The 1060432-nt window shown below is 40.3% G+C and overlaps 6 protein-coding genes, 3 non-coding genes and 1 pseudogene across 27 annotated transcripts; 7 read left to right on the forward strand and 3 right to left on the reverse strand.

The window, feature by feature from the left end:
• The first annotated feature begins 11307 nt into the window (after positions 1-11307).
• On the forward strand, positions 11308-538997 carry LHFPL3 (LHFPL tetraspan subfamily member 3). Its single transcript, XM_060157246.1, has 3 exons — positions 11308-11752; positions 373327-373563; positions 536710-538997. Exons 1-3 carry the CDS (start codon positions 11308-11310, stop codon positions 536736-536738), a joined length of 711 nt encoding a protein of 236 aa, XP_060013229.1. The 3' UTR covers positions 536739-538997.
• A 50947-nt stretch (positions 538998-589944) lies between these two features.
• Positions 589945-611129, reverse strand: LOC132524811 (uncharacterized). 6 transcript variants are annotated; one of them, XR_009542047.1, is made up of 4 exons: positions 608634-611129; positions 608002-608044; positions 605680-605760; positions 605424-605585 (listed from the first exon to the last, which is right to left on the reverse strand). XR_009542047.1 is itself a non-coding variant. In XM_060157245.1 (3 exons), exon 1 carries the CDS (start codon positions 609583-609585, stop codon positions 608761-608763), a length of 825 nt encoding a protein of 274 aa, XP_060013228.1. In that variant the 5' UTR covers positions 609586-611129; the 3' UTR covers positions 589945-590246; positions 608002-608044; positions 608634-608760. The 6 variants fall into 6 exon arrangements, 2 of the variants coding, with proteins under 2 accessions (XP_060013228.1, XP_060013226.1); XR_009542046.1 differs by having other exon boundaries at positions 605680-605774; XR_009542045.1 differs by having other exon boundaries at positions 605680-605787.
• Positions 611130-629411: 18282 nt separating this feature from the next.
• KMT2E (lysine methyltransferase 2E (inactive)) lies at positions 629412-728438 on the forward strand. Of its 3 annotated transcripts, XM_060157247.1 has the most exons (27): positions 629412-629761; positions 651403-651475; positions 654482-654666; positions 676892-677006; positions 677879-678108; positions 681224-681304; positions 689506-689564; positions 690455-690627; positions 694803-694841; positions 699195-699425; positions 699541-699671; positions 700998-701115; positions 702111-702220; positions 705261-705525; positions 706470-706568; positions 715717-715881; positions 716214-716522; positions 719974-720228; positions 720396-720540; positions 721092-721342; positions 721735-721791; positions 721932-722495; positions 723520-723809; positions 724703-724791; positions 724899-725024; positions 725197-725294; positions 726176-728438. In XM_060157247.1, exons 3-27 carry the CDS (start codon positions 654596-654598, stop codon positions 727673-727675), a joined length of 5571 nt encoding a protein of 1856 aa, XP_060013230.1. In that variant the 5' UTR covers positions 629412-629761; positions 651403-651475; positions 654482-654595; the 3' UTR covers positions 727676-728438. The 3 variants fall into 3 exon arrangements, with proteins under 3 accessions (XP_060013230.1, XP_060013232.1, XP_060013231.1); XM_060157249.1 differs by lacking the exon at positions 724899-725024; XM_060157248.1 differs by lacking the exon at positions 651403-651475.
• On the reverse strand, positions 727266-958449 carry SRPK2 (SRSF protein kinase 2). Of its 11 annotated transcripts, none has more exons than XR_009542048.1 (18): positions 958304-958448; positions 957643-957697; positions 800302-800453; positions 772046-772154; positions 771232-771319; positions 770922-771009; positions 768436-768542; positions 760789-760954; positions 759618-759643; positions 757891-758137; positions 756802-757284; positions 749602-749702; positions 749380-749487; positions 744274-744343; positions 743544-743636; positions 743095-743187; positions 731772-732431; positions 727266-729904 (listed from the first exon to the last, which is right to left on the reverse strand). XR_009542048.1 is itself a non-coding variant. In XM_060157256.1 (18 exons), exons 3-18 carry the CDS (start codon positions 860262-860264, stop codon positions 732247-732249), a joined length of 2154 nt encoding a protein of 717 aa, XP_060013239.1. In that variant the 5' UTR covers positions 860265-860290; positions 957643-957697; positions 957784-957824; the 3' UTR covers positions 730788-732246. The 11 variants fall into 11 exon arrangements, 10 of the variants coding, with proteins under 10 accessions (XP_060013239.1, XP_060013234.1, XP_060013233.1 ...); XM_060157256.1 differs by lacking the exons at positions 727266-729904; positions 958304-958448 and adding exons at positions 860227-860290; positions 957784-957824 and having other exon boundaries at positions 730788-732431; XM_060157251.1 differs by lacking the exon at positions 727266-729904 and having other exon boundaries at positions 730788-732431; positions 757912-758137; positions 958304-958449.
• Positions 804800-804871, forward strand: TRNAD-GUC (transfer RNA aspartic acid (anticodon GUC)). Its single transcript has one exon. It is a non-coding gene; the product is annotated as a tRNA-Asp (tRNA).
• On the forward strand, positions 811957-812202 carry LOC132524374 (V-type proton ATPase subunit e 1-like). The gene has a single exon (XM_060156204.1). It carries the CDS (start codon positions 811957-811959, stop codon positions 812200-812202), a length of 246 nt encoding a protein of 81 aa, XP_060012187.1.
• TRNAW-CCA (transfer RNA tryptophan (anticodon CCA)) lies at positions 829212-829284 on the forward strand. The gene has a single exon. It is a non-coding gene; the product is annotated as a tRNA-Trp (tRNA).
• LOC132524990 (U6 spliceosomal RNA) lies at positions 867462-867568 on the forward strand. The gene has a single exon (XR_009542125.1). It is a non-coding gene; the product is annotated as a U6 spliceosomal RNA (small nuclear RNA).
• LOC132524375 (small ribosomal subunit protein eS26-like) lies at positions 915102-915521 on the forward strand (annotated as a pseudogene).
• Positions 958450-999197: 40748 nt separating the features above from the next.
• On the reverse strand, positions 999198-1056586 carry PUS7 (pseudouridine synthase 7). Of its 2 annotated transcripts, XR_009542051.1 has the most exons (17): positions 1056377-1056586; positions 1046392-1046809; positions 1045431-1045515; positions 1045196-1045297; positions 1037667-1037811; positions 1029968-1030079; positions 1027718-1027795; positions 1014234-1014362; positions 1013463-1013588; positions 1008108-1008169; positions 1007083-1007243; positions 1005968-1006094; positions 1004429-1004530; positions 1001971-1002100; positions 1000950-1001041; positions 999613-1000324; positions 999198-999465 (listed from the first exon to the last, which is right to left on the reverse strand). XR_009542051.1 is itself a non-coding variant. In XM_060157260.1 (16 exons), the coding sequence occupies exons 1-16, from the start codon at positions 1056501-1056503 to the stop codon at positions 1000188-1000190; spliced, it is 2133 nt and encodes a 710-aa protein (XP_060013243.1). In that variant the 5' UTR covers positions 1056504-1056586; the 3' UTR covers positions 999198-1000187. The 2 variants fall into 2 exon arrangements, 1 of the variants encoding a protein (XP_060013243.1); XM_060157260.1 differs by having other exon boundaries at positions 999198-1000324.
• Positions 1056587-1060432: the final 3846 nt, after the last annotated feature.

Here is a 1060432-nt window from a genome sequence, read left to right on the forward strand (position 1 = left end):
AAACAACAAATGCTGGAGAGGGTGTGGAGAAAAGGGAACCTTCTTGTACTGTTGGTGGGAATGTAAATTGATACAGCCACTATGGAGAACAGTAGGGAGGTTCCTTAAGACACTAAAACTAGAACTACCATATGACCCAGCAATCCCACTACTGGTCATATACTCAGAGAAAACCATAATTCAGAAAGAGACATGCACCCCAATGTTCACTGCAGCACTATTTACAGTAGCCAGGACATGGAAGCAACCTAAATGCTCATTGAAAGACAAATGGATAAGGAAGATGTAGTATATATATACAATTGAATATTACTCAGCCATAAAAAGGAACGAAATTGGGTCATTTGTATAAACGTGGATGGACCTAGAGACTGTCATACAGAGTGAAGTAAGTCAGAAAGAGAAAAATATCGTATATTAATGCATGTATGTGAAATCTAGAAAAATGGTACAGATGAACAAGTTTGCAAGGCAGAAATAGAGACACAGATGTAGAGAACAAACATATGGACACCAAGGGGGGAAAGTGGGAGGGGGTGGTGGTGGGATGAACTGGGAGATTGTGATTGACCTAATACACTCATATGTATACAATAGATAACTAATAAGAACCTGCTGTATAAAAAATAAATAAATAAAATAAAATTTAAAAATTAAAAAAAGAAGTAAATGATACAGTACACCAGAATAATATTGTGAAGTAATAATACATAATAGAGTGGTCTTTATGTGTAAAGTCACTCATTTATTCTTTTGATATCTGCAATATGCCATGTACTACCATTCTATGCTTTGGGGACACAGCAGTGAATCAGAAAAAGTTCCCGGTCCTGTGGAGCTTACATTCTAGTGAATGATGTCTAAGCACCAAGTAAAGCCAAAGCACATTATGGTCCAACTGTGCAAGGGAGAGTTTTGCAGTAGTTTGGAGGGAGAAAATTGGTGAGATAATTGAGTTGCTATAGGGCACATTGTAGTCCAGGCATTGCAGCCTCTAAAAAACCTGTGGCAGATCAACCATGGCCAAATTTATAGTGAGAGAGGACTTCTTGAGTTGATCTTGTCTTTATGCATATCAACTTGTATTAGTATAAGTGAATAAATAATATTTAAGAAGAAGATTTTCATTAGGTGGTATTTTAAGTTTCTCAGTTGTGTCCTAGAAATGTTAATTTGAATTTTATTAGTTTGGTGATTTGACTATATTTAATTTGTAGATGACTTTTGGATTGATAATTGTATGAGTAGGTTTCAAAAGAAGTATAAGAATAGGGACTTAATTAAACTTAATTTGGTAAACAGTTTTATTGAAGTATAATTTACATGCCATAAAATTCAAGCATTGTAAATGTGCAGTTCCAGGATTTTTTTTAGTAAATTTCTACAGTTGTGCAACCATCATCATAATCCAGTTTTAGAACATTTAAATTTCCCCCCAAAGTTTTCTTGTGCCCATTTGAATCAATCCCTGCTCCCACCTCCAGCTGCAGGCTATCACTAATCTACTCGCTCTAGGTATTTTCCTTTTCTGGAAATTTCCTGTAAATGGAATCTTTTGCACCTGGCTTCTTTATCTTAGCGTAATGCTTTTAAGCTTCATCCATCTTGAAGCATGTATCAGTAGTTTTTTCATGTCTGTGGTTGAATAAATTATGTTGTACAGATAAAAACACATTTTGTTTATCCATTACCAGTTCACAGACGTTTAGATTGTCTTCTAGCCAGTCTGACAATCTCTGTATTTTTATTGGAGAGTTTGGTCCATTCACTTTGTTTTTGTTTTTTAAGTTTAAAATATGTACATCTTTACATAGAATTTTTAGAATTAAGCTTTTTATTTTGAGATAATTGTAGATTCACATGCAATTATAAGAAATAATACAGAGATATTCTTGTGTACCCTTCATGCAGTTTTCCTCCAGTTGGTAACATTTTGCAGAACTATAGCACTACAGCACAACTAGAATATTGACATTGATACGGTCAAGATACAAAACATTACCATCAATACAAGGATCCCCTCCCAATTACCTTTTTATAGCCACACCCACTTCCCTCAGATACCCACTCCTTCCTTAACACCTAACAGCTGTTAATCTGTTCTCCACTTCTATAATTTTTTTTATTTTAACAATGTTATATAAATAGAAGCACAAAGTATGAAATCTTCTGGGAATTCCCTGGCCGTCCAGTGGTTATGACTCCACCCTCCGACTGCCAAGGGCCTGGGTTTGATTCCCTGGTCTGGGAACTAAGATCCCACAAACAGTGCTGTGTGGCCCCCAAAAAAGTATATACAGTAATCTTCTGGGATTGGCTTTTCTTCACTCAGCATAATTCATTCAAGCTACTCCATGTATCAATAGTTTGCTTCTTTTTTGAAATTGCTGAGTGATATTCAGTTTTGTTTTTTTTTTTCTTTTTGGCTGCATTGGGTCTTCCTTGCTGTATGCGGGCTTTCTTTAGTTGCGGCAAGTGGGGGCTACTCCTCATTGCAGTGCATGGGCTTCTCATTGCAGTGGATTCTCTTGTTGCGGAGCACGGGCTCTAGGTGTGTGGGTTTCAGTAGTTGTGGCTCACGGGCTCTAGAGCGCAGGCTCAGTAGTTGTGGCGCATGGGCTTAGTTGCTCCGCAGCATGTGGGATCTTCCTGGACCAGGGATCAAACCTGTGTCCCCTGTGTTGGCAGGCAGATTCTTAATAACCAGGGAAGTCCTGATATTCAGTTTTGAAGGACAGCTTCCCTGGATATAGACTTCTTGATTCACAGTTATTTTTTCTTTCAGCATATTGAATACGTCATCCCAATGCCACTGGCCTCCATTGTTTCTGATGAGAAATTAGCCATATATTGTATTGTTCCAGTGTTCCTATGAAGTGTTTTTCTCTTGCTGTTTTCAATGTTTCCTCCTTTTCAGCTTCAGCAATTTAACTATGATATGCCTAGATATGGATCTCTTTGTGTTTATCCAAATTGGGATTTATTGACCTTCTTGGATATGTAATGTTTTTCTTCAAATGTGGACAGTTTTGTGCCATTATTTCTTCAGATAAATTTTTGCCCCTATACGGGACTCTCATTACACATCTTTGGTACACTTGATATTGTCTCACAGATCTCTGAAGCTCTGCTTATTTTTCTTTAATCTTTTTTTTGTTGTTGTTTTCCTCTATCTTCTTCAGATTGGATACTTTCTCTTGATTTATCTTCAAATTCGCTGTTGCTTTGTGGTATCATATCAAATCTGCTGCTGAACCTATCTAATGAATTTGTCATTTCAGTTATTGAATTTTTCAACTTTAGAATCACCATTTGGTTCTTTTTTGTAGTTTCTACTTCTCTATTGAAATTTTCTATTTGTTACGTAATAGTTATTATACTTTTAGGTAAGTCTTAAACATGATTTCCTTTCATTTTTTAAAACATATTTTTTAAATTTATTTTTTTATTGATCTGTAGTTGATTTATAATATTGTATTAGTTTCAGGTGTACAGCAAAGTGATTCATATATGTATATATTTCAGATTACTTTCTATTATAGGTTAGTATACAATTTTGAATATGGTTCCCTGTGCTACACAATATATCTTTGTTTCTTATTTACTTTATGTATAGCAGTTCATTCTTTGTATGGCTGAGTAATATTCCATTGCATACATATACCACATCTTCTTAACCCAATCATCTGTTGATGTATGTCCAGGTTGCTTCTATGTATTGGCTATTGTAAATAGTGCTAGCTATGAACATTGGGGTGCATGTATCTTTTTCAATTACAGTTTTCATCTTTTCCAGATATATACCCAAAAGAGAGATTGCAGGGTCATATAGTAACTCTATTTTTAGTTTTTTAAGGAACTGCCATACTGTTCTCCATAGTGGCTGCACCAATTTATATCCCCATCAACAGAGTAGGAGGGGTATCTTTTCTACACACCCTCTCCAGCATTTATTATTTGTAGACTTTTTGATGAAAGCCATTCTGACCAGTGTGATACCTCATTGTGGTTTTGATTTACATCTCTCCAACAATTAGTGATGTTAAGCATCTTTACATGTGCCTGTTGGCCATCTATATGTCTTCTTCGGAGAAATATCTATTTAGGTCTTCTGCTCATTTTTTGATTAGGTTTTTTTTTTTTGATATTGAGTTGTATGAGCTGTCTGTATATTTTGGATATTAACCTCTTGTTGATGTATTGTTAAAACATTTTAAATAGGTGCTTTGAAGTTTTTGTGTGCTAAAACCAATATTTGGGCCCACTGGGGACTTCCCTGGTGGTGCAGTGGTTAAGAATCCGCCTGCCAATGCAGGAGACACGGGTTCAATTCCTGGTCCAGGAAGATCCCACATGCCCTGGAGCAACTAAGCCCGTGTGCCACAACTACTGAGCCTGCGCTCTAGAGCCTGCGAGCCACAACTACTGAGCCCGCGTACTGCAATTACTGAAATCTGTGTGCCTAGAGCCTGTGCTATGCAACAAGAGAAGCCACTGCAATGAGAAGCCCGTGCACAGCAATGAAGAGTAGCCCCTGTTCACTGCAACTAGAGAAAGCCTGTGCGCAGCAACGAAGACCCAACACAGCCAAAAATAATAAATAAATTAAAGAATATATATATATAAAATAAATAAAACACTATTGTGTCAAAACAAACAAACAAACAACATCTGGGCCCACTCAAAGTCACTTTCTACTGACTGATTTTTCTCCTTAGTGAGGGCTAGACTTTACTATTTCTTTGCATGTCTCTTTCTTGTTGCTGTTGTTGAAAACTGAGCCTTTTAAATAATAAATTATAGCAACTCTCGATTCTCATTTCTCCCTCCTGAGGCATTTTTTTCAGTAATTTGCTAGGACTTAGCTTGCAGAATCTGTTTCCTTCATGGTGTGTGGCTGCTAATATCTCTGCTCAGTTTTTATTATTAGTTTTATATTTATTTTTTAGCCTGCCTTCCTAGAGTTTTCCCTTAAGTGTGCATAGCTTTGTGGTCAGGAAATGATTTGCGTAGAGACTGTGCTCAAATACATCAAACCTGTAAGGCTTCAATCCTCTGACAATGGATTCCTCCAGCATTTCTCAAGTCTTCCTCAGCTTTTACTTTCCATCAAATCCTTTTTTGTCTCCTCTGAATGTGCATGTCATTCCTTGGCCGGACGTATGTGGAGAGCTTATCTAGCTTTTCTATGGCTCTCTCATTTCCAAGGTATCCCTATTGGGCCTAGGTTCAATCCCTGGTCAGTAGATCTGTCCACGGTGGGAAGGTCATTCTTCCTCCCAGAAGTCCCTGATCGGGTAGAGTAAGGATGAAGGGCTTTCATAAGGCCCAACTGTCTTGCCTTAATCATAGTCACTCCTTGAGTGGGAGTCCTGCAAGCCTCACAGCCGAAAAAAAAAAAAAAAAAAAGACCAGTGAGTGGGGTGAAGTATTTATTCAAAATGAAATAGTCTACAGCCTTAAAACAAAAATCATATATGCATATAGTCTTCCCAGGAAGTTGAACTGTTTGAAAAGTAAGTTGGTATTAAAGTTTTGTCAGAGGATGGATGTGATGGATTTGATTAAAGTTCTTAATTTTTCACACATTTGTTTCCTGGTGAGAGGATTATATGCCCCCAGCACTTTCACTTTTGGCTTTTTGTTATGACATGCTTTGGCCAATGGAATATGAGATGACATGCCGCATGCTATATTTGAACAGAAGTTTTTAGATACAGTTTTATAATTTGCCTTAGCCTCTTACACTTCTGTCCTTATGCCAAAAACATGCCCCAGATAGGAGCTGCTCCTTCAACTTGGACTTCAGAATGAGAATACAAGCAGACCTGCAGTCAGGTTTACTGCCTGGACCTTGGTTAGCCAACCAACAACCATTGTGTGATGTGGGTTAAAAGAAAATGCTTGTGTTTATAAGCAACTGAGAGTTTGGTTTGCTTCTCTAGCAAAAGCTGACTAAAATCGGCATGAAAATGTGCCCCTTCGATAAAAGTACTGAATTATCAAGATTAATATTTTTGTGTCACTATAGTAGTAAAAGGAAGCATCTGGGTGGGTTTTCTTCACATTTAGAGGGGTGTTTGGGACTATAAGACTTAAAATATACAGTATGTGGCTTGGGGGAGAGTCTCACCAAGGCCGAACCTGAGATTTGAGAGACTCAAGTGATTGCCTAGTAGGAGAGACAAGTTTTGTGTATAAAGATGCCTTTAGCAGGGAATTCAAGTAGCAGTTTCAAATATGAGCCCAATACTAAAAATACAAGTGTAGATGTTCCAAATGAAAATGTTGATTTTCAGTCAAGTTGCATCTTGAATGGGAAACTCCGTGAAGCAGGTTCAGAATGAATAGCAGAGAGAATTCATTTTTTTTGAAGATCAGGAAGACCAATCAGCACTAACTTGAAAGAGAACAGAACCTACATACTGAACTTAAAACTTTAATATAATAGCACTCCATGACGGGCTTAAAAAATCCTCCCTCAAGTGATGGTCACGTTTTCATAGTATTTTACTCAATGGAGGTTACTACTTACCTTCAGACAGAATTGTTCTGAAATCCTCAAGGGCTTAAAAGGGTTAACAGAGAGATAGCTCTTCTAACATAGGCTGCTGGAGGTGTTCAGCCTTATAAGAAAATAACCTATGGTTTTAGCTGGTTCTGGAAACGTGAAAAGAACTTATAAAAGGAATAACTCTTACACATAATCCAATTCAAACTGGAGGAAAAAGGTCAGGAAAGAGAATGAATGATATTTCTATTTCCCACTTTTCTCTGTATGTGGAGTTCCACATCTCATTGCAAAGTGGTATAGGCCAAGGTGCAGTGAAATCAGAGCCTTGTGATCATTCGATCTTGATTTGTATGGGGCATTGAAACACTCCATCCATCTGATTGCTAATGCTAACCTAGTGACTAAGAAATGTTTCATGATTTCTGTAAAGCTCTTAAAAAAAAAAAAAGGATTGGGGGAGAGGCAGAGGGAAACCCTTGGTGAGTGAAGAGAGCTTCATTTTTAGAATCTTTATATTCTGGAGTGGGATCTAATATTGGCCCTAATCATTGATTAAGTAACAGATTTTAGAAATCACCTTTTTCTCCATTTTCCAAGGTCATAGCAATGACTCCCCTGAATACTAAGTACCCACTGCCTGAAAAATTATAACAATCCTCAGAAAGGATTCTCAATTTTAAATAAAATGTTTGCATCATCAGAGTCTGATATCTCTTGTTAGATCTCACGTCATTTTTTTTTCAAGTACTGCGTTTTATCGGTTTTTTTTGCAAAGTCATCCTGGAATAGTCTTTGTAGAACAGAATAGAATTTTACTGCAGAAAGGGACCTTAGAATTCCTCTGATGTCCCTTCCCTCTTCATCACCATAATTCTAGAGATGAGGAAAGGACCCCCAAGAGCCTTGGTTTCTCATGATTAGGTGAAGACGGTGCTGGGTTTGGATCCCAAGTCCCTTGCCCTCCAAAACATTTATACTCTCCCAAGCCGTCACAGATTAGTTTGGGATCAAAACATTTAGTCCTTTTACTCACCAGGAATCTTTTGAGTAGTGTTACACAGTCCAACTATTCTTCTTCTGTTTTCTCTTTTATAGCTCTAACATTAAAACACAGTTTGGGGTAAAACTGGGTCTCACTACTGACCCTTTGTGGCAGTAAGAGAAAAACATTTTTAACAGTGAAGTTTGAGATTTGAGTGCTCAGTGTTTCTAATTTGATGCTGTCAATGCCACTGACTTCTACTAGTTATTTAGCACATATGAATCATGTTATAGTTTCAAAATACTTTTCTATCAATAGTAACTTCTTAGCATGAACCAGGCTAGATTTATTATTTCCTCTTCCCCCAAACAGCTGTCCTGGTCACATCACATTTGATGAATGTAATTAGTTGCCCAGATGCTTAGCTGTCTGAGCTCCTAAAATCTGCATGGTGCCAGACTAAAGCTTTAGATTAAGGATAGGGACAGTCTTATCTCTGGGGTTTCTGGTTGCCAAGGGCAAGGTTGGAGATGGGCAACGGGGGGATTTGGGAAGAAATAGAAGGACAATCTGCATTCATCGATGGCAACTGAAGAGTTTACATGTATTCCAGTTCTTCCCTGGTTCCAAGAGTCTTGGGAGATCCTGCTTCACCCTGGAAATCTTTTGTAGTGCAGGGAAGGATAAAAGTGGGGAGAAAGGCCATTGGAAGGGTTCAGTACACCCTTGACTGACCCCTCACCTCAAGGAGCAACAACTCTGATTCTCACGGGGAAGGGGTCACTTTAGGTCAGCAATACACCAACACTGGTCTGTTCCTAGTTGCTGTTGATAAGAGGGGACACCTTGAGTGTGTCCCTTGGCATAGTGATACTGAGCATGAACCCAGAGGCAATTCTAAAACTGAAATAAGAATAAGTCTCCTTGGGCACGACTCAAATAGAAAAGCTCTTTGAATCACGACATTTGAATCTGAGTCACTTGCCAGTCTTTTCTTGGTCCTGTAAAGTCAATTTAAGCACTGAGATCTAAACCAGGCTTTTTGATTCTCAGCCTTTCCCCTCTCAGCAACCTTCCATCTCAACCACCCTAGGGGATCAGTAAGATCTCTTTTAGGCACTGATTTTAAAGAAAGACCACTTTTTTTTCTTTTTTTTTTTGTGGTACGCGGGCCTCTCACTGCTGTGTCCTCTCCCGTTGCAGAGCACGGGCTCCGGATGCGCAGGCTCAGTGTCCACGGCTCACGGGCCCAGCCACTTTGTGGCATGTGGGATCTTCCCGGACCGGGGCACGAACCCGTATCCCCTGCATCGGCAGGCGGACTCTCAATCACTGCGCCACCAGGGAAGCCCAGAAAGACCACTTTATACAAGCAGGTTTGGGAGATTTGAGGGCTTGGAAGAGTCACTAGAAATTACTGTCAGTTCTTGCTGTAAAGCTATCTCTGCCCCTGGGACACATGGCCTGCCAGATGGCCCCATAAATCCAATTACCCTCACCTTTCCTCTTCCTCCTTCCATGTTAAAACACTTCTGATTTTCTGATTTAACAGCAATTTCAGGGGAGTTAAAACAGATGCAACCTAACAGAAGTCCTGACCCTCCATTGCCACCAGTGCACTGACGGGGCATCATCACGAATTACATTTTTAGAGACTTGCAAGTGTTATATTGGGCTGGGTCATATTTAGGTCATCTTCCCTCCCCCTCCCCCTCCCCAATCCCTCTGATTTTTAAAAGACCTTCTGAGAGTCTACAACCAGATTTGTGAGAAGTTCTTAGTCATCGTCTAAACTTTCAGGTCTCATGCTGCTGTTTAACGCTGTCCTCTTGACTTCCAAAGTCCTGCCTCGTGGACCTTGAACTTCACGCCTGTAGGAAAAACTGAATGTAAGATTCCAACACTCACCCTTTTAAATTCTTTCCCAGTTTCAATCCCTTCCTTAGCTTCTGTGTCCCACATCCCTATTTCCACTATCTCCCCCCTCTCCCCATACAATCGTAAATCTTCAGGTTATTAGATGAGGGGCATGGTTGGTCTTCACCACTTAGGGTGTGACCCCTCTTCCATATAATAGCCACTTATGTAGCCGAATGCCTTTTGGAGCTTTCCTTCCTTGGTCCCCAGTAGCCACCCCTCCAAACCGAACCATTCTGAGTGTTCTTACCTCTTCCTGCTAACTTCATGTTCTACCTGGTATCTCACGTGTCTCACTGTCCTATTAAGAAGCTGGGCAGATTGGGCATAATGGCAAGACAATGTCAAGGAGCTTACGTATGTTTCTGCGTTATAATAAGGTGTGTGATTAAGTGTAGATTTAAGGGTCAAATTCTAACTGAACTCTCTCCCTTCTGCTCAGAGAATTCAGCAGTCATATGGTTCAAAATGGCTTGTTACCAAAATCTGATGCTGCCATTGAACATTCCGGTTTCACTGCTTTGAGTAGGGGTTACACGTTTTATATCAGAGCCAGAAGGAACCAAAAAAGTAACAAATAGAAACAAAGAAAGGGAGTTTGAAAGGCAGGGACTGTTAAAAGAGCAACAGAAAGACTGCAAAGTGAAAACATTAAGCTAAGGAAACAGCACAAAGTGCAGGCGTGTATAACAGCAATGCCACATGAAAATGTAAGGGGTCATATATGGATAATTTAGAGGAAATTACTCTGAAAAGAACTTTCTGGTTAGTTGGACAAGGAACAAAAACAACTATCTGCTGTCGTCGTAGTATCCTTAGCACCCAGCCCAGTGCTGCCAATGAATATTTGTATAAGAATTAGAACACTGGCCAAAATACCAGATGTTTTCAGAAAAACTATACATTTCGGTGACACAGCCACTTCTATGCCCCACAGGCCCCATCTATGGCAGGGCATCAATAGGCTACTGTTCATGAGGCTGCATGGGGGGCGGGGCGGTGGGACGCGAAGAGGAAATAAGCTCTGCTGAGCTGGTATGAGACCACCCTTGAGGTGTGCCTTTTACGTTATTGTCTGCCAGTTTCCTGGCCAACTTCTGTCTCCACCTCGTCGACCCAAGGCCACCGAGGAGTTAGCCGGGGGCGGTGTTCTGTGGTTGCCACTGGGAACCTCTTGGGGCACCACGCCTCTATTCCCTTGGCGTCTCTCGCCTTCACCTGCCGCGCTGCCCCTCGCGCGTCTGCAAAGATGCAGAGGTCGAAGCACATTGCCGTGCGGTGCTTGAAACGCTCTCAGAACGAGCCTCCGGCGCCCGGCCACTAACACCAAACGGGATCCTGGGATCGCCTCTAGGATCCCTGTGGGTGCTCCCGCCCCCTCCTGAGGTCCCCCCTCCCCAACTCTAGGCTTGCGTCCCCGGCCCACGCCCGCCACTTGAGGGTCGTCCCAGGGTCGCTGAGGTCCTACGCGCCGCTGGGCTCGCGGCGTGAAGGGAGGCGGAAGGCGGGAACCGAGGGGGGGCGCCCGAGCTCGCGCGCCACGCAGCCCAGCGCGGGATTTGCCGCCTTCAGCTGCAGCAGCTGCAGCGGCGGCGGCGGCGGGAAGAGGGGCGGAGGGCGGTGAGGAGGGCTGCAGCCCGGACCAGGAGGGAGGGAGGGGGGCCGGGAGGCTGTGCCAGGCGAGCCGGAGGGGTGCTCAGCGCTCCCCCGCCCTCCTTCCGGGAGCGAGGATGCAGACTCTGGAACTGGCGCTGCTGGGCTGAGGCGGAGGCAGGGGAGTTGAAGCGCGCGCGGCTCGGTGAGTGTGTCTCCTGAGCGCGGAGAGGCGGTGGGAGGCGGAGGACGAGGAGGAGGAGGAGGAGGAGGAGGAGGAGGAGGAGGAGGAGGAGGGAGAATGCCCGGAGCCGCCGCCGCTGCCGCCGCCGCCGCCGCCGCGATGCTCCCGGCTCAGGAGGCTGCCAAGCTGTACCACACCAACTATGTGCGGAACTCGCGGGCCATCGGCGTGCTGTGGGCCATCTTCACCATCTGCTTTGCCATCGTCAACGTGGTGTGCTTCATCCAGCCCTACTGGATCGGCGACGGCGTGGACACCCCGCAAGCCGGCTATTTCGGGCTCTTCCACTACTGCATCGGCAACGGCTTCTCTCGGGAGCTGACCTGCAGGGGCAGCTTCACGGACTTCTCCACGCTGCCCTCGGGAGCCTTCAAAGCCGCCTCCTTCTTTATCGGCCTCTCCATGATGCTCATCATCGCCTGCATCATTTGCTTTACCCTCTTCTTCTTCTGCAACACGGCTACGGTGTACAAGATCTGTGCCTGGATGCAGCTCACCTCCGGTGAGTGCGCGCTCACCTCCGCGGAGGCGGGGGGACCCGGGGCGCTCGAGCCGGGGAGGGACGGGAGTGGGAGGGACTGGGAGGCCGTGCGCTCCGCTGGGGGCCGAGCAACTTGAATCCGCTCTGGCGGGAGCCCTTGGAGGCCGGAATCCCCGGGGTTCCCCAGCCTCGACACCAGCGCCTCGTCCCGGGGCTTTCGAGAACCTCCAAAGTGTGGGGCACGCCACCCAGAGGGACGCGGTGGAGGCAGGGCGGTTGCTGGGCCGAGTCCCCTACGAACTAGAGATGGGGAGAAGAAGCGGGGGCTCAGGGCGCGAGCTGAGGGACTAAACGGGAGCTGGCAGCGAGGCGAAAAGCGGATTTGGAGTGATTGTAGTGCAGGGAGGGTCAGCCTGCTCTGTGGCTCTCTGGGACGGTTTCAGTCACCGCTTCTTGAGGGTGGTTGAGAGCTGGAGTGAAGTTGCTTGTCCCGGGAAGTTATAAAATTTTTATCGTCCATCTGGAGGTGAAGAAATTCGAATTCCGTTTTGGGTTTTACCCTTTTAAGAAAAAAATGTAGCTAAGAATGTTCCTTCGCAATTCCCCAATGTCACGTCTTCAGTTTGCTTCCTTGTCAGAGCAAAGGTCCTTCCATTTCATCTTTAAACAGAGAAATCTTGAGGGAATCAAGATTTCTCAAGATCTCAGTTTTGGGGAAGTGGCTTTAGGAAGATGGGCAGAGAGGAAAGCTTGTTTCATTGGTGTTTCTGATCACTCTTTGCCTGTGGATGATAGATGGTTGCTAGCTGGAGAATATGAGAGTACTTTTTCTGAGCATCAAAGTTACTTTTAACCCAGAAAGGATGGGGGTGCATTTCCTGGTGGCTTTGGAGAATCCTGAAACAAAACTGACTCCTTTCCCTACCTCCCGTGATCCCGATTCCCTTTCTGCTAGTCACCTTGGGTGCCCTGCCTTCTAAAGGCAGACTCCATCCTCCAACACTTGACACCCTCCTGTTTTTGTTTTGATTTTATGGATGGTCTGGTTGTGAAGGGATATAGGATGTCTCAGGCAGCCACATTCTCATGTGTATTTTGTTTTATTTTGTAGTTCTCTTTCTTAAAGGTGTTACCTTCAAGATTTTGTAGTTTTTCCTATGCTTGGGAAGGTTTTCTGGGGAGTAGGGCTTTGATCCCTGAGTTTACCAGAATGTTGCAGGACGATTAAGTCCTGAAGGGGGCCGGACAAGAGCATTAAGTTCATGATCTTATACTGCTAGTTTACTGTAGGAGAAGCTTGTGGGAGAATGAACTTGTTTGGAAGTATTTGCTTTGTATTAAGTATGCCTCAGCTGGTTTTGATTTGCCATATACCGTGAACATGTGCACATGAGAGGCAAGAAATGTACACCAGTAGAGAACACACCCCCCAGAAAATATACCATTATTCTTCTGAAATATGAGTTTTCTGCTTTTCCTTCTGTCCTTCCACCCCCAGCTTCTTGAAGCACCCTCCCCCATTTTTATATATAATGTTGTCTTTTATGGCCATTTCAAGAGCAGACTAACTTTGAGATTTGGAATAAATTCATATATTATTGTTGTTCTTGGCACTTAGATCTGGTTTGACTTTGAAGATAGCAGGACGTTGAGGATGCAGATGCTTTAGAAAAAAAGAATTGACCCTGCACAGCTAATTTTAATTTTTCTAAGTTAAATGACCTATTTAGACTGGTGATTCAAATTAGATTCTTTTTCAAAGGCCTGAAAGTAATTTGCAGGTGATTTCTCAACATGTTATAAGATATTTTATTTTTGTGAGATTTTGTGCTCTAAACCAAAGTTGTTGTTGTTTTAAAAAGGAAAGAAAACTATCTTTGGTAAAAAATTACCATTTTGAAGTTAATACAAACTGCAACTATTACAATGTTTTTTTCTTTCCTCTTCCTGGAATAGAGCACACAAAAATCATTTATTCTGCAGTAGTGAAATATGATGTCATGTTTTCAGAAATTTGACATCAGTATACTGTCCTGTTTCCCATATACCAATGTAAAATGTAATGATAGCCTTTGTACTGATGAAGATATAAGGACATTTACTTCATTTTAGGAGAAGTCCAGATCCCTAAGTCTCTGGCGTACTTTAAAAATCTTTATTTTCAATTTATTTGGTATTTTATTTCTAGGTAAACCACAGGAGGACATAATCTTATTTATTACTGAAGTATATTAATTAAAAAAGAATTGATTATGAATCAAAGTCAATTATATTAAGAGTTAAAGTCAGTTTTATTCACAGATGTTTTTAAAGGATGGGATAAAGAAGGTATATCTGAATAAAGTCTTGTTTAACGTGCTTTTAAGGTGTTTAAAGTCTCATGACACTAACAGTAAATTTAACATAATGTATTGTAAGTTACTGTCAAAGTTTAGTTTCTAACCTTTAGGTTATTTCTTTTTAATGTTAAGAAGGCTTCTCATAATTTAAGTGTACCTAGGCCTCTCAAGTGTAATTTTCTAACTATTAAGATGAGACTTAATGTGCCGTTTGCTTGAGACTGTTTAACCTTCATTAGAAGTCAAATGATTAAGTTGTGTATTTAGTTATCTAAGCATTTTACTAAACCTCGTATATCAGAGCCAGGTGGAATATCCCATATGAAATGATACACTAAGATGATGAAGCAGGAGACTTTCTTGTGGCAATACAACATCAAGAATTATTCTTTTTATGATTCTGAACAATGAACTAGAAAAACTACTTTATTTATTGGACCTGAAAATGATGTTGCTTTCTACCTAGATGTGCAAAGCGCACATAATTAATGGTGCTATTATGAACACCTGCCCTCTCCGCGCTCTCCCCTCTGAATCATCATTAACCTCAGTGGAGTGAAACTACAGAATCAGGAGCTAATATGTCACACTTCTTCCAGATGTAATCCTATACTTAGGGACTATGCCAAACATAAAGACTGAAGACAGAAAAATAATGTATAAAATAAATAATAACAATTAGAGATGCAAAATTTCCCCAATTCACAGAGAGACAACTTCTTGAGAAGAGAGATGTTTCTTCTTTCTGTATGATTTCTCTACTAATAAGAAAGAGGTAGATCTGTACTTGTCAAGCAGGGCAATAAAGTACAGATCTTTTTTTTTTTTTAAATCAGGATGGCAAGGGGCTTTTGTCTTTCTGGGAGCTTGACTCTCTGCTTTCATGTATTTGTTTTCAAATCAGTATTTCAGTCTGTTTCCAAGTCTATTAATAGCCAAGTTTCATAAAGGTGGGGTTTTGTTTGTTTTACTATCAACCATGTCTTAAATTTTTTTCAGAGACGCAAGTTTTACCCATTATAGGCCAATGAAATCTTTTATTTTTTTAATAAGCTAAAGCATTAAGGCAGAATTTAAGGGTTTTAGACATCCACCACAGACTTTTTGGTGGAAAACTGCAGATGAGGAGGTACTTGGTTTCATCTGTGAATAAGGGGCACCGGATCCAGTTAGATTTCCATATTTGGTAGGGATAAGATAGGAGGAGGGGGTTGCATTCACCCGATCCCTATCTCTGGTCATTCTGAGTGTACCAACAGGAAGGGCCACCAAGATGGCGAGGCTCTGTGGCAAGGGTTAAGGGCTGAATTGCTTAGTTACCTTCACCAGCCTCCCAGCCTTAGTTTTCCCCAGCTCTTTTTAATCAGCTTGTTTTCTTAAATTTTATACCTTTGTCATTTAGTTGAGATGAGAGTCACCTGAGGAAATTACTGCATTTCTTAGCCTGCAGGAAGAGCCTTGGCAATGTTGTACCATTCTCTCAGGGCACCTTGCTCTTTTCATATATATCTTATCAGCATTTGAGATTACAAATGTGTTTGTTTGTTTATTTGTTTAATGTCTGTCTTTCCCAGTATACTGAAACTTCTTTAAATCCATGTCTGTTTTTCATATAGCATAGAGGTCAAGATCATGGACACTGGAGTAAAAAGATGTGGGTTTGAACCCTGGCTCTGCTACTCATTGACTGTATGACCTAGGGAATTAATTTCTCTGTACTTCAGTTGCTCATCTGCAGAGTGAGCATATAATTGTACTTATCTCAGGAGATTGGTGCAAGGATTAAATAAGCCAAGGTATACAGGAGAACAGTGTCTGGCACATAGTAGGCAAGCAGTATAGTTGTGTTAGGTAGGGTTACTGTTCTTATGTTATTATTACTACTGTATCTTGGCACACAGTAGTACGTATATGTCTGGCACATAATAGGTGTTCATTTTTATTGAGTTAATGAATAAAAAAATGAATGATTAATGGCATGAAGAATGAAAAGAGAAGGAAGTGATTTAAAATGTCCCACATGCCATGTTGAGAAGTGAATACCATATACTTTGAAAGCCATGATGCTCATCTTTCTCATTGGTTTGTGGCATCAGCAGTAATTGCACTTAAGGAATTCTTCCAAAATTCTTTGATGGCAGTGGTTGTGACTTGACAGCCTAATTCATGATGAGCTTATTCCCAAATGGAGGGTTTTTCTGATGCATAGGTAATGATCTTTATTACAATGCTAGGATATAATTAATTATATCTTAGGATTCAGCAAAATTTCCCTAACCTTTTAGTTTCTCATGGAAAAAAAAATCATGTTATTCAAAATGGAGGTTTTATGTAAGGATCAAAAGGTCAGGCCTTTTTTTCATAATAGAGGGGACTCCTGTTCCAGGTTGGGTTTCCTTGCACGCCTATAGGAGCAATCTGGACAGGAGAAGAGGATATGTCTTCCAGGTTTTCCTTTCTTCTTTCTGGGCGTCAGAGCAGATGTGCTCTTCTTGGACATGCAGGCTGGCTCAGATGGGTGGCCCAGCATGTGCAGAGCTCTGATGGGGAACTCTGAAAAGAGGACAAGGTCTGGATTTACTCAAGTTCAGGACCATCATCACCAGTTCTTTATCTGGGTGGTGCTGAGCATGTGAGAAAGTGAGGTCTTGCCTCTTGGAGCTGCTAATCCATCCTAAGTTCAGAGTTATGGAATGGCCCTGAAGAGGGTTTTTTCCTCTGCCAGTGCATTTCAAATACTCCCCCAGATTGCAGAGAAGAATGTGTACTCCCAGGGAAGACAGTTTTCATTTTCTTACAACACATTTCACTTATAAGAATTTTCGATTTACCAAGCCAAACTTACAAGAAAATGATTTGAAATGAGAATTTAGAAACTGTTTTTTTTTTTTGCTTTTATGTAGTATGACAAGGACTATGACAATGAAGAGATGTTGGAAAACATATTAATGTGAATATCAAATGATTTTTATAACAGTGAGATTTTAAGTGAACATTTGTGAAAAATAACAGACCCCGTATAGCCCATAGGTATATTATTAGGTGGTTTCTTTTCTTGGTGTGAGGCTTCACATTTAACGGCTTTTTTCCATTGTAAAAATGTTAAAAAGGCGCTTATATGCATTTATAGATAATATATATATACACATACATACATAACCAGAATATGGTATCAGGTACTTAACATGAAAATGATTATTTAGTGATTGGTGCTTCTGTTTGGTGTGATGATATCATGCAGTAAAGAGAATCCAGGTGGCCAGGCCAGTATGTTACATTTTATGTACATACCTTAGAAATCTTAAAAGTGAGTAAAATTTTAAATGAAAAATACCCAAAAAACAAAAAACCCCAAACCCAGCAGAGCATACAGCTATAGTTGCTGCATGTGGCTCAATGCCCTTCTGCGTGTGGTGTGAGGAGATAAACTATGGGGAGAGGAGAAGAGAGAACTTCAGATCGCACTGGCATGAAGCAAAGAACACTCCAGGAGAATTCTAATTTGGGGGCTTCATAGCATGATAACTGGGAGAGTTTTAAAGTGCAATTTCCATAATGTATTTGAACTTTGGGGGTCAGCACCAACTTTAATTAATGTGATTTTTCCTTATAATGAGTCAAGTGGAGTTTTTATTTGATATGAGGAAAGACCAAGGTGCTGACCTTTATTCTTAATAATAACAAGAAGATATTAATAATGACAGAAAGCTAAGAGGCTAAGAGGCTGGTTCACATAGCAAATAGTAGGTAAGTTATTTGATGATTTAAACATAAAGCTGTTATGAAAAGTCATTAGGGCCTTTTGAGGAAGGAAAGAAACAACACCCTCCTCCCCCAGCATCCTAAATGTTTACATAACTAATATCATGCAGCTCTCAAATTATAATTACGATTCTGTGACGCCTGTACTGCACAAGGTCACAGCGCCATCCATAGTTAAATTGTCCTAACTGCAATCTTGAGCACATTTCTCATTGCTTCTGCTAGAATAAAACAGAAGAATGAGTAGCTTGCAAGAGGAAGATAAATAATTTTTTGATCAATATAGACATGAACCATATCTAATTACTATTGAGCAGGGTGAAAAAAGAAAGCAAACTTGTTTGAAATGGAGTTGCTGGCATGGAATTGCCAGAATGGGTCTCTCGTGCCTGGATTCTGATATCATTCCTAATGAAACCAGGTCTGCAGTAGTGTAGGGACTGTCTGTGTGTCCTTAATAGGAGAAAAGATCCTAAATGATAGGCTGTGTGAAGTTAGTCTAATTGCATGAAATTTTGAGATTATGACTTATCAATGAAAGGGCTAGTGGAAGAGTAGTGAAAGGTAGCGAAATGAATAATAAATAGTTGTAGATCAGAAAAGAGGCCTTAGCTCAAAGGCAGACATGCAGAACTTAACTAATCAGAAAAGTTTCACACTAGAAAATGATGGCAAACAGGAGCTTGAAGGGAACTCAACTTTGGCTTTAGTACAGAATGCATCATAGGCCCGTTTACTTAAGTGTCTGGAAACTCCTGCGGTGGGGTGCTTTGTATGGCCTTTTTTTGGTTTCAATGAAGATCAAGAGTGAGGTTGTAAAAATCAGAGTGGGAAATGTGTATCATCATTGACAGGAGGCTCAGTATTTGAAACACAGGCAAATAGATCCAGATGTGAAGAATGACAGGGACATAGAAGAGTGACAGCAAAAATAAATGAAGTATGAATAGAGAAGACATGAAGAAATTCAAGGTTGAAAAGCCTGTGAAATTTGATAACATCAAAAGCCCGTTGAATTTGATATCATCAATGGCTTAAAAATGTATTGACACAGGATAAGTAGAGAGCTGGAATATGCATTACAGTGCAAAGCTGTGTGCAAATCCCAATTGTCAAGAAAGAAAAATTATGGATCCACCCCCCTGTAGGAAGTTGCAGTAGATTCTAAAATCAAGCTATACAAAGAGAGAGATGATAGAGGTTCTTGTATGGCAGATGCAAACATGAGGATTAAATAAGTCAACCTAAGAAAGAAAAGGTCATTGTAAAATTTGATAAATAGCATTCCTCCAGTTTCTCTTTGAAATTCCAGTTCCAGATTGTGAAGCTAAATTGATTTCTATAATGCCTTTACAGTGAGCATTTAGGGTAAATATATTTGCAGAGCATTTTAAGAACATATATAGTTATAAGCTAGATTAATTGAATTTATCTAAATTTCAGATGATTAATAACCAGCAATATTGTGGTCTGTGTAATGCTACATATTATTTAACTGAATGTCCATGTTTTAACCAGTTGACTGGACAAGATGTAGTACTGACTAGTTGGCATTTTTAAAAAACCTTCATAGAGAAAGAATTGCTGTACTGTAGCATTTTACAAATCATGGTTGGTGACCCTTTGATAGGTCATGATATCAGTTTAGTAGATAATGATCAGCGTTAAAGCTTGGATTAAAAAAGAATACAAAATGTGAATGCAATGCAGATAATAAGGGTTTTGTGAAAACTTTATTTCCTAAAATATTTACATATGTGTATGTGGACTAGATTGCAATGTATTGCTTACTATGGGCTGTATTCAAAATGTGTGAAAGATACTATTCCAGAGAAAAGATGATGTAGTATGAATTTAGAAAAATAATTACCTCTTGTTTGGAAAACTGTGAAAGTTTGCACCAATTCATAGGTAATTTTGCATTAAAGGGTAGATTAGGTTTTTACCTATACTTAATCTAAACAATTTGAGACATTTTTCTTATCTCACTTCCATTAATGACTTAATGCTAATGTACCCCAATTAAATTGTGGGTTGAATGAAAATAGGAATTATTTTTTCTAGATGTGATTTGATTGACCATTTATGTGAAAAAAAATGACATGGTCATAAAGCAACAATCTGTCTAAGCAAACATTTAAATAAGTATGATTAACCCAGTGCCAAGTGAATATAGACTCACAGGCTTTTAGAAGTTGGAGGGATATTAAAAATTATTTAGCAGTCTCCTCGTTTCCTCGATAAAGAAATAATAATGGTAAATACTATTAAGCAACTACCATTTGCAAAAACCTTAGTATATTTAGTTTGTATATTTAACCTTCACAACAAACCTACAAGGTTAGAATTATTATATACATTTGCATATGAAGAAGTTGAGGCTTAAAAAATTGTTCAAGGTCACAGAGCCAGTAAATGATTTGAACCAAAATCAGACTCTCCCCGGTCTGACAGAATATTTTGCGTCTGAGGCTGAGAGAAATTGTCTTGCCAAAATTACACCTTGATAGAGTTGAAACTAACACATCTGATTCCCAGTGCAGTGCCTTTTCTATCACTTTCTTTTTCCTCCTAACTTAAATGTGCATTTGCAACATTTTGTATCAACATGAAAGGAAGGATCTGGTATTTACAGGGAAGATATCTACATGTTTATCAGGCTTCCCTCTTCAAGCATACTTAGGTGTGATGAGGTACTCCTCGTCCTATCCTTCTCATTTTCATAAGCTAGAGCCTGAGTGGTTCTTTACCCACCTTGTCCCCTTGGTTATATCTCAGATCTCCTTGCTGTTATTCTTAGAGTGTGAATTCCTGTAGGAATGTCCGCATTACTGGCTCTGTGTCATCCATTTCTGCCCTGCGTCAAATGTAGAAACATTCTTAATAGGTTTGCTTATTGATGGCAATGGTGAAGGTGGTGATGGTAGACAGGATCACCAGGTCACAGACACAGTTCCAGAAAGGGTAAAAATAGACTTGGGCAGCTTTTGGAGGCATTAGGGAACTGGGTATAGATTTACATCGTGACTTGGCTGCTTATTGGCTGAATGATTTTGGCCAAGTCGTCTAACTACTCTTGACTTTCCATTTTCTTGATGTCATTTTTCTAAAGTTAACATAATTGTATTTTGGATACGTAAAAAGAGGCTGTAGGTTATGGACATTAAAAACATATCATCTGCTAACCAAGTGTTGCTGTGCCTTTATCAATAAAGTGAATATTAGGAAAACCGTCAAAGACAGGGTGAAATTAAAGGAGGAAGCAAGTAGGGAACAATTATAGACAGATATCTAGAGTTAGATTTCTCAGTATAATGAGACTTTAAATAAAAACACCGGGACTTCCCTGGTGGTGCACTGTGGTTAAGAATCCGCCTGCCAATGCAGGGGACACGGGTTTGATCCCTGGTCCGGGAAGATCCCACATGCTGTGGAGCAACTAAGCCCGTGTCCCACTACTACTGAGCCTGCACTCTAGAGCCCAAGAGCCACGACTACTGAGCCCACATGCCACAACTACTGAAGCCTGCACGCCTAGAGCCTGTCCTCCGCAACAAGAGAAGCCGCTGCAATGAGAAGCCCACGCACTGCAACGAAGAGTAGCCCCCGCTCGCCACGACTAGAGAAAGCCAGCATGCAACAACGAAGGTCCAACACAGCCCAAAATAAATGAATTAAAAATAAATAAATAAAAACACCTATATTCTTAGGATTATTGAATTAATGCATGTAAAACACTTAAAACTGGACCTGGCACACAATAAGCACTCAATAAATGTTAGCTATGATTGGCATTGTTGTTGTTATTACTACCACTAAAGAGAGCAGGGCTGGAGAAGTGGTTAGTATTCAGAAAATTTAGTAGACAGAACAATTGGACTCACAATACACAACTTAAAGAAGGATAATTTCATTTCACAACCTGTATATGCCAGACCTACCTCATTCTGAGGATCAAGAAAGATAATGGCTGTGAAAGCCTTTTAGAAACTGCAGTGTTATATAAATGCCATTGTGATTCTTAGAATAAATTTTGTACAGTTACTAAGAAAACACCATATTCAGTTAAGAGTTTAATTTTGTGTTGACGGGGTCTAGCTCTTCCATTTTATTTGTCTACAGCAGTGACTCAAAAGTAACAAGAATATATTTTGGAGATAATGTTGAAATATTTAATAAGTTCAACTGAACTAACCTGAAAAAAGAAGCCATGTTTTAAAGGCAATGTGGACAAGACAATCTTCTGATTGTGTCAAGACCTAAGCACTTAGGCATTCTTGTTAAGTTCCCCCCCACTGACAGAGAAATATCAGGTATTACCCTCTTCACAAAAGAAAAATTGAATATTCTCTATCTCTAATAACACCATGTAATAGGAACAAATCAGAAGAAGCATTTTATTCTGTGTTATTTTACAGGTAACTGTAATATATTGAAAATTAGGTTTCTCAATATGTGAATCTGTGAATCTTTTTCCTCCTAAAGAAAATAGTGATTTAAGATTCTCAGATTTATACTCAAATGAAGATTGTGTTGCTCTGTTTTTCATTAGCATGTTAATTCCTTGTATTTCTTTAGCTTTTCTAAAGAAGGCTTTAAAAAAGCTCAACATTGTTTCTTATTAATAGTCTCCTTTCAGAGTCATGTACCAAAATGTTCATTGCAGCTCTATTTACAATAGCCAGGAGATGGAGACAACCTAAGTGTCCATCATTGGATGAATGGATAAAGAAGATGCGGCACACGTATACAATGGAATATTACTCAGCCATTAGAAGAAGCGAAATTGAGCTATTTGTAATGAGGTGGATGGACCTAGAGTCTGTCATACAGAGTGAAGTAAGTCAGAAAGAGAAAGACAAATACCGTATGCTAACACATATTTATGGAATTTAATAAAAAAAAACTCATGAAGAACCTAGGAATAAAGACACAGACCTACTAGAGAATGGACTTGAGGATATGGGGAGGGGGAAGGGTAAGCTGAGACAAAGTGAGAGAGTGGCATGGACATATATACACTACCAAACATAAAATAGATAGCTACTGGGAAGCAGCCGCATAGCACAGGGAGATCAGCTCGGTACTTTGTGACCACCTAGAGGGGTGGGAAGGGGAGGATGGGAGGGAAGGAGATGTAAGAGGGAAGAGATATGGGAACATATGTATATGTATAACTGATTCACTTTGTTATAAAGCAGAAACTAACACACCATTGTAAAGCAATTATCCTCCAATAAAGATGTAAAAAAAAAAGTCTCCTTTCAGGTTTAAAGTCATCAGCTTATTGTAAAATGAGAGTATCCATTTGTTACGACTGCATCTATGACTATGACCCAAACTGCTGGATTGAATAATGAACAAATGAACATTCTCTGTTCTACATAGTATCAAGATCCCTTTGGTGGTGAATATCCAGAGCTGAGGTTGACAAGAGAACTTATTAAATAAGCATTCTGGATCAGACCATTTGCTTCTAGAGATGCTGGTGAAGAGATGCTGGTGAGCACTGCTGGGCAGCCTCCCAACTGCATCCTGCAGAGGATGGTGAATAGCTCTGCTCTTGCAGACCTCTCAGTCTGTTGGAAAGGGCTCTCTAGCAAGATGAGCTGGGATGGGGAAATGGGCCAGGATCTGTCCAGCTCTGGTTCAGTTTCCTGAAGACCCCTCCATGCACTGCAAGATGGGCTCTAGAGGGAGCTCCAGCCCTGTCATCTTCTCAGAACTTTCCTTTTTATAGGGTCAAGTCCAGAGTCATTTTCCCCCGACACTATGTGTAAGATAGCATTTTAGAGCTTGGAGGGCGGAGGATAAAATATGAAGGCTGAAAAAGAATAGGCATTCATCCAAAATGCAAGCAGTAGACGGGAACACTCATTTACCTATGAGGAAAAAGCCAGCTCCTCCTGGACTTTTTTGCAGTCCTTTGCCTTGATATAAATTCTTTGAAATTACTCTCTATAACTTATCTGACTTGTTAAGAAGCTGTTGTGACTTTCCACTGACCTACTCTTTTTAGAGGACTCATTGGGATGGTCTTTCTCCCCTCTGAACATTTTGGCTCTGGTTTCTCAGCTTGAAGATGGACACTTTGCAATAACTTGGACATCCCCGGAGAATTGGCAGGTCACTGGAGACCTACTAATAGTAGGTTACTGTAGAATTCAAAAGAAGTTGAGGCATACAGAACTGCAGGATTCTAAATAGCTGTTTGATCTTGGTGGTCATGAACGATGCATTATGGTTGCAGGTTGCGTCTCTGTGTTACTGAACCAAACTTGGGTCCACTCACCCACTCGAAGTAAAGCCAATCTGCTGACACCAGGTTGTGGTGAAGGAAAGTGCAGTGCTAACTGTAGGGCGCCAAGCAAGGAGTTCAGGACAGCTACTGCTCAAAACACCTGAACTCCCTGATGGGTTTCAGTAAAGTATTTTTACAGGCAAGGTGAGGGAGGGGTGTGCATGTGATCAGCTCATGCACAATTCTCTGATTGGCTGATGGTGAGGACAGGGTGGTGTCACAGGTTAACTTTATCAATCCTTAGGCGCCAGTAGGGCTGGGGGCTATGTGCTCATGATCATCAAGTAGTTAATTTCTTCCATTTGGCCGTGGTTTTAGCTCTGTAAAACAACTCAGGAAATGTGCATCAGATATTATCTAGGTACTTCAGAGAGGAGCTACAGCAGAGGATATGGGGGAGGGGTCTGTCCTGGGAGGATTCCATAGGGTTCTGCTTGGTTACATCTGCAGCAGCCTGAGCATGTTTTGAAATTTAAAAAAAAAAAAAAAATGTAGAATTGGAAATACCATTTCTTGGGAAACTTTAGGGACTTTGCAGAATTTAAAAATAATGTTTACAATAACTTAGAACATGGACCCCAGCCATAAGCAAGTAATGCTTCACATGATCAGAATGAAAAACTGGGCACCTAATTTCGTTACTAGTGCCTACCTACATATTCCAGTCTCCATTTCCTTAAACACAACAGTAACAAAAAAGAGAATGAATGAGTGCCTGCTATATTCACACATACTTTCTCCACTGGAAGACACTCAAAGAACACACAAATTCCGTTCTTTTCTTTAAAAAAAAAATGGAACCTGAACTCAGTCTGGTTTCTATTTTGTCTCTTTGGGAACCAGAAGTACAGAAAGTTCTTTAGAGGAAAACTTTCAAAAAGCACACTTCCCTGCTCAATATCAAGCCTTTTTTTTACAGTCTGGTGCTCAGAAAACATTCTTTTTAATCCTCCTCAGATTTCCCCCTCGTTAGCGCCAATGTTCCACTCTGCCTTCAGTGCCCTCTAAAGTGTCTGTGCCTGAACAGACCAAGCAGAAAATCTGGAACTGTCTGGATATTGTGGTTCAATAGAGCACACTAAGCATTGCTGTGGGGTCTCATAGCATTCTGGGGCTGAATTTAACGTGCATAGAACAAAGGGGAAGAATTCTGCAATCAATGTGAGTTCATTTGATGAAGGCTGTTCCTTTCCTTTGTGTACTGTTAAAGAATTGATTTTTTTTACAAAAGGTTTCTAAAAGACCAACCTAAAGATGCGGGAGGTGGTCCCTTTACACTGAAGTTTTAATTGTGATAGATTTACTCAGGAAATAGAATGTCTCATATATAATTTTTTCTAAGTCTCACTGGGATGTGAGCAGTTCATTTGGAATTTATTCCCAAATGTGTTAAACTATGATATAAGTTTAGTGTAGAAATATGACGTATATGAAGGCAAGCATGAACTTGTACAATGGAAGATAAGGTGATTTAAATTTCTATTGTAGTTACAATGTTATTTAGACTAGCCATCATTCTGGATTTGTTTAACATTTGCAGAATGAATCATTGTTTCAGTTCATCTGCAAACATGTTATGAATAATATGTTTTATATTGTGTGTATGTGCCTGTGTGTGTTTGTGTATAGAGTTTAAAAACAATAATGAGCATTTGTGTATCTGCTATCCACTTTCCTGGTTATAACCACCCAGAGGTAGCCACTTCTCTGAGTTTTGTGTTATTACCCTACATTCCTTATAGTTATATCACTAACGTATATATTCCCGAGTAACATGTTGTTTAATTTTTGTCTTTTTCTGTTTTTAAAGGAAATGTTTTTAATATTTCACTATTTAGCATGACATATACTGTAGATTTTTTTTGCAAATACTATTTATTAGGTTAAGGAAGTTCTCTTGTATTCCTACATTGATAAGGAGTTTTTAGATTGTGAATATATATTGAAATTTATTGAATGAATTTTCTGTAGCTATTGAGGTAATCAAATGACTTCCAACTAGTATATATTGATGAGATGAATTACAATACTGGATTTTCTGATTTGAAATATTGCATTTTTTAAAACAAAGCCAACTTTCACATACATTGTGAGACTCAGCAGTCTCTAATATTTTATTTATTATTTTAAAAGTATTTTCATGAGTAAGGCTTTTGTTTTTTTGCATTGTCATACTGTCATTATCTAGTTTGGGTATCAGAGTTATGTAAAATTCATAAAAGTATTTGAGAAGTCTCTTTCTTTTCTTTGAAAGAATTTGTGAACCATTGGAATTACCCGTTCCTTGAATGTTTAATAGAATTACCTTGTAAAAGCGTCTGGGCCTGGTGTTTCCTTGAGGAAGATTTTAAACTACTGATTACATTTCTTTAATTGTTATAGAATCATTCAGGTGTTTCATTTCATCTTCAGTCAGTTTTTAAAGATATATTTTTCTAAGAATTTGTCCATTTCATCTACCCTGTCAAATTTACTGGCATAAAGTTGTTCATTCTATACTCTTAAAATCGTTGGAGTTGTTCATTGACATCCTATTTTCTTTAGATAAATTTTGCCAAAAGTTTGTCAGATTTATTAGTCTTTTTATTTATTTATTTTTAATTTTTTAAATTAGTCTTTTTAAAAGAACCAACTTTGTTGTTCTTCTCCATTACATTCCTCTGTTCTATAGCATTGTTTTGTTTTTGGTTTTTTTTGCGATACGCGGGCCTCTCACTGTTGTGGCCTCTCCCGTTGCGGAGCACAGGCTCCGGACGCACAGGCCCAGTGGCCATGGCTCACGGGCCCAGCCGCTCCGCGGCATGTGGGATCTTCCCGGACCGGGGCATGAACCTGTGTCCCCTGCATCAGCAGGCGGACTCTCAACCACTGCGTCACCAGGGAACCCCTATAGCATTAAGTTTTATTTTTTATTTCATTTCTTCTGTTTTCTTTGGGCGTATTCTTTTGTTCTTTTTCTAACTTCTTAGTTGGTTACCGAGCTCATTGATTTTTAGCTGCTACAAACTTACAGAAAAAATGGCTTATCCATAATGAGACTTTTGAAGAGATCGTCTTTAAAAGTTTTTATTAGGAATTGCATGCAACCATCTCAAGTATGACATAAAATGAAAAAATATATACATTCATGAAAGAAAGTTCGAGTTACTTTAAAAATATTTACAAATATTCTAATGGCAGGTTTATACAAATTCACTATATTTAATATTGGATATATATTCAATATATTTAATACTTTATAATTTATTTTTCTTATATAAAGTAAATATAATGAGTGTTTTTGCAAAGTTACATATATGCTCCCAAATACTCTCCCATTTATTCTAGCAATTGATATTATAATAATTTCATTTTTGATGTGTATCATAGTATGAAAAACATGAGAAAAAACCCTCACCCACTAAGGGTCAGTTGATGCCACCAAGGTCATTGTTAGCTTTGGTGTTCAGTTTCTTCTCTGAAATTTTTCTTATCTGTATGGATTTCTCTTACTTTACTATTGCTAAGCCATGCACATTAAAAATATTTTTGAAATTTTATCCAGCATTTTTAGGTATTCTATTTGGGATATTTTGTGGGGGTGCGGAGGGACATTTGATCTGCCATGTTGCCCAAAATGTAAATCCTATGGATAATATTTAGTTGACATTGCTTAGTTCTATGACCACGTAGAACTAAACTTCAAAGTGCCCAGTCAGCCAATTTATGCCATTGCTAAAAGGGGTAGATGATTGGAGAAGTGTAGATTGATGCATGCAAACCAGTTTTAATTTCTGAACCCACTGCTCGAGACTCATGAATCTCCTGTGGCAAATTAGCATCATATTTTTCTAAGATGAGCTATATATTAGGAGCAAAGAACTGAAGGTCTCCACTTCCAATGACATATGCATGTAATGTAGATTTCTCTTAGTTTTTTTTTTTGACCCGAATTTTACTTTTTTTATTGGAATTAAAATCTTAAGGTGTGGTATTTTAGTTTCTCTTTGTGTTTTTTTTCTTTTGGTTTGTTTGTTTTTTCTCTTAGTTTTAATATAAAAGTACCAGATTAAATAACAGAAATACTGTGATTGAGTTTTTAGTTTTTCTTTTATTCTTTCATTTATTCATTTATCCTTCCTTATTGTGTGCCTGTTATGTATACTAGAGATGATATGAAGACTAAAATGCTTTCTAATATTAAGGATCTCTTTGTGATTGGTTTTCTTCTCAGGATTGGAAAGAATATTGCATTACTAAGAAGAAAAACATGGAGGCAGCTCTGTCATACTAGATGAGTGCATAAGCTCTGAAACCAGAATACCTGGGTTTGTGTGGTGGCTGCTTCATTTACAAGGTCATTGTATGACCTTGGACAAATTCTTTAGCCTATCTATGCCTCAGTTTCCTCATCTGTAAAATGAGGTTAAAAATAGTACCTTTCTGGGCTTCCCTGGTGGCTCAGTGGTTGAGAGTCCGCCTGCCGATGCAGGGGACACGGGTTTGTGCCCCGGTCCAGGAAGATCCCACATGCCGCAGAGCTGCTGGGCTCGTGAGCCATGGCCTCTGGGCCTGCACATCCAGAGCCTGTGCTCCGCAACGGGAGAGGCCACAACAATGAGAGGCCCACGTACCACACACACACAAAAAAAGTACCTAAGACACTCATAAATGTTAGATATTAGTATCACCATTATGATGGCTGTGTCATTATCATCACTCTAGAAAGGCAGTCCCAGAAGAAACAAAAAGAAGTGTAAAGAGCACAGTAGATTGCTGTTCTATAAAACTCCCACATGACCTCGAAATTTTATTTCTCTTTTATCTAGAAAAGGAATCTTGTACATTTTGAAGCTGTCAATTCATTGCTACTCCATTTTTTGTTGGGTAAGCTTAGCCCTTTCCATTCTAGGCCTTTGTGAGGATTTTATGATAGTGAGAGGAGAACAAAGAAAGATGTGGAACTTCCCTCAAGTGGATGCCCTTTTAGCCCTCTTTTTGGGTTTGAAGATTGGGATCTGTAGAATGACATCATGAGGGCTCGGACAGGAAGTGTAGCAGTTAGCAATTTATCTCCTTGTGCCCTTCTTACTGGGAGCCTCCCGAGGACAGGGATCATGGCTGTTTTATTCACCACTGCATTTAGTGCCTAGGATGCTTGTTGTTTTAAGTTTGCTTTACCTTCCAGTACATTAAACGTATGCCACAATACAAAGCTGTATCCTAGGAATTGATCTAAAGACAATTTCACAGCTCTTTTTAGAGAAGGGGTCAACATAGGGATTTCCCCACAGAGTCAGTGCAACTAGAGATCCTACCACTTCTGTATGATTTAAGCTCTCCTTAAGAAAACAGGTCCTATTTTTTTTTCACGTTTCAAAACAATGAACTATGAACCGAACTTGATTATGCTTTACTATCTTGTGTGTAGGAATATGGAATGACACATTCTAAATGGCTCACCTTGACCAGAGAAATTTGGCACTGAACAAATAGATGTTTTATTAAAATCAGATATGTGGGCCCTATGCTTTGTGATTTTTGACCTTTAACACAAAGAATGAAAATGTTACAGAACCAAGTAAACATTAACATATGTGAGTATAAACCTTGTTTTTAAACAGACTGTTTTCCAAAAGAAATTCTTTTAGTTCTCAGCCTTCAAGGTAATGACCATAAAATCTGAGAGTAGAGCAAGATGGGATGATCTAGAAGACAAAGGAGGAAGACAGAAGAGAGCAATACAGTTCAAGGAGCTAGACAGATGGGTCTGTCATGTGACAGAGGCAGGAGTAATCTTCTGTGGTCTCTGCCATCCCTGCTTCAGTTACGGACGTTTATATAATGGTAGCAAGAGGAGAGCTGATCTGGTAAAGTCTAATCAGGGAGCAAAATAATCTTTCTTAATCCTCCTCTGCCCCATCCTCCTGCTCTTCTTTTCAAATTTGGCTTGACATTCAAATTCTCTGGGAAGGAAGAAAAGCATGAGTATATAAAAAAAATAAAACCTGTAGAGGTAGGGAAAGAACATTTTATTTGGAGGCTCACAAAAATACACAATACTGAAAAATTAATTCAAGCCTCCTTCAAAATACAATAACATGTTTGCTGCTTCCTAGGGCAATAATAAAGTGGTGTCATAAGCTATCCTTCATAATCCTGTTTTTCTATAAAATAATTTTTTTACCTGTTCATTGTTATGAGTTCTTAGAAGACATCTAAATAAACCCTCAGAAATAAGAAAGATGTGTAGAATCTTGGGTGTAAAGTAGAGATGGGAAACCGGAGAAAATTGTTGGGAAATGAACTGTTCTCAACGATAAACCCCAGACATACAAGGGAGCCCTTTCATGATATTGCTCAGTTACATTGTTCACAAGGATTATTTAAGAAGATGCTCATTGTCTTTGATTTTGAAATGACTTTGTGATGTCTGGCTGCTATGGTAACTGCTCTTTTATTAAAGAGTAACATTTACAGTCAATTAAAATTGTCAACTTGTTGGCATGCGATTCTCGATTTCCCTTACATTTACCCTATTTTCTGACTTATCACATATTTGATATAATCTTACTTTCTGGAAATGCCTAAGTTTCCCTTTGCTTATTTATATGTTAGATTAATATTGCTGTTATGTCTCAATAAGGATTCAGTGTTACTGCAAAGCCAGCTCCTTTTGCCTGCAATAGTACCACTTACTGAGAGCTCACTATGTACCAGGTACTGTTTTAGGGTACTGCATTTTGCCTGATTTAATTCTCACAAAATCCTGTGGGTGCTGCTACTGCTGTCATTGTTATTATTATTACCATTTCACTAATGAGGAAATGGAGGCACAGAGAGATTAATAAATCGTGTCTAGGATTATACAACTAGAACTGTGCTGTCCAATACAGTAACCTCTAGTTACATGCAGCTAGTTAAATTTAAATTAAACTAAATAAAAAATTCAGTTCCTCAGTCACACTAGCCACACTCGAAGTGCTCAGTAGGTCCACGTGGCTTGTGTCTACTCTATTGGACAGTGTAGAACAGAAGATTCCTATCATGGCAGAAAGTTCTGTTGGGCAGTGCTGTCGTGAAGCCAGGCTTGAAGCCAGGTGGTTTGCTTCCAGGGTCCACACTCAGAACTGCACTGAACTATCTTATTTTCCCCCTTCCAGTAACAATCAAGGGACTGGTACCAAGAGTCTATGTGTTGATGTTAACCTAAAGGATAAAGGGAAGACTCATGACTAAAGATGGAATGGGACATTTATTCATTCATTCCACAAATATTTATAGAGCCCCTGAGGAGAGACAGATATTGTTCTAGATGCTGTTGATGGTGCAGCAGTGAACCAGACAGATGGATTCTCTGACCTCACAGAGCTTACATTCTGCTGGGGGCAGACAGACACACACAACTAAATATATAATATATCAAATGCAATAAGTGCTGTGGAGAAAGCAAAGCATGGTAAGAATGATGATGGGGAGTGCTGATGAAAAGTCTTTCTGATGAGACCCTATTTAAGAAGAGACCTAGGAGAAAGAAGACATAGAGAGGTGGGAGAGGAGCAAGCCAGGCAGTGGGAGTAGCAGTGCAAGGGCCCTGAGGCAGAGATCAGTGGGTTCAGTTAACCTGTTCAGTGCCACATAAGATGGCAGGCATCCACAGAAATTCCTTCTCTTCCCTGTTGTCATATCTCATCTCTTCAGCCTTTCTCACCCTTGGTGTGATGTCATCTTTCTTTCCCAGTTTCTATACATTTTCCTTTGAGCCAGATATTATTGATTTTATAGTTTGCAGACTTTGCAACACAAAGCAAATCTTGACACCCCTCTATGATTAACCTTGTCTCAATGGGATTACAGGATCATATTTGTTGGAAAAGTCTTTTGGCTTTTCTTGGCCCCCTCCCGCCAATAAATATAGACAAGCCTACCAGATCAGAAGTTACTATATGTAAAGCCAGGCTGATAAAATTCTTCCTAGAAGAAAATTAATGGGGGGGGAGGGATAAATTAGGAGTTTGGGATTAACATATATACGCTACTATATATAAAATAGATAATCAACAAGGACCTACTATATAGCACGGGGGACTCTACTTAATATTCTGTAATAACATATGTAAAAAGAATCTGAAAAAGAATAGATATATGTATTTATAACTGAATCACTTTGCTGTACATCTGAAGCTAACACAACATTGTAAATCAACTATACGCCAATATAAAATAAAAATTAAATTAAAAAAATTAAGATGAAAAGAAACTAAATCATAGTCTAAAATTTTACTCCTGGAATCAACAGACTTATGATTTTAATTGTTAATTGTTAATAGTTTCATCAAACATAGAAAATGAATCCCAAGTCTCTGAGTAAATTTAAATTTTTTAAGACAGCCACCTTGACACCCCCTAAGGATACATTCAGCTTCTCATTTGCCAAGTATTTGGAAAGCTTTAATTCATAAGGCAGTTCCTAGGATTTCCTGAGCACCCTCCCTTCCTGACTATGGCACTGTTCCTTACATCCTGTAAGTCCAAGTCCATGCTTTCCTTTTCTCTAAGATCTAGTACAACTGGATGACTACTCCCCTTTCTTCTTATTTGTGAGGACAAAGTAAGTTGATGAATTAATATAAAGTATTACTTTTATATTTGTATTCCAAGCAATTTACATGTAAGTTACTTTTACATGTAAAATTCTTTGAATACTACCAAGTACATGCTAATAGCTGTTATCATTATTACCCCTAATAGTCTATTCCCTTTCTCTGCTTTGTTTAAGCAGGTCTTGTCTCTAGCATACTACCCTTTCTTGCTGTAGCCCACCCATGTCTTCCATCCTGCCCCTGTACCCGACAACTCATATACGGAACATGTCTCCTTTGGTGAGCACTGATTCTCCTCCTAATTCTCCTCATCTATCCTGCACGTTTCAGGAGTTCCTATACCCTGAAAACCCTTTTAATATCCTGTACTAGGGCACTGTTGAGATTTCACCTGTTTATAACCTAAAGGGAAGGCCTCAAGGCAGAAGACAATAAGCCTGTTTCTCCAGAGGTGGAGCTTTCTCCAATCTTTACCCTCAGTGTAGGGGGGATCATGTGGGCCCAAAACCAGGACTCCAGCCACAAGTCTGGGTCCAGTGAGTGTGGGCAGGATCCAGGTAGAACCAGCCACATGCTCCTGGCTAATCTTCCAGTAACAGTTGGGGTTCCCAACCCCATTTAAAAACAATCTAAAAAAGCTTGAAAGTTGGCAGCTGAGAGGAGATGAGTCTCCAACTGCACTGGATAGGCGCCTGATTTCCGTGGGGTGCCTGTGAGGGCTACACAGAAAGGCTGTGTTTCCTCTTCTGTCTGGATGCCTCACAGAGGCTTGGAAGGGGTTGAAATGTACTGATTTCTGTTTGCAGTGGATTTGTGAGGAAGCACTAAAAGCTCTGAGGAGTTCAGGAGAACAGTTTATATTACATATGTATGTAATGTATATATAATTTATATATGGGTATATATGCACATCTATCACACTGTCACACTATGGGCCACTCTGTGAGGAAGGGTAAGATAGATATGCAGCAGGAGACAGTGTTGGAGGAATTCACCTTTTAAAGCTACCTGAGCTTATAGGCAGCGGCACTGAAGAGGGGGTAAATTAGGGTGCGCCGTGCTGCCAGAGATGTTCGATGAGACTAAATGAGGAACATAATATGTGGGAGGGATCACAGTTTTCTCAGAACTTCTGTCATTGAATCACATTAGTTTTTTTTTTTTAAACATCTTTATTGGAGTATAATTGCTTTACAATAGTGTGTTACTTTCTGCTTTATAACAAAGTGAATCAGCTATAGTTCTTTTTATCTATGTTTCCTCAGGCCTTAGTTTGGGTCTGTGTCTCTGATAGATACAGTGATAAATTATTCATTTGTACAGTATATACGCAGAGAGAGAAGATTCTGGATGGAAGAAGTATTGGCAGAGTGAGAGTAATTCCTGTAAGATAAAGGATAATCCTTTCAAACTACCTAAAATCTGAATTATGTCACCTTATTTTCTTCCTTAATGCCTGGTTAGCCTGGAGTTAAGCTGTGAGCATCAGTGCCTAATAGAGCAGGAGCACGTGCTTCAAAGGGTGCGCAGAACCTGTATAAACTCCCAGCGATAATCGTTGTGGCCATTTAAGGAGCCCTGGGATATAATGGCGCTGTGCTGGGTGCTTTATATGTGGCACCCTGACTTTTCTTAACAGTCCTTCAAGATAGATTTTGTTATTTGCTGATGATGTCACTGAAGCTCAGAGAGGTTATGCCCCTTGTCCACAGCCACCGTGGTAAGTGCAAAAGCAAGGCTTGATTCTGTCTCTCTTCTTTGATGTATTTTTTCTAGTTACTCCCTTTTTTCCTCATTTCCCCCTCCCATTGCCTTCCTCACCCACTGACAAACCACTGTAAGGAGTCTGAAGTGTATCCTTTCGATTGTATGGATTCTTGTAAAAAAAGACTTCTCTTTTGTGTTCCTCTATTTTTAATTTCAGTAAATGGTATTCTGCTATAGATTTCTCTCTCTCTTTGTTATCCATGCATCTAGTTAAAACTTTTTGCTGTGCAGCACCAGGTTTTGAAGATCCACCCATTGGCTGTAGGGACTTCTGGTCCATTGTTACCGACACCTGCACAGTACTCCACAGTGGTATCCACCATATTTCATCTGGTGACACCCCGATTACCTCTAGGTCTCCACCCTGCACTGAGCATCTTGTCCACATCCCTTGATGAACCTGTGTGGGATTGTTTGGGAATTGCAGGACTGTAGGGCACACACATGCTAACTTTGACTGTTTTGGGTCAGTTTGCCATTTGGGCAGGCCACTCCAGTCCACATGTCCACCTGCAGGGCAGGAGTGCTCCTGGACCCTCTCATCTCCACTGGCATCTCCAGTTTTCTCATCTTTTTGTAATTTTCTAATTTTGGTCAGTCTGTATGTGTAATGTCATATCTCCTTGTTTTAATTTACATTTCTCTAGATTTTTAATGGTTTTAAAAAGTCATCTCTTTATATGCTTGTTAGCTGAAATTTTTCTGCTGTTAAACTGTGTTCCAGTTCATGGGGTGAAGTTCATGGTCAGAGCTTTGCCCATCTCTCTGTATAAGCATTGTCCATTCAAAATATAATATAAGCCACATATGTAATTTCAGATTTTCTAGTGGCCACATTAAAAAAAGGTAAAAAGAGACAGGTGAAATTAATCTCAATAATGTATCTTATTTAACTCAATAGATATGTTTTTGTTTCCATATGTAATTGATAAAACAATTGTTCATGAGATATTTAATATTCTTTTTTCCATAATAAGTCCTCAGAATCCTATCCGTATTTAACAAAGAAAGCACATCTCAGTTCAGATGCTAGATTTTCAGTGACTGAACTGAAATGCCACTTTGTACAAGTAAAGTTTTGTTTAACAGAAAAATACTTTACATTGTTTATAAAATTTTAGATATGTCTGATTATTAGAAAGCCCTTCTTATATTGAGCCAAAATCTGCTTCTCTCTAATTTCTACTCATTTGTCCTAATACTGCTTTCCACGACCACACATAAAATGTGTAATCTGTCTTTTTTTTTTTATTGGAGTTCAGTTGCTTTACACTGCTGTGTCAGTTTCTGCTGTACAGCAAAGTGAATCAGCCATACGTATACATATATCCCCTCTTTTTTGGATTTCCTTCCCATTTAGGTCGCCACAGAGCACCGAGTAGAGTTCCCTGTGCTATACAGTAGGTTCTCATTAGTTATCTATTTTATACATAGTACTGTATATATGTCAGTCCCAATCTCCCAATTCATCCCACCCCCTGCCTCCCCCCTTGCTATCCATATGTTTGTTCTCTACATCTGTGTCTCTATTTCTGCTTTGCAAATAAGATCATCTATACCATTTTTCTAGATTCCACATATATGTGTTAATATACAATATTTGCTTTTTCCTTTCTGACTTACTTCACTCTGTATGACAGACTCTAGGTCCATCCATGTCTCTGCAAATGACCCAGTTTTGTTCCTTTTTATGGCTGAGTAATACTCCATTGTATATATGTACCACATCTTCTTTATCCATTCATCTGTTGATGGACATTTAGGTTGCTTCCATGTCCTGGCTATTGTAAATAGTGCTGCAGTGAACATTGGGGTGCATGTATCTTTCTGAATTATGGTTTTCTCTGGGTATATGCCCAGTAGTGGGATTGCTGGGTCATATGGTAGTTCAATTTTTAGTTTTTTAAGGAACCTCCATACTGTTCTCCATAGTGGCTGTATCAATTTACATTCCCACCAACAGTGCAAGAGGGTTCCCTTTCTCCACAACTTCTCCAGCATTTATTGTTTGTAGATTTTTTGACGATGGCCATTCTGACTGGTGTGAGGTGATACCTCGTTGTAGTTTTGATTTGCATTTCTCTAATGATTAGTGATGGCGGCACAACATTGTGGATGTACTTCATGCCATTGAACTGTATGCTTTAAAAATGATAAATTTTATGTGATATGTATTTTTACCATTATTAAAAAATAATCAAATGTTATTGTCATTTAACAGTGCTCTGCATAGCCAACTGCAGAGGGCCCAAATTAGAACACACCTGTTATTGTGGGTTGGTTAGGTGTAATTTAAAAGTGCCAATTTGTTGTGTTTACCTTTGTTTAAGCAAGGGATTCAGGTCCTTGACAAGGGGCAGCCTCAGCTCCCTTACACACTTGAGATGGACATTGTTCAAGCCTATTGTTCTGAATCCCCAGCTTATAATGTGAGGGCACAGGCAGGCTTTGCTTAGACAGCTTGAAAGCATATTGAGTAGTAAAGATAATACAGAATTGGGTGGCTTTCACAGAGCCAGTGATGAAGATCTGCAGATACAGGGAACTTCTGTTTAGAGTGCACCGACTGGGAAGACGGTCATGAATCTCTGGGCTGTCAGAAAACTGAGGTTTAGCTTGGCTGTTGTACTTGGGTTCCTGGGAATATTTTACTGCCATGGCTCTTTTCTTCATAGTAAATGCTTTTCATGCTCGCTTTTTATTGGGAACTGTGATGTGTGGGTCCTTTCCTCTGTGTATAGCATGAGCTCTCACTTGCTGTACGGTGGATGTCAGCATAATGATCCTTTTGCAGTGGTGACAGTTCAGAGAAATGTTTTTCAAATTTGTTGCTACTGACAGACAGAGATGAATTCCCAGCTAGAGTTATGGATCACCAAGAAAATGGGTTCTGACAGTGCCCTGGGGCCAGGGAGTAAAATGGGCCTTCCCTGGAAGAGGCTGCATGGAGCATATGTTCAGAGATGACGTGCAGAGCCGCACAAAGAGGGCCAGCTCGGGATGTCCTTCTGTTCGTGTTCATGCTTCTTCCTTCTCAACTGGAAACAACGCATTGCATGTCTAATGTTCTCAATACAGAGATTTCTCCTTGGAAATATTTTCAGGTTTTTTAGAAGCAACGTTAAGTATTTGAAGTTGTGAAGGAAAAATTTTTTTACTGGCATAAGCGGGACTTCAGACAACTCAAAGAATCTTTGGGAGGTCCTATGTTGGGCTACCTTTATGTCATTTTTACAAGTTGAAAATGAAATTTAAAAGTTACTATTAACCATCATATATTGCTGATTTCATAATTGCTGATTTCAGCCTTTAAAAAACAAATTTTAGACAAAATAAATTTTTTGAGGTGTGAATGTTCCCATCCTTAACGACTCAGTAAACATATAAAAAAGCTAAGTACAATTTGATATGGTCCTTTCCACAAAACTGAATCAGCAAACTTACACATCTCAGGCCTCCTTCTGTTTATTCAGGTCTCTGAGTGCTGCACCTGGGGACCTAGCAGCAGTTTTATACTTATAGAGGGAGAATTCTGCTCGACTGTATCAACCGTGGCCACCGTTAAGGTCCAGGCTTCAGGCTGGCCTATCTCTAGGGGACACCTATTGAAAGATGATTGTTTGAGTGTGATGTAGTATGTTGGATGTCTAAGATGTGCAAGGCACTCTTTACACATGATTTTACTTTTTCTTTTTTTTTAAATATAATACAAATATTTTTTCTGTCCTTTAATTTCCAAAGTGCATTCATTTACATTTGACTGACTGACAGTACATGAATATTCTGTTACAATAGGCCAGGACATCTATGTCAGAACCTTTTTTTTTTTTTTTTTAGATTCCACATATATGTGATAGCATATGGTATTTGTTTTTCTCTTTCTGATTACTTCACTCTGTATGACAGACTCTAGGTCCATCCACCTCACTACAAATAACTCAGTTTCATTTCTTTTTAATGGCTGAGTAATATTCCATTGAATATATGTACCACATCTCTTTTATCCATTCATCTATCGATGGACACTTAGGTTGCTTCCATGTTCTGCTGTTGTAAATAGTGCTTCAATGAACATTGTGATACATGACTCTTTGAATTACGGTTTTCTCAGGGTATATGCCCAGTAGTGGGATTGCTGGGTCATATGGTAGTTCTATTTATAGTTTTTTAGGGAAACTCCATACTGTTCTCCATAGTGGCTATATCAATTTACATGCCCGCCAACAGTGCAAGAGGGTTCCCTTTTATCCACACGCTCTCCAGCATTTATTGTTTGTAGATTTTTTGATGATGGCCATTCTGACTGGTGTGAGGTGATACCTCATTGTAGTTTTGATTTGCATTTCTCCAATGATTAGTGATGTTGAGCATTCTTTCATGTATTTGTTGGCAATCTGTATGTCTTCTTTGGACAAATTTCTATTTAGGTCTTCTGCCTGTTTTTGGATTGGGCTTTTTGTTTTTTTGATATTGAGCTGCATGAGCTGCTTGTATATTCAGGAGATTAATCCTTTGTCAGTTGCTTCATTTGCAAATATTTTCTCCCATTCTGAGGGTTGTCTTTTTGTCTTGTTTATGGTTTCCTTTGCTGTGCAAAAGCTTTTAAGTTTCATTAAGTCCCATTTGTTTTCTGTTTTTCGTTTTTTTTTTTTTTGCGGTACACGGGCCTCTCACTGTTGTGGCCTCTCCCGTTGCGGAGCACAGGCTCTGGACGCGCAGGCTCAGTGGCCATGGCTCACGGGCCTAGCCGCTCCGCGGCATGGGGGATCTTCCCAGACAGGGGCACGAACCCGTGTCCCCTGCATCGGCAGGCAGATTCTCAACCACTGCGCCACCAGGGAAGCCCCCCTTTTGTTTATTTTTGATTTATTTCCATTTCTCCAGGAGGTGGGTCAGAAAGGATCTTGCTATGATTTATGTCATAGAGTGTTCTGCCTATGTTTTCCTCTAAGAGTTTTATAGTGTCTGGCCTTACATTTAGGTCTTTAATCCATTTTGAGTTTATTTTTGTGTATGGTGTTAGGACCTGTTCTAATTTCATTCTTTTACATGGAGCTGTCTAGTTTTCCCAGCACCACTTATTGAAGAGGCTGTCTTTTCTCCATTGTATATTCTTGCCTCCTTTATCAAAGACAAGGTGACCATATATGCATGGGTTTATCTCTGAGCTTTCTATCCTGTTCCATCGATCTATATTTCTGTTTTTGTGTCAGTACCATACTGTCTTGATTACTGTAGCTTTGTAGTATAGTCTGAAGTCAGGGAGCCTGATTCCTCCAGCTCCGTTTTTCTGTCTCAAGATTGTTTAGGCTATTCAGGGTCTTTTGTGTTTCCATACCAATGGTGCAATTTTTTGTTCTAGTTCTGTGAAAAATGCCATTGCTAGCTTGATAGGGATTGCATTGAATCTGTAGATTGCTTTGGGTAGTAGAGTCATTTCACAATGTTGATTCTTCCAATCCAAGAACATGGTATATCTCTCCATCTGTTTGTATCACCTTTAATTTCTTTCATCAGTGTCTTACAGTTTTCTGCATACAGGTCTTTTGTCTCCTTAGGTAGGTTTATTCCTAGGTATTTTATTCTTTTTGTTGCAATGTTAAATGGGAGAGTTTCCTTAATTTCTCTTTCAGATTTTTCATCATTAGTGTATAGGAATGTAAGAGATTTCTGTGCATTAATTTTGTATCCTGCTACTTTACCAAATTCATTGATTAGCTCTAGTAGTTTTCTGATAGCATCTTTAGGATTCTCTATGTATAGTATCGTGTCATATGCAAACAGTGACAGTTTTACTTCTACTTTTCTGCTTTGGATTCCTTTTATTTCTTTTTCTTCTCTGATTTCTGTGGCTAAAACTTCCAAAACTATGTTGAATAATAGTGGTGAGAGTGGGCAACCTTGTCTTGTTCCTGATTTTAGAGGAAATGGTTTCAGTTTTTCACCTTTGAGAACAACGCTGGCTGTAGGTTTTTTTATATGGCCTTTATTATGTTGAGGTAAGTTGCCTCTATGCCTACTTTATGGAGCCTTTTTATTATAAATGGGTGTTGGATTTTGTCAAAAGCTTTTTCTGATTTTGAGATGATCATATGGTTTTTATCCTTCAATTTGTTAATACAGTATATCTCATTTATCGATTTGCCTATAATGAAGAATCCTTGCATTCCTGGGATAAACACCACTTGATCATGGTGTATGCTCCTTTTAATATGCTGTTGGATTCTGTTTGCTAGTATTTCATTGAGGATTTTAGCATCTGTGTTCATCAGTGATATTGGTCTGTAGTTTTCTTTCTTTGTGACATCTTTGTCTGGTTTTGGTTTCCTGGTGGTGTTGGCCTCGTAGAATGAATTTGGGAGTGTTCCTCCCTCTGGTATATTTTGGAAGAGTTTGAGAAGAATAGGTGTTAGGTTTTCTCTAAATGTTTGATAGAATTCACCTGTGAAGCAGTCTGGTCCTGGACTTTTGTTTGTTGGAAGATTTTTTTTTTTTTTTTGTGGTACGCGGGCCTCTCACTGCTGTGGCCTCTCCTGCTGCAGAGCACAGGCTCTGGACGCGCAGTCCCAGTGGCCATGGCTCACGGGCCCAGCCGCTCCGCGGCATGTGGGATCCTCCCGGACCAGGGCACAAATCCGTGTCCCCTGCATTGGCAGGTGGACTCCCAACCACTGCACCACCAGGGAAGCCCTGCTAGAAGCTTTTTAATCACAGTTTCAATTTCAGTGCTTGTGATCAGTCTGTTTATATTTTCTCTTTCTTCCTGGTTTAGTCTTGGAAGGTTGTGCTTTTCTAAGAATTTATGTATTTCTTTCAGGTTGTCCATTTCATTGGCATATAGTTGCTTTTAGTAATCTCTCATGATCCTTTGTATTTCTGCAGTGTCAGTTGTTACTTCTCCTTTTTCATTTCTAATTCTGTTGATTTGAGTCTTCTCCCTTTTTTTCTTGGTGAGTATGGCTAATAGTTTATCAATTTTGATTATCTTCTCAAAAACCAGCTTTTAGTTTCATTGATCTTTGCTATTGTTTCCTTCACTTCCTTTTCATTTATTTCTGACCTGATCTTTATGATTTTTTTCTTCTGCTAACTTTGGGGATTTTTATTTTTCTTTCTCTAATTGATTTAGGTGTAAGGTTAGGTTGTTTATTTGAGATGTTTCTTGTTTCTTGAGTAGGATTGTATTGCTATAAACTTCCCTCTTAGAACTGCTTTTGCTGCATCCCATAGGTTTTGGGTTGTCGTGTTTTCATTGTTATTTGTGTCTAGGTAATTTTTGATTTCCTCTTTGATTTCTTCAGTGATCTCTTGGTTATTTAATAGTATATTGTTTAGCCTCCATGTGTTTGTATTTTTTACAGATTTTTTCCTGGAATTGATATCTAGTCTAGAGCGTTGTGGTCAGAACAGATACTTGTTATGATTTTAATTTGCTTAAATTTACCAAGGTTTGATTTGTGACCCAAGATATCGTCTTTCCTGGAGAATGTTCCATGAGCACTTGAGAAGAAAGTGTATTCTGTTGTTTTTGGATGGAGAGTCCTGTAAATATCAATTAAGTCCATCTTGTTTAATGTATCATTTAAAGCTTGTGTTTCCTTATTTATTTTCATTTTGGATGATCTGTCCATTGATGAAAGTGGGGTGTTAAAGTCCCCTACTATGATTGTGTTACTGTCAATTTCCCCTTTTATGGCTGTTAGCATTTGCCTTATGTATTGAGGTGCTCCTATGTCGGGTGCATAAATATTTACAATTGTTATATCTTCTTCTTGGATCGATCCCTTGACCATTATGTAGTGTCCTTCTTCGTCTCTTGTAATAGTCTTTATTTTAAAGTCTATTTTGTCTGAAATGAGAATTGCTACTCCAGATTTCTTTTGATTTCCATTTGCATAGAATATCTTTTTCCATCCCCTCACTTTCAGTCTGTATGTGTCCCTATGTCTGAAGTGGGTCTCTTGTAGACAGCACATATACAGGTCTTGTTTTTGTATCCATTCAGCCAGTCTATGTCTTTTGGTTGGAGCATTTAATCCATTTACATTTAAGGTAATTATCAATATGTATCTTCCTATTACCATTTTCTTAATTGTTTTGGGTTTGGTTTTGTAGGTCTTTTCTTTCTCTTGTGTTTCCTGCCCAGAGAAGTTCCTTCATCATTTGTTGTAAAGCTGGTTTGGTGCTGCTGATTTCTCTTAGCTTTTGCTTATCTGTAAAGGTTTTAATTTCTCCATCAAATCTGAATGAGATCCTTGCTGGGTAGAGTAATCTTGGTTGTAGGTTTTCCCTTTCATCACTTTAAATATGGCCTGCCATTCCCTTCTGGCCTGCAGAGTTTCTGCTGAAAAATCAGCTGTTAACCTTATGGGGATTCCCTTGTATGTTATTTGTTGCTTTTCCCTTGCTGCTTTTAATATATTTTCTTTGTATTTAATTTTTCATGGTTTGATTAATGTGTTTTGGTGTGTTTCTCTTTGGGTTTATCCTGTATGGGACTCTCTGTGCTTCCTGGACTTGATTGACTATTTCCTTTCCCATGTTAGGGGAGTTTTCAACTGTAATCTCTTCATATATTTTCTCAGACCCTTTCTATTTCTCTTCTTCTGCGATTCCTATAATTCGAATGTTGGTGCAGTCTCTGAGACTGTCCTCAAATCTTTTCATTCTTTTTTCCTTATTCTGCTGACCAGCAGTTATTTCTACCATTTTGTCTTCCAGGTCACTTATCCATTTTTCTGCCTCAGTTATTCTGTTATTGATTCCTTCTAGAGCATTTTTAATTTCAGTATTTGTGTTGTTCCTCACTGTTTGTTTGCTCTTTAGTTCTTCTAGATCCTTGTTAAATGTTTCTTGTATTTTCTCCATTCTGTTTCCAAGATTTTGGATCATCTTTACTATCATTACTCTGAATTCTTTTTCAGGTAGGTTGCCTATTTTGTCTTCATTTATTTGGTCTTGTAGGTTTTTACGTTGCTCCCTCGTCTTTGTCTGTAACGTATTTTTTTATTGTTTCTTTTTTTTTCATGGGTTGTTTGGCCTGAGACATCCAGCACTGGTATTTTCAGGCAGTTAGATAGAGCTGGTTGTTGGTGCTGAGATGAGGACCTCTGGCAGGGCTCACTGTGATTGATATTCCCTGGGGTAATGTTCTCTGTTAGTCCAGCAGATTGGATTCGGAGCTCCTGCCACAGGAGCTCAGGCCCGACCTCCGACCTGGGAACCAAGATCCCTCTAGCTTTGTGGTTTGGTTAAAAAAAAAAAAAAAAAGGAAGGAAGAAATAAAAAAAAGCAGTATAGTATCAAAGAATAAAAAATAAAATAAAATTAGAAAGATAAAAAATATATTAGGAAAAATAAAACTATAATTGAAACAACTCCAACAAGGTAAAATGAAACCACAGCAGAGAAAAGAAAATAAAAGGGGGAGGGGGCAACAAGCCCAAAGGAGAGATCACTTCCAAAGTATAAAGAATAAGATAAAATTAGAAAAATAAAAGATTTGTTAGGAAAAATGAAAATATAAAAGAATCAACAGCAGTGAATCAACAAAGTAAAACAGAACCCCAATCTAAAATAGGAAAAAAGAAAAGAAGAGAAAAAAAAGCCTTGGCTATGGGGGTGGAGTTTAGGTGGGGGGGTGGAACTTAGGCAGGTGTGGGATTTAGGGTGGGTTGGGACCTAGGCGGGTGGGTGGGTGATGTTTGAACATAGGGCGGGGCTAGGCAGGGCAACATTCAAGCGTGGAGCAGGGCCTATACTTAGGACCTGTGCAGAAGGGGAAAGGAGGGCCTCTGGAGCGTGGAGTTCCAGAATTTGGAGGTCGGGCCCTGAGTGAGGGTGTGTGGGTGGAGTTTAGGCCCAGCTCGTTGGAGGGGGTCTCAGAGGGGGGTCTCCGAGTGTAGAGGTAGGGCCCTGGGTGGGGGTGTAGGGGCGGGGCTTGGGCTCTGAGCAGCAGGAGGGAGGCTCCAGGGTAGAGGATTAGGCCTGGGAGCCCAACAGGCTCCCTGATGCCTATGTGGACAGGGAAAGGGCTGGCCCCGTTCCCTTCCGTTCCTTCATGCCCCTCACCCACTGTCTCCCCCAGGGTCTCCCCTGTCGCCGCTGTACCCCTGATGGTGGGTGGGTCCCGCTGGGTGTAGGAACTCCTCCCCTCCCCCAGCTTCCCCTCAGGGGTGCTGGTCCCAGACGTCCAGCCTTTACTTTTGCTCCCCCGTCCCTTCCTCCCACTCCCTCAGGACCCACACGGCTGGAGGGGGCCTTGGTGGGCAGACGATCAGGCCTGGGATCTCAACAGGCTCCCGGGGGGCCCAAGTGGGCAGGGGAGACCTGGCCACGCTCCCTTTTGATCTTCTGCCCTCCCATTGGTTCCCCAATTTCCCCCTTTGAGCGTGGGATCCCTTCCCCTCCCCAGCTGCCCCTGAGGGGCGCCGGTCCCATCCCCCCTCCACTTTTCCTCTCCCCTCACTCCCCCCCATGCCCCACATCCTACGCAGTCACTGGGGGTTCCTCCCATCCCCTCAGGTGTCCGTGGTCCCCCACTAGTGCCTGGTAGGTGCCCTAGTTGTGAGGAGATGTGCATTCTGCGTCCTCCTAGTATGCTATCTTGACTCCGCCCCCTGCATATATTTTAAAAATCTCTTTATTTCCATTCCATCCTTTTAGCTGAACTTTATTAATACAACATCTGCCCTTCTTCTTGTATTCCCCTCTCTTGTGGAAGGCATCACTATCCAGTCACGCAAGCCAGCTCTCCTTTGTCATCTGCCTACCAACAGCCGTCAGGTGCTAACAATACAGCTTCCTAAATCTCTCTGGAATTGATTTCTTCCCCATTAGAGTTCCCTTTTGCAAGTCCATTTCTTCATAAGTCTGACATGTGAGCTCTTAATTGCTGTGCCGCAATTTTTTTCTTCAGTCAGTGGTCGTAACAGCATCAGTTCCAGCTTATCACCCTCTGCCTCCATGTTGAATATTTGCCTTTCCTCTGATTTTACTTTTTCTAACAGTTTTGTTTGCTATGCATCATATCATAAAACTGACACTCAGAAAAGTGAATAACTCCCTCAAAGTCACACAGATAGTGTCAAAGTTGACTTCAAACCCAGGACAGTCTGATTCTCAAACTCTGTTACTTTGCTCTGCACCATTCATTTTTTTAAATAATTAATTAATTTTTGGCTGAGTTGGGTCTTTGTTGTTGTGTGTGGGCTTTCTCTAGTTGCAGCAAGCTGGGACTACTCTTCGTTGCGGTGCACGGGCTTCTCATTGCAGTGGCTTCTCTTGTTGTGGAGCACAGGCTCTAGGCACGCGGGCTTCCGTAGTTGTGGCACTCGGGCTCAGTAGTTGTGGTGCACGGGCTTAGTTGCTCCGCAGAATGTGGGATCTTCCTGGACCAGGGATCAAACCCGTGTCCTCTGCATTGGCAGGCAGATTCTTAACCACTGCACCACCAGGGGAGTCCTTGCCTTGCACCATTCTAGCAAGGTTTTTAGCCACAGAGCTAATGTCTGAGTCTGTTCGAACTGCTATAACAAAATACCACAGACTGGGTTGCTTGTAAACAACCGAAATTTATTGCTCACAGTTCTGAAGACTGGAAGTCTAAGAACAGGATGCCAGTATGGTTGGGAGAGAGCACTTTTCAGGGTCACAGACTTCTCCTTGTGTCCCTACATGGTGGAAGGTGCAGGCAAGCTCCTGGGGCCTCTTTTGTAAGGCAGTAATATCGTTCATGAGGGTTCTACCCTCATGAATTAAGCACGTTCCAAAGGCCTTGCCTCCCAGTGCCATCACCTTTGGGGTTTAGGATTTCAACATATGAATTTTGAGAGGGACGTAAACACTCAGCCCATAGCATCTAGTCACCAGAAAACAAGGCATAGAGCACCTACAGTTTTAAAGGAGACAGGGCAATCCAGGGGATGTTTCCTGATAGAAGACCAGGGCAATGGCAAGTGATTTACTTGAAGAGTTTCTGTTCTCTTAGAAAACACACCTTAAGCATAACCTCCTCTTTGGAGCCTTGTGTTCCCAGGTGTCATGTCCTACAGTTAACCACACCCTCCCCAGTGCTGGCTGTACACTCGCCCATGTGTCTATAGTCATACTTGTCATCATTTATGGTGTCTGGCACAGAGCCTGGCATAGAATTTAAGACCTGAATGAGTGTGTATTGAATTAATCAGGTGAAGGCATCCAGGTGCATCTTGGACGAAGGGAAGGCCAGAGGGAGACTGGGCAGGGGAAGTAGACCAGGGACGAGCTAACCGGACTTGAAGACAAGCCACCAATTTCTATGCCTGAGGATGGATCAGCTGGCACCTGAAACATAAACGCAATGACAGACTTGAAGATAAAATCCAGCCTTTCCATTCATAGTATTTTTAGCTTTAGGGAAATTGATTTCCACAGTGGATATATATTTTTTAAATAAGTGCTTTCTGTTTGTGTGTGTGTGTGTGTGTGTGTGTGCACTTAAATATTTACATACATTCTTGCCCAAGATGAAAACAATGAAAGAGTACAGAGAAAGACTTCAGGGAGAGTGAAAAATGGGGAGATCATCTGCTCTGTAGACTCAAAAATCCCCATTTTGGCCTCTAAGCTAATAACTGGGCAGCTGTAGAGCCTGGGGGCCAAATCCCTCTTGCTGTCTGTTTTTGTACAGTTCTACAAAAACTGAGCTAAGAATGATCTTTACATTGTTTAGTGGTTGAAAAAATTAAAAGAAGAATATTTATGACTTGAAAATTATATGAAATTTAAATGTCAGGGTCCATAAATAAAGTTTTATTGGAACCCAGCCACGCCTATTCATTTATGGCTGTTTTTGCTATGAGAGCAGACGTAGAGTAGTTGCAACAGTGACCTTATGGCCCACAAAGCCTAAAATATTTACTCTCTGGTTCTTTGCAGAAAAAGTTTGCCAATCTCTGCTCTAAGCCACAGTAGTGTCATCCCCTTTTAAGGCTGGTGGGAAAACAATAGCATTGTTTCAGGAGCCTTCTAGCAGAGCAGACTGATCGCATTTATAGATTTCTATTGATTTTTATGGTGCAACTTTAATGTGTGTTGGCGTGAAGGGCTGGAATAATTGTACATTGTGAAGGTACATTCTAAATAGCATCTGGAAAATCTCTCATGATTGATCTGGGTAAAAGAACTTTAATTTTTCAATTGCTTTTGAACTTTTCCATCTGAGAGTGGGCACTGAAGAGAAAGGGTGGGATGGGTAATAGCAGCCCTTTGCCCCACACTACCTCACAGGCTGCCATGAGAATTTATGAGATAATGTATCGGCAGTGTTTGTGCTTCTTGAGGAAATGCGGCGATCAGTATAAGACATTATTTTTAATGGCACACAGAGGGCCCTGAGGTAATGATCTTCATCTCTGACTCACATAATAATAGGTTTCTAGTAAAACAATTCAGATTTGATGATTAAATGTGTGTTTGTAATGCGGCCAAACTAGCATAGAAATCTTGGAGCCATGAGGGAGACTATTGTTACTTCAAGATACATAAATCTGTCTTGATTTGTAGAAAGACAGTTTTGGGGAGGCGCTCCTGAAAAATAAAAGTGAGGAACAGGGAGATTAGGAGAAGGAAGAGGAAAAGCCAATAGAGGGTGTTTTCCTGGGATCAAATCCAGGCTTTCTATTATATCTCTTCAGGGATGGTTAACCTGTGGACAACCTGGACTCCATCCTCTTGGGACCCTCTGAGGCTCTGTGTAGAGTAAGCCTCGGATTCCTAAGGAGGTTGGAATTAGTTGTGCCAGGACCTTTGCCTAAGTAATTTTGTTTAATTCTGAAAAAATCTGGGAAAAAAAGTATCTTTAGTCACATTTTACAAGAAACCAAGGAGTTAGTATAAATGACATAAAGTCGCCTAGCTGGTAAGTTTTAGGCCAAGGATACAGATCCACGTCTGCCTGACAGCCCCGCTCATGCTTTTTCCTCTATGCTGTGTAAGAATAGAATTGCCTCCTACTAAAATTTTACGTTTTTAATTTGTAATGTTGGGAGGATGAGTGTATGTTGGGAGGTTATGTTGCAGTAACAAATAACCCTCAAAATCTCAGTGATTTAACCACAACTTACTCCTCTCACCACATGTCCGTGTGGGTGGCAGGGTGGCTTCATGTGGATAGCGTCCTCCCTTGGGGATCCAGGCTCATGGGGCAGCCGCTATGGTGGTGCTGGCTCTAGGGTGAGGCCAGCGAGGCACCACTGGCACTCACTCTCAGGGCCGTACAAGAGCCAACCCTGCATTTACATGACCCTGGGGATGAGTGTCTCCTACGTTTTATACTATAGGCACCTCGCCTCGTTTACCATAGTTCGGTCCAAGGGGCAGAGGGAAGAGGGCTTGGTGAAGTACATGTAGCCTCTTAAAGCTTTCACCAAGGGTTGACATGCTACTTCTGTTCACATTTCATTGAAAAAGTGGGAAGGACACCAGATGTTGGTGAACGATAATAGAGTCTCCCAGAGTAGGCTTGATTTAATTGATTTTCACAAGTTTCCTCCTTTACTTGTTAATAGGTTAACTAGTTTAAGCTATTAAGAAGGTCATTATGGCTTGGAATATATTTAATTCAGATGTTGACTTTCCTATGTGGACTCATGAAAATTCAGAGAAACCAAGTGCTGTAGCTGAAGGTTCCTATATTTCAGTCTTAGAAGCAGAGTAACAAGGAGGATGTTCTGTAAAAGTTCCTGCCCCCAAATCAGCAGCCCAAACCTAATCTTGGGATTTAGCCGTTTCCTAGATGGCCTGGAGACAGAGGAGACAGACAGGCAAATATTACTCAAAGATTTTTGTATAGAACATGTAATAAGAGCCTTTGGCAGTAGGCACAGCTTGATAATATTACAGCATGATGATGGTGGGGGGCTTGTTTGTGAGTGGTTGCCCTTTTCAGCATGTGTTCCAGCAGCTCCTTTTGTTGTGGGCTGCATTTTCTCTGTGAGCTGGAAACACAACCAAACAGAATAAATGTAAAAGGAACATTAGCCACACACACAAACACACACAGCACATGCATTTTGAAGAGGTTTTGCCAGAAGAAAAATGGCTTTGAACAAGTAATAGCAAAGCTGATAGTAGATATTAGATCTTTATGTCTGCTTAGCACTGTTCAGAAGCCCAAAGAACCCAGATCATCTACCAAAATTCTACTCTTGTCTTGGGGGCAAGTTCTAGAAGTGGAAAATGGTGCGGCACAGTCATGATTAGAATTTAGGTGTTGGAGAGAGCAATGTTAGGAGGAAGGGAATCATCAGAGTTGTAGCATCCTTGTGTTTAGGTACACTCACACATGCACAAATTATGTAACTTTGCTTTCTTCACTTGTAAGATGAAACTGGAGGAGAACATTGTAGCTCGAAATTTGGCAATGAAAATAAAGCAAGGGATTGTAAGTTTAGAGGGACAGCAGGACTGAGAAATTTCTTTTTAGACTAGAAGAGACTTCAGAGTATTTGTACTTAGACTGAGAGAAGGAGTTAGTTGAGAGAGTTACTGAAGGTGCAGGAGAAAGAAAATTTCTGCTGTAGCAAGGTTGTGAAGGAGGTGGGAGAGAGTGACATCAGGAGATCAATGTGGAAGATTCAGTCCAGAAAGGTGAGACAGGCTGGAGCGGGGCCACAGTGGGTGGAGATACGGGTAGTGAACAGGGTGAGGTGGCGTCAGGAAGATAAAAGGCTTCGTGCCAGCTTGGTCATCTGCCTAGGATATGTGGGCAGGAAGGGGAGATGGACATAGTAAGGAGTAGAGAAAAAGTTTGGAACAACTGTGTGGAGCGGAATCAAGAGAGTTACCAAGAGGGGAATAGAAACATTTTGGAGCACCTCAAGGACTCACATGAAATTGAACAACAGGAATGGTGGTGTACTCAGTTACCACATTTTTCATACTTTGACACACAAGGACAAGGGTGGAGGGAGCCCGAATGGAAGACGGGGCCACCTTGGAATGACTGCCCTTGGCAACTTGGCTTGGGAGAAAAACAGAAGAGTTTGAAGTTTTCTGTGGTCTCTATAAGGGAGTAGAGAAGGATCAGTTGGAAGGAGAGGATGTCTTGAACACGCAGGAAACACTGGATGCAAAACAGTACTCAGCCAAGATGCTCTAAGACCCGTGAGTGGTTGAAATAGAGTGGAAATTACATTCTCTTTTTGAGAAGGTTGAGGAATAGGGAGGGCAGAGGACTTGACTATGAGACCAATAAGGCCAGGGCCAAAAGTCTCTTTTATTTTGATATCCCAGCCCTTAGTATATCGTCGGGCGCAGAGTAGATGCTCAGTCGATCTTCTTGGAAGCAAAGTAAGCTGAATGCTGTCTATGATGATGGCAAAAGATGAAATCAGGAAAAAAATTCTGCAGTGACCAGGCTGTAGACCAGAATTGACACATGAAGTTCTCATCTCATTCGGAGGAGATGACCTAGTTTCTCCTGCCAAGTACCCCATCCACTGCTTTCCTTTCCTCTCTTTATGACTGGCTCCACCATAAGGGGTAATTTCCCTAACTATACCAGCCTTGCCTCCCACTTCTATAGGAAGCTTTTCTGCTCTCACCCTGATACAAAATTATATCCTTCTGCTTGCCTGCATGAATACATTTGATGGTCATGGCTTCTTGATAAAGAGTCATTTCAGGAGATTCAGTAAATATGTACAGAGAAATGAGAACTCAGCTAACTTATGTTAGAGATGGGTGAATCCATTTGTGGATTGTTGAATTTTGCAAAATAGCCGGGAAAGAGAAAACAAATCAAACAGCCAGCACTGCCGAATGTAGGGTTTTTTTCATTTATTTTGCCAAGTGTGGATGGTCGTTAATTACATATTTATGAAATTACTTCATAGCTTTGTTATGAATGTCCTGAAGCATGTTTTCTAAATGTAATGAAGTCTGGACTGCCTGGGGCCCTCCTGCCCCATTATTTTGCTATTAAAATTTATCTGAGAAGTGGTTTAAGTTTGCTCTGGAGTTTGTGGGTTAATTATATTGGGGTGCATTTAGCTAGGTTCTGATGATCAAACTAAAATATCAGAGAGACATTTTTGAGAGGTTCTATGAAGTTTCTACCTTTACTGCATACAAATAACATGTTTGATCATCAGAGAGAACTATTTCGATGCTGAGTTCTGGGAGCCTTATGGGCTATAAATGTCAGGGTAGCCCTTTTATTTCCAGCTTGGAGATTAAATGCCCTGTATTTAAGTTGTCACCTGAGTGAACGTCTTCCTCATTCTCCTGTTTCCACATTAGTGAATTGGTGTGTTGTTACACTCAAGCTTTGTCTTAAGATGGGATTCAACTTTAACCCCTACCTAGTATTAATGTTAGGTCAGATACAATGGGCTGTTTATGGTTTGAGGATATAGATTATTAGATTTTAAGCAGGTCGAAGAGGGAGGCTGCTGTCATAATGATGACCACAGTAAAATATAGTGGGATTGGAAACATCAGCACAATGGATATGTGTTTTCCAACTTGGAAATTCTAGAGCTATTCACATCATGTTAGAAAAAGTATGTTTTGGTTTATTTGTTTGTTTTTGTTTCTGGCTGCCCAGGCAAATAAAATTGAGTTTTTGTGACTTGCAGATGAAAGTGGCCGTTGCTGAGGGACTGATGGGACTTAAGGAGGGGAGAGTATCCCGCAGGAAAAATTTTTTAGAATTTCATCTAAAGATACAAGGAAAACATTTTATGTCTGTAATGGTTCATTTACTAGAAGTAGCTATATCCCCAGTGCTTACTTTCCCCCTTGTACTTCTGAACTTTAAGCCTTTAGCCCAGAAGCACTTAGAAATTTGTCATTGTAATTCTTTGGCTATCATTTCTTGCCTGGGAACCCAGCTTTCCTCTCATTGGGCTTTGCTCGGTTGTTTATCCATACAGAGCAGTATTGAGTGAAGCTGTCAGCTGGTTAGCAGGGGGCATGTGATGTAGGTATACTGTGGAATTCAGGAGGGCTGTATTAGGACACCTCGCCAGGCAGCCTTTGCTGTGGGTCCTGCACTTTATTTTCCCCAGCAGGACAATTTGGGTTTGAATAACATTTTCCTTGTGGTTAAAACCTCTGTCCAGCTTCTTTTGAAAGAAAATGTGAGGGAGAAAGGAAGAAAGGGACCTGAATGGTTCAGTTTGGGACTTTCAAGTCTCCGATTTTAGCTTAGCAGGAAGTTGCAGGACCTTGGCCAAGGCAAGATGCTTGTAGACACTGACCTACCTGAATGGGGTGGGGGAGGTGGGGACCCACTTCTCTGGTTTGCAGTCTGTCCCTTTATGCTCACCAGCACTTCCGGCCTTTCATTTATTTCTTTGTTCCTGCCGCTGCCTGAGTCTTTCCTCTCCTTTCCTGTCCCTGACTCCCAGCCCCAGTATATTTGTCCTGTTCCGAAATATGGTTGGTGTGTGTGTGTGCGTGCGTGTGCGTGTGCTGTTTTGTTTTTCTTTGCATAGCACTCCCACACCAATGGTTCTACGGTTTCGGTATGGATGCCTCCATACCAGCCTCTTAGAAGGGCATGGCCAGCTTGTTCTGCACTGATACCTACTATGTGCCAAGAGCAATGTACATACAATGTTTAATTTGTGGTAGAACAAAGTAATATAATGTAAGAGTTAACACTTACATAGCACTTACTACGTGCCTGGTGCTATTCTACACACCTCCTACATATTAACTTGTTTTATATTCACAGCTACCCTATGAGGGTTATATCTGTCAGGTCTATCTAGAAGACAGAAACCATACCATTTTAATAGCTTTGTTAGGTATAATTTATATACCATAAAATTTATCCATCACAAGTTTATGGTTTATAAGTTTACATCATAAGTTTACATAAGTGATTTTTAGTAAATTTATAGACGTGTGCAATTGTCACCATAGTCCAGTTTTAGAGCATTTCCATCACCTCCCAGAACTCCCTAGAGTCTGTTTACAGACAATACTTGCTCCCATTCCTAGCCTCATGCAACTACTCATTTCCTCAATATCCATATAGATATACCTTTTCTGGATATTTCATAAATACGGAATCCTACAATCTGTGGTATTTTGTGTCTGGTGTCTTTCACTAGCATAATGCTTTTGAATATCACACACGTAGTTGCATGTATCGGAAGTTCATTTCTTTTCATTGCTGAGTTGAATTTTATTATATGGTTATACTGTTTTTTTGTTTATTAATTCCCCAGTTGATGGACATTTTTTCCAGTTTGAGTATTATGAATAATGTGTGGGCATATGTTTTCATTTCTTTTGGGTAGATACCTAAGACTGGAATCACTTGGTTATATGGTAAGTTTATGAATAACTTTTTAAGAAACAGCCAAACTATTTTCCAGCGTGTATGCACCATTTTACATTCCCGTGATCAATGTGTGAGTGTTCCAGTTTCTCCACGTTCTTGTCCATACTTGGTTTTATCTGTCCTTTTGACTATAGCATTACTAATAGGTGTTTAGTGGTATCTCATTGTGGTTTTGATTTGCATTCTCAAAAAGAATAATGATTTTGAGCACTTTTTATGTGCCTACTAGCCATTCACTTATCTTATTTGGTAAATTATCTATTCAAGTCTCTTGTTTGTTATCTTCCTAGTTTTGAGTTGGAAGACTTCTTTATTTATCAGATACATAATTTGCAAATGATTTCTCCCAGGCTCTAGCTGGTCTTTTCCCACGTCAATTATTTTAATAGAGAGAATTTAATATGAAGAATTATTAACCATGTTATTAACCTTATGTGTTAACCATGTACTGAAGAACTGAAAAGGCAAAAAAAGAATGCAAAAGCTTCATGGAGGCACCTGCTGCAAGAAGTAGCAAACACCTCTAAGGATGGAGGAACAAAGGGAAGAGGTTAAAATTATAAGGCTTAGAAGCTTAGGGAAGGAGCTCGGTCCTCTAAGGAGAGGATGCTGCCCAGTTGGTACCGGTGTCTATGAGGGGATACGGTGAAGCTAGTTCTTGGAGTTGGAAAAACTGCAAACTGGAGTTAACTGCAGCTACTGGAACTAACTGCCACTAATGGGAAGAAGAAGAAAGATTAGGGCAACTGAAAGGAAGATCAAGAAGTCCCTCTTTCCTCCTCCAGCCTTCCATTCTCTTCCGCCCCCCTCCCCCCACATTGGCAGAGCCAAAAAGGAGGATAATGACGAAGTAGAAACGTGGCTTGCAGAGTCCTAGCCCCAGCACCAAAGAATAGAGTATAAAAAGGAGAGTTTGTAGTCTCCCTTCAAGACAATAGCTTAGGGACTTCCAGGGTGGCACAGTGGTTAAGAATCCTGCCAATGCAGGGAACACGGGTTCGAGCCCTGGTCCGGGAAGATCGCACATGCCACGGAGCAACTAAACCCGTGTGCCACAACTACTGAGCCTGCGCTCTAGAGCCCGTGAGCCACAGCTACTGAAGTCTGCGCCTAGAGCCCATGCTCCACAGCAAGAGAAGCCACCGCAATGAGAACCCGAGCACTGCAACGAAGAGTAGTCCCCTCTCACTGCAACTAGAGAAGGCCTGGGTGCAGCAACGAAGACCCAACACAGCCAAAGATAAATAAAGAAAGTAAAATAAAATGAAAAAAGAAAATAGCTTAGTGGCCAGCATGTGTAGGTGGTACTGTTATTCCCTTTTAACAGATGAGGAAACTGAGGAACAACGAAGTAACTTTCGCAAGATATTCAAGCTGATAAGGAACAGAGCTGGGATCTGAGCTCACATATCTGGCTCCAGAGTCTGCCTCTCTCATCCAGCCACATGTTTTCATAAAACATGATTTGCAAACAATGCTCCTTCCTGTTTTGAGCTCTTGGATCTTGGTGGTTCTGTGGTCTTGTCAGTTGAGAAAAAGCTACCATAGTTCTTCTGAATTCTTGAATGCATAAGAGAATTATAAAATTCTAGACCCTAATGAGAGAGACCCCAGACGGTGAGCTTTGGCTCCAGTCTTCAAAAGAAACCAATCCACCTGGATTATTGCTTTTTAAAAAATAACTCTGTCTCTCACTTTCAACTCTCCACTTCCTGCAAGATCGGAATGGTTTACTAACAAGGGCATATGTTTTTTTCTCCCCCAGAATGACCCACGAGGGATGGGAGAATTTGACATTAGAGGAGAATCATTTGGATATGGTTCTCTCTGAGGGAAAGAGTCTAATTCACTTGATTCTGTGTTTTCCAGTTGATTATGTCTTTCTCTCCTATTTTTTAGTTGCTTTCTGGTTCTCTTTGTCTCAGAATATGGTTCACTGTTTTCACTTTGGACTTGAACTTGATGCTTTCATTCCTTAACTTGCAAGTTCTAGAGTAGTGATATTACCATGACTTTCCCCAACTGAGAAATTAGGCAAAATTTCCCTTTTTCCAGGTGACTCACAGTATGAATGCTACACATACATAATTGGTTCATAGGCTGTGTGATACTTGTATGCTTAGAATTTGAAAGTGACATTAAAGAGTACTTATAAGAGTACAGGAACATAATTTTGCACAGACAAAATAGTGTTGCAACAAAGTAAAGTGAGCTGTTTCACTTTATTTTGATATGCACATAGCATATGAATGTTCCCGGATTCTATGAATATACCTGTAGGATTTATCCAGATCAAAAGTCTGAAGACCAGAATTATCTCACTTCACATTGAAAACATCAGAAAGGATAAAAAATTTTGGTGGGTGGATTGCTAATGGCCAGTTAATTCCTTTTTTCCTTTCAGTGAAAGTTGCAGCCCTTAGCATAGTTCTTGATGCAGCTTTGACTTCAGTGTTTACAGGATGCTGTTCACATCCTATTCATCCTAGGATCAGCCGGTTGTGATTTTAGTATACATTAACCAGTGAATGGTGGATAATGAATTAACCCAAATAAAACACTCCGTGCCTGTCACTGACTATACTTCTGAGTAAAGGAAAATGTCTGTGGCTTAAACATGCAAAAATTTTTTTCTTGAGAGATGCTTTTTAAGAAAAACACTTCCACAGGCAAGTAAGTCTGTGAACGGCTGCATGAGTTCATCCTCTACTAATGATTCATAAAGCGCGCTAACCTATTAAAGGTTCTGAGAAGTCCCACAGTACATAATGCTGGTGAACTCTGTTAATCCAACATGTTCTACTTATTCGACTGTTAGACCTTTTCCTCCATGTAATATCTAACGGAATAGTGTGTCCACTGGCATATTGTGCTTTAAGCAAATTTTTCAAGACAAGGTGCTTGAAATTTACTTGGAAATAAGATCAAAGAAAAAAAGTCTTATTTGCACAGTATCACATTTCAGGAAAAACTGTGAAATAAATGAAATGAAGTTTTAGTTGGATGAACCTAGGAGACACTTGGTTCAAAAGTATTATATATGTTTTAATATTTCTGGAATTATTTTTGCTTTCTATTTATTGATGGTGTGTTATAACCTGCTCCCAAGCTGGGAATAAACATGTCTTGAATATCTGTTGATTTGGAGGGTAATTCTGTTATCTATGAATGGATATTAAAGCTTCTTTGTAGAATAGGTATGGGGGTGGGTGGGAAAACTGGAAATTAAGACACAGCACGAGAAGTACTAGGTGGGGTTTGTCTGGGGTATTAGAAACACACAGAGCCCTGCCTTGATCTAATGGGATGGTCTTGTAACCAATTCTGATGAATGGCATCAGAGGGACTAACGCTACTGCGAATAGTTTTGGAGCCTACTAGAAGTACAGGTTCCTCCACCAGACTGTGAGCTTCTTAGGATTGTCTTTACGTGTGTGTTTTTTTTTTTTTGGTCTCTTAGATCCTAGCACAGTGCTAGGCACATGATAAACAGGAAATTATTTTTTTGAGTCTTTGATGAATGACTAGAATTGGAAGCAGAGTGTTTTGACCCCACCTATCATTAGGATCATTTTTTATCCCTTACTAATGCTATTTGCTTTGAGCAAGAAATACAAACTATTAGTTTATTTAAAGTTCAATTCATAATGAATTTTATCAGTAGAAATAAAAATTCAAAGTGAAAATGAAAGTGATAAACACTGCACATGGTAACATTTGGTATGTTTGGCAAACTAGTTGTAAGACCAAATCTGTTTGGTAAAATTGAAATCTGTAAAAACTGACCTGGGAAAAATTGGACTTGATGAAAAGTAATCAAAGTAATATAAAATTAACACGACTCAAAATTACACATGGCTAAATTTCTTATTGGCTAAGAGTTCTTGACAGCATTTACATTTGTAAGACTTGACCCCAGAAAAAATAAATGGATTTGGTAGAAACAATGTGTGCAAAGGAAACCTCACAGCCACTATCGTGGGTCCTCCTCTTCAGTAATGGGTTTCTGGAGGCAAGCCTGCACGGGCTAGTATTTTTCTCACTTTATTTTCCAGAGCATGCATCATTACAGCTGTCTAACAATCCTTCATTGTCTTACCATTATCATAGCTGCCTGCCTTCATCTTGTGTGTTAAACTATACACAAATAAAAAGTATATATTTTCAGGTAGTGCTAACTGTGATGAATGAAGTGTAAGGAAGTTTTCATATAGAACTTTTCAGTGTATCATCAAATGCCAAGAGCCTGCAGGAAGGGAGATGTTAGATGAGATCTCTGAAACCAGTCATCTCCCCCAGTAGGGGCAAGGGTAACATTGGAAGCTGTCTCCTTTCCATTGTTCTGATAATATCCCTGTTGCTTTTCTTGTCATGGTGATAAGATAGGGCTGAACTGGCAGGGGGTTGTGAAAAGTTGCAATAGGAGAAGGAATTTTTGCTCTATAAAAGCTTTTGTCAAAATGTGCTCCTTGGTTGGACATCAGGAAGAAAATAAAGTTGGTGAAGTGTCTGCAGGGCAGTCTCTCTTACTCTGGGCTGGCAGGGAAGCTGTGGCTATACTCCTCATTGCTAGAATATATTGGTGAATTATGCTATTTTAGTCATCTTACCAGTAGTATTTATATATCTACAATTCAGAATATGTAGTTTTTTCCTTAGAAGTTCTAGGAGTCCTGCAAAGCAAGTTAGCATTGTTGTTGGTATGTAGTACACCTGAGTTATGACTTTAAATTTTTGATATATTATGTAGAAAGCTTACTTTTCTTGCTGGAAATTTTGCTTGGTAAGGGCAAAAAGGAAATAGCACGAATTGGCTACATTTCCCCAAATATCTGGGGGAATGTTTCCAGTTCCCAGCTAACTCCATTAGGACTGCAGGAAGGTCGGATATATCCCCGTTGTTGTGGGTGGTAGGGGACTGGATTCGCCGTGACATCTTCTAAAGTTCCATGCCTTGTTTAATCACAGGATGGAAGGGAGGAATTTGCTGACTCACCTCCCATCCTCGAAGGTGCCTGATTTAAACCATCCTTAGGAAAGGTGACCCAGAGAGGGATCACGGGGTGCTGATAGTGCTGAATACCTCTTGCAAAACACACTTAATGGTTACAGTGTCCTTTTGTTTCCCTGCTTATTTGTTACTTGAAGGGAGACATAACTCCATTCGTTATAGGAAAAGGAAAGAAATCAGGTTTTGATGTGTCACCAAGCACACATAGGTAGGAGGAAAACGAAGAGTTTAAGGAATGAAGCATTTCAAACCAAATGCTTTGGAAAAGCATCTCTTCATCACAATATCTTTATTTTTTGGAATCAATTTTTAAAGAGATGACAGAAGCCTAATTGCTTGGAATACTTAAAACCATCTATTGGCTTTTCTGAAGAATCAACTCGCACCTGTGAGAACTGGGTCAATTAGCATAAGTTGACTCTTTCACCATTTTCTGTGACAGTTGGCAAAACAGTGACTGCGCCATGTTTCACCTTTATCCCCACCCCAAATCATTGCAGTGTCTTCTCAGCATTACATAACCCCTGGGAAGGACAAATCTGCATATTAAAATATAATAATGCTTTCTGAATTTTCCTGTGTCTTCTCAAGAATAAGAGCTAAGTTTTTATTTGCCTTCAACTTAGAAACCTAAACTTTACTTCTCTGTGGCTTCTTCAATTCTTGTAAAAATTCCGTCTTGTGAAAATAAAATGGATGGAGCACTGCACTAGAATTCTGAGCTTTCCTGAAAGAAATTTACTCTCAGCTTAGTTTTTTTTTTTTTTTTTTTCCGGCACGCATGCCTCTCACTGTTGTGGCCTCTCCCGCTGTGGAGCTCAGGCTCCGGGCGCGCAGGCTCAGCGGCCACGGCTCACAGGCCCAGCCTCTCCGAGGCATGTGGGATCTTCCCAGACCGGGGCGTGAACCCGTGTCCCTTGCATCAGCAGGCAGACTCTCAACCACTGCGCCACCAGGGAAGCCCCTCAGCTTAGTTTTTAAAAAAATATCAACTCTTTGGGGGTATAATTTTCATATAATAAAATGACTTACTTCCAATGTACAGTTGAGTTTTGACAAACTATGCACCTAACTAACACTATCACAATCAAGAGGTAGATGATTTCTATCACACCCAGATCTTTCCTTTCGCCCCTTTGCAGTCATTCCCCTCATCCTTGACCTAGGCAACCACTGATCTACTTTCTGTCATTGTAGATGAGTTGACATTTTCTTGAATTTCAGAGAATTGGAAACCACAGTGTGTACTGGTCTTATGCTTCTTTTGCAGAGCCTGCTTTTTAAATTCATCAAAATGATTGTGTTTATCAGTAGTTCATTTTCTTTCATTGCTGAATAGTACTCGGTTATATGGATATACATTTGTTTATCTGTTGATGAGCATTTATGTTGTTTCCAGGTTTTAGCTGTTATGAACAAAGCTACTATGAGCATTCATGTACAAGTCTGTGAATGCACATACTTTCACTTTTCTTGGGTAGATACCTAGGAATGGAATTTCTTGGACATAGGGTAAGTGCATGTTTAACTTCTAAGAAATTGCTAAACTGTTTTCCGAAGTGGCTGTGTTACTTTACATTCCTACTGGCAACGTATGAGAGTTCCACTTTCTCCACATCTTCATCACACTTGTCATTGACATTGCTTTGAATATAGCCATTCAGTGGATGTATGATGGTATCTCATTGTTTTAATTTGCATTTCTCTGATGAGTAATGATGATGTTAAGCAACTTTTTATGTGCTTCTTGGCCACTAGTATATCTTCTTCAGTGAAGTGTCTTTTCAAATCTATTGTAAGAGTTTGGTGTGAGAGCTCTTCATATATCCTTGGTACTAGTCCTTTGATATATATATATAGATCTTGAATCTTTTCTCCCAGTCTGTGTATTGCCTTTTCCATTTTTCTTAACGGAGTCTTTCAAAGAGTCTAGTTTATCAATGTTTTTCTTTTATGCTTTGGGTTCAATTTATTCTTGTCTCCCAACATATCATCCAGTATATTGCTCCTGAATTCTGAAACCAAGCACCAATTATATCAGGCAAGAGTGCTGACTTTTATTTTATAAACTTAGCATAGAAGTTTTGAAAGAAATAGTGCCAGATGGCCCGGAGATACAGACCTTGCTCCTTCTTGCCAACTCAGTGCAACCAGGTCCACTTCTAGGGCAAACTTGTAAATCCAGATTGATTGGCAGGTCCCTGAAGCTGCTGCATGACAGAGCCAGGTCTCCAAATTGATACCTCAGGGAACTTGAGGTAATTTGGGGAAACCTTCCACAGTTCCTGGGCATTCCTTACTGAAGGCCGGCCTGAGCCAGACCAAACTAACTGCCGATGTTGGAGTATTTCCCTTGTAAGTTTGTAAGTGTGCCTGTCCATTATTGATGTTTTCTCGAACATGAAAATGGAGTCCCTTCCTTATTCCAAGAGGCTAGTAAAGGGGTTTCTTAAGGATCATGATATATCCGAGAGAAGTACCATATCTGAATAATAAAGTGCTTCTTTTTTAAAATCTTGGACTAGTCAACTATTTTAATTGTCCAAGTAAGGAAGCAGGACATCTGAGGAGGAGGGTGGTATAATAGACACATTGGCTAATGGACTTTCCTGTAGGTTCACCAGTTAATGAATGCTTCTAGGACAAGATATAATAGAGAAGAAAGCCACTGAACTATCAGGGAAGAAGTCACAAAAGTTTATGCATATGTGTAGATCCATTCTGAACTTTAGGGGAAACAGAAATGGTGGGTAAGGGGATGATCTGCTATGTAGAGGAAGCAATGGATGTGGTTGAAGCCACAGTCTGTGACCCTCAGTTACAGTGCTGTCCCAGGTTTTATGAAATCTCATGTTTATCATGATGGGAAATGCCATATTTGTGTATTTATTGGACTGGTTATATGAAAATTCTCTGACTAAAGCAGAAATACTGAATTCTGCTGATGGCATAGATTTAATGGGAAGAATACTTTGTGTGTGTTATTATAAATGCTTATCTGTTTCATTATGATACATATCATATGCTTATTAGTAAGCATAGTGGTTAAGAGCACAACATCAAACATCCAGAATGATTGCCTTCCCGTCATAACTCCATCAGTTACTGGCTGTGCGACCTTGAACATGTAACTATATCTTCTCTCAGCCTCAAGTTTCTCAACTGCAAAATGAGGATATAACAGGACCCATCTTATAGAATTTTCTTGTGAAGATTTATTCAGATAATCCATGTGCACAGCACATGGTGAGTCCTTTAATAGACATTAACTATTATATTAAAATAATATCCTTGTGTATATATATATATATATATATAGAGAGAGAGAGAGAGAGAGAGGGAGAGAGAGAGATGAAAATTAAGAGTTGTTAGAGGTGGAGATGAAAAACCATAGTCCAGCACATGGTAATTGGTATTTCTAACAAGGTTCAAGAAGAAATGGAACATAAGCAGAATTCATAGATATAAATAGAAGAAAATGTTCCAGGGCTCAAGAAGACCTGAATCTACTGAAAAACTTTTCAGGAAAAATTAATGAAAATAGCTGTAGTCTAAACATATCTGTGTGAATTTCAAGAGTAAAGTAAAATTCTGGCAAGCATTCAGTAAGGGAAAGAAAAGTTTCCTACAGTAGAATAAAAAGTCAAGTAAGTCTTAGACATCTCCATAAGATGAAGACCATGTGTCAAAAGAATTTTAGGAGAAACATTTGTGACTGAGGAATTCTAAACTCTATATGCCTGAAAGAATCAGAAAGACATTCTCAGATTTAGAAGGGCTTAGAAAATATCTCATTTTTATATAATCCTGAAAATTTTCCTTACAGGCATTCTCTAGCTAAGAAAGAAATGAATAAAAACAAAGAAAACAAGAGAGGGGAATTCATGTCATAAAAGGAATAGCTGAGAACATTGAAATCAGTTGTGCAGATTTAATCCTTAATTGTTGAAAATTTGTTTACTGAGAATGTAATTGTAATAAATAATTCTTGAGAGAAAATAAATACTAGTTTATTATTTATAAGCTTGTTAGAAAATCCTGAATTATTTAAAAAAATAGCAAGTGTGAGGAATAGTAAGTAGAAAGTAGTAAATATGTTCATTTTTTAACCTCAAGAGAGGGAGTTGAAAAGTACTGTTTCACTCTCCTGCTGATAATTGGTGTCATAGGCTCAGTGTGTTTTTTAAAGCTGAAGGATACTTATAAGTAGAATTAGAAATAGAACTATACCTTCCAAAAAGCATAGAGACTGCAAATAGGCATGTATAACAGGGGAATTTTAAGGCATATAAGTTATACTGCAATAAATTTGTTTTTCTTTGCCATGCCGAGTGGCCTGCAGGATCTTAGTTCCCCAACCAGGGATTGAACTGTGCCCCCTGCAGTGGAAGCACAGAGTCTTAACCACTGGACCACCAGGGAAGTCCCAAGCTGTTTTTAAAAAGTATTAAAAGAATTAAATATAATCCATGTTGCAAAAATAGACTGTGAAGGAAATATTAAAGTACAATACAAAGTAAAAAAAGTATAAAGCAGGATGACAAGATTAAAATCCAGTGTTCACATATGACTATATTCACATAGGACTGTAAGTTAAATTGGGTGCCATTCCTTTACATGCTGACTAAGATTTACAGATCAAGTCGATTAACAAGAGAGTTCAGTGAAATACTGTAAGAGCCGACTTAAATAGGGTGACTCAAAAAGGTCTCCTACTGCTGAGCTTCTAGCATTTCTGCCTTATACATTAAACATTTTTCTTTTCCATATTTCCATGTCATGCTATTCATAATACATAAAGATTGATGACCATTATCTCTTTATTGTGGACTATACCCACCTAATCTTCTTTGCCCCATTTGTTGTTTGTTGCCTTGCATCACGTTTCTTTCCTCTCTTTCTCCTCCTGCCTTCCTCCCTTCTTTCCTTCCTCTGTTCAACATGCAGCTATTGAATGTTTACTGTGTTATCAGCCACTGCACTTGTTCTGGATATGAAGTTGTTAGTAAAACAGTTACGTCTTTACTCTCATGGAATTTAGAATCTAAGGACAAATTAAGATTCCTCTTTTCACCATTTGCCAATGAATCTCTGCTCATGCATTAATATAAAACATTTTTATAAATGAATAATGGTAAGTAGGTTTTGACTTTAAAAAATATCCCCCCCCAAAAAAAATCCAGTCTCCTTCATTGAAAGCTTGGTGTTGGGTGAAATATTACTGCTTCCACTGGAACAGATGTACTGGAATGATGAGAGACACTCATTTGATTAAAAATACCAAAGATTGGCATAAAAATGTCAACTCTTATTCATCATTTGAGCAAGCCTTAGGAAAGAAGTTTTGAGGCGGGCAGGAGTGTGTTTTGTTCCCCACTGTGTGTCTCTAGACTGCAGTCTGAGATACTTAGCTCCTCCTATCTCTGCATACATTCATCCTCTTACTAGCTCCTCTTAATTGTCTAGGGCGGTGGTTCTCAAAGGGCTTTCCCCGGACCAGCAGCATCAGCATCACCGTGGAATTTTGTTATAAATGCACATTCTCAGGTCCTATCCCATCTCTACTGAATCAGAAACTCTGGGGGTTGGGGGTGGCGGCAGAAGTTTGTATTTAACAAGTTCTCTGGGTGATTCTGGTCTGGCAGGCCTCAAACTTGCTGCACATTGGAATCACCTGGAGAACTTTACTCACTCCTGCTGAGTGGGTCCCACCTCCAAAGACGCTGGGTTTAATTGTTCTTAGATGTGGCCTGAGTATCAAGAGCTCTGAACTTGTTTGTGAAGAGAGGTTTGAGTATCACTGACCTAGACTTTTGCAGACCATTGTTCTTTCTGCCCCACATCTGACCGTAGTTTACATATTCTGTGTCCCATTTCCACATGCCGGCTTCATTGAGATCTTATTGTGGGGAGATGGTATGCAAAGCACATGCCTGGGCTTGGAGGCAGATGGCCCTGATTCCTGCTCAGGGCTCTGGCACTTACCTGCTGTATGATTGTCAGCAGGCTACCTCACTTCCTTACGGTTCAGTTTTCTCATCTGAAAAATAATAATCAAAATACTCGTTACATTCTTACCATGTGCCAGCCACTCTTAAAGGGAGCTTATCTGTAATAATTAATCTACTGCTCACAGCAGTGCTCTAAGTACATTATTTGCCCCCTTTCACAGATGAGAAAACCGAGGCACAGTGAGGCACTAGGACATGACCGAGCCAGGCTTTAAGTCCAGTTAGTCTCCTTCTACAGCCCATGCTCCTGACCACCATACTATAATGCCTCATCATAATGATAGTAGCAGTTGGACCTGGGGAGAGTTTTGGGAAGATCATATGTAGTAACAGGATCATATGTAGTCACAAATGTGATAAAACCCTAGCAGTACTTTAATAACTGTGCTTTTCCTCCCCTTTCTTTTCTCTTGTGAATTGTGTATGTTTTAGTGTCAGTTCTAATTGAGGCTCCTGTCTAACCCAGTGACAATGGCATGGAGGTTTCAAGTGCCAAGACAAACTATGGCTGGGGTCTTGGACATAGGATTGTCAATATTCTTCACAAATTAGCGGCTTCTTAATCTGTTTAGACATAGACTGGCTTTGTCAATCATCATTAAAGTTAATTTTTAAAAACATACATGCTGATTGGCCCCTGTGAGTGTACTTCCTCTAACCAGATGTTCAGATAGTTGAACCAGCATTTGAAGATCTTCAGTCTGACAGTTTATGCCCTAAGATCTTAGCATTTCATTAGCATTTGCTGATGAAATACACAGCACCTGGCTTCTCTTTCAAAGTGTTTCTATGAAGGAAATGGTCTTTTCTCCTAAAGAGCAACATTTAAAATTCATTTGATTTCTACATGGAAAAATGTTGCTCTCAGGAAGCCTGGACTTTGTTGTGAGTTTGCTGCTCTTTTTGACAGGTCTTTAAAGTCTGAAGGTAAGATTACAGGAATTGCTATCCCGTTTTTTTAAGAAAAGCTATAAATATGCAAGAAAGCAGTGGCACTCTTTTCTCTCTTTTCTCATCGGGAGAATGGAGAAAGCCTTATGGACCCTCATTAAAGGTTAGTTTTGAATCTTGAATGTCAGTAGGGCTTGTTGCTGTGTGTCTTGTGGAATTATTTTTGAGCATGTCATCAGTTGTCTGACCTCTAGCTGTAGCCTCTTTCAGCACTCAAGAGGGCATCTTGTGAATTCAGGAAGTGTGGTAGACATGAGTATTATTCACTTGACTTTTCCATCTGCAACCTATGTGGGTGGGAGAGATGGAAATGAGAGACATTTTGAATAATTAGAGCAGAATATGTGGAAGAAGAGTATGTGGGGAGAATAAGTTAAATAGTGGTCAATAATGATGGCAAAGGAAACTAAATGAAACCAACCACTGAGGGTGCTGAGGATGGGAGAAGGAAAAGACCTAGTGAATAAGCGTGTCAGGAAATGTTATCAACTCCAGGGACTGAGGGAGATTAAAGAAAAGATTTAAGAATAGGGAGATCGAAGACTAGACAGAGGGTAAAGGTGAAAAGAGAAGGATCAGATGTCTTTTTAGACAGTTATTTGGACACCGAATGTGACGATAACCTGTTCGATGCAGATATAATAAATACAAAACTGAGTGGCAGAATCAAGATGTGATGGTAAAATGAGATGCCTCCTGGAACTTGGGTTGGAGCAGCTCTGTTAAGTCTATATGAGGGACTTGAATGAAGCCAAAGTAAGAATGAACATATCAAAAGAGGGGTCGTCGGGCTTCCCTGGTGGCACAGTGATTAAGAATCCACCTGCCAAGGCAGGGGGCACGGGTTCAAGCCCTGGTCCGGGAAGATCCCACACGCCGTGGTGCAACTAAGCCCATGCGCCACAACTACTGAGCCTGCGCTGTAGAGCCCACAAGCCACAACTACTGAGCCCATGTGCCACAACTACTGAAGTCCGCATGCCTAGAGCCTGTGCTCCACAACAAGAGAAGCCACCGCAATGAGAAGCCCGTGCACTGCAACGAAGAGCAGCCCCCGCTCACTGCAACTAGAGAAAGCCTGCACGCAGCAATGAAGACCCAAACGCAGCCAAAAGTAAATAAATAAATTTATTTAGAAAAAGAGGGATCGCTCAGAAATGGCACATATTAAAAGGGGAATCAGTGAAAAGGATCTTGGTGAGAACCATTCAAACTTTGCCCGGGAGAGGGAAGTCTTTTTGCATCAGAAAAGTAAGGAGCAGTTGGGAACTTAAATCTTAGTTACATTTTGCACTGAGGAATTCTACAGGTGACAGAGGAGTTCTACAGGTTCTAGAGAAGTTGGGCCTCCAGTTTTCAGGCTGCCTTCACTCTTACTGCTGGAACTGATCTCTGGTGGCCTCAGCCTGCAGCACCTTGAAGCAGGAGAGATTGAAGTAAGGCCACAGCAGTGAGAGCCCTGAATCCTAGCCACTAAACCAGTGGCCAGTGACAAGGCCCTGGCTTGTCAGCTTTGTAGAAATGAATTCCCACAAAGAGATGGAAAGTAGTGAAACATGTAGAGTGTTTATCAGGAGGAAAAATGGTATATGTGAATAGACTCACACGGGTGGACTCAGAGAGAGAGTTACGCCCTCGTGGTAGTTTGAATCGGTTATATGGGGCAGTTCTTCTGGGTTTCCTTTGGCCAGTCATCTTGCTTTGCCTGGTTCTGAGTCCGTATTTGGTTTATCTCAGGGTTCTCCCATGTGTGTGCACACATCTCTTAGCCAAGGTGGATTCTAGTGAAGAGATCTATGGGTAGGTTGACATCACTTACTGTGGGGTGACGCCCCCTCCCTTTTGACCTCTGAGGAGCCTTTCTGCGCATGTGTAGTTGGGAAGGTCTCCTTGACCTCGAGAATGAGAACTATGTGGTCTCCTATCTGGGCAGGGCTTAGCTTTTCCTCCTCTTCATCTTGGTGTATCTGCCCTCAGGGGACAAACTCCAGCTGCTCAGCCTGGGGCTCATCAATCTCCTGCCTCAGAATGGTCCACTTGAAAACTTGAGCAGTTAGATATTGAATGTCCAGCTTTCTGAAGTTGGGGCTGTAGGCCTCTGCCACTTGTGGAACCACTTTCCCAAACCCTGTCCCCTTCTTACTCTTCTCAAGCTCAGGGAAATCATGTTCTGCCAGGTCAGACCACTTCCTTTTCTTGTTTAAGCTTTCATCTTTCTCTCTCTATCCCAATTGGGGCCCTGCCAGCTTAACTCCTTGCTGGGCCCAACTTTCCAAACAAAGACTGGTGGTGGCCCAAAAAAGTACAAAGAAGAATGTTTATTCCCTCCCTTTCTTTAACCTCCCCGCTGACTCCCTCCTCCAGGTAAAAAGGGTCTTGGGTCTTTTATGGTGAGATTACCTTTCCATTATTTCTAGTCTCCTAAAGCAACAGGAACAAGGCAGAAGCTAAGTTTTAATAGATTCTCAGGCCTCAGTAGCCCAATGTCATTAAAAATTTGTGTTTTATAACAATTCTTATTGTCCTGTTTCTGTGCTCCCCTGGCAAACATCTCAAAAGGATTTATCTTTCCATCTAGATCTACCTACAGGGAGAAAATTCACTAGACCTGCTGATATAATTATTGTGGTCCTCATGGTATTTATAGTTCTTATTGTAAATTAATAAGTTGGCTTTCTGATCTCTCTGAGCTGGGTTAATGAGAAGCTGTCTGAGAGGTGTGGCCCCACTTATGTGTTGACAGACTGGCTTTAAGCTGAGTCTGCAAATCCGAAGGCCAGACTTGGCACCAGGGTAAAATCACCAAGATAATGATTGCCTCTCTAGAAGGCATCTTGGTGGGCTGCCAGCCTTCCTTTCTTGGTAACACTTGAACTCCTGGGGAGGATGGACATTCATCATTTATGCATGCATTCACTCATTCATTCATTTATCCACTCATGTACCAATTCACTCATTCATTGCTTCAAGAAATAGAGGGAGTTTTACTTTAATGCTAGGATGAGCTAAGGCAAACTGCACTTTCTTACCTACATTATAATACTGTGAACTATAAGTTGTTTTACATTGAAGATTAATGCATCAAATGTCATGTTCTCATTTTTGTTACTTTTAGTAGAGGAGTAAGTTTTAAAATACTTACTTTTTAAAGTTTGAAGGGAGGAAGAACTTTGGGAATGGACCTCTAACAATTACATCTCCATAACAGCAGTGAGAACACTGACAAAGTTTATCAAAATCAACTTTTTCAGAGCTCTGGAAACTAACCAAAGGCTTACAAAAATCTGAAAAGCATTTATTACAGAAAAACATCTGAATCTCATTAGGAACAGTGAGCTTTATGGCATTTTTACTTGTACTCATCCCCCTTCACCCAGCTCTGTGGTAGCCTTGAATACTAGCAGACTCACAACAATTGTAGTTGTGAAAACCAGCAACCTAGTAGCCATTGGAGAGGGCTAACAGGTTTGGGACTCTCCAAAACATCCTATCTCCAGAGTATTGTCATTACTTGACCTTTCCCACAGTTCCCTGAAAAAGCTATATTCATAGGGCACTGTCGTTATTTGACCTGATTTGGACCTCACTGTCTAGGAAAATCACTATCCCTGAGGAGTGTGTAAAAAAATAATCGTGGTAATTACTTAATATTACTGCTGCCTGAAGCTACAGTGCCAACTAGGGTAAACAAGAACCTGGTCAAAAACTTAAAAAGAAGATGTGAGAAGTAAGATGTCCATAGGAGTTTTTGAAAAGCTCTGCCATAGTCTTGGGGATATAGAAGGCTACATATATGTGCAAGGCTATGATCATGTCAGGAAAGACCAGAGAATGTCATAATTTACCATGTCTGGCTGATTTTGAGGCTCCGTAGAAGCAGGAAGTGAAGGCACCAGGCAGAGTTATAAACTTCCAGTGTGTTGCAGGTGTGCCCCAATATACACACAGAGCCCCTCAGTAAAGGCTGGGAAACTAAGTTCAAGGCAATTAAGAAAATCCCTGTCCAATCATTAGCTGATCATTAAGCTAACTGAGCAGAGAATTCTGTAGCTAGGAAGTCTGGGGTATAGACTTTATAGAATTAGTTCAGGAAAGTCACTAAACAAACAAACAAACAACAACAGAAAAAAAGAAGAGTAACAACAAACCCTGGATGGGGATGAGAATCTGATTTCCAAAGTTGCCGCATTATATTACTTAAAATGTCCATTTTTCAACCAAAAATTACAAGACACACAAAGAAACAAATAAGTATGGTTCCCACACAAGAATAAAAGCAGTCAATGGAAACTGTCTCTGAGGAAGCCAAGATGTTGGGATTACTAGACAAAGACTTTAAATCAGCTATATCAGTATATTCAAAGAACTGAAAGAAACTATATCTATAGAATTACAGGAAAATATGAGGATGATGTCTCACTAAATAGGGAATATAAATAGAGATTATAGAGATCTGAACAGAAATTTTGGAATTAAAAGTACAATAACTGAAATGAAAAATTCACTAGGGGGCTCAAAAGAAGATTTGAGCTGTCAGAAAAAGAAAAGCAAAACTGAATCAAGCACAATTAAGATTATCCAGCCTGGGCTTCCCTGGTGGCGCAGTGGTTGAGAATCTGCCTGCCAATGCAGGGGACACGGGTTCGAGCCCTGGTCTGGGAAGATCCCACATGCTGCGGAGCAACTAGGCCCGTGTGCCACAACTACTGAGCCTGCGTGTCTGGAGCTTGTGCTCCACAACAAGAGAGGCCGCGACAGTGAGAGGCCCGCGCACCGCGATGAAGAGTGGCCCCCGCTCGCCGCAACTAGAGAAATCCCACGCACAGAAACGAAGACCCAACACAGCCAAAAATAAATAAATAAATAAATAAATAAAATTAAAAAAAAAAAAGATTATCCAGCCTGAGGAACAGAAAGAAAAAGAATGAAGAAAAATGATCGGAGTCTTAGAGACCTGTGACATTATCAAGCATATCGATACATGCATAGTAGGAGTCACAGAAGGAAAGGTGTGAGAGAAGAAAGCGAAAAACGAGGGACAGAATATTTCAAGAAATAGTGGCAAACTTGCCCCCAAATTGATGAAAAACACCAATCTGAACATACAGGAAACTCAGTGAATTCCAAGTGGAATAAATTCAGATGTTTACACCTAGACACATTATAGTCAAACCATTGAAAGACAAAGACAAACAGAATCTTGAAAGTAGCAAGAGAAAAACAATTCATTTTCTACAAGGGATCTTCAATAAGATATACAACTGACTTTTCACTGAAACTGTTAACTAGAAGGCTGTGCAATGACATATTCAAAGTGCCCGAAGAAAAGAATGTCACATCAATCCTTCACAAATTTATGTAAAATAAAAAAGAAGTGAATATTTCCCAACTCCCTCTATGAGAGCAGTATTACCCTGATATCAAAGTCAGACAAAGACATCACAAGAAAACTACAGACCTATATCCTTTATAAATAAAGACACAAAAATCCTCAACAAAATACTAGTGATGTAATATATCTTATTGATAGAATAAAGGACAAAAACAACATGAGCATTTCAATAGACACAGGAAAAGCATTTGATAAAATATTCTTTCATGATAAAAACACAACAACCTAGGTATAGAAGGAATTCCTTCAACCTGACAAAGAAAAATATGAAAAGCCTTCAGCTAATATCATACTTAAGAGACTATTAAAAGCACTAAAAGACTGAATGATTTCCCTTTAGGATCAGGAACAAGACAAGAATGTCCACTCTCACAACTGCTATTCAACATCCTACTGGAGGTTCTAGTCAGGGTAATAAGGCAAGAAAAAAAATAAAAGTTATCAGGATTGGAAAGGAAGAATTAAACTTTCTCTATAAATGATCTTATATATAGAAAAACCTAAGGAATCCAGAAAAAAAATAGAGCTAATGAATGAGTTTATCAAGGTTGCAGGATAAAAAATTAATATACAACAATCAGTTGTATTTCTGTACACTAGCAATGAACACTATAAAATGTGTGAACACTCAAAAACGTAATCAAGAAAACAATTCCATTTTTAATAACATCAAGAAGAAAAAGTACTTAGGGATAAATTTAACAAAAGAAATTTAAGACATACACTGAAAACTAGCATTGTTGAAAGAAATTAAAGGACTAAGTACATGGAAAGGCATCCCATATTCAAAGACATAATATTGTTAATATGGCAACACTCCCCAAAGTAATCTACAGACTCAATGCAACCACTGTGAAAATCTCAGTTTGTTTCTTTGCAGGAGTTGAAACATTGATCGTAAAATTCCTGTGGAAGTGTAAGGGACTGAAAATAGCCAAAATATCTTGAAAAAGAAGAACAGAGTTAAAAGACTCACATTTCCCAATTTCAAAACTTACTGCAAAGCTACATTATTCAAGACAATGTGGTGCTAGGATAGGAATTGACATATAAATCAGGAAATAGGATTGAGAGTCCAGAAATACTCTTATACATCTATGGTCCACTGATTTTTTTAAACAAGGATGCTAAGAGCATTTGGTGGGGAAAGAATAGTCTCTTTAACAAATGGTAATGGAACAATTGGATATCCACCTGTAAAAGAATGAAGTTGGACCTCCTACTTCACACCATATACAAAACTCACAATAGATCATAGACCTAAATGTTAAAAATTCTTAGAAGACAGTATAGTTGTAAATCTTTCTGTCATTGGGTAATGGTTTCTTTGCTATGTCACCAATAGCACAAACACAAGAGAAAAAATAGATAAATTGGATTTCATCAAAGTTAAAATTAAAACCTTTTGTGCTTCAAAGGACATGAACAAGAAAGTGAAAATACACCCCCAGAATGAGAGAAAATATTATTTGTTTGTTAAGGGTCTATTTTTAAAGAACTTTTATAACTCAGCAATAAAAAAAATAAATAACCCAATTTAAAAACAGGCAAAGCATCTGAACAGACATTTCTCTAAGAAGGATACACAAATGTCCAATGAACATATGAAAAGATACTCAGCATCACTAGTTATTAGTGAAATGCAAATCAAAACCATGAGATATCACTTCACACCTACTATGATGGCTAGAATCAAAAAAATCAGATAATAACAAGTGTTGTCGAGGATGTGAAGAAATCAGAACTCTCGTATACTGCTGGTGGGAATGCAAGATGGTGGAGTCACTTTGGAAAATAGTCTGGCAGGACCTCAAACAATTAAACATAGTTACCATATGAGCTAGCAATTCCATGTCTAGATACATAACAAAGAGAAATGGAAATATATGTCCACAGAAAAACTTGTAGATGAATGTTCACAATAGCCATAAAGTGAAAAAAATAGTTCATCAAGTGATGAATGGATAAACAAAATGTCACGTGTCCATATAATGGGATATTGTTCAGCAATAAAAGGAAATGAGATACTGATATACGCTACAACATGATGAATATTGAAAACATGCTAAGTGAAAGAAGCTAGCCACAAATATTACATATTATATGATTCTATTTATATGAAATTTCCAGAATAGGCAAATCTTTAGAGACAGAAAATAGATTGTTTACTGGGGACTGTGGGGGTAGGAGTGGGGAGTAACTGCTAATGGTAATGATAATATTCTAAAATCAGGTATTAGCAATGGCTATACAACTCTGTGAATATACTAAAAACTTATTTGTATAATTTAAAAGGGTGACTTGTACAGTATGTGAATTATATCAGTAAAACTGTTTTGAAAAATTCTGGTTCAACATTTTGGCAAAGCAAACCAAAACTCTACCTAGTACAGTAGTTCTCAACTTTTAGCATACATCACATCACCTGGAGAACCTTATTAAAATGCATATTCTGGTTCAATAGGTCTGGGGTGGGGCCTAAGATTCAACATTTCTAATGAGCTCCCAGGTAATGTTGATGCTTCTGGTCTTCAAACTAATAGACTTGCAAAAAAAAAAAAGTCTGGAAGGATAACTTCAGAAATATCAATTAATGGACCTAGTGATGTAAATTTAGGTCATTTAAATTTTCTTTTTTATACCCTTCTAAGTTTTCTGATTCTTTGAAAGTTCTTTTTTTTTTTAAGTAATCAAAAAGATGTAAATAGCCATTTCTAAAAAGGAAAAGAAATCCTCTGCAAGCATGTTATATTTATTTTAAGCTAGTGTTAGTTTTCCATCTATCCTATTTCTTTCAGGAGAATTCCTTTTGTAAAGAAGTTATGGGTGAAAATCAAAGTATATATATTCATATTATTATTAATTTTATATTCCTTTTTAAACATTCTGGTTAGCATTAATAAGTCGATTGAGGTTAATTAGTTATAATTCTAGCCATCATCTTCTAAGGATCAACACTGCCATATGCTGTGACTAGTTCTTGCCCAGAGAGCTAATTTTATATTACAATTACCCAACATTTACTATATGTCTCATTGCCATGAAAGACACCAAAGGGGAAGAGATTCTAAAGATTTGATTTTTAAGGAGCTTGTAGTTATTTTATTAAGTACTGGATAGCTTACTAAATTACAAGGCTCATTTTAGCATGATCAACAAACATGGAGATTTAAAAATTAACTCTAGTTTTTTCCTAAATACATGAGTCCACAGTCCATTAAAAAAGCTGACTTCAGAGCTGTTTAGTTGTGGCAATAGCTGGATTCTCCTGTCTGCTCACATGCTCCATGTTCTTTTAGTACATTCAGTGACTTACCTATGTGCCCAGCCAGTCTGCCACTTAGTGTCACTTGTATCATTATAGGCAATAATTTTTTTCTGAAACTGGCAGCCAGTTTCTTTGCCACCTACTCTCAGACGTCCTCCTCCACTCCTACCCCAGAGACGCTCTCCATAGTTTTTATCTACTTAGTTATCAGAAGGACCCACTGACTGACAGGAGAGGCAACAGTTAGGAGACATGGGAGTAATTGGACAACAGGTGGAAGAAATAAATTGCCTGCCACTGAGATACTTTCTTCTGCATTTTTCTGTCTCAGTTTCCGCTCGGTCTCAAATATACTTTATGAGAATAAATTTCCTCAGCTTGGATTTTTCTAAGGCACCAGGTGATTTCACATGTTGGATTAAGTCATAATGAGATTTACTCTTTATTTCCTAATGTTCATGGTGTTCATCTACCTTTAGATCTTATAACACCCTCAAAAATAAACCTTTGCTTTTTATAAATGTGCATTTACTAATAAAAGCTCTTTCTGGCTAAAAGAGATAGAAATAGGCAAGTAAATTTAAAACCCAAAGGGGATCCAGATTGTCTTACTGGCCTCAAGAACAAGAAGGCAGGTAGGCCTGAAGGAAGGACATATTGGAAGAACACCAAGGCCCCTCTTCTTCATTCTTCTCTCTCTGTAGGGCCCCTTTCCTGCCCTTGGGTCCACGTAGAAAACATGGCAACTCCATTACCTCTGTTAACCTGAAATAATAATAAACTGCAAGACATTTCTGCAGCAAAGACGGGTTTATTTGGGATCAGCAGAGAAGTGCAATCAGGGCCTGCAACCATGTGAGCCACATGCAAGTCCCCCAGCAGCAAGGGAAAGGGCACACTTTTATAGCGGGGGGGAAAAGGAAGTTGGGAGGGCTCAGTAAACAAAGAGACCATGGCCTTTCATTGGTTGAGTCCTTGCCAGGAAAGAAGAGGAGTCTTTCTTCTTCCTGTTGGACTCTGTTATGGTCACAGGGTGTGAGAGCTCCCCCTTCCGGTTTCCCGACTCTATTTAATTGAGGTTTCTGTTTATTAATTTTTTTACCTCTGAGAAAAAGTTGATAAGATTTCAACTGACTGAAAGCAGAGGGTGTAGCCAGCCAGCGTAGAGTTATAATGCTATAAATCTGAATTCCTCAAGGGAAGGAATGACAGAGCTATTATATTAAAGGTTCATCAAAGCTCAATCTAGGGAAATCAGAGGCATCCTCTTTTCGCCAACCCATACTCTTCATTAGATCCCCTATATTTCTACAATGAAATATGGTACAAAAGCACAATGATGAATAGTTAAGAAAAAGAAAGGTGAAAAATATGCAGAGATTTTATTCTTTTTATTTTATTTTTTTAGTTGTAATGTTTGGCTTGGTTGGGTTAAAAATCATTAGATTAATATATCCAAGGAGTCCCAGTAATAATGTGGAAATCAGAGAGGACTGACAATAAAATCAAATACAAAAATAAATTTATTAGTGCATAAAGAACATTTTTATAGAGTTTGGGACATATTTAATTTAAAGTAATTAGTAACAAGTGAATTTTCCAATAAAATTATACAAATTTCATTAAAGTAAAAATTATAGACTATAATTTTATATCATGTAACATTCTCATCTTAAAAATTACTCTAGAGCTGTAACACTAAGAGTAGAGAATCTTATTATTGTGTTTTTGGTTTCATTACCCAACAAATCATTTCACCATGTTCCTCTTAACTTCCATTAGTTATTTCACTTAAAAAATTGTTTTTACAGGCTTACCTCAGAGATATTGTGGGTTTGGTTCCAGACCATGGCAATAAAGTGAATATTGCAATAAAGCAAGTCACATGAATTTTTTTGTTTCTCAGTGCATATAAAAGTTATGTTTACATTATACTGTAGTCTATTAAGTGTGCAATAACATTATGTCTAAAAAACATAATACCTTAATTTAAAAATAATTTATTGCTAAAAAATGCTAGCCATCATTTAAACCTTCAGCGAGTCATAATCTTTTGCAATAGTAGCTTCAAAGATCACTGATCAGAGATCACCATAACGAATATAATAATGAAAAAGTTTGAAATACTGTGCGAATTATGTGATACAGAGACACAAAGTGAGCAAGTACTGTTGGAAAAATGGCGCCAATAGATTTGCTCAATGTAGAGTTGCCACAGACTTTGAATTTGTAAAAAAAAAAAAATGCAGTAAAGCAAAGCACAATAAAAGGAGGTATGCCTGTATATGAATCTCAATTAATTTTTGACCTTCTCACCACCCACACCACCTAAGAAAACCTGGGGCCCTGGGAATTCCTGGGAAGCCGTGGCCATGCTTACAGTGGCAGCATAGGAAGAAACATGTAACTGTTGATCAGGGAGTTTTCAGCCACTTCATCACATTACCCCCTCATTTCTGCCAAGTTACAGAACTGCCCTTTCTGCCTTCTCTGAGAGCAGTCCATCCTTCTTCTCCCCCTGCACATACCTCATGGTATGAAAAGAAGGCACATTTCTTACCCTCCAATAACCCACTTATTCAGCAAACACAGAGCATCTACGATTTGAAAGGCAGAAGGAGGGGTGTGAGCAACCAGAAAAGAAGCAGTGTCCTAGACCAAGTTGCTTTGAACTAAACCAAGGAGTGTTTAGTTCAAAGGGAGCTGACAATGGACTTGAACCTTGAAGGGAGAGTGGGAATTTGATAGTGAATAGGGACTGGGCATTCCATGTTAAGAAAAGGGCCTAAGTAAAGGCTCCTGTACGTAGAAAGTTTATCTTGAGCCCCATGGAGGTGGCAAAAACCAGAACCACTTCAACAGCTTCTCATGATAGATAGACAGGGGGAGCCTGCCCAGCAGCTGCCATATCCCATTCCTCACTCTTAATCTTCTTTCCTTCGCTGGCAAACTTCTCTTTTTCCTCCTTCAGGAAACCTTCCCCGACAAAAAGAGTGTCTCCTGGGTGCTGTCATCCAAGCTACATGTCACTGTATCACAGCTCCTATCACACTGTTTTACTATGATTTGTTTGCCTGTTTTTTTTCCCCTTGCTAACATTAGCATCTTGAGAGCATGGGTTAAGTTCTTATCTGTTTCGATGTCCCCAGTACCTTCCATAGAGTCTGACATATAGTGGGTGCTTAAAAATGGTTAATTTCCTTTCTATTGACTGGGCTTATAGTCATAGTGGGGGTAAAAACACCAGTTTGCTGGAGCTTCTGTGAGCTGCTGAAAGATGGCAAGGAACTGGGGGGTAAGAAGTCACTTCCTTTGGAATTTTCTGAGGGATGGAGAGTTTCCATGAGCTGGCCTAGAAGGTGCTAGCCCTGCTGTCCTCTCACTTCCCTGGACATCCTAGGTCCTCAGGTGGGCGAGGCCATGGTGCAGCTCCATGATGCTAGGGTAAGCATCTAGGTACTAAGTTGTTTGAAATCAGAGTGAATGTTGGTATTTTGTGCAGTTTTAGTTTTGCTGGGTAACTTAAGATTTTTATTTATTGTTTATTTTTGCTCAAATGATGTTTTCCCACATCTCTTCTGTCACTGGGTGAGATCAGAGTAAACTGTTTACGAATTCCATTGTGTTTTTCTGTTCTTAAGGCAGTTATGTTACGCTGAAGTGGCTACTCCAGGTACCCCAGCGTTTGTATGGAGGGCTATAGAAAGACTCCATGAGAGAATTAGAGCTTGACCTGCCATGTGTTTTTACAGATTGATGTCTTTGAGCAGTCATCCAGGGTCAAGTTACTTATTGAAGTTCAAAGAAGAAGACATGTATTCTCAGATGTGGTGATGGACACAAGAAGTGTCTGAACCTGCCAATTAACTATTGTTAAAAAGAACAGTCTGTCATAAATTATACTGCAACTGAAGTTGTATGTGGTGGAGTTTGTCCAACATTTAATGGGAGAATATAATTAACCCTATCTGGTAGGTCAATTTTTTCATCTGCCTAGGGGCATATTCTTTTTTTTTTTTTAATTTTATTTTATCGAAGTGTAGTTGATTTACATAGGGGCATATTCTTAAGGTTATTCATCATGAAAGCCATTTGGTTACCATTTTACTGAAGAAAATCAAATATTTTACATCGGGCATACAGAAGTTCCTTAGTTTATGAGTTATGCTTGAAAAATTACAGATTTCAATTACATTACATCTGATTTTTACCAGAGTGCATAAATATTAAATGAAAAAAGATCTAGACATTTGACCTCAAAGGCAATATCATTTGTACTCAACCAAATTAACAAACTCAAAAACCCTTTAACACTATCTAAACTGTCCCAGCTTCTTAAAATTTTTGTGAAAACGACAGACATTTAAAAAAATTTCTCAGTATTTTCAACTCAAAAATTTTAACCTCCTCCTTCTGAAAACCTTTCATGAGAACTATTTATGGGTTTTCCATTTTACATCATTTTTATAAATACCCCCTGTTGGTGAGGACAGCCACCATCTGTAAGGGTTTACTGAACTAACCATGTGCCTTATTACACTGCTGTAAATAATTTAGAGCTATGAATTTTATATTGACATCTGCACTGGAGTCCTATAAAAGTAACAGAATGTATAAAATTTTCTTGTTTGTTACATGGAGAGGAAGCTCTAGGGCCAGTTGTAGTCTGGGACTGGGCCCAGTCCTGGGCTTGGCTGTCATTGGTAAGGACTCTCAGCCCCTATATAGTGATCGGAAGTAGCACAAGTAATGAATTATGTGTGGAGAAAATAGATATTCTCAGGCAAAAACTCTAAACTCAATAGAACATGGCTCTTATAGGCTCATTCCTAGTATTTATCTAAAATTTTGTTTATAAAGATTCCTGAAATTCTTAGAGGAAAAGAAAATCTTAGAGAAAATATTATTTTTGTGCATTTTCCAAAGGATGGAATATTTTTGTTGTTATTTCACTATATTAACAATATACTTATTTCCTGTTTCTCTTCCTCTTCCTCATTTTTCTTTTTTTTTATTAGTCATCAATTTTATATACATCAGTGTATACATGTCAATCCCAATCGCCCAATTAATCACACCATCCCCCCCAACCCCACCACTTTCCCGCCTTGGTGTCCATACGTTTGTTCTCTACATCTGTGTCTCAATTTCTGCATTGCAAACCGGTTCATCTGTACCATTTTTCTAGCTTACACATATATGCGTTAATATATGATATTTGTTTTTCTCTTTCTGACTTACTTCACTATGTATGACAGTCTCTAGATACATCCACGTCTCAACAAATGACCCAATTTTGTTCCTTTTTATGGCTGAGTAATATTCCATTGTATATATGTGCCACATCTTTATCTATTTGTCTCTCAATGGGCATTTAGGTTGCTTCCATGACCTGGCTATTGTAAATAGTGCTGCACTGAACATTGGGGTGCATGTGTCTTTTTGAATTACGAGTTTCTCTGGATATATGCTCAGTAGTGGGATTGCTGGATCATATGGTAATTCTATTTTTAGTTTTTTAAGGAATCCCCATACTGTTCTCCATAGTAGCTGTATCAATTTACATTCCCACCAACAGTGCAAGAGGGTTCCCTTTTCTCCACACCCTCTCCAGCATTTGTTGTTTGTAGATTTTCTGATGATGCCCATTCTAACTGGTGTGAGGTGATACCTCATTGTAGTTTTGATTTGCATTTCTCTAATAATTAGTGCTATTGAGCAGCTTTTCATGTGCTTCTTGGCCATCTGTATGTCTTCTTTGGAGAAATGTCTATTTAGGTCTTCTGCCCCTTTTTGGACTGGATTGTTTGTTTTTTTAATATTGAGGTGCATGAGCTGTTTATATATTTTGGAGATTAATCTGTTGTCCGTTGATTCGTTTGCAAATAATTTCTCCCATTCTGACGGTTGTCTTTTCATCTTGTTTCTGGTTTCCTTTACTGTGCAAAAACTTTGAAGTTTCATTAGGTCCTATTTGTTTATTTTTGTTTTTATTTCCATTACTCTAAGAGGTGGATCAAAAAAGATCTTGCTGTGATTTTGCAAAGAGTGTTCTTCCTATGTTTTCCTCTAAGAGTTTTATAGTGTCCGGTCTTACATTTAGGTCTCGAATCCATTTTGAGTTTATTTTTGTGTACGGTGTTAGGGAGTTTTCTAATTTCATTCTTTTACATGTAGCTGTCCAGTTTTCCCAACACCACTTATTGAAGTCTTTTCTCCATTGTATATCCTTGCCTCCTTTGTCATAGGTTAGTTGACCATAGGTGCATGGGTTTATCTCTGGGCTTTCTGTCTTGTTCCATTGATCTATGTTTCTGTTTTTGTGCCAGTACCCTATTGTCTTGATTACTATAGCTTTGTAGTATAGTCTGAAGTCAGGGAGTCTGATTCCTCCAGCTCCGTTATTTTCCCTCAAAACTGCTTTGGCTATTCGGGGTCTTTTGTGTCTCCATACAAATTTTATGATTTTTTGTTCTAGTTCTGTAAAAAATGCCATTGGTAATTTGATAGGGATTGCATTGAATCTGTAGGTTGCTTTAGGTAGTATAGTCATTTTCACAATATTGATTCTTCCAATACAAGAACATGGTATATCTCTCCATCTGTTAGTATCATCTTTAATTTCTTTTGTCAGTGTCTTATAGTTTTCTGAATAGAGGTCTTTTGTCTCCCTAGGTAGGTTTATTCCTAGGTATTTTATTCTTTTTGTTGCCATGGTAAATGGGAGTGTTTCCTTAATTTCTCTTTCAGATTTTTCATCATTATTGTATAGGAATTCAAGAGATTTCTGTGCATTAATTTTGTATCCTGCAACTTTACCAAATTCATTGATTAGCTCTAGTAGTTTTCTGGTGACATCTTTAGGATTCTCCATGTATAGTATCATGTCATCTTCAAGCAGTGACTATTTTACTTCTTCTTTTTCAATTTGTATTCCTTTTTTTCTTTTTCTTCTCTGATTGCCATGGCTAGGACTTCCAGAACTATGTTGAATAATAGTGGTGAGAGTGGACATCCTTGTCTTGTTCCTGATCTTAGAGGAAATGCTTTCAGTTTTTCCCCATTGAGAATGATGTTTGCTGTGGGTTTGTTGTATGTGGCCTTTATTATGTTGAGTTGGGTTTCCTCTATGCCCAGTTTCTGGAGAGTTTTTTTTATCATAAATGGGTGTTGAATTTTGTCAAAAGTTTTTCTGCATCTACTGAGATGATCATATGGTTTTTATCCTTCAATTTGTTAATACGGTGTATCACATTGATTGATTTGCATATATTGAAGAATCCTTGCATCCCTGGATAAATCCCACTTGATCATGGTGTATGATCCTTTTAATGTGTTGTTGGATTCTGTTTGCTAGTATTTTGTTGAGGATTTTTGCATCTATATTTATGAGTGATATTGGTCTGTAATTTCCTTTTTTTGTAGTATCTTTGTCTGGTTTTGGTATCAGGGTGATGGTGGCCTCATAGAATGAGTTTGGGAGTGTTCCTTCCTTTGCAGTTTTTTGGAAGAGTTTGAGAGGATGGGTGTTAGCTCTTCTCTAAATGTTTGATAGAATTCACCTGTGAAGCCATCTGGTCCTGAACTTTTGTTCGTTTGAAGATTTTTAATCACAGTTTCAATTTCACTACCTGTGATTGGTCTGTTCATATTTTCTATTTCTTCCTGGTTCAGTCTTGGAAGGTTATACCTTTCTAAAAATTTGTCTCTTTTTTCTAGGTTGTCCATTTTATTGTCATAGAGTTGCTTGTAGTAGCCTCTTAGGATGCTTTGTATTTCTGCATTGTCTGTTGTAACTTCTCCTTTTTCATTTCTAATTTTACTGATTTGAGTCCTCTCCCTCTTCTTCTTGATGAGTCTGACTAATGGTTTGTCAATTTTGTTTATCTTCTCAAAGAAGCAGCTTTTAGTTTTATTGATCTTTGCTATTGTTCTCTTTGTTTCTATTTCATTTATTTCTGCTCTGATCTTTGATTTCCTTCCTTCTGCTAACTTTGAGGGTTTTTTTTTCTTCTTCTTTCTGTAGTTCCTTTAGGTGTAAGGTTAGATGGTTTATTTGAGATTTTTCTTGTTTCTTGAGGTAGGCTTGTAAAGCTATAAACTTCCCTCTTAGAACTGCTTTTGCTGCATCCCATAGGTTTTGGATCATCGTGTTTTCATTGTCATTTGTTTCTAGGTATTTTTTGATTTCCTCTTTGATTTCTTCAGTGATCTCTGGGTTATTTAGTAACATATTGTTTAGCCTCTATGTGTTTGTCTTTTTTACGTTCTTTTCCCTGTACTTCATCTCTAATCTCATAGCGTTGTGGTCAGAAAAGATGCTTGATATGATTTTAATTTTCTTAAATTTACTGAGGCTTGATTTGTGATCCAAAATGTGATCTATCCTGGAGAACGTTCCGTGCACACTTGAGAAGAACATGTAATATGCTGTTTTTGGATGGAATGTCCTATAAATATCAATTAAATCTATCTGGTCTATTGTGTCATTTAAAGCTTGTGTTTCCTTATTTATTTTCACTTTGGATGATCTGTCCATTGGTGTAAGTGAGGTGTTAAAAGTCCCCCACTATTATTGTGTTACTGTCGATTTCCTCTTTTATAGCTGTTAGCAGTTGCCTTATGTATTGAAGTGCTCCTATGTCGGGTGCATATAAATTTATAATTGTTATATCTTCTTCTTGGATTGATTCCTTGATCATTATGTAGTGTCCTTCCTTGTCTCTTGTAACATTCTTTATTTTAAAGTCTATTTTATCTGATATGAGTATTGCTACTCCAGCTTTCTTCTGATTTCCATTGGCATGGAATATCTTTTTCCATTCCCTCACTTTCGGGCTGTATCTGGCCCTAGGTCTGAAGTGGGTCTCTTGTAGACAGCATATATATGGGTTTTGTTTTTGTATCGATTCAGCAATCCTGTGTCTTTTGGTTGCAATGTTTAATCCATTTATGTTTAAGGTAATTTTTGATATGTATGTTCCTATGGCCATTTTCTTAATTGTTTTGGGTTTTTTTTTGTAAGTCCTTTTCTTGTCTTGTTTTTCCCACTTAGAGAAGTTCCTGTAGCATTTGTTGTAGAGCTGGTTTGATGGTGCTGAATTCTCTTAGCTTTTGCTTGTCTGTAAAGCTTTTGATTTCTCCTTTGAATTTGAATGAGATCCTTGCCAGGTAGAGCGATCTTGGTTTTAGATTCTTCCCTTTCGTCACTTTAAGTATATCATGCCACTCCCTTCTGGCTTGTAGCGTTTCTGTTGAGAAATCAGCTGTTAACTTTATGGGAATTCCCTTGTATGTTGTTTGTCATTTTTCCCTTGCTGCTTTCAATACATTTTCTTTGTGTTTAATTTTTGCCAATTTGATTACTATGTGTCTCAGTGTGTTTCTCCTTGGATTTATCCTGTATGGGACTCTCTGCACTTCCTGGACTTGGGTGGCTTTTTCCTTTCACATGTTAGGGAAATTTTCGACTATAATCTCTTCAAATATTTTCTCTGGTCTTTTCTCTCTCTCTTCTCCTTTTTGGACCCCTATAATGGAAATGTTGTTGCATTTAATGTTGTCCCAGTGGTCTCTTAGGTGGTCTTCATTTCTTTTCATTCTTTTTTCTTTATTCTGTTCTGCAGCAGTGAATTCCACCATTCTGTCTTGGAGGTAACTTCTCTGTTCTTCTGCCTCAGTTATTCTGCTACTGATTCCTTCTAGTGTATTTTTCATTTCACTTATTGTATTGTTCATCTCTGTCTGTTTGTTCTTTAATTCTTCTAGGTCTTTGTTAAACATTTCTTGCATCTTCTCAATCTTTGCCTCCATTGTTTTTCCGAGGTCCTGGATCATCTTCACTATCATTATTCTGAATTCTTTTTCTGGAAGTTTGCCTATCTCCACTTCATTTAGTTGTTTTTCTGGGGTTTATCTTGTTCCTTCATCTGGTACATAGCCCTCTGCCTTTTCATCTTGTCTAACTTTCTGTGAATGCGGTTTTTGTTCCACAGGCTGCAGGATTGTAGTTCTTCTTGCTTCTGCTGTCTGTCCTCTGGTGGATGAGGCTACCTAAGAGCCTTGTGCAAGTTTCCTGATGAGAGGGAATGGTGGTGGGTAGAGCTGGCTGTTGCTCTGGTGGGCAGAGCTCAGTAAACTTTAATCTGCTTGACTGCGTATGGGTGGGTCTGGGTTCCCTCCCTGTTTGTTGTTTGGCCTGAGGCAACCATGCTGGAGACTACCTGGGCTCTTTGGTGGGGCTAATGGCAGACTCTGGGAGGGCTCATGCCAAGGAGTACTTCCCAGAACTTCTGCTGCCAGTGTCCTTGTCCCCACAGTGAGCCACAGCCAACCCCCGCCTCTGCAGGAGACCCTCCAACACTAGCTGATAGGTCTGGTTCAGTCTCCCCTGGGGTCACTGCTCCTTCCCCTGGGTCCTGATGCACACACTACTTTGTGTGTGCCCTCCAAGAGTGGAGTCTCTGTTTCCCCCACTCCTGTCAAAGTCCTGCAATCAAATCCCGCTAGCCTTCCAAGTCTGATTCTCTAGGAATTCCTCCCCCATTGTTGCCAGACCCCCAGCTTGGGAAGCCTGATATGGGGCTCAGAACCTTCACTCCAGTGGGTGGACTTCTGTGGTAGAAGTGTTCTCCAGTCTGTGAGTCACCCACCCAGCAGTTATGGGATTTGATTCTACTGTCATTGTGCTCCTCCTACCATCTCATTGTGGCTTCTCCTTTGTCTTTGGATGTGGGGTATCTTTTTTTTGTGAGATCCAGTGTTTTCCTGTCGATGATTGTCCAGCAACTAGTTGTGAATCTGGTGTTCTCACAAGAGGGAGTGAGAGCACGTCCTTCTACTCTGCCATCTTGGTTCAGGGCCCAAAGGATGGAATTTTTAGAAATGTATTTGGCATAACAGTTAAGTTAATATTTTCGTTAAATAAGAATAGCAAAATCAATTTCAGCAGTGTTCAGAAGAGCAGAAAGTAAGTTGTATTTACCACATAGAAAAGGACAATGGAGAAGAAAAAAAAAAACATAACGTCTTGAATGATTTAGAATTTGAAAACAAAAGCAGAAACCCTAAACTCAGTTTTATTTAAGGAAGAGGAAGCTACCCAGTGCCAGATATTTTTCAGAAATTCAATTTGGAAAGGAGAATATTTGGAAAATACAAGTCAAGACAAACTAGATTTATACTAAAAACAGCCATAAATAAACGTATACATTCTCTCTTTTTGCTTTTGGTATTTGAGTGGCTCAGCTGTGGATGTTTCATTAAGAGAAAGATTCAGAAAATTGAAGCCAGAACCCAGTGAAGAGAAAACAAATAGTAGAAATTATTAAGGGAACAATGGAATTAAATTACAGGGAGAGACTAAAGTAGCAAAGAATGTCTAGGTTTGCTTAGAAGTGACTCAGGGGAGTTATAATAACAGTCTACAAACATTTAACAGGGGAGTTATAATAACAGTCTACAAACAGTCTACAAACAGTAAAATACCGAGAGAAAGAAGAATTATTTAGCATGATGCCGCATGGGTATAATCAAAAATAATAGGATAAACTCAAAAAGGTTATCGAAAAAAGATTCCAACCAGTGAATACTTTTGGATGACTGAATATTTACTCCTACTGGAAGTGCTGCAGGTTTTAAAACAGTGAGCTCTCTGAGCAAATAAAACAGATATGGTCCTCTTTGTTATTACTTACTAGTTTCTTCACTTGGGGGAGATCCCACAACCTAATTAAAGTAAAGTTATATGAAAGTTTAAAGTAGGGAATTGGCTTGCTTAGCCAAGGGCTTGTGACAATAGACTTCGCTTATTCTGTTCTAGTTCACCGTATCTGGCAAACTCTTTCTTTGAGACTCAGGTTACGTATGGTACTGGAGAAGGCTTGGCCACACAGGCGAGGCGTGGGCGTTTGAGCTGGGTCCTCCTGAGGCGGAGGGAGGATGCCTGCACCCTAGCACAGAGCACAGTGTGTGGAATCTGTGTTTACTTGCCTATCTCCCCCGCTGGACCCTGGTCTCCTTCAGGACAAGGACTGTGTCTTACTCATCTCTATACCCCTGGTACTTAGCAAGGCCCTGTGTACAGAGTAGGCACTCTGCAAAATTTTGTTACCTGGAAGAATGAATGAGAAAAAGGTACAATTAATGATGGAGTTATTCAACTTTTCTCCTTTCGAGGGCATCACTTTGGTCTTTGGATACATTTTTAATTCTCAGATCTCTTGACAACGTTTTTACAAATGTGCTTAAAGATATCTTTGGAGGAAAAAAAATTGAGAAAGATTATAAAGTGAACCTCCAGGATCACTCTAGAACTGACTGCAGTTTTGACGGCACAGGGGATCAAAGTATGTCCTTTGTGAGCCTAGGTGCTCGGTCTCTCTTACTACGAGACAGAAAGCCTGTAACAGAGGTGTCATTCCTTTCCGATGGCTAGAAACAAGGTTGGCACACTACAGCTACCTGGCCAAATGTGGCCTGCCACCTGGTTTTGTACAGCTTATTATCTAAGAATGATTTTTACATTTTTATATGATTGAAAAAAATCAAAAGAAGACTATTTTGTGATAATGTGAAAATCTCACTTCAGTGGCCATAATCAATGTTTTTACTGGAACACAGCCATGCTCATTTGTTTACATATCATCTGTGGTTGCTTTTGTACTAAAACAACATAATTTGAGGAGTTGTGACAGATCATTTGGCCTGAAGCCTCAAAGATCTGTCTGGCCCTCTACAGAAAAACTTGGTTGATGCTTGCTCTAGAGAGATAATAGAGTTTCACCATACTCTCGAAAAAAATGGTATCTTGTATCTTGATCGATAAACTAAATCTTTAAATAGTTATTTTAATGAGATCACTTTGACAATTATTTTCTGGTTTTCCTACTTTCTGTAATATGGGTGAAATAGCCATGCTTAAATTTGAAGCTAAACATTTTTAAATTTTCAAAATAAAATTACATTGAATTAAATTTCTTTGGAGTTAGACTCTTAGCCAAATTCAACAAAGATTTTTAAAAAAATGCTTATGTGATTCATTAGAGATCAATAATGATTTGATTATAGGTCCAGTTTTGCTGAAGTAAGATTGTTTGAGAAATGCACACTATATTTTAGAGAGAGTATTTTGAGAGGTAAAGTCTGGCTTGAAAATCAAGGTTACTGACTTTTGACTCTGGGTAGTAGCAGTAAATCACCGTAGTCACCTCTCCAGTCTTAAAAGGAATCAGAATTGAGCCATAAAAGTGTAAGACAAACTGCACTGTTCAAATGCGTACTTTGTCTCCATGGTTTTCTGACTCTCTCTGTGTCAGAGAAGAACCTTTTTAGGAGGCAGAGTAGCTGAGCTCCATGAGTCTGAATTGAAAAACTCAGGTGAGTAGGTGGCACCTTTTCTTTGCTGGAAACCAGCTACCTGTGAACCTAGCTAAATATTTATTGAAATATTTTGTATTTTTATCTTGTGTTATCCTGTTTTACCTTACAGGGACTCTAAGTTCCTTGACTGCATAGCTTAGTATCCCTGTAGTTCAAGTAAAAATAAACAACTTCTCTAGAATTACCAATACAAAGGAGGTGGAAATTAGGTTGTTCTCAAATTTGTTTTTTCTCCCTGGTCTTTTGTTGATATTTGGCAATTAACTGATCAGAGCCATCAAACCTACTCAACAGGTTCTTACACTTACTTTAGTTACTTGAGTTTTTAAGGAGGGGTGTGTGGGTGAGTGTGTGTGTGTATGTGTGTGCGTGATTTATGTGTTTCTAATAAATTCAGGTGGGTAGTTTTTCAAAATAGTATTGATCCTATTTGTGAGATCTTACTTTTTATACTTAAGGTAAAATCGTGATGGGATTTGTCAGTCTACTTTTCTGGTGGTTAGAGTTTTGAGCCTAGCAAAACAATTTCAGTACTACAGAATTATAAAATGAAGAAAATAATGACATTTGAGATATTATTTTCTCCTGTTTAATATTTTATGGTATAAAAACTATCCTCCCTGCACTTTTACTTTTTAATAATGTAGAATTGACAGGAAATAAAATGTTTTTCATTGCTGACTTCAGTAGTACATTTAATATTTAATTTATCAGATGAGTGCCAAAGTAAGAATAAAATCCAGGTGATCAACTGTATGGTAATGGTTGGAAAGTCGGGTTTTGGTGGTGAGCATGCTGTTGTGTGTACAGAAGTAGAAATAGAATGTTGTACATGTGAAACTTATAAACCAATGTTACCTCAATTGAAAAAAAAAAACAGATGTTCCCAAATAATGACAGCTAACATTTACCAGGGAATTATTATACACTTGGCATTCTCCTAAGTGCTTTACATAAAATTTCTCTCTTTATCCTGTCAATAGTCTAACGAACTAGGTACTGTGATTATCCTCATTTTATAAACTGGGCAATGAGAAGGTAAGTAACTTGTCTAACACAGTAACAGTGGATTCAGGATTCAAATTCCAACTGTTTACATCAAAAGTCCAAGATTTTAACCCCTATACTATATTGCCTCCCAATCATTATCTTCCTGGCAACTTTTTAATTATAAATTTTGTTTTTAGATCTGGGACAAAACAGAACATTTAAAGCATGGATATGTTTGAGAAGATTTCAGTTCAGCACATATTAGTTGAGTGTTTATTGTATGTTAGACCATAGGCCAGTGGCATTCACTTCTTATAATTCCCTTTATTCCTCACAAGAGCGCTGAAATGTAAGATTCATAATTCCTGTCTATAAAATAGGAAATGGAACCTTTAGGAGGTTAGCAAGATTCCCTGACTTAAACAGGTGAAGTGACAGCTAGAATTCTAGCACAGTGACTCATTTCTGGATGTATCTGGCTAAGAGTTTCTTTTTCCTTTATTGTCCTCTAGATAAGGAGTCATAACTTTTCACAAGTATGCTGTCAAATCTTAGTCATTCACTAATTTAACGCTTTCCATTTATAACGCAGCCACTTTCCACCCAGACCCTTGCCAATTGGGAGCTTCCTAGTGAGCTGGGACCCAGCTGAATGGAGGTGTAATTGTGCTGCAGATATATTCCTATTTGTATGGAGAGTGTGAGTCCAAAGATCGTAGACTTGGATCAGCAAAGCATCCTTCCAGGCAGGGGATAGAGGGAGCATTTTACCTTCAGAATGCAGGCCGAGTTGGACATGTTAAGAGAACAGTTTCATAGCCGACACTAGCAGCGATTGTCCAAGGAAGGGTCAAAGAGAGCCAATATGTATTGTTGCTATAAATGGAATGTTTGTGTCCCCACAAAATTCATAGGTTGAAACCTAACCCCCAAGGTGATGGCATTAGGAGGTGGGGCCGTTGGGGGCTGAATCGGTCATAAAATAGACCCCAGAAAGCTCCCTCATCCCTTCCACCATATGAGGACATAGCAAGAAGACAACCATCTACAAACCAGGAATCAGCCCTTACCAGATGCCAAATCTGAGGGTGCTTTGATCTTGGACTTCCCGGCCTCCAGAACCGTGAGAAATAAGTTTCTGTCATTTATAGGTCACCCAGTTTATGGTATTCTGTTATGGCAGCCCTAACAGACTAAGACAATTGCCTACCACTAGTTGCCAGGAAATTCATATATTTTCTATCATTGATTCCTCAGAATCACCTAGGATGTTGTTATAACTGTCTCCACAAATTGAGACCATGTTTCATTTAATTGACACATGTATTAAAGTCAGAGGGTGAATAACATTCTCACAGTTGTGTAGTAGAATTCAAATCCAGGTTGTCAGACTCCAGAGCCCATGATCTTTCTACTGAACTAAATTTGTTCTTCTTGAGAAAGACACGTGTAGGTGTGCAGAAAGAAAATGTGATGTCATTGCTCTTGCACGGAAGCCAACTCATATCCATTGTCCCAGGTGACTGACCGGGAAGTGCAATGGAGACAATAGATACTCACTGATCTCTTCTTGTGGCCAAAGGCTGTGTGCTAAAACCAGTGGGATTCAAAAAGACATACAGCACACACCCTGCTTTCAGGGAATGTATAATTTAGGGAACATTCCAGGGTACCCGCGTTGTCTGTCTTTCTGGAAACCTGTGCTTGTTAACCTGTATCTCTTTGGTCATGAGTTAGAAAGGCCTTGGACTTTGGAGTCCAAGATATGGGTTGGATTCCTGCTTGGTCGCTTAATAGCTGTTGGATGATGGTTACCCTCAGGAACCCTTCTGAGCCACAGTTGCTCTGTCTGTAAGCTGGGCATTCACAGGACTTACCTCATGAGGTTGAAGTGAGGGCTCAATGACATCTCATGTAACCACGTCTGACCCTCTGCGGGGTACAAGAATTACTCCTCCTTTCTTCAGGTTACTCTCACTTAGATGCTAATTCTAAAAGATCAGGTCACTCTGCTAGGTTCTGTGGTTGGTGGAAGATTATAAAGCATAATCCCTGCCCTTAAGTAATTTAAAGTTTTGAGGTGATAGTCAAGAACAAAAATAGTTTTAAAAGTAGATAGGATAAGTTCTGTAAGAAAGGCACAGATACTGCTGTGTGGATCTTATGAAGCAAAAGAAATGGAGAATGGGGAAAACCTTGGTGTCACTGGGGTGTGACTGAGGTCTTGAAGGATGTTTAAGATCTCAGTATGAGAGATGGTGGGAACAAAATCAGTAGACATCAGCTAAGTTCTTTGTGCCTCATTTCCCATTCAGGGTGAAATAATTTTATTTAAATTAGCCCATTGTCTTTCATGGAAAACCATCTAGAAATTTTAAGTAAAAGTTGGATGACTAATAACTCCCCATTTCTTCCTCTCCACAGTTCCTGGCAACCACCATTCCACTTTTTGATTCTATGAATTTGACAATTTTAGATACCTCATTTAAGTGAGATCATGCAGTGTTTATCTTTCTGTGACTGGTTTATTTTATTGACTGTAATGTCCTTGAGGTTCACTCATGTTGTCACATATTGCAGAATTTTCTCCTATTTAAAGGCTAAATAATATTCCACTGATGTATGCCACATTTCCTCTATCCTTTCATCTGCTGATGGACATTTAGGTTGTTTCCACATCTTGGCTATTGTAACACTGCAGTAAATGTGAGAGTATTAATATCTCTTTGAGAAACTGATTTCAGTTCTTCTAATAAATAACTGGCAGTAGAATTGCTGGATTATATGGCAGTTCTATTTTTAATATATTGAGGAAACTCCATCCTGTTTTCCATAATGGCTACACCATTTTGCATTCCCACCAATAGTGCACAAGGGTTTCAATTTCTCCATTTACTCAACAACACTTGGCTTTTATTTTTGATGGTAGCCATACTGTTGGGTGAGAGGTGATATCTCATTATGGTTTTGATTTGCATTTCCCTGGTGATTAGTTGAGCACCTTTTCTATACCTGTTGCCCATTTGTATGTCTTCTTTGGAGTTACTAATCAAAGGGCATAAAGTTTCAGTTAAGCAAGATTAATAAGATCCAGAGATCTGCTGTACAACATTTACCTATAGTCAACAAGAATGCGTTGTACCCTCAAAAATTTAAGAAGGTAGAGCTCATGTTAAGTGTCCTTACCACAATGAAATAAATTTTTAAAAAAGAGAAAATTACGTGACTTAAATGGAAGAAAACAGATTAAAAGGGCAAGCAGATAAAAATACAAATGTAGAAATGCAGAAGCCTGGGGGGTGGGGGAAAGAAAAGAAGAAAGAACTAGGAGAGAATAATGTAAGTAAAGTCAAGGGAACAAAGACTTTGCAAAAAGAAGACACAAAGTAGAAGGTGACCAATTAGTGTAGTGATGGCAGAGGGCAGATAGATATAAGTAGTTAAAAACTAAATGTGAAATGAAGAGCTTGTAAAATTGTTATAGATGGGAAGAGAAAGGGAAGTAGCTGGGGGCAAAATAGGATTGCTACTCTGGTTTTTAGATAATATAATCATGGCTGCCTTATAGTTTTCAGCTTTTCAAATTGAGGATTATGGGCTGATCATTCAAAAAATTTAGTGTACTTTTTAAAGAAATTTAATGTATTTTTTCAGATACATTAAAACGTATGAATATTAAATTTAAATTTAATTAAAAATTTGGGACAGATTTTCACTATCCAAGTCTAAACTCATCTGAGAATAAAACTTAGTTTTGACCTAGGTAAAGCTTAAAAGAATTATGATTTTTAATTTATTTTACTTTTGCTAAATAAAGTAAGGAAGCCCAATAGTCTAAAAAGTGGCTATAAACTAATAAAAAGGTAGATTAACCCACAGAAGCAGCTATGGTATAGTTTGATTCTCCTCAATCCTTAGCTGCATTATATATTTGAAATAAAGTAAGAGTAACTTTTCTCTTTTCCTGATTAAAAGCAGAATCTTTAATCTCTCCATTATAAGCTTTCAATTATGTCCTCTAAGTGCTGATGTATAGATTTAATTTCTAGGATTAACATAATTCTTAACAATAAAAAGTGTTCATTTCTTTCATCTTAAAAATAAAAGGTGAACAACCAGTAAGTGGCATAGTCTAGACTTGAACCCATGTATTATTATCATTCTAAATCCAATGATTTTCACTTTAGCATAGTGGCTATCATCTAATTTCACTCTCTTTGGGACAGGACTACAATTAGATAGTTTATGGCTTGTTTTTCTTTTGAGCCCTCTCCCCAGATGGGATGGATTAGGAAACCCAGAAATTCCCTGCTTCACATGGTTGGACTATTTGCTTAGCCCAACTAACCCAGAGACATGGGAGTGGGACTCTTCTTACCCAATTTTATTATCCAACAGAGTTTGCAATGATTAAGTCCATTCTTTTGATCTTTGAACCTTCTTTTCTGGCTTTAACAGTATTTCTAATCTATGCCAGAACAGTATGTTTGAAATGTATTTTTTCCATTTTTGTTATTTCAGAATCCCTTTGTTTTTCAATTTCAGCCAATAGTAGGGTCAATTTTTGAGCTACCTTGTTCTTGTGGGAGCAGTTTTTCTCCAGACTGGATTTAACTTTAACTTTAACTTTCACATGTGAATTTGTGGTGTTTATACATACTAGCTGGTAATTTACTCACTGGATCTTCAGATATCTGGAATAAATTTGATAGTTTTCTGTATCCCCCAAATATTGATCAATGTTGGACACTACGATACAACTCTGGTGTTCCACCCTGGTGTCATATGAATTGAGCAGAGTATTATTGGAAATAAGCCCTTGAAACCAATAAGGAAGCTATTTGGCCAAATTCATTTTATCATCACAACTTCATAATGTCGATCAATAGAGTCTATCTCAGAAATAGCAAATAGGTTACACTCCACATGCCAGTTCTGAACAACTGGATAGTGCCTATCTGGACACTCAAGGCAGAAAAGTCTGAGACATGTCCATGCTCACTGGGATGAGCTCTGTGATAGACTAGCAATGCCTGCCTTTTGTGTGGTGGGGAGAGTGGGACAGAAAAGGAGTGGCAGCACTAATGGAGTAATCCTCCAACCTTGTTGAAAGAGAGGATAGCTCTCAGACCCTGCTTCTTTGTCAGAAAACCAGAAAAGTGGCCTTCCTCCATTTGATTTGATAAAAATCTATCAGAAAGTTTAGAACTGTGTGTGCGTGTGCACATGTGTCTGAAAGTTATCAAGTCGTACAAATATGAAGGAGTATTGGGTGAACCCTTGGTGTTGCTCTGATTCTCAGAAGATTTGTTTTTGTTCAAGACTAGACTTTAAAAAAAAATAAAACATTCTAGACAATGCTGAAAAGTTAAGAAAGATTTAAAATCTCTCATGATCTCATTACCTAGGGATAAGTACTGTGAGCACATGTTATCCTACGAGCAAATTTTAAACATTTTCTCATTTGTTCAATAGTCTTGAAAATAAAATGAATGCATACTATTTCATTGTATTTAAATGATTAAAACATTTAACTATTCCCTTTTTTTTTGGATGTCCAGGTGATTTGCTATTATAAATAACGTGACAAATATCTTTGAACACAGATCTTTGCTTTTATGTTTGACGATTTCTCTAGACTCCTAAAAATGGAATTAGTGGGATATTATAGATGAGCAGGGTCTGGTTACAGATTATCAGATTTCTCTTTAGAGCGGTTGTATCCATTTGCTTTCCTGCCAACTTTGGTGGAATTTACACAGAAAGCAGTGCACTGCTGGTGTACCTCCTTTTCTCATGCTCTTCCCCTCCTCGCTCTAGCTCCTATAGTTTTCTGGGTGTAAGAATTACAGAATGAATGCAGAGGGAGGTATCCAAAGAGAGGGGTGGTGCCGACACTTAGTGACCATATGCAGCAAATTCACAGCAGAGAGATGGTACAAAGGTTTTTTATTGGTTCCGGGGCTGGATTACTGAGGCCAGGGGCCAGGAAGAGTGGGGGGCAGGAGGGGAGAACATCTGTCTGTCTTCTCAAAGTTGTTAGTATTATTTCAATGGGAAGTATATGGTAGGTTCCAGTTCAGATTCTCAGTTCAACTCCACTGGCCTGTTTCCTCCAAATTTCGTGGTAGTACCCCAAGTTTTGTTTTGTTTTATGTTTTCATGATTTAGCTGTGTGCGTGTGTGTGTGTGTGTGTGTGTGTGTGTGTAGGTATCTTAGAAGGAGCCTGAAAGAGGCTGAGTCAGGGATTGACAGCCAGATGCTCTTTTTTTTTCTTTTCAGTATTCATTTCCTTCCGTGCATATGCATTAACTTTGATCCTCCCTAGCTTTATTGTGATAGAATTGACAAAATAACTGTGTGTAAGTTTCAGGTGTATAACAGATGATTTGATAACTGTATATACTACGAAATGATTACCACAATAAGGTTAGTTAACACATCTGTCACCTCGCATAATTACCTTTTTGTGTGTGTATGGTGAGAACGTTTGAGATCTACTCTCTTAGCAAACTCCAAGTATATGATAAAGTACTGTTAACTGTAGTCACTAAGCAGTGTATTGGATCCCCAGAACTTACTCATCTTATAACTTGAAGTTTGTACCGTTTGTACAATCTCTCCCCATTCCCCCTTCTTCCAGCCCCTCATGACCACCATTCTACCTTTTTTCTGTGAGTTTGACTTTTTTAGAGTTCACATATAAATGAGATCATGTGGTATTTGTCTTTCTTTTTCTGACTTATTTCATTTAGCATAATGCCCTCAAGTTTCATACACTTAGGTTGTTTCCATGTCTTGGCTATTGTGAATAATGCTGCAGTGAACGTGGGGGTGCAGATATTTCTCTGAGACAGTGATATCATTTCCTTCAGGTAAATACCCAGGAGTGGAATTGCTGGATCATATGGCAGTTCTATTTTTAATTTTTTGAGGACCCTCCATACTGTCTTCCAGAGTGGTTGCACTAATTTACATTCCTACCAGCAATGTGTAAGGGTTCCCTTTTCTCCATATCCTTGCCGACACTTGCTATTTCTTGTCTTTTTGATAACAGCCACTGACAGGTGTGAGGTGATATTTCCTGATTATTAGGAAGAGCACTTGAACAAAACCAGGAGACCTGATTCCTTCACTAACCAGCTGCATGACTTGAACAAATTATTTAACTTCTCTTTGTGTCTGTATTATCCATTGAAGAACCCAACTTGTCCACAGGGTTGCTATGAGAATCAACTGGATAACATAAAATAATGAATGTGTAAACAAGTTAAATTTAGTGAATAAAGGGAATAATAAATTTAGTGAATAAAGGGAATAATAATCCATAAATTGAAATGTTGCACCATTAAACTGACCAACCAAGTCATTTTTGAGTTATAACACATCTTATTAAAGATTCAAACAAGGTCATGAAAAGGACATAAACAGTATATTATTTTGCATCAGAGAGACAAGTATGTGTGATAATGTACTTAATATTGTGTTGATTAATATGGATGATACAAAGATAATCACCAAACAATCTTGATAACTCTACAGGGAAGCAGCTAAAAAGGATATTAGTAGACATGTAAATTAAAACATTTGAAGGATGGATTGGCAAAGCAAAATGTCTAATGCTGATGTATCTTGAGCGCCTCAATGTGATTCTGAGTGATTTTCAGAAGTGATTCATTTCCTCAATCATGTAAGAGTATTATAGAACCCAACCAGAAATTATTTTAATGGAAAATATCTTCTGTGCTTTAAACACTGCAGAATAGAGAAGGCATACTGACTGTGTCCTCATAAAAGTAGACTCTTTCCAAATGGATTACTTTCAGTGAGGGTATTCTAACTTAAGATGTAATATGAGCTTAGCTGTATGAAACATAACTCTGTTCTCATGCTTGATCAGTTGGTTTTGAATGTGTTAACCTCTCAATTTATGACTTACAAGTTCAGCTCTAGGTTCCAATAGGTTTTTTTAATTGATAATAATGTTGATCACTTATCTTTATATGTGAATGGATTAACAAGAGAATAGATAGCTATTATGCCATTGGCTGTATTATGAATATCTTGAAGTCATTACTCAGAATGGCAGGTTATTTTGGCTAGATATATCCTTCACAGGAGAACAATGGAAAAGGCTTATTAGCGTAACTTTTTGACAAAAGGTGGTAGGAGGGAAAGATAATTTTTTTTTAAGAGCATATACTCTATTTCCTAAAATTATTTTTTTTTTTTAATTTTTGCTGTGTTGGGTCTTCGTTTCTGTGCGAGGGCTTTCTCTAGTTGTGGCAAGCGGGGGTCACTCTTCATCGCGGTGCGCGGGCCTCTCACTATCGCGGCCTCTCTTGTTGTGGAGCACAGGTTCCAGATGCGCAGGTTCAATAGTTGTGGCTCATGGGCCCAGTTGCTCCGTGGCATGTGGAATTCTCCCAAACCAGGGCTCGAACCTGTGTCCCCTGCATTAGCAGGCAGATTCTCAACCACTGCGCCACCAGGGAAGCCCGGGAAAGATAATTTATATAGCTTTTGTATGTTTTTGGAATTTAATAGTCTTAATTCTCTGAAACATACAGGTAGCATGTATGTCCTTCAAGGACCCTCCCCACTCTTTCCTAAAAACACCCATTATAGACCTAATTGAGGCTTAGAAGTAACAGTTTCAGAACAATGGAAATAGGCTGCCCTATTACATTCTACTAAAAGTATTCTATAGATAAGGACTCTTCTGCTAATAAATACCATTTTTTTCCTTTTTTTCTTTCTATTGAAGTATAGTTGATTTACAATGCGTTAGTTTCAGGTGTACAGCAAAGTGATTCAGTTGTACATACATATATATTTTTTTTTTTCAAGTAGATACCATTTATTTATCAGAGGTCTGTCATTAGCATGTTTATAAGGAGATTTGAACCGGTCACCTGCCTTCTTTCTTTCCAAAGTTCTTCATCCCCTTCTGGTCCACCCCACAACCCATGCACAATAACAGAAGAGGATGGATAGCAAACCTCCTCTTGATCTACTTACTACCTGCAAGCTTAGAGGAAGAAATGGTAGCTACTGGTCTCTTTGCAAAATCAACTACTGGCTTAGAATATGTCAGTTAAAGGAAAGGAAAGGGATAGGCTCTGACTTATTGCCACCTGCAGATTCCCTCCTCATCAGACCAGTCAGGTTGGTGGCCAGCATCAGCCAGCAGAGTGAGGCCCCAGACGGTGCTGACCAACTTCTTCCCTCAAATGAATCTGATGTTGTTAAGCCAACATTGACATAAAGGCTGTGATATATGTGTCACATCCCTACATTGTTTGCCTAAGAAGTGCCTGTTTCTCCAGTTGGCCCTCATAATTTGGTTCTTCTCTGAATCCTCAACATCCACAAATAATTATACTAAGGTTTAGAAAGCACTTATTTGTCAGGTACTCTTCCAAGGTCTTTTTATATTAGTTCATTTAATTCTCAGAACAACCCTATGGGGGAGATCCTATTTTGTAGGTGAGGCAACTGAGGCACAGAGCAGTAAGATAACTTGCTTAAGGTCACATAGTCAGAGGTAGAGTGGGAATTGGAACCCAGGGGGTCTGGCTCCAGAGGCCATGCTATTGAGCAGTGCACTCCTGCCTTCTCCAAGAGAAGTTGGCTCTGTGTTCTTCACCTCTGGTAGAAGCCTTCTGGGATGCCCCAAATGGTGGTGTGTTCTTCACTACAAACAACGTTTACTCATAGAAATACCATCTCACATTGTTTTTAGTATCTTAGGGTCATTGTTTATGACTCTTTTCTATTCCCATCATTGTCAAACACCAGGCAAGGCTTCCGATTCACAGGATCACCTTTTGCTAGGAAATTTTTTTTTTTTAACTTCCCATTTGACCCACTTGCCAGATTAATTTCTTTTCTGCAGAAGAAGTGATTTAAAGTATAAAACTCTCTCGCTTATTAGAAAGACAGACTTTAAAGAAGTATAATATTACAGTAGAGATGGGCTAGTTAAATGAATCCCTTATCTCCTTTAAATGTGGCACGGCATTTCTCCATTATTACAGTGAAAGAGACCTGTATCACACAAAAGTTCATTTTTTCTTTGAAACCTGTTTGTTGGCATTTAGTGTGAATAGTAGGTGGAGAACCATAGTTATACGGAAAATGATTAACCCTCAGTCACAGCAGCTTTCATGTTTTATCCATGTGAAAAATATGCTCTTAATTAGAATTTCCATTTTGCATTTTAAGAAACATATATAGCTTCAGGAATAAGAAGAGGAAATTGCAGCTGATGAGTTTTTCAGGATCCATAGCAGAGGAATTTCTGTGTGGTTTTCTTAAAGGATCCCGCAGAAGGAGAACATTGTTAGGCATTTCATAGCATTTCTTCGGAGCCTCTATATTCTGAGCAAAACATGATTGTGTCCCAATCTGAGGACAGGTAACTCTGAAATGAAGCCCAGCTGGCCTGATATTTTTAAGAAAATTGTAAGGGAGACACTATGTGCAATCAATTAAATTGTTCTTTTTCCCCCTTTCAGAAGACAGAAACAAATTGTAAAAGCAGAGTTGCTGTCGAGAATGTAAATTGGCTGGAGTATCTCTTTATGCTGTTAGATTTATGCATAAATTGTAGACGGCACAAAGTCGTATTGACCTTCGCAGCTAAGCAGTGATCCAAAACAGGCTCGTTGCATTCAATTTCATGCTGCCAACCAGCCGCCTTAACGCTTCAGTTTTGAGGGCTGAATTCTCTTACTGATTTAAAAAGAACTTTGACAAATTCAGATAATGTTGCCATCTAAAATTTTTTATCCACCATTTCAAATGAGTGTGTTTCCAATATTTAATAATGGCATTGCTCAGGATGTGTTTGGATTTAATGGTTGTTAGCATTTCTTCATGAGTCAGCCTGAGAAGAAAACAAGTTGCCCCATATCGTTATACCACTAGTGAATGTTAACTCTGATTACCATATAATTGAGATCATGATGAAAAACAATGAGTGCAGAAATGGATTTAAGAGCATAACTTTTTATTCATCAACTGGTGTCAGTTTGAGCAGAGCCAAGAAATTGGAAATCGAAACAGAAAAGTGGGAGAATAAATTCTTAATCCTACATCAAGGACACTTGTTAACTCATATAATCATTAATAATTTAACCATTCAACAACAACTATTTGTTAAGCATTTTCTGTTTGTGATGCCTGTGCTACGTGCTAACACAAAATAGTTAAGATTCAGTTTGACTTGAGAGCTTGGTTGAGTGGCTGTCACTCTTAACTATTCTGTGAATGATGCGTGATATGTTTTTTTTCTTACGACCAGAGTGGTAGATGGATTCCCTATCCCCAAACACTATTTTGAAATTCCTACTAAGAAAATAATAAATTATAGTATCAGATTGGAGGCAGACTTTGAGTCATTGTTTCCTTCCTTCTCATTTCTTCCAGAAGTTTTGAAAATTATATAATAATATGGAAGACCATTATGAAAAATTGATAAAGCAGAGCTATTCCCTCACCCCAACCTCAATATAATATTCATCTAATTTCCAGTTTTCGGCTACCTAAGAACATATTTTCACATGCTTACAATCATAAAACACATTCTGTTTTCTATCCTACTTTTTTCATTTAATGTGCTACATAAATATATTTTTAATTAGTAGATTTTTGGGGAACAGTCTTAGATTTACAGTAGAATTGGGCAAAAGTATAGGGAATTCCCATATTACCTTCACCCCCTGCGCCGACAGTTTCCTCTATTGACTTCTTGCATTTGTGTGGTACATTTGTTATAATACACTTGATGAGCCAGTACTGATACACTGTTATTAACTACAGTCCACAGCATACACTGGGGTTCACTCTTTGTGTTGTACATTTGTTCTTCAATTGATGAATGGATAAACTCTGGTACATCCAGAATATTATTCAATTATAAAAAGAAACGTGTTATCAAGCCAAGAAAAGACATGGAGGAAACTTGAATGCATATTGCTAAGTGAAAGAAGTCAATCTGAAAAGGTTGCACACTGCGGGCTTCCAACTCGATGACATTCTGGGAAAGGCAAAACTATGGACACAGTAAAAAAGATCAGTGGTTGCCAGGGGTGAGGTGGGAGGGAGAGATGAACGGGTGGAGCACAGGGATTTTTAAGGCAGTGAAACTATTCTATATGGGTAGATACATGTCATTAAAATTTTATCAAAACCCATAGTTACATAATATTTTTATACTTCTAAATAGTTGTATAGCATTCTTGGTTGAAAGCAGCAGAAATGCAGCTAGTTTAAGTAGAAAAAGAATTATTAAAGGACATTATTAAAGGACATCAGCTTCTAGACTTTCCAGGAGGTCGATAATTGGCTAGAGAGCCCAAAGCAAGGTCCCAGTCAGGTCTCCAGCATGAGGAGGAAGCCACCAAGCACTAGACATTGAAGCTTGCACTGGAGACAGACTGGCACAGGTTGGTAGATACCACCTGCCAAGGGTTGCATTGTGGCCCCCCGAAAAGAGAGATTAAAGTCCTAACCCCCAGAAGGTGACCTCATTTGGAAATAGTTGCAGATGTAGCTAGTTAAGATAAGGTCCTACTGGAGTAGGGTGGGCCCTTAGTCCAATATGACTGATATCCCTGTAAGAGGGGAGAGACGCACAAGGAAGAGATGGCCACATGAAGATGAAGGCACAGAGTGGGCGCCAAGGGTCACCAGCAAACATCAGAAGCTAGAAGAACCAAGGCATGATTTTCCCCTGCAGGTTTCAGAGGAGGCGTGGTCCTGCCAACACTTTGATTTTGGACGCCTGGCCTCCAGAACCATGAGACAATACATTTCTGTTGTTTTAAGCCACCTAGTCTGTGGGACTTTGATGCAGCAGCTCTAGCAAACTAATATGCTCCTCACACCCGAATCACCTACTCACTGTCCTCGCTGTCTCCAGAGAGAAAGGTTCCCTGGCCCCTCTTTCTGGCTTGCCAGCTCCTCTTTAAAGCATGGCAGGGGCATCTGAGCAGTGACTTCTAGGACATATGCCCATGCCCTAGCTGCAGGGAAGGCTAGGGAAATGAGGAGCTGGCATTTCCTGCTTCTAGAGCCTCTCAGTGAGACTCATAAGGTATGGAATTCTCCCACTGTTAGGAAGGAGCTCAAATGCCAGGCAACCAAAAGGGATGACAAGAGTCTGATATGATTGACTTTATAATTATGAACTTTAAGGGCTGCATAATATTCCGTCACGTTGATGCTATTTCTAAAAAGGTTTTTTCTATTTTTACGGGCAGTCACAGTAACTTCCAGATTGCTCTTATTTTATACAGTAACATATGTATGCCTATATGTTTTTGCTTCTGTCGAGCCATGTCTTGAATGGAATATTACAGCCTTCATGACTCCAACTACATATTCATAGATTTCTTTTCCAAGACATCTTCTCACTTTATAACTTCACGGATAGTATACGTGTGTGCCTATTTGATCATAATCCCAGGATTCAGTGATTTTTTTAAAAAGTTTCTTTGTATTTAATTGGTAAATACCTTAAGGTTGCTTTGATTCACATTTACGTATCTTTAGAAAGAATAAATACTTTTCCACATGTAGTTTACATTTTGCATTTCTTCTGGTCTGATTTTATTGGGGCCTTGCCGTTTTTTGAAGGACGTATTTAAACAAGCACTTTTTAGATATTAGTATTGAGAGGCATTAAGTTGCTGCCAGTGTTTTTGCTGAGGATCAATCAAATTGTATGTGAAATAGCTAAGAAAACAATCCTTTTTTTCCAAGTTACATTAATTAAAATATATGAGGAAGTCCTATCCTTATGGCATGCCTAACGTGCCATAAAATGCTTAGCAGTGCCTGACCCAGGGGAAGTACACTGATGTGCTCAGTAAAATGTCAGTAACTACTAACTTTCATGTTATTTTTATGTTGTGGGTATTTTCTATTCTTCTTAAGGAAAGTAAAATCAAAACTTTATTTACTCATTGCTTCAACAAATATTTCCCGGGGGCAAGAGACTGCACCAGGCACAGTAGATAATTCAACAATGAACATGGGTCAAGTGGCTTTGAGTTGAGTTAAGAAATGAGAAAACTTGCCAAGAACTAAAATACATTGTCATAAGCCTCCTAAAAAAGGACTGTGATACAATGTGATAAACCTCCTAAAAGTGATACAGATTTTCTTAGGATTTTAGAGAAGGGAGAAATCACTTCAGAGCAAGAGTCCAGAAAGCTTCAGAGAAGGGAAGGATTTCACCCTACCCTATAAGAGTGAGTGTGATTTCAATGAACAGAGGTGGAGTGGAGGCATTCCAGGAAGCGGGTATGGCATGGGGAAGACATAGATAGGAAAGCATAAATCATGCCCCAAGAATGAGAAATAATTAGCGATATTCTAGCTAAAAGATAGTGAATCCCTTCCACTGTGGCAGGCACTGTGCTAACTCTGCACTGCACGTGCATTATCTACTTAAATCCTTAAAGCAAGCCTACCAAACAAATACCATTATTGTTTCCATTTTATTGATGAAAAAAACCATAGCCCAGAAAGGTTATGTAATTTACCCAGGGTTACACAGCTACAAGTTATGGCGATCGTAGCTTGAATCCTTATTTGTCTGACTCCAGAGCCCAAGCTCTTTACCGTGTGTGAGAAAATTGTTTCACACAGTAAGACTAGCAGATCCAATTCGATTGCAGTTTAGAATGCAAGTTGGATAGTGATGAAAGAAAACAGAAGAAGAGGTATACTGGTGAAAACGTATGGAGGGTGCTTAAGTGTCAGGTGAAGAGGTTTGAACTTCATTTAGCAGGGACTAGAGTGCCATGGGGGTTCTGAGCAGCACAGTGACAGGTTCAGAATGTTACTTTGGAAGGGCAATCTGGTGATATTGTATAGGACTTTTTGAAACAGAGATACTAGAGTTAAGGAGATCAGTTAAAGAGAGAAATTGCCATTGGCGAGGTAACCAGAACTTGAAATACAGCTGAGAGATTGATATAGAACAGTTGAGAATTGGAAAGACGTATTTCTGAGATGAGTTAACAGAATTTAGTGACCCATGGAAAATGGGGAAAGGGAAAGAAAAGGAAGAAGTCAAAGATGGATTTGCGTTTCAGATCTGGATGACTGGAGGATTATGATACTACTAAAAACACAGATATAGATGTTAAAAGGAGAATGGATTTTAGGGAGAAGATTATAAGCTTGACATTAGACATACTGATTTTGAAGTGGATATCTCCAACAAAAAGTTCAAAATTCAGAATTAGAACTTGGAAGAAGGATGAAGTAAAGCTACAGGTTTGGGGGTTCTCTGAGTGAAGATTTTAATTGAGGGCAGTAGCTATATGCATTGGCTGAAGTTGTGGAAGAAGATGAGAGGGAGACTGGAAGCTCAGGAATATCGCAGTGAGGGGGAAAGCGAGAAAAAAAGGGGCAGGGAGAAACACAGAAAGTAACCGTCTTCTCTGTGTTTGTTTTTTTAAAACATCTTTATTGGAGTATAATTGCTTTACAATGGTGTGTTAGTTTCTGCTTTATAACAAAGTGAATCAGCTATACATATACATATATCCCCATGTATTCTCCCTCTTGCATATCCCTCCCACCCTCCCTATCCCACCCCTCTAGATGGTCACAAAGCACCAAGCTGATCTCCCTGTGCTATGCGGCTGCTTCCCACTAGCTATCTATTTGACATTTGGTAGTACATATAAGTCCATGCCACTCTCTCACTTCATCCCAGCTTACCCTTCCCCCTCCCCGTGTCCTCAAGTCCATTCTCTATGTTGGCATCTTTATTCCTGTCCTGCCCCTATGTTCTTCAGAACCATTTTTTTTTTTGAGATTCCATGTATATGTGTTAGCATACGGTATTTGTTTTTCTCTTTCTGACTTACTTCACTCTGTATGACAGACTCTAGGTCCATCCACCTCCCTACAAATATCTCAATTTTGTTTCTTTTTATGGCTGAGTAATATTCCATTGTATATATGTGCCACATCTTCTTTATCCATTCATCTGTCGATGGATGCTTAGGTTGCTTCCATCTCCTGACCATTGTAAATAGAGCTGCAATGAACATTGTGGTACATGACTCTTTGAATTATGGTGCTCTCAGAGTATATGCCCAGTAGTGGGATTGCTGGGTCATATGTAGTTCTACTTTTAGTTTTTTAAGGAACCTCCATACTGTTCTCCATAGTGGCTGTATCAATTTACATTCCCACCAACAGTGCAAGAGGGTTCCCTTTTCTCCACACGCTCTCCAGCATTTATTGTTTGTAGATTTTTTGATGATGGCCATTCTGACAGGTGTGAGGTGATACCTCATTGTAGTTTTGATTTACATCAAAACATGTAGTTTTGATTAGTGATGTTGAGCATCCTTTCATGTGTTTGTTGGCAATCTGTAGATCTTCTCTGGAGAAATGTCTATTTAGGCCTTGTGCCCATTTTTGGATTGGGTTGTTTGTTTTTTTGATATTGAGCTGCATGAGCTGCTTGTAAATTTTGGAGATTAATCCTTTGTCAGTTGCTTCATTTGCAAATATTTTCTTCCATTCTGAGGGTGGTCTTTTCATCTTGTTTATGGATTCCTTTGCTGTGCAAAAGCTTTTTAGTTTCATTAGGTCCCATTTGTTTATTTTTGCTTTTATTTCCATTTCTCTAGGAGGTGGGTCAAAAAAGATCTTACTGTGCTTTATGTCATAGAGTGTTCTGCCTATGTTTTCCCCTAAGAGTTTTATAGTGTGTGGCCTTGCATTTAGGTCTTTAATCCATTTTGAGTTTATTTTGTATACAGTGTTAGGGAGTGTTCTGATTCCATTCTTTTACATGTAGCTGTCCAGTTTTCCTAGCACCACTTACTGAAGAAGCTGCTTTTCTCCATTGTATATTCTTGCCTCCTTTATCAAAGATAAGTTGACCATATGTGCATGGGTTTACCTCTGGGCTTTCTATCCTGTTCCATTGATCTATATTTCTGTTTTTGTGCCAGTACCAGACTGTCTTGATTACTGTAGTTTTGTAGTATAGTCTGAAGTCAGGGAGCCTGATTCCTCCAGCTCCGTTTTTCTTTCTCAAGATTGCTTTGGCTATTGGGGGTATTTTGTGTTTCCATACAAATTATGAAATTTTTTGTTCTAGTTCTGTGAAAAATGCCATTGGTAATTTGATAGGGATTGCATTGAATCTGTAGACTGCTTTGGGTAGTATAGTCATTTTCACAAAGTTGATTTTTCCAATCCAAGAACATGGTATGTCTCTCCAACTCTCTGTATCATCTTTAATTTCTTTCATCAGTGTCTTATAGTTTTCTGCATAAAGGTCTTTTGTCTCCTTCGGTAGGTTTATTCCTAGGTATTTTATTCTTTTTGTTGCCATGGTAAATGAGAGTGTTTCCTTAATTTCTCTTTCAGATTTTTCATCATTAGTGTATAGGAATGCAAGAGATTTCTGTGCATTAATTTTGTATCCTTCTACTCTATCAAATTCATTGATTAGCTTTAGTAGTTTTCTGGTAGAATCTTTAGTATTCTCTATGTATAGTATCATGTCATCTGCAAACAGTGACAGTTTTACTTCTACTTTTCTGATTTGGATTCCTTTTATTTCTTTATCTTCTCTGATTGCTGTGTCTAAAACTTCCAAAACTATGTTGAATAATAGTGGTGAGAGTGTGCAACCTTGTCTTGTTCCTGATCTTAGAGGAAATGGTTTCAGTTTTTCACCATTGAGAATGATATTGGCTGTGGGTTTGTCATATATGGCCTTTATTAAGTAGAGGTAAGTTCCCTTTATGCCTACTTTCTGGAGGGTTTTTTATCATAAATGGGTGTTGAATTTTGTCAAAAGCTTTCTCTGCATCTATTGAGATGATCATATGGTTTTTCTCCTTCAATTTGTTAATACGGTGTATCACATTGATTGATTTGCCTATAATGAAGAATCCTTGTACTACTGGGATAAACCCCACTTGACCATGGTGTTTGATCCTTTTGATGTGCTATTGGATCCTGTTTGCTAGTATTTTGTTGACGATTTTTGCATCTATGTTCATCAGCGATATTGGCCTGTAGTTCTCTTTCTTTGTGACATCTTTGTCTGGTTTTGGTATCAGGGTGATGTTGGCCTTGTAGAATTAGTTTGGGAGTGTTCCTCCCTCTGCTATATTTTGGAAGAGTTTGATCCTCTCTAAATGTTTGATAGAAATCGCCTGTGAAGCCATCTGATTCTGGGCTTTTGTTTGTTGGAAGCTTTTAAATCACAGTTTCAATTTTAGTGCTTGTGATTGGTGTGTTTATATTTTCTCTTCCTTCCTGGTTCAGTCTCGGAAGGTTGTACTTTTCTAAGAATTTGTCCATTTCTTCCAGGTTGTCCATTTTATTGGCATAGAGTTGCTTGTAATAATCTCCCATAATCTTTGTATTTCTGCAGTGTCAGTTGTTACTTCTCCTTTTTCGTTTCTAATTCTACTGATCTGAGTCTTCTCCTTTTTTTCTTGATGAGTCTAGCTAATGGTTTATCAATTTTTTTATCTTCTCAAAGAACCGTCTTTTAGTTTTATTGATCTTTGCTCTTGTTTCCTTCATTTCTTTTTCATTTATTTCTGATCTGATCTTTATGCTTTCTTTCCTTCTGCTAACTTCGGGGTTTTTTGGTTCTTCTTTCTCTAATTGCTTTAGGTGTAAGGTTAGGTTTTTTATTTGAGATGTTTCTTGTTTCTTGAGGTAGGATTGTATAGCTATAAACTTCCCTCTTAGAACTGCTTTTGCTACATCCCATAGGATCTTGGTCATTGTATTTTCATTGTCATTTGTTTCTAGGTAGTTTTTTCATTTCCTCTTTGATTTCTTCAGTGATCTCTTGGATATTTAGTAGTGTGTTGTTTAGCCTCCATGTGTTTGTATTTTTTACAGATTTTTTCCTTTAATTGTTATCTAGTCTCATAGCATTGTGGTCGGAAAAGGTACTTGAAACAATTTCAATTTTCTTAAATTTACCAAGCCTTCTTTTGTGACCCAAGATATGATTTTTCCTGGAGATTGTTCCATGAGCACTTGAGAAGAAAGTGTATTCTGTTGTTTTTGGATGGAAAGTCCTATAAATATCAATTAACTCCATCTTGTTTAATGTATCATTTAAAGCTTGTGTTTCCATATTTATTTTCATTTTGGATGATCTGTCCATTGATGAAAGTGGGGTGTTCCATTGATCTATATTTCTGTTTTTGTGCCAGTACCAGACTGTCTTGATTACTGTAGTTTTGTAGTATAGTCTGAAGTCAGGGAGCCTGATTCCTCCAGCTCCGTTTTTCTTTCTCAAGATTGCTTTGGCTATTGGGGGTATTTTGTGTTTCCATACAAATTACTATTATTACTACTATTACAAATTACAAATTACTACTATTATTGTGTTACTGTCGATTTCCCCTTTTATGACTGTTAACATTTGCCTTATGTATTGAGGTGCTCCTATGTTAGGTGCATAAATATTTACAATTGTTATATCTTCTTCTTGGATTGATCCCTTGATCATTACGTAGTGTCCTTCTTCGTCTCTTCTAATAGTCTTTCTTTTAAAGTCTATTTTGTCTGATATGAGAATTGCTACTCCAGCTTTCTTTTGATTTCCATTTGCATGGAATATCTTTTTCCATCCCCTCACTTTCAGTCTGTATGTGTCTCTAGGTCTGAAGTGGGTCTCTTGTAGACAGCATATATATGGGTCTTGTTTTTGTATCCATTCAGCCAGTCTATGTCCTTTGGTTGGAGCACTTAATCCATTTACATTTAAGGTAGTTATTGATATGTATATTTCTATTTCCATTTTCTTAATTGTTTTGGGTTTTTTTATTGTAGGTCTTTTCCTTCTCTTGTGTTTCCTGCCTACAGAAGTTCCTTTAGCATTTGTTGTAAAGCTGGTTTGCTGATGCTGAATTCTCTTAGCTTTTGCTTGTCTGTAAAGGTTTTAATTTCTCTGTCAAATCTGAATGAGATCCTTGCTGGGTAGAGTAATCTTGGTTGTAGGTTTTTCCCTTTCATCACTTTAAATATGTTCTGCCACTCCCTTCTGGCTTGCAGGGTTTCTGCTGAAAGATCAGCTGTTAACCTTCTGGGGATTCCCTTGTATGTTATTTGTTGCTTTTCCCTTGCTGCTTTTAATATTTTTTCTTTGTATTTAATTTTTGATAGTTTGATTAATATGTGTCTTGGCGTGTCTCTCCTTGGATTTATCCTGTATGGAGCTCTGTGTGCTTCCTGGACTTGATTGACTATTTCCTTTCCTATATTAGGGAAGTTTTTGACTCTAATCTCTGCAAATATTTTTTCAGTCGCTTTCTTTTTCTCTTCTTCTTCTGGGACCCCTATAATTCGAATGTTGATGCATTTAATGTTGTCCCAGAGGTCTCTGAGACTGTCCTCAATTGTTTTCATTCTTTTTTTCTTTATTCTGCTCTGTGGTAGTTATTTCCACTATTTTATCTTCCAGGTCACTTATCCGTTTTTCTGCCTCAGTTATTCTGCTATTGATTCCTTCTAGAGTATTGTTAATTTCATTTATTGTGTTGTTCATCATTGTTTGTTTGCTCATTAGTTCTTCTAGGTCCTTGTTAAATGTTTCTTGTATTTTCTCCATTCTATTTCCAAGATTTTGGATCACTTTACTGTCATTACTCTGGATTCTTTTTCAGGTACACTGCCTATTTCCTCTTCATTTGTTTGGTCTAGTGGGTTTTTACCTTACTCCTTCATCTTCTGTGTGCTTCTCTGTCTTTTCATTTTGCTTAACTTGCTGTGTTTGGGGTCTCCTTTACTCAGGCTGCAGGTTCGTAGTTCCCGTTGTTTTTGGTGTCTGCCCCCAGGGGTATGGTTGGTTCAGTGGCTTGTGTAGGCTTCCTGGTGGAGGGGACTGGTGCCTGTGTTCTGGTGGATGAGGCTGGATCTTGTTTTTCTGGTGGTCTGGACCACATCTGGTGGTGTGTTTTGGAGTGTCTGTGACCTTATTATGATTTGAGGCAGCCTCTCTGCTAATGGGTGGGATTGTGTTCCTGTTTTGCTAGTTGTTTGGCATGGGGTGTCCAGCACTGGAGCTTGCTGGTCATTGAGTGGAGCCGGATTTTAGCATTGAGGTGGAGATCTCTGGGAGAGCTTTTGCCATTTGATATTATGTGGAGCTAGGAGTCCTCTGGTGGACCTATGTCCTGAACTTGGCTCTCCGACCTCAGAGGCTCAGGCCTGACACCCGGCCGAGCACTAAAACCCTGTCAACCACACAGCTCAGAAGAAAAAGGAGAAGAAAAGAAAGAAAGAATAAAATAAAATAAAGTTATTAAAATAAAACCTAAAAAAGATTATTAAAGTTAAAAAAATTAAAATATAAAAAAAGTAAAGAAAAAAAAGAGAGCAACGCAACCAAAATACAAGTCCACCAATGATAACAAGTACTAAAAACTATAGTAAAAACAAAGAAACAAACAAAATGGACAGACAGAACCCTAGGACAAATTGTAAAAGCAAAGCTATACAGACAAAATCACACAAAGAAGCATACACATACACACTCACAAAATGAGAAAAAGGAAAAAATATATATATATAAAAGGAAGACAGCAACCAAATCAATAAACAAATCTACCAATGATGATGAACTCTAAATACTAAACTAAGATAAACATAAAACCAGAAACAAATTAGGCACAGAAAGCCAGCCCCGAGTCTATAGTTGCTCCCAAAGTCCACCTCCTCAATTTGGGATGATTCGTTGTCTATTCAGGTATTCCACAGATGCAGGGTACATCAGGTTGATTGTGGGGATTTAATTCGCCGCTCCTGAGGCTGCTGGGAGAGATTTCCCTTTCTGTTCTTTGTTAGCACAGCTTCTGGGGTTCAGCTTTGCATTTGGCCCCGCCTCTACCTGTAGGTCCCCTGAGGGCGTCTGTTCTTCGCTCAGACTGGACGGGGTTAAAATAGCAGCTGATTATGGGGCTGTGGCCCTCTCAGGCTGGTGGGGAGGGAGGGGTACAGGATGCAGGGCGAGCCTGCGGCAGCAGAGGCCAGCGTGACATTGCAACAGCCTGAGGCACCCTGTGTGTTCTCCTGGGGAAGTTGTCCCTGGATCACAGGACCCTGGCAGTGGTGGGCTGCACAGGCTCCCGGGAGGGGAGGTGTGGAGAGTGACCTGTGCTCGCACACAGGCTTCTTGGTGGCAGCAGCAGCTGCCTTAGCATTTCATGCCCGTCTCTGGTGTCCACGCCGATAGCCCCGGCTCCTGCCCATCTCTAGAGCTCGTTTAGGCAGTACTCTGAATCCCCTCTCCTCATGCACCCCGAAACAATGGTCTCTTGCCTCTTAGACAGTTCCAGATATTTTCCTGGACTCCCTCCTGGCTAGCTGTGGTGCACTAGCCCCCTTCGGGCTGTGTTTGCGCAGCCAACCCCAGTCCTCTCCCTAGGATCTGACCTCCAAAGTCGGAGCCTCGGCTCTCAGCCTCCACCCGCTCTGGTGGGTGAGCAGACAAGCCTCTCGGGCTGGTGAGTGCTGGTCGTCACCAATCCTCTGTGCGGGACTCTCTCCACTTTGCCCTCTGCACCCCTGTTGCTGCGCTCTTCTCTGTGGCTCAAAGCTTTCCCCCTCCGCCACCCGTTGTCTCCATCCGCGAAGGGCCTTCCTAATGTGTGGAAATTTTTCCTCCTTCACAGCTCTCTCCCAGAGGTGTAGGTCCTGTCCCTATTCTTTTGTCTCTGTTTTATCTTTTTTCTTCTGCCCTACCCAAGTACGTGGGGAGTTTCTTGCCTTTTGGGAAGTCTGAGGTCTTCTGCCAGCCTTCAGTAGGTGTTCTGTAGGAGTTGTTCCACGTGTAGATGTATTTCTGATGTATCTGTGGCGAGGAAGGTGATCTCCGTGTCTTAGTCCTCTGCCATCTTGAAGGTCTTCTCCTCTTCTCTGTGTTTTGATGGCATGAAAATGTGATCAAACTGGACTAGAGCACCAGAAATACCCTGGCCATACCCTTGACAAGTTCACTCTTATCCTCAGACTCCAAGTGGAAAAAAAAAAAAGTTCAGAGAAGGCAAAGAAAGGCAGAGGGACACTTACTAGTAGAGAGCTTTGGCTGTGACCCCAGGAAGAGTTCCAGGGGCCCAGACTCGGCCACAGAGAAGACCGCATCTGCCTTGGTGGATAAACCTTAAGAACCCAGAAGCAAAGCAAGATGGAAAGCACTTTTCTGGGCCTTCTTCCAGGAGTTACAGCCAGACCTTCTTATTGCTTTTGCTACACAGAAAGGAGAGAACCGGACAGGGCACAGTGGTCAGCAAAGTGTCCATGGCAGCCTTCCCTCCCTTGCAGGTGGAGTGCAGGCAGCAGACATAAAACAGCTATGATAATCCTCTGCCTTTTAGTTAATAAAGAGACTAGACAGGTAGACAGGTAGGTAACAAAGAGGCTTGTCAAAGAAGACGAGCTGAGAGAGATGTGGTGGTAAGTGTTGAATTCCGTGTAAAGATGGAGGAAGGTGAAAATTGGAGACAGGTTGCGTTTAAGTTATGTAAAATTTAAATTTAGATGGTTGCTTGTAGCCTTCCAAGGGATGGATTTAGTAGCGCAGTGGCTTAAGGCATATTGACAGGGGTGAAGAACAGTCAGGTGGGAAGCATGGAGGAGAGAAGTCGTGGATGACACTCTGGGGTAATTTGAGTTGAAAGGAATGAGAGAGATGGGCCAAGGGTACAGCCAGACTGAGACATTTGTGCTTGTTATTGCATCTTGTTTGAAAGATAAGAGAGACTGTCAGAGAGAGGAAACAGCAAATGTAGTAAGTTTGTGCAAAAGAGAAACACACTTAATGAAGTAAGGTTCTGGAGGACATGGGAAAGGATAGAATTAGAAAAGGATTTATCATTGAAATTTTTTTAAAAAGGAAGATGCTGTGGGTTTTAAATATAAGTGTAGTCTTAAGGACTGGTGAGCACGAATAGCTTTGCTCCAGTAGATTTAAGGAAGAAAGAAAATATGTAGGCAGGTTTGGGTGAGGGTAGAGAAGAGAAAGGGTCGAAGTTAGTCCTGACCAGAGGAAAGGCTTTGGGGCAGGAGAAAACTGGGTGTGTTGCAGATGGCCACCTGTTAGCAGCTGATTTTTATGGAATGATATCAGAGAGTTAGGAGTCAGAAAGGAAAGACTCAAAAGAGCACTCTGGGAGAAGGAAATGGACTGAAAATGTGAGATGAGGTAGATGAAGATCACATATACTGGGGGAAAGTCACATAAAAATCTCCTTGGGAAGAGGCCATGAAAATAATTTCTTTCTGCAGCATCTTGAACTAGAGGAAATGAAGTCTTACTGAGAATTGGAGAGGCTCAGCCAGGGAAGCCAGAGAGAAGATGCTGGCTGTCAACACTGGAGATTACATAATGCACTGGAAGAGAAAAAGCTCTACAGAAAAATAAAAAGGGGGAAGAATAAGATAAGTTGCCAAGACATAGAGGAGGAAGAAAAGAATTTGGAAATTGTTCAGACATGGAAAGCACAGATTGCCGTAGTCCTCCTAGTGATAGTCTCTCTAATTTCCTCCTCTCCCAAAATAAATTAAGTTGGGCTTCATGGCTTATAGAGATTCATTTATCTTCAACTAACTTTTATTCCAAAATTGTTACGCAAGAATTCTAGAGTGAAACTTGAATGGAATGGGCTTGAATCCCAACTCCATCATGAATTGTCTATATGACTCGAGCAAGTTACTTCATCTCTGTAAGCCTCAGTTTCTTCACCTATACAAAGGGGATAATAATGTAATAGCTATCTCATGGTGAAGATGAAATATGGTATTGCACCAAAAAAGGGTTACAGAGCCAGCAATTTGTACACATTCATTAATATTCCCTGTCACCCTGGTGATGGTGATGGTGTTGTAAAATACATTGGGAATTCAGAGATGAATAAGATGGAATCCCTGTACTCAAGTTCTCAGAAGCTATTGGGAAATATATTAATACCTTTGAGTGAATCAACAATTATAGTAAAATTAATTGATTCATTGACACATAGTTACTGAGCTCCTTACAGTGTTCCAGGTGCTGGGGATATATTGGTGAATGAAACATGCCAACATTCCCTGCCTTCATGGAATTTGCATTTTACTGAGAGAAAGAAAAAGTAAGTGTTAGAGTAAATAAGTCAAGTCCATTAGGAAGGAGGTGGCATGTGTTATGAGAGGAAAGGAGAACAAGCTAATGGTAACGGAGACCAGGCTGGGGAGAGGTGGTGGAAGTGCCAATTAAAATAGAGGTTAAGGGTAAGGTAGGCCTCATGGAGCAAGATGTTTGGGGGTTGTGATGGGACATTTATAATGAAGTCATCAGAGGGGCTGCTGCTTATGGAAGCAGAGAGGTGGGCCATCTAACTTGGCCTGGCCATGGAGAGAGGAAAGGCTGAACTAGAAAGGGCCAGCAGTGGTCAGAAAGCCTGGCAGAACAATGGAAAACAGTAGGGAGATTCTTCAAAAAATTACAGAGACAAGCAATTCCAGTGCTGGATATGTACTCAAAAGAAATGAAGTCTCTATCTTGAAGAGGTATCTGCAACCCCACGTTCATTGCAGCATAATTCACAATAACCAAACATGGAAACCTAAGTGTCCATGTTGAATGGATAAAAAGAACCAGTATATGTATGCAGTGAATATTAGTCATAAAAAAGAAGGAAATCCTGCATCATTTGCAACATTATGGATGAACTATGAGGGCATTATGCTAAGTAAAATAAATCAGACAGAGAAAGACAAATACACTATGATCTCACTTATATATGGAATCTTAAAAAAAAAAAAAGCCAAACTCATAGAAACAGAGAACAGATTGGTTGGTTGGGGGAGAGGTTGGTCAGAGGTACAAACTTCTGGTTATAAGATGAATAGGTTATGGGGATCTAGTATGCAGCATGACGTATATTATATGTGCATTGATGTAGTTAACAATATTATATATTTGGAATTTGCTAAGAGAGTAGAGTTTGCAAGTTCTCACCACACACACACAAACTGTAACTTTCTGAGGTGATGGATGTGTTAGCTAACCTTATTGTGACAATCATTTTGCAACATATACAAATATAAAATCACCATACTGTACACCTTAAACTTGTATAATGCTATATATCAGTTATACCTCAATAAAGCTGTGGGGAGTCGGTGGGTTAGTGGCGCAGGAAGAAAAGCCAGTAGCGAACAGGTCTGTGAAGAAGGAACAATGGTCTGAAATGGGCTTTAGCTTTGTTTTTAAAGAGATAATATGATGCATCCTACCTAAGGTGCTTTCCTGAAATAAAACATAGCAAAAAACACCCCAAAACAAAAATCACTCAATTAGTGCTTTAGACAAGAAAATATCCTATAAATGCTTCTTTCCCTTAAAAAAAAGGGGGGAGGTGGGGAAGGGGACTGTGGTTTATAGTGTTTTCATATTAATTTTCTTACAACTATGACAACTTTACCAAGTGTGTGATTTACTGGTATCATTCTAGAGAAACTGGTTTTCAGGTTTAGCTGTCTCTCCATAGACACTTGCTCTGCAAGAGGTGGCAGAGCCCCATTTGGCTTGAGGTCCTTTTGCTGGGAATCAGAGAGCTGTCTGTCATCATTCACAGAAGTGCTGCTGAACAAAGGGACAGAAAGAAGAAAGGCTGTCCACTGAGGCACTGAGGAGCTCTTGCAGGATCTGCACCAGGACTAGACAGTCTTTCAATTCATTTCAAAAGGCTCACGGCTTTCCATTACAGAGGAGGTTATATCAGACCAAAGAAAGATAGATAAAAAATGTGTAAAAAGTATAGACGACCTGAATAAACAATAAATCCAAACAATAAATCCAAATATTGCTTAATGTAAAAGGTCAGTCAGCCAGGTCTGGAGACATTCTTGGGCATCACAGCTGGTTGGAAGAGAAGCTACTGACATCTGGTAGTTAGAGGCTACCCTAGTGGGTAGAGGTCAGGAATGCAGCCGAACTGCCTGCAGGGCACAGGACAGCCTCCACTACAGAGAATTATCCAGCCCAAAGTGTCAGTAGTGCCCAGGCTGAGAAACCCTCTGATAGAACCTGGCATTTAAGCTGGGGAAAGGGAGACAAAGACATGAAGTAGCGGAGGGGCTGTAAAAAGTGGTGCAATCGGTAGATTGTAGGGTCCAGTAAGGGGAAAGGCGTGTTGGAATCATGGTAGCGGAGGAGATGAGATGGAAAGCAGATGTGGGGTTGGAGACTGGGGATTCTTGGAATGGGGATTTTGGTTGGGGGTTGTCCAGGTATTGATATTGACAAAGGATGTTTGTATGTCACATACACATAGACGTGAGCTTGAGTGTTTATTCCAACATGTAATTTGGTGATCTTTGTTAACTTCTCTGAGAATAAGGTTTTCTTACCTGCAAAAAATGGATGTGTGCCTCATTTGCCTGTTACACATATTGAATGAAATAGTGTATGTAAGCTCTTAATATAGTTCCACCTGGCACATCTTAGGTGCTCAATAAATGTTACATCTTATTATTGCTCTTATGATGATGATTAGAAAGACAGCTGTGGTTATTTGCTATCTTGTCACCTGAGGGGAAAAGAAGGACAAGAAATGAAAGAAAAAGAAAAAGAGTTTAGCTGAAATGCTTTTCTTAAAGATTCAGCTTTCTTCTTAGCTCTAATATCACATCTGTAGGTGATTAATTATGTTACTAATTTCTTTTTTCAGTAATGAAGTTGTTTTTATACTTTCACAGTTGGGAATGCCTGAGGGATTCTCTTAACTCTGGGAGATGATTTGGTGAAATTATTTCCTAGAAGGTTTTTCTGAAGCTTTTTCATGTAGAGAACTAAATATGAAGTATTTCTTCCATCTTCTCATTTTTAACCTTTTACTTACAAAATAGATACATTCTTATCCTTTCCCAGCTCTCCCTTATACTGGGCTGAATATTCTTAAAATAAACTGTTACACATAGAAGATAAAGTTCAGGGAAGCTTCTGTGTCTTTTTTTTTATTTTTTTTTTAGCAGTACGCGGGCGTCTCACTGCTGTGGCCTCTCCCCTTGTGGAGCACAGGCTCCAGACGCGCAGGCTCTGGCCATGGCTCACGGGCCCAGCCGCTCCGCGGCACGTGGGATCTTCCCGGACTGGGGCACGAACCCGTGTCCCCTGCATCGGCAGGTGGGCTCTCAACCACTGCGCCACCAGGGAAGCCCACTTCTGTGTCATTTTAACTGTTTTTCCATCAACACTACCTATTACTTTTATTCACAATGGCAAAATTGTAACTTAACAGCCATAAAGTAGTGTAAAATGTTATCATTGCCCCGTTGACTGATGCAGTGTGCCACTAGTATATTTCCCAGTTTATTGGCATGGCATTTCCTATATACTGTCCATGTAAGCATTTTATTCTAATATATGGAGGGATTTCAATTTTAATTTTTCTTGCTTCTTAAGGATTGAAATTTCATCGGTTGACTTGTATGTGATATTTTAATATTCCTGTTATTCCTGTGTTCTGCACTATGTTCCAAAACATAGTGAAGCTCTTAAGAAAATGAAGTCAGGGTTTATGAAAGGGACCAAATTAAGAGCAGATCAGAGAATTTAAAACTAGACATGCCAGGGATAACTTTGTTAGTTCTCTATCTTACATACATTTTGCTAAGAATTCTCTTTCCCCAAGACATCCTTTATTCTTTGGACCAGCCTCATGCTTTTATTTACATTAGTGGGTTAAAAAAAAACCTTTTTGATGAATGGCTTACCGTTGAACTCCACACTGCCTTATAATTAATTTCTGTGATTTTTCTCCTTTACTAGATGCAGTTCTTTGAGAGAAGAGGAACTGTGTATTATTCACTACTCTCACTGCTGCCCCAGCCAGCCCCCAGCCCAGTGTGCAACACATAATAAACATTCAAAAATCATATTGAATAAAATTTAAATGATGAATAATTAGCAAACATTTATAAGGTACCTACTGTGTTCTAGGTACTATGCTAGGGATTCAAAAGCATTGTGTCTCAAGGTGTTCAGGGTCTATCTAGTCAAATCCAGCAGAGACCTCGCCATTGTCAACTTTCAGTAATATTTATGGAGAGATGGAAGGCAAGGTGGAAAAAGGGAGGACGGGAGAGAAAAAAACAATATCCTTGAATATCTCAAGGAGACCAGTCCAGTTCTCAGATGAAACCTCTGTGAACTTGAAAAGCTGGCTTTATAGATGAGTGAAATATCATTATTCCTAAACCTCTTCCAGACTATACTAAACTATCTAAGTAAAAGCGTTTGCTAAGAACTTCGCAGGTAAGCAGCCATATAGCTTCCCTCCTACTTCCTAAAGGAAGCAAATTATTCTTTTAAATATGTTCATGGCTTATATAAAAATGAATGGTGCCGTTAAGTCAGAAAGAGACAGACAGGTACCGTATGCTAACACATATATATGGAATTTAAGAAAAATGAATGGTGCTAGTGTCAGATCATTCTTTAAAGCAAACCTGGCAGGGTCTTTGCTTGAAATTATTTTGTCAACATGTAGTTTGAATTACTGTATAAATTTAAGAAGAAAACCACATAGCTTAAAAACATTCTATGATCAGGTTTTGTACTTACGTAGCCTGACTTGTTTCCTGGCTGATTCAGTCTACGTTAGGGCTCTTCTTTGCTGTAAGTTGAAATCATTTGCACTCTCTCCATCTAGGGTTATAAGCAGACCAGTGGTTCATGTGAAATCAGGAGTTTTAAACCCGATTTCAAATTCAAATCGTCTAGTTCTTCAAGTACTTGACGTTTTTATATGCAGGGTCATGAACAAAGTAGCTTGGATTGTTCAGTTCAAGCAACCACAACTTGAAACACCTCATACATCAGTTTTGGGTGTGATGAGCATCAGTAATGAGGACTGTCACCCAGTAGTCCCAACTGCTTGTTGCTTGTTCAAAATATGAAAGCTGAGGTTATGTAGCATATGCCAGGATAGAACAAGGCTAATTACAGTGAATGGAAAGCGTCATCCCAGTAAAGCAGCAGATGACATCTCAGTGGCATAGTGTATCAAGTAGGTAATGGTAACATTTCACCTTGCTTGTTTCATTTCTAAATGGTCATGTAGCCCTTTGGAGCTGCGGTCATATTATGCTGCCTTTGCCTAACCTTATCCTAAATGACGGCCATCTTGTACATGTCTGTCCACATTATGTTAAAATCTACATATATAACCTGGTAGTGTGATCCCATAGTGCCAACTTTTTCCTCACTTAGGAAGAGACAATAGAACAATGCATGTATGAAAACAGGATCCTAACATCATCATTAATTAAATTGTTCCATCATATCTAAGAATGCATGCTACTGTCTATGCAAAGTTTTTGGAGTCAATATCCTTTTTTCAAACCTGAGAACAATTGAATCTTCTTGATGACTTAGGAAATAACAAAAGTAGGCATTTTCTTTTCGGGTTTGATAATTTAGCCAGTTCTCTCGCCAGTATCTGTGTATGTGTGGTCGACACATTAACAGTTGCTGTCCTGATTATATTGACTGATTATATTGTCTAATTAATGTTGAATCTAAAATTTTTACTTAATCATAGAGCTTCATATAGTACTAAAACGTCTACCTCAAGCCCAAGTCACAGCTTCTGGCTTGTCACTTATGACCTGTCTTTGTGGAAATATTAGAATTAACCCCTCAGTGTGCTGGGAAAACTGACAGCTACATGTAAAAGAATGAAATTAGAACATTCTCTAACACTATACACAAAAATGAACTCAAAATGGATTAAAGAACTAAATGTAAGACCAGATACTATAAAACTCTTGGAGGAAAACATAGGCAGAACACTCTTTGACATAAATCACAGCAATATCTTTTCAATCCACCTCCTAGAGTAATGAAGATAAAAACAAACTGACACAGCAGTGTAAAGCAACTATACTCCAATAAAAAAAAATGAAAAGAAAAACAAAAATAAACAAATGGGACCGAATAAACTTAAAAGCAGGACTTCCCTGGTGGTGCACTTGTTAGGGATCTGCCTGCCAATGCAGAGGACACGGGTTCGATCCCTGTTCTGGGAAGATCCCACATGCCGTGGAGCAACTAAGCCCATGCGCAACAACTACTGAGCCTGCGCTCTAGAGCCTGTGAGCCACAACTACTGAAGCTCGCATGCCTAGACCCCATGCTCCACAACAAGAGAGGCCACCGCAGTGAGAAGCCTGCACACTGCAATGAAGAATAGCCCCCGCTCACCGCAACTAGAGAAAGCCTGCGCACAGCAACGAAGACCCAACGCAGCCAGAAAAAAAAAAAAAAAAACGTAAAAGTTTTTGCACAGCAAAGGAAACCATAAACAAAGTGAAAAGAAAACCCACAGAATGGGAGAAAATATTTGCAAACGAAGCAACTGACAAGGGATTAATCTCCAAAATATACAAACAGATGATGCAGAAAACAACCCAATCAAAAAATGGGCAGAAGATGTAAATAGACATTTCTCCAAAGAAGACATACAGATGGCCAAAAAGCACATGAAAAGATGCTCAACATCACTAATTATTAGAGAAATGCAAATCAAAACTACTGAGGTATCCCCTCACACCGGTCAGAATGACCATCATCAAAAAGTCTACAAACAATAAATGCTGGAGAGGGTGTGAGAAAAGGGACCCTTCCTACACTATTGGTGGGAATGTAAATTGATATAGCCACTATGGAAAACAGTATGGAGTTTCCTCAAAAAACTAAAAATAGAGCTACCATATGATCCAGCAATCCCACTCCTGAGCATATATCTGGAGAAAAATATACTTTGAAAAGATACATGCACCTCAGTGTTCATTGCAGCACTGTTTACAATAGCCAGGACATGGAAGCAACCTAAATGTCCATCGATAGATGAATGGATAAAGAAGATATGGCACATATGCACAATGGAATACTACTCGGCCATGAAAAGGAACGAAATTGGGTCATTTGTAGAGATGTGGATGGATCTAGAGACTGTCATACAGAGTGAAGTAAGGCAGAAAGAGAAAAACAAATATAGTATATTAATGCATATATGTGGATCCTAGAAAAATGGTACAGATGAACTGGTTTGCAGGGCAGAAATTGAGACACAGTTGTAGAGAACAAATGTACGGACGCCAAGGGAAAGTGGCGGGGGTGGTGGTGGTGGTTTGATGAATTGGGAGATTGGGATTGACATGTATACACTAATATGTATAAAGTGAATAAAGAAAGAATGAAATAATGCCTTTTGCAGCAACATGGATGGACCTAGAGATGATCATACTAAGTGAAGTAAGTCAGACAGAGAAAGACAAATATTAAATCATATCACTCATATGTGGAATCTAAAAAAATGATACAAATGAACTTATTTACAAAACAGAAACTGACTCACAGACTTAGAAAACAGACTTATGGTTACCAAAGGGGAGGGAGGGGAAGGGATAAATTAGGAGGTTGGGATTAACATATACATACAACTATATAAAATAGATAATCAGCAAGGACCTACTGTAGAGCACAGAGAACTCTACTCAGTACTCTGTAATATATATGGGAAAAGAATCTGAAAAAGAATAGATGTATGTATATGTATAACTAAATCACTTTGCTGTATACCTGAAACTAATACAACATTGTAAATCAAATATACTTCAATTAATTTTAAAAAGGAATTAACCACTTAGTATAAAATAATTTTATGACTCTAGAAAGTTTTATTTTATAATTATTTTCATATTTATTTTTTAAATTGTTTAGAAATGAATAACAAAATATGTTTCCTCATCCAAAAGTCTAGCTTTAATATGATATCAGTATGTTTTTTCTGACAGACAAATATATTATTATTTTAAATAACTCAGTTGATAGGAAGATATCTTTGGAAGCTTTCCTTGTGTACATATACTAGCCTCTGGGAATTAAATACTGGTGTCAGGGCTAGGTTTAGAATTTGACCCAAAATAAGGAAGCAAAATGCTTGCACAAAAAGAAAAATCCCTCTGATAAACTGAAAAACATTATAAAATCAGTAACTACCAGTGACATTATCTGTTGTTCTTCTTGGTTATAAGTATTTCTCATTTTATTCAGAGATGTATGTTTTTGTTGATGAAATGTTTGTGTGCAAACATTTAAAAATTAACCCCCCAAAAGGCAACTGGGGTCATATCTGCCCTATTTTAAAACAGCAGCCTAGATTTTTTTTAAATATAGAAGGATAATGTATCAAAATATTTTGTGTTTCATCTTGCACAAGAGTGGGGCAAGTTTTCACGCTTTCCTATAGAAAAAGTTGTTAGCATCTATTAATGTGCTCCCAGAGTCTTCCTTCAGCTTTCTGAAGCAAACAAGGAGTCCCTTCTGAAACAACCAAGGGATGGACATTTTTCCCTCACATCCTTACTGGGTACTCTGAAATAGATTTGCTCTCCCAGCTAGAAGTTTGTATGTTAACCATCCTTGACGTTACTTAAACCAAAAACAACAACAACAACAAACAAAATAGCATAGAAAATACCAGAGCAGAATAACAGCCATTTAAAGATCCCGGAAAGGCCTTCCCTGGTGGCGCAGTGGTTGAGAGTGCCTGCCGATGCAGGGGACACGGGTTCGTGCCCCGGTCCGGGAAGATCCCACATGCCGCGGAGCGGCTGGGCCCGTGAGCCATGGCCGCTGAGCCTGCGCGTCCGGAGCCTGTGCTCCGCAACGGGAGAGGCCGCAACAGTGAGAGGCCCGCGTACCGCAAAAAAAAAAAAAAAAAAAAAGATCCAGGAAAAGATCCAGAGCCATACACTCAGGGGTATATTTGTGTTATTCCTTAATTATTTCTTACAAAAAGGTTGGAATCTCAGCACTGCCACTTGGGCTGTAATCAGTACAACTCAGGCAACTTACTCTGATTTTGTTTTTCCTTATCTATAGAGGTAGGGTAATAATACATAGCAAGGTTGTTTGGAAACTTAAGTGAAATTATATATGTATATGAATTTGAGACCTGACTGAGGCAAATCAACAAAGAATAATGCAGGTAGACTTAGAAGTTCAGTCCAGGAAAGAAAGAAAAAAGGTGCCTGAGGTGGACATGTGGTTTATGAAAAGCAACGTGCCTGTTGATGTTTGAACTGCTTTGAAGACAAGGCTTTTGTTCTACTTGAGATACAGAAGGACAAAATCAAGGAGAAACAGGTCAGTGCTCCTTGGACTGCTCTGGCCATTACTCCTGGCAGGGCTTCAATACCAATTGAATGTGATGGTAACAGTCATTTAGAAAACAAAAAGGAATAGAAGAGACAATGGAACCAAGATGGGAAAGAAATTAAATTTAAGGCATTCTTTTAAAAACCTGGTTTGCAGAAAACTTCCTTTCAGTCTTTGTCCTGTCTGCTTTCAAGTTGGAGTAATTGATGCCTTATCAAGGAGACGTCTATTCTTTGTGGAAGCTAATGAAGACATTAGAGTAGAGATGGACCAAGACAAGGACTTAGCCAGCTCTTCTAGGGCCTGTTGCAGCATCCTGTGTGAATGCAGATTGGGGTTCTGATTGAAATTCATATTTATGTGGGTTCATTTTTTTTTGGGGGGTTCATTTTTAAGCAAAGTGTTCTCTTTGAATTGGCTGCTAGGAAGCTCAGCACCCCCCTCCGCCCCATCTTTGCAAGTGTGTAAGGTGTGCATGCTGTACATCTGATGACTCAATTTTCCCCCTTTCAGTTCCCCTATATCCTAATTTGCTCATTTGGTTTGTATGTATTTCAAAACCACCTTAAATCTATTTTGTGATGATACATAAAATTTAAAATGCTCAATTCCTTCCCATCTCAGAAGCCCTCCCACAACCCAGGATTTCACCTGTCTGTGGTTTCCCCTGTCTGTTACATAAAGGTAATTTTTACAAGAGTTTTCTGTACTTGCTCTCTGTTTCTTCGTCTCTTGCTCACTCCTAAATCCACTGCTGTCCGGCTTTAGTCCCCACTACCTTTCTTAAATTGATTATCCAAATAGTCAAGAATTGACCTCTTTCAGCAGACACCTCTCAGGCTTTCTCATGGCCTCACTGCTATAATTGTGCCATTGTTACTGTATTCATTGCTGTCGAATTTTAACTTAGCATTATCTACAGGTTTCTCCAATGAGGCTCTCTCATCCTTGTAGCCCTCACACCCCCTTCCCCATACCATGTTGGTATGTTCTGGTATTTAGAACTGGATTGTTTTGGGCTATATTTTTTTTTTCTGTTTCTTTTCTTTGGTCCTTGTCTTTTTAGAGGGTAGTACATTTTTAAAATTTATTGATTATTCTTATTTTCTGTATCTCTTGCAGGATTCCCCTGAGTTTATTTCTCATCTTTTTAAAGCACTTCCTCTAAGAATATTTCCAAAGTGGGTCTTTGGGTGGCAAACTTCCTAAGACCTTATCAGCCTGAGAGCATATTTATTTCACCATCACATGTATATAATAATTTTTGGACATAAAATTGTAGGCTCAAAGTTTTTCCCTTCAGTACTTTAAAATATTACTTTATTATCTTTCTGCATCCAATTTTTTCTACTGGGAGATACGACTTCATTCAGATTTTTATCCTTTGGAAATGATAAGCTCTTTCTTTCTTCAAGGCTTTAGAGTTTTCTCTTGTCTTACGTTTCACTATCATGCCAATCTCCTTGGTTTGTCATCTTTTAGTCCTAGAGGTTTAAAGGGGAGAAGTGGAGGAATAAATGTCCCAGGGGTCGATCTGCTTCACTGCTGTACTCTAGCTCCCTGCTCCACTGGGCTTTTGGGTGCCAGATGTTGTACCACAGAAACAGGCTGGTTTTTGTGATCTTGCATGGCAGTGCTGGGTGGAGACTAGAGCAGAATTTAAAAGCTTTCCCTGAACCTATTCTCTCATTGCACCAGACTGCACTTGACCTTGCTGATTCATGACAACTTTTGGTTTCCCTGGGGCTTTCTCAGTTTTTATGTTACTGATACTTTCGTCTGTGCAACCTCTAGCTTCCATGGTTTCTCCAGGGTTGATTTGGCGGAAGGAACTCAGCAACCAGGTCTGGTTCGTCATCTTGTCAGAATTGGAAGACTCCCTTCAGCAGTGTTTTACACAATTGACTCATGCCTTCTTCCTAAAACACTCTTGCCTTACTTTCCTGATAGTACCTTTATGGGTTGCTTCTTTTTCTTCTTCTAAGAGTCCTCTTCTGCCCATTCCTGTTCTAAGTCCTGCTTCTTTTCATACTCCACATCCTCTGGAGCTGATCCCATGTCCTTTAAAACCTCAATTAGCACCTACATGCTGAAGGTACCTCATGACCTATTTTCAGCTATAGGCTCTGCTGTACTCCAGACTTACATAGCCAGCTCACCAGTGGACATGACCAGCTAGATGCAAAACACATCTGAAAAATCAGCCTACTCCTTACAGCCCCTCCTGGGTTGTCTCTAACTGTAAGGCCTCCATTTAACTTTCAAAGCCAGAATCTGATTGTCCTTCTTGACTTCTCCTTTACAGCCCACATTTAATTAATTATCAAATTCTGTTGATTCTGCCTCCTCAACATATCTTAGACTCATCTCCTTTTCTCTATTCCTACTTTAAGCCTTAATCTAGGCCACCATCATCAATCACCAGTGATGTAAATGACCCTCCTAACTGTTCCTCTCCCTCCCTCCCTATTCCATCCTGTACAGTTGGAGTGAAACCTTTAATTCAGCCGTTCTCAAACTTTTTGATCTCAGGCAGCCTTTGCATTCTTAAAATTTGTTGAGGGCTCCAAGGACCTTCGTTTCTGTGCTATGCATAGATATCGATATAGATATTTACTTTATTAGAAACTAAAACAATAACATTTAAAACACAAGCACATCAGATCAGTGATGTCATCACTCATTTTGTAGCCTCTGGAAAACTCCACGGTGCACAAGAGAATGAGAGTAAAAAAGGAAAACAGTGTCTTACTATTAGTATGAAAATAGTTTTGACCACACAGACTTCTGAAGATTTTAGGAGTGCCCTAGAGCTTTGTGGACCACACTGTGGGAACCACTGCTTAATTTACTCATCTGAACCCATTGTTTCCCATTTTCAGTCACTTCATTGCCTTGCCATGGTCTCTCAGGATGGTGTCCGAAAGCTCCAGCAAGATATACAAGACCCTTCATGATCTGACCTCTGTCTGTCTCTCCAGACTCACCTGCTGTGATGTCCCTACTCTGACCTCTGCTTCAGCCAGGCTGACAACTTGCCAGCCTCAGCACTTACTCTTTCTTCTCCAGGCCATCACTCCTGCTTTCATCTTGGCCTGGAATGCCTTGTGCCCCTACCCATTCTTCTGCTTGTCTTCAACTTTGCCTAAAACCTTCCCTGAAAACCAGGCCCCTCCTCTGGTTTCCTTGCACTTAACCCCATTTTAACATGTTTCCTCTTCTTTTGTAACTGTTGTTTACTTATGTCTCCCTCAATGGACTATAAGCTCCTTGCGTCTTCGTCATGGCTTTTCAGCACAGTACCAGACACAGAGTAGATGTTCAATAGCATTATTGAATCAATGGATGAAAAAACAGATGTAAAGGGCTTCCCTGGTGGCGCAGTGGTTGAGAGTCTGCCTGCCGATGCAGGGGACACGGGTTCATGCCCCAGTCCGGGAAGATCCCACATGCTGCAGAGTGGCTGGGCCTGTGAGCCATGGCCGCTGAGCCTGCGCGTCCGGAGCCTATGCTCCGCAACGGGAGAGGCCACAACAGTGAGAGGCCCATGTACCGCAAAAACCAAAAACAAACAAACAAACAAAAAAAACAGATATATAGTAATATAAGGCATTTTTAACTGACTTACATATTTTTCTTTTAGATGCTTAGTAAATTGGCATCTATTTATGGTTTTCTATAATGTGTATTAATTCACCTCTTTTGTTAAAAAATTCCAATTTAAAAACACTAGTAAGATATTAGTTATGGATACTACTGGGTATATGCTATGGACCAACTTAATTGATGGTTACGGAAAACTAACTGCCCCTGATTGGGTCCACCTTCCCCCGACCAACCAGGAAATGGGTATGGTGGGGCTAGGGCATAAAGAGAAGCGGTTCCGTGTGTGTGACTACTTTCTTGGCCACCTAGAACTGTGGAATATTTGCCTGTGGGTGATCTTTCTGCTCCAGCAATAACTTAGCGTAGGGTCAGAGGAGACACATGAAAATTGCATACAAAAGCTTTTCTGCATATGTCAATTTTTCTGGGAAGGGGATGCATAGCTTTCACCTTTGAAAGGGCTCAAGGATTCAGAAAAGCCTAAGAACCACTTTACAATTAATGACTTGCTTTTCAGTGTGTAGTGGGCTATTTTATTTCCAATGAAGAAGAGTGAACTTAGGTGTGAGATCAATCAGTGTCTTAGGTCCATTTTATGATGGCATATTTATACGTACTATGACTCTGTGAGACTTCTTTATTGAATTTGTAGAGTTCTGTACTGTATGTAATGTAAAGTGAGGATTTGAGTCTAAATTAGACAGCTGCTGTGCAGATAGACTTGCAAAGTGATTAGAGGCAAATTCAGACCTAAATTTTCAGGTTAATGCTAATAAATCACGTTCAAAATAGGCTTATGCTCAGAAAGCTATATTGTAATATCAGATTTCAGTTGCTGATCAATCCTTTAGATAGATAATCCTTAAAAACCCATCAATATGTTTCATATAGATACTGATTAATGATTCATTTTATTCGGTGTTTATTTAACTATTAATTTATTAATATATTATAAATTATTTATTAAGTATATTAAGTGTTCATTAAGTGTTTTGTTCACATCTGGGATATATCTTTTTTGCTAAAGATATAATTTTCTTATTTGGTCACACCACAACATTAAAGCAAAAGAAAAGTAAACATTTAAAAATGAAAATACATGGAAAAAAATGGGATTGAATGCTTTCCATAATATTCTTTTCAATATTCATTTATTAAAAGGCTTTATACTTTGATTTTTTTTCTTTCCATATTAGATTTCTTTACTTATTTTTATCACCCCTCCCCACCCAAGATATACACACTGGTAGTCTTTATGGTTAGAACATATTCTGGATTTGTTAGAGCATAAAGTGTCCTCAATCAATGGCCCCTTGCTTGGATTATTTAATATCTTTTTTCTTTTTCTCTATTTTGAAAGTTTACCTCAAGAAAGTCTGTTTCTTATTTAATTCCTATCAATTTTACATTTCCTCCTGACTGACTATTTATAGACTAGCCCCATGGCCTGTGATTCAACCTCATAAAGTCAACTGTGTTACTTATGATTCTCAAACAACAAAAATAAGGCCATTGCCAAGATCCTAGAAGAGAAATGACAAAGGTAATATTTGATCTAGGAATATGCTTTGGATTTACATTTGAATATGAGGATTCTGGTGTTTTGAAAATTATAGTAGTAATAACAATAAAAGCATTTCAAATAGTAGCTGTTATACACACTTATTATCTTCTAGACCTGCACTGGGCAATATGGTAGCCCCTAGCCACATGTAGCTACTGATCACTTGAAATGTGACCAGTGCCACATGTTGAAAGGATAATATTTTGGAGATATAAGGTTAAATAAAATATATTATTAAAATTAGTTTCACCTGTTTCTTTTCACTCTTTTAATGAGGCTGCTAGAATATTTCAAAGTTATATAAGTGGCTTACATTATACTTATTATATGAAGTTATATAAATATTGTTATAACAATTTTATTATAACAATAACATAATAGTGTAATAATATTATACAATAATATTTTTATATAAAGTTACATAAGTGACTAGCAATGGTCCAGGTACTTTATATGCATTTTAATCTCATTTAATCCTTACGAGGTATATATTTTTAATATTCTCATTTTTCATAGAAGGAAACTGATAGATTAAATAGCTAACCTAGGGTTGTCTATGGTAGGACCAGTACACAAACCCAATTCGTGCTCTTAAGCAGTAGTCTCTAAACTTTTTGATAGCATCCCCTGTCAGTTCTTTTTTTGCCACCAGTGACAGCAGTGTGATTGAATAGGATTCTTTATTTATTAAAATCTTGGTTTCTTACTTTGTGATGGAGTAGTTCAATGGTCTCATTCATTTTTTTTTTCTTTTTTCTTTTTTTTTTTTTGCGGTACGTGGGCCTCTCTCACTGTTGTGGCCTCTCCTGTTGCGGAGCACAGGCTCCAGACGCGCAGGCTCAGCGGCCATGACTCACGGGCCCAGCCGCTTTGCGGCATGTGGGATCTTCCCGGACTGGGGCACGAACCCGTGTCCCCTGCATCGGCAGGCGGACTCTCAACCACTGCGCCACCAGGGAAGCCCTCTCATTCATTTTTAAAATGCATGCATTTAGTGGATCTGATGGCTGAAATATAGACCTCACAACAATATGTACATCATATGAAGGGCATCATTGACTGACTGCATTTACTAAAGCATGATGTTCAGTTTTTTTATCCATTCATTAATTATGCAAAGGCTTTTACTGAAATTCAGCTAGTAAATTTCTATTTCTCTTCATGTCTTTAAGTTGTTCTGGCACACGAATTGGATGATGTTGTAGTTTTATATTATTAAGTGGTTCCTATGAAAATTCTTTGTTAGAAAGATTTTAAAACAGGTTTAGGACTTCCCTGGTAGTGCAGTGGTTAAGAATCCGATTGCCAATGCAGGGGACACGGGTTTGAGCCCTGGTCCCGGAAGATCCCACATGCTGTGGAGCAACTAAACCCATGCACCACAACTATTGAACCTGCATGCCACAACTACTGAAGCCCACACGCCTAGAGCCCATGCTCTGCAACAAGAGAAGCCACCACAATGAGAAGCCCACACACCACAATGTAGAGAAGACCCCGCTTGCGGCAATTAGAGAAAGCCCATGTGCAGCAACGAAGACCCAACACGGCCCTAGATAAATAAATAAATTTATTTAAAAAAAAACAGGTTTAAAATGACATGAAGCTTTTTAGAGGTGACACACATAATTTTTATGAAGAAAAAAAATGAAAACATTTCCATATGTTATTTTTTTAAATCCATGTTTAAACATTTCCATGTTTGTCTTTTAGATATTTCTGCTCTCATTGCTAAAAATGACACCTTTGCTTTGAAGAGACAGATTAAGTATAATTATATATTTTTTTTCAAAATATCTGCTATGTCACATACTTCTTGTCATCACAGAGCAATTTGGAAGATTTATAACACTTGTCCTTTGTCAGAAAATGTGCAACATCTTTACATTTGACAAGTTTCTTCACTTCTGTATTTTGCCACAAGATACCAGAGACGAAACAGTTTTTATGGTTAGCAACAATCTTATTTTAAAGTATTGTAAAGATTCTACCAGGCTCTACTTTTTAAAAAATGTTTGTACAAAATGAACTGCATTGATGACACTGTTACATTGTGCACCTTGGCTGCCCTTGTAAGTGGCATTAGCTTGACTGCAGTGAATGAATTTTGTATCTGGTGCTTTCTCTGTAACCTGACCTTGGAAATATTTTCTTTAAAATCCTAATTTAAAAAGTTATTACACTGGTTATACCTGTATAGATTTTCCATAAAACATGGTTCTCACCAAATAATTCATATACTATGTGCATATAGATTCTCTGGTACATCAGAGGCTCATGAAAACAATTTTTCATGATTTTGTCATTGAGGTGTAATTTGTGTATAAGGGGAATTAGAAATTATTTAAAACTGAATGATAATTGAAGACACAACATATCAATTTGGGGATGCAGTTAAAGCAGTGCTTAAGAGGAATTTATAGTTTCAAATGCTTGTATTAGAAAGGAGGAAAGGCACTATAGAGCACAGGGAAGTATATCCAATACCCTGTGACAAACCATAGTGGAAAAGAATATGAAAAAGTATATGTATGTATATGTATCTATAACTGAATCACTTTGCTGTATGGCAGAAATTAACACAACATTGTAAATCAACTATAGTTCAATAAAGTTAAAAAATAGAAAGGAGGAAAGGTTTAGAAATCTGTGATTTATATTTCCATGTTAGGAAGGCAGAAAAAGATAAGCAAATTAACCCAACAGTAAGTAGAAGAAAGGAACTAATAAATTAAGAGTAGAAACAAATTAAACAGAATGCAAACAACAGAGAAGATTAACAAAGCCAAAAGTTAGTTTTTAAAAACACTGACAAAATCATTAAATCTCTGGCAAGGCTTTTCAAGAAAAAAAGAGAAAATGCAAATTACCAATATCAGGAAGGAAAGGGGATATCATCAGAAATTTTACAAACTATAAAGAATACTAAATAATATGAACAAGTATATGCCACTTCTATGAAATGGACACTTTTTTGAAAAACAATTTATCAAAATTGACACAAGATGAAGTAGAAAATATGAATAGGCTTATGTCTATGAACAACGTTACATTTATTAACAAAAATCCCCTCACAGAGAAAACTTCAGATCTAGGTAGTTTCACTGATGAATTTTATCAAAGAATTAAGGAAGCTATAATAATCTTATATAAACTCTTTATAAAGCAACAGCAGCAGCAGAAGAAACACTTCCTGACTAATTTATGAGGCCAGAATAACCCTGGATACCACAGTCAGGCAAAGGCATTACAGAAAACTGCAAATGAATACTCCTTATAAACATAGACATAAAATTCTTTTAAAATTAGTGAATCAAATCCAACAATACATATAAAAATATTATATATATATATATATATATATATATATATATATATATATATGACCAGCTGGGCTTTATCCCAGGAATGATTCAAATATCAAACAATTTTACTTACTGTATCAACAGACTAAAAGTTGAATATCATGTGATTATCTCAAATGATGCAGAAAGAGCATTTGACAAAACTCAGTGTCCGTTCATGATTTAAAAAAAATTAACAGTAAACAAAGAATGGTGTAAACTCCTCAATCTGGTAAAGTGCATTTACAAAAAGCCTACAGCTAAAATAGTGATGATGAAAGTTGAATACTTTCTCCTTCAGGTCAGGAACAAAGCAAGGATATCTACTGTCACTATTTTTATTTGACATAGTAGTAGAAATCCTAGCCAATGAAAAAAGTAAGAAAAAGAAGTAAAACAAAAATTGGTAAGAAAGAAGTAAATCTGTCCCTAAATATAAACAACATGATGTACAGAAAATTCTAAGGAAGCAACCACAATCTTAACCACCATGACAAAACCTACTGAAACTAATATGTGAGTTTCACAATTCAAGGTCAGTATATAGTACAAAGACATAAACTTGTCACCCATAGAGTATGGTTTTAAATGAACCAAAGTATAAGTTTGGCCATATGAAATTTTGACCTACTTGAACAGAGATTATATGGAAAGCCTAATAATAAGGGGAAGGAAAATTTGAGTAATTTAAATTCCCATATAGATAACACATACATGTGTACATGCATACATATATACATAAGCAAATGACATTCAACCTACAGTTTATATATCCTCTCTTCAGACACTCATCAAATTGAAGAGAACAATTCATTAGCTTGTTTTCTCTCTGTCCCAGCTTCTCTCAGAGTGGCACTAATTAGCACAAAAATGGTTGGGGGAGGAGAGGCGTAAGGAAAAAAGAAGAGAAGTTGCATAAACTGTGATTGTATGTTGACTGAATTAGAATGCTAAGTAGAGAATGCAGAGAAGATCATGACCAGGGTGACCTTCTGATTGGTTCAAGGCATGTGAACTATGGAACTCTATTTCTAAAGAATTGTGTGACTACATAGGTTAACTGTGAATCCTAAGGAAGACTGGGTATCTACTTGTAGGATATTTACTTACACTAATATCTGATTTATGACTAAGTCATGTGAGTGGTTCCTTTCAATTTTTTTTTTTTAGTTTTTGTTTTGTTTTGTTTTTTGCGGTACGCAGGCCTCTCACTGTTGTAGCCTCTCCCGTTGAGGAGCACAGGCTCCGGACGTGCAGGCTCAGCAGCCATGGCTCACGGGCCCAGCCGCTCCGCAGCATGTGGGATCTTCCTGGACCGGGGCATGAACCCATGTCCTCTGCATTGGCAGGTGGACTCTCAACCACTGTGCCACCAGGGAAGCCCTCTGTTTTAGTTTTTAAAACAGCTTTATTGAGGTATAATTGATGCACAAAAAACTGCACAAATTTAATGTATATAATTTGATGAGTTTAGACAGATGTACACAGCCATAAAACCATTACTACAATCAAGGTAATAGGCATATCAATTACCTCCAAAAGTAGTTCCCTTGTGTCTCTTTCTTTTCTTTCTCCCTTTCTCCCTTTTTTCCTTTCTTTCTTTCTTTCTTTCTTTCTTTCTTTCTTTCTTTCTTTCTTTCTTTCTTTCTTTCTTTCTTTTCTTTCTTTCTCTTTCTCTCTTTGTTTCTCTTTCTGTCTCTCTTTCTCTTCCTGTATATAGTAAGAACGTTTAACCTGAGATCTTCCCTCTTAATAAATTTTTTAAGTGTACAATACAGTATCATTAACTATAGGTACTATGTTGTACAACAGATCTGTACAAGTTAGTCATCTTGTGTAACTGAAACTTTATACCCATTGAACAACACCCCTCCATTTCCCCCTCCCCATAGCCCTTGGCAACCACCATTCTACTCTTTGATTCTATGAATTCGACTATTTTAGATCCCTCATATAAGTTGAATCATGCAATATTTTTCTTTCTGTGACTGGCTTATTTCACTTGGCATAATGTCCTCCAGGTTCATGCATGTTGTCACATATGGCAGGATTTCCTTCTTTTTAAGACTGAATAATATGCCATTGTATGTATATACCACGTTTTCCTTATCCATTCTTCCATCAATGCACATTTAGGTTGTTTTCATATTTTGGTTATTGTGAATAATGCTGCAGTGAACATGGGAGTGCAGACATCTCTTTAGAGCCTGATTTCAGTTCTTTTGGATATATACCCAGAAGTAGGATTGCTGGATCACATGGTAGTTCTATTTTTAATATTTTTGTGGAAACTCCATACTGTTTTCTATAGGGACTGCACCATTTTGCATTCCCACCAACAATGTACAAGGGTCCCAGTTTCTCCATATCCTCACTAACACTTGTTATCATTTTTTTTATAATAGCCATTCTAACAGGTGTGAGATAATATGTCACTGTGGTTTTGATTTGCATTTTCCTGATGATTAGTGACTTTGAGCACCTTTTCATATACCTATTGGCCATTTGTTTGTCTTCTTTGGAGAAACGTCTATTCAAGTCCTCAGCCCATTTTTAAATGGAGTTATTCATATTTTTTGCTATTGTAGGAGTTCCTTATATGTTTTAGCTATTTACCCCTTATCTATTTCAATTCTTTTTTAAAAAAATCCTAGCCTTATTGTAATTCTTCTCCATTTCAGCTTATGTATATAGACATTGACATGAAGCTTTGGTACAAGGATTCTTGCTTTTCAAAAGATAGAAGGAATGACATTATATGTTGAATTGAACTGAATGATAAATGTATGGAGGCTGAGGGAAAATACATATCTAAAAGAGTAGATTGCTAAGGTTTTGTGAATCATTATCTTTTCATGAAGCAGTTTATGTCTAGGAACCTAGATTTGTAGCCTACTGGGTAGAATCTAGGTTTTTAGGTTTATGATTCTCTGAATATTTCTTCAGCCAGATGGTTCTGCAGGCTGAGTGCCATCTGACCAGGCAATGTTAGATTATTTAATTGTGTGTTTATTAAAGCTTGCTCTTTCTGGCAGCATATTGTACCTTTTTAAAGAGTCTCCTTGGCAAACTGCTGAGTTTGGGGCGGTGATTGTATTTTTAAGTGTATCACTGGGGCTGCCAGAGATCACTCCTTACTCTCTAGAATGCCAAAGAATAGGGCTTCCTTATCTTTAGATCTCACTGTACTCCTGCATAGATGCCTTTGATTTTTAAGCCTGATCCTGTATTTTTGTAATATTTGGAGTGATTGTCATAAGTGATCTAGTGATTGGTGATTAAACCCTGAATCCCCTCATTGACTTGGGTTATCTTGGAGACTAGGAAGAGTTTATACCTAACAGTTGGTAACCTTGTCAGGACCCCATTTTCAGAAAGTGTAGTTAGGGTGACTTAAGAAGAGGAAGATCAGTGTGGCTGGTAGAAATGGGAGATTTTGTGGTCTTTTGTAGCCACTGAAGAGGGTGGAAGACAGGCAAGACGTAGCCCTAAGCCTTTTCCCAAAGCAGAGAGCACAGCATCACACAATACTAGCATTCCCCAGCCCTGCCCATCTACCAGGATCATACCCACCCTGGATGGCACAGCTGGGGTTGATTTGTCAGAGGAGACAGGAGGAGTCCATGACCATTATTTCCAATGCATGGATCTTGGGCCTCCATGGAAGGTCTGTGTTCTCCTGTGAGCTCTGATCATTTTGTGACTGCCCATCAGCACTGAAGGATACAAACACCATTAGACATCTTTGCATGACTCCCTCGACCTACCAGGTCCACCAGTCATAGATGAGGCAAAGAGTCCAGAATGTCTAGAATTTAAAAAGACCCTCCATATAAGTCATGAGAAAATTCGAAAGCATTCAAGATGAAAGGAGTGGAGGCTGGCCCCAGGTGCTTCTGTGGAACCGCCAAGGACGTGTAACTGTAAAATTCCTTAATCTCAAAGCAGCTGTGACTCGACCCCTGGAAAGTGGTCTAAGTGAGGAGTGTGTAACCCCACCCCCATTTCGGTCTAAGGCTTCTACAATATTCTGCACACCCTGATGGCCTATACTTCTGTAGGTTGTTCGTGAAAATGATTACAGAGATGTTCTTCAGTGGTCAGAAAAAGCAGAATGGACATATTTCTTTTGGAAACTGGAAGAGAGTAATAGAGGAACATACAGAGAGGACAAGAAAAATTATAATGATAAAAAGGTGTTATCAAAATCTAGCATCTTAATGGACTTATTGAAATGAAATGTAGATTAATGCAGTATTCATCCCCCCAAAGTTGACTGATCATCACCATATAAAATAGGTTGCTGGCAAATTAACAAAACCTTTGGGCATTTTAGAGAGAATAGGGAAACTGTCATTCCACATGCAGTTAACTACTTACTCAGAAAATGGATTCTTTCTTCCTTTCTCAGGTATGATTCAGAGCAGGAGTAGAGAGACAGATACCAGGGGCCATTTGTAACCAGCAGAGCAGCCATGACATGCCTGCAGCGTGACTTCACCATTCATTTAAGGAGATCCATGCATGGCGATTCTGACCAGATGCACGTTCCTATAGAAAGCAAACAATAGCATTGGGTATTTTGTGTTGTCAGGACAATAATGTGTGTGTGTCAGTAAAGTGAGTGCTAGGTTATGATTGCTCTGAAATCCATTGAACTAAGTGTTACTTTAATTGACCCACTTTGTGCATGTGTTAGAAGACACTCCTCAGTATTTTGAGAGGTTTGTTGTTTATGGATTATGTTTAAAGGAATTTTAGAACTCTTCATTGAAGGTTCTGGGTACCTCCACTGTGTTGGTTACAGAATACCTTCTGTCCACGTAACATTATTCTTTTCCAATAATTCTTAACCATGATTTCTAAGTTGCACTGAATCGTAAACATTGACTGGCAGGACCTAACAACAAGGAACCTGATTTGAGTAGGTTGATGATTCTTTTTAAAGAGTACCATAGATGTGGGGACCTTTCAGATATTTGTTAATGTGAATATGTTCTATAGTTGATCTGAAGTTTTGTGTTGCCTAGGCAGTTTTTGGTTTGTTTTTGGTTTATAGTAGTTATTGTTTTTATTATTTTTTTAATTAATTTTTATTGGAGTAGAGTTGCTTTACAATGTTGTGCCAGCCTCTGCCGTGCAGCAATGTGAATCAGCCATACACATACACACATCCACTCTTTTTTAGATTTCCTTCCCATTTAGGTCACCACAAAGTACCGAGTAGAGCTCCCTGCACTATACAGCAGGTCCTCATTAGCCATCCATTTTATACACGTATACTTTTATTTTCTTACCTGAAATTCTTCTGCATCTTTTTTGTTTTTAACATCTTTATTGGAGTAAAATTGCTTTACAATGGTGTGTTAGTTTCTGCTTTATAACAAAGCGAATCAGTTATACATATGCATATATCCCCATATCTCTTCCCTCTTGTGTCTCCCTCCCTCCCACCCTCCCTATCCCACCCCTCTAGGTGGTCACAAAGCACTGAGCTGATCTCCCTGTGCTATGCGGCTGCTTCCCACTAGCTATCTGTTTTACATTTGGTAGTGTATATATGTCCATGCCACTCTCTCACTTTATCCCAGCTTACCCTTCCCCCTCCCCATGTCCTCAAGTCCATTCTCTAGTAGGTCTGCGTCTTTATTCCTGTCTTGCCCCTAGGTTCTTCAGGACCATTTTTTTTTTTTAGATTCCATATATATGTGTTAGCATACGGTATTTGTTTTTCTCTTTCTGACTTACTTCACTATGTATGACAGACTCTAGGTCCATCCACCTCACTGCAAATAACTCAATTTCGTTTCTTTTTATGGCTGAGTAATATTCCATTGTATATATGTGCCACATCTTCTTTATCCATTCATCTGCTGATGGACACTTAGGTTGCTTCCATGTCCTGGCTATTGTAAATAGAGCTGCAATGAACATTGTGGTACATGACTTTTTTTGAATTATGGTTTCCTCAGGGTATATGTCCAGTAGTGGGATTTCTGGGTCATGTGGTAGTTCTATTTTTAGTTTTTTAAGGAACCTCCATACTGTTCTCCATAGTGGCTGTATCAATTTACATTCCCCACCAACAGTGCAGGAAGGTTCCCTTTTCTCCACACCCTCTCCAGCATTTATTGTTTCTAGATTTTTTGATGATGGCCATTCTGACTGGTGTGAGATGATATCTCATTGTAGTTTTGATTTACATTTCTCTAATGATTAATGATGTGGAGCATTCTTTCATGTGTTTGTTGGCACTATATTGGTCATCTGACCAAGATGTGGTGGTCTTGTGTATTTATTTGTTCCTAGGACACTTAAGTGCCTTATTTCATTAATACACAGCTTGGTGTTTTATGGAACTGAAAAATCAATTTCACAAGCTTCAGTGTATAAGGAAATGGTATAACCTGATGGATAAGAGCGTTGGCTCTGGAATCAGCCTCCTTGAGTCCAACTGCAGCTTCCCTTCTTACTAGGTGTGTCCTTGGGCAAGCTACTTAATCTTTCTAATCTTTGGTTTCTTCATTGTTAAATGGGGATATTAAAGAGTATCTACCTTACAGGGTTGTTGTGAAGATCAAATAAAGTAATACACTTAATACAGGACCTGGCACACGGTAAATGTTCAGTAAACTTTTATCATCTCATCTATTAATGTTCTCACAGGCTTGAGAAATGGTACCTGCCCCTAGAGTTAATTCTCCCTTCTCTGGTTACTGCATTTCTTTTAAGGAAGTGACACAAAACAGACTTCTAGACTAGTGCCTCCTTTTTTATATAAATACCTTTTTCATTTATAACAATCAAATATGTATCTAGGCAAAGTTGAAGATATAAGACTTGGAAACAGTTCATTTCATTCTTTTATATGTCTTTAAAAAAGGGGGTTTTGCACGTTGTCATAGTCCACCAATTTTTTGGATCCCACCTCCCTTAATATCTCTCCTGCGAGTTAATAGCAGCAAAGCAAGGAGAGAACCAAGACCGTTTTTTCTGTCCTTTGGTTTAATCTGAGCCTCTTGACCCTGATCCATAAAGCAGGATATTTCATCTTCTGCAGGAGCTGCTAATGAAAGTCAAGTGTTATAAGATGTTGTTCTTATCACCAGGAAGGTTTATTAGTTAATGCCTTCTCAGAGGGACACAGGGTAATTGGACAGAGCTGGATATTTATTTGATAAAATGCCTTGTAGGTCAGTTTCTATGAATTTTTCCTCAAGAGGACTGGGAATTATCCCCAAAATGAAAAGAAATTCTTTGGACTTGAGAAGTAATTTTCAGTAGAAATTGACTTCAGGGCAATCAGTTCTGTTTGTGTTTTCTGCTCTCTAATCACTTAGAATGACATCTTATGTTGTAGGAGGAAGAGGGCAGGAGCAAAAACAAAGATAAAAACATAATCAGTGAAGATGGGGCCACCAGAAGATCATGTGGAACTATCTATGTTCTTTCTGTATCTATAAACCCTTTCTGTAGGAAGATCCTTCATCAGAGCTATTTGTAGATGACAGTTTTATTTGGCACACGTATCACATTTAGGTCTCAGCATCTTTAGAGTTAAATATTTTTTCAAATTTTATTACCTGTTTTTTTTAAACTATCAGTTACAAAATAACATGCTTGCTTTGATTGGTTCATACTAATAGATCAGTATTATAAATTCTTAACTGTAGGAGAATATTAGTTTTCAGGCACAAAGGTAGGAAAACTGTCTCACGTTAGGTACAGTATTGAAATCTGTAGTTGTTATTTTGCATTTGGTGCTGAGTACAACTTTATAGTACGTTTTGTCCTATTTCTACACCTTTTCCTCGCGTATTATATAATTGAATATCAAATTGCATTGAGCTTGGTTCTCAGATTGCAAAGTGTGGGGACTTGACCATATTGTTGGGGTAAACACTAGGGAAAAAAACTGCATTCATTCTCTAAAACCTCTGATGATAACTTACTTTAATCTGCAGTGAAAGAAAGGTTGTAAGATTCCCTCCCCAGTGGTCTTTGGGATTCACTCTGTGAATACTGAATTTAAAAAGACAATACTTTCTCTAATTGGTCAACCATAACACTTATTTTTTAAAAATTTTTAATTGAAATATAGGTGATATACAATGTTGTGTTAGTTTCAGGTGTACAGCAAAGTGATTCAGATATATATATTTATATATATATATTCTTTTTTAGATTCTGTCCACTATAGGTTATTACAGACATTGAGTATAGTTCTCTGTGCTATACAGTAAGTCCTTGTTGGTTATCTATTTTATATATAGTAGTGTCTATATTTTAATCCCAAACTCCTAATTTATCCCTTCCCCATTCCCCTTTGGGAACCATAAATTTGTTTTCTATGCCTGTGAATCTGTTTTGTAAATAAGTTCCTTAATATCATTTTTTAAGATTGTTTTAGATTAGTGTTTTAGTTCAAAACACTTACTGATCTAGATGAGCGATTCAAATAATTACAAGTTTCTCACCTTCAAGAATTTTTTCATCTAATTGGTGATACAAGTCAAAAAGCCAGTTAGGTTCTTTAAAAATCAAGGCCACCAATGGTCTCTAAATCTTCAAGTCCAGTGACATTTGCTTGGTACTGTTTTCTTTAGCTCTTAGCACCAATGCCTGATCCTCATTTGGGGAACCCTAGGCTGATACTCCTCTTACATTTCTCACTTCTGTGTTTCCTAAATAGAGATTTCACCAAGATTCATATCTTAGGCATTTTTTTCTATTCTCTCTGAAACATTTGTTTTTATAAAAATGCTTTAAAAACATTACTTTATACTTTTTTCTTTTTTCTATTTGTTGATTTAAATAGATGAAAACATCCACTTATCTGAAAGTAAAAGTTTGGGATGCATGTACGATATTAAGTTGAACCATATAAAATTACTGTTTTTGTAAGTCAGGAATGGTCAAATATCGGCAGTTTTCTCTTTTTCTCATATGTTATTTGCTTTTTCTATTACTGTGTAGGAAATCCATCTTCTGTATAAATTGAGATGTGATTTACCTTTAGGCTTTCCAATACATTTTAATGAAAAAATTCTCATTTTCAACAAAATTGATTTATTTTAATGTTATATTTCCTCCTCAAGTCATGTGGGTAACTTCCATTATTATTAATATGGTTCACATATTGCAAAGGAAGATGGCATCCTTCGGTTCTTTCTCAGTAAAATAATTTATTGGAGTCACAGATTTAACTGGTAGACTTTTTTTGCTCCTGAAGAGTATTAAATGACAGGGATATTCTTTTCTTTCGTTTGCTTTTCCTCAGGATACAGTTTATCCATTCCTGGTTGCAGTGCCAGAATTAGAAATAACTGTAGCCAAATTTCAAGGTCTCACCCTGTAGCAGGTTCATCTCGTTCCTTGGCAGGCACAGACAGTGCTTTATATGATGACTGTATAATTACCCAGTTTTGGTAAACACACATTATTTAGCCAGTACAGCAAAATGACTCCTTCAGAGCCATTACATTGCAGTTCATCAAGTAAATAGTGATTTAGCCATTTTCATGAAAAATGTGTGTTATTTCGTTGATAGCCTATCAATCCACAGCATTAAGCTAATTCCCTATCACCCTTTATGAGTATTTTGGAACCTCTCTTTAAATTTTATTTATTTTTTTTTGCTGTGTTGGGTCTTCATTTCTGTGCGAGGACTTTCTCTCGTTGCGGCAAGCAGGGCCACTCTTCGTCGCGATGTGTGGGCCTCTCACTATCGCGGCCTCTCTTGTTGCGGAGCACAGGCTCCAGACGCGCAGGCTCAGTAGCTGTGGCTCACGGGCCCAGTTGCTCCGCGGCATGTGGGATCTTCCCAGACCAGGGCTCGAACCTCTGTACGCTGCATTGGCAGGCAGACTCTCAACCACTGCGCCACCAGGGAAGCCCTGGAACCTCTTTTTGAAAACCATTCCTGTACTGTATGAACACTGTACAAGGCTCTATTTCAATGTGAAAATCACTTAGTGTAATTGTTTTTATAGTTATTTCTATTATGAACAGTCTCTCAGTGTCAGAGATAGCAGGACACAGTGCCCGGACTATTAATGTGAATTGCTTTGATAGAGAAGAAAATAGCTTTGATTACCTTTAAAGAATGGGAAGAAGTGATTTTATAATGTTTAGGCCCTGGCACAATTCTTATGTGATCTTTTAAACCTGGAATAACTTAATGACAGAAGTATAAAACCCATTTAAGAAGATATGCTGAAGTGTCTATCACTACTGTTTGAAAGGAGGTGTGCACTGGCTAGACTGTGTTTTAATACTAATAGAGTTCATTTCACAAACAAAGATGCCTTTTGGATTAAAATTAAGATGATGTCTTTACTTATCTTTCAAAAGGATTCATTTCCTTCTGGATGAAATTACGGTGTGGGGTTTTTGGTCTCTCTTCCTGGGGAATAAGCATCAAGAAGTCAAAGATAAAATTCCACGGAGACAGTGGTGAGGAATCTGTGGTCGTTTGTTTTTGCAGTGATGCATCGTGCAAGGATTTCTAACGAAGCAGGGCATTAGGTTGTAGATGGAGTGCCTGCCCACTGTAATGATTTTTTTTCCCCTGAAAGGCAAAAATAGCTGCCCTGCCACACTGTGCCGCTGGGCTTTGATGGAAAATGCCATGCTGTTTCTTGCTTCTTCTCCTGATGGCATGATAACGTACACTGAGTACAGGTGTGACAATCTAAGTATATTTAGAAAGCCTCTGCAGGGCACAGAAGTTAGAATGGAGTCATGCAAGGACTCTCCAATGGAATCCCACAAGCCACACCAGGACTTGCTGCGTTCAATAACTCTGTGAGGACAGGGTGAAGAATAAGGTCTTGATTGCTCCTCACATATGTGGTTCCTATCTCAGTGTGTCTTTTTAGGCCTTAGCCTGAGGGTTTACCTTAATCCATTTACAGTTCCAAGAAAAGTCCTTCAGTCCATCTTGCTGAAGTCCATGTGTGATTGAATCAGGGTAGAAAACTGAGTTTGAGGACACAGGGCATCTCTTCACGGTGCTTTCCCATCATCCCTTGTGGTGATAATGGCCTCAAACTCTGCCTTCTCACTCCAGCTAGTGACTCTAGGCTATCTTCCCTAAGAATGTGAAATGTCATTAACGTTTTCTATCTCAGGTGACCACTTGCTTGATAATCGGAGTTGTCTGCCTGGATTCTCTTGGTAGGTGTCACATGAGGAGGATAGTTCCTTCACATTCAACTGCTTCCCTCAGCTCACACAGCTTTCTGGTTTTGTATTTACATTTTCATCCCACAGTTGAGTGGACATATTCAAGGAAAAGGGCCAAAAGAAAACCCCCTCCTAATGGTTGGATACTATATGGCAATTTGTTTTCTGTTTTTTTTTCTTTCTTCAGAAACATCTGTGACTGATGACTCTCAGGGAAAAAAAAAAAATCACCCAAACTTATCTGAGAAATCTAAAGAGTAGTGAGAGGCAGAGAACAGAAAGAAAGAAAAAAGTTGTTTTGCTTATGGATTTTGGCATCACAAGTGCCACCCTTAGCATTAAAAGGCCCTTCCTGACTTCTGAATTTTAAATAGTGCCTTCTAAAAAACAGTAGTAGGAAATGAAGTTACCCTTCTAGTTAGGAACAAAAAGAGAAATGGCCGCTGGCTGTGTGTTTACCCTCATGGCTTCCCTGAGGATGTCCTGTCTCCATTCTGCAGAGAGCTCTCTCTCTCTCACTCTCTCTCACTCACTCTCTCTCTCTCTCTCTCTCTCTGTCTCTGTCTCTCTGTCTCTCTCTCTTTCTCTCTGTCTCTCTTTCTGTCTCACTCTGAAAAGCCTTCACTAAAGAGAGAAAGCAGAGTGGAAATGAATGTTTCAGGCTCCTGTAAACCCTCCTCTACTTCTTCCCTTCCCCTTCTGTCCAGGGGGATCCTCAGAGGTGGGAGGCTCATAATAGGTGGACCAGAGCCCTGAGCAAGGAGCCCATAACTCCTCCTAAAGACCCAGTGGGACTAGGACAAGAGAGAACTGAAAGTGGAATTGAAACTATAGATTTAGATTTTGCTTTTCCGGATATCATATGCATGTAATGGCTAATTATTTTTTTTCATGGAGGGTGTCAGGGAGAGTGTCTCACGACTCATACAGATTACTACTTTCATTGATAGAATGTCTTCCTGGTGATAAGCTGGCAAGGCTGGAAAGTGTACTTGGTTGCCATGTTCAAAGTTAAGACAACTGAAGGAATTGGAGTCGGTAAGGCAAGCCAATCAATCATAAATTGATTAAGCATATCTAATCTGTAAAGTACTAGGGTATGAGGGAAGGAGGAATGCCTTGATGCTGGTGATGAAGAGTTTTGTTTTTTTCCTGTTTGCTTTCTAGTGCAATAGCTTCTTTTGATTTTAAAAGTACTATATATGAAGGCAAACAATATAGAAAAAGTATGAAGAAAGTAAACACTAGTAATCATTTTAGTGATAGATAACTGTCAACACTTGGTTAAAGCACCTTTTTTCTATGCATAAATATATATGATAAAATTGGTTTTAGAGGGCTTCCCTGGTGGCGCAGTGGTTCAGAATCTGCCTGCCAATGCTGGGGACACGGATTCGAGCCCTGGTCTGGGAAGATCCCACATGCCGTGGAGCAACTGGGCCCGTGAGCCACAATTACTGAGCCTGTGCGTCCGGACCCTGTGCTCGGCAACAAGCGAGGCTGCGATAGTGAGAGGCCCGCGTACCGCGATGAAGAGTGACCCCCGCTTGCCGCAACTAGAGAAAGCCCTCGCACAGAAACGAAGACCCAACACAGCCATAAATAAATAAATTAATTTTAAAAAAAATTAAAAAAAAAAAGAAATTGGTTTTAGAATATATATTCTTTTTTTAGAATATACTATGTTTAAAATATTTTTATTGTGTTGGCAAAAATGATGCATGCTCATTGTTTAACATTTTCAAATAATATAGTCAAGTACAAAAGAAAGACAGTAAAAACTTCCCAAAACTATCACCCAGACATAGCCACTGCTAACATTTTGGTGTTATTTCCTTATAGTCATCTCTCCATGCATACGTAGGTATGGATTGATTTATGTGACTTTTCCACAAATGGGGCTGCTTATTTACTCAGAGTGTGACATGGCAACGTCTCACACAAGACATCAGTTTTAATGGCTGTGTTGTATCTTAATCTACAGATGAATTTTATTTTACTGTGGCTTTATTGATGGACATTTAAGTTGTTTACAGTTTTCACACAGTGGTACAGGAGGCATCCTTGTACCTTTTTTTTTAAATACTTATTCTTTTTTTTATTTTATTGAAGTATAGTTGATCTACAATGTCATCTTAGTTTCAGGTGTACAGCACAGTGATTCAGTTATATATATTATATAACTGAATATATATATATTCTTTTTCAGATTCTTTTCCCTTATAGATTATTACAGAATATTGAGTATAGTTCCCTGTGCTGTACAGTAGGTCCTTGCTGTTTATCTATTTTATTTATTTATTTATTTTTATTTATTTATTTTTTTGGGGTACGCGGGCCTCTCACTGTTGTGGTCTCTCCCGTTGCGGAGCACAGGCTCTGGACGCGCAGGCTCAGCGGCCATGGCTCATGGGCCTAGCCGCTCCGCGGCATGTGGGATCTTCCCGAACCGGGGCACGAACCTGTGTCCCCTGCATCGGCAGGCGGACTCTCAACCACTGCGCCGCCAGGGAAGCCCTGTACCTTTTTTAATATGTTAAATTTCTTTATATAGTAGATATTAACCTTTTGTTTGTTATATGTATTTCAAATACTTTTATGATTGGTAATTTGTCTTAAAAATTTACTTAATAGAGCCTTTTGAATTGTCTGGTTCTTGAGCTGAGACTTGCTTGCATAAAAGAAGAATTGCACTAGATCAGCTAAACAGGCAAGGAAATCTTTATTCAAGACTATTGTAATAGGGCAGAGATACTGAGCCCAACTTCACTGAAAGAAACGGTGGCGAATTTAAGCACTAGAATGAGCTAGTGGAAAAGTACTGGAGGACTTCTGGGATGGGAGGAGGTTAACTAATGTGATTTAGGACATCTGTGTTTGCTAATTGGTGCTTCTTGATGTCAAGTTCCTACCCTCCCACAAAAACTAGGAGGTTGGGGTGGTTATCTTTCTTAATGACTGCATTTTGAAGGGATGGCTCCCAGGCCCTTGAGAAAGATATTCCTGGATTATAGCACACCTCCATCTCAAAGAGGAAGAAAAAGAATTCACAATTGCAAGTTTTCTAGAGTAAACACTCTAGGAAAAGGGAAATTTAAAGGGCATATAGTCAGGAAGAAACCTGTCTAATAGTAAAGCTTAGGGGGCTGTTAAGAGTGTCTTGCTTGGTAATATCCATCTCAGGCCTAGGGAAGGTAATCAAGGCAAGAGATGGGGGAGAGATGAATAGCTTCAACTTTTCCATTTACTGGTTGAAGTACTTTTCAGGCAGAAGCTACGACTTAAATTCATGTCGTGTGTGTACAAAGGGTTGTTGAAGTAAAAGGAACATGGTGTGGAGGGGTATCAGTCAGATCATAGGTACAGTCAGACCCATTGCTTGTCCTCTGAAACACTCCACCAAGGTCAGTCAGTCAAAATCTATGTTGTAAGATTGGTTCTCACCTCTGAGAAATGAAAATTATTACTATCCTTGAGCAGTCAGCACTTGGATTCTGCCGGTTCCTACTTGAGTAACCTCATCCTCACCTGCCACAAATTGTACCTGTCGAGGGTATCCATAACATAGGGAAAAGCAAGAGCCCTGAGACATGCAGGCCTGGGTTCTAATCACAGTTCTGTTATTAGTACCCTGTAGACAAGTAATTTAACCTCTCTGAAGCTCAGTGTCCTTACCTGTAAAATGGGGATAATAACTCTACTCAAGGTTTTGGGGATAATTCAGTGGGATCATGTATGCAGAATGCCTGGTCCAGGTCCCTCACATAGAATGAGGTCAATTAATTTTTGTTTCCTTCCCTATCGTATTGTCTCCCCAACTCATTAATGCCATCCCCCTGCTTTGATTAAAAGACATGAGGGGCATAATTGCCTAACTGTTCAATTCTTTAGTTCCTATATTGCCCATCTATAAAGGTATAAATTACTTGGAAGCCCTATCCTTTGGTTTCATGGTCTAGTCTGTACTGTGTGAATGATGAGTGGAAAGCAAATGAAGTGTGTAACTTGCTTATTCCATCTTGCCTTATTAGCTGTGATCAATTGGCTAGTCTTTTCCTTGTGTGTCTGTCATTTGCCTCAGAGCCTCCTGTGTTTTTCCTTTATAGTTTCGTTTAACCTTGATGCACAAACTAGGTGTGGATTGCAACTTTTCACTTCATCACCAATATCAGCATTGACTATAGGCAGCCCTGTTCACCAAAAATGGATCTTGTGATTTCAAAATGCACAATAATTAGCATTTTTCTTTTAATGAGTTACTGGTGATGAGACAAGTTAATTGAGTCACAAAATGCTTATCTCAGGTCTATAATGTGCAAATCAGTTGACTCACAACTAATTGAAAAGTTTCTGATCTGGAAATTTGGACAATGTATGGCAAGCACTTCCAAAAACAGAATCTAAAGCTCAATTCATAAAAAAGAGGGACTTAGATTTTGAATTCTATATATTAATAGTTATTTCTCTCAAACTGCTAAGAATTAGCAGCTCAAGATACTGACCAAGTATACTCCTTATAAGATTGTACAAATATTTAGCTTATTTGTAAGAAAAAAATACTCAAAAAGTCAGAGCAACCTCTATTTTCAGAAATCATTGCATGTATTATTCAGTGACAATTAGTTTATTTTTTTTAAGGGTTCACAATAGGAATTTGGTTGATTATGAAGTTTTTTGGTTTTGTTTTCCATTGACCAACAGAGCATTAAGCACCTACGTGCCAGGAGCACTCTTGTTATCTGTCTGTTACTGCGATTATAGACTCAATTTCTAGTGAGTTGACTATTACAGTTCTGCATATATAAATGAAAAGTGTCTTTTGCAATTTTATGTACTCTTAATAAAGAAAGAAGAATATAAGTTTACATTTAATTTGTAAAGTATTTATACAATGTGATGCTTTATGTTTTTGTAAGCTCAAAAATTATGATGAAATAGTTAACTCAAGACAGAGCCATTAAGATGCTCTCAGAAGAACTTTGTGTTTACCTGGAAGATTGAAGGGTGGAAGGGGGCAATGCATAGATAGAGGACTAATGCTATACAGCTTTTAATAAACTGATATTTAAAAATTGAAACAATGACGAGATATATGTGTGTTCAGACTGCAGTTTCAAGAATAAAAATATTCCAATATGTAAAAACTACATCTGGAGATGCTGCCAAAGTTTTGGAAAGAAATATACAGGGGCTTCACATTTTAGCTTTAAATACTTTACGATTGTTTTCAGCTTTTATCCCCAACTCATTTTTAAAGGGTCTCTCTTCTGCTGTATTTTAAAAAGCTTGTGTGCTGTTATTGGCCTGTTTGCTCTCAGCTGTCCTGTGCACTGCTAGGTCCCAGCACTCAGACTGTATTTCTCCTGTGCACTGCTAGGTCCCAGCACTCAGACTGTATTTCTCACATCCCATTGTCAGTGGGCTTTCCATTAGGTTCTGCTAACGAAAGGCACTATTAGGGGATTGGGAGGTAGGGAGGGGCTGATTTCCAACAGTTCAGGAGAGGTAACAGCATTGTTGGCTTTGGCCACGGGGGTGGGGTGAAAGCAGGTGTCTGGGCAGCAGGGCTTTCAGCAGCAGGCTCCTGGGCTCCTGCACATGCAGCCAGGCTACAAGGACAGCCAGAAACATGCAGCATGGAACCTTGGCCCCAAGAGTGTTTCTGCTCCTGTTTCTGCTCCTGTAGCAGTTAATCTCTGAGTAACTTAACCTTGTCTGCCTTGGCTTCTAAGGTGCTTCCAACACCTGTGTAACCAATTCCTCTGTTAAATTTCTTGTTTTTAAAATATCTAGAGTGGTTCGTGTTTTCGGATCAGTTCCTAATGCACTGTGTTCATTCCCACACTCAAGTGTCACTTGTTACCTGTTAATGTGTCCAAATCCTAGTATGCTAATGTACTCTGGGAATTTAACCTGAAGCAGCAGATTTAAACCCGAAATACAATTATAGCCTTGGGCATAAGACCTCATTCTGAATCTTTTTCAAAGAAGCCAGTATAACAAGGTGGAGTGGGCAGAAATATTGGTCTGAGGAGATCAAAATTCCTGGTGCCAACTGCCCGCACTGACCATCTAAGGAATATTTCATTTAATGTTTGGCTGTGGAGAGTGTAGAAGGCAAGAATTTATAGGGATCCAAGTATTTTCATGGCTGGTTCTGCCGGGCTTGTTCGTGGCTGCATCACACCTCCCCCAAGCTCTTGCCTTGAAACCTGGCAGAAGGAGAAGCGCCCCATTAGTGACTGGCACTGGAGAGGAGATAAATACCTCGGGGTCTATATATTTGTCTTTTTGTGCCTGGATTAGTAATGCAGTCTAACATTTGAGCAAGATATCCTTCTTTTTGCATGTTACTTTACAGGGACTGTTAACCTTAATTTTAAAAAAGAATCCATTTTTATTGCTTAAACAAATTTACCCAAAAATTGTATCAATGATACCTTTACCCAGCAATAATTTACATATTTGAAAATTTACATCTCCTTAACTATTGCTGTTGAGAGTATGCAAAAACAGACAAACAAAAATATTTCTAATGTTGTTGGAACTTGTAGGTATGTTTCTGACGTGTCTAAAAATACATAAATGTGTTTTTAGACAATACTTACATCTTTGTCCTTCCCCAGGAGAGCAGGAAATGTCAACATTGGAAACAAGAGAAATAAGTGGACTGTGTTACCATGCTTCAGACAGCTGTGGGCATGTCTTAGTGCATTCAGGCTGCCCTAACAAAATACCACAGACAGGGTGGCTTATAAATAACAGAAAATTATTTCTCACAGTTCTGGAGGCTGGGAAGTCCAAGGTCAAGGCACTGGCAGATTCCATGTTTGGTGAGGGTCAGCTTCCTGATTCATGACAGTGTCTTCTCGCCGTGCCCTCGCAGGGCAGAAAGGGCAAGGGAGCTTTGTGGGGTCTCTTTTATAAGAGCGCTAATCCCATTCATGAGGGCTTTGCCCTCATAATCAAATCACCTCTCCACGGCCCCACCTCCTCCTAATGCCATCACCTTGGGGGTTGGGATTTCAACATAGGAATTTTTTGGGGGTACAAACACTTATTCTATAGCATTATACTAATTCTACTATTAAAAATACCTAGGTAGTTTGGAAACAATATGCTCTTGCACTGCTAAAAAGTGACCGTTGCTTTTTCAAATTCTAGAGTCCAGTTATGTTCCCATATTGTTGTCAGTTCTTGCTCAGCCACAGCTCTGCCGGTATTTCCATCAGTTCTACTCGATGGAAGCAAACTGGCTTTTATGTGGTTGTTTTGTCATCAGTCCAAGACTTTATGGATAAGTGGAACTGGGTGTTTGACCTAGCTCTAATCCCTGCCTGTGGATTAGAAGGGATTTTAGCTGGAGTTAAAATCTTCTGATGAGAATCAAATGAAACCATGTTGGAACATGTTGGATTCCACATGTTCCAACAACATAGCATTTGCGCAGAATCGTCATCTAACTTTTGGTTCCTGTTGCCATTTTTTTTCTTTCTCAAGAACCATATACCTGATGCTTTCCTTTAGTTCTACATTCCTCCCTCTAAGATGCTCACCACTGTAGGAATAAACCCATCCTAATGATTCTCCAAGGGTCACCTCCATTATTAACATCACATACATTGGTGCCCCTCTTTCCCAACATTCTCTCTAGAATAAAATGTGGTTTTTTAAAAATGTTTGTACTTGTATCTCTGAAGTCCAGTGGTGTCTAAAGTTAGTGGAAAGTCAGAAAAAGGCAGTCGTGAGTGTCTTAAGTGGTGTCAATAATACTCATTGTAAAAATGGGAGGGGAGGTGTTCCTTGCCCTACCTGTCTCACATGATTGGTGTGACAGTCAAACAGGAGTAACTAGGATGCAGTAAGGGGTAATGGGTAGGACCTAGGATTGGGGAAGGGACAGAAAACTTTAGCTTAACTCACATCTCTGCAACTCAATAGCATGGGGTCTCCTTGAGTGTATATTTCTTCGACGGTCATACAGGAATAAAAATAATTCCTACCTGTCCATTTCACAGAAGTGTATTAGGAGCAAATGAGATATGGTATATGAATATAACTTGTACACTGTGAAGTGCTAAAAAATGTATGTTATACAGGCTTATCTCTGTTCAGGAAAAAAGTGGCAAATTGACTCTGCTGGGTTAATCCATTTCATTATCCCTGTATTAGATTGTGTCGCATGACAAACACGCCATCTTCTGTTATTTGGCAGATGGCATATAGACGCATATCCAATTTAATAATATTTCTTGGGTTGATTTCTCCTCACCCAATCAAGAAATAAGATACATTTGGACAGGAGCATATTTGAGAATAGATAGTTGAAAACATGGACTGGCAATAATTGAGAATTTGCATTGAGCAAATTATTAGTTTGAGTATTAAGTCATTTGGTTTCTTTCTTTCTTCCTCCCTCTCCCCCTCCCCACTTTATGTTCTTCTTCCTCCTCTCTACCTCCCCCCACCCCCACTGCCTCTGTCTTCTTTTGTCTTCTCTTCAGTAGAGTGTTTACCATGTCTTTCACTTGTAGATTGACCCATGAATTTCCTTAGTGTTCAGTGTTTTTGTGTTCCCATAACATTAGCAGTAGGGGGCAGGTCTTTGTGCAACTTTCAACCCAGAGAGATGGCTTTGCCAGTTTTCAGTGCACTTGAGATATTTTAAAGAGAATGATTTCGTATAGAGAGTTAGGTGTTTACAAAATTACTGAAAGGGCTGGAGGAGCAGAAACCATGTGGACAATTGATTTCGAGGTTAAACTATCATAGCTGCAATCCAGAGGCCAAGAAGTGCAACTGCTCTCCCTCCCTGCCCATCCCCCAGCCTCAGTTGTCTTGCATCCTTGAAGCTGTGACTGGACACTGGCATATGGAATCCAGTTACTGAGGTTCTAACGACCTATGTTGCCAGCAGAGGCATCTCATTGGCAGAATGTATATTGCATCCAGAACCCTAGCTTCTAAGAAGTCTAGAAATGTAATTTTTAACTTCCCAGCTTTTACAAGAATGGGGTGAGAATGGAAGCTATTGCCAATAACTTCAGCTTGGGAGGCTGGCTGGCTTATATTGCCAGGTCATCCTGAAGTTTTCAGAAACGAAGAGGGGAAAATAATGACTTTGGGTTATAGAAAACCAATAAAGTGGATGTATCATTTGCACTCTCACAAGTTGAGAGCAAAGATGTGAAGATCTGCTCTCAGACTGAGAGTTGTATAGGCATGTTTCAACATGGAGCAGTTTTCATGGAGAGTGAGAAATTACCCAAAGTAGGAAGGACTTGGGAAACATTTCCTGCCTTTAACCACTGAGGTGCTTCCCAGGCAAGAGAACTTTGATTCACTCAGCTCTCGTGTCATTCATTCCCTGGGAGACTCCAATTTAACAAGATCACATCAAACCTTTGCCCTGTGGATGTATGGATGGTTTGATCTAGCCTCTGGTCACTGGAGTAAATAAAATGAGTGCCGACAGCTGATGGATTTATTTCAGAAATGGCTGCCGCAGATCCTTACAAGAGCTATGTAGAAACGGAGAAATGTTGTCATGCAGGGGGGCTCAAAGCAGACCTCCATTCTGTTCCCAGCTCATCAGTAATATGTTTTGTGCAAGTAGAGAAAGGATAAGGTGTTTTTAAACCCCTGCTACCTTTTGTGCCCTGACCTGTGAAATCAGCACGTCTGATGAGGTAGCTTTACAGCGCTATGCAGGGGGATTCATTCTGTGAATATTTCCTGGGAGGCATTAACTGGGAGTGGTGCCGAACTGGGTTTTGTTTACTTGTGTCTTAGTGAATTAGTTTATTTTTTCTTAGTGAAAGTCTCCTCCCCAAATAAATAGCTTATTAATGATTCTTAATATTATTTACTAGGTTTAAATAACTCGTAAAACTTGGTATAAATCTTCTTCAAAGGGTGGCCATGTGACTGAGGTAGACATTAACTGAAAATCTGCATTTTCCATCAGTTTTCCTGCTCACCCCATTTGAATTTAGCTCTTGGCGATTTCAAGGACTCATGATGTTTCCCCCTTCTAAATTACCTTTAACAGTGGTAGAACTCCATTCCCTAATGGTAAACATTAAGTTTTGTTTCTTGTTTTCTAGAAGCCCATGAAAAATGGTTATCAGAGAAACTTTAACCAACTCAAATCAATGTAGCATGTTTTTGTTGTTACTGGTTAGAGAAAGGTGACATTTCTTAACTTTCAGAGCATGAATGAGGTACAATCACTGTCCTAAATGTGAGACGAATAATGTATTAATATCTATCCCTAATCTAACATTCCCTTTGAGCACAATTATAGCACAGTTATGGAAAAGTGTAGGGAAGTAAGTGGCTGACTTTAGAACGCCACATTCTAGAATGCCCAAACCCCAGGTGAGCGTGCTGTGTGGGGGTCAGATGTTAGGTGAGAACACGCATTGCTTTGTACTTCTTTCTGAAAGTATAGAACAGTTGACAGGAGGTTGAAGAATGGACCAGCTGGGAGATACTGAGAAAAGGAGAAAATGGATATTGTTGGGTTTTTTTTTTTCTCTCTCTTTTCTTAGTGTCTGGCCTCATATTTTCAAAAGCAAGAAAAGGAAAAATCGTCAATTAGAGTAGTAGTCTTAGTCAGAACTGGCCTTTGTTGATGATTCCGTGCTGCGTCTCTCGTAGGATAATTCTGAATTTGAGAAAATGAACGATTTCACAAATGGTTTAATCCATATTCATCCTCTTATTTTTACTACCTACTCATTCGTTGTGAGCCTCTATTTCCCACATGGTCCCAATCATATAAAATACTGTGTGTAAGACAGGATTTTAAAGCATTTGTAATATCTCAGCTCAACTAACCTTAGCTGAGAGAGCAGCTCATCTTTGTGACCTTCTTCATGCCTGGCCCGGGAACAGTCCCAGCATGTTATGCTTACCCAGCATTCTTAGTGCTCCCTCTGTGGAACCACAAACAGCTCTACAAATACTAATTTGCTGAACTCTGATAACGGCCCTATTATTCCCTGTTGTACAGATGAGGAGACTGAGGGACAAAGAGGGTAGGGAACTTGATCAAGGTCACATAGCATACAGACACTTGTTATGGTCTCCTCATTCCTGCTTTCTCTTCATAACAACTCCTCTGGCTTTTGCATCTCTTCCCTTTCATTCCAACCGTCATCTTCATACTCTAATTCCTGGTGGGACCTTTTCTGTCCAGTCTACATGTTGCATCTAGGACTCTGCCTTCCCACCAGTTCACAGACCAGTTCACAGAGTGGTTATTTCTACCCTTTGTCTTGTTGAAGCTTTCTCAGTTTCCAGTGAGTCCAAGAAATCTCAGCTTTTCTGCAAAGACATCCCTCACCAATAAAAAGACAATTTATCTTTATAAACATGGAAGTCCCATGATTTTCTCATTTGTTATATTCCTGATGCATGATCATTATGCTGTATACAATAAGACAATTAAGTATTTCTTTCCAGAGGGTATGCCCAGTTATTTTGGTTTATTTTCTATGTGTTTGCGTTAATGGTCTCTTAGACTCTAGAAGTCAGGAAGAGTCCTTGTAATTCAGTTCAGAGCATCCCATGCAATGTTCTTAATAAGTATCTTTGACGGCAATGGTAATAGTTATTGACGATGACAATACTGAGTTACAGGATGAGAATGTGACGTTTTCTTGTCACTGTTGAAACAAAGTGATGTGGCTTCCTCCTTGTTTTTGTCTTATCTTCCTCTCCCTCCTCCATTATTTTGACCATTATTTTGACCGTATTGTACCAGCCACTGTTATAAGTTGTTTCATTTAAGCCTCATCACCAGTATAAGGTGGATATCATTACACTTGTGTTACACATGAGGAAACAGATGTTTAGGTAACTTGCCCTAGTTTGTATATGGCAATGCCAGGGATCAAAATCAAGACAATGGCTTCAAAATCTATGGTCTTGACAATTACTGTATAGAGCTTATAAAAACCTGGATCAACCTCAGATAGAAAGTTCTCTACTCTGTGACATTAGGCAAGTTACTTATATAAACACTCTATGCCTCAATTTTCCTGGCTACATTTTATTTTTATTAATAAAATGTGAAAGCTGCATAATACAATTTCACATTTAATACTTCTCATTTAGGGGGATTAACTCATGGCTCCTCATGGTTATAGATCCAGAAATGCAATTCTTTTCTGGTACAGAAGAAACCCATCTTTGCTGGAGAAATAACTGACAGTCTGTTCATTTTAGGACAACACTGTGTGACTGACAGGGTCTTGGTGCCCCGGCCGGGTGTCAGGCCTGTGCCTCTGATGTGGGAGAGCTGAGTTCAGGACATTGGTCCACCAGAGACCTTGCGGCTCCACATAACGCCAAACGGCGAAAGATCTCCCAGAGAGCTCCATCTCCATGCTAAGACCCGGCTCCACTCAACAGCCAGTAAGCTACAGTGCTGGGCATCCTATGCCAAACAACTAACATGACAGGAACACAACCCCACCCATTAGCAGAGAGGCTGCCTAAAATCATAGTAAGGTCACAGGCACTCCAAAACGCTCCACCGGACATGGTCCTGCCCACCAGAAAGACAAGATCCAGCCTCATCAACCAGAACACAAGCACCAGTCCCCTCCACCAGGAAGCCTACACAACCCACAGAACCAACCTTAGCCCCTGGGGGCAGACACCAAAAACAACGGGAGCTATGAACCTGCAGCCTGTGAAAAGGAGACCCCAAACACAGTAAGTTAAGCAAAATGAGAAGATAAACAAACACACAGCAGATGAAGGAGCAAGCAAAAATCACACCAAACAAATGAAGAGGAAATAGGCAGTGTACCTGAAAATGAATTCAGAGTAATGATAGTAAAGATGATCCAAAATCTTGGCTATACAATGAAGAAAATACAAGAAACGTTTAACAAGGACCTAGAAAAACTAAAGAGCAAACAAACAATGATGAACAACACAATAAATGAAATTTAAAATTCTCTAGCAGGAATCAATAGCAGAATAACTGAGGCAGAAGAACGGATAAGTGACCTGGAAGATAAAATAGTGGAAGTAACCACCACAGAGCAGAATAAAGAAAAAAGAATGAAAAGAATTGAGGACAGTCTCAGAGACATCTGGGACAACATTAAACACACCAACATTTGAATTATAGGGGTCTCAGAAGAAGAAGAGAATAAGAAAGGGACTGAGAAAATATTTGAAGAGATTATAGTGGAAAACTTCCCTAATATGGTAAAGGAAATAGTCAATCAAGTCCAGGAAGCGCAGAGAGTCCCATACAGGATAAATCCAAGGAGAGACACGCCAAGACACATATTAATCAAACTATCAAAAATTAAATACAAAGAAAAAATATTAAAAGCAGTAAGGGAAAAGCAACAAATAACATACAAGGGAATCCCCATAAGGTTAACAGCTGATCTTTCAGCAGAAACTCTGCAAGCCAGAAGGGAGTGGCAGGACATATTTAAAGTGATGAAAGGGAAAAACCTACAACCAAGATTACTCTACCCAGCAAGGATCTCATTCAGATTCGACAGAGAAATTAAAACCTTTACAGACAAGCAAAAGCTAAGAGAATTCAGTGCTACCAAACCAGCTTTACATCAAATGCTAAAGGAACTTCTGTAGGCAGGAAACACAAGAGAAAGAAAAGACCTACAATAACAAACCCAAAACAATTAAGAAAATGGTAATAGAAATATACATATCGATAATTACCTTATATGTAAATGGATTAAATGCTCCAACCAAAAGACATAGACTGGCTGAATGGATACAGAAACAAGACCCATATATATGCCGTCTATAAGAGACCTACTTCAGACCTAGGGACACATGCAGACTGAAAGCGAGGGGATGGAAAAAGATATTCCATGCAAATGGAAGTCAAAAGAAAGCTGGAGTAGCAATTCTCATATCAGACAAAGTAGACTTTAAAATAAAGACAAGAACAAGAGACAAAGAAGGACATTGCATAATGATCAAGGGATCAATCCAAGAAGATATAACAATTGTAAATATTTATGCACCTAACATAGGAGCACCCCAATACATAAGGCAAATGCTAACAGCCATAAAAAGGGAAATTGACAGTAACACAATAATAGTACGGGACTTGAACACCCCACTTTCACCAATGGACAGATCATCCAAAATGCAAATAAATAAGGAAACACAAGCTTTAAATGATACATTAAACAAGATGGACTTAATTGATATTTATAGGACTTTCTATCCAAAAACAACAGAATACACTTTCTTCTCAAGTGTTCATGGAACAATCTTCAGGATAGATCATATCTTGGGTCACAAATGAAGCCTTGGTAAATTTAAGAAAATTGAAATTGTATCAAGTATCTTTTCCGACCACAATGCTATGAGACTAGATATCAATTACAGAAAAAAAACTGTAAAAAATACAAACACATGGAGGCTAAACAGTATGTTACTAAATAACTCAGAGATCAAACAGGAAATCAAAAAATACCTATAAACAAATGACAATGAAAACACAATGACCCGAAACCTATGGGTTGGAGCAAAAGCAGTTCTACAAGGGAAGTTTATAGCAGTACAGTCCTACCTTAAGAAACAAGAAAAATCTCAAATAAACAACCTAACTTACACCTAAAGCAATTAGAGAAACAAGAACCCCAAAGTTAGCAGAAGGAAAGAAATCATAAAGATCAGATCAGACATTAATAAAAAAGAAATGAAGGAAACAACAGCAAGGATCAAGAAAACTAAAAGCTGGGTCTTTGAGCAGATAAACAAAATTGATAAGCCATTAGCCAGACTCACCAAGAGAAAAAGGGAGAAGACTCAAATAAACAATTAGAAATGAAAAAGGAGAAGTAACAACTGACACTGCAGAAATACAAAGATTATGGGAGATTACTACAAGCAACTATATGCCAATAAAATGGACAACCTGGAAGAAATGGACAAATTCTTAGGAAAGCACAACCTTCCGAGACTGAACCAGGAAGGAAGAGAAAATATAAACACACCAATCACAAGCACTGAAATTGAAACTGTGATTAAAAATCTTCCAACAAACAAAAGCCCACAACCAGATGGCTTCACAGACAAATTCTGTCAAACATTTAGAGACGAGCTAACACCTATCCTCAAACTCTTCCAAAATATAGCAGAGGGAGAAACACTCCGAAACTCATTCTACGAGGCCACCATCACCCTGATACCAAAACCAGACAAAGATGTCACAAAAAAAGAAAATTACAGGCCAATATCACTGATGAACATAGATGCAAAAAATCGTCAACAAAATACTAGCAAACAGGATCCAATAGCACATTAAAGGTTCATACACCACGATCAAGGGGGTTTATCCTAGGAATGCAAGGATTCTTCATTATAGGCAAATCAATCAATGTGATACACCATATTAACAAACTGAAGGAGAAAAACCATGTGATCATCTCAATAGAGGCAGAAAAAGCTTTTGACAAAATTCAACACCCATGTATGATAAAAACTCTCCAGAAAGTAGGCATTGAGGGAATTTACCTCAACATAATAAAGGCTGTATATGGCAAACCCACAGCCAACATCGTTCTAAATGATGAAAAACTGAAACCATTTCCTTTAAGATCAGGAACAAGACAAGTTTGCCCATTCTCACCACTATTATTCAACAAAGTTTTAGAAATTTTAGCTACAGCAATTAGAGAAGAAAAAATAAAAGGAATCCAAATCGGAAAAGAAGAAGTAAAACTGTCAGTGTTTTCAGATGATATGATACTATACATAGAGAATCCTAAAGATGCTACCAGAAAACTACTAGAGCTAATCAATGAATTTGGTAAAGTAGCAGGATACAAAATTAATGCACAGAAATCTCTTACATTCCTACACACTAATGATGAAAAATCTGAAAGAGAAATTAAGGAAACACTCCCATTTACCATGGCAACAAAAAGAATAAAATACCTAGGAATAAACTTACCTAAGGAGACAAAAGACCTCTATTCAGCAAACTATAAGACATTGATGAAAGAAATTAAAGATGATACAAATAGATGGAGAGATATACCATGTTCTTGGATTGGAAGAATCAACACTGTGAAAATGACTATACTACCGAAAGCAATCTACAGATTCAATGCAATCCCTATCAAACTACCAATGGCATTTTTCACAGAACTAGAACAAAAAATTTCACAATTTGTATGGAAACACAAAAGACCCCGAATAGCCAAAGAAATCTTGAGAAAGAAATACAGAGCTGGACAGTCCCACTACTGGGCATATACCCTGAGAAAACCATAATTCAGAAAGAGTCATGTACCACTATGTTCATTGCAGCTCTGTTTACAATAGCCAGGACATGGAAGTGACCTAAGTGTCCATCAACATATGAATGGATAAAGAAGATGTGGCACATATATACAATGGAATATTACTCAGCCATAAAAAGAAATGAAATTGAGTTATTTGTAGTGAGGTAGATGGACCTAGAGACTGTCATACAGAGTGAAGTAAGTCAGAAAGAGAAAAACAAATACTGTATGCTAACACATATATATGGGATCTAAAAAAAAAAATGGTTCTGAAGAGCCTAGGGGCAGGACAGGAATAAAGATGCAGACATAGAGAAATGCACTTGAGGACATGGGGAAGGGGATGGGTAAGCTGGGACGAAGTGAGAGAGTAGCACTGACATATACACACTACCAAATATAAAATAGATAGATAGTGGGAAGCAGCTGCATAGCACAGGGAGATCAGCTCGGTGCTTTGTGACCACCTAGGGGGTGGGATAGGGAGGGTGGGAGGGAGACACAAGAGGGAGGAGATATGGCAATATATGTATATGTATAGCTGATTCACTATGTTATAAAGCAGAAACTAACACACCATTGTAAAGCAATTATACTCCAATAGAGATGTTAAAAAAGAAAAAAGCTTCTCATTTGGATTCATACCTTGAATTTGAATTATATTAGGAAGTGTGTGTAGATGCTATGAGAAATCTTACACTGAAGTTGGATCATTAACGCTTTGACTGAACATTTTACTTAATGTAAAATTTTCATTACTCGGTGTTAGTAAATGTGTACTATTTTAGTCACTAAAATTGAGGAAAACAATATAGATCAGCCTGTGCCGCTCATGAAGTTTATATGCTTTCAAAAGGGAAAGATGAGAGGGGGAAAGAAGCTACATTTTTAGAAATGCAGCCTCACACTCCATGAAATGGGTAATATGAAGTACTGTCCTTAAAAGCTACTTCAATCTATTTTTAATAACCTTTAAACACTAGATGTGTTTTTTAGAATTTTAGAAAATATAAGCAAGCAAATATGAAAAATATGACATTCATACCACTCAGAAATCATCACTGTAGCATTCTCCTGCATATGTTTCCAGATCCCTTTGTATGCAGGTATGTCTATGAGTATTTGCAAATATTCATTTTTAATTAATCCGAATGTTATCCTATTATGCCCACTATTAAGTAATCCGTTACTTTTTCAGCCAATGACTTCCATTTCATTTAGGTAAAATTTCATCTCATCTAAATCAAGTCCATATTCATACTTCCCTAATGGACCCAATATTTTTCTGTACACTTGGTTTGTTTAAACCAGTATTATTATAGTTGGTTGTAGTCCCTTAAGTCTCTTTTAATTTAACACAGTCCTTTTTTTTTAATGTCACTGGCTTGATAACAAAATGCAATTTCATTGTAAAATGTCACAGTCTAATCCTTGATTGAGGATTTTGAACCTGATCAAAATAAAATTTGATGTGGCATTATAGGAACCTCCTTCATTAGTTCCCTCAGGAGGTGGAGAACAAATATTAATGATCCTAATAAAAGAGATTTCTAATTTCAAATAGGTGTAATTTTAATGAAACTAAGATTTTCTCCTTTGTGGAACTAGAGGCAGTGAAATGGAGAACTGTTTTCCGAGAAATGGCTCAGAATTTTACTGACATATTCTATGAAATATAAATCCAACCAACATGTGGTCTGGAGAACAACTACCAGAACCCTGTAGGGAATAAATACTTATTTCAAACATAAGTTTTACAGCCTGTTAAAATACTTTCCTGTGCAATTTATGGTTGGCCTTTCTAAAGTTTTAATGACAATAAAGATTTTCTTTATGCGGATTATTCCCAGGTGGACTTTTCAGTGGAACACCCATGCACCCCACATTTTTTTTTACTTGTATCTAATACAGAATGAATAGCAAATGACAGGCAAGTCAACTAACATTATAAAAGCTTTAACACAATTGTACTTGGTTCTTATAATCTTCCTGTCTCATCAGTTGATTCCACTATTTGCGAAGAAAACAGGTATTTATTCACTGCTAACTTTGTGCCTTTCTCTTCATGAATGTGGTGGGGAACTTGAGCTCTGGAGTTGGAACAGCCTGGTTTTGGGAATTCCCTGGCGGTCCAGTGGTTAGGGCTCTGCACTTCCATTGCAGAGGGCACAGGTTTGATCCCTGGTCAAGGAACTAAGATCTCGCATGCCACATGGCGTGGCCAAAAAAAATCCTGGTTTTTAAATCCTTTCTCTACTGTGTGACCTTGGGCAAACTACATAACCACTCTGTGCCTCATTTTTCCTGGTTGTAAAATTAGAATGAAACAGTCTGTATCTCATGGGGTTATTGTGGCGATTAGACTAGATACCCATGCAGAGCATTTAGAAGAGTGCCTGGCACATAGTAAGCACTAAATAAATCTTAGAGTAAATTTATTTTAGAAATTGTTTTTGACAGATGGCATATAAAGGCACTCCTCTGAAAAATGTTCCTTGATAGTCACCCTTCACTAAAAGAAACAAGAAAAAAAGTAAAATATTTATTTGGGGTAAAGTATTTATAAAGCTGTGTGGAGTACACACCCTCCTTCTCCCACCTAGACACATACAGACAGACAGACAGACACGCACACAAGCAGTGTGTACTTTTGCTCACAAGCTCACCATGCTTCCCTCAAACCTGCCATGTCAGGGAGCAGAAAGACATACCACGCCAGGAGGCACATGTGATCTACTCAGCAGAGAGTAATGTAAAATAAATCCTAAGACCTCTTCTTCTACCCACATTCACCATAGTACAAGAAAATCATTCCAGCCAGTTTAGCTCATCCCCTGTCTTCTGGAAGGTGCAGATATAAGTCATCGCTGAGCAATTAGAATTTGATCTGCTTCTAAAGACCTTCAGAGAATGTCTATTTCGGGATTCAGTTCAATTCAGTTGGACAAATTTTTGAGTATTATGAAAAGGCACTGTGCTAGGACTAAGGTGAATAAAAAGAATAAGAAAATATCCTTGACCTCAAAGACCCTGTGGCTCGGGAATAGGGGATGTAATAGCGGAATAAAATACATGCTGAAAAGACATAAGGAAGGTGTCACGAAGAGGCTTTATTTCCTGTTGCAGAGAGTGGGTGAGTTCTTCTTAGTGGAGAACATGGGAGAAGCACATGCCCAGATAAAATCATAAAAGAGATAAAGGCACAGGGATCTAAAAATAGCATACAGTGTGTGGGGGAACAGTGGGATGTCTGAAGCACTGGGTACTGAGAAAAAAAGACTAGAAATTTAAACTGGGACCAAATCATGGAGGGCACAGAATCCTTGCAAAGAAGCTCAAACTTCATGTTTTAGGCCATGAGAGTCACTGCGGGGTGTCAAGATGAGAAGAAACATGATACGATAAGTTTAACCGTATTTTTCCATGAGAATTCTTCCTTATGTATAAAACACCCCTTGTAAGCTATAAGCTTGCTCTCAATATGACGTTTTTGGTACAGATGGAAAACCATTGTTTCTAATAATATCTAAACATTATTTCCCACTTTTATTCTCTGAAAGTTATGGGAGTAGTGATAATCAATAGAAGCTTGGGAGTAATGGTGCAGATGGAGATTCAAAAAGATGTGACCCATTATCATCAAAGGAAACCACCAAATATTTTTAGTTAACCATCCCCTACATCTGTCCTGGTGGTTTTAATCTTTTAACTAATCCAGAATTTTTTGGCATATCACTTGAATACTCTTGTTTTTTGGTATATTAAAAATCGTGTCTTAACAGAAAGGGCTCTGTGCTCAAGTATGTTTGTGAAATATACATGCTTATAATTCCATTTTGGTCACTTAACAGTTCACAAAGTCTCTGAGAAGTCCTGCAATGAAGGAACCCATTTAATTTTGTTCAGTGCTAAATTTCAAAACATAGTAGTACACACTAGTTTTTCTCAAAACAATTTTAGGAAATGCTTGTCTAGATGCCATGGCTAGAAAATAGTGAATGATTTGTTTTCTATTCTTTCTTGAGTGGAATACATGAAATTCATCAATTTCTTTTTGCTGTTAATTTTTTTTTTTTGCCGTACGCGGGCCTCTCACTGTTGTGGCCTCTCCCGTTGCGGAGCACAGGCTCCGGACACGCAGGCTCAGCGGTCATGGTTCATGGGCCCAGCCGCTCTGCGGCATGTGGGATCTTCCCGGACCGGGGCACAAACCCGTGTCCCCTGCATCGGCAGGTGGACTCTCAACCACTGCGCCACCAGGGAAGCCCTGCTGTTAATTTTTTAGCCTCTTAATTGTGAGAAAAGCTCTTAACACATATTGTCACTGACACTAGTCTCTCTTAGAAGTAGTTTTTCTTCTTGCTTGGAAGTATAGCATGTCTTGAATCTGTGCCTACTGAGCTTAGAGAAAGTGGAGTGGTAATGTGTTTATTATTGAAAACATGTATTCAATGTTCTCCCAAGCATTTTTCATTGACAGACATCTACCTTCTTCCATGTAAAATGGGCATGCCCAAAGGAGCCTCTTTGTCAATTATTATTATAGAAAAATAAAACAAACGTAAAATCCCATCAGAAGATTTTCTGACTTGGAGGTACCGCGCAGGAGATGTAAAATATCAAAATAATGTGACAGGACTTTCCTGGTGAAAGGATTGGGAAACTAGGTTTCAGATGATGTTGACTGTTGATATTGTTCCTGACTTTTGTCACCCCTTGCGTATTATAAGATCTGAATGTCGGAGGAAATGGGTGTATATAAATGACTTTCACTGGAACCTTGAAATGACTCTTTAGTCTCCTTCATTTTATTGCTAAATGGAAAAAAAAAGGAAAAGAAAAGTTTTAAGGGAATTATTTTCACTCAAGTCTTCATGTTAGATAACTTAGAAATAAATACACTCCGTCGGTGCACACATTTGGAGCAAAATTAACTGTAAAGCAGGAGAGGGGCCATTTGATAAATTACTGTTGAACATTTCATTGTGATCCTGGTCTCTGTAAAACATAATTTCTTTTAGGTACTTTCATTCATTTCTTCGCTCATTCAGTAAATAGTTATCAAGTGTTGGCATTGTACCAAGCATGGTGGTATCGATCGGCATAAGCTGGTGAGCAGAGCTGGTATGGTCCCTGCTCTCATGCAGCCTGCCATGAAGAGAAGATAAACATTGATCCAATAATCACACCAAAGGGTGGATGATTATGAACACAGTGATGCATTTTAAAGAAAGGAATGCTGCCCTACAAGAGCATTTAACAAAAGAACCTAACACGTGAAAGAGGGCTTCACTGAGGAAGTGACACTTAACTGAGATTTGAAGGCTGACCAGGAACTCACCAGATGAGAGGGGGAAGGAAAAGCTTTCCAGACTTATGAACAGCTTATGAAAAGCCCTAGACTTATGAACAGGCTTATGAACAGCTTGTGAAAAGCTGGTCCATGTTGAGCCCAATGCCACGGGGAATAATTACTGAACTCTCCAAAGCCCTCTCTATATTTTGCATGGAGGAGAGATCACAATGTTAACTGTGAGTGCTTTGTATATAAATTCTTACCTTTCTGTTTTTATCCATTTTTAACAATGACGATATAATATTTTTAAAGTTAAAAGTTATAAAAATCCTCATGAATCAAAATGGGCTTTTATTAGATTGATAGTTTTATAGGAACCCTTTTATGATGGTCCATTATCTTAATGAAACTTCTGATTGGTTGAGGAATTATTTTAACTTCCATAAAATTACCTGGCGAGGGAAGATGTGCGATCTGTTGGTTTCTGGTGCTTCAGTCACCAGGGATTCCTAGAAGTCACAGCTTCTGAATGAGTAAGAGCGAAGGTCATGGACCTTGAGGCAGTTTTGGTATTTGCTTCTTTAGTCCTTTCTCTTCTCTCCACTGCTCCACTCACCTGGACACAGAGAGTCTTAACGAGGCTTGGAGTCCTCCAGAGGGACAATGGCAGGGGTGCGGTGTTGGGAACAACCAAGGCACCTCAGCTCATCTTGATCCCTCGCTGGCCACTGGTTTACCCTTTTACATGTTCTTGTAACACCCATGTCCCTGGTGTAAGGGTCCCATGGAGCAAGAATTTGTCCTCTGAGTGCTGTTTACAGGTGTGCTCCATGCATTCTGTCCCTGTATCTTAAATCTCTCTCTTAGTGAAACTCAGGTAGATACTTAACGGCTACTAAGAAAGTACCCTTCCCAAGTTTCAGGCACTCCTTGGTATGTTGCTGCACAGTTAGCTCTCAGGTATTAGTCTTAACTCCAATGCACAATAAAGTGCCCCCTGGGGGAAACAGGAATGTTCTGTGGGCATGGACTGAGGATGGGGTGGTAACTGGACAATATTACCCCAGAACCAGATCAGGGAACCATAATCTGGTTAAAATAGATTTTTTTTTTCTTTTTAAAAAAATTTTATTGAAGTATAGTTGATTTACAATGTGTTAATTTCTGCTGTACAACAAAGTGATTCAGTTATACATATATATTCTTTTTCATATTCTTTTCCATTGTGGTTTATCACAGAATATTGACTATAGTTCCCTGTACTATACAGTAGGACCTTGTTGTTGGCTAAAATAGTTTTTGGGTTTTTTAAAAAATCTTTTTGGCAGTGCTGTGCAGCATGTGGGACCTTAGTTCCCCAACCAGGGATCAAACCCACAACCCCTGCATTGGCAGTGTGGAGTCTTAACCACTGGACCGCCAGGGAATTCCTAAAATAGTTTTTGAGAGCTATGCAAAGTGACTGGTGAAACCACACATTTGTGCTGTCCTGGGAGATTTCCCTCCACTGTTGACAGAACCACTTTCAAGGACTAAGTGGTTGACCTTGCAGTCTAGGCTGTGCCACTGTGTAGTAGCAGCTGTTGGTGCCGTGTCCACATCTGTAACGCTGCTCCCACCTGCCCCTCTCACTTCATAAGTGTGAGCTGCTATGGACTCACACTTGTACCCTTCACTGGAGAATTGCCCTTATTGAAGGGTAATTGCCCTGCCTGAACGGTTACACACTTCCCTCCCCTCAGGGCGGGGAGGCTGTAACTGATGACTGATTGAAACAGGGGTACAAAAACCCAGCTTCTTTTCTTTAAGGGGAAAGAACCCTGTAGTACCTGCTCTTCTCACTCTAGAGCTCCCCAGGTGATCATGCTGAAGTTACATTTCAGTTGACCGACCTCCTTATTTTATCTCTCCCCTCATCTCCCTCCTTCCTCACTTCCCTAAGTTTGTCTCTTGAGAACACTCCTCATAAATCACTTGCAAATTACCTGGCTCATGCTCTGCTTCTAGGGACCCAACCCAACCACCAACTGGTGGTCCCAAAACCCTCTTGTGGAGCCAGACTTTCCCGATGAAGGGGCTCTGGAGGGTTGCTGCCAATTGTGTATTTGCACAGATGGAGCCTCTTTCAAGTCTCTCTTCTCACCCTGAATAGGTGTCCCGGCAGTGGTGTAGTTAGCAAAGATCTTCTTTAAGTTGGGTCTGTCCTTTTAGGCTCTTAGGTGTTTGCACTCCTGTGACTCTCTCCTTGCTGCAATGTGCGTAATAGACAGAGTGAGTCAGTCATTCGTCATGCAAGAGTCTAAAAGAAGGTACTGCCTTTCTGAGCTTTGCTTTTCTTTCTTTCTTTTTTTTTAAATTTAATTTGTTTATTTTTGTCTGCGTTGGGTCTTCGTTGCTGTGCGTGGGCTGTCTCTAGTTGTATTGAGCGGGGTCTACTCTTCGTTGTGGTGCACGGGCTTCTCATTGCAGTGGCTTCTATTGTTGCGGAGCACGGGCTCTAGGCACGCGGGCTTCAGTAGTTGTGGCACACGGGCTCAGTAGCTGTGGCTTGTGGGCTCTAGAGCGCAGGCTTAGTAGTTGTGGCGCACGGGCTTAGTTGCTCCGCAGTATGTGGGATCTTCCCACACCAAGGCTCGAACCTGTGTCCCCTGCACTTAATCACTTAAGTGGTGAACCACTGCGCCACCAGGGAAGCCCCAGCTTTGCTTTTCTTGTTCCTTCTCCTTACCACCTCTTCAAGCCCTAAAACAGCAATTGCTTGCACCTCAGGAACACTGAACAGATTTAGGACCCAAAAGGCAGCTGGCAGGTTGCCCAGTGTGCCATCTGCCATCCTTCCCACCCCAGTTGTGCCTCCTCTTGAATGGCAGCTCATGGGCTGGCTGTGGTCCAGGTTGAGGAATAGAGAAGTTCTGGTAGATGCGCTCGCATCATTCTTCTAAGAGCCAAGTCTCCATCGGGTTTTAGTTTGTTGGACAGTGTTTATTATCTGCCCATAGGGAAACGTACACCAGAGTACAGGAAGTATGTTGGATGCACTTTATGTCCTGATGAAATGGACACATGTGGAACCACATGGATACCCTCAACCTCGGTTTTGCAAAGAGATTGGAGTGTTCGTAGCACTGAGGTATTGACTCCAAAAGAGATGGAAGTCAGTAAATTCTGTGAAAATGTGCTCACTGTGATCAAAACAAATATTTGAGGACCTCTCCATTCACTGATCAAAGGACAGGAACCAGTCATTTCTTCTCACTCTTACTCCTGATTTGTTTTGCAAGATTGATTCTGTTCCCATAGATGCCCTTCTTGTCCTAAAGTAGGATGGAAAACATTTTCAGCAAGTAGTGATGCTTAATTAATTGTCGATAAACTGTTTGGGGGTGCTGAGATTAAACAGGAAAGGTATGGATCACGATGACTGCCACTCTAATTTATCATTTTATAACTTTTATGTTCAATTGTAATGTCCTTTCTTTTCTTAACCAGAGAACAAGGTTTTTAAATTGATGATTCACAGACTTTTAAAATTGCACAGAAAATTTTACCGTTTTTCTCCCCTAAAAATGTATATACTGTAAAGTAGATGTAAAAGTAATTATGTGGGCGAGATACCCTTGACACATTTTGAAATATTTGTAGTTCTTCCAAGTAACTCAGTAAAAAAATCATAAATTTGTTATTTTGGACATGTAGTCATTTTACATAAGATATTGATTCAAGTAAACGAGCAGAGTTGGCTTATGTGGCAGCTTTATTGATGTGTTTCTAAACAGTATCCTTGAGATTTTCAAGTCTTATTAATCATAATAGGCTTGGAGATTAGAATTTTTAATTCCTTTCCCCTTTCCTCTCCTTCAACGATTTGGGGCTCTTTAAGTTCTTATATCTTTCTCTATAAAGAAAGCTCATCTAGCTGTGGAAGTAGACTCAGATGTGCAGTGCTGGTGTTTCGTTTCTACCCTGTCTCCATCGATTTACCTTTTGCCTCAGCAGTTAACTAGGAATCCTGGCAATACTGTACTTCCCCACAGAATATACAGTTGGGGGAAATGGAATGGAAAGTGATCACTTGCAGCTAAGCTTTAGGGGATCTTTAATGTGTGCATACGTGTATGACTCCTGTTGTCGATCATGGTCTATTCCAGCTGAAGTTCCACATTCGTATTCCTTTCTAGGTATTTTCATTTAGCATTGCAGGTAAAGAGATGACCCTATCACGCTTGGCAAAATAACAAGAACTTTTCCACGTACAAAAACTCATTGTAGACTGAGAGGGTGTAGGGGCTAGACATAAAAACAGCAGCCCACACATTCCTCAGGGTGGGCAGGGAGATATTAGAGCTCTACCAGATACCTGCCGGGGAGTATCACATCACAGTGAGGGAGAGCCTGCCGCTCAGGGCTCTCCCACCATCCTCCTTCAGTGTAGGGGTGGCGGCATAGAGGCATAAAATAAAAGTACAGAATTATAATCCTTTTATATTTAAGTTATTTCCACTGTAGTCTGTATTTAATCCAAATTAAACTTTCTAATACTATTTCCAAAATAATCAATAAGTTTTCTCATCCAAATTAAAATGACCAACACAGCACCCAAAACAGAAATTTTCCAACTAGAAATGTTTTATGTTTACCAATTTCATTCCATCACATGTAAACATAAATATTCTCATTCAAAAGTCATACAAAAATTACGTTTATATTCTAAGAAAATGTGTGTGTGTGTGTGTGTGTGTGTGTGTACCAGTGTTGGGGAAGTTTGTGTGGTAAAAGATAATTGGCTTTGAATGTTTCTTTCCTTTAGTATGTGCTTATTCACCAGGAGTTAATTTATTTTAAAAATTATTAAATTTTTTTTCCGTTCTTGCATAAATTCTCAACTAGCAGATGAGAACTATAGGATCATTTGAATAACAATGCTGTTATGAATTGGATTTTATTTTAAAATGTTGGTTTTGCATTTGTGCTTCATTAAGTGATTGTTCCTCTTTTCTTATTTACAAGTAGTTAACAGGAAACAACATCAAAATTCCCGTAATAGGATAGTAACGTTCTTGAATCACTGGACTTTCCTGGGCAAAGAGGATACTGACTTGCCCCAAATTGTTTACTGACTCGTTTTAGGGAGAATGTTTCAGTTTCCAGCTGATTAGCTCTGGAATGGATCCATTCAGAGCATGCCTGAACCTAGGATGCCTGAACCTAGGATCAGAGCATGCCTGAACCTAGGAACCTAGGATTAGCTCTGGAATGGATCCATTCAGAGCATGCCTGAACCTAGGCAAAACCTAGGCTTTGCCTGGCACATGCTAACTGTTTTGTTGGCTGTGCTTTCCATTTGGAAACTTGTACGGTTACAACAGAAGAGCTTAATGAGTATTGTATAATAATACACATTCAAGCCATATGGTTCTGCACAGATGCAGAGAACAAACGTATGGACACCAACAGGGGAAAGTGGCGGGTGGGGTGGTGGTGGGATGAATTGGGAGAGTGGGATTGACATGTACACACTGATGTGTATAAAATAGATAACTAATAAGAACCTGCTGTATAAAAAATAAATAAAATAAAATAAAATTCAAAAATTCAAAAAAAAAGACATATGGTTCTTGTTCTTACGTAAATTCTACGAAAATGTATTCTGGTTTCAAATTCATTTATAACTACCATGTCCACTAATTTAAAGGATCTGTGACTTGTGAGAGCCCTCAAATTTCTTCCTTTCCTATTTAAGATGTCTGCATATTAACACCCTCTCCCCCTTCCTTTCTGTCTTAGAGGACGATGTAGATGTTCACCTATTCCCTCCACTTGCATCTTTGCTCCCATTCCCTCCTGCCTCTTTGAGGGCCTTCATCAATCCATCATTCCTCCTTTTCCACCAGACCCTTCTCCTGAGTCTGTAAAGAGGGACTCATCTCACTAATCCTAAAAGACAAAGCATCAAACCTTCACTTTCCCCTTCAAGCAATTCTCCTTTATTTCTTATTTATTTATTCTTCCATTTTATTGAAAGAGTAATATATGTGCCCCGTTCCACTTCATTTTTCATATGCCCTTTAACCCTTTGTAATTGGCTACTGTTCCCCCATGCCCTGGGATCTTGAGGGTTTCCAGTGAAACCTTCCCAAGTCTTGTGCTCATCTTCCCCATTCTCTCTGTAGAATCTGACTCCCACTTTCTGGGAATGTACTCCACCTTGGACAAAGGGCTTTCTCAGGTCGCCTTGGACTTCTTTGATTGCTCCTTCCCCATCTCCTCTTCTTCCCCCACACCCACCTCCAAGTGTAGGTGTGATTTTTTTAAATCTTTGGCTCCCTTCTCCTCCCCCTAATGCTCTCCACCTCTGAAATGTCACCCCATAGCAGAGTTTTAGTGTCTCCTCTGTGTGATGACCTTCTGGTTTAGCTTTCAGTACCCATCCTCTCTCTCTAGAACTCCTGCCTCTGAAGAGCCTGCAGGCCTTTTTCACCTAGATGTCCCCCAGACACCTGCAAAAGTGAACCCTCCAACCAATACATCAGACCAGGTCGGCTCCTTCTGCTGTGTTCTTACACCTGCTGATGCTCCCACTCGTCTCTCCAGTCCTGGAGTCACAAGGATCTGCGCTGACTCCTCCCTTTTCCTTAACTCCATTGTCAAGTTAGTTTTCAGAGGCTGTTGGTTTTAATTCTGCAATAATTCTTGCAACTGTCTTTTTTCTTTGTTCTTACCACCACTATCCAAATTCAGCCCCCTCCATTACTCCTCTCCTGAGCTATTACAGTCACCTCCGGACTGATCCCCTCTCCTGGTCTCTTACTTTTCTCCACCATCGTAGAGACCTATGCTCTACAATGGGGAGCTACTAGTCACAAGTGGCTCTTGAGCACTAGAAATGTGGCTAGTCCCAACTGAGATATGCAGTAAGTGTAAAATGCATACCTGATACCGAGTACTTAATACTAAAAGAATAATGTAAACTACCTTAATAATATTTTACATGAATTGCATGTTGAAATTATATTATGATATATATTAAAATTAGTTTCATCTTTTTTGTGGTAACTAGAAATTTATTTATTTTAATTTTAATTGAAATATAGTTGATTTGCAATGTTGTGTTAGTTTCAGGTACAGTAAAGTGATTCAGTTATACATATATTTATAAATATATGTTCTTTTCTTACATCCTCTTCCATTATAGATTATTACAAGATATTGAGTATAGTTCCTTACACTATACAGTAGGTCCTGGTTGACTATCTGTTTTATATATAGTAGTGTGTATATTTTAATCCCAATCTCCTAATTTTATTCCTCTCCCCCTCCCCTTTGGTAACCATAAATTTGTTTCCTATGTCTGTGATCTTTTTCTGTTTTGTAAATAAGTTCATTTGTATATTTATTTTTAGATTCCACATATAAACTATATCATATCTGTCTGGCTTATTTCAATTAGTATGATAATCTCTAGGTCCATCCAGGTTTCTGCAAATGGCATTATTTCATTCTTTTTTATGGCTGAGTAGTAGTCCATTGTATATATGTACCACATCTTCTTTATTGATTCATATCGATGGATACTTAGGTTGCTTCCATGTCTTGGCTATTGTAAATAGTGCTGCTGTGAACCTTGGGGTGCATGTATCTTTTCGAATTACGGTTTTCTCTGGATATATGCCCAGGAGTGGGATTGCGGGGTCCTATGGTAGCTCTATTTTTAGTTTTTTAAGGAACCTGCATACTGTTCTCCATAGTGGCTGTACCAATTTACATTCCCACCAAAAGTGTAGGAGGGTTCCCTTTTCTTCACACCCTCTCCAGCATTTATTGTTTGTAAACATTTTGATGTTGGCCATTCTGACCAGTGTAAAGGGATACCTCATTGCAGTTTTGATTTGCATTTCTCTAATAATTAGCGATGTTGAATATCTTTTCATGTGCCTTTTGGCTATCTGTATGTCTTCTTTGGAGAAATGACGTTTTAGATCTTCTGCCCGTTTTTTGATTGGGATGTTCGTGTTTTTGATATTGAGCTGTATGAGCTGTTCGTATATTTTGGTGATTAATCCCTTGTCAGTTGCATTGTTTGCAAATAAGAAAATTATAAATTACATATGTGGCTTTAAGTATATTTCTATTAGGTAGCACTGTTATAGCACATAGTGAGGCTTATGTTATTTTGCTCAAAAAATTTAACAGCATCTCATCACCACGAAATGATATTGACAATAGAAGCAGTAACTAACATACATTATTTTACAAAATGCTTTCACGAAGTGCCTCCTTTAGCATCAAATCTAAATCTTTTAGTTCAACATTCCATGCCCTGAACCATCTGATCCCAACCTATATTTCCTATGCATTCATTCACTCATAACAACAGATATGCATTATTGCCCTCTGTTCCTTGCTTATACTCTCCATGCCTCAAAACCGTGCCTGCCACATACAAAATTTTATTTTGTTTAAAAACAAAAATAAACAAATGGGACCTAATGGAACTTAAAAGCTTTTGCACAGCAAAGGAAAGCTCATACCCTTGTGTTCCCATCCCTCTTTGTTTATAATGTTCCATGTCCATATCCACCACCCCCCCCATAATAAAATCTTCCTTGCTTCTTCCATGCCAGAAAAATGCCCCTCAGCTCCTTTAATGCTCTGTGTGGTATATGCAAATTGCTCCATGACCCTCAAAAAGATCATGCTTGCTTAATCCTTTTGTCTTTCAAAATCCATAGCAAGAAGCAGAAGCTAAGATTACGGTTGGTTTCCCAATCTGTCACCCTGTTTTCTTTACACTTCAGTCTCTCCTAGGGTGTTTCTCTGGTTTACATACCTCCTCTTCACAGAAGGCTCACTCCCTTCCTCTTCTACCCCTATCAGCCAGCTAGTCACTACCTTTTTGGATTTTCATGGCACATTTATTTGAACAGTGTCTCACTTCATTTTTTTCTCAGAATGTGCCAGACACTGTGTACATTATCTCATTTAATCCTCACTTATTACTTCACTTTGGAATGATAAACTAATTGTCTGAAATCACAAAGCTCATAAATAGAGGAACCAGGATTTTAAACAATATTTGGAAACTTGCTGGTTCCAAAGTCTGTGTTTAGCCATTAACCTGTTTTACTTCAGCTTAAATGTGATTGAATACATGCCCTTGAATATGTATCTCATCTCACTCATCAGGCAGGAGTAGTGCTCACCCTCTGGGCCCAGCATAGAGCAGTCCATCTAGGGTGTGAGTACAAAGCATTCCTGGAAAGGGAGGGAGGGGAAACCTAGAAAAACTTTAGTCTCAGTTCTTATAAACTCTCCAGTTCTTATGAACGTTCCCAAACTACTTTTCAGATATCATTTCTGCCTCGTTATGACATAAAATTAAAGGCCTAAGTGAAGAACAAGGTCCCTTTTGCTCACTCTATCATTCCTGCCCTAAGCATCTTCCTGTCTCCCTAGAACCAGGAGAAATCATCCCATGGACTATTATGTGATTAGAGACTGTGGTTGTTATAGGTGATTTGCTGGGTAGCTGAGCAGCTGAGGGTGTGAGAATGGAAGAGAAGATGATCTGATTACCATTATTATGGTCATCAAGTGTGATTGACAAAGCAAAAAACAAAAGCATTCTTCCCACAGCATGTTTTATGCAATTACAAGGTTTACTTGTGTGTCAGAACAAAGCCTTGCTAATTCATTTCATAAAGAAGATTCTTAGGTTTCAACCCCAAAAGTAAAATTTCCTTTTGAACATTATTAATAAAAAATACACACATATATGTATTGTGTATATATGTATATATATATTATATATATATATATATATATATATATATATATGGTAGAACCAAAAAAAAGCCAAGTGGAACGTACATTAGAAGGCTTTGTCTTAAGGTTGCCCACTCTCACCACTATTATTCAACATAGTTCTGGAAGTTTTAGCCACAGCAATCAGAGAAGAAAAAGAAATAAAAGGAATCCAGATCGGAAAAGAAGAAATAAAGCTGTCACTGTTTGCAGATGACATGATACTATACATAGAGAATCCTAAAAATGATACCAGAAAACTACTAGAGCTAATCAGTGAATTCGGTAAAGTAGCAGGATACAAAATTAATGCACAGAAATATCTGGCATTCCTATACACTAATGATGAAAAATCTGAACGAGAAATTAAGAAAACACTCCCATTTACCACTGCAACAAAAAGAATAAAATACCTGGGAATAAACCTACCTAAGGAGACAAAAGACCTGTATGCAGAAAATTATAAGACACTGATGAAAGAAATTAAAGATGATACAGATAGATGGAGAGATATACCATGTTCTTGGATTGGAAGAATCAACATTGTGAAAATGACTCTACTACCCAAAGCAATCTACAGATTCAATGCAATCCCTATCAAACTAGCAATGGCATTTTTCACAGAACTAGAACAAAAAATGTCACAATTTGTATGGAAACAGAAAAGACCCCGAATAGCCAAAGCAATCTTGAGAAAGAAAAACAGCTGGAGGAATCAGGCTCCCTGACTTCAGACTATACTACAAAGCTACAGTAATCAAGACAGTATGGTACTGGCAAAAAAACAGAAATATAGATCGATGGAACAGGATAGAAAGCCCAGAGATAAACCCACACACATATGGTCACCTTTTTATATAGGGGGCAAGACTATACAATGGAGAAAAGACAGCCTCTTCAATAAGTGGTGCTGGGAAAACTGGACGCCTACATGTAAAAGAATGAAATTAGAACACTCCCTAACACCATACACGAAAATAAACTCAAAATGCATTAAAGACCTAAATGTAAGGCCAGACACTATCAAACTCTTAGAGGAAAACATAGGCAGAACACTCGATGACATAAATCACAGCAAGATCCTTTTTGACCCATCTCCTAGAGGAATGGAATTAAAAACAAAAATAAACAAATGGGACCTAATGGAACTTAAAGCTTTTGCACAGCAAAGGAAACCATAAACAAGACAAAAAGACAACCCTCAGAATGGGAGAAAATATTTGCAAACGAAGCAACTGACAAAGGATTAATCTCCAGAATATACAAGCAGCTCATGCAGCTCAATATCAAAAAAGCAAAATACCCAATCCAAAAATGGGCAGAAGACCTAGATAGACATTTCTCCAAAGAAGTTGTACATATTGACAACAAACACATGAAAGAATGCTCAATATCATTAATCATTAGAGGAATGCAAATCAAAACTACAATGAGATATCATCTCACACTAGTCAGAATGGCCATCGTCAAAAAATCTACAAACAATAAATGCTGGAGAGCGTGTGGAGAAAAGGGTACCCTCATACACTGTTGGTGGAATGTAAATTGATACAGCCACTATGGAGAACAGTGTGGAGGTTCCTTAAAAAACTAAAAATAGAACTACCATATGACCCAGAAGTCCCACTACTGGGCATATACCCTGAGAAAACCATAATTCAAAAAGAGTCATGTACCACAATGTTCATTGCAGCTCTATTTACAATAGCCAGCACATGGAAGCAACGTAAGTGTCCATCGACAGATGAATGGATAAAGAAGATGTGGCACATATATACAATGGAATATTACTCAGCCATAAAAAGAAATGAAATTGAGTTATTTGTAGTGAGGTGGATGGACCTAGAGTCTGTCATACAGAGTGAAGTAAGTCAGAAAGAGAAAAACAAATACCGTATGCTAACACATATATATGGAATCTTAAAAAAAAAAACAGAAAATGGTCATAAAGGACCTAGGGGCAAGATGCGAATAAAGATGCAGACCTACTAGAGAATGGACTTGAGGACACAGGGAGGGGGAAATGTAAGCTGGGACAAAGTGAGAGAGTGGTAGTGTATATATGCACATATATGTACTACCAAATTTTAAATAGATAGCTAGTGGGAAGCAGCCGCATAGCACAGGGAGATCACTTTGTTGTAAAGCAGAAACTAACACACCATTGTACAGCAGTTATACTCCAATAAAAATGTTAAAAAAATAAATAAATGAGTTTCTGGAAAAAAAAAAGAAGGCGGCTTTGTCTTCATCTGTGAGGGTGAGCAGATGTGCCACTTTTAGTAAACAGCCTATAATATGCAATTTTTGAGGTGAAATCTCATTTCTCTTCTTCTTCTGTTACTATGGTTACCACCCTACAGAATTCCTGCACACACCGATAAAAAAAGGAGGAAAGGAAAGCACAAACATAAATTTCAATATTAACGTCCTTCCCTAATTGTGCAAAACTGGATACAAGATATGCTAGGGTGTGGAACGTGCTGGTCATTCTTCCGTCCAATGGTGCCCACTGCTAGGTACCTGCCTGGAGCCGGGTTAGAAATCTCTTGACTCTGATGTCCCAGTGTAACCCATCAATCCCATCTCCACTGCCACCAGGGAAGGCAGCAGACACCCCGGGGTGGACAGGCAGCACCAGAGCCCTGCATGGCTCATGTTGATAACAGAGTCTGGACGCCTGAGTCACAGAGTCCTAACCTGTCTTAGGTGGCACAGACACCAAGTTAGAAGCCAGGATCCAAAGGCCTGTGTTTTAAGGAAGACAGAAAAACTAGGCATGTGGGTGAGGCAGGCATCGGTGCCCAAGGCCCAAATGATTGTTTGCCAAGTTTCTTTCTTTAAGGCAGATTTATCTTTGATCCTCAGTTTCCTAATCTCTAACAGGAGGACAAAAAAATAATACTTGCCCCATAGAGATATTGTGAGGATTAAATAAGATTTAAATAAGATAATCACCATGAATGTATGCTGTGAACTCACAGTACTATAACATGCTGTTTTTCATCATTGTGCTTATAGTTGCTACTCTGACAACAAAATCAACCGTGACTACCATTACCGGGAAAAAATCCCCATATGTTCTATCAAACCACTGGGCCCTGAGGCTTCCTTGTTACCCACCTCTGTTCCTTATTCCAGATGCCTTATCTTTGCACTAGAAGATAATTTGTACAAGATCTTTTAATCTGCAGTGAATTTTAATCCTCATTTGTTGCGTTCACTTATGCTTCACTGTCTACACATGGAAACAATTTTTAATAAAATTTTCTTTTCCCTTGGCAATAAGAACGCTTAGACATGCCAGCTGTTAGGGTGAAAATGCATCCACTACCAATTCTGAGCTAAAAATAGAACATTTAAGTAAATTTTTAAATGGAAAGATGTATACATCTATTTCTCCTTTGAGGACCAGTTCCAAAAATGTTCAATGAATTTCCTTCCATGAGGGCAGTGGGTCTAGGGTTTGGGCATGGACATTCCAAGTACAGCAACTCATGGAGGGTCAAATTTAGGGAAGCAGGAATGAAAGTCATTTTTTGCTCCAAAAGTGATGGCATAGAACATGGTTAGAAAGCTTCTTGATTGCCTTAATCTTATTACTGAAGGGAGTAGTGTCATCTTAACCACTTTATGGGTAAAAGAAGGATACAAGGGAAGATAAGAGTCAGGAGACATGGAATCCAGTCTTTACTTTGCCATCAACTTGATGAGTGATCTTAGGAAAACCACTTAACCCTTGTTTACCTGTTTCCTCATTTACAAAATGAATCAAAATTTCCCTACTCATCTTAACAGAGTTCTTGATATAAAGTGATTGATGTTGATGTGCTTTGAAAAAAAAATTTTGTAATATATCTCAAACCTGCATTATTAACATTTTTGTTAATATTTACTCTTAATGGAAGAAGCCCGTTATGTTTACTCTGAAGTATGACCCAGCTCTTATCCTTTGAGTAACTCTCTTAATATCACCCTGGCAGTTCCTGTTGGAAAGTCCTTCCACCAGTTAGTCTCAGTGGCTCCCAGGCCTTTGGAGAAAGGCCTTCAAAAGAATGAGGGAATTATTTGTTTTTGTGTAAGCTTTCAGTGCACCAATATTGTGTCATTAATTACAGAATGTTTTCCCTCCCTGAAGAGGCCTAGTGAGTAGTAATAAGATGAATTAGCTCAATCTGTTACGTTAATTTCTTTTTGTTGGGAGGTTTAAATCATTAAACTAATGATCTCATCCATATTTTGAAGCAAGATAATAAACTGCATACAGTTATAATCACATTTAACCCCTAAACTGTACAAAGTTTCATAAATTGCTTTAAAAGATTCCATTGTATTTTAATAGTGCTTTCTTAATAATAGAAGAAAAAAGAAAATACTGCTAGAAATAAAGAAAATAACAAAATGCACCAACAGATTAGAAGATGTTTTATAATTTTTATTTTTCCAAATGCAGTAAATGTATTATTCTGTTAAAGAATTCTTTAACAGAATTCAGTTATAAAGATGAGCATAGTACATGTGGATGGGTAAACATTGGCTATACACCATCCCTGATTGGATGGCTGTTTCCAGGACTGATTCAGTCCTAGAAGAAATGGGAATGTGGGTAAAGACTGGTGCCTCCGAGATTCCACAGGTAATCCTAGCCTTATGACAAAGTTCTTCTGAGGTTTGTTCTTCTCAGAGATACTTGAGGGTACTAGACAGGTTCTTGAAATCTGTATCAACAACCTGCTGATTTTATCAATATCTTTGTGATCCCTTCTAATCAAATGGAAATCAGTACTAGATACTTTGAAATACAAAGTGGAAAGAATTTGCTACAGCCTAGTTTGAGATTTTATAAAGTATTGCTTGCTAAATTTTGCTTTATAAAGCTGAAACTATGTTAACATTTCACCTATGAAGGTAAGAAAAAGATAATTAGTGAATATATATAATAATATATTTATATATGTATTTAAAATTGTATGTATGACAATTTCATTACTTAGCCTTTTGTACTCTGATGGGGGATGAGGTCCTTGTAGGTTTTGCGCTGTCTCTTGAATCCACCCACCTATGTTTCCTCGTTCCTTGTGGACTACCTTGGGCTTTCATCCTCTCTCACCAGACCATTGTAATTAGCCTACATTGGTCCCCCTGCCTCACTTCTTTCCCTCTTCTACACCCTTTCCTCCCCACGGAAGAATGAGTGGATTTTCTACAAACAAATCAGATGAACTCACCAGCCTACAATTCTTGAGCAAATCCCTGCCCGTGGAATAAACCCTCTCTTCTGTTCAGATGTGACCGTGTGCAGCTCTCTGAATGGTCTGTGCTCCTTTATGTCTCCCAGCCTCTTCTCCCAGGAATATTCTTTTTGACCTTTCAAATGCCTTGCCAGCCTTCAACTGACGTGTGTCCCTGAGATACCCTCTCAAACCTGCCCCATCTAACCCTACACTTCTAGCAGCTTTACCCTCTAGCTTACCTGGCATATAGTTATCTGGTCTATACACTTGTCATTTTATATTGCAACTTTGTATTTACTTCTTGCCTCCTCATCTTTATCATTAATATATCCCCACGGTTTATCACAGTGTCAGGCAAAAGTGCTCAGTAAATATGTATTGAGTGGAGGAAGGAAAGAATAAAGAAAGGAACAAACTTCTTGATTTGGTATATCCTTATGAACTTCAAATATTATTCCTTGGTTAATCACAAGTATATTTGCACAGACGCTTTACGAAATTATAAGCCAATACCGTATACCACTTTAATGCTGTTTTTCTTTCAACGACATTCATTCTGCTAATTTAAAAGCTATTAAGTAAGATAAAGCCTTCAAACCCAGCCAACTAAACTGCTCCAGCCACTTGGGAGCAGTTACTGCTCTACACAATTGCTAATGTGGTTTAAACTGAAGGCAGACATTTTTAAATTTGAAGTTAAGAGCAAATAAGATGTGAATAAACTTTGGAACTCCATCTAAATGGAATTTTTTGCTTGTGGTTTTATTGTTGTGAACTGTAGAACTGAAGATACATACTCCTATCCCTTAATTGTAAGGACGAGTCTTATTGACAAGCCACTCAATCCTTCTCTTCTGGAGGTCTGTGGCTGTATTTCCCAAACCCTTCTTGTCTCTGATGTCTACTATTAAATACCGTGAGTTCAGAGGTTCTGCGACAGTTGACCTGCCACAGCCTAAGGCTCAAGCATGTTAAGAGAAGTAAAACAGAATTCTAGAAATGACAGATTCCCATTTGAAATAGAGGGAAAATGAAAGGTTGTAACTCAAGGAAAATCTCAAAGAAAACCAAATTTATTCTGCAGCTGTACTGTGCTGGGAATAGAATTAACTGGAAAGAATTTTAAAATAATCAGATAGTGGTCTGCTTATTGTAAATGCATTTGGTCAAAGGGGTGAAAATTAGACTCCTAAAGATACCTATAAAGAAAATGATTCAGTGAAAATAGACATGAATCATCAAACCGTCACATATCATTATTGAGATTTTATGAATATTGAAACAATTTGTTCAGAATTGTTCGTGTCCACCAGAACAGTAGATCTTGTATTCTAACTGTATAACACATTACTTTCTATATTATATATGAAATATAATAGTGCAAAAACAGTTTATTTGCTAACATCTGAACTAGTTAAAACCTGTCCTCTTTATCCTATGGTTTGGAATTTGGAAATACTTTTACCTAAAAAGTAGGAAAGAAGTCAGTTTTTAATGCTTTAGTTCTTAAAAGAGGTAATACCACCAAATTAAGGAAAAAATGGTATTATACTCTTCTTATTTGAAGTCATAAAGATGTGCAAGAAAAGACCACAGAAACAGTGTCCACGTGTTGGCTAAGCCATCTGCCTAGTGGGTACTTACAGATCTCTTGACTCTGATGGCATGAATGATAGATAACTGCTCTACATTAAGATGACAGAAGATTGTACCTGTTGTCCAGGGTGGGTCGAGGATGCTGTGCTCTGCCTGTCCCCGTCACATACATTACCTCCTGAGGTACTTGGGTTTGCTCCTTACAAGGAAGGTGAAATGCACTAATGTAGTGTAACTTGTCTAAAAGTGACTTTCTAACCCTTACAACTCAAAGGGTTTCTAATAACATGTATTTTTCCAATGCCAGTATTGAGGGCATAAATAACATTTCTTATTGTTTATTCAACTCTATTCCATACTAACTGGTTTATAGGATGATTCTGGTAGTTCTAGTTTTCAGGGCATTATGTTTTAAAATAATAATACTCAGTTATGTCTGAGTCTTTAGAAAAGGTCACTCATTCACACTGTCAGTGGTAGTATAAATCATTTCAAATTTTCTGGAAGATAGTTAAGAAATAGTTACTAATGACCTTAGAATTCTGCAAACCCTTGACTCAGCAATTTGCTTCTAGAAATTTATATTAGAAATGTAATTATATATGTTTGTAAATGTTTAGTTATATAAATTCTCATCACATGTTTGTAAAAGGAGAACCAGGAACAATTTAAATACCCCATATAAGGAATTGGTTAAATAAATGAAGCTTAATAGGATAGTAGAATACTATAAAGCTATGAAAAGATGTTCACACGTGATTTTAAGTGGAAGGATCAGGTTAAAAAATAGAAAGAACAAAGATCGCCTGTTTTGCTAAAAACAAACACATATATGCACGCGCATGCACACACAAAGAAAAGACTGTAAGGATTTAGCTCTCTCTGGCTTATGGAATTATAGGTGCTTTTTTTTTTTTTTTTTTTTGCGGTACACGGGCCTCTCACTGTTGTGGCCTCTCCCGCTGCGGAGCACAGGCTCCGGACGCGCAGGCTCAGCGGCCATGTCTCACGGGCTCAGCCGCTCCGCGGCATGTGGGATCCTCCCGGACCGGGGCACGAACCCGCGTCCCCTGCATCGGCAGGCGAACTCTCAACCACTGCGCCACCAGGGAAGCCCTATAGGTGCTTTTTATAGTCATCTCCTTTGCTCACTATTTTTTTCTGGGTTTTCTATAATGGATGTTTGTTTATTTCATAAAAATCAAAAAATATTTTTATGTGCTCAAGGCAATTATTTCCAAAATGTTTTCAAGTATTCTATTTCATAGTTTGATAATTTCCATATTTAAAACATTTTTTTCTTAAGTCTGATATTTCTTTAGCACATTCATGTAAGCCCATTTCTTTTAATTAGGCTCTTGTTTTTGTTTTTGTTTTGTTTTTTTTTGCGGTGCGCGGGCCTCTCACTGTTGTGGCCTCTCCCGTTGCGGAGCACAGGCTCCAGACGCGCAGGCTCAGTGGCCATGGCTCACGGGCCCAGCCGCTCCGCGGCATGTGGGATCTTCCCGGACCGGGGCACGAACCCGTGTCCCCTGCATCGGCAGGCGGACTCTCAACCACTGCGCCACCAGGGAAGCCCTAGGCTCTTGTTTTTTATGTCTTGTTTTGTTTTCATTCGGTTGATAATGGAAATAACTCTTCAGCACAATGATCCTGCCTGTACTTGAAGATAGTTGTTACCGGTTACTCGTTTTTCCTCTCCAGGCCTATAAAGACCCCCTTCCTTTCATCTTTCTTTGGGAATCGATTTTCTGTTCCTTTCATCTTTATTTGTTGTTCATCTCTGACTGTTCTCTTTCTTCATGTAGAATTTAAAATGCAGTGACAAAACTAGAGACAATCATAGAAAAGTGTAGCTAAGACAGACTATGGTGGAAGTAGTTATCCTTAACCCTTAGCTCTTCATGAACATGATGTGGGTTTTTTCATAGTCATTGTTAATTGTGTATTCACTTTATAAACAGTTAATATTTCCCAGAATTTTCTCTTTTCAATGTTAATGTCTGCTGTTAGATTTTTGTCCTAAATGTTTTCTCATTTATATGTTTACACTTATGGCATTAAAATGCATTCTTCTGATACTAAAATATCTCAAAAATATTAAAGTCATTTTGAATGTGGTCAGTGGTATTAAGAGCAGTAACAACCCTTCTGATTGAGAATTCTCCACAGATCTGTAAGTGCATTCCTGATTCTGGGTCATGAATGTTGAATACAAATACAGTGGCCTCAAAAAAAGAAAAAAACAAATACAGTGGCTCAGGGCTGATTCCAAAACATACCATATCACCTCTTCCTCCATGTTCCTTCCTTGATTCAAGTATCTGCCCCCATTACAAGAGGGCAATAAACACCTTACTTCCTACCTTGTTGATGAGACAGGGTGTGTGATGGATTAAAACCTTTACCATATTTCAAGATAAATTGCTTGAGTCATTGTTGCTTTGTTTTTGCTGTGTGGTATTGGTGTAAAAAGAAATACAATTGACTCAACGTGCTTTGTTCTTCATTGAGTTACTGTGGCAGATTTTTGTTGGCCAATCCTTAGCCGTGACCTGATGAAATTTTCCTAGTCTTCAAGAATTGCAAAGTCACACTGCTTATATGTAGGAGGTAGTGCATCAAAGCAAAACTCTTCAACATTTACAATTGTATCAGAGTGGCCCTGGCCCTGCAAATCAATAGTCAGATGGATGAACATTAAAGAAAAAATATATATCTTTTCTGTCCTGTGGGATGTAAATCATACAACCAGTGGAATTTGTGTCTTCTAACCCCATGATTACATTCAGTCATGAACAGGAGAAAACATTTTCCCTGGGCTACATTTATTTTTAAAGCCGTCACATTAAAACGAGATATGGAAATGAAAAGCTTTCATGTTGCTGATGTTGAAGAGCAAATTAGAAGTAAATGATGATAATTACAAAGGACAACTGTGTGTTCTCCTGTATATGCCTAGAGATAATGAGAAAGCAGAGGGTAAAAAGTTGAAAATGGTTAAGATGGAGAATGGTGAGCTGTCGGTGAGCTCTACATGAAAAAGGCTTAACAACATTAATGGTGTTGGATGTTGTGGGGAAAATTGTCTGAGCATGGATGACTGAGTTGTTTTGTTCAAGGGATGAAAAATTAAAACTCTTTGGGAATATAGCAATTGGCCAATTATCATATATATAAAATATGTTTGTAAATCCCTAAAAGATAAGCACACGATGATGAATGATGATAGTAGAAGAACCTAAGCAAGTATTCAAATAAGAATAAATACAATTAATGAAATTAGTCAGTGTTACAATTATCAGAGGATGTTATTGTAATATAAAAGCTAATCTCTCTTAAGCAGATTAATGAAAAGTCTTTAAAAAGTTACTCTTCTCCATTTTCAAAGATCATAGTTGTAGACCAGAGTTATATAGTGAAAAGACATCTTCTACATATCTCTTCCTCCAAAGCCAAAAATGGAGTTGATTACACATAATATGTACACATTTCTTTGAAAGTGAACTTCACATTCAATTTGCTGGAATAGCATGAAAACTGACTTTGTAAGGAAAATGTTTTCTTTCTCCTCAGAGAATGCAGAGCACTTCCCATATATATCTCATCATTAAACTCCTACTCATGGCTCAGGAGTCAGCTTATATAAATCTACTGTGGCAAGCCTTGCCTGAGCCCTCAAGGCTCCTAAGTGTTCCCGTGACAGTTGCTGTGCATATCATGTTCCCTGCCACTTAACCCATGACCTGTTCACTTATCTGTCTCTACACTAGACTGTGTCAAGTCCTTGAAGCCGTATTATACTCACTGTTGTATATCCAGAGCCAACATTGTGCCTAACACTAATAGTTGTTCATTAAATACATATACACTATATCACGTGGGCCTCAATTTGATCCTAAAAGGTGTAGGTTCAGATTATAATCCCTATTTTATAATGAAGAAAATGAGATTCTGAGAGCTTTATGATTTGGACAGGTCATATTGACAGTGAAAAGGCTGTTATTTAAACATTTGGTCACAGATTCCTGGATTCAAGATGGTGGAGTAGAAGGACGTGCTCTCACTCCCTCTTGCAAGAGCAGCAGAATCACAACTAACTTCTGAACAATCATTGACAGACAGACACTGGAATTCACCAAAAAGGATACCCCACATCCAAGGGCAAAGGAGAAGCCACAATGAGACGGTAGGAGGGGCACAATCACAATAAAATCAAATCCCATAACTGCTGGGTGGGTGACTCACAAACTGGAGAACACCTATACCATAGAAGTCCACGCACTGCAGTGAAGGTTCTGGGCCCCGGGTCAGGCTTCCCAACCTGGGGGTCCGGCAACAGGAGGAGGAATTCCTAGAGAATCAGACTTTGAAGGCTAGTGAGATTTGATTGCAGCACTTTGACAGGACTGGGGTAAACAGAGATTCCACTCTTGGAGGGCACACATGAAGTAGTGTGCACATCGGGACCCAGGGGAAGGAACAGTGACCCCAGGGGAAACTGAACCAGACCTACCTGCTAGTGTTGGAGGGTCTCCTGCAGAGGCAGGGGGTGGCTGTGGCTCACCGTGAGGACAAGGACACTGGTGGCAGAAGTTCTGGGAAGTACTCCTTGGCGTGAGCCCTCCCAGAGTCTGCCACTAGCCCCACCAAAGAGCCTGGGTAGGCTCCAGTGTTGGGTCATCTCAAGCCAAACAACCAACAGAGAGGGAACCCAACCTCACCCATCAGCAGACAAGCAGATTAAAGTTTTACTGACCTCTGCCCACCAGAGCAACAGCCAGCTCTACCCACCACCAGTCCCTCCCATCAGGAAACTTGCACAAGCCTCTTAGATTGCCTCATCTACCAGAGGGCAGACAGCAGAAGCAAGAAGAACTACAGTCCTGCAGCCTGTGGAACAAAAACTGCAGTCACAGAAAGATACACAAGATAAAATGGCAGAGGGCTATGTACCAGATGAAGGAACAAGATAAAACCCCAGAAAAACAACTAAATGAAGTGGAGATAGGCAACCTTCCAGAAAAAGAATTCAGAATAATGATAGTGAAGATGACCCAGGACTGTGGAAAAAGAATGGAGGCAAAGATCGAGAAGATGCAAGAAATGTTTAACAAAGACCTAGAAGAATTAAAGAACAAACAAACAGAGGTGAACAATACAGTAAGTGAAATGAAAAATACACTAGAAGGAATCAGTAGCAGAATAACTGAGGCAGAAGGACAGATAAGTGATCTGGAAGACAGAATGGTGGAATTCACCGCTGTGGAACAGAATAAAGAAAAAGAATGAAAAGAAATGAAGACAGCCAAAGAGACCTCTGGGACAACATTAAACGTAACAACATTTCTATTATAGGGGTCCCAGAAGGAGAATAGAGAGAGAAAGGACCTGAGAAAATATTTGAAGAGATTATAGTCGAAAAGTTCCCTAACATAGGAAAGGAAATAGCCACCCAAGTCCAGGAAGCACAGAGAGTCCCAGGCAGGATAAACCCAAGGGGAAACACACCAAGACACATAGTAATCAAAATGGCAAAAATTAAAGACAAAGAAAAATTATTGAAAGCAACAAGGGAAAAACAACAAATAACATACAAGGGAATTCCCATAACGTTAACAGCTGAGTTCTCAGCAGAAACTCTACTAGCCAGAAAGGAGTGGCATGACATACTTAAAGTGACAAAAGGGAAGAACCTACAACCAACATTACTATACCCGGCAAGGATCTCATTCAGGTTCGATGGAGAAATCAAAAGCTTTACAGAAAAGCAAAAGCTAAGAGAATTCAGCACCACCAAACCAGCTCTACAACAAATGCTAAAGGAACTTCTCTAAGTGGGAAACACAAGAGAAGAAAAGGATCTACAGAATCAAACCCAAAACAATTAATAAAATGATAATAGGAACATACATGTCAATAATTACCTTAAACGTGAATGGATTAAATACTCCAACCAAAAGACACAGGCTTGCTGAATGGATACAGAAATAAGACCCGTATATATGCTGTCTACATGAGACCCACTTCAGACCTAGGGACACACACAGACTGAAAGTGAGGGGATGGAAAAAGATATTCTATGCAAATGGAAATTAAAAGAAAGCTAAAGTAGCCATACTCATATCAGATAAAATAGACTTTAAAATAAAGAATGTTACAAGAGCAAGGAAGGACTCTACATAATGATCAAGGGATCAATCCAAGAAGATGTAACAATTATAAATTTATATGCACCCGACATAGGAGCACTTCAATACATAAGGCAACTGCTAACAGCTATAAAAGAGGAAATCGACAGTAACACAATAATAGTGGGGGACTTTAACACCTCACTTACACCAATGGACAGATCATCCAAAATGAAAATAAATAAGGAAACACAAGCTTTAAATGACACAATAAAACAGATAGATTTAATTGATATTTATAGGACATTCCATCCAAAAACAGCAGATTATACTTTCTTCCCAAGGGCACACGGAACATTCTCCAGGATATATCACATCTTGGGTCACAAATCAATCCTCAGTAAATTTAAGAAAATTGAAATCATATCAAGCATCATTTCTGACCACAATGCTATGAGATTAGAATTGAATTACAGGGAATAAAAGGTAAAAAACACAAACACATGGAGGCTAAACAATACGTTACTAAATAACCAGGAGATCACTGAATAAATCAAAGAGGAAATGAACAAAATACCTAGAGACAAATTAAAATGAAAACACGCCGATCCAAAACCTATGGGATGCAGCAAACACAGTTCTAAGAGGGAAGTTTATAGCAATACAAGCCTACCTCAAGAAACAAGAAAAATCTCAAATAAATAATCTAACCTTACACCTAAAGGAACTAGAGAAAGAAGAACAAACAAAACCCAAAGTCAGTAGAAGGAAAGAAATCATAAAGATCAGGGCAGACATAAATGAAATAGAAACAGAGAAAACAATAGGAAAGATCAATAAAACTAAAAGCTGGTTCTTTGAGAAGATAAGCAAAATTGATAAACCATTAGCCAGACTCATCAAGAAAAAGAGGGAGAGGACTCAAATCAATAAAATTAAAATTGAAAAAGGAGAAGTTACAACAGACACTGCAGAAATAGGAAGCACCCTAAGAGACTACTACAGGCAACTCTATGCCAATAAAATGGAAACCTGGAAGAAATGGACAAATTCTTAGAAAGGTACAACCTTCCAAGACTGAACCAGGAAGAAATAGAAAATATGAACAGACCAATCACAAGTAATGAAATTGAAAGTGTGATTAAAAATCTTCCAACAAACAAAAGTCCAGGCCCAGCTGGCTTCACAGGCAAATTCTATCAAACATTTAGAGAAGAGGTAACACCCATCCATCTCAAACTCTTCCAAAATATAGCAGAGGGAGGAACACTCCGAAACTCATTCTACGAGGCCACAATCACACTGATACCAAAACCAGACAAATATGTTGCAAAAAAAGGAAACTGCAGGCAAATATCACTGATGAACATAGATGCAAAAATCCTCAACAAAATACTAGCAAACAGAATTCAGCAGCACATTAAAAGGATCATACACCATGATCAAGTGGGGTTTATCCTAGGAATGCAAGGATTGTTCAATTTACGCAAATCAAGCAGTGTGATACACCATATTAACAAACTGAAGGATAAAAACCATATGATCATCTCAGTAGACACAGAAAAAGCTTTCAACAAAATTCAATACCCGTTTATAATAAAAACTCTCCAGAAAGTAAGCATAGAGGGAACTTACCTCAACATAATAAAGGCCATATATGACAAACCCACAGACAGCATCATTCTCAATGGTGAAAAAGTGAAACCATTTCCAGTAAGATCAGGAACAAGACAAGATTGCCCACTCTCACTGCTATTATTCAACATAGTTTTGGAAATTCTAGCCACAGCAATCAGAGAAGAAAAAAATAAAAAGAATCCAATTCAGAAAAGAAGAAGTAAAACTGTCACTGTTTGCAGATGATATGATACATAGAGAATCCTAAAGATGCTATCAGAAAACTACTAGAGCTAATCAATGAATTTGGTAAAGTAGCAAGATACAAAATTAATGCACAGAAATCCCTTGCATTCCTATACACTAACGATGAAAAACCTGAATGAGAAATTAAGGAAACAGTCCTATTTACCACTGTAACAAAAAGAGTAAAATACCTAGAAATAAACCTACCTAGGGAGACAAAAGACCTGTATGCAGAAAACTATAAGACACGGATGAAAGAAATTGAAGATGATACAAACAGATGGAGAGATATACCATGTTCTTGGATTGGAAGAATCAACATTGTGAAAATGACTCTACTACCCAAAGCAATCTACAGATTCAATGCAATCTCTATCAAACTACCAATGGCATTTTTCACAGAACTAGAATAAAATATTTCACAAACTGTATGGAAACACAAAAGACCCCGAATAGCCAAAGCAATCTTGAGAAAGAAAAACAGAGCTGGAGGAATCAGGCCCCTGGACTTCAGACTATATTACAAAGCTACAGTAATCAAGACAGTATGGTACTGGCACAAAAACAGAAATATAGATCAATGGAACAGGATAGAAAGCCCAGAGATAAACCCATGCACATATGGTCACTTTACTTTTTATTATAAGAGGCATGAATATACAGTGGAGAAAAGACAGCCTCTTCAATAAGCGGTGCTGGGAAAACTGGACAGCTACATGGAAAAGAATGAAATTAGAACACTCCCTAACACCATACACAAAAATAAACTCAAAATGCGTTAAAGACCTAAATGTAAGGCCAGACCCTATCAAACTCTTAGAGGAAAACATAGGCAGAACACTCTATGACATAAATCACAGCAAGATCCTTTTTGACCCACCTCCTAGAGAAACGGAAATAAAAACAAAAAGAAACAAATGGGACCTAATGAAACTTAAAAGCTTTTGCACAGCAAAGGAAACCATAAACAAGATGAAAAGCCAGCCCTTAGAATTGGAGAAAATATTTGCAAACGAAGCAACTGACAAAGGATTAATCTCCAGAATATACAAGCAGCTCATGCAGCTCAATATCAAAAAAACAAGTAACCCAATCCAAAAATGGGAAGAAGACCTAAACAGACACTTCTCCAAAGAAGATCTACAGATTGCCAACAAACACATGACGGATGCTCAACATCACTAATCATTAGAGAAATACAAATCAAAACTACAATGAGGTATCACCTCACACCTGTCAGAATGGCCATTATCAAAAAAATCTACAAACAGTAAATGCTGGAGAGGGTGTGGAGTAAAGGAAACCCTCTTGCACTGTTGGTGGAATGTAAATTGATACAGCCACTATGGAGAACAGTGTGGAGGTTCCTTAAAAAACTAAAAATAGAACTACCATATGACCCAGAAATCCCACTACTGGGCGTATACCCTGAGAAAACCATAATTCAAAAAGAGTCATGTACCACAATGTTCGTTGCAGCTCTATTTACAATAGCCAGCACATGGAAGCCACCTAAGTGTCCATTGACAGATGAATGGATAAAGAAGATGTGGCACATACATACAATGGAAGATTACTCAGTCATAAAAAGAAACAAAATTGAGTTACTTGTAGTGAGGTGGATGGACCTAGAGTCTGTCATACAGAGTGAAGTAAGTCAGAAAGAGAAAAACAGATACCATATGCTAAGACATATATATGGACTCTAGAGAAAAAAATGGTTGTGAAGAACCTAGGGGCAGAACAGGAATAAAGATGCAGATGTAGAGAATGGACTTGAGGATATGGGGAGGGGCAAGGGTAAGCTGAGACGAAGTGAGAGAGTGGCATTGACATATATACCTACTAACTGTAAAATAGATCGCTAGTGGCAAATAGCAGCATAGCACAGGGAGTTCAGCTCAGTGCTTTGTGGCCACGTAGAGGGGTGGGATTGGAGGGTGGGAGGGAGACGCAAGGAGGAGTGGATATGGCGATATATGTATACGTATAGCGATTCACTTTGTTATACAGCAGCAACTAGCACAACAATGTAAAGCAATTATACCTCAGTAAAGATGTTAAAAAAATAAATAAATAAAATAAAATAAGGTTTGTCTATTTTGTACGTTTGCCTAAATTTAGCCATTGACCTATGTGACAGCCAAAAACACAGTTCCTGCTACACTGGGTGCGTACATCGCTGCTGGCAGTGAAGAGGTTTTGTTCTCTTAACCATAAAATTAAAAAGTATGACTTCCTTAGGAAAACTAGTGCATTTGGCCAGAATGTAGCCAACAGCTCTCACAATCTCTCTGTTTATAGCACTGCCTTTCATTCTCCCCTTAGTTTCCTAAGGCCAGAGAACTCCTTACCAGTGTTCATGTTCTCGCAGGACTCACAGAGGGCGTCCACGCGGTAGACACACACAGGAAGCATAAGGGAATCCACTTCTGGATCCTCAGTGACCATACGTAGTCCTTCCTAAAACTCATCTACCAAAGACAAGACTTACAGTCAATATGCTGAGCTGTTATGCAGGTTCTTCTTTCCCACCTCCTGTTTCATTATCACTCTGAAGTTGGGTAACCTCCCTTAATCAAAGCACTTAGGCAGGGCATGTGTCTTCCCTGTCTTAGACACATTGCTGTTACAGGCCAAGCATGGTGTTACAGGCAAGTATGATTGTCCTTGTTGAGATATTCTGGATCCCATAGTGATGGCAGTTTTTCTTTAATGACCTCATTGTTTCTATCCTCCACTATTATCAAAGAATGCATTGCTCCTGAGGGAGCGTTCTTTCAGAACAAAGCCAACAAAGCATAAAATAAATAGTGAAGGTGGCAGCGCCTTATTTAATTCTTACAACAGTCTCTTAGCAGGGCTCCACATCCTATTACCCGTCTATCTGAGAATTAAGAATCCAAAGTGAGGTGGCTGTCATGGGGATGCGTATTAACGCATTTATTAGAACAGAAACACTAGGCCAGACCGTTTCTAACAAAAAGTGTGGTTGTCAAGCCAATTGTTTAACAATGAGGGTTGCTTTGCCACTTGCGTTAGGTCAAAGACATCTAACATAAATTGAATGAGCCGGATCTGCAGCTCTGAAGTTTTGACAAAAATTTAATTGTCATGTTATTAAAAATTTTGTTTGCAAACGAGTTTTGAAATTAACAATATTTTTCCTTCTCCAACCATTTCTGAGTACACTGAGTTAGATAAGATGCCTGTAAGTGAAAGAGAAACAGGTTTAATGAATAGTTGTTTGAAGAATCTTGGTAACATCTTTCTGGTATACTTCCCAGAACCTGATAAAGTTAATGACTCAGTGAATAAGTATCAAAAGCTTTTACAAGATGAGTTTCTGTTTTCCAAAATGAATTAAATGTTGCCAGAGGTGGGGAATGGTGGTGGGTGAAATGGGTGAAGTGGGTTAAGTGATACAAACTTCCAATTATAAAATAAGTAAGTCTTGGGAATGTAATATACAGCATGGCTACTATAGTTAATATTACTGAATTGCATATCTGAAAGTTGCTAAGAGAGTAGATCTTAAAAGTTGTCATCACAAGAAAAAAAATTTTTCACTATGTATGGTGATGGATGTTAACTAGACTTATTGTAGTGATCACTTCACAAGATATACATTTACCAAATCATCCTGTTGTACACCTGAAACTAATATATGTCAATATACCTCAATTTAGAAAATGAATGAAAAATATAAGCATTAAAATTATTTTAAATAATTATTAATCTTAAATTTAATTGACTAAATTTATTTGACAAATAATTTTAATGAAATTAAATTATTAACTAATTTTAATAATAAATCACCAATGATTTTGGGCATATAACTCAAAATTTGTTCAAATAATTGGTTGGCATTCCTATAATACAATCCCATCTACTTATTTATATGAGCAACATTTCATAGTATATGTCTATAAAAATGAAAAATAGGAATCAAACTGATAATGAGCCCTTTTCATTCCAATAATAAATATCAGTATAAGAATGTATAAGCTAGATCAACAGCAAGAGTAACAAACCATTAAGAGCTGCATTTCCAGTAGCATTTTACTTTGATAATTTATCAAAAATTTATAATCTACATGTGTTGTTTTGATCACTTGTATACTACTGATAATATTTATGTATTACTACTAATAATTATAATTTCTTCATTCAGAAGAAAATTTAAAAAATTTTTGCCACCTGATGGTAACAGAACATTTTTTTTATTCTAATTTATATACTTTTTTGTTTATTTGTTTCAGAGAACTATGATAGAGTAATCAATAAAAGGTTTCCAAGGATGAAAATATAATATGTTTGGATAATAATTAGTGGAGTAAGTGGAAGGCAAATATAACTTAAAGGAGTAAAAGAGTGGTATAAAAATTTGACGAAGAGTTTGGGTCTAGTTCTATTAAATAAATGATATTGGATTATCCAGTCTGTGCTATTTAAATTCCATTGGATATGTTTAAAAGGGCGATGTTAGGGTTTTGTTTTAGAATGTTAATATACTTCCTTTATACCTGTTTAATTTTATAATAAATTACTTTAGATGTTTAATTGAAAAATGGGCACAGGGGCACATAGTTTTTCAAAATTTGGAGGGGCTGGGATATATGAGCAAAAATGTTTTGAAGACCCTTGTCTTAGAGCTTTCTTTCTCTTCCAGCAAAACTCTCTTCCTCCTGTTCCCTGAGGATCCTCATTGCTCCATAGCAGGCTGATATGCTAACACTCACTTTGGTGTGGGTGACTGTTAATCAGTTACTCTTCCCAAAAGGAAGAGTTCTGTACAAGGGCTTCCTGGAAGTAATGATGTAACCTAAAAGAATGATGTTATAGTGAGAATTTTCAACCATACACAAAGGCATTTGAAGGAAGAGGAAAGGTCCCAGAACTTATATGGGTGTTTTGAGATTTGCTGGACCTTCTCTGATTGCAGGTAATACAGGGTGGTCAGGAGAGCCCAACCAGAGAGAGGGGAGCCATTGGCAACTTCGTGGACCAAATTGAATTTTGGCTGAACTCATGATTGAGAAACTTAAACTCACTAGATATGTGTTGCTTTTTATATTTTAACCATGATATTTCTGATATTGAATGCGCCAGTATATATATATATATATATATATATATGTATATATGCCCAAAATAAGATTGAAACTAGTTTTGGAGTAAAGGCGGGAAACCAGCACCTTTAAAAGAAGCTGATCATTTGCATTCTTGGGTTTGTTTGTTTGTTTTTACATTGCATTGACTCACCCCTCCCCCAAATGAGCTCTGTGTCAAGAAAACACCTTTGATTTTTTTTTTTTTCTGTTTCAAAAAATCAGATAAGCAGGCCAAGGTCATGGCTTTGATGACTGTGTTGACTTAATTTTATGCTACCTGGGAGCCGTAGACAATAACTGATACAGGAGAGACAAGCCAGCTGTGCACAGACGCCTCCAGGTGCTTCTGGGACAGTGACTGTATTGAGGGATGGTTAGGAGCATCATTTTTACAAGTGAAGAATTAGAAATTATACGTGTGGTTGTCCTTGACACTCATGGAATTCATCCTGCCTATTTCTCTGGACTTGCACAATTGTCAAGGTCTTGCAGCATGTCTCCCTGTAGCCTCAGGCTTAGCCTAGTGTTTGTCAGTGTTTATTGAACTGAATTAAACTGAATTGAGGACTCCTGATAGACTCTGACCCATGGTACTGCTCAAGAGTCTTATAATATCTTATCCGCAAGAAAAAGGCGTGTTTTAATTTTAGAACACTGATTACTGTGCTACTTTGGATAAAGACCAAGAATAATGGGGACGTTTTAATGCTGAGTCGTATTTGGCCCATAGTTCAGATTTCTTCCAAAATGTGTAGGTACTATGCCTCCCCTAAAGTATTCTTTCAGCCCTGTTAATCCCTTTTTTATGCTCAGCAGTTTGCTTTAAAAAAAAAAAAAAAAAAGGTTTTCATTCTTTTTTTTCTGATTTGGCTTCTGTAGTGCTTAAACCACTGACAAATTATATATACCCAGTATTTCTGCTGTAATGTTGGCTTCCTAGAGAAGCAGACTCTGCTGTGGCCATATGCATCATCATGGAAATATGAGAAAGTGGTGCTGATTCAACAGCTCCGTTAGCTTGCACTGGAGTTAACAACTCCCCTTAAAGCAGTAGTGGGTGTTTGTTTCCCATTCGAGAGTTGAGCTCCTCAATGTGTATCACACGTCTTAAATCTCAATATGCTGTTCACTGTTTTAGCTCTCAAATCATCCCAAGAAAAGCAGTTCCCCTCCTTTTCAAACTGCTCATGTCACCATTTCTATATGTACTAATCCACTCATAGTGGAACATAACGACATCAGGCATTGGAATTCTGAAGACTAATGGCATCAGTATAAATATATATGATAAATATTCAAGGAGCCTTCTAGAGCCTCCTAAATGTATGATTTTCGTGGACATTATTTTACTCTAGGGTAGTGAGGATACTTTTGGAAGTGACGGAAACCCAAGTCAGTGAATTTAAGCAAAAGGAGAAAGTATCCTTCTCTGCTGCAAGAGCAGCAGAGAAGGTTACTGAGGGATTCACAAGATTGGAAGAAGACCTTTAAGAAATCAGGTCTCAGGGACTAGTCCAGAGGAATTGCCTCCAGCTCTCTGTCTTTATCTTCTCTTGACTCTGCTTGTCTCTCCTTGGTTTTATCCTGCAAGTAGGGAGGTTCTTCCCATGTGTGGAAAAGAAGGTTGCTGGAAGACCCAGATTCATTCCTTCTCAGATAGGCAACCCTAGTAGAAAGAGAGCATCTTTTTCTCAAAGTTCATCTATCAATCCAAGAAAAGATTTGGATTGGTCCCACATGAGCCCTTTTCCTACCCCTCTAATCAAAGTTTCTCAACGTTTACTTTGCATAAGAATTACCTTGGGTACTTTTGGAAATTCAGATTCCCAGACACCACCAGCAGAAATTCCAATTTCAGTGGTTAGGAAAACCACATGAAATGGGGAAGAGGTGATTTTCCAAAACAAAGGGACAGTAGCGAAACAGACACAAAAAAATACATCCGTTAAAGAACTTTACTTAGGATTTGTGATTCTATGAAAATGTCAACAAGCATCTTTATGGCACAGCAGTGATACCATAAAAAAATAGAGGTGGACAAAAAGTACAGAGGCTTTTGTATGAAAATGTCATAGTAGTCCTCAGCTCTCTAGTTACAAATGACAAATTCATTACCTATTTACTTAAGTAGTATAAGTAAGTAATAGCCAGTGTCAACCTGAGAACTGTGACAGTGATTGATGTTAATCAATGATTTCTTTAAAATGGTGATTGCTATGTTCTGATTGTTTGTGTTCCCCCCTCCAAATTCATATGTTGAAATCCTAATGCCTGACTGGTATTAGGAGGTGGTATATTTGGGAGGTGCTTAGGTCATGAGGGTAAAACCCTCATGAATGGGATCAGTGCCTTTGTGAAAAGAGGCTTTGTGAAAGAGGCTCCAGAGAGCTCCCTTTCCCTTCCCACCATTGTGAGGACACAGCAAAAAGGTACCAGCTGTGAAACAGGAAGATGCTCCTCACTTGACTATGCTGGTGCCTTGATGTGGACTTCCCAGCCTCCAAAACTGTGAGACATAAATTTCTGTGGTTTATAAGCTACCCAGTCTAAGACAATTGGTGAACAATCCTATTAACCCACTTGAGAAATGTTATCCAGACTTTTGTTGACATTGCAGTTAAGACTTTTTGGTGCACTGACATCAGAGGCCAGGAAGCAGTTTTAAGATCTCAGGTAGTTCTGATTCTGTGGACCCACTAGTAATACCATAGGATTCTTCTCAGCAAAGACAGACAAACCCTCATTCAGTGGTTTTATTGAGTAACTATTAAGTGAGAGGCAGTATCCTATGATGAGGAAGACTCTCAAAATCCCTACCCTAGTGGAACATACATTCTAGTAGGGAGACAGATAATAACTAAACACACACCTATGTAATAAAATGCCCAATAACGTTAAGTGCAATGAGGAAAAATAAATCTGGGTAAAAAGAGCAATAGAGGTTGCTACTTCAGCTGAAGGGTCAGGGAAGGCCCTTCCAAGGAGATGACAAGGACAAGCATCCTCCAAAAAGAGTGATAAAGAAGATACATCAAATATATTGGGTATAACACCCTCTTCAGTGAAAGTAGTCATCAAGTACTTCCCATATCCTATCTGTGGGTGACATTCCTCTTTTTCTACAGAAGGCAGAAAATCATGTTCAAAGATTTGGCCCACGTTTTGAGGGCCAGACTAATTGGGGAGGTGGCAGGAAAGAAGCCAGGCAGATTCTTCAGCTGGCCTAGAGAGTGGCCTGGTGAGTCAGAACAACCGTGGAGAGTATCTGTGTAGGGCTATTCCAGAAAAGGCTGAGTCAGCACAGAGGATGCGGATACTAGGTGGGAGCCTAGCGTCAAACAAGTCAGCCTGGGGTAAACTAACCAGGGCAAATCTGCGAGTGAGACTCAGGCAGCATGAGTCAATCTCTGAAGGGCGTGTAGACATGACAAGAGAAGTGAGGATGGATGTGCAGGTACAAAACGGCTATGAGAGAGTACGGCTTTATTTGCTTCTCATCCAAGAATGTATCTGTGCCCTGATTTTATCCTCCCAGCCTAAATGGTCCTTAGTACAGCTTCTGTTGGAATGTTAACAGTGGTGTAACATCTGAAGGGGGCTCTGACATATTAGGAAAGAAAAGATGATGCAGCTGAATAATCATTTATGGTTGCAACTCCAAACTTGAGACTTGGGCCTTTAGTTCTAGATATAAGTCATTTGATATACTGTAGAAATGAAAACAAGTGAATTCCCATAGACCTACAGAAGATGAAATACTGGTTCTATTTTCCAGTGACTCAAATATACCCAAATCACTTTGCACTGGAGGCCGTGTGGCCCTTTATGGCCACAAACAGAAAGCATATGGCCTAGAGAGTACTTTCCTGCCCAGCAGTGATATTTCCAGTCCACCCAAGGCCCACCCCAGATACAGCTGTAACTGGCAAACAGCCAGTGTGGCTGGCGGTGTGCTTGTCCTTGTAAAATTGAGCGTGACAAGCCAATGAGGGGTAGAGCCATGCCTGCTGTAAATATATTTAGAATTCGAGAAAAGGGAAGTGTAGATTTGAGCATTTGATTTGTGATGCTCATAACTATTCATTCATTTCTTAACTATAGTTCGTTAAATTTAACAGTTGTGTGACTCCGAATCCACAGATGACAACAGCAACATATTTTGGGCCATAAATTACTAGCTGCTTTAAGAAAGGGGACTGATTTAACAGCGTGTTGTAGAGTAGTAGCAGAAGCACCAAAATCTGTCTTTCTACCTCCAAGGGTTTTGTTTTAAAGGTTTGGATTGCAACAATAAACATGCTTTTAATTCCTCACCAGGAAAGTAGGTCCACTGTCACAGGCAATCATTTACTTGTCTTGTAATAAAAAGTAATTTATGGTATGCAGTATCGATTTACATTTCTGCTTTCTCTCCATGGCAGGGGCATAATGCTCCTCGGTTGTGCCGGTAGAAAGTGCTTTACAATTATGTAATGTCTGAAACGAAAATATTGGCTGTATTTTTAAAAAATCAATGAAAGTTCTGGAAGTCATAACACAGTCTGGAATGAGTCTGAGTTACAAAGTCTTAAGTCAGCCCTGAAGGATGCCCACTTAACATTTGCTTCTTGCTCTAAACCACTGACGTTCGGTTTTACAACAATTATTGCATCTCTTTTCATTTGATTTTATTTCTGTCAGTGTTGAGTATTCTTTTCTTTCCCTCTACAACCCCTTCCTCTTCCCAGAGGTCTCCAGGCTAATCAGCTCACTTTGTCAGCTAAGAACTTCAGGGAGTAGTAGCACTCCAGTGAAGATGTAAGCAGCTCTCACAAGCCAACAACCACAACGTCTGTTAACCGCTAGATAAAATAAGAGTTGGCAAGGGCCACTGGGTCTGAGCTGATTATTTTCCTAGTGGGAGGGTTAAGCTTCTGCTGATTAACACACTCAGGATCCCAATTAACTTTGTGGCATGATGCTAACATAATTACGTCACTGGCCTTGAAATGAGACTCTTAATTTCAGAGATGCTTCAAAGGCAATTGTACTTTTTCCTGGAGGCTGAGACCTTCACAAAGACAGCCTGGCCCACTTGCTGTGTGCAAACATGTCTTTTAGGATTTCCCCAAGGATCACAGCTAGATGTATAACGAAGGGATCCATATGGGGAATGATTTATGTAATGGGTAAGAATAGAGGGCCACCAACTCAAGAGTACAGGAGCTATCATATCTCTTTATTTTTCAGTTACAGTTTAATTCTGACTGTGATACGCCGCATTTTGCTGGACTGTAACCTCAGCTATCTGTAGGGCTCTCCCCAGCATGGTTTTGCTAAGGTTCTAAGGATGGTCCCCCTAGCCATCAAGCATCTGTCCCTACGTTATCCCAGCCCATGTCATCAAGCGCATTGATTGATACCTTTGGTTTGACAATGGGCACAAAAGAAACTATGTCAAGGCTGGGAGTCCTGGGCTTTGATTTCTCCTAGGTTCTACCAGTTCTTCTTGGTACTGTCAGGGACTAATTTACGGTTTCTAATTCCCAAGAGACCACACACCTCTCTCCTCCTTCCAGCCTAGATAATGTTTTTAGCCTTGGAAAATCTTTCCCTTTCTCCCTATTTCCAGAAGAAGCATGCACACAAGACTTCTCTTTCTTCTTCCTCTGGCCCTGGGGAATCTATTTTTAGCTTGGGAAAATCCTTCTTTCTTTATGTTTTCCTCACAAGTACCCCCATCTTCTTATACCCCATTACTCTCAATGGACTTTTTTTTTTTTTTTTTTTTTGCGGTACGCGGGCCTCTCACTGTTGTGGCCTCTCCCGTTGTGGAGCACAGGCTCCGGATGCGCAGGCTCAGCGGCCATGGCTCACGGGCCCAGCCGTTCCGCGGCATGTGGGATCCTCGCGGACCAGGGCACGAACCCGTGTCCCCTGCATCGGCAGGCGGACTCTCAACCACTGCGCCACCAGGGAAGCCCTCTCAATGGGCTTTTGCTTCTGGAAATAAAAGCCAAGAAAAGAAGTTTCTATAGGCAATCTTTTTTTCTTTCTCTGAAGGGGAATAGGAAATAGAAAATATAGGGTGAAACTCGTAACTTATTATCACAAAAAAATTATCCTAGCGTAGACACATACATACATTCTCAAAGGCAGATGCCTGATTGATTCATTTTTGCACTGGGTAAACAGACAAACAAAAACACTAGGCAAAAGGATCTGCAAATCTCATGCATTGAGTAATTTATGAATTTGTCACAGTGTCCAAGGTAAAAAAGAAACTGAGTTTAGTTTAATGTGTCAATGAGGAGAAAGTGAAAAGAGGATCGGCTTCCCAGAAATCTTCCAAGGAACCTATGATTGTCATGCCTCCACTTACAAATTAAACTGTTTTACTTATATGATTTTATATATAATGTAGTGATTTTTACAGTCATCTTTTGTCTATTAGCATTAGACAAATCCTCTACATTATAATGTTTTTTTAAATAGAGATACATGTTTATAAACAGAAACACCAGAAAAAATGAACCTTCTTGTGACCTTTGACTGCATTGGACATGAGTGACCACTCTTTTTTGAAACTCTCTTCTCCCTCAGACTCCAAAGAAGCACTTTTTCATGGTTCTTCTCCTGCCTTTCTGATATTTCCTCCTTGAAATCCTTCATGAGGCTTTTTCCTTTATCCACATCTGAATACTTATCCATGTACAAATCCAGGCTTCCATTCTTGGTCCTCTTTTCCCTTCACAAAGTGATCTTACTCTCCGAGTTTTAACCACTAACCATCTGCTAATGACTCATCCCTGCTGAGTCCGCTGAACTTTGGACCCTTACATCCAGATGCACGCTGGACACCCCCATTTGAATGTTTCTTAGAACCGCAGGCTCAACAGTGCCAAAGTAGAATGCCTCATTTTCTATCCCACCAACCTGTACCCCACTTTAGGGTTCTTTTTATCTTTCACAAGGTTGTAATTTCCATTCCTTCTCCTTCATCTTGACCAGTCCACTCAAGCACACAAAACTAATACCTATTCTAAGTAGTTGCTACAGCTGCCCCAGATTTATTCCCTGTTTCCTTGTTATTGCTCTCATCCAACTGGCTCTGGGACTCCAGGTATTATTACATTTATTACTTCTACCCCTACCAGCTTGGTAATCTTTGGTCTGCCTTTTTGCTTCTTGGACTTCAACTTCCCTTTTAATATTTGACTCTGCTCTATCTCTCTGATTATGTTGTCCCATGCAATCTTGGAAGAAACTCCCTCAACTAGTTTCTAGGCTGCCCTCTGCTGGTGAATGATGTCCTGACTTCCAGACTTGACTTGAAGTCTTGGGTCTTCAGTTTCCTTCACCTCCTCAAACCGCTAAGCCATCATTGAACCTGCTCTGGACACTCCTTTACACCCCTGCTGACACTGCCTTAACTTAAACCCTCATCTCTTCTTCCCTGGATTATTCAGACCACTTCTATGTGGTTCCTGGTCTCATATTTTGTTCCCCACAATCTAAAATGCAGTGCTGATTATTCCTTTGCTTGAAACTCATCAGCAAATATTTGCAACCCTGACATCTCATCAGAAAAAAATTGCATGAAATGTTTCAAATATATTATTTTGGCTTCAACTCTGGAGAGGGTAATTCAGTGGATTTGAGACAGGGCTTTGGCATCAATGTGCTGAAAGAGCTCCTTGGGTAACTCTGATATGCAGCCTCCTTAGCATGGCCCCCCAGATCCACCATGGCTGGCCTCTACCCACATTTCCATCTCACCTCCTGCTCCAAAAGAGCTGGAGGTTATCTCTTCCCTTTCTCTACCCTGGGGTCTATTACAGTCTTGAAGTTCAGTGACATTGACTGGACAATTGCAGGATGACAGCAGGTATTATCAAAGAGCCACAGCTGTTTTTGAGGTCATTAAGTACCCTGGAGCTACATTTTAAGAATTCCTTTGCAATTGTAATTCAGTGTACTCCTTTTCTTAATTCTATGTTCAGTGCTATTTTGTAGAGTACTAGACAAAATAATTCCTCACCCTACTTGGTATTTACACCTTTAAAGTATTTGTAGACTGCTTTTATATCCTCACTTAGTCATCACTGAACTAAGCAGTATGCATTTTGCTTCCACACTATTAATTTAGAAATCAGTTCCTCTGTGAGGTGGTAAGTTTTCCTGAATTATTCCATTCTTTTATGCCATTTTTAAACTATGGTTTTTCTGCTTTGAATAACTAGACTGTAAGTCCATTGAGGATGGCAATTATGACGACTTCTGCTTCATTGCTACCTCTTCCGTGCTTGACACAGACCTGGGAATAAAATATTGGGAGGGGAGGAAAGAGTCGATTTACCAAGACTATATATAGACCGTAAGTCCTGACTCTTCTTTCTGTCATTTTTTGTCCTGTTAACCTGTATTTAAGAAGGTCATTAATCCTACCACCAGGTGTTTTAGACATCAGTATTTCTCTGATTGAACTGCAAATGAGTTATTCAAGATGCATAATTCTTTGATAAAAGAGAAAACCTAGGAGAAAATGGCATACTTTGTGTTATTTTACGTCTCTGGGAAAGGATTGATCATATCATATAACTTGATGAGAATTGCCAAAAATCCAAATGATGCTTCTGTTAAGCAGTGTGTATTGTCATTCTGGATCTGTATTGCAAGAAGTTGTATTTGGCTACAACCCAGTGAAATGTACCCAAATGCAATTCCCAAGGCATTCAGAATTGTACCCTTCATTTGATTCTGTGCATGCCCATGGAGTAGCTGGAACATATTCATTTTCTATTACTGAGTGAAGTAATTCAGGACCCACTTCAATAAATCCTTGTTAACTCATAGACACCCTCCCCACCAACAGTCCCCTCAAGGGTCCGGTTCTGTTCTAAACATGGGTTTAAGTGCAAAAAGGCCTTTACCAGCAGAGGAGTAACCCTCGAGCCCAGCAACAGTGAAAGCCACAGAACACCTAAATTTCAGACAGGGAACCCTGAGATTAGATGTTAGGCATATTACCAAAAAAAAAAAAAAAAAAGCCCTGTGCCAGTGGAAGAATGTATCAAGATCAGGCTGGCCTTTGAGAGCTAAGGAACATGGGAGAAGCATGGGCATCCAAAGAGACAGCAAAGAAACGATGCAGAAAGAAGAGAGCAGGGAATATTAAAAACAACAGGGATAACAAGCTATGGAAATCATAAGCTTGTTGTAGATGTTGGGGATGGGAGCCTGGGGAAGAAAGAAAAATTATGCCATTGGAATGTAGGAAGCACATGGCGTCAACACACATGTTAGCAGCCCCCAGAATGAGCTGTGTGCGCCTTAGCACAGTTATTGAAGCTCCGCTGTCTGGAGGGAACATCACTGTGCTCACAGGGACTCCTTAGCCAGCTACCTCGTCTTCCTGTGGCCCACACCACCTACACCTTTGTCCATAGCCATAGCTGCAGGGAGGGCATCACAGATAATTCATAATTGTAAAGAGGACCCCATCTCAAACCAAGATAAAATGGCACTTAGTTTTCCTGTTTAGCAAAGTGCAAATGTATATAGTACATTTCTAAAGAGTCCTAATTTTAAAAATATTCATAATAGCGGTATGCTTGTGTTCCTCTCTCTCTCTATTTTTTGTGTATCTGTTACAGGTTTTTGAGTTGTAGTTACCATGAGGTTCATATCTGTTGACCTATGACTATATCTAATATCTATCTGTAATGAAGCTGGGAGATAGCTGTAACCCCAAACTGCAATAAATGAAGGTGGAAAGCAGATGAGTGTGAGAGGGCAGTGAAGTCAAATTTTGACTGATTCATATACTTTTCAATGGTTGACCCAGCCTGGGACTGGGTCACGTCAACTGGTTGACGTGCCTGGGAATACTTGAGATTTCCATCTCCAGGTCAACTTGAAAAATGTTTTCCAAGTACGATTTCCCAGACCATTACCTCAAGTCTTCCCCTAAAGTAGGAATGAATAATTGGCTCTTTCTCTTTGTCAATTAAAGTCGTTCTGTCAGAGGAAGCTATTGATCCAATCTTCTGTGATCTGATCTCGCTCAGGAAACATGAAACATAACTTTTGATCTCTGCTTCCTCGTGTGCTTCCCCTCCAGTGGCAGCCTCAAAATTTCTATTTAATTTAATCCTTTTACACTGATGATAAGACGCCCCTTTCGTTCACTTCCCTCTAGCCAGCCTGTACTGGTTATTTCAGAATTGTAATAAATTAAGCTTGCATTTACACAAAAACTCTTCCACTAATTCCCTTCAAGTCAATACATTTATAATAGAACACACCAAAAACTACCAAAGAATGTCATTAATAGGCAGTAGCAGTAGGCTTAAATGACCATCTTTTAATCCTATCCTTTTTTGTCTATATTCTTTCCTGTAGTCCTTGATATCAATAGTTTGGACTATGTAATCTCCCAACTCTGGTTAACCATTTTTTTTTAGGTTGCGGAAGATGCTTCTGTCCCTCAGGATGGGAGGCTAAAAAGGAAATTTAACTGCTGAACCCTTGCATCTTCTTTAATGAGCCTGGCTGATCTGTAACCCGAGCAATTGGTGGTCCATCTATTCAGGGGGAGCTTGACTCCTGCAGTTGTTTGGCTAGCGTCACAGAAGGCATTTCAACACACAGCCTCCATCTGGTCACTGATGCTTGCTAATCTAAAAAGAGACTTGGGGATGTGGGGGAGAGTGACATTTCCAGTTAACAGTAATTATTTCTAAAAGCTCTCGGCTTCTTTTCACGTTCCCTTCTCCTTCTGGCACTTCCGTTTCCCATGGAGGACTTTCAGAAAATGAAGTTATCACCAGAATCTTTAGACTATTTATAAGAAAGATATTCTTGTGCTAAATTTCCTCAGCTAGGCAACTTTGGTTTTGCTTTTTGGTTGTTTGTCTATTACCCACCCTACTCAATTGTTGTGGGTTCCAGCCCCAATTGTTTATTTTCCTGGGTACATTGCCCATATCTGATGCACATGTAATGAAACAGGGTGATCTCACTAAGCCTGCATCTGAACCATCACCCAGCCTCTCCAGCTGTTTTATCTGTCCTGATGGGTGATAAAAGTTGTGCATGTAAATCTGTGATGCATTTGTCAGTTTTAATTAACATGGATAAAATTGTTGAATTCCCTACTTCATGGATGTGAACATTTTGAAGCTCGGATAATCATATATAGATGGAGGATTACCATCAATGGCTTTTGCTAACTTAAATCAAGACAGCACTCTCAAAATGTGGTATATACTTGCAATGGAATACTATTCAGCCGAAAATGGTAGCTTTGTGAGTGATGGATATGTTAATTAGTTTGATTGTGCTGATTACTTCACAATGAATACATATATAAAAACATCAACTTGTATACCTTAAATATATACAATTTCCATTTGTTAATTATACCTCAACACAGCTGGAGAAAAAGAGAGAGCTCTCTTTCCCTAATTGTCTCTAATGCAAATGAATGATAGAAATTGGAGAGACTTACCTAGGATATGTTATACACAGCCCTGCCTCTAAACAGTTGATTCCTTTAGAATCCTTGCCACCAAGGTCCTCCTTGGATAGGTAAAGACTATTTTGAAGCCGGGGCAGTTCTGGTCATTGTCTGACTGTCCAAACAAGCTGTAGGTCACAGTGAATGAAAGTCAAGGCAAGGCTTCTTCTGCAAGAAATAGTCTCTACTGAGCCCTGCTAGAGAAAATAAAAGTCAGTAACTCTGGATTTTAGTTCAGTGCCAGTTAGTTCTGAATTCTGCCACAAAGACCTTACTTACCATGCACTATTATGTTAATTAAGCCTTGAAGTGCCCAAGCCATGAATCACCACTGTATAATCACCACTGTATAATCAATGCTAAATTTTTAAACATAAATAACCCTTCCTACTCCACAGAGGTTTTGCAAATCTGAACACTGTGACAGCTAAAGGGAAGCTTGTAAGAAACGTGTTCTTAGATCAAAGCTCAGGAAGCCTAACTGTGTAAGGTTCCAAGATGCTAAAAATACATTGACACCTAGGGATGAGTGTGGCCTGACCGCACAGAGATGAGTTACAAGAGCTGGAGCCCAATTTAGAAGAGTGTCTTTCAGATGTCTTTTATGGCCATGAACATTTATCTTTGAACACAGAACCATACACACACAGGGTATTGGGGGAAAGCATCAGTGCATTTTCAAATGCCATTTAAAAGGTGCTCAGAATAAAGTGTTTTCACTGCCTCATCATCCACTCCACATGATGGCCGTCCACCGCACTAGGCAGAGGTTTGCCATTGCTGGGTTCAAATCCTGATTCTATGATGTTATTTTTATGAGCATGAGCAAATTTCAGATCATGAATAAAGAGTGAGGAATGTGGATTGATAAAGAACAGCAGAAGTGGGTATCATGGACAGAATAATAGCCTCCCAAAATGTCCACAGCCTAATCCTCAGAACCTGTGACTATATTACTTTACATGGTAAAAGTAACTTTGCAGGTGTGATTAAATGTAAGGACCTTGAGATGGAGATATTATCCTAGATTATCCAAGTGGGCTCAATCTAATCACAAGAATCCTTAAAATTAGAGAACTTGTTCTGGCTCAGGTCAGAGTCAGAGAGAGATGTGACTATCGAAGAAGGGTCAGAGAGATGCAACATTGCTGGCTCTGAACACGGAGAAAATGGGCTACGAACCAAGAAATTCAGTTGGCCTGTACAAGCTGGGGGGGAGAAAAGTAAACAGAATCTCCCTTAGAGCCTCCAAAAAAGGAAAACAGCCCTGCTACCCCCTTGATTTGAGCCCAGTGAGACCTGTGCCAGCCTTCTAACCTACATAACTATGAGGTTATAAATTTATGTTATTTTAAACCACGAAATTTGTGGTAATCTGTTATGGCAGTAATAGAAAACTAGTAGGGCAGGTATTCCCAGTGGAGGCAGTGGAATATCCAAAGCAGGAGTCGCTTCAACTGCTTGATACAGCACGCATTTATTAGATGTCCACTATTTACCTGCAAGGTCCTTTTCTACAAAGGTGAGGAGATGCTGCTAGTTGCAGCCTATATAAAAACACTTCCCATAGGTAGACTATGGAAGTGACCCAAGAAGTAAAGTAAGTGAGGAGAAAGACTGCCTCTGATTTGGACATAACTTAATTTCTATAGGCTGACTTTGGAGAAGGAGTGGAGGTTTCCAGGCAGGGAGGGGTGGGAAGAGCGTATTGGGTGGGTGCATACAGAAGCCCATGGGCCAAGAGGGTCAGGTCAAGGAAGAAAGTAACCTGGTCTGGTTGGCCTGGAAACGAGATCAGTGGGTCTCAAAAGCTGGTCCATGATGAAATCTGCACCAGTTTTCTCAGAAATAAGGAAAACAAGAACAATGTAGTGAGTCCTTTCATAAAACTAAATTCAATCCTTTTAAATTCTTTTCTTTTATCCTGAGATTATATTCTTTTCTATTTTTCTGAAAATTTCCTTTAACAACGGGATAGTGGGATGCTTGGTGCTGTTATTGTTGTTGAAATGTCGTTACCTAGAAAAATAAAGTTGGCAAACTTAGCTGGTTTTCTTTGTGTGGGTGAGCTGAGATTGAAAGTGGAGGTCCCTGATCTATGAAATGTTGAAGTCTGGAAGGCAGAGTGTTACGGCAAAGGATGAGTTGGGGTGGGGGTCATAATAGGAGATAATGATATCCAGCTGGAGAGTTAGAGGAGCTAGACTTATGCAATGCTGACTGCATACTAGGAGTGTGGGCTCTAATCTCTTCATAATAGAGTTGATGAAAATATCATTCAGTGACGTTCAGTGCTGTGTTCTAGGCATTGTGTAAGGTGTGGGAAAATTATGTGGTATGAGACGAGAATGAGATTGTAATACATCTTACCTGGCTAGAGTGGTGGTCCATGGAGGAAAGTAATCAGAAACTATATTTGAGGGGATGGGAGATAATATTGAAAGTGTGGTTGGGAAAGGGACAGAAAATTCTAGAATAATGGTTCTAAACCACAGGTTATAGGGATGTTTGGCAATGTCTGGAGACATTTTGCTTGTCATCACTGGGTTTGGAGTACTCCTGGCATCTAATGGCGTCTAATCAATGCACAGGACAGCATCCCACAAGAATAAATTATCAGGCCCCCATGTTAATTGTGCCCAGGCTGAGAAACACTGCTCTACAGGAAGTTAGTTTCAATATAATAAAATAGCAGAGAACTGCTATGCATTCTGGAGTAAGGTATTACAAGATCAATACAATGTTTGAGGAAGGAAAGAAATGAAAATTTATTGACAACTTTCTATGTCAGGCATTCTCACATGCAGTAAATCCTGATTCACCATCATAATGATCCTGGGCATTAGTTACTATTTCCTCCCTCTTACAAATGACGATGCTGAGGCTAGGGAAGGTTGTGATTGGCCTGCATCCAGTTAATGATTAAGATCAGATTTGAACTTGGCTCTGTTCTATTTAATCATTCTCCAAGGCCAGTAAGTTATTGATCATTCCACTTCTGTCCATCCCCACTGCCACCGTCTTTGTTCAAAGCTGCCGTTATCTGTTGTCTGGTTTACTGAATGCAACAGCCTCCAACTGGCTTTCCTCTTATCCCTTCTCCTGACTATAGTCAGAGGGAGCTTTCCAAAGAGTGCTCCTGACTTTGTCACTTTCCTGCTTAAAACCCTGTAGTGAGGAGGCACTGGCAGTTTCTCTACTTCACTGTGCTGGTGCTTGTTTTCCTCATATCCACATCCTCCCTGCAGTACACACACACACACACACACACACACACACACACACTCACTCACTCACACCTCTGGCTAACTCTTGTTCTAGTTCCTTCAGAACTCACTTTTAGGGATAGAACTCCTCTGATCCCCAAGACTGAGGCAGGTGCCCTTTCCACGTGCTCCCATGGCACCCGTGCATATCCCATTATTGCCTTTACCACCCTTTGCTTTAGTGGTTCACTTATTTTTCTGCCTCTTCCACTAAAATGTCAACAACTTGAGAGCAAGGACAGTGTGATTTCAATAACACATGCGCATAGTAGGCTCAAATGATACATGCTGAATGAATGACCCCCACCATCACTCTGTGTGAATATTGAGTTGGGTTCAGTATTCTCCACAAAGGAGGGCCAGATAAAAGTCTGCTTTCTTCTCCTAGTCACAAGGTGATGAGGATCTTGAATAAGATTTTGACCAGGGGGAAGGAAAGAGGAGATATGAAATACACAAAAGAAACAAGTCTATAAGACTTGCTGACAGACTGGCCACGTGGGAGAGTAGAGAGAGATTACTGAGAAGGATTCGTAAGTGAACAAATGTGTAGGACCAGGATGCTAACGTTGTCAAAATACAGAAGCATGCTCCTGCCTTGTATAATCTCAGCAAATGTTAAATGAATAAGCTTGAACATTTTTCTTTAAATTTGAGAACCATCTAAATAAAACATAGATGGCATTTAAAACCACAGGAATAGATGGGATCTCCTAGGGAGAACATCTAGCAAGGAAGAGAAAGGAGCCTGAGATGAAGCCCAGGGAACACCAACAGTTATAAGTCTTTAAAGGAGGAGGCTGGGAAGGCAATGAAAAAGCAGATACCAAACAGTCAGAGAAAACCAGAAGTGAGTGCATGCTGTGAAAGACAGCAGAGGAGAGTGTTTGAAGAAAGAAGTGGTCATCTCCGTGCAGTGCTGCTGAGACACTGAGTAAGATAAGGGAGAGAAGTGACTATTTCACAAAGCTTTCCTTCCTGATAAGGAGAAGTACCAGGAGTGTTAAGAGACACGGAGAGGTCAGAGATGACAGCTTAAGGGGAAGGTGACTTGGTTTTTTGAGGCCCCGGTTCTAGGACCTGGTCACAGAGACTTGGCCTTAGAAGTTTTCATTCCTTATATCATTTAGATTTTGTTTCCCTAAACAAGATAAGGCAATTCAGCTAGTGAATATTAAAGCCCTCCGCTGGTCTGAGTGGTCTTGAGGAGCCATGAGTACTTAATCAGTAACTGTAATGGAAGGGCCAGTGTGGAGGGATCCCATCTTCTAAAGAACAGAAGCAGTTTGGGGACTGCCATAAAAAACTAGAGACCTGATCTCAGACCCGGGCTGCTCTTTGAGACTTCCCAAATTAGTCCTGTACAGAACATGCTCTGATAGCCAATTCTATTGTTCCACCTTTCCCCAAATGGAATCTTGGATAAGCGGCCCTGCCCAGACAAGTCATGGTGCTCAGCAAGGCACTGCCCTTGCCTCCTTCCCAGATGCACCCATTCCCAGGTGGGAGGCTGCTGGGACCACCCCAGTGCATGGGGGAGAAAGGTGACCACTGATGCTGCTTCCTTTCTCACTGACTTTTCTCAGTGCAAGAGCTCTTTTAAAAATACCTGCTAAATACGTGCTATTCAGAGTTTTCAATTTATTCAACCCCCAAAGGTGGGTGAGGAAGCGCAGAATTGTCTGATTTTTATTCTTCTAGCTAATCTAGGTGCTGTTTAGAGAAAATGGAAATAGATCAGTAAATGATACTTCAAATGCTGATGGTCATAAAACGCCACTAATAACTGGGATTTCAGTCCCTTCCCAGTAAATTTTATGATCCCACTTTTAGAGAATGAAAGTAACGCCAATAATAAACTCAAACTCACATTTATAGGTTTGGGGGAAGATGTGTATGGCTCCAAAGTTATCTCAGGATATAAGCTAACCACACACACAAGTCACTGTGTAACAAGTGGTGGTTAGGCAAGCGACAAGATTATAATTTGCCTTCACAAAGACAGAAATTTGGAACATTATAGGGTCAGATGCATTTTGATGGGACATCTGTTTTCCTCTCCCTCAGAAATATAACATTTTCTTTTCCCATTAACCCTAAGCCCTGAAGTAATTTCTCTTTCGGTTCTTTCTAGGACAACCAGGAGTTTTAGCTGAGAAATGATGGGTGAGAGCTCTTGACAAACAAAAACACCCCTGCCATGGGTCAGTTCCTTGCCACTCCATCCCTTCACACTGCAGCTGTAATTATCTGAAAAGATAATTTCTGAAGAAAAGAGGTCTGTTTTTATGTGGTAATTGGAAAGTGATTTGAGGATGAGTGTGCAATTGTGAAATTCTTTAAAATGAGAGGTCCTCTTCCTGCCCCTCACCAGAAGTGGAGCTGTTGTTATAAAACAGGCTCTGGAGAAACAGAGGTTTAGCCATTTGGAAATGTATCTGGCTTAACTGAACCTCAAATATAGGATTTCTGGGTTAGCTACATCAGATAAAACCTGACAGTTTGTCCATTGCTACTTATACCAAAATGGATACAGCCTCATCTCATCTTGAATTCAAGCCTTTGTGTTCTTATTTCCCCCTAATAAGTTCTCAAATCATTTTTACCTTTGAAAGTTGTCCAGTTCCTTCTTTGGTTTGATTAGGGACAATTGAATAATGTGAAAATTATTCCCACATACATCATTCTTGTAAAAATGCATGTTCTCCACAATCACTGCCTTTTTAAAAGATTGAGGTGCAATTAACATGTACGATTATATTAGTTTCAGGTCTACAATGTAACAATTTGATACTGTGTACACTGCAAAATTATCACCACAGTAAGTCTAGTTACCTTCTGTCACCATACAAAAAAAGGTTTTTTCCTTGTGATGAGAACTTTAAAGATTTACTCTCTTGGCAACTTTCAAATATGCACTACAATATTATTCATCCCTATGACTTATTTATTTTATAACTGAAAGTTTATACCTCTTGACCTCCTTCACCCATTTTGCTCCTCCCCCAAACCCCTTGCCACTAGCAACTACCATTCTGTTCTCTGTATCTATAAGTTTGGTTGTATTATGTTCTGTTTGTTTTTCTGGATTCCACATATGAGATATCACATGGTATTTGTCTTTCTCTGCCTGACTTATTTCACTTAGCATAATGGCCTTAAAGTCCATTCCTATTGTTGCAAATGATAAGAATTCATTCTTTTTTAAGGCTGAGTAGTATTCCATTGTATATATGTACCACACTTTTATACTATCATCTACCAATGAACATAGGTTGTCTCCATATCTTGGCTATTGTAAATAATGCTGCAATGAACATAGGGGTGCATATATCTTTTCAAATTAATGTTTTCATGTTCTCTGGAAAAATACCCAGAAGTGGAATTGCTGGATCATGTGATAGTTTTATTTTTAATTTTTTGAGAAATCTCCATACTGATCTCCACAGTGGCTGCATCAATTCACATTCCCACCAACAGTGCACAAGGAATCCCTTTTCTCCATAACCTCTCCAACACTTGTTATTTCTTGTCTTTTAGATAACAGCCATTCTAATAGGTGTGAGATGATAGCACATTGTTGGTTTGATTTGTATTTCCTTGATAATTAGTGATGTTGAACATTTTTTCATGTGCCTGTTGGCTATCTGTATGTGTTCTTTAGAAAAAATGTCCATTCAGATCCTTTGCCAATTTAAAAAATTAGCTTGTTTGGGTATTTTTGCTATTGAGTTTTATGAGTTCTTTATATATTTTGGATGTTAACTCTTTACTGGATGTATGATTTGCAAATATATCCTCCCATTCGGTAGGCCTTTTCATTTTGTTGACAGTTTACTTTGCTGTACAGAGGTTTTTTAGTTTGATGTAGCCCCATGTCCTACATGTTTATTTTTGCTTCTGTAGCCTTTGCCTTTGGAGTCAGATCCAAAAAATCATTGCCAAGACTGATGTCAGGGAGCATACTGCCTATGTCTCCTTCTAGGAGTTTTATCATTTCAGATCTTGCATTCAAGTCTTTAATTCATTTTGAGTTAATTTTTGTATATGATACAAGATAGTAGTCTAGTCGCATTCTTTGGCATATGGCTCTCCAGTTTTCCAAACACTATTTAAGAGAATATCCTTTTCCCGTTGTATATTCTTGTATCCTTTGTCATAAATTAATTGACCATATATCCGTGAGTTTATTTCTGGGCTCAGTATTCTGTTTCATTGATCTATGTGCCTGTTTTTGTGCCAGTACCATAGGGTTTTGATTACTGTAGCTTTGCAGTATAGTTTGAAATCAAGGAGCATGATACCTCCATTTTTGTTCTTCTTTCTCAAGACTGTTTTGGTTACTCATGGTCATTTGTGGTTTCATACAAATTTTAGGACTCTTTGTTCTAGTTCTGTGAAAAATGCCACTGGGATTTTGATAGGAATTGCATCAAATCTGTAGATTGCTTTGGGTAATATGGACAATTTAACAATAGTAATTCTTCCAATCCATGAGCAAGGACTATCTTTCCATTTATTTGAGTCGTCTTCAATTTCTTTCATTAATGTATAGTTTTCAATATATGGGTCTTTTACCCCCTTGGTTAAATTTGCTCTGTATTTTATTCTTTTTGATGCAATTGTAAATGAGAATTTTTCTTAATTCTCTTTTTGATACTTCGTTGTCAGTGTATAGAAATGTAACAGATTTTTGTATGTTTGTTTTATATACTGTGACTTGACTGAATTTGTTTACTAGTTCTGTTTTTTGGTGGAATCTTTAGGGTTTTCTATATATAAAATCATGTCATCCACTAATAGTGACAGTTTTACTCCTTTTCCCATCTGGATGCCTTGTATTTCTTTTTCTTGACAAATTGCTCTGACTAGGACTTCCCATACTATGTTGAATAAAAGTAACAAGAGTGGGCATCCTTGTCTTATTCCTGATCTTAGAGGAAAGCTTTGAGCTTTTCACCACTAAGTATGATGTTAGCTGTAGGCTTGTCATATATGACTTTTACTATGTTTCAGTATGTTCCCTCTATATCCACTTTGTTGAATTTTGTCAGATGCTTTTTCTGCATCTATTGAGGTTATCATATGATTTTTATCCTTCATTTTGTTAATGTAGAGTATCACACTGATTTGTGAATATTGAACCATCCTTTCATCCTTGGAATAAATAGAGAGGAACTACAAAACAGCCAGAAAACAATTAACAAAATGGCAATACGTACATACCTATTAATAATTAATTTAAATTCTCCAATCAAAAGTCATAAAGTGGCTGAATGAATAAAAAAAAAAAAACTGACCTATATGTTGCCTGCAGAAGACTCACTTGGAGTAAGGACACACAGAGACTAAAAGTGAAGGGATGGAAAAAGATGTTCTACACATATGGAACCAGAACCAGGTGATGAAGAAGCATACTCTTCGTGGACTCTGCATGCCTGCTGGCTTTAGCAAGGCAGCTGGAGAGCACAGGGCCGGACACACTTGCCAGTGCTATCAAAGTTGAGAGAGGGCATAAAAATGATGCCCACCAGTGCCTCTGTCCTTGAGGAGAGTCCCATCAGGCCCCTGTTCCTCCAGCAGACACTAAGATTAGCAAATGAATCTCCTTCACATATAATCTAGTCACTTTTCAAATTGCTGATTTTGTGTTGGTCCCCAGGGTGAGTGACTCTGCACACGAGATCTTTAAGAGAAGTCTCAGTTCCCTACAGCCCTTTGGGTCTCCTGGTCATGAGCCCCATTGGTTTTCCAAACCAGATGTTTTGGGGGCTTATCTCTCCATTGGAGGTCTGAAGGGTTAGGTGCTTAATGTGGGGCACAAACTCCTTGCTTCTCAGAGAGAAACTCCAGATGTGTGAGTTTCTTCCTGATTGTGGGTCACCATACCTGGGGTGGGGTTTTTGACAAGACCTCATCTCTGCCTCTCCTACCTATCTTGATGTAGCCCTTTTACTGTTTGTTGTGAAGGAGCTGTTCAGCTAGTTTTCAGGTTTTTTTAAAAAAAGGATTGTTTCATGTGTATCTGTAGGTTCAGTGTATCTGTGAGAGGAGGTAAGTTCAGGATCTTCCTGTGCTACCATCGTGGACTGCCTTTGGTTCCTCTTTTTTCCATAGTCACTGCCTTTTTATTTTCATCTTTGTCTGGCTTTGTTATTTGTCACTGAAGAGAAAGATCAAATATCAAATAAACTTTATCAAATGGTATCAGCCCAGCTCAACTCTAAGCTTTTTACTTCTGAATGGCCTGCTCTGGGCCTCTTTTCTAATGTTCATCCCTGCCACTTTCCATCACTCCCTAGATTCTTGTGCTCCTCTAATACTGACCTCCAGAGAATATCCAGGTCTTGTTACAAGTCAACTCATCTGCATCTTTCCTGCTTGCTCTGAGTAGAGTATGAAGAAGGGCTCTAATCTTTCAAGGGCTTTCTTCAAGGTGAGTTTGGTCGGGTTGGCTCTGGTAGAATACTGTGGAAGCCACCACCTCCCCTCCAACTGTATGTACAGCCCCTAAAGATGTCAAGGGGACTAAGTTTAGCCCATTGTATCTTTCTGACCAGCGGCTCCTTCCTACCACCCTCCAAAGGGTCCCATAATTGGAGCGCACTGCTTCAGCAAATCTGTTTGAAAAGCCTAAGAACAAGGACATTACACCATTGGCCTTCCTGGGTCAGCCTCCTACCTCTACCAGGCTTTCTTCCACTGGGGCATTGCAAACTGAAAAGGGTACAACAGGCAAGCACCACTCTTCTACATGGAACAGGCAGGCATTTTTCTTTCTTCCTTAACTTGTGTGAAAATCTTCAGACACTGAAACTTAGTGGATTGTTGGCTGCCTATGAGCACACTGTGAGCTAAAACTCTTACAAAGGATAGTACACACACACACACACACACACACACACACACACACACATTGCAAAGGAGGAAAATTTTGGCCTGATATTAGCAAACTAAATTTTTGTTTCAGAAGCTGTTTCTGAGCTATTGTGGTGTGTTTCATTATGACGTAACTTTCTGAACCACAATGTACTTAATGGGTCTTTAGTTGATGCACACTGTTTGCATCCTGACTTTGAAAAAAATATCCTAGGGAAAGGACCTTGGAATTTGATTTAACACCTCTTTTGTAGTTTGTATTTAATTTTATATTTCTAGTGGAAATACATGAATCCACAACAAAATATTTAATCTAGCACTTTTGGATCAGTAAATTTATCTTTGAAATTCCCTTGATACGTAGCCAAGACTCATTGCCAACTATTATTAATCACACATTGCATAATGAGGTTTAATAAGGCACCAGATAACAAATGCAATTTTGTGTGTTGAGAGGTGAGGGGGAGAAAAAAGACACTCAAAAGAAAGTCAAGTAATGAAACTAGTAATTGACATGAAGGCTGATCTTTTAATGAATGGTTTCCTCCCTGTAATGAAAGTGACAATGTAGATTCCTTTCATTGTGGTACAAATTGTTACTATTGCTAATATCCTTAATAACACATTGAATTAAAGATCCACTGTAGCTATAGAGGATCATATAGGGAAGTCATCGCCTACAGTAAATTCTTGAGTCCTCCAGAAGCTGCATAACTGAGTTATGAATGTTTTTACTTTGGATTTGGAGGTCTGAGCTCAGATCTTGGCTCCATGGCCTGGTCTCAGAAAGCTATGTGACCTTAGTCATTTTTCTGAGCCTCAGTTTTCTCTTCTGTAAAATGAGGGTAATAATCTGTACCTACCTCACAGGGTTGTTGACAGGATTAAGTGAGAAAATGTAAAGTTTCTAGCACATGTATTAACAAGAACTCAACAAATGCTGTCTTTAAATAAGTATAAACTATGCCAGTTAATTCCCCTGCTTCCAGATGGAATTAATTTATTCACCTGTCTGTGTTGATGGCTGCATTGGTGACTTCACAGTACTTGAGGGATATATTGCAGTTCTTTTTCAGTAGTGTATTCCAGGGGTTGGAATCTGGACTTGGAAGCATGAGAATTATAACGGGTGTGAATGATAAATAGTGACGTGGTTCTGGGGTGATCCTTCAAGGTTGCCTCTTGAATATAAAAGCAGTTTGTATGCATGTGTATCTTGTATAAATAAATCATGATTATTGATGATGGTAAGAGTAGACAGGATTCCTCAGTCGTCCAAAGGGCCATGTTCCTGCAAACTCCTCTCAGCCTCAAAAAACTTCCAGACGGTACATTGACCTGCAAGTTCATTGGCCTTTCTTATTCCATAGGACATGAGGAAAAGTAGGAGAATGAAGTGGAGATTTATACCTTTCCAAGTTCCAGGAGCCAGAAAAGCTTATGGAAGGAATATTTGGGCAATCCCTCTTCAATTTTCATTTATATCAAATGCATCTACTAATAAGTAATGTGACAGCCAGCTAGAGTTCAACATTTTAGAAAAAAATATTTTCATTTGCTCTCACAGCAAATACAATTTAAATCCCAGCTATTCCAAGTCTGGAAAAAAATGGTATAATATAACATTATTTTTCAGAAATATAAAATACATCTAGGCAACTATGAGAACATACACACAGTTAATTATTACTTAGAGATTAAAAGCTCACTACATTTTTTAGAGTGTTATTTTATTCTGAGTAGTATTTTCATCCTATGCTTAAACTAAATAAGAACCAAAATGTCTGAAACCAATATTCTTTTAACCATAAAATTCTCTTTCCAATAATTGATGCAGTTTTCCTCTCAGTCTTGATTACTTGTTTTATTGTAAACCTTCGTTCTCCAGTTGCATGTCTGTGTATGAACACATAAATACTTCTGTGTTATAAAATGAAATAACAGAGGAAAAGGGGCAAATGGAGAGCTCCAATAATTATAAATTTGTATAATCGATGTATGTCCTGAAACTTAAAAAAAAAACTGGTGATTTTTTGAATTAATCATTATATTTGTAACTGCTTTTCGTAGAAGATTCCCTTCTCTAAGTGTTCCAATAGGAATCCCTGCCCAGGAGAGATACAGTTTGGCCAAGCTTGCACTGGTTAGCCAGCCCAGGAGAGTGATAGGAAGAAAGAGGTGCCCATACCCCTTTTATGTGTCTTCCTGTGAGAGAGACACAAAGCCGCAGTTCTCTGACAGTTAGCACCACCGCGAACTGGCAACCAGCCCTGGGAAGAAATGAGACAGCTGCTATTGTTCTTGCCTTCCTACACGAAACAGCTAGATAATAGCTCAGTGCCTTTATCTTAAGTGTTTGATAGAGTTGTGAAGTCATTAAGGGATTCTTAGAGCAGAATTGTAGAGTCAGGAAATATTCAGGACAACTGGACTTTACTTCCACTTTGAAGAATCCAGTTGTTGGACCTGTGGGGAAAAGAGACCTCTATAGGTTGAGATGGGAGTTAATAAGATCTAAACATGGAATAATGGGAGAACCTGGTGCATCGGTGGAAAAAGGAATACATAGCAAAGATGATTTTAAAAGTAGTGTGAGAGTCCACACTTGATGTAGTAATCAAGGTGGGCTGCTAAAGTTTCTGGTTCAGCAATGATACTTTCTAGACTTTACTATATTTCAGACATTGTTCTATTTTATAAGTGTGTGTGTGTGTGTGTGTGTATATATATATATTTAATCATTTTACCCATAGTACAATCAAATGAAGTGGATTTTGTTAATCCCCATTGTATAGATCAAGACATTCAAGCACAGAAGGTTAAGTAAACTGCCCAAGTCTCATAGCTAACCTGTGATGGAGTTAGGATTTGAACCCAGGCATTTGGTTCCAGACAGTATGGTGCTCTTGGAGGGAAATGCTAGAAGGAACATGAAGTGTGGTGATCTTCTGTCATTGAGCTCAGTTTAGTGTAAGGGAATGAGTAGGAAATTGGTTCAGGAAACCTGAAGACTCTTGATAAAAATAATCTTGTGCAAGTGAGAGCTCAGTCTCTTGCCATGTAAAATGGTATAAAATGAAGGTGGAACTGTTTTTAGTATTCTTCAAGGCTAGGCACAAGGTAACTATTATTGCTTGGCACAAACCATCAAAATTGATTAAAATAGGGCTAGAGGAGTCACCAGCCTAGTATTTTTTCAGGGTGCACTCTTTTCAGCACCCACCCCACCCCCCCGTGCGCGCGCACACACACACACACACACACATATGCTTACATATACATACACATTTGGCATGAACTTCCTCTACCCAAATATGTGTTGGGACGGTGGGAACCCACAAGGGACATTGCTTTCACGGTTTTGCTTTCGTAACAGGCAGATAATGAGAAGGAAGAGATGAGACTAGAAAAGAAAAATTATAAGAGCTTTGATTAATCTGAGGATGTCTTTACACAATGGAGAACAATTTGCTTAACTTCTGTATCTATCTGGAGACCTTGATTATTTATAGTTCCACTTATTATATACCAGGCACTGTGCTGGGTGGACACTGCCCTCCTGGAATTTACAGCTGAGGGGAGGACAGAGATGTTAACCAATAAATATGATAAATATTCTGGATGTTATATCATATGCCTGTAAAATGGACAATGGCGACCAAAGGGAAGACAAAATCATTTCTGCCCTGGAAAGAGGAATAGAGGGTGGGGCAGAGCTGTCAGTGGTGGTGTGATTGGGGAAATAACAGTTCAGGGGTGAGGAAGAGCCTGCAGACAATGTGGGAAAGGACATTTTGTCCAAAGGCACACAGTTATATCACAGGTAATTTGAATGACCACAGAATGAATGAGAGTAAAACAGAATAAGAGGGAGCTGGAAACCATTGGACAGAAAACCAAAAGCCTTGTTTGCATGGCAGGTTTCTGGACTTTGTCCCACAGGCCATGAGGAGTCATTGGGATTTTAAGCAGCAAAGGATCCCGGTCAGCTGTGTGTCTTTGGAAGGTCACCCTGACCTCGACTCTCACAAAAGGAACAAGATTACCAGCTCTATTTAAACCTGTGAAAATGATTTAAGTTTCTTAGAGAAAAGATAGACAAGAGGAGCAGAGCATTATTTTTATGATTTTTTAACCAGTGAGAAATTATTCTAGATTTCTCTTTAAGGCTATTTGTCTAAGAAGTTTTAGTCATCCTTGATACCTCTTTTTTTCAATCACACACTTCATAAAAAAGAATAAAATTCCTTCAAAAAATGTTCTTATCTTCCAAACAGTTTGAAAGCCTCTCAAAATTTTCCAGAGCTCTCCTAACTCTCTCTCACCAGGTTATATTTAGCTCAGCTATAGACCTTGACCTTTTCAATAGACTTACAACACGATACACTAACTGGAACATTTCTTAATAGACTTGAATAAGGTTAGTGGCCCCAGCCCCGGCCTTGTCCACACACACACACACACACACACACACACGCATGTACACACTCATTCATGTTTTGGAGTATTTTGAAAAACAGCTTTTAAGCTGGTCCGGGGAAGACAGATGTTTTGAGATTTTGGTAACAATATAGGTTTTAAATAGTCTTTATTTCTTTGAGCTTAGGGAAAGCATAGATTTGCATTTCTTTTTTTCATAGGAGACTTTTGTTTCTGTTTGAATAATGCTGTCATGTTTCTGACAGCTATAGATTTTGAATAGCTCACCCTTGGGTTCTATTTCTCAGGTATGGTTTGGTTTGTAGGCAGGATGTGTATGCAGAGATTGACCTGCAGGGGTGTAGTTTTCTTCCTAGGAACATGAACATTCCCTTCCTCTCTGTCCCCTTCCCTAATTTTGCTGCAATGTTCCTGTGGATAAGTTTTGCTCAGGAAGACCTCTCATGTTGTCATGGTACTTTGAATGCAGAATCAAGTTGTTTTTTCACAAATGCCTCTACTCTATTACTTATTATTGTAGTATTCATAGTAATAGTAATTACAGTGTTGATGACAAAGTGGGAAACCGAGCATGCCCTCCTGACCCTTGGCAACACAACTATTCAAAAATTTACCTAAACTTGGCAATCCTATTTAAAATAAAGGTATTGGTTATTCTCAGGAAGAAAAATAAGGGAAAGCTGAATAATCAAGCAAAACGCTGGGTAGTTCTTTCCCAGGGAGGAGTGTGAGAAAAGGAAGAAAGACTCCTTTTAAAGCAAACCAGCCTCCAAGAGGAAATTCTTTATAGCAACTTGGCCGGCGGGCCATTTGTTCATTTCATGGTGTGCTCTGCTCATCAGCCACCTTATCCTCTCCAGAACTCTCAGTTTCACAGTGTGGCACTTCCTGCCTGCTTTTATGCAGTACTTAATTAAGCCTTGTAGACCTTTATTCAGGGAGGTGGAGGTTGAAGGCGTGGTCTCTGCTGCTGACCAGGCTGGGTTTGAATCCCAGCTTCACTACTTACTAGCCATATGCCTTGTGCAGTTTACTGCCCATTAATTAACCTCCTTGTGCCTCAGTTTCCTAATCTGTAAAGCCCTGCCTAGATAGGCCACAGGGATTAAAGTCTTCCACAGCAACATTGGAAAGGTATCAGGCAGCAACTGAGTGAGCGAGACCTGAGCCAAGTAATCAAAATAAACACTAACAAGACCAGCATGAGTAGCCAGGCTCAAAAAGAGATCAGCACCATGGACAGCTCCATGCGAGCCGGAGTTCCTTTTCCAATAAACGATGGTTCCCTTTCTGACTTAGCACTGTAGTGATTTCCTCCTCATTGATTAGGGCTCACCCTGTCCATGGTTATGCTGTTCGAGATCTTCCAACCTGACAGATGTTGCTGAGGGCACTGTGAGGAGGAGTTAAGTTTCCTAGGGGTGGAGTAGGAATGGGAAGGCATCTCCTCCCCTCAGAAAATTTAATTTGGGGACTTACTATCGCTTTTGCATTAAGCAGTAGAGGTGTGAATCAGGGTTGGAGCTTAAAAGGAACAAATTCAGTTCTTGGCCATTTCTAAGCAAGTGCATATATTACCTGTAATTAACCTATGTTAGGAACTTTATGTATCTGTATATTTTATATTGAAATATTTTTAAGTGTAGTGGGTTTTTAAGCTTGCTGCTTGTTATCTAATGAATCCAATGAAGAAAATTGCTATCTCCTAATTTCCTTCTTTTTTTAATCTAGATTTTTATAATCTGGAAATATGAAAAAGGGATAAAGCTCATACGTTCAGATCCCGGTTCGGCCTTTTATTAGCTGCGTGACCTGGGCATGCTACTTAACTTCTCTGTTTTGGCTTTCCCTCTTTAAATGAAAATATGAGTGGTACATATTTTGTGTGTCATTTTGAAAATTGGATGAGTTAGTATCCATAAAGCACTTAGAATTCTGCCTCATTAAACATTAATCTGTATTATAATTATGATTATTTACATGTTAGATTTACATGTTAGAGGTTACATTATTATTATTTACATGTTAGAGGTTACGTGTACCTCTCCACACCTTAAGCTCAGTGCATAGCTTTCTACCATGTTATTTTGATCCTGAATCTAAACTAAGAATTCAGGTCTTGTTGTATAGATGTTTTACAATATCCTTGCCCAAGAGAAACCACATTTCACATTCTTAGAGTTCACACCTTTTGAACTGAAGCCAGAGTTTGGCCTTCAGATTAATAACTCAGGGCAGAAGGCAGCCCACAGAAACTGTTGTAAGACACAGTAATATGCTCTCCACTGCTGCTTTGCTGCTTTTCTGTCTATTTTGATAAGTTATAAAGGACCCAACATCCTCAACCTAGATAGAGTTAGGTCCTCTCTTAACATGGGCGGTGGGGTGGGGGAAGGAATGAGTTGAGACCACTTGCTACTTCCCTAATCTTTGAACATCTCTCAGAAGATTTTAACCCTAACTCTCCTGGTTCAATATGAAACTGCCTCTAGGTCCCTTGAATTTAGGAGTATGAATCTAAAGTGTAAGTGGCTTAATGTCACCTTGTTCCCATTTCTCTTTTCAGTTTAACTTTTCTTTTTCTGTGCCTTACTGATCTATGTCATATTCTTCATGAGCCTTAAGGCAATTTACAAATTAAAAGCACAGAATACTGAGATTATTTCATACCCTACAAATAAGCAAGTCCCATCTGTTGCCATATTAACATCCCAGCTGTTATTGACATTTCATGCTGAGAAGTAAACACTGGAACTTAATCAGTCCAGGCTTGGAAGAATCTTCCTTTTCCAGTAACCAGTGTCTGGCCAGATTAGAGGCTCAGGTGTTGACTGTGTGAATGTGAATTATTGTGGATTCATTCTGATTTATTGTGTCTCCCAGTATTCGCTTGTGATGTCTGTTCCAAAGTCCTTTCCATATGATACCCAAGGTACTTCATGATGTGGCTATTTCTGGCTGATGACAATTCATCAGTAAAAGATCTCTGATCCTTTGCACAATGCTTTATATTATCCATCAGTCTTACAATGAATCATCCTTGTCTATTTCATTTTGATAAACAGGTCAATATTTTTGGTTTTTGTTTGTTTTTATTTTTGAATGTTTTTACCTTTCTTAGTTGATTTGACATTCTTGTTTTCATCTAGGAAAAGGATTATAATAACATTATAATTATTTTCATTAATATTTATTTTTCTTATCATGCATTCTAGGTGATTTACAAATCTGACTTGTCATCAGTTCTACATCTTGCAAGGCACCTAACCAAATTGCAAGCCAACAGCCTGATTGGAAGATCCTTGGGTTATATTTTATCCCCTTCAAGTTTAGCATTTTATATATAAAACTCAATAAATGTAAAGAAACCATCGAGCTAAGCAGAAATATTAAAACTGACATTCAGCCAAGGACTTAATGATTGTTAGGCAAATGGAGTTGCAATAATTGATCTTCCTGTCATAGAAGATTCCCAGTAGCTATAGTAATAGCAACCACTTATAAGCTCTAATTTATCATTAATAAGCAGTATGTGCTAATTATGTCAAGCATTATGCTAAACACTTCACATATAATATCTCACTTGATCCTTCCAACAGTCCTATGGTGTGGCTACTATTATCCCATGTAAGAAAGAACAGAGAGATAAGGTACCTGGCCAAAGTCATACACCAGATAGAATCAGGATTTACACCTATATTTGTCTGGCTTTGTGTTCATAATCCCTGTGCTATGCACTTTATAGCCTCTACTTTTACTGATTGATGTTCGGATGTGTAAGTTACAGTCGCAGCTTTGCTTGTCATAGTCAAGACTCAGTAATTCTTGATGTAATGATACCACTTTTAGAAAATCCTTCCTTGCATTACAAAATATACCACTAAGATAGGTAAAATAGCCAGCGTGGGAACTGATGATATTGAATCGTACTTCATTCAACTCAACAAATATTTACTGAGGGCCTGTGGTGTGTAAGATATAAAAGCTGGTTATTGCTAAGGATAAAAAGATATTTGAATAATAGAATGAACTCACCTAGATACCACATTGCATCAGATCACCTAAATAAAAAATGTTTTTATATGAGAAAGAAACAAAACAGGCAAAATTAGACAGAGAGAAATGTGTTCTCCTGAACGTCTTTCAGACTCTCTAGTCTGGTAATGTTCTAAGACCCAGGCAATCAGATGTGACTGTGCACCCAGTCCGTTTCAGAAGGCAGTGGAGCTGAGGATGGGAAGATGGGCCTTGAAATAACAGACACTGCAGAACTCTCTGGTTCTGAAGCCAGGGAGGGCCAGCCCATGATAACCACCTTGTGTCCATGTAGGAGAAAAGTGTGCCCAGATTCCCAAAGTGGGTAGAAGAGTGGTGAAGACGGCACCATCTTCCTTTTGGTGCTGGACGCAGAGGCTTGGATGCTGGCTGTGTGGATGTGAATTATCCATGCTCACTGCTCCCATTAGCAACAACTCTCCGGTAGTGATCATGAAATATAAGCTGATAGAAGTCAGTGATGGAATCTTGTGAACGTGGAAGATTAAATGGCAATGTGTGGCCTGCATTTATCTGGAAAGTCATTTTGCAAATGGCTGAATTTATCATCAGTAGAAATACTATTAATGAGTTAAAATTATAGCTAGCTAGTAAACTTTAGAAAAGTACGAATAAGTCTTTGAAATCACCTAAGCATTCAAACATACGAGACATTTTTTTTTGCGGTACGCGGGCCACTCTTGTGGCCCATTGCGGAGCACAGGCTCCATAAGCCTCCATAAGCGCAGGCTCAGCGGCCATGGCTCACGGGCCCAGCCGCTCCGCGGCATGTGTAATCTTCCCGGACCGGGGCAGAAACCCGCGTCCTCTACATCAGCAGGCGGACTCTCAACCACTGTGCCACCAGGGAAGCCCGAGACATATTTATTGAAAAAATGTTTAGTCCTGCGGAGATAACCTTTTACAGTGTTGTGACTCATAGATATTTTGAAAGAAACTAAAGCCCTCCAGAAAATCATAAATTGAAGTCTACCTCCTGTTCAGAAAGCTCTGTGCTTTAAATCATGCATTTAAGAGACAAATGTTGAAGACGAAATGCTGCTATTTACTTGAGCACTCTTTAAAGAACTGTATTTAAGAATCAGGACTAAACTGGCCTATTAGTTAAATTGGTCTAACTTTTCCAAAACAGGTTTGTTCAGTAGATATGAGGAGAGGTAGTTGTAAGAGAGGAGGAAAAATGAAAACTGCGTGAATGTTTAAATCCTGGGAAGATACTAATTTAAAATGCAAATTCCTTATTGCTTGGCACTTTAATGAAAGCCATTCAGCAAATGCATGCACTTCATCCAAATGAAGATAGATAATAGTTATGCTTTTATTTCTCAAGTTTCCCTATGTTTACATAAATGGCACCCTGCTTTATCTTCCTGTCTCGATATAATTTTCAATAATCTTGCCTTATGACCTGTCACTTTAAAGATCATTTCTGGGGCAAGGGTATGTCTTATGTGGCATCTTGATTCATTAGAAACTACGATGATAAGTGGCTTTTATACAAAAACCAGGTCTGTACTGGTATAGAAGACTTTTTAGTCTTTTCTTTTAGTAGCCTTTATATTACCAGTCAACAGATACTCTGGGCTCCCATTCTGGGGCAACCGCTGATGAGTGATGACCGTTTGGGACATTTGTTGACCCGTATGTGGTAGGGTCAACAAGCGTGGGGCACTATTAAGGCCCACGGGCATCCATGCACCAAAGGGAAAAGGTATTTTAACTAGAAGTGCTAAGCAGAGGTAGGAATCAGGAGGTAAGCTCTAATCAGTTTGGTGACTCAGAATCTACCTTCTCCCTACACTTAACACCTACCCTCAGCTTCCACATCTGGAAATAAAAATACCCTGACTTGTCATGACAAGTCTTTTTATTCATGTTTAGAAACTGAGTTGTCAATCATACACTTTATACAAGACCTTTCAGGGTTTCTTTTTAATATTAAGGAGGAAAAAAGATGGATTTTTGAGTAAGATCCAAAGATTACGCATATTATTAAAACTGAGAGATGTGGAGAGGGCCATGACAGGGCCCAAAGCTTCGTTCTGATCTCTTTCCCACTAGTCAACTGATGGCCCTGGAGGTCGTGCCTTTCTTCCCCAGTGATGACAGCAGGGCAGTTGTGCACCTTATCTAATGAGAATTATATTTGTATTTTTTAAAAGGAAAAGTTTTGAGGAAATACTACATGAGAGGGAGTCAAATCCCCTCTGTGCCATTTGTTTCTTCGTTTATCCAAGCACCAAGGAAAACTTTATCTCTTACATGCAATTTTCCATTTCATAACTATGTTGTATGAGGTACTTCATAAGGAGAAAATGTTACACCTTTCAAGTGAAACTAAAAATTCGCCTTGATCTTCTGTTAGGATTTCTCTTCTCCAGGTAATGTGCTTGTAGCTCATCCCTCACACACTTTTGTGCCAGTATTCCCCAATGACTGGCGTAGTTCTCAGCAAACTTGGTTTCTTTTGCATTGCTTCCTCTCAAACAGCTATGTAATTTCTATATTTTGTATACAAAACAGTCAGCTTTTTTTTTTTTTTTTTACTAATTGAAGCAGAATTTTATTGATAGAAGTGTCACCCTCTCCTTATAATTAAAAAAAAATAATAAATTCCTGGCCAGATGTTACATGATTGCCCAGGAGAGGAATTTGGAACATGAAGTCTATGGAGAAGAATTAATTTCCAAAGTGATCGTTTCTTTTCGGGGCTGGGACAAAGGTGTAGTTGGATGATGGGGTTGGGTGGGGATGCTTTATTTATTTATCATTATTATTTTTTAACATCTTTATTGGGGTATAATTGCTTTACATTGGTGTGTTAGTTTCTGCTTTATAACAAAGTGAATTAGTTATACATATACGTATGTTCCCATATCTCTTCCCTCTTGTGTCTCCCTCCCTCCCACCCTCCCTATCCCACCCCTCCAGGCGGTCACAAAGCACCGAGCCGATATCCCTGTGCCATGCGGCTGCTTCCCACTAGCTATCTACCTTACGTTTGTTAGTGTATATAAGTCCATGACTCTCTCTCGCCCTGTCACAGCTCACCCTTCCCCCTCCCCATATCCTCAAGTCCGTTCTCCAGTAGGTCTGTGTCTTTATTCCTGTCTTACCCCTAGGTTCTTCATGACATTTTTTTCCTTAAATTCCGTATATATGTGTTAGCATATGGTGTTTGTCTTTTTCTTTCTGACCTACTTCACTCTGTATGACAGACTCTAGGTCCATCCACCTCATTACAAATAGCTCAATTTCGTTTCTTTTTATGGCTGAGTAATATTCCATTGTATATATGTGCCACATCTTCTTTATCCATTCATCTGATGATGGGCACTTAGGTTGTTTCCATCTCTGGGCTATTGTAAATAGAGCTGCAATGAACATTTTGGTACATGACTCTCTTTGAATTTTGGTTTTCTCAGGGTATATGCCAAGTAGTGGGATTGCTGGGTCATATGGTAGTTCTATTTGTAGTTTTTTAAGGAACCTCCATACTGTTCTCCATAGTGGCTGAACCAATTCACATTCCCACCAGCAGTGCAAGAGTGTTCCCTTTTCTCCACATGCTCTCCAGCATTTATTGTTTCTAGATTTTTTGATGATGGCCATTCTGACTGGTGTGAGATGATATCTCATTGTAGTTTTGATTTGCGTTTCTCTAATGATTAATGATGTTGAGCATTCTTTCATGTGTTTGTTGGCAGTCTGTGTATCTTCTTTGGAGAAATGTCTATTTAGGTCTTCTGCCCATTTTTGGATTGGGTTGTTTGTTTTTTTGTTATTGAGCTGCAACAGTCAGCTTTATATCAAACTAAGTTTTTAGGTAGTACAGTCTTTCACTTAACTTTTGTGACAGCGGAGTTTCTAAAGTGACTTCTAGTGATTGAGAGACCATGCATATTTTAGAAGATTCTGTAATTTTTCCTTTACCAATGAATTCAATGACTTCTTCTCAGTAATTATGTCTACAGGCACGCCCAGGCAATAGAGCAGTTTAATCATAGGAACGTTTTAGACCCTCTAAATAAATCAGTCACTCTCAGGAGACGCCACTGACTTGATGAGCCTTCAAGAGCTTCCAATGCAGCTTTTGTTCTCCTTGGTTATGCCCACATTGTATCAGGAGATGTAGGCATTCTTACATTCTTCTCTCTGAATGTACTAACATCCCCAAAGCTGGTGTGTCAGCCCATCTATGGCATCAGATGAGGATCTGGACAAGTTTTAGGTCAAAACCAACAGATGCTAGGACAAAAGCATTCCTCTAGTCACAAAGCTATGTTTGTCCATTCTTTTTTGGGGGAGGCTCTAGAGTCCTTTTAGACAGTATAAGAAAAGCTCTTTTGTCAGAGACCAGCCCACAGTGAAGAAAGTGACTGGGGCTAGTAGTGAGGGAAGGGGGATTCTTTCCTTTTAGGTTGTATCGTGAAGATGCCCCACGGACCTAGTGCATCCTTCCACATGCTCCTGTGGATCCCTGCCTCATTCTGTAGAGGACAGACCTTCAGTACAGACAGACAAGCCCAGCTGTTGAACTAATTGTCATGCCAGCTGTGTTTTCCTGTAGACCCTCCCACCCCTTCCAGACCTGAGATACTTTTCCTCCTGTCCCTCTAAGCCCTGCACCCTGATACATGTCTGCTGCTCTCTCAGTCAGGTCTCGAGGTACCAACAATGCCTTCCCAGGAGCCATGCTTTGCTCTTCTGTAGGTTCAAATATGTCAGGGTGGAAGGGGCCCGAGGCTAATACTCTTGTTTAAATTACCCTCCCCTTCAGTCCCCACACCCGTCATATGGACCCTCAAGGAACCCTGGAGACAAATAGCTTCTAATAGGATCCCTAATAGGTGAATCCCTGGGATTCACCGGGGGAGACTTTTCAAACTCAGGCTCCACGGAGAGCAAGTGACTTGGTAGATGCAAGATGGAACTCCCAAAGCAATTCTGGTGTGCAATCCCGGTTAAGCATCTGATATCATGTAGCACTCTTCCTCTTGTGCTAAAGGTACTTGTGTTTTGCTCATCTCCCTCACCAAACTGAGCTCCCTGGAGGCAGGGACCATGTCCTATTCTTCTTTGAATCTTATTATCTATCCCATGGTAAGTACTCAGTATTTGTAGAAGAGATGGGAAGTTATTCAGCTGAGAAAGCCAAGGCTGGTGAATGTTAAATGACTTAACCAAGGTCACATATGAATTTCTTGCACAGTTAACACTAGGGCTCTGGTCATCTTACTCACAGTCCACTCTTCTTTCTGTTATTGCAGGACTGACATCTTACATTTACCCTCTAACCTTAGAGTATCTATAGGGCCTCTCTCTTGTAGACCTAACTAACCCCTGACTGCAGCCTGTATGACATGCTAAAAATCATACTGCCCATCTGGCAGCTTCCTTTTCTTTTCTGGTTGTTTCTGTCTTCTTCCCACCCATGATATGGTGCAGATTCTTGTCTCCCAAAAACACGCTGGTGATTCCCTGCCGAAGGCCAGATAAACTAGAATTCATTTCCTAAAACGTTATGAATCAATAAGTAAACTTTTCAATCAGTTCCTCGGATTGCTGTTAAGTTTTCCGTGACTCTATTCCTTGAGATGTAAAACAACATAATGTTATTAAAAAAACTAGTGGGCTTTTTTTTAATCTGAATTAATGGGGAAAGAAGCTTTGTTTTGACTGAATATTGAAGCACACATTCAACATACATGAAAGTGACAGGCTAACGTAAGTATATCTGAACAACAACAGAAAAGATCCCCCTGAGAATGAATAGAGTTGGTGATTAGCCTTCATTAAAAGATTCAATACCTCTAATGTCATATTTTTATTAAATTATGTTTTTAACTCATCTTTTATGTTGTGGCCCTGGATAGATGTCCAGCTATAGACAATATAGTGATTGAAGAACAGAGATTCAGAGGATGAAGTCTTCCTGTGTCCTTACCTTCCTTCCTAGGGCCATGGTATCTGTTACATTTATCCCCAGTGTAGCACCCGTGACATTGTACTACAAGTATTTGTTTTTATGACTGTGTCCTCTGCTAGACTCCAAGGAGCATGAGGACAGAGAAATGTCTTATCTGTCTTAATATCACCAGCATCTTGCTGATATACAATAAACACATTCAAATGAATGAATGACATTTGACCTGCAAATTAAAGGTAAATAGTCTTACTTTCATGGCAAAGGTAGAAAGAATTACACATGATTGTCCACAACTTCTCATTCAGTCATCTCTTAATAGCAACAATTGTAAGTGCAGTATTCATAACGACATCTAACATTTACTGAGGGGTTATTATGTGCCAGGTACAACGCTTAGTCTGGGATGTTATGTCATTTAATTCTGACAACAGGCCGTATGAAGGAGATGCTTTTATTTCCCCTATATGCATGATACAAAATAGGCTTAGGAAAGTTGAGTAACTTGCCCCAGGTCACATAGCCTATAAATAATGGAAATAAGATTCGAACAAACTCTAGTTTCTGTTTGAAACTGAAACTAGAAACTATCTTCTCAAGCACTGTGCTCTACTGCCTTCCATCCCCTGCCACCACCCAATTTTCCTGATTATCTTCAAGGATAATCTTAAGACAAACTCATGAGAATCATAAATATTTGCTATAGCAGAGACATGACTCATTGTGTTTTGGAGCATAAGAGTGTTATATGAAAATGTTGATTTCTCCAAAATGTGTTTGCTCTTACATGTTTAAAGTGCTGGCTTAAATTAAATCAGACTGTTTCTGTGTTATGAGAGCTCTACCTTCCACAAGCCATTGGAAAATGGTGGGATGGGTAAAATTTATCATTACAGAGTAAATACCCAATCAATTTTGATTGATTGATTGATTGACTGAGGCCTTTCCATCTCTACCTTCTGCCTGCTCTTGTCAGTCCTGCCCCGCACTCAGCATCATCAGCACTGCTCACACCCCTCACTATGGTACCACACTTCGGTTAGAGCCTTATTACAAGAAAGCTGCACCCGAAAGAAGGATTTTCTACGGTGGAATTTCAGGAGCTCAACTGGCTATGTCCCCAGTGACACCACTGTCTACTCAGCCAGTATGTTAGGTAGACCTGGGTTCAAGTCAGAACTTGGGCCTGATGGTATGATTTGCATTTTTTATTTTGTCACAAGCCAAAAAAGATGGAGCAATTTTCTTGAATTTCAGTCTCCTTGATAAATGGGCAGATGCTATATCTGAAGCAAATTTATTTCCAGTACCTGTCCCTGTTTATCCTAGAATGAACGCCTAGCAGCTGCACTGTCTCTGTTATCAGTTTCCACTGATGATAATAGATATCACTATCTAATAGATAATAGATATCACTGATGATAATAGAATTGCTTGGAATAAACTCTGCTGCTTTCTTATGAACTCTTATATGTAAATATACAGCCTACCCAAATAACCCTGATTTTCCTTCTAATAATCATTCTGGAATATTGGCTGTTCTTACCTTGTAAATAATCAGACATTTTCACATGACTCAGACATCCTGCCCTCAGTGTTCACCTGGTAAAAAGGGCTCTTTTGGAGAACTCAGCAAATGTAAATAAGAGTAGCATCTGAATTAAAACGTTAATTTGATTATATTTCATACTCTTACTCATACTCTGCTTAAATTCATCTTGCCTCAGTATTAAAAACCTCTTATGAACTCCTTGAGCAAATTCATCCTAAATGGTTTATGATGTCAGTAATTCATACTTCTCATTTTTACGTGATGCCCTGTGTCTACTTTAGACTGTATAATAAAAAGGCCATGAAAAATTTAAGAATTTGTCATTTCATCCAGTCAAGAGACCATAAATGATTCTCCATTAAACTAAACTCTTTCCTCTGTTTTTTTAATCTTCAGTCAATGGAAAAAGATGAGGTATGGAATGAAGTTATGTGTTTCAGCACAAATCAGAGAATCTTTTGTTTGGAAGGAGACTCAAAGCTCCTCCATTCTCCATCCTTTGCTTCCTCACAGTGCAGATGCCTCATCTCTGAAGTCCTCAGCGCATGGTTCCCAAGTCTTTCCTTAAACACATTTAGTGATTAGGAGCTCACTCCTTTGAAAGAAGCCAAATCCACTGAGGAGTGGCTCAGGTTATAAGAAAAATGGTCCTTGCATAGAAACAAAAATCTGCTTCTCTGTTGTTTCCACCAATTAACCTGAATTCTGCCTTCAGAAGAAACACCACCCCACCATATTCTCCCACTCACCACCCATCTCCAGGAACGCTTAGTTATCTGCAGACAACCAAGTCTTCCCAAGGGTAAATATGCTTATACTCTCATTCCTTCCTCAGAGGAATGGTGCTTACTATATTGACCATCCTGATGATTCTCTGGATGCACTCTATTTTGGTTTTTAAAAAATCTTTCAAAAATTGTATGTGTTTTTATTTAAAAAAAAAAACTAACAATATGCCATATGTAAAGTAGAATATAAAAACCTAAAATCTTGAACACTCCTCCCACCCAGGGATAGCCACTCTGAGTCATTTGGTGGATGGGTGGATATTCGGGCTATCAGTCTGGCTTAAAGTACTGATTTTAACTGAGTAATCCTATTCCTTTCAAGAGATGTACCACTTGAGTTTTGAAAAAAAAGAAATCTGTCATATAAAAAAAATGTGATATTTTCAAGTATTTTCCTCACAGATTTAAATCTATATTTTGTTATTTTAAAAAGTTTGTAAAATAACACACAATTATAATTTTAGGCTCATCTATGGTCTACCTATTAGAGAGGTGGCTTTGGAAGCAAGAGAGAAATATGGAGTTTGATTCGGCAAGTGATCAAGTCTGTTTTAGCTCAAAAGAATATTCTAGAGAAGAAGAATTTTACAGCCTCATAGATTCAACTGGGGGTGCTAAAATCAAGCCTTTTAGGGAGACTTTCTTTTCTTCAGACACTGAGAACATTCATAATAATGTTGTCCAACACTTTTCATATAACCCATTGTCACAAGTACATTTGCTATCTTTCTTTGGAAAAGGTGATCTAACGTTTTATATTTCTGCTGGATAATTTTGCAAAAGAGCAAAAAAGATACTTTCTGCTCTACTAATTAGTGACCTCATAATAGCACATATTTCCTAATAGTGCTTTACTTATAAGTGTTAATCTTGTACAGGGATTAAAGTAGATCAGTGTTTTCCTTAGATCTGGAACTTCACCACTGGTGTTTCAGCAGATGATTTTAGGCATTTTAGGGACTACATTGAATACGTTGAATCGTAAGTGAGAAAAGTATTTCTTTAATTACTTTCAATTCTATTAATTAATAGAAGAACAAACTCTCACGTTGGTCTCTAACATTAACGAGTTTCCTTTTAAATAGAAAGAGCAGGTCTTGTCAAGCACAGCTTTTGGCCAACCACGAGATTTAGCTAGAATTAAATGAAATTGTTTTGTTTTCATTGTATTTACATTAATAGTTATTAATTTACATTAATAGTAATTATATTTTTAGCAATTGATAATTCATTTTCCATTAAAATTAGTATAGGAGGTTTCCTTTAAATGAGTTCATTTAGTGAAGAAAGATGAGTTGATTTTAAAGAAAAATACTAAACAAATAATGCATTTGTTTCTGAGAGAACTGAAACGGAACACATACAACAGAAGACTTCTCTTAAAAAGAGGCTAAGAATATTTTGCTTATTACTAATTTTTTAAATTTGAGAGTTGGAAGTAGCCTTAGAGGGGATCCAGTTTCCCCAGTTCAGCAAATCAGAAAACTAAAGCCCAGAGAAATTGTGCCTAACTCAGTTAATCACCAAGCCAGAACTAAGTATTAAGACCTCTGCCTCTCAGACTATTCCTCTTTCCACTACACCATTTTCCTCTTGCTTGTAAGAATTCTCTTTAAGGGTTTGCATGAAGTCTATGAGATGTCCCTAATTACTTTGAAAAAAAATTAATCTTGAAAAGAAATTTGGAGATTAGGTTATTTAAAGACTACAATAATAGAAATTGAGTATGACTAGCTACACGATTCTGACTGTAAAATTCACTGAAAGTGTTATGTGCATTTTTAATATATTATTGACAAATAAGCCTATTTTTAACATGTGGGGAATGATAAAATAGCAGACAGTACCCCCAGACCTTGGAAAAACAGAAGCAAGCAAGCTGCCTAGGTCCCCATGGCAGGCTTCTTCACGTTACCCTTGAAACACAAAGAGGGAAACTACCTCCCCCTACACGCAACTGTTCTTTTTTTTATATATATAAATTTATTTATTTTATTTATTTATTTTTGGCTGAGTTGGGTCTTCGTTGCTGTGCATGGGCTTTCTCTAGTTGCAGCAAGCAGGGTCTACTCTTCGTTGTCATGCGCGGGCTTCTCACTCTGGTGGCTTCTCTTGTTGCAGAGCATGGGCTCTAGGAGCACGGGCTTCAGTAGTTGTAGCACACAGGCTCAGTAGTTGTGGCTCACGGGCTCTAGAGCGCAGGCTCAGTAGTCATGGCGCATGGGCTTAGTTGCTCCACGGCATGTGGGATCTTCCCTGACCAGGGCTCGAACCCATGTTCCCTGCATTGACAGGTGGATTCTTAACCACTGCACCACCAGGGAAGCCCCACACAACTGTTCTTGATGTATTGTTCTTGATGTGTTGTTCTTGAAAGCATTGTCTCCAAAACTTCCAAATAGAAGGGGTTTAAGGGAGGCCATCTTTTTGGAATGGGTGGTTAAGTAATTTGTCTTGCAGCCAAGATTGCAAAGACACTGTTTATATTTGGACTGTATGTTCATTTTGAGTAGTCTGAAGAAGAAAACTGATGGTGATTATAGGCAGGCTCAAGTACCACCAGTATCCCTCCAATGCTAGGCATTGCTATTAATTTTTAAGCTTCCAGATTGCCTTCCTGTCTAAACGAAGCATAGATTTCCCTACCCCACCACCATTGTAAACATAGGTCTTCCTCCCAGGGCAGACCTGCGGATCCTCTGTCCTGTTGGAGAAAGTTGCTGTCCTTTTTGACATGACTTATACTGTTTCATGGACCATTTATTCCCTAGTGCCCCTTAGTCAGCAATCTTATACCTTGACCTCCAGGTTCCTTGAGAAACAAACAAGTTACGGCTATATCCACATCATGGCTAAGGTTTAAAAAGGAGAATGATTAGTGCCAACTTTCCAAGAGCCATCAGTCTTATCTGCCATCACTTCCTAGCGGTCTTTATTGTATTAATCTCTCTTGACAGTCTCTTACTGCGTCCTTGTCCACAAAGAATCTGTCTCCAAAGATTCTCTGCTTAACATTCCTGGGGCCCTGGGCTTTAGCTTAATCTTCTGTTTGATCGGTTGCCTTCTGATGACTCTTACCTTTATGAAGCACGTCTAAATCAATTGAATTGTATAGCCTTAGCTTTCCTGTATTCCATGAAAAGGATCCAGCAGTTCATTGATTTATTCATTAAATACACATTAGCTGAACATTAAACATGAATCAGGAACTGCAGTTCTAAGGATATAAACATTCAGTTCTTGCCCTCAGGAGAGGGACATATTTTATAAATGGGAGACCTAGACGTATTAAATAGATAATCAAAGACAACGAGCTCTAGGAGAAGCTATGGGAGTGTTAGAGAAGCAGGTGGCAGCATGGGGGTGTCAGGGAGAGCTTCCTGGAAGAAGTCACTCGTAATCTGATTCTTAAAGGGTAAGTAGGCATGAAATAATGATTAGCGAGAGACAGGTATCCAGGCAGAAAGAACAGCATAAGCAAAGGCCTGAATGTAAGAATCAGCACAGACAATATAGAGAATTTCAACTAGTTCAGTGCTTGGGAGCATAAAGTATTAAGAGGACATGAGTGGCTAGGCAGTCAGTGGAGAGTTTCAAGCATGGGAATAGTCTAGAAAGATCACTCTCACTAAATAATGAGATGTGCAAAGCTGGAATTAGAGAGAGAAGTGAGGAGGCTGTGGCTGTAATCTGAAGAAAAATCTGAACTAGACCAGGGAGAAGAAAAATGTAAGAGCTATATAAGACTCAACATAAGCAAGATGTTGTGATTAACTGGTCTTGGGATATATGAGAAAGAAGCAGTCATGAAATTAGGACTCCAATTCTAGCATAAGGATTGGGTAGATGGTGACACCTGCAACGGGGGAGACAAGAAAGGGGGAAAGCTAACTTAAAGGAGGAATGAGTTTGGGAAAGGAGAACATCACCACCAGCTTGAGATTCAACAGGAAGTTTCAGTATTTTAAGGGTTGAAAGGTGCCCATTAGATTTTGCAAGCCAGTGCAGGAGGATTTAATAGGGTGGGAAGTGGGGCTATGTGTGATAAAAGCCAGATTGCAGTGGGCATGCATATGAATGGGAAGAAAGAAGTAAGGGTGTATTTGAGAGTCTGGATGAAAAGGGAAGAGAAAGATGAATCTTATAACTAGAAGAAAACAACCAATGGAAAGAAAAGAAGAGTGGTAGTGATTGAAGATAGGAGCAAGGGGTAGGGAATGGCGGACAAAATATGGTTCTAGATTTACTGGAAAAGGTATGATCAAGGGCACAGATAGAGTACTGGACTTGACCCATTTCATCCTCTGAAACTTACATATGCATATGAAGATGAGTTGGATGTACATAAATTTGGGGGAAATTAAGGGGAACCTGAAACAGGAAGTTGCATGAGATCATGCCCACTGGCCCCTTGTGAGGTGAGTCTGAGATTCCATTTGAGGGGAAAGAGCGGAGTTGACTGAAGACAAGTAAAGAGATTGATGGGAGATACTTCTCTGGGCATTTGTAGGCACTTGGGAGGCAGGGATATTAATGCTGAGCCCAGTTAGCAAATAAAGGGCCAGAGTGGTTGTCCTAGTTTCAAAGCCATCCCAGTAGGTGGTGGTAGCAGAGAAGCTGTGATGAGGTGGGAGGCAGGGGCTGGGGTGAAGAAGGAAGGAGAGAATCACTCTCCCTTGTTTCTGAAAATGCTAATGCCCTAGGAGAGGGCAGTTTAGTTGAAGCTGCAGTGGGCAAATTAGACCTATTTTTATGGTGATGTTTCAAATATCTGCTCTCAGTGTGCGTGCGTGTGTGTGTGTGTGTGTGTGTGTGTGTGTGTGTGTATTAATGAAGAACCAACAGTTGAGTTTAATGTTGTAGGCTTCTGGTCCTCCTGTCTTTATTCAGACCCCTTCTTTCCCTGGCTCCTCCTGAGTCCCCTTCTCCTGGATCTAAATTTGTTCTGTGATTCTTAACTCCCAGCAATGTGAAAATAAGAGCTTAAACCGATTTTGTTCTAATGCCAGCTGTATTTTAACTGATGTCAAAGAAAAGTATTTGATGTCCAAGAAAGTGTTTGAACTCAACAGTTAAAATTCAGGCATCAGGGGCTTCCCTGGTGGCGCAGTGGTTGAGAGTCCGCCTGCCGATGCAGGGGACACGGGTTTGTGCCCCGGTCCGCGAGGATCCCACATGCCGCGGAGCGGCTGGGCCGGTGAGCCATGGCCGCTGGGCCTGCGCATCTGGAGCCTGTGCTCCGCAACGGGAGAGTCCACAACAGTGAGAGGCCCGCGTACCGCAAAAAAAAAAAAAAAAAAAAAAAAAAAAAAAAAAAAAAATGCTAATGGGAAGTTGGAGATGGAGTTTATTCAGCATAATGTGAGGCATACTGAGCTGTGGTTTCTGTGAGTGGTCCCTCTCATTATCACCTTGTATTTTCTAGAAAACCATCACTGTGCCCATTCTGTCCCAAGGCCCCTAATGCATTCTGACATCTTTAATAAATACTTAAAGCTTTTCCACAGTAATACAGACTCTCTTTTTCCTCTCAACCATGGTGAAGTGAGAAAAATACATTTGGGTCTGTTTCTTTATGGAAAAACAAAAAGAAATTCTGGAAGGAAATTCTGTCGGCTTATCATCTTCTATTGTGGCATATATAGAATGTCAGGAAGAATGGTACCTCAGATAAAGAAATGCAATAAAGGACAATTATTTAAGGAATTTTTCTAAGTCGCTTAATATTGGTTGTTTGTGTCTCAGGTGTCAAGAAAAGTTAAGGCAGCTAGCTTTTCCAGGCAAGAGGTTTCAGAAAGAGTCGCTGTGATTTGTGTTTGAAGATTCACAGTGTTATAGACTTGTTCTAAAAAGGCTTCCTCCCGGCACGGATAACCCCTAGAGAGCCCCTCTACTGAGAGGCCTCCATGGAGCTGCCTTGTGATGAGCCCGCTTCAGTTATAATCCTTGTCACTTTCCATCCCACTTCATGAGACATTTGAACACTGGGATTTCTCATCTTTCACAGACCGATTCTGCCGTTGGTCACCATATCCACACTCCCGCTCTCCAGCCAGGGATAGCCTCTGCCTTTACCTGTGGGTTCCAGGCCTCAACGCATCCAGGGAAAAATGTTCTGAGGATCAAATAAAGCATCTGAAAATATTCTAAAGCCTTAAAAGTTGATATTGTATTCTATTACATTATATCGTACCAAATCATATTGTATTATAATCTCCTATTTTGCACTGCTAACCTTGCTTCAGCTCTCCTGGTGTCCAGTCCTTAGCATATATTCTTGGACCCTGCCCGTCAGAACCCCCACCTCTGGCATGATGGAGGCTGCTTGGCAGTACCATCAGTAGGGACCACTCTATACCTTACCCTTCTCACTCCACGTTTAGGTATGTCCCTGAAAAGATTTAGAATTGATAGATGGGCAGATCAGCAGATAAAGTCAAAGACAAACTGAGATACAACTAAGAGTGGTCGCTCAAAGACCATGCTTGGCTACTCCTGAGCTTAAAGCAGATTTACATTTTGAGTCTCCTAATTGGAATTTAGAGCCCTGCCACCAGTGTCCTGAAGCATCTTCTTTTTTGGGCCAACTATTTGAGCATGTCATAATGCATTTTAGAAGCATTTGAGAGGTCTACCGGGCTGAACTACGTTGCCTGATCTTAGCTTATGCTTATCTTTTCCCCATATTCTAGAGGCCCAAGTAAGTCAGCCAATCAACTTTAGCCCTGTTGTCATTATTGTGCACTTGCTTTTAGTATTTTATAGATATCTAAATGACTCCATTCAGTAGTTACTACTGAATTAGACCAGATTAGAATGCCAGTGAGAAAGATGAGGCCAACCCATAATATTATCCACCCATTCAATACAGTAAATGCTTACTGAACACCTACCATGATCAGGGAACTCTGCTTACAGAGCATGTTATAGCTCTTGGGGGTTCAGAATTAAGTCTTCTTACTATTTAGTTGCAAGATTTTCAACTCAAAACTCAGCTTTTTGTAATGAGGTACTTACTTAAATAGTTAACTGTTGATGTTAGATTCTGTGCTATAAGACCTTTCAACGTTCACTCCTAAATTGAAAGGTGAGACACCCAGGGATATACTGACAAAGACTCCCAGAAGATTTATAGAAATTAAAACACTCACTCATCTTTAGTCAAAATAAATTCTGAGCATCTTTTCATGCTTAATAAACTTCTTTCAGCTGACCAGTCATGTTCCCTCTGAAGTGCTGACTTATGCAAATTATCGGTGACTATTTTGTGAAGCCCAGGAGCACAGTCTGTCACAGGTGACAACTGCAGTATATCTTATTTTTTTCTTTTTCCTAAACATTTTATTATGAAAAATTTCAAACATAAGAAAAGTTGGAAGAATTGTGCAGTAATCACCCATGTACTTGCCACCTATATTCTAGAATTGTTAATAAGTTTGTGCTTTATCGTATATCTTTCCATCTATCCATCCATCAATCCATCTTACTTTTTAGATATTTCAAGGTGAGTTGCAAGCATCAGTGACTTTAACACCTACACAGTTCCCCATGCTTATCATTAACTAGAGTTCAATATTTCATTATAAAGTACAAATCTTAAGCATATCATTCAAATGCATGCCCCCTGTAACTCGAGCACCTATAAAAATGTAGAACATTCCTATCACCCCAGAAAGTTCACCCATACTCTTCCCAGTCAGTCCTAACTTCTATCGTCCAGAGCATCCACTGTTCTGATTTTTTCCACAACAGATTAATTTTGCCTGTTCTAAATCTTCATATAAATTGAATGAACTCTTTTGTGTAAGGCTTCTTTCACTCAGCATAATATTTTTGAGATCCATTCATGTTGTTGCATGTACCCTAGTTCTTTTTATGTTGAGTAGCATTCCTATGTATGAATGTTTGTTTACCCATTCTCCTGCTCATGGACATTTCAGTTATTTCCAGTGAATGAGCATTACAAATAAAGCTGTGATGAATGTTCTTGTACATCTTTTTGTCGATATTTCATTTCCCTTGTGTAAGAAACTAAGAATGGAATTGCTGGGTCACAGAGTAGGTGCATGTTTAGTTTTATAAGAAACTGCCAGAATGTTTTCCAGAGTTGTTGGACCATTGCACACTCCCATCGGCAAAGTATGAGAGCTCTACATCTTTACTGATATTTGAAGTCATCAGGCTTTTTAGTTTTAGCCATTCTGAGGGATGTGTAGCGATACCTTACTGTGGTTTAGTTTGCAAATCCCCAAAGCCTGATGATGTGGAGCACTTTTTCATGTGCTTATTGGCCATTCTTATATCTTCCTTAGTGAAGTTTTCATTCAAATATGTTCCCATTTTTATTGATTTGTTTGCCATTTATTTTTGAGTAGAAGATTTTTTTATGATCTAGGTGTAAGTTCTTTTGTCTTACACACGTTTTATAAATATTTTCTCCCATTGTGTGGCTGGCATCTTCATTTTCTTAACAGTGTCTTTTGATGAACAGAAGTTTTTAATTTTGATGAAAATGAATTTATCAGTTTTTTAAATTTCATGCATATTTGCTGTGTCCTGTCTAAGAAACCTTTCCTACCTTCAGCTTATAAAGATATTCTCCTATCTCTCCTTCTAGAAGTTTTATAGTTTTAGCTTTTACGTTTGAAGTTATAGCTTTTATATTTGAGTCTATGATCGATCTCAAATTAATTTCTGTGTATGATGAAGTTTACTTTTTCCATATAGATATCCAGTTGTTCCAGCCTCATTTGTTAAAAAGACTTTCTTTTTCTTATTGAATTATCTTGGTACATTTATCAAAAAGCAAATAGCCATATAGGTGTGGGTCTGTATATGGGCTCTGTATTCTGTTCCATTGATCTATTTGTCTATTCTGATGCCAAATGCTACACTGTCTTGATTAATGTAGCATAGTAGGTTTTAAAGTAGAGTATTGACATCCTTTAACTTTATTCCTCTTTTTCAGATTGCTTTCGATGTTCTAGATACTTTTCATGTCCATGTAAAATTTTAAATTATCATGTTCATTTTTACCAAAGAAGGCCTTGATGGGATTATTATCAGAACTACATTAAATCTATAACCAGTTTCAGGAAATTGGTATCTTAACTACACTGAGTCTTCCAATCCAAACACATAGTATGTCTCCCCATTTGTTTAGTCTTCTTTAATTTCTCTTGATAGTGCCTTGTAGTTTTTACTAGAGAGGTTTGTACATCTTTTAAAATGTTATTCCTCTTTTCAGATCCTTTTTTAAAATTTATTTTGTGTTTTTTGACACTAATGTTAATAGAAATGTTATTTGATTTCATTTTTCATTGCTAATATATAGCAGTGTTATTGGATTTTGTATGTTGGCCTTATAACTAACTTACTAAGTTCTTATTAATTCTAATAATATTTTATTTTTTGAGGTATAGTTAATGTACAATATTATATTAGCTTAGGGTGTACAACATAATGATTCACAGTTTTTAAAGTTTCTATTTCATTTGTAGTTATTCTAAAATATTGGCTATATTCCCTGTGTTGTACAATGTCTCCTAGTAGTTTATTTATTTTATAAATAGTGGTTTGTACTTGTTAATACCCTACCGCTACTTTACCCCCTCCACTGGTAATCACTAGTTCTCTATATTTATGAGTCAGGTTTTTTTTTTGTTATATTCACTAGTTCATTTTATTTTTTAGATTCCATATATAAGTGATATCATACAGTATTTGTCTTTCTCTGTCTGACCTATTTCACTTAGTGTAATACCCTCCAAGTCCATCCATGTTGTTGCAATGGCAAAATTTCATTCTTTTTTATGGCTGAGTAGTATTTTGTTGTGCATATATACCACAACTTTTTTATCCATTCATCTGTTGATTGACACTTAGGTTGCTTCCATATCTTGGCAGTTGTAAATAATGCTGCTATAAACATTGTGTTGCATGTATCTTTTCTAATTAGTGTTTTCGTTTTCTCAGTTAAATACCCAGTAGTGGAATTGCTGGGTCATATGGTAGTTCTATTTTATGTTTTTTAAAGAAACTTCCATACTGTTTTTCCTAGTGGCTGCACCAGTTTACATTCTCACCAACAGTGTGCAAGTGTTCCCTTTCCTCCACATTCTCAGCAACATTTGTTATTTGTGTTCTTTTTGATGATAGCCATCCTGACAGGTGTGAGGTGATATCTAGTTGTGGTTTTAATTTGCATTTCTCTGATGATTAGCGGTGTTGAGCATCTTTTCATGTGCCTGTTGGCCATCTGTATGTCTTCTTTGGAAATGTGTCTATTCAGTTCCTCTGCCCATTTTTTAATCAGTTTGTTTGTTTTTTGCTGTTGAATTGTATAAGCTGTTTATATATTTTGAATCTTAACCCCTTGTCGGTCATATAATTTGCAGATATTTTCTCCCATTCAGTAGGTTGTCTTTTCATTTTGTCAATGATTTCCTTTGCTGTGCAAAAGCGTTTAAGTTTAATTAGGCCCCATTTGTTTATTTTTGCTTTTATTTCCTTTTCTTTAGAAAACAGATCCAAAAAAATGTTGCTGTGATTTATGTTAAAGAGTGTTCCACCTATGTTTTCTTCTGGGCGTTTTATGGTTTACAATCTTACATTTAGGTCTTTAATCCATTTTGAGTTTGTTTTTGAATGTGGTGTTAGAGAATGTTCTAATTTCACTGTTTTACATGTAGCTGTCCAGTTTTCCCAGCACCATTTATTGAAGAGACTGTCTTTTCTCCATTGTATATTCTTACCTCCTTCATCATATATTAATTGGCCATAAGTGTATAGGTTTATTTCTGGGCTTTCTATTCTGTTCCATTGATCCATGTGTCTGTTTTTGTGCCAGTGCCATACTGTTTTGATTACTGTAGCTTTGTGGTATATCATGAAGTCAGGGAGTGTGATTTCTCCAGTTCCATTCTTATTTCTCAAGATTGTTTTGGCTGTTCAGAGCCCTTTGTATCTCCATATAAAATTTTAAATTATTTGTTTTAGTCCTGTGAAAAGTGACCTTGGTATTTTGATGGGGATTACATTAAGTCTGTAGATTGTCTTAGGTAGTATTATCATTTTAACAATATGAAGTCTTCCAATCCATGAACATAGTATATCTTTCATCTGTTTTTGTTGTCTTCAATTTTTTTCATCAGTGTCTTATAGTTTTCAGAGTACAGGTCTTTTGCCTCCTTAGGTAGATTTATTTCTAGGTATTTTATTCTTTTTGAGTGATGGTAAATGGTTTCAATCAAATGTAATTTCAAACAAATGTAAATTGTTTCCTTAATTTCTCTTTCTTATAGTTCATTGTTGGTGTATAGAAATGCAGCAGATTTCTGTGTATTAATTTTGTATCCTGCAACTTTACCAAATTCATTGATGAGCTCTAGTAGTCATTTTGATGGGGTCTTTAGGATTTTCTATGTAAAATATATCATCTGCTAACAGTGATAGTTTTACTTCTTCCTTTCCTATTTGGATTCCTTTTATTACTATTTTTTCTTCTCTGATTGCTGTGGCTAGGACTTCCAATACTGTGTTGAGTAAAAGTGATAAGATTGGGCATCCTTGTCTTGTTCCTGATCTTAGAGGAAATGATTTCAGCTTTTCACCATTGAGTACGATGGTCATTGTGGGCTTGTCTTATATAGCCTTTATTATGTTGAGGTATATTTTCTCTATACCCACTTTCTGGAGAGTTTTTATCATAAATGGATGTTGAATTTTGTCAAAAGCTTTTTCTGCATCTGTTGAGATGATCATATGATTTGGATTCTTCAATTTGTTAATATGGTGCATCACATTGATTGATTTGCATATATTGAAGAATCCTTGCATCCCTGGGATAAATCCCACTTGATCATTGTGTATGATCCTTTTGATGTATTGTTGGATTCAGTTTGCTAACATTTTGTTGAGGATTTTTGCATCTATGTTCATCAGTGATATTGGACTGTAAGTTTCTTTTTTTTAATATGATAATATTTTTGTCTGTTTTTGGTATCAGGGTGATCCTGGCCTCCTAGAATGAATTCAAAAGCATTCCTTTCTCTGCAATTTTTTGGAATAGTTTTAGAAAGATAGGTGTTAACTCTTCTCTAAATGTTCAGTAGAATTCAGCTGTGAAGTCATCTGGTCCTGGACTTTTGTTTTTTGGAAGTTTTTTTCATTATTGATTCAATTTAATTACTGATAATTTGTTCATATTTTCTATTTTTTCCTTGTTCAGTTTCACAAGATTGTACTTTTCTACAAATTTGTCCATTTCTTCTAGGTTGTCCATTTTATTGGCATATAGTTGTTCTTAGTAGTCTCTTATTTTTTGTATTTCTGTGGTGTCAGTTGTAACTTCTCTTTTTTCATTTCTGTTTTATTCATTTGGGCCCTCTCTCTTTTTTTCTTGATTAGTCTGGCTAAAGGTTTATTAATTTTGTTTATCTTTTTAAGGAACCAGCTCTTAGTTTCATTGATCTTTTCTATTTTTTAATCTTTATTTCATTTATTTCTGCTGTGATATTTATGATTTCTTTCCTTCTTTCCTCCTGACCTTAGGGGTTTTTGTTCTTTTTCTAGCTTCTTTAGGTATAAGGTAAGTTTGTTATTTTAGACTTTTCTTGTTTGCTGAGGAAAGCTTGTATCACGAGAAACTTCCCACTTAGAACTGCTTTTGCTGTATACCATAAATTTGGGATTGTTGTATTTTCATTTTCATTTATCTGCAGGTATTTTTTGATTTCCTCTTTGATTTCTTTAGTGATCCATTCGTTGTTTAATTATTTTTTAAATTAGTTAATATCTTCTACTTAAATAATTATGCCATTTGTAAATACAAACAGGCTTTTTAAAAAACTTTCTTTTCAGTCTATAAGCCTTTCATTTATTTTTCTTGCCTTATTGCACTGGCAAGTCTCCAGAAAAATATAAGCAGTGACAATAGACAGCTGTGCTTTGTTCCTGATCATAGGGAATGTATTCTACATTTCTCCACTGCATATGCTGTTATCTGCAGTTCTTTCATAGATACTCTTTACTGGATTAAAAAAGTTCTCTTCTATTCTTATTTTGCTAATATTTATTATGAATGGGTGCTGAATTTTGTCAAATGCTTCTTTGTACCTATTGAGATTATCGTATATGTCTATTTTTGGCCTGTAATATGGTGAATTACATTGATTGATAATTTTGCTAAGGATTTTTGCATTTATTATATATTATTTTTTAATAAAACCAGATAAAAAACTTAAAATCATTGAGTAGGTGGTCTGGCACTCCTGGAGCCATTTCAGAGAGTATATGGATAGGTGAGGTTTTAAAGTACTGCCAATATAGACTGGTCCAAACCGAAACATTGCAAGCATTCATTTTCCCCTCTTTAGTCAAGCAGCTATGTAGAAAATAGAGATCATTGACTAAATCTTTATTAATAAAGTTTTGACATGATTTTATTTTGTTTCCTAGCAATTAACTAAAATACCATCTAAATGTAAACCAACTGGTAGGCCGTTATACAGTAGTAGAGTTCAGTTGTTATTTATCAAATTAGAAGACTAACCAAGGTAAGAAAGTCTCATTGAGTTCTTAATATGGAATCTTGAATATTTTCCTAAAAGGAGTATGCTTATATTATCACTTCAAACAAAGAGTAAAACTCATAAGTCATCAAAATAAGAAAGAATCACTAGATAGTAGTACTTAAGAGGAGAAACTCACTGGTCATAGTGGTCCACAGAATAAACATAAGTCAGCATAGTAGCTCAGTGAATTCAACAAATCTAAATCAACTAAGAAATGTGGAGTAGGCTTACCAACGTAGGTGGCATCTTTTGGATTTTATTTTGGTTTTATGTTTTATGTTTATACTAAAGCCTTATGCACACACATGAAGGGCAGCTGTTCCATCACACTGTGGTCCCTCAGTGGCTCCTGAGCCTCAGAGGCAATTGCCATGATTGGCACTTTTTCCTCTCTCACATGCTCTCTCCTTCTCTCTACTACTAACAATCTTGTGTCATCTTCTACCTGTCCTTCCTTTCCTCTTTTTATTATCTGCCCTCTGTCTCCCCTGTACCATGGGCCTGTCACAGATTCTTGTGGCACCTGGTGACTCCCACAGGGACTACTTTGCCTGAGGGGATATCTAAGACTAAAAGGATTTTACCCAAGAAAATGTTTTAACCAACTCTTGGTTCCTCTAAAAGAAGATGTTAACATTTACCAGGAACAGGTCTTACTTTTGTCGAGATCTTCATGGGGCTCTTCAGCATTCTCCATCACCTCCCTCATCATTTTAATCCATAGCCACTGTATTTGAATATGATGCAGCTAATGCTGGAAATGGAATAAGGCACTGGGGAGAAAACGACACACACACACACACACACACACACACACACACACACATACGCTAACCTGGCTTTGTCTCTGATAAGGGATGAAGAGAGCAGAAGCCTTTGCATGTGGAGGGTTTTGGCAAGTTACATTATTCTACAGTTTATCAGCTGATAACTTTTGCTGCCTCAAAGTCATTGTGTTCTCCCAAGTGAAGAACCTTTGGCTGAGCCCTGGAAATATACGTGCACCACAGAAATGAAAAGTTATTAAACCAAGACTGCAGGGGAATGCAGAGGAATGTTCTGTTTGTAATTCTGGGGGAAACAATTTAGAATGCACTTTTTAAGGCTTAACAAAATTACTTAAAATCTTGCAGGGAAACAACCAGCCTTTTTAAAATCTTGTCCCAAAGGATTTCATTTATCTTTCAGATCTAGTTCCTGCAAAATACTGATAACACACAAATTCTACGAGGTATTAAATCTGCATCTACCAGTGGCTTGCTGAATTAATCAAATTATCTTAAAGTTAATGCAGCCAGTGAGAAGAGTTTAATGGTATTCAAAACCTTCACAGTAATAATTACCAATGAAGAGGGCCAGTCAGTTGAGAATTAATGTGAAAAATGAATAGAATGAGATTGCTGGGTCATATGGTAGTTCTATTTTTAGTTTTTTGTATTTGTTTTTTTATTTTTCTTTTCGGTACGCGGGCCTCTCACTGTTGCGGCCTCTCCCGCTGCGGAGCACAGGCTCCGGACGCGCAGTCTCAGCGGCCATGGCTCACGGGCCCAGCCGCTCCGTGGCATGTGGGATCTTCCCAGACCGGGGCACGAACCCATGTCCCCTGCATTGGCAGACGGACTCTCAACCACTGCGCCACCAGGGAAGCCCTATTTTTAGTTTCCAAACTGTTCTCCATAGTGGCTGTATCAATTTACATTCCCACCAACAGTGCAAGAGGGTTCCCTTTTCTCTATACCCTCTCCAGCATTTACTGTTTGTAGATTTTTTGATTATGGCCATTCTGACTGGTGTGAGATGATACCTCATTGTAGTTTTGATTTGCATTTCTCTAATGATTAGTGATGTTGAGCATCCTTTCATGTGTTTGTTGGCAATCTGTATACGTATGGCTGATTCAATTTGTTATAAAGCAGAAACTAACACACCATTGTGAAGCAATTATACTCCAATAAAGATGTTAAAAAATGAATAGAATGAAAATCTGAATTAGAATATCAGAACATGCATAAATTGTGGGGAAGTTGAACCATGAAAATAAACTTCATTTATGTTCATTTGGAAGGAGGAAATAAAAGAAGGTGTGTTAGAATTTGAACTTAGGGAAACTTAAAAATTGGACAGTTCTAATGGGGAAAGAGAAAGAGGAGTTAAGGTTGGTGGGAAAGCAACTTAGAGAATATTGAACATTATTTCTTCTCACATCTGCTTCTTCCATCTTTTAGAGTGCTGACAACAGCTTTTATAATTCACCTACTACTTCCACCCACAAGTTTCTCCTCCCTGGTTTCATCTTTACACACATCTTTTCTTTCTCCTCTGTATATTGAAGAGAAGAGATAACACGGCATATAAATTATTGTTCCTGCTCAAAAAATAATTGATTGTACAAAGTATTACAAAGTAGAAAGTTGAGATGACTTAAATTACATTTTCTTCATCTCGCCTTACCCAGAATCCCTTTCTTAAAAGTTGGAAAGGTATGTTTTTTTAAGGGAATTTAATTTAAATATTTTATTAAAATTTCCAATGGGTGTAAACATCTTAAACATTTTAGAATTAGCATTATCTACTCATTTCATTTTTATAGAAGGCAGTCAGAACAGATGGTATAGTAAGTTTTAAAAAAGTGATTGGTTCAGTAAGCAGATGTGGGTCTCCTGTGTTATATGTCAGGCAATATAGGGGTGTTTTATAAAAACCTCTTCTAGCAGAGCACCCTAACCCAATCTGTAGGCCCCTGATGAGTCCACTGGAAAGCTACTGGCAGAGCTGGTAGGCCCGTCTGGGAGTATGTGAAATGTCGAACAGACCCTTCTTTCAAATGTACCCTGTTGAAAGATGATATCCATGCTCTTTTCCGGTTCAGACACATAAAATTAGGAGGTTAGTATGTATGAATATGAAACAAAGAGGCAGAGATTGTTCCTATTGTGATGCCAAAAATAATACAGAGAGAAATGCTCATTGAACTATTCATTCATTCATTTAGTCTGCTTGTATTTAGCACTTACCATGGTACAGGCACTATGATATGCACTTGAGGTACAGAAATGAATATGAAGGTGGCCCCAGACAGGGGCCTCTGTCTAGAATCCAGAGATATCTATGTTAACCAACAAATGCAGTGACACATTATAGGTGCCATGATAGAAGGGTATACAAGGGCAGCCAGAAAGATGAGATCAGAGATGTGTTCAGAGTTGAGTCTTACAAGATGAGTGGATGTTCCACTGCTTGGCAAAGGGAAGAAGGCAGAGGAGACAGGTACAAAAGCAGCCTGGGGCCCCATGAAATGGCCCACTTGTGGAAATTACGAGCAGCTAAGTTTAATCAAAGAGTCGAGTCTCTAGGGGGTTGACAAGTTGGAGAACCAGGTATGTTCCAAATTATGAAAGCTCTCTTCAACTTTGTCAAGGGTGTGGACTTTATCTGGTAGGCATCTGGGAAGGTATTAAGCAGGAGTAATAAAATTAGAGTTGATAGTTATGAAGATTACTTTGGTGGTATGAAGGAGGACTTAAATATAAGGGAAAATGTTTAAAAATATTTATTTTTACCAGAAATTAAACATTCAGCAATTGTATTGCAAAAGTCATATGGGTGACATGGAGGGCAGGTCACAACACTCACCACAGGCCACAGAGGCCTTGCTTCCTGCTGGTTCTATCACCTTCCCCTGGGACCTCTGAGGCTGCCTCACTTCCTGTTGCTTCTCCACCACCACCCTGCTCAACGAATGTATTCATTTATTCAGTGAGTGCTCATGTGCCAGGCCCTACGATAGGCCCTGGAGAAAGTGAGACAAAAATAGCTTATGGTCCCTGCCCTCAGGATGTTCACTGGGGCCATCGCCAAATGTCCCTCTGGAGCCAGACATGGTCCATGAAGAGTTGTAATCTCACTCTTTCTCATGTAGCCATGCCTGACCTTTCCCTCCACCTTCCCAAAGTCAGGCTCATTTGTTGCAACATCATCTTCGTGTGCCAACTGAAAAGTGAAAAGATGCACTGGGAATAGCCACAGTGACCAGTTCCATTTTGAGAGTTGCCATTAACGTATACACAATATGATATTCAAAATAGATAACCAACAAGACCTACTGTATAGAACAGGGAATTAATACACAATATTTTGTAATAACCCATAAGGGAAAAGAATCTGAAAAAGAATAGATATATATGTATAACTGAATCACTTTGCTGTACACCTGAAACTAGCACAACATTATAAATCAACTATACTTCAATTTTTTTAAAAAAGAGAAAGAGTTGCCATGAAGGGAAGGGTAAGAGGGTTGAATAAAAGGACTCCTAATGGTCTACTAGTGAGCCAGAGCCTCATACACCAGTTTAAAAGGTGACTCTGTTTTTCACAAATTCAATTTGCAAAAAGTTCTGTGTATCACTCTGTCACTCAAGGATTCAAAACCTTCAGAAGCCCATAATGGACTTTTAGGTTAACATATTAATTATTGTTTCGGTAGGTAGAAAAACCATCCCCTCAAGCAAAGCTCAGAGCACAGACTTGATTACATAAGCCACTGGCTCACTTAGTATTTGAGAAAGGTAAAACTCATAAAATGTGGTGTGAGGCCCATTTATAATAAAAACCCTCCAGAAAGTAGGCATAGAGGGAACTTAGCTCAACATAATAAAGGCTGTATGTGACAAACCCACAGCCAACATTGTTCTCAATGGTGAAAAACTGAAACCAATTCCACTAAGATCAGGAAGAAGACAAGGTTGTCCACTCTCACCACTATTATTCAACATAGTTTTAGCCACAGCAGTCAGAGAAGAAAAAGAAATAAAAGGAATCCAAATCGGAGAAGAAGTGGTAAAGCTGTCACTGTTTGCAGATGACATGATACTATACATAGAGAATCCTAAAGATGCTACCAGAAAACTACTAGAGCTAATCAATGGATTTGGTAAAGTAGCAGGATACAAAATTAATGCACAGAAATATCTGGCATTCCTATACACTAATGATGAAAAATCTGAAAGTGAAATTAAGAAAACACTCCCATTTACCATTGCAACAAAAAGAATAAAATACCTGGGAATAAACCTACCTAAGGAGACAAAAGACATGTATGCAGAAAATTATAAGACACTGATGAAAGAAATTAAAGGTGATACAGATAGATGGAGAGATATACCATGTTCTTGGATTGGAAGAATCAACATTGTGAAAATGACTCTACTACCCAAAGCAATCTACAGATTCAATGCAATGCCTATCAAACTACCAATGGCATTTTTCACAGAACTAGAACAAAAAATGTCACAATTTGTATGGAAACAGAAAAGACCCCGAATAGCCAAAGCAATCTTGAGACAGAAAAACGGAGCTGGAAGAATCAGGCTCCCTGGACTTCAGACTATACTACAAAGCTACAGTATGATACTGGCACAAACACAGAAATATAGATCAATAGAACAGGATAGAAAGCCCAGAGATAAACCCACACACATATGGTCACCTTATCTTTGATAAAGGATGCAAGACTATACAATGGAGAAAAGACAGCCACTTCAATAAGTGGTGCTGGGAAAACTGGACACCTACATGTAAAAGAACGAAATTAGAACACTCCCTAACACCATACACAAAAATAAACTCAAAATGGATTAAAGACCTAAATGTAAGGCCAGACACTATCAAACTCTTAGAGGAAAACATAGGCAGAACACTCTTATGACATAAATCACAGCAAGATCCTTTTTGACCCAGCACCTAGAGAAATAGAAATAAAAACAAAAATAAACAAATGGGATCTAATGAAACTTAAAAGCTTTTGCACAGCACAGGGAACCATAAACAAGATGAAAAGACAACCCTAAGAACGGAAGAAAATATTTGCAAATGAAGCAACTGACAAAGGATTAATCTCCAAAATTTACAAGCAGCTCATGCAGGTCAATATCAAAAATAACCAAACAACCCAATCCAAAAATGGGCAGAAGGTCTAAATAGACATTTCTCCAAAGAAGATCTACAGATTGCCAACAAACACATGAAAGGATGCTCAACATCACTAATCATTAGAGAAATGCACATCAAAACTACAATGAGGTATCACCTCACACCGGTCAGAATGGCCATCATGAAAAAATCTACAGACAATAAATGCTGGAGAGGGTGTGGAGAAAAGGGAACCCTCTTGCACTGCTGGTGGGAATGTAAATTGATACAGCCACTGTGGAGAACAGTTTGGAGGTTCCTTAAAAAACTAAAAATAGAACTACCATAGGACCCAGCAATCCCACTACTGGGCATATACCCTGAGAAAACCATAATTCAAAAAGTCGTGTACCACAACATTCATTGCAGCTCTGTTTACAATAGCCAGGACATGGAACCAAAGTGTCCATCAACAGATGAATGGATAAAGAAGATGTGGCACATATATACAGTGGAATATTACTCAGCCATAAAATGAAATGAAATTGAGTTATTTGTAGTGTGGTGGATGGACCTAGAGTCTGTCATACAGAGTGAAGTAAGTCAGAAAGAGAAAAACAAATACCGTATGCTAACACATATATATGGAATCTAAAAAAAAAAAAAAAGTGTTCTGAAGAACCTAGGGGCAGGACAGCAATAAAGACACAGACATAGAGAACAGACTTGAGGACACGGGGAGGGGGAAGGGTAAGCTGGGACGAAGTGAGAGAGTGGCATGGACTTATATGTACTACCAAATATAAAGTAGATAGCTAGTGGGAAGCAGCCGCATAGCACAGGGAGATCAGCTCAGTGCTCTGTGACCACCTAGAGGGGTGGGATAGGGAGGGTGGGAGGGAGAAGCAAGAGGGAGGAGATATGGGGATATATTTATATGTATAGCTGATTCAATTTATTATAAAGCAGAAACTAACACACCATTGTAAAGCAATTATACTCCAATAAAGGTGTTTTTAAAAAAATGTGGTGTGAGGGTAAGAAGAGTCACTAAATGAAAAGAAATATTATTTTATAATGTTTTTTCTATTTTGACCCTTGTTATCATAAGATAACAAGCTCGTGCAGAAAGCCCACTTGAGTAAGATATCTGATATCCTGACAAATCTTTCTTACTTGGTTTGGTAAATTAAACTGTAGAAAAAGATGTGCTATACGTGGAGAGAAGGGAATCTTATGTTTTGGACTACCTTGAACATGGATCATTTGCCACAGTTTCAGACTGTTGTAATCTGCAGTACATATGACTAAGTTCACACTCAGTGGTGTAGCTTCCCCTTGAGTGCTCTCAGTTTGTGGAGAACATCTTCAGAAATCTCTTGGCCAACTTCCTGGGGTCAAGTTGTTCTAGTGGCATGAATTTCTTGGAAATTGATTCTTAGCAGTGTGAAACAGTTCCTAAAGGACTTCCATGTCGTGCTTTATAATAAATGGAAACTTCTCTTTGAAGCTGCCGTAGACCTCACAGCATAGCTTCCAGCAATGAAAACTCATAATCATAACCTTAAGGTTTCATGCTAACCTTGTCCGCTTTGGCAAAGGGCTAAACAGCCCATGCTGTTCCATCGTTAATTAAACAAATGTTTATTGAGAGCCTACTGTGTGACAGGCACTGTTCCATGGGCTGTTTTCTGTGCCTGGACACCCAGCCCCACCTCCATCTAGTCATTCTCCAGGTCTCTACCTAAACATCAGGGAAAACTTCCCTCAATCCTCTTGACGAAGTTAGGATTCCTGATGGATGCTCTTATAACCCTCCACAACTCTCCTTAAAAACATTGAGCACCGTTAAAATTTTGAAATTTTTTCTGTAGGAAAAAATTTTTTCTGTGGGATTGTAACATCAATCCCAACGTCTAACCCATATCTGAGTGCTGAATAACAATGTTGGTTGAATTATAGGAACTCACAAACACTATCTCTTCTATTCTTCCTAAAAGCAGCTATAGTCATCTGCCCACCTAAATTCACGCAGAGTCTAAGTCACAAAGCTATAGCATGATAAATGGATATATAAGATGTCACAGCCAGTAATACTTTGCTTAATGGGAGTAACATTCTTTTATTAATTTACATATTTAACATGTTAAGGCATTTCTTTCCATTTAAACTTCTTTTTGAGTAATTGTTCTTTCTTTTAACTATTTAATTCAACTCATTCTTTTTGTGAATATTCATGAAAGCTGCCTTTAGCATTAACTGCAAAATGAAGTTTCCACTTCCACTCTTTACATTTCAAGCTTCAATACACCTGAATCGTAAAACACTTTAGTTAAGACTTGCAGATGCATCTTTAAATTCATCTCCCTTGATTAAAGGTAGTTTGCAGGCTTCCGATAATACAGTCATGCCAGAAGAAATTAAATGCTTATTTTTCTCATTAGATTATTCAAGTCTACTCTACTTTACTCCACTATATAAATAGACAAGTAGAGCCTGCCTGTAGTGAGATATGTGGAAGAAAATAAAATGTGGTTACTTACTTGCATTAATTCAGAGGAAATACAATCTTAATTAATTAAAGTCTGAAATAGAGTGAATTTTTAAGGAACTGGCATTATCTTTGCTAAAATTCTGACTAGAATTTGTCCTCTTTCCATCAATATATAAAATTGCTTTGTATGTTGACAATACTGGCTTCCGCTAGCATTGTGATTGCCCCTTTTGCACGTATGTGAATGCTTCTAAAGGACTTGAAGGCTGTGCTTTTCTTTAATAGATAAGTATTCTCCCAACTGTGTCCACTTATTATTTTTAAAGATAGTAGAAGAGGAAACTTTGCGCTTGCTCCCATTGGAGTGATCACAAGTTGAGAATTAGCCACCCAGTAAGTGAGAGTGATTTCTGTAGATTTCTTGTAGTTTATGTGCTTGTCAAACCCATACATGTAGAATCACTGTTATCACCACTAATAGTTGGTTTCTGTCACAGAAGTGTTTTATATTTACTTTCTTTTCATTTTCTTTGGAATAAAACTTGGCTTTCAAGTTCTGTTTTGGAAATACACTGTTTCTTGTAAGTGTAATTGAAGTTCTTGGACTGGCTGTAATGGGGGTAGAAGTAGTAGGACAGAGTAATGATGTTAGATGGTCCTTAATTGGTCAATGAATCCTCTGTCCTCTCTTTAGAGGGAGAGCAGCATTAGGCTTTGAGAGTAAAAGAACCCATCACATGTTTTATCCATTCCCTTCCTCATTCATTCAACCAGTAAAGAACCTTTTCTATGCCAGAGACTATGTACAGCACTGGGGATATGAGGATGGACCAAGCACATATCACTGTCTAATGAGGGAGATGTCAGAAATTTAATACTTGAGTACACTGAAGAAGGTCTGTGATGCAGATGTGCACCAGGTATTAAGGAAGCATCACAGAGGACCTACACCAGGCTTCTCTTCCTTGCAGCAGTAGTGTGGAAGGGCCAGGGACCTGGTCTCTTGTTTTGCCATTCAGTCAACCAAACATCAGCAATGGCTGATGTGAGGCCACTGGATAACCAAAGTCTAGCTCTGCAGGCAGTCCTGAGCTGCGCTAGCTTCAAGTTTTGTAAGAAGCCCTAGACCTCTTAAACCCAGACACCACCCAGAGCTTCCCTGGCCCTAAAACTACAGCCCCAGGGAGCACTGTGGCATTGGCCCTTTGGCTCTGACCCTGGCCAGGCTTGTAGACTCCTTATCCTATGCCAGGAGCCTCAGATAAGGACTTAAGCGTCTTTGCCCTTGGCCTGATGTCTGTGTAGGGTGATGAACCCATTCTTCCTCTCCACTCTTTTATTTTGTGTTTAACCCTTGTAATTGTAATTCCTGGCCCACTGACTCACAGTTACTGTTGGGGAGTGAGGGAAGAGGAAGGTATCTGAATTCACAGAAGAAGAACTGTTCAGTAGATTTTATCACCATACCATTACTTCACTATTTGAATACTTTCTGAGCTGGCTACTTTTGAGAATTAAACCCTCATTCTTTCCATTCAACAAATATTTATTGAGATATTGAGCTCTGTTCTGTGGGGAGTACAAACACTCAAAAGCATGAGGAACTGTCTTTCATTCTGTACACTTTCCATGTCACCAAGCTGATCTATGACTGGAAGATTATTCTTTCAGCAGGTTCTAATAGGACCTTTATTGTTCAATCACGCTGTTACCAGAGCCATTGAAGGCATCACTTTGATTTTGATGGTGGTGATGACAAAAAACTCATATTTCATAATGCTTTTCACTTTTACCATTTTCCAAACTATTATCCCATTTTATCCTCACAGTGAAGAAGTAGATAATACACATAAAATCCTCTTTTTACTGATAAAGATTTAGAGGCACCAAAGACTGATGTAGTCACTTAGCTCATGGTGAAACCAGGAATAGAGAGCCTCCTGCCTGAACATACTCTATAGTTCATAAGGGGCTGTATTGTTATTTCATTCATTCTTCACAGTTTCCCCGTGAGTTGCAGTTACTATTCTTTTACAGATAAGGAAACTGAGGTACATAAGAGGGGATGTAGCTACCCAAGTTCATGCATATTCACCTCCAGCTAAGAGGTATCACGCAGCTAGTTTGGACCAGGCACTGTGCTGAGTGTATTCATATATAATGTCTTATCTAAATCATAACAGTCTGTGAGGTAGGGACCTCTATCCACATTTGCTGGACGAGTAAACCAATTAATTGCCCAGGTCTCCATTTACCGGCTGTAGAGTCAGTTCTGAAATTCCTTTTCTAATGTTCTTTCCGTTAAGCCAGAGGTTCTCATTTTTCTTCCATCTCCAGTCCATTTACAAGCAGAGCACATGCTCATTGATAATCTCTCTTCTTACACCACAGAGATTTTTCATAAAGGATTTGGTCCCCTAGGAGATAGATCAGAAACTCTTGGTAAAAGCAGGTGGTGAGGAGAGGGGCATTCAGGAGAAAGGGCGGTTTAAGACTCTTCCCTTCCACATTAGCAACTAAACTGTATCTCTTAACTCTTGTTATAGTCTTTTTTTTTTTTTTTTTTTTTTTGCGGTACGCGGGCCTCTCACTGTTGTGGCCTCTCCCGTTGCGGAGCACAGGCTCCGGACGTGCAGGCTCAGCGGCCACGGCCCACGGCCCCAGCCGCTCTGCGGCATGTGGGATCTTCCCGGACCGGGGCACGAACCCGCGTCCCCTGCATCGGCAGGCGGACTCTCAACCCCTGCGCCACCAGGGAAGCCCTATAGCCTTTTTTTTTTAAGGTCCAACTTAATTTTGTCCTTTCAACACCAATTTATTGAGTACTTAACGTGTGCCAAGTGTGCTCTAGGTACTGAAAATACAGCAGTGAACAAAATCTATGCGGCCCCTACACTCATGAAGCATATATTCCAGACAGTGACAAGTTCTCTGAATGAAATTAAACAGTATGATGAGATAGACATCGAGGCGAGAGAGTGACTGCTGGATAGGGTGGTCAAGAAGTCTTCTCTGAGTGGTGTGAAGGCCAGGAATGAATGGCAAAAAGCAGCCACCCCACGCGGAGAGCTAGAGTCGGGTCTTGGGCATTTTCTTGCCTACAGCTGGCACTGGTACTGCTCTCCCTCATCCCACAAAGGCATCAAGCATGAGCTCAGACTACTCAACTCCCAGCTCGGGCCAGAATGCCAAGAGCACCCGGCAAGGCTGGTTGTCACAAGCCATTCTCTATGCCAAAGCCTGGAGCTGGCTCTGGTCCACATGACCTGGAATCACGACTGCTCTGCACTTGGTTCCATGGCTCCCCCCACCCATAGGAGAGCTCATTCCATCTTCAACAAGGGTGGGAACCTACACAGAGAGAGCCCCTGACTCACATGATAGCTGACTTTCAAAATGTCAGTTTTTTAAAAACTGAAAAACATTCACATCGGAGGTTTATTCTTCTGTGAGCAGTTCGTCTTTGTTAAGGACCCAGATTCTTTTCTTTCCTTGTCCTCTGAATGGAACTTAATATATGAGCAGGAGACAAGGCAGCTAGTGGAGCCGGTGGGAACTAGAAGATTCTGGAAAGCAACTTGGCTCATGAGTCCTTGCTTGACATGTCTATACCCAGTGTCGTGTAATTTTTACATATAACGTGACTGGCAACTATGTTTCTATTCGGTTTTTATTACAGAGGAAGGCTGAGTGGTGAAGTTCCGCATAATTAAATCTCAAGGACACAGAAGCAATGGTGCCTTCAGAATGATGTCAGTAGAAGTGTTTCATACAAACCAATCACTGAAATACATTCGTCTAGGACTCACAGTGAATGGAAACCAAGTTTATGTTTGTATAAAAGTGAAAAATAAACTTTAAACTATAACATAAAAGGTCGGGGTTGGGGTAAAGGAGTTGATGACCTTTGGGGAGATTTTTCAAATTATTCCATTCTCTCCTTGTAAAAAACTGTGAAACATATCCTGGGGATATGACTCCTTTGACAATAGTCATTATACTCAGCTCTGCTACTCGTGGTCTGTGTTGGAGCAGAAAGCAAGTTCTGGAACTTACTTGAGGAGAGTTTTTCACAAAGCCAACCTTTATATAAATTATAACTCGTAGAAGCTGTCAGGCCAAGCTCAGGATCTGCACAACCTTCGCTGATGACCCCAAGTTAGAATTAACACACCCCTACCATTCCATGATACTTGCTGTGTCTACAGTGGGACCTCCGCATTGCATTGAAATTACTTGTAATTTGGGTTGTCTCTCCCATCTCAATGTGAAGACAGACAGATATCTTTCACCTTCATAGCCCCACAGTGCCTTGTACATAGACGCTGAAGATTTGTTGAGTAAAATTTCTTGTATTCAGACCCTTAGACATTTCCTCATTTTTTGCATTGATGCATTTGGACAAAATTCTGAATTTCTAAGATAAGCTTCTCAAGTGGGACTTGGACGCTAAATCAGTTTATTCATTCCTTCAGCAAGTATTCATTAGCATGTCCTCTATTGATCAGCTTACCTCTCATAGATTTTTAAATACATACTTAAATATAACAGTTACCATTTTGGAAATCTGTGTAAGTCCTGATCATTTAATTTTAAGGTTTTTATGACTTAAAATGCTTAAATGTCTAATTTGAATCTACCTAAGTTGGCAGGAGCTCTGAAATAAGCTCCACCAGGATAACAGAAAAAAACTGTGTCTGTCACTATGATATATATTTTTTTTAACTTCTCGGAAAAGCAAGTAGCAGGAAGATCAAATTCCTCCAATAATGGATTTTTCCACTCAATTATTCAGCTGTCGAAGCTGCTGGGCCATGCAGAACTGGTTTCAAGACTGTTCCACTGCCAGATGAAGCTATCAGGATTGTCAGTCTCCAGGGAGCCTGTGAATTATTTCAGAATGGTCACAAATGACCCTAAGAATTAAATGGACTTTATTGGGGGGAAATAATTATTTTCCTACTGGGATATACCAGCCACCTCCTTCATCCTTCAAGGTTCTGAAATGTCTCTCAGTAAACACAATTCTGTTATTTTCAGCTATCTGTACAAATTATCAATAACTAAATACTCAAATAACCTGGGTTTTGGCAATGTAAATGCAGAAACTATCCTTTTAATCCATAAGAAAAATTCTACCCTATCAAATATAAGGTTCTTAAACCTTTGACTGACAATTCTCAATCAAAATAATGGCTTTCACTTTGTTTCATAAGGACAATCATTTTACCTCCCTCGCCTTTCTAATAATCCGACTTTCCAAAGAATTACCTTCTTAGTAATGGAATAAAGAGAAATGAAAAGGTTCCTCCTATTAAGGCAAGTGAGAAAAATGGTCAGTTCCTCTGATTCCAGTGACAGTGATAAGCATGTATATTAATTTTCTTAATGGCTGTCCGAGCTGTTTTTGGTTAAGTCTCTTAAAATCATGCTCATTCATATTATAACTACTGCAGTAGTACACACTTACAACTTAAGAATGCTGGCCACAGAGTAATGAGTGAAAAATATTTTATTGATTTGTACTTACAAATTACACATGCACACACACACACACACACACACACACACACTCTCATACACACAGAAATTCCAAGGTCTACTCTGATTTGATAAAACTGACTGTGAAATTATAAACTCACAAACATCAGTAAGTGATATTTCATATAAAAGAAATCTTCACTTTAAGAGCCTCAAATCACATTTTTGGTGTTCCAGTTTACAGATAACTTTCAAGAACATCCCTGACGCATAAAGCAATATTTACCATTATTGCTACAACTACAGAAAAAAAACACCAGGCTTACTTTCATATTAAAAGAGCAGAAAATTCAAGTCGTTTTTGAAGCTGGTCAAAATAAAAATGACAGTTACTAGAAAGAAACATCATAAAAAATATTAAAAATCTACCACAGATTTTTACAGGCTCTTACTTTTAAACATAAAGGTGTTAGTTAGAGGGAACCAAGAACATGTTTAGATGACAGAATTTAGGGGCTCATAGGGACTGGAAACATGTGGTATGAACCACACCCCCATCATAATTATCCACCTTTACTGATTGGGTTCCTTCAGCATGGTTGGCTTTTTTTTAATATATATAAATTTATTTATTTATTTTTGGCTGCATTGGGTCTTCCTTGCTGCATGCAGGCTTTCTCTAGTTGCGGCGCACGGGGCCTACTCTTCGCTGCGGTGTGTGTGCTTCTCATTGCAGTGGCTTCTCTTGTTGTGGAGCACAGGCTCCAGGCACGCTGGCTTCAGTAGTTATGGCTCACGGGCTCTAGAGCACAGGCTCAGTAGTTGCGGTGCACGGACCTAGTTGCTCTGCGGCATGTGGGATCTTCCTGGACCAGGTCTCGAACCCATGTCCCCTGCATTAGCAGGCGGATTCTTAACCACTGCGCCACCAGGGAAATCCCATGGTTGGCTTTTGACCAGATGGTAGTGAGTGAGATTTGGAAATAGGAAGACAAACAGAGATGTCGGAAAGCAGTATTGCTTTTATCATGGTTTGGGTTTTTTTTTTTTTTTCCAAATTCATCATTTGGTCATGTCTACAGACGACAACTAGCTTTGTTGTTTTAAACAGGCTAATAGGTGTCTAGGGCTGACTTGCTTTGACTCTGTATTTGAAATCCTCCATCTTTGTGAGCTTGGAAAATCACGTGTCCTCTTTGAACCTCAGGTTTCTGTAAAAATGTAGAAAATGGAGTTAATGATAATACTACTCCTGCCTGCCTAAGAGGGTCAAGTGAGATTCTATACAATAAGGGACTTTGAAAATCACAAAGCACTGCACAAATGTATGGTTTCGTTCTAATGGTCTCAGGAGAGTTGTCTGCCTGAAATGAACCAAGAAATCCCTGAATCTTAACTACATGCAAAAGTGGTATTCAGATCAGAGTCACTTGTATGTCTGTGAAAGGCTTTGCAAAGCTCCCTGTGTGACGTCCGCTCTATAAACCACCATGGCTAGGTCCAGCAAGACTGAAGATTGAAGGCTCATGGCAGAGGGTCAGCAGCACCCACAGGGGATCAAGCCTGAGACCAAAAGCATGACGTCTGGCATTTAGAAGCACACCCACATTTCCTTGAAGTGAGAATGAAGAGTAAAAATACTGATGCTGTTCTAGACACTGTGTCAGTCCTGTAGGAAGAGTTAGGAACCTCTGGCAGTAATCTAACCTTTTAAGCAAATGCATTCAAGTCTAGACATGGTGATTAAGTCAGTCTCATGCAGAACAGAATTTAAAAAGTGAATTCTGCTTGATCCACGTAACTATGTGAGCAAGTTACGTAACCTCCCTGTGCCTTGGTCTTATCATCTGTGAAATGGAGATAGTAATAATGCACATCTAATGGGGTTGTTAAAAGGATTAAATAAAAAAAGCACTTAGCTAAGCAACATAGTGAGTTTTCAATAAATGTTAGCTACAATTAGTTTTTTTATTATCTTAATTGGGATTTAAACTCCTATACTTCTGTTGGTCCATCTATAACATAAATGTAAGCAACTACTCATCTTCTGCAAGTGGAGAACTTTTTCAGTAATTGAGATATATCTTGAGATACATAAGTAGATATTTCTTTATCTAAGTAAATAATATTCAAAATAAATATTCTCTTTGGTTTAAGAGGCTGGGCACATTCAGGGGTCTCAGCTTAAAAGAGTAGGAAGAGGCACAGAATCACCAGTAATGGAAATGGCACAGAGGGTGTAAAAACCCAGGAGAACAGTAAAGTACATTTAAAATGACAATATTGGTATTACACAGTGCCCAGAAAACAGTTACACATGCAGCTCCTGCCAAGCTTGTTTGCCATCACTTCCTAAATTTGGCTGGTAAGCAAGGAAGGCATCTGGAAAAATAGTTAAAACAGTGTCTAATTAGTTTTAAAATATTTTAGTTAAAAAATACAGTAATTAAATAATGCAATTCTGAGGATAAAAGGAAGAGACTATTCTGGGAAGACACGATATTGCATTCTCAGACATTGCCAGTGGAGACATTTAGGGCTTGTGAGGGAAACATAATTATTTCTTCTTTAATTTTTCATAATGAAACTATTCAAACTAACAGAGGTATGAAAAATAATATAGGACACATTTTTCTGACCACTAAAATTAAAGACATCAACATTTTGCCTTAATTCCTTCACAGAATTATTGCTAAAACCAAAATTGTATCTAATTTCGTTAGCTGATCCCCATTCTAGTACTGATTCCAGTTGGCTGTATAACTATTTTCTGTGACTAGAGATACAATACAACAAATTAAAACTTGGGAGTAAATGTTAGATTCTGAGTTGTAAATAAGAAATCCTCCTTGTATCCTGAATCTTCTGAAAGACTCACTAAATATCTGGGCATCTTTGATTGAATTAGTCAGTGTTTTTTTTTAATTGACTAAAGCAAGCCCAACCCTCTATGTTAGGTGGTATGATTTAAAGGACCATAGAGATCCTACTTACTCGATAACATTTTTCTCATCAACTTGCCAATTCCCCTGTTGGTCAATTGGAAATCTAATTGCAACTCACTCCTATGGGGTCTATATTAGTTTGGGTTCTCCAGAACCAATTGGAGACACACACCCCCCTAAACACAGTAAGAGATTTACTATAAGGAATTCACACTCCTTCAGGGATGTCCCAGAAAGGGGCTATAGTGTTATAGCTCTCCACCTTCAGATGATGCCTACATAACTTGCAGAGCCATCTCTAAACCAGGCTCCAGTCTTCTCTGTCAGCTGATCAGAGGGAGCTCCCCATATAGTCATAGGTACAGGCTGGGAGAGAGAGGGCAGTGTAGCAGGTGTGGGGACCGTGGGCGTTTGGGTCAATTCTTCGTGTAATTCACTTGTCCTTTCAGGAACTGCTGAAGCCCAATCACATATATTCCACTTCTATTTGATGATGGAGTGTTGCTGTGCACACCCACCTTAATGACTTGGTGGGACAGATAACACCCAGTTCATGATGGACAGCTCAGGTTGCATGGGAACTTGGTGGCCCATGGTTCAGCCTCCACTCAGGTCCAGTAGCCAGCCAAGGGCTCTTCCTCAAAAGGAGAGTACAGTTAACTCTAGAACAACATGGGTTTGAACTGCTTGGGTCTACTTTTTTCAATACATACATATCAGTATTACAGTACTACATGATCTGTGGGTATCTGAGTCCACGATGCAGATGTTAGTTGAATCCATGCAGATCCATGGATACACAGAGCCAACTGTAAAGATACACAGGGGTCTTCAACTGTGCAGAGGATCAACACCCTTAACCCCTGCATTGTTCAAGGGTCAACTGTCGTTGCTTTGCTCCAAAATCCTAAAGGCCTGCACTGCAGTTCACCCATAGGGACCTGCCAAAGGCTCCTGGCAGCACCCCTACCTGCCACTGCCACTTCACACGCCATTGGTTCTGCTGCATCATATGGCCAAGCAGGAGAGCAGTTTGCACAGCAGCCTGGACCTGTTGCAAAGCTTTTTTTGTTCTCAGCCCCACTTAAAACTAGCAACTTTTTGGATCACTCAGTAAATGATCCAGAGTAACACACTTAAATGAGGAATTTGTTGCCTTGATTGTAGAAGGGGGCAGAAGCAACAACTTATGCTTCACCTTAAAAAGTGAGGGGGCATCCCAACATGTGCCTCACCACTGGACCCCTAGAAATGTCAACAGGGTAGAAGGCCTCTGAATTTTTGTCAGATTTATTTCTCCCCCCGTCACCCAAATGTCTTGATAATAAGTCTAGAGTGGTTTCTACTTCTTGCTCACGACATCCAAGCAGCATATTTTCATCAGTGTAATGGACCAATGTGGTATCTTATTGAAGGAAAAGGCAATTTACGTTCCTGCCAAGTAAATTAAGACAGAGGGCTGGAGAGTTGACATACACCGAAAGCAGGCAGTGAAGGTATATTGCTGACCTTTCAGGTGAAAGCAAACTGCTTTTGGTGGTCTTTACCAGCACTTATCACGAAAAATAGCATTTGCCAGAGTACTAGCTACATACCAGGTCCCAGAGAACGTGTTAATTTACTCAAGCAATAAAAGCACATCTTGTACAGCAGCTGCAGTTTGAGTCACCACTTGATCAGGCTTACAGTAATCCACTGTCATTCTCCAAGATCCGTCTGTTCTCTGCATAGACCAAATAGGTGAGTTGAATGGGATGTGGTGAGAATCACCATCCCTGCATCTTTCAAATGCTTGACGGTGGTGCTAATCTAGGCAATCCCTCCAGGAATGCAGTATTGCTTTTTATTTACTATTTTCCTGGGTAGAGGCAGTACTCCCGGCTTCCACTTGGCCTTTTCCACCATAATATTCCTCATTCCATACGTCAGGAAGTCAATGTGTGGATTCTGCCAGCTGCCGAGTATATTCGTTCCAATGACGCATTCTAAAGTGGGGGAAACAACCATGGGATGGATTTGGGGACCCACTGGGTCCACTGTGAGATAAACCAGAGCTGAAAATCCATTGATCACCTCATTGATCACTCCATAAACCCCTCCTCCGACTGGGGGACCACAGTGACATTTTGCATCTCCTAGAATTAGTGTCAGTTCAGAACCAATGTCCTGTAGCCCCCGAAAAGTTTATTTCTTTTTTCCCATTGCATAGTTACGTTGGTAAAAGGCCATAGGTTCCTCTGGGGAAGACTAAAAGGAAGATTAATAGTCCAAATTTGGGCAGTATGCCAGGGTCCTTCCTCAAGGGGGCCCAGCCTCTCCTTCATTCAGGGGATTCTAGATCTGTAAACTGGCTCAAATCTGGGAATTGACTGAGGTGCCATAATTTTTTTTTATGATTTAGGTTGGACTTTTGTCCACTTGACCTAGAACTTTTCTGCTTCTAAAATCCAAGTATTTAGTAGAGTCCTATCTATTTCACTTCTGTGAATACCGTGAACAACTAACCAACACTGCAGGTTTGCAGAACCCGACTGTTATGACTGCTGCCTTGACTCTGTTGTCCATGATGATAACCACACCTACCTTGCCTTTGGCGGTTAATGCTGCCGCTTGGCCCCTGCCACCCTGGAATCTAGCTACTCCCACTACATTTAGGTTACTGAATTCAGGGACTGCAGTCCCCACTGTAAAGTCTGGCCTACATTGAAGAGCAATCACAGAGCTCTTCAAGGATGCTGGAGCACCCCTCACAAGTTTATTTTTCATGGTAGTGGTAAAAGATATGTCTTTTGGACCCTCCCAGGGTGGGTGAGTAGGTCTTAAACAACAAATCAACTCTAACGTTCCAATCTCCCTAAGCTTATGAATCCTTTCCTCTACATTAAACCGGTTTGCACACTGTGAGTCACCTTTTGATCCATGTTTCAGCCAACCAAACAGAATTCTTTCTAACTACCCAAGCTGCAACATTAAATGCAGAAACTCTGCTTAGTGAGCTCCTATCAATAAATTCTGTCTGATCCAGCTTTATGTTCCTTTCACCATTATCCTACACCTCAACATTCATTCCCACACATGTTCCCCAGATTTCTGTCTATATAAATTAGAAAACTCAAGTAATTCTTTTTGCACACTCCTCATGGAGCACACTTCATACCTCACCTTTAGGTGCCTGCTGGGACTTGAGTCTAGTTGTAGGTCTAGAAGCAAAGAGTGGTAAAGATGGGTCCTAAGGAGAATCAGCGTTGTCTTGCATGATAACTACCTCGGGGGACGTCATTACAGTTCCCTCAGGAAACCTAAGGTTAATCCCCTCAGAAGGGGATGAAAAGGCTGGTACCACTGGGGATTAGGAGGCTGTTTGCATTGGGAGTAGAGAAGCCTCTTCCACTGGCAAAGAAGACCCATCAGTGCAATGTCCCCAGCTTCAAAAGGGTCTTCCCACATGCCCCCATTCCAACTTATAGGATCTCATTCTTCCTCAGTCAATGCCCCCACTTTAACAGTAGGCTGGGAGTTTAACTTGCATTGTAATTCAACCAATTGCAAAATGAGATTCTGCATTTGATTTTCAGCAGTCTCAGCCCTGGGGCTGCAGGAGAAGGGTTTCCTTCAGGGCACCCATGGAAGCTTTCAGTCATTTTATGTGGCATAAATTGGAGCTGGGAATTTCAATTCGTGAGCTCATCCTTTTCTTTCACCCATTTGTCAAGACACATTAGGAGCAACTAGCCAACCTCATACTAATTAGATTTCCAAAAATATTCAGAGGTATCAAATACAGAGTCACTTAGCTTCTTACTTCTTATAAGTGATTTGATTAGGGGTACCCAGTGGAGATATTTTGCACACCTCTTTTGTCAGGTCACACCGTGGACTATCAGTAACCTTGTTACTACTGGAAACAAGTCATTAGCATCTTTAAATCTAATCAGATTAAAAAGCCAATTCCCGAAATCCCAGTAGGAATTCAGAAAACTCTTCCTTAAAATTCTTCTCCTCTGGAACCACTCTTAGTCTGTATTAGTCTGGGTTCTCTAGAGAAGCAGAACCAATTATATATATATACAGTCCTCTCCAATGTGAGTGGGTTTCATCCAGCCCATTGAAGGCCCGTGTTAAAAAAAAGGCTGCGTAAGAATTATTTTATATATATATATATATAAAATTTATTATAAGGAATCAGCTCACATAATTATGGAGGCTGAGAAGTACAGGTAAACCTTGAATCCTTGAACACTTGAACCACATGAGTTTGAACTGTGTGATCCACTGGCACGCAGATTTTTTTTCCATAGTAAGTACTACGGTACTACATGATCCAAGGTTGATTGAACCTGCAGATTCAGAACCGCGGTTATGGAGGAAACTCCGATACAAAGGGCTGACTAAATTACACGTGGATTTTCGACTGCGTGGAGGGTCGGTGCCCCTAATCCCCACACATTGTTCAAGGATCAACTGTACAAGATTTGCAGTTGGCAAGAGGAGACCCAGAAGACTCAGTGATATAGTCCCTGTCTGAGGCTGAGGGCCTGAGAATCAAGAGAAATGATGATGTAAGTTCCATTCCGAGTCTGAGTTCCAGGGCAGGGGAAGGCTTATGTCGCAGCTTACAGACAGTCAGACTGAGAGAGAGAATTCTTTATTCCTTAGCCTTTTATTTTACACAGGCCTTCAGCGGGCTGGATAATACCCACTCACACTGGGGAGGATGAGCTGCTTTATTCAGTCTACCGATTCAGATGTCAGTTTCATCTAGAAACACCCTGACAGACACACCTGGAAATAATGTTTAACCAAATATCTGGGCATTACATGACCCAGTCAAGTTGACACATAAAATTAACCATCACATAGGTGGATGAGAAAAAGTAGAGCGTCTCTCTCAAACACACACTCAGTTTAAATGCCATTTCTGGTTGTCTGGAACAACCTTCTAACCATCTTTTCATTCGCAGAGTGGCATGAATCAGTTGAGTCCTATGAAGCAATGAGAGGCTGGACTGGTAATTTTAAAATGCAGGGGGACAGGAAGGGTGAGAAAATAAAGCAGCTCTGAGATGTATGGACCAGGAAAGGTAGACATAGGCTGATAAAGGAGTTGGGAAAAACCTAGGATGATGATTTTAAGTGTTGGGTGATGGTAGCAGTGGTGGTGAGGATAGCAGATAAAATTTATTAAATGATCATAATGAATTAGGAAGGTAACATAACACTAATTTTATTTAATCATCAGAGCAACCATATGAGACATGTACTATTACTGTCTCCAGTTTACAAATAAGGAAACTGAGAGTTCTGGAGGTTAGATCCAAAGTCACAGGTCAGTTACAGAGCTGGAATTCCAACCCACCATGTGATACTGCTGGAAGGAGACATCAGTACCAAGCAATACAGGCTGCACGGGGAGAAATCCAGGCAGAAAATACTCCAGGGCACACATCATCCTCTGCACAGTTTTGCCTTAGCTAGTTAGAGGAAGGGTATATTTGTTAGAACACTTCAGAGTGTCTGAATTAAAAGGCAAACAAGGAAGAGTAGTCTCTGATGTTTAGCTCAACTCAGAGAAGTCGGCAGTGAGGATAGTTGATTGCAGCAAAAGAAAAAAAAGGGAAAGGGTAAAAGAGAAATAGAATCATCTTTGCTCAGTCACCCCATTCCCAAACTTGAAATTAATTATAGAGGAGAAGAAAGAAACATGGGGTCAAAACGAGATAGTTGATTGAAAGGCAGAATATATTAGAAAAAAAATTTAGATGGGTTTGTGGGTAGGGGTAATAATAGAATAAGAGTAGTTATAAGAATATGAATTAAATCCCAATTTAGATGATTTGAAAGAAACAATACAAAAGTGCTGAGCTTTGTACAGTAGGTAATGCAGTCCTGGGCTGCCTTGTACACTTCAGGCTGGTGTGTAGGCTCTTCAGGAGCATGTCATCTACAACTAATATCAGCTTCTGAGATAGCAATTTGCCTACAGTAAGTATTCAGTAAAATATTATCACTCTAAATCATTGAACTGGATAATTATCACAACAACTACTGTTCCGTCATTAGGCTGATTTTGTTCTTCTTTTGGAGTTACATGGTGTCAGAAACATTAGGGAACTTAATTACTTAAGTAGGTTTGGAAATTCAAGACCAGAGATTAAGAATATAGACTTTGTAATCGAACGAGGTTTTTAATCCCAGCTCCTCTGCCTTTTAGCTCTAGGACTTTAAATATGTTATTTAATCCCTCTGAGCCTCAGTTTCCACATATGTGGACTAGTGCTGATTTTAGCCAACTCCCAGGTTGTTGAGGATTGAATAAAATGTGTCAAGTATTATCCTGATGCTTCAGTAGTGATGCTGGATGGATGGATGGACTGATGGATGGATGGATAGCCAAGAAGCAAAACAAAACAAAACAACGAATGCCTTAAAAAGAAATGAGTGCACTTACAAACACCAAAGTTTAGAATGAAGAGAAATCCCTCGCTAATAGCTGCTAGTAGTTTTAGAAGTAGTTGAATGCCCACACAGTGTGTTTGGGCTTCTAAAATGTGTCTGTTAATTAAAACGCTTAAAAAGAGTTCTCGATGAAAGCCCCACAGGCACCTGTGCTGAGGTCTAAACCTTCCTGCCTCTCAACTGATTAATCGTATAGTTTTGGACCAATGCAGGGAGGTGGAGGGCTGTGAAGGATGATGACACTGCTTTGCTTAGAGAGACTGACATTTCATTTTCCTGACTGCCTTGCCCAGTGATTCTCTTCCTCCTCCATAGGCTAGCTTTGAGAACCCAAATGTTGTGAATTAAACTGTGGCATTAATCATAGCTACTCTGTTCCTGAATTTTTCATATCAGTGTTTTCCCATACCACGCTCAGCTCTCAGTGTTTATGACTGAGAGGTGGAATTGGAGTAATTCATTAGGAAACAAATATGCAAAGAAATGTATTTAACAATCATAGTGCTTGTAATGAAAACTCCTCATATGTGGAATCCAAAAAGGTCAAACTCATAACAGAGAATAGAATGGTGGTTACCAGGAGCTGGGGGTAGAGTAAATGCGGAAATGTTGGTCAAAGCATACAAACTTTAGTTATGAGATGAATAAGTTCTGGAGACCTAGTACACAACATGGTGCCTATAGTTAATAATAATGTATTGTATACTTAATACTTGCTGAGGATGTAGGTGTCATATCTTCTCACCACACACACACACACACACACACACACACACACACACACGGTAACTATGTGAGGTGGTGGACATGTAAATTAGCTTGATTTGTGGTAATCATTTCACAATGTATATGTATGTCAAAACATGTTGTATACCTTGAACACGTACAATTTTTGTTTGTCAATCATACCCCAATAAAGCGGGGCTGGGGTGGAGTCAGTACTAAATGATGCCAGAGCTCCAGAACTTTTTAAAAGCTCAGTGCCCAGTTGGAAACTTCAAAGATCAGCTTAGGGCAGATCTAATTTAAAGGCAACTTGAGCTACTTAAGAATTTTTGAGAATAAAAACTCTATTGCCTTGAATCCTAGAATTGTTTTCCTGTGTAACTACAAATGAACCTCAATGCCCTTTAATTGCTGCTGTCAAAGAAAGGGATCCAGGTTTTAGAAAATGATCATGCTTTTGAAATGACCTCTTCAGAACCCATAGGAAGGCTGAAAGTGGCCAAGGTTGATAAAAGGTGGTGATAAAGAATAATTTATCCCTTGTTGCCTTGCATACCTATCCCATCTTCAACACCACCTACCCTCCACTCATCCCCCATCAGCATTTGCCTAGATAACTCCAACTTTCAGACCTGTCTTAATCATCACTTCCTTTGTGAAGTGTCCCCACTCTGCCACTCAAACTAGATTAGGTTGTCAAAGAAAAATTGCACCAGACAAGTTGAACTGGCAGGGAAAACTTTATTCAAGACTATTGCAGTAGGGGAGAGATTGAGCTCAGCTCTGTTGAGAGAAAAGGTGGGAGAGGCTTCAAGCACTGGAGAGAGCTAGAAAAAGGTTGGTGAATGTGATTAGACCATCTTTGTTTGCTAATTGGCACTTAAGGTAGGCTTCTATACCCCCTCACCACCCAAACTGGGAGATAGGTGAGCTATCTTTCTTGATGATTACACTTCAAAGGGATGGCTCCTAGGTCCTTCAGAAAGATGTTCTTAGGTTATAAAACTGGCAAGAGGTTGGAAGAAGATCTACACCTCCAAGTGGCAGAAAAAGAATTTACAGTTACAAGTTTTCTGATATAAATCTCTAAGAAAAGGGTGATCTGGGACCTATTGTCAGGAAGCAACCTGTCTAAAGTTTAGTCAAGTTAGGGGAACATTAGAAACATCTTGGTCAGGGTCCTTCTGTCTGTTATATGCTTTCATGACACTTTCATAATAGTTTCTCTAGTTACAACTACTTGTTTGGGCTTTTAAAAGTTTGTGAATTTACAAGCTTAAGAAGAGTTCTTTTTTTTTTTTTTTTTTTTTTTTTTTTTTTTTTTTTTGCGGTACACGGGCCTCTCACTGTTGTGGCCTCTCCCGTTGTGGAGCACAGGCTCCAGACGCGCAGGCTCAGCGGCCATGGCTCACGGGCCCAGCCGCTCCGCGGCATGCAGGATCTTCCCGGACCAGGGCACGAACCCGTGTCCCCTGCATTGGCAGGCGGACTCTCAACCACTGCGCCACCAGGGAAGCCCAACAACAGCGTTCTTAAATCATAACACAAAATACAGGCTTTCACTTCTGCCAGGACTATCCTGTGGTGGCATTGTAAAGACAACAAAAGGTAATTTACTGCTTTACATATTTAATTGGTTCCTTCCAAAGCTTCAGACTTGGAAGAGTTCTAATAATGACATCTTACATTTTTTTTGTTCTTCCTAGATATAATTCATGTTTACGTAATGCTGAAACACCTGAATGCAAAGAAAACAATCCAGTTAATAGCTTTATGATTTTTTTCTAGATAATATCTACTATCCAGATATTTCCCGATACCTGAATCACAGGGACACATAGATGTCAAGAAATAATTCGATGAATGGCTTGCCTTTCATCCAAATGTTCTAACTTCAAGTAACCCCCAAACTTACTACTCTGTGGCTTCAGTAATGATTTCAAGCTGACATTTTAGAGTTTTAAGGTTTTCTTTAACAGATTCATGACAATAGTAATCCCATATTTTGCTGAAGACAAAATCCGAGCCAGTGTCTGTGCATGTAGAGAAAATTGGCAGTCTTCACATCCTGTGTCAGTTACAATACTTTTCCTGCCAAGCAACAGAGAATGAACTCAAAATAACTTAGGCCTTAAGCTTTGACAGTAAGGAGTCAAATTATCCACTGAACAAGAACTCATAGGTGAGGCGGATCCAGACACGTTGAATCTGCAGCGTAACAACATCATTGCTGTCCATTGTTCATGTTCTTCCAGGTGTTCTCCTTGTCCTCAGGACCCAAAACTGCCGCAAATCCAGATACTGTGTTGAGGGAGAAGGGACATCTTTTCCTACATGTCCCTTTTTATTAGCCAAGGAACTTTTCACAACAATCTTTCACATTACATCATATTATCTGATCATTTGTGCAGGCCTAAACTAGTCACTGGCAAGAAGAATGAGACTATGGAAGAATGAATAACCAGGATTTCCCCTAATTGGATGTCCAGATTCTGCCAGCAAGGAAGGAGGGAATGGCTTTGGGTACTCTGACATCCCTATTCATATGCACCTATTTTCTGAGTGCCTACTTTAGAGACAAGGGATAGAGCAGTGAGCAAAACAGATTAAGCCCTGCCCACATTAAGCTTATGGTCTAAAGGCAGGAGATATATAAAAATTAAAACAGAAGCAAAACAAAAAACAAATAGTCAAGGAGATAAGTGCCTCAGAGGGGGAAAAGGAAGGTAAAGGGGCTGGGGAATTTCTGGTTCTGAGGGCAGTGTGTGTATAGGTGCCTGTCTGGGTAGAAGGTGGGAGATATTGCTGTACTATATAGGGCATTTGGGGAGGACCTCACTGATAAGGTATCATTTGAGCAGAGAGTTGGGATGTACTTCTGAGTGAGATGAGAAGACATTGGAGGGTTTGAACAGAGGAGTGATGTGACATGACTTAACATTTTTAGAAAATAGACAGTAAGTGGGCAAGGCCGACAGAGGAACACTCTGAAGAAACCATTGCCATATTGAGGTGCGAGACGATGAAGGCCTGGCCCAGGGTATTAGTGGAGGAGGAGAGAAGTGGTGGCATTCTGGACACATTTGCTGATGGAGGATTGGACATGGCATGTGAGAAATAAAGAGAGTCAAGGATGATTCCAGAGACTTTGGGCTGAGCAACCAGGAGGACAGGATCACCATTAACTGAGATGAGGATTGTCCAGGGACCAGCCTCAGGGGAATAGGGCCAGGTTTGGATACTGACCATTGGACTTAGCAACATGGAGATCATTGGTGACTTTGACAAGAGGAGTCTCTTTTGGTAGAATGGTGAGGATGGACACCTCATTGGAGCACCTGCCTGCTTCTGAGGAATGGGGCTCTGCGAATGGCAACTTTATGTTATGAAAACTTAAGTAGTGAAAAGCGAGCCCTTCCATAAACACTCTGCCCAGAAATGTGTGTAGGTAAAAGTCATGCCTGTGCTGCCAAAATCCTTGATATTTGCAGAAACGAATAACACATCCTGAAATTGACATTAGCAGCTTGCACCATTGTTCAGTGGTTTGGTAGTGGCGGTACTGTTGTTTTAACAGGGGTTCCATTTTCCCAACACCTTCCCTCCAACGTCATAAGCGATTCCATTATTTTCTTCTGTGTTACCCATTTTATTCACCATTATATCACAGAACCTAGAACAGTGTCTGGCACAAAGTAGGCTTTCAGGGCTTCCCTGGTGGCGCAGTGGTTGGGAGTCTGCCTGCCAATGCAGGGGACACGGGTTCGAGCCCTGGTCTGGGAAGATCCCACATGCCGTGGAGCAACTGGGCCTGTGAGCCACAATTACTGAGCCTGCGCGTCTGGAGCCTGTGCTCCGCAACAGGAGAGGCCGCGATAGTGAGAGGCCTGCGCACCGTGATGAGGAGTGGCCCCCGCTTGCCACAACTAGAGAAAGCCCTTGCACAGAAACGAAGACCCAACATAGCTATAAATAAAGAAAAAACAAAAAACAAAAGTAGGCTTTCAATACACATTCGTTGACTGAATACATTTTTATTCACAACAGGACTCTCAGGTATGCTGGTTTTTTCCCAGAATCTCTTTCTACACTAGCTCCATAATATAGCTGTTCCTTTTTTTTTTTATAACCAGAAACTTTTTGCATCTTGGCTTCTTACTATAATATTTAATAACTGCTTCTGCACTTTGATAAAGATTATGTTTTATAAACATGAAAATAAGTGAAGAATAAAGAAATTCTGTAATGTAGAGAACAGACTTGTGGTTGGCAAGGGGGAGGGGGTTGGGGGAGGGATGGACTGGGAGTTTGGGCTTAGCAGATGCAAACTATTATATATAGAATGGATAAACAACAAGGTCCTACTGTATAGCATGGGGAACTATATTCAATATCCTGTGATAAACCATAATGGAAAAGAATATGAAAAAGAATATATACACACACACACACACACACACACACACACATATGTGTAACTGAATCACTTTGCTGTACAGCAGAAACTAATACAACATTGTAAATCAACTCTACGTCAATTTAAAAATTGACCCAAAAAATTCTGCAATAAAGAAAATAATACCATCAGTGCTCCAATGAACAGATGCTTAACAACCCCATTTTATGCAATGTTTACTCTGGGCTTTACAACACAGGCTCATATAATGCTTATCACAACCCTATGGGGAAGGTACTATTATTATCCTCCCCATTTTACAGATGAGGAGATTGAGGTTTCAGGATGTTAAGTGTTTTGTCCCAAGTTTCATGGCTGGCAAGTGCCAGAACCAGGATTCAAACCCAGGTAGTCTGGCTCTGGACTCCACGTTTTTAAACACCGTGCTTGGCTGCCTCTACCTACCTCCTTTTTAACCTACCTCTTCCAATTCATTTTATGTTGTTTGATCATCTCAGCTTTACTTGTCTTCCCACTTCTTAATGAAACACTTACTTGGGCTATGTCACAGACCTAAATAACCTAGAGGAACATACAGTTAACGAACCCAGGTCTGGCTGCTTGCTGCTCGAAAGCCAATTCTCGAGAGATAAGTGTTGGTAGGAAAGGAAAGGTTGCTTTATTTCGGAGGCTGGCAACCGGTGGGGATGGCGGACGCCTGTCCAAAGGCTGACTCCCACCCCCGACAATCGGGGGGCAGGAGCTTTTATAGACAGAGGGAGGGGGCTACCTGCAGAAACAATTCAGTCAGCTTTGACAGTCATCTTGAAATTGGTCATCAGTGGTCCTACCGGCGTTATCTCAATTGTTTCAGGTGCAGTTAATCTTCACTTCCAGGGTCTGTTTGTTTCCACTTCTTTGAGGCCTATTCTTGGTATTGTGGCAGCTTATATCATGGCTGCCTGGTCATCGTGTAGTGAACTTCTTCCACCTGCTAGGGGTTTCAGTATCTATAAGACAGCTCACAGGATATGGCTCAGAATATTATCTATAGCCCTTAAGGAGGAACTAAAGGTCCTTGACTGTGCTTAATGACTAAACTATTATTATCTGGTCTCCTTTGACCGTCTTCCTCTGTTTCTGCATTTTCTCACTTCTCTGATTAAACTTATTCTTTGGCTAAAGTTTTTCCACAGACAAAAGGCAGGCTGAGGACATGGGGGGCAAGGACCATAGGGTCCTGCTCCATTTCAATACCAGTTCTTTAAAAAAATGGTTCTTGTTTTCAGGGGAGAAGCTCTATACTAGATTCTGAAAAGGAAGGGTAATGTAAACATCACTAGGTTCAGATTATTTGATCCAAATGGGAAACTTCAGAGAGGTCACATGATAGCCGAAGTCCCACAGCCCTTAATGGTAGAGCTGGGACTAGTACACATATATCTTGCCAGCTACTTTGCTGAGGTTAGGGATGGTATCTTCATCGAGTTCAGAATGATGTGTAATCCCCTTTCCACTAACAGAGTAGATCACTAGAATTCAGGACAGCTGAAAGAATAGGCCCCTTGGTAGCTTCTCAATTCATCCCCACCTAGTGAGGGATGAAACCGTCAGTTGTGGTTGTATCAGGAGCATTGCTCAGGCTTAACGCCCTCCCTTTGGGCTGCAGGAGAAACGAGGCAGCATGCTGTGTGTACCGTGGAGAGTGGGAAACTGGAGAGGCTTTTTAAGACTGTACAAAGGGATTTTTTTAGATATGAACGACTTCAGTAAAAATAGTACACAGTTTCTCATATGTAGTCACAACTTACAGTCTCTTTTGTCAGTATTAATGTTTATTTCTGATACTATTTTTAGACCACAGTGTGAAAACTGTTTTATCATTAATTCCATTACTTTTTAAAAAAAACCCTTCTCTGTACTTCTGCTACTTTTCATGTACTCCTTTTACCATGACTTTTTCTAAAATTTCTAGTGTAATGCCATTGGTATTTTAATGCTACATATCAGGTTGCAAATTGTAGGCCCTTGTTCTTGTTTCAGAATTTTTTTGCCTGTGCTTGCCATATTTCTTTTATAATTCAATTAAAGTTTCTATTAATTTGGAATGATTTGAATGAGAGATATTCTGGTTAATAGAATAATACATATTTATTCTAGTTCGTAGAATGCTACATATTTATTAAATCAATAGGCTGAGGTATCAGTTTTCAAATAGTTCAAATTAAATATACTTAACCACTTAATGTTCATTAATTTATTCCTTTAATCAGAAAATTCACATTAGCTGAATCAAACAGTGTTCTAGATACTGGGAAAATAACAGTGTCATAGCGTCACTATCCAAGGAGTTTGTGGTCTACTTGGGGAGCTAGACAAGTATCATATAATATGTCAAGTGTCATATGGTGTGGGTAAGAACACAGCTCTTAGGGGACCTTCAGACAAACCTGTGACCCAGCCTTGGGAAATCAGAGAAGCAGGCAAATCTTGTTAAATATAATTTGATCTTGGAAGATTCAGAGGACACTTTCGGATCTAACAGTGCTTTAGACATGTTATTAGAAACAGTTATCACTCTATCATAGATTCATAAAAGTGTTTAAGAGCTTTAAATGGGACAGTTATGCATAAACCCTTTTGTCTATATAGATTGTGTTACATATTTTTTGCTTCTACCTCATCTTTTGCTTTATTGTCAAATTGTGCGACTTTGGCTTCCATTTTTGGCATTTATCACTGCGTGACAGTCTCTGCTTTCTTCCTTCAAGTCTGTGATTCTTTGAATATGTTCATAAATCAACATTCATTTCATTTCTGCAGGGACTCCTTATCAGTTTTAACCCCTTGCTAAGCCTCCAACTAGGTCTTTTGTTACACACAGCAACTCTAGCCAAATAGAAATACCTTTTATCTTTAGTGTAGCACTTTTTCTTCCCTGCAGTGATTTTCCACTTCTAGCTGCATAATGGCCCAGACTCATCACCAAGGATCTTGAAATGGCAATACTTCCTGTGTGTAGGAGCCCAGTTTAGGGGTTTATGATTAACAAGAAGGTTAAATGACGTACCTGACTACTTTTTGTAGCCAGAGAGCAGTTACAGAGAAAGATATAAAGTGATCGTGACTGAGGTTGACCTTCAAATGCCCTCAGGTCCAGGAATTTGTCTCATTTCCTTCCTCAGAGAGAAAGCCCTTTCCTCAATCCTCTACAGTATACATCTCTACCCCCTTTAGGGAAAACCCATCCTCTGCTTACAGAAGTTGGCTCTGTTTAGGCGTTTGTCCTATATATCCTCTCTTACACAGGCAATCCAAGGGACAAAATGAGGACTAGGGTTTCAAGTTTCTTTATCTTCCAAATCTGTGGACCCATCCCCAGGTCTCCCAATTTTCAGTCTGCAACCCTACCCATAATCCCATGACACCTGTCCTGCCCATCTAAAAGTCAAATGAGATCTGGCCCTGAAAATTAATTTGGGGGCTCTTGAGGTTTCGTTGAATTGGGGTTTTTCTCTCTCTTGATGGATTAATAGAAAACTGTAATATTCCACGAGAGATGTTTCACTGAAAGAGTTTGCCACTCACATATGCTCATGTTTTTGCATGTGGCCTTTCTTAAAAGCACAATGCTAATATGTGATTTCCCAGAGTTAACACATTTGCAAACTGAATTACTGCCCAGTCCATCAGATTCATACTAAAAGAAGCAGCTGCTTCTGTAATGAATGACAAATACCACTGAAGAGTGAGCTGGGCAAGAGGGGGCACCTAGAACTTCCATACAGAGGTGATGACATTGACACCTTTCCCTCCATGAAGCTGGCAGATCACTTAATCTTACTGCCAGCTATGAAGATAATGACAGACTAGGGAATTGTTCTCTCTCTCACAAGGGGGTTGTAACTGGCTTTTTAGTTGCATCTGTAAGTAGGATAAGAGATGGCAGCATGTACACTCCAACTTCAGTTCTCTTATTTTATCATAGAATGTTAAAAGGAAGGAGGGCAGGAAGAGAGGACCACTCCACTTATGGAGGTCACAAAACTTTAGCTTTATAGCAGTTTTGAACTCTAGGTCCCCAAAGAATTTTTTTTAAATAGGCCTCTCATGCCTAGTCTTCTGGTCTTTTAGTAACCCATGCTGACACCAAAAACATCATCTTCTACCTGCCAAAAAATACTCTTCCCACTTGAGACAATAAAGCATATGTGTTTACAATTTATTAAATTCCCTCTATTTCTACTTACTGTGGCATAAACAGTGAATCCCTCTGAATGTTGTAGATTGTGTTTTCAAAGACGGCTGAAACAATATCCCTCATCCCACTAAAAGCTTTATTGAGATATAATTTACATACCATAAAATTCACCTAGTTACAGTGTACAATTCTATGGTTTTTAATAGATTCATAAGTGAACAACTATCACCACAATTTATTTTAGAACATTTTTATTACCACCCCCAAAAACCTCATACCCCACAGCCCTAGGCAACCACTAATCTACTTGCTGTCTCTATAGATTTTCCTATTCTGTACATTTCATATAAAATGGAATCATACAATATGTGTTCTTTAGTGATTGACTGCTTTCACTTAAAGTGAATGAATGTTGTTTCATGCATCGGTACTTTATTTTTATGCCAAATAATATTACATTGTATGGATATACCACATTTTATGTATCCATTCAGCATTTAGTGGACATTTGGGTTGTTTCCACTTTTGTTTTCTGCTGTTATGAATAATGCTGCTCTGAACATTATATACAAGCTTTTGTGGGAGCATATGTTTTCATTTCTCTTTGTTATGTACCTAGTAATAGAATTGCTGGAGTACATGGTAACTCTTACGTTTAACGTTTGGAGGAATTAACAGACTGTTTTCCAAAGTGTTTTATATTCCCACCAGAACTGAATGAGTGTTCCAATTTCTCCACATCCTTACAAACGGTTGTTATTATCTGTCTCTTTTACTATAGCCATCCTAATAGGTATGAGGTATTCTCTCATTGTGATTTTTATTTACATTTCTTTGATGACTAATAACACTGAGCTTCTTTTCATGTGTTTATGGGCCATTTATATATCTTCTTTGAAGAAATGCCTACTTAAATACCTGTGCCCATTTTTAAAATTGTGTTATTTGGATTTTATTATTGAGTTGTAAGAGTTTGTTATATATTCTAGATACAAATCATATATATGATTAACAAATATTTTCTCTTCCCACATGCTCTTTTGCAATGTGACTGACGTTCCTCTCTTAATCTGGGCTGACTCTTTGGCTCATTTGACTGATAGGTGGCAGAAGTGACTCTGAGCATCTTCTGAGTCTGTATCTTAAAAGATCTTCAGACTATGCCTTCAAATTTAGAAAAACTTCCCCTGGGAACCTAGCTGCCATGCGGTGAGAAAGCCCAATAGCCATGCGGAGAGGTCCACATGAAGTATAACTGAGGCCTCTGGCCAACACCTCTAACTGAGCTCCCAGCCAAAGTCAGCACAAACTGCCAGCCATGTGATTGAGGCCATTTTGGACCTTCTGGGAAATCCAGCACCCCAGTCAATGCAGTGTGAAGCAGAAGAACCATGCAGATGAGCCCTGTCCAAATGCCTGACTCAGAATCATGAGAAAATAAGATGATGTTATTTTAAGCCACTAAGTTTTGAGATAGTTTGTTCCACAAAATTAGATAACTGAAACACTGGGGAAGTGACTGTGTTTAGTTCAGAAATAAAAGGTTATATTTACTTAAGAAACTTCCTTTAGAAAAGATGATTTTTTTGGTGTTATAATTTTGACCCTAAGTCTTGAATATTGTTGATGCCAGAGGTTTTTCAGGCCTTTATGCTACATCACTTTTAATTTAAACCGAATATCCTGAGACTTTTACACACATCTGAGAGTGGAGCATCCACTTTTAAAAACAATTCAGGATCCAGTTTGTGGAGCTGTAGCTGTGCTCAACAACCCAACTACTAGCTAAGTAGCTAATATCGCAAATCAGAGGCTTCCTCTAATTAACCCCTGTTGTTTGTATATAAAGGAGGACCTGCTGAAAATCAGGACTTCCTATAGAATTTCAGCTATTCTAATAGTCAGTCACGGGTAAGTCACTTCATCTCCTTGGAACTTATCTTCCTCCTGAGTACCACAGACTCCCCTAGGGTGTGTGGTGGTGCTTCAGTTACACTTCCAGGGGGAAGAAGGGGTGAGAAAGGAGGATGAGGCCAGTGGGTGGGCCTCCTCATCACCATCCCTTCAGCCAAAGCAGCTCTGCTTCTTTTTACTTAAATATTGGAATAAAGAAGGGAGTCATTATTTTGAAGTATTGTTATTTTGAAGGAAGAGAGAGAGGGTGGGTGGATGGATGGATGGATGGATGGATGGATGGATGGATGGAAGGAAGGAAGAAAGGATGGATAGATGGATGGAGGGGTAGATGGATAGAAAGATGGATAGGGGGATGGATAGAAGGAAAAATAATATTCTTTGAAAGACTATTTAGTGGTATCCCTTCAACTCAAGAAAAAATGAACCATCACAAAAATGGTAGGTTGAGATTTATGAGTGGTGTGCTTTCCTTCTTTCTTTCCCTAGCGGAAAAGCTGGATGTGTCTTTAGTTTATCATATAGGAGAGACATCTATCTCCAGAGATTCATTAAAGAGCAAAAGGAGAATAAATCTGGGTTCGGGCATATACACTTGAACTTTCTGATCAGGTGGGATGTTGATCATTGAGATGGTTTATAGATAGTAAGCATTGTGTTCTCACCTCCTTAAAGATTATGAAGAATTAAATATTCATTTTCCCACAGTCGTTTAGGTGACAGTTATATGTAGAGGGCCCTTCCTGCTTCTAATTTATTAAAACATCTCTGAAAATCATACATAGTCAGATGAACTCTTCACTAAGATGGTCCTTGCATTAAGTCACCTAGTTTTAAGTATCATGCCATTATGTAAAAGACACTAATTACATTGAATATGCTGTCCTTCTTCACCAAAGAAAATGTGTGAAAAAACGTGACCATTCTGAATTAATTATGACAGTTATTGGAAAACAATGACTATAATGACATTTGGCATTTTGTGGCCTGTCACATAAAACAGGCAACTTAAACAACAAACTTACAATATTGCCTTTTTATTCTATAAGCAAAATGCTGCCCATCTCAGTCCCACAGTACAAGAGACCAAAATCCTCCCATTCATGACCAAAAGTCCAGCAGCAGTAATAAGCATGGCATTCCAGCAGAGAGAGAAGCAACACTTGGAATTTTCTCTCTTCAAAGCGTCTACCATACCTGCCTTAATTTTGTACCTCTATATCTTATCCATAAAGGAAGGATAAGACCATATTATCCTTCTTACCATTGGTATTTCTGTTGAGACTAATATCACCAGGGATTTACCATGTAAACAGCAGCCTCCCTTACTCATTGGCTGTCCTCCATCTCCAAGTTACAAACAACTTTCAATCACCAAGTGGTCAAAGGCCCACCTAAACCTGAAATTTTAAGGGGGAATTTTTACCAATCTGTGAACTCTTCCCTGGGGTCCTTCATGAACTGGATATGACTTTATCAACCAAATACAATCAAGTTTACCCATACAGAGATGGTGATGTTTAAAGGTTCACATGGTACTCGCATCATGAAACTTCTTCAAAGTTTCTGAAATAACACCCCAGCCAACCAGCTGTCATCTTCCCTCCCGTGGCCCTGCCAGAGCCAATTTGCCTTCTAGGCCTTAATAAGCTCCACTTTCACACTTGGCCTATATTCATTAAGAATAAACAACACAAACGTACTGTAGTCATTCCTTTCATATAAATAAGACACTAATATTATGGGAAAAACATCCTCCACACCCATGTAATTTTTTCACTGTAATCAAAATATGCACTAGCTCCAGGGCCTAACATTTTAGACCTGAGTGCCCGTGTCTTACAAGATTGCTTTCCAGAGAGGGTGGTATGTGTGACTCATTATCAACCCCAAAGACATGTAGAGCTCTGAGCATCAGACTTCCTCCCTCTAGAGTCCAGCTGTTCACAGTTACAAGTGCCACTATTAGAGGCAGAAGGTTTCAAACTTGCATTCTGTTTCTTCAGTTTCCCAAATAGGAATCTACAATAAGCTGAGTTGCTCTGATTTGCATAATATCCTTTCTTTGTCCTTTCATTTAGGCACTTTAAAATACTTACGTCCCATCCATCCCTCTTTTTATGGTCCTCTTTGCTGTGATCTGGGGTCCCCAATCTAGTATGCACATCTATGTAATTTAGGATTTTTGACATATGGATTGCTGGACGTGGATGCAAAACAATTTGAGATATCATGAGGTACTTGGATGTCTTGGTTGGGAACATCCAGAAACTAGATTATTTAGTTGATGGAGCACCCCTCCTGCTGCTTTTATAACCAAACTGTGGTTGTTATGGTAAAGGAAGGGACATCTTCAGGAAGAACTAGAAGACAATATTGTAATATTGGACAGATCTGGGGTGAGCAGGCTTCTCCACAAAATTAGGTCTCCAGTTCTTCCAATGCAGAGACCTCCTGATTTTGCTTGCCTTTCATGAAGATACATTTCCTTTCATTATTTGTACTGAATGTTCCTGTGAATAACAAACTAGGAAGAGTACAGCACCTAGGACAGTTCCTTGCATACCTCAGCTGCTCTGTGTTGAGAATCTGAGATTAGAACTCTGAATTTCTAAAATGTGATCCACAATCAAACTGCCAGCCTATATTGCCTCCAAGGCAGAATCCAAAGACAGCACTTTTGCCTCATGCGGTGTTGTGGGGAGAGAGTTACTGAAAAATCTAATATTCTTGCTCTGCAGTTGACTGTTGCTCTTGCAATAATGGAGATCAGGAAATAATTGTAACCATGAACTATCCAAACCAGATGTCTAATCCATTAAAGATAGTAAATTTATGACCCTTTTCATCCTGAATCATCAGAGTAGGCAAGGTTTCTAACATTCCTCTGGGGTCAGGGAAGCAATGCCCTTAATCTTGAATGTCCCGGTAACTCCTGAATGCCTTAGATGGAAGGGCTTGTAGAGCAGAAAGAGGGAAGCACAAGTCTGAGGTGTATGACAGTGATAGCTGTTCTCTTGTCCATTGAAAATTAGATACACATGGCTCACTCCTGTCTATATCAATGCTGATAATTGCACATGAGTATGAAACCTCATTGGAGGTAATGTTGTATTCGGTACATTACTGAGCAAGCTTTAAATAGGACAGTACTTTATTGCTGCAGCTACTACCCTAGACTAAGGCTTTCTTAAATCACTGCCATATTCAGCTAAGATAAAGCACCAGAAACCAAAAAACAGCACTGCCCTGGAATACATAATCCTCAGATACTGGCAAATCAAGCTGCAGAATTTGACAAACAACAAAAATCCAATGCTCAATGGGTTTTTTAATCTGATGATGTATGAAGGATCCTCTTATGTTTACAAAATATCTCTTGGAGAGATATCAGTGATGATGTAAATAATATTTACTCTGAGGTTGTGATGCTAGAGTATTAAATTTGGTTAATAAATCTTCCCTTGTGGTTCCATCAGGTGAAAATTGCCAAGGATCTCACTGCATGTGCAGAATTGCTAAATTATTGCAACCAATGACAGTGTTTTCTGATCACTGGAAATAAGTGGCCGTGTGTGTGTGTGTGTGTGTGTGTGTGTGTGTGTGTGTGTGTGTAGTGAGAGAGGGAAAGGGAGACTCATATTACTGAGATTCCCTGGAGCTAAATTTAGACTTTTTCAGTTGAAATTAAATGAACGATTTTTATCAGATTTTTCTATGTAATTTTAACTAAAGGTTAGTTGTTTTTAAAGACATTAAGAACTGACCCCAGTTCTACTCTTACTGATTAATGACGGTGTCTTTGGACATTTAGGCCACAATTTTGGGAGGCTACACCTTAAGTGGGAATGTTTCTTGATATCAGATATGAAGCAGACTTCTCAAATTCATGGGATCAATGACTGTCCTCAGCACCGGTTATATTAACATTAAGATATCTTGAAAATGTTCTTTACTTAAGTGTCTGAGAATATTGCTAAATAAAATACCATCTTGCCTTCTGTCAATTAAATTTTGTTTGGATTTTATTCCTTTCGTGTAATTGTAATACTGCCATTTAAGCCACCAAAAATATCTTATATGTGTTACCTGCTGATGACTGGAAAAGTTCTTCTCTCCTTTGCAATGTCAGTGTTCTCCCTTATTTCTGCTGACATATTAGACCTGTCTCACTCACTGCACTTTGTATTCATAGAAGGATGCTGTTGACATCACTGAGGCTCATGTGCTTTCACATGGTGATAAAGACTGATGAGGGATCAGCAGCTCCTTACTTATTGCATATTCTGGAAAGTCAGTCGCTGGCTTTGTCACTGTTCACAATTCTGCTTATTTACCCTCCAGAATTTGTGGTCCCACAGTTCAAAATGATTTACTTTGCCTCTGAGGGCCACAAGCCAGGTTGATTAGCTTCTGCAGTGTTTACAGTGTAGGTAGCAGCTCCTTAGGTCTTCCCCAAGAAGTCTTCACCACATTTCTTTTGCCTGCCCTTTCCATCCCCACGTGGAATCTGGCAAGCAGGCCTTATGTTATCTGTCATTTGTACATTTCCAACCCTGCAGAGCTGATGCTACTCCAAGCCTGGCTTCAGTGCTGATAGAGTGGCTATGTTCCAGCTCACCGCTTGTGACTCAGACTTTCCAACTGATACATAAAAGGTGTTGAGGAAACTATTTAAGAAGCTACTTATAGTAGCTATAGCCAGTCTGTATCCCAGCCATACTGTCCCTTAAACGTGGTTTCCCCTACTCTGTAACATTTAGCTGACTCTTCAGCTTGACACAGTGTTGATGCTACATTGGGATGGGGTTTATTTCTGACCACTACTCTTAAGTAGGAAATGTATAAACTGGACCATGTGCATTGCCTCAATGTCACATATACAACAGAAACAGGACTGGTTCTGAGGAGGAAAACAAGCATTCAAGAAGGAGGTAACCACAGAAACACTGGAAGCTGGAAGACAATAGAGAAATGCCTTCAAGATACTGAAAGAAAATGATCTTTAACCGAGAATTCTACATCCAGCCAGTCTACCATGTAAACAGAAAGGAAGAAACAATACATTTTTAGACATGCAAGCACACACACAAAAAATTTGTCTCTCTGCACCATTACTCAAGAAGTTACTGCAGTATGTATTCCACAAAAGCAAGGGGAGTGAACAAGAAGGAGGAAGACAAGTAGAGATCAATACAGGAAAGAGACGAAGGACACCTCCAGTATGAGAGTGAAAGGAAGTCCCAGCATGCCATCTCTGTTCCAGGCCAGAGCACAGCCAGCCAAGACTGGAGCAGGAAACTACAGGACCCTAGGAGGTATGTCTTCAGGAGAGAGATGGACCAGTAAATTAATGACAAATTTGACCACATTGAAAATCATACTGAGAGGCATTTTATAGAGCTGTTGGAGGTTGTGGGAAACAATCAGATGTTCCCCCCAAAATGAGTCAATAAAAAAGGGAATTAGAACTTCCCTGGTGGCGCAGTGGTTAAGAATCCACCTGCCAATGCAGGGGACACGGGTTCGACCCCTGGTCCAGGAAAATCCCACATGCCGCAGAGCAACTAAGCCCATGCGCCACAAGTACTGAGCCTGCGCTCTAGAGCCCACAAGCCACAACTACTGAGCCCTCGAGCCGCAACTACTGAAGCCCTGTTCCCTAGAGCCTGCATGCCACAACTACTGAGCCTGCACTCTAGAGCCCACGAGCCACAACTACTGAGCCCGTATGCTGCAACTACTGAAGCCTACGCGCCTAGAGCCCGTGCTCCACAACAAGAGAAGCCACCGCAATGAGAAGCCCATGCACTGCAACGAAGAGTAGCCTCACTAACAGCAACTATAGAAAGCCCGCACACAGCAACGAAGACCCAACACAGCCAAATATAAATAAAATTGTTTTTTAAGTTTAAAAAAAGAAAGGGCATTATTAGCTATATCAACAATAAAATGTAATTCTAGAAAGGAAATGGAATCATATTAACTTTCTGGTTCGGCAGTGAACAATGCTTACATAATCATAATGAAAACACTGAATACATGTGGACCTAACCATAATTATATTGGGAGAGGGGGAAGAATATTTACCTATCACAGAGGAAATTAATCCTTTTTCAATAGTCAGTGTCTAAAGCAGATGTGTTAAGAGGTAGCAGGATATGTATATACTTAGAAACATGGAAGTTAATGCAAGAAGAAACAGCTCAAAGAGTTGAAAGGGGTTACCTCTGAGGGATGGGGAAAATATTTATGTTTGGTCTTGGACCATATTACATGATTTTAGAAGCATATTTGCCCCTTATATGATGCTTCCTTAGGTTGACTCATATTAAAGACAGGTCTTCTTTTCCTAAGTGAACATATCCTGTGGGTGGAGGAGCAAAGATAAGGCACACTGGGCTGGAAGTAGGACAGGGAATAAGTAAGTGTGTTCGCTGTGTTTTGGTGCCACACTTTTTCCTAGCCCGTCTATCTTATTTCCAAGTGGGATGCCAAATATCTTGAGAAATAGCAAAAGTAATAAAAGTGTGAATGTCAAAATAAGCCAGACATTATTTTTGATCACCAGCAATGCACAAGATAGAGAAAGCTGGCAATACCAGACTTTAGACCATCAGCCAATGAGTTAAATTAGAAACACGAGTAGCTTCACTTGAATGGGACCATTGTGACTCCCTCCCTTAATGCACCATGGAGAACATAATATGGTCAGTGAATTATGTAGAGAGGACACACCAATGAGCTAATTTTGTTATGAAAGAGGATCCACCTAATTGCTTGTGCAGTAATTACCTCTCAGTAAGTATCCTTCATTTGGTCCATTTTCATTTGAGGTAAACTTGAAAATCAGAACTGATTTCTTCTGGGGAAAGGGTAGTATTCAAGTGGATACCTCTCTTTCTTGGCTGTTTCTTTTAAGTAAAAGATGAGAGGGTTTTCTCTGGTGACTAGTCACTCTATTTTGCTGATGTGCTCTGACCTGTGGTTTCAGTGACAAATTCCTTCTTAAATTGAGTGAGAAGGGCTTCCCTGGTGGCACAGTGGTTGAGAGTCAGCCTGCCGATGCAGGGGACACAGGTTCGTGTCCCGGTCTGCCGCGGAGCGGCTGGGCCCGTGAGCCATGGCCGCTGAGCCTGCACGTCCGGAGCCTGTGCTCCGCAACGGGAGAGGCCACAACAGTGAGAGGCCCGCGTACCGCAAAAAAAAAAAAAAAAAAAAAAAAAAAAAATTGACTGGGAGAATCTTTATATGAAGGGAGAAATAGGTGAGATTATAAAATGTTTGCAAGACTACTCATTCACATCCTCAGAAGATTAGGTTCTATCTGAACTTTCTTTTTTTAATGTTGTACTTTTTTATTGAGATATAATTACCATAACATTGTGTATCTAAGAACTTTTAAATTATTAGTATTTACAGGCATAGAAAAAAGAGATCTCCTTATGAAAATGATGGTTTTCTGTTCTCTGCACCTCATTAGGCAATGTTTTTGAAGTAATACGTAAACGATGAAAAACAACCCAAGTTTTGTAACCAGACATAACAAAATAGACACTAAGAATAATAAATCTTTTGGTGTTGCTCTTAAAGATTCCTTGGGAGCCATATTTAAATTGCTTCACACTGAGATTTTCTACTGGCCCATAACTTACAAGTTTCACAAATTGGTTTATTTTCTATTCCTCCCCTAGAGGAATCTGGTTGTTCAGGAATAAATATGGTAGAGAACAAACATAAATAAAAATGTTTCCAACTGTAAAATTTTGTTTTACTGCTCGCTTCAATTTTCAGAGCACAGTACATCTCATGTTTACAAAATGAAGCCTCTCGTTTGTGAAGTTTCTCTCTTCCTCCTCCTTCTTGTTAGTCATAGGTAGAGGGTTTTTTTCCCCTCCGTGTGGAAATAAAAACCACTTTTTACCCCCTCCCACATTCTTCCCCATAACCTGGTCCCCCAGCCTCCCACGCAGGGCGTGATAAGAGAGGTCTGGGGAGCATCCTGCTTCCACCCACTGCCACACCTGATTATAAGACACCCGGTGGAAGTCTCAGCTCTGGAGGTTTCCTCTTCACCAGCTGGCATTCTGAATGCTAAAAGATTATCTAACTATAGCCCAGCAGCTCTCTCTCTCGAGCGGTTGTTTTAAAAATCTTGTAATACGCAATGACTTTTCTTTCGTTTCATGAAGTTAAAAGCTTACCCCCTTTTCAGTCCAACTTCAGCGATATTTAACCAAGGTTTGTTTTTTTTTTTTTTGAGTTTATTTGCTTATAAGCTCTTTTGATTTAGATGTTTTTTTTCACATAAACTCAGGTTGGTCTTTACTCTGCAGAGGGGGGCATGAATGCCCGCAAGAATCTGATGTCTAAACTTCCGATAAAACTGGCTCATCAGGGAGGCATTTGCCCACCAGATCTCTTCTGTTGGTGGAGCCTTGACTTCTTCACCTGGCTCTGTCTGCTGGAGGGCAGCTCCCCTGGCCTCATCTCCTTCTGACCCCTTCTCTACCAAGTTCCCACACAGGAAATAAAAAAGGGACATGGTAAACAAAATTTTCTCTGAGCCTTCCATAGCCTCAGTTTTAAAATGAAAACTTTTAAAATGAAGGTAACAATAGTACCTACCTCACATAGTTTTTCTTATGATTGAGATAATCCATAATATTAGTTATTATTGTTGTTTTCTTAACTCCTGCTGCTACAACTACTACAGGGTTTGTTATATATGGAATCATATACATTCTGTATACCTTATATACATCATTATTATCATATACATTATGATTCTTCTGGATAGAGTTTCTGGAAAAGTTCCTAGAAATTTTTACATGTATCTTGCCATCGCCAGGGTAAAGCAGGAACAGTGGGAGACACCGAGTGCCCCATGGAGAGCGCTAGGTCAGTAGTGCTTGACCCTGGTCACACGATGGACTCACCGGGAGTGCTTTACAAACTGCTGATGCTGGACCCCACACGTGGAAGTATTCAGCTGTTTGTCCTGGGACACAGCCTGGGCCTTTTGAAAGCTCCCCAGATGATTCTAATGGACAACCAAGGCCGAAAACTCTATTTTTGTTTAAACTTAGATTCAAAATCCACCTGAACAAAATCCAGCAAGGGGCTCTCTCTTCAGTGTACAGCTTGTAAAAATGCCAACGCAGAGCCCATTCACAAAGGAATGCTCCACTACTTGTAAAATTGCAGAATTTTCCTGGGTAGCTATTGAACTATGATCTTATCCCAGAGAAACCCTGAGAAATCTGCTAATGAGCTCTTATAAGCGAATGTAGTTCAAATCCAAGCACCATTAATGGATGTCAGCTACTAGTTCTTTGCTGAGTGTTACCTGTACTAGGAGACTGTAGCCACTGATAAAACATTTCCCATTTTTTAATCGATAGGAGTCAAAGTAACTTGTCATTGATTTCACAGATTAGTCAAAATACTAACTATCAAGTTTCTCCTTCATCACCAAATATTTCACTGATGCAGTCCTAAGTTACAATTGCCATTTCTGAGTCTTTCTAATAGGCTCGGGCACCTGTGTCTGTAGAATGGTCAATCCCACAGTTGTAGGTGCAAACTTCACTTGTCTTCCCTATACTCTCACCTAGACCTCCCGCTCACACACCAACCCAGGTTCAAACTGCCAGCAATGTGAGAGTCCTTTACTAACTTTCTTTAACCCAGCTGTTCCCAAGAAATCTCTTTTTTCACACTGCGCATAACGCAGGTATATAAATAGTATTGGGTGATAAGAAAGCAGACACACACACAGAAACACTCACACATACACACACAAAGCATGGGTGAACTGGCGGCATCCATGCCCACTCTTGGGAAAGCAACATCTAGAATAGTATGAATCGAACTGGGTAGTGGTATTTTCTTCATCTGCCAAGCTGAGCGCTTTCTTATGGTCAAGACTCAATTTTCTCGGTAGAAAGGCTCCTTGGTATCTGCAGTGCGTGACATCCAGCAGGAGGAATGACTTTGTCCTTAGTCCTTAGAGCCCTGCTCAGGGCTGTGCTCAGACTCTCCTCCCCGGTCAATGCCTGCTGCTGCTTCTACGGACACTCCTCCACCCTCCCGGCCTACCAAGTGTCCATCAACTTGCCCAGTGGTTTCCCAACCCCTGCTGAACAGAAGAATCACCTGGAAGAGTTTTAAATTACAGGAGGGCCCAAGTCACACCAGATCAATCAAAAAGCAAAAAACAAACAAACAAACAAACAAAACCCTCCAGTTATGGGTATTTTTTAAAACGCTTCCACGTGGTTTTGATGTATACTGAGTGTTTCAGACCACTGAGTTACTCATCCGTTACCCCATGGCCTCTCCCCTCCCCACCACCCCTCTACAGTTCCCAGAACTTGCGTCTGCTCTGCTCTCACTATAAAAACATTCCTACCATAACAAAGAGGCAAGCACCCAGGTTTTTCTGTTGCACCAGGATAATCTGGATTCTCCCTACTGCACTGCGCATGCGGAGGCAGGCTCTGCTTTGCTGCTTTTACCCCGACAGAGCAGCCCCAGTACTCCTCTTTTCAAAAAGCAAGGCACAAAAATGAATTACGAGCAAAACTGCGCCAGGGTGGCTGGTGTGCATATAATCCAGACTTGATAGATTAGTGATAGAATTAGCATTTGAAGCAAGAGCGGTGGCACAGAAACATCCCTCAACCTATGGTACTCAGCAGAGGGAACATGCCAGAGCACCCCATCGCTGAGAAGTCCCAAAGGTACAGCAAAGGCTTCTTTTCCAAAATGCTTGTTTTCACAAAATTTATTTTTAGCATATGTTTTGCGAATTAACTCCACTTTATTTCCAGGTAAATGTGTACACACCTGAAAAAAAAATTAAATGAGATATTGATTTGAAGGGAGAACAGACCCCCAAAAGCTCTCCTACTAGTATTAACTTATATATTTAATTAAAGTTCAGTAGTTTGAAATAGTTTTCTTTTTCATATGGCCCCATTTCTCAATACTTAAGCCAATTCCCAATAAGCAGTTCTCCGGTGGAACATGGTACCTGGTGTCCAGGTTTAGAGCACATTTCCAATCTGGGTCCTTCTCATCCAGCCAGGGAAACGAGTAGGCACTCCAGTGCCCGTGGCCTCTTCCAGAACCACATGTTCTTCTACTCAGGCCAAGTCTTCCACCCTGAACGCTTCTGTCAGAGAACTGCCGGGTAAGCGTTGCAGCCTCAGTTGAGGAATGCCAGGGCCAGCTTCGAGAGTGAGTTGGCTTAAACTTTCCCATTGCTTTTTGTGAGGCAAAGTCAGTGTTTGAAGCAGCATAACTCACAGGTGAGACCTCTGACTCTGGCTTTAAATCTTGACTTTCTCAAATCTGTGAGCAGGCATTTTACTTAACATACCTGGGTAGTATCCACCTCTGTAAAACAGGATTGGCTTTTTATAGGGATCAAATGAGAGAGTATGTAAAGCCCTTAAACTCAATACTTGGTAAGCATGTAATTCATGTTCATTATTGCTATTGTTAGGTATTTAAGAGCTTTTTTTTTTTTTTTTGCGGCACGCGGCCTCTCACTGTTGTGGCCTCTCCCGTTGCGGAGCACAGGCTCCGGACGCGCAGGCTCAGCGGCCATGGCTCACGGGCCCAGCCGCTCCGCGGCATGTGGGATCTTCCCGGACCGGGGCACGAACCCGTATCCCCTGCATCGGCAGGCGGACTCTCAACCACTGCGCCACCAGGGAAGCCCTAAGAGCATTTTTTAATTTGGAAGATATTTTTAATTTATTTTTTTAATGAAGTATAGTTGATTTACAAAGTTGTGTTAATTCCTGCTGTCCAGCAAAGTGATTCAGTTATATATATATATATATATATATACATTCTTTCTTTAATATTCTTTTTCATTGTGGCTTATCACAGGATACTGAATATAGTTCCCTGTGCTATACAGTAGGACCTTGTTGTTTATCCATTTTATATATAAAAGCTCACATCTGCTAACCTCAACCTCCCACTCCATCCTCCCCCAACCCTTTTCCCTTGGCAACCACAAGTCTGTTCTCTATGAAATTTGGAATATTTGGGTTTTTTTTTCATATTATTGTGGAATTAATATAGATCATTTCATACAGAAGCACTGACTGTATTAGTTTACTTTTGACTGCAAGAAACAAAAACCACCTTCATCTTGCTTAAGTAAATTGGATTATTATAAAGATACAGTGATGTTTTATAAAATTCAAGGATGGGAATGCAGCCTGGAAAGGCCTAGAGCCAGGGACCACTCTGTGATTCTCATCTCGTTCTCTGTGCATCTGCTTCCTCCTTTTCTTGCTAAACCAGCTTCATTTCCTCCTTAGTCACATAGCAGAACTTAGCTACCAACAGGTAACAGGCCAGCCACCAAAAGAAATGAAATTGGTCTCTCTCAATCCCAACCTTAAATTTCTAGATACAGGTCTCAGATTTTCTCAAGGCCAGTCACTGAGGCCAGGGCAAAGGAATGTTTATAAAATGGTCACTGAGCATCTACAGCTGTAGTATATGGGCCTAGGGGAAGTGGAAGGTCACAAGAAAGAGATGAAGAAGGTCATTGAGCAACTTGAAAGACACAGCTAATCTGCAGTTTAAATGATCATGGTTCATATTGTGAACCAATTATATTGTGAGGAGAAAATATTTTCCATCTTAAACACAGCCCTTAGAACTTGAACTTCTATAACGAAGGTTTGAATACTTCCAGGGACGATCCAGAATGTGACTGGTAGGAATCTCCCTGGAAGTATAATTTTGCTAAGCAATTGGAGATGGGGAAAAATTTTATGTAATATTAAAATAGACATAGTTATTTGTACATATTTATTTGTACAAATGACCAAGTTGTAGGTGGGAACAAACATCACAAAGGTGCCAACTCTCCCTAAGTCATTATGTAAATTTAGCCCAATCATAATAAATAAAGGTATTAAGAGCCCCCCCTCCTTTTTGAACTAGATAATGTAATTAGGTTGAAATGAAAAAATAGACAAGCAAGAATAGTCAGTCAAGTTTTGAGAATGATCACTGATGGGGAACTAGCCTCCACGATTTTATAACATTATAAAGCCTTAACAAGTAGAATGGTGTGGCACTGGTGCATGAATAAGCAATCCGACCAATGTAATCGAGAGAAAAGTCTAGAAATAGACCTTGATATAGATGGAATTTTTGTATATGATCAAGGTATATTGCAAATCAGTGGGGGTGGACTAGTCAATCAGTGGTGTTGGAACAACTGAGTGCAATTGGAAAACAAAAACAAAATTTGACTCACATGTCACACCATACAGGACAATAAATTAGAAATTAAAGAATGAGGCCATGCATGGACATATATACACTACCAAATGCAAAATAGATAGCTAGTGGCAAGCAGCCACATAGCATAGGGAGATCAGCTCGGTGCTTTGTGACCACCTAGAGGGGTGGGATAGGGAGGGTGGAAGGGAGACGCAAGAGGGAGGAGATATGGGGATGTATGTATATGTATAGCTGATTCACTTTGTTATACAGCAGATACTAACACACCATTGTAAAGCAATTACACTCCAATAAAGATGTTAAAAAAAAAAATGAATGAGGCCATGAAAATACAAGAAAATGCCAAAATAATTTTTATATAATGTCAGAGTAAAAAAGGCGTTCTCATTTGTGACTTAAAATCAAAGTGCAATAAAATAAAAAATTCGTATCTTCAAATGTATAAAATTCAAAAAACTTCTAAGCTGCAAAAAAAACATTTAAAGCAAAATCAAAAACAAACAACAAACCGGGGAAATATTTGTAACTCACATCACAGACAAAGGGCTAAACTTATCAATTATATAAAGAGCTCCTAGAAATCAATAAAGAAAAATAAATCAGAAGGAAAACAGGCAAAAGATATGAAAAAATACATCACAAAAAGAAATTACAGCTGGCTTAAATGAAAAGACTTTCAACCTCATTCATAAAAAGAAAAATGAAAATTCAAATTGCACTGAGATGCCATTTTCACCTGTCAGATTAGAAAAACCTCAAAAACCTAATAACCCATTGTGTTGGTGAGGCCATGGAGAAATAGACTTTAATATGTAGCTTATGAAGAACAGATTTACTTAAATTTCAATGAATGAAACATAGCAATATCTAAAAGCTTGCAAATGCACACATCTTTTAACCCAGTAATTGAAGTTCTAGGAATTGAACTTACAGATGTGCGTGGAAGTGTATAAAATGTATGTACAAGGTTATTCATTGAAGCAAAAAATTAGAAACTAAATGTCCATCAAATTTGGGGCCAGTTAAACGACAGTACATATATGCAATAGAGTACAAAGCAACTGAGGGGCGGGGGGGAAGCAAGGTGAAGAATAAAGTGTATTGTATGCTATAATATATTTTAAAGGGGGTTAAGGAATATGTGTGTGTGTGTACATGCACTTGTATTTACTTGGTTATGCTCTGACATCTCAGAAAGGATAGACAAGTGACTAAAACTTGCTGTGATCTCCTCAGTAGGAGCATAGTGATTTCATGTTAACTTGTCCAGATGTTTTATTTCTGAGCCATGTGCATGTATGTAATCTAGTAAAAACTTTCCATAAAGACATCTTATTTTTAAAAAGAAATAAGTTTTTGCTTAAGTTTTAAAAATAAAACAGGATAAGGAGTGTTTTGGCCTTATCACATGAACTATAATTGCCCAGTGAAAAGAATTTTTATAAAATTCCCTGGTGAGTGCTGTGTTCCCTCTGAATATCTCACATTAACTGTGTTCCTGACAAAAAGAGAATATGAAGTAACTCTGCGGAAGAAATAATTTCTGAATACAGCAAAATGTTTCTAAGGGAACCCTGTCTAGCTCCTCTTGTGATATAAGGGCACTCTCCTGACGTTTCTGCTCCACGGGGGTAGATTTTCCATACCACTGCTCTTCGGAATCAGGATATCTCATCCTCAAAATGCAGAGCAGTGCCTGGTGGAGAGGCTTCCTCATAACACTCCAGGCACCGTGGCTCGGGGGAACATGAGGGCTGGGTTTGCCTCCAGGTACTACCTCTTACAGGTCAGGGAACCAAAAATAAGGTACTTCATCTCTCTGAGCCTCATATTCCTTGGTTATCTAAGAGAGGGGTAATAATGCTGTTGGGGAGTAAAACCTTTCCCTCTACCCTCTTAGGTTCTTTCCTGGGGCCTGTAAATTCAACTGACAAAAGACTGATTGACAGGAGAAAAGAAATATAAATGTATTAATATTTTTCATGCATGGGAGTTCACAGAAAAAAAGTGAAACTCGAAGTGGTTAAGACTCAGGAGCTTATATATCCTTTTTAACACAGGAAAGAGGGTTTGGGCTTCAAGAAATGAAAAACTGCAGAGAAGTAACTAGGAAACATCTAGGGGAATTAATGGAAGATAAGGGTTATGTTAGTAAGATTTGTTTGTGGAGACTCATCTCAGTGCCAGCTCTCTTCCTAGTGCAGGAAAAGGGGAAATTTACGCCCTGTTTTTAGGCAGATAAGAAAAGGGCAAAGAACTCTTCTTGTATCTGTTGTTTCTTAATTGCCTTCAGTTCAAAGTGATCCTTATGTCAGAGGGCATATTTGGGGATGGCATATCCTGATCCCCTTCAATGTCTATATGAGGCTTAAGTAAATTTTGTACAGCAACAACCCCAATGTCAGGTGTATTGTAGGTGCTTGATAAATCAGTTGTTCAATTTATAAACATGTATTTTAAAGAATCTGTTCACTTCCACTTGGGTCACCAAGGGCTCTAAGTTTTATTTTCTGTAGCACACTCTGGAACATTCTTTAAATGATCACCAGTATCATTGTAAGTGAAGAAAAATAGTGCTATGTATGTATACAATGAGGAGTTATGATACAGAGTCTTATTTCTGTGAAATAGAATATAAAAATTGTCAAACAGAGAAAAGAGACCTGAAACCTTTTGGGCTGCATTATCCGCTTTCCACTAGAAAAACAGATTCTAAAACTCAATAAGAAAATTGTTTTAACTGGGATGACATTCCAAGTTTACATGTAATATGTATTCTACTAAAACAAATTAAATGGGCAGGCACAAATTGAAGCTGTCCTAATCAAAGATAAACATAATTATAGGGGACTGCACTATTGAATGTTTATATAACCTAAATCATTAGTCACTAAGATGATTTTCTGCAAGTATAATACAGTTAGAGTACAGCAATGAGATTTGAATTACCAACTCACTTTTAATAGAAATGACACCATTTATTCAGTATTTAGCAAACTTCTATGGAGTACCAGATTCTGGGCTAAGTGCTACAACACAAATATGAATAAGCACAGTGCCTTCCCTCCCCACCAGCCTCAGGACCCCCCATGGAGTTGTGAACATGAGTATCTTGATTCAGTCAACTGAGTACAATGGCGGCTGTTAGAAACAGGCATTGATTAACCCGGAGTCACAGATCCCATCCTCTGCCCAGTGAAAGGGATCAGAAATCCCGTTGGGATACCCAGGACAGACTAGGAGTCTTAGGGGAAGTCTTGATTATTTACTTCTTTTCATTCAGGCTAATGAAAGCACAAGTCTCCCTGTTTTTTACTATTCATAATATAGTTGCTAAACTGTACAAGTTGTGAACCTGGGTTTTTTCAGGAAGAGGGAATTCATTTGTTTGGACCAACTCTAGAAAGCTCCCTCCTTAGTTCATAAAGGCTCATGTCACCCAGAACACTAAGTAAAATGGTCTAAACTAAGTAAGGCTGACATATATCAACTTAGGATTGGACCTTGGGTAGCTGAGTTTGGCTTGAGCTAGTGGTTCCTGCCCAAGGAATGTATTCGTTCAGCCTGCAAGGAAATAGAATGAAGTGGGGCTGGCATTATGAATATGAGCTCTACAGGCATCTAGGAAGAGTCTGGAATAACTTGTTAATTTGGCTTTTCTGTTGTTGCATTGGTTCTTAGCACATATTTGTAGGGTTTACTATGTCAAATATTCATTTTTCAAGTGTAGTTGATTTACAGTATTGTGTTAATTACTGCTGTACAGTAAAGTGATTCAGTTACACACACATATATATATATATATATATATATATATATCTACATTCTTTTTTTATATTCTTTTCCACTATGGTTTATTGTAGGATATTGAATATAGTTCTCTGTGCTATACAGTAGGACCTTGTTGTTTATCCATTTTATATATAAAAGCTTACATCTGCTAACTGCAACCTCCCACTCCATCACTGAGTGGGAAACAAACACCAGTCTGTTCTTTGTGTCCATGATCCTGTTTCATAGATAGGTTCATTTGTGTCATATTTTAGATTCCACATATACGTGATATCATATGGTATTTGTCTTTCTCTTTCTGACTTACCTCACTTAGTATGATAATCTCTAGTTGCATCCATGTTGCATTAATTAGAAATTTTGTTAGCTTCAAGTAGCAGCACCCTCTACTAGAGTGACTTAAACAAAGAGTTTTCTTTTTTCTCATGTAACATTACTGGAATTTGTTTCAACAAATCTACAAGGCCAGTGCAGAAACCTCCTTGATTCTCTGGTCCTTTCCTCATAATCACTGGATGGCTGCTGTAGTTCCTGCCATCTTTTTCATGTTCCTTTAGAAAGAAGGTTGAAGAGGAAGGGGCAGCATCTATATCAAGAAAGCAAGTTTCCCAGGAAGCCTACAGCAGGCCTCTTCTGGCAATTCTTTGAGCCAGAAAGGGAAAGGGGGTTGGGATGGGAATGAGTCAGCCAATCACCAGAGTCTTCTATATACCCCTCTCATGGATGCAATGGATGATATTGAAGTTAGTGTGCAAGTGGACTCACATATCTACTAAATAAATCGACTCATATCAGCAGTGATATCTGGCTTCTGAGGAAGGCTTCTACTGAACTGATGGAATAGTGAAATATCTTCTATTTCTATTGTATATTTGTATGTGTGTTCTCTACTTTCTTTACTGAGTAGCTGGGCCATTTCCATCTGACAGATCAAAGCATCAATATAATTACCCCTGAAGGACCTCTCCTAGGTAGGAAGCCAGTGGCAGAAACACGAGTCCTGGAGTGTGTGTTGTTCCATTTCCTGGGCTGCTTCTACTTGTAACAGTGACAATAACATCTCTGTGTACTGAGTGCTTCCCCACTGCCAAGCACTGTGCTCAGGAGTGAGCTTGCCAGGGATGCCTCTCGAGCCTTTCAATCAGCCATATTTCCTCAATTTCAAGGTGAGGCCCTCGGATGATGTCTACATTAATAGTTTCTATCTTCAGACCCCTACCAAAGGGAAAGCTGTTATTAAATTAATGAAGTATCTCGCCACTGGTGGTATCACAGAATCAAGGAATGGTGGTATTATTCCCACGTGAGCACACAAAGCTGGTAAAGGTAAAGTAAGGTTTGGTAACTCAGCCTGTGTCACCCAGCTGGAGACCTGACTTGTCTGTTCCTAGCCCTGCACCACTTTATTCTACTCTTCCCTAGATTACCATGGTTCTAGGTAATAGAGTAACAACCGTGTATAAAGCGCTTACTTTGTGCCAGGCACTGAGTAAGTGCTGGTCATAGAGAAGCCCATTTCATCCGCAGAATAGCTACCCAATGACTACTAGTACTAGCGCTTACTAGTCCTATCAGGAAAACAGGCTCTAAAAGTAAAGCTGATTGCTTAGATTAAACCCAGGTTGTCTGATCCCAGACACCATACTCTGCATGATAATGCAGTAGTGGCTCTCAGAGTAGCAGGTGGGGATGTTTAATTCTGCTGTATGAGACATGTCTTGTCAACTCTCCAACCCAAACCATAGGGAACTCCGTGGACATACCCTGGCCTTCTGTCCTTTGAAGGGCTCCTCCCATTTTTCTTCACTCCTTGTGCTCCAGTCAAGTTGAACAGAGGACAGAATCACTTAGGCACTGCTTACCTAACCTATGATCTAGGAGTTGAGAGAGGATTTGACTGTTTTGAAGAGGAAATAGGTTAGCTAGCAGAATTCACTTTATTGCATTAATTTGGAGAGTGGGGAAAGGCTAGGATCGATGCTAGGAATGACAAGACACTTTGCAGGCCCCTTCAACTCACAGTGTGGAGGGTATATTGGGGGAATAGAGACAGGCAAATGAACAAAATAAAACAGATCTTTCCTGGAAGCTTTTGGAGCACAGAGAAGGGTACAAGCAACCCTGCCTGGAAGAATCCAGGAGCACTTTCCAGGGGAGGTGGCACTCAACAGCAGAGGATGGGAGAGGGGGCTCCTAGTAAAGGGGTAGTGTTTTCAAGAACCCCGAGGAATGAAAGAGCATGGAGAGCTGCAGGGTCCAAGGGGCAGGGCCTGGCCCGTAGCAACCTCTCAGCCAGTATCGGTCACTTGGAAGGTGATTAGGGTGAGGGAGGGAGACGGGAGACGAGCCCAGAAAGATAAATTGTGATGTTGCTGCATTTAGGATTTTGATGAACTGAATACAGTCTCTTGTCGAGAGGGCACGCATCTGCCGAAGGCGCTCAATCCAGGGAGGAGGATGCGTTTGCGTGTGACTAGCACAGAGATATGAGTCATGGGGAGCAGCAAGAACAAAGGTGCCTGTGCATCCCAGTGGAGCTGTGAGCTTCTGGGAGGGATCCCCTTGAGGTGCTGTCCCAGTATCACTGGATCTAGTATCTTGTACTCAGAAGTGTGGTTGGTGGTTCACATTGGCACTACCTGGAAGCTTGTTAGAGATGCAGAATCTCAAGCCCCACCTAAGATCTGCTGACTCATTCTGCACTTTTAGTAAAATCCTCAGGCGACCCACGTGCCCCTCAAAATTTGAGAAGCACTGATCTAGAAGACAGGGGCAAGAGAGAATTTAACCAAGAGGTCTGTTTTAAATTCCATCCAAGAATGAGTCCCAATAGAAGGCTTTTACTTGAGGGGAGACAGCAACTAAGAGTCAACATCTGCCCATGTAAGAGTGACAGGGGAGTCCAAAACGCCAGGATCGGATGCCACGTGCTCAGGCACAGTGATCTGGAGAAGGTGTGTGTAGTAAGAGGCTGCCATTAAGCCACCGAAATGGGAAGACACAGTTTCTCCAGGGACCAACTGAGCCATCCTCTGGGGTGGATACACACGTCCCCAGCAGCCTCAGAAGATGCTGGACAGCACACAAGATGGGGCAACAGAGGCACTTCTGCAGACAGCTCCCAGATAACAAGGGTGACGGCAGAAATCGTCCTCACTGCTGCTTTCTTCTTCCTTAGCGAACAGTCCCTTCTAATGGGAGTTAGCCAGTTAAATGCTTTCAAGACTTAACGAATCTGGAATAGTAGAGAAACATTTCATACAAGGCTAATAATGGCAAAGCAGAACCATAACAAGCAAAATTCAATTATTCCATTCAGTTTGCTGAATCCCTTACTGAAAGCATCATTTTTGTTACACCTGAGTGCCCCTAGAGTTTGTAACCTTCAGAAAGAGTTAACAGCCCGAAGAGAGTGAGGTCTTCAGTGCTGCAAGCTTCTGATTACCCTTTCTCTTGTCAACACACACACACGTTTGGTTGCGGGGGAGAAAATCCACAGTGTGGAAAGAGAGCTGCCCTTGACACTGTGGAGAAATGCAGAAGAGGTCCATGGCAGGAAAAAGGGACAAGACTGTGAAAGCTAAGTAGACAATCACTTAAGGTGATTCAAAATTTCTATGGGGCATCAGTGAAACTTCTAAAAGGAATGATTTGTACTGTCAAAGAGAGACTGGTAAAAAAAAAAAAATCAGCCTCTACAGTGACTTTCTTCGATAGAAGTCTGTCTTCATCTCAAAGGACTTGTAAGGATCTGAGTGTATTCGTGTGATAGGGTCACCTCTGAGTGTAGTACTGGAGTGAGGCAACAGCTGCCGTGAGAATAACCAGACTATGTAACACCCCATGGGGAGCAGGACAAGGGTGAGTTGAAACCAAGCCCCTGAGGGAAGATCTTTGAATAAGTGGGAAACAGGCTGCCCTTTAATGGGCCACATGGAAAAGCATGGTCCCTGGTGATCTTTTTCCCTTCCATGAGCTAGAATCCAAGCCTCCTCAGGCTCTAAGACTGGTAGAAATTAGAACAAACCCTTGACTGTCTGGGTTCCATATTGCCATTATTCTGAAATAAAGATTTGAAGCCATAGGTTATCTGGCTGGAATGCACTGTGAGCTATGGGAACCCAAGGATTAAGCATCTCCAGGAAAACATGTCTGTGTGCAGCCCTGAGCCCTGGGGTCTTGCCACCGCTCCAAGGTGCCTCCTCACCTGGCAGTGGCTCAGTTGCTCACCCCGGCACATGCCCTCAGCAGTGCAGTTTGTGAAGGGAAGGGAGGCAGGGTGCCTGCCTTTGTTTTTCATGCAGGCAGGGCTGAGCTGGATACGAGGGATCCAGCATCGTCATTTTTTCATAGAAGTGTATGAAAGTGACTTCAGCCAGGTCTTCTTCCGTCTGCACCGTGATGCGTTTTGGGTTCTACTCTGTATGCCTCCAGCATATACCACCACTTTGATCTCGCCCATAAAGCATGTCAGAGCACGTGCTCTGGAATCACTGTCACCCACTAGCAGTGAGACCTTGGGGAAGGTAGTAACCTCTCTGAGCCTTAGTTTCCTGATATGTGAATGGTGATCATAGTCTGACTCATAAGTAGTTGTGAGGATTAAATGCCATCACCTATGTGGACTGTCTAGCATGGTTTCTCTGACCCATAATAGATGCTCAGTAAATGTCAGCTACCTTGCCTATGTCCGCCAAATGATGGAGAAGTTTTGTGATAAGTTGGGGAAAAGGAGCAGCAGAGAGGTATCTGAGTTTCTAAGCTCGGCAACTAGGTAAATGGAGTTGCTTTTAACTGAGAAAGGAAATGTAAGAGGAGTAGGAAGTTTGAGAGGAAAAGATGTCCAGAGACACTTGAAAAGATGAATAGATATCCAGGGACAGTAGATGGTATTGGTTGTGAAGCCATTAACAAGGGTGTACAGCATGTGGAGAAAGGGTTAAGGAAAAGCCCTGGGGATTGCCAACATTGAAGGGTAGATTGGAGAATAGAGGGCGAAATAGGAACAGAACCAGATGATGGCAGTGCCCTGAATTCTTGGGAAAGTTTCAAAAAGAAGATCTTGTATGGGGTCAGATGCTGCAAAGGCCTGGGAGGAAAAGGATGAAAGGAGACCGCTAGGAGGTCAGTGGGGACTTTTTGGAGATAGCATCCTGATTGCTGGGGACCGAGGTGTGGGTGGGAGGTAAGACCTTGGAGGTGATAAGTGAGGGCCACTTGGATGAGGGGTAGAAGTTCTGGGAGGTGTCAGAGAGGAAGCCAGACAGTAAAAAGCAATAAAGACTCATTTTACTCAATAACTACTATAGTATAGGGAAGAGAGTCCAATGTAAGCCAAGTTCAATTTTGTTCTGTGCAGAGGTGATTGGTGGTTTAAAGGTAGAAGGAGGGAATAGGCAGGGGGAATGATTGGGGCTCAAGTTGGAAAAGTGGAAAATTACAAAATGCAGGTAAAGGCATTGGTCAGTGTAATTAGGCCATCTGGGTTTGCTGTCCGATGCTTATCGGAGACAAGGGTTCTATCTTCTGGTGTTGGCTGGAACAGACAGTAAATTCTTTTGGGGGTCTTGAGCTTTCTCAGGCATGAACTTAAGAGTGGATGGGGGACATGGCCTTGAGCTGTAAGAAACTGTGCTTAAGTTGGTTCAGGTCTCTTAGTGGAGCCCAGGGTGGATGAAGTCATTTATGCAGAGTCTGCAGTCCTTATAGGCCAAGGTTGAGGCCTCGTCTAGAAGAAGGCTCAGAAGAGCCTGAGTTTGGTCAAGGACAGAGTCTTTCAGAGGAGCCAGGGTCATGGAAACAAAGATATTTCTAAGCCGAGTGGAGGGCTGCAAGAGAGAAGAAAGATTGAACCAGAAATTGAGGATTGGGTAAAAAGCACAAATGATGGAATCCCCAGAGTGGAACTGAGGCACGGAGGGACCCTAAAGTCCTTTAGTGGCAACATTCAAACCAGGGATCCGCAAATTTTCTCTGTAAAAGGCTAGATAGTAAATAGTTCAGGCTTTGCAGGCCCCATATGGTCTCTGTCAAATATTCTTCTTTTTTCAAACATTTAACAATGCAAAAGTCACTCTGATCACAGCAAAACGGGTTGCAAGCTGGATTTAACCAGCTGTCACTTGCTGACCCCTTTACTAAGCTCTGCTTTGACCCCATACGTGTGTGGAGGTTGCTCTCTTTACCCCTCAAATTAACGTAGAACGCTTTGACATTCCCCCTGCCTGTGGGGACTTTCTCCTGCAAAACATTCACCTGCAGAATTTCATCCCCTCCTCCCGGCCAAGGAAAAGAAATTACAGCCTCATCTACTGGACGCAGAACTAATTTGTTGCTTGGCATCCCCCCAGACCCTCAGGCCCGATGCATTCTACCAAGCTGCATGCCTGCAGCCTCCATGCAGAGCCAGGCGATGTGCCTCCCTGGAGACTGCACTTTTTTTGCCCACTACTTAAGCTTAACTGGGAGCAACTTCCCGCATGACAATGCTCACATTAAAAATATCTTCGGATGGTACCTCAGGTCTGCCCATTCCCTCCGTGCCAAGAGATTCCCTACTTGCTTCCAGAGAGAAACCACAAGTAAGCAGTTCCTCTCTGATTGCAACTCCACCTGCAATTTAATTAGTAGGTTTCTTAGTCAGTTGCATTGTCTAAGAACAGGAACAGGAAAGCAGATGTGATAGCTGTCCAGGGCATCATGCTGGTACTTCTGCCTTGTGTCCTTGGCAGAAAACCCAAGGGCTGACCAAAAGGACTTGCTCCTTTCAGCTAATGATAATGTCTGAGAATGTCTGTTTCTTTGTTTTAAACATTCGAACATGTTTCCAAGATCAGAGGATTTAGGTGGGCTGCAGTGAGTAAATGATTTCCTGAATCTTGTACCCTCTGAAGTGCACCTCTGAGAAAAGCAGCATGTGATAGTGGGAATGTTCCAATTTGAGAATCAGACTTGTATTCCAGATTCAAATATCTGTGTGACCTTGAGCAAGTGACCTAACTTTTCTGAACCCCAGACCTCTCGTCTGTGAAATGAGGATAATCGTGCATACCTTGTAGGATTATCATGAGGATTAGACATAATACTTGTAACCTTCCAAGTGAGGCATCTGACACCCAGAAAGCACTCAGTAAATGGTTGTCATAATATTTGTAAGGTCCCAGAGTCCCATTTCAGAACATATCCAAAGAAGCTAAGTGTGTAGTTTCTTCCAAGTGCATCCTATGCTTCTTTCCATCTCTGCTTCCTTTTCTGCCTCCCCCAGCTGGTCCAGGAAGCCATCCGTGAGTGATGACAACCCTTGTCCCACTCCAGCTCTCCCACACGTACATGCGGTGCTGTGTAGCTAGCTTTGGCAAAGTGCGCTTCCTGTGTTTCTCTTGCTGTTTTTCCAATTGGATGGTTTTTGTTTTCTCACTCCATGTTTGTTCTGTCCCTTAGGTTTTCTTGGTCCAGGGTTCTACATCTTGTTTCTTCTCTCTCTCCTCTCAGTGCATGGCTGGCATCCTGTGAATGCATTTGACTGATGATTAAAAATGGAGAAACATGATTGTGTAGTAGATATCTGGGTGTGCGTCGTGAATAGTTACAATTGACGATGTTATATTCCAGGAATGATAACTTGTCAATCACAACAGCAAATAAATATTTTGACAGGAAATAGTGTTTGGTATGTACTTTGGAATGACAGCCCTTGAGGGCAAAATTGGGGATACTCAAAGGGCCAAAATGAAATATTGAATGGGTTTTATTATAAAACACAACTGTTCGGTGGACTAAGACCAAAGACAGGTATTCCTTGTGTTGAATTGTTTGTGGCAGGAGATTTTGTTGCAAGAAATCAGCAAAATGCAAATAGAGGTGGTACTAATAGGATACCTGGGCGCAGTGCATCTTTTCTTCCCGTGGGATTTAACCTATGTTGTATTATCTTTCTCCTGCCCCTTCTTATCTTCCTTTGAAAGACAGCCAACCATTCACTGTTAGTTTCCTTGGTTACCAATGACTTTTAGTTCTTCATTTGTGGGTTTCTGGTGTTAAACAAAGTATCTCTGCTTTTGTGCTGCATTGACAAAGGTTAGAACTGGTGATATGCTTTTGTCTCCAGAAAAGCATTGCATTTTGTTTTTTCAATAAAATGAGTACAGTAACAAAAAAGCAGAAAATGACTAGTAGGGGTTTTCTTTACTGGGAGGTTTTATTTCTCTCATTACAGATTTCAGAATTGAGACATTTTATATAAAATTCTATATAATCAATCTGGTTGTACAAAAAAAAACAATTTGAGCTTCTCCGCCTAAATAAAATAAACAAGATGACTGCCGCTAATTTTTTTTTTTTGATTTGATTCCCTCCAACATCCCTGAAATGGCTAAATGTGTTTTGTTTTTTTGTTTTTTTGCTAAATGTGTTTTATATGATTCCAGGGGAAAGAAAGTGAGATGGGAGTTAGGGCGTGCAGGGGAAGAACCTGTTCCATAGAGGCCTTTTTTTTTTTTTTTTTTTTTTTATGATTACCAAGCGCTGTTCTACACAACAATGAGTTCGAATGAGTTTAACCCAAGTGCATCCATTAGTCTGGTGAGGCCTTGTGTAGGCCATAAAGGAGGGTAACGTGAGCTGGAGTGAGTCTTGCTGGGAAATAAGTGCATGTGGACAAATCTCGGGGCTACTTTCAGGGATGTGACACTGATGACCCGCTGCTCCCAGCCCCACTTCTTCATTTCCTTTGATGCTGCCTGGAACCTAGTGACCAGATCTGGCAGAGGCAGATGTAAATCCTGCATGAGGAGTTGACCTACAAGGGCATCCTCCCCCTTCATGCTTCCTGAAGAGGGTGGCCCTTTGGACATTGCTCAGCCTGAGAAGGCCCTGCCCACAGGAGACCCACTGGCCATGCACCACAAGATACCTCTGTCCACCGTCCGCACAGCGTTCTCCTCCTACCTCCCAGACTTCTTCAGGACTCCCTGAGCTGAGGAGGACCTGTCTGACCAAATATCTGCTGATTGTAAGACCATTTACAATCACACTTTATTTTCCTGCTAAGACATCACGTGGATATTCTAATTCCCCATCTGGGGAATCTTTGCATTCTACTGCCCTTTTTTGAAAAGGTCATGGGTGTCTACCACGTCCCTTTGGAGCCCACGTTAACTTACATTTTCTGAACTTGCCGTTGTCCACAAGTCCAAACCTCAGAAAAATATGCCTGGCCAGAACCAAAGCCCTGGCCTCACATTTGCCTTTTTTTAAGGGTAAGGGTAGGAGTTTGGCTGATTGTGATGACTCACTTTCTCCACATTCCCCTTTTTATTTTTTTTCAATTATGCATAATCTAACAGAATATAATCTAACATAATCTAATACATGCTGAGCAATCTTATGTGTATGCTAATTAATTTTATGAATCCCTCTTCAAGTGGTTCTTAAGCATCAAAATATCCCATCATCAACATGTTTTCCAACTCTGCATAATTTAAAGGCAGTAGCTGTTGGCAGAAGCTCCCCTTTGAAGAATTCAGACTTAATGAAATGCTGCCAAAGGGAACCCTGCTTCCCGAAGGCATGCTCGGCTAAGCCTGCCTATCAATACTTTCAACTGTTCTAATTCATGTGTAACTAATGACATTGGAAAGGCAATGTTTAAGTTTGATCCTTCAGGCAGCAAGTCATTGGTTGAAATTCCTTCTGAGGATTAAAAATTAAATCTAGGGTTTTTTTTTTTTTTTTACATTTCTGTTGGAAATACTAGTGTTTAATTTTAATAGTTATTAGTTACTAAACATCTAGTATTGGCAGAGATTGAATCCTCATAGCAGCCCAGCAAGATAGACAATAATTTCTTCACTTTACTGAAGAAATTGAGAATGATATTACTAATTACTTTACCAAATGCATGAAGGTGCCCGAATGTGAATACAGATCTGGTTCCAAATCCCACACTCTTTCCGGTATAATTGGCGCTCTCTCTGTGCATTTCATTCCCACCCGCCCTTCTGTCCATTATCTTCCTTCTCTGGAGCTTCCTTCCTGGCCTCTTACAGACTTCCCCTTCCCCAACTCACAGGTCACGGCTTTAAACTTTTTCTTCTCCACTGTACTGAAAACTTCCACAATCACAGTCAAGATGAACTGCTTTAATGATAGTAAATTCTAAGTCTTGACAGTTGAATAATATCCCATTTTATCTGGCTACTAACTTGCCAGTAGAAAGCAATTACAGTGATATGTGGGCCCATTTAATCAAGTGTTTTTCCATAGATACTAGTACAATTATTTTCAATGCTATGCCTTTGGCAGAAAAAAAAAAAGGCCATAATATTAAATCATAAAGTGTTCACTGGAAGAAAATAATACATGATTTCAAGTAATATTATGGAGACCTCTCAAATTTCTTGCTGTCTTGCAGTTAGAATTGCTTGGTATTTAATGCTGACTTGATCAAAAAATATGCATATAGCACTTAATGCACCATTAAATATATTTGTGTATATATATATTATTGTGAGTTCTCAATTCTGACTTCGTTTGAATATCGAGTGCATTTCTAGATAGAATGAGAAGAAAGACTTTAGGGAAATACATTTCCCCATATATGTACACACACATCTTTCTGATCTTTTTTTTTCACTCCCAACTTTGAAAACATGCTGACTTAGTCCTTTTATCTACTCAGTGAGTCTGTGAAATCAGGTTAGTTCATCTCTGAATTGCTCAGAGTCACTATAGATGACATCAGTGGTTCTCCATCTTCAGTACTTGGAGTACTTATTAAAAAGTCACCACCTTGGGCTGCACCCCAGATTCAAACTCAGGGTGTCTGGGTTGGAGCCCAGGGATCTGGATTTTTGACGAGTACCCCAGATGATTCTGATACAGGTGATTCCCCAAACTCTACTTTGAGATAAACTGGAAGAGATATAGAACTAGTGTAATAAACATTACCTTACTGGATTCTCAAGGCAGGCCTATGAGATAGAAATTTACCAGTGGAAAATCTGAGATTCAGTGAGGTCCTACTACCTGCACCATCTGGTCCCCTGAGCACACCACGTGCTTTTGTTTGGTTTTTTTTTTGCGGTACACGGGCCTCTCACTGTTGTGGCCTCTCCCGCTGCGGAGCACAGGCTCCGGACGCGCAGGCTCAGCGGCCATGGCCCACGGGCCCAGCCGCTCCGCGGACCGGGGCACAAACCCATATCCCCTGCATCGGCAGGCGGACTCTCAACCACTGCGCCACCAGGGAAGCCCACACCACATGCTTTTGCACATGACCTCGCTGTGTCTGGAACCCCGTTCATCCTTCATGGCCCAGCTCTGGGCGGGCAGAGTGCATCATCCGCTCCTTGCCTTTGGCTTGCTCTGATGGTTTGGTGTGTAAGTACCACATTTCAGGTGTCTGGTTCTACATCTGTCTGTGCTCCCACAGACTGTCAGCTCCTCTGTGGTGGGCCTCATCTCAGATACCCAGTGCCTCCCTCCGTGCCTGGAACAGAGGAGGTACTTCTAAATAAGGCACCCAGGTTGTAGAGCCAGGATCTGGACCACCATCTTCTGTCGGCCCTTCAGTTCTCTTTCCTTCTCACCAGGAAATTCCAGGCTGCACCAGCAGGTCAGGAACTTTCAGATGCCAGCCAGCAGTGCTCCATAACACACAGTATAGCCACATGTTTTTTCTGGATGCTTCTGATGACCTGAATCCACGGTGGTAGGGGAATTCTTAGTAGGATTAGGGGGTGGCTTGAGGCCCTGAAAGAGACCAAAGTGACTACTTTTCAACACAAAAATTGAAACCGTTAACATGGGTATCTTAGTGCAATGTTCTAAATAAGCAACTGAACGCAATGGTGCTGCTTCTTAAAATTTCAGACAGTAAAATCAGGAAGAATTTGGGTGGCTACCATAGAAAGCTATCTGGCTTTGGTCTGGATTAGCCACAGTCCCTATTTCTGAGCCAACTAGCTCTAATATTAGAGAGAAAGAGTTACTTAAAAGTGGTCCCCTGCTGTGCCCTGCTGGCCCACTGCCCCCAGAGAAGGGCCTCATTGTCACTTTCTTCTTAATAATTATGAGATGTTTCAAATTGATTCCTTTCCTTGGCCTTCAAGTTTCCCATAGCAACCCTTTCTGTTTAATTGAACCCAATGTACAACAAGTGATCCCTTTACCATCTGCTTTGTCAGCACAACCAGCCCAGCTCTGCCCACCACCAGTCCCAGGCTGAGATCTCTTTCCAATCGATTGTAGCTTGGGCCAAAAAAAAAAAGGATTTTTTTTCCTCAGTCAGTATGGGGGAGAGTGTTAGTCATACCAGGCTGCCTGTTTGTACTATGCCATGTTGTCTATTTCTATCAACTAGATGCAAATTTAGCAGAAGGTACATGATTTTCATGTCAGAGTGGGTTAGAAAGTTGCTATATAAACAACCCAATGTGAACTTCCTAGTCACCTTCTGTTGTATGTGGAGGCATAAGGAACTAGATTACTCTCTAGTCAGTGTCAATTAAATCATCCTTGAAGACTTTCATCTTTGCCTTGAAGGTTATATTAATAGCCACATTTGCATAGCTCTTTCCTTTTTCAAAATCTTCCACGTTTGGCCTCACCACATCCCTTTGGGTTGTTCATCTCTTCTTGCATAACACATTCATCTCATCTTGCATAACACATGGAAGTCAAATGGTTTTCCCAAGGTCATACGCTCCAGTGTACACCATTTCTCTGGTCTTCTTTTCATTATGCTAGAGCACATCCCCTAAAACTAGCTGCCATACGTCTCCCTATTATACCTACGAATGTAAACTCAGATGGACTTAAATCTTAAAACTGCTGCTGCTGCTGACTGGCATTGTGGTCATGGAGACACCACATTTCTATTAGTACAACTAACTTTCTTAATGAGATGGATGCCTCTGTATTGAGATCACGCAAGCACTGATATCAGCCAGGCTTAAGGATGGTGCAGTAATGGTCCATGAAGTTGCTGGACCCAGAGCACAGTGAACCTAATTAAGATGGTGTCAAAGGAAATTCAGGTTCCTATGAGGTGGTGATGGCAGCTGGATATATAGATATAAACTACACACAGAAATCTCCTTGGCCTCCAGAAGCATCATTCTACTGGTTGAGTGGGAAGGTGGTCCTAACCATTCCACCCGAGTGCCCTCTTCCCAGGAGTCTGTAAATAGTTACAACATCCATGGCTATATTTCTAATTGAGCTAACTCACGTTAGACCACCGTTTGAGAAAGCAGGCCATCCGCACTGCCCTTCTCTGAATGACAGGCAATTAATTCAGGAATCCAAAATGCCTATGTTCTGACTTTTTTGTCTCGTTTTCTTGGTTGAGAGGAGAAAAAGATATTTGTATGTTATTTTGGGATGGAGACAGGGAGAAGTACTTGGTAAATCTAAAACGTGTTTCCCTCATAATATATAGATACCAATAACTGTGGTAGCAGGACCCGGCTTGTGTTTATGGTTCAGTTCTGGTGATATATTTGAACTGAATCATCTTACAGATAATTATTATAGCAGAAGTATATTAGCACTCACTATTTACCTTCACTGCTCCAGGCTCTTAAAATAGTCTATCTCATTGAATACTCCCAAAGACCCAATGATGTAAACACTATTATTAATTTCCATTTTGTAGATGAAGACACTAAGCACAACAACCTGAGTAACTTGCCCAAGGTCACACAGCTAATAAATAGAGATGTCTAGAGTCAAAGTTAGGGAGCTTGGCTCTGGAATCAACTCTCTTTAACTAGGTGCCCCGTGGGGTGTGGTAGGCGACACTCAACTCCCAGGGCAATGAGGATGCTTTATAGGCACTTAATGAATGTTTATTGGAGGAATTATACAAATTAGTGAACAAAGGAATGAATATTCAACCATCTTGCAAAGGAAAAAAGGAGTTTCTTCTTTTGGGGGTTGTAAATGTTGACAGAACCTCTTGGTGGAGTCTATCTTCCCAAATATCGGATCAGAATACTTTAATAACAGCAAAAGCTCTGTATGATTAACATTAGATCATCAGTCTTTAAAGTTTTAAATCAAAATGTATGATTTTCCAGAAAGAGTCTTTAGATATTTTGAACTGATTCTCTCAGTTACCTCTAATAAGTCATGCTCCTCTGTGTTTGAAAATATTTTCCTTTTCACCACAATTTATTTAAGTCCCAGTTCGTCATGTAGCCTTTCTTCACAAATCCAACCATGATTGGCACATTTTTTAAAAAATGGTTATTTGAATGCCTATTTTCCAAATGTTAACTTCAGAATATAAAATAAAATAATAACCTTAATCACAAACCCAAGAACTGGAAGGTTCAACCTCTTGAGTTATAGTCAAACTTGTTTACAATGCATGTGAATTTGAATCTGAAATTTTTAGGGATTTTTTAAAACAAACTATTTTAACTATATGCTAGAAGACAAACTCATACACTGAGAGAGAAGACACATCAGAAGTAATAGATATCCAACACATAGAGAGGATCTTTGTGAATTTTTCTTTTTTCCTCAACATCTTTGGGCAGCCAGTGTTAGCATTCCAATCCAGGAAGAGTGGAACTTTTATCTGAAGGGATTCAGCTAAAGAAAACCACGTATCAGTTCTGGCTGGAGCTCCCTGTCTGAAGTAGGAGCCAAGGCTCACCCATTCTTCGCTGAGCATAGATCCAGGCTGTGAATTTCAGATGAAACATGGCTACACCATCTGGTTGCAGAATTCATATACAACATGCAGAATTGTAAAGAGTCATATGCCCTGCTAGTAGCCTTACTGTCATAGGAAAACCAAGGAGAGTTAGAGTATATGCCAAAATTTTCCAGGTTACCATGTAGGCGATCAAGTTTAGGAAACTACATATTTTATGTTAAAAGAGAACAACCAGAAAACTAAAAGAGCTGGGATTTCATGGTGTATTACCTAGATAAATTTGTATTTACTATCACAGAATGCCATGATCCTAGAATTGGATCCATGTAAACAAGAGGTCTTTGGAGCTGGATGTTCAACTATTCGGTCACCCAGACCATATTTATTCACCTTGTCTATAAGACCAACAAAAATTTGAAATAGGCAAAAGTTATTACTGCATGTGTTTTCAGTGTTAGGTGACATACTAGCTAGCAGAAGTGCCTGGGGAGTATCTGATTTTGTAGGAGTGTGTTCCTTTGTTTAATTTGCTATTTACTGTTGATTAGCAGATAGATAATAACTCTTAGAAAACTAATAGTGATGGAAATGACTCTTGTCTGACAGCATTCCAATGAATTTTGTCCAGTAGAGATAGAAATTAATTTCTGTCCCATAGAAAAGATAAAGTTTACATTTTTATTGCCCAAAGACATTAGCCAGTTTTGCACCAAATTTTATTTAAGCATTCTTTCTTTCAGCCATATAAAAACTTTGGCCTTCCAATTCTCCTTGAACATATGGTAAAACAATACAAAAAAAATTTTTTTGATTAAAAATTTTAGGATGCCTCAAATACAGAAGTTTATTTCTTTCTCACTCCTTCAGACCCCAAATGGGTATGTCTAATCAGGTACTTTTCTTCCTCATGATGATTCAAGAACACAGGCTCCTTTCATAGTCTGTCTCCAATATTCCCCATGGCAAGAGTTGGCAACTTTTTTCTTTAAAGGGCCAGAGAGTAAATATTTTAGGTTTTGTAGGCCATATAGTCCCTTGCCATTCCTCAGCTCTGTAGTTGTAGCACAGAAAGTAGCCATAACATGACTAAACATGGCTGTATTCCAATAAAACTTTATTTACAAAAACAAGTGGCAGGCTAGATTTGGCCCCCAGGCTGTATTTTGCTTACCCCTGTCCTTAGGTCTCAGAATCTTCTCAGAAAATGTATAGAACACAGACACTCTTGGCTGAGTCATCTTGCCCTAGAAGTGTCACACATCACTTCCATTAGTGAGAATTAATCCAGGGCTTCACCTAGGTGCAGGGGTGCCTGGGAAATGTAGTCCCTGGCTGGAAAGTCTGTTCCTGGCTGGGAAGTCACTTCCTGGCAGCACCTCTGTCTCTATCATGGAAGAGAAATATGAGTCCTTGACAGACATTTAGCCATTCTAGCCACAGATATATCATACTCATAGCTACTATTCTGCTGGTCCTGTTAAAGTAATGAGTGTTGAGTTTCAGATTTCTTAAAAGCCATACTATTTCATGGAATGCTCTTTAGCACTTAATTACTAATTTACTAGTTATGAATTTCTTGCCCCAGACTGCTATTATAAAACTAGTTTTCAAAAGAGGTAATGGACGCGCAGGCTCAGCGGCCATGGCTCACTGGCCCAGCCGCTCCGCGGCATGTGGGATCTTCCCAGACTGGGGCACAAACCCGTGTCCCCTGCATCGGCAGGCAGACTCTCAACCACTGCGCCACCAGGGAATCCCAATAGGTCATGTTTTTATTGAAACATTTTTGGTTATCTACAAATGTAGCATCTAATGGAAAGTGACGGTTTGTGTATCTGTAATTAACTGGTGGCTTTTCTGTATAGTTTTCATCAGAACACCCAGCAGGTGGGTCCATCCATGAAGATTGGACATTGAATTGTTTTCCGAAGTTAAAGTATTTTCTTCAGAAGATGAGGAAAATATGGTTCAGAGCTTTAAAAACCAGGTTCTAATTATAATAATCCATTCATTTAAAAAATACAACCATATTGAGATTTGTTTTAATTGTAAAAAAAAAAACAAAAAAAATTCCAGGAATTTCTAAACTGTAGTATCCACGGTAACTTTGACTTGTCCCTGTACAGAAACTCTGCTTTGCATAACTACAAAGCAATTATATCAAGACAGAGTTGTGTCCAAGGCAGTAAGAGCTATGAGTATAGACACCCTAATTCACATGCATCTGTTGTTCATAACTTGAAAGAAAGAAAATGTGATTTTATTTTTTTTAGTGAAGCTTTATATATGTTTTATCTCTGCTCAAAGGTGAGTTATTTCAGATGCATGAGGAAAGAATGACCTATCTCTAATGGACTCGTGGTTGAGGAAAGAATTGATTTTCTGCTGCTTTGACTTTTTCCAGTGCCTAGATCAACAGGTGTCTTCCTAATCTCTTAACTATCAGAGAAGACTGGGTGGCTCAGTGTGAGGTGAGAAGAACTCCTGCTGCTGAGCTCTGTTTCCCATGTGGAGTTCCTCTGGGCATAAAACCATAGATTCCAAATGCATTGCAGATGTACCTTGCTTTATCTTTACAAAGCCTGTTTGAAATATTCCACTATAGCTTCTAAATGATTTTAGGTGAAACCTTTTTAAAGGTGCAAATTTCCAGTGCAAATATCTCCTCCTACAATTATCCTTTCTTGTGGAGAAAAATCCTTAATTGGCTTACACGGCACCCAGTATATATGAGCACATAAAGATGTTTTATGGTGGCTATGCCACATTCTTATAATCACAAAGCACTGTCATGCTCCCTGCCTGTATTAAACATCACATGCCATGGGCCCTTGCTGTCACTTTATAGATTTGACTTTTCAAGGCTCACAACCCAGCGGCTGCTTCCATTCTCCTGGGTGCTTATGCCTTTAATTTAAATTAGCTGCCCCAGCAGGATCAATGTCATCTGGGTGATGAACTTGTGGTCAGATTAGCCAGTCTTCCTCCAAAGCCTTGTAATTGGACCAAATATCAGCATATCAAATATTAGTTATCCACTTAGTGTACAACCTTGAACTTGTCGAAACAGCCAAAGGTAAATAGTAACGAAGGTTAACACGTCATTATATTTGCAACTTACAACTTAGTAATTAAAGAAATACAAGGAAAAGCTATGGACTTTTCCACTGTATGGTGATATAATGATATCAAATTCTGGCTTCAACACTAGTTATGTAAACGTGAACAAATTAATTAACCTCTTCGAATCTGTTTCATCTGTAAAAACGACATTGAGTTTTTTATTTATTTATTTATTTATTTATTCAGGGCCCTCTAGGTGCTAAGTACTGAAATAGCTGGTCTACATCCCATCCGTTATTTAATTTAATCCTAATAACAACCCAGAAAATGTTATTATACACATTTTATAATTTAGTTGGAGAATTGGTGTCTGATTTTTTTCTCTACTAATATCAATGTTCCTATTTCCTTTTTTTTTTTTTTTTTTGCGGTACGTGGGCCTCTCACTGTTGTGGCCCCTCCCGCCGCGGAGCACAGGCTCCGGATGCGCAGGCCCAGCGGCCATGGCTCACGGGCCCAGCCGCTCCGCGGCATGTGGGATCCTCCCGGACCGGGGCACGAACCCGTGTCCCCTGCATCGGCAGGCAGACTCTCAACCACTGCGCCACCAGGGAAGCCCTTCTTTTGAAAGAATTATTCTTTCCTTCCATTACTTTTATTGATTATGATGGTAGTACTAAAGAGCAATTTATAAAAGCAAGTGGGAGAGTGTTGAATTTTTTTGTAATATATTCTCCCTTCTTAGAATATTCACTTTAATTCCCAAGTGCACTTTTGTTGTTGTCGCTGCTGCTGCAATAGTTACTCGTGCAAACTTCCTACTTGATGGAATGTCTGCAGGGCTTACATCCAGCCAATAGGCACAGGAAGGGCCAAACTGATGGGTCAGTGGGTTGGTTTTTCTCTGGCCGCCTCCCTTGTGACTCAGCAATACCATGTTAACAAGATGTTAAATGTTTTGAATATCATCCCAGGATAAATGATCTGGGCTCGCAGAGTTCCTCTCTTCTAGCTGCACTAACCATCTTGTTTTATAATCTACCTGCTATGGTATTTTGCCTTTTTGGCTCAGGATTTCTTGGGGCCAAAGTCCATATCCTAATTCATCTTTGTGTTGTTGATTCCAAGCACAGTAGTTGGCACAGTGAATATGATCAATAAATGTTGGATGAATGAATAAGTGATTAAGAGTGAGTGACATGAAAACAAGGCTCAGAGAAATGAATAATCTCTTCAAGGTCAACTGCTAGAAAGTGGCAGCACCAGCTCTGACTCTTCTCCCCACATTTTATACAGTCGATGAAAGAATCAGCATCGTAAGATCATGATGTAGCTAGGGTGTGCCTAGCACTTAATGGGAACTCACAGGTTGCTTTGCTCCCCTTCTCTACCAAATTATTGTTAAGTATCTCAGTCCCAAACCTGTGTTTTCGAACCACAACTCAATCTAGTCTTGGTGTTTGTGAACTCAAGAGAAGCACACCTTTTCAGTTCATCATGAACCCTCGTGGAGTTTGTGCTGTTTTCCTTCACCTTTCTTCTTCTCCCATTATTTTGGTCAATCCCAGGAACGGCTCCCAGTTGCTGTCCTCTTCTTTAGAGCACCTGAGCCCTCAGGGTTCCTTTGTGTTTTTCTTTACCCAATCAGTAAAGGAGAAAATGTGGTCATTTCTCTGCATGACTCTCCCAAGGCTGTTTTGATTTCGAATCTGAATGAAATAACGTTCCCCTCTCTTTCACTTGACCATAGATGTTAATCCCTTGCAGTGATAACTCACTTACTGATGAGTTTACATTTATGTACAAATCCATTATGACATCTGGGACACCCCCTGCAAATTCACAGCCTGAATTATAGATCCTCTACGTAGGATCTATATCTTAAAAAGGCTGGGAATGACTTGAATTCTGAACTAAATCTGACTTTATTTTTTTTAAACACTTGAGCAAAACATAAAAAGGGTTTATACACGGGTCCCAAGTGACTTAGCCACACATAATATGAAGTTCTTGGGAAACACTAAGTTAGCATTATCTTGTTGGTTTGCCTTGAGAAGCTCTGAAATAGAATATTAAGTATAAAATTATTTGCCTTTATTTGTTATATGTTCTCGCCTAACACTTTTTGGAGAGTTTATTATTGTAGAAAGCAGATATGGTGGCTGCCTGTCATAGCCTCCCTGGCTCTTGGAGGAATGTATACAGTGTTATTCCATGAGTAATGTACTGGGAAACAACTGTCCTGGGAGCAGAGATCCCATTGAAAAGAGAGCAGAGTCAAAACCTTGTCTCTGCTATGCAAAGAGAGCCACGTTGGTCTCTGAGTGGCCTGTTGGGAGAAGTTGCAGATTTTGCATGGCAGTGTAATGCCGTGTTTCACTGGATGACAAGACATGCTTGTTAAGTTTGTGACCTTCCAGCACTTCATATTTTCAGCTTTTAAAATGTGCTCACAAGGAAAAGCTTACCAAAAATATAGGTGATTTTAACCTTTCCAAGAACCATAATCTTGTCCATAGATTTACCTAATTTTTATGTCTGTTTAGCTGTGGGTAAGCTTTGTAAGATAAATAATGTCTATACATGTTTCAACTGTTTAATGAGTAATCAGCAAAATCTGCAATACATCCCTCTGGAACCATGTAACGACTCTAGCTCTGAGTAAACCGGAAGTATTTGCCCACATGGCAAATGATCCATGTTAAGTGTAAATCCTTTTTAGTGTTTAACGTCAGTTCTCATAAGCAGGTGTATTATGATGAAACATGTACCAGTTCTGTCATCACTGTGATCTTTAAAAATCTGCATTTAACAATCTAATTGAGGAACTAAGTTGATTTTTTATTTGGCAGAAACCAAGCAAAATTAAATGCAATAATTTCAAGAGATTTATGGTAAATGAATTTGAGGTATGGATAAATCTTTCAGGTCTTTTTTTATTGCTTTTCAGTAAAGAAAGGCACAAGAAAGAAAATACTCAACTCTCGTGTTATCTCAGTGCTGCTACTGCAGAAAAGTGACAATGCTTGCTTGTGTAAATTTATGGCTTACTGTCAAAGCTTCATTCTTGGCTGCATGTTGAAAATGTGATGAAAGTTAATAGAGGAGATGAAATTTTTTTAAAAAATGAATACTCTACAAGAAAGTATGTGTGAATATTAAATTTGAAAGGGGAAAAGGACTTTGTAAGGCATAAAAGCAATGAAATAAACTATAAGGAAGAAAGACTGACACACATGACAGCATAAAATTTTAATATTTCTATGCTTCAGGGGATATCATAAACAAAATTTTAATGCAAATCAAAATTAGTAGAAAATGTTTCCAATGAAGGGTAAATGTATCCCAAATATAAATCATTCATATAAACCAATAACAGAAACACTAAAAACTTGAAAGAAAAAGGAATCCATGATCTGAACAATTCAGAGAAGAACAAATAGAAATGTATTCATTAAACAAAACAAACAAAGTAAATCACAGTAGAAGCAATAAGGAATCCCAGGGATTAGGAGGCTGTGTGCCTCAGAAGATGACATTTGAGCAGAGAGAAGAGAAGGCACTCACCATTTGGACATCTAAGAGAAGAACTTTCTAGGAAAGTCAATAGGAGCTGCAAATGCCCTGAGGCAGAGAAAACTTAGTGTCTTCAAAATAAGAGCCACCAGAGTAGCTGAGCAGAGTGGGCAGAAAGGTCAGCAGTGGACAATGAAGTCAAAAGTGCAGCAGTTAGGAAAAGGTCCTGCAGGGTCTTCCTGCTACTCCCTGCCTTTGCTCTGAGTGAGATACGAAGCCTTTGGGAGTTTTGAGCAGAAGAGTGACATAGTGCGGCTTAAGGTTTAAAAGGATCATCGTTCTGGTTGCTATGTAGAAAAAAGCTGGGGAGGACGAAGGCTAAAGCAGAGAAAGCAACTGAGAAGCAATTGCAACAATCTAGGTAGTATATGAAGCTAGCTTGGACTACGGTGATAACAAAGGAGTTGTGAGAAATAATCAAATTTTGGATATATTTTGAAGGCAGAGTCAACAGGTATTGCTGAAGGATCCAATGTGGGGTGTGAGAGAGAGGAGTCTCAAATGACACATGTTTTTTTTGACCTGAGCAGCTAGATAAGTAATTTGAAGCATGAGGGAGTTTGTGGGGATAGCTGGTTTGGGAAGAAAACCCAGGAGTTCCCTTTTAGATGTGTTATATTTGAGATGTCCCTCCAAAGTGATTGGATGTATGAGTCTCAAGTCCAGAGGAAAGGATGGGACTAGAGATGGACACTGGGAGTCCTCAGAATGTGGGTGTTTTTTAATAACCTGAAACCAGATGAGGTGATCTTTGGCTAGGGGCTGAAGAGGGAGAGGGAAGGAAAGTTGTCTGAGGCTGAGCCTAGGGCACTCCAACATTATGGGCCAGCTGATAAGGAGGAACCAGCAAAGAAGACTGAGACCTTTGGAAGAGTACAGTTTTTGTTGTTGTTGTTGTTTGTTCGTTTGTTTGTTTTTTCTGCGGTACGTGGGCCTCTCACTGTTGTGGCCTCTCCCGTTGCGGAGCACAGGCTCCGGACACGCAGGCTCAGCGGCCATGGCTCACGGGCCCAGCCGCTCCGCGGCATGTGGGATCTTCCCGGACCGGGGCACGAACCCATGTCCCCTGCATCGGCAGGCGGACCCTCAACCACTGCGCCACCAGGGAAGCCCGAAGAGTACAATTTTTATGTGGTCAGATATGTCAAATGTTTGCTTCATGAGCTCTATTGCTTTTATGCTCACTTAGTCATTTTATGTTTATTAACTGTTCTCTATTCTAAGGACATTGCAAATTAAGTCTGAAGGTAAAAACCAAGATCGGGGGAAATTTTCAAACAAAAGGGTAGTATGCCTGATACACTTAAAAACTCAAAAATATCTGAGAGGAACACTAACACTTCAGCGCAGAAAAGGATTATACATATGAACAGGTTTGTGAAGTCAGGAAGTCATAGCCTTATGTTTATCACCTTTTTACTTAAAAAAATTCATCATTGGCTTCCAAAGGAGTGAAAAAGAATTTTAAGTATATCTAATGTAAAAGCAAAGATGTAGTAAGAAGTCATCAAGAAACTTCTCATATCATGCACATATTGTTTTCTGGTAGAAGATATTTTACCAAGCACATCTGGTATTTTTAAAAATTATCTGACAACCACATTGGATGAAGCAAACCATCTTAGGAATACCATTGGTAAAGACTTGTAGATGTTTAGCCTCAGTAATATATACATACATATGAATGAAATTTAATTTTTCCCTTACCAAAATGGCAAAGAACACAAAATAGAAAAAAAAAATCCATAGTTGACTAGGAGATAGAGACATGGTCTTTCTGAAACAATGTTGCAAGGTTTGACAACTGGTATATATTTTCTGGAAGACAGTGTGTCAATTTGTATCAAATATACACTACCAAATGTAAAACCGATAGCTAGTGGGAAGCAGCCGCATAGCACAGGGAGATCAGCTCGGTGCTTTGTGACCACCTAGAGGGGTGGGATAGGGAGGGTGGGAGGGAGGGAGATGCACGAGGGAAGAGATATGGGGATATATGTGTATGTATAGCTGATTCACTTTGTTATAAAGCAGAAACTAACACACCATTGTAAAGCAATTATACTCCAATAAAGATGTTAAAAATAAAAGCCTGAAAACTTGGCGTAACTTTTTTTTTTTAATTTATTGTGTTTATTTATTTTTGGCTGTGTTGGGTCTTCATTGCTGTGCACGGGCTTTCTCTAGTTGCGGCGAGCAGGGGCTACTCTTAGCTGCGTTGGGCGCACGTCTCATTGCAGTGGTTTCTCTTGTTGCAGAGCACAGGCTCTAGGCGTGCGGGCTTCAGTAGTTGTGGCGCACGGGCTTAGTTGCTCTGCGGCATGTGGGATCTTCCCAGACCAGGGCTTGAACCCATGTCCCCTGCATTGGCAGGCAGATTCTTAACCACTGCGCCACCAGGGAAGCCCCTTGGCATACCTTTGACTCAGCAGTCCCCGCCTTAGAAATTATGATCCTAGAAATGTACCCAAAGTCAGCAATAAATGTGTTTTTTGATATAGAGTGCAGATATATACATATATTTATTTTTTTAAACATCTTTATTGGAGTAAAATTGCTTTACAATGTTGTGTTAGTTTCTGCTGTATAACGAAGTGAATCAGCTATACATATATCCCCATATCCCCTCCCTCTTGCGTCTCCCTCACACCCTCCCTATCCCACCCCTCTAGAGGGTCACAAAGCACCGAGCTCTTCTCCCTGTGCTTATGCGGCTGCTTCCTACTAGCTATCTATTTTACATTTGGTAGTGTATATGTGTCAATGCCACTCTCTTACTTTGTCCCAGCTTACACTTCTCCCTCCCCGTGTCCTCAAGTCCATTCTCTACGTCTGCGTCTTTATTGCTGTCCTGCCCCTAGGTTCTTCAGACCATTTTATTTTAGATTCCATATATATGTGTTAGCATATGGTATTTGCTTTTCTCTCTCTGAGTTACTTCACTCTGTATGACAGACTCTAGGTCCATCCACCTCATTACAAATAACTCAATTTCATTTCTTTTTATGGCTGAGTATATATTGTATATACTGTATATCCATTGTATATATGTGCCACATTGATGAGGGCAAAGATTTAACTATGAGAGTGTTCACAGTATCCATAATTGGGGTGGTGAAAAGTTGGGAACATGATGAACAATATAGAAATATCTATATGATAAAATACTATGCAGCAATTAAAATGATGTCATGGAAGTAATGACATAGAAAAATGCTTCTAATATAGTGAAACTCTATAGCCTATTTCTGTTTACATATGCCTAGAAAATAAGTCAAACAATATGTTCATCTCTGGGTGGTGTGAGATAAATGATCTTAATTTTATTAGATTTGCCTGTTTCCATTTTTCTGTTTTATATTTGTTAGTTACATTGGCACATGGAGCAATTGCAGAAGAAAAGGCTAGGAATTTTTCATGGAAATAGCACAGAAGCAACATACTAGGGCAGCACATCCTTTAGAACTTTCTACAGCAATGGAAATGCTCTATACCTGTGCTAATGCAGTAGCCTCATGTGGCTACTGAGGACTTGAAATGGAGCTAGTTCAACTGAGAAACAGATTCTTCAATTTAATTAAGTTAAATTTACAGACCCAGAATACAGATAATGGCTACTGTATTGGACAGTGCAGTTCTATGGCATGGGGCATGGAGGAAAGGATCATCAGACCCTGTTCAGTAGGAGAAGAGACAAGATCCAGAGTAGACGAGATTCAGGACTATCAGCCCCTTTGGAGTTAGGATCCCATCAGTTTCCTAGGAGAAACTGGAGGTTTAATTCCATCTCCACTGTATAAAATTCATAGATGCACGTAATATAGGTATAAATTCACTGTTAAGTAAACCATATAGAGTTCTCATTCCATGATGTAGGTTTTTTCTTAATTCCTATAGTTGGTTGGTGTCATAAAATTTATAATTAAATAACTTCTGCATCCTGGTAAAGATAGAATTCTGGACAGGGTAAATACTGTCCTAATGTTACAGGCAAGATTGTGATGCTCAGACAAGGTAGACAACACTACTTCTCAAATATTGTGTTTTAAGTAGGCTTATTTCTTGCAAATCAAAACTATAATGAAGTATCACCTCACACCAGTCAGAATGGACACATCAAAATTCTATAAATAATAAATGCTAGAGAGGGTGTGGAGAAAAGGGAACCTTCTTACACTGTTGGTGGGAATGTAAATTTGGTACAGCCACTATGGAAAATAGTATGGAGGTTCCTTAAAAAACTAAGAATAGAATGAAAACTGTAGTTCAAAAAGATACATGCACCCCAGTGTTCACAGCGGCACTATTCACAATAGTCAAGATATGGAAACAACCTAAGTGTCCATTGACAGATGAATGGATAAAGATGTGGCATATATATATGTGTGTATATATATATCACATATAATATTCATATATATGAATAATACCCAGCCATAAAAAGAGTGAAATATTGCCATTTGCAGCAATATGGATGGACCTAGAGATTATCATACTAAGTGCAGTAGATCAGGCAGAGGAAGACAAATATTATATCACTTATATGTGGAATCTGAAAAAATACAAATCAACTTATTTACAAAACAGAAACAGACTCACAGACATAGAAGACAAACTTACGGCTACCAAAGAGGAAAGGGGAGGGGAAAAGATAAATTAGGAGTATGGGATTAATAAACACACCACTATATATGAAATAGATAAACAAGGATTTACGGTGTAGCACATGGAACTGTATTCAATATCTTGTAATAACCTATAATGGGAAAGAATCTGAAGCTGTACACCTGAAACAAACACAATATTGTAAATCAGCTGTAGTTAAATAAAAATAAGTAAATAGGCTTATTTCTGTCAGCATGTGCTGCACATTAGAGTTACAAATGAAGAACTACCCTATAATGACCTCTTAAAAGGAGGAGGGAAAAACCCTGCTCTTTTCCAGTATTTTGTTTTATGGCTGAGATTTTAAGAGGTATTTTCTTCTGGTTAATGTGTTTTAAGAGCTTCCCCCAAATCTACTACTGTCTCTGTTTTTAACTAGAAGAAAAAGGTACAATTCTTAATTCTTCTTAATCAGAATTATTAAATTTTATAGCACTTAAGGTAATGTAACTATTATACTCTGATGGGAGAATAATGTTTTAAAAATAATGAAATTATGGTAGGTATAATTATATAGGTATAATTATAGGTATAATTATATAGTCATAAGAACTTTCAGTTAGACTTTCTTTACATTGCGATTAACTCTGCATTTGAACATTGACATCAGTGTGGCCATAGGTTTCACTTGTTTCTTGCTTTTTAAAAATAACATATGAAATATTTTTTCTTTTTGTTTTCACATTAGTGTGAGTATACTTGTGGAAACTTTAATTAAAATCTAAATAAATTTTCTACAAAGTAAACAAAAATTAAAAGAAAATATACTTCAAATTATAATTCATAACTGTACATTGTATTCATTATCTATTGCTGTGTGAAAAATTAACCCAAAGCTTTGCAACCTAAAACATGTATTAGTCACATAGTTTCTGAAGGTGAGGAATCCTAGAGCAACTTGGCTGGGTGGTTCTAGCTCAGGGTGTTGCATGAGATGTCAGTCAAGCTGTCTGCCAGGCTGTAGTCATCTGAAGCCTTAACGTGAGCCTCCAAGTGGAGGATCCTCTTCCATTATAGCTGTTGTCAAGAAGTCTCAGTTCCTTACTGGGTTTTGGCAGAAACAGAGGCCTCAACACATGGATCTCTCCACAGGGTTGCTTGAGTGTCCTCACTACATGGTGGCTGACTGATGCAAGAGTTAGTAATCCAAAAGAGAAAATCTAAAGCCTCATTGTCTTTTGTGTACCATCCTTGAAGTCATGTAGCCACGTCTGCCTTATTCTGTTCATTAGAAGAGAGTCACTGAGTCCAGCCCATATTGAGGAAGTAGGGAATGAGATTCTGCCTCTTGAAGGCTCTAAGGCAGTATCAAGGAATGTGTGTACTTTAAACCAAAACGTACGTGGAATGCTTTAGCCTGTTAACTAGCTTGATTGGTCTATGTTTATTATACTATTGTCAAATACGAGAGGACAAAGCCATACTTAGAATCTGAATAGAACTTACATGCCAAGGTTCATAGTCAAATGTCAGATTTGCAGTATACTTTTTCTCTCCATGTTTCTTGGGGTTCTGTTACACAGTAATTGTAATTTTGTGCCTGACACATTTTTCCCACTAAGAATGTACGTTTGTGAAGTCAAAAGTCCAAAAATGCATACTACCCTCTGTTTCCTAAGATTTCTACTAGGCTAGTTGTGAAACAAGAGTGCAAAGAAAACTCAGGTGGTCTCTCAACTCTGAAGGAAAGGGGCAGAAAAGTCTAATAGTGGGTGCTTTGCAGCTTTGCCCTGGCAAATGGAAGACATTCCATTTGAAATAACCCCTTGCCCTCTGTTTTTCCCTGTCTGCATTTTTTTCTGGGTGATCTCATGCAATTCAATGAGGTTCAAATTTTTTATGTCCAGCCCAGACCCCTCCCTGATCTTCAGACTTGTATATCCAGCTGCCTTCTCAACGTCTCTGCTGAGATGATTAATTGGCTTCTCAAAACTGCCATGTCCAAAGCACAACATTTCCTTCGGTGTCACAGGGAAGAAGAAAAGCAGTGAGATAAGCACGCTGACCAGTGAGCCCTTGTTGCTTTCCCTGAGTATGGGCTGTTTCTGCCCACATGGTAATGTGGCTACTCAGCCTGCCTGCCCCCACTGTGCTGCTCCTTATACAGAGGGGACGGGATGAGGTGTATCCCACTCCTTGGGCAGCAAGAGTAGTGTCCTGACTGGGCTCCAAGCTGGAAACAGATTTCCCCTGTTTGGATGTCATGGCATTGCCTATGTGCCACCATTCATCACCCCTCATGGCTGCAGGAATATTTGCCTGCACAGGGGATTACTCATCAATCACTTATGGTCAGGATTGTGTGGGCGACACGAACAAGAAATTCTGACGGTGTGACTTGAGGATACTTGAAGCTCTCTTTACTCCAAAAATACCTCCCTGTCAAGTCCTACCATTTTCTGCTTCTTACCACATCATTCATGCCTCCTTAAAAGGAACTCCCCTTGCAAGACCTAACGATTCTCAAGTCTTTCCAGGGAAGTTGGTCCCAAAGGCCTTTTGTAGGTTTTGTTCCATGGGTATAGGAAAGAGAATTCACACTATCAATGGACACATTAGCCAGGACAATTTAATAGGCAATGCTTACTGTAATCACTAAGAGATCCTTGCTTGGAAGAATCAGGACCAAAAAAGAGATAAACTTGATGGAGGTGAGAGAAGAAAAGTAGGGAAGCTTGGGGGTGGCCCACACAGGGTAAATTTTACCTGAGGGCCAAAACATAGGAAGGGAAGCATCTAAAGGAAGAAAAATTAGCCTGGTTCTAAATGTTTATTGAATAAATTAGTTACTGGCTGAATTCATAGAACTCTAGTATCTATCCATCCAACCTAAATTAAGCTTGAACTTTTAAAGTATTGCTATTTCATATAGAAAAGTAAACATGTACTTGAACAGATTGTCTTCTATGAGATATAGCCTCCTTCCCCAGTATTCTAATAATATTTTAATTTGTTAAGCATTTATGAAGTGAAAGACATTGTTACATGTGTTTAACATATTTTATTGGTTTTGAGGGTTTTGTTTGTTTGCTTGTTTGTCTTTTTTTCCGGCGGGGTTGGGGGTGGTATGCCCTATTATCTGTTTCCCCCAATAGAATCTTAGGCCCATGAGGATAAGAACAGGGATTTTTGTCTGTTTCAGTTACTGCCGTATCCTTAGGCAACATGTAGAATAGTTCTTGGCACAAAGTGTGTGTTCAAAAAGTATTTATTGAAAGAAGGAAAGGGTCAAAGGGTACAAACATCCAGTGAGAGAAGGAATAAGTTCTGGGGTCTAATGTACAGCATGGAGACACTGTCTTGTATACTTGAAAGTTGCTAAGACAGTAGATTTTAAAAGTTCTCACCTCCACAACAACAACAAAAATGGTAATTATGTGAGGTGAAGGGTATGTTAAATAACCCGACTGTGATAATCATTTCTCAATATGTATGTGTATAAAATTATCACATTGTACATCTTAAACTTACACAATGTTATATATCAATTATATCTTAATAACGTTGGGGGGAAAAAGATGAGGGAAAGAAAAGGAGGGAGGAAAAAAGGGAGGAAGCAAGAGAAAGGAAGGAGGGAAGGGAGAAAGGAAGGGATTAAGAGAGGAAGGAAATATCATCACATTTAATCCCCGCAAGGCCTTTTTATCCCTATTCTATTGGGTTGACCCAAAAATTTCATTTGGGTTTTTCCGTAACATCGTACCACAGAGCCCTAACGAACCTTTTGGCCAACCCATACAGGTAAGGCTTTGAGGCTTAGGGAGGTTAAGTAACTTGCCTAAACCACACAGCTAACAAAGGGCTTGATTCTAACATGTATTCACTCAACAAATATCATTCTTCTAACCTTTAAAAGACAACATTAAGGCACATGTAGGCCGCGTCCCACACACATTATCCTGGTCTAGATTCTCATGCATGTCTGTGTGTAATACTTACATAGCTCAAGTTAAATCCTAATTCCGCCATCAGCCTACTGTAAAGGATTGAAGAGAAGTGTGTACAGTTAATTGGGCCATAGAGCACAGGTGATAATAGTTACCTCTCTTCAAGATAAATTGGTGTATTAGCAAACTAATAGTTACAGAAAAGCTTTGAAACTATAAGGAACTACATAATTGCCAAGCACTGTTGTTAGTAGCCTAACTAGTTGTGGAAAATCATTCATGTAGGCATCCTACATTCAAACTCATTTCACTTTTATTTTAAGAACAGCCAAAAAAGTAGAAAGCTACACCCATACCCATTTTTTTTTTACTAGCTGTTTGACTTTGGACCAGAGACCTCCCTCTGGAAATCCTAGCTCCTCAAAGTGTTACTCTAGGGGGGCTAGCAGTACAGGCTTTGCCAGGGAGCTTGTTAGAAATGCAGAACCTCTGACCCTACTCCAGACCCACTGAATCAGAAACTGCCTTTGACGATCCCCAGGTGACTCACAGACACATTGAATTTTGAGAAGCACAGCTCTAAGCCTCAGGGACCTCATCTGGGAAGATGTGAGAATTAAAGTGCCCAGCATAGTGTCTGACAGTGCTCACTAGAATTCTGTTCCTTATACCCACCATTCCGTTCCCTACAATAATGGGAACCTTGAAACCTCTGGGAAGATCAAAATGTTTCGGTCTGGCTTTAGAGGGTCCTGGAGTGGGACTGTGCCGACGGGAAGACAAGTTTTTGGATAATTGTGCCCCCTTCCTCTGTTCGAATGTATATTTGCAAGTTTATTTTTATCCTCTCAACTGCTGAGCCGTTGTTAGGATTTGATTGTGTCATGTGCTTTGACATTAATTTTAATAGGCAACATTTGGAATTCAAGCTCATATTTAGTTGATGGGATTTTTTTCTTCTTATGGTGCTTATTTATATCTGACTATAAAAGCAATACATGCTTACTGTAGATAAGTTAGAAAATACGAACCACTGCTGCTAAGGGGTGTGTTTCTTATCAATCTTAATTTAAGCAAAAGTGGTATTATATGGGTGGATTTGTGACCTGATTTTTTTGCTTGTCCTGAACACTTTCCCAGCTTATATAATTTGAAGAAAATTAAATGGATCTCTATTATTCTATTTTGTGATGATTTCAAAATTTAACCACCCCTAATTGAAAAGATATATGGTTTATAATTTAGTTTACTATTTTAATCATTTTATGATGAATGTTCTTCTTTATACATCTTTGTCCATGACTGGTGATTTCTTAGTATTGGTTCCCCCCACCTGAAAATTTCCTGAGTCAAAGGGTGTTTGATACCTTTACTTTGAAACATAATGTCAGCTTCCAGAAAGATTATGCCAGTCCCTCTCCCAGAAGCAGTCTAAGTACTAATCTAAATACAAAGCCAACTAACTCTGGAGTTAGTATCTGTTTCTGAGTTTCTACTAATTGAGGGGTAATATAATGATGGTTCCTTATTTTAATTCCCATTCTTTGTTTCTTAGTAAACTTCAATATTATCACCAAGCTACAAACCAGAAACAACAATCAGAAGTCCACATCCCTTTAATTCGATTGGGGAAGAATTGACATTTATACAACATTTAGCCTTATTAGCCAGGAACTTGACATTTCTCTCCATTTATTCAAATTAAAGACTTCATCAAAAAATTTTTGTTGGCTTTTGTGTATGCTGCTATTATTGATAAAGAACCAGTTCTCTCTGTAATGTTTGTAAAAAGGCACATCTATATTTAGGGACAGAATTTAACCCTCTTTTTCCGTAAAGAAAATGCCAGATTACTTTTAAAACTTTAGTTTCTGGAACATACATTAGTGCCAAATTTGTTAATTCACAATTCTGAATTTAAGTTTTGCTTTCTAGCTATTTCCTTTTATTTCCCATACTGTTGTTGTACTAAAGTTAATTCATGATAAAGAATTCTTTCCTACTTAACTGAGATTTAGGACAAATCACCCAATACTCATACAAATAATGAGGTTATATTCATTCAGAGTTTTTCAAGAGCTGGTCCTGAAACCCCCTCTCCTAAGGGACCTTCTTAGGTGAAGATGTGGAGGAGGTAGGATTCCGGATCCCCTGACCCTGACCCTGCCTCCAAGCTCCCCACCAGGCAGCTCAGCCCAGCTCAGCTTCTTTTTTTTTAACATCTTTATTGGGGTATAATTGCTTTACAATGGTGTGTTAGTTTCTGCTTTATAACAAAGTGAATCAGTCATACATAAACATATGTTCCCATATGTCTTCCCTCTTGCGTCTCCCTCCCTCCCACCCTCCCTATCCCACCCCTCCAGGCTGTCACAAAGCACCGAGCCAATATCCCTGTGCCATGCGGCTGCTTCCCACTACCAGCTCAGCTTCTTGTCTGTTTTTAATACCATGCTTCTGTGCTTCAGATTACCTTTGAACAAAAGACTGTGTCACTAAAATAAATAAATAGAATGAGATGAGATGGGATGGGATGGAATGGAATAGAGTAGAGCAGAATAGAATCGAATAGAATGCCACTTGTCCTTTCCCAGTAGAAGAATCTGATTCTTGGTCTTTGAAACACCTTTAAGATTCCTCTGAGGGATAACTTTGATAGAGACGTATTTTCAATAAAACTTTTTTATCTTTTTTATTGATTGTATAGCCAAATACTAAAAAATCTTCCACCTTAAACTAGTCGGTATAATAGGGATGGATCATATTTGTTTTCAGAATTTGCAGCTTACTAATTGGTTGAGATTATATAATGCTCTGCCCTACCCAGAGATGACATTTGAATGGAAAAGTGCCTAATAAAGAGGGCACTTTAAGCCAGGTTCCCAGTTCAGTAAAACTTCTTTTGTAATCTTTTCTGCAAACGACAATAATAGGTGCAAGTCTTAATCTATAACACTCATATAATAAGCATCATATTTATTTTATATCTCTCTGCATCTAATTTGGTCTGCCATGAACCCCAACTGGTGGGAAATTTCACCTCAGTCATTATGGGACTCCTCTCACCAGAAATAAATGAAAGTCTCCAAGGGCTCTCTTAGTCAAGGGGTCAACATGTTCTATAAGTGGGCAGATAGTAAATATCTTGGCTTTGCAGGCCGTACTGGTCACTCTTGCAACTGCTTGATTCTGGTATTGTAGAAACCAGCCACAGACAATACACATGTCAACAAATGAATGTAGTTGTATTTCAGCAAAACTTCATTTATGGACATTGAAACTGTGAACTTCGTGTAATTTTCATGTGTCGTGTAGGAGAAAGCTTAGTCCTCCCTCTTCCTGTGTTTCTCCTTTACTCTCACATTATTACCACAGTCACAATATACTTCTGACACCAGATGTGTGGGGGTTTTCCCCACTCCAAGTAATTCTGTGACACTAGCTTGGCGTCCTACAGTTTAACTCAATTCTGACACTATCTATCTGGAGATATTATCAGATCAACAGATTAAAGGCTCAGTCCACAAGACTCCCCCACCCCTTCAGACGCCAATCGCAAATCCAGGTGGCACCTGTGCTTCTGACTGACTGGCCATAAAGCAGAGGTTCCCATGACCCCCTCCTCGGCTTGGATTAATTTGCTAGAGTGGCTCACAGAACTCAGAAAAACAGCTTATTTACCGTTTACCAGTTCATTAGAAAAGGAAGTGATGAAGGACACAGATGAACTTCCATTTGGGAGAGATGTATAAGGCAAGGTATGTGGGAAGGAACGCAAAGCTTCCATGCTGTCTCCTGAGTGCCCTACTCTCCCAGCCCCTCCACATGGCCAGCCACCCAGAAGTTCTCGAAACCCCATACTATTGGTTATGGAGGACCCCTCATGGAGGCATGATCAGTTACTAACTCCATTTCCTCTCTGGAAAATGCGGGGTGGAGCTGAAAATTCCAAGCTGCTAATCATGGCTTGGTCTTTCTGGTGACCAGCCCCATCTAGGAGCCCATGAAGAGTCACCTCTTTGGAACAAATGACACTCTGATCACCCAGGAAATTCCAAGGGATTTAGGAACTCTGTCAGGAATGAGGGTCAAAGACCAAATATGAGAACAGAAGATGTTCCTAGTGCTCTTATCACTTAGGAAATTACAAGAATTTCGGGAGCTCTTTTCCAGGAACCAGGGGCCGAGACCAATATATATATTTTTTTCTAATATCTCACAGTCATAAAATATTATTCCTTTTAAAATTTGTTTTCAATCATTTAAAAATGTAAAATCCATTCTTTACTCCCAGGCTGTACAAAAATAGGCAGCAGGGCATATGATTTTCCACCTCCTGCTCGGAACTTCTTCCACACTCAATGCCACTGATATGTCCAGGGTAAAAACCCACCTGGTGCCCCAAAGAAAGGAAGTTGTAGAGGTCGGAATCCAGGTCCCCACTGCCAGGCAGCCCTAGATGCTCCACCCTGCCACGCGCTGCCTGCACCAGAGAGGGGAAGTGCGCCCAGCTCAAACCTTGCTGGCTCCTACTTCTTAGACAATTTTCATCCTTTTCTGAGAACTTGGGAGTTAAGGATATTCCTGATACCCACCACTCAGGGTCCCATTTGTCCTCGTTTGGGTGAGAGGGAAAATCATGCTCATTCTGTTTCTTTGACAGCAGTAAAAACAAAGTATGAATTGATATCTCAAAGTATCCTGCCTATATGGGTACTTTGAGAAGAGAAATAGGTTGTCCTTCTCAAAGAGAAACTCATTCACTTATTCTTGTGACCACGGAGTAAAGTATTAGATACGGGTGTTTAGGACTATGCAGCTCTAGTTCATCTGTTCTGTTTTTCAGATGAAGCCTAGCCCAGAAAGATTCAGTAACTCATTAAAAAAAAAAAAAAAAAACCCTCAGAGGCAGTAGCATGACCCAAATCCAGGTACTCTTTGCCCTCCTCCACACTGTCTCCTTCATAATGCGTTTTCCTTGCCTTACTCAACTCACTAGATTTTTAAAAGAGTGTAAGAGCGCCCAGGAGGTATCCTTACAGGTGCCCATCACAGGAAGCCTCCAGAAGGTGTAACCAGGTACCTGTAGCCACAGCAGATCAACTGAGTATCAGAACTGCAGGACCCTTGGCCTCTAAGATTTTGTTCATTTGACAAAAGACAGAACATAGTGTTGAGAGCACAGATTCCATGATAAACACACTATGCATGGACACATCTGAGACCTGCCCGGGGAAGTTGTAGGTATTCTCCAGATTAAGATCGGTTGCTCCTCGTGGCTTGTTGTTTAGATATCTTACTCTGAAGGATCAGATGAGGAGGAATTGAGAAAATGGTTAGCAAGTCCAGGCAAGCCCTGAGGAGACATTGCAGCCAGATGATTCCATGTTAGCGTGATAAATAGAAATGACACTGAAGCAACGACGGTATTGCAGAGGAAAATGGAGGCCTGAAGTGTGCTGTTTAGCCAGAGGGGAAAGGAAGAGTAGATATGGGTTGACCCTGTCTGTGTTTAAAATTAGAGGGGCACTTTCTGAAATGACTTTCTTTTCTTTTCTTTTTTTTTGTTTTACTTAGGCTTCTTTATTCACAAAATTGAATGTGAAATGCTGCTTCCAAAATTGATAGTTTCCAGTATTATTACATATTATTCATGTCAATTACATAGGGTAAACTCAAAATCCCTACACATCGAATATTCTATTAGATGGTATGTTCTGAAATTTTTGGTTAAGGGAACAAATTTCTACTTGAACTCCTTGCACTGTATACTTCTTAGTGCCTTGTCCCGCTTTTGGAGAAGAGCTGTAAAAGCAAAGTTCCAAACACTCAGCAGATGGTACAAGGAGTTCTGCTTAATCTTCGAGGCCAGGTTCAAAGTAACTTTCTCTGTGTAACTGGTATGGCCAGAGTTAACCAGGCTTTAAATGTGAATGGCCATCATTAAGCTCTTAACCTCAATCTTGCTAAACCCACAAAAAGTCTGTCTCTTCCAAGATTGCCCTCTCTAAATGTTTCTAAGAATGATCAGGTCCAAATGGGACCGAGTCTATCCTTTGCCACCATCTTAGGCTGCACTCTGAAGTTAGGCCTCTGTTTCCAGGGCCTAGATTCCAAGGATAAGTTTAAAGTCCAAAACACACAGCAGATTCTCAAAAAGCAGGAAGGAAGGAAGGATTCTCAGGTGGCTTATGCACTTCAGGTATAAATGGGCACACCTTACTAGATTCACCCAGGATGAGTTACCATTGATTCTCAAATGGGCAGGGCATGCCTTGCCCTATTGAAATAGAGTTTTACCAGTGGGAATGTATTAAGTAGAGAAATGGTTATAGATTAAAAAAAATAAGAACTAGTCCTTCAGAGTGAGAAATAAGCACCCAAGGATTGTTGAGATCCTGTTTCAGAATGTTAACTTACATTTGCACCTCTAATATTTTATATTACCCTTGCTTTTTCCATATTCGGGACAGCTGGGCAGAACTCTGCCTTCACTCCCTCACATAAAGGACAATTCAGCCAGACACAAATAACAAGAGTCAAATTCTTGGCTTTTGAGTTTCAAAAGCCTAAGCCCTGGCAAAAGACAAAAGGTTTGGAAACACTGTGAGTAATGAGAGCAAAGTGCCCTCAGGGTGTGAGGAGGGTGGAGGGGAGTAGGCGTGGTCCCTGAAGAGAAGTCCTTTTCCTTACCCCACCCCAGGACCACATCTCCAGGGCTGTGCCCAGACTCTCAAAGTGGGCAGAGGTAATAAGAACCCAGCCCCTCAACCAGTGTAAGTAACAGCAGACAGGCTCCAGACAGCCTGCAGGGTCCCCTGCACCACCCGTGGGGCATGCAGGTGAGCCCTGGTGCCAGATAGGAGTAGAGAAGTGGAACTCACTGCAGCACAGCAGTTTGTGGGAGCCACCATGTACTTCCCACGCACCAAGAATAGGACAACTGAGGACAGAAATCTTTGCAGGTGGCTACAAAGAGAATATAACAGTGCCCTGGGACTTCCCTGGTGGCGCAGTGGTTAAGAATCTGCCTGCCAATTTAGGGCACGTGGGTTTGATCCCTGGTCCGGGAAGAAGATCCCACATGCCACGGAGCAACTGAGTCCATTGCCACAACTACTGAGCCTGCTCTCTAGAGCCCGCGAGCCACAACTACTGAGCCCACGTGCCACAACTACTGAAGCCCACGTGCCCTACAGCCCACACCGCAACTACTGAGCCCATGCGCTGCAACTACTGAAGCCTGCATGCTCTAGGGTCCGTGTGCCTAGAGCCGAGCTCCACAACACAGCAAGAAGCCACAGCAATGAGAAGCCCGCGCACCGCAACGAAGAGTAGCCCCCACTCGCCACTACTAGAGGAAGCCCACGCACAGCAACGAAGACCCAACGCAGCCAAAAATTTTTTTTTTTAACTTAAAAAAGAAAACAAAAAACCAGTGCCCTACCCGGACCAGCAGCTGGAAGCCAGGGCATCTCAACAGACACCAGTCCTGATAGGATACTCAGGACCAGAGCTCTGCCAGGAGTTTAAACAAAATCCCCGAGAACAGAGGAGTGAGAATCTTGAGTTACCTGATACTGAATGTCTACCACGCAGCAGAATGGGAGAAAGAAATGGAAATTGTTTCATTATTGAAAAATACAGAAAGTTGGGTTTCTTGCACACCTGATTTTGTCATCTGAGATTCTTAATAACCACACACATAATTAGTAATTAGTCTATGTTCTACATTCACTAGGAAGTAGTTAGGTCTAGTGATAGTGTCTTGAAATGGAAGGAGAAATAGTGTTTGCTTGTACTTCCCTATTCAGAAACAGCAAGGATCATAAAAAGTGTTCTGGAATTTTTTAACACCTAACCACAGTGTTGTAGAATTTACCTCGGTGGTCTCTGCATGCATTCTCAGTGGGAGCGATATCAGTTTACACTGGTTTGTGATCCCCTCTCAAAGGGCTATAGTTTGTAAACGGATACACAATGCATGTTAGTATTAAAATTTCTTGGGAAGGGGGGCAATTACGAAAAAAGTCTAAAAATGCTCCTTAGACAGGAATAATGAAAAAACAAAGGTTGAGAAACACTGGTCTATTGCAATATGGAAGACTTGGGAATCAGGTTTAATAGTCTTAACCTAAGTACACCCCAAAAAACAACAATTATTAAAGGCACTATGGCAATTACATTGAATTAACAAAGTTAATTCACTTATCCAATTAAAAACCTAAAAACCCTTTTTTTTTTTTTTTTTCTGGAAGTGGAAGCAGTAGTGATAGAAATGTATATAAATGTTTGCCGACATGATGTCAAAATAGGGCTTCCCTGGTGGCGCAGTGGTTGAGGGTCTGCCTGCCAATGCAGGGGACACGGGTTCGAGCCCTGGTCTGGGGGGATCCCGCATGCCGCGGAGCAACTAGGCCCGTGAGCCACAACTACTGAGCCTGCGCGTCTGGAGCTTGTGCTCCACAACAGGAGAGGCCGCGATAGTGAGAGGCCCGCGCACCGTGATGAGGGGTGGCCCTGCTCGCCGCAACTAGAGAAAGCCTGCGCACAGAAACGAAGACCCAACACAGTCAAAAATAAATAAATTAATTAATTAAAAAAAAATAGAGTGAAAAATTCAGAGTTGTATGGATGTCTACCACAGATCCTGTGCTCTGCAACGGGAGAGGCCACAACTGTGAGAGGCCCGCGTACCGCAAAAAAAAAAAAAAAAAAAAAAAAAGTGTATAACCTTATCGGTTGGGTCTCCTAGATTTTTGAATCCTCAATATTCTGGTAAGGACAATTTAGCTGGAGAGAAATGCCAGATGAAAAGCAGCAAATAGGGCTTCCCTGGTGGCGCAGTGGTTGACAGTCCGCCTGCCGATGCTGGGGACACGGGTTTGTGCCCCGGTCCCGGAAGATCCCACATGCCACAGAGGGGCTGGGCCAGTGAGCCATGGCCGCTGACCCTGCACGTCCCGAGCCTGTGCTCTGCAATGGGAGAGGCCACAGCAGTGAGAGGCCCGCATACCGCAAAAACAAACAAACAAAAAAACTACTAGTTTTTAAAAAAAAGAAGAAGAAGAAAAGGAGCAAATATCCTAATTGTAAACATGGCCAAAGAAGCTGTGACTAAGAAAACAAGGGCTTTGCATCTGGGTATTTCAGATCTGGAAGATTTACACATTGTTTCTGATGGGTGTGGTCCGTGTAGATGAGGTAAGTTGACAGGAGGAATGCAAAACATCCAGAAGAAACTTACCTCTTCCCCAAGGGACCCACCAGCACTAGCAATAAATGTACTAAATCTAGCTCATGTCTGCCTTAGATAGACAAGGGCAATAAGCAATGAGCAGAAGGCCTGGAAATTCTGCAGAACACCAGGTACAAAAGCAGCAGGCTAGAGTAGAAAGAGAAGCAGACTTAGGCTCACCTCCTTGCTCACCCACTTCCGAAATGTGCATGCTCTTTGACAAATGATTTGAATTCTGAGCTTCAAATCTCTCATTTGTAAACCAGGATTAATCCCTACTTGCAAGATTATTTTGAGGATTAAATGAGAATACGTGAACAGCAATGCACCAGGGTGTAAAAAACGTGCTCAGCAAATGGGAGTTGAAAGAAAGAGATGGGTGAAAGTTTAAAAGGATGAAACAGAAAAAAATCGTGTCACTGAGCATGTGTGTGTATACGTGTTTGTGTATGTGTGTGTACATACCTTGTAAAATTTACCAAATTTACCTTATGAAGGGTTTTGAGAATATGGACTAAATTAGCTAAGGGGATGGGGAGGAAATCTTAGAAGGGAAGATAGAAACAAGTGTAAGTCCCTGCTTCACCATCACTAAAGGAGAGAACTAAATGCAGCAAGAACTGAAAATTTCAAGGTAGTTCCACAAAAGATGAAAGAAATTGATGGCTCTGAGGATTTTTCAGCACCTTGTAAACCGGGTGTCCCTGCAGAGTTCCAACCCAGGAATTTGTTTTGTGAATTGGTGTTGGAGCTGCTTGATAAAAAATAAATGCATAGCATTGGGGTAGTCCAAGGGCAGCAGACAGGCTCATTGGAGAGGGGTTTCAGAGCACGGGAGTGAACGTGCAAAAATGCCACTCTTTGGAACAGGTGAAGAGGAGGCATAAGGAAAGATAATTGTCTTTTGTTAAAGCCAAATTAGCTGGTGAAGTTAAAATGAAATAACCCATCATTTTATCCCTTTGTTAGAAACTGTTTCCATCAACAAGCTCTGGGGCAGAAGGGAATCAAGTCACTCCCGGTAGGATTTCTCTGTACCATGTCAAGGGGACATTTCCTACAACAAGGAAATAGTTGTCTGGTCAGGAGAAAGGGGGCAATGATGCAACAAGAAAATACTGTCTCCCAAAATAAAGACAAGCATTAATGACTAATAAGAGATAAGCTCTGAGCAAAGACTCAGTCTGAGTTCTTTGAGAATCTATGTGAGGACCTGCAGTTTATTTCAAATTGGCAGATATATGAGGAGGTTCACATAATTTATATGCTGCAAGAATCCATAAACAAGGATAGAGCAGATATATTGCCTGAGAATATTAATAGCGCATGATCAAAAAATAAATAAAATATACAGTGATGTTTCCTGCCAAAAGGAGATTTATAGCCTTCTTAGAAGCACCAACAGAACAGAAATCAGATTTGCTGTATATTAGGCCAAAGAATGTAAATGTAATAATTCATTTGGCTTTTCAAAAATAATAAGGATGTAGTATACTTTGGAGATCAGAACAATTTCTCCATACACGATTTCAGAAGTACAACAAAACCAAAAGAGCAAAGCTTTTATTTTGAGCTTTTCATCTAACTTGTCTTTATAACTGAGTTTTACCCTAGTGCCAATGCAATATTTATGCTCTCAAATATGAAGGGGAAAGAAAGCCAGTTGGTCAAGTTCTTTAACTTGGCGCTGATGAAACCAGAGCAGCAGAGAGAACACCCAGTTAATGAACACCCAGTTGCATCCCAGGGACCTGGTAGGCAGGTAACGGATGCGATAGCATATTGATTCCTTCTGAAATTCTGTTTTGCCTTTTATGACTTTCAATTTAAATTCCCATCTTTAGCATGGTTGTATTACAGGTTTCTTATTCCCATGGTGATGGTTTTCATGTTCTTGAGAAGGAAAAACAAACTAACCTAAATAAGTTCCCAACCCTCATCCAATATCACAGGGCCTATGTGTATAACTCTCCAAATGTTGAGCAGTGTGCCTGCCAGCCAGGCCTCATTCTTGGTGTGGAATGATATTCTATCAAAGTTTCCATGGGGCTTTTGTCACATTTTGCTACTGAATTTTCTGCCATCTTTTTGAGTAAGGGCCAAAAATGTACACACTAAATGTACAAGAACAACAAAAAAGCAACTTTTATTTATTTTTTTAATAACCCATCATACTTTACAGTAGAGCTCTCATTCTCACCCAGTAGCAAAAAATAAAAACCAAAAAGTCATGAACGTACCAGTGAAAGTCAGCCATGTCTCTTTCTACTCATTAAGCTTTGGAAGTGTGTTGACTTAGATTCTTTGGGTTCTCAGTCAATTCAAAGTTTAAAACTCTATAAGGACCAAAAGCACAACCAAGAACAAACAAACGAAGAAAGACTAGGTAAATGGAACTTCATCAAAATTTTAAACTTTTATGCATCAGAGCACACTATCAACAGAGTGAAAAGGCAATCCATGAAGTGGAGAAAATATTTGTAAATCATGTATCTGATAAGGAATTGATATCCAGAATATACAAGGAACGCCTACAACACAACAAAAAACCAAATGACCCAATTTTAAAATGGGCAAAGGACTTGAATAGACATTTCTCCAAAGAAGGTATATAAATGGCCAATAAGCACATGAAAATATGCTTAACATATTCCCTAACTAGTCATTAGGGAAATGCAAGTCAAAACCATAATACCAGCTCACACCCATTAGGATGGCTGCTATCAAAAACAGAAAGGAAGGAAGAAAGGGAAAGAGGAAGGAAGGGAGGGAGGAAGGGAGGGAGGAAGAAAAAGGAAATATCAAATGTTGGTGAGGCTGTGGAGAAATTGGAACCCTTGCATGTAGCTGGTAGGAAGGTAAATGGTGCGACTGCTGATATAGTATCGTTTTTCACAAAGTAAACAGAAAATCCATATGATTCAAGTTCCACCTCTGGATATATAATCAAAAAAATGAAAGCAGGGATTTGAACAATATCTGATGAACAGGTACACCAGTGTTCATAGCATTATTCACAATAGACAAAAGGTGGAAGCAACCCTAGCGTCCACTGACAGATGAATGGATAAAACAAAATGTGCTGCACATACAATGGAATGTTACTCAGCCTTGAAAAGGAAGGAAATTCTGACATATGCTACAACATGGATGAATCCTGAAGACCTAATGGTGGAATAAACCAGTCACAGAAGACCAAATATTGTATGATTCCTCTTCTGTGAAATTCCGAGAGCAGTCAAATTCATAGAAACGGAAAGTTGAGTGGTCATTGCCAGAAGCTGGGGGTGGAAAGGGGCATGGGGAGAGTGTTTAATGGGTGCAGAGTTTCATTCTGGGAAGATGAAAGAAGTCTGGAGGTGGGACTGGCTGCACAGCAATGTGAATGCGCTTAAAATGCCACAGAACTGTACACTTAAGAGTGGTTAAAATGGTAAATTTTATGTTATGTATATTTTACTCTAAGGGCAGCTTTCCCTACTTTCCAGGCTTCTCCTGGCTGCTTCCTCCTTCCCAGAATTTAGGTATCCTCGTAGCTCTGGTGCCAGGCCCTTGGTTTGCATTCTGGCATCAGTTGGGGTGTCTTGACCCAAAGAAGTTCCGGCCATACTGCCTCCAGCATAATAGCATCTTTGGTCTGTTCTCCCAGGGAGTTTGCTCTCTTGCTCTGATGAGTAGACCCCAACCTCAGCCATCAGGCCTCACAGATTCCCCTGGGGTCAGCTGCAATCTCTCTTCATCCCCAGTCTGGGAATCTACCCTTCAGTCCTTAGCTGTAAGGTCACTTCACCCCGTCCTGCGTTGACCCCCCCACCCCACCCCCCACCATAAGACCAGCAGTCTGCATCTTTAGGCATCTTACACATCCTGCGCAATTGAGGACCATGCAGGATCTCTGTGCTATGCGGAATCAATAAGAACTGCCTCGAGTCCTCTTTTGACATCAATGTGTCATACCACCATTTCATTTTTTCCTGTCCCTTCTCAATATTGGCTCAAAGACAACCAGGAAAGAGATTACTGATCTCTGTTTTTTTGGCCTTCCTCTTAGCCTACCTGAAGTGTCCATAATCTCTACCCACTCACCCCATTGGCCAAGGCCCAGATTGGGCCTTCTTTACTCACTGCCCATGAAACTGTCTCTCTCCTGATTCCACCGGGAGGAAGGGCTCTCCACTCTTTCTCTTGGGGGGTGGGGAGTATATGGAGCTTCCTATGTGACACATCCTGCAGGCACTGTTAATCATCTCTACTTTGTCCGTTGGTTGACTCTAAGGGTTGAAAATGTCTGAACTGCCTTTGCTTTAATATAACTTGCAAATGTGTTTTTGTCTCGGGTCACATGGTGTGTTTGATTATATTTCCTTCCTCTGTTGGTGACCCAAAGGAGAGTATTTTTAGCGTTGAGGTTAATGGATTTGCTCTTCTTAAATTCCATCAGTGGTTTAAATTCATGCCATATTTTAGTTTATAGTTTTGATTTTTCTAGTTTTAATTGCCCTTTTGTCTTGCATTATTTGACTTTATTATGTCCGTTTTTGCCCCCTAAACATCCATCATATTTTCTATTCTGTCAACTTCCATTTTTTCTAGAGCCCTCCATCCCCCCTGTCCAATCTGTACCAGTCTGTCTCCAGGTCTGCTGCACATTCAGTAACTGGGAGGCTCCCTTTATTGCCCTCCTGGTTTGGATCTACTGTTTCAGGACGCCATGCCTTCCTCTTCGTTTACACCCTCATTTTGCTGGAGTACGTCGTCAAATAACTCTTAAGAATAGATAGGTGGGTCGTAAACTTTGGATCTTTGTAGGCCTGTGTCTTTACTCTGTTCTCCCACTTAATAATTTGTCTGGGTATAGAATTCTGGGATGAAAATCCTTTGTCCTTAGAATTTTTAAGGAATTGCTAGATAGTTTTGAAGCATCCAGTGTTGCTGATAAGCCTGATGTCAGTCTGATTCTTGTCTGTTATACTGAACTTTTTTCTCTCTAGAAGCTGTTAACATTACTTTCTTATATTTGGCATTCTACAATTTTACAATGACATGAGTTATCTGATTTCACTCACCCCACTCAGCATTTAGTGAGTTTTTTCAATCCAAAACTTCTTATCTTCCAGCTTTTTTTAACTTCTGGCATCTATTTAATTTCCAAGTAGTTTTTCTGGTCATCTTCTTATTATTGATTTCTGATCTTTCCAAATCAAGATGTAGCTTCTAAATCCCAATGTTATTAATTTATTTAGGTTCTTCATCACCACATTGATATTTATAAGTGTTCTAAAGGCTCAGATTACCTATTGTGTTTGTAGAGTAAAAATTCTATACATGTCAGTTAACTCGACCTTGTTGATCATGCTCCTCAAATCCTTTAGTTTATTTTCAGACTGTCAAATTCCAAAAGAAGTTTATTAAGTTTATTTATTATTTTCAGACTGTCAAATTCCAAAAGAAGTTTATTAAGTTTATCCCACTGTGATTTTATCATTTTCTCCTCAAAATTTTTAGAAAATTTTTTCTAAGGTGTTGGTCTGTTATGCTTGTACATAACCTGGTGTATAAAGATTCATGGCTTATTTTTCTCATGGATATCATCTTTGGTCAGTATATAAACTTCTTTGTCCCATTAAATGCTTTTTTTCCCCTTTATTATAGACTGTTCCTCTTCTTCCATTTTACCCCATATCCTTGATTTAGTAAAAGTTTAAATATTCTAAAACAAATTCCAAAAATCATTAGATGACAAAAAACTTCAGCATGTGTGTCTGAAAATCGGAATTACTTTTCCTCCTTGGCCTCTTCCCTGGTTACCTAACAAAACTAACAATAATTCCCCAACATAATCTAATTTTCAGTTTATGTTAAAGTATACCTAATGTTTCTCAAAATGTCTTATGCAGTTGATTTGTGCAAACCAGAACCCAATTAAAGCCCACACATGATATTCCAGGCACGAATTGTCTTAAGTCTTTTGGATTTAGCACAGTTCTGGCCTCACCATTTAATAAACTGCTTCTTGAAATGGACTTGTTGCAAACTAAGACGTTTCTGTGTGACCTAATCCTAAATTCTAAGTGAGCTCCAGATATCGGGTCCCCAATCTGAGGCATACGAAAGAAAAAAAATATTCACAGCCGTCAAAGCCCTATCACCGCAAAAGCCTCTAGTGCCACTTTGGCTTCCGGAGCCTGCCGCCCACCCACCCTCCATCAATCGACCAATCAGCCTGAAGCACGGCAGCCCACGTGATGAACTCGCGCGTGTGCCTCGCCTAAAGTGGAGCCGCTGGCTGGAAAGGGGTTTCCGAACTGGCCTCTTCTGCAGCAGGAGAAGTCCTCCACGTTTTAAATCTCCTGTGGTACCAGAGGCCCTTTTCCTCTGACTGGAATACAGGAAGTTGGTGCCGCTGGCCTCGTGGCCCCTCTCATCGCGGTTCTCCGTCAGCTGAGGTCTGGGGAGCGCGGCGTCTTCTGCGATCCTCGCCGCCATCTTGCGGCCTGAACAGGCATCTCTTCGGCTCGTGTAGGCGCCTTTCTTCGCGGCGCCGCTCATTTCTCTTCAGTTCCTCAGATCTGCGTTTTGGAAGCTATGCTCATCTCCGGGGAAAGCACTCAGGAAAACGTGAAAATGGCTCTGGGGCCCAGGAGAATTGGAAGAAAGGTGGGGATTTCTTCTCATCAAAAGAGGCTGAATCTTAATGGCGCGCAAAAAAAATTTTTTTTTCAGTGGAAGTGGTCACCTCTCTTTATGTTTGGGCTTTCACACTTACTCTGTGCTTCAGTCTAGACTTAGTATTGAAATACAAAAAACATGGGCCCCGGGAGCAGGGGGTTGTCTGTGGAGAGAGGAGATAAAGGTGTCTGTGTTCTCCGCGGGTGTAGGCTTGGGGTGCGGACTGGGGGGTAGTCTCCCCTAACAGGCCTTGAATTGTGCGTGGAGCCGTATTGCAGGCCCTTGGATTTCATGTGTGCCCGGCTGCAGCTCCGCGTGTCACACTGAATGGGAGGGAGGCGGGATTGTGCTGGGGTGTCAGGTGGACAGCATTCCACCTGGGGGGAAAGGCTGGAGGCGCAGCTGCTCAGTAAGGCCGGGTACTGGGGGGTGGAGAGCGCGTGTGTGCGGACAGGGCATGGAGAATAGGAAGAGCTAGACCAGGAGAGTGAGGGTGGCGTATGGAAGAGGCAATGCACTAAAGAGTGTGTGAAGTGTGTGTGTGCGTGAAGAGAAGTACACAAAAGAGAGAGAGGATTCCTGTGATCACCAGACATCACTAGCTCATGGTTGCGAAGCAGCTTCCTGTGGCCGGTATCTTCCCCAGAAAGGTTCCATGACATTATTCTGAGGTGGAGACAGGCATATTAAAATGTGCTAAGATCAGGCCATCGGAGGAGCGCGGCTGGCCGCAGCAAACCGGGCAGGTAAAAGAGGCAGGGCACCGTGCTGCCCTGTTGATCTTCTTTCCTGGGGGCTCTTCCTGAACTTTGGTGAACGGGGCTCAGAAGGCCCCGTGGAGAGGGGTGGCAAATGGATGAGCCTGGACAGGGCCAAAGGGGCGGTAGAGACCTTCACGAAGATACCGACTGACAGAGCCCGGTGGCGACCAGGGCCTGGCGGCCCGCAGACGGCAGGGGTCCCATTAAATGCTTTTGACTTTGAATTCTGCTACTACTGCTTCCTTTGTTTGCATTAATTAGATGTGTCTTTGTCCATACCCTTATTTTCAATCTTTCTGTGTTATTTTTTCCTGCCTATTTGTTCTTTCTATCTATAAATCTGTTTCTGTTTTGTTATGTTTGTTCATTCTTTAGATTCCACAGGTAAGTGAAATCATACAGTATTTGGCTTTCTCTGTCTGACTTATTTCTCTTAGCATAATACCCTCCAGGTCCATCCATGCTGTTGCAAACCCATTTATCTACTGATGGGTACTTGGGTGGCTACCACGTCTTGGCTATTATAAATAATGCTGCAGTGAACGTAGCGGGTGCATGTATCTCTTCTAATTAGTGTTTTTATTTTCTTCGGATAAAAACCCAGGAGTAGAATTACTGGATTGTGTGATAGTTCTATTTTTAATTGTTTGAAGAATCTCTATACTGTTCTCCATAGTGGCTGCACCAATTTACATCCCCACCGACAGTGCACAAGTGTTCCCTTTTCTCCACATCCTCACCAACACTCGTTATCTGTTGTCTTTTGAAAATAGCCATTCTGACAGGTGTGAGGTGATATTTCATGGTGGTTTTGATTTGCATTTCCTTGATGATTAGTTATGTTGAGCATCTTTCCATGTGCCTGTTGGCCATCAGTATATCTTCTTTGAAAAAAATGTCTATTCAGATCCTGTGACCAGTTTTTTTAATTAATGTATTTTTTTGGAGTATAGTTGCTTAAAATGTTGTGTTAGTTTCTGCTGTACAGCAAAGTGAATCAGTTATATATATATACATACATTCCCTCTTTTTTAGATTTCCTTCCCATTTAGGTCACTGCAGAGTAATGAGTAGAGTTCCCTGTGCAATACAGTAGGTTCTCATTAGTTATCTATTTTATACATAGTAGTGTATATATGTCAGTTCCAATCTCCCAATTCATCCCACCCCACCCCCCTTCCCCCTTGGTATCCATAAGTTTGTTCTGTACATCTTTGCTCTGACCAGTTTTTAATCAGGTCGTTTGTGGTTTTTGTGATGTGGAGTTGCATGAGTTTTTTTGTATATTTTGGACATTAACCCCTTATCAGATAATTGTTTGAAAATATTATCTTCCATTCAGTAGGTGGCTTTCCTTTTTTGTATAGTTTCCTTTGCTGTGCAAAAGCTGATTAGTTTCATGTAGTCCCATTTGTTTGTTTGTTTTTGCTTTTGTTTTCCTTGCCTGAGGAGACATAGTCACACATATGTTTGCCATATCTTTGTCACTTTATTTTTTTTTTCTTTTTTTCTTTAACATCTTTATTGGAGTATAATTGCTTTACAATGTTGTGTTACTTTTTGCTGTATAACAAAGTGAATCAGGTATATGTTCCACACCTGGAACACAGCCACATCCATTCGTTCACATATTGTCCGTGGCTGCTTTCATGCTACAATGGCTAAGTTGAGTAGTTGTAAAAGAGACCATATGGGCTGCAAAACCTAAAATTAAAATTCAGTATCCAGTCATTTACAGATTGTTTGCTGACACCTGGCCTCGAGTTTTCTTGATAATCTTAGCTTGTCTGGTCCCCTCCATTACATTGCAACCTGCTTAAGCCCGTACCCGTTTCCCTTGCTGCAACTTGTAACACATTCCACACAAGGAAAGAGTTGAAGTTCTGATTGAATGACAAGCATTCATGCAAGAAACATTTTTTTTAACATCTTTATTGGAGTATAATTGCTTTACAATGGTGTGTTAGTTTCTGCTATATAACAAAGTGAATCAGCTATACGTATACATATGTTCCCATATCTCTTCCTTCTTGCGTCTCCCTCCCTCCCACCCTCCCTATCCCAACCCTCTAGGTGGTCACAAAGCACCAAGCTGATCTCCCTGTGCTATGCGGCTGATTCCCACTAGCTATCTATTTGACATTTGGTACTGTGTATATGTCAGTGTTACTCTCTCACTTTGTCCCAGCTTACCCTTCCCCCTCCCCGTGTTCTCAAGTCCATTCTCCACGTCTGCGTCTTTATTCCTGTCCTGCCCCTGGGTTCTTCAGAACCATTTTTTGTTGTTCTTGTTCCATATATATGTGTTACCTTACGGTATTTGTTTTTCTCTTTCTGACTTACTTCACTCTGTATGACAGACTCTAGGTCCATCCACCTCACTACAAATAACCCAATTTTGTTTCTTTTTATGGCTGAGTAATATTCCATTTTACATATGTGCCACATCTTCTTTATCCATTCATCTGTCGATGGACACTTAGGTTGCTTCCATGTCCTGGCTATTGTAAATAGTGCTACAATGAACATTGTGGTACATGACTCTTTTTGAATTATGGTCTTCTCAGGGTATATGCCCAGTAGTGGGATTGCTGGGTCGTATGGTAGTTCTATTTTTAGTTTTTTAAGGAACCTCCATACTGTTCTCCATAGTGGCTGTATCAATTTACATTCCCACCAACAGTGCAAGAGGGTTCCCTTTACTCCATACCCTCTCCAGCATTTACTGTTTGTAGATTTTTTGATGATGGCCATTCTGACAGGTGTGAGGTAACCTCGTTGTAGTTTTGATTTGCGTTTCTCTAATGATTAGTGATGTTGAACATCTTTCCATGTGCCTCTTGGCCATCTGTATGTCTTCTTTGGAGAAATGTCCGTTTAGACCTTCTGTCCATTTTTTTGATTGGGTTGTTTGGTTTTTTTGATATTGAGCTGCATGACCTGCTTGTATATTTTGGAGATTAATCCTTTGTCAGTTGCTTCATTTGCAAATATTTTCTCCCATTCTGAGGGTTGTCTTTTCATCTTGTTTATGGTTTCCTTTGTTGTGCAAAAGGTTTTAAGTTTCATTAGGTCCCATTTGTTTATATTTGTTTTTCCATTTCTCTAGGAGGTGAGTCAGAAAGGATCTTGCTGTGATTTATGTCATAGAGTGTTCTGCCTATATTTACCTCTAAGAGTTTATAGTGTCCAGTCTTACATTTAGGTCTTTAATCCATTTTAAGTTTATTTTTGTGTATGGTATTAGGAATTGTTGTAATTTCATTCTTTTACATTTAGCTGTCAGTTTTCCCAGCACCACTTATTGAAGAGGCTGTCTTTTCTCCATTCTTGCCTCCTTTATCAAAGATAAGGTGACCATATGTGCGTGGCTTTACCTCTGGGCTTTCTATCCTGTTCCATTGATCTATATTTCTGTTTTTGTGCCTGTACCATACTGTCTTGATTGCTGTAGCTTTGCAGTATAGTCTGAAGTCAGGGACCTTGGTTCTTCAAGCTCCGTTTTTCGTTCTCAAGATTGCTTTGGCTCTTCGGGGTCTTTTGTGTTTCCATACAAATTGTGAAATTTTTTTTTCTAGTTCTGTGAAAAATGCCAGTGGTAGTTTGATAGGGATTGCATTGAATCTGTAGATTGCTTTGGGTAGTAGAGTCATTTTCACAATGTTGATTCTTCCAATCCAAGAACATGGTATATCTCTCCATCTGTCTGTATCATCTTCAATTTCTTTCATCCGTGTCTTATAGTTTTCTGCATACAGGTCTTTTGTCTCCTTAGGTAGGTTTATTCCTAGGTATTTTATTCTTTTTGGTGCAGTGGTAAATGGGAGTGTTTTCTTGATTTCACTTTTAGATTTTTCATCATTAGTGTATAGGAATGTAAGAAATTTCTGTGCATTAGTTTTGTATCCTGCTACTCTACCGAATTCATTAATTAGCTCTAGTAATTTTCTGGTAGCATCTTTAGGATTCTCTATGTATAGTATCATGTCATCTGAAAACAGTGACAGTTTCACTTCTTCTTTTCTGATTTGGATTCCTTTTATTTCTTTTTCTTCTCTGATTGCTGAGGCTAAAAATTCCAAATCTATGATGAATAATAGTGGTGAGAGTGGACAACCTTGTCTTGTTCCTGATCTTAGAGGAAATGGTTTCAGTTTTTCACCACCAAGAACGGTGTTGGTTGTGGGTTTGTCATATATGGCCTTTATTATGTTGAGGTAGGTTGCCTCTGTGCCTACTTTCTGGAGAGTTTTTATCATAAATCGGTGTTGAATTTTGTTGAAAGCTTTTTCTGCATCTATTGAGATTATCATATAGTTTTTAGCCTTCATTTTGTTAATATGGTATATCACATTGATTGATTTGTGTATATTGAAGAATCCTTGCATCCCTGGAATAAAACCCACTTGATCATGGTGTATGATCCTTTTAATGTGCTGTTGGATTCTTTTTCCTAGTATTGAGGATTTTTGCATGTATGATCATCAGAGATATTGGCCTGTAGTTTTCTTTTTTTGTGACATCTTTGTCTGGTTTTGGTATCAGGGTGATGGTGGCCTCATAAAATGTGTTAGGGAGTGTTCCTCCCTCTGCTATATTTTGGAAGAGTTTGAGAAGGATACGTGTTAGCTCTTCTCTAAATGTTTGATAGACTTCGCCTGTGAAGCCATCTGGTCCTGGGCTTTTGTTTGTTGGAAGATTTTAATCACAGTCTCAATTTCAGTGCTTGCTATTGGTCTGTTTATATTTTCTATTTCTTCCTGGTTCAGTCCGGGAAGGTTGTGCTTTTCTAAGAATTTGTCCATTTCTTCTAGGTTGTCCATTTTACTGGCATATAGTTGCTTGTAGTAACCTCTCATGATCCTTTGTATTTCTGCAGTTTCACTTGTTACTTCCCCTTTTTCATTTCTAATTCTTTTCATTTGAATCTTGTCCCCTTTTTTCTTGATGAGTTTGGCTAATTGTTTATCAATTTTGTTTATCTTCTCAAAGAATCAGCTTTTAGTTTTATTGATCTTTGCTATTGTTTCCTTCATTCCTTTTTCATTTATTTCTGATTGATTTTTATGATTTCTTTTCTTCTGCTAACTTTGGGGGGTTTTTTGTTCTTTCTCTAATTGCTTTAGGTGTAAGGTTAGGTTGTTTATTTGAGATGTTTCTTGTTTCTTGAGGTAGGTTTGTATTGCTGTAATCTTCCCTCTTAGAACTGCTTTTGCTGCATCCCATATGTTTTGGGCTGTTGTGTTTTCATTGTCATTTGTTTCTACGTAATTTTTAATTTCCTCTTTGATTTCTTCAGTGATCTCTTGGTTATTTAGTAGTATATTGTTTAGCCTCCATGTGTTTGTATTTTTTACAGATTTTTCCCTGTAATTGTTATCTAGTCTCATAGTGTTGTGGTTGTAAAAGATACTTGATATGATTTCAATTTTCTTAACTTTACCAAGGCTTGATTTGTGACCCAAGATATGATCTATCCTGGAGAATGTTCCATGAGCACTTGAGAAGAAAGTGAATTCTGTTGTTTTTGGATAGAATGTCCTGTAAATATCAATTAAGTCCATCTTGTTTAATGTATCATTTAAAGCTTGTGTTTCCTTAGTTATTTTCATTTTGGATGATCTGTCCATTGGTGAAAGTGGGCTGTTAAAGTCCCCTACTATGATTGTGTCACTGTGAATTTCCCCTTTTATGGCTGTTAGCATTTACCTTATGTATTGAGGTGCTCAATACATAAGGTGCTGTGTGGGTGCCAAAATATTTACAATTGTTACAGCTTCTTCTTGGATTGATCCCTTAGATCATTCTGTAGTGTCCTTCTTTGTCTCTTGTAATAGTCTTTATTTTAAAGTCTGTTTTGTCTGATATGAGAATTGCTACTCCAGCTTTCTTTTGATTTCCATTTGCATGGAACATCTTTTTCCATCCCCTCATTTTCAGTCTGTATGTGTCCCTAGGTCTGAAGTGGGTCTCTTGTAGACAGCATATATATGGGTCTTGTTTTTGTATACATTCAGCTAGTCTGTGTCTTTTGGTTGGAGCATTTACTCTATTTACCTTTAAGGTAATTATCAATACGTATCTTCCTATTACCATTTTCTCAATTGTTTTGAGTTTGTTATTGTAGGTCTTTTCCTTCTCTGGTGTTTCCTGCCTAGAGAAGTTCCTTTAGCATTTGTTGTAAAGCTGGTTTGGTGGTGCTGAATTCTCTTAGCTTTTGCTTGTCTGTAAAGATTTTAATTTCTCCATCAAATCTGAATGAGATCCTTGCTGGGTAGAAATAATCTTGGTTGTAGGTGTTTCCCTTTCATCACTATAAATATGTCCTGCCACTCCCATCTGGCTTTCAGAGTTTGTGCTGAAAGATCAGCTGTTAACCTTATGGGGATTCCCTTGTATGTTATTTGTTGTTTTTCCTTTGCTGCTTTTAATATTTTTTCTTTGTATTTAATTTTTGATAGTTTGATTAATATGTGTCTTGGCATTTTTCTTCTTGGATTTATCCTGTATGGGACTCTCTGTGCTTCCTGGACTTGATTGAGTATTTCCTTTCCCATATTAGGGAAGTTTTCAACTATAATCTCTTCAAATGTTTTCTCAGTCCCTTTCTTTTTCTCTTCTTCTGGGACCCCTATAATTCGAATGTTTGTGCATTTAATGTTTTCCCAGAAGTCTCTGATTCTGTCCTCAATTCTTTTCATTATTTTTTCTTTATTCTGCTCTGTGGTAGTTATTTCCACTATTTATCTTCCAGATCACTTATCTGTTCTTCTGCCTCAGTTATTCTGGTATTGATTTCTTCCAGAGTATTTTTAGTTTCAGTAATTGTGTTGTTCATCATTGTTTGTTTGCTCTTTAGTTCTTCTAGGTTCATCTTAATGTTTATTCTATTTTCTCTGTTGTATTTCCAAGATTTGGATCATCTTTACTATCATTACTCTGAATTCTTTTTCAGGTAGGTTGCCTATTTCATCTGCATTTATTTGGTCTTGTAGGTTTTTACGTTGCTTCTTTGTCTGTAACATATTTTTTTGTTGTTTCAGTTTTTTTTTCTCTTTTTGATGGGTGGTGCTGTATTTCTGTCTTACTGGTTGTTTGGCCTGAGATGTCCAGCACTGGAGTTTGCAGGCAGTTGGATAGAGCCAGGTCTTTGTGCTGAGATGAGGACCTCTGGGAGGCCTCACTCCGATTAATATTCCCTGGGGTCTGAGGTTCTCTGTTAGTCCTGATGTTTGGACTTGGAGCTCCCACCACAGGAGCTTGGGCCCAACCTTCGTCCTGGGAACCACAATCTCACAACCTGGTCGCTGGGGGTTCCTCCCATCCCCTTAGGTGTCCGTGGCCCCCCACCAGTGCCTGATAGTTGCTCTAGTTATGAGGAGACGGGAATTCCGCGTCCTCCTAGTACGCCATCTTTACTCCACCCCCTGTCACTTTATTTTAATGGTGATTTTTGTTAACATATAACTGGATTTTGTCTAACTGAATATGATAATGTATATTGATAGGGAAATTCAGACTTTCCATATTTGTTGCATAACTGATATTCTTTGTGTTGTTCCTTCCATTAATTTTAGGTTTAGTATGAACACACTTTATTTTTTTCTTTTTCCTCTTCTTACTTTTCTTTACAAGTGCTTCTCTAGTTTTTCCCTAGCTCTAAATGGGACAGGATGGCTAGAAGGGGCTGGAGTTGGGTATTTCCTCCCTCCCCCCATGTTGATTAACCTTTGATAAAATCCCAATAGGTTAGACTCTGGTAAAATAGTTTTCCTTGAGGACAGGCCTTGTTAAGATGAACAGACACTCTGGCATATTTCAGAATGGTTCCTTTGCCCCTCTCTCTGCCAGCATCATGAGGGGAATTTTCTCCAGTCTTCACTCTGGGGATCTGGCAGAGCTCCAGAAGGTAAAACTCACAAATGTGTGGAGGCCACCTTGTGACTGGGTCCCTAGGAGTTTTTAACTCTCAAACTTGTCCACACTGAGCCCCCAGCAATTTGTCAGTTACAGTTCAGGTTTTCCTACCCCTGCACTGGTTCCTCAGGTTTCTGCTCATGGGTTTCTGCTCTCATAAGTTGTGAGTTTCTGTATCCACCTGTCTGTCTCTCCAAACTTGGGGGTAGCAGTTTGCCCTGTGACCTCACTTTCCTGATAGATGTGAGAAAGTTTATTGACTTTTTTAGTACAAATTTTTTACTTACAATTAGGATGAAGTGGTGATTTCCAAGCTCCTTGCATGAGGGACTAGAAACCAGAAGTCCCTCTTACTTTTCTGACTTGGTCAGTTCTTTCATTGTATTTTGCCCTGTTAATTTGGAAGTGCTGATTAATTGTCTTCAGTTCTTCCAAGGCTTACCTTGTCACCCCAACAGCGATAATCACACCTGCATTTCTCTGTTAACATATTAAAGGTGTCCTTCCACTAAGGTATTTTCTTTGCATGCTCATCACATATTCCACAGAGGTGATATTTTTAAGCTGTTATATCTACATTAACGCTCTCTGCAGTGGTGTCCTGGAGCTGGTTTAAACTGACTCATTTCTTCCCAACTCTGTGTTCAGTGACATCACTTTGAGAGCTTGAAATTAACGTTGGAGGGAGTAGTTACACTGTGAAAATTGGCAAGCACTTCAAAGCAAGGCTTTGTTTTTTGTTTATCATTTTTCCATAGAATCAGTTGTTAATCATTTCCAATACACCACAGCATTTCTACTTCCACTAAAATTTGTAGGGTTTGCTGGACTGCTTCAAAATTTTAGTTGGGGGATATTATTTTCCCTTTCAGTATATCTTTTGTTTCAGAACTCTGTAACACATAGTAACCATTTCTTTAGTTAATTTTTGTTGTTGTTGTCATAATGTTCTTTGTAGAAGTTTATAAGATTTTTTTAATCCAAGGAATTTATAAGCTTCACCAAGGTATAACTAGGTATGTAAATTTTTTCCATTAATCACATCTGAGTCGTGGTAACTATTATTAATCTAAAAACTTGTCTTTATCCAAAGAAATTTTCTTCTTTTTTAAAAAATTATATCTCCATATATTTCTTTCTTCTCAGAGCTCTTACTATTTACATTTTAAGTTTCTGACTTCCAGATCTCTTGTCCTTTCCCTTATACCTTGGGATTTTGTTCTTTTGTGCCATTTGTTCTTCAGGGTGTTCCAAACCACTATTTCAGTTCTCAACAACACCCATCTTCTTCAGGTCGGGTTTTTTTTTTTTTTCCTTTTTTAAATTGAGGTTGATATTTAGCTCCAGGAAGTCTAATGTATTCTAATTGCATCTCGTTGAGGAGAATCAGTACTTTGTTCACATTCTCTCCTATGTCTTTCAGTTCTATGGCAATACAGCCACGAGCTCCAGTTCAGCTTTTCCTTTCTCCCTTGGGTGTCTGATTCCCGTTAAAGGAATTATCATTCCTTTGACTCTTCATGATTTATTTACCTTCAGCTTCAGTCAGGACTTAGAGGTTCCCTAGGCCATTGATGTGTGCCATGAAAACTTCTGCTATGTCTGTTGATAAGCATTGAGCTGGTAGTCGCTGCCCTGAGGTGGGAAGGAGGCCTTTCTGGGAACAAGCAGCAGTCCTCTCCGCCTAAGGGACTGGAAGCAATTCAGCTACAAAAATATCTCTCCTCCAGGCCATGGGGTCTTACAGTCCTCCCAGGAGCATAAGCAGAATATGCATACAGGCCTTTGCTGGTCTGGCCCCTCCAGGAGCAGGAAATCTGGAGTCTCCACTCCACAGCCCTCTCCACTCTTCCTCAACACCACAGGGAGCAGAAACTTTGACCCTCAGGTTGGCACACACCCTCTTAACTTGCCAGCAGCCTCAATTTGTTCATTTTTTTTGGAGGAATGAGTCAGGGATGTGTTCTCAGGCCTTCATCTTCCAATACATTATTTTAGTGGCAAAGCAGTAGACTATGTTATTAGCCTTACAGCCTGACCCAATGTCATGATGATAGTAGCTACTCAGCATCATCAGACCAAAGCAACAGGAGGCATGATATTTCTCATTACCTTAAGAATTCCAGGATATCACGTGCTGCCAGCGAGCGATACCACTGGCAGGTAAACCAGACAGGGATATCACTTACAGGCAGGCCTTGACAAGGACACTGCTGTATAGCATCTAGCTCTGGACTGTGACTCAGCATTCCAAGAGACCACTGGGGACATTGTTACAGCTGGACAAGTTAGGCCAGGTGGGCAGCATTCTCACTTTCTTGACCATTAAGGTCTCATATGCAAGACAGTTGGCATCCATGATGTAGCTCTTACTCTAGGTTGAAGCAGAGCCAAAATTCAAGTTCAGTAAAGATTGCATCCCAGAACCATTGTTTGCGGATGTATGAACTTACTGCATTGAGGTGGTGAAAATTGTAGATAGTAACTCTCTACTAGAAGTCAATTTTCAGGTTGGTAGGGCATATCTTATAAAGTACCCCATGAATGCCTCCTCTTTTATTAGCCTTCAGATGGGAGAAGGATCATCATAAGTGATGTTTTGCTATGTGATGAAATTTCAATGGCCAGTGCTGATGTCAATATCATTCCAGATTAAGTGGCCCAGCCACAATTCTCATGCTTGGCAACATCTTTAAATAAATAAATAAATAAATAACCAAAACGGGGAAGCATGAGTAGCTGCAATTGTGAGATTCTAGCAGGAGCAGGGTCGGCAGTGGCGCGAGGGTGCAAGGGGTGAGTGATATCTACAGGATCCAGTGCCCAGCTAGACTAGTGTCTGATGCTAACCAATATCCTGGTCCCTCCGGGCGTTATGATAAAACAACAAAAAGAAGCCTTAGGTCTTCATTCTAAATTTGACACCAAACATTCAACATCCGAGGTGTGCCAGAGGAGCAGTTGCATCATCACTCAGCCACATCTAAAGCACCATTTCATGTCCAACCAATAAATGAATGTGCCTGACTGCAGATGGATGTAGACCTAAGTTCATGCTCCATTAGGCTTAATTCACTCCAGAGCTCACCACTTCCCAGGGTACATAGTGTTCAGTCAGGGAAGAGCCAGAAGCTTAGGGTTTCTAACCAGCCAGTTCACTGAAAAATATCTTCTGTCAAATTTAGCATTGTATCAGCCTGAAATGAATAAAATAAGCACACACACCCCCTACTGAGGCATGGAAACTTCCTGGTCAAGTGGATCTGCAAAATTGGGACCCTCTAGAAACCACGAAAATGTACTGGCCACCAACCATGCAAGAATAATCTGTAATATTGAAGCAACTGATATCCTGGGAAGACCAGTCTACAAATAGCTCCATGACGACTGGAACTTCAAGGAACTCTTAAGCATTTAACCATCCCTGATAGAGGTCCTGCTGGGACCACAAGAAGAATGTTCCTTCTCTCCCTCTGACCCGTGAGTAGTTTTAGTTACAGAGCTGTGTGCCTTTTCCATTTTCTCCAGTACTTTTTTAAGATCTTTTTGTATACTGGCTCCATTCTGGCTTATAAAGGCTGTGTTGAGTTCTCTATTGATTGCATCTGCATGACTGAAAACACTTCCTGTAGAATTTAAGGGACCATTGTGATCCTCCTCCCCAGTGCAGGAAGAAGAATGCTTAAAGAGAAGAATTAAAGTTTGGAGGGATGTATTTAGCCCTGATACTACCAGGGCAAGCAAGAGTAATTTAAAACCATGAAATGGTGCTTAATTCCAAAAAATGCTAAGAGAGGAGTCTACAGGGACCTTAGAGAGGCCAAAGACCTAGAATGTGCCAGAAATAAAGAAATGTTGAGGGGAGAGCAGGAGTATGAGGCCTAGAACTCTTTTCCCCTTGCTTCGAAGGGCCAGTTTGGAGGGCTGGTGGAAACAATCAAACACCCATCACCATGAAGAAAGACCCAAGAGCAAGGTTCTTGTCAGCCTTTATAGATCATGTAAACCATACATCACTTCACGTTTCCAGGCAGTGTTCTAGGATCTGGCACTGAGGAAAGATATGAAGTATCCTCATCTAAAAGATGCGAATGGTAAATCATTTTCCCTATTTGGACTCTTTCAAGGAAACATAACTTTCACTGTGGAAACATCCAGTCCTAATATTTACTGTACTTCCAGTAGAAGAGATGAATAACATACCACACTATTGATGATACAGGGAGCTTGAGTTTGAATCGTATTGTCATATAGCAGAGACATCCCCCGACCTCCTCAGCTTGAGACTATACCCCAGTTCCTATTTCTTTTGCTAGAATTATTTTTTTAATCCCTTTTGTCCTCCCTAGTAATTGTAAGTTTTACTGCATATTCCTATCTTGATACTAGTTATCTTCCAAGTCTTAACAGTTATATCTGTACCTTTATTTTATATAGTATTATAATTAAATAACCATGCTCTCTCTCTCACACACACACACTCTCACACTCACACACACACTCTCACACTCACACACACACATACGGTTTTACTTATGTCCTCCAGCTTCCAGTCCTCTTTGTCCCAGTCCTCTTCCAACTTTTGGATCTGGTTGAAAGAATAATGGTCTGAGACTAAAAATCTTAAATTTTCCCTTTCAGCAAATTTTGAGATTTCAAAGCATAGGTTGGAGGTTTAAGATTATATGTTCAGTTACACTCAGTAGCCTGTTTCTCCCTTTTTCCCGTATTACAGCAGTTAAACTAGGTACCCTTTTAGATTAGAAGTCCCTTGAGAGAAGGAATGAGATGTGTCTTAATCACCTGTTGTCCCCAGAACTGGGATGTAAATAATAGTTACCTGACTGAAGAAGCTGTTTGCCAAGGTTATGTAAAATCACTTTATGTCTGGCCATACAAGAAATGGCACCTCTTAAGGCTCTCATCAGCTGTTGACAAGAACTCCCTTAACTGGGAATATATTGCTCTAAAGTTCAACAACAGCAATAACAAAAATCAATGAAGTTCCTGCATTTCAGTTTACTGAGATTTTGCTGCCAGTTATTTCTAGGAATGTCATTTTGACAACTCAGGATGCCAACACTTTAAAATAAGTTGGTCCATTTCTTAAAGTTCATGGGAACTCTAGTATTGTTCCACCACAAGACCATTTCTCAGTAATGGGCTTCTAGCCATGTACTGCAATACAAATATCTGTTGATGTGTCCAATTTTTGCATTTTTAACAACCTGCTTTGACCTTAATTGTTGACTGTATTTAATTAAGTCAAAGACCAGTCTTTTGTCAGATTATCTATATCAGTCTCACCAGTTCTTGGGTGAATCTTTTGTGGTATTCTGATTTTGTTGTTAGAGGAAAGCTCTGTATTTTCCTGAAATAGTAAAAATTAAACTCTATAATTATAAAATGGTTAAGAGATGGAACAACAGTCAGACTGCCCAAGGTGTCAATCCTGGCAGCTGTGACATTTTCAAAGTTACTTAAGCTCTCTGTTCTTGTTTCAACTTCTATAAAATGGGGGTAATAATAGTACATACTTCATCAGGTTGTAATGAGGTTTAAATGAGTTGATTCATATAAGAGTGTGTGTGACACAAGTGCTTCATAATGTTAGCTGTTATTTTTACAGTATTAAAATATTTTAGGAAAAGGAAGGCACTACAGGTTTTTGCTCCAATTTCCCTGACAAATTTATTTTCTTCAACATTGGTTCAAACTACTCATCTCACTGGAGATTCTGGACTCTCAGAAACCTAAATGATGGCTTTGGCTTTATATAACAATAATAATTCTATTATTAATGTCCAGAGATCAGTACCTGGGAATAATGGGTAAGAATTGAGGTACTGAGCTCATGCTACACACTAGACCCATAACTAACTCCATGCAGCTACATCTGAACCTCCCAATATACTGCCTGTCTTTGTGAAGATGGGTTAGAGGTGTGAAGGTTGAGCCCACAGGTCGAATACATCAGTACCTAGAGGTTAGGGGACAGGATCCATATGCACTCTTATTCAAACTTCCAAATGTGTCAAATGGCAAAAGTTTCGGGAAATTATTATTCAGCTCTCACTCTGCAGACATCAGAGGTACTCATCTTGATCACCCATATTTTTAGGAAGGAGGGAGAAAAGATAGTCTTTGGTGTCATCTCTATAGGTCTGGAGCTGTTGAGATGGCCTTGCTGGCTGCAGTTTAGGTGAGTTCCGCCAAGTAGTATGCTGTGACCCCAAGAGGGAGCCAGTGCTGGAAGGGAGAAAGTAGGGACTAGCAAGTGTGTGCTTGCACAGAGTCACTGAGAGGAATAGCAAATAGCCCAAAGGATTTCAAAGTTAGGTGTGATTCAAGCTGGAAGCTTGAATATCCAAGGCAGAGAGATAGCCAAGCAGTGGATTTGGTCCTAGCAAGAAGGCCCCCAAGTCATGGCCTTTCTGAGCATTGTTTGCTTTGGTCAAGATAATCCACACTCTTGAAACATGACTCAAGCTTGCCTTTAAGGGCTTAAGCTAAAGAATGTATACTGTCAGAGACAGGAAAAATATCAGGACTTCAGAAAAGCAGGCTCAAAAAAGGTCAAACGTTGGTCCCAACAGGAAAACCTAAAGGTAATCAGGAAATCAAGATAGAACCATGTCATACCCAGAAAACCCAGCAGAGATCCATGGAAGGCCAGCCTTGTGTGGCACAGATGCTCAGGGTTCATCCCTTGCAATAGATCTACAACTGTATGTCTCTTAGTGTGGACCACAGTAACTACAAATCAGAAGACAGGAACTAGATTATAACAACATGCCCACTCTCACCACTTTCATTCAACATAGTTTTAGAAGTCCTAGCCACAGCAATCAGAGAAGAAAAACAAAGGAATCTAAATTAGAAAGGAAGAAGTAAAACTGTCACTGTTTTGCGGGTGATATGGTACTATACCTAGAAAATCCTAAAGATGCCACCAGAAAACTGCTAGAGCTCATCAATGAATTTGATAAGGTTGCAGGATACAAAATTAATATACAGAAATCTGTTGCATTTCTCTACACCAACAATGAAATATCAGAATGATAAATTAAGGCAACAATCCTATTTACCATAGCATCAAAGAGAATAAAATACCTAGGAATAAAGCTACCTAAGGAGGCAAAAGACCTGTACTCCGAAAACTGTAAGATGCTGATGAAAGAAACTGAAGATGACACAAACAGATTGAAAGATATACCATGTTCTTGGATTGGAAGAATCAATATTGTTAAAATGACTATACTACTCAAGGCAATCTACAGATTCAGTGCAATCCCTATCAAATTACAATGGCATTTTTCATAGAAATAAAACAATTTTAAAATTCGTATGGAAACACAAAAGACCCTGAATAGCCAAAACAATCTTAAGAAAGAAGAACAGAGCTGGAGGAATCACACTCCCTGACTTCAGACTATACTACAAAGTTACAGTAGTCAAAACAGTATGATACTGGCACAAAAACAGACACATGGATCAATGGAACAGGGTAGAAAGCCCAGAAATAAGCCCATGCACCTATCATCAATTAATCTATGACAAAGGAGGCAAGAATATACAATGAGAAAAAACAGTCTCTTCAATAAGTGGTGCTGGGAAAACTGGACAGCTACATGTAAAAAAATAAAATTAGAACATTCTCAAACACCATATACAAAAATAAACTCAAAATGGGTTAAAGAGCTAAATGTAAGGCCATATACTATAAAACTCCTAGAGGAAAATATAGGCGGAACACTCTTTGAAGTGTGTTGCACACTTGAATAAATTGCAGCAGTATGTTTTGGCTCTATCTCCTAGAGTAATGTAAGCAAAAGCAAAAATAAACAAATGGGACCTAATGAAACTTAAAAGCTTTTGCACAGCAAAGGAAACCATAAACATAACAGAAAGATAACCTACAGAATGGGGGAAAATATTTGCAAACGATGCTACCAACAAGGGATTAATTTCCAAAATATACAAACAGCTTATATAGCTCAATGTCAAAAAAAAAAACCCAATCAAAAAATGGGCAGAAGACCTAACAGACATTTCTCCAAAGAAGACATACAGATGGCCAAGAGACACACAAAAATATGCTCAAAATTGCTAATTATTAGAGAAATGCAAATCAAAACTACGATGAGGTATAACCTGACACTGGTCAGAATGGCCATCATCAAAAAGTCTACAAGCAATAAATGCTGAAGAGGATGTGGAGAAAAGGAAAGCCTCCTACACTGTTGCTGGGAATATAAATTAGTACAGCCACTATGGAGAAGAGTATGGAGGTTCCTTAAAAAACTAAAAATAGAGCTACCATATAATCCAGCAATCCTCCTCCTGGGCATACATTTGGAGAAAACCATAATTTGAAAAGATATGTACACCCCAGTTTCATTGCAGCATTATTTACAATAGCCGAGACATGGAAGCAACCCAAATGTCTATTGACAGATGAATGAATAAAGAAGATGTGGTACATATATACAATGGAATATTATTCAGTTGCAAAAAAGAATGAAATAATGCAATTTGCAGCAACATGGATGGACATAGAAATTATCATGCTAAGTGAAATAAGTCAGACAGAGAAAGACAAATATCATATGATATCACTTGTATATGAAATCTAAAAAAGTGATACAAATGAACTTATTTACAAAACAGAAACAGACTCACGTACTTAGAATTCTAACACATTTATGGTTACCAAAGGGGTAATGTAGGGGAGAGGGATAAATCAGAAGTTTGGGATTAACAGATACACACTACTATGTATAAAATAGATAAACAACAAGGACCTACTGTATAGCACAGGGAACTTTATTCAGTATCTTGTAATAACCTGTAATGGAAAAGAATCTGAGAAAGAATATATATATATATACACGTGTGTGCATGTGTGTATTTGAATCACTTTGCTGTACACCTGAAACATTGTAGACCAACTAGACTTCAATTTTTAAAAAAAGATTGTAACAACACACTACCATGTGTAACATCATGTGGTAGGCAGAATAATGCCCCCCAAAGATGTCCACTCTCTAGTGCCTGGAACCTTGTGAATATGTTAGGTCACATGGAGATGGGGAATTAAGTTTGCAGATGCAATTAAGTTTGCTAATCAGCTGACCTTGTGATGGGGAGATTATCCTGGATTATCTGGGTGGGCCCAGTCTAATCACATGAATTATTAAAAGTGGAAGGAGAAGAGGCAGAAGAGTGTCAGAGAGATATGTGAAAAGACCCCACTCACCATTGAAGACCTTGAAAGAGGGAAAGGGTCCAGGAACCAAGGAATGCCAGCAGTCTCTAGAAGCAGGAAAAGAAAGGCAGGGAAATGGATTCTTGTCTGTAGCCTCCAGAAAGGAATGTAGCCCTACAAACAGTGAGATTTTAGCCCTGTGAGACCTGTATCAGAATTCTGATTTACAGAATTATATATATATATATATATTTTAATATCTTTATTGGAGTGTAATTGCTTTACAATGGTGTGTTCGTTTCTGCTTTATAACAAAGTGAATCAGTTATACATATGTTCCTATATCTCTTCCTTCTTGTCTCCCTCCCTATCCCACCCCTCTAGGTGGTCACAAAGCACCAAGCTGATCTCCCTGTGCTATGCGGCTGCTTCCCACTAGCTATCAATTTTACATTTGGTAGTATATATATGTCCATGCCACTCTTTCACTTCCCCCTCCCCATGTCCTCAAGTCCAATCTCTAGGTCTGCGTCTTTATTCCTGTCCTGCCCCTGGGTTCTTCAGAACCTTGGACCTAGAGTCTGTCATACAGAGTGAAGTAAGTCAGAAAGAGAAAAACAAATACCGTATGCTAACAAAAATATATGGAATCTAAAAAAAAAAAAAATGGTTTTGTGTTATTTTAAGTCACTAAGTTTGTGGCGATTTGTTGCAGTAGCTGTAGAGAACTAATACACAGTACAGATAAGGAAATGCTTAATCTAGATTGTGTTTGATTGTAGAATCAACAAGCCCTCAGTTTGTCCCAAGTGATATTTCTTTTATGTATGAAAGTCGACTACTCTTTGAAGAATACAAACAGTACCTTGAAGAGGGAGAGCAGGCAGGGTTGTAGGGTGGAGAATGTGTGTTCATCTTTTTATTCCCTGGAGCCGGACTCAAGATAGGGACCAGGACCCAAGCCCAGATCATGGCTGCTCTAGACTGTTCTCAATTTCCATTCAGAAATTTTAAGCTCTGCTCCTGGTCATATATTGGTCTCTAACAAGAATTAATATCCCTCTCTCTGTCTGGGCAAGCAGGAAACTGGTATTCTGGATTCAGATAGTGGTAAAAAAAACCAATTTTTTTCTTTTTTCTTTTTAAATTTTTGGCTGCATTGGGCCTTCATTGCTATGCGCGGGCTTTTCTCTAGTTGCCGCGAGTGGGGGCTACTCTTCATTGCAGTGAGTGGGCTTCTCACTGTTGTGGCTTCTCACTGTTGTGGCTTCTCTTGTTGCGGAGCATGGGTTCTAGGCGCACGGGCTTCAGTAGCTGAGGCTCGTGGGCTCTAGATCGCAGGCTCAGTAGTTGTGGCACAAGGGCTTAGTTGGTCCGCAGTATGTGGGATCTTCCCCAACCGGGGCTCGAACCCATGTCCCCTGCATTGGCAGGTGGATTCTTAACCACTGAGCCAACAGGGAAGCCCAAGAAAAACAAATTCTTTACTGAAACATGTTGGAACAAGTGTACCATCCTACCACTTTATTAAATGTTTCTAATTAGCAGAGTTTATCAGTAATTCACATGGCCATCATCTCGAAGTTTAAAATACTTTAGATCATCACAGTGCTATAATTCCCATCAGCATACCCCAGCCTTGGTTATGAGAGTGGCACATGAATCACAGTAGATTTTTTTAACCCCAGTCAGGAACCTGGGGCCTTGGTTAAAGGGTGAAAGTACTGAACCCTGAGGGCAGGAATGATCCCCAAGGGCAGAGAGCAAAAGCCCAAGCTCCCTGCTGAGGGAGATTTAGCCAGAGCTTTGCCTGGGGCCATTCTAGCACCTGAGTTCAAAGCAAAACCACCTTCTGGGCATTTCACTGGCAGGTTAAGACTGGATTGCATTTCCTTTTAGTCAAGGGAAGGCATTGTTCTGATTCAGGCATTGTTCTTCAAATGTCACACCTGACAAGGTTGTATCTATAAACTTTTGGTTACCACTTTAAGAATTTGAGGTTGAAAGATGCGTGAAAATCTTTTGACAGAACATTTAACCCACTGACTTCTTTCACCGTCTCTTGACCTGGTTTTTCTCCTATTCATTTTTGATACCTACTGCCAATTCCAATTCGGTTTCTCTGGGGACAGTTTTTTGTTCTAAACCATTAGCGTTCTCCATAAACATAAATCACTGAAGATTTTACCATAGATTAGTTAAAGCCTAACATATCTCAGATTATTTTCCCTAGTCTGAATAAATTGTTTCAAAGGCACAGCAAAGAGAATGGAAGGCTTTAAAAAAATTTTTTTTTCAAGGAGCAAGAAATAAAGAAAAAAAAAAAGGAATTCAAACAATTTGCCACAGTTGTGTTTTTCTTTAGCAGTTTTTTGTTTTAGCTGTAATAAAGCAGACCCTGAGAGTCCACATAACCTTGATCTTAAGCATCCAAGTGGTGAGGGGATGGAAATGAGGACGTGATACTAAAGAGGAACAGAATAGACATTAGGAACAGTCAGCTCGAAAATTTTGTTATCCAGAGCCCCACTGTGCTGTTCCGCCTTTTTCAACGTGATGAAAAAATAATTCAGTGCCTAGACTAGACCGTATTTGTCCTGAATGATATTACAAGCCCTCTCTGCAAAGAATGACACCACTCCATAGGTTATGTGGCTGTTCTTAAGCTGTATAGGGACCAGGAGTGAAGCAGAGGGAGATCTGTATGTATCATATAGATATTGATATCAATATTGATATATTGATTAGATATAGATGGAAGGAAGGAAGGGAGGAAAGAGAAGGGGGGAGAAAGAAGGGAAAAGAGAGAGGGAAAGAAAGAGAGAAAGAAATATCAGCTAAACTGTGAAAAAACATAACCTGGGAGTCTGTAAATAATGTGTACATGTGTGCATCTAATGCCCCTTTGAAAGTAGGAGCCTTCCTTACAAAGGATGGTTGGGGAAGCATCCATCTTGCTTGAGCTTAGTTCCACTTCTGACATTTTTAGTATGTAGTATTTAGTTTTTCCACATGTTTTCTTTGAACAATATTTTTTGCCATTTGAAGTTTCTAAAGAATTCAAATGTTACATCAATAAAATAAAATAAAAAGTGGGCAAGCTGTGTAAAAGAAAAGCTTGCCACCATAAAGCTATATTGGTGACAAATTCTGTTTCAGGGAAGTGTGTACAAATGGGCACTCTGTTTCGGGGGAGTCTGGCAGGTTTGGGAGAGCTCATCCTCACTGAGAAGGAGTTCAGTTGCTCCTAAGTTTACCCCTTTTTACAGAGAAATGAAATGCTGCTAGCTGGATTGGCATGAGATTCCTGACCTTGTCAAACTCCAGCCAATGTCTCCTTTCCCTGAGTTAGGGCAGAGAGCGAGGATACCACCCTCTGTCTGTCTGCTGAGCAGGAAGACATTGAGTCTGCTCAGGAATTACTTTACCGATGCAGTTATTTCTCGTCATATGTGTATGTATGGAGCGTCAAGTGAATACAAATATACTCCTAAATATGAATGATATAAAGTAAATAGTAAATAACCACTCAAACATCTAGACCAGGGCTCCCTGTTTTACAAATAAAGTAGCTTGGCACAAGGAGCCACACGGAAAAGTGCTGGCAAGATAATAATTGGTCTTTGCTCCGGGTGTTACCATGGCTAAAGCAGATTTGCTGGGAGAACGATGATAGGCGTACTGTTCATAGGCTGTGGAGAAAGACGATATTTTCTTCTTTTAAGGTCCTGTGTCTGAAATGCAATATAGATTTTAGCGCTTGAAAATGTTGCCTGACTCAAGAGCTCTCCTGCAATTTTCAAAGTTTGTGACCTGCCAGCATGTTTGGTTTTGCGTTTATTGAAATGTTCATTAAAACAATGTGTCTATTGAAACTCAAAGAAGTTACTTAAAAGAAGTAAATCTTCACAAAAACTTTAATAGGACCGAATTGACTCATGTCTTTATTTTTACCTGAAGTAGAACTTATTCTATATGTAAGTAACCATATGTAAATTAATAAGGTAAATATATTCATAGTCATATATACACATATATACTCTTAAAAGGAATATGTACCTTTTAAGAGCATATAAAATGTTTGGCTAACAGATAGCCAAGTTAAAATATCAAGCCAAAAACCAACTTAAAATATCAAGCCAAAAAAAAAAAGGTTGGATTTTTTTGGGAAATGTGTATAAAACCAAATATACATATATTTATTTATAATTAATCTCATTAATTCCCATTTCACACATTTATAATTTATAATTACTCTTATGTTCTTGGCACTGCATATAAGGTGAAATTCTGATTAGGTAAAGTACTGATGTAAACAAAAGAAATATTTATATATATAAAAGCTAGCAGTTTCTAAGCATCATTTTAGTAGTAGCTCATGTACTCAATAAATGTCTAATTATAAACAACAAGCACTTTCAAGATTCTGTAAGTGTTCTTAGTAAAAATAAAAATATTCTAAAGTAATTTCGAGACTTCCGTGGCAGCCCAGTGGTTAAGACTCTGTGCTTCCACTGCAGGGGGCACAGGTTCAATCCCTGGTCGGGAAACTAAGATCCCACATGCCGCGCTGCATGGCCAAAAAAAAAGAAAAGAGTGAAATCTTAAACTCTAATATAAAGTAATTTCATGTGCATCCTTATTGTTGATAAGTAAAGGGTAATAGTGTATGTGGTGTTAAAAGCATAGATTCCAAAGCTAGACTACCTGAATTCAAATCCTGTTTCACCACTTGTGGGCTTTGCATGACCTTGAGCAAGCTATTTGAAGATTCTGTGCTTCAGCTTCCTTTTTTCCTATACATAAAAAAGAAAATAATGTTGGGGTTGGTGGAGAAACAATGAATGACAACCCTCTGTTCCCCCTCTGCAGTGGACTGAATGTTTATGTCTCCCCAAGATTCACAGGTTAAAACCCTAATCCCAGTATGATAGTATTAGCAGCTGGGGCCTTTGGGAGGTGATTAGGTTCTGAGGGCGGAGCCCCCGTGAATGGGATTCATGACCTTATAAGAAGAGGCCGCAGGGCTAGCTAGCTGTCTTTCCGCCATGTGAGGGAGGATACAACGAGAAGTCAGCCATCTGCAGTTCAGAAGAGGGTGCTCACCAAACCCACCATACTGGTGCTCTCATCTCAGACTTCTAGCCTCCAGAACTGTGGGACCCTCCCAAGCTCTGAACCAACTAAGAGAGAGAAGAGCTGGCAGATGGAGACCAAATATACCCTTTAGGATGAGAAGGCTTAGGTTGAAGAAATGACTCTGGGTCTCTCAGCCAAAAGGACTTCCTAATCTGCACCCCCAGAATCAAACATACTTGTCTTCCTACTTCTGGGCATCACTGGAAAGTCAAGCCCACCCTGTGTAAAATGTACAGCACAGAAGAGTGGAGTATATTCTTCATGTGGGCAAACTGCTCCTAAGGTAAGGAGAGGAAGGGGCTGGGCTGGTATGCAGAATACCTCTCCTCCAGGTATTCCTCAGGGGACTCACTCAGTCTCAGTGGGAAGGAAGAAAGAATGGGATGGGGAGTGAAGGATATTTCAGGAAAAATCCCTGTTTCTAGAAACTAGAGAAGCCGGGAAGTAGTGCTCTCATGTTTGTCTTTATTTGAGAATTAAATGAGATGATGTATGTGCAGTGTGCCCCACTCATGGTGAGCGTTTAATAAATGTTAGCTATTTATTATGGTGTGTACTGTTATTAACTATGTCATATCAAGATTTCATGGCGTCTGACTGGATCCAAGATAGATATCAAAAGCCATCTACTAGCATTCTAGAGATCAGAACTATATTGTATTTTTAAGTTCTACATTCTGATTTGTAATTATATTTGGCTAGTAACCCTCAAAATTTGGGCACGTTAGCAAGGTACATTGTACTTAGTTAAATGTTTTTCCTCATATTCCGGAAAAGCTTTTTCTCCACTACTTAGCTCTTAAGTACAGGTGTGGGTGGGCTCCTGATTCTCCCCTTTCTATTAAACCCGATGGTGTGGGTTTCACACCAGCTGATTGAGCACAAGGTACACGTGGATGCATGGCGCCCTTTACTTGGGCAATTAGGGCTGAGCGTCTGTGCAGAGAAGCTTCTCTCATCCCACACAACTTTCTAATTCTCCTCTTTTGAGAGCCCGTTGTTTATTTACATGTTCTCTTTCTCCTCTTTCTAAGGGATGTTGTATCTTTTGTGTTATGACCCCAAGTTAAATGCTCATAAAATTATACTGGGTTTAAAACCAAAACTGATCAGGAGACAATTTGTTTTCTCCACTGGACTCTAAACCACAGTACTTTGTCCTGGATTGTCTAGCAACTCAGTTCTCCAGAGGTAAACTGAGGTATAAATACAGTACCTTTTCCAGACGTATGAATACTAGGGTTCAGTTTTGTTGGCCGTGTGCTAATGAAGAAACTGTAGGAATGCTTCGTGTCTCTCCTTTACCAGGTGTTTAGAGTAAAAATCCTCCTGTGAAAGTTCCCCCTCCATAGCCTGGCAGCTCTGCTGGCATCAATTTCTTCAATTACTATATGCCTGAATAATTGATAAAGTGAACTCAGGTTCATTGTTTTCACCACGTTCCCTCTGAGTGCTTCAGCAACGTGAGGCAGTTTATAATGCTTTTTGTGCAACAGTGCATAGACTTTTAAAAGAATGAATTTAGACCTTCCCTTCCTGTCCAAAAAATAAGCCGTTCTCAGGTTTGCAATGTTGAAAGTCCTGATTAGGATAGTTGGTTCAGCAATATCAGCAGGTCCAAGTGACCCAAATCATAGACCCCCCCCCGGCCATTGCTTTTTTCCTCTTGCTTCATTTCCCTTTGGAGAAAGACCCAATTAAAAACAGTTGTGGATTTTTCTGAGGCTGTTTCTTTCACAGAGGTTATATTCAGCTCTTTGGCAAAGAAAAATGCCAGGGCAATTAGTGGCTCTAGGGAACCACTAGCTGTTTGTGTCCTATTTCAGAAGAACCCATTGTGGGCAGCCTCTACATAGAGGTTCCTTTTAGAATGTGAATGCTTCCTAGCCATTTGGAATATGCTTAAAATTGAAATCAACAGTGCTGCCCTCACAAAGGTGCCTTGATTGTATATTCTAGATTAGAAGATGTCATGGCAGCGTTCCGTAAGGACATAGGTTTCTTTTCATCATTATTCTCTGCTCACTTCCAGCTTGTGAGCTCTTGTTTCTCTTTAATATTCAAGAATGTTCTCTGATATACTTATGGAAAAACTACTGCTTAAATGAAGGAATATATAACTGCGAGTAACTTAGTCATTTTCTAGGTGACATTCTAATAAGGAACCTTTTTTGGATAATAGCCCAGTTGGAACTAATTCTCCACTATCCCTCCCAGTCAGGAAATAGCATGTCCAAGTTAATCAGATGTTCTGGTGCCTTGTATACGCTAATGTTTAGTATAGTGGTGGTGCTGCGTCTTACAGGATGATCAATTTGTAAAGAATTAGAAATAATTATAAAGCCAACAGGAATATTATTTCATCCTTTGTTGACTGAGGCATTAGCCTAGCATCTTGCAGGTACTTCTTAGTCAGGATTACAAACAGCTGTTAGTTTCTAGCGGCTCTACAAATCGTGCAGGTTAGTGAGGTTCTGGTTAATAGGATGCCAGAAAACAGAATTTATAATAGCACTCAAGCATTAATGCAGAATGTAATAACCATACCTTTCCTGAGAAACCAACAGAGCCTAAACTATCTTAATGGTTTAAATTAATCTTTAATACACTATAACTTTGGGGAGGGGGCTTTGCCTTTCAAAAATAAAACAGCCAAGTTGGGGAAGTTCGGATAGGGTGAGAAGAAAATGTATATTTGATAATACATTGTCAGAAAATAAAATTTGTTATGCAGTGGCCATCTAGAAGCACAGCTTTCAAAAAGATAGGATATATTTATTTAAAAATTGGATTTTAATCACAGACTTCACTTACAAAGTTTTGAAAGCTTTTAAATGCAATTGAGTTTCATTTTTTATTATCCTACTACAGAACCATTCAGATTTTCAAAACAGATGAATTTTTTTAAAAGATCAGATCTTTCACCTTAAGAGACAGCCAACAAGAAGGGGGTGGAGAATGCAGTACAAATTCCAGTGCCTTCTGGCCTGAAGGACACCTGCAGTCCACCTGTGAGTGGGGGACCTAAACCTTTTTCCCTGGGAGGCCAAAACCCGACCTTGTTATCAGCCCAGGTTTTATCTTAAGATTCCTCTGGGGCTTCCCTGGTGGCTCAGTGGTTGAGAGTCTGCCTGCCGATGCAGGGGACACGGGTTCGTGCCCCGGTCCGGGAAGATCCCACATGCCACGGAGCGGCTGGGCCCGTGAGCCATGGCCGCTGAGCCTGTGGGTCCGGAGTCTGTGCTCCGCAATGGGAGAGGCCACAACAGTGAAAGGCCCACGTACCGCAAAAGAAAAAAAAAAAAGATTCCTCTGAACAGCCAACTCCCTTAGACCATATTGAAAATAAAAATTGCACTTCAAAAATTCTATTTTTGTTACTTTCAGCAAAAATACCCATTGCGTAAAATGAAGCACAATGGGGTATATTATATCCTCTATCTTCCCAGATTCTTCACTTAAAATTTGATTAAGGAAATCATATACTTTGAAGATAGGGAATAATGAATTGCCATTCATAGTCTCCTGTGGTTTTAGCTTCAGAGTGTGAATTCTGCCTCTGCTTTTTTTATTCCAGTATGTAATTCAGAGTTTCCAGAAATGAAAATTTTTAAGATAGTCTACCCTCAGTGCATAGACTTTGAGAAAAGATGTCTTTGTTGATGTCAGCATTCCACAAACATCCTATTCCAGTGGAATTGTCCTATGATGTCCAATAACCTGTCTGAACTTGAGTCACTTGGTGATGTCTATTAAGTTTAGCTAAAACTATGTTACCATGCTCCAAATGATTCCCATTCATTAAAAAAAAAATTGATTTTCCTTTTTAAGTAATATTGTCATAAATAAAAATTATGTTAAAAAGCATTTAGAATATTTTAGAAGATATTCCATGTAACATAGCTTCCTTAGAGGTGATTTTTCTGAAATACGGTTTAGATTTAAAAATCTGGGTCTTCCCAAATAAAATGAATTTTCACTCATGGAAACCACATGTTTTTTAAAATACAAAGATGATTACTACTAGAAATGCCTTGGAGAGCATGTTGGTAGAAACTACAGAAGGAATGGGAATTTGAAGTATTTTCAAATCATCAGCTCCACTTTTTCTAATCTCCCAAGTACTTGTAATCTGTCGTCAAGTTATAAAAAAAATTGCCTCTGTTAAATGTTATCGAAGTATGAATCCATATTTAACTAGATTGGTGACCTTTGCTAGTTGTGATGTTGACTTCTGTAAACTATATTTTAGAGTATACTGTCTAGGTGCTATAATTAGTCTTTTTGTTTCATTCAGTTTCTGATTCAAAAGTATTTTATTGCCAACTATCTACAAGGCACTCTTTTAGGTGCTATAAATATGATGATTTAACTTAATATGACTTAACTTAGCTTAATATGATGATTCTTTCCTCAGAAAGCTTATAGTCTATAATTGAGATAATGCTTATAAATAAATAACTGTAACACATGTAAAACAACAACAATAAGAACTTTAAGATCAATGCAGTCAACAGCTATGTGAGTTCAGAGAAGGGCAATAATGTAGTTCAAGGAGAATTTGAGATGGCTCACTCTCTGGAGAATGTTGCTTTTGACTGAATGTTAAATGTTAAGAGTAGAGTATTGGGCTTCCCTGGTGGCGCAGTGGTTGAGAGTCCGCCTGCCGATGCAGGGGACACGGGTTCGTGCCCCGGTCCGGGAAGATCCCACATGCCGCGGAGCGGCTGGGCCCGTGAGCCATGGCCGCTGAGCCTGCGCGTCTGGAGCCTATGCTCCGCAATGGGAGAGGCCACAACAGTGAGAGGCCCGCGTACCGCAAAAAAAAAAAAAAAAAGAGTAGAGTATTTAGGGACAGTACTGGCAAATTCTCCAGGCAAAAGAGAAAACAGAGATCCAAAAACTTGGTGCATGGACAGGGGATCATGTTTATTTCAACCCACATGAAGTGGAGAGTATAAAGGGGAAGAGGACTGGAAACTAAGTAGGGGCTGGACCGTGGATCCTTGAATACCTAGCTGAGTGTCTGAGTGTTCTTCAGTACCAGTGGGAACCAGCAAGACATCTTGAGCGTGAGCAGTAATGTGTGATGTGAAATACAGTGAGGATGAACAGAAGGCAGAGGGAAGTTAGGGTTCCTTTTGAGGGATAATGAAGGCTTAAAGTAAGAGTGCCTATGCGGAGATATTGCACAGGTAGGTAAGAGAAGCATGGCAACATTTGTGATGTGGGGCAAAGAAAAGAGAGGACTTAAGTGTGACCCAAAGTTTTGAACTATCATCCTGTAAAATAACAAGGAATCCTAAATCAGAGTTCTCCCAGGCAGTCTTCCTTCCTGTCACCCCTCTTGGTATCTGTCTCCTCCAGACCTGTCTTGTAGAGCTGTGCTCCTGTTAAAAAGTAAGATAGTAGTTGTCTACTTCTGGCTTGTTCAGTGAGTTGCAGTGAGGTAAGAGTTGTGTGGGACTTGCTCCTGCCAGCTTCAGGGATTGTTTGCCTCCGATAGTCACAGAACTCTAACTGGGTTGTGCCATCAAAGTCTTCTTTAGTTACATGCCCTGTAAACGATGACCTGCTGGGATGCATAGCCCCTGCCTGCCTCACAGCATCAACACGATCACTTTCTCCACCCCCATCACTAATCTCCTGGTAGCTTCTGAAATACACCAAGCCTCTTTCCCACATCGGGCCTTTGCCCATGCTCTTGCCTGAGACATCTTTCCCGTCTGTTTCACATGTCTAGTGGTTTGCCTGTTTTTGGCCTTAGCTTAAATGTCATCCCCTCAAGAGGCCTTACCTGATCACTTTCTCTAAAGAAGGTCCCACCCGCTATTCTCTGAGCCCTTTGTTTCTTTCTTGCCTATTACTTATTACAACTTAGAATTATTTTATTTGCATGCTTACTCATTTTTTGCCTCCTTTCCTGACAGAACGTAAAGTCTATGATAATATAAACCATGTCTCTTTTCTTGATGACTGTATCCCTTGATGGCACCAAGAACTGTGTCTGGTACTCCATAGGAGACACTCGATAAGCAGTTGTTGAATTAATGAGTGAACTACCTGTTCAGAATGCTCTGTGCAACCTAACACTGTCATCATTTACCCTCAAATAATTGGATTAAATGTAAAGAGAGTAGCGACAAAAGCCTTCAAATTAACATATTCTTATTGAAAAGTATTCGTATGATTCACATGGTGATAGTTGGGAAATAGAACATAAGTATTCTCCTTAAATTCCTGAATTTCCATAAAAGCTCTGTGGTGCCACACTGCATAACCATGATTTTCGGCCTTTTAAAAAAAGAAATAGAACGGAGAATAGACTAGAAAATATCAGAGTGCATTGCATGTGGTAAGTGTAGTTTCAAGAAACTTTTTAGTGTGTATGTTGGAGGTCACAATATGAAACTATTTTTTACTGTGACTCCAAGTCAATATATGCTCTGGTGTTTTCCATGTTATCCTAATCCCCAATCTGGCTGCTGTTATAGCTCTTCAGAGCCAGCATTGAATTGTCCTTCTGCAGTGTTAGGATTGCCTGTGGCCTATTTGCAGTGGAAGCCTTCTCATAAATGCACTCAAATTCAATTTTTTTTAAGTATTTTCTTATTGATCAACATACCTTAACCTCTCTTATAATGCTCAGTCTCACTGAAAAGAGTGTTCCCAGAGCCCCTTTCACTGCAGAGTGCTGGGCTGCTATTAAGTTAACCAGGAAAAAAATCACTCAGGGTTGGACAGCAGTAAGATTTGCTGGTTTTGACATCAAGAATTTGGACAATGATTTGACACATAGTAGCTATATTTGCTAAAATGGAATTTATGTAACCCTTTTTCTCTTTTTTTCCTCTCTAAGCTGCCTGCCTTGTGCTTGGCTGTATGATTTTCCCTGATGGCTGGGATTCAGATGAAGTAAAACGGATGTGTGGAGAAAAGACAGACAAGTACACTCTTGGGGCTTGTTCAGTCCGCTGGGCTTACATCCTGGCTATCATTGGGATTTTGGATGCCCTCATCCTCTCGTTTCTGGCATTCGTGCTTGGTAACCGACAAGACAGCTTGATGGCAGAGGAACTGAAGGCAGAAAACAAAGGTAAGATTGCTTTGGGGAACTCTTAACCTGGACACCTCAAACACAAAAAATGACACTCTGCATTCTTTCCCGTCTGGTAGCAGTGCATCCCCTCTGGGTCTAATTTGCTGCATTTAAAAAAATTGAAGTATAGTTGATTTACAGTGTTGTGTTAATTTCTGCTGTACAGCAAAGTGATTCAGTTATACATATATCTGCATTCTTTTTCATGTTCTTTTCCGTTATGGTTTATTGCGGGATGTTGAATATAGTTGCCTGTGCTATACAGTAGGACCTTGTTTGCCAAGGGGGAGGAGGGTTGGGGAAGATGGATTGGGAGTTTGGGACTAGCAGATACTGCATCTTTTAATGGTGTCTAGTTCACAGACTTTTCCCTGACTCAAGACATTTACACAATTAAAATAGTGTATTTTTATGTTTACCTTTCTGAGGCTTTCTGAGTCCATGGCTATGAAACAACAACTTTTTTTGGGGGGTGGGTATGGGGAGGCCCTACTTGGCCAAACAGCAAGTGCTTTCTCGCCACGTATTCAGCTATTTTCCAGGTTGAAATAAATGCCTGGGGAGTCTTTGAGAATCATCTATAAGCGTCTTTGTTAAACTGCTCACCACCAATATACTTGAATTCAGACTCAACCTCTCAGAAAGAGGTAGAGATACTGGCCACAAATAGTTACAGTTAGATATTTCAGTGTTTACCTAATTAGCTGAATTTTAAAATGTGTTATCTGGGTAATCAAAAGTCCTCAAATTTCTCTTCAAAAAGAAAATGCCTTCTGTAACACACACACAAACTAGGATAGAAAATAGGACATTGACTAGTGAATGATACATGAATATTCTAGTGTGCCAGTAAGAGCTAGCAAGTCGTTATTCAAGATAAATCTTTTAATTTTCTTTCCACATTTCTAAACCAATTTCTTGGGATAGAATTTTACTGTCTCTGTTTTGTTAAAGCCTTAGGTTCATTAAATTGTTTTGTCTTTATGTTATCTTTAATACTTCGGACTTGTATCAGCACCTTCAACTAAGTGGCTCCTTCTTCTAGCTTTTATTCCTAATTAAGAACTAAATCCATCTTTGAATTACGAAATTTAGTTTATTTCAAGTAGTGTTTACTTGAAAAACTCTTCACTGCCTCAACATGCCTCAAATATAAGCATACATTAGTATCTATGTGAATGTCACATGTAACGATAGTGTAGCAAGCTTTATACTTAGAGCATCACAATTTATGCTCATAAGCCATGAACTGTAAAGAGATGAATAGAGAAGTCCGGGAGAGGAGCAGTCACCCGCGAGCCCTTTATTCCTCTGATTTATAGACAGAATACATATTAGTTTACTTGGGTCTATCAAAAATATTCTAAACACAAAAATAATCCTTTCATAGGGGAATAGTGCTGAACTTCCTAAAAACATGACTACCTCCCTCTGAGTTGCCTTTTCTAGATGCTGATTACACTTACAAAGCATGTTGCAGGTTTAAAGTGCTTTCACATGCACTCATTAATTTGGTGCCCTTGGCTATTGTCTTTGTGTCTTGTTGGATGTACACAGACGGGTCTCTGTCCTGTTAACTTCACTTCAAATTTAATAGTAGAGATGTCTCAATATTAGAATAAATTACCTTTCCCTAGAGAATGAATTAAAGAAAACTACTTTGTTCTGCAAATGCTTGATTCTCACCACCACCCAGAATTCTATTTATTCACTCTACAATTCAAAGTTATATTGAGAACCTTTAACTTTCCAGATATCCTTTGACCACATAAAAGAAGAAGAAAGTTCAGAAGAAAAAAATAACAAAGCCAGGAATGTTTTCACTTGGCCACTGAGAATTCTAACTCACAATCACACATACAGCTGAGAATTCTCCTGAATTCATACTTCAGGACGGAACAGGCAGGATTATAGAATAATAATCAATAGTTTCCAAGATGGGTCTTTTCTACCAGTTGATTCAGTTAAATGTGGATGTCTGATCCCTTCTGTCTAGGTCTTTATTAAAGAAAGCATCATTTTCTACTCAATGATATATTGGAAACACCTTGTAAAAGCATTAATGAGAAAGAAGATTAAAATAGGCCAATATAAGGTTTAGGGACTATCTGTGAATAATTTTTCTGTGTTCATCATCTTCTCCATTTGAACGTATCATATTTGGATGTATTCTAGAGTTTCTTCCATCTGGTTCTGAAGGACTAAAATCAGTAGCAGTTCATCTGTATCAAATCAGATAGATCTAATAAAGCAGCAGAGAACACCAGGCCATATTGATGAAACATTTCAATTCTACCACATTTTTATTTCACAATTGAAATTGCTTTTCCTGGAACTCTGAGAATGTATCAACAGTTCTATTACCCAGGCAGTTCTGATCCGTAAACAATAGGGTCTTGTAAAAATCAGAGCAAGGTTTTCTAAGCCTTGTATAAAATGTAATCAAACCTGCATGTTTCTGAGAAACGGCAGGAGATTTACAGTTGTTGTAGAGAGTAGCCGTTATTGTTTGTTATTATTTAAACACTTGTTCATTGTTAAAACTTGCAAAAACTTAGGTTGTTTGAGGGAAAACCAATCAGTGGTTTGTTTGTATGTTTGTGTATGAACATAGTTTCACTAACCAGTAGTTTAATGGCTTTGAGGTGCATGCAGTAACCAAAACTAAATACATCATTGTTACCGTCTCTCAGATTTCACTTCCCTGAGGATCTGTAAGAATAAGTTGTAATTATGAAATTGGTTTTATATAGGTACTTTGCATGGCTACGTTAATATAAATTTTCCCTTATTGAAACATTGTTTTTCACTATCAATTTTTTTTTTTTACTGATAAAACTAACGTGATGTCCTTTGATAGCTAAGGCCTCCTTTGGGTTCCAGGGCAATGCAATGAAACAAGAGGCAAATCTAGCTCATGGAATTTTGGAAGATGTTATAAACTACGTGATGCCTTCTGGTATCATGGAAGCAGATAATACCATAACTCAAGCTTTGACTCAGAAGAGGAAATAGGTTATGATATAGGTTATATCACCACACACACTGTAGTATCTTTTACAGTCTTCCAGTTTTATGGCCTGTCAATCATCCTAACAACCTACATCTTATAACAACTAGCAGGACCATTATAGAAAGAATAAACCTGCAAATGTGGCATATGCCCCCAGTTCGAAGAAGTTTGTCCTGAAAGGTCTCATTATTGTTTCTTCTTAATGTGGCTTTTGTAATCTAATAATACAATTGCCCTGTATATCTAGAAAAGCCACCAAATGAGTTCAGTACAATAAGATATTGCTTAGATCCATAAGTCTTTCCCAGCAACCACCCCAATGGTCAAAACAAGAATCACTGTTGCAGCCTATATCAGAGAAGGGAAGGGAATGCAGCTCTAATTGTTGCCTTTACTCCACTTACAGAGTCTTAGGGTGAAAGGTGCTCCATAGGCTGCTCCAGAGCCATAAATTAACTGTCACAAAGGTGCTATTCAAAGGGAAAACAGGGAGATCCACAGATGAACATCTCCACCTCTGTCTCTTAAGATAAATGTCCAGTGAACTCACCTCGATCCCCTTTTCATGTTCCCATACCACACCTCCCACAGCATTTCATAAGGTCCTCCTTTTCCAAGAGTGTAAATATAATTTGAAAGAGATCTAAGCTGAAATTTATCATAAATTGTGAAATGGCAAAATCTGAATAAAGGAGTTTTAACATTGTTTCACCAAACTGAAAGCAACAACTTTGATGATGCAAGTGTTGTCTTAGGGCAGACTTCTGTAAGAGAGAAAGTTAATCATCTATGGCACTCTAACAAACAAAAAAAGCAAATAAAAAACAGCCCCACTGAAAAACAAAGAGGAGTGAAAACTCTAAATATCCAACTGACTTTATACAGGAGTCGGCATATGCGAGAAAACTCAACTGCATCCCCTGCATGTTGAGGGGAGCCAGCCCTGCAGGCTGTGTGCTGTCCCTGGATCTGGGGCTAGTGGCAGACAGGCAGGTGTTCATTCTTGTTTTGGGCGTTGGGCAGCATGATTTCTAAATGAGCCAACAACCGTCGGCATTTAACCTTGATATGCTGCTTAAGTGCATATTTTAACACACTGAACTGTGAAGTCAATTTCATTACGTAAAATTAAAGTTTCATCCAGATAAAAAGGGTTTGAAATGAAAGCTTCATTTTCAGTTTCTTTCATTAATTGTGAAGGGATAAATAATTACATTTTCAAGAGCTCCTATGCCACAAATATCTCTTTCCTTGTCAGACACCATTCATAAAGAGGCCTGTTTCTGCGTTTATGTGTATGGTCTTTGGAATTGCTTATCAGATAATTGGGGCCTCTCCTGAGCAGATTTAAAGTCACTTTGTCTTCTAGCACTTTAACTTCAAATGAGAAAACATGATTATCCATCAAGAGGTGACTCCAGCTGCCTCTTATGTATTAAGTGGTTTAAGCTCTTTAATGCTGTAATAGGGGGAGTTAGAATAAATTCATTTTACTTAAATAACTAATTGAGAAATGCTTCAAGATTTTGAGTTAAGGTACCATGCCGTGCCATGGCCTCATTGAGGGCAGCAGTATGGTCTGTGGAAAGAGTGTGCATTGCCCAGAGCTGGTGTGATGTGACCTGAGGAGCTTTGCATTCATATCTTAATAGTCCTGGAATTCAGCTTCCTTCTCTGTAAAATGCAGACTTACCTAAATGGCATCTGAGGTTTCTTCCAGCTGTAAAATATTCCAATTCAAGGGACACCTTCAGAGGCGTCCTTTAAGGATGTTCTGAGAGTCGTAATAGCTTCTACCCTCAGAGCAATGAATACACTAAAGGCTCTTTTAGGGACTTGTTAGCACTGCAGGGGTGACTAGGAGAAGGGAAAGATAAAGGTCGAGGGGAGGGAGGTCCAGGATGCCTAGGTGTTTCTCCCTCAGCCGTGTACCTCCCCACTGAACCTGCTGTCACAGCCCCACTCGTGCACACCACCAAGAGGAGAATGAGTCAGATTTAGAAACTCTGTCCCATGTAGAGGAGGCTCCTCGCCCCACTAGATTCCCGTACTATGTGATGTGCATGTGGACACCCGGACAGTGAACAAGGCCCCAGATCACAGACACAAACTTTTTTTCTGGTCTCAACTCTGGCATTGATTAGTCATGTGACTTTGAACAAGTCTCTTAACATCTCAGAGCCTCAGCTTCACTTTCTTTAAAATGGGAATGATAATACCCAGCTCTGCCTCCTCTGTAGGGTTGGGAGAATCCGCCAAAAGCATAGATGTAGAAGCAATTTATAATCAGTGATATTGATATAGGCTTTACTTATTGCTAATCATTTCCCCCATATGACATTTTAATTGATCTTTGGAATAATCCTGTGAAGTAGTTACCATCATCCTAGTTTTACACGTCAAAAACCGAGGCCCATAAAAGTTAAGTATTTTGTGTAAATTTTCACAGCTAGGAAGGAATGGATCCAGGACTCAAACACAAATCATTTTACTTGAAATTTCGAGTTCTTTTTGTTGTGTAATAACACAACATCATGTAATCAATTCTTTATGGATGCTGATTCTATTGCTTTCCACTTGAGTAGTCAGCCCTGTGCAAGTAAGAGTATAGTCTTATTTTCGTTTGGTAGCTTTTAGATAATATTATTCAATCAAAAGTTTAATACACTTGAGAATGGGGGAAAGCCTTGATTTAAAACTCATCCTCTTACTTGACTCTGTAACTTTATAAAAACCTGGTGAGGTAAGATCAGGAAGCGTAGGAAAGAAAGTATCTTCAAGTGCTTTGAATTAAAGCTTTAATAAGGCCATAGTGAATTGTCTGTTTCCCACTGGGATTTGAACAAAGCCCCCTTGGTCATCAAAGCATCTCAGAGTGTACCTCTAAAAAATGGCATACATCTTGACACTTTTTCAGAAGGGCTCACGTCAGTCTCAGTTGGAGCAGACCTTAGTGCTCACAGAGTTGTTTTATATACTTGGAGCTTCTAATTCCTCTCCTCTCACTCTTTTATAAGCTCACTCCATTCAAGTTCTCACCCCCAGCACTTCACAGACACTGTCTTACGAAGGTCACCCCCAGTCTCCTAATTGTTAAATTTCATAGTCGATTATCAATCCTTGTATTGACTTATCAGCAACCTTTCACAACTGACTGCTGGCACCATCTGAAGGTCTGTCTTTAGCTGGCTTCCAGTAGCTGACCTTGCCTAGATTTCCTCTTGCCTCTGTGGGGCTCTTTGGGCTCAAGTCTCCTTTGCTGATTCCTCACTATCTATCTCTCCACTGTATCTATGTTCATATCCCAGGTTATCTCATCTCTGCCATGACTTTATTTATTTATTTTTAACATCTTTATTGGAGTATAATTGCTTTACAATGGTGTGCTAGTTTCCGCTTTACAACAAAGTGAATCAGTCACACATACACATATGTTCCCATATCTCCTCCCTATCCCACCCCTCTAGGCGGTCACAAAGCACCGAGCTGATCTCCCTGTGCTATGCAGCTGCTTCCCACTAGCTAGCTATTTTACGTTTGGTAGTGTATATATGTCGTGCCACTCTCTCACTTTGTCACAGCTTACCCTTCCCCCTCCCCACATCCTCAAGTCCACTCTCTAGTAGGTCTGTGTCCTTATTCCCGTGACTTTAAATGACAGCTGTACCCTAATGACTCCCAAATTTAATCCACCTCCCACCTCTCCAATGAAATCTGGTCTCATATACCCAACTGCCTACTTGACACCCTTTTTTAATATCTAAATTAGCTTCTCAAACTTAAGAAACTTTCCCAAACTGAGCTCCTTATCTTTCCCACAAAGCCTCCTTCCCCCACGGTCTTCCCCATCTCAGTTCGTGACGTCTGTTATTTCTGGTATTCTTATCTACATATTTACACTTCTAGGCCACAAATATACCTCTGAAAATTTTTTCTCCCCCATAAATATTCTCCAGTAGTTTAGTTGCTTCCTGTTTATCTAGTTAGTTTCCTAACAATGAACCCTCTAGCTTTCCTCTTACTCATGCTGGAGTCTCTGGTGTTTTTCCACATGCTCTACCTGGAGAAGCACAGGTACCAAATGAAACGTTAGTGTTCTTGACTTTCATTCTAGTTAAATCTCCTTGGGGCTTAGTGTCCCTACTCAGACTTGTTTTTTTAATGTACATGAAACTTTTTTGGCAAGTGATGTTTACATTCTTGCTGCATGTTCACTGATTCCATTGTGAGGTGGAAGAACACACTGAAAATGTAACCTGTCACTTCACTTGCCCGTGGCAAAGGAGAAACAGCTGTTTTTTTTCTTGGGGGGGGGGTTCTGATTTTTTTATTGAAATATAGTTGCTGTACAATATTATATAAAGATATACAATACAGTGATTCACAAGTTTTAAAGGTTATATTCCATTTATAGTTATTATAAAATATTGGCTATATTCTCCGTGTTGTACAGTATATCCTTGTAGCCTATTTTATACTTAACAGTTTGTACCTTCCAGTCCCCCAGTCTTACATTTCCCCTCCCCCCTCCCTCTCTCTGATGGTAACCACTAGTTCTCTACATATGTGTCTGCTTTTTTGTTATTTTCACTAGTTTGTTGTATTTTTTAGATTCTGCATATAAGTGATATCATACAGTATTTGTCTTTCTCTGTCTGACATTTCTCTGACTTATTATTATTAGCATAATGCCCTTCAAGTCCATCCATGTTGCTGCAAATGGCAAAATTTCGTTCTTTTTTATTGTTGAATAGTATTCCGTTGTGTGTGTATGTGTGTGTGTGTGTGTGTGTGTGTGAGTGTGTGTGTATCACATCTTCTGTTTTTAACGTCTGGTAGGGGAGGTAAGGACACAGTGCCAAGCGGATACTGCTGAGATAAATAAATGTTGAGATTACTTGCAGAAATAGGTGTTCTATTAGTGCTTTACAAAATATGACCACCCCCCAAAAAAACCCTGCAAATTACATTTTTTACTCTAAGTTTCTTGAGAGCAAGGACTATGTCTTATTTATCTGTTATATCCCGTATTATAGTTCTGAGCACATAGTAAATGCTTAATAAATTTAAGCACTTGTTATTGTTACTTTTATTGAATCAATTCCATGAAAGAATTGTGTAAGTAAATGTCCCATTTAACATGTTCCCTGCACACGAAGCAGTTTGTCTCTTACTTCATGGATTGCAAAGGAAATAAATTTGCCTGCATGTTACACATAGATACATATTTTTAAAGAATCAGAGAACGGCATGTTGGAACAATATACTGTAACTCTGCCACTCAGCAAATCAGTGTACCTCTTTAGGCCTTATTTCAACAGGCACAAAAATGTACTCTGTGCTTGCTGTGTGCCAAGCAATGGGCAAAACCACAGCAGTCAGCTCATCAAACATTTCCTCCACACCTCGTGTGTGCCAAGCCTCGTGATAAACACTGAGAGTTCCAGAATGAGTGGGGCAAGGTTCGCCCTCAGTCTCTTTGGGGAGAACATGTAGTGTTATAGGCACTAGGTTATATTTCTGAGTTCCAATCCCGTCCTCGTAGACATGGCTTCACCAGGTCACTTTGTTGGTACCACCTCTGTGAGTGCATGCCGTCGCTGACAGCTGCCTCACTCCAGCACCAGTGAAAGATGATGCTATAATAAGCAGAGACTGCTTCCCAAGGACAATTTGACACGCAAGGTTTCATCTGCTGAGAGGCTTTAAAAAAATCAGCTTGTAGAAAAACATCAGTGAGTCTGTTAGTATTAAATAAACAAAGGAGAACACAACTGTGAAGAAATGAAAAAAATGCAATAGATATGTTGTGGACAGGGACAAGTCAGAATAGAGAGGTGGGGAGTTCTCACTTATTGCTAAAGCATTCGTTTTAGAGCAGCCTATTGAAAATCTAAACTCCAGAAACCGTTTTGGGGAAAAGTCCATTGTTCCGCCAATGTTATCACCCTTCAACAATGTCTTTCCAGTCAGCCAGCCAGCTGATCCTCAGCAAGTGCTGCTGTATTTATGCATTTCATTGACTTTTGCTTCCTGCTTTGCTGCACACGTAATCTCAGCCTCAGATTTGGTGGGGAAAAATCGGTTTGGCCTGAGTAGATATCATCTCCCTAACTTAACTTCACCACGTCACCTTTGATGATGTGTCTGGAATAACCAGGAGACGAAATGTGAATTCTGACAACTGCCACGCGATGCTGTCTGCAAGTCAGTGCGCTGTCAAGCCCACAAGAGCGAGAGTGACGATGTTGTCAAGAGATCTGAAGGGCAGAATTCAACCAGGGAGAAACGCAGCTGTGGTGTTAGTGTCAGCCACCCCAGCACATGTTCTGACAGAACCACTAGGCAGGCCGGTCGGTGGAGAGAAGCTGGACGCAGCCCCTCGCGGCAGCGGGTGAAGCTGCAGTGCTCACTGAAAGGAGGGCTCCGATCCGGAGCCCTTACAAGGGGCAGCTTCTCCAAAGAAAATCTAAAACACTGTCCCTTGTCCCAGAGAAGGTGACAAGCCCAGAAGAAGTCACATGAGCAAATTCCATCTGCTCACCTGATAGCTTCTCACCAGGGGCTGGCCTTTTGGTGCCAATGCCAACAAACAAAATGAACCAGACGTTCTCTGACTGTCCAGACAGGAGAAGTGCAATTGTCTGGGCTCTGGGAGGTTTGTTTGCAGTTCACCCATTTAAAAAAGAAAAAATAAGAAAACCCTTTCCTGACCTTGGTATGGGGGGCTCAAAGATGCTATGTAGATCAGTACATGGTAGCAGATTACCAGATGACACTGTCTTGAAGTTTCTTTTTCGGGAAAATCCTCTAAAAGCATGGGTGACTGTTTGATTTTTTGTTTTTTCTTTTTTAATCCAACTGAAAAGAAGTCTTAGTGGTGGGCTTAATAACTCTTCAGATGTTGGGTGAATGGCCAACTCTCTCCTCTCATCTGTACTGGGGTGTGGTGGGGGACAGGGTCAAGCTAAAGAAATGTTGAACTATAATCACAGAGTGAGGACTTGTAGAGCCAGAAATCACTTGGCTCTTTACAGTCAGCTGGGGAGCTTAAAAATAGATTCCAGTGCTTGGGCGCCACTGCAGAGATTCTAATTCAGTTGGCATGAGGTGGATCCAGGTGTGAGAACTCCTCAGGCGGTTCTCACGTACAGCCAGGGCTGAGGACCAATGGCTTCACCCAGTGTCCTCGTTTTACAGATGAGGAAGCTAAGCCACAGAGAGGGGAAATAAAGATCATCTCATCAGTTTGAATTTTTATAATTAGAAATCAGTAGGTAACCCATGAAAATAGTCAAGTTTCATTCTGTAATAGGGTAAATAATCATCTCTGATACAGTTCAGTTGCTGTTATTTTTGGAAGCAGAGCTTTCTGCCAGCCCTGGGAAATCGATTTGTGGCAGCTGCTGTCTTTGTGAACTCGGGCAAACCTCTCTAAGCCTCGTGTGCTCATCTGTAAGGACGTTAATAGAACCTGCCTCATTTTGTGAAAATGAGATAGTGTATGTAAACTGTCACAATGTCTGACACCTATGAAAACTGTTTTTATTTGGAGAGCTTTGATTTTACTTGACAAACACATATATAGAGCTTGTTTGTATGCCATGGTTCATGCGGTGCAGAGCCCACACCCTAACCACTGCACCATGGTCTCCCTTTGTTCTTAGCAACTCTGCATCATAATGGGGACCTCATTAAGATCTAGAAATTGTTCCCTCCACATGTTTAAATATGACGTTTTTCATCTGGTAATTTTACAAATATTTTCAATACGACTGGTGAGGGTTGGTTGGTTGGAGGTTTTGTGGGAAATTTTGCTTTGTTTTTTGTAATCTTCCTGCATGTACTCGTATCTCAGGATGATCAGGGGTGGGATGGGGGAGGAGGTATTCCATTATATTTGCTACTCAAAGAGCTCAAACCATATAGCCAGCTCTGTAAATTCAGTGACAGTCACCAAGGAGACCCCATGATCCCCTGATAGAAATAAGACTCACTCATTACAATGTTACCCAATTTCAACCTGGTGGAAAATTCCTTCAGTGCACTGCTGGACAGATGAGAGCCAAACTCAAGGCCTTAAAAATGTGAGAAGTGTCCTTCAGAAGTGATAGAGGGAAGGGATTCCACCCAGGCAGAAAAAGCAGTAAAGACAAGAATCCCCTGAATGTAGGGGAATACAATCACTTCAGTTCTTACATAGGGTGATAAAAGTTTAGTGCTACTAGGCTAGTATGTGCCTGTGTTTTGGTCAGAACACATCTTTATTTTCCTCACCATATACATGGCAAATAAAATCCATATGTCAAACAAACATAAGTAATAAAATCTTTATTAGAAGCTAAAATAAACCTCATTATTCAAAACCCATTTATCTCTGGCTCTCTCTCCTGATACACTCTAAACTGATCCTTTCCCTCGCCAGCTAATTCACACCCACCAGGTAACAAACCTTATTATTATTATTATTAAAAGATACATTTCAGCTATCAAACTTCTATGAGAATAATATTTACCTGGGATGCTAATGAAAAAATGAAATTATGGCTTGTAGTTCTAAGGAACAGCTCTAAGGAGTCTTCTTTTTTAATTAATAAACTTTTTTTTTAAAAGCAGTTTAAGGATTACAGCAAAATCAAGCAAAAAGTCTGAGTTCCCACACACCGCTTTCCCCATATACACAGCCTCCCCACCATCAACATCCCACATCAATGTGGCTCTTTTATTACAATTAATGAACCAACATTGACACATTATTATCAACCAAACTCCATAGTTTATGTTAGGGTTCACTCTTTGTGTTGTACATTCTATGGGTGTTGACACTGAAATCTGTATTTTTAATAAGTACATTTAAGTAAATGTGTTGCAGTTGATTTGAGGGCAATGCTTTAAGCAACACTGCTCGGGGTCATTTATAATCAGATTAACACTACAATTATAATGTTATGATACTGAGGCCAACAACCATGGCCAGAGCAGTATTGTTACTTTAGAGTTGCTTTTCATAAATATCCTGGCACCCCTCAGTGCATAAATAGGATCTATTCCAAAAGTTTACGTCCAGCTTGGTGTTTTGGAACTCAGATCACATACTTTTCATAGAAGCAATTGATGTCAGCAACGGTCAATTTCTTGGATTTGCCCTCCAAAGCTTGTTTCACTCATAATGTTAGAAGAATAAGGTTATTTAAGCAATTGGATTTTTTTACAAAAGGCAATAGAAATGTAAGCCCATAAAGTCAATAGACAAAAATACAAAATAAAAATCTTTGAGAACCGGAGATGGGATGGGATTTTTTTAAACAAAACTTCAAAGGCACAGACCATAAGGCAAAAAAAGATTAATTGAGTTACATCAAAATACGACTTCTGTTCATGAAGGACAGCAAGAACGAAGACCAGGTGACAGATTTAGAGAAGTTATTTGGAATGTTACAAAATAGCAAGTAACTAGAATAAGCAAGGAATTCCTCGAAATTAATAAGAAAAAAAATCAAAATCAATTGCAAAATGAGCAAAGAACAGGCAATTTGTAGGAAAGGAAACAGAAAGAACTAGTATATGAAGAAATGTCCCAAATCGTTAATAGAGAAATATAAATTAGAAGAGCAATGAGTTGTAAATTTACACCTTTTAGGTTGGCAGAATTTAGACAGGATAACAGGCAGGGATCTCCCTCGGCACTGCTAGTAGTTGATATTGAGTTGTATAAATTGTTTGTATACTTTGGATATTAACCCCTTGTTTGTCGCATCATTTGCAAATATTTTCTCCCATTTCATAGGTTGTCTTTTCATTTTGTTGATGATTTCCTTTGCTGTGCAAAAGCACTTAAGTTTGATAAGGTCCCATTTTTAAATTTTTGCTTTTACTTATTTTGCCTTGGGAGATTTATCTAAGAAAATATTGCTATGATTTATGTCAAAGAGTGTTTCACTTATGTTCTCTTCTAGGAGTTTCATGGTGTCATGTCTTAAATTTGGGTTTTTAAACCATTTTGAGTTTACTTTAATATATGGCATGAGGGAATTCTCTAATTTCATTGTTTTACATGTCACTGTCCAGCTTTCCCGGCACCACTTGTTGAAGAGACGGGTTTTTTTCTCCATTGTATATTCTTGCCTCCTTTGTCATAGATTAATTGACCATAGGTGTGTGGGTTTATTTCTGGGCTCTGTATTCTGTTCCATTGACCTATATATCTGTTTTTGTGTCAGTACCACACTATTTTGATTACTGTAGCTTTGTAGTATAATCTGAAGTCTGGAAGGGTTCTACCTCCAGCTTTGTTCTTTTTTCTCAGGATTGCTTTGGCAGTCAACACATGGCAACATGGATGTATAAAAAACAAGATGCTTAGTGAGAAAAAGGAAACAATAACAATAGGTAATAAACAATAGGTAATAAAATACCATTTACATAAATTAAAAATAATTCATATCAAACAATGATCCACAGTGTGTAATATAAAATATATTAAAATAAAAATATATCCATTAATGGTTGCCCATAGAGAGGGGAGAAGAATGACAGTGGGAAATGGGGATAAGGGGATTCAACAAGAGGAGGCCGCGTGGTGTGGGGGTAAAGAGCCTGGGCTGTGGCATCAGGCTGATTGGATTAGACCCTCAGCTCCACCCCTTACTAGCTGTGGGTCTCAGTGTCTCTTAAGCTTCTTCAGGAGTAAAATGTAGATCACATTATCTATCTTACAGCATCACAATGAGGTTTAAAAGATACAGTCCAAGTAAAGCACTTAACTCAGTGCTTAATATATACAGTTGGTATTCAATAAATATTAGCATTATTGTAATATAACTTCAGCCTTATCGTGAAGATTGATTGTGGGAACATTGTTTATTAAGGGTAAGAAATTAGGGCTGGGGGAGAGAAAGGAGATGGGAGAATGGAGGCAGGAGCAGGCTGAGTGCGGTGACAATTAAGTTTTCCATCTTTCCGATAAAAATCTTGCAGTTGGTATCAGTCTTCTCTCCTTTGCCCTATTTCCTCCCCTTATTTTCTCTTCCACTTCCCCAGTTCCACAGAGGATCCCACTTTTTGCCACCGGGTGCTGGGACAGAGTGATGTTAGGTGGAAAAGAAGCCTATGAAATAGAGAAGGGGAGAGCTGTCATCTGTGATGATGACAGAGTAGGGAGGATGGAAGTTTTTCTGTGTACAAACCATCCCAACACTCAGTGGCTTAAGCAGACAATCATTTACTATTCTTTAGGAGTCTGTGGGTTACCTGGGGTTTGGAGCAACTAGACTAGACTTGTCTGGGGGTGTTTCTGCTCCACGTGTCTCTCATCCTTTTCCTGGAACTAACAGGCCAGCATGTTCTTCCCGTGGTGATGACAGAGACACAGGAAAATCAAGCTGAATAGCACAGGACACTTGGGCCTCTGCTGTGTCACATCTGCTAAAGTAAGTGGTCAAAGTAAGTTGTATGGCCATGCCTACAGGTGGGGAATTGCACCCCGCCCCTAGGAGGAAGGCACAGCAAAATAATTGGACAGAGGACAGGGAAGGGTGAAGAACTGGCCCATTCATGCAATCAACACAGGAAGCCACATCCTTCTTATGAGTGACAGGCAAGAGGGAACACAGCCTAGCTGGAAAAGCAGGAAAACTGAATGCCAGATGATGCAAAAAGTGGGCCTGAGCAAGTCTCTCTCACACACACAGAGAAATACCCACACACATGAGGGTGGAAGCCCCAGTGACTAGCGTGATATTAACTTTAATACAGTAACTAAAGATAGATGAGTCTTACTCTGGGGTCTGGGGGTGGGACATGCAGAGGGGTGGAGATCTATCCTTAAAGAAGTAGAGAACTGAATAGATAGTGCTATTTGGGAATATTTTTTAAAAAATAAAGGGAAAAAAACCTTTCTTGAATCCAGAACAAATGCAGAGATGTTAACCAAGGACTGAGATGAAATTACAAGTTTTTATAAAGTTTGTTCCTAACCTTTAAATCATGGTACCTTGCCCTGAACCTTTGATAGACTATCATAGCCTGCTGTTAATGTTCATACTAGTATCAATAGCTACAGTCTGGCATATATAAAATTTAAATACAAAATTGTCAGTTTCTAATGAAATGGTTGAGTATCCACAAGTCTCTTTGAAGAAAAAAAATGAATCTTTTGTCCCAGGGTAGGGGAAAACCTGCTTAAACATCCTGAAATGTGCATTCATATTACATTATAAATGCAACAGTTTTACCTTCAAAGAAGCATTCATTCATTCAAAAAGGCATTTTTGGTTTGAATACTAAATACAGATTCTAATGACTTTTTTTTTTCATAAAATTATTTATTTATTATTTTTGGCTGTGTTGGGTCTTCGTTGCTGCACGTGAGCTTTCTCTAGTTGTGGCGAGCGGGGGCTACTCTTTGTTGCAGTGTGCAGGCTTCTCATTGCAGTGGCTTCTCTTGTGGAGCATAGGCACTAGGCGCGCGGGCTTCAGTAGTTGTGGCTCCTGAGGTCTAGAGCACAAGCTCAGTAGTTGTGGCGCGTGGGCTTAGTTGCTCCGTGGCATGTGGGATCTTCCCGGACCAGGGCTCGAACCCTTGTCCCCAGCGTTGGCAGGCGGATTCATAACCACTGAACCACCAGGGAAGCCCAGATTCTAATGACTTTTCACTACTGTGTGCAAAATATCCCTTTCTCTGCTGCTAAAATTAAATTTAAATATGCCTTTCATACTTTAAAAATGTATCAAGGGCCCAATACCTAGAATGGTGCCTTGCAAACAAGGAAAAAAGAAAACAATGAGCTTTATACATGAAAATCAATAAAATAATAATCATGGGTATGTAAAGGGGATTGTCATTTATTTCTATTTTAGTCCAAGCTGGACGTGGGACTGTGTCTCTTTCCGTTCTGCACCCTCAGTGCCCTGGCAGAGTGCCTGGCATCAGCAGGTACTCAATATTTATTTCAGCTTGGCTAACTGGGAACTTTCTGCACCCCCCAAACCAAAAACCTGAAATGAAAGACTGATCAGATATCATACATATTACACCTGCATAGAGTCATCTGTCTTTACCACCTGGCCTATTCCTCTTGTCCAGGGGCTTCATTCTGTTATTGGAACCCTCCCTGAGTCTCCTGTAAGAGTTGGGTTCTTCAAGTAAGACTAAATATTTGAAACATAGAGTGCCAAGTTTCCTTAATCCTAAAATCTTTTTAAAGATTAGAGCACCCTTGTGTTGTCTTGAATACTTGAAGAGGTGCAAGTACAAAATTGTCATTTGAAACATCTCAAGTCAGGTAATTCCATGACTGTTTCTCTCTGTAATGTACTTGATTGACAAATGATTTCCTGAGCTGATTTTTATGTCGAACCAAGGACAAATAGACATCGGAGGGAACTGCCTTTCACTGGCTTTTGTTAAGCAAGAGAAGATAGAGTGAGCTGATGCTGAAAGAACCCTCATTTCCTGAAAACTGAGTCTAAAATATCTGAAGGGTTAATCAAGTTTCTAGATTCTGCCCGTTAGAAAGCATGGTGAAGTAGGGGAGAAGTGATGCCGCATGGGATGGGGGGACCACACAGTGAGCTTTCCTTGGCAGGGAGGACATGACTAACATGCACAAGTTGCTCCAGGTTAGCCCCACATTTGTTTTCGCTCCCCACCCCAGACTCTTGCTTTGTAGTTCTTGCCATTCCTTTGCTATCCCGTTTCACCACTGTGTGAGGGTATGTGTCTGTGGAGGCCTCCACTGGCCTTTAAATGGTGAAGATCACTTTAACAAGTCTCATAATTTAGCAGTGACCTGCCTCACAGACTATGTCCTGAGCAATAACGGATGAAAAGATTATGGAATCCTTTGCAGCTACAAAATGCTGCAAAGACTATAATGAGGAACAATTCCACAGAGGTTATAAATTTTGTAGCCAAGAAGATAATAAGCAATTTTTATCAGCAATTTGTATTCCCTGGTCTCCTGGGTCTGGCGTGAGAGCAGTGCCATGCTAGACCCTGGGGATGCCTAGACCAACACTGTTCAACAGAAATGTCATGTGAGGCAGAAAAGTACTTTGACATTTCCTTGTAGCCACACTTTTAAAAGTTAAAAAAAATAAAGATGAAATTAATTTTAAGAATATATTTAAGCCAGTATATCCAAACTTTAAATTCAACATGTAATCAATTTTGAAAAGTTATAAATTAAATATTTTTACATTTTTTTCATACTAAGTCTTAAAAATCCAGTGTGTATTTTATTCTTGTAGCTCATCTCAGTTCAATGAGCCACATTTCAAGTGCTCAACGGCCCACATGGCCAGTGGGGCCTGAATAGGACAGCACAGGCCGAGGCAGCAAATAGCCCACCGAATACAAGTTTTCTGACTTTAATTATAATGTCCATGAGTATGTTAAAATTCTCTTAGCTTTCCACAAATAATTGATGAATCCGACCTGCTGTGTTTTCCAGCAGGAACCCAGCTTCAGGGAAAGAAAGAGGAAAAGCATCAGTGTTTTCTGAGCTACTGTATGAACAAGGACTTAGGTCATCTCATTTGCCCCAAAACAGATCTGTGAGGAGGGGAGATGGTCCTTATTTTGCAGAAGAGAAAATCAATATCAGCGAGTCCAAGGGCTCACCAGGGTCACACAGCTAGTGCTGGCAAAGCTGGGAGGAAAGGAACTCGGGCTTGGCTCCAGAGCCCTGGCACTTTCTGCTCTATCACAGTCCCTCCTCAGACCTCGCTAGATAGCAGTGGCTCTCAAACTGGTGAGGTCTCCTTAAGGTCTTGTTCAAACACTGGTTGCTGGCTTCTGCCCCCGCAGTTTTTGATGCGGCAGGTCAGGGTGGGGCCTTGGAATTGATGTTTTTAACAAGTTCCCAGGAGATGCTGATGCTGCTGGTCCAGGGACCACAATTTGAGAACCTCTGAGGTACTGGCTGGATATGATATCTTATATAGATGCCTATCTGTCTTAAGCTAATAATGATGCTTCCCTACGTTGGCAGAAACTGAACTTTGATCTATAAATTTGTCCATTATTGTTCTCTTAGCTAAAGTTGGCCACCCTGTAGTATGGACTGGGAAAGATCCACTCATCATGACCCTTTTAATTCATTTTAATTAACCATTGAACGTAAGTACTTTATTGCAAGTAAGGAAGCATTCACCTCTTCACCCAGTTCCTGCAGAGAAGAGGAAATGATACATGTGGATGTCTCGCATCATGTAAACACTGGGTAGTCTTTTCTCAAGCACACACATTTCTAAGTCACCACTACTACCTTTTGAAAATTTCATGCAGGATCTTTTATTTAAGATGGAGCCACATCGTCAGATATTTTCCTAGTGGCATTTTTTAAAAGCAAGTGATAGTCACTGTGTGTTTACCGCAGCTTAGAAAAATCCTATCCCAGTCTGAAATTTAACTTATTGTATTTTAACCACCACTGCTGTGCTCAAGAGACAAGAAATTATTTACCTTTCTACTAACAAGTTCCACCATCTCTTGATTTATTAAGTGGCTTGGGGACATTTTCAATCTTTCTAGCCAGTGACCTCTAGCCCTTTTCATTCTTGCCAGGGAGAGCCCTTTTCATTCCTTTTATTTATTTTTAATGACTTTTAAGCCCTCTCTTCTAACCCAACTCTCAAACCCTGGCAATATCTAAAGAAAAACAACAGATTACCTTATGCTGCCTATCATGGAGCCCATCATTTTCACAAGATGACAGCAGACCCGGGTGTGCTGATTTGATAGGTTTGGGCAAACTGATATTGGCACTGAAAATGGAAGACTTATCTTCCTTAGATGGCTCATCAGAAATACGAGTAGCATATGTGTGTTCAGAACCAAACAGAGGGACAGGCTGTTTTTTACTCAGTCACCTAATGACTGTATAGATGGAAGTGAAGTGGATGTGGGGCAATTAGGCTGGAAAGACCACGAAGTCTCAGGTCACCCACAGCCTACACCTTTCATAACAGATGCTTTAAGCCTGTTTTCTTATCTGAATGTGGATTGATTGATTTGGGTTTGTTCTTTTTTGTTTATGTTTAGAATAGTTCATCCTTGTAGCACTTAGAGCTTTTAAGAAGGGAAAGGGTGGGATTTTGGTCTATCTGAATAATTGAAAAAACTAATTACCCCAATATCACAAAGACATGTTTTGAACAAAAACATTAGGAGGAAAGGCCACTGGTTCAGTCAAGTCACCAAAAATGCCTGACATTTTTCAAAGCTTTTGCCTGCCATGTCTCTTATGACTCCTGGGCTCTGCTCTGTTCTTGGGTGCTGGTTCTGAAGGAAGGTTTGGGAAGCCTGGAGTAGGACGAGGGAAAAACCGTAAGATAAAAAATAGACTTGAAGAGTTCTTCCTCTTCATAGTGTATTTCACAAATGCAGAATTCCTTCATTTGATTTGATCCGGAAACAAGTAGAACTGCCGTAGAGTCAATATCCCCAAATATATAGCCTACCAGAATTTTCACTTAATGGCATCTTGACACAAGCCTGGACTTCATTCTTCAAGTACAAAGCCCATGCCCTGGATGTAAAGACACGGAATACCATAGTGCAGTCCCTTTGATGGAAGTGCCAGGAAGCCATATTAGGAAACAGCAGTTTGTCTCTAGAACATCACAAGGAGGAAGACTGATCGATTTTACCAGACACTACCAAAAGATTTTCTAAGCTACCTACATTTCCTTGCTATAGTGCAGTGCTTCTCACGCTGTTATGTGCCTACGAATCACCTAGGGATCTGGTTAGAATGCAGATTCTGATTCAGAGTAAGCTTCAGGTGATGCCAGTGCACACAGTTTGAGCAGCAAGGACCTAGAGGACTTTGTACCTGGCATGCCAGTACCTGGCATGAGAGGGTTAATATCCACGACCTGAGAGCAGGTATGTTCACTGAAGCCAGAGAGAAAGATAGGGAGATGCAGATAGCAAGGAGGAAAAATAAGGACCCGACTAAAAATGACAAGAGAAAAGCCAGGTGGAACTTGGTATCCGGAGAGCAACATGACAAATAGCATGTGGTACCTCAAGGCCAGCAGTAGCAGTTGAGGATGTCATGACCGTTGGAAGGGTGATGGGTGCAGTGGGGAATCTCAGAAGTATCAGAAATCTGTGTGGGCAAGCAGCTGAGTTGCAGATTCCTAGAACTGAGACACAGACTCAGACCGAGGACAACAAGACAAGGTTCCATTGACCAAAAGTGCAGCTTCAGAAACATGGCTGAGGGCTTCCCTGGTGGCGCAGTGGTTGAGAGTCCGCCTGCCGATGCATGGGACGCAGGTTCGTGCCCCGGTCTGGGAAGATCCCACATGCCGCGGAGTGGCTGGGCCCGTGAGCCATGGCTGCTGAGCCTGCGCGTCTGGAGCCTGTGCTCCGCAACGGGAGAGGCCACAGCAGTGAGAGGCCCAGTGTACCACAAAAAAAAAAAAAAAAAAGAAACATGGCTGAACCCACAGATATGAAAACTCAGCCCTGAAAAAGCTAGTATTTAATACATGTGGTCTGGGTGTTGAGCACTGTTGCAGAGGGCTTTGTAATTACTATCTCATATAGTTCTCATAGACATCTGTGGCAGGCGTTATTACTCCATCTTGGACAAGTATCTGAAGTTCAGAGGAATTAATTTCTAGTCTAAGGTCCCTCACTGTTCAGTGGCAAAGCAAACAACTCACATTCTATGCTCTTTCCATGACCCCGTACAGGCCTAGCAGCACACTAATGGGATAACATAACTCTAGCCCAGGGCTCCTGCAGTCTGACCCCAGATTCGAGGAAGGAGGTGGGCCTTCAGTTTAGCAAGTGGCCTGAAGATGGGAGAGGGGGGAAAGGGTAAGGTGCCAGGCATTGCGGGACATAGTATGAAGACCTGCTAAGACTTCAGTTCAGGGTTGTGATGATGCCAGAAATGATTCAATCTCTGTTAATTCTTCAGTTATTTCATGTGGGAAGTACCCATATCTTAAGCTCTGGGCTTGTCAATAGTAATTCAGCGCAAAAATTGTTGGGGGGGGACAGGAGACACATTGTAAAGGTCACAATGCCCCAACTGTACCGAGACCTTGTCCTTATTTTTCTATGTGGGTGTCTGAGGTGGCTGTCCCCAAACATTTCATTGAAAGAAACCCAGCGGCTCCACTGCAGTGCATTCAACAGCCTGGCAGTAGTCATGGGTGTGTTGATGAATGCTCTTCAGTTTAAATGAACAGAAATTGACTGGACTAAGTTTGAAGAGAAGGAGGCAAAGTAGATGTGGGGATATGCACATTAGCCCACTGAACCCTGTTGTATCCCATGTGTGGTTTGCTGCACGCCACAGGCTGGAGCAGTGGAGACCACATTGCTCAGATCCTTCGAATGCGGCTCTGCACACCACTTAGCTTCCACCACGCAGAGGTTACCTCAAGAGCTGGAGGCCATGCCCCCCAGTTGACAAGCGGGTGCGGTGGCTAGAGGGTGAGAGTGGTAGCACATATCTCCATGGCCAGTTCTTGGCTTCACAAGTATCAAGATTCTTCCTGGTGTGGCTCCTGACAAAACCAGTGTGGTCCTAAAGCCAGTGGCTTTGGGAGCAGCTTCTTGCTTCCCCAGCTTTCTGGAAGGGCAGTAACTCCCCCAGTGGGCCACTTCTGTGGGGTTGTTTGGGGAGTTGTCCTGAAAGCTTGGCTTAGAGCCTGCTCCTCTCCCTACCAACAACTTGGTCAGTACCCAATTCCTACAGTAAACCCCTTTCCGCTTAAACTAGCTAGAATGGATTCTCTTATCTGCAGCTGAACCTTGACTAATCCGGGAGGAATTTACAGTAAGGATATTTAGGGATGTCACCTAGAAACGGAGCAGTAAAGAAATCAAGGAGTAATCATTGACTCTTACTCTCTGCGTGTGTATCCCTGTCTCTCTCACCCACTTCATTCTTCCTTCTCAGTAAATCTGCTTTCTTTACTAATCAGCCCTTTATACAAGGTGCTTTGAGTTCTCCTCTCTCTGACATCCTTGCTCAGAAATGATGGACAGTCCTTTAAGCCTAATCCCAGATTCCCAAGGAAGAGAAACTGGTTGGCCTAGGTTAGGCTGAATGTCTACCCCTGGTTCACCCGGCTATTATTTCAATTACAAAGCCCTGTGAAGTTTTTTGGTAGTTTAATGATCCACATTTACAATTTAGGAAAGTGGGTCTTAGTTTACATGACTTGCCCCAAATCACAGCTGTTAAGCAGAAGATTTCGGATTTATATCCATATCTCCTGACCTCAAATTTGATGCTCATTCCACTGTACTATCACTGCTGCTTTAGTATTTATAATTATATCTGTGGAGTACTTTACAAAGTGTTTTTATATCCTCTGTCTCATTTGATCCTTCAACCGTCCCCTTATTATTGTCCTCATTTTAGAGACAGGAAAATTGCTCACAGAAGCTAGGTGACTTGTTCAAGGTTCATGCCTCTGTCTTCTGTTTCTCGGGGGAAATAATGTTGGGGTGTGGGTGAGGGAAGCCAAAATGTAAATGGAGCCCAATCTCATAGGATATCAGATCTGAAACTTCAAAACCACTTCTTATAATGGGTTCCTTAGAAGCAACCAGAAAATGACACTTAGTTTTTCATTTTGTTTTTGATGAAGTGGGTGGGGGAAATTCTGTTGAATGCTAAAATTTTGATAAGTCTAAATAAATGGCCATTTTAAGGGAAAGGACTCCAGCCTAGCTACAAGGAAGAGGAAAGGTTATGACACTAGCAGGTTACTAGGGAGCTGATAAAACACATCTGAAATAGAATTAGATTTTTTTCTTTTGAGTTTAAAGATAAGCATGGGCTGCAGAATGCTGCTGAACTCAGTATTTGGCCAAAGACCTTGCTATAGTTTCTTGCTGTACTTCAAAGAGATGCCTAGATGACCTTCCAATTTTAATACCCCTTAGGAATTATTTCTGTGGGGGAGGGACAGCATTAGCATGAAGGACTCATTCCTGCTTTCTTGTCATCGCTTTTAGAAGTAGTTATGCTTTCCGTTCAACCTAACTTTTGCAAAGAAAGGCATTTACCAAGAGAAGTTACAAAGGCATTTTCTGCACCATCTTTAACTAATAGTTACTTAGCTGCTGTCACATACGAAGTGCAATACAGGGCATGCAAAGGACCAAATACTTTTTGGTCTTGCAAGCTGCTCCATTACTCCTCCCATGATGACCTTGTGGCAGCAGGGCAGAGTCCTGTGATAGAAGACTCAGTTATTGTAATTCTCAGCAGAGCTTACATCAGGCGTTTCCACCCCCCACCGCTTATGTGCAGTGCAGATGTCTGACGACTGTGGCACAGTGATGGAAGTCCAGGCTCCAATCTCTTGGGCAGAAATCCTGCCCTTCTCCCGGAAAAGTTCTGGCAGCTCTTTCATGATTGACATCAGGCTCTATTCACCCCCCTGCACTTTGCACCACTACTTGGGAGCTATTTTAAAACTCCAGCATATTCTTCTCTATTTTATAGTCAGCTCTCATAATTCTCTAAACCCTGCTCTATGGCTTCTTTTCTGCTGGATCATCATTGTATGACACAATTGTTTGTTCCTGAGTTGGCACAGAGATCCATAACGACTATCTGGAATGACCGTAAACTAATCTCTGTGCGTGGTGAAGCTGAGCTTTGTTGTTATCTTGGCTTTCTAGAGAACAGAAGACACTTAGGAGATGTGGGAGACAATCTGAAGAGTGAGGAGTGGGGTGATCTACAACTAAACTGTATTTTCTTGGGAGTCTGAATGTCACAGGAACGAGGCTTTGGCAGAGGCCAATGTGAGGAGCACCCGCTTTGTCAGGCCCCTGAGCTTGGAAAATCCAGCCATGAAGGACGTGAACCAATAACAACTACAGGATGCTTCACTTGGATCATTTCTGATCTTTGCTGATTTTCTCCACCTTGTTCATTTTGTGATGATCCTAATTTTAAAACTAAAATACTAAATGGGTTAAATTTCACCTGGAAAACTATAATTGGCTCTCCCTTTAGGATTCTGTTTTGCTGTCCAGTCCATGAGGTCTGGGGAAAAGGGGATGGAGCCTTTCTCTCCATCCCCATCTATGAGGCAGCCCCTGAAAAGAACCGCTGGGGTTCCTTGGCCCACAGTTTGAAAACCACTGCCATACTTCTAGCCTTGTGTGTGATCCTCTGATTCTGAGCCCCTCATATGAGTGACAGAATTTGACATCAGAGGATGAGAAAGAGAGCAAACATTCCTTTCTTCTTTAATTCTGCTTCCCAACTTCATGCTCCCGTTTTTTTCTCTTCTAATTTCCTTCTCCCCTCAATTTTTCTCCTCTATCACTCTGTCAGTCTGTGGCAAAGTTCAAACTGTGGGTTTGGGCAACCATACCAGATGTCCCAGAAAAGTCATATTCAAAACACATAAAATGATGTTGGGGAAAGGAAAACTCATTTCAAGGGTTTTCAGTCAATATCTCTGACTGGCACCAAATCCAAAGTAGCTTAGTCTTGGTTTGGATACCAAGTTCATACATTTTATTTCCATTATTATTTGCATTTAGCAGAGCTTATAATTATGGGAAGCATTGTAATTGCTTGCCTTTATGTTAAGAAACTTGGATTTTCATTTTAAAAAGCTAAAAGCAAAAATCACTGAATGTTTTACAGTGGTGTGTTAGTTTCTGCTGTATAACAAAGTGAATCAGCTATACATATACATACATCCCCATATCTCCTCTCTCTTGCGTCTCCCTCCCACCCTCCCTATCCCACCCTTCTAGGTGTTCACAGAGCACCGAGCTGATCTCCTGTGCTATGCGGCTGCTTCCCAGTAGCTATCTGTTTTACATTTGGTGGTGTATATATGTCCATGCCACTCTCTCACTTCGTCCCAGCTTACCCCTCCCCCTCCCCATGTCCTCAAGTCCATTCTCTACATCCCCGTCTTTATTCCTGTAAAAATGTTTCAGCAGCAACAACAACAAAAAAATCACGGAATGTCTGCAAATTTTGAAAGATGAAGTTATAATCCAAACCAGTTTAAAAAAAGGTCAAAGTTATGATCAAATGGGATAAGCTGGGACTTTCTGAAAATGATATTTGTCAAGGTAACCATCATGTTCATTCTCTTCAGTCTTCTAGTTTAGTGCCCTCAGTAGTGATCAGATAGAAACTGTTTAGGACGAGAGCAGTTGGGGATTAAATGGAGCCGAGAGAGGTCATTTGGTGCTGCGATCAGGGAATGAGCTCTGGAAGGAGAAGTGGGAATGCTGGAGGATTTGTAACCCAGGGGTGCCTCTGGCAGGTTTCTTCCATCCTGGAGAGAACCTAGAGAGACGGGCTGAAAATTCACGTAATACCCAGAGGGACAGGATTAACAGAGTCACCCTGCCTCTGATATCTTGAGGCCCGGGGAAGCTGATCTTACTCTCTCCAGTTGGTATTTGTGTAGTCTCTGGGTAAAGTTTGCGTTTAGGCTTCTCCGAAATGAGTTTTAGGTACCCTGTGCATATTTTTAATCTTCTTCTAAGGTGCGTTCGGCTTACTTTGTTACACTGCCTTGAATTTCTAAGCATCTTTCATCAAGCCTCTCAAAGTACAAACCCTAATTAAAGCAACCTTGCAACTTGCACAGGAGGCAGAGAGTGCTTTTGTTGAAAAAACCATGGAAGTGAAGTGGATTGACCAAAATATATCACCGGATCCACAGGTTGGCTTTAGAATAAAAACCCAGAGTTCAGTGGCTTCTGACTTCCCCTCCTAACAATCACACCTCCAGATTTGGGGTTTTTTCCCCACTTGTAAAATAATTTTTTCTTTATACTGTTGTCCTATAACATGACTTTTAAGGAAGTTGTAGAACAAAGCAGAAAAAGAAGACATGTAGTTTTCATCTTTACCTAAAAGTAAATGCTCCCAGATTGTTTTCTACCCTCTCATCCCCATCACGTGGCATTCTCAGTTCTCTAATCCCTAAAGCTCTGAGATAATGACTCTTGGAGCAAAGAAAAACAAGCTACTGACGTCTTCCACATCAGCCTCCAAGGAGAATACTGATGAAAGACTGAAGCAGACATTCCAACACCCTTGTGATCCTTCTGCTAGAAAACAAAACCAGGAACAATGCTTCTTCCTTCCTTCCTCTTACTGGAAATATCTCAGCTCTCTAGTTTTGATCTTCATGTTCGACATTGTTTTTAAGTTCATGCAGTGACCCGGTCAATTGGCTGAGGGTGTCTGAGAATTTGCTGAGAACACTGTTCTTGGCTCAGTGAGAAGAAATTGACACCAAAGGACACACTCCTATCTCTGTGGAGTAAAAACCACTCTGAGTGTTGCCTTTTTTATTAGTGAAGTCAGCAGAGCTGGGCTTCAGCCTGCTCCTTTGCCCAACGTAGCTAGAGGTACTGTGTGAAATGGTATGAGACGACAGTGCAGGGAACCAAGGTCTCTTAGTGTCCCTTTGTCATCTGTAGATGCTACCCTTCCCAGCAGCAGAATCGCTGCTAATTAGCCAACTGGCTGCATTATTTCTATGACTAACAGTTTTCAAACAACGAGAAGGAGGTCCAGCAAGCAAAGCCTCTGGCACAAAGAGATTAGTTTGACTTCTGTTTCCAGGAACAGAACACTACTCCTAGCATCGCCCTTTTAGAAGATGGGTTTGTTTCCACCTTCTAGCAAACTGAAACAGCCCTCTCTCCAACTTGCCTGTTCTGTTGCACTCTTCAGTTGCCCTGCAATCCTTCATACAAATGTTAATCAAAGCATTCAGGTACTTCCATACCTGCATTCACAAACAGCCACTGGATGACATGAGTGAAATAAAAAGAGATGCTCAGACAGAACGTCTCTGAACACCAGCCTCACCTTCCTTCAAGGTTCTGTCAGCTATTAAACACAGATGCTATTCAGTAGTGAATCCAGAAACCAAACTGCCCTCAGGCATTTGGGAAACAGAAGTGTGGATATCATTTCAAACATCCCAGAGTTTCTCATTAAATATTTGATTTTTTCCATCCAACCAGTGAATTCTAAAGGGGACAAACTGCCTTCTGGCTTTACATCATTTATAAAAGCCAAGTTGAAGGGCATCCAACCCTTCAAGTTTGGGAAGAAAGGCTTTTGAGCAACTTTCTTACTGTCATAAAGGAGGGAACAAGAAGAATGGGCTTTAAAGGCAGGAAGACATGTTTTAACAAAATATTAATGTGCATCTCTCTTTTGCCTTTCTAAGAACAAGACAGTCTCCCTAATATAGTCTAAATCAGACCCTCCAGATTAGCACTGTTAAAGAAAGTATACAAATATTAGTTTGAACTGTAGAACATTTCAGGCAACCTTTTTGACCTAAAATATGGCAATTTCCTATAGTTCAACCTAATAGAAAAAATTAACACTCTTGATATACAAAATAAATTTTGCACTAACATGGTAGCCTAAAAGCAATACAATCTCAACAAAGGAGTTGCTAAATTTATTTATTTGACACATAAAAGGCTAAGTTATAGGGTTTCCTCCCATCTGCCTTTGAGGCCCAGCCAGAAAGTTGGAGTCATTCTAGTATAAGATATTCTGAAACCCCAATAAACTGTAAGAGATATGAGGCAAAGAGGATGAGTCAACAAGGAGGGATGCATAGTTTCTTTAGGAGACTTAAAGGAAAGAAATAGATCATTCTCTTTCCAGAATGCTGTGAGGGGGATAAATTAGATGACTCCAAACAGAAGATAGGAATAAAAATTAAGCAACTAAAAATTCTGAGAATCTGAGGCTGAAGCTCACTTTGAGCTGGGGTCCAGGGAGCCAAAAAAGTGGAACCACAAGGAGAAACAGTTCTGTGAAACATTGCTGCGTAACACACCTACTTGTGGTCTCACTGTAGAGGAGATAAAAGTTAGAGAAGTAGACCAGTAACACTTCCATTTATGTAGGAAAGCCTCGCTCTGAGAATGTCCAAATAATTTTTCATGTACACATAAGTGCTGAACTTAATAATACTTGCTTACTGAGCTCCATAACATTCTCAGGAGACTGGAAGAGCACAGACCACAATGGCACAGGTAAAATCCAACCACATAGGAATGGCAAACATCCAACACACATCCTCCACTTCCCCCTTTCCACACCCATTGCAGACATCATTAATCAATCCTGTCACTCTTCCGCCTGAGCCATAAGGAAGTCTCAGAATCCTCCTCAACATCGATTCCAGACAGCCACTACCAAATAATCTGAAATAAAACCAGAAATGAAGCTTATTTTCTGTAGCCCCTGTGAGTTCCCTCTCTGTATCTTTATTAACGCTGCTGTCTCCCCCCTGGATGATCTCTCCTCACCCTTATGACTTGCATCTTCTTTCTCACCCAGCCCCGACCTTCCTCCACTAGAATGTAAGTTCCTTAAAGTGCAAGGATCTTCCTTCTGTTCATTGATGAACTCCCAAGGCCCTAGAACAGTGCTTGGCGCAAGGGTGGATCAATCAGTTATACTTTTCAGGGACATCTCATACATCACCTCTGTAACAAACCCTTCTCAGCCCTTCCAGCCAGAAGCCACCTCTTTCTCTTCTTGCTTCATGCAGCCACATGCATGAGTAACCTCTTTACCAAATTTACCACACTTGGCCTGTAGACCCTCCAATCAGTCTTTGCTGAATTGAATTAGAATAAGAACAGAGAACAGATCAAATGATTAAAATAATGATACCTCATAGGTGTACAGCACTTTCACTTTTTCAGATATGTATTTCATTTCATTCAATCCTATGAGGTGAAGGGGACAGGAATTATCTCCATTTTACAGGCGTGGGAACATTGGCACAGAGGGTTTTTCTTGTGATTTGCTCATGTCAGAGGTAGCATCTATCTGCTCAGTGCTCTTTCCACTAGATAATGCTGCAATTTGATATCTCATTTGCTTCAGTAGAGGCTATATCCATATACTCCAATTCCACAGTTTTGGAAATATATACTAGTTACATAGTTGTCATTATGTTATATTTTGAGTATTTCACTAAATTTTTTTTAAAGAAAGTTAGTGTTTTAGCCCAATGAGTATTGATATTTTGGCTCTCCTTTGTAGTTCCTAATTAATATTTCTCCTGCTGTTCATCACACTCATCCCTGAGTGATTTGCTAACTCTACCACTTACTCTCTGAAGAAAATAAGAGATTCTGGATTTTTTCCTCTGAGCCCAGAATTTACCCTTAGTTTTATTTATTTTTATTTTTTTATTGAGGTACAATTGACATATTAGTTTCAGGTTTACAATGTAGTGATTCAGTTACTGTGAAATGATCGCCATAATACATCTAGTTAACATTTGTCATCATACACAGTTACACATTTTTTTTCTCGTGATGCGAACTTTTAACATGTACTCTTTTAGCAAATTGCAAATATGCAATACAGTATTATTAACTATAGTCACCATACTATACATCATATCCCATGACGTATTTATTTTATAACTGGTAATTTGTACATTTGACCCCCTTCATCTATTTCCCCCATACCCTATCCCCTGCCTCTGGTAAATACCAGTCTGTTCTCTAAGTATCTCTGAGTTTGTTTGGTTTTTCTGTTTTGTTTTATTTTTTTTAGATCCCACATACAAGTGCGAACACGTGGTATTCATCTTTCTCTGTCTGGCTTATTTCACTTGGCATAATGCCCTCAAGGTTCATCCATGTTGTCAGAAATGGCAGGATTTCCTTCTTTCATGGCTGAATAATATTCCATTCTATATGTATGCACAACATCTTCTTTATCCATTCATCTGTTTCTGTATACTTAGGTTGTTTCCATGTTTTTGGTTATTGAGTAATGCTGCAACAAGTAAGAGAGTGCAAATATCTTTTCAAATTAGTGTTTTCTTTCTCTTTGGATAAATTCTGAGAAGTGGAATTGTTGGATCATATGGTAGGTCTATTTTTAATTCTTTGAGGAACCTCCATAATGTTTTCCATAGCGGTTGCAACAATTTACATTCCCACCAACAGTGAACAGGAGTTCCCTTTTCTCCACATCCTTGCCAACACTTGTTATTTCTGGTCTTTATGGTAATAGCCATTCTGACAGGTGTGAGGTGATAGCTCATTGTGGTTTTGATTTGCGTTTCCCTGATGACTACTGATGATTACTGATTACGTCTTTTCATGTGCTTGTTGACCCTCTGTATGTCTTCTTTGGAAAAATGTCTATTCAGGTCCTCTGACTATTTTAAAATGAGGTTGTTTGGGGTTTTGCTATTGAGGTGTATGAGTTCTTTATATATATATATATATATATATATATATATATATATATATATATATATATATATTATTGGCCCCATATTAGGTATATAATTTTCAGATATTTTCTCCCACTCATTAGCCTGCCTTTTTTTTTTTTAGCACCTTTATCAGAGGATAATTGCTTTACAATGGTGTGTTAGTTTCTGCTATATAACAAAGTGAATCAGCTATACACATACATATGTTCCCATATCCCCTCCCTCTTGCATCTCCCTCCCAACCTCCCAATCACCCCTCTAGCTGGTCACAAAGCACCGACCTGGTCTCCCTGTGCTATGTGGCTGCTTCCCACTAGCTATCTATTTTACATTTGGAAGTATATACAAGTCCATGCCACTCTCTCAGTTCGTCCCAGCTTACTGTTCCCCCCACCCCTGTGTCCTCGAGTCCATTCTCTATGTTTGCATCTTTATTCCTGTCCTACCCCTATGTTCTACAGAACCTTTTTTTTTTTTTTACATTCCATATATATGTGTTAGCATATGGTATTTATTTCTCTTTCTGACTTACTTCATCTGTATGACACTCTCTAGGTCCATCAACCTCACTACAAATAACTCAATTTCGTTTCTTTTTATGGCTGAATAATATTGCATTCTATATATGTGCCACATCTTTTTTATCCATTCATCTGTCGATGGACACTTAAGTTGCTTCCATGTCCTGACTATTGTAAATAGAGCTTCAGTGAACATTGTGGTACATGACTCTTTTTGAATTATGGTTTTCTCAGGGTATATGCCCAGTAATGGGATGGCTGGGTCGTATGGTAGTTCTCTTTTTAGTTTTTTAAGGGGCTGCCATACTGCTCTCCATAGTGGCTGTATCAATTTACATTCCCACCTACAGTGCAAGAGGGTTCCCTTTTCTCCACACCCTCTCCAGCATTTATTGTTTGTAGATTTTTTTATTATGGCCATTCTGACTGATGTGAGGTGATACCTAATTGTAGTTTTGATTTGCAGTTCTCTAATGATTAGTGATGTTGAGCATCCTTTCATGTGTTTGTTGGCAATCTGTATATCTTCTTTGGAGAAATGTCTATTTAGGTCATCTGCCAATTTTTGGATTGGGTTGTTTGTTTTTTTGCTATTGAGCTGCATGAGCTGCTTGTAAATTTTGGAGATTAATCCGTTGTCAATTGCTTCATTTGTAAATATTTTATCCCATTCCGAGGGGAGTCTTTTCATCATGCTTATGGTTTCCTTTGCTGTGCAAAAGCTTTTAAGTTTCATTAGGTCCCATGTGTTTATTTTTGTTTCTATTTCCATTTCTCTAGGAGGTGGATCAAAAAGGATCTTGCTGTGATTTATGTCATAGAGTGTTCTGCCTATGTTTTCCTCTAAGAGTTTGATAGTGTCTGGCCTTACATTTAGGTCTTTAATGCATTTTGAGTTTATTTTCGTGTATGGTGTTAGGGAGTGTTCTAATTTCATTCTTTTACATGTAGGCGTCCAGTTTTCCCAGCACCACTTATTGAAGAGGCTGTCTTTTCTCCATTGTATAGTCTTGCCCCCTATATAAAAAGTAAGGTGACCATATGTGTGTGGGTTTATCTCTGGGCTTTCTATCCATCGATCTATATTTCTGTTTTTTTGCCAGTACCATACTGTCTTGATTACTGTAGCTTTGTAGTATAGTCTGAAGTCAGGGAGCCTGATTCCTCCAGCTCTGTTTTTCTTTCTCAAGATTGCTTTGGCTATTCGGGGTCTTTTCTGTTTCCATACAAATTGTGACATTTTTTGTTCTAGTTCTGTGAAAAATGCCATTGCTAGTTTGATAGGGATTGCATTGAATCTGTAGATTGCTTTGGGTAGTAGAGTCATTTTCACAATGTTGATTCTTCCAATCCAAGAACATGGTATATCTCTCCATCTGTATGTATCATCTTTAATTTCTTTCATCAGTGTCTTATAGTTTTCTGCATACAGGTCTTTTGTCTCCTTAGGTAGATTTATTCCTAGGTATTTTATTCTTTTTGTTGCAATGTTAAATGGGAGTGTTTCCTTAATTTCTCTTTCAGATTGTTCATCATTAGTGTATAGGAATGCAAGAGATTTCTGTGCATTAATTTTGTACCCTGCAACTTTACCAAATTCATTGATTAGCTCTAGTAGCTTTCTGGTAGCATCTTTAGGATTCTCTATGTATAGTATCATGTATCTGCAAACAGTGACAGCTTTAATTCTTCTTTTCCAACTTGGATTCCTTTTATTTCTTTTTCTTCTCTGATTGCTGTGGCTAAAACTTCCAAAACTATGTTGAATAATAGTGGTGAGAGTGGACAACCTTGTCTTGTTCTTGATCTTAGAGGAAATGGTTTCAGTTTTTCACCATTGAGAACAGTGTTGGCTGTGGGTTTCTCATACATGGCCTTTATTATCTTTGGGTAAGTTCCCTCTGTGCCTACTTTCTGGAGGGTTTTAATCATAAATAAGTGTTGAATTTTGTTGAAAGCTTTTTCTGCATCTATTGAGATGATCATATGGTTTTTATTCTTCAGGTTGTTAATATGGTTTATCACATTGACTGATTTGCATATTTTGAAGAATCCTTGCATTCCTGGGATAAACCCCACTTAATCATGGTGTATGATCCTTTAATGTGCTGTTGGATTCTGTTTGCTAGTATTTTGTTGAGGATTTTTGCATCTGTGTTCATCAGTGATATTAGCCTGTAGTTTTCTTTTTTTGTGACATCTCTGTCTGGTTTGGTATCAGGGTGATGGTGGCCTCGTAGAATGAGTTTGAGAGTGTTCCTCCTTCTGCTATATTTTGGAAGAGTTTGAGAAGGGTAGGTGTTAGGTCTTCTCTAGATGTTTGATAGAATTCGTCTGTGAAGCCATCTGGTGGCCTTTTGTTTGTTGGAAGACTTTTAATCACAGTCTCAATTTCAGTGCTTGTGATTGGTCTGTTTATATTTTCTGTTTCTTCCAGGTTCAGTCTGGGAAAGTTGTGCTTTTCTAAGAATTTGTCCATTTCTTCCTGGTTGTCCATTTTATTGGCGTATAGTTGCTTGTAGTAATCTCTCATGATCCTTTGTATTTCTGCAGTGTCAGTTGTTATTTCTCCTTTTTCATTTCTAATTCTACTGATTTAAGTCTTCTCCCTTTTTTTTCTTGATGAGTCTGCCTAATGATTTATCAATTTTGTTTATCTTCTCAAAGAACCAGCTTTTATTTTGTTGATCTTTGCTGTCGTTTCCTTCATTTCTCTCATTTATTTATGATCTGATCTTTATGATTTCTTTCCTTCTGCTAACTTTGGGGTTTTTTTCTTCTTTCTCTAATTGCTTTAGGTGTAAGGTTAGGTTTTTTATTTGAGATGTTTTTTGTTTCTTGAGGTAGGATTGTATTGCTATAAACTTCCCTCTTAGAACTGCTTTTGCTGCATCCCATGGGTTTTGGGCCGTTGTGTTTCCATTGTCATTTGTTTCTAGGTATTTTTTGATTTTTTCGGTGATCTCTTGGTTATTATGTAGTGTATTGTTTAGCCTCCATGTGTTTGTATTTTTTACAGATTTTTTCCTGTAATTGATATCTAGTCTCAGAGCATTGCGGTTGTAAAAGATACTTGATACGATTTCAATTTTCTTAAATTTACCAAGGCTTGATTTGTGACCCAAGATATGATCTTTCCTGGAGAATGTCCCATGAGCACTTGAGAAGAAAGTGTATTCTGTTGTTTTTGGATGGAATGTCCTATAATATCAATTAAGTCCATCTTGTTTAATGTATCATTTAAAGCTTGTGTTTCCTTAGTTATTTTCATTTTGGATGGTCTGTCCATTGGTGAAAGTGAGGTGTTAAAGCCCCCTACTATGATTGTGTTACTGTCAATTTCCCCTTTTATGGCTGTTAGCATTTGCCTTATGTATTGAGGTGCTCCTATGTTGGGTGCCTAGATATTTACAATTGTTATATCTTCTTCTTGGATTGATCCCTTGATCATTCTGTAGTGTCCTTTTTTGTCTCTTGTAATAGTCTTTATTTTAAAGTCTATTTTGTCTGATATGAGAATTGCTACTCCACCTTTCTTTTGATTTCCATTTGCATGGACTATCTTTTTCCATCCCCTCACTTTCAGTCTATATGTATCCCTAGGTCTGAAGTGGGTCTCTTGTAGACAGCATATATATGGGTCTTGTTTTTTATCCATTCAGCCAGTCTATGTCTTTTGGTGGGAGCATTTAATGCATTTACATATAAGGTAATTATCATTATGTATGTTCCTATTACCATTTTCTTAATTGTTTTGGGTTTGTTATTGTAGGTCTTTTCCTTCTCTCGTGTTTTCTGCCTAGAGAAGTTCCTTTAGCATTTGTTGTAAAGCTGGTTTGGTGGTGCTGAATTCTCTTAGCTTTTGCTTTTCTGTAAAGGTTTTAATTTCTCCATCAAATCTGAATGAGATCCTTGCTGGGTAGAGTAATCTTGGTTGTAGGTTTTTCCCTTTAATCCCTTTAAATATGTCTTGCCACTCCCTTCTGGCTTGCAGAGTTTCTGCTGAAAGATCAGCTGTTAACCTTATGGGGATTCCCTTGTATGTTATTTGTTGCTTTTCCCTTGCTGCTTTTAATATTTTTTCTTTGTATTTAATTTTTGATAGTTTGATTAATATGTGTCTTGGTGTGTTTCTCCTTGGATTTATCCTGTACGGGACTCTCTGCGCTTCCTGGACTTGACTATTTCCTTTCCCATGTTAGGGAAATTTTCCACTATAATCTCTTCAAATATTTTCTCAGTCCCTTTTTTTTTCTCTTCTTCTTCTGGGACCCCTGTTATTCGAATGTTGGTGCATTTAATGTTGTCCCAGAGGTCTCTGAGACTGTCCTCAATTCTTTTCATTCTGTTTTCTTTACTCTGCTCTGCAGTAGTTATTTCCACTATTTAATCTTCCAGGTCACTTATCCGTTCTTCTGCCTTAATTATTCTGCTATTGATTTCTTCAAGAGAATTTTATATTTCATTTATTGTGTTGTTCATCATTGTTTGTTTGCTCTTTAGTTCTTCTAGGTCCTTACTAAACGTTTCTTGTGTTTTCTCCATTCTATTTCCAAGATTTTGGATCATCTTTACTATCATTACTCTGAATTCTTTTTCAGGTAGACTGCCTATTTCCTCTTCATTTGTTTGGTCTGGTGGGTTTTTACCTTGCTCCTTCATCTGCTGTGTGCTTCTCTGTCTTCTCAATTTTCTTAATTTACTGTGTTTGGGGTCTCCCTTTCGCAGGCTGCAGGTTTGTAGTTTCTGTTGTTTTTGCTGTCTGCCCGCAGTGGCTAAGGTTGGTTCAGTGGGTTGTGTAGGCTTCCTGATGGAGGGGACTAGTGCCTGTTTTCTGGTGGATGAGGCTGGATCTTGTCTTTCTAGTGGGCAGGACTGTGTCCAATGGTGTGTTTTGGGGTGTCTGTGCCCTTTTATGATTTTAGGCAGCCTCTGTGCTAAGGGGTGAGGTTTTGTTCCTGTCTGGCTAGTTGTTTGGAATAGGGTGCCCAGCACTGTAGCTTGCTGGTTGTTGAGTGGAGCTGGGTCTTATCGTTGAGATGGAGATCTCTGGGAGAGCTTTCACCGTTTGATATTGTGTGGAGTTGGGAGGTCTCTGGTGGGCCAATGTCCTGAACTTGGCTCTCCCACCTCAAAGGCACAGGTCTGACACCCAGGCAGAGCACCAAGATCCTGTCAGCCACATGGTGTTCTTAAGGAATTCTGGGGTATTTTGTTCTTTGTTTTCTTTCTTTCGGGTATTTTTTTTCCTTAACCTAGTTGCAGTGAAAGTTCCAGGAATGAAGCAAAAGACAGTTGAATGGTCTCCAATTCAAAGCCAGGCATTTGTCAAGCTCTTGCTAGTTCTTGTTTTCTGGGTTTCCCTGGAGGGAGAACCAGGAGGTGGTGCTGGGCTCTATCCCTACTGCTTCCCTGTGAGGACTGGTGCACACACCTCCTCTTGCTGCCTCTGCTCTTGGAGGGTCAGCCTACAACACAAAAGGGGTGTGTGGGTGTGGGGGAGGTTGTCCAGGGCCACCAGCTGGTCCCAGCTGGCTGCCTCCACCCTACACACACCCCTTCAGGCACTGAGCCCCCCTCTCAGTTAGGCACTGAGCCCCCCTCTCAGTTGAGCACCACCCTGTGGGGGCTTGCCCAGGGCGCAGTCCCAAGTTGCCACTGCCAAGCGCTGCTCTTGCCGCTGCAGGAGGAGCAAATGGAAAGACCCTGCCTTTTCATTTTGTTGATGGTTTCTTTTATTGTGCAGAAGCTTTTTAGTTGGATGTAGTCCCACTTGCTTATTTTTACTTTTGTTGTCTTTGCTTTTGATGTGAAATCCAAAAAAAAAAAAAAAGTATCACCAAGACCAATGTCAAGGAGGTTACTGCCTATGTTTTCTTCTAGCAGTTTTATAGTTTCAGTTCTTAAATTCAAGTATGTAATCCATTTTAAGTTAATTTTTGTGTATGGTGTAAGATAGTGATCCAGTTTCATTCTTTTGCATGTAGCTGTCCAGTTTTCCCAATACCATTTATTGAAGAGAGTGACCTTTCCCCATTGTATATTCTTGACTCCTTTGTCATAAATTAATTGACCATATATGAGTGGGTTTTTTCTGGACTCTCTATTTTGTTCCATTAGTCTATGCATATGTTTTTATTTTTAAAATATTGGGGGCTTCCCTGGTGGCGCAGTGGTTGAGAGTACGCCTGCCGATGCAGGGGACGTGGGTTTGTGCCCCAGTCCGGGAAGATCCCACATGCCACGGAGCGGCTAGGCCTGTGAGCCATGGCTGCTGAGCCTGTGCGTCCGGAGCCTGTGCTCCACAATGGGAGAGACCACAACAGTGAGAGGCCCGTGCACCGGAAAAAAAAAAAAAAATTATATATATATATATCATACTGTTTTGATTACTCTAGTTTTGTAACATAGTTTGTAATCAGGGAGCATGATGCCTCCAACTTGGTTCTTCTTTCTCAAAATTGCCTTAGCTATCTGTGTTCTTTTGTGGTTTCCTACAAATTTTAAGATTGTTCTGTTTCTGTGAAAAATTCCATTAGAATTTTGATAGGGATTGCATCAAATCTATAGATTACTTTGTGTAGTATGGACATTTCAACAATATTAATTCTTTTAATCCATGAGCACATACCTTTCCATTTATTTGTGTTGTGTTTGTCTTGTTAATGTCTTTTAGTTTTCAGTGTATAGGTCTTTCACTTCTGTGGTTAAATTTATTTCTAGGTATTTTATTCTTTTTGATGCAATTGTAAACGGGATTGTTTTCTTAATTTCTCTTTCTGATAGTTCATTATTAGTGTATAGAAATGCAGCATATTTTTGCATATTTTTATATCTAGCAGCTTTAATGAATTTATTTTTTTTCTAACAGGTTTTTTTTTTGGTGGAGTATTTAGAGTTTTCTATATAGCATACCATGTCACATGCAAATAGTGACAGTTTCACTTCTTCCTTTCCAATCTGGATGCCTTGTATTTCTTTTTCTTGTATAATTGCTCTGCCTAGGACTTCAAATACTTTGTTGAATAAAAGTGGCAAGAGTGGGCATCTTTGTCTTATTCCTGATCTTAGAGGAAAAGTTTTCACCTTTTCCCCATTGAGTATGATGTAAGCTATGTGCTTGTCATATATGACTTTTATTATGTTGAGGTATGTTCCCTCTATACCCACTTTGTTGAGAGTTTTTAATCATAAATACATGTTGAATTTTGTCAAATGCTTTTCTGCATCTATTGGGATGGTCATATGATTTTTATCCTTCATTTTGTTAATGTATCACATTGATTGATTTGTGGATGTTGAGCCGTCCTTGCATCTCTGGAATAAATCCCACCTGATCATGGTGTTTGATCCTCTTAATGTAATGTTGAATTTGGTTTGCTAATATTTTGTTGAGAATTTTTACATCTGCATTTATCATGGATATTCACCTATAATTTTCTTGTGGCATCCTTGTCGGGTTGTGGTATCAGGGTAACACTGACCTCATAAAATAAGTTTGGAAGTGCTTCCTCCCTTTCTGTTTTTTGGAATTGTTTGATCAGAATTGGTATTAATTCTTCTTTGAATGTTTGGTAGAATTCACTAGTGAAGCCATCTGGCATGGACTTATATTTGTTAGGAAGTTCCTTAGTTTTATTTTTATTAGTGTCTGTTTTGTCTTGTTTTTTTAATATCCTAAAATGACAACTTCCCTGCTGGCCAATCAGTTAAGGCTAATAAAAACTACTTATATTCATGGTACTTGCATGCCTATTATTCTTTTTATTATCTCACCCCAGAGGGATAGAGTGAATTTTTTACTTCTGTTTGACAGATGAGGATAATGAGGCATAAAAAAGGGAACTGACTTGCCAAAAATCAATGAGTTAGTTAATGACACAGTGACTCTTAGAACCCAGTTCTTTTGACCCCAGGTCCTGCACTCTTTCTGCTCAAACCTCATGGCCTTTGTGTGAGCTGTCTCACAGCTTTGCAGCTCCAGGGCATGCAGACAGGAGGGCTCAGAGAGCGGCTTGGACTGTTTCCTTGCACCAGTCCTACAAGGACACTGGAACCGATATAGCAGTGCCATTTCCCATTCTGATGCCACCTCAGCTCACTCTTCAAGGAAAAGGGTAGGCTGTGCTAAACTACACTGTGCCCTGCAAAGTGAACAGAAACATCACGCAGAGATAAAGGAGAAAGCAGAAATCTCATTCTCTTCCTGCCTTGAGGTAGAGAAGAAAGCATCTTCGAGGCTCCTCCTTCCAAGAGTGGCTTCACGTCCAGAATGTAAATGGCAGCCTTTTTCCCGTGTCGGTTCCTACTCTCGAGGCAGGCACACCACACGTTCAGTGGGTAAGACACATGACTCAGGCTTCAGTCCTGCAATCAGATATATTTTTAATTTAAGTACTATGCAATTTGGCTAACATTAACTCTGTTGGGTAATTACCTTATTCGGAGTGCTGTTAACAGCACTGTCGACAAGAATGTCAGCTTGCTATGAAAGATGTGCTCGCTGACAGCAACACAGTGCGAAGCTGAGGGAGGTTTTCCTTTTAACCTATTTATTAAAATTTTATGAGTAAGTCATCTTCTCCCTTGTGGGCTTTCCCTTCTAGTTTGTGTGGGATCACAGCTGCTTGAATGTAAATGCAGCCGCCCAGTCTCTGTGTTATCCACACCAGCTGTCTCGGAGCCAGAAAGGCCCCCTGGGGGGTCTCTCGCCCACCCAGAGACTGACGGAGCAGTGAGGGGCTGCTGTCTTGCTTTCACCCATCATCCTGACGAGCTAGCCACAGACAGGCAGGGTGCAGCTGGAGGAAATGGTGGGAGGTGGTCTCTGCCCTGAGATGGAGGAGGACTTTCTGAGCCAGGTTATGGTCAGTCCCGATTGTCATATTCATGGTAGGGCAGTCACGGCCCTGTCAGCATTGTCTAAAAGGCTGTCATGATTAGCATGAGGTTGTCAGGATTCTCCACAGCAGAACAAAAATGCTCTCTAGCTAGATAAGTTGGAGAAATACCATACATGCTTTATGCCCCTCTCAGAGAATCACAGAGCACAGCAACATCCAGAAGACTCTGAGAAGTGTCCCCTTGTGTTAGCGGTGAATTGTGTGCCCCCCATCACAAATTCATATGGTGAAGTCCTAACCTCCAGTACCTCAGAATGTGAACTGATCCAGAAATAGAGTCCTTGCAGGTATAATTAGTTAAGATGAGGTGACACTGGAGTAGAGTGGGCCCCTAATCCATTCCTTATAAAAATAGGACATTTGGGGCTTCCCTGGTGGTGCAGTGGTTGAGAATCTGCCTGCTAATGCAGGGGACACGGGTTCGAGTCCTGGTCCAGGAAGATCCCACATGCCGCGGAGCAACTAGGCCCGTGAGCCACAACTACTGAGCCTGCGCGTCTGGAGCCTGTGCTCTGCAACAAGAGAGGCCGCGATAGTGAGAGGCCCGCGCACCGTGATGAAGAGCGGCCCCCACTTGCCACAACTAGAGAAAGCCCTCGCACAGAAACGAAAACCCAACACAGCCAAAAATAAATAAATAAACAAATGTGGGGTTTAAAGAGAAAAGAATATTAAAAAAAAAAAGGACATTTGGACACAGACGCCTATACAGGGAGAACACCTTGTAACCAGGAAGACAGAGAGCAGAAGGATGCTTCTAGAAGCCAAGGGGGGCCGAAGACGGCCAGCAAACCCCCAGAAGCAGGTGAGAGGCCTAGAGCAGAATCCCCCCTCACAGCGTCTGGACCTCTAGTCTCTTGCCTCTAGAACTGTCAGGCAAGACATTTCTGCTGTCTTAAGCCACCCAGGTTGTGATACTTTGTTAAGGGAACCCTAGCAAACTAATACAGAAGGCAAGAAAACTTCCCCACAGTCCCACAGCTAGTTAATGGTAAAGCCAGGAAGGGAAGTCAGCGCCCCCCTCTCTAGACCAGGGCTGTGTCCACACACAACACTAAACATGCTCAGCGTAACTCCTCAGCTTCAAGAACCCCTTTGGAATGTGGCCAAGAAATAGAAATGGAAAGAGAGAAAGGTGACAGAAGGAAAGGAGAAAAGAAAGGAAGAAAGCAGTGCATCCTCTTCTCTTCTTTTTACAAGGCCCTCACTCATAAAAACTAAAATAACATTGGAAGCTGAACTCGTTGAGAGCTTGCTGTGTGCCGACCATGGTTCTAAGCACTTTACATCATTACCCAACCCCAACCTTAAGTTAGATACTGCTGTTAGCCCTGCTGTACAGATAAAGAAACTAACACAAAAGATTTTTAGATAACTTGTCCAGTGTCACTCAGCTAATAAGTGGTGGAGCCAGGATTTGGTCCCAGGCAGTAAGTCTCCAGGACCCAATTCCTACCACTTCATTGTTCACTTCTGTACCTTTACTCAGATAGTGTAGAAAGAAAGGGTCTTTGCAATCTGAGATCAAACGAAGCCTTTAGCTTTTCCAGTGCTTAAACCCCAGTAGAGCCTCTAAGCAAATGCCCATCACTGGGTCCCAGTGTTTTTCCAGAACTTGGGCTTTATTGACAAAGAGTGCTTTGATTACTTATATTCTGGGCATTGAGATATGGCTCATTTTATTCGAGAACTTTTGTATATTCAGTTCTTCCTGATCGTGTTCTTTTATGGAGTTTTGCTCTGAGGATCTCTTTGCAGTACAAGGAGCATGCTGCCTTAAAGGCTTCATTCAGGAGGCAAAATATATGAGTCTTAGCATCATTATGCATTAGAGCAGAATTTACTGTAAAATTTCCACTTGCCCTGCCTCTTTGATGCAAGGCAAATGCCGAGGCGTCAGCACTGGTGTTACAGCAGATCTCTGGGCTTTTCTGAGGCAGGTTTGATTTCAAGGGTCCTGTCCCATCGTCAATGCACATGTCAAAGGTTGCATCACACCAAGGCTCAAAAATAGGATAACCAAAATATGATGCATTTTAGGCAATTAAATACAGCTACCGATTTTTTTATAGGTTATTAACCTAGGATATCTCCAAGGAAGCCTCAGCTTTCTTAATATTACCCGTTTGTATCCAAATACCAACATTTTTTGTACAAAAAATTTTTTTTCATTTGCCTGCTAGGTGTGTGAGAATTAAAGGCCAGGTAGAGAAAAGTAAGAGATTAAAGAAACCGTTTTGCAAGAATTTAAAATACCCCCTCCTGCCAGACTGAAGAACCTGATATAAAGCCTCAAAGGTTTTTTGCTTGCCCTGAAGCAAGCAGCCACTGTAATAATTTAACTGGAAAGTTTTATTACTTCAGTCATTAACTTTAAAAATGCAAATCTTCTGAATATAACCAGCAACTAACAGTCTTTCTTCTTGGCTAAAAGGCTTATCCTTCAGGGTTTCTTCTTCTAAATTCTCGGAACTTTCTCTCCCATCTTTATTGCTCAGCTTACCAGAATATTAAAAAATGCATGTCTACATTGTTCTTAAATCTTGATTTTCCATGTGTACCCTAAAATGCATCTCATTTGTATCAGAATCTTGGAATGCACTGTTGAGAAGAAAACAAGGAAAATGTAATTCCGAAAATACCCTCTGTCCATATTTTCAAGCGGGGGTTTAAGGTGTAGACTGGTTACGACCAGACCAAAGCCAAAGAGGTGTGTAAACCCAGTGGACATAACTCTAAAGGTATTCCTAAGGACATCAGAGTTTCATCGTGGTGGGCATGACAGATACAAAGGACTAGAAGGGAAGTCATCTCTGTGAGTCCAGAGTCACTCAGGCTACAAGTGAAATTATATGCCCACGCTGATAAGAAAAATGTATTGGCAAATATGACATTTAACCTATTGCCATGATTATAATGCCAAATAGAGCAAATTTTAAAAATTCATACCCCACATCCATGCCACCTAGCTACCTATGGGTCTCTACACCCTTACTGCGAATTCAGCCCTTTCCCCCTTCCTCCCACGCTATAAGACAGCCTGTATCTGTCCTAGTCCAGACACAAGAGCCCTCTGCCTGCTCCCTCTTTTACTCAGGTCAGTGTAAACCAGTGGTTCTCACCTAACAGTGTGCATCAGAATTACCTTCCAAGCCTCCCCGCTCCACTGGGCCTCAGCCCCAGGGTTTCTGATCCGAAGGTCTGGGGTAGGGGCCAAGAATGCACATGTCTACAAGCTCATAGGTGATATGAACCTGCCAGTCCTGGGTCCACATTTGGAGAATCTCTTGCTCTTAATCTAACAAGAAATGGCTGTTTTAACATCCCAAATATTTGTATTGACATTTAGATGCTGCATTTTCATTGAGTATCTCCCCTGTGTTTGGTTTCTTATTTACAGCATGTGGAACTGTGAGGGTCGGGTTGGGTGGCTGGGCTGGCAGACTGAAGGGCAGCGAATCCCACACTGTAAGAAAACAAGCTGTGACAGGCTTTTACGACAAAGGGAACAAAAATACCTACTTATGGCTGAACACCCCTCACCCCTGATTCAACTGCAGAAAGCCCCATTTGAGAAATAAAATGATGCTCGATTTAGCGAACTCTGTCCTGAGACCACCTCACTGGAAAAGGACATTATGTTCCAGCATCATCCACAGGGCCCAGTGCTGTCTGATTCTGAGCGCCATGACCTCTAGGAGTCTCAAGTTGTCTGGGCCGCAAGAAGGAGATGCAGGGGACAAAATATAGCCCCATAGACTTCTGGTGTGGCCTTACGAGAAAGAAGTCACCTCCCTTGTCATGATTTTCTGCCTTGAAGGGACAGTGTTTCACGTATGGTTTTTAATGGGTCTCTGCACATTCTTTGATATGTTTGGAGATGAGTTCAGGCTTGAGCACTTGATATTTTCCTTCCAGAGGCTCCTAGAAAACAGGGTTTGAGAGGTTAGCAGGGAGTGGCACTCTAATAAGCCTTGAAGTCCATTAGCGGACGCCCCTTGTGTGACCCATCGCTCCTGATTCTGTCGCTGCTGTGGTATCGAGTCAGGGAGTGCTGCGGGCTCGGGGTCTGATGGGAGTAAGGGGCCACGAGGCTTTTCCTGAGGATACCTTCTGGTTGCTGTCTGCGGTTTCTCATTGCCCCTTGCTATTTATTCCCTTTTCCTGATCCAAACCCCCAAAGGCAGTGTTCCCAGAAATCCCCAGTGCCTGATTGCCAGCACATCAGAGAAAAATAGCTTGTCTTATTTAGTTTCTCCGCAGAAACCTGGGGAGACCATTGCACAGTCCTCTCTGGCTCGCTGATACACGGCTCAATGGCCGTAGATTAACCACTTGTTCTCTCTCCTTCTCTGTCTGAGTGACTGACCAGGAGGCAGAGTTGGAACAGAAACAGCAGAAATCACATTCTCTTGAGAAATTCCTCCCAGTGAAAAGAAAGGGGAGGACGGAGATCCCTTGCAATTTAAGTAAATCATTTCAGCAGGCTTTCTCCCCCAGCTGCTTGCTGGTCTGTGCAGGATTTGATGTCTAGAAAGAATCCGGCATGTATTTAATCCATGATCCTTTCCCAAAGAGTGCTTACCCAAGCTCCTTCCACGACAACCTGGGCTCAGCTTCCTGGGACTAGAGCCCTGTCTTCGGGAAGGAGGACTGAGAAGGAAGCAGACCAGGTCCTATAAGGGCAGTGGAGCCAGAGGTGCTATGGCTGGAGAGAGCATGAGCCCACATACTTCTCACAAGATCCTTCACACATGCTTTTGGAACCAGGAGATTGATTGGATTTAGATTTGCATCACTGTGGGCTCTCAATGGTCCCCACCTCCTTGAGTCATCTACAGCCTGACCCTCCTGTGAGTGACTCATTCTCCCACAGCCTTGTGCAGAGGTGGCAACCGTACCAACTCGGGCTCGAGTGCCTTGATCAGCTGCTGCCTCCCTAAGCCAGCATCAGTTGACTGTTAGGATGGCTGAGCCACACGAGCTTGGGATGTGTTCCTGGTGCAGGGAGAGGGCAGGCAGGAGCACCCCAGCCACAGACTTCACCACCCCACAAATGTACCCAAGAGGTGCCCTGAGCTCCGCGTGCTTAGATGGAAGGAACAGTTATCCTCATGCCCAAGTGGAATCAAAATCCTTCACTCTGTGTTTCTCCAGTCTGCCAGCTATGTGCACCCTGCAGGAACTCCCCGAGCCTGCTAGCATCCAAGGCATTTCCTGCACACACCTCCTCCTACTTTGACCGACACACTCCCTCTGCCCAGGTCCCCTGTCCCCCCACAACCATCATCTGGAGCTCCTGGGCTGAGGTGCGGTGGTTGGGTGGCCCAGCTCTGTCTCCATACTGCCTCAGGTAAAATCCAGTCTCCAGCACACGCTCTGTCACGTGCAGCCAGTGCTAAAGCATCCTGTGTTTCAGTGTCATCTTCTCTAAAATGGGAATGATGATAATTGAGCCTCCGCTCAGAGGGATGTTGGGAGGGATGTCAGGAGAGTTGAATTCAGTGGAATTATTTTAGGTAGAATACTTGCCATAAGGCCTGGCTCGATAAATGTGAGCTATTCTTCAAGGGCCAATTCAAGTGTCACATGTGTCCTCTAGGAACCCGTCCTACCTTCTTTTGCTCCGTATGCATGAGCCTTTTATAGCTACTATCGCATATACTGTAATTACAGGCGGCTTCCTGTGGTAGAACACAAACTCTGCAGCCTGACTCCCTAGATTCACGGCCTCACTCTGCCACTTAATAACTGTGTGATCTCTGTGCCACAGTTTCTTCTTTAGAACGGGGATAATAATAGGTCTCACTTCGGAGGGCGGTTGTGATGATGAAGTAAGTCACACACGGAAAGCGACACCAGGGCCTAGTAAGCACCACATAAGCAGAGCCTCGTATCCGTGTGGGCCCACTTGTCTGCCTCTCTCACTAAACTTGGAGCTCCTTGAGGACAGCAGGACGGCTTGTTGATTTTCTGTATCTTCTGTACCTAAAATATAGTTTAACAGGTTATAGTCTAGAACTCTTGATCTCTAGTTTTCATTTCCTTCCTTTCTTCACTTCTCCCTGAACATGGATTCTGAACAAACTCAATAGCCACATGCAGCAAGTCTGACTTGACAACAGTCCGTAGGCTTCTTACTATAACTGTGTTTGGTCTCCAAGAAGCCATCCCTGCAGCACAGCTTCATGACTGAAATCCCTAAGTGGAACTCTTCGAAGTGGTATACATTTGTTTTTTTTAAAGTAATCTTTAATCTATTTCATAGCTTATAATCTTGCCTATAAGCAAAGGAATTCTAAGGTTTTCTAGGGCCCAGGGGCCCCTCCTCTTGAGCACCTCTCTATAGGTGTGGCCCCATCCTTGGGCAGAGAGATCCCACATGTACAAGGACAGGACAGGACCCCACCCCACACACTGGTGGCCACTTCCTCCTGAGCGAGTGCTGGTGCAGAAGCCCACTTTCCTCCATGGGAACCAAGACTCCCTGGAAGGGAGAGAGCCATAGCAGGGGCCCAAGCAGTGGTTCCACTCCCACTGTCAGCAAGTGCCCGGCACCCCTGTTCTGTGGCAAAAACAGCAGCAACAACAACAACAACTGCCTCAACCTCCTCCCCATCTCCTTGCCTCAACCGAAGCCCAGCCCTGCCTGAGAGCCCCACCTCTGCAGCCCTGGCCGGAGGGTGTGCTCACTGACCCACAGCTTTTTACGGTGGTGGTGACAGTATCCTCCCTGATTTCTAGTGCTGCTTCCAGGGCATATTCTGGCACCCTCAGGTTAAAAACAAAGAAACAGGAAAAAAAGGCTCCTTGAGATTCATGTCACCAGGTCTCCTCTCTCCCAGCCCCTCCTCATCGCAGTAGTTTACAACCTCCCAGACCTGCGTACTTTCTGAGCACTTCAGCAGCTGGTGCCCCTGGGCTTCCTCTACCTTCAAGCCCGGCCCCCTTCAAAGAGACCTCATCACGTGGACTCTCAGTGCTTTGATTTCCTCTACTTAATCCTCTTCAGTTCCTCTCCACTCCAGCCAGCTATTCTAGATCCTGGACTCTGCCATTACCTACAGCCTCCAAAAAGCAAAACCGGATGTCCATTCTCTGTCCTTGAAGCTGATCAAGACCTTGATCCCTCAGACTTGACTTTCTTTCTCTGTCATCGCTTGCTTTCTGATCGGTGTGCCCTCACTTCAGTCCTTTCTTTGCCAACATCCTCAAATCCTTTGCCTGAAATCCATGCCTTTAAATAAGTCCACCAAGGCTCCAACCCTAGATTAATCCAACTGTCTGCCTTCTTTGACTTTACACCTGGACTGCTAAGTAGTGCCAAAGGGAAAAGAAAATCACACATCCACAGAAATATGTACCATTACCCAGGATGCAATCCTTCTCTGTTTCTCTGCTTGGTTCCCTGCTGTCCCCCGCAGTGGTTATTTCAAGTCTTCTCCATTCTCCTAAAAGTCTTGTCTCACCTGTTCCCCCACCAGTCTCAGCACACAGCCTGTCTCCTCCCTCACAGAAGAAGTAGGTACCGTCAGATAAAGTATCCCCTCGCCTTACAGCCGACATACATCTATACCTTTCTCTTCCTCTGTACCATCATTTTCCCATTCCCTCCTGGCACAGTACAAGAGGAGTCCCTCTTCCATCCCAAACAAATCCGTCTGCTTGTACAGTGGAACATGTCCCCTCTGGCTTCTGCAGAATCTTACAGTATCCGCCTGTCCCCAGCGCTTCGCCTCACTCTCTCCCTGTGTTTTGTATTCTTGCCATCAGCACTGGAATATATTCAAGTCCGATAACTTAAAAGTAAAAACCTTCCTCAACCCTACATACCCACGGATCTTCCCTCTTTCCACCTTCTGCTTCCACTTCCTCACTGCAGACCGTCTTCTGGACTTACCAAATATTCACCAGTGTCACCAGAGAGAGACCTCTGTGCTGTTAAATCTCAAGGACAGTTTGGTCCTTATCTTTTTTTCTTCTCAACAGCATTTGATGCTGATAACCACCCCTTCCTATTTGATCTACTCTCTTCTTTTGGCTTCCATGACTCCACACTCTCCTTGTTTTCTTCCTTCCCTACAATTTATCCTGCTGGGAGGGCCTCTCTTCCCCTGCCTGCCCCTTAAATATTGATATTCTTTGTGATTCAGTTATTGAAACTGGGGGCTTCCCTGGTGGCACAGAGGTTAAGAATCCGCCTGCCAATGCAGGGGACATGGGTTCGAGCCCCGGTCCCGAAAGATCCCACATGCCATGGAGCAACTAAGCCCATGCACCACAACTACTGAGCCTGCGCTCTAGGGCCCACAAGCTACAACTACTGAGCCCGTGTGCCACAACTATTGAAGCCTGCACACCAAGAGCCCGTGCTCCACAACAAGAGAAGCCACCGCAATGAGAAGTCCACGAACCACAACAAAGAGTAGCCCCCGCTTGCCACAACTAGAGAAAGCCCGCACACAGCAACGAAGACCCAATGCAGCCAATTAATTAATTAATTTTTTAAAAAATTACCGAAACTGTTCCAATTATCTATCACTGCTAAGCAAACTATCCCAAAACTTAGTGGCTCAAAGCAACAACCATTCCATTATGTTCATAACATGTGCGTCAGAAATTCAGGCAGGGCTCTGCAGGGCAGTTCTTCTGTTCTGCATGGCATTGACTGGGGTCACTTGATAATATTCAGCTAGTGGCTGGGCTGGGCTGGAATCCCAAGATGTCTTCACTCACATGAGTGGCACTTTGACAGACATAACCAGAAAGCTGGGACCCTCTCCTGCTGCATGTAGTCTCAGGACTTTTCCCCATGCCTCTCCAGCCAAGCTGTCTAGTCATCTCACAAGGCAGGTCAGGGATCCAAGAACAAGTGCTCCAAGAGGTAGGAAAAGAAGGTGCCAGTCTCTGAGAGCCTGGGCCTGGAACCTGGCACAGCATTCCCTCTGCCTTATTTTATTGGTCACCTAGTCATAAGCCCACGCAGATTCAAGGGAAGAAAACACAGACCCCCCCCTCTCTCAGTGGGAAGAGGGATCCAAGTATTTGTGGTCATCTTCAATCCACCACAACCTTCTCCACAGCAAAAACAAAAAAAAACAACCCACAGTCTCTGCACAGCCACCATCATCTTTCTCCTGGATTACTAATGCCTTCCTAACTGGTCTCCCTGCTCCCATGTTGCCCCTTCCATCCCATTCCCCACAATGAAGCCAGAGCAGCATTCTATAATGCTTATCATTCTATAATGCATATCACATCACAACACTCTGCTGGCTAAACCACTTCAGCAGCTTCCTATTTCCTTGAGGGAGAAGCCCAGACTCCTTAGCATGGCCAACTAGGTCCTTTGCCACGTGTCACTGCTGACACCTCCACCTCTCACCACTTCTTATATTCTACACTCTACAGCATTGATGTCCCCAAGCATGTCATGCCTTCTTTAATCTCCAAGCCTCTGTAATACTTCTACCCAGCGCTCCCCATGCCCCACCCCCCATGGGTGAGCACAAGCATACACACATATATTTTCAATCTTCACCCTCCTTCAGATCTTGGCTTGAAGAAGTGGTTCTCAAAATGTGGTCCCAGAGCAGGCAGTATCAGCATCAACTGGGAACTTGTTAGAAATGGGAATTCTCAGGCCCCACCCCAGACCTACTGAATCAGAAATTCTAAAGATGGGACTAAGAAATCTCTCTTTAACAATCCCATCAGGTGATTCTGGTGCACACTAATCTGTTAGACAACCCTTCCTCCAGGCAGCTTACCCTGACCTAACCCTCCACCTAACTCCTGGGATAGAGATCTTTTCTGTGTGTTTCCACAGTCCCTTATCTTTCTCCTGATCATATCCCCATCACAGGGTAGTGTAATTGTCTACTTACTTGCTTAGCTAACCCAGTGGGCTCTCTCTGAGCTCCCACAGACAGGAATTATATCTTGTTCACTTGGTGTATCCCCAGCGTCTACATAATGCCTGTCACATTAGTACAATAAAAAGTGGTGAAGCCAGGATTCAAACTCAGGTGTGCATCTCGATATTCTAGAAGGATAGACTACAAACACCATAAACAAGAGAGAGTTAATGCCCTGAGGATACTGGTAATTAGCAGCCAGGATGCGGCTTCAAGTAAATGCTTTGATCCTTGCATAATAGAAAGGAGACACTGAGTAGGTACAGTGCCTACAAAAGACTTTAATAAAACCCCAAAGGGGAAAGATACACACTGTTGAATCAACTTAAAATCCAGAAAATAGACTACCTGACTCTAGCCCTGAAATCAGATAAACCAAGCTCATCATCTTCCTGTCTCTGCGTGGCCAGTTCCTCCATCGCTTGCATTTTAATACACTAACTGTGTTTACTGGAGTTTCTAAAATGCCAGTGAATCTTTGGAAATTTGGCAGAAAAGAAGAATCTGGGTCATGCAACTGTGAAATCTAAATAAGGTGTAATTAACATGTCCATCAACTTTCACAGAAGTGATGCTAGTTTGCAAACTATTCATTAATTCTGCACAATAACCGCAACTGTTATACAATGCAGACAACCAAGCTAGAAATGAGCGGCTCAGCATAGTGCTAACCTGGAGTGCTGTTGGTGATACCTAGAATGAACTGCTTCTATTTTCTGCATAGAAGAATATGACTATTTAAGAATCTGGGGCCCAAATTATCAAAAAGCGGCAGGATAATTACTGACTCTCGATCCTTTTCAGTGTAACCTTGTGATTCACAAAATACTCTCCAAATTATGAAAAACAGTTCATGAATCACTAGGGAGCTTGAGAAAATGAGCCCTTCTCTTTAGAAATAAAATGGCAAAATGGCTACATCTGAAAATCAGGAATGACCCAAAGTCAAGTCCCAAGTCTTAACCAGCTCTATGGACTACTTATTGCTTCTGTATCTCCTGCAAAATACGGTAATAATACGTCTTCACAACATTGTTTTGAGGATTACATAAGATAATGCACATATGCTCCTCAGCACACAGCTAATATGCAAGATAGCTCTCTTTTCTATTCTTCCCAATGAGAATTAGGGATATCAAAAACCAAGTAGACTGTAGAAAACAGTATGGTGGCTCCTCAGAAAATTAAAACTAGAACTACCGTATGATCCAGCAACCCTACTCTGGGTATATATCCAAAAGAATTGAAAGCAGGGTCTCCAAGAGGTATTTGCACATCTGTGTCATAGCAGCACTATTCACAATAGCCAAGTGGTGGAAGCAGCCCAGACGTCCATCGACAGATAAATGGATAAATAAGATATGGTATATACATACGATGGAATATTATTCAGCCTTGAAGAGGAAGGGAATCCTGTCACATGCTATGACATAGATGTGCCTGGAGGACATTATGCTAAGAAAATAGGCAGCCACAAAAAGGTAAATACTGTCAATCCCATTTACATCAGGAGTCTAAAGTAGTCAAATTCATAGAAGCAGAGAGCAGCATGTTGGTTACCAGTGGCTGGGGGAGAGGGAAATGGGTAATTGTTTAATGGGCATAGAGTTTTGGTTTTACAAGGTGAAAAAGTCCTGGAAATCCTTTGTATAACAATGTGAGTATACTTAACACATGGAGCTGTACACTTAAAAGTGAGTAAGATGATAAATTTTAGGTTATGTGTTTTTTTAACCACATTAAACATTTTTTAACTTAAAAAACAAAGCAGACCTGATTCCCTCCCTTTGTTCCAGCTAATACTGTGTGCTCCTGCCCTTGTCACCACTCCCTCTCAGCCCCCTTTGCTGCCCCCTCCTCCTCTCCCACCTGCCCTCCAGTTGTCGAGGTTCCTCAGGATTCTGTCTTTGGCCGTCCTCTCTCCTTGTCTCACACTCCCAGGATTTCAGCCACCCCTCCGGCCTCACCAGACACTGACATGATGACGACTGTTCACTGCTCTCCCAAGTCTCTAAAAGAGGGCCTGGAGCTGAAGCAGGCACTCAGTCAGTGAGCATCTCGAGCTCTAGCCTCTACCCAAGTCCAGGCTCCATGTACTCAATGGACACCTCCAGCTGACTGTCTCATAGGTCTTGCAAATTCAACATATCCAGATTTTCATTTTTTTAACTTCTCCCAAGGAAATAAAGAAGCTCCTCCTTGTGATCTTGGTTAATATTGTCTGGATTTTTCCAACCTGCTTTCACTGATTATCCAAGCCCTGTTGATCTTAAACTAGAGATGTCTTGAGGGCCTCATCATCTCACAGCTGGACTATGGCAGTAGCTTCCTCCTTGTCTCCATTTGCTCTTCCAAGAAGTTTATTTCTCATACCAGTGCCAGATTTTTCTTTCTAAAGGGCATATCTCATTATGTAGCGATGTTGCTTAAGCTTTAACCCCATGAGCCACTTCCATGGTCTCCTATCTCCCACAGAGTTAGTTCACAAGCATTGGTTGGACCAATTGTGCACCTGTTGCACCTGTTCTGGCCCCCACCTGCTCTGTCATTTTTTCCTCCCTGACCCCAAATCCCTTACATTGCAGACACACTTCCCCTCGCCCACCAGACCCATCTCTTAACTCCATGTCTGCGTCTCTCTGTGTGGACATACTCTCCTCTACCCCCAATTTCTCTTTCTGGAAAAAACTCATGCTTCCTGGGTATTAAGTGAACACTTACCAATGAGCAATATGGCTGTGATGTAAACAAGTTCGCCTTAAAAAATCCCCCCTGCCCCGAGCCCAGTGGTCCAACCAGCTTAGGTACTGGTTACAGACTGAAATGTTTATACAAAGTTCAGCTGTCCACAAGGAAAGATGTAGGAGCAGGGAATGGAGACTTTGAGTAGCAATATTTAGAATTAAAATAATCAATATTATCATGTCAAAGTAGCATAATGGGGCTTCCCTGGTGGCGCAGTGGTTGAGAGTCCGCCTGCCAGTGCAGGGGACGCGGGTTCGTGCCCCGGTCCGGGAAGATCCCACATGCCGCGGAGCGGCTGGGCCCGTGAGCCATGGCCGCTGAGCCTGCGCGTCCGGAGCCTGTGCTCCGCAACGGGAGAGGCCACAACAGTGCAAGGCCCGTGCACCACAAAAAATAAAAATAAAAAAAGGTAGCATAATGGTTAAGAGCCAAGCTTTGAAATTTTCCGTAGCTGGTTGCTATTTGCTCAAAGTCCTCATCTGCCACATAAGGTTAAGAATACCTTCCCCATAGAGTTGTCAAATTTTGGATGAGATGATACGTAAAGTGGTTAACCCAATTCATGACATACTGGCAGCTATTATTATTATCATAGAATCAACTTTCTCATTCTGCTACTTAAGCATGTGTTCTCACTAACAGACCTTATTAACATCTGAGTACCACTGTACAATTTCTTTTAGGCAGGGGAGTAAGAGGCATTGAAATAATAGTGCCATCCTGAATGACATGATAAGATGTTCATGATCTTGGGTAAAACTACCGTGTGTGTTTGTGTGTTCCGTATAAAACTTGAACGAAAGATTTGTATACCTAATAATGTTGTTACATGTGGTTAGTGCAATCTAATTCTGCTCATTTGTTCTAATTACACAATTAAGTTTAATTACCCAGATCATATGAATGCATTTGTATTACTAGAAAAATAACTTTTAAAGAAACAATGTGACTTACTCTAAAAACCCAGCATTGTTCAGAACCAATAAGATAAAGATAGTTCTGGAAAATTCTCTTACCCCGTGTATGACTTGGCCTCACTGCAATCTGTGATTATTAAGGTAGATCTTTGCTATTTCAAGCCACTTCCTTTATGCTTTGTTCTGTTGTCTTGTAAATGTGTTCATTGCTGGGCATTGTGGCAGATACTCTTCCACTTCTAAAATGGGCTTGTTCTCACAGTTGCATCCGGAAGCACTCAGAAACACTCTTAGCATCATCACTGAAGCCTCGCGTTATGCAGTTTATGCTCTCTGCCCTTCGAGTACAGAAGAGTCTTGCAATTCCTTTCAGTATAATTTGGGTGACTTGTTGGGACACAGCAGCTGTGAAGCCAAAAATTAATGTTAGCTCATTCCCAGGATAATCACGTGTCCTAAAACAATAGAAAGCATGAGAACAATAGATTTGGGATGGTTATCTTCCTTGCATTCTTTTCATTGAATTTTTAAACTCTGGGCAGTGCAACCTATCCCTAGTGAGGCTTTTTATAAATTGTGTATAGCCCCGCAGGAAGAGTAGAAACCATTTCTGTTTACACATAGGAGAAAATGTAATTCCTTGATGAAGAGTCTTCCCAGCAGATTTGCTGGTTCTGTTTTTATAATCTCTGATACATGATGTAGGTCAACTAATTTACAGTCTAAGAAGCAGAATAGAATCACCTACAGCCTAACTATTAGGGAGCTTGGCGTATGTGTATCAAGAGATATGAATGAAGTATTCAAGACTGCGTTCTCCAGAAGACATCAGCGATGCTCCATCCCGAATCCTGTCAGCTGCAGCCTCTCAGACTGACTCCTCCGTTAACTTAGGTTATTGTCTTCAGGCACCATTTCACACTTTATCTCTTTAGTATGCTGTGGGGCTTCATCCAGTGGGACTATAAAAACCTTGTTTTGTTGCTTCGCTCTTGCACTTTTGAGAAGGCACATAGTGCTCTATTTTGTGCTTGCATTATATGTGTGAGGAGATAAACTGGGTCTGGAGTTCTAAGTCTACTTCTTTCTCACAGACTAAGGCCAGCCGGTACCGTGACTTTCTTGCTTTTCTAATGAGGCGAAGACTGTCTTCTCTTCGCCTTCCTCACGTGAAAGCTGTGAGAATTGCTGAAGCCTGAGGAAAAGATGCTTCATCAACAGTGTATGGAGATGTGAACATTCGTGGGCAAGGAGGAATTTTCCTGAGGTGTTGGTGAAAGAGGCGTCCAAATCATACTGCCCACTTCCTCCGTCTTTCTCTTCACGTTCATCCATTCTCTCTCTCATTCTTGAGCAAGACTGCATGTACACGGGAGTGGTGGTGAAAGTGAGCAGCAGGGCAAAAATTATAGCCAGAATTACCCTGTAAAACCCTTTTAGGGAAGCACTGCGTGTCTCTAAGTCCAACATATCCAACTTTGCTTTCTGCTGGTGTGGAAAGCAGTTGCTGCTTGTTGAACACCATTCTTGTATTTATAGACTACGCTTTAAAATATATATATATCTTTAAACTCCAAAACACAGGACAGGACAAGTTGCTCACAGTATGCAAAGCACAGGGGACTGAGAAGGACTGAATGAAGAATGGAATTCACAGCCCATCACCTGCTCATGACAGCTTCCCTTCCAGAACTACCGTGGAAGGCCAGTAACCATCCTGCACCAAGTAATTCCCCCCTACCCCTTACTCACACACACACACACACACACACACACACACACACACACACACACTCACACACACACACACACACACCACACACCACACACACACCACGTTCTCACACTATAGCCAATAAGAGAACATAGTGTTCTTGGTGAATACATGGAGAGAACCTAACTCAGTCCTGGGGACACGGCTCAGGGAATAAGTGACTTTTAAGGACTATAAACTCCAAGACTCCCAGAGTTGAGAGGAATGCTAAGGGGCCATCTTTAAATGGGTTGGGTTTCTGGGGTTTCCCATGTTCCAGCCAACCTTCAACTATCTGCACTGGAAGCCACCATGAAGGAAACAAAATTAATATAAAAACATAAATTCTGCTTCCTGTCCCACTGCCCACCCTACTACGAATAAGAAACTTTGGCTCCTATTTTCAGGCGTCAATCACTCCTTTCCCACCATTTTCTACTAAATCCATATGCACCTTAAAATGGGTTTGGACAGCTTCATGAGATGAGTAGTAGAAAAACAGAGAAAAATTACCTAATATAGCCATCTATTCATAAACTATGATTTTCCTTCCACTATCAGTCGTCAACACTGACTCTTACTAGCCCCAGGTTCAGGTGGCTGTGGCTGTGGCTGACTTAGATGCTTTTTGAGAGAATTCCTCTCCATACACATCTCAGTGGAGGAGTGAAGCCTTGGACAGGACTCTCTGTCAACATTCAGACTGACTGTAGGCCCTAACTGTTTCTAGGAGCTCTTTTCTTCTCTGCTATATAATGACGGCACTGAACTTATATTATATATTGTAGATTTGCCAGCCAAGCAAGTGTGCCTCTGGGTTTCTGAATTTCCTGATTTATCCTGCTAGTTTTTTTATTCAAAACTGCCTTGCAAGACAAGAAGAAAGCTGGCGATGGCACTTTGCTGAGTCATGTAAACCAGGTGGACCTTTTGTGTTAACCAGGGCTCTGTGCTCCAGCCTGGCTCCCTGGTTGCTTCCAAATGCAATTCCAAGTGTTGAAATTTATCCTGAAGCTTTAAATGATTTGAATCCTCATAGCCTTACCTATTCACCCCTCCAAGGCAATTCTCTCCACAAATTTCAAAGTCTTCTTGTACATAACTAAAATCAAGATGTTCCTCAAGTTGCCTTTTTACTCCCTGGGTCAGATTCACACATCCCACTGGTCTCCCCATAGGCAGAGCCTACTTTTCTACAGCCTCCTATCTGAAAATCTTCTAGCATTGCCTGGCCATATTTATGTTTCCTTTCTGGAATTTTCTTGCTTTTTTTGGTACCGTCCAGTTTTGCAGTGTCTTGTTTATCCCTTATTTCAGGGCCACTCTCCCCAGCCAGGTTGTAAATCACCTGTGGGCAGCATCACATTCGATTTTCCTTTTGAAGCCCATGGTACCTAAAACAGGCTATAGTAATCTTAGTAATTATTTGATTTATGTTAGGATGCCAAGCCCATATTCTAGAATTCACCCTCCTGAAATATGTTGAACAGGACATTCTAGTGCATTGAAATTCATATCCGACCAACTGCTAGGTGATCAGATTCAAAGTCATTTGTGACTTGGGACGAGTCACATAACCTTTTTGAGCCTCATTGTCCTTGTATACAAAACTACTATATTACATACCTTTCTATCTCCCAGGTTCAAATAAGGATCAAAAAAGACAGGATAAGCAAAAGCAATTCATATCAATAAAACACTAAAACATGTACGTTTAATTATCAAGTCATTGGTCTTTCTATACATTGTTGACATGAAAGTGCAGATAGAGCATCTTGAACTTTCTAGATCTTCCACAAATTTAAGGCTTTACCATTGTTTTTCTGATTGATATTCTGTTATTATTGCCATAACCTGCTCTCTTTTTGTTCATGCTTCCTGTTGGTGTAATTGGAACTGTTTCTCTGAGCTGTTTCCTCTCCAGTAACCAAGTTATCACTATTGTGATCTGATCTGAAAATGGGGGGAGGGTGTCATTAGACTTCCTTGGCGTCAGGGAAACTTTCTCATTGCTCACAAAACAAACATGAAAGTACAAAGGAAATTTCAAAAGGCTGGGCACTGAGCCTGTGGGCAACATTTCTATGGACAGGGCTAATTCTGGCATAATTAAAAAGGGTTTAATTAATCATGGAGTTAAGTAGAGAGAAAGGGTTTCTGGCAGCCTTACATCACAGGTTCCTTGATATTTTTAGCTTCCAACCATGTGATCCCTACAGTTTAAAGGTCTTCACACCTGCCTGCATCTTTGGAGGCATGGCTGGAACTGCTGGTTGCCTTGCCATCCTTGGGAAGCTCAACTTCTTTGGGCTGCTACCACTTCTGACAATCAAAGAAGATGGAGATAGATTCTGACTTTCAGGGATCTTAAGGGATGTATTTCCTGCCTGATTATAAATAATATTCCCCCAGGAGTGCAGGGACTTGATATTCTTGGATTCCAAGGCAACTATATCTGACTCACCTGGCCTATCAAACTAGGACAACCTTATCTGACAGTCAACTTTTAAGAGTCTTTAGTAGTAACTACAGGATATTTTCAGACTTTTCTTTCTCAAGATACTGTGCTCTCAGGAACCTGAGAGCTTGTCTGGGAGAGTTTGCCTACTCCCAGTCTCCCAATGGATTGTAGAAAGTTACTGGATCTTTAAGAAGTTCAAAATAACAAAGTTTCCATACTGCTGTTGGAAGGAAAACATCACATTCCCATTCAAAGTCAGAGATAGAGCATTTCCCCATCAGTATCATTCCTGCCCTGTTTCCTACTTCCATTCTCCCCTTTCCCTCATCCCACAAATGCAGGATGCCCTACAACCATCCAATGGATAAGGAGACACTGGGTAGACATCTTGGGAAGGAGAATAGATAGAAGTGTATGCCTCCAGCCCCCTTATCAGCTAAAGGCTGGAAGCCTGTAAATTTTTTTTAATCTGAGAGAAGATCTCTCTATGGCTAGCTTCTTTCCTGGAAACCATAACATGTCTCTCTCCCATTTGAAATCAAAAACTACTAGAATTCTCTGTGAGTCCAAACTCTATTACATATGAGTTAATCACCTCCGTCACAGCTACTTATTTCAGTTCACTTTGACATGGTTCTATCCATGACTAAATAGCTTTTTCACTATTATCTCTTAGAGTTCTTCAAGACTCAAAAGAATCCTGCTTCCTCTGGGGAAGTAGGCACAGACTGTATAAAATGCCCTCTGGAGAGCAAACCCAAGCACTTAGTTCCTGTACCTTGTTTCTACTACTGTAACTTTATCTCCTTCATTTACCAGACAAGGAGGATCTATTCTGTTTTTCCCATATTCAGTAACTTGTAGAGCGGAAAAATAAGATGATTCACAGATATGCTGAAAGAGTTTGGGCAGCTGGTAGACCCAGTCCTGTAGCCACTTATATCTGAGTACATAAAAAACCACTTTGGAAAAAGTATCTGACTGTGCAAAGAGGGATGTGTGACCAAAAGATGCAACAACTGTCATGGATATTCTGTGAGCTGACCATTAGTCTGTATCCGATCCTGCTATTTGCTCACATTTATAAGATGCAGTCAGCTGCACAACTGGATGGTAAATGAAGCATGTAGGTTTGCATTACCTCCTGGAGAAAGGGGAGAAAACAGAGGAATGATGGGAAATGTCTGTCATAGAAACTAAGTGTTTAATTCAAAATGAAAACAAACAAACAGAAATACTAACATTGCATTCTAGGAAATGAGACATAGAAAGTTGGCTGTTCATTATGAAGAAACTGAAAACATACTCCAGTGGTATTTCTGTCTCTGAATCTACTAAGACGTCAGTGATGAAAAAGCAGTATTGTCAAGGAGAGTAATATGTCAGGGTGAAAATCAGTAGCACCACAGAAAGGTAATAAATTTTTCTAAAGAATGATTAGAACTCACACTTGTAGAATTATAACTGTCATCAGAGTGGCCAGTAAGCAACTAGGTGGCCCTGCACTCAGAACTGATCTGACAGGAGCTGGTTTTGGCTTGTCTTGGTTTTTTAGCAACTTGGCTCCAATAAAGTGGCCTTGTCCCTCACTGTGAAAGATTATAGAGCTGCCAACTTGAATATAATGGTAATCTGACTTCAAAATAAAGTTGGACTCTCCTTCCAGCATTGTTTTTGATAGTGCTCAACTTTTATGTCATCCCCTGTAGAAGATCTCTCTCTCCCAGCTAAACTATGGTGGTGGTAGAAGGAGCAGTGAGTTAAAGACTTGGGATCCATTAGTATAAAGTCTGGATGCAGGCAAAACCGGTCTAGGGTATTACAAGTCAAGATGATGTCACCCTTAGAGGGTCACAGTACAGTTGGGAAGGGAGCATAAAGGTACTGATTCTGTTTCTTGAGCTGGTTGCTGTCTGGCTAGGTGTTCCCACTTTGTGAATTCGCTGAGCTCACGCATATGATATGCATACTTTTCTATATGTAATACAGAAGTACAATACACATTAGACTTCAGTGAGACATCTACATTAAAAAAGCCTTTGCATTCTCTTGCCAGTTTTTCTCTAAATAGACAGCAGATTTGGAGGAGGACACCTGAGCCCCAGTTTCTTCTACAAAATGAGAAGGCAGATCAAATGATCCCAGTTCTGAAGCTTCTCGGTGCCGTCATCATTGGCACGTGATGAATGCAGGGCATTGATACTCCTGCTATTAGTGACTCGAATAATAATCAGAACACGGGCAAAGTTGCCACAGGCCTTCCCAGAAGAGGCAATGAACTGAAGGCTGTGTAAATTTGCCAAGTGGGGAATGATGTAGAATAACAATTGGAACTACAGGGCTGTGTTGATAGCAAACATGTAGAATTCAGGTGGCTGTCAGTGTGGGCCCCTACTTTAATAGCAGATGTTCATCCCACAGCTCGTGATGTTGCAATCACATTACATCCAAGAACCAATGTTTCTCTAATAGTTTCTTCTCAAAAGTAGCTGCTGGAAAATGTGATTCTGTTAAAATATACTCTGGGAACTTCCAACCAATCCTGCAGTTTGGTGTTTCAAGCACTTCCTTTCCTTTCTTATTTAATATGAAGTGAACTTGAAGGTGACCTGTACAGTGACTGACAGCTAGGGAGAATTGGCAATCTCTATCATCAGTGAGAAGTTGCCAGTCACACCTCACAATGGATGGGGAAAGTCCAGGGCCTGGGCTGGAGGGCGTTTGCTGGATTGATAGAAATGACTGCAACCTCCCTTCAATAAGAAAATGAGCTAAACCTACCTAATTCCCTGTGGGCTTTTCCTATAACTTGAGTCTCTTGGAAGGCAAAACGTGTTTAGTAGAACACAGAAAGGAAAAATAAATGATTTTGATAATCCAATGCACAATCAAACTACTTAGTCAGCACCTGGATCCACAGGGAAATTCTTAACATCTCATGATCCTTTGCTAAAGTCTCTAACGTCCCCTAGAGATAGGCCACCTGATTCTACTAAGCCACCTGCCTTCTCTCCCTGAAAAGCATTCTGGAAAACCAGGCCAGACGTGCTGTCTGATGGCCGTCCCTCTTCTGAGTCCCAAGAATAATCCTTTAGTGCAAACTCAGAAGTGTGTTATTTGTCCTGTAGCAAACAGTGAAATGAAGGAAATGCACATCCTGAGCTGCCACATCAGATCCTAATTACCATAATTTGACCCATCCTCCTTCCCACTGCCGGAAAGTCAGCCTTCTGCATGAGAGGAAGCCAAGCTGGCTAGATAACAGCCTTCTGTTCTCTCTCCTCATCCCTTGTCTCCTTTCTTTCTTCCTCTCTTCCTTAAATGATGTTCATTAAGACAGCAATTCTTCTAACAGTTTGTAAGCCTCAACTGTATTAGTGAAAGCCCTGCATGACTCAATAAAATGAGCTAAAGAAAAGGAATAGGAGGGGGAAAATAAGCAGACACGTGCTGCCTCTTTATTCCCCAAAGCAACTGTCAGTCTCAGAATATTTTCCCAGAATCTGCCAGAAATCTCTCTGGAATCACCCCTGTTAGATACAAAGACAGTAAATATAACAGGTCCAGGTCTTCCATGGTATGGTTTTAGAAAGTATTAATAACTCAGAAAAGGGCCATTTCAGACTGCACGTGTCCACTCACCAGTCACACCAGGCCCTCTACCCCCACACAGCTCCTAGAATATTTCTGTTTCTTAGATTACTCACGGCTTTGCCTCGTCCCTGACTTCTCCAAAATTACTTGAAGTGAGTTATCTTGGCACAGCTTCTTATATTTATGGTGGTGTATGAGCCAGGCTGGGAGACACATACAAACTGTGTTAACTTCATGCCTATTAGAATTCACGTAAAATATGCCCATTAAAATCTGGATCTAAAAAGCACATCCCTGCTCACTGAGCGCTGGGGCTTCTGCCTTTTGCTGTGGCAAGTGCCATAGAAATGTGCTCTGCTGTCACCCTTCAGCCCACGTATGGGATGCAATGGGATGTTTCAATGGCAGCTTTAAATCAGATTGCTGAGGCTTCAGGAGTGCAGCCCCAATTTGGGACTTAGGCAAGTCATTAAATCACAAAGCTGACAGCTCTTTGATAGTATGTGCAGCTGACAGAGTTGGAGTACTGCTCCACTGACCTTTTGTATCGGGTAGCATTTGACCAGATGGACTGCTTTACTTTCAACCAGTGTATAGGTAAAATACAATTTAACAACACAAAGGACATGTTTTCAAGAAGCAAAAATGTCCTTGAGAAGCTGGTGTCCTTCTTAGCACTGGTATGGGGAGCTGCTAATCAAGGGAGGCCAGAAATGGTCCAAGTAGTTGGAGGCAGAGAGTAAAAGAACAGCAGGCCATGTATGAAGGTCATGAAGTCAGTAAGCAAGCGGAGGAATTCATACGATACTGGGAGTTTGAGGCAAAACTATATTCCATTGATATATCTGAGTGAACTGCGACAAGAGGGAAGGGTGGCCAGTAGGGTATGAATAAGGAGGCCAAGTTGGAGTCAAGGGCTACAAATCAAGCAGGAAGGACATGACAGGAAACCTAGTTAAGCAGATATATCAGTTTGGATGCTTTTGGGTGCAAATAACAGAAAATCCAACTCAAAGTGGCTTAAACAATAAGGACATTGTTTGGCTAAGATAACTGGCAGTCCAAAGGTAGGATAAGCTTTAGGTTTGACTGATCCAGAAGCCAGTTATTTCTTCAGAGCCCCACGTGTCTTCTATCTCTCTGCTCTACCATCCCCAGTGTAAGCTCCATCCTGAGACTCGTTCTCCTCTTGGTCACAGAATGGCTGCAAGTCTCATTTGGGCTCCTATGCTTTCTGTCTCACATCCAGGGAGAACAAGAGAGTTACCCCTAGAAGCTGTCCTAGAAAAATGAGAAGAAACTTTCCCCAAAGGCCCTACAACCTCTCATAGCATCTCATTGGCCTAAGTTATATCTCATGTTCCTTCCTGAACTAATTGCAACCAGGTTGAGATCATTTTGATTGGCTTAAATACATCAAGGTCTATTCTGGAACAGAAATAGGTCAGATTTGCCTAACTTAATGGGCAGCCTGGGAGAGAGATATAGATGACTAATCAAAGTCAGCCTTCTCCTAGGAAGGAGACAGAGGAGATGTATATTGTGTGGGTGACTATAATCTTCATTAATGCCGTCCACCAAGTGTTTCTGGCTTCCCACCTTCCTGGCATGTGATGGGATTGTACTTCCTGGTTCCTAGAGATTGAGTGGGACCATGAAACTTGTTGTAGTCAATGAGTAGTGAGCAGAAGTGACACATGTCATTGCCAGGCCAGAAACTTTCAATGGCCAGTGTGAGGCCTCCAGACCTATCTTTAGTTCTGCTTGTGAGATGAGTGCTCTAGATGGTGGCTGCTGATTCATTCTACATCCCTGAATGAGGAGACATAGAGCAGAGCCCCCAGCCAACCCATGGTGGGGATGAACAAGAAATAAACTTTGTTGTTAAAACCTACTAAGATCTTTTCTCTAATACTCCAACATATTTGTCTGTCCTTGGTACCGCTATGAACAGCATCCATGGCAGCAGCTGATATTAGCTCTTGGGGTCTTGTCCTAGGTAAGGAGGCCAGGTGAGGTGGACATCACGTATCAATTAGTATGGGCAGGCCAGGGTGAGCACATCTGTACTAGAGCCAGAAAAAAAAGCAACATTTTCCCGAGAATCCCCTTCTATAGACAGAGCTGCCAGCTATGGTTCTTGTCCTCAAGGGAAACAAAAGAAAAAAATTATTCCTAATTCATCTCTTTTAAATAATCTAATGATCTTAAGGACATAAACTCATGCCTGGCATATAAGAAATAAAAAGGAATCTACTTTCTGTTGGATTTTTTTTTAATTAAAGAAATTACTCAAAAAATTTGGAAAAAAGAATTATCTAGATCAAGGAAATCTGAATTCATGTAAACAGTTACTTAAGATCAGAAATGTATTCATGGAAAAAACTAACCTACAATGTAGAAAACAAAAAGTTTAAGTCTTATGTTTATTAAAATAAGTTTTAGTTTTTGAAATGCATTTGAAGTATGTAGGTATCACTAATTGGTATGTGTATATTACTACACATAGGCAATGCTTATTGCTCTAATGTATAGTCTACCAGAAAGTATAACTTGGTACCATTTCATCTTATAATTGGCTTTTTATTGAAATGTAATTGACATTATGATTGTGTGAGTTTAAGGTGTACAGCGTGTTGATATGATATATTTATATATCACAATGTGCTCACCACCATAGCGTTAGCTAACACCTCTATCACATCGCTTAATGAACATTTCTTTTTTGTGGTAAGAACAATTACGATCTAATCTCTTAGCAACTTTGAAGTTTATAATATAGTATGGTCTGTAATCACCATGCTGTGCATTAGATCTCTAGGACTTATCTACTGGTTGCAAGTTTGTACCCTTAAAATCTGCCCAATTCCCCCAGCCCCTGGTAACCATCATTCTACTCTTAATTGCCTTTTTTGTAAAATGACAGCATTTTTTAAAGTATGAACAAATAGGTATATGATATAGATTATCCTAGTACCAAAAAGATAGGTGCTGTAAAGTCTCTGGATATTTTCTGATTTTTGAAAGCTTAGTTGTTAAATGAAAATAAGACAAAAAGTCTCAAATTTTTTAGTGATTAATAACTAAAATACCTCGTCCATATATTCAAATATATTTTCATTCTTAAAAAAACTTTTAAAACCAACTCCTGTCTCTGTTGCTGCTTTTTTTGGATTGACTCTGACCTGTATATATTGCAGAATTTTTCTAACCAGCTCAACAAAAATGAATTGTGTGGAATTCCATGGTGTATAATCTGAGAATGATTTGAAGGAGGTTTTTTTTTCCCCCCCACTGAGAGTAATGTTTAAGATTTGGTGGTTTACCCTCCTATAGATAATTTATATTGCTGCATTCAAAAACACTCTTTCTGGTTGTTGAGAGCTTCCAGAATAGCATACCTGGGTAGTATTGATTAGGTCATAATCTTCAAAAAACGGCATGATTTCATAGTGACAAGATGCTCACTTTTTAGATTTTTTCTGTGCTCTATTCTAAAATGCAGTTATAATTCCATACTTGAGAGCTATTTTTACTATCATAATTTCAGAGATGAAAATAGGAAGGCACAGAAATTGTTACTGGGCTGTGTGCTAGCTTGTAAAAGGGCAGTGACCTGGGAGCAAGAAGGTCTGGGCTCTGGGTTCTGGTCCTGGCTGGCTGATGCTCAAGCCAGCAGAGTCTGGATGGGAGTGGAGTCTCAGATGTTTGCTGGAGGGAAACGTGTGCCTCACAGTCACATCCAGGCAGCTGCACCAGCCTCACCTGGAGAAGAGATTCCCTTTCCTTTGACAAACAGTCCTCACAGGTCTGTCTGGTCAACGTGAGATGGTGAAACACCAGCATGGCCCATGCCCCTCCCAGTCCTTCCCTGATAGTCCTGGGAGAGAAAAAACCCAAAGCCCCCAGACCCTGGCCTCCCTCTTTTTCATGACACAGTAGGGGAGGAGCAGGCTCCTCCAGGACCATCCCTGGGCATTGACAATGCTGACATACAGACTCTCTGTCCCCACCTTAGGAGCTGGAATCAGACGCTGCTGACAAAGGGCCTGCTGGGCAAGGGAGTCTCAGCGTCTCTCCTAATGATTTCCATCACGCTCTTGCTTCCCACACACTGTGCCCTGAAGCACCTCATTTTCCTTTTGCTTTTACCTTGATTGATGCCCTTCATAAGTTTGCCTTCCCACGACTCACCCTGCAGCCGCTGCCCGGGCATAAACTCAGCTGTCGTGATCTCTGAGAGTGGTCTTCCGTCTTCTTTCCTGGCAATTGTGTTGGCAGCCTTCTATCTCCTGACCCACGGCCAGTTGGTGCTGGGGTCTCTTGTTCTGCTCTTCCAGGTGACCTTCCTTTTTGTGACTGCAGGATATCAGGTCTAGGCTTTGTCCTTTGTTGCTATTATGGAAGCGAGCTGAAATTTTAAATAGTTACAAAAGCAGATCATGCAGGGGCTGCTGTCCCTAAACCAGAGATGCCCTTAAGCCTAAGTCTGACAGTGCCTCACCTTTGAGAATCTTCCTCAGTGATAATTGACTTTCCATCTCAGTTTACCAAATGTACTTCTCTCTTATTTGAAAGACAAAATGAACCTGATGTGTCGCTGCTTAAGCGAGTTTTTGTGAGCTTTCCAAGAGGTGTCAAGCTTTCTGGGGTCTGGGTGGATGAACGGATTAGATGGATGGATCTATATGGATATGTATGGATGGATGGGATCTTAGGCTGCATTTCCAAGCAGGACCGAGAACTTGCCTCCTACCTTTCCAACTACTCCGTCCCAGGGTCCTCCCAGCTTCTCTTCCTCACACCTCTTCTCCCCTCTCTCCTCTTCCTTAAGCTCATCCACTCCCATTGTTTTGACCATCCATAACCAGCCACTCTGACTACAACCACTCTTGAGCTCCAAATCCTGTTTCCAACGGCTAATGCAGGGTGTCTTCAATACCTTAGACACCTCAAATTCAACCTGCCTAAGCTGAACTAACTGACCCTTTATCTCCCTACCCAAACCTTTGCCTCCTCCCACCACCATCAACCCACCTACCCAAATACCTCTTTGAGTACTCCTGGGGGATCTCGTTCCTTTCCTTACTGGCCAGAGAGACAGTACATAAAGGAGGAATTGGAGAAGGGGGTAGCAGTTGAGATGCTAGAGTTTCTATACACACACCCAACTCTGGGACCAGAACCAGGGAGTGGACAGGAGTCAGAGTACAATAGAAGCCCCAAATAAGTTCTGGAGGCCCCAGAGAAGATGGGCCCTTGGCCTGGCTTCCCGTTATGAGACCACCAGCCTCGTGCAAAAATTCACACTATCTGGCCGCTGAGCCACAGACTAGACAGAGCTGAGGGAGGTGACCAGGCAGATGGGCCTAAGGGTATGCTTCCAGTTTGCCAAGGGCTGCTCGAGGCATGTAGGAGTGTCAGAAGCTCCTGCTTGTCCCAGGGGAGACCAGAGAGATTCTGAGAAACAGCAGTGGTCTAGCAGAGCCTTGGGATCTAGACAAAGAGACCACAGGGTGTGAAGACTTTGAACTGGAAGGATGTGGCTGAATTGGTGAATGTCAGCAGCAGGTGACCCTTTGGGTCATATTAGCCATAAATATGCTCTAGAAGAAGCTATAAATTCCTATGCAGGATATACATATCTGGGACCCTTCTGTTTTGGGGGGCTGCTAAAAGTACAAGAAAGTCAAAGATGAAAGGAAGGTGATAATCATGGAAGCCACCCCCTTTATCTCAAAGCTTCGTGTGTACTTCGTGTTAGGGCAATTCATTATAGGCTAAATATTTTAGGTAAAATATTTATCACTGTAGGTAAAATAATTTGTCAATTCTAAATAAAACCAAAGGATTCAGAAGTTGCCTTCAGATGGGATATGGCGTGTTCATGACCCCCAAATGTGTCAAATAAATGTTAGTTTCTTCCCTGGTGTCAATTAGGACCCTTGCAGTTGCAGATCGCAGAAAACTTGATCCAAAATGGATTGAGTATGTTAGGAATAATTCACTTAAAGCACAGCTGGATTCAAGGCTGGTTCAACAATAGCGTTAGGACTCTTCTTGGTGCTCCTTCTGTTATGTTACCTTCAGTCTTGGGCTTTACATCATAGCAAGTAGAGGCAGCAGCTTTAAGCCCTAGGTTCTCTCTAGTTTTAAGTCAGTCTGAAAAGTGGGGCATATTCTTCCCAGATTCCCAAGAAGGTTTCATTGTTTTTCGCTGGCTCTTGTTGGGTCATATGTCCAACCCTAAGCCAATCATTATCACCAGACATGATATTCTAGTTAACCAGGCTTGAGTCACATGTCACCTCTGCAGCTGGGACTGCCAGAATCACTGTGGGGATGATGGAGAGGGAAAATCTAAGTACCAGAAGAAAGATGAATGGATAGAAAGTAGAAAAGAAAAAAAAAACAGAACAATAGAAGTCTGCCATCCCTCTTGATTCCCTATGTTGGGCAGCCTCTAAGTGGCCCCCAGTGACCCCCAACTCCTGACATTCTACCCTTTTGTAATGCCCTCTTCTTGAGTGTGGGTGGGGCCTGTGACTTTTTCTAATCAATAGAATATGGCAATGGTGATGGAATGTTGGTTTCATGGTTAAGATGTAAGATTGTGACTTCCACCTTGGAAGCAGGCTCACTCTATTGCCTTGGTTGCATGATTTAGAGAGGGCTGCATAACTGAAGGTGACTGGACAGGAAGTGAGGCCCTCAGTCCAAAAGCCTTCAAAGTACTAAATTTTGCTGACAACCATGTGACCTTGGAAGTATATCCTTCCCCAGTCAGGATTTCAGGTGAGACTTCAGCTCTGGTCAACACCTTGATTGCAGTTTTGTGACAGATTCTAAGACAGAGGACACAGAAAAGCTAGATAACAAATGCATGCTGTTTTTTTGTTTGGTTTTTTTGTGTGTGTGTGCGGTACGCAGGCCTCTCACTGCTGTGGCCTCTCCCGTTGCAGAGCACAGCCTCTGGACGCGCAGGGTCAGTGGCCATGGCTCACGGGCCCAGCTGCTCCGCGGCATGTGGGATCTTCCTAGACCGGGGCACGAACCCGCGTCCCTTGCATCGGCAGGTGGACTTTCAACCACTGCGCCACCAGGGAAGCCCAAATGCGTGCTGTTTTAAGCCACTAGGTTTGAGGTAATATTGTTATGCAGCAATAAATAACCAATGCACTTCCTTGTCCCTCCCACGTGCCTTTCAGAATCTCTCGCAGGTCTGCTTTGGTTCCCTCACCCCCTCCTACCCAGCACCCAGTGCCAATCTTGAGCAGCCAGAGGGTTTATTTACCCTGGGGAAGGCCCAGCACTCTCGCTCCCCATACATTCCCCTCACTCATCTGTGCACTAACCTCAGTTTAGGAACTAACAGTTTCACTGTTCAGAGAAAGCATCTGACTGGACCAGTTATCACAGATCCCTCAGGTCTTAACCCAAAGGAAAAGACCTTCAGTGACATTTTTCATTGATATCTGGGGCCCTTCTGGCATCCCTTAAGTTCAGCTACAGAAGTCAGCTCCACACATAATGTGACAGTGCTGAGCTGAAGGGTAAGGAAGCATTTTTGGAGCCCAAAATAATTGCTCTTCAAGAGAGAAATGACTTAAATGAAAATGCAGTCCATGTGAATGTCAGGTCATGACGTCTGTGGTGATGGGGACAGTTCTCACCTGTTACTGTTTTTGACGTCCTTTCCTATCTGGAGTCATCATGCATGGTCAGAGTATATAGTCCCACACCAGCCTTCCTTCTGTCTTCAGTCTCTTCCTCTTCCCCTCTGTCACTCTTTCCAGGGATGCTTAGCTGCAGCCCCGTAGAGCCCAGGCTGCAGTTAGCACTGAAGGAGGATTCACAGCACTGCACAAAACTTCCAGCCACCAAAGCGCAAAGCCTTTCCTTCAGTCAGGCTCCAGGGTGTCCCAGCTCTTTGGAGAACCGCCATCCTACATGGAGAGTCATATTTCCTCTTTCCTCTGGGCTTTTTAGGCTGACGCTGAACCCCCTTTCTGCTCACACCCATCTCCTCTCCGCCCCATCCACAGTTTTTAGACTGGATGCCTCACCCCTCAGGGAATAGGATTCACCAGGTTTACTCCTGCCATGCGGCTTCATCCCAAACCTGGGCTTTATTCTTCTGTGGATTCTGTGATTCTGCAACTCAATACAGTATTTCAATCTCATCGCACAGTAAACCGTGTTATGTTTCATGATTAAGCAATAAAAGGTGACAGGTGGTGCATTTATGGGTAATTAAAGCCTGCTGCGGGCCGTGTTATAATGCCTGAGACTCACAGCACAGGAATTACAGCAATCCTGGGTGAAGACACAGCTCTGCCTGGCGCATGGCGTTGAGAGGTGCAAGCTTTCAGACAAAGAGTGGGATTCAGGGGGAAAGCTTGCTAATTTTTTTCTAACTGATGTTTAGGTCATTTGGGTCATAACTACTTGAAGGTTCTGGGTTTTAGTTTCACTTTGGTTGGGTTGGGGTTTTTTTGTTTGTTTGTTTGTTTCCAGAGTTCTCATGCTATATGCTACAAAACATAATGATTCTCTCACACTTCAGTTTTAGTTTTTTTCAGGACTGAATTATTCATAGACTGTTTAGAGATGCATTACATGTTTTGAATGATTAACTCAGGATAAAACTCATTCTGCTAGGGGAAATTTTCTATGACAGTTTCTCCCGAGGATCCTCAAATGGGTCTGGATCTCGGTACATTCATAAACCAGTAAAGGGATTGCATTGACCCCAAAGTTGTCTTTGATACAAATACAAGTTCTGGATTCTGGGAACCAAAGCATCAAACTTCTCTTTTTTAGTAGTCACACATGCTCTCGTGATGACCATGAATGTTTTGTCTGGAGTGTCTACTAAAATGAAGAGTACCTAGGATCTTTTTAGGATGTTTGTCCATTGTGTTCTCTGATCTGAACATCATCTGAATGTTTTCAACATGAAAAAAAAATCAAAATGATTAAATTCTGTTGACATTTCTAGAAGGAAGATTAATGATTTATTAGTGCAAGGAGGTCCTTTTTTCATTCAGTTTGAACAAAATATCTGTAGGGCTGGCCCCTGGAATGAGGAAAGGGCACCCAGCAAAGTCCTACCATGGGCTGTGTCTGGCATCAGGTATCTGCCCTCACCCTCCTAACTGCCAGAGCCACGGGCCTCATTGTCCTCAATGCCTCACAGGCAGGCGTTAAACACTGCTTTTGGAAATTCTCTTCTCCTTTTTGCAGTCCTCTGTTCCTTCTACATGTTCCTCCTAATAATTTCACTTATCCCTATGACCCTGTTGTGGGGTGTATTGTATCTCCTCAAAAAAAGAGTTGTTGGAACCCCAGTTACCTTAGAATGTGACCTTGTTGGGAAACAGGGTCTCTAAAGAGGTAGTAAGGTTAAAATGCGGTCATAGAGCGGGCAGTAATCCAGTGTGACTGTGTCCTTATAAAAGGGGAAATTTGGACACACACATACACACACACACTCACAGAACACGAAGTGAAGATGAAAGCAGAGATCGAAATAGATGATGCTTCTACAAGTCAAGGAAGGCCAAAGATTGCCAGCAAACTGCCAGAGAGGAGGGACCTGGAACAGATCCTTCCTCAGTCCGCAGAAGGAATCAACCCTGCCAAAACCTTGATCCTAGGCTTGTTGCCTCCAGGACCCTGAAACAATACGTTTCTGTTATGTAAGCCGCTCAGTCTGTGGTACATATTATGGCAGCCCTGGAAAACTAATACAGATCCCAAATCCAAACTATTATTTCCAGCTCAAAACCCTCTTCTAAACTGCCTGGTTGACAAGAGATACACAAACATCCCAAAGTCATGTAAAGGGCTTACATAGCCTAATGCCTGGACCATACGGTTTTTCAATAAAAGCTAATGGTGCTGCTACTGCTGTTGCTGCTGATAATGATGACTGTGATGATGCTGGTGAAGTGGCAGAAGAAGAAGGGGTAGAAGCAGCAGCAGTGGAAGGAGAAGCAAAAGAAGCAGCAGGAGGAAGAAGACAATGAATTCACTGAGCCTGGCTCCCCTCTGTGAAATACAAAAGATGTAAACAGCCTCCGCAAGGCATATATTTCTTTTCTATCTTTGTACTTTACCCACCCATCCAAAGAGTGTAAAGCAGACTCGTTATTGAATCTTTGGAGTATTTATTCTTACTGAATATATTGGTAGACACTGGTGTTTAATTGCAAATGGATAATTCTTGAGAGGAAATCATAGTTCCTGGCCCCTTCATCCATTCAACAAAATGGTCAGGAGGTCTGGAACTCTGCCTCAGCCAGCACTGTACTCCATCCTAGAGGAAGATGTGGTCTGTGTTCACACGAGGGCTGTGCCTGTGGTGTACGTGACAGTGCTCTGACTCTCAACCTCCTCTTCTCCCCCTTCCACAATCTTCCTCCAGTAGACACGAGGAGGCATAAGACAGCAAACTCTGCCAACATCCTGCAGGGACCAGAGTGCCCAGGTTATTTTAAATGGTACCATTTATCAAGCACCTGCTAGATACTTAAAACACTATGAGACACTTACTACCAGTTGATCCCACCAGCCCCCACTTTCAGTATGGAAGAATTATTATTCCCGTTTCAAAAATTACCACCCATTTCACAGGTGGCTGGATTGCCCAAGATCGTCCAGCAGGGAATTGGCAGAGCTAGGATCTGAACTTATGCCTCAGGACTTCCCTGCTTAGGAGCCAGATCCTGGAATGGTGCCTGGTACGTCGTGGTGGTCAGCAAATATTTTGTGGCCTGAATGACTCCAAAGCCCACGCTTTTTCCACAACATGGTAGAAATCCTCTAGAATTGGAGGTGAAGAGGTGAAGAAGACAGAAACTCAAGGCCAGAGCCCTGGGTGACACGGGTCTGGATATTAAGAGAGAAATATTCATTCTTTTTTTTTTTTTTTTTTTTTTTTTTTTGCGGCACGCGGGCCTCTCACTGTTGTGGCGTCTCCCGTTGCGGAGCACAGGCTCCAGACGCGCAGGCTCAGTGGCCACAGCTCACGGGCCCAGCCGCTCCGCGGCATGTGGGATCTTCCCGGACCGGGGCACGAGCCCGTGTCCCCTGCATCGGCAAGCGGACTGTCAACCACTGCGCCACTAGGGAAGCCCAGAAATATTCATTCTTTTTGCTCTACGAGTGGCTGGTTTCACCAACTTGTAATAATTACCCGCGCTGCAAGGCAATATTTATTAGATACCTTAAGGCTAGTGAATCATAAAAACAGGCAAATGACAACAACAACAAAAAAGGTTATTAGTATTAATTATTAGGAGTATCTCTTGATTTTAGGGTAATCCCTCACAAAATATTTATTAATCACTACTTGGTCATTTGCTGCCCTCTCACACGCACCCAATGGATCTTGGATCATCTTACTAAAAGATTAGGAATGAATCTAAAGTGCCGGTCTTACAGAAAGGCAAATACTGAAAATATCATTTATATGTGGAATCTAAAAAAACCGAACTCGTAGAAACAGAGTAGAGTGGTGGTTACCAGGAGCTGGGGGGTGGCGGAAGTGGGGAGATGTTGGTCAAAGAGTACACACTTCTAGTTATAAGACACATAAGTTCTGGGGTTGAATATACAGCATGGTGATTATAGTTAACAATATTGTATTATATACTTGAAAGTTGCCAAGAGAATAAATCTTAAACATTCTCACCATAAAAAAGAAATGATAATTATGGACAGGATGGAGGTATGAGCTAATGCTGTGATGGCAATCATTTTGCAAAATACAAATGTATCAAATCAACACATTGTACACCTTAAACAATAAGTCAGTTATATCTGAATAAAGCTGGGGGGAGGGAAATATTAAAAAAATAAAGTTCAGGTCTTTCAGCATGGAGCTCTCCAGAAGTTTATAAATCGTTGAACATCTTTTTCCTAAATGTCAGTTTCCTGAGCCCTACAGAAGACGTACATATGCCTTCAGATTCTTTTCTTAGTACACGTGCTGAAGAGAGTGAACGACATGCGAAGAGCCCTTTCCAATTTCTACTTCGAAGAGCATATTAGTGGACGCTGCAGTGGTGCTGGAGGGACCATCCACATCTGCCTTTAAGGGGCTAAGCCTGGACACAGGACAGGTTTTCTGTGAGGAAAAATCCTGAAGCCCTTGATCTAGTGTCAACTGTGTTTACTAGTTCTTGATACATTTTCTTTTTTAAAATATATAACCCGCACACTCACAATAACATTTTAAATTTAGAATTATTGATAAGTAGTATTTCCTATCAATAATCTTATATAGGAGTCTTATGTATCGTACCAAATGAATAGTTTCTTAAAATTTTATTGAAGTATAGGTGATTTACAATGTTGTGTTAATTTCTGCCATACAGCAAAGTGACTCAGTTATACATATGTATTCTTTTTTATATTCTTTTCCATTATGGTTTATCACAGGGTATTGAATATAGTTCCCTGTGCTATACAGTAGGACCTTGTTGCTTATCCATTCTATGTAAATAGTTTGCATCTGCTAATCCCAAACTCCCAGTCCTTCACTTACTCACCACTCTCCCCGTTGGCAACCGCAAGTCTGTTCTCTATGTCTGTGAGTCTGTTTCTGTTTCATAGATAGGTTCATTTGTGTCATATTTTAGATTCCACATATAAGTGATATGGTATTTGTCTTTCTCTTTCTAACTTTGCTTAGTATGATAATCTCTAGGTCCATCCATGTTGCTGCAAATGGCATTATTTCATTCTTTTTTATGGCTGAATAATATTCCATTGTGTGTGTATATATAGATAGAGAGATATAGATATATACGCACTACATCTTCTTTATCCATTCATCTGTTGATGGACACTTAGGTTGTTTCCATGTCTTGGCTCTTGTGAATAGTGCTGCTATGAACATAGGGGTGCATGTATCTTTTCGAATTATAGTTTTATCTGGATATATGCCCAGGAGTGGGATTGCTGGATCATATGGCGACTCTGTTTTTAGTTTTTTGAGGAACTTCCATACTGTTCTCCATGGTGGCTGCACCAATTCACATTCCCACCAACAGTGTAGGAGGGTTCCCTTTTCTCCACACCCTCTCCAGCATTTACTGTTTGTAGACTTTTGTTTGTTTGTTTGTTTGTTTGTTTGTAGACTTTTTGATGGTGGCCATCCTCTGGTGTGAGGTGATACCTCGTTGTAGTTTTTATTTGCTTCTCTAATAATTAGCGATGATGAGCATCTTTTCATGTGCCTGTTGGCCATCTGTATATCTTCTTTGGAAAATTGTCTGTTTAGGTCTTCTGCCCATTTTTTGATTGGGTTGTTTGTTTGTTTTGTTACTGAATTGTATGAGCTGTTTGTATATTTTGGAAATTAAGCCCTTGTCAGTTGCATCATTTGCAAGTATTTTCTGCCAGTCCATAGGTTGTCTTTTCATTTTGTTTATGGTTTCCTTTGCTGTGCAAAAGCATATAAGTTTGATTAGATCCCATTTGTTTATTTTTGCTAAGGAAATTATTATTGAGGGTAAAAGGAGTCTGTCCCAAACAGGACAGAGGAAGTTCATTCTTCTGTGGCTCAGATACCCTGGATTTGAATGTTAGTCATTTCATTGGTGAATCTTTCCTGAGCACCAGTGATGCTCACAAGCCAGGTGCCGGGGATTCAGTGATAAGCAAGATGAACACAATTCTAGCTACTTGGAGCACATAGTCTATAAGTAAGCAATTAGAATAAATTATGATCAGTGCTCCAGTAGGAAAGAAGCAGGCTATACCTGACAGGAACACTGCTTCTAGTCTGCAGGGGCCAGAGAAAGCTTCTTGGAGGAAGCAACAAGTAAGCTGAAATCTGAAGGAGTGAGCCAGGTGAAGGGGAAGAACGTGCCAGATGAGAGGTGTATCTGCAGCACCTCAGAGAGCGCAGGCACAGTGCTCCTAACACCTGAGGTCCTGCATGCCTGGAAGGTAGAGGGTAACATGAGGAATGCTAAAAGGAGCAGCCAGAGGGCCAGCCGTGATGGGCCCCATGAACCATGGACTTCATCCAAGGACAATGAGAAGCCATGGCAGGGATTAAGCAGGGGTGACATGATCAGACTTGTGCTTCAAAGGGGGTGGAAATCAAATTGTGAAGAGGCAGAGGGACCAGAGGGGAGGCTTCACAGAAGAGCCCAGGCAAGAGATGATGGTATATGAAGACGTGCAGTGGCAGGCAGGCGGAGAAGTGCTTGGTTGGAAAAAGGTTTCAAAGTAGAATCTACAAGGCTTGATGAGACAAGGTCATTCTTCTCGTCCACTTTGAGCCACAGGAAGGATGATGGTGCCTGTAGCTGAGAAAGGGAACATCAGTGGAGTCGTAAGTTGGAGACATGGAGGGAAATTGGAGGAGGGAAGACATGAGTTCCTTTGGGGTGGGGTGACTGTATCGTTTATTTTCCAGACCAGCACACATCTGAAAAGGAAAGGAGGTACTATTGGTACTATTGGGACAACAATATAAACTGAGCCTGTTCCTGGAAAACCAGACATACGGTCCTTCTCGTGTGGGGACATATTGAGGTGGGAGGTACCAATAAGATATTCAAATGAAGATATCCATTAGACAGCAGATATATGTGTCTGAGTTTATGGGAAATTCTTTTGTTTATTTATTTATTTATTTATGGCTGTTGCTGCGCGCAGGCTTTCTCTAGTTCATTGTGGCGCATGGGCTTCTCATTGCAGTGGCTTCTCTTGTTGTGGAGCATGGGCTGTAGGCGCGCGGGCTTCAGTAGTTGTGGCACGCGGGCTTAGTAGTTGTGGCTTGCGGGCTTAGTTGCTCCAGGGCATGTGGGATCTTCCTGGACCAGGGCTCGAACCCGTGTCCCCTGCATTGGCAGGTGGATTCTTAACCACTGTGCCACCAGGGAAGCCCTATGTGAAATTCTTGACCAAAGGGTTTTCCACCAAGAGAACAATTAAGGGAGTTGTTTCTTTCCGATTGCTCTATGATGTTTAATTGACACATTTTATGACTGTTGTCATTATAGCTGCCAGAATAAACTGGCAGCAAAGGATTATTGCTCTGTCCTTTCCCTTATAGCATTTCTTATATCAGGGGGTCCAGGAATACCGTGAGTGTGCCCAGGAGAACTGTCTCCATCTTGAAGTTAGAGTCAGGATGAAATGTGATCAAAGGCAACTTGCCTAAAGTCAGACTTTTAATGGGGGTCAGTTAAGAGAACAGGGATGGATGAGCACACATATATTCCCAATCCTGGAGGGAAAAAAAACTGAACAGTGTATTCTACTGACTCTGAGTTAGTGGCATCATTTTATATCTGGATGACAGCATGTTGTTGCCGTGGTTGTTACAATCATTAGCAATTATCATTATGACAGATGCCACATTGATTCTCGGCATCAGTCTTTGTCAAAGCTAGCATAAATGAATGCATATATTAAAGCTCTTTCCACTTTTAGTTCATTCTCATTTTGAAGGCTAAACCTGAAATAACATGAAGACATTTATTACTGTCATCTACTAGCTGATTGTATCATCATGAGAGAAAGGTATTTTAGAGAATACACACAACAATGATGGATTTGGACAGTAAGTCTGCAGAATTAATACAGCTCACAAACAGTAAATATTTAAAGTATTATTTGATCATTTGTAAGCTGAATGTACTAATACAGAGAATTATTTCTCTAATGTTGACAGAATTAGAGCAGGTGGAAATTTGAGAGTTGCCAGTATGGAGACTCACGCTTCTCTCAGTGTCCGAGCATCCGTGAGCTCTGTTGTGTGTTGTGTGTTGTGTATGCTGTCTTACCTGGAAGTGATCGATAACATTTTCTCAGTGATTGATCTTCATTAAAATCTAGAAAGTCTCCTTCTGAGCTTCAATTAATTATTTTTTTGGCATGACCACTACTGATGGAGAGCCAGCAGCTGCTGAGAAAGCAATGATCTGCGAAAGGAAAGGGAAATGACCCAAGTGGCCATCCCTAGTAGGATGGATGAATAAATTGGTGTGTTCATGCAATGGAATACTATACAGCAATGGAAATAAAAGAGGCACAGCTACCCACATCAACACGGATGAACCTTACAATGCACAAAGCTGAGTGAAAGAAAGAGAACACATAGTATACCTCTAGGATCAGAAGCTGGACTTAGAATACTGTTGGAATGTGTTCATAGCTGATAACCCCATAATGAACAGGAAGGAAGTGATTGTCATGAAAGATAGAATGGTGTCACTCCCAGAGGGAAGAGAAGGTCATGTGACTGGGGAGGGGCATGTGGGGTTTCCAGGATGCTGGCAATGTCCTGTTTTTTGACCTGACTAGTGTTCACTTTATAATAAATTGTTAGTCTGTGCATTTGTATCTTATGCACTTTTCTGAGTGTGTACTTCACACACAAAAAAGTTCTTTTAAGATAAAGAGACCACTTGAGTAGTGATTTGAGGGAACCTAAACTGCAAATTTTTAAAATTCTAATTACAATGATTTACTCCCCAAAGGAATAACTTGGGGAATATTCCCAAATATTCTATTCCCTAAAAGAATTCTTCCAGCTCTACCTTTTCCTCCTTCTGTTCAGAAGTCTCCCCCAATACCATCTCCCCCTCAGAGGGCCCTTTCTTTTAATTCCACTCGATTCTCCCCTGCCCCCTACCCCACCCATAGTAGGCTCCCATGACCTCAACCGTCTCTTGGTTTCTGACACAAGGAGAGGTCGTCTCTTGGCAGGCAGCAGGCACGACTGTTGGGAGACACTGGGTAACCACACTGCCTCATAGCAGCACTGGGGGAAAGAGACTCAGTGGTGAGAACAGCCTCCCGCCCAACTTACAGTATTGGCAATGTACCCTCCTCTTTGAAGAATGAGGGATTTATGCAGGGAACTACTTTGCTCATTCAGAGTGCAGAGGCCTCGTAGCTGTCCACAACATTCCAGACAGGCTGGCACCCCTTTCACAATGAGGAGAATTAGCCCTGTGGTGTACTTCCTGTCACCTGTTCTAGAACATTCCACAACAGTCTCCACCCTCCTTATAAATACGAGATTGAGATCCCTGCCTGAAAGAACAACTTGAAAAACTGAGCCCTATTAGAAAACCTTTATTCCGAAGTCTCCTGGGAAAATTTTTTTACAGCCATCACCTCTGCTAATAGATGGCAAGCTTCTCCCCAGCTAGGCCCACCAGGAGGAACAAGAATCAGCAGTGTAGGTAAGAATCCTGTCTAAAAACCTCGTACCTGTTACAAAACTCATTTCCTTTCAGCCAAGCAGGATTCCATCCTGCTACCCAGGACTGGTGGGGATCTGCGCTAAGCTTCAGGGCTGCGTGAACCACTACACTGACTCCTGAGGTTGCTTCGTAAAAAGGTGCATTTGCAGAGGATTATCAGATAGTCTATACAAAGCATAAATGTGAGCTCTAGCTTGAACCTGTTCTATTTCCTTGGATTTGAAATCATCACCTTTGATCTTAATTTTAGTCCTCTATGGTAACCATGGTTTCAGAATTCTTCTTCCAATTATTATGAGCAGTTACATAAAGGAGATACTGGGTTTAATCTCTTAAGCCTCCTCTGAAATTTCTACTTTGGTCTGCGTGGGAATTCACTTATAAAATGAACTTTGGACCCTGCTTTTCCAGGCAGACAGTGGCTGTCAGAGCTGAGCAGTTTCATTTTCAGGCCACTCAGCTTGGCAGAGGGCTCGGGCCTAAGCAACCTTTGCCTGAGTGTAGAAATAGCTCATCTTGCTCTGGTCACGGCCTCCCTGGGGCCCCCCAGCCTCGGGCTGTTTTAACACCACTGCAGCTGTCAAGAAAATGCCCTTACCAAGCCTGCCTCATTAGCTCTCTGTCGTGTGGCTTTCCAGAGTCCTCTGGGTCAAGCCCATACTTCTGACCGTTACCACCTTAACTTCCGGACAACTGTCTCCTTCAGTCATTCTGTAGCTCCTCTCCAGCTTTTGTCCCTTCTCCCTCCTCTACTTCCCACCCTGTTAAACTCTTCAAGCCCAAGACCCCCAGCACCCTGGCCACCCCAACACGCAGGGGCCTCTCTCTGCTCTGAAGCTGGGAGTGCCCTGCTCTGCCTCTCCAGGCACTTCACTGGAGTGTTGTTTATCTCAGCTTAGGTAGAGCTGGTTTGCCATCTTCATTAAAATCTCCTGAGGGTGGAGCCCTGTCCAATGCTTTGTGCGCAGACAGTGCCTATCCCCTGTGGGGCATTCAATATTGATGTGTCAAGTAAAGGCTCAGATTTTTTTAACCTCACCCCATAATCTTCAATCAGCCCTCACAGGCATCCCCCCACCACTTTCCTCCTCACCTGATTAATCTTCTCTAGTGGCTGTCTTGATGCAGCCCAACCCCAAATCAAAGAACAGCCCGGCTTTCTTGTTCCAGGGAAGTTTTCTCATGTAGATGCCACCTTTTTTAATAACCTTACTTTCCAACTCTATCTCTGGATTCCATCCCTTTCCCAATCTCTTGCAAAACTTATTTGCTTGTTTTTCAGTCAATAGTGTAATCTTTACTCTTTTTCATCTTTCTCCATTAGACTGGGAGAATCCCAAGGACAAAAACCATGCCTGTGCTTTATTATATAGCCCCAAGGGTTTCACATCCCTGAGAAACTCGGAGGCCTTCCCTGATTCACTGATTGACAGTTTTAGGTAGAGATTCACAGAAGCCTTCTCCATCGGACAGTACCATTTGTCTCATTTCAATCCCATATGAACCCCCTTAACCGTACCCTTACACCCTTCTGCTCTGAACAGTCCCTCCCTCACACCACATCATCAACTGTCCTTTGAAATCCTCCCATTGCTGACTCATCATAAAGTCTTCACTTGAAATATTAAGGACTTAAACCATGCTAGCTATTTAAATTTAAACTAATTAAAATTAAGTAGTTTATTTCCTAAAGTTTCCAATTTAGTCACACTAGCTGCATTTCAAATGATCAGTAGCCACATGTGGCCAGTGCCTACCATATTGGACAGCACGGATACAGAACATTTCCAACATAACACAAAGTTGTATTGGACAGTGCTGACTTAGAGCAAGCAAGAAGAGTGATGAGAAAACAGGGGAAGGAAGGATTTATTGAGCCAGCAGGGGTCATCTAGTTCATTTCAGAACTCTTAGGGATGAATGTGCCTAAACTCTTCTGAGGTTATGGTAGTTCATTTTCCCGTTCCGTTTCATTTTCTATCAATTTCAAGGAGAGTCTTTTCACCACCTTCTGGGTAATCTATCGAACCTATCACAATCCATACAGGCAGGAAGTTCTAACATTATTTGTGGAATTCCTTGCTTGCCTGAGACAGCTGACCTCGGTAGCCCAATATATGTGATCTTTAAACATCTACTTGATTTTTTTAAACACAGTTTCAGTTTTATGCTTTACTGAGATTCTTTTGTTCTTGACCCTGAGAGGGCATATCATTATGGACTCAGGTTTACAAGTGAAATAATTAATAATCTAAATTTCAGATATTCAGAAGTACTCAGAGAGGAAACTAGAGCAAAGCCAGAAAAACAAAGATGTTTCACTTTTCCTATAAGGTGGTTATTTACATGGGTTGCATTTGGGAATTTGTTAGCTTGTTTTAAAAGGAATTCCTGTACAAATTCAAGATCCTTGAGATTTCATGGTTTTTTTTGTTTTTATTTGTTTGTTTTCGCCACCCCGTGTGGCTTGTGGGATGTTAATTCCCCAACTGGGGATTGAACCCGGGCCCTGGCAGTGAAAGCACGTAGTCCCAACCACTGGACCACCAGAGAATTCCCTGAGATTTTGTCTTTAAGTGCTAGTTTTTAGGTTTCTTCCTCTTTTTTATCTCTGGTAATGCCATCACCAACACTGAGATTCTCTTTTCTCATTATAGAAGAGACTGCCTGTACAATTCATAGCTATGTAGAAACTTAAGAAAATATATTATGGCCCCTGTTGATATTCATATTGTTTATTTTACATGCATTAGGCAAAGGCCCAAACCAGGGCTTCCCTGGTGGCTCAGTGGTTGAGAGTCCGCCTGCTGATGCAGGGGACACGGGTTCGTGCCCTGGTCTGGGAAGATCCCACATGCCGCGGTGCGGCTGGGCCCGTGAGCCATGGCCGCTGAGCCTGCGCGTCTGGAGCCTGTGCTCCGCGACGGGAGAGGCCACAACAGTGAGAGGCCCGCGTACCGCAAAAAAAAAAAAAAAAAAAAAGGACCCAAATCATTCCCAGCATTACTAAATGGATTTAATATCAGCTTAATTTGATCCCTGTAAAGGCAACTAAAAATTTTTCGTCTTGATCCTGCTAAGAAAATAGTAAATCACATGAATGATGGGGAATGTGCTTGCATTTCTAATAATGGTTCCAAAACAGATGGTCCCTATTTACAACCATCACAATTAACATATCACCACTGGCAATCCACCACAGCTCACCAGAGTTCAGTTTTTTGTTTTTTTCAGTTTTATGCAAACCTCTTCTGCCCTTTATCTGTCTCTAAAAGGATACATTCCTCTAGTACATTTGGATCTGGAAAAAAATAAGAAAACAACCCTGCTGTCTGCTCTCTCAACTACTTACATTCAGCTTTGCACAGGAGCCTCGTACATGATTACACACAGAAAACTCTGACCCTGGCTTCTGAATGATTTCTCAATATCCCAGGAGAAAATAATTTGCAGTAGGAAGCTTGTGCCTTTTTTCCCTCTTCTCATAAAAACAGCAGTTGTATTACTCCTGTAATATAAAGTATATGTCCTTCGGCACTAATACCCCATGTTACAGCAGTTAATCGCTTTAAATGCAGTTCACGGGGAAGCCCTTTGCTCAAAAGTAATCATGACCATTCAGGATTCCAGTCGTTTTATATCAGAGCTCATTAATATTTGCATATTTTAATAGGGATTTCACACCATCTTTATGAATCCACCACTGCAGCCTATATTTTTGAAGGCACCCAGTTTGTCAAGAAGCAATCAGTTTCAAAATTTACAAAGAAACAAACATGGCTATAGAGAAGCTTCAGCTGTCACAGTAGTCCCCACTGTCACCAGGTCCCTGATGAAAGGGAAACTCTAGGATCAAAGCAATGCACAAGATGAGCTGATTGTGACTTTTTTTTTTTAATGAGAGAGAAACTCTTTCTCCATTCTCTTTCCTTGTGTGTTTAACAATTTGGGCTCCATATTCATATTATTGCAAAATTCTCTCCAGGAAAATTAAGCTCATCAGGACGTTTGCATCTTCTCACTCATACACATCTGGACATGTCATATCTGAGAATTGGAAAATGCAAGTGCATTCACAGACATGCAAAAAATGAGAGTGGGAAACGTCAAGCCCATTTATCATTCTCAGTGAAAAAATCATCCAGGAAGCTTCTTCTGGGAGAGAAGCAAATGAATGAAAGGGTGAGCAGAGTGCTAATAATGTACCACAGTCCAGATTAAAGTGTCAGTGCTTCTGCTTGGCATCTGACCAAGTGAAATGCTTCTCTGGGTTTGATTAGCAAAAGGAATATACTCAAAGAGATGTGAGCTGAATGCCCAGAATACATTTTCGTAAGCCAGCCATGCCTTGTCAAGCTGGTAGCAGAGATGATGCTGGCAGAATTGTGAGGCAGATGAATCGGTGTTTCCAGGGATCTTTACTGAGGCTCCCTAGCAGCTTATCTCATGCCCAGCTTGCCTCAGTTTAAGAGCAGGGTGCAGAGGGCCACCACGTGTGGAACCGGCAATACCAGTGTCCTCCCAGTATCACGTAGAAGCCATTTCTCCCTCTATTCAGGCAACGCACGTCACTCACGCAGTCTGACCATCACCACCTCAGCGAGCACCAACTTGTGGGAGACCCCTTACCTCCCCTCTAGGCAAAGAAAACAGAGACCTCTGTGCCAGAGGTCCTGACCACACCCTCTCCAGAAGAGGAGGAAATGCCTCCCAACCCTTTGCAATGAGCCCACTGCCAAGGAAAGCAAACAGTTAACTTTTCAACCAGTTTGTCCTGAAGTCGGATTTAAGCATTTTCAGGATCTGATCCAAGACAGGAGCCTAGAGTGACACCCCCAGCGTTTCCCCGCTTAAATTGGCCTGCATTTCCCTTTCCCTGGGAACTTCAAACACCTTCCAAGAGGCTTCTTCCCAACATTAGCTCTTATACTGCTAATTTATAAAATAGAACCTTTTTAAAACCTTTATAAAACATCGCCACAATTAGATTAACCTTTTTTTCCTCCCCCCCAGCTTTATTGAGACATAATCGACATATAGCTTTAAGTTTAAGGGGTAGCGTGATGACTTGATTCAGGTATCTGTTGTGAAATGATTGCCAGGATGGGCTTGGTTAACAACTGCATCACCTCACATATTTATCTTTTCTTTTTTTAGTGACAACATTTAAGGTTTAAGATGTACACTCTCAGCAACTTTCAAGTATATAATACAGTATTACCTATGCTGTACATTGAATCCCCAGAGCTTATTCATCTTATAATTGGAAGTTTATACCCTTTGACCAACATCTTCGCATTTCCCCCACTGCCCCGCCCCAGGCAACCACCAATCTATCAGTCTACTTCTGTTTCTATGAGTTAAGCTTTTTTAGATTCTACATATAAGTAAGATCATGCACTATTTGTCTTTCTCTGTTTGATTTGTTTCACTTAGCATAATGCCCTCAAGGTCCATCCATGTTATAGCAAATGACAGGATTTCCTCCTTTTTCATGGGTGAATTTTATATATATATATATATATATATATATACACACACACACACACACACACACATATATACATATATATGTATATATAATTTTTATGTATATATTTTTTCACATCTTTATCCATTTATCCATCAAGGGACACTTAGGTTGTTTCCATATCTTGGCTATTGTGAATAATGCTGCAATGAACGAACTTGGGCGTGCATGTTATCTCTTCAGTGTCCTGTTTTCATTTCCCTTGGGTGTCTACCCAGAAGTGAAATTGCTGGATCATATGTCAGCTGTATTTTTAATTCTCTGAGGAGCCTCCATACTGTTTTCCATAGTGGCTGCACCAAGTTACATTCCCACCAACAGTGCACAGAGATTCCCTTTTCTCCACATCCTCTCTAACACTTGTTACCTCATCTTTTGATAATAGCCATTCTAACAGGTGTGAGGTGATATCTCCTTGTGGGTTTGATTTGCATTTTCCTAATGATTAGTGATGTTGAGCATCTTTTCATGTACCTGTTGGCAATTTGTATGTCTTCTTTAGAAAACACGTCAAGTCCTCTGCCTATTTTTTAAAATAAATTTATTTATTTATTTTTGGCTACGCTGGGTCCTCATTGCTGCGTGCAGGCTTCCTCTAGTTGCGGTGAGCAGGGGCTACTCTTCATTGCGACACGCAGGCTTCTCATTGCCATGTCCTCTCTTGTTGTGGAGCACAGGCTCTAGGCGCACGGACTTCAGTAGTTGTGGTGCGCTGGCTCAGCAGTTGTGGCTTGCAGGCTCTAGAGCACAGGCTCAGTAGTTGTGGTGCATGGGTTTAGTTGCTCTGCGGCATGTGGGATCCTCCCGGACCAGGGCTCAAACCCATGTCGCCTGCATTGGCAGGCAGACTCTCAACCACTGCGCCAGTAGGGAAGCCCTCTCTGTCCATTTTTAAGTCAGATTGTTTGGTTTTTTGCTGTTGAATTTTATGAGTTCCCTATATATTTTGGATATTAATGCTTCATCAGATAGATGTTTGCAAATATTTTCTCCCATTAGTAGGTTGCATTTTCATTTTGTTGATAGTCTCCTTTGCTGTGCAGAAGCCTTGTTAGTTTGATGTAGTCCCACTTGTTTATTTTTGCTTTTGTTGCTTGTACTTTTGACGTTATATCCAAAACATTCTTGCCAGGACCAATGTCAAGGAGATTTTTCCCTGTGTTTTCTTCTAGGAGATTTATGGCTTCATGTCTTGTGTTTAAGTCTAATCCATTTTGAGTTAATTTCTGTGAGTGTTGTAAAACAGGGGTCCAGTTTTATCCTTTTGCATGTGATTATCCAGTTTCCTCACTTATTGAAGAAACTACTCTTTCCCCATTGAGTGTTCTTCTGTTTTTTTTTTAATTGAGGTAAACTTGACATACAACATTATATTAGTTTCAGGTATACAACATAATTGTTCGATATTTGTATATATTGCAAAATAATCACCGCAGTACGTCTAGTTTACATCATTGCTATACATAGTTACAGAATTTTTTTTCTTATGACGAGAACTTTTAAGATCTACTCTCTTACCAACTTTCAAAAATGCAGTACAGTATTATTAACACTAGTCACCCTGCTGTATATTACATCCCCATGACTTATAAAATAACTGGAAGTTTGTACCTTTTGTCTCCCTTCACCCGTTTTGCCTACCTCTACCCACCTCACCTCTGGCAACCACTAGTCTCTTTTCTGTGTCTATGAGCTCATTCTTGCTTTGTCTTATTTTGTTTTTGTTTTATTGTTTAGATTCCACATATAAGTGAAATCATGCAGTATTTGTCTTTCTCTGTCTGACTTATTTCACTTAGAATAATACCCTCCAGATCCATCCATGTTGTCACAAATGGCAAGATTTCATTCTTTTTATGGCTTAATAATATTCCATTTTGCATATATATATATATTTATGTGTTTGTATATATATATATCTCACATCTTCTTTATCCATTCATCCACTGGTGGACATCTAGGTTGTTTCCATATCTCAGCTATTGTAAATAATGCTGCAGTGAACTTTGGGGTGCATGTGTCTTTTCAAATTAGTGTTTTTGTTTCCTTTAGTTAAATACTGAGAAGTGAGATTGCTGGATTGTATTTTTAAGTTTTTGAGGAAGCTCCATACTGTTTTCCATAGTGGCTGCACCAATTGACATTCCCACCTACAGTGCACAAGGGTTCTCTTTTCTTCATATCCTCACCAACACTTGTTATTTGTTGTCTTTTTGATAACAGCCATTCTACCAAGTGTGAGGTGATAACTTGTGGTTTTGATTTGCATTTCCCTGATGATGAGTAATGAGGATTAGTAATGAGGTGCATCTTTTCATGTGCCTGTTGGCCATTTGTATGTTTTCTTTGGAAAACTGTCTATATGGGTCCAATGCCCATTTTTAAATTGGGTTGTTTGTTTTTTTTTATATTGATTTGTATGAGTTTTTTTTTAAATTTTGTATAGTAACCCTTATTGGATGTAACATTTGCAAATATCTTCTCCCATTCAGTAGGTTGCCTTTTCATTTTGTTGGTAGTTTCCTTCACTGTGCAAAAGCTTTTTTAGTTTAATGTAATCCCATTTGTTTATGTGTGCTTTTGTTACCCTTACCTGAGGAGTCAGATCCCAAAAAATATTACTGAGACCAATGTCAAAGGGTTTATTGACTATGTTTTCTTCTAAGAGTTTTATGGTTTCAGATCTTACATTTAAGTGTTCAATCCATTTTGAGTTTATTTTGTGTCTGGTGTAAGGAAGTGGTCCAGTTTCAGTCTTTTGCATATAGTTGTCCAGTTTTCCCAACACCATTTATTGAAGAGGCTGTCTTCTCTCCATTGTATATTTTGGCCTCCTTTGTTGTAGATTAATTGATCATATAAGCATGGGTTTATTTCTGGGCTCTCAATTCTGTCCCAGTGGTCTGTGTATCTTTTATTTTTATGTCAGGACTATACTGTTTTGATTACTATAGCTTTGTAATATAGTTTAAAAGGAGGATGTGTGATGCCTCCACCTTTGTTCTTCTTTCTGAAGATTGCTTTGGCTATTTGGGGTCTTTTGTGGTGCCATACAAATTTTACGATTGTTTTTTCTATTTCTGTGAAAAATGCCACTGGAATTTTGATAGGGATTGTATTACATCTATAGATCGTTTGGAGTAGTATGGACATTTTAACAATATTAGTTCTTCCAATCCATGAATACAGATATCTTTGCATTTATTTGTGTTATCTTCAATTTCTTTCTTAAAGTCTTATAATTTTGAGTGTACAGATCTTTCACCTCCTTGGTTAAATTTATTCCTAAGTATTTTATTATTTTTTATTGTTTTGTAAATGGGATTGTTTTCTTTTTTTCTTTTTCAGGTAATTTGTTGTTAGTGTATAGAAATGCAACTGATTTCTGTATGTTGGTTTTGTATCCTGCAACTTTACTGAATTGGTTGATTAGTTCTAACAGTTTTTTGATGGAGTCTTTAGGATTGTCTGTATATATCTATATAATATCTGCAAACAAAGGCAGTTTTACATCTTCCTTTTCAGCTTGGCTGCCTTTTATCTCTTTTCTTTGCCTGATTGCTCTGTCTAGAACTTTTAGTACTATGTGATAGGGGTAGTGAAAGTGGATATCCTTGTTTTGTTCCTGATCTTAGAGGAAGAGATCTCAGCTGTTCACCATTGAGTATGATGTTTGCTGTGAGTTTGTCATATGTGGCTTTTACTCTGTTGAGGAACATTCCTTCTGTACCCAATTTGTTGAGAGTTTTTATCATGAAAGGGAGTTGCACTTTGTCAGACACTTCCCCTCATCTTTTGAGATAATCATATGATTTTTGTCTCTCATTGTGGTTCCTGTGGTTTATCACATTTTTTGATTTGCATATGTTGAGCCATCCTTGCATCCCAGGGATAAATCCTACTTGGTCACAGTGTTTGAGTCTGTTAATGTGCTGTTGAATTCAGTTTGCTAATACTTTGAGAAATTTTGCATTTGTATTCCTCAGAGATATTGACCTGTTCATTTTTTCCATGTAGTGTCCTTATCTGGCTTTGGTATCAGGGTAATGCTGGCCCCATAAAAAGAGTTTGGGAGCATTCCCTCTTCAATTTTTTGGAAGAGATTGAGAAGGATTGGCATTTATTCCTACTTAAATGTTTGGTAGAATTCACCAGGGAAGCCATCTGGTCCTGGGCTTTTCATTGTTGGAAGGTTTTTTATTACTGATTCAACCTCCTTACTCATTATTGGTCTGTTCAGATTTTCTCTTTCTTTATGATTCAGTCTTGGTAGGTTGCATGTTTCTAGGAATTTATCCATTTCTTCTAGGTTATCCAATTTGTCGGTGTATATTTTTTCAAAGTATTCTCTTATGATCCTCTGTTTTTCTGTGGTATATCTCCTCTTGTAATATCTTGTCTTTTATTTCTGATTTTATTTATTTGAGTCTTCTCTCTTTTTTTCTTTGTTAGTCTAGCTAAAATTTCATCAATTTGTTTATCTTTTCAAAAAGTTAGCTCTTAGTTTCATTGTTCTTTATATTGTCTTTCTAGTTTCTGTTTCATTTATTTCCACTCTGATCTTTGTTATTTCTTTCTTTCTCCTAACTTTAGGATTAGTTTGTTCTTCTTTTTCTAGTTCTGTGAGGTGTAAAGTTGGGTTATTCGAGATCTTTCTTTTTCCTTAATATAAGTATTTTTATGGAAAGGTCTTTATCTCTCCTTCATTTCTGAAGAACAGCTTTGCTGTATAGAAAATTCTGGTTGGCAGGTTTTTAAATTTTAGCCCTTTGAATATATTGTCCCAAGCTCTCCTAGCATATAATGTTTCTGCTGATAAACTTACTCTTAGCCTTACGCGATTCTCTTGTAAGTTACAAACTTCTTTTCTCTTGCTCTTTTAAGGTCCTCTCTTAGTCTTTGATATCTGACAGTTTTTATTGTAATGTGTCTTGAAGAGATCTCTTTTTTTTTTTTTTGAAGAGATCTCTTTAATTTGAGTTTGTTTGGGGAATCATAAGCTTCATGAACTTAGATGTCTAAATCTCTCCCCAGATTTGGGAAGTTCTCAGCCATTATTTCTTTAAATAAGCTCTGCCTTCTTCTCCCTTTCTTCTCCTTCCAGGACTCCAATAATTCCAAGATTGTTTCTTTTGATGGTAGCCCATAAATCACACAGGCTTTCTTCACTCTCTCTCATTCTTTTTTCTTTGTTCTCTGATGTAATAATTTCAAAGTTCCTATCTTCTAATTCACAGATTCTTTTTTCTGCTTGATCTATTGTGATGTTGATACTCTTTTTACATTTTGCATTTCATTCATTGTGTTCTTCAGCTCCAGAATTTCTGTTTGGGGTTTTTTTTGTTTTTTTTTTTTTTTGATATTGATGTCTATCTATTTATTAAACTTCCCATTTTTCTTATATTTTTTTTTTTACTTTGTTGGTTTATCTTTCTGTGTTTTCTAATAGCTCATTGAACTTCCTTAGAACAGCTATTTTGAATTCTTTGTCAAGTGAATCACATATCCTTATTTCTTTGGGATTGGTTACTGGAAAATTTTTGTGTTCCTTTGGTAATATCATGTGTCCTTGATTCTTTATGTTCCTTAAAGTCTTACATTGCTGTCTTAGCATTTGAAGTTGCCTCCTCCATCTTTACTAACTGACTTCAGGAGAGAAATACCTTCTGTCAGCCCTGCTATGAATCTGAGGCTTTATCAGATCTTCTGTAGAAATACCTGCTCCACACTTCTTGGCTTCTCTTGTGGCAGAATTCTTAAACTAGAATGCCTTCTCTCAATCCTGCAGAGCCATGCCATATGCTGACAACCTCCCTTTTGCTCTCCCAAGGGCAGTGCTAAATGTTCGAGTTTGTGGTCTCTCCCAGGCCCACAGATTCAGGCTCACTATCCATCCGCGAAAGCTTGTTCTTGCCATCATTGGGAATACGTACAGGGAGTCAGGCATGAGGTGATGGGCCATGTGGGTGAGGTGCGCAGAGCACTGGGGGCCCGGTGAGGAGATCTGGAGGCGAGACATCCGCAGTGGCTCATGGGTAGGCATCCCCCATGGAGTCCTTGATACGGTTATTAGGATCTGCATTCCCCTTGACACATCCCGGCCCCCCATTCTTGCAGCTCATGACACAAGAGACAAGTGAGCCTCTTTGGCAGCGTCCTGCACAGATGGGAAGGCTGAGCACTCACAGGAGTAACCACAGGCCAAGAAGGGCTCTTGGAACTGAGCTGTGCCACCTTGGGGAGGGTTGATACAGGTCAAGTCAAACTGTTCCTCTTTTCCTCTCCAGTGCATCCAATTTTGAATTGTTTTGCTCCATTGAAGTGCTGGAATTTCTCCTCTGGAAAACCAGACTTCCACAAATGTACTCTCCTCCATGGGTGGTTGTCTAAGTCAGTGTTCACCAGGGGCTCCCGGACCACGGCCAAGAGTAGCTGGAGCCAGTTTACAGGGCACTACAGGGACCACAGCCAGGGCCGAGCACACACGTGACTCAGCACACAGGTGGGTGAGACTTGTCCCAGGTCCCTGGGTGTATGATCCATAAGACAGAACCAAAGCCAAAAGGGCCTGTAGCCTAGTCCTCAGGGCGACAGCGTTGTTTCTGCGTCTGTAGGCAGGACCGTGGTCAGCAAGTTAGATTCCTGGGTGAGGGACTTTCTGCCAAAATAGCTCTCCTCATTCTTAGACTGCATTGGGGTTTGACAGTCTCCTACCTGGATCCCAGAGCTCCCACAAAGGTACTTTTGTCCATGGATGGATTCCAACTTGTTGTTGTTAAGGAGGGGATATGAGCAACGAGCATCTTCTTCAGCCATTTTGCTGATGTCACTCATTCTGGATACCTAGATTAATCTTTTGTGCACGTTTTCTGTTTCTAAAAAAAATACTATGATGTTGTATTGAATTTTTATTAAACGCGCCAGGGAGTGCCTGCCAGAACAAATCTATTCCATGGGTTTTAGCAAATGTCTATAGTGGTAAGGACTTGGGGAAATGAGGCTGGATGGGCTGCCCCACATCCTCCTCTTCCAAAGCTCTGTGGACCACTCCAGAGTAGCACAGGCCCCCTGCTAAGAGCCTCCACCCCAGGGTGTGGCAGGGCTGCCTCTGTAGGAGCAGAAGAGGCAAGGAAGTGAAGATTTCCAATTTAGAAGCGCTTGTAGCTGTGGGCAAGAGGTGGTTTAATGAAGATACACTCTGAAGTGAGGGCCGAGGTGGTGAGTATATTCTTGGTTCTGGAAAGAAATCCTAAATTATTCCTTAAGTAAATTTACCTGTCGCTGCTTCTCAGAGACAGCCAAATCTTCGAGTTCCAGGAGTTATAAACTTGTGGGCCCAAAGGTTCTGGAAGACAAAGACTAGACCCATTAATGGCATTTCATGTGATATGAATGAGATGGGGTGCTGGACTCAGGAGATCTGATTTAACCTGCAGCGTGACCATCTCACTACATTGCTTTATAACCTTGTTTTTGCTGTCTTTAAAGGCCTAAAGTAGCAGAGCTTCTGGAGTTGCAAAAGCAGAGTTCACAGAGAAGTGAATTAAATAACCAGTTCTCCCAGCTCCAAGTGAAACCTCATCTCGATACAATAAATTGCATGAATAAGAATATAGGTGAAGCACTTTGCAAACACAGATTAAGTACTATAATCAAAGGTTGGTAAATTTACCAAGAGTTTTAGAGAGCTACTTACCTCCCCCGAATTGTAGGGTGGAGATGATAACAGCCTGCATATATTAAGAAGGCATCAACACCAGGGACAGAAAGGGCCTATTGAGTGAAGCATGAGGGGCTGAACTTAGAGTCTGGTGACAATACCACCTGGAGGAGGAAGCGGGGAGGATCTTTCAGTAATTCACAACCATCAATCATAATGTGGGCTTTGTCCGTTTTAAGGAGGTTTCTGTGATACTAAATGATTGGATGAGACTTCAGTAGCCCCGGGCTCATTCTGTTCCAGAAGTGACCTTAGTCTGAAGGGTCTTTCTCAAAGGTGGTTACACAGAGCTTAAATAAACTCTAGTGTAGTCCTGATGTTTCTAAATACAAATGTCTAGAAATATTCAGTCTTGGTTGAAATAGATATTTGATGTAGAAAATGCTAAATTCTTTTTATAACACATTTATCAAGTAAAAACAAGGTCCCTGATATTTCATCTTAGTCTAGTTCTGAATGTTTTCCTCTTGCTACAGGGTTTCTCAGCATCACCACTGTGGACATTCTGGACCAGCTAATTCTTTGGGGCTGGTGGGCTTTCCTGTGCATTTCAGGATGTTTAGCAGCATTCCTGGCCTCTATCCATTCAAAGCCAGTAGCACTCTTCAGTTATCATAAACCAGAATGTCTCCAGTTACTGCCAAATATCCCTTAGGATCCAAAGTTTCCCCTGGTTGAGAACCCTTGTCAAAGAAGGAGTAACTTTTTCTACTTCACACAAAGACACCCTGTGGGCCAGCAATGGTCTGTTAACAAATCCCTCTTTGTTCGCCCCTAAGGCCAAGTAAGCCATGACAGCTTGGGGGAATCCTAGATCGAAGAGAGGTGCAAAATAGCTGTGATCTTCAGCAAAGGGCTAACACAAAAAGGACACAGGCGAGAGAGTAAAAATGAAGATAGAATTTTAAAGGACAGTGGGCTTGTACGCAAAGATTGCTTTGTTCTCATTGTTCATTCTATCATGAAGTAGCTGTTGAGTGTCTGCTATGTCACCGTCTTGGTGCTTTACCTGCAAGGAATGCAAAACCAAAGTAACATGGAGTCCCAAGCCTCTAGAACTTTATAGTCTACATGAGGAGATGAGCATAGACATGTCCAACAGTAGGATTATGGTCCAAGCTGTATGGGATGAACAGAAATAGTGATACATGATAGTCAGCACAGTATGTGGCAAATGTTATTAACTGCTCCCCAAATTAATAACTAATTTCAAAAAAAGAAGATGAGTTCATTCCAAAAAAACTTCTATTACCAAACATTTTTTTGAATTTTATTTATTTTTGGCTGCGTTTGGTCTTCGTTGCTGCACGTGGGCTTTCTCTAGTTGTGGTGAGCGGGGGCTACTCTTCGTTGCAGTGTGCGGGCTTCTCCTTGCAGTGGCTTCTCTTGTTGCAAAGCACGGTCTCTAGGCCACAAGGGCTTCGGTAGTTGTGGCACACGGGCTCAATAGTGCGGCTCGCAGGGTCTAGAGCGCGGGCTCAGTAGTTGTGGTGTACGGGCTTAGTTGCTCCGCGGCATGTAGAATCTTCCCAGACCAGGGATCGAACCCATGTCCCCTGCACTGGCAGGTGGATTTTTATCTGCTGCGCCACCAGGGAAGTCCCTCTGTTACCAAAATTTTTAATTTTATAAGTATTTTTCATCTGAATGAAGAGTTAGTAGGCCCAGGTTCAAGGACTAGTCCTGTCCTAACCAACTATGTGACCTATGACAGCCACATAACTGCTCTAGGCCTCAGTTTTCCCATCTCTAAAATGAGAGGGCTGAACCGGATGATTTCTCAGGCCCTTCCAGCTACAACATTCTGTGACGCTGAGCCCTTTTGGTTTTCTCCATTCTGAGCTTAACTTCTCATTCTCTGAAGTATTGCATCCCAGAATTTTTTATATAAAAAAAATTGTATTTCCAAATCTGCAATAGCTTTAGCTTGAAATATATATTATGCCATAAAGCTCAGCATAGATATGTAAAGCAGAACTCAGAAACATTAAATAGCTCATAAGTACTTTAAAATTAATTTGATCTTGAATGTGTCTGAATGAATGGGCTTGACATAAGCCTTTCCATTTTTCACCCCACTTCAGAGAGTGCACAAAGTACAAACTGTAAATCAGCCTTCACATTTGCTGGTATGGCCACTAAGCTGAACAAAAAAAAAAAAAGAAGAAGAAGAAAAAGAGATATGGCTAATAAACTATTCAAACAAGATTTAGGAGCTTGGAAAGCACAGGGCCCAGCTTGTGACTTGCCTTCTTTGAAGTACTCATGTTTGTGTAACTCAGCTGGTGTCTAGACACACAGAGAGTGGACATTTGAAGCAGTAGGTCCAGTAACTCAAAACAGAACAGCCTTTAGCCTTGAGTATACATTTCAAGCAGGCATGTATGGCTGAGAGAGAGGGAGGGAGGGAGGGAGGGAGAATATGTTAAGGTAGGACAGTGATATAAGGAACTGGCACAGAGATGAGAAGGATACAAATGATCAATTCCCTTCCCCACTCAGGTTGGCATGGGCCAAGCATAGCCACAGTGAGCCTCATGAACTGAAGCATATTTAGGCAGCAAGAGCAGTCCATGGTGTGAACTGTACAGAATTTGCTGTCACACGTTAGCTGCTCTGTTAAAAAAAAAAAAAAAAAGGAGAAGCAACATGGAAATACGATGAACTTGGGGTCAGATTGATCCAAGACAAATCTTAACATCTACCACTTTCTAGTTATGTGTCCTTGGACAAATTATTTAATGTCTTGGAGATTGCATTTTCCTATCTATAAAATGGATACAGTAAGACCTATAATCCAGAATTGTTGTGAGGATTAAATGAAATCATGTGTGTTTCAGGACTGAGTCAGCTGCATATAACAGAAAATCCAAATAATAGTGCCTTTAACACAGAGAGGTTGATTTTCCTTCGTATAGTATGAATTCTGATGGTAGCAGTTCATGACTGGCAAGGGGGCTCCGTAACATCAAGAATGTCCCAATTTCCTTCTTTGTTTTGCTGTATTCTCTTTAGCTTGTGGCTTGTATCCTCGCGATTACCTTGTGATCATAAGATGGTTCCTGCAGCTCCAATCATCACATTTCCATTTCAGTTAGGAAGAAGCAGAAGAGGGAGGAACAAGAAGAAGCCTGCCTTCCAGCTAACTGTTTAAAGAGTTTTCCTAGGTGCCTCACCCAGCAACTTTTGTTTATAACTCATTGGTCATACCTATCTTCAAGGGAGACTGGAAGAGTTAGGAATTGAGATGGACACATTACTACCCTCAACAATGTAGGGGATTAAGACAAAAGGAGAGAGTGGATACTAGGTGACTAATTAGTAGCCTCTCACGATATGTAAAGCACCTAGCTAATGGAAGGTATTCAGTGAATAAAAGCTATTATTTAATGTATTCTTTAAGCTATTTTGGAAATACTTGGCCCATCTCACTATTCCGACTCCCTCAGAAGGCCTATCCAACCTTTAGGTCAAGGCCCATCTCTCAGAGGCCTCCACCACCCTTTGGGGACCTCACAAAAGAGGTTAGACCCTCTTCCAGATCACAGCCTTTGGCATTCTGAAAGCAGCTGTCCTGTGCTCATTAGACCATCTCAGCCCCAGACCAACTACCCCCAGGTCCTTCAAGTCAGACGGTACTGTCAGAAGTCCTAAACATTCTTCTGTGAACCAGATCTCTCTGTAGCTGGGGCTCACACAGCAGAACAAAATGATCCAGGTGTGGGCAGTGCAAGAGGAAACAGAGAAGTCTGTCAGTTTCCTAGTTTTAGACTCTCTCTTTGCAGCCCACTCCTGCCATGCCTGACTCATAAGTCAGCCCTGGGGGACTCTTTCATCAGAGGCTCTGAGACAGCCCAGGCCTCTTCCTATGGGGCAGTCTAAGAAACGGAGTTGACCTTCCTGGGCTCTGATGCCCTCAGAGCAGAGAGGCAGGGCCTCTAGGTCTCTGTCCCCACTGCCCTCAAACTCCTCAGACCCGCAGAGGGTGCTGTCTGTTCACAGAATTAGCAGGCAAAGGGTTAAGGACACAGCCTCACAGGATGGGGAGGAGAGAACCCTGCCCCAGCAAGCAGAGAACTCAGTAACTCAAATCTAGCTCCCTCCCCTACCCTCCTGTCTGAAACCAAGAGACGTAGATGCCCAGATACTCTTCCAGCAAAGGAGCATGTTCCAGGAGTTCAGGACTTATTCCCAGAGGGTACTGGCCTGATGGCCCTTCCCAGGGGATGAGGCAGCCAGGGCTCAGTAAGGCACAGCCAGCAGCCCTCCTGTTCTCAACCACAGGAAAGATGGGTGAAGGCTCCCCAGGCCAGAGCAGCTGAAGAGGTTAGCCAGACAGATGGCATAAGTAGAAAAGTAAGAAGGAAAATTTGTCTCCAAAACATACTGACTCCCAAAGCTCATCCTTATGAGGCCCAGGCTACAGTTTGGCCCCAAGTTCCTGGCCTCAGGTCTTGCTTCCTGGGGAGATAGAGCACCCCCATCTTGCTGACCAAGGGTCCACAGCCTGGCTTGCCCACTGTCAAAGGCAAGTAGAAATGTGAAATTATAAAGGAAGAGAGCAGAAAAAATATAAAAGGACCCACTTTGCTGTGAGGAGTGATAGAAGTCACAGGTGCCTTTTAAGTCATGGATTGCTGGGTTTTCATGGAATATATAGAAGAAAAAGTGGTTTCTCTTCGGCTAGGATGGGTATCCATCCTGACTTTCCTGGGAGAGTCCCAGTTTATACCTGCTGACCTGACATAATTATGAATAGCATCCACTTTCACTCTTGAAATGGACCTGATTGGACCACAAGTGACATGGTGGCTCTACTTTGGAGAGGGACTAGAAAGAATAATAAGTTATTCTTTTCATCACTTTTCTCCTATAATCATAGTATATTTATAGCTAGACATTGACCATTTTACCATGTTCATCTTTACAAATTAAAAATTATATTCTTATCCAAGCTAATTTATCTTAATCTAAGTTGCATGTCCTCAAGCTGCACTTTTATTCCTAATAAAAAAATATTATCCATACATAATGGTAATACTAAAAGTAACCAGAGAGAGTTCTTTTTTAAATGGTTTGAGTCTACAAATGATTATAATAGGTTTAATAATTTTTGTGGAAACCAGTGCAGTATCATCATAGTTTTTTGATTATTTTTAATTTTGTTGTTGTTTATTCAAAGGCTGCATTCATATTTTCCCGGACTTGTTTATTGATGTTTAAGGGGGGCAGCTCAACATAGAGAAGGAGCAGAGGCCTTAGACTCGATAGAACTGGGTCTAAAGTCTGGTTTTTCATCTCTCTTTGTGGCGTTAATCAATATCATCCTCTGTTTCTATATTGATAAAATGGGAATGATAGGAAGAATGGTTAGTATTTATCAACCATGTTCTACTGACCAAGCACTGTTCTCAGTGGCTCACGTATGTTAACTTATTTAATCCTCACAACAACTGTGTGAGGAAGGTGCTATTATATAATCCTTATTTTTACACAGAGCAAACCAAGAGGTTAAGGCACTTGCTCAAGATTGCACAGCTCTTAGTTAACACCTGAATTCTTTTTTTTTTTTTTTTTTTTTTGTGGTACGCGGGCCTCTCACTGTTGTGGCCTCTCCCGTTGCGGAGCACAGGCTCTGGACGCGCAGGCTCAGCAGCTGTGGCTCACGGGCCCAGCCGCTCCGCGGCATGTGGGGTCTTCCCGGACCAGGGCACGAACCCGTGTCCCCTGCATCGGCAGGCAGACTCTCAACCACTGCGCCACCAGGGAAGCCCAACACCTGAGTTCTTAACCACTGTGTTCTGTTGCCCATCTGATGGGGGTCTGAGGAAGATTACATGAGAAATTAAACATATAATGCTCATCATTGTGCCTGGCAGAGTAGAAGTTTGACTAAGCAAAGCATGTACCTTTCACAGCAGCATCCTCCAGCACGATAGCATTCCAGTGTCTGCCGAAGCAGAGAGAGTTTTGGTGAAAGTGCAGTCTGCACAGGTTTGTTTCCCAGATTGCTTGGAAATTCAGATCAGGCAGTTCCAACGATGTAAAGAGATCTTTGGCAAGAATGTAATCGTGCTCTCAAAACATGTCCTTGAGAGCATTTTTCCTTGAGAAAAACTGAGTTTGTTTCTTTTGAAGGAAAACCCAAAACTTTCAAGCTGAGCAAGGAACAACATTTAGAGCCTGGAGGTGTATGTCAAGCTATGCGTAACCACGTCCTGTATCAGAGAGAAAATCAAGTGTAAAGCACTGCCACTCGGGAGAATGGCCTGCAGCCCCCTCTCCTCCAGGGTGCCCTCACCCGCCCCTCGCTCAGTCACAATCCCTATGTGTGCCTGTGTACAGCAAACCACCAGACACCCCAGTCAGATTTTCAGATTCTCTGAGAGCCTCCCTGCAGCATAGTTTCCTCATTGAAAAAAAAAAGTAGAGGCAGTGGGGATTTTCCTACATCACAAAATGATTGTGAAGATTAATGATGTAAAGCCGCATAGAGCACCTTAATACATCAGAAGAAAGTGTTTCGGAATTCTGTATGACGCACGTGGGGCACTCGATAGAGCATAGTCTTCAGAGCAGCTAGCCCTGAATTTGAATCCCCACTGAACCTGCACTACTGGTTTCTAGTTAGGTGACTTTGGGTAAGAGACTAAAGCATTTTGGACTTAACTGTCCTCATCTGTAAAAGGAGGATTAATAATATCTGCCTTCAAAGGTGTCATGGAAATGGACTAAAGATGGCACAAGGAAATGCTCGTCATGCAGTAGACAGTCTCAGTCCCTCTACCTGATCAGCCCTTCATTTATTTAAGGGACTAATGAAATGTACACTATGTAAATTTTTCCAGTCCCTTCACTTCTCCTATTTTCCTGTCTTTTGCCATTTCAGTATATATTGGTGAAAGCCACGCTGGAACAGGGAGAAAACTTTGAAATGGAATGAAACTTACAGAAATCAGCATTGTCCTTTGTTATTTTCTTCTCCAGTTAAAGAGCTTGGTACAGAAGATAGACTCGAATGTTTAGGAGTTTAGCTGCAGCAGATAACTGTCATTGGCCTTTCATGGTGGAGAATCTAAAATTGGTTGCATTGTCCATCATCCTATCAGGCGATATTAGTACCCATAGTATTACATTCTCCAGGAGTATTAAAAAAAAAAACAAAAAACACAGGCAGGTATAAAGGACCAAATTTTTCTCCCAGCTATACATTCAGTGATTCTAATTCATAGGGCTTGAGTGCATACACCTGAGGAGAGAATTTTCTTCATAACTAATGTTCATTCTGTCCAAATGTGCCAGAGAGTAATACTACTGTAAAGCATATTGAACCCAGCAAATTGAGTCCTAAAGCATTTCTTTTACTCTGTTACTTCTCACTTAGAATGCTTTTCATCCACCTCAAAAAGCTCTTTTCCTGGGCTTCCCTGGTGGCGCAGTGGTTGAGAGTCCGCCTGCCGATGCAGGGGATGCGGGTTTGTGCCCCGGTCCGGGAAGATCCCACATGCCGTGGAGCGGCTGGGCCCGGGAGCCATGGCCGCTGAGCCTGCGCGTCCAGAGCCTGTGCTCCGCAATGGGAGAGGCCCGCATACCGCAAGAAAAAAAAAAAAAAAGTTCTTTTCCTGTCATGGCTCACCACCTTGTCTTAGGATCTTTCTGTTCAGTATTTCTACCTGATGCAAAGGTCAGACCAGACGGGACTTCCCTGTCTCTGGATTCCTTCACAGCCGAACTGCAAGCTCCTTCTGAATCCTCATCTCTCTTTCTCTCCTGTATCTCCTGGATGCCCTTGGACATCACCAGTGCTTTTGTCATTTGACTTAAATATTCTATAGCATCATTTGCTTCCTAAAATTAGCTGTTTGGACCTAGTAGACATCATTGGGGTCTGGCTGGGCAAGAGGGATCAAGATGGCGAGTCCAGATGCCCGATAAGGTGTGGCAGCTGTCATTGTCCAGTAGAGACAAACACTTGAACAACTGGGAGGTGGGCAGAAGGAAGGCTTAGGGCCAAAAGCTAGCTGACAGGCTCCCAACGTTCCATTGGCTAGTTAATCAACGCACATGTGCACAGTCCATTCAGCATGACCTGCTCAGGTCTGGAGACAGAGAAGGCAGCTTCAGTTACACGATGGTTTGGATGGAATGTGCCCAGGGAATTCCTTTACTAGGTCTCCATACTGCTGAGACGTTTGTTCATCTCAATGGACGTTCTCAAATCACGGAAGACCGTTGTAGCCTTGGAGTGGTAGGGATACCGTTTATTTTGATGCAGGTAGAAGACAGTTGTCAGCCAGATTTATATTCATTAAACAAATATAAATTTTTATTCTCTGGCACTTTCTTTTTGCCATTCATTCCTTCCTTGCATTCTCTTCACTTGTGTGGGTTCCACTGTGAACTTTCTGTAGCAGGTGGCAGTGTGGCCTCTGGAGTCAGATGCCCTGGGTTCAAGTCTTGACCCTTCCATTTACTATATCTGTGGCCATGGGTGATACATTTAACTGTAAGGACCTCAGTCTACTGATGCTCACTAATGGAAATGAGAATAGTGCCTAACTGATTGATTTATTGAGATTAAATGAGTGAGTGCTCATAAAGACCCTAGTATCAGACACAGAGTAAGCACTCATTAAGTATTGTTCAATCAGCGAACATTTGCTATGTGTTTTGCTGGTAAGAGTGATTTTTAGATTTGCTCTTCAGGGCGCTCCACACTTTGCATGTAGGCAGCCAATATCCAGAGCCTAGGAAATTCACTGTAGGCGTGAACAGCAACAGCAGGAAAGTAAGCTGAGATGAGCTCTGATCCTCAAACGGTCGTCACTTGTTCATCCATTAATTTCAGTCAGTACACATTGAGCACCTACTATGTGCTAAGCACCATTCTGGAAGATGGAGATAAAGTAACACACCAGGTAGACAAAAATCCCACTTCTCCTGGAGTTTGTTTTCTGCTGGGGAGAGACAGGCAATAAATAAAGAGGCAAGAAAATATCAGAGAGAAAAAAATGCTATGCGGAGAATTTAAACCAGGTAATATGATAGACAGGGACCAAGTAGCTCCCCCAGGTTGGATGTTCAGGGAGGGCCTCTGAGGATGTGACATGTAAGCCAAAATCTGGAGAGACTGATCCAACAACAGTCATGAGAAAGACTTCCAGGCAGTGGGAGGAGCAAGGTCAAAGTTCCAAAGATGGGAATGAGAAGCAGAAAGAAGGGCAGTTTGGATAGTACTAGGTAAGAGGGAGAGTGGTGTGAAATGAAGCTGGAAGGTAGGCAAGGGCCAGATCCAAAGGCTTTATGAGCCAGGGAAAGGAGTTTGGATTTTATTCCAGCTGTGATGGGAGCCATTGGATGGCTGGGAGTAATATAATCTGACTTAAACTTTTAAAGGTGCATCTTGGCTGTCTTATACCTCTCTTTACTGTCACTGTGTGTGGCTGGCCCTCTATGATGAGGTATTTATTGTCTTTGGAAGAAGCTATCCCGTACAGCCACAGGAAGAAGTGCTCAGCAGACCAAGAGGCCATCACATTCAGAAAAGCCCACTGTTCTTTCATCATTTGTGCTTTTAGGAGGTGACAAAGTGAAAGCAGTGATTGACGTAGGAGGGTGACCATCTGCCCTGAGAATTAAAGGCCGGGGAAGATAGTGTCAGGGCTGTGGTGAACATGAAGATTGGCTCCTACCTTCCTGCACCCTGTTTTTCATTAGTTCACTGTGTGGTCCCAGTCATTCCAATATTCCAGAAAGAATCGAAGGTTTACCCCTGATGAGCATTGATGAGCCAGACTGACCTGCAGGATGTACCCCAAACTAGATCCTGAGAACACTTGGCTGTAATAGATTGTGAGTCTGCATGGAGTCCCTTCTAGGAGCTATGTCTCATAGGATGTCAGTTTTCTTCTGAGGACAAATGAAAATTGTACCCAGTGTGGTGTCTGGGTTCCGAAGCTAATGCAGTGGGTTTGGAAATAACCCCACAGCCCGGTGATAGTAAGGTAAGCATCTTTCCTAATATTTCATGGTGATGAAGATTTCTCTTGCATTAGGAAACTATCAGTGCATATACACTGAACACTGAGCGGAGAATCAGGATCTCTAAGTTCTGACCTCAGCTCTGTCACCAAGGGGTTATGTTTAAAGTTTGTCCAAGTACTTTTACTTTGAACCTTAGTCTGCTTATCTCTGAAGGAAGAAACTTGGACCAACTCCATCTTGGATCATTCTCAGCTCTCACTTTTGATTGTCCATATACCATCATCCTCATTTCCTAGAGGTCCACATTTGTGAGATGATAGGGCTAAAGGCAGGGGCATCTGGTATACTGTACAGCTTATTGGACCACACAGGGATTAAATCTATACCTCTGACTTCTTTAGTACCATTTCATTATCAGTTGAACCAGCCATCTCTGCACTGAAGAGTACAGATCAAATGAGTTTATCTTCCTTACTAATCTATATGCTCTTTTTTTCCCCACATCTTTATTGGAGTATAAATGGTTTACAATGTTGTGTTAGTTTCTGCTGTGCAAAAAAGTGAATCAGCTATATGTATACATATATCCCCATAGCCCCTGCCTCTTGAGCATCCATCCCACCCTCCCTATCCCATCCCTCTAGATTGTCACAAAGCCTTGAGTTGATCTCCTTGTGCTTGCAGCAGCTTCCCACTAGCCATCCATTTTACATTGGGTGGTGTATATATGTCAATGCTACTCTATCATTTCATCCCAGCTTCCTCTCCCCGCCGTGCCCTCAAGTCTATTCTCTACATCTGTATCTTCATTCCTGCCCTGCCAGTAGGTTCATCAGTACTGCTTTTTAAAATTTCATATATATATGCATTAGCATATGAATTAGCATACAGTATTTGTTTTTCTCTTTCTGACATACTTCACTGTGTATGAAGTATGATTCTAGGTCCATCCACCACAATACAAATAACTAAATTTAGTTCCTTTTTATGGCTGAGTAATATTCCATTGTATGTATGTGCCACATCTTCTTTATCCATTCATCTGTTGATGGACATTTAGGTTACTTCCATGTCCTGGCTATTGTAAATAGTGCTGCAGTGAACATTGTGGTACACGTACCTTTTTGAATTACAGTTTTCTCAGGGTATATGCCCAGTAGTGGGGTTGCTGTGTCATATGGTAGTTCTATTTTTAGTTCTTTAAGGAACCTCCATACTGTTCTGCATAGTGGCTATATCAATTTACATTCCCACCAACAATGCAGGAGGGTTCCCTTTTCTCCACACCCTCTCCAGCATTTATTGTTTCTAGATTTTTTGATGATGGCCATTCTTACTGGTGTGAGGTGATACCTCATTGTAGTTTTGATTTGCATTTCTCTAATGATTAGTGACGATGAGCATCTTTTCAGGTATTTGTTGGCCATCTGTATGTCTTCTTTGGAGAAATGTCTGTTTAGGTCTTCCGCCCATTTTTGGATTGGGTTGTTTGTTTTTTTGATATTGAGCTGCATGAGCTGCTTGTATATCTTGGAGATTAATCCTTTGTCAGTTGCTTCATTTGCAAATATTTTCTCCCATTCTGAGGGTTGTCTTTTTGTTTGGTTTATGGTTTCCTTTGCTGTGCAAAAACTTTTAAGTTTCCTTAGGTCCCATTTATTTATTTTTGTTTTTATTTCCATTTCTCTAGGAGGTGAGTCAAAAAGGATCTTGCTGTGATTTATGTCATAGAGTGCTTTTCCTATGTTTTCCTCTAAGAGTTTTATAGTGTCTGGCCTTACATTTAGGTCTCTAATCCATTTTGAGTTTATTTCTGTGTATGTTGTTAGGGAGTGTTCTGATTTCATTCTTTTACATGTAGGTGTCCAGTTTTCCCAGCACCACTTATTGAAGAGGTTGTCTTTTCTCCGTTGTACATTCTAACCTCCTTTGTCAAAAATAATGTGACCATATGTGCGTGGGTTTATCTCTGGGCTTTCTATCCTGTTCCATTGATCTATATTTCTGTTTTTGTGCCAGTACCATACTGTCTTGATTACTGTAGCTTTGTAGTATAGTCTGAAGTCTGAGAGCCTGATTCCTTCAGCTCCATTTTTCTTTCTTAAGATTGCTTTGGCTATTTGGAGTCTTTTGTGTTTCCATACAAATCATAAAATTTCTTGTTCTAGTTCTGTGAAAAATGCCATTGGTAATTTCTTTTTTTAATTATAAATGCTTTATTTATTTTTTCACGGAGGAAGCTTGGTGGTGGATATGTAGCCATTTGATGCTTTTATGACTAAGAGTTAAAGTTCAGGCTCTCTTTCTTAGAGAATGTAAATGTGCACCAACACGTGTATATGTAATTGTTATCAAAATTAAGCTTAGTCACTAAAAGAAGATTCACTGTCTGAACTTTCTTCTGTATTTTTTTCACCTTCTACATCAGGCACTGGGGCATCTGGCCTCTCAGGAAGATCTGGGTCTAGTCCTTCCGATATCATTTTTTTCTTATTGCCATCACTGGAACACCCACTTGAACCATTTTGAGATATCTGGAATATCTTATGTCCTTGGAAATTTGATAGGGATTGCATTGAAACTGTAGATGACAGTCATTTTCAGAACATTGATTCTTCCAATCCAGGAGCATGGTATATCTCTCCATCTGTTCGTGTCATCTTTGATTTCTTTCATCAGTGTTTTATAGTTTTCTGAGTATAGGTCTTTTGCCTCCTTAGGAAGGTTTATTCCTAGGTATTTTATTCTTTTTGTTGCGATAGTAAATGGAATTGTTTCCTTAATTCCTCTTTCTGATCTTTTGTTGTTAGTGTATAGGAATGCATGAGATTTCTGTGCATTAATTTTGTATCCTGCAACCTTACGGAATTCATTGATTAGTTCTAGTATTTTTCTGGTGACAGCTTTAGGATTTTCTATGTATAGTATCATGTCATCTGTAAACAGTGACAGTTTTACTTCTTCTTTTCCAATTTGCATTCCTTTTATCTCTTTTTCTTCTCTGATTGCTGTGGCTAGCTAGGACTTCCAATACTATGTCAAATAATAGTGACAAGAGTGGACATCCTTGTCTTGTTCTTGATCTTAGAGGAAATGCTTTCAGTTTTTCACCATTGAGAATGATGTTTGCTGTGGGTTTGTCGTATGTGGTTTTTATTATGTTGAGGTAGGTTCCCTCTGTACCCACTTTCTGGAGAGTTTTTATCAAAAATCGGTGTTGAATTTTGTCAAAAGCTTTTTCTGCATCTATTGAGGTGATCATATGGTTTTTATTCTTTAATTTGTTAATATGGTGTGTCACATGTATGCACATTTGCATATATTGAAGAATCCTTGCATCCCTGGGATAAATCCCATTTGATCATGGTGTATGATCTTTTTATTGTGTTGTTGGATTCTGTTTGCTAGTATTTTGTTGTGGATTTTTTTTGTCTATGTTCATCAGTGATATTGCTCTATAATTCTCTTTTCTGTGATATTTTTGTCTGGTTTTGGTATCAGGGTGATGGTGGCCTTGTAGAAGAAGTTTGGGAGTGTTCCTCCCTTTGCAATTTTTTGGAAGAGTTTGAGAAGGATACATATTAATTCTTCTCTGAATGTTTGATAGAATTCGCCTGTGAAGCCATCTGGTCCTGGACCTTTGTCTGTTGGAAGATTTTTAATTACAGTTTCAATTTCATTACCTGTGATTGGTCTGTTTATATTTTCTAATTCTTCCTGGTTCAATCTTGGAAAGTTGTACCTTTCCAGGAATTTGTCCATTTCTTCCAGGTTGTGCATTTTATTGGCATAAAGTTGCTTGTAGTAGTCTCTTATGATCTTTTGTATTTCTGCAGTATCAGTTGTAATCTCTCCCTTTTTATTTCTAATTTTATTGATTTGAGTCCTCTCCCTTGTTTTTCTTGATGAGCCTGGCTAAAGGGTTATCAATTATGTTTATCTTCTCAAAGAACCAACTTTTAGTTTTATTGATCTTTGCTATTGTTTTCTTCATTTCTATTTCATTTATCTCTCCTCTGATCTTTATGATTTCTTTCCTTCTACTAACTTTGGGGTTTTTTTGTTCTTCTTTTTCTAGTTGCTTTAGGTGTACGGTTAGATTGTTTACTTGAGATTTTTCTTGTTTCTTGAGGTGAGCTTTAATTGCTGTGAACTTCCTTCTTAGAACTGCTTTCGCTGCATCCCATATGTTTTGGATCATCGTGTTTTCGTTGTCATTTGTTTCTAGGTATTTTTTTTATTTCTTTTTGATTTCTTCAGTGATCTCTTGGTTCTTTAGCAGTGCACTGTTTCGCCTCCATGTATTTGTGTTTTTGACAGGTTTTTTCCTGTAATTGATTTCTTATCTCATAACATTGTGGTCGGAAAAGATGCTTGATATGACTTCAGTTTTCTTAAATTTTCCAAGGCTTGATTTGTGACCCAAGATGTGATCCATTCTGGAGAATGTTCCATGTGCACTGAAGAAAGTGTATTCTTCCACTTACAGGTAGAATGTCCTAAAAATATCAATTAAGTCTATCTGGTCTATTGTGTCATTTGAAGCTTGTGTTTCCTTATTTATTTTCTGTCTGCATGATCTGTCTATTGGTGTAAGTGGGATGTTAAAGTCCCCCACTAATATGTTACTGTCGATTTCTCCTTTTATGGCTCTTAGCATTTGCCTTATGTGTTGAGGTGCTCCTATGTTGGGTGCATAAATATTTACAATTGTTATGTTTTCTTCTTGGATCGATCCCTTGATCATTATGTAGTATCCTTCTTTGTCTCTTGTAATAGTCTTTATTTTGAAGTCTATTTTATCTGATACGTGTATTGCTACTCCAGCTTTCTTGTGATTTCCATTTGCATGGAATATCTTTTTCCATCCCCTCACTTTCAGTCTGTATGTGTTCCTAGGTCTGAAGTGGGTTTCTTGTAGACAGCATATATAAGGGTCTTGTTTTTATATCCATTCAGCCAGTCTGTGTCTTTTGGTTGGAGCATTTAATCCATTTACATTCAAGGTGATTATCGATATATATGTTCCTATTACCATTTTCTGAATTGATTTGGATTTGTTTTGGGGGGTCTTTTTCTTCTCTTGTGTTTCCCGCTTAGAGAAGTTCCTTTAGTATTTGTTGTAGAGCTGGTTTGGTGGTGCTGAATTCTCTTAGCTTTTGCTTGTCTGTAAAGCTTTTGATTTCTCCGTCGAATCTGAATGAGATACTTGCCGGGTAGAGTAATCTTGGTTGTAGTTTCTTTCCTTTCATCACTTTAAATATATTGTGCTACTCCCTTGTGGCTTGTAGAGTTTCTGCTGAGAAATCAGCTGTTAACCTTATGGGAGTTCCCTTGTATGTTATTTGTCATTTTTCCCTTGTTGCTTTTAATAATTTTTCTTTGTCTTTAATTTTTATCAGTTTGATTACTATGTGTCTCAGCATGTTTCTCCTCGGGTTTATGCTGCCTGGGACTCTCTGCGCTTCCTGGACTTGGGTGGCTCTTTCCTTTCCCATGTTAGGGAAGTTTTCAACTATAATCTCTTCCAATATTTTCTCGGGTCCTTTCTCTCTCTCTCTCTCCTCTTTCTGGAACCCCTATAATTCGAATGTTGTTGCGTTTAATGTTGTCCCAGAGGTCTCTGAGACTGTCCTCAATTCTTTTCATTCTTTTTTCTTTATTCTGCTCCCTGCAGTTATTTCCACCATTTTATCTTCCAGCTTACTTTTCTATTCCTCTCCCTCAGTTATTCTGCCATTGATTCCTTCCAGGGTATTTTTAATTTCAGTTATTGTGTTGTTCATCACTGTCTGTTTGCTCTTTAGTTCTTATAGATCCTTGTTAAACGTTCCTTGTATTTTCTCCATTCTATTTCTGAGATTTTGGATCATCTTTACTATCATTACTCTGAATTCTTTTTCAGGTAGTTTGCCTATTTCATCTTCATTTATTTGGTCTTGTAGGGTTTTACCTTGCTCCTTCGTTGTAACATTTTTTTTTTGTCATTTCTTTGTTTTTTTTTTTGATGGGTGGGGCTGTATTCCTGTCTTACTGGTTGTTTGGCCTGAGGTGTCCAGCACTGGAGTTTGCAGGCAGTTGGGTAGAGCCAGGTCTTGGTGCTGAGATGAGAACCTCTGGGAGGCCTCACTCTGATTAATAGTTCCTGGGGTCTGAGGTTCTCCGTTAGTATAGTAGTTTAGATTCAGCACTGGCTGCATTGCCTTCTGTTCCTCCGCACCGCCCCCGCAGGGTCTCCCCCGTTGTGGGTGGGTCCTGCTGGGTGTAGGAACTCCTCCCCTCCCCCAGCCGCCCCTCAGGGGTGCAGTTCCCCGGAGGTTTGGCCTTTACTTTTGCTCCCCCTTCCCTCCCTCCCACTCCCTCAGGACCCTCGCTGCTGGAGGGGGCCCTGGTGGGCAGGGCAGAGGATCAGGCCCAGGATCTCAGCAGGCTTCTGGGGGGCCCAGGTGGGCAGGGGAAATGCTGGCCATGCTGCCTTTTGATCCTTTGCCCTCCCATCGTCCCCCCCCATCCCCCTTCTGGTGTGGGATCCCTCCTCCTCCCCCAGCTGCCCCTCAGGGGCGCGAGTCCTGTCCTGCCTCCACTTCTCCTCCCCCCTCACTCCACCCCACGTCCTACCCAGTCACTGGGGATTCCTCCCATTCCCTCAGGTGTCTGTGGTCCCCCACCGGTGCCTGGTAGGTGCCCCAGTTGTGCAGAGACGCAAATCCTGTGTCATCCTAGTCTGCCATGTTGACTCTGCCCTCTATATGCTCTTTAATAATCTGTAGTCACTAAATTTTACTGAATGTTTACTATGCATCTTATATTATTCAATTTTGATAATAACCCCATGGCATAAGTATTAGCATTATCTCCAATTTAATAACAAACTGAACCTTGGAAAAGTTCAGTAATTTGCCTGAGAGCACAGCTAGAATGTACCAAATATAAACCCAGGCTGACTCCAAAGCCCATGCAGAAATTCAGCTACCACACTCCAGAATCATCCCTTACTTATTTTATCGTATTCACAGTACATATCAAGGTGTTTGACAGATATTATTAGATGCTCAATAAGTGTTTTTTTTTTTTTTTTTTTTTTTTTTTGCGGTACACGGGCCTCTCACTGTTGTGGCCTCTCCCGTTGCGGAGCACAGGCTCCGGACGCGCAGGCTCAGTGGCCATGGCTCACGGGCCCAGCCGCTCTGCGGCGTGTGGGATCTTCCTGGACCGGGGCACGAACCCGTGTCCCCTGCATCGGCAGGCGGACTCTCAACCACTGCGCCACCAGGGAAGCCCAATAAGTGATTCTTGAATGAATAAATGTTTAATGCTCTGCTAACTTGCTTTCAGACTTTACTCATACTGCTTTGCTTTGGAGAAGCAATGTAACCTTGCTAACCAGAAGGCTTTACTCTATTTAGACTTTTATGCAGAATTGCCCATTAGACTATCCCCTGTAGCCAGAACTTAAACTATGTGATCATTAATTTTATGATCAACTTCACTGGGCTAAGAGATGCCCACATAGCTGGTAAGACATCATTTCTGGGTGTGTCTGTGAGGGTATTTCCAGAACAGAGTAGACTGAGTAAAAAAGATTACGCTCACCAGTGTGAGTGGGCATCATTCAATCTGTTGAGGGTCTGAATAGAACACAAAGTTGGAGGAAGGGTGAATTTGCTCTCTTGCTTGAGGTGGAACATCCGTCTCCTCCTGCCCCTCAGAAGTGCCATCAGCACTCCTGATTCTCAGCCTTCAGACTTAGACTGGGACTTACACCATCGGCTCCCCTGGTTCTCAGGCATTTGGACTTGGACTGAATTACACCACTGGGTTTCCTGGTTCTCCAACCTGCAGGTAGCTGACTGCAGGACTTCTCAGCCTCCATAATTACATGAACCAATTCTTATCATCAGTTTCACCATCTGTGTATCTATCTCCTATTGGTTCTGCTTCTCTAGAGAACTCTGACTAATATAACCCATATAAAGACTTATGTACTTGACTTACATAAATTGTCCTTGATATTCTGTAATTAGGCAAGTCTCCTCAACAAGTTTAGCCATTCTTGGGAGCAGTGGTTCCCATCTAGAGGGATGGAGTAAGAAGACACATGAGAACCACCCGATGAGCTTTTTCACACTACAGAAGTTCCACATGCAGCACATCCCCTGCCCCAACAAATCCGCATCCTATCTGGGTAGAGGAGGAATTGTCTAAGTTGATGCAAGTTTCCAGGTGTTTCTGATACATTTCCCCATACACTTCCACGGTCCACAACTCCAGACACCTACCTCCATTTAGAGAAAGTCAGTTCTGTCTTTTCATTTAAATAAAGGCTGATCTTCTTAGAATCTCAATTAAATGATGAGGCTTTATGTGGCTGACTTGAACATAAAGACGCCCAGACTTCTACCTGTATTGCTTATTTTTCTTTAATAAACTTATTTATTTATGTATTTATTTTTGGCTGCGTTGGGTCTTCATTGCTGCGCTCGGGCTTTCTCTAGTTGTGGCATACGGGGGCTACTCTTCATTGTGGTGCGGTGGCTTCTCATTGCGGTGGTTTCTCTCGTTGCAGAGCACGGGCTCTAGGCTCATGGCCTTCAGTGTTGTGGCTCACAGGCTCTAAGCTCAGGCTCAGTAGTTGTGGCGCACGGGCTTGGTTGCTCCGCGCTATGTGGGATCTTCCTGGACCAGGGCTCGAACCCATGTCCCCTGCATTGGCAGGCGGACTCTCAACCACTGCGCCACCAGGAAAGCCCAGGAACTAAATTTTTAACTGTATTTTATTTTAATTAACTTAAATTTAAATAGCCACGTGTGTCTAGAGGCTGCCGTATTGGAATGTACAAGTACAGTACAGTATAGAGAAACATGCTTCCATTTTTTTTTTTAGCCAAAATAATATAGAACTAGGACCCGTCTCATTTTTTTAATCGCTTTCCATAAAATCCAAAGCAGAAAACAATAACAACAACGCTGTAAGAGACTGGAAGAAACTCTGCCATGCTTACATTTCCACTGGGGAATGAATTCTTAACAAAAAAGAAAATTCTGACCCAGGATAGATGAATGGAGAGAGGCAGGAAAGAGGCATTCCCAAGGGGAACTCCATGGCAAATTCCTAGTTGTCTGTGAGACACAGAGCAGGGAGAGACTGTCAAGGAGAGAGAAATTCCCCCTCAGAGGAAAATCTAAATGTGTTTTTAGCCACCTGTCACCCCAGAGGGAGGACAGGATGGCAATGTTAAATTGGTAAGATTGTAAAACAAGGAAGTTAACTACCGTACAAGTCCAGCTGAGGTGTTTAAGGTGCATTTTAATGGATGGAACTTCATTGCTGAAATCCAGATGGGGACTGATGCTACCTAGATGTCAGATTCGAAACCTGAATCGCCTTCACCTTAGAAAACTAGCATTTTCATTACAAACACCGTTCCACAAAAGCAGGATTGTGCTGAATTTTCATCTAAAGCAAATATTAGGTAAATCACAAAGTGACCCCAGATTCAGAAAGAGAGAGGGTGACGAGGCAACAGGAATACAGGACACACAGGCCCCATTGCAAAAATGTGAACTAAAAAAATCCGTTCAGTACAAAAGAAAGTAGCTACCAAAGGAGCGAAGATGGGAGGCATGTAAACTGAAGAAGTTCATTCATGGGCCAGACAAGAGAGCAGTAATGAATTCTGAGCTAGGACAGTATTTCTCAAATCAGATTTCAGGCACATATGCTTGCGGGGAGATGGGGTTCTTTGGGCTTAGTAAGGACATTTAGGTTTTGTGCTTTCATTTTTACCGATTATAAACAGAAAACTTGTCTTTTCTTCAGTGAGACTTCTCAGTTGAAAATCATGTTCAAAGAATGAGACTTCAGCTGTCTTAGGTAAATGTTTCTCAAATGCTGGTTAAGAAAATTTACCATAGGTCTTAGAGGATTATTTTCCTTTAAAGGGGTCCATAGTTTCTTCAGATTTGGAGATCAGTGACCTAGAGGCAGACCACACACCCCTCTTGATTTGTATCTTGTTGGAGGAGTTGAAGCAGTTTTCCAACTTTGCCTTTAGCTTGCTCATGAAAAGATTAAACCTTTCCAAACTCAGAGGGCAGGTTGGGCATACTGTTCCTATTATATTCCCTAATGGAGGTCCTTGCTTAGAAAACTGTGCCCTTCTATTGCAAATGGGAAGTGGTGTGATAGGTGGGGTGGTCCTGGACCACAAGTCAGGCGGTCTCCCTCTAACCCTGACTCTCCAACTGGCTTTCACTTGTCCTCTCTGAGCTTTTGTTTCCTCATCTGTAAAATGAAGCAAGGGACTGGATAATGAATTACCAAGGTCACATCCAGCCTAGATTTCTTTGACTATAACAGTAAATTGCAGCGCCATCTCCTATGTCTTCTCTGAAAGGCCTCTCAATTGAAAGTAGTTTTCACTAGGACTCTCTTTCGTTTCTGTTCTTTTCTTTGTTACCCTCCACCACGGAGCACCGAAGGGTCAGGAGGTGATGCATTTGAAGGAAAAAAAAAAATCAGTCAACACTCAGCTTTACTCACTGAGTAAAGCACAGCGTTCCATCTATTATCTGCTACCACCTAGGAAGTGGGAAATTAAACTATAGAACCCAGACTCCCAGGATTCAGTGCAAATCACCCAGATACAAAAGAAATCTCAGAGGGACATTTGGGCTGGTTTCTATAAAGTTTCCAATGAATGAGACAGCTGTTCACTCGAGTGTGAGTAAGTCAAATGGGAACATAAAAGCTATGTCTGTTTTTATGTTTTGAGTATCATAAATAAAATTACTTAATGAGTGGACTCAGCCTATTGGTTGATATTCCACTCTGAGAGTGACACATATGTCGTGAGGTCTCTGCACATTCAAAGGTGTCCCATATGAGCAGTGATGGTACAAGGCCTGTCTGTGTCTGTAGCAAAGAGAAAAGTGTGCTGGCCATGCATGTGCATGGAAACACCAAGCCACTGCTCCCTTTTGGTAGAAGTAATGCTATTCCTTTTCTCTAAGGAGTCCTCTCCCACATTTATGGAAGGGTGCACATAGAATATGCCCCATTGCCTCAGCAGTGGTTGGAATATCATACCTGTAGTCTGTGGGATAATTCTTAGGGTTCAGAGGGACCCAGAAGAGGTTTGCCTTGAGACCTCTGTAGCCAAGACACAGCATAGAGCATCAAAATACTCTAAGATTACTCAGGCATCAGCCCCTCATCTAGCAATAGAACCCATTCTTTTGGCCTTTTTCCTGCATGAGCTGCCCACTGAAACTTAGCCTGACAGCTTACACCTAGAAATGTCTGTCCTGCCTTGGGAGAGCATTGGGTCCTGGGACCTAGAGGAGAACTTAGAAGCTACTGCCATTGAACTGTTTACTAATATGCACCCCATGCAGGATGATGATACCACATCTGTCTTCACTGCAGCAAGGGCCCCAGCTCTCCAGATGCGGTCCTGTGGCCTGATAGGATCACTGATCCCCCAGGATACGTGGCATTGCTTGTCCCATCAGCAAGAAAAATGTGACTGCCTCTGTCTCTTCTGTTAAAATAATGACCTTCTGGTCAGCATGGAATGAAAGCCCTCCAAGGCAAGAGAATGACTTAACTTGGAATGGTTCCCTCTGAAATTATCTTGTAGTTCCCATTCTAGTTAAAATTTGGCTAATTGCTTAATAATTCTGTTTAAATGTCTCCACTGCTGCAAATATTAAATCATTAGACCTACTTTTTCTGGTTGGAAACCCCTTTGCTTTTCTAAGTATCCTCTGCCTCTTTCTCCCGTTTGTAATTTTGCCAGAGCAACATTCTGTTGACGTAAATAACATCCATTCAAAGAGGTGTTGGACAGATCAAGGTGTCTCTCTGTGTTCCAGAGCCCAGGCACTGTAGTCTACGTCCTTGAGGCAGTACCTGCGATTGGGAAAGATCTGAGAGTGTGTCTTTAAAACACCAGCATCCCTGCCAGACAAATGAAGCTGCAGTCACCAGCAGCCTTAACCTGCTCCTGCAGTAGACAGCCTGTGGCTACTGTGCTTGACAGGGTGAGAGGCTGCCCGAGAAAGAAGGACCCAGGTCCAGCCTTTAGGAGCCCACAGCCCAACTGGCAGCTGGAGTTACATCTACACAAAAGAATATCAGCCAGGTTAAAACTCTGCTCAAAGCAGAGGCCTTGTCAGAGCACAGCAGTCTGTCGTCGGGGACACGCGCGCACACACACACACAGACAGACACACACACACACACACAGACAGACACACACACACACACACACACACACACACACACACACTGCTTGGTGGGAAAATGCACTTCTGTGGAAGCCGAGAACCATCATGGGGTCTGTGCTCCAGGGGTGAGCGTGCTTCCTGCCCAGGCAGCCTATGACTCACCCTTTCTGGCAAAAGTTGGCTAAGCCAGGCTTCCTAACAGACCCTGGCATCTTCCTTGTCATTCTTCCCTTCTGTGTTTGACCAGCTGAAGACTTCCAGTGTTGCTTTTCATTTTTCATTGGAAATGATGCTTTTAGCACCCAACATTCCAACTTTAAAGGATCCCATTGCTTCATCTGAATGCTCACATCCCAGTGAGGGCCAACACAGTCCTCTGAGGAAGTGAGGAAGGGTGTGAGGGAACTCAGAGTGACAGAGGAGTCCTACAGCTTCCACCCTGGAAACTTTCTCAAACCAGTGATGAATAAGAAGTGACATAGTCAGGTAACAACCAGACTAGAGAAGTCAGGAGAGGGCGAAATGGGAAGCAGGAGATGCAAGGTGTCAGAGGGGAAGGAATTGAGGTATCCCTGGGTCATTAATCTGGGTTTCATGGAATGCCACATGTTTTTATTTATTTTAATTTTTATTTCATATTGCAGTATAGTTGATTAAGAATGTTGTGTTATACTGCTGGTGGGAATGTAAATTGATACAGCCACAATGGAGAACAGTATGGAGTTTCCTTAAAAAACTACAAATAGAACTACCATATGACCCAGCAATCCCACTACTGGGCATATGCCCTGAAAAAACCATAATTCAAAAAGAGTCATGTACCGCAGTGTTCATAGCAGCACTATTTACAATAGCCAGGACACGGAAGCAACCTAGGTGTCCATCGACAGATGAATGGATAAAGAAGATGTGGCACATATATACAATGGAATATTAGCCATAAAAAGAAATGAAATTAAGTTATTTGTAGTGAGGTGGGTGGACCTAGAGTCTGTCATACAGAGTGAAGTAAGTCAGAAAGAGAAAAACAAATACCGTACAGTAACACATATATATGGAATCTAAAAAAAAAAAAAAGAGGTTCTGAAGAGCCTAGGGCCAGGACAGGAATAAAGACGCAGACGTACAGCATGGACTTAAGGACATGGGGAGGGGCAAGGGTAAGCTGGGACGAAGTGAGAGAGTGGCATGGACATATACACACTACCAAATGTAAAATAGATAGCTAGTGGGAAGCAGCCGCATAGCACAGGGAGATCAGCTCGGTGCTTTGTGACCACCTAGAGGGGTGGGATAGGGAGGGTGGGAGGGAGACACAAGAGGGAGGAGATATGGGGATGTATGTATATGTATAGCTGATTCACTTTGTTATAAAGCAGAAAACACACCATTGTAAAGCAATTATACTCCAATAAAGATGTTAAAAAAAAAGAATATTGTGTTAGTTTCAGGTACACAGCAAAGTGATTCAGTTATACATATACATGTATCTATTCTTTTTCAAGTTCTTTTCCCATTTAGGTTATTACAGAATATTGAGTAGAGCTCCCTGTGCTATACAGTAAGTCCTTGTTGGTTAGCTCTTTTAAATATAGCAGTGTGTACATGTCAATCCCAAACTCCCAGTCTCTCCCTCCCCGCCACCCTTCCCCACTGGTAACCATAAGTTCTTTCTCTAAATCTGTGAGTCTATTTCTGTTTTGTAAATAAGTTCATTTGTATCTTTTTTTTTAGATTCTGCATATAAGCGATATCATAAGATATTTGTCTTTCTCTGTCTGACTTACTTCACTTAGTATGATAATCTCCAGGTCCCTCCATGTTGCTGCAAATGGCATTTTTTGGTTCTTTTTTATGGCTGAATAATATTCCATTGTGTATATGTGCCACATCTTCTTTATCCATTCATCTGTCAGTGAACATTTAGGTTGCTTCCATGTCTTGGCTATTATAAACAGCGCTGCTATGAACATTGTGGTACATGACTCTTTTTGAATTATGGTTTTCTCAGGGTATATGCCCAGTAGTGGGATTACTGGGTCATATGGTAGCTCTATTTTTAGTTTTTTAAGGCACCTCCATACTGTTCTCCATAGTGGTTGTATCAATTCACACTCCCACCAACAGTGCAAGAGGGTTCCCTTTTCTCCACACCCTCTCCAGTGTTTATTGTTTGTAGACGTTTTAATGATGGCCATTCTGACCGGTGTGAGGTGATACCTCATGGTAGTTTTGATTTGCATTTCTCCAATAATTAGCGATGTTGAGCATCTTTTCATGTGCCTCTTGGCCATCTGCCACATGTTTTTAAATAAGACCTGTGTCCGTGTGCAGATGCACCAGTAGGAGATGGAAGTGGGGGAGAGGATTCACTCTGGGGGCAAGTAAAGCACTAGCAGGGCACTGGTTCTGGCCACCCAGGGACTCAGAGTGTAATCAGCAAAGGCAGACTCAGCCCAGGTTATCCTCAGAGCACTTTACTTGCAGGTTCCTTTCAGGTTAAGGTCATATTTTCCTTGACCACTGTATCCTGCCAAGTGAAGTCAAAGCTGACAGAATGGTTCTGGGAAAGAATAGAGGAGTCTGTCCTTCTGTATGACTTGGTACTCATGACCCAGAATCCTTGCGCTGGCACCTTTTAGCAGTTCGCTTACTGTGTGAGGCACTGGGCAGAAGCAAGTTAGAACATGTTAGATGCCATCAGTCCAAAGGTTAACACCTGATGATGTGTACACAGCCTGGAATTGTCCAACACGAACCAGGCCTCAGGGTTCTAATCGATCTGTGTGCGTGCCATTGATTTTTATTTATCTTTCTTAAAAAGCTACTCTGAATTGCTTTGGAATTTGAAATGACACCCTCAAAGAATTATAACAACACAGAAACTATTGCTCAACCCGTGCGTTTCTAACTTTGTCTGTTTTTCTCCTGAATGTTTGATTTCTTCAGTTGTTTTTCTTATTGAGCATCTAAATTTCTCACCAAGTCCTTAGCTTTCTGTAAACTTTTGATCATCTACTCTGGGTGGTATTGCCTGAGGAAGCTAAAGATCAAAATAACAACAGTGATAACCAATACTTAGATGATACTTAGTCTTGAATAGGACTGTTCAAGTATTTTACATGTATAAATTTATTCCACCCTTACCACAGTCTTATGAGGTAAGTGGTACTATTAGACCCATTTTACGGATGAGGAAACTGAGGCATAGAAAGGTAAGACACTTACACAGAGTCACACAGCTACAAGTGGCAGAACCAAGATATGAAACCAGGGTCTGGCTCTCAGAACTGTGCTTCTCACCACTATGAATTGTCACACGTATTGCTCTTCACCCTAGGAATCGGATGGCCAGGAATGACACCGTTATTATTAACCTTTAAAGATAAAGTGCAAGCTCTTAATTTATTGTACCTTTAACTATTCTGTTTTTCCCTCCTAAACTCTCAGATGATGGAAATGCTTAAAGCACACTAAGGTAGTGTGAGACCACGCCATGTAAGTGTGAGCATGGCTCCGCTGGGCCCGACTGTGTTTTGTGCGCTTCCGCCTACCATCCCCGCATGTTTCCTCCGCTGTTCTGATTCCCGCTTTCGCCGCTTGCCCCTGGGGCCGCATGAACCGTCGCTCTTAAGCCGTAGAGCTTATGTCTTTGTTCCTGATTTTGTACTTGTATTTCTCTCTCCCACAATCCCTAGAGAACTTGCCGCTGTCTGCCTGCCACCTCCCCGGGAAGGAGCTGGGGACACCCGGGGAATGCGTTTTGTTATTGTTCTCTGACAGTGAGCCCTCATATTGTCAGATTAGGATTCTGGGCTAGTGTCCACGTTCTCACAGCAACGTTCTACTCCACAGAGCAGAAACGTGTGTCGGCCCCTCATGCAGGCTGTGGCACCCATTGCATCTTTGCTGTGCAGTGTTCTTCTGGGACCACCAGCCTAAACGGATTATTGCTCTGTGAGCCTTTGCAGAGTGAATGCTCTGTGAGAATAAATACCATGCAACAGGGCTAAAATGAGCCATGGAGAAAAGTGGTCATCTTCTCACTTGTTTATTGTTTTCTCTGTACCTGTGTATATGATGGACACATATACATATATTGACCAAACCTGTGATTATCAGTGAGAAAGGATAATGGTTCCTAAGCCAAATATGGGTTAGATTGACCCTTCATTGTACACACACACACACACACACACACACACACACACACACACACACACACACACACACACACACATTCAATATGTGATAAACTAGAGTTACAGAGTAACAAATTGGGGAGGAGGAATTTGTGCCTGACAAAAAGTATCCTGTCTTACTGTACAGCTTTCCCCACCTGACCGTGATTTCAGGGTTGGAACTTCCTCTTGTCCTCAGTCTCCCAGAAGTTTCCAGTGCATGTCGAAAGGGAGTGAGGAGGAAACTTTCCAAGTTAGTTGTCAGAGATGACAAGAATTTAAAAGTGCAGGGGCTCTCTCGTGAGATGTGACGGAGCACTTAGTCCCCTGCAGTGTTGGGACTCGAGCCCGTTGTTTAGACATACACAGGATGCTGGAGCTTACGGGTCCTTAGAGATGGATTCTTCACTCCAAACCCCTTAATTCACAGATGACTGAGGCCTCCAGGGGGAAAGTAACTTGCCCAAATGGGGCAGAGCCTGGATTATAACTCAGTTCTCTTTCCATCAAAGCATCTTACCGTTGTGCTGCCCCAGCTCATTTTTGTCTGGGAGAGAACCATGTACACAACCAGGAAGTGAATGAAAGTGAAGGAGTCTCCCTCCCAAGAAGGGACCCCGGTTCCCATTCCTGGCTCTGCCACTACATATCTGCATGAACTTGGGAAAGTTACTCTGCCCTTCTGGACCTTGGGCTCCTCATCTGTAAAACGACTTTGACAACAGCTAATTTCAAAAAGTACATGACGCTCAGTTTGCTCCTAACCTCGGGCTGTTTTCATGCAGCTTCCTCCCAGCAGTATTCATTTCTAACCATAGGATTATGGAAAAAGTTAGTCAGGCTGTGTAAATGGGGACAGCCTACAGGAGCAAGAGCTCTGTGAGTCTCTGTTATTAACTGAGGAAGGACAAGGGCAGGACGGAAAGGTGCAGGGGAGAGACAAGTAGCCTGCCCCCCTTACACGGACCTGCCACACGGAGGTGGACATGGCCGACTCCAGGTGTGATCATCTCAGATAAGCTGATTTCTGCAGTCTGAGGTTATCTGGCTGATATCCACTTCTCTCCTTTCCAAGACACCACTGATTAGAGCTCTGGAGCTTAGGGAGACTCAGTAGGTGAGCTAAGCCACATTTTCTCCTTTCGATGCATTGCTCCCTGAGCTAACAGGGCCAGGGAAGTCAGTGAGGCAGTCCGAGAATAATTTGAAAGCCAATTAAGGCAAGAGTAGAGACCCACAGGTGCTAGTTTGCAGCAGAGTTTTGAGATACACTCCTTGTTTACATAAAATTATAGAAATACAGAGATTAACCGAAGGTGCAATGTCATTTTAACAGAGCTTTCTTTTTCCATGGTAAATCCATGGCATGTTCATAATCAATCTTTCTTATAAAGCAAAGAATCATCACTGATTTAACCTTTGGCCCCTTTTGTTGTCCACAGATCAAGTTTGGCTTAACATGCACCTTTTTCCAAGATAGCCCATCAGGTCTGCAGCCGTCTCCCCTGGATCTGGTGGGAAGAGCAGGACAGGGAGGGGGAATGAATACAGAGGTGGATAAGCTCCCTGTGTGTGTCTTAGGTTCTAACGCTGCTGGACAAAATGGAGAGCTGCAAAGAGCTGCGACCTTGGAAAATATTACTGGGACAGAATCTCAGCTTCAGGATTTTGGTGGAATAAGGGCTTTGCAGGCAGCAGCAAATCTGGCTGGAGGGGTTGTGCTAGAGGACTCTTAAAGCTGCATTTGCGTGGCACTTAACATAAAATTGAACAATGCCAATCGACCATGTCATTGGGAGGGAGCAGCTGTTGGAAATTAAGGCCCCTTCTTGGCAACCATCATTGCCCTGGTGTTACCATTCCTTCTCCCATGGTGACTGTTGTGCTGTATGAAGAGGAAAATGACATCCTTGGGCAGCCACACAAGACCAGTTGTCATGCTGAGGATGCTGGACAGGCAGGCAGAGGTCATGAGCCCCTCACCTTACTTTTCCCTTTGCCGGAGATCCCTGGGGTCGTGGGAAGATGCGCTTTTCCGGCTTCTCCCAGGTCCTTCCTGGCCCCTTCCTAGGGTAATAATTGTCCTGCTGAGACCTCTAGTGGCCATACTGGTCACTACAGGCATCTGAGGCAGGAGGGGAGGAAGTCAGACACTGTGGGCTGCCCCAAAACACAGCCAAGCATGTCCTAGGTGGTCTGAGGAGGCCTCAGCCTGAAATACTTTCTAGATGGAGGAAAGGGTGTATCAGAGGCCTGAGGCCCCCGAAATATCAGCCTGGAGGCCTAGTGGTCTGTCGCCATGGGAACATGCCCAGCTGACCAGTTAGCCATGGTGAGGAGGACTCTACCTCCTGTTATACCAGCTTAGTTCTGGGATCTGCTGGATCCTTCCTGACTTATCCTAAGATATACCTGTAACCCCATTGTTACCTGAAACCAAACTGAGCTCCCTCGAGTCTGAAGAGCCAGCCACCAGAAGCCTGGTTATCTGACAGATGCACGCGTACCATCCACATTTGCCCCCAGGAGTCCTGTGTAGACTGGCCTGGCTTGAAGGCCAGGTGGCTCTGCACTGCTTCCCCAGACGTTCACCTCCTGGAGGGACAGAACACCAGCCCACCACTGCCACCACCACCCACACTCTGATCGTCGGGGCTTCCCGAGAACAGTTAAGTAGGGTACACCTGACGGACACAAGGCTGGGTTGTTTTCATTGTTCTAACCCAGTGGTTTTCAAGGTGTGGTCCCCAGACCAGCAGCCTCAGCATCACCCAGGAACTTGTTAGAAACGCAGATGCTCAGGCCCCGCCCCAGACCTACTGAATCAGAAATTCTGCACGTGGGGCCCAGCCACCTGTGTTTCTCAGGCTTCCAGGCAACGGTGAGGCTCGCCCTAGTTTGAGGCCCCTGCTCCAAGCATAATTCAGAGATGTCAGTATATACGTGATGACAGACTCTTAGCTTATTTAAATGTGGGTGCTGACCCCTTACCCACAGAGATTTAGTAGTTCTGCAGTGAGGATGCAGAAATCTGATTCTTAAATCATCATTCCATGTAATTCTGATGCAAGAGATCCACAGACCACTGTTTTGAAAAAGTCTTTTTTTAAAAGAACAGGGCCGGGCTTCCCTGGTGGCGCAGTGGTTGAGAGTCCGCCTGCCTATGCAGGGGACACGGGCTCGTGCCCCGGTTCCAGGAAGATCCCACATGCCGCGGAGCGGCTGGGCCCGTGGGCCATGGCCGCTGAGCCTGCGCATCCGGAGCCTGTGCTCCGCAACGGGAGAGGCCGCAACAGTGAGAGGCCCGCGTACCGCAAAAAAAAAAGAACAGGGCCATCTTCACCACAACAGTTTTGCTTCCTCTCTTGAATTAGCAATAAATATTGTTCTTATATCTCACTGGTCACGAGAGAGACGTCAGTAAGCATATCAGATGCTCCAGGTCTTTGAAGCAGGTCATATTTTTCCTCGGCAAATGAGGTTTTGCTGCTGCTGTGAGGAAAACCTCAGTAGAGCCCATATCACAATCCAAAAGTGAAATCTTCCTCTGGAAAGAGATAATAATTCCTGAGAGAACAGAAAGAGCAGGAGACCTGTAGCTTCTTTGAGTCTGGATCTCTGGGTGGTATGTCAGGCTCGACTGAGAAGCTGTGTGTCATCTTTGGGCTGTGTGTCCATCAGATAGAAAGTTGCCCTTTATTCTCCCTTCTCGAACAATTCGAGATTTAGTGGTACTTTCTCAACAAGACCCAAGACATTGGTTTATTGTAATACTGCTAGGAGGAAGGGGTTTTCAAGACTTGAGGTTATGAGTACACTTGGCTTATACAGCCTCTGCATTGATCACCCTGGAAAAATAGAGTTCACTTTTTGTGAAGATTCTTGTGAATGAAAAGTCCCAGCTCTTCTCAACACAGCTCTGGGCCCTACTGGGAGCTCCAGCGGGGATTTGCCCTCTTTCTTCTTCTGTCCCATGTAACATTCCCATTTGAACACCTCTCTCAGTTCTCTCCGGAGCACTGCACCTTCATGGGGCACTAATTCGTTGGGCTGTGCTCTGGGAAGACACGTAAGCAGAGTCACGTTTTTCAAGGATCTGATGGGAGCAGAGCAGACATGGTGCTAGCGCTCCTTGTCGCCCTAGGATTCTCAGTCCTCATCCAGGCGCCTGTGTGCACGGGTATTGTCTGCTTGGGGGCAGCAGCTTTACCAGGTCAAGACTCTAGTCTTTAAAATCATGTGGGTAGAGCAGGCAAAATGCTGGCTCCCTTCTTTCCTCCCTTCCTCCCTTTGTTCGTTGCCGCCTTCCTTCCATCTTCTGCCCCTCACCCATTTTCCCACGCTCCCTTTCCCATGTTTTCCTCTGCTTCTGTGAATTTCTCCAGCTTTTCCTCCCCTCTCCTCTCATCTCGCCGGGCCTCCCACAGTCCTGAAAAGCAGCCCCCACCCCACCCCGTGAACTCCAAGAGCCTCACCAGCGCCAACTGCAGAGGCTACAGGCATCCTGCCGGGCAGGGAATGTCACCTTCATTTACTGGAAAGCATAATTAAAAGACAGATCTCACATCTCCCCTCGCTCAGACAGCGGGAGACGCAAGGAAGGGAAGAGCAGCAAAGGAAAATCCAAAAAGAAGCCACAGTGTCGAATTTTAAACTCTGTGTCTGGAAGAAGTGCAGCCCACACTGTCCACAGCACTGGGGGTCGGGTCAAAGCATCAGGCTTAAATTCCTGAGTCAGCAGGAAAGAGAAGAGGAGGAAGAAAATAGGGCAATGTTGAAAATAGGGCAGTAGTGAAGGGAGGAGATGGCTTTTGTCCAGAGCATAAATCCCCTCTTCCCAGGGATGTTCCTGGGTCAGGAAGGACTCCCTTTGGGAGTTGGGGAATGGGCGGGGCCGGCCTTGCTGGTGGGTGGCACTGATTTTCCTCTCCCTTCCTTGTTATTTGTTCCTGCACCCAGGGCACCATGAGTGCCCGACCAGTGTAGTCCACAGGGTCCCAAGCTCAGAAGGGCCCCGTGCTTGGGGGTTAATGCTCTGCAGCCCCGGTCTTGAAACTGTGTTTTGTCAGTGACGTCTGATGGGGCGATGACACGTTGGAGCATGTAGCGGGTGGGGAGGCTTGGAGACTGGTCACGGTGCCCTGCATCCTGCTGCTCCCCCTCCCCCTTTTCCTTCCCTACCCCGCCCTGTCCCCAGCTCCCTGGGGATGGGTTCTCAGCCCAGTTGTCTGCGCCCTGGAACCTGGGCCCTGCTCAGCCTCCCCTCCTTGTGCTCCAGGAAGGGCCCGGGTGCAGGTGGGGAAGGTCATGACTGGGTGTACCTGTCCTGCGGCATCTTGGGGCCGGGCACAGCAGTGGCCTTCCCACCCAGGACTAGCAGGTCTGCAACGTGTCTGGTGGGCAGCAGGTAGGAGGTCGCAACTCAAGGAGGGAAGAACCTCTTGCCCACCCCTGATCCATTTACCTAGTACAGAGGTTGCAGTACCTGGGGTCACCCATCTGCCGTGGGCTGGGGATACCACCCATATATCTCCTCATGGGAAGGGGAGATCCCCCAAGACCTGCCCCAAGCCAGGGAACAATGTGTCGGTCCATCAGCCGGTGGAAGGGGGAATACCAACAGCCGTCAGACCTGAGAGGGCACACAGGGCAGGGCTCCTGGGCGCCTGTGAGGCTCTGAAGTATCCCTGAGCCAGAGGCGCACCCCCAGCCACTCTTTCGAGCCCACTCTGTGCCTGGGGGACACTCTCTTCTTCCCAGTCTTCCTGAATCTGTCTGTGTTTGTTTTTGCTGGCCAGCTCAAGGCATCCTCCGGGGGCAAAATACATTTGTGTGATTTCAATGATTGCACAAACGAGTTAAATGCTCTTAACATTTGCACTTAAAACTGGCATTGCATGATGTAAAAATGCATGGTAAATTCATGCTAACCATTTAAATTTTTATTTACTTAGAATGACATTAAATAGGAAATAAGAAACACCATAACTGGTGGTAGGTGCACAACAATGGGAGTGTATTTAATACCACTGAACTGTACGCTTAACATGTACATGTAATGTATAAATGTAAAAAAGCCTAAGTGGCGAGTTTTATGTTATGTGTATGTTACTACAGTAAGAAAAAAGAAAAAAGAATGAAAACAAACAAGCATTATGACAAGGCTAGAGAGAGAGACCACATGAAAGAAGGGAAAAGCCTGCTTTATGAACGATTTTCATTTAACACTGAGCCTGCAAATGGTGCAGCTCATAATCCTTGCTGACTTGGAGGTGATCAAGTTCAATCTTACACAGTGTTACAGAGGAAATTCTAATCCTGTGGGGGGAAAAGGTACCAATTTATGACTAAAGGTAATTTCAACCTTAGTATCCATTCATCTACAGGAGAAAAAAAGGAGGAAACATAAGAATGAAAAAGAAAATAAAAGAGAGTCTTGAATGAAAAAAAGATAAAAGATTCTTGCATTTAGATGAGCACCCATCACATTTCTAGGTGACCTCAGATACGCACAGGGCAGTGTGAGAGTTCCTGGGTGAGGTCAGTTCATTAATTTATGAGAAAACGTCTTCAAGAACATAGCTTCTCACACTCAACACAGATTGTCTGTATTTCCGGTATATTGCAAATGATTTAGGTCATTTATCAGCCTCCTGTCTGAAGTCTGGTGCCTCCAAAGACAATTAAGAAGGTTGTAAATTCTCATCACTTTAGTATGAAAAAAGGAAATAAAGCAGATTTCAGTGCAGAAAATATTTCTGGAGCACCATTTGTCAAAGTAAAATTTGTGGGGCTGCCTTTTAAATGAGATTTTTAAAAGAGAGTATAGCATTGTGACCCTTCCTGGTTAAGAAAATTTTGTCTAAACTGAGGCCTCCTATGGTTTGCAAATCCCTCATAATTACTCTCCATGGACCAGTAATGTATCCACCCAAACACACCTTTCTCTGCCCTCCTGCGAATCCCAGTAAGCTCTTTAGGCCGGCGTGGGAAGCTTAATGTTTATCCTGTGAAATCATACCATTCTCCTTGATCAGCTAATCCCAGCTTTGCAAATTGAAAAAATTTCATCCCTGGCGTCAACAGTCTGTTAAATTAGTTCTGATTAATAATTGAATCTTAAGACCCTTTCAAGGCAACATTTACAACAACAGATTAGTGGGGAAGGGAGAGTGAAGCCACATAGCACCATGTCGTGGTAGAACAGACTGGTGACCTCAACTGGAGGTGTTAAAGGTAGAGTCCAGACTCTGGGGAAGTTTAATTCCTCAGAAAAATCACAGAAATACACAGTCACTTCTCCCCTGCAGACTGATGGGCCTAGCATTTATTTCCTAGTAATATACATTTATTGGTGATCTAGACACATTCTTCTTGGACTTGGAGTGTGATTGCAGGTCATAGTGTTGTGGTTCACATTAAGCCCTCTTGGATTTTGAATTATTTATAAGGCATTGCAGAGTATTTCTTCCTTTAATCCTGAAAGAGAAAATACAGCCCTCCTGAAATGTCACACTGAGAAACAGATAGGCTCCTAGCTTAACAATCGAAAGAATAGCCCTTCTGGATGTTTTCCAGGCATAGAGGATGTCCAAATAACTCTAGAGCATTGTGGCAAATCCTTTAAGCATGCTCGTGCTTGTACAATCCCAGAACTTGCTTGGGCAGAGATTTTCCCAGCCCAATCTATGACTGAAGGTGATTTCAGTCCTATTACTCTTTCATCCATTGAACAAAGAAGGAAACCTAAGAGTAAAAGAACATCAGCACGCATCACATTTTTAAGTAACCCCTAGGGTTTCTCGATGGAGGCCTTGAGGCTGCCCTAAAATGTTGCATCAGAAGCACCTGGGGGATTGGTTTAAAACGCTGTAGACTGCATTCTGCCCAGATCTACCGATTGTGGTCCTTTGGGAATTTTTTAGCTACTAGGACACTCTTAGGTAGTAAAATTTGAGAACTACTGACCTCCAGACAATTCATTAATTTCGGTGAGTTATTGTATTTTCAAAGCCTAATGATCCAATGATTCTATTGTATGCATGAGAATCTTTAAATCCCTTGCTTAGTAAGGCTAATATGTATGTTTTGTAATTCCCAGAGGTTGAGAGCAGATTTCTTTCAGCACTCACCCTCCTAGTAAGCACGCATTGAGGAGGTACTATGACCTGGGCGCTGTGCTGGCTTCTGTGAGCTAACTGATCCTCATGGCTTCTCTCTGAGCAGGGATACCCTGCGTGTTTGGTGTACTTAGGAAAACCTCAGGGTGGAAGCAAGCACTGAGAAGTGAATCTTCAGGAGGATTAGAGAAAAAGGTAATCGTGGTAATGGCTAAGAGACTCCCAACTCCCTCGCATCCCTGTGATTTTGCCGTATGCCAGGGGCTTTGCCTGTGTTATCTCATTTCTTCCTCACAATCACCTATGAAATAGGGTTGAGTATATTGTTCCATTTTACAGACGAGGACACTGTAGCTCAGCAGGGCTGTTCGACTAGTCAGCAGTGGAGCAGGGATTCCCTCTCAACAGCCTGTTTCCAGAACGCAGGCTCTTATTCGCCACTATTCCAACCATCATGGTAGTTTTCCTTTCCCTTATAAGGCAGAATCTAGGAGGTGATGCGATGAAATGTGAATATTTTGTGCCGCCGTGTGTCCACCCAGTTTCTGTTACAATGGTGATGCGCTGTGTATTAAATCCATGAAGCACACGTGCATTCCAGACTCGGGGGGTACAAAAAGAATCAATGTGTGTCAAGAAGCTCGCAGTTACTAAAATGCTGAGTCACATGGAAAGTCCAGAATTAAAACTCAGCACCCCCCACTTCCTTGAGCAATTTTGAGCCCGTTCAGCTGCGTGGCCTGCCTTCCTAAAATTCTGCCAGGGGAAGGAGTTTCCAACTCCCTTGCATTAGTGTGATGTCAGAGTAACTGCCAGGTGGGCTGTTCTTACTCAAGCAAAACCACTCCTGGGGGCAGTAAATTTGGAACTGAAGCCCTCTTTGTCATGCAATGTGGGGAACTGTAATTTTTAACATCTTTCAGTGTGTTAAAGTCCATCTTTTTCCTCCTTCCTGAATGCTGATAAAATTTACTGGGCTCCCAAAACCGGCCCCCTCGATGTCATCCCTGATAATAAAGAGCAAAGCTATGCCCGAGAACAGCAGGGAGGTTTCTAGCTGAAGGTTCTGCAGGAGAAGTGGGGCATGTGGTTTGAAATCATTACTGCGTAGCAGCTTCTATGACAGTTAAAGTCTAGTTAAAATAAGTTGGTAAATTCTAGCTGTGTCCAAGCCTGCTATGAAGCCTGAATACAAACTAGAATATCTCACTGTCAATAGGACACTGTAAAAATATCTTGAAGACCCTCTAGACTTGCCCTGAAAACTAAGCATTGCAGATGTCTTTGACCCCAAACCAGTCAATATGTAAGGCTTTTCCTCACCCCTCTTACATTACAGGTGTTCCTATGGGGGCTTCTAGGGACAAAACAGCCCTAGGGGCTCAGTTACAGGCTGTGGGACCTGGGGCAGGCTCAGGTCTTACAGCAAACTACAGTTCACAGGCCTCCTTGCCCCCTCACAATTTGGTCCCCAAAAGCAAAGCTACATTCAGAGACCCTCCTCCCAAACATAACTATAGACAGAGAGGGTGTCTTTCTCTGCCCTGCTCAGACTTTGTAAGCACCCCAAGCTGCTTCCCCCACCTTGAGAACCCTGCGTCCAGGATCACCACCAACACCGTGTGCTTTCCCGACCTCTGTTCCTAGGTAGCCAAGCGTAGCTGGAGAAAGACCCCACAACTAACCTCTGTTGAGCACCCATTGCCACTGGGTACCTCCTTCATCCGTTCTCATTGGTCCTTCACGCCTCCCTTCCAGAAGTGGCTCCAAACTTCCTCCTCTTTGCTCAAGTTCGAAATACACCTCCACCCTCGGTGGACCCAGGCCAGCCCCTCTGCCGGAGTCATGCTCATCCAATAACAGCTTCAGATCCCTTCCTGTCCGTCTCAAATCTTTATTTTCACACTTTTGTTATCCCCTCACCACTGAATCTGTCCTGTTTCTGTCCCAGAGACTACTCTTCCTCCTGAGTTCTTTTTCTTTTAATAACTGCCCATTCCCCCACCCCACCAGCCCCTGGGAACCACCATTCTATTCTTTGTCTCTATGATTTTGACTACGTATCAGGACACAAAGCTGTGTGAGGTACCATATAGCTGGGTCACAGAATATGGATCCAAAAGATTTTGACAGGTTGGACCTAATAGTATGAAATTCAACAGTTTTCAAACAATAAGGACCTTTGTTCTCAACACCCAACCACACAAACAGAGAGGCCACAAGTCAGGAGCTGTATGGAGGAAAGGCACAAGGGATTTAGTTAAATAGCAAGGTCATTGGGCACCAATACTGTGAAAAAGCTAATGGAATCTCAGGCTGTAAAAGATAAAATGTCTAGAGCAATGAAGTGTGTGTCCTCCATTTAGCAGGATTTGATTCCGGCCTGCAGTGCTGATTTTACCTCTGGACCCCACATTTAAAGCAAAGGTATAGAGCACTTGGTGGGCGTTCAGAAAGGAACAAATGGGATGACAAAAATACCTAAAACAGGTCCTCTGCCTGTGTGCCAAGGGCTATCCAGAGGAAGAGAGGTTAGACAGGTTCTTTGTAGGTATGTTATACGACACCAGGAGGAGGCCCTACAGAATACTGGTTCATCCCAGGCCAATGAGGAACTCTGCAACTCTCTGAGCTGCGGAACATGGAAAGAACTTTTGGGAGGTAATTAGGCGAAGTTTCCAAGTTCAGTGGATATTGAGATGGAAATTTCAGCTTCCTCTCTTCACGTATCTTCCACCACCAAGATCCTTGATTATTTCTATCTGCCTAGAACTAAGCACATCATATATCACATTAAAGTTGAAAAGCCAACATTCATTGTTTTTTTTTTCTAACATCTTTATTGGAGTATAATTGCTTTACAATGTTGTGTTAGTTTCTGCTGTATAACAAAGTGAATCAGCTATATGCATACATATATCCCAATATCCCCTCCTTCTTTCATCTCCCTCCTACCCTCCCTATCCCACCCCTCTAGATGGTCACAAAGCACAGAGCTGCTCTCCCTGTGCTATGCAGCTGCTTCCCACTAGCTATCTATTTTACATTTGGTAGTGTATATATGTCCATTCCACTCTCTCACTTCGTCCCAGCTTACCCTTCCCACTCCCCGTGTCCTGAAGTCCATTTTCTATGTCTGCGTCTTTATTCCTGTCCTGCCCCTAGGTTCATCAGAACAATTTTTTTTTAGATTCCATATGTGTGTGTTAGCATATGGTATTTGTTTTTATCTTTCTGACTTACTTCACTCTGTATGACAGTCTCTAGGTCCATCCACCTCACTACAAATAGTTCAATTTCGTTTCTTTTTATGGCTGAGTAATATTCCATTGTATATATGTGCCACATCTTCTTTATCCATTCATCTGTCAGTGGGCACTTAGGTTGCTTCCATGTCCTGGCTATTGTAAATAGTGCTGTAATGAACATCCAACATTCATTCTTAGAGCCACAGGAAAAGAAAGTATTCCGTGATTTAAGAAAAGTTTAAAATTCAGAAAATTTGTAATACAGGACAACTTCCTTGATTCATTATAGGGTATCCACTAAAAAACAATGGTAAGCATCATTCTTTTTTATTATTTTTTTAATAGTCATATATGGGTTTTTTTTTTTGCGGTACACAGGCCTCTCACTGTTGTGGCATCTCCCGTTGCAGAGCACAGGCTCCAGACGTGCAGGCTCAGTGGCCATGGTTCACGGGCCTAGCCGCTCTGCGGCATATGGGATCTTCCCGGACCGGGGCACGAACCCATGTCCCCTAAATCAGCAGGCGGACTCTCAACCACTGCGCCACCAGGGAAGCCCGTCATACACATTTTGACTCCCAACAATTGCTGGTTTCTTTTCAACTTTTTCTTTTTAAATTTATTTATTATTTTTGGCTGCGTTGGGTCTTCGTTGCTGTGCGCAGGCTTTCTCTAGTTGCGGCGAGCTGGAGCTACTCTTCGTTGCAGTGCGTGGGCTTCTCATTGCAGTGGCTTCTCGTTGCAGAGCATGGGCTCTAGGTGCGTGGGCTTCAGTAGTTTTGGCCTGCAGGCTCTAGAGCACAGGCTCGGTAGTTGTGGTGCACGGGCTTCGTTGCTCTGCAGCATGTGGGTCTTCCCTGACCAGGGCTTGAACCCGTGTCCCCTGCATTGGCAGAATTCTTAACCCCTGCGCCACCAGCGAAGCCCAGCAAGCATCATTCTTAATTGTGAAACATTGGAAGTCCTCCCTTTAAGGTCAAGAACAAGATGCCTTGACCACCACTACCATTAAGCATTATGCTGGAGATTCTAATATAGCATCAAAAACACTTTACCCACCTATGAGAACAAAAGATGGATAGAAAGGGCATAAGACAGAGATATGGGTTTGATACCGAGCTCTACAACTTACAATTTACATGACCTTGGGAAATTTATTTAACCATATCTTTTTCTCATCTATAAAATGAGCAATCCTATCTACCTCAAGGAGATTTTGTGCGGATTGTGCCTCTGAGGGGACACAAACAGATCCCGAACTGAAACAGATGGCACCCTTAATCAGGGTAATTAGGAGGGTTTATTGAAGCAACTATTTACAAAGATGTGGGCAGGACTAAAGAGAACGGAGAGGGATGGTGAGGCATTCCCAGGTTACCAGCAAAGGTAGCCATTACATAGGGAGTGGTTATAAACAGCTGGAGAGAAATGTAGCCACAGCTCTCTCAGTAGCTGGCTGTAGGAGAGGCCCCCTCCCAGGAGCTGTGGCCTTCAGTAGAAGGATGCTGCCACCCAACCTGTGATCCTTAGGAGAGAAAAACCCCCAACCTCTCTTCCGTCCTCCAACCTTCTGCCAGTGTTTCCTATTAGCTGCAGCCAAGAGGGCAAAAGAGGCCAATTGATGCAGTCTCAAGGGGTCAGCCTCCTAGGATGTAGGGCTGGGTGGAGGAGAAGGGAGCTGGAAGAGCAACCAGAAAATACCAAGCAAAGTGCTTAATACTTTCTTCTTCTTCTTCACTCCCCCCCCAGTTGCATTTTCCTCATCAAGCAACACTGGTCTGTACATTGAGAATTGTTGAGCCACTCTTTTCCCTTTTCAAAATAGCTTCAGTTCAAAGGGATTCGTGATTTTATTTGATCGCTGTAGCACTTTATTCAGTAAATGAGGCAGTGGTTTTATACTGAGGCTTGAGGTCAAATAACTTTTCAAAGGATCACAGAGGGTCTAAGGCTATAACCCAAATTTATTAGATTTGTGAGATGTCCCAGAGAGACAGATGCTAAAAAAGGTTATTTGAAGATGAACTCTTTGAGTAAACTAATGAGTCTTAAACATTATCATCATCCGGCCACTTCTACTGGGCAGAAAATTGCATCTCCAAAAAGTATCTGACTGCATCTAAAATAAAGTATGTGTGCAGAGTATACATGCATATATTTCTATATATTGTTTATAATAAAGGATATATATATACAACAGAAGATACATATATTACTAAAATAGAAAGAAAAATCCGAACCAAGGATGGAGCACAATTCAGATACACTAATCATAAAAGTGACTCTAGTTGCTGCGGCTGAGCATCAAATTTGATTCTGAGCTTCTTGGCATCAGTAAGCACATTTCTCAGCAGAAAAGAAGCAACATACTGTTTTCTCAGGGCAGAAAAGGAAATGTTCCTTTAAAAAAATTCTATAGTTTCTTATGGAAGGAACTTCTTTTTATGTGAGACACTGAGTGGCATAATGGACGGTGTCCTTGACAACAGCTTTGTAACTGTATGATAAAAAGGAGTGTTTTCCATGGCTTAGTTCTTGAAATCAGGGCATAAAAGCACATCTGAGCAAAGGTGATTCTGGGAGAAGCTAAGGTGATGGTCCAAGTGTGGAGCCTCTTGGTGTTCTAACATGGTCAGTGATAGACACTAGAGAACATCACGGAAGAGGGGAGATAGTCCTTCCCTCTGAGATGATCTTCCTAAGTAGCGTTTCTGTCAGGCAGGCTTCTGATCAGCACGGGTATCAGGAGGTTATTCTCTCCATCAAGGTCTACAGGGAGTGCTAGTGTCCAACAATGCAGACCGATAGAATTCATGGACTTTGGTGGACATATCAGCAGGTGATCAGGCTGGGCCGGCAATCTGCTATGATAGCATTGTGACTTCTCATTCATGGAGACACAGGGTCCCCGACAGGCAGCAGGTCAGAACTCGCTCTGGGAAGTGACTCAGCGGTGCCTCCCTTCCGCCATCGTCCAGCCCTTTGTTTTCTACTATCAGGGCCTAAGAGGAGACAAATCAACTCAGGGTTAGAAAATACTCTCCAAATTTCACCTCCTTCAAGTTTAAGCCTCCAGTACAACTTCCCCAAAATGCCATACGGTCTGCCAGCTGGAAGAATCAGCCCCTCACCTTTTGCTGGGAGTTACAGACCAAGGCTAGTTAGAATCCCCATCCCGTAAATTTTAATGCAGGTGAAATGAGATGAAAATGAACTTCAGGGGTGGACTTGAAAGGAACTGATATAGGAGCTGCCACATACTGCCACCTCCAGATGCCAGGCACTTTAAAACATTACCTCTGTTCACTATTTACCTTTCATTTAGCTGGTATTATCTTCAATTTAGTTTTCAGAGGAGGAAATGAGGTTCTGAGATGATGAGCAATTGCCCAGGGTCACACACTGATAGGGCTGCGTTGGAGCCCAGCTTTCTCTGACCGCAAACACAGGATCACACCGCCACTCCCCTCCAGCCAGCAGAAGGCCTGATGCTCCGGCCTCTGTGATTTGAAGAGGGGCAGGTCTACCTGCCTATGTATGAGCTGCTGGTCTTGCCCGGGATCCCAGGTCCCCGACTGGTTACCGGGTCCAACTGCCCCCATCCCTGCAAAGTCCCAGAACAGCACATGAGGAAAGACGTTGTACAGTTGAAAAACTGGGTGTCTGTAAACAGCCTTCGCTATCTCAGAGGTGGACAGCAAAGCCCAGTTACGCAGAGCTGCACGATGCTCTGTTAATTGCCCTTCATATCTGGCTTAGTGGGTTTTTCTAATTAGAGCCCCTGACCTCCCCCAAAAGAAACTAAGAATAGAAGTGGCTTTGTGTTATTGATTCCAGATCATATTTTTCCTTGTTTTCCTTGACCTCCATTTAACTTCTCTCTCTTCATCTCAAAAATCCTATAAAGTGAGCAATGCAAAAATGATGGGTAGAAGGTTGATTTTCCAGTTGGAAACATTTCGATTTATTCTTATGAGTGTATTGAATTCCATTTTGGCCAAACAAAATTGACTCCCCTGCCTCTATTTTCAAGGCACATCTGCCAACAGCTGTGGTCACTAACCAATTACAAATCAGCACAGTTACGACCTCTGCATTTGCTTCAGTGACATCAAAGGCTATCCAAAATGCAAGCACTGTGTCTTTAGGATCTTCTCACTCATACCAGTTCCTCTTCAGTTGGGATCTGTGTGGCAAAAGCCCTGAGCTGCCTCAGGGCAGCTTGTAGTCAGGATGGCACGGTGCAGCTGAAAAGATAGATGGCATTTTTACTGAATAACTACCGCATGCTAGTCACTTTCGTTCAATTATTATCATTTAGTTCTAACATAACCCTATGGGATAGGTAGGGTTTATTGTCCTCATTGGAGTGGTGACAACACAGGCCCAGAGACATTGGGTTACTTGCTCAAGCTCACACAGTGAGTCACTAGCTGGGTCAGGATTTGAACCCAGTTCTCTCTGGTTACAAAGCGCATCGTCTCTTCCTTCTGCCATGCTCCTCACGCCGCTTCACCTCTGGGGGAACCAGGCACTGAACTCCATGAAACTGGGGTCAGTCATTCATGATAGGCAGGCAGCCCTGCAGAAGAAGTTTCTCATATTTTGCTGAGCAAGTCTCCTCCTGATGCAGACACATGTATTTCTCTGGGGTAAAAAAAAAGTCTCCGTTTTTTAACTTAGTGTTATTGTTAGTTTAGGTCCTACTATTCTTTTTCTCACAGTCCCACCTTTATCTTTCTTCCCAGCTTTTATCATTCTCCTCATTTCCAAAATCATTTCTCAACTTCCCTTTTTTCCTCTTAGCTAACTTCTTGCCCAGTCAAGAAATGTGTGGAGGAGGTTGCATTTAGCTGATTATTCACTTAAAATGTACCGAATCACCTACTACATACAAAGGAGAGACAGACAAGAAAACCATTAAGCACCAGATGCTCCCAGAACACAGAGGGGGAAGTAGCTGAACAGGCCTACAGGGGCCAGGAAAGCTTCCAAGATTAGTTTCCTCATCCAGGATAACCCACCCTCACACCAACAGAATAAACGTCTCACAGCAACTTTTTGGATGTACTTATGCTCATTCAGAAGAGGGAATATGTGTAATGTTCAGGATCACAGACTCTGGAGCAGCCAAACTGCCTACGATAACATCCCAGCTCTACCACCTGCTAGCTATAGGAACTTGGACAAGTTACATTACCTCTCCACACCTCCCCTTCTCGATCTATAAAATGGGGATATCAGTAGTACCTGCCTCTTGGAATTGTTGGGATGTATATGTTCATAAAGTGCCCAGATCATTGCCTGGTACAAAGTTAGCAGTATATAACTGTTAAGTCTTCTCCTTCTTCACTCAGTCGACAAACATTTAGGGGCCCCCACAATGCAGACGTTCTGTGCAGGAAACAGCCCTCTATGCAGATGTTCTGTGCAGGAAACAGCCCTGAAACCAAGAAGCAACAAGCACTAATAGCTAAGGGCATGGCATTTGGTATCACACAGATCAAGTGCAAATCCCAGCTTGGCCGCTTACCAACCCTGTGGCCGCTAGCAAGCTGCTTCCCTCCCGTAAGCCTGCTTGCGTGTCTGTGAAATGGGAATAGTGATACCTGTCTCACAGGGCAAGGGCTACAGGTGAAAATGTATGAAGGCTCTTGGCACAGAGCCTGCCTCACTCATGGCAAAAGCAAAATAAATGGCAACTGCTAACGTCATCATAGGCACTGTCCCAGGTCCAAGAACCTGACTTCATGAAACTTTCAGCTAGGTGGAAAAGACTGAGTAGAAAATTCTACCAGCCCTAAAGCAGGGGGGCCTGGGACAGCAGAAACTTCACCAGTGACTGACGGCCCGGTTTGTGTATTGAGGAAAGAAGCTCGGAGAGGTTTCCTTAAGGAGTCTGGCTTCCTCCAGGATGGCCACCCTAAGATATATCCAAACTGGAACGTAGAACCTGGGTGTCTGGAGGACTCGGCCATCCCCACCTTCCTGTGTGAAAAATGCATCCTCAAAAACCCTCCAAAGAGGAGAAAGGGATCTCAACTGTGACGTCTTTTTCTCACCAAAAAGTGAGGCCAGGGGGTACTACGTGGACAGTGTAGATGTACCAGTTCTGAGAGGTCCTCGTTCTCTAGTTCAAGGTGGGGCGGGAACAAGTAACAGCACTGGACTGAGGGTCAGCCTTGCTGGCCAAGGTTGCCCTAGCTGCCCAAATACTTGACAAGGGGGTTCTAATCCTATTAATAGCCAGTGCAGGTTGAAGCACTGGGCCGCTTAAACTTTTCAAAAGAAGACAGAGTAGTGGTGTGTGTGAGTGTGTGTGTGTACATGAATATTTCTGTCATGTTTATTTGGTTTTCAACTCATCTTCCCAAAAGGATTATGTGTCAAGTAAATATGTTGTTACTAAGGTTATTTTCAAAGAAAAACAGTGACAGACGATCCTGTTAAGGAAAAAAAAAAGCCTGAAACCAGTTTGTTAATTTTGTAAATTCTGATTTTTAACAATATATGAAATGTGCTCATACAATCCCATGCACACATTTTACTTCCAAGGGGATTCTGGGTACTGCCAGCAAACTGCCTTTGCCCACCGTTTGCCTTCATAGAGTGAGAGATCTCGGCACAAGAGGCACGGCCCCTGGCGAGACTTTTTTTTTTTTTTTTTTTTTGTGGTACGCGGGCCTCTCACTGCTGTGGCCTCTCCCGTTGCGGAGCACAGGCTCCGGACGCGCAGGCTCAGCGGCCATGGCTCACGGGCCCAGTCGCTCCGCGGCATGTGGGATCTTCCCGGACCCGGGCACGAACCCGTGTCACCTGCTATCGGCAGGCGGACTCTCAACCACTGCGCCACCAGGGAAGCCCCTGGCGAGACTTTTAATTGCACCCATTTTATGAAGCTAGTCTTGGTCGTTCTCAGAATGTCACGGGAAAGTCTGACAGTGCTTTTGTGGGGGAGGTGGCAGAGAGGAGGGAAGGATGAGTAGTTTCCCAAGCTCCTGGAGATCCCTAATGAAAACTGCCCTATGGGGTCTTCCCTCACTGATGTTGGGGTGAGTAGAAGGAAGCCCCAGAAATGTGATAGGACTCCCAAGAAATGTCATCCATCTATAGCTGGCAGCTGCTCTAATCTCATTTCTCTAATTCTTTTTATTATTAGAATGTTCAAAACATTAACCTCACTCTGGACATTAAATTAATTTGAATAAATCACAATGGATGCCAATTAACTGAACTTAAGAGCATTTCCTCTTAATACTACAATTCACAGTTGCAAATAATTGCAACCTAATTTATTTGCTTTAATTAATATTTGACTTATATAATAAGACATGGGAGAGATTTTTCAAGAGTGTCTTTCTACTGACAGTGTTTTAGTGCCTAAAAGGAAGCCTTTTTACCTTAAGTTATTCTTTCTTATATTCGAAAGAGTTGGGTTTCAAAAGGCTCTCAGAGTCATAATACATACATGTTAATTCACGCTAATTCATCACCCCTAATCCGACATTAAAACTCTGTAGTTTGATGCTTCTTGCAGAGAATAATATTACATGAATTATCCTTTCAGTTTATAAGGTGAAATGCTCATTCCCCATAAATAGGGCAGGTCCCAAGCACAATTGCGCAGTCAAAATTCATCTTTGGGGCTTCCCTGGTGGCGCAGTGGTTGAGAGTCCACCTGCCGGTGTAGGGGACGCGGGTTCGTGCCCCGGTCTGGGAAGATCCCACATGCCGCGGAGCGGCTGGGCCCGTGAGCGATGGCTGCTGAGCCTGCGCGTCCGGAGCCTGTGCTCCACAACGGGAGAGGCCACAACAGTGAGAGGCCGCGTATCGCAAAAAAAAAAAAAAAAAAAAAAAAAAATCATGTTTGATGCTCTTCCATGTTCCTTTCTTTGTCCTCCCGAACCTTGTCAATGCCTCCTTTGCCTACCCTCAGATCCTCACACCTCCTGCCACCCTCCCTCCAGCTCACCAGAGCTACACCAGCTCTGTGCTTCCTGGCTTGAGTCCTTCAAAATTTACCAGTCCTGACTTCTGCAGGTCATTAGATCTGCTACCTGACTGATAATAGCTCCCAGATAATCCCAGATAACATAACTTCATTTTAACCAAGACCTTCAAAGCCTTAGGGGTGTTTAATGGTGATGGAAATGTTACTTGTTTGTAGCAGATAGAGATTTTTCAGACCTCATCAAGCCTTTTAGAATTCTTTAAATTATGTGACAAACATAATAAAAAACATCACAACTCAGCACCCACAAAAAAGAGAGGCAGGAGGGTCCCCAGTTTATTTAGCTACTGATTTAATCTTTATTTTAAATATTTTTCGGTCACTTCTGTGTGTTCCACATTGCACCAAATACTAGAGATAGATGAAGATACTCTATATTTACAAAACTTTTCCTCTCCCCACTCTCCCCATAGTCATTTGCTTGTATGCTTTTCCCCCCACACCCAAGACTGTGAACTCCTCCTGACAGCTCCTCTTCATCCTGGGAACCTCAAGGCCTGGCACACAGTGTCAACTCAATATTTAATAGATGGTTGGAATAAAGAATTTCAATGTTCCATTTAGGGAACACTGGGTTAAAAAGAGATATTTCTTAGACAACTTCAGACGGGGGAAAATATTTGCAAATTATATACCTGATAAGGGACTTGTATCCAAATATATAAGAACTCTTTTTTTTTTTTTTACTGTTTTTTTATTGAAGTAAAATGTAGTTGATTTACAATGTTATGTTGATTTCTGTACAGCAGAGTGACTCAGTTATACATATATATTCATTCTTTTTTATATTCTTTTCCATTATGGTTTATCCCAGGACATTGGATATAGTTCCCTGTGCTATACAGTAGGACCTTGTTGTCCATCCATAGTTTTCATTACTAACCCCAAACTCCCAGTCCATCTCTCCCCCACCCCCCTCCCTTTTGGCAACCACAAGTCTGTTCTCTATGTCTGTGAGTCTGTTTCTGCTTTGTAGATAGGTTCATTTGTGTCATATTTTAGATTCCACATATAAGTGATATCATATAATATTTGTCTTTCTCTTTCTGACTTTCTTCACTTAATATGATAATCTCTAGTTACATCCATGTTGCTGCAAGTGACATTATTTCATTCTTTTTTAATGGCTGAGTACTATCCCATTGTATATATGTACCACATCTTTATCCATTCATCTGTTGATGGACATTTAGGTTGTTTCCACGTCTTGGCTATTGTGACTAGTGCTGCTATGCACATAGGGGTAACATGTATCTTTTTGAATTATAGTTTTGTCTGGCTATATGCCCACGAGTGGGATTGCTGGATCATATGGTAATTCTATTTTTAGTTTTCCGAGGAACCTCCATACTGTTTTCCACAGTGGCTGCACCAACTTACATTCCCACCAGCAGTGCAAGAGGGTTCCCTTTTCTCCACACCCCCTCCAGCATTTATTGTTTGTGGACTTTTTAATGATGGCCATTCTGACCAGTGTGAGGTGGTACCTCATTGTAGTTTTGATTTGCATTTATCTAATGATTAGTGATGCTGAGCATCTTTTCATGTGCCTATTGGCCATCTCTGTGAGTCCTTTGGGGAAATGTCTATTTAGGTCTTCTGCCCAGTTTTTGATTGGATTGTTTGTCTTGTTGTTGTTGAATTGTATGAGTGGTTTGTATATTTTAGAAATTAGGCCCTTGTCAGCTGCATCATTTGCAAATATTTTCTCCCATTCCATAGGTTGTCTTTTCATTTTGTTTATGGTTTCCTTTGCTGTTCAAAAGCTTGTAAGTTTGATTAGGTCCTATTTGTTTATTTCTATTGCCTTGGGAGACTGACCTAAGAAAACATTGGTATGATTTATGTCAGAGAGTGTTTTGCCTGTGTTTTCTTCTAGGAGTTTTATGGTGTTTTGTCTTACATTTAAGTCTTTAAGCCATTTTGAGTTTATTTTTGTGCATGGTGTGAGGGTGTGTTCTAACTTCACTGATTTACATGCGGCTGGCCAACGTTCCCAGCACCACTTGCTGAAGAGACTTTTTCCCATTATATATTCTTGCCTCCTCTGTTGAAGATTATTTGACCATAGGTGTGTGGGTTTATTTCTGGGCTCTCTATTCCGTTCCATTGATCCATATGTCTGTTTTTGTGCCAATACCATACTGTTTTGATTACTGTAGCTTTGTAGTATTGTCTGAAGTCTGGGAGGGTTTTGCTTCCTGCTTTGTTCTTTTTCCTCAGGATTGCTTTGGCAATTCTGGGTCTTTTATGGTTCCATATAAATTTTAGGATTATTTGTTCTAGTTCTGTGAAAAATGCCATGGGTGATTTGATAGGGATCACATAAAATCTGTATATTGCTTTGGGTAGTATGGCCATTTTAACAATATTAATTCTTCCAATCCAGGAGCATAGTATATCTTTCCATTTCTTTGAATCATCTTTAATTTCCTTCATTAATGTTTCAAAATATATAAGAACTCTTAAAACTCCACAAAAAGTAGGAACAAATAACTATCAGCTGAAAAATGAATAAACAAAGTGTGGTATATGCATACAATGGAACACTATTTGGCAATAAAAAGGAATGACGTACTGAGTCATGCTATAACATGGATGAACCTTGAAAACATTAAGCTAGGTGAAAGAAGCCAGTCACAAAGGAACACATATTACATTTACAGGAAATGCCCTGAATAGGTAAATCCATAGAGACAAAAGGTAGATGAGTGTTTCCGAAGGCCAGAGGGACGAGACAATGGAGAAGTGTTGGGGTTTTGTGGTGATGAAAGTGCTCTACAATTAGTAGTGCTGGTTGCACAACTCTATGAATATACTAAAAATCAATGAATTGTACACTTTACAAGGTGTTTTATGGTATGTGGATTTTATCTCAGCTGTTACAAAAAAGAAAGAGTTTCTCTTCCACGGGACTTTTCAGTGGGTGGTAAATCCTCAAGAGGAGTGTATAGCTTATGTTGTATTTAGGATACCTAACTGTCCTCATTTGCCTGGGACTGAGGGTGTTCCCAAACACAGAAGTTTCAGGGCTATTTGGGACATACTTACACTAAAAAACTGTTCAATGTTTATCTGAAATTTAACTAGGCATCCTATATTTATTTGCTAAACCTGGCAACTCTAGTTTTACAAGGTGATCCAGTTCACCTAGATCAAGTTGAAGCAGAGATCTAGAATTAAGGTTAAAAAAGCAAAGAGATACAAATAGAGTCTGAAGTTAAGGAAAAGAGCTCCCAAAGTATTTTATAACCTTGGCCAAGACTGTGACCAAATAGTTCTGCAGAAATCTCTTTTCACAAACTTCTGCCTCAAGTTCTCTCATTTCCAAGGTCTATAGCAAAGGGTTCATATCAGAGAACTCTTTAAAAATGATATTAATAAATAGTTATATGAAATAATGTGTTTCTTAGAGGTGTTTCATCTTGGATGAAGCTTAAAACTAAGCTTCCTCCTGGCAGCTGAGTACTTGATGAATTGTATTATAAATAAGTATTTTTAGCACACTAGTGCTTTGGCAGACAGCTGTTAAAAAATAGAAGTAGGCCTTGTAGAGTAGGGAAGCCGGGGTGCTTTTCCTTACTGATGAATGAAAATGAAGCCGGTTCTCTGAGCCCAAATGGTTGGAGGGAAGGTGTGTGCCGCTGTGTGATCAGGTTAAAAGGCTGTGGCTTGTAATTTGGAAATTAGTGTGTCATGTGTCACTGAGGCAGAATATGAGGGACGTAGCTCTAACGCGAGTTCACCGGCAATGCTCAAGTACAGGGAGTCAAGGGCCTGCGTGTTTTATCAGGTGAGAGAAGCGGTATTTTAATAATCGAATTTGCGTCCTGGGAAGCCAGGACTCAGTTCAGCGATGGTTCTCCCCGCCACTTCTCAGCACTACAGGTTAGTGGCCACAAGGGGGCACCAAAGCAAGCCCATCCCGGAGGAACGTTGTGCTCGTCCCTGAGTCATTGACCCTCCTGGGTGATCGTCACAGACTACCCTTTGAGCTTCCAAGCCTGGAGCGCGCCTTTCAGCAGTGCAACCCAGTGGGTGAGCGCATGCATTTGCAGTCAGCCAGACAAGGGTTTCAGATCTGTCCCGCTTAAAACCTTTGCAGCTTCTTTAGTCCGCAAACAGGGATTATAAAGTACCTCCCTCAGAGGCAGGTGATAAGAATTAAATGAGACAGTGTCTGGAAAGTGCTTAATACCTAATCCCGTGCCTATTGCATCATAAATGTTTAGGCCCGTAGTACACCCTGGAAGCCAAAGGTGGGTTCGGGTGCTAACAACATCACAGAGAAGGCATTAGCTTCCTTCTGTCCCTTTCCATTCTGCAATCTTTTCCCCCCTCCTCTCTCCTTCCTCAGGGACCCCCTGAGACCTACTTCATTCTTGGTCTGTTCAGAAGTCCTCATTCTGACAGTTTGCCAAGCATGTTCTCCACAGGAATACTCTATGATCCCCAAAGTTCTGTTCAATCCTCTCTACCCTAGTATTTCCCCATGTGGGTCAAAAGCCACCTGCATCAGAATCATCTGGACCCAGGAAGTGGGAGTTTCTGGGGATGGAATCTAGGACTCTGCATATTAATGAGCTTCCAAAGTCAACCTAATGCGTGATAAAGCTTGAGAATCTCTGCCGTATTCCTAGTGAGATTTTTTTTTTTTTTTCAAATAGAGAATGCAGTACAGATTGATCTCAACCAGCTGCTAGGAGAGAAATTAGCTGATTATCGGATTAAAGTAATTCATGCTGAACTGTGAAGAACAAATAAACTCTCCTCTCAGGAGAATTTGCATTCTGACATTTTGCAGACCTTAATGAATTTCCAGTTAGTGAACCGTCTGAGATGGATGTTTAAAGAAAAACAACATTGCCCATGACCCACACCTCGGGGAAGACTGCATATGCCCTAGAACCACCTGAAATTCAGTCCCAAGTTTACTGACTGGTGGAGAGGAGGAAGAGAAGTAGAAGGCAAAGGAGGAAGAATGGGAGATGGAGGAAGGGTTAACAGAGGAGTTGGGGGATGGGTGGACAGGAAGAAAAATCCTCCCAAATACCCTCCCAGCATTCAGTGCTTCAGGCTCATCCAAGTGCAGAATGTGCTGCTGGAAAACGAACCCAGATGCTATCCTTTTCACTCTATCCCAGAGAAAATCACAACTGAGGCTTCTATTTTATTTGCTACTCAGTTTGATTTTTTAATACGAAGCTGCCCAGTTGCCCAGTCTAATATAAAGCTGCAAGAGGGTAATAGCCCCTTGCTTCTCTTTGTTCCTCCCAGACCACTTCTCCCTCTAGAGGGAGTTATGGCACAGGCCCCAATTCTTGGGCTTCCCCCGTTCTCTCTTACAGCCCCTAAGTGAATTCTTCCTAGCTCATGGTTTTAAATACCATCTGTACAGGTGATGTTTCCTAAATATGTATCTCTAGTCCCAGCCTCTCCCTTGCTGATGAGATCCGTGTGTCTGTCTCCTCTATGCCTCCACCTAGATGTCTAATAGGTGGCTCAAACTAACACATACAAACTAAACTTCTGGTTTTTCTCAAATAATCTGTTTTCCCCCCAGTGTTCCCCATCCCAGTAGATAGCATCTCACTCACCCAAATGGATTGGATCAAAAACTTCAGAGTCATCCATGAGTCAGTCTCTCTCTCTCCCTCTCTCTTTCTCTCTCTCTCTCTCTCCCTCTCCCTCCCTCCCTCCCTCCCTCCCTCTCTCTCTCTCTCTTTCTCTCTCTCTCTCACACACACACACACACACACACACACACACACACACACACACACACACACACACACACACACACACACACACACACACACACTGTGTCCAACCTATCACCACATCCTGCTGGCTCTGCCTCTTACTACCTCCACCTCTACCAGCCTAGTCTGAGCCAGCATCCATTCTCACCCAGGCTGCTTCATTGTCTCCTAACTGTCCTCCCTGCTTCCACTCTTACCCCTACAGTCTGGTTGCCACAAAGAGCCACAGTTGAACTTTTTATAACATAATTCTCATTGCCTCCCTACTCTCCGATGACTTCCCAGCACTTTAAAAATAAAATCAGGGCTTCCCTGGAGGCGCAGTGGTTGAGAGTCTGCCTGCCGATGCAGGGGACACAGGTTCATGCCCCGGTCCGGGAAAATCCCACATGCCGTGGAGCGGCTGGGCCCGTGAGCCATGGCCGCTGAGCCTGTGCGTCCAGAGCCTGTGCTCTGCAACGGGAGAGGCCACAACAGTGAGAGGCCCGCGTGCTGCAAAAATAAAATAAAATAAAGTAAAATCAGATGCCTTACCATGGTCCGAGCATCCCACAGGATTTGCCCGTCCACTTCGCTGACCCAGCTCCTATGTCCAGCTACCCTGGCTTCCCTGCTCTTCCTCCTGCCTTTCTCTTTGCTGATGCCTCCACCCAGAAGGTGGAGACCCCCAGATGTCTGTTCCCTCACTTCATGCAGAGAAGCCCTCCCGGACCTCCTGCCCCCAAATAGCAACTCTTTTCTTACCCTGATTTCTTTTTCTTCATAGCATTTAAAACGACCTGATATATTATAGTGTATGATTATTTGTTTATTGTCTACCTCCCCATTTGAGTGTAAGGTCTGTGAGTGCTGGGACTTATTCTCTTCTGTCCACCAGTATGTCCCTAGTGCCTAGAACTGTGCCTGATGCATCATATATGCTCAATTAATATTTGTTGAGTGAATGATACGAAACTAAGCAAAAGTACAAACGTAAGTAAGGATGGCTACTGACGAGTGGTTTCAAGGTTACATCGAAGGTCTTATTTATTAGGAGAGCTGGAGAAAGATTGGAGTAACTAGTTCCTCTCTTTTTTTCCTCCCTTGTGTTATTTTATGGTGGCTACTTGGATACGACGTGCCCCCTATTTCAATGGTGGTCATTTCTGGAGTTCTGTACCTCCTCTCTGTACACATAAATAATCTCTTCTTTAGTCCACATTCTAAGCACTCAAAAAATATGTCCTCACAGTTACCAAGTCACAAACTCAGCTTTTACCCACTTACTGTCCATAAACAGCTAATAAGATTAGGCAATAGGAAGCTTTTCTATTGCAAAATTATACTAATGGAATTCTCCCAGGGGCTAAACTATTCCCTCTCTGAAAGTTAAGCACATTCCAGAAATCACATTAAAACTCTTACAGGCCTCCCTGGGTGTCAGGGGTCAGTGGAAGGGAGGCCTGATGTAACTTCACGAAAGAGCTTACTACTCTCGACACCTAACTATGGATGGAGAATCTGCTTTGTGACTTTCTTGCTGTGTCTTAAAGGAATCCATGGTGTTTTCTCTTTTCATGCCAAAGCTTGTTATGCCGGCAGCTATTTCCCCATAAACTCTCCCACAAAGATGGGTATCAGCTTCCGCTAGGGGCACGTCAGCATCAGCTCCACAGAGCAGAGGAAAAAGCAAAACTGATTCCTTTGCAGTGAAGGGAAGGTGACTAACATATTCTGTAAGGATATGATCTTAGTTCGAGTTCCCCCATAGGCAGTCCCTGAAACCAGGAATCAAGTGTAAGTGGTTTGTTGGGGAAGCAATCCCAGGAAACACTGGTAGGACATGAGAAGGGGAGACATGAAAGGGAGGGAAGCCTCAAGTCACTTCTTGGGTAACTGGAGCTCAGTCCCACCAGGGAAGCCTGGGAGTCCAGGGGCAAAGGAGGTACTATGTATGCAACAATTCTCACCAGTCATCGACTGAGGACTGCTGAGGGGAGGGGAGTTAATTCCCTGGCACTTCTGGTCTGCCCCATGCATAAGCAGAGAGGGCTCTTGTGTCCAGAGAAAGTCCTCAGGCAGAAGGATGCTGAGGTGGGCAGTTGGACACTGTTCCAGTGGATAGTGAAATGGTAAATAAGGACCAAGGGAAAGCAGCAGAGAATGGACAGCCTTTGCTACGAATATTGACTTTTGCAAAAAATATTTCCTAAAAAATGGATGTTCTCCCATGAAGTCATCTTGTGTGTGAACAAAGCTGAACAGGAGAACTCTGGGAAGTTTTCAGTAGAACTGAAATCTTGGAGATATGTTCAGAAGCAGGTTATTGTGGTTCAGGTTGAGTGGACTGGGACTTTCTGGATTGGGGTTGGGTTTTGCTTGTGACAACTCTCAACAGCTTGAGAGTCAGAACAAGTTACGAAGAAAAGCAGATCTGGTGTGCCTTACTGCGGAAACCAGCCCTGCCTTTCATTCTGGAAGGTGCCGGCACTTCCTCTGGGATTGCCGTTGGAAAGGCAGCCACCTGCCCGGGGCTGCCTCTTTACAGAGCCACTCTGACCGCTCTTTCCAAGACCAAGAACCTCAGATACATGTACACATACACACATGCTCACTCGGGAGACCATGATAGTAGAGACACAGCATTAATGAATTTTTCCATATTCGAACATATTTTTAAGTTACCTTACCCCTTCAACCATTCAATAGTCTAGTTATCTAAAAATAGAGAGAAGTACATATATTCCACAGCAAACAGATATTGAGGGCCTACCATGCCCCAGGCATGCTACTAGGTCATGAGGATACAGAGGTCAAATGCTCAATTCTTATCATCCAGGCTCACATAATGCCAGTGAGGAAGATACCCTTGCAGATAGATCCATGACAATACGATGCAGCCATCGCTATGTGTGTGAACAAGGCACGAACAATCATGTAGACATGTAAAAAGACGAGGCCTTAAACTACCCTTGATAAGGCAGAGGGGAGGTTCTCCTCTAAGTTGTTTTCATTGATTAATGTACTGAAAATCCCTAGTTAACTTTCGAAAAGTCAAGCTTATGTCAGAGAGTCAGAGGTAAAAAGGTAGAAGGAAAAGGAACAGTCATGTGATAGCTTCATCTCAAACAGAGATGAGTCTGACTACAGTCAGAAAAGGAACAAGATCTATAAATAATGCTGGAGAGGGTGTGGAGAAAAGGGACCCCTCCTGCACTGTTGGTGGGAATGTAAATTGATACAGCCACTGTGGAGAACAGTATGGAGGTTCCTTAAAAAACTAAAAATAGAGTTACCACATGATCCAGCAATCCCACTCCTGGGCATATACCCTGAGAAAACCATAATTCAAGAAGAGTCATGTACCACAATGTTCATTGCAGCACTATTTACAATAGCCAGGTCATGGAAGCAACCTAAATGCCCATCGACAGACGAATGGATAAAGAAGATGTACTACATATATACAATGGAATATTACTCAGCCATAAAAAAGAATGCAGTAATGCCATTTGCAACAACATGGATGGACATAGAGATGATCATAGTAAGTGAGGCAAGTCAGATAGAGAAAGACAAATATCATATGATATCACTTATATGTGGAATCTAAAAAAAAATGATGCAAATAAACTTATTTACAAAACAGAAAATAGATTCACAGACATAGAAAACAAACTTATGGTTACCAAAGAGGAAAGGGGTGGGGGAGGGATAAATTAGGAGTTTTGGATTAACAGATACACACTACTGTATAAAAAATAAACAACAAAGACCTACTGGGAAGTATATTCAATATCTTGTAATGACTTATAATGGAAAAAATCTGGAAAAGAATATTTATATATATAAATATACAACTGAATCACTTCACTATACACTTGAAACTAACACAGCATTATAAATCAGCTGTACTTCAATTAAAAGAAAAAAGAGAACAAGAAAAAGGGGTAAAGGTATACATAGTATTTAAGGCAGCCAACTCAAAATTGGGAGAGAAAGAAGGTGAGGAGTAGTGGAGGCAAATCCTCACTTTTCTAAAGGCGATTCAACAGATATTATCCAAAATTGATATATTAATAAATAGGGGAATATTAGCATATGATTTTGACTACCAAAGTAACTAGTATAACTGCAAACTATTAAAGGAGATTGTCTTGGGGGAGGAAGACTGGGTATGAGAAGGGATGAAGCAGGTGACTCTTTCATCACAAGATCACTTCTGTGGTTTGATTTTTTTAGCAATATGCACATATTGCCTTGATAAAATAGAAATTTGAAACTTCAAGCTGCTACACTCTACCTGGTATATTGTACCCATCTCAAAATTAAGTAAGTTCAATCGGTTTTTCTTATTAAGGAGCAATTCTAATTCTGTTTCCTAGAGGTGTTCTTTCCTTCTGTCTTCTCTCCTCATTCAGTCCTTGGAAGCAGGAAGCATCTAAGAAGAATGTTTTACAGCTCAGCAGAATAATGCCAGGGGCCTTCTTATGCCCCTTCCCTGCAGAGCAGAAGAGACTCTGAGGAAGGCTCTAAGTAATCAGCGGGCCGCCAGAGCTGTTCATCTTAATCTGGGCTCCATCCTATCCCTTCCCCACATTACAACTCCCTGTAGAACTCAGGAAAAACTGTCCAGTCACTGCCTGGAGCAGTAACCCTGCCCCAGAGCTCCTGGCTTGACATCTATATGGAGGGGCTGCAACTAAGTGGCTAAATTGGGTGTATGTTTGTCCCTTTGTAACTGACAGCCCCTCCGCCTCACTGGGCTCTGAACACGTGCTGGTGCAAACCTCAGTGCCCAGTGCTGAGATAAACTGCTAGCAGGAAGGAAACGATTTCAGGCCAGAGACCCGGAAGGACCAGGAGGGAAGCCAGGCTCTGCCAAAACCGCCTTTAGCAGCTGAGCAGGTTTAGGTGGGCAGTGAGGACCACCTTTGCACTGTGTTCCTTTGTCTGAGATAGAGATTGAATGTGGCCCCCAGGAAAGCCTGTAGGGGTCCTGCTTGTGCTTCCCTGCCTCAAAGGCTGATGAGAACAGACAGGACAAGGGGTGAGGAAGCTTACCAGCCATGCCCCTGTTCACCTCTCATCATGCCTGCCACAGACCACAGTGGGTAGCCACTGAACATTTAGTCTTTTTATGTGACACAGTAGATAATTTATTTCTACTTCGGCTACTGTAGCACCTGTTGCAACTGTCAGGGTTAATCTCTTGAGCCTTTCTGCTGATTTGGTGCCCTGCCTACTTACACCTCAACTTTCGTCTCACATCAGAGACATCTGATTGCCAAATTGAGTCTGTTTCGAATGGTCACTGAATTGGTATTCTTTTGTATTGACCAAGACCCATTCCCCTGCATCACAAATAAAATCATCAAAGTCTGTTTGGAGGTTGAGAAGCCTTTCTAAGAACCAGAAATCTGTTCCCTATCTGTGAAAGAAGAATGTTCTATTATAGTCAACATGCACTGGACAAATGGCATGGCAGCTCTCCTATCTGTGGCAGCCCCCAAAGGCAGCAATAACGAGGAAGAGAGATGTAGTATAGACAGGTTGATGGGAAACGTCTGTTGGGAGCAGCTCTTACAGTGACTTAAACAATTACCACCCTGGTCTGCCTTGATTCTAGGATGTAGAATCATTCATGGAATTACTTTGAACACAAGTTAATCTCGCTACCAGGAATCTAAGAAAAAGAAATGGAAAGTTATTCTTTTCCATTGTTATAGCTTCTTCCAGTCCTTATGAAATTGTGCTTCTTTGGCAATACTTTGCATATCGATCACAGATTTTCTTTCCAGTGCTCATTCATTCAGCAAGAATGTATTGAGTGGCATATTGAAAAATATATCGAGTATATGTGGAGGTAGCAAAAGGGGTGCTTAGAAATACAAACATAGCTATCCCTATGGTGTGCTCAGAGTTTCAGACCATCTCCTAATCTCCCTCTTGGAGAAACAAACACAAATTCATGAAGACTATGAAGATGGTAGAATGTTCAGTTTCCTTTTCTTTTCAAGGCATTTAATTTCCAAAATGATAATAGCACATTTTTTTCTAATTATAAAAGTAATGCATGCTCAGCTCACTGTAAGAAAACAAAACAAAACAAAACAGACAATACAGAAAGTGAAAAACACCATAAATCTGTCATTCAGAGCTTAATTAGCACATTATGGGGTAGATCCTTCCACATTTTTTTTCCTATGCACATATAAATGTGTTTTATTTTCACAAATGGAATCACACTATACATGCTATTTAATAACCTGCTTTTTTCATTTACTATGTCATGGATATCACTCATTTAATATAGATCTAGGGCTTCCCTGATGGCGCAGCGGCTGAGAGTCGGCCTGCTGATGCAGGGGACACGGGTTTGTGCCCCGGTCCGGGAGGATCCCACATGCCGCAGAGCGGCTGGGCCCGTGAGCCATGGCCACTGAGCCTGCGCGTCCGGAGCCTGTGCTCCGCAACGGGAGAGGCCACAACAGTGAGAGGCCCGCGTACCGCAGAAAAACAAACAAACAAATAAATAAATAAATAAAAATATAGATTTACATTCATTTTACTTTTTAAATTTTTTAATTGAGGCATAGTTGATTTGTAATATTAATTTCAGGTGTACAACATAATGATTCAAAATTTTTACAGATTATACTCCATTTAAAGTTATTATAAAATATTGGCTGCATTCCCTGTGTTGTACAGTATATCCTTGTAGCTTACTTATTTTATTCACAGTAGTTTCTACCTCTTACTCCCCTATCCCTATCTTGCTCCTCCTCCCTTCCCTCTCTCCACAGGCAACCACTAGTTTGTTCTGTATTTCTGTGAGTCTGCTTCTTTTTTGTTATATTCACTAGTTTGTTTTATTTTTTAGATTCCACCTATAAGTGATAACGTAGAGTATTAGTCTTTCTCTGTCTGACTCATTTCACTTAACATAATACCCTCCAGGTCCATCCATGGTGTTGCAAATGGCAAAATTTCATTCTTCTTATGGGGGAGTAGTATTCCATTGTATGTATATGCCACTTCTTCTTTATCCATTCATCTATTGATGGACACGTAGGGTGCTTCCGTATCTTAGGTATTGTAAATAATGCTGCTATGAACATTGAAGTGTATGTATCTTTTTGAATTAGTGTTTTCATTTTCTTTAGATACATACCTAGGAGTGGAATTACTAGATCATATGGTAGTTCTATTTTTAGTTTTTTGAGGAACTTCCATACTGTTTTTCATAGTGACTACACCAATTTACATTCCTACCAACAATATACGAGAGTTCCCTTTTCTCCACATCCTTGCCAACATTAGTTATCTGTCGTCTTTTTGATGATAGCCATTTCTGGCAGGTGTGAGGTGATATCTCATTGTGGTTTTGATTTACATTTCTCTGATGCTTCGTGATTTGGGGCATCTTTTCATGTGCCTGCTTGTCATGTCTTCTTTGGAAAACTGTCTATTCAAGACTTCTGCCCATTTTTTAATCGAGTGGTGTTTTTTGGGTATTGAGTTGTATGAGCTCTTTATATATGTTGGATATTAACTCCTTATTGGTCACATCATTTGCAGTTATTTTCTCCCATTCAATAGGTTGTCTTTCATTTTGTCAGTGGTTTCCTTTGCTGTGCAAAAGCTTTTAAGTTTAATTTGTTTCCTTTTGTTTATATTTACTTTTGTTTCCTTTGCCTTAGATGACAGATCCAAAAAAATATTGCTACAATTTATGAGGAAGAGTGTTCTGCCTATGTTTTCTTCTAGGAGTTTTATGGTTTCCAGTCTTCTATTTAGGCCCTTAACCCATTCTGAGTTTATTTTTGTATATGGTGTGAGGAAATGTTCTAATTTTATTCCTTTACATGTAGCTGTCCAGTTTTTCCAGCACCACTTATTGAAGAAATTGTCTTTTCCCCATTGTATATTCTTGCCTCCTTGGTTGTAGATTAATTGACCATAAGTGCATGGGTTTATATCTGGGCTTTCATCCTGTACCATTGATCTATATTTCTGTTTTTGTACCAGTACCATGCTGTTTGATTACTGTAGCTTTATAGTGTAGTCTGAAGTAAGGGAGCATGATACTTGCAGCTCTGTTCTTTCTCAAGATTGCTTTGTCAGTCTACATTCACTTTAAATGGTTGTAGGAAAGTACCACAATTTATTTATCCAATCTCCTATTGTGGCATTACACTTACTTTCAATTTTTTGCCATAATAAACAATCTTATGTGTACAACTTTGTTCTGTTGTTATAATAGTATATTCAGAGCATTTTTTACAAACATTTATTAAATGCCATTCATTGGACTTTACACTCACAACCTGGTATTAACTGAGACCCCAGTCTCATCTGTGCAAATCAGAGGAAGGAGTAGAGTGACAGGCAAGACTGTCTCAAGACTCAGACATGTCTGGGGAAGTAATATCAAAGTAGAATGGTCGAGAAAACAGAGCTGGATCTTGTTTGCCTTTGCTTTTTGTTATCTTTATTGGTATATACTATTCAAAGTCATAACCATTGAATTCATTTTCTTACTAGTAAAATGGAATTAATGATATTACCTGCCACAGAGGTATTTGTGGGGATTGAACAGCATAATGGATGTAAAGCACTTAGTACATGCCTGGCATACAGTTGGTGTTCAATAAAGGTAGCTTTTATCATCATAGAGAAACCTTAAAATCCCAGCCAATAGTCTTACAGAGAACAAGGACCACAGCTGATTTCTAAGCTTTTCGGGGAGGTGTTCTGACTGGGGTATGACTCAGGTTATGACCATGTCCATAAAATAGCAAACAGACATCTCCGGGGGTTAAGTCTGTTGCCTCCTTCCCTCCTCCTTCCAGCCAAATGCTTACCCCAATGAAGTTGTTTTTCCAGCACTTAGATGTTATCCTTAGTGCCTATAAAACCCTCAAGGGTTATTTTAAAGTGCTTAATTCCAAATAAGCACTAAGAAACTATGTGGATTTCTTATTTTATTATTTGTCAAAATAGGAGAAACTTCACAGGGAAGTCTTAGAAACTGCTTTTCTCAATTTGACTCTATTTCCTCTCTTCTCTCTCTCTCCCCCAGGGAGGATGAGGGTTTAATGCTGACCTTGATTTCTCAAAACAAACTTGTAAAATAGGTATTACGTCCACTTTACAGATAAGAAAGCCAAAGCTCTAGCAAGTAAAATGACTTGGCCACATCTAGCAAGTGGACGACCCGGGATTCAAACTTTCCTCTGATTCCAAAGCCAAAGTACTAACCATCTTAAATTTGAATGTACACACTGGGGGCTTGATACTGCCTCAGTAGGTCTACCTGGGATTCTGGAATCTGCATATTCACAAATACCCAGGTGACTGAGATCCAAGAAAGTCCAGAGGAGGCACTGCCCTTGGCCATATAGCATTCACAAAGCCCGGTTTCTGCGGCAGGGATCCCCAAGGCCATGGGATTTTCTCCCACGGTCATCAGTAAAATGCCTTTACTGTAACATCAGTACACCTTGGAATGAAGCGAAGCCATGTGTATGTTTTGGTTATTTGCTTGCTTAGAAAATGAGTCCCAGACCAGGGTAGGGGCACACCTGGTTTCTGAATGATTCTACTGTACTTGTTGAGGTCTTTACCATCTCCCCAGGACAGAGCCAGATCAACTGCAGTGACCTTTCCATCTCAGAAATCCTAGTCGTCCATCCTCTGGCTGCCTTGTCTTATCTTCTACTGACCCAGTTGGCTTTCCTACTTCAGAACAGGTTTCTAATGCCTTACATCAGTGAGAGAGAACATGGCAAACTGAGAGATGTGTGGTATCACGTGGAGGAGGTGGCGTGGGGTACAGCAGTACTTTTCACACTAGATTCCATGAATCCTTGGAGATCTGCAGAGGTGTGATGTAGAGGAGGGACAGGGGAAGAGGGGAAGACTGGGCAGAGTGGGGTTCTGGGCCCTTGATCGGGGCAGCTGCATTGAGTTCTGTGTCACGTGTAGAACTGGAATTCCTAAAAGAGTCACTTGAAAAAAGTGTTTCACTGGGGGAAAAAATGAAAAACTAGTGGAGAAGGAACATCACTCTAGGTCAAAAGAAGGCTAATTCAAGTCTTCAGCTAACTAGCTGGATGACTTTGGGCAATTTCATTTCTCTAGGTCTCAGAGTGCTTACCTGCAAAAAAAAAAAAAAAAAAAAAAAAGGGTGGGGAGGGGTGGAGGTTAGCCTTGTTGACACCTGTCTTAGTCTGTTAGGACTGCCATAACAAAATACCACAGACTAGGCGGCTTAAACAAAAGTATATTTTCTCACAGTTCTGGAGGCTGGAAGTCCAAGATCAAGATGTGGGCAGGTTTGATTTCTGCTGAAGCCTCTCCCCTTGGCTTGCAGATGGCCGTCTTCTTTCTGTGTTCTCACATGGCATTTTTTACATGCATGCGCACCCCTGGTGTCACTTTCTCTTCTTTCTCCCGGCATTTTCTGACCCGTCCCTTCTCTCTTTTGGTCCCCATCTTGCACTAGTCATGCATTAACCAGCCTGCCTAGTCCTGCTAGACAGTGAGCTCTGTGAGTGCAAGGGCTGCTTCTGATAGTACTCTGTGTCCCAAGCACCCAGTGCACAGCAGATGCTCAACAAACCTCAGATGTTTCTCGAAAGGAGCCTTAGGCATTGTTATGGACTGACTTGTATCCCCCCAAATTCATACGTGGAAGCCTTAACCCCCAGTATGACTGTATTTGGAGATATGGCCTTTCAGGAGGTAATTAAGGTTAAATGAGGTCATAAGGGTGGGGCCCTAATCCTATAGGACTAGTGTCTTGAGATGAGATGTGAGACATGAGAGGGATTCGGCACTTAGAGAACGGGAGGAAGGGCATTTCAGCAGAAGGGGCAAAGACCTGGAGGGTTCCTTCCGAGACCCGCAGGTCACATTCAGGAGGCCAGAGCACAGTATGAAGTGGGGAACCCATGAAGAGAGGCTGTGGTGGTGAGGCCACGGGAGGCCTCCTGGGCAGTGCTGAGCACATGGATTTATCTGACAGCAAAGGGTCACCTCTAAAAAGTTCTATGCTGAAGAATAGTCCACTCCTTTCTGCATTTTAAAAAGCTCTGATGTTCTGCAGTTCAGCTGTTCTCTGTCCCTCCTGTACCGCTATGTCATTTGTGGCTAACTGATGTCGGCCAATCAGTAATGGATTACACATTTGCCAAACGCATTAGGTCTCTTTTTATATATATACATACAACTTCTAAAGATTATTTTCCATTTACAGTTATTACAAAATACCGGCTATAGTCCCTGTGCTGTACAGCACATCCTTGAGCCTGTCTTACACCCAGTAGACGGTACCTCCCACTCCTCCACCCCTATATGGCACCACCAGCCCCCACCACTGGCAGCCACTAGCTTGTTCTCTGTGTCTGTGAGTCTGCTTCTGTTTTGTTATATTTACTAGTTTGTTGTATTTTTTAGATTCCACATATAAGTGATATCGTACAGTATTTGTCTTTCTCTGTCTGACTTATTTCACTTAACATAATGCCCTCCACATCCACCCTTGTTGCAAATGCATTAGTTCTTGATTTCTCCTCTGACAGGGGCTACTGTGTGTGTGTGTGTGTGTGTGTGTGTGTGTGTGTGTGTGTGTGTGTGCGCGCGCGCGTGAATTACATCTTGATTATAAATTGCCTTATGGACTCTGTGGTCTGCTTCCCTTTGGTCTAGAGAGCAAGCATACATCATACTTGAATGTCTTATTTCATTACAGCCAACACCCATATGGATAATTAGGATCAAGACTGTTAAATTTGTGGTAATAAGCGCATGTGAAAGCCTCATGACCTTGAACTCTGTCTGCTAAAAACTACTCAAGACCATAGGTCCACATCCTAAGAAACAAAAGGCTCACCACTTCCTGAAGGAGAGGATGAGTTGATGATTTTAAAGAGTTGTGCCTTACCATCATTTCATAGAAGCTGGTAGAGTAGTTAGAAAGAAGAAAGGGGAGCATCATTTGGGCTTTAATAGGTAATTGTTAGTAAAGCCCTTTTTAATAAAACTGATTCTAGCACTCTCGGAGAAATTTTCAAAAGACATTTCCTTCCTTATTGTAAATTCTGTCCTAAAAGAGGACAGGTGTTAAAGAAAGCATTTAGGTGCACAAATAGAGATATATCAATATACATTGTCTGGGTAATATGATTATAAACAAAATCGTCCCCCAACCCAGAAAATCTCTCCATAAAAGTAGTAGAAAAGGAAAAGAGTTTTATTGTTGAATAAGCATTAAACCAGAATGTGGTGCACATCACAGTCAATCTGCAAAGACAGAATGAAGTTACACATTTTTGTAGGGCCGAGCAGATATAACCCATTACACACATATTTTCAGGATATTCATGAAATGCAAAGGCAACACAACTATGAAAAATTTGTAATTTCTATGCACGGAAGAGTGCTTAGAAGTCACTAAGGCAAGGATGATGTAGTAAGATTGACACCCAATCTATGAGTTCTCGTGAAATACACTAAGAATGAGGGTGCTACACTCTCCCCCTCCGACGGGCGTGTCTTTGGACTTCATTATTAAAAGCCTTTCAACCTGTGTAAAGTACGGAATGGCTTCCTGTTAAAACTGGACAGTGAATATTGTTAGGATTGATAAGTCAGCACTCACATTCTATTCTCAACATGCTAGGGGAAGCCTACCAAGTAATTCTGCCTATTTTCTTGTTTTTAATAGATTTTACAGTATTCCTTAATGGGGACAAGGGGAGGAAGAAGAGAAAAGAGATGTTCATGAATTAACAATCGAAATTGCTCCTCATGAATTATTTATTTTCCAGGAAAAGTCATATGAGATAGTGTTGTGCTTGATGTCAAGGGTGAATTGTCCCTTGCACACAGGAATAGGGCAAGGTCACCAGGACCTGAACCTCAGGCCATTTTCTGCCCCATCTCAGCAAAGAAGATTTGCATGAGGAGTCAGAAAAACAGTTTGAGCAGTTATCCTCCAGCTCTCCTGTGTTCAAAATAGTGTGTCAGATGGAAATGAAGTTGGAAGAGACAGACAGAAAGAAAAAGAGAAAGAAAGGCAGAGAATATAAAGGCTAAAAAATAGGAGAAGCTCGGTGGAGAAAGGAAAAAGAAAATGTACTAGGTCTGTCTCAGGCTGTACATTTTTCATTTCTTAGCTACCTCTCTATGTATTTATATTTTTAAAAAAATTATTGTGGGGCTTTCCTGGTGGCGCAGTGGTTGAGAGTCGGCCTGCCGATTCAGGGGACACGGGTTCGTGCCCTGGTCCGGGAAGATCCCACATGCCTCAGAGCAGCTGGGCCCGTGAGCCATGGCCGCTGAGCCTGCGCGTCCGGACCCCTGTGCTCCGCAACGGGAGAGGCCACAGCAGTGAGACGCCCGCGTACTGGAAAAAAAAAAAAAAATTATTGTGACAACCAAGTGCTAAAATCTCTATTTGTAGGTTCAGGATAGAAGAACCCCTCCCCCTCCTCGGCTCCCTCTGCCCAGCCCTTTAATGGAGGTGGAAGGAATTGAAAGCCCCCAAAAGTCCACATTGAGGTTTCAGGACACTGAGGACCTCCACCAGTCTCTCAAGATTTGCTTTGCTGGGTTTTTCATAGATTCCTGTGACTGGTTGGTTTCAGCCATTCATTCAACAAACAACCTCTGAGCACTTATTATATACCAAGCACATCATTGAGCTGAGAGTACAAAGATGAATAGGACACAGTCTCTCCTCAGGGAGCTCATTCCAGGGCCTTGCATCCTATAGTGTGGGACCAGCAGCAGCATCACCTGGGTGATTGTTAGAAATGCAGGTTCCCAGGCTTCACCCCGACTTGCTGAATCAAAATCTGCATATTTAACAAGCTACCTGGGCAATTCTTAAACATATTGAAGTTTGAGAAGCACTGACCTAGTAGATTATTGGCAGGGGAGAGGGAGATGCTCTTCTGTTTCTCAATTCTTCCCTTCGTTCAGCAAGACAAAGGAGGTGCTGATGGCCTGGAGCTCACATTCTCATGGGGGAGAAAGGCGAAAAGAAGAAAATACATGAGATGGTTACAGGTCATGCATAGTGCTATGAAGCAAATAAACTGAAATATGATAGAAAGAAACCAAAATGAACTATGACAGGTAGGGTGGTGGAAGGCTTCAGGAGTAAGTTATTTCTATTTTGTATCTAGCTTTCTGTTCTAAAAATGGAAACGTAGTCACTGGTCCTATGTGAAAAGAGCCAAAGATTATAATACTTCGTCCTCCTTTCCTTTTCTCCCCACTCCCCATCCCTCTGCCTCTGGCACCAGCCCTGAAACTATAGATGCCACCTAGCAGGTACAGTCACAGCTAGGCCCATGGAAAAGTCCAGGCTGCAAGCAGCTAAGAATTTGGATGCAAACTGAATTAGAAAGCCCAGGAAGAAGTACTGGTGTTACCTTTCTGGTTGGGGTAAAAAGGCATTAGAGAATATCGAAGGGCTGGTAACTGGTGTGTAGCTTCCTATCTCACTGTTTGCTTGCATCACTGCAGTCACGGGCCAGAGAGTGTGCTGATGGGGATTGATGAGTGGGAGGGTGGCCTGCAAGTAAAGATAAGCAATGGGCATATGTCGATGCGTGCAATCACAACAAATTCAGACCTTCTCATCACCTATAGTGCTGGTGTCAACCTGCAGCAAAATCAGTGTTAGGCCTTAGTCCAGCCCAAAAGTATGTTGTGAGCATGCATTTATCTTCAGCACAGATCCTAATGCCCTACAGTTAGACCACCTGAGGCACAACCCAGTGATTGCCCAAAGAGAGGCTATGGATAGACCAGTAGGTGGAGGACAGGGTTTCAGGTATTGCTCCTCTAGAAATTATGTGTCAGGAAGGAACGCACAAGTCAAAGATGGCGCACTCTTCCTGACCTGTGAGCATTGTGCCGGCTGTCCAGCTGTTCGTGTCATTTACAGTATATTTAATGCGGCAAATCCAAACCACAGGCAGAGAAAGGGCATCTGCCCACTGTTCCAGTTATCTCTTGCTGCATGACAAACTATCCCCAAATTTAGTGGCTTAAAACTTTGTCAAAGTTTTGTTGAAAAAACTCACACCCATTAGGATGGCTACTAACACCCAGTTTTATTATATCTCACAATTGTGTGGATCAGGAATTCGGGAAGGGTTTAGCTGAGCAGTTCTTCTGCTCCATGTAGCATCAGCTAGGGTCAGTTGGTGGCATTTGGCAGGTAGATCAGTAGTATGGAGGGTCCAAGAAGGCTTCATGCATAGGTGGGGCCCTTGCAGGAATGGCTGGGAAGGTGGGCTCAGCCAGGCCATTCTCCCTCTCCACATACTACCAAGGCCTCTCTATGTGGTCACTCCAGCAGGGGAATCAGAAACTGCCAGTTCTCTAAAGGTTCCCAACATCACTAATCACCAGAGAAATGCAAATCAAAACCACAGTGAGATATCACCTCACACCCATTAGGATGGCTAGTCTCAAAAAAGCAGAAAATAACAAGTGTCAGAGAGATGTGAAGAAATTGGAACCTTTGTGCACCATAGGTGGGACTGTAAAATGGTGCAAAAGAAAACAGTATGGAGGTTCCTCAAAAAATTAAAAACAGAGCTTCCATATGATCCAGCAATCCCACTTCTGGGTATATATCCAGAAGAATTGAAAGCAGGGTCCTGAGGAGGTATTTGCACACCCATGTCATAGCAGCACTATGCACAATACCCAAGAGGTGGAAGCGACCCAAATGTCCATCAACAGATGAATGGATAAACTCAATGCGGTACATACATATAATGGAATATTATTCCACCTTAAAAAGGAAGGAAATCCTGTCACAGGCTACAACATGGGTGAACCTTGAGGACATCATGCTAAATAAAATATACCAGTTGCAAAAAGACAAATACTGCATGATTCCACTTAAAGGAGCTATCTAAAGGCATCAAATTCATAGAAACAGAAAGCAGAATGGTGGTTACTAAGGGATGGGGGTATGTTACTAAGAGAAAGGGGGATGTTGTGTAATGCGTATGGGATTTCAGATTTGCAAGATGGGAAGTCCTGGAGATCTGTTTCACAACAGTGTGAATATACTGAACACTACTGGACTGTACACTTCAACATGGTTGAGATGGTAAATTGTATTTTATGTGTTTTTCTTTTACCATGTTAAAAAATAAACCACCTGTACTCTTAAAGCCCAGATTGAGGGGGAGGGGAACATAGACCCCATCTCTCAAGGAGAGGAAAGGCAGAGAATCTGCAGCCAGCTCTACCCTGCCACACCCACTGTGGGGCAGATCCTGTCTATAGCACCTGAGGGTGTAGATGGTGAGATGTTATTTCCAGGGGACTGTATTCAACCTCCCAGAGATGAAGGGTGTCAGAAGGCACTATCAGAGGTGGGCACAGTTTGAAACAATAGAGTGAGAGAAAATGACTAAGCTTGTATAGCCAATGAGAAAAAATGGCCTGGAATTCCGCCCTTACTCATTTTCACAACAAAGATTCAGCAAGCTATTCTGCTAAAAGCCTGACCACCCCCACGAAGCATTTTTGTCACTTAGACAGTGCCTGCCCCTCAGCTATCCTGACAGTGGGAGCTCCAAGCCCTAACTGAATAGGTCGGATAAGAACAATACGCAGAAGCAGATCACAGGAGACCTTTCAAAGCCGGCAAACACATAGAAAATTCAACGACACCACAGCATTTAGACAGCCTGGACAATGTGGCCGTTATAAATGCTGCTCTCATGAACAGCGATTCAAATGACAGCTTCGTAAAGGGTTTGCAAAGAGCCCTTTGGAAATGGAACATAGGCGACTCGGAGCCCATGACGTGTTACAAGGACAAACCCGGCTGAACAAAGATCCACAGCAGCATTGAATGACTTATTTATTCAGCCCTGCTCTGTACAAACCTGGGAGAAGATGACAGCTTTTAAATCGCCTCCCCTGAGCTTTGCAACATCCATGGTGCGTGGGAAATGTTAGCAAAAGTTTTGAAAAAAGCAGAATGTTTTACAAAGCGAAGATCACAGTGTAACCATGCTAATGCTACCACCAAATTCTGCAGACGGCCCTGGTGTCTCAGAATTATTAGGCAGAAGGAGTGACAGTAACATCTGGAGAGGGAAACTCTGCCCTTTATCCTATTCCACCTGCTGGCTTCACACGTCTGTTTGAAAGGCTAGCCCTTGCCAAGCTTTCCGGTGGAACATTCTTTGTGCGGGCCATTTAAGTGATTGCTGTAGAATTCTAATTGCTCTCCTTTGGCAAAGTGTTCTACTGGTATTGTATAAGGAGTGTTGGTGTTCTGATCAACCCTGGAACACAGGTGCTGTTCTTTTAGCCTAGCACAGGCTGCAGAATTCTCGCATGCCCCAAGGTTCCTGTTGCATGGTGGCGTCACGCACTAGGGAGCTGTGTCTGAGTAACCCCAGCCCAGCCAGCTTTCCCAGGAGGCCTGCTGACAGTGCAGCCTGTGCTCACAGCAGGACTGGGACTAGGGTGAGGCAAATGAGGAGCCTGGCATGCAAAATTTAAGGAGGCCCTCGCCCTGCATTTGCACGACCCTGAGAGTGAGCGCCTCCTTAAATCTCGTACCCGAGGAGCCCCACTTGCCTTCCCTAGTCCAGGCCTGGCTTGCAGGCTTCACTCTCTCTTTTCCCATTCACTCCTCACCTCCCCACCCAAGGTTAGTACTGGGGGTGGGGAGTATAGTCCCAATGTGGACAGTGGTCAACAAAGAAGAGAACTTTAAGAAGGAAGGGCTGAGTAATCGACGGTGAGATTACAGCGAGGGATCTAGTGAGGCATTTGGCTACACGGAGGCTACCCGTGACCCAAGACCAAAGCAGATCCAGGAAGGGTTGGTGATGAATGACTTGTCCTGGTCTGCCCCTCCACCATGGGCCCAGATGGTGGACCGGAAACCGGAAACCCTGTGAGACTGGCCACAGAGGTTCCCTTCCTACAAGAAGGCTCAGGATCTTCCCAGGGAGGTACCTACCCTGTAGGAAGCTCCCTTCTCCCCAGGCTTGTGTGTCAGAACTAAAGCCCTGATCTAAAACCCTTCCACCCCTGTTTGCTCTCTTCCCAGCCCAGTGGGATGTTATAAAGCCAAATCAGGCAGCTTAGAGCTGCGGAAAGAGAAAGCGGGAGACTCCGTTTCTGAGATGCTAACAAATGGTTCACACCACGTCAGGCTTTTCTATCGTGAAATCAGGGGTATATTCATTTGCAAACCTAAGACAATGGGGACTCCCTCTCGCCTCCCTCTTGCCCTACATCACACATGTATAGTCCTGAGAAGTACACTTCCTGGGACTACCTTCTCTTCCACACACATGGCCACTTTTCATCGCCCATTTCCCTGTTCTCCTTCCGACACGTACAACCCCACTCCTCCTCCCCTCCCCCACTAGCACCTTTCACAAATCTTACTCGAAAACCCAGGCATGCAGCTTTGTGGATTTTTAAATAGAAAATTATGCAGAGTGAGTGAATTATGCTGGAGTAGTGGAATCATGGACCCACAAGCCCAACTTTGGGTACCATCAAGCAAGAGCACCTCCATGACACAGCAACAGAGACCACACCAAGTTCAGAAGTGCCTGTAGCCCTATGTAAAATCCATGGATGGCTTGCTTGTGTTGCTTATCTGAAGAAACCGCCCTGCCTGCATGATTCAAGCTCAAAGAATCATTACAGACTAATCATCATTATGACATGATCATATTTCAATTATCCCCTGTGTAGTCTGGGTACGTTAAAGCAACTTCTCTCACTGAGAGAAGTTCGTTAAAAATCATGAAGTGCATTAAAATTTTTTAAAGCATGTTGGAAAACAACAAGGGGCTAAATTCTAGAAACAATGACAGAATCTTTCAGAGGTTTACCTAGCACTTATTCAAAAAGCATAATCTTATCTTGAGATGTGAAACGGGGACTAAAACTGAATAATGGGCCAATCGTTTCATTATAATATGTGTTTCTAAGTGCTCTGTGATGTAAAACCCAACAGGCTTTTTTTCTTTCAGCCCCAATCTGGCCAACTAGGTGCACTGACCCATCTTCACAATGTATAACGTGCGTGCCCTTAAGCCCTGGTCAACAGTGCCAAAGTCTATGAAAATCATACAAAGAATGGAGTCGATCATACTGTTTGTGGTCTCTATCAATATAGGCACAGTCCCTAATATGTTGGAGAAAAGAAAAAGCAGCCATCCCCTGAGCATTTGTCCTAAAGAAAGAATTTAAGAGAACAAATAGTTTTATATGCAAAGATATTCATTACTGATAATAATAACAAAAGAAACAGAAACCTACCTACATATCTGACCTTTGTGAAATCATTGAGAATGTAATATTGAGCGTGGACTGGAGAGGAATGAGAATGGAATGGAATATTATGCAGTCATGAGAAACCGATGCTGATGATGCAGAGTGGAAACGCAGGAAATATGTTTTTAATATAATGTTAAAAATGTCATCTATACTGTGATTCCTACTGTACCAAATAAGTGCACATTTTAGATAAGAAATAGAAAGGGACATGGGAAGAAAACCGTTCGTGTCTCAAGGTGATTGGATCATGGATGATTCATCTTTATAATCGTTCCTTTTATAGCTGTTATAATGTTGATTGGATAAGAAAGTAAAACTTGGAAGGAAAAGGAAAATACTCAAGGAGACATTTTCTATGCCAGGCAGAAAAATCAGTGATGCTTGGGATCGTTTTGCATTCTTCCTTGCTCTTTCAAAGCAGCCTGTCATCTTCACCCACACATAGGGAATATGCATGTCTGGGTTATCAGGGGATCCCCTCACCAGGAAGACTGTGCTGTTTGTTTAATGGACCAGAAACCTCAAACTTTTCAAGTCTTTTCTGATAACAAATCTAAAGTGCATTTGAACCATTTGTTGGTGTGGTTTTTCCATGACAAATATGCACAAAAATCTTGAGGACAGAAAATGATGCATTTCTTCTTTCTCTCTTTTGTCTTTCTCTTCCCCACCCCGTACCCCCTTCTGCAGTTCTGCTAAGCCAATATTCTCTAGAATGAGCACAAAACAAATCAAATAACAGCTAAACAAATTGAATAACAGCTTTTGTACATCAACATCGAGAAGGAAGACGCTTGGGAGAGATCAGAGTACCAAGATGGATATGGGCGAGAGTGAAGCGTCCACTGTCAAAGCACCTTCTAAATCTAGATCGGCAGAGATGGGAGTGATTTTCTGGAAGGAGATGTGATCACGGATTAAACACCAGCTCATTGGAAACTATCATTGAATAAGAGCAGATAATATTCATGAGAAATCACATTCAGGAAATATTTTAAGGAAAGGGAATATAAATGTGCTAGAATTAACATGTAAAATATATATGTACCGAAGTTTGTAAACTGTCCTTTTTTAATCAAACAGAAAACAGAAAGCTTTAATCTTTAAAGATTATTTTAAAAAAGGCAGTCCATCCTAAATTATTCCTATTTCAATAGCCAAGAAGCTGATCAAGCATCAGTTATGGAGGAAGCATCTTGGAAAATGCCTGTGAATGTTTTCATAGGATCCATGACCTTTGGTTCCCATGTCTGCCGTTCATTTATGTCACTGTGTAATTAGTTAAAACCACTCGGTTAAGAGATGTAACGCTTCAAACGTTTTACCAATTCTGTGTTCAGTTTAATCTGTCTGTACGTGTTATTACTGAGAAAGTGTTTCTGACATATACTATTACTCCATCAAGCTGTATATTACAGGAAGTACATCTTTACATCATAGTGTCCCGAGCAACATAGATTTCCCTATCTTTCAGGAAACAGCATCAAGGAACTCTGAAAAATATAGAAAGCTCATTTTCACCTTGGATGCTCACATATAATGTATAGGCTGCTATCAAATAAACACTTTTTCTATTTCTCCCTAATATATGCATAGGAATTTAATATACTTTATAAATAGCATCTAAAATACCTTCTTTTTTTTCTATTTCTTTGCCATACATAACATCAGAAATCCATATCCGTTCTTTCCCTTACTGACAGGCACTCATTTTTATTTTTAAAAAACACCATTCCATTAAACCCATTTCTAAATGATAGTGAGTGGTACTAAAAAAATAATAATAATTTAATAGCCTTAGAAATAAATGAATATAAACTTATACAGAAGAAACTTGATAGGAAATTTGATAGGAGTAAGTTGCCTTTTTGTTTACTAATGTTGGTTTCAAGAAAACTCAATTTTTTTTTAGTTGGTTGGCATTTAGAAGTAGTGACAAATGATCAGTTGTCTTCAGCAATCTTTTGCTCTCAGGCTTCCCCCACCACCACCCTCACCACATATCCTGTCAATATGCAACAACAGAAAAATATTTAATATTGAAGTAGCCAATTGCTTGAAAATGAAAACAAGCTAAAATGTATGTGTGGGGTAGTCAGTGTAAGCCAAACCACGTGCTATACCTGAGCAGAAAACATGAACATGTAGAATGCCTTCATTTTTAGACTCGAAATTAAGATCCAATTAGCATATATCACTGGAAGAGCACACAGAGGATAATACAAGAAGAATCAAGCAAGATACAGATCATGGTTGTTTTCTCTTACCCTGTCTCTATTAGGACCACACTCCTAGTTTTGCCAAATGTTTCTGGTACTACATCTTTTCACCATAAATGAGATTATGTTTCAAATGGCTAAAAAGTATATTACAGATACAGTCAAATATGTGAAACTCAATTCACAAAGATCTGGATTTTCTAAAGAACCAAATTAGGGGAATACTTATTATCTCTAAAGTATTAGCCGTTCTGGGAGTTATTTGTTGCTTTAAATATTAACTCTCCCACTGCATTCAAAACACCCTGCTTACTAAATTCAATTACACACAACTTTTCAAGAATTCATTTTTGATTTAAAGGGAGGTACCTCTCTATTTTATCTATAATGAAAATAGAAGGTATTGGCTTTCTCTAATCAATGTAAATTACAGATTCCACTGGGAGTCCTGCAACACTAATAGTGGTGTTTATGAAAATGAAAAAGTGCTTCCTACCCACATGCAAATGTTTTTAAGAAATTTTTTCCATACAACCTAAGTGTAATTTAGCATACCATAGTGCTCTGAAGATGGGTCATTGACAATGTACCATTTGTACATAGGTAATACACATGTAAATCACTAAATGTTAAGTATACGAAGTATGTTTTTATCTTTTTTAAAAAAAGTGACTCCCTTTCTCATTCTGTTCTGTTGTATTGCGTCCAAAAGTTGTGTGTAATTTTTTTAAGGTCCAGGATATAAAGAAATTTGTTGGAATATCTGAATTTCTGTAAAAAATAAAAATAAGATTTTGTTATTTAAAAGATTGTTTAGTGGTGTGGCACACATTTGGTACACTCAGCATCTGTCTTTGTCCAGTGATCCAGTGACAGGTGATGATTTGACTGAAATAACTGTCTTCGGAAAAATCTCTTTCCTGTCAGATTCCATAATATTTGTCAACAGCAGACACTTATTGGATGTGCAGGACCCTCATCATGTGGAAAACACGATTAACATCTTCAAAGCCTCTTCTCGCCAAGTATAGATACACCTCAAGCTAAATCTTTATAGACTCAGTGGAATGAAAGTGATAAATGAATAGCCAGACTGTTAAGTAAAACCTGACATGAAATAGTCTGAAACATCCAATTAATTGCTCCATCTCGACTTTTGCATATTGAAAACAGCCATCTGTTCCTCAGACATGAGCAGCCCTTTCACAGTAGTTCATATTGAGTATGTGTTGTCTGGGTAGGTCCCAATGCCGGATCCTTCATTTACTGTGTGACCCTAAACAACTCTAACCTCACCTATTAAATGAACACAAATAGTAATGCCTGGGCCCCATAGTGTTGTTGTTAGGCTATAAATTAAGGTATAGTGTTGTGCTGGTGCTTGACTTGTAGGAGATATTCAAAGAATTTTAATTCCTTCCCTCCTACTATAGGCAAGACGTTGAAGAAGAAAAGAAACGTGAAACACAGCCTCTGCTCTCAAAATGTCGAAGATAATTAGGGTAACATTTATGGGTAAGGATTGAAAACTCAATACCTTCCGGAGCCATGGAGATAAGTAAATTACCAGAGCAAAGCAAGCTGGGGTGGGGAGATAATAGGAAGTAGTGGGCACTGTGGAGCACTGGAGAGCCTAGGTCTTGTCTAAAGAGATGACGTTGCCAATACTCAGCTCTAGTCATTCACCAGATAGGCACTGAGTCACTGCTGTGTGCCAGGAACTGTTCTGAACCCTGGGAGGATAGTGGTAAACCAGACAAACAAGGTCCCTGCTCTTGTAGGTCTCATGTTCTACTAGGAAAAGAGATAATAAACGGGAAAATGTCAGTTAATGATAATAGGTACCCTAGAGGGAATTAAAACATGGTGATGAGATGCAGAAGTTGGGAGGTGAATCAAGGAAGACTGCTCTGAAAAGGTGGCATTTAAAGTGAGACCTGAATGATGAGAACAAGCCAGCCAGGGGGAGCCACTAGTTTAATGGCTCTAAGGCAGGAATAAGGTCACTACTCATGAGGAACAGCAAGGTGGCAGGGAGGGGATGTGAGCTGTGCCAGGAACCAGCTTCCGGTTTGGTAGGCCAGAATGGATGGTACGTTTTTTAAGTGTTAGAGAAAGCCATTTGAGGGTCTTAATAGGAGAGAGATGGAAACCATCTTACATTTTTAAAAGATTACTCTTGGCTTCTGCTTCTAGCAGTATGACCTAGGTACTCTAAAAAGCCTTCCTCACACTGTTCTACCAGGTCTTGGATAAATTACAATGAGCTTATTTTATTTTTTTTTAATTTTGTATTGGAGTATAGTTGATTTACAGTGTTGTGTTTCGGGTGTACAGCAAAGTGATTTAGTTACACGTATTCACATATCTATTCCTTTTCAGATTCTTTTCCCGTATAGGTTATTGCAGAGTATTGAGTAGAGTTCCCTGTGCTATATAGTAGGTGCTTGTTGATTATTTTATATATAGTAGGGTATGTATGTTAATCCCAACCTCCTAGTTTATCCCTCCCCCCACTTTCCCCTTTGGTAACCATAAGTTTGTTTTCTAAGTCTGTGAGTCTGTTTCTGTTTTGTAAACAAGATCATTTGTATCATTTTCTTTTAGATTCCATGTATAAGTGATATCATATGACATTTGCCTTTCTCTGTCTGATTTACTTCACTTAGTACAGTAATCTCTAGGTCTAACCATGTTGCCACAAATGGCATTATTTCATTCTTTTTTATGGCTGAGTAATATCCCATTGTATATATGTACCACATCTTCTTTATCTATTCATCTGTCAGTGGACATTTAGGTTGCTTCCATGTCTTGGCTATTGTAAATAGTGCTGCAGTGAACATTGGGGTGTATGTATCTTTTTGAATTATTGTCTTCTCCAGATATATGCCCAGCAGTGCAATTGCTGGATCAAGTGGTAGCTCTGTTTTTAGTTTTCTTTTTTTTTTTTTTGCGGTATGTGGGCCTCTCACTGTTGTGGCCTCTCCCATTGCGGAGCACAGGCTCCAGACGTGCAGGCTCAGCGGCCATGGCTCGCGGTAGCAGCCACTCCACGGCATGTGGGATCTTCCCGGACCGGGGCACGAACCCGTGTCCCCTGCATCAGCAGACAGACTCTCAACCAGTGCGCCACAAGGGAAGCCCCTATTTTTAGTTTTTTAAGGAACCTCCATACTCTTCTCCGTAGTGGCTGTACCAGTTTACATTCCCACCAACAGTGCAAGAGGGTTCCCTTTTCTCCACACCCTCTCCAGCATTTATTGCTTGTAGACTTCTTGATGATGGCCATTCTGACCGGTGTGAGGTGATACCTCATTGTAGTTTTGATTTGTATTTCACTAATAATTAGCAATGTTGAGCATCTTTTCATGTGCCTGTTGGCCACCTGTATGTCTTCTTTGGAGAAATGTCTATTTAGTCCTTCCACCCATTTTTTGATCGGGTTGTTTGTTGTTTTGATATTGAGCTGCATGAGCTATTTGTATGTTTGGGAGATTAATCCCTTTGGGTCGCTTCATTTGCAAGTATTTTCTCCCATTCCATAGGTTGTCTTTCTGTTTTGTTTATGGTTTCCTTTGTTCTGCAAAAACTTTTAACTTTAATTACGTCCCATTTGTTTATTTTTGTTACAATGAGCTTATTTTTAATAGACAGCTTGGCTTGCAAGGAAGTAAGAGAAATCCCAAAGTCATAAAAAAGAAAAAGAGTAAAAAGTAGCATGCACTGTAAGCAAATCCATATATCAGAGTAGGGAATGGGAGGAGGCTAAGCCTTGGGCCACTGCAAGTAGATGGGCTAAATTTGAGAATCTCACCCTAGACCAGGACATTTGAAGATGGCCATAACCTTAGACAAGGGTGGCCTAGGAAGAATATTCATGCTAGCAAACCAAAGAAGCTTATCAAGAAGTCTGTCTCCACACTGATTCTAGATAGGGTGAAAAAGAAAAAGAGGAATAGTCACCCTCTGAAATTTTTAACCCATGAAACTGGCCCCCTCTAGTCTGGAATTCAATCTTACACTCTCCTTATGATCAAAGAAACTCCAAACCAAGAAATCAAAGAACTTGCTAGAGCACTGGTAGCTGGCAGATCTCAGGCACACAGATCTCACCAATTATGTTCAACAAAGTAAGTGCTCACAATATTAAAATTACTAAACACACAAATAAACCATGAGACAGAATCATCAGAAATAATTAACAGATTTATTGCCCCAGAGATTTTAGATATTGGAATTACTATATAGAGAATATATATAATCACGTTTTATATGTAAAAGAAATAAACGTGATTTCTAAAAAATAAAAAAATGTAAAGAATCCATTAGATACAACCAGATAGATTTGAAGCAAAATGCTTAGAATTGAAAAATATGATCCCTGAAATTTAAAATATGATTTGTAAATTAAATATAAATTAGATGTAATTGAAGAGGAAAGTTGTGAACTAGAAGACAAATCTAAAGAAGTTTCCCAGAATGAAATACAGAAAGCCAAGGGGTTGGAAAATAAAAAGAGGCTAAGCATCAGGGAAGATATATGTGTCTAATCAGAGTTCCACTAGGAGAAATAAAATAATGGAAAGACAATATTTGAATAGAAATTGTTTGAAAATTTTCCATAAATGATGAAAGATATGAATCCACACATACAGGAAGTATGATAGATATCAAGCAAGATAAATGAAAAGTAAATTCAAGCATGACAGTAAAAGTGTAGTCCAAAGTTAGAGGAACTACCATAAAAGTAACCAAAGAGAAATGTATACCACCTACAAAAGAACAATTTCTAGACTGAAAATAAATACCAGAGACATTAGCATAATATATTCGAAGTGCTGAAGTAAAATAATTGTCAGTCTGAAACTGTGTTTCAGCAAAACTCATTTTTCTCATTAACAGTTTTTTTGAAAAATTATAGTTGATGTACAATATTATATAGCAAAACTCTTTTTTAAGACCAAAGATGGAATACAATCATTTTCAGATAAATGAAACCTAAGGGGATTTACTAGCAATAGACCAACACAGATAAAATTTCTGAAAATGAGTCAAGAAGTATGGTTTGAGGGACTTCCCTGGTGGCGCAGTGGTTAAGAATCTGCCTGCCAATGCAGGGGACATGGGTTCAAACCCTGGTATGGGAAGATCACATATTCTGCAGAGCAACTAAGCCTGTGCGCTACAACTGTTGAGCCTGCGCTCTAGAGCCTGCGAGCCACAACGACTGAGCCCGTGAGCCACAACTACTGAAGGCTGCATGCCTATAGCCTGTGCTCCACAACAAGAGAAGCCACTGCAATGAGAAGCCTGCGCACTGCAATGAAGAGTAGCCCCCGCTCGCCACAACTAGAGAAAGCCTGCGTACAGCAACAAAGACCCAATGCAGCCAAAAATAAATAAATAAAATTAATTAATTAATTTTTAAAAAAAGAAGTAAGGTTTGAGATTCAAAAAGGAATAGAGGGCTTCCCTGGTGGCACAGTGGTTGAGAGTCTGCCTGCTGATGCAGGGGACACGGGTTCGTGCCCTGGTCCAGGAGGATCCCACGTGCCGCGGAGCGGCTGGGCCCATGAGCCATGGCCGCTGAGCCTGTGCGTCCGGAGCCTGTGCTCTGCAACGGGAGAGGCCACAACAGTGAGAGGCCCGTGTACCAAAAAAAAAAAAAAGGAATAGAGAGCAAAGACTTTGGGACGTGTGAATAAATCTAAACAAACATTGTACAAATCAATAATAAAACATTAATTTGTGGAATAAAAAAAGACAACTAAAATACTGGGTAACAATAACATGTAAATTAGGATGAGATAATCAGAATTTAAGAAATGTGTATTAATTGGGAAGAGAGTTGAGATATAGATGAATAATAGCTCACAACTGATTGTTTATAGTGTACTAGACATATGTAATAACTCACTTAACCCTCGTAACAACCTTCTGAGTTACATACTATAGTTATCCTCAGTTTACAGATAAAAGTGGCACAGAGTTTAAATAATTTACCCAAGGTCACATAGCTAGAAAGCAAAGAGCTGGGTTCAAACTCAGGTAATATAACTCTAAAATGGATACACTATATAGTATTCTCTGTGCTGTTTCTAGAAAGTTAAAAATAAGTGATAAAAATTTAAGTAAACAGTAGAAGATATAGTTTCAAAACAATGAGGGGAAGTGGAATAAGAAAGAAAAAAACACTAAATAAGTACAAAAGAAGGCCCTCCCCAAAAAACAAAAAAACAAAAAAGTAGAAAAAGCAGAACAAATAAAATGCACAATGTAAGATAGAAAAAAATAAAACCAAATTAGATAACATAATAAACAGAAGTAGATTAAAATTAGTTAAAAGAGAGATTTTGAGATTCGATTTTTAAAAACCCATCAATATGCTGTTTACAAGAGACTTATAAAACATAAGGACACAGAAAAATTAAAAATAAAACGTTCCTTATGTGCTACACCTCAATTTTTTTAAATGTTAATATTCCACAAAGAAAATAACTATCAAACTTTCAATTAACAGATTATTTAGTACACAGTTATCCAGAGAACAGAAAGAAGCAATGGTCCTACAGCTCATTCTGAGGACAGTTTGAAAAAGGAAAACTACAGGCCCCTCTGTATCCTAACAGGAACAGCATTCTAAAATGTATCTATTTAGGGCTTCCCTGGTGGTGCAGTGGTTGAGAGTCTGCCTGCCGATGCAGGAGACATGGGTTCGTGCCCCGGTCCAGGAGGATCCCACATGCCGTGCAGCAGCTGGGCCCGTGAGCCATGGCCGCTGAGCCTGCAAGTCCGGAGCCTGTGCTCCGTGACGGGAGAGGCCACAGCTGTAAGAGGCCCGCGTACTGCAAAAAATAAATAAATAAATAAACAAAATATATCTATTTAAATCACCACATTAAGAGGCTAAAAGATAAAAACCATATGATTGCCTGATAAATGCAAAAAAAATCATTTGATAAAACTTAAAACCTGATGATAATAACAATTTTTACAAAAGTAGGAATGAGGACAATTTTCCTTTACCTAAGAAACAATTTCTATCAAACAATATACTTTTACTTGGAATTATGACAGGTAAAAAGTAGTCCCTTAAAATAAAGAACAAGACAGATAAGCCCACCATCAGTACCTTTGTTGATACTACATAATCTTCGCCAGCAGAGTAAAACAAGAAATAGAAGTAAAAGGGATAAGAATATGAAAGGAAAAATGAAACTATCATCATTTTATGATTATAATTACTCTCATAAAAGATACAGGTAAAAATTATTAGAATCTATAAGAAATTAATTAAATGACTAGATTTAAGATCAAAATATAAACATCACATTTCTAAAAAAAAAAAAAAAAAACTGGGGAAGTAAAAGGGAAAAACTCAAGCATTTTTTTCTGCCTTTTCTGTATAAACTGTTCCATGGATAACGAACTAGTAGGCAAAGGGAAGCATCTCATACAATTATTCAAAGTAATACATGAAAGCAAAATGGTAGAAATAGAATATCATCTTTTTGCAACCGACAATGAATTAATGAGTCTAAATATTGAGTATCAATGGCTGCTAATATTTTTTTAAAAGAGTGAAAACCAGACTTCCTGAAAAAACATAAATGGATAAAACCTGAGCCTGATGAAGCATCTGGATCAAGCTGCCAATTTCTAAGAAATACAGAGGACACAGGAACGTGATGGACTATAACATGAGTGTGCAACCAGCAAAATCCACACTGTAGAACTCTGTGTCAAACAGACTGAGTTTGCAACAGATGAAGTGTAGGGAAAAGCAAAGGATGGAGGGAGAATCCATAGATTAAAAGAGACTTAAAAGACATAACAAGGTGTTTTTAAAAAAAAAAACAGGCAAGACTAAATTATAGCGTAAAATAATGCAAGGGAGAGATTGCTATGAAAGACAGGATAGTGGTTATCTAGGGGGAAGAGAGGGGACTGTGAACTGTATGGGGCATATAGAGGGACTTCTGAGATGACAGGGAAAGTTGTTTCTTGACCTGGATAGTGGCTACAGTGTATCCATCTTATAGTTATCCACTAAGCTCTACATTTGTTTCATTTAGTGTTCTGTTTCTATGCTTTACTTTACAATTTAGAAGTTTTTAAAAGTTTTCTAAGAAGCTGTATTTCTCTATCACACAGCAAGCAATTAGAAAACATAACTTCAAAAAAATACATTATTAATTCATGATACCCAGGAATACATCTAGCAAAATATGTATAGAACCTTTATGGAAAAAATAATAAAACTTCAGTGAAAGACTTGAAAGAAATTCTTTTTAAATATAGAGATATACTATATTCACTGATAGGAAAACTCATTAGCATTAAGATCTGATTCTCCCCAAATTGGTTGTTGTTGGGAGACAATTCTACATGAGCCTCTTGTATTTCTGAAGGTCTTGTGTGCAGAGACACTAACTGCTTTTATTCCAAGCTATCTTTTCAAGACTCTTTGTATACTAACAGCCTGGGAGGATAGAGACAGGGTTTCCCTCCAGAGCAAGAGAGTAGATTTTTTATTGTTCTCTAAAAAGATAATGTCTCCCTCTGGGGCAAGGATCAGGCTGACTCATTGCCCATTATAGAAGATGCAGGTTCCCTAAGCTCAGTGTCCTCTCCTGTAATATAACCCACTGGACTGCAGCTACCACCCAGCCCTCTTCTCATAGCCCTCTGTCTGGAAACACGGCAAGGGGAACCAACACCAACACGCTGCTTGCTGTGCTATGAGTAATAGATCCCGTCCTTCGTCTGTGACCCAGGAGTCTCGTGTGTTCTGCCAGCATAAATGAGACTGTGGCAGGCTAGCTTATTCATTTGTAAGTAGGATAAATCTCAGACCCTTCACAGTTCCTCATAGTTAACCACTTGGGAAAAAAAGAGAAATTAGATACCTACTTACATTGTACACAAAAATCTACTCCATATGAATTAAGGACTTAACTGTCAAAAGCAAAAATTTAACTTTTAGAAGAAAATATAACCTAAGGAAAGGGAAAGATTTATTGAACAAAACACAGAAATCATAAAGGAAATAAAGTCAGCTAGATTAAAATAAAAGACTTCTGTTCATGAAAATATTCCATAAAGAAAGCTAAAAGCCACAAACTGGGAGAAAATATTTGTTAACTTTATTAGTGGTAAAGGATAACAATACAGAATATATAAGAACTCTTGAAAATCAATTTCCTAAAAGCCAAAAAAAAAAAAAAGGAAAAATCAAACAAAAGACATGTATAGGAATTTAATAGAAAAGGAAACGAATGGCAGACATATGAAAAGATACTCAACTTCATTAGTAATTTAAAAATGTTAATTAATTGCACAATGATAATGTCCATTTTATTGGCATAAATTTAAAGCACTAGTATGATTTATAGCAATAGGCTTTCTTATACTGTTAGTAAAAGTAAAATTTGGTATAATCACTTCAAAATATAATTTGGCATTATCTTGTAAAATTGAGCATTTGCATACACTAAATAAATTCATCAATTCTATTTCTAGGTATAACGCTTGAGAAATTCTTGCCCATAAGCACCAAAAAACATGTACAAGAATGGAAAATACCAATATTTATCAACAGAGAATAGATAAATAAATTGTGGATTTATTTATGTGGATAATTAACTTATTAAATTGATGAATTAATACTACTATAAGTATGGAAATGAATAAACATAAGTTACAAATATCAACATAAATGATTATATTATATTAGATATATACTTTTGAGTGGGAAAAAATACAGCAGATACACTATGGCTTCATTTTTATAAATCTCAAAAACAAAGGAAAACTAAACTGTTTGTTTAGTGATAAATATCTATATGGTAAAACTATAAACTTGTAAGTACAGAAATGATAAAAACAAATCTCATGATTGTGATTACTTCTGGAGAGTTGGGAGGGATTATAATCAAGGAAAGGTATACAGGCAATTTCAATAGTTCCAGATCTTAACTGAGTGGAATGCATGCATATATATATATAGATATATTTCAATGAAGATGTCAGCATTTTAAGAAAAAACAAGTTTTTAGATGAAAGCACTAACTGAATCTTTAAAATATACTTGACCACGCACCAACAGTAAATATTATTTTCTCTTAAACTGGAAGTAAATCTATATCTGTTAGAAATAATGCGGCCAAACAATGTGAATCTGAAGAATTTTGTTGCCAACACTTTATAGCAAGTATATGAGCCAAAGTGATTTAAGTTTGTAAAAATGCAAAATAGTATAAACAAAACTTGTGCTATACCAGATTTGAACATCTAGTGAGAATAACATTCATACTAAGTTTTCTGCATTGCGTTCTTTTTGCATTCATTTTTCACTTTTATTAAAGATTCAAAACATACATATATATCACATTTTTGTATCACATATTATCTAATGAAATAAGATAAAACAAATTGAATATTTTAAAAGATAACTTGACAGTTGTGAGGAAAACAGACAGTAGAAGCAGGGACATTGGGGGAAGGCTACTGCAGTAGTCAAGGTAAGAGAAGGTGGTGGTTTCAACTAGAAGAGGAGGTGAAGATGGAAAGAGGTGGATAAATTTGGGATGATGTTGCAGATTGGGTTTCCTGGGATGCTGACTCTGAGAAAGATCAGGGTGAAATAAGTGTATAATTCGGGGCTCTTAGCATCAACACCCTTGACAGGGAAATAAAAGGGAAAGGAAGGGAGCAGGTTGGGCAGAAGGAGAAGTTGGGCTGTGATGCAGTCTCAGTGAAGGCCTCAGCAGAGCCATCCTGTGTTAGGAGTCGGGCCTCAAGCATCAGTCACTGTACATGGTTTGCTTACCCCCAGGAAAGGGGTGTGACCTTGAGTGTGGTGGCTCTCTTCAGGGGAGGGCAATTTCCAGAGACGGCAGAGCGGCTGTGAGTTGGCAACACATCCAGCAGCTGTGGGCATAAGTCCCCTAGTCCCCTCTGAGGGGCACGTCACAGCATCTAGTACAGATATGTGTTGGGGGAATAGGAGACTTGCTGATGGATTGAATGTGGAAGATGAGGAAAGAGAGCTACTGAATTTTTGCTCTGAGAGCAGATGGTGGTGCCATTCATTGACATAGGAAGAAGGGGAGGAGGAAGAGGTTTAGGAGATGGAAATCCAAAAACTCTTTTCTGTGATGTTTAAGTTCAAGATGCTTATAAAAATTCAAGAGGAGATGGCAAGTTAGATAGGCAGTTAGATGTAGACATGTGGACTCCTAAGGAGAAGTCCAGGGTAGAAAACAAAACAAAACAAAACAAAACAAATTTAGTAGACATGGCAAATAGATGACTTTTAAAGCTCTGAGATTGGATATGATCATTTAGGAAGATTGTACAAATAGAGAAGAGGACCCTGACCAAGCCCAAACCACGCTGACTTTAGAAGTGGGGCAGAGGGACTTCCCTGGTGGTCCAGTGGTTAAGAATCCACCTTCCAGTGCAGGGGACGTGGGTTCGATCCCTGGGTGGGGAACTAAGATCCCACATGCTGCAGGGCAACCAAGCCCACGTGCCGCAACTACTGAGCCTGCACACCACAACTAGAGAGCCCACATGCCACAACTAGAGAGCCCACACGCTCTGGAGCCCATGTGCCACAGCTAGAGAGAAGCCTGCATGCTGCAACGAAGAGCCTGTGTGCCACAGTGAAAGATCCTGCATGCCACAACTAAGACCTGATGCAGCCAAAAATAAATAAATATATTTTTTTAATTGAACTCATCTTTTTTTTTAAAGACTAGTTTTTGTAAGTCAATTTATTTTTTTAAGTATTATTTTAACTATTTATATTTATTTTTGGCTGCATTGGGTCTTCGTTGCTGCACACAGGCTTTCTCTAGTTGTGGCAAGCGGGGGCTACTCTTCGTTGTGGTGCATGGGCTTCTCATTGCAGTGGCTTCTTCTGTTGCGGAGCACGGGCTCTAGGCGCGTGGGGTTCAGTAGTTGTGGCTCGCGGGCTGTAGAGCACAGGCTCAGTAGTTGTGGCGCACGGGCTTAGTTGCTCCGCGGCATGTGGGATCTTCCCGGACCAGGGCTTCAACCCATGTCCCCTGCATTGGCAGGCGGATTCTTAACTACTGCGCCATCAGGGAAGCCCCAAAACTGAACTCATCTTTAAAAAAAAAAAAAAAAAGAAGTGGGGCAGAGGATAGGAGCCAACAAAGAAGACTAAGAGGAACCCATGACATGGGGTATAATGGAAGCCAAGTCCTGGGGAAAAAGTATTTCAAGAAGCAAAGAGTAATTAAGTGTCAAGTGCTGCTGAAAGGTCAGGTAAGACAAAGCAGAGAGGAGACCATTGGATTTGGAAATTATGGGGGTAATGTGTCATTGACAAAACAGTCTTTGTGAAATAATAGAAATAAAATATGAGCAGTGAATTAGGGAAGAGAGTTGAAATTGAGGAGGTGGAGGCAGCAATATAGACAACTTTTACAAGAAGTCAGTCATAGCCATTTGAATCTGAGAGACTAGGATTTGTTGCCAGCTTTTTGAGTTTCTCAAGATAAGATGGAATTTTTTATAATATCAATTGTCCAGTAAGTTGGTACATTGTTCAACACAGTGCAGACCAACACTGTGAGTATCAAAAATACATCTAGGAGTCAGGTTCAGCCAGTGGGTTATGAGTTTCTGACTTCCATCAAGAAAGCGAACTCTCGGGCTTCCCTGGTGGCGCAGTGGTTGAGTCCGCCTGCCGATGCAGGGGACGCGGGTTCGTGCCCCGGTCCAGGAAGATCCCACATGCCGCGGAGCGGCTGGGCCCGTGAGCCATGGCTGCTGAGCCTGCAAACAAACAAAAAAAAAGAAGCGAACTCTCAAAAAGTAAACTATTATAAATATCGTGGTGGAGCATGCTCCAGGACAGGTGAGTGAGTACAGGAAACTTGCGGAGGCTAGAATGCATAGAAAGTTGGGGAAGATTCACTTAAAATGACCCCGGAGAGGAGGACAAGCCTCAGATGGACTTTCTCAAGGTCAAGATTGAAGGAGGAGGAAGAAAAAATTGCTGGCAAACGCTTGTGGCCAAATCACCTATCCTCCGACGTAGCATTTATCAGCACTGACACTTCCATTCTGATTTCCGTGTGGCCCTCTCATTGATGTTATTTAGGTCCGAGAGCCAGATTGTCAATGGCTTTTCATTTCAGCTACTTTGAAGTTTGGACTTTATTCTGCAGACAATAGGAAACCATTGAAAGTTTTTGAATAGGGGAAAGATATATAATCAAAGTGAGTTTTTAACAGGATTATTTCTTCAGCAGTGAGCAGGATGGAGTCAAGCAAGGCTAGGTTAGATGCAGAAAGTCCATGTAGGAGATTTTTCTGGTTGTGGAAATGGAGAGTAAGAGGTGAAGATTGATGGGTGTGGGGCATTAGAAAACAAAGACAGTGCTCAGTCTACATTAATATGTGTGTGTGTGTGTGTGTGTGTGTGTGTGTGTGTGTGTGTGTGTCGGGGGAAGGGAGGAAGGGTGACAGTGGGGTTGTGTGGGCTGACATGTCAAAAGCAATAATAGCCAATATATGGATAGCACCATATAGCCTACAAGTGCTTTCACATCCATTATCTCATTCGCCCTCACCACACCCTTGTGAGCTATTATTATGCCCATTTAACAAATGTGGAATCTGAGGCTCAGAGAGGTTAAATGATTTGCCCATAAGGTCACAAGATGTTCTTGACCATGGGAGTCCTCACTCCGTGTTTTGACAATGGCTTTCAGATACACTTAGGCTCTTGATGGTGTGTGGGCAGGAGTCAGCCTGTGTTTGCCTTTCGAAAGGCATGTCCTGAAATTTCAGTTTCTTGGAGGGATTGGCTGGATTCCACTTCTTTGATGCTGGTTCTCTGTGAACTTTCTAAAAGAGCCTATAATTTACATATGACAGCTGGAGAGAAAAAAAAGAAAGAATCCATTTCTAAGTTAGTTTTCCATTTTGACTCCAGGCGTTCTCTGAAATGAAACATTAATTCTCTCTCCTAGGCAGGGTAACAGTTAGATCATTAAAATTCTCATCCTGTGAGGGCCAAACCTTGGTGAACTGAGATAAGAAAATGCATTTACCTCTCTTCTCACTGCCTGCCATGCACCCTCTCAAGTAAAAAGCTGGGAATTCCCTTCTAATGGGTGAGATCTATTTCATTATCTCAACCACAAGTCCATGGGCCCAGGGGCTCAGATGTCAAACCAACCTAGCGGGTCAATTCTAGCTTTCTGAATTACTTAAATACTGGCTTTTTCTCTAGCATTAACTGAAAGGAACTTCCCCAAGGACTAAATTGACAGCTGTATTTTCAGTTATGGACTAAAGGCTGCTTCTTATCCAAACCAAGATGGCCGACTGAAAGAATCCCAGAAGTGTGTGGATGTGATGTTACCTTGCTGATGGACTTTCTCAAGTCAAAACATTTACTTAAAACTTTGTCTTCTTCCAAAGCAGGAATTTCTAAAACTTTAGAAGCAGCTTTCCTTATAAAAGCCTTGACACTTTTCAGGTCTTTTAACTTTAAAAAGCTTGTGAATTCTCTTCTAGGTGATTAAAAGCCATTTTGAATTAAATACAGTTGCCCTGATCTTGTCAAAAACAATGGTGCAAAAAAAAAAAAAAAAAAAAAAGACGGTGCTTTCCTAGAGCTTAATTTACTATACAGAGTTAGAAAGCAGTTGGATTTTAAAAAATTGATTTATACTGCCATCTAGTGATACATTTCATTGCAAATTTCAACACCCTAGAGTACATTTTGGTAGGTCTGCTAGGTTACCCTTAAAAACTTCGTAGAATCGAGGATTTATGCTTCCAAATAGAAAGCAAACTAGCTCCTCTACACAGCGTACAAGGCCCCTCTCATATACAAAGGCTAAGAAAAAAATTTTAACACAGATATAGAAGGGAGCTCCCAACAGAGGTCGTGTTAAACCACAGAGGCTTCTTACATTAGCTTTTTCACTTATATCTTTGATTTTTATTGTAATTATCCCACAGTAGCTGTTTATTTCTTCTAGGCAAATAAATTCAATCCTGGGTGACTAATTTAATGGTCACTCTATTTGAAAAAGTAGAATTGCATACAGGTTAAACATATGGGAGCTACCATGATGTTGTCCAGGTTCAAATCCTAGCTCAGAATCTGCAATCTGTGTGCCCTTGGAGAGTTATAAAACACCCCCATGGGCTTCCCTGGTGGCACAGTGGTTAGAAATTCGCCTGCCAATGCAGGGGACACGGGTTCAATCCCTGTTCCAGGAAGATCCCACATGCCGTGGAGCAACTAAGCCTGTGCACCACAACTACTGAGCCTGCGCTCTAGAGCCCGCGAGCCACAGCTACTGAGCCTGTGTGCCACAACTACTGAAGCCCGCACTCCTGGAGCCTGTGCTCGGCAACAAGAGAAACCACCACAATGAGAAGCCCCGTGCACCGCAACAAAGAGTAGCCCCCGCTCACCACAACAAGAGAAAAGCCTGCGTGCAGCAACGAGACCCAACACAGCCAAAAATATTAGTAACTTAATTAATTAAAACACCCCCATGCCTCAGTTTCCTAATCTATAAAAGAGGGGTAATAATCAAATCTACCTCACAGAGTCATGCAAAAGACACTATACTCAGCACAGAAACTAGCACAAAGTAAATGCTCAGTGGAAACACAAGGTACCATTATATTGGTGGATCACAGGCAGCCTAATGTGCATAGCCACTGAGGATGCAGAGATAGAAGAACAGCTCCCTGTCCCATACCCTTAGCAAATAGATCTTTGGACACAATGAAGACCCAAGGTCAGGTCTCTGGATACTAGAATTATTATATGATCCAGCAATTCTAGGTAAATACCTAAAAGAATTGAAAACAGAGACTCAAACAAATTTTGTATTATTCACAATAGCCAAAAGGTGGAAACAACCCAAATATTCATCAGCAAATGCATGGATAAACAAAATGAGTTATATACATTAACGGAACACTATTCATCCTTAAAAAGGAATGAAATTCTGATACATGCTGCAATGTGGATGACCTTGGAAACATTATGCTAAGTGGAATAAGTCAGACACAAAAGGATAAATGTTGTCAGATTCCGCAATATATGAGTTACCTAGAATAGTCAAATTCACAGAGACAGAAAGTAGAATGGTGGTTACCGGGGGCTGGAGGAAGGGGGCAAAGGGGAGTTATTGTTTAATGGTTACAGAGTATCAGTTTGGAATGATGAAAAAGCTCTGGATATGAAATAGTGATGATGGTTGCACAACAATGAGAATGTACCTAATGCCACTGAATAGTACACTTAAAATGGTTAAAATGGACTGTGGAAAACAGTATGGAGTTTTCTCAAAAAACTAAAAATAGGACTACCATATGACCCAGCAATTCCACTCCTGAGTATATATCCAAAAAAAGCAAAAACACTAATTCAAAAAGACACAGGCACCCCAATGTTCACAACAGCATTATTTACAATTGCCAAGACATGGAAACAACCTAAGTGTCTGTCAACAGATGAATGGATAAAGAAGATGTGGTATATGTATACAATGAAATACTACTCGACCATAAAAAAGGATGCATTTTTGCCATTTGCAACAACATGGATGGACTTGGAGGGCATTATGCTAAATGAAATAAGTCAGAGAAAGACATACTGTATGATATCACTTATACGTGGAATCTAAAAAAATACAACAAACTAGTGAATATACAAAAAAGGAAGCAGACTCAGAGATATATATAGTGGTTACCAGTGGGGAGAGAGAGAGGAGGGAGGGGCAGTATAGGAGTAAGAGGTAAAAACAATTATGTATAAAATAAGCTACAAGTATATTTTGTGCAACAGAGGGAATATAGCCAATAGTTTATAATAACTATAAGTGGAGTATAATCTTTAAAAATTGTGAATCACTATATTGTACACCTGTAACGTATATGATATTTTACATCAACTACACTTCCATTTTAAAAATTAAAAAAAAAAAAAGAGATAAACCAGGCTGGAATAGGCAATGTGCTGGGAGATATTGAGAAGGTGTTTCTCGAACTGGCCTTAAGACTATGCCAGCTTTAAATGATCTGGGAGGAGAAAGGAGGGATCACGTGGGAGGACCCAGCCTGTCCTGAGCATATGGGGGAATTGGAAGGACAACCTTCACATCTTCTTGCCACAAAGACTCTGCCACCAATGATGATTCCACCTGGTTAAATAAGAAATAACAGAACAAATAATAATAATGACTAACCTTAGGTAGTGCTAAAGACTTTGTGTTTATTACCTTGCTTAACCCTAATAATAACATCATGAGGTAGAACTGTAGTTATCAACCCATTCTGAAGCTCAGAATGTTTAAATTCCTTGCCCAAGACCATGTGCTAGAGAAAAACAAAGCTCCAGACCCTGGCTCTTCACTGCTGGTTAAACTACCACTGGTTAATGAATGACACATTTTTCACTCTACTTAACATTTTCCCACCACCTAGATAACCAGACAGAAAGGTAAACTAATTTTAACTTAGCTCCAGTTAATATTAAATCAACAAAGTATTATCTGAATTAGTCTCAAAGTAATGATTCTTAATCTTTGGGGGTCAGGGTCCCCTTTGAAAATCTGACAACAATTAAAGCCCCTCATCCATATACACACGAAGTTTGCATAGAATTTCAGGGACTCCCTGAAGCCCAGGAGGAGCCCCAAGTTAACGTTTCTTGACCTCACTCTTCCCTAGCCAAATAAAACCCCTCCAAGTGCAAGTGGTGTGGGCGTCACACCGGGTCCCAACCCCTCCCATTAGCACAGATCATCAGGGGTGCTGGGGCAGCTGCTCTGCCTACACATATAATCAGATCATAAACTGTCTTCAACCATATTTGTTCTGTTGAATAAGCATTTGAGTTCTTGGCAAGCGTCATGGTCTGGGAATGCTGATGCTTTCATTCTGCCTGTGTGAAGGGGAGCAGGCTGTGGGTAGGCCGTCTGGAGGAAGACTGCGTGACCAGATATTGTTGCTGCCGCCCCACATACTGTCAGGTGCCACTAGCTGCTGGGGTGGTCAGAAGCCACTTCCAGCCTAGGGGCCAAGAAAAAAAAGCAAACAGAATTAACCTAACTGCCATCCTGGAACAGTCCTGCCCCATGTGTACTGGAGAAGATCAAAAGCATAATAAATAGTTCCCTTTCCCCTCACTCTTGAGTCTAGCAGCTGTGTTTTTCTCCTCTCTAATTTTCTTCTACGCGAGGAACAAAACACAGACGATATGGTATAATGTTAAAAATATTTATAATGTTTATAAATATATAATGTTTAGGAGACAGATGTAGGTTTAAAGCCTAGCTTCACCACTTACTCGGGCAAGTTACTCAGCATCTCTAAACCTCTGATTTCCTTTATTTTTTTTTTTTTTAATATTTATTTGGCTGCACTGGGTCTTAGTCTTGGCATGTGGGATCTTCGTTGTGGCATGGGGGATCTTTAGTTGTGGCCATGTGGGATCTTTAGTTGCAGCAAGCGGGATCTAGTTCCCTGACCAGGGATAGAACCCAGGCCCCCTGCACTGGGAGAGCAGAGTCTCAGCCACTGGACCACCAGGGAAGTCCCCGAACCTGTGATTTCTGTTTTAGAAAATGTTGACACGAATGTTTATATTACAGAATTGTTGTGAGGATTAAGTAAGGCAATACACTTATATTCCTGGCACATAATAAGTACTTAATAAGCAGCTACTAAAACCACACCTCATGGTATTTATGTTTCTGGCTATCAAGTTTCCACTGAGATTAATAACCCTGTTAATCTGTGTGTTTAAGTCCTTGAATATCAAGAGCTATTGTGATCTCAAGGAAATATAAAAGAGCCATACATCCTAAACCCCATCGTTCAGAAGCTGTAACTGCTTTCTCAGCTTTCTCTTCATTCCTGGCACAGAGCTTGGTGACCAACTGAATGGTGGCAGGTACATGTGGGCCAGAAGTTACTCTGGGAGAGCCAGGATCACCTTAAGAAATTAGCAAGTGGAGCAGACATCCTGTTCACTGTCAGAAGACAAGGTCACTGTTAAATCGTAACTTCCTTGACGAGCACACTGTGTGCGGGAGAGGCTCGGTCTTCAGAAGTTTTCTGCAATCCTCTGGTTCCCTGAAAGGAGTTGTCTCCAAAGCACCTCTGGGCAAGCTCTTCCTCTCTTAGCTTGGACGTAAGGAAAGACCTTGGGGAAATCAGCTGGACTTATTTACATCCTAAATCTTTAAAGCAAACAAACAAAAAAGAATTTGAATTTACAATGAAAGACACACAATAGCCTTAAAGACTTAACAAAATAGAACCCAGGATTGAGGGAAAAAAGGAGAAGCAGATGCGATAACCCTAAAGTATTCCTCAGTTGTAAATTTCACTCTGCACTTCCTGAACAAAATGAGAGACAGTAGGTTTCATAGCTCTAATCAGAAGAAAATAAAATGCCATTTGTAGGGGGAGATACAGCTCTTTCCTGGTACTAAAACCTGGTGAGAATTTCTCATACAGTGGAACATACATCAAGATCTGGAGTCATGCCAGGTACTGTCCTCACAACTGTTTTACAGTAAATAAACAGTTTTCGTGTAGCTATTTATTATAGTGACCTGAGATAAAACACTACCTCAAGGGAGATGATCAGACAACACCAGGATGTGGGACATTCCAATGTGGCTTAGTGTCTTCAAAACGTCAATATCATGAAAAGAAAAGGTGGTGGTGGGGAAATGTTTAAGATGAAAAGAGGCGAGATACTGAAGAGACAGAACCATTTTCAATGTATGACTTTTGGTTGGTGAAGAAAATCATTGTAAGACATTTTGGTGGTAGTCTAAGAATCATGAATATGGACTGATTATATATTAGATGATATAGGAAATTATTGTTAGATATGGTAATGGCATGGTGGCTGTGTAAAAGAATGTTTTTTTATTTATCATTTATTTTTAGAAGTGCGTCCTGAAATATTTAAAGGTAACTTTGAAATGGTTCCTACACACACACATGCACAAAATGATATTTGACAAAATGTTAACCAGTATGGAATTTAGTGAGGGATACATGGATCAGCATATGTTCTATTATGTGTTTGAATATTTTCACAGTAAGAAGTGAGAAAAAGAAAAAGACCCCGAATAGCCAAAGCAATCTTGAGAAAGAAAAACGGAGCTGGAGGAATCAGGCTCCCTGACTTCAGACTATACTACAAAGCTACAGTAATCAAGACAATATGGTACTGGCACAAAAACAGAAATATAGGTCAATGGAACAGGATAGAAAGCCCAGAGATAAGCTCACGCACCTATGGTCAACTAATCTATGACAAAGGAGGCAAGAATAGACAATGGAGAGAAGACAGTCTCTTCAATAAGTGGTGCTGGGAAAACTGGACAGCTACATGTAAAAGAATGAAATTAGAACACTCCCTAACACTGTACACAAAAATAAACTCCAAATGGATTAAAGACCTAAATGTAAGGCCAGACACTATAATACTCTTAGAGGAAAACATAGGCAGAACACTCTATGACATAAATCACAGCAAGATCCTTTTTGACCCACCTCCTAGAGAAATGGAAATAAAAACAAAAAGAAACAAATGGGACCTAATGAAACTTAAAAGCTTTTGCACAGCAAAGGAGACCATAAACAAGATGAAAATACAACCCTCAGAATGGGAGAAAATATTTGCAAATGAAGCAACAGACAAAGGACTAATCTCCAGAATATACAAGCAGCTCATGCAGCTCAATATCAAAAAAACAAACAACCCAATCCAAGAATGGGCAGAAGGTCTAAATAGACATTTCTCCAAAGAAGATATACTGATTGCCAACAAACACATGAAAGGATGCTCAACATCACTAATTATTAGAGAAATGCAAATCAAAACTACAATGCGATATCATCTCACACCAGTCAGAATGGCCATCATCAAAAAATCTACAAACAGTAAATGCTGGAGAGAAAAGGGAACCCTCGTACACTGTTGGTGGAATGTAAATTGATACAGCCACTATGGAGAACAGTATGGAGGTGCCTTAAAAAACTAAAAATAGAACTACCATACGACCCAGCAATCCCACTACTGGGCATATACCCTGAGAAAACCATAATTCAAAAAGAGTCATGTACCACAATGTTCATTGCAGCACTATTTACAATAGCCAGGACATGGAAGCAACCTAAGTGTCCATTTACAGGCGAATGGATAAGGAAGATGTGGCACATATATACAATGGAATATTACTCAGCCATAAAAAATGAAATTGAGTTATTTGTTGTGAGGTGGATGGACCTAGAGTCCGTCATACAGAGTGAAGTAAGTTAGAAAGAGAAAAACAAATACCATATGCTAACACATATATGTATATATGGAATCAAAAAACAAAAATGCTTCTGAAGAACTTAGGCGCAGGACAGGAATAAAGATGCAGACGTAGAGAATGGAGTTGAGGACACAGGGAGGGGGAAGGGTAAGCTGGGACAAAGTGAGAGAGTGGCATGGACATATATACACTACCAAATGTAAAATAGATAGCTAGTGGGAAGCAGCCGCATAGCACAGGGAGATCAGCTTCGTGCTTTGTGACCCCCTAGAGGGGTGGGATAGGGCGGGTGCGAGGGAGACAGAAGAGGGAGGAGATATGGGGATATATGTATACGTATAGCTGATTTACTTTGTTATACAGCAGAAACTAACACACCATTGTAAAGCAATTATACTCCAATAAAGATGTTAAAAACAAAAGTGAGGAAAAGAACACATGGGGAGAAATCTCAGAGGAGCACGTACCCTACGTTTGCCAGAGAAAAACGCCTGCAGACTGCCCTGGGTATACCAGGGTAGGAGGCATGAACTTGTTACGGACTGAATTGTGTCTCCCCCCAAATTCATTATGTTGAAGTTTAACCCCCAAAACCTCAGAATGTAAACATATTTGGAGATAGGCTCTAAAATGAGGTCATTAAGAAGGGCCCTAATCCAATATGACTGGAATCCTCATAAGAAGAGAAGATTTGGACACAGACACATACAGGCAAGGTGATGTGAAGACGCAGGGATAAGACAGCTGTCTAGGAGCCAACGAGAGAGGCCTGGAACAGATCCCTCAGAAGGAAGCAACCCTGTTGGCACCTTGGTCTGGAACTTCTAGCCTTCACAACTGTGAGAAAATAAATTCCTGTTGTTTAAGCCACAAAGTTTTTGGTACTGGGTTAAGTCAGCCCTAGCAAACTAATAGAGAACACCTTGATTTGCCACCAAAGCCCAGGAAGCTTTTCCTGTATCCCCATCCAGCCCTCTCCCCCTGACACTGTAATCTGGACACTGTATAGTCTATACTGGGCAGAGCAGGACTGCAAGGCTCATCAGAAAGTAGTTGCCCTGAGCAGACGTGGATTGCAGCTGCTCAGATGCACGTACTCCCCAGCCCAGAGACTGTGCATCTGAGTGCTGCAGTCCAAGTCTGACACGTATTGGTCCTTTACATTTGTGGGTTTTCTGTCTTAAAAGTTAAGAAATCGGGCTTCCCTGGTGGCGCAGTGGTTGAGAGTCCGCCTGCCGATGCAGGGGACGCCGGTTTGTGCCCCGGTCCGGGAAGATCCCACATGCCGCTGAGTGGCTGGGCCCGTGAGCCATGGCCGCTGAGCCTGCACGTCCGGAGCCTGTGCTCCGCAACGGGAGAGGCCACAACAGTGAGAGGCCCGCATAACAAAAGAAAAAAAAAAAGTTAAGAAGCTGTGTGTGTGTGTGTGTGTGTGTACGTGTACGCATGAACACGTGTATTGGGGAAGAGGGAATCTAGCTTTAAAAGCCCTAAGCTAATATTTATTTATTCTAATGAATAATTAATATTTAGAATTACAATTGATATTCAGGTGGTGTGCTGCCCTACTCGACTGTTAAAGTATTTAAGTAACTTCACGCTTGTGGATAAATAGCATTACCTTCCTCATCACCCCAGCTCCTCTCTGGAGACTCCCCACAGTCCAGCAGCTAACGAGTTAATGCCTGGCACCAGAAGGTGCTCCAGAACCTGCTCCAGCAGTCTTGCCCTGCTCTCTGGTAGGAACGTCTGTCTCTGCCCATACTAGCTGTTACATGTTTTTCCAGTCCGTCTCTCTTAGTGCGCCCTCAGCTCCCAGCACTGTCCTCTCAATTCTTTATGATGCATTATTTCACAACAGCTCCAAAGCATATTAGTCTTTCTCTTTACATATGAAGAAACTGAGGGTCAGGGAAATTAAAGTAGTGCAGGGACACAGGCAGAGTTCATAACCACTGCTCCCCATTTTCTGACTGTACCCCCTGGAACTGGTATGTCAGAATTCTTTTCTCCTTAGAAGAAAAAGCAGAGCAGTCAAGAAGACTTCAGAGGCTCCAGCCCAAGGTCCTGGGGAGTCTGGGTTTTCTCGGGGCTCCCCTTTTCTCCAGGTCAGATCTCCCCAGATAAAAACACTGATATAGGTGCTGGGTCATAGTAAAAACACACGTAGGACAAGCTGTCCTGTAACCAAACAGCTTCTAAAGCTGCACAGCGATTCCAGGCTCTCCTCACTGCAGACACTACGGGAACAGAAGATGACCTCTCACCTGCAGCCGTGGTGCCCCTTGGAGGGCGAGGCAGGGCTGAACAGGTGGGTATGACCCACTTTAACCTTTCAAAGCAGTGGCAAAAGTCTGCACAGCTGTTCGAGGAACACCTGGACATTCTTTTGGCCCTGAGAGTTTTGCTGTAGGAACCTTGCACTCAAGTCCCTGACAGTGACCTGCCCACTTGTGGGACACTCACTCGGGCTCTCCGGCCGTGCGGTACAGGAAGGCCCACCTCCTTTCACCCTGGCCCTGGCCCCCTGATTTCCTTGTGACCTTCTAACTTTGTTTCTGCCTTTCCCATGGCACTTAACCCCAGTGTGACCTGAAGACTCAATAACCCTAAAAACCAGTCCTGCTAACCAGCTGGCCTGGGTACAATAGCACTTGGAAAGCAAAGTCATGGGACTAAAACCAAAAGAAAACCTATTCATGAGAGAAGCAGCTGGCAGCTGGAAAACAGAAGGAGAGAGAAAGAAAGGCCAGTCCCTACCTCCTACAGGACCCGATTAACTGGGGATTTCAGAGTAAGAGTCACTCAACCTGCCTGAGACCCCTCCCCTCTCCTAATGAAGGCAGTGATGCTTATCGGAGCCCCCCACCCCCACCCCCGCCATCCCCACATCCTTCCCAGCAGGGCTCAGGAGAGCAATCCTGCTGACAGGAGCTTTGAGATGGAAAGCAGTGAGGAGAGGGCGTGGGGAGGACCACGGCTGCCCTGGGCAGTCAAGAGATGCTCTTCATATAAGGCTCCTTTCCTATTAAGCACCCATGAAATATTTCTGAGGACATATGTTAAATCATTTTAAATAACTGCTAATTGTATTCATTTAAAAATTTCACAAGTAGTGTATTTTCATTGAAGAAAAAAGAGGGAAGGAAAGGAGAGAAAAGTCACCCATAATACAACTAGGACATAACCACTTTCAACATTTAATGCATATATGTTTTCACCCAGAAAACTAGATATCACAGTATATATCCTCAACAATAGATCATAAACGTCTTTCCACGTCCGTGTAACCACTTCTACCACTCCCTTTTAGTGGCTGCAGCGGGTTTTATTGTGTGGATAAAAGGTAGTGGCTTAAGCCAATCCCCTATTGCAGTTCATTTGGATTGTTTCTGATGGGAGTTAAATTCCTTTATGAAGTGGCAGACGCTGAGACCAGAGGGGATGATATCGCAGCCTTTTAAAGTTCTCAACCCCATCATCCCCACCACCCAGACTGCTTGGCATTTTGAACACTGTGTTCCCTTATAGTCAACCTCAGGATGTTTCCAGATGTTTTGCTGCATGGTCCCCATCCAGAAACAGGTGTGGTAGGAGCCCCAGCCTCATCTCTTACATGGGCTTCCCCCTCTTAGCCCTCAGAGATAACAGATCACAGCTGAGGCAAAAAAAAAAAAAAAAAAAAAAAAAAAAAAGTGGTATCAACTAGATCTCATTTCCAGCATCTTTATTTTATTAGCAGATAGTGATTTCCCAACTACACTGTTGGCGTCTCCCTGCCCACAGTAGGATTTCTGCCTGATTAGGCTCTGGAACTTGCTAGCAGGAGTTATAATACTCCTGCAGTGGGAGAGGGGTGAGATGGGGTAGGGACGAAGAGATACCAAGCAGGGAACACACACACACACACACGCACACACACACACAACACAGGCATGCTCCGTGGTCTATACACAAAGGAGATGAGAAGCTTTCATAAGGAGACAAAAGTTGTATCTTATGCATTTCAGAGGGAGAAAAGCCAGGACCTAGGAACTGAATACAAGTGTCTGTCTTGCCCCAAAGGGGGGTTGTCAGTGTCAGAGGCGTTCTGTGGGTGCTGAGCCAGCTTTGGGCTGATGCTGTCCGATATCTGTTTTACACCCTGCAATCTCTTGAAGTCTCCTTCATATTGCTTGAACGTCTTTCCCTTTTCTCATTTCCTCACTGTGACGTCAAGAACACCCTTGAGACCACAGAGTACCTTTAAATGACTAAGATACAGCTTCTGAGGAAAAAAGGAACGAGGAGGGGTCAGGGGAGGCTACTCCTGCTTTTGGCAATTGAAGGGAGGTGGGAGGATGGGGGAGCCTCCCCCTTCCGGCAGGACATGTCTGGACACAGCAGGACAGCCACACCCTGACTTCCCCATTTCCTGCTCTTGATGGTACCCACCCTCTCCAAACTGGTCAGACTTGAAAAGCTGAAGCCATCTCTGTCTTCTCTTTTCCTCCCACACCTAAGTGTCAAGTTCTGTGGGCTCTTTCTTCCCACTTCCCCACTCCCATCCCTTCCTTTGCATTTCCACAGCAACTGCCCTAACTCAGGCCTCTCCCCAGCTTCCTACAAGTCCTCACCTTCTCTACTCCACCGTCTTAACCTCTCCTAGCCCATTCTTACCGACCGGATTCATGTTCCTAATCAGTGATTTGCATTATGTTGTTCTCCTGCTGCAAAACTCCCCATGGACCCCACGGCCTGACAGGAAAAGACCACCACAACTAGGCTTTGCCCTGCTCTCCCACCCTGTTCTCACCCTAGCTGCTTCCATCTTCCACTTCCACGCAATCCAGTCTTCCCTGGAAGGCCCACCTTTCCCTGGAATTCCACCCCCGGAATGCCCAACCTTTCTCATCTTTGCCTTTGGAATCAGAATGACCCTTGGAAGCGAATCTCCATGAACCTTTCACTCACCTCTGAACCACAAGAAAGTACTCCTCTTCTATGGCTTTATTCTCTGTACCTTTCTCTGTCCTGTATTTTACTATCTTGTTAATGTCTTATCTCTCCTACTGAATTACATTTCCTAAAGGGCAGGGGCCTGAGTTTTGTTGGTCACTGTATTGCCTGCAGCCCCAGGGAATTCTGAGTTTGTGTGAGCTGGTTTCGTAATTACGGGCAATTATCCTGGCAGCTCTGTTGGACACATTACAGGCTTGAAGACATGGTCCCTGGCCCTGGAAGGCTCAGAGGCTCACCCACCTTCTAGATTCCTAGGTATGAGGACAGATGCCCACACTTGCCAGAAGAGCTTAGGCTGGTGTTATAGACTGAATTGTGTCCCCCCCAAAATTCACATGTTTAAATCCTAACCCCTAGTACTCCAGAAGGTGACTTTATTTGGAGATGGGGTCTTTAGCAAGGTAGACAGGTTAGATGAGGTCATTAGGGTGGATCCAAATTCAATTTGATTGGGGTCCTTATAAAAAGGGGACATGTGGACCTCGAGACAGACAAGCAGAGAGCAAAAAATGATGTAAAGACACAGAAAAGACATCGTCTATAAGGCAAGGAACTCAGGAGGCCACCAGAAGCTAGGACAGAGACCTGGAACAGGTCCTTCTCTCACAGCTCTTCGAAGGAACCAATCCTGCCCACACCTTGATTTCTGACTTCTAGCTTCCATACTGTGAGACAATAGTTTTCTTTTATGATAAAACACCCAGTCGGTGGTGCTTTGTTGGGGCAGCCCCAGCAAACTTATACATCTGAATGCCTGAGAAACGTGAGGAGAGCAAAGCCAAGTCATGGAGATGCTCTGGGCAGGAAGGCAGTGGGCCCTCAGCACCAATAGCCCATGCCAGCAGCTGAGCCGAGGGCAAGGGCCAGCAGCTGGCCTGCCTGACACAGCTCTTTGAAGAGTGTTCTGCTTCTGTATTCGCGCAGAGGAGGGTGGCATTAGGGATGGGGGCAGGACACCGCACTGAAGGGCAGACTGTCCTTCCAGGCTCCAGATGCTTCCAGCCCAACTCTTTTAAAGTGAAAGAAATGGAAAGACATCATAAGCTCTGCAGAGACTCAGAACTCTGCCCTGGAAACCCCTCCCTAATTACCACCTTCCACTGTGGCTCCTGGTGCCTCCCTCCTCCTCAGCAGGGGGCCAGGGATGTGGACATGCCTCTTCTCCTGACTCAAAAGGTCATTTCCTGAGCGCTCCTTACCAAAATATGCCTTCCCACTCTGGGGAGCCTCACCAGACACACTCATCGTATTAGGATTGATTGGATATAGTTAAGTTCGCTGAGTGGAACTGCTCCCCATTAGCAGACAGGAAAACTAAGGTATGGTGGGCCTCACCTTCAGGCTGGCTGCTGGCAGGAAACAGATGCCAGAGCTTCTGCCCCACCTGGAGGCAGTCCCATAACCTCCCATAGTGAAGGTAGTAGGCAGGGGAAAGCAAGAGCAAAAGCAGTGAGCTCAGAAAGAAGTATGTGCCTGGGCCCCAGGACCGTGGAACAGCTATACCACCATATATATATATAGCAAACATGCCACTATAAGAGCGAACACTTAGGCACCAGGGCCTTGCTCTGAGCACGCTAAGCCTGTGCTGCCCAGTACAGGAGTCACTGGCCACATGTGGTTACTAGACACTTGACATGTGGCTAGTCCTCCAAACTGAGATACGTTGTTACAGTGAAATACACACTGTACTTGGAAGACTTAGTATGAAAAAACGAATATAAATATTAATATTTTAAAAATACTGTTTACATGTTAAATGGATACTGTGTTTATATGCTGTGTTAAATAGATTATATTACTAAAACTAATTTCACTTATTTCTTTTTGCCTTTTTAAATATGGTGACTGACTGGGACAACATTAAATGTACCAACATTTACATTATAGGGGTCCCAGAGGAGAAGAGAGAGAGAAAGGACCCAAGAAAATATTTCCCATGTTAGGGAAGTCGAAAACTTCCCTAACATGGGAAAGGAAATAGCCACCCAAGTCCAGGAAGCACAGAGAGTCCTGGGCAGGATAAACCCGAGACACATAGTAATCAAAATTAATAAAAATTAAAGACAAAGAAAAATTATTAAAAGCAACAACGGAAAAACGACAACATACAAGGGAACTCCCATAAGGTTAACAGCTGATTTCTCAGCAAAACTCTACAAGCCAGAAGGGAGTGGCATGATATACTTAAAGTGATGAAAGGGAAGAACCTACAACCAAGATTACTCTACTCGCCAAGGATCTCATTCAGATTCAATGGAGAAATCAAAAGCTTTACAGAAAAGCATAAGCTAAGAGAATTCAGCACCACCAAACCAGCTCTAAAACAAATGCTAAAGGAACTTCTCTAAGTGGGAAATACAAGAGAAGAAAAGGACCTACAAAAATGAACCCAAAACAATTAAGAAAATGGTCATAGAAACATACATATTGATAATCACCTTAAATGTGAATGGATTAAAAGCTGTAACCAAAAGACACAGGCTTGCTGAATGGATACAAAAACAAGACCCATATATACATGCTGTCTACAAGAGACCCACTTCAGACCTAGGGACACATACAGACTGAAAGTGAGGGGATGGAAAAAATATTCCATACAAATGGAAATCAAAAGAAAGCTGGAGGGCTTCCCTGGTGGCGCAGTGGTTGAGAGTCCACCTGCCAATGCAGGGGACACGGGTTCATACCCCGGTCCAGGAAGATCCCACATGCCACGGAGTGGCTGGGCCCGTGAGCCATGGCCGCTGAGCCTGCATGTCCAGAGCCTGTGCTCTGCAACGGGAGAGGCCACAACAGTGAGAGGACCGCGTACCACAAAAAAAAAAAGAAGAAAAAGAAAGCTGGAGTAGCAATACTCATATCAGATAAAATAGACTCTAAAATACAGAATGTTACAAGAGACAAGGAAGAACACTACATAATGATCTAGGGATCAATCCAAGAAGAAGATATAACAATTATAAATATTTATGCACTCAACATAGAAGCACCTTAATACATAAGGCAAATGCTAACAGCTATAAAAGAGGAAGACGACAGTAACACAATAACATTTGGGGACTTTAACACCTCATTTACACCAATGGACAGATCATCCAAACAGAAAATTAATAAGGAAACACAAGCTTTAAATGACACAATAGACCATATAGATTTAATTGATATTTATAGGACATTCCATCCAAAAACAGCAGATTACATGTTCTTCTCAAGTGCGCAAGGAACATTCTCCAGGATAGATCACATCTTGGGTCACAAATGAAGCCTCGGTAAATTTAAGAAAATTGAAATCATATCAAGCATCTTTTCTGACCACAATACTATGAGATTAGAAATAAATTACAGGGAAAAAATGTAAAAAACACAAACACATGGAGGCTTAACAATATGTTACTAAATAACCAAGCGATCACTGAAGAAATCAAAGAGGAAGTCAAAAAATACCTAGAGACAAATTACAACGAAAACACAACGATCCAAAACCTATGAGATGCAGCAAGAGCAGTTCTAAGAGGGAAGTTTACAGCAATACAATCCTACCTCAAGAAACAAGAAAAATCTCAAATAAACAATCTAACCTTACACCTAAAGGAACTATAGAAAGAAGAACCAAAAAAAAAGCCCAAGTTGGAAAGAAATCATAAAGATCAGAGCAGAAATAAATGAAACAGAAACAAAGAAAACAGGAGCAAAGATCAATAAAACTAAAAGCTGGTTCTTTGAGAAGATAAACAAAATTGATAAACCTTTAGCCACACTCATCAAGAAAAAGAGGGAGAGGACTCAAATCAATAAAATTAGAAATGAAAAAGGAGAAGTTACAACAGACACCACAGAAATACAAAGCATCATAAGAGACTACTACAAGCAACTCTATGCCAATAAAATGGACAACTTGGAAGAAATGGACAAATTCTTAGAAAGGTATAAACTTCCGAGACTGAACCAGGAAGAAATAGAAAATATGAACAGACCAATCACAAGTAATGAAATTGAAACTGTGATTAAAAATCTTCCAACAGGGCTTCCCTGGTGGCGCAGTGGTTGAGAGTCCACCGGCTGATGCAGGGGACGCGGGTTCGTGCCCTGGTCCGGGGAGATCCCACGTGCCGTGGAGTGGCTGGGCCTGTGAGCCATGGCCGCTGAGCCTGCACGTCCGGAGCCTGTGCTCGGCAACGGGAGAGGCCACAACAGTGAGAGGCCTGCGTACCGCAAAAAAAAAAAAAATCTTCCAACAAACAAAAGCCCAGGACCAGATGGCTTCACAGGTGAATTCCATCAAACATTTAGAGAAGAGCTAACACCCATACTTCTCAGACTCTTCCAGAAATTTGCAGAGGAAGGAACACTCCCAAACTCATTCTACGAGGCCACCATCACCCTGATACCAAAACCAGATAGAGATACTACAAAAAAAAATTACAGACCAATATCACTGATGAATATAGACGCAAAAATCTTCAACAAAATACTAGCAAACAGAATCCAGCAACACATTAAAAGGATCATACACCATGATCAAGTGGGATTTATCCCAGGGATGCAAGGATTCTTCAGTATATGCAAATCAATCAATGTGATACACCATATTAACAAATTGAAGAATAAAACTATATAATCATCTCAATAGATGCAGAAAAAGCTTTTGACAAAATTCAACACCCATTTTTGATAAAAACTCTCCAGAAAGTGGGCATAGAGGGAACCTACCTCAACATAAAAAAGGCCATATACAACAAACCCAAATCAAACATCATTTTCAATGGTGAAAAAGTGAAAGCATTTCCTCTAAGATCAAGAACAAGACAAGGATGTCCACTCTCTCACCACTAGTATTCAACATAGTTTTGGAAGTTGTAGCCACAGCAATTAGAGAAGAAAAAGAAAGAAAAGGGATCCAAATTGGAAAAGAAGAAGTAAAACTGTCACTGTTTTCAGATGACATGATACTATACATAGAGAATCCTAAAGATGCCACCAGAAAACTACTAAGAGGTAAGCAATGAATTTGCTAAAGTTGCAGGATACAAAATTAATGCACAGAAATCTCTTGCATTCCTATATGCTAACAACGAAAGATCGGACAGAGAAATTAAGGAAACAATACCATTCACTATTGCAAAAAAAAAGAATAAAATACCTAGGAATAAACCTACTTAAGGAGGTAAATGACCTGTATTCAGAAAACTGTAAGACTGATGAAAGAAATCAAAGATGACACAAACAGATGTTCTTGGATTGGAATAATCAATATTGTGAAAATGACTATACTACCCAAAGCAATCTACAGATTCAGTGCAATCCCTCTCAAATTACCAATGGCATTTTTTACAGAACTAGAACGAAAAATCTTAAAATTTGTATGGAGACACAAAAGACCCCAAATAGCCAAAGCAACCTTGAGGGGAAAAATTGGAGCTGGAAGAATCAGACTCCCTGACTTCAGACTATACTACAAAGCTACAGTAATCAAGACAATATGGTACTGGCACAAAAACAGAAATATAGGTCAATGGAACAGGATAGAAAGCCCAGAGATAAGCTCACGCACCTATGGTCAACTAATCTATGACAAAGGAGGCAAGAATATACAATGGAGAGAAGACAGTCTCTTCAATAAGTGGTGCTGGGAAAACTGGACAGCTACATGTAAAAGAATGAAATTAGAACACTCCCTAACACCATACACAAAAATAAACTCAAAATGGATTAAAGACCTAAATGTAAGACAGGCCATTATAAAACTTAGAGGAAAACATAGGAAGAACACTCTTTGACATAAATCACAGCAAGATCCTTTTTGATCCACCTCCTAGAAAAATGGAAATAAAAACAAAAATAAACAAATGGGACCTAATGAAACTTAAAAGCTTTTGCACAGCAAAGGAAACCATAAACCAAACGAAAAGACAACCCTCAGAATGGGAGAAAATATTTGCAAACAAATCAACAGACAAAGGATTAATCTCTAAAATATATAAACAGCTTATGCAGCTCAGTATTAAAAAAGCAAACAACCCAATCAAAAAATGGGCAGAAGGGGGCTTCCCTGATGGCACAGTGGTTGAGAGTCTGCCTGCCGCTGCAGGGGACATGGGTACGTGCCCTGGTCCAGGAGGATCCCACATGCCACGGAGCAGCTGGGCCCGTGAGCCATGGCCGCTGAGCCTGCACGTCTGGAGACTGTGCTCCGCAATGGGAGGGGCCGCGGCAGTGAGAGGCCCATGTACTGCAAAAAAAAAAAAAAAAAAAATGGGCAGAAGACGTAAATAGACATCTCTCCAAAGAAGACATACAGATGGCCAAGAAGCACATGAAAAGCTGCTCAACATCACTAATTATTAGAGAAATGCAAATCAAAACTACGAGGTATCACCTCACACCAGTTAGAATGGGCATCATCAGAAAACCTACAAACAACAAATGCTGGAAAGGGAAATGTGGAGAAAAGGGAACCCTCTTGCCCTGTAGGTGGGAATGTAAATTGATACAGCCACTATGGAGAACAGTATGGAGGTTCCCTAAAAAACTAAAAATAGAATTACCATATGACCTAGCAATCCCACTACTGGGCATATGCCCAGAGAAAGCCATAATTCAAAGAGACCCACGCACCCCAGTGTTCACTGCAGCACTATTTACAATAGTCAGGTCATGGAAGCAACCTAAATGCCCATCAACAGACGAATAGATAATGAAGAAGTGGTACATATATACAATGGAATATTACTCAACCATAGAAAGGAAGAACATTGGGTCATTTGTAGAGACGTGGATGGACCTAGAGACTGTCGTACAGAGTGAAGTAAGTCAGAAAGAGAAAAGCAAATATCGTGTATTAACGCGTATACATGGAATCTAGAAAAATGGTATAGATGAACCTGTTTGCAAAGCAGAGGTAAAGACACAGACGTAGAGAACAAATGTATGGACACCAAGGGGGGAAAGTGGGGGCGGGTGGTGGTGGTGTGATGAATTGGGAGATTGGGATTGACATGTATACACTAATATGTGTAAAATCGATAACTAATAAGAACCTGCTGTATAAAAAATAAATACAATAAAATTTAAAAATAATATATGGTGGCTGGAAAAGTTTATAAATTACACATGAGTCTTGCATTTATATTTCTCTTGGAAGGAACTGCTCTAAACACAGCATGGTACCTAATCTTTAGCCCAACCCAGTGCAGTGGTGCTAGTCTCAGTTCCCTTTTACAGAGATAACGCTCAAGCCCTGAGATGTTAAGAAACTTGCCCAAAGACACACAGCCAGTAAGAAGAGGAAAAGAACCTAGGGAGTTCAAGAGTAGCAGCAGAACCATGAGTATGGCTTGAACTGGGACAGTGGCAGGGAGATAGGGAAAATGAGCAGATGGAAATCCATTCTTAGGTAGAAATACTTGCCGCCAAGGACTGTGTGTGAGGAGCAGTGACGAGGAGGAAAGGATGACTCCGGTGTGTGGCCTGAAGCATAGAAGCATTTGGGTCACAGGGCCTGAGTGACACAGGGAAAGAGACGCAGGTGTATAATGTTCAATCCCAACTTTTCCGTTTACTGACTGTCTTATCCGGAAGTTATGTCCCCTTTCAGGACTCAATTTCCACAGTTGGAAAATGGGAATAATAGAACCTATCATAACAGAGTTGTCATGAAAAAGAAACAGGAAGATGTATATAGAAGTGCTGCATATGTGTTTGTTGGGTAGTTGTTTAAAAAGAGAGACAGGTTTCAGGAACCTGAAACACTCCTGTCCTCTGCTCTCCTGTAATTTCCCAGGCTGCTCAATCAATGATTAGCTCCCGGGCCACCTCCCCTGAGAAGCACATCAAAGAAAGCACCAGTGGAATGGCTTCTGTCTCCCAGGGAGGCCGCCTAACTAGGGTCACAGCCCCTTTCTCACCCGAGGAGCTGGGCCAGGGCCATAAAGCCAGACAAACTCTCACAATGTCAGGTCAGCCCTAGGCAGAGATCCAAGATGCGGAGCCCATCTGGGTTCTTCTTCCCACCCCACAAGGGTCAGGATTCCTGGTGCAGAGGCCCACAGATGCTCAGCCATATATACCTTCAGGGGCAAATTCAGCCTCCTCTCAGAGAGTGTCTTCACTGTGCCAGGACAGAACCCTCCCAATCCTGTCCAATGCCACTATATTCTATGAGAATGGTGCCCCCTGGAGTTGTGTAGCAAGACCTCTGTGAATCAAAGCCAATTGCTGGCTGCCTCCTCTTCGTCCTACAAAGCCCAGGCAGATCTGAGAAACAGGTGAAGGGTGTTTTGAGAGCTGTCTCCATCCCTTCTGTAATCCCAGGCAGGAGCCTGCCCTGAATCCTGCTTTTCCTTACATACTGCAGTCGCAGACGGAAGGAGATCTGAACTGAATGAAGGGCCCTTCCACCATCCTGCCCTGGCCTCGATCCTGACCTTGGTACAGTAAGTTGACGTTCCTATCTGTCACTCCCGTTAGATTGGGCAGGGTAGATCTTGCTCTAGTCTGGTCCATGGTGCTTAGTGAATGTTTGTTGAATGAATGAGTTCGTCTCTGCTAAGATATCTACCAGTAATTGTTTCCCACAGAGATGGTTGTATTATAACAGCTCGTTCTTTAAAACCAAGACAACTTCAAGAGAGCCAAAGGACTGACCACGGTACTGATGGTATATACCTGCCATGACCTTAGGGAAAAGGAGCCTTTTCAGTGCTTCTCAGCTGATGCCAAGTAGGCAACATTCTACTGCTAATGCTTGCCCCAGCCTCCCTGTAAAAGGTTTCAGGTTGGCTGGATAGAGCCCTTGGAGGGGGCTTTCCAGCTGGACTCCCTGACAGAATTCTCTGTTACAAGGCTGACTTTTCTAACATCTCCATCCAACTTCAATATCCAGGCCTGGGATATCAGGGCCTCACTTTCCACACCTTCTGAAGGACCCTCACCTCCTGATTAATTGTCATGGGGCTTTTCCACGTCTCCGATTTCTGAATGTTTGCGAACAATATCATTTCTCAGCTGGGTGGAGTTTAGGGTGAGGTGATTAAGGCACTCGCCTCAGGTGTAAAATTTAAGGGGCACCAAAAAACTCAGTAATTAAGATAAACAATATTTGGATACAATCATTAAAAAAATCAAAACTAATGCAAAATAATCCATGATGAACAAACTATCAAAAGAAAACATTTTAAAGATTACATTAAGTATTATTTATCTCGATTACTGAGTTTTTTGGTGCCCCCTGAAATTGTGTGCTGAGGTGAGTACCTCACTGAGTTCAGTCAGGCTAGTTTCAGTCTCTCCAGAGTGGAGTGTCCTAACCTCAGCTCCCGTCTCTAACTGCTGCTGGCTTTAGTACAGACTGTAACTTGTGAGAACTGGCTTGAAGGAGATTAGTAGGATGGTGATTGGTCTGGGGCCCATTTACAGCCTTCCGAGAGCTATGCAAACAGATAAGCAGGGGGCCAAGTCTATTGTTCCGGAGTTCCCACCGGCCTTGAATGGCCCGTGGGCTCTGTGGTCTGGTGATCAGAGGTGTAAAGGTTTCTGAACAATTCTAGGCCTTTGATATGGTTGCCAACACCCGCATTTTTCATTCTGGGAACAGTGCCACCCAGGGCCACAACCCCCCTCCTCCACCTAAGCGAAGAAGTGCCTGCTGGTGGCGGGCGGGACAGGTCCTGCGAGGGCAAGGGTCAGGAGGACGGAGCAAAGGGTCAGGAGGACAGAACAAAGGGTCAGGAGGATGGAGCAGTGTCTCTTATCCTGGCTGCCTGTTCTTTTCCCTCTGGTACACGCTGACCTCCCCACCCTTTTGCACTTTCAAAACCTGTGCTTATCTTATTCCTCTGTCCGCCTTGGCCAATGCAAACACACATCTCTGCTCCTCCCTGTGGAGGAGCTGTCCCAGCACTTCCCAGTATGTAAAGATTTCCCTTGAGCTAATTCAGAACTTGGCCCTGGCTCTGTGCTGACGTCCTGACCCCACTGAGGTTTCTTTTTTCAAAAATGCGAGAGAGTGAGCTCTCTTGTTCTGGAAGCAGGGAGACACGGCCTCAAGTTCCTCTAATGATGCCTTTAGAACTCTCTTCTGAAGAACTGGGGCAACAAATTCGTCAACAAAGTTCTTCTGGGGGAGGCACCCTGTGGGGATGCCCCCCAGAAGAGGCGGTATCTGTGCCAATTTGACTGCTGTTTTGGAGGAGCACAGGTGAAGGAGAGGTAGTTTCCACTAGGCAAAATATTTTTTCCACTTCCTGTTCTTTGCTATTTTGCTTTCTTCCGGAGTTAAACCACCGGAGTTTCAGAATCAGATGCAACTTACGGTGAAGGCCTGCCACATGGCCTCTATTCCCCAGAATCTGGTGACCCAACTAGATTCCACGAGGCCAATCAAAGGGCAAGCTTTTGCAATAGCAGAACTCACTGTCCTGAAATCAGGCTCTTAAGAGTAAGCCTGGATCTCGTGAGGTCTTTCTTCCTAACGCTGACCTGAGGGAGATGGGCATTTTTATCTGGGAAGAGGTCTGCGTACTTCCACTTCAGCCCCGACATCTCCCTAGGAATGACTAGGGGGTTTCTTTCGCCATCATCTGGCCCCTCTGAGAAAGCAAGGAAATGCAGCAGAGGGCCTGGGGGAACCCCTTCAACGAGAGCCTGACAGCAGATCAGCCTCTTCGAACCGGAGGTGTGGGCGTGTGTTATGTTGCTGCGCAACCAGAGGCAAGCAAGCAGCAAACCGCAGAAGGCAGAGCCCGTTACCGAGGGGGAGTTTGAAGCACCTCGTGACCCCCCAGGGACTGGACCCAGCTAGATCAAGGGAAAAGGCGGCCTCCAAAAGTCCTCAGTGACGCAGAGGAAGTCAGGGGAAACAGTCAGAGGCTAGTCACCACTGACTCACAGTCTGAACGGTAGAGCAGGAACGAGCTGCTAGCGGCAGGCGCTCGGACCCCTGGCTTTACAGATACAGGAGCCGGAAGCCGGAAAGGAACCGATTGGGATCCCACTGCCGGGGTCCGAGCCAGAACCACCGCCCTTATGGCCTTCTGTTTGTTTAGCTTTAACAATTTGCAGACTCTCTCATGTGCTTTAGTTTCATCTGATCCTGAACTAAGAGCAAATATTTATCCTTCAAGGGAGAGGCCAAATGAGAACTGCTTTATTTCCTCATATGAGAGGGGAAGAGTACGTTTCTAATGGAAGTCTTCCCAGGATTAAATGAGTTAATTATTTTGGGGATTCAAGAGGATATAATAAAGGACACCCCCTCATCCCTTACAAAGCTCTAATTTAGGGATGGGCATAAAGAAATCAAACAAATGGGATCAAAATACCAACTTTATCCTGATAGGTTTTATATGGGAGTCAGTGGTTTATACGTGTGGGTAAGTGAACCCCAGAATTAGGCAGGGTACCCACACAGGCTGGAGCAGCCCTCCCAGGTGGGAACTGTCCCTGTAAACCACGCATCACGGGAGAAGAGCGCCAATAGAGGCTCTAAAGGAGGCTGGCTGGCAAGAGAAGGAAGACAGAGAGAGGCTGAGCTATGCATTTGGGGTCCGTACTCCCCACACTCACCACTGAGAAGCTGCTTCTCCTCCCCTTCCTGTCCTCCTGTCCCTCCCCACTGTTGGGGAGGAGTGAGTCAAGGAAAAGGGCGAGGTCAGAAATCTGCCAGAAGAGCTTCCCCCGTGCGGAAGGAAACATCAGAGGTGAGCAATAAGTTTTTCCAACCTAACGTGTAAACACTTAGTACTTGGTACAACAGTAAGTGCTCAATAAAAGTTAGCTGTTACTATTATTATTCTGACTGTAGCCTGTCAGTCATACCAGAGACTGCCTTACCCTCATCGGTGTGACTTCTCTGATTGTATCTGCCCTTATTAGATGTGTGAGCTTGGGTATGTTACTTAACATCCCTAAACTTCAGTGTCTGCCTCTATAATAAAAATAGTACCTACCCTATAACTGGGGGGAACTACATGATTTAAGTGGAAAAGACTTAGCACGATGCCTGGAGCATAGTAAATATTCAATGTATGGTGACTAGTGCTGTTATAAAAAGAACCTGGGAGTCCAGAGCAAAATAAATGCAAAATTAAGACTGAGGCATTATTGATTTAGAGGAGGCATGTAAAGGAAAGTCTGGCTACTGTCTGTTAGAATTAGAGCAGTTGCTCCCATTGGATCTACAATCTGGACACCTAAGAGTGAATACCTGGAAGTATTGCCAAACCTTTTGGGCCTTTTCCCATCACTTTCCATACAAGGAGGAGAAAGTCTCAGTCTGGTGTTGACCTTGGGAAGAGGATGATATTCTTTTTGCGGAGCGCAGGCTCCGGACGCGCAGGCTCAGCGGCCATGGCTCACGGGCCCAGCCGCTCCGCGGCATGTGGGATCTTCCCGGACCGGGGCACGAAGCCGTGTCCCCTGCATCGGCAGGTGGACTCTCAACCACTGTGCCACCAGGGAAGCCCAAGATGATGATATTCTTGAAGCTGTGAGCTCCTTGAGAAGGATGAGTAAGTGCTGTTTTATGTGTTGACTGAAATGGCTTCAGCCAGTCACAAGATCTAAGGGCCACTGTCTGAGCTCCAGGAGGATAGAAACTGAGGTTGTCTTATTCACTGCTTTGTCTTTAGCACCTAGCATGGTGTCTGACACATAGCAAACATTTATTAAATATTTGGTAAATAAGTAAGTGAACTGGAAGGTTGCTCTCCACACGAGTGATGGGGAGATGGTACCTAAGATGTGGTCTGACTCCTCGTCCAGATCTAAGGAATGCTGAACGAGAAACATTCCTACAATCCCTGACTTTGTTTGGTCTTACTTAGGGGAGGAAGGAGGGAGGGGGAGGAGACTAAGTTGCAGAACTAGAGATTGCTGCTTTTTTTCTTCAAAACCGCAATGGGTGTTATTTTGAATATAGGGGCTTGAGTTATTCATGCTAAGGAGTTCCTATACCAAATGAGATAAGAAAGAGTGGAAGATGGAATATCTTAGCAATCAGGGTAAACTATACCAACAGCTCACTTTGAGACAGGGATGGATGTAGGACACTGGCAGATTTAATGAGATTTCATCCTAAAGTCTCAGACACTCAAAGAAGCTATCAGCACACTTTATATAATAGCACAAGACTGGAAGCAACACAAATGTCCATCTATAAGGGACATCTACACAATCGAGTATTGTGCAGTTGTAAAAAAAGAAGTGGCTCTGTGTATCAACATGATCTCTGGGATACCTTGTTAAGTGAAAAAAAGCAAGATGCAGAACAGTGTGTAGAGTATATTACTATATCTGAAAAAGGGAAATGAAACTACTTATATGTATTTGCCTTTTTTAAAGGAAATATAAACCAAACACTGGTAAAATTGGTTATCTGTAAGGAGAGGGGGGGATGGAGTGAAGGGGAGAGAAGTAAGACACTAGACTTCTGTCAGTGTACTTTATCTTGTAGGTTTGACTTTGGAACCATGTCTATGCTTTAAATAATTATAAAGCAAAATTTAATAAAGCAAAATTTAATAAAAGGGTTAAAAAAAAAGAAATTCCTAAAGATTGAGAGTAAATAAAACAAATGAATCTAATTGTGTATCGAATTAGTGGCAACTATACAGAAAAGAATTATTTCTAATAACTTTATATATTAAATTGACTCTATCCCTACTATGATACATCCTAAAGATAAAAAGGAACTGTGTCTTAGTTTGCTAGGGCTGCTATAACAAAGTACCACAGGCTGGGTGGCTTACACAACAAAAATTTATTTCCTCACAGTTCTGGAAGCTGGAAGTCTTAAGATCAAGGACTCAGCAGGGTCAGTTTCTTCCAAGGCTCCTCTCCTGGGTGTGTCAATGGCTGTCTTCACCCTGTATCTTCACACAGTCTTTTGTGCATGTCTCTGTCCTAATCTCCTCTTCTTATAACAAGACCATTCATAGGATAAGGACCCACCCTAATGAACTCACTTAACCTTAATTACCCCTTGGAAGACCCTATCTCCAAATACAGTCACATTCTGAGGTACTTCAGCATATTAATTTGGAGGCACACAGTTCAACCCATAACAAACTGTAAAGAAATTTAAAACTATATTCCATATAGCAGTAGTAATATTGGTATTGTGGTGTGTGTACAGTTTTTTAGCCCCAGCTAAGGCCCCAGACACCTTGAAGCAAAGACAAACCATACCTGTTTTCCTTCCCAAATTCCTGACCCGTAAAATCACGAGCAAAATTAAAAAGTTATTTAAGCTGCTGAGTTAAGGGATAATTTGTTATGCAACAATAGTAACCATGAGAGGGCAGACAGCAGAAGCAAGAACTACAATCCTGCAGCCTGTGGAACAAAAATCACATTCACAGAAAGATAGGCAAGATGAAAAGGCAGAGGGCTATGTACCAGATGAAGGAACAAGATAAAATCCCAGAAAAACAACTAAATGAAGTGGAGATAGGCAATCTTGCAGAAAAAGAATTCAGAATGATGATAGTGAAGATGATCCAGGACAGAATGGAGGCAAAGATCGAGAAGATGCAAGAAATGTTTAACAAAGACCTAGAATTAAAGAAAAAACACCTCGAAGATTTAAAGAAAAAACAAACAGAGATGAACAATACAATAACTGAAATGAAAACTACACTAGAAGGAATCAGTAGCAGAATAACTGAGGCAGAAGAACGGATAAGTGACCTGGAAGACAGAATGGTGGAATGCACTGCCACGGAACAGAATGAAGAAAAAAGAATGAAAAGAAATGAAGATAGCCTAAGAGACCTCTGGGACAACATTAAACACAACAACGTTCGCATTATATGCATCCCAGAAGGAGAAGAGAGAGAGAAATACCCGAGAAAATATTTCCCATGTTAGGGAAGTCAAAAAGTTCCCTAACAGGGAAAGGAAATAGCCACCCAAGTCCAGAAAGCGCAGAGAGTCCCAGGCAGGATAAACCCAAGGAGAAACACGTCTAGACACACAGTAATCAATTTGGCAAAAATTAAAGACAAAGAAAAATTTCTGAAAGCAACAAGGGAAAAATGACACATAATATATAAGGGAACTCCCATAAGGTTAACAGCTGCTTTCTCAGCAGAAACTCTACAAGCCAGAAGGGAGTGGCATGATATACTTAAAGTGATGAAAGGGAAGAACCTACAACCAAGATTACTCTACCTGGCAAGGATCTCATTCAGGTTCGACAGAGAAATCAAAAGCTTTACAGACAAGCAAAAGCTAAGAGAATTCAGCACCACCAAACCAGCTCTACAACAAATGCTAAAGGAACTTCTCTAGGCAGGAAACACAAGAGAAGAAAAGGACCTACAATAACAAACCCATAACAATTAAGAAAATGGTCATAGGAACATACATATCAATAATTACCTTAAACGTGAATGGATTAAATGCTCCAACCAAAAGACACAGGCTCGCTGAATAGATACAAAAACAAGACCCATACATATGCTGTCTACAAGAGACCTACGTCAGACCTAGGGACAGATACAGACTGAAAGTGAGGGGATAGAAAAAGATATTCCATGCAAATGGAAATGAAAAGAAAGCTGGAGTAGCAATACTCATATCAGATAAAATAGACTCTAACATAAAGAATGTTACAAGAGACAAGGAAGGACACTACATAATGATCAAGGGATCAATCCAAGAAGAAGATATGACAATTATAAATATATATGCACCTAACATAGGACCACCTCAATATATAAGGCAACTGCTAACAGCTATAAAAGAGGAAAGCAGCAGTAACACAATAATAGTGGGGGACTTTAACAGCTCATTTACACCAATGGACAGATCATCCAAACAGAAAATTAATAAGGAAACACAAGCTTTAAATGACACAGTAAACCAGATAGATTTAATTGATATATATAGGACATTCCATCCAAAAACAGCAGATTACACTTTCTTCTCAAGTGCACACGGAACATTCTCCAGGATAGATCACATCTTGGGTCACAAATCAAGCCTCAGTAAATTTAAGAAAACTGAAATAATATCAAGCATCTTTTCTGACCACAATGCTATGAGGTTAGAGCTAAATTACAGGGAAAAATACACTAATGATGAAAATTCTGAAAGAGAAATTAAGGAAACACTCCCATTTACCATTGCAACAAAAAGAATAAAATACCTAGGAATAAATCTACCTAGGGAGACAAAAGACCTGTATGCAGAAACTATAAGACACTGATGAAAAAAATTAAAGATAATACAAATGGAGAGATATACCATGTTCTTGGATTGGAAGAATCAACATTGTGAACATGACTATACTACCCAGAGCAATCTACAGATTCAATGCAATCCCTATCAAATTACCAATGGCATTTTTTATAGAAATAGAACAAAAAATCTTAAAATTTGTATGGAGACACAAAAGACCCCGAATAGCCAAAGCAATCTTGAGAAACAAAAACGGAGCTGGAGGAATCAGACTCCCTGACTTCAGACTATACTACAAAGCTACAGTAATTAAGACAATATGGTACTGGCACAAAAACAGAAATATAGATCAGTGCAACAGGATAGAAAGCCCAGAGATAAACTCATGCACCTATGGTAACTAATCTATGACAAAGGAGGCAAGGATATACAATGGAGAAAAGACAGTCTCTTCTGGGAAAACTGGAGAGCTACATGTAAAAGAATGAAATTAGAACACTCCCTAACACCATACACAAAAATAAACTCAAAATGGATTCGAGACCTAAATGTAAGACTGGACACTATAAAACTCTTAGAGGAAAACATAGGAAGAATACTCTTTGACATAAATCACAGCAAGATCTTTTTTGATCCACCTCCTAGAGTAATGGAAATAAAAACAAAAATAAATAAGTGGGACCTAATGAAACTTAAAAGCTTTTGAAAAGCAAAGGAAACTACAAACAAGGCAAAAAGGCAGCCCTCAGAATGGGAGAAAATATTTGCAAACGAATCAACAGGCAAAGGATTAATCTCCTAAATATAAAAACAGCTCATGCAGCTCAATATTGAAAAAACAACCCAATCAAAAAATGGGCAGAAGACCTAAACAGACATTTCTCCAAAGAAGACATACAGATGACCAAGAAGCACATGAAAAGCTGCTCAACATCACTAATTATTAGAGAAATGCAAATCAAAACTATGAGGTATCACGTCACACCAGTTAGAATGGGCATCATCAGAAAACCTACAAACAACAAATGCTGGAAAGGGAAATGTGGAGAAAAGGGAACCCTCTTGCACTGTAGGTGGGAATGTAAATTGATACAGCCACTATGGAGAACAGTATGGAGGTTCCTTAAAAAACTAAAAATAGAAGCACCATATGGCCCAGCAAGCCCACTACTGGGCATATACCCTGAGAAAACCATAATTCAAAAAGAAACGTACCACAATATTCACTGCAGCACTATTTACAATAGCCAGGTCATGGAAGCAGCCTAAATGCCCATCGACAGATGAATGGATAAAGAAGATATGGTACATATATACAATGGAATATTACTCAGCCATAAAAAAGAACGAAATTGTGTCATTTGTTGAGACATGGATGGATCTAGATAGAGACTGTCATACAGAGTGAAGTAAGTCAGAAAGAGAAAAACGAACATCATGTATTAACGCATATATGTGGAACCTAGAAAAATGGTACAGATGAACCAGTTTGCAGGGCAGAAATAGAGACACAGATGTAGAGAACAAACGTATGGACACCAAGCGGGGAAAGTGGCAGGGGAGTGGTGGTGGTGTGATGAACTGGGAGATTGGGATTGACATATATACACTAATATGTATAAAATGGATAACTAATAAGAACCTGCTGTATAAAAAAAATAAATAAAATAAAATTCAAAAGTTAAAAAAAACCCAACAACAATAGTAACCATAACAGAAGCATTTTTGTCCCCACCCCCTACCAAAAATAAGCCATTGTGGGACAGAGGGTGGGAGGTGGGGGGCAGGGATTGAATTTTGTCAAGCCTCTAGATATGACTCTACCTACCAGTTTGCAGGAGTATGGAACATGTTAGGGGAATACGATGCCACAGAAATAAAATCAGAAAAGTCCAGAATGTGGAAATCTCTGCAGGACAAATAATCTGGCTTTTTCAAAAACAACAACAACGAAAAGTTGCAAAAAAAAAAAAAAAGTTGAAGGAACAGGAAGAAAGAAGGGGAATTGGTTGGTTAAAAATCTTGAGAGACAGATCAACCAAATTTGAAGTGTGGGCTTTGGATCCTGATTCAGACAGACCTAAACAAAAATATTATTTATGATACGATTGGGAACATATGAATACTTACGGAATATTTGATAGTATTAAAATTATGGTTAATCTTTTCAAGTTTGATAATGTGATTGTGGTTATATTTGTCCTGTTTTGTTTTAATTGTCTTTATCAAAGAGATAGATGCTGAGAAATATGGATGAAATGAGGTAATATGTGGGTTTTTTGTCAAAATGATCATGTGTGTTGTGGAAATTGGGGATATAGGGAGTGGAAGGATATAGGTGAAACGTGATTAGTCATGGATTGATAATTTTTTAAGCAGGGTGACGAGTGCATAGGAGCTTATTTTACTGTTTTTTCTAATGTTGCATGTTTGAAAATGTCCATAATCAAAAGGGTTGTTGTTGCTTTCTTTTTTTTGAGCAGAAAACTTTATCCTTCAAAAGATTTGAAGGTATAATTTACGTAACAAGCATTTCATGCAACATTAATTGAACACTTCCTGTGTGCCAAGCACTAAGCTAAACTCTGGGGCTGCAGAAATGGATCAATCATGGTACTACTGCCTCCTTGAAGCTAGCCCAGGGTCTAGTGGCCAAGCAAGCATGTACACTATAAGAAGAAAAAACTTGCTAAGTACTGCAAAAAAGGAATGGTCTGTCTGTCTAGGACAGAGTTTCAACAAAGAGTTCATCTTCAACAAATCCATTCCCACCGACCCTGACTTCGATGCTTGACTCAGCATTTACAGCCGGGTCCCCCAAGGCCTAGCATAATATAGGTTTGAACTTGTGTAGAAAGTACGACCTCAAAATATTTGAAAAACTCCATGTGTTATGATATGACTGCAGCTTTCCCAGCGTTACAGAGGGGCTCAACTTCATGTATCTACTTCATGCTTGTCTTAGTCAGCTCGGGCTGCCACGACAAAATACCAAAGATGGGGTGGCTGAAACAAAAGACATTTATTTCTCACTGTTGTGGAGGCTGAGTTCAAGATCAGGTTGTCAGCAGAATCAGTTCCTGATGACAACCCTCTTCCTTGATCAAAAGTAGCAGCCTGCTGGCTGTGTCCTCACATAGGGAGAAGGAGTGAGTACCTGGGTGTCTCTTCTCCAATCCCATCATGAGGGCCCCAGTCTCATGCTCTCGCCTAAAAGCAGTTATCTCCTAAAGATTTCATCTCCAAATATCATTGCCTGGGGGTTAGGGCTTCATCATGGACATTTGGGAGGGATACAGTCAGTCCATAGCAGTGGTCTACTTCAGTGTATCTTTATGGTATGGTCCATAGACCCAACTGCATCAGCATCACCTGTTGAGCTTTTGAAAAATATTCAGGGGCTTCCCTGGTGGCGCAGTGGCTGGGAGTCCGCCTGCCGATGCAGGGGACACGGGTTCGTGCCCTGGTCCGGGAAGATCCCACATGCCGCAGAGCGGATAGGCCTGTGAGCCATGGCCGCTGAACCTGCGCATCAGGAGCCTGTGCTCTGCAACGGGAGAGGCCACAGCAGTGAGAGGCCCGCGTACCACAAAAAAAAAAAAAAAAATTCAATCAGAAACCTTTCCCCAGATTGGGTAGATCTGAGCTGGGCCCTAGCATCTGACTTTTTAATAACCTCCTGGTCAATGTCTCAAGCATGCTAGGTGAGAACCACTGACTTAGAAATGGCCAGTCCATTAGGGGTGGCCACATCTGGGGGGAGGGGCAACTTAAACATTAAATTTCATAAGGTCAGTATTTCCATCCCCCAATTTCTACTTTCTAATTTTTTTAATTTAATTTTTATTGGAATATAGTTGATTTACAATGTTGTGTTAGTTTCTGGTGTACAGCAAAGTGAATCCATTATACATATACCTATATCCACCCATTTTTAGATTCTATTCCCATATAGGTCATTACAGAGTATTGAGTAGAGTTCCCTGTGCTATACAGCAGGTTCTTATTACTTATATATTTTACATACAGTAGTGTGTATATGTCAATCCCAATCTCCCAATTTATCCCTCCTCCCCCCACCTCCTTTCCCCCTTGGTAACCACAAGTGTGTTTTCTACATCTGTGACTCTATTTCTGTTTTGTAAATAGGTTAATTTGTACCATTTTTTTTAGATTTCACTATATCTAAATATCATATGATATCATATGATATTTGTCTTTGTCTGATTTACTTCACTCAATATGACAATCACTAGGTCCATCCATGTTGCTGCAGATGGCATTAATTTGTTCATTTTTATGGCTTAGAAATATTCCATTGTATATATATATATATATATATATATATATATATATATCCCACATCTTCTTTATCCATTCCTCCATCAGTGGACATTTAGGTTGCTTCCATGTCCTGGATATTGTAAATAGTGCTGCAATGAACATTGGGGTGCATGTATCTTTTCAAATTATGGTTTTTTCCAAATATATGCCCAGGAGTAGGATTGCTGGATCATATGGTAGCTGTATTTTAATTTTGTAAGGAAGCTCTATATTGTTCTCCATAGTATACTGTTCTCTGTAGTGGCTGTATCAATTTACATTCCCACCAACAGTGCAGGAGGGTTCCCTTTTCTGCACACCCTCTCCAGCATTTATTGTTTGTAAATTTTTTGATGATGACCATTCTAACTGGTGTAAAGTGTTACCTCATTTTAGTTCTGATTTGCATTTCTCTAATAATTAGTGATGTAGAGCAGCTTTTCATGTGCCTCTTGGCAATCTGCATGTCTTCTTTGGAGAGATGTCTATTTAGGTCTTCCACCCATTTTTTGATTGGGTTGTTAGTTGTTTTTTTTTTTTTATATTAAGCTCCATGAGCTGTTTGTATATTTTGGAGATTAATCCCCTGTTGGTCGCTTTGTTTGCAAATACTTTCTCCCATTCTGAGGGTTGTCTTTTCGTCTTGTTTATGGTTTCCTTTGCTGTGCAAAAGATTTTTCGTTTCTTTAGGTCCCATTTGTTTCTTTTTGTTTTTATTTCCATTTCTCTAGGAGGTGGGTCAAAAAGGATCTTGCTGTAATTTATGTCATAGAGTGTTCTGCCTATGTTTTCCTCTAAGAGTTTTATAGTGTCTGGTCTACATTTAGGTCTTTAATCCATTTGGAGTTTATTTTTGTGTATGGTGTTAGTGAGTGTTCCAATTTCATTCTTTTACATGTGGCTGTCCAGTTTTCCCAGCATCACTTATTGAAGAGGCTGTCTTTTCTCCATTGTATATTCTTGCCTCCTTTATCAAACATAAGATGACCATATGTGTGTGGGGTTACCTCTGGGCTTTCTCTCCTGTTCCATGGATCTATATTTCTGTTTTTGTGCTGGTACCATACTGTTTTGATTGCTGTAGCTTTGTAGTATAGTCTGAAGTCAGCGAGCCTGATTCCTCCAGCTCCATATTTCTTTCTCGCAATTGCTTTGGCTATTCAGGGTCTTTTGTGTTTCCATTACAAATTATTAAATATTTTGTTCTAATTCTGTGAAAAATGCTGTTGGTAATTTGATAGGGATTGTACTGAATCTGTAGATTACTTTGGGTAGTATAGTCATTTTCACAATATTGATTCTTCCAATCCAAGAACATGGTATATTTCTCCTTCTGTTTGTGTCATCTTTGATTTCTTTCATCAGTGTTTTATAGTTTTCTGAGTATAATCGTTTTGCCTCCTTAGGTAGGTTTATTCCTCGGTATTTTATGCTTTTTGATGTGATGGTAAATGGGATCGTTTCCTTAATTTCTCTTTCTGCTCTTTCATTATTAGTGTATAGGAATGCAAGAGATTTCTGTGCATTAATTTTGTATCCTGCAAGTTTACCATATTAATTGATGAGCTCTAGTAGTTTTCTGGTAGCATCTTTAGGATTTCCTATGTATAGTATCACATCATCTGCAAACAGTGGCAGTTTTACTTCTTCTTTTCCAATTTGGATTCCTTTTCTTTCTTTTTCTTCTCTGATTGCCATGGTTAGGACTTCCAAAACTATGTTGAATAAAAGTGGAGAGAGTGGACATCCCTGTCTTATTCCTAATCTTAGAGGAAATGGTTTCAGTTTTTCACCATTGAGAATGATGTTTGCTGTGGGTTTGTCATATATGGCTTTTTTTATGTTGAGGTATGTTCCCTCTGTGCCTACTTTCTGGAGTGTTTTTATCATAAATGGGTGTTGAATTACTTTCTAATTTTGATTTTGGATTTAGCGTGCGTTTCTTTTGCTTTTGTAGTTCGACTGATTACTGACAAACTTCCTCACTCTGGGTCCCAGGACCCAAACTTCTCTCCTGAGCAGGTACTAATTCTTCCACTTATCATAATATCCCACTTCTGAACATATTCACTATTTTGTACTCATCTTAGTTAATTCAACTTATACCTACATTATTTTCTTTGGCTGTAGCACTTCAGAAAGCAGCATGAAGTTTTGGGGATTTTTTTTTTTTCCTTCCCAGAATTAGAAAACGCTTCTTCAACACAGGACCTTAGTATTTTCTTTCCTGGTCTTTCAACTTCATTTAACACCTCTGCACCCACCCAAGAAAAAGAAAACTTTCTAGACTCTTTCAACGGATTACACACATGACTCATTAAAATATACATTCCTTATAAAACTGTGACTTCGCTTTAGTTCACAAAATGTGAACTAAATGTCAACACATTTCATGGGATTAATTTCTAAAACACTTTTGGGTCTTGGGATGGGTTTCAAGAAGCTACAGTTAACTATTGATTAGTTGCAAGTTGATTTTTTAACTTGTTAAAAATTTCACTTCTTCTGCCTGTTTCACCGTTGCCTGCCTGTATTTGGCTTCCCAGCTTCAAACCGCCAACCTAAAATGATAGAGTTCTGTGTCCCCTGTGTGCCAGTGAATAACAGTATAGAAGGAAAATACACATTCCCCACCTTCAAGATTAAAACGCAGATGGGGAGAGAAGAAATCATGAGGGATTATAAGAACAGTATAAGGCAGTTTATACAGTAATGACCCTGCTCCAGGTTTTTCCTTTTTTAGAATCTATATTAGTCTGCTAGCTTAACTGACTAGATAAACTGAGTGATTTGTTTTCTTCATTCCTCTGACCAGGCATGGGCTATCAGGGAAGGCAAGCAGCATTTTCTCAGGGGCCTATGAAGTAACTTGAGATTTGTATAAATTTTCAGGAAAGAGAGGGAGTAGTCATGGTCTTGTGTTGCTGAAACTTTTGCGCAAAAGCTTAGGCATCATCGGAGTTCTTTATGGAGAGAGGATTTGACTTCCAGGCAGTGCTTGGAACAGGCCACCGTCAGGGACATTCTCCACCCTCCTCCCCGTTCTCTCTCACTTCAGTCATTGCTGTTATGTAAACTCAGTCATTTTTTCCCTTCCAGCTCAGGTTTCCTCATCTGGGCAGTACCTTTTTCCAATGGGCTGGCCTTCTGTAACCTCTACAGGGAGCTTTGTCACAAACACAGGTCCTGATTCACCTCGTGTACCAGCCAAAGAATTCTTAAACTCTTATGTTTAAGAACTCATTTCTTAAAAAAAAAAAAAAAAGAACTCATTTCTTTTTAAGCAATGTTTTATAATTATCAGACTCTGAGAAAGGAAAATCATACCCCAGGACCCAGAGAGAGGCGATCTGAGAGCAGGCTAGTGAGTGTTTCCTTTGTTTTAAATAGCTAGCTGGTCTCACCATTTCAAAGCGCTGACTTCAGTTCTCAGCACTTCCTTCTTGGAATCTGCCAAATGCACAACATCGTAGGACAGCACGAGCTGGGTCTTTGGTCCTCAGGTCAGGCTCTGATACTGTGCACATTTGATTTTACACCCTCTGCCCCCTCTTCTTATTCAATCAGGACATAGACATAAAATGCCTATTTCATATTTACCGAATTCCCCTTGGGAAGAGAATTGCAAGTGGTAAGCGAGTTAATTTCCCAAGAAATACATCTTAAAGGGTGCAGCTGGACTCCAGGAGATTTGCCACCTGGCCTGCCCGACGGAGCTGTTCAGTGGGCTCTTCATGTGATCGCAAGTGCCTTGTCCACTAAACACTCCTTGAGATTTCTTTTGACCATAAATCAAATTTACACGGAATCCAGGATTTCCATCTGTTTAGTGCTGCTAGAAACTCAGAATTTCTGACTTTCTTACTGCTTAGATGCTTGTTTGCCTGTTGCACTGAGATGAGCCATGTGACCAGTATCTCTGGGAAGTGAATGTTTGGGTCCGGTTATCTTGTCGTCATGACAAGATGAAAACTAATTTTATGTTTGTAAAAATTGGTCAGAGCCACATACTATATGATTCTATTTATATGAAATCTCCAGAATAGGTACACGCATAGGTACAGAAAGTAGATTAGTGGCTGCCTAGGTCTGGGAAGTTTGCGGGGAGGGGAGGAGTCAGAGTGGCCGTATATGGGTTTGGGGTTTGTTTGGGGGGTGATGAAATGTTCCAAAATTCTTTGTGGTGATGGTTGCACAACTCTGTGAATATACTAAAAACCACTGAGTCACACATTTTAAACGGGTGAATGGTATGAAACATGAATTATATGTCAGTAAAACAGGAAATACACAGGCAGCATCGGGGAGGGTGTATACACGAACTTGTTCCAGTGAAGGAGACAGACTACCGGGCATCGCTGAAGGAGTAGTCTGGTCTCCTATCCTATTTACCCCGACAGTATAAACAGTTTCTATTTGGGGCCTTTTTTATAGTCTTATTACAGTTAGTGAGCAACAGTTAAAAACCACAGTGAGGACTTGGTTACAGCTTTCCTTGTTTTCCATCAACAATAAACATGACTAATGTCACCAAGGCTCAACTCAACCACATGTGTGGATTCAGGAAGTTTTGCACTCACACTGGGGGCTACTGGGCCTGACCAGCTGGAGATTTGGCTCCTTGGAGAGGCAGTGGTTGGCTAAACTTGGGCTCTGGAGCCAAGATGTTGGTGAAGGCTGGGAAATTGTCTTCCTCTGACCTGGGGGTGAAAGGTTGCTGTGGAAGGAAACCTGAGGGCAGAGAATTCTCTGGCTTGTTTTGGGCATACAGGCTGGGAAATCATGAGAAAGGTAGATTTTTCTTTTTTTTTAACATTTATTTATTTACTTTGGCTGCGTTGGATCTTAGTTGCTGCGTGCGGGCTTTCTCCAGTTGCGGCGAGCGGGGGCCCCTGCCCGCAGCGGTGCACGGGCCTCTCACTGCAGTGGCCTCTCCTGCTGCAGAGCACGGGCTCTAGGTGCACGGGCCTCAGCAGCTGCGGCAGGCGGGCTCAATAGTTGTGGCTCGGGGGCTCTAGAGCACAGGCTCAGCATTTGGGGCGCATGGGCCCAGCCGCTCCGCGGCATGTGGGATCCTCCCGGACCAGGGCTCGAACCCGCGTCCCTTGCGTTGGCAGGCGGACTCCCAACCACTGTGCCACTAGGGAAGCCCAGAAGAGCAGATTTTGAGCCCAACGTTCCTCTAATTCACTTACAGCCCAGCACCCCTCTTCCACCTCCACCCCCCCTTCACTGACCTCCAAGGGAAACCATACCCGATCAGGGGCACAGGCCGGGGAAACCTATGATGAAGTGACTGCACCAGAGAAAGGATGCAGCAGGAGCAAAGAATATGAGATAATTCTCCCCTGTCATTTAGTAACAAGGGTCTATGATGGTTAACTTTGTGTGTCAACTTTGCTGGGCCACAGTGCCCAGATATTTGGTCCAACATTATTCTGGCTGTTCCTGTGTTTTTGGATGAGATTTACATTAAATCAGTGGACTCTGAATAAAGCAGATTGCCCTCCATGATGTGGGTGGGCCTCATCCAACCAACGGAAGGCCTAAATAGAACAAAAGGCTGACCTTCCTGCAGCAAGAGAGAATTCTGCCAGCAGAGACTGCCTTACCACTTTGTCAGCAGCATCAGCTGTTCCAAGCTTGCTAGCAGAACCCGCGGTTTCAAACCACAACTGTTTCCTGAGTCTCCAGTCCGCTACTGGCCTCCATTGTCAGATTTTGGACTTGCCAAACCTCCACAGTAGATGAGCCAATTCTTTAAAATAAAACTCCTTTGCTGTATATACACATCGTGTTAGTTTCTCTGGAAAACCCTAACTCATACAGGCCCATAATTCTCTCTCTTCAGGAGTGACACTTGGAGCAGAACAGACATACAGCTTTGATCTCACCAAAAGGAGACTTATTAAGACAGCAAACCAGGGACAGGAGCTTCCTAAGTAGGAGCTGAGGTCTCAGTGCAGTGACATAGTGAGCACAGGTGGTGGGAGAGCCACAAGAGCAATGCTCATGGCGCCTCCAACTAGAGAAGAGGTGTTGGGAGAGCATACTTCTAAGCAGTACCCACGGCTGGTGTAGCCTGGAGAAATGTGGTTTCACTGAAATACTAAAGCACGTCCTGCTGCCAAGCTGGAGTCTTCATGTAGAAAGCTTCTTATAGGGAGGGTCAGTTGAGGTTGGCTCTCCAGGCTTGGAAGGGGTCATTTCAAATTTCTGTTCTTTGTGGACAGAGCTCATCAAATACTCATTAGGCATGGGTAGCAGCAGAAATCTCCATGGTCAGCTTCTTGAGCTACCTTCAAACAGTGGAAGCTCCCCTAACAAACAACAAATAGAAACTCTGGGGAGCTCTTATACACCTGGGGCAATGTTTGGCCATCAGCAGGGGCTCACATCCTGAAATAAATGACATCCATTTGGTCCGCTTGCTGCAAACTGTGAACTTCCTTGAAACATACAGACACGTGCCTATTCTGAAACTAGTCACGCTGGTAAAAACATGAAAGGAGAAATGGAGCTTGATATTTAGGAGAAAAGGAGAGCAGCGCCACGTGGGCAGTTACACAAGAGAAGGTATGGAGGAGGAAATGAGGAAGCAGGAGCAAGGCAAAGGTCAAGGTCAGCTGAAATAGGAAAATCAGCCAGAAAGCACATTTCGAGGTCTTTGAAGACATTTCCTTCGAGTCCCACCCTACTGCAAAGCCTAACAATGCTGGTATGGTGAGTGTTCTTGCTTTGGAGCCTCTGAGACACGCGCTGTCCATGCTGCTCCTTTGGTACATGGCATGGTTTTCTGGACCCATAAGCATTTCTGTACAAATGTCCTGATTCTTCAGTTAAATTTAAAGGCAGCCACCCCCGCCCCCATTTTTGGAATAGTATATCCTTAGCGCAAGAAATATGAACCAGACTAGGATTTAAGCACAAAAGAAATTAATACAGGGAAGGTGGTGCTTATAAAATAGTTCGAAGTACTGAAGGAACAGGCATCTGGGCTGGTGCCTTTTGGAATGACTCCCTGAAAACCCAGAGAACAGGCTCCCCCCGGCCCCACCCCCGCTGCAGGAGCTATAACCTCTCTCCCACTTAGGAGGGTGGGGCATCAGGGGGCTGTCCCTGGAGCTACTGAGTTCATGAACACACTGCAGTTGCTGTACTTGAGAAATGTGCAAGTTAGGATTGGGAACGCCCCCTTGCCGCTATGGACATGAAGCTTGACCGAGCAAATTTGACCAGAGAAGGCTGATGGCTTCTGACTGACTTCTGCCCTCTGCAACTCACACAATCAGTGAGTTAGTTGCACAGACTCAGCTACGAGGGAGTCTGCGAGATGTAGCTGTGAGCTTTCCAGACTCTGAAACACAGAGAGGCACCCCAGGAAGAGGTAGCAATGGACAATCCAATTCAATGACAATACCTTTCCCTCGCAAGTAGGGATTATAACTGGGGTGTTATCTTTGCCCTGGCTCATGGGTAATCTTGCACTGGTTCTGTTCAGCCCCAGCCAAGATCAGCCGCAAGGCCTTTCTTCCTCCCCCACCCCCATGCCACTAGAGGTCCAGGGTCCTGACCTCCTTCAGGCTGATGAGCATTCCAGGCTGTTGCAAGGATGGATTGTCCATGTGGAATAAGGAGGACAGGGACCCAACAATTTCTCCTGCCTGTCAGGCAATGGAGGAAGCCTGGTTGCTGTCAAGTGTAAGTCCTCACCAGACACCTGCCAGATGGCAACCACTGTAGCCCCTTGGCACACAGCACAGAGCTCACTCAGAGGCAGGCTGGCACTCACTTCCGGCCCTACCTCTCTCATCACTTCCTTTCTATCTCCCCTCATTCCTCAGCCTGGGGAATACTTCCCTAATCTGGGTGAGGAGCTTTGCTTTCACTCCTCATGTTTTCTGAATCTGCTGCCTATATTAGTCCTCTCCAGTCCATAAGGGCCTAGGCCAATGGTTTTCAAATGTTGCTGCATCCAAATCACTTGGAGGGCTTATTAAGACAGACTGCGGGCTTCCCTGGTGGCGCAGTGGTTGGGGGTCCGCCTGCCGATGCGGGGGACACGGGTTCGTGCCCCGGTCCGGGAAGATCCCACATGCCGCGGAGCTGCTGGGCCCGTGAGCCATGGCCACTGTGCTCCGCAACGGGAGAGGCCACAACAGTGAGAGGCCCGCGTACCGCAAAAAAAAAAAAAAAAAAAAAAGGCAGACTGCTGGGCCTCATCCTCAGAACTGCTGATTCAGGTCTGGTGGGGGCCCAAGAATTTACCTAACAAGCACTCAGGTGATGCCCAGGTGATGCTGATGCTGCTGGGCTGGGGACTGCACTTTGAGAACCACTGGCCCAGGCTTTTGAAACTCCAAAATTCTGTGCTTTCTGCTCTCAGGTCCCGTCCGGTAGGTATAAGCAAAGAATGATTTGTCTGTTCAGATGGAGAGGTGGCACAAGGGGAATAAAAAATCTTGGAGAAAAAAAACCCCAGTGTTTCAGAAACATAAAAAAATCCTACCACTCAGTAACAATAATGGGGACCCCTTTGTTATGCTTTCAACGTTTGGAAGAGTGGTACTTAATTAGTTGAAAAATCTGGCTCTTGGATGGTGCAAAATAATTTTTTCTTTGCCCCTGGAATCTTCTATCTGTCCCCACCAAGTACACCTTGGAGGATAGAAAGGAGCGAGTCCTTCTCTCTTCTCTTCCTCTCGCTCCTGGGCCGTTCAGTCTCTCCGCCACCCCTCTGCCCCCTCAGGGTCTTGCTCCCCGCTCTCTCTGTTCCTGGCTGGCAGTGATGTAGCTCAATCCAGTCTTCTCCCAAGTGGAAGGGCTTAAGCTACTACTTCTGGACACTGTGCTGAGCCATGTACGTACGATACCTCATTTCACCCTCACAGCAGTCGTGCAGGATGGTACTTTATTCTCGTCTCACAGATGAGGATAGGAGTTGGTGGATCCAGGATTTGAGCCCAGCTTTGTTGGGCTCCCGGTCCTGGGCGCTTCCCACATCTTCTTGATCTTGCATCATTTTGCATCCCCCGCCCATAGGACAGAGACCTTCCAAAGGAGACCTGCAGTCACTGCAGGTGCACTGAAGGAACCCCATGGAAGATGCCATTCTCCAAGCCAAAGCTTTTTGGGACACATCATTCACAGTAGGGGCTGTAGGACCATTGTTTCTACCCAGGAGACTCCTTCCCTGGATGTACGTTCATTTCTGGGACATCCTTTTTGAAACTGAACTTGGTGGGAACTTACGGTTTCACTCCAAAAAAAATCCCACAAAATTCCCAGCAAACCCCAAATCATGTAGGTTGTAGGGAGTTAAGTATGTTATTTTTGGCAGAAATAGTTGTAGTCTGGCAGTAAGCTTCTAAAAACATAATAAAAGTGCTTTTTAACATCCTGTTTTTTCCTCCTGTTGTTGATTTTTGAGCATTTCTTCCCAAGCAAGGAGTTATGCAACAAGATTTCAAAGTTGCCAAACTTTTGTTTTATTGGTAGTTTTATTTGGTTCCTTTTCTATGTTTCTCTGCACCTTATCTGCTTTAAACTTTAACCTAGGAATTGAGGTGGCCATAAAGCACGCTGAGAGTGGCCTAGAAGCCACATGGGGCTGGATAACAGTTTCCTGGAGCAAAGTGAAAAGCTCTGAAAAGCTAATTGTGGGCTATGAAGGTTATCCATAGTCCCCTGTCAGTGGGGATCCCTGTGTCTTTTGGGGTTTCAAAAATGTCCATTCCCATTTCCCATGAAAGCCAGTCTGGTGCACGGGTTAGGAGTATCGATGTTAGAAGTAGACAGCTTCATCCACATCCTGGTTCTGCCTCTTCCTAGCTGTGTGATCTTGTGCAAGTTACCTGACTGCTCTATGGCTCAATTTTGTTATAGTTAAATGAGGATGATAAAGCGTCTGCTTCACAGGGTGGTTGTGTGGGTTGAACAAGTTAATGCATATAAAATGCTTACTTAGAGCTGTCTCTGGTGGGTAGTAAATGCTCAGCTAAAGTTGCTCTCCTTATCATGAAATTGCTTTTGCCCTGGGATGTAAATCAGATCACAATATGTGACTACCTCTATGAACATCTTTCTGGCTTCCAGACTGGTGATAGACTCACAAAGTCCTGGTCCTTGCCAACGACGGGTGGTAGCAGCAACTCTTCCCGAACAATTTGCTTCTTATAAACAATATTGCCATCCTTTTCATTAGGCCTCTCTTGCTGCTCCATGTCAGAGATTAAAACCATGGGGGCAAGGGTCATAGATTCAAGCAATCTAGCTTGCCATCAAAAGCCCTGCTGCAAAATGTGGCCTCTCTTATTTCTAGCCTACTCAGGGTAGCCTGGGCACCATGAAACTTAAGTCCTGGCCCTGCCATGAACTAGTCATGTGACACGGGACAACTTACTTCAGTTCTTTGAGTTTTAGCTCTAAGTAGTAAAATTAAAGACCTGGGCCAGAACCCTCAGATTTGGAGCTTCCTAGATCCCAGGGAAACCTACGTGGGCCTGAGAGCAGATGGATGGCTGCACTCAGGTGTAAAGTTTGATCGTTGCCAACAAGCCAAGTCTACTGGTAGCCAAGCCAGCTGAAGTAGTGGGAGCATAAATAAGAGAGGCAGAGACGTCAGTTTTCTAACAGATGGTGTCCAAGGCCCACTGGGAGGCCGCAGAGCTGAGGTTCTGCACAGCCCCAGAGGTGTGCTTCCCCCAACAAACATAAAGCGCATGGGAACCATGTAGCGGCGAAGTGAATGTTGCGAACCCTTGGCCTGCGGTTAAGGGTATTTACCCGGTGCGATATTGTGATTTATAATAAGAAATAGATATCTGGTCTTTGTCCCTGTTCCTGGCATAGTGCTCCAGAAACCCTTGGAATTTCCTAAGTGATGAGAGTGATAAAGGTGCCTTTTGTTAAGTCTAAGAGATGACTTTAGATCCCACCTAAGGATGGGGACTGGCTGCCAGGAGAACCAACAACGTGATTAGAGGGTTGGAACTTTCAGTCCCACCCCCGACCTAAGGGGAGGGGAGAAGCGCTGGAGGTTGGGCTCAGTCACCAGTGGCCAATGATTTAATCAATCATGCTTAAGTAATGAAGCCTCCAGAAAAAGCTAAGAGGATGGGCTTAGGAGAGCTTCCAGGTTGGTGAACAGGTGGAGGAGTCTTGAGGACAGCGGCACGCTCACAGAAGGTATGGAAGCTCTGCATCCTTTCCGCCACCTTGCCCTCTGCAGCTCTTTCATCTGGCGGTTCCTGAGTTACATAATAAACTACTAATCTGGTAAGTAAAATGTTTCTCTGAATTCTGTGAGCCACTGTGGTTAATTAATGGATCCCAAGGAAGGGATTGGTGGAAACTGCAATCTGTAGCCCGTCGGTCAGAAGCACAGGTGACTACCATTCTTGTGATTGGCGTCTGAAGTGGGGTGGGGTGCGAATTTTTGTAGCACTGAGCCCTTAACCTGTGGGATTTGATGCTATCTCCAGATGGATGGTGTCAGAATTGAGTTGAATTGTAGGACACCCAGTTGGTGCCTTAAAATTGCTTGGTGTGGGGAAAAAACCCACATGTTGGAATTGAGAGCAGAAATATACCTGGCATCAGAAAGATGTAGGTTCAAATTCCAGCTGTGCTATTTATTCTTTGGGTGACCTTGAGCAAGTCATTTAACCTCTCCTAGTGTTGGTTTCTCCAAGTGTTATAGTCATTATTAAATAAATAAGTATATTAAACACCTAAGACAGTTTCTGAGAGACTAATCTTTTTAACTATCATTAATTACTGTTATTGTCATCAACATTTTAGCAGCATCAGCTGGTGGGAAGAGGCAGGCAGGGGAGCAAACTTGGCTGGCTAGGCTGGCTCTGGAAAAGGTAGTCAGGTGGGCTCAGTAGATAATGCAAGCTAGCATTTGGTCCAGGCAACCATCAGTACCTTCAGGGAGCAAAGTAAGCAGGGGGAAATGACTGGATGGTGAACCAAAGTCTTGAAGGAGTCATGGCTTTTGAGCAATTGACTTATTCCCAGCAGAGTCCCAGCCCATGGGGGCAGTGGCAGGGTGGATAGGGAGGCATATAGCTGGCAAAGAGCCAGACAGAGTAACCTCAGCTAAGGGGCAGGTCTTCGGTCCTAATGAGGGGAATTGAGGCACCAGGGCAGCATAACGAGCTAGGTCACGTCACTGCAGGGTGGACCTCCAGTAGAGGAAGGAAGGGTGGAAAAGCTGTGATGTGGGAGACCTCATGGGCTCTCAGAGCTCTGCCTGACTAGTCACGGCCACCAGTGGCTTGGGCTCTCAACACACCTCCCAGCAGTGTGATCACCTGGTGGCCAGGGAGGCGAGTGGTTGGTATATGGCAGTCTAAAGGAGATAGGAGTAAGGAGAACAGTCCTCAACAGTGACAAGGGCCTGAGCTTGGAAGAAAAAGACTTTTCTTATTTGCCTAGGATGCACACGTAGTTTTTTTCTTGGAGAAGAGAGCTCCTGGGTCTATCCCAGCTATCTACTCGGTTTTTTAACAACTGCTGAAGCAAAATGAAATGGAAAGGTTGGAGGGTAAGAATAAATAAAATTACTTGGCCTGTAGATTTGATGGAATTTCCCCAAATAGTTTACCAAATATGAAATGTTTTAGGCTCAAACTGGGATTTTTTTGTTTTGTTTCTTTTTAATTTAGAAGCAAGCCTGAATACTTGAGCCCTGTTATAAACCATGTTACCAGAAGTCTGGAAGTTTATACTTCAAGTTTCCTGTCATTTTGTTTCCTACTCACTTGTTTGTAGTCATGCACTACTCATATGAGAGGAAAAAAAAACCTGGGCTAGACAGCAGTTCTTCTAAATCTCTTAGTTTTTTTTAACCTGCTCATAAGATTTTCATTTACTTTAGCGTCTGTTTATGGTATTTACCTCTTGCTCCTCTACAAATCACTACGTGATTTTGGCCTCAGCTTTGTTTGAGCTTACTGAACTTTCTTGTTTATGCTGCCTGTGAGCCAAGTGTCTATATAAGGCCCACTCAACTCCAGTTGTGTGGCGTTGGATTTCATCTACACCTCAACTTTGAAACAAGTTCCCTAAAGGAATTAATTCTATCTCCTTGCTAATGAAATGACTAACAGCAGCAACACCATTTCTTTTTATTTTTTTCTAAGAGGAAATGCTTCAAAGTCTCTGGTTTGAAAAACGGGAAAAGCTGGCTCATATCTGTATAGATTAAAATCTTCTCAGTGCAGATTCTAGACTTGTTATTTTTTTGGTTTTTTTAGCTGAGTTCATGGTCATCATCGAATGATTTGAAAATACTAATTTATCATACTTCTTATAACTATATCTGAAATATCTTCCAACTCCGTCTGGAACAAAAATTTCAACTTAGGTGTAGGATCTGAGGAGATAGTTTGGGGACAGATGGGTAAAGATTATTTTTTTGTGGATTTCATTAAAGGCCGTTTTAAAAATATTGTGCTATTAAGCTGTTTTTTGGAGCGATAATTATGTGGGCCTAATGTTTTACATAAATAATCAGGTTTTATATTTTCATTTAGCAGTGCATAGATTTTTATTACTTATTAATGGCATACAAAGTGTTCTTGGTAGTTATTTTGGTTTCAAGTTAGTTTCCTATCTTTATAATCTTTATGAGATGTAACTGGTCTAAAACCAGCTAGAAAAAAATTCCATTATAGCTCTAATTTTTTGGTTTCACATTTGCAGAATCAGAAGCTTTTATAGAGATCTATTTTATTGGTAAATAATGTCTTGGTCTCACCATTTTCATAGTCCTACCTTTAGACTTTGTCACTGTAAAGAGATCCGTTTTGGTACTGGCAGAAATAACTTTGGTTAGGAAGTAAATATTGGTAGATTTATTCTTAGTTATTGAGTTTTATTTGCAGATGATTAAAAAGTGAATGAGAATTTTTATTTTAAGAAATGGAATAGAGTAAATGTAAATGGGTTTCCTCAAGTCATCATAAAAACATGTTTAAAATAGCATTTCCAGACCAACAATGAGAGTTGTGTCACAAACCGGGGATAATCACTGTTTTTACTCTGTGCTCCTGAGGTCTATTTAAAAAATAGCATGTACACATATTGTGAAAGAGAGAATCCTAAATTTTGCCTTACAGTGTGCGTACTTGCATGTGTATATAGCGGTCAGGAAGTAGTATTTTAGGCACAAAAAAACTGAGAAACTCTTAAGGTGTGGAATTATAGTAAACATGCCAGAGAGGGAAAGGGAGGAAAAAGGTGAACTAAAAAAAAAAAACCCTGATAGTATTATTTCATCCTGTTCAGTGTTGGTAGAATGGTAAAAAGAGGTTTCTATTACATACAACTAAAAAGGACCAATTAAAGTGCGGAGAAGTGGTCTTTGCATAGTCAAATGCTAGGCAGGGAAAAGTAATGTCACCAGAAATTATTCTCGCAAATTTCAGTAGAGGACTGCAGGACAATAAGGCTTTGTTAATCCCATACTGGGTTATTCAAATAGTGTGTAATTCAAAGCAATTGCTGCTCCCCAGGCAGGAATTTACAATCGCTATATTGGAAGGGAGGATAATGTGTCATTCCAAGGGGAAATCAGGTCTGGAAAAGGCCTCTTGGTTGAAGAACCTCATATGTCCCAAAACAGCTCCAAGGCAGGCCAAGTAAAACAAACTGCGAACCACCCTGTGAAGTCAGTCGGCCTCGAACTAAGCTGTATTTCCCTTGCTTCTCTCCTGCCTTTTTGGTGGATGGCAAAATGTCCCCAGAGCAAGGAGCAACAGGGGAGGGGAGGCAGAGAAATTCCAGTCCTGGATAAGCTATTACATAGAAAGTGACTGCTTGCCCCCTGGCAGGGGCATACAAAGTTCATTCAAGAAAACTCTATCATCCATGTATGGGCTGTATGTATATTTAATTATTGATAATAGTGAGTACAGAGCATCCTCCCTTGGCATAAAAACACTGGACAAGAGTCAGACGTGAGTCAACTGCAAGAGGAGGCCTGAATCATATTTTGAACAATTTTGGTCAACAGTCCTTCAGAGAACAAGCCTCCAGTTTTATGGTGTCATTTTTGTGCAATTAAATGTGAACAGCTTAAAATTCCATAACTTATGAAAAGTCAGCTTTGATTCCAATGATCAATCGATCCATGCTTCCAGGGACACCAAGCTATGTTAGTCCCCCAGCATCCTATGGTGAGGCCATTCTGAGCGACCAGTTCTTGTGAACTAGCTACTGAGGCACATAAATAGGCCAGTAAAACCCTTGTGAAGAACCCTCCTTAAAGGGGGTGGGCCATTTGTGACCTGAGAGCTGCCCGTCAGGCACTCAGGAAGCCAATAGGATAAAGACCCATAGATGACACATCTCAGAGGATTTGGATTCAAACGATTTTTCCATGGTCTGGGATTCTGAGCTGCTGTTACATGTTGCAGCATGCACTTGGCATTCAAGTGCTGCTAGGACAGAGGCACTGGTTGCTTGCCAGATACCTGCATGCCTCCCCATCAGTCGCAGCTGCTCTGTAGTGTGTTCTGTCCAACCACTGGGACAGAAGTGAACTGTGTCACTTCCAGGCTATGCACAGGAGAGCACGTGTGTGTTCTCCACTCATTCTGTTCCTCTACTGCCAGCCAGGATGATGGAGGCCCAAGACTGCAAATGTCAGAGCCTCTGTCAACCAGGGCTGTTGAGCAGGATTCCCTTGTGTCTACCTTCCACTCTACCACCAACCTGTATTGGTCCCATAATGAAAGCAAGAATAAATTTTCATTGTGTTGAGCCAGGATTCTGGGCTTAACTGGTTATTGCAGCATAGCCTAAGCGAATACAGCTGCTTTTCTAGATCTTTTTGTAAAAAAGCAAAAATCCATCTGGGGAAGGGATGAATAATCTGAGTGGTGCCATCCTTGAACCAGCCACGGAGGCTCTGCCAGTTTGCCTTTGCATCACGTGCCCCCAAACTTATTCCACTCGGTGGGTTGTCACTGTTCCTGCAGGGCGTGTTGAAGGAGGAAGTGAGGAAGAGCCCTGGCTGGTGGTGGGGGTGGGGTGGGGGGGACAGTTCCCTTCTGATGGTTTCTCTTCTGATTCACCAACCTCCTCTTGGGATTTTAGGCTTGCTAAACATACGGTACAAATCAGTGAAATTATTCATTGTGGTTTTCATTTGAGTGAGCTAGTTTCCGCTCCTAAGAAGGGTCTTAACACAACAGGAAGTTTTTCTTGGATCTAGAAATGGAACTCTGCCTTCTGACATGAGTTTTTTACCAACTTCTGCAATCTCAATTTTCCTACTTCCCTGTCAAGAGGGTGGGGCAAATGGAAGAGACGAGATGAAACCAGAAAATGCTGATCTGTATAGTAGTAGAGTTAGGGCTGGTAGGGTTTGGAGGGGAGAGGGGGAGAGAAGAATGGCAGCCTGACCAAGCCAGACCACCTCCTCCCAACTGACCACTTTATCTCCTACCTCTTCTGCCACTTTGGTCTTGGCAAAGAGGTATGAAGAGAGAAGTGAAGGGTCAAGGAACATTATGATAGTTGGTAGTCACCCCTTGATAGTAACCTTTGACATGTGTGTCCCAGCTGACGTTCCCCGAAACATTGTGCTATGCCTCACCCATTGGATTCCGCTCCATGGGGGCAAGGGAACATGTCTCAATACCCACCATGTAGAGGGCACCCAAGAGTGCCTGGAGGAATACAGGAAGGAATACTTGATTCTCATGACTATCTTTATAACAGGGAGTGAGAAAATCAAATACAATTTCTATTTTATGTATGGAAAAATGGAAACATTAAGAATTTGTTACTTGCTCAGAGTCACACAGGGGTCAGTTAAGAGGTGGAACTAAAATCCAAGTCTCCCAGTTTCTATTTTCTTTCAACTGTTTAACCAGTTAAAAGTCCTTTCCCCACCCCACATAGTGATATAGACCATTTATCATCACTGCCATCGTGTAATGTAAATTATCGCCCCAAGATTCTATGTTATCTATGTCATTTGTATTAGGCAAGTCTATCAGGAAAGACATCAAAATCCTAACATCATTATCACTAGGGGATGGAGTCTTACTATGCTAATTCTTAAGTTCTTACTGATTTGTATTTTCTACTCTTTGCCCAAGAATAATAATATTATTATGTAAGAATAATAGCATTTACCTATGCTATCCAAAAATAATAGAGGAGGTAAAATTGTTTTCTCTATGTAGGGAATTCAGTGGGCTTCTAGCTCAGCACTTTGAATTATTAATCAAGTAGGTTTGGAGTGGAAAACCACAGGAAGGGAATCATGGCAGGAACTGCTAGTTGCCCTCCAGTCTGAACTTTTCTTATAATAGAGTTTCTAGCTGGACACAGTCACCAGTTTCCCATCCTCCCTTGCAACTAGATGTGGCCAAAGTTGGGAGTAGAAGTGATGTACACAGCATTCAGATTGTTGCCCTTCACCTTCTCCCTTTCTGCTGGAGTGTTGATGTGAGGGCTGGAGCTGGAGTAGCTATCTTGGACCATGAAATGGAAGCCATGTATTGAGGGTGGCAGCACAATGAGAGAAATGGGGCCCCTGACACTGCTGAACCGCTACTGTTTGGGCATCTCTGTTAGTTGTTGAACCCGTATCCTAAGTAATACAGATCTAAACATTTAGTAGAACAGTGCTCCGACTTCCTGATCCTGAAAACAAATGTGCTCTTTGGAAAGAACGTACGATTGAGTTTGTCAAGCTTTCTTTTGTTTATGGGCACAAGGACCCGATTCTATCCTGGGGATCAAGAGAGAGTCCTTAATCCAGAACATGTTAGTTACATAATATGGATGATTAAGCAACTGCAGAAACTCATCTGGTATTTTCAGCAGATCATATATACTTGGGTTCCCACTTTCCAGTTCTTTCTGCCTGATACTAACCAATCCATCCCCCCTTTATTCCATACTCACCCCCCACCCTGCTCCAATTCAGAACTTGTGCACATGGTGCCGGGGATTTTGTGTAGGAGGCCTGCTCACATGAGCCTGTTTGCCGTCTAACCTCTCAGGCAACATCGTGAATTCAAGGCCACATCTGCCACTTAGTATACATTCAAATGAATTATTGAAAATTAATCATGTATTAACAAACAGGATAAGTTGAGTAAGGATAAACCATGGAGCAGCAACTTCTTAAAAGAAACTGAGCTTTTTTCGATGGCTCTTAGGAACACAAAACATGCTTACCTTCCAAGCTGAGTTGCTCACTGACCAGATTCCAGCCAGAGACTCTAGTTTGTGACTTTCCTGGGTCATCCTGAGCCCCTTTATTTATCATCTATAGCCAGAATGTCATAATTTAGAGAGGTTGGCAAAGCCTCCCAACCCAAGATAATTAGCAGCTCTGGTCTATTCATGGACATGTGTGACACATCCAGGCTCCTCCAGATTAAAATACCTGAGTGAATGCTGGAAACATTTCACGGTTGTGTTTGAGAATTCCCTCGCAACTTCCAAGGTTGTTCTCTGATACCATGAAGGTAGGTGATATTATTTCATTTCCCCCATTTTCCAAGAAAGGGATCTGAAAAGCCACACAGCAGCATCAGGGATTAAACTTTTCTTTGTCTAAGGCCAAATCCCATTTTGTTTCCAGCCCTCACTGAGCAGAGTTGGTCCAAAGGGTGGAAAAGATATTCGACAGCATTCCAGCCCCATCAGCATCCTCACTGAGTAGCTTTGTTATTTGCTGTAAACAGTTGTAAATTTCCAGAACTGCAGACACACCCCTTTAAAAATGTTAATGACTAAAATGCCTCGTAAAACCAATGTAAATGAACAGTGTATTTAAGTCCCATTGGAATTCTGTCTCTGGAGTCCCTCCACCAGCAAATAATTGAGAGCTGACAGTATGAAATCTGACCCTGTCATTTTGTGAAACTTAATTACGGAGAAGATGATGGTGGATGATATGCTTCAAGCTATTGATACTTTTCAAACCTGTTTTGCTAAGGGAGAAACAGGCTTGTTTAAAAAACAATTTTTCCAGGCCCCCAAGTTCTGTTGAAAGTCTTGCAGAGGATACATATATGGGCAGCTCTGTTGTTAGTGCTTATGCTGTCTAAAAGTTGCAGACACCATAGCTTCTGGTGAAGTGCCCTGCTGGAACAGCAGGCTTTAGAAAACAACAACAAAAATCCTATTGGGATGAAAGAGGCTCATGTGTTTTCAGGTTGTGGCCCTTCTACACTCCAGGCAGCCCACCCCCAGGCCTGTGTCCGCAGCTGATTTAGAATCTTCCACCCACACAAGCCTTGGCATTCACCGGCATCCTACAAGGAGGCTAAGGTGTAAACCTGGAGGAAGCTTTTAAGGACAAGAGAGAGTTGGGAATGGGGGGGAAGAAGGGAGGGAGTTAAAGAAAGGTAAAGCAATTAGACGACCACATGCTTGGCCCAAGTGGATGAGCACATGTGTTGGGGAGGCCCGGCTGACTGAAGGACTGCTGAATGTAGTTTTGATGGCCAAGACGGTGCCTTTGGTTCTGCGGCACAGCTTCCAGTTGGGAGAGTTCATTGCCCAACATGCTGTGACCAGGATGGCCTGCGAGTGAACACCCCTCCCCTTCGTCAAGATTATTTTATATGCTTGCACAGGTAGATGTCAGTGTTCCCAGCTGTAAGGCTTGGGATGCGCAGTGTATCCCCTGGAGGGTAAATAATAACAGCTGCAATCTTCTGCCAGGAAAGAAGTTGCTGCCCCAGCTTGGAGATTCAGCGGATGATGAGGGCAAAAGGCTTTCTCGAATAGAAAATGAGATACCCCATGGGCCAACCTTCGAAAACCGCAAGGTGCCAAGCAAATATGAACCATCATGGTTTTAAAAATGATCAATACGGCAGGGCTGAACAGGTGGGCTTTCTTGAAGGGAATAAGCCTCAGAACTGATGGCTGAGTGCCTGAAGGGAGTTGCAAGATTCTCCCTGCACTTCTAAAGGCTAAATAACTCAAAATTCTCCCTTTGGGAAGTGTTTCTGATGCAGTATTGAGGCCATGGGCTCTCGAGGCTGGCTTGAGTTGGAAATGTGGCTCTGACATTTATCTGGGTGACCTAGAGCGATTTTCTCTTCTGGAAAATGGGGACAATACCCTCTGCCTAACTGGACGGTGGTTGTGAGAGTTTAGGAGTGATGTACATAAAATGCTTTACATTTTAGCATATAATAGGGCTTCAGCAAATGGTCAGCTGGTAGATGTTCAAGAAAAAATCTGATTCAGCACTGAGGCAGGTAGAAGTGGAGGAGAAACAATACTGACATGCCTAATATAAGACACATAGGAAAAATAAGCATGGGGACATTTATTACATACAAGACCAAAGACTCCAGAGGCATTCACGGGGTCAGAAGCACCCAGTGCTTTCTTCAGGTAACTGGGCTCTTGGGGAATCTAGGAGGTAGTGAAGTTAAGCATCAAAGTCCAAGTCTGTCAATGCAGGAAAACTAGATAAGGTCTCCTAGAGATGTGTCAGAGAAAATAAATGTTAGCTGTAGAGACTTAAGCAAAACTGGAGTTAGGTGAGAGTGGATGAAAATTCTGGAACCTACTACCTCTTATCGATTTGTAAATGCTGATTCACATGGGTTCCAGAGTCAGTCATGCCTTCACACTGTACCCTGATAACAGAGAAACTGTCCACAGCCCACTGAGAAACCACACTAAATCCAGAAAGAGGCATTTGAAACCTCTGGCTTACAAAACAAGTTTGAATCCAAATCTTTAAACCTTTAAACTAACTATTTTCTATCATTCAGCATTTTCTGTATTTTCTAGGTTCAACCAGAACACCATTTACCTTGAACATTAAAACAAGACAAATATTTCTTAAGGGTATGTAATTACAGGTACTGTGAAGGATGCAGAGAAATTTACCATGCTTCCAGACTTGAGAATTGGAATGAACTGACTCAGTAACATGGGATCAGAGATGAGAATCACACCTAGACTTCTGTTCTTTATCTTTTAAGCTACTCATTAACGTTCTTCACATTCCCCAACCACCAGATTATGATACCTGAGTCAAGATTGATTACTGTCTTCAAGCATGTTTAGTATCGACTGATCTATTAAATGTAAAAAAAAGATAGCTAGCAGTGAGTGCGCCCCCCGTGTGTGCAGGGCGTCCACATTACAGTTCTGACGATTATCATCCTCGTTTTACAGATGAGGAAATTGAAGCCCAGAGATGAAGGAACTAGTTAGTGCAAGGTCACAGCCTAGTGAGTGTCATGATATGAAATAATGTGTATGTGCAGAGAGGAATCAGTGTCTTTGGATGTCAGGAAAAGAAGATCAATCACACTGGGAAGGTGGATTGAAATGTACATTTTATCCTCTTCAGTTAACAGCTTGGCACCGATAAACTATGCTTTTGTCATTTGAAAATAGTGCACTAGAGGGCACCAAATACGCAAGCTGTGACTTTAAAACTGTTCTGATAATGCAGTTCCCACAGTGCTACAAGATACATAATCAGTAACGGACTCAAGCCAAAAGGCCATCCCAGAAAGAGTACGATGCAGTTTATGACAATTAAGCAGCTGTATTTTTAGCCCCTCAATTAAAAACAAAAACAAAACCCTCATGCTTTATACTGAGCAATTTGTAATTTGTCTCTACTGATTTCTATTCAAAGTGCCTTTCAGCCAGGTTTTCAAATTTCTCTTTGCCCTGCCTGTTGAAGGGCAAAGTGAAGAGTGTGAAGGGAAAGGGAAGAGTAACCTGGAAAGGGTAGGGTAACCTGGATGAAAATAAATTTTAAAAAAATTACACAGAGATATATTTTACCTTTTAAAATTTATTTAGCAAAGTAAAATGTACATATATTTTTTAAAAAGAAAAGAAAAACCCCACACTTATATCCAAGAGCTTAAAATGAAAAGGAACATGACCCCATCCTCAGCCTCAAGAGGCAGTATCTTTTAGAGGTAACTCCAGATTCCGAAATAATGTTCATGTTTCTATTTCTTGATTTATCAAACTGACATTATTTGTTTACCTCTATGGAAACTGAGGAGTTAGCTAACAGAATATTCATCTCTTATAAGTCACACAGTTTACAAAATAACTTTTATTTTCCACTATTATAACTGCAGAACATTTAAAAAATAAACATAAAGAGGAAAATCACCATTTTGATGCATATTCTTATAATTTTTTTTACAAAAATGAGATTACCTTGTACATGTGATTTCATCAAACTATACAAGATGCTCACTTTTCCATGCCATTCAACATTAAAAATGTCATTTCATTTTTGGTTTTTTATTGTAGTATAACTTAAGTTAAAAAAAGTTCTTAAGTATAAGGAACCTCCACCTCTTTAACCGGTGTAAGGATCAGATAATTTCACTCCACAGTGGGAACTGTGGTGTTTGAAGGTATCATCCAGTCTCAAGTTATGCGGCAGTGAGAATAGTTAGGGTCTGAAGGGGCAAGGACTTAAAAGAGTCCTGCTGGGAATGCAGAAATCAATCGAAACAAGTTAACAACTCAGCCCGGAAGAGTAAAGTTCTAATTATTCTTCAACATGTCAAGACTCAGTGAGACTCAGTGGATCATGAATGAGTTGGTCACAAGTTTGGAGTTTCTCCATTTTTTGGTGAAAAATAATAAATCTTTTGTACGTTTAATTCTCTATCATTCCCTTATAAGTTATCACAAGAAGCAGAACTACTAGAGTCATTAGCGCAACTAAAAAAAAAAAACTAGCATCTTTCTCTTGATCTTTTTTTCAAAACTCAACCCCGCCCCACCCCCACCCCCCCACCCCCGCCCGCCCGCGGCCTCCAATCTGCACCTGGTTGCAAATGGTAGGGGGCCAGGGTTCGGAAGCATTATGGCCTGCTGTCAGGCAGCAGCCTAAAATGTACCTGGGAAGAGGCCTGTCTAGCTCTTCATTCATCTCCATTTTCCCTGTGAAATAAAAAAAAAGGTTAATGCTACAGTCATACCAAACCTAGGCTTGTCCACCATCCCTACAGAATACTCATCCAGTACAAAGCTCTGCAATAGGGGCTAGTCACGTTGAACAGGAGCAGAAACTTCCTTAGGAACCAGGAGCTTTAAAGGATGCCTGGGAGCTGGTAAACATACTGAGAAACCATTAGACAAACACCAGCTCTTTCAGGTGGGAGGCCATTCCTATGGGGACGGAGAGAATCCTTGCCTAACACAACCAACATAATATTGAGCAAATAGGTGCTCGAAAAATCCTTTAAATTTTTCCTTGTTTTTACTTAACCTTTATGCTAGATACCGCTCTATGCCAGGTATTGTTCTAAGGGCTCTGTATGCTTTATCTCGTTTGATCCATCTATAAGAGACTCGGCGAAATTAAGTAACCTTTTAAATTTGGACACAGCTGCTAAGCGGTGATAGGGGGCTCAGAATTCAAAAGCAGGTCCTTCCCATAGCAGGGACATTATTGCTCTGGCCTCCCCTAGTAGAGCATCGAGAATAACGAGCAGTCATTTCCGCTCTGCACACAGAACGAGGGACATACCGACAGCTACCAGCATTTCCGAAGATGGCGGTTGCGCCGGGTTCAGTTTGAGCAGTGTGCGCCACGAAGTGGAAGCGGCATTATACGGGTTTTGGAAAGAACGAGGAGAGGATGGCTTTACAGGGTGTTAAGCAGGATAATGAATTCCGGAGAAGCTAAAGCTCAGGCCTGGCGGCCCCAGGAAGCAGCAGGCGGAAGTGGGCTCGGCCGCGGTGGAAGTGCGTTTCTGGGGCTCCTCCGCGACGAGGCGGGCGGGGCGGCTACTCCAGCGGCGCAGCGGCTGCGCGGGACGGCCCTCCCCGCCTCCGGCCCTGCAGTACTGCTGGCCGCCGGCCGCCAGGAAGGCTCTGGGGAGGGGAGAGCGGCTTTCTGGCGCCGACCCCTCCCCCGGCCGCGAGGGCGGTGCCCCTGCGACGCAGGAAGCGGGCCGCTTACGCTCTTGACGGCGCTGGCTAGCCGGCCACCCTGACGAAAACTCCAGGTACCGACTCGTTTGGGCCGACGGCCAGGCCTCGAGCCTAAATCTGCTGCGCAGACACTCACAGCTCGCTCTTCCAGACGGGGAAGCCAATGTTTGGACGGCTTGGTAGAGGTCATGAGGGCAAATACCGCCCCACCAAGAGCGAGCGAGATCTCGATGAAGAGAAAGGGGGTCTTGGGTGTGTCCATAGTTATGATTAAGCCCGTTTATCATGTATACAGTGAAAGGGGCTATTTCCACAAAAGGCCAAAACTGGGTGACAGAACCTCTCCCTCCTCTAGACTGGTCAGACTGAAGAGGGCTAACTTCTTTCTCTTTCCGTTTCCAACTAAAGAAAAATTCCCCACTGTGGCTTCTCACCTCAGCCACTTTGAAGCGAGCTAGTTTCTCCGAAGTCAGTTGAGAGAAGGGGTTCCAGAACAGGGTGCTGGGGTAACAGCAGTTACACGCCTCATTACGTAGCCTTCTCATAATTGTGACCCCTGTCAAAGGATTTCTAACCAGGAGTCCGCAGATAGAATTCAGAGTTGTGTGTGCACTACGTAAAGCACATTTACAGCATGCCGAGAAGGGATCATAGGCTTTATGGGGCTGTCAAAAGGTCACGGCACAAAATCAATCTCTATGTCTTTGGGATCGAGGGAAGTATCTCTGGAGAAAACTCAGGTTAAGGCCATTTAAGCTTACTTTCTGGGAGCTTGAAACAAAAGAATCTTACCATAAATAATTTGGTTCCATGAAACCATCAGAAAAGGAAGGATTCTGAGGATTTTTTTTTTTTGAGGAAAAAAACAATAGCTTTATCTTTGCCAGGGAAACGGGAAAACAGCATGACAGCACCTCAAGAACTGTGACCCTCTTCCCTGGGGAATCAGGGGAAGTCTTATAGGTGGGGCTCTTAGTCCGGGGTAGGTGATAAGGTGAATTGCTATTTTAATCCATACTTTGGAGGTGTTTTGAAGCTGTATTCCTTAAGTACAAAGAACCTGCTTTTTGCACCTGGATTCCCCTCGACTATTTTCCAGTTAATGGTTGGGTTCACAGATTACTAATGTAACTGTTAAAAAAAATTTTTAAAGCCTACCAAAGAGGGTCACTTGGGTAGCAGTATCAGATTGTTTATGTTGAACCCATCATGCAGACAAATAACTTCCTTTTTGATACAAATTTTCTTGAACATTGTTAATCCCATTGTTATTTTAACTCCTCTGGCCAGGTGAACCCACCCCGGACACACACACACCCACCCACACACACCCACACACTCCCCTAATCTTGGAAAGTGGTTATCATGATTCCCTGACTTATACAGTTAAGTATCTTTTTTACATCAAGTTACCTTTAATCATGTAGTTTTCCTGTGCAACAAGAATAGTGAGGAGAGGGGACTATCAAAGCTCAGATGTGATGCAGTTCATCTGTGTGCAGCTCAAAATAGCAGTTTTCTCTCCCTTCTTTCCCTGTAGGATTGCACTGTAAATTCCTAGCTCCCTTAAAAAACCATGGTTGCTCAAATACACTCCTATTTACATCTGTTCATGCTAGATAGCCTATTAATATTTGCATTCCTCAAGTCTTGTTAAAATATTGATCTGGGTTTCATAAAAAACATCCCATAAATGTGGAGCCTGATATTATGGCATTTCTCATAACTATTTTTTTTTCTCATAACTATTTTAAGAGACAAGCTCTTCATTGCAGTTTCAGTATCTCAAAAAAGGAGAACATTTCTTTTGATTATAGTTACCTTTTCAAAATATAGGACTGATTTGATTTTAGCTTGGTAGGTTTGTCAAAAACAGGCACTCTCAACAGGCCCCACAGGTAATTCTGCTACAGGCTGACCCAGAATCCCCATTTTTAAGAACCACTGGCCTTTTAAAGGCAAATACATCATGGTTGCTTGGAATCATTTCTCTGGTTAGTCCCGAGTTATCCTGATTTTATATAATCAGACAGAAAACCTATGGAGGCGTGACAGCCAACAAACTGAGTAATTTATGCAAAAGTGCAAATCTGCTTTGGAATTTCTTGAAGTTCTATCCTATTATAGGGAAGGAACACAGCCAAATAAAATATGCTGGATAGAAATGAGGCCTTTTTATAGAACAACCTGTTTTTACAAATGCTTTATGTTATTTATTCAAGATGTTCAGGCTCAGAGATAATGTATTGCAAGTTTATTAAACCAGATTAAGTTCTCCTCCACCTATATATGATTAAAATTTACAATTCTTTATTACTCTAATAATGCTAAGGGCCTGGGTTGAGGGAAAGCACTGGAGCAAATCAAGCCTTTGCAGGCCCAGGACCTAAATCAAGATGTGCAAAAAAAAAGACCCTGTACTGCAGTCACACCTTGCCAAACACCTGGTAAAATTAGTGGGCTAAATCCAGTGAGACACTCCTCAAAGATGTTAGATGCTCTGTTTCTTTTATAGCTGTGTCCCTCTGTGACAAGCAGCTACAAGGTTCTTGGTACTATCAGTCCTCTACCCAGTGGGACCTTGCCACAAGGGAGAAGAACATACAATCTGATTATATTTGCTACTTCCTAAGCAAGTATAAGAATATACCTGCTAAGTTTGTATATTGCCCACAACTGCTAAATTGTTCTGCATAAGAAAGACGACTTAGAGGAGGACATTTTTAGAAAGACTGGGCAACTGGAAAGTGAGAAGCAAAAGCTTAGGAGAAACAATACTGTACACTTTAAAATTTAAGAGGACAGACCTCATGTATTTCTTTTACCACAATTAAAAAAAATCTTAGGAAATAACTGCATGGGATTTTTGTGAGCAAAATAGGATAATTTTTGCAATTTAAACTCCCTACTCAGTCTCCCCTGTGAAGTTGTCAGTAAAATATATTATTACTTTTAATCCCTCATCTCTTTTTGGTGAATGTGATTAAGTACACAGCCCTGTTTTAAATTTTAGGATGAGTCAAAGGCTGCCCAAGGAAGGCAACCTCACATGGTATGTACATGAACTGGTGACCAATTTTTAAGTCCAATATAGCTTTATAAAATGCCGACAGCTCACTGAAGAGTCCATCATTTTAAAAGAATAGCTTGACAATGCTTATTATGTCCGATTAACTTTATTAGTCTACCAAGTAATAAAAAGTGGGCTTCCGTGGTGGCGCAGTGGTTGGGAGTCCGCCTGCCAATGCAGGGGACGCAGGTTCGTGCCCCAGTCCGGGAAGATCCCACATGCCGTGGAGCGGCTGGGCCCGTGAGCCATGGCCGCTGAGCCTGCGCGTCCGGAGCCTGTGCTCCACAACGGGAGAGGCCACAACAGTGAGAGGCCCGCGTACCGCAAAAAAAAAAAAAAAAAAAAAAAAAAGTAATACAAAGTAATCAGAGTAATTTCTGATTCCGGTGCACTAAAACTTTTACTTAGTAGTACTATATTTGAAGGTTAAATTCTCCTAGTGAGGAGGCAAGTAATCCTTTTCCGTTTATTAATGTCACATCCATTATTCTGTTTGAATAATGAGCATGATTCAGGCCTTGACTCACCATTTCCTTAACCTATCAGTTTCTGTTTAAAGGTAGTGCCAACATGATACTTCAGAGAATGCTGCTGCACAACCAATTACCTAGCAGTCAGCGGGTAAGAGATTAAGCAAAATCCTCACCGCCACAACAGAAACATGCACTGAATCAAACATGACATATATTTGCCCTAGTTGCTGTGATGTAAGTAAGTAACAAAAATGTAAGTAACAAAAAATGTTTACTTACATTTTTTTCCTATAAGTCACTAAGACATGGGGTATAAAGCCTTATACTAAATAGTTTAAATATATCAGAAACATTTTTACATGTTATAAGTTCATTTTAATGATAGCATATTATTCCATCTACTGGCTCTGACCCAGGATATATAATTTTTTGCCTATTCATTAGCTAGTTCTTGATATTTGTATTTTGACCTCCTGCCTAAACCGGCTTCCATCTTTCCTATGTCCCAATTGATCCCTTGATGACGAGCAGGCTCTCTGGCTTAGAGTTACCAGTTGATCATTACTTGTTTTTAGAAGTCTTAAGTTCACAATATTTCCTTTAATTGCTCTAGTTCAGGAATCCACACATTTTTTTCTGTATAGGGGGCCACAAAGGAAACATTTTAGGCTTTTCAAACCACAAACAGTCTCAGTCACATAGGGTCACCTCCCCCCCTCCACAATAACCCTTTAAAAATGTGAACAACCTTCTGAACTGCCCAGCTATAAAAACACAGGCAGTGCTTGCTATAGCTTGCCCATTCCTGCTCTAGTCCTTAATGGGAAGAAGGGTAAAGCTCAACTTAATGCATACGTGTATGATCACAGTAACTTAAAAGTGCTGGCTGGATATTTAATTCAACATGGTCTTCACCATAATGCTTTTTGGCATCTGAAAATATCACTGAGTGCTTGTTTGGTCAATTAATACAGCAAGTATAAAAATATACTCACACTTTACCTTGGGTGAAAAGAAACTCAATGATTATAAAGTAAGAAATAACTCAAACTGAGATTTAAGTTTATTACAACATGCGTACAATTACATACTTATGTGTATAATTTTAGTTTTACATGCAACATCTTTTATCTCGGATAGCTCCTAAAACTTGCTGTAATTCTACTAAGTAACATGATGGAAGTTGTTATTTTATGAAAATATTCCCAAAGATTTAAAAGTAACATTTGAAAAAAACATGATGGTTAAATTTCTCAAATAGCTTCCTGTTTACTTGGTTAGTCTACTTATGGAGTGAGCTACATGTCCAAATAACTTATGCTGTTTGCCAGTTACCTACCCAGTTCCTCATTTTACTGTTTTGTGGGACAAAACCAATTTGGAATAATGCATCCAGTTCTAGGGATCCAGAGGAAAACAGAGCTGACCAAAGATGCAATAAACTGCCCCAATATCACTGTGGCTATTTAAACAGAGGTCAGTCACTTGTTGGGCAAACTAATGCATGCATAAAAAGGGAGGGAGAGATAATTAACACTGGATACCTGAGAGGTTTTCAGGCTAATCCTAAATTCTGTCAATCTCTGCAAATATTTTTTAAGCTTATGCTGAATGGAGCAAGACTGACCACTGTGAAAGCCCACAGATATACCTACTCTCGTAAGATATACAATGTTTGAGAGGAATTTTAATGGAGTGTTCTCGTTCATGTATTTGGCACCTGTGTAAACTAAGCCAGGTTCTTCTCTTAAGACCCATAACCCCATCCTTATCTCTGCCCTTGGGTGCTCATATGGCACTTTATTTTTAACTGCAGCGACTCACAAATTATTCCTCACTGCCTCTTTGAACAGAAAGAATGATTAACTCAGTGGAATGTTGGAAGGACTAAATTCCACACATTTGTCCCTTCGGACGTGAATTTATTAGGCAGGAGGTGTTAAAATACAGCCATCTTAAAAAGATTTCTTCCAGTCTCACTCCACAATTCTTTATCTTATCCATACATTCTTAAATGCAATCATGTTGTCTTTTGCCTTTCAGGTTAAAGAATCCCATAGCTAATGACATGACTACTTTAGTTTCCAATCTGAGGCAAATCTATGCTTTAATTTGAAGGAAAAAAAAAAGTAAAGAAATTCAATTAAGTGAGATGTACACACTACTATATATAAAATAAATAAGGACCTACTGTATAGCACAGGGAACTCTACTCAGTACTCTGTAATGGCCTATATGGGGAAAGAATCTAATAAAGAGTGGATGTATATGTACAACTGATTCACTTTGCTGTACAGCAGAAACTAAGACAACACTGTAAATCAACTATACTCCAATAAAAATTAATTAAAAAACAAAAACAAATCAATGAAGTGAGGGTAAGATAAGGAGTAACTATGACTCTTTAAGATAGCCAAATACCTCACCATCTAAATAGTGATGCCTATGAATACAACCCCCACTGCCCCTACCTAGTATCCATGGAAACACTGCCAAGGCAATTAGCTTGGCAGAATCAGCAGGCAAAGACCTGGATGAGCTTAATTTTGATCTAGGGTAAGTTAAATTTTACATTTTCTATTCCTGGTTAACCTTCTGGATAATATGGTGACATAGTGGGAGTTCCTTAAGACTAAAACATATGTCAGTCTTCTCAGAAACAACCTCCCTCTCCCCTCACACACACACAATGTTTACTACCAGCTTGATTAAAGAATGAATTCTTGGTATACTATTTATATTTTCATATGTATCTCCATATGCTGTATTATGGATTTGCTGAAGTAATTTCTAGTTCTTTATATTTGGCATTTATAAATAATTTCAAAGTCAAAAGAATGTTTATCAATCTAACATATAACATCAAAAAACCTGACTTTGGGGCTTCCCTGGTGGCACAGTGGTTGAGAGTCCGCCTGCCGATGCAGGGGACGCAGGTTCGTGCCCCGGTCCGGGAAGATCCCACATGCCACGGAGCGGCTAGGCCCGTGGGCCATGGCCGCTGAGCCTGCGCTCCGCAACAGGAGAGGCCACAACAGTGAGAGGCCCGCATACCGCAAAAAAAAAACCACCACCTGACTTTGTTAATAAGCACATCGGTATCTCAGTAACCAAGGGACAGGTGTGTTAAAACTGATAAATCAGATGATTTTTTTTTTTTATGAAGACACATGATTAACTCTTTGGCCAGTAGTTTCCTCCAAGAAGGTTAATTATATAGGAAGTCTAATTATATACATAAAGTTGCCTGGTGAACATGATACCAAAACGAATTATATGAGACTATTTACTGGTATTGGGACTGGATTTTTTATGTTGAAGTGGGTCCTTAAAGTCCTAGCTCATGACATCTAAATTCCTTAAGATCTACTACTGTTAAGTTACTAATATTAAATGAAAGGATGCTTCCTTCTACTGAGTTGCACTTCTGGAATTTAAAGTTACTGGTTTCACCTTTAAGGGAAAACAGTAACCTTGGTTAAAAGATCACACTCTCTAAACATCTTAGAATAATTAGTTGTAAAAGCAGGATGAAATGTCACTATGTTTAAAGTAACAGATGATAGCTCCTCCCGGTTTAAAATGCTCCTATATATTAAGAGGGGAGGAGTATAGAAATAAGGCTTCTTTTTCACAAAAAAACCCTAAACACTCATTAAAAAGACAGACTGATTCCCAGGGTAACAAGACTTGACCCTTATCTGCTACAGAAAAAAAGGGTCAGTCCATCAGAATATTCTAAATTTCTTAGAAAACAATTTACGTTGCTGTTCTGATGAAATCTCCAAGAAGAAATGAAGGAAATGGTTCATGCCAATAGTACATCCAAGCTTCACAGGTTGGAGACATCTACTAGTACAGCAACACTCAAAAAAAGAAATGGGTAAAACAAAACTGTCTTGGCACTGTAACTTTAAATAAACATTTTAGTGAAATGCTTCATTCCATGTATCTAAATGTTTATCAAAGTAGTAATTTGCATGAAAAGTACCTGAGGATGAGGTCTGTGAAAATGCAGATTCCTGGGCCACACTAAGGAGTTCAGCATATGGTTCTTAATGAATTGGTACATTCTTAAGAAAATTATGAATGATACATAACATCTTGTTTGGGGGAACTCTGGGTGGAGCCCTGGAATGTATAGTTAACAAGCTTCCCAGATAATTATGGTAGTCAAACTGGCTTGGGAACTACCGACCTGCAGCAGTTCAACATGCCTGTAGTAGGTAAACATTTTTTAAAGTGGATTTTTTTTTTTTTAAAGGCTTCGTAGCCACGACTATAACTCTGGGCGTTAAGAATTTGCCTTCAATGAAAAATCAATTAAGTTGTTAGAAATGCAAGACCAACTAAGTTCTGCCTTGAGAATTAAATGTGTGATGATATTTCTACCAGTTCTTTTATGTAGTACTTTCAACTAACACTTTGGAAAAGAAATTTGTTGGTTTCTGTGTAACAGAACATATCAACTTATTTTATGTTACAAATCTTAGGAGTGATTTTCAACTTAGTGCCAAAACTGCCTGAAGAATATAAAATTGCTTGTGTTGTGGAAGGGATTGGTTAGTACGTTAATGGATTCAGCTTTATAAAAATGGGTATCAACATCATCTGTTGATTGTATACTGTTAAGAATTTAGACTAAGTATCTTTCTATGCAGAGATAAACATGTGTTTTTACCATGCCATTTTGGGATGTTAGTCCCTAGGCTTGTTGCTGCATATTGGTAAGCATCTATAATCTCCATCCATATTTGTGGGACCATAGCTCTTCCTTTGAATGAGCTACCAGACTCTAGCCCTGAACTTCCATCCTGTTAATAGGGTTGCTGAACTGTTTAGAAAAGTTAGCAGTGGGAAGGTTCTCTTCTCTAATGTAATTAAGTTAAAGTACCTGTACAGTTATTTTTGTATTATTATTATCATGCTTTGGAAAGGCAGATTAAACCTGAAAATTAAGAATTTATAACCAAACACCAGAGGATGGATAGGAATTTTCAATTTTCTCAACACAATTTAACAGTTTTTTTTTTTTGAGAGGAGGCTTTTACCTGCAATGGACAGAGAAAAGTACTAGGATATGCTTCACTTGGGATTGTTAGTCTTTCAAAGACTAATTGATGTTCAATTATTTTTTTCCCCCTCTAGAATAGAGTGGCTTTGCTCTTGGTCACAAATCATTACTGATTTTAGGTTTCCTAACTTTTAACTACACGAATACATCTCCAACCCTCTTTCCTTCTCTTCACAATCAAAGTTCAAGAGCTTTCACTATTTTGCAGACTCATACTCACCCCAAAACGAGAAGAGACCTAATTAATTAAAACATTTATTTGAGCACTTACTATATGTCCTGGGAATTAATGCAAGCTGTATGCATTTATCTGAGAGATAATGCAAGGTAAACACTGCCCTTCAGGGGCTCACATTCTAGCAGGGTGAGGAGATTCTAAATAATTTGGGTTGGCCCAAAAGTTCATTCAGGTTTTTCGTAAGACGTTACGGAAAAACCCAAACAAACTTTTTGGCCAACCCAATACAACAAACTGCTATAACAGAACTAAGTAAAAGGTACATGGAATTATAAATAACAGTAGACTTCTTGGAAGAGCACCAGAGAAAGCTTCAAAGAGGAAAAACATTTGAACTGAAGGATGCATTCACAAGGGGGAGAGTAAGGGGATTCCATGAAAAGGTAATAACAAAAAGAAAGGAGGTCTGAGAGAGCAAGGTAAGTTTAGGGAACTGAAAGCAGTAATGTGGGTCGAAGCAAAAGGAGCAGCAACTGGATCTCTGATTGGAAAAAAAGGCAGGAGACAACAAATCAGAGGGCCTTCCTTTATGCCACTCTAAGAAGCATGGACTCCATTAAAAGCATTTCAAGTAAGATCAGACTCACATTTTAGTAAAATCACTTTGAAGGATGACAGATGGATTAGAAAGGGCAAGATTAAAGCAGAGTAAGCTACATCACCACATAGTTAGACTCATTTATTTGGCAAATATTCAGGGCGACTGACTACTCTATGCCAGGCCTGAACTAAAGTAGTGGCAATGGTCATGAAGACAAGGGGGGTCAGACCAAGAAATAAAAACTCAGAATGGACATTACTTAGGGACATAACAGACACAAAGTATTAAAGAATTGAGGATGGTTCCTGGGTTCTGACAAGTTGTAGACCATACTGTTTGCATCCCATTATAAAAAATAATATCCAAGCATTTTGCCTTATCATTACAAACTAGAACAACTTTGAAAAAAATGCTTTCTGGTAATACTTGTCTGTTGTAGAAAATCCATCTGTATGCCTACAACCCAGAGAGAACCAGTGAAACCACTGTACTTTACTTCCTTTACCCCCATTTCTATCAAAGCAAACACAATATACAAAAGCCCTACAAATTGTAATCTGTTTTTCATATTTTTGTTACCATTTCTTTGTAGTATGTGATGCCCTGAAATGATTCTTTAAAAATAATTTTAATGGCTGTATTCATGGACATATCCTCATTTAAACAGATTCTGCTGAAAATTTATAAGCCTCTTACATTCGTCTAAGACTGACTTGTCACAATTAAAATGAGAGTTGAGATACATGAATGATTCACAAATAACAATCTAAAATGAATTTTGGATAATTTTTCATTATTCCACAGGAAAATAAGAACAATGTAGCAGGTTTTTCAAAATAATTTAATTTTTTTAATTAAGAGACTATGTCCTTATTTGCTGTTAACACCCGTTTTTTTAAAACCAAGGATATGGTGTTGCTGTTTAGAGAACTAAAAATAGTAACTATATTGGTTTCCATATTTATCATTTGATTCATTCAAGAAATCCCAAAGTCTAGGAACCAAGGTATTTGATTAGGTCTAAAATCCTGCCAAGTATTTCTTTTTAGTTTGCCTCTCCTACATACTGGATTGCTACATTCTACCAAAAAAACCCTACAGAATAATTATTTAGCTTTGTTGACTCATATCTCAGATATCTATGGACACACATTGTTCGATTTGTCCTAAATCCTTGAAGTCAAAACAATGGCTCTGCATTCCAGGGATATATAAAGTGTGAGCCTTTCCCACCTTAACCATTCTATGTTATAAAGGCTCGTATGAGACACAAGACCTAGATTATGAAGCAGAAGTCCTTGATTTAGAAGGAACTAATATAAGGCGCTTGTTGGGAAGCTATCTAGTTGCTGACTGCTACTAATACATCAGGGAGTTACCCATGCACCTCGACAGACTGTTTATTATGATTAACAAGTACCCGGTTCTTATAAGTACCTTTCTTGCAAGTAGCTTAAAGACTTCTGGTACACAATGCCTCTTTGATGCATAGTAACAGAATGAGCAAGCAAGGAAATAAGTTCTGCCAGTGAGAGGGAGAGGCTGCAAGGGAATGAATAATCAACCTCTAAAAAATGAAACTACTTTCAAGTTCATGCTTTAAGTCAAAATAGCCTGTGATGTCAAAACTCTTCCTACACCCTCAATCTAAACAGGACCAGTACCGTACACATGTACCTTCACCTGAACATTCTGGGGCCCCAAGTTTTAAGAACTTTGCTGGTCTGGCTGTAATTATTGAGTTCTAAAATACCAAATTTTATGACTGCTATGAAGATATTCTTTACAATGAGAATTCCTTTCCAAAGAGATTGAAAATGTATATATGAATGCTTAACTGTCCTCCTCCCATCTTCTTAAGCCTTACCTCATAACTTGATTTTGTAATCTGGTTCCTTCATTTTACTTTGCTAATTTATATTTCACAATGATTATATTTTAATTTTCACACAAATTATAGTTATTTCACAAAAATGCATTACAAGGAAAAACGATTTCAGTTTATTTACAAATCGAAAATTTATTCCAAGGGGAACATATGACTTGTTTCACAGTTTTAAAAATGGAAGACATAACCTAATATTGTTTATTACTATTATTTTTGGAATACATGATGGCAAGGGCTGGGGGAGTTTATGCATAGAAAACCAAGCATCTGCTTCTCTTCCACAAATAAATGATTTTACTAAGCACCTGGTACAGAAAACTTAACCATGTGTTTAAAGGGTTTACCTTAAAAAAATTACACTTTGAACTTGGCCTCCGATTAAACTCCTCTCAGAATTTAGTCCTTATCCTTGAACATAATTTGACAATGACCATTTGGCTGATAGAAAAAAGGCAGGTATACAGAGAAATAACTATGCCACAGCTATTAAAGTCTCATAATCATGAAATTTTGATTTTCATGACATAAACCTCTACTACTTCCAATGTTTTGTTTTGTTTTTAATTTCAGGCTATTTGGACCTAAGGCTATGAATTAGGAAGTAATCTACTACCTAACTGCAATTCAAGGTCAGTTTACTTTGTAGCTTAATATGAGTAAAGTTTAAGAAAGTCTTAATCTCCCCCTCAATTTAACTATGCTAACCTCTGGTCATCTTTACAGAGGCTGAGGGCTTCAATAATACCAAAGTTTGATTTGTTAGTTAAATAGAACTAATTACTGCCTACAGAGGTAAGGATAACAAAAACACTTTGATACACATATATGAAGAGTATACATTGTTTATATATATATATATATAATTGTATAGTTATTAATCAAGAGGGAAGTCTGTAGAGTATAGGGGTGGAAAAAAGGGGGAGCCAGTAAGAACGGGAACCAAAAATTAGGTGCCTACTCTATGTTAATGATCACCTAGGAGAGCAAGACACAGGATACATAAAGTACTGAAAACAAACACGAATGACTTATTTAACATAAGCATTGATTAGGTGACTGGATTCATATAAAAATGAAGGAAAAAAGAAAATATCAAATTTGATCATACCTAGGAAAATAAAGTCCGTAAAACCAAGTGATCTTGATGGATATTAATTTCCTCATTTGTTAAAAGCCTAAATCAAAATTAAGTCTATCACTAAAAACTAACCATAAGGCAAAGGTAACGCAAGCTCAGCTGACATACATTAAGTACAATTGTCCCTCCATATCCTTGCCCCACGGATACCAAGGGATGACTGTATAAATGGTATTCATTCTTAGCGTCTTCTGACGTTTAGCTATCTATGGACATTTACAATTATGACTTTGGTATCTAAAATGTTAGCCTCTAACAAAACAAAACAGTTTTAAGCACAAACTACAAATCAGACCCTTGATATACAAGCAGTATAAGTCAAGCTGTTTTTTTCAAAATGTGCAACTGTTGGAGCCTTGGAGGGCTCATTCTTCAAGGTAGCAGAACAACCTTCAGAAACAGCTGTAAGACCAATACAGTACCATATTTAACAATACCTTACGTGCTGAAACGAGGGCTTACACGTCACCTAAAAAAACCCTTAAATTCTATCATTTCTTCTGACTGCCAAATGTTCACACATGTTCTAAAAGCCATTAAAAATGAATTTTGCATGGGCATAATGAATTTAAGATGTACAAACATGAACAAAAATGCTATCCTGAAATTTGAAGCATTTTAGTTAAGTTTTTGGGAGCCTAGCATTTTAATAAGGAAGTAAGGAATCAAGGTATATTTCCAGGGAATTCCCTGGCAGTCCAGTGGTTAGGAGTCTGCGCTCTCACTGCCACGGGCCCAGGTTCAATCCCTGGTTGGGGAACCAAGATCCCACAAGCTGCGTGGCACAGCCAAAAAGAAAAAAAAGACGTATTTCCTGATGTAGCAAGAAAATGATAAGTTCTGGCTTTTGCTATATAGGTATAAACACAGGTTGCCTGTGCTACATGGATTCTCAGCATAAAAGTTAAAACATCAAGACCTGAGTTGACGTTTTAGCAATATCTGGGTGCCAAACCTACTGTGAGACTTAAGCCAGTCATTTCCCTCTTTGAGACTACTTCCTCAAAATAAAAGAGGAGGAAAAAAAAGAGAGAATAAATGGCTTGAGCTTCATTGGCAAAAGGACTCTAGATTTTAAAAAAATAATGAAATCATCTGGTTTTAATCCAGCTTCTTTTCCTGTCTCATCTCTCAATGTACTTCATGCAAGACTAGTCAAACGGGTTTCTTATACTTAGAACATGTTTTTTCTATTCCTGTTCTATGCCTTTGCACATAAAGCCGTACTGACGGCAAACACAGTTTCACTGTCCCCACCCCATCCATTACTGAAATCCACAAACATTTTGCCTCCTAGTTTAAAAATTCGATTTCTTCTACGAAGCACATTACCTGTTAACTTGGGTTCCTGGCTGAATGCTTACAGTAAATACCTATGTGGCTTAATCCCAAACTAGGTTATAAATTAATAGAGTAGAATTAGTAACAGGTACAAATATTTAAGTGAAGAGAACCAGGTGGCAGAAACCAGATTAGAGGGCTAACACCACTGGCAAAATAGGTGTTAAATGGGGCGGGGGAAACAAACCCAAAGTTCTGTAACATAATGGTATGGAATCAACCAGAGCATTTTGCAACCATTTGTATATCCAACTGAGTTGCTATTAACAAAAACACATGCTATCACGAAATTTTCAGGCATTTACCATCAAAGCATATTACGTTATGTGTACAACAAAACTGAGTGCCTATTACATGCCAGGAACTTTGCACTTTAGCTACAAAGATGAGACACCGTCTACCAATATCTCATAAACTAACAGAAAAGAGGAACATGAACATGACAGTGTGATAGATACAGAATTAACAAAGAAAAGGGAATGTCTCATTTTCTGGAGATAAAAAGAGCAGCTATGTAGACTTGGGTCATTTTAACTTTAGTGGTGACCCATGAGGCTCATAAGCAGGAGACAAATGAACAAACCTGCATATCATAGGTTGTGTTCCAGCTGGATCCTCAAATGTGATGAACTGAGTGTTTTAAGCAAAAAAAATTGTTTGGAAAGATGTTTGACTATGTAAGTTAACCTAGAAGGGGAGAACAAAAAGTAATAGAATAAAAAAGAGAAACAAAAGGAGAAGTTTAAAAGCAAAAATAGCTCAGTTTTGAATTTGTTTAGTTTGAAGTACCTAAGGGACAGGTAAGATATTTAGTAGTTCCAACTGAGTTCAGAGATGATAAATTCTGGAGTCATCAATAGGTAAAGGTGTGGGAACTGATTAATATAATTGGTGAAAAAGTGGATGGGGTCACAACACTGGGAAATAGCAACAATTAAGAAGCAGAGGAAAGCAACTAATGAAAACAGGAAAGACAGGAGTAGCAACTAGCAAAGGGCATTAGCATATAAACCATGGTTTTTTGTTTTTTGTTTTTGCGGTACGCGGGCCTCTCACTGTTGTGGCCTCTCACTGTTGTGGCCTCTCCCGTTGCGGGCTCCGGACACGCAGGCTCAGCTGCCATGGCTCACGGGCCCATGCTCAGCAGCATATGGGATCTTCCCGGACCGGGGCAGGAACCGGCGTCCCCTGCATCGGCAGGCGGACTCTCAACCACTGCGCCACCAGGGAACCATGGTATTTTAAAAAGTTATATTCTAAGGCATCAACTGCTATAGGTTATATAAGACCACCCACGCCTGGAGCATATAAGAATACAAGACTTCACAAAATGTTATAAATGCAAATAACTGCATATAGTCTTTTCTTATTCCATAAGATAAAACTTACTTAAATGGCTGTGGAGAAAGGGAACTAGTTAACTTTTAGACATTTAAAGTCTATAGCTGGCACAAGTGAACCCTTGACCTCTGATGTTATGGGCAGAATATCTCCTCTCAGCCATCTAATTTTTCAAAGGATTTTTGTAAACTACTGAGTAGTTTATCTTGTCAACCTAACTGAAAAATGTTAACAGCTAAGAATTATGTTCCAGGTATCTTAAATATGGTAGGAATGCAAATTATTTGACTGAAATTAGAGCTAGAGTTCCAATCTGTCCCAAGAACAAAGAAACTGGAGAGGGAAAACAAGAATATAGTTTTAAGTCTAAGACACAAATACTATTATACTTTGGGAGGGGTACCTTTAAAAGTAAATACTTTTGAGGATAAAAAATATTAAAGTGACACCAAAAAAATATTAAAGTGATAATAATCTCTAGGAATAAATTGCTACATAATTTAACTTGCTTTCAGTTGTATGAAATACCATTTACCCTGGGTCCATAACCAATTTATTAGGACCAGCACTATATAAAAGATAGTTGTTTACTGAAGGTATATTCTGTACCTCAAAAAGACAATGTTGACCATGGCCTTTTCTGTTTTGTGGCGTACATACAATAAAAGAGAAACAAAAACCCCCCATACCCACTTTTCTTTTGTAAGAAATACAAGTGCAAGATAAGCATTTAAGTATGCAGAGTTTATGGCAAACATAAGCACTGAAGGACAAGATGGCATAAAATACTTTTCTTGGACCACTCCAGAGAATGGTGAAATCTGTTTTTGCTACTTCCTATCTGCTTCATTTAGGCAGAAGCAGAATACTATTAGTTTTTCTAGTTTCCAGGTGAAATCCCGTACTTACAGATGTTTCAAACTTGAACTAAACGTCAACAGGGAAGAGACTATGGACCTGATTCTTTTTGGATGGCAGAGGGCAGGTAATTTCCAAAATGGTTTTTAGATATTTAGGAACAAACTTACTACCTCTCCTTAAAAATAATCAAGTTGACTCAAGGTATCCACACCCTGGAAAATTTTTTTTTGACCACCATTTGCAAATATGCATTTTAGGTTTAGTGTTAACACCTCGCCCAGCAAGAACGAGAGATGGCATTTTTTTTCAGGAAGTTAAACTAAGCAGGCTGTAATGCTGTTTAACCATAACATTTTAAGGTATATTTAATGGTTTCAACTCAAACAGTTCTCAGATATAAATCTTTTCATTCTACATTTAAAGGCCATTAAAGTCAGGGGTGGGGTGGGGCAAAGGAAAGTTTTATATAAAAACAAAATCCAGTGAAAGTCACATGTAATTCTGAATATTTTTTTTTACTTTGAATTGTTTCAGCAAGTATGTCAAAAGATAGACAATGACTATTCAAAAATCCACCCCCAAAACTTTAAGAGCAGACAAAAGGGTTATCAATGTTTATGCCAAAAGCCCAAATTTGATTTACCGCAGAGCTTCATTTACATACAATTTTAATAAGCCCTATTACTGGAATGCCAACCTTATAATACATAAAACACATGTAGCTACTAGTGGCTGGCACGGTGACACGTAAATGACAAGAGAAAAAGTGACAAAAATACAAGGGCAAAACTTATTGGATCCTCTAGTATCAGAGCAAGCAGTACTACATAACTTGATAAACCCCAAATACATCAAGGAACTGTAAACCCAGATAACAACCGGTGTTTGTATACTGTTGAAGTTTGTAGGTTAAAATGTCTGCTAGATGTGAGAAATATGGATGTTGAAAAATACTAAGGCCAGTTGTCTTCCCACCCTTTCGCGGGGCAGCACTATGGCTGTCCCATCAGCTGCCTCCCCACCCCATCTCACTGTGAAAGGGGAGGAAACCCTGCCACTGAGCCTCATCAACTCTCTACCTCTTCTCAAAACTGTGGTGATCAAAAGACGGGTTTTTTGTTGTTGTTGTTGTTGATTTTACAGTTTGGAATAAAGTACCAAGCATAATATTTTTATGAATTCAGGAAGCCTGTGGCCCCTGGTAAACCTAAGCACTGCATCTGCAGCTCTGAGATGAAAATTTGCGTGTTTCATTAGAGAACAGGCACAAAGGAAATTGTCTAGAGAACATATTAATATAATGCAAGAAGATAGACAAAGACAAGAAGTAACTGCAAGTAGTATTTTAAATGCCACAGGAAAGTAAAGAAAAATTAGAGCTCAAGAGGTTCATGGGTTTGGCAATTAGGAACAATGAGGACCTAAGCTACTTAAAAGTACAAAACAAAACAAGGATTTGTTTCCATAAGCTTGCAATATGGCCTCTCTTCCTTATTAAGGCACAGTGAAGTTAAAACCTTCTGAAAATTGCCTTTAAATCTACTGACTTCATATTTAGTTCCTCTTTTCTAAGCCGTAAGAAAATTGCTATAAGGGTAAGGGAGTCGTTACTTACACATAATAGACCCCTGAAATTATACAAGAATTCTTATAGGCAAAATGCCGAATTTATATTCATAGAACACACAAAAAAGTTTTGAACTTTAAAATCTTTGTAGTACTTAAAATAAATATTAAAAATTCAATGTTGTTTTCAAACTACCAAGTCTACAACTAAGACTAAAGGAAATAGTGCAACCTTGACTCCAGGTTAACTCATCTTTTCAGGTCCAACAAGCATTTCCTCCAAGCACCAAATATAGGTATTCAGTCAAAAAGCAAGTCAGGAGTTAGGTGGAAAAGTCTTTGTTGAATAACTCCCAGCTCTCACTCAACACCACCCAAGGAGAGAAGCCCTTTTAAATCTTCTCTAGTTCAGTTAATGGCTATTAGTTTGGCTAAGTGGGAAAAGACAAAAACAAAATTAGTCTTTCTTACTCAATCTGCCAATATCGACCATAAGAACTTCTGAGCTGCTGGAAATCTTCACCTACCAAGGTTCCAAATACTAAAATTAAAATTCATACTTGTACAAAAGTGATTTATAGAGGTACGCTTTAATATTTCATACTGGTGCAGGAATCTTAATAGTATTTACCAAAACTGATTATAATTTCATCTTTTATTTTTAAAAACCGCAGTAAGAGGGCGACAGAAAAACAGAAGACTAAGAGTATTGAAAACAGCCGTACGACTTCATGTACAACACTGGCAACTTTTATTCTGTATTACTAATCACGTCTAAATTAAACAAACAAATCCACTGATAAGATTTCACATTCTTGTAGAATATACAGATAGGGAGGAAACGGGAAGAAAGTAAATACAGACGGAAAAGACAAGTTTGAAGAGGGCCCCTCAAATTTTAGATGATACACTCCTTGGTTTCTTCTTTTAGGTAACTAAAAGTGTTCCTGGGTATTATCACGCCTTTTACACTTGTTTCCAAACTTAGGGAATATTTTGCCATTCGGATCTGAGAAACTTTACGTTTTCTCAGAAAATAATCGATACTCCTCGGCGCTGTGGCCCAGGAACTAGACTCTCCTTTTTACTCAGTCCAGTGGCCCTTCGGGACTCACGGTTGATTCCGATTCCCACATTAGAGACCAGCCACCTTAAGTAAATACACCTCGCAAGGAGAAAGGCAGGTAAGAAAATACGGCGCCAAACCTTCCCCTCCACCAACAGCCGTCACACCCCCTAAGGAGTGTCCCTCCAGGGGCTTCTCCCTGAGAGCTGCGGCTCTTATAAGCAGTATGGGGGAAGCGAAGCGCCCTCAACAGTCAACTCTTCCTCTTCAGGCGGCCGACGCCGACCGCACCACAGTCTCCTCTGCCCCAGCCCTTTCCCCTCCCCCGCCCCAACCTGGGTCTGAGCCAGACCCCACAGGAATGCAGCCCGGTCACATGAGCTGCGGCGGCGGTGGACGTGCCTCTCCCCCCGCGCCCCAAGGAGACCCAGCGCCATCTTGCCCTGACGCAGTTACTAAAGTCATGGGAAAATTGGTGTCTCCTCGTCCACGCCAGCACCCCGAAGTTTCGCAGAGGCCGAGCCGGGGCCCTCACCTCGCGCAGGGACAGGAGAAAATAGTCAAGGAAAAGCCTTGAGATTCCCTTCGCCACCGCTTGGGTTCCACACCGGCCGCGGCAGCAATGAACACCATCGTCACTGCTCTCTCCGCAACAGCCTCCCCCGACGGCTCTGGCCCCGCCCGCTGCTGCAGCATGAGGTCACCGCTAGCCAATCACGACACGCCCAACAGAACACCTCGGGCACTGATTGGCTGCACGGACCGCCTCTGCCTCTCCCGACTCCGCTTACCAAGCGCTCCGGGAGGCTGTGGAGCTAGAAGACGGAAACCGCCATTACGGGGAAAGACCCCGAAAACAGGAGCCGCAATCACCGTGTTATTATACTGGGGAAACCCTTTATTCTTTGGCTTGCCCCTTTGTTCTTCGAGATAACCGTCTCTCTGACCCTCCCTCGTTTAATCACCGCCGCATAAAGGAGTTCCCGATCCCCTCCCCGCACATTGTCCCGCCGGCGGGGAAATCCTTCCCCGGGGCCAAAGTAGGAGGCACAGACAGCAACTGCACCGACGGCAACGGCAGCTTTTTACCCCGATACACGGTGGCAGGGAGGCGGCGCTGACGGTGGCTGTATTTTTCCTGCTGCTTCTCCCCCCGACCTCTTCCGTTTCTCGCTCCTCCATCGAGACGGCGCTGGACTCGCCAGCTCCGCTTTTATCCGGTGCTCGGAGCCTGCGCACTGGAACCGCCTCAGCCCCTAGTGGGCGTCGAGTGACACCCCAACCGAGTTCATCCCGCGCTGGAGGCTAGACTGAGGAGGGGGAGGGAGAAGGGCAGACCAGGGCTGAGGTGGTTTTGGGAGTGGGAGAAAGTGCATGGGGTGGGGTGTCTTTCCAGAGCCTCCAATCATTATCCTTCCACCCAGCAGTGGCGCGCCCAAGCTCACCGATATCCAGACTTGAGGGCTACTCAGGGAAAAGGGATAAAGAACCAATCCCATCAAATACCGAAACTTTCCCAAACCTTCGGTGAATTGTTGAATGCATCTCTTGTGAAATAGACGGAGATTCTGTCCACCGCTCTGCCTCCAGTTGGCTGTCTTCTAGCCGCGGTGGAGAGGGAACGGCGGGCGGCAGCCCACAAGCAAAATGGCGGCGGACAGCTTCGTCCCCTCCCCCTCTGCCCCTGCGGAGCGGGGCGGGCGGGCCCCGTGCACTTGCCGCCGCCGCCGCCGCCGCCGCCGCCGCCGCCGCCGCCGCCGCGGCCGCCGCCGCCGTCAGCCGCCATTTTCCCAGAGCGAGAGGCAGTGACACTGAGCGGGCGCAGGGGGCCGAGTCCGAGACGGTACCTGAGTTCGGGAGCGGCAACAGAGGGGGCATAGACACTCTTGAGCAGCCTCGCCGTCGCCTCTGCGTTCCTGTTGACTTTCTCGGTGCCCCCTCCCCTACTCCTCGGTTGCTGGTGAAGAGGCTGCGCGCTGCTGTTTGGGGAGGGGGTGTGTGGAGCCGGGTCCTGAGTCCGCAGTGGCTGCTGTCGGGGGGTCGTCCGACCGCGGAGGTGTGGACAGACTCCTTGAGGGTCGAGCAAATAACGGGGTTCGGGTGTCTGGTGTGTGAACATCACAGGTCAGTGCCTGTCGTCTTCTTGGGAGTTCATGGGGTTTGCGGGGTGGAGAGACGTGTGTTTCCAGGGGTAGGGGGCTTTCGCATCTTTATCTTTCCGGCGGGGGGGGGTCGACGTTGGCTCTCAGGTGTCTTGGCGGGGGCAAGACGTTGGTTGTTTGAATCGAATTTATCCTTTATCTTCTCTGTCCCTAGAAAGGGAACATTATGGCGGGTTTTAGGGTTGGGGAATGGGAAATTGGCAGTTAAACCCCCTTGAGAGTGGGAGTTAGGGAGGGGGCGCGCTCCTCGCTGGCTGCGGGTTAGGGCCGCTTGTGTGAGGAGGGAGGCTTGTGACTGTTAGTAGGGTTTGTGTTGAAGTGGTCCCAGGAGCTGCCAGCTCTCCCTGTCCTCTACCGCATGTCGTTCAGGTGCTGGGAACCCGTCTAGGCCCCATTTTCTTCTGCTGCTTCCATTTCTTGCCTGGCAGTCTCAGGTTTAATTTTCTCATAAATACGAAGGGGGTGGAAAGAACGCCCTGGGTATCTCCCTTTGTGGGAGAACGAGACAGCTCTTCATCCTCTCCGGGAGAGGGTAAAACCGCCCCTGAGGTGGTCACCCCAGTACCCAGCCTTCTCAGTCTCCTCCCCCCCTCCTCTTGCATTATCGCCGTCCTTTACTGTAGCGGAGGCTTAGAAGCCACAATATGGCACATTTCAGGGAAGCTGATTTTGACCAAGGGATTGGCACGAACACTGTGGCAGCAGACACAGAAGAGAAACAAACGGTTCACTGTGCTAAACGGGGGAGGGGGAGAGAGAAAACAAATCCGGAGGGCTCTCTTCCACCGGCCTTAGCTCCGTTGAGATCCGTTCTTGCTAGACTCTGTCTTAAGAACGATGCAGTTTCAAGGCAAAGGGAAATCGCTAGAGTGGCTATAGAGTAAACCCCGTTTTGCCTGTTTCCCCCCTTTTTAGAGATGTGAATAACGTAAGGTGTTTGGAGTTCTGGAGACCTTGAAGAGAATTAAGTGAGGTGCATTCAACTCTGGGGTGGAGACATCAATACCTAATTGGAAAACAGTCCATTTTTTCCTTTAATCTCCGAGATGGGCAGTAAAAGGTGAAATTTCCCTCTTTTGTCCTTTACAGATTCTAAAAATGGCGGCCCCAGGCTGATGTTGTGGTAATCTAATCAGCTCGGGTCCTCCACACCCCTTGCAGTGCGTTTGTCTGCAGCATATTACAGGCTTATTATGTTTACATGAAAAGGCTGGGCTTTTTTTCTTCCCCAAACCGTTTACAGAGATGTGTTGATTTTACTGCAAATTACAATGCTGTGTCTTAGTTGATTAATTTTATGGCTTTTTCCTGAGAGGCAAATAAAATGACACCACTTTTGAAAAAATACAAACACTCAGGTGTTTTTAATAGAAATTTCAGTAGTGAGGCCAGGTGCTCTTACATAGTAAAAAAAATTATTTGGGGGCAAATAATAGTTTTTGTTTGGTTTAATCCAAAGCGTCTTTTATTCAATAAGCCAAAGTAAATTAAAATGTTTAGTAAGTGTGTAAGTACAACCTATTTTGTGTGATTAGGCATTTTAGTCTAGAGTGGAACGTTTCCCATCCAACTTTTGACCAATTTTGTGAATTTTGGTTTTTGTAATCTTTCAGATTTTTAGGGAGCTGTACAAACAAGCCTAAACCTGTTACTTCACTGGGTGTGGAGATGCTTGTCCTTCTATTATATTTGGCATCCATTTTTCCCATATATTTAAGCATTCCTGAGGAATTTTGTAACTTGTGTATTTGATAAAGTGGAGCTGCATGCTTTGCTCCCTTACAGTTGTCTTACAGCATTCTGTTATAATTATGTAAGTAAAAAAGTAAGGCTCTAGCTCTTGATATTTTTTCCTTCCCAAACATGCCCGTTTATTTACCCATTATGGGATGTGGAATTTAGTCTGTTTTAATAGACTTTAAATAAAAGCCATATCATAACAGGGTTTTGAATCCATTTTATGCTATTTTCAAAATCTTACAGATTGGGGCAGAAAATTAAATGACGTCATTTAACTTTATTTTTTAAAGTGTGAATGATTAGAATTCATCTCTGTAGTGGGAAGTTGATCTTTTTTGGCCTGAAGTAAGCAGTGAGCTAAGAGTGGGCTATTAATGGCATTTAATGACCATTCTGATTGTGGAGCAACTGGAAGATGAGTGCCTTTCAATCCAGTAGTACTTAAAAAGGTTGGAGAGGATACACCCTTTCATGATTCTCTTATTTCATTGTAAATTCTGCTCTAAAATACTTACAGTGGAATAAGAGATTTATGAAGTTCATATATGAATTAGACTGATGAAAAATTTGTAATTTACAAAATAATAGTAGAAGTTACCGGCTTAGGGAGTTTTATCATGGAAGACTGAGCATACAACTTTACTTAGAATCTTTGAAATATTTTATAAGATGAAGTGTTGGTGGGTGGTGGAAAAGTTTGTGTAGGGACTCGGGGTCAGTACTCATTTGTCATATGCTCTGACTGATCATATAATTCAGATCCCTAACTGCTGTGTAAAGATTGTACATTTATTTTATAGACTAAGTGGTTAAGATCTGTGGTTCAGAAGGTTGGTACTTTAAACTTACTATCTAATGTAGGTAATTAGTATACTCTTGGGAAAACTTGATTTATATAGCCAGAGGAGGGAACACTGTTTATACACGTTTTTGTTGATCTTGACCTTGATCACGTCTAGACTTATAAGGCATTTGGATTTATTTGGCTTCAAACAAACAATATCAAGTTAGAAATTATAAGAAAAGCTGCCTTCACTCGTACGAGCTTTCTTCATACTGGCCTGCTTCATTGCTTTGTGGTTTGTTTCTTTTTGTTTGTATTGATATATTTTTGGTTCCTATAAAGTGAGTCTGGCTTTTTTATTTTTTGTATATTGTACTTTATAAATAACATGGTTGTAAATGTTTGCTTTTTATTCATGTATACCCCAATTGACTATCTATGTTTTGGATTGTCAAGGCAAATTTATTAAAAGGTGAGGCATAATTTTTGTTCCCAGAGAGTTTTGAAACATTTGGTGCCTTGGGGCAAAACTAGTCAAATGGTCTTTGTTCTTAGAATAGCTGAATTTGAGGGATTAGTTGTTTATCTGTTTAAGTGGATTTGTAGAAGATCATAATGTAATTGGAGAGCAAATTTTAGAGACCACATTTTGATCATGCTTCCCTTTTGTTGTCAGTATAAGTTACAGGACCTCTTCGATCTCAATTTAAGTTTAGAACTTTTACAGGACTTCTCATTTCTCTTCAAGTCTTTAGGTCTCTGATAACTCTTCTACAATTTTGCCTCGTCTGTTTTCCTCACTGCTTCCAGCCGGAGAATTTTTACCATATATACCGCAGTAAGCTCTAGGATTTCTTGAATCTAAAAATGAGGAAGTGAGGCAAAAAGCCAATTAATAAGTTAGGAGAAACTCTTCCTCTCAATATATACTGTAGTGGTCTTAGTGAAATTAGAACTTATTAAATTGGTTTCTTATTTCTAAGAATAATATGGCCCATTTTTATGCATCAAACTCTTAAAGAAGGTTATGGTTTTATTTTTTAAAATGTATTTTATAAATCCTAACAGCTCTTCTTTTCTGGAAGTTACTACTGGGACTTAAAATGTATACTACCATTGTGTGTTTAAAGTATTGTATAAAATCAACAGGACTTTGAAGAGCTATCAAAAGACTGCTTAAGGAATATTAGTATGGAATCTTCTTAAGAGACATTATGTTTATTTTTTTTTAAATATTTTAATAATATATAAAATAGCTTCTGTCTCCAAAGGATTCATTCTTAGCAGATAGTAGGTGCCCAATTTTTTGTTCAATTTAAAGCTTTTGTTAAGTGAACACATTTACATCTCCGATATTCAGGGTGATCAGGGACTGTTCCTTGTCACGTGTGAGAATAAATGTTAAATACATGTATTCTGTGAGATTTACTTTTTAATGTTGAATATAGAATTATTTTTACTTTGTGATAAAATTATTTTTTGTGTTGACTGGCAAAATAACAAGACAGATACTATTTGAGATATTGCTGTGTAAATGTTATTCAGTTTGTAGGCTGGGTTTAAAATTGGAGTGGCTTATTATCTCTTTTTTACTGCCTCTTTTATAATAATGTTGGGAGTAGCCTCATTTTTTTCCTTAATATATTTTTTTAACATCTTCATTGGGGTATAATTGCTTTACAATGGTGTGTTAGTTTCTGCTTTATAACAAAGTGAATCAGTTATACATATACATATGTTCCCATATCTCTTCCCTCTTGCGTCTCCCTCCCTCCCACCCTCCCTATCCCACCCTTTTTCCTTAATATTGAACGAAAAAATATTTTTGTATTACCTAAAAATTTATTTAATATGGAAGAGCAATATTTGTGGTTGAAAATTGTTTTTAGTGCACTAAAGTTTTGAAGTAGACAGTATTTAATGGTAACAGTCTTGCCATTGCAATTTAAGGATGAGTATTTTGTAAAGAGGTAGGAGTTGACCAAAAGAAATTGTTTTCTGTTATTGTGAGCACTTATGATGAGTGCCACAGTAAAAATCAAATGGTAGTGACTCAGGCTAGGTTAATTAGATCTTACTTGTATCTTTAAGAATATGAGAGGTTTTTATTAACCATTGGTAACCAGAACGCTTTTTACTTAAATCAGAATCAAGAAGATAGTTTTATATTTTACTTGATATGTATTTTTGCTTGATATCAGTTCAGTTCTTGTGGATAGCTTATAAATCAAATTTTATTTTAAATTGTGTAGGAAAGCCATGTTAGTATTGTTAGGTAAATTTTATACCTTTGTTGAAAATCTCATTTGGTTATTTATCAAAACTATTTAAGCTTTTAGGGACGTTGGACATTTTCCATGCAACAGGTCAGTCACAGATGTCTTCTTTGGTGTGTTGCATGAAGATGCCATCAAAACAGACATTGTGCTTTTTAATGAGTAAATAATTTATAATTTAATGAGTAAATAATTACTTGTCAATCATTTTAAATTAAAATACCTATTTTTGCGTTTTAAAACTATCTCAAATGTGAAATCTGGGTTTAAGGAAGGACCTATATACAGGTCAACATGAGATACAAAATGATAAGTACAGCTTTCTTTATACAACTGGAGAAGAGATAATTTTCTACTAACTCTTAGATGATCGAGCAGTTTAGAGCTAATCCAAACGTATAAACATTCTTGGTCCTGAGGTTTATTATTGAGAAAGATAATATTGAGTAATCACACCTGTGTTATAACCAACACGGGTGCACCATTTAAGGTCTGAGCCTGTGGCAGAAGCTAAGTAATATAACAGTGGGATTGAGTTAGTTTTGGTTTGTGGTATTTATAAGATAATTTCAAGTTCACATAATTATGTTATCTAACATTTTATCTGAGACCAGAAAATTAAAAACTTTTTAAAATCTTTTTTGAGTTTTATTTTCAAAAAGTACTTAAAACATTTTTATTTAAAGACTTTAACAAAATTTTCCATGATAAATTAATTTAAACTAAATAAGTTTAAACTTTAGAGCTATATGTTTTCCATTTTTCTCACCGTTTGGTGTAAGAATTAGGTAAAGCCTAGTGTCAAAATGGTTTTTGGCAAAAAGTGAGGAATGTGGTGGAAATTAACCATTATCACTTAAGATACTGTCCGGAAAACACAGGTTTGTTTTTTCAAAAGTTCACATATCAGGAGACTATCTGTGAGAAAGATAAGCCCTTCTAATACTTTTTCTTATATCACAGACTAATAATGAGGTCATAGTTTCTATTTTTGATTTTACAGAGAGACCTCTTGCATTCCTCTTATTTTGTGTGTCATTTAAAGAAAGACAAGTTTCAGGAATTTGAAAACCCATTTCATCTTTAATCATGTGGCAAAAGATGATTAAACATTTTTTAAAAATTAATTCATTTACTTGTTTTTGGTGCGTTGGGTCTTCTTTGTTATGTGTGGGCTTTCTCTACTCTCCATTGCTGTGTGTGCACTTCTCATTGTGGTGGCTTCTCTTGTTGTGGAGCACGGGCTGTAGGTGTACGTGGGCTCAGTAGTTGTGGCTCGTGGGTTCTAGAGCACAGGCTCAGTAGTTGGGGCAAATGGGCTTAGTTGCTACGCAGCATGTGGGATCTTCCTGGACCAGGGATGGAACCTGTGTACCCTGCTTTGGCAGGCGAATTCTTAACCCTGCCCCACCAGGGGAGTCTCAAGATGGGAAGATACTTTGGTAGCCATAAATTGATGGCCGGGCAGTAGGGTCTGCGGTTGGTCTGATACATAGTAATTCTTCTTGAGAAAGTAAGATTGTTCCTTTTGGAATTATTTGCTTTTCTCTTTAAATGAAGCTGCATAATTGGTTGAATTTGACACAGCTTTATTACATTTTAGCATTAAACCCCTACCTAAACACTATTTTTGAGGCACAGACAAAAGACTAATTTGAGTAGCTGCTGTTTCCCTTGCACCATTTGTTTCTATTTCTCAAAAGCCTACTGTTTTAGGATTTGTTTGGATGCAAGGAACAGAAATCAGCTCCAAGTAGCTAAAGTAAAAGATTTGTTATAAGGCTGTAGGGAAATCTCACAGAACTTATTTGAAAAAGTACAGTTGGGCCTTACAGGAATTGGCAAGGTGTCAGAGAACCAGTATTCTCCATCTTGATCCCTCTAATTAGCTGTGACTGGTTAAGGAGATGGTAGTGGGGTGAGTATTTAAGGTATGAGTGTGTGTGTGTGTGGGGGGGAGTAGTTTCCTTGTATGGAGAGCAAAAGAAAAACACCTCTAATTCATCTGAAAATAATTGCCTTTTTCCCATAGATACTCAGATATACCTTGGAGGGCCTCTAAAACTAAATAATTAATATCAAATGATGATCCTATTTTTTAGCTTAAAAATGCAAATATGGTATATATATATATATATAAAAATATATATGAATGTTGACCAGTGTTTCCAAAAAAACGGTTTTTTTTTAGGTGTTAATTTTTTATTTTGTAATAATTTCAAACTTCCAGACAAGTTTCATGAATGGTATAAACTTGCCTTATATCCTTCACCCAGATCCCCTGATTTTTAACATTTTGTCACTACATACTGTTCTCTCTGTACGTATAAAAAAAAAATTCTGAACCATTTGAGAGTATATTGCATACATCATGCCCTCTTAGAGCCCTTAATACTTAAGTATGCATTTCCTAAGAACAAGCATCTTTTCTTAGGTAACCAGAGTGGTTAAATTCAGGAAATATAGCATGCGTGTAATACTTTTCTCTAGATTATTGTCCATATTCCATTTTCATCGGTTGTCCCAATTATGCCCTTTATTAGTATATTTTTCTGGTACAGTAGCTAATCCAGGATCGTAGATTGCATTTAGTTCTTAGGTCTCTTTAGTTTCCTGTAGTCTGAAAGAGAGTTCCTCAGTCTTTTGTCATAACATTGGTAGGCTAGATATTTATTCAGTTCCTCTCAATTTGGGTTTGTCTAAGTTTTCTTCATAATTAAATTCAGATTTTACACTTTGGGCTGGAACACTAGATAAGTAATATGTGTTTTTCTCTCATCTGGAGGCACTTGATGTTTGCCCACTACCAGTATGTTCGTTTTGATTGCTTGGTAAAGGTATTGAGGAGTTTCTCCATTGTATAGTTACTGTTTCTCATTTTGCCATTATTAAGTAATTTGTGGGGAGATATTTTGAAATTGTGTAAATATCCTGTTCCTCATGAGACTTTCCTCTCTTAGATTTAGTGTCTATTGATGATTCTTACCTGAATAAGTTTTTACTATGGTAACTGCACATTTACCAAGGTTTTTAGCAGCGGTTTGTTTCTGGGTAATTGGTATTGTGGGAGTTTCTTTTTCCATTTTGGTTTTTCTGTAACGCATATAGGTTGCTTTTGTAATCACAACAAATAAATGAATTTTAAGGAAGAAAAGTGTAGATAATTTAGATAGTATCAATAGTATTCCTGCACGGTTTTCCACACAAATGGGATTTAAAATAGTTTCTTGAATCTAGCCTAATTTGAAATTCAGAACACAGAAATTAAGTACTTAGATTGTTAAAAAAATTTTTAAATGATGTAGTTCCAATTCCTCATTCAGTTTTTAGAATTATTGCTAAATGAGCCTTTAACAGTTGTTTAGGTTTATGATTTGTTACTAATGCCAGTTTGATTTCTAACACAAGGCTAAAAATACATATTTTAATTGTGGTGCTATTTCCCTTCTTCCATTAAAAAAATTCTTTAAGTAATTTTTTTAAAGTTAAAATATTTTTTCCTGAAATCATTGAGACAGGTTCTTTTTTCCCATATACACAAGTCAATGCTTTTTAAAAAGGGGTTGGTAAGCTGGTAATACAGCAGAGCATCAAACATCTATAACCCTTAGGTCAAAGCAGTGTATGATTTTTGGAACCTTGTAATGAAAGAAATACATACTCATTGTAAAGAAGTTCAGAAGAACAAGAAAGGGACAAGAAACAAAACACATATTCAGACTTTAATTACATTGTGATGACACTTTTATCAATTTGGCATATTTCCTTTCATTGATAGCAAAATATTGGTAGTGAATTTGGATGATAATTTGAATGTTATACTGATTCGGGTCCTGGGTAACATATTGAATGAAAATTATTAATTTAATTTCTTGGGAAATTTTCAGAGGGACTGGTAGAAGAAAAGTGTTGTGAATACTTAGAGAGTGGAGATTTTATTCTGTAAAACTTAAATTCCCTTCTGAGAAAAATTAAGATGATCATATTTGAGAATAGTGAGGATTAACAAGATGATACAGTGGATTTGTAGCATTCTACAGGTGCTTTGTTGACTTAAAACTCATTTGAATCAACTGTATCCAACTGTATCTTAAGAGAAGGAAAGTTCAATTTGTAGCATTACCAAATCTTAGCCCGTTGTTTTAAAAAAGTATAGAGGGAAAGGTGCAAAAACAAGTCCCATGATGAATTAGAGGATTTTCTTTTAGGCCCAGACCCCCAATCTGGACATGTAAAGTAGCACCCTATTGACTAAAGTTAAGAAACTAGAGTTATAATTGACTTGTGAGATCTTTTGTTTAAATATTCTTATTGTGGCCCAGGGACCACATGTATCATTTACATGGAGTGCTTATTAAAATGAACATTCTTGGGCCCCATTCCAGACCTACATAATCACATCTGGAGGGGCCTTGAATTTGCATTTGAGTACTAGTCTCAGCTGATTTTTACACTATTTTAGCTCTTTTATATTACAGGTAGACTCAGCCCCAGGGAGGTTAAATAATTTTCCCAAGATCATATTAGATTATGGTTGATCAAGAATTAAAATTTAGATCCTGATGCTTGGTGCTTTATATACTTTTCCATGCTGAAACCATGCTGACTCTTCTCTTGAGAAGCCAGGCTTCTGGATTCTCTAAATGAGGAAATACTGGTCTTTGTGCAGTGTCATGTGTCAGACTCTATATTTTGTGCTTTTCTGTATCCCAATTCAAGATGATCTCTTGGTTTCTAGAAGAGTCTTGGATTGGAATTATAGCAGTACCAATTGGGATCAAGTTGTGGTGAGTCTTGAATGCCAGGATAAAAGCGTGGCTTTTATGGAAGAGCCACTGAAAAATTACCCTTGGGGAGTGATATATTAGGACATGCTTATTTACTCCTTAAAATTGTTAAGATTATGAAGGTAATTAATATATGCTTATTAAAAGAACTCAGTACTTCTTTAGAGGCAGTATTGCAGAGGGGTGAAGAGTAGAAACTCTCGAACCACGCTGCTTTAATTTGACTGCATTCAAACTAAGTTGTACTTCTATGTGACCTTGGGCAAGTTACTTACCTGTGCCTTAGGTTCTTGATCTGCAAAATGAACATAATAATAGAGCCTATCTTATAGAGTCTTTTTTATTAATTGGAATATAGTTGATATAGAGTTGTTTTGAAATTCTATGAGTTAATACGTATAAAATCTTGGTAAGCTCTATAAGTTATTGCTGCTATAGTTGTTTCAGGAAAAAAGTGAGTCTCTGACTCCCATCCTTAGCTTCTCTCTTATGCTGAGGTGATGACTGTTTCTAATTTCTGTATTTTTCTTTTGGTGTTTTATGTAGATGCTGTAGAAGTTTCTTTAACCTTCATTTAACTAACCTTCAGGATTAATATTCCTTCTGTAAAAACTACGGATGCCCATTACATGTTGAATGATGTAAATAAACTACTCTGTGCTGCTGCCACTAGTTGAGTTGAATGTTCACAATAGTCATGTTTGTTCCCAAATTGGCTAATCCCATTGTACTTGTCTCGTGTTTATATTAGTTAGGTATTACATAAAACAGAGATAAGTGAATGTGAAGAGAGAGTTGTTTAAATGAAAACTAAGTTAAATGCTTTGGAAAACTTGATAAAGGCAAATTAATTGCTGAAGAAAATTGTCAAGTTAGGTATTGGTAAGGCAACTAAAAGATTATGGGGGGGCTTCCCTGGTGGCGCAGTGGTCGAGAGTCCGCCTGCCAATGCAGGGGACACCGGTTCGTGCCCCGGTCCGGGAAGATCCCACGTGTCGCGAAGCGGCTGGGCCCGTGAGCCATGGCCGCTGAGCCTGCACGTCCGGAGCCTGTGCTCCGCAACGGGAGAGGCCACAACAGTGAGAGGCCCGCGTACCGCAAAAAAAAAAAAAGATTATGGGGAAAAATAAGAAAAAATCCAGAAGGAAGTCTACATTCACACGGCTGCACAAGTGTCTAGGTGATTTCTTACCTTGGAATAATCTAAAACCAAAAACCATAGGTAATACATTATAGATATGGTTTCTACAAGAACGAGAACCCAGAATACGAATTAGGGGAGCCATATTCAAAAAATATTTCGGCTTGACACCAAAATATTGATGAATGATATTATAAATTAAAAATACAGTCTTTATAATAATATATATTTATATATAATTTTTTCGTGATTCTCCATGTTAAATGACTGACTTTGATGAACTCAAACTTCTAGTCCCTATTTTTTGTATATAAATCCTGATTTCAATGTTTAATCCAAAACAGGATGGATCTTAACTGCATTCTGTAACTTTCTTTTTTCATTTAGTATCTTGTAGATTTAAAAATGTTCTTTCAAAATTAGACTCAGGTTTGTCCAATGGGGTTTATATGACCCTACCTAGATGAAATGACAGATTTCATTTGTCTCTAGAATTTAACAGATACATTGATATGTTAAGATCCAATAGCCTTTGTTATCTTGTGAGATTTAAATTGTACTCTTCTTTAGGACCTTTCTAACTCTGATAGTATTATATATTAGATTCATTTAGTGGCAGATAGTTGAATGCCCTCTATGTGGAAGCATCGTGGTAGCTACTAATTTTGGCTTGCTGATCTTGCACATATTTCCTAAGGGAAATAGCTGATGATTGTGTTGTCCAATATACCTGGGATCAGTTTGTTTCATTTTCAAATTTCAGCCTGTAATTGTTTGGTATGTTGTAACCTAGTTGCTCTATGTTAGTAGTAACTTTTTAGTTATACATTAATGTAGTAACTGCATGATTTTTTAATTTCGTGTTAAAACTGGCAGATTTTATGGATGTGGTGTGGTTGTGCCAAAACACGAAAGTTCTTTTGTTGTGTATTTACTTTGAGAGTATCTGAGAAGCTGTGATATTTATCATTTAAATTTAATCTAGAGTCATGGTGGAGATTTCGGAAGACATTCTGCTGGTATAGCCTAAACTATCACTTAGAAGAAGTTTCAGTTTTATGCTTCTTATAGATTGAAGTAAGTTGTTCATTATGGATTTGGGCAAAAGTATTTCTAATTCGGTCCCTGATTTCACACAGCAACTTCCTTCTTCATGTTCAAATGACTTTTACAAGAGTGGCTGGTCAGCTCAGTACATGTGGATTATTTTTCATTTAATCTCTTCACATAAAGGTCTTTACAATGAAGTTTGAAAGTGAAAGTGGGTGCAGCCTGTCTTATAGCAAATATACTGGCCACTATAGAACTCGTTGTATCTACCAACTTCATTCTTGACATTTTATTTTTTTCTTTATTGTAAAATTTCTCAGTGATTATATGCCTCTAAAAGCTTTTCTAATAGAGACTTAGATCTGTTAGTGCCATAATTCATTTTTGAGTAAGATGCATAGACTTTTTCTCTAAGTTTCAACTCTCTAGTAGTAATACACCAGTCCTCCATTTCTAGGTTTTGGTTTTTGTTTTTATATTAACATATGAAGAGGGGGAAGCTGATCTTTGAATACTGTAAGCCCTGGGATCAAAGGGCTGGGAAAAATTCCATAAAAGTAAACGGTTTAAACATGGAAAGTATTTTTCCTTTTTTTATTCATTTTGGTCTCTTGCTGACTTTGTAGGTTGTTAGATACTTAGAAATTAAAGTACTCTTATTTTAGACTTAAGATTTGATAGTAAATTTTTAAATGTATTTATTTATTTATTATTTATTTATTTTTTGGCTGTGTTGTGTCTTTGTTGCTGCGCATGGACTTTCTCCAGTTGCGCCGAGTGGGGGCTACTCTTTGTTGCGGTGCGTGGGCTTCCCATTGCAGTGGCTTCGCTTGTTGTGGAGCACGGGCTCTAGGTGTACGGGCTTCAGTAGTTGTGGCTCGCGGGCTCTAGAACGCAGGCTCAGTAGTTGTGGCACATTGGCTTAGTTACTCTGCAGCACGTGGGATCTTCCCGGGCCAGGGCTTGAACCCATGTCCCCTTCATTGGCAGGTGGATTCTTAACCACTGCGCCACCAGGGAAGCCCAAAAGTAAATATTTTAAACAGATATATTCTTTAACCATTTGTTCTTTCACGTGTTCTTTCACCATTTGTATGTCCTTGGTAGCCAACGATATTTTGGCTGGAATTGATTAAATTATCTTCGGATTGGAAAATATAAACTTCATAGCTTTAATTCTAAGAGGCACAACACTGACATCCATAAATGAGTATCTACAGTGTATTTACATATCTTATTTTCTCTGCACAGCAACTCTGCAGGTAGATCTTTTACCCATTTTTCTTGAGAAGCCTAGAGAGACTGAGGGTCACATAGCTAAAGAGTGACTGATCAAGAATTTTAATTCAAGTCATTTGAAAATCATCATAGCTTTCCACTGATCCTTAAAAAGGACTAGTTCTTGGCAAGGTAATGAGAATACACAAATTTCTAATCCAAGGCAGTTACTTAAGAAAACTATTCTAAGATACCCTTGATTATATTAGATTGTCATAGCTCATTTGAGGTGTCTTAAGAGCAACTTAATTTTCTCCCATCCTGAGGGTTGTCTTTTTGCCTTGTTTATGGTTTCCTTTGCTGTGCAAAAGCTTTTAAGTTTCATTAGGTCCCATTTGTTTATTTTTGGTTTTGTTTTCATTACTCTAGAAGGAAGGGCAGCTTAATTTTGTTCACTGCTCATTCCCCAGCACTTAGAACAGTATCTAGGGAATAGTATATGTGCAATAAGTATGTTAAATGAATGAATTTGAATTCATTATATTTTGAAAGAATAGTTGCCATAGTCTGGGGGGAGAAATGCTTAACACTCAAGATTTCTTCCATTGTTTGGAGACAAAGTACTCAGAACTTGATAGTGATAAGCTGGAAGAGTTGTTGATTGTTGGAAATTATTCAGATGATGAAGCTCGTGGTGGGGGCCACAGAAATTGAGGAAGAGTGAATCTGAAACACTGGGGAGGCACAGAAGACTGGGTGAGCAAATGTAATAGACTAGAGAAAAGAACGATTAAAAAGAGCACTGGGAGAAAAGGGTACTAATAAAAAATGGAATGGAAGAAGATGTGTGAAAAAGATTCAGTTTGATTTTTGTAGTGATGGCAGGTATTTGAATAGATACATATCTTGTAGATGGCTAGGAATAGGAAATCAGGAATTAATGGTTATATCCAAGATTCGTGGAGACTAATAATGGGGAGGATTGAGCCTTAAAGGACAACCAGATTTTAGAGTAATAAGGGAGAAGGAAGCAATTAAAAAAAGGTTCCAAAAGGAAATCAGTCACTAACATTCTTTAATGGCAGATTTTTTTGTTTTGTTTTTAAGGTATGTTCACGTTCATCTAAAAGGAGAGGAGAGGATTAAATGTGTTAAAGAAAGTGTGGTTTAAGCAAGAATAACTTAGGTGGTATCTTAGCCACTATGTTGCAAGCTTTGAGAGCTAATATATAAATATTTCAGTTCTTGCTATAGAGTGAAGTAGATGATCTATTTGTGGAAGCTGTATATCTAACATTTGTTTCCAAAAAGTGTGTCAAAATATAAACCAGTGGTTAAAAAAATGTAACTAATATATTCTTTGGGAAGTTAAGAAGGGAAGAGATTAGTGTATAAGAGGCCTTATAGCTGTAACAGTTTTTTGAGTTAATGTAGTCAAATTTCTGTTTGCAGATAAGGAAACAGTGCTCAGGAGGTTGATCTGCTGGAGATCTCAAAGCTAGTTTTGTGGCAGAGATGTCAAAGTTGGGAAGTTGAGGCTTCAAGGAAGTGCTGGTACTTGAACAATCCTCGAAGGTTTAATAAGATTTTTATTTATAGAGTGGGATGGATATAAAAAGAGGAAAATGACTTTTGAAAACTTGAAGGAGAATGAACAAGGATATGCCAACAATCACAAAAAGACTGACATAATCAGTGGATTTATATATTGGGATATTAGTATGGAACAGGGTAACCTGATAATGCCAAGATTAGGAATCTGTTATTACTGTGAGCTATTATGCTTTTTTTTTTTTTTTTTCTTTTTTTTTTGCAGTACGCGGGCCTCTCACTGTTGTGGCCTCTCCCATTGCGGAGCACAGGCTCCGGACGCGCAGGCTCAACGGCCATGGCTTACAGGCCCAGCCACTCAGCGGCATGTGGGATCTTCCCGGACCGGGCCACGAACCCGTGTCCCCTGCTTTGTCAGGCGGACTCTCAACCACTGTGCCACCAGGGAAGCCTGCTATTATGCTTTTTTGAAGAGGGCAAAATTAGGAAACTAGTGGGCTTTGAAGTATATTCAGTGTTTCAGCAAGTGTTCTAAAATAGAGCACTGGAGCAAATGTCTTTCTTCTTCTTTTTTTTTTTTAAGACATCCAGGCCACATCCCAGACGTACTTAATCAGAATCTCTAGGGTGAGGCCTATGAATCTGTTATTTTCAGCCCCTAACCCCAGGTATATTAAAAGTGGCATTTTGTGGATCTATGTTTGAGAACCACTGGTTTAAAGGTCAAGTCAGAATAGGGCAAGAGACTACTTAGAAACTTATTCTGGTAGCCTAGGTCTGAGGTAAGAAAATGTAGACAGTAGGATCAGAAAGATTTGTTTAAATCCTATTAATTAATTAGATTTGATGCACATTGTTTTTCTATAGGGAAATGAGAGGATTCAAGGTTCAGACTAAAAGATAGTGATAGAAGGAATACTTAGTTCATCCTGAAGAGTGAGGACATTATTTTGCTTGAGATTAGAATCAAGAATGAGAGAATAAAATTATTGCCAAGTTTGTTTCAGTCAAAAAGTATGCCCTTTCCTGGTGACATACTTATTTGAAGGCTAAAAAGGCAAGGATGAACCAGCTTGATTGTATAGGTTGAGTGACTAAAAGATAAATGCAGGATTTTTATTGTTGATTTTGTTTGATTTTTAACTACAATGTTTTAACACTACTTTTTGGAAGACTGTGTTTTTGTTTGTTTGTTTTTGTTTTTTGCTTTTGGACAAGAGAATTCACCAGTGCGATAAGGTTTTTATGTCACATGTTGAGTCAGTAAGTATTTTCTTTTAGCCAATGATTTTCAAACTATTCTCCAGGAATTCTTAGGTTTTTAATGGAACTTAACTGGTAGGTGGGAGGATGTTCAGGTAGGGACATTCCCTTGCCACCTTCTTTAACTGCAGACATAGCAAATAATGAAGTAAAAAAGCAAATAATGGGCCTACTGTGCCCATTAGCAAATATCATTAATCACTGGGGCCACCTCCCGTTTGTATCTGGCTGTAGCCTCCTTAACACAACATTTAAAGTTGACACTAGCAATCACTGGGAAAAGCATAGGAGATTAAAACGTTTTTTAAATCCTAGAATAAAAATAGATGATTAGATTTTTGTGTAAGATTTTATTTGTAGGAAAGTTTCTATCAATAGTCAAAGTTTGAAGGCCACAATTTTAATGTCACTTTTAAAAGTTTTAATTTTGAGGCAATTGTAAGAAATAAATAGAGAGAAATTCTGTATCCTTTCCCTGGTTTCCCTCAGTGGTAACATCTTGCAAAACTGTAGCACAATATGACCACAATATTGACATTGATTCAGTTCACCCATTATGTTCAGATTTCCCCAGGTTTACTTGTGTGTGTGTTGTGTGTATATAGTTCTTTTCATTTTTATCATATGTAGGTTCGTATCTCCACCACCACAGTTAAGATACAGAACAGTTCCATCACCACAAGGATCCCTGGTGTTGCACTCTTACTACCACACTATTCTCTGTTTCTATAATTTGTCATTCAAGAATGTTAGATAAATGAAATTATACAGTGTGTGTGACATTTTTGAGATTGGCTTTGTTTCACTCAGTACAGTTTCCTTGAGATTCATCCAAGGTGTTGCATGTATCTGTAGTTCATTCCTTTATAATGCTAAGTAGTGTTCCACTTAATGTTATTTTCTCACTTAGTAGCTACCCCATAGAACATGCAGCTTCAGACTTTTCCTTTTAAATCTACAGAACATATTGTCTCTCATTTTCTTTTGTTAACTTCCCTGACTGTTTTCTTTTATTATCTCAGTTCCCAACTCTGTTAGGACTGTTGGGAGCACAGTTTAAAAATTGCTCATGTAGACAGCAATTTTGTTTGTTTTTTTTTAACTAAAGGAAGGTTTAGAACCCACTGAAGTTATGTGGTGTTATGCTTTACAGTACTCATTACTTTTGTACATAAAAGTAAGATTTTAAGGAATTGGGAAGGTGAAATTCTTAAATTTGAAGATTCTTTTTCTTCTGTGTTTGTGTATCAAGCAGTACATTCTACGACATATAGTCGTGGGCCACATGGCAAGTAGAAAGTGGGAATAGGTAACTGTTTAGAATGAAATCACTTTTGTTACTTACATAGTCGGGTATGAACAAAGACTGAACTCATTCTAAAAATAGTTTGTGTGTGTAGGAAACAGAAATTGTACATTTGCACCCGGAGACTAACCAGTTACCAATCACTGAATTGCTTCAAAGGCTGCATTTTATTAGATTTTACACCAGAGGTTAGTGACCTCCAACACTTTAGGGAATGATGAATACTGTTTTAAAATAATGACGTGGTACATTAAAAAACTGGTTAGTATTGAAATTAATTATTTTAATTCAAGGTTGTTTTGGGGTGGTAATGGAGGAGTGTACCAGTACTTTGACAGGTTGAAGAATTGGTGTTCAGCATAGCTTCCCCAAACCCTGTTAGAGTGGTACCCCATTATTTGATGCCAAACAGTTCAGAATATCATATTCACCATCAACATTTCTCATCATTATGGTACATTTGTTAAATTCTATGAATCAACATTGGCACATCATTATCAACCAAAATTTACACTAAGCCTCACTCTTTGTATTCATTTTTTTTTAAGGTTGTACTTCTTGATACTTTATTTTGATTACAATATCAAATCTCTAGTGAGCTGAAGATAAGGTGAACTGGGTTGCAAGGTAAGCCAGTGTGAAGTAATGCCAAATACTGGCTGATTTGGGAAAATGCTTCGTTCTTAACTGTATAGGGGTGGTTTAGTGCTTGTTGGGTAATATCATGAGGGTTGGCATTGGCTTATTCTTTAAAGAATTTACTCTTACTAGAGCCAATCTTGTTTTGACAAAAATTCTGTAAAAAGGATTTCAAGGGCCTGATGCCCTAGTTATTTTAACCATTACTTTGTTTTTATTTTAAGAAAATAATCGAAACAGTATGTTTAGAGTTTATAATAAAGAGGTTTGGCTGTTGGCCTTTTTTTTTTTTTCCCTTCTTCTTTTTTTGGCCATACCACACAGCATGCGGAATCTTAGTTCCCCCACCTGGGATCAAAGCCGGGCCCCCTGCAGTGGAAGCGTGGAGTCTTAGTGGATGGACTGCCAGGGAAGTCCCTGGCTGTTGCCTTTTTAAGTGAAGCTACTTCTGTCACATTCTCTGATTTGCAGTCCAACACAGAAGCATCCTTTCTCCTTTACTGACAAGAATGGATTCTAGAATAGATCAGAAATTCTTAATAGTTTACTTGACTTTTACAAGTATAATAGCTGAGAATTGTTCTCCAGTACTTTTTTTTTCTTTTCTGTTACAGTTTATTACAGAATATTCAATATAGTTCCCTGTGCTATACAGTAGGATCTTGTTGTTTATCTATTTTATATATAGTAGTTGGTGTCTGCTAATCCCAAACTCCTAATTTATTCCTCCCCAGCCCCCTTTCCCTTTGGTAACCATAAATTTGTTTTTTATGTCTGTGAGTCTGTTTCTGTTTTGTAAATAAGTTCATTTGTATCATGTTTTAGATTCCAGTGATGTCATAAGTGATACCATATGGTCCAATACTCATCTTTTTAAGGACTTTTCCTAAATATTTAATTCCCAGAAATGTTATCTGGTTATCATAGCTAATACTTAACTGAGTGGCACACAGATTCCTTGAAACAATTCAGAAATATGTTTTATGATTATTCCTATTTACAGATGAGGAACTAAGGCTTCAAGAGAATAAGTAACCGTTATTAATAGGTGGCAGAGTGTTAAAACTGAAGCATTGCTATTTTGATATTGAATTTAGTACTAGTGGTTGGAATTGTACTAAAATATGATATGGTGAAACTGTGGAACTCTCGTGTAGAGCCAGAAACTGTGTGTTTTGAACATTGAATTTCATATATAGGTTTCCATTTTTCATGTAGGTCCATCAACATTAATCTTGACTACCAGAAGAAAGATTTTTTTAAATAGAGAGTTTATTTGCTATAAAAGATTATAGTGGGCTTCCCTGGTGGCACAGTGGTTGAGAGTCCGCCTGCCGATGCAGGGGACACAGGTTCGTGCCCCGGTCTGGGAAGATCCCACATGCCGTGGAGCAGCTGGGCCCGTGAACCATGGCCGCTGAGCCTGCGCGTCCGGAGCCCGTGCTCCACAATGGGAGAGGCCACAACAGTGAGAGGCCCAAGTACCGAAAAAAAGAAAAAAAAAAAAGAAAAAAAAAAAAGATTATAGTGTAAGTTGAATTGGTGAAATTCTTTATCTCTAGGAATGAAATGGTTATCAAAGGGATACTCAAGTTAAAATTCAACTGGTTAGGGCTTCCCTGGTGGCGCAGTGGTTGAGAGTCCGCCTGCCGATGCAGGGGACACGGGTTCTTGCCCCGGTCCGGGAAGATCCGGAGCGGCTGGGCCCGTGAGCCATGGCCGCTGAGCCTGCGCGTCTGGAGCCTCTGCTCCCCAGCGGGAGAGGCCACAACAGTGAGAGGCTCGCGTACCACAAAAAAAAAAAAAAAAAAATTCAACTGGTTAGATAGGTGGTCTTTGCTTAACAAATAGTTCTATATAAGGAATTGAGTATACTTATGTCTACATTAGTAATCTCAAATTTGGAGCCTGGTTCCCTTAACTTTTGGGTTGCTTTCAATTCACTAGCAAGGCATCTGTTTGTTCCTGAAAAATGATAGGGAATTTAAATATTTTTATCCTTTGAGTATGTGCTTTGCACTGTCCCTGAAATATTTTAAATGCAAATTTTAGACTTTGAGCCCATGCATCATTACTTACTTTGTAGTGTTTTAATGCATTGCTGTGGAATGCATGTAGGTTTATTAAGTAGATTAGGTTTCGGGGAGGAGCAAAGTAGGTTTTGTTACTGTTGTTTCATTTAGTGTGCCAGAGTGAATGCAGTCCATATGTTCTGCAGTGAAACAGTTATGTAGTTATTTAATTTGTCCTCTTTTTGAGAGAGGCAGTTGTCAGTTTTTCCCCCTTAACTGTAAATTCTGGATTTTATTTTATTTATTTTACCAGCCATCTGGCAAATTTTAATTTCAGGGAAACTACTGTGTAGGTTCTGGAATCAGACTGTTAGGGTTCAAAACTTGATTCTTCTATTTATTAGCTATGGGACTTTGGAAAAGTTTAACTTCTCTGCCTTATCTGTAAAATGGGGTAATAAATGTACCTATGCCATAGGCTCATTGTGAGGATTAAACATTGTAAGCAGTATTTATCATCATTATTATTATAACCTCTATTTGGGGACGTTTGAGTATCAGGTAAGTGCTTATAGAGCACTGGCTAATACTAACATTAACCCAGTTAGAGAAATACATAATTCATTCTATTATTCTTTTTAGAATCTGATATTTATCTGTCATTTTGATTATCAGGACTAATCTGTTAATGTACTTGTGATTGTAAAATTTAAACTGTAAGATCATCAGCCTAACCTGCCTCCATTTATAGTTGAAACCCAGAATAGTGAAATGAGTTGACCAAAGTTTCATAGGTAGTAACTTGGTAATAGATTTTGGTAACTAGTATCCTTTTTTGTTATACCTTAGTCAACAGCTATAAGTAAAATTAAAATTATAAATGATTAATGAGGGCAGTTTAATTTCTGATTTATAAGAAAATCTCAGTTATGTGGTACCTCACAACTTCTTTCAAGTTTCTTTGTTTCATTTCTATTAGTAATTCAGCCCCAGATTCACCTGCTTATTCTCTTGTTATATGTCCAAAATGTAAACATGGATTTAATATTAAATATTTATTGAGCTCTTTGTAAGGTGTTTATTAAGGATTGAAAGGTAATAATAAATGACCCTTTCCTCAAAGAGATTATGTTAAATTGGGTTGGGCCCTTTATTTGTAATTTTAGAAAAAAAATTTTCCTCATATTTTCATCTTTTTTGCCTTTTGGGTATCATATTTATCTTTTCAGTGGTATTTTTTTGTTTTTTGAACTTCTTAATGTGGTCTTAAAAGCAGCCTCAGTTTTCCAGTTCTTCTGATAAACTGTTTTCTAATTTAATTGCTTTTCCTTCTTGCCTTTTATTTCATTTTTCCTACTCTAGGGTTTTGTTTGGTTTTGTTTTGGTATCAATGCCTCTGCTAAATCTGTGGGGTTGTTTTGTTTGTTTTCTTTTTTGTTTGTTTTGTATTTTTTGTTTTTTTGTGTGTTTTTTTGGCCGTGCCACGAGGCTTGTGGGATCTTAGTTCCCTGACTAGGGATTGAACCCACACCTCAGCAGTGAAGGTGCGGAGTCCTAATCACTGAACCACCAGGGAATTCCCCTAAATTTGTTTTTAATATCGTTTTTTCCCAGTTTCTTTCCAGTTTGATTTGGTATTTAGCATTGTTTCCTTTACTTGTGTTTACATTCATTTGTATAAAAGAGTGAAGAATAAGTTTATTTTTTTAAGAATCAGCTGCTGTCTTTATTTGAGTCCCTTTGACTTTAGGTTCCACGTTAGACAGAAGTATCAATACCTATAATTTTATGCCATTTATAAACAGCTCAATACTCCTGTGTTCACTTGGTTTCTAGGTCTGTTCTGGATAGCAGGTTTTGTGAAGACATTTATTCTTTCTTGGACCTCAGATTTACCAGACATCTCATGGTATTTCCTTTTATATTATTTCTTTAATGGCTGCCATTTATTCTCAATGTATTTTGTATATATTTTACTTGCCAGTTGTATAACCAGTTTTTTGTTCACATGTAAGATATGAGAGCTTTGTGGTAGTTGTTTGTATTGTGTTGAATTGTTTTTCTCTAGTTATACCTATGTTATAAGCTCACATCTTTTCTGTTTACTACATTGTCTTTCCCTTTCTTTTTTTCTTATTTTTAAAGACCCTAATAAATTTATGCTTTAAGTATCAGCTGGATTTTTAAACAGTGTGAGTTTTCTGGCTATGGAGTTTTTGATATTAATGAATATAGTGAAATATTTGCCACTTTATGGTCTCAATAGATATGACCTCTTGCCTTCTTACCTCTTGTGAGTAAATTTGTGAGATCATCTTGTTTGCTGAATCAAACTCAGAGTCTGTGGTTCTGTTACAGATGCGATGATGAGTTGTTATCCTGGGGATGAGCTTCTGTGATTCTAGATGAGAGATGCATTTCTGGAAAAGGTGTCATGTGGTTGTTTTTATAGCGCGTAATTGTATAGGTTGACAACTCATTTGGTTAATGAGGCCAGAACTGCAGTTTCATCCTGGGTGCTCTAATTCATTCACCAGTTCTTTGTAGAGTGCCTTTTATGTTCTACGCACTGTGCAGGATTTGAGAGACAGGCAGTAATCACAAAAATATAAGCCATTGTCTGAAATAAGCTTATGGCAAGCTCTTCACTGCTATTTAAAAACAGCTGAAATATAGTGTTTATTGAGGACTGTATATTTATATAAAGATGGGGACACTATTAAATACGTATTCAAATAAATTGTTTTAGGTTGGAAATATTACTCAGTTACCTAAAAGAATACATAATCATTTGACTTCTGCTTTCTAGTTTCTGCCTCTGGTTTTAAGAAAAAACATACAACTAAATATTTAACAACATATACCTAAAATATAAGATTTCCTATGAGTCTAATGTTAAGATAAGCTGAGCTGAAGAAAACTTCTACCAACTAGATGGTACCAACAGGAGGAGAATTTTTTTTTAAATTTTAATTATCTGTTCTTAGGTCCAAGTTTTCAGTATTTTAAAGAAATACAGAATAATATAACATTTGATTTATATGTTGCTTGTATGTTGTCACTTAGAATCTAATTTCATAATTTTATAGCTTTGTGCAGGTTAATAAATATAGCTTTTTGTAGTAAAAAAAAGTATAGTAAAATATACTTTTTTTAGTAATTCTAAAACAGTCGCAGGTGCAGAAAAGGAGGTAGGGCAGTTTTTCCTTTTTCTTACCCTGCTTTAATTGTTTTTAGAGAATGATTTTTTTTTTTTAAGAGGATGATTTTAATTTGGTGAAAACTGTAAAATCGTAGCAAATAGAGAACCATAATTACATACTTTATTTTCAAAAACTATTAGAAGATTCTCTTTAAATGAGAGCTAAAGAGTTTTTTTATCCACACAGTTTTTTGGTTATGAAATAAGAGCAACTCTTCTTATGTGACTACCGCTTATTGATTGCTAAATATGCATAATGCAGTGTATGAAATGCTTTACAGTCATTATTTCATTTTCTTCACAGAAATCGTAGGCGGATATATATCCATTTTATAAACAAGGAACCTGAGGCTTCGAGTGGTTAAATAACTTGCCTAGCTGACACATCTGCTGTTAGAGAGTTAGAGATAGGCTCCAATGCTCATGTTTTTCACTTTTAAGTGCAATTGCCTGTTATTGTATATTTTTGTTATAACTTGAAATCTAGTAGCTCTCCCCCAGTTATTCATGGTTTAAAAGTAAAGGCTCGTTTTCTTGGAGAATTCAAACCACTGTTACCTCGTTATTTCCATATTTTGGTAATTTTTTCCCATAAGATATGAGCTCGCAGTCTGCATCATCTGTGAAATAGGAATTAACCTGAGTAGATATTCTCAAGCTTACTTGTAAAAATTAAAAGTAAATACAAGAATTGCTATTTGAAGAAACACTTCTCTTCAGTATTTCAGGTATAACCTGAGAGGGACAGTGTTGACTGTTTCTCTTGTTTATATGGTTATCTCTATCTGCTTTGTTCCGAGTTGTACTGTATCATTGCTGAAAATATTTCGAGTAGATATTTCACATATAGTACATATAGCAGGTGTTAGTGAATTTAGATTAGAAGAATTGATATGGAAGCTGAATATGTTTTTGTTACTATGGTAAGTTTGTTTAAAAATAAGTATTCAAGTATATGACAAGAATATTTAAAAATATTCAAGTATATTTCTCTTCTAATTGTCTGTGCTAGGGATCATTAACTCATGGGAGAAAACTGGAGAAATAAACTCCCTCCATATACATGTATTTATGTAGTATGGAAAATGACAACCAGTATAAAACAATTGACTTTATTACAAATAAAATAGATTTTTTAAAAAATATATAAACAATAGAGTAGAATTGGTTCAAATTCTGGTTTTATCTCTTAAACTGAGCAACTTTGGTTATGTTATTTAACCTTAGTTGCTTTTGAATTCCTCGGTGATAAAATGGAGATCCCTATCTCAGAGTTGTGAGGATTAAATAGACCATCCATGTAAAAGCTTAGTCCACAGTAAGTCTCAATATTTGTTAGTTTATTGTTAAAGCATTTACTGAACCAAGAAGACTTAATTTTGGATAGTGCTATAAGAAATTCTGTTTTATCTTTCAAAATGAATAATATTTGTTGGTTCCTCACTAAGCAGTATGCCTTAGTAATCATTCTTTTGGCATCCTAAATTCATTCCCTAAGGAAGATTATGATTCAGAAACTTTTCTTTTGATCATAATTTCATAACTTAATTCCAGAAAAATAAAATAGAGACCCCTTGAGCAAATTCCAATTGGTATTGATATTTCAATAAAGAATGCTTTCTTCATGTATTTTACTTACCTTTGTTATAGGTTGACTGTTGCTGGGAATATGAAGATGATTCTTAACTTTTGGTTCCCTTTTCTTTTAAATAGGGTTTGTGGATGCACTTAGATGTTTGCAATGAGCACTGTGGCTGGCATGCCCCAGTGTTTTGGATACCAATGCATAGGACTCCATAGTAATCGAATTTACCAGAGGCGAACGTCATGAGCATAGTGATCCCATTGGGGGTTGATACAGCAGAAACGTCATACTTGGAAATGGCTGCAGGCTCAGAGTAAGTATTTAAATTAAAGGTATTTTGGATAGGGAAGGGCAAAATATTTCATGTAATTATTTTAGCACAACCAAGCAGTGCTTGATTTGCATTTATATTTTTTCTCATTTTAGACTCTTGGCTAAAATAAAATGTCAGAAGTTTAAAGGCAAAAATTCCTTTAACTAAAATTACTTTGTAAATAACTTTTGAGCCAAAATGCTCTATCTTTTTCGGATTTTTTTTGTCTTTTCCATTTGCTAATTGTTGACATCAAGAGTCAAGGTAGCAGGTTATTGTTTTTTTAAATTGTAAGACCTTTCATGTTTATATTGGAAAATTAATTTGGTTTTAAATTTGAATCTTTAAAAAATTGTAATATCCATTTAAACACAGTAATTACTTCATTTTTTTTAAAGTTGAGTTGAAAAATAAAATTCAGGCCATTTTTTAAATAAGAAAAAGGGAGTATTTCCTTCTAGTTGTGTACTTTGCCACTTTTTGCTTTTATGGGAGCCATTTCTGAGGGATTCAGTGAAAGGTTCTTCCTCGCCTCTAACTCTTTGGTCTTGGCAGTTGTGTGGATAGATTTCATTTTATTTTGATCTTGAAAGACCACTACATTAGCACTAAGTTATTGCTGTGAAAATTGATTGTTTTTGGAAATTGCAAGGGGTTCATGTGACAGTGTTGGAATCTAAAGGATGGAAAGATGCATACGTTTGCTCTCGGATTCAATATGTAGTTGTATTGTGCTAAATGGGACGCTCATTGACCAGAAAGCTGAATTCAAGTTAAAAAAAATAAAAACAAATTTATTTATTTTTGAGCTCCTAAAACTGGTATGTAGAGAGGACAAAAATTGCAGTTAATATTCTCCTTTTGCTGGCATTTCAAATGGTCTAGAAGTGTTTTCACCACTCCTGCTTCTGCCATTGAGAAAGACTCAGGGATGCTCTCTAGTATTCCTATAATATGCTACATAGTCCATTTAATTATATGATTATTAAAATACAGTTTTTAAAAGCCATTTTTTTACACTATGCGTTAAGTTATTTTTGTTGTAAAGTAATAGATTCCCAAACATGGCACTCTTATGACAGTTGATTGACATTCATTCTGCCCAGGTAGTGACACTACTCAGGAAGGAAAGAACCTGGAAGCAGGGCTTGACAGGCAAGAGGTTCCCAGGCTAAAGTACTAGTTTTTCTTAATGTATAGCATCTGATAGATGCAAATCTATATCTGATGATAGTTATAGGCATTTATTGGTAATAATCAAAGATTCTTTGCTTCCTAAAAATATTCACCTTGACAGTCTTTTTTTAAATTGGCCTCTTAAGCACTGAATACAAGATATAGTTTATGAAATATTATTTATATACCTGATAGGAATTAGTCCAGTATACAATGTGAGATACGCCTTTGCCTTGTTTGCATGTTTAGTATGTGTACTGTAAGGCAATTCACAAACAGAATGAAAGCTGCATATTAATTATACAGTTAAAAGAGAATGAATAATATATTGAAAGAGGGCAGTGTAGGGGATTGCTTTCTGCCTATGTTCTTTATTAAATGCATTTATAGAGCATGTATGGAAAAAGTATGATTTACATTGTGGGGCCAAATCTTTCGTAATACAAATGTGGCCATTTTTATTGTGAGAAAATGATCAATTTGTAGGTAATTACAGAATGACTTTTTTTTTTTTTTTTTTTTTTTTTGCGGTACGCGGGCCTCTCACTGTTGTGGCCTCTCCTGTTGCGGAGCACAGGCTCCGGACGCGCGGGCTTAGCGGCCCTGGCTCACGGGCCCAGCCGCTCAGCGGCATGTGGGATCTTCCCAGACCGGGGCACGAACCCGTGTCCCCTGCATCGGCAGGCGGACTCTCCACCACTGCGCCACCAGGGAAGCCCCAGAATGACTATTTTTTAAAGAACATTTCTGTTTTAGGAAATTAGTTTTTTTCTATTCCACATACAAGTATATGTCCTTTGGGCATAGTATCCTCTACTCAGTGGACACAGAAAGGATAGCTGGTACCAGTTTCTATTATGCGACAACTATCAGAATTTTTGTGTTTTAATTTTCAAACTTAAAAACTTTTCTCTCTATCTATATATAAATATATAAAGCCTGGAAGCTTAAAAAGATCCTTGAATCATATCACCCTACCACCCATTCCCACAGATAAAGCTTTTGGAACTGTTTCCGTAAGAAATGTTGATGTAATTAACAAGTTGCTTCCTTTTTATTTCAAATACATAATCAGAAGATACTATAGTTGGTTGATGCAGGATCCTGTGAAGCTATATAATTATTTCAAAATGTTTTTTAAAAAGAGAGAGAATTACATTTTATTACACTCATGTGGCTATATAATGTTATTAATTATATGTTATATTTTTTTAAATATTGTACTGCTAAATTATAATATATCACTAATAAACTAATATAAAGTTTAGGAGGTACTTGATGATTGCTAATTGAGTGAATTAGTGTACTAGACCAAATTTATACTCACTTCTAAAGCTGTAAAGGGGAATTTATTTGATCACTTAATGTTCATCAAGTCTGAGTTCATCTAGATAGAGTTCATGCTATCTGTAGCATTTTATAGATAGGAAATTGAAGGTCTGGTTCAGGATCTATGAAGAATGGGTTTGCTAAGCTCTAGTCTGGTATTTTCATACTCAGTAACGTTTGCTCTTGGGTTATTGTGTCTCTAAAGTAAGACTCTTCGAGTCCAGCTTCTTTGTTACATATTTCTTTTCCTCTCATTACTAAGTTTTAAAAAATCTTGGGTTTGTTTTACCTTTCCTGCAGAGTTAGGGATCTTGTATTTTGCTTTTTTCTGTTCCTGCCAAGAGTTGGTTTTACACATCCAGTGCCTCTCAGTTCAAACTAGCCGCATTTCAGATGTTCAGTAGCACATGTCTAGAGGCTGCTGTATTGGATAGAGAAGTTCTAGACCAAATAACAAAGTATAGGCTCTCAGAAGAGAAAAGAACAATGAAGCCTAGGCTAGTTATAAAAATTCTAACTGAGATCATAATGATCTGTTTCTTTCTGAATAAGAAAGGTAAGGATGTAAGTATGAGGTGTAGATATTATTTTTAAATTATAGGTGAGGAAACTGAAGTCACAGAGCAGTTAAGTGGCAGAGGCAGAACTTATTGATGTGTTGATTTTAGGCTTATTTCTATTATAGCTCCTTTTCTAATACTGTTACAAAAAGTGATTTATATAACAACTGATTTATTTTGATATATGGTTCATGTAAGTAGTAGCTTTAGTTTTAGGAGTAATAAATTCAGTATAATATATGACTGCATGTAACAAAGGTATTCTCATCAGGTCTCTGCTCAAAGATAAGAAATATGAAAGAAAACCTAGACTCCATTACCACTAGATAGATAGGAAAGTGAGCCAGAGTTTGGCCATTTATTAGAATTGTGTGTTTTTTATCCTAATTGGTAGAAATTGACCTGTTGCTTCTTACCTATTTTACGTCTGATATTCCATCTGAATTACTAAATTGGTTAAAGAAGCGAAGATGAGAAACCCTTCTGGAGCTGGGAAGTGGGAAGAGGTATAAATGGGGAGTGTTAAATGTATTCTTGCCTAGCCTTTTTAAAAAAGAAGAGCCAAATTACTTTTTCCTCTCAGAGACTGGGAACATGATTGCTAACATTGTATTCCTTTTAACATTATTATTACTACCAAATGTTCCGTTAGAAGTCTTTATAATGAGCTTTTATATAATTATGTGTATTTTTGGATGAGGTAGACAAATTAGTAAATGTGACATATCTAAGTTATAGGTGAATTATTTTGAAGGAGGGCTTTTAGTACTATGCCTGGCAATACAGTAAATGCCTCTTTGTTGACTTGAGAGTACTAAAGAGAGATATCTGGGTTTTCAGTTTTGTTTTGCCACTAACATAATTATGGTAGACTTACTTATGGTAGACTTAAGCCACTTAATTATGGTAGGCTTTTGTGTCTTCATTTGAAAAACAGGATTTGGATTGAAGTATTAATGTGACTCTTTTTGACTCCAAATTTCTGAGATTCAGTACATTTTTACTATCTATATTTTGCTTATCGTATTTGATACTAGTTATTTCAGTGTCACTAGAGCCACCTGCTGACAGAATTGATTAATTTGTTGAAGTGTTTGGTTGCTTTTAGTCTGAATTTCTGTAATTGAAGATACTAAAATGTTTTGTGTATAATGAAATGTTTTCAATAGCTTTTTACGTGTTCATGTTCCACTAGTACTTAACATTTCTGCTTATGATTTCTTTACACTTAATCTACTATCAAGAAGCTAATACTTTCTGCTGCTCTTAAAGTGTTGATTTGCTTATCCTAATTTGGAAGTGCTTTCATTTAAATGTGATTTTGTTTTAATATTCAAAAGCCTATTTTAAAGTACTGTCTTAGCATCGTTTAGAACGGTTCTTAGAATGACGTTGAATTTCTCATTTGCTTTATACGTAATAATAAACACATTTTTTCTCTAATTTTTTTCCCCACTTGTGATACTGATTACAGAGCTCACTGCGTTCATAGAGTTGTCTGTAATGTAGTGTGTAATACCTCTTCATAACCCCAGCAAAAAGTTGGGCAGGTATTATTCCCATTTTGCAAAAGAAATGCAGCTCAAGGAGATAACAGACTTAATTAAGGCCATAGTTAATAAAAAAGGCCATAGTTAATAAAAAATAAGAGAGTTAAACCCAAGGCTGCTTGGCTCCAGATCCATTTTGCCACATAGATCCAAAGAGCTAAGTTTTCTTAACAGATGAGTTAAATGAAGTAAAATGCCACATGTGATAAACTGAGGGCAATTGTCACACCAAACCTCTCCATTTAAAAACATTTCTTGTATACTATTGTAGTTTGTGTAATTTTAATGTATCTTTAAAAAGTAATAAGTTATAACAAGAACGATAGACATGTTTTGATCACAGATCTGAAGGAGCATACTTGAGAACTCATGGAGATCTTTCACATTCATTACTGTAACAATTAGGGAGCTAGTCTATCCATGTGCAGTTACTGATACCCAAGTGTCCATTATTGAATGTTTTAAACATTAAAAGGAAAATTAGAGGTTTCACCTAAAACAGTGGTATAAGCGTCTCATTAAAATCCAACTATATTTTGTAGGTTTATACAGGGAAGAAATTAAATTTTTGATGAGGAAGAAGGAAGTCATAAAAGTCCAATTTCAGGAGGAATCAGAGCTTATTTATTTATTTTTTTATTCATTTATTGATTTATTTATTTTTGTCTGCATGGGGTCTTCGTTGCTGCACATGGGCTTTCTCTAGTTGCAGCTGGCGGGCGCCACTCCTCGCTGCGGTACACAGGCCTCTCACTGCGGTGGCTTCTCTCCTTGCGGAGCCCGGGCTCTAGGCATGCGGGCTTCAGTAGTTGTGGCTCGTGGGCTCTAGAGCACAGGCTCAGTAGTTGTGGTGCATGAACCCAGCCGCTCCGTGGCATGCGGGATCCCCCCGGACCAGGGCCCGAACCCATGTGCCCTGCATTGGCAGGTGGATTCCCAACCACTGCACCACCAGGGAAGTCCCCCAGAGCTTATTTTGATCAATCGTTCTAACCTGTTCTTTTTCTGTAAATGCCTCTCTTAATGATTGGCTTTTCTCTCTTTTTACATCTTCAGTTCACCTGACTACTTAAACGTCTGCACTAAAATGTATAATGAATGATGATTTTTGATGGCTTTTTAAAGAATAAGGATATTTTGATATAAACAAGGTTTTAAATTTGTAAAGTGGTTCCAGGAAATGTGGCAACATCAGTTAGATTACTGTAAACAAAATGGTAGTTGTCCTGCTTTCTGAGTTTTCAACAATAATCTAGAACTGTAACATATTTGAAAATAGCCTATTTTCATTTTTAAGAATGCAGATATTACATAAATAATTTCAACTTTAATGACCAAAATTGTTCTCCATATTTGTAAAGTTTGTGAAGTGATGACAATTAAGGTGACATAGATTCAGAATTACCAGAAACCAGGCTTTGTGTAACTCTAATAAAATGACAAAAAAAAAAAAAAGACACATAGTACTGTTTTGTAATACAGAAATGAGGTATAAAGCTGTTTACCTCATTAGATCATTAATCCATAGGCATAAATAGCATTCTGGTAAATTTCACAGGAATAGTGGGGATAATGCAATTCGGTGGGAAAAGTACTAGACCAACATAAGAGATATGGGCTTTAGTATTTTCTTTGCTATTATAATGCCATGTGACTTAGAATTAAGACTTCATTTTATAAATGTGGAAACTGAGACCCAGAGTGATTATGTGGCATGTCCCATGGATACACAATGACTTAATAATAAATTAGGGCTTGGATCTAGAGTTTGTGGCCCTTAAATCAGTCATCTCCCCGTCTGTAAAACTGGAGGTTGGACAATGTGATGTTTAAAATACCTTCTAGAACAGTGCCTGAACATCACTTTAGAGCAGCAGATACTCTGTTTCCCTGAACAGTAGCTGTCCTACTGCACTCTGTGCCACACCAAGCAGGACTCAGCAGCTGATTCTCAACCCCTAGCTTCATGACAGCATTGTCTGGGGGTCCAGGAACTGCCCTCCACATTATGCCTGTCTAGACTCAGCAGGAGCAGATCTACTACCACCAATTCTAGGCCAGAACAAAACTACTTCCAATCTGAGGGAAAGAAACCATATCGTGAAACTCCCTTGGGACCATATGCAGACGAGCCCTACTATATCTTTGTTCTATCTGCTCTACTAACCAAGTCTTAGCAACAGCCTTTTACCTTTTCCAAGACCCCAGTATCACCTCATGGGGTCAGAGGTAGGTTCTGAGAGTGGCTAATTCAGATTAAGTCTTGACCTTTCGTCAGTATTATCTGTGCCTCTCATTCCTGTAATTCCTTGTGCACTGTCTAAATTGTAGGCCCATTCAGATGCTTGAATCTTTGCATCGTTCACCCTTGTTTTAATTCTTCCACTTGCTCCATACGAATCAGCTTTTACTTTGACCATGCTACTGGCATACTGAAGCTAATGCATGGTTTTCAGGCCTCATATTGCTTGCTCTCTCAGCAGGATTTGATGCTATTGATTCTCTGTACCTTTGGCTTCAGTGAAACTATCCTTTTGTGATTTTCTTTCTTTCTTTCTTTTTCTCAAATTGTAGTAAAATATACATAACATAAAACTTACCATTTTAACTGTTTTTAAGTTTACAGGTTGGTGGCATAAAGTACATGAAGTACATTCACAGTGTTACCACAGTATCCAGGCAAGAGATGGCAAGGGTTTGGACTAGGAAAATGGTAGAAATGGAGAGAGGTGTACTGATTCTAAATGTATATTGGAAGGAGACACAGGATCGACCATAGCATTAGTGTGGAGGGTGAGGGCAAAGGAGTGATCAAGAATGACACGTTAGGGTTTTGGATTAAGCAACTGGATGGAGATAGAGTTGTTTAAAGAAAAAGATGATCCTGGGGAAAAAAGAAAACATTTGTGGGCAGAAGATCAAGCAAAAACTGAGAAAGAGTGGCCAGTTAAGTGTGGTACCCAGAAAGCTGGCAGAGTTAATAAATCTTTTTAGGAGAAGGGAATGTTTATTTACATCAAATGCTGAAAAGTGTATATAAATTACGATTACCAATTGGTTTGACAACATGGGTAGATAAAGTGCTGTTGTGCAACCTGATATTGAGCACAAACAACTCTTTCAAGGAGTTTTCTCTAAAGAGGAACAGAGAAATGGAAAGATAAGTAAAAGGGGGCAGGCGTTTTAAATGGAATAATAAATAAGACAGGAATGATCTAACATAGAGGGAGACTGAAGATACAGGAGACATGGGATAATAACTGCAGGCAAGAGTAAAGTGTAAAGATCTTGAAAAGGTGAGAAGGGATGAGAACCAGAGGGCAAGTGGAAGAATAGGACTGTAATAAAAAGAGTGACATTTTTCCATTTTACAAGAGAAAAACAGAAATTGAATATAAATACAAGATTTTAGATAATAGAGTTGTGTTCCCAGTACCTAAAACAGTAGCTGGTATATAATAAACCCTCAATAAATATTTACTAATAAAGTAATAAGAAATTCCTGTTGAGTTCTTGTTACATTTTCAAAGAAAGTTATACCACTGAACTAGTAGTACTTGCTTAAGCCATTGAAATTAAAGAAAAAGGGTACTCTTTATTACAGTCAGTTCTTTCCCAGAATTTGCTCTCTCTAAACAAGCAGTTGGCAAAGAAGGATCCCTGAGCCAAATCCAGCCTGCTGCCTGACTTTTGAGAATAAAGTTTTATTAAAACTAAGTCATGGGGCTTCTCTGGTGGCGCAGTGCTTAAGAATCCACCGGCCAATGCAGGGGACATGGGTTCGATCCCTCGTCCAGGAAGATCCCACATGCCGCAGAGCAGCTAAGCCTGTGCGCCACAACTACTGAGCCTGCACTCTAGAGCCCGCGAACCACAACAACTGAAGCCAGCAAGCCACAACTACTGAAGCCTGTGTGCCTGGAGGCTCTGCTCCGCCACAAGAGAAGCCACCACAATGAGAAGCCTGTGCACAGCAACAAAGACCCAGTGCAGTCATAAATAAACAAACAAACAAAACTCAGTCATGGACTTCCCTGGTGGCTCAGTGGTTAAGAATCTGCATAAATTAATTAATTAATTAAAAAAAAAAAACTCAGTCACGGACTTCTCTGGTGGCGCAGTGGTTAAGAATCTGCCTGCCAATGCAGGGGACACGAGTTTGAGCCCTGGTCTTGGAAGATCCCACATGCTGTGGAGCAACTATGCCCACGTGCCACAACTACTTAGCCTGTGCTCTAGAGCCCACAGGCCACATCTACTGAGCCCACGCACCACAACTACTGAAGTCCGCATGCCTAGAGCCTGTGCTGTGCAACAAGAGAAGCCACTGCTATGAGAGACCCGCACAATGCAACGAAGAGTAGCCCCCACTCACTGCAACTAGAGAAAGCCTGCACGCAACAAAGACCCATTGCAGCCAAAAATAAAAAATAAATAAATAAGTTTATTTTAAAAAGTCATGCCCAATTATTTAAATATGTTTTCTGGCTTTCCAGGTACAACAGAGCTGAGTAGTTGCAACAGAAACCGTGTTGTTCCAAGCCTTAAATATATTTACTTTCTGGTCCTTTACAGAAAAGGTTTGCTGGTCCCAGCTCTAAATTTAATTTTAAATTCCAAAATCTGGGACGTGAGAAAGGATTTTCTACAACAAACATGTACTTTATAGTCATGACACATCTAAATTAAGAGGTCTAGTAATGTGGAGAGCTATTTGGGTGGAGCTAATGAGAGAGAATTAGGTTAAGGCTGATTTGGAAGTCATGAACACTTAGAAATGGTGAAAGCTACAGTACTAGTGGATGGAAACCTCCAGTACAGTTTACAAAGTGTAGACACCTAGAAAACAAAAATATTTAAGAAACAGGAGAAGAAACATTTAAAAAGGAGATTAAGGCATGAAAAGAAAACCAGATGGAAAACAGTTTGGTGGTTTCTCAAAACGTTAAACATAGAATTACCTTATGACCCAGGAATTCTACTCCTAAGTATATACCCAAAAGAACTGAAATCAAGGGCTCAAAACAGGTACTTGAATACCAATATTCACAACAGCATTACTCATAATAGCCAAAAGGTGGAAACATCCCAAGTGTCCATCAACAGATGAACGGATAAACAAAATGTGGTACATCTATACAGTGGAATATTATTCAGCCATAAAAAGGAACAGAATTCTGAAACATGCTACAAATGGATGAACCCTGAAAACATTACACTAAGTAAGCCAGACACAAAAGGATAAATATTTTATAATTCCATTTATATAAAGTGTCTAGAATGGGCTAATAGAGACAGACGGTAAAATAGAGGTTACCAGGTGCTTGGGCCTGGAGAAGGTAAGAGGTTTAATGAGTACAAAGTGTCTGGGAGGATGAAAAAGTTTGGAAGCAGACAGTAGTAAGTCATGAATCATATGGCTTGAAGGTCTCTTGGTTAACCCCAAAGCTTATTATACACAAATGATTGTGCTCATATCTTAGGTAATTCTACTTCATTTGTTTAGGAGAGGTAGAACTAAAGCTACAAATTTTTTACAGCCTCTTTGTGGTAGATAGATATACGGGACTATAGAACTGAACAAAATGTCCCTTATATGTAAAAAAAAAAAAAGTCTTTAAACAGCTAGTCTGATTTCAATGAGTTGAATGCTGTAGTTCTTTAAAGTAACAGTTCTGGTTAGTGCCTATTTCAGGAAGGTGGAAAATACTAAAAAGGCATTAGGAAACTAGCAGAATTAAAATAGTGACAAGAGGGAAACTGAAATTTACTACATTATTTGAGTGATTGAGTACTCACCATGATAGAATATAAGATTTTTAACCAGTTATGGTATTTTAACTAGGAAATTTTAAATCATATTGTCTTTAACCGAGGAAGGCTTAAATTCCCAGATCATATGGTTAAGAGTAGGAGTTTAAAATGTAATTGTATTTTCTCAACTTTAGAGTGTATGTAAAGGTCTCTTTTTGGAAGCTTTTTAGTAATGTGCTGTAGATCAAAAACAGGCCCTTGAAGCTGACTCGAGCTTTGTGTGGCTAAACAGCCAAGTAGAAAGTTTCTTTCAGAATTCAGAACTGTCTTAAACGGAAAAGTCGACTGAAAGAAGTTTGGCATGACATGTAACAACTAGAAATTAAGTGGATGAAAAGATAATTTGATGCGTATTTGGCAAATGACACCAAGTTTAGTAAGGTTTTAAAAACACATTATAAGAAGGAAGCCTGCTAGAGAATTAATGGAAACTTCTTGTTGGTGGTGTAATTCATAGATCCAGGGATTATCAAGAGTTAAGTCTTCTTTCAGTAATAAAATATTTTAAAGTCATTTATTTCCACATTGTCATTGAAAGTAGCTAAGTTTCAAATGAATCTAACAGTGGTTAATGTGCCCTGTGTTCTGTACCTAATAAAAATTAATGTAGGTAAATCATCAAGATGGGTTGGTCCTGTACTTAGTATTGAAGGAATTCAAGAATAAAATTGCAGAATTATTAGTTACAATAGCAAGTTGCATAGTTTCATATCCCTTTCTTCAATAAAAAGGTTACCAGTTTGGACCCTGGGCACCCTACACTCATGAGGATCACTTTGAAACTAGACGGGGTACTACGTGTTTTTCAGTGAAGCAAAGAACTGAGCAAAGGTAACTAACCAGTAAGGAGGAGTTTTGGAGAGGTAGCACTTTTTACATGTTCTCATCAGGTTCAGAGCTTCTAAACCTACTGAATCTGGGAGAATTATTCACAGATTGCTCCACCTCACATTTGAAGCCCTCAGCTTTATTTTGCCATGCTGCTGCTCTGATCTTTCCTGTGGGAGAAACAAACCATTAGTGGCTCTGTATAGTTTTTCAGGATAAAGATCATATTCCTTAGCTGGATACCCAAGGTACTTCTTGAACTGTTCCTTGCCTGACTTATCTGCCCTCATCTCTGGCCCCTTCTCTATGCCTTTAACTCTTTCTGCTCTGAATTTTAGCAGTTCTTTTTAATCTGTGCTTTCTAAACTACAGTGAATGTAGATTGAGGTGCTTATTACAATATAGATTTGTGAGCCTGATCTTAAAAATGTTTGATTCATTTGGTTAAGTAGAGTTGTAAGAAATTGTAACATGCACTACTGATGATTGTGGTGCTGGTGGTCTGTTGATCATGCTTAGAGAAACATGCTTAAACACTTCTTGCTGTTGATATCTCTGATTCCCTGTGCGCCTTCTGTCTGGAATATCTTCTCCATCTCTTCCACCTGTATTTCTTGGGCTTGTTAACTTATTCTTTAAAACTTACTTAAACTATTATGAATTATTATGAATGGCCCCTGTGTGTGCCTCTTATAGCACTGTTGTAATCATTGATGTACTTGTTTGTCTTCCCCATACATCAGTTTCTTGAGAAGGGCCGCTGTTACTTCTTTATTTTTTGATTTCCAGCATCTCAGTCTCTTCTACTTAGTGTGTGCTCAGATGTTTATTGAATGAGTGAAAACTGTATTATCATAAGTTCCTTGAAGGCAGAGACAGTGTCTTATCTTTATAACTCTCATAGTCCCTGGCAAACATTAGGCCCTCAGTATTTGTTTAATCAGTGCTATTCAAACTGTGGTCTGTGGTTATAATCCCTAGGCAGCTCTGTGAGCTCTCTGAAATTTTAAAATTTTACTATATTAATTTTGAGATAGGTAAAAAGAGTATGTTTAGAATTATTCCAGTTGACTACCGCTTAATACCAAATATTGCCATGAGATTTCAAATGCAAGGGCTTGAATTTGTGTTCGATGGTGTTGGTACACAGATCACTTAAAGATCTAATTTAATGTAATCTTTTTCTAAATCCAAATCTACAAAGAAAAATCCCCCTCCTTCTATTATGGGGATTTGTATATTTGATTTTGAGAAACAGCTAAATAAATAAACACTGTCTTGAAGTCTGACTGACCTCTCCATACTCCTTAAAGATTCTACAGGCCATTTTTCCTACTTTTTGCATATGCATGAGATATTTTCTTTCTCCATCATTACTGCTTTTTTTTTTTTTTTTTTTTGTGGTACACCGGCCTCTCACTGCTGTGGCCCCTCGCGCTGCGGAGCACAGGCTCCGGACGCGCAGGCTCAGTGTCCATGGCTCATGGGCCCAGCCGCTCCACGGCACGCGGGATCCTCCCGGACCGGGGCACGAACCCATGTTCCCTGCATCGGCAGGCGGACTCTCAACCACTGCGCCACCAGGGAAGCCCCATCATTACTGCTTTTTTTTAAATTAAATTTTTTCAATAGAAAATTTACCTCGTTTAACATTCAAATGTTGAAATTCCTGCATATCTTTCAGAAGCATTCTCACATCTAATGAAACCTCATGATGTCACTCCTTATCTTTCCTGTTACTCAGGTAGATATGTCTTTCTCTTGAACCCTGCAGAATCTAGAGCCTAGAGCGTTGACCTTTTGCAACTCCTACAAGGAGGTCTTTTTAAGTTCAACTAAACATTCAGACTTACAAGACTGTCGTAGGCCATACTTGGCATTAGTCTACATGGTAAATAGGATAGGAACCATAGCTTATCGGAGGTTAGCATCAAGTGTTCCTCTCTGTGTGTCTATGAAAGAGTACAGTCAGCCATCCAGGAGTTACTTTCTTGGGTTGTCAGGTGACTGGTCAGGGACAAGGACTTAAGATCCACATTGGGCAGATGTGAGGGTGTTCCCTAATTTAGAAGCCCCATGCACCTCAGAAGCCAATATTTCTTGTAACAACCATAGGGAGAACTTCCAGGTTCCCTTCCAGGAGTCACTGCATCTTGGGGAAGTTCACATCTGTGGCATCCTCATCAAGTATTTATAATTTTCCCAGTCCAGATAAAATTAATTTACCAACCAAGGATCATTTTTATTAATGTACCTAGCAGTATAGCAAATTAGCTATCAGGTTTGCAGGGGATCAGAGGCAGAAAGTTGACCAAAGATCAAGGTCTCATGCATAAGAGGAAAGAGTTTTTTTTAAGCATTTACTCATATCTTTCTTAGGGCATTACCCTATTTTTGCCTTGTATGGGGGTTTTTGTATACCTGTCTCTTTTTGCTAACCCTGCCATTCCTTCCACGATCAGAAACTCTGAGGAGAGGGGTGTGAGTAGGTTTTATATATCTTTCTATCCTGTCTAGAATCTAACAAGTTACTTTACATATTGAACATCATCATAGAACTATTTGTTGAATTACGGTTTGTGTGCTCCTTTGATTGTAAGGTAAATACACACAAGAAAAACCCAGAAAAATTCTGTAAGTGGGATTTATCATAGATCTATAGATCTATAGATCAATAGATTTATCATCTATTTATCATAGATGGAAACAAAGTATAGGAATAAACTTTCTGGATGGAGTGGTCTAAACTGTGGTGTCCTCCTCCAGCATTATTAGGGTTGCTCTGTTTTAATGTCTGTGTGACTTCTTTGGAATAGGGACTGTATAATGATATCTCCAGATTCATTCTTTCATGTACTGAAAGCTTATGTTAAGGGTGATAAGATATAGATTTGAGAGGACTGTGAGTCAGCAGAAAATGGCAAATGCTTTATTATAAGCAGGGACAGAAATATCAATACTAAGATAAGATCATTTCTTGACTTTGTAAAGTATGTCAGGAGAGTCCAGCAAAGTGATGATCATCATGAGATTATCATCTCTTTGTACAGGATATATTATACTCATGGCTGTCGTACCCTGCCTTTCTGTCTGCCACATATTATTGAAGAAATAAATCGTCACCAGGGCTTAAGGGGCATGTTATGAAGATTGTTCATAAGTTTGAGACCTGTGTATTGGGAAATATGATAGTTCAGTGGAGGTAGGAGTGAACCTATCTGTATGGATAGGTTCTTAGTCACTTAACATTAAAACATAAAAACTAGGGGGTGCCTTTAAGAGTTTAAAGAGAGGAATCAAATAAAATATTCCCATAAAAAAATTTTGAATAAAATAGTCACTTCTCTTTAAGGAGCTCACATACTGCTCCTTGGTTTAACATGTTGGATATTCTTTTCTTTTCTTTTCTTTTTTTTTTGGCCACACCCCATGGCATATGGTATCTTAGTTCCTTGACCAGGAATCGAACCTGCATTCCCTGCATTGGAAGCACGGAGTCTTAACCACTGGATTGCCAGGGAAGTCCCAACATGTTGGATATTAGATTGTGTGAAAAATGTATCTAATACATTGTATCAGATTGTGTTAATCTACATAAATCTTACATATGTATACTGTATTAAGTGTTCCACCAAAATTAGCTTCATTTTTCATTGACATGCTTAAGCCTTAACATACCTCTATATAGCTCTTCTAAAAACCTTTTAAACCAAAAACTTTAGAAATATTCATTTTAAAACAGTCTAAACATTAAAAAAATCTCTGCTGCCAGTGATAGTGATTCCTTGCTTATTAGCTTTTGTGTTGAAATGAGGAATGTTTTAAGCAGTGATTGGAATTAAAACTAGAACATTAATCTCATTCTGTAGTTATACCATTTTCTATTTCCTATTTTGTTTGTGGTAAATAACCTTTACTATAGTAATTGGTCCTTGCCTCCTGGAGTGTATAATGTCATTAAAAGAGATAAGGAAAGTAAGTATGGAAAAGTGATGTACGTATATTGCTTTGTGTGTTCATGTTGGATTAGTAATACATATGTGTATATGTGTATATATATATATACACACACACACACACACACACACACAGTGTAGCAATAAAACATTTTCCTGGTTAATGTTCTGAATCACCGACCTAGAATTTTAAAACTTTATTATATCAGTATTACATGTTCATGATTACTGATTACATTTCTTGGTATAAAGTTTAGTCTTTTGCTATGTAAAGAACTCAGTGGTATATATGGACTCAACTCTAAGAAAATATGTATTAAAAATCTGCTTTACAAAAGGATAGCAAAGGCACTTATTTCAACCTAATTTAGGGAGTTATGGGACTATACTTTAAAAATAAACTTTATGGGGCTTCCCTGGTGGCGCAGTGGTTAAGAATCTGCCTGCCAATGAAGGGACCTGTGTTCGATCTCTGGTCCGGGAAGATCCCGCATTCTGCGGAGCAGGTAAGCCTGTGCACCACAACTACTGAGCCTGCACTCTAGAGCCCGCGAGCCACAACTACAGAACCCGCATGCTGCAACTACTGAAGCCCGCATGCTGCAACTACTGAAGCCCGCGTGCCTAGAGCCCGTGCTTTGCAACAAGAGAAGCCACCGCAATGAGAAGCCCGCGCACCGCGACAAAGAGTGGCCCCCGCTCGCAGCAAGTAGAGAAAGCCCGGGAGCAGCAGCAAAGACACAACACAACCAAAAATAAAAATAAAATAAATAAATTTATAAAATAAATAAATAAGAATAAACTTTATAAGGACTTTAGCACATATTTAGAGCTCAATAAATATTTACTAAGTGATTTAAATATCAATAAGGTTTTGGTACCTTGCAACTTTAGTGATTTATTTAAAATAGGTCTAGTTAAACTTACACTTAGAACTTTACTGGAATTGAATTATTGTGGAGTTAAGGTTTTAAAATAATTTAAAAGCAACTTCAGTCTGAATATTCATAGTTAGAGAGGCATTTCTGAATACATGAGTATGTTACACATTTATAATACATTACAGTTGAGAAAAATACATTTTCACATCCTCTGTGTCATTTGAGTTTCATCCATATTTCTGGAGAGAGGGTGAAGCAGGTATATTTATCCCCACTTTACAAATAAAAAACTCAGGTTCAGAAAGGTGCATACTGTACCTGTACCCCTTTAATGGCCAGCATTAGACATGTAAGTCCCAATTCCATGTTCTTCCTACTGGATAAAACTTGTTAATTTTGATGGAGTTTGGGAGAGAAAATAATAAATGCATATGGGAAGATGATTGACAGCATATGAAAATATTACATGAAAAGTAATAAATTAACAGTACAGCAAATAAGTGCTGTAGGAATCTAGAATTTATAAAATTACGAGTTGAAGCAGTCACAAAAGTGCTCCTTAAGGAGTACCTGAAGTGAGCCTTGAGGACTGTGTTGAAATTAAGAAGTAAGGGTTAAGAGAGATTCCCCAGATAGAGGCTTAGAAATAGATGGCGAGGACGTCTTCCTGAGTTGGGAGGAAGTATACCATTCTTATAGTTACCTATTTTATATAGGACAGTATATGTAAGATAAAAGGCTTGGGGAACTTAAAAAAAAAAACTTTTTAGTAGGGAAATACAAAAATATGTACAGTAGTAGGGAGAATAGTATAATAATCTCAGGTGGCCATAACTCAGCTTCAGCAGTATTCAGAGTTTTGCCAGTCTTGTTTCACGTATCCCATAGTTTTAAAGATTTTTTTTTTTTTTTGGCGGTACGCGGGCCTCTCACTGTAGTGGCCTCTCTTGCGGAGCACAGGCTCCGGATGCGCAGGCTCAGTGGCCATGGCTCACGGGCCCAGCCGCTCCACGGCATGTGGGATCTTCCCGGACCGGGGCACGAACCTGTGTCCCCTGCATCGGCAGGCGGACTCTCAACCACTGCGCCACCAGGGAAGCCCTAAAGATTTTTGAAGCATATCCTCACATCAGTTTAACTATGTATACTTCAGTATGCACCACTAACAGAGAAGGACTTTTTTTTTAAACCACAATACTATTATCTCATATAGCAAAATTAATACTTCCTTAATATAAAATACCCAGTTCATCTTCAGATTTCTTTCACTTGTCTCAAAACTGTCTTTTTGTAATTGGTGTGTTCAAATTGGCTCCAGACAAGATCCACACATTGTATTTGATTGAAATGTCTCTTGAATCATTTTTTTATCTGGAACAACACTTTAAATTGTGTTTTTCCTCATATTGTATAAGAAACTGGATCATTTGGCCTACAGAAGTTTCAGTATTCTGTATTTGGCTCTTTTCTTCCTTTTGGCATCATGTAATATTCCACTTTCCCCATATTTCTGATAAACTGATATTTAGATAAAGAGATATGATTAGCTTCAGATTTGTTTTTTCTTCCCTCTTTCATATTTCTTTTTTCAGCATGAGACTTTTTATGTGGGACTTTATATTTTCTGTTGCATAATATTAGAAGAAGCACAGAAAAACTTAGTTGTCTAACTTCCAGTGATGTTAAGAATGATCAAGAAGTTCAGGTGTTGTCAGCCTTATCTGTCCATCATCTTTAAATTTTCAAGGTTTTAGCATCTATGGTTATCTGTTGCCGAAATCCATTATCTCTCGAAGGTAGCAGATTGGTAACTTTTCTAATTTGATCATTCCTTCTGCATTTATTAGCTTTTAGAGAACTTCTAAAAGAAGCAGTCAGTATTGACTTAGTTAATAAGAGAGCATACTTCTTATTTCAGTTTTAGAGCCAGTTGCTTATTAGAATCTCTTTTTCTGCATTTGAGTTTCTCTACCTATGGGAAACAGAATTCAAAGTTTTGAAAACTATAATTCAGGCTATATTGATCATTTGACCATATCTTATTGCTTATACATTAGGAATACTTTAATTACCTGTTTTTTTTTTTTTTAACATTTTGGACATTTTGAATTACCAAACTAGAAAATGATTATCCTTTAGGAAGTTTCAATGGTTAAAGATCATCTTTTTGACAATGATCAACGTTTCAGTGATTTAAGAACACATACAAAACAATATATGAATGAATACAAATAATCACACTCTCTTTGAAAAGTGACATCACAGTTATGTAAGTGAAATCTTATTTGCAGGATGAACATAGCACCATGGTTTATGTTTTGATACATAATTATAGACATAGTATACTAATGTAGCTTCTGTATGGTTAATGTTATGCCTGTGTATTAACTCAGCATTTATGTGACGATATAAATTGGCTAAACAGAGCCCTGAAGCAACTATTTACACAGAAACTTACTATTACATATTATCTCTTTAGCCCTGCAGTTAAAAATTTACTAAAGCTTTATGGTAACATTATAGGAGATTTTGAGGAAAACTCCTGTAACCATAATACAGTGATTTTTGTTACCATGAGTTTTTGCTGTGCTGTTGTCCATGTGTAAATATAGTAGGTTGCTCAGATTTAATCATTTTCTATTGATTGGACATTTAAATGATTTCTACTCATATCTAGTTTTATGAACAGTGTTAAAAAGAACATCTGAATTCTTCAGGTCGTTATTTAGTGGGAATTACTTTCTTAGGATAAATTTCCAAAAATGGGGTTACCGGATCTAAAGGATGATTGACTTTTGGTATTTGTCACAAAGTTATTTTCAGATTCACTGTGTGTTTTGAGGATGTTTAGCACCATGGGACTTCTTAGGGAACATTTCTAAGGATGTCTGGTGTCCTTTTTTTTTTGTTTTTTTTTGGCTTTTTTTGTTTTTCTTTTTTTCTTTTTTTTTTTTTTTTTGCGGTATGCAGGCCTTTCGCTGTTGTGGCCTCTCCAGTTGCAGAGCACAGTCATCCAGACGCGCAGGCTCAGCGGCCATGGCTCACGGGCCCAGCCGCTCCGTGGCATATGGGATCTTCCCAGACCGGGGCACGAACCCGCGTCCCCTGCGTCGGCAGGCGGAATCCCAACCACTGCGCCACCAGGGAAGCCCTGTTTTTCTTTTTAATACTATCTTACAGTTTGGAAAAATCCTTAAAATATGTCAACCCATTTTTTTTTTAACAATTGTTACCTTCTTTTTAAAATTACTTTTATTAAGTAGTAGCATTAGAAGTGAGGATCTTGATGAAGTATTTCTGCCTTCTTGCATTGCCAACTTGTTAGTATTTACAACTTTAATTTTTTATTTTTTAATATTAAAGTATAGTTGATTTACAGTGTTGTGCTAATTTCTGCTGTACAGCAAAGTGACTCAGTTATACACATATATACATTCTTTTTTATATTCTTTTCCATTATGGTTTATCCTAGGAGATTGGATATATAGTCCGTGTCCTATGCATTAGGACCATGTTGTTTATCCATTCTAAATGTAATAGTTTTCATCTACTAACCCCAAACTTTCAGTCCATCCCTCTCCCTCTCCCCTCCCCCTTGGCAACCACAAGTCTGTTCTCTATGTCTGTGAGTCTGTTTCTGTTTTGTAGATAGGTTCATTTGTGCAATATTTTAGATTCCACATATAAGTGATATCATATGGTATTTGTCTTTCTCTTTCTGACTTCACTTAGTATGATAATCTCTAGTTGTATCCAAGTTGCTGCAAATGGCATTATTTCATTCTTTTTTTATGGCTGAGTAGTATTCCATTGTATATATGTACCACATCTTATTTGTTCATCTGTTGATGGACATTTAGGTTGTTTCCGTGTCTTGGCTATTGTGAATAGTGCTATATAGCTTTAATTTGAATCATGAGGTTATGCAAAGGATTTGTGGCTTGTTTACATGCTTGAATTTATCTGTATTCACTGAAAGTCTTATTTTTTTAATTCCCAACCATTATCTACTCCAAAATACAAATTTCTTGCCACACTCTAAATCCCTAAGAGTGAATCTTTCTGTAATGGCCACAATTCCTACAATCTTGCTTTAATAATAGGTCAGGAATTGCTAAAACCCCATTTCTTCCCTCTATGTATTTATTTTATTTATTTATTTATTTATTTATTTATTTTGCGGTACGCGGGCCTCTCACTGCTGTGGCCTCTCCCGTTGCGGAGCACAAGCTCCGGACGCGCAGGCTTAGTGGCCATGGCTCACGGGCCCAGCCGCTCTGCAGCATGTGGGATCTTCCCGGACCAGGGCACGAACCCGGGTCCCCTGCATCGGCAGGCGGACTCTCAACCACTGAGCCACCAGGGAAGCCCCCCTCTATGTATTTTTAAAAGAATTCTAAAGGAATCAATATTGTAGTCAAAGGTGGTTTGGCAGTATGTATTGATTTTATGTGCATTTACCCTTTTGTTCAGCATTTCTGCCTCCAGGAATCCATGTTGTAGAAATACTGCCAAGTAAGCAGAAAACAGTGTATAGAAGGGTGTACAATTTTAGTGATACCTTTAACACTGAAAAACAGAAACAATTTAAACATCTACCAAAAGGGAATTTGTTAAATAAACTATGGTACATTCATATAATGAAATAATCTGTTATTACCAAAAATAAGGTAGGTATGTGTTGACAGTGAAAGATTGAAAAAGCAAATTGTGAGTACATATTGTACATTCTCATTTTTTTTTTAAAAACAACTGTTAGATGTATTTATGGATAGACAAATTTAGAGGCATCTTAACGTGGGTGTATCAGGTTTGGATGAAGACATGATCTTTTCACTTTCTTACGTACTTCTGTTTTAAAGTTTGTACAATGAGCATGTGTTAAGTTTGGAATTAAGAAACACATTTTTTTAAAAGATTAAGCAAGTAAAATTTTAACGTAACAGCATAGATAATAGGTGAGTACTGGTTTTCTAAATATTCAGAACATTTTGGAGACTCTTCTTTTGTAATCTCCTTCAGAACCACTTGACCTCAGTTTGTGCCTCCTCTCTCTACTGATTTTAGCACACTGGATCCCAAGCAGCAGTCACTTAGAGCAAAACTGAGACTTTGTGCAGGGGATAAGTGGAGGGGGGCAGTATATCAGGAAGTAATTGACAGTAGAAATTTGACCAATTAGATTGTAACTGCATTAAGAAGCCTTAAACCATGAAGAGTGCAAGTAGTACTAAATTCTAAGGGAAGGTTTTGAATAAGAGGTAGCATAAGGGTTATGAAAAAATCATCTCAAAGGATGGCGTTGGTAAGAATAAAGGCACAGAAATGAGTCATGTTGTGTGTGTGCAAGGGAGAAATTAATTTCAGTGTGAATTGCCCTCAAGTAGGTTCACTACCACATTGATCAATAGGAATTATCAGGCTAGGGCTCAGGAGGATTGATATAAGTGAAGAATTTGGGAAAGTGATGAATGTAAAATGCTAGGCCAGGGAATTTATAAGTCCACCACAGCGGGTGAGTTGTTACTCTCAGTTGTATCAGTGGTTGGTCAGGTCATCATCATTTGGCCATTATCAGGCCAGAACTGCTGATCTTACACTACCATAGACTGCTAGTTACATTTTTTTCATAAGCAAACCTTGGTTCATTGTGAGGTTTCCTGTTCCTTAGGTTTTCTGATATTTCCAAGGCTTTGTTATATCTTGACACACTAACACATACATGAAGCTTTGACATTGAAATGTATACTTCACATTCAAATTGGGGTCCATATGGATTCAGTATGTCCTTAGTCTTGTTTAAATTATTTCTACCACTTTTCTCCATCCTGTGCATAGTGTCCCCAGTGCCACTGAGTATATTAAGTAATGTTTAATCTCTACTAATTTTTTTTAATGATAGGAAAACTATATCTGAACTTGAAGGGGGGACATTTATTGTACTTAATTAAAAGTTTGTTTTAATGATGCAGATTCTAAATAGGATACATCATGTCCACAGGGTGTCTTTGTTTTAGACATTTTAAAGACATTTTATTTGATAGCCAATAAAATAAGTGCTTATAATTTTAAATAGATTGAAAGGAAAAAAATCAATGCAATCCTCTTTGATGCAACTTTTTTCCCTCCAGACCAGAATCTGTAGAAGCTAGCCCTGTGGTAGTTGAGAAATCCAACAGTTATCCCCACCAGTTATATACCAGCAGCTCGCATCATTCACACAGTTACATTGGTCTGCCCTATGCGGTAAGTGTCACACGTTTCTCTGGAAGAGTATGTTTTATATCTGTATATAAATCTCTATATATTTTATATATCTAGAGGTTGAAAGTTGATGTGTGTGGTATTGTGCCTAAAACTGAATATTTTAAAAGCAGACTTGTTTTATACTATCTAAACAATTAGGTATGTAATTTGTAGTTTAGTTTTTTCATTGGTCTAATTATATTTATTCAAGGGATTAAAATTCTATAAGAGGAATTCCCTAGAAGTTTTTATATTATTATTATTTTGCTTTTTTATGCTATTAATAGTTTAGTATTATAATTCTTTACCTTCTGTATAAAAAGACTGTAGATAGAATTGTACTATCTACTGTTGATTCTAAATTATATAGTAATTATATAGTTACCATTTATTTAGCACTTATATGTCAGGCTCTGTGCTAAGCATTTTTGCGTATATTATCTAATTTCATCTTCAAAAACAACCTAATAAGATAGGTACAACCTAATAAGATAGGTATAGTTTTCATCCCCATTTCATAGCTGAGAAAATGAAAGCTTGTCTAAGCTTGTCTATTCAATGTTGCCAAAACTTTAAAAATCCCTATTGTATACTTTATAGTGATAATACGTCTTTTGTAATTGTTTTTGTTATTCTTTAGCCTCCAGTTTCCTGAGTTGTTTTTTTTTTTAACCACTATTCTCACATCTTGCATTGTGAAGGTGACCAAGTTTCTATATCTGGTTTCACCAAGTCATTATTTTAAAGGTATTAAGGAAGAAGTAGGCCAATTTCATCTCTCTCAAATATTTAAGGATTGAATTTTATTTAAGTTGCTTAGTTTATATTTTTATTGAAATTACATTGTGATGTATTTGTGATTAATTACCCAGGACCATAATTATGGTGCTCGTCCTCCTCCAACACCTCCGGCTTCCCCTCCTCCATCAGTTCTTATTAGCAAAAATGAAGTAGGCATATTTACCACTCCTAATTTTGATGAAACTTCCAGTGCTACTACAATCAGCACATCTGAGGATGGAAGTTATGGTACTGATGTAACCAGGTGCATATGTGGTTTTACACATGATGATGGATACATGATCTGTTGTGACAAATGCAGGTAAAATGTTTCATGCCATTAGCTTATTTTTCTAGAATGCTGCTAACCTTTGTGATTGTTAATGTTGGAAAAAATAAAGTGACTTTTGAAGGAATTGATAAATGCATTTTTTAAGTGATACTTTTGCAACTGTCAGTGCACTCTATTTTGCTCCTAGGAAATGCCCCTATGGGAAAAAAGCTATCCTAGAGTTTTTCTTAGAAATCCTCGTTGTTAATTGAGTAATAGGCAGTCAGTTCTGAACTTTATTCATATAGAATCACATCTCTCTTTTTACTCATTTGGTAGTAATACAACTACATAAAGTAGACAAGACAGAAATGAGAGGAGAATTGAGTCCTGTGTATTTCCTTTGGAATTATTTGTGCTGTATAGTCAACTGTGATTTTCCAGTTTGGGGGAATTATACATTTTGATTGATGTTTGTTTGACCTGACTCTCTCACCTCCTTTTGACTTGAACCTTGCAGCACTCTGGAGTCTCCTTGAACCAGAACCACAGTCTCCCCTCCCCCAACCCTGGTTCAACCACCAAGAAAGGCCTCCTCCCCTAGAGAAGGTGTGATTGGGAGAGAAAGGGGTTTTGTTTTCTTTCTTTTTTTTTTTCCCCTGGTGGGAGGGAGTTGGGGAGGATGGAGAGGGAACAGTAGGATTTCAACCTGAAAGTTACTGAGTCCATCCCCTGCATAGGCTGGGAAGCAGAGAGTATTTAAGCAATGTACTGTAGAGGATAAGAAAGTTTGATAGTTTACAGAATGTCCTGGATCTGGTCTTAAGGCATAGCTTCATCATTTTATTTGAAATAGTACCCATATTTGAATGTGAGTGTAAAAATGCATTGTTGAGCCACATAGAAATTACTTTGCATTATTTGTAATCTTGTTCCCATCTATTAAGTTAGGTGATTAGGAGTGGGATGTTATTGATATAAACAGGCAGTTAGGTTATATATGAAAAAGTTGATTTACCTTTTCCAAAAAGGGGGAAGATTAGTCTTAAGTGGAATGTGAAATTTGATGGGGTTTTTTGTTTGTTTGTTTGTTTGTTTTTCTGCGGTACGCGGGCCTCTCACTGTTGTGGCCTCTCCCGTTGCGGAGCACAGGCTCCGGACACGTAGGCTCAGCGGCCATGGCTCACGGGCCCAGCCGCTTCGCGGCATGTGGGATCTTCCCGGACCAGGGCATGAACCCGCGTCCCCTGCATCGGCAGGTGGACTCTCAACCATTGCGCCACCAGGGAAGCCCATTGATGTTATTTTTATGGGAAGTTGTTATATTAATGCTTTGAGTTAATTTTCATAATAAAAATACATTGTGATGCTTTTTAAAATTTAAAAATAAACTTATGGTACATACTATTACCATAAGCAGTCACCTCAGTGAGCTTATTCAGGAGGTGAATTTAAAAACTAAGAAAATAACTTCTCTGATAACTTGTTTTCCTCATTATTTTTTAATTAGCTACTTATTAGCAAATCTGAATTCATATTTTAACCAATCATATAAAATAGCTTTCTCATTGCTGATTTTGTCTTATGTGATAAACTACATACCATTGGACAATATTTTTATTTTAATGCATAATCTAAAGTGTTTTTGTTTTGATTAATTACAATGATCTATATATAATATAGAATTATATCTATTAGAAAAGAGTGAAATAGTCCTTAGGACTTATACCTATCTACAAATTCTTGAGGGACCAGTTCACGTATTTTGGATTATTCAAGGTATTTGCTTTTTAGCAACTGCTCTATTTGTTATGAATTTATTTTTTGTTATTCTACTTTTCTACTGCTTAACCTGTAGTATACTACAAGGCTTAATCTTTTTTCCTCTATTCTTGTTTTCATTGCCTCTATATATTTTCATGTACCTACTGCCCATACTCATCTCTTTCAAGTTTGACATCTAGAGCTCTGATTATTTATTCATTTTCTAGTTTTATTTCTTCTGTGGTCTGCATGACATTATTACTTAGCCCCCAGATTTAACCTAATTTGTTATTCTGACTCTCCATGTCAGGTGTTCTGCTTTTCTTTTGAACTTTTTCCCCTACATCTTTGATACATAGTCCATTACCTTTCACATTTACCAGTTCTCGTCCCAACATACTCAGTTAAGAAGTAAAGAGCAAGATCATAGCAGTTAACTCAGTAGCTATATATTAAAAGTAGCTCATTATTATATAAGGAATAATTAAGACTATTTTTAGAAACAGGCATATATATCAACTTTAGACCAATTAAAGTCTTGGCAATAAAATGCAAAATAATAGCATTGAGAAATTTGCCTCAAGTTGGTCCATGTATCACATTAAAAATAGAGTTCATAATAGGTTTAGTCTCTATCTTCATGAAATGACTGTTGGATTCTTTAACTTCATCTTCTCTGCCATCATTCTAGTTCTTTCCATTGTTCTTTAACTGAGATCTGGAATGTTGGAAAAGCCTCTTAGTTGATTTTTATGCCTCCAGTTTCTTAACTTCTTTGAATTAACACTGTATACCATCAAAGCAACCTCTAGTTGTTACCTGTTGCCAATTAGAGGAATGCTCTGCAAATCCTGACATTCCAGGTTGTATGTAATCTGACTGCATTTTACTAATTCAGTTTTATCCCCCTCTGTTTCTCAAAATGAACATTATTCTTCAGATATATTAACTGCCTTCTGGCTGTTGCTCCCAGTATCTGTCTACTTGAGAAAATGTTGCTATAATGAGGTCTCTTCTTCCTAATTTCCCAAGTGAGGTTCTCTTCAAGTCTCTGTTATTCTTCAGGATTCTTTTCCCATTAATTCAAAGCATTGTGGACATCTCCAGTTTGTGATTTCTAATTATATTTGTAATGTATACCTTTTACATTGTAAAATTATATTTGCTTTAGAAATTTATATCATATATATAATATCCTATATTTGTCCTCTTATTTTTGCATCTCAAAGTTTTATCTTCCCGAGGACTTATTTCTATGAATTCATCGTATTACCTTTTACACTGCTAAACTCAAAGTAGACACTTATTAACTGATAGTTAAATGGAATATCAAATCTTAATTTAAGGATGATTTTAATAATATTTTATATGTTCTGCTTTTCTTTTTTTTTCCTTTTTAAAGTGTTTGGCAACATATTGACTGCATGGGGATTGACAGGCAGCATATTCCTGATACATATCTTTGTGAACGTTGTCAGCCTAGGTAAGTTGTACATACAGTAAAATTGCCAGTCATTTTACTGAGGTAATCTTTAGTTATTAGAAATTTATGTATGAATTCTAGATTAAACAATTAATGGATACTGTATTTCATCGAATCTAAGATGGAAGAAGTTTCCTTTTTATGGTTTGTTTTGTTTTTTGGGTTTTTTTCTTTTTCCATTCTGACATCTCTAAAATCAAGAAGAATCTTTCCATTGATAGCATGTCATGGTTTATTTTCTAGGGTTTTTAATGATGCATGAAATAATAGTGCCTTTTTTAAGTGATGACATCTTTTTTTCAGTGGACTGCAAATTATGTTATAAAGTTACTAGAAGGACATTTCGTTAGTTACAGAATTTTGCAGGGCTTTTACTGTCATTCTGCTTGTTGGCAGTAATGTGTTTTCTTCCCATTTCTTTTTTGTGCTTTTCAAAAAAAATCTTTTTTAATGGACATTTCAAACCTATATAAAAGTAATAGTGTAATGAACCTGCATGTTTCCACCACCCAGCTTCAACAATTGTCAATAATCTTTTTTCATTTACATTGCTGTGTCTTTTTCTCCTTCACATATTGTTTTAATGCAAATCCCAAATATATTATTTCATTCATATGTATCCTTATGTATTTCAGTATGTATGTATTTGTGTATGTGTATTTCAGTATGTATCTATAAAAGAATTTTTTAACAAAAATCTATAACCACAAAACGATTATTATATTGATACATGCAACAAAATCTATTACATCCAGCCATTCTTAAAGTATTGATTGGTTGCTATACATCTCTTTTAAGTCTCTAGTAATCTAAAGCTACACCCCTTACCCAACCAACCCCAGTCTCCTTTGCAGTGTGTTTCTTTAAGGGACTGAATTGTCTATTTATCCTGGTGAGTTTGCCAATTGCATTATCATGGTTTAACAGATTTCTCTCTATAGATATTTCTGTAAATAGGTGTGTGATTAGATTTAGGTCCCTTTTTTTTGGGGGGGGGTTAGACTTTCATACACTGTGCTCTATCAGGTGACACATCTTATAATATATGAATGGGACCCACTGATGGTTATTTTTAAGATCCATTAATTTATTAGGGGTTGCAAATTAGTGACATGTTAATTCTATTGCTTATCACTTATTAGCTGGACTATTTCTGTAGAAAACTTCCCCATATTAACTGTTCAGTTCTCTTAAGGTATATTTCACTGAGGAAAGGCAGGATAAATGCTTGTTGATTTGTAGCCTTTATCAGTTTTTAGAATAGTGAAAAGAATTCTAAGTGTCATTATGAAGTCAGGGATTTAAACATATTGGATATCAGTCTGTTGCAGTTATTCCTTTCTTTTTAAATATTTATTTATTTGGTTGCATAGGGTCTTAGTTACGGCAGGCGGGCTCCTTAGTTGCGGCACGTGGACTCATTAGTTGTGGCATGTGGGCTGCTTAGTTGTGGCTCACGGGCTTGTTAGTTGCAGCTCACCAGCTCCTTAGTTGTGGCTTGTCAGCTCCTTAGTTGTGGCATGCAAACTCTTAGTTGCAGCATGCATGTGGGACCTAGTTTCCTGACCAGGGATCGAACCTGGGACCCCTGCATTGGGAGCGTGGAGTCTTATCCACTGTACCACCAGGGGAGTCCCTATTATCTTTTTTTTTTTTTTTTTTTTTTTGGCTGTGTTGGGTCTTCATTGCTGTGTGCAGGCTTTCTCTAGTTGCGGCGAGCGGGGCCTACTCTTTGTTATAGTGTGCGGGCTTCTCATTGCAGTGGCTTCTCTTGTTGCAGTGCATGGGCTCTAGGCACACGGGCTTCAGTAGTTGCAGCACACGGGCTTAGTAGTTGCAGCATGCGGGCCCTAGAGCACATGGGCTTCAGTAGTTGCTGTGCATGGACTCAGTAGTTGCAGCACACGGGCTCAGTAGTTGTGGCTCGCGGGCTCTAGATTTCAGGCTCAGTAGTTGTGGCTCATGGGCTTAGTTGCTCTATGGCATGTGGGATCTTCCCAGACCAGGGATCGAACCCGTGTCCCCTGCATTGGCAGGCAGATTCTTAACCACTGTGCCTCCAGGGAAGTCCCTCTATTATCCTTATTTATGTTGAAATTTTGTCCCATTTTTGGTTAATGGGAACCACTTTGAGTTGGCTTTGTGGTCCTTTTGACAATACCCTAGTAGTACTTGCTAGCTTTGTGCAATCTAATACGACAAGATGTCTCGGGCTTATCTCATACTTCTGTGCCCCACGCTCAGAATTGGTTTTCAAGACCAGAATCTGAGAGCTAGTAATGCTCCTTCCTCTGGAACTACTCAACGTTGCTAGGTCTTTTTAGTAGATGAACCTAGTCTACTAGAAGTTTTGTCTGTTTGTTTATTTTTAAGATAAAATACATGAGTTTATACAGATAATTGCAATTTAAATTTAGGAATACAGTTGACCTTTGAACAACATAGGTTTGAACTGTGCATGTCCACTTATGCATGGAATTTTTTCAATAGTTAATACTACAGAACTACACACTCTGCATTTCGGCACCCCAGCCCTCACGTTGTTCAGAGGTCAACTGTACAAGGTTTTCATTTAACTGTTTCTGTATTCCATCTGTGTCTCTCTTTATCCTAGTTCTCAACAACATATACAGTAGTGTAATTAGAGTATCATGTAATTTGCTCAACTGCTTAATCCCATAGAAGAATGTAACAGTCTCAGAGTAAGAGTACCAACAATAGCACCTGTAACAATATGATTATGTAACACACTTCAGAACTTTTTTTTCCTGTAAGATATTTTCTACAGGGATGTATAGTTAATTTTTTGTGTTTAAAGTCTCTTGAAAGAATTTTATTGTGTGGTTATAACACCAACTGGGTACACACTTCTGGGTTAGGTTATTAGTTTTATTTTTTTATTTTATTTTTTTAATAAATTTATTTTATTTACTTATTTTTGGCTGCATTGGGTCTTTGTTGCTGCGTGTGGGCTTTCTCAAGTTGTGGCGAGCAGGGGCTACTCTTCGTTGCGTTGCGTGGCCTTCTCATTGCGGTGGCGTCTCTTGAGGAGCATGGGCTCTAGGGCGCACGGGCTTCAGTAGTTGCAGCACGCGGGCTCAGTAGTTGTGGCTCAGAGACTCTAGAACGCAGGCTCAGTAGTTGTGGCATACAAGCTTAGTTGCTCCACAGCATGTAGGATCTTCTGGGACCAGGACTCGAACCCATGTCCCCCGGCATTGGCAGGGGGATTCTTAACGTCTGCACCACCAGGGAAGCCCTAGTTTTATTTTTGATTTTTTAAAAATTAAACTTTTGAAGTAATGTGGGTTTGCATGCATTTGTGAAATAATACAGAGATCCTGCGTATCCTTTATTCAGTTTCTCCCAGTGGTAACATCTTGCAAAACTGTTAATACAATATCACAGCCAGAATATTGACATTGGTATAGTCAAGCTACAAAACATGTCAATCACAAAGATTCCTATGTTGCCTTTCCTAGCCGTACCTACCTCCCACCTCTTACCCCTCCCATCCCTGACCTTTGGCAACCACTAAATCTGTACTCCATTTCAGTAATTCTGTCATTTTAAGAATGTTACATAAATGGAATCACACAGTATGTGACCTTTTGGAATTGGCTTTTTTTTTTTTTTTTTTTTTTTTTTTTTGCGGTACGCGGGCCTCTCACTGTTGTGGCCTCTCCCGTTGCGGAGCACAAGCTCCGGATGCCCAGGCTCAGCGGCCCTGGCTCACGGGCCCAGCCGCTCCGCGGCATGTGGGATCTTCCCAGACCAGGGCATGAACCCGTGTCCCTGGCATCGGCAGGCGGACTCTCAACCACTGTGCCACCAGGGAAGCCCTTGGGATTGGCATTTTTTTTTACTGAGCATAATTCCCTGGAAAGCCAGCTAATTTGTGGCATATATCAGTATCTCACTTTTTTCTATTTTTAAGTAGTGTTATGTGGTATATATGTACCAGAGTTTGTTTAACCACTCACCTACTGAAGGACATTTGGGTCATTTCCACTTTTTGGCTATTACAAATAAAGTTGCTCTGAACATTTGTGTACAGGTTTTGGTGTAAACCTAAGTTTTGTTTTCTCTGGGATAAATGCCTAAGAGTGCAATTGCTTGGTCATATGGTAGGTAGTTGCATGTTCAGTTTTATAAGAAATTGTCAAATTATTTTGCAGAGTAGTTGTATCATTTTTTCATTCCTACCAGAAATGGATGAGTAATATAGCAATTTTATTTTTAAGGATTGCTTTTTGTACTTTATTTTTATAATTATATGCTTGTTTAATTATGTAAGAAGTAGTCACATCATTCTAAAGTCAAATATTTAAGACAAGGTACATTCAAATAAGTCTAACATTTATGACCCCTGTTCCTTCCACTTTGGAAGTAACAGTTTTTTAAAAATTGATTATTCCTTCCATTGTTTGTTATATTAGAAACAGATATGCACATATATATATATATTTGTATTCTCCTCCTTACTTAGATAAGCAGTAGCATAGTAGAGTTTTTGCCACATTAGTTTTTTGTCTTAAAAATATATCCTGAAGATCACTTCATAGTAGTAATATAGAGATTGACTCATTTCTTTCTGTAGCTTCAAGGTGCTCCATCTTTTTCATGTACTGTAGTTTAGTCATCCCTTTGAGTGGACATTTGAGTTGTTTCCAGTCTTGTGTAATTGCAAGTGGAAGTGGGATTGTTCAGTAAAAGGGTAAATGTATATATCAAATTTTGTCAGATATTGCCAAATTCCCCTCCAGTAGCAACTGTCCAGTTTTGAATTCCCACCAGTCATGGATAAGCATGCCTATTTTCCCCAGCCTCACAGTAGAGTTTTTGATGGAGTTGGAGTTTTGCTGGTTTAACTAGATGAGAGATGGTAATCTCAGTGTTTTATTGATACTTTTCATTTGTTTATTATGAGTGAGGTTTTTCCTTTTTTTCTTTTTTATTGGAGTATAACTGCCTTACAATGTGTTAGTTTCCGCTGTACAGTAAAGTGAATCAGCTATATGTATACGTATATCCCCTCCCTCTTGGACCTCCCTCCCACCGCACCCCCCCATCCCACCCATCTAGATCACCACAGAGCATCGAGCCGAGCTTCCTGTGCTTTATAGCAGGTTCCCACTGGCTATCTGTTTTACGCATGGTAATGTATATATGTCAATCCTAATCTCCCAGTTCATCCCACCCTCCCCTTCCCCCCCGCACCTCGCCGTGTCCACATGTCCATTCTCTACGTTTGCATCTCTATTCCTGCCCTGGAAGTAGGTTCATCTCTACCATTTTTCTAGATTCCATGTATATGCATTAATGTACGATATTTGTTTTTCTGACTTACTTTTCTCTGTATGACAGACTCTAGGTCCATCCACATCTCTACAAATGACCCAATTTCGTTCCTTTCTATGGCTCAGTAATATTCCATTGTATATATGTACCATATCTTCTTTATCCATTCATCTATTGTTAGACATTTAGGTTGTTTCCATATCCTAGCTATTGTAAATAGTGTTGCAGTGAACACTGGGGTACATGTGTTCTTTTGAATTATGGTTTTCTCAGGGTATGTGACCAATAGTGGGATTGCTGGGTCATATGATAGTTGTATTTTTAGTTTTTCAAGGAACCTCCATACTGTTCTCCATAGTGGCTGTATCAGTTTACATTCCCACCAACAGTGCAAGAGGGTTCGCTTTTTTCCACACCCTCTCCAGCATTTATTGTTTGTAGATTTTTTTTTTTTTTGCGGTACGCGGGCCTCTCACTGTTGTGGCCTCTCCCATTGCGGAGCACAGGCTCTGGACGTGCAGGCTCAGCGGCCATGGCTCACAGGCCTAGCCACTCCGCAGCATGTAGGATCTTCCCAGACCGGGGCACAAACCTGTGTCCCCTACATCGGCAGGCAGACTCTCAACCACTGCACCACCAGGGAAGCCCTGTTTGTAGATTTTTTGATGATGGCCATTCTGAGTGGTGAGAGGTGATACCTCATTGTAGTTTTGATTTGCATTTCTCTAATAATTAGTGATGTTGAGCATCTTTTCATGTGCCTCTTGGCCATCTGTATGTCTTCTTTGCAGAGATGTCTATTTAGGTCGTCCACCCATTTTTTGATCGGGTTGTTAGTTTTTAAAAAATTTTTTTTAATATTAAGCTCCATGAGCTGTTTGTATATTTTGGAGATTAATCCCCTGTTGGTTGCTTTGTTTGCAAATATTTTCTCCTATTCTGAGGGTTGTCTTTTTGGTTTGTTTATGGTTTCCTTTGCTGTGCAAAAGCTTTTAAGTTTCATTAGGTCCCATTTGTTTACTTCTGTTTTTATCTTCATTACTGTAGGAGGTGGGTCAAAAAAGATCTTGCTGTGGTTTATGTCAATGAGTGTTTTTCCTATGTTTTCCTCTGAAAGTTTTATAGTGTCCGGTCTTACATTTAGGTCTTTAATCCATTTTGAGTTTATTTTTGTGTATGGTGTTAGGGAGTGTTCTAATTTCATTCTTTTACATGTAGCTGTCCAGTTTTCCCAGCACCACTTATTGAAGAGGCTGTCTTATCTCCATTGTATATTCTTGCTTCCTTTGTCATAGATTAGGTGACCATAGGTGCATAGGTTTATCTCTGGGCTTTCTCTCCTGTTCCATTGATCTGTATGTCTGTTTTTGTGCTAGTACCATGCTGTCTTGATTACTGTAGCTTTGTAGTATAGTTTGAAGTCAGGGAGTCTAATTCCTCCAGCTCCATTTTTCTTTCTCAAGATTGCTTTGGGTATTCAGGGGCTTTTGTGTTTCCATACAAATTGTAAAATTTTTTCTAATTTTGTGAAGAATGCCATTGGTAATTTGATAGGAATTGTATTGAATCTGTAGGTTGCTTTGGGTAGTATAGTCATTTTCACAATATTGATTCTTCCAATCCAAGAACATGGTATATTTCTCCCATCTGTTTGTGTCATCTTTGATTTCTTCAATGAGTTCTTTATAGTTTTCTGAGTACAGGTCTTTTGCCTCCTTAGGTAGGTTTATTCCTAGGTATTTTATTCTTTTCATTGCAGTAAATGGGAGTGTTTCCTTAATTTCTCTTTCTGATCTTGCGTTGTTAGTGTATAGGAATGCAAGAGATTTCTGTGCATTAATTTTGTATCCTGAAACTTTACCAGATTCATTGATGAGCTCTAGTAGTTTTCTGATGGCATCTTTAGGATTTTCTATGTATAGTATCATGTCATCTGCAAACAGTGACCTTTTTACTTCTTCTTTTCCAGTTTGGATTTCTTTTCATTTTCTTCTCTGATTGCCGTGGCTAGGACTTCTAAAACTATGTTGAATAAGAGTGGTGAGAGTGGACATATCCTTGTATGAGTGAGGTTTTTCTTTGATTTTGTTTCACTTTATAATAGTTACTAGCCTTTTTACAGATAGTTGGGGTTTTTTTAACATGTTAAAATCTTTTTTTTTAATCATGGGGTAAATATCTGCTGATTTTCAGTAAAGCTTGCTTAAAAACTGACCATTAGGGAGGACAGTCACTTGAGTGATATCTGCTTATTGTTCTGTGATAACTAGAATTATCAGTGATGCTAGGATAGTTTTATGTCCTACTAGATATTAAGGCAAGTCTTATTACTGAGTAGTAGGTATTTCAGTCTAAAGCTCTTATTCTCCCATCTCAGCTCCCATGTAAGAACTATATCTAGTTATTTGACATTTAGACTAATAAGTTTAGACAGTGAAAACGCTTTGGGGGCAGAGAGCGGGGCAAGTAAACAGTTACTATGGATGATGTACTTCATGAGCGGAGGCTGGGGGAGGTTAATGAAATATTTTGCTTAATTGTTAAATGTTCAGTGTTTATTATTTCAAAATTGGAAATTAGGCAAATAGTAATAATGCAATAATGACGCTAACATGTCCCCCCAGACTTTTTGGTTTGTTCAGTTTGGAAAAAAAAAAGTACTAGTTTCCAAAGTAAAAAATTATTTTCTTAACACAACAGAGTCACTTAACTGGCATCTACTGCTAATTATGCTAGATCAAATCTAAACTGTAAGGCAAGTGATGTACATATATTTTATACTGTACATTTTTCAATAAGAACATTAGAGAAATTATCAAGTTTATCACATTTAAAACAGATCTGCTTTATATCTAAATTTATGAAAGTTTATAAATAATCATGTTAATATTTTAATATAGGAGTTTGGATAAAGAGAGGGCGGTGCTACTACAACGCCGGAAAAGGGAAAATATGTCAGGTGGGTGAAAAGGATCTATACTAAATTAACTTTAGTATGATTGAGAGAATAAGAGGCCTGCATGTTTTTTAGTCAGACGTAAACTGCTTGCTAATGAACGTTGATTGTATATATAATTTACAATCTCAAGTGGAGGTTTTAAATACTTTTTTTTTACAGATTTTATAGAACAGTAATGTATTTATTTTAGGAAATATGGAAAATAAATAAAAATCATCCATATTTTCTTGCACATAGGTAACCTATTGGTTTAAAGATGTAAAATATGTTTGCTCTTTTGAAAGATGGTGATCCGTTAGTTGATCATGTGCAATAGTGTTTATTTCATTTTTAGGAACAGGATTTGAAGTTGTAACATATGCTAAACTTTCACTTTGGCTTATAAAACATGTTGCCACCAGTACAACTATTTGTGAATAACCATAGTTTATTGAACTGTGTGATGGACATTTGGGCTGTTATTATAGATAGTAACGTCATGAAACCCTCTTGGATAAGGGTTTTTTTGTACTTTTCCCATTTTATCTGTGGATAGATCCCTAGAAATGGGGTTGCTGGGTGAAGAGGGTAAGTGTATATAGAATTCTGCTAGATATAGCTAAATTCCCCTTCATAGAGAATTCTGAATTTCCACTGGCTATGTTTGTAAGTGTCTGTTTCCCACAGTCACATCACCTGAGTGTGTTGTCAGATTTTGTATCCTTTCTAGTTTAACATATCAGAAATATATTTGCAGTTTGCATTTAAATGTGTCTTACTGAGTGAGGAAGTGAAAAAAAATGTTTATTCTTCAGAAAGGTGGGGGAATAATAGTTTGTCATGTGGAATGCTGTTTTATTGTTTGAAGTAGAAGTATTACTTGTGCAATAATTTTTATTTTGCCTTTGAAGATGGTGATACCAGTGCAACTGAGAGTGGTGATGAGGTTCCTGTGGAATTATATACTGCATTTCAGCATACCCCGACATCGATTACTTTAACTGCTTCAAGAGTTTCCAAGGTTAATGATAAAAGAAGGAAAAAAAGTGGGGAGAAAGAACAAAACATTTCAAAATGTAAAAAAGTAAGTTTTTCCTATTTTGAAGATGAATAGATAGGAAGTGGTAGAAGTAATGGATAGTAGCTAGAGAAGGTAGCAGCATCTAAGCTTACTCAAACTCATTTAAAATTTTTAATGTGTTTTAAAGATTGAAATGGAGTAGAGAAAAATGTTTGCAAACTGCTTTAAATCATCACTCTGATGAGACTAGTCATAGAAATGCAAAAGCTAAAATAAGATTTAGTGGGTTGTTGGTTTAGAAAACAGAAATAACAGTTCTAAATTTTTAATAACTTATAAAGAGGTAGAGGAGCATATAATGATTGTGAATGGTTGTTTATAGCTGTTTGTCTCTGAATCATATTTAATCATTTTAATAAGGCTCCACATTTGTTGAATTTCTTATGATCTAGATTTTTCTCACTTAAATTTTTGTATTAAAATATCACCAGGAGGGGCTTCCCTGGTGGCGCAGTGGTTGGGAGTCTGCCTGCCGATGCAGGGGACACGGGTTCATGCCCCGGTCCGGGAAGATCCCACATGCCACGGAGCAGCTGGGCCCGTGAGCCGTGGCCGCTGAGCCTGCGCGTCCGGAGCTTGTGCTCCGCAACGGGAGAGGCCACAACAGTGAGAGGCCCGCGTACTGCAAAAAAAATATATATATATCACCAGGATATGATGGCAGAAAACTATTTATAAGCCACTTTTTAATAAATTTGTTATAATTGCTAATGAAGTTTTTTGTCATGTAAGGTAAAAGGTACTTTCAATAATGACTATATATTTATTAAAGAGTGAAATTATACGTAGGTATAAAATCATTTTTTTTGAGTAATTCTTCATGATATTATTTGGTTATTTAATAGGCAGCATTTTTTTTTTTTTTTTTTTTTACATTTAATTAATTTTGGGGGCTGCGTTGGGTCTTGGTTGCTGCGCACAGGCTTTCTCTAGTTGAGGTGAGCGGGGCTACTCTTCATTGCGGTGCACAGGCTTCTCACTGTGGTGGCTTCTCTTGTTGTGGAGCACGGGCTCTAGGTGCGCGGGCTCAGTAGTTGTGGCACACAGGCTTAGTTGCTCCGCGGCGTGTGGGATCTTCCCAGACCAGGGCTCAAACCGGTGTCCCCAGTGCATTGGCAGTCGGATTCTTTGTTTTGTTTTGTTTTTGTTTTTGTTTTTTTTGCGGTACGAGGGCCTCTCACTGTTGTGGCCTCTCCCATTGCGGAGCACAGGCTCCGGACGCGCAGGCTCAGCGGCCATGGCTCACGGGCCCAGCCGCTCTGCGGCATGTGGGATCTTCCCAGACCGGGGCACGAACCTGTGTCCCCTGCATCGGCAGGCGGACTCTCAACCACTGCGCCACCAGGGAAGTCCGGCAGCATGTACTTTTAAATATCTTTTTCATTTTCTAATTTCACCTCCCTGTTTAAAATAAGTCTTGATTCTGGCAGTCTTCACATATGTGTCTCTAATTTTGCTATTCTTCTCCTGTATTTTATTCAGTCTGGACAACTATTACCAAATTCTCCCTCTGATTTCTGATATGTTATCTTTACTTAAGCTGTTCCCTTCATTGTTCAGAATATTCTCTTCTCCATCTTTATCTTTTAAACTCCTACTCTACTTTGAGGCCCATCTAAAGCAGTACTTTTTTCGATGAAATTTGCTATGATGATCTTTCTTTGCATTTCATCATGGCACTTGAACCTATTATTACAGCACTTAAGCACATTTTGCTTTATTTCATTGTTATTTTCCTCATCTCAGATTGTAACTTATACAGAGAAAGTGATTGTCTATTAAGTGCTTTTTACAATTTAGGAACTCGTGTTTAGGTATTGACCTAATTTTTTCATCTACTGCTTTCAAATTATGCCTTCTCTGTTTACTGTATAAAAGTTACTTGGAAACGTTATCCTTGTGTAGTTCTATTTTTAGGTCATCTAGATTAACAAATCTACTTTTTTAATAAAACAGATTTTGCATTTTCTCTGGCTGGAATGACTTTTGGCTATTTAAAATGAATCAATTCTGTCTTGGAGCACATTTTATTTGTTTCAGAATATTGTTGTATATTTAAAAAGAATTTTTTCTCTCTTGTTAAGTTAGTAATACTTGATAAGGGTTAGAAAAAAAAATCCAGGAACTGGGCGTAAAAGATTTAGTTTGCTTTACTGTTAAGTTTTTACTATTATTTGGGGGCAATATATAGTTAAAAATATATAGCAGAAGGATATATCTAATTTCGCTTTTTATTCAGCCTGTTGTTATGGCTAACTGTTAAAAATGTGAATGGAGTTAACAATAGACATTCTGGACAGATGACATTTAAAAAATACTCATAAAACCCTATTAAGGTATTGTTGGTTGGTGTTTTAGCACTTTAGGGCTTTGGCATGAAGCGTTAACACTGTTAATGACATGGATTGTGTATTGTGACCCATATATTAGGATTTTAATTTTTTTTTTTAATTTTTTAAATTTTCTAATTTTACTTGAAAAGAATTTTTCAAACTTGATATTAAGTTTTTCATAAAACTATGGTCAGCACATATTACTTACTTATGAATGTTCTATTTTTCTTTCAGTGTTTCCTCTGTAAATCAAACTTGCATCTTCTTTCATCATACTTCAAATTCTTCTTTTGTTTCAGCAGCACAGCCATTATCTAGGTTTAAAAATCTTTAAGTCATCTTTAGTCTTTGACATTCAGAGTTATTGTCAAAAGCACTATTGGGCTTCCCTGGTGGCACAGTGGTTGAGAGTCCGCCTGCCGATGCAGGGGACACGGGTTCGTGCCCCGGTCTGGGAAGATCCCACATGCCGCGGAGCGGCTGGGCCCGTGAGCCATGGCCGCTGAGCCTGCGAGTCCGGAGCCTGTGCTCCGCAACGGGAGAGGCCACAGCAGTGAGAGGCCCGCGTACCGCAAAAAAAAAAAAAAAAAAAAGCACTATTGATTTTTCCTTGGGAATGTCTCTTCAGTATATTGTTATTTTTCTTCCTTTTTGCTTCTATAAACCCAGTCTACGCCCTTATTACCTCTAGTACAGTAATATCTTCTTTAATTTCTCCAACTTTATCCTCTTTCTACTTTAGTCCATTCTGCATTTGGTTCTGACATTTTCTGTGAATATCGTTTTTATTATCCCTTCTTTGCTCAGAGGTATTTCATGGATTCCTCCATCATAGTGAAGAACATACGGTATTTAAGTCAGAATCTTAAAATGTGACTTTTTAAATAAGGCTTTCATGACCTACTTTTACATTTTTTTTAGCCAGTCTTACGTCATAACTATTTTCAGTAGGTAACAAGTGCGGTATATTAGTTTTTCTTTGAGTGTGACATATTTCTTCCTATTGCGTGCCATCTTTCATATTTCTTTAGTACCAGAATTGTATTTCTTTCAGTTGTCCACCTGTCTGAACATATCTATTCTCCATAGTCCTAGCTCTTTTTCTGTGTTTTACGTGAAGGTTCTTTGCTTCTGCTGCTGCTTCTCCTCCTCCTCCTCCTCTTTTTAATAAAACTTGCTGTCTTCCAACGTATAGTCTGCACACAAATTTGGAACTTAAATAAATTAGGAACTATATTGCTTACTCTAGGTTTAGTGTTCGTAAGTCTCTCGAAATAAGAGTGTACACTTTGGGGAGTGGAGTGGTGAAGTAAGTCTTAGATAACACGTTAGGACTTGGCAGATTAGAGAGCTCCCATTCAATATTTACTGAGTAAGTACAGTTCTTTTCACCATAGTGCTTATAATTTGAGTCCCTACTAGTAAGTGCTCAAGTATTACTCTCTAGTTGACTTAGAAATTAAAGTAATAACAAAATTATTTTAACCCACCCCAAAACTTGGCTCATGACTTAAAACTACTGCAATATTTTTAATACCTTCCAACTTTTATCAAATATTTTTCCATGATTGTAATATTGAGCACACAGAAAATTTAGAAATTTTCTTAGCATTGTATCTTATACATATTTTCATGTTATTACATAGTCTGTATTTATTTTTAATAGTAGTACAGTGTTCTAGTAGAAGACTTTACTTCAACATTCCCCTAGTTCTGACTGTATTGATTATTACCATATTTTGTGTTATTTATGCGACTTCAATAAAAAGCTTGAGTGAACTCATTTTTAAATATTAATTATATCCAGTTTTTAAAAAACTAACTCAGAATTCCGTGTTATTTCAGGCCTTTCGTGAAGGATCTAGGAAATCATCAAGAGTTAAGGTAAACACATTAAATTTAAGCCCTTATTATCAGTTGTCAAATATCTAGTGGTTAACTAAGTGGTTGCTTGTTCATAATAAAGTAAATTATGCTGTCTTAGTTCTGTGTCATTTTATTGCTTATTATCTTTACCAGAAGTGGGACCATAGAGAATTATAATAGGGTTAATATACCACTCTTGGAGTTTATTAACACTGTTAAAACATTAAACAAAAGGAGATATATAAGTAATTTCTAATAGTAAAATTTCTAATACTAAAATTAAAAATTTTCATTTATCATTATATTCCGTGTCTCCAGTACCACTAGTATTCTAGACATAGAAATGCAAAATAATATTTGGAATTTGAAATTTTGCTCTTTTGCAGAGTTGGAATTCTAGTGATTTAGTTGTCAGTAGTTATAAAATATTATAAAATCACCATAGATTCACCGTGTAAGTACAAACTGGTCACTTGTGCCTTGAATTAATTAGAATACATCCTCAATGTTGTAGATGCCAAGATTGCTGAGAGAAGCAAGCCCCCCCAGCTGTGCCTCCCCTTAAAAGATAGGTTTCTGTTGGATCACGGAGGTCAACTATACAGTGTTACTCTAACTTTCTAGGTTAGGTAGTAAAGGAGAATGAATATCTCAAGTTGCCAGATATTAAAATAGGATGTGGGAAGCGTGTTAGAATACATCTGTTGTCCCCATAGTATAAAGTGTAATCATTATTAATTATTCCACATTCCTGGAAAACAGATCATTAAGCAGCTGTCCAATGATTATTCTTGCATAGTTTTGGAACTCTTTCTTAAGAATGTTAATACATGGTGTCACTCAGCATACTGCAAGTCCAAAGTCTTATAAAATGTTCTGTATATGTTAAAGTTGGGGGTTTTATATTTACTATATTAAACTTGTATTTATGGGATTTTCTCTGACACCAGAATGAAGAGGTCTGAAAAAGGGTTTTTTATTAAGCTGTTGGAACTATTGATACTCCAGTGGTTGTCCTTTTTTCCCATTTTATCTAATCTGAATAGCAGGCTTAATGAGGAAGGAGCATCTTTTACTTAACTGAGATATTTTCATTTATTACGTAAAGAAGTGACAGATTAAAATTTGAAAAATGCTTTGTTCACCTTTGAAAATTTTTCCGTTAACTTGAATATGTCTTTAAGATCATTACATTTCTAATAAGTAATTCTGTCATATTAAAAAGGCTCAAGAGATATAGAAGAGCTGTACTGAAGAGAAACCAAGTTAGTAGAGGATTTATTGGGGGGGGGGGAGGGAGAGCAAAAAAAAATTAAAAGCTGAGAAGATTTCTTTAATAAAGCTGATGAAAACCTTAATATGTAGTGTCATATAGGAGAAAGACAAATACTGTATATTATCACTTATATGTGGAATCTAAACAATAAAACAAATGAATAAGTAGAATAGAAACAGACTCACAGATACAGAGAACAAACTAGTAGTTACCAGTGGGGGAAGGGGTGACAAGGGCAAGATGGGGTTAGGGGCTTAAGAGGTACAAACTACTATGTATAGAATAAATAAGCTACAAGGATAATAATAATAAGCAAAGGGAATATAGCCAATATTTTATAATCACTTTAAATGAAGTATGATCAATAAAAAATTTTGAATTACTACATTGTACACCTGAAACTAATATAATATTGTAAATCAGTTATACCTCAATATATAAACAAATAAATAGGGGTAGTAAAAAAAAGTGATTGTAAACTTTTGTGTCTGTATATAGTATTTGAAAAACATTTTTGTATTATATAAGCCATATTCACTATAGAAAATTCTGAAAAATAAAAAAAGAATAAAAATAAATAAAGGCCCAAAAATATGTGATGTTTCATATTTGTATAAAAATCTGTTCTTTATCAAGTGGTCATTATAATGTAGAATATATAATTCCGTAAAAGATCAGTTGGTAAAAGAAACCTACCCCTATCAAATAGTTGAGCAACTTACTATCGTTTGTTTCATTATAGAAAAGAATACTTTTTGTAGTAAAGATTAGTTACTTATATGGAAGGTGGACTGATGGTAAATTTTAGTAAGTGTTACCATACACATGTACATGTCTAACAGCATATATAAGAATTTTCATGAAATCTATATGTGATTTTTAAATTTCACAGTTATGGTAGGTTGTACACATTATAGAAATAATCTATCTTCTCATAAAGGTGTTCCGTTCTGTAGAAAAATTGATGAACAGCATTTGCAAACAACTAAATTGAAACTTCTTGTGTTAATAAATCCATTATAAATTTGAATTATGCTATTGATAAGATATATGTTTTTGTTATCTGCATTAATTGATTTTCGTCCTAAGACTGCAAATAATTAATTGAGGGAGTCCAGGCTTTAATAAACTTTTTAAATGTGTGGTAATTATGCCTTTCTCTAAGTTGCATTCCAATGAGAAAAGGATTCCCTTTTTGTTTCCTAAAACCTATTGAGAGGTTGTAACTTTTCACTGCTTGGCATTTAGCATTCTTTTTCTTTTTTAAAAAAATTTTTATTAGAGTATTGTTGATTTACAATGTTGTGTTAGTTTCTGCTGTACAGCAAAGTGAATCAGTTATACGTATATCCACTCTTTTTTAGATTCTTTTCCCATATAAGTCATTACAGAGTACTGAGTAGAGTTGCCTGTGCTATACAGTAGGTTCTTATTAGTTATCTATTTTATATATAGTAGTGTGTATATGTCAATCCCAATGTCCCAATTTATCCCTCCCCCCTTTCCCCCTTGGTAACCAAACCATAAGTTTGTTTTCTGCATCTGTGACTCTATTTCTGTTTTGTAAATTAGTTCATTTGTACCATTGTTTTAGATTCCACATACAAGCGATATCGTATGACATTTGTCTTTCTCTCTTTGACTGACTTCACTCAGTCTGACAATCTCTAGATCCATCCATGTTGCTGCAAATGGCATTATTTCGTTCTTTCAGTGGCTGAGTAATATTCCATTGTATGTATGTACCACCTCTTCTTTATCCATTCATCCATCGATGGACATTTAGGTTGTCCATGTCCTGGCTATTGTATATAGTGCTGCAGTGAACAATGGGCTGCATGTATCTTTTCGAACTATGGTTTTCTGCAGACGTATGCCCAGGAGTAGGATTGCTGGATCATGTGGTAGCTCTATTTTCAGTTTTTTAAGGAACATCCATACTGTTCTCCGTAGTGGCTGTACCAATTTACATTCCCACCAACAGTGCAAGAGGGTTCCCTTTTCTCCACACCCTCTCCAGCATTTATTGTTTGTAGAATTTTTGATGATGGCCATTCTGATTGGTGAGAGGTGATACCTCATTGTAGTTTTGATTTGCATTTCTCTAATAATTAGTGATGTTGAGCATCTTTTCATGTGCCTCTTGTCCATCTATTTAGGTCGTCCGCCCATTTTTTGATTGGGTTGTTAGTTTTTTTGATATTGAGCCGCATGAGCTGTTTGTATACTCTGGAGGTTAATCCCTTGTTGGTCACCTTGTTTGCAAATACTTTCTGCCGTTCTGTAGGTTGTCTTTTCGTTTTGTTCTTGGTTTCCTTTGGTGTGCAAAAGTTTTTAAGTTTAATTAGGTCCCGTTTGTTTATTTTTGTTTTTATTTTCATTACTCTAAGAGATGGATCAAAAAACATCTTGCTGCATTTTGGCACTTAGCAATCTTATCTTACAGATTTTAATAGGGGGTATGAGGAGGAGCAAGCACTTAAGCTTAAAGGTCTTTATTTTGTGAGACATTTTATTCTCATGTTGAATTTATCATGTGGACAGTTGATTATAGATCTTGGAATTATACAAAATTAAGATATCAAAGTATATTTTTATTATAAAACATGTTAAAAGTTGAAGTATTATATCAGAAAATAAGTTTATACTTAATATGTAGTATGTATAGTTTACATAATAATTGCAAATTTATTCTGGTTAAATAGAACTGTGAGTACAGAGTAGATATTGGCAGTCTCAAAAAAATTATTACACGCTTTTTTTAACCGTTAGCTGACAGTGACTCCAAAGTTTTGGGTATTTTCAGTTTTATTGAAAGCCTCCATTTGGCTACAGTAGTGAAGCTTAAATTTCTGCTATTCAACTTAACTCTGCTTCCTTCAGTTTTCCAACTCGTGTGTCTGGCATCAGTATAAAAATGTATTAAGCTGCTCACTTATGGTCTTTTTTTTTTCTTTTTCCTACTAGGACCAACTTAGAAAGCCTATCATCATTTCTGGTTTATATTGTATTCTTTTATATAGATTGTCATATTGTGTGTGTGTGTGTAAATACTTAAAATCCAGATATTAATGCTTAGTTTGCTATGATTTTAGGGCTCAGCTCCAGAGATTGAGCCTTCGTCTGATGGTTCAAATTTTGGATGGGAGACAAAAATCAAAGCATGGATGGATCGATATGAAGAGGCAAATAATAACCAATATAGTGAGGGTGTTCAGAGGGAGGCACAAAGAATAGCTATGAGACTGGGCAACGGAAATGACAAAAAAGAGATAAATAAATCAGATTTGAATACCAATAATTTGATCTTCAAACCTCCTGTAGAGGTAAATATATCATTTGCCAAGAGATGATAAAACAACCTTTTTCTACTGTATATCTTAAGTACTTAGACTGAAAGCAGTCTGGTTTTAGTTAATCTCAACTTTTCTCTGATTGTAGAGCCATATACAAAAAAATAAGAAAATTCTGAAATCTGCAAAAGATTTGCCTCCTGATGCACTTATCATTGAATACAGAGGGAAGTTTATGTTAAGAGAACAGTTTGAAGCAAATGGATATTTCTTTAAGAGGTATATTCATTTTTTTCTCCATGTTTTCTGTCGTTAAATATTGAATTTTTGGCTATTTTAAGCACAAAGCTATTATTTATGTGTATTTTGTTTTCTAAGGGATTATTTTAATATTTAAAACTGTAGATGCAGATATATTCCTTAGTCTCTTTTTTAAAATTAATTTATTTTTGCTTGCGTTGGGTCTTCATTGCTATGTGTGGGTTTTCTCTAGTTGTGGCAAGCGGGGACTACTCTTTGTTGCTGTGTGCGGGCGCCTCATTGCGGTGGCTTCTCTTGTTGCAGAGCACGGGCTCTAGGCACGCGGGCTTCAGTAGTTGTGGCTCACGGGCTCAGTAATTGTGGCTCACGGGCTCTAGAGCACAGGCTCAGTTGTGGCACATGGGCTTAGTTGCTCCGCGGCATGTGGGATCTTCCTGGACCAGGGATCAAACCCGTGTCCCCTGCATTGGCAGGCGGCTTCTTAACCACTGCGCCACCAGGGAAGTCCCTATTCCTTAGTCTCTTACCCATCCCTATCTTGCTGACACTCCTAAAACAATCTACTTCAAAGATAAACTGTAGCAATATAGGTGGACATTAATGAAAAAGTCTGATTACCTGAGATTATAAGGAACCCTTTCCATCTAGGACTTTCCTAATTCCTTATAATTGCTAGAACCTGCAAAGACCACTGGTGACCACGTCCTTCTTTTATCAGAGGATGTTAGATTTGGTCTTACGTTATTGTCACCACTTTCAACTCCGACTTTCTTGGTACTGGAAGGACTTTGGAGCCTTCTTCTATCGTTTGTGATTTTGGGGGTGGGAATTGATGTGATCTTGTGATAGCCATTGCTTCCCTGAGGTCTAGAAATATGTTTGCATCTCTAGGGAAATAACATTCTCAGCCTATATGCTATAATTATTTAAAATATTTCATATTGTTTATGACTTAGTTACTTAAGTTATGAAAGATATACAAGAATCTTTCCCTTTCGTATAGCAGATTTGATCTGAAACAGTGCTGTAAATCAAACACGTAAATGCACTGATAGGAACTTGAATGGCATCTCATTATGAATCCTTATGTAAAGGCAGTAATCACTCCCTTTTTATCATTCTTTGTAAATTTGAATTCCCACCTGAATTAATTATCTTTGGTTTAGGTAAGGTTATATGAGCAGGTAAAAATCTTATTAGCATGAATTAGCCTAGTGGTTAAGAATGGGTTCCGGTATCAGACTGCGTATATTCAAATCTTGGCCTCCCTACTTACTATGAGTCTTTTAGAAATTTCTTAAATTCAAAATGTTAATAGTTTCTAATGCATTTCTTTTTTTGTAGACCATACCCTTTTGTTTTATTCTATTCTAAATTTCATGGTCTAGAAATGTGTGTTGATGCAAGGACTTTTGGGAATGAAGCTCGGTTCATTAGGCGTTCCTGTACACCGAATGCAGAGGTAAGCTTATAGAAATCCTTTGGGGAGGCAGGGGTAGGGAGTGTGTGGAATCTGAGTATTAAGCACAAAAAAGTCTGGTGGCCTAAAACAGACCAACAGTTTTTAGTTGTTGATGCATTTTATACTCCCCAACATCTTTCCATTACGAAAATTTAGGTGATAACTGGCTGTGAGGTCTCAGGTTACTTTGAGCATTGAAGAAATTGTGATGTTACTTGTAAGAGAAAATACTGGACTTCTCTGTTTATTCTGGAAGCTCTATTTATGAGTCAAATATATGCTCTGATTTGATCAAGGTAGATGACGAAGCTGAAAACTAAAGTAGATTTTATATGTGCTAGTAAATTATGTTTTAGAAGTGGTGTATAAAATAATATTTCTGGTTTTGTTTTTCACATACCAAAATAAATGTTTTCTAGTTATATAATGTTACAGGTAAGTGTAGGTTTTGAAGCAAGACTTACAGATTCATGTCTTCTTTTTGACTTACTAGCTTTGTAACCTTGTCTGTGCTTCAGTTTTATCTGTAAAAAGATGTTATGTGGAGTAAAGGAGTTAATACATGTAGAGTACCTAGAACAGTGTATATCACAGAAAAGTGTAGTGTTAAACTATACTTTAACTATATATTTATAAACTGTACCATTAATGCGTTTCATTAAATCAAAGATGCCATCACTTGTAAAACTCCCAATTTCACAGATTTTAAAAGGGGAAAAAATATGCACCATAGAATTGATGAAATAGAGTTATTTTCTTTTCGATGCTCCTAGAGCCTGCATCAAACTTGCATAGATGTGTACCTCCTTCCCAGTTGATAACCACTGATTTAGGTACAAGTCTTGTAATTAATGGCATATTTTCCATGTTGTATTTGTGAATTACTTTGAAAAGAATAGTTTTCAAAATTGCAAGATGAGATGCTTCTAAAGGTAGAAAATAATTTATAGAGACATATATTTATGGAAATACAAAATTATTCTTTTAACTAACAGGTGAGGCATGAAATTGAGGATGGAACCATACATCTTTACATTTATTCTGTACAAAGTATTCCAAAGGGAACTGAAATTACTATTGCCTTTGATTTTGACTATGGGAATTGGTAAGTTCAAGTCTGTAAATATGATACCTGTTGTTTTGAAATAATTCCTTAATGTCCTTATAAAAATGTAGGTATTGTCATTACTTCTTTAGCTTTCTATTTTTATTTACCATTAGGCAATTAAAAATACTTGGAAACGAGCATTCTGATATCAGCTTCCATTACAGCATGGTTGCTTTGGTCTTCCAGACTTTTCTTATTGTAATGTAATGCTCATAGTATAATAATTAGTAATCCTAATTGAGCAATACTGACCTTGTTTATGTGAGAATTTTTTCCTTCTTTCTTGTATTTTAGGTAGAGTGTAGAGTTTTACTCATTCAATTAATTTGGTTAATCAGTAGAAATGGATAATTTCACTTATTGCCCCTCAGAAGAAAAGAAATTGTGCCAAAGTTTCTTTGCAGTATAAATTGAAAGGGTTTGTTGGCGATTGTACGAGGAAACTCTGAGAACTGTTGTTCTGAAACACTAAAGAAGAGTTGATTAACACTAAGAAAAGTTAATTCTGAGTAGAGAAACTGCAATTTAAATTTTAAAAATTTTACTGTAAAAAATAGTAATACAGAAGTCCATGTAGGGAGTTCCCTGGTTGCCTGATGGTTAGGACTCTCTGCTTTCACTTCTGTGGCCTGAGTTCAATCCGTGGTCAGGGAACTGAGATCCTACGAACCGCGCGGCCAAAAAAAAAAAAAAAAGTCCATGTGCCTCATTTCCAAATTAAGAAGCAAAACATTATCCATTAAAGGCCCATATGTTTAGCAGCCAGATTGCGTCTATCCCTCTGTCTTTTACCAGAGATAACTGCCATCTTTAATTTGGTGAGTTTAACATTTTTACTATGTCTGTAGATGTCCCTAAATAGTATGGAGTAGTTTTGTATATTTTAAAAATTTATGGAAATTATAATCTGTATTATTTTGCATTCATCTTTTCTCATTCATTACTTTTGTGAGATGCAGTTCTTTTGTTATGTGTAGCTCTAATTCATTTATTTTCACCGCTGATGGCATTTATCCATTCCACTATTGGTGGACCTTTAGATTTACAAAAAATGCTGCATGTGTACATGTTCTCTCCATGATAGGGACGTAGAGGTGGAATTGCTGGGTTGTAGAATGTGTACAGCATCAGTTTTTACCAGACGTGGGTGAATGACCAGTTTATACTCCCATAGCTTTACTTCCTTGCAACACTTCTTTACTGTACTTTAAAAATCGATGTTAATCTGTGTGAGATAGTATCTTTTTATATTTGTAATTACCATCTTCCATGATTATTTTAAGAGCCCAAAGATCCTTTTATGTAGTCATTTGTCATTTGGATTTCCTCTCTTATGACTTGTCTCATCATCTGTTCATTTTTCTGCTGGGTAGTCTTTTTTTTTAAACCGATGTGGGTGGAGGCACTTCTTTATATATTCTATAATCTTTTGGGTTATAAGGATTTCAGTTCATATCCTCCTGTATTTTATTTTTAAGAGTTTGTGTGGTATCCATTTTACATGCAGACATTTTTAATGTCCATTATGTTTTCTGTCAATGAAATCCCTCTTCCTTCAGTATATGCATCTCTACTTGATTGTTGGAGTCAGATTTATCCTGATAACTAAAGTGTTTCCTTTTTAGCTCTTTCTCCACCCCCCCCACCAAGGTGGAAAATTGAGCATAATAGCTCTTTGCTCATTGCTTTGGGGGACTGTTTCCCACAGTGGTTAAAAATATAAGCTTTTTATAATCTGACTCTCTGCTTTCAAATCCTAGCTCGGTCACTTATATTAGTTATGTAACCTTGGACCAATTTTGTCATCTCTCTCTCCCTCATTACCTCATTATAATATGAGAAAAATAATACCTAACAGGAATATTTCGAAGATTGAGTTGACACATGTAAAGGGTTTAAAACCATTCTTGATACAAAATAAGTGCTGAATAAATATTAGCAGTTGTCATCATTATTATTTGCAGTTCTGTTGTCCTAAAATCAAAGAAAATATCTAGAAAAAGTTTCCAGCTAGTTTCTGTTACTGCCTGATTTGTAGAGGTGAGGGGTAGACCATGATGTTTGAGTTCTACCCCTGATTCACAGAATTAGACAGTTTGACTTGTAGCTTTCTACCAGTGTTGAAAGTGAATGAGTTAGGCGTATTAGAAACTTGGAAAAGTAAATTATTTTTTATTATGAACAAACTACTCAAAACATGCAAAGTGGGAGTCTTCCGTTATTATTTAACTCTGGTTTGGGCATTCAGCCTATATCCTAGAGATGAACTGACTCTTGGTGGTAGACAAGAGGGTAGAGAGTTAAGAAATACTGAAGAGCTGAAAAGTGTGGGCTTTGGACTCAGACCTGTATTTGAATGTCATCCCTACCACTTAATGTGTGACTTTGGACAAGATACTGACCTTCTGAGCTTTAATCTCATCCGTAAAATGGGAGTAATAATTATCACTACTGTGAAGATGAGAGGTAGTGCAATTATTTTTCAAGCTTCCGTTTATTTGAAAGAGGGAATACCTAAGGGCAAAGGCAAACATGACATTCAGTTTTTTCAAGGTAGGTTTTTAAAGAACCCTGGTTATTGAAATCATTCCTTAAAGTATAAGACAAACTAGTTAAGGTTTGGTATTTATTGTACCTAGCATTTTTTATTTAGGTCAGATTTAGAGTATTTTATCATATTCTGCATATACACTTTATAGCACTCTGAGGTAACCTGGGGTTTTTGCCTTAAAATATGCCATGGTATCATTTGACTTAAAAAGACTCAGTTTTAATTTATTGGAGTTTTTTCCTTCTGTAACCCATCACTGGTTATCCTTATGATTATGACCAATCTCTGGTCAGAAATCAACTTCTAATTATTATATTGTTTTTATGAGAAAATTTATTTTGTCATAGTTATAAGGAATGAAAATTAGCGAAAACGATTGCTTATAATTAGTAATAGCATACAGTTTTGTGGAGGTGTAGCTTAAAATGGATTAGAAAATATTACAGTCTATATCTTGAACAAATATTTAACTGGTTTTCTTTCCAGTAAGTACAAGGTGGATTGTGCATGCCTCAAAGAAAATCCAGAGTGCCCTGTTCTGAAACGTAGTTCTGAATCCACGGAAAACATCAATAGTGGTTATGAGACCAGAAGAAAGAAAGGAAAAAAAGAAAAGGATATTTCAAAAGAAAAAGATACACAAAATCAGAATATTACTTTGGATTGTGAAGGGACAGCGAACAAAATGAAGAGCCCGGAAACTAAACAGAGAAAGCTTTCTCCTCTGAGACTATCGGTGTCAAATAATCAGGTACTGAACTATGCTCTACTGAATCTTGATGAAAGAAGTTAAGAGAAGAAAATTAATTTGTCATATTTTATCCTCTTTTTTGTATAAAATGGCTTAAACTTTTTAAGTCATTCTCTTATTTAATGAAGTACTTATAAATGTAAACTACAGGTTCTGCTAGAATTTGTACAATATTTGTTAAACTTTTAAGAAACAGCTCACCCAGCAAATCCTTGTAGAATTGAATACAAGATTTTCCTTAAGACTGGGTAATTAAAAAAATTCTTCCAGATGGCACTGTCCTTATGTTTGTAATAAATGTTCTTATTTAAAGTCTTAAGCCATAATTATTCCTTTCCTTTAATATTTGGGACATAATGAAATCAATTCTGTAGGGGTGGACATATGATTTTTGAGAGGAAGTTATTTTAAAAACACATAAGATAAATTTGAGTAAAGAGTTTGGCCTGTACTTCCGCTTCACCAGGAAGTATTTTGTTATATGCCCTCTAAACAAATGGAAGTTAGTTAGGCGGGACCTTTTAAATGTGAAGATTAAGTAAGCTTTTATTCGTCTCCAGTGTCTTATCTTCTAAGGATAGTTTCCCGTAAGTGTTAAATTGAACAAACCTTTATTAAGCACTTGGTATTTGTAGGCACTGGGTTATGTGAAATAATTTATATGTTTATGTGTTGGTAAGAATATAAACTTAAGGCTTTGTGGACTCTACTGATAAAGAACATTATTGACTAGAACTTTGAGAAACAAAATTATTTGATTGCATGATTTTGAAAAGTTTCCTGAATTAGGAACCAGTTTTAAGTTTCTGAAATGGATTTAAGTACTCTTGTAATTTTTATGTTTAATTAGTTCTGGTTGAAAGACATTTAAAATACATGGTTCTGTGCCTCTAGTTTGTAGATGGAGTAGTAGTTTCTATAAAGCAGTCATTTCCATCTTTCAGGAACCAGATTTTATTGATGATATAGAAGAAAAAACTCCCATTAGCAATGAAGTAGAAATGGAGTCAGAGGAACAGATTGCAGAAAGGAGAAGGAAGATGGTAAGTTGGAAGGCCGGTAGCAGCTTCCTTCTGTCACTTGGGTTTTAGTGACACTGCTCGTCCCAAAATACTTGCTGCTGCCTTTAGGAGGGCCTTTACCTTGTTCTTTGAAGTTAGCAAACATGATGTGTCCCTGAGCATTTCTATTTGGCTTTGTCATTACCATTCAAGTAACTTCCACTAATCTTTTGTATTTTCACTGTGTGTTCATTAGACAATTTAGAATTTCTGACATTTAAGAAATAATTTTTTAACATTTTTGAAGCAGAGTACTATTAATTTTAATGCCAGAATTACTGTTCAAAATGTTTTTCATTAACTAAATGTATCCTTTCTCTTCATAATTTAATGTAAAACAAAAATGGAATTTTAAAGCTTATAATAGCACTAAATAAATGGCTTATGCGAAAAAGAAGAATACCCACTGTTGGCAGCTGCTATTTTTACATCTCATATTGCTATCACAAAGTAAGGTTTCCATTAAAATAAGGTTAGTATTTACACTCCCTGTACTATTTATTTGAAATATCTTAACCTGTATAAAAACTAGGACAAGATATTTTCTTAAAAATCCATGGTAATTTAGCAATTGATACAATGTCTAGGCCAGTTAAGAAGACATTAAGATATAGTTTGCCTTAAGATTTGAAAATGACTTTATATACCAACTGATGATCTTAGTACGGGCTTTCCCCACTCCCCTTTATTTTATATGCTCCCTTGTTTCCTGTTTTAGTGATTTTCATGTTGTATTTCATGGAATCTCAGGTGTCATATACTTAGCGGTAGGATCTTTGGATTTTGGTCATTGTAGGCCTGCTTAAATGTAACTCTTATTGCCTTGATGGTCATTCCTCTAACACTGATGTATTGTTGATGTTCAAAATTGCAAAAGCAATGCAGAACTGTTTCACAGCCTCAGGATTTCAGAAGCACTGCTCTGATGGGACAGGGTAGTGTTAGGAACAGGAGAGAAGAAAAACAAATATAGGAGAAAATATTGGAGGAGGTTGCTTATAAAGAAAAAGGAGTTCTTCCTCTAAAAGGAATTATCTTGAACCTTTTTCAAGATTGGGTTACATCTAATAAATTACCTGTACCTACCCAAATTACCTATGGCCCTTTCTTGACTAGATGTTCAATATTGGCCAGTTCATTCCACAATTGCCACAGCCTTGTCTTTGCAATAATCCTGCAGAAACTTTTAGAAGATCACTTTAGGGTATGAGTGGTTTCTGTATGAGGCATGCGTCTGATACAAATACGGCTTTAAGGGCTATAACAATGCTTTTGGGGGGAGAGAAATGAGAGGAAAAAAGAAAATTCAAACCTGGAGGTTTGTTATATGACTCTGGGGCTACTTTTAAAATACTTCCTTCTTTCAGTGCTGAGAAAGTTAGTGGAACTTAGAACATCCTCATTTTGAGATGGCAGAAGGAAAGAGAAATGCCTTTTTGTTGAACATGATGGAACTTTGGATAGGTAGACAAAAAGGCATACTTGGGAATCCAGTTTTGTCCAGATTTTGTCTACTAGTATGCTATATTAATATAAATGAATACTTCATGTTTTTATATCTGTTTTAGCATATTCATTTTAATATATGCCACTAAGGTGGTTGTGCAGCTGAGTATTTTTCATGGGAATAAACAAACGTAAATATTTAGAATTTGGTATTTTGAAGGGATATGAAATATTTTTTATTGAAGTATTGAGGTACAATATTGTATAAGTTACAGGCGTACAATAGTGATTGTTTTTAAAGGTTATACTCCATTTATAGTTATTATAAAATATTGGCTATATTCCCTGCACTGTACAATATATCCTTGTAGCTTATTTTATACCTAGTAGTTTGTACCTCTTAATCTGCTACCCCTATACTTCCCCTCCCCCCCTTCCCTCTCCCCACTGGTAACCAGTAGTTTATCTACATCTGTGAGTCTGCTTCTTTTTTCTTATATTCACTAGTTGTATTTTTTAGATTCCACATATAAGAGGTATCATACAGTATTTGTCTTTCTCTGACTTATTTCATTTAGCATAATGCCTTCCACATCCATGTTGCTGCAAATGGCAAAATTTCATTCTTTTTTTATGGCTGAGTAGTAGTCCATTGTGTGTGTGTGTGTGATATACATACACACACATATATATGTATATTGGTCACATCTTTATCCATTCATCTGTTGATGGACACTTAGGTTGCTGCCATATCTTGGCAATTATAAATAATGCTGCTGTGAACATTGGGGTACACGTATGTTTTCATTTAGTGGTTTTCTTTATACACTGAGAAGTGGAATTGCTGGATCCTATTTTTAATTGTTTGAGGAACCACCATACTGTTTTCCTTAGTGACTGCACCAATTTACATTCCCGCCAACAGTGTATGAGGGTTCCCTTTTGAAGTAAGTATTTAAAAATCCTTGGCTCCTTAACCTGTAGCCTTCAAATTCACTGTAATGTTGTTAGTTGTAATTGCTGTGTTTGCCTGGATGTTTTAATTATAGAATTTTTGCTATACTCAAATGACTAGAATGCAAAAGCATGCATCCTAGAATTCTTAAGCAGTTGGTTTGGCCCCTTCCCACTCCCCAAAGTATTAGTATTTGTGGGATGAAATATTTTGTTTTGAAAAGTTTAAGTACTCATCAGCCTTTATTACTCCAGTGTTTGCCTTTTATATTGGCTATGTTAACATCAGTAATTGGAAAGATAGGTCAACTCCTGAGAAACTTAGGTCAAACTGATTTAAATTTTCTCCTGTGATGGGACAGACTTTAAAGCATTATAATAGGAGATACCAGTTCTGACATGTATATATGAGATTGAAATATAAAAAGTCAGACTTTCCTCCCAGATAAGTACCATGTAATGTCCAAATTCAAATATACTTCAGCCCATCCTTTTGTAGTATAGCTTGAACCATATGAAATTGTTGATTTGATAGTTTTTATCTACACAAATGGCAGTTCCATATACAACCTAATATTAGCATGTTGCTCAGTCTCCAAAAATAGCACAGGTGATTTATGTAATTTGGTTGCTACTTTGTTCCTTTTGTTGAGAGTGGAAGATAATATCTCTGCCTTCGAGGGCATTTAGAAAACAGTTACAATGCAGCAGGAAGTGTGGTAAAGGAGATATATGACAGGTAACTTATAGCTGGAGGGATCAGAGGTCATTTCATGAACTAGGTAGAATTTACCATTACCTTATGATGTTTAAAATCACATTTGGCTGGAATTATAGGCTGTTTTTTTGGGGGTGGTGGTGGTGAGGAGGGATATAGGAAAATAAGATTGGTTGATTGTAGATCACATGAAATGCTGAATGATGATTTCATGAAAGAATACTCAAATCATTAGGGGGCCAGGGTAGAAAGCCATTCTTAATATTTTCCTTTTTCCTCCATTATATTTTGTCCTCTCCTTACAAAAGCTCACATGTGGCTAAATGGTATGGAACTGAATAGATGGTTATTAGACATTTTCTCTTTAACTAGTAAGAGATACTTCTTTGGCAGTGGGTTGGAATTGACTTGGGAGAATCTTAAGCTGAAATACAGTGGGTTGAAATATAATAATACGGTAAGTTGAAATACAGCAGGCTGTTTATACTCACCTGGTTTCAAAACCGGGGTACTACTGAGTAGACTCTCCCAGGTCCATGGTAGTTGAGTTGAAGTTAGGTGGCCATAACCTTGTCAGAGGTTAAGTGTACAGAAGGGGGTTAGATATTGAGAAGCTCACCTTATTTTGATGAACAGGTGATTGATTAAAAATATAAAACCTTAGAAAGATTTAAATTCAAAAGGAGGCTTGCTTCCCCTCCTTCACCCCATTTATAATGAAATGAAAAGAACCTCCTTTGTAGTATCTTTTAATATATTTTCAAAATAACTTTCCACAACCTTATGGAAAGAGTACTTGGGGAATATAGTCTTGGTAATATTTGATGGCCTGTTATAGTCAGATTGCTTAAACTGGAATCCATGCAAGGTGGTTCAGGTGGTCTTCACATGTAGGAGGATAGAAATTTGAGACCAACAAAAGGATATGAAGGGATAGTCACCTAGCTATGAGTTTCTTAAACCTGTCAAGCATCTAGGACAATCTAGAATCAACTGTATATCACCAGAATATAAACTACATAAGGGCAAGGATTTGTGGGGCTCATTGCCTTAGCCCTAGCTTCTAGGGGGAAAAAAAGGTCTGGCTTTTATAAAAGTAGGTGGTCTATAATTGAGCTTATTAGATGTTCCTGGCAGCCATTTGAGGAAAGCTACAGATACGCCCATGAGTGTGAACTAAATGAAGCTTATAGTCCAGGCAGGATAGGATGCAGGATTCCCCACAATTTTCTCAGGCTTGATCCTTCACATCAAAAGGTATTCCATGGAACTCTAATTAGATGTTTTGTGAAAGAGAGAGCTTTGTAGCCAGCTGACTTTAGTAAACAGTATACCTTGTCCCCAACTGGGAGATTTCCAGTATACATGGTGTTTGAAACCTCTTGAGAAGTTCGGTTTATGTCAGCATTTCCTCAACCTGTACGTCCTTGCAACTTGTTTTTCTGTAGTGACACCTTTGACATCCTGCAGATTTTTATTCTATAGAAAAAACACTCTGAGAAGACACTACTATACAGAATCCATGCTCTTACTAATGTCTCTAGGAAGCGACTTGATTTAGAAGATCAGTTTAGAAGATGCAAAAGAATTTTTAATAATAGTAAACTATAGGGGAGGGTAAATTTGCAAGAAAAGTCATCTGACATGTATTGTCCATCTTAACTTTTCTCTCCTCAGAGCATGACTAAGTTAACGTTGATTACTAGTTTTAATTTTCTTAAGTCCCATTTTCTTCACCACAGTGTTTAGGAATTGTTTTTTCAAAATCGTAGTATCGACTAGCAAAAAGGAACCTGTTTATTTTTATAGGTTGTCTGTTCAAACGAAATGAGGATATTCAGCTTCAGCTGCCTTGTAGTAAATTCAGGATTTCCAAAATCTTGTTTAAAGACTTCATTACATACCTTCAAATTACAGTGATATACATGGTTTATATAATGTATACCCAATTCTTATTCACTTAAAAATTTGGGTGTTTGTTATATGCTGAGCACCATTTAAAGTACTGGGTGAACAAAAGAAGGCAAGGTCCCTGTTCTGGAGCAGCTTTCACGGAGGACGGGGTGGAAGGAAAAACAAACATCAAACAGGAAAGAGTGCTATGAAGTTAAACTAAATCATCATGTGGTAGAGAAGAAATGGAGATACTTACTCTTTTGGAACAATTTTATTGGTAAGCAGTAATCTTAGCATTTTTTTAAAAATTAATAAATTCCTATTCAAAAGGTTAAGGGAAGTTAGTTGAGTAAGAAGTCTTTTAATTTCTCTATTTCAACGCTGTAAGTAATTTGGTAGGTTGGCCCTGCCATTTCCCTTTTCCTTTAAAAGGCAACTTTGTTGTTTTTAAGAGCCACTTCCTACTTGGTAGTAAGGTAAAAAAAAAAAAAAAAAAGAAATCACAAAATACCTAAATGTCTTCATTTTGTTTCCTTCTCAATTCTTACATCCTACTACTAGCAAATTTCCTTCTAAAGCCACTGTAAGGCATCCAGAGTACATAAGCTTATTTTCACTCAGCTTCATATTACCAAATATCTCTAATTGGGATGAATTCTAACAATTTAGTCAGTGTAGTTTAGTTCTTCAGTTGTGATATTGTATAAAACTTTAATTCGTGTTATTATGTAGTCCTTGAACTATATGGACCTTAGGTTTTCACCATTTTTTAAAAAATATAAATTTATTTACTTTTGGCTGCGTTGGGTCTTTGTTGCTGTGCGCAAGTTTTCTCTAGTTGTTGAGAGTGGGGGCTACTCTTCCTTGTGGTGCAGGGGCTTCAGTAGTTGTGGCTCACAGGCTCAGTTCCTCCACGGCACGTGGGACCTTCCCGGACCAGAGCTCGAACCCATGTCCCCTGCATTGGCAGGCAGATTCTTAACAACTGTGCCACCAGGGAAGTCCCTCACCATTTGTTGAATAGGGGCTCATACAAGAAGATCTCCATAGTCTCTTCCAAGTACAAGGTGACATGATTTCAAGTTAAATTTGTGTTCCAGTGTGTTTATACATTGAAGCACAAAATTGTAATAAAAATTCTCACTGTACTCACTCAAGTGATAAAATCCTATAAAGGGATATTAAGCAGACTTTCCGCTTACAGAAAATAACTGTACTCTTGTGTGTTATACTGTAAAGCCATAAACTGAAAAATGTCATAAAAGCAATCTGTAGATCTCATCAGAGATTTGTCAGTTTTTTTAGTTCAGCACCCAACACTCCAGCGTTAACAACAGTGTTGTTGTTAACAACAAAAGGCAAAAGTCAACCCTGTCTGATTCTAATTCTAATTCTAAATCAGGGTCTATCAGTTGCCAAGCTCATAGAGAGTAAAAATGACTTTTGAGGTCTGAACAGTCAGTAGCTTGGAATGAGTCATGAAAATGAAACATGCAGGTCCTGGTGGTAGCCTTAGGTGACAAGTATCATCTAAACTACATCCAGCTCAGAGGTCAGGATCTATGGACAATCTGCTGAACTAAGGCTCCTAATTTCTCTAGTCCCCTGAACAATCAGCTATAATTATCTCAAGCTATATATAAAACTTATTTATCAGTTAGCTCTATAAAGTGGGTGGTAAATTTTCAGTCATTACATACTGTATATCTGGTTGTGTGTGTCAGAGAATACACTGGTGAATATAAAAGCTGAATGACATACGAACCTTAAGGAGTTTAAAAAAAAAGTAGATTAGTAACTAACGTTTTTCTTTTCTTCACATAATCAAAAGCATGTTTACATTTTCTAAAGTGTGTGTTTTAAGATGAAGCTGGGTTAAAGCTATTAGGATACCTGTTTAGTGCTTTCAGTTAATAGTTGTAGTAAATGTAGGAAGAATTATGCTTTATTTTGCATTATGTAGTGTGTCAGTAGTTGGTAATTGGAAAGAAGAACAAACCAGGAGCCTGGAAACTTGGATAATAATTATGGCTCTGCCTTTGAGTGATTCTGTTAATACACGTGGGCTCTGGTTTCTTCAGCAGTGTAGGACTAGATTATTTTTAAGATCCTGACCAGCTCAAAAAGATCGAGTCATCTAGAAATAAAGGATTTTGCTTTGACTATCCATTAGCTGCATTGTTTACCAAGGGAGTTCAATTTTTAAATGAATTAATTTTGTCTTTACATCAATTAATTTTATCTCTGACCCTTACTGTATCTAAAACAAGTGAATAATGGACCATGTCAAGGAAACTTCTTTTGGCATAAATTCGTATTTATCTTAGGAAACTTTCCTTGGATAATCATGACATAGAAAATATCTCCTTTGGGTGCCTGGCCCGTGGGTAAATTTATTTTATACATAAAATGATTCTTGCTAAGACAAGTTTGTTTCTTTTGGAAAAATGTACTTTTCCCAGATTTATTTTTAAATTTATAAGCACAATAATGAACCCCTTCTCTTGCTACCCACCCCCATTCCACAGGTGAAGCAATTATGAAAATCTTATTTTTTAGTTACTCCAGACTTCTAAATTTAGGGTGTTAGAAAAGCCCTAATATATTGAGACAGGATTTTTATAGAGAGCCATAAATGAAAAGGGGTCGAGTAAAGTGATTTATTAAGACCAGAGACATGTATTATCTAAGGAAAGAATTCAGCTTTAAAACTTCCAGTTCCAGTAAAGAGATCTTTTGCCTATGTTCTTTATTTTAGTGTCTTATTATCCATCCCAGACCAAGAAAGCTAAGACGCAGATATGTGTCCATGAACAAGTAATCTTACCTCTTTGGATCTCAGTTTCCTTACCTGTAAAATAAAGAGGGTGAGGATAACACATTTTATAAGACTGACACATTTGCAGTATGGTAGTCTGTTTTCACCAATTATAAAGTTCTCAGAAGAGTTTTGTTTACATATTTCCCTTACCTAGTGGAACAATAAAAGGGAAAAATATAGGAAAGAGTAAGTAATAGTTTTCATAGTGTAGGTGTCTTACTTAATGCTTGAATCTCTGCTGATAATTACTCGAACTCTAAAGCTCTGATATTGAGAAGACCATGCAGCCAGACCTTGAGTTATTGATCTTTCTTTCCTACATGGATGACAATAAAGGAAGAAAGATGAATGGATCTAAGCCTCAGGACCTGGTTCTTTACATTTGGAGAACTGGACAGTTGATGGACATGCTTCCTGTTTCTGGTTGAAACCTGAAGCATTTGCCAGGCCCCCTGGCCAAGGCTCTGGGTCTTGCTTTTAATGTTCTCTCTCCAAAGAGAACTGATGCTCAAAGGAACTCTTGCTGTTTTCCAGTCTCTGCCTTGAACTGTCAGTGTAGACGGGAAGAGCAGAAGATAGAGGAATGCCTTATAACAATTATAATGGAGGGCAAGAGAGCCAAAGGAGAAATAGTAACACCTAAGAAATGCCTACCATTTTCCAAGTAAGGTTGGAAAACTTCACAGATATTTTATATTTGAATTCATTAACAATTCTGTGAAGTGTAAATATTGTTACCCACATTTTATAAGATGCTCAAAAAGGTTAATAACCAGAGTTGTTACATTGCCTAGGGTCACAGAGATAGTAAATGACTGGTTAGCATCATGATTTAAACCCAGGACTTCACCCCACAATATCCTGCTATGACATGTCAATATATTCACTCCTTACGTTCATATGGATTTAACCTTTTCAACATATTATTACCTTAGGAACTTTGATCTTATTTTTAAAAGGCTGCCTAATGTATTATTGAGAAAAAAAGATTTTTGGTTTGATAAAGCAGGGTCGTTCTTGAGTCTTTTTTTGGTTTTGCCTTACCTTTATCATTAACATACAATCATCCAAACATTCCTTTCATTGTAATATATTTGTAATGACAGGGTTTACCAAGATGTTTGGGATTCTCAAAGATCTAAAATGAATATAAATGTTTTTAATCCCATATCTACCATCAAAAGAGGTGTTTTGCTAACACCATCATAGAAAATTTTTTTTAATTTGCCATGAACATTTGGACTTTTGAATTTTACTTCACAGCAGTATTTATTATGTTACTTTAAATTTTGTAGACAAGAGAAGAAAGGAAAATGGAAGCAATTCTGCAAGCTTTTGCCAGACTTGAAAAAAGAGAGAAAAGAAGAGAACAAGCTTTGGAAAGGATCAGCACTGCCAAAACTGAAGTTAAAACTGAATGTAAAGATGCACAGATTGTCACTGATGCTGAAGTTATTCAGGTATTATTATTCAGGTCTAGTTTTATTTTCACACTTCACCACTTTCCAATAAAATTTCCACAATTTAATTACATCTATAAAGAATTTTTGATGTGATACTAGCTTTTCAATAGCATTTCTCAAATCCTATGAGAATTTAAGACTTCAGCTATGAGACTCCACTTGCTTTGTTTTGGAGAGTAAGAAAATTTTTAATTATGTCAATTTAATATATATCAGAATTCATAAAGACATTTGGGGCAGTTAGCTTCTGAAGCAGATTGATGCCATTAGATTTCAACTACTGAGTTATATAAACAACGTATTAAAAGTTCCATACTCTTTTGAATTAGGAACAAGCAAAAGAAGAAACTGCTAGCAAGCCAACTCCTGCCAAAGTAAATAGAACTAAACAGAGAAAAAGTTTTTCTCGGAGTAGGACTCACATCGGACAGCAGCGTCGGAGACACAGAACTGTCAGCATGTGTTCAGATATCCAACCGTCTTCTCCTGATATAGAAGTTACTTCACAACAAAATGATACTGAAAATACTGTACTTGCAGTAGAACCAGAAAGTGAAACTGCACTAGCAGAAATAATTACTGAAACTGAAGTTCCAGCACTTAATAAATGTCCAACAAAGTATCCCAAAACAAAAAAGGTATGTGATTCTTAATGAATGTAAGAACTGTTTTTTAACAAATGTCTTATGATGTTAAATATATTCATGTTTTAGGAATTCAGTCTATAACATCTCATAAGGAAGAGTGATAGAGTCGTGGTTTTTATACTAGCAAAGTTTTAAACTAAGAATGAGAATTGCAAAACTGTAAAATCAGTTAATAGAAATGTTTGCATCATTAAAATATCCAGTATATCAAGGCTTCCTTGTAGTATTGCAATTCTGATTTCTAATGATTTAATTTTGCCTACTTTATGTACTAAACTACACTTCTCAGAAACAACTAGTTTGAGATGAGTTATCCTTTCTTTATAGTTTTTATAAATTTCATGGTAAAGGTAGATTACAAGAATTAAGTGTGAAGAAATTGTTGATTTCCATAGAATGTAGTAGGATGTGAAAATTTATAAGGAAGGGTAGTTTCATTTTAATTTTATTGGAGTGTAGTTGATTTACAATGTTGTGTTAGTTTCAGGTATACAGCAAAGTGATTCAGTTATACACATGCATACATGCATTCTTTTTTAGATTGTTTTCTCATATAGCTTATCACAGAATATTGAGTTCCCTGTGCTATACAGTAGTAGGTCCTTGTTGGTTATCTTATTATCTATAGTAGTGTGTATGTGTTCATCCCAAGCTTCTGATTTATCCCCCCCACCCCGTTTCCCCTTAAGTCTGATTCTGTTTTGTAAATAAGTTCATTTGTTTCTTTTTTAAAAAAAATTAGATTCCACGAGTGCTATCATGATATTTGTCTTTCTCTGACTTACTTCACTTAGTATGATCATCTCTAGGTCCTGCTGCAGTGAACTTTGGGGTGCATGTATCCTTTCAGATTACGGTTTTCTCCGGATGTATGCCCAGGAGTGGGATTACCAGATCATATGGTAGCTCTATTTTTAGTTTTTTAAGGAACCTCCATACTGTCTGTACCAATTTACATTCCCACCAACAGTGTGGGAGGGTTTCAGGAAGGGTAGTTTTAGGTCAATTTATTAATAAAAATCTGTCAAAAACTACTGTCAGATTTAATGAAGCAATTGTGGTAAACAATCACTGAGATAAACCAACCTGAGCTTTACAGGAAGGCCAGAAATACAGAACACCCTTATGAAGCTTTGTTTTTCTCCCATTCTGAGTACAGCAGATTGGAGCAGATACCAAAGTGCAACCCTTAGGCTCTCTGGGCAGTGGGGTAGATCATAAATGGATCCTTCTCACGCCCTTCTACAACAAAATACTTTGAAACCCACTTTATCTGGTCTTTGTTCTTACCAAATTCAGTATCGTTTGTAGGTACTGTGAAACCATGAGAAGTATACTTCGTAAATATCTAGGAGGAACCTGGAAGTATACTTCAGTGGCGAGTCAAAGGATTAGACAGAGACGATCTAAACACCGCTCTGATTTGAAGTCTGTGCTCACCTTTGCACCCTGGATCCTGAACAAGCAAGCCAGCACTTGATTTTGACAATGAGCAGTTACTTTTGCCCACTTTGGGAGGACAAAAAGTAGCTGCAGATTTTCTCCATAATTTGGATTATTAGTGAGAAAGAAAAAAGATTCATGTTTGAAAGAAAAGCTACTTTTGGGAATTCCCTGGTGGTCAGTGGTTAAGACTCTGCACTCTCACTGCTGAGGGCCCAGTGGGTTCAATCCCTGGTCTGGGAACCAACATTCCACAAGCTGCACAGTGCAGGAAAACAAAACAAAAGGCTGCTTTCTTGACTGCAAATATGACACAGTCCCTGCCCTTTAATTATTAAATGACTAAACTACTGTGGCACTATAGATTTAATTCCCTGGTCTTGAGATATAGGTTCCTGTATCCTGATTCTCTCTAAAAAAAAAAAAAAGCCTTTTTCCCACAGGTTTTGCGTGTGATATATACTGCTATTTTAAACAACATTACTGTTTGACAGAGTACCAAATTATTGTGATTTCCTATAATGTAAAGGCTGCCTTCAGTTTCACACATGGCACTTATTCTGTGCCAGATACTCTATGAAGAGCTTTGGCTATTTAACTCTTGTAATCCTTACAATAACCCTATTTGTAGAGCTAGTTTCTCTCATGACCCTTCTTTTATAGATCTGGATTGAGATGTAGAAAAGTTATGTAACTTGCTTGAGGTAACGGTAAGTGGCAAAGCCGGGATTCACACCGGGGCACTCTGTTGCAGACTCCCAAGTGCTTTAGCCCCACTGTTGCTTGTCCTAGAAAGGAAGTTTACATACATTGAAAAAAGGAAGGAAAGAAAAGATGCCAAAATGCTTATAGTGATTATCTCTAGAAGACAGGATGTGGGTAGACTGTTTTTTTAATGTATGTATTTCTGTATGTGTATTGTGAGAATGTATGTGTAAATACATATACACTAGTTTTTCTACATATTCTACAAATTACATTTATAATAAAAATTAAAGGAGTATAATTTGATAACTAGATAGAAAAGAGGTAAGTGCCCACACAGCAAGGAAAATGTGCTTGAGCTGAGAAATGTAATCCTTATTTCCATGCCCATTACATCTGAACTTTACTAAATAACTAGTTCTTAAAAAAAGAAAAAGTTGAGTAATCATTATACTTTAGGATCAGGTGTATTCATACAGCCAGTAAAGAGTGAACTATGTACACTGTAGATGCAAAAAAATAAACAGAACTAAGAAAGGGATTATGTGAATTTTCAAAGCATGGGAACTTAGAGATTTCAACCCCCTTAAATCATTAGTGATTGTCAATGCCGACAGCTTTAAAAATATATATATATTTTATATATATATATATATTATATATATATATATATATATATATATATATATATGCACTGGCCTCATCTGGAGATTCTGATGAGCAGCCAGAGTAGAAAACCACTGCCTAGGGCTTCCCTGGTGGCGCAGTGGTCGCGAGTCCGCCTGCCGATGCACAGGACACGGGTTTGTGCCCCGGTCTGGGAAGATCCCACCATGCCGCGGAGCGGCTGAGCCCGTGAGCCATGGCCGCTGAGCCAGCACGTCCCGCAACGGGAAAGGCCGCAGCAGTGAGAGGCCCGCGTACCGCAAAAAAACAAACAACAAAAAAAACACTGGCTAAAGTCTGACAAACTAAACATTTTACACATAATATAGAAGCAGTTTAGTGTTTGTGTTTTTAAGATAGTACTGAGGTCTCCTAGATTTTTACTATTTTATAAAAATATCATGTGTTTTGTTCCTACAAAGTATAATTGTGTAAAAAATTTTAGTAATAAGTGTAGATAACCAAGGAAATGCAGAATGACTTATATTGACTTTTTAGACATCATATATGAAGGATTTAAATTAATCTCTCATTTTAGATATGTCAGTTACAAATTTGGTATTAGAATATTCTATAGGAGAATCTGTATAATTACATATATAGTGATCCAGATTTTCCTTCTCTCTAGCACTTGGTCAGTGAATGGTTAAGTGAGAAGAATGAGAAGACGGGAAAACCTTCAGACACCCTTTCAGAAAAGCCTCTGCGCATAACTACAGATCCTGAAGTGTTAGCTACACAGCTCAATTCTTTACCGGGTCTCACTTATAGTCCGCATGTATACTCTACTCCTAAGCACTACATTAGATTCACTTCACCATTCCTTTCAGAAAAAAGGAGAAGAAAAGAACCTCCTGAAAACATTTCTGGCTCATGCAAGAAGGTAAACTTTTCTTTGGATATGAAACTCTAGTATGAGCCAAAAGCCATTCTCATTCCTTACTCTACCAGTCCTGGTAGTGAGATGCTTTTGGAATTGGCTGTATATTTATAGGATATGTAAACAGCTACAAACTGATTTCTCTTCATTTATTGTTCTATGTATTTCAGCGGTGGTTGAAACAAGCTCTGGAAGAAGAAAACTCAGCAATTTTACACAGATTTAATTCACCCTGTCAAGAAAGATCCAGAAGTCCTACAGTCAATGGTGAAAATAGAAGTCCACTACTATTAAATGATAGCTGTTCTCTTCCAGGTAGAATTTCTTTTCAGTGTTGTTCTAGTGTGGAGAATGTGGCAGGATATATATAGCATATATATATTCTAATTATTATGTACCTTTCAAAAGAAGCGCATTGTTACATATATTTTGTCTTTTCTGTCCTCCAAAGTTTTAGACGAAGGTAGACATGAAAACCTTAATTTGCAAGTACCATGTACAATATGTTGGGGCTTATGGTTGAATTTTGGGCCTAGTTGGCCAGCTGTTTTTCAACAAGATTCAAAAGGACTCTTAGAAATCAGTTAAATTAACAGCTGTACTTGTTAAGATTTCTTAGAGCCCCCCAGGCCTGTTAGCCTTCTGGCAAGATAATATGCTTGCTAACAGTGAAAATGACTAAGTTGGGGGGCGGGGTGGGGGTGGGGGAGAGATTGCTTCCTGTTATCTTTAAAAACTGTGAAATTTAGTTTCGGGGTGACAATCATCATAATTACGATTGCTGATGTTTTTTGATCTTTCCCAGAATATATTACAGATTATAGCAAATAGCAGCAGTATAATTTCTTAACTTATTTCACCAACAGATTTAACTACACCACTAAAAAAACGAAGACTCTATCAGTTACTAGATTCTGCTTACTCAGAAACCTCCACACCTACTCCTTCACCATATGCTACCCCAACTCACACGGATATTACTCCTACGGATCCATCATTTGCCACTCCTCCACGGGCAAAGTCAGACGACGAAGCTTGTAGAAATGGTTATAAGCCCATTTATTCACCAGTTACCCCAGTAACTCCTGGCACACCGGGAAATACCATGCACTTTGAGGTGAGAAAAAACAGAAACAAAAACCCATGGGGATGGGGCTTCTTTAATAGCTATTTTTTTCTCCCTTTAATAATTAGTGTACTGAGAGCAGGGAAAAAAAGTTCTTAAGAATCTAAGAGCGAAAACTTGGAACATGCATTTGTGAATTTAAACTTTATTTTTTTATTAAAATGCACATAACTTCCATTTCATCTGATTGATATACAAAAAGTCAGACTAAATGACTATGTGTATCAAAGTGACATTAGAGCAAAATATAAGGGGAATGGAAATAAAAAAGTCTAAAACCAAAGTCTGTGTAGTAGTTTCTCATTTTAAGTTCTCATTTCTATAAATATCATGGGTTTGTTAACATATTTTAATTTTCAATTATGATTATTTCTTTTATGTAGAATATTTCTTCCCCAGAAAGTTCTCCAGAAATTAAGAGACGCACTTATAGTCAAGAGGTAAGGAGATACTAAAAAAGGTTTTTTAAATCGGTGACTTTTCCCTAGTATCATTATAAATTGTTGGTAGATTTAATGTAACTAGCTTCCAAATGTGGTTATTTGTGTAATTTTTTTTTTTTTTTTAATTCTGTAAACAGGGCTTTGACAGATCTTCAACCATGTTAACATTGGGGCCTTTTAGAAATTCTAATTTAACTGAACTTGGTCTGCAAGAAATAAAGACTATTGGTTATACCAGCCCTAGGAGTAGGACTGAAGTCAGTAGGCAGTGCCCTGGAGAAAAGGAATCTGTGTCAGACCTTCAACTGGGACTCGATACAGTCGAGCAAGCTGCCTTACATAAAACCATGGAAACACCTGCACATGATAGGACTGAGTCTAACAGCCAACTGGAATCTGCTCACTCTGGACGGGGCCCAATATATTCTTCCTGGGTAAAGAGTCCTGACAGAACAGGAGTTAACTTCTCAGTAAACTCCAACTTGAGGGACCTGACACCCTCACATCAGTTGGAGGTTGGAGGAGGCTTCCGAATAAGTGAGTCAAAGTGCCTGATGCAGGATGATACTAGAGGCATGTTTATGGAAACACCTGTGTTTTGTACTTCAGAAGATGGGCTTGTATCTGGTTTTGGACGGACTATTAATGACAATTTGATCGACGGAAGTTGCACACCCCAGAATCCACCACAAAAGAAAAAGGTTACAAATTTAACGATTTATAGTCCTTTTAATAGTGTTTTTTTCATACTACTTCTGAGGGTAATTAGTAGTTATAATATGTACTGTGTAAGGCATTCATACTTTATTCATATTGAATTATTGACACGTACATTTTTAAACCTTTTGTAAATGCTCAGTGAATTAGATTATGTTTGCAGAGAGCTAGTGATGATGGAAAATTCCTATAAGGAGCATGGTTTCAGAGATCGAAACCTCAAGGTGATTTATTTCACTGAAAGAGTAACTTTTTAAAGATAACCACTTCCCAACCAAATAAACAGAATTGAGTAATATTTGTGTTCTTATTACCCTTATTTTACATAGAACAGGCAGCCGATATAGAAGAAATGCCTCTTTCCTCATCCTTAATACCTACAGTATTTAGGCCATGGATATAAAAGTATTTATTATATAAATAATAAGTTCCCTGATTTACCACCATTATTTGGTTGGCAGACATACCGAGACAATTAGAATGCCTTATTTCAGATCAGTGGGAGAAACTACAGCACGTATTTTATTTGTTAACAGGCTTATTGCTTTGCAAGTCGAAAGAATTTTAGTGATGTGTGCTTTTAATTTTTATAACAGAGTCCAGTTGGCAACTTTGTGGGAAGCAATATAGTATAGTGGAAAGAGCACGGGCTTTCAAGTAAGACCTAGGTTCGAATCCCGGCTCCAACACTCACCAGCTGTGTGACCTTGAGTGAGTGAGTTACTCAATTTCCTCATCTGTAAAATGGGGATGATAATATACCTATTTCATAGGGTTGTTGTGAGGATTAAATGAGATAATGTATGTAAATCATCTAAATACAATGCCTGGCATATAGTAGGCATTTGATAATTGTTAATTATTATTGTTTGTTCAGAATCAAATTATTTTATATAATTTTCTTAATGTAAATATAGTAATTCTCTTTAGAAAAAAAAAGAATAGATTGACACTGACATATAAAAACAAGGATAAAAGATTTGCTTTTCCTTATCTTTCTTGCTTAAGGTTTCTCTATTAGAATACCGGAAAAGACAACGTGAAGCTAGGAAAAGTGGCTCTAAGGCAGAACACTTTCCACTGGTTAATGTATCACCTCACACAAGTGGAAACTTGAGCAGCAACAATGCTGATGGGTGTGCCAACGGGAATGAAAATGGGGAGCAGATAGAAAGCACTGCTAGCCTACCTTTACCAACACCAGCTACAGTTTATAATGCTACTTTGGAAGAAACCAGCAATAACTGTCCTGTTAAGGAAGCTTCTGCCAGTGAAAAGAATGAACCAGAAGTCCAATGGTAAGCTGCCTGTTGGGAAAAAAAAAAAACCTAACTAACTGGTAACTTTAGAACTACAAGTAATATACCTTATAATGACAGTAGTCTTTGTTATTTTATCATCCAGTCACATAGCTGATTCTGTACGGAGCTTATATATTTGTAAAGATTGGTAGTGTGCTGTTCTGAAAAACAACAAAGTTTTTGTTAATCAGCTGCCTTCCTGTTTGTTGTTCTCCTAAAGCAGAGGAGGTTTGTGATCATAATTTTGACAGATCCTTTTTGCTGATAAGAGTTTTAAGCCAGTTAAGTATTTCCCTGCATCATTAAAGGTCCATTATAGCTACTCCTTGATAATTTTCACACAAATATTCCTCCCCAAAGAACCTTTATCCTAGTCAACATCTGGCAGTTTCTTTGTCACCCTTACCAGTTGCCTTGAGAGTACAGCCATGTTTAGTGTTTCTTCGATAGGAATAGAAGAAGCTGGATACAGAAGGGTCCTGCAAAGGGCAGGAGGCCACATTCACTTTGCTCCATGGTCCTCTTACCTCTGAGCTTCCTGCTAGCCTTATAATCCAGACCCAAGGTAATTTGTCAGGGGTATATGTGGTCCCTTTGGTAACCTGAAGTGACGTTCTGAATGTTGTTTTGCTACCCCCTTCAACAACCCCCTCCTTTTCACCAAGAAATTGCTTAAGACAAAGGAATGGCGTCTGCTTGAGTTCTTCAAATAAATGAGGATAAAAGTCTCAGTTTTGGGGGGTGTTGTGGGCTGGGGTGGGGAGCTGTTTTCAAAGCTTTTCCCCAACGAGCAAAAGCCTTTATCTGAAAGGCTATGTTGGCCATCAGGGGACACAAACTGATCTAGCTGGCAGCAGCTTCTGAACTGATGTTATGACTTGATTTTAAAGGACCGCCTCAACTTCAGTGGAGCAAGTGCGAGAGAGGAGTTATCAGAGAGCTTTACTACTCAGTGATCACCGAAAAGATAAAGATAGTGGTAAGTGAGCTTGTTGCTTTGCCGAAAAGTGGAGTCAGCTAATCACTCTGCACCCCCGTTCTGTGCTTCTAATGTTCTCTTTGGGTCTGCTTCTGCTTCATCTCTAGGGGGAGAGTCACCATGTGTCCCATGTTCACCGATTCATGTTCCGTCTTCACCTTCATCTCATTCAAATCACATTCCCCAGTTGCAACCCAAGGGCCCAGTCCCTTCTTTCAGTGAACTTATGGAAGGTCAGTAAGCAGATGACCTATCATGGTGGTGGTTTTAAATACCTTTTCAGAAAGGAGAGAGAGAGCCTTTATAAGACGTTGGTTTGAATAGTAGAATGTACGTCCGAGTGTTAGTAAAAAGCAGTATTTATCGTGCAGTTTTACATTTTCTGTGGTTCCTTACGCTTTACAGATCCTGATCCTGAAAATCCAGAACCCACGACTACAAGTGAATGTGCGTCCCCAGATCCTTCCCAAAATACTTGTAAAAGCCCTTCAAAAATGAGCAAGGTAATAACATTGACCTTTGAACGTGGCCCTTCAGAAAAGTGGATGGTAATGTGCACATGGAGGTTTTTCTGCTGTACCAAGGATCAGTTTCTGATTTCTGGACACTTCTCCTGTTCAAGTTCCCATGTGCTGAACGTACTTCAGCAGCTTACACTTGCTCCAAGAGTTCCTTCCACCCCTTCCTTATCCTAGTGTCTAGGAAATTCATAGTCTTTTCATAAAATACTTGACCGGCCAGCCAGTTAATTCTCTAAAAACAAACGGTCAGGTGACATTAATTTAAAAGAAATGCTGCCTCTGTCCTGGATCATCAAGACATGATAATCCAGTGGGGCAATATCTTTGGAAACGTAACGATGAGGAAATCTGAGATTGACTTTTTCTTTCTGCTTAAAGAACATCATTATATATTCAAATAGTCTTATCCTTGGATTACCTGAACTTGAACAATGGAAAAGGTATTACAAGTGAAAACAGTTGGGGGGAGCAGGTTTATCTACCCAAGCAAATTTATCCTTAGGTGGAGTATAGAAATTTCAATTATGGAATTGAAACTTGCCTGCAGTGTTTAAGTGTGGTTCTTTCAGAATAGGAGTCAAAGACAGGTTTCACTGCTCAGGGGAAAAAAGGCAGATTAATTTCCTTAACTTGTCTTCAATAAAATTTCAGGGAATTCAGTTGAAGCTTATTATCAGAACTTGCTCAACTACTTAAAACAACTGGCGTTTTAACATCTCAAGCCTCTGTAGTTGTCCTCCTCTCAGACCTCTTATTCCCTGCCCCCGTTCCAATTAATATTTAGCTAACATTAAATACCAGTAATAACAAACCTCAGTGTACATAGAATATTTCTAAAGTTTATATAAATTCTCTTCTCACAGCCTGGTTCACCGGGACCTGTAATACCTGCCCAGCCACATGGGAAAATACTCACAAAACCAGATTCCCACTGGGAGGGAGCAGTTACTGTGTCAGAAGCTGAGAACGGTGTCCACCTGAAAACAGAACTCCATCAAAAACAGCTGTCAAGTAACACCCAAGCACTTTCGAAGAATCATCCTCCACAGCCACTTGTTCGCAGTTCATCTGAGCAACTTGCACAGAAGCTGCCTTCCGCGCCCGTGAAGTTGCACTGTCCTCCATCACCTCACGTAGAAAATCCTCCAAAGTCGTCGACGCCCCACACGCCTGTACAACACGGTTATCTTTCACCAAAGCCTCCTTCACAGCAGTTAGGCTCTCCCTACAGGCCTCACCACTCACAGTCACCTCAAGTTGGAACACCTCAGCGAGAGCCTCAAAGAAATTTTTACCCAGCAGCACAGAACCTTCAAGCCAGTACGCAGCAGGCCCCTTCTGGAGCGCTGTTCACGCAGACGCCCTCAGGACAGCCCCCGGCAGCGCTCAGTCAGCAGTTTACCCAGTCGAGCCTGGGCGGCGCGGCCCCACCACCCCCGCCCCCCCCGCCCCCCCCCTCGTCGTCTTACTATCAAAACCAGCAGCCCTCCGCAAACTTTCAGAGCTATAATCAGCTGAAAGGCAGTCTTTCCCAACAAACTGTGTTTACATCAGGACCAAATCAAGCTCTTCCCGGCACCACGGGCCAGCAAGCCGTTCCGGGACATCACGTGACTCCAGGGCACTTTCTGCCTTCGCAGACCCCTCCCGTTCACCACCAGACCTCCGCCGCCGTAGTCCCACCCCCGCCTCCCCCTCCTCCCGCTCCAGGACCACACCTCGCCCAGCCACAGCCACACTCCGTAGCACACGGCGTGGGGCCTGTCCACGCTGTCGCCCCTGGGTCCCACGTTCACTCTCAAACGACTGGACACCGTCTGCCACCCCCACCTCCCCCTCCCGCTCCGCATCACCATCCACCGCCCCACCCCTCCACGGGACTCCCAGGTCTGCAAGCACAACACCAGCACGTGGTGAGCTCCGCCCCTCCACCACCCCCTCCTCCGCCGCCTTCCGGTGTTCTGGCTTCCGGACATCATACCCCATCGGCTCCAGCCTTACACCACCCACCTCATCAAGGACCTCCACTTTTTCCTTCAAGTGCTCATCCAGCTGTACCACCGTACCCCTCACAAGCTACTACACATCACACCACTCTGGGACCGGGACCCCAACACCAGCCTTCTGGAACAGGGCCACATTGTCCTTTACCAGTCGCAGGTCCTCATCTCCAGCCCCAAGGACCAAACAGTATTCCCACACCTACCGCTTCAGGGTTCTGTCCTCATCCTGGCTCTGTGGCCCTGCCACATGGGGTTCAAGGACCTCAGCAGGCATCTCCAGTGCCTGGACAGATTCCAATTCACAGAGCACAGGTGCCACCAACATTTCAGAACAATTACCATGGTTCAGGGTGGCATTAAAATAGACTCCAAAAACTTTTTAAAATGTTCTGTAAGATAAACTGTACATTTCATATGTACCTGTTAAGGTACTTTTTAAAGCTTGTACATGAAACTTTGTATAAAAAAACAAAACAAAAAAACACCAGTGCTCTCTCATTGTATTTTTCCCATTTTTGCTTTTTAAAAAAATCCCTTAAAAAATGTGCTGTTAAGCCAGTGTAGGTATCTTTTATTTTGTAAGTGAACATTCCAGCTGTTTTTCTGGCAGTAGATTTGATGCTACATGATCTTTAAATTTTATTGTTGGAATTAAATTCATTTAGTGAATGTTTTCTATATTATTATGTTATACATATGCATTAAATACACGGCTAAGTAATGGCAGTACGAGGATTTTCTTTCTATCAATCAGCAGTTCTGTGAGTGCATCTTATGTATAAAAAAAATGCAATACAGATTTTTAGTTTGGTGTGAAGATGGCTCATTTTGTTTTATCGGTTATTTGCAAGCAAAATGTAATATAATGTACAGATGATTTTTAATGTCTCCTGAAAAACTGTAAATACTGCATTTCTTTTGCGTATATAATCGCTTACAGCTTTTCTCATTTGACATATAGCACTGTACATATGACATGTCTTTGCAAAACTGTGTGATCTTTGTGAAAGTAGTACAGTATATGGCCTTTAATTCCTCTATTTTAAATATACTGTCACATTGAAGCACTGGTTGGGCATTTTAATTCATGTTAATAAACCACAATTATGTCAGTTTTACCAAATTGTCCTGTACCACTTCTGAGATTGGGGTCTGTTTATGCAAGTGTTTTTACAGAAGTTACCTTTTCCAGATAGAGTTTGTAAGGAGCCTTCCATTTTCTTTCGCAACTACTACCTCAGCTGGACGGGACTGCAGCAAGATCAGGAGGCGGTAAAGGCTTGTTCCTGGGAGGTTCCTACGTGTTATTGTTTTGCAGGAGCAGGAGCCATGAGAAACTACCGTGCTACGCAAATGCTGCACACGTTTGCTTATATCTGACATCGTACAAGATGAGTCCATTCCATTGAAGCGTCCCGTGATTCAACTACAGACTAATTTACAGCTGTTTGAAAGTACGGAATATTTTACCTAAAAACACAGGAATATCTAATTTGTACATGTTAGAACATGACTGAGATGTCCTACTGATGAACCAAAATTAGTTGAAAACCTTAACATTTACTGTCTAGCTATAGTATTTTAAAGAGTAGCAGGAAATTTTACAAATTTGTTTTGGGTGTACAAAACTACAGGAAAAAGGCATTCTTAGCTCTCTCAAGTGAAATGAAAGTGCCCTCTCAAGTGAACATTTTATTGCTGAAATACAAAATACTAGTTATTATTTTGGAATAATAAATTCTTATTGTCTTCTACCTCTCAGGAGGATTAAGTATAAACCAATAGCAGTGACAGTATTTGTCAACATAGTTCACCATCCAATTACTTGACATAATTTGACACAGTATACAAATTCTGTGTATTGGAGAAAAAAGTAAACAGACTAAAAATGACTAAGATTGGCAGTAGTATGTCATGTTTTTACACTTTTAATTTCCATTTCCTTTTGAAAACAGCTACATTAACACAGCTGTGTTTAGGGCTCAATCCTAATCAAGTTTTAGAACTTAGGTCAACTTTGCCATCCTTGATTATCAAACAAGATTCTACTTATGGTATTTGCTAAAGAAATACCTGTCCACGAAGAAGTGGCTTTACATCATCCAGTCATCCACTCCCCCCCACCCCCCCCACCGATAGTTTCAAACAGAAGACAAAGTTAACTAGCATAGTGAACTATGAATATTCACACCTCTTTAAAAGGACTGTCCTAAAGATTTTAATTCCTCATAGTTTTAGATTTGCCTACTATACAAATAATGTATACGGAAGCTTTTCTGTAAACTGCATTAATTTCTTAAAAAAAATTAATGGGAGAAAACTGGAATTTAAGAAGTAATTTCACCGGCAGATACAAACTGAAGTTCTCTACCCCAGCTGTTAACTAGCTACGGACAATCCAAGTACAGGAAGAAGCAAGTTAGTAAATCAGTTTTCACCTAGAAAGCTAATGCTTTTTTGAAGCTCCTATTATATCCACTTTTCCTCTGCCTTGGGGCAGTTCTAATTTCCAGACAGCCAGCTTCTGAATCTGCTATCATCACATATGTGATCCACTGCTTGTCATTTTCCATGATGACTTCACATGGACTAGAGAAAGGAAAAGATAGGACATTCAACTGAAATCACGGAGCTGGCTATAGTGTTCTGCATAAACCAGTGGTTCTCGTTTAGCTTATATGCATTCATCATCATCAAGCCACCAAGAATCTGCTAAAAACCATACCATACCTAACACAAATGTATATTCCTTCTAGAACAATTGTTTTTATATTTATAAACTAGTTAGGCTATTTTATCCTAAATTAGAGATCCTTACAAAGTTCGTAATTATCTGGATTATTTTCTAACATGAGCCCAAACTGTATTAGACAAATTTCATTCAAGTGTGCCATAACCCTGATAAAAATTCTTATGGACTTAGGGAAGACATACGTGAACTCCGTGGTTCTCGTGAGAATGGTTCCTGTGCAAATTGTGGATGGCATCACTGGTCTACAGCCACTATCTTTCACGGAACCTACAAGGTCACCTACAGCCTCAGAAGAAAAACTTAGCATGCACATTTCATAAATGAATGGTATCTTCCACCTCACAGCGATATGATCTAATGCTAACTCCTAAGAGGATTACGTGTCTTGTTCCCTCACAGTGAATACTGTTAAAAAAGAAGAAAACTGACAATGCGCAAACAAAATGTAACTAGTATGTTTTTGATGAAACGTGAATGAAAAAGGTTCACAGAAATTCTAGGTAATGGATCTATACTACAGCATCTTTTCTAGATCCATATCCTACCCTTACAAAACAATGAATGTTTTCCTCGTATTAAGCCTTAATGCATGTTCTACAACTACCTTTCCTGCTACAGGAATGCTGATACTTCCTTTCGTTCTGGTTACACTGCATTGAAAGGATAGCAAATGTTTATTGATTCTATCGCTTCAAATATAGGCCAATGACCAAGGCAATGTCTGGAAAAGAAACCCAAAACACTTTAATTTTTAAGACAACTGCAAGCACCTCAAACAACGGATTATTGTTACAACACTTGTTAACTTTTCACAATCTAGTTATTGCAAAGGCATATGGATAAATGTTAATGGACAAAGTCAAGAAAAACGAGGCACCTTGAGGAATGTAAAACAAAAAAAATTCAATCCATTGATTTCTAAAAGAGGCTAAATGTACCTCTATATATTACATTCTAAAATTGTATTGCCTACTATGGTCTGTGTTCTGGATTCTACAGTTTTAAGGAAATGCATAAACAAAATTGTGTGCAATCTGCAAAGGGAAAAAATCATTTTCTCAACTTCAACGCATGGAAAGACAATGAAAAAGCTAGTAAAATGTGTTGTAGCCACACACGAAACTGTCCCTGGAATGAATGCAATCCCTGTTACCTCTGAGATGTTAGTATTCTGCCCACTGCACTGCAAATTGTACATATCATACCTTGGTTCTAGACAAACACGAGCAAGCTTTTCCAAAAAACTATATTTTTTCACTCCACACACTGAACATGTTTCTCTTGTCCAATTTAATCTATGTAGAGTTTAACTTACAGGGCTTGGAGGAGGCAACACCACATGGTACCAGGCTACCACATTTTTAAAGGGAAATTGCTCTTTTTCCTTAAAAGTACCTTTAATTTAAAATATGCAAAAATATGAATGGGAGTGCTAAACTATAATACGTAGTTTAGAATGAGAAGCATGTCTTTTCTTTGTATAAAGTGCCATATAGGGAATGATATAACCCAGAGCCAGTTGTTTAAAATCCAATGCAAAAGGACTGTCACGGAATGAAAAGTTTGCACAATTCCTCGGAGCAGTTAAAGTCCATTACATGCAACTTAGGCTACAAAGCACTCAAGACTGGGTAGCTTTTCTGAAATTTGAGTCCCCATCCCATATTTAATGGAAATTAACATTTACAGGGTGCATTTACATACACTATAATACAGGAATGATGTCCCTTTGCCAGAAGATCAAATTGTACATTTCCTTGCTATTTCTTGGTTCCAACTTGATAATTTCTTAAGATTGTAAATTATATAGTACTCAGCTAAAATACTTCTTCATAAATAGTTACAAAACCTGCCAAAACACAAGGAGGAAAGTATTCTTCGTTCAAAAAAAATTGACATTTGAATGTCACACAACACAAGAAACAATGCTTAGAGACATGTTATTGTTTCCAGAAGTAAAGTGGGTCAGTAACTACTAAGCTGAAGACAAAAGACTGCCCTTCCCCAGGATCACAGTGCACAAAAAAGCAAAATGTCAAACGACAGTACCTCAAAGCAAAATAAAAGGTCTGAGGATGAAGCCAGCTCACTTGTAATCCTGTTAAGAACGAGAGTCCCCCTTTAGGGCCAATGCACTGGGCAGCATGTGCCAGCTCAGAATGCGCGTGGGCAGAATCTGCTAAGAATTCAACCACGGGTGCCGAAGGCATTCGCCCGCTGAGGCTCGTTTTTCTGGAACCATTTCTAACATTGGGATCAGGAAATCTGTAAACTGTGCAGCATCTTCATGGGGCCAACCATACTTTTCCACAAGTACATCAAAGAGGCTCCAGGGCTTCAGCTTGGTGATGTGCCGCAGCTCTCCTACAGGGAAAAACAGGCATGTCAAGAAAGCTCCAACTGTGCATTTCCCATTGTTGGTCCAGCCGGGTTCTTTACAATGAAGCAGATACCTACCTGCTCAACACTACATGACAACAGAGGCCAGCTTTCCCACAGACGAAAATGTCACATTTCAAGTAAGCTTGGTGAATATAAACAAGGGTTCATTTAAAAAGGAAGAATTCATTTGTATCAGCTCCAAGTTTCCTTAAATAAGCAGAGCACGCTGAGGACGCCCAGAATATTTTCATTTGCAGAGACTGACCGAGGCACTCTCCCCAACTTGGGATTCTTCGCAATTTGTTTAGGAAAAGCTTTAAGATACATGCCATTTAAACTCCTCGGACCATTTTTTCTGCAGCTTACCATTTTCCTCTGGAAGAGCGCTATTCAAGAGAACCTGACAGTAGTGACAGTAGAGGTGTACTTCATCGGTATAGGTGCTGTCCAGTATGGTTGCTGCCAGCTCAATGTGGCTACTGAGCGCTCAGAACGGGGTGAGCGCAACTAAGGAACAGAAGTTTAAGTTTAAATATAGCCACAAATAGCTCGTGGCGACTGTACTGGACAGCACAGCCCTAGAGCCAGCCCACATCAAATAGCATTCATCTCCACACATCTGTTGTAAAATCTAAGCTATCAGGACATCAATTTATAAAGCCTGAAGTTATACTTTTCAAAATGTGCTAACTGCAGTATGAAAAGTGGGGGTTATGAGCAGCCCTGACAGAGTGACTGACAAGCTCATAAACGGTCCACGAACTATAACAGCCTTGTTCCCAATAGGAAAAACAGTTACTTTTAAAGTCAAACTGCCAAAAGGACAGGAGGATGGTCAGGGAGAACGACTCGTCTCCTCTGTCTGTTCACAGGAGCCGCGCACCGAGAGGCCTCCTCCATCTGCCCCGCGGCTCCCCTCGTCCTGGGGCCCAAGCCGCCGACAACGGACACCCTCACACAGAGGCCAGTTCCTCTCTCCGCTGGCACCTGCTGTAACCTCACCAACGAGGGGGTTTGTACAGGCGGCGCACTGACAGGGTCAGTCCAGGGCTCACAAAGGTCTTCTCAGGAGGCCAGGTCTGCTCCACCCAGCTATTCAACCCAGTGTAGATACACACCCCTCCTGCTTCTTTAGTCATAAAGAAGATAAAAGGGTATCACAGACAATTACGAAAACAAAGGAAAAAACGACTGGTAATCCACCCCACGATGACTTCTCCTTTGGGCCTACACTCTTCCAACCTGGGTTCTTATGAACTGGTCTGTCTACAGAGTAGTCATGACGATGTGCACACAATTCTGAATACAGAAATCACTAGAAGGTATTTCTCGTGAAAGGGACCGGGTGTTAAGTAAGTTCCTGGCTCCCGGGTAAAGACGGGGGACAGAGTTAAGTGTGGAGGCTGCAGGCCAGGTCTATTGTCCCGAGGCAGGTGGACCCGCCACCTTAGAGGAGGCAGTGTTCCCTCTGCCAGCAGGAAACACAGTCCCCGTGAGAACGAGCGGGAGCGACCACTGACCGTTCACCCCTGTAACCCAGAAATCCCCGCCGTAGGGACCCCACCTAAGGAGATAAACCCTGGCACCCACCCACCCGCCGTGCCCCCAAACTATGCTCACTGCAAAATCACATACACTCACAAAATTACAAGTGCTCAGTCATCGGAGAACGGTGGTCAAAAACACAGCCAGCCACGGTACACCCACTTGACGAGGAGTAGGTAACAGCACTCAGTAACGTGTGGGAAAGTGTATGGTAACGTGCTTAGTAGTAACGTTAGTCAAAACTGTGTTCCACATACAATCCCAGGAGTAACTTTCAAAGTGCCCATAAAGATGGAAAGCAGGTGCTCTGAGACACCAGCTTTGTTTAAAAGTTGTTTCTTAAAAAAAAAAAAAAAAAAAGTTGTTTCTTTCTCGTTCTGCATTGTCTCTAGTGAAGCTCTATTGATTTTATAGTAACCGCTCATCTCACCAGGGTGACGTTAGAGCAAACTAAGAGAGCACACACGCAACATGGTGAAACCAGCTCCGTGGGTGGAGAATGTTATTCTGACCTGGAATAAACGCTCGCCAGGTTTGCAAATGAGAGCAACTGCCGAGCTCGGTCTGCTCAGACCCGCTCAGAACATCCTGAGGATGCAGTTCTCAGATATACTAAACTCCGTACATAGGCAACAGAGTACAAACCTTCCATGAAAAGACAGACGCTTTACCATGACAGGTGCCTTAAAATCTACGTAATAACAGTGATGAAAAGAATACAAAGGCTGGAAAGCTATACCGAACTAGCCGCCCCGATAAACTGATAAAAGCGATTCCAAAGGAAATCCTAAAACATCTGACGCACTTTTGACCAGGTAATCCCACACAGAAAACTGTACGTGAAAAGATACTGTCTGTAATAGGAAAATATGCAGTATGCAGAACAGTCCTAAATACCAAGATACTGAATACATAATAATACTGCAATATAACAGAATAGTGCACTGTCTTTAAAAAGAACCAATACGTGGATCATGGAGATAGGTGGAAAAACTCTATAATGCCAAGAAAGACGAAATAAACTCGCCTCGGCCCTATGATCATATGCACAACTTCTCATGTTCAATTCCATGATAAGAAGAAACGCTGTCTTATAAAAGTTGATAAAGGTTATTTAAAAACAAACCCTAAGCTCCCAAACTTGTGCGTCTATTGCTAGAAACGCCAAGAACAGGTTCCTCTGACGACTAAGGGCTTCAAGTCCATTTACCAACTCCAGACTGGCCCATAACACACAAGAAACACAGCCACCTCCACTCCCACCACGTATAAAACAAAAATAAAATAACCAGATGGCACAACGTTTTAAAAACAATTTTTTCCTACTTGTCCTATTGTACAAGTAGCTTTTACCTTGACATTTTTTTCCCTTAGGAAAATATACCAAGATGTGTTTTGTTGAAACAAATTGTGCCAATAACGAACCACTTGGTTGTGACAGTCTTTACTTTTTAAACCGTTTCCAGCTTTTCTTTCCTAAAGAATACTGAGTAATACTTAACCTTCCCTCGGCGTCAGCTCTCACCCACACGCAGGCCACCCAGACACCAGCAAGGCCAGATGGACAGCTGCCTCTCAGGCTTCCTGACCCACTCCGGTGGGGAGGGGGCAGAATCACCCTGAAGGATCAGGAAAGGCTGACAGGGAGGGGCCCTGAAGGAGGGCCCCTCCCCCGGAGTAAAGGCCCGGGAAGGCCACGCTACATGCCAGCCTCAGGTCATCAGGGTGCTCTGTAAGGAAAAGAGTTAAGTACTTGCATTATACTCCTCTTGAATATTAAGTGATTGGTGAAGGAAAATGTATTATATTGACTATGAAATTACAGCATTCCAGAATTACACACACAAGCATATGAGGTTTTACACCACACATGGGGGACGATAAAGGGAAATCCTGGTACTGTAACTCCTGGTAACAAGAAACCATGAAATGAAATAAATTAGGACAAATTTCAATAGCATACACATGGAAAGGAAACCTATCAATAAATACAGGTACAAAGCAAGACAAAAAAACACAAGAAACCTGAACATATTCCTACAAAGTACATGTAGGTAAATATTTGAAGATCTGTATTAAACCGTACCTCCCACACATAAAATAGATCCTAGACCTAAGAGCTAGAACCATAAATTTTTGGAAGGATAAATTTTCATGACCTTGAAGTAGGCAATGGTTTCTTAGATGCGATATCAAAAGCACAAGTAACAAAAACAAGAAACAGAAAATTGGACTTCATCAAAATTAAAAACCTTTGTAATTCAAGTATCACAACATGTGCATTCAAGAGAAATGACAACATTATGTCCACACAAAACGTGTACACTGATGTTCCAGCAGCGTTATTCATAATAGCCAAAACCCGGAAACAACCCAAATGTCCATCAACTGACGGAGAAACCTGACGCGGTCTATCCATACGTAAAAAGCATGGAGTATTGATTCATGCTACCACATGGACAAACTTGGAAAGCACTAGAGTAAATGAAACAGGCCATCACAAAAATCGACATATTGCATGATTCCATTTATATGAACAATCCAGAAGAGGCAAATTCATAGAGACAGAAAGTAGATCAGGGTTGCCAGGGGCTGAGGTAGGGGGATGGAGAGTGAGTGCTAATGGGCCCAGAGTTTCTTTGTGAGGTAACAAAAATGTTCTAAACTCAGAGACTGGTAATGGTTGCACAGCTGTGTGAATATTCTAAAAACTACTGAATGGCACGCTTTGAAAGGGTAAATTGTATGCTGTGTAGATCACACCTCAGGAAAACTGTTGCTGAAAAACTGGCACAAAGCATACAACAAAATAACTTTAAAAGAATTCCAGGGCTTCCCTGGTGGCGCAGTGGTTGAGAGTCCGCCTGCCGATGCAGGGGACAAGGGTTCGTGGCCTGGTCCGGGAGGATCCCACACGCCGCAGAGCGGCTGGGCCCGTGAGCCATGGCCGCTGAGCCTGCGCGTCCAGAACCTGTGCTCCGCAACGGGAGAGGCCACAGCAGTGAGAGGCCCGCGTACCGCAAAAAAAAAAAAAAAAAAAAAAAAAAATTCCAATGCTGTGTTAAAGGATGCAGTAAAAACAAACATCTCACTACTGAGGAGTTCATACTAAATGATAGGAATAAATGGGATGAACTGTAATAGAATTTACCTGAACCTGTTACAGCAGTTTCATTGTTTTTTGTGGGTTTTTTTGCACCACATGCTCAAGTTTGAATGAGTAAAACAGTAATTCAAAGCTACTCCCGGCTGTGGCTCGTGGTCTGTTATTCCCCACATACTTTGCTGTGTGTTCTGTGTCACTACAGCCAGCCTCCAGGCTGCAGCACGGTCACTATCACACACTATCTCCGCCACAACTCTCCGGGGAGGCCTCTCACGCAGCCTCCAAGCAGGGACCCGGGGCAGAGTGAGCCTGCCGTCAGTGATGCCAGGACGACGGGCGTTACTAGGACTGTCCCAGCACCGAGGGTCAGCCACCGCCCCGCTCCTAGCTCACAAAGACTTCCATCTGAAACAAAGCCTGGGGGCTTCCCCGGCGGCGCAGTGGTTAAGAATCTGCCCACCAATGCAGAGGACACGGGTTCAAGCCCTGGTCCGGGAAGATCCCAAATGCCCCAGAGCAACTAAGCCCATGCGCCACAACTACTGAGCCTGCACTCTAGAGCCCGAGAGCCACAACTACTGAGCCTGCGCTCTAGTGCCCGAGAGCCACAACTACTGAGCCTGCGCTCTAGTGCCTGAGAGCCACAACTACTGAAGCCCGTGCACCTAGAGCCCGTGCTCCGCAACAAGAGAAGCCACCGCAATGAGAAGCCCATGCACTGCAATGAAGAGTAGTCCCCACTCACCGCAACTAGAGAAAAGCCCGCGCACAGCAATGAAGACCCAACGCAGCCAAAATTAATAATAATAAATTATTAAAAAAAATAAAAAATAAATAAAACACAGACTGGACTCAGGTGAAGGCTTTCAAATGTACTAAGTCGGCAGGGAGCCACCTTCACCAGGCACCACCCCCCAACCTGGGCTCCGGGCAGCAGGCAGGAAAGGAAGCAGACGGAGCCCCTGCTCGCACGGAGCTCAGCTTCTGAGACAGAGTTTATCACAGAGAGGGAAAACCAGACCTCTTATAGCACAGAATTAGTGCTTCAGTTAAAATGAAAGTTAAAGCAGTTTATGTTTTAAAAGTTTTGAGACTCACTAGTATGAAGAAACTTTACTAGTTCTCTCCAGAATCCAGCTCCCGTGGAGATCGGCCCAGCTCACACTTCCCCGCAGGCCCATCTCGGCGTACAGCTCCTACAGGACAGACTGAGGCCTCGCTGAGGCCTGCGTCCTTCCTCCCCAGCATTTCCAGGCCAGACACCCCTCAAGTTCACACTCTGCTCTAAGCCCACGTGTGCAATCTGCCTGTCTTCACTGCCTACGTCGCGTGGAAATGCTATGACCAAGAAGGTTTTAAACTTGAAGCCATGAAAATCAAGTGGGGCAGTGACCATCCTACCCTGTATGGGCCAAACGCCACAGAGGGGCTTTTCTCTTCACAGAAATAAGAGTATCAGTTGCTTTTTAGGTAATTCTGGAGCTAAGTTAAAATCATTCTAACAAGTTTCATCTCAACATTAAAAATTAAGAATAGTGCCTCTTTTAAAACCCAGCTCCTGGGATTTCCCTGGCGGTCCACCGGCTGGGACTCCACACTCTCACTGTTGAGGGCACAGGTTTGACCCCCAGTCAGGGAACTAAGATCCCACAAGCAGCGTGCGGTGTGGCCAAAACAAAACGAAACGAAACGAAAAATCCAGCTCCTGAGTTTCACCCTCCGTTCTCACCCCCTCCTACACTTTTCCTCATCTTCTACTGGACACCACTTATCCTGATGCCGTCCCCTGCAAATGTACTCCTTTGGCTACACAGAAGTTTCTTGCATGCTCTGAAATTCTCCACTGTATTCAAGAGGTCTTTGGTCTGACACATACTATCGCTCACATATATTACAATACACTCAACGCCCTCATCTAGAATCAAGTAGTTTTTCCTTTTTAAAGTTAACTGTCTCCTCTCATACTTCCATTCTCAGTACAGCAACTTCTACTAAAATGATGGCTACTGATGGCTCCGCAGAACATCTGCTCGGCGGCATAGTAAGGCGTGCTCCTGGCTGTACTGTTTTTCTCGCCATCAGCTGAGGGCTGGGACACTTTCCCGGGTTTGCGTCTTAGTCCGTTCAGGCTGCTGTCACAAAATATGACTGACTAGGGAGCTTACAAGCAACAAATTCACTTCCCACAGTCCTGGAGGCAGGGCGCCAGCATAGGCAGGTGAGGGCCCTCTTCCAGCTCAGAGATCTCCTGTGTCCTCAGGTGGCGGAGGGGCTAGCGAGCTCTCTGTGTCTCTCCGTAAGGCACTACCGCCACCCATGCCTTCACACGCCACCCATGCCTTCACACGCCACCCATGCCTTTACACGCCTTCCAACAGCCCCGCTCCTAACACTGTCACCTTTACGGGGTCAGGAACGGGTTTGGAGGGACCACTCAGGCCACAGCAGGACAGCGTAGGGACAAAATCCACAGACGTGCTTACTGCTGTTGGGCCACACCCTGACACCCTGACCAAGATGGCTCTCCTTAAAGATCTTGGTGGCTAATGCCCACACCCAAAAGAATGAGCAGCAGATTAAACCCCAACAGGGTGAGAACAGTAATTATATTCCCAGTCACAAAAATCCAGCTCAATTTTAATAAAACGCCTGGCCAAGAAATAATTTAAACTAGTAGCGGTCATTTTACCCTGAGCTGTAAGCAAGAAGACGCCACTCAGCTGCACTTGATTTTAGCTTTAATGCACAGACCCTGCTCCCCTTCCCTGGCCTCAGAGTGGGGATGAAGCCTGCTTCCCACCCAGGAGAGTGTAGAGCAGGAAAGCCTGCCGCTCAGCCCCCCCGCCCCGTTCCCGCCGCTCGCCAACGTGGTGTAAGCAACAGAAAAGCCGTTTCAACGTCACCTTTCTCTCTCGGTTCTGGCACAAAGGTATTTTAGAAAACATTTAAATGGATACACTTAAGAGCCCATTATTTCCAAAACGTGTATTCACCCCCTTTATGGGGAGGCAATGCCAAAACACATTTTTAATGCAACCATCACTCCCCTCATCCCAAGGGACATGGTGAAATCGACTTCAGGACAGGCCCTCATTCGTCGTCGTACTATTCCCGAGACTTCTGTGAAAACCCTAAATCCCTTTTGAGTTCCACAGTTACCATAAACAAACAATCATCAGGAGAGAACTTAAGCCCCAATTCCCAGTCATTTTAAGGGATTTCTTGCCTAATCATCCAAAGGAAGGAAAAAAGGACTCCAGTCACCACAGTAACGCAAGTCCACGTGTTGTCGGCCTGTCTCTACCAAGGATGCCAGATGCACTTCAGTTCCACAGGCCACCTTCAAACAAGCTCCTCAAAAAAGAGCCCACGCACACAGCCCCTACAGCACACATGCGTAACAACGTGGCGATGGAGCAGCAAGGGCCCGTGCAAGCACTTTATACTCCCATCTGGGCAAAGGCAGTGGTCCACTTGCCCGAGGAGCAGGGCGCTTATGGAAAGGCCAGTATGAAAGCCGCCCTCCAGCATGAGGGACCCAGGACAGAGAGCTGTGAGCTGGAACCAACCACCCGCCGACATCAGTCCCCCAGGCATCGCTCATCAAGTCGGGGAAGGAGCCCCACAGGTGGGATGAGGAGAGGGCCCCAGGCGCACCACCGTCTCTGGGCTGGGACTCGGCAGGCGTTGCCCCAGTCCCTGCAGCTCAGACCAGGGGCAAAGCCTGACAGGAGCCAGAGTCGCAGAGCAGCCATCTCCACGAGCAACGCTGACCACAGGCTGCCAGCAGGGGTACCTTCAAATCATTTGCCTGACTCCACCTTCTCACCACTCAGGGCCCGCCCCACCCTGGTTCCTTTTCAACTTCTTCGCCACCATGCACAGTACTGGTTCCTCACCCACAGACAACGGACAGAGACGGCAGAGCCCAGCCACCCTACACGGCCTCCTCGCTACAGAGGAAAGGGCGGCAGCAGCACGAGTAAAGGAACACTCCTTGTGTGCCTTTGCTGGCTGCTGGCCCTCACCACGCCTGATGCCTGGGGCGAGGAGTGAGGCTCCCACAGCCCACTTTGCTGGAGGATCAGGGGCTGTGGTCCAGAGCCCTCCTGGGCCCTCCCCCTTCCCCTCCAGGGCACCCGCAGGCCAACACTGCTACTTGCCTGACAGATCAGGCTGCTAGCTCCTGGCCGCCCTCCCCACCTGACAATGGTGCAAGCTATGGCTGGGGGCAGCTCATCTACCAGCCAAGTCCTCCTGAGGCCCAGGCCATCTCCCATGGGCTCTGAAAACATTCTGAAATGTGGAAGAAGCAGTCTGCTTTGATTAAAATAAACACGACTCCCCAAGCCACACCATCCCAGGCCAAAATAATCCAGAGCTTTCCCTTGCTTCAACTATGTTCAAATAACATCTTCTGGAAATTTCCTAGGAAACAGCCCACTCTCTGTCATACTGCTGACCAGTTCACAATGTGCACAGCGTTATCCTGTTTATAATTCTGCTTTACCAATAACGGAAACAGTTCCTAACGCACCGCGTGGTGCAGACATCCTCTCACACCTCCTTGTATCAAGGATGCACTCACTGGAAGTCACCCCCGCCGACAGCCGCGGAGACGACGTGACACGCCGTGCCCAGCCCCCCAGCACGCTCCAGCCCCAGCTGTGCCACTGAACACGCTGCCCCGAGCACGACTTGAGACTGCGTGAGAGTCTGGGTGTGGCGGGGGACCCCTGTAGCTGCTTAAGTGACCCAGACTCGAAGACCAGAGTCTCAGAACGAAAATTAATACGTGTCTGAAGAACATTTTTCCTTGACAATTTTTTTTTTCCTCTGATGAGCTTTAAAAAGGAAATAACAAGATACTGCATCCAGTTACATATTTCAGAGGTTACCCACTGGGTGCTCCCAAAAAACCTAAGAGTTGTGGTCAACACGCTCAGAGTACGTGAGCAAGAAACCACTGTCTTGGCATGGTTCGCTCTCAGGCCTCATGCATTCATGGGGAGATGGACTTTAAGGGGTAAGACAGCACTGGTTAGCTGAACATCACCACAGTATATCATAAAAGGTTATTACTCTACAAGAATTCCTTATCTCACAGGAAAGTAAAAAGTCAAATTGGTTTTCCAAATTTGGTTAAAGCAGGGGAGATAGAGTATCTAGTACTTGCAGAAATTTCTAGAAACTCCATGTCCCGCTCACATCAACTTTAAACAGTTCTTTTTTAACGGGAATTGCAGCACACAACCCCCCCCCCTCCAAATCAAAGCTGGAAAAACATGAGTTCAGAGGACTATCTATGCCCACATCAAAGACTATGGCATTGGGGAAGGGCTCTGTAAAAATAAATTCCCCGGGGCTTTTGGGTGTTTTTAAAAAACTGATCACTCACTAGGGACTACACAGGGCAAAGAGAGTTGTTCTAGGTCATGCCAAGGAAGATCAACGAGAACTGCAATATTAAAATAAATCACCTACAGTAGTACAGTGTGAGGTAATGCACTGGGAGAAGAGCATCTGATTGATAAGAATGTGAGGCACACAGGACTTCACAGGCCCACACCCCTACAGAAACAGCTCAGACACATGCAACAGGACGCAGATGGACAGTCATGAAGTCCAGTCTCTAGGCCACCTCTGCTCCACTGCAAAAACACTCTGGTTCCAGGAACAATGTGCAAAATGGAAAGGTAAGCCTAGCTGCTTTCTAAAAATCATTTAACCTCTTTTATAAATACTTGAATACATGAATTGGTGCTTAGCATAAAGGAGAGGTGTGGAGGAGGTCAAAGGATTTTCGGAAGATTGTTCTCTTACAAAATTCTTATTCCACAGGTATCAGATGATTCTTTGTTTCTTGAGAGCCTTCTTCAGCAGACTCCCCCAGCGGTAAGTCCAGATCTTTCTCCACTGCCCAAACGCGAACGCACAATTTCTCCTTTGGGAGAGGATTATGCTGAAAATTTAGTGTTGCATAAATACCGTTACCTTTTCTGGTGAAAAACTCCTTGGAATATTTCCCCAACATAGCGTATTTTCGAGGGACTTTCCCCAGCAGTTCAATGATCAATGCTATGTGATCTGCATTGGGAAACATTGCCAGCAAAACAGAAACACACGACAATTTAATCAGTACACTGCATGCAGACACTGCCATCGCCCGCGCAGACAGAAACAGAGCGCAGCGTCAACAGCCAGAGCACAGGCTCTGCCCGAGTGGCCAGATTCAAGGCACCGCAGAGGAGCTGATGCACAGGGTGACCGCAGGACGGGGCCAGGCAGGGGCTCCTTCTCAAGTCTGAAGTCAGCACAGGAATTCTGCTGGGTTGCTTTTGGAATTTAGGAGAAAGGCCTTTGTCACCATTAATGCTACAACCAGCAGCTGCTATTCCATTTCTGTCTGCATCGTGGCGCTTTTCAAAAAAAAGAGGTACTACCTCTGCGATTGAAGAATTCCCGAGAATATTTTCCAGACAGAGCAAAGTGCCTTGGGATACTGCCTAGCAGCTCTATGATGTGGGCTATGTGGTCTATGGAGGAGAGAAAAAAAAGGATACGGGAATGGGAGGGGCAAAGGGAAGGATGGGATAAAAGAAGAGGGGGAAAAAAATTGAAATTAGTAAAAAATCAGAGATAGAATCAAATCAACAATGTGTGCAGCACATCCACGCAGAGGCTTCTGGGACTGGCAGGCCTCAGGCCCCATCTGGAGCATTAACAGTGACTGATGCCAGCTCACCCCAGGCTACCCCAGCATCGCAAGCAAATAAGCATGGAGATGGTCAGGTCTGCAGATGGGAATTCAAGCCAGAGTTCCCTGGTTTTAAATTCAGCCCCCAACAGGACAGAGAAGTGGGCAGCAGATCAGTGGACAAAAGGTCCACGGAGAGGCTCCGGGTTCGTCCGGCCTGTCCTCTCCCAGCCAGCTGGGCTCAGGCCTGCGGGGGCGGGCTGAGGCCCGAGGGCTCTCCAAAGCGTCGCCGGTGCCAGGAGGCTCTGCCCAGTCACTGCAGCTGAGGGGGCTTCAAGCTCAAAGGGAGAGCATCTGAATTTGGTGCTTGAAAACCAAAACACAGCTCTATTTCGGTGCAAAAAGACAATATTCTCCAGAAGTTCAGGACTCTCAGGAAACCCGGACTGAGGTACTCAGCAGGCAGCAATACTCACCTTCGTCTCTGGAATAGTCTTCCCCAGAATGCGGTTCAAACAAATAATCTCCCGTTGCCAGCTCAAATGCCTAGGATACAACAGATGACATGCTAAGCGCTTCACGGAGATGGGCCCCAAGCCAGCAACTTTTTCTGGTACAAGAGACCTACATTTTATGAGGATCTGAATCAAACCAAAGAGCCTCCTGAAAGGGCTCAACACCAGGCTTTCTCTTCTTCCCAAAAGTTCAAAGAAGCTTCAGAAATATTCTTGCACCTCTGCTTCACTTTGCAGGAAGCAGCCGTGTGCAGGCGTGGCCGGAGCACTGCACTCTAATCTGAACGGCAGAACGAGGGCTCAGCCTAAGGTCCAGGTCTGTGTGACCCCAGAGCCCAGCTGCAACCCGCAGGCTAACCTGGCCCCGGACCACGGCTGCGGCTGCTCTCCTGAAGCAAAGACCTTCATGTCTTAGCAACTGGGGGCTCCTTTCAGCAACTCATCATCACTTCATTCACTTCTGACTCAACCAAAGGACATTCTAGAACCAAAGAAGCCCCTCTTGCTCTGTCCCCTGGGGCCAGGAGGAACCAGACCCCCGTGCAGCCCGCCCGAGGGCGGCCAGGAGAGCGGCTTCCAGCACCAGGGTGCTGGGGTCGGGAGGGGCACTGCTTTCCCATCGCTGCCACTGAGCCCACTTCCGTTGTTCATAAAATTATCTCAGGACTATGACCTTTAACTTGCTAACAATGCATAAAAATGACAACTGCTATCGCTCTGTTAATCAAATACCATGTTTTTTTGAAAACATGTTTTAAATGAGAATTTACAAGAAGTTTGAAAAAGAACAAGCTAAATCCCGTGTTTGGTTTTTCCCGTACCTACTTCTCCTGTGCGTTAGATCTCGCTGTTCTGGAGGCCCTCAGGGGCCGTCCTGTCAGGTCTGCAGATGCCTGTGGGTCAGTGGCCCGGAGCACCGCCCGCTCCTCTCAAGGTACCACCCTCCCCACGGGCACCTCGATGAGACCGCCCCACAGCAGCCCACCCTCTCCACTTCTGTCCAGGATCACAGGGTATGGGCGGGCACCCGCAGGGGAAGTCTCGTCTGCCTGGGGTGGGGCCCCTCTCACAAACCCAGGTTGGGCGCGCTTAGCCCAGGACCACATCTCTTCACCTTGTATTTTCCTTTTTTAAGAAAGGAGGGAGGTGGGATGCCAAGCCCGTTCGTTGCCAGCTACCCTGTGACGAACACTAGTTCACAACTCGGGATCCCTGCCCTGAGCCAGACCTGGGTCTGATGTGCCCAGTCTCAGCACAGAGTACATCAGGCGGTCGTCTGGGTGCTGCAGGGCCTCCCCGCTCCACCCAACAAACAATAAAGATACTAGGGTCAATCCCAGATCAGGGTAAAACACCTCACATTTGGCCACAGGTCCGTGGGGAACAAGTGGATGACACACTGAATGGCCAGGAGCGTCTTTCTCATCCGGGACACAAGCCAAGAGAAAAGGGTGAAACCCTAATGGAGAAAGAAGACCCCAGAAGTCGCACGATCTAGCCGCAGGAGAGCGCCAGCTGCTCTTCACCGTCCTTGGGGCCTCCCTCACTCTTCTAATCAATGTTCAAGAACATCTCAATGACAGCCTAGCACTAAGATATGTCCACTGAGTGTTCTTTGAAAGATGACCATTTTGATTAGCACCCATGTATTTCCAAGGAAACACAGGTTGAAGAAGCCTATCAATGAAATGGTTTAAAAGAAAAAAGGAAGAGGCAAGATGAAGGCTCCCCCCGCCATGTTATCGGGTCCTGATTCTCTGAAGCATGATGAGATTTTTCTTAACAACTAGGACACAGACAGCAGGCAGGGTAAACACACACCACAACAAAAACATCAGTCTCTGTACTTTACAACTTGCTTTTATGCTGGCAACTATGAAACCATGAAAAATTATTGCCTTCAACTCAGTAAGTTACTCTCAATATAACCTCTATTATTATTGCTTATTTTTAATACTTGGAAACTCTGTACTCGGCCCAATCCCCTCAGAGGGCCCTCTTTCCCTTGGACCAGCCTCTGTCCTCAGGCTCTGGGGAGACCAGATACACCCCTTCCTGAAATGCCATCATCCCACGTCAAGTATCCCATTCTGAATAAAATAAGGTCACGTATGCCTTCTGTGATGTGACCACCGCCGAGAAGTTTGGTGAAATGGGTCAGACTGGCTTTTCTTGTCTCTACAGCGCTGACTGAGGCTCACCATGGAGCCCACGGGAAGACGCCTATTCAGGGACTCCGAAACACAAGTGCAGAGTGACCAGTGCCGGGGTCCACACGTAATTTTTAATCATGCACACTTATATCTGGAGGGCTCCAAAGCTCAAGAAAAGAGAAAGAGATTCAACACCTGACAAAGCCCAGCTGCTCTGCCTCACGGCGCTGCCCCTGCCCAGTGGTGAAAGCTCTCCTCCCTGCCCGCAGCACAGGCACTTACCAGTGAACACGGCTACCAGCCACCACTCTCAGCTCCACTAGCGTCTCTGTAAGATTTGATGCCTTTTATAACAAAGAACTCTGGGCTTTACCACCAAGAACAATCTGGAGCTTTACTACAGCTTGGTATTATGAATTTAACGTACTGTTACAGACTTAAACTTTAACAGCAGGGTGGGCTGGGCAAAGACGTCTCATCTGCACCAGGTTCTCTACGAAGAACAAGAGGCGACCTCTCAGCCGCGGCCTCCGGGGACGGGGGAGGGTGGGGATGCAGGCTTGCCCCGCTCCCAGAAAATCACCCTTAAACTGATTAACAAGAACTTCCTAAGCAGCCCTAGAAGTACTGAGGGACCTTACGCTCCACTTCTAGGGAGGCAAAGGAGATGGAGTGAGTGCTTTTCCGCAGGAGTCTGCTCTTGACGCTGACGCCACTGTTCATAGCAACTGCAGGGCTCAGCAGGACAGGAGACTGTGTGGAGGGACAGACCCTCACCTCACAGAAGGCCAGACAGAGAGCCCGGTATAAAACGGTACTGACAGCTCCGCCATTATCCGACTACATCTGTGATCTTGTCCTATTTTTCTGGTTATATCACCAAAATTCAACACCCCAAATTAGAAGCACAGGATTTCAGAGCTGAAAGAGCCTGCAGAGTGTAAATGAGGGCAGCCCCGACATGGCCCCTTCTGTGCTGCTGGGGAGGAGGAGGGCCTGACCTCACCACACCCTGAGATCCAACAGCCCCGCAGCTCCCACTGCTGACGGCGCCCCCTTCTGCTGACCTGGCCGCTGCCTCCCACTGCTTCCAGCCCCCAGCCCCCCTCCCTGCTGCCCCCCGACTCGCCCACAGGGAGCCTCACCCCTGTCCACACAGCAGGCCCTGCGTTCTAAGGAACCATGACACGTCCACCAATTCTCTCTCTCTCTCTTTTTTTTTAAATTTAAAAAGAGTTATTAGGGCTTCCCTGGTGGCGCAGTGGTTGAGAGTCCGCCTGCCGATGCAGGGGACGTGGGTTCGTGCCCCGGTCCGGGAAGATCCCACATGCCGTGGAGCGGCTGGGCCCGTGAGCCATGGCCACTGAGCCTGCACGTCCGAGCCTATGCTCCGCAACGGGAGAGGCCACAGCAGTGAGAGGCCCGAGTACCGCAAAAAAAAAAAAAAAAAAAAAAAAGGAATTATTAAAAAGAAAAAAGACTAGAGTGGCTACCACCCCCCACACCCCCTGGCCTCTGGCCCATGATCTCCGACCCCTGCCCTCCTCCCACTCTGATAACCTCCCTCATTCAGAAGTCAGCCCCGCCCACCAGGGCCAGCCCAGCCATCTGGTCCACCAATTCTTTTAACCCTCCTTGTCCATACCTAGCAAGGCAAGGGCTCAGTTTTTGATACTTACTGAGAAACTTAATTTTAAACTTATTCTCTGGCATTACCCGTCAGAGCAACATGGGAACAGAAGGGCACACTGTTCTAGATCTGTTGGGCCATACTGGCTGCAAACTTGAAAAACACAGAACATCCACTATTTTCATGTTGTTTTAGCACGACTTGCTAACAGTGCTATACTTTAGCATCAGAGGACACACCCAAAAGAAGTGCTACATTAATCCTTGAATAACAGACAATACACTTATTCTGCATTGTTTTTTTAGTGAGAAGACAAGTACCAAGCTTTACACACATGCCATGCCCTTTCATTTAAATATCACAGGAGAATTTGGAGAAAAAATGAGGAAAGCATGAAACACCACGTGAAGCAAGAGACACATGCATCCCCTCTTCCAACAAACGACTACAAAGCTCAGCCCACTAAGAGGAAGGTGACAAGCCGACCAGGAAACAGGACCAAGAGAGAAACTGAAACTGGCTTATGGACGAGGAACCATTCATGCTTATCGGCTCACAGGTAAGGAGTAGGTGAGAAGAGGCACTGGTGGGGCTGAGGAGAGTTTAGACACAACCAGACTTTTGATGCACACAAGTGGCAGTGAAAATGGCTACATCGTACTGGAGAAACAAGAGGCATCCCGAAGCCCTGAGGAAAACCATCGCTGAGCTGCCTAAGGAAGGGAACAGACTCGGTCAAATGGTACAGGCGGCTGCTGGTGCCTCAGACGTAGCTGGACACAGCCTAGAGCAGTAAGCCAGAACAGTCTCTAGACTCCGCTTAACAGGAGAGAGGTTGGACCCTGGTATGTGGGGAAATCCTCTCTCTCCAGCAAGGAGACAAGGTCTGTCAGAGCCGCTCAGACGACCTTCCCCTAAATCGCAGCCGTCTCATCTTCCTCCACGGCCTGAGTGAGGGGACCGCGCGCAATCTGCAAGCTTCCAGGAGCCACAGGAGCTCCCTGAAGTCACTGTCACCACAGCGGGGCTCTCATTCTCGGGGCCGCGGGCTGCAGAGGGCCTCGCGAGGTCGTCTCTCACAAGACCAAACCAAAACACACACCAGGACCTGCCAGAGAAGGTCTCTTAAGATACCCAAGGCAGCCACCTTCCCCTCACCCACCCCTCAGTGGACAACCCTCACCGTCAGAAAGCTTCGACCAAAGGCCCTGGTGGAGCTGCCCCATCATGGGAACTAAAAGGATGAGCCTTTACACAGAGGAAAATGGCAAAGGCCGTTCTTACCATACACGCCGTACTCCAAATGTCAGCAGGGGTACTGTAACCTGCTCCTATTAAAACCTCTATGGATCTATACTGACGCGTCTGGATGTCTTCTGTGAAGTGTTTATGCTGGAAGGGAACAGACTGCATTACCGTGGAGGAACACAGACATTAAACGAGAGAAAAAGCATCTTCTCATACATGATCACAACCGAAATGTTTTAGAAAGAAAACTGTACTTACCACCCAACAAGCGTTTCCCAGGTCGGCAATTTTAACTCTAATTTTATCTGCATTCCGTGGGTCCAGGGGATTCACCAACAGGTCGGCTGCCCGGGTTTTTGCTGGCATGAGCAAACAGCAGGACAGTTAGTGCCTGGGATAAGGGGTTTGCGCGTGTGCACACAATACTTGCTGGGCACAGTGTCCTTTTCTAGAAAAGCGGTGGGTGATCATTTAGGCCTGGAATCCTGTAAGTTGAACTCAACAGAATTTAAATTCTTGGTCTCCATCTCTGGAAAATACTTCACAAGAGAGCAAACTGCCCAGAGACCCCATGGACACTGCTTTGCCCCTCCTCTTTTCTCCCCATCCTTCACCGAGCAGGTCATCCCTGCTTGGTTCCTGTATCTTTTAGCTGCTCCTCATTGGGCCACGCCAGTTCCCTAACGGACCACGTCTAGCTCAGAGGTGCATTATTACTTAACGTGAGGGTAGAGAGAACGCTCCCCAGGGGGTGCCCATCCCTTCCTAAGTGGCCCACAGCCCTCACCTCTCCCTCTGCCTGGGCCGAGCACAAAGACCTCAGGAGTTAGATGATGGCCGATTAACAAATACAGATTAAGGGCAGGGACCAGTCAATTCTGGTTTAGCTGTGGACACGTAACACTGCAGAACAGAGGTCTCCTGAGACGGCCCGGGCCCTCTGAGGTCCCTCACAGACTTGTCAAATACCCAAGCCACTCTCAACCCCCAGGAACCCTGAGGAATTCTCAACAGTAGGCACGGGGCCGGGATTCTCAGGGCTGCGGGGCCAGAGAAGCTTTTCAGATAAGCACAGACCAGGCCTGCAAGAAAGCACAGTTAACCGGGGGGCAGTGACAAAGAAGCATAATGTGGTGAGGCCCAGACAGAAAATGCTGAAGTGACTCAGCAGCTCCATCAAACCTCAAACTGACCGGCAAGCTGGGATTTCCGGTAAAGATGAGATGTAACCATGGCTTTTCACTCATTTCAGAAGTAATTCTGAAATGGTACTCACAGACAAAACAGAAAAGCCCGCTCAGTGCAGAATATTAAACACCCTTGAGCTCACTCGAAGGTGGGGACTGCTGGAATGACTGTCCCTCCTTTGGGTAGGCCCGTGCTGTGGGGCTCGGCACCCCAGGTGGGCGGCAAGGCCAGGCTGCACGCGCCGTGAGCAGGGCAGGGAGTAGGCGACGCACCCAGGACCCAGGGCGCCCACAGAGCTCCCCAGGAGGGGCCAGAAAATGCAAGAGAACTCTGGCAACGTTTTAACCCTCAAGACCTGTTCCTCAGACTTACGGACCAACCCAAGCCAGCCAGGCCCACACGTTCCCTCCTTGCTATCTGCCCCACACCACGTCCCTCTTTAAGAGGGCACTGACCAAAGTGAGGCCTCACCAAAGGCCAGGTACGAGCCGAGGAGAAGAAACACAGGAAATGAGAAATGATGAGAAGGACGGCAGCACAAAGACACACACGAAGAGGCAAGGTGTTCACACCGAGCAGGGAGTGGCTGCAAAACCGAGTTCTAGAAGAAACATAAAAATGCCGGCCCAACAGACGGATGGCCAGCACCGGAAATGGCTCAGATGAATCCCTCATGTCATTTAGTAAAGAAGACTCGGTGGGCAAGAAAATGGAATGTGAGGTTTGCAGAACTGGATTCAAATCTGTTTCTACGTCTGTAAGTTACAAGACTCTGGCAAATGACTTAAACTCTGAGGCTCAGTTCCCAGTAAAGGAGGAAGAGGAAGGGACCACCCCTCCTCCGCCAAAAAATACAAATGAAAAAAAGACCAAACACAGGAGAGCTACGACAGCGCCTGGCCGGCCAGATCCAGAGGCTCCCTCCTGCCTGCCACCAGCCAGACCACCCTCTGAGGCCAGGGCTTCTAAACGGCCAGTGAGGGGCCAGCCAAAGCCCCCGCGGCACAGAGAGGATGGGAGGCCAAGCCGTGGCTTCCAGCACTGCAAACCACTGAGATCAAAGGCCTGGCAAGAGAAGAGGATGAAGCGGCAGGTTCTGACTGAGTGAGCTGCCGTCAAGGGTGCTTGAGTGGAAAGAGGGGATCTGAAACCGCCACCCTCCTCCAGTCGTTGTTCTAAAGACATCACACACGAGTCACTTCAGCTAGAGGAAAAACACCTTAAAAACACAACATCACACACCTCCAGTACAGATCCTCCTCGACTTACGATGGGGGTTATGTCCCAAAAAACCCATCTCAAGTTGAAAATATCATAAGTTCAAAATGCATTTAATTACACATCACCTACCACACGTCATAGCTGAGCCTAGTAACTTCAACATCACTCAGGACACTTATGTTAGCCCACAGTTGGGCAAAAAAACAACGAACACAAAGCCTACTTCATAATAAACTGTGTTGAATATCTCATGTAATTTACTGCATCCTGTACTGAAAGTGAAAGACAGAAGGGCTGTCTGGGCACAGAGTGGTGGTACCTGTACCAGCTGTCCACTCGTGTGGTCGCGTGGCTGCCCAGCATCACGAGGTGGGATCGTGCAGTGTATCGCTAGCCCGGGAAAAGATCACAATTCAGGATGTGAAGCACAGCTTCTACAGAGTGCGTTTCGCTTCCACACCATCGTACAATCGAACCATGGTTAATTCAGGGGCCACCTGTATAGTTTCTTTGTATTTAATATCCCTCACTTACGAGCACTAGACCAAGTCTCTGGTGACATGCTGTTATTCTCCTAGCTTGTGTCTGTGCGTGGTTACCAGGCGCACGATGCATTCCAGATGATACTAGGGAATTTACCTCAAAATTTTAACTGTGTTAAGAACGCAAAGGACGTAAAAGAGAATCCGCTTGCACTTCTTTTCCCAGCGTGCTAGTTTCCTGCTCTAGGTAATCTGTAAAAGGTTACCTGAGTACAACACTCAAAAAGGCCCGTTTAAACACAGGGACAAGCCACACTTGCTGTGCAGTCGTACGAGTTTTGCTTTGCCCAGAAATCAGATCACCTCCCGTGATTCAGGCACTATCATGCAACTACCACAGCTCTTCCCCGCTCCCTGCTTCTACCAAGGAGGGAATGAAAAGTGGGAAGAGAGAGGCGGGAAGACTTCACTTCAGGAAGGGCTGGAGTCCTGAAGTCATTCTGATAACCTGGTCTCTGGGTGACACTGTACTCACTCCATCTGAGGTGATCCTAGGAACCAGGAAAATGGCAGCCGGTGGGGCCTCAGTGATGAAGCAGCCCCACACTGACACTTTTATGTTTAAAACATCCTTACAAGGAAGGCATGAGTACCCTCTTTATATGCAGGAGATTCAGTACCAGCCCAAAGAAAGAGCAGAACTAGGAGACTTAATGCCCAAACCTGACCTAGTTGTTCACAAATAGGTGCTGTGAGTATTTACTGAGTGCCCTCTATGTGCCAGACGTTGCCCTGGCACTGGGAAGAGAATCAACAAGACATACAAGGTTCCGCCACCACATCCCAAATTAGGAAACTCACGCACTTGCTGGGAATACGGGTGATAAATAAAATGGATGAGTCACACATCATGTCAAGCAGCTCTACATGCTAAGAAGAAAAACACAGCCGAGGAAGGAGACGGCTACTGATGAGGGTGTTTGGCCACGGGCGGGTGTGCAGACGGCGTCTCTTCTGAGAAAGTGACCTTTGAGGAGAGGCCTGAACAAAGGGAGGCACAGAGGAGAGAAGCTCTGGGCAGAGAGGACAGCAAGTGGAAAGCGCCAAGAGGCAGAAACAAGCTTGCGACCTTGAGAAAGCTCAGAAAGAAGACAGTGTGGGAGGGGCAGAATGAGCAGGGGACATAGAGGCGGGTGGGGAACGATACCAGAAAGAGCGCGGCCGGGACGGACAGTACAGGGCTGTAAGCGTTGGACAATGACGCCTCTGCGGGTTATGCTACACGGTGGGGGGGTGGAATGTGCTTTCAAAAGCTCTCTCGGGGGGCTTCCCTGGTGGCGCAGTGGTTGAGAGTCCGCCTGCCAATGCGGGGGACACGGGTTCGTGCCCCGGTCCGGGAGGATCCCACATGCTGCCGAGCGGCTGGGCCCGTGAGCCATGGCCACTGAGCCTGCGCGTCCGGAGCCTGTGCTCCACAACGGGAGAGGCCGCAACAGTGAGAGGCCCGCGTACCGCTAAAAAAAAAAAAAAAAAAAAAAGGCTCTCTCGGGACTGTTCCTTGGGGGACAGACTAGGAGCAACAGTGGAGTGAGAAGAGTGTGGAGTCATGTTCCAGCAGCCTAGCCAAGCACCAAGTAGTGACATGGTCACTACTAGGCGAGGGGGAAAGGATTCAACATACACCTTGCATGTACCACCCTGCTCCCAGGCCTTTGTGCTTCAGATGTGCTGAGCCCAGATACGTGCTACGGCTCCAGCAGTAATAACCCAAGAGGAACCCTCCTCTTCTCAACCTTCAATGGCTACAAAACTACTCCAGGGAGAAGTTCACATCCTTAGCCTGGCATGTAAGTTCTTTCTCAATCTTCTCACTGTGGCCCCAGCTTTTCCTCTACTATTTCCTAACGTATCCATTCTGCTATAACGACAAGGACCTACACAAACTCAGGGAAGGATGTTTCTCTCGCCTCATGTTCTCGTAGTATCTGGTGGCCAACTTCCAGTCTCTAGACCATACCCCTTCCATGTAGGAAACAAAACACCTCCCCTGCGGGAGGCTGTCCACGGTTATCCAAAGACCAGGCTGCAAACCCAAGCCGAGGGCCTCCAAATAAATGACTGGATCAACGAAAAGGTCAGCTTGGTAAGAGACTAGGATCAATGAAAAAAACAGACCTCCTATTTCTCCCTGATGCAATATTCACGCAACAGCCAGGGTGCTGGGGACAGAATGTGTTTTGGACAAAGTAAAATTCCGACTGTGAATGGGTAAAGGTGGGAGAACGGGAAGAACGGAAGAATATAGTCAGGTATCACTGATTTGTTGGTTCATTATTCAATAAATGCTTATCTTAGCACTGAGTCAGATGCTGAGGATACAAAGACGGAAATACACAGCACTCTCAAAGCATTTACATCCTAGTGAAGAGGAAGACAGTGGAAACGAACAACTAACACACAGTGAAGAAAAGTGTGACCAGCAGGAAAAGAGGGGAACAAGAACTGGGACCTGCCAGGGAACACAGTGAGGACCCAACAGAAGAAAAGAGGTGTGCCCAAACACACAGGAGGAAGCACTCCAAGCGGGAGGGAAGGCGTCAGCAAAGGCACAGAAGCATGAGCAAGCATGCCACGTTCACACAGACACTTGTTATTATGTCTCAAAAATAAATAGGGAAGAGACTCCGCTACACTTGAGATTACTAAACCTTTTCACTGTTTACTCCATCAGTAAGAGATGTTTGAACACTCATTTCAATATGTGCATGTTTATGAACTTCACATATTACTGTTCCTATATATTATGTACATTATAAAAAACATTTTAAAAATATCAATAGCAAAAATTACTTGGAGACATGGCCGACTCCAGCCTGGGGCAGGGAAAGTATGAACCTGGGCACATGGTTCTAGAAGAGCAAGGGGGCACCTGAGGAATAACGGGGTTCTGTCAAAAGGACTTAAGAGCCAACCTGAGGCGGCTCACACAGACCAAATGTGGGATAATCCTGGCATTCAAAAAAAAGCTGTAAACGATAACACACAATTCGATGTGTTAATTAAAGAGAAAAAAAAAATCCATGAGCCCACGATATGAAGGAATGCGTGAGAGACTGCAGGAAGGGTGGTGTCTCTAGCAAGAGCGTGAAAGCCTCCCTCCTTTCCCATCCACCATGCCCTACACACCCCTTCCATCTGGATGTTCCTGACTTACATCCTTGTTTGATAAACTGATTGTCTAGCAAGTACACTGTTTTCCTGAGTTCCGTGCGCTGCTCTAACAAATTAATCCAGCCCCAGGGCAGCGTCACAGGAACCTCTGATTTACAGCCGATTGTTCAGAAGCACAGGTGACAACATGGACTTGGGATGGATGTGGGGGGAGTGCAGGGGGAGACCGACACAGTCTTGTGAGACTAAGCCCTTAACCCTGGGATCTGACACTCTCTCCAAGTAGTGTCAGACCTCACTTCAATTGCAAGACACCGAGCTGTTGCCGGAGAACTGTTTAGGTGGGGAGACACCCCTACACACATGCGCTCGGTAACCAAAAGTGTCAGCAGTAATATGGGAGCAGAATGAGAGTAAAGGAGACACAGAGGTAGCTTTTTCCTCAGATGAGGCTACATTCCTCGTGAAGGCATTTCATTAAGCACCTTCAAACCCTCTGGTCAGGGTAAAGGTAAACAGGAGCAGAATGTGTCTGTCCAGTTAAAAATTATATATATCCTTAGGATGACTAGCTGTGGCCAATGAGTAACAGAGAAGGCTTTGCAGGTCTCTCAGCTACTGGAATCAAAGGGGCTGCAGAACATCTTGAGCTATTTGCAGGGCCGGCTCATCAACTGACTCACCATGTGTTAACATTCTTGCCAGCAGAGGGAGCAGAGGAGGTTTCTGAGCTCTTCCACTGTGGGCCAGAATGGAGACCAACTGTGTGTGACACCCAGGGTTTGCCTACTGAAGTCCCCTAGCATGCCACAGGCGGAGATCTGTCATGTGGCACTCACCCTCAAAATCAGGTTTTGATATATATACATCATCACATTTAAACCCACACCGCTTCCTTTAAAATGTCAAAAGAAGAGTCTTATAATCAAGAACAGCTATCAAAATGAAGTAAGACACTTCCTCCTCACTACAAATAAAGAGCAGGCACATTATTCCTTGAATAGAAACGAAACAAAACAAAAAACCAAAAACTAAATATAACACTGTCAGGTGGAAGTACAAACTTTGAATTAAACTACACACGCTAAAAAGCTACAGGGGTGAGATGCTAGGTTTGGAAGGTTTCTGCAAATGTATGATCACTAGCTAAAGACAGGAAGAAGGGAAAAAACTCAGAAATGGGACCTGATATGCAAAGAGAAAGAGAGAGCCTAGTGGCACAGAATACATTTAAAATTACATTAACTTATTCATGAGTACAGAAGTAATAAAATGAAAACGGTTAACGCATACATACACGGCTTTACCATCTCCAGCCAATTCCCTTCACAGCATGTGTCAAGGGTATGACACTTGGACCACTGAAAGCAGACACCTGATGGGAAGGGACACTTACTTTTTGGCAAATCCCCAGTGCTGGAGGCTGAAACCGTCCTGCTTCTGTCATGGGATGGACTGCTTTCCTCATGCTCGGTAAGCGGGGATCCCTCAGAAAGTGCAGAGCCACAAGCCACAGGTTCTAAGGGCCCAGAGAACAATGATGTGGAAAACTCTGGAAACTGGGACTCAGGAATTTTATGTCGTCCATTTGGCAATTCACCATTGAATTGTTCGTAGGAGCTGCTATATGTGTAATCGCTTTCTGCATTTGGCTCATCGAGGTTATATTCCTCGGGATTTGGGCAATCTTCCTCATCATCGTCTTCATCGTCCAGCTGCTGTTCCAGTAAGAATGGGCCATTCTCAATATGGCCATTGGTTTTGGGTGATTCCATCCAAGTAGGGTCTACATTCGCGAGTTCCTGCTCAACATCGTCTTCGTCTTTCTCGGTGTTTTCTTTCTCAGTGTCTTCTTTCTCCTCCTGGTCCTCAGCTTCGCCTTAAAAAGTTGAAGGGTAAGAATGAGAACTTGTCTCTCTCCGTAACAGAGTGCAGTAGGCACTTATCTCCTCCAACAAGAGACAAATTCGAATGTGCTAATTTCATGTGCTACAGAGCAGACACCTCTTGGCTCTCAGGGTAAAATCTTTAGGTACTCTAAATCTTATCTTTCATTTATTAAATAACTGGCCTACTCTTATTAGAAAAAGTTAGCTCTTTGGGAAAATGGGCATAAATGGAGCTGTACTTCCATTTCTACCCTCTCCTATATAATCTTCAGAAAAAGTCTGAGGGTACACTACCGTTAAGTAAAAGCTTAATTACAAAATGAAGGACAATCGTTAGCATGATAAAGACATGGTGTTTCTCAGACATTTGACATTAAAAAAAAAACTATTTTGAAATAGTAACATACTTCTGGCACACATTTTACAGAGCAAGTACGAAACAACTCCCCACGCTCTCCAACAAGGCCTTGGAGAGAAACCACCCTCCTGTCTGAAGCATCAGCGCAGCACCAAGTCACCCTGCGTGGTGACCGGGCGGGTCCCTACTGTGGGAGCTCCTGGGCTCCTATGCAGCCCTGTCTCCAGATTCCACTGACCATTGTTATTCGCAGTCTCACCCTCGGCTGCCTCCTCTAATCCTGCTGTTTTTAGTTTCACCTCTGGGTGGTATTCATCATCTTGTTCATTGGAAGGTACAGCTGATGTGACGTTTTCTTCTATTATTTTCCTTTCAGCTTCTCGCTCCAATTCTTCTATTTCCTGCAGGCGCTTTTCCAATAACTCAGCCTGCCTTTTCTGCTTCTTTTTCAGTTTTTTCTTTTTGTTTTTAGATATTTTTCCTATCTACAACATGTTAAGAAAATACCACAGGTCAGTTTGCTTCTTTTTAAAGCACCATGCAACAGCGTAAGTGCTGGCAGCATGGCAAATACCAACACGGGCTGTTTTTCTCAGGTCGCATTCAATTAAAATCACATGCCCAGACATGAGATCCACATCACAGTTAGGGTTACAGCAAAAGCAGAAAAAAAGAAACCAGTGCTAATATCACGTAACGGGACTACTACCAGGTCTTGGCCTTAGAGGAATATAGCTTAAATGCAGCAAGTCTTTCCCCTTTAAACTCTAAGAAAGAACTAAATATGCTGAGATAGATACTTTTGCCTTTAAACAAGAAGCACCTCTTGCAAGTTTTATGTGCTGCTGCCTGTCTCTAAAGTAACAATGTCCCCTTCTCCTTAACTGTCTTACTCAACTGCCTGCCAAATCAGGTGTATTTCATTCATTGTTGGTCAACAGCACTGTCTGCGTTTGGGTCTCACACACTGAGCTATTATCAACAGCCAGGACTGCAGGAACTGTAAAAAATGAGCACATGAAGTAAAGGGAAAAAAGAAGAAGCCATGGTTTCAGTCTGCCTCCAATCATGGCGAGCTGACTTGGAAAGTACTGGCAACGAGAGCCTCCAGTCTTTCACAGAGTCAATAATCAAAACAAGCTGCTCGAGCCACAGCAGAACTCAGCAGGCCAGGTGGAATAATTCTTACGTCTCCCTCTCTTACTCAGACTTCCATTCCAAACTGAGGGCTGCTGGCAGCACTCTGAAGTTCTGCACATTTCCTTCCAAAAGCTTTTGGTTCATAAAGATCTTTTAAAACTTGTAGATGACCCATCAACTCAAGACATACATATATATATATATATATATTCTATGCTTGACTGGAACCAAGCCAGGTTTAGCTCCGCTGGGGTAGGATTTAATTCCAAACAGCTTGTTTCATTTGCTCACACTCAGCATTCTGACAGGACCACAAAGATAATACTCTTTCATATATAACTACTACCTGGAAGTAAAAAAATCACAACAGCAGCTTCAGAAAAACAGGTAACTTAGAGGCAGATCAGAAATAATATAAAGTGTTTTGGAAACAATCACTCTTAAAACCCTATCTCTATAACCTCCCATTTTACCAGACCCAGCCAAGAGCACTCCAGAAAGTGCACGAGGAAAACAAAGACAGCATTTGGGACAGCTCTAATTATCCCCCAACTCCAAAAATCACTTCCCCTTATCAAAACATTGTCTTACATAATCAAGGATACCCAGCATTTATAAACATGACTGTCTTTTATATTAAAATGCATTACAACATCTGTGATTGAGAAAGGAACAAAAAAATGCACAACCAATCCCCCCCGAACAATCCTTAATGAAAAATTGTTGCAGAAAGAAACAAAAACTAATGTTACAATTCGAAAAGTTCAATAATGAATAGTCACTTTTGACATGGAGGTGAATATAAGTATATGTGTAGGTACTTACAGGTTTTTGCTGTGGAGCAGTACTCACTAGAACAAAACAAAATAAAATGAACATTTAGAGCGAAATAGATACTTATCTTTATGTAGGTAATCTGAACTGTAAAATGAAATAACTACTGTCTTTTAATGGCTATGCAACTTCAACAACTGTTAAATATTAAAACTTCTGAATCAGAGAGACCTAAAGTTTATCCAACTCAAACAAATGATTGGCTCTTAAAAGGCAAAGCCACAGTGGTTCATATGGAGTCATTTCTCTTACTTATCTAAAATTAAATACGCATTCATTTCAAAAACAGACAATCCCAAAGCACTGACTGATAAGAAAATGGAGAAGAGTCATCCAACCAAATTTGTTTAAAGACAATGAAATGAACAATTCACTTACACAACTATGTTTGAAAACTATTTCACAAGTTTATACAACTAAAGTTAAGTCCAATACTGCAGCAAATATTCTAGAAATCACATGAACAGACTTGGCCAGTGTCAGAAGCTTGAGAGACTATGGTTCCGTGATCTAAAAAACACCCTGATGTTAGAAAACGAGATTCAGAAGTGGTGCATGTCCCAAGAGCCCCAGGCAGACAGAGGGCTTTTGCCCTGCAGTCCTCGTGCCTGCCTGACAACACACTAGGGCAGACAGCACGTGAAGAGAGGGTGAAAGCACCGTCCACACTTCACTGCCACCACGACACTGCGAAAACCAGAAATTAAACTACATACACCAATACTCAAGTCAGCTGGTCTTCTCCCACCCTGAAGTCTTTTGAAACTAATTCTAAATCCACCAGCTAGACTCAGATTGATGTAGCTGTGCTCACTGGAGTCAAGGAAGCACTCTGACGACTGAACGTCGGCTACATGAGACCTCTTGCTATAAGAGACAGTCCTCTGCAGAGAAGTGGGCAACACAGGACAGTGTTCCAAGGAGATGAAGCAGCAGGTAAGAATTCAATGACCTTTTAAGGGAGGACAAAGTAATTCTAACATTGAAGTATAACTTAACTGGGGCATCTTCCTGCTTAAGAAAAAGGTCTAGCGGCTTCTAGTCATCAGGCTCTTACAAAAGCCCCTAATACATACACATCTGACTCAACTGCCCCCAGTGTACAACCTGGCAGGCTCTCAATGCCCCGCACAGACTGAAACAAAGCTGGCTCAGCCCTCACCTGCAGACCCCGAAGGAGGAGGAGCGCCCGCTTTCTGCCACTCGGTGGCCTCGGCTGCCATCCTTCTCACATATGCATCGTCCACGCACATCAAGATGTTTTCCGGCTTTATGTCAGTATGAATGATCTTGCACTTACTGTGTAGATAATCTAACCCCTGAAGGACCTGATCACGTGAAATCGAGAGGAGATGACTTATTAATACATTTATTATTTAACATTTGTTTGTAAAATAGTTAAAATCATTACAAGGTACAAAATACAATGGATACAAAGGGTTTTAGTAAAAATCTTCCTCCCACCCCGGCCCCCAGAGAATCCCAGCTCTTTCCCAGAAGCAAGCAATGTGTATCATCCTGGAGATAATTTATGCTCATGGAAGCAAACGCATCTATACATATACTCTTTTAAATAACAACTTCAGTGAGGTATAATTTACATGTCACACAATTCACCCTTTTAAAGGTACCATTCAATGGTTTCTAGATGTACAGCCCTCACCACTATCTAATTTAGAACATTTTCATCACACAAAGAAGAAAACACTGTACACCCATTAGCTGTCACTCCCCCTCTCCTCCCAACTCCTCCAGCCCTAGGCAAGCGCTAATCTACTTTGCTGGGTCTGGACATTTTATATAAGTGGAATGATACAGAGTGGTCTTCTGTAACTGGCTCAGTACTTTCAAGGTTCATCCAAGGGTAGCATGTATCAATACCGCATTTCTTTAAATGCCAAATAATATTCCACTGAAAATACCACATTTCGTTCACTTGATGAATATCTGAGTTGTTTCCATTTTATGGCTATTATAAATAATATTGCTATGAACATTCATGTACAAGTTTTTGTGTGGACATATGTTTTTTATTTTTCTTGGGTATATGCCTAGGAGTGCAGTCGTTGGGTCATACGGTAGCTCTGTATTTAGCCTTTCAGTGAGCTGCCAAACTGTTTTATACTATGGCTGCACCATGTTGCACTCCAATCAGCAACGTGTGAGGATTCCAATTTTTTCATCATGGCCAATACTTGTCTTTTTATTTTAGTCACCCTACTGGGTGTGAAGTGTGTATCTCATTGATCTGCATTCCCATAATGGCTAATGATGTGTGTACATTTTTAATACTGCAGGAAAGGAGGATTAAATAGCCCTGGTATCCAGGCAACACTACAGCACTGAACTAAAAGAAAATGCTACGCCAAGATACTCATGTACTTGTTATATATATCATTTACATATCATAAATATCACAAAAATTACAGAGTATGGTGACCTAAATGCAGGGCCAAGTTTTTCTGGAATTATTTCCATTAGAGGGGAATTGTTGCAATTCTTTCCATAAGGAAAAAAATATTTTAAAAATACAGTTCATGTTCCCATACCTCAGAAACTCTACAAGCTCAATAAACATTAACATTTGATAAACATCCTCATTCAAACATTTTAAGTCATTTAGGGGCCTTGACGACACTAGACAAGGAAGTGAGAAAAAGACAAGCAGAAGATATATAATATCAATCAGCTCTGACAAGTTCTCAGCCAAAAACCCAATGCTCCTGTCTACCTTGAGTTCCTGGCTAAACAATCTTAGCAGACGACAAAACATTAGTAAGTCAAGGGAAAGGGGTTTCAGAAGAAAATGAAAGGGAGACTTATCTCTTAAACAAGATGAAAATCCCCACACATATCTAAAAAAACTTTTCCTTGGAAATACTTTTACATGACTTCACTGACTGAACAACAGTTGAGCTCCTGTAACAGACCATACACCCTTCTAGATGTCTGACACATAGCAATAGAAGTTCCCTGTCTCCACTGGGCCTTGACTTTTTACCTTAGAATTAATATTGAATGTTTTAGATAATATTTCAATTAGAATATATTTAAATTATGTTTAAAATGTCAAAGAACCAATAGGAAGAAAGAGATCATTATATATTTCCATAGAGAATAAGGTTATAATCATGAATGGAACACAATCCAACGAGCCTGTATGTTATTCACTAGCATTCACGTATCTTCTCTCAACAAACTGAAATATCATGTGGAGTTTTTATATCTGAATAACAAGAGAAATTATGAGAAGTACAAGAAATTAATGGACAGGTACACTGATGACTTCCAGCCTGCGGGAGTAAAAGGAATTAAGAGTTTTTAGAAACTTTAAACTGTTTTAAATTATTCCAACTGAAACTTCATTTCAATCATCATATAGTAACTCAAAGTTAAAATGTCAGCATCTTTCCAAAAATATCTTTTCACCACCACCCACGCACAAGTTGCTCCTAACTTTCCACCTTAGTTCTTTCATAGTTCTTAGGTTGTTTTACTGTGTGAGAAGCTACTCAGATAAGAGTTAACGTGATCCAGTATCCAAAGGTGTTAAATGAATTCCAAGGACAATGAGGCACTTGAGAGGAGCAAAGTGTCTTCAGTAAGAATTTAAGGTTCCAGATTTTTAATACTGGCTGTTGCACTCAACTGGGTTAACCTTCCTCAAGAAGCACAGCTTGTGTCTGACAATGAACATAAGGAACAGACTATCACCGGGATAAATTAAGTCAATTAAGATAACACAAATCTTAAAGGAAACACTTAAGAGACAGCATGGCGCACTGTTAAATCACGACCTTGGGACTCAGACCACTCCTGTATTACTGCTCAATCACTCATTCCCTAGGCAAGGTACTTAAGCTGCCTGAGCTTCCATTTTCATATCTATAAAAGGGGGAACATATCCATTAGACAGAAATATGGTAAGAATTAGAAATAATGTATGGAAAACTCACAAATACATGGTCTAGCTCACAGGAAATTCAAACTAAATGGTAGAAATGAACTAAGTCAGAAGACTTGTATTGATACTGACTTAATAACCATAACTTATTAAATTTCTAAGTCACTTATTAAATTTCTCTGGGTCTCATTTCCCCCATCTATAATATGAATGGGCTCTACCTGATAAAACTCTGATCCTTTTAATTCTAGACTAATATATTTTTAAAAAAATCTTTAGCTATAAGAAGAATGGTTTATTTTCAAAAACAGTATTTTTGTTCACAGCCAGTGAACTGAAAGCAATTAAGCACCCCAGAATCCAGAATCCGACAATAATGATGGGCAATCTTACAACCATTTACACTGAATAATTATGATCGTGAAAAAAAAACAATCAATGAATCAAGCAAGCTTCATGCCCCAGGATAGACCTCTGTTGCCTCACTTGTCTTATCACAGTATGTCTCTCTTGCCTACAAACCATACTTAGCCTCACCAGCAGGAGGCAGCACAGGCTGCAGAGACCCTGGGCTGCCATCCGCTTGACCAGGAGTTGGCGATCAGCGTAGCCACAGAGGGGTCCCTGACGGGGCTGCATCCCACTTAGGGGACGGAGATCACACCCCGGGGCGGGGCCAGTTTTCTGCATGTGAGTCAGCAGCAGTGCAGACCTGGAGGCAGAGTCCAGGCTGGGAGTCAGGAGACCGTGCTCTGGTTCAGGAACTGACTAGCTATGGCTCCCCTTCCCTGACCTCAAATTCAGCCAGAAAACAAGGGCTTGGTCAGCACAGTCTCTAACGTTTCTTCTAGGCACCTATGAACCGTGTCAGAGACTGTCTGTTATGGTGTTAACAACATAAACTGGCTCTTCTCCACCTCGGCGTGCTAGAAATAGGTCCTGTCGCAGACATAAAAGGAGGGAGTTGGGAATAATTAATGTGGAGGTTTCACTTGAAGGTGTCTCCCTGGCCTGCTGGCCACCCAGAGTGAGCTTCCTCCCAAATTCTAAAATGCACAGAGGAACACAAGGACAGCAACTGTCCACAGTGTCTCCTGACTCTGGTCACAACATGGGCACCTTAACAAAGGACACAGGGCGAGCAGACGGGGCAAGGCCTTGTGACGCAGCGCCGGGGGGTGGGGGTGGGGAACCAGACAGGCAGCACTGCTCCGAGACACTGATGCTTGCAGGGTGGAGCGAGACAGCAGAGGGCTCTCCTCAAGCCAGAAGCTTTGCTACTGGAAAATGAAGGCACCCACCGGATCTCTCTTCCTCGCTAGGACAGACAGGAGGTAAATGCTACAAGCTGCTCAGACGAGCACATGCCAGACTGAATGGATAAGTGTGGCGAATACCTGCCTCACTCACAGAGGACTAGAGCCAGGGGACACTGTCCTCATCCGCTCTGTCCCGAAATCGCCCTCTGCTCCTTCTTCTTTCTAACTCTGACTAGTGAGAACTAATGAGAAAATTCAGCAGCTGTACTTCACTCGTGAACATCGTCAGGATGAAAGATAAAACACTGCGCCCAGCGCTGAGGAAGCACAGAGGAATGAGCTGGGAAAGGGGCTCAACTCCCTTGAAGGAGCGACTTCCCCGAATTTCTGAGCTGCATACCCAACATTTTGAGGAGGAGAATTCCAAGTTAGTACAGAATCATATGTACTACCACACACTGATCAAATCCAAGAACATAAAAATGTTTACCAACTTAAAATTAACTTTCTATTCTAAAATTGAACAATACTGGCTTGATCATAATGCATTCATTGACAAAAGGACCAGTGAGGTCATTTAAATGGTAAATAAATACTAAACGTAGACAAACGTAGAAGTAAACCATTTCCACAAACAGAGACATGAATGCATCCTCTTCACAAGACATGCTGTCATTTAAAATGCTCCCCAGTCTTCCTATGCAGACATTGCACACTACCCGGCAGTCAAGAGCATGGATTCTGGCCTGCACCACCTGTATTCCAGTCTTGATTCCCCACAGTAACTGGGGGCCTGTGGAAAACTTTTAACACCTTCCTCAGAGTGAAGGTAAGAACACCTCTGGCCTCACAAAGCTGTGGTGAGGAATAGACAGCATAATACAAAGGAAGCACATAAAACTGTGAATGCCTGAAAGAGCATAATAAATGTTAGTGACAAGCATGATAACAGAAAGAGTTAATGATAACTCAAAAATCCAGAGCTACACGCTGTACCTACGTATCGTAGCAAAGTCACCAAATTCAGAGCCTTGCCCTTACCAAGCTTCATTTAACGGCAAGCAGCCACTTCTTCACAAGGTTTCTGGACAAGGCAATGAATTAAACCATAAGGTTTTAAAAAGTAAAATATCGGCTATCCTTTCGAGTACAGAAGAAAATAAAAGCCACGTTTAAAGAACAGCAACAGGGACTTCCCTGGTGGCGCAGTGGTTAAGAATCCGCCTGCCAATGCAGGGGACACGGGTTCGAGCCCTGGTCTGGGAAGATCCCACATGTCACAGAGCAACTAAGCCCATGCACCACAACTACTGAGCCTGCGCTCTAGAGCCCATGAGCCACAACTACTGAGCCCACTGCCACAACTACTGAGCCCTCGTGCCACAACTACTGAAGTCTGCATGCCTAGAGCCCGTGCTCCACAACAAGAGAAGCCACTGCAATGAGAAGCCCATGCACTGCAACGAAGAGTAGCCCCCGCTCGCCCAACTAGAGAAAGCCTGTGCGCAGCAACGAAGACCCAACGCAGCCAAAAATAAATAAGTTAATTAATTAAAAAAATATAAAGAACAGCAACAGCATTTTAAAACCCCATCACCTGTGGCACACCTTGAATGCACCACAAATAACAAACACTGACAACACAGCACCCTTTTTCTTCTTTCGGCTTTAGAAATAAAAGCTAAACATAAAATAGACTTCAATAAAGCTGATTTTAAAAGAAAAAGAAATGAAAGCTGGGGGGCAAATACACCCCACGCCTGAGGGCACAGAAGCAGCCTGGAGGAGGCAAGGGGTGTCTTCACCACGATCACCAGAAACCAGAGGATGGCCCTTCCTGACCCTGCACAAGGTCACCAGGGCGAAACAAGGAGAGTTAAGAACTGATCAAAAGATTGATAACAGTGTATAGGAAACCCTGGAAAAGCAAGTGATTCAACTGTGCTGCGACTTTTCAAAAATAAGTGGGAACCTTTATCTACAAACCCTTCAGATCACAGAAAGGTCAGCCACTTTGTACAGTAAGAATAAGAGGAACATACATTTCTTCTTTCATTTAGGGAAAGCTAACCTCTCAGAAACGTTTCTTGACTTCCTACGACCTGAAGGAAGCTACAAAGAGATGTGAAACCTACAATACGTGATCTGGGACTCCCGGTGCTCAGAGTATGCAGCTGGGGAGACAGGATGGCTACTCTGTGCTGGTCACCATGCTGAAAGCTTTATCAGCAGTCCCTCCAAACGCATTATCATCCTGATGTGACAAATGCGGACACAGGCTTACAGAAGTTAAGTAATTTGATCAGGGTCACAAAGTAGTAAGTGCCAAAGTTAGAATGTGAAATTAAGTCTATTGCCAAGATTTAAGTGTACTCATTACACTTTCCTCTATTCCAGTGGTTCAACTAAGAGTTCGCATGCCACAACTAGAGAAGCCTGCTCGCCGCATCAAAAGATCCTGCGTGCCGCAGATAAGACCCAATGCAGCCAAATAAATACATAAATATTAAAAAAAAAAAAAGAATTATGGATCAAGGTCTGTATTTCAGGTCTAGAACCCCCAGGCAGGTCTACCTCAAGCTCTGGGCCTGGGGACAAGGAATGGGCTCCAAACCAACTAGTCCTCTTCTCAAGCAAACCAAGCAACCTCCCTGATTATTACTTACTCTGCAGAAATATGCATGGTAATTATCCATTATATCAGAATAGGTAATCCAGAATAAAGCGTATCTGCAACTTTCCTAATTTAGGCTCTAAGGGCAATGAGTCAAAGACTGGTATGTTCCATGCAGAAAACTGAATCTGGTAAACATTTCTAATTAGAAGGAAATCTTCCATATGTGTGTACTTCCATTCTATAAATATCTGCTGCAGCATCAACACTGAACCACGCACTAACGGAAGGTTTTCTATTGTCAAGGCAATTGAACAAAGTACAAATACAATACTCCATATATAACTTAAACATTCCTTAAATTACCTTCCATTTATCCTTCATCCAAATACTTAGAAATAGCAAATAAACACAACAATACATTATATGTTTTTTTCTGTATTATTTTCTAAGGAACTAAGTGGGACATTTCGTAGTAATGATACTGGATAAAACAATTTCTCATTTTACTGTATCACTTACCTGAAAAAAGATCCATATGCCAAAAGAAATATATGCTTGACATTTACATATTACTCCCTTTACAAGACAGAATGGCTTATCATTAACTAAATACAAAATTGATTTAATAAGTTCAAAATGTTATGCACTGTGATATATGTATTTATTTCTAAAACTGGAGAGAGAGATATATATGTGCGCATGCTTCTTTTGTTTTGTTTTGTTTTTGTTTTTTTTGCGGTATGCGGGCCTCTCACTGTTGTGGCCTCTCTCGTTGCGGAGCACAGGCTCCGGACGCGCAGGCTCAGCGGCCATGGCTCACGGGCCCAGCCGCTCCGCGGCATGTGGGATCTTCCCGGACCGGGGCACGAACCCGTGTCCCCTGCATCGGCAGGCGGACTCTCAACCACTGCGCCACCAGGGAAGCCCGTGCATGCTTTTTTTTGTTTGTCTTTTTTTAAGACAGGAATTCGTGTTGAAAGGCTAGCCAGTTAGGTATTGGGAGCTGGGGGCTGCCGTCATAAGCCTCACCTGTCGAATAATGCTCTTCACACAACGTACTGGGAGGCCTTGGTAGTTGGATTTTATGATCCACTTGAGGAGATGGTGGCCAAGCACTTCAAAGACCATGCAGACATCTGGGACAGGGTTAAGGATGATTTCTGGATACATTTCCTGCAGTGACGGAATTACTAAAAGCAGCATCATTGTGGCACTTGGCAAAACAATTATTTCTTTATAAAATACAACTTCAATACTATCAATAATACCAGAAGTGGTCATTTGCTGTTCCTCACCTAAATAGAAAGATCTAACATATACTAAGTACCTACCATGTGCCATACATGATTTAATGTGTACTCATAAAAACATAAGGAATGAGGAGAGTAAACCTCGGGGAGTTTAAAGAACCCTCCTGCCTGACACCACCCAAAGGTGGCAGTCATGACTCAACCCCACACTTACCCACGCTCTCAAGCACACTTCTTCTGACAATCAGCCTTAACGAAAATGAGCAGGACTGAAACCTCACAGAAACTGATGAGGAAAAGAATAGAGAACTCTCCCACCTTAAGTGTCCTGCCTGCCTACCTAAATTTCTATCCTATACATCACATAAAACACTTTATAAAACAGAAATTTACCAAACACAGTGAAGACATTTAATCTTTTCCTTCAACAGTATCTTTCACTGGGTCACTAGATCAATTTTTAAGTTTTTAACGATGTATGATCACAAGACATGGCATGGCCATTAAGACCAACCTATAATAATGAAATCTCAGGAATCTGGGTTTTGTTTTGTTTTGTTTTTTAATAGAAATTCTAGTCAACCACTGACCCTCCAGAACTGTGAGCCACCAAATCCCCTCATATAAATATATTCATGTCATTCATACAGAAAGATTTTAAATGGCTCTGAAACCCTTTGAGAATATTTTGTTCAGCCCTGGAGACCTACATACAGGCCTATAAGAAGGTCAGATGAGTTAATATTTTTTACAATATCTGGATCTACCACATCATCATAGTAACTATTGCTTTAAATATCTTTAATAAAAATAAGAAAAATATTTCTATGACACTGGACAGCGTATGTGCTACAGACTTAGGCACAGATGATCTAAAGCTAGAAGTTCCTTACTATTTCCCAAGCTCATTAAAAAAATGGCAACTAAGGTCTAAAGTTAGTAGCAGGCATAGAGCCGAAGCCCATGGCTTCTAAATTATGACCTGAGTGTTCTCAAAGCACTGACAAATCTGGACTACTTAACAGTAGAAATAGCCACTGGAACGTATTCAATATATATCAAAAAAAAATCCCTCCATTTACCTACAAATCAGGTGTTTTCTCCAAAGAAACCCTCTATCAGCTGTCTTAAGAACTGCCTCCCAGATCTGATGCAAGAGGAAGGGCTACCCTGCCTGCACATAAACAAACAGGCTCACTTGGAGACCAGGAGCAGAGAAGGACCAGCTCTATCTTTCTATCGATCAAGAGGGGAAAATGTACTTTGCAGCTAGCAGAAAGGATCTTGAGGCAAAGGGTGAGGTAACATCAGCAGTCACCAGAACTTGCTAGTATCCTCAAATCTGATCTCTAGAAGAAATATAAAAACCTCCACAAATACATAGGGTGTGAAGAAAGTGCTTCCCTATGGGATTAAGTCTTAGTAGATGCAGAAACAGGCTGTCATTCTGGGGTGTAAGCTGGGAGAAGGCTTTGTCCTCAGGTTCTGGAGCTTGAACAGGTCAAATATCAAAATGTTGGATCTGTTCCAAACATGATAAAGGAAAGAATAAAAGATCAGGAAGGAGGAGAAGAGCCTGGCTCTTGACGCACACCTGGCACTCACCAGTCACTAGATAATGAATACACGGTTCGGTATTCCTGAACCTTGGGGAATGAAGGTATTGCTTAGATCAGGCCCATACAGGGCTATCTCAGAGGATCCAATACTAAAATATGGAAACAGCATTCTGGAAACTAAAGGCATTATCTCTTCTCTCCGCTTGTGCCAAAAGCTCTGAGCTACACGTTATTCTGCTGTCACTGCGACCCCTGGGGCTGTCCTTTACCAATGCCCTGGGCAGGAGGAGGGTAAAGATAAGAGCTCCTTCCACACTACCCCCATTCACTTCCTCCTGAGCCCTCCCTCCCCCAAAACTACTAAGCATGCAAACAATATAACAGCAGCCCAATTAAAACTGACATCCTCAAAAGAGAAAGGGAGGTCATGAGATGCCCTTGCTCCACTTGTAGGACACACTTCTTTTCCAGAATCAGAACTAAGGCCTCCCTATTCAAAAAGCAAAAGGAACAATTCACCTTATAACTAAGAAACTTTCATCTTTCAAGAATCATATAACACGAAGACGCTAGAGCCTGCATGTGGAGAGTGAATCAGCAAACACAAGTGTATAGGGCTTAAAATATTTCCACTTTTTAAAAGTAAAAAGAAAAACTAGAGTATAATTCAGCCATTAGGAAGCAACAGAACCATCAGAAAGGATACGTATTCCATTCATGCCTGAAATTTTGAAGTCATCGATTAGCTGTACCACCATGTCTTTATTTGGGTCAGTGGGATCACTTTCTCGAACCTATAGAGAGAAAAATGAATTCAAGAACAGAAGTGTTTAAGACTGAAAGTCATTTCCATTGTACCAACCAAAACTGTTTAATAAATGTTGTAAAAAATAAAAGATTCAGTATCTGAACTTACAAATAATAAATTCAATTAATTTAGTAAAACCCAGAAAAATCCCTCCGTGAAATTTCATCATTAACCTTTCTGATATCATTCACATTTTTGTAGTACTTACACATTTGAGCAATTTTATTTCATCCAAGGCTGTCTCTGTATAATGCTGGGCACTTTTTACAACTTTCATTGCAACAAATCTTTTTCCCCTTAAAAAAAAAATGCATTTAAAAAAATTTTAACAGAAGTGATCATTTATAATAACTCTAATAAACTAGACTAATAAACTAGACATCATAATGAACTCTAATAAACTCCAATAAATAGCGACTTTCAATAAGCTTTCCTTTAAAATAGTACTTTTCAAATTGTGGGGTTACAGTAAAGCAGTGGGTTCATGTATCAATCTCTTCTTTGCTTTGTGTTTTTGTTTTGTCCTCATAAAAATCAAGTCGACTAGATAGATGTCAGAGTTCATCACATATGGTTAAGATCAAGTATTATAACACTTTTGTTTCAATTCACACACACACTACACATGTGTACGTGTACTCTAAGGATGCAGTTTCATATTATGGGTCATGGCTTTCAAAAAGAGTCGAAACCCACTGACTGGAAAGCCCTAAACATTATTATTTTATATTTGAATGTTTTTCTGGTATGGATGAATTACTAGAAAAACAATATGACCCGAGTATAGCGCAATTACAATGAATAAGCCTCAGATATAAAGGCAGAAGAAAATTAATATTTAAAGATGACAGGCAAATGAACTTCAAAGTGAGAGGGGCAAGTCTGGGGTGGGGCAGGCCTGTGCTGTGCGCTTTACATGCCACAACAGAAGCAGGTGTGCTCCTCAGCCTTAGCTTGTTGTAAAATAAAGATGTTTTGAACCAGACCAGGAATCAAAAGCACGAATGACAAGGAACACTTACTGCATATCCCAGCACAGCCAGACAGTAGAGAAGTGTCCCCATCCTAGCTTCCTAATAACATGATACCGGCCATTGAAGAGGTCTCCAATTTTCACTGGATGATAGCCACCTTTTATTATTTAAAAGAAAGAAAGAAAAAAATTAAATTTCAGAAAACTAGCAATGGAAACTCGTTCTTCCTTGTCAGTTCCTGATACCATTAAATAAAACTCTAAATAATAAAATCAGATTTAAAAACATGTTTAATAATACAACATTTTTTCAAGACTACCTTTCATCAAGAGAAAAATGCCCCCTATGTCTTTCTTTTAGGCTTTTTTTTTTTTAATTTAACTTAGAAAAGCAATGAACCACCCAGCACGCTGTAACAATAACTGGAGGTTTTATCTGTAAGTCTAGCTGTACATAATATGTATATTCTAGCTCTTGACATTTCTAAACAATCTTTTTTCTTCTAAGCAACAAGTTAAACGCAAATCTTTCAGGGTCAGTATAACACAACTCACCGAAACAAAGGATGTGGACTCTGCAGAGTTGCGCATACACCAAGAGTTTATGCATCGCCAACAAGGAATTATATAATATATGACACTTTACCCACCAAAAGAACTTGCTGCTCTCACCACTCTTCCTCAGCCTAAAGCTCCTGCCAGGAAACAGGTTGGAGAGCAAGAGAGCACCCAGTGTTAAGGTTGACTTTTGGGGAGGTAAGGACGCTTCACAGGCATCTAAAAGACCTTCACTTGACATCATCAACAAAATAAGCAGGGTACAAAGTAGCATGCGTAATATGATACCATTTTTTGTGAAACACACAAGAAAAAGTCTGGGAAGATAAGATGTTAGCAGCAAACATCTCTGGATATAAAATTACTCTTTTATTCTTTTTATCTCTATTTTACTTTATTCGTTCTATATCTCTTCCAATTATTTCCTTAAAAAAATACTTTTCTGGGCTTCCCTGGTGGCGCAGTGGTTGAGAGTCTGCCTGCCGATGCAGGGGACACGGGTTCGTGCCCCGGTCCGGGAAGATCCCACATGCCGCGGAGCGGCTGGGCCCGTGAGCCATGGCCGCTGAGCCTGTGCGTCCGGAGCCTGTGCTCCACAACGGGAGAGGCCACAACAGTGAGAGGACCGCGTACAGCAAAAAAAAAAACAAAAAAAAACAAAACAAAAAAAATACTTTTCTACATTTCATTCTTTAACATCTACTGCTGTATTTATTGCAAAAATGTTCTCACTTTTTACATCTGCAGAATTCTTACAAATCACTCAAGAAAGACATGGATGTTTCGTGCCTAGTGTTGAGAGGCTCAAAGCAGGAAGCATCTAAATCACATCCTCCACTATATCTAACAGAGGGCCAGGAGTAGCAGTTCAAGAAGTATTATGAATGCTGATGAATATTTAAACTGTGTTGAATTAGTAAAGCAGGAATTTGACCAGATACTAACTTTCTATGATTCTTACTCTCATACCACACTTGCTTTTCCTGGATTTTAATATCAAAGCCTATAACAACAATTTGGGCAAAAGACATAACTGAAATAGTAAATTAGGAATAAAATATAGCAAATTATTAAATGAATGAATGGGTGTTAACTAAACATTGTGGTTAATCATTTCTCAATATATAGATGTCAAGTCATTAGGCTGTACTGCTTAAACTCACACAGTGCTTAAGTCAATTCCATCTCAATAAAACTGGAAGAGAAAATGGCTTATTACTTACATACAAGGCTAAACCAAAACTAAAGTGGGTCTGAGTTCACAACGGTGTTTAAATCATTCAAATTAACAATGAAAAGGATGAAAAGAAATCTACCATTATTCAAGTAAAATTCGGGATACTGTGCTAAGCAATTTCTTTTCAAAACCAGGATCCATGAAACAAAAGTAAACTGAAACATGCTGCAGACTTCCCACACGGGGAGGGAGCAGGGGCGGGGAAGGAAGAAGGGAGAAGTTCTGCCTGGGAAATGCTTAGCTGAACAAAGCAAGCAGACTTCTTCACCAAAGTAGTTCTCAGAGCCCAGTGTCTTAACACACAGTGGGAACCTCCAAGAAAACAGGATGCTACAAATTCCAGACAGGTCTGCTCACAAAACCATTTCTTCAAGGAATTAGCCACATTTCACAGCACAAAGTATTTAGGAAACACTCAGGTCTACTGTTTCTTACAACATGTGTTATTATTTCTACACTGCTGAAGTGGGCAAAAGTCTCAGAGATAGTAAGTAGTCAGTTCAGGGCTGCAAACTGGGTCTGACTCCAAAGACCACCACACTCTGTGCACCAGTAAGAAATGCACTCCATTTTTAATACCCAGAAGACCATTTCCTGGTCTTACTAAACAGGAACACTTGATAGTTTAATTGAAAGCTACTTACCACTTAATTGCATATTATTGCTAACATGAAGGTTTCTAAATTTAAAACTAATTTAATTATGCATAAAGAGAAGAAACCCCTACCGCTATTTTATGTTTCAGATTTGAATTCTTGAACAGCCAGAGTGTGTACATGTGACCTAAGATAGACAAGCACTATTTCCAGTATAATCACAGCATAAGAACAGCCCTTCCTTTTCTCAACGGGACTGAAAGTTGAACAAAAGAAATTACTTAGTCCAGTTATTTCAAGAGCCCTCACACTGAGAATATTGTGCCAGAAAATAGGCCAACTAACAAGAGGTGCATAAAAGTAAAACTTAAACACAAATATAAAAACAACTGAAAGCACTAAACATATCCTAAGTTGGTTTTTTTTTTTTTTTTTTTTGGCCTTGCCGCGCAGCATGCAGGATCTTATTTCCCAGACCAGGGATTGAACCCACGCCCCCTGCATTGGACGTGTGGAGTCTTAACCACTGGACTGCCAGGGAAGTCCCAAACATATCCTAATTTTTATTTTGAAAATCTGACGTACACAACTTCAAATCTGCAGTCCACATACTGTCACATCCTAACCCCCAGATTTCTACAGGAAATGACAGTCTTTCCGAACATTTTTCAATCTCTTCTCAAAGAACAGTAACTAACACTCAGGCTACCAGAGGGCGGAGCACATCTCCCCAAGGCAGACCACACCAACCGCTTCAACATCCAGGGAATTAAGAGAAAACGGATACTCTTCTCCAATTCCCTCAACTTAGCAAACAACACATGCCACGATGGCTATTAGCAGAGGAAACCCTGTGGCCCACAACACTGTCCACACAAAAGGAATCCTAAGACCAGCCAAAGACTAGGCAAGGCCCCCTCCTTCCGCTTCTTCACCATCAGTCAGTACAGAAGCACAGGACAACAGCAGTGCCACAGAAGGACCCTGCTGATGGCATCAAGCAGAGAACCAGTTAGGGTCCAGCAGTTGAGGACTACCTTGACTTAGGGCTTTGGTTGATACAATTGTACCTCACTACTTATACTATTTAATATAAAAATCATGCATTTATCACTTAAAAGTTTTCTTCTTTTTCTTTTTTTAATTTGGCTGTGCCACAACTCTTACAAGATCAATCCCGACCAGGGATTGAACCCACGCCCTCGGCAGTGAAAGTGCAGAATCTCAACCACTGTACTGCTAGGGAAGTCCCCAAAGTTTTCCTTTTATTCTTAAAAAGTAAATGTTAGATTGGATTACAAACACATGAGAGCAAGAATGGATTGTTAAGCAGTTTTTAAGTTCACTCTGACTCCTATCTCCCAAGCACACCCAAAAAAACTATAACTAAAACTCTACCTATACCGTTTATAAGGCTTCAAAGAAGACAATTCTGAAACTATCCTTCTTAGCTGTTTTGGGGGAATTGTTGGCCAAGATAAAGATGACTCCCTTTTCCTTGCTGAGCAAAAAACAGGTTCAATTTGAACAGTAAATTGAAAGTTCAGAACTCTCTCACAGACAACAGTCTGGAAGAATTTTCAGCAAAGTCTCTATTTTCTAGCAAAAAATATTAGGTAACATTTCCTTTCACTGACCCCTAGTTTCTTAGCCCTCTGATGGTGATGTTTCAAATTAAACAACATATAAAAACGATAATACATCATGACCAAGTGGGGTCTATTCCAAGAATGAAAACTTGTTTAACATTAAAAAACCAACAGATGTAATTCACCATAATTAACACTAAAAAAAAGAAAAACTATATAGCAGATCAACAAACATACAAAAAACATTTCACGATATCCAACATGCATTCCCAATGAAAATTCTCAACAAAGCAGGACTAGAAGAACACCTGTGAAAAATCTACAGGTAACATCAGTCCTAATGGTGAAAGACTGAATGCTTTCCCCACCTAAGATCAGGAACAAGGTAAGTATGCCTGCTCTCCCTACTTCTATTCAACACTGGCCTGGAAGCTCTAGTCAGCCCAATCAGACAAAATAAATAAATAAAAAGGTATCCAGACTGGAAAGTAAGAACTATCCACAGCCGAGCAGGAGCCTATGGGGCCATCCCAAGACCCCTCCCCCACATCCTCTGCAGCAGCTCCTCTCTGAAGTACAAGATAATAGTATCTCATGCATACTTCCTGAGTTTTTCAGATGCTAAAACCACCAACAAACGTTAGAAATTAACCACCTGATGATCATGAGCAGGTAGCCTCCAGACCTTCTGCCGCCTAAGGAGTGATCATCATCAACCCATCAGAGAACTGTGCATGAGCTGATCACATACCCTGGGATGCCCCTTCCTTACCTTGCCTTAAAAAAATGCATTGCTGAAATCTCTCAGGGAGTTTGGGGGTTTTTTGAGCTTGAGCCACCCGTTCTCCTTGCTCAGCCCTGCAATAAACCTTTCTCTACTTGAAAGGTTTCTCAAACTCGACGTTTCTGCTTGACTGGCCTCACTGTGTGTCGAGGACGTGAACTTGCACTCAGTAACATACCTCTATTCATAGACAACCTGATCGTCTACATGAAAAAGCTTAAGGAAGCTGCAAAAAAGCTACTAAAACTAATGAGTGAAGAGAGTAGCAGGATATAAGCTCAAGATATAATAATCAATTGTATTTCTACATACCAGCAATAAACAATGTGAAACTGAAATCTTAAAAACAGACTTAGGGATTTCCCTGGTGGCGCAGTGGTTAAGAATCTGCCTGCCAATGCAGGGAACACAGTTCAAGTCCTGGTCTGGGAAGATCCCACATGCCACGGAGCACCTAAGCCCGTGGGCCACAACTACTGAGCCTGCGCTCTAGAGCCTGTGAGCCACAACTCCTGAGCCTGCGTGCCACAATTACTGAAGCCTGTGCACCTAGAGCCCGTGCTCCACAACAAGAGAAGCCACCGCAATGAGAAGCCCGTGCACCGCAACAAAGAGTAGCCCCTGCTCACTGCAACTAGAGAAAGCCCGCACACAGCAACAAAGACCCAGCACAGCAAAAAATGAATAAATAAATAAATAAATAAATAAATAAATATATAATATATATACATAAAATACACACACACACACCCCCTTAGGGAACTTCCCTGGTGGTCCAGTGGCTAAGACTCCACGCGCTCCCCATGCAGGAGGCCCGGGTTCGATCCTTGGTCAGGGAACTAGATCCCACATGCTGCAACTAAGAAATTGAATGCCACAGCTAAAGATCCTGTGTGCCACAATTAAGACTTGGTGCAGCCAAAATAAATAAATTAATTAAAGTTAAAAAAAAAATCTGTGTGTACACACACACACTTAGGAATAAATCTAACCAAAGATGGGAATGGGACTTCCCTGGTGGTCCAATGGTTAGGACTCGGCATTTTTCCCAGCTGTGGTCTGGGTTCAACCCCTGGTCAGGGAACTAAGATCCTGCAAGCTGTGTAGTGATGCCAAAAAAAAAAAAAAAAAAAGTAAAAAGATTAAAGAAACATAATAATCAATGTAATGGGTAAATGCTAATTGTCCTTAATTTAAAAAGGAAAAAAACGTGTAAAAGTCATTTCTTAAGACAATTAGGTAAATTTAAATAAGAAAGGAATTTTAGATGACTTTACAGAATAATGCAGTTTCTTCCGTGTAACACAATGATATCATGGTTACACAATAGGAGAATGCACTTTTTCTTAGATGTTTGCTGAGAATTTGGGAAGTAAAATGTCATGATGTTTTAACTTCTTTTTAGGTAATGCAGCAAAAGGAAAATGCATACACATCACACATGTATATAATAAAGCAAATTAAGAGAAAATTTAAGTCATTCCTCAACAATGCTAAAATAGATGAGATGCAGTAATTCCCTATATTATCCCTTCAAAACTACTTTACGTTTGAGAATTTCCACAATAAAGAAGAACGTTATTTTTAACCTGCCTCTTTCTTACAAGTTCCAAAGGTGTGGTGGTGAGAGCAGCTGTCTGGACGACACTATCACAGAGCAGGCAGAGACCAGCTCCAACCGCTGGGGGGCAGGAGAGAGAGGCCCTGCAGCCCGACTGGAAAATGCATGTGGGCGGGACCCCAAGCGCTCCGAAACAAACTCTGAAAAGGAGGTTGAAGGGGAAGCTGAAATGAGAAGCCTGCTCAGGGCCCACTCTAGGCTCGTGGCACTCAGGGTGTCATTTAAGGCAGCAACACGGGACGCTGTGCTATCGCTTCTATCGAACGCGGGTCGGAGGCGGGGCGGGGCTGCTCACCGCTGGCCAGCGTCCAGGGGCACGGAAGCCTTAGCGCCGGGATTAGAACCGGGCTCTGAGGGATTCTCAACACTGCGCTCTTTCTACTCTACTACGACTAAGTATTCACCCCGCCGCTAAAATGTGTGCGCCTTTTCTTTATGACTAGGATTAAAGTATGGATTAATTCTATGGCGTTGTGAATGAATAGAGAAAAACCCTGAAATAAAATTAAAACCGCCATTAAGTAGTATCTATTTTCCCAGTACAAGATAAGCAGTTGGAAATGGTTTGTCTGTCAACGATACCTAAGAATCTATTGTAACTGACCTTCATGAACAAAATTTTACAACCGTTCTTTAGTAACCATAATTTAGGTTACAAAACATATGAAAATAAATTACTGCTTTAAAATTTTATCACGCATAAACTTGCTAATGTTTGACAGCCACATCACACTTAACAGTTGTGAAAAATATGTTGGTAAAGGACATCAACTAAAAATGTTGAAATTAAGAAAACACTATTCTCCTGATTAGTAATTTAAAGTAAAATTTAGATCATGGGCACCTCATTAGAAACATTAACAATAATGCTAAATATAAAAAGCCAGGGGCTTCCCTGGTGGGCCAGTGGTTAAGACTCCGGGCTTCCACTGCAGGGGACGCGGGTTCGATCCCTGGTTGGGGAGCTAAGACCACGCGGTTCTGCATGCCATGTGGTGGTACAGCACACACACACACACAAAAGCAGCAGGAATAAGGTATAAAAAATAGCCCTAGTATCTACCAAAAAACTAAGCAATAATGAAGCCTATAACAGAACTGTTAAACTCCCTTCAAACTGGGGGAGATTCAATCAAAAACTTAATTTAAAAACTCTTGAATGTAAATTAATCTCTGTTATTACATCAAGTATTTCCTATAACACTAATGAATGGGAGAGAGCTGTAGAGGCAAAATCAGAGCAAAGACAGACGCTCCAAAGACAGAGGATCCCTATTTATCTATGACCTTAAAGAGGTAACAGCAAAAATTACTTGAATGTAAGATAAATACAATGGATGGAGAAACAATTTTTGCAGTTGGGCTACAGAGATTGGAGTAAACAGACTGAGACACCTTGAACATTTGAAATGTTAATACAAAGGCCAACTAATAATTTCAAGCCCTTGCCTCCTGCCAATTACTTGTACAGATTTGTGCTTAAATTCAGGGATGCTGATTTGAACCACAGCAGTGGCACTTACTAGTTATGTTACTAGTGACATTGAGCAAACTACTTTACTTCTCTGGGTACCTGCCCCTACATCTCACTCCCTCAGAATATCTGGGCACATGTTAAGTGCCACGCTAAGTGTTTACTCTGTTTGGCCACTACCCAAATCCACTGTGACTAATGACACATAATGGGTCAGCAGGCCAGGGTTATGGGTACTACCTACAGCTATTTAAGATGGTATAACTAAGTGGCCCAAAGTGTAATCTAAATCATTATCACAGCCCAATCAGCAAAAGGTGTTTGATACTCCAGATATGATGATGATCTACAGCTGTCAAACGTCAAAAAAAGAAAGGAAGTAAAAGAAACAAATTAATTAACTCATCTTTTTTCTTTTCTTTTTTTGTTGACGTATAACTAACCTACAACACTATGTTATGTTAGTTCCAGGTACACAACATAATGATTCGATATTTCTATTTACTACAAAATGACCACCACAATTAATTCATCTTTTTATGATTTATTCAAACATTGAAATATTCTTATAAGAGAATTAAGACTTTCAGCATTCAAGTATAAGGTCACCTCACAAGAGATAAGGCTGTGGCTTACCACAATCTTACACAGACTGTGGCTTCTCTCCTCGGTGCTCTCTCTACCTCTGCTTCTGCCAAGCTGGCTACTTTGCTATGAGCAGCCCTGTGAAGAGGCCCATGTGGCAAGGAGCTGGGGCCTCCCAACAACCTCCTGAGTGAGCAAAAGCAGGGAAATGAAGCAGATCCTTCAGGCTGGTCAAACCTTCTGCTGACAGCAGCCCCAGCTCACAGCTTGAGAGAACCAGGTCCAGATCAACCGTATTTCTGCACATGTTTTGAACACAGACGTCGATGGCCTTTGTGAAGAGCCTTAAGAGTTGTGCAAGATGTACAAGTTTAGACTTTCATCCTTATTTGTGAAAAGAAATTTAACAAGACAGTATATCCTTAGTAGATCTCCCTTTCTCTTACGACCAGATGGGGAAAAGTGAACTAATAATCTAAACATAATATCATATCACATGAAGACACTGCCAAGAGAACTGTATAGTTGAAAAATTATATTTTTATTACACTGCAAAACTAAAATGTGTAGTACTTAAGGCAAGTTGGTAAGAAGGATATCGAGCTGTGAAAATATCTGTAAGATGCTGAACTCAGCAATCACGGGATCCACAGACATTTAAGAGGTTAAAGTACACTAACAGCTAACTAACAGTTTACAAAGTTGGAATCTGATTCTAGACAGTATCAAATAAAATTAAGGATTTCTTCTGCCTTTATGATCAGTAATCTAGATTTCTTCTCATTTTAGTACTGCAATTTTAGAGCTATAAGCAAAATTTTTCTAAAATACATTGATACTGACAGAAAAGACCTTCAAGGATGACAGAGCCCACAGTGGAAATGCAACTCGCATTCTGGGGGGCAAGCCAGAATCTGAAAGCCTAATCTCTACATTCTACAGTCTAGAAGATTCCTGAATCATTTCCTAATCCAGTGAAAAGGCTTTAGAACACAGTGTTAAATGAACTTTGGGGGTTGGCAGGAGTCCTTAAAATGCACAAGGAGTTACCATCAAATCATAAATGGCTAGTGGCTGTTTTCAAGAGGCCAAATCTACAGATGTAGTTGATGCTGTACTTTGGGTCACGAACTTTCTTCATCAAACATACATATAACTAAGTGTTCAGTTTCACTGAAAGTATTTTGAGCATATAAATATTCTACAAATCCACAATGAAAGATAGTTAATGGACACACTTTGTATCCACTGACAACACTTCTATCGTCTTAAGTACACAGTGCCAGTCACTGCCATTTGTCTCTTCAGTATATCCTTGACAGAAAACTCTTAACCACTGCTCCATTAAAGGTATTATAAAATTTACCTTTAAATTAAAAAATACAGTCTATGGAAACTAAGTACAGATTATTTAAAGTCCAATTGGGTGTCTGGTTAATGCACTTCCTTAACAGCAGGCTGTAAGGTAAGTACTCCAGAGGACTGACACAGGCTTAATTTTTCAAGGGTAATCTTGTCTTTTTTTGAACTCTGTCTTTATGTCTATACCACTCCATTGATTTTGGCTGTTTAAAGACTTTTTTTTTTTTTTTAATTAGATTCCTCAGAGGTCTCATGAGAAAAATATTCCTCCAGGGCTAACATATATACTGTGTATAACATTTTATATGGGACCTTTATAAATGAAGGGCAGTTTGACAGGTACAAAATCTTCGGCTCTTTCTTTCCTTGAGTGTATCAAATGTATTGCTCTACTGTCTTCTTGCCCAAACTACTGCTGTACAAAAGCTTGGTAACAATCTGATTTTCCCCCCGATAAGACATGTGGTCTGTTTGCCTAAAAAAGTTTACCACCACATCAAGCAGGATAAGGTTGCTGGGATGTTTACTGGGATTTTACAATGATTTTCATAGTTTTAATGTCTTCCTTCTTGCTCTTAGCCTTCTCCTTACTTGCTTTGTAGGCAGAGGAAGAGTAAACAAATATTATTTGAGATCTTAAAAGGGGAACTTGGATGAACTTGGATACTCGAAGATTTTGGGCTTGTTTCTTAGCTCTTAATTATGTTCTGGATAAGCAAAAATACAATATATTGAATTATGAACTGGGGAAACAACCGATCTTGTAATGAGAAAGTCTTGTTAGGTGAAAGTATAGAGTTCAGAAATCAGAAGACACCTGAGAAACACTGAATTTCTTTCACAGCTAAAAAAAAAATTCTTTTAGTAACCAAAAAAACTTTTAAAATAAAAGAACTCTGACAACAATTCCCTGGCCATTTAAAACCAAAGGCCATAATTATACACACTCAGACATCAAAGTATAACTGAAAGACTAAGTTCCTTCAGTAAGTCAAGACCTATTGTTATTTCACACTTCCATTGTTCATGAATGTGCAAGGGTGCATCACAGCACACAGCAACGTCTGACTCAACCACACAACTACAGGCATGTTCCCAGGTGTACATTACACCTCTTGTAAAAAATAATTCATTGTGAATAATCCAAATTCTCATTATTTCTAAAGGAATTCAAAAAATGGGAAGAGGACATAGGTCTTGGAGATGAATGACTACAAATGCAGTAAGTAAAAAGCTCTTTGACACATATATGGAAAACAGAACTGACTTCTGAGCCTCATTCTAAAGCCCCGCCTGGTTTTACAATCCAAGAGGAATTAACGTCTTCTAGTTCAGTCATCATCAGAAAGCCTAACTCATGAACCAACTTGAGCATACCCCTGTGGTACGCACCCAACATAGCAAATTAGATAACAGTCAGCGGACTTTAGGCTTAGGTCTTATAGCCTGTGCCAGACAAAAAGAAGATTAGATAAATTTATGTCTTTGGAAAAATGGTTAAATGATTATACCACAATATAACTATACATACTTCAGAGTTCACAACATCCTTTTATTAACTTCTTGTGGCATTCTGGCAGACTATATTCTCCAAAGGCCACAACAGCATCTCCCAAACCACTTGCTCTTCTAGAACCCTGAAGTTCTACTACAAGAAATGGACTCTAATTCTCCTCCTTGTAGATCTGGATGAGCTTCTGATGTGCATCTAACAAACGAAAGGTAGTGGAAGTGGCTGTGTGATTTTTTCGAGGCTAAGTCATAAAGCAACACAGCTTCCACTCTGTAAGGTGCACGCTCGCTTTTGGAACTCCGGGTTCCAGGTAACGACTGGCCACCCCCGCCACCGCCCCGGAAGCCGCAATGCTGTAAGGAAGCCAAGCCACACAGAAAGCATGCAGACAGGCACACCTGTCTGCAGTCCCAGTCTTCCAAAACTTGTAGCCAGGGGGGCCAGACATGTGAAAAATGCGCTTTCAGATGATTCCTGTGTCTCCACCCTTTGAGATGTCTCAACAGACACCCTTAACAGACACCCCAGATATCATGAAGCAGAGGCGAACCCCCTCATCTTTTCCCTTTTTAAATTCCTGATCCATAAAACCATAAGCAACATTAAAAGTTGGCTCAACGTGCTAAGTTTTGGAGTAATTCATTACACAACAATAACCAGAGCAGTCCTTATTCTACTCACTGTAACAGTTATACAAAACCTCCTCCCCACTGTTCTACAAGAAAGATGTGCCCTCAATCTTTCCAAGATTAACCCACTACCTTCAAAAATTACTCATCTAATTCCTTTCCTGTTGGCTCTCCACCCTTTCCTCAGATTTCTTCTCTTCTGCCTAGAAATAGGCTCAGGTATCCTGTCTTAAAATCAACATTCTCCTGTGCATATCTGACCTCACCCGCTACAAGCTACAGTCTTCTCTTCACTTCATTGCTAAATTTCACCAAAGTATCTGTTATGCTCTCTCCAGTGCATCCTCACTTGACATGTGCATGATCCATCACTGGCCCCAGCCAACGGGGACCCTCCCTACAAGTAGCTCACTAACCTTTTCTCAGCCTTCATCTTCAAACTGTGGCTTAACCGAATACTGCTATTATTAAATCCTTCCTTCTTGAAAACACTCTTCCTTTTATGCCTCAGACTTAACAGTCTTGGAAAGAACACCACCATCTTATTAGTGCGTTACCGAAAAAGGAAAAATTACTATTGTCCTAGGGAAGAATTTTGGTAGCCTGATGAGATATTCAGTTTAAAGGTCACAGTGAATTTGGGTGGTATAGTAAATAAAGCCTAGTAGGCTGCTCACAGGATCAATAAAAGGAAAAGAGGTAAAATTATTTTAATTAGCATAAAAGTACAAAGAAGAGTAAAGTACAATCAAGACAGGAAGAAATTATAATCAAAGAACTAAAACCTCTTTTAAAAAGCCAAATACAAGATCACATGACACAAAAAGAATAAAGGCAAGTTTTAAAAACCCAATGGTCAAAAATAATATGGACACAATTTTTCAAAAATACTAAATACAAATGGCCAGTCTTACTAATAATCAAATGAGGAAAATAAAAACAAGAGATTATTGGCGATATCGTGTAAAGACAGTGGTGCTGCTTGGAGCCACACTGACGTACTTCTGGTAAGTGTGTAAATCAGTATAGTCTTTTTGGAGGGCAACTGGTGACATGTTTTAAAATGAAAATGCACTATGCTTCAAACTAGCTAATCTCACCTACAAATTTATGCTTAGGACAAACCCATAACTGAATATACAAGGAGTTCCCAGTGGCATTATTTACAATAATGAAAGGTGAGAACACATAAATGTCTAATCACTACAAAGCTACTTAATCAAAGCAAACACAAAGAACAGAGTATTCTGCAGAAAACAATGATGCAGAACTATATGTAGGTTCATGAAAATACATCCACAAATATTACTGAAAGGAAATAGCATAGCATAGTGAGGGAAAGCACGCAGATCAATCTCTTTTATGGAAGTTATAAATATATGGATATGCATATGCACACATTAATTTCTGGGAGGATACCTCTGAAACTTGAAACCCCTTTAATTCACCTTGGAGAAGCTGACTGTGGAACAGAGTGTCAAATACAAAAACTGAGAATTTTAATTTTTTGCTTCCTATTTTGTTTGAATTTTTTTAACACTACCATATACCACTTTCATAATAATTTTTTGAACTAGCAAATAAGAGTTTAAATAAATAGCTATAGTAGTATATACTTAAGATCACTCAGAACTGAAGGTATAAACCTCACTTCACACAGTACTTCCTAACACTGAAAGCCAACAAGGAAATGGGGGCAGCACAACAGTCATGGTATTAAAAACATCAACAACATGTTGTGACATGGTAATGGTACAGCTTTTCCAGGTACTGAGAGTAAAGGAAAACTCTCATGCATCCTCATAAATAGAACAACATGTGTACTCATGGGCCACAACCTTAGCAATAACACATGTGTGCGCACGCTTGCACATGTGCATGCACACATGCACATACTTAACACAGCAACTCCAAAGAAGATATATAAATGGCCAACAGGGACATGAAAAGATGCTCAACATCAACAGTCATTTGGTAAATCAACATCAAAATGACAGTGAGAGACCACCTAAAACCCACTAGGATGGACAAAATAAAAAAGAGTAACAAATACTGGTGAGGATGCGGGGAAACTGTAACCCTCGTACAACATGCTGGCAGGAATACACAGTGATGTAGCTGCTTTGGAAAAACAATCTGGCAGTTCCTCAAGAAGTTAAACATGGAGTTATAATATTACCGAACAATTCTACTCCTAGGTATATATCTGAGAGAAATGGAAAACATATGTCCACTCAAAAACTCATATATACAAATGTTCAAAGTAGCATATTCAAAATAGCTCCAAAGTGAAACAACCCAAATGCACATCAAATGATGAACGGATAAACAAAATGGGATATACCCAGACTACAGAACATATTATTCAGAATAAAAAGGTATAAAGTACTAATATATGCTACAACATGAATAAAACTTGAACACATGCTTTAAAAAAAAAAAAAGAAAAGGCTGGCCACAAGAAGGCCACAGGCTATATGATTCTGTTTATATGAAATGTCCAGAATAAGAAAATCCACAGAGACAGGAAGTAGATGAGTAGCTGCCATGGACTCTGGGACGAGGGCGGAACGGGGACTGACTGCTCCTGAACCGTGTCTCTTTTTGGCGTGATAAAAATGTTCTGGAATTAGTGGTAGTAGTTGCACAGTTCTGTGAATATATTAAAAACCACTGAAGTGTACCCTTTAGAGGGGTGCACCTTATGTAATCAATAAAAAAAAATTGTATGTGGGAAAAAATAGCAAATTTTCAATTACTCCTTCCTAGTCAATATAAAATAGACCAAAAAACTCCAACAGAATCTGAAACTTCTTTATTTCATGATAATCTTTTAAATTCCAGGTTGAAACAAGATCCAATACAGAGAGATAGAAAAATCAGAGATAGAAAAATGATCATGAAAAACCTGGATAAGGTACCTAAGAATACCGTCCTTTTTTATACTAGCCTCAGATGGGAAACTAAGGAGAAAATATAGACAACAATGATGTATTATAAACTTCAATGCTGCTAAGAGACAAGATCTTAACTGTTCCCACCACAAAAAAGAAATAATAATTATGTGATATGACAGAGGTGTATGGGTGGCAGTCATCTTGCAATATGTAATGTATCAAATAAAAACCTTGACCTACACAATGTACACCTTAAAACTTAAATACATCAATTATATCTCAGTAAAAATAAATTTTAAGAAAGAGACCAAATAAATTACTCCAAAACTTGCCCCATTACCAGGTTCTGTCCGTAATATTTAGAATTGTACCTTAGATGTCAAATAAGAATCAAACATGCCTGGGCCTGCCCAGGGAATTAGTGAACAGCCCCAAGGAGGCAAAGTGCAAGAATGTTTCTGTTTGGAGCTAGGAAAAGGAAGGGATTTTATGCTCCAGTGAGCCCACAAGGGGGTGAGGGACGACGGGACAGAGAAAGACGAGAAGCAAAGCCGTCGCATTGACTGTGCACTCTTCCTGAAACCAGACTCCAGGGACCAGCAGTGCGGACCAGGGGTGCAGCCCAGCGGAGAGAAGGGCCGTGGGACAGCTGGAGGACCCACAAAGGGCAGGGTGCAGGGGCACAGGCATGGGGGCATCTGGGCTGGGCCCTCTCACTACCTATGCCACACAATCCTGCTCTGGTTCTGAGTACAGTGGGGAGAGCCCCCATGGTACGGACGAGAGCACCTCACGGCGGGTGCCGGCAGCACCACAGGAACAAGGCGCGGGAAAGATCACAACAAACATCACATGGTGACTCTGGCCCAGATCCTGCGGCGCCTCTTCTGGGATCTCCAGATCCAAAGGGGCAGACTATGCAGGGGGCTGACAGGCGGGGACAAGAACCACTGACATTTAGAATGAGCGCAAGCAGGACTCCATCTACACTCAAAAAATGAAAACTTCAGTTTACACAACGGAATGTGTCGAAGAATTTTTCATTGAGAGTAACAGAGCTGTACCTTCGCAGCTCCACCATCTGCGCCGTCGAGGTGAACACACCCCTTTGGTTGCTCTCCTGCCTGCCTGACTGCTCTGTTCTTCCACTTGTTCTTTCTCCTCTTGTGCCCCACGGAATTTCTCAAAGGCTTCTCACTGAACCGTCTCCCTGCATCTTTTTTATTCACTTAACACTCCTTATACAGTTTGTTTTCCTGTCAAATCTATACACTTGTGTAAGGTCTGGAACAGTCCACAAGACCACGCTCATTTCTGACAGAACTGTAGGGTCTAGGGGTCCCAAAGGTCACCCTCACTATTGACACCAGCTGCAGGTTTGGAGCGTCTGAACACCATGCTCAGTTCCAGGAATTAATATGTGACAAGAACTCACGGAAGACACTGAAGGCAGTTAAACTCATGGTTACAGTTTATTATAGCATAAGGGCTATCACTTAATGTCAGTTTGCCTGGGGCAGAATCAAGGAGGGCCCCAAATCCAGAGCTTCCAGGTGTCCCTCTCCCAAAGGTCACTGTCGATTCCTCCAGTTAATGACACATGACAATGCACACATAGTACTGCCAACCAGAGCAGTTCACCCAAGCCTTGGGGCCCAGAGTGTTTATTAGGGCTCCGTTATGTAGACATGGTGGACTGGCAACATGGCAAACCTCAGGGCCCACAAGTGCCAAAAGCCCCCGCCCAGCACCAATCACTATAATATTACTTTGTGTGGCCCAAGGCCCAGGTGAAGAAGATACTAACCAGGCAGACATTCCAAGGGCTTAGAGACTATCACCTAGGAGTTTAGGGCAAAAACCAGACTTCTCTTTCAGCAATGTTAAATTCTTTACTACACCGTCTGCTTGCCCTCTCTTCTGAGCCCCAGGTTCGTATCTCCAGCTGCCTTCTTGATTTCTCCACCAGTTTCGTTAAATTCAAATGAATAAAGTCAAACTCATCCATATCTCCCCAGACCAACTGTGATTCCACTGTTCCTGTTAATAGTACCAAATCCACTTCTTTTCAATAAATAATTGAGGCAGTTTATAAAACCACAATACAAGATATAAAATTAGAAGGAAACTAGGGTGAAGAAAAAATAGCCCAGAAAAAATAAAATAGAATAATGCTGCAGTGAAGTTAGGACACAGAATGCATGCTGTAAATCCCTGTTCAGCTGTTAAGAGATGGACTGCACATTTGGCTCTGGGCTTTGGAACAGCCAAATGATATCTGAAACTAAGAAGAAAAGACAAGCAGTTTCAAAATTCAGAGTCCTTTTTTTTTTTTTCCCCATGATGCCCAGGAAGTACTATTCTTCTTCCACTCACTCCAGAATTGAAGACTTGGAATTTTTCTCATTGTTGTCCTCTATGTGCCATAGTTTATCAAATGATAAAGATGCTATCTCTGTGATGTTGTTTGCTTTTGTCTTCTCCTTATATACAAATTCTCTCTCTCCAACTCCAGTCATTTTAAGATTTCAAATTATTCTTCCTTAAGAACAGCACTTCCATGTTCAAAACCTCAAATGGTTCCTCACTGCTAAGTTCTTCTTTAAACATTTGTTTCTATCTACAAAGAAATATATGCTCAATGCAGAAAACAAATAAAAGACAAAGTTAAAAAAAAGAGAGATAGAGAAATCCAATCCTGCAGTCTAGATATGCAATTCCCTAATATTTGACAAATGTATATGCCCTAATTAATACAAAGAACATTTCTCCAAAATCTCAGTTTCCTGATGTAGTCTCCGATTCATGGTCTTTGTCAACTATATATATTGCAATTATTTTCTCCTACTCTGAAGCTGGTCATTTTTCAAAATGTTTCTTAATCAGCAAAGGACTTTTTATTTGGATGAAATCCAATTTTTAATTTTTTTAACCTTAATACCTCTTGTATTCTCTCTACAAAATCTTCCCCTACTCCAAGGCCGTGAAGACTTCTACTTTTTTTCTTTTTGTAAGCCTTATGCTTTTCATTTTACTTTTAAGTCTATGGGATCTATCACAACCTAAGAAACAGATCTTTTTGAAAATCTACACATTTGCTGTAAGATCAGAAACAAGACACGGATGTCCTCTCCTACCACTATTATTCAATCTTGTGCATGGATGGAGCAATGAAGCAAGAAAGAAACATAAAGAATGCTAAGGAAAAGAAAACTATTTGCAGTGAAATGATAAATGCTTGTGCAGAAAATCCAAAAACTCTACACAGAACACACACACACAAATAAAATTAGCAAACAAATTTAGCATAGTTACAGGACACATGGTCAATGAATTAATTACATTTCTACATATCATCAAAAAACAAAAAAGAGGAAAAAATTTAAATATGTGCAAGACCTCCACACTAAAAAAACATAAAACATTGCTGAGAGAAATTAAAGACCTAAATAAATGTGTTACCAAGGCTGTGGTCCCAGAATCATACCCCAAGCCCCTCCCTCAAATAGAAACCAATTACTTTTTTTTTCTTTTTATAAATCTTTTTCTAGAAACCAATTACTCTAAGTTTCAGGGGGACGCTGCAAACAGGAAAAAAAAAAAAAGAAGAAGAACTAGTTAGAACCAACAAGGCCCAAGATGGCGGAAGATCTGACTTCCAGCAGACCATAAGCCTCATTATCCACTCACTGCAATACATTAGCATGCTAAATGACACACCCCTCGGTGCCCTGACAGTTATGACTGCCACGACAACAACCAGAAAAGCCCAAACAAGGACTAAAGAGGAGAGCTGCACCAGTTCCAGGTCCAAACTACAATCCTGAATCTGGATCTCAGTTCTCTGATAACTCAGGAATATTCCTCTCACTCTATCCAAATCCCTCCATTTTACCTCGACCCGCCTATAGATTTGGTGTCTCCACCCGGATTGGCTTGAGAAGTTAATTTGTGAACTAAGTTCCTGCTTCTCCTTTCTTTGGCCACTGAATAAAGTGTGTGCTGTTCCAGTCTCAGCAAGGGTTTCATTACGGCTGCATGAATCTGATGGAAAAAGAACCTCTCTGGGCGAGACCAGGGGTCTCGGTCTGGGCTAGAACCCTGGCGTGAGTCCAGTTGATCAATTTGGTAATAAATGGACACAGAGATGTTAGTGGTGTCTGGGAGGAAGAAATTTCCTCTACCTTTCTAGGTTGTTCTAGCTGGTCTAAGAATTAAGTTGACAGATTAAAAGGAGAAAATCAAACAACAGTTTAATGACCTGTATACACGGGAGAGGCCCAGGAAAACTGAGTAACTCTCCAAAAACAACCAAAGCCCTCATCTTAAATACCATCTTCAGGATGTTGGGGGTAGTGATTTGGGACTTCAAAGGGAACGAAGGCCATTCACATGGAGATAGAAAAGCAAATACTTGGTAAATGGCTGTGACACAGACACAGAGTGGACTCCCCCATCACACCTGGCCCACATTCTTTGCAGACACCTCCGATGACAGCTCTATTCCTATCAGGGAACATGCAATCTATCTAAGTTCTTTTAGGCATTTGGGGGAAAGTCAAAAGTTTCTTCCTGAGTCTTTTGGGCCTTTTCAGCTGGAAATAATCCACATGCCAAAGAGACTTCAGGGATGGCAAATTTTGCTCCTCTACGATGGATTAGAAGATCAATACTACTAAAGACATGTCTAAAATATTTGTATTTATAAGCTGAGGCTGACATTATACATAAATACAAAGGAACTAGACAAGTCAAAACCCATTCTGGAAGAGAAGCACAAAGTCAGAGGGCATCCACTACCCAGTTCAAGACTTACTACATAAAGCTACACAAATCAAGGCGGAGTGGAATAAGCGCACAGACAGACCAAAAGTGGAATGGAACAGAGAAGAGTCCATAAATAGACCCTAATACATACGGTGAAGTTATTTACAAAGGCACCAGGCAATTCCATAGGGAAAGAAGTGTCTTTCCAACAACAACTAGACATACAAGTATATAGAAAAGAAGAAACCTCCACACCAACTTCACACCTTTCTGCTGACATTCTGGTACAGCTCTTTCACCCTAAATACATTTTTAAAAAGAGAGCTGATCATACCAGAAAGGTTCTTTTGCCCTTTTTTTTGGCCACACGGCTTGTGGGATCTCAGTTCCCTGACCAGGGATTGAACCTGCACCCTGGGCAGTGAAAGCGCCAAATCGTACCCACTAGCCTGGGGACTCCCAAGGGTTCTTTTTCCATTCTGCCTTCCTTCGGGTTTTTAAAAAATGTCTTTCTAGATGATGTTTTAATTTACTTCATGTATAAATTTCTCATCCTCGTATTTATCCTCTACATGATGCTCCCACATTACTCTTCAACCTAATCTGTATGTTGCCCATTTGGCAGGAAAACAAAAGCTTCTCAGAGACACCTCTCCCAGGCTCCAGGATTTGGCCAGAGAAACGCCCACCCCCATCAACAAAGTCCAATTCTTCTTACCTGGCAAGGCCCCCTTTACATTTTCTATAAAGTCTTTTCTTTTACCTCTAACCAAATACAACTTCATTCCTTTCGCATCCTCACAAATTTCCCTTTTTCTCCTCTTATAATTAGTCAACCACACAAAAAAGGTGAAGAAAGGCACTTAAGTAGCTTCTTAATCTAGTCCATTCATTCATTCATCCCATAGTCAACAGGCCACAGGTTGTTCCATCTTGGTTCTAGTGAGAAGCAGGAAGCAACAAGACAGGCAAGGCTCTGCTGTGAAGGAGCTTATATTCTACTGGCAGAGTCTGCGAGGCCATGAACGCCTAGAAAATACAGACTGTTTCTCATTTATCTTTACAAACCCTGTAGTAAAATACAACACTTTACATATAGGAAAGCCTCAAAGAATTCAATTGTCAGGCTAACTAAAGCTTAGTAATCAATAAATACCCATGTCAGTAGTGATTCACAGCAAGGAGCCTGACAGGTGTTGGAATAGCCTCAGTCTCCACGAAAGGAATGCAATGAAGCCTCGTAATAAATCCAAGGGCATATTACCTTCTTCATATAGATAAGCAGAGTCTCTTCTCAAGGCTTCAAGTAAGCCAATTTAAGCCTACTAATTTTTAAAAACGCATACAACCGTGGTGAATTAAGTATTCATGCAGCATTAGTGGTTTTAAGGAAAAGAACTGTGAATGAATAAAGATTATCTTTTACTTATCTCAAGAAGAACAGGGCTTCCCTGGTGGCGCAGGGGTTGAGAGTCCGCCTGCCGAAGCAGGGGACACGGGTTCGTGCCCCGGTTCGGGAAGATCCCACATGCCGCGGAGCGGCTGGGCCCGTGAGCCATGGCCGCTGGGCCTGCACGTCCGGAGCCTGTGCTCCGCAACGGGAGAGGCCACAACAGTGAGAGGCCCGCGTACCGCAAAAAAAAAAAAAGAACAGAAACTAAAGACTACATTTCTGGATGGACCTGGAGATTATCATACTAAGTGATGTAAGTCAGACGGAGAAAGACAAATAAATGATGTCGCTTATATGTGGAATCTAAAAAAAAAAAAGATGCAAATGAACTTATTTTCAAAACAGAAACAGACCCACAGACTTAGAAAATGAATTTATGGTTACCAGGGGAGAAGGGGGGCGGTGGGGACAGATTGGGAGTTTGGGATTGTCACGTACACACTGCTATATTTAAAATAGACAACCAAGAACTTCCCGAGCAGTCCAGTGGTTAACACTTCGCCTTCCAATGCAGGGGATGCAGGTTCAATCGCTGGTCAGGGAACTAAGATCCCACATGCCTCGGGGCCAAAAAACCAAAACATAAAGCAGAAGCAATACTGTAACAAATTCAATAAAGACTTTAAAAATGGTCCACATAAAAAAATATATATATATAATAAATAAATAAAACAGACAACCAACAGGGACCTACTGTAAAAAAAAAAAATTAAAAAGGCTACACTGTCATAAAATACTTGAGCTACATGACACCATTTCTAAGGCAACTTCGTGTAATGTATATTGCTTTTTTTCTTAAAAAAACAAAAAACAAAAAACCTGAAGCTATAAAATAGTCGTTAAGTCATAGATTCTGGGGAGAGAAACAAGACCAATAAGAAATTATAACCACCAACATTAAATTCTGAGATGTAGTGAAATTCAACCTGTGTAAATTTTTCACAAATGGAAAGTGAACACACATGGGTAAAGGCAATTTGCGTGTAAGGAAGCCATCTGACATTTTTCTAGTGTGCAAGTATTCATATTGTTTATCCTATGTTTTGAAGGAGATATTCCCAAATTCCCACAGAAGAGCTCGGGGGCACTGTGGATGATTTTAAGAAAATTTAAAGCAGAAATGAAGCGTCTGTACTCTGATTTGTGTGTCCTTCATGGCCTGTCAACCTCCTCACCCTGACACGCCTTTTCAGATACGCAGGTAACAACAGTGCTGTCCTGCCCTTAGTTGAAGCTTAACACCAGGGACAATTTCTTCACCCAAACAGAAATACTTACTGCACAGTAGATGGTTCCAATGCAGTGGGGTTAACAAAACATACAGCCCTTGACCACAAGAAATCTTTCAGACTGAGGAGAAGGAGCTCAGAAACAAACACAAAAATAAATATATAATCACACATCATAATGAGTGCTACGGGGGTGGGGAGTGGAGACTACTGTGGGTGATAAAGGAAGAGGCCTAAATAAGATGTGATAGGGATTCAAAGAAGGCATAAGGAAATGACACGCTTCACTACCAAGTCAGAGCACAACTATGTTGAAATCGATGTCTCCAGAAACGATGCAAGTGATAAACTGTATACAAGGTGCCAACTTATCTAAAAATGATTTAGCAGAGCCACAAAACAGGATCTCTGAGGAGTCAGTCAGTGCAGGCAAGCATGATACACGAAAGCGATGTTCCTACTTCCACCATTTACTCGTCCCTGGAGTAAATACGTGCTGAGAGTTCTGGGGAAATTTTAGAACACAGGTAGTTCAAAGCAGTAATTCCCCTTACACAGCAAATCAGTCACACAGTGTGAAGTGACGGGAAGGGTCACTTCTCTTAGTCACAAATTTGGAGTTTTAGAGGAATGGTACATGCCTCAGGTGAGCCATCCTTACTTTCAATGTGCAGAAAAATCACTGGATGAACCTGTTAAATACTTGGGAGTCCAGGTTCTACTCCCAAGGATTCAAATTCAAGAGTTAGAGTCTAGCCTAGAAACGTTCTGATGCAGGTGGTACAGGTCACACTCTGAAAACCCACATTAGACTAAAATCTCCCCAGAGGAGGAGGTTTTGCCCTGATGAAGAGGCTTTCAGCTTAAAAAAGCAAGCAAGTACAATATTACACAAGGGCCTCCTAGAACTGTTTGTTTACAGGCTGACCCTGTGCCTGACCCTTGTTATACTCTGGGCTTGGAAGAAAAAGTCGGAATAAACCACACAGCCTGCTGCTACAGTTCCTGTCCCAGACAACTGACCAGAGGTAACATAGAAAAACAAGGAGAGAGAGAAGCAGTGCTGACCACTCTGTCTGCAGAGGCCAGAGAAACAAGCACACCACAAGCGAGGCAGCTAAGACCGCTAAGGGGGTCAGCACAAAAGTACAGACGGGGACACACCCGAGAAGAGAATGATGGAACAAAAACAGAACTAAGGAAAATAAAATTCGTATTTCTTAAGAATCTTCTATGTATCAGGTAGTATGCCCTACTTCACATATTTATCTCATTTTATTCCTCAAAAAATCATCAGTGATAGGTGCTGTTACATATTCTATTATATGGAGAGATGATATTATAGATGAAGAAACTAATAAAGCCTACAGCAAAGGTAACTTGTCCGAGGATACAGAAATGGAAAGCAACAGGGTCAGATTTTGAACCCAGCTCTTTCAGACTCCAAAGTCTATACTCCCCCTCTGGACTCGTGGGTAGGAACATGCTAGCTATGAAGAAAGGAAAAGAAGACTCCCAGGCCACAGAGACTGCCAGGTACAATAGAAAGGAGCAAAGAATAATGCATTAGCAATATCAGAACTTTAAATAGTGGCCTTTTTGTTAAAAAGGCGTTAAGTTTCACAAGCTTTGAATAAGGAAAGACTTGAAAAGGTAAAGAGGTAAAAAGAAGGTAAAAAGTTAAGATACAATTTGGTTCGTCATGAATGATTCAGAATTGCAGGAACCCAAATGCTTACTGCAGCTAAAGGTAGGTGATGGGATTCCAGGTGACCTTCCACACTCCGACCCCCAAAATACCTATAACTCCTATGATGAACGAAAATGTCTTTTGTAAAGAGAGAGAAAAGATGTGGTATATTTTGTGTCTGTTAATGTTTTACTTTATTTCAGGACTATTAAGAACTGTCTGGTGGCGCAGAGGTTCTCCAAGAATGAAGTCAGAGGAAACAAGAAGAGATGTGAAGTGACAGAAGAGAGACAAGCCACCTCCACAGACTAAGCAAAACATACCCTTAGACTGTGAAAGGCATCCCTCCTCTTCCCTCTTCCTGAGCTCTCACTCCACAGCCCTTAGGTAGTGCCAAGCGACAAAGGACGTCTAAGGACAGGCTAGGTGTTGAGGAGAGGGGAGACATGTCCAAAACGGCAGTGACATACAAGGAAATTAATCTAGTCAGTAAACAAAATGAGGATAATGACAGCCTAGTCTCTTACTGCCAAAGAAAGAAACTATAGACATGGTAAGGATAAAACTGAGCTGAATCCTCCAGCATTACAATGGAAATGAGATATACTAAACTCATGGATTGTAATATATGTATAAATAAAAACAGAAATAAATATTTAGAAATATATACATAAAGGAAGTATGTACTTAGCTCTGTGCTAAGAGACCTAGAAGCAGTGACACCTCAATAGTAATGATCTCATCTAATGCCCAGATCTTGTTTTCTAAATGCTGTTCCTAATTAAAAGAAACCAGGGGTCCTTGTGGAGAGAGCTGATTCCAGGGCTGGCGTACAGATAATACAAGATGAACCAGGAACATCTTTCTTTTTTTTTCTTTTTTGATTAATTTTTATTGGAGTATAGTTGCTATGCAATGTTGTGTTAGTTTCTACTATACAGCAAAATGAATCAGCTATACATATATCTCCTCTTTTTTGATTTCCTTTCCATTTAGGTCACCACAGTGCATTAAGTAGAGTTCCCTGTGCTATACAGCAGGGGTCCCCAACCCCTAAGCCTCTGACTGGTACCGGACCACAGCCTGTTAGGAACCGGGCCACACAGCAGGAAGTGAGTGGTGGGCGGGCGAGCTAAGCTTCACCTGCCGCTGACCATCGCTCCCATTACTGCCGAACCATCCCTCCACCCCACCCCCGGTCCGCGGAAAAATTATCTTCAATGAAACTGGTCCCTGGTGCCAAAAGGTTGGGGACCGCTGCTATATAGTACGTTCTCGTTAGTAATCTATTTTATACATAGTATCAATAGTGTATATGAGGAACATCTTATTTGAAAGTAAGAAAGGATTTAAAGAATGATAGGGACTTTTCCCATTAACAGAAGAATGGATAAAGAAGACAAGGTATAAACACACACACACACAGACACACACACAGTGGAATACTAGCCAGCCATTAAAAAGAATGAAATTTTGCCATTTGCAACAACATGGATGGACTTGTAGGGCACTGTGCTAAGTGAAATAAGTCAGAGAAAGAGAAATACTGTATGATATCACTTATATGAGGAATTTAAAAAAATACAACAAACTAAACAAACTAGTGAATAAAACAAAAAAGAAGCAGACTCACAGATACAGAGAACAAACTAATGGTTACAACCAGTGGGGAGGGGGGTAAGGGCAATACAGGGGTGGAGGAGTGGGAGGTATAAACTACTGGGTGTAAGACAGGCTCGAGGATATACTGTACATAACATGGGGGATAGAGCCAATATTTTGTAATAACTGTAAATGGAGAGTAACCTTTAAAATTGTAAAAAAAAAATTTAATTAAATTAAAAAATAAAGGTTTACATTTATGCTAAACTAAAAAAATAATAAATAAAACAAATGACACAGCTTTATACGTACTGATGCAGAGTGACTTCTAATATATACTAAGTGAAAAAATAATGTGTAGAACAAAAAAGAATGATATGAACTTTTCAAAAGGACAGAGAATCAACCTGAAGGGGCTCCTAATGGCCAGTTTGGGAAAATCTAAGCATTAAAACATATAAGGAGAGTAAATGATTATAACCCACTGAGTAAAAAGGAAATCTATGAATGAGTACATCTGAGATACACAGACAGATGGATGGGAGGGAGGGATAGGTAGAATACAGGGAGAGAAAGAAAGAAGAGGAAGAAGGAAGTAAATTTCTTGAAAAAAGAATATTTACAAAGGTTCAAAGTAACTCTCAACAAAATGTTTATTAATTACCAGGAGGTAAAGAGTAACTTTACAGTAGAGCTATCTGGCAGACACCAACCTGAACAAGTGATTGACATCAACTGTATTGGTATAAATCAAAACCATGTAGTATCTGATAGGATTCAATGAGAAGAACACTTCTCACAGAACAACACTTTTTTGGTATTCCAAAATGAGAAAACATTATACAGAACAATTGGCCTACATCTTCAAAAATGTCAAAGCCATAGAAGCCCAGAAAAGACTAAGGAACTGTTCCAGACTAAGGGAAGAAGAAAACAAAATGCAATGTGATTCTTCAATGGATCGGTTTCACAAAAGTAACAATACTGGGCAACTGACAAAACCTGAATGGAGTCCAAGGACTGAATGGTAGAAGTATATCAACATTAACTTCCTGATCTTGATAGTTGTATTGTGGTTAACAAAGGAGAATGTACTTGATTGTAGGCAAAACATACTAAAGTACTCAGGGATGATAAAGCATCGTGTTGGTAACTTAAATTCAACCGTTTCCAGAATAGATAGAAAGTTATCTATTCTATTGGGGGGTGGGGGCAGTTATTTTCCCGGACATTCCCAATCAACTCCATGGGCCCCTTGAAAGCATTTGTCAGTTATCTTAAACACCTGTTATGGTCTATACCACAAAAGAGCCACCTGTGAGGCAAATATTCTCATTCCAGCAGTGGGGAACCTATGACCTGAAGAGAACAGTTCCTTCACACCAACCTAATGTTTTGGCCTAAGCAGCAAAATCAAGACAGTTGTCCGCATTTCCTCTTCAAATAACTTCATTTTCAAACGAAGAAATGCAGATTAAGAGGGAGGATGGAAAACATCTTCTTTTCCATATTAAAAGGCATAGATCTTTACCTTTGGGGTCATAATCACTACTCAGTACAAATGCTAAAGATCAACATTCCATTTTCTAAGGAAAACATGATTCTATGTGTAGAAATCTACACCTATGGAAAAATCACGTTAGAGCGGAAGATTCCTTCTTAAACTTTTCAGAGCAGAATATTAACTTTTGCTTTCTCGTATCTAACGTTAACCAACACACAAAGGGCCTGCAATCACTAGATAAACTGACACTAAGATATAATAGAGCCGAAGAGTCATTAATGCTTTATGGCCTGAACATGTGTGCATCTCCTGCCATCTATTCTTAAGCCGTATAGAATCTTTTCCTTAATTTGTAGCAGATAAATGTCTCATCAACTGTTCAGAAGCTAAGAATTCAGATTGTGATAATTTTCCATTAGAGGGAATTAAAGTCCAAGTGAGTAAGAAGAGGCAGCAAATGCACTGCCTTTCCTTTAGCCTTGATTCCTGGGATCCAGTCTACACAGAGTATGGGGTCTGGATCAAACTGTTTTCAATAGTCATCACACAACATGCTTGCCTTCTAGGAGTTTAGCTATATGCTCTTGGGCTTCACGAAACATCAATACAAGAATACTCCACTTGAATAACTTGTATGTATCCGTGAAATCATAGCTGAAAACATAATCCACTACGTCACAATGGCAGAACCCACAAACTGTCTTTCTCGTTGAGTACAACGCCAGGAAACAAATGGACCGACTTTCATGCCACACACAATGAATACTATGTAACTCAGTGCTGCGCAGAGAAAGGAACAGTTCCTTATTAGTCTTAGCAGCCCAGAAGCTCAAATCCAATGCAGAGAACAGCAGTTTAACTGGCTCCTCCCGTAGGGCCTTCGTACCCTCTACTTTCTGTGCTCTTCTCTTCGCAGATGGTTTACTCTGTGTTTATCTTTAATAGTCCTGCTTTATACCACCTTTTTAATCCTACCAGCAGATTTAAATCCTCTTGAAAGTACTCAGCATATGTACGCACACATGTATTTATTTTCTTTCCCTTACAAATTTTCCTCCTGATATCTCTTATATTTTCAGGTAGCATTCTACTCTTAATGATCTAGAAGTTTTCAACGATACGGACAGCAAGAGGCTAACTTAACAACGACCAGGGAGTTGGCATCACCAAGCCCCCGTGCTCTGCCGGCGGGCGCGTGGCGCGCGGGCTCGTCACCTTTGCAGTAGTCTGCGGGGTCCTCCTGCTCCTCATCGTCTGACCCCAGGATCTCCTCCTCTGGCTCCGGGGGCGCAGGGTCTGCCAGAGGCGGCGGTGGTGGAGGGGGCGGGGGTGGAGGAACCAAGGGAGCTTTCTGCTGAGGCTCCGGCCTGAAACAGAGGAAGGACAATTCCTGTTTACTCAGAAGTAAATCCTGCATTATGAATACACTTGAGAGTTTCTTAATATGGGAAAAAATAAAACTTGTCACACACTAAGAAGAGATGCTGATTAACGTCACTTCAGCCACTTTAGCTGAATTCAAGTACTGCTTCAAAACACAAGTGGGGGGCGGGGGGGTGACTACCCTTATTAACCAAGGAATATTTCTGCAGGCCCGTTTTCACTCCAAGCGTCATTATTTCTTAAGTCTTGATAATATTATGAATTGTAAGTGAAAAAGAGTTATCCTCTCATGATACACAGCCTTAGTAGTTAGAACACATCCCCCAGAGATTAGAAAAAGACAGAGGAAAGCAACCCTAGACTTTAAAAAAAGGGCTTATTTTCCATCATTTTAAAATCAGAATTCCTTTCCCCATAGAAACAGCAGGAATGTGGTTAGGTTTCCTGGATAACTCATAAAAGCCAACTAATGTATACTGTAATGTACACCTTGCTTAGCAAGACAAGAACACTGTCCCAAACTGGAAATTAAACAAAGAAAACATCCACTGCAGTCGAATACAAATACAATCCATACATCAATGCAAGACTTCCAATTGTTATTTCTAATTGTTACAAAAAGGCTAAATGTTTAGTACACTCTTTTACAAAAGACAGGAAAACCTATAATACTAAAAACAAATAAACAACTTAAGAGGTTACAGATGTAAATCTTTCAGATATCTAGAATAACTCAGGATATATTAAATACATTTGCTTAGAAGTAAAGCATTCATAATGCAATTCTGTAAAATCAAGCTTTCACTTATAAAATGTAACTGCTCCTTCTAGCCATATCCCAATGGGGAATCTTGAACCAACAGTCTCAACTGGATGCAGAACCTCTCTTGAGCTGCAAGCTGCCCTAACAACAGGACCACCACTGCTCTCCCTGAGCTGGCCACAGCTCTACAGATAAAAAGTGGGGAGGGAAAAGATACCGAGTGGTAGGGGCAAGGGGGTTCGGCTGATGGACTGTTCCCCAGAGGCAGTTTCAGTGGGATGAACAGAGGGCCTCTAGTCTGGGGAGCAAGGGGAACCTCACAGACACTGATGTGGTAGATAATCGCCATTTTTTTGGCCTGCCCAGTACTGATGCTCCCTTTCTAAAAGCACGTTTTGGAACACTGCTACTCCCTGCACAATGAAAGGCTGGCTCCAGTCCTCTCTCCTCATTGTGGTACAGCCTAGGGCACAGAGCCGTGGAACCTTGCTTGAGAAGGTCAGCCATCACAGGGTGCAAACTCATCCTAGCTGCTAGTAAAAGGCAGGGTCAAAGGACTTGCCCCTTTCTAAGCTGAACCTCTAAATTCTTGCCAAATCTAGGAGCCCCCAAATAGCCTTTAGCATACTGCCTTCAGCCTAAGGTAGTTACAGCTCATTTATGTGGGTTGCCACCAAAAACTCCAAGTGCCACAGCAAACGAAGGAAGGCAGTAGAAACACCAGCAGTCATGAGGATGGGGTGGGGATCACATCTCACAGGTAACCTTAAAGGTCAACCCTGGCAAGTATGATTACCTTTGGCAGGACAACTAAAGAATGTTTATAATCTGAAAATGACTTGTACTGATTTCTACTTGCTACACTTTATGGAGACTCAAAGTTACAGCTCCTTAGGTAACAGACATTAGGACAATGGTGGTGATAACATTCTCAATTAACCATGCCTCATGATGGAGTACTGAAAGGGAGTCATCACAACCAAACACCAACACCACTGCCAGGACCTCCAAAGAAATCCCAAGAGACCTTATGCAAAAAGAGGCCTGAGGAAGGGGAGGTAGGAGAGGAACTGCACCAGTTTCAATGCTTCCCCAAAGGGAAGAGGTTAGAGAAAAGATTTACATGACCCATTCTTGGGGGTGGAATCTATCTATTTGACAAATTTGCTCAACCAAAAATACTTTCAATGTTGACTATTTCTTCCTAAGAAATTTCATATGAAAAAATAAAGAGATTCTCTAAATTAAAAAAAAAAAAACCCAAAAAACAACAACACATATTCCCTGTGGAGACTATGTAACAACTAATGAAAAGGGAAGGACTAGAAGATCTTGTTCCACTGCTGCAGGGTGCTGCTACGATCGACACCACTGATACTTGGGCCAGGAAACTCACAGCTGTGGGTGCTGTTTTGTACACTGGAGAACGCTGTCAGCCTGGCCTCCAGCCACTACATGTCAGTTGTGATCATCACATGTCCAGAGACAAAGCAACCTAAATGTCCATCAACAGAGGAATGGATAAAGAAGATGTGGTACATATATATATAATGGAATATTACTCAGCCATAAAAAAGAATGAAGTAATGCCATTTGCAGCAACATGGGTGGACCTAGAGATTCTCATACTAAGTGAAGTAAGTCAGACAGAGAAAGACAAATACATGATATCGTTTATATGTGGAATCTAAAAAAAACAGGGTACAAATGAACTTATTTACAAAATAGAAGTAGACTCACAAATGTAGAAAACAAACTTATGGTTACCAGGGGATGAGCGGGGTGGGGGATAAATCGGGAGACTGGGATTGACAATATACATACTACTATATATAAAATAGATAACTAATAAGAACCTGCTGTATAGCACAGGGAACTCTGCTCAATACTCTGTAATGGCCTACATGGGACAAGAATCTTAAAAAAAACCAACACTGGATATATGTATATGTATAAATGATTCACTCTGCTGTACACCTGAAACTAACACAACATTGTAAATCAACTATACTCCAATAAAAAATTTTTTAATCATCACCAAAAAAAACCTATGTCCAGACACTGACAAATGGGTGGGGAGGAGGGGGAGGGAGGGAGGGGAGGGGAGTGGTGGCAAAATGATGCCCATGTGAGCACCACTTCATCGGTGGCATTTGCTACATATACCTTTACCTCAATGGAATAGAGACTGTATCTATGATAAGGGAGAAGAGATTCTAATTTTCACATGCCCATTTTCTCTAGTTTGAGAGGCTTGGGTATCTTTATCATAATGTATGTCTCTTGGTGAGCTGCCACGTCACTTGCTTAACAAAATTCTCAGACCCTCTGGGGTCAGGGAGGGCCATGCTGAACAGGCAGGCAGATAGTTCCCGCAAAGCCAGTTCTATCAAGATAAAGGGATGAGTCAGGGTACCTTGAAATACAGAGGAAGTTGAGTAATGTTGATGTAATATCTTGACTGGCTATCATATCAAAACACCTAGAACTCTGCTATCCTCTGGCCCCATGTGAGTGCTGAGCACTGAAAATGTACCTTGTCCTTATTGAGATGTGTTCTAAGTGTAAAATACGTACTGAATTGCCAAGATTTGGTACAAAAAAATGTAAAGTATTTTATTAATAATTTTATATTGGGGCTTCCCTGGTGGCACAGTGATTGGTAGTCCGCCTGCCGATACAGGGGACACGGGTTCGTGCCCCGGTCCGGGAGGATCCCACATGCCGTGAAGCGGCTGGGCCCGTGAGCCATGGCTGCTGAGCCTGTGCTCCGCAACGGGAGAGGCCACAACAGTGAGAGGCCCACGTACTGGAAAAACAACAACAACATATATATATATATATATATATATATATATATATATATATATATATATATATGATAATTTCATATTTATTACATGTTAAAATAATAATGTTTTGGATATAATAAATTATTAAAATTAAATTCATCTTTTTTTTTTAAATGTGGCTACTAGAACACTTTAAATTACAAATGAGGCTCACATTACATTTCTATTAGATGGCATCACTCTAGACCCTCAGGTTCAACAATAGCAGAGGACTGTCTTGGCAGAGATTTCTGGTCATATCAGTGAATATTTTTTTCTGAGGCTTCTCCCAGTAACCTGCTTCACACCAATTATCACCAACTCTCAAATTACCCAGTTCATCATAGTAAGATAAGTACACTGTAACTACCAAATGTTACAGTCCAATCACTGACTCCTTTTCATCCCATCCAGCCTTGTTACTGCCTACTGCACAGGAAAAACACAGTAAATTTGTCTTAGGGCAGACGGACGTAAGAGAGAATGATGCCACACTGTCTTTAAAGGCTGCCTTCTTCAAACTGGTCTCTGGTGGCTTCTACAGCACCTCAAAGCCTGGTTAAATCTCAACTGTTTAAAAGATCAAGAGGTGATCTCACCAAAGTGTATACTCATGAAATACATCAAGCGATTAAAAAAAAAAAGACAACTTTCACTAATCCTATTGAAAACCATCAAGAAGTTATTTCAAAAGACAAACCAAAAAAGTTATTACATATAAGAATTAATAGGGAGTTCCCTGGTGGTCCAGTGGTTAGGACTTGGCGCTGTCACTGCTGTGGCCTGGGTTCAATCCCTGGTCAGGGAACTAAGACCCAGCAAGCCATGCGGCATGGCCAGAAAAAAAAAAAAAAAGAATTACTAGAAGCACATAAGCCGTGGGGGGGAAAACTCATAAATATTTTCAACAACAATGCCAACACTACTAAATGGTGAAAGAATAGTCTTTCAACAAATGTAACTGGGACAAATGGCTATCTGCATACAAAAAAATGTTGTAACCCTACCTCACATAAATACATAAATATTAACTCAAAATTAATAACTTGGGACTTCCCTTGGTGGTCCAGTGGTTAAGACTTCACACTCCCAAGGCAGGGGCCCAGGTTCGATCCCTGGTCAGGGAACTAGATCCCACATGCATGTCGCAACTAAAAGATCCCGCATGCCACAACTAAAAGATCCCGCGTGACGCAACTAAGACCCGGTGCAGCCAAATAAATAAATTAAAATATTTTTTAAAAAAATAATAACTTGCAGGAGGGCTTCCCTGGTGGCACAGCGGTTGAGAATCCGCCTGCTGATGCGGGGGACACGGGTTCGTGCCCCAGTCTGGGAGGATCCCACATGCCGTGGAGCGGCTGGGCCCGTGAGCCATGGCTGCTGAGCCTGCGCGTCCAGAGCCTGTGCTCCGTAACGGAAGAGGCCACAACAGTGAGAGGCCCGCATGCCACAAAAAAAAAAAAAAAATTAATAACTTGCAGGAAAAAATATGAGTAAATCTTGATTACCTTAGGCTTGGCAATGTTTCTTAGATATGATACTAAAAGCATAAGCAATAGAAGAAAAAAAGATAAAACTGGACTTGAACAAAATTGAGAACGTTTGCGTTTCAAAGGGCACCATCAAGAAAGTAAAGACAACCCAGAGAATGGAAGAATATATTTATAAATCATACAGCTTTAAACAAACTTGTATCTAGAATATAAAAAGAAATTTGTAACACGATGATAAAGAGACAAATTTTAAAAATTAAAGAAAAGAAGTAGAACAGACATTTCTCCAAAGAAGATATACAAATGACCAATAAGCACATGAAAAGATGTTCAGCATCATTAGTCAATTGGAAGAGGGAAGTCAAAACCACAATGAGATACTACTTCACGTCCAATAGAATGGTTATATTAAAAAAAACACCAGGCAACAACAAGTATTGTCAAGAATGAAGACACTGGAACCATCATACTACTGTAGCAGGAGTATAATATAGCACAGCTGTTCTGGAATATCTGGTAGTTCCGAAAAGGTTGAATTTAGAGTTACCATGAAACCCAGCAATTCCAATCCTAGGTATATACCCAAGAGAAATGAAAACATCTGACCCCACAAAATCTTGTGTAAAAATGTTCATAGCAGTGCTATTCAGAATAGATAAAACGCAGCAACAACCCAAATGTGCATCAACTGATAGATGGGTAAGTAAAATGTGGTATATCCTTACAATGTAATATTATTCAGCAATAGAAACAAATGAAGTACTGATAATACATGTTACAGTAAGGATGACCCTTGAAAACATTACGCTAAATGAAAAACACGAGTCAGAAAAGAACACACGTTGAATGATGCCATTTTACATCAAAACGTCCAGAATAGGGAAATTTGTAGAGTGTATTAATGGTTGCTTGGAGTTGGGAGCAGGGGAAGAGAGAAGTGGAAATTGACTGTTAATAGATACGGGGGATTCTTCAGGAGGCATGAAAACGTTCTCATGTGGTGATGGTTATACAACCATGTGAATATACTTAAAAAATACTGAACTGCATACTTTAAAAATCTAAGTTGTATGGTATTTGAATTATACCTCAAAAAGCTGTTTTTTAAAAAGCAAAAGCCTATACGACTATATACCTTTTAATATCCACCTTATACCTTAATAAAGTATATGCTTCCAAGAAAAATCATAAATATCTACATTTAGATTTAAGCAGTCTATATGCATGGTCTCTTTTACAAATGCCTAATACATTCACAGTGAAAAATAACATGTAGTTTTGTAAAAAGTAGAGAGTCTATCTAATCATCTGAAGTTTCTATAAGGCACTAGTAATTTCAGAACGTGTATGTATACATAAGAAAATGTACCAACTCAGTGACTGGAATAAAAAATTTAGAAAGCAAAATTCCAACTAGTCATTCATATTTTTCACAAAGAACTATATTTATTTTGCCCTACATAAAACATAACTAAATATTCTAATCATTACTCCAAATAGGGCTATCAGGCCCTTGTGACATATTAAAAGTAGTCTTGGGCTTCCCTGGTGGCGCAGTGGTTGAGAATCTGCCTGCTAATGCAGGGGACACGGGTTCGAGCCCTGGTCTGGGAGGATCCCACATGCCGTGGAGCAACTAGGCCCGTGAACCACAACTACTGAGCCTGCGCGTCTGGAGCCTGTGCTCCGCAACAAGAGAGGCCGTGACAGTGAGAGGCCTGCGCACCACGATGAAGAGTGGCCCCCGCTTGCCACAACTAGAGAAAGCCCTCGCACAGAAACGAAGACCCAACACAGCAAAAATAAATAAAATAAAATAATAAACTCCTACCCCCAACATCTTCTTAAAAACAAAATATTTTTCTTTAAATATTACATTAGAATACTAAGGTTATTTTATCATGCTTATCGACTTCATATTATATTTTTCATGTACATTTGCTCTATTAGTAAAGTGAGAAAAAACTGAACGACCCTTGCAAAATGCATACATCATCTGCTCTAAATTGCCACGGCAACCAGATGGGAGTTCTCTGATTTCCTTCCAGCTGCTATTTCTTTTCCATTCCAGCAGAGAAAAAGAAGTAAACCTCACATTTGGCAGAAAAAGAAGTACTTTCCTTTGTTATCAGCTTAAATGGCAACTGACACCATTTAAGAAATTAATTCAGTTAATCTTTAACCAAAACATAAAGAAAAGGAATCCCAAACCAATTTCTTCAGGTAGTATTCTAGGGACATTCACATAAAGTCAAATTTCTTTTTCTTTCCTCGTATGTCGACAGCCTAAATCTAAAACTCACTCTCTTCCTCCCACCCTCCTTCTCACTCTTCCTCTCTTGGTGGTAATTGTCAGCCTGAGAAACATGCAATCTGGCATTTCTACTTAAGGACAGAATCAATCAGTATACACTTTCTCTCAAAATAGCTTATCTAAAAAGGCTAGCTGCTGTAGCACTGGGTAAAGTCACACAGCTAGGGAGGAAAAAGCCACAATGATTTCATGTATTCCTCTCCAATGAAAAGAGAATTTCTAAACTTTGTATAAATCAAACCTAAATGTGAAGTGTCTGCTGTGGTAGGCAGAATTCTAAATTGAGCCCCAATGACCCTTGCCCTGTGTAATTCCCTGTTCCTCTGAGTGTGGGTAGCCCTGTGAATATGATATCACTCTTGTAATTATGTTATGTTATATGGCAAAAGGGCAGATACACTGGGTGGGCCTAACCTAACCACATGAGCCTTTTTACAGGTGAGGGTTTTTCTCTGACTGGTCAAAGAAAAAGTCAGGGGCGTGCTTGAGCTAACCTGCAAAAAAGCAAACATTCATGTCAGGAACTGCCCATTAGGGCCACAGAGCAAGGAATTACGGGTGGCCTCTAGGAGTGAGAGTGGTCCCCAGCCAACAGCTAGAAGGATAACAACAACTTCAGTGCAAGGAAGAGTTCTGCCAATAACTAGTCATCTTAAAAGAGGACTCCAATCCCCAAATGAGAACTGCAGCCTTGGCCAGCAGTTTGGTTTCAGTCCAGTGAGAAATCAGCCACCTGTGCAGCCCTAACTTCTGACCTACAGAACTGTGAGCTAATAAACAGGTATTGTTTTCACCTGCTAAGTGTGGTAATTTGTGCAGCAATAGAAAATGAATAGAGCTGCCAAGTTCTCAATAAGTAATAGAGTAGTTCATTTTAAATTATCAGATTTTGGCCTCAACCAGATCTGGGGTTTTTTAAATAATTGAAATGATCAGAGGAATTAAGAAGCTGGGTAATAAGAATGTGACAGCCAATTCTCTTTGGGGCACAGGCAAGTTAAAAAAAAAAAGAAAGGAAAACAAAAACTTATTCCCCAAATTCTAACAGAAACAATCATAATTCCAAGCCAGACACTTTACATGGTCTTACTAAGACTGTGTCGTCTTCTAGAACACTGAACATAGTTAGTGAAGATGTAAGTAAATCGCACCTGCTTCCCAACTAAACTACACCTTAGACAGCAAACGAGTTGACTACTTGACCACCTAACAACATATGTATGACGGAGCTATAGACTTCTCATCCACCTGTATTATTAATATTTCATAAAACAGTGTGGGGCCTGGCAGTACACGTTATTACTACTGAAGAAGAGAAAGGCAGACAGAAAAGTTTAATCCAGAGCCCAAAAGCGTGTAAAAATGGTATCCACTGATTCCACAAATACTCAGAATAGCATATAACAGCGGTCCCCAGCCTTTTTGACACCAGGGACCAGCTTCGTGGAAGACAGTTTTTCCATGGGATGGGGTGGGGGGATGGTTTCGGGATGATTCAAGCACATTACGTTTATTGTGCACTTTCCTTCTTATTATTGTTACATTGTACTACATAATGAAATGATTATACAGCTCACCATAATGCAGAATCCGTGGGAGCCCTGAGCTTGTTTTCCTGCAACTAGATGGTCCCACCTGGGGGTGACAGGAGACAGTGACACCTGAAGTGTGTGCCTTAGGTCCAGTCTACTCCGTAAGATGCAGCTTGTCACTTGCCACTCACTGATAGGGTTTTGATATGACTCTGTAGGCAGCCGATTTATCAGGGTCTCTGTGCAGTCAAACCCCTCTGCTAATGATAATCTGTTTGCAGCCGCTCCCCAGCGCTAGCATCGCCTCAGCTGCACCTCAGATCATCAGGCACTAGATTCTCATAAGGAGCACGCAGCCTAGATCCCTCGCACGCACAGTTCACAGTAGGGTTTGCGCTCCTATGAGAATCTGATGCTGCCACTGATCTGACAAGAGGTGGAGCTCAGGTGGCAATGCGAGTGACGGGGAGCAGCTGCAAATACAGATGAGGCTTCACTCGCCTGCCACTCACCTCCTGCTGTGCGGCCCGGTTCCTAACAGGTCACCAACCGATATCGGTCCGTGGCCCGGGGGTTGGGGATCCCTGGCGTATAGCATGCACCATGACGTGTACCGGGGTACAAAGGAGCCCGGCACTGAGGGATGCATGGTCTAGCAAGAGGGCTCTAGAGAAATGCCTGTAAACACAAGAATATAGGAACATAACTGCTCCAAGTGTTGTTATAGAGGAGGAGGTGGCAGAGGGCTGAGCCAGAAACATCTACATGCTGGGAGTGATCTTAGAGACAGAACAGAATGAGGCACAGGGGGTGGAGGAGGGTGGCCAAGGCCCAGGAACAGGGTGATGAGAGGCACAAAGGCCTAAACTAGTCCAGTGTGGCTGGAGACAGGGAAGAGGTTCAGCAGCAGCCAGTTGACAGAGGAACGACCCACAGTTCTAAGGGATTCGCGCTCTATCCTTAAGGCAAGTAGGAGCCACTGAAACACAATTTTAGGACCAGAGAGTTGCTCTCTGCAAAAAACATATGAAATTGGTATACAGAATGGGTGGAAAGGATAAAAGACAGAAGCAGGGAAACTAGTGAGGTGTCGCAGGAGGAAATGATGAAAACCTGAACTCAGAACTCAGTAATTCATTTGCTGGAGGTGGGTGTCTGTCTCCTAGGTTTCTGATAGTAAGATAGTGTTACCATTAATTTGGAGAGAGAACACAGCAGCAGGAGGAGGAGTGGTTTGCAGTGAAAGCTTACTTCTGTTTCAGCTCATCAGAGTTTGAGGGGCATGTGGGATGTCCAGCATTGTGGACATCCTTGGTGGACTGCTTGGTATATAGAATCTATAGTTAAAAAATAAAGGTTTAGGCTGCCAATAGAAACAGAGGTCATGAGTAAACAGCTGGTAAACAATGCCTCTCCAAGCATGTGAGAGTGCCAAAGAGAACTGAGGGGTTGAAGAGACAAGAGCAACGCCTAGTTAAGAGCTAACGTACCAAGGTTAGTCAAACCACCAACAGATTCTAGCCTTCCTGGTTCATGACCTGCAAGCAGTGACCCAGAGCATAATCACCAAGATAAATCCATAAATTTCAAAGACAGATTTTGGAGAATATATAAGTTTTACCTCATATAAGCCTACCTTTTTACATTAGGACGAGATATACATATAAAAACTAGCAAACTAAGAACCCGTGTGTTTCTATCTAAAAGGCTCTGTTTGTAGGCAATCTGAAGCCAGCTGGGTACAGGGTAAACCGCCACTACAAAAAAAAAACGGCGGGGGGTGGGGGGAGAATTGTTTACTAAGACCTGTATGTTGATGAAACTTAACTAGAACAACTTCCTCCTGCTACTCAGGAAATAACGCAAGATGTACCACTTTGAACATGGCTTCTGCACACCTCCGCAAGATTTAAATCAAAAAGCAACTATAATTATATGACACAATAGCCACTAGCCAAATTAAACAGAGTAAAATTTAAGATTCAGTTCTTCCGTCACCCTAGCCTCATTTTAAGGGCTCAAGCAGCCAGAACCACATACAGCTGGTGACTTATGGTACTGAACAGTGCAGATAATAGAACATTTCTATCATCACAGAAAGTTCTACTGGACAGTGCTGCTCTAGGCAACATTTTAGCAACGTGAACCTCCTCTAGCATATCATTACTTTTAATAAGTAAACAAAATTAACTGAAAAGAGTTTGGAACATTTTTTTATACAGCCCACCATTGGAAATTTTAGCTGTAAAATTATAAACAGGAAGAGTATATTCATTTTTAATTTGACAGATGATTCCAATATTTGAATATCCTTTAGCTCAGCACACCTCCTTACTGGAATTCACCTGATACTCACAGTGACAATGTCCGTAAATAGCAATATATTGGGGTCTAAATGTCCATCAATGGGAGACTTGTTAATAACATGATGATAGATTATGGCACATGCATACAACATAACTCTTCTATAAAAAATGAGGCAAATGAAATTAAGGAAATTCCATCCACAATAGCATCAAAAAGAATAAAACACAGAGCTCCGGTGGCAACCATGGCATATACCGGCCTCACGGTGCCTCTCATTATGATGAGAATGTTCTGTGGCTTCATCAGCTTCCTGGTGCCCTGGTTCATCTGTAAGGGTCCCAACCGGGGAGTTATCATCACCATATTGGTGACCTGTTCAGTTTGCCACTATCTCTTTTGGCTGATTGCAATTCTGGCCCAACTCAACCCTCTCTTTGGACCACAGTTGAAAAATGAAACCATCTGGTACCTCAAGCATCACTGGCCTTGAGGAAGAAGACCTGCTCGCCCGTGCTCAGTCACTGAGGCCACAAAGAGAACTCCTCTGGATGCAAAGTCACCTCCACACCCAGACCACCTTCCTTAACTCAACCGTTTTAGCCATCAACTGCCTTAAATGTTCCCACCACATTTGAATGCCTTATTCTACAATGCAGTATTTTTTCTGGTCACCTTTCTTATTACACTTTGATGAATGATGTACCTATTTAACCTAAAGTATGCTGCCTCCATAAAATGTTTATGTACTCTTCTGAGATAGAAAGTGCTGTTCTTCGGAGAAATAATGTTACTCTCTCCTTGGAACCTGTGGATTTGAAGATGGCTCCTGCCTGCTCTCAACATGGGAATCAGCGAAATGTTTAAGAACTGTTACAAGGCAATAAGACTCCAGTGGGGCAGTCAGTAGGAGAACATGTTCAGAGGGAAAAATCTGTCTCACCAGAATTATACCAAAGTATATTTTCAGGATGAATTTCTTATTTCTGCTTTCTTTTAGAATAAATTATTTTTCTGCTTTCCATGGAAAAAGAAAGAATAAGATACAGTTGAACACTGAACAATTAGAGGGTTGGGGCATGGCTGAAAATCGAAGTACAACTTAATAGTTGGCCTTCTGTGTATGTGGTTCCTCCATATACACAGAGTCAACTATCTGTGGACTGTGTAGTACTGTAGTACATACTATTAAAAAAAATCCACGTATAAGTGGACCCAAGTAGTTCAAACCCGTGTTAAGGGTCAACTGTACGTAGGAATAAATTTAACAAAAGAAGTTCAAAATATATACTGTCAAAGCTAGAAAAGATTACTGAAAGAAATTAAAGAAGATCTAAATAAACAGAAACACATCCCACGTTAATGGACTGAAGACTTAATTCTGTTAAGATGACAGTATGCCCCAAACTGATCTACAGATTCAATTCAATGCCTATCAAAATACCAGTTGGCTTCTTTGCAGAAATTGATAAGCCATTCCTAAAATTCATATGGAAATGAAATGACCCAGAATAGCCAAACCAATATTGAGAAAGAACAATACTGGAAGTCTCATGCTTCTTGATTTCGAAACTTACTAAAAGGTACAGTAATCAACAGAGTGTGGCACTGAGAGTCCAGAAATAAACCCTCACATTACCATCAAATGATTTTTCAACAAAGGTGCCAAGACCATTCAATAAGGAAAGAACGGTGTCTTTAAACAAAAGGTGATGAGATAAATGAACACCCACATGCAAAAGAATAAAGCAGGACTCCTATCTCACACTACACGCAAAAATTAACTCACAGTAGATCAAAGACCCAGATGTTAAGACCTAAAACTATTTAAAACTCCTAGAAAAGATGTTCATCTTTAGCCATCAGAAAAACAAAAATCAAAACCACAATGAACCACGAATCCACACGTACTAGGATGGCAATAATCAAAAAGACAGATACTAACAAGTGATGGCAAAAATATGCAAATATTAGAACCCTCACAGACTGTTTATAAGAAAGGAAAATGATGTACGCATTTTGAAAAACATTTGAAAAACTAGAAGCAGTTTCTCAAAAGACTGAACAGTTACCATATGACTCAGCAGTTCCACTCCTAGGTATATACACAAGAGAAGCTAAAACATACATCAAAAATAAAAACTTGCGCATAAATGATCTTAGCCTCATTATTTGTACTACCCCAAAGCAGAAACAATCTAATGTCCATTAACTGATGAATGGATAAATAAAACAAAATAGTAATATAATAGAATATTACTCAACAATAAAAAGTAATGGAAGTACTGATAGATGCTACAACATGGATGATCCTTGAAAACGTTATGGTAAATCAAAGAAGCTAGTCACTAAAGATCATATTATATGATTCCATTTACATGTAATTCCCAGAATAGAGAGAAAGTAGGTTAGTGGCCGCTTATGGCTGAGGGGGTGGGAAGAAATGGAGGTAACTACTCAAGTGTACAGAATTTATTTTGGGGGTGATGAAAATGTTCTAAAATTAGGTGGTTGGTGATGGTTACAAAATTCTGTGAGTAGACTGAAACATCTTTGAATTGCACATTTTAAACTTTATGGTACATAAATTATCTTTCAATAAAGTTGTTACACGAAAATAAAGAGGCTGTCCTCTATGTACTAATATGGAAGATATGTCAATGATAAATACAAAGGTGCAGCGCATTTGTGTATGGCATGTACCATTTGTTTTACAGATATAATACAATGCATGCACCTCATGTTAACGGACTGTTTCTGGTGGGAGCAACAAGAAACTGACAATAATGGCTCTCCTCCAGGAAAAGGAGCTCAATGACTGATGGTCAGGGAGAGGAATTAACTTTTCAAAAATTCCTTATACTCCTTTCATACTTTTTCAGTTGGGCACCATGCGCACGGCTACTGAAACTAATTATTAATTTATAAAGACAAGAAAGAAAAATAAGGAAAGGCAAAGTGGATGCTGGGAAAGTGGTTCCTATCTCTGACCCCACCACCCCTCCCCCCCTCCCCCACCCTTGGCATCTCGGGAGAATTTACTAAAGAACAACAAAATGAACTGTCTAGGGCTGGAAAGCTAGGATAAAAGTCCAGCTCCAAACGACATGCAGTTTTCTGGTAGAAAGCCTGTGGGTTAGTGTGAATACCGGTTCCATCACTTAAAAATCCACGAGAATTCAAGTCAGTGACAACTTCCCTGAGCCTCTCAAGAAAGTCAGAGGTTTATGGTAATTTAAAAGGGATGATACATAAATTCCTTGGTATGGTAACTGTGCACATGGTAGGCAGTCAATAAAGGTTAATCCTCACGTCCTATTCTCACCTTTCTGGTGTGTGGTTACCATGAACTTGCTTCCTCAGGGCTCCAGCTGTGAATAATAAGGAGGTACACCCTGATATATTATGCATGACAGCGCTATCAGACCTCTGGCCCTTTCTGCTCATCTGTAACTGTGCTAATGCAAAGGTCAGCATCAATCTACCTCTTAACCTCTCTGCTTCTAAACTCATGTATTTTATAATCATGATTGGTTATGAGATTTAAGAAAGTTTCAGAAGCATCTCTATTGTTAATTATCACATATTTCTACAAGGCAATATGACAAAATGGGTTGTACTGCTGCTATAACCATCTTTGGGGGGGAAAAAAAAAGATGTCTAACATAGATTTTAAAAAGTTAACACGTAAGCAAACTGCTTAATAAACATTCTCCAGTAACACATGACTTGTTCTAACTAGGTCTTTTTAACTACAAAGTTAAGCCTAATCCTCAAAGACTTTCTTGTGAACTAGGTTTCAATGGACTTTACACAACAGAAGAGTTCCCATCTTAAAAACTGTTTCCCCTAGGTGGAAGACAAAATTTACAATTGCTGGCAGAGAGTTTTGGTCATCTGAAGAGTTATTAGTCCACTGCAATACGTTCTGCCTCTTTCAAACTTTATAATTTCAGCCATACACATTCTTCAATATTAGATAAATGGCTTTATTTTTTAAGACTGTTGTTTCAATTAGCACTAATACCAACCTTACTATAGGAATTGTGTTTATAGTTCTTCAAAAATGCTGAAGCACATTAATATTATTCCTGTAGGAATAGCCGTTTTCAGAGACTGGTGGATACCTAAAGAAGCTATCAGAAAAACATTTTCCAGAGAAACGGGAGATTCTGCAAGCACCAAATCCAAACCCAATGGGAGAGGCTCAAGAATAAGGTTAGGATTCCAGCTACAATTGCTATCCAAAGACAGGTTCTAGGAAGAGATAGGACTAGAGAAACAAGAACTAGGATCAACCAGTGAGTCGAATTTCGGATACCCAAACTCTCTCGACGAAAGAGGTAGGGGAAATCTCTCCTATTAATCTGCAATCTCAAGCTTCTCCTTGGGCAGAGTTAGCATTTGAATTTATTATTATACCTTGCTAGTTCTGAAACCCCCAAGCCAAGAATTAACTTAGAGTGCTTCCGGGTCACTGCCATCCCTGGGCACCTGGAAGAAGTTAAAAACAAATCCTCTTGGGAGAAATGCATCCTCAATCAGGGCTAACTGGGATTCCAAGCAGTTAAGATTGGGTTGGGCAGGTGTGATTTAATAATTTTTTTTCAAATCACCAAATAAATAAGGAAACAATACCCAATGAGCAAGCCAAAAGAAATAATAAACAGCAAAAGTAACTTCAGATACTAGTACTATGAAATACAGAATATACAATAAATATAATACTGATAGAAATAAAGGAAGGAAATGAAAGCACAAGCAGGAAATTAAAGCATGAGACTTAAAATTCATTGATTGATTAGACAACAAACAAGAGACTGGAAGATGGATCTGAAGAAATCATCTAGGATGTACTGGGTTGGCCAGAAAGTTTCCTTGGGTTCTACTGTAAAACAGGAAAAACCTGAGTGAACTTTTTGGCGAACCCAGTATCACAGAAAGAGAAAGAGATTGAAAACATGACGGAAGGTTGAGAAGTAGAGTAAAGAATGAGAAGATCTAACCAATCTACTCTTTGGGCTTCTTGAAGAAGGGAGAAGAAAGAAGAGCTAAGAATTGTCCAGAATTGATAAGGAACATACATCTCAAATTCAGAAAGCACAAAGTGTTCCAGACAAGGAGAAATCTCCAGAACAATAAAACTGAAGAACTCCAAAGCCAAGAGAAAAAAACGGGGGAAAAACGGCCAGATTTTCTACATAGAAATGACAATTACACCGTCACTAGTGGTCACAAAAGAAAGAAGTCAAACAACAGTGGTGTAAGATCATCAAAGTGCTAAGAGCCAAATGACTGTCATTTTCAGTTATATAACTGGCTAAAGAAAACACGTAGGGACTTCCCTCGTGGCGCAGCGGTTAACAATCTGTCTGCCAATGCAGGGGACACGGGTTCGATCCCTGGTCTCGGAAGATCTCACATGCCTCAGAGCAACGAAGCCCGTGCGCCACAAGTACTGAAGCCCGCGCGCCTAGAGCCCGTGGTCCGCAACAAAGAGAAGCCACCGCAACGAGAAGCCCACCCACTGCAACTAGAGAAAGCCCCCGCGCAGCAACAAAGACCCAACACAGCCAAGGGAGGAAGGGAGGGAGGAAGGAAGGAAAACATGTATACATAAAACAAATAAAGGTATTTTCAAATCAACAAAAACTGAGTTTATCATTTACAGACTTCTTCTAAAGAAACTTCTAAAGAATAGATTTCAGGAAGACATGAAACAATGAGGAAGGAAGGTCTAAATTACAAGAAAAAAATGCTGATTGATAAACTGGTAAACATGAGTTAAAACAAATAATGAATGTATATTTTCAGGGTGGCAATAAAAATATTACTCAAAATAACAATATTTTAAAAATCAAACTCTTAAATAATAGAACTATTCTGAGTACTTTACTCATATAATTAACTCAATGCTCAAACAACTCTGAAGTACTATTATTCACCCCATCTTCACAGATGAGGATAATAAGGCACAGGGGGTAAGTTCAAGGTCATACAACTAGTGACTGGAGAGCCAGGAAGGAAGCTTGCCCTACTAGGCAGCAGCTGGAAGCAGTGAAATATTTCCAGACCCAACTTTCTAGTAGAACGAGATCTGCTGCTGTGCCAGTGGACTCGGTAGAAGGAAGGGTAGGTGGTAAATAACTGACACCGGTGAGAGGCTGGAACAGGAAACATTGAAGGACACTCACTGGGATGAGATGAATCCTCTGTAGTACTGATATCCACTTACAGCACTCAGACTTCTCCACTCACAGACTGACTCACTAAGACTGAGAGAAGGCCCAGGAATTGGCATGCTTGGTAAGCACCCCAGGAAACTGATGCAGGTGGTTTAAGGGCCACACTTGAAGAAACATTACCAGATTCATATGTAACCACTATAACCACTACATTCAAGTCCTTTAGTCTAAGATTCTATTTGACTTTAATGAGCTTCTAAACAAGAAAAATCATACTCATGTGTAGTTTGGATACCAGATGTCAACTAAACCCTTAAACAAATAATGTGCAGTTTCAAGCTCACCAAAAGATGACACTAGAAAGGATAAACTGTGGTTAAACAATGGAATAACTACTCAGCAATACAAGACAATGAACAAATACAAGAACATGAATGAACTCAAAAGAACTGTGCTAAGTGAAGGAAGTCAGACTACAGAGTATATGATTCCATTTTAAAAAGGCGAAACTTCAGTGATGGAAAGCAGATCAATGGTTGCCAGAGACTAAGGAGTGGGGGAAGGGTACTAACTGTAAAAGGGCTCAAGGGAACTTCTGGTGCTGATGAAATGTTACCTCACAACTGCGGTTGTGGTTATACCATGTATATGTACAACAGTCACAACTCCATGAATTGTACACCTAAAACTGGTGACTCTTTATTTAATGTAAATCATACCTTAATAAAGCTGACTCAAAAAAAAAAAAACCGATCATCATAAACACCAGTGAGTTCTCCCCTGTACACTGCTCTTAACACATACTCTCATCACCCTCCAGTTGGTTCAGATCAAATACTCTTCACCACCAAATATGAAATTCTGCAAACCCCCCAGTCATGTATATTAACACATGGGAAACTCACTGCCTAGTTTTAAACCACTCACTAACCTGCAAGGGCAGTACTGAACAGGTAAGAAAATAAAAGCTTTAGTGTTCAACATAAGAGCCTTACCTAAGGTGGAACAGAAATTCAAAACATAAGGTGCTGCTGAGACTAGCACCCATGAAACCAAATGCTACAAATACTCCCCCTTGTACGCACACATGACACAGTACCATCTCAGTTCAGATTTATCTCACAACTGAGGACTGTCTTGAAAAACATCAAACTGGTATCTCTGATGGGGCAGGAGCTATAAAGTACTCCACCAGTCTGATCATCCCACCGACTCAGATCAGAGAGAACTCAGGGACTGTGATATTCTCTCCTACCGTTGTGCTCATAAATTTTGTGATTCTACCCTATAGTCCCAAATTCTGCTTGACTACCCACGTACAGAGAAGATACCTCACATTTGTTCAAGAAATATTTATCAAACTATCTTATTGTTAAAAATGAGTAAAAGCTGTCTTCGTGCATGGAACCAGGTGTCTGACAGACTAGAACAGACAAGTATACAAATAACAATATAAAACAAGGCAGACCATGGTTCAGAAAGATTATTACCTTAATCACCTCAATATAGTCAAGGTTCCAAGGTCCAGGGAATACAATGAGAACAAAACAAAATACCCAGAAAGGCAGAAATGTTTTCTCTGGCTCGTTTAGTCCCCACGGAATCCATAGAGAAAGTAGTGACAACTGAGGCTGAACTGTGAGGAAGGGCTTTGGAGGCAAGGGGAACCTCAGGAATAAGCACAGGCATGGCAACAGGAAAGTCCAGTTTTGCTGATATACAAGGTACCCACAGGAGAATATTGGCAGAAATGCTAGAAAGAAAGACTGGAACCAGATTCTGACACCCTTGAATGAAGAATATGGAGTTTATTTCTGGTAAGATATAAAACGTCATGCAAAATTTAATCTATATTTATTTTAGGATCTGTAACACAACAGTTCTTAAGACTATACACCATGATCATGAAGAAGCTTTTTCAAAAGACAAAAGTCTACAAGCAGGAGATTCTGACTCAGCAGGTCTGGAATGTGGCCTGGGCACATGTCACTAGGCGTCTGACACACACCCACAGTTAAGAATCTCCGCTGTAAGGAGCCATTACCATGTCTTACAGATGTCTACCGGTAATACACTCAAGTGTGCTTATGACTGAAATACAAGCAAGGAAAGCAAATACTACTAGGCACAGGCAAAGAAAGGCAGATTTCAAGTAAGAACTTCTGATGCTCCAAAAGATTTCAGGAATAGGACATTCCACTCTAATAAATGTATGTCTCTTAAAAAGTTATTACACTAATCAGTCTGTTTTAATCACCTACTTCATTCAAGTAAAACCAAATTTTAGTTAATTCCATCAAAATATAAATAATTATATCATTAAGTATTCAGAGTTTAAACTCAGAAAACCATAGTAAAGGACTTCTAATTTAAACATGACTGATTAACACCATACATTTTTCTTCTCTCCTTCCCGTAGTAAAAAACAAACAAAAAAAAAAACCAAGAAAATCCAAAAGAACAAAGACAATAGAATAGTAAAAATCAAGGAACAAGAAATTCAACAATGTTTTTAGAAAACAAAGTCGATGCAGGAGGTAACAAATAGGAAGAATGAAGCACTACAACCGGCAGTGCCAGACACAGACCAGAGACTAGTCCACCCCGGAACCACAGAGCCTCGGCACGAAAACCAAGGACTGGGGAGATGTCAGGTTGTTGGGGGGATGCTACTGAATACACAGAGCTCAGCTGGACAGAGCCATGGCTCCTTCCCCACTCACCCCTACCCCCAGTGTAGGCAGATTACAACCTTTCCTGAAGCAAGGACTGGATATTTTGGAGAAAGTCTTTGCTTCAGGAAAGACTGTGATCTGGCTACAATCTTTTGGAGAAGGTATGGTAAGGTACTGTGATGAGAAACCATTTTGATAATTAATAGAATCTCAGATTCCTTACTCCACTCTGCCCCGCTGAACAGGAGTAAAGAGAATTCCTTATTGGAGAAAGGGAATAGCCACACCCAGGCCAGGCCCATATACAGTTACAACAGAATTCATTTTTTAAAAATCCTTCTCTTAAAAACTAATAAGCAGGCTTCCCTGGTGGCGCAGTGGTTGACAGTCCGCCTGCTGATGAAGGGGACATGGGTTCGTGCTCCGGTCCGGGAGGATCCCACATGCCGCGGAGCGGCTGGGCCCGTGAGCCATGGCCGCTGAGCCTGTGCGTGTCCGGAGCCTGTGCTCCGCAACGGGAGAGGCCACAGCAGTGAGAGGCCCGCGTACCGCAACAAAACAAAACAAAACAAAACAAAGAAACTAATGAGCATTTAACATATCACACACTGGGTTCTCTCTACACCTTGATAAGGGTCAACCAGCTCCTATAACCCAGGTTCGTTTCAGGCTTTCCAGCGCTGGCGGTTGATGACTCTTTACTAGGTATGATGCTGAGTAGCTGACTGAGGGACAAGAGCTAAGCTTTAGTGCCTACGTGCTTATTAGCACGGGTGCTTACTCAGGCAGATATTAAATAATATAAGCTGAATAAAAAACCAAAATAGAAAAGGTGTATGCCTGCTACTTTCTAAATCATTAAGCCTATAATCTAAAACTTTGATTTCACTATCTTACATTGATTCTGAACTTCAGTGAAGTCAAAAAAATTTTCTATATTAAAGAATACATTTCCTAGTCCTTTCTTCCTCCCAAATATGCAGTAAATAATAAGGTGTCATTTGAAAGTATAAGAAATTCTGTTGACTAGAGATGCTATTTCTACGTGTTAGGAATTCATGAATAAAGAATCTTACTAAGGACTTAGTTACAAACTGGTGGCAAGAACAGGCAAAAATTCCCAACTGGTGTACACGTGACCTAGAGGCATACAAGTTAGACAGTCTATTCATCACTACTTATTCGGGAGAATTTTAGGAACTCAAATAATATATGACTTAAATCCTGAAAAAGTGAAATAAGGTTTCATTTAAATGGTTGTTTTAAAATCAGCAGACAGGGACTTCCCTGGTGGCACAGTGGTTAAGAATCTGCCTGCCAATGTAGGGGACACGGGTTCAAGCCCTGGTCCGGGAAGATCCCACATGCCGTGGAGCAGCTAAGCCCGTGCGCCACAACTACTGAGCCTGTGCTCTAGAGCCCGTGAGCCACAACTACTGAAGCCTGTGTGCCGAGAGCCTGTGCTCCGCAACAAGAGAAGCCACCACAATGAGAAGCCCACGCACCGCAAAAAAGAGTAGCCCCTGCTCGCCGCAACTAGAGAAAACCCGCACACACCAACGAGGACCCAACGCAACCAAAAACAAACAATAAAAATAAATAAATTAATTAAAAGATTTGTTTAAAAAAACAGCAGATAGGGCTTCCTTGGTGGTGCAGTGGTTGAGAGTCCGCCTGCCGTTGCAGGGGACACGGGTTCGTGCCCTGGTCCGGGAAGATCCCACATGCCACGGAGCGGCTGGGCCCGTGAGCCATGGCCACTGAGCCTGCGCGTCTTGAGCCTGTGCTCTGCAACGGGAGAGGCCACAACAGTGAGAGGCCTGCATACCGCAAGAAAAAAAAAACAGCCAACAAAAACTACATACAGCTCCCCCCCAAAACAGGTGGAGCTTAAATGTGGCAATAAAATTAATGTTTTAGGGCTTCCCTGGTGGCGCAGTGGTTGAGAGTCTGCCTGCCGATGCAGGGGACGTGGGTTCGTGCCCCAGTCCGGGAGATTCCCACGTGCCGCGGAGCGGCTGGGCCTGTGAGCCATGGCCGCTGAGCCTGCGCGTCCGGAGCCTGTGCTCCGCAACGGGAGAGGCCACAACAGTGAGAGGCCTGCGTACCGCAAAAAAAAAAAAAAAAAAAAAATTAATGTTTTATATACTGAATGCTTTAAAGTCAATTTGTTTCTCCTCATTCTTGGATCCATTATAGTACAGTCTGACTTGTGATACCAAGCTAAAATAAAAACTCTTTCAATAGTTCGCTATTTTCTTGGAACACAGTCTCAGGAGTAACTTACCAGGTCAAAGACTTTCCACATTTAAAAATCAAACAGGGGCTTCCCTGGTGGCGCAGTGGTTGAGAGTCCACCTGCCGATGCAGGGGATGCGGGTTCGTGCCCCGGTCCGGGAAGATCCCGCATGCCGCAGAGCGGCTGGGCCCGTGGGCCATGGCCAATGAGCCTGCACATCCGGAGCCTGTGCTCCGCGGTGGGAGAGGCCACAACAGTGAGAGGCCCGCGTACCACAAAAAAAAAAAAAAAAAAAAAAAAAAAATCAAACATACTGAGAAACTGCTATACAAAAATCTGTATAAGTGACACCCTCATCATCAGAGAACATCTTTATTGGTAGTTTAACTGCTTAAGATGAGCTCCTGCACATATTCCACTAAAGACATCCCAACAAAGAAAAAACTGTTTCCTTACAATGGCTCATTAACTTTTCTAATAAGTAATAATCCATGCTATAAAAACAAAAAATGCACTATACTCAATAAAGTTTGAAACTTAAAATCTGAAGTAAAATTTGATCAAACAGTAACTGAAAACAATATTCCTAACAATTCAATAAGCATTTTAAGCAGAAAATAGTTTTTAACAGCAAAATTACTGTTAAGTTTTAAGACTTCTATTTTCTTACCTACTTCAGTATCTATTCTGAGTACTGCTAACTCTTTAAACACTATTATTCCACGGTATTCCTTATGTGTTTTCCATCATAAATTACATTCTTGAGAAAGAGCATTCTGGTGTAAATACAGCAGCTGAATGGATAATAACATGAATTTTAAAACACACTTCCAATAGACTTGCACTTACATGCAACTGTAACCTTACTGACCATTTACTACATCATTCTCTGTTTGCTTCATCATGAACAAGAGTGATATGGCTGCAGACCTCACAGAGTATTTTGTTGGAACTACACTGGAATCAGAAAAGGGAAGTTTATAATTTTTTTGATGGAAAAAGCCATCTAAACTCTAGTTCCTGCTATGAGCCAGGCATTATCCAAATGCTTTCACATTTATTCAAATAATCTTTAAAAAGACACAAAGGGCACAGAATAAAATTTCACTACTGATGCAATTACTCTTTGTGCAAAATGACTCAGGTATAAAAGGGGCCAGACCCACCTTGACCCAGGGCCTCTCAGTCCAGAAAAAAGCATGTTGAGACCACATGATTTCACAACCTTAACTCTATCTGCCCAGAATGGGCCCAATGGCAATAATTCCACGAATGATCTCTTCAGCCTAAATTAAAAAAAAAAAAAAAAAAAAAAATCAACTGTAACAACTATTTTTTGCCTAATGTCGGCAAAAAGGAAAAAGCCTCTTCTGAAGAGATTCCTAAAGTAATGTCGGCAAAAAGGAAAAAGCCTCTTCTGAAGAGATTCCTAAAGTGCTGACCAGCCACAGGCTTTCTTTCCACATTTTAATAATCCAGGCAGAATGCAGAATTGAAGGCCACTCCTTCCCCATCTGTCTCTGCCATCCTGCCATACCTCCCTACCCAAGTTGATCTCCTATCTGGATCCAACCCTGTCTCTTCTGCCTTATAAAAGCCATGCTTCCCTACTCCATCTCAGCAGTTACACTCTTCCTTCAACAGTCAGGTCTGTGGACCATCCGTCCTCCACAGAACTCGGCCCTCTTGTAGTTTGGTGACCTGCACACGCATTTTCCTCTCCCAAGCCCAGGTTTCACCACCTTCGCCAAACCACCCAATTTCTGGTTTGGTGTCTTGCACATCACAAAATTTCAAAACTCTGTATTTTTTCTCTCACCTGTGTTTTAGATAGTTGCGATGGAGAAGAAAAGAACCCTGGATAACTGAGTTCTTGCTATACAGATATTTAATCTGTTAGGTCAAGAAGACAGCTAATGTTCAAACATTTAACTTCTTTCTTTAATTTAAAAATATGAAACTACTTCCAAATCCTAAAATAATCTAATCCTTTTCTAAAATAAATTCAATGTCCAAACACAATAAAATTATTTACTTTATAATTCTGAATAATATATGTGTGAATTTAAACAAACAAAAAAGCCTTATCTGGAATTCCCACAGGTACTTTATAAAACAGCCTGACCAGGGAAGGGGTCAGCACAAACAAGGCTCGTGCTACCATGAATTACATTACAGGAACACCTCAAACCAATAATTTAATCCTGCTCACTGTGAACCACTGTCTGTGTTCTTATTCTAAGTAAAAATATGCTTCCAGAAGTGATGTTTTATCTTCACAAAGTAGTAACTGGACTTCAAAGGCACACTGTAAAAGACTCAAATATTCAATATGTTGGTCATGTACTTTTGTTCAACAAGTATTTATTAAAGACCAACTACGTGCCATGCACTGTGCTAGGCAATACACTGATTTACAAACAAAGGGACACAATCTTTGATGATGAAACACACAACAGACTATCATCTCTGAAGATTTTTAATAACAGCTCCAACATATAAAGATGGATGTAGGGCTTCCCTGGTGGCACAGTGGTTGAGAGTCCGCCTGCCAATGCAGGGGACACGGGTTCGTGCCCTGGTCCGGGAAGATCCCACATGCCACGGAGCGGCTGGGCCCGTGAGCCATGGCCGCTGAACCTGCATGTCCGGAGCCCGTGCTCTGCAATGGGAGAGGCCACAACAGTGAGAGGCCCACGTAACCACAAAAAAATAGATGGATGTAGAGAAGCAAAGTAAGTTTCCATTCCACCAGCACGTGCATTCCATCATGCTCCCAACAGAAAAACGGTTTCTATTTATGGGGTCAGTTGGAATTGCCAACTCTGGGTTTTATCAGATTTCTTTCACGTGAAAAGGAAGACAATAAAGTAATAAAAGAATAAGCACAAAGCTGGCTTCCTGAACCAGCTGCAACTGAAACAGAAGTTAAAATTATAGACCTAGGAAACAGTGGTATTACTTTAAAAATTCTTGTAATGTTTAAGAATGCTAAAGCATAAAAAAAAGAACAGATTAACCCAATACCCACTGGTATGTGTGAAAGTTCTATAAACATATATAAATTGTATCATGATGCAAACCCAATTCTCTGTTATCATTTCAAGTATCTCCATTAGTATTCAAACAGGTACTTTGTCAAACAATCTTAGCACCTTTTTCTTCCAACTTTTTTTTGGCCTCTCTGCGTGGCTTGCGGGATCTTAGTTCCCCAACCAGGGATTGAACCCGGGCCACTGGACTGCCAGGAAATCCCCCTCTTCCATCTTTAATGAGAAAATTACCTGCTTGGGCTTCCTTGCTGGTGCAGTGGTTAAGAATCCGCCTGCCAACACAGGGGACACGGGTTCAAGCCCTGGTCCGGGAAGATCCCACATGTCGCAGAGCAACTAAGCCCGTGTGCCACAACTACTGAACCTGCACTCTAAAGCCCGTGTGCCACAACTACTGAGCCTGCATGCCACAACTACTGAAGCCCACACGTCTAGAGCCCATGCTCTGCAACAAGAGAAGCCACCGCAATGAGAAGCCCCACACCACAACGAAGAGCAGCCCCCACTCGCCGCAACTTGAGAAAGCCCGTGCAAGCAATGAAGACCCAACGCAGCCAAATTAATTAATTAATTAATTAATTAAATCTATTTAAAAAAAGAGAAAATTACCTTCTTAATCAAAACAAACAAAAAAACAAAAAAAACCCTCAAAAAACACTTAAGTGAACATAAAAACAGTAATTATAAAATTTAAGTTCTAGTTCTTTCAAAAATCAAGCTGAAAATGATTAGCATAATCATCTTCCTATGGATAACTTTGACTTACCATTTAGTTCTCTCTGTATGTGCACCTATAATCTAATCCAGCTCTTCTGTTTCTCCTTCCAGGGACCACCACCACCATTTATACACCTCAGTAGTGAACAGAGAGCCTGGGAGTTATCCTCAACTTCAGTCCCGGCCCCTAAATATGACCAGCCACCAATGAATTGGCCTCCTTGATGTCTACAGACCCTCCCCGCTTCCCACCACCCTGTTGTACTCAGACCACAAATGCCCCTCAACTGAATTATTACCACATGTTACCCTTAGCCTCCACCCACCCAATTTATGTCCCACACTGTAGTGAAAGTAACCCTTCAAAAACACAAATCTGATCTCATTTCTTTCTTAAATCCTTTTGCCCTTGAGATAAAGCAAAATATTCTTAACATGATAAATACAACTCTGATGATCTGGGCCCTGCTTAAGGGTCCAGCCTCATCTAACCCCTTTGCTCTTTTTTTCTCTCCCTCTTGTTTATTATATTATATTCCATTATTTCAAACATACAAAACCGGTATGCGCACTTGCAATATTAACAAACCTTGATATTTCATCATAACTGTTTCGCATCTTTTAAATGAAGGACTCAGTTATTACAGGCAGAGCTGAAGCCCCCGGATTCATTCCCCTCCGACAGTTAAAAGCTATCCTGAAATTAAAGACTCATCATTCCTGTGCATGAGTCTACGCATGCATGTTTATACATGGTTTATACTTTAACCATACGGCTTGTACCAATAAACATGTACAGTCTGTGCATGGTTTATACTTTAACCATACAGCTTGTACCAATAAACAATATGTGGTATTATACTGTATGTCATTTTACAATTTTTTTTTCCACTCAGTTTGTTTTCTGAGATTTACCCATGTTGATGGAGGTAACTCCAGTTCTCACTGTAACTGTCATATAGTATTACATCATCTGAATATTCACCAGTATATTGAGCCCTTTTCTCAATGAACGTCTGGGATGTATCACCTTATATTATCACAAACACGCTGACATTTTCACACACATCTCCTTGTGCAGGCATACAAGGGTTTCTCAAAGGCAGACTCTGTCAAGCTACACTCAGCAACTCATGAAACCAATATTCTTGGTTACAGACCATGTTTTATTAAAAATGAAAGTAGAAAATGTGTGTTTCATATATAAGAGTACTGCTTCTTTAAACATATTTCAGTTATACACAGACAGGTCAATGTACGCACTGGGTCACAAAAGAATAAAATATGGAACCCCCTTGCTTGAAAGTGTGTATCTAGAAGTAAAACTCTAATGAGCAGGCTATGCACACCTTCAACTCTGATGCAGTGATGATTCACAGAATTACCCACCTGGAGTTTTTCTTTAATGTGTGAGGTAGGGCTCTAGTACTGGCTTATTCCATATGGATGACCAATTGTCCCAGCAATTATTTATTTTAGATCAGATTACAAGTTACACATGTTCAGTGAATTTACAGATTACTTCAGAAGAAATGGCTTCTGCACAATATTAAATCATTCCATCCTATGTTCACCTTATGTTCAAGAGGGCTTTTATGTCCTCAGTAATATTCTGTCATTTTCTCCATAAGGGCCATGCATAGCTTTGAAAAGAGTTACTTCTAGGAATTCAGAATCTCTGTCCTTTGTTCAAAAAAGATCTTAACACATTGTAACTACCCAGTAAATACTGGGTTGGCCAAAAAGTTCGTTTGGGTTTTTCTGAACAAACTTATCATTTGGTTAATGTCGTCTCAAGTTTCAGTTTGCCACCATCTTACATTTGGGAACACTTAGAATTCCAAGTCAAACTGCAAACTGTCTGAAAATTTACCTTGCCATTGTACCTGATTTTAGTTCATGAATTTTGTATGTTGAGCTACTATTTAAAGTGAACTTAAACATCCTCCGTGGCCAAAAAAGTTTCAAATGTTTACTTGCTATATCAAAGTTAATTTTTTTCATGAGAAAAAGCCCTAATCTCAAGACACACATGAGCTTAAATATAAAAAGGGTGTTACCAAAAAAAAAAAAAAAAAAAAAGGGTGTTAAAATATCAAATCAACAGATCTCCTTTCCTAGAATGTTGCCATCATCCAAAAACTGTCAGTAAAATTTGGCTTGCTTTTTTGCTTATAAAGTCCGTGGACAATGGATTTTATTTAACACTAGCAACTGGCCTCTCCCCATTTGCACTGGAGAATGACTGCTGCTACTACCCCTGGAGCAGGCTACAGACAGCTGCCAACCAGCACTTAAGCTCATCTGCCCTGGTAACTTTCTATTTAAGACTCACACTTGAAGCCATGAGTTGTTGCCATGTGTGTTACGTCCTGGATGAAGTGCGGCAGGGCTTCCAAATCATCCACCGGCCCCCCTCTCACAGATGATGGCCACCTTACTCCCAAAGCCACTCAAAGTATGACCCCATAGCCTATATTTTCACTCAGAACATCTCAAATCTTCTAAATTTGGTGAAAAACTACCCAGCCATTTTTTACACTGTTAATTAGACACAAAAAAAGAAATCTTATGTATAAAGTTTAATAGGCTGCATCTAGAAAACAAGCACTCTTAAGACTGTGGAGGGTACTTCCCTGATGGTCCAGTGGCTAAGACTCCAAGCTCCCAATGCAGGAGGCCTGGGTTCGATCCCCAGTCAGGGAACTAGATCCCACATGCCGCAAATGAGAGTTTGAATGCTACAACTAAAGATCCTGCATGTAGGAACAAAGATCCTGCGTGCCGCAACTAAGACCCAGCACAGCCAAATAAATACATAAATAAATATTGAGAGAGAGAGAGAGAGAGAGAGAGAGAGATGTACAGTCCTTTTTTCTTGTTTTTCCTCCTCTGGGTTCCAAGTTCATACTGTGACTTTAGAGATTAAAAAGGTTTTCAGAAACACATGTTTATGAATTTGGAAGAATGCAGAATCACTCTCAGATACCTCAATATCCCCACCAAAAATCCTATGGCTCCCTCCCAGTGTTTAAAAATGCTCATCTCTTTCAACGATGCAACTATTCCTATTCTTGCAACTTCAAAAGCCAAATTAACTGTGCCTCAAAATCCAGATTTCTTTTCACGACTCAGTACTCATCACATCACACATCACAGATGTTCTTCACCTTCCATTCAGGCTCACTTTACTGCATCCTCAGGAGTCCTCAAGAAATTTACCTATTTGCCTACCACTAAATTCATAGACATCGACAAGAAAAAAACCAGGCTCACCTATTTCTCCACTTCCTATTCCAGGCAGGTAAGAGAAAGAATATGAACCTCTGTGGCCAAACTACCAGTATAAAAAAATAGCAGAAGTTATTTTGTTATAGGATAAAGTACAGTCTTGTTAAAGGACAGTCTCTTCAACAAATGGTCTTGAGAAAACTGGATATCCACAGGCAAAAGAATGAAATTGAACCCTTATATTACACCATACACAAATATCAATTCAAAATGGTTTAAAGATTTAAATGTAAGGCATAAAACCATAAAACTCCTAGAAGAAAACACAGGGGAAAAGTTTCATAACACTGGTCCTGGCAATGACACTAGAAGCTCAGGCAATGAAAGCAAAAATAGGCAAGTGGGATTACATCAAACTAAAAAGTTTCCATATAGGAAACAATCCATTAAAAAAAGTATTAAATGTAATAATAACAAGGGAGATTTAAATGAGTGCTAGGCACTGTCTTAAGCACTTTACCTATGTTCACTTATTCAATCCTCCTTACAACTCTATGATGGATATTATTACTATCCTCCATTTTACAGAATAGAAAACTGAGGCTTATTTGATTTATCCCTGGTAACTCGGGAAGTCAGAATTATATCAAGGAAAAGAATGAAAAAAAAAAATCCAACAAGACCATTTAACAAGCCTTAAATTATAGCTAATTCTCCCTACCCCACCCTCCTACTTTTGAATTCATTTTTATACCCTTACCTCATTTGCTGCCAAACAAACACACACCATATGCCACAGACCACAGGAAATCCATTTACCAGTTAAAGGAAAATCTGTATCTAGAACAAATGCCATTTATTGAAACAGTAACTCTAAACAGAACTTTTTAAAGTACAGAATGTATTGTTAAGGAAGAACATTTTAGATTTTAATGTATTTATTGTCATATTTCTTCTGTCAATGAGGTAGATGTATTAAAGGCACTAAAAATATAGTAATTCAATTCCCTCTACCATGTTTTGTATTCAGTGGGAGAGATGATGTAAAAACTGAGTTGCGGGCTTCGCTGGTGTCGCAGTGGTTAGGAATCCGCCCGCCAATGCTGGGGACACGGGTTCAAGCCCTGGTCCGGGAAGATCCCACATGCCGCAGAGCAACTAAGCCCGTGCACCACAACTGCTGAGCCTGTGCTCTAGAGCTTGCGAGCCACAACTACTGAGCCCGTGCGCCACAACTACCAAAGCCCGCACACCTAGAGCCAGTGCTCCGCAACAAGAGAAGCCACCGCAGTGAGAAGCCTGCGCACCACAACAAAGAGTAGCCCTGGGTCACTGCAACTAGAGAAAGCCCGCACACAGCAACAAAGACCCAACACAGCCAAAAATAAATAAATAAAATAAATAAATTAAAAAAAAAACTGAGTTACTATAGAATACTTTACTGTACTCAATTATACAGAAAATGTAATGTTCTACTAATACAAAGCAGTTCTGAGCGGCCAAAGAAATATTTTTTCCTTTCTCTTTCATTAATAACTATTATTAACAAAATAGGAGAAAAAAGCACAGCAAACATCTCACAACCTACCTTGACCCTCAGAGAAATGAGGGAGGGGGAAATAAGTGACAAGGGTAAACATCCATATCCACAAGCTATTTTTAATCTACTATTCTTAAAATAGGAAGATTTTAGTAACAAAAATATGAATGGTTGCCAAAACCAATATCCTAAGTTGATATGGGAGAAATAATAAAAAGAAATGGATAAAGTTCACTATTAAGTGTGAACTGACTAGATGTTACTAGAAAAGTACAGTGTCTGGATTTAGATCTTTCGAATACCATTTTTAAATTTTCCATCTGAAGCTGCAAAAGCACATCAACTTTCTGACAATATCTCTCTTCAAAAACGTTACAAACAAAAATTTTTGACAATCCAATATCTGGATACTAAAGGGAATTATGAAAGATGCAATAAAAGTTCTTTAGATGTACAACGGGCACAAAGTAAAAATGTAGAAATAATAACATCACTTTTATTCTTTTACTTTGGAGTGAAACTAATACATGCTGTCATACAGCACTTTCTTATATATAACATTGTAGTTTACAAAGAAACACTTTAGTTTCTGCTATATTAACTTTAACTACTGCTCACAGAAATAACAGTCTCTTTGCTGCCATGTCACTGTGGAAATGAAGCTGGAATGTCGCTAGCCCACCAACAGTTATTTAAAAAGCAGATACCCAAGAGAGCAAGAAAGCTGCCACAAGTTCAGCTCAACAAAGCAAGCATATATAAACACCTCAAAATTTTAAGAGACATTGTTGCTTTAAAGAGCCATTCTTTTTGTGCTAACATACAAAAATCCAGATATCTAAATGTCTCATCATTATTATATCAAACATATAGCCCTAATCTCTGTGACAGAGATATTTCTCTCCCTCCCTCTCATTCAGGGATAAAATTCTAGAGTCAGGTTCCATGATCACAGAATAGGAATACGGCCTGGTAGGATGACTGAGGTTAAGTACCAAGGCCAAGAGCTGAGAAATATCAGGCAAGCACATACAGGGCAAAACACTGAATACACTGTCAAGTAAGAGTGGTAACAAAAAAGAAAAATCAAAGCAGAGTCAGTGTCTCAGGGATGTAGCCCAGGAGCCAAGACAAAAATTGCACAATAGCTTTTAATTTAAGAACAAAGTGGTTCCGATGAAAATGATGAGGACTTAGTGATCCAGGAAGGTTTCAAGGGGATGTAGGATTGAACTGCTCCTGACCTGAAGGTAGAATACAGGCACGCTTGGGGAGGACATTTTACAACAAGAGACTCAGTCCCTCTACCAGCCTTAATAAATTAGAGCAGGGGGCTTCCCTGCTGGCGCAGTGGTTGAGAGTCCGCCTGCCGATGCAGGGGACACGGGTTCGTGCCCCGGCCCGGGAGGATCCCACATGCCGCGGAGCGGCTGGGCCCGTGAGCCATGGCCGCTGAGCCTGCGCGTCCGGAGCCCGTGCTCCACAACGGGAGAGGCCACAACAGTGAGAGGTCTGCGTACCGCAAAAAAAAAAAAAAAAAAAAAAAAAGGTCACCTATCCTGTGACCCTGCCTTAGGAATTTATTCATAGAAAACAATCCAACCATTTTTCAGTTAAAAAGAGTGCATAACAATTATAAAGAATCACTGTTTATAGTAGCAAACAATATTACAGGACCTTATGAATCCAATATGCTTGAATTCATTAAAAAATAAGATTTATTTTTTAAATGAAATTTACAGTCAGTAGTACATTAAAGCAAAAATGGCCATATTAAAAACTGTATTTAGTAAATTGTCATTAATCACAAACTTGCAATGAGTTTGCAAAAGAAAGTAAACACAAAAATATTCACAAACGAAGTGACCAGTCATAAAATTAAAGTATCTCTCCCTACTTAAACAAAAAAGAGACAGATCTATTTAATGGAGGCACAGATTAGTCAGTTTTTCTCTGAAACTCAGCATTTGATAACAGAATGCAGATATCAATACAATTCAATGAAACGAAAAATCTTGAAAATATACAAGACTTCAAGGGGACAATAAAATAGATATAAATAGTAGCAAAGTTCCTGACAAATGAGAACCTAGCCAACCAACTAACAACTGCAGACGACAAGATCAACAAAGATAATGCATTAAGAGGCTCTTCAAATGAGGACAATATATACATATAAGAATTAGGGGAGGGCTTCCCTGGTGGCACAGTGGTTGGGAGTCCACCTGCCAAGGCAGGAGACACGGGTTCGAAGCCCTGGTCTGGGAGGATCCCACATGCCGTGGAGCAGCTCAGCCTGCGAGCCACAACTATTGAGCCCGTGTGCCCCAACTACTGAAGCCTGCGTGCCTAGAGCCCGTGCTCCGCAACAAGAGAAGCCACCGCAATGAGAAGCCCGCGCACCACAATGAAGAGTAGACCCGCTTGCCGCAACTAGAGAAAGCCCGGGCGCAGCAACAAACACCCAACACAGCCCCAAATAAAAAAAATAAATAAATTTATTTAAAAAAAAAAAAGAATTAGGGGAGATCACTGTTAAAAGAGATGAAGCTCTCAACTATTTGACAAAATAAGACCCTCTTAGTAATTCCTGTAAAATTCAAACAGGAAGTGAAAAATATATTGGAGGGAGGGGAATGGGGATATTACAACAGAAGTAATATTTGAGTCATTGTTTATTCTATGAACCGGCCTACAGATGCAACAATGATATTATATTTTGTTAAGTATAAGGTAAAATTAATTTAATTTTAATAGTTTATAGTTATTCTTATACCAAGATAAGGCCCAGATAACCCTTTTCACCATTTATGTGAAATTTATGTCCCTAATTAAAATAGATTCACATTAAGAAGACTTTTCCTATTCCAGTTATAATCAGGTAAATGAGACTGTATTTTAGTAAATTCATTTATGTAAAAATAAACAAGAAAAGGACTGCAAACATATATACCAATAGCTGCCACTGGAAGGTAAGGTTGTGGGTGACTTTTTTTCTAAGGGATAGAATTAAACAAATACTGTCCGAAACGATGCAAATAATATTAGTTAATAAATAAAAATTTGAAACATATGCTAATATTATATCTATGGATTACTACTGCTTTTGATCTATCCATAGAGAGTGAGGTCTAAATTAGAAAAAAGTCCCTCTTTCTCATTTAAGAAATATATCCTGAGCCATGGGCATTCAATCCTTACTATAATTCAACAAACTAATTATTATCTTCAATATCTGGAGACTAAAATTAAATAAATTTCTCCAGGTTATAAAACTAAACAGCGGATAAGCCATCCTTCAAACCAAGACTGTCTACAAAGCCCATGCTCATTACATTTAGTTATGCATTACTCTATGGAGACAGCCTTAAAATAACTTACAAATTAATAGAAGATATAATGAAGCTACAGAAAGCACCAAGCAATGAAGCTAGGTGCACTGATGCTACAGTATGTGCCACATGCTACAGGAAGCAGGAGAAGGGTACTCTTAACCTCAGGGTGGGAAAGAAAAAAGGCACAGCAGATATGGGCAGAGGAGGGCAAGAGAGCTTCAAAGAACACAAGAACCGCAAAATGAGAAAGATGTGATAGACCATTCCAAGCAGTGAGAACGATGTAGTTTTGGAAACTACAATTACTATTATTTGGCAATTGCTCCCTGAAATTTTTTTAGCTAGAGAGATGGAACAGTCAAATATTCACTTACAATATCTAATATTTAATTTAAATATATTTAATTATTTAATAGTTTTTAATTCACATGACTATTACTCAAAAAGATTGTTTTTCTCACTCTCATGAAGCAAGTTTATTCAAATGCTTCACATGCATCTTTGTCATGACTGTATTTCCATTAATAAAGCCACTTCATAAACTCAGTTTTCCAAAAGATAGCATCTCCTTTTTTTTTTTTGCGGTACGTGGGCCTCTCACTGTTGTGGCCTCTCTAGTTGCAGTTGCGGAGCACAGGCTCCGGACACGTAGGCTTAGCGCGTGGCTCACGGGCCCAGCCACTCCGCGGCATGTGGGATCTTCCTGGACCAGGGCACGAACCCGTGTCCCCTGCATTAGCAGGCAGACTCTCAACCGCTGCACCACCAGGAAAGCCCCAGCATCTCCATTTTTAAGATTCTTGAGATAAATTGTTGTTGCTTTTTTTACTTAAGTATATAAGATATGGCCACTGAACTGTTACTCCCCAGTCAGATATAACTATTTCATTCAGGTCAGTTAATTTCCCCATTTTATACACATACCATCTCCACATTACAGTCAATTATTATTTTATTTTTTATGTGATCTTTAAAAGGCCTTAGAAAGACAGTCAATATTGGCAACTGTGAGAAATAATTATAAAATTGGTGTTAAATGCCTTTGTCTTTTTTTTTAACTACTTCCACTACTGAAATCTAAAAATATCTGAAACGAAGCACTGATTAAAATAATTTTGATTCATGATGTCGTTACAAAGAATTCTATTCAACATAGTCGTTGAGATAGTTCCCCCTCATATAAGAGGTGCGATGCAGTGCTCTTTTCTGGGAGATAACTTCTTGAGCAGAGTACTCACCTGACACTCTAGCAGTCACAGTACTTGTATATTAACTTCTACATGCACAGTAGAGGAAGGGGAAAAATGAAATTTAAAATGTTTGACCTAGATCAGTGGTTCTCAAAGTGTGGTACGTATCAGAAGCTCCTGAAGAGCTTGTTAAAGCACAGATTTCTGGGGTCTGTCTTGGAGTTTCTGATTCCGTAGGAATGGAGTACAGTCTAAGAGCTTGCATTTCTTAAAAGTTCCCGGGTGGTGCCAATGCTGCTGTTCTGGACACCACGCTTTGATCCAGATTTTGCCAGACCTTGTTCATCATGTTAAGGGTCTGGATTTTATCCTGAGGCTATAGCTGTCACTGAGGAATTTCAAGCAGGGAAATGACAGCATAAGATTTGTGGTTTTAAAAATATCACTCTTACAGCAATATGGAGAATAGAGCTTTCACATATAACATATTTCATTGATTCTAATGCACATTATTTTTTACATTTATAATTTCTGCAAGTAGGATGCATTTCTGCAATCAATGGTGTATCATAGTTTAATAGGCAGTGAATTTTCTTTCTTAGTAACACATAAAATAATGGTGTATTATAATTTGTAAGTTCCTGATTCTCTGAAAAACAATGTCGTTTCTTCTCATACGGTGGTGCTATAAAAGAGAAAGCAGGTTTTATTCCCATTCTACAGATGAAGAAACAGATTTTAGGACACTGTAAGTGACCCATTCCAGAACACACAGCTAGTAAACAACAGGTGCAAGATTAGGAAATCCAAAATTTTTGACATATTAAGCCAAGCACCTTTCCCCTAATATGATACTGCTTACAATAATGGCCTGTAGTTTGCCTGCCAGAGAGAGGGAAAGGAGGTGAGGGCAAACCAGTGCACCATAACATATCACCAGGAGCCAAGTAAGATTTTATGGGCACCAGGTGTGAAATACCAAATTAAAGCAACCAAGATAAATTGCTTCAAGACTTTTATTAAGAAACTATAAATAAATGAAAACAGCCAAATGAACCACCTCCAAAAATATACAGATGGAATCAAACAGAAGTTTGGGAACACAGTTTCTTTCACACAGTAGTGCAAGATGCAGAATATGACATAACGTCTCTGAAGAGACAGACACTGGTTTGAGCATTCACTTTAAAATATAGTAGGTGATACCACGAAGTCAGGTTTCTGACAAAACGGGTCCTGCGCCTGAAGAGCCGCCAGAACACTGTGCATCATCAGCTTTCTAAGAGATGCCAGAAAGCTATTTCAGCAGCAAATAAAAATGACTCCCCAAAAAACCACAGACTGTATGCTTTTGATCAAATTTGGTTTGAAAAGGTGTGACTTTCAGAAATACTGTTCTGGAGGCTGCCAAATGATTTTTCAATTCTAAGACTTAAAGAAAGGAGAAAATTAGAATAGAAAATCTAACAAATACTATTTGTCATAACATCCTATGTATTCCCACTCCCTACTGCAGGTCTACTAATAAAAAGATTCACTAAATTCTGCAATCTCAGCACACTTGAATACCATGACTCTGATAAGTGATGAACTGTCACACAGATGGTGCCTACCACTTTGGTGCTCTATTAAAACTGTAAGCCAAATTTTAAGAACCCAAAGAAAGGACTTCCCTGGTGGTGCAGTGGTTAAGAATCTGCCTGCCAATGCAGGGGACACGGGTTCGAGCCCTGGTCTGGGAAGATCCCACATGCCACAGAGCAACTATGCCCCTGCACCACAACTACTGAGCCTGTGCTCTAGAGCCCGCGCGCCACAACTACTGAGCCTGCGAGCCACAACTACTGAAGCCTGTGCACCTAGAGCCCGTGCTCCGCAACGAGAAGCCACCTCAATGAGAAGCCTGTGCACTGCAACGAAGAATAGCCCCTGCTCACCGCAACTAGAGAGCCCGCGCTCAGCAACGAAGACCCAACGCAGCCAAAAATAAATAAATAAATTTATTACCACCAAAAAAAAAAAAAAAAAGAACCCAAGGAAACAGGTCCAGAGCAATTAACAGAAGATATTTCTATTTTTCATGCTTGGTTTTAGGTTCATTATAAACATTTAAGTCTTGGACTGATTTACAGAAAATCATTTAAATGTTTATAAACAGCCAATAACAGGGGTGGTACATTCTGAAAATTAAAGCTCTAAAAAAGCTACAGTATTATTAGGCTTCACACAACTCATGAGCAAAATAACCCAGAGTTAAAGGCAAAGCATATATCTAAGTCAACCCCTCTGTCAAAATAACTAGTATTCCATACTCTGCCAACCAGACAAAGAAATGACAAGAGGTTCTAAGTAAGGGCTGAATCATGCAGGGTAAACAACAGCAAAGCAACATTACTTGAGACTCCAACTAGTGGCAATTAACAATCATTTTCAAGTCAAAGCAGATTTCCTTTAAAGGCACTGCGTGCCTCATTCAAATTCCTAATAAATGAATATCAAGATAACTAGATCATCATTATTATTTTTATCATCATCATCATCATCCCTTGGGTGTAAACTGATGGTAAAAAAATGCTCAAATGGAAGTCACCAAAAAGCATTGCCTCCCGTCCTGGAGTGGGAGATGTGGTCTGTTCCTGCTCTCTGGAGGCCCAGGCTCAGCTTGGAACACTCTCACTCTGAAAGAGTCACTCAAGGGCACAGGCAGCAAAATCAAAGTCGGACGGGTCCAGCTACGGGTCCACGCCAGTGGTGGCGTGTCCAGTAGCCACGCGATCCCAAGACTGAGCCAGTGGCATGAGGGTATCTGCTGCCTCTCTTAGCTGTCCCTTAGCTTTTCTGTTGTTCCATCACCTTCTTCAACCATTCCCATATCTTCTATTTGTATTTAAAACAGCCAGTCAGTTTGTACTGCTTGGCATGCAGAAGCTTGACTGATAGGCTTTACCATTACACAGCCTCCCTTTTATTGCTGTTAAAATTAAACGATTTTTGAAAACATGTTTAGTTGTTCTGCTTTGGTTTTAATAACAGAATCATTTCATGTTAGTAGAAAGTTAGAAATGAGAGATCAAGACAGTGAAGAAAGTAACATTATTTATAATTCCACCACCCAGACAGAAACAACCACAACCATTCTGGAGCACACCTTTCCAAGCTTTCAGTGGAAGTGGACATCTTGACCCCAGAGAAGAAAGCGTAGACACTGTGACCACACTGGAGATCTATGAAGTCATTAAGCCAGGGCATGGCGACCACATAATTCATCACCCAATACACTCTGAGAGTGAAAGGGCTTCTTTCCCTCCTTCCCCTATTAGTAAGTCAGCCAAGAAAACAAACATAAATTGGGGTAATCCCTGGCAAATCCAATTGTACAATTCCCCTACATATCAGAATAGCTGAGCCTACTATTTAGGAACCCCTACTTAAGAAAGAGTCCCATTTGTCCAAAGAGGATATGAATTACAAATTCTTCTTACTTATTTAGCACAACTTATTTTTACCACTTGGCAAAAAGAGAAACCTTTAAAAAAGGAGGAGGGGGGGAAGGGGGAGGAGAAGAAGAAAAACCGAAGTCCTAGCAAATTGACAAAAATTTTTTTCATATGCACTGGGGAACCAAAATATTCAAGTAACTCCATTTATTTTGATATTTGCTTTACCGCAATGGTCTGGAAGCAAACCCACAACATCTCCAAAGTATGCCTGTACAGGTAAAATTATTCCATGGTGTTTGAAGTCAGAATAAGGGTTTTGTTTGGTGCCTAGGGTCCAGGATTGGCTAGGAAAAGGCACTAAGGAACTTTCCTGGGTAAACCAGTACCCATATGTACATATTTAAATGTGCATATGTAAATATTCATTGAGCTGTATACTGAAATTAATACATTTTACTCAGTTTATTGCATGCTTGTTATATATCACAGAATGTTTTAAAAAGAAAACATCAACAAGAACATCATGTTCATTAAATTACATTGTATGTGTAAAAAAAAGAAAATTTTAACAAAAAGCTTTTTAAACAAAAACCTACAATATAATTAGCATCAGAAAGTACAAAATATAAATAACACACCTTCCTTAAGTTAGAAAAAAAGGTTGATACAATTTATCTTTGCACAGGAAGTCACTCAATAAAAAATACATACAGAACAAAAGACTTTTTCCCTGAATTATCAGGGCACCACTGAAGCAATACATCCAGTTTCTCACACCCAAAATAAAGAAACACATCTTTTTGGTTTTCCTGCCTGTAAGTGGGTCAGAGCCCTTAAGAAGGCTAGAGGGGGAAAATAGCCTGAACATCAAAATATACTGTTTCAAACATACTCCTAGAAGCTGATAAGATGTAATGGGATGAGAGCAGAAAATAAAACATAATTAACAAAATCTAGTTAGACAGAACCAGATATAGGAATAGTACTACTCTATAATATACAGCAAGAGAAAAATATGAAAGTATGAAAACTTTGAAGACAGATTTAAATACAGTGATAAATGGTTGATAAGAATAAGAAAGCCAGAGCCCCTGAGCTTTTAATCCCTCCCACCCACCCCTTTTAAGCCTGGATCTTGCTTTGTAGCAGCTTCACTGTTCTTCACTTTTGGCTTCCCGCCCTAGTCAGCAATGGCTCCCTACCTACAGGCTACTTCCTTACCTCTTTTCTCAAAGTATTCTCTTTTGAAGATGAACCCTGCTCACATTCCCTATCACCACTGATCATATTTTACCTACAGTAAATTCAACCTCTAGATCAAATACATTGGGCACAAACTAAAAGGTCAAAAGTAAATTTTCTATAAACTTATTTTTAGCCTTTTATGGAGCAATAGTGAAATAATCATTTTATCTGGAAGCACTATGGAATGAACTACTTTAAAACATTTTTTCAAACTGAGTCCCAAGAATATAGAAGAGGTACAAAAAACACACAAGGCAGCATACATTATGCCTGGTTTACAGAGTTCTCTCCATATAAATCCTGGCCAGAAATTACAGTCAGGGACAAATGGAGGGAGAAGAAAAAAAAAATTTAACTTTAAAAGCCTAAACATAGATTGTAGTTTCAGAAAGTACAGGGTGAGCTAAGAGCTGACCTTTGAACCTTACTAGTCTCCAAAAATGGAAAGATTTCTGGGCGATGAGAAAGAATATTGCTTTGAAACGGCAATGTCTAAAATACATTTTCTCCATGTTTTATTTTAAATATGCTCTTGATTTACTGTAGGACTTTACCTACTACAAATGAAAATATTTACTTGATATTTACCAAAATGTTTATTTATCAAATATTTCTATCTGATATATTTATTTACTGAATATTTACCTAAGTGTTTAAGGTACTTAAATAAAAGTAACCTTTGGCAGCACTGCTCCAGTTCACAGTCTGTAATCTTTATTTTTATTATCATTTTGTTTCAGTTTTTAAAAATGTTCAATAATCATTTTGTCAAATTGGAGTGAAAGGCAAGAAGATGGAAGAACTCTAAGTGAAAACAGAGAAATGATGTTAGAATACAAAATAAATTAACTTTTTTAAAGAAGATTGTGTTGTAAGAATGGGGTGTATATTTCTTTCTGTAATTTTGCTTCTGAAGAATTCTAATCCTGATACCAAAATTAGATGGTGGCAAACTGAGGTATATAACAGGGCTGATGGGCTAAATTTAGACGTTCCTTCTCTGCAGCATCTACCAGCTCCTAGACCATTTACTGAATTGTTATCTTGTCCTGAAAACTTCATATACATTATCTTCATGTACATTATCTCAGTTAAATTTCATGAGTACCCAACTGCTATGCATTCTTATATTTGCTTTATACAGATACAGAAACTGGGGCCCAAAGAAGGTTAACTACTTGCCCAAGGTAAACAAAGTCAGTCAGTGATCCGAGCTCAATCAAAAATCTGGCCTAATTCCAAAACATCACTATTTTTCTACGCCACATTCTCTCTCCTAAAACAATACCACCCACTGCCTCTCAAGCCTCTATTTTATATATATTATCTCCTTAAATCCTTACAATTCCATGTGAGGTGGGCATTATCATCTTTATTTTAAAAATCAGGAAAACTAAGACAAAGAAGTTAGGTAGCTAGCTAGGATTTAGTTTCTGGTTCATAGCTCCAAAGGCCATATAAGATACTCTTTCCAACGCATCATGATATTTCACACTGTCACTTCCATCTTGTGCCATTATCAACCTGGTTAATGACAGACATTTCTAAGTATGCTACTCCATCTGTAAAATGAACAACATGATATCAAGTGACCCTTCCATTTTAGGGCTCTAAGTTATATGATATACATCCCCTCTTCCTTTGCCTGCCTGTGAAGAAGAGACTGGAAATGTGGGGGGGGAGGGGATGTAGATAAAACCCCACAGCAGTAAGTAAAGCAAAGTAACCATTATTAGGTTCTAATGTATACACAAAGATCTACTCATAGGCACACAAAGTCCCATCTGAAACAAGCAACAAAAAACAATCCAGAGCTTGTGCTTTGCCAACCCAAAATGAATCATCTATTTTTAGCTTAAACCCACTCAAGAGATGGCCTAGGCTGGTCTGCAGCAGCCAACTGAACAGTTGAACAGTCAACTGGGCTCACCAATGAATCTTTAAGGCAAGTCGGAGCTCCAATCCTTAAGAGTAACCTTTGGCTTGACTGCAGCTATAAAGCAAATATAAGAACAGAAAGCTAGAAAGATGTTCAGTTTGCCAAGAAAGTAGCATTTCAAATATACAAATCTATCTCATTATGTTATTTACTCTGCTAGAAGGTGTGGCAAAGATTCAAAAAGCCTGGACATTTTTACATTCCAATCAATCCTCCAAGTCTAGATGAGTCACTTTACAGTTGGGGGATGTGAGAAGGAGCAAAGGTGGCAAGATTAAAATTAAAACCCTAAAATCCCTTGCAAAACACCTTTAAATAATAAATGGTGAATTTAGGGCTGTGAACAAAGGTGAGAATTTTAATAAACTCTGAACTTGAGAAACGGTATAAAACTTTATATTTCAGTTATACAGATTATTTTCTCTATAAATTAGAGCATATTATATTAATACATATATGCAGTTCAGCAGATCACCTAAATTTAAATGTGAGAACTGGCATAAATAAAATTTTCTCAATCCAATCTAGGGAGCTTTGCCTAGTATTCTGGATGTTGCCTTCAGTCTGACATTAATTGCCGAGTATGCTGCCAAGGCTCATGGCTCACAGGCAATTCTACGACAGGCAGGTGTTTCCAGAAGTAAAGGGTATACCCGAGAGAAGGCGCTGGAGACCCCACTGACAGCACGGCAGTCTTTTAAGGTCTCTGAGCCCAGGGAGGTGGGGTAAAACAGCTACAGAAAGAAACACTTAGCAAGGCTTTTCAGAAGAGAGTAAAACAAGAAGATACTCCCCAGCATTTTCTCATAAAAAAGACAAAAATAACTTTTTCTTAGCGAAAACTTGCTTACTAATTGGGAAAGAAATTTTAAAACCTTTATTCAAATAAACATTTATGTTGACTATATGGGCCAAAAGATGCTCTCGGTAACAGGAACATAAAGATAGGTAAAACTCCTTGTCTCTCGCATCTAGTACAGCAGTGTAAATGGCATACTAGGAGACAGAAACCTCAGGGTGTGAGAGGAGCAGCTCGAAGCAGTGACACCTGAGCAGTCGAGAGGTCAAGACAAGTCTGTTAGGAAGATAAAAGGGTGAAAGCACCAACGATGGCAGGTCAGTAAGAACTCCAAATGAGGGGCACCAGATTGTGAAAGACCTACTTAAGCTACACCAAAGAGTCTCTTAAGGAACGTGATCCTGGAGGTGGGGCAAAGGGCAAAGGGGAGAGGCCAGCAGCGGTCAGAAAGAGACAGCAGTATCTGAGGCCAGAGCCAAGGAATGGCTGAGTAAAAGCAGTAAGACAAAGTCACAGGGGAGCAGACGAATTTGGCAAGGACTTCTGCAAAGGAATCAACAGGACCTAGTGACCAACTAGATGTAAACTGTAAGGAAAATGAGATACATTAACGCTGAGGCTTTTGAGTCTATAGACAGTTATACATGTTCACTTTTTTAATTAAAATAAGCAGAGTGACAAAATTTTAGAGCCAGAAGGGCCGTTCCCAGTCACAGTGGGCCCCAAAGCTGTAGAGCCTGGCAGTTAAGAAGTACATGAGCAAGAAGCCTGGCAGGGAGGTGACAGTGGCTCCAGCAGCTGCTACAAAGAACAGCTTGAAAATTACATACACATCTCAGCAAACTGCTCACTATCTGCTGGGGTGAGATTAGGGGGCTTCCTTTTATCCTTGTATAGACCTCACAAAGTTTCCTGTTGCCTTCTGCTTTCTTTCAAAGATACTTATGATGTACTTTTAAACGCGCAGAGGCGGGTTACGCACAGGGTAATTTTTGTCATTGACCCAAGAGCACATAAGGGCAGCCATAAACCAGAAGGATTATTTATTCTCTTTCCCTCCCCCTACAAATACATTTTACAAGGCAGAAAAGTGAAGCACAGACTGGCCATATAACCTATCTACCCGCACAGTGAGGAAGGATTAACAAGATAATGAGTTTGGTTTAGGGCGCGTTAAATTCTGACGTTCCAGCAGACATTTAGGTAATGGTGTAAAGTAGGCAGCTGGATATGTATGTCTGTAGCTCAGAATGGAGAGCTGGAGGTATAAATTCGGCAGTCAGCTCACAGATGGTACTCAACACCATGGCAACGTGAGAAATGAAACATGAAAGGTGAGACCATCTTCGGAGAGAATGCATGAGAAGAGAAACAGACCTCAGGCTGAAACCCTGAGGAAGGGCCAACGTATGCAATAAAGAAGAAATCAAAAGAGAAACTGAGAAGGATCACTTTTACCTCATCTTCTATTCCAATTTCTACGCTAACAAAGAAACCTTCTGTATTTAGCATATCTATCTATTTTAGTGCCAGATATTTTGAATACTGAAGACCATCAACTATAAATTTTACCAATTTTGAAACGTGGCCAGTTAGTGACAACAATCTTTCATTTGCCCAGAACTGTCAGGAGAAAAGGGATTGCCTAAGAGTGAAATCTGCTGATGAGTGGCATTTCCAGAAAAGGGAAGCTTTCCCTTTATGTGAATGGTTCACAGAATCAGGTAGCTGAGTGTGAAGCACTGAGATACACAACGGTTAACCAGGATGAGCAATTGGGTAGAAGACAGCAAAAGTGTGAATTCTGTCCATGTGTGCTAGTTATACCTGCTCTGTTTCATGGCAAAGGTTGGCACTCCTAATCTCTTTCCTTTTTGGTACTTACATGTTGAAGTTACTGGAGAAAGAAATGAAGAGTATGAACTCTTATTAAATGCATGCAACCTGACTCAGGACACCTGCTACATAAAAATACTCAAAATCTCTGTTTTCAGACAATGTGCCCTGAGCACAGGGGTTGGAGCTGCAAAACATGGCTCTGAGGGTACTTTTACCACTAACTGAGGTGTGACATTGTTAAGTCGTAAACATACTGGTTTTCTTACCTACAAAGTGGGAATAGAACCATCTACAGTATGCTTCTACAAGCATTTCTTAAAGAATTAAGAGTGAATAGGAAAATGCGCTGTAAAACGAAAGGCATTTAACATTATTTCTTCCATGCTCTGGTTAGAGCAGATATAAAAAAACAGTACTAGTATAATTTAAAATAATCATTCTTGGTTTTCTTAAAGAAGAGAAAGGGAACTGGGCAAACCAACTGCATTATGCAATGTTCCAAGACTCCAAATTTAAATACTGCAAGTTACTGGTTTACAAGAATCCTCTGGAATCTTAGATGCATCACTTCACTGTTTCAGGCATCACTTTTTCTTATGCAGGAAACAAGGGTGGAGGATACAATGGATCTCCAATTTCCCTTCTTGCTATGATAATTTTCATCATTACATTCATCTATATATGCCTGGTCAAAAGAACGAGTTAAATGCTTTTGATTAGTTAATGAAAATGAATCGTTATAACTGAGCCGCATCATTCATAAATGCACTTTTACCTGCACCATCTCAACTATATTAAAGTTAGAGGGAAAATAATAATGTTGATAATGTGGCGATTGCTGCAAACATTTCTTTCAATAAGCCTATGACTTGGAACGACACGAGACATGACGATAAATCTTCGATTCCTTCACATGAGTTCTTGTTGCCCATGTGCTTCTCAAAGCATGATTCCATCATGGAGCTGAATGTTATTCTAATGTTTAAATTTAAATACATTATTTTGCACCACATACCCTCAAGTGCAAACAGTACAAGAAAAGAAAAACTTATGTGTTGTATCACTGGAGAAAAGGCTGCTGTCATGATGTCAGTCATTACATAATTTCACATTTGCAGACATACAGCTTTTAACTTACATACATGCAAGGAGTGATGCCACTGAACCCTTAATGGGAATTTAAAAGTTCAGAGTTACATAAAGTACCAAGTCACATCAGGTAACTAGAGAGTGCCTCAACTTTAGAAAAATTAACGTCTGTGGATCCACTTTTAAAATATTAAATTTGAAGAAATTTCTTGGAAAATGCTTGATTTGCATTTATCTAAAAGTATTTCTACAAACAGATACTTCATAACATCTAGTCCTAAGAAACAGAAGGCCTTTAATGTTCTCCATAAAAATCTGTGATTCCATTAAACAATCAGATGGGTGATTAGCGGTAAGTTTTACTACTATGAAAATCAGTTCCATCTTTGTCATAAGCCATTAAATATTTTATAGTAACACTGAGAGAAGCGGGGGATAATAACTATTTTTCCTCAGGGGACCACAAAATAGGGCCTAAGCTGCTGCTGAGAACATGGCTGACTTTAGGGCAGCAACAGCAGCAGAAACTTCTAAGGGGGATGTGACCATGGAGGAACAAAGCGAGGGTGAACTGGACACTGCACAGCTCATAACACACAAGCTCTTGATTTGTTCACTGTGAAACAGATATTTGCATCTACAGTGAAAGAGAAGTATACAAGGATACCACAACAGCAATAAATCCATCAATACACTTGCCCTTCACCTACAAAAGCTCAGAAAAAAATGACAGTCCTAAACTGAAAAGAAAATCACATATGATAAACCAAGGTGTTTATGTATTGTATCACAGGCAGCCAAGCATTCCTCTAGAGAAGTCTTTCCTTTATTCAAACAGACTGTCAAATTAAAACTAATAAGATATGCAAAAAGCAAGCAAGCATTGAATCTCTTTTTCTTAAAAAGACTGAGCTGAGCAACAAAATAAAAATCTTTCTTCCACAACTCTATGTTTAATCCCATCAGACTTGCTTTTCCATAAATGAATATAACTTTGTAGTCAACGTAACTGTAAACCTTCTTCAGCCCAGCATTAAACAGAGGCTCCTCCTGCAAGCTAAGGATTATCCTGACCCTCAAAACAGGATGTCCCTTTTCATCCGGAGTCCAAAGAATACTATCATAAATCACTACTAAACTGTTAAGGGGGGTTGGGGGGAGGCTAGTGAGGGGAAAAGGCTAGTGAGGGGGACAAGAACTGATTTTCAAAATCAAATTTTGTTTTCTGTTTTTGGCCGTGCCGTGGGTCATGCAGGACCACCAGGGAAGTCCTTGGGGTTTTTTTTTAAGCTCTGGCTAAAACAATATCAAGAAGAACAAACTGAGAATAATCTGTGTATGTGTATATGTGTTGAATACCTTAAACCACGAATTCATCAGATAACACAGACTTGGAAATTTGTCTATCTCATTTTATCTTTCTCTTTAAAACCAAACATTTAGGAAACTAAGTTACTGCTTTTCCTATTAATAAGACACTGTTAAGTTAGTAGCACATTAAAAAGAAGACTTAAAATTTAGTTAAGTGGGGGCTTCCCTGGTGGCGCAGTGGTTGAGAGTCCGCCTGCCGATGCAGGGGACACGGGTTCATGCTCCGGTCCGGGAAGAGCCCACATGCCGCGGAGCGGCTGGGCCCGTGAGCTATGGCCGCTGAGTCTGCGCGTCCGGAGCCTGTGCTCCGCAATGGGAGACGCCACAACACTGAGAGGCCCGCGTACCACAAAAAAAAAAAAAAGGGGGACTAAGCAAAAAACTAAAAATATGTTTATCAAAGGACAAATAGTGAATGCAATCCTTTATATGACCAATCTGAGTTAAAATAAAGGAAATAAACTCTTTTACCCATACACTATAATACTGTCAGCATAAAAAGAGCAAAATAATAAGAAAATGGAATAGGATAGGGTGAAGATCAGGAAAGAAAAACAATAAGGAGGGCTTCCCTGGTGGTGCAGTGGTTAAGGATCCACCTACTAATTCAGGAGACACAGGTTCAATCCCTGGTCCTGGAATATCCCACATGCCGCGAAGCAACTAAACCCATGCACCACAACTACGGAGCCTGTGCTCTAGAGCCCGCGAGCCACAACTACTGAAGTCCACGCGCCTAGAGCCGGTGCTCCACAACTAGAGAAGCCACTGCAGTGAGAAGACCGCGAACCGCACCCAAGAGTCACCCGTGCTCCCCGCAACTAGAGAAAGCCCGTGTGCAGCAATGAAGACCCAAAACAGCCAAAACTAAAACAAATAAATAAATTTATAAAATATATATATAATTATTTTCTAAATGAAAAAAGAAAGATTAAAACAACAGAGGTCACGGGCATTCTCATCTGAAAATATTATTCAGTGCTTTAAATTTTAAATTAAAGTCAAATAAAATTTAAAATTTATTCTTTGGTCATGAGAGCCACTTATCTGATGCTCTGTAAGGCATGCCTATATTATAGAACCTTCCATCACTACAGAAAGTCTATTGTACAGCACTGGCCTAGAATGTTTTAAATAATTTACAGAAGAGATGCTTTATATATCCACCGGGAAAAGACTTCTGTCACAAATTGTTGATAGAACATTTTGAGACGAACATTTCGTATTTTTAATATTTCATATTCATGATTATCAGGAATCTTGCAATCATGATTAACCATATATAACACAGAAAAAATACTTAAGGTTGAGCAGGCCAACTATCTGTCTTTAGAGTATCTCTACCCATCCAAACAAATAAGGAACCACCCTCTTTTTAAAGCCTTGAAGAAAAACATTATTTCATAGCCTCTCTTGGTAATCCTCCCAGAATCAAGGAATTCATCTGCCCTCTCTCACTCAAATGGTAAATACTGCTATAATTTTTCTACCCATTTCCAGAACAGAAGAACAACATTTGGCCACCAACTCTACAGGATATACTGCAACCTTCAATCCTAGAAGAAAAAAAATGCATTTCTTTGAACTTCCTTAAAAGACCTTACCTTATGCCCTAAGGAGCATGTACCTGTTCTCAACATAGGCAGAACACCTCCCTTACTGAAACCTTTCAATGATCCTTGTAAACAACAGCACAGAATTCAAAAACCTTACCACTGCATAGAAGAGTCCTTGCCACCAGAGTACATCATCTCTCTCTCACCTATCTTCCAATCTTTTCCTCCACCTCCTTCCCAGCCTTATGGAATTATTTAGAGCTCCCAGACGGTACCTCGACATTTCATTTCACTATGACTTCTGCCGTGCTGCTTCCTCCGCCTGCAAGGCTAACCTGAGGACTTGGACTTTAGATTCTGGTCCTCCTGCTCTACACTCCCTAGCCCTACTCTCCCCAAAAGATTCAAACTCCAGCATTTTGTCAAAAGGAAGATCTTGACGAAAAAGGTGATTAAATTTTGCAATAGTCAGTGAATACTTACTGAACATCCACAAGGCTCTGGTTTAACAAGGAAGGTTTGAGAATCTTAATTCCTGTATCTTAAAAAAAATAATAAAACAAAAAGGGAAAACCAACCATCTGTGTTGAATGTTATGTCATCTGTCTGGAGTGAGAAGCTTAGATCATTTAACTTCTTGAAATCTCTTAAAAATTAAGATTCATCAGCATGAACACTAACTACACCCAAGGCATTTATCAATAATAAATGTCTAAGTGAATACAACAGTTGAATGTGTCTTATATCTTGTTAAAGTGGATCGTACTGACCTCACTTTCACTTATGAACAACCCGATGGAAACACCAAAGGGACCACAACAACATTTGGCTTTACTAGAGGGAAGAGGCAGGAGCAGAGGGACTGATAAGTCGACGCCGCCTGGCATATTGCTCAGAGTCATCTATACAACACTCAAAAAGTGACTAATGTAAGAATCCCAAATCAGCGTGTAAACAAAAAGGTTCATTATACACTGCCAGTGAGAGTGTAAAGCTGCACTTTCTGGAGGCAATTTAACACTCTCTATCGAGAACCTTACAAGTTGGCTTTGTAAGTGATTCCATTTCTAAGATCAAGACTCAATAAATAAAATTATGGTACATCCATCCATATCATGGAATCAGTCCTGTGCAGCCTTTTAAAATTACAGCATTTAAAAAAAATGATGCTATTGAAGATTACTTAATAACATCAGGAAAACTGCATAAGTGTAAAAAGCTAATTCCAAAATAATTTGTCAGTATGATACTGGGTTTCTTGTTGGTGATGGTGTTATTAATGCTTAAGTAAATCTGCTTAAATTTTATAGGTATACGTTACACTGAGACAAAAATTAAACTTAAATTAATAACCGTGATTTACCTTTAATGATAAAAGCATGGTGCTTTTTGTTTTCTTTTTAATCTGAATTTTCTAAAATGAATAAATGTTATCTTCTGAGATATGTGGGAAAGATTATGTTAAATAATAATAATCGTAATTACGGAAAGTTTGGTTCTCCTGAATAAACTAGTATATTTTCTCCTTACAGATAATAAGAGCAATGTAACATTTTTTTTTCTTTAGTTTGGCTGTCGGAAAACATAAAGCCAGATTTGTCAGTCACCTTCAGGAGCTGCACAGCAAACACCACATATCGGGGTGTGCATCTGACTGTCCTCCCTCGAAACCTTCTACCCTGACCTGAATTTTCTCTGATCCTTTTTCTACTGCATTGTAGATATTATTCTAGCTAGCCTAAAATCTTTTTTGTGGAAAGGGATGGAGGCAAAGAGGAAAAAGAAGGAAAGGGGGAAAGGAGAAAAAGGATGAGGTGGCAGTTGTACAAGCAGAACACTGTTCTACCTCTGTAATTTTCAGATTGTTTACTAAAGTTTAAGTTCTACCATAATGGGTACGTAATAAATATTTGTAGAATAAATAAATGAAGATAACAACTCCCCAATTTGAGAAATGCGTCTCTTTTGGGGGTTCTTCTTACTCTAAACAGTTGATATCTTACTGAATTTTTGGTATCTTAGTATGTGGTTATTAGAGGAGTAGTCACCAGCGCTTTTGCACGTTTGAAATGTCAGAGAAACCCATAAACACATCGCTTAACAAGACAATTGTTTGACTTGTATTCTATAGATAATGCTTAGTACTCACAGGATTTGAAACTCAGCAAATCTGCGCAGGTCTGTGGTTCACAAATTGTAAATCAATGTGCTACAGTACAGTAGAAGAATGTTTATCATGAACAGAATTTAGATAAGATGCTTTTTTTTAAAATGACTGGTACAAGTTTGTTTTGTTTTTTAATCTGCACCATCATTTAAAATAAGAGATGTTACAAGAAAAGCAAATTTTCAACTTTTCCTAAAAATCACAAGAACTGGCACAACTTGGTCTGTATTTCAACATGGCAGTTATCAGCAGAAGCTGTCACCTCTTTAGATGGGGTTGTGGTCTCCAGGTTGCCAGAGTCCCCAAGAGGCCCTCATCGCTCATTTATACTGGCCGTCGGGAGACAATTGTGTTTGTAACTCTGCACACCATAGCACTAGTCTTAATGTAAGTTCCCCCAAAATGCAATTACTGGTTATTTGTAATTCTTTCAAAGAGTGCCAATGGCCTCCCACCATAGAGTCGTCCATGATACAGTAACTCAGCACTGCACACCCAAGAAAACGACCAAGGTATGTCAGGGTTAAAGCCACCCACCAAAGCCTCTTCTGCTTTTGTGCTGCCGTTGCTGCTCCCTGATTTCCCAATAACTGAGTGGCTAGTACACAGCAGCTGCTGATAAATGTTGGATGGATGAATGGAGGATGGATAGATGACAAATGTAATCTATACTAAAATTAGTCTTAATTTCTTCCAACTACTGGCACATAAAGAATTCTGCCTCAAAGGGAATCTGCAATATGATTATTTAGAGCTATTTTTTATTGGTGCCATTGTTATTCTTATAATAGCTGCTCACATTTGTTCAAAACTTCCCTGAACAACCATTTTGGGGGAAGGGGGTTCCCAAAGTGAAGAAGTGCCACTGCTGGTATATAAAATAATCTTAGGTGATACTTTGGACTAGGTATTGAATCACATACTGAGAAAACTACTCCTTTCCCAAGTTTCTTTAAATCCTTCTAAGTATATCAAAGAGCAAGTCTCACTTTGGTGCTAACACATAACTTAAGTGCTTTTATGACACTGGCCAATTTAATTTCCCTTGTAAACAGAGGGAGCATATGGCTCAGGCCTGAAGCCTTTATCAGACAACAGAATCTAGACAGGATTTAACCATAACTGTTTTTAAAGGCAAATGATACTGTTTCTCCCGTTCTGGTAGTGATAGAAAGATTCCCTTTTAAAGAAAATTAACATTTAAAGAGCATTATAAAATTTCATGTCGTATGTATTTTATCACACTAAAAAAATAAACAAAAAAAGATATTAAGTAAATAACAGTAGCGGGTGGGGTGCAACCATGACAAAGCACCAAGATGATATTCAAAATACTGACATTTGGGAAATAAAAGGCTATATCGTTTGATGTTACCAGTATGGAGCAAAGATGGAAAGTGTCCAGATTTACTTTAATTTCTATTTTACATTAAAACAAATGTAAAAAAAAAGAAAAAAAATATATAAAATAAACTGTGCATTTTTATGGTGATAGAAAAACCTAAGATTTGTAATCTTGACAGTTCGTAAGAGTTAAATTAGCTTATGACTATACTTGACCATATGATTATATATATATAATTGACTATCTATAACAATATATGGCTATAATTTATTAATCTATGCCAATACCATAGAAATAGATATCTCCCTATAACGTAAAAAGTCTTCCCACAAAGTTCATAATTTATAAGCTGCAAATGATGACATAAAATAAAAATATTTTGTGCTGAGAGCACTTCTATATTTAAGATCATAAGTTGGGGCGAATAGTAAGTAAACCAGTAAGAAGACCAAATGTCACCAATACTCCCCACTGTCAAACAGCAGCTGTGACAAATGCTGCAAAGGAGAGATGCATGATTCTGTAACGGTTATAACAGGCGTAATTTGACCTAGGCAGGGCTTCCTTGAGATGAGAAGGCTGGGAGCAGCAAAACAGCAAGGCAGGGGGAACATGACCAAAGTCAAGGAGTCTGAGTCTAGGCTGGAGAGTATAGGTGCTCAATGGCCCAGGTATGGAGTTTACCTTTATGCCAAGAACAATGGGAAGACAGTAGAAGAGTTTGTAAAGTGGAGTTACCTACCTGAGCAGATCTGCATTCTGAAAGGTTTGCTCTGGCTGTAACGTGGCAAGCCTCCCAAGAGGCATCAGGAAACAGAATCAAAGTTTAAACAGGTTACAAACTAACAAAATAATTTAGGGACTGCATCTAGACCAAAACATACCAAAATGTCATAATTTCTTCGTCAGATCTGTGTGGCCTACCTGCATCAAGAGTTTTAAAGGAGAGAGGACTGAAGCTCCAGGGAGGGGTTCTCAGGGTGGGGTGGCTGAGTACCAACAACTGCTGGGTTCTGGTCACTTCCCTGCTTCCCAGTCCAAGCTTGTCTTTTGTATGTTTTACCCGAGAGGTTTCTAATAAGGGTCAACTGAAGAAATGGTTTTGTTACTGAAACCAAATCTGAAAAGTGATGTTAACACCCGTGGCCTCTAAGACCCAGGTAAAAGACTAGACTAGAAGCAGTCTGTGGGAGAGCAGTACCTCAGATGACTACACCCTATGGTTCCTGTTTGGTCTAAACTTCTCATTGTGATCTTCTTCATAAGAGATGGTACTCGGAAATAGTCCCCTATTTGCTTCTAATCCTCCTCCAAAAGGTTCAAACTCTGGGTCACCCTGGCACACCAACCAGAATGCTACAAGAGAAAGGAGGAAAGGAGGGAAGGGAAAAGGATAGGGGAGGGAAGAGAGAAAGAATACACAGTACCAGGTGGCAAGGCCTTGGAGCACAGCTGGTGAGGGTGCAGACTGGCACGTTCACTTTGTAAAGCTGGCAATACCCACCGAAGCTCAGCAATGGCGCTCCCAGGAACGACATGCAACAGAAATGGTATGCAAAGGTTCATTCGCCAAAAGACATGTATACAAAGGCTCGCAGAAGCACTATTCCTAAAAGCCACCACCTGCAAACATCCCACATGCTCATCAACAGAATGGACTATCTACTACTGTGAGGTATATTCCTATGGTGAATACTGTACAGCAATGAGACTGAGTCAATTACAGCTACACATGAAAACACGGATGAATCTCACATAGGTAACATCAGGAGAAGATGGACCAAAAGACTACACAGAGGGTTTCTGTTTATATATAATACTAAAAACAGATAAAACAACTGACTAGGGGCTTCCCAGGTGGCGCAGTGGTTGAGAGTCTGCCTGCCGATGCAGGGGACACGGGTTTGTGCCCCGGTCCGGGAGGATCCTGCATGCCGCGGAGCGGCTGGGCCCGTGAGCCGTGGCCGCTGGGCCTTCACGTCCAGAGCCTGTGCTCTGCGGCAGGAGAGACCGCAGCAGTGAGAGGCCCGCGTACCGGGAAAAAAAAAAACAAAACACAAAACTGACTAGTCATGTGCAGAAATAATCTCAATTTCTACCTTAATACTAAAGCCCAAAATTAATTACAGACTTAAATATGAAGAGCTGAAAACTTCTAGAAGTAAGCATAGCAAAAACCTTAGTGACCTTGGGCTTGGCAAAGATTTCTTAGATACAACACATAAACCACAAACTACACAAGAAAAAAAATCAATAAACTGAATTTTATAATGATCTGTGATCTATGCACTTTCCCATCTACAATTTAAATATTATAAAATATTAAATAAAAGCAGAAGAAAGCATAAAGACTGAATAGATGGAAGACAACCCAGTCAGCCACTGTCAACTCAGCTCACCACTCAAGAAAGACTACATCTCAAATACTTCTATCCTGCAAATACAGAAACAAAGCCAAGAGTGGCAGAGTTGAGGGGTGGAAAAGGAAAAAATAGTTATCATTAGCTGCCCGTCCTACCCTTTGAGTTGGAATGGGAAGGGGACAGGTCCAATGAAGAAAGCATCTGTTATAAAATTTGGCTCTCCTCCCACGACTACTCTTAATTCACCCCAGAGACATGGAGGAAAATATACTCAACATAAGAGCAAATAAAAGACACCTTGATCCTGGATCATTTTCCACTGAACATCCTTTACTTTCTTCTCTCTTCATCTGGTCCCATCCTTATTTATTTATTCTCTCCCTTCTGTTCTCCTGATTCTTCCAGACTTCTCTTTTTGCTTTCTGCAACCATGCATTACTATCATATGTCTTTTTCTCTTCACTGAAGAGGCTCCAAATTAAGAAAAGGAATTAAAATATATACACAAAAATAGCACAGGTTCTTTATGTTATTTCAAATGCCCTTATACTGGGGGAGGGGCAACATACCAATCTCATCACTTCTCACCAATTCTGTTTATATAGCATTGGTAGAATATAAGCCACAGCATAATTATTTTTATGATACTTTCTCCCTCTCCCTTTTTCTCTTCTTTAAAAGGTAGCTAGCAACTTGTCAAGTCAACTATGTGCTAGCTATGTGGGATGCTAAAGATATAGGATACTACTTCATATCTACTCCAGTATAAGGACCCCTTTTAACACCAAAAAATGTCAAAAACACATACACAACAAGAGATGATCCTTTTAGTATCCGTTCCCTGAGAAAATGCAATCCTACAAAGGCACCGATATTTCATTAACTTTTGACTAATTGTGAACCTTATTAATCACAACATCCATTCACATTTTACAATAGCAGATGTGAGCAATGCTTAGTGTGAATGCAGATTCTCAGCTTCTCAAGCCCCTTATCTCAGGACCTCCTCAACCCTCCATGGACTCAGCCTAGATGGACTGGGAAGCATAGCTCTCAGCACTCTGGGCTCAACTCTTCTGTATTAAGTATAGTCTGATTTTGTTCATGATTCACTGAAGAAGCAGTAATAGAGTTTGAAAAAATTTGAGGCAGAGTGAAGTGTTTTCTGTTCACTCAGGACCTTTCTGGGAATGATTTAATCAGAGTCTCCCTACAGCACACTCCGCTTTCTCCTCTGTTAGAACTAGTATCTGAAAATGTTTAATAAATGATTACTACCTTTCTTCCAGCTCTTACCATTATTACTATACGCCTCTTCCCCACCTACTCTAACCCCATAAATTTCCACATCCCTGAAGTGTTCTAGCTAGGAAAACGTAAGAAGAAACAAAAACCTGAAAAACCTAATTTTTGCATCAAATAAATTTTTACGGCTTTTTTTTTTTACATTAAGTAGCGGCAGATGAAGAACTAAAATTATGCTCGACCCTTGTCTCTACCATGGTTAAGCTGAATATAATCCATCTATCCAACAGCAGCTCAATTAAAAGGAAAATATTCACTGTAGGGTTTATTCCTAAAATCTGCATAAGGGCACTCTCTTGCAACAGATATGTCTTCCTCTTAACTGGCAATAACATACAAATCAGGCTCATTTGTTATTTTTATTCATTCAATAATGTTCTCTGTTCTTAATTTTAAAAATGGGTAAGTTGACATTTTTCTCTCTCCAAAATATAAAACCAAAAACTAAATCACAACTTTTGTCACCCCACTGTTTTTTGTCTTATGAGTCAGCCATTCGGAAAAGAAGTGCTCCACACCTCCCCTGCTAAATGATATTCAATGGACACCCCTCCATTCTGTTAAAGGTTAAAAAAAAAAAAAAAAAGAATTTATATTTCAAGGTGGTATTGCGATTTGTTAAGATAACATATTTTCGGGGCTTCCCTGGTGGTGCAGTGGTTGGGAGTCCACCTGCCGATGCAGGGGACGCGGGTTCGTGTCCCGGTCCGGGAAGATCCCACATGCCGCAGAGCGGCTGGGCCCGTGAGCCATGGCCGCTGAGCCTGCGCGTCCGGAGCCTGTGCTCCGCAACGGGAGAGGCCACAACAGTGAGAGGCCTGCGTACCGGGGGAAAAAAAACAACAACATATTTTCTAATTCAGGTCACAAAAAAACTTCAAAACTCCATTACAATATAACTTAAATCATATTTGTATGTATTCTCAATGAATGATCCTTAAGAGTCTACAAAAATAAAGTCTGTTTTGCTTTTCCCATTTTACAATATTGTCTGAAAAAAAATAATTCAACCACTATCAGCTGTCACAGGACTAGCAATTCTCATTAAGCGGGTGAAAAATATGAGATGGAAAGACTATTATGAACATCACATCACTGTTTATATGTATATCACATTTTGTACTTAAAAACATCGTTCCTCCACTCGGTTCTCTGAGATATCATATCAAACGATCACTCTAGGGGACTTCCCTGGTGGTGCAGTGGTTAAGAATTCGCCTGCCAATGCTAGGGGAGACGGGTTCGAGCCCTGGTCTGGGAAGATCCCACATGCCACGGAGCAGCTGCGCCTGTGCGCCACAACTGTTGAGCCTGCGCTCTAGAGCCTGCGAGCCACAACTACTGAAGCCGGTGCGCCTGGAGCCCGTGCTCTGCAACAAGAGAAGCCACCACAATGAGAAGCCCGCGCACCGCAAAGAAGAGTAGCCCCCGCTCACTGCAACTAGAGAAAGCCCACGCACAGCAATGAAGACCCGACACAGCCGTACATACATACATACATACAAACATAAGATCATGCTATACTGCAGACAGTGAACAAAAATCAATCATGACAAATGATAACTTGGTTTCTCACAAGTAGCTTCTCCCCTCTTTAAAGAAAAACAGGGTCTCTTCATCCTTTTTACCAAAAAATACATGGGAATACTGACTATAGGTAAATGCCAAATATCTTTAAGACTCATGCCATGCTTCAAATAACTATTTAAAATAAAACAAAGACTTTAAAAATTTAGGTGATTAGAGAACAAGGAATTGCAGAATGTGGTGGTAATGCTACATGATACTATAAAACTATTAAACTGCTGGGGCAAATATAGTCTTCCTAAGCCATGAATGTTCTTTCAAAATTCAGATTCTTGTTTTTCAAGTTCTTCCAAATAAAATAAAAAGACAAATGATGACCATGATTGTATAATTTATTTAAAGGAGGGGGAGAAAAGAGTAATTTCTATTTTTAATATTTCTACATTAATAAAACAACTTCTATGTTGGCAAAGTGTTGGCTTAGCCATAAGCTACATTTATACCCATTAAGTCAGCATATCACAATTGCCAAATATATGTGTAAGCACCCCCCAAAAGAGTAACAAACAAAGCAAGCAAGCTCTGGTACAATGTGTATAGAGTTGTCATAAGCACAGTGGCAGATTTCTAAACTTTAAAATCATGTCTGCATTCATCCTCCCTTTTCATCAAATTTAACCACAGGAGCTTAGGTGAAACAATAATAATAATTTTTAAATAAATATATGTAATCAACAATTATTTTAGAATCTTTCCTTATAAGAGTGTATTTTAACTACAAAAACCTCACCCATTCCTAACTTGTTTCTCAATAATATTCACCCATTCTGTTTAACCTTCAATTTCTCAATAGAGAACACACGCTACTCAAAAAGCCAACGTAATTATTGTTGTAATGCCATTAAGAATGCTCTTCCTAGTAACAAAACTCTAATATTACAGTTGGTACCCAGTATGTTCACTATTTACACCACCATCCTCTCCCCTTCTCATCACCACCATTTTACTGGCAGAATATTCACAAGGCTGAAGATTGTTTTTCATCTCAGCAAAGAGAATGCTTAAAATGGGATGGCTAGCCACAAACCAGAAGTTAGAAGCTACATAAAAATAAACACAAATGTGTCTAAATTTTTCTATGTTCAACCTCTAAAGAAAGCAGTAACATCCTTCCTTATTCATAATTCCCTAAATTAAAGCCAGGAGCCTTTCACCCAATTATACTGATAAATTGATTTAATGTCATCATTTTGCCATCACATCATGTTCTCCATACACTAGTGTACTATAATTAAATTCATTTTACCATGCTGGGTTCTTCACCTCCTATTTTCTTTCCAGGGTTTTTCCTATATCATTCTTTAACTACCAAAGTATTTCTCCATTATATTTTCCTAAATATTAAATCTATGAACAAAAAGACAACCCTGAAGACTAACCAGGGAAAAGATAAATCAACACACCTTAATACAAAATACCAACATTACGTATAAACTATTAGGCAACCAACAGAAAGGTAAGCATCAACTGTATGCCCAAGAACCTCAATTTAAAATATTATGTAGTAGAAACAATTTTGGTAAACAGAAGTGAACACACATTTACATATCAAAATAGGCAACTATAGACCCATTTCTGACTTGAGAGAAACATATCTTAATTCTGCTTATTAAGTAAAATAGGCATTTTATGAAAATATCTCCTTAGAGGTATAATCATTCGATTGACAGATAAAATAATTGCTTTAAAAATACTTCTGAGTCATTTTGTCCTTACCTGCAGGCATGAACCATTACTGCATGCAGTGACTGTTCCATTTCCTAGCACAGACTTGAAGAAGCATCATATCTCTCTTTCAGAATGTGACTAATATGTGGGTTTGCAATTCCTAAGCTATTTACAAATGGCACTCCCTTTCCACATAAGAAAATATTTAATACAACCGAAAGCTAAGTATTTTTAACCTAGATCTTACAAACAATATTGGTAATTTTGTGTAGCAACAACCTCAAAATACAGGAAACAAACCTAGTACTAGTATTTCCTTAAAGAATGCAAGATTTCTGTTTATTTCTTAGCTAAGTATATTATTTTTTAAAGCCTTCAACAGCTGTCACACACGAACCACCAGTCTGCTGTGTTATGGTGTGCATGCTGCAGCTGATTAGGCTTCACTATTTTTTTTTAAATCAATTAGCCTTTGTAAAAGCAGAACAGCTTACCGAAATACACGTCTTCAAAACAGCACAATGACCAGCATGCAATACGATACGTTATATAGCAAACTTGACAAGAAAAAAATATACCCTGATTTGTTTCTTAGCAATGCTACACCATTAATTGTTCATGCAAGAGATGTAGCTGTACCTTTCTGAAGAGGACGACTTCTCAGAGTTAACTGACATCAGCAGCTCAATCTTCTGCTTGATTTCTGGAAAAATCAGAAAATATTCACAACCAAGATTGCCTGCCCTTGCTTTCAAGCCTTAAATCAAGAGATTTTTCTTCCCTAATCCCTTTTGTTCAAAATGAGGCCACAAGATTCGCAGTACTTCTGTTAGGACTGGGATTCAATGGTGCTCTAAAGGGAAAAAGCTCCAGAGGCATCAGGCCTTGCTAAACTATGCACATGACTGTTTATGAAAGCAGGAAGTACCATTTCTTTCAAGCAGAGGGGTGTTTTCTTTTTTTTAAGGTAGAACTAGCATGGCTCTACAGGAAGATTTTTAAATGCATCAAATTAAAATACAAACCAAAAATGCTAACAACTAGATTGAACATACCAGATAATTTAAGAAGTCTTGGTAATAAAGTTACAGACTGTAATAAACAGATAGGCAACCCTTGGCTACTTCTATTTCATCAGCCCTGAAAAATATGGCTCAGTGAATCATTTTTATCACTTAAGAATGAAATATTAAACCAGAATCCCAATTTTTAGACTAAAAATATTTTAATCTGCTATAATTTATTGATTGTCTTTAAAGATACATTTATATCTACTCCCTAACTCCTTTAGAAAAACACTTCTGTTTTACACCTTAATTTTCCCCTCCTCCTTCGCAGTACAGCACAAGTGAACAGCAACACCCAGTTACCAAGCAGATAATATACTTGTCCTTTTAGGAGAGGACTGACAACGCTATCTACAACAGAAATGTAAGCGCCAATTCAATTTAATTAAAAGATCATCGCCGATACTGATTCGGAAAAAAAAGATTATAGACAAAAAGGGAAGGTGAGGTAAAAATAAGAGAGGAAAAAGAGAAGGAAAAAAAAACCTAACACATTTCCTTTAAAATATTAACCATTAATATAAAGCACATAATTTTACATGAATAAAACTGATGTGGTCCTATTATCTAGACTATTTCACATATAAAGCTGTTTTCCTATTTGTAAATGTGTTTTCCTATTCAAAATCTTAAGAATTCACATACCAAATATAAAACACAATCCCACTAAATCTATAGGCAGTTTCAGGATTTCAAAGTAGACCTCAATAGTTTGGGGTTTTTTTTTAAAGGGTAAAACAAATTTTAATTTTTAAGAATCTTGATTCTAGAAATCCAAGGAATATGAAATGTAAAGGAAAAAAGGAAAATAATTAGTTGCATAAAATACAATGGGCCTGTACAGAAATAATATCCTCTCAGTGTTGTTAAAATAAGAGTTTTTCCAAATTTTTTAAGCTAACAACTTCATCCAATGGGCATTATAAAGCTGGCATGGATATCTAATGAGAGCATGGACTCTACCACAGGCTACAGCCAAACTACCACTGGGGAGAGCATATAGCACAGTGGTGAAATTGAGATGATGATAATGAAACTTACCTTGAGGAGTCTTACGTGGATTACAGAGCCTGGCACCTGGTGCCGTAGTGAATGCTCAGTAACGCCCCGTTTAAAAAGAGCATGGCATTTAAGAACTCAGGCTCCAGGATTCGCCGCCAAGCAGCCTAGGATTTGAAAGCAGCCTTCTCCATCATTTTTAACAGCCATATGACCTTGGGGAAATAAACTCTCTAAGCCTCTATCTCCTCTCCTATAAAATGGGGATAATAATTCTACATGAAGGGCTGTTGTAAGGACTTAATGACATAACCCATGAAAGGCACGTAGTGTTGTACTTGGCACGTAGTAATAAGTCCTCACTGCCTAGCAAAGGATGGGATCCTAAATAAATATTTGTTGAATGACCTAATGAGGTATACTAGGTCTGTCCCATTTTAAAGAGCTTTTCTATAGTTTTAATCCACCTTCTCCTTCTTACTACCAACCTTAACATTCACCTTTTTATCACCGTAGTATTGATATTATTATATGTGGAAATTAAACTTCAACCTGTGTCTCAGCCTTCCTTTCCAGAGGAATTATTCTCGGTTTATCAACTAGCCGCTGCAGGAATGAGGTGACACTTGAATTCTTCTTCACTGTGGCAATTTTTCATTCCAAAAAGACAGAAAGTTCACACTTCAGGGTATCTCTATAGTATCTGTGCACTTAAGCTGAAAGTCCCCAAGATTAAACTGCATAGCTCTAATGAAGTATATGCCCATCTTACATATATTAGAAAGAAAAGTTAAAGCTCTAAACCATTTTCTGGCTGGTGACTTTGGAAGCTACAAACCAAAAAGGTTTCAAATAATTCATGGAAAGGTTTCCAACATGATTTTCACATTTTTTTTTCAAACCTTCAGATCTGTTTATAGCTCCAGAAGGACTGAAAGGTTCAGGAATGTTCACAAATACCACATTAACATTGTATCCACTGAGGGCCATGCACTCCCTCTACACTCCTATCTAATCCTTATCAATACCAGCCAAGGGTCTGATTACTCCCCATGTTCATTCTACCACAATAAACGCCACAGCCCTGGGGGGCTTTGATGTTCATGTCAATATGATTCCAAACACCCTTGGTTAAGGGCCTTGGGCTCCTCAATAGTGTCCTGAACCTCTGATCACCTGAGTCATCTACTACCATGACCACACGCAGGATGCTCTCCTACACACACTGCAAATACGTCCCCCAAATTAGTTGTTTTTCTATATCTATACTGGATATTTCACAGTATCCAGGGCCCTATACTTTATTTTTCTGCAATTAATCCCACCAGTCTTTTCCTTTACGAATTACGGTTTTCCTGTTAAACTCACATTTCCTTATTTCACAAATAAATAAGCAAGTAGTACCTATATCTCTAATACTTCATTTTCTACTCAATAACATGAGTTTGAAGACTCCTGGAACACTTAGGGTCCACAGTTGAACCAATCCCTAAGAACCCTGACAAGGAATAGCAGTGAACAATAACTACTACCAAAACATACTCCAGTAAAGGAGGTGCTTCAAAGATTCAGACTCTAGAAGAGAAACTGGGCAGTCCTGAATCCACCTAGAATCCTAAGAGCAATAGCAAAATAAGCGTAACACAGGGCTCCCATGGAGAGGATCCGCTACCGTGTCCTTTAAGATCACTAAACACCGAGCATGAGCTCACAAAGGACGCTTATTTTTATGACATGGAAATTAAATAAGACATCATAATTGGGCAAACAGTTCTACCTAAACTCGTAGACCTACATCCTTTTAACATCGGTGTTATTCTAACAGATTTACTAAATTTCCTCTCACTTGGCAAATTTGGAGCCATTTCAGGCTACAAGAAACAGGTATGTGCTCAGGTTACTTCAGGTGACAGGATAAAACAGCAAGAATACATCTAGAAGTTAAGAGGAGGAAAAAAATGCCTCAGTAGGCCTCAGAACCAGAATCCTGTTCAGAAGACGGGGCAGCTCTTGAAACCCAGTTACAATACCAAGTGCTCTGAGGGACTGTTCTCCACCTTAACCTTTCCCCATCCTGGCGGTCAAAACCTCTGACGCTAATTCCATTTCTCCCTTCGCTACCAACTCGTAACTACTTCTCTTTACTTCACATGTTCACAGATTCTACTGCCTTGGAATGCATACTTATGGCCTTCTCTCACCTTAAGCGAGTATCTTTAAGGGGCTCCTGCTTAAGCTCGCAAGAAGGCCTGCAGACACTTTTCCTGCTCAGGTGTCAATCCATGATACTACCATCTGGGACCAAGTATTGAGGTCCTGACTCAAAATTCAAGAGACTGACACAAAAGAGACTCTTCATAAAGGGACAGGAGTAAAGCAAGCTCTCTGAGACATCTAGGAAGATCAATGATTAACTGCTCCCAACATCCTGAAGATCAGTCTAGCCTAAAAAGGAGTCCCTGTTATCCCAGCATTCATTATTCAAGTTTTCTTTGTGATGAGAATGCACAGAAAAGCAAAAATTGTGCAAAAAATGACCACTGATAAACTGACCATTCAAACAACTGTCCCTGATATTCACCAGCCTCTACCCCCATCCATCAAATGCCTTCTCTGTTCAGTCTCTCACTGATGGTCATACAGCCCAACAATTCAAACAAAATGCAAGGCCAGAGCAAAGTGAACACTGAAAATCTGAAACAAAGGATGGAACTTTAGACAAAGATGACGGACAATACTAAAGAAATGTTAGAATCCCAGGCAAACCCACTGACAAATGACAATATAGAAAGGAGTTAAGAAGGTTAGTAATTGTTAAGAGTAATCAACAAGGACAATAATATGCTAAGTGTCTCAGGAATGATAATTATTTGATTATGAGAGACTACTGGGGGAAAATAATAATACTCTTAAATAGTCTGCAAAAATATCCAACATTACAATTGCATTACTACTTAAAAGATATCCAGTCACATTATTACAGTCACCCCCTGGTATTCATGGGGTGGGGGGGGCTGATTGGTTCCAGGACTCCCACCCCCACCCCCTACCCACTGCTGATAACAAAATCCACGAATGCTCAAGTCCCTTATATAACTGAGGTAGTACAGGCAGCCCTCAGTATCCATGGATTCAGAACCCACAGGGATCAACTGTATATAAAACTTAATATGAATATGTATGTCAGAAATAATCATCACTTGATACACTCTTCCTTCTAAAACTCAGTAAACTCAGTACATATTTTTCAACTACAGCTTGAACTTTTGTTAAATAAAATAAGCTTACTTCTAAAATCTGATTTTATTTTTCAAAATAAAGTCTCAATTTCACCCGCCTTCCTTAAAAGCAGTCTTTTTCTGGTATCAAATTTCCTCCTGCTATAGTTCCAAAACAGTATTACTTTATGTTCCTGAATATAGTACAATGCCAACCAACAACAATATGTATGCTCCAAACTCTACAATGGGGCGGGCTGGGGTGGGGGTGGGGGGGAATTGGTGGGGGATTGGAGTAGGAGGAGAAGAAGGTGGTCTCAGGCTGGTTAGGCTTCCGGCTTAAAACTTTCAAGGTAGCTAATGCTGCCACTTACAAGAAACTTCACTTCCTAAAGAAAATGTTTTCCTCTGTCAGTTTTAAAATTATTATTCTGAGTGCAACTTATAACCCAAAAGAAATGCTAGTTTAAAAGGAAAGACTTGTTATTGATTTCCAAATCCTAGTAAGGAAAGTGGGGCAATCCCCTAAAATTGGGATTCCCCTTCTCACCCACCCCCTGGAAGCCACCAAGCAAGAAGGCAGACAAAAGAGACCAATGCTAGGGTTGTGTCTGCACCAGGCCAAGACCCCAGATCATCCATTCTAACACTGTATGGAGCACCATAAAACTTTTAAGTTCATCACACAGTACTTGTTACCGATGCTTGGTTATTTTTATGTTGAGGAATTTCAGAAACAAATACAAAACTGCATTAAAGTGTGAAAATATGAATGTTTAAATAAATTCCTATTTCTATTAGCCTCACCATCAATGACTTCTATTAGCAATGAAATGTAATGAAATTAATCCCTGAAAACTGTCTACAGGTTTCTCACCACAGCAGAGTATCATTAATAGTTAATCTAGCCACTAAACAGAACAAAGGCACTCTTAATCCTCGCTCTGTTGGGGAGACAGAAGAAGTAACACAAGTTCTTAGATAACTGAGCTGTTACACCCAAGGTGAGATCCAATGTTCTATTCACCATGAAATCAAGTTTTAAAACATTCTCTATTTTATACTTACAAAGTAATTATCACCTGTACATTTTACTGGTATAATATATGAATTTTAGAAATTATATCAGAGAATAGTAATCAGAAAAAGGAAGTATTTTTATAATGCTAACCTAAAGATAGTTTTTCTTACTAGATATTAATATACAACTGAAACTACTCGGTTCTCTAAAATTATGACTTACAATGTCCTAAATTAAGACTGTTTAATTTCATTTACAATTTTGGCACATAAAGAACTCTGGGTTCACCAAAGAAGTCAAGGCCCACTCAACCATCTTAAAAAGAAAATTCACTATCTTAAGAGGTGACAAAATTATTGTGCAAGGTTTATTTATATGTGTAAGAAAACAAGCCATATCAAAATGTGTGCGTATAAGGAGGAATTAGTGTCCCCAACTCCTAAGCAACATTAACTTTCAAACTTAGGAACTGAAATTTATGTGATATAGTCCAATTTTTCCACCTTTCTATACTCCTTCAGTAAGAACAGGTACTGAGCTAGGTGTTACCTGAGCAGGGGGAAGAAAAAATATGTCACAAAAATATGTAAGGCAAAATTCCTTCCCTTAGAGAGTTCACAGTCTAATATTTAACATTTAGCTTGAACCAAATAGCTTATTTAAGCCCCTTATATGAATTAATTCATTTAATCCCCACAACAACTGGAGAAGGTACATACTCAATATTTCCATTTTACATGCATAGAAACTGAAGCTTTGAAAGTTTAAGAAATTTTCTCAAGATTCCAGGGCTAAACAACTCCACTTAGAATAGCATCAAAAATAAAATATTTAGGAATAAATTCAAGCAAGGTGAGAGTCTTGTACAATGAAAACTACAAAACACTGTTGAAAAAAGTTAAAGACCCAAATAATTGGAAAGACATCCTGTGTTCATGGATTGGAAGATTTACTATTGTTAAGATGGCAGTATTCCTCAAATTGACCTACAGAGTCATACAATCCCTATCAAAATTCCAACTGCCTTTTTTTGCAGAAATCGACAAGCTGACCCTAAAATTCATATGGAAATGTCAAGGGACCCTGAATAGGCAAAACAATCCTTAAAAAAGTAGAACAAAGTTGCAAGGCTCACACATAAATTTCAAAACTTACTACAAAGCTACAGTAATCAAAACAGTGGGGAACTGGCATAAAGATAGACATATAGATCAATGCAATGGAATTAGAGTGCAGAAATAAACCCTCACATTACAGTCAACTGATTTTTGACAAGCGTGCCAAGGCCCTTCAATGGGGAAAGACAGTCTCTTCAAAAGATGGTGCTCAAAACTGGATGTCCACATGCAAAAGAATAAAGCTGGACTCCTGTCTCACACCATATACAAAATATTAATTCAAACTGGACCAAAGACCTAAATATAAAGGCTGAAAGTGTAAAAATTTTAAAAGGAAACATAGGTGTAAACCTTTATTTTCGATTAGGTTAAAGTTTCTTAAATATGACACCAAAAGCACAAAGAACAGAAGAATAAATAGATGCATTGAACGTAAGAATTAAAAACTTTTGTGCTCGCTTCAGCAGCACATATACTAAAATTGGAATGATACAGAGAAGATTAGCATGGCCCCTGCGCAAGGATGACACGCAAATTCGTGAAGCATTCTATATTTTTTCACAGCAAAGGAAACCATAAACAAGACGAAAAGACAGCCCTCAGAATGGGAGAAAAGATTTGCAAACGGAGCAACTGACAAAGGATTAATCTCCAAAATATACAAACAGCTCATGCAGCTCAATATCAAAAAACCAAACAACCCAATCCCAAAATGGGCAGAAGACCTAAACAGACATTTCTCCAAAGAAGATATACAGATTGCCAACAAACACATGAAAGGATGCTCAACATCACTAATCATTAGAGAAATGCAAATCAAAACTACAATGAGGGGGCTTCCCTGGTGGCACAGCGGTTGAGAGTCTGCCTGCCGATGCGGGGAACACGGGTTCATGCCCGGGTCCGGGAAGATCCTACATGCGGCGCAGCGGCTGGGCCCGTGAGCCATGGCCGCTGAGCCTGCGCGTCTGGACCCTGTGCTCCGCAACGAGAGAGGCCACAACAGTGAGACGCCCGCGTACCACAAAAAAAAAAAAAAAGTACAATGAGGTATCACCTCACCCTGGTCAGAATGGCCATCATCAAAAAATCTACAAACAACAAATGCTGGAGAGGGTGTGGAGAAAAGGGAACCCTCCTGCACTGTTGGTGGGAATGTAAATTGATACAGCCACTATGGAGAACAGTATGGAGGTTCCTTAAAAAAATAAAAATAGAATTACCATATGATCCAGCAATCCCACTACTGGGCATATACCCAGAGAAAACCATAATTCAAAAAGACACATGCACCCCAAGGTTCATTGCAGCGCTATTTACAATAGCCAGGTCATGGAAGCAACCTAAATGCCCATTGACAGATAAATGGATAAAGATGTGGTACATATATACAATGGAATTATTACTCAGCCATAAAAAGGAACGAAATTGGGTCATTTGTTGAGACGTGGATGGATCTAGAGACTGTCATACAGAGTGAAGTAAGTCAGAAAGAGAAAAACTAATACCATATGCTAACACATATATATGGAATCTAAAAAAAAAATGGTTCTGAAGAACCTAGGGGCAGGACAGGAATAAAGACACAGACGTAGAGAATGGACTTGAGGACACAGGGAGGGGGAAGGGTAAGTTGGGACGAAGTGAGAGAGTGGCATGGACATATATACACTACCAAATGTAAAATAGGTAGCTAGTGGGAAGCAGCTGCATAGCACAGGGAGATCGGCTCGGTGCTTTGTGACCACCTAGAGGGGTGGGATAGGGAGGGTGGGAGGGAGACGCAAGAAGGAGGAGATAGGAGGATATATGTATGCAAACAGCTGATTCACTTTGTTATACAGCAGAAACTAACACAACATTGTAAAGCAATTATTCTCCAATAAAGATGTTTAAAGAAAAGAAAAACATTTCATAAGACTACAGCTGCCATAGACAGTGATTCCTCCAATGGATCTCGACAAAGTAAACTGTAAACCTCTGGAAAGGACTCACCATTCTAAATGCCATTAAGAACATTCATGATTTTCCAGGGAAGAGGTCAAAATATTAACATTAATAGGAGTTTAGAAGAAATGGACTCCAACCCTTACGAATGACTTTGAGGGGTTCAAGATTTCAATGAAGAATCAACTGCAGGTGTGGTAGAAACAGCAGGAGAACGAGAGTTAGAAGTGGAGCCTGAAGATGTGACTGAATGGCTGCCATCTCATGAGAAGATTTCACGGATAAGGAGTTGCTTCTTATGAATGAGGAGAGAAAGTGGTTCCTTGAGATGGAATCTACTCCTGGTGAAGATGCTGTATAAGATTGTTGAAATGACAACAAAGGATTTAGAATATGGCATAAACTTAGTTGATAAAGCAGCACTAGGATTTGAAAGGATTGACTCCAATTCTGAAAACAGTTCCACTATGGGTAAAATGCATGCTACAGAGAAATCATTCGTTAATGGAAGAGTCAATCATTGTGGCAAACTTCACTGTTGTCTTATTTTAAGAAACTGCCATAGCCTTCCCAACCTTCAGCAGGCACCACCCTGAACAGTCAGCAGCCATCAACCCTGATGCAGAGTCTTCTACTAGAAAAAAGATTGGGGCTTCCCTGGTGGCGCAGTGGTTAAGAATCCGCCTGCCAATGCAGGGGACACGGGTTCAAGCCCTAGTCCGGGAAGATCCCACGTGTCGCAGAGCAACTAAGCCCACGTGCGCCACAACTACTGAGCCTGCACTGTAGATCCCATGTGCCACAACTACTGAGCCCACATGCCACACCTACTGAAGTCCGCACACCTAGAGCCCGTGCTCCACAACAAGAGAAGCCACCGCAATGAGAAGCCTGTGCACCACAGCAGAGAGTAGCCCCCGCTAGAGGCAACTAATGAAAGCCCGCATGCAGCAACAAAGACCTAATGCAGCCAAAAATAAATAAATAAATAAATTTATTAAAAAGAAAAAAGATTATGACTTGCTGAAGGCTCAGATGATGGTTGGTATTTTTAGCAATAAAGCATTTTTTAATTAAGGTATACACATTTGTTTAGACATAATGCTGTTGCATACTTAATAGACTACAGTATAGTATAAATATAACTTTTATATGCCCTGGGAACCCCCCCCAAAAAAATGAATTAAAAACTTTTGTGCATCAAAGAATACTATCAAGAAAACAAAAGGACAATCCACAGAATGGGAGTAAATATGTGCAAGTCATGTAACTGATAAGGGACTAGCATCCAGAATATATAAACAACTCTTACAACTTGGCAATTAAAAAAAAACAACAACAACCCAATTTAAAACTGGGCCAAGGATTTAAATAGACATTTTTTGAAAGAAGAAATACAAATGGCCAAATAAGCACATGAAAAGATGCTCACCATTATTTGTCATTAGGGAAATGCAAATAGAAACAACAATGAAATACCACTTTATAGCCACCAGGATGGCTATAATCAAAAAAACAAGTGTTAGCGAGGATACGGAGAATTTGGCACCTTCGTGCATGGCTGGTGAGAATGTAAAATGGTACCTTTGCTTTGGAAAACAATCTGGCAGTCCTTCAGAAATTTAAACCAAGAGTTACCATATGACCCAACAATTCCACTCCTCGTTATAAACCCAAGAGAAAACGTGTTTATACTGTTCACATAAAACCTGTACACAGATGTTGGTAATGGCGTTATTCATAATATCCAAGAAGTGGAAACAACCCATATGTCCATTAATTGATGAATGGATAAACAAAATGTGGTATATCCATACATAAAGAAAATGAAGTACTGATACATGCTACCTCATGGATGAATCTTTAAAACATTACAAAGGGGCTTCCCCGGTGGCACAGTGCTTAAGAATCCGCCTGCCAATGCAGGGGACACGCGTTCGAGCCCTGGTCCGGGAAGATCCCACATGCCGCGGAGCAACTAAGCCCATGTGCCACAACTACTGAGCCTTGCGCTCTAGAGCCCGTGAGCCACAACTACTGAAGCCTGTGCACCTAGAGCCCGTGCTCCTCAACAAGAGAAACCAATGCAAGGAGAAGCCCGCGCACCTCGACAAAGAGTAGCCCCCGCTCACCGCAACTAGAGAAAGCCCGCGCGCAGCAATGAAGACCCAATGCAGCCAAAAAAAAAAAAAAGTTCTTCCTCACTTCTGGAGATGGGACGTGGAATGAGGAATGGCAGTCGGGGGGATTTTACCATTACCTGCACTTGGATTTTTTATAGGTATTACCTGCGTAATTAAAAATAATTTTCTTAAATAATGTTAACTGTTACCAAAGGATATCCATTTAAAATAAATCCCTTTTGGTACTTTCCTGGTGGTCCACTGGGTAAGACCCCGTGCCCCCAATGCACGGAGCCGGGTTCAATCCCTGGTTGGGGAAATAGATCCCGCATGCATGCCACAACTAAGAGTCTGCATGCTGCAACTAAGACCCAGCGCAGCCAATAATTAATTAATATTTTAAAAATAATGTCAGGTGGACTTCAGATCTAAATTTAAAGGCAAAACAGTAAAACTTTAAAATAATACAAAGGAGAACATTTTAAAAATTAAATAAAATAGACCCCTTTTGTAGTTACATGGCTTTCAAACGGAGAGTCTACAAAAAGCCTGCCATCAGACCATTATAAAGAGCCTCCAAAATGCCAATTTTCACTTTCAAATAAAATTCACAGTTTAATCAAGGTCAAAGCAGTGTTCTGTTGGAATTGTGAGAGTGTTATACTGAAGGGGAAAAAACAGAACAGCTGAATTATTCTGACACTGTTCTATCATAAGAAAGGGAATCTCATGGAGGTTGTGCAAAATTGGTCATTTAAAACTAGCTTTAAAAACTAAATTCAGTCTGCTCCTTCTAATTTTATCATGAACAGGCTCTTAAAACAAAATAAAAGTGCTGAAATAAACTGGTAAACTAAAAAAACAACCTATCTAGGGCTTCCCTGGTGGCGCAGTGGTTGAGAGTCCGCCTGCCGATGCAGGGGACACGGGTTTGTGCCCCGGTCCGGGAAAATCCCACATGCTGTGGAGCAGCTGGGCCCGTGAGCCATGGCCGCTGAGCCTGTGCATCCAGAGCCTGTGCTCCGCAACGGGAGAGGCCACAACAGTGAGAGGCCCGCCTACCGCAAAAAACAAACAAACAAACAAAAACAGCCTATCTAAAAATATAGGTAATTAATTTAGCAAGCCCCAAATGAGCAAGTCTCAACAAACGGAGAAGGCATGCTTATGAAAGATACACTACTGCTGTAGAAAAACAGAATCCCATACATGACAGTTTAAGATAAAAACAAAAAATTTTAACTAGAGCCATCTGAATCATTAGGTGCTTTTGTTAGACCATGCAAAGGAGGAAGGCATGTGGTCAAAGTGCCAGTGCAATTACAAAGCAAGAAGCACTTTCCACAAAAGAACCACAGCAATACAGAGGTCAGTGTAAAATGGCTCAAGAACAGAGTTAAGAAATTCTACTCCTGCTTTTTTCTTTGAAAAATAGCTTCCTTCCAGTCACGTAATTATCCATTTTAATAACAAAATAGTTCCTCAGTTTCCACTGAAATATACCGACCAAAGTTTTTTTTTTTTTTCCCTACTGAAGTATTTTAACTTGTCTGTTTACCCACCTTTTTCTAAGTCTAACTCAGTCTGAAATTTGGACTGAGACTACAAGGTGTGACAGCAGGGGGTACTATTTGGACTGACAGTATTCTATTTCTTGAGTTAAGGTGTGGGTATACAGGTGCCTGTTTTACTGTTCCCTAAACTTACATTCATAATTCATGTAACACATGCATGAAAGGTATCACAACTTTAAAAAATGTTTTAACCAGAATAATTAATGAAAGATGTGCCAGGGCAAAAGTGGAACACTGTGCATCTTAAAATTACTACCTAGTCACCTCTTAGTTTTTTCCATTGCTCTCATCACGTATTCTCTGAAATACAGGTAAACCTCAGCTACCAGGGCTTCGAGGAATAAGTGATTTTTTTTAAGATTTATTATTATTATTATTTTTTTTTTTTGCTGTACGCGGGCCTCTCACTGTTGTGGCCTCTCCCGTTGCGGAGCACAGGCTGCGGACGTGCAGGCTCAGCGGCCATGGCTCACGGGCCCAGCCACTCCGCGGCATGTGGGATCTTCCCAGACCGGGGCACGAGCCCGTGTCCCCTGCATTGGCAGGCGGACTCTCAACCACTGCGCCACCAGGGAAGCCCTATTTATTTATTTTATTTAATTTTGGCTGTGCTGGGTCTTAGATGCGGCATGAGGGCTCTTCACTGTGGTGCGTGAGCTTCTCTCCGGTTGTGGCATGAGCGTTTTCTCTTCTCCGGTTGTGGCACACAGGCTCCAGGGCACGTGGGCTCTGTAATTGTGGTGCAGGGGTTCCAGAGCGCGTGGGCTCTGTAGTTTGCGGTATGCCAGCTCTACTTGAGGCACACAAGCTCAGTAGTTGTGGCACTCGGGCTTAGTCGCCCCCCGGCATGTGGGACCTTAGTTCCCTGACCAGGGATCGAACCCACGTCCCCTGCATTGCAAGGTGGATTCTTTACCACTGAACCACCAGGGAAGTCCCGGAATGAGTGATCCTTGACAGCCACGTGTTCACAGTTGAAAGATTCCTTACCTCATTTAAACCATTCTGGACTGAAACATTCACACTGAGGATAATACAAAGTTTCTTGGCTACCTTAAAGCCTTTCATTTTAGGTACTACACCCATATTCTCAGGGCCTCTGAAAGGTAGCTTGAAGGTCTGCTTCTGCACTGAGGGCTCCAGATTAAGACAGTGCTTTTTACTTATTGCTCTTCTGTGTTGTCCCATACAGTCTGCCATGTCACTATAGATGCACCCTTCTAACTAGCTCATTCTAAACTGCTGAGAAAACTATCGGTAGGTGGTTTCTCACAATGTACATAAAGTTTTCCTTGAACTATCTGTAACAACTGAATGTCTGAATCCTACATCAATGCTCATGAAGAGTGCCGGTCCTGCTCTCTTCCAAGGGTCCCACTGCCACAGTACATCTGCTTCTCTCTGAACATATGCTTTGTACTTTCCCAAGTGGTAAGCTCTATAACTGTGGCTTGCACACGGAATATAAAAGTATGCCAGGTGGGCTTCCCTGGTGGTGCAGTAGTTGAGAGTCCGCCTGCCGATGCAGGGAACACGGGTTCGTGCCCCGGTCTGGGAAGATCCCACATGCCGCGGAGCGGCTGGGCCCGTGAGCCATGGCCGCTGAACCTGCGCGTCCGGAGCCTGTGCTCCGCAGTGGGAGAGGCCACAACAGTGAGAGGTCCGCGTACCGCCAAAAAAAAAAAAAAAAAAAAAAAAAGTATGCCAGGCTCCTCTGTATTACAATGGCAACATTAACCCTTGCTTTTTATTATGTTGGCAATTTGACAGGGATTACGTATGCATCTTCATAAAAACACTATGAGGTAGATACAAACATCAGCTCGATTTTATAGATGAGTAAAGGAGGGTAAAAGCCTGAAATATAAGGTAACATGTTTAAAGTCACCCAGCTATTAAGTGGCTGATACAGAACTTGGCCCTAGGTCTATAAAACTCTGAACTCAATGCTATTATTATCTACAGTAATATACTGACACTCCCAAACTGACCTAATCTCTCAGTTTCAGAAATCCAAATTCCTGAGGTAGGGATTACACTATTCCAATTCATCTTTTTCTAGCCAGGCTACCCCATCCACAAGATGCTAGACCACCTGCACTGGGGTCACGATGCACACCTAATCCAATCCCTTCAGGGGACATAGCACACAACAGAGCCACATCCAACAGGGCTGCCGGGGGGCACCTCCAGTCTTCACGTGTGCTCCGACTTCCTGACAGCCCAAGAAGTTGGAAGAGTGCGTGACTCACATACATCAGGCCCAAACCCCAGAGTTCAAAGAATGGGAATGCAAAGGAAAAATTCCAGTTTGGGTAAGAGTTTTCATCAAGCCCTACGGCACCCACTGCAAATTTCTGTTCCAGTTCACCTCATTATTCAAATTTTTCTACTCAAAATGTTAATTACCTAATGTTTACCAGCACTGTATTTAGGACGGTGCGAATCAAATAAAAAATCCTGTCAAGAGTTCCTTAGGTTTTCTCACCAGAGGTTCTGGTGAAAAAAAAATTCACAGTGAAATATTTCTTCCTCTAAAGGTTCCTATGTTGTGTGAGATCTGAAACAAAGGAAGAGCTATGCCTGGACCTCCATCATTTTTGTAAAACCCTTTTTTTCTACAGCTGATGACTAAAATCTCTAATACTGTGTTTCAGCAAATATTCTTCTTTAAAAAAAATTTGTGCTGCTTAACAATCTTAAGTAATCCTTCCCTTATCTAGACTTACAAGCTGCCCAGCGCAGCAGTCACTAGTGACCGTTAGCTACCAAGCACCTGAAATGCGGCAAACCTGAACAGATGCTTAGCACAAAACAGAATGAAAAGTATTTCATTAATACTTTTATGCAGATTACATGTTGATATGATACTATTTTGGATATGCTGGGTTAAACATATTATTAAATTATATTATTGGATTCATGGAATACTATTCAGCTATAAAAAAGAATGAAATTTGGACACATGCTACACATGCATGAACCTTCAAAACATGCTAAATGAAGCAAGCCAGGCACATTAGGACAAATACTGTATAATTCCACTTACATGAAATACCTAGAATAAGCAAATTAAGAGACACAGAAAATAGAGCAGAGATTACCAGGCGCTGGGAAGGGGAAATGGAGAGTTATGGTTCAGAGTCCACGGGGAAAGCGCCTCACTCAAGGTAGTAAGAGGGACTGCAAGAGTTACCTCAAATCCTCAGTACAGAGGACATAAACGCTGCTAGCAAATCAGTTCAGGGTTTTTTAAAGTGCCTCTAATGAACCCTACTGAATTTAACCCCACAAATAGAAAAGTCTGGTAAACTGGTTTACTACCATCAAGCTTAAAAGACAAGTCTTATTTTTTCCTACTGAAGAATGAATTTGAAGAGCACGAGAACACTCTGAAACCTCATAGCCATTTCCACAAACCATTCCACAACTGCTTCCTAACAAACGTCTTCAAAATACTCTGACAAACAGAGCTTTGTGCGGACAGCACTTCTCTATATAAAAGACACTATTTTACAGAGGTGACACAGTACAGACAGAAGCAAACAAGTTGATGTTCTTCTGATTTACAGTATTCAGTCCTCTAAATTTAACAAGGTTAAAAATCTCAATTTAAAACCACATTCCCTGGCTTCTAACTTAAGAGATACATTTACTTTTGTCTCATACTTCTTAAGGCAATGAACTAGTGTTGTACCTCTAAACACAGAAGAGGGTATGTTGTAAGAAATTATTTCCAATTAGTTTATATAAGAGTACTTAGGAGGCAGATCCCAAATGTATAAAGCATGTTTCCTAAAAATCCAATATGCAATGAACTATAAGATAGAGGAATTTCAGGGAAATAAGAACAAAAAGTAGGATTTAAGTCAGCTGACTTTACCAGAACTAAATCTACTCTCAGGAAGCCAAAGGAGAAACAGCATCATAGTCGCTCTCGTATTTCAACATTTAAGGAATGCTTATGCAGCTACTCACTGACACACAATAAAAATAATAACAACTACAACAATAATAACAGCAGCTAACACTGATATCAAGCTCCCTGCCTGCTACCTGTTGTGAGGACTTTCCCTTATTAGCTCATTTCATCCACACAAACCTTCCATGGAGTCAGTATTGTAATTATCACCCTTGTTTACTGATGAGGAAACAGAGGCGTAAGAGAAGGTAGATAACTTTGCCCGAGGTCACACAGCTAGTAAACAAATGGCAGAGACAAACCCAGGCAACCTGGCTCCAGAAGCCACTACTACATACTGCTTCTCATAATAGTTACAGGGGGGTCACAATAACATTTATGGTGGGTTGGGGCTCAAGTGTCATAAACTAACTTAAAAAATGTACAGACTAAGAATACTTATTGAGCCCCTCCCTCATCCACTGGGCAAACTCTAGGGAAACTTCAGGAACAATAACTCACTAGTGTGACAAAACTATCAAAATGAAATAAACGAATTTTATTTTAGAAATTAAAAAAAACAATGGACTGTTAGAAATAGCAAACCAACTGCCAATCACAGATCTTTAGTTTTACAGAGTTCAGTAACATACTGGCAGAAACCACACACCGTGGTAACAACTGCTGGAAACACAAGGTAGGGTGCAGAGCAACACATTTATGTCTTGCTGCACTTTCCTCAATAAACTTCACTAAATGTCGTCCTATTCAACATTTGTGGATTCTTCAAAAGACCCTGGCTTCCCCTGACAGAGGGACCATCTCATTCCACAAGCTGTGCCAACACCCTCTGGCCTGCGGCTCCAGCTGTAGAAGATTTGGTACACAGAGGACCTCGCCAGCAGTCACCTGAAGGGCCTTCAGAGATTATCACATTCTGGCAAACTGTTGTTACCTCCAAGCCAGCAAAGTTTTATCAAGCTTCAATAGAGTCAACAAAACCTTTACTAAATCATCTGTACAATTCCTTTTCGTTTTTAATTAAGTTAAAATTTACATACAGTAAAATCCACCCTTTAGTGTTCAGTGCTGCAGGCTGTGAGAAACAGACAGTTGTTGGAGCCAGCCCCACAACAAGATACAGAAGAGTTCCATGGCCCAGAGCAATTCCCCCAGGCCGCTCTAAGTCCAGCCTCCCCTCCCCCAGCTCCCAGCATCTTGCCCTCTCCAATACACACACACAGACTGTACAGTCTGGGTGCTTCTGTATCTGGCTTCTTTCACTAAGCATAATACATGTTAGATCCATCCATTTGTTCCAAGAGTTTTATTTATTTTTAGTAGCTCATTTATTTTTATTGCTCAGCAATATTCCACTGCATGGAATGTGTCACAGTTGGTTTATCCATTTACCAGTTGAGAGAAATCTGAACAGTTCCCGTCTTTGGCACTTGTAAACAAAACCAAAAACAAACTAACAAAAAAGCTGCTATAAAACTCGAGCGCATGTTTCTGTATGAACATATAAGTTTTTACTTCGTTTGGGTAAAACGCAGGAGTGGGCCACACGGTCTGGCACATGACGGGTGGAACACTCCTCGTCCTCTCCAGCACTTGGCACAGTTTCTCTTTATGTTAAGAACCACTACGAACCTGGGGAGAAGTATCTCCTGGTAATTTACATTTCCCTAATGACTGATAAAATGGACCATCTTTTATGTGCTTGTCTAAATACCTTCTTTAGTAAAATGTCAGATCTTTCATCCACCTTTTCATTGGGGTCTTTTTCTTTTGCCCATTCTTTAACTGAGTTTGCAAAGTTCTATATATATTCTGGATAAAAGCCCTTTATCAGATATGTGATTTGCAAGTATTTTCTGTCAGTTTGTGACTTCTCTTTTTGTTATCTTAAGAGCATCTTTTAAAAAGCAGAAGACTTTGATGGAAGTCCAATTTTTTTTTAATAAATCTTGCTTTTCGTATCCTATATAAGAAATTTTTGCCTAATTCAAGTCACAAAGATTTTTTTTCCTGTTTTCTTCTAGTAGTCTGTAGTTTTACATTTAAGCCTATAATCCATTTTGAGTTAATTTTTGTGTATTGTGCACCAAAGTATCAATTACTTTTTTATTTTTATAGCTTGATCCAAAGTTCTGGCCCTTATCACAGTATTTATTTGACAAGTGTTTTCTAAGCACCTATATTTGGCCTAGGGATGTAAGAGTAAATAAGAGAACACAACATAATCAACTCACTAAAATATATAGTTAGCAGTATGAAAACAGAGTAAGTCCACGCACAGTGGCAGGAGAAGGGACTCAGCACCTAACAGCTAGGAGGGGTGGTATTTATACTGAGCGGCAGTTCACCAGGCAGAGAACAACATTCTAGGAAGAAGAAATAACACAAGCAATATACAAAGATGTTAAAGAATAAGGGCTGTTCAGGGGGAGGGAATTCTTCTTGACCATTTTCTATTCATAGCAGACACTACCACATGCTAGTATTTTGGGCAGGATGTTTTAAGGGACTAAAAAGCTAAAAACCCCATTAAACACGAAAGCAACAAAACTCAACCCAATCACTACTACAGTATAATAATCTTTCTGCACCTATAAAAGCAAACAAAATTACCAAATAAACAGGCCTTCAACCCCCTGACAACCCCCAGCCTAGGAGTCGCCCTAGCCCCTCCCCCAGCTGACTCTCCACCAGCCCAGCTGAAGACAGAGGAGACAAAGGCACCCAACAGAGCCTGCCATCCTCAGGGGGCCTTCACTTGGCCCTCCATCACACCCTTCATCACCACCAAGGAACCAGCAACAGCACCTGTTCAGCTTAGAACTGCCACCTTCGCAGACCCTGTTCAGCCCACTGAGATGGGGTTATTCACATCACCAGAACCACTAATCTGCCCTATTTTCCCAGCCCCGGCCCAACCCTCGGGGACCCCTCCTCAATGCCCACTGGAACTTAAGAATCCTCAGCAATTCTCTACATCCTCTGCCAACTCTCTAAAAGAATTGTTTCTTGCCTTAACAGGACTGGCTGCCCCTGAGGACTTTTCCTGCAGGCCCCGGGAATGGAGGCCCTTGTTCCTCCAACGTCCCTCTTCTGCAGGGACAGGTGGAGGTCGGGCTACTATTCTCACTGTCCCCAGAGGTTGACTTTCCCATTCTTAAGAGTGACTACTGGGTTCAGATGGGAGAGCACCATATTGCCAAGTAAAGTGCAAATTTCGCATAAGCCCCTTCAACTAAAGGCTTCATCCCATCTCAGCATTTTGAACAGCATTACATAATTTTTTTGGTAACATCTTTATTGGAGTATAATTGCTTTACAATGGTGTGTTAGTTTCTGCTGTATAACAAAGTGAATCAGCTATACATACACATATATCCCCATATCTCCTCCCTCTTGCATCTCCCTCCCACCCTCCCTATCCCATCCCTCTAGGTGGTCACAAAGCACCGAGCTGATCTCCCTGTGCTACGTGGCTGTTTCCCGCTAGCTATTTTACATTTGGTAGTGTATGTATGTCCATGCCACTCTCTCATAAATTTTTTACAAAAGCAAAAGAAATATATGTGTGTGATAAAAATACACTTAAAAATCAAGCAAACGTTAAACAAATTAAAAGACACGTTTCCACTTCACCTACATAATTTTTTGAATGAAATCTTTTCCATATACCCCATAAGTAGGATGATGGATAAAACTCCTGTTTTAAGAATTTCACATTTTATTAACCATTTTGAAAAAGATATTGGGGGATTTCCCTGATGGTGCACTGGTTAAGAATCTGCCTGCCAATGCAGGAGACACGGGTTCGAGCCCTGATCCAGGAAGATCCCACATGCCGCGGAGCAATTAAGCCCGTGTGCCACAACTACTGAGTCCACACACCTCAACTACTGAAGCCTGCGCACCTAAGCCCATGCTCTGCAACAAGAGAAGCCACCGCAATGAGAAGCCCGCGCACCGCAATGACGTGCAGGCTCCGCTTGCCACAGCTAGAGAAAGCCCACGCACAGCAACGAAGACCCAACGCAGCCCCCAAGAAACAAAAAAAAGATTTTGGTAAAATAACTTTTCAGAAATTAAGAATAAAGAAAAGTAATAAACCTTGTAAATATAAAGTCAACTGCTGACTGGATAAAACTGCATCTATATTCATTATTGTGAAGCTTTACATTTATTATTTGCAGGACAAATAAAACTTTCTTTAACTGAAACCCTAGCACTTTCTTCTATCATACCTCACACTTTGAAGAAAACCTCACCTATCCCACATGCCAAAACACACTCGCACAGTTTCTACCCTGAGAGACTAGTCCAGAGACTGGCATCTTGCAAAACAATCACAGATTCTTAGGAAATTCCCTGGCAGTCCAGTGGTTATGACTCCACGTTTTCACTGCCAGGGCCCAGGTTCAATCCCTGGTTGGGGAACTAAGATCTCGCAAACTGCGTGGTGAGGCCAAAAAAAAGAAAAGAAATAATAATAATAATAATCAGATTCTTAGAGGTGAAGGAGACCTGAGAGGTCATTTGATCATGCCTATCACTTCTAATTTTTGCAAAGGTTGATCTTCCCTTCTCTCTCCCATTGGCCACAAGTCCTTGATGGCAAGGTCTTCCTCTCTCTACTCCTAAGAACTGAAACACAAGGCCCCTGACACAGCAGGCATGCAATAAAAGCTGCTGATAACAATATCAGATTAAGAGGTAGCTCTCAATCATCATTCTTCCCAACTCCTGTACCATCTGACAAAGGGTACACCCTTCTCTTCTAGCTTACTCCTCCTTCCACAACCTAAGTATCAAGCATCTTCTCTCCGTAATTTCAGTAATAATCTCAGGACTGAACCTGGAGCCATAAAACCTGGGTTGAATCCCAAGCCCTTGTTAGTTTTGGGGAAAGATGCTGAAACTTGTTAGGCCTCAGTTTTCTGATCTTTAAAATATGAGATTCAGTGCTCTGATGTTCTATAATTTTTTCTATTTAACTAAATCTTAATGATTTCTTTGTGATATTACCCTTTACCCTGTCATTTTTTAAGGCCTACCAAAAAAATCAGAACCTAAAAGAACACTAGAGCTAACCTATCTATTTCTAGTTAAGGAAAATCAGTACACTATAATTACCTTAAAGAGGAACTTTTAAAAATTAGAAATATTAACCTTTTCTTATGTTGTACCATGGACCAGGAGAGATGTAATGGCCCCTTCATCCCACAAGAAGCATAACCCATTTTGATACAATGCCTTTCAGGAATGCGGGTCACCAAAATGGCTTAGTTTAATACAATCATAAAATTTAGAATATGACAGAATGGATGGGCAGCCAACACACAACCCTTCATATAAATATTCCCACTGAGCTTTTGAGCATTTGTGTGTGGCAGAGAGTTTAATGGGACACTTGCTTATAAGAACTTGGAGCACAGCTATTAAACTCTTTCTTATCAGCAGGCAGTGACAGGTCACAGGAAACTCCTGGTAAAAACCAGCCCCCTTTCCCACAAGTATTCTAATTTTTATATGGGGACCTACTGCTCTCCAACACTCACTCTTTCCAATGAAACTGCCACCAACAGAGGCGTCAAGGTAACCGTCCATATCACATTCCCCTGGGAACGAATCCAGTGGCAGTGACCTAAGCATCTCCAATCCAAACTTAGAATACAACACAAACATTTATACAGGTCTAAAACATTTCCAAAATAAAAATGATCACTTCTTCAACTCACAAGCACATGACGATACCATCATACATGAATATAATATTTAACAAACTCTTTATGCTTCAACCTAATTTTAATGTACAAATTAATTTAAAAGACAAACTATTAGAACTCTAAACACTTTTACGTAGTAAACTTTTTTTCTTAATTTATTTATTTTTGGCTGCGTTGGGTCTTTGTTGCTGAGCGCAGGCTTTCTCTAGTTGCAGTGAGCAGGGGCTACTCTTCATTGCGGTGCATGGACTTCTCACTGCGGTGGCTTCTCTTGTTGTGGATCACAGGCTATAGGCATGCAGGCTGCAGTAGTTGGGACTCGGCGGCTCTAGAGTGCAGGCTCAGTAGTTGTGGCGCACGGGCTTAGTTGCTCCGTGGCACGTGGGATCTTCCCAGATCGAACCCGTGTTCCCTGCACTGGCAGGCAGATTCTTAACCACTGTGCCACCAGGGAAGTCCCTTAAATAGTAAACTTTTAAGTGTGACTTTTACAGCTACATTATGATCATCATGACTAACATTGTTAACAAAATAATCTTTCAATACAAACACAAAATATGACTATAAAACATAATTAATTTTCTGGCAAACTACAAAGGCACAGGCACAGGAGGAATGTATTGTTACTTTTTCATATGCAACAGTTATTTTCAAGGCCAAAACACAATCGGTTGAGATGAATATATGTATAAGCTCCATGTCAATATAAAATTTAAAACTACCTCATTGAGAAAAAAATTAACATTTAATTTTGTGTGGCATTAAATCCAAAAATAAAATATATGGAAATAAAGGGGAGAAACTCATAATTTTCACATTACTATAAGAAAATTAAAGAAAGTATAGTCGATTCCATCATGACAGCGTTATGTACTGAAGAAATCCTCAGTCAGAAAATTCAGATTTGAATTTTGACTCCTTAGTATCTGCGATTCCTCAAATTTAAGTAAGTCTCATCTTTCATTAAGTCTGTTTCCTCATCTGTAAAATGCTGTCAAAGTAATAATCTGATTCATCCAACTGAAGGATTACACAGGAAAATCAGAAGAAAGGAAAAGTTGGCATGGGGGGAGGGGTGGTGGTGGTGAGCAGACAGTGGTAAATAAATAAATATAAAGTTGGTGAAGACTGTTCCAAACATTTTCACTAAGTGACAAAGCTACAAGCTGTTCTCTACTTTGGATCTTTCACGAATAGCTTTTAAAAATGACATTTTAAGAAAATTACTAGAGCTAACAATAAAAGTTTTCATTATAACCTGAAAACATGAAATTTGCAATTGAAAACTTTGTTACAGTCCAAACCCAAGAAAACATTCATATCAATCACAAGTGAGGACAATGTTAACTTGTTTATTTGATCTCAATGGCACTGCTAACATAGGAGCATCCCACAAAGACCAAGAGTCAATCGGACCCATTGTTCAAGGCTGCTGGATATAACCAGGAGTTAACTGTGGCTCAGAAACCGTGCTGGCTCACAGTTCATGAGTCAAAAACAATAAACCAAAAGCTCTAACAACCCAGACTGCCTATCCAGGTTATTCACCAGGCTTGGCACTCAATGGCTTTTAGCCAAGGCCAAAAATTTATTTTAACATCAAAGGATAAAGATTTATGACCAGTGAGCATATTCAAACCCTAAAGGTGTAACAAGACCTTGTGGTACAGTGGCAGGATTGCTGGAGTAAGTACATACCACTTGGAAGCCAGATTCATTTCAACTTGAGACTGCTAAGTGTATGTTTAAGTAAGTCTTACTCAGACCATAAAAAATACAGAAAATTAAATTCTTTTTGGAACAAGGCAGGATATGCATGTATGCATACTAAAGTAAATAGAAATGTGTTACTCAAAGACTTGAAGCTGACTTTTGTCTTTACCCTTCATTTCCCATTAGGTAATATCCTAATATGACTAATGGTAAGAAAAACTGATAAACCGAAAAACCAAAATATTTGGTCTACCTTTTCTTTTTACTATTGTGACTCTAGGAATCTAGAGAGGAGTGATACATAGAGCAATCTATTCTGGGCACCTCAGGACTGCCCTAGCCTCAACTTGCTATTAGCAATTGCTATGTGAGGCCTACAGATGTCTGCAGACTACGAACACAAACCTCCTTGCTAAAAGAAAAACTAAAAGCCTTCCTAGAATGATTTTTTTTTTTTTTTTTTTTTTTTTTTTTGCGGTACGAGGGCCTCTCACTGTTGTGGCCTCTCCCGTTACGGAGCACAGGCTTCGGACGCGCAGGCTCAGCAGCCATGGCTCACGGGCCCAGCCGCTCCACGGCATATGGGATCTTCCCGGACCGGGGCACGAACCCGTGTCCCCTGCATCGGCAGGTGGACTCTAAACCACTGTGCCACCAGGGAAGTCCCCTAGAATGATTTTAAAACCAAACTACCACACAGCTAAAAAAGATCCCTGACCTAAATGAAAAATATAAACTATCACTCCAGTCTATTTCCCAGAAGCATCTACACTGTGGCAATAAATAACTATTGTTCAAAATGCTTTAGCTCAAGTACCTATTTTAATAAATTTCTATGTTCTCTGGGATTTTAAAGCCTTGGAGAGGATATGGACATTTACTTAACAAAAATCCTGTTGCCTGTTACTTTATCACAGTAGTATACAGAAGACCATGAAAAGGAATTAATATTTAGTTCATTTTAGAGAAGTAACATTTAAAAACAAAAAGTTTCTTCCAGATAAAATATGCTCTCTTGCTCATTTTGTGTTAGTCTAGTTGTCTTTTATACAATTTATGGAAGAGTGAGTGCTGAATTACCCAAAAGGAAGAAGATGAAGCACATGTTAAGGAGAAAAAAAAAAAAAAAACCTCCGCTACCCTCTTAGACTCAGTGAATGGGATCTGCAACTCAAACTGATAAAAGACAGATTAATAGGAGAAAAAGGTTTATTTACCCACAGAATGAGAATACATGCTGAAAAACTCACTGATGAGTAACTCAAAAAGATGGACAGAATTTGGGGCTTATATATCATCTTAACAAAAGGTGATAAAGTATGAAAAGGCTAAACAAAGGAAAGGGGGTTTGGGGCTTCTGGGTGGGGAGGAAGGAGTTGTGAGAGGGTGGCTAGGAGATATAGTAAATAAGGATTGTTCAGTAAGGTTTGTTATGCAGATAAGAGTCATTCTCCTCTTCCAGGTAGGGGAAAAGGAAATGCTTTTATAAATGGAAATTTATGTCCTGCTTTTAGACAGAAAGTAGGAACGCAGAGAACTGACCGCCTTTAGCTCAAAACAATCTTTCTGCCAGAGTGGCATATTTTGGGGTGACTTATACTCTCCCCTATGCTCCCCTTCAACAATAAAAGAGGGGTACCAAAAAATAAGAATACTTCTCTAAGATTGATACTTTATTTCCTTTTTAAAACCACAGGTAACAGTGAGAATTGTGCTGGACTTCTTCTCTTTAGTTTGCATTTCAGTATTGTCATATTTCATTTTTCAGGGACAGAACAGAGGCAGCGCTTTCGGCTTTTAAAAGACGTAATCAGGCCCTGGAGGGTCATCTATCTCTGTACTCTCATTGTGTGTCTTTAAATATATTTACCAAAAATACCATATATAGTTTCAAAATATTAATGCAAGTCGTAACAACTATGAATTATTACTGCAAAGGACATACAGCTAGAACCAAACTGTTTAAGTAGAAATTTTTAAGCTCAAAGTACCACACCACAGTCATCTTCTGGTCAACTCTTTAAAACCAAGCAAACAACATTCTTTTAAAAACTCATCTACCCTTAAAGTAGAAGGATATTACTCTGCCTAAACAAAGGAAAAAAGTCATGTAGAAAGACATGCTGGCTAACTGCCGCCCTCTGGCTGGCAAGATGCCACCTTCAGTTGGAAAAGCATTTAACCAAAACACTCATTTACAAATGTCTCTATCTGCAATCCATTTTAATGCTATATACATCTATAACTTAAGTAGAAAATAACTTTTAGGAAGAAAATGAGGAACAAAGTCATAAATTTCTCAGAATTAGAACTAAAACACTATCACAGGAACATTTATGTAAAAGAAAATAATACCAAGAAGGGGAAGGTGTAGTTACAATACTGAAAAAAGAAATGTTTGGACACAAACGCCGTGATTATGGAAATGCAAATGTACATTTATGGTCAGGTATCAAATCATCACACCATCCTAGTTCTGAAAAAGGAATACAATCCTTTCCCTCTCTGCTTACCGGAGAGAAAGATCTGAATATCAGGCAGGTGCAACTCAACAAGGCCTGGAAACACAAAGGCCTCAGCTCAAAAGGAGGTTTTAGTGTAAGGGCTGGAATGTATAATGTAAAAGGGATCACTGAACTATTTTGGAGGAAGACTTAACCGTGACTTCCCCAGTAGAGAAAAGGGAGGATCAACTAAAGCAATTAATTTTAGTGCTACTTTAGTAGTCTTACTACTGAAAAATTTAGAAGTAGAAATGCCATTCCATCTGCCATGGTGGATACAAAGAGGCTTTTCTTCATGCAAGAAAGCCTTATTGTTATATATAAAAAAAAATTCCATGATCTTTTAAAAAGGATAAACAAATGATAAACCAAAACCAAGCATATAGAATCAAACAATTTCCAATGTGTAATAAGTAAATAGTTTATTTTTTGGTTGTGTTGGGTTTTTGTTGCTGCACACGGGCTTTCTCTAGTTGCAGTGAGCGAAGGCTACTCTTCGTTGTGGTTCGCGGGCTTCTCACTGTGGTGGCTTCTCTTGTTGCGGAGCACGGGCTCTAGGCACGCAGGCTCAGTGGTTGTGGCTTGCAGGCTTTAGAGCTCAGGCTCAGTAGTTGTGGCGCACGGGCTTAGTTGCTCCGCGGCATGTGGGATCTTTCCGGACCAGGGATCGAACCTGTGTCCGCTGCACTAGGAGGCAGATTCTTACCACCGCGCCACTAGGGAAGTCCCAGTAAATAGTTTACTTTAGAACTTAGTCTGTTAAGTTGGTGACCTAGGACTCCTACAAATACGAACAAGGATAGACAGGTGAGAAAAGCCTCCTACCCCCTTGCAGCACTCACAGGCAGTGCCATCCACGGGGCAACAGACTGTGATTTTTTATTCTCTCCTGTTGTTTCAAAGTATTATTTAAATTTTACTTTTTACTTTTACACTTAAAAAGACTCCTTGAGGGGGCTTCCCTGGTGGCGCAGTGGTTGAGAGTCTGCCTGCCGATGCAGGGGACATGGGCTCGTGCCCCGGTTCGGGAAGATCCCACATGCCGCGGAGCGGCTGGGCCCGTGAGCCATGGCCGCTGAGCCTGCGCGTCCGGAGCCTGTGCTCCGCAACGGGAGAGGCCACAACAGTGATAGGCCCGCATATCGCAAAAAAAAAAAGACTCCTTGAGAAAAAGTATCAAAGATATACCTGTATGATGCCACAACACAGTGTCTTGCAGAAGTCTTTAATATCAGTAAACATGAGGCAATACAGAATCCAGATGAATTTATATTCAAAGTGATTGTATAAGTGGTAAGACTATGAGATTTTTTCCTACATTTCTAAATTTCCTACATTTAACTATAAATATATATTAAGTATAAATTTATTTAAGCATAAATACATACTTCATTTTTTATAATCATGATAATAATTTAACAATGAAGTGGTATATACCATGGTGATTAAGAGTATGAGCCAACTGCCTGGACTTAAATGACCACTCCTAAAATTTAAATTACTTACTATCCCTAACCATCATCTACAAAAACAGAATATAGTAAGAATATGCACCTCAGGACTTCCTGGTGGTCCAGTGGTTAAGACTCTGTGCTCCCAATGCAGGGGGCCAGGGGGTTCCCCTGGTCAGGGAATTACATTCCACATGCTGCAACTAAGAGCCCGCATGCTGCAACTAAAGATCCTACGTGCCGCAACTAAAGATCCCGAGTGCTGCAACTGTAAGATCTCGCATGCCGCAACTAAGACCTGGTGCAGCCAAATTAATAAATATTAAAAGAAAAAAGAAAAAACCAAAGAAAGAATACCCACTTCAAAATTGTTGTGAGGATGACACAAGATAATACAAGCAAAAGTGCATGGCAAAGTAGAAGGCCTTAATACCTATTAGCCAACAGCTTCACTACTAAAGTCGTGGGCTTATCACCTGAATATGTCCCAATGTTACAAGTTTGGGGTTAGAGTTTTTGCTGCGTAACCTGGAGGTCATAACACTTTATATACTGTTTTCATAAAAAATTAATTCTGCATCAAGGGGAATTAAAAAATACACAGGAAAGAAGCCCTGTCCTTTCACCATCAACCAGCTGTGAAAAAGACTGCAACGGCACCTCAACACTCCTTCTGCTCCCCTCCTGAGCACGCACAGGGCTATGTTCTCACATGGCTCTGGAAAACCCATTCTGGGGCATGCTGGCTGCTTCCACATGTAAAACGTTCATACAGTTTGTATGGAAAGTACTGTATTACTAGAACTTCTATTCAAGAGCAATCAACAGGGGTGGTTACCTTAAGGGATGGTGGACATGTACAGACTTCTAATTGTATGGACTTTAATCTTCATTCTGATGGCCAACAAAAAGGCTACAATGCAAGCCAAAGAGTATTCTTTTTTTTTTTTTTTTTTTTTTTTTGCGGTACGCGGGCCTCTCACTGTTGTGGCCTCTCCCGTTGCGGAGCACAGGCTCCGGACGCGCAGGCTCAGCGGCCATGGCTCACGGGCCCAGTTGCTCCCCCGCATGCGGGATCTTCCTGGACCGGGGCACGAACCCGTGTCCCCTGCATTGGCAGGCAGACTCCCAACCACTGCGCCACCAGGGAAGCCCTACTGTTCTATTTTTGAACAGCATTTCTATGACAATATTTCTACTTACAATAACTACACATAATGTAATAGAAATTTCACTCCAAAGAACTCTTATTTGGGAATCTCTCCATTAATAAAAACAGTAACAGCAATAGTAGAAGCAGTGTATACTAAGTACTTACTGAATACCAGACACTGTTGTAAACATTTTACATGCAGTACTTTAGTTTTTGCAACAACGCTTTGAGGTAGATACTTTTAGGGTTCCAACTGAGGGAACAGAAGCACAGAGAGGGAAAGTGGTGAATCTCGTGACTGAAACCCAGACAGTATCTCTTCTCTTAAACTGTCAGACTAATCTCAGTTTGGTGGCTGGTACCACTGACTACTTCCTACTGGCAGGACCACATCTGTGGTGCCTAAAGCACCTGACACCTACACCTTGAATGCATCACAGGGCAGAAAGGTGTAATCATGAGCATCTGCTTATTCAACTAATAGATTCTTTTCCTACAGAGAGCTATGAGATGATCTTAGCCCTTCCTTTATTCAATCTGCATAGGAGCTTATTAAGAGGATACTGTCAGGCACAGTACTCCCAATATTCACTCATCTTTATCTGAAAAGGAGTTTCAAAATTAACCTAAGTACTTATAACTTCATCAAAAATAAACAGGTGGAATTTCTCCCTCCCTAACCGTTCATCCTAGTTGAAGCCCTCACTATTTCTTCCCCCGCCAGAATCCCTGCCCCTGATGTCTCACACCTCTCTAACCCTCAACCCACACTGCTGCAGTCAAGTTTCAAAAACAGCAAACTGATCCCACTACTGCCCTGCTTAAAGCCCTTCAGCACTGCCCCATTTCCTACGGCCACAGTACTTTGCTTTGGGGTTTGTGACCAGTCTCTTATAAAAATATAATGGGAATTATGGGCCACATGTCTCCCCAAAAGGCGCACACAAATTTTGCATACAGTCACACCAAGAAAACTATTTATTTAATGCCTTAAAATTCCAAACATAAGTAACAAAATTCCATCTCTAATTTCATAGAGAAATTAAAGGTTTCTCCAGGCAGGTCCACAACTATTTCCTGAAGGTTAGCAAAGTTTATTTTAACCAAAAAGCCATACATCAACATACAGATTATATATCCAAAAATATTTTAAGGAATTTAGGAACTTCAGAATGATAAACTTTCCCAGTAACTAAACATTTCATTTTATTCAAGCTTGTGCCATTAGCACAGTCATTCTGCTAATGTTCTTGGAAATTCAATTCATCAGCGCTTTGTATATGTTTTAGTTGTATATGTATGTATCAAAGTTTTTTAGGCTGTATCCTTAACCAGTCTCGTAGAAATATAAAATTGCAGAAACATGCCAGAAGCCAAAACCTCAAACTGTCTGCTGTCCACCTTCTACCAAAAGGCCAATCAGAGACAGATGTAGAGAGAACGGGGCGAGGCAGCACGCAGTCCATCCTTCCACTAAATCGGGGTTCTAATCCCAGGTGTCTCAAGGGGATAGCAGGCCTCCTGTAAGATGAGTGGGGTGGGAACAGCCATCACAAAAGAATGCTGACACACGGTGGCCAGAGAGTCTCATTTTTTCAGAATACAGAAATAAGGAATTTTGGGCTTCCCTGGTGGCGCAGTGGTTGAGAGTCCGCCTGCCGATGCAGGGGACATGGGTTCGTGCCCCGGTCCGGGAAGATCCCACATGCCGTGCAGCGGCTGGGCCCATGAGCCATGGCCGCTGAGCCTGCGCGTCCGGAGCCTGTGCTCCGCAACGGGATAGGCCAAAGCAGTGAGAGGCCCGCATACCGCAAAAAAAAAAAAAGAAAGAAGGAATTTTATGTGAAACGTTCCAAGTTTCCAAGCATCATGAGGCACACAAACACATCCACAGGTGTGATCCGACCCACATGCACCATTTTGCACCTCATGATAGTGTAGGTCTTATTTATTCACTTAACAGACAGGTATGGCACCATGGTGCCAACACTGCACCACCCTTTCTTTGCTAGGCATGGGGACAAACAATGAAGAAGTCTCAGTCTACGTCCTCAACCAGTGGAGGAGAAAAGCACACAGACATACATAATGCCATAAACACTGTGGTCAGTGTAATTACAGAACAGGTAGAGGCCAGGAAGCAGTGAGAAAAGAATCCTGAATCAGCAGAGAAAGAGTGAAAGAGGTCAGGGCAGTCTTCTCCCGAGGAGACATTTGGCTAGTAGGACTGAGCCAAACAGCAAAAAAGTAGAGAGGCCAGGCTGCAGCTTTACATTTCTGATATAAAGAAATGTAAAGTGTGAGGCTAGGGAGGTGAGGCTGGAAGGTGCCCTGCTGGGTCCATGACCCGGACAGGACTGTGGTGGGGGGATGCCAGCTGAATCACCTGAAGTTCAGGGCAGAGGGATGGACTGAACACAAACACAGAAAGCAGATCAAACCCTGAGGACGGATCATGTATCAATATAGAGAAAGTGTATCAGCAAGTCTGAAAAATGCACTCAGAATTTTAATAATGTAGTAAAATTTTCTCCTTACTAAAGTAATGCATGTTAAATGGAAAAAATAGAAACCATCACATAAAAGAAGAAAATTTTACATCACCCATAATCCTACACCAACTGCTATGCATTTTCTTGCCATCTAGAAATATCCAATGACATTCTTCTGCCCAGTCTTTAATCTACTTATTTTTCCCTTGATTCTCATTTTTATCTGCTTAGACTTCTGTTTTGTCACATCCATTGTAAGCTTCTTCAAACCTTTTGAGGAATGAAATGGAGCATAAAAAAACTAAGTTATGTCTCAGTTTAGAAAGCCAAACCCACCTTGCCACAAATAAGCAATATTTATGTCAACTGCTTCAGCCTTTTCACATAGCACAGGCCAAAAAGAGAGATATCTTTTATTCTTTTCCATCAGAGAACCCATGCACTAGGAGAGGCTTGGCTCTGCACATAGTATGACCCTGCTTAACTGCCTTAGTTGACAAAAAAAACTTCAACAGAGGGCTTCCCTGGTGGCGCAGTGGTTGGGAGTCCACCTGCCGATGCAGGGGACACGGGTTCGTGCCCCGGTCCGGGGGGATCCCACATGCCGCGGAGTGGCTGGGCCCGAGAGCCATGGCCGCTGAGCCTGTGCGTCCGGAGCCTGTGCTCCACAGCAGGAGAGGCCACAACAGTGAGAGGCCCGCATACCGCAAAAAAAAAAAAAAAAAAAAAAAAAAAAAACTTCAACAGAAGTGAAGAGCTTTTTTGTGCATCAAAGAACATTATCAAGAGAGTGAAAAGACAATCTATAGAATGGGAAAAAATATTTGCAAATCATATATCTGATAAGGGTCTACTGCCCCAAATATATAAAGAACTCCTTCAACTCAACAAAAAGACAACCCAATTAAAAGATGAGCAACAGACATTTCTGAAAAAAAGATAGAAATACGGCCAATGAGCATATGAAAAGAAGTTTAACATCACTAGTCATTAGTATAATGCAAATAAAAACTACAAATACTCCTTCACACCTATTAAGCTATCATCAAAAATATGGAAAATACGTGTTATAAAACAGCGGTCCCCAACCTTTTTGGCACCAGGGACCGGTTTCGTGGAAGACAGTTTCTCCACGACCGGGGCCAGGGGAGCGGGGGTGGTTCCAGTGGTAATGCCAGCAATGGGGGAGCAGCAGATGCAGCTTCGCTCGCTCACCTGCTGCTCACCTCCTGCTGTGTGGTCCGGTTCCTCGCCCACGGCCCAGTACCGGTCCCCGGCCGGCGGGTTGGGGACCCCTGTTATAAAAGATGTGGAGACACTGGAACTCTTGTATATGGCTGGTGGGAATGTAAAATGGTTTAGTCACTGTGAAAAGCGGTGTGGACATTCCTCAAAAAGTTAAACACAGAATTCTCCCATGACCCAGAAATTCCATTCCATTCCTATATTCCATTCCATATACCCTCAAAGACCTCACAAGAGCTACTCAAACAAATCTTTGTACATACACGAATGTTCACAGTAGCACTATTCTCAACAGCCAACAAGTGGAAACAACCCAAGTGTGCATCAACAGATGAATAAACAAACTGTGGTGTGTATATATGCAGTGGAATATTATTCAGCCGTAAAAAGGAATGAAGTCTGACACATGCTACAAATGGAACCTTGAGGACATTTTGCTAAGTGAAATAAGCCAGTCACAAAAAGTCAAATACTGTATGATTCTACCTACGTCAGGTAATTTGATTTGTTTCAAATTCATAGAAACAAAAAGTAGAAGGGTGGCTGCCAGAGACTGTGGGAAGAGGGGAATGAGGAATTGTTGTTTAATGGGTACAGAATTTCAGTTTTGCAACATGAAGAGTTCTGGAGACTGGTTACAGAAGAAAGTGAACGTATTTAACTGCACACTTAAAAATGGTTAAGATGACAAATCTTATGTGTATTTTGCCAATTTTTTAAAAAAAATTTTAAAGGAATGAAGTACTGATACATGCTACAAAGTGGGTAAACCTTAAAAACATTATCCTAAGTCAAAGAAGCCAGACACAAAGGTCACACATTGTATGCAATGTCCAAAACAGGCAAATCCACAGAGACAGACCGCAGACTGGTGGCTGCCAGAAGCTGAGGGGAGCAACCGCTAATGGGTGTGGGTTTCTTTACGGGGTGATGAAAATGTGCTGGGATTAGATCACAGCGATGCTGGCCCAACTGTGTGAGATCCTAAAAGCCATGAATTTTACAGTATGTGAATTATACCTAAATAAAAAAAGTGGGTTGGTTGCTTTGTTTTTTTAATGTAAGAAGCTGTTCTTGTGAATCTCGATGCCATATAAGACAATGAAATCAAAACTCTACTGGTCACATGATATTACCAGACATTTCCACCTCTGTGAGTAACTGGCAGGTATCAGTTTTCTTAACACATAGTCTTTACCTTTTACTAAAGGAAACAGCAAAATGAGGTGGTGTGGAAGCAGCTTTGCTGCATGTGCACCCTGGCGCTCCCTGACACTCCCCAGGGACCACGTGTGTGTGCGTGTGTCCACGCACCTGGGATCCACCCTCACTGCCCACACAGCTGCTCTACTTTGCCTCGGCCAACACCACAGACCTACCTCACCGCTGCGCCTCATCTCTGCTATGTTCTTCCGCCCTGCTGTCAACTTTCCTTTTATATCTCTGCAGCCAGGGCCCTATATATCAGGGCCCAGATACAATCTCTGCCTTTTTATTTCCAATGGTGCTTGTTCTCAGGAGTTGCTCTAGTTACTGACAAGTTTTATGACCTGTGATACTAGAAGAAGGGGTTAAAAAAGAAAGAAAAAACAAAGGAGGCAGTGAAAGAAAGACAAGGAAGGGATAGGAAGAAGAAACTGTTTCAAGTCACCACAAAAATAGAATCAAAGTCCAAAGATTAGGGGACACTCTGTTCAGCCAGCCAAAACAAAGCAAGAGTACTCTAAGTGACTAAGGAATATAAAAGGCCAGCTACTGGGTGTCAGAGTCAGGCAGCTCAAAGAGAAGCAACAAGAAACAGAAAAAAGGGGGAAGCAAAAAAAGGCCTGGGGAAAGGCAACCCTCAAGGAAGCAAGTTCTCACGGTCACAACAAATTCTACCCTGTGCCTACACCAGGGGACTTAGTCACAGTGACAACTCAGCAGAGGCAGAGTATCACCCAAGACAAGCGGGAGTCAGGAAGAAAAATCTCAAGTGGTAGAGAAGCACACAGGGTAGTTCAGAGAGCTTCGAATCACTGAAAATGTAACATTCTGATGTTCCAAGGAGGACTACTTGTGTTACTCTAGACAAGTCGAAGCCTTGCTGCAGCTACGCCACTGGGACTATCAAAGCACCTTATATTTGTATGGTCCTTTCCAGTTTGCAAAGTATGTCTAATGTGCTCCTCACAATTACTCCAGGCAAAAGAGAATATCACCACCTTCAACTTCCAGATGGAAGGTCTTCTGACTGTACTAACCTCTCCATTACGTAATACTGTGTGACTCATCCTCTGACTGATGTCAGAGGAAGTATGCAGAGTAGGTCCACAAACTATGAATAAATAGAAAAAAAAAAAACTGGAGTGGAAGGCAGGAGAAACCAATGAGGAATGAACGTGGAGAGTATAAACAAAGAGCTTACGCTCTAAAAAATATGTAATATCTGCTATATACAAAAGAATATGTGTGTGTATATATATACACAAACACACACACATACATATGCAAGTTAAACAGCACAATCGTAAAGCTAAAAATACTGGACCCCCAATATAAGAACTAAAACATTATTAATACTGTAAAAGGTATCCATCAGATTATCCTTGCCAAGACAATGAAGGGAGGGAGAGTAATAACTGTGGGACCAGACAGGAAGGAAAGAAGGTCTTGAGTTTTGTTTTTCTTTTAAATGGGGAAAGTATGAACAGAAAAAAAAGACAGTGAAAAGGGAAAGACTAAAGGTGTGAACTTCATCATCTACTGTAGCATGGTTAAAGTAATTTCCTTAAAATAGTTATTGAGCTCTTGACCATCCATTCAGGTATATCCATGATACTGATGATGATCTTACTATGTCTCTCTATCTTGGAGAGTGAAATCCTCATTAGAAGTAGCATGGACCCAGGTTCCAGACCGTGAATTATGGTATGGATTTTTAAAAGCTCAATGAGCAATGCTTCCACCAAAATGATAACTTGTCCAAATTTGTAATAGAGGTATTTTTCTTTCCCAAAAGAAGGTAGTACCTTGCCCCTCTCCATGCCCCCAGTAAAATTCTAACAACCATCACCTCAGGGAAGAATGCCAGAGAAGGTGCTTCTTCAAAGACCACAAAGCTTAGATTGAAAATTTGGGGCCTTTTACTTCAGAGCCAAGAGATTTCTTTCCTGCAGGTTTCACTGTAGGATAGGTTGAGATTTTAACCATGGAATTACTTTTATCATATGTAATTAGAGGAATTAGAAGTACACAGTCTCCCAAATCTTCATAAACTTAATTCCACCTTAAAGCTTTAAACACACAATCCTGAGCTCCATTTTCAACTGCTCTTTTAGGAGATGGTTCCTTCTCTACCCACGAAGTCATGTAACACAGCTCTACTCAATGACTCCATGCTTTGTTTGGGGGCCATAAAAGGCAAGATTTTTATCTTACAGACTCCAGGTACACAACAGCTAAAAACTATTCTGTTCACTGATGTCTAAACTAGTACATTCACTCACTATCATATCACCCCGTTTCATATTCTCAGAGCATTTACCTGAAATTAATTATTCATGGTCACTACTATATCCCTGGCATGTATTTGTTGTGCTGATCAATAACAAGTTAACTCTATTCCCCAGGAGTCTTCAGTGAGCCTCCCCTCTCTTCTAGACATCTCAGAATACGTGGCTCAATTCTACAGAGTGCATGTGGGTTCTGAAAGCAAGAGCTGAGGTCAGAACAGATGAACTCAGCCCTGTCACTTAAGAGCTGTGCTGAAGGAGCTCCTGCTGGCCACAGATGGAACAATTTATGCATCAATAAATATAATAATACACAAACATGTTTAAATCCGTAATTAATTCTTTTAGTCCTTTTGGAAGAAGCTAGTAAAATCAACTATTTCAAAAACGTTAAGTAAGATTAGAGAATCAAGCATGTATACTAACTTGCCTATATGAACTGCACCTGATGTAGCCAAACAGTTGAAATGGGGACCCTTTTCTATAAAATATTCCAGGAAAATAAAGAAAGAATGACAAAATTACAACATCAGCATTTTGGAACACCTAATGAATTAATGGATGTGGCAATGGTCATCAGTGGCTGATAACATGACAAAAGAAGAGATAATCAGATATTACACGCTTTGAAAATTTTTAAAGTTAAAACTTCTTTTTGCCAAAAATTAATAATTTTTTCTAAACCTGAGTAAAAAATTGGCAACAGACACGACAGGGATTGTGGGCATGGGGAGGCGCGGAGTAGTGAGTCATAAGAATATGTGTTTCTTGAACTCTTATTTTTTTATATAAATTTATTTATTTATTTTTGGCTGTGCTGGGTCTTCGTGGCTGCGCCCAGGCTTTCTCTAGTTGCGGCGAGCGGGGGCTACTCTTCGTTGCGGTGTGCGGGCTTTTCATTGCAGCGGCTTCTCTTGTTGTGGAGCACAGGCTCTAGGTGTGCAGGCTCAGCAGTTGTGGCACGCGGGCTCAGTAGTTGCAGCACGTGGGCTCAGTAGTTGTGGCTTGTGAGCTCTAGAGCGCAGGCTCAGTAGTTGTGGCCCACCGGCGTAGTTGCACTGCGGCATGTGGGATCTTCCTGGACTAGGGTTTGAACCCGTGTCTCCTGCATTGGCAGGCGGATTCTTAACCACTGTGCCACCAGGGAAGACTGAACTCTTATTTTTTAAAAGAGAAAAAACATCCAAATAGAAAGACAAAGTAAAAATACAGGGATTTACAAATAAAAAAAGAGAAACCACTAATAAATATAAAGAAGGAAAGTTTGACCTCATTTATAATCAAAGAAATGCAGATTTAAATAATGGCTTATTTGTTTCAATGGCATTGTCCAGAACTCAAGAATTTAATTGTATGACTTGTGAAAGTATAAGCTAGCAAGATGTTCCAAAGATCAATATGGAAACATGTTTCAAGATATATTTTTTAAATGATCCACTAACTTGAAATCTAGAAGTTTATGTTCCAGAAATGTTATGCTCATTACAGCATTAAATAAAATAGCGGGGGGGGGGACACACATCATAGATGTCCAACAATAGGAACAATTAATAAACTGTTCAACTTTAGTAAAATTTCATTAAATAATCATTCTCACAAAGAATATTTAGAAAAAATACGCTTTAGAATATATTGTAAGACTCACAACAAAATGGTGTGACGGGTATATTAATTTTCTAATAAAGAAACAATTTATAAAGGAGACTAGAAAGATCAATACCAAAATATAATTAATCCCTAAATACTGAAGTTAAGTATTTTTTTTCCCTTTTACACTCCTTTGTAAGTCCAATTTTTTTTTTTTTTTGCAATGAACACATATTACTTTCACATCTGGGAAAATAACACACCACACACACATACCATTAGCTAAAATGACTAAAAGGATTTTAATAACACTAACTCTACTATAAACTAGTTTCAGACCCTGGGCAATTCATTTAAGTTCTAGGGGCCTGCTTCTTCAGAGATAAAATTCAGAAACTTAACTAGGTGAATGGTTTTTCAACTGTGAAATCATGCACGTCAAGTGTTTCAGTACTTGGCCCAGAATGAACACTCAGTACATGTAATGCTGTCTATTACTATTAACCAAGGGCTCTCAGCAGTGGCAAACAGAACCTGCCAAGCAAGTCTGAGAATTCCAGACCCACGACTCTCATTTCAATCATTTGCCTTTTATGCTTTAAAAATTAGACTCCTGGATACGATTTCAATTCAAGAAAAGGTTTTACTGTTCTAAAACCTGACCAGATGATCCTTACAGTTTCTTGCAGTATTATGTCATTCTAAATATTACACAACTGTATTCTCATCCCTACAGCAAGCCTAGAAATATTCTTGATGAACACACAAATAAAAATCCAGTTTAACTGTATTTGGCATGATTTTAAAATACTGTACCGTACTGTAATTCTGAGATTCTTTGATCATTTTCCTCCAACCTGTGTTCAAATTACAGACATTAGTTACTAAAACGTTTCTGAAATTACTTCCTAGTTGATATCCTGTAACTCCCAGCCTTTTTACACAGAGCAAACTGGTGTACGCTAAATAAAAAGGTATCTTTTAGGTAATCTTTAAAAGTGTGTCTCTTAACTTGACAGGAAAGCATTCTTTAAGCAGTGGAAACTACCTCTCAAATAACTATTCAGAAAGGACTGGAAAGCAGCATTAACTTGAGTAGTCTATCTGCTACTCAATCGAGACACTCTCAAGGACTAGGTAAAACACAATTATTTATTCACTTGTACAACTTTCCCTCCGTGTTAAGGCAGTCCTTCAGTACAAACTAGTACAAATAACTCTAAAAACCAGACAGCCCACCAGAGAAACTATGTTTCTGACTTCTCGTTTTGACAATATTTTATTCCTTGACCTTATTCCAATTTTACAAATGAGATCAAAGATCAAGTAAATATCAGTTGTTTCCATGGGCATCTTTCTACTTAAGATCCCTATTATTCTTAATATCAAAATGTTAATGACGAGGTAAGAAACTGATACAAGGATAGGGCAACAGTTAACCTGACCTTTGGATTAGACTTCCTCATTCCAGGATCCATTACATCCATTTGGAGACATATTTGGCTTACGGAAGAGCATATGGACTTTGATTTCACCCAGGGTTTAGTTCCAGCCCATTGGCCACTATTTACTAGTTCTATGACATTAGGCAAGCTATTTAACCTCTCAGGATCTGGTTACCTAATACTCAAATAAGGGAAAACAACAGAATTACAGGGCAGTCAAGAGTCTTAAATGAGAATAAATAATAGTAAAGTCATAAGTATTTGTTCCCTCCCCTTCTCCATTATAGTTGAAAATTCGACTCGGATTTGACTCTTTCTTTTTTCTGGGGGGAGGAAGAGCTACCACAGCAATTCAATAGTGGGGGTGTCCATCCCTCCCAGCAATTCTCAAAGTACGGTTCACAAATCCGAAGAAATCCACGAGATCAAACCACTTTCATAATGATACCAAGATACTGCCTTTTTCACTGCTGACATGTGCACTGACAATGTAAAAGCAACAGCAGGTAAAAGCGGTGATACCGTAGCACCAGTCAAGGCAGTGGCCCCGAACTGCACTAGGAGTCACTGTATTCTTCACTGACAAGGACTTGCAGTTAAGGCAATGCCAGTTTCACTTAGGAGTGTTCTTAATGAAGGAGGAAAAAAAATTAATTTTTATTAAATCTCAACCCTGTATACATATTCTCTTATAAAATAGGAAGCACTTGTACTGCATCAATGGATGTTTTAAGGAAAAACACTTGGCAGTTGTTTTAGATTTGAGTAGAACTAGTCCCTTTTTTCAGGGAACACCTTTCTTACTTGACTGACAGACAAGCAATGGTTATTCAAACTTGGGTACCTGGCAGACACATCCTCAAAAATGAATGAAATGAAGCTGTCGCTTTAAAGAACACAACTGACACAGGACACAGCATGGGTTTAAGAATTTTTGCATATATTTTAGCCAAAGTAACATATTCCAACAGACTAAAGGCAGAAGAGTAAGAATCTAGCTTTTAGTAAGCCAAACATTAAAGAAATTTTTAAAATGTAAAACAATGTCATTCTAATTTTTGTTTTGAAAAACTTCTATTTCTTCATTTAAAAGTACGCTATTTGGGGCTTCCCTGGTGGCACAGTGGTTAAGAATCCGCCTGCCAATGCAGGAGACACGGGGGTTCGAGCCCTTGTCCAGGAAGATCCCACATGCCATGGAGCAACTAAGCCTGTGCGCCACAACTACTGAGCGTGCGCTCTAGAACCCCCGAGCCACAATTAATGAAGCCCGCGTGCCTAGAGCCCGTGCTCCGCTACAAGAGAAGCCACCGCAGTGAGAAGCCCGCGCACCGCAATGAAGAGTAGTCCCCGCTCGCTGCAACTAGAGAAAGCCCGTGCACAGCAACGAAGATCCAATGCAGCCAAAAATAAAAAATAAATTTAAATAAATGAATTTTTTGTAAGTATGCTATTTATGTTAACATGGAATGGTTTTACTATTTATTCTTTTAAATGAATTAATTTTTCTCAATTTTAATTTCTTTTTTTATTTTTTTTATTTTTTTATTTTTTTTTAACATCTTTATTGGAGTATAATTGCTTTACAATGGTATGTTAGCTTCAGCTTCACAACAAAATGAATCAGTTATATACATACATATATTCCCATATCTCTTCCCGCTTGCGTCTCCCCTCCCTCCCACCCTCCCTATCCCACCCCTCCAGGCGGTCACAAAGCACCGAGCTGATCTCCCTGTGCTATGCGGCTGCTTCCCACTAGCTATCTACCTTACGTTTGGTAGTGTATATATGTCCATGCCTCTTTATCGCTTTGTCACCGTTTACCCTTCCCCCTCCCCATAACCTCAAGTCCATTCTCTAGTAAGTCTGTGTCTTTATTCCTGTTTCACCCCTAGGTTTTTCATGACATTTTTTTTTAAATTCCATATATATGTGTTAGCATACGGTATTTGTCTCTCTCTTTCTGACTTACTTCACTATGTATGACAGACTCTAGGTCTATCCACCTCATTACAAATAGCTCAATTTCGTCTCTTTTTATGGCTGAGTAATATTCCATTGTATATATGTGCCACATCTTCTTTATCCATTCATCCGATGATGGACACTTAGGTTGTTTCCATCTCCGGGCTATTGTAAATAGAGCTGCAATGAACATTTTGGTACATGACTCTTTTTGAATTATGGTTTTCTCAGGGTATATGCCCAGTAGTGGGATTGCTGGGTCATATGGTATAATAGATATAAACCAAATCAAAAGCTCTCTGATATCAATCTTTAAGAGTCTAAAAGAGTCCTGAGAGCAAAATGTTTAAGAATAACTGTAAAGTTCCTTAATTCAAGCTATTTAAATAATCAAAAATGTCACTTAACACTTTAGCCTTTTATATTCTTTCTGTCACATCCTTAATAAAAAGAACTTTACTAACTTTACGTTTAGTTTACCCTTCAGCTGTCAATATGCTCTAGCTTCATGAACCTTTTTATTGGAGATATGCTTCCCCATCTCTTTTGAGAACGTAAGTAAAGCTCTGACTCTAGAAAACAGAACTCGAGCACTACAGAATGCATGCAATTTCTGGGCTCAAGGATAATGTCCTTCAGGCTCTGCCACTAGACCTTGGTATAAAATCCTGGCACTGTACAGCTGTGAGGTATCAGTATTTCACATGTCCAGTTTTTAACTACTGTACTCCAAAGAGAGTCACAAATCAAACGATTGATGGCCAATTTATAAAAGATTAATTTACATGCATGAGTCAAATTCATGTTTTAAAACAAAACCCAGGCAATATTTTCAAGTAGACCAGGAGTCAAATCTCAACTAAAACACAAATCCAAAAGAGTGAAAATGAAATGTGTCATATATAAAAGACTAATTCACAGTATTTCAAAACTGACTGAATGCCACAGTCAAGAAAAATGTTCACAGTATCACCTTTACATATCTCTAATTTCTGGGAAAATGCAACTATTATTTTAAAATTCTACGCATGTGAATCTAAGACAAAATTTTTCATCACTGCAAACGTCCTTTTCAATATAGCAAAGAGTTTCAATCAAAATAGAATTACCTACTATTAAACACTAGGCACTCAGAATACAGGGATTTAAGTACAACAGCCTCCAGGTATTTGTGGCTTTATGAAAACTTTTTAATATTCATTAGCAATATTATTAAGGTTTAAAATTACCTTCTGTCTTTTCTACATTCTTAAAAACTTTTTAAGAAACATATTAATGATTAACTTTAACAAGCTTTGGGTTTGACTTTCAACATGCACTCCCCCACCACCACCACCCACCCCCCACGCCATGAGGCATGTAGGATCTTAGTTCCCTGACCTGGGATGGAACCCATGCGCTCTGGAGTGGAAGCATGGAGTCTTAACCACTGGACCACCAGGAAAGTCCCTCAATATGCACTCAAATTTAATCCAAGAAGGGGAGAAACATAAGCTGCTTTTTACACTTTTTCCAGTTTTTTTCCCCCAAATAATCAACGTCTTTTTCTAGTAATCCAGTTCATCAAATCTTTACATAGTTATATATTTTTTTATTTGCAACGTTGTCTGCTGCTTGGTTTTGCTGTTTAAGACAAATTATTTTTCAAAAGAGTAAAGCAACATCTATGCTTTAAAACACACACACACACACACACACACACATTCACTCTCTCTCACAATCACACAAACACCCACACACGTCCCTAACAAGGTACAAGAATAAACCGTTTAAGCCAATATTCGTATTTTGCTCAGCACCTCTCTCCTTAATTCCTTAAATTCCGCCAACACAAAAATTTTGCGAACTTAATTATTTGGAAGACAAAAAGGGAGGAGCTACATATGCAAAATGTTTGTTAAACAAAACATAAAGCAAATGTATCAGTATAATTTCTTTACTGTTTCTCACTTTAAAAACAACATTAATTACCCTGAGAATAAATTACAGAATAAACTATAAGTTTTCAGAAAAGGGAGCCAGTAAGCTCACTTCCACATTACTCATCTACAAAAGGCATACTAAATAGAGCTTATAAGAGGACTCAATGGCCAAAATAAAGTCAGAACTAATTTAACTATCTAATTTAAAATAGTTATAGTTAAAGCTAATTTTTAAATTTATTTATATTTTTGGCTGTGTTGGGTCTTCGTTGCTGCACACGGGCTTTCTCTAGTTGCGGGGAGCGGGGGCTACTCTTCATTGCGGTGCGGGCTTCTCACTGTGGTGGCTTCTCTCCTTGCGGAGCACGGGCTCTAGAGTGCAGGCTCAGTAGTTGTGGCACAGGGGCTTAGTTGCTCCGCGTCATGTGGGATCTTCCCAGACCAGGGATCGAACATGTGTCCCCTGCATTGGCAGTCGGATTCTTTTTTTTTTTTTTGCGGTACGAGGGCCTCTCACTGTTGTGGCCTCTCCCGTTGCTGAGCACAGGCTCCGGACGCACAGGCTCGGCAGCCATGGCTCACGGGCCTAGCAGCTCCGCGACATGTGGGATCCTCCCGGACCGGGGCACGAACCCGTGTCCCCTGCATTGGCAAGCGGACTCTCAACCACTATGCCACCAGGGAAACCCCGGCAGGCGGAATCTTAAGCACTGCGCCACCAGGGAAGTAGGGAAGTCCCTAAAGCTAATTTTACTTTCAAGTGAGAAATCCCCATTTATCACCCAAAATGAGACTGTGTCCCTCCCCAAAACCTTCTCATATACAGCTCCTAGTTGGAAGTAAATTCTAGATAAGCCTATACACATACACACAGAAGTAAAAGTTTGCACCCAAGCCCATTCAATGGAGAAAGAAGTCTCTTCAATAAATGGTACCTGGGCAACTGGATATACACATTCCAAAAACACTTAAGCTGGACTCCAACCTTACACCATAAACATAAATTAACGCAAAATGGATCAACAACCTAAATATAAGAATTAAAACCATAAAACTCATAGAAGAAAACGTGGTGGGGGGGCAGGGTAGACACTCAGGACCTTGATTCTGGCAACAGATTCTCAGATTATAAAAACAAAAGCATGTTCCAGAAAGGAAAAATAGATCAACTGGACTTTATCAAAATTTAAAACTTTTCGGGCTTCCCTGGTGGTGCAGTGGTTGAGAATCTGCCTGCCAATGCAGGGGACACGGGTTCGAGCCCTGGTCTAGGAAGATCCCACATGCCGCGGAGCAACTAGGCCCGTGAGCCACAACTACTGAGCCTGCGCGTCCGGAGCCTGTGCTCCGCAACAAGAGAGACCACAACAGTGAGAGGCCCGCGCACCGCGATGAAGAGTGGCCCCCGCTCGCCGCAACTAGAGAAAGCCCACGCCCAAAAACGAAGACCCAACACAGCCAAAAATAAATAAATAAAATTAAAAAAAAAATTTTAAACTTTTCTGCATCAAAGGAAATTATCAAAAAAGTGGAAGACAACATACAGAAGAGAAAATATTAACAAACCTCATATGTGATAAGGGTCTGATACCTAGAATATATAACAAACACAACCACCAAAAGACAATCCAGTTAAAAACTGGGTAAAGGACTTGAAGAGACATTTCTCCCAAGAGGTACAAGTGATCAACAAGCACATGAAAAGATGCTCAACATCATTAATCATTAAGAGACTGCAAATAAAAACCACAATGAGGTATCACTTCACACCCACAAAGATGGCTATAAATTAAAAGAAAAAGGAAAAGGAAACCAACAAGTGTTGGTAAATGTGTAGAGAAAACCCTCACACATTGCTGGGAGGAATACCAAATGGCACAGCCTCTGGGGAAAAGTTTGTGATTCCTCAAAAAATTAAACACAGAATCACAACATGACCCCAGCAGTTCCACTCTTAGGTATATAACCCAAAGAAGTGAAAACTGGTACTCAAATACATATACACATGTTCATAGCAGCACTATTCATAACAGCCAAAAGGTGGAAACAACCCAAATATACATCAATGGATGAATGGATAAACTCTGGCATATACAAATAATGGAATATTATTCAGTAATAAAAAGGAATAAAGTACTGATTCATGCTACAATGGGACGACTCTCGGAAACATTAAGCAACGTGAAAGCAGCCAGACACAGATGGTCACATATTTTATGATTCTACCATATAAAACATCCAGAATAGGTAGACCCAGAGAGACAAAATGCAGACGAGAGGCAGCCATGGGTTGGGCGGCGGCGGGCGAGAGGTGGGAGCACCTGCTTAATGCATACAGGATTTTTCTTGAGGTTGATGAGACGTTTGGGAACTAGAAAGAACTGGTGGCTGCACAACACTGTGAATGTACCAACTGCCACGGTTCACCTTAAAATGGTTACTTTAATGTTTTGTGATGTTCACCTCAATTTTTTTAAGTTTGCACAGATATCTCACTTGTTAGTCACATATCTCCACCTCAGCCAGGAATGCTTTCCCCAGCTCCGTGGTCTCCTCTCAACACCTTCGGAGACCCTGGCGCATAGCATGGATGCAGCTGGAGAAAAAAACTCAGTCAAAAAGACCTATGAAAAGAAATAGTAAGAATGTACATTTACACAAAGATTGAAATTTTATGCCAGGGAAAACACTAGAGAAACACTAGAGAAAAGTATACACTAAAACTTCCTTAATAAAATTCAAAAACAAACGAAGGTGAAGCCTCTGTGAGCGCAGGCAGTGACAACTGTTCAAGTCTGCATTACCAGCAAAACATTAGAAACTGCAGGCAGCAAAGGACTTCCTCCTAACTTTTCAACTTCAAACCACAAGGCAGAACTGCCCATATCTCATATTTGAGACATTGCAGGCAGTCTATTACTTTTTGTAAGGGCTGATCTTTGAGGCAAACAAAACATTACTGGCACTGTTCAGAATGTTAAGAACAATGAAGTCCTTCTTCTCATTTACTTACTATGTAACTTACTGAGCACCAAAGTGTACAAGATGCTACATACTAATACAACGGAGGGGAACAGTGTTTCTTGCCTTTAGAGTGAATATTTTAAGAAGAACAAAATAGAATAATAGTACATTAATTTCCAAGTGGTGAAAATACCGCTATAGTATGCGTAGTATTATATATCTATATCTTTATACTACAGTAGTGATTTGAGGACACATCACTTCACTCACACCTTTCCATAGTGGAGCCAAGCTAACTGGCTGAAAATTTCACCTAAGAAAGCTTTTCTCAAGAAAGCCAACTCAAGTATGCACAATAGAAACAAATTTTTGAAAGGATTCAAACTGTCTTTCCTTAAAAGCACTCTGACTAAATGATTCATAACCAAAAAACTAATGAATGTACAGTATGAAAAGCAAGGCTGTTACACCCCCTTTGACTGGGGAGGAATGTTACTGACGTTTAACAGGTGTATGGATCAGGCATCATGCCTTGAGTTTTCCCATCTATTACCATTTAATATCCTGTAATCCTATTATGCCTATTGTAAAGGCTACCATGTACACTGAAGTAGGTACCTCAGGAAGTTAACTGAAGGTATTCATCAGTAATAATTACTCAGTGGTGGTTTCATTCAAGCAAGACTTTTATGAATCCCAACTGTATCCTCTCCAAAAGGGCAGCTCTCAAGATCCCTACGTATACTAATTTAATAATCAGGTAATCTAGGTCTTCATCCAAGTCAATGATAAAAATATTTAACAAAATAGTTCCAAAGTATTTCACCTCACCACTAACAAACTCTTTGGAAGTTAGTACTTAATTCATTAATTACTAATTTTGGAGAACAGGTGTTCTATTATATAAACCACATCTAGCTCTTCAGCAAAGTATCATGAGAGAAGATCATATGCCTTGTTGAAATCAAGACCTCCCATGGCTAAAGTAGCCTACTGGGCCCACTGCAAACATTCTATACCATGCTACCCACATGAAGCAACCAAGAACCAGAAATGTCAAGGCAGAAGTTCAGTTCACACACCATCTCAATGGGTGAGCTAAGACAAGAAACCAGTCTTTTCACAAACCCTATTATTTTTTAAATGAATTCATGCATTATTTAATGGCATCATCTTTCCCTACTTCCTCAAGCCTTAAAAAAACTAAGAAACTATCTTGACTCTTATCTCATACCTCATCAGCAAATCCAGTCAGCTCCACCTTCAGAATAAACCTGCAATCTGACAATTCTCACCTCCTCCACTAAGACCACCTGCCCACTCCATCATCACAACCCGCCCAGACCAGACTGCAGCAGCCTCCTCCCTGGTCTTCATACTTTCACTCCTGCCACTCTACAGTCCATTCCCCATACAGTGGCCAGAGGGACATTGTTGGGTTTTTCTCAGTTTTGAAACAACAGAATTACAGTAAAGTGCAGTACAAAGAAATGTTTGTTTTCCCCAAACCACCTGAGAGTTAGCTGCCAACATGATGTTCCATCATCTTCAAATGCTAAAAACAAGGATGGTCTAGATAACTACAAGAAAATGATCAAGATCAGAAAATTGAGCCTGACAGATTACTATGGCTCAATCCTCACACTCCACCCGCGCCACCCCCTACACATGGTGGAGACAACGGGCGACTCCCCATGCAGTCTGCCCCCCCGTTGGCACACTCGCCTAACTGACTGAGCTGCAGCATCCCGCACCAGGCCACCAGGTCAAAGAGATCCCCTCTTCACCCTGCTTGGGCTCTGACTCTTCCAGGCCCTCACAACATGGACACTCTGTCCCAGGCCACCCTTCTCATCCCACCTGGGTCCAAATAAGCTGCTCGGGGCCAACAGCTCCCCACACCCCCTCCTCACACTGTGAGTACCCACCTTGTTATGCATCACATAAAGGCTTTAGGTCATAATTGTCGAGGAGGAAGGGGAAAAGATTTATCACTTTTAAATGGACTTAGGTTATTTCAATCCTTTGCTCAAAATCTTCCAAGAGCCTTTTAATCTTTCTCAGAATAAAATCCAAACTCAACTCCATGGTCTACTAGGTCCTATAAATCTGTCCCCTACCTCCTTACATCACTTGGTCTCATATATGCGTGCTGGCCTTTATTCTGTTTTCAAGTACACTAAACCCTTTCTTACCTCAGGATCTTTGCACTGTATGTTCTCCTTGAAAGCTCCTCCATTCCCCAAATCTTCAAGGTCTTGGTTCACACCTCATTTCTAGAGGTTTTCTCCCAGTTCCCTCCTCATCCACCATCCCCACACTCCCTACCTATCCCCTTGCCTTTATTTTCTCTAAAGCACTTATGACTGGTATGATATATCTATTTATTTATAACCCACAAGAACAGAACAATTTCTGTTTATTGTGTATCCCCATACCTAGAACAATACCTGAACATCTGCATGATGCCTGAATTCTTCAAAAACACATCTTGGTGACACAAAGTAATCAATCATAATGCCATCTTACATCTAAATGTTATATGTGAAGATGCCAGAAATGGCTGTGTAATTTTAAGATATTAATGTTGACACTGCATGGTGCTTTGAAGTATACTATTATTTGCAGTAATACTGAGCAGTATCTATGTTGTTTATTTTCTCTCTTTCACAAACGAGGCACAGAAAAGTGCAATGATCTGCCCAACACTGAAGAGCCAATGATTGACAAGATCACGACTAGAATTTGAGCCCTCCAAGTATACTATTAATTGCACCAGGCAAGCCCCTCTGCGTGTACACCCTCATAATCCCCAACATCCTTTACTTTCACCTTCCAGAATTACGGGAATATTTCAAAAGAACAGCTAGAGGTGCAGAAATACTATAATTTTCAACCCTACCTACAAATGTGTGTCTTACTAAAAGCATAATACATGCACTGACTACAGGTCTATTACACAACAGCTTCATTTTTATGAAGAGTTGATAATGGGATTTTTAGCACCATATCCTAGGACTCAGGAAACTACAGCCCACCACCTGCTTTTCTTATATGTAAGCTAAAAATGGTTTTTATATTTTTAAATGGTTGCAGGAGGAAAAAAAATCAAAAGAATAATATTTCATGACACCTGAAAATTATATGTAATTCAAAGTTCAGTGTCCATAAATAAAGTCTGATTCCAACACCACCACACTCATTCATTTATTTACTGTCCATGGCTGCTTTTGCACTACAATCACAGGGTTAAGTAGTTGCAACAGAGATGTGGCCAGAAAAACCAAAAGTACTATCTGGTACTTCACAGAAAAGGTTTGTCAACCACTGCCACAGTCTCCTGATTTTTCATCTCTCCCCAGCATCCTGACCTTCAAGAAATGTTCCTTTTCCCTGCCAAATCCGGGTAAAGTTTTTCCCATCGCACCTGATGCTTCTCCCATCACTCTGCATTCATTCTGACATGGATAATTGTCTGTTATATATCTGACTCCCCCACTAGATTACAAAATGCTAGAGGAAGAGGCCCACATCTGCTTGTTCATTATTGTATCCCTGGTGTTTAGCAATGCCCATTTATACTAGGTGCCCAATACTTGCTGAATGAATGGAAGACAGAGGCACTAAATTTGAATGAGCAAATTTAAGGAACTCTCAAACATACAAGTTTCTTCTAGAAGATACCAGAAATACAGATTGCCTGACTTTCCAAAGGAGCCACACAAATGACTATCTACCCCTGGCTCATTCCAGTCATAAACCACAACATCATACAAAATGGACTGGGCTCATATAGGGGATTGGGTGTGAGGAGTGGGGAGCTTTAAATTAACCTGCAGTCCAGCAGTAAAAGGCATTAACAGCAACAACAACAAAGGATGACACAGGGCCCCAAGCTCAGATATGAGCTTACATGATACTGATCACAGAACGGGCTGCTTCCCAGTTTCAACCACCCCCTCCAAAGTTTTCTTTACTCCCACACTGCCTGAATCTTTATATATTTCACCATGTCATACCGCCTGTTAGTCATCTAATTTATTCACTCACCTTACAAGAAACCTCTTCTTAAAATACAAATAGATTTGAAAAGCTAAAAAAATAGCAAAACTTCATGCATTAACAAAAAAAAACCCAAAACTAGATTTTTCTGGTTTCAACAGAAAAGACGTTAATCAATGGACTAAAACAGTATCTCTACAGATTTACACTTTAAATCCTTAGTAACCACAAATAACAATAAGAAATGCACAATAAATGTAGTTTAAGGCAAATGGATATTACACAATTACTTTGGATTATACTTCACATGATATTACACAATAAATTTCAGATGTGTCAAAAAGTTAAATATAAAGAATAATCCATAAAAACAAAACCTTTTTTTTTGCACTTAATTTTGTTTTGTTTTGTTTTGTTTGCGGTACGCGGGCCTCTCACTGTTGTGGCCTCTCCCGTTGCGGAGCACAGGCTCTGGACGCGCAGGCTCAATGGCCATGGCTCACGGGCCCAGCCGCTCCACGGCACATGGGATCTTCCCAGACCGGGGCACGAACCCGTGTCCCCTGGATCGGCAGGCGGACTCTCAACCACTGCGCCACCAGGGAAGCCCCAAAACCTTTTTTTTAAATACATCTTCACTGGAGTGTAAATGCTTCACAATACTTTGTTAGTTTCCGTTGCACAACAAAGAGAATCAGCCATATGCATACACATGTTCCCATATCCCCTCCCTCTTGAGCCTCCCTCCCATCCTCCCTAGCCCACCCTTCCAGGTCATCACAAAGCACCCAGCCCTGTGCTATGCTGCTGCTTCCCACCAGCCAACTATTTTACATTCAGTAGTATATATATGTCAATGCTACTCTTATTTCGCCCCAGCTTCGCCCTCCCACCCCATGTCCTCAAGTCCATTTTCTATGTGTACTTCTTTATTCCTCCCTGCCACTAAGTACATCATGACAATTTTTTTTTTAGGTTCCATATATACGCATTAGCATACAGTATTTGTTTTTCTCTTTCTGACTTCACTCTGTATGACAGACTCTAGATCCATCCACCTCACTACAAGTTAACTCAATTTCATTTCTTTTTATGGCTGAGTAATGTTCCATCGTATATATGTGCAACATCTTTATCCATTCGTCTGTCAATGGACACTTAGGTAGCTTCCATGTCCTGGCTATTGTAAATAGTGCTGCAGTGAACACTGTGCTACATGTCTCTTTCTGAATTATGGTTTTCTCAGGGTGTATGCCCAGTAGTGGGATTGCTGAGTCTTATGGTAGCTCTATTTCTAGTTTTTTAAGGAACCTCCATACTGTTTCTCCATAGTTGTTCAATTTACATTCCCACCAACAGTGCAGGAGGGTTCCCTTTTCACCACACCCTTTCCAGTATTTATTGTTTCTAGATTTTTTGATGATGGCCATTCTGAACAGCATGAGGTGACACCTCATTGTAGTTTTGATTTGTATTTCTCTAATAATTAGTGATGTTGAGCATCTTTTCATGTGCCTCTTGGCCATCTGTATGTCTTGGTGAAATGTCTAGGTCTTCTGCCCATTTTTTAACTGGATCGTTTGTTTTGATATTGAGCTCCATATATTTTCGTATATTTTGGAGATGAATCCTTTGTCTGTTGTTTTATTTGCAAGTATTTTCTCCCATTCTGAGGGTTGTCTTTTTGTCTTGTTTACTGTTTCCTTTGCTGTGCAAAAGCTTTTAAGTTTAATTAAGTCCCATTTGTTTATTTTTGTTTTTATTTCCATTACTCTAGGAGGTGGGTCACAAAAGATCTTGCTGTGGTTTATGTCGAAGAGTGTTCTTCCTATGTTTTCCTCTACGAGTTTTATAGTATCTGGTCTTACATTTAAGTCTTTAATCCATTTGCAGTTTATTTTTGTTTATGGTGTTGGGTAGTGTTCCAATTTCATTCTTTTACATGTAGCTGTCCAGTTTTCCCAGCACCACTTACTAAAGAGGCTGCCTTTTCTCCATCGTACGTTCTTGCCTCCTTTGTCATAAATTAAGTGCCCATATGTGTGTGGGTTTATCTCTGGGCTTTCTATCCTGCTCCACTGATCTATCTTTCTGTTTTTGTGCCAGTACCATACTGTCTTGATTACTGTCGCTTTATGGTATAGTTTGAAGTCGGGGAGCTTGATTCCTCCAACTCCGTTTTTCTTTCTCAAGATTGCTTTGGCTATTCGGGGTCTTTTGTGTTTCCATACGAATTGTAAAATTTTTTGTTCTAATTCTGTGAAGAATGCCATTGGTAGTTTGATAGGGATTGCACTGAATCTATAGATTGCTTTGGGTGGTATTCACAATATTGATTCTTCCAATCCAAGAAAACAAAATCTTGATCTCTAGCTTTGGAGAGAAAAATTCATTACTACAGAACGAACAGAAGAAAGTTAAATGAGTTCTGACAAGTAAAACTTAAGTCTTTAAATTTAGAGTTCATTCATTCAACAACTATTTAAAATGCACATAACATTCTAAGCACTGATGTAGGCCCTGAATTTTCAGAATGTTTGAATAGAGCACACAAGGCCCCTGATCTCACAGAGCTAAAGTCTAGTAGGGAGATGAGCAAAAAGCACAAAAGGCAATGGAAACTTCCTGTAAGCACTAAAGAGGAAAAGACACACTGCTCCAAGAGAACACAACCGAGGAGGCACTGTAGATGGGATGGTCATGAAAAAATTCTCTGAGGCACAACATCAAAGCCGATGGCTTAAGGAAGAACAAGAAACCAGCCAAATGAAGAGTAGGGAAAACAGCAGCACAAGGCCACAGGCAGCCAAGAGTCCAGGGCCACCGTGAATGAGAAAATGAAACAAGGGCAAGTGATGAAAGATGGTATTTTAAAGTACTAAGAAGCACACGTATTCCTACACAATACATCATTACATGGGAAAAGTACGTTCTTCACAGCCACCTACGTTTATCCACCTAACAAAACTAAATCAAACATGAAGCCAAAAGTTGCCAGGGAGGAGGAAGGGGAAGTACATACATACTATCAATAGAACTGTACATTAGTTTGCTCTTTTTAAAGACAATCTAAATGTAAGCTTTTATGTACAGAATGGATAAACAAGGACCTACTTATAACACAGAGAATTACATTCAACATCCTATGATCAACTGTAAAGGAAAAGAATATTTTAAAAAGGATGTATAGGGCTTCCCTGGTGGCGCAGTGGTTAAGAATCCACCTGCCAATGCAGGGGACACGCGTTCGAGCCCTGGTCTGGGAAGATCCCACATGCCACAGAGCAACTAACTCCATGCACTACAACTACTGAGCCTGTGCTCCAGAGCCTGTGAGCCACAACTACTGCGCCTGCAAGCCACGACTCCTGAAGCCTGGGCGCCTAGAGCCCATGCTCTGCAACAAGAGATGCTACCGCAATGAGAAGCCCACACACAGCAACAAAGACCCAACATAGCCAAAAATAAATAAATAAATAAATAAATAAAAATAAATTTTAAATAAACAAATAAAAAGAATGTATACATATATAACTGAATAACTTTGCTGGACAGCAGAAATTAACAGAACATTGTACATCAACTAAACTGCAATTTTATTTTTGTAAAGATTAAAAAAAGTCTTCTATTGAATTTTTAAAGACTTCTTAAAGTCTTTTATTGAATTTTTGTTACAATATTGCTGCTTCCTTTTTTTTATGTTTTTTGGGGGGTTTTTTGGCCATGACGCAGGTAGGATCCCAGCTACCCGACCAGGGATTGAACTCACAACCCCCTGCCCTGCCCCCCCACACACACTGGAAGGCAAAGTCTTAACCACTGGACCGCCAGGGAACTCCCAAAGTTCAATTAAAAAAGAAAAACCCGATAAAAATAAAGACAATCTAAAAATAAATAGTAGAAACTATAGCATTGCTCTTACCTTTAGACTCAATAGACTCTTAGTTACCAAAATTAACTCTTCCTCCTCTCAGAACTAACTGCACAAAAGATATCTGCCAAAGGGACGTTTATAAAATAAAAAATAAGAAACCACCAAAAGGCCTAAAAATATGTAACTATATAAATTGTGATGCATTAAGTTTACATCAGAAAGATGAGTATAGATTAAATAATACCTAAAATGTTTACTTTATCAAGTAATAAATAATGACATTTAGTTTGTATATATGGACAAAATGCAAAATGTATATATTGTTAAATTTTTTAACTTGAAGTCACAAATAATTAACATTTTGTAATCACTAGCTGCTCTGCTCAGGATTATTTATGTTCAGTTGTGTCTATTTTAATTCAAAAGATACAGAAAAGAACAAAAAGTATTGTTAACAAAGATTCATTCCGGCTTTTCAGAATTAACAACTGCTAATATTACAAAAAATAGCTAAATTAACCCTTTAAAACAAACTCAAGTCCAAATTTCCTCTCCTACTTCCAAACAGCAGTAACTTTCTGGTGTAACCCTGCCAGTCCATTTTCATAAAGTTTTATAAGAGACAGAGAAACAGAGAGAGAATATACACATATCCATCAACAATATATAGTACTGAGTTGTTGGAAAACTTCACAAAGGTGCTACACTTTTGTGTCAGGTATCAAACTTTCTGATGCAATGCTGTGTGTATAGTTGATAAAAATACCAACAGATCTACAGCATTTACACAGCATTACAATAATCATGGAAATATAACCCATACTGATAAACACAGATTTTTCCCAATTTTTTCTATCACACAGTTCTACAGTTTGTTTTCTTAAAAAGTATAAACTTATTTTTATTAAGTTAAATAACATTACTTACTAACTAGATGATTATTAAACTTCTAATAAAGCAAGGCAAATAAAAATAATTCCCACTCTTCCGCCTCCTCGCTTCCAAGATGACCAAGAAAATAAGGAACAATGGTCGTGCCAAAAAGGGCCGCGGCCATGTGCAGCCTATTCGCTGTACCAACTGTACCCGTTGCATGCCCAAGGATAAGGCCATTAAGAAGTTCGTCATTTGGAACATCGTAGAGGCCGCAGCCGTCAGGGACATTTCCGAAGCGAGTGTTTTCGACGCCTATGTGCTTCCCAAGCTGTATGTGAAAGTGCATTACTGCGTGAGTTGTGCCATTCACAGCAAGGTAGTCAAGCATCGTTCTCGGGAAGCCGGAAGGACCAAACACCTCCACCCCGATTTAGACCTGCTGGTGCTGCCCCACGACCTCCACCAAAGCCCATGTAAGGAGCTAAGTTCTTAAAGACTAAAGAAATACTGTCCCCTGGAAAGACAATAAAATGGAAATTATACTTTAAAAAATAAATAAATAAATAATTCCCCAAATCACCACTGATTACTAGCTTCTACCAACTAATAAACCAAATAACTGCAGTAATGCTCAGTTTTTAAATACAACTATAAACTAATCATCCAACTATCAAAAATCAATCACGGCTTTAAAATGAACAATGCATATCACATAAAAAGAAAATCTATATTAATTTTTCTAATTAAAAAGCAAATATTGGGGGCTTCCCTGGTGGTGCAGTGGTTGAGAGTCCGCCTGCCGATGCAGGGGACACGGGTTCGTGCCCAGGCCTGGGAAGATCCCACATGCCGCGGAGCGGCTGGGCCCGTGAGCCATGGCCGCTGAGCCTGCGCGTCCGGAGCCTGTGCTCCGCAACGGGAGAGGCCGCAACAGTGAGAGGCCCGCGTACCGCAAAAAAAAAAAAAAAAAAAAGAAAATTCCACCTGTTATTGCAGGGGACACGGTTCAATCCCTGGTCCGGGAAGATCCCACATGCCACAGAGCAACTAGCCCATGTGCCACAACTACTGAGCCTGCGCTCTAGAGACCATCAGCCACAACTACTGAGCCCATGTGCCACAACTATTGAAGCCCGCGCACCTAGAGCCTGTGCTTCGCAACAAGAGAAGTCACCACAATGAGAAGCCTGCTCACCGCAACGAAGAGTAGCCCCCGCTCTCCACAGCTAGAGAAAGCCCGCACGCAGCAACTAAGACCCAATGCAGCAATAAATAAATAAATAAATAAGCAAGCAAGCAAGCAAGCATATATTAAAGACATAAGCACAAAATGTTTATTTGTGGAAAAAAATCTAACGTACCTTGTTGATGACTTGTACTATTTCTCCTGCAATTTTCTTAAAACTACATTCAGATATTGATTTGTTGCCATCTACTGGTTAAAATCATATTTCAATAATGTTATTTCACCTCAAATATTCACTACAGTCAAAAATATCTTAGCAGGGACTTCCCTGGTGGTCCAGTGGTTAAGAATCTGCCTTCCGGGCTTCCCTGTTCGCGCAGTGGTTGAGAGTCCGCCTGCCGATGCAGGGGACACGGGTTCGTGCCCCAGTCTGGGAAGATCCCACACGCTGCAGAGCGGCTAGGCCCGTGAGCCATGGCCACTGAGCCTGTGCGTCCAGAGCCTGTGCTCCACAACGGGAGAGGCCACAACAGTGAGAGGCCCGCATACCGCAAAAAAAAAAAAGAAAAAAGAAAGAACCTGCCTTCCAATGCAGGGGACGTAGGTTTGATCCCTGGTAGGGGAACTAAGATCCCACATGCTGCAAGGCAACTAAGCCCATGCACCACAACTACTTAGCCCACGTGCCACAACTAGAGAAGCCCTCGTGCCACAACGAAAGATCCTGCATGCCACAACGAAAGATCCCACGTGCTGCAACTAAGACCCAATGCAGCCAAATAAATAAATTAAAAAAATTTTTTAAATCTTAGTAGTGTTCTTTGCAAACTTTTATAAAACTACTGTGATGAATTCAGCTTTGGAGAAGTTTTTTTTTTTTTTTTTTTTTTGTGGTACGTGCGCCTCTCACTGCTGTGGCCTCTCCCGTTGCGGAGCACAGGCTCCGGACGCGCAGGCTCAGCGGCCATGGCTCACGGGCCCAGCCGCTCCGCGGCATGTGGGATCTTCCCGGACCAGGGCACGAACCCGTGTCCCCTGCATCGGCAGGCGGACTCTCAACCACTGCGCCACCAGGGAAGCCCTGGAGAAGTTTTTAAAGCTGTATCATGAGTTAATTGTATCTTGAGTTCTAACAATATCCTCACATAAAATTTTCATTCATGTGTTAAGACTGTTTTAAAACTAAAATACAATGGTAATTTGTGAGAACTATAAATACTTTATTTAATTAAAATACTTTCGGAATTTTTTTTTCTTTAAAATTCAAATGTTTACACGCCCCTATTTTCTAGAATATTGGAGCTAAAGAATTCAGGATATTTCCACCTTTTTACAGCTGAGTTGTTAGAATAAGGATCCAGAAAAAAAATCCATATACCACATTTGTTTATTTTGCACTTTAAGTTACTTTTACTCTACAGCAGTCCCTCCCCTCTCCTTCTTCCCTTTTTTTCTTTGTTATTATTTTTTTCTCCTTCACTTTTTTTTTTTTTTTGTGGTACGCGGGCCTCTCACTGTTGTGGCCTCTCCCGCTGCGGAGCACAGGCTCCGGACGCGCAGGCTCAGCGGCCATGGCTCACGGGCCCAGCCGCTCCGCGGCATGTGGGATCTTCCTGGACCAGAGCACAAACCCGCGTCCCCTGCATCGGCAGGCGGACTCTCAACCACTGCGCCACCAGGGAAGCCCTCCTTCACTTTTTTTTTTTACACAATTATTGTTGAAAGAAAAAGCCAGTTGTCCCACTGCCCTGCTTTTTAAAACCACCCTTTTAGCTACCCAGATTTAAAAAGCATAACAAACAAATGCAACACATGGACTTATTTTTGGATCCCAATTCTAACAAATCAACTGTAAAATGACTAAGTACCTGTGGAAATGTGTATATAGATTGGGTTTTAGATGACAACAAAGAATTTTATTAATTCTGTTGGATATAATATGGCACTGTGATTATGCACAAGAAGATGTACAAATCTTGTAGACACTGCTATGAACTGAATTCTATCCCCTCTCCCCAGCCCAAAATTCATACACTGAAGTCTTAAACCAACAATGTGATAGTATTTGGAGATGGGGCCTTTGGTAAGTAATTAGGTTTAGATGACATTATGAGGGTAGGGCCCTTATGATGGGATTAGTGCCCTTATAAGAAGATATATCAGAGAATTTAATTTACTCTCTCTCCAAGTGAGAACTCTGCCAGAAAGCTGTCTGCAAACCAGGAGGATGGCCCTCACAAGAACCCAACCTTGCTGGCAACATGATCTCAGACTTCTAGCCTCCGGAACTGTGAGAAAATAAATTTCTGTTGTTCATGCCACCCAGTCTATGGTATTTTCTTATGGCAGCCCATGCTGAAACAGTCATGCATATGAAAGTATGTAGAAGTGAAATAATGTATCCTATATATGCTTTAAAACGTACTCACAAAAAGGGAAAAAAATAGAAGAAATGGAGCAAAACTAATAATTTTTTAATTTAGGTGACAGGTGCTGGGGATTTAATATGCTATTGGCTCAACTTCTAAGTTTCAAATTTCTCATAACTAAAAAAAAAAAAACTTTAAAAAAGAAATAAGAAAATGCTTTTCAATGTAATTCCTACAACTGAAACCTGAAAATGCTTTAAGATAAACACAGTACTCATCTGAAATTATTATGAGGCAAAAATAAAAGTTGACTTGAAACTTCATCTTTGAATAAATTTGGGGAAAACTGTTACAGGATTTTTTTAAATAATCTGTCTCACCTAAGAGTCACAAGTTAAAAGCACTGACCTTAACTGTTCATGTTCTAATTATGTAACTTGTCCAAATTATTTACCTGCTTAAATGTCAATTACAAAAGAGAAATCATAATTTTGGTATTCTTTTGTAAACAGAGGTTTTCATTATTGTTGAAATACTTTTAAATTACTGATTTTTTCGTTTAGAAGTTAACTTTAACTCTTATTGATTATAATTTTCAAAATACATATTATTCTCAGATTTCAAGTACACAACATAGTAATCTGAAAATAATAAGCTTTGCTTCTTTCTAATTTGTATACGTTTTGTTTAGTTTTTATATCGGACTGCACCAACATTTACAGAATTAACACCAAGCAACAATGAGGGAGAACTGTCAACCAATCTAGTTCCTGATTTTAATGGGAATGGTAATATACATAACACTTACCATGATCAAGACTATCATTAAGACTGATTTTTTTTTTTTTTTTTGCAGTACGCGGGCCTCTCATTGTTGTGGCCTCTCCCGTTGCGGAGCACAGGCTCCGGACGCACAGGCTCAGCGGCCATGGCTCACGGGCCCAGCCACTTCGCGGCATGTGGGATCTTCTCGGACCGGGGCATGAACCCGCATCCCCTGCATCGACAGACGGACTCTCAACCACTGCACCACCAGGGAAGTCCTGATTTTTTTTTTTTTTTTAATGATTTTAAGGAAAGGTCTTTCTATTCCTATTTCCTATTTTACAAAGGGTTTTCAACAAAGACAGACATTCAAACTTGCTCCTTTGATCCATTTTTGCATTACTTAGTCATGGAAATCCTGTTCTCACACAAAGACCAATAAGTATAAGTTTATCTTTTATAATAACTCTGGGTCATCATTACAAATAATATTTAATGTTCTGTGCCCCAAAAACATTCCCTCAGGAATTTTAAATACAGGTATACAGGGCCATTTTTTCTTTTAGTAAAGATCCCAGGCTAGGTTTGGCGTTGTTAGATGTCTGTTTCAATCACCTCCTTCATTCCACAAGCATTTACTGGTCATGTACTGTGATCTAGGTACTATGCATCAAGAATAGGAGAATATGATGAGATTAATAGACAGTTCTCATCTTCAAGAAGCTCATACCATCACATTGTGCTAAATACTGTAACAAAATGCTGAAGGAAGAAATATCATCAAACTGAGATTTCCAGAAAAATTCAGTAATAACTGAGTCTTGAATGCTGAGTGACACTGTTCATTCAAAGCAGGGCCCAAATAAAACATACACAAATTAGAAAGAAGCAAAGCTGATTATGTTCAGATGGTATATTTTCAAGGACTTCTGTGGCCCCTGAGAATACTACTAAAATACTGTTTGCTTTCTTCCACTGATGGTGCAATAATAATGGTGGGTAAAAGTGCTGGTGCCTTAGCAGGAATCAAAGCAATGATCCCTACCTGTACCAGTCAGTGTATACTTCACCACTATCTTAAAAAAGGTGGGGGGGGGGCTTTTCACTTAAGAAGGTCCTTAATGAGGAAGTAAAATTTATTTTTACTGATCTCCATGCTTATACTTTAAAAATTCTGTGTAACAAAATGCACATAAAAACTACTGCTGCCCACCAAAATATGATACCTCTCTCAAGAAAAAGCACTCGGACAACTGTCTGAGTTGTGAGCTGAACGAGCCACTTTTTTCATGAAACATCATTTTTACTTGAAATAACATATATATAAATTATGCTTACTCAGACTTGGGTATATGGCAGACATTTTCTTAAAAATTAGTGAAGAGAACCTATCAATTAAAGAAAAACAGATGAAAGTATTTGTTGCTGATGATAAAATTTAAGGTTGCAAGAGAATATTAGAAATCTATAAAACTTATACCTGCCACCCTAAGTGTGACCGGTCTCAATAATTAAACACTTTCTGATAAGATGTTAACAAGTGTTAATTTTGATTACTGTGTCAACATTTGGAAGATCTGCATAACTCGGTAAGCTAATATTTTCCAAATGATATTACATAATCATGTATGGAGGGAAAAGTCATTTAAATTGCAAGAAAATCAACAGATTTTAAAGCAACAGTTATGTTAAAGTCCATCAATATGGGTTCAGATTCCACAATACCTTTCTTCTACCAACCTTTCTTCTAACATTTGCCAAGTTTTAGTGTAGTAATAAAAAATATCCACAATTATGTGAAAAGGCTATAAAAACACTGTTCTCCTAACAGTAAACCTATCCAAGGCCAGATTTCCTTCATATATACTTCAACGCAGCGGTCCCCAACCTTTTTGGCACCAGAGACGGTGTCTTCATGGAAGACAATTTTTCCACGGATGGGGTGGGGGAAGGGGGATGGTTCGGACGGTAATGTGAGCAATGGTTCAGGAGGTAATGCAAGCAATGGGGAGCGCGATGGGGAACAGCAGATGCAGCTTTGTTCACTCCCCCGCCGCTCACCTCCTGCTGTGCCGCCAGGTTCCTAAAAGGCCGAGGACCGGTAGTAGTTCTCAGCCCGGGGGTTGGGGACCCCGGCTTCAATGCAAACAGTACATCACAATAGACAGAACAAAGAAGTAAATATGTGAATCCAACTGTCTTCTGTTAAGTCAGACATTTAAAGAATCTTACAAAAAATGTAAAGCAATGCCATTTTCTCAGTAAATGTTTGTTTTGGAAAAGTTATTTTTCATTTAAAAAATATGTTATTTATGTGACCATGATATGATCATTTTAAATAACAATAAATTTACTTACAAATAATTTTTAACTTAAGTTAAATTTCTAATAAATATTGATAAATCTAATATAGTAAATATTGATAAGATATAACCCACATAAACAAAAGCTATTTGGTAATCCTCCATGATTTTTAAGTGCATAAAGCGGTCCTGAGACAAAAATGTTTGAGAACTGCTGATACATAAGTTGAAGAAAAGAGTAATAAGAACATTTCAAATACAAGCTACAACATATAGAGAGCAGTTTTATCTTTCACTATAAATGGCATATGTACCCCCAGCCATCCCAGCCTACTCTACATTTTCCCACAATGTAATGTATAGCTACTAATCTATTATAAACTATGAAGAAAACAACCATGACAGTGTTTTTCCAGTGGCTTTCCTGTGATTAAAGGATATGAATTTTTATCAACAATTTTTAACAGCACAGGGGGTTTCTACTGAGATCATCTGCTAATCTTCTTTGAAATTCCAGATACTGTGATCCGCAAACAAGCAAAGCACAACCACTGCCCTCCTTTAAAAGGGCATAACAGATATTTTCAGAACTCATGTTATATTTTCAATACTAATTTCCCAACCATAAAACAAATCAAACAAACAAAACACCTTGATGTTAGTTAAAACTTTCTGGGAGGTGTTATAAAATACTGAATAAACATTCACACTGTGAACAGTACAAAGACAGTTATGTCTAAAAAAACAAAGTTAAAACTGTACTATATAATCTTAATAGACTAAATACTAACACTTTAAATACCAGTTTCCTACCAATGATGGAACTCCTTCCTAAAATGGAAGCTTCAAGTCTATCTTTTAAAACAAGATCCTTTAAGCACAGTAATTTACTTCTAATCTAAGTAAAGTTAAATAGTAAACGAAGCCTAACAAATGCCTTCTGCTTTAATTTCCCAAGAAATGTTAAACTGCCATTGAAAGGGATGCCCTGGAAGCTGACACTGGCCATCATTCTATTTTAATTAACAAGCTTACCAACTTCTACCTAACCTCATCCACTTTACAAGACTGCAATTCCTCAAACTATATCTTGGCCTAAAACTCATCAGGCCATCACAAGATTAGCCACATCCTAATCAATCTCCTTCTAAATATCCAGAAAGGCCATCTGCATCCAAGACAAGAGACAGGAAAGACAACAAATGTCAGTTTTCATCATTCCCTCCATAGGATGAACCATGGACTTCTACAACCTCTGCCTGGTATTCAGTCTGAGACAGAGATGTTCATCCCTACAATTAAACATACTAAAACTATTCCAACCTATGAAGGAATAACAGTCTTTTAAAAATGGGAAATGAGAGGCTTTCTTTAATGTAAAACATTTCCTACTCTCTGGCTTACTAGTGTTAAAATTACTTCACTGTGTCAGTCATAGAAGTCTATAGCACCAAACACAGACCTAAGAAAATTTACTCAAAAGGGTTGGACAGGGCTTCCCTGGTGGCGCAGTGGTTGAGAGTCCGCCTGCTGATGCAGGGGACATGGATTCGTGCCCCGGTCCAGGAAAATCCCACATGCCGCGGAGGGGCTGGGCCCGTGAGCCATGGCCACTGAGCTTGCGCGTGCGGAGCAAGTCCTCCACAACGGGAGAGGCCACAACAGCGAGAGGCCTGCATATCGCAAAAAAAAAGGTTGGACATTCTCAGATGACATTTTTTTTTTCAGATGACATTTTTTTGTAGATCAGATTTATTCTCACAAAACAGCCCTCCACTGGTAGGAAAATCAAAGAAATGAAGACAAAGAAATATGATGTTAAAATCAGATAAGATAATATGTATGAAAAGTACATACTTATATATCAGTTTTCAAAGCAATTCTGGGCCCTTTGCAGATTTTATCTATGCTATTTGAGAGAAGGGGTAAACATCAATTTGTTATAACCAACTCCATTCAGAAAAAAGGGGAAGGAGAGTTGTTAGAAAGTTACAGGGAACCTCACAGGGGCTCCAGTCACTGGGCACAGGATACAAATTCCAGGGAGGAAACTCCAGGTTTAGACTGCGTCCAGTGCCTATCTCTTGGCTAAGGCAAGATCCCCCCAGCTGCACTTCCACTAACACTCTTAATACTGTACGATTTTGCAAAATGAAATTAGGGTGCTCTTTTCATAGATGATGAAGTGAATGATGAACAGCAAAGAAACAACACATGCCCATCAGGCAAGGTGAAGCTAACGGCATTTTGAAACACACTTGATTTTTATAACTGATATTCTGGAGATCCACAACCTTTGACATAATATAATAAAACCACACCAGGAAGATGTGACACAAGAGAAAGTAGACAACAGTTTAATTTCTTAATGATTCTCCATTCCTTCACTTCTTTCTGACTGCCATGCAGACATGTAATTAGATATACCTTCTCAAACTAGTATAAAACACCCACACCAAATTATTTCTTTATCAAATTTTCCCTGGGGACTTCCCTGGTAGTCCAATGGTTAAGAATCCATCTTGCAATGCAGAGGACGCCAGTTGGATCCCTGGTTGAGGAACTAAGATCCCATACACGGGGCAAATGAGCCCGCGCGGCACAGCCAGAAAGCCCACGCACAACTACTGAGCCCACCCACTCCGGAGCCCACACACCCGCTGCAACTAATGAGCCTGCACGCTCTGGAGCCCGTGCACCACAACTAGAGAGAAGCCTCGTTCCACAACAGAAGATCCCGCATGCCGCAACTAAGATCCAAAGCAGCAAATAAATAAATAAATAAATAAATAAATATTTTTCTTAAAAATGTTCCCTGGGACTTCCCTGGTGGTGCAATGGATAAGACTCTACGCTCCCAACGCAGGGGGCCCGGGTTCAATGCCTGGTCAGGGAACCAGATCCCACATAAATGCCACAACTAAGACCCAGTGAAACCAAATAAATAAAATCAGTAAATAAATTTTGGGGCTTCCCTGGTGGCGCAGTGGTTGAGAGTCCGCCTTCCGATGCAGGGGACATGGGTTCATGCCCAGGTACAGGAGGATTCCACATGCCGGGGAGTGGCTAGGCCCGTGGCCGCTGAGCCTGTGCGTCCAGAGCCTGTGCTCCACAGCGGGAGAGGCCACAACAGTGAGAGGCCCGCGTACCGCAAAAAAAAAAAAAAAGTTCCCTGGACTCTAAGACATAATTAAATAATTTCTTTCCAGAGACTGTCTATTCTGAGCTTATTTAGAGTAAACAAAATACCTTAAGTTGCCAAAACAACTTGAAGAATGTGTGATATAGTATCACTCAATCACCGCCTGCCATAGATAAGTCCTCTAAACTTTCCATACATATCAAGTTAACCCTCACAGTAATCTCATGAAGTTAGAACAACCAATGGTTCTCAATCAGGGGTGATTTTTATATCCTGTCCGTCTCACCCCTACCCAGGGACATCTGGCAATGTCTGAAGACATTTTTCATTTGTCAGTCTGAGCAGCTGTGACTGGAATCTACACTGTCAAGGTTAAGAAACCCCATCTATAAGCATTCTCCATTTTACTGATGAAAACAAGTTCAGAGAGACTGAATGACTTTTGCTTAATTCATGTCACACAAGAAGTGGCAGGGACTTCCCTGGTGGTCCAACAGTTAAGACTTCGCGCTCCCAATGCAGGGGGCCCTGGTTCGATCCCTGATCGGGAAACTAAGATCCCACATACTGCAACTAAACAGGCGCACCTCAGCTACTGAGCCCACACGCTGTAGAGCCCAAGCACCGCAACTAGAGAGCCCGCGCACCGCACTAGAGAAGCCCGTATGCCACAACAAAGACCGAGCACAGCTAAAATAAATAAATAAATAAAATGAAATAAATTTTAAAAAATAAAGTTAGTTAAAAAAAAAAGTGGCAGGGACTTCCCTGGTAGTCCAGTGGTGAAGAATCTGCCTTACGATGCAGGGAACGCAGATTCGATCCCTGGTCGGGGAACTAAGATCCAACATGCCGTGGGGCAACTAAGCCTGTGTGCCACAACTACTGAGCTCACGCACCTCAACTAGAGATCCTGGGTGCCGCACACTACAGAGCCCACAGGCCCTGGAACCTGTGCGCCATAACTAGAGAAGAGAAAACCTACACGCCACAACTAGAGAGAAGCCTGTGCACCACAACAAACAGCCCTCACGCCTCAACGAAGATTCCACGTGCCGCAACTAAGACCCAATGCAGCCAAAAATAAATAAAATAAATAATAAATAAATCTTTTAAAAAAACGTGGCAAAGCTGCATTTTAAATCCAAGTCTAATTCCAGAATCCATAATCATAAACATGATTTACGTAAGTGCTAACTATAATAAAGTAAAATTCTGAAATTTAAAAATATATACCACTAGTGATAGCATCAAAAATATTAAATTCTTAGGGATAAATCTGACAAAAGATGTGCAAGACCAACACACTGAAAACTATAAAATGTTGCCAAAAGAAATTAAAGACAACCTAAATGAACACAGAATTATCAGACTCATGGAGCAAACACTCAATATCATTAAAATGTCATTTGTCACAAATTTATTTATAGATTCAATGCAATCCCAATCAAAATAGGCATTTTTTGGTAGAAACTGACAAGGTGATCCTACAATTCATATAAAAATACAAAGGACTGGGCTTCCCTGGTGGCGCAGTGGTTGAGAGTCCGCCTGCCGATGCAGGGGACACGGGTTCATGCTCCGGGCTGGGAAGATCCCACATGCCGCGGAGCAGCTGGGCCCGTGAGCCATGGCCAAAGGACTTAGAATAACCAAAAGAACTTAGAAAAACAACAAATTTTGAGGACTTACACAACCTGACTTCAAGTCATTATTAAATCTACAGTAATCAAGACAGTGTGAAAAGACAGACAAATCAATAGAGTCCAAAAATAGAAACAGTCCACATATATGGTCAACTAATTTTCGACAAAGGTGCAAAAGCAATTCAGTGGAGAAAGAATAATCTTTTCTACAAAAAGTGCTGGAAAAACTGGATAGTCATTTGTTTAAAAAAAAAAAAAAAGAACTTTGATCCACAAAATTTATGTATTTGATGCACAAAAATTAGCTCAAAATGGAAAAAGTGAAAACTATAAAACATCTAGAAAAAAACATAAGAAGACAATCTTTGTGAAATAGCATGTATATAAAAAGGAAATTTTGGGGCTTCCCTGGTGGCACAGTGGTTGAGAGTCCGCCTGCCGATGCAGGGGACACGGGTTCGTGCCCTGATCTGGGAAGATCCCACATGCCGCGGAGCGGCTGGGCCCGTGAGCCATGGCCGCTGAGCCTGCGTGTCCAGAGCCTGTGCTCCGCAATGGGAGAGGCCACAACAGTGAGAGGCCCGCGTACCACAAAAAAAAAAAAAAAAAAGGAAATTTTGGTAAACTGGACTTGATCAAAATTAAGAACTTCTGTTCTTCAAAACATGTCAGAAAATGGGGACTTCCCTGGTGGTACCGTGGTTAAGAATCTGCCTGCCAATGCAGGGGACACAGGTTCAATCCCTAGTCCAGGAAGATCTCACATGCCGCGCAGCAACTAACCCCATGCACCACAACTACTGAGCCTGCGCTCTAGAGCCCGCAAGCCACAACTCCTGAAGCCCGCGCACCTAGAGCCCGTGCTCCGCAACAAGAGAAGCCACCGCAAGGAGAAGCCTGCACACCGCAATGAAAAGTAGCCCCCACTCGCCGCAACTAGAGAAAGCCCTGCGCAGCAACGAAGACCCAACGCAGCCAAAAATAAATTTAAAAAAAAAAATTACATAAAAAAAAAGGTCAGGGCTTCCCTGGTGGCGCAGTGGTTGAGAGTCTGCCTGCCAATGCAGGGGACGTGGGTTCGTGCCCCGGTCCGGAAGGATCTCACATGCCGTGGAGCGGCTGGGACCGTGAGCCATGGCCACTGAGCCTGTGCGTCCGGAGCCTGTGCTCCGCAACGGGAGGCCACAACAGTGAGAGGCCCGCGTACCGCAACAAAAAGAAGGCAGAAAATGAAAAGACAAGCCACAGAATGGGAGAAAATATTTGTAAACCACGTAACTGATTAAGTAAGGACTTGTACCCAGAATATATAAAAGAAGTCTCAAAGCTCAATAATAAGCAAACAACCCAATATATTTTTTTAATTGTTAAAAGATTTAACCAGACACTTGACCAAACAGGGAATTCCCTGGCGGTCCAGTGATTAGGACTCTGCGTTTTCACTGATGAGGGCCCAGGTTCAATCCCTGGTGGGGGAACTAAGATCCTGCAAACTGCACATCGCATCCCCCCACCACTCCCAAAAGACAGACACTTCACCAAAGACAATCTAGGGATGACAAATAAGAACATGAAAAGATGTTCAACAGCATTAGTCACCAGAAAATGAAAATTAACACCATGAGATGTCACCACATACCTGTTAGAATGCCAAAATATTAAAAGAGACTGGCCATGCCAAGTATTCACAGGGATATGGAGGAACTGGATGTGTTAAATAAGCTGGTGGGAAAAAACGGTAGAGGCTCTTGGGGAAATACTTGGCACTTTCTTAAAAACCTAAAGATACACCTATTATATGATCCAGTCATCACACATTTACCCAAGGAAAATGAAAGCATATGCCCACAGAAAGACCTATACACAAATGTTCACCACAGGTTCTTTATAAAAGCAAAAACTGAAAATAAATATCCATCAACAAATAACAAATATAAACAAACTGTGGTATATCCATACAATGGGATCCTACTCAGCAATAAAAAGGAATGAAATACGGATACACTCAACAAGATGGACAAATCTCAAAATAGGTATGCTGACTGAAAGAAACGACACAGCAGGATACATGCTGTATGGCTCCATTTATATAAGTTTAGAAAATGCAAACTAATCTACATGATAGAAGATCAACAGGGACAGAAGGGAAGGATTACAACTTGGCAGAAAGAAACTTCTGCGGGGTATGGATATGTTTATAATTAAGACTGTAATGATGGTTTCACAGGTGTATACATACATCAAAAACCTAACAAATGGGGACTTTCCTGGTGGTCCAGCGGGTTAGGCTCTGAACTCCCAAAGCAGGGGGCCCGGGTTCAATCCCTGGTCGGGGAAGCACATCCCGCATGCATGCTGCAACTCAGAGTCGGCATGCCGCGACTAGGAAGTCCCCATACTGCAACTAAAAAGATCCTGCATGCCACAATGAAGATTCCATGTGCTGCAACTAAGACCTGGCACAGTCAAAATAAAATAAATAAATAACTTTAAAAAAATGTTTTAAAACCTATCAAATGTGTGCAGTTTATTGTATGTCCATTATACCTCAATAAAGTTGGCAAAAATCCTAAACAAAAAAAGAATGCAAATGGAAATACATACAGAAATCAAAATAGTACTGGGAGTAAGGGTTCATTTTCAGTATCTTCATTTTTGAAATATGCCAACTAAAGAAAACATGTATCATTTTTTATCTCATGTCATTCTAAAAGGGTCTGCAGTAGTATATAATAAAAGTAGAATAATAAAACCATTAAGCAAGACAGTAAAACTGTAATCAATAAGATTTTAAGAGGTAACTGCAAAAGGAAAGCGAAGTCTTCTGTGAAACTTACTCCTTTCCTGAAGTAAAGCTAATCTTAATTTCGTTCATCAAAACATCAGGTTAATATCACTCTGTATTCTCCAAAATTTAAGACAACTTATTTTATATTCTCTCATTTTTCATCCTCTTTATCCCATGTATCAGATTTGTTTCCAATTTCAAATTCTCTTTCAAATTCTTTCTTTTTCTGCTGCTGTTGCCTTAAGTCTGAAGTCTCACCAATTCAAATCATTTCTGGAATGAGAATGAATGCATATTAATTGCTATAACAGCCCCCTAGCTTACCTCACTGCCTCGAATTCCTCCTCATTCCAATGCATTCTGAATAATTCTTTTGGAAACTGCTTTCCCAGGGTCACTTTCCTGATGAAGAATCTCAAAATATTAGCTACCTTACTAACAAAAGTCGAAGCTCAAACAAGACCTCAAGACCTTCCACAACCTGCTCTCACCCCAGCCATGCTTGTATCCCACCTGTCATCACCTACCCTGGATTCCATGCAGTTGAGACTCAGGATCTCCGGGGGTGGGGTCAGGGAAGTGGTAGCCTGGATGAATCTCACACTAAGATTTGAAAACTTACCGGTGTAAGAGAGGGTCGTTCCATAATAAACTCTCCCTCCCTCCCTGCCTGCACCTCCCAACACTTTCCCAGAAAGATGTTAAATCCTAGACATACCAAATTATCTGTGGAACCCATCTTGTTCCCTTCCCGCCTCCCTGCCTCCTCTCTAAGGGGAGTATCATTCTCCTCCCACACAGTTCCCACAAACCCTACCTATGGATCTGACCCGGATGGGTAAAAGCAGGTAAGCTTCAAGTAAACAAAGGGGAAAGGAGGGATAATGAGATGAAATACAGAAAAGTAGAGCATGGGGAAAGTGCAGACAGAGCCAAAAAGAAGCAAGGGAACAAACTGCCAGGCTGGGGCCCAAATACAAATGACCTTAAAAAAAAAAAAAGTGTAACAAGTCAGCCTTTGCTAAGGAGCTGGAAAATAATTTCTCTAAGCTCAAACTTACTCTCAGGGAGTCTCGAGGGCAGGATGTGTTCACAAGTTCATAAACAAAAGACTGTAGGAAAAAGTAAGAGGGACGCTTACAGTAGGTGGGTAGAGCCTGTGAGGAGGCCTTGGACGCCAGATATGCCTCCAAGGAGCTACTGCAAAATAGCAAACATGCATAAAATTTGTTATTATTAGGAAGAACACAATATTTTAGCAGTACCAGAGTCCAGAAAATCTGCAGAAATTGCCTTCAGCTGTCAAGTTCACTACCAGAGCTTAGGCTCTCTGAAGGAAAAAACCCATATTTATCTCTCATTTCATACACATTTCTTGACTCACCATAATGAGCGTATTTCCATTTTAGCCCTTAAGCACTGGTTATGAGTTTCCTACTTTTCAAAAAACTATACTTCTTATCTTACAATGTCATATTCCTCCATCTTTCACTAACATTCTCACCAGAGCCTGGCTAACTTTTTCTGCCAAAAGCCAGATAAATATTTCAGACTTTGTAAGCAAATGGTCTCTGTTGTAGCACAAAAGCACACAGATATGTAAACAAATGAATGTGACTGCTTCAATAAAACTTTACTTGTGGACACTGAAATGTGAATTTCATATAATTTCCATATGTCACAAAATTTTCTTTTGAATTTTTTTCAATCATTTAAAAACATAAAAACCATCTTACATGACAGGCCATGCAAACACAGGCGGCAGGGCTGTATTTGGCCAGCCTGCTACAGTTTGCAGACTCCTGCTTACACCCTCTTAAAGGTTCAACAGTACAACCATTCCATTATTCCTTATTTCTACAGCACTACAATTAACTTTATTTGCAAGTCTTTTTGCTAAGCCCCAACTGTGTGATGGCCTCTAGGTAATGAACAATTAAGCATTCTTCTGACCTGAACACATTCGTTTCACCCAAATTCGCACTTTGGAAGAAATAAAAACAACTTGCTTATCTAGTTTCTGATTTAAAACACTGAAGGAAGGAAAAGGGGATTTTAAGTAATTGTGTAAATGGAACAAAGAACAATGACAACACTTATATTGATGTCAAGTGTTAAAAAGAGAGTCCATTATGATGAATCTCAATTGTCAGTCTTAATTTCTCTCCCACAGTTTCAAAGCTAAAAACTAAAATGTAGCTTTTGAGTTTGCTAATGAGATATTCTAAACTCATCTCACATTTTAAAGAAATGCACAAGACCAGACTAAAGAAATGAATAATATGACCAAGTATATTGCAACAAATGAGAAAATACTATATATAAGGAAAAGACATTCTATTGTTTAACAATTAGAAGTTATAATGGAAATAACGTAGAAAATATCTGAAACAACATATCTTTTGAAGGATGAAAACTTTTCTCACATTCATTCATACATATTTATTTTATGCATGAAGAAACTAATGTGTTTGGAACACAAAGTCAGGTAAGAAACAGGTGTCCAAAACAGAAATGGCCTGTGACCACATGGGCCTAAGTTCTCTATCTGCTCTGGCCAATAACACAGACACTAGCTGCATGTGACTATTGACATTTTAATTAACTAATATTAAACAAAATTAAAACTTCAGTTCCTCAATCGAACTAGCCACACTTCAAGTGCTCAAGAGATTTCTTGTGGCTACCATATTGGACAAGACAGATAAAGAACATCTCCACCATCACCCACCACACAAAGTTTTGTTGGACAGAGTTGGTTTACAATACGTTACATACTTCCCTTTCTCCACTGACTGAAACATAAAAATGAAACTTAACTTCGCCCTTTCATCAAAAGGAAAGTGTAAAATGTTTACCACCTGCCACCTACCACATGGGAAGTACCATGTAAGTGTTTCTGTACAAGTATTTACTATATTAAAAGCTGAAAAAAACTTCTTCCTAGGATAACTCATACAGGAAAGTCATCATCTTGAATGCTTCTACCAGGGTTCTAAAACTTTTACAGCATTCTGGAAATGAGTATTTCATCAATAACTATTTCAACCTCCTTATTAGCTTTAAACCACCCTCAACTGTAACTTTAATATCCTCAACTACAGTATTCTCATTGTCCCGTAAAGTGAAGAATTCTCAACATCACTCTGATTATCAAATGATTCTCTTTCAAGTGGAAAACAGCTCTTCCTTGTCACCTCTGACCTATGCCTAGAATACAGAAATCACTCCAATAATTGTTGCATGAAAGGTCAAAGAACTCTAAGTCTTTCTGGTATTGACAAAAACAACACAAAAGCCAGATTCCATTTCATAACTACTGGTATTCAAGAAGCTTTAAGTCTTTTTAAAAAAATTTTATTGGAGTATGGTTTATTTACAATGTTGTATTAGTTTCTGCTGTACAGCAAAGTGAATCATGCATACGTGTGTGTGTGTGTGTGTGTGTGTGTGTGTGTGTGTGTATCCACTTTTTTAGATTCTTTTCCAGTAAAGGTCATTACAGAGTACTGAGTAGCGTTCCCTGTGCTAAACAGTAGGTCCTTATTAGTTATCTATTATATATATAGTAGTGTGTATATGTCAATCCCAATCTCCCAATTTATCTCTCCCTCCTCTTTCCCCCCTGGTAACGTTAAGTTTGTTTTCTACATCTGTGAGTCTATTTCTGTTTGTAAATAAGTTCATTTGTACCATTTTTTTAGAGTCCACATATAAGCAATTTCATATGCTATCTGTCTTTCTCTGACTTTTTTCACTCAGTATGATAATCTCTAGATCCATCCATGTTGCTGCAAATGGCATTATTTCATTCTTTTGTATGGCTGAGTAATACTCCATTGTATATATGTACTTCACCTTCTTAATCCATTCCTTTGTCGATGGACATTTAGGTTGTTTCCATGTCTTGGCTATTGTAAACAGTGCGGCAATGAACATCAGGGTGCATGTATCCTTTCAGATTATGGTTTTCTCTGGATATATTCCCTGGAGTGGGACTGCTGGATCATATGGCAGTTCTATTTTTAGTTCTTTAAGGAACCTCCATACTGTTCTCCGTAGTGATTATACCAATCAAGCAGCTTTAAGTCTTTGCTGCTCCTTATTTTTTATGGCACTTAGTTGACTGTAGGATTTAAGTGGCACCACACATTGGTGGACACAAATTTTCTGGTTCCTAAAAATCAAGGACTTAGGGGCTTCCCTGGTGGTGCAGTGGTTAAGAATCTGCCTGCCAATGCAGGAGACACGGGTTCAGGCCCTGGTCCAGGAAGATCCCACATGCCGTGGAGCAACTAAGCCCATGCGCCACAACTACTGAAGCCCGTGCACCTAGAGCCCATGCTCCACAACAGAGCACAAGAGAAGTCACTGCAATGAGAAGCCCATGCACCACAACGAATAAGTAGCCCCTGCTCGCCGCAACTAGAGAAAGCCCGCACACAGCAACAAAGACCCAACACAGCCAAAAATAAGTAAATAAAACTAATTAATTAAAAAAAATCAAGGACTTACTAAAAAGTGAAGTCTACAAGGGGAAAGAAAGTATTACACACCACCCCAGAACTATAAAATTAATCTAAAATTTTCAGTTACTTAGCTATGAAATAGAGTAGATTTAAAATAAATATATGTAAATACAACGGAATATTATTCAAACTTAATAAAGAAGGAAATCTTGTCACATGCTACAACGTGGATGAAACTTGAGGACGTTATGCTAAGTGAAATAAGCCAGTCACAAAAAGACAAATATTGCATGATCCCATTTATATAAAGTAGCTAAAGCTGTCAAATTCTTAGAAACAGAAAGTCAATGGTGATTGGTAAGGGTAGGGTGAGGAGGTGCTGCTGTTTAATGAGTAGAGAATTTCAGTTTTCTAAAATGAAAAAAAAAGTTCTAGAGTTGTATTACACGTGCTATAGTTATTAACACTACTGGACTGTACACATAAAAAGGTTAAGATAGGGCTTCCCTGGTGGTACAGTTGTTGAGAGTCCACCTGCCGATGCTGGGGACACGGGTTCGTGCCCCAGTCCGGGAAGATCCCACATGCTGCGGGGCGGCTGGGCCCGTGAGCCATGGCTGCTGAGCCTGCGCATCTGGAGCCTGTGCTCCACAACGTGAGAGGCCACAACAGTGAGAGGCCCGCGCACCGGAAAATAAAAAAATAAAAAAAAAAGGTTAAGACAATAAATTTTTTATGCTGTGTTTTTTTACCACAATAAAAAAGTGAACATGTATGAACCACAGTTAACCCTTGAACAATGCAGGGGTTAGGGGCGCAGAGCCCTCCAAGTCTCGGCTACTGTAAATATGTAGTGCTGCTATAAACACTAGAGCACATGTATCTTCTTGAATTAATAGTTTTCATCTTTTCCAGATATATACCCAGGAGAGGGACTGCTGGATCATGTGGTAGCTCTGTTTTTAGTTTTTTAAGGAATCTCCATACTGTTTTCCTTAGCAGCTACACCAATTTACATTCCCACCAACAGCATAGGAGGGTTCTCTTTCCTCCACACCCTCTCCAGCATTTATTATTTGTAGACTTTTTGATGATGGCCATTCTGACTAGTGTGAGGTGATAACTCATTGTGGTTTTGAGTTTCATTTCTCTAATAATTAGCAATGTTGAGCATCCTTTCATATGCCTACTGGCCATCTGTATGTCTTCTTGGGAGAAATGTCTATTTAAGTCTTTTGCCTATTTATTTTTTTTTATTTGGATATTGAGTTGTATGAGCTGTCTGTATATTTTGGTCACACCAGTTGCAAATATTTTCCCCCTTTCTGTAGGTTATCTTTTTGTTTTGTTGATGGTTTCCTTTGCTGTTTTTAAGTTTGATAAGGTCCCATTTATTATTGCTTTTATTTCTTTTGCTTGGGAGATTGACCTAAGAAAACATTGCTATGATTTATGTCAGAGAATGCTTTGCCTATATTCTCTTCTTCGAGTTTTATGGTGTCATGTCCTATACTTAGGCCTTTAAACCATTTTGAGTTTATTTTTGTGTATGGAGTGAGGGAGTGTTCTAATTTCACTGATTTACATGTAGCTGTCCAGCTTTCCCAACACCACTGGTCGAAGAGACTGTCTTTTCTCCGTTGTATATTCTTGCCTCCTCTTCCAAGATTAACTGGACCACAGCAGTGAGGCTGGGTTTATTTCTGGGCTCTCTATTCTGTTCCATTGATCTATATTGTCTGTTTTTGTGCCAATACCACATTGTTTTGATTACTGTAGCTTTGGAGTGTAGTCTGAAGTCTGGAAGGATTATGCCTCCAGGTTTGATCTTTTCCCTCAGAATTCCTTTGGCAATTCTGGGTCTTTTGTGGTTCCATATAAATTTTAGGATTTTCCTTGTTCTGTAAAAAATGTTATGGGTAATCTGATAGGGATTGCGTTAAACCTGTAGATTGCTTTGGGTGATATGGCCATTTTTAACAATATTAATTCCTCCAATCCAAGAACATGGGATATCTTTCCATTTCTTTGAATCATCTTCAATTTCCTTTATCAATGATTTATAGCTTTCAACATATAGGTCTTTCACCTCCTTGGTTAAGTTTATTCCTAGGTTTTGGGGTTTTGTTTTTTTTTTTTCTTTCAGGCATGATTTTAAACAAGTTTGTTTGTTTGTTTTACTTTCTCTTTCTGGTATTTCATTGTTAGTGTACAAAAACACAACAGATTTCTGTACATTAATCTTATATCCTGCTATCTTGCTGAATTCATTTATTAGTTCTAATTTTTGTGTGGAGATTTTAGGGTTCTCTATATAGAGTAACTGTCACTTGCAAATAGTGACAGTCTGACCCATTCCCTTCCAATTTGAATACCTTTTGTTTCTTTTTCTTGTCTGCTGTCGATAGGACTTCCAATATGACATTAAATAGAAGTAGTGAGAGGGACTTCCCTGGTGGCACAGTGGTTGAGAGTCCACCTGCCGATGCAGGGGACACGGGTTCGTGCCCCGGTCCGGGAAGATCCCACATGCCGCGGAGCGGCTGGGCCCGTGAGCCATGGCCGCCGAGCCTGCGCGTCCGGAGCCTGTGCTCCGCAACGGGAGAGGCCACAACAGCGAGAGGCCCATGTACCACAAAAAAAAATAATAATAAAATAAAGAATCCGCCTGTCAAGGTAGGAGACATGGGTTCGAGCCCTGGTCCAGGAAGATCCCACATGCCACGGAGCAACTAAGCCCGTGTGCCACAACTACTGAGCCTACGGTCTAGTGCCCGTGAGCCACAACTGCTGAAGACCGTGGCACCCTAGAGCCTGCACTCCGCAACAAGAGAAGCCACCACAATGAGAAGCCCGCCACACCACAACGAAGAGTAGCCCCCACTCACCGCAACTAGAGGAAGCCCGTGCACAGCCACGAAGACCCAACCCAGCCAATAAATAAATATTTAAAAAAAAAAAAAAGGAAGTGGTGAGAGTGGGGATCATTGTCTTGTTCCTGAATTTCGCAGAAAGGCTTTCAGCTTTTCATCTCAACCATATTTCTTACACATGACAGAAAACTGGCTCTAGAGCAAACGTGATATAAATTTTTCTAAAGAGAACATAAAACAAAACTGTTATGTATTAAATTATTTACAATCATCTCCAAAGAGATAACCATATTTTGCTGCTATTGAAACTTTCTTTTAACTCTTATATAAAATAAACTATCTAAGACCTTCACAAAGACATTTTACTACAAATATACTTTAACAATACTGTATGTAGGTAGTGTCCATTTGTATTTTTCTACTAAAGCAAACAGCAGTGCAATAAATCTTGTCTCAGTCATTTTATCTTATTCATTTATTTTTCAAAGTCAGTTTTGGGTTTCTTTTTTAAATATTTATTTATTTTTGGCTGTGTTACACGCTCAAGGCATGTGGGATCTTCCTTGCAGCGCGGGCTTAGTTGCTCCGCAGGATGTGGGATCCTAGTTCCTCGACCAGGGATTGAACCCGCATCCCCTGCACTGGAAGGCGGATTCTTAACCACTGGACCACCAGGTAAACCCCTCTCAGTCATTTTAAAAATTTAAAAATTAAATGGTTTTCATAATAGCACCTAGTAAAAAAAAATGAAAATCCTAGTTTCTAATGAGTACAATGTTTCAATTTGGGATAATGAAAAAGTTCTGGAGATGGATGGTGGTGATGATTGCACAACAATGCGAATGTACTTAATGCCACTGAACTGTATGTACAATTAAAAATGGTTTATGATACATATATTTTACCATAATAAAATCTCAGGTTTCAATAAGAAGAGGTTATATGTATATCATCTGCAATAGTTTATGAACCACTATTAAGAAAATTCATATGTGATGATTTGCACAATTAATCCTAAGCCACCACTAACAAAGACATCTCAGAGGTCTCAATTATTCACTAAAGATAGAATTACATCACAACTGGAAATTTCCCTTGAAAAAGAAAGCTGAGAAAACGAAAACAGTTTCAAATTGGTCCATACAAATGACATATATTAATGAGACTATAATCACTTGGCAAACTTACTTATTAGTAAGTCACACTATGTGGTACAGAATAGTTTGAAATATTTTCTAACCAAACTAGTTCCTTACAATCAGGTGATCTATTTTTCAAGAGTTTTATTTAAAGAAATATACTTGAGCTTGCCAAAAACACATGACGTAACATGTGAAACAGGGAGTAATAACAGCAGCATTAAACTATAATCATACTTTAATACCTTATATAACCAGGGATTCTTCATAAATATCCATGTGAAAGTCCTAGGGCCAAGTACTGGGTAAAGGCCAAGAAAGAGATAACAGAATAGACACAAGCAGAAAGAGAAGAGTATTAAAGTCACTATTTATTAAGTTAACACCTGGCTTAGTATGTGCAAGCATCACGCTAAATATGTCACATGAATTCTCAATTAATGCTCACAGTAACCTTGTGGGATACTTTCATTAATCCTGTTCCACAAATGAGAAAACTGAGGCACCAATGGGTTAAATCAGGGGTCCCCTACCCCCGGGCCACAGACTGGTACCAGTCCGTGGCCTGCTAGGAACCAGGCTGCACAGCTGGAGGTGAGTGGCGGGCGAGGGAGCGAAGCTTCATCTGCATTTACAACCGCTCCCCAATGCTTGCATTACTGCCTAAGCTCAGCCTCCTGTCAGATCAGCGGTGGCAGAGCACGAACTCTACTGTGAACTGCGCATGCGAGGGATCTAGGTTGCTCGCTCCTTATGAGAATCTATCTAATGCCTGATGATCTGAGGTGGAGCTGAGGTGATGCTAGCTCTGCGGAGCGGCTGCAAACACAGATTATCACTAGCAGAGAGGTCTGACTGCACAGAGACCATAATAAATCAACTGCTTGCAGACTCATAATCAAAGCCCTATCAGTGAGTAGCAAGTGAAAACAAGCTCAGGGCTCCCAATGATTCTTCATTATGGTGAGTTGTATAATTATTTCATTACATATTACAATGGAATAATAACAGAAAATAAAGTGCACAATAAATGTAATGCACTTCTATCATCGCAAAACCATCCCCCCACCCCCCCCCCACAGTTCTGCGGAAAAACTGTCTTCTGTGAAACCAGTCCCTGGTGCCAAAAAGGTGGGGGACCACTGGGTTAAACAACATGCTCAAGATCACACAGTCACTAAGCAGCAGGACTGGGACACGAAGCCCATACCACTCTGAAGTGCACAGAGCCCATCTCAGGTGCTGTCTACTTGCTATCACCTTTAAGACACACTGTGCAGTAGACCGCAGTGTTATAACTCCTTGTTCCCTAGAGAGAACAACATTCAGGAAAGATAAACCACGTTCTCAGCGGACACGGCAGCAAGCTGGCTGGAACCCAAGTCTTCTGACTTCTCAGCCAGGGCCTTTCCTCTTCAGTGTACCTGACACGTGTGATAGTTTTAAAAATATGTTCATCACAAATTATTTAATACAACTCTCTTCAAAGGGCAGAACCTAACACTCCCCTCAGTAACTCACTTTTTTTTTCTGATACATTTTATTTTATTTATTTTTAACTGTGTTCCAGTTTCAAGTACCTCACTTCTAACAAATACAATGTGGCAGAAGTGACAGGTGTGAGACTTGCCAGAGTAGGTCATAAAAAGCACTGCAGCGTCCTCCTTGTTCTCTTGGCTCCTCACCGTGGATGAAGCCAGCTGACATGTTGTGAGGACACTCAAGGAGAGGTGCACACGGCGAGGAAGCAAGGCCTCCTGCCGCCAGCCACGTAAGCAAGCCCGCGTGGAAGCGGCTCCTGCAGCCCCAGCCCAGCCTTCGAGTGACTGAAACCTGAGCCAGAGCCGCCCAGCTACGCTGCTTCTGAATGCCCAACCCTCAGCACAACTACGTGGCAATAAATGTTCGTTTTATTAAGGCACCGTGGTTTGTGGGGGCTTCTTTTTCAGCTTTAAGTATAACTGACACAACTGTAAGATATTTAATGTGTACATCCCGGTAATTAAGCCACTATGTTTTAAGGCAATTTGTTACACAGTAATAATACAACCAGGAAGGAAAACAAGTATCTCACACGTGACCCACACCTTGCCATCAAAATAACAGTAAAACTCAACTATACTTCAATTTAAAAGAAACCTAACAGAAAAAAGCGTAGGTTCAGCAGGTCGCCTGTCAAAAGAAGTTGTGGACTAAGGGGCAATTTCTCAGTTTTGCCCTGTGTAATATGGTAGATGATAATTTTTTTCTTATTTTAAAAATCCTCCCCATTTTACAATAATCTTTCCATTACCTTACCTCTTAGAGTCACTATGAGGATTACATGGAAGAATGTGTCCAGCACTTGGCATGATGCCCAATATGCAGTGAAAGTTCAGTAAATACTCACTGTAACTAATCTTGTTTCTTTAATCTGCCCTTCACTAGCAGCTTCCCTTAGACTTCTTAAAAATTCCCAATTCTCAGTAGGGAGCACCTCCATTACAAACCTAAGTTGTCCAAGAGTCTTTTTCACTGGTCTTCATTTACTTCACTTACTCCCCTGCTTTATCTAAAACTCATCCACAACTGTCCCCTCCTTTGGCTCCCAGAGAATGAACTAATAATAATAACAGGGTCTCTTCTGGTCTCTACTGCTGCTGCTGCTCTCCCTGCCCCTTCGAAATGCAGGTTATCCTCAGAGGTCTCTCCTTGGTCCTCTCCTCTTCATTCTCATACCCTCAATGATGACTTTTGCAGATGCTCTCTGACTCCGAAACATATCACAGCCTCTACTTCTCATCTGAGTCACAGATCCCAATTTCCCCAGCTCAAGAGCCCCACGTGAATGTCTCACAAAAACCTCAAACTCAACAAAATCTTATTTTTTTGCATCTCCCCTTACTCCTCACTTTTTCCCCCTTCTTCCCATGCCCAGCCCTGCTTCTCCTCCTGTGTTAACAGACCAAAATCTGTGAAGTCAGAGGATGAGATGTCCAAAGTGTTATTAAAATCTTCCCCCTTCTGCTTTCAATAAATGTATGAGGCACTGTGTTAGGTGCCAGGGATACATGGCAAGCTGGACACACCGCCCACCAAGAGCTCACAGGCTAGCATGCTTCCAGTCAGCTGCTAAGCCCTAACGATTCCTCTGTGCAGACTTTTGTGTCCATCCCCGCCTTTCCATTCCTACCGCAGCCACCCCTCCTCTGGCAGCTGGACCACTGTGATAATGTGGCCATGTTTCTCCCTTCAGTCTCTGCCCCCACCTCAACCCATCCTTCACAGAGCTGCCGTTTCTCTTTCTCAAGCATGTGATCCTGCTATTCAGCCCCTCAAAAGTCTGCAGTGGTTCCCACTGCTTACAGCGAAAGTCAGAATTCCCTCACATTACCTCGACGGCACTCCATGATTATTCCACTCAAATCACCTTCTGCACCCTGCTATACACTCCACGGGTACACTGACATTTAGGACATCTCATTCTCTCCCTAACACTCGCGCCTGTTTACTAGCTATTCCCTCAGAATGTCATGGCGTCTATGAAAATTCCCTTGTGTAGCCATCCGAATTAACTGATCCTTCCCTTATTTTACACAGCACAATGCCTGTACCTTTTTTTGCTATCAACCTCTTCCACTTTCTATCACTGTTAGTTGTTTACTTGCCTGTCTCTGAGTACGTCATAAATCCGACTGCCACTAATTAACTTGGCAATCCTGATGAATCATTGCATTATCTAAGGTTTAACTTTCTCATCAGTAAAATGAAGGGTTAGATTAACTAATTAGTAAGTAACTCCCAACTCCAAAGTTCCATAAGGATAAGTCTTATTTATCTTTGAAAAAGGCAGAATAGCACAGCTCTAAGCTTGGTCTTGGTAGTCAGACTGGTGGTTCCGAATCCCAGCTCTACAACCTACCAGCTCTCAACAATGGGCCTGCTACTTAACATTTCTGGGCCTGTTTCTCATCTGTAAAATAGAGAATAATTAGAATTCTTACAGTTTAAAAATTTTTTTTACTAACTGCTTTAGTCAGATATAATTCGCAGATCACACAATTCACCCGTTTAAAATACACGACACAACGACTTTTGGTACATTCACGTAGCTGTACAACCATCACCACAATCAATTTTAGAATATTTTCACTACCCCAAAAAGAAACTCATATCCATCAACAATCACTCCCCGTTCCCCCCAGCCCTAGGCAATCACTATTTTACTTTCCATCTCTATGGATTTGCCTCTTCTAGGTATTTCATATCAATGGAATAATATAATGTGGTCGTTTATCACTGGCTTCTTTCATTTAGCAAAATGTTTTCAAGGTAAACGTATGTTGTAGTAAGAGAACTTCAATTTATTGCTAAATAATATTCCATTGTGTGGATATACATTTTTTTAAATTTTATTTATTTATCTATTTATGGCTGTGTTGGGTCTTGGTTGCTGTGCGAGGGCTTTCTCCAGCTGTGGTAAGCGGGGGCCACTCTTCATCGCGGTGCGCGGGCCTCTCACTATCGCGGCCTCTCTTGTTGCGGAGCACAGGCTCCAGACGCGCAGGCTCAGTCATTGTGGCTCACGGGCCTAGTTGCTCCGCGGCATGTGGGATCTTCCCAGACCAGGGCTCGAACCTGTGTCCCCTGCATTGGCGGGCAGACTCTCAACCACTGCGCCACCTGGGAAGCCCAGGATATACTACATTTTGTTTATCCCTTCAGATGGACATTCAGTTGTTTCCACCTGGCCATTAAGAATAATGCTGCTCTTTCAGTTTTAAGTAATAAGAAAATGCAACTCCACCTGGCTGAAGCAAAAAACTAAAAGTCCAGCAGGCAGCCCTTACTTCAGCACAGGTTTAAACATCATCATTAGGACTGACTTTTTCTCCATTTCTTGGCTAGGCTCTGTTCTCTGCTCAGTTTTGGTGACAAAATGGCTTCAATAACTCCATTTCACATCCTCTCACAGTCATGCCAACAGGAGAAAGCAAAAGCCCTGGGGTTAGCTCTGTGTGGGCTGCCTCGCTGTGGCCCGAGAGTATAAAACACTAAGTGAAATAGGCTGTGATCTATCCTTGGGAAATGGGGAAGGGACACAAAGGATGTGAACCAAAAACAGATAAGAGATAAACACCACACAAAATTGAGGCCTCTTTCTGGGAGGATAAATGGATTCTGAACAGCTGAAAAATTTTAAAGCCCAATTTTTAAAAACAAAAAAATAAATAAATTTTAAATAATAAAAATCCAACTTAAGGTTGTGGTGAAAATGAAAAATAAATGCATATTAAGCATTTAGGAGAATGCTTAACACACAGTAAGTACTTAATAAATGTTAGCTGTTATATTAGCTATTATCTGTATTAGATGAACCACGTGAAATTTGATGGAATTTGACATTTAAGAAAAAAAGCCAATTTCATATAGCCCCGTGTCATATATACTCAGCTTAAAATTAAGTCATGTTCAGCCTGCTCTTCCATAATGAAATGTAAAACTGCATCTCAACAGAAGGAATGAGGCTTATTTTCAAAATTTTTTAAACTTCAGTTTATAGAGTCAGAGGAATTTCTCTGCTCTTGTGGAAAATATGAGAGGCAAAGTATGGGAAAGAGAAGTCTCTGAGACCAGTAGTCTGTAAAGCATTTCCTACACTAACAACAATACATACTGTGGTTCAGGCCTGACAGCCACCTTAATCCTTTATTAGCCAAAGCTCTCAACTCAGTCTATTAAGAATTCTTTTCATAGGAAAACATCACTTTGATTTCTTAATATAAGCTAACAGGAAACTAGCACTCCTTTAATAAAATGTAATTTTTCAATCTTGCCCAAAATACATTTATCTCATAAAACAAGGGTTATCAAATGGTTATTTCCCTCTTGGACAGTCTAAACATGATTAAAAAATAATTTTTAAAACTACTACCAGGATCACCTATTCCTTTTATCACTTCTTAGTCTCCTCCCTGTCCCCTTGGTCTAGTTTCAAATTATAGACCTAGATAGAGATCACCTGTTATGAACAATGAATACTTTCTTCATGATTTCTATATCTGATGGTAATTTTGTTGCTCTAATTCACTGTGAGGGCCTATGCTTACACACCTTATCTCCTATCAATATTAGAGCATAAGCCCTTCCTTCCTTATTCCTGATCAACAGTAAAGTCTCTGCTCTGCCCCAAAAAATAAATAAATAAATAACTACAGCGGTTATTACTGAGAAAAATAAAGATTTAAGCTGGCTAAAATAACTGAAAACATATTCATGTTTAGATGCTTAAGAAAATTTTATAATAATTCCAGTTTTCCTTTTTGCCTATTATAAAAATTCCTAAAATACAACTGAAGCACCATAAAATAATAGCTGCCACTTACCATTTACTATGTACCACACACATATTACTTTATTTAATCCTTACATTTATTCTCTGAGAGGTATGATTAGCTCTATTTTAAGGAAAAAAAATTGAGACTTAGAAAAATTAAATAATTTATCCAACCCCACTGAGAAAAGTGATGCCTTCAAAACTTGAACCCTGGTCAGCTGCCTCTGACAACAATATCAGCCTCAGCAAAGAATATTCAAAGACTGATCAAACTTTAGGAAAAGGGGAAACTATTACTTCTTCTCAGCTAAGTTGGGGAAGTGAGATAGCCTTTGTCTACGCCAAGTAAGAGGATTCAAACGTTAAGAGTAAAATTATACAGCTCAGGATCCTCTGAAAGGTAAATGTATCCTCGAGTGTCCCTCAACTTGATCGCAATGACACTGCAGGTAGTGAGCATCAGTGGAGCCAAGGGGAAGAGAAGAACAGTTCTACTATTACGGTTATACCTACAGGGTGCTGATGACTACAAAAGGATATGGAAAGCCTCAGCCTTGTAGCTACTGAAAAACAAAAACGAGTTTTTAAAGCTAAGATAGAAAACACAGTTAAACCTTTTTTTTAAAAACTGTCTTACTGTATACTAAAAGTGCCTACATAAAGCAACTTCTATCTCACTCCTACCATACATGCACATGATAAAACAGTCCAGGCCCTTGTGACATATTAAAAGTAGTCTCGGGCTTCCCTGGTGGCGCAGTGGTTGAGAACCTGCCTGCTAATGCAGGGGACATGGGTTTGAGCCCTGGTCTGGGAAGATCCCACATGCCGTGGAGCAACTAGGCCTGTGAGCCACAACTACTGAGCCTGCGCGTCTGGAGCCTGTGCTCCGCAACAAGAGAGGCCGCGACAGTGAGAGGCCCGCGCACCGTGATGAAGAGTGGCCCCTGCTTGCCACAACTAGAGAAAGCCCTCGCACAGAAACGAAGACCCAACACAGCCAAAAATTAATTAATTAAAGAAAAAAGTAACAAATGTTCAAGTACAATTGGTGTCTTAAAAAGAAAAAGCAGTCTCCATTCAGAGAAAGAGAATATATTTTCTTTCTTTTCTTTTTTTTTAAATTTATTTTTATTTTTGGCTGCATTGGGTCTTCGTTGCTGTGTGGGCTTTCACTAGTTGCAGTGAGCGGGGGCTTCTCACTGTGGTGGCTTCTCTTGTTGCAGAGCATGGGCTCCAGGTATGCGGGCTTCAGTAGTTGTGGCACGTAGGCTCAGCAGTTGTGGCTCACAGGCTTAGCTGCTCTGAGGCATGTGGGATCTTCCCAGACCAGGGATCGAACCCATGTCCCCTGCACTGGCAGGCAGATTCTTAACCACTGCGCCACCAGGGAAGTCCCAAGAGAATATATTTTCGCCTTTCTTTTTCTGACAGTAAAGGGAGGAATTTAAAAATAAAAATTTAAAAGTAAGGTTCTTGGCTTCTCTGGTGGCACAGTGGTTAAGAATCTGCCTGCCAATGCAGAGGACACGGGTTCGAGCCCTGGTCCGGGAAGATCCCACATGCCGCGAAGCAACTAAGCCCGTGCGCCTCAACTACTGAGCCCGCAAGCCACAACTAGTGAAGCCCACATGCCTAGGGCCCGTGCTCCGCAACAAGAGAAGTCACTGCAATGAGAAGCCCATGCACCACAATGAGTAGTCGTCCCCGCTCGCAACGACTAGAGAAAGCTCATGTGCAGCAACAAAGACCCAACGCAGCCAAAAATAAAATAAATGAAATAAATAAAATTATTTTAAAAATTAAATAAATAAAATAAAAATAAGGTTCTTGGGAATTTCCTGGCGGTCCAGTGATTAGGATTCCGTGCTTCCACTGCAGGGGGCCGAGTGGCAAGGTCAAAAAATTAAAATTAAAAATTAAAAACAAATGAACAAAAAAACCCCACAACTCAAGAATGACCTTTGGCTCCCACTGAATTGCCTTCTTCCCACTTTCTGGACAAATCCTGAGTTTCCCTACTGACTTCTCTCAACCAATCCCAGTCAGGCAGTCCCCCAACCTAAGAGACGGTTGATAAAACAAAAAGTGCCTCAAGTGCTTTGAAACCCCACGCATTCATGCGTAATCTGCTTTAACAAATCTGTAAAGTCATGTATTTTCTGCCTCTAGGAAGGTATGAAACAAAGGAACTTTGGATCACAAAATGTTCATCACCTTCTGTGGTGATAAAACTTCCAGATGACCCCACAGTTGAAACACTGCCATAGCATTTAACAAACTAATAAACAAAAACAAAACAAAAAAAGGTTCTTGCAATGATCTCTTTAGGGGCTAAAAACTTTACCTTCTGTTTAGTCCCAGAATGGCTTGCTTTCTGCAGACTAAATGGTAGTTTCAAAAGCCAGTGAATCAGAATCCAGGACTCTAAACCAGCACTGTAAACTGGCTCAGGAACTAAAAGATAATTGACTGTAATCAAGTAACTGCTTCTTCAGTCACCCTCACTGCTCCTTCACTGAAACTTCTCTACTGAGAGAGAAAAAGAGAAATAAAGGCCTGAAGAATTTTAAGCTCTGTTCCAAGAAGCTGCCTTGGGAAGCACTACAGTGGATGAGGGAAAGACCAGGTGGTTAGGACCAAGCCCTCATCTGCCAATTCTCCCAGAATAGAGCCACTTTTTCCTCTTTACATATAATAGAGTTCTATGTAAAATTTTATTTAAAAAGCATTCTGCAGGAATTCCCTGGTGGTCCAGTGATTAGGCCTCTGTGCTTTCACTGCCAAGGGCCCAGGTTCAATCCCTGGTGGGGGTGGGAATAAAAGCATTTTGCTACTACAAAGCAAGAGTGAAAAACACTTGTTCAGGTGCTCTCTAAAGTCCTGGCTACTTCACTGCATTCTCAGATTCACAGCCTTATGCAATAAATTTCAGGTGTGAAAGACACAGTCAATTTTATATCAGTGCTGCAATTAATGTTCAGTTACATCCCATTTTAGGATAAAACACATCACGCATGCACCCCCCACCAAAAAAAACTTTCAACGGGATATTCTAAAAATAAAAATAATCAATAGGATAAGATTCCCTGTGTAAGTGGTGGCAACAGCTGACTGACAGCAGAAACAATAGCAGCAAGCTGTGTTCTGTGGATGTCAGAAGCAACAACAGCACCTGCCAACCAATGCAAGCAGCCAGGCACAGGAGTCCCAAGAGCCAGGCAGTGCTTTTCAGTGCATTGTCTGTCTTATCTCTTCCACATCTCAAACTTCTGTTTCCTGGGGTTACAGAGGTATCCCTGGGCTGCAGTCTGTCTTTACTCCTTCTCCCACCCTGCCTAGTTCACACAATCATCTCGGGGCACATCTACTACACTGAGGTACCACAGGGGACGTGACACCCACACACCACGCTCAGCTAAGGTAACAGTCTTGTGTGTCACAACCAAATTTAAAGCCATCAATAATCTCATCCACATGTTCCCTTTTGTCCCTATCCTTTTAGGCTCCACATTCTAAGACCCTAACTAGAGAATTCTAATGCCTAAAAATACTTACATTAAGAATATATCCAAGAATTAGCTGAAATAAATGCACTCTGGAATTGATAGGCCAATTATTAATTTTAAACTTATCAGCAAAGCAGTTTGACTATAAAGATATTCAATGTGGAAGTGAATTCAAACACCAGGAACAAAACATTACATTTTGTAGGATTTATCCAGTAAGGCTAAGAACTCAGCATAAAGTATCATATATGCCCAAGTATAAACCATGGTCTTTTCCCAAAAATTATCCCGCAAAAAATAAGTAGTTCCCTTAGATTCTAGTCCTTATAAATCCTTTATAATGTTAGACTGCTCTCTCAAGTACCTTATTTTTAACATAATAAGGCAAAAAAAAAATCTTCAAAAGGAAATGAACAATCAGGATTACAGTAATGCTAGGCTTGATGGCAGAGGGTAATAGAATGACCATTCCTAGAGGACCCTGACTCGGAGGAGTCTTGGTGAGACCTAGAAGAGAGGGGAGGAGGGATGAAACACTCTTCACTGACTGACGATTGATTAGGGAACTGTCCGAAATCACTTTAATCAATACTAATTTAGAAGACATCAACCCAATAAAATTAATTTTAAAAGAGGCAAATAGGGCTTCCCTGGTGGCGCAGTGGTTGAGAGTCCGCCTGCCGATGCAGGGGACAAGGGTTCGTGCCCTGGTCCGGGAAGATCCCACATGCCACGGAGTGGCTGGGCCCATGAGCCATGGTTGCTGAGCCTGCGCGTCCGGAGCCGGTGCTCCGCAACGGGAGAGGCCACAACAGTAAGAGGCCCGCGTACCGCAAAAAAAAAAAGAGGCAAATAATTTCAACACATTTTTGGAATTATTCCTCCTCATTAATGCTGTACACAGCCTTTTAAAAAGCAAGTCAAGGGCTTCCCTGGTGGCGCAGTGGTTGAGAATCCGCCTGTCAATGCCGGGGACATGGATTCGAGCCCTGGTCCGGGAAGATCCCACATGCCGCGGAGCAACTAAGCCCCTGTGCCACAACTACTGAAGCCTGCGCTCTATAGCCCGTGAGCCACAACTACTGAAGCGGGCGTGCCTGGAGCCCGTGCTCCACAACAAGAGAAGCCACCGCAATGAGAAGCCCGCGCACCGCAACGAAGAGTAGCCCCCCCTCGCCGCAACTAGAGAAAGCCCGCGTGCAGCAACGAAGACCCCATGCAGCCAAAAATAAATAAATAAATTTATAAAAAAAGAAACTAAATATCATAACTAAACATTTGACTACTCCATCTATATCTCTAAAATTTATACTTTCAAGTTGTATAGAATTTTAAACTTTTCATTGGGGAGTTAGGGGACTTACAACCAAGGCTATCTTATATTCGGGTACATAAAGTATCTGATAATACAAACTCAATGTGAAATGTTCCCCTGGAGACATACACAACAGAATAGAGCACGCCCGCCAAAACAAAGGAAAGAAAGAAAAAAGACCTGCTAATAGCCAGCCACACAAATCACTCTAAGGCCACCAGCCTAGATTAGACCGTACCACCTTTAACCTTGGCTGACAGCGCTCCTGGAATCAAGGCAGGGTACCTGGCAACTGCAGGTAATAACTTTTCTTTCTTTGAAAACAGAACACAAGATTTGGTGGTAAAAATCTGGGGACCTGTTAGACCTTTGATACAAACACAGAGCAAGACAAAAATCTCTTTAATTCTTAGTCATCAACACAAAAAATACTTTATCTACCTGGACCAGATGATGAGACAAAGATAGGTAATTTCTTTACAAACTGTCAAGTTTAAAAAAAGAAAGAGGGAGGGAGGGAAGAAATACTAACCCCTGAAATATAAAGGCCATCAATGATGAACTAAATTTAAAAATCTAATGAACTCTTCTCAAATCTTATTCTCCTTAAACTTCCTTATCCCATATATTGCTATTTACCCTCTTTAAGCTGATCTTTAGCTTCTCTTCTCTTATTCTGTCCAATGGCACTCTCCAAGTTTCAGGCTCCAGCCCTCTTCTCTCTTTCCCCTTCTCTTCAGTAAGCTGATCTTGCCGTCCTAATTGTCCTCAAAGGTGTATTCTACTCCCAGCCTCCCACCTCCAAACCAACTCTCCTTATCCTCCTTTAGGATATCTGTCACTTCAAATACAGTGTGCCTAAAACAAAATCTCTATCCCATCTCCAACCAACTTCTCCCAACTTTCGTAGTCTTCATTAAGTGCAACATTTTCAGTAAAACTGCCATTGTTTTTATTGCTTTCCTGTTCATGTCCCATAATTAGTTAGTTCTAGCCCTGCTGACTCTTCTTTAAAAGAACTTTTCAAAATTGGAAGTCTTAAACAGGTTCACTGTCTTTGACTCAATATTTCCATTTCTAAGATTCCACATAATCTGAGAAAATCTGAAATGCAGACAAAGATATTCGCTGAAGTATTATAATGCCTGAAACAGTAAACATGTTTCCAGCAATAAAGAAATATTTAAACAAATTAAGCAGTTAAGTAAATTAGAATATTACTCAGTCACTAATAATTGGTTATGAGAAAAAAAATTTTAACTTCTTTTTAAAACATATTTATTTATTTGCCGCACCACACGGCATGTGGGATCTTAGCTCCCGGACCAGGGATCGAACCCAAGACCCCTGCATTGGAAGCCCAAAATCTTAACCACTGGACCGCTAGGGAAGTCCCGGTTATGAGAAAATTTTAAGGACATTAAAAATGTTAATGACAAAATGTTAAATAAGGAAAGCAGCATACAAAATCATACATGAGATGATTAAGTAACAAAAAACACAGGGATGAAAAAAAGACTAGAAGGAAAAATAACAAAATATTAATAATGTCCCATTTGTATCATGCTGGATGGTGACAATGTGAGTCATTTTTGTTTTCTTCTTCTTTTTTTTTTTTTTGGCCTGGCCACAAAGGATCTTAGTTCCCCAACCAGGGATTGAACCCAGGGCCCAGGTACTGAAAACACCAAGTCATACCCACTGGACCACCAGGAAATCCGTTTGTTTTCTTCTTTACATATTTCTATAGTTTCCAGATATGGTACATAGTATTTTAAAAATCAGGAAAAAAGGGGATTTCCCTGGTGGTGCAGTGGTTGAGACTCTGCGCTTCCAATGCAGGGGGCCTGGGTTTGATCCCTAGTCAGGGAACTAGATCCCACATGCTGTAACTAAGAGTTCACATGCCACAAGTGAGGAGCACGCTGGCTGCAACTAAGGAGCTGGCAACCCATAAGTAAGGAGCCGGCCTGCTGCAACTAAGACCCAGCGCAAATAAATAAATAAATCTACATTAAAAAAATAAAATCAGAAAAAAGGTAATTTTTTAAATGTGTTTCCAATTCAAGACTTGTCAGGTCTCCCTAAATTAATCCTCAAAGTATATATTATTTTAAACTAAATAGCAAAAATAAACTGGAGAAGGAACTCAGAAATATAATCTTAATGTATGTAAGAAATGCCCAAAAAATTCTGAAAACAAGAGTGACAAGGTGGGGGGGGGGAAAAAGAGTGACAAGGTGTATATAGGAGATGTGGGAGAGCCCTTGCCCTACCAAAACCTAAAACGTACTCAGAACTACAGTAAATAAAAAAATAGGGAACTAAAGCAGAAACAGAGTAATCAACACCTCAATACTCATACATGGAGAGATGCAATAGCGTTGGGGTGACCAGCCAAATCATTTAGAAAAAAATAAGACAGCAATAACCACAGCCTAATAACCACAGCCAACCTTTACTGCACACTTACCACGGGTCCAAAACCTTGGGGCCAGATGTCACTGCATTTCAGTTTCTTGGGTTTTCCAAAGACAGTATGATATTGGTGCCTATTTCATGTACTATGTAAGACTGCAAGGTCTAGGAGCATGTTTTTAAAACATGCAGCCTACAGCCTTCCTGTTCTCAGAGGAAGGAGAGATCCCCCTTCCGTACAATACAAACCTGTGCTCTGATCACATCCCCTCCTGTCAACTCAGGGCGTTTGCTCCAAATTCCCCTTCTTGTCATTATTTTCAACCTCTCCCTTTCTACTAGCTCCTTGCCATTTGCTTACATTTGAGAGAGAAAAAAACACTCCTCAGGAACCACTCCCTTGCTACCTTTTCTCCTTTACACAAAGAAAGCTTATTCAATTAGTAACCTTTTAAAAAGAAAAAACAAAAAGACTACAGTGTCATCCCATTCACTCATAGGGCTGCAGGCTCCCTGTGGCCAAAAGCACTGTGCTGAGACTACTCCAGGCGTGGGCTCTAATGATTTCCTAACTGCCAAAGTCAAAGGCCACCATCAGGGTTCATCTCACTTGAATTATTTTGCAGACTGTGCTCTTCCCTTCTTGAAATGCCCTTGGTTTCTGTGATTCAACTTTCTCCTGATTCTCCTATCCCTCTGGCTCCTCCTTTACCCTACCTATGGCTTTCTTCTCTTCACATTCAACACCTTCAGCCAGCTGCCACCAACACTATACCCAACAACTCCCATTTGCATTTCTAACCAGAGCTCTTCCCAGCGCTCTAGCGGTTAACACTCACCAATGTCTCTAACTGGAAGTGAACCACACACCTGTAACTGCCTAACAAAAGCCATCATTAGCTTTTCCCAAAGCTGCTGTGCATTCTTTACCTTGAGGAATGGCAACACCATCCACAAATTTAGCTAATTCAGAAACCTGGGATTCATCCTAGACCCCTCCCACTCTCCTCCCACATTAAATTGGACACCAAATGCAGTGAATTCTACCCCCTTAATACCCATCAGTCACCTGAAGCTGGATCTCTTTCCTCTAAGCCATTCTCTACACAGCAGATAGAGTAACCTTTCTAAACATCTCAATCTGTACCCACAGCAATGAGCCCCACTCAATGCTCACCACATCCTGCACCCCAGCCACACTTCCCTGCTTGACATTCCGAGAACACAATCATGCCACTTACACCTCCACATGTTTACGCCAACTGCAGCGTTGCTTTTGCTTGGAAGGCCCTCACCCTGCCACCTATTTACTTGGGAAATTATTATTGGCTCTTCAAGATCCAGTTTAACACAACTCTGTGAATCTACTAAAACCTATTGAACTGTACACTTTAAGTAGATGAACTGTATGGTATGTAAATTATATCTCAACAAAACTCATAATTTTCTGTGAGAAAAAAGACTTACCATTCGATTTTTTAAAAATAGGCAAAAGACAAAACAGGTACTTCACAAAATAAAAAATTTCAAATGACCGATAGACATACGAAAAGATCTTCGAAACCATCACTCAGGCAAATGCAAATTAAAACCACAGTAAGGTATCAGTACATATCCAGAAGAGCTAAAATTAAAAAGAATGACATGATCAAGTATTACAAAGATGCGGAACAATCGAAACTTCATACACTGCAGGTGGGAGTGTAAAGCAGTTCAATCAAAACTATTTCATAATATAACTGGGAAAAAAATCTCTGCAATTACTACTAAGACTAAGCATACACCTCTTCTATAACCTAGCAATCCCACTGCTAGAGTATATCCCCAAGAGAAATAAGTGCTAATGTCCACAAAAGGACATGTACAAGAATGCTAACAGGGGGCTTCCCTGGTGGCGCAGTGGTTGAGAGTCCGCCTGCCGATGCAGGGGACACGAGTTCGTGCCCCGGTCCGGGAAGATCTCACATGCCGCGGAGTGGCTTCACCCGTGAGCCATGGCCGCTGAGTCTGCGCGTCTGGAGCCTGTGCTCCACAATGGGAGAGGCCACAGCAGTGAGAGGCCCGCATACCGCAAAAGCAAAACAAACAAACAAAAACAAAAAAAAGAATGCTAACAGGGACTTCCCTGGTGGTGCAGTGGTTAAGAATCCACCTGCCAAGGCAGGGGACACGGGTTAGAGCCCTGGTCCCAGAAGATCCCACACTCCGCGGAGAAACAAAGCCCGTGCGCCACAACTACTGAAGCCCCCGCGCCTAGAGCCCGCGAGCCACAACCACTGAAGCCCGCGCACCTAGAGCTCGTGCTTCGCAACAACAGAAGCCACCGCACCACAACGAAGTGTAGCTTCCGCTAGCCGCAACTAGAAAAAGCCCGCGCACAGCAACAAAGACCCAATGCAGCCAAAAATAAAGTAAAATAAATTTTAAAAGATTTTTTTTAAAAAAAGGTGTTAAAAAAGTAATTTATAACCAAAAAGTGTAAAGAACCCAAATATCCATCAATGAATGGATAACTACAACACAGTAATATCAACACAATGAAATGTTACTTGGCAATATAAAGGAATGAAGTACCAATACATACTACAACATGGATGAACCTTGAAAGCATTATGCTAAAAGAAACCAGACAGAAGATCATATGCTGTATGATTCCATTTATATGAAACATCCAGAATAGATAAGTTTATAGAAAGAGAAAATAAATTAATGAATGCTGGGGTCAAGGGAGAATGGGGAATGACAAGCAAGTACAGTGTTTTTTTGGGGGGGGGGTGATGAAAATATTCTGGAATTAGGTAACAGTTGCACAACTTTGTGAATATACTAAAAAAACAGCAAGTTACACACTTTAAAAACTAAATTCTTAAAAAACCAATTTTACAGTATGTGAATTATGTTTCAAGAAAAAAGTTACATGTGAGGAAAAAAATCAAAAAAATTCTTTAAAACATTTTATACATATGCACAGGCCCCAAAGCAAAAATCTATCCCAAGCCATGTGATTTAGCTAATTCTTAAGAATTAGGTCTTCCCTGCTAGTTCTTCCCTGCTGCCTGTTACAAAGCAGCACAATTAATAATTAGCAAACTAAACTCACTGGAACAATCTGACAAGCTAACAATCTCAGTTCAGAAATCATAATCTTATTTCTGACAACTACAAATTCTAGTGTTCTAAAAAGGCTGCCTATAGGAACTGGCGCAATTCACAAAAGCTCACAGAATTGAACTGAATTAAAATGAATGAAGTGCCACTTGCACATACAAGCATATGACAAAAGTAGATCATATTACATCAAGCCAGGCCCATGTAGTCACATAATGCAAGTCTGCCAGTCATTATATTAATATAGTTTAAAATTAGATCTATTACTCTCTTTCCTCCTCTGGAGAATTAATCAAAAAGCAAAAACACTGGGCATCAGGAGACCTGAATTCTGGTCCAAACTAAGCTAGTTGTGTGACCTTACCCTCTATTAGAGCTGTTTGTAAAATGAGGAATACCTCCGAGGCTACGAGTCTCCTGAAGTCCCTCTACCATCACCTCTCCCCCGTGCCACTCTGTGCACCCAGAGTCAAGTCATCATGGTTTCCCCACGTACTATGGAAGGCCAGCTCTCGGTTTCTACTTCTCCCCACCCGCTATAATCCATTCTCTACATTGACAGCCAGTACTCTTTTCAAAACAGGAACCAGATCCTGCCACTCCCATCCATATGCCTCCCAGGTGCCTACAAGGCCAGGCCCTACCCGTTCTGACTGCTCCCCCCTCACCATCCTCTTGGGTAGCACTCTAGCCACTCTGACCTTTGGGTTCCTCCAACATTCCTAGCCCATTCCTCTCCAGGGCCTTTGCCACACTCCCATCTCCTCCGCCTTATTCTAACTTCCGTTCAAATGTCACCTCCTCAGAGAACTGAGTGTGGATTCTGGTCCCAGACTGCTTAGATTCAACTTAATAGCTGGACATGTTACTCACTCATGCTGTACCCCCGTTTCATCTGTAAAGTGGTAACAACAGTGCCTACCTCACAGAATTATCAAAAGGGATAAACGCATGTAAAGCAAGCAGCAAATAGACTGGCACGGTTTTCAAATGCCATCTATCACTATACTTAAGGCACCCCATCTTCATTTTCTCCCTCTCCCTGAGCACTGTCTGGAACTGCCTTCTTTGTCATTCGCTTTAGGGTTCCAAAACCCCCATAGAATGTAAGCTTCGTGAGGCGCTTGCCTTGCCTTGTTCAAAGCTCTACCACCATTTCCCAGGAAAGGCATGCACACACTTGTTGAATATATGAATAAATCAATCACATCAAGGATTCCTTTAAAATAATACTGGCTTGATTCAAAGAATTAAGTGAAAAACTGCCTCAAACAGTTATGTAATGGGGCTGGTCTCCTCCTGGTCCTTGCAGACTGACCAGTTCATTTAGTCACTGGCTGAGGCGTTTCTGTCAAATCTAGTCACATAACTACAACAGACAACGAAAAAAGCTAATAGATTAACCTGTGAGAGTAGAAGTTGAATACCGTGGATATATGCTAATTCTCTGTAAACATACCACATAAATCCAAACTGCAGCACACCAAAAAAGGCTCTGGCCATTAGGAAAGTCATACCCTGAAATATGAAAATATGAAACAGTGACTTTAACTAAAGCTGTTTTTCTACATGTACATATATATATAAAAAACATAGTTATATATATCCACCTACACACACACACACACACACACACACACACACACACACACAGAGCCATCCCCAAAACTAGGGGGATGCTTTTTTCAACTCCTTTTAACTTTTCTTAACAAAATGGGCTATGTGGGAATAAATGTTTTGAACTGAAAGTTGTGACCCAACTCAGGAGCCTAAACATTACAGTTCTCCTTACTTATGGACTAAATTTCCATCACTCACCAAAGGAAATCCCAAATATAAGGTTCTGATTACTAGTATTAATTTTTAAAGCATCTAAAACTAACAAATAACAATTGAGATTTAACATCTTAAGACTCCAACATCTAATTTTTACCCACCAGGTCAAGCCCTTAATAAATATTTTTCCCTCGCTCTAGTAGTTTTTTTTTAATTGTTTTTTTAAGAAAGGCTTTATTATGTCGGTATCTACATTTTATGAAATCCTTAACATAATTTCAAGTTATATTCCGGTTTGAATGAACACAAATCCTGTCATGATACATCACATTAGTAATGACTTAGGCAGTTTTCACAGACGCCACCAACGGTTATGAAATTCGCCAGGCTGAGACCAAAGCGAAGAAGGGAAAAAGCCTAGGAATGCTGCAGGCTAGTCCCCCAAAGAAAACAAACCAACCAAAAATGCTTCGTGATTTTATTTAAAGATGATCACGGACGATCCCCATAATACCAAATATATACCACAGAGTTCTTTCTTTCTCAAATGGAAGAGTGAAGCCACAAATCTAGGAGGAGGAGTAATCTACGCTGGTAGATTCTTCAAAATTAGGAAAGAAAGGGAAAGGAGACGCGGCGGCGCTCTGCGGTCTCGGAGCCGCTCTCCAGGAAAGGCTTCCCGGGCGCCGGCCGCTCCCACTCCGGTCCGCGGCCAGGCTGGAGGTGGCTGGCGGCTGGCATGTTTGAAATATCACCACCCTATTCATCGCCTCCCGGCACAATGAGGCGCTGGGCAGCCGCGCCGAGGACCGCCCGCGCACACGCCCACCCGCCCCGCGCAGCCCGAGACCCGGGCGCAGCCGCGTCGCAGCGAAGTCACGCTCGGCCCGGGCAGAAAGTTTCGGAAAAAAAACCAAGCGCCGAAACGCACAGGTTTCAGAGCTGAACTCGTGCCAGGAACACGCCCGAGGCAAACCACTTGACAACCAGCTCCGGTTTTCAGCAGAAAGGCCGAGAGGCGGGGGCCGGAGAGGAAGAGGAGGCAACACACACACACACACACACTCTCTCTCTCTCTCTCTCACACACACTCGGCTCCTCTTCCTCTAGGGCCCCGGCGCCCAGGTGGGAGCGATACCGCAGCCTCACGCCCGCACGCGGCGCCGGGGCCCGGGCAGCGGGCGCCAGCTCTTCTCCCAGGAAGGCCCGGGACCCCCGGGCCACCTCGGCGCGCAGGAGAGGGTGCGCACGCCCGGCGCTTCCTTCCCCGTCCGCCCCCAACGACCGCGGAGACTGGGGGCCCCAGGGGCCCGGGGTCAGGGGATGCTCGGCGGGCCGGCCGCGGGCTCGCGCGCGCCCCTCCCCCCGGGCCGCCCGCGGGGCGCGCAGGAGGCGAGAGCCGGCGTCCCGGGGGATCAGCTCGCCCGCCCGCCCACCCGCCCCGGGAATCCGGGCAACTTTCCCCTGCGCGGTCTCGGGCTAACCCCGACCGGGCGGAGGCGGGGGTCCGGGGGCTAGCGCGGCGTGGACTCACTTTTTCGGATGTTTCTCTCTTTTCGGCCTCCGCTTTCGGGCCTGAATGGCCAGCACTGAGGAAAGAAGACACACATTAACGGTCGGGCAGGCCGGCGCGGGGCCGCGTGGCGGGGAGAAGGGGACGCCGCGGGCCACTCACCTTTCCGGGAGCTCATCCCGACGCGGGGGAAGTGGGGCGGGGGGCTTCGCGGCGGCGGCGGCGGCGGCGGCGGCGGCAGCAGCTGCACCGGCAGCAGCGTCGCGGGAGCCGAGCCGAGCCGAGCTGCAGCCTCCACTCACTCCGCCGGCCGGGAGGAGGCGGGAACCGCGCCTGCGCCGCCGCCGCAGCCGCTGCTCCCGCGGGGGGCCCAACAAAACCCGCCCCCGGCCGGCCCCGCCCCCGCCCCGCCCCGCCCGCCAACCCGCAACCCCCCCGCCCGGTGGGGTCGAGACCCCCGTGCCGGCCCCGCCCGCGCGCCCGCACCCACCCGCCTAGCCCACCTGTGCGGAAGTGACCCCCCTCACGACCACCACCACTCCCTCCCATGCCTCCTCCACCCCAGCCCGCAGCCCGGGCCTCCGCCTCCTGCGCCCCTGCGGCTGGCCCAGGCCTCCCGTCCCTCCAGGGCACGCGGCCTGCGCGACCCTCCCTCTCCAACCACAGCCTCTCTCCTACCCACCCCGGCGGGTCGCGCCGCCCGCTTCTCCATGCGCCCTTCCTTGGCCGGCACCTCCGCGGGTCTCACACCACCTCTCCTCACGCGGCCTCTTCTCCCCCTTTGCTCCTCTACATCCTTGCATCCCCATGAGCGCCGCTTCCTCCTCTCTGGCGGGTGTGGAAAGGGCACAGGACCAAGAGCTGGGAAACCTGGGTCTTTCACTAGCTGTGTGACCTTGGAAAAGTCATCTTATCTCTCACCTTTATCTAGCCCACAGGATTGCTTGAGTGTAATGAAGGAAAAGATGCAAATAGCACAGATAGTAGGATTAAGCTTTTGCACATGAATTAAGGTCCAGTTCAATAAATTCCATGTGTCTAACAATTCAGCACAACAACCCACCAAGGAGTTATTTCTTACAAAGAGGAAACTGAGTCCTGAAGAGGTTAAACAGTTTACCCAGCAATGATTCAAATTTAGGCCTACCTGCCTCTAATCAAGTTGATCGGGGGATAAAATAACTGCAGTGATCCGTTGTTTATTTAAATAATTATAATAGTTTTGAAAAATATTCATCCTGACCATTTACCCTCTCAACTATATTCTTAACTGATCAGAGTAGCTAACCTTACTATAAAGATCTTAAACCCACTAGAACAGCGCTGCTTGAACTTGAAGAGCTTTTTACTTTCTCGATTTTTTTATTTTCAAACATATCAAACGTACAGAAAAGTTATGAGAAAAATACAGTGGCCACCCATATTACCCCATATTCACCAATTTTGAATATTTCACCACATTTGCCTTCCCCGTGTGTACGGGTTTTTGGTTTTGTTTTGTTTATGATCAATCATTTGAGTTTTTTGCAGGCTTTTACCCTTTACCCCTAAGTACTTCTATAAGTATCTACTAAGAACAAAGATACTCTCCTATATAATCAGAATTCCATTATCCAAGAAAATTTCATATCATTTTACTATTATCTGTAACATACAGCGGCCATATTCAAATTTTCGAAATGTCCTTTTTAGCTGACTTTTTTCTCAATCCGGAATACAATCAAGGATCATGCATTGCATTTAATTGTCATGTCTTTTTAAGCTCCTTTACTCTAGAATAACCCGTTTTTTTTCTTGTTTTTTTTTCTTTTGTAACATTCATTTTTTTGAAGAATTCAATTCTGTTTGCAGAATGTTCCTCAGTTTGTATTCATCTGTTCCCTATTAGATTCAAGTTAAATAATTTTGTCATGTACACTGTATAGATGAGGTTGTGTTCATCATAGTATGCTGCATCAAGAGGGATACGATGTCAGTTTGTACTATTATTGGTGATGTTATATGTAATCATTTCTCCATGGTAAAGGTACCTTTTTTCCTTTGTATTTAAAAAGTAGTCTGTGTAAAAAATGGGCAAAAGACTTGAACAGACATTTCTCCAAAGAAGATATACAAATGGCCAACAGGTACATGAAAAGATGCCCAGCATCATTAGAGAAATGCAAAGCAAAACCAAAATGAGATATCACTTCACACCTACTAGGATGGCTATAATTTTTTTTTTAATGAAAAATAAGAGTTAGTGAGGATTTAGAGACATTGGAATACTCATACATTACTGCTGGGAATGTAAAATGGTGCAATCACTGTGGAAAACAGTTCCACAATTCCTCCAAAACCTAAACATGGAATTATCAGCAGTTCCACTCCTAGGTGTATATCCAAAAGAATTGAAAACAGGTACTCAAATCCTTCTACCCAAATGTTCATAACATCACTAATCATACTAGCCAAAAGTTTAGAAACAAATATCCACCAATGTATAAACAAACTGTGGTATAGACATACAAAGAAGTATTTTTCAGCCATAAAAAGGAATGAAGTACTGAAAGAAGTATTTTTCAGCCATAAAAAGAAATGCTACAATATGGATGAACCTCAAAAACCTTATGCGAAGTGAAAGAAGCCAGACACAAAAGGTCATCTATTGTTCTATTCCATTTATATGAAACATCCAGAATAAGCCAATCCACAGAAAGCAGATTAGTGGTGGCCCATGGCTGGGGGGAGGGGAGATAAGGAGCAACTGCTTAATGGATAAGGGGTTCTATTTTGTACCAATGAAAATGTTTTGGAGCTCGGTAGAGCTGGTGGTGGCACAACACTGGAAATGTACTAAATGCTACTGAATTCTTCTCTCTAAAATGATTAACATGTTAGATGAATTTCACCTTAATTTTTTAAAAAAGTAACCTGTGGGGTAATACTTTGAGATTGTGTGAGTATCCTCCCCCAAGAATCCTTCACTCCATGGGCTAGCATCCATCCATGATGTTTGCTTGAATCAAGTATTACTATAGTGGTTGGAGACTAATGACAATATAATCCTATCCTTCCATCTCTTCCAACTATGTTAATTAGGTGAGCTTTCATTCCTCCTGCCACCCCTTTGTTTTCTGTTTATTTGGGGCTTGATTTTTGTGGGGTTTTTTGTCTTTAGTATCAATATTGACAGTAAACACTGTCACTTTGAGTTTTGATTCTTGAATTGTCCCATATTTGACCAGGGAAGATGCTTTCAACTTGCAGTGTCTTTGGACATGTCCCAATCCATTTTTGAGCACCTCTTTACTTCCTGGCACAAGATATTCCAGGAAACCTTGTGCTTTCCCTAACTGAGTCTTAGAACAAGCCATTTCTCCCATTTTTGCTCCTTCTAAAAGTTGATCAGAAGCTTTGAAGCCAAAGAAATCTGAGTTTGAAACCATTTTCCTTTACTATTTTTAACAGCTTAAGATATAACTCACACACCACACAATTCACCCATTTGAAGTACAAAATTCAATGGTTTTTAATATATTCACATGGCTGTGAAACCACCACCACAATCTAATTTCAAAACATTTTTGTCACCCCTAAAAGAATCTCCATACCCATTAGTTGTCACCCACCATTTCCCCCAACCTCCCTTTGCCTAAGCCCTGGCCAACCATCTCCCTTCTGTCTCTATAGACTTGCCTATTCTGGACAGATCATAAAAATGCAATCCTACCATTGTGGCCTTGTGACTGGCTTCTTTCTCAGCTTAATGTTGAAACCAATTTCTGCTGCTTAGTGGCTTTTTTTTTTTTCTTTTTGGTCGCGCTTGGTCTTACTTGCGGCAGGCAGGCTCCTTAGTTGCGGCTTGCCAGCTCCTTAGTTGTGGCATGCAAACTCTTAGTTGCGGCATGCATGTGGGATCTAGTTCCCTGACCAGGGATTGAACCCCGGCCCCCTGCATTGAGAGCGTGTAGTCTTAACCACTGTGGCACCGGGGAAGTCCCTCTGCTGCTTAATTTTTGCATAACCTTGAGTATGTTACTTAATTACAACATCTGGAAAACAGTAATAATATCAATACCAATCATCCCAGATCAATATGATAATCTACTAAGATAATATTCAATAAATAGTAATTATCATGAACATTAGTTGGGAGACACATACCCAATCTGCTGGATCTTTTGCATTCATTTATTCTCAACAAATACTTATCAAACACCTGTTGTATAGCAGGCATTAGTCTAGGTATTGAGTCTACAGCATGGAAAACACACAAAAATCCTGCCCTCATGACGCTTACATTCTACTGCCAGAAGACAGAAAATAAACAAAATAAATATGCAAAAATATATACTCTGTTTACTAGATGGTGATAGCGTCTAGGAAAAGAAAAACAAAACAAAACAAAACAGCAATCTGTTGCGAAGGTGTTTAGGAAAGGCCTCACTGAGGTGGTAACACTTATTTAAAGACCTTAAGGTGATCTTTTTTTTTTTTGGCCATGACGTGTGGCATGAGGGATCTTAGTTCCCTGACCAGGGATCCAACCCAGGCCCAAGGCAGTGAGAGCAAGGAGTCCTGACCACTGGACCACCAGCGAATTCCCCACCTTAAGGTGATCTTGCCAGGCTTTTTACTTCTATAAATTAGGAGAGAACTATATTTGCCACCTAGAATATTTGTGAATTTATTGAATTAAAATACACCAACCTAATTATTAATGAACAACTTTACACATACTATATTAGCTGCTTAAAGAATGATAAATTGTAAACCCAGTCCCTGCTGATCTGGAAATTAAAAATTTCTTTGAGATGCCTCAAAACGTAAAATGACATTTTGAAGGAAATACAAAAAAGAAGAAACACAATAACAGGAGTTTAATTTTTTCTACCATCATTTATTTATACATATATTAATTATGTGAATATTATAATTAAGAAGGGAAAGTATTAAAACTAGATGTAGGTTTCTGTAGCAGTCCAAAATAAATGAAAAGGGCAGTACGTATGCATTTTTCCCCAACCTCGCACAATGGAATTCAAGATGAACACATCATATTAATTTTTATCAAATATAAAATAAAATTAAAGAATGCTATAAATCCAACTGCACTCCAATATTTCCAAGTAGAGTTACTAAATCATGTTGTATCTTAGAAGGTATATTTATTACGTCATAGAATTGGAATCGGACTTGAGAGGTCATATAATGCATCTTGGGGCCTTTAGCCTCCTTCTAATGGTCCCCCAACACTTTTAACTTTTTAGAAAAATTTCTTTATATCTTATGTACACCTTCTATTATGAAAATTAAGCCTGTTGCTTGTAATTTCATTATAGTGTGTTTCTCAGTGGCACTAGCACCATTATAACAGTGTAACACAGAAGTCAGTGCACAGAATAGTAGAGCCAAACGGTCAGAGTTCAAATCCTAGTTCTGTCATTAGCTGGCTAACCTTGGACAAGTTTCTCAGTTTCTTTGTGCCTCGGTTTCCTGATCTGCAAAATGCAGAGTAATATTACCTACCTTATACGTTTGTTGTGAGGATTAAATGAGTTATTTCACATAAAACGCTTAGAGAAGGATCTAAGTGTTCCCCCCAAAATTAGGTATTCATATTTATATGCATATTAAGACAGGTATTACTTATCTATTGCTGCACACCAAACCTCTCCCAAATTTAGCAACTTAAAACGACAAGAATTTATTATCTCACAATTTCTGTGGTCCAGGAACTTGGGAGCAGTCTAGCTGGAAAATGATGCTATCTGGGGCTGCAGTCATCTGAAGGCTTGCAGAAGGCTGAGAGATCTGTCACCAAGATGGTTCACTCACATGGCTGTCAGCAGGGGTCCTCAGGTCCTTGCTGGCTGTTTCAGAGAGGTCTTACTCGCCCTCCTGGATCTTTCCATAGGGCTACTGGAGTGTCTGGCTCCCCCAGAGTGAGTGGCCCCAGAGAGAGCAAGGAAGAAACTGCAATGCCTTCTATGACCTACTCTCAGAAGTCACAATCCACCATTTCCACCACATTCTATCCATTAGAAACAAGTAGAGCACACGCTCCAAGGAGGGGAATGAAGCCACTTCTTATAGGGAGAATTATCAGCGAGTGTGTGGACACATTTTTAAACCATCACAAGGGCTCATTCCTTCTTTCCTTTGGTGCCTCTGATTTGCAAGTGAGGAACCTTCGAGACCTCTCATTCATACTGTCTAAATACTAGACATGAAAGGGAATTTTCAGTCTAACATTCAGACCGAAGAAAAAGGAATGCAGATTAGAAAGATTACCTAGAGAAAATCATCAATAGTAATAAATTTATTATAAATAAAATGCCTTCTCTATGTGACTCTTACATAAACCAGCTAAAAAATGACTCCTGGGACTTCCCTGGTGGCGCAGTGGTTAAGAATCCACCTGCCAATGCAGGGGACATGGGTTTGAGCCCTGGTCTGGGAAGATCCCACGTGCCGCGGAGAAACTAAGCCCATGCACCACAGCTACTGAGCCTGTGCTCTAGAGCCCACGAGCCACAACTACTGAGCCCGCGTGCCTAGAGCCCGTGCTCCGCAACAAGAAGCCACCACAGTGAGAAGCCTGTGCACCCCAACAAAGAGTAGCCCCCGCTCGCCGCAACTAGAGAAAACCCGCCGCCCACAGCAACGAAGAACCAACGTAGCCAAAAATAAATAAATAAATTTTTAAAAAAAAATGACTCCTGAAGATGTGACCAGGGCTGGATTAGGATGGATTTAGAATACTGACTAATATGTCCACACATATCTAAATAGATGAAATGGTCTGGCCATAATGACTATGTTGAAATTCCCCACCCTGGGCTCCATTTCTTTCAAGTTTTTAGACATGGATAAAGCCATGACAGAATACTCATTTCTCAAATATTTGAACTCTCTGAGTATAAGAATTTGCTTTTCCATTTTACTGTAACTGGTTTAAAAATCCAATATAAAATCTAATATAAAAAAACATCTAATAGAAACTGAAGATGATCTTGCTCACAGTTAAACACATATTCTGTTCAAGCATAATTCATAATCAGTTCTTCAACATGTGTATTTGTCACCTTCAGGTAGGTTTAGGCATTGTATCTGGAAATAAGATATACTTTTACCATTAAAAAGCAGCTTTAAAAAAAAAAGCAGCTTTATAATCCTCATTATTATAGTGTTTAATTGAACTTGCTTTTTAAACTTTTTTATTGTTACCTAATATACATACAGAAACATGCATAAATCACAAGGGTACAATAGAGCAAAGACACCTATGTTTAAAAATATTGAAGGTTACCAGTACCTTGAAAGCCCCCTTTGTCTCTCCTTAGTAACTGCTCCCACCAAGGTTACCTCTATTCTAACTTCTAACACTGCTGATTAACGCTAACTGGTTTTTAGTTTTATGGGAAATGGAATCATACACCAGGTACTCTTTTGCATCTGGTCTCTTTTGCTCAATATTATATTGTGAGACTGAGCCATGTGTTGTGTTTAATACTCTTTTCACTGTTGTATAGTATTCCATTTTATGCATACACCGCTTTTTTAATTCACTGGTGCTATTTATTAAACTACTGTCTCAACCCCAAACTCACCCTTCTACTCTCAGCTTTGTAATGAGGGAGCTGTGACTCAGCTAACATTTCTCCGTTGCCAGCGGATGCCCATTAATTCTGCCAGATGGGGGAGCTAGAGGGAAACTGGAAGGCTGGAAAAGAGAGAAGGGACTTGCTCCCTCCTGTTTGCTGGCTGTTCCTGTCACTATCATCTTGGCACAGGCCCTTTACAGAAGCAGTTGGCTGCAGTCTCAAGTTTCAGTGGTGCTCCTCAAACCGGCTTCATTGTCTCTCCTTAGAAGGACAATCAAGGCCAGGCCATACACCCTCCTGACATTTGGGTCCCAGCTCCCTCCTCTAAGCTTCTGAGGTCTACTAACCTACCTCTGCACTTTGTTCCCCAGCCCTAGGAGTGGACGCTGATTCCTGCATTATCACTGTATTATTTGTGTCCCCTTTACTCTTTTTCAGTTCTCCAGTACCTCTTCAACCAATCAATACCTTATATTTTTTGTGTTTATTAAAACAATCTAACTGCCATACAAAAGTAAATAGTCCCTGCTTTCTCTCTAATGGCTACAATAGATGATTGGGTTGTCTCCAGTTTGGACTACTATGAATAGTGCTGCTATGCATATTCTCCTACCTGTCTTTTGGTGAAATGTGTATATACCTGAAATGGAATTGCTAGGTCATAGGGGAGGTGTGTGCTCACTTTCAGCAGGCACTGCCTGAAAGTTTTCCAAAGTGGTTGTACCAATAATTGCATTGATTCTAAGACACTCCCAGGAGCTCATACCTGATCCTCAGAACTTTTAAAAGTTAGAGAGCTGGGCTTCCCTGGTGGCGCAGTGGTTGAGAGTCCGCCTGCCGATGTAGGGGACGGGGGTTCGTGCCCCAGACCGGGAGGATCCCACGTGCCACGGAGCGGCTGGGCCCGTGAGCCATGGCCACTGAGCCTGCGCATCCAGAGCCTGTGCTCCACAACGGGAGAGGCCACAACGGTGAGAGGCCTGCATACCACAAAAAAAAAAAAAAAAAAAGTTAGAGAGCCAATAAACTCCACACTATTGTAATTTAATCTCAGCTTCAGAATTTTTATGTTGCAGTGCTAAAGAAAACCAGACTCTGTTGCTTGAGGACAGACTTTGTGTCCTTAATCCCTCTATCAGTGCCTGGTACATAGTAGGTGATGTTGAATAGATAATAAGGGGAAGTTTAAATCTGTTCTTCTGTACAGTTGAACTAATGTGAAACAGCAATGTAAATTGAGGTCAGTCCCATCTAGGGGATACTGTCACCCCAGCACATATTCCACTGGGCAGCTGTGTCCCATCTAGGGGATACTCAGTCACCCCTTCACATATTCCTCTGGGCAGCTGGAGATAAACAGGCCTCTGTTTCCCCAGGTTGCTTCTATTGCCCTGCAAGACCCATTTCTCTCCTCACCATAGGTTTAAATGACTTGATTCAGGAACAGACGCAACACAACACTGGCTGCTTATGGACTAGGGCAGCCTCATATCCGGCACATCAACCTCATCATTCCAACCCTCTCTCAAGAATCTTTGGTGGAGATCCCAAACTGAATTAAATCCCTTTGAGATTTATTCTTAGAGTGACTCAAACTTCAGGGTGCTCCTGTCCAACCTCTGGGATGTCTTAAGAATCACCTACACAAAACGCAAGGCAAACAACACGCTTCTTCACACCCTACCTGAACCTTTCACAAGCCGAACTCTCAAGAACGAATGGGTTACTAGCACCTGCTGGGAACTCAGGGTTCCTGACGTGAGCACACCATGGAGAAAAAGCAGCAGCGTGCTAGATGTTAATATAGGAAGCTGACTGCCATGGAGTGCTCTGAAATCCACTCAACAAAAATTGGGGTGGGGGAAGGAGGAGAAGGAGTGAAGGCAACACATACACTTGTTAATAAAATATATTCATGCTTTCTACAACAACACAGTTTCCAATTGCGTAAGTCTGCTTTTCTTTTTTTTCTTTTTTTGTGGTACGCGGGCCTCTCACTGTTGCGGCCTCTCCCTTAGCGGAGCACAGGCTCCGGACGCGCAGGCTCAGCGGCCGGGGCTCACGGGCCCAGCCGCTCCGCGGCACGTGGGATCTTCCCAGACCGGGGCACGAACCCGTGTCCCCTGCATCGGCAGGCGGACTCTCAACCACTGCGCCACCAGGGAAGCCCAGTCTGCTTTTATACGATACAGATTGTTAACGTGACATCATTCTGATTTTACAAGTAATATAACCTGACTGACAAAATGGTGAGGAAGCAGATATACCTAATTATGAATTATAGACAATTATATTTTTTAATCTCTGGGTATGTAAGGCATGTTTTTCTGACTCATCACAGGCAGTGACATAACAAGTTGATGTCTCTTCTCATGCACTGTTTGTTACCAAAGAGGAAGCCAGCATGTTCTGATGTCATCATACAAGGTGATATAAGTACCTCCTGTCTCTGACTCCTCAGACATTTCTTTAGTTCTCATCCTTTCCCTCTCCAATCCCCCTCCTAACACTACATTCATCATCACCTAACATCTAAAGAATCTGGTCATCACAAGCTGGGTGTTGCCTCAGTTGCCTATGCTGTAAAACAACCCAAAATTAGTAGCTTAAAACAATGGTTTATTATTTCTCACACTTCTGTGGGTTCTTCTGATCTCACCTGGGTCATTCATGCTGCTGCATTCATCCGCTGGGTCAGCTAGAGCTGGAGGCCCAAGGTGACCATATCTGTATATCTGGGGCCTTGAAGGGACTAGAGGGCTAGGACTTCTCTCTCCCCATGTTATCTTTCATCATTAACTAATTTATCCAAGCTTCTTTACACAGCAAGTCCCAGGAGAGTGAAGGCACAAGCTGTGTAGACTCCAGAACTCACACAATGTCATTTCAACAATATTCTATTGCTTTAGGCAAATCCTAAGGCCAGATTCATTGTGAAAGGCAACCACACAAGGGCATGAATTCAGGGAGACAGTATTCATCAGGGTCATTTTACAACAATCTACCATATGTGTATAGCTATATAATCCCGTCAGACTTCATTTTAGGCATGCTTCCCAATGCACCTAAGCCTCTGCAAGGTCAGTCAGTCAACAATTTTTTTTTGAGCAACCACAAGGAACAAAGTAATAGGCTAGGAATATATATTTATCATACAATTTCTGGCTAAAAAAGTGCTTTCAAGACCATTAAAAATTTTTTTCTCGGGGCTTCTCTGGTGGCACAGTGGTTGCGAGTCTGCATGCTGATGCAGGGGACATGGGTTCGTGCCCTGGTCCGGGAAGATCCCACATGCCACGGAGCGGCTGGGCCCATGAGCCATGGCCGCTGAGCCTGCAAGTCCGAAGCCTGTGCTCCGCAATGGGAGAGGCCACGACAGTGAGAGGCCCGCGTACTGCAAAAAAAAAAAAAAAATTTTTCTCAATCCCACCCTGTGAAATAGGTAAGGGTGTATGTGCTGGTGATACAGTAAATATATTTGGTCTTTGATCCCCATCCCTGGCACAGAACTTCTAAAACCTTTGGGATTTCCTGAGTAATAGGAACGTCTTTTGTTGTTCATAATAAGCGCCCCCCACCCCTTGGGCTTCCCTGGTGGCGCAGTGGTTGAGAGTCCGCCTGCCGATGCAGGGGACACGGGTTAGTGCCCCGGTCTGGGAAGATCCCACATGCCGCGGAGCGGCTGGGCCCGTGAGCCATGGCTGCTGAGCCTGCGCATCCGGAGCCTGTGCTCCACAACGGGAGAGGCCACAATAGTGAGAGGCCCGCGTACCGCAAAAAAAAAAATAATAATAATCGCCCCCCTTTTAAATTTTATGTATGTATGTATGTATGTGTGCGTGCATTGAGTTTTCGTTGCTGCGCGCAGGCTTTCTCTAGTTGCGGCGACCGGGGTCTACTACTCTTCTTTGCTGTGCGTGGGCTTCTCATTGCAGTGGCTTCTCTTGTTGCGGAGCACGGGCTCTAGGTGGGTGGGCTTCAGTAGTTGTGGCTCGCGGGCTCTAGAGTGCAGGCTCAGTAGTTGTGGCGCACGGGCTTAGTTGCCCTGCGACATGTGGGATCTTCCCGGACCGGGGCTCCAACCCGTGTCCTGCATTGGCAGGCGGATTCTTAACCACTGCGCCACAAGGGAAGTCCCAGTAAGCCCCTTTAGATGACACCTGGCCAACTTAGGTAGGGCCCCTGAGGCCCGTCAAGATGAGGCTGGTCACCAGAACGACCAAATGATGAGAAAGTTGGAACTTTCAACCCCACGCCTGACCTTCTGGGAGGGGAGGAGAGCTGGAAACTGAACTGTTCTATAAAAACTCTCAAAGGAGATTTGAGCTCCCAGGCAATGAAGCCTCAAGGTGCTGGGAGGTGGGGAGCCCAGAGAGGGCATGGAAACTGCACGCCACCACCCCACCACCCAGTACCATGTCCTACACATGTCTTCTATTTGGCTGTTCTTGAGTTGTATCCTTTATAATAAATCAGTAAAATGCCTTCCTGAGTTCTGTGAGTTGTTCTGAGGAGGGGTTGTGGGAAGCCCTCGTTTAGAGCCAATCAGTCAGAAGCATGGGTGGCCTCTCCAGGACATGCAACTGGTGTCTGAAGCTGGGAGAGGGGCAGTCTTGTGGGACTGAGCCCTAAACTTTGGGGTGTGCACTAACTCTGGATAACTGGTATCAAAACTGAATTGAACTGTTGAATATTCAGTTGGTGTCCTAAGAATCAGAGAATCGGTTGCTGGCTTTGGAAAACACTCCAGAGTCCCCACTGTGCAGTAGATAGGAGAGCTAGGACACACACTCATTTGTACCAACATATACTTCTTTCTCCACATTGGTTGCGCCTTTCAAAAAAAAATTGTTTTTCATGAATCATAAGACATTGCGCCTGCCCTCTTTGTATGTGTGAAAGACCTAGAGAACATTAACCTAAAGCCAAAGAGAGAAATTGGAGAGTAAGAGTTCCTGTGATAGCTACATCAGTAGGCAGACTCTCCAGCTGCAGCAAAACTTTCTGGAGGGAATCAAAGCTCTTATAACCCAATCCAAAGTTCCAAGGAGAAAATTGAGTTGACAGTCACATATTTATGTATATGCACATACAGCACCACTAGAAATGAGGCATCTAAGCTGTCTGAAAACAAATAAACTGAATATCACAACAGCAAACTTATCTGCCAATAGTTCCTGGCAAGCATTAAAATCAATTTAGAGGAGATAGTGATGCTGGAAGTGTCCAGGAAATGAGTTATGCTGAGATATTTAAAACAAACAAAAAAATGCTTACTATGAATATTATCAGCGGGATAAGGTCTGCAAATAGACCAATGTCTTCTAAAAGTACAAAAAAATTCTATAATGGCAAGCTGCGATTACAGAGTATCATCCTGCACGTTAACGTCTAAGGCAGTTTGGGAGCCCCTCTTCCCTGTCCCTTGCAGCACCTTGGACAGGGGATAAGGTGGTTTTTGTTAGCCTCAGCAGTTTTCCGGGGCTCTTGTTTAGGATTCCATCTTAGAGCCTCCAAGGTCTACGAACACACTCCCCCACTTCTTCTTGGAGTGCAAATGTCTTCTAAACAGTTTTCCCCATGGATTGTTCTGTTTGACTATATAAAATTGTGGTTTTAAAAAATGTAAATGTGGTACTTCCCTGGTGGTGCAGTGGTTAAGAATCCGCCTGCCAATTCAGGGGACACGGGTTCGAGCCCTGGTCCTGAAAGATCCCACATGCCGCGGAGCAACTAAGCCCGTGCGCCACAACTACTGAGCCTGCACTCTAGAGCCCGTGAGCCACAGCTACTGAAGCCCACGTGCCTAAAGCCCGCGCTCGGCAACAAGAGAAGCCACCGCAATGAGAAGCCCGTGACCACAACAAAGAGTAGCCCCCGCTCGCCGCAACTAGAGAAAGCCCGCGCACAGCAACGAAGACCCAACGTAGCCAAAAATAAAAATAAAATAAATAAATTTATTAAATAAAAATAAACTTTATAAAGACTTTAGCACATATTTAGTGCTCAACAAATATTTACTAAGTGATTTAAATAACAATAATGTTTTGATACCTTGCAAATTTAGTGATTTTTTAAAAATAGGTCTAGTTAAACTTACACTTAGAACTTTACTGGAATTGAATTATTGTGGAAGAGTAGCCCCCGCTCTCTACAACTAGAGGAAGCCCACGCACAGCAACAAAGACCCAATGCAGCCAAAAATAAATAAATAAATTAGAAAAAAAAAGTTCTCTTTCATGCTGGAGAGGATGTGGAGAAAAGGGAACCCTCCTATACTGTTGGTGAGAATGTAAATTGGTACAGTCACTATGGAGAACAGTATGGAGGTTCCTTAAAAAATTAAAAATAGAACTACCATATGATCCAGCAATCCTACTCCTGGGTATATACCTGGAAAAAACAAAAACTAATTTAAGAAGATACACGCACCCCAATGTTCACAGTAGCACTATTTACAATAGCTAAGACATGGAAACAACCTAAATGTCCATCGACAGATGACTGGATAAAGAAAATGTGGTATATACATACAATGGAATATTACTCAGGCATAAAAAGAATGAAATATTGCTATTTGCAGCAACATGGATGGGCCTAGAAAATGTTATACTTAATGAAGTAAATCAGACAGAGAAAGACAAACACAATATGCTATCACTTATATGCAGAGTCTAAAAAATAATACAAATGAATGTATATACAAAACAGAAACAGACTCATGAACGCAGAAAACAAACTTAAGGTAACCAAAGGGGAGAAGGAGGGAGGAGGGAACAAATTAGGAGTATGGGATTTAACAGATACAAACTACTATACATAAAATAGATAAGGAACAAGGATTTACTATATGGCACAGGGAATCGTATTCAATACCTTATAAAAACCTATAATGTAATATAATCTAAAAAAAAACTGAATCACTTTGCTTTATACCTGAAACTAACACAATATTACAAATCAATTATACTTCAATTAAAAAGTTCTTTTATGCTGAATATGTGTTAATTTAATATTTCTCATCAATAGATTTGAGTAGAAGCACTTTGCAACTGATAAGAATCTTTACCTATTACGTTTTTTGCTTATGGTATTTCAAAATGGCTTAAATGGTATAAATCACTTCATTGTTTATATCATATCTGGCATTTTCTGAATGAAATAAAGTGTTTAAACAAGTTTCATTACTATTACAGCCCAAAACACAAAGACTTGTTCTTTTCTCCTACTTTTATATATGTAATCTGAAGACATTAAATTAATTGTTCAAAAGAGGTTTTTAAGAACAAAGTGCCAAACCTCTGATGATTTTTGCGTGTGTGTGAGTTAAGCCTAAACTTGTTACCAGAAAAGGCAAGTAAATTCAGACAAGTTCCTGTAAATAGTTGTGGCTGTATTCATTTTTAAGTCTGTGCTACATTAAATATTTATTTAATAAGTTCATAGCCTAAGTATATTTATAATAAAATGGTAGTGGGAATTAAAACTAGGAAGAAAGTGTCATTTAAATAATCATACTGAATTCAACACTGTGTCCGAATCCTGGCCAGTAGAAAGCAACCTGATTTCCCATCCCAGCTCTGCCACTCCCTAGCCGTGACTGTGAACAAGTAATTCAATCTTTCTAGGTCTTAGAGTCTCCTCTGTAACATGAGATTGACAATACTTGCCTCATGGGGTTTTTGTGGTTTTGTAAAGAATGGAGTCAACATGCGACAGGCACCTAGCGCAGTGCCTAACACATAGCAAGTGTCCATGATAGAACGTTACTAATAACAATATTAATTTAACTAGAAGTAACGTTCCAAGACAAGATGTGAAATTCTTAAAGTGCCACACGACTTGAGAACAATGACTGATTTGGCTAGTGACGATATTTCTCCTAACACTGCAACAAGGACATTACATACAACACTTGCCAGGCCTTTCCCTCAAAAGGTTAATCACATTTACAGTTTGGGGATCTCTTATAATTAACTTTCTTGAGTATTTCATCCATTTATATGGACTCCTGATCATAATACTATCCCTAGTAGTAATATGCTCCATAAATGTACCTGCTTTGTAAAGTAACACTGTTTTTTTATCCCTAAACAAATCCTTTCAAGTTTTGAAATTTTTCTTTCTTATTCTGCCACTGAAATTATAAAATGATGTACTGAAGCAAAAAGAAAAGCAAGTTCAAAAGAAGAAATAAAGTAAGCTCAGATTAATAATATACGAACTGTCTTCCATTAAAATTATTATTATACATAAGAATAACAAAATGACCTCTTGAATTTTTACTTGAATAGTGGTCTTTGCTTTGAAATAGAAGTGTTTGTAATTCTTAGAGGAATATACATTTTATAGTATACAATGCATATATATACATAGGTACATGTAGGCATATATAATAATACACATAATATGTAATTCTTAGAGGCAGAAAACATTTTAACCAGAATGAGGTGGTAGTCTTTATTACTTAAACTTACGACAAAAACAACCTGTAAATGGAGAATATTTGAATGAATGATGTTAAAAGATAAACTGTGGTATACTAACACTTGGAAGAGTTCATCCGAGCAAACATGAGTTTGACTTAGTACCAGAACAAGAATGGTTAGGAGCTCTCTGTTGACAGTAGCTAGGGGAAAGACTTTGACAGAGCAGGCCTGGAAGCAAAGCAAGGAACTTACCTGAATGGCTAAGCAGTTGCCTTATTTAGGAAAGCCTAGTTGGCTTTGTAATTGCTTGTTCTTAGGTTTTGATTTCTTATGCTTGAGACATTTAAGGAATTTACTCTGGCTTAGGTTTGCTTAAGAAGGCCACCAAGACATTTAAGCCACCTCAGTCTAATGGCGGACCTGTTTGATTACATAAAATATCTAAAAATCCGCTGTTCTTCTTTAACCAAAGGAACATTTATAATGAGAAGTAATTTGGATGGAACAAAATTACATTTTCTTCTGATACCTGAAATTGAAGTTCCTCATAATCCTTGAGAATGAATAAAACAGTGAAAATGGATTTAGTAGGCCTTTATTAGCTGGTAGCTTGGCGTAAAGTTTGTGAACATTTTAAAAGTATAATGACTATAAAAAATGGCAGCTTCAAAAGTATTATATCATCAAAGGTGGGTTACCCCTTAATTTGGGGCAAGCTATGATAGGACCATATTCTACACTGAGTTCTGAATTGAGAAGCTGCTTAAAGACCAGTATTATTCAGATGAGGAATTACTTAAACAAAATAGCATGAGAGTTTTTTGAAAATATGGTGGTTAGGGCAGAAGGAATGAAAATTAGTTCATTATAGTTTTAGTTCTAATTGTTAAAAAATATTGTCCAAAACACAGAAATAAGGCAGAGAGAGAGCAGCATGTCTTGCCAATGTCACATCCAAGCATTGTTTAACAGGCCCATCAAAGCATTATTTAATTATCTACAATCTAAGGGTCAGCTAACTTTTTCTGTAAAGATACAGATAGTAAGTTTTCAGGTTTTGTTTTTTTCCGTTTTTTTTTTTAATCAAAGACTGGTTTTATTTCAGTAATGGAGAGAATTTTAGAGGTTCTCTACAGATGGAGAGAACTTTTTAAAAAATATTATTTATTTATTTATTTTTGGCTGCGTTGGTCTTTGTTGCTGCACACGGGCTTGCTTTCTCTAGTTGCAGCGAGCAGGGGCTACTCTTCTTTGTGGTGCGAGGGCTTCTCATTGCGGTGGCTTCTCTTGTCGCGGAGCATTGGCTAGAGGTGCATAGGCTGAGTAGTTGTGGCTCACAGGCTCTAGAGCGCAGGCTCAGTAGTTGTGGTGCACGGGCTTACTTGCTCCTTGACATGTGGGATCTTCCCAGACCAGGGCTTGAACCCGTGTTCCCTGCATTGGCAGGCGGATTCTTAACCACTGCGCCACCAGGGAAGTCCTTCTGTTTCTGTTTTTTTTACAATCCTTTAAAAATGTAAGAGTCATTCTTAATTCATGGATTACACCAAAACAGACCAGCAGCTAAATGTGGCCTGCTGACCCTATTCTAGAAGTCCCTTTGCCTGTCTCACTATTCACTATTGATTAAAGGCCTAGATTTTATGAATTCACATGTTAACTTGCAGATTTTTGTCCAGTAAAGGCAAAATTAATTTGGTAAAAACACCAAAGTTATTGTTTTATTGTCATATGATATTAACTAGTTTTGTATCTAACAGAACAATCTTTTTTTCATTAAACTTTTAATTTTGAGATTATTTTAGATTAACATTCAGTTGAAAGAATACAGAGAGATGCTGTGTACCCTTTACCCAATCTCCCCATTGGTTACATCTTGCAAAACTATTAATACAGTATCACAGCCAGGATATTGACATGGATGGAGTCAAGATGCAGAGCATTTCCATCATTACCGGTTTCCTCATGTAGCCATTTTATAACAGTCACACCACTTTTCTCAAGCCCCCCGCCACACCTCCTTCTCAACCCCTGGCAACTGTTAATCTATTCTCCATTTCCGTAAATTTGTCATCTCAAGAATATTGTATAAAGGCATCATATAGTATGTAACCTTTTGGGATTGGCTTTTTTCACACAGCACAATTTTCTGGAGATTCATCCAGGTGAAAGATGAACAATCTTACTTAAAATTTCCTTTCTGAAAGGGCTATCAATACCCCACTCCTCAAACACTCTTTGAATCAGCCTTATCATTCTGTTTGTTCCTTCACTGAGTTGAAAAAAATATTTTCCAAGTGTTCATTCTGTTTGTATGAGTCATACTTCAAACTTTTTGAAAATGATACTTTGATATAATTGATTAGCTTGTTTGTCCCCAAGAGAGAGTTTCCAGTTGGCTCAGTTTTTTATTTAGAAAACTTGTATGTAGTCAGAAAAGATCAGACCACGTGTATTCTCCTCCAGTCACAATAAAAATGTAATTTGCTTTGAGTTTCAAAGAATGATAAGAATGATAAGATGTTCTCTCTCCAGTGATAGGTTATTTCTGTGAGATTTTGGGGTGAGTTAAGAAGAAATAAGTTTTAAAATAGCATTTTTATCCTATGCCACTGGATCTTTCTTTCATCTCTTAAGCAATGCTTCCAACAGTAGATCGGCATAGAGATTTATGAGTAATTGGTCAAAAAACACCATGGGCCCTTCAGACTTCAATTTTCTGCTTCTAGTGAGAAGTATATAGTTTTATGATAGAGATTATCACTTAATAGAAAAGGTATGTTTTCTCAGATGGGAAGATCAGATGCCACTTAGACCACTCCACTGTTTTGGAGCATGACTAAAGTAAACTTTTCTTTTAAAAAAACAAATAACAACTTAACAGGGAAAATCTCAAACATACACATATGTAGAAAGAATAGTATAACAAACCCCACATGACCATCATTTAAATTCAGTATTAGTAATATTTGGATAATCTTGCTTCATACATACCCATCATTTCCCCCAATTCAGCAGATCGCAGACACCATATAATTTCATCCATAAATACTTCAATATATATCTGTGAGAGATAAGGCAGTTTTTAATATAACAACTCCATTATCACACCAAAAAATATTAATAATTCCTTAACATAATCTAATACCCAGTCAGTATTCAAATGTTTCCCATTGTCTCAAGCATCTTTTTACAAATGATTTGAAACAGGATCTGAACAAGACCTGTGTATATATCTGGTTGATTCATTTTTTAAAACATTATTTATTTATTTATTTATTACAGCTTTACTATGGTAAAATTGACTTACAATAATCTGTACATGTTAAAGTGTACAATTTGATAACTTTTGACATATTATCCACCTGAAAAATTATTACCACAACCCAGGTGATGAACATATCCATCACCCCTAAAAGTTTTCTCATGCCCCTTGGTAATCCCTCCTTCCCAATCTCCCCACACACTCCCCTTCCTAAGGAATCGCTGATCTTCTTTCTACAGATTAGTTTGCATTTTCTAAAACTTCTTAAAAATGGAATCAAACAGTATGCATACTTTTTGGGTCTGGCTTCTTTCCCTCAGTATAACTATTTTGAGATACATAATATTGTTGCATGTACCAACAGTTTATTCCTGAATACAACCGCCCGTTGTATGGATGTATCACAATTTGTATATCCGTTCACTTGCAGATGGATATTTGGGTTGTTTCTAGTTTTTGGCTATTACAAATAAAGCTGTTATGAACATTCGTGTAAAATATTTTGTATATACTGTGCTTTCAATTCTTTTTGGTGAATACATAGGAATAGGATCACTGGGTCATATGGTAGGTATATGTTTACCTTTTAAGAAACCACCAACTTGTTTTCCAAACCGGTTGTACCAATTTACAATCTCTCCAATAAACTATGAAGCTCCACATCTCACCAACGTTTGGTCATTCTTCTAAATTTTAAATATTCAAATTTTAAACATTCTACAGATGAACTCCCACTTTTCCAACTACATTTCTGTTTAAGGCCAGATACTCTTCAACCAAAACAACATAATGCAACAGATTGAATGTAAAAGCAGATATGAAATCCAACTATTTTCTATTAGACCAGACATCAAAGAGACTTGCCAAAATGTAAAGCAATGCCCTTCTCACTATCCTTTTATCTTGGAAAATATAGTTGTTTCCATTAAAGTATAACATGTAATGGGTTTGTTATTATTATTAAAAAATTTTAAAGGTAAAATTCACATAAAATTCACCATTTTAACCCTTTTGAAGTGCACAACTCAGTGGTTTTTTATTATATTCACAGTGTTGTGTAACTATCAAACACCAGAACATTTCTATCAACCCAAAAAAAGCTCCCATAACTTCCAACTCTCCCTTCTCCCATCTCCTGGAAACCACTACTATACTTTCTGCCTCTACGGATTTGCCTAGACTGGACATTTCATATAAATGAAATCATATAATATGTGGCATTTTATATCCCAAATCTTTCACTCAGCATTGTTTTCGAGGTTTATCCATATGGTAACATGTATCAGTACTTCATCCCCTTTTCGTTTATCCATTCATCAGCTTATGGAAACTTAGGTTGTTTCCATTTTTTTGCTGTTATAATAAGTAATGCTTCTATTAAATTCATGTACAAGTTTTTGTGGGAAATGTTTTCATTTCTCGTGGGTATACAGCTAGAAATAGAATTTCTGGGTCATGTGGTAACTCTTGTGTTTAACAGTCTGAGAAACGTCAAATTGTTTATCAAAGCAGCTGTGCCATTTTACCTTCCCCCCCAGCAATATATGACGGTTCAAATTTCTTCACAACGTGCCAGCACGTGTTGTTGTTGTTCTAACTATAGCCATCCTAGGGGGTGTAAAGTGTTATCACACTGTGGATTTGCTTTGCATTTTCCGGATGGCTAATGATGTTGCGCTCATGCACGTTTTGGTAATTTGTATTTCTTTGGAAAAATGTCTATTCGAATCCTTTGCCCATTTTTCAATTGTCTTTGTTGTTCAGTTGTGAGAGTTCTTTATATGTGCTGGTTACCAGACCCTTATCAGATATATGATTTACAAGTATTTTCTCCCATTCTGTGGGTTTTCTTTTGACAATCTTGATGGTGCCCTATAACACACCAAAGTTTGAAAAACTGGACAAAGTCCAATTTATCTTTTTCTTTTATTCTTGTGCTTTTGGTGTCCTATCTAGGAAACTGTTGCCTAATGCAAGTTAATAGAAATCTACACATATGATTTCTTCTAAGAGTTTTTACTCTTACATTTATATCTTTAATCCATTTTGAGTTAATTTTTGTATATGGTGTGAGGTAGGGGTCCAAATACATGCTTTTGCATGTCGATATTGTCAAAGAAAAAATTATTCTGAAACTTGTTAAAGATGATAAGGAAGACTTTAGTCAAGAGACTACTGGAATAGGGTTTTGCAACAGGGGAGAGAGATTGGGCTCAACTCCAAATATAATATGGAGAAGTGGGGATTTAGAGCCAAGGAGCAGGGTGTGAGGGGAGGGTCACTGGATAAAAAAATTACTAAAATGAAACATCAGGGTTAAGGGGGGGATTCTGCCTAAGCTGACTTGACAGGATTCTTGCTGAAGCCAGGCGAGGGTGATCATATATATCACCTGTGGGATCAACGGGGTGTGAGGAATTTAATTCGACAAGGAGTGTCGGGGTTCCTTCTAAACTGAATTAAAAGATTCTTGCTGACAGTGGGTGATGCAGACCCAACAAGGACAGACACTGAAAGCTGAGGCCTAGAGGACTTAGAAGAGACTGCCTAGAATTAGATCAAGGAGAGAGTCTTTGTCAATATCCAGTTGTCTCAGCGTTATTTGTTGAAAAGATTCTTCTTTCTCCATTATATAAGCTTTGAACCTTGCCAAAAAAGTAACTGACCATGGATGTATAGATTTATTTCTGGACTCTTGATTCTATGCCATTGATCTATATGTCTGACATGATGCCAACACCACACTGTTTACTGTAGCTTTGTAGTAGGTTTTGATATCAGTAAGTATGAGTCCTCCAACTTTTTCTTTTGCAAGATCGTTTTGGCCATTTGGAGTCACTTGCATGTCTACCTGAATTTTACGAAGAGCCTGTCCCTTCTACAAAAAAAGTCAATGGGAGTTTTGTTAGGGATTGCACTGAACCTGTAAATCGACTTGGGGATTACTGCCAAAAGTTACTATTATGAGTATTTTGTAATGCCCTTTTAATTACTCTATACATAAGTGAAATTCACCGATCATATAATATCTCCTCAAATACAATTCCATAAAGGATCAATATAATGAATGCTCCAACTATATTATAAAGGAATAGGCATTTCCATTTCAGACACTATTACACAAGAAGGCTTAATGAAATAATCAGACAATTGCATTTCAATGCAGAATCAAAGTAAATGTGACCAGTTACAAGGGCAGAGAAATACAAGTGTGTTGCATGGTGAACTGAATGTCCTTCATGGTGCTGACATAGGTGATACGGTGTTCTGAAATGGCGAAAAACTCTTGCTAAGGAACAGTACATAACACAGTCACATCGCCCTTTCACATTCATGATACCTGTTTTCTTGGAAAATTCAGGGTATATTATAAAACGTGTAAAAAAATACTTGTGCTCATTTGTAAAATGAAGTTTTTTTCTAGGGTCAGATAATTATAAACAGGTTTTCAACCTACATCTGATAGGACATTTGAAAAACAGGGGTGGATGACAAGATTCATTAGGCGTGAATATCCCTGTATGGCAGACATCTTATATCTTTGGTCTCCATGTGGTAAAATGCCAGTAAAGCCACCCAGTTATTGTGACAATCAACAATACCTTCACACATTTTCAATATGTTGAGAGGGCACTACTGCCCCCTTTGAGAATACAGGGTAAAGGCAAGAGCACTGAACCAGGTGTTGGAGATCAGAGGGGTGCTCACTATGACCCAAGTCAATATGTTGCTCTGGGTCTCATTTTCCTCATCTGGAAAATGGTTTCCAAGATCTTTCTGATGATTCCTTGTAGACTGATATCACCTTTCTTATTGCTAGCTGAAGAGTATAATGTAAAAGAATGAAATTAGAACATTTCTCTAACACCATGCACAAAAATAAGCTCAAAATGGGGCTTCCCTGGTGGCGCCGTGGTTGAGAGTCCGCCTGCCGATGCAGGGGACATGGGTTCATGCCCCGGTCTGGGAAGATCCCACATGCCACGGAGCGGCTGGGCCCGTGAGCCATGGCCGCTGAGCCTGCACCTCCAGAGCCTGTGCTCCGCAACGGGAGAGGCCACAACAGTGAGAGGCCCGCGTATAGCAAACAAACAAACAAACAAAAAAAGCTGAAAATGGATTAAAGACCTAAATGTAAGACTGGATACTATAAAACTCCTAGAGGAAAACATAGGCAAACACTTTTTGACATAAATTGCAGTATTATCTTTTTGGATCCATTTCCTAGAATAACAGAAATAAGAACAAAAATAAACAACTGGGAACTAATTAAACTTAAAAGCTTTTGCACAGCAAAGGAAACCATAAATAAAATGAAAAGACCTACAGAATGGGAGAAAATATTTGCAAACGATACAACAAACAAGGGATTAATCTCCAAAATATACAAACAGCTCATACAGCTCAATAACAAAAAAACAAACCCAATTAAAAAATGGGCAGAAGATCTAAATAGACACTTCTCCAAAGAAAACATACAGATGGCCAAAAGGCACATGAAAAGATGCTCAACATCACTAATTATTAGAGAAATGCAAATCAAAACTACAATGAGGTATCACCTCATACCAGTCAGAATGGCCATCATCCAAAAGTCTACAAATAATAAATGCTGGAAAGGGTGTGAAGGAAAGGGAACCCTCCTACACTGTTGGTGGGAATGTAAATGGGTACAGCCACTATGGAGAACAGTATGGAGGTTCCTTAAATAACTAAAAATAGAGCTACCATATGACCCAGCAATCCCACTCCTGGGCATACATCCGGAGGAAAGCCAAAATTTGAAAAGATACATGCACCCCTATGTTCACAGCAGCACTATTTACAATAGCCAAGACATGGAAGCAACCTAAATGTCCAGTGACAGATGAATGGAAAAAGAAGATGTGGTATATATATACAATAGAATATTACTCAGCCTTAAAAGAGAATGAAATAATGCTATGTGCAGCAACATGGATGGACCCAGAGATTACCATACTGAGTGAAGTAAGCCAGACAGAGAAAAACAAATATCATATGATATTGCTTATATGTGGAATCTAAAAAAAATGATACAAATGAACTTATTTACAAAACAGAAAGAGACTCACAAACAGAAAACAAACTTACAGTTACCAAAGGGGAAATGGGCGTGGAGGGAGGGATAAATTAGGAGGTTGGGACTAACATGTACACACTACTATATATAAAATAGATAACCAACAAGGACCTACTATAAAGCACAGGGAAATATACTCAATATTTTGTAATAACCTATACGGGAAAAGAATATGAAAAGGAATATATATATTTGTGTGTGTGTGTGTGTATACACACACACACACACACACATATAATCACTGTGCTGTACACCTGAAACTAACATGATATTGTAAATCAATTATACTTCAATTAAAACAAAAAGGAAAGAAGGAAAAAGAAGCGTAGCTGCTAAAACCTGTATAGCCTTGTCTCCCTCTGCTGGCTGAGTAACATGTCATAAATGTCAAAGAAACATTTTTGTTCTTTTCAGTGCTGAAGTTATCAACTTTCAGAATTTATAAACCACACACAAAATGCTGACCAACCAAAAAAGACAGACAGCATTCAAATCTTGGTTACCATCTTCAGTTTTCTAGGTCCTTTATAAATATATGTATCACAACAAAGTCTCTATCTTCTCATCAGGTAATTAAATTTAGAAAAGCAGGTCAGATTTCAAATAAAACTGACATATTGTGTTGGTCAAGGATTTCTGGCTGGAATAATTTGGCTTATTCCCTCAGATGTCTCCAGTGGATCATTATCTACAAAGAGGGGATTTTCTGTTGGAGTTAACAGAACTCCGAGAAATATTCAGCAGAGCATTAATCTTTTTTTTTTTTTTTTTTGCAGTACGCGGGCCTCTCCCGTTGTGGAGCACAGGCTCTGGACACGTAGGCTCAGCGGCCATGGCTCAGGGGCCCAGCCGCTACACAGCATGTGGGATCTTCCCAGACCAGGGCACGAACCCGTGTCCCCTGCATCGGCAGGCGGACCCTCAACCACTGCGCCACCAGGGAAACCTGCATTAATCTTTTAATGGCTAAGCCATGAGAACTCTGTCACATATATTTTTATTTTTTAAAAAAAAAAATTTATTTATTTATTTTTGGCTGCCTTGGGTCTTCGTCGCTGTGCGCAGGCTTTCTCTAGTTGCGGCGAACGGGAGCTACTCTTTGTTGCGGTGCGCGGGCTTCTCGTTACGGTGGCTTCTCTTTTTGCAGAGCAGAGGCTCTAGGCACACGGGCTTCAGTAGTTGTGGTACGTGGGCTCGGTACTTGTGGCTCGTGGGCTCTAGAGCGCAGGCTCAGTAGTTGTGCTGCATGGGCTTTGTTGCTCCATGGCATGTGGGACTTTCCCTGACCAGGGCTCGAACCCGTGCCCCCTGCATTGGCGGGCGGATTTCTTAACCACTGCGCCACCAGGGAAGCTCTACCTTTTTGTCTTTATTATATGAAGTCATCTATTTCTTCTTTATTTTTTAATATTTATTTGTGCTGAGCCTTAGTTGCGGCACGTGGGATCATCGTTGAGGCGTGCAGGATCTTTTACCTGTGCCATGTGTGCTGTTAGTTGAGGCATACCCAGACCCCTGCATTGGAAGCATGGAGTCTTAACGACTGGACCACCAGGGAAGTCCTGAAGTCATCTATTTCTTAAATAAGCAATGTCGTATTTATTGATCTCTCTCTGAAAAGCAGTAACTTAATGCTTTTGTTTTTAATTTCCTCTCTTTTCGTTATATTATCTTACTTTGTTGACATAATTTTATAGTTTATCTACTTAAACCTAAAGCTAGGGACTTCCCTGGAATTTCTGGATTTCTGAAATGTCATCAGAATGTGTGCACCTTTCTAATTAGTCCTGCTTGATACTTGGTGAGTCATACTTTTCTTCAGTTAGGGAATATGTTCTATGATTTCTTTCTCCACTCTCCTGTCTTCGTTCTCTCCTTCTTTACATTGACATATCCTCCATCTGCTGTCTTTTTTATTTCTATTCTGAGAGGCTTCCTCTACTTTGTCCTCCCAATTACTTGGCCTTCAGCTTTCCACTTTATCATTTTTCTAATCCAGTATGTCGTCTTGGCAATCACTCTTTCAGTTGTCTGATTAATTCCCTTTCATTGCAGACTTTTTGTTTGATAGATGCACTATCCTCTGAGTATGCTAATTAGGACAATTTGAAAGCCTCTTCTGTTTTTAGAGTTATCTATGTCTCCGATGGGGCTTGTTACTCAGTTTGTTCATCTGGGTCCTTCTCTTCCATGTTACTGCTGCCTTTCCTCTTGTCTGGTAAGCCCTGACATTCACTCAGATGTAGGAATAAAGGCCTCCATCGGTTAGTCTAGGCAGTGGTGGGTGTGGGTTTCTTCAGTAGTGAAGTTCTCTGTTCCCCAGCTGGCCTCCCCAAGGGGAAAGCGGGTTGCTTGTAAGTGGCAGAGCTTGCCTGCCAGCATGCCTCACCAGATGTGTGGGTACAGAGCCAGCAGACAGGCTGGGGAACCCCACAATCGCTTAATTAAGGAGGGCTGTACTTCGCATGGAACAGGTTTAGCGTGTTTCTCTCCTAGGCAGAGCTGCCTTTCCCTCCTCCCCACCCACGGCTGCTGTGGACTTCCGAAGTAGGCTCAGGCTCTGCTCTCCTTCGCCCAGGCTTGAAGCACTTCGCTGGGTGCCCTCCTTAGGCCACCTGCCCACTTTCTTTAGGAAAAAGCACTTGGAACAGGGCCTAGTGCTTTGCAATGCGCTCAACAAGTATTTGTTGAATAAATGATGGAAGAGAAGTGGGGAGGGACCCAAACGTCCCTGCAATTCCAAACATGCTTCGGTAATGAATTATCCTAAAGAGGGCTTCCTGGTCCAGCCCTGCTCTTTGTATTGAGCTCAGACTTGCCGACTGCCAGCGCCAGGATTTCCTTCATTACATACGGTGTGTTGGACTAAGTGCAATTCCCTCCTCTTTTTCTCTATCAATGTGACCCCACCTGCTCACTCTCTTCTATAATTCCATAATTCAATGAGACCTTGGGAGAGAAAGAAGATAGATGTGTGTGTTCTGTCTGCCATATTAAACCAGAAATATATGTGAAAGTAAAGCTACAGAAAAAAATTTATTTTCAAACTTTTGTTGAACCCTCACAAGATGGAAAATAGAAAAACTTACTTCAGCTTTTTCTATTTATTATATGCTGATGTTTTATTTGGAAATTAGGAAATAATTATATAATTGAATACTTGCGTAAAAAGTAGTGGGAAATGAATTAAAATTTTCTGGCCTGTTTTTAATAGAATCACAACATTTTAATATAGTATGAATACAGTATATATGCTATATATAATATATACCATATTAATAATATAAATGAAATTTCAGGACTCCTGAGGAAAAGTATAGTTTCGTCAGTTGAATATAAATCTCATCTGAAATAAATTTAGCTTTTAAAGAAAACGAAGTACAGAGAATATTAAGTGGAAAAAGAAGTTACAGCATAGTATGATACACACATTACAGCCACATTAAAAATGTGTGTATTTATGTATATATATATATATATAAATATATATATGTGAGTATATAGAGGTGTATAGATATACACACACATAGAGACACAGATATATACACACATATAAACGGAGAAACAATTAGAAATCACAGCAAAGTGTTAAGTTATTTTAGGAGGTTTGGGGTTAATACAATGGCGATTGAGAAGCACTAGTGTCATGTAATTTATTCCAAGTAAGAGGGATTAATTACATATACATTAATTAATTAAAAAATACACACTGGGGGACTTCCAGAGTCAGTTCTGATATATAAAGAGTTTGGAAGTTGTTTCTCATGTCCTTAAAAGAAAAAGGCTAGGGCTTCCCTGGTGGCGCAGTGGTTGAGAGTCCGCCTGCCGATGCAGGGGAACATGGGTTCGTGCCCCGGTCCAGGAAGATCCCACATGCCGCAGAGCGGCTGGGCCCGTGAGCCATGGCCGCTGAGTCTGCGCGTCCGGAGCCTGTGCTCCGCAATCGGAGAGGCCACAACAGTGAGAGGCCCGTGTACCACAAAAAAAAAAAAAAGAAAGAAAAATGCTAAACAAACTGAAAAATCAATGACTTTAATGGCTTTTCTCGGAGCAATAGCAGAATTGAGGTTGCAGGACAAACTGTCACATCAGAATCTAGAGACAGGAGAACACAGAGTCACAGGTGAGATCAGCTTACCTGAAACAGAAGTTTCTGGAGCCATAAAGCAGTAGGAAGTTACATGGTAACTTCGATGAACTGCTAAAGACTGGGTGTGGACTAGCATTAGAGAGAGAAACTCTGAGGGGCTGTAGTCTAACTGAGGTCTCCATACTTCAGTGGGTTTTACTTCCAGGAACCCCACTAGGTTCTCATTATGAAGAGCCAAGACGGAACACTTGTGTTTCTGGCAGGGGGAGGGGAAAAGTAACCATTTTGAAATATGCCCAGTGTTCTCCTTAACAAAGACCTATTCAGTAGAGAGAAGAGACTTCACCAGAGCCTTAGTTCATTTGGGGGAAGGGACATTACCCAAACCAGCCCTCTCTAGCTTTATTCTCTCATCTAAGGGGGAAAAATACTGAGAAACACTTGTGAAAGTTCAGGGACACAGGCCTATTAAAAGACTGAGATTTACACATAGGATTATAGAACATCTCCTCTCTCCCCAATACATTACCACATCAACAGGGCCACAGTATAACAGTGGATTACAGCTGAAGGAACTGCAAGGTGCAGATTCTATTCAACCACAAAGCCAACAGGGGAGACAGAAACAAGGACACTAGAGGAAATGAAAGTCTCTGACACCTACAGCTACAGCAAATATGAAACACGGTCCAACTCCTAGCCAGATTAACATAAGACCGCACGCGGAACACCTACTGATCTCAGTCTCTATTACCTAATATACCTTAGTATGGCTAAAACAAGACATACTAAGTTTTAAGGCAAGAGACAAAGCAAGCATCAGAATCAGATTCAGACATGGCATAGACTTTGGAATTTAAAATAACTATGATTACTGTTAAAGGTTCTAATGAAAAAAGTAGGTAACATGCAAGAACAGATGGGTAATGTAAACAGAGATGGAAACAATAAGAAAGAATTAAAAAAATATGAGAAATTAAAAACCCAGTGTAACAGAAATGAAGAATGCCTTTGATGGGCTCATCAACAGACTGGACATAATCAAGGAAACAATCAGTGAGCTTGAAAATATTACCGTATAGTAAATATGGCTATATCCCAGGAGCTCCTGGGATATAGTAAATGTCTTCTCAAGCTCACAAGGAACATTCACCAAGACAAACCACATTCTGGGCCATAAGACACACTTGAAGGAATTGAAGAAAAAAATAAACCGAAGTATATTCTCAGACCACAATGAATTAAACTAGAAATCAAGAACAGAAAGATAGCTGGAAAAACCCAATATATTTTTATTTATTTATTTATTTATTTTGCGGTATGCAGGCCTCTCACTATTGTGGCCTCTCCCGTCGCGGAGCACAGGCTCCGGATGCGCAGGCTCAGTGGCCATGGCTCACGGGCCCAGCCGCTCCGCGGCACGTGGGATCCTCCCGGACCGGGGCACGAACCCGCGTCCCCTGCATCAGCAGGCGGACCCCCAACCACTGCGCCACCAGGGAAGCCCCAATATATTTTTAAATTGAAGTATAGTTGATTTACAATATTGTGTTAGTTTCTGGTGTAAAGTGATTCAGGTTTACATATAGTTTCTGCTGTAAATTGATTCAGTTTTACATATATATGTATACATATACATATTTTTCCATATTCTTTTCCATTATGGTTTATTACAGGATATTGAATATAGCTCCCAGTGCTACACAGTAGGATCTTGTTGTTTATCCATTCTATATCTAATAGTTTGCACCTGCTAGTCCCAAACTCCCAGTCCATTCCTCTCCTGACCCCCTCCCTTGGCAACCACAAGTCTGTTCAATGTCTTTGAGTCTGATTCTGTTTTGTAAATAAGCTGGTTTGTGTCTTATTTTAGATTCCACATATAAGTGATATCATATGGTATTTGTCTTTCTCTTTCTGACTTACTTCACTTAGTATGATAATCTCTAGTTGCATCCATATTGCTGTAAATGGCATTATTTCCTTCTTTTTTATGACTGAGTAATATTCCATTGTATATATGTAGCACATCTTCTTTATCCATTCATCTGTCAATGGACACTGAGGTTGTTTCCATGTGTTGGCTATTGTGAATAGTGCTGCCATGAACATAGGGATGCATGTATCTTCTAATAGTTTTGTCTAAATATATGCCCAGGAGTGGGATTGCTGGATCATATGGCAACTCTATTTTTAGTTTAGTTTTTTCTTTTTTTTCCGGTACGCGGGCCTCTCACTGTTGTGGCCTCTCCCGTTGTGGAGCACAGGCTCCAGACGCGCAGGCTCAGCGGCCATGGCTCATGGGCCCAGTCGCTCCACGGCATGTGGGATCTTCCCGGATAGGGGCACGAACCTGCGTCCCCTGCATCGGCAGGCAGACTCTCAACCACTGCGCCACCAGGGAAGCCCTATTTTTAGTTTTTTGAGGAACTTCCACACTGTTCTCCATAGTGTCTATACCAATTTACTTTCCCACCAACAGTGTAGGAGGATTCCCTTTTCTCCATACTCTCTCCAGCATTTGTCATTTGTAGACTTTTTTTTTTTTGGCTGCACAGTGCGGCTTCCTGGATCTTAGTTCCCCAAACAGGGATCGAACCCACACCCTCTGCAATGAAAGCAGAGTCCTAACCACTGGACCACCAGGGAATTCCCATGTAGACTTTTCAATGATGGTCACTCTGACCAGTGTGAGGTGGTAACTCATTGTAGTTTTGATTTGCATTTCTCTAATAATTAGTGATGTTGAGCATCTTTTCATGTACCTCTTGGCCATCTGTATGTCTACTTTGGAGAAATGTCCATTTAGGTTTTCTGCCTATTTTTTTTTTTTTGGCTATATTGCGTCTTCATCGCGGTGTGCAGGCTTCTCATTGTGGTGGCATCTCTTGTTGCAGAGCACAGGCTCTAGGCACGTGGGCTTCAGTAGTTGTGGCACACGGGCTTAGCTGCTCTGCGGCATGTGGGATCTTCCTGGCCCAGGGCTTGAACCTGTGTCCCCTGCATTGGCAGGCGGATTCTTAACCACTGTGCCACTAGGGAAGCCCCTCTGCCTATTTTTTGATTGGGTTGTTCCTTCTTTGTTATTGAGTTATATGAGCTGTTTGTATACTTTGGAAATTAAGCCCTTGTCAGTTGCATCATTTGCAAATATTTTCTCCCAGTCCATAGGCTGTCTTTTCATTTTGTTTATGAAAATCCCCAAATACTTGGAGATTAAACAAGACTCTCTAAATAAAATACCAGTCAAAAAAGAAGTCACAAGAAAAAAAAACTTTAATATTTTGAACTTAAATGAAAGTGAAAATACAACTTACCAAAATTTGTAGGATGCAGCAAAATCAGTGCTTTAGCAGAAAATTTATAACATTAAATGTGCATTTCAGAAAAGATCTGAAGTCAATAATCTAAGCTTCCATCAAAAACTAGAGAAAGAAGAGCAACTTATGCCTAGAGCAAGCAGAGAAAAACAATTTAAAAATTAGAGCAGAGGGCTTCCCTGGTGGCACAGTGGTTGAGAGTCCGCCTGCCGATGCAGGGGACACAGGTTCATGTCCCGGTCCGGGAAGATCCCACATGCCGCACAGCGGCTAGGCCCGTGAGCCATGGCCGCTGGGCCTGCGCGTCCGGAGCCTGTGCTCCGCAACGGGAGAGGCCACAACAGTGAGAGGCCCGCATACCAAGAAAAAAAAAATTAGAGCAGAAATCAGTGAAATCAAAAACAGAAAAACAATAGAGAAAAGCAATGAAATCAGGCCTTCCCTGGTGGCGCAGTGTTTAAGAATCAGCCTGCTAATGCAGGGGACACGGGTTCGAGCCCTGGTCCTGGAAGATCCCACATGCCGCGGAGAAACTAAGCCCGTGCACCGCAACTACTGAGCCTGCGAGCCTAGAGCCCATGCTCTGCAACAAGAGAAGCCACCGCAATGAGAAGCCTACGCACCGCAACAAAGAGTAGCCCCTGCTCGCTACAACTAGAGAAAGCCTGCAAGCAGCAACGAAGACCCAGCACAGCGAAAAATAAATAAAATAAATAATGAAAAAGAAAAGTTTGCCATGAAAAGCAATGATATCAAAAGCTTGTTCTTTTAAAAGAAATAAAATACATTGTGAAGGGGTGGGATAGGGAGGGTGGGGTATGGGGCTATATGTATACATGTAGCTGATTCACTTTGTTGTACAGCAGAAACTAACACAACACTGTAAAGCAATTATATTCCAATAAAGACATAATAAAATAAAATAAAATGCACTGTGAATTTTTAAAGATTAGCTTTGGTGATTTTTGTTAGAAATACGTATCAGAAAATCCCTTAGAAGATAAGATGTGAGAAAAAAATCATTTGCAGTTTTTCGCATTAACATTAATTTTGCCATTAATATTTTATTGGACCATAAATTGTCTGGTTTTGTTAGTATAGCTGGTCAGTGTAGTTATGTCTTTATAATTACCTGTCTTTGTTGAGTATAAAATTAGGAAATTGTACATCTAAAGAGAAATATATTCTTTTACTCATTAATTTTTTAATTCTATAAAAATTGAAATATAGTTTATTTACAATATTGTGTTAGTTTCAGGTGTACAACATAGTCATTCAGTATCATTGCAGATTATATTTCATTACAGGTTATTTCAAAATAATTGATATAATTCCTTGTGCTATGCAGTATATCCTTGTTTCTTATCTATTTATATACAGTAGTTTGTGGAAGAAATATATTCTTAATCTGTCTAGTGTTAAAAACTTTACATTCAAAATTTTCTGAAAAGTAACTATCTCCAGTTTTGTGACTATCCATTATAAAGAATTTTCCATTTTCTGATTTATTTCCAGTTTTATTAGGCAGCCAGGCTTCCCTTTCTAGCATGCTTTTGGACTGTTTTTCTCCTGCCATCAGTTGGTATATGTACAGGAAGGAAGTACTGGACAAACTAATTTCAAGAGCTCCCTGAGGGCAAGGTCTACTTAAGGATATATCAACACAGTGCTTTCTGTATACAGGCATACTTCACAGATATTGTGGGTTCGAGTCAGACCACCACAATTAAGTGAGTATTGCAATAAAGCGAGTCACATGAATTTTTTGGGTTCCCAGTGCATATAAAAGTGTTTTACGTTATATTATCTGTGAAGTGTGCAATAGCATTATATATTGACTCTTCCTTTAATGAACAATTTCTCATTGGTGTCTGACGGTATTTTACCCACAGAACTTCATTCAAAATTGGAGTCATTCCTCTCAAACCTTGCCACTGCTTTACCATCTATTTATTATTTAGCATGTTTATGTAATATTCTAAATCCATTGTTGTCATTTCAACAGTCTTCTCGGTATCCTCGCTAGGAGTAGATTCCATCTCAAGAAACCACTTTCTTTGCTCATCCATAAGAAGCAATTCCTCAACTATTAAGTTTTATGAGATTGCAGGAATTCAGTCACATCTTTCAGCTCCACTTCTAATTCTAGCTCTCTTGCTGTTTCCACCACATCTGCAGTTACTTCCTCCACTGAAGTCTTGAATGCTCTCAAAAGTCACCCATGAGGGTTGGAATCAATTTCTTCCAAACTCCTGTGAATGTTGATATTTTGACCTCTCCCCATGAATCACGAATGTTCTCAATGGCATCTAGAATGGTGAATCCAGGTGTTCAATTCATTTTGCCCAGATGCATCAGAGGAATCACAATCTGTATTAGTTATAGCCTTACAAAATGTATTTCTTAAATAAGACTTTAAAGTTGAAATTATTCCTTGAACCATGGGCTACAGAATGGATGTTCTGTTAGCAGGCACAAAAACAGTTAATTTTGCTGCACATCTCCAACAGGGCTCTTGGATGACCAAGTGTATTGTAAATGAGCAGTAATATTTTGAAAGGAATCTTTTTTCTCTGAGCAGTAGGACTCCACAGTGAGCTTAAAATATCCAGTAAACTATGCTGTAAACAGAAGTGCTGCTATCCAGGCTTTGTTGTTCCATTTATAAAGCACAGGCAAAGTAGACTGAGCATAATTCTTAAGGGCCCTAGGATTTCTGGAATGGTAAATGAGCACTGGCTTCAAATTAAAGACACCTGCTGCATTAGCCCCTAATAAGAGTCTTCAGCCTGTCCTTTGAAGCCAGGCAATGACTTCTCCTCTTTAGCTATGACAGTTCCAGATGGCATCTTCTTTCAATAAAAGGCTGTTTTTGTCTACACTGAATATCTGTTGTTTAGCGTAGCCATCTTCATTAATTACCTCAGCTAGATCTTCTGGAAAACTTGCTGGAGTTTCTACATTAGCACTAGCTGCTTCACCTTGAATTTCTATGCTATGGAGATGGGTTTTTTCCTTAAACCTCATGAACCAACCTCTGCTAGCTTCAAGTTTTTCTTCTGAAGCTTCCTCAGCTCTCACAGCCTTCAAAGAATTGGAGAGAGTTAGGACCTTGCTCTGGATTAGACTTGGCTTAAGGGAATGCTGGGGCTGGCCTGATCTTCCATCCGCACCTCTAAAACTGTCTCCATATCAGCAATAAGGCTGTTTCGCTTTCCTATCATTCATGTGTTCACTGGAGGAGCATTTTTAATTTCCTTCGAGAACTTTTCCTTTGTGTTCACAACTTGGCTAACTCGCCTCTTGGCACAAGAGGCATAGCTTTCAGCCCACCTTGGCTTTCAACATACTTTCCTCACTAGGTGCAACATTGCTAGCTTTTGATTTAAAGTGAGACATATGACTCTTCCTTTCACTTGAACACTTAGAAGCCAATGCGGGGTTATGAATTGGCCAATTTTCAATTTTGGTGTGTCTCAGGGAATAGGGAGGCTGAGGAGAGGGAGAGAGACTGGGGAACAGCTGGTCAGTGGAGCAGTCAGAATACATACAGCATTTATTATGTTCACCGTCTTACATGGTTGCCGTTTGTGGTGCCCCAAAACAATTACAAGAGTAACATCAGAGGTTACAGATCACCATAACAAATAATGAAAAAATCTGAAATACCCTAAGAATTACCAAAATGTGACAGAGGTGTGAAATGAGCAGATGCTGTAGGAAAAATGATGCCAATAGACTTGCTCAGCCCAGGGTTGCCACACACCTTTAATTTGTAAAAATCACAGTATCTGTGAAGTGCAGGAAAATGAGGTATGCCTGTACCGGGAATGCAATAAACATTTGTGGAATGAATGATGCATATTTTTTTCTTTGCAGAATTACAGATATCAATAAGCTGTGCTGTATTTAAAGTACACTAAATCTAGGGCTTCCCTGGCGCAGTGGTTAACAATCTGCCTGCCAATGCAGGGGACACCGGTTCGAGCCCTGGTCCGGGAAGATCCCACATGCTGCAGAGCAACTAAGCCCCTGCACCACAACTACTGAGCCTGCGCGCCACAACTACTGAGCCTGCGTGCCACCACTACTGAAGCCCGCACACCTAGAGCCCGTGCTCTGCAACAAGAGAAGCCACCCAGTGAGAGGCCCGCGCACTGCAACGAAGAGCAGCCCCCACTCGCCACAACCAGAGAAAGCCCGTTTCAAAAATAAATAAATAAATATATATATTTTTAAAAAGTAAACTATATCTAATTTTGGATTTTCACTTTTTGGAGTTATCTACATCATGACTTCCTCCTAATTAAAGCACAAGGGCCCAGCCCTAAGCAGCCAGGATGGCTCAGGAAAGAAACAGACTTTAACTCCACATTATTAGACAGAGAGTGGTATTAGGATCAACTAAGACAATATCATCTTTCCAAAGGGTCGAGTCAATGGAAGATGGCTTCCTTGTCAAATGAAGCGACTGAGTCCTCGAGACCAGGGTTTTTAAGAGTGAAACCTTTTGTCTTGGTCAAAACAGGCATCAGATCTTCCACAGCGAAAACTATTTTTGTAAACAGAAGAAAAACGTAGAAACAGGATGAATGTGGCCAATAAGGAGCAGCCGTGGGTTGGGGGCATCTAAAGAGAGTAGCAGGGGTGCTTTTACCCACATGCTATTTGTGCCAACACAGATCTCAGAGGCTGCAAGTGGAGTTGATCAGAGTTGAAAGAGAAGTGCTCCCAGGTGTGCCTAAGTGCCTTTCATTCCAGAGAGTTAAGGTTGAGGAATTCTTGCACTTAACCTCGAGCCCTCCCTGTCATGAAAATCTATTTTGGGGTTACTGTGGACTAGTTTACAAACAAAATCTCAACAAAGAATATCTCCTGCAACCTTTAAAACCCAGTCCCCAAGAAAGTGATAAAACACAGGGACTGGGAGAAAATATATGCCAATTGTATATCTGATAATGTATCTAGAAAATATAAAAGAGGTCTTAAAACTCAACCACAAAAAGACGAATAACTCAATTTTAAAATGGACCAAGGATCTGAATAGACATTTCCCCAAAAAACATAGAAAAAAGACCAATAAGCACACAAAAAGATGTTCAACATAATTAGTCATTAGGGAAATGCAAGTCAAAACCACAATGAGATACAACTTCACAACCACTAGGGTGGCTATAATCAGACAGATATCAAGTGTTGGTGAGGATGTGGAGAAACTGGAACCTTCATACACTCCTGGTAAGAATGTAAAATGGTGCAGATGCTTTGAAAAACATTCTGGCAGTTCCTCAGAAGATTAAACACAGAGTTAAAAACATTCTGGCAGTTCCTCAGAAGATTAAACACAGAGTTATGACCCAGCAATTCCACTCCTAGTTATATGCCCCAAAGAAATAACATATATCCACACGGAAACCTGAACAAAACTGTTTCTAGGAGCATTATTCACGACAGCCAAAAGGTGGAAACAACCCAAACATCCGTCAAATGGACGAATGGATAAACAAAATGTGGTATATTCATACATGGAATATTATGTGGCAATAGAAAGGAATGAAGCACTGACACCTACTACACCATGGATGAAACTTGAAAACATTACGCTAAGTGAAAGAAGTCACAAAAGACCACATCTTGTATAACTGCATTTATACGAACGATCAGAAGAGACAAATCTATAGAGACTGAAAGTAGTTTTTGCCAGGGGCTGGGCATGGAAAGTGACTGCTGATGGGTAAGGGGTTTCTTTTTTGGGGTGATAAAGGTGGTGTAGAATTGATTGTGGTGATGGTTGCACAGCTCTGAATACACTAAAAAACCTCTGAATTACATACTTTAAATAAGTGAATTGTACAACATATGAAATTTATCTCAACAAAGCTATTAATAAAAAAAACAAGGCAGAAACTTCAGCCCTGCTTCAATCGCCTTACCCCGCCTGCACAAACAACTTGGGTTCCCAGCTTTGGGTGCTAACCGGTCACAAAATCCTCACTATCACCCCTAAAACCTCAATTTATATTCCATGAATTTGGAATCTAAAATCTAAACAGAAGCTGCACTAAAGATCAGCTCTGCATTATTTAGAGGAGAGAAAATGGCAGAGCGTCATCGGAACAGCTTAAGGAAAATTTCAGCATCCTGAAATATTTCCCATCTATTAACAGCCATGTTTGCTATGTGCTCCCATAGTAAAAACATTTAGTCCCAATAACCATAAAATGTAATAATCAATTAAGCATTTCAAAATCACATTTAACTAGCCTTACTGCCAACTTACATATTCACAGTATGACAAATTAAACCTTAATACTGAAGGCATATTTACCATTATACCAATGACATGCAATAAAGAAGTGCTCTTTCAAAACCTTATGGTCGGGCTCCCCTGGTGGCGCAGTGGTTGAGAGTCCGCCTGCCGATGCAGGGGACACGGGTTCGTGCCCCGGTCCGGGAGGATCCCACATGCCGTGGAGCCGCTAGGCCCGTGAGCCATGGCCGCTGAGCCTGCGCGTCTGGAGCTTGTGCTCCACAATGGGAGAGGCCACAACAACGACAGGCCCGTGTACCGGAAAAAAAAAAAACAAAACCTTACTGTCCAACACAGTAGCCACTGGCCACATGTGGCTACTGAACAGTGGAAATGTGGCTAGTCCAAACTGAGATGTGTTGTAAGTGTAAAACACACACTGTATTTTAAAGACTTACTACAAAAAGGAGACTGAAAAATATTTAGCTTTGCATATTACATGTTGAAATGATCTTTTAGATATATTGGTTTAAATAAAATACATACTATTAATCCCACCTGTCTCTTTTTAAACAGACTCAATCACCAGGACTAGAACATTTCAAATTACATACGCAGCTCACATGATATTTCTATTGGAAAGAGTTGCTCTAGAAAAACATTTAGAGCTTTTGAGGGGAAGGTAAGTATGCATCAGAAGACAGGGCTCTGAATAACTTCTATTATAGTTCCCTGTCGCCATCTCTTTTATATACCGGTCACTTTGCAGGAGTCTTTAGTATGGGTGGAAAAGCTGTAACACAAAGTCATCACCGTACTCCTGCGAGACAACACAATCATACGGACCCTCCAACCATGCTTGCCTTCTGCAGCTGTGGCTTTCATAAGAAGCTACAGCATGTGCCAGCCAAGAAGGAAAGTTTTAAATGACAACAGTTAAGGATAATTGTAATTATCCAGCAGTTCTGGATAATTTCCCCCTGTGGAGCAAAAAGGCCTCAGAGCTTTAAGTATGGTTTCATTGAACCTTTGGACAAGGTATCTAGATGAAAGCAAGGGCAGAAAAAAGGATCACAGGTGATCCAGGAGGAAACCAGAACATGAGAAGCATTGAACTGAGTTTAAGGAAGACCCCTAGGGTGATCTACTTCAAGTGGGAACTCTTAAGCCATCAGTGTGAGCCCTGGATCTAATCGCAACGTAACCCCACCTGCACCTGTGGGATGCGTGTTACCTGAGCATTTGACTTTAATCATTAGCATCGCTGGATGTCACACCTCCTGTGTACTGGAATATTTCTGGTGACGGATTTGTTATCCAGAGCAGTGCTCTCCAATACAGCAGCCACTAACCACACAGATGGCTATGGGGCTGCTGAACTGTGGCTAGTGTGACTGGGAAGCTCAACTTCATTTTAGTTAACTTAAATTTAAATTAACACGCGTGGCTAGGGCTGCTGTACTGGCCGGCAAAGGTCTAGAGCCTTGCTTCCCCAAGTGTGGTGTGCAGACCAGCAGCACAAGTACCTCTGGGAGTTTGTTAGAAACACAAGGTATTTCTGACTCCATCTGAACTTCCTGAAATACATCCTGCAGTAACAGCATCTCCAGGTGATTCCTATGCACATTAACGTCTGGAAAGCACTGACCCAGAGTACGGGGTCTTAGCTGAATACTACACTGTATAAAAAGTTAGCACATATGTGTATGTATAGGTGTACGTATGTGTATATACACGCTTTACCCCTTTCCTTCCCCTGAAGACAATGGCCACACTTTTTCCTTAGATTTTCCAAGGAGTTTGTGATCCAAAACAGAAGTTTTATCCTATAGAAATGTAGCCCCATAAAGTAGGAAAGCAGATTTCATTGAACAAAGAAAAACTTCTGAATTACCCTTTGTTATGCAGGCACACTCCTCAATTCATGAAGGGCAGAACCTGGCCATCCACAGCTTTGAGGTTCTTCTGCTGTGTTCTCACTTCTTCACCCATGCTACCCACACAGTTCATTCTCCTAGACTGTTTTTATGTTTCAAAATACCACATGTACACGCATTAGCACAGATAAGTAGTATAACATTTATATATATTCTATTTTGTATTATACACCCATACCCACACCCTGATTTTTTAGTGCAAAATTGGCCACAAAATGCACTTTAGTGCAAATACATACCGGTTTGTGCTAATTTGTACAGCCTGGAACAACTGGTGGAGTTTTAAGTACTGATGTGCTGTTGCAGCTGCTACCAATTTTTCGGTTGATTCAGGAATCAACCAGGAAAAAAAAAATTTTTATTAGTATCATAGAAGTCTAGTTGTTATCTACAACATGTAATCATGAAGATTCGGGAATCAACCAGGTATCTTTTTAATTAGTATAATGGCAGTCTAGTTATAATCTACTGCATGAAACCATGAACAAAAACAGTTGATGGTCAGCTGGTGGTTATTTAGCTTACTTTTCCATCAGTAGATAGCTCTGGTTTTATATTATAATAAAAAACACTCATCCTTTATTATTTGTCTGGCAAAAATTTAGGAAACAAAGATTTCTTTTTTCAAAGATACTTTTATGTTGAGGATGCGGCTGCCGTCAGGCTTCGTAAACTTGCCTCACGGGAATCCTGCCCCCCCCCCCCCGCACACCTCCACTTTGTTAACAGCAAGATGCTACGGCAATGATTTATTCCCAGTTGACTAAGTCCCTAGCATTAGATATGTCCCCAAGTCTCAAAATGGCTCTAAGAATCTGCCTTGAATCATTATCCTCCACTGCTGTTTAAGAGGAGACATGTACAAACTGGTAGTCAGTTAATGCAGCTAGGAAAATTAACTCGTCACAAAGAGCCACAAGTAACAATACTTCAAAAATGAAGAAAACGTAAGTTTAGCCTCACTTTTTGTTTTTTTGTAATATAAATTTATAAATGCAGAAGTACGGAATGCACTTGCAACATGAAGAGTTAGGTTCCCTCAATAAATACTTTCTCACTAATCAGTCTGGTGAAGAATAACTTGCTAGCACTGGAAAGTACAAATAGACAAATCATACATTTAATATATTTGGCCCCGGTGGGGCAAAAGATTCTTTAGAAATTAGCCAGCTGAAAGGGTAATTTACCAGGAGGGTTCTAATCTTTTTTTAACCTCTGCAATGTGACAGACATCATTAAAATACCAGGGCTAAAATACAATTTTCCACCTTGTTTCCACTGCCAGATACAGGACGAATGTCATCCACATTCCCGTGGTGGAGTAGGGTGGCTTTTCTCTATCCTTTTCTTTTCCATCCAGAAAGCACGCTGGAAGGCAAGTGAGTGGTGCTACTGTAAGAATAACCTTGATGCCAGTCTAACATGGTCAATCAGTCATACAATTGGACACGCCATCATATTATCTCACGCCCAGTCACGACACACCTTTTCTGAGGATCTCTCATTCACTTAGTTTCTCACCTTCAGCAGGGCCAACATACTCATTTGCATTCAGTTTAAGTATTTATTTCATTTATTAACATAACCAGTAGAACTGAGTGTTTTAAAATATTTATTATATTTCGTTCTAGAAATGATGGTACAATTACGTCACACACCTTTGGGAAGGCATATTTATGCTTTCACACCAGAGCAAAGTTTTATGCATGGCCAGAACTGGAAATACCTAAGCCGCGAATAACAAAGGATAATGCTGTTGATAGGAGGAGCCCTTGTAAGTTTTCAAAAGCTTTCTTCTCTATCATTTATTTTTGGGCAGATATCAATCAGTCCAGTGGAAGGAGTTCTGAACATAAAAGGCACCTAGAATAAAAATTAGACCTTAACTAACAAAAAGAGGTGCACATGTTTACATCAAGAAACAAAAAGCCCTATTGATGCAACTCTCCTGCAAGCCAATGATAATAATAAATGCAAAAGCTATTGCAACTGAAGTCTATAAACACTTACCTGAACCTGGTTCATGAGCTGGATAATGACAATCACTTGGTGTTTTTAAACTTGTGGATGTTTTATCACCATTTAAACAAACATGAGTACTGTTATTTATATTCACAGGTTCTAGGGGGAAGGCTCACTCTAATTATTTATCCATAGCCAAGATTTGTTTTGCTTTCTCTTAAAATCCATTGCTATGTACTCCATTCATGGATGCGTTAAAAATTACTGTTGTCAAAAAAAAAAAAAATTACTGTTGTCCTTCGAAGAATGTAGCAAAACCTAAAAACTGCTGCTTTAAACCAAATTCCTTTAAATGATTATAAAGCCAGTAAAGCTGACGTTTTACTATGATTTAAGCACCTGAAATATATTCTAACCAACTGATATTCTCTGAGCTAGAATCAGGATCCTCAAAATTTGTATGTATGTACAAATACTGCAAATTAAGCTAATAAAAACTTGGAAAAATACAAACAGCTTTTTTAATACAAAGATCCAAAATCCACATAGGGGTCTGTACTAAGAGGAAAATGAACAGGAAGCCAGCAAACGTGTCTGCATTTTCTAATCTGGAGACAAAGGCCTCAGCGGAGCCAGGTGGTATTCAGCTGGGTTTGGTTCTTGATGCTGGTATCCATTTTTAGCACTTCGCGAATGGCCATGGTCGCGTAGGTAGAAGGAGGGAGAGAAAAATCCATCTTCAGAGCTCTGTATTTGCCTTCTGCCAGGCAAGAAAGAACAGTCAGAAAGTAAGGCAGCTGCAGACAGACTGGGGCGAGTCACATAATCTCTATACAGATAAAAGAACTGTGCTCCTTTCTTCAGCCTACTTCCCATGGGGCCTCAGAAAATGAGGCATGGAAGTAAGAGATCTGTGAGTGAAGGATCCAGCTGAATCCCTATAGTAATTCTACCTGGAACCTTCATAGAAAGGGTAGGTGACAGAAGCGCATAGGAGAGAAACACACGTAAAATGAAAAAAAAAAAAATTTACAGTACAGGGTGAAAACAGACAAAGGAATGGCAACAAGAATTTGACAATGAAAAGGCAATTTTAGACTCTCTTGCTGGGTTTTCACTTAACTTTGTTAACTCTCTATGGGAGTGGGGAGGATATTCAATCACCTAATATCACAACCTTCTATAATGTTCATTCATTTTCAGTGGGAAATACTCTTAATCACTGACCTCCAACTGTAATCATAAAACTAAGATGACAAACACAAAATAGAAATCATAGAGTGGGTTGGGAGATGGTGGTGATTATAAGATTTTTTTTTAAAATATGTTTTTGTATGAGAAAACATTTCAAAGTTGACACAGAACTGATGGCTGAGTAAACTTACCAGAAGCAAACACTGGTGGTGGTTTCCCTTCTAGGTTGTCCACATCTGTGTTGAAGAGTGGAATTTTAGGATCATCATATGCAACGACTTCCCTTTGAAACATATAAAGAAAAGTGTGAATGTGAATTTCCATAACAGGCACTAAGTTACTCATCACCATTTGTTTAGCAAGGAAAACACACAGGCCTAGTGTAAATAATTCTAGGTGGGAGTATTCAATAACAGAATACGGCCATATTTTATATAGAAATACTATATAGCAAGGTGACAGATGATGCCAGCCTATGGTAAAAATAAAAAATGTTTCCCTAGGATGGAAATTCCTTTTGTATGTAGTTGGTAAGTAGTAAACTTCACTTGGCAGAGATGCAACTGAATTAATCACAGCATCTGTACTTTCTCCAGGGCGGTTATCACCACTAACACCACCATGTTGCTGTGAGAAACTGCTCTCTGGCAAGATGGAGGCCAACTCTGTCAGCCTCTTCCCACAATCCAGAGAAGAGGAGGGAAAAGGAAAAGGGAGAAGAGATGGAGAGAAGGAAGAGAACTTCCTGACAGTGGGCAACTAGTCCAGGGTTTAATTGTTTAAATTATCAAATAAAGCTTTACATAATACTAGGTATTAAAGTATTTTAAAATGGGTAATACAAGTATCTTTTTCTCTCTAGAAACATGATAATGAAACAACCATATCAGTGTGGAACTCACAGCTAATTCTGAGTAAGGTAACTTGAAAATCTCAGTTTTTTAGGAATAGGGAAAAAGTTCATTCTCTGCACACCTCTTCAATAATTTAGCAATGTCAGTAAGATGTAAACTTAGCCACTTTCACTATATATTTGAATTCATTTATCTCCTGATAATTTGAAAAATACCAGGTAGTAGCAGTAATGAGAATAGTATTCAATAACAGCAATAACACTTTTATGCCAGGCTGTAAGCAATGAAAAATATTTATATAATGAAAAAGGTTAAAATCTAGTAGTTCAGTTCTATTTCATTCCAGACTATTACTCACCAGCTGACATTCTGCGGACGAATAATGATCTTTCGGTAGGCCCCTGATAAGGAATAATCTCTAATTTTGTGTCTCATGTTGTCAATATCAAGATTGTCCGCTGTGAGCATTTCCCTGTAGGCTTCACTAACTAATATAAAACAAAATCAGTTGGAATGCAGCATGTCAGCAAGCTACCTTGAACTATAGAGAGTAACATAAATTCTGTCACCTTAACAAAATTAATCATCTCAATTTACAATCCAATCTGTTCTCTGGAATTAAAACGTACTGACTTACTAACTAGTACTAGGTGTCTCCAGTTTAGGTTTGGTCGACTTGTAGGTTATTTTTGCAACCAGGCACAGTATCTGGGGTTAAGGGTCCCAAGATGGCTACAAAAGGCCATTTCATCAGAAGTTACTCAACTACAATGTATATGTACTCAGAGTTGGAAGAGACCATATACAGAGCCTCTAACTCCTTCCAGAAGAAGGTAGTTATAAATAAATGTATAAAAATAAGAGACCTGGGAACACCATCTGGCTCACCCTCGCACCTGATGTAGAAACTTTTTTACAACACCAGAGAGAAGACAGTCATCCAGCCTTTGCTTTCACGTTGCCATTTACGGGGAGCTACCACTTTGTGAGGCACGCAATTATTGGAAAATTTTTTCTGTGCCATGCTGAAATATGTCTTCGTGTGACTCCTGTCAACTGCTCTGGAACACAGATTAATTGCTTTCTTCCACATGTGTTCGTAAGTACTGGGCCTTTAAGCCATGATCTCCTCTAGACCAACAAGTTCCTCCAACTGTCCCTCCTTTGATATTTCTGTACTCCCCACCGACCCCGCATCTGCCTTGGGTAACAGGCTTACGTTAATAGTAACACCGGATACTTTTCATGTAGACTACCACCAAACTGGCCTTTTCCATCTGTACGCTTGATCTTTGAACGTAAACATGAGAATTTACATTTAACCCTATTAAATGCCCTCTGCAGTTCTTTTTAAATACTTATTTTCCATATAATTAATATTAACTATTTTGGGTTATACTACTTGCAAATATGATAAGCAGATTTCTTTACTCACGTCATTCGTAAAAAACGTTGGTTAGACCAGGGTCAAGGAAAGACTCCCTCACGACCCACTTGTGAGGACAGCAGGGATCCCTAACTGAGCACTGCTGACACCAAGTGTGCCTACATCATGAATCCACATGCCTGAACCACCACCCAGCCAGTCTGTGAGCCCCTGTCTTGGCCACGAGGTCTCCACAATCGGCTCTGTCAAAGGCTAAGCTGAATGTATGTTTTAACTGATACTAACTAGCCCAAAGTTTCTGACCTTGAGAGGTACCAGAAAGAAGAAAAGAATGCTTTCTTTTTCTCTCCTGGAAAGAGGGCAAGTGTGGCTCCAAGCATCTCAGTGCCTTCCTTCTCTACCTCCTGGTACTGGTCTCCGGTTCCTCGCTGCACCACCTGTGCCATCCACGCAGCACAGGCAGGCTACCCCACCCTTGTCTACCGCCCTTATTCATTCTCCCTCCTCTTGTCTAATCCTTTTCCCTCCACGAGGCCAACCTCACACGGCAGTCTGATCAGTCAACATGTAAATGGCAGACTACCACTCAACTCTTTTATAAGTATTTGCCTTATCAAAGAAGGGTGTTAATCCTAATCATTCTGTAATTTCAAGGAATATAACGTTGATAAGTAACCTAATTCTGGGCTCTTGAGAGAAAAGATGTTTTAACAGGAAAACACCTCCGACAGACCAGCCCTGGTGAGGAGTAAACTTCCAGGGTCAGTTCCACCAGGGTAGTCCCATGCTCAGGGCTGCTTTCTTTTTTACAATTTCTGAATCCTTCAACAGTAAAAGTTCCAATTCCCCTGTCAAAATGGCATCCATGAAGGTACAGAAGTAATTCTTATCAGCCTCTGGGGAATGGGAAATAAGGGTAGGGAATGCTAAGATTCCAGTTTGTAAACTTCTGAGCCCACTGACTCTTGAAACACAATGAACAGGTATTACTTAACGCGGTTTAAAAAAAAAAAAAAGGTTAAAAAAAAGCAATGTTAAAGTATAATTATCCATTCTCTTTCTCAATGACTCTTTCCAAACCCTTCCATCCTTAGTAAGAATTAGTGAATTTCAGAAATTTTAAATAACAGTGCCAATAATAACAGCCACAACAATAAGGATACCAACACTATCACCATCACCACCACCTCCACCACCTGGTTTCTTAATTTAAATCATCCATCTGAATGCATCTATTTCAGGGAGACTTTTATAAGCAAACACGGCTTATGTATGTTTGAAATCTAAACATTTTTTTTTTCAAGTCGGATGGAAATTAAGGTTCTAAAATCATATTTAAAATACGGATTTTTTTCCCCCTCTCTCGACTCTTGGCTGCCAGTGGCTTAATTATGTCCGACTTTAACTATCTTCCCCGGAGGGAACTTACTTTTATGCTGGGGGTAGATAACATCAAAACCAGGCAAGGGCATTACCACATCATGGATGGAGTAATTATTAACATCGTCTTCGTCAATACAGGTAACTGCAGCTGAAAATATACCAATGGATAAATTAAGAAGAATTAAGAAAACAGGCAGTATTTCCACAAGCCCAACCTTCTAAAATTACACATCTAAGCAATCAGAAATGCAAGCGTGCCCAGGTTCAGTGCCCCATGAAGCTTAGAGAAATTAATTTGGAATATATACCTTTCTGTCTTTTCTATTCTACCCGAAAAATAAATATCGCGGATTCAGAAAAAGTAGAAAACTAAAAATAATCTATTTCTCAGCTGCACCCTCACGTTTTAGGACTCCTGGCTTTTAGCTTCTTTTTCCTCATCAGACAACACTACAAAATACTATTTGGAAAGTTATCACAGATGAATGCATTTTGCTAAAAGCATAAACAATGGGGGAAAAAAAACCCATCTGTATTTAGAGGATGAAATGTGGTGGCACAGGGGACATTAAAATACACCAGATGTGATCAATACTGAGTGAGGAAAAATTAAATCAGGAAAAGATTAATTAAAATTTCCATACAAAAAAAAAAAAAATTTCCATACAAATGAAAAGCTTTAGTGCATTTACTGGGCACACCTGCAGATGAGCAGACTGTCTCCAGGAAGTAGCCAGGAGGAAATGGACTTTGGAAACAGACTTGATTTGATTCCCAGACTTCTCTCTCTCTTTTTAATTTTTTTAAAAAATTAATGTTTATTTATTTATTTATTTTTGGCCACACTGAGTGGCATGTGGAATCTTAGTTCCCCGACCAGGGATCGAATCCACGTCCCCAGCAGTGGAAGCGCGGAGTCTTAACCACTGGCCCGCCAGGGAAGTCCTAGCCTTCTCTTTTTTTTTTAACCAGCTGTGGAAACTTGGGGTAAGTGACTGAACCTCGTGTGAGGAACAGAGAGAATGCTTCACAGTAATACTGAGCTTTAAACTAGAAGATGCAGGTAAAGGGCTTACTTAGCAGAAGGCCCAGCACACAGTAAGGGCTCAACAGCAGATGGGACTGTTTGCATGTCTTATGAACATTTCAGGCACAGAGTGTGCACTAAATGTCTACGATATCACAGCCCCATGTAAAGTGCACTCCAGTCTTGTGTTGACTTAAGGAAACTGTTTAAGACTGGCCAACGACAGCAGGGAGGCTGAAGTACGCCCAGAAGTGTAGAGAAGTATCAGCTAGACCCAGATTAGGGTTTGCAAAGGGATCTTAGGCAACACTTAGTCCAAATCTTATCCTAGTTGAGAAAATGGAAGCCCAGAGAGAGTCAGGTGCATATTTTCGAATCAGATGCCTATTTTTCATTACATATGACAGATCCATACCAGTCGGTCTGAGCTTACAACGTCTTTCCCTTTCAAGCTTACCAGACAGCTATCTTAACCAGCAGCCAGGCCGGATGTTAAGCACTGGTGTCAAATAACTGAACCCAAGTTTGGGTGAGCAAGGATGGTGTCTGCCCTTTTACCTCCTTTGAGAACAAGGTCCCCCGGGACAGGGTTCAGGCCGTACTCTTCAATCCTTTTGCTCACCATGTTGTTCCACACATAGCTCTGATAGCTATGAATATACATTAAGCGATTGTTTCTTGGTATCTGACGGGAGAAAAATAAAAAACAGGCAAGAGAAAAAAATATATACATTCCAAATATTAAAAGTACTGTACTTTCCAAGACATCCCACTTGTTTAGTGGTGCCCCTAGTCCAAGAAACTCGTAACTTCAATCTCCCATTTTTCTAACAGCCTATAGAAACAGTAACTGACACACAGCCACCAATTTTAGAGACGGAAGCCCTCAGACTAGGGGGTGTTCGTGATCAGCAGCAGCTGCAGCGGCTCCCGTTTTGCACCCACAGTTCAGACGTTCATGTGAAGAAAGCAAGTGCTTTGGAATTTATACCCTAAATCAAAGATACACACTTCAAACTCAAGGAATTTACACCTCAATCATAGAGCTAACAGTGCTTTCTAATTCTATGGAAGGAGAAAGCCTGTATGACTGAACTGACAACTAATTTCCTGCAGCAGGAATTCTGATTTTTTTGTACATCTGGGGGAGAGTAATCAAGACTTACAGCTAGGAGTTAAACTTTAGTCTATCTGTACTATAGCACACAAACACCAGTATAGGCTACACTTACCATGATGCTACCCAGTCTTGAATCACCACAGAGAAACCACACTAAAATGTAGTCATTTAGATCACTTACTGTGCAACCCTCTCACTGAAGCAGGTTACAGCTCTGATGCTACAGAGACTAAGAAATGAACTCTATGATGGGTTCTGAATTTCTCAAATACCAAGATACTTTTTAAACTTCCTTGTAGGTATTTTCCACACAGATGCTTTCCTCGTGCCTTGCATGTTAACAACCACTGCCCCAATGCCTGCACCCACCACCCTCCCCTATCACCACCCAGGGTCTCAGCAAGGATCCCGCAGGCAACACCCCTCTCAGAGATCACCAAAGGATCCTTATTTACCTTCTGTTCTTCCAAAATTTAGTAAAATATTTAAAGATAAAAAGTTCAAAGCATTGAGCCACCTCGAGTCAGTGCCTGACTTCACAAATTGCACTCACTATGCCAAATGCAGAGACTATATTCTTCAGTCCGTATTTTGAAAGTCCTCGGAGAAGCTGCCCTTCCACACACCTTTTGACAGGTAGTTTTCGGAGGGCAGCGGCTGGGTCTTTGGTCTTCGCCCATTCCTCCCTGCATTTAACCAAGTACCCCTTTTCAGCTGGTGGGGGGAAAAAAAGCTGTGATTAAACAATTTATCCAAAAGACAGTTCTATAACTTAAAACACTTCACAGAGAACACAAAATTAGAAAGTGCTATTTGTAAGAGAGATACTCTGAAGCGCTTTTGGTCACCTGAGAATAATCATCACAAAGTGAAAAGATGGGAAGGGCAGAAAGTTTACAGAACTAGATGGCTTTCAACATGCTACCACCCCAGGACTTAAAGCCAATGACTGTTCATTATCAAGCTGACTCAACATCAGACAAAACCTTGGTAGTCCTTTCTTCCTTCCCTCTCTTTTTCTATTGTATTGTCAAATTTAATGGGTTACTTTCCATAAAATTAGACAACCTTATCTCTTTTAACTTGCAAATGAATAATTATCCAAAGTGGGCATAATTATTTTGCTGATTTGTAAAGTGGTACTTAAATCCTTTTCCATACAGTATGACATTAGTTTTTAATGAACTCTCCAAACTTAAAAATCCTCAGTGTGTTTTTGCCAAGTTTTTATATTGTATTACATTTTGCTTTAAAAAATAACCACCAGTGAAATCTGTTTGGATTCCTATATGTTCAGAGATTTAATACGGCATGGAGAAAAGGAAATAAATGTATTCATTTATGAATTAATAAATTAGATGAGCTAAAGACCTGAAAATAAGATATAAATTATAAATCTCAAATATATACATAAAACTTGTGTAAAAAAAGGCATAAACTATACTTTTTACTTTAAAAACAGTTTTAAAAATTCTGAAATAATGACCCCAATTTGTACCTATACTTCAATTCAAAGCAATTCCACGAATACCTAGTAATATATTCTTTTTTTTTTCTTAAGATTATTTTTATTCTCACCTCCAGAACGGGGTTTCAGTATTAAATCCATGACTTCAGCCCAGGAATTTTGTAGTATAGCTCTAAAATTAAACAGCATTTATTTTACTTAATTTTGCATTAAGATGAATTTTATTTGCCCAAGCCTGTGGAGTAACAAACCATATTAACTTTATATATTTTATTAAACTTAAAATAAGCAGAAAAACTAATATAACATAGGTTTCAAATGTAAATGTCAAAAGAACTTAAGAGAAGAAAATTAAAAATATAATGTTTACTCATAACATTTAATATCATTTCACAGTTTTAGAAAGCTGTTATAGTATAAATACTACCTAGTCATGCTTTAAGCTGTTATACATGGTATTATCTGTATAAATCAAAGTTGTCTTTATATACTAAAACTTATTTGAAACTTCTCAAAAAAAGTCTCCCATGTTAAATACTTTCTTGCCTAGATAAAGAGAATAAATACAATTTATCCTTCTCTATTATTCTTGCCAAAATGGAAGTATCTTTACATTTGCTGATTATAAGTTATACATGCTTCTTTAAAATTAAACAGTGCATAAGAAAGGTTACCTGATATCTAACCTTTAAAAAATAAACACTGTTAACACTTCAGAGAGTAGTTTTCAAGACTTACTTGATCTTTAAGTGTATGCAGTTTTTTCTTTGACTTTTATTATACTCTCTTTTATCACACAGAGGTTGTATTTCATGTATCACACCTGAACATTTTTTATAGTTAAGATTTCTGCTCTTGGAGTCATACTGAGAAAGGCCCTCCTTACCATAAGAAAATAAAAATCCCTTCTATTAATTTTTCTGTTTTTCTACTTAACTAGCGTTTTTATTTTTCACGTTTAAGTTAATCTATATATTTCTATGTATTAAATTATATAAAATGATGTTTTATCTACTGATGAGATCATATGGATATTTAACCTACTAATGCAATGAATTAGATTAATAGATATCCTACTGCTGGCCATCCTTGAAGTCCTGGAACAAGCCATGCTCTATCAGTCTTTAAATATACTCCTGAGTGACACATTATTCAGCTGCTTAGGCCTTCAGTGACATTTCCAAAAAGAGTACAGTATTAACTCAAGACTAGGAACTAGTGTGCCAGACTTCATGGAAGAAGACTTCTGTGCTCAAAAACCTTTGTTATCTGGCTGGCCACTTGACTTTGTAAATAGTTTTATTGGAAAACATCCGTGATCCTTAATTTATGTACTATTTCTGGCTACTTTCACACTGTCACAGCAGTGCTGAGTAGCTACTACACACACTCCATGGCCCACAAATATTTACCTTTACAGAGAAAGTCTGCCAATATCTGGTGTAATATATTAGAATTTCTCAACTACAGGACTTTTTAACACTTTTAAGATACTACCACACACGTGAGGGTTCAGTATATATCGCCATATTAAAGATGGATATATTTGGTTTATAACAAGCCATCCTATCTGGCTCACCACACATTAAAATGTTTTCTATTTTTCTGACAGTATCTTTCCTTCTTCCACCTTCTTTTTTTATTTTTTTAATTTTCTAAAAAATAAATTTATTTTATTTTTTTATTATTTTTGGCTACATTGGGTCTTCATCGCTACATGTGGGTTTTCTCTAGTTGCGGCGAGCGGCGGCTCCTCATTGCGGTGGCCTCTCTTGCTGAGGAGCATGAGCTCTAGGCAGGCAGGTTTCAGTAGTTGTGGCACGCGGGCTCTAGAGCGCAGACTCAGTAGTTGTGGCACACGGGCTTAGTTGCTCCGTAGTGCGTGGGATCTTCCCGGACCAGGGCTCGAACGCATGTCCCCTGCATTGGCAGGAGGATTCTTAACCACTGCGCCACCAGGGAAGCCCTAAGTTTTTTAATATGGTGTAAAAGTAAAGTTCCAACTTCATTTTCTTTTTCTTGCAGGTGGACAGCCAGTATCCCCAACACTTACTCGTTGAAAAGTTGTCCTTTCACCAATTGAATGATCTTGTCACCCTTGTCAAAAATCATCTGACCATATATATTAGGATTTGTTCCACTTTTTTTTTAAACAGTTTTACTGAGGTATAACTCACATACCACATAATTTATCCTTTAAGTGCACAACTCAATGACTTTTAGTATACTACAGAATTTTGCAACATTACACAATCAATTTTAGAACATTTTCATCACCCCGAAAAGAAATCCTAACGCTAACCCATCAGCAGCCACTTATTCTCCGTGACCTCTGCCCCATCAACTTTCTGATTCTATGGATTTGCCTAGTCTGGACATTTCATACATAATGAATCATACACTATGTTGCCGTTTGTGACTAGCTTCTTTCACTGAGCATGTTTTAAAGGTTCATTCAAGTCATAGCATGTATCAGTCCTTCGTTCCCTTTTACTGCTGAATAACGTTCCATTGTATTAATATGCCACATTTTGTTTATCCATCTATCAGCTGATAGACATCTGGGTTGTTTCCATAATTCTGGCTGCTATAAATATCAGTGTAAATTTTCATGTTGGACATATGTATTCGATTCTCTTGAGTATATTCCTAGGAACACAATAGCTAGGTCATATGGTAACCCTATTATTTAACCATGTAGGGAAAACCCAGACTATTTCCCAAAACGGCTGTACCATTTTAGATTCCCACCAGCAGGTCATGAGAGGTCCAAGTTCTCCACATCCTCAACAATACTTTTTTTTTTCTTTTTTGGCTGCATTGGGTCTTTGTTGCTACACGTGGGCTTTCTCTAGTTGCGGCGAGCCAGGTCTACTCGTCGTTGCAGTGGCTTCTCTTGTTGCAGAGCATGGGCTCTAGGTGCGCAGGCTTCAGTAGTTGCAGTGCACGGGCTCAGTAGTCGAGGCATGTGGGCTCTAGGGGGCACGGGCTTCAGTAGTTGTGGCTCACGGGCTGTAGAGCACAGGCTCAGTAGTTGTGGCACACGTACTGAGTTGCTCCACGGCATGTGGGATCTTCCCGGACCAGGGATTGAACCCATGTCCCCTGCTTTGGCAGGTGGATTCTTTTTTATTTATTTATTATTTTTATTTTTGGCCACGTTGGGTGTTGGTTGCTGTGCGCGGGCTCGCTCTAGTTGCTCCTCGCTGCGGTGTGCGGGCCTCTCATTGCAATGGCCTCTCATGTTGCAGAGCACAGGTTCTAGGCATGAGGGCTTCAGCAGTTGCAGTACGCAGGCTCAGCCGTTGTGGCGCAGGGGCTGAGTTGCTCCGTGGCATGTGGGATCCTCCCAGACCAGAGCTCGAACCCGAGTCCCCTTCATTGGCAGGTGGACTCCTAACCACTGCACCACCAAGGAAGTCTGGCAGGTGGATTCTTAACCACTACACCACCAAGGAAGTCCCCCACCCATACTTATTTATTGTCTGTCTTTCTGATTTTAGCCATTGTACTGGGTGTGAAATAGTATCTCATTGTGGTTTTGAACTGCTTTTTCCCAGTGATTAGTGATTCCTTAGTGATGTCAAGCATCTTTTTATGTGCTTATTGGCCATTAGTCTATGTTCTATGGAGAAATGTCTACTCAGATTTTTTGACCATTTTTAGGTTATCTGTCTTTTTGTTTTTGAGTCATAACAGTTCTTTAAATATTTTGGATTCAAGTCATTCTTCCACCTTTAAACTATAAACTGAGGGTTTTTTTCTTTAGATGGTCCTGTGGTGGTAACAGTGGGCTACTCTGAAACTAGGAAACATTCTTGTGTTTTACAAATTGTTGGTTAGGAATTCTGAATGGATTATATACTGACTTTATACTTGGGCATGTTAATGCAACTTTGGTCCTGAATAAATCTGATGTCATTTTCATTAGCTATTTTACATTTTCTTTGGAGTGCAAAATTTACAGGGTCCCACGGCTGCTGTTCTGCCGAATTAGCTACAAATTCAACAGGTGATACAGCCTTCTCTTAAATATTCTGTCTCACAGTACAATTAGCATCTTCATTATCAATGTCCTCTGAACATTAGCAAGATTGAAAATATTATCTTTTATTATCTAATAATAGTGATTATTATTTATTACAGTGTTCTTCCTGGCAACATTTTTTCCTCTGGTTAGTATATTCTAATTTTAATATATTACTTTCCATTTATTGAGCACTTCCTATCTGCTAGGCATAGAAACAGGTATTGCATAGACTTCATCTTACTTCATTTTCACCACCCCTGTGAGGTTGGTGTTATCCTTTCCATTTCACAGATGACTAATGTGAGGCTCAGAACTGAAATCTGACTTCAATGCCTGAGGGGTTTTGTTCTGTTTTGCCTTTTTTTTTTTTTTTTTTTTGGCTTGTGGGATCTTAGTTCCCCCACCAGGGACTGAACCCAGGCCCTAGGCAGCGAAAGCGCACAGTCCTAACCACTGGACTGCCAGGGAATTATCCCCTTTCTGCCTGAGCTTTTAACCCTAACACTGCCTCAAAGAGGTAGAGGAAATACTACATGATATTTTTCATTTTGTGCTCTTAAAGATGCATGAACAAATGCAACTTCATGGAGTCAGCTGCTGAACCATGGACTGATTCAAGAAGAGCCCCTCTATTCTCAGTGCTGCACCTGACCAACTAGTGAGCCTGGGCAGGCGCCCTAAGCCAAGATTTCATCTTTGCTAAAATAAAGGATTTGAAGCACCAGGAAGAACATGAACTAAACCTCTCAGATCACTTCCAACTCAGACTTCCACAGTTCTAACTGCCAGGTGAATAATTACTTAGGTAACACAGTCTCTGCTGGACAGCAGGATAGCATAAGTAAGTTTATAAACCCAAGTATTTATTGATGGGATTCCCACTCTAGCTCCCCGTACAGGGATTTCCTGTTATCTCAAAGCTAATCAGAGAGTTCTTAAAATAAATTTTACTTGCTAATTGCACCCTATACCACTTTCTTTAAAGGATGGGGGAAGGGCAGGTACAAGTTTAGGAAGCACTTGTTAACAGAGATCATAAACTACACCATCTCCTTCAGGCTACTTTGGGTCTGAGTTACCCAACTGCTACTGTTGGGTCACTTACTGAGCCAAGATTTACCTGTAAAAAAGAAAATAAAATAGAATCTCTGGATGGGCTATCAGGGGAGAGAGAAAAACTTTACTTTTCAAGTTATATCTTTTTGAACTCTGATTTATTTTTTCACCTTGTGCATGTATTATCATAAAACAGAAGGAGGCTGTGGATCAGTTGGTCATCCAAAAGGATGAGACACACTGCTTCGTTTGGCCCAGATTTCCATTTTTTCTAGGAAATCTAGAAATAATTTAAAACACCACCAACAAAAAACATCCTGCTTCTTTTTTTTTAAGGAGAGAGCTCTTTTAGACGAAAGTTAAGAAATTAAATACAAACCTTCCAACTTGATATGTGGGGACGGCTGTGGTTCCAAATCTTTGCATTCCATAGTAGTTAATAAATCCAATCTCCTTGAGAGAGTTCATGGCTTGTTCCACTTGGTCGTCAGTTCCAGTAATATTTCTGTAGGGGCCCAAATTACCCAGAGAAAAAAATGTACAGGCCAACACATTCAGGGATGCATATCACAAGTGACATGGCTTGGCTTCTGTGCCTTTCCCTTGCCCCCTGCAGCTTTCTACCTCCTGAGGACACTGTCTTTTTAAAAAATTGTGACATATACACAACACTAAATTTACCTTTTCAGCCATTTCTAAGTATGCAATACAGTAGCATTAAGTACATTCACAACGTTGTGCAACCTTTACCACTATCTTCATCTTCGCAAATCTAAACTCCGCACCTCTTAAACAGTAGCTCTCCATCTCCCCGCCCGCACCTTATACCCCAGGTTACTTTTATTCTACATCCTACGTCTATGAATTTGCCTGTTCTAGGTACTGAATATGAGTGGAATCATAGGCTGTCTTTTGTATTTCAAGGAGACAGCTTCTTTCCAAAGGTGGTGCTGAGTTTTTAGAGGGGTGGGCGTGTTGGTACAAACACTGCAGCTGTGTTTGCTCTCCCAGCCTCATTGGACCCCACCCCGCCTTCCCGGCTGCCACGGGCATCTGCACCAGCTCACTGGGATTAACAACTGTTCTGAACAGACTCAAGGTGACACAGCAAGACCCTCTCTGGTCTGCATTCATACCCACAGCTCTTTACCTGAGGACAACAGTGAAGTGATTCCCTTGAAGCTCTCCCAATTTCAGAGGGTTTTTCTGATAGCTGAAATTCCCTAGTTTAAAGTTCATCAAGCACTTATTCAAGTGGGCAAGTCTTTGTGCAGTTATTCTAAAAAATACGAAATAAAAAAAGGAGCAGAAAGAGGGTCATGAGCTATCGCTTGGCTAAAATGGTCTAGGACACTTTACTACAGAAAACAGCAGCTTGAAATGAGACTACACACTGTGACGATAGAAAAGAAAGGCACCGCAGCTGGTGGGGTGAGCCTACCTTTCATTTGCCTCTGCAATGTTCCTCCAGCATGAGGACACCTGTTCCTATTGGAATGATGTAACCTGGGCCATATTTATATTCTTAGAGCCTCATGTTACTTACATACTGATAATGGAATAGTATCATCTGTGAAATTTTCTAGTTTTTGTGAGGGAAGAGGGGTGAGAAAGGGAGCAGAGAGCAATCCCTACAGGTAAAAAGATAGTTATTAAGCATTAAAAAAGTCATATTTTCATTTTTGTCCCTCAGAAAAGTATTGTAAACTCACTACAGAAAACTTGGAAAAATACAGAAAAGTACAGAAGAAAAAAAAAAATTCAGTTTCATCACCTGCAAAAAAAATCTGTTAATATCTAACTTTGAATTTCCTCCCATTCTTTCTTTCTTAAATTCATGTCAAATATATTTATATAATATTTATCTTTATCTGACTATATATACGTAGTCAGAATCCTACCATAATCTGTACCCTCCTGCTATCATTTAAATGGCATGATAAAATTTTCATGAAAAACTTCTTAACTTCTTTAATAGTAATACACATAGAAAAAGAAATACAGTACTGAAAGGCCTCTGTTCTATCTCTATCCCTCAATACCCCTCCCCACTGGCAGCCAACATTAAAAGTTTCTTGTCTATTCTTCTAGTAACACTTTCTGTACACACAGGTATACCTATTGTCTTCTCTTTTTTTGGAATTTCTTTGTAAGCTTTTAATACATATGTTATATATACAGAAAAGTGCACAGATCGTAAGTGTTCTGCTTGACGGATTTTCACAAAGTGAACACAACCATGTAACTAGCATCCAGATCTTCCCTTTCAAAAAACAATTTTTGTTACATTATAAATTGTTCAGCATCTTGCTTATATTCACTGAAAAAATGCATATTACAGACTTGGCTTATGCATACAGTCCTTCTAGAGCTGCCTCACTCTGTGTACAGCTTCGAAGAATGGCTGCTGCACTGCCTGGATCCTTTCTCTGACCTTTATCTGACCAGTCCCCTGTGATGGGCATTTAAATTGCTACCCATCTTTTGCTATTACAATCCATTCTATAACACATACCCTCGTATAGACTTCTTGGTGCATCTACATAAGTGAATGATTCAGACAAGCCCCTAGAATTAGAAGGCAGGGATCTTAAATTTTAACGCCTATTGCCCTCCAAAACAGTTACACCAATTCACACTCACACCATTAATATGTAAGTGCCTACTTCCTCAGGCCTGTGTCTCCTCACACAGGATGTTATAAACCTTTCTGAGCTCTGTCAGGCTGATAAGTTAAAAATGCTACCTTGGGGCTTCCCTAGTGGTGCAGTCGTTAAGAATCCGTCTGTCAGTGCAGGGGACACAGGTTCGAGCCCTGGTCTGGGAAGATCCCACATGCCGCGGAGCAACTAAGCCCACGCGCCACAATTACTGAGCCTGCGCTCTAGAGCCCGAGAGCCACAACTACTGAGCCCACGTGCCACAACTACTAAAGCCCACGCACCACGATGAAGAGTAGCCCCCCGCTCACCGCAACCAGAGAAAGCCCACAGAGCAACGAAGACCCAACGCAGCCAAAAATAAATAAATTTATTTATTTTTAAAAAATGCTATTTTGATTTTTATCTGAATGCTTACTATGAGAGAAACTAAACATTTCTTCATTATCTTGACTGTGAAGTACCTGTTCGTCCTACTACTTATTTTTTTATTGGATTGTTAATATTCTTCTGTTTTCATATATTAAGGAAATCTACCCTTTACCACATAGCTTGCAAATATTATCTCCCATTTTGTGAGTTTATTCATAATATTTTACACTTTAGAAAATTTCCCAACTTCATGTTAAAAAAAATCAAACTGGAGAAAATTGGCAACACTATAACGAAAGGTCTTATACCTCACCTGTAGATTTACCAATTGCTAACCATTTCCCAGATTTACTTTACATATATTTCTAGATATATGAACACTCACACATTACACATATACGCATACATACACACATGCAGGTAAAACCTATGTATTTTTCTGAACCATGTGAGAGTGACCTGCAGACTAGGGACACCTCACCCCTAAAGTGACTGCAGTGTGTCTCCTAAGAACAGCAGGGTCTCCCACCAGTCACCCTCACAAAGCCAATGTGAATTCAAGGCCACTGCTGAACAGTCCACATCCAATTCACCCAATTCCCCCAATAACATCACTTAGATTTTTTTTTTTAAACCTCCTTAAATTCAGGATCTAATCAAGAACCAGGACAATCATTGTTTCCTCACATTAAGATGCCCAGATTTTGGTGGGAATATCACGTAGGTGATGCTGTGGCTTTTTCAGTGTATCACAGCGAAACGGTACCTCTCTCTCCTTTCCCTTTTTTTAGTTGGTAACCTGTGGGGTGACATTTTAAAAATTCTGTGACTATCCTCTTCCCCCATAGTCTTTCATCCAACTGTTTAGGTACCCGAGGATAATTTTTTATTATTATTTTTTTTTTCGCTGTGCTGCATGTGGGATCCCAGCTCCCAGAACAGGGATGGAACCCGCACTGCCTGCATTGGAAGCACAGAGTCTTAACCACTGGACCAGCAGGGAAGTCCCCCAAGGGTAATTGTTGGCTGAGGCAAATATTACTGTGTTGACTGCAAAAGACTGTTTTTCTATACCCACCATTCCTCCTATATTAGCTGGCGTTCTTCTACAAATAGGACTGTACAGTAAAAAATTTTTTTTTCATTTTCCCATTTAGGTTGTTAGATAATATAGAGCAGAGTTTTCTGTGCTATACAGTAGGTCCTAGTTGGTTATCTTTTCTTTTTAATTTTATTTTGATTTAAAAAAAATTTTTTTTTATTTATTTATTTTTGGCTGTGTTGGGTCTTCATTGTTGCGTGTGGGCTTTCTCTAATTGAAGAGAGTGGGGACTACTCTTTGCTGCGGTGTGCAGGCTTCTCGCTGTGGTGGCTTCTCTTTGCAGAGCACAGGCTCTAGGCATGCAGGCTTCAGGAGTCGTGGCTCGCAGGCTCTAGAGCACAGGCTCAGTAGTAGTGGTGCCCGGCCTTAGTTGCTCCGCAGCATATAGGATCTCCCCGGACAAGGGCTTGAACCCGTGTACTCTGCACTGGCAGGCGGATTCTTAACCATTGTGCCACTGGGGAAGCCCTGGTTATCCATTTTAATACAGCAGTGTGTACATGTCAATCCCAAACTCCCTAACTATCCCTCCCCCCTCCCCTCCACCCTGGTAACCGTAAGTTCGTTCTCTAAGTCTGTGAGTCTGCTGATTTTCAGTTAGTTGAAATTTAGTTAGTTGCATTTTAGTTAGTTGAATTTTTTCCAAATAGCTCTGGGATTTAAGTCTATTTAGGAAGGGTGTCCCTCGTCAGAGATTATTTTTTTTAAATAGTATCCCCAGGTATAAGTAGAGTACTTTTGCAGTTGTTGTTGTTTTTTATGAATTTATTTACTTATTTATTTATTGGCTGCACTGGGTCCTCGTTGCTGCGCGCAGGCCTTCTCCAATTGTGGCGAGTGGGGCTACTCTTGGTTGTGGTGGCCTCTACCGTCACGCAGCACAGGCTCTAGGCGCGTGGGCTCAGTAGTTGTGGCTCGCAGGCTCTAGAGTTCAGGCTCAGTAGTCGTGGCACACGGGCTTAGCCGCTCCGTGGCATGTGGGATCCTCCCGGACCAAGGCTCGAACCCGTGTCCCCTGCATTGGCAGGCGCAATCCTAACCACTGCGCCACCAGGGAAGCCCCAGTTATTATTGTTTTAGAGTAAAAAGGGTACTTTTCCTTTTGTCTCCTTCTGGCCAACAGTAGTGACGTACTTTTCATCATGTCTCATTTACAGCAGTGCTGGCCTCCATGCTGTCCCTAACACACTAATCTTGACTTACTGGTCTTTTAAAGTCTACAATGGTTGTGGCAAAGAAGAAAAGAACTCTGGTACTGGAGTCCCAGGGGCTTTGACTGGCAGTTTCTGTTTACTCTCCCCAGTCAACTACTGATGCCCAAAGTGGCTCGTTTAGAGAGGAATGGGAGGAGGTCAAGTTCTCCCGCTCTGCTTTAAATTTTGGACTCTCTTCATCCTAAGCAACAAGGAGGTTAAGGAAAAAAGAGGGGAAAGCTGTTCACACACAAGTCAGTAACAGTATCAGCTGCTGCTCAGTGGCTTTGGTTCTGCATTTTAAATTATCAGCATACACGTATCTTTTGGCTTTTTGTCTTTTTTTAAAAGGCAGATTGAGGAGTATAAATACTACACCCAGGACCTGGTTACAAAAGATAAATATTCATATTACATCTATCTGTAATATCATATATCTCTCTCTCTCCATCTATCTTCGCAGTGACACTGTGGCTGATACCGCCTTTCAAATGGCTTTGTTAATATTTGGCAAAGCTTTGCCTCTTCCAGTGAAGACATATAAAAACTCAGGTAAGGAGTCAATTCAATTTTTTTTTTTCAGGTGGCTACTCAGTCATTTCAACAAATTCACTGACTCAGAACTTTTCTTTGGGACTTCCCTGGTGGCACAGTGGTTAAGACTCCACACTCCCAATGCAGGGGGCCAGGGTTCGATCCCTGGTCAGGGAACTATATCCCACATGCATGCCGCAGCTAAGAGTTCACATGCCACAACTAAGGAGCCCACCTGCTGCAACTAATAAATTAGAAAACAAACAAAAAAACCAACACTCTTCTTTGCTTATTTTAAATGCTACTTGCTTACACACTAACTCTGTGGATATATCTGGGTCTGTAATTATTCTAATGCTACCCGTTTATGTGCCAGTATCATATTGCTTTAACTGCTATACTTTTTTGGCCGTGCCACGCAGCATGTGGGATCTTCGTTCCCCAACCAGGGATCGAACCCATGCCCCATGCCTTAGGAGTGTGGAGTCTTAACCAATGGACTGCCAGGGAAGTCCCTACTATACTTCTATAATATGCTTTAAAATATACTGAGGCTGGACAGCTACATGTAAAAGAATGAAATTAGAACATTCTCTAACAACATAAACAAAAATAAACTCAAAATGGATTAAAGACCTAAATGTAAGACCAGATACTATAAAAATCCTAGAAAAAAATATAGGCAGAACATGCTTTGGGCTTCCCTGGTGGCGCACTGGTTAAGAATCCACCTGCCAATGCAGGAGACACGGGTTTGAGCCCTGGTCCGGGAAGATTCCACATGTTGCAGAGCAGCTAAGCTCGTGCGCCCCAACTACCGAGCCTGCGCTCTAGAGCCCGCGAGCCACAACTACTGAGCCCATGCGCCACAACTACTGAAGCCCGCATGCCTAGAGCCCATGCTCTGCAACGAGAAGCCACCGCAATGAGAAGGCCGCACAACAGAACAAAGACTAGGCCCGGCTCGCCACAACTAGAGAAAGCCTGCGCACAGCAACGAAGACCCAACGCAGCCGTAAATTAATTAACTAATTAATTAATTATTTTAAAAGAACATGCTTTGACATAAATCATAGCACTGTTTTCTTGTGTCCATCTCCTAGAGTAATGGAAACAAAAGCAAAAATAAACGAATGGGATCTAATTAAACATAAAAGCTTTTGCACAGCGTAGGAAATCATAAACAAAACAAAAAGACAACAGACTGGAAGAAAATATTTACAAATGATGCAACCAACGAGGGCTTAATTTGCAAAATATACAAACAGTTTATATAGCTCATTATCAAAAAAAAAAAACAAAACCAATCAAAAAATGGGCAGAAGACCTAAATAGACATTTCTCCAAAAAAGACATACAGATGGCCAACAGGTACATGAAAAGATGCTCAATCTTGCTAATTATTAAGAGACATGCAAATCAAAACTACAGTGAGGTACCACTTCGCACCAGTCAGAATGACCATTAAAAAGCCTACAAATAACAAATGCTGGAGAGGGTGTAGAGAAAAGGGAAGGCTCCTACACTGTTGGTGGGAATGTAAATTGGTAACAGCCACTATGGAGAAGAGTATCGAGGTTCCTTAAAAAACTAAAAATAGAGATGCCATATGATCTAGCAATCCCACTCCCGGGCATATACCCAGAAAAGATGAAAACTCTAATTTAAAAAGATGCATGTGGGCTTCCCTGGTGGTACAGTGGTTAAGAATCCGCCTGCCAAGGCAGGGGACATGGGTTCGAGCCCTGGTCCGGGAAGATCCCACATGCCGTGGAGCAACTAAGCCCGTGCACCACAACTAATGAGCCTGCGCTCTAGAGCCCATGAGCCACAACTACTGAGCCCGCATGCCTAGAGCCCATGCTCTGCAAAAAGAGAAGCCACCGTAATAAGAAGCCTGCACACCGGAACAAAGACTAGGCCCCGCTCGCTGCAACTAGAGAAAGCCCACGCACAGCAACGGAGACCCAACGCAGCCAAAAATAAATAAATAAATATATTTAAAAAAAAAATGATACATGCGCCCCAGCGTTCATAGCAGCGCTATTTACAAGAGTCAAGACATGGAAACAACCTAAATGTCTATTGAAAGATGAATGGCTACAGAAGATGTGGTACCTACATACAATAGAATATTACTCAGCCATAACAAAGAATGAAATAATGCCATTTGCAGCAACACGGATGGACCTGGAGATTATCATACCAAGTGAAGTAAGTCAGACAAAGACAAGTATTATATGCTTTTACTTATATGTGGTAAAAAAAATATACAAATGAACTTATTTACAAAACAGAAACAGACCCACAGACATAGAGAACAAACTTATGGTTACCACAGGGGAAAGGGGGAAGAGAGGAATAAACTGGGAATGTGAGATTAACATACATACAATACTATATATAAAATAAACAACGTCGTACTGTATAGTACAGGGAACTATATTCAGTATCTTGTAAAAACCAATAATGGGAAAGAATCTGAAAAAGAATATATGTGTGTGTGTGTGTGTCTGTGCATGTGTATATATATATATATATATATATATAAGTATAAAACTGACTTTGCTGTACACCTGAAACAATGTAAATCAACTACACTTCAATAAAAATAAATTAAAAAAAATAAAAACAGGTGGTAAGTTAGAGAAATCGATTACTATAAATCCAGAAATATCTTAGGGTGGAAAGTGTAGTTAAAATGTTTTACTAGTCTAAGCGTACAATTTACCCCACAGCAGAAATCATCATGAGAATGTTTCAATAAAAACATTTTAAAAATGAAAATCTATATGTATTTATACATATATTTTTTATTTTTATAGATATGTCATATATATATACTGAGGCTAATACCCCTTTATTAGTCACTTTTTCCAGAATTTTTATGGCTAGTTCTGTGTCTTTCCCACATTATGATCAGCTTGATTACACTGAAACATTCTATTGGAATTTTCATTAGTATCAGCACAAATTTATACATTTGTTCATTAGAGAACATTTATATGTATCCAAGAACAGGTTATAGCATTCATTAATTCAAGTCCTTTTACATCGATCAATAGCATTTCAAAGTTTCTTCATAGAGAGAGATCTTATACTTTACAAAAATCTTTGTTTCTAGGTATGTTCTTTTCTTTTCTTTTAAACTTTTTCTGTGTAAAAGAGTTTTTTCCATTATAATTTCTAATTGGCTCTCATCTGAATATTGATTTTTGTACATAATCTTTCCTATCTTGTATAACTTTCAGTCAACTCCTTGCGTAGAAACAATAAAATATCAGTAACAAAAACTGCAATTTGGCCTCCTCCCTTATAATTTTTACACCACTTATTTCTTAATTTTGTTTTTTGTATTACAGTATGCCTAGAACAATGATAAATAGTGGTAATAGTGTGGTCATCTTTATTTACTTTGTTCCCAGCTCTAAGAAAATGCTCTAGTATTTCACCATTAAACAGGACATTGGTTTTTCATTTGAGACTTTCACACTTTGCCCTTTCCTTTAATAAAGAGCCTTTTTGAAAATTACAAATAATCTAATATGGTCAAAAATAATTCATCAATTGGAATTTACTTATTTAGCCATTCATTTAAGATTTTCCAGTTTGGGTCACCTGGGTTGTTTACAATTTTTCAAAATCACAAATAATGCTGCACAGTGTATCACTGTGCCTAAGAAAGCCGTTTTAAGTTTTTCTGAATTCAGACTTCCTCTGAAAAGACATCTACGCTGAGAACTACCAGAACAAAGAGCGTCTGTGCTTCACTTTGTTGAAAACACTTCTCTCTTTACTACTCTGGACTGTGCAGTGTTTTTCAGCCTTGGTCCTTAAGCACATTCCTGCTGGCTCTTGTTATGAGGAGCCATGTTCCAGCTTTGCCTGGAAATACAGGGGTTGGGAGGACCTGGATGCGGCTCCTGGGCCCAGGGCCTGCACGAGAGGCTGTTCTGCCCCAAAGTGCCTGGTCTATCAACCCAGAGCAGCTAATCATGGAAGCAGCCCCACAGAGGTGTGTGCCCCTGCTCTGCAGCCTCTGAATTTCCAACATTACATGAAAAAGTAGTGGGGAAATTTTATCTTACTCCCTTGTTAAAAATATGCTGTTACTGAGTTAAACTGTTTAAAATCCACCGATATAATACCAGTTTGCCATTTCATCTCAGAGAATTCTTGTTTCCTTGCTGAGAATGTCCCCATACTCCCTGAAGACAGTCAATTCCTTGACGCTATCAATCAGTCTTATCTGTTTCCTGGTTCAATATGAGCAGAAACAGCCTGACCAAATTTCTTGAGGAAAAAACATTTGTCATTATTCCATTAATTATTGTAAAATGTAGGAAGCTAGCCTGAGAAGTGGGCAAAGCTCATACTCCTTTACCCTCTCCCCTGGCTCTGAATGCCCTGTCCAACCCGAGTACCAAAAGGGTGTAAAGTGGGTCTATACCAGCCTGGGCCAGCTGCTCAGAGGCAGCAGATCCAGGAGAAAAAGGGCACCACGTCCTTGACTTCAGATATGCAGGGACAATGGGAGAGCCACAGGGCATAAATTAATCCAGAAACAGTATCCTGGAGTCCAGGCAGGAGAGGATGGAGGTGAACAGAGGGAGAACCAGGAGGACAGAACCCCTCTTTGGTCAGTAACTACTGTTGTAGAAACGAATGGAATATTTAATAAGAGTCAGGAGGAAAGAAGGAATCAGATAAGCAACTTGGCAGCTCTGGAGAGAGCTTATGAAGACTGATGCCCAACAGCCATGAAAGACAGCTCTGTTCTTTTTTTTTTTTTTAAGTTGAGCTAAAATTAACATAACAAAAAGGTTATCATTTTAACCATTATAAAGTGTACAATTCAGTGGTCTCTAGTATATTCACAATGTTATGCAACTGTCACCACTATCTAATTCCAGAACATTTCTCTCACCTCCAAAAGAAACCCTACACCCACTGACCCCATTCCCTAGATCTGCGGCTCCTAGCAACCACTAATCTACTTTGTCTCTACGGATTTCCCTATTTGGGACATTTCATACAAATATAGCCATATAGTATGTGGCCTTCTGTGTATGACTTCTTTTATTTAGCATAATGTTTTAATCCATGTCATAGTATGTATCAGTACTTCATTCCTTTTCATGGCTGAATCATATTCTACTGTCTATTCTTAAATACACAACATATATTTCTGAAACCCACTAGCACAGCAGAAAGCAAGAGCTACACTCAGTTCTCAGTGGTGTGGGTGCCCCCTGAGAACTGATGGAATGAAGCTGACAATACTTTTCACGGTACTGTTCATAGTTTTAACTTTGATGATCCTGGATCAAGCTCTTCGGCTGTCAGTTCACAGCAATTCTGTGAGTAACTTGGGACGACCAAAATCTTGCGTTTAAACATCAGGAGCCAACCTAAGCAGCATGTTGCACAAAAAAGCCTTTATTAACAAAGCCAGGGAAATACTGGCCCAGGCTCAGAAAGGAGACTGGCAGGAAGAGGCAGGAAAAGAAACAAATCATGCTGAATGAGGCTGTTCCTGCTTGAGATCCTGTTAAAACTACTAGGTGACTTTGGAGAGTTACATGAAGCTGAAATGCTGCTTATCCGGAGGATTGATCAATTCAGCAATAATTAAAATCCTTGTGTGGCGGAGTGGGTTTATCCTGTCCACCAGTTCTCACGGGAAAGGCCAATCTGCCCAGCCCCACGTACCCATTAAGCAAACGAAGGGTGCAGCCTGCATCCGCAAGATAAGTGCTATGTGCTTTCCAAAGGCCAGCACTGAGGTGTCTAATATGGTTTCTTACTAAGTCAACAGGAAGATGATAAAGGCAGCAAAGGTCTGTGAATAGAGCCGCACTGTGATCAAGTATGACACCTGGTGGCTGACGAAGAAGAGAAATAAGTACCTTCACGCTTCAAAGATGTCACATCATAAAATGCAACAGAAAATAACGAGATGCCATTTTTTGACCCTCAAATTAGTAAATTATCTTTTTCTTAGATCGTGGTGGGTGTGAGGGAGGGTCCCGGAGAAGAATAAAGGTGATAAACTGGCACCACCTTTCTACAGGGCAAGTAGACTCTGCTAACAAAAACCCAAAACCTAGAATTTCACATTCCCTTTAAGGCAGTAATTCCGCTGCTAAGCTTATCTTAATGAAGTTGTCACAGATGTGTGCCAAGATTTAACTCCCAATATGTTCATCATGGAACTGCTTATAATAGCAAGAAATGGGAAACTATGTGAACATTCAGAAATAGAACCGTAGTTCATAAATTAGGATGCATCCATATATTTAAATATCTTTTGCTACTTATTGACAGGGAAAGAGGCACATCATTTATTGTTTGCAAGAAAAGAACACATTTAAAATAAATATTTCGGTTTATAAGGAAAAAAGAGTCCCCTACAAAAATATACCAAGCCGTAAGCAAAGCAATCTCTGAGGGAGTACAATTATGGTGGGACTTTCATTTTCTACCTAGTTCCTTCTGTGTTGAAAACAAATTGAACCAATCCTTTTTTTTTTTTTTTTTTTTTTTTTGCGGTACGCAGGCCTCTCACTGGTGTAGCCTCTCCCGTTGTGGAGCACAGGCTCTGGACGTGCAGGCCCAGTGGCCATGGCTCACGGGCCCAGCCGCTCCGTGGCATGTGGGATCTTCCCGGACCGGGGCACGAACCCATGTCCCCTGCATCGGCAGGCGGACTCTCAACCACTGCGTCACCAGGGAAGCCCCTGAACCAATCCATTTTTTAATTTACGTGGAAAAATTCCCAGAGCTGGCCGGCCGGAAAGCACAGGAGTTGACTACAATGGTATTTCAGGACACCAAAGAGAAGGCAAGAACCTTCTGTGCCCCCCATCCAGAGCATGGAAAGCCCAAGCCCTCGAGTCACTGCTGGTACACTATTGTCAGGAGCTGCTGACGAGCCCATCACCCACAGAGGCTGTTTCAAATCTTCACACTCTTTTAAAGCTCCCTTCCCCACTCCTGCCCCCTATACTCTCAGGAGACGACCCCACGTTCCATGGATCTCAGGGAGAGAGAGACCAGGCCACCAGGAGAGAGCACTGGCATCTTCAGGTGTCTCCTCCCGCTCTCCCTCAAACACAGCGACACCACACCACCACTAGTGAAGTCGCGGAGAGATGTTCTCACCCTGCCTTTACTATGACATCACGCCACTGTCCCAGGGTCAGTGAAGGAAAGGACCGGAAAATCCATTAGGATGCAACCGGGAGCTCAATCCTGACATTATCTCAAATGCATCAGAGGAGGGGTGGGAAAGGAGCCAGATGGCAGGTGACTGTGGAGCGAAGAGGAGGCGCCACCTCAACTTCTTTATGAAAAGATGGGAAAAGTACAAATACATACATGCATTTGTTTTCGGCGGGGATAGCAAGCATAGATGACTTTATTTTTCATGACAAAATTAACATACGGTAAACCGTACATACTCAAAATGTACAAGTTTTAACGTGAATGTTAAAACCCATGAAACCATCACCACATTCAAGCTAATGAACATCTGCATCACCCCCAAAGTTTTCTCCTGCCCCTTTATTTCTCCCTCCCACCACTCCTTACCTCAGGGGGTGCATGAGGACAGAAGCCTGAGTTTGTCCAACTTCCTCCTTTCCCTCTGACCTTCACTGAACTGACTGGGTTCAGGCCCCTGTCCTCCGCCCCAGCATATGGCAGTAGCCCCGATCTCCGTTCCATCCCTCTTGCTCACTGACAACCCCTAAGCCTGTCCCTATACACGACTCCCCCTGTTTAGATTAAGGTCAAGTCCAAGATCCTAACATGACCCTCAGGGCCCTTCAGGATCTGGACCGTGCCTACCCATCAAGCCTTATTTCCTGCTAAGCTCCCACAAAACTCAAACACCTGCCAGGTACCAAATATGCTATGCTCCCCAAATCCTTTCCAGTGTCTTTTCACAAGCTCTTTTCTTGGTGTGGAACCAATAACCCTAGACCCTCCCAGCCCTAGGAAACTCCTACCCATCCTTCTAGAATCTAGACCAGTGATTCTCAACCAGGGGCTATTTTGCCCTTCAAGGGACATTTAGAAATGTCTGGAGACATTTTTGTTTGTCACAATGCTGACATCAGTAGAGGGAATGCTACTGACATCTAGTGGGTAGAGACCAGGGCTGCTGCTAAACGTCCTACAATGCACAGGACAGCCCCTACAACAAAGAATTACCCAGTCCAAAATGCCAGAAGTGAAGAGGCAGAGAAGCCCTCATCTAGATGCCATTTTCTGTGAAAACCTCCCTGGCCTGCCCCCCACAAGGAATGCCAAGCTCTGTCATCAGGTCTACCCTAATACCCCAAATATACCTCTATTTTAGCATTTATCTCACTGTGCAATAAGTTCTGATTTATTTTTCTCTCTGCCATCTTTTTCATCTGTATATCTCCAGCGTGTAACAAAAGACCTCATTCACTGTTCTGTAATTTTAAATAACTTATATTTAATAATGCATGAAAAAGAGAGAGAAAGGAGAGAAAGAGGCACTTATTCTCTTGACTCTACCACAAAAATCCTTTAAAAATTACTGCAAAACATTTTGGCTGCAAAAACATTAGAAAATACAGATAAGGAAGAAGAAAAAAACAAATAGAAAAGCAATCTTTTCAATAGGCAGAGGCACCATCTAAAGATGGAAGAGGTAAACTCCACAAAGCAAATCCAAGAACTCTGAAAGGTGGTGCTTGGAGTTTTGCAGTACGAATCCTGACATGTACTCACTACTTACTTGAGAACAGCAATCTCTTGAACGGTTATGGCCCTTTTATCTTTGGTTCCCATGTAGGAGAATATGTTTGGCTTGACTCTGATAAGACAAAAACAAAATCATCTGAAGTCACGTACCATTAGGAAATCATGCTTCTCATAAATTAAGATTTAAAATAAATATACTTAAAACCGTAACAGAATAAGAGAAGAGTAAGGACAAACTTTATTTAAAAATATACCCAGGAGGGCTTCCCTGGTGGCGTAATGGTTGAGAGTCCGCCTGCCGATGCAGGGGACGCGGGTTCATGCCCTGGTCCGGGAAGATCCCACATGCCACGGAGCGGCTGGGCCCGTGAGCCATGGCCGCTGAGCCTGCGCGTCCGGAGCCTGTGCTCCGCAACGGGAGAGACCACGACAGTTAGAGGCCCGCGTACCGCAAAAAAAAAAAAAAAAAAAAAAAAAAACCAGGAAAACATAAATTAGTGTGCAAGCTAAGAAAGTAAATGATGCCTGAACAATTATAAAGCAATTATACTCCAATAAAGGTGTTTAAAAAAAAAAAGATGCCTGAACAACCCCCTCCTTAGCTGTCCATGACTTTTTTAAATTATTTTTTTAATTTAATTGTTGGCTGCATTGGGTCTTCATTGCTGCGCACAGGCTTTCTCTAGTTGCAGCGAGCAGGGGCTACTCTTTGTTGCGGTGCACGGGCTTTCTCTAGTTGCAGCGAGCAGGGGCTACTCTTTGTTGCGGTGCACGGGCTTCTCATTGCGGTGGCTTCTCTTGTTGTGGAGCCCGGGCTCTAGGCACGCAGGCTCAGTAGTTGCAGCTCGCAGGCTCAGTAGTTGCAGCTCACAGGCTCTAGAGCACAGGCTCAGTAGTTGTGGCGCGCGGGCTTAGTTGCTCCGCGGCATGTGGGATCTTCCCGGACCAGGGCTTGAACCCATGTCCCCTGCACTGGCAGGCGGATTCTTAACCACTGTGCCACCAGGGAAGTCCAGCTGTGTGTGACTCAAAACATTTGTACTAGCCAGCAACAGAGAAGGAAGTAATGCACTTCCTGTTGATTACATGCAATTCATTAATTACATAACTGTGAAGGTAAAGAAAAATACATTCTAGATGTATCACGTACCACTTCAAAAATTTTATACCTTCAATTTCAAACAAGTTAATAGTAATGTGAATTTTCCATAAATACATGCTATTTCTTTGTATAAAAGCCAAATGCTAAAACAAGGATCGGAATAGTTTTAATATGAAGATATAAGTGAGCCAGTTAACCAAGAAGAATTTTATAAAAACCGCTCCACGCGAACAGGAAAGAAACGGGAAGAATTTCTTGAACTCTGAGCAATCCCAACTCCAGATCTCAGGGGAGCTCCCTCCCCAACTGCCTACTCTCCCGGGTTCAGGTACAGACAAGGAATCAGAGAGAGCTAGCAACCAGAGTAAAGTAAAATGCTACTTCAAATGGTACTGTGTCCTATGGACTAAACTGTGCTCCCTTAAAATTCCTATGTTGAGGCTGTGACAGCCAGTACCTCAGAACGCAAGTGTATTTGGAGATAGAGCCTTTAAAGAGGTGATTAAGTTAAAATGAGGCCCTAATCCAATTAGACTCGTGTCCTAATATAAGGAGAGGAAACATGGACACACAGAGAGACTCCCGGTCACAGACACACTCAGAGGGAAGACCATGAGAGAACACAGAGGAAGTGGCCATCTGCAAGCCAAGGAGAGGCCTCAGAAAAAACCAAACCTGCCAACACCCTGAGCTTGGGGCTTCCAGCCTTCGGACTGTGGGAAAATGAATGTCTCTTATTTAAGCCACCCAGTCCGTGGTATCTTGTCAAGGCAGCCATAGCAAACTAACACACTGTGTGCTGTGTTTAAACTGGGTTAAATATATATCAGAAAGCAAATTTCCATGCATACAGGTTTGCTATGGTACCTATACCCATTTCCAAAAATAAAATGGCACCTGGCTCATCCTCAGAGACCCAAACTCTACTATATTTGCACTCCTGTGAGAAAATCTGACTGGTGTCGGTTTCCAATCTAGTCTATCTCCTGGAGTTAAGAGCTTATGGTTTAGTAGCAGTCCTCTGCAACCACATCAAAGTGTAGGCTTTAAGGGAAGAAAGTTAATTTTTATTTTCAGCTAGGTGAACTGGTAACTCTCAACTACATGTAAACCACTTACTTAAAGAATTTTCATTTTGAATCACTGGCAATATGCAAGGAGGTTAAAGAACAAAATACTAACCTTAAATATTTAGACAGTAGATTAATAGCATCCATGGTGTCTTTGTTTTCCTTGTACAGTAGGAAGTGGCAGTAACTTCCCCTAGATTTTGGCCAAGAATGTTTTCTTGGATCTTAAAAAAAAAAAAAAATTAACTATTATATACACCACAGTAAAAGTTACCTGAGTTCTTATGAAACCCCACAAGATCATTTTTGCTAGAGAACCTTTGAGAGAGAAATCAGATCTAGTCTGACAAGAAATATGGGTTAAGTGGTTATACCTTGTGGTCTACAGTTATTAAACTTTCTGTGATTGGATACTTATCTGTCTGTATTTAAAATCAAAATCGAGAAATGCAGGTGGTGTGACAAATGACTAAACCTAACCAGCAATCTTCACACAGAGAAACACAGAGGGGTCCACCATTCCCCAGTGGCTTACTTTACAAGCATGTGTCTGAAAGGGGGCCGCCTGGCCCTCCAGAACGTATGCAGGCCAGAGGGAAACAGCAGTCATGGCAGAGCCTACAAGCTTTGCCTCATCTCCCCAGTCAGGTGTTCGCACAACAGGCTGGATGCCCCAGCAGGGTTGGGGATAAAGCTTGTGAGCAGCTGCCTCAGTGACAAGTTTAGATTTTCCAAAGGCCACTTCCATCGCAGTTTAGCTAATACTAGATGGTTTGCAAAGGTCTACTGGACAGAGAGAGCAGCTGGCATCCAATACCTAATTGTCATTCTTGGGGGAGAGGAGACTTTAAAAATTAAGTCAGGTTAAATATTAACTTCTGAGCCACTATTACGTCGATTGCTCAACTTTTTAGAAACTGGCAAACATTCCGAGACTTTGGAAAATCTGACTTTTAAAACTGTTCTTCCAAACGAACATTAAAATTACACTACAATCTAGAAACATATATTTAAACAATATTAAGATTTTGACTTCAGTTGCCCAAAGAGCGTTCTGAAAACTCAACACTTTGGGAGAAATGTGTAAGCCACAACTGCAGGTCCCAGATGTTGTACAATAATGTTCGTGAGTCTTGTGTGACACACAGCTGCAGCTGTTATATGAACGCATCTAATTCAGTTGATTTCTGTAACTATGAAAGAAAGACTGTGAAAAAATATTTCATATAATCCCCAGAAGTCTTCTTCTTTTAAAAATGTTCCTTTGCCTTTGTCCCTTTAGCATGAACTCATGAATCCTTCATCTTCAAAGACATAAGAAACTTCTGACACTAAAGTTACTTGTACACCTGCCTTTGCCAAGGGAAAAAGCACTGCGTCACAGGTTAGGGATATAAGCTACAATGTAAAGAACAAATTGACCAATAAGCTGTCTTGGAAAACTACCATAGCGTGTATGCTTAAAGTATTACAGAAAAAGCACTGCAAGTATTTCTTGGGCTCTTGGTATGAATTCCTCACAACTCATCCTCAGAAAATTGTGACCAGGGATATTATTTTTGGTTTTCCTTCCAGCTCCCTACATTTAAGCAAAACTGTCTATACTTAGCACTTGTGACAAAAATCATTGGCATTTCATTTTATCTACATGAAACGCCAACCGCTCTTACCTGCTGCAGTTCTGACCTCTGTCCAAATGCACAGCATAAAGAGCACAAGAGAGCAGTATTTAATTTATAATAATATTAAAGTGCTTTAGAAGTGAACATGCAAATGATCGCATGGAAAGTTTCTACTGAGGACTCCTACAGCGCCTGGTGGTTATGTGGTGGGTTAACAGCCATTTAGACATTAACAATGGAATGTCGCAGAGGCAAACAGTGAACAAGCAGAAAACTCACCGACAGGTCCAGGCCTCCCTGTCTCAATCCCCTCACAGTGGCCTGTCCACTCACCCTCAAAAGCTGCACTGTCTGTGCCTACAGGATGTAGCAAAAGGTGTAAGACTGGATGCAAAATGCCTCCCCATCCAGAGATTTGTTTTCTTAAATATGGGAGGACGTGTACCAAAACACTATTTGTGATTATCTTTCAGTTGTGAGACTGCAAGTAATGACTGTTTTGCATTGTGCTTTTCTGTGTCTTATGAGTTTCCTGCACTGATTTCTTTGAAAAAAATGAAAAAAATTATTATGGAAAACAGTTCTCAAACTGATAGATTAAAACAGATTTAAGAGACTTACCCACCGAATGCAATGTTCTGACCTTGTTTGTATCATGATTTAAACAAGTCATCTGTATGCAAAAGGCATTTCTGAGACAATCAGAGAAAAACTGAACATGCACGGGGTATGAGCTATTAAGAAATTACTGTTGATTTTGTGGGGATATGATAATGATTTAGGGTTTTAGTTCTTATCTGTCAGATACATACTGAAGTATTTACGAGTAAAATGAAGTACTACGTAGAATTTTCTTTAAAAACACTCCAACAAAGGGAAAAAAAGTGGGAGGAAGAGGTCAAACAAAACAACAGAACGTTAATAATACTGAGGATGGTTGATGGGTACACAGGGGTTCAGCATACTACTTCCTTTATTTGTCTGCATGTTTGAAAATGTCCATAATAAAAAGCTTTAAAAAAATTTGTGATAAAAATTGATGAAGTGTAGCTACATTTTCCTCTAACTACCCTTTCAGTACGCTCAAAATTAACTATAGTGGCAAGAAATAAATGAAACCGCAAGACTAAAAAACTAAATGCTATTACACCTTAAGAGAAACCATGACAACTGATATGAGTTTGGCTCACAAGCATGCATCTTTTATTAGCAAATCCAAGCAGTGAGCATGCATTCAATTACCTCCTCTGCAAGTAACAGACATAAGGATTCTTTTTCCAAGTGCACTCAGTACACAAACTAGTAATAAGCATATGCATTGATTAACTGGGAATGTTTTTGAATAATGGACAATCGGTGAGTCTCAACTTATTTTGGGGAATTTGTTTGACTTCATAAAACTCCAAATCCTTGGAATGCTAGGTAGCATAGATGGTAGCTTTACAATTTAAGTGAATTTAAAATAACTTTCAAACATTTTTGAGACACTCTGATTTAAAATACTAATGCAAAGAATTCTCAGGCTAGGAAGCAACCTTCTGATGGTCTAATATGGCAGCCCCAGGAGAGGAGAAACAGAAATTAGATAAAAAAAGAAAACCACATTCAGGAAGATTCATGTATTGAGCACAGAGATCCTCATGAATAAAGAAGGAAAAATGTTTGTAGCTCGAGAAAGATGACAGGATGGGTAGCATGCAGAACATTCTTTCCTTCTTATTCAAGTCCATTTCCCCTGCTGCACCTGCACACCCACCCTGCAGCTTCCCCAGGGGTTCTGCTCCAGCCATCATCAGCCCCCTCCCTCTCCACTGGCTCTTTCCCGTCAGCATATCAATATGCTCAGGGCTCTTGCATTTTCAAAGTCAAACCTACGTCTCCCTCTCCTTAACCATGTTCCTTTCCTTTCTCCTTCTCTTTACGGTGTATTTCTCGCCTTCCATCTCAACCTACTGTGTAAACTGGTTTCCAGTCACTCCACTAGAACTGCTCTGGCAAAGACACTGATGATCTCCATATTGATAAAAATTAGTGGACATATTTCAGAGTTCCAATCTTGTTGGAACTGTCTGTAATATTTTCCACAGCTAACCACTCTATCATTGAAATCCCCTCTTCCTATGGATTGCATAACACCAGGCTCTCCCAGAAACTTAACTCTGTATCTGTCTGGCTCTTCTTCCTGAGTCTCTGTGGACTCCTCCATCCAGGTATGCCTCCTGGAAACCATTCATTTCGCACAGTATGGAGAATCTCTACATATTACATGGCACAAAAAAATTTTTTAACTTAAAATGTTTAAAAAGGTTTTTGGGGATGTATACTATCTATCTCAAAATGTAAGTTAATTTACCTGAGTATATGGTTTATGATAATGATGGTATTTTCAGAATAATACCATATGTATGCTTTAGTAGGTAAATCAATGTGCCCTATCAGACTGGATTAACACACAAAATAACGTCTGAGTTATAACAGTTGGTAATTTGTGTTTGGCCACCATGATTTAGAATCTACCACACCCGTGTTTTAGGATGCATGGCCCTATCTGAGGTAAAGAATGTTGCAAATCTGCTAGGACTTCCCTGATGGCACAGTGGTTAAGAATCAGCCTGCCAATGCAAGGGACGTGGATTCAAGCCCTGCTCCAGGAAGATCCCACATGCCGCGGAGCAACTAAGCCCGTGCGCCACAACTACTGATCCTGCACTCTAGAGCCGGCGAGCCACGACTACTGAGCCCACGTGCCACAACTACTGAAGCCCGCGCGCCTAGAGCCCGTGCTCCACAGCAAGAGAAGCCACCGCAGTGAGAAGCCCGCGAACCGCAATGGAGAGTAGCCCCCCACTTGCCGCAACTAGAGAAAGCCCGCGCACAACAACTAAGACCCAATGCAGGGACTTCCCTAGTGGCGCAGTGGTTAAGAATCCACCTGCCAATGCAGGGGACACGGATTCAAGCCCTGCTCTGGGAAGATCCCGCATGCCATGGAGCAACTAAGCCCGTGTGCCACAGCTACTAAGCCTGCGCTCTAGAGCCCGTGAGCCACAACTACTGAGTCCGCATGCCACAACTACTGAAGCCCACGCGCCTAGAGCCCGTGCTCTGCAACAAAGAGAAGCCACCGCAATGAGAAGCTCACGCACTGCAAAAAAGAGTAGCCCCTGCTCGCCTCAACTAGAGAAAGCCCACGCACAGCAACAAAGACCCAATGCAGCCAAAAATAAAATAAATTAATTAATTAAAAAGAAAAAAAGACCCGGGCTTCCCGGGTAGCGCAGTGGTTGAGAGTCCGCCTGCCGATGCAGGGAACACGGGTTCGTGCCCCAGTCCGGGAAGATCCCACATGCCACAGAGAGGCTAGGCCCGTGACCCATGGCTGCTGAGCCTGCGCTCCGCAAAGGGAGAGGCCACAACAGTGAAAGGCCCGCATACCGCAAAAAAAAAAAAAAAAGACCCAAATGCAGCCAAAAATAAATAAAAATAAAAACTTAAAAAAAAAAAAGATTAAAAAAATATGTTGGAAATCTGGTAGATAATGCATGACCCACCAGTAACAATTTATGTCAGGGTTTGGTAGTGAGGGAGCTCTAAAAACATTCTATCTTAGCTTTGCAATGAAGCTTTTAAAAGCTAATCCATTCAAATGCTTAGCAAGGTGGCCCAGGAGGATGAGCTGTCACTGGTATTGCATTCTGTTTGCAGAGGCACAAACAGCCATCTTCAGGCACCAGCTCTCCCTACTTTCTGAATGCTGCTTACTTTAGGCCACTCCCAGATTGCAGGGGGGCAGGGGGGGCCAGATCTGTAGAAGATACTCATAGGCTCTCAGGTGCCCATCTGGGTCCATGAGGAGGTGGGCGGGAACACGCAGATGGCAGACCTCTAGTCCATCTCTGACTATACGCCAGAGCCCCTCGAGCCCGAGAGGTCGCGATCTCCATCCAAGCACTGATTCAAGTGGACCTGCCTTCATGCTTTTTACAGTGAGAAATTCATACTTTACTGAAGATGTGAGAAGGGAAATGGGTGGGGGGCAGCAGTGTTCATGTCACACAGAGCTCAGCACCTCCCTTGGAAAACAGGGAAATTTTTTATTTGGAAAAAAAAGAAAGGTGGGTGTGGAATAAGCACAGAAAATGCAGATAAAGACAGAACACGAGAGATATGGAACCACTCACTTGAGCGGGCAACTGTACTGGCCACCTTGGCCTGCAAATGCCAACATCACAAAAATGCTTAGGTCATCCTCTAAGATAGAACAATCATTTCCAAGAAGTAACCAGTCAAAAAAAAAAAAAAATTGCCTTTTCCAATCTGCTTCCTCGTGACCAGTCGTCAGAATGAGACCCTGCCTCTTCCTCTTGCCATTGCAAGAGGGTAGCTGACCAACGAGGACTACATCTCTATAAAGAACACCTCCCTAGCAGCCCTTCTCAACCTGGGCTCCTCAAGAGAATGAAGACTGAATGCACCAAGGTATCTGCTTTGTGTAGGAAGTCACCTTCTCTCCTCCACAGCTAGATGAGTTACCAGCTACATGCCAATTGTGGGAGAATAGAAAAAAACAGCCATTCGCATCATTTCCCATTGGGCTTAATTCGCCTGGACAACCCTGGCTGCAGAAAAGCTGTCAAGGTTATATTTTATTCTGTGACTCAGACATCAAAGAAATATCTAGTACCCAAGCCGTTAGACTGCGGATTGAGAAATGATTAACAATTTGTGCCCTCCATCATTATAGGTCACGATAAAAATAAAAATAATTAGCAAAATTTCTATCTTATCAAATAAGGTACAACAAAAGAAGTATTGAATTCCAACTCAGACCTATGCTGGGGCCTAGGACTGTGTTGTCTACTATAGCAGGTACAACCCACATGTGGGCACTAATCCCTTGAAATGTGATTGGTCCAAATTGACATTGTCATAAATATAAGTATACACTGAATATGAAACGTTTAACATCAATAACACAGAATATTTAATATATAATTTTTCATGAATTATATGCTGGAATTATAATTTTTTGTGTATATTTATTTAAATAAATTAACAAAGTTAATTAAAAAACAAAAACCACCAAAAAAAAAAACTTGTGCCCTCAAGCAGTCCCAGAACACATCATCTCACTGCCCTTTCTGGTATCCGCTGAGAAGTGACATCCGGCCTCCATCCTCTCCTCCCCACAGCTCAAGGTTTCTCACTATGTCACTAACCAGACTTACTGATTTGATGACATGACTTTCTCAGGCACAGCTAAACCTTATTTCTGCTCCCATTTTTCTCACACTCTCTCCTTTCACTAGAACCACAGTTAGAGACAATTAAGGCTTCATCCACTCACAGCATTAACCTAAGAGAATACTGACAAAGCACTGATGGCTTGAATGCTCTTTTGTTATATAACAATCATCTAGTTTTACTCCAACAAATATACCTAGAAATAACTCTTCACTAACAGGTGTCATCAATGGTAGGGGAGAAGGTGAGGAAACAATTTTTCCTTCTGTAATTCTCATTAAAATTTTATCTGCTGATTTGACAGGTAAAAGAAGAAAAATTACCCAATTTTTCTTAAGGTTATGTGCAAATAGAAATCTTCATGGCTGGAGAAAACAGAACATAAATATCAACAGGATGTACTGACAACACACCCATTTCAAATGAATGCTACTCAGTGAAAGATGGGATTGGGCGAAGGGGTGGTTTTCTATATATCCCACGTTTTTATGTGTAGTGAAGAAGGTACTCACGGTTGGAAAGCAGCAGCACTTTCAACAGAGGGACTTTGCAGAATATGCCACTGGGATAGGTGACAGCAGTTTCTGTTCATCTGACAGCTTCCTTACCTCCATTAAGAGCACAGAATGAGCAATATCCTTCCGTTTTCTTCTTGAATTGCCACTCAGCCTGCTCTGCTCTTCAGGGAACATGTCAAATTCCTAAGACTCTCTCTCAGGCACCACTATCATTTCAGCAAATCCGTACTCACATATAAGACCTACTGTCCCCTTACCAGACACAGTCTGCAGGATTGCTCTGGCATCTGAAATGATATTATTCGCCTTCTTTGAAGGAATGACATGATCAATATCCTTCTCTGAACAACCGCAAAATGACCCTTGAACATGAACAGTCAGAGAGAAGGAGGAGACGGAAGAAATGCCGAGTCACTAGCATACTTACTTGCCAGAGCCTTTTTTCCAGCTGCATGATAGGCTACAATATACTTCTTCCCCTCTCTATCTTCTGTTTTTGTTTCTAATCCTGGAAACAGAGATTTAATCGCTTGATGGATGACGGTTCTTTTCTCTTTGGTGTCCTCAATAACCTATTAAAAACACAGATAATGATACTACTAATTTGACAAACATTAAATAAGAAAATAATACTAAGGAATTAGTAAAAACACTACTCATCTTAATAATGATGTGAAGTAACCAAAGTACAGGGGTATGATTTCAAAAGTCTTTTTTTCAATTATTTTTTTAATTGAAGTATAGTTGATTTACAATGTTTCAGGTGCACAGCAAAGTGATTCAGTTATACATATATCTATATATATATTCTTTTTCAGATTCTTTTCCATTATGGTTTATTACAAGATATTGAACATAATTCCCTGTGCTATACAGTAGTAGGTCCTTGTTGTTTATCTATTTTATATACAGTAGTGTGTATCTTTTAATCCCAAATTCCTAATTTATCCTCCCTCCCCCCTTTCCCCTTTGGTAACCATAAGTTTTTTCTCTATGTCTGTGAGTCTGCTTCTATTTTGTAAATAAGTTCATTTCTATCATATTTTAGACTCCACATATAAATGATACCACATTGTATGTCTTTCACTGTCTTACTTCATTTAGTATAATCATCTCTAGGTCCATCCATGTTGCTGCAAATGGCATTATTTCATTCTTTTTTATGCTGAGTAATATTCCATCGTACATATGTACCACATCTCTACCCATTCATCTTTCAATGGACATTTAGGTTACTTTCCTATCAGAAATCTTTTAGAGCTTCACAATACTGCAAATCCTAAGGGCCCATTTGGGACTTCCCTGGTGGCGCAGTGGTTAAGAATCCACGTGCCAATGCAGGGGACACGGATTCGATCCCTGGTCCAGGAAGATCCCACATGCCGTGGAGCAACTAAGCCCGTGCGCCACAATTACTGAGGCTGCACCCTAGAGCCAGCGAGCCACAATTACTGAAGCCCGCGTACCTAGATCCTGTGCTCCGAGATGAGAAGCCACCGCAACGAGAAGCCCATAAACCACAACATAGAGTAGCCCCTGCTAGCCACAAGGAGAGAAAGCCTGCACGCAGCAGCGAAGACCCAACGCAGCCAAAAAAAAAAAACCAGCCCATTTATTGACCTTGTACAGCCGCCAGGCACTGTACCAACCACTTCACAATCACTGTCTTACTTAATCCCAATCAGCTCCCTATCATGCCACCAGTATATCTACTTAAGAGATGAGGAAAGTGAGGCTGAGAGAAGTTAAGGAATGTGTCTAAGATTATATAGCTGTAGAGTGGAAGAGCCAGATTTGAAATTCAGGCTGTCTGACTCCAGAGCCACCCATCACAGACGCTCCCCCTTAGGGACTCGGCTGAACAATAAATACCTCAGGGCTCACACATGGAAAAGCAGGTAAGCTGGGTCTTTGGGGATGCCAGAAACTCATTTCCCCGGATAGTCAAGTCTACTACTGCCTCCAATGAATCCTGTTCTATACTGAGTAACTTTATGATGACATTCTAGTACATCTGTTCACAAAAAGAAAAATCTACACCAAGAAAATGTAAACTTATTAGTTACACAACTGTTTTTCAATTTCTGAGCATGTCTTACACAGAGAAATACATTTCATACTTGGAATCAATAGCCAGCAATATGTATGTGTTTGCTCCTTATTAAAAAATCGAACAGAAATTTACAGAACAGTATTTATCCTTACGATGTGCAATACACTGTTACTTTCTATTTTATTTTATTACATTTTTAAAATGTTGGTGAACAAGAGCTGGTTCTTTAAAAGGGTAAACAAAAATCGACAAACCTCTGGCCACACTCACCAAATAAACAAAATAAGAAATGAAAGAGGAGAAATAACAACCGAAACCATAGAAATACAGAAAACCTTAATACTATGAACAATTATATGCCAAGAAATTCACCAACTTAGAAGAAATGGACAAGTTTCTAGAAACATACAGCCCACCAAAACTGAATCAAGAAGAAATAGATAATTTGAACAGACCAATCACTAGAAGTGAAATAGAATCTGTAATTAAAAAACTCCCTGCAAACAAAGGTCCAGGACCGGATGGCTTCACTGGGGAATTCTACCAAACATACAAAGAACAACTTATACCGATTCTTCTCAAACTCTTCCAAAAGACTGAGGAGGAGGGAACACTCCCAAAGTCATTCTATGAAGCCACCATCACCCCATACCAAAACCAGACATAGTCACTATCAAAAAAAACAATATCTTTGATGCAAAAATTCTTAACAAAATATTAGCAAACTGAATCCAACAACAAATAAAAAAGATTATATACCATGATCAAGTTGGGTTCATCGCAGGGTCACAAGGATGGTTCAATCTATGCAAATAAATCAACGTGAGGGACTTTCCATTGCAGGGGACACAGGTCGATCCCTAATTGGGGAACTAAGATTCCACATGCCACACGACGCAACCAAAAAAAAAAATTCAATGTGACATCAACAAAAGAAAAAACAAAAATCACATGATCATCTCAATAGATGCAGAAAAAGCATTTGATAAAATTCAATATCCAGGGCTTCCCTGGTGGCACAGTGGTTGAGAGTCCGCCTGCCGATGCAGGGGACGCGGGTTCGTGCCCCGGTCTGGGAAGATCCCACATGCCGTGGAGCTGCTAGGCCTGTGAGCCATGGCCGCTGAGCCTGTGCATCCGGAGCCTGTGCGTCCGGAGCCTGTGCTCCACAACGGGAGAGGCCACAACAGTGAGAGGCCCGCATACAGCCAAAAAAAAAAAAAAATTCAACATCCATTCATGATGAAAACTCTTATCAAAGTGGGTATAGAGGGAACAAAGCTCAACATAATAAAAGCTATTTATGACAAGCCCACAGCCAACCTAATACTCAAAAGTGAAAAGCTGAAAGCCTACCCACTAAAATCTGGAATAAGGATGCCCACTCTCACCACTTCTATCCAACATAGTATTGGAAATCCTAGCCACAACAATCAGACAAGAAAAAGAAATAAAAGGTATCGAAATTGGAAGAGAAGGGGTAAAACTGTCATTATATGCAGATGACATGATTTTATATACAGACAACCCTAAAGACTCCACACAAAAACTACTAGAACTGATAAATGAATTCAGCAAGGTAGCAGGTTACAAGATTAACATACAGAAATCAGTTGCATTTCTTTACACTAACAATGAAATATCAGAATGGGAAAGCAAAAAGACAATCCTTTGAAAAATCGCATCAAAAAAAAAAAAAAACCCAAAAAACTGGGAATTCCCTGGCGGTCAAGTAGTTAGGACTCAGCACTTTCACTGCCATGGTCCCAGGTTCAATTCCCAGTCAGGGAACTTAGATCCTACAAGCTGCACAGTGCAGTGAAAAAAAAAACAACACTGAGGAATAAACCTGACCAACAAGGTAAAAGCCTTACATGCTGAGAACTATAAAACATTGATAAAGGAAACTGAAGATGATTCAAAGAAATGGAAAGATACCCCATGTTCTTGGATTGGAAGAATTAATATTGTTAAAAATGGCCATACTACCCAAAGCAATCTATAGATTTAATGTGACCTCTATCAAATTACCCATGACATTTTTCACAGCACTAGAACAAATAATCCTAAAATTTATATGGAACCATATAAGACGCAAAATTTCCAAAGGAATTCCGAGGAGGAAGAACAAAGCTGGAGGCATAACCCCCCCCAGACTTCAAACAATATTACAAAGCTACAGTAAAACAGTGTGGTACTGGCACAAAAACAGACGCATGGATGAATGGAACAGAATAGAGAGCCCCGAAATAAACCCACACACCTATGGCTGATTAATCTTTGACAAAAGAGGCAAGAATATACAATGGGAAAAAGTCTCTTCAGCAAGTGGTGTTGGCAAAGCTGGAGAGCCGCATGTAAATCAACAAAGTTAGAACACTCCCTCACACCACACCCAAAAATAAACTCAAAATGGCTTAAAGACTTAAATATAAGACTTGACACCATAAAGCTAGAAGAGAACATAGGCAAAACATTCTCGTAGCAATGTTTTCTTAGCTCAGTCTCCCAAGCCAATACATATAAAAGCAAAAATAAACAAATAGGATCTGATCAAACTTGCAAGCTTTTGCACAGCAAAGAAAAGAAAAATGAAAAAACAACCTACCACCTGGGAGAAAATATATGCAAATGATGTGACTAACAACGGATTAATTTCCAAAATACACAAACAGCTCATATAGCTCAATATCAAAAAAAAAACCCCAAACAACCTAGTCAAAAAATGGGCAGAAGACCTAAACAGACATTTCTCCAAAGAAGGTAATACAGATAGCCAATAGGCATATGAAAGATGCTCAACAATGTTAATTACTAGAGAAATGCAAATCAAAACCACAATGAGGTACCACCTCACACTGGTCAGAATGGCCATCATTAAAAAGTCTACAAATAACAAATGCTGGAGAGGGTGTGGAGGAAAGGGAACACTTAGACACTGTTGGTGGGAATGTAAATTGGTGAAGCCACTATGGAAAACAGTCTGAAGGTTCCTCAAAAAACTAAAAATAGAATTGCCATATGATCTAGCAATCCCACTCCTGGGCATATATTCAGACAAAACTATAATTTGAAAAGATACATGCACCCTAATGTTCACAACAGCACTATTCGCAATAGCAAAGACATGGAAACAACCATAATGTCCATCGACAGATGAATGGATAAAGACGATGTGGTACATATAATATATACAAGGTAATATTACTGAGCCATAAAAAAGAAGGAAATAATACCATTTGCAGTAACATGCATGGACCTAGGGATTATCATACTAAGTGAAGTAAGTCAGACAGAGAAAGACAAATACCATATAATATGTGATATGTGCAGTCTAAAATATGATAAAAATAAATAACTTATTTACAAAATAGAAACAGACTCACAGACGTAGAGAACAAACTTACGGTGACCAAAGGAGAAAGGGGATGGGGGGAGGAATAAATTAGGAGTTTGGGATTAACAGATACAAACTACCATATATAAAGTACACAAACAACAAGGTCCTACTATATAGCACAGGGAACTATCAATATATTCAATATCTTGTAATAAACCTTAATGGAAAAGATTATGAAAAAAGAAAAATATATATATATATATATGTAAACTGAATCACTCTGCTATACACCAGAAACTAACACACTTTAAATCAACTATACTTCAATTAAAAAAAAATGTTGGTTAAGTTACACTAAATTGATTTCATGACCCACTGATGGACTGCAACCTGCAAGCTAAGAAGATGTAACTACTACTAGCTAAACCTAACAGTATTCTAGCAAAATTAAAAATGTAAAAGAAAAGTACACTATAATTATAGATAAGTGACATTTTCATATCAAAAAGTGAGCCAGGGAATTCCCTGGAGGTCCAGTGGTTAGGATACTGTGCTCCCACTGCTGGGGGCCTGGGTTCAATCCCTGGTGGGGGAACTAAGATCCCGCAAGCGGCACAGCGCAGCACGCCCCCCCCCACCACACCTCCACCAAAAAAGTGAGTCTACATCTAGAATTCACTGAAAGCAATGAGCTGGAATCATAATTAGTGTATATGAATGAATACATATTCAGACCTCAAAAATTCAGAAAGTCCATCCTCCTATTTTTTAGATGAGGACACTTGCCCATGGTTAATACTCTTTAATGTAAAACCTTTCAGTAGATGGCACAACTATGATTTTTAAGGTGACAGTAAATCTTGCCATCTCTGTAGGAAAAGTGTATTATGGGGCTAAGATATGTATCTGCGTTGCACAAGCAACGGAAGCCTGGATCATCCTCCTAGACAGCTCTCAAAACCAATTCTTAGGAATTTTCTCCTTGGCATTGCTGGACATTTTGTCTATGAGTAAATTCAGTAATTAAAGATCCCTAAAATTTTAACAGTACATATATTTGGGAAATTTTGGTGGGTAGACGAGGAGATGAGGGTTGGAGGCAAATAATAAATTCTGAAAAGTTACAGTAAACTCTTTTTACCTGGGAGCAATGGAAGGAGAAATTTCAAACAACCCCAAATCCAGCAAGTCGCCAAAATATAGGACAAAATGAATTTAATAAACTTTAAATTCTAATAATCTTGTGCTTCAAGATTCTTAAAATCTTGTAACATATTTGCTTTGCTACAGAGATCACCTAGAGCTGCTCTGTTCCGTATGGTCATCACTAGCCACACGTGGCAACTGAGCACTTGAAATGTGGCTAGTCTGAAATAGAGATGTGCTACCAGTATAAAATACCACTGGATTCTGAAGACTTAGTAGGAAAGAAAGAAAGTAAAACATGTCATTAGTAATTTTTAAAATATTGATTACATATTGAAATATTTTGGGTAAATAAAATATACTGTCAAAATTATTTGCCTGTTTTTACTTTTACATTTTTTTTGAAGATTTAAAATTAAAAACATGGCTCGCATCACAGTTCCACTGGACAGGGCACTTCCCTGGCCATCCAGTGGTTGAGACTCTTCACTTACAATGCAGGGGGCACAGCTTCGATCCCTGGTCAGGAAACTAAGATCCCACATGCCACATGGCACAGCCAAAAAAACAAAACAAAACAAACAAAAACAAACAACAAAACAAAAAGAATCCACCACAATTCCACTGGACAGCACTAATCGAGAATAAAATTTTCATAATGAAAATCTTTTTAAAAGGCATTTACTGTTCTATTTAGTAGCTAAGCTCTCTTTTTCTTGAATAGCAGAAGTAGACTCAAGATGAGGAAAGCAACACTCCCTTACCTCCTTCCCCCAATTCCTCCCCCTCCCAGAGTCCAATTTGAGACCACGAGGCCTTTGGAGCCAGGGCTTCCCTATCAGGACCATTGTCAGGCTGCGACAGTCCTTTGCAGCAGACACTGTGTGATATAATGGTCACTTTGCAATTCTAAACAACAGATTTCTTTGTTGATTTGTGGTCACATAAATTTTTTAAGCAGAAACATAACTTTTTTTTTTTTTTTTTGGGCCATAGCTTATCTGGATACTCGTTATCTGCCACTGATAAAAACATTTTTAGTGCAATGCACTTTTAGATCAAAAAGGGCAAAGCCATTCTTTTGTTAACTACTGTAATTTTTCCAAAAGACATTTATTAACATCCACCCAACCAGAAGCAATTCAAACCCTGGGGACTTCCCTGGTGGTCCAGTGGGTAAGATTCCGCACTCCCAACGGAGGGGGTCAGAGTTCGACCCCTGGCCGGGGAAGTAGATCCTGCATGCATGCCGCAACTAAAAGTCCACATGCCACAACTAAGAAGTCCACACTCGGCAACTACAGATCCCCATGCCGCAACTAAGAACCGGTGCAGCCAAAATAAATAAATAAAATAAATAAATAAAAAATAAAATAAAACCCTAAAAAACCTTTTCATATGGTTTTGTGCTACTTACCTCGATGGCAACACTGGTTTCCTTATTTTTAAAAAGCTGGAGCTCTTCTAAACGCTGCTTTTCTTCAGCTGTTAAAACCGTAAATACATCTTCTGAAGGATCCTTTAAAATAACCATGAGAACTCCCAGTGAGTCGCACACAGAATTCGAGGCTGTCAAAGCTCTGTATTTCTATGATCTCCAGGAAAGGCTATTTTTATTCAGAAGGTGACTTCTGCTAGAGAGCTGCTCTTACCTCTTCATCTACTGGGACAGACAAGTCACTCAAATGGCTGATCCGTCCATTTTTTCCTATTTCGTGAACAACGAAGTCAGAATATCTGAGGAAAAGAAAACGTAAACTCTCAGAGCATTAACATTTTGCTGCCTATTAATTTTAGGAGAAAGTTTCTCAACAGTAAGCCTTATCATTGTGCAAAACAGGGATGAAAAATAAAAACCTTCAGTGCAAAGTCACGGAGTTATTGTTTTCTGGTTTCACAATGAATTCTAAGCCACACCTTGGCTTGGTACCAGAATGTACAGAAAAGACCCTCTGAACTTCTAGAATAGTCTTCCAGAAAAATGCCTAACTCAAAGCTTATTAATGTTGCCCTATGATTATACAGTCCATTCTAAAGTAAATCACAAAACACAGTAAATTTAATCAAATCAGAAGCCTGTGTATCTACCGTGAACCACCCGGAAGCTTACCTTTATGCTAAAAACTTTACAGACATTATTTAAAATACTCTCAACAACCCTCAGGTAGAATTATGATCCAATTTTGGACAAGGATACTGAAGCTCAGAGGAGTTAAGTAACTATGAAGTGACTGAAGTGGATTCACACCCAGATCCACCTGGCTCCAAAGACCACCTTCTTTCTCCTGCAGATGTGGCCCATTCAGGTGAAAAATTTTTAAGATCAATTCAAGGGAAAACTTGAAACCATTTAAAGTAATATATTCTAAGGAAATAAACAGCACCCATTCACATATTGACAGGGGATGCCACAGGGAAATTGTTATTTAGTCATTTTATCTTCAGATAGTTTCGTTTACTCATCCAGGCAGCTTTCCTTCATCCTATTCCTTATTGACCATCAGTGTGAACAATCCTTGGGGACAGAAAGCTAAATGGAAAAAAGGACTGCTGATTTCTTTCTAGAGAAAAGAACTAATGTAACTAAAACAACCTGACGTAAATGAAACATACCTTTCTTTTAAGATTCCTGAGAATCCTTGGTGAGAACTCACGAACTTGGTGATGCCCACATCCAGCTCGGTGAGCCCGTGCTTCATCATGCTGGCGAAGCTCTCTGCCTCTTCCTCCTCCTCCCCCTCCTCTGAAAGGCCATCTTCCTCCCCCTCCTCCTCCGACTGGGGGTCAGAATTCTTTTTATCCTCTCCGGCCGTTTCGGGTGGCCCAGGCACCTTTTCACCACTGGGTAGAGAGTTGTTCTCTAGCCCGTCTTGACCTTTGGTCGGACAGCATTCTGAGACCTTCTGTCTCTTTGCCTCACCTGGGGCCACACTGTCATTATCTTCGACGGCAACGGACCCCCGTTTCAATGACACACCCGTCATTTCTGTCATCTCCATTTTCAAGGTTCCAAGAAAACATTTAAGAGAACCTTTTAGAAGCAAGAAAGAGCAGGCAGTAACAATCACTTCAATAAAGAATTGGGTTTCAGCAAATAGAGGCACATTTAACTTTGTTCCTAGGGTCCTAAATATCATTTATGAAAATAATTCTCCCAAATATACTTTTAGTGGCATAGAAAAATGATACAGTATTTCTGCAGGGAATTTGACAGCAAAAGCCTTAAAAATATGGATGCCTCTTGACCCAGAAATACTACTTTCAGGGATTATCCTAAAAAAATAATTAAGAAAGTGCTTAAAGTTTTAACTGTAAGGATGCCCATCTCAGTACTTTTACATTAACAAAAAATTAAGAACAATGACATCTAGGTACATAAACTGAACAACATGTAGAAACAATGTGAAAAGAAACCGGGAAAGGTAGTTACTTCTAGGAGAGGGTGTAGGTGGCTGCGGAGAGCAGGGAGACTTGTTTTTACTGAATACCACAGTTGTAGCACCTGAGTTTTGTTTCACATATATTGTTATCGTTTAGGAAAGCTGATTAAGTTAAAAGTATATAAATAAATTTACTAACATGAGTCATTTACTAATATGACTGATACCATGTCATTTTTATTTATTTATTTATTTATTTTTTTTTTTTGCGGTACGCGGGCCTCTCACTGCCACGGCCTCTACCGTTGAGGAGCACAGGCTCCGGACGCGCAGGCTCAGCGGCCACGGCCCACGGGCACAGCCTCTCTGCGGCATGTGGGATTCTCATGGACCAAGGCACGAACCCGAGTCCCCTGCATCGGCAGGCGGACTCCCAACCACTGCGCCACCAGGGAAGCCCCATGTCATATTTTTTTAAAAAGCAAGGAGAATGGGGAGTTCTTTAATGAGTATAGAGTTTCAGTATTGCAAGATGAAAAAGAGCTCTATATATTGGTTCCACAATGTGTATGTACTTAACACTAATGAACTGCACACTTAAAAATGGTTAGAATGATGTTATGTGTATTTTGCCACAATTTAAAAAATACAGATTATCATTTAAGTGGCCCATACACAATGTACCAAGCAAAAGTCTAGGAAACCACATGCACTTCCCAGTACGGAGCACACACTTATCTAAGACCGCAAGTGCCTGTCTAATTTGATCTTATTTGATGCGCTTGTTGAAATAAGGATAAAGCTTCTTCCTATATTACCTATATAGGGAAATGCTAAAATTAACATACGAACTTGGTAAACATTAAGAACATAAATGAGCAGAATATTCTAGTTCTCCAAGGCTTGGTTAATAAGAAGCCCACCTACAGAAGCATCTACAGTAGAATAATAATGATGAACTAAATTTTAAGAATCCGGGGCTTCCCTGGTGGCGCAGTGGTTGAGAGTCCGCCTGCCAATGCAGGGGACACGGGTTCGTGCCCCGGTCCAGGAAGATCCCACGTGCCGCGGAGCGGCTGGGCCCGTGAGCCATGGCCGCTGAGCCTGCGCGTCCGGAGCCTGTGCTCCGCAACGGGAGAGGCCACAACAGTGAGAGGCCCACGTACCGCAAAAAAAAAAAAAAAAAAAAAAAAAACACACAAAAAAGAATCTGTATTTGATCTTGCCTCATTGTCAAAAGTCAAGAATGGAAAGAAAAGTGAAAAGTGGAAGGCTACAAAAAAAAAAGAAGGCGGGGGGAGTAGAGAAAAATGTCAGAAAAACAATTTCCTTTGAAAGACAAAAAAAAAAAGAAAATGGAAGAAACCAAGAAACGGGTACTGAAGTAGACTACAACTAGTTATACAAAATTATCTCTAATCCAAGTAAAAAAGCACTTATTCCTTATGTGTTCTAAGCAAGGTATAGTAAAAGAGAATGCTAGTTTATGAGATGCTGATGGTGTTTCATTCTCACTTTATATCAACGGAACTGTCCTCAGAGCCTACACACCAGTGACGGAGGCAGGCAGGGCCCAGGGCTTCCCTGAGACATGGGAACACACAGAAGACCTCAGGGGGCATTGGCGTGAGGGGGTCTGAGAAGACCTCTTCCTAATGGAAGACTAGATGTGAACACCCGAGTCAAGCTTTGGGGAACGAGTAAGAGAGAGGCTGTGCAAAAAGCGGTAGGAAGGTGGTACAGCATGTGCAGAGGCACGGGAGAGCATGGAGCGCGGGAGCAACCCCACTGAGCTCATCATGCATCACGAGGGTAAAACACACATGCAGAGAACCTACACTTAAAGCTGGGGAGCTGGCGGAAGCCACACCAAGCTGAACTGAGGAGATTACATCCGAAAAAACAAATCGTCACCTGATGCATAAGTCAGAGAGATTTCGCGGTATCCCTTCGAAGAGAAATACCGGGGTTAGGCTGGGAGATTAGGTAAGACGGCAACTGAGGTAAGACGGCAACTGAGGTAAGAAATCAGTACAATCTGATCTAAGGCTGAGGCAAAGGTGACAGAAAGGAGGGGTGGATTCAGGGACACTTAAGAGGTGGTGCGGACAGGACTGGGTGATAAATGTGAGAGGAAAGAGGAAATGCTACAGGATGACTCAGGTTTTCTGTCTCGGGGAACTGAGAGGATAAGGGGAGCTCTTCCTGACACGGGGACCCTAGGAAGAGGCATGGGGGGAGGAGGGATATAAGCACACGTACAGTCCTGCGGTGTTGCTGGCACCTGGGGTACATCCCATGGCCACTTATTACACTGTGTCACACATATTCTCACCCCAAACCCACAATGGCTTCCCGATGCCCCAGTGGCGGTGCAGACCTCAACCAGGGGCTGGACATGTCCTGTGAGCAGATGATGCGGAACCACGGGCTTCAGAGGGAGCGGCGTCACTGCATAAGTGCCTGCACGAGGCCAAGAAGGCGGTGCCGCCCACAGAGAAGCCCCAGGTGGTGAAGAAGCACCTGTGCAGCGTGATCATCCTGCCCGAGATGGTGGGCAGCATGGTGGGCATCTACAACGGCAAGCCCTTCAGCCAGGTAGAAATCAGCCTGGGATGATGGGCCACTACCTAGGTGAGTTCTCAGTCACCTACAATCCAGCACTGGGGCCACCCACGCCTCCCGGTTCATCTCCCTCAAGCAGCCTGCTGGCCACTAAAGACACAGACAGCTCTAGAAAAAAACGAAAACAAAAAACCCTCACAACGTTCCCAGCTGGCAGGACAGGATCTACCAGCAGATCCCGATACCCTTCTTGAGGTGAGAAGAGGAGAGCACGGCCAGTAACAGCCACATCCGCAGCTGGGCTCAGACTTCACGGTCTGCAGGACGTCTACCTCCTACCCAGGACGCAGAGAACTCATCAGTCTCCCTCTCAACAACGTGATGGCCATAAGCCTGGATGGAAACACCAGTTACTTCCTCTGCTCCAACCTTCTGCTTTGGCACCATCCATCATCCAGCACCATGTGCCACTATCTTCCACACAGGCCTCCGACGACCGAGGCCCAGCCCGCACAGGTGCCCACTCCCAGCCTGACCATTCACGAGCTCTCTCTTGTGGGAGGTCCTCCACACCTGTCTCAGCCCTGGGCTCCCTTGTCCTTTGAGACTCATCTGAAGACCACGAGCCCTGACCCCCATGCCTTCCTCTCTGTTAAGTCCATGTCTTCCCATTTTACCTCCCTTCATCTGCACTACCCATGTGGGCACCCAGATACCGTGCTTTCCCTCACCACTTTCTAGCTGTGTAACTGGTCTGAGTAAATTACTTAATCTCTCCAAGCCTCTGTTCTTCAGCTGTAAAACGGGAATGACACGTGCTTCACGGGACTGTGGTGAAGATTAAATGAGATGACAAACACAGAGTGGCTGGCCACAGTAGGAACTAGATAAATGCCAGTCCCCTGTTCTCCCTCAAGAGGTCTGCAGATTCTTTGAGGACAGTAATTCTTTTGTGCCTGCCAGAGAATCCAGAGAGGTATAACAAGCATCAATAGATATTTTGAAGAATTCTTGAAACAGGTGCTGAAACTGTTCCCCATCTACAGGTATCAAAGACCTACTAAGTAGCAATTCCCTAATGAAATACTGGACCTGGGCAATGACATCCATGGCCACTAACATCACAAAAAATAGACAACCAGACACTGCAGGCCCCTGAAAGGACACGCTGTTATCTATGAAGTTCTTACTGATTGAAACCCTATGTCTAACTACTAGTTTAGATGGCATACACGGACAAAAGATGTTAAACACCACCATGCAGAAGCAATTAGCAAAAGTGTGAATGTGGGAAACTCAACAAGGACCAGGACAGTCCTTCAACTAATAAACAGCAAGACAAAAAAGAGGAAAGGGTAACATATAGATAAACCTACAAAGAAATGCAATGGGTGGATCCTTCTTTGAATCCAGGTTTAAACAAATCAACTGTTTAAAAAGGTACTTATGAAACAATCAGATATACTGAAACAGAAAGGATATTTGATGACATTGAGATAGCATGGGGCTTCCCTGGTGGCACAGTGGTTAAGAATCCGCCTGCCAATGCAGGAGACACGGGTTCGAGCCCTGGTCCGGGAAGATCCCACATGCTGCGGAGCAACTAAGCCCGTGAGCCACAACTACTGAGCCTGCGCTCTAGAGCCTGTGCTCTGCAACAAGAGAAGCCACCAGAATGAGAAGCCCACGCACCGCAACGAAGAGTAGCCCCCGCTCTCCACAGCTAGAGAAAGCCTGCACACAGCAACAGAGACCCAATGCAGCCAAAAATAAATTAAATAAATTAATTAATTAGAAAACAAACAAAAAAAAGTATCTTCATTAAAAGATAACATGGTCAACTTTTTAAGGTATAATAATATCATTGTGGTTACACTTAAAAGTAGAATCTTTGTTTTAGAGATACAGGATGAAATCTTTATGGTTGAAAAGATATGAAGTCTGGACTTTGTTTCAGAATAGTTTACCAGTGATGAATGAAAGTGCACTGGGGTATAGATTTAAAACAAGACTGGCCATGAGTTGATAATTGTTGAAACAACAATGGGTGATGAGAATATGGGGATGTCATCACATCATTCTCTCTACTTTGCATGTTTGAAATTTTTTATAATAAAAATAAGAGTTCAAGGTATCAAAAGGTACACTAATTATTCTATTCTCATCAAACCACCACTCTGTCCAGCTCTACTGCTCCCTCTCTCCCATCACCTGTTCTTCAAACACAGAGACCTGCAGTCCCAAGATACCACCCCTTCCATCTTCATTTCTTCAAGCGCCCCAAACCTCAACAGCTCTTAACTCCTAAGCCACACTCAACACTCCTGCTCACTAGCCCAGTTGCACGATCCTTGCTAAACCTCAACCAAGTACCAATCCTACTGTCTCCATCTGTGTTCCTGGCTGCTGCTGGAGAAAACATCACCAGGTGAGGGGACTTCCTCTTGTGACAGCCCTCCATACTGCCTGGCCATCCCTGGTCAGCAGGGTCTTCTCCAAGTCCTGTGTGCCACTCACAAAGAAAACAGGGATCCTGGGACAGACACACCTCCTTCCAGCACATTCACAAGACCCCTTATTATAACCATTCTCCTGCAACTGCACCCCTCTGAAGGGAATTCCAGACTCCTTTTAACAGTCACTCACTCCTCATCCCTGCACTCCATCCCCTCAGCAAATACTCACCGCGCACCCCTGTACCAGGCGTTATTTCCAGGTACTGCATGCGACACCCTAGCAAACCAAATAAACGCCCCGCCAGCGTGGAGCTTACATTCTGGTGGAAGATCTGGCTTCTACTCCGTGCTTTTGTCCTGCTTCTCGGGTGCTCTTTTCCCCTCCTGCTCAACATGCTGCTTAAATTTGGGCTTCCCCAGTCCTGTACCCTTCTCATTCCCAAGTTTTCCAGCCAAGACGCATCTCCAACTCCCTGATTTACTCAGGGGAGGGGTCCAAGGCAATCATAACGACCGCTAAACAATGATAGTGTACAGGGAGCTCAATCAAGCCTTGCTTCAACCCTGCGACTTAGGCGTCATTAATATTCCCATCTTAGCCACTAAAAAACAGACTATCTTGCTCTAGGTCACACAGTCTGGTAAGAGGTAGAATCAAACATCAAATTCAACATGCCCCAAAGTGATCTCATCATTTCCCACCACAAATGCACTTCTATTATTTATTTTTTTAATTAATTAATTAATTTTTTTTGGCTGTACTGGGTCTCTGTTGCTGCACGCGGGCTTTCCTTAGTTGCATGGGGCAGGGGTTACTCTTCGTTGCGGTGCGCAGGCTTCTCATTGCAGTGGCTTCTCTTGTTTCGGAGCATGGGATCTAGGCGCATGGGCTTCGGTAGTTGTGGCTCACGGGCTCTAGAGCGGAGGCTCAGTAGTTGTGGCGCAGGGGCTTAGTTGCTCTGCGGCATGTGGGATCTTCCCAGACCAGGGATCGAACCTGTGTCCCCTGAATTGGCAGGCAGATTCTTAACCACTGCACCACCAGGGAAGCCCTGCACTTCTTTTAAATTGCACCTCTCAAGGAATGTTAGCAACAAACTACCAGTCACCTAAGCCAAAATATGGACATCACCCCATCTCCTCACTCTCCCCTATGTGAATGAAATTCTAGAAGGTTTAGGACAGCATTGTTACACCTAACATCCCTGGAATGAGAATACTAGCAGATCGTGGATCTGAAGTATCAACCACTGGTTTCAACTCTTGCTTGGCAGTTTGGGCATATGACTTGGAGCCTGATCTAGGTTTTGCCATTTACCACGTGGGTCACCTCTCTTAAGTATCAGTTCCTTTCCCTTTAAAGCTGAAAATGATGACTTGGTCAAAGGTCTGTACTAGCTGCTGCTATTCAACTGTTGGTCATTAATATTTATTATGGATGGTTTCCACTGCAGAACTGAGTATTGCTGAGTCTGGGGAAAACCAAAGCTTCTTATGCTTCTTTTGTTCTCTGGACTAATGATTAAACATGGCTTTCTCCTTCAGATACCATTTAATTTTAAGAGACCCTCAAAGCACTGCCAAGAGCACCAAATAAACAGACCTTTAGTATCTTTTGGCAGTCCTTTTCTTGATACTGTGGACACTTGCCTGATCTCTTTTTCTTGTTACATTTAATTGTAAAGACAAGCTCATTAAACAAAAGTATACTTTTCATTTGTTTTAGCCAACGGCCCTAACACAGAGATTATTAAAGTATATATAGCACAAGTGATTATAAATCACTCAATATAAATTTTTTTAAGTTCTGTCTGTGGGCCTAGAAGCCGAGAACATATTTGCTAGAACAGGTATGCAAACGTCTGTGCTAAGGGAGGCAGAACTCAAATCAGTGTTGTTTTCTTAAGCAGAAACTACACAAAAGAGAAGACTGAAATGAAATATAATTTTTAAATGAGAGAATGAATCATGTGAACATCCAAGAGGCCAAGAAGAATTCAACCAGAAAAATAAAACAACCCTGACCGTCCCCATTTGATTTCCCTAAGGAAATGAGCTTTGCATTCAGGATAATCTAAATATACATATTCAAGCCTTCTACCTCAAAGCTGTAAAAAGTGACTGGCTTTAAAAAAAAAGGGGGGGGGTATGGGGAGTAAAGGGACCAGCTTTATGAGTTTTCTAAATGGTACTAAAATTTAAAAAAAATTTTAAGAAACATAATGCTGTACAAAAACACTATCCATGATACTAATGAGAGCTTCTCAAATGTCAACTAAAATCTTTATCGACCAGAAACTTGATGCTATGACTGGGAAGAGAATGAAATTTAATGATACTTACCCATGAACTCAACGTCCTACACAATTCTTTAGAGGGAATACTAAAGTAATAGGTTTTGTTTCTTTTACACTCTGAACGAGCCAAATGGGATTAGAAATATTACAATTTTAACAGTATTTAAAAGTCTGTTTCATTAAGACATTAGATTCACCAATAAGCTTCCTCTACAATCCACAACAAAAATAAAGTTTAGCATTTTCAAAATTTTAATACAAGACTGACAGTCCCTTAACATTACTTCCTGCAAAATGAACATCTAAAGAAGAGCCATAATAATCTTATCTGTACTTCAAAACCCTCCACAACTTCCACTTTTTAAATGCATCTATCCTCCGTCCTCTGCAAACCATCAAGAATCCCTCCAGCTTTCACAATAAAAAGCACTCTCTTCAGGGCAGCGCACATACCACACTCTAATATGCGATGTCATTAAGTCCCTTAGATTCATTCATTTCACAAATATTTATTAACCACCTCTTATGTGTCTGGCACTGTTCCAGGCACTGGGGAAAAGAGAAAAATTTCCTACTCCCATTAAGCTTACATATCAGAGAATAAAATAAAACAATCTCAGAACATGCACGCATAAGAGCTACAAGTCAAGCAGAGTAACGACAGTGAGAGTACGAGGGGTGCTCTTTAGTGAAGTCTCTCTAACGAAGTGCCTTGTGAGCAAAGACTTGAAGGAAGACATGAAAAGATGTGTGTGTTCGGGCAGCAGGTACAGTGCCTGTAAAGAACCTGAGGCCGGAGCAAACTTATTCAACAGACCAGCTGGACTGTTATTTCTCTCTCCTACTTGGGGCCAAAAGCCACGTTTCATTAACAGCTCTACTGCACCAGCTTCTATCAATCAAAAGATACGTTCAAAAGGAGTTATAAATTAATACACACGAACTGTTGGCTACTTTGCCTAATGATTGAACAACATCACTGCCTATCCAGTATGAGTGTACAGTCTGATTTTGGGCAGGTGCCTCGATTGCCAAGGCAAGGAGGTGCAAGGCAAGGATTGCCAAGGTGATGGGGGGTATGCCGGCTTCACAGATTAGAGACTTGAAACAAAAGTCCTTAGTAACCCTATATTTTCGGAATGAAAAAAAAAAAGGGTCGGACAACGGAACCAAATATTTGAAAGACTAAACTCTCCAAACCCTATTTCTTGGCAGGCGCTAATACCCAGGCAATGAGGGTGTACTGTTAAACCTCTCGGTGCAGGGTTGGCGGTAACGACTCCGTGCGGATGGGTCAACACGCCCAGCAGCACCTCCTCCATCCACTCATTAAACACTGACCGAGAAAAACTCCGGTTTGCTCCTACACTGGAAGACGTATACAAAACAAGCAGTCACCTGAGTGCCTGCTTGGCACGTAGTAGGTTCGCTGTTAGTAATGACAGATAAATAAGAGAACGAAAGCACGTGGGCTGGACCCGGTAGAAGCCTGGCTCAGCGGTGTACGGAAGCTATAAAGGGCTTCGGGATAAAGGCGGGTTTTCTCTTCCGGGAGGAAGAAGAGTTTAGGGAGCCTCAGGGGCAAAGAAAGGGAGGAGTGGGACTGAGATCCTCGGGCTAACAGCGCCGCGGGGAGGAGGGAGGGCGCGGCGCCTGCGAGGACCCGCCGGGAGAGCTGGGGCGGGGCTGGAACCGCCGAACCGCAGAACCAGCCGGGCTCCCGCCACGCTCCCGCAGGCACGATCCGTAATGGAGGCGCCTCGGGCGCGCCGCGGGCTCAGACCACGGCCGGGACGCCTTCCCAGTCTACGCTGCCCCTCCGGGCGGGGTTTTGGGCCGCGTGGCAGGGCCGAGGGCTGGCCGCAGAGCCCGGGCGGTTGTGGGGAGGTCGCACACTTACCCGGGGCCTGAGAGCGCGCGCGCGGCGCGGACCGGGCGACAAGGAGGCGGGCGCGCTGCTCCGGGCGCAGGAGGGCGGCGGCGGCAAGGGCCACTCGTAAGAACCAGCCGCAAGGGCGGCCAGGCATAAGCAGCGAGCTCGGTAAGCACCTGGACCCCGCCGCGCTCAGGCGGACTCACAGCGGCTGGCCTCGCACACGTGCGGCGCAACGACGCGCCGCTGCCGGCTGGCCCCACCCCGGGGCGGAGCACGCCCTCCGCCGCCGGCCACGCCTCCTCCGCCCCCGCCCACCAACCTGTGGAGGAGGTCCCGCCCACTCCCTCCCACCCCTGCTCAGTGGCCCCCGGGAAGCCTCTTGTTTGCACCCTTTGGCCTTGCAACCTGCGAGGCTGGAGCTCACCGTGGTCCTTTCACTCCATGAGCTCTCAGGCGGTCGCACCTGCGCTTTGGCGGGGGGTATATACCCAGAGGGGAACTGCTGAGTCATATGGTAATTACATTTAAAAATTTTTGACCAACCCCCATATAGTTTTCCATAGCAGCAGTAGACTTGTTTTTAAAATCTGGGTTTACATGTGGGAATCTGGTTAGCTGATCGTACGTAATTCGCTAAGACTGGTTGCGTTCTATGCTGCCTTCCGCTGATATTATTCGCCTCAGTTAAGTACTTTGAGTACTTTTCCGTCCCTAATGCATGTACAATCACATTTTCTTGAACTGTGGTTAATTCATAGGTTAATGTACCAATGACAGCAACTGCAAGTATTTTTACCACACCCACACAGTAGAAATTCAATCTAAACTTTTAATTTTCGTATACAGTTGGCCTTTGAACAATGCAGGGGTTAGGGGCACCAACTCTGTCCAGTTGAAAATCCAAGTATAACTTTATGGTCAGCCCTTTGTATCTGCAGTTCCACATCCGTGGATTCGACTAACTGCGGATGATATAGTACTGTAGTAAGTATTTATTGAAAAAAATCTGTATAGATGGACCTGGGCAGTTCAAACTTGATTTGTTCAATGGTCAACTGTACTTTAAAAAGTACCTTCCCTGAGATTGTGGCCCAACTCCCCACAAGCACGTATGGAGGAAAGAATGTTCACGTTTCTTTGGACATTAACTGGGTCCATGGTCAAAACCTACCCTTTTTGCATTTCAGCCTAAACTTCCTTAGACAAGATCCAAGTAAAACATGCATTTTTTGCTTTTTTGTTTTCCAAAAAGGCAGCTCTTTATTGGCCTTTATAGTTAAAATAACACAGGAGTGTTCAAAACTTCTTCCCCATTCCAACTCCCTCTAATAAACATTTGACAGTTTAATGTTCTCCTTGACTCTAAAATTACATCCTAACATGTATATTATGTATAATATTCAGGATCCTGCTTTTAACTCCACACCAGTACTATGGATTGCTAAGTGCCTAGCACACACAGTTTATCTCGTTTCATCCTTATTATTGTCTAGCATTCTGTCCATCTTAGATAACTCTCTCCATTCCCCAGATAGTAGTTAATTGTTTTCTGTGCTCCCTCAGTCATTGCAAACATTTCCCTTGTTGAACTTACTGCACTCAATCTTAAACTTCATCTGTTTCCTTCACTGGAATATGAATTGTTCAGAGGTAAAAATTGGGGTTTAGAGCAATCTTTTTTCTCCTTTAATTTTATTTTTTTATTTTTATCAATTATACATATCTGTGATTTACAGTCAAATAATTCTATAGAAACCTTGTAAGTTTTGCAATGAAACAGAAGAGACTGTAACCCCACCCTGCCCCTTCCCTGTTTCCCTTTCCTCAAAGTCACTTCATCTTTCAACTGGTTATTTTGATTTTTTTTACCTTCATTTCTCTATGTAAAATGTTTGCATTGCTATTTCTTGATGTCTCACTTTTAGGCACTATCCATTGACTTCACTTGTGGAAAATTAGGTTTAGCTCTTCTTCCTTCCCCCAGCCCCACCACACTTCCCTTCCCTTTATCTGCCTAATATAGTTATATTGTACCTTTTTAAAAATATTTATTTGTTTGTTTGCACCAGGTCTTAGTTGCGGCAGGCAGACTTCTTAGTTGCAGCATGTGGGCTCCTTAGTTGAAGCTCCAGGGCTCCTTAGTTGTGGCATGCAAACTCTTAGTTGCAGCATGCATGTGGGATCTAATTCCCTGACCAGGGACTGAACCCGGGCCCCCTGCACTGGAAGCGCAGAGTCTTATCCACTGCACTACCAGAGAAGTTCCCAGTTATACTGTACTTCTAAAAACAGATTTGTGTTTACTTCATTATAATTAGGTAAACATTACTCACATCTTGAGCGATGTAATATACTATGATTACTTCTCCTCAATTTTTTGTTTTTCTTGCAGTTAATAATGATCTTATTTTTACTGTTCATTACTAAGCCTTCTTAATGATTGTTTAAACCTCTCCCTCCAGAGATTCAGATAGATGAGAAGTTCTATCAGTCTCATCTTTCTGAAGGAGCCTCTTCTGGAGCCTTCTGACCTGCACCATCTACGTCTAGTGCACAGCTGTTTTCAGGGCTTCCCACTTTATTTTTCTCCTGTGTTGTGTCTTCTGTTTCCTATATCCCATGCATTCTTTTTCTTTGTTTAGCCCTCATTTTAGTGGAGTACATCTCCAGTAGCTTCCTGAGGAAGGAGAAATAAATGAAAGGGAAATTTTTTGAGCTCTTGAATGTCTGAACACACCTTTATCCTTTTTTTTTTTTTTTTGGCTGTGTTGGGTCTTCGTTGCTGTGCGTGGGCTTTCTCTAGTTGCGGAGAGTGGCGGCTACTCTTCGTTGTGGTATGAGGACTTCTGATTGCAGTGGCTTCTCTTGTTGCGGAGCACGGGCTCTAGGCCCGCGGGCTTCAGTAGTTGTGGCACACGGGCGTAGTTGCTCCGCGGCATGTGGGATCTTCCCGGACCAGGGCTCAAACCCATGTCCCCTGGATTGGCAGGCAGATTCTTAACCACTGCGCCACCAGGGAAGTCCCCACACCTTTATTCTTTATCCACACTTGATTGGTAGTTTACTAGTCACGTACAGAATTTCAGTTTGAAATAAATTTTCTTTGGAATTTAATAGACCTGCTCCCATGTCTTCTAGCTTTCTTTGTGACCCTTGAGAAATCAAAAGATATGCTGATTCTTGATCCTTTCTAAATGATCTCTTTTTCTCTTTGGAAGGCTAGGATTGTCTTTTTGCCCCCAGTGTGCTGCAATCTCACAATGATGAGCCTTGGGATGAGTCAAGTTGTACCCATTGTGCTTGGCACTCAGTGGGACCTCTTCAAGCTAGAAATTCATGACCTTTAGTTTGGGGGAAATTTTCTTGTTTTGTTGGTGATAACTCCTTCCCTAATCCCTGTTGTTGTTTTACAATTCTTATTTTTTGTATTTTGAACCCCCTGTAGTGGTCCTCTAATTTATTTTTTCTTTCATATTTTTCATTTCTTTGTCCTTTTGCTTTTTTTCCCCCTAGGATACTTCCCAACATTTATCTTCCACCTTTTTATTGAATTCTCATTTCTACTATCATATTTTTTTGTCTCTGAATGCTCCTTTTAAAATAGTAGCCTGTTACTGTTTTATGGTTGCAATGGTGTCACACATCTCAGTGTATAAATAAATAAGGTTTTCTCCTCATTGAATGGTTTCTGTTTTCTCTAAGGGCTGCTTTTTTTCCCTTCCCCTGTTTGTTTCCGTCCCCGCGATACCACCTTCCATGTTTGTTTCTGAAATTGTCAAATCCCTAGGTCCTCTACTCAGCTCTTGCTGGCACTCCTAGGTCCCCTCCTTGGCAAAGGACAGGCTTTTTTGGTCTCTGCACTGGTTGAAGTGTATGTTAGCCGCAGAGTCCTTTTCCTCCTTTCAGGTCCCAGAGTGTTTACAACCAGATCTGTACCCTCCAGGTAGGAAGCTGGAGGGTCACCTCTAGTTGAATTTGATCTGCCTTAAAAGAAAGAGCCAAAGATAAAGACACTGGAAATTCCGCAACTAAACTGTCCAACCAAATTACATTAAAGCTAGTCAACACGCCTCCTCACAC

Source organism: Lagenorhynchus albirostris, chromosome 8 (genome assembly GCF_949774975.1).
Source record: "Lagenorhynchus albirostris chromosome 8, mLagAlb1.1, whole genome shotgun sequence".
NCBI classification, from domain to species: Eukaryota; Metazoa; Chordata; class Mammalia; order Artiodactyla; family Delphinidae; genus Lagenorhynchus; species Lagenorhynchus albirostris.

Coding starts and splice junctions, on each gene's coding strand:
- LHFPL3 (XM_060157246.1), top strand. CDS start 11,308: ATGCCCGGAGCCGCCGCCGCTGCCGCCGCCGCCGCCGCCGCGATGCTC. Junction 11,753..373,326: donor CTGGATGCAGCTCACCTCCG/GTGAGTGCGCGC, acceptor TTCCTCTCTAAG/CTGCCTGCCTTGTGCTTGGC. Junction 373,564..536,709: donor ACTGAAGGCAGAAAACAAAG/GTAAGATTGCTT, acceptor CCCCTTCTGCAG/TTCTGCTAAGCCAATATTCT.
- LOC132524811 (XM_060157245.1), bottom strand. CDS start 609,585: ATGAGAAGGCTACGTAATGAGGCGTGTAACTGCTGTTACCCCAGCACC.
- KMT2E (XM_060157247.1), top strand. CDS start 654,596: ATGAGCATAGTGATCCCATTGGGGGTTGATACAGCAGAAACGTCATAC. Junction 689,565..690,454: donor GAAAAGGGAAAATATGTCAG/GTGGGTGAAAAG, acceptor TTGCCTTTGAAG/ATGGTGATACCAGTGCAACT. Junction 721,343..721,734: donor GAAATACCATGCACTTTGAG/GTGAGAAAAAAC, acceptor TCTTTTATGTAG/AATATTTCTTCCCCAGAAAG.
- LOC132524374 (XM_060156204.1), top strand. CDS start 811,957: ATGGCATATACCGGCCTCACGGTGCCTCTCATTATGATGAGAATGTTC.
- SRPK2 (XM_060157250.1), bottom strand. CDS start 958,430: ATGGGGATGCAAGGATGTAGAGGAGCAAAGGGGGAGAAGAGGCCGCGT. Junction 743,637..744,273: donor AGACTATTCCAGAGACGAAG/GTGAGTATTGCT, acceptor TCTCCTCCATAG/ACCACATAGCCCACATCATA. Junction 732,432..743,094: donor GGAGTTTTTCACCAGAAAAG/GTAACGGTATTT, acceptor TTTTCCCTGTAG/GAGAGCTGCGGCACATCACC.
- PUS7 (XM_060157260.1), bottom strand. CDS start 1,056,503: ATGCCTGGCCGCCCTTGCGGCTGGTTCTTACGAGTGGCCCTTGCCGCC. Junction 1,007,244..1,008,107: donor ACTGAAACCCCGTTCTGGAG/GTGAGAATAAAA, acceptor TCCCCCCACCAG/CTGAAAAGGGGTACTTGGTT. Junction 1,002,101..1,004,428: donor TATCTACCCCCAGCATAAAA/GTAAGTTCCCTC, acceptor GTTTTATATTAG/TTAGTGAAGCCTACAGGGAA.